We start from the raw sequence: 872,100 nt of genomic DNA, 5'->3' as shown, positions 1-872,100 counted from the left end.
GTGCATTCAACATAGGGTCGGGCCAGAGCAAACACAGCACGCGAAACGTTAACCAAAAGACAAACGGAAAGAAGCTTCCCTCAGAGCTGATCGAGCCACGTGTTGCGTGTAAGTACTTACCTGGGGGCCCGTAACATCCTCCATAAAAGCTTCTCTACACATGTACAGTAGATGTGGGTATGGTCAACAACTCCAAGGGTGAGAACAGCTGTTCCCATAAACATCTCCCTTTTCTTTCTTCCGTTACAGCAGTCCCACTCAAGAAACACCCTTGGCAATAGTTCCACTCCCTTGGTAGCCTCGTTTCGTTTCAAAGCATAGACTTCGCTCATGAATTTATAGTAGTAAAATAAGAAATCGAACGACGATGAAAATTGAACAAATAAAACTTCTGAAGATGGAAGAAAAGATTTCTTCTTTTTTGTTCCAGTCACGAACGACTTTTCAACGCGTTGAATGGGGGGAACGAAAGGTTTCGTTGAAGTTTCAGGGATCGAGGGATTTTGAGTTAATTCGACGATGACTCGACTACGGTTCCTCCGCTTGGCATTATTCATCGTGGACAGGAAATGCAAATTTTTCCGTGGCCCCTTGGCACAGGACAGTGCCCTCTGACCCTTTCCCAGTCCCCGTTGCTTCCTCCTCCCTTCTATCGTTTTATTTATCTTGCTTTCTTCCTCCTGCGTTACCATATACTTCTTTTTATTTTTTTGGAGCAGATACAAGATCTTCCATGGGTAAGATCAGAGCATAGATCTCTTAAGTGGGCGATAAAGTGCTCTATTAGCCTCCAGTGAAATTGAAATTCCGACGGAATTGCTGTTGTTTGTTGACCAACACTGAAATTAGATTCAAATTGTATTCGTTTATGATAATCTGTGATTTCTTTCATTCGCATAATTTTCAAATACTTCTCTTTGTATATCTTTTCAATTATATTAAGCTTTCAAAACTATATACTTTTTTCAGTTAAGTTAAAATAAATTTGCGTTTTGTGCTTTTTTGTGGATGAAGGTAGACTACGATTGTGGAAAATTCAAATGGTCATGCTTCAATTTGTGATCCATTTACCGCATACACACACAGATTAGCCACATCCCATATCAATGTGTCATGGGTCCCCTTTTTACGGAGGAACGCACCACGTGTTTCTCTCTTTCTCTGAGAATCCTCCCTTCTCCGACTCTTCCGCAAATCAAGTTCAGTGTATCAGTTGCCCTCGGGACTTCGTGCAGGATGGTCGTGATATCGTTTCTCTTTCATTTTCGCGTGTTTTCAAGGTTCATTGAAATTAAATGAAAGAAAGTGTAGTGTGCCGGAACGCAATTGTTAATCAATCTTGAAGAAGTCATTCTTTTCGCTGGTAGTTTCATCGTTCTGAAAGAAGAATTAAAAATCTTGTTATTCTGAAAGTTTATGTACGATTTGTTGAATGAAAAGATAAATAAATAAACGCGTTACTAGTTCTAGTTGTGTCTAGAGGGGCAGGAGGCTTCTGTTTTCCTGTGAATATCGCGCTGGGCGGAAACGAATATCTTTTTGTGGGCCACGCGTGTTTGGTAAGCTGATTTATCGGGTGTTCTACGAACAACGGATATCTGCTAATGTTACAATATCTTCTGGACAACACATTTTCCTATTTAATCTCCAAGCTAGAACTTCCTACCTTCTTGAACCTTGTATAGCTTCATAGCGTTACTTCCTCGTTGCATTGTATAGCTGCAAGTTAAGTACTCCAATTTATTCTAATTCTAAGCTACCCAACGATGATCTTGAAAGATTTCTTCAGCCTAACTAAAAAGATTTTCTCAATGAATTTTCCTTTTTCAGCAATGAAGAAATTGCAATTTTAATCACAGATTATAGTCTTAATAATAAAAGAAAAATGTAGTTCCTCTTCCTTTTTGATACTGTTCAAGGGTGGACCGTGTGACTATCAGCATCGTCGACTTCTATGTTCACAGAAACTTCGAAAAACGTTCAATTCAAGCCCTTGCTTCGAGGACCACCTGGTATGTTTTTCTGTTGGGCAGATAACAGTCTCCAGCTGCCTTGGGGTCACGAATAAATGAATTACAATGGAGGAAAAACTGCAGCGTGCTTTCAAGCTCGATCATATCACATGTATTAACACGTTCATGAAGACATATATGCCTTAGCAGGCTATATTTCATCTTATGCCCTAAAAAAATCATATTCTTCCTTTAGATTTTTATGCTTTATTTAGTTTATTATATACGTTGATCCTAATCTTGTGCCATTTAGAGAAAGAGTTACTTATTTCAGGGTTGCCTCTTCAAGGGGCCAGCTTCTTTGCCATCTGTAAGAGGATCTCATAGATAATAATAATGCAAAAATTAATACTTGTGGCAAAGTGTGGACTAAATTAGTATCTTGAACATCTGAATGAATACCTATCATCTCATGGGACAGTGTGGGAGTATCTTTCTTTGTTAGTATTATTGTTGTGATCCATGATGACTCATACACGCCAGACTGTTGTTGATTTTTCTCTTAAAGATTAACAAGGCAGCGTCGATGCACTACATTATATACTTTAATTAATGCTCCCCGTACAAATTGAGAAAATTTCTTGATAACTATAATTGATATGAAATAAAAAAAGAATGTTTGACCGATGGCTAGTTAAATCGAGCCTTGACCTGTCTGGAAAGTTCATTGTATGATTAAAATACTGCTGCAGCTTTCGTAGTCGAAATCATTTAATACGATAATTGAACGTTCTCCTTGCTGTGTTGTTTCCCGGAACAATGATTTTATCGTTTCTTGTGTCACCCTTCGGCTTACTGAACTTATAAATTACAATATTCTTTCCGAACCTTGTAGCTTATTCTTTCTGAAAAGAACAATAAAGCTTAATGGAGTCTTGAATTTTGAGCTCGCCATGCGTGAAGCAGATGTTCACGTTTCGCTTGACGTTAAAGAAACGTTAAAAGAGAATTTCGGCGACGGCTTTCCTGCCCGTTCCTACCGGGAAAAGGGGGAGGAAAAACACACTCCGGGCAGGTCAAGGGACGAGGACGATTGTAGTTAACGAACCAGAAAAGTTCCCTGTAACCGTGTCAAGAGAGATCATCGACTCACCGTGTCAACCCCAAAGGTGCTTCGCGCGTCAAAGCGTGTTTTGCAAGCAAGGCCACCCTCAACATATTGCAATCTTTAATCACTTTCACAAACATTCATTCGCTTTATCTTGCATGCAAATAAAGGAGATGATAAAAGCTGTCCTCTCAAGTGCTGATTATGGGATCAGAGAAGGCATTCTGTGGATTTAGGTGTAGGTTTCATGCCCCTAGCTGATTTCTGCAATTATAAATTATAAATGAGTAAAATTATAAAAGAAATGATTTTGTAGAAATGAAAAAGAAATTTTAAGGATCTACCTTTGATCAAATGTTGAGGATCAAAGGAGGAATTTGAAGAAAGGACTTGCAGTACACCTTTTATTCATTTCAGCATGGAATTGTTATAGGAAAATTGTGCCTAGAGTTTTCCATATCTTCGTTTGTCATTCTTAGAGCAAGTTTTACCAAGGTGATATCTCACCGCCTCTTCCTGTTTCCTCTTCCAATATTACTGGCTAATCTCTAGACCGCAGCATCCTGTGGGTGGAGAAATCAGCTTGTTATAAAGTTTCTGTACAATGTTCAAAAATGCTCAAACCGAAAGTATTCTCCGCGCAATGTACATCCTCTCTGGATCGAATCTTCAAGCTGCTGGATACTCTTGGCCCGGAGAGAAAAGTTTTCAGTGTTAGTGTGTGATGTGAAAAATACACGGTTCTTTGTAAGCGGTTCAGTTAAAATCTTGTAAATTGAACAGTGTACACGGACAGAAAGCTTCCAACACTTTTACAATACTGTTTACAGGAGTGTTCTGGAATTGGAGTACAGATTGAAGAAACCACAAAACGTTTCTAAGCTGGGTACGTTGCGGCTCGTCATCGGGCACTTTGCTTCGTTAACAAATGCAAGCTGCCTTTTGAAGGGCAACAACGTACTCGGTTGATCGCATCAAACTTTTTCCATTACTTTTTTTTTTTAACAATTGTTCAACTTCTTTTTTTTTTTTCTTTCTTTTTTCTTTTTTGTACAAGTAGAAAACTGACGAGTCGTGGTTCGACGCGACTACAATAAATAACTGTTTCACAAGAATTCCTGACTACATTTTCTCGCCCTCTTTGCACAACAGATTACATACAACCAGTGGAATTTTTCCGTTTACAGATATTTTATTTCGTCTTAAATAATTAGATCTTAGAACTATGAATTATCGAGAGAGAGAGAGAGAGAGAGAGAGAGAGAGAGAGAGAGAGAAAGAGAGAGAAAGTCAGAAAGAGTGTATGATTGTATGAATGTTGTTAACAAAAGAATCGTTGATACAGTGCAGGATTCGTTTCATTTGTTAACACGTTCCATGTCCTATGGGTGAGACCACCGGTGACCCACGACATTTATCAGAGGCACAACTTTAATTAACTAAGAGATAATATTGTTCGCAGAGACAATATTCTTTGATTCACCGTTAAACTGGGCAAAATCGTAACATTCCCGATAATTAAACATGTAAAATACGATTTTTAAGTTTGACTCGAAGCCTTCGACCATCAACGCAGAAATGGTGTACAGCAGGGAACATGTTAACAAAAACGAACGCACTATCGGTGCCATAGAAAATTCGAGTTAATGAGATAAAGGTGACTACGAAGAGCGTTTTCTTCTCTTTTTTCTTTCCTGAAATCCTTTTCCCTTTTGAACAGTCCCGCAGCGAACGCGCAGCTGCGACACGAAATTCTAATAAAAAAATAAAACACACAAAAAAGAAACGGAGAAAGAAGAAACGGAAAAGAAAATCTAGCTGGCTTCACGATGATACGTAATAAGGCAATTTCGATTTTTTAAAATGTTCGCGTGAAATTTGTCCCCTATAAAAAGTCAGTCTCATTTCTTTTTTCCCTTTCTATAACGTGCCGCGGATTAATGGCGTGTTTCCGTTACAATTTTTATGTACACTCTGGCGCAACCTGGGCTTCTCTTAATTATCGGTTAATTATTCTTTTAACTGAGAGAAACCTAAACTGCACACGACCATGCAACTAACTCTTATCAGTCCGGAAGACAACGACGGTGCATAAGTGTTCGTTTAATTCGTTTAATACATTCGTTTCTTTTCTAAAAGCGAGTATATTTTTCAGCGGTACCAAAATAATTTTGATTTCTAAGCGTAAAAAGCTTTCAGATACCAGCAGCCATCGTTGTCCAACGCTGTACGGGGGAAAACACCTATCCCCTTTCTGCACGCTGACTCGAATAAAACTTCTTAACGTGAAACGTTCGATAAAGTTTCAAGAGTTAGAACCATTAAAAAGGAAATGTACAACAACACGTAGAACTCTTAGCTTTTTACTTCCAACGTGCCCCCCTCCTAACACGCAAGATAAAACGCTTAACCGTAAAGGAAAACCAGCATTCGACACCTACATCTTTCATTTCTCTCTTAGCTTCTAGATTAGCCGAGCATACTTGAAGCTGATCAAAGCTAAGAGAACCCTGTACTCGTTCCAATTTAACTATAATATTACACAAGTTTATTGGACAGAAGCATACACGTAGAATCTCCAGTTGAGTCATTGACAGGTACTTTGTTCAGATATACTGAATTGTCGCGATACACCAATGATTGAAATATAATTCTAATTTTTCAGAGAGTACCTCTTAATCCTACCCTCAACAAAATTCTTTTACACTTTAACGAAGATTTCCTGCTTTTGGCCAGTAAACGTGTTTTATTTAAACATAAGGAATCGCGTGTCGACTGCCAGAAGAACAATAGAATTCCTGTGAACGATCTCAGAGCCGCGATAACAGAGATAATTTAGCACGGTGTAACTTTGCCACCGAGCATGACTAAGTTAGCTCTAAAGTGACGAATCGGTGGCCAAGCGATTTGTACCTCAACAACGCGTTACGTTCGACGAGGATCGTTTCATCGACGGGACCGAACACGCCACTAATTTAAACGCACAATAGAACGAAGGTAATATAAAAGCTAGACGAGGGATCAGAGGTCGTAACGATAAAAAGGGATGTCGATGAAGTGGCGATGAGCGCGATCTGTTCGCTTCGAAATCGTTTACAATTAAGCTCTGTCGAACATTTTTCAAATCTTCAACGAACAACGTCCTTCTGAAAGACCGAGCCTCGTCGGAAGATACTTTGCTGATGTGTCTCCCGACGAAGCTGTACTCTTTCAATGGAAATCTCGTTACGAGAAGAAGTTAAAATTTATTCAAGCAGTCGATCGAATTCGGTGACACAGACGTTAGCTTACATATGTATATTTGGAGGGCTTGCAATGGACCTAATCTGTTTCAAGGCTTTTAACCCTTTTGCTACAACGAAGCTAGCCAAGGTGCTTTAAACTCAATTAATTTAAATAAGCGAAGAATTCATTGATCGTATGTACAATTTAATCAAGCTTTTAATTTTAACAATTATTTAGACCCTTTCAAAGAGGTTGATTGATGCTCCATTATAGTGGCCTACATAGGGGTAACAGATTATCACAGATAGTAATGTTTATGGCTTAGGTGTAAAATGTGTCCTTTAAAAAAGTATTCTAATGCTTCCACTTTCCTAAAGGACACTGTTTGTACCCAGACTCCTGAAAAACTACTATCTATAAATAGAGGTAAGTTTCCAATGGACCGCTATAATGATCTTCTGTAGTGAAAGGGTTAAAAACCATTGATCTAAGTCCTTTTAAAGAACTCGAGCTGAACTACGATTAATCGAGACGACCCACCAACCATGAATGGGTCTCGAGTGTCCATAACTGGATGTACAAATACTAGGTGTTCCGAGCTTTGGTACAGGCACGTAGAAACATCATTAAATACTATGCATCGCGCAGAATAATTTACAGATTCGTGGTTATCAGTCTGTCCCTAAGCTTCCCGAGCTACAAGGTCCGCATCGACGAGAAACACGATGTCAGGCTGCTTCGAGCGCATAGCATCGTGTACCCTGTGTATCGAGTAGCAACTTTGTTGATCCTCGATGTCCTCTTCCTGTTCTTTCAGCGATTACGAACGGCAACGACGATCGTCGCAGCTTGCTCTCCGGTTGAACGCAGAAAGGTACGTGGTTGGTGCTGTTTTGCTCGCCAGGTTGTCGACGCTAGGTCACCAGAAATGCGACTGTACGTAACCACCGCCCATCCCTATGGGATTGAAACGATGAGGGTGAATCTTCTCCATTCTCATGGCTCCTGGCCCACCGCTTCCTCCAATGAATCCACCGTGTGGCCCTCCGCGTGGTCCGAATCCACCTGCTCTGCCCAGCATCCCTGGACCACTGCCACTGATACCCATGCCCATTCCTGGTGGTCCACTGACGCCTCTGCCTCTTCCTCCACCGCTCAGGCTACCACCAGTACCTGTAAACAGTTGTTTTCAGTCAATCAAATGTATTTTTTTAATTAACATACTTTTCTTTTTACAGGAATTGAAGCTTGAGTATTACTGGAGAAGGTAGTGGTGGTGGTGGTGGTGGTGGTGGCGAATAAAGTGGACATCTGTTAGACTTTCCTTTCTAATGTTTTAATCAAATTTAACGAGCAACTACAGTATCACGTGGAATCACGTGTGACCGGTAGCAACGAGAATAAGAAAGGTATGTATAAGATACTCGTGTCAACCGGAAGGAACGAGACACGCTGGTTTAAATCTACATTTCTCTCTCTCTCTCTCTCTCTTTCATGTGTTCAATTTTGTCCTGACGACTTGCTCGGGTCATTCTGATGATGGTAAGTAATGGTACAATTAGAACAATCTCAAAATAGAATTCAACCCTTGTATGGGCAACCACTTATCCACTTCTATACTTCTTTTAACAATTTTTTATATTATTGTAAAAATACTGGAAAATCACTCTGGATCCCTATTCTCCAAGGGCATTCTAAAGTTGATGTATCTTTTTAAAGTAAAAATTTGTGCAAAAGATTTATATGTTAAAGCTTCAACGTATACCTGGTTGCCCATTCAAGGGTTGAACACTTGAACTGCCTCTTTACGTTTTGTTATTGTGACTGTCCCATGAATTCTGAAGTTAATCCTTTATGATAGGAAGCAGTGAAATGATCTAATAAATGAAGCGCCTGAAGCAAATCATCAGCACAAAATCTGCAGCCGGCGTTTAGGAGACTTTTTTTTTTTGTCGCCATAATGCCACGCACTCGATGTTCAACGCGTTCGAATAGAAATATTCCGTACAACAAGTGTTAATTTGATCGGTTTAATCTACCATACAATCGTGTATATATTATGTATATGTAACGTGTCCTTTTTGTGTTCCTTTTTGCAAGCGCAAAGCGGACAGGAGGATCGTGAGATATTCTTTCTCTCTTGGAAAGGAAAAGAAGGAATCTTAGCTGAGTAGTTTGGCGTGGCCTAAAATAAAAGAAGAACAAAATTAATTTGACCTTGCAACGAATTCTGATATAATGTATTTGCTTTCTGATTCAAGTGCAATGAAATTACACTATTCTCGTTATTTCTTATAAATTTACATTGTTAAGGTAAACAAAAGAAGAAATATTAAAAAGCTGTAGTATAGTATTCAAGATAATACACGTGAAGATCTAAAGAAATGATCTACATAAATATTTCATTAATATTCTTCATACAAAATGCATTTCATATGCAACAACCTGAGTATACCAACAGAAAATAGTGAAATTGAAAATTAACAAAAAAATATTTCTTTCCTAGTTTTGATATAATTTAATTATTCTGTTTCCGACTGTAAGTGCCACGAGTTCCGGTTCACTTTGCGTATCGTTGAAACGCTATTAATTCTAATCCGAGATCAATTTACAGTAAACTCTTTTCTCTCAGAAGAAGAAGAAGAAGAGAAAAATACGACGAATGTATTATTGGGAATGTCGCAGGCATTTTTAACCGAGTGTCATTCATCTCGAAAGAGAATTCTCTGTCCCTCGATTTTTCATCGCTCTCCAATCTATTGTAAACATTTCGTTCTTTAATAACAATAAAATACGACATTCTTCTTCAATGATTCTTTGATTATATTCATCCTTCATCTTTGATCTTACAAAAGGGAATCATATATTTTCTTTGAAAGAATTATGTTTATAATTATTTTACAAAAATAAATATCGGTTATCCTTTTTTTCGTAGTGTAATTCAATGAGACACGAGATGTTCTTTTGCAAGATCAAAAACGAAGAAATATTGTGCGTTGGGAAAAATCGGATTTTTCCAGGAAAACAGTGACAAAGAGGAACGAGTGACAGAGAGCGAGGAAAAGAGTAGCGAGTTTTATCGGATTCATATTTTTTTTTTTTCATCGTGTGTTTTTCGTTTTTTTTTTTTTTTCTTTCATTCTCTCTTAGTTTTTGTTTTCCTTATTCCATATCACAGCCATCATTAGCGCTACTGGACTTCGGGATTCACCATTTCGTACAATCTTCGAACCGTTAAACCTTACGATTTACTACTTAACGCGTTAAAAATTCGAATTTCCACTAGGATATCCGTCCGCATATTTACAAATAAACCATTCGCGTCATTCTTTCGTTTAAACAAAATGAAAAAATCAAAAGGATGTGTGCGAAACAATTGCAAGTTCCATGAATTCATTTTTTCCAAAATTTCTTTATTTCAATGGAAAGAATGACACGAGTTGGTTTTCGTAACATGAATAATAATTCTGAAGGAATTACGTGAAATCTTATCGACTAATTAATTCATTTATCCAACCTCCGCCTTTTATCCTGCCGCTGCGATTTGATTTTTCTTCTTTTCATTTTCGAATGGTAACTCGCAACGATAGGAATAATTTGACAAACAGACGCATGCGGGAACGGCTCAAATACCGGCGTATTCGCAATATTAAATTCTCCTAAAACAGAGAGAGCTTTTATCTTTTTATTCTGATCTTCAATCTTTATTTCTTTCTTCAAGGGAATGCACAACCAATTTCTGCATCAAGAGATTTAATTAACTAGGATCTATACTAATATTATATCTATCTACAACTTAGCTTTCTTAATTACTATTTACTTTTGATAGTTCAAGTGTTCATTCATAAGCTTGTACATGGAAGAACATTTTTCTAATTAGTTAGCAACAAGATACTTTTGTTAATTTAAAAGAACACACTCTTAGTAGTTTGGATACTCTAATTATTTCACCACCTAGTAATCTATTTTTCAATTTTTTCCCTTATAAAGCAAGAAATGAGATATCGAACGATTTTAAGAAAAGGTTGTACACCCCCGATTCTTAATATTAAGCACCTGAACGCATTATTATAACGAGCGAGGTGGATCGTACCTCCTACTTGGATCTATTTAATTTGATAACGTCAAGACGGACACATCGAGAAAACGTCCTGATGGATCGCTTGAATCGCGAGAAAACTTTAAAAAAGGAACGATTGTCAGGATCGTAGGAGATACATTTCTTTCTAGCTAACTCGAGATCCAACCTCCTCTGAAAACGCTTCGATCCGTATATGTATATATAATATATATGTATATGTATATTAGGATTAAAAGGACGAAAGTTGTTAACAGCGAAAATCATTTAACGAGGAGAAAAAATCGGTATCCTCTGATAACGATTCTTCCTTCTACTTAATCTCGTTTACATTTAACACAGTGAATCAGTCCTAATTAACACGTTCCCAGGTTTTATTATTCCTTTAACTTAAAGTATACGAATATTCTTGTTAATTTGTTAAAAGAAAAGTTCTTCCCGAACGCTACATTCTCTTTCGTAGTGTTATGTTAGAAAAATAAAAATTAATATAGATAATAGAAAAATGTTACAGAGGAACGTGTTAATTGCAGGGATGATTCTGCAACGGTATCGTGATCCTTTCACGAAATCAATAGTCTGTAAATACTTTCACTATCTACAATCCGCTGGGTATCGTTCAGTGGAGACTATCGACGAACAGATAGTTGTAAAAATTGTGCAATTACTCGCGGAAACACTCGTCTAGTTACTCAAAATTGTAGAACAGAGAACAACTTGGTTCCTCTATGTAAGTAAAACTCAGAAACTCTTCTGTTATGATACAATCATTCGGATAGACTGTGAATCTTTATACTGTTATTTCAATATATTGTAAATGCATAAACATTCCCAATCTAGTCTTGTGTCTGTTTAACGCGTTGATCTCAATGGAAATTGGATTTATAAATGATTTTTGATTAATGTAACCCAAGAAGAAGAGTTTGCATCCATTGTGTCAATGCATTAAACTGCACACGCTACAAAGAGTATTCTGATGCTTTAACACTTTGATGTCTGATGTCATGTACTGCTTACAATTTCTGAATTGGTAATTTTGCAGGGTACGTTACAGAAGCTCTTAAATATAAACCTTTCAGATAACAAGAAAGGTGCATAAAATTACAAGGGTCCCATGAAACACTCAGCCATCAAAGTGTCGAGACTGTATTTGACCGCCTCGCTTTTGGAGGAGGATGATTCTCCTACATGGTTCTCCAAAAGATTACAAAGATAAAATACATGTTTACAATCGTTGAGCAAATCGTGGAATTAACGCTCGGTGTTACAGACAAGTTCTGACGTGTCGCGCGAATACAAAAGCGAAATCGTTGGAACGGAACTGCGCTCATAGAAAAAACGGAAGTCCCCTAAAGACCGTCGCGAAATCCCCCGAGTCGCTGGGGATCATTTTCGCATTACAATAGTAACAACGTGCTGATATAATCGCGCTTAATCATACCGATCTTGTCACACCAAATGGGAGAGAATTCGTGAGCATAACTGCAAGGGTAACGATCAACGAGTACGAACAAGAATGCGTTCTTCTCTTTAATAAAGATAATGCGCGTAACGTTGGTATTTATTCCTGGTCGGGTACAGACGTTCCCCTTCGTGGATTGGCGAGCATAGAAATGAAAATGGCATGTTAAAGAGTTATTCGTAGACACTTAGAGGGTATTTGCGTACAGTATTAAACAAATGTACCTTCCTCCAAAAATAAAAAAAAAAATCATTATTTTTTCCTATACAAATTCATTATTACTTCTTAGTCTGTTATTCTACTTTCGAAATACATTTGTTTATTACTTCGTATGATAATCGCTCGACATAGGACATAGCCATGCATTGAACAAGTTTTCTGTTAAAGCCACACGTTTCTGCAAATGCAATCTGTTTCAGAACTAACGGATTAGCAACGACGCTCGCTAAATAATAATTATTCGCAGGCATATAACAATGTGTGTGTCAGGGGAGCCGCATACTTTATATGCTGCTCGATACGCAATTAGACAATTAGCATTTCTAATATACAATGTGCTTTTGTGTAACTGCCACCACCTACTCTCCATTTTGAGCAACATACAAAGACGAGCCATGGAACATTGTGTTACAAAAAATCCTACTTTGAATAGAGAGAAAATACGTTTTTTGTTTAACATAAACACTGCAAAATTCATCAGTCGCGCTGTGTTTCTAATATATAAAAAAATGATCTTTAATCCTAAGTGTTTATATGCACTTAATTGAAAAAATGATAATAAAATAATTAAAAAAAAAAAAATAGAACGTAATTCACGCTCACATTCATTGAAGGATCATAAGAGGGGATATAACAAATTTCTTGTTCAACAGAAAATGTATTTCCAAAGTCTCTTTAAGTGACAGATAACAAAACATTTATATGTATAGGAAATGCAACGCTTTATCAAAAAGAAATAAAGAAAAAAGATTACAAATAGCTTAAAGTCGTACGTAAATATACAATCATTGCTGACACAAAGATAGAACTAGGATGATGTTCCACAGCGTGGCTTGAACAAATTTTAGAAACGACGAGGCAAAATCAACATAGTAACAGCAGCAGCGGCAACTAGAAAAACAGAGTTACAATATTCGTTGACCCAGGCAACGTCCAAAAACAAATGTCTAAACCAGCCTTTGTGTGCAGAATACAACTCAGCAAGTGTTCTTTCTTTTTTTTCTTTCTTTCTTTATAACCACAAGCTGCCACTGATTAGCGGAATACAACAATTGTTCAGTTTCTGTTTCTTGTTCGTTCACTAAAAGATCATCACACAACAAAACTTTTTTTTTTTTCTATCACAGCAGCACTACATTTGCATTCTTGTGTCCATCTGCAAAGGGAATCTCTTTCAACCACTGCCAGAGTCTTCTCTCTTAACACGTGAAATAATTTCATGCGCACAACTTTTCGTAAAACTTGTAACAAAAACAGAGAGAACACAGAGGAACAAAATAGGCCGCGACAAGAAACGTGTCTCCACAATATTCGCAGAAAATCTGCTGCATTATTCGTTGCACGCATTAGAACGCAAACAGCTTTTTCAATCTTCGCTGTACTTTGACTTAGATGCAGCCATATCTGGCAAACAATTCAAATGTTAGACATGTTTTCACACTTCTCACATGCTATCAATGATGCAAAGGGTCTTTCGGTTCGAATCGATCCAACTCTCAACCATACAACGAAAATGAAAAGATTCTGGCTGAAAGATCATCTACATCCTTAACAGCATATTCGAAAAAAGATACAACAAAATTTGATACACCTTGCAACTACGTTATGAAATACATTAAAATGAAATCGCTACCTGTTTCACTTGCTCGCGTGTCATCGCAAGAAAAGAAAAAAACGAACAAAACACGATGATTTGAAAATGAGCTGGAGAGAGAGAGAGAGAGAGAGAGAGAGAGAGAAGATAGAGAGAGATAAAGAGAAGATGCGTTCTATTTGAACAAAAAAAAAAAAAGAAAAGAAAAATATTTCTTTCAAATTTTGGTGCTTCTACAATTCCAACAACGGTAATAAAAAACTTAACGGTTTATTGCGACTTTAGAAAAATTCATAGAAAGCCAAAATGCAAATCTCACACCTGTCAGTAAAAATCTATCTGTACTTTCAGTTTAGTTGTATGTGCAATCAAATATCTGATGATGATAAAACGTCGATTAGTTGATCTAGAAAATAAAGTGATTTAATTTCAAAAAAAGAATGATTTATCGACGTTTCATTGTATTATCAAAGTGACAATTTCTACTGTCAGGTTGAAGAGAAAAGAAATTCGGGCAAGATCAGTTGTATAAGTAAACAACCGAAGTTACTTACCTCGACTCTGGTTGTAGCCAGCTTGCCATCCTGCATAGTACGCCGCTTTTTGTTTTCCATGTTCCTCCGCGATTTTTACGCTAAGTGGCTCTGATCCGCCTTCTGGTATTGTGCCGTGTAGCCGCGCGATCGCCTCTTGCGCCTCTTCCCGTTTATCGAATCTAAAAAAATGAGATATCTTAAAATGAATTCTTTAATTTCTCAACTATCCGTTGGCACAGAATCGCGAGATTCTCTGCCAGCTGCAAGTCTTATAAAAGATTCATCAGTAGCGGTCTAGAGGGTCATTAGAATCTGCCAAAATTAAGAGAAATTGTCAAACTAGATCAGATTCTATTTCAAGTTAGTTGACACAGTTTAAGTACTATTTTCCTGCCACAAATCACTACTGCATCACAATTCATGTTTTTCGTAGGTAAGTAGGTCGGTAGTTAGTAAGTGGGGTAAATCGAAATTATGCAAGTCAAATGCGGCTGAGAGCTGTGCAAAAATAATTTGGCGAGCAAAGATCTTGGAAAATAAATAAACGGGCGATATGCATGACTAACCATTGCATAATGACGAGGGATAATTTATTCAACAGAGAACAGCTGTTTTATAAGTTACACGTTATAAGAAAAATAGTAACTGTTTAAATAAAAAAAATCTCACGATACTTCTATTACATCTTGTTGCCGCTTCCCTAATTATGACAAACACGGCACAATGCCAATAAACATAAACTATACTCTTCGTTAGCACAGCTATTTGCTCTACTATGCTAAGTGATATTCTTTTGTAATACAAAACTTCGTTGGAGCTGTTGGTAATTCAAGATCACGAATATCAGGAAAGTAACGTACCTTACAAATGCCACACCTCTTGGTAAACCAGTGATTTTGTCTTTGAGAATATTTTTTTGTACGATATTACCATATTTGCTAAATATATCATCGATCTGGCTTTCTGTTATATTTCTAAATAAAAAAGAAAAATTCAGTATTATTGTTGTACGATTTCGCGCACACATTCGATGAGTATTTATTAACGTATTTTACCTTGGTAAATTTGTAACATAGAGATTGGTTTCTTTGATTTCTTCACCAGATGGTCGTGCGAAAGATACTTTTAGTCTTTTGTTTTGAACCTGAAGCCCGTTTAAGGTGTTTATGGCTGTGGCCGCATCTTCGGCTTTTGCGTAATTAACGAACCCAAAACCATAACTGTATCCAGTCTATAAAATTAAAAGACACGTGTAGATTACATATACATAGCTGAACTAACCAATATGGATTTGCAAAATCAATTTACTTTATAATCTTTCATAACGCGACAGGATTCCACAGGTCCAATAGTTACAAACAGACTGTAAAGATCCTTCTCTGTCATACTTTGTGGTAGATAGTTGATGATTAAGTTAGTTCTTGGTTCTTCATTGCCTTTCATTTGTTGATGGGACTGCTGTTGTTGCTGCGGTAGTTGTTGGGGCTGTTGCTGGTGCTGCTGTTGTTGTAGTTGTTGCTCTCTTTGATCCGTCATTTTGGTAAGCTCTATAGGATCTTGGTCCACTTTTCCGCTTGCAGTTTGGTTCTGCTGTTCTTGTTGATCCGCGTCCGTTGGCTGAGAGTTCGGCAACTGTTGCGTACTCCAACTGATATTTCCCAGCGAAACCATTGATGGAATCAGCAAATACAAAAAATATAAACAAAGTCATTACTACTTCTTCCCCGTGCAATGCCATGATCGTTGCTCAGTCTGCGCTTTTTGAATGCTCTCGCTTTCTTAAGCAATTTAAAATAAATAGAAAATAAATCTGCATATATACATATATGTATATGATGCCAGACCTGTATATCAGAAACAAACAAACAAAGGCAAGTAAGGACAAAACGGAACCAGCTAGTAGCCATGAGTAAAACAAACAAAATTCAACCAATAGATAGCGCGTTGATTGCTAAGAGAAGTAGAATTTTGTAGATAGAATTGGAGCAGAATAATTGATTAATAAATAGCTAGGAAAGAATCATGCATGAGAATATACAGAAAATTTATTAGTACTGGTTCAGTTCCATATGTGCTAACGATACAAAAAAAGAACAGAATATTCATGTACAAAATACCTGTATCATAACCTTTTTATATGCAACCATAACAGAAAAAGTGAAATACTTAATGATAAACCAAGGAAATATAACTTAACTAGAGGCAGAAAAGAAACTTAAAAACAAAAATAATACTTAAAAGAAAAACTATCTCCAAATATACTAACTTTTTTTCTGTGTTTATCTAGCTGCGGGTTCAACGAATTGTGAAAAAAAAAAAAAAAAAAAATAGAGAGAGCACGCTTCGTTGACGAGAACTTCCGCGTACTCGAGCGAACGTGTCTGATTTGTTTATTGTTTACCGATTGTACTCGATTTTTACTAGGGACCGAATCACGGCCAGCCAAACGCTCCAATTCTTTACGGTCATTCATCGATAGCCAACGATAATTTCCTCCCGTACAGTAATTTCCGATCAATAATTTCCGTAGAAAGGAAAGAAAAAAAGAAAACTTCACACGACGGAATTCCAGGACACAGGTAACCCTTTGACCTTATTTTAAAGAGGCCCGGGGAAAAGCGTATGGCCCGGCGGATTCGTGAATCGACCAAGCTGTCAGAATATGGAGGGAGTGAGAAGAAAAGAGGGCACGGGAGCGGGAAGGACAGAGACGGATAACGGGTAGAAGATAAAACCTTCGGTAGAAATAGGGTAGAGGTAACAGAAAGGAAGTGAATAAAACATACGTACCGAAGCAGGAGAGAATCAGTGAAAGAAAACGCTGTGAATAGTGGGATCAACGGAAAAGAGTAGCACGCACTCACTCGTGACACGCGCGTATATGCAACTCTCTCAATGTACGCCAACAATTATGTAAGCTCGCTGCACCATCGCGGAGCACATACTTGTTATCACTTATGCCTTTGATTCGATACTACGTTGATTCACGCTTGCCCGAGAATCCAACACAGAGAGTGGAGAGAAGCAGCGAGCGAAGAATCGCGGAGGAACACTTAATACCCGACACAAACGAAACGGCGTACGCAAACGTACTGAGCCCCAGCCCTGACCTGCCTCGCACGGCACCCTCTCGCGGCACGCTACCCCACTATATGCCACTCTCACTCACAGGAAATATGTATACGTATAACGGCCAGGCTACACATGGGGCGGGACATCCCGCCTAAATTTCTGGCGCATGTTTACACGAATTCTATGCCAAATTTTTCCTTCGTTACTCTATTCTTCGAACAGTAATTTTTTAACAGACTGAACATACGACTATCCTTTTCATCGCCATCTTAGCCGTTATGATAAAATTAAATGATTACCGCAATCAATATTCTTATTACCAGTACAATTCTATATGCATATAGAGAAAATGTATGTATGCGAAGAAGATGTACATCTCTTTTTAAATGTTTATAATTGAACATACCTCGACAATGCCTCCCAGTAAGAAGCAGCAAACATCGCAAACTTCTCACGATATTTTTACGTAGTTTCTTTTTAAAACTATCCGAAATTTATCGTGATGGAACTTTGCAAACTTGAACAGGAGACTTTTGTTTCTCGAGCGGTCGCGTCTGTCATTTCTTACATTTCTGCTCTATTTTGTTTAACGAAACGAAGTTATTCTATTAATCATTGGAATTTGTAAAACAATTATAAAAATAAAAAATACGTACGGTGATCTTTAAATATGTCTCTTCCAAAAAAAAGGCGATCTTTTTGAATTCTACAAATCGTAAAATACTGCATTGCGCTATTACGCATTGCCACGCGATTAAATTTGCGGTAAACATATACATACATGTTCTCTCGCTTTCCAAATAAAACTTGATAATTTGCGCAGCATAATAAAAATAACAGGATGATAAATGTAGTAAGATGTTTCAAAAGCATAAAAATAATCAAAAATATGTAAACAAATTATTATGCAGTAATAATCAATCAGGATATCTATAATTTCTAACCTCGACCTAGATTCTGTAACTAATCAAACGTGATAAAAATCTATTAAATAGATTATCACGAAATTGTATCTCTTTTTTTTCCATATTACATTTTATAATAAGAATTACACGTAAATAGAAAACTTACTCCGTTTGGGGATTCATGTTGTTATGCGTATCTTCTTTTTTTTCGAGAAAATCCATTTCAAGTGTCCATAAAACATAACACCGAACGTTAAAATATCTTCTGTGGCAGGAAACGTATTTTCATTTTCGCATGCCAATTGTGTCGCATTTTAGATGCATTTTTACATGCAACGATGCATTTTATTCTGATTTTCCTCTTCACGACTGCGCTGTTGATGCACACGTGCGCATTAGCCTCACAATATTAAAATAAATTGTCTACTTTTAAAATAAATAAATTTATAAATTAATCGTTCCTTTAATATTCGCAATTGTGATACAAATAAAATGTACTGCGATAATTGATCGTACCTCTATTTCCTGACTAGTGAAGTTACTGCCACCTGATTTCGCAACGTTAACAAACGAACGACAAACTACGAATAACAAAATTATTCAATCGCGTTAACTTTTTATCAATTTATACGCTGTATTTTATTTAAATAAATGACAAACTGAATACCTGAATTTGAATATTTTTATCGCAGTTTAGAACAAACGACAATCGGACGTAAAGGTTAGGTGTCAGTGGTGCATCTTCTTTTGAGCGCCACATCGATCATTTTTCAAACATTCTGAAGCGTCGATATCTTTCACTGAAAACTAATATTAAAATATTTCTTTTCAATTAAACATATATAAATGATTTCGTTTCATTAATTTCTTCTTCTACTTTTTTATTAGATTATTGCAATAATAATAATTATTGATATAAATACGTATAAAAAGGTATAAATACATTATACATTGCATGTACATGTAAAGCAGCCTGATATTTTAGATAATATGTTAAGATAATAATATATTAGAGGGAATTACTACTTCAATAGAAAAATTGAATACATACTCCAATTATAAGTTGCACAAGGCACGCAATTTTGAATGCATTGCTAGGAAGTAAGGAGATCATTCTGTGAAACTCAATGAACATGGAAAGCTCTTTATCTTAAGACAGAAAATCCTTTTGCTCTTGTGAAACGGAATGGCCTACATTGGATGTAATGTGCGTTAGACGATACAGGAGTATGCATGGGTGTCTCATTGTTTTCTTTATCCCATGCATGCCTAGGTGATTCGATGCCAAAAGGGCTGTAAAGTTTAGTTGGTGTTCGTCCAAGAATTTGACGAGAACGAGTTTGAGGAGTTTGCATCTTGGACATGTTGTTTGGAGACTGCTGTTCTTCCAGTCTTTGTCGCCTGCGCGTTGAACTTTTGAATTTCTGGATAATAGAAAAAAAAAAAAAATGTTAATGCACAATTAACAACTGCTGTACGACTAAAAAAACAAATTTTCGTCAGACCTGTGATATAGTTCCGAAAGTTGTACGAACGGAAGATATAGTTTTGGATAGTTTCTCGGCTCCACTTCGTAGAGCACGTCTGGAGTCTGCTGACATATTTCCGAGCGTTAAATTATTCCAGCTACGATTGTCTTTCGACATTTTCTCCTTGCACGAATCGCCGGGTTTTTCCTTATCAAAACGATCCTGAAGGCGTCGTCTCAGATTCTTCGGATTCTTCGTAAGCTCGGACGAATTTTTGACACTTAGAACTTCCCGGTGAAATGTAAACGAAACGCTGCGCGAATCCGGTCGCATACTTTCAAACTTTCTTTTCCTCTTGGCCACTTGAACTAGTTACAATTTTAATAAAAATGTATTACTATAGAATACTGTAGATAAATAATACAAGAAGCAAATAATTCTCTTCATCCCTCAGAATACGTTAGAAAGCATCGTTGCCAACCGCCAGCGTCCATAAAATAAGAATGGCCGCGGCGTACCTGGTCAATTTGATGCCTTTATTTAAACACACAGAATGAAAATTGATATAAATTATGATTATTGATTGTTTCTGAGATTAATAATATATCTTACCTGAAAATTTAACGTTTGACTAATGAAATGCTGTTTGACAAGTATTAAACGTTGCAATTAACCAATATGAGTATCGATTCTTCGATTTCATACAAAATTTTTCTGAAAATATATTAACTAGTTTCAATTATATATTGTACACTAATGAAATAACTATTTTCATACAATAATGCTAAAGAAATGCGAATAATATTAACGGGGAAAATTTGTAATTATTTAAATACTAATTATGTCAAAAACAACTCTGTAGATGGCACTAGGAAACTGTCAAAGTGCGTTGAACGCTTTGTTTGTATCAAAATCGGAGCGTTTGTAATTATTTATTTTATTGTTTATTTATTACTTATTACTCGATGGAAATTGAATGTAAAATTAATTCATCGTATTTTCTACTCAATGGCGATTATTCCGATCGAAGAAATACATATGTGATATTGGACGTTCAGGTTAATCAATTTGAAGCGCTAAGAAAATCAAAGAAAATCATTAAAAAATTTTAACTCTATTATTTTATACGATGATTTCGTGGATATATTGACGAGGAAGGCATTCCATAATTCTGCATATAATATATACGTGAATATTTTAAAAGAAAGATTCTAACCTGAAAATGAGTTACAATAAAAAAGTATCGTATTTCTATAATCCTGACGTTGGAAATTTTCATTATGGTCCAGGACATCCAATGAAACCTCACAGACTTTCTGTAATTCATAGCTTAGTACTCAACTATGGTTTGCACAAAAAAATGCAGATATATCGTCCATACCGTGCCAGCACACACGATATGTGTCGTTTCCATTCGGACGAATACGTGGAATTCCTGCAAAGAGTAACACCACAGAATCTACAAGGATATACCAAATATCTAAGTCATTTTAATGTAGGAGATGATTGTCCTGTCTTTGAAGGATTATTTGACTTTTGCTCTATGTATACCGGTGCCTCTTTAGAGGGTGCTACCAAGTTGAACAACAATTGTTGCGACATTGCTATTAACTGGAGCGGAGGACTGCATCATGCAAAGAAATTTGAAGCCTCTGGTTTCTGTTACATCAACGACATCGTGATTGCAATTTTGGAGCTGCTAAAATATCATGCCAGAGTCCTTTACATAGACATTGATGTTCACCATGGGGATGGAGTTCAAGAAGCGTTCTACCTCACTGATAGAGTAATGACTGTATCTTTTCACAAATATGGAAATTATTTTTTTCCTGGAACTGGTGATATGTATGAGATAGGAGCAGAAAGCGGAAGATATTACTCAGTCAATGTACCTTTGAAAGAGGGCATAGATGATGCATCATACGTTCAAGTATTCAAACCAGTCATATCCCATGTGATGGAGTTTTTTCAACCGACAGCTATCGTCTTACAATGCGGGGCAGATTCTCTTGCAAATGATCGTCTTGGTTGCTTCAGCCTAAGTACAAAAGGGCATGGAGAATGTGTAAAATTCGTAAGAGATTTAAATGTACCTCTGCTGACCGTAGGAGGAGGAGGATACACACTGCGAAACGTTGCGCGTTGCTGGACTTATGAAACCTCTCTTCTGGTCGACGAACAAATTAGCAACGAATTGCCGTACACGGAATACTTAGAGTACTTTGCACCAGATTTCACGCTGCATCCTGACGTTGTAACAAGACAAGACAATGCAAACAGTAAACAATATTTAGAAGCTATTACAAGACACGTGTATGATAATTTAAAAATGATACAACACTCTCCAAGCGTCCAGATGCAGGATGTTCCATGCGATGCTCTGCCACCCGAGGAAGAGAGACAACCAGAACCGGATCCAGACTCTAGGCAAAATGTACAAGACACTGATAAAATAGTTGAACCAGCTAATGAGTATTATTCAGGAGAGAAAGACCAAGACAAGATGGATGTAAGTGAATCGTGATGAAGGAACGGATAAATTAGGCATTTTTAAAATAAGAATGGTATAAAAGCATAAGAAACTGGAATCAATAATTGTAAATATTAAACACGAATTGTAAATATCATTGAATACATTAAAAATATTTTTACTTCTTCAACAATTATACTTAAAGAAAATTCCTATCTCCCATGATAAACAGGGTATCATTTAGAGGTAGAAATTTTTAAATAATCATTAGGCAAGTTTATTGTTTTATGTCAGACAGCATATCGTCTACAATGGTACAACAATGACAGTGAGGATGATATTAATAATAGTAATAGTAGTGATAAGTAATAATAATAATTATAATAATAAGAGCAATAACGATAACGTTTTTATCTCTGTTTTGGGGCTATCTCGCTATATCACAGAGAACTTAATCCTTATATTCATCCGTTCCTTACTAGCTTCAGAATTAGAACTTAAACAACGTTCTCTTACTCTCTTTTTACTCTCCCTCTTCCTAGTATTTTGCTGCTCGGCTTCGTAGTATACTAAACGTGACTAAATACAATAAATTAGGTCTTTTAAATTAAGGCGCTTTGTTCTGTACATCGTTCGTAAAAACTTTACAAAAGTTTCTCGAAAAATAATACAAGTACAAAAATACGATACGAGGAACGAAAATATTATTCGAAACTTTTTAGTTAGAAAAATGCAAGAAGATGATCACAAAAATTCTCTTGCATGCTAGAATCGTTGGCATTGCCAATGGAGGCACTGAAACATACAATATTTTCACGCACAGAAGACTCGATAAAGCTTGCGTCTGCTCCTCTTTTACTTTTTTCTTTTCCTCTCTTCGCGTACAAAGAAGATGCGCGTCTCTGGTATTTAAATCCCTGCCTCTAATTTCTTTGTCTCGTTTCTTAACGTATATATATAATATATATATTATATATGAATATACAATTAAACATTCAGTCTCATAATAAAAGCAATTCCATTTGGTGTTTAGTGTTCCATCAAATTCACTCGTGATCATTATACAGCATAGGCATAGAGTGGTTGATAATCCAGCGATCGTTGGAAATTGAAAAAAGTCCGTATTCAATTTTCTCCCTATAGAATTTGGTTGACTAGATGGATCTTGTTCTTATTTATCTTCGCGAAGAACATTCTCATTGTTGAGGGACCTGCCTCGGCGGTACGAGACAACGAACCAAAAATTACGTTTCAAAATGTTTGTAAATACTGGTTACATATGTCATGACTTGTTGCCAATCAGGTCGCTCCAATTGACACATTTCACCAATGTTCTGTGAATGAAATTCTCGTTTATACGCTTATCGTTCTAAAGAATATAAAACTAACTTGGACCAATCAACTTACCAAGGTAGTAGGTATCCCGACGCTTTCGGCAGCTGAGAAAGCAATCGAGAAGTTTCTCCGTTTTTCCACTGGCGTTAACGTATCGTACGGTACCTTATGCGGCAGATAGGAATGAAGGATAGCGCACAACGCTAAACCGTCGTTCCAGGAGCTACTAAAGTTCGTGATATCGATGTTCCGGTAGCCTAAAGTTTTGTTCTGACACCATTTGAGCAAAGCGTTCCGTTTCGAGCCTCCGTTCTTAATCAAACCACATAAAGGATCCTTGCGTTCTGATAAATCTGTCACACTGTTGCGACGGACAAAGTCGATCGCCTTGGCATTTAAAGCGGCCGAGTCCAGCAATTCGCCTGGGCTTAACACCACAGGCACCGTTGACTTTGTTTCTGCATTAATCATTGGAACAATTTGTATCAGAGGAATTAATGAATAACTCCTTATTGAAACAATTTCAAAACGGTAGATAATTGTTTTGTAAATTATAAAAGAACAATTACCCGATAGAGGTTTCCTCGCTATGGTAGCCTGAGTTTTATTGTTATTCGTTGTGTTCGCTGTGCATATTAGGTTATTGATTTGCTGCTGATCCCTGAGCGGAGCTTTCAACGTCATTATATCGTTCGTTCCGATAGAATTGAGAGATGACGTGGAACTGCTTCGACTTCCAGGTCCTGATCACAAAGAATAACTTCTACCAAAAGGATTACGTTAAACGGTTCAACGAGTTGAGTATCAGCCTACCTGCTTTCGCTTGTTTCGTAGCATTCTCTATGCTTTCTATCAAACATTTTACAGACAATCTCGAGTCTTGACGCGAAATATTAGCTTTGCGACGTGCTGCGATTTCTTGTTGAACGCTTGTTAATACGCACTGTTGAGTATCGGTCGGAGTGCTCGCTGGCCTCTGAGGGGGTTGCTGCGTCACTTTCTGATTCGCTGTAAAAATGAATCAAAATTACACCGTCCATCTTTTATATTCACAAATGACGAAACAAAAAAAAAAAAAAAAAAAGCAATAAGCACTATGTTTACATGTAAAAAAAAAGCACAAGTATAACAAAAGAAATTTCTAAAAAAAAAACTTCCGTTACAGGTTTCCACTTCGTTACCGAAGATCCACACGTTTATTTACATTTACTTTGTGTAAAGATACAACTTGACAAGGGACAAAACAAAAAGCAAAAAAATTCCAGAGTGAAGACAAAACTATAGAACATAATAAGCTGCTAATAATTAATTGAGACGACATGAGAGGTGAGAGTGGGACCTAGAAGAATATCAGACTAGCAACGAGAAGGGGTATGAGTGTTTATGTTGATCGCTATAAGAAACCAGGACAAACAACGGGGTTGAACTCTGCAAATACAAGCAATCACGTTTCCACACTACTGGCGACTTACGGTCGCATATTGTACCTATTTGACGTCCTGGTCTCAGTTCCACATCCTCTATGATCGTTTCAAATTTCTCTCTCAAGGATGATGTCCGCCCTATCAGAGATCTATCCTTGCTCGCAGATGTTGAATCGTTAACAATGCCCTGATTTATTTTACAGTCTGAATTTTTACTTAAAGTATCGCTTTTCGGCAGCCTCGTTTCTTCACTGGCAACAGAATCCTTTATCTTGTATTCGGTATCCGACTCAGACTGCGATAAATCCATGTTTAAGAACTTCATACGTTTCAATCTGTTCGCCTCGCAAAGTGTTAAATTTTTTCTTGTCTCTTGTAGATCGCTCTCGAATTTCAAAGCTTCTTCTTCAGAAGTTTTTGACAAAGAGGTAGTTGAAGCTAGGGAATCTAAAGTTCGAACGTTAGTTTTTAAAGGTTCTTTCGATGTTAATCGTGAAGTAATAGCTGTTGCCGAAGTATCGGTAACAGAGCTAGGTAAATTCTCCAAGGAAGACAGAATTGAACTGTGTTTCTCTGTATATGTACCGATGCCTTTCCTATTTTTCTCTCTTCTGGGAAGCATACACGTGTTTTCTGTGTTAACTTGCTCTTCATTCAACAGATCTAAATCTTCGGATCTTCTGTACAAAGTTTGAACACTTTTTGGTCTCGAATATGGGATGTTATTCGTATCTTTATAGGATATTGCACTTTTACTAATATTATCAATCGTTAATTGCTCTTTGTTTCTTCCTTTTTTCGTGTTATTGTCAGAATTATCAGAAGAATTAGTAATCCTATGAAAATTGAGATCATCCAAGGAAGTAGAGAAACTTCTGTTATGTAAAGTGGAATTAAAAATGTTTTGTTTGTAATTAGTATCTAAAAGAGAATCAACGATTTCACTTCCAGATCTCGATTCGTTCTTTTTCAAGAACAATCTACGCCTTTTATTAAGCGAATAATCTTCGAATTTCGAAGAGTTCTCTGATTCTTTGCATAATCTTGAAGAATTCTCCTTATCTTTCAAATTAGATTTATCCGATTTTTGAGATTCTTGCGTGGTAATTAATCGAGAATTTTCAGCGCTATCATTTTCCTGAGTACTTTCTTGCAACACCTTCTTCATCTCTGGATCCACTTCGAATTTTAAATCGTCCAGCGCATTCTCCACCCCGGAATACACATAATCTTTAGGGACGAAAAAACGACTGTTGGAGATATTAATACCATAGGAATTTTGTCCCATATTCTGAATCCCTTTGATGTTTTTCAACAGAAAGGATTTTGCTGCTATGCTTTCATCAGGTACCGATGTATTTGGGATGTATAATTTTGGATAATCTTCAGTACTATTCATGAATTCGCTTGAATTTGTTCTTTTCAGTTCACAAATTTCTCTACCCGATACTTTTCCATCGGTATTATCCAATTCCATTGGTGAACATCTTTCAGGTGTATCTTTGATCGATTCCAAAGCGGAAACATCAGTTTTTTCATTATCCTCTAAAGTATTCTCAGAGGTATAGAATTCAACCTCTTCGCCAGAAATTAATTTGTCTGTTAATTCAGGTTCCTTGGAACAGAACAATTCCTTATCCGAGTCTACGTTCTCTCGAGGAATCGTGCAATTCGGTATCTTTGAGTCGTCCGTTTTACGGGAACCTGGTTCATTGATCGCTTTTAGAACGTTCGTTCTTACCGCACCTTTCTTGGACTCTTGCCGTCTTTTTATTATAGTACGACCGCGTTTCAGAATATTACTCGCAGGTTTGCGAGAATTTCCAGCGGCGTTACCAAAAGTCTTAAACTGAGGAGCTGCGGTGTTGCCTGATATCCAAATAAAATTGAAAAAAGAAAAAAAAAAGAAAAAAAAAACAGATAACAAGTATTGTATTAATAATACGTTCTGCTCCTTTTTTTATTTTTGACGATTCGTGAATGTTTGTCTGATAAAAAATATCTACTACAAACTGGAATCACTTTCCTAAGAATACTGATTAAATATGCATCCCTAATTGATCGTGTATGTTTATAAAAAAGTTTGGTGAACGTCGTTCCTCTGTGTCGGTAATAATAAAATGTAGAATAAGATTTTCAAAGGTATTTTACTTACCTTTATTCAACTTATCGAGCTGCGCTTCTAGCGATCTCAGTTTATCCCGTTGGGCTTTATTCTCCATGACAACGCGTTCCAACTCGCTCTGAGCTTCCGTTTTAAAATCATTCGCAACTCGTACGGTCATCAGCAAGTCCGTTTGAAATTGTTCCCATTCGGCGATCTCCTCTTGCCTCAGTTTACGTTCGTCGTCTAAGGCACGCTCTAATTCGTACTGATGCGTTTGAGCTTCCCGTTCTTTTCGTTGAGCTTCGTTCAGCGCAGCTTTCAGCTCTCTTTTATCCTCTAAATGTCTCTGACACTGAGCCTGTAATTCCGCCAACGAGTCCCGTACGAGTTGAAGTTCCGTGCTCACCGATAATCGCTCGTCCTTTAATTGATTTAATCTGTACTCTAAGTCGTCGATCGCTGATTTTGCATTATTTCTTGCTACCTGAAATAAAAACGTTAAATCGATGTCTCGCATTTCTTCTACGTTCAAATTTATTGATTTCAGTTGAACATACTTTGTATTCCTCTTGGAGTTGCGAGTATTGATCTCTAAGACGATCATGATCGCAATGCGAGCGTGCCAACTGCTCTTGCAAGGCCGCCGCTTGCGTCTCCAGAGTATCTTTTTCTCTCCTGGCAGCGTCCAACAGTTCGTCAGCTTCGCTTTTGTTCTCCACCTGCCGCGATTGTTCCAGTTCTTCGATTTTAGCTCTGGCGTTCTCCAACAACGTGGCTAGCCTACTGATCTCTATGCTCCGATTCGCACCCTCCTGCCTGGCCTCCGCCAACTCCAAATCCAACTGCTTTCGTTCAATATTCGCCGCTTCCACCGAGGATTCCAGCAGATGCACGCATTTCGTTAATCGTTCCGTCTCAGCGGCACTCACTTCAGCAGCCGCCCTCAAGCTTTTCACTTCTAACGTTAATTCCTCCTGCTTTTGCAACAAAGATTCCCGTTCCTCTTGCGCGCTCTGTGTAATTAGTTAATTCAGTGTCAATGTTTAAACCCCGTGATTTAATTTCTAATTTTATACAGATATTTACTTTCAGAAGATCAACTAATTTTTGTTCCCTCTCTGTGTTGTATCCTTTAGCAGGCTCTTGAGGCTGTTCCTCCCTTAAAAGTAAACCTTGCAGCGTATCAACCTTCGAGCGTGAATCTTCAAGTTTTTCTGTCTGTCTGCATAACGACTCCAGAAGAACGTCCTTCTCTTCTGTTAACCTTTCGTTATCAGCTTGTAGTTCTGTAAGCTGTGCCTATAAAGAGAAAGGTGGTAGAACGAAACTGTGATTCAACGATTAACACGGTACAATAAAGATGCATCTACCTGTAGATCGCTCAATTCTTGTATAGTTGCCTGTAATTCTTCGTTCGTCGAATAATGCGTTTCTTCCATTTGCAATATTCTATCCTGCAGACATGCAACAGAAACTTCTGATACAGAGCTGGAGGAATGTTTGTCCCAATCAGGGGTGGTACACTGAGCACTGTCCTGGGGTACCGGGCCAACAGGTGTTGAACCTTCATCTTGAGGAATTGCTATGGATGCTGGAGCAGAATTGTGCAGTCTAGATACATCCAGGAGTAACTGCTGCTTCTCTGAATCTGACAACGGAGAATGGGCTACGTCCCTCAATCTTGCACGAAGAGCTTCGTTCTCTTCAGCGAGGCGTTCTAACTCCAAACTGTGCTGCTCCTGTTTATTTACAAGCAGAAATGAGTTTCTACAAATGATAAATTTCCCAACAGAAAATAATACACAAAGAACTATGATGGAACAAAGTATAATCATTCTGTCATTAAAATATCTCCTCTGCTGTCTGTGGTTTTATTTACATTTAAAAAAGGAACTAGGCGATTATGTAAAGGGAAACATGGTGGCCGGTCGGCCTCTAATTACTCGGATGAACTAGAAAGAAATGTAATATGCTTGAACGCGCGATATACTATGACAATACTGTGAAACCTAAGTTCGCGAGTCAAGGTAAAGAATTTTTATTCGATCTCCACGTTAGCCACAGAGCGAATAAGTGTCATTATTCGAGGTTAGGTCTACGAACGCTACGGTAATCGCACCGCTACTTTCGAAAGATAAATCTACTTATGATTCATTAGACAAGTGTAAACAATTTACAAAGCAAGGTGCCTCTTGTCGTTTACCGTAGACCAAGAGAAGCAACGTTTTTTCATAGCGTTCGCGGTCGTTTCGCTTCACAAGCTTCCTTCCTTCGTAAACATCCCCACGCTTTACGCCCTCTGGATATTCTTTAAATACGCGGGACAATGTTCAGGCATCGTGGATGAAGAAGAAAAGAAAAAAAGAAGCATCGATTAAATACAATTAAAAAAAAAAAAAATGAATGTGTACCAGTAATTGAACGGTTGTTTATGAATTATTTATCATCCGGTGAATTGCTGACGAGCAAATGCAAATTAGTAATCAACCGATGCATCTAATTATTATAATAGTACGATCCTTCTTGAAGTCAGCACAGTAGTTGCCAATTACATAATCTCCGCTTTTCGTAATACCGGTGAGCAATGTAAGAGGGGAGAGAGAAAAGATCACCCACGTTCACCTTGAATCATTGGTATCATGGAGATTGGCGGAATCAATGAGTAAATATTAAATCGTTCCTACAACCTATGTCGCATTGAAACCGCCCTCAAACACAGTCTCCCTCGTGTTTGTTTTCCTTGTAAGGTCGACGATGTTAGCCGATGACGGAGAATGGGAATCCAGGTGGGAGGAGTAGATCTACGGGCGCGAAGAACGGACGGGAGAGGAGAGGAAAGAATGAAATGAAAGCAAATAACAAAAAGCGACGCTTCAGAAATCATAGGTCTAAAACTTTTGTCATATGTTTCAGATTAGCGAGATAAATTAGTAAGGAAGGTTACCTTGAGAGAGGCAAGCTCGGCACGTAAATCATGAAGATTCTGAGCGTCGCAAGACGCCTCCTGCAGATTCGACTCGAGTCTGGCTCGTTCCTTGCGTAACACCTCGATTTCACGCTCAAGCTCCTGCATCCTGGACCCCTTCCCGGGTCCCTTGGGGTTATAATTTCCCTTAGCGTTCCCTTTGCTCGCTTCCTTACCAAGGGAGCTCCAATTTCCCACCGACGGATTATCGTTTTTAGCCTCCAGCGAGGAGGCGCTGGGTGCCTGACGCAGCGGGTTCTGTTGCTGCTGCTGTTGCTGTTGCGACTGCGTCGGCGGTTGTTGCTGCTGGGTTTGTTGTCCTCTGCGAAACAGCGATTTGAACTTCATCATGGTCGCTCTTCACACTTAACTAGGCACTCGATTGAAATAACAAATTCATTATCTTTTTAAACGAAAGATTGTCCGGCAGTCAACGTTGCTTAAAGTCTGAGACACGTTGAGTAACATCGTTTAATTTGTACATTTTCAATTTCATCATTGCACCAAACTGTTTTGTGGAGCCCAGAAGGGTGATCAAAATAATTTCAATTTCAACCTTCTGAAACGATCACTATAGCGTCACTATAGTTTTTGAATTAAAAGGACACCGCTTTGAAATTCTACAGAGTACTCTGTAACGAGAGCGCGTATTGTGTACTACTTTCACAACGTCCAATTAAAACATTGATATTTCAAGTTAAACACAGTGGAAGTAGAATTTCGATACACGTTTCTTCGAGTTTCTACCCTCTCTACAGGGTAGTAGATCGTGATCCCTTAACGATGACAACGAGAAGCTGAAGTTACACGAAGGGGATGATGGTTTTCTACATCGTGTGACACGAGTCCACCGAAGAATTCGATGATTCGTGACCTCGAGCCACTTTTTATCCTCCTGGAAGGTCTATACGATACCCTGTTCAACGGTGTTTACGAATCTGATCGGAAAACTTAGCAGGGATCGGTGAGCGAGCTTTGATCTCAGCCTCCAACGACCACTTGTTGCATCGACCAGCCGTGACCAACGTCTCTGGGAACGTGTTTCCAATTGATGTTTCTCGAAGAGATATGCTCGCATCCTTAAACACCGAATCTGATGATGAACGGAGAAAACGTAGTCATTGAAACTCATCGGTACTTCTCTGAAGAATTCAACGCATCGCACTGTAGTACTCTTTCATTTTTCAAGCCTACAAATGAAAACGAACGATGAAAAATTCTGACTTTTTTTCTTTCTTCAGGTAAGAATTCCACGAGAAATGACAATCTAACCGACGTACTCCGTTCGACGGTGCATTGGAAACTGAATACGAAACTCGAGAGTCGTGCCCCCTCCATAATTATTCCCCTCCACATGCACCAAGCGACCGCTTGCCTGGACGAAGGGCTACAAGAAGTTGAGAACGCGTCTAGGCGTCGAACATACTTGAAATTTACGGTAACGACGACGACGGCGATACTGCTGAAACTTTTCACTGGATAACGATCTAAAATATGCCTGCACGAAGGAAGGGGACAACCGAGCGTCCCGCATTCTTCTGTTAACCGTGAATCGTTATCGGTACATTGGTTCGAAGAAAATATCGTGATGTTTATCTTTCAGATGCACTTGAGACCCTCTGCTATAGACCGTAGGTATAATACTGGTTTTCATCCAGTAAGGAAGTGAAATTTCTCTTGCGTAAGATTTTCTCGGATCAGCTTTCTTCGTGAAAACGAGGATGCTGGAGAAGAGGAATCGGTTCCTGGAACAATTAAGGACAATGTAGTAAGGTTGAAAAATTCATATTTTAGAATGAAAAGAAGGACCTCGTGTATACCGATTGGACAATGATGCGGCGGTGTTTCCGATCGTTCAACTTCTTCTGTTCGATTTCTCAGCAATGCCAGAAGAGGCAAGAATAAGAAGGAACGAGAAGAGAAAGAGAGATAATTGCTGAGAGAGATGGTGGGGTTTAAGACAGCCCGCGCCAACTCTCTGGGAACGAGTACACATACTCTGTCGAGGATGGTTAGGCGAGAGTCGGGGCAAGGGAAGCAGAAGCTGCTTAAGGAGGCCACAGAATCTGCAGGCGTCTCACCGTCGACCAGTTTTCTCATACGGTCGACATATGGTATGTACCCGGTGGTCCACACTTTTGTGGATCCTGAAGAGGAAGGGCAAGCAGTGACCTGTAGCTCCACTAAAATCAAAACATATATAGGATATAGTAACCTGTTGATGTGTAAACTTGTAATTTACATAATTAACATGGCAATGATAATCAGACTTTATGCAAACTCTTACATACTTTTGGCAAGGTCTAGGCTCAAATTCACGAAGGTCAGAAGTGAAATATGGCAAAATATTGAAATGTTAACGAGTCGAGTCTGTTTCCATGGAAGTGATGGAATCGATGACTCGACTCTGCCAATGGTAATCCGATCTCTGGGGAAGGAAATATCGCGAACAAAGTGAACACGTTCGCAGATACACCTGATCGGCAAGCAGCGCGACACGACGCGCGTGTCATAATGCTAACATACTCGTAATGTTCGGCTCGTTCGACCGTAATAGGCATATCTTTGCGACACTATCTGGCTTGTGCACGTGTCTCGTTAGCCGAGTAAAGAACCGGTATGCGGTGTTGCGATTTTCCGTCGACTTTGCCGGAAATACGAGTCAACCGACTCCTCGTCATTGGAAATAATCTTTGGAGGAGCTTATGGAAGAGCTCGAAGGGCAGTGTGTAAAAAAATCATCAAGCTGGTCTAAATATATGGACAGACGTCGCTCTCGGTTGGCTGGAGAGTCGCGACGAACTCTCGTGGAATTATCTTGTTTTTATTCGATCGATGAATTCCTTGCTTATGAAAAAATAGTCTTTCAAGAAACACACTGCTTCGATCTTGTACAATAATGAGCTCATTGTACGAGGTGTTGTGAAAGTCGCCATCTTGTAACCAATACCTAGCTCCTCCGATCTCTTTTTTTCTTTCCACGAGAAAGTGTAAAGTCGCTTTTATTAAAGAACGAATTAGATTGACCTCCTTTCGCCTCCCTCGATACACTGTGATTCCTCTGGATTCGGAATTCTGGATCTAACTTTCAGTTCACCGACTCTGGGCCTCTTTTAGACTCGACCCAAAGCTAATAACCTTAATCAGACTTAACTGAAACTTGTATCCACGCTTCCAGTCAATCTTAATAACATCCACCGTTCAAACTCATTAAGAGATTGCATCTTTACATATGATTCATTCTGTAAACAGAAAAGTAGGGTTTCAATGGACTGTAACGATAATAATAATGATAATGAAAATAATTTCACTACTACTGAATACTTCAATGAACAATTAAATCCTTCGAGCATATGGCCCCTTTAATTGTCTGCTGAGAATTAGCAGTTCCACGACGTGCAGTGATAGACGTCTGGAAAATATCAATGGAGAACATCCTTTGTCACGGTGTAAACTTGTTGATGCGTTCAAGTATTTACCTCGTTATTCATAGCTCGATTAATATTCTATACACCGTTCGATGCAACAGTCTGCGCGCACCTCTAACGTCACAGGTAATTGCGTTCTTCGACACGGTGTTCGTAAAGATTGATTAAACATTCCTTATCTCAAACGACTCGTACTTAATATTCTACTTCCACGGTGATACGTTTAAGAGTTCCTTGAAATTTAATGGCCAGTTACCAGAAAACGTAGAATCGTCCAGTTTCATTTTTAGAGCATCTATTAAAAATAGAAAGAAATATTACATACGAATGAACGCAACGGTTCAAACGAGATCAAGGCTAATGCCGAGTCCAGAATATACACTTTCCTGATCTAAAACGGGTGTTATAAATCGGCAATGGTGAATCGGTTAATGTGAGCAATTCGTTCAAAGAATCATGGTTATAAAAGTCGTTGACAACACAGCCTTATCTGTTTGCAACAGAGTCATAAGAAAGATATTGTTATCGCCAGGTGTAGAGTGTATGGACGGTCGTCTATACGGTTCGTGACGCGATCCGGCCACGTTATTCTCCTTTCAGATAACAATTTCCCCGAAAGAATCGCTCGATGAGGAATTTCACGAACAGGAAGACGTCGATTCCTCTTCTCCCTTTCGACGCACCTGAAAGATTATGTTGAACGGAGGCATCGAATTGCGTGGATTCGTAGTCGAAGAAAAACAGAGGAAAGAAGAGCACGCTTCTTTTTTTGTCGCGACGCCAAGATACGCCGGCGACACAAAAATTTATACTTTTGCGCAAACAACGATATTGTTCCTGTACAAATACTCGCCAGATAATACCGTGTTTTACTTGCTGCATGGTTTCTGCTTGGTTTTCGGAATTTTTTTTTTTTTGGAAGCATCAGATAAACGATTACGATGAATCGATAGAAAGTTAACAATGACTCCGATGCATGGTTCCTCGGTCAGCAGACTGACGTAAGTTGCTCGTCATTCTTCAATCCCAATTTCCTCTGGAGAACCAACTCTCAATTGACTTTGCCCTTATTCAAAGGCTTTCTTTCAAGTCGGTCTAAAGATTATTCCAATAAAAAGGGTGCTCCTGAAATTTCCCAAAGACTTAATCTCTTTTGAACAGAGTCTAATCGAGAGAAGACAACTAAGACTAATAATGAAGAATTAATAAAATTGAGAAGAATCTTGAAGCTATAAATAGGCATAAAAGAAGTCAGCAGAGGGGGGTGCTGATTGACTTTTGATTCACTGGATATGTAGGTCGTTCAACGTCGACCAAGTGCCGGTCTCATTGTCAGAGTGGGTCGTCGTTCCGTCGAGCGGTCGGCACTTAGAGGGCTGGTAAAAAATTCACGTGCTCGACCTCTCTCCGCGTCTCGTTTTTCTTTTCTCCGCTCGGGCAAACTGGCCGCGTCTTTAAACTCTAATTAAGCGCAGACGTCGGCGAACGAGACTCGACTCGCAGCCTTCGACATCGCGATACGTTCTCGCTCTTCAACGAGCAGCTTAAATAAACAATCATGCTCAACTGGTATGATGCAATTGGTTGTTTGACTTACCGAGTCTTGGGACCAGGATTGGAATAATAAACTGGATACGGTGGACAGCAAAAGTTGAAATAGATTTGCAGGTATTGAGTTATGATTCATCGGAAAACATTGGGACTGAGTTTCTGAAAAGGAATGTAATTAGTTAGGATAAGTTGCTCTTGTACAATGCAGAGGAAAAAGATTTGAAAGGAAATGTCTTACACACGATTTGGCTAAGCTAATCAGCAATGAATGAGTTGTAAGACAGTTTGATGAGATAACGGTGCTTATCAGCAAGATACAGCGTTAGAATAGGTCAAGCAACAGACGAATCGTTGGGTATATAAGTCATCAACTTTCCTCCCTCTCTCTTAGCCACACCAATTGCCAGCAGAGTTTAATCTGCTGCGTTGCACGCGTTCTCTCGAGGTTTCACGAGGTGATTTTTGAAGAGCCCTTTCGTCCACTCGAGTCTGCCAGAGGTGGCGACCTGGTCCCGAGCGGAGGAGACAGAACGAGAGAGAGAAGGAAACTGCAGCTCGTGCAAAAAAGAAACTGGTTTAAAGCGCAGCAACGCTTTCTGCGGACCAGAATTTGCCTCTTTTTTTACCAGAATAAAGCAACAATCGAGTAGCAGTGTCTTGACAGCGAGAGAAAGTGCACCCGTGCACTTTGGAACCTGCTTACCGGATTAAACCTCCACTTTTCTAGGCCGTGTAATTAATCTGCGACGCTGGAAAATTCAACAAATGATTCGTACGAGGGCTGAGAAGTTTTGAAAGCTTTGAAATTTTGCTGGAGTTTACCTACAGGCTCCAACGCCTCTCTTTGTACGGCACTGATAATCGTCGGTAAGGATGATTCCTTGATGTAGATTAACTAATCTCAATTATTCTTAAAAATGGTCTGTATGCAAACTACAATCTGCTCATGGAAAATGAATATCTGGAGATCATGGACATCTGAACATTTCTGCAACAGCGTCTCCGTAATTCCCATAATTTGATGGAACTCGACTGTGGCTCTATCTATCGAGCGCAATAAGCAAATCAATGAGTCACCAAAGCAAGAAGCATGCAAGAGAAGGTTATTGAACCCGCACGCATCCTGCGTTTTCCTTTTCCTTTTTTCCCCGCTCAGTTTTTTTTCTAAAGGGAACCCTACGCACGCTCAACGGAGCTACTGGTACAACGTGTCGCTGCTCGCGTCATTCCGGTAATTCGATCGTCAGGATTTACTCACTTATGCTGTTCCTCTAGCTTCGCCTCGTGTCGGTTGAGACGGTCGACTTTTCTGTTAGCTGGCCTTTTTGGGCTGAAAAGCGACGCGACCACGTCCCGTTTTTTCCCCGCGCCGGACGTCGCCCTTGTTTCGGGCTTTGATCTGAAATTCGCAATAATAGATTCACGTTAAACCTTGGAATTCAAAAAGAAAATGGCGCCCAATTTTATCTCTACCATATACAATTTTTAATAGGGACACTAAAGTCATTACCATTATTTTTGAAACTGGCTTTAGTCATTGTATTCATAGCGTCTTCTATTATAATATTGTAGGTTATAGATGGTTGTGATAACGCTGCATTTATGTGTGTCACAAGGTGACGGAATGCCTTGAATTTTCATGAGAGAAAGATCTGATAAAAATGTATAGAATGCCGAAGCCGGTAATGCAACAGTGTTCCTTCAATGAATATGCAAATGACTCGTAAAGAATTACATAACCAGAAGATGCGTTAACACTCCCACCTTCGAAGTAAGGGCTGATTTTCTACCGAACACCTTGCGGACAGTAACCTTATTACGCGTCACGTGATTTTGTTTCTCGAACTACTGAAGATTGATGATGATATGCACTCGCGATCATTTGTATCCTATTTTATTACTCGAATAATACTCCTTTAATCTCTTACGTAAACTCTAAGCCAATGGTTTTGTATCTAGAAAAAAAAATAATTACTGATTTCTATACGATAAAATAGCTCAACCTCAAAATTGACATTACAAAAAAAAAAAAAAAAAAAACACAGGGGACACCCGGGTTTGAACCGGGGACCTCTCGATCTGCAGTCGAATGCTCTACCACTGAGCTATATCCCCGACGTCATTTTCGCTCATCCCGTAAAGTCACATTCCATTGAATTTATTTAATATCTGAAAATTAATAAAAATCTTCCGAAAAAAGTCGTATTATAGAAGTATATATTTGTCACATTTCGCTGGAAGTAAGTTTAATTGCTAATGCAATACGTAACGCCCATTCGACCCAGAGAAAACGACGCCAATGACTGCGACAGGTAGATAACGGAATTTTCGTAAAAATAATGGTACGACCGGTTTCTCGACGCGTGACAGACGAGGTAAGGCTCGTTAAAGCAAGCCCATTACGATTGCAGTAACGAGTATGCCTTCTATTTCAATAATTCAAACGTTTTATTGCGTGAACCGGTAGACAAGCACTGCCGCGAAAAAGCACACACAGCGCCATCAATGCCAAGTTCCCGGAAACCTTACAGCGTTATCTTTATCGACAGGGATTTCCACTAGGTCGGTACATACAAGAATTGAAAAACTTGGCGGGAAAGCAATGGATAAGTAGAAAAATAAAAATTTGAATTTGTCTATAGGAAAACTTATTTCGCTACACTTACCGGATTTTTGTGGACTTGCTCGTGATCGGAATAGAGGTGGCTGATGCCCGTTTAAACGGCGCCCGCCCTCCCGAACCCACGGACATTCCGCTTCGAGCCTGAAACAAAAAGAAAGGAAAAAATTAAATTTCCAAAATGTAATAAAATCCGGTAAAATACAATCGAACAGTACATCGTTCTCCCACGCGTCCTCGCGATCGTAAAGCACTCTCCAGATTTCTATCTGTTCGGTACAGACGCTAACGTACGCGAACGTTTCTGTATTAACAGTGCAGGTGCAACATCGAAACCGCAAGTGTGACATCCTTGACGGGATATCTTCTCTTACGAGTACGAATTCGATCTGTTCACGCCTGCGGATACGTATTAAAACGGTGGCAGCCACGTTGAATCTTACTCTAGAAACGAAACATGCGATAAATAATTATAGAAACGAAGGACGCCACTCGAAACGCGAGACCAAACGGAAAAGAGGTACAACACACCTCCGCGAAATGCAAATAAACGAGTCGTCTAGAAATACCGTGGGAAGGACAGGGGTCCCAGCCGTCTATATATTCTAAGTTTTAGAACGATCAAAGCGTACCGAGTTCCCTCCTATTGCGTCCAATAATTGTCGTAGCATTTTAGATAGCCAGAGTATCACTGTAATTGATATATCCTTTTCGATGCTAAAATTTACTCGAATTTAGTATTTCTTAGCCTTTCACATACGTTGTCAGTACTTCCACAACACTTCAATAGACACTGGCGAAGATATGTATGATAAGAAACGAATTGGTCATGATAAGTCGACGAATATCAACAGATATACAAGATACTACGTACCAAGATACTACATATAATCAGGTTCTGCTGGAACAAGATACCATTAATGATGATGTTGATTACAATATTGAAAAACATAAATATAAATCTCTGATATTTTCCACCTTACCTAAGAATTTCTAAAACCTTTTCACTGGACGTTTCACTTCGCTTTCATCGTTTTGAAGATTTTGCAATTCTCACTAACGGCAAGGATGGATGCACAACTCTGTTAATGCAATATCTAACTCGAGCCTGATTATACAACATACATTTGTTATTGGCTAAGAACAACTTCCAAAGGAGTTGGCTGCACCGGTTCCCAGGAGAAAACCGGTGAGACCCAACGGATTTTCAGCGGTGAATATACACTGGAGAACTTCGATCGGAAGGGTACACATCCGTATACGTACATGTATACTGTAAAGGTTCATCGAACCTCGTCGCACGTACGGGTTCTCGGCCAATAATAAAGATGCATGCCCGGTACGTAACTACGTTCTGTACATACGTACGTAAGTACTACCCTGCACCCGTGGCTGTTCGCTCGACACGGAATACTTGTACCGTACATACTAAACTCGGGATACACGGACGATCTGCGACCGATCCTTATACAGGGTGTTTCCAGAACGACCGTAAATACCATCGACAGGGTTTTAAACAACGCGGCTGATCATCCCTGTGTAACTTTTTTCATTAACGTAACTTCTGAAATTATAAGTTGCGAATAAATGAAGATTCATCAGAGACCTAAGCTCGACAGTCTCACCAGTACAAATTGAAAAAAAAAAAAAAAGAATGACAAATGTCCAGGGATACGAGGGGTGCTGTAGCACGATACAAGATCCACTGTAGCTGCCACATAAGCGCACGTACATGACCGGTTATTCCTAGGTAGTAGCAAGTCGCGCGCGATTCCTGTCCGCCGAAGGAATTGGAATTCCTGGGGAATGGATCGTTGCTAGAGATACACGGCGTTCCCGTGGAGCTACCGAACCTCGGATAATTGGCAAATTGACAGATCTGTCAGGGTGTACGCGTGCAGGCTGAACGTAGTCACGTAATTCAACATAGGCGCTCTATAATCTCCTGTATCCACCGTTAACAGCTGATTGCAAACAGTCTTGAGTTTCATGGTCTGTTGTACAGTTAAGGCCTGCTACTTGTGGGCGTATGCAGTCTAACTGGATCCTGGAAGAATGTTTTGAATCTTAATGTTTGAGAATTTAAAGCCCTGCTTCGCACGGGCTGGCTAGAAAGAGATAGGCGAGTATAAGAAAGTTTAAAAGCTGATCTAAAATCACCAACAGCACTGGTATAACTTTGTGTCCTGAGAAACTCCTTGAAGTAACAAAGTAGAATTCCTCGAGGCGCGATGACAAACAGGCAAGGTTCCATCGTTGTTAGACGTTTTTCATTTCACGCCGCAGGGTGTGGCGGCGATAAACCTTTTTCCACGGCCTACACATTGTCAACGGGAGCAATAGGTTGGACAGTACCGCAGCCACCAGCACCGAGAACACACCAGGGGCGGCACTGGAGTCAGCCCACATGCACGAAAGCCGTAAGGAACATTTCGCGATTCAATGGACCGCGTGGCAGCCTTTATTATCGCCACACTTTGATCGCCTTCGCTCGAACGCCCTCGAAATCGCCACGGATAAGCGTGTCTGGTGCGAGTCTTAGGATTTCCTTAATAACATCCGTTTTCAATAATATTTTCGGCCTCGCGTGAAGCGGTGAACATTTAGGCATTTAAAGGTCCTACGTTGCTTTCATCAGGTCTACACGATCCTGAAGATCCTACGATGCTTTAAGGTGTCACGATTGAAGAATATTATGTAAGAAGGCAACAGGTAGCCCGTATCCGAGCCATAGACGGTACACTTGAAGCGAACATGATCGCACCTGTACATAGGTATCCAATTTTAGGGTCCAGTAGTCGCGGGCTGGCCGGAGTATCAACCGCAGGCGAGAGGTGCACCGTGTGACGAGGGAACGACCGCAGCAAGAGAAGCGCGAAAAAGTGAATGGAGTCGCGTGGCTCGGGAACCGATCTGCGCGATTCGGCAGTTCAATGTGGACTGGCTTACGTCCATGCCATTCCATTCCACGTTATTCCGTGGAGTGACCTCTCTTACCGTAGACTCCCTCCTTCCCTTCTGCCAATTGCTCGTTCTTCCCTTCGCTCGGCATCGCTCACTTGCTTGTTATAAACGTAGCAGCGTGCAGGAAAAGGATGGTGTATGTGTTTTGTCCAAGGCATCATAGCGGACTCCATCGGTAAGGTTTATCTAGCAGACCTCTGTCTACGGACAGGATTGTTGAGCGAGGACTCGCGAGGAGGTGGAGCTTTTGGACGATGATTCTGGAATTATATCAAAATGTGAGCATCCTTTGACATCGTAATTCACTAATTTGTATATGAAAAAATGAAGACACCGTGAAGGTCCTCCTCTTAACTCGAACTCCTTTATAGTCCTCGGGATAGTTGAAGCAAGGACATCGAGTCAACGGTGCAAAGCGGTAGACTAAAAACTTCATTTGAAAAATTACTATGCGTCTGGCGCGCAGCATGGAAAATCGATTTGCCGTTGCAAACTCATGGCGCAATCTAATCATTGAGCAGAATGCGCTCGAGGGAAAAACCTCGTCATCCTGGAGAAATCTTCCAAGCATTCCGTCGTTTCCCGGAGCAGAAAAATAAAAAAAAGAGCACCATACGACGTGGTCGGTTTTTTGCTTGTTTGAAGGTACGCGAGGCACGTAGGTGAGATACCCGATCCACTCTAGGCTCGACCTTGCTCTACGCGAAGTGGGTGACCTTCTGACCTAATCACCGCTAATTTCATTTGTCGGCCGTATAACGTATGCGTTAGGTAACGCGCGAATCCCCGTGTGGAGGAAGCCAGTCGTTTACGTCGTATTCAGAGTTGGTACGGGGCACTTTTAGGTAGAAGGAGGTATTCGGTAATCTCCATTATCTCCCACTTAATTACATAGAGCGATTAATGTCATATGAGAGATTCAGATTTTGCAAAATTTCTAAACCGAAGCCCATCGGTATCTGTCGCGCTCCAAATACTTGTTCGACTCTACCCACCTGGCATGGTTACGGCTCCTGGCGTCCTACGTAGATCTAGCCATGGATCATGACTCGAGTGCCTCGTGTAGCAGTCATGAGAATCCATTTTTTTGCCTGTTGCCTTTTTCCGGCTGGCCTCAATTGAAACACCGTTTCCTAATACAAGAAAATTCAAACATATTCAAGCTTTTGTCAAATTAATAGGAATTTGAAGCATCTAACGTTTTTATAAGCATGGTACCAATATAGAATGTAGGAAGATATAGGACAGTTTAAATTGGTATGTAAGAATGAAATTGCAACCGCGAAATGCTTTAGATTGGCCGTTGAAATTAACGGTACAGACGGCTCGATAGTATCTCAAGATTTCTAGAACGCTTAGATGCTGCAGTGGAAACCCGCTTGTAATTACCTTAACAGTTAATACCGTTGGTGTACAAGTGACGATGCGATTGGGAATATTATCCACCACTCACCAAACTATTTAACACCGTTTAATACCAACCGAACAGTGATTCATTTTAACCCTTCTCTTGCAAACAAACTATACACGTATATCTAGAAAACTGACTGTTAATCGCAAAATTTTTATATGTTTGTTGTTGAGATTAAGAAATAAATTTCATTGATTAGATTATTTAATGAAATTTCTAGATAAATCGTTCGTTAAATAAGGGTTAAACGTTATAAACTTGAACGTACTTGGCGGACGGTGGCGAACGAACGCGGAACTGCATGCGCTGCGAACGACAGCCCGCGAGAGACTGCCGGGCAATAACGATGCATCGTCTTCGACTTGGATGGGTAAAATGGATGGATGAACGGCGTAACAGCGACGACTAATCACCATCAAGCACTAATTCCAGCGTCACGCGATTCCACGTTATACATTGCTGGCGAAAAGCTGAGAATCTCTATGTCAATTACACTTTAAAGGGATCTCCTAAAAGAGAAATAGTTTGAACATGTCTGCTTAAGAGCAGGTTAACATGAAAGGTCTTACATACTTTGTTCTTCTTCCTCAATTCGATTTTACCTTATGATTTTTATATATCATTGTTAATATTTTCCATAATGAACTTCGGATGGCTTGTCAAATCGTTTGTCAAATCGATGGAAAGTTTAATAGACGTATGTGAAACCTGCAAGTTTGAAAATAAATTAGAAAAGTAAACTGATCGTTATGGATTAAATGGCAAGATTGGCCCTGAACTGGTAGGGTGTGGTTAACTTGACCCTGATCAGAAGTTAGATTACCTCCCTATTATCCAACTCGTACTAAAACAGTATACGTCAAGGGCCAGCAGAGTAAATTTACTAAACTCTACTGGCCAGCTAATGGCATCCAACATCAGAGATAGATAAGATACGCAACTGGTATCTACGCATCGACTGATTTATCCCAGCGGAATTGGACCAAGTTTTAACACCATAGCGGTGTTGTAAGAGGTCGTCTAAAAGTACACGTTCCAATAATAATAGCGCTGTGCGTGAATAAGTAAGGATGGACTAAAGAAATTCATGAAAACGGCACACCAGCTGACGCGCCATTCAGAGCAGTGCTGTTTCATGTTAGGACATAATGAGGAACAGTCAAAGGCATCCTCCGGAACAGTACATATTGTAGGTCATCACGGAACCGTGACTACTCTGTAATTGCAGAAACATGACTGCACCTTGAAAATTCAAGGTCTGCAGGTGAAGCACGGCAAATGAAAAGCCCTGGAATCGCATCAATCTGTCAGGGAAACGTTTCACCAACTGCACGGATGTTACCGCCAACTCTTAGACTGCCCCAGACCTTGCCGGTGGTCGTGTTTTACAGGTGCGGACTGGTCAGAGGCTGGCAAGTGTATCGCGCGAGTTTTCCTGCCAAACTAGAGCGGTGCATGCTAAAGATAGGTTGCAGTGCTCAGGGATCGGCGTGTGTACCTAGAACCGGCGCGGGGGACAAGGGAGACCTTGGCCTTAGAAGTTTATATAACGAGGAAGCGCGCGAACCACCAGCTCAGTTGCGCCGCTCCGTTTCGATCCACCGATCCGAGACACGCTCTTGTAAGTTCATGCTTCCTGGTGCATTCTTGCATCCACTATATCCTCCTAATTCATACTGCTGTTTGTGAACCTTCCTGTTGCTTCAAATGGTCAAAACAACCTGAAAACGACTTGACGTTAGTCTAGAACCAGTGTTTCCTAGTGTACCCTTACCTCCCATTCATTTAGATCATCTATATATTTACTAGAAACAATGTATAAAACAATTGTAAACACCAAGTGATCAAATACACTTACATACGGTATAGGAACAAGATGATAATTTGATTGGAAACTTGCAGCAAGTGATTATGAAGATAATGAGAAGGTCAGAATCAGCTGATCAGTGAAGAGTACATCGGTGGGTCAGTTCGTGAGGTCCTTACACGTGAAAAGTGAATCGTTCTGTGGCTGATAGGAAGAGGATCGTGGTTGACTCGTTTGAACGTGGCCATGGTGAGCTGTAACAAGTGGCTTTTCCGGTGTGCGAAGTAAAAACACGCTCTACATGCTAAACAACTGGAGCAGTGGAACTTCTACGACTAAACGGGTAAATCATGAGCCACTCGTTGGAATCTTGTTTGTTCTAAATTAAAAAGAAAAAAAAAAGAAAAGAAAATCACTGATCAATCTTTCCAGTTGCATAACTCAAGAGATTTCTATGAAATTCAAAATTTAGTTATTAAACCTTCTCTAGACCTCTATAAATCTCTAAAACGGATTCAAGGTCCCAGCATCAAGACCTTCAATGTTGCTAACGTTATTTCTGGAGAACGAGACTGAAGCATTTTCAGGTGACGCGGTGAGCCTGGAATTGGAAAAAGATGCATCAGATTTTACTTTGGGCGTTGGTGGTCGCCCTAATTGGCCAAGTGCATTGCAAATGTAGCCTAGCACCGATTGTGGATGACGAACGGTCGATCGCCTACGCCTGTACGCATGGCGACCTGAACGACCTCGACGAGATATCCACCGAGGCAGAATGGATAGAGTTTACGGTGTCCCGGTTCCACCATATACCTGGCAACGCGTTCTCGAGATTCAAGAACCTTCGACGACTGTCCTTTTACAATTGCCACGTGAACTTCATCGATCCAGACGCGTTTGCCGGTCTAAATCGGCTCGAGTGGTTGATATTCCATGGGACTAAAATTCACGTGGCTAGGACCGCGTGGTTCCGTCCTTTAATCGACTTGAGGAAACTGATCTTGGACAGGTAAGAGGTTTACATAACCGAACTGCAATTCCATAAACAAGATCAATTATTATCCGTCGTTATTTTGTAATTGTTAAAAAAGGACAGTTATACGTATTACCTATATTAACTGATCAGGGAAGGGTCCTGAAGTGAGCATCAGAATTTTATCCTAAATAGTAATATTAAATAGTCAGAATTACGCATCGTGAAATAGTACGTCCGATTAAATAATGAATTTCAGTTTGAAAAAGGTATTGAAATGTAAGAGAATGATGATACCTTATTGGTAACGTTAGTGGGCCGTGATTTGCATGAGAAACGCGGAAACACGGTGTTTCCTTCTTTGCGAAACGCCGTGAGCGCCCTCGTGAATACAATGAAAAACAAACGGTTACGTAAAAATGATAATGTACGTGTAGGTACAGTGAATCATAAATCCGTTCGCAGATGCGGTTTGGTGCACATCGAGCCTGATGTTTTTCGCCTGCTACCCAGAATCGAAACTCTTGGCCTGCGGGATAACGATCTTGACTGTTTACCGATCGAGGAGCTTTCGTATCTGCGCGCGCTCAGGACCGTACGCATCGATGGGAACCCCTGGCTCTGCGAATGTCGGCAAAGATTAGACGAATACTTCGGATCTCGTTCTATCGTTCAGGAAGTACAATGTTTGAGGGAGATGAACGTTTGCAGAAAATACCAATGCATGACGCCAATTGGATTTCCTGTCGTTCCCTCCTCGTTAACTACGCAACACTTGAACAATTTCGATAGGGTAAACAGAAACGTTAAATTGCTTACCTTCGTCGAGTTTAATTGGTAATTTGTTATTTCAGGACCGACTGACGAATCGTGGCAATGAATTTCAAACCAACGTTTTCACCTCCTTGGACAGACTTCCGGATAAAACTACCTGGATCGAGATTTCCGGTTTGGTGATAGACCAGCTTCCAAGATACGCGTTTTTCCGTTTTGGAAATAGCTTGAGGAGTTTGGAATTGAACAACTGTCGCATCGGCGTTATTGAAAATGGCGCTTTCGCAGGGTTGCACAGGTTGCAACGCCTCTCGTTGGTCGGTAACCATTTTTCCACAATTGGTGCGTACTGGTTTCGGGATCTCGTCAATCTTCAACAATTGATCCTGGAAAGAAACGATATCGAACAGTTTGAAAGAAGCTCGTTGTCGCATGTCGGCGACAGTTTACGGCATCTTGATATACGAAATAATAGGTTGCGTTGCATAGCTGTCGAGGAATTAGCCGAATTGAAGAAGCTGGAAAGATTGGACGCAATTGGTAATCCTTGGCTCTGTAGCTGTCGTAATAATCTTCAAAACTTTCTGACAAGGAAAAATATCGGATTCGAGATTAACGCGGGACGATGTTACGCGAACGAAAACGACATTCCAGATGTCAGCAGCGACTGGCCATTGCAACAGGTACAACGCTAATCATATTCGGTATAAATTTTCACAGCATCACCTTTTACGCTTAAAATAATCATTTTTAATTCATAATTTTTTACTAATTATATGTTATGTAAATATTTCAGAATTTAGAAATATTTCATGATGGATTAAATAAATGGTCATTTTATTACTACCAATACACTCCATTGTATAGAGTAGTATTCTCCGTTCAAATTCAAAAATTTATAAGTGTTATTTGTTTATACAGACAACCGAAGGCTCTACAGTCATTAAAGGAAAAGTACATTGGACCTCCTTCGAAGACAGCATTAAACGCTCAAATATTACAACTGTAAGGCCAACTCCGTCTACTCCGCCTGTAGAAATTCATACTGTGACTCCGCAACCACCTACTTACACCGGTGCGTGCTACCCTGAGAAAACTGACGGTCAATCCAGATCAATTTACGCTTGTAGAGCTATAACGTCGCTCGAGGAACTGGGTGCGATACCGCCAACGGCACACACAATCCGAGTTATGTTGTCGAATATTAAGAAGATTTCTGAGCACAGCTTTTCACGCTTCAACGGATATCTATCAAGACTGGAGTTCAGAGACTGTGGTATCGAGGAGATCGAGCCTCGGGCTTTTTCCAATCTTTACAATCTCGAGTACTTGTCTCTGCGTGGTAATCAGCTCGAATCTATCAACGCAGAAATGCTTCAGGGTCTGTCCAACTTGAGAAGCCTGGATCTATCTCATAACAATATTTACAGAATCACGAATGATGTATTCGATCGTTTGCCGTACCTCACGAGCCTCGACATCTCTGAAAATTCCATGAACTGCATCGGCGTCGGGTACATGGCCAATCACTTGCATTATTTATCGTCTCTACGTGTTTCCAGCAATCCTTGGTCCTGTCTGTGCGGCACGAAAATAGCAGAGTTCCTAAATTCTCGAGGAATTCGTTACGACAAGCATTCGTTGCTGCTGAGGGAGGATTGTTATGCGACGCAGCTTCCAGAAACGACCGCCATCCCTCCTGCGACGACCGTTAGCGTTCCCACCAGGAACGAGACCATCGAAGGAAGCTGCACCAGCCAGGAGGATGCGACAGGAATTCGATATGTCTGTAGCGGTGGTAATTTATTGTTGTTGCAATCCATACCTCCCGAGGTAACCGTTATTGAATTCCACGATGGTCATCTTCCACGATTACCAAGTGGCGTCTTCCATAGATTCACAAATCTGAAGGAACTTGTGATTAGAAATTCTGGATTAACCACCGTGGAACAGGGTGCCTTTAATGGTATGAACAAACTGGAGAATTTAACCATTCAGGACAACCCATTGGAGATGATAGGATCTTCCTGGTTTGTTTTGGAAAATCTGGAGAGATTAGATTTACGGGGTAACTCGATCAAGTACATAGAACCTGGAACGTTTAGAAATTTGAATCGACTAACTTATTTGAACCTCGAAGGCAATGATCTGAAATGTATTTTTACAAGCGACTTAAATGACATGCCTAATGTGTACATCGTCGAGTTCTCTGGAAATCCTCTGAAGTGGAGGTGCCGAGTTGAATTGGAACAATTCCTCGAGGCACGAAAAATAATGTTTATTAAACTTGAGAATCCATGCGAGGGTAAAAAACTTGTAAGGCATCTTTTGCTGCAAAATAAAACAGACGGTTCGTTTGATTGTCCATTCGAATGTTCGACAGCTACTAACATCGGTCATTACTTATTTGCTGTACTGCTGTTACCGTTTCTGATAATATTCGTTCATTAATAGCATTGATATATTCAACACTTAACTATGGTACAATGATACATGTGTTCATTTAATAACTTTTTTTAATGCTTAACAATTGTAATACACACAAGATGATTAACAATTTGTTGTTGAAGGTGTAGGTAGCTGCCGAACCGAGAGGGACCAGCGAAGAAGAAGAAGAGTTTCCAAGTACAATTTTATTTCTGTAACTTAGTAAATTACTTAGTGTTATGTGCCATAATGTATTTAACGAATTAATTTATTTCGATAGATTTTAATTTTTAAAGGTATATTTATTTGAAAACGTTTACCAAAGAAATTATTTGAAATTGAGAGTCTTCCATGTTGAAGAAGCGAAAAAATTATTGAAAGCAGCTATGTAAAAAGGACGTAAGTCCTTGAGGCATTAATTAACTTACGCTTAAATAGATGTGTTTATTGAATGTATAAATAAATGACTTGTTATAGTTTTATCCGTAGTTTTTTGCTGTTGCAATCAGCTGCTTCATATGGGAGAATAAAAAACAAACTTTCAAGCCCGGCTAGCTCAGTCGGTAGAGCATGAGACTCTTAATCTCAGGGTCGTGGGTTCGAGCCCCACGTTGGGCGATTATTTTCCTTTTTCTTTTGCTTTTGTATTATTTATATTGTTTAAATTATAACAAGTGTTACAAAAAAGCTATTTTAGAAAAAAAAGAAATGGAAAACGATCCCTTAGCAGAGCGTGGTTTCGATCCACGGACCTCTGGGTTATGGGCCCAGCACGCTTCCACTGCGCCACTCTGCTGTTGTGAAAAGTGTTCTTAATTCTGTAAATAAACCTGCAAGTCATTTTAGAATAAAATATGTGTTAAATTATTAAATAACAGATGGCGCAGCAACACAAATTTTTATCACTTGCCAGTAAAGTAATAACTAAACAGAGCAATCTTACTTATCGATATTTTCAATAATTGTCACTACAAATACGTATGGACGCTTACAAAGTAATAATTTATTTATTTTGCTAAGTAACTTGGGTTCTTATTTAATCGTACTTAAGTTTTTAATCATATTAATGTGCAACTTTCGCTTTTCACTACGAGATGTAGTGCAATTTACAGAATCATGCGTGTACGATTGGTTTGAGAGGAGAAATTGATGTCTCCTGTGTTAAAGGTTATGTAGATTGAAACTTTTAACGTATTTGTACAATTTATTTTAATAACGTTCAAGGAAAGCATTATGGAAACGGAAAATTCTGGCGAATCTTCAAATTCAAATACTGAATCCGCATCACGCGCTGAACGAGTAAGTATCTCCTTTATTGGTACACGTTTGAAGTTTCAAAATATCATTATTACGTATTTTTGATCGCAGAAAAGTACTCGAGGAACCCGTCAAAAAGCGGATGATACTTCTGGAACAACAAAATTCCTTCGAAATTTCGATCCAGAGCGTAGTGAAAGAGAAAAACGTAAACTTCATCGACGAATATATCAGGGTTGCAAAAGACATACCATGTACAATGAAAGGGGTATTCATATACGAACAGGGATTGATTTTTGTGATTGTTTAAATTTAAGTTGTGCTGGTTGTCATTTTCCTTGTTCTAAATGTGGTTCTACAAAATGTGGTCACGACTGCAGGTTTGATATTCAACATTTTATCCTAATTACATTAAATTAATTAAATTTATAATACTATGTAAGTATGAATTATTTAATAGGAGTAATCGCAAATGGACTTATGAATCAATAGAGAACGAAGGCAGTGATGTTATTACAAGAAATCCAGTGGTAAAAGACTATTAGGTATTATACATTGATGCATTAGTGATTTTATTTCAATAAATAACATTATGGCTGTGGTATATAAGAATTTTATAATAACTGATATGTAAGAGATTTATAATAACCGTACAAGCTATATCATATCGATGTCAGTTAGGTTATGAGGCACTGTAAAGAAAGACACGGTACAAGGTATTGACATCAACAACATTGATAAAGCAATAAAATAGTACGTATACTTCATTTTTTTTTAATTTCTATAATTCATTAATCCTATAAAAAATAATTCCTCACAGATCCTTGTTTAGTTGACATGAACAGTATTTTTTAGGAGCTGCAGCAGCATCCTTAGCTTGTAGAATACAATTGGCCGCTCCTCGATCAAACCAATTTGCCCGAATTTTCCCGTCGAGTTAGCAAAGACCTCTTGCAAGAAGAAAATCCTGAAAAAAAGAAGCAACGAAATTTGAAATTACACATACCTAGCGTGCGTGTGCACCGGTACACGAACGTGCTATTGATTTTCCTTAGCACTTTTGGCGTAGTGCGCACGTACCTAACGCACATACACACGTTTTCCCGGTGGAGTGGGGCGAGCCCCGATACGGAGGGCGTGCGCTTCGTTTCCCTTCGAAATCGTCAAAGTTCATGCAACCGAAAGCCTGGAGAGTAGGCGAATATGCTGATCCCGCTTGTGGATGGAAATCGGATGCAACACCCGTCGATCGATTCGCAAATTAACAGTGGTCATTAACGTGTATTCAACGTTCGAAGTTACATCAGAAATCATTTTGGGACACCTGAGAACATCGTTGCCTGAGAAATATCCTTGGATAGACCAGTTGTTATCGTCTCCGACCGGCGGCTGGAGAAATCTTCTTGGCTGGCACGTTGCCTGCACGATTAAGGGTGTCGTTCACGGCCCTGCCGAACCTGCACGTCCTCTTGAACTCAACGTCAAGCCTGGTGTTTACTCCAGGATAATCCTGAGGCAGAAGAAGGTACAGCAACGATTTCAATAACTCGACCAGCCTACTCGATTACAGATCCAAGTGGTTTCTTAGACGAGAAGGAGCCACGTGAAAGTGTCATCCGCTCGATCATGTCCATAAAGACGGTTTATCGCTTGCAGATCCTTCGCGACACCATCGCCGGGTCAATGGGATCGTGATCTTATCGCTTAATGGGACTCGTGACGCGACGATGTTTAACCGTGGTCGTGGTTCAGAATTCACTCGACGATAATTAAACTATCCCGCTCTCTGCTGGCTTATACCGATTAATATATTATTTAATATAGTTTTCGAAATTGATCGATTAGCAACTTGTTGAAACTAAATGTAAGAATTGTTGGAAATCTGAAAAAAATTTGTTTGAACGTTCACGTTTGAAGTGGATATTGCGGTAAATGTTATTTGACAATGACAAGGAAGCTCAGTTTCAAATATCACTTGTTGAATTCATGTATGTATAGATGGATGATTATAGGTCATAAGAGGATTTGTGAAGTGGCAGGTCATCGTTTTTTTCCGCTGGACATTTCAATGTTTGTACAAACACATTTATCCGTACCGTGATTGGACAATCTCTTTAATCTAGTGTTGAAATACTGTGCCTTTAATCGTGAAAATGATCTATTCGATCAACGAGTAAATTGAATCATTTTAAAATAGAAGAACACGTGGTACGGCTCGATAACCTTGCATTTAGTTTCCTCGAGTTTTGCTTAACTAAATTCAAATGTACCTTGAAAATCAATTTCAACGATCAAACTAGAATACAGGTATATTGGCATTCGGTGCCTTTTTCTCTTTGTACGACCAGCCAACTGGAAACTGCTCGTAGGAGTCAAAGAGTGTAAATACGAGCCAGCAGAGGCGTAAAAAAAGAAGAATAACTCGGTTGCAGAGAGAGAAGGGTTGCTGCAACCTTTTCCATTTTCGGAAAAAACCGTGGGCGTACGAATCAATTTTGTTTTGTATGTTGTGTGGGAGACAGATTTAAACGATCTCGCAAAAGGGACCCCGTGTGGCGGGGGTTAAGATCGTCGGGACGGCAGATGTCAGGATGCCGGAGCAGAGTAACGACTACCGCGTGGTGGTGTTTGGAGCGGGTGGCGTTGGCAAGAGTTCTCTGGTTCTACGTTTCGTGAAAGGAACCTTTCGCGAGTCCTACATCCCGACAATCGAGGACACCTATAGACAGGTAAGTTCAATAAAAGCATATCAACCCCTATTTTACATTATGTAAACCACTGGTATATGGAAAGGAGAAAAGGGTTGTAGAATACGTACGAGTATTGTATGATCTTGAAATTTAGACTGCATTGTTAATACAGTGAAAGCAGTGGTATCGGTTGACTATTAATGGCACAAGTGACGTGGAATTGTACGATGGAGACAACGCAAGTAGTAGAGGAACGTCATGTATCGGACAGTGGTAATAGATTTTCCAAATCAGATAAAAGCGTGTATCGTGACGTAAAACGGTGACGTTTTACCGATGATTCATACATGATGCAAGATCATTGCTCTAATCGTTCATCTTTCAACCATTATCTCGTTCCGTAATCGCGAAATCCACATGGAACTGAGCCCCGAGTAAACAGTTTATCTTCTCGGCAAATTTTTTTTCTCTCTTCTATTTGCATTTCAAATTCGTTCTCGATGTTGCCATACGATTCGCCTAGAGACTGAGATAATAGGGTTAGTTTAGAGATTCGATTCAAGTTGTTTGAATACGTTTTACTTTCAAATGATCAATTATCATTTTGATTATTTCACAAATAACGATATTTCACTATTGAATATTTTAATGCATAATGCGACCTCTGTCGATAAATATTTCTGCATAACAATCGCAATTAGTATAAACAATATTCTTTTCTAGGTTATAAATTAAATTTATAAACGGCGCTGCAACGAATATCGCACGATCGATCGATTAATTGATAGTTTAGGTTATCGCTCGATTTCGATTAATCGGTTGTTCGATATCGAACAGTCTATCGATCGAGGTAAGGTAAAGAATTTAAATTATTCGATAATCGATCGATGCGATACTAAATACAAAAGAAGCGTCGTCGGTGAAATTGTTGAGACCCGTGCTGTGTGCGCGAGAAGAAGCGTGACGAGCAGGAAATAAATCGGACAATGCGCTGCAATATTTCAGGTGATAAGCTGCAACAAAAACATATGCACGCTTCAAATTACGGACACAACGGGGTCTCATCAGTTTCCCGCGATGCAGCGGCTTTCTATTAGCAAAGGTCACGCCTTCATCCTTGTATATTCGGTGTGCTCACGGCAAAGCCTCGAGGAACTACGACCCATCTGGGCCATTATTAGAGAGCTTAAGGGACAGGACATATCGCAGATACCTATAATGCTGGTAAGACCTACTTTTCTCATACTCTCGTTGTTTTCTTGTTACTTCACCTCTCCTATTGTGATTTTTATATATCTCTAATATCCACCACTATTTGTATTATTTTTTTTTTAACATGACACATGATTTTCTTTTTTCTTTCACTACCATGCATAGAGCGCACAAAGAGTGAAGCATGTAAAAGAAACATCTGTCTATTTATATAGCTATCGAGGAAGAAGCTATGGAGCGCAAAGGTGTAACATTGTAGTAGAGAAAAGAGAATTTTCCGAAGGTCACCTGTTCCCATGGTTTAAGGGCTAAAGAGCATTGTTTATGTCCTTTTTTTAATATTAAGAATTTTTTCTTCTTTTTTTTATATTTTCCAACACCTCCCATAGGTGGGGAACAAATGCGACGAGAGTCCATCGGTACGCGAGGTGTCGATAAGCGAGGGTGCAGCGGAGGCTGCGAATTGGGGCTGTGGATTTTTGGAAACGTCGGCGAAGACAAATCACAACGTGAACGCCCTGTTCCGGGACCTGCTGATGCTCGAGAAGAACAGGTCCGTCTCGTTGCAGCCAGTGCAGAGCAACAACGCGATCAGCTTGAAGGAGAAATGCTCTGTGATGTAACCGACTGAGAGGAGGGAAGCTGGAATGGCATATTGTCGTTGTCGTGGTGCATACGGTACTTAAGCGAGATCAAGGCAGAAGACGAGCACTTCTGTAAAGAGAGCATTGTCGTACGTTTTTCGACCCGGCGTGGCATCGTCCACGGTAGTCTCGACACGACCACAGAGTATTTCAAGTAGGATAAATTTGCGCGAGCGAAAGGGACGGCAGACATCTGCGAATACACGAGTAAGGTGTATCTTAATGCTCTGTGATCGTTCAAGTAATCTCTTGGAGGAGTTTCCTCCAACGACCGTCAGAGGAGACATCCTCCATGTAATCCTTTAAGAGAGCTGTTGTTACAATGATTGTGCCAGAGCATTAGATCCGCCTTAGTAACATCTCTTTTTAATCGAACAACGTACTCTATACTATTGATAGATTTTTTAATTTTGATACAGAGCGACGTTACGTTAGGTTTCACGAGACCAACGACGCACGCGTTCTTCATTCTGTACCAGTGTTAGCTCGTTAGTCGAGATTCATCGTAGGAGGGTAAATCGGGCGTACAATTTTTCACCATTCGTTCAGCTATCTCGAGCTTATTAGACGAAAGGGACGCGATCGTTCCGAACGAACGAACCAACACGATTTCGACGAGCGATCGTCCCTTTCGTGACCAACGAACAAGGCGGATGTTTCTTGAAAGAGCGGTCAGTAGAAAAACGCGAGTACGACCACCGCGTGGCTGTTGATAACCAACAGAAAACACGTGTCTCGCTCTTTCATGAAAAATATTGTCGTGCTTCGATGTCCGAGACTACTGCGTGACAAATTGGGACCGGTGTCGCACAGTTTCTCGGCGAGAAGAGGAAGAGAAATCGAGGCGAACACGCGAATGAATAAACGACAAAACTAGATAAAAAGTTGTTACGATATTGGTTTTTGTTGAATAGTTGTAAGGTTTTTGTAACGACGCTAATTAGGATTTATTACTCGACACGTCGGAAGATACAGAGAGATACACACACACACACACAATTATACGTACATATACGCAAGGCTTGCGCTCACACACAGGTTCGTTAGGCACTCGCGTTTCCCCGTGTTGACCCAGATTTTAGTATTTCCTTCCTGTATGTCTTACACACGTAGACCGCGTACGTGGTAGTGTTTTTACGAGGAGACGCTAATTAAAGGGACTTGCCTCGAAGGGCTCGTTTTTTTTTTCTCATTCATTTTCTTCGTGAAACTGAACTTGAACAACACTAGAGACCAGCATCGAACGTCGGTCTAACTTTCAAAATTCGCTAATAAACGCTAAGAGTTTTGAGAATTGCTAGTCATTGTATCTCGTAGAGTTGGAATGTAAATAGAGCAGTACTGTACGTAGCTATAATTCTCAAAACTTTCAGAGTGTCTTTAGGATTCATACGTTAATGCTTGCGAGGTACGAGTGGATAAGAAAGGGTACGTAATCTGGTCGACAGTCTGTATTTGCTTCTTCTTCAAAGACATCAACGAATTAAGGTTCCAGCCATTTTGTAAACGGTTCAGCTTCGCCATTTTGTCCACTCGCGCCTTCCTGTGATAGCTTTAAGGGATGAAATACCACGGTCGAAGCGCAATCCCGTCGATATTAGGGTTTGATAGAAAAGCGATTAGTATCATTATCACCGCCACTACGAACTACCGATGTTAGCGATTATTTTACAGAACGTACGAAGGAATACATATCCTATGTAACTGTTGAGCGTACGAAAAGATTGTTAGTAAACAGATACGCGCGTGTACCATAATCACAGTATAGTAATCAAGTTCCAACAAACGTTTTCCTGCAACTCTGTTTTAAAAGGTAGCTTTAATTCCTAAACAACCTGATGCACCCGCGTATCTGTGTATGAATGTATATACATATTTACAGTTATATTTAGAAGCAAGGTTAAATAGAAATCTAGTCAAAGGCGAAACTGACTTTATGGAGTCTACCATTGGCAAGCTGAAAGAGCAGCGAAAGGGAAATAAAGCCATACACGTACACGCACACTACACACACTACACACACACTATTTAGAAATCGACAAATCGTAATTCTCTGATTTTTTCGGGGCCAATCGGTGTGATTTACATAAATTGTGAGCTTCTTCTGCGCGATACTAGGCGGAATTCTGTTCCTTTCGCGTCTTCGCACAATTTCACGGGCGTCACTTTGAATTTAATCCCTCAGCGATCACGTCGTGATAATCTATAATCGAATTTTTGAGAACTTTTATCTGTGCCATGCCAAAAAGAGAATTCGATTTTCTATCCGCACCGAAAACTGTGGTGCCCCTTTTTACGAACGTTGGTACTCGTTTTTTAGATATTCGCAAAATAAACGCTTCGTTTTATACTTAACCGCCGATCGGTCGTGATCATCGAGGGATTCATTTCGATGTATGCTCGCCTGTAAAACCGCTGAAACGAACGTTTCTTTTCTTTCAGTGTGTTCTTGTTAAGAATCGCACACTTCGTCCTCGTATCATATAGCGTGCGCGCGTCGGCGTCGTTTACGCATGCGCGACGGTTCGGCGACGCGCCCCGCGATTTTTTCAAACTTTTATTACTCGTCGAAAGCGAAGAATATTGAGAGAATATTGTACATCGAGAACATACGTTTTTTATCGAGTTACAAATTATCACGGCACGCACGACCATGAGAAGAAAAAAAAAAAAAAAATTTCGATGGATCTCGTACGATATTATGCTTTATTTTTTATTATGTGTCCGAGAACGTCCGGCGTACCTTGATACTTCAAACCTAGATCCGGGTTGCTATTGCTCCAGGACGAAAAGGCAGAATTAAAAAATGATTAGGTGAATGGTATTTACATACTATAGAAATTGATAGACACAGATTAGAGCGCTTGATCGATTCCGTAACAGTATAGAATCTTTTTTGTAAATACTATGATAAAAGAAGTATACTATCGAGACAGTGCGTTTCAAATAGATTCTCAAAATTTTAAGAGAATCGTTATTAATGTTAATCATATCTATTAAAGAATATAATAAATACAATTATACAATAAGTAATTAAAAAAAAGAAAGTAAAAAGCGTAGGTGAGAAAGGTGGAGGGGGTAAGCAACTTAATTGCTAACAAAATATTCAGAGTTCGATTCCCCCCTATGGGGGCGCAGTTTTTTCTTCTAATCACGTTTTCTCTTCCTAGCGTAATCAATTAAAGAAATTTTTAATATTTGCGTTTTTATTAACATCATGAACCGTGTTAATTTCGTCCTCGGGCAAAAACGTCTTCCGGATCGGATGAAGCGGTCGTTCGTGCCAAATTAAAAAGATACGTTATCCGTTATTTATGGGAATTTTACTTAGGCTTAAGCTTGTTGTTAAGTGATGATGGATTTTAAAAGACAACAAAACAGAAACACACTTCTGTCGATCGGGCCCGTGTCGGTTTGTGATCGAGGAATGTTAAAGAAACTGCTGTGAAAAAAAAATAAGGCTTGCCCACCTCGCTTCCTGCAAAAATCCAGTGTATAAAAGAAGTTTTATTAACAATTAAGCGAACAAACAAAAGATACTGAAATACGAACGTGCAAAGGTGGGAATTTGAAAATATGAGGGAAGTTTTCTGGGGAAAAAATAATTACAATGAAAAGCTAAATCATATCATATCATAATACCATATCCAAATCGACTTAGGTACAAATGTACAGAATAATAAAAATAATGAAGATGTTATTGAAAACTAACAACGAACTCGATCACAATTCCTATGGCAACCGACGAACTTGAAATGTTAAAAGAAAAAGGTTTAATTCCCGCCTTTGGATCGATCGTTTGTCGAAGAAAACGAAGGAATCACATATCATGGCTGCGCGTTCCACTGTGTATACAAAGCAGGAATGCGTTTAGAATGGCACAAAGAATGTTTAAATATTTAGAGAAAATGAAACAGAGTCCGATATCGAAAATGGGTTCTCGTTCATTATTATCCACACTCAAATCGTTAACCGGCTACGAATCTGTACTCGTGAAGATAAAAAAAAAAAAATGATAAACTGCGAATTATACAATCGAATTGATTCTTGGCAAATTTATGTCTCTTCTCTGCAACCAGCCTTCTACTTCCGGTCCTCGTCGATTCCTCACCTCTGCTGGTATCTAATACATTATTTAATATCATCAAAACCATTATATCTCTTTTATTTTTCTAATAATTCTTTTATTTTATTTTTTCAGTTTACCAGAGTAATTTTATATTTTGGAGTAGAAAATTGTTACATGCATAATGTGAACAGGTATTATTTTATTTACATTTTCTTTTCAAATGGCATTTGTATGGAAATATTTATTTCATTCTTCTTTCTTTTTAATTTTATTGAAATAGGTTTCTTCCTTCAAACATGGAGAATCTTCAGTTCTACACATTATTACAAGAATAGGAATAGAAGAAGATGACTGCAAGCTGAAAGTTTAATTTCATTAATCATATTCTTAATAACATTGGTAATATAATTATCATTTTCATTATATCAAGATATAAAATATCTTTTTGCTGCTGTGTTTATTTTTCTTCTCATCGTAATAGATGTATGAATCCCTAAAGAAATGAAGCATGTATCGATCGAATCAACGAAAAAGTGTACGAGAAGAATCATCTTGTCACTCCAGCGGAAAAATGTCTTCTCTTGTTACTCTTGGTGTCCAGGAACCACGGTCAGAGGAGGCCGTATCCCTGTTGTAGCGAGCAACCAAGTCACCGAAGTAGGAGTGGCGAGGAGAGCAAACATTCGGAACCAATCGTCGAGAAAGGGTGGTCCAGCGAATGTTTGTTCAACTTGCTTCACCGTGGTTATACTGGAGGAACCGCGTTGAGAAGAGGAACGCGTGCAGAGCCAATCGCACGACACCCCGCAGGGAAAATCAAAATCTTAGGAGCGAGATTTTCTTTAGGCGATGCTGACAAACTCAGTCAGGGATGAACAATCGTACAGAGACTTTAGTTGCTTTTCGACACAATATCTTCTAATCATTTGAATATATTTATTAGTATTTTATAAACACACTTAATACCAAAACATCCTGGTGTAAGCTGTGTCTAAAAGAAAGAGGTTTTAAACTACCTTTTATACAATCCTTTCATTTTGGACACAGTGTTAAGTGTAACGACTGAAATTAAAACTCTGTTGTATCATATTTCTCGTTTTTAATTTTGTTAGAGAATTGTGACTGAGAGGATGAAGGGACTAGTTTGAGATTGAACAGATTTATTGGTGATCGATTAGAGTATGCTGCGTGGAAAGAACAAGAACAAGGTTGCAAACGAGGAGGAGGAGAGTGAGGTGAAACAGAGGAGACCAAAGTGTGCTCGTTGTAGGAATCACGGTTTGATCTCCTGGTTGAGAGGTCACAAACGAGAGTGTCGTTATCGCGAGTGCCTCTGCCCGAAATGTTCTTTGATAGCGGAGAGACAGAGAGTGATGGCTGCTCAGGTAAGACATCCTTGCAAATAAATATCACCTCTATGCAGAACATACTAAATTTAACGATATAAAATATTTAACTAATTAACGAAGCATCTGACCCTGAAGCAATGGGGGAAATTAGAAAGAAAAAGGTCAATCTCCATCACCTTCGGTATTTAGCTCGGCTAATTTGCCCTTCGTTGTTTTGCAGAGAAGAAAAAAAAAATGTAATTATCGTCGACCGATTAAGCGTAAGCCTTAAATGAGCCTGATGAAAGGGGAGCCAATAAGCGGATTCAGTTTTCGTTGCACTTGTACCACTCGATCCTAGAGCCTCGTTCACCCTCCGTCTATGTTGGGAAAACAGTCGATCAGTCGAGGGAGAAGAGGAATTAAATCCATTAACGCGCGGTGTAGCGTTTCATTTCTGTTTGCATAGACATTATGACACTCGATACGTAGCTCGTCGAGGGGACGATTTGGATTCAATCGATGTAAAGCTGGTACATCGACGACTTCTCAAAGAAACAGCGTGAATTCGGTTTAAAACAATGCAATTTAGCTTCTGGAACCTCTGACATAGTTAATTTATTCTTTTTCTGTAAATGAAGATTGATTATAGTAACATTGGTTTAGATTTTAGAGTAACTCGATCACATTACTTCATCTTCTCTCATAAAATCTAAAAGAGGGTACCCTCTGTTAGGCTTCCTCAATAATCCCGACGATGTGAAACAATATAGTGGGTGGTCCAGTCGGGAATAACGCGTGCCAAATGGTCCCATATGTATCTCTATTGACATTGCCCGTTAAGAAAACACATATGCAGTATCGGCTAAGCGGCAGATCCATTTATAAATCCAGTAACGCAGTGATGATCTGATCCGACTTCATTTTTCACTGCCAACAATCTTCCTCTTTGTCTACATTTCTATGTTAACGGAATTTAATCTGAATCGTTTCTTCTATTTTATGCGACAAGGTGGCCCTTAAGAGGCAGCAAGCAGCGGAGGACGCCATTGCCTTGAAAATGGCTAAAGTGGCCACTGGACAGAAGCTGAGTCGTCTTCCACCGGGGAAAATATTTGGAATGTCGGTGACTGAACCAAAGTCAATAATCAATGATAATAAAGAGACTGATTCAGGCCAGAAAGAGGAAGAGGAAGGGGCTGAAGATTCAAAGCAGGATTTCACTCAGATAAATCAACGTCAAGACTCTCCGGTAGGTAAAAAAAAAGGAATATTTATTACAGAAAAGAAACAAACCATTAGCACCACTCAAACGATCTCATCTTGCTTGTTTCAACAACAAGAACCTTCTTACTCGCCTCGTCCCCTTTTATAGTCGATCAACGAGAACGGATCCAAGTACAAGAGCCTGGTATTCAACAACCAAGAGGAGACAAAAGAGAGCAGTGTGTCACAGACCTCCGTGGAGACGTTGGCGCGATTGTTTCCCAACACAAAGCTCTCCGTGCTTCAGTTAGTTTTACAAAGATGCGGGCAAGACCTGTTGAAGGCGATCGAGTACTTCGCCAGCGATAGTTTTGCCATCAACTCGACCGCTTATGCCTCTGCTTTTCGACCACCGCAGACCACCGAGGAAACCAGGTCAACTGAACCGCTCTCAGGAACTATGCTGGCTCCATTTTACTCCAGCCTCTCCAGGAACATCTATGGAGACGGCTACTGTCTGCTGAACATCGTTCCTGATCAGTTTCCAAAGAGTATCGTGTCGGACACAACAGCCTGTACCTCTCTGCCCATCAAGACTGGTCAGCACGAGGAAGGGTTGGCCTTTAACGTTCAGTACAATAATTACTTCAACTCTGGAGCACAACAGCAGCTGAGGGATCACGTGTACGCCCAGGTCACCGAGCATCTACCTTCCAGGCCTGGATTTCTTCATTTCCCTCCTGTCATTCCTGGGATACCCTGCGTGCAACCAAATTGCCCTCAGTGCAGCTACAAGTTCCCTTAATTGTCTCCAAGTTTGTATAAATTGACAATATGCCACTATTAAGGTATTGCTTTGACGAGATGGAACTGCTTCATAATATGATTCTCTGTATATTTGTATTTTATATAATCGTACAGTAGCGTTGCCAGTGCATAGTGAAACCATTTCACTGGATTTTTTTTTTATCGACTGTTCTCTTATTTACATTTACAACCGTGACGTGCAACGATAAGTCTAGATTTTCGATGGATCTCTGATGTGCCATGAGTCACCGTGAACACCTGTCGCGTGCATCAAGATGCGAGGATAGATTAACGTCACGAATCTTGAAACGCTAGCAGGCTTATCGTGTGTGAAATTTACACGTGGATTTAACGAGCTTCGCGTTCTATGATCGGTAGAGCTTAATCTTCAAAGTTCAGCGAAACGAGCTGGGCCAAGCGAAGCGTACTCCTGCCACGCATCACTTGCTCCACTGCCTCCTGCCTCGTCTACCGATTGACCTTTGATCGTCGAGCGTGAAATAAAACCTGTTAGAGTTGTACCCCACGATCATCGTGACAGTTTTACGCATAACCAGTCTCTCTCGGTGATCTTTGTCGAACGTATCGTAAACATGATTTCAGAGAAAAAAGGAGAAAATGAAGTTTAACCCCTTGCCAGAAATAATGACTAATCAATCTACTTAATTTCTTTTGTAGAATATTTTTCAATAATATTCAAAAAGAAAAATGTTACGCTGTAGCTGTTCGGTTTACTAAAAATATTTAAGGATTATGTTGTTATTGTACAATAACTGCAAGGTACACAACAAATTTACAAGCCACGGTGGAGGCACGTAAATAGCCCGGTTATTTATACGTTATTTACAACACGTAGCCCTGGAGAGTTTATACAAAGGAGATATTTTGTTTAGCTGTTCCTTTAGACGGGGAAGGGCGAGTTTTCTTTGGTAACTGGTTGGAAAGTTTCTCGCGGCGGCTATCGCGTACCTGCTAAACTAATAAAGCGGCAGTGATCGAGTTAGGAAGATTCAATTGTCTTTGTAAATAGCGTTGGATATCAACTGTCGATGCCCGGAAGCGGTTTACTTTGGCTCCCTTATCTGAAAGGTGATCCATAGGGAATCCTCGATCCGTCGTGCACTGAATTACAAAGGGTTTCGACACCGTGCCAAGAACAGTGATTCAGTCAACGTGAACATTTTTCTTTCATTAGGGATTGGACAGAAAATAGACAGTCAGATACATGAACGACGTGTAAAGGTCTTTATTTGGTTCTTTAATAAACGTTCCACGATACATGTTACCGTGAACAATAACATTCTCCTCTTTGTTTTTGGTACGCATACATTTGTAGGCGTTTAATGGGGCGAAGGGGAAGGCGGTGAGTCTCCCCGGACGCCCTTAGCTCAGGTGGGCGACCACCAGGTGACAACGGGATTTGGGTCCGTTCTCACTGGCGATCCCCCGGCATGAGTTCCAAAAAACGGGGTTATAGGCGTCCGGGGCAGGGATCGTCTGTCGTTAGACGAAAAACGCCCCTTTTTCTCTTCCTACACATTATATGAATATAATATACCAACATATCACGCATTTCTTTTAAGAGTAAAATTAAAGATGATCACTTAAACAATAGGCACATCAGTTTCATGCTAACATATATAACGTTGAAGATATTCTGCTACGTTAAATGAAAATATTAATCTTGTCATTAAGAATACTGATTGAAAACGAATCAATGGAACTTATATTCGATGTATGCTGCTATACTCTCGTGTGTAGTTGGACTGTTTCGAAACAAAACACACGTGATAAACTTTTGCATCTCTTTTTTTAGATATATATATATACATGTACACAAGTAATGTTTTCTTCTATAGTATGTACAATGATTTTTATTTCTTCGCAAGTTCAATTTAGAATCGAAGGTGCGGCTTGTTTTTAATCATGTGTCTGTGAACAAATAATTTGTATAAGTTTTTGATATTGTACTCGAGTAAGACTTTTTTAATCATAAGAATACATACTTGTCGAGATGTTCCCAGAATACCATTAACGCAGCCCGGTCCAAGTGTCTTTTTGTTCTGCTCAATTCTATCACCGTCACAGCCCAACGTGCCACGTTCGCGTCCAGCCTCATTTCGTCGTATTTCAGATGAAACGCGCAAACTGTAAAGGTACGATAGACTTAATATTGTTCATACAAATGAGCAAAGAAGTAATTACAGTATAAGTACTTTTTGAAAAGATTTCAACAGGGTTGCCATCGAAAGGCCAGCCCTTAAATTGCCAAGCTGGACCCATTACAAACACAGCGACGACCCTTTCCCAGTCTGCGTTTGTGAGTTTCTGAGGATTGTCCACCACCCTGTATGGAACCGTGAGTCCGCCTTCCTTTCGACGTTGCAGGAGGACCTCGTTTTCTCGTTTGGAACCCTGTGCTCGTTTCTCCTCGTTGCTGACGTACTTCAAATCTTGAAGTATATCTTTAGAATTGTACATTGTGATCAAGGATGTGTTAGCACTTGGAATGATAATGATAGGAGTTCTGCTAGGCCGTTTGTTCTGTGCCGCTTGCTGCGGCGTCAGTTTGGCGGCCGAAGTCGGTAGGAGACCGGAATTGGGTGTCGCGGAAGGATTGGTCGGTGGTTTCCTAACTGCTGGATTGGTACCCTCGGTCACAGACTTCAGGGTCATACCGTGATAGGTACCCATGGTGTCGATCTTGAATCCTTCTGTTTCTTCCTTCTGCCTGATAAACCTTTCCTGATCGTAACGATTATAGACGGCTGGCTGGGGTAACGGGCGCATAGGCGTGGAACGCGGAGTAACCATGGGTGTAGGTGCAGCAGGACCTTTTTGTCTACCCTCCTCGCGAGCCTTGATACTTTGAAGTATAGCAAATATATTCTTTGCAAATATCTTTCCACTGCTTTGCAGAATGGTCGCGCGTGTTCTCCATTGCCTCTCCCTTGAAACTATGTCCTTGGTACCGTCGACGTCCATCAATATAACGCATAAATCAGATCCCATTCCAATATCATCATTTTCCTTGATAGTAGTACGTTTCTTGGCTAAACGTTTAGCCTTGATGGCTGCAATCTTTTCAACAGACATGGCCTCTGACAGGGATTTGATGTTGTCCACTGTAACAGAGGCTTCTTTAGGGGCATCCAGTCTAGCTGCAAGCTGTTCTTTAACCTTCTGCACATGAGTCTCCTCGAAACGAGGCTTCTTGGAGGATCCACTTTCCAGCCCATCTTCGGCTGTTCTCTTTACTTGGGTAGGAATTTCCAGAGGAGCAGATTTGTCTATGGCGGCTGATGTTGCAGTTTCACCATTGAGGTAGGCCAATAAATCTTTCCTATCAGGTCGACGTACAACTGGGATATTTTCTGCAGCTGCTTGTCGTACGTACACAGGGTGGGTGAGTTGCACATGTTTGAGTAAAAACAGCAGACATTCGAGGGTGTAATATTCCTTTGGTGTTCCTTCCTTGCCAGATCTACGATAAAATATATTCTATAATCTGTATTCTTCTACATGAGGTTATTTTTTTTTATTAAAATATCTGCGCACTTCTATTACAGGTGATTGAAAATTCGTGCAGAAAACTGTTTAATGGTGGAACCTGAGTACAGGTTACAGCTGTCGATATTAATTCGCAATTAACCAAATGTACACTTACCCGTAAGTTAAGTAGTTTGTTTTCACATTTTTCGGCCAGGAAAACTCGCCAAATATAATCTGATTTTCACGTTCAATTATTTCCTTTTTATTAACGTTATATTGCCGTAGCAAGCTCAATGGATCCGCCATGATTACAAACTACTACCCCACCTTTGGCTAATCTGACAAACCAAAAAGTAAATTACGCACAGTGCACTATTTATGCATGTTAATTTTTGGTTGTCAAGTTACAAACGTCAAATTTTCTCTATAATTTCAAAAGGTGAGGGCGTATAAAAAACATCTTGCAATATCTGCAGGTATCTTTTAAGAAATCTTGTCTTCTTTATTATGCGTTATTAGAAAGTAGTTGTTCATCTTTTTCGGAATTTCGTAGTCGATCGTTTTAAAGGCGCTCCCTTCATGGCGTAGCTTTATTTACACTGGGCTTTGAACAGCGATAAAGAATCAGCTGTTGTGTCAAACAATTCCCGAAGTCTGTGTAGGTACTCGGATCGAATCTGCACCGTGTATACATTTCATTAACCTTCGCTTATCGTAATCATCAATGCTAATTGCTAAAGAACGATGAGCTTCCCGGAGAAACAAGATAATATATCGAAGGATGAATGGGTTGCCAAGCTGGAGGAGAACTCTCATACGCTACGCGTTTCCATGAACAATTTGATCATGAATTACCTCGTCACAGGTTAGTTCTTCCATTGTTAAGAAGCAACTTTGTAATTTTTCTATTGTACTCAATAAGTTGTGTCGTTCAGAGGGATTCAAGGAAGCGGCTGAAAAATTTCAACAAGAATCTGGGGTAGAACCCACTGTAGATCTGAGCTCTTTGGATGATAGAATCCGTATCAGAGAAGCCATTCAGAATGGCCGTATTCAAGAGGCGACGGATCTTGTAAATCAGCTACATCCAGAATTATTGGATAACGATAGATACCTTTACTTTCATCTGCAACAATTGCATCTTATCGAGTTGATTCGCACAGGGAAAATAGAGGAGGCTTTACAGTTTGCTCAGGATCGGCTAAGCGAAGCTGGAGAGTCAGATGATAATATTTTATGCGAATTGGAACGTACTCTGGCTCTGCTGGCTTTCGACGAACCTCACAAGAGTCCTTACAGTGATTTATTGCATCCAACTCATAGACAAAAGGTAAGAATTATAATTAATTATATATCTGTTATAAACATTTTGATTTTTCTATGAAATTATAGATCGCGAGCGAACTGAACGCAGCTATATTAAAAATGGAATACAAGGAATCAACCAGCCCGCGAGTAAATAATTTACTCAAAATGATACTTTGGGCACAGGATGAATTGGAAAAGAAAAAAGTGAAGTATCCTAAAATGACTGATCTAGGTAGTGCCACTATCGAAAGCCCGAAATAATTTGAATTGGACAAAGTGTGGGATGATGAAAATTTATTTATTAGGATGAAGAAAAGAGGTGTGATTGTATCATATTAGTGTTTAACATGTGAACAGGTTTCAAGAATAGAATAAAAATTTGAACTTTTTAATATATTCTCATTTGAATAGCAATTATTTTCTACGAGAAACGTCGAATTTCGATCATAGATTCAGAGAGAAAGAGAGGAATGCGCTAATTACGATTAACGAGTGTTTTTTAATATTGTAAACAAAGTCACTGTCATACTTCTTTTCACATATGTGACATCACAAACACGATTAAAAGTACAAGTTCGTCGCTTGTTTGTAAAAGCATTTGCTAATATTTCTTAGACGATATGTGTGCACTAAGAAACGGACCATTTAAATTAATATCTGTGCAATATATGTGGCGGGAAACCGCGAAAATACCTTTAAAAGCTTAATCATAAGTTACATATATTACAATAGAGAAGTTTAGTATGTTGTGATTAGTATTTAGTTTAAAAATAGAAAAGAATAACATTAGAAATATAGTTTGAACATAACATTGTGTGATAATTATTTGATGTTTCTAAAGATTTATATTTCATACTACTGATATAGTAAAAATATAATATAGCAAAATAACAAATGTTTCAACATCTTCAAATATTCCTCTCTTCGATCACTTGCGTTTCTATGTATCCAATTTTGATAAAAATAATTACGCGCTAAATAATAATTGTCATTAATAAATAACATTCATAATTAGAACTACCATCCGAACATATATTCCATCGCTTTAGAAACTAGACCCGTAGATTTCTGTGGTACATTTTCTGGCACTCTCACTGACTGAGGACTAAGCTGATTATAACCAGCTGCCAGAGGTCTTGCATTTTGTATCCTAACCGGTGTACGCGGTGTACTGTATTCCGGTGATTGATTAAGTCTGCTTAGATTGGAGAAGCACTTGATACTTCCATTTATTCTTGAACGATTTTCTTTATCAGAACCTAGTATTACACCCTCATCCGTACAAGGAATTACGCCAACCATAATAGATCCAGACACGATATTACCATTGCACGCGAGTGCTCTTTGTGCTTCCTGTTCTGAAGCACATTTCAAATGAATCCAGTTACTCTGTGCATGCGGAGGCGGATGCTTGTCCACTATACGAACTCTGCTCGAAATATGAGCTAAAACGGTGTTCGTGTCACTAGGAGGGAAACCAAAAACGGTTACCCATTGCAGAAGTCCCTGGGATTCATTTTTATTTGGATTTAATGAACTATCATTGAATATGGAAGCATTCATGGTATTCATTAAGTTTCTAGTTTGATTGCAGGGAATGCTTTGATTGGCTGGTGACATGTATGATGTTTGAGATGTTTCTAGAGTATCAAATAATCCCCTGGTCGGTGGTCCACCTGTGTGACTTTCTGTGACCATTTGAGAAGTATTAGGGGTATTACCACCACCAAATACTGCTTTCTGACGGCTAGTACGATAGTCTGGAGTGCCATAATGTGAGAGTGGAGATGACAGAGTTGTATGTCCAATGTGCAATTGCTTTGGAGTCTCCTGAGGACTTGCTAGATTTACTTTAGCTGGCTAAAAAATTATCAAACATTGCTATGTAATAAATGTGCTATAAAGTACTATGCAATGAAATGATAAATGTTACGTACAGTTGTGCTATCACCTAACAGGAAACTTGGAAGATAAGCAGAAGCTACTGGACTTCCAGGACTTTGCACAGGACTTCCAACAGGTGATCCCAATGTCATAGGTTCCATCTAAAATAAAAAAACGTTTATTTCTTTCATTGAAATTGGTGGTAGTACTGTTTAAAAAAATTTAAACGCTAGATTATTTGCTGCTTTATTGAAAGAGTAATATTTTATTATTAACTTCATGTATAAATTTGGTAATTTTAACTTAGAATCATTGAGGTTATACATATGAAAATGTTAAATGTATACATGCAAATCAAATATAATGAAAAAAATTAATTTGTATTTTTGTAGGTACTTACTATTCTTACTTTAAAAAATTCTATAAATTTTTAATTAAGCGTGCAAACACACAAATAATCACAGACGTTTGAACGTTGATAGATATTTAAATAACGAACAATATTTCCCTTTCACTAATAGATGGCTCTTGAATCTGCTGTTAAAAAAGGCGGGATGGGAAGCTGGACATATTATTTATATTTATATAAGCAAAAATATATGTCTGAGACATTCTTTAAACTTGGATATGTTTTATTGAAATATTAAAATTATGTAAGTATCGGGATAGGATATATTTCATTTCAATTTTCATTTTAAAGTAGGTTCAATACTTTCAATTTTGATGTCTTTGATTTTATTTCTTAAAAATCAGTCAAAACTGGAAAATTATTAAAATAATTGTTTACAACAAGTATTTTTTAGTATTTCAAAAAGACCGCCATAAATTATTTTTAAATTCGATCTCAGCGCCATCTATACAGAAACGGCGCAAACTACTCGACGAATTACCGATCTATCTTCCGTGGGGCACTAGCGCCATCTATTAACAGATGTAGGTAATAAGTTGTCGAGTAGTTTCCGCCACTTTTTAGTAGATGGCGCTGGCGTTCCCTTTTTTTCGGAAAATTGTTTCTATGCTATCCTAGATGTCAACTTCCCAGCTCTGTCACATGATTTACACAAGTCTTGTAACCGGCTTCCCAGTAAACAACGAAGCGTATCCATGGTTTTTCCAAAAGTTGCGAATTTAGTCATTTATAACAGGACTCAAAGTGAGTAAACCTGAGCCAGAACGTTTATTGTACGCGATGGTGAACAACAAAGACTCTATGCAAATTTTTATGAGGAAACTGTGATATACAAATGATACTGTCATTATACTTTTTCTAAGGAATTATATTTTTGCTGTTCCTACAGTCTGAGTACATTCACAGACGTATGGATCTCAATGGTGAGTTATTTTTTCTATTTTGTCAGAGAATACTAATAGAAGAGCACATCATTTTTAGACACAGTACCTACGACAAAAAAAAATAACTTTACAAAAGTGTACACCTACTTCAATCAAGGAAAGGACTTACATTTATCTTTGTGATGACTTTTTAACTGTTTTAATTAAAGCAAAGTATTGAAATTTGTAGGTAAATCAATTCCTGGGACTAGTAGAGATACATCCATGGAAGCATCCTCAGAACCACCGAGTAAAAGGAAAAAAATCTCTGATGCTCAACATCTCCAACTTGCAATCAAAATGGATGATAATTTGGATTCAGATTCAGAAGATGGTTTTGGCAGTGACAATGACTATAAGCTTCAACCGGTGCAATCTATAAAAGAAGAACAGCCTGGCATGACATGTCCTACTCTTTTTACGTTTTTGTCTTTATCCGAACTACCGACCCAGAATTCTCCAAAATCTTCCGAGTCTGCCGACAGTGAACCCGGTACCGATCCCCTAACTACCACTCCTTTCGAGTGTAAATATATTCCTTCGTTAAACATTTTCGATATAAATTCCGCCGGTAACGAAGAATTAAAAATAAAACCTGAGTCCAGTTCCCCTATTCATTATTTTTCATTGTTATTTACCCGGCAATTTTTCCAACAAATAGTAGACGAAACCAACAAATTTGCGCGGCTTCCTAGTTCCCAAATTTCACACTGGAAAGATCTGACTACGGACGAAATCAAGGTGTTCTTAGGTTTATTTTTCCACACTGGTGTTATCAAGATAATGCGGTTACGATATTATTGGGACAAAAGTGAACTATTTAATTTCCCATTTTTCTCAAATAGAATGTCTAGAGACAGATTTCTTTCCATTCTACAATCTCTTCGCTTCACTGAAGATCCTGTGGAAGCAGAAGCAGCACCTAAAGATCCTTTATATCAAATCCGGTCTATAATCCAACATTTTCACAATAGAATGACAGAAGTCTATGAATCGAGAAAGAAGATTAACACAGATGATTCAATGATGACATGGAAGGGACGTGTTTTTTATAGATCCTATGTTCCAAACAAGATTTACAAATATGGTATTAAATTGTATATATTGGCAGAGAATGATGGACTCATCCATCGTTTATTGATTCATCCTGGTACAGAGGATAGTGACTTGGAAAGCCAGGGTGATGCTGGTAGAGTTGCCCAGGCAATGTTGGAAAGCATGGAAAATGCACAACCTTCTCCATTTATGGACAATCTTTATAATGGAGTAGCTTTTAGTCCTGAGATGCTTCAAGAGCTTGCTGGAAAAGGTAATTCCAGCCATGTAAATATTTCAAAAACTGCCACAAAAAGAGGAGGAGAACAAGGAAGACCCAAAGGTGTGCTTCAATTTAATAAACGTATAGGAGCCATTGATCAACTGTTATCGTATTATCTTAACACACGGAAATCATTGAAGTGGTATACAAAATTGTGTTTCGATATTTTAGAATTAATGTTGCTTAACTCTTATTTATTATACAAGAGATATTCAGAGCAAAAAGATCGTTGTTTGTTTAACTTTCGCCTGGATATCGTAAAGAATTTATCAGGTCCAGGAATGCCGAAAGTTTGTCCTGTTCGTACTCCTTCTACTTTGTCTTTCATTAATTCAGTTCATTTTCCAACTACGGATCCGGATTGTCCTGCGAAGAAAAAAAGGCGAGCACAAAAAAGATGTAGATTATGTTACGAAAAAAAAATTATGAAAAGTGTCATCACGTTTTGTCCAGGCTGCGAAGGTAATCCAGGCCTTTGCCTTAGCTGTTTCGTTGAATATCATAGGAAAAATGATTTTAAAATTATTTGATACAAAGTTACGTTTTTATTACTAAAAATAAATTATTTTTTCAGTATAAACGAAGCATCATTTTCTAAAACCTTATTTTTAATAACCCGCGTTTTAGGATTTAGTATATAATTAATAAGAAGTTTGAATAATAAAATAAATGTCGAATCAAATCTTCCCGCGCAGGTGGAAAAGAAATACGTAAAATAAGTGTCGTTCAAATTTCCCTCCTCACGTATATTTTTTACTTCTCATGTACAAGATGGCGTCCTTGCATGAAAGAGAATACCCCGTTGAAGGTTTCAATCTGTTTTGTATGACGTGGCTCGTGAAACAGCACAGTTTTAAACTCCGTGCCTAGTGGTGGAGATGTATTTTCGGTAAATAATATTGTGCTCACAACGAAATGTGTTTTTGAAAGCCTGTAGTGTTGTAATCTACCTGATCTTGAGAACTTTCCATGGTCATATACTCTGGTAAGTGAAATTCTTCGTTATTTCTATTGTAAAATATATCTGTATTATATATGTATATGTATAACCTTACACAGTAACTTGATTAATATTCAAGTGCTATTAGTTTTTTTTATTTAAATCAAACTGTTGATATTCACTTCGTATGAATGCAATTATTCACACAGTGTTAAATCTTTTATATTGTTCCTAGAATATAAGGGGTATGAAAAAAATCAATAAACACCTTTTTATTGTGTAAAATTCTTGTATTGGTAAATATTATTAGAAAAATATTAGCTAGTTGATCTATGTTTGCACATAAAGTGATAGAAATATCAATAATGCATAAACAAATGATATATTAATTATGTTACAATATATTTTTGATGTAACATAGCTTGATCCACTGTTTAAATAATTATTACATTAATATTATTTGAACTGATTGGACTCAGAGTTTAATTAATCACAATAGATATGTTAATATATCAAATAATCATACAGATTCAATTTATACATTTGCTGCAAACGATAACCAAATGGTGTCTCTATAGACATGCTTTTTGTATATATACAATAAAGCATACTCATTTGATGGTAATTTCAACATTTTTAGCAATTGAGATTTTTCTTATTTATATGAGTAATTTGAAACAAATTTATAGCATAAATTTCACCTTATGTGTTCTTTTATTGTTAAGTCATCGAAGCAAATGGACATAACCTATTAGATTTATGTTCTGGTTCTGTTTCTCTTACATGCTTTACAATTGTTAACAATACAGTGGATTTCAATTGTTTCTTATGAGTGCAATAAAAAGTACATAATCTTATCTGGTATAAGAAACAAATGTAATATTACATTTTTTGACTCAACATTAATCTTGAATACTATTGTATCATATCATTGGCATTATTTCAATAGAAGGATTAAGTATGTATTATCCATTTTTAAGTATCCATTCCACTGCATTGGTATTAGTTTATCATCTATTTAAAAGATTATTGACTACTGATACTGAATTTGGTTATTTTGTAAAAAATTATACATGTAAGCACAGGGCCCAGAGCAAGTGCCCAGTTTGCCCGGTGCTAGGGACGGCTCTGCCGATAGCCCATAAACGTATCGGCTATTGTTATCGATGTAGTGTCTGGTAGAGCCAATATTGCGTTTCAATTCAACAAAAATACATATTAATATCCCCCATGATTTATCTCTGTTATAGCGGTAATTAATAGCACATGTAAAAAAAAACAAGTCATTATTCGAAATCCGATACGGAATCCATCTCCATAAAGTTCAACCCAATTTATCAAATCTGTGCCACTTAATTCTCGGTAGAAGCTGTGAATGATACGATGATGAATGCGAAGTACACTTTTGCGACTAACATCAGGTTTACATGAAATTTGACACGGCTCCCTTTTTTTTCAAGAGTTTAACTTCTAATTTTGCCTTAGCTATTCTTTTAATTCATCCAGCGTAAAGGTTGAGAACGGTAAAGATGTTAGTTCAGCACAGTGACGGATTCAGGGAGGGGGCTAACGAGAGCTGTCGCTCCTCGACACTTCAGGAATCTGTAAAAAAAAAAAAAAAAAAAAAAAAGAAAATTAATTTTTAATCAAAATTCCTTTTGCTGGTATCTTAATTTTTTGTATTAAAATGAGTTATAAAGATATATATCTTCACATAACTTCTGGACCCGCGTGTTCTTCCAAATGAAAAGCATGCCAACTTGTTCTATAAACGAATGCATCCTACACAATTATTTTATTTATTCATGGCTAATATTATCATATTTTTCTACGACATATTTTTAATTATAATTATGGCGTCAACAAATGATTTTCGTTGTTTTCATTTCGACCAAATGTACGTCATACACCATTGTATGTATTCATCCGAGGCAACCTCTATTAGAAAGTAAATCTAAAAGCATAGTTATTCTATTTAGAAAAACAAAGGTGACCTTTAATTTCGAGAACAACTCCATCTGGAAAGAAAATTGATATCAACCATGTGTACGAATCCCTTCTGTACGATAAAATTCGTGTTAGACAAACTTGTCCTGGATAATTTAAAAGGTGGTAATAGATAATTGGCTGAACTCTGTGTATAAAGTATTTACATGAGTTTCCATTGGCAATTTATAGTACAAGCGGACTTGTCGCAGCAAAGGGCAGACGTGCGCCACAGAGAATAGCACGCACTTGTACACGCGTAGATATTAGAGGTTCTCTATAGGTAAAGATCGTATACGTATATCTACCTAGCTAGTACCACCTTTAACGGTTCGATAACTTCCATATCTTAACAGCGGGAAATATGACGGCATAATGTAACTTCTTTTATCTTGTATGAAACAATGATGAAGATTACTGAAATTTTTTACCCGATTATATCTGGATGATGTTTCGTATATTTATAGTACTAACGAAACTTTCCATTTTCATTCGAAAATTCTTACCTTACCCGCAACATAATTGTACAACTTTATATAACGGTATAATGCGTATTTGAAACAATGATGATACGGCATTTATAACTGATTCAGATCAGAATTTTTACATAAAATTTCTTCATTTCCTCTTTTATGTTGCCTAATAAATATTAGCTATGCTATTGTATAAGGAAGATTAATACCTTATAAAAATTTTAATCTCAATTTTTCATCTCTTGGGTACAATTATATCCACTTTTTTAAATGCTTCTGTACTTCAGTGTTTACGATACTTCATTAAAATGAGTAATCTTAAGTGTTATGTAAACTCCTTCAATTAAAGTATGGTACAGATATATATCAAATATCTATATTTTTCCTATTTTTGAATACTACCTAAAAGTCCAATTTTAAGATTGATTATATAAATATTTTGTCAAGCAACATAAATTATTTAATTTTGAAGTTCCTTTATTGCAACTTACCAAACGTATAGTATTTAAATCTTATGATCTATCAAAGTACATTTGTTCCAGTGATTGTATTTCTATTTATATTACATTTACATATTGTACTTGCAGTCATAACACATACCTGTACAAACATACGTGCGTTCAATCATCAAACATTCAATCTAAAAACATTAGAAAACATGTAGAATAAATGAATAATTCAACATAAATTCCTTTTATTCTAACATCATACAAAACAAATTGAAACTATTTAAATAGGTCACTTTTGAATTGTTGTTGAAACATTGATCTGTCATTCATTAAAGTTCATTCAAATAGTAATGTTGTTCACACTAGTGTACATTATTATATATTCTTGATACATAATGTTTGTTAGAATATATAACTGTTGTTTACTATTATACATTGAGAGATGTGAAAGGGGCTTTTTGTACGGTACAAGTATGAATCGGGCGTCGGTGCGCGCATCGGCAGCACCGAGTCCTCGAAATCCGGGGGAGTAGCGCCGCTCGCGGGAATAGCCCACCAGCGGAGCGGTACTCGCTCTGCCCGTTTCGTGCACCAACGAAATATCTTCGACTAGACTGAACTCTTCTTCGGGCACCGAATCTAAACAGTAAGTCTTTTCCATTTCTCTTAGCCGTAAAAGGAACGCGTATATTATATCTTAACGGCGTATCCCTTTGGATACATTGGAAAAAGGACTGTTTCTCTTTCGGTCTTGATTCACATTTTACGTTCTACGTTCTTTGATTATGTACATATTACATAAATCCATATGTATTTACAGTATTACGTACGGGTGTGTAAGATGGGCGCACATGTATGTACATATGTATATACATGTACGTACATATGTATGCGTATATACCTTTATGCATATATGTGCATATATGAGATGTGTATATAAATATAAGTTACACATGCGCACACGAGCTCACACACCTAAATTTATATATTCTTTCGGAGCATACATATATGTATATGTACACACACCACACGTATACGTGTAGTTGTATTATTGTGGTATGTACCGAGTTTTGCAGAGATTGAAGAAATTTTATTTTTTAATGTTGAACGTTGTAATTAACGTTATATATGCACGTGTATGTATATAATGTATGCGTGCGCATGTATACGTGCGATATTATCTATGAAGAGCAAAAATTTCGTCTTCATCTTGTTTATTCTGTACGTTATCTAACCTTGTTAGATTGCGCATAAATTTTGGTAAATGGCGTATTTTCATGTCATAGAGAATCGCTGATATTCGATTCCGTTTGCTTATTTTGTATTGAAGAATTAGAAAAAGCGAATATGAGCTTGTTGCCGGAACGAATAAGATCGATCGAAACGACGATTTCCGTTTCGGTATGCACTGTGTATTTACGACATTTGAATAGGATGAGGTGTTCTTTAATGTTACTGTATGTGTGCAATCATTCATGGTTGCATTTAAGAATTGAACGTGTAGACGAATATTTCATTTCATTGATAAAGACTGTTTAATAATTTATATTAATATTTTTTCTATTCTTGTCTCACAACTATTTATGTCAAATTCAATTATTTTTAGGGATGGATCAATAAAATTATAATCTGTATTTTCAAATATAAATTCCTAAAGATATAAAGATTCTTTTGTAATTTCATTTTTCTAGAAGTAAAGTAACATGGATGAATGTGCTTATAGCGTTTGTAATTTTTGTTGTAGATCTCCACTGGCATGGAGCTAGGAGCACATTGATAGTGATAGTCTACAAGGTTAGTATCTACATTTTGTAAAAGATTTCATAATTTTATGAATTTAGTTTAAAGAGCCTTGACATTTAACAAAGAATCATTTAACTTTCACATGTACAAGAATAATTTAAAGTAATATCGCGTGCTTTCAACTCACAAAATATAAAGGGTTATTAAATGTATCTTATTGTAAGGTACATTGTTTTCAAACATTAGATCTTGGTTTCTATGCATTGCCTGCCAAAGAAGAACTGAGCCCTATGTTTCCACACAATTCTAGTTCACATGAGATTTCTACAGAAACAAATGCCTTCGTACAAAATTCCATGGTAAGTTTCATTTATTATTTTTCATTTAACATAACTAATATCAATTAGAAAACCTATACTTAATTTTTCATTTTACCTTTACTGTATATTCCAAAAAGAGAACAGGATACTTTGGTACATTTATAGTACCACTTTGTCTCATGTTTCATTTCATGCTATTGTATTTTTTCCATACTATAACATATAGATTGATGAGACCTTGAAAATTTCTTTGGATAAATGCTATCAAGCAAGCTTGAAACATAAAAAGAAATGCTTTAAGCATTAAAGCATAAAGTATATTTAATAATAACATTTTCTTTTTTCAGGGGGATGTAGTAGTATTAGGGAAAAACAGTCCGATAGGGATGGGGGAGGGAAGAGAATCAGAGAATGCTAGATACTGTGATATTGAATTCATAAACAACAGCATGATGGCAAAACCTACTAGCCATCTCGAAAATATCGTCGCCACTGACTTTTTAACCGTCCTGTCGAGCCAAACTGGTAACTATCAATTTTTATATTATCATCTTGAATCTCGTATTCTATTATAATGATGGTATTGAAAAGAGGGTATATTTTATTATACGACAAGTTAAACAACGCAAATTTTCTACAATTGGCATGGGATGATACCCCCTACTACTTACAGTTCTCACTTTCATATATATTATCCTATTAGAATAAACAATACTCGAGTAATATTATGAATGCTGTCAAGGAAAGAGATAATTTTGGAAGATAATACGTAATTTTGACAAAATTATTTTACTTTTCCAGGCAAGTTTATCTTGACTAGTCGAAGCTTGATCTGCCAGTCAGTGGCGTCGTCAACCACAAAACACCCAACAAAAAATCATCTTCTAACTTACGATAATAATAATATTATTATTAATATTAATAATAATAATAATAACAATGGTAGTAGTGGTAATAATAATAATAATAACGATAATGATAATCCTAAACTAAATGATCGCTCAAATCGAGCGGAACATAATCATCAAGACGATCGAAAACCAACAGTTCATAAAACAACAACAACAACAACAACAAAAAGAAAACATCCGGGCATGTCCGGTAACAAGAAACCGGTCAGCTCCGCCAATAACTCTAAGTCTATGTCTAAGACATTAAGTGATAATAAGACTAGCTTTAGCGTACTAAATATTAGGGTACTAAGTATAAGCGTAAATCTACGATTAACAGGAGATAAGTGTGCAGTCGGTGAAGGGGTACCTAGCCTAGTTAGGATACCCAAGTCTGATCGCCCCTCATCAGGCCACTTCTCTCTCGACTCTCTTGACAATTACTCCTTACTAGGGTCCTGCCTCCATTCGGGCAAATACAATAACGTTAAGTCTAATTTTAGCCTCCTAAGTAATAATAACGATAACTACAAGTCTGTGATATTGCTCAGCTCAACCAGTAACCATTATTTCCTCCGCGTCGAAATGGACGGTGGTGCGAATGCAATGAAATTAAGAACCCATTTGGATTTATTCAGATATTTCGTGAAATCTTTTTTCGACGGTTTATCCTTACAAAAACAATATAATTTCATACTGTTGCCGGAACAGGATGACGATGAATATAACTTCTTAATAAATGACCAAATGATCAAAAGCAAGCATCGTTGGATTATTAACGTTCAATCGATTAACGGATCGAGGAAATTTTCTTTAACATATTTAGAATTATTCTCGAGTAAAATTCTTATGGAGATTATAATACGTTGCGTGAAAAATGATGCATTTTCATGTCATAATCAAGACTCAAACGAACTTTGTTTGTCACGCTTATGTACCTTTGTTAAGTATCTTTATCCGATCGGTGTTGATTCAAAGATTGAAATATTTTTATCAACATATCTATATTCGAAAATTGAATCTCTTCGCTTAGTTTATTCAGATAACTTAAAAACACTGTCAGAGATTAATTCTGTCTTCGTAGAAATTTTGTTGCCAGCCGTTGCTTGCTCAGAAAGCAACAAGCACCCAATGATGAAATCTTGTTTAATCAGAGAAGATGAAACATTGACAAATGTTGTGATCGTCGTTTCGGTGAAGTATAGAATATCAAAAGCGCCTTTAAATTTCATAATACCGAGGAATAATGTTTATGTAAGGGATACGTCGTCGAACGAAGAATCACGTCTGATTAAAGAAGGGGAAAGCGTGGCCACCAGTTCTTCCATTACGCTTATCGTTCCCGGAAACGAGCTAACCGACCAGCCTCCGCGACCTTTCCCATTGAGAAACGCGCCCAACAGCGCACAATCCTCTCCTTCGTGGCTCGATCTGGTCGCGAGCGAGCTGACGCAACGCGCATGTGTTCCACTCTCGTTAGGATGTAAGCTTTATGTGGTTAAATTTAGCTATAAGGTGATTTGCGATTTTAGTATTACGTGGAAGGGGATACCGAGCCACGAGACTAGTTACGAAAGGACACATCTCGATGTTCAATTCTTGAGTATTTCTGTTCAAATAAACGAGACAACATTCACCTATAAGATACCAAATTTTCTAAGAAGAACAAGAACTTGTCTCTTGAACGATGATCCCCTTGAACAAGGGATTAGTCATGATATATTTCTTTCATTAATTAGAAAATTAACAGCAACAACGATGAATTGTGAGAACATGAATTCAATGAAAGACGAACAATTAAATGTCCTATTATTTAATTCGATTAGAAATCTAGTAGAGTGTAGGATGTCAATCGTGGGTATGGAAAATTACAAAATTTGCTGGTCACTCATCATAACGTTAAGAAAATTATTGAACGATGAAATTTTTACCTCAATAAGAATTCTTACACGAAACTACGTGTTCCTATTAAAGATCTTTAGAAGAATGTATTATTCGAATGTGACATTGATGAATGAACAACAAGAACAACAACAATATCCAAACGACGGTTGTTTGTTAAAAAGAACCTCAGATACGTTAATTTTCAAGTTAAAGAAAAAGACAATGGAGATGTTGTCCTCGGATATTAATGGTATTAATCGCGTGGCAACAATTACTGTTGGTGCTCTTTCATTTCAGGATAATGTTAAGTCTAACGAGCCTTCGGCCACTTATCTCGCGAGCTATAAGTACTCGGGGTCACATGCGTCTTATTCTATTAGTTCATTGCGCTCTAATTTATTTAAACGAATAAAGCTAAGGTGTCAAGCTTTCGCTGACGTGATGAATGATAAAATTTCCCGTGAGGATCTCTGTGATTTGTATCGATTTAAAAGAAGGTTATACAAAGTACACGAAGTTATCGGATATAATGTTGAGAACGTTTTTACAAAAAGTCTGATCAATTGTAAACAAGTTGCTCTCATCGGCACGACGACGACGACGACGACGCCTCAGACTGCCCGATTTGTCGACGACAGTTATGATTGTAATAAGAATACTAGCCCGGATTTCAAGAACAAGAACGACACTGTTCGCCTTCGCGACCGCAGTCAATACGAAATGTCGGAAACAGTTGTACGTTCAGGAGATGATACGACTTCCGAAGAAAAGACGAACGATAAGAATCCAATTCCTCTTCGATTGGAAAGTAACGAAACGATTGTAAACGGGTCAAAGCGAATTCAACTGATTGCTTACGCAAGGAATCTCATAGCAGCATCCCTGGGAGTTTCCGATGGCACTTTACAAGCTCAGAAAAATGATCTTAAGCAGACGTTGAAGCTTCTTTTCGGATCGGTCTACGACATGGATCAGCCCAATTTAGAGTATAAGAAAAGATGGGGCATTCCTGGCATTCTCAGATTAGCCGGTGGTGGTGAAACTTCATTGAACAGCGCTGGAGCTACCAACTGGGGCTCTACGCAGACCAGTACTACAAATAACAACAATAATAATCAATCCGGATGGGGTGGTAGTTCGGGAAATCCTTCTGGAAACAGTGGGGCACCTGGAAATTGGACTGGAAATAGTGTAAACAGATCTGTTGCTGCGAATCAGAATCCAAATCAGAATCAAGGACCCGGTGGACAAAATGTTCCAGGTATGTTTATATTCTCTTTAATACTTGAAAATCTCAGACATTTCATATATTTCATGTATTTATTTGCCCTCGTTTTTACAGGTAATGTAAATAAGGTGAACAATCCAAATCAACAATCCAATCAACAATCAGGACCACCAACATCTCAGTCGAGCGGCACGGCTCAGGGTGGACAGAACAGTAACCAATGGTCGCAAGGAAAATCTAACAATCCCGGGGGACCTGGGCAAAATTCTTCTGGTCAAAATAATAATAGTAGTTCAGTTCAACAGCAGCAACAATCAAACTCCAGTAGCAATAATAATCAGCCGAATAATCAGGCTCAGGGATCCGTTAATAATAATAACACATCTGCTAGCAATACCCCTTCGACTAAACAACAACTAGAGCAGTTGAATACGATGAGAGAAGCATTGTTCAGCCAGGATGGTTGGGGCTGTGTAAGTATCTCTACAAGTAAACTTATCTTTGAATTAGTTTCTTAAATTCCTTCTCCTTTCTCTCAATTAGCAACACGTTAACCAAGACACAAACTGGGACGTTCCAACCTCACCAGAGCCTAGCATGACTAAGGATGGAGTTCCAATGTGGAAGCCACCGGTAAATAATGGTACAGACTTATGGGAAGCTAATCTTAGAAACGGTGGTCAACCGCCGCCTCAACAACAAGCAAAGACACCCTGGGGTCATACACCGGCGACGAACATAGGTGGAACCTGGGGCGAGGACGACGAAGCTGCTGACTCGTCGAACATGTGGACTGGTGCTCCCACCTCTTCTCAACCGAACTCTGCAGCTGGACAATGGACAACCAGTACAGGAAATCAATCCGGCATGTGGGCAGGATCTAACTGGGGTGACCCGAGAATCGATCACCGGGATCCTCGAGATCTTCGTTCCGTCGATCCTAGAGAGATGCGAGATCCCCGTGATCACAGGATGTCGTTGGATCCTCGAGAACACATGCGAGTAATGGATCCGATGGCTCGTGATCCTAGAATAGCGGATATGCGCGGCGATCCCCGCGGAATATCTGGAAGATTGAACGGTGCCAATGCTGACGCGATGTGGGGTCAACCTCCAGGTCCTCCGCATCATCAAATGGGACATCAACATCCTTCAGGACCTCCTGCTAAAATGTTGAATCCATCTAATATAAATCAATGGGCTGCTCCGCCACCAAAGGACATCATGCCTGGAAAACCATCGGGTTGGGAAGAACCTTCTCCGCCTACGCAAAGAAGAAACGTTCCGAATTACGACGACGGTACAAGTTTGTGGGGTAACCCTGCAGCCAATCAAAGGGCAATACCTGGAAGCAAAGTTTCTCATTGGAAGGATCTACCTTCAAATCTGGGCAGAGCAGGTTTGTTCAGTTAATCGATTGATCGTAAATGAAATTATACGTCAGGATGTAATTGATAAATCCTGAAAATCTTCTCAGTAGGAATGCAATGCCCTCCGGGCATGCCGCAGAACAGAATGCCAGGTCAACCTGGAATGAAACCAGACGTAAGCGGACCAATGTGGGGTCATCCCGGTGCACCTGGCGGACGTAACGGTAGTTGGGCAGAAGGATCGCACGACGCAGGTTCATGGGATGAGCCTAAAACTCCAAGTACCTGGAACGAGGCTCCGTTGAATCCTGGCACTTGGGGTGCACCTAGTACGCATAAACCTAAACCAATGGGACCTACTGGAAGCTGGGTCGATACCGACATGGATCCTACTCCCAGTTGGGGACATCCTACTAAACCAACTCTTACTAAGGAAGTTATATGGAACAGCAGGGAGTTCCGGTATTTGTGTGATTTAGGATTCAAAGTACGCATCTTACAAATAAATTATCGTTTCTTTTCTCTGCCGGTTTGTAATATTTCTTTTTATTTACTATTTCATTTACAGAAGGAGGATGTTGAATTGGCTCTCAGGAATCGAGAAATGAATAGAGAAGAAGCCTTGGAACTTCTTAGTCAGTTGCGGCCTGTGGATCAATGGAGAAGACACGATGCTCACTCCAGTTATGATCCAACCAATCAAGCTACAACTGCACCAGCATATCCTAGATTTAATCACGTCGCACAGCAGATGTCTTTCCCTCCCGTAAGCATTCTAATAACGAACGGAGTACAGGGTGTTCATTGAACTGGACGATTGTTACGGATTAATTTCTAATTACAGGGTGCTGGAGTACCAAGTGGAAATACAACTGGCAGCGTGGGAGGATCGGTTGCTAGTGCAAGTTTGCTAAAGTTACAACAGCAGCAACAACAAGCCGCTGTTCCGTTACAACAACAACAACCTAGTACTAATGCACCTCAACCACCTTTTAATCAGGTAAGAATGATAACAATAGTTGTACTAATATTGAATTTTCTGTGTACAGTGTTGGTCTATGATTCAGTTATTTAAACAACAGATTTTCTACCTTCGTTTCAAACCTTTAGGCTTCCAGAGCTCCTCAAAATCAGCCTAGTACTCAGCAGCTACGTATGTTAGTACAACAAATTCAATTAGCCGTCCAAGAAGGTTACTTAAACCACCAAATTCTAAATCAACCACTTGCACCTCAAACACTAATACTTTTGAACCAATTATTGCAACAAATCAAAGTACTACAGCAACTTCATCAGCAACATTCTGTGCAAAGTACAATGAAGGGTAACGGCCAATCGGTCCTTCAGATAAGCGTACAAATAACAAAGACAAAGCAGCAGATAGCAAATCTACAGAATCAAATCGCTGTGCAACAAGCTACTTACATGAAGCAGCAGCAGCAACAACAGCAACAGCAGCAGCAGCAGCAGCAACAACATCCGGCCCCGCCATCGCAGAGCTCCGAATATTACAAGAGTTCTGTACATGATCCTATGTCGGCGTTGCAAAACAGTTTCACGGACTTGACAATGAACAAGGAGCCTCCTGTCGTAAGTGTATATATTCATTTTTCTTTCAATTAACATTCTCTTCCGTTAGCGTAGGCGGAAGTATAGAAATATTTATTTGTTGATTAACAGAGTCAGCAACAATCAAGACTAAATCAGTGGAAGTTGCCTTCTTTGGACAAGGATGGAGAGTTAGTTACCAACGAGTTCTCAAGAGCGCCAGGAACAACCAGTAAGCCAGCAGCTACACCGGCTGGTTTGACACGATCTCACAGTAGTCCTAACATGAATCCTTTGTTGGGTCAAGGAGATGGTACATGGTCCACCAGACTTGGGGAGAGTGGTTGGCCAGATCCAGGTAACACGGACTCCACCGACGGAAAGGATTGGCAGCCAACAGGAGCAGCTGCTGGTGCCGCTGCCTTCACCGACCTAGTACCTGAATTTGAACCTGGCAAACCATGGAAGGTAATCCATTTCCAATATCGTACTTCCTCTGTGAAGACAATTTTAACTAGCCCGCATAATCGTTCGTTTAAAGTGTTACACAATCATTTGAGAGTATGAATTTTATTCGTGTTGCTGTTTGTGAATAATGATGACACTAACATCTAATAGGTGTTTTATCTCCATCACTGTCAATGGTATCCGATTGTGCTCGAATAACGGGCACAGAATACCACTGGCAGTAACACATTTAAAAATTTTCATGTTTGTTTTATGGTGGTTGTGCTGCGGAAGGGAACGGAGAAAAGGAAAGGAGGAGGAAACAACGTTTCATCCTGGGCCTGCTAGTGGACTCCTCGGCTACGTAGCAGGCCCATGCCTTATTGGTACATTTAGAATCAGATCAAAGGATATACAGGGGTATCCTGTGTGTAGTAGAGGTCGGAAGCTGTTGGTTCTGCACGAGAATAAAATCCTTCTGAATTTGAAAATTTTAATAGAAACATTTGCAGTACAACCTTATATGTTGATTATTATTTAGCAAGGAGTTATAGTGTTTTATGAAAGCATTATTAAGATTAGATGTACATTCTATAGGGATATTTTTTCTAGTTATCTCCATGTTAATAGATATTTTATTTAACTTTTAATTCTTGACATCTCGGAAAAGTATAATAAACTTAAATAAATTATTTGCTTTTCTTTGTCCATTCCGTAAACAAAACCTTCGTGACCAACGTTTCCACTATCAACAATTAATTAAACTGATGACTCGTGTCTGTAATCACTAAATTCTGTAACCATTATGAATGCTTTGTTCTAATATTTTTAGTGCATCATATGTTAATGAAAGCGAACAAGAAGCTTCGTTTAGAAAAAATCTCGATCAAAGGAGGGGAAAAAGTAATAATTTCCCGGTGTGGTATTTATTCGGGTCCACCTATATTTGATTTCATTTTAGGGTACCCAGATGAAGAGCATCGAGGATGATCCTAGCATTACTCCCGGCTCTGTGGTCCGTTCACCACTGTCTCTAGCAGCGATCAAAGATCCTGATGCTATCTTCTCTTCAAGTAGTAAGACTTCACCACCACCGCAACAACCTACCAATCCTGATACATCCATACCAAGTTTAAGTAATTCTACATGGACGTTCAATCCACCCGCCACTACCCCAAGTGCTTTTACTAGGTATATATTTTATTCTTTTTTTCTTTTCCTTTCTTTCCGTTGAAAGTAACAGACGTAGTTAAATAAGTAGACGTATCATGTTTAGTGCGAAAAATACTTGGGGTGAATCTGCACCACCGCCAACCGCAGTCACCTCAGAACTGTGGGGAGCACCGATGAGTAAGGTTCGTGGTCCACCGCCAGGACTAAGCAGCAAGGCCACAGGGAATACAAGCAATGGCTGGGCAGGTCTTGGCACTGTTGGTAGATCATCTAGTTCATGGGGTCTTCAATCAAGCACAAATGCTGGCTGGGTTTCTACCTGGCTACTACTCAAAAATTTGACGCCTCAAATTGATGGTTCTACGCTGAAAACACTTTGTATGCAGCACGGTCCTGTTCAAGACTTTCGACTATACCTCAATCATGGAATTGCATTAACAAAGTACTCATCTAGAGACGAGGCTATAAAGGTATGAATACATTTTATTTTCTAGTAGTAATTGAATTTTCATTTGTACAAAATATAAAATTCTTCGGTTTGGAAATAATTAATAAGATCAAATGTTTATTGTTCATAGGCACAAGGTGCTCTGAACAATTGCGTCCTGGGCAACACGACAATTTTCGCGGAATCACCAGCTGATAGCGAAGTACACACACTGTTACAACAACTAAGTCATGGGGGTCAACAGCAAGCCGGAGCTACAGCTGGAGCAGGCTGGAGTTTACGGCCATCGAACAAAACTGGTCCACCACCCGACACATGGGGTGGAAGTTCGAGCCAATTATGGGGCGCTCCACCAAGCAGTAATTCACTATGGAGCAGCACTGGTATTGACAGCAACGATCAGCAACGTGCTACGCCCAGTTCACTGAACTCGTACTTACCCGGAGACCTTCTGGGAGGTGAGTCGATGTAGAGTGCCGCACGGAGGGAGCGGTGTCACTCGTGCGACGACCAAGCCGCCTTCTACTTCACGATACGTCAATTATATTCCGCATTGTCAGATGGGCCGGTTCTCGCGAAGAAGTTACTTAAATCTAAATCAGTGCCGCCGCGTATACGCGCATCCTAATACGAGACGCGTCGTAAACAAAGAGATAATTGAAACAGTAACCACAGGGATCTGACTTGATTATTCAATTTCTTTGTTTTATTTCCTTATTTTCAACGGAGAATTGAATTTATTCGATTCAGGATATATACATATTACCGAGGAATGACGAGGGGAGGGAAATGAAATATTTTATGAATTTTCTTCACAAAGGTTTTTTGGTGTGCGCCGTATTTTTCTCAACTCTCTCTCTCTCTCTCTCTATCTCTCTATCTCTCTGTTTGTTGGAGTAGTACCCGATTTTCAAATAATTAACGCATGAATGCTGGTTGTTATCACGTGTACTATGTGATAAACGTGTACTACACCGTTTTACATTTTAAAGAAAAACAAAACGTAATGATTAGTATTATATCACACACTATATAAATATTGCTTGTGTTGCTATACCTTTAGTACTTGGTATTTTTAAAATAATACTAATTTCATCTCGGACGAATAATGCGCGTATGTGTGTACACTAAGTGCGCACCATTAAAACACACATATTTTAATGACACTACTGAACTAGTATTCTTCCTGTGCAAGTCATGTTTTGATTATCATATATATTCTCAAATGATATTCCGTTTATCCGACAAACGTGTATTACTAGCATATTTTCAATGTTTCATTCGATAGAATATTTGGTATATACTTAACGATCTTCTCGATGTTTTAATATCTCTTCGGTTTTATTTTGTATGCTGTCGTTGTGTATATTTTAACGCGGTAATTAAAATCACACGTGCTAAGATTATGTTGCAAGAAAAGGAATTAACAATTTTTGAAATTAACGTTTTAGTGCATTTTTTTCTTTGGTATCTTCGGTGTTTGTGCGTATTTCTTTTTACGCTATATACATATATATGTATATATATTTAATAAACGCACATGATTTCATATTGATCCGTATATATCAATAAGAATTACAGTATATATTTGTATCTGTATTTTTTTCTTTTTCTTTTTAAGTATTGTCCGTGTGTGTTATATCTCTTTTTTGTTCTTTTTTTTTCTTCAATTAACATGGCAAAAGCGAACGCGCTCGTGTGATTTAATATTAAAACATCGATATGCAAACGATTTGTTTAAAATAATGATACAAATTTTTAACTCTTTTTTACGTATCGAAAAGAATAAAAGAATTAGAACACGAAACAAGATAAAAGGTACGCGCATACACCGCAACCGTTTAGCTTCGAAAAGAATGGCTGCTTCTAGATAAAGGCGCCGCCAAAATGATTCCTTAAAAGAATGCGCGTGTAAGAAAGTAAATTATGATCGTTGGTCTCATGAGTGTTCCACTTTTTTGCTCTTAAAGGTTTCCTTTAATCGAGACTGCGATGCGTATCAAACGTAGACTGTACCAATCTAATCAAAACAAAAAAAAAAAAAAAAAAGAGGCGGAGAAAAGTTGAATGAAACAAAAATAAAATACAAAAAGGGGGAAGGGATATTACCTCTTTTTAAAGGAAAAAAAAAAAAAAAACCAAGCAAGGATCCACGTCGATGCTTCGGGCTACGTAAAATTACCTCTTCCATTAGCTATCTGGTGATACAGAATCGACATTTTTTGTTAAATTTCAACTAAATTGGCAGAAACGAAATTGCTTGAACATTAATTGATAGCCATAGTTAGTTTTTATATGTTGTGAAATTGTTGGGAAAGATTGTGACCATTGAAAGAGGGAAACATTTTTGAATGTTGATGATATTAAAAATTGAAAAATGTTTCAAACTAAAAAGGTCGATTCTCTATCCCAATAAGTGCCCAGTAACCTTTCAAATAAAAAGGGTATATTACATCGGGGTCTGAATTCTTGCGACAACAACAAAAACGATACCAAATGTTATCGCAATAACATAAATTTTATTCTATATTAAATCTAAATGCCACCTGTCGTGCCAATGTCCAGCGTGTCTCTTTACCATTTACTAATTATAGAGTTATAACGAACATGGCAATTCGATGTTTTTCTCTAGTTATCTTGTTCTGTGTATACCTGTGCGTCTCTCTCTTTCTCTCTCCTCCCTGTGTGCGTACGTGAGTGCATACATGCGTTATTAGGTCTGTTTCTCTGTGCGTATGTTATATGTGTGGGTGTTGTAAATTGAACAATAACCGAGTAAACAACCTACCACTTCCCATTGGTTGCAGTTGAAGGAAATAGCATTTAAACAACATGCAAAGTATTCAGACGAAATTGTAAATCAATGTCTTTAAGATGATTTGAAATTTTCTAATTGTTCAGCCAAGTGATATTTATTTCTTAGACTTATCAGCAGCCTTTTTATAAGGTGAACTGTTTTGGTACAAATAAAAATATGCGTTACACGTTTAGATTCAGACAACAGACTGGCAAAATTAATAATTTTAATAAGAATCTAGTGATATGTTATATTTTCTCAGTTATTAAGACAGAAAGTATTGAAAAGATACATATGTTTTAAGAAGCATCAGGAAGCTTACATCTATAAGATTATTCTCAGCGAGGGTATAGATAAATTAAAATATTAAGTTCTACACTAGAGATTTGTTAATTGCGCTCAGAATGGACCGGTTATTTTACATAGAAATTATATTCACTAATTCCTGATATTGAGTTTGGTGAATGATTTTTCTAGGGAAGTGTTGTTTCAGTTCGCTTTTCGAAACTTCTTCCAATTTGTTTCCAATGTGTTGGAGTTATGGTTGACATATCAGTATCCTCCATGACTAGTGATAATAAAGACATTTCCTTAGAATAGGTGGTGTATGCTTCTAAGAACTGATTGATCTCCGTTTTCTCTTCATCGGAAACATTTCTCTTGAGAACCTTTTAAGAACTGTTCCTACGTTAGTTGATACTTTGATCGCTAATTCAGTTATTTATAATGTCATTCCAAATGTTACAAACTAAATGTATATCCTTTCTTTTCTTTTCTGTCGAACGAGCCATAGAATGCTTTTTCTTCACTTTCTTCACTTTCTTCACATTCTATTTATTTATGGCTGTAGACAGTTCTCACCGAACTTCTTTAGCAACTTGAGATTTTAACGAGGTTCCATCTTTCAATTGTATAAAGCTAGGGAAGTGAATTTTATTTTATATCCGCTGCCACAAGCGGAAGCTGTTATACCCACAGGTGGCCTTATGACATAGTTCTTATACGTATGTAAGACTTAAGACTAAAATCGAATTAGGATTGTCGTGTGTAACCTGAGAGCTTCCCTCCTTGCATTAACTCATTTGAGTACACTATATATGAAATTTATTCATTATATTTGTATATTCGAACTAGCTATGTATTATCAATTATTTCATCATATTACCAATGATGCAGATTTTATTTTATTTCTTTCATATGTATTAAGAAATTAATTTAATAAAGAAAATTTCATGTTTAGTGCTCTCGAATGAGGACGACGAGTTGAAATGAGTTAAGTTCTTATTATTATTTTTTTTTTTTTTTTTCTATTTGATTCGCACAGTCACTGACTGATCCTAATTATCTACCTGATATCATACTTGCAACGTTTCAATTGTCTAATAACTTGTCCAAAACGGATCACCTCGGTTATTAGTTTTAAGGCTGATTTAGATTATCCATTCAGACATAGGGTGTTAATAGTACAGAGTAGTGTGCAGCTTAGGCTTTCTTTAGTTAAAGGAAGCATAGGGGAAGAAGTGACCCACTGTTTGTCATATATATCGTACAAAGACAAGAGGCTCTCCCTGGGTTCCCCTTGGATTCTCCCAGGATCGAAGACAGTCAGTGGGAGGTTCCTTTCCCTATGCTTATCTTTAATTAAAAAGAAAAGCCTACAAAATATTCTTGCAGCCATTTAAACAAAAGTGGTACATCGTGTATCAGACAATAACTGACCAATATCTATTATTGACAGATGGCTTTTTAAATTTGAGAAATTGACTGTCACAGCGGTTTTATTTTTAATTGTAAAAAAAAACAAAGTATTGTACATATTTTTAGTAATATACAACAAGGATTTTAAAGCTTCTGAAAAAATTATTGAAAATTTTAACAGACTTTGCCATGCCATAACGTGTACCATGATTAGGACTCTCTGTATATCAGCATACATATACACCCACGCACACTCATAGAATGTGTGATGGTTTAATATTTGCTCATGTGTCATTTGAAAATAGTAATAAATATTATATTTTTCGTACAGAATACGTCACGTTTCCGTCGATCATTGGAAGATATATATATTTTCCCTAGTTTTCACATTCTGTTGTTTATATTTATTGTTATTTAAATTTGTAATAGTCGTCGCTGGTCCATGCCATGTGCAATTAACGAATCCCAGTTGCATTGCGTAAAAGAGAAATGAAAACATGAACTTTAGTTTAATTATTCCTTACAACAAATTAGTCAATCTTTATCGCATGTGATAGAAACGTAACACTTAAATTTCTTTCACGATTCGGTTGTGGAAAATAAATGTACAACATATTTAATCGCTTAGAAATTAATATAAAAAAAGAATCTTCTAGAAGACGAGAGGATACAGAAATAGAAATTTCACAGGTTTTTTTTTTCAATTTTACACCATTTCCAATGTATGAATAATCCTTTGTTCGATATACATTTCATAGAATCTGGGTCGCAATTGACCCAACCACCATTGGGAAGAATTGTTTACGAGAAAGTGGTGAAAATGAATTTGAGTGAAGGCCTTAATTGAATTCTCATTCCTTCGATTTCTGACCCATACGTGTGCATTATTAATCCGAGTATACGTCATACGTGTATGTATGTATGTATGTATGTATGTATGTGTGAACGTGTTACGTGTGGGTGCATGTGTAAATTTGCTTTGTACGCTCGCGTGCGCGTGTATGTATGTGTATGTTTTCAACGTCAAAGGTACCTGAATGGACTGATAACCATACTGATGGAAAAGAAAAAAAGAGTGTTTATTCATTGCACAATATTTTTTTTCTGATATTCTAAAATATATCATAACGCCCTCAGACCTTTGATTTCTCTTAGGTACAAGATTTAAGAATAATAATGTTCTTTTCTGCGGACTGCCATTAAAGCAGATGACAGATCAAACTATTATTAATTAGTCTTTTTTTCTTGTGAGTCAGCAAACACATTTATATTTGGGTTATCGCATAAAAACTGGAGGGATCAAAATGGTTCTGTAAAATTTAGTTTAGAGAGAAAAGGGTTAATTGTTTAAAAATCAAAAGATCGGAGAGAGTGGATACATTAGAATTCCATAATATTAAAAAATAAAAATTATAATATTTAACAAATTTATTTATACACCGTGTATTTCGATGGAAAATGATCGATAAGCGTGTAGATACTAATGGGATACTTATAAAAAAGAAAAAAAATGGAAAAAAAAAAATTTGTTCATTAGTAAGTTTGGTAAAGCCAAAGAAAACACAATGCTACAAAACTTCTATTAATTAACTTAAATTTAAAAAACGTGGCTGGTAACGAAAGTGAACAACGTTGAAGGGGAAAAAAAACGAAATTATCCGTTTTTATCATAGACTGAAAATAATATTTCGGTTCAGTCAGAAATGTTTAGAATCTTTTTAACAAACAAAAAAGAAAAGAAGAAAAAGAACGCTTCCATAGTTGTGGCACATTAGAAGTAAAAATGGGTTCTCTATTTCATGACATAATTTCTTTAAAATTTATTATCCAACGTACCTAAGATACATGAAAGTTTTCTCACATTTTTATCGTGTCCATTTTCGATGCTTTATTAACAAAATAACTACTTAAAAGAAATATTTTATGATTAAAAGTGTGTATACCCACATGCAAAAACGGTTGCCGCCGGGTGACTGAAAGCATAGAAGGGCCCCCTTCCAGTTACCTACCTCGGAGAGCTTCGGCAGCGTTCGGGTCTTTCCGTAGTAGGAGTGGGGTATAAAAGCGGGGCGCGTTGTCCCTTCGCTTTCAGTTGCCTCCGGGACGCTATTCAGGTAAGGGGGTGTATATTACTTACTGGAAAAACAAAGAAAGAGAAAAGTAGATTAGTGTTAAATGAACCGTTCACAAGCCAAACTGATTAATTCCACTTGATTGATGTTTAATTTATTTTTGTGGAATTAATCAGTTTCGTAAATGACCGGTTCAAATAGCCTTGAAAAAGATTTCCATAGAAAATGTCATGTTTAAATGGTACTATGTTATTCCAACGAGAGTAGGTCAAGATTTAAGTATCAAATCATTCGTTACTGTTTATTTAATGAATAAAAATGCATTTTCTTAATATCTCAGTCAGTTATATCTGAAGACTAATTATGTTTAAAGCAAACGAACGTTCAATTTAACTATATAGATTTCATCATAAAATTTGTATCCTAATGCTTGAAAAAAGCTGCCTCTGCAATTCATCGAAAATTAGTTCTATGCTAAGCTTTTACCCAGATTTATCTCAGGTTCCATAGAACCATTGAATCATAATAATAACAACAATAATAATAAGTATTATAATAATAATAATGCAATGATAATGATAGTAATAGTAATAATAACACTAATATTAAATAACAGCAACAACAACAATAATAATAAATAAGAACACTAATAATACAATATATATATATATATATATATATAACAATAGTAATAGCAACATATAAATAGCCATGATAATATTTTGATCAATGAATATGTGTAGAACGATGATTAAAAATGAAACCAAGAATAATATGTAATTTTTAATAAGGATATTCATAAAAATAGCATTAGTAACAGCAGCAACAATAATATTGACAATGGTAATTCTAAGAAAGTAGTTGGTACCCGATAGTGGTTAATAAATAAATAAATGATAATCGCAGTAATAGCAGTTGCAACAGTAGTAGTGGCTTTGACAATGATAGTAATAGCGGCAATATTGTGTAATTGTGATAATAGTGTTAATGATGGTGTTACCACTATTATTATTACTGCATTTGCTACTACTACAATCATCATCATTGTTGTAATTATTATTATTATTATTATTATTATTATTATTACTATTACTATTATTACTGCTATCTTTAATAAATGTCATTATGATATTATTGTTGCTGCTGTTTCACAATTATTTAAATTTTTTTTACGGGATTCAGGGAAGGATCTGGAAGTCTTGAGATATGAAAAATTTTATTTTAACATTTTTATTCTATAGCAGTTTAAATAATATGGTACTGATTTTACTTCACAATAATTTTTCTTATAAATTTTATAATTTTTGAAATCCACTATTGAATAGGGTTATATTCGGTACGCAACTATTACTGCTACTATCATTACCATTACTACCACTGTTACTATTACTACAAAAAAAGTTAAAAAAAAAAAAGTACTAATCACACGTATTGTTGTTTATTGCTGTTCCTGCTATTTCCAATCGCTACTACTACCACTATATTTATATTACTCTTACTGCAGCCCTAAGTTTGTTTTATTTTTAATTTTTCGATTGTTATTATTACCATTAGTTATATTACTCGTAATAATATATATATACATACATATATGTGTATCATTACTACTATGTATTATGGGTGCAATTATTGTTACTGCTACAACTACTATTACATATAATTAATGTTAAAGAAAAAAAAAAACATAGAATATAAAGAAACACTATTGGTGCTGTTTGTTACTGCTATTGTTATTTTATCAGTATTGGCATCACTGCTTCTATTACTATTATTTAAGACAATTCCCCCTGTCATTACTGATGCTGCACAGATAATGATAGCAGTAATAGTAATAATAAATAGTAGTGGTGGGACAAGAACAACAAACAGAAAGATTAAAAAATAAAAAAAGAACAAAAATAATGATAGTAGTAGACGGTCAGCTGCAGTAGTCACACACAATAGTTTTTAAGTGATATAGAATTAACCAATGGTAATAGTAATAAGGCTGCTAATTATAATATTAAACAAAAAAGAGTATAACTTACTGTTTATATAAATATATATATATTATATATATATATTTAGTAATCAATGATCCGTAAACCACAATAAAAAGATAAGAGTGATTGTGACGAGGACGATAATAACGATTAATGAATATTAATAATCGCAATTATAATATTTTAAATCAAGTAGTATTAATAGTGGCAGTAATAATATTTGTCGTTGAATATTTAGCGTGTGGCAGCAGTGGCAGTATATAGTTTTAAACAAACAGAAAAAAAAGCACCAGTCATATAAGGAACATATATGTAGCGATGATATTATAATTAGTATATAATGTTAATAATATATATATATATATAGATATATACACACACACATAAATAGAGGTCTGAGGGCGTATTGAATATAGTGAATGTACCTTTTTTGCGTTCCACGTGATGGAACATAAATTTATATTGCAAGGAGAAAAAAAGAAATAATTAAATTTATGCAAGCGCTGGTACTTCCAACGACAATGGATCTTTCTCTTTCTCTCTCTCTCTCTGTCTCAATGGAAAGAAATGAAATGTGAGAATCCATTGTCCTTTTATCACGGGGATAAACGGCAGCACACTCCAAGCATGATCGCGACGTATTTGCTCGTAAAAGTTTGAAAAAATGCTAAGCTAAAGATAATATACCGAGTATTTATATGGAACTTGTACGACACTGGGGGTTAAATATTCTTTTAAATTGATAAACAATATTTTCGAGCGATGTTGTAGAAAATGTCCCTTTTTTTTTTTTTTTTTTAATTATTTATAAAAGAATCATTGGAACAATTCGTTTTTAATCTAATAGTAATTTTATTTATGAAATAATATGTTCTGAAATTAACGTTACAATTGTTTCTTTTTCTTTTTTAATACTTTTTATGGAGATAGAATTTTTGAGAAAGTGTTAAACAACGGAAGTGGAGGAAGGGGTGGTTCGTTTCTATATATTTTAAAACTTCATTTAAAACACATATCTATGAATAGGGAGAAAGGAAAAATCTCATGATTTTTTGATAACAATTTAGTCATCGCCTCAGTGTCGTTAATTATTAATTTTATAAACAAACATACTTCGAGATATTAGAATTAGCATGCTATATATGTATATTTAAGGGTAATTCGCAATGCAACACCACGATAACTTGTACGCATGCGCAGAAAAAAAAAAAAGATATGATAACGACGCGCTTCTCTCTCCTCCGTTTCTTTCTTCGCCATTTCGTCCGTGTACACACTCGTTACATCATTTTTATTCGTCGCAGACAAAGAAACATTTATTGTACCTAATATTACTTTTATTGTCTGTCTTCTTTTGAAACTACCAACAGCGTTCTGTCGCTCGAACTTATTCAAAGAGTCAATTATTTTTTCTTGTCAGGCCACAGTCTGTTGTTGTGATCACTAACCGTTCCGATTTCTACGATACAGTTGCAATAATTAGGATTGAACGAGAATCTGGAAATCTAGGATCAGGTCTCGCGTCCTAGAAGTATCTAATGGCATCACAATCTAGGGATCCCTAGAATTTCATGCCATGTGATACTCTTCGGACTCTAACCCGATCTGACTCTCCCTAGATCAAGTTCTCGTACATTCCTAGCAATAATAATTTTAATCAATCACGATAAACGTCCTAAGAAGAGTTTCTTCATCCAAACAGCTACTTAACCGTATGAAATTACAAGACCATTTTGTTTCTTTGACCAGTACAAATATCTTTATTCAAACTGATCACGTTCGAGCCCAGAATAATCGGTCCAACTGAACCGAGATCAGGCGAGATCGTAAACATGGGTAGATCGATCCAAACCGCCTCGAACGTGTTATAGATCATAGATCGTGTCCAGTGAAACGCGTGGAACATCGAATTTCAAAGGCTTTAGAAACACGAACCGTTCGTAACTCGAATTTACGTTTGATAAATTAAATGAAGGGACAAAGTTTTAAAGGAATACAGTCAATAGGTGTATATTTATCAAACGTATTATGCATACGCGCAATTCGTAATAATATACGATACGAATTCAGTACGCTTACGCGCATGCGTGTTGTTGATTCACAATTATTTTTGTTTCTTTTCTTCCTTTTTTTTAAATCTGCGTATGATAAGATTTGTACGCATGTGTGTGTGCTTACTCTATTTTTATCGTCAATATTGATTCAGTACGCTTATACATGCATACGCATTGGTTTTATTAATTCTATGTGCATGCGTTCCATTTGGGGATCCCCAGATTTACTTATGTTGTGCGCATGCGTACACACGCGCCAGTAAGAAAACGTACACATACGCTAATCCTTCTTTCGGGATGTTCATCTCTTTCCAGACATAAATGCGTGTGCATCAGGGGCGTGTGCCATTGTTGATTTGATGATTAAAAAAATAAAAAAAGAATTGTAACATTTAACTAGTGTAATTCTAATCACTGATTATAAATTATAGTCAAGGCTCGATCATTCGAAATGTAAGGGAATCATTATAGAGACCAAAAGTATCGAATACTTTTTTAATTTAGGAAAGTATCTCTATTTTTTGTCTAATATTTTAACAAGAATACTTGAATAATTGTAAATTTGATTTCTGTGCTTCTAAGTCGCGAAATTTAAGTACTTTTTACAATGGCTAATAAGACAATGCCGGTGAAGGTTTTAAATAAACAAAAAGGCATACGTAATTAGCTTTACGTCTTAACATTTCGTTATATAAACAATGTATGATAATAATAGTAGGTTTAGTGGAAATTGAACATATATTAAAGTTGCTATTTAATTAATTTTTTTTTTTTTTTTGTAAGTATCGGAAAGATTGCAAAGTATAAAAAAATTATCTTTATAGTTTTGATCTTTTAATTGTTATACACAGTATTATTTAAAGAAGCCGCGAAAGTGTGTGTTCAAATTTTAACAAATCACTTCTTTTTTCCCCCCTTTCCTACATGTTCTACAGTTCCTCGTATTTCTGTAAGAGATATATATATATATATATATATACATGAAATGTGCTTAAATAATAGTGTACCCTCGATAATTAAGTTCTAACCATTATTATTATTTCTAAATGTTAAACATAAAGAATAAAATACTGCTTGTTGAATATTCTTTTACGTTTCTAGTATTTGTTTTTCTTAATCAATGAAGCAAAAATATTTCTCGAGTACTTAAAATACTCAGTTTTTGGAAAATTTCTAAAGTTTCATACAGGGGTGACAAAACACTGATCAAAAGTTCGGTATTCGATTGAAAAAGTGCTTTAAAAAACGAAAATGCGAAACCTGTAAATATTTTTTTAAGTAGTGATTACGAAAATGTAACAAAGGCTGACGAATCTTTCAAAATGCAATTTCGAAAGTAGCAAGAAATACGTTAAATAGCATTTTTTGCCTTAAATATATAAAAAAAAAAAAAGGATAACACAATTGATAAGTATAAATAGATTTATAGAGTACATATGCTTGAAAGTGCAAAAGATTAAAAGGAAAGTTCGGTTCGAGATATGAAATGAAATTTGAAATGATTTCAATTTTGTGAAGATTTTTATTATGCGACTTAAGTGTATATTCATAATTGCAATAAACGTACAATCTCTATGGTGGATAGAAGAAGTATGAAATTTTAATAAAGCTTTTACGCACACTCGAAGAAAAAGATTTTCCATTAGGAAAGAGCTCTACATAAAATTTTCTGTTATTAAATTAATATATGTACAGGGTGCTTCAGAAACGTTGGCCAAAAATTATGTACAAAATTTAATGTATAATACATTGAACCACCCTGTAGATTTTAACACTTTGGCATTCAACATTCATTGAACCAAACGTAATTTAATTTCAAACAAATGCGACTGTCAAAGTGTTAAGACCATTAGAGGAATAATGATGTGTGCCATGCACTGATTTTTCAAGAGAAATAATTCTAAACACAGCGAGTAGTCTGTGTGTCACGTTGTTCATTAGATCTAGAAATAAATAAAAATAAAAGTGTCCCTAGTGCACACGTTTCGAATTAAAAAAATAAAACATCCCGAAAGATCAAAGAAGTCCAATTTCGTCGTTTAAGCGTATTATTAACAACAATATACATACATACTTACGATTAGGTAGCAAGTACAGGACACATTAAGGCACGGATGTACGAGCGCGCGTACACACACTTACACACACATACACACACGATTGACAGATTCACTGTCGCTCACGCGATATCGCGTGGTCGATTCTCACGTGTTAAAAGAATCAAATTTTCACAGCAGGCTTTTAAATACACGTACACGTTGTTTATCAATTTATACGTATATATTGCACTCGCGCGCGCGCGCCTACGCATATATACATTCCTATAATATTATTAATAGCATAAGATTGAAAAGAAACAACACACGCAGTTTGATAAAGAGTACTAGTTGATAAGGATTGAATTAATTATTGTAAAAGAAAAAAAAGTGACTATTGATTAATGCAACAAAGTGGACTAATTCGCGAGTAACCTCTATTCCTAACAAGAATGAAAGATTAATTAATTTTAAACAGATTAATAGTAACTAATAATAATAACGATGAATGAATAAGTAGGTATTAACAGTAATAATAAATAATAATTGATCGTAATGTTCATTAATAAAAATTAAAAATAAAAACGCGATATATATATATATATATATATCTATATTATATATATATAGTGCTAATAACCATATATTAAAGAAATAGAGATTGCGGTACGAAATAATGGAAAAAAAATATAAATAGTATAGTTATTACGATTTTTGCGATTTTCATTGTCTAACGGTATTTGAGAGATATATTCACAGTATGTAGCTTAGTATAATAATAATTCTAACGGACTCTTAGAATAAGATTTCGAATTGCAGAAAAAGAAAGAAACTAAACCGCGCGAGTAAATGGGGATGAATTTGAACAAGTAACTATGATTATGTCAGCAACATTTCTTTCTTTCTCTCTTTTTCTTTTATTTAAATGTCGTTCGAGAAGCTTTTCACCTGTGAATTTTTTCTGGTATCTTTTTCTTTGTAATTTAATAATGTTTTTTTTTTTTTTTTTTTTTTATTTTTATTATGAGCTCAACGTAGGTTTCAAAATCTCAACGAAAGTCCATCTGAAGTAATAGATAATTATCTTTTTTGAAATGGGATGTTACACATATCAGAATTGAAGAAACATCGAAAATTTATTTTTATTCTGTTACTTTATGAACTGCTAATTGCGAATTCGTATCATTTTTAATTAATATGACACGGATACGCATCGTCTTCAATTGCGAAAGAAAAAGTCCAGAAAGAATTCAAAGTGAAAAAAAAGTGGGAAAAGGTGTATAGGGTTATTTGAATGTTGCTTGTATTTAACATTCAGATACACATACATAACATGCATTACGTACACAATACGCATACATATACATATATACATATATATATCAAATTGAATCAAAGGGCGAAAAGCTTTCTTAAACTAGCGGAAAGATATTTGTTGTGATAATAAATATTGAGTATATAGCTCTTCTAGGATATAAATAATTACTTTAAAAAATGAAGAATTAGGGTTAATGAATAAACCGCGGTGGATTTAGCTTGGGGAGGGAGAAGAAGAACAAAATGAAAAGAAAAAAAAAACAGGAAATTTTCAAAAAAAGAAAGCCTCGACTTTTTTCTACTTGAGAAAAAAAGGTTCGCGCATGGTATGCGCATGTGTAACATTGAACCTGGTCCCATTTTCTACCTGCGTCTCTGTATGTGTGCCGATATTGTGATGAATGAGATAAAAGAAAGAAAAAAAAAATGACACAAAAGAAGGAAATCTTTTCTTTGGGAAAGATTCTAACACGCTCGTGTGGTATATATATATATATTATGCTTAACGATTCAAATATGTACAGGGTGTCTCATCAATTATAGTACAAGAACGCAGTTACGATTCCCGTGCTGAAAATAAGATGATTTTCAGGAGATCGAATACCCTTTTTTTTGTTGTTTCTACAAAGATATTCCCAGTTTTGAAGGTACATTTTTTTCCCGCCAAATTTACTTGACTGAAAGTTACATGAAAATGAAAGGGTGGGGGGTGGGGGGGGAAGCATTGCCGAAAATTATTTCGTTTTATAGTAGGGAATTGTACTGTACACTATAGCGCCTCCTATATTAAGCACCCTATATGTAATACGGTTATATAAATGTATAAGATTAAACCCAGTCGTCGTAAAAAGAAAAACGAATTTTACACTTTATGTTTTTATGCCGCTTGAAAACAAAAAAGAATAATTATTCTAAATTTCATTCGATTCCTTCACTGCACGCATTTTTTATATACAGGGTGTTTGTAAAAGAAAAGAAAGATACTGCTACAGGAAACAGTTGTATTCTTAAGCTTTATTTCTATAACAGAGCGAATGCTTCACTTTATTTTTGTCGATTCGACGAGTGCGTGTGCAACCGAGTATCAATTTTATTATTTTCTTGAATAATTGGTGTAATTTGAACCCGGGAGTCTTACATATCGCCCTTCCACTTCAATTGCACATTTTATGTCCGTATATATACGAATATACGTGCACCTATGTGAAGAAAGTGCTCATGTATGCGTGTGTATGATATATTGGTATACATTTTAAACGTATAGTCGCGTTTACCATGTTACTTTCCTTCGATTAACCGAAAGTGTAGAGGAGGATTTAGGTTAGCATCTCCAAAGAACAAAGGCAAACTCTCTATCTTTATTCTTAGCCAAAGTGTACAGTTGGTGGAAGAGATATAGCGTAGTCCCACGATCATTCAAGTGTGAAAATACGTGAAATTTGAAATCGGTAACTCCGCCCAACGCTTCTGATTCGCTCGCGTCCCGAACTCGGCCAAGTTCGGCGCAGCTCGGTGCGTTTCGCCAGTATATCTCTGCCACGCTCAATGCCTCTTACTCGTTGTCAGTCAAGCTCCGACCTCGACGCAGTTCGGAGTGGTTCGAGGGAGTTCCTCTCGCTAACCTCGCATGGTCAGTACACTTTCTTTTAATCGAAGAAAGCCATCCATGCACGCGACTGTACATAATACGTATATACGTGAACGATGTATGAACACCATTAAATATTATATATATGTATCCGAACTTTGTAGTCATGCATATAAATATGTAGGATGAGGAAAAATGTGTACCATTCACGTGTGCACGTATACATATTAATTACTTAACATACTTTCTACTACACACACACACAGGGTGTTTTAAAGATTGTAGTACAAGAGAAAACTGCGGCCTTTCTTAGATATAAAATGGAATATATTTCTTAAACCGTGGTTTTTTCTTCACCGAGAGAATGATTGCATCGTTAAAAAGAAAAGAAAAAACACAATGTCGATACATAGCAATCACGGCTTAAAAGTTCTGGCTGCAATAATCAACGATTTTTTAGTTGAAAATAACATGATTTTTCGATTTTCCTCTTGATTTGTTTCCTGTGAAGAGTCGAATTGTACAGTGTATTTTAATGTAACTGTATAGAATAAAGCAATTATGTAATTAATTTTCAGAGTAGATTCGTGAATTTTAACTTACATTTTTTACAAATTTTATAACTTTTTATGAGCTGAGAAGTTGATGATCATCAAATTTTGTTTAAGTCGACTTGGTTTTATTATTGGGAAAATTTCGAAAATCGTCTTATTTTCCACTTAAAGATATCCTAAAATTGTCTCTTGCACCATTATTTTTCGATCACCCTGCATTTTCTAAATGTGTTTCCCTTTTTCTGTCCATTAAATGGGGACTTTTCTTTTATAAATGAAACGAAACAAAACGAAATAATCAACTCGAGTACGCTTTGTTTTTCAGAATTTAAAAATAATCATTACGAAGGTATTAATTAATGATTGTAGAACTCTACCGATAAGCGAATTAGTTAATTCTTTATAGAAGGTATTAAAGAAAAAAAAATGAATAATGTCGTCATACACCTATTAGAACTCTGGAGAATAAGTTAAACGTGGTTTTTTTCTTCATTTTATTATTTATTTTTAATCGAAATCCGTAGGAGTTAATTGTATTAATTAATATATATATATATATATATATATATATATAAATGAATATATCTATATGTGTATATATGTATCATTGAGCATATATACATGTATATGTATATATAGAAATGCATATGTATATTAATTAATTGTATGAATTTAATATATGTTTATAATAAGATTCTTTAAGTTTTTTCCTTTCTTTATTTTTTCTTTCGGATATGTCTCTGGGTTGCTTTCTTAAAATTACTTAATTATGTAATCGTTGAGTGAGAATTAGAATAACGAGTGATTGAACGATCATGGGTGTTCTCTCATTTTCTAATAATTATGATGATAATAGGAAATAAAGTTATTTAAAATCAAATTATAACCTTTTCTTTTTTGTTTTCAATATTTCCCTCATACGAATTTCTTCAGTTCGTTGCAATCACTTTTTTTATAAATACGTAAGTAAATTTGTTTAATGCTCATTTGATATATATTGGGAAAACAATGGACCTACGATTTAACAGTGATGGGTCAGAATAGGTACGTTCGATGTTTTGTACAAAATTAAAATTTTTAATCTTCACTCAAAAATAAAAGTCCAATTGATTTATGTTTTCATCATTAATGTCTAATGCAAAAGTAATTTAAAAGTACTTTTCATTAAACAATTATTTAAATGTTGAAAGAAAGTGCGTGCAGACAATCTTGTGTCGTATTCAACAAATCAAATTGTTGTTAAAAAGATTGTTGGGGTGCATGATATATGAATTTTCTTATTTCTTTATTAAAAAAATTCAATTGTGCTATTAGCAAACTTAGACTCTCCAGCTTTGATCTATGTTTTTAATAACAAAATATGATACAGATTAAGCCTGTTTTATTTAACAGGGTGAGAGATACAAGAAAAGATAATGCAGTGAAGAGGAGGCGCTATGGCGTAGTAGTATTTATCTTAGAAATAATTGTTTGAAAATTTCTATTTATGTTAGAGAAACTGACAAAAAGTTCTATGTAATATATTATGATTAATTTGTATGTTTTTATGGCTATCAAAATTTGTTTTCTATGTATTTATTGAGTGAATAATGCAAATATAAGAGACTAATACATTTTGTATTGAGTGAGGAGAATTTGAACTTGTGTATGTCATACTGCGCATGCGCAAGATCCGTGGCGCGTGTATATAAATAGAGCGTGCACAGGGGCACGTGTATAAAAATAGAGTGTGCACAGGGGCGCGTATAAAAATAGAGCGTGCACAGGGGCGCGTATAAAAATAGAACGTGCACAGGGGCGCGTATAAAAATAGAGTGTGCACAGGGGCGCGTATAAAAATAGAGCTTGCACAGGGGCGCGTATAAAAATAGAGTGTGCACAGGGGCGCGTATAAAAATAGAGCTTGCACAGGGGCGCGTATAAAAATAGAGTGCGCACAGGGGCGCGTATAAAAATAGAGCGTGCACAGGGGCGCGTATAAAAATAGAGCGTACACAGGGGCGCGTATAAAAATAGAGTGCGCACAGGGGTGCGTGTATAAATAGACCGCGCACAGGGGCATGGTCTTCAGTTCCATGCGGGATCTTCAAGCGAGTAGGACTGTAGCACTTTAATGTGGAATTTTGTTTTTTCTTTTGTCACATCTACATGTAGAGCGGCCTATAAACAACAGAAAACGATGATGAGCAAACAACGAATAAAGAACTTTTTGTCAGCTTTCGAACTTGTTGAATTTAGTTGTAAGAAAGTTAAAAAAGTATCAAAACTCAACCAAATAGACGACACTAAACTGACGATAACTGTCAACTATTGATTCATGAAATACCGTAACAAAATGACATCAATCCTAAACCACGAAAATAATAACGTTGAATTCTATAAGTATACTGTATTTTGCGAAACATACTCAAGAATGATCTACTCTTAAAACTTATTGGAAACATATAATATGTACATAGGACGATTATATTAGGTTGCATCACATCAAATGACCAATTTGAAAAAACATAAAGTCTACATAAGACTTCCTAAGTTTTGAAATTGTCAGCCTTGATATGATACAACCTTATATTTAGCATCGTTAAGCCTTACGTATGAAAGATATAAAAAATTGATAATATTGAAATATTTTTTTGAAATATTTTAATTCTTCTTAAACTGCATGTACATTAATTAATAAACTGCCCTTGGAAGTTCTATAACATCAACGCTTTATCCAGTGATTCTTTTGTTTCTGTGATTCTATTGTCTTTGTTGTAAGTGTCAAGTGCCAATACACCAGGGAACAATAATTAAGAGAACAAAGTAATAAACATGTTTTTCCATTTGTTATAACTTTATGACTGATTAGCGTTGTATTAACCGTATAGAGTAAAATACAGAAATTTTAAAGGATCATTTAAAATAAATTATTTAATTGTTATTAGTGATTACTGTTAGTGAAAATTTGAAACAAGGTTCTTCTTCAAAATTCGACAATGCTTGTTCAATCTGTTTTTGTTTTTAGTCGATTTTAAAATACAAAACCAAAATAATCGTACATAATAGTCGTATTTTATTAAAAAATTAATGTACGCGCGCGCGCGCGCACACACGCACACAAAAATACACTATAAAAAGTTATATTAGAAATCTCAGCATAAAATAATTTCTTTTTCATTTACATAAAATTTGCATGTTATAAGTGTACTGATGCACTAGTCATTTTTACTGTCACTGTAAAGTTTCTAAGCTCGTATCAATTATCTAATCAGCGGTTTTGTAATTTAAAGTTCCATATTTCTTTCGCTTAATTAACAAATTCAGGGTGTTTAACATTTGTTTCTTTCAATTTCTTTGTCTTTTATATACAAATAATTGAAACGAAAACGTCTTCTGTCAACTGTCCACTTTTTTACATTAGAACTAAACGAAATTCAAAATAGGGCATTGAAGAAACAATTGATTCGTCCTTGTACTACATTTCGTAATACTAAAATACACCTGATTTCAAATCTTTGAAAATTGACAAAAACACTTATGGACAAGAATGGTGGCTGCAACTTTCTATAAAGGATCTATTTTTATATTATATTGAATCATGTTTCTATCATTATTTCACATTAATTTAACTATTACAAATAATTAGCTGCCATTCAATTGAGGCATTAATATGTGTTGTACGAAAATCAAAAGGGGATGATTGAAAATCAAGAATCTGACTGTCATATACTTTTCCTAATTGCGACTTATTAAAATGAAATAATGAAGCTACGAAAACAATATACGGTAAACATAGGGACGCGATTGAGTGTTGAAAATCAAGAGATCAAGACTATAAACCTTGTTTGCGTCGGTAGAGTAAATGGCAGAGTATACTAGCGCAAGTAACTTATCTACTACCCCATATTTACTGGCTCTCGGCCTAGTTTACTGTGGTAGAGTAAGTAGAAGGGTTTACCAGCGATAGTAGGTAAAATCCAGTTACTGTAATTGCCCTAGTAAATGGATTTTCCTACTAATCTTACTCGCTCTGCTAAAGTAAACCAGACTTTAGACTAAACTTCTGACTACGGGTGAATACTACAGTCGAGATGAGAGATCTTGGATACTCGCAAAAGCCACATTGATTAATCATTCCTTCCACCATATCATTTAATTATTTCACCGTGATATTACTCGACTTTCCATTATGCCTCATAGTAACATAACGAGGAAAGAAATAATATTTTAACGAAGGAAAGCGCGCTCGATGAACTGTAACAAAACAAAGCAAGGCGATTGAAATGAATAGCGATAAAGAAGAAGAAAAATAAAAGAAAACAAAAATGATGAAAAATTTTCATAAATATCTGTGATGCGTACGTGAAAGGGCCAGTGCATGTGATAATTGCTAAAGTGACGTTCGTTTTCGTAATCGTAGAAAAATGGCCCTACATTGCCAAAATCTTTAGCCCAAAATCTACGAGAGATTCGAGGGCATAAAATGAGATACTTGAAATAAGTGTTTCTTAGATTTTAGTTCTTAATAACATATCTCAAGGAGAACAAAATCGGTACTGCATCCTTTGATAATGTCTCTTGTTAACCTGAACAATCCTAATTTCATTTCCTAAACGATTATCGATTGGCAACGTAACGATGTATTAGGTGTGTAAATTAATAAATAAACTAACGTGTAAATGTGAACGTTCAAACGAGAATGAATAATGTTTTGTTGCTTTATTAAGTAATTTACATCCAGAGGCATTAGCACAATCTATAACGATATTTGTGATACGAAATAACATTTATTCTTGTTACAAGCTTTCATTTTCTCTTGGATTCCTCGCGAGAAGAAAAAAAAAAAGAAAGATAAACGACAAGTTATCGTACAATCGTACAAATTTTCTTTTTTAGTTGAGTTACGCTAAACAGTGACTTACGGTGCGCTAATACACATTACGTGTAGTCGTGTGATCATGTGATGAACATACGAAGACAATTCAACCATGATGTACACTTACACGTGTAAAGATTCTTAGAACAAACAACAGGAGAGATATTCTCAGTGTGTTTAATTGTAAGTAGTAAATCTAAACGAACGATAGAGATGTCACTGGAGCGAAAAAGAAAAACGATGAAACGATAGAAAACCGAAACAGAGAAATTAGAGGAACAACAAATTCTTAGTTTATAACGTAGCGGACTGCAGAGAGTATTTTTTCTAGGAACGTTAGTGGACCAGCCAAACTAAAAAAAAATATAAAAAAAATGAAATAAAAAAAAAAGATTTAAAAAAAAATGGATTGCGAGGGTACAGATATGGGATATTTATCGAAACGAGTAGAAAAATGAATATGGTACGATGAAAGCTGAAATAAATGCCTATCCAATGGATATAAAATGAGAACTTATCTTCTATGAACTATGGATACACCATTCTTCATTTGGAACTTTCTAAAACACTAAGCTATATATCAAATATTTTTTAACAACGATACTATTAATCGCTAACAAAAAAATTGCTGACTATTCGAACATAATCAACAATCACGGTAGAAATGAATATTAGGCTTAATTTTCGTACGAAGACATCGATACACTTGCATTCTTATACCGAATCCGTTTCAATTTTCCTCCTATGCCATACTTTCGAGAATGCTGGCTACCGGAACTTGATACCAGCTTCCTGAAGGATGTTATAGGTATAATTTTCTTCTATTCGATGATCGATCCTTCTGTTCTGTAATACAATATTTCTTTTCATTTTTTCTTTAATAATATTCCATTATTTTCTTTCGTGCCATTTCATTGTTGTCAATCTGTAAATACAGATCTTTATATTTTATTTTACTTTATTTTTCCTGTCGAAATGGTCATGGATTAGAAGAACAATTATTATGTCAGTTATGATAGTCTTCCAAAAGAAAAGAAAAGAATCAATGGCTACAAATAGCTAAGCACAAACGGAATTTTTTTCATCGAAAAGAATTGGGGGGCAGGGGGGAGGATACTTGATCAAAAAAAAAAGGAAAACAACGCAGAACGATGTCTAATACTTAAACTATCCGTATCTGTAGTTCGTAATGTGTCTTAAGTTGTCCTTCCGAGATTCGTAAGGAAGCCGAAAGAATGTACACTTCTTAAAAATGTAATATTTATGGAAGTTATATATATATATATACATACATAGTAGAATAAATAAATTAAGAGCAAATGAAAAAGCGACAGAAAAATTGTAGGTAAGAAAAGATGCGATAATCGAAAGAAGGAAAAAAAAAAACAGAACGATTATATTATAAGCAACAGAAAGTGCGTATAAAAGTATCGTATAAGTACACATATACACGCATTGCAGATGTAATGCATTACGTAGGATATTAAGAATGAATAAATAAGTGTATATCTATATGTATTTATTTGTTTATTTATATAAAATTAAATGATATGTACGTATGTATACACGAGTGCGCACGCGTATGTACACGTATCGCATATGCACGCAAGCAACACAATTAAAAACTCAGATTGCAACCGATATAATAATAATATTAACATTGTAATAATAATTCGTAGTATTATGTTATATATTGGTGATGTATTAAATAATAAAGGTTGTCCTATATGTGAATGAAGCAATTATTCACTGGAATACCAAGGTACATTATTTATTAGTAATATTTTTTCTAATTTAATTTATTTATACTAGTGGAACTAGTACCTTGGCATCCCTTAGATCTCTGTATCCTTTATATCTGTGTATCCTCTATATCTCTGTATCCTTTATATCTCTGTATCCTCTATATCTCTGTATCCTTTATATCTCTGTATCCTCTATATCTCTGTATCCTTTATATCTCTGTATCCTTTATATCTCTGTATACTTTATATCTCTGTATCCTTTATACCTCTGTATCCCTTACACTCCTGAATTCTCCCTGCATCTCTTATATCCTTTCAACCCATATAATAAATATATTATAAATAATATACTTATGGCCACTGGTGCGAGTAAAGGTAAGTAAAGGTAAGTAAAGGTAAGTAAAGTCTCGTGAAAAATAATTTTAAATTTAAATTTTTGCAGAATTTAGTTCCTTTTTCTGCCACCAGAGGGCGCTGGTTCGACGTCGAAAATTTAGTTCACATTTTTGCCGCTAGAGGGCCAAAATTCTGGCATGCTTTAGTTCCTTTTTCCGAAACCAGATGGCGCTGATTCGACATCGAAAATTTAGTTCACATTTTTACCGCTAGAGGGCCAAAATTGGTGCAAGGTTTAGTTCCTTTTTCCAAAACCAGATGGCGCTGATTCGACATCGAAAATTTAGTTCACATCTTTGCCGCTAGAGGGCCAAAATTGATGCAAGGTTTAGTTCCTTTTTTCGAAACCAGATGGCGCTGATTCGACGTCGAAAATTTAGTTCACATTTTTGCCGCTAGAGGGCCAAAATTGGTGCAAGGTTTAGTTCCTTTTTCCGAAACCAGATGGCGCTATGATGGGTTGCTAACAGAAGGGATTCAAGGATGTAAAAGGATGCAGTGCTGTAAGTGATATAGGGATGTAATGGATGCAGGGATGTAAGGAATGCACGGTTGTAAGGAATGCAGGGTTGTAAGGAATGCAGGGATGTAAGGAATGCAGGGATGTAAGGAATGCAGAGATGTAAGGGATGCAGAGATGTAAGTAGTGCAGAGATGTAAGGGATGCAGAGATGTAAGGAATGCAGGGATGTAAGGAATGCAGAGATGTAAGGGATGCAGAGATGTAAGTAGTGCAGAGATGTAAGGGATGCAGAGATGTAAGGGATGCAGGAATGTAAGGAAAGCAGAGATGTAAGGGATGCAGGAAAGGAGAGGTAAAGGATTTTTTTTTTTTAACGTGGGGAAATCTTGCATAAGACCCCCACTGACCCCTGTGAGAGGGCGGCGGGGGAATGTCAAATTTCTATTGACTAAAACCCCACGGCGACCGACCCTGGCGCTAATCAAGTGGTCATCATTCAATGAACGTCTTAAAGTTAACGCAAATAATCTTTACTTTGAATTTTTAACAAAAATTTGATGCTCGATCGATACTGTGGTACTACGTCTCAGCGTCACTCACAGACATGTTTCCGCGTTATTAAAAGGAAGGATGTTACAGAAGACGAGGATACGTAGGTGATTTATCATTTATGATTCAAGTCCCAATAGTGTTCACCGTAGCTACCATCAATGTTTCCCCATTTCACCTATAATTTTATTATATAAATTATTAAGGAGAAGTGCATTTGATGTTTAAATCCTTACCTTTCCACGATGTCGATTTTCCGCAAGATCCTTTTCCTCGAACCTCTGTTCCCATTGCATTGGATTTTCACAAACGTAGCCAAATTGTAGTTTATTATTCTTTTGATGCTCCATAAAAATATCTCTAAATGTATCATATATCAAAACCAATTACAGAAGCAAGTAAAAATTTCTATTTTTGAAAAAACCGCGAAAAATAAGTGGCACCATCTACCGGCGGGTGCAAAAATGAGCTTTCTGATTTTACCAACAGGGGCGCAAAAATTATTTGCTCTTTTAGTTCATCGTCCCACCGTTAGATGGCATTACATTAGGAAAAAAGCGCTCTATTTGAAATTAAAATTTTTGATACATTTACCTGTTTATATTTATAGTATTATACTTACTGAAAAAGATGTTTCTTTAAAGAAATTATATCAAAATCATCATCCACAGCTTTTTCTTCTAATTTTCCATCTGTGTCTATAAATTTATATCACTGTTATATTATTTAAAATCATTATAATTGAAATGAGGAATGTATGACAAACTACCTGTAACAAGTTCTTGTTCTTTCCTCAGTGCACTTGTAAAAATGAAAAAAACTGTAATTAGTTGTAAATGAAAAAGCTTAAACATATTATTGTACCGATTCTGATCAATACTAAAAGTATAAAGCGATTCACTAGCCAAGTTTCGAATCGAACTGTCGCGTTGATCAGTGACCGCACATCTTTAATGCTCTAATTATTTTCAGCGACGTGAAAGCTAGCTGTAATTTCTTATTTAACTCTCCCGGTCTCTCCCCAGTTTTTCCCAGGCAAGGCAAGATTGGGACTTAAATTTTTATTGCAAATAAATTTCATTAATTACGTTCCGAATCCTTATCATCCCTCGGGAATGCTCCCAAATTCCCAATGGCTAGCCGTCCCTGCTTCCTGATTTCTCCCAAGTGGGAGACTCCTCTCCTTTCCTTTCTTTTCCTCTTAAAAACAGAAGCCTGCATTGCATCAGAATATACAATATTTTGTGTTTTTTTTTGTGTATTATACAAAGATAAATGCTGATATTAGAACAAAATACAATACTGCTGTTAAAATATGTGTTAAATTATAACTGATGACCAAAAAATGTTTTTCTAAAAGAGGAGTTAAGCAATTCTCAATTTATTAATAAATATAGACAATGTTTATCAATAAGGTTATACATATTATAAGACGAAATGTTTCATGTGAAACTATTAAGAAGTCCAATATACTTTTATTAAGAGATTACACTAATAATTTCCGATACTCGTCTAAAAGGAATTTTAGATATTTTTCCTATGAACAGAAGCTGAAGAGAAATCGTATCCTGTTATTGCTTTTTATCCCTTGTTTTGTTACAAGTTTGATCGGCTGGAAAAGGTAAGTTTTTATCATGAAATAACTTATGTTTTCTATAAGATCATTGCTGTGCTAATAATAATTTTGAACACAGCAGAACTGAAATAAAATTCAATAAAATCAGTTTCAGTATAAAAGGAAGGTACTTCCCTTTTGTTGATGCAGCTGAACAGATTACTGAAGAGGAATCTAATGACGAAGATAAACAAATAGAAGAACAACAGGATAATGAAAAGAAAAAGAAGAAAGAGAAAATTGGTTTCAGAGATCGAAAGGTGAACAATAAGACACAACTTAGATACTTAGGTTTCTTTTTAAACAGTTATCTTCTTTTGCAGTGATCAAAAGAATCATCTCCAAAGCTAATAAATCCAAGAAACTATTTATGTTATTTGAGAAAATGAATGTCTGTACAATTAGAAATATTTATCTTTGAATTGGTTACAGATTATAGAATACGAAAATCGTTTAAGGGCATATTCAACTCCAGATAAAATTTTTCGTTATTTTGCAACCGTAAAAGTGTCGCACCTAGACTATACCGAAGTTTATATGACGCCTGATGACTTTGTGAGATCAATTACTCCAGGCATGAGACAACCAGATGGTATTATTTTCATTTTTCTTCTTTGTTTAACACAGTTTTTAACTTTCACATCCTTTACTAACATTAAAATCTGCTTTAACCAGATGTTTCTTTATTTATTGTGAACATATATTTATTTATTTTAATACTTGTAAGATTGGGCCAACTGAAGTGGCCATGGAAATTCTTTGTTACTGAAAAGTATTGAAAAATTGTTCTAACAGCAGCTGATACCCTTGGAATCATCTGCTCTAATACAGAGCATATATCTTTTATTTTGGAGATAATACAATTGGTCACTATAAAAGAATCATCTTGCGTTAGCCCAAACAGCACTCATTATTAATATACAGGGTGAGGCAGACCATTAGACCAGAAATTCATTAAAAGATTTGAAATATCTCAGAAATGATTGATTTTTCTAACACTGTACTGTGATACTCACCCTGTGTAAGAAGTATGTCTAATTGAATTTCATCATTTCAAGATGCTGTGCTACTGGGCTTAAATTAAACGAACAAATAATTGTTTGCAATGCAGATAATAGAGTATGAAAATCGTATGAGGCACTATTCTACTCCGGACAAGGTATTTCGATATTTTGCGACACTACAAGTGGTTAACAACGACATCCCTGAGATCTTCATGACACCCGATGACTTCTTAAGATCTATAACGCCTGGTGTTAAACAACCAGACGGTAATTAATGAAATGTCCGAATATTGTGTGTATATGTATGCAAATTTATGCCTATAGTTGATTACTTGTCTGTTATTAAATTCATGGGCTTTTATTATTTTCCAAATCAATATGTTTCAATATTTTGTATACGTTCACTTAGCATTAATAATAATTTGCAATCTTCTCTGAATAGGTTCCACTAATGCCTTTATATTTTCTGTTCGTTCTTTTAAAAGTGCCTGTTTCAAATCATCCTTAAATGTCAGAGATTTTCCTTTCTGGTGACCATGGAAATATATCAAGTTGCCTGTTGCTTATAATCATTGTTGAAAATGACAAGTATCATTCATTGTGTCTTCAATAAAATCTTCTCTACTCTGAACATCCCTGATCATGGCAAGTCAACTACCACAGAGTCTTATTACTGAAAATGTTCAATAAAGTGACAGATCATTGATTCCAAAGGGGACCGCGTTTGTTTTTTAAATGGCATACTTTTTGTGTAAACACAATAAACGCTGCTTTTGAAAATAAAATCATACAAGCTTTAGCCTGCCGTACGATGCTTACATACTAATGTGCATATTTATATGTGTATCAAATGCATGTAACGTTACATTTTTTAACTGAAAACAGAATAATGAATTAATAATAGAATAGAATAGAATTATGATGAGAATTCTGAAATTCTGATGTAATTATTTTTAGGACTTGGCCTGGACAAATACAGACGCTATGATCCAAAGGTGTGTTAACTGTTGTATCATTAAATTTCAAACTGTAGAATAGTTATAAATATTGTTTTAAACTGTTATAGCATATTCACACGAAATTAGAGTTGGCTTTGGACGAGGACAGCATTTTCTATAAACTTGGAAGTGCAGGCTTAATCACTTTCTCTGATTACATATTTCTGCTTACAGTGTTATCCAGTAAGTTAATCTATGTCTATTCAATTTTAAGTTAATATCCTTGAGAAACTAATAACCCTTTTATATAGCTTCCAGAAGACATTTTGAAATTGCCTTCAGAATGTTTGACTTCAACGGCGATGGTGATGTGGACTCCGAAGAATTCGGTAAAGTTGCTACTTTAATTCGACAACAAACTAGTATTGGTAATCGTCATCGTGATCATGTCGCTACTGGCAATATGTTCAAGGTACTGGAAATGATTACTGTTGTCTAAAACATTTATGTATGTTCTAATATTTATTATATGTTTATCAAGGGTGTTAATTCAGCGTTAACTACCTACTTTTTTGGATCCAACATGAATGGGAAGCTGACAATTGAAAAATTCCTTGATTTTCAGCAACAATTACAGAAGGAAATACTTAGCTTGGAGGTAAATTTTGCAGGAACATTTTCCTAGGCAGAAAATACAACAAAAATCATTTGTTACAGTTTGAACGAAGACATCCTGATGAAAATGGTCGAATAAGTGAAGTAGATTTCACTGAATTATTACTTGCTTATGCCGGATATCCTGACAAAAAGAAAACAAAGATTATAAAAACTGTGAAAAAACGGTGAGTATATTAGAGACGAATATCATTTCTAAATAATGTATAAAATATACATTTTGAATGTTACAGCTTCAAAGACGATTCAAAAGGAATTGATAAAGACGAGTACTTGAAATTCTTTCATTTCTTAAATAATATTAACGACGTGGATACAGCACTGACGTTTTATCATATTGCAGGAGCATCCATAGATCAAGGTTTTTTAAAAAATGATTTTATTTACACCGCTCCGAATCACTGAAATATATAATAGTATACAAAAATGCACAGTAGATCTATAAAAATTGGTTTCACTTAAGATTATATTTACTTAATTTATTAATAATATGTAATTAAAATATTTTACAGCTACGTTAAAGCATGTAGCAAAAACAGTGGCACACGTTGACTTGAGCGATCATGTTATACAAGTGGTTTACACGATTTTTGATGAGAACCGTAAGTTTCTAACAAATAAGAACATAGTATTAATGTATTTGGAGAACTAAAATTTAATTTTTTCCCATTAATCTCTAGTGGATGGCCAATTAAGTAACAAAGAATTTGTTGCTGTGATGAAAAACAGAGTTTTGAGAGGATTAGAAAAACCGAAAGACACTGGGTTTGTAAAATTAATTGAATCACTAGCTAAGTGCTTAAAGATTACGTATAACATGCATTTTGAAAATTATAATAAATAGCTTGATTTTTCCTTTCAAAATAAAATTAACTAATTATTTATCTCATTGAAGTGACATGTATACTATGTAATTTTAAAAACAAACAAGTGTGTGTAATAAAAATGAAATATTGTTCTATGATCTTTCTTCTATTAAACTGTAAGCTCAGGAAATAGATTGATCAAAATGTGATCTAGAAGTACATAAGCGAGATGTTTATTGAGAGCCGCGTTTTGTAACGAATCTAAAATAGAATCCATCAACTCGGTCCAAGGTTTATAAAATCCTATCAACCAACAGGGCAATAAACCGTACAAACCCTTCTTCGCATTTTCATAATAATTTCTACGACTCGTATCCTTGGTGCTACTTTTATCGCCCATTACTTTTGCATGTAGAAGTTTCACGACAATCGCTGCGCGTCCTCCGCTTAGAAGTTTTGCTAATGTATTGTACAACAAAACGTTGACATACGGATCCATCTTTGCGCGTGATGACGAGGCAAACATCCAAAGGATCCGCGTGATAATTGGTGGCACGTTTAATAACCGATCCACTGTAATAATAATCGTACAATGATTCAGTACCTTTTTACCTTTTAAATGCTCTAAGTAGCATAGCATAAGTACCTACCTGCGTCAACGGTACAAAAAGATGCACCCTTAACGTGAGAACGTTCCAACGAAGAAGAAGATGATAAATCCCTGATGTTTGGGTCGAAATTAAGATTGTCCCCGAACACTCCAAACAAAAGATCACGACCCTTTACCTTTTTGCTTTCGTTCACACTAGGTTCACCTAAGGGTTCAACTCCTACATCCATGTATTCATTCTTAACATTGGTGGATGCCAAGAAGACATTCATGAATTTGTCCAAATTCTGACCTTTCTCTTTTCTCAATTTGTTTGCCATACTCTGATACAATATTCCAATATCTGGTGTGCTACAGTTTGTAAGGTAAGGCTTGAAATTTGGCATTGTTAAGAAATTGTACAGTAGTTCGCTGCTTCTAAGTACCGGCTTTGAAAGAAGCTTCTCAAGAAAGTCTTCGTATCTCTGTCTATTTATGGTGTAAGAACCATGAGGATTTTTTCGCGAAGGCAAAGGTGAATCGCTCAATTCTTTATCGCCATGGAATTCCGCTAATCGTGTTCGTAGAACGTAGAAGTCTTGATCTCGACGTAAGACCGTCCATGATTTCCCTTCGGCGACATTGTGTACATCGATCACGTACAGGGCTTGATTATCACCTGTTTCCATGTGTGGAATATTCACTCGCCATGTCGTTAGGTCTCTGGAAAAAGTATCATCCGCGCCTTTGATCTCGTTATAAGCACGCGACGAGTAGTCTATCTCTTCGCCTTGATAGATGTCTTGGAACGGCATTCCATCGATGGTCGTTGTTCGTAGCACCCCATCGATCTTCGGAAAATGGTTGCTGATTTTTGAAGAAGAATTTCCGGTTCCACTGGAAACGCTCGCACGAGATTGCTTCACGGGATTGGGAGCTGGCTGCCCGCACAATAAATCATACAGCTGGTAACTGTGATGAAAAGATGGCAGACAAGTGGACTCTAATAACGCATGAGCTTCTTGATGCGCCTGATAAAATGGTCGCGACGTCCTCAGCTCCTGAATTTTCTTTGAACTTCTCTCAAGAATTCGCCGGATACCCATTGATATATCCTCAGGTAGATGCAGATACTCTGGACCCTCTGGATCCAGGTACGTTAAATACATACTTTGTATATCAAGGTATAAACTATCTTCAGCGTTCGAACTCATCTCTGGATTTAACATACGCTTACTGAGATCATCGATGTCTAAGCAGAATTGAAAGAGATTCATAGGGCCGGTTTCTTTGATATGTTGCATGAACATGTACAGCAATTGAGGGTTATTTAACACCTCGTCCAACGAGGGTTTTAAATAATTCTGTGCAATCTTTGGCATCGATGAGATTGTCACCCAATACTGTAACATTGGTACGTTCACTGCGTCCATAGAATTAGAAACTAAACCGTCCCGATGTGTCGACAGCATTACTAATGCGTTAATGTTTTCTGGATCAGCGATTGCATCCACCGCTGGTAGAAGAATCCAATTAGCTAGGATTTCACGGAGAATTACCTTGTTGTTAGTGGACACGTGTATAGCAGGAAGTAAATGTGGGATAATTGCAGTGACTACTCCTCTAAGATAGTTTAATTCGGCTTTACGCGAATAACTGGCTGGGTGAATTTCGTGACCGAAGTAATTAATTATTTGGTCTCCTAAACGAGAAGTATCGTTTATTTTCGCATTCAGGTTCTTCCAATCTTGGGCGTGTTGCAATATCAACGGTACCAATCGACAAAGGACGACATTAACCACGTCTGTACGAAGCAACCGTACCGCAATGTTTTTCGCCGCCGTGGCTGTAGCCAGACGAAGTTGCTGTACAAACGCTTCGTCCGCAGAAAAGTCTGAATACCAGGCACAAACATACTTTTGTAGCAAGTCTTCGAGAAGCTGCAAACAAGAAGCAAATGATTAAGATAAATTCATTGAAATTTAAAATTCTGATTGATGATTACCTGTTCCAAAGCACGGTCACAGTCCTTTGGTATTTTTACTTTAGCTGAATGCGGTAATTGCTTATGCCTTTTGCAACTATTGTTACTGCAGACACTACATGGATCTTTCACTTCAAAGGTAGGATTAAAAGTATCGCTTATAGCATTTAAGTTTACTAGTACCAAGTTGATATATTGTAATATAACCAGTCCATAAAAGATATTTATTACATAGAGACAACATATGACTAGTGCCCAGATGATACTGAAACACAGAAGTATAGAATTTTTAATTAATATTGTTGGGTATTCGACAACCCTGTATCTGCAGGGTGGGCTGTGAATATTATACAAGGAAATTAAGATTGTTAGAGCACTGACATATGATGAAGTTCAAATTACTTACCTTTTAAATACAATTAAAGTAAATAAAACTAGTAGAAAAACAAACACTGGAATTATTACATTACATACATAAAAATCTTGTACTCTGTCCCTGGATGAAAGTACCATAGTTTCTTAAAAAATTATGTTCTTCTTACAACATTGTCATGCGCTATTAACAATACAAATAACGTTTACCATTTTTAAATAATATATGTATAATCATGGACCAAGAAACAGTATAGACCAAGAAGTCGAAAAAGAAGAAAATGTTCATTCAGGAGAAATTCTCCTCAAATAACTTTTCTGTATATTCATTCCTTCAATAATCTTCAAACTGTAAAGACATGTTAACCTTTCTTAAATTTCTATTTCAATAAATATTTACAATTTACACTTCCGAATGTTTAAATTTTAATATGGATTGAAACTCCATACGGGGTTCCTGACACCCCAGATGCCATAATGTCGACGTGCAAAGAGCATCGTCAGTGCTTCGGGGTCCCTAACACCCCAAGCCATCAGCCATTGCGCCATCTATATAAAAGCGGCGCAAACTATTCGTTAACTTACCGACTGCTGAAAGGTCAATTACCGACTGTCGGAAGTTCAGTCGATAAGTCGGTAATTTATTGAATAGTTTCCGCCGCTTTTGTATAGATGGCGCAGTGGTGGAACTTTAGGCGGTCTTCTCAAAATATAAGTTTGTCAAATAATTATTCTAATAATTTCTCGGTCTTGTGCTGATTTTGTCTGACTTGTCAAAACATAGAATCAAAGGGAGTCCAAATTGTGTCTTTTCAGTTGTCAATGCAAGGTATGGTAATAGAGGAGCTGATAAAATAAGCACGACTGTTGCCTGGGAATGACTGGAACTTCCAAAATCATGATTCATCGAAAACAAAGGCATGTCCAGTCTCCTACATCTGTAGTCACTGTCCTATCACAGCTGTATGTCAGTTTATGTATGGAATGTATCTTTTTTTACAAGTTTTTAGTTTATATAACAGTTTACAAAAGAAATGATAAATTACATCTTTAGATAATTAAAATTACTTAAGTATCGATGAAGGAGAATTTCGATAGCTAAAGGTATTTCAACAAGTAAAAATAAATTTTAAACTGACATTGATAAGACGACAGATTTAAGGTTATGCAGTAACGTGAAAAGGAATGAACAGAAACGATGAATATCGATGAGAATTGGCAAAATTTTACTGAAAAAAAATGTATAAGATTTAAGTCTACCAAAAAGTCCGATAGCCAGAGTAATAAAATTCAAGATGTGAAGAGTCAATTCAGTTTTGAGAAACGTCGGCAAAAAGGACAAGGTGTTGTTTTTATAACTGTGGTTTATTTATTAGACAAATTTACTGACATGTATGACATTATTAATTACTAACATATGCGAATGTGTTCATATTGAATATGTGTATAAGAAGTTGTAAAAATTAAAAAAATGTTTCTATTATCATAATATTATTTTTCTTTTTATCTGTAAATGAAGCTAAAGACCTTGCTTATTTTTAGTAAAGGAATTATTAAAATTAAATTATTTCAAATACATTGTTATGATATATTTTATTTGCATTTCTTTCATTTTAAAGTAAATATAAATGATGTATAGACAAAACAAAGATATATTGCATCCTTTTTAATAGTAATGTATTTATTTATCACCTCAGGTATGTCTCTCTCACAGTTTTTACGAACGGAATTAACGAGAGGCTATCAATTGGAAAATGATGAAGAAAGATTTTCTGCAAGAAGGGAAAAAATTTATTCCTTTATGAAAATTCCAAGGGAAGTCGAAAAGTTCATGACCTATGGATTCTTGCAGGTACAGCTACCTGCTTAGGTATTTCATTTCACAAATAAAAGGTAACGTGCGTAGTTAAAAATATTTGTCTTCTGTTTTAGTGTGCAGACTCATTTCTATTTGTTTACACATTTTTACCATTGAGATTCATGATGGCACTATGGACAGTAATTACAAGACCCCTTTGGTACTGTTTAAGGTAAGCCTGCATGTTGTGCATAATCTTACAAGTATCAAGATTTATCGTATGTTCTGTGTAAAATTTAGAAAAGAGAGGAATAATTTAAAAGTTGGAGAAAGACATTTAAGACCTGCAGAGATCTGTGATCTTTTGAAGGGAATTGTAGTGATCAGCTGTTGGGCAGCTACTTGGAAAGTTGATACATCTATGATGTATCATTTGGTGAAAAGTCAGTCGGTAATAAAATTGTACATATTTTATAATATGCTGGAGGTTGGGGATAGATTGTTCAGTGCTTTTGGTCAAGATACAATTGATGCTTTGCTGTGGACTGCTACAGAGCCTAGATCAAAGACCCAAACAGGATCCCAACATTTGGGTACGCTACCGCATTTGCTGTTTGCGGTTACTTATGTTTGTATCCTTTACATATAAATTAATAACTCGCTACTGTTTGCGGATTAATAAAATAAAAATGTCATTTTCTGTAAATTTTTAAGTTTATAGCATAGAACGTATTTTCCTATACAAGATTTATCTTTAAAGTGTTGCACAGTATATTGGTATTGTTCCAAGCAACTACATTAAATGTAGCAATAAATAGCAGCAACAAAGCCTTACTGACTATAATGATGTCTAACAATGTAAGTTTAATTTTAAATATTTATCTCCTTTACTACTGCCACTTACACACCTGCTATGTACTTCTGTTCCAGTTTGTAGAATTGAAAGGTTCTGTTTTTAAGAAATTTGACAAGAATAATCTCTTTCAACTATCTTGCGCAGACGTAAGGGAGCGTTTTCATTTAATGATGCTTCTTCTTGCTGTAAATCTGCAAACGATGAAAGAATATGCATGGAAAGCGGAGCGTCTCGCGGTGCTTTTACCAGATTGTATAATGTTGTTATTGGCAGAGGTCCTCGTAGATTGGGTACGTATTTTGGTAGAACCAGATCATGGTGATCGTTAGCTGCTGATATAAAACGAAAGGTTCTACTTGTTTCAGGTGAAACACGCCTTTATAACCCGTTTTAATGAGCTTCGTTCCACAGTGTATAGGGGTTACACTATAAGTTTAGCTTACGATATGGCACAAACGCGTCAAGAAACTGCTTTTTCTGATCCTTCAGATTTGGTAGCTCGTAGGATGGGTTTCATTCCTCTTCCTCTTGGCGTTGCGATAGGGAGAGTCCTATGCACAACTATCACACCAGCTGCGAAACCAGCAAACATAATTCTTTTACTTTTAGCATACCTAATTCTAGTAGCGTTAAGAATTCTAATCAGCTTAGTAGTTCTTGGTAAGGCATGCGATTTGATCGCATCGCACACGAAGGAATCGGAGGTGGTGTCTTTAAAGCATTCAGCTACTAGTACGGATGTAAAGAATCCAAATCTAGCTACAGCAATGTTTTCCAATAGTTCAATCAGTTTAAATAATGTTTGTCTAAACGAAGCTGTTTTAAAGGAGGAGGTAGACAATGAAAAAATTAGTAAAGAAGTTATAGACTAATGTATATATCTTTTTTTACTAAGTTATAGACACAATTGATAATCTTATATTAGAAAAATTCTTTGAATGGTAATGAAACAATTTTACAAATTTATTCTTAAAAAGGCCTGTATAAAAATCCTTGCTGTACAGAAACTGTGATAATAAATATTTAACATTTACTGGAAGTTTTTGCAACAGGAATACCTCTATTGTAAAGATTGCTGTTCAAACATCAAAAATTAATAATTATTAACTATATAACGATATAATAAAAATATAGTGCATAGATAGTTCATTATTTCAGTTTTTCTCAACTTTGCAAAGAATTTCTATTTTTTTGCTATATAATCAACAAATAAATGGTACAAAAAATTAATAAAGTCTGAACAACAATGAATTATGATGCCTTTGTTAAACTAACATATTTATTTGGTGCTGTTACACGTCAACAGGGTTTAACGTTGCGTTAAGTTTAATTCTTTATCATATTTATATACAAGTAGTAGCTATTGTTGTGTTAGATATTTCTGCTTATTGGTGTACAAAGCATTATATTTTTAAACAAGTAGAAATAATAAATGTATATAATATATGTATTTATATGTAGCCTATCGAAATGTATATTTTTTCATTAATTCGTACAAATTTTTTAATAAGACTTGGTGCAATAAATTTTATTATTAAAATGGAAACGAATTTACGATAAATTAAATATTATAACATTAAGAGTTTTTATAATTTCATTTTAAAAAATTGTTGTAATATTATTTTTTTCATAATAAATCAAAGAAAATTTATTAGTTAATTATTTATGCATATTACTTTAATTGCATGTACTGATTTTAGGTAAACATTTCTTCCTTTTCAACTTAGACAAATCTTTAAGCAGTAAAGTTGGTTTAGTTTGTTCATTTTTAGGAAATTCAATATTATACACTGGTAGTTTGTACGGCTGATGGTGGCTTTTTTTAATCGGTGCTCGTAGAATATCTAGATAATTAGTGTAGTAGACAAATATTCTAAGCGTCGCAGCCTTTTAAAATGTATCAAGTATTAATGAAAATTAATTTTGAATAATACATTTTTTAATTGTAACTTACTCTACCAAAAAACTGCAAATTTATTAATTGCTGTTTCAAATCATTCATCCATAATTCCATGTGTTTATCAAAGTCTATATTCTGTTTTTTATTATCTGCATCTGTTTTAACATTAGTATCAATCACTTCCTTTAAATAATCATCTATATGATGTTGCATAGCAGATTCTAACTGTTCTATGTCGAGTTTAACTCTTGTAAGTAATTCACCACAATCAGATGCGGTTACAAAAAAATCTGACGTTGAAATTGGGAGATTCATTTTCCTTTGCTTCCAATCTTTTATCTTTCAGATATGTAGAAAGCAATGTAATTGTTTTCGAATTTTAATCATAAATAATCAATTTCGTTATAATTTATTTACCTAAATTACTGATTTATTTTCTGACATTGCAATCAAAGTTACTATCATTTGTTTTTCTCCTAAAACAAAAGTTTATAATTTGTAGAATTAAAAATTTATAAACATTTGATTTACAGAGATTAGCTTTACCGAGGTATTGAGCAAATTTATTTACATATTATTTCATGAAAATATTTTTCGGTAGTTATTACGAAATACACATTCGAGATGTTTCTTCGTATTACGTTAATTGATACACTGATAAATTAATCGTTCAAATAAAAGCATTATAAATGACAACATGTTTGCATCGTATGTTCCAATCACGTTATAATTGTCAGAAAAAAATATAATCGAATGATTACTTTATACAAAACAACTAAAAAAAACTTAATTCATACAATATACAGGTTGCAACATCTAATTTAATTACTTGTAAAACTATAAAAGAAGTTATGTATTGTGTTTCAGTCTTATGATGAACAAACAATGGTGTCTTCTTCTTTTCTTGAGTCATGTATAATATCACTGTATCACCACAGTCATGTGCAACTTATGCTTCTTTCAGTTAAAAAGAAGCATAGAAAAACAACTTTACTTTTCTCAGCAATTGCTCACAACATTGCTATGATAAAAAGAGAACAGATATTATGGACACCATGAAAATGTTGAAGGCAATTACTAGAGTAATCTACTGCCATTCTGCAGGGTCATCCACAACTTATAAATTCACTTTACTTATCATATAATTGTTCACAATTATCATGTCTTCTGTGAGGAGCACATACGTTTAGTCTTCTTTTTTATTACACTGAACTAATCCAAGATGTCTTTTCATAGTCCCTGCAGTACCATATGGTATAAATTTCAAATTTACTTTCTTCAATAACCACCACCCATAACTTTTTTATGATGTTTCCTTATATTCAAAGATAATCCACTGCACCCTTTTACAGTAATTCCCATAATGTCCTCGGGAATGTTCACTTTTCGTTAGTAAAAACCTACTGCACTCCCGTGGAATCAACGTTCGCTTTTTCTAGTAACTGGCCATAACGGAGTCTTCTGCAATACCTACTTTTGTTGCAACAGCTTTTCTTATGATTCGTCCGTTCTTAATTCCAAAGATGATTATTAACTCATTTTACAATTCTTCATAAATTATTTATTTCAAGAAATCTATTTACCTTCAGCTTTTAGCTGTAAAAATGTTCTTTTTTTAAATTACAATTAATTTAATTACAGCCCTTTTCTATACGTGGATATAAAATAGGATTATTAATTTTAACCAAGTACATGCCACTTACACATACAAAAACATACATAATTTTTAAATAAAATTATTAAGTAAAAAATTAGAAAATTAAGATTCCAAAGTGAAAAATTAAAAAAATTTTAAATAATTAAAAAGCCCATTTAGAAGTGTATTTATTTTTAGATATTATATTAAATGTTTGTTAAGAATATTATTAAGAATCATGAAAGAATAAAAAGGGGTGAAGAGATTTCTTCACTCAAGCAAAAGTTCGTAAATTTAAAAAAAGAGGCAGTGACAGTTGCAGATAAATTGCATGTATTTGCAACATATGATTACCCAGTTGTCTTAATTACATTTCAGAAAGAAATGTTTTCATCGTTTATCAATGGAACCGATAAGGAGTACGAAATTTTCCCTTGAAACAGAAGTTCAAGACATTGACCTGTCGCACAATACTTATCAATCAAATACTTAGTGAAAATAGTCATTTGTATATCATTTTTTTTTTTCTTCTACAATAGATACACGCATAATGTTAGAATTAATAATTAAATAAGGTAATAGATAAGAATACTCGAATGATTTTTTAAATTAAAAAGAAAATTTTCATCCTAAGTAATAAATGTTTAATATAATATAAAAAGGTAAAAATGATCACTTAATAAGGAAATACTAAAAGAAAATATGAATTATACTTATCAATAGTAAGATAATACCTATTTAGATGATTTCAATTTCATCTCAGACAGACTAATGTTTGTTATTCTTTGAAAGGAAAGATATAACATTCCACGTGTATATAGAGAAGAATAATAAAAATGAGATTTGGTTAACATATTTACCATTGCAACAATGGAATCGTCTTCTATCGTACAAGAATTTTCCATACAAATAAATCCTCTTCATGTTTCTGAACAGATCTAGTTGATGCTTGCGAAACCGACTGACGGACCGCAAAACCTGAAACATGTTAATTTATTAGTTAGAATGACATTTCAGATACCGGTGTATTGTTTCTATGTTACCTACGAACTATGGAATATTCTATATTAATAAATCTAATTAAACGACTATAAAGGGCTATCAAAAATGGTATCTTTCTATATTTTTACTTGATAAATACAAAAAAAAAAAAGAAACAAGATCTTTTTCATGTAACTAAAATAATAAATACAAAAAGTGTAATAAATATTTAATGTAGTTTGGACTGTCGTCCAGATATCAATAAAAAAATTTTCAAAAATAAAAAGACCTCGTGAATGGTCCATGTTTATGTAACAATGTAAACATTATTTTCTCTTTTTTTCTTTTGATATCAACGAAATCTTTTCTTGTATGTTAAAGGAAATATTACAATTTTTGTATATTCTTTTAATATAAATAGATTAAAATTAGTTTTGATATTAAAAATTACAAAATATTCCACTATGTTCGTTAACTATTTACATATATATAAAACAAAGGTTTTATTTTCTTATGAAAAACAAACCCCTCGATCCGTGACATCCTTGAAAACCCCTATCGAGATGAAAACTAGAATAGTCTTATTAAAATAGCGAGAAAAGTAAGGAAAGATATCAGTTTTTCCCTTTTTCTCGTCAACAAATTGAAACCTCTTTCGACAGATCCAACCATTAATAATAATCAAACGTACAAATATACACGTAACGATGACACACGGTATCTTTGGTAATACGATGTGGGTCAGAGGTTCACCGTGATTATTTTATTCCGAATAAGTATAAAAGCACGGATGAACGGGAACCCGGTACATATTCATTCAATTCTACCGAGGGTGATCAACTTTTTTGTATTTGCTGTATATATTTTTTGTTGTTGAAAGAAAGAAAAAGGGGATGCTGAAGGTAGCGCTCTTGTTGGCGCTCGGCGGCATGCTATGCGTTGCCGAAGGCGCGAAATTGAGCGGAACTCATACAGCCGACAAGAACTTCTTGGACAAACAGAAGAAGCTCTACAATATCCTGCTCTATATCAGACAGAACGATCTGAAAGACACGGATTGGTACAACACCGGCATGCACTATGACATCAGCGAAAACATGGACAATTACAAAAACCAGGTGACTTCTTTTGTTTTCTATTTTGAAAGTGGTGCCATTTTCCTTAAGGATGCTTACTATGCCTTACCAGGCGCTAGGATAGGCTTCTTTTAACTAAGGATAAGGGTAGAGGAAAGAGTCTCCTATAACTTGCTTTGGATTTTGAAAAGTAGAAGAAGCTAATCTAAAGAATTTAACGTACCTGAAAAGGGATAAATAGCAAATTGCCATTTTTTCCCCATTGGAATACCATTTGAAAATTCAACATCTTTGTTCCAGACTGTTGTCAAACAGTTCCTCTGGATGTACAAGCGAGGAATGTTCCTTTCCCGCGGTGCCATCTCCAACCAGTACAACCATGAGCAACGGTACGAAATGCAATTGTTGTTCGATCTGTTCTACACCGCCAAGGACTTCGAGACCTTTTACAAAACTGCTTGTTTCGCTCGGATATTCATGAACGACGGCATGTTCACCATGGCCTTTACGACCGCAGTTAATTACAGAAGCGACTGCCAATGCGTACGTCTGCCAATGATCTCCGAGATCTATCCAAACCTCTTCTTCGAATCCAGAGTGATCCAACAAGCACACTACCTTAAAATGATCAGAGGTGATTCTTTTCGTCTATTAACACTCTATTCCTCATTGAACGGACAGGATACCTTAAATCTCGATGTTTAATATTAATAATACTTTTCAGGCACTGAAGTTCAGGAACGTACCTACATAATCCCTGCCAATTACTCCAGCAAATACATGTATCCATACGTAGACTATGAATACAAGCTGGACTACTATATAGAAGATGCCGACTTAAACGCTTATTACTATTACTTCCGCATGGCGTCCCCCATCTGGTTAAACAACAACAAACGCAAGGAAATCTGTGGAGAATGTTACTTCTTCATCCACAAACAACTGATGGCCAGGTATAACCTGGAACGCAGATCCAACGACATTAGCAGGATAGCATCGTTCGACTGGAACAAACCCGTCTACCCCCTTTACTTCTCGAATCTGATGTACTCCAATGGCGTAGCAGTTCCTAAGAGACACAAATACGCGTCCCTCCCCTTTCACAAATACAACTATCTTACAGTATGCAGCTTCTACCGAAACCATTTTCAGTCTTAAGAGTTTACGGATGACTGGATACCAACAATTGTTTCATTTTCCAGGAGGTCTTCACTCTGGAAAATCGTATAATGGACGCAATTGACTCTGGATACTTGATAGACACAGAAGGAAGGAAGATAGATATCTACACTCCGGGAGGTCTGAACATGTTGGCCAATGTGATCGAAGGAAACGGTGCTTCTTGCAACCGTCGATACTACGGAATGTACGATGCTGTGGTACGTAACATCCTTGGCTTCAGCTTTGATAAACCCAACCAGAACGTGTCGATACCCAGTGCTCTTGAAATGCACGCCACCAACATGAGAGACCCAGCATTCTACATGCTCTACTCGAGAATCATGTCGTTCTTCTTCAGGTATTTTCATCCTTCAGAGTCTATTAAAGTTAACATATAACATAAGTTAATAAAACTGTTCACCGTGTATTTCCACAGATACAAGAAAAACCAGCCTCAATACACTGAAGAGGAACTGGTGTTGCCAGGAGTGGAATTCGAATTCGTTTCCAACGTAGATAAACTCTACACGTACTTCGACAAGTGCGACACTGTTATTAACAATGCCGTGGCAGTGGACACCTTCACGAACGGAAAGAAATTTGTTATGAAAGCGCGTCGTCCTTGCTTGAACTACCAGCCATTCATGTACAACTTCACCATCAACTCCAAAACTAAAATGGATGCTACCCTCAGCATCTTCCTTGGTCCAGCGTACGACGACGTAAAAGATGACATGGTTTACCTGAAAAAATTCTACTATCAGTTCATGCAAATGGACCAATTCAACGTGACACGTTAGTGTCTTTATTATTTTACATTGAATTTTTCTTTAAATGGATGTTTTAACAGATTTTTCTTACATCTTTCCAGTCGTTCCTGGTCCCAATAACATTCAACGTAGCAGTTCAGAGTCTTCGTTGACAACATCAAACATGATGGAAGCCGACTACTTCTACAGCAAACTGAACAAAGCCATCAGCGGTAGTGAACCCTTCGTCTACTCCGAGGAAGACCGCAGCTTCCCAGAACATCTGACTCTGCCCAGAGGTAGAACGGGCGGTATGAAGTACAAGATGTTCTTCTTCCTGAGCACGGTCAACGGCAACGACCCGACGATGTGCTTGAACCCCGCGGCCGATAAATTCCCCCAAAAGAAATCACTTGGATTCCCTCTGGACAGACCCATGCCTGATACATGGAACTACTCCATCCCCAACATGTTCTTCAAGGACGTGTACATCTACGAGATTCCAAAGGGCGAGGGAATGAACTACTAAACGGACACTTTCCTTTTGGTGAAACTGGAAGCATCCCTTTGTCGGTGATTACTTAACCGCAAAGAAAAGATTCTTTAAATAAAAGATTCTGAATTAAATAAATGCTTTTTTTATTAAATCTTACTATTCTATTCCATTGTTTTCCACTAACAAGCCTCAATAATTTAGAATATTACAAGGAATATTGATAATATGGTAGTAGGGCCTAAGGAGAGGCTTATGGTGCCATTTTCCCTAAAGAAGACTACCCGATACTTGGACACTATATGCTTAGGTGCAATGTAGAATTCTTTTATTAGTTAAGAATAAGTATTATACGCTACTTATGCATTGCAATCTTCAGCCATTGTATCAAGAAAGGAATACTTAACGAGATAATGATTATCAGTATTCTATTACAAGAAGATTTACTCGACTAAACTTGTTACAAGCACATGCAAAGTCCGTTCAACCGATAACTGTTAATTCCAGGAGAGAAATTAAAAATCCTAAGAGTGAATGAACTTTCTGTGTGCCGAGTGTGAATGAACTTATTATGTGTTAACAACGTTTGAAATTCCATTTCAAATATTAAAATACAGATCAAATCAAATTGATTCAAAATAATGATAACATTGAATAGAGATAAAGAATGTATACATTCAATCTCCTTTACATAACAAATATTAAACTATCGTCTCTTTATAAATAAGTAGAAGATAACATTACCTTTTTATCACAATTAGAGAACGAATGTTTGCATATCTGGATTAAATTGATATAATCATAAATTTAAGATAAAGGGGGAACTATGATTTCTCCAAACGAAGAGCTCCTAATAAACAGTGTTGAATTAAAATACTGCTCAGACAAAATAATGCAGCATGATTTCTTTAATAATAAGAAATATAAACTAGAATAGCATTCTCTAATTATGACTGTTAATGAAAAGGATTTTGTTTATATAAAAGAAAAATAAGACAACATTCACTCTGACTGCATGATCTGTTGAAATAGATTTTTCGGGTCAAAGGTGAACGTATGTCTTGAATGATTATTATTAATTAACGTAAATTGAAAGTTTATCAGCATCCTTACACCTCGTGCGTAGCCTGAGTAATGTCCAAATATATGAATTTATAAGAGGTAAGATTACTACAAACCTAGTAATCATACAGTAATTGACTAGATGATATCTCTCTATATTATAAATCGAATGTACATATAATTATGTAATTAATATGCAATTAATCGTTATCAATAATATACGTAAATAGTGATTTGTCATATCTCATCATGAGAAAAATTTATCAAACGATAACGAGCAATATAAATTTCGACTAAATAATAATCAGTTATATTTACTGCTTTCGTCAATCACTACTCTCACATTCAGATTATGAATGTTGAAAAATATTATTTTTGTTTTAAATATTGATTCGTAATATTTTTTAGAAGGCACTGTTAGGTCTTCGCAAAAAATTTCAGTTAATTAAATCAATCGAATTACACCCTATCGACGCTTGGTCCACGAGCCGAAGATAAGATGATTACTTTCACCACCCTTGTAATCTTTCCCTAAATCGATCCCGATACATTATCGCCGATGTTTATCTAAGTCCAAGCTTTTGGACCCACTATATAAACCGAACGGGACCGAGATGATTTGACTCAATTACGGTTCAATGATAGAGCAGTAGTCTTCTCTTATAAACTTTCAAAATATATTTTTCATTATGGTGTCTGTTGGTTACGAAGCAGTGAACGGAGTTCACCCTGCTGAACCCGCACGTCTACCATCATAGTTGAGGTTATCTACAGTGTTTTCTACAGCTCAAAGAACTTCGAGGTGTTCTATAACACCGTTGTATGGGCTAGATTCCATGTGAACGACCTGACACCAAGTTTATCAAGTCGCCACCCTTGTACGAGGTGCAACCATACTTCTTCTTCAACGAGGATGCCATGCAGAAAGCTTACAACATCGCCATTGGTGACGTTGATTAGTAAAATAATATGAACTTTCTTTCTAATGATGGCAAGTGTTATCACTATGGCACTGCTATAATACCAGTTAAATGCCAAATGGAGAATTATTAATATATAAATAGTTTAATTTAAAGTAGCTGAGGTGAAGAAATCAGCGACTGGAGGCGACTACTATGTAATCCCAGCTAACTATACTGAGCAGAGAAGACGTACCTGAACAAAAACTGACCTATTTCACTGAGGATGTTGACTTAAACTACTTCTACTTCCTGGTCAATCATCACAACCCACCTTTCGTGAACACCACCATCACCACCACCACACCCCATCCACTTTCACAAATTTTGATATGCCAGAAGAATTGTTCCATGATGCTTTTAATTCATCAAATTATATTCAAACTTTCTAATGTATCGAAATCTACCATTTGATATGCAATGATCTAATACTGTTCTAAGTAAACGATGACTAATGAAAAATTATTGAAATTAATAAGATATACATTTGATTATCTCTAGGAGACGATCATTAAACGTTCGTTTCTATTAGGAAAACAACAGCTGCTCGGACAAGACGGCTTTATTTCCGGCATAAATCACGGATAATTATCGTGAAGACAATAGTATCTTCATGAATTATTGACAAAACATAAACTAATAAGGGAAGGGAAAGCTATGATCTCAAGTGAGAGCAAGTGTTTTCTGGTGATAAGAAATATCAATGACTGATAACGTGTTTTTTATACGTTCCATTAATCTTATATTTGAAACAAAATTGAAATTTTAGATATTTAAGAAATCTTGTCATTCAAAATATTACATATTCAAATTTTCACCTATTATGTTCAAAGATGTTTTTCCAAACTTTTATGTTAAATAAAAAAAAAAAAAACTAATTATCATTCATATTAAATGGGTATATTTATAGGTCATTTAAAAATTGGTACTTGTTACTCGATGTCAGGGTGTCAAACAGATTTCGAATTTGTTCAGATATCTTGCTTACTTACTTGCTTACTTTAGTTTTCTGCGTTTAAACAAACAAAATATTGATAAGAAAAGTCACTTTAACAACAACGATGCGCTACACTGAACTTTTATTACCCAAGATTAATAAGTAACCAAAGCAATTATCCAATTTAATACGTATTCGCTTTGCTTTATGTATTCTAAACAGTCATTATTTTTTTACAGAAAATTACATTGGTAATTGATAATGACTAAGATTCAATATTGAAACCTGGAATTAAAATACAATTATTCTATACTACAATTGTATATCAAGTATAGTATAAGAAGTTGATTTAAAAATAATGAAACATTTAAAATATGAAGTGCCACAATTGGCGAAACTGACCTAATCAACATACTTTATCAGTTTCTTCAGACGACGGCTTGTCTGTGAAATTAATCACCGAGAAGCTTGATAGATAATTTTCTAATGAATCATTACTTAAGAAATAAAAAAATACAAAATAAATGTTATTCTCAATAGAGAAAACAAAATAATTCTAAAAATTCAAAATTTGCTCTTTGATTAACCCATTCGTACCATCATTATTTCCTGGTCATTATAAATGGCACGGGGAAAAAAAAAAAAAAATTGCACGTAATTTAGTTTGACGAATTCCTAATTTGATCACAATAGAAAATATTATTGACAAAACGTAGTAATATAAAAATATTAATAATATCAGCAACATTACCTAATACCCATGAACTATTCAACCAAAATTCAATCTACAAAGCAACACGCTTGAATCTCATCCCATCCATACAAGTGTCAGAATAAACGAATAAACAAAACATTATTTTCATAGTTAGTTAAATAACAAAGTTATTCGATAACGCTGAGGTCTTACTTATAAAAGACACAATTAATGGAGGGGATGACAGAGTATAAAAGTAGCCGCGAGCGGAGCATCCACGCTTTGGGACGCTAGAGTTTTGAACTTTGAAAAATAATGTTACTGTTGACACGGATCTGGGTGTTAGGGTTGCTGGCCTTCAGTTTGGTCAGCGCAGAATACTTCACCACCAAAACAGCCGACAAAGACTTCCTATTGAAGCAAAAGAAGATTTACAACTTACTTTATCACATCTCTCAACCCAATGTGGTGAACGTTCAATTGTACAACGAGGGTCAAGCATGGAACATCGAGAACAGCATTAGTTTGTACAGGAATCCGGTCAGTAATCATAATGTAATAATTATTAATCCTTTCCTTACTAAGAATCACTATAATCGCCCACCTCCTGGCTATGTTGCATCTGTCTGTCTGTCTGTATCTTGCATCCCATTTTACCTAAAAATAAAATATTTATGTTAGAAATGATATATGATAAAATTGTTGTAAATTAACTACACATGTTATACTTACTTAATATTATGTTGCATCTGTCTGTCTGTATGTTGCGCCCCATTTTACCTAAAAATAAAATATTTATGTTAGAAATGATATATGATAAAATTGTTGTAGATGAATTACACGTGTTATACTTACCTAATATTAAATCAACCTTTCTTCGCTGTAATTTTTTGGCACTCACTCAAACTAAAATCTGAAGTAATAAAAAATGTTCTTACTTAATTTCTAGGATGCCGTGAAAGAATTCATGTACATGTACAAAAATGGAATGCTTCCACGGGGAGAAATGTTCTCGCCTTATTATCCAAAATTGCTTAAAGAAATGGTAGCTCTGTTCAGACTGTTCTATTACGCGAACGATTTCGATACTTTCTACAACACAGCACTTTGGGCAAGAATTTACGTAAACGAGGGTCAATTCTACTTTGCTCTTTGCAATGCTGTAATCAGAAGACCGGACACTAAATACATTCAATTACCACCCCCATATGAAATGTACCCGTATGCGTACTTCAACTCTGAGGTGCTTGAAAAGGCACACCATGCCAAAGTTTTCGGTAAACTAGGTAATTATGTTTTTTTAATCAATTTAGATGTCTTTACTGCAGTAGAATATCGACAGAATTAATTAAGGAGACAAATAGAGCTAAAAATAAACTTCAAAGGGGTAGATAAGATTATTTATAAAGTTTACTTCCTGTATCAATCTTGAAGACTGCTTAATATAGCATTTATGGTACGGTATCTCATTGCGCTTGCTGTGAAGCGAAATAATCATAAGAAATTTGATTTCAGACTCGCAGAAAACTGGACCATACGAAACGTACATCATTCCTGCCAACTATTCCGGCTGGTACCTTAATCGCGAATACAATTTTGAGAACAAGTTGAACTATTTCACAGAGGACGTAGGTCTGAACGCGTACTACTTCTTCTTCCGTCAAGAATGCCCATTCTGGCTGAGCTCGAACGAATTTGATTTCTTACAATACCGAGGAGAAGAATACCTTTACGGGCACAAACAACTGTTGAACAGATACTATCTGGAAAGACTTTCCAATGACCTGCCTAAAATCGAAGACTTCGACTGGCAGAAACCATTCTACGCTGGTTACTATCCTACTATGACATATCACAATGGAATGCCGTACCCACAGAGACCAGACTGGAGCAACTTCCCTGTCTACAAATACAAATATATTCAGGTGAATAAATAATAGCAGTAACAATAATAATGAGCCAATTAATCTAACATAAATCTATTTGTTAAAGGATATAATGGACATGGAATCAAGAATAACTGCAGCAATTGATTCTGGCTTTATACTGAGAAACGACAGCAAGTGGTACAATATATACCAGGAGGATGGTTTGAATATGCTTGGAAATATAATCGAGGGTAACGGAGACTCTTACAACCGTGACTTCTATGGCAGCATCGATACGTTGGGCAGAAAGATCCTTGGTTACAATTTGGAACCAGCCAACCCCTATCAAATCTTCCCTAGCGCCCTGGAAACGTTCAGCAGCTCCATGAGGGACCCTGCATTCTACAGGCTTTACAAGAGAATATACCGCTATTACTACAGGTAATTAATAAATTTATAATAAATTCTAGATATTATTTTCAATGTTACTTAATATGTATTTCCAGATACAAAATGCGTCAAGAACCATACACCAGAGACGAAATTGTTTACCCAGAATTGAAGATTGAATCGTTCGTTGTTGATAAATTAACCACATACTTCGATCAATATGACACATCCATCAGCAATGGTTTATTAGTAGAAGATCAAAGAGAAGCCGAAACATCGTTAATAAAAATTAGACAGTACCGTCTGAATCACAAGCCATTCAACTTCCACATCACGGTTAACTCTGAGAAACCAATGAAAGCGGCGTTCAGAATCTTCCTTGGACCCAAATACGACTCGCACCACAAATTAGTAGAAATTCCAGACAGTCTGAAATACTTCTACGAAATCGACAACTGGATCGTTGACTGTAAGTTTATGTTTTATTACAATATATGTATTTATATTTAAATGTGTCTAATATAATTTATTATAATCTGTCAACAGTGACCGCCGGACAGAACAAAATCGGACGTAACAGTCAAGACTGCTTCTTCGTGATTCCCGATCAAGAACCAAGCGAAGTGTTCTACAAGAAAGTCCTGAAGGCTCTCGATGGTGCGGAATCGTTTACTTATAACGAGAGAGTATTTGGATTCCCGGAAAGACTGTTGTTACCAAAGGGCAAAAAGGAAGGAATGCCGTTCCAATTCTTCTTATACGTCAGCCCAGTGACTACAGAAGTACCATATACTTCCAGAATATGGGGCAGTTATAAATTTGACAAGAGACCATTTGGTTTCCCTCTAGACAAGCCTCTTTATGACTTCAAATACGATGGCCCTAATATGATGTTCAAAAACATTCTTATTTATCACAAGGACGAATTTGAAATGGGTCTTACTTATTAAATACTTTTCTTCTTTCGCTTGTATCTTGCACATTTACTTCTATGATATCGTAATTTTATAATAAATGCTACTTTTTCTATCTCCCAATATGTTTCTGAATTATTATCTTACCATGTTCTCCTTTAAGCTTATGTATACAGATTTGTACTTCCTTAAATGGTACACCATGAAATTTGTATGACCAAAGAATTGGTATATAATCTTTTTTATAAAAGTATTCATCTTTGTGTAATCTCTATTTCTAAATAGGTACCTACCTGGATTCATATCAGCCAAATGTTTGAGAATGTAGCCATTTGTCCACAGAACTCTGTACCATTAGGGTTCTCTATGTTTTATCTCTTCTTTTGATTCTCCATACCATTTTACTCTCATCCAAATAAAATATCAAATTTATTTTCATCTAATTGTAAGAATATTACACAGACCTAAAAATTCATGTATTAATCAACTTTTTTATTTAGAACGCAGTAATTTATTATAGTCATTTACAACGATTACTACTATTGTCAGTACTCGACAATTATTTAAATAAAACATACTTACTTAACTGTCCTGATGTGTCACAAAAACTAAATTGTATATTTCTTGGATATTTCATATTTTATAACGGATATTTTTTAAAAGCACGTGATAAACTGAAGTTGCTTATAAAAGAAACGAATTGTTGCGGTTCCCTTCATTTTGAAATACTGATAGTTCAACAATGGCGACTACCGCTAATTACGCTTTTTCTCCTGACGGTGAATATTTTGCTCATTGTGGAAACGATGGAAAATTAAAGATTTGGGACACAGGAACTGGTCGTTTAAAACAAGAATATGTATCAAATTTTCATCTTTCCTCCCCGTGTTGCGTTTTGACTTGGCTTTATGTTAATTCCCGGTCAACAAATACATCGGTGAGCCATGTGCTCCGTTATTTTATATTTAAATAAATTTTTTATTTTACGTTAGTACATATATATTTAATATGTTGCGCTAAAAGGAAGATCATCATTAATTTCAAATAAAATTTTATGTCTGACTACGAATATTTTTTTTAATTAACTTCGTAGTAAAAAATAGAAGGTTATACTTCTGTACTTTTTACCACCTCTAAGGAGTTTTTAATATTTTACATGTTACAAATTGAAGTAAATTCTTGAAGATCACTTTGAAGTCCAATTATTTTTAATTTCATTTGCTTATCAAGATAATATTTGTATGGAAAGTCTGTTGATTTAATAAATTCTTGATTATATTTTTATATAGGCACAGATTCTTTCTATCTTTAAAATTATAAGAGTATATTTGTAATTGCATGAAAAAAAATATTAGGTATAAAATGAAATACATACGTGTATGGATATTTTTAGCCTTTACCATGGAAGAAACGCAGAAGAAAATCAGTTGCAGAAGAGCCCAGTCAAAAGAGCATGGTTGCAATGGGTTCTACAAATGGAAAAGTTACTCTTTACGATACAACAACATCTTCTGTTACCTCACAATTGGATGGCCATTCCAGTACAGTCACTGCAGTAACTTGGTCAGAAAATGTTGGTTTATTTACTGCAGGGGATGATCATCACATTATTCATTGGAATCTTCAAGAAAATGGAGTAAAATGTAAATGGAAATCAGGGAAAGGAAAAACAACATCTTTAACAGTTTCAGAAGATGGGAAAGGTCTGTTGTCAGGGGAAAGGGTTGTTAAATGGTGGGATTTGAGTACTAAGCAGGTGATCAAGATCTTCACGGGTCATGCTAATCAAGTAACGTGTCTTTGTGCTGTTAAAATTCCGCTCGGAAGTAATTATGTTATTAGCGGAGCTTACGGTGACGGTTGTCTTAGCGTTTGGGCTTTGGATGAAGTAAGACATTTAATATTTAGCGATATATTAATGGAACATGCGATGTAAAATTCTGCCAACTAATTATTGAAATATTTTCAGCAAAGAAATGATAGAGCAGCTGTAGCGAGTTTAGCTCTACAAGATGATGCGATAAGCGTGTCTGTAAATGTTTCGGAAAGCTCACATGTGGTTGTATTGGTAGTAACTAGGTCTGGGCAAGCACACATATTTCAATATCAACCAAATGGGCGGACGAAACCATTAAAGCCTAGTTTAAATATCGCGGTTGCTTCTGATATAAGTCAAAAAGACAGTATTCAGCAAATTCCTATCTTAGATGCGAAGTTAACGGAAGATCAAAAACTGTTACTCGCCTATGGAACGCATATTAATCCTGTGTTTGAAAAAGTAACACCTGATTTTTCTAATAAAGTACAGTGTTTAGTACGCTCGGACAGTAAAAAAAATAAAGATAGAAAGGAAGAAATTACTAAAATAAAATCTACAGTAATAGAAGGCAATGTTGAGTATCTTGCACCAGGTACTTAATATTTATTTACAACTTACATCATAATTTAATATTTTCGTTCATTTAAATCCATTTACTTTTCATAGGTATTGTTGAAACAACCACAAAAAGGACTAAAAGCAGTTCTGGATCGCAATTATTATTAAAAGATAGATTAGAAAATTTGAGCCTAGGTACTGAGAGTAGTCCTACTGGAAAAATTACGAGCACAGGTAGCAGTCGAGCACAACTTTTGTTACAAGGCTTGAACAGTAAAGATAAGACTATTTTAAGCAATGTTTTTCTCATCAAGAATGAGTCTATTATTAGGAATACCATTACTAAGTTACCGATCCAGGCAATTGGGCCGCTACTTAAAGAGCTGACCATCCTACTTCAGGGGAAAACTTACACGTAAGTTTCACGATAAGAGACAGTTAAATAGTTTACAAACACTAGAAATGCAATATTTTGTCTAATATTCTCATGTGTCATATTATTATAGGAGTAAAATTGCCGTGCGATGGTTAGAAACATTGCTAATGGTACATGCAAGTCATTTTTTGTCACAAGCAGATCTTGTGGATTTATTTGGACCAATTTTAAACTTAATTGATGCCAAGTTAGCTCTTTTAACAGAACTTTCAAAACTTAAAGGACGTGTTTCCCTTGTTACTGGCCAAATTGCTCAGATAGTAGAAGAACAGGATAAAGATATCACTGAGAATTGTCTTATGTATCAGGATTCAGGTTTGTTTGCTTCACTTTTATTGTATATTCGTATTTTAAAGCATTGTACAATTAATCTGCATAAATATAAATAGATACATCAGACGAAGATGACGCAGTCGAAGATGAGGATTTAGAAAGCGAATCAGATGAAAATTGGGAAGAAATGTCGAATCAAGAGGATCAAGAGAACCAAGATGATCAAGAGGAACAAAATGAGGATGAAGATGTAAAAAGCACGAATTCTGATTCGGACGAAGAAAAATCTATGTCCAGCTAAATATTAATTTAGGTAAGAAATTATAATTATCAAATATACACATCTGAAGGATTAAGATTTATTATTTATTATTTTCGTTGCAGTAAACGTTCGAGTTCCTGAACATAACAAATGTGAAAAACGAGAAAAACTTGAAATGTTAATAAATAACATTTTTCTACACAAACAATTCATTTTTATTGTTATTAAATATATACATCATTTACTGTAACTATAAAACAGATTTTATACTTCTAATTTTAATTTGAAGGTCAAAATCTATATAGAATTTTTAATGCTAAAAATATATAACAAATGTTTGTTTGGAAATAAACAAATATATTAAAGAGAAGATAAAACTATTAAATGCTTAATTTTTGATTATATGAACAATTGTGTTTGGATTATAGTCTTTTTCTTTTCTTTTTTTTAATTATGGCGCTCTGTAATTCTTGGCATAAAGAATGACATCTTTGTGCGATACGATTTGGAGGTTAAGGCATATGATGGGGTGTATGCCATTTAAACTTTCTATTAGAAGGATAGTATATGTGAATAGTTTTATAATTTTATCTAAATGAATGTAATTTAATAAAACTTAGTGGTCTTCTTACTGTTCCTTAACAATTTTTATAACATGGCAAGTAGAAAAAAATAATTCAATATAAAAAATTTAGCAGAGGTTAAAAGTCATTCTTTAAAAATGTATCACATTATTTTAATAAAAACATTAAAATTATAATTTTAGAACATATATCACAATGATTTATCATTTAAAGTATCTCATTTATGTTTTAGCCAATGTCAAAACATGATATTGAAGTTCCAACTTCAATTCCTGATTTGTTATTGGAAAAACATACAAATTTCTTACTTTCTTATGGCACCGATAAAGATGAATATGTAAGTGCAATAATTATTTTGTTTAATATTGTATTAAAATAGGCATCATACAATGTGAATAGATATGATAAAGATATTAACAAATTTTAGATATATTGTATGACAGAACACATGAGAATGTCTGGTATGTACTGGGGTCTAACAGCATTAGATCTTATGGGAAAACTGGAACAAACTAATAGAAATGAGGTGCTTGAATTTATTGCTCAGTGTCAAACAGAAAGTGGAGGTATAGCTGCAAGCTTACAGCATGATCCACACATTCTTTATACTTTAAGTGCAGTACAAATACTTTGTATCTATGATGCTCTGGATACTATTGATATAGAAAGAGTTATAAAATATGTAAAAGAAAGGCAACAACCAGATGGAAGTTTTACTGGTGACATATGGGGTGAAGTTGATATGAGGTTTTCTTTCTGTGCTGTAGCAACTTTATCCCTCCTAGTAGGTTTAATTAATAAATATAATTCTCTTAATATTGTACAGAACAACAGATATACATATATATATAAAAATCTTGTTTTAGCATCGATTAGATGCAATAGATGTTGATAAAGCAGTTGAATTTGTAATGAAATGTATGAATTTTGATGGTGGTTTTGGATCAAAACCTGGGGCTGAAAGTCATGCTGGTATGATTTACTGCTCTATAGGACTTCTATCGATAACTGGTAATTTTTATAATATAGGCATATAGAAGCTAATTCTTTTGAAGCAATTAGTTAACAATGTTAATAAATTAATTAATGTTTACAGGTAATCTTCATTTAGTAGATGCAGATCAGTTAGGTTGGTGGCTTTGTGAAAGGCAACTTTCATCTGGAGGTTTAAACGGTAGACCGGAAAAGTTACCCGACGTATGCTATTCCTGGTGGGTTCTTTCCGCGCTTACCATTCTTGGACGTCTTCACTGGGTTAATAAAGAACAGTTGGTAAGTATTTTTAAAGATAAAAATTTAATTCAATTTATGCCTTTATTTTAATTTCGATATATAGGTAAAATTTGTACTGGCATGTCAGGACGCAGAATCAGGAGGATTTAGCGATCGTCCGGGAGATGTTGCCGATCCTTTTCATACTCTCTTTGGTTTAACTGCACTTTCCCTTTTAAATACAGATTATCCTCTGAAAAAAATTAATCCAACATACTGCATGCCAGAGTATATCATTCAGAGGCTACAACTGAAACCTTCAAGGCTTGACCAAATTAATTGACGTTTAATTAAATAATCTAACGTTTATGCGAATTAAATATTTATGAATTAATATAAAACAAGGAAATACAATGTATATCTTTTATACCAATCGTTTCACTGATTTTATTTCAAAAACTCAGTACTTTTTATTTGACTAGCAGCTTAGATTCTTTTTTCTCATTTTTATGATTTTATCTAATTTGCGAAATATGTACAATTTCATGCACAAAAATCTAAAAGTTTTATAAGGAATGTAATAGAATTTTGTACAAGAAAGTATTTATTAAATACATTTATGATAGTGTTTCATTTATAAATAAATTTGCTAGTAATAAATTATCATCTTTTTTGAAAAATTTTTAATATTTTGATAGGTAAATTTGTAAACTGCATATGTACTCTTCTCTTTGATACACTATATTCTTCAAAAGAAAGATTATGAATCTCTATATGGGGAGAAAAAGGAAACATTAATTTTTATTACATATTATCTAAAAGATATGATTTTTATCAATTCAAGAAAATACCTAGCTGTTGTAGAAACTGTAAAATGGTGTCTGCATTACGAATCGTTGCTGCAATAATAGCATACGTATTATTAAAAGATAAAAATATTTTTAAACCCAACACTAATGCATTAAACGAATCTACGTCGTATAAAATATCGGATCCAATTATTATATTCGGTATGATCCAATCTTCATTGATATATTTGTCAATATTTTCCCATTTTAATTCCATTATTTTTACATTTGTGCAATTATACTTTACTTCCAACTTTAATCTGTCGGCTCTTGTCTGTGATTTTATTATTTCCTCATTGTGTAACAAATTAAGCTTAACATTTTCAGAAAGCATTTGAAGAACTGTCTCATGACAATCTGTGAAAATATATTGTTTTGGAAAACATTTCTTGATAATACATAATCCTGTTAATCCAACACCACAGCCAAGTTCTAAAATAACTTTATCACAGAATTCATTTTTGCTTTCTAAACACCAGTTGCTTAATTCAATAGCACCCTATAAATAGTGTAATAAATAAATTTATTAAACAATTACATGTAACTATATGGAATAATACCTGCCAGCTACATAATCCTGTAGTCCCTTCTGATATAATATTTGTACTTTCTAACATGGTAATGCAATCTGTATTTTCATTATCTATTATAAAATGCCGATAATGATTAGATTCATCAAAGGATGAAGATACCAAATTGCAATATGTAATATAAATACTTTCATGTATGATACCATCTTTTTTCTCAATCTGAGTTCAAAAATGATGTTGATAATTTAAGTATTATTAGAAAATAATTTTGCATACATTATCACAAATTAATTTTGTATACCATAGTCATGAGCCATTTTAAAAATGCTCTTTGATAAGATTTTTTTATGGGATACTTTTTAATCAGTTCACTATTTAGTGTCTTTTCCAAAATTTCTTGTTGTCTTTCAAACTCAGTAACCCAATCAATGTTATGTTCAGAAATCTAGAATTACAGTATATAAATTCATGAGGCTATTTGAAAATCATTTTAGTAGAAAATTTACATACATGTGCATTCATCGTATTTATTGGCGAACAGCAAAGAAAATACTTCACTAAACTATTGATATCTAAAGAATTATAATCCATTTTAGTCTATTACAATCAATAAATTACATAAACAATATTGTCACAATCTAATACAGACATTTGTTGTAAATAATTAGGTTAAAATCTGACTACAGATTTGCCTTTGTGCTCTGAAAACGGGCGCCATCTGCTTTGTCCTTGTATAAAAATGTAAAATGTGTAAATAAATATATATATATTTACAATTCAATAATTTTCCTTCAAAGTTTTAATTATTAAAAACATAATATTAAACTAGTTCAATCTTATACACGGTTCAAATTACGCGGGTAAAAAATATCTGGAACAGCGCCATCTAGCGGACGGGGATTCGAACTAACGATTTCTAATAGGAAAACAGAAAGAGCAAGGAGGTATACCAGAAGGTATACTATGCATACCCAGGGAAAAATCATTAATAACTCATTTTCTAGAAACAATTTATGAACCTTTATGATTTATTCTTAAGCTACATGCTTGTAGCTACTTTCACATATAGGTTTTGTAAAAATTTTGCCAGTAATTAATTAGTTACAGCAATTTTAAGATCGACCGCTCGATCCGCGCTTACGGATGGTGGGGAACTTTTATAGTTTTCTGCTTTCCGGTGATCAATTTCTGTAATTAAACGATCGAAGAATAAAGAATAGCATCTTAGCTTTCTTCCAATATAGGTTTTATGAATAGCCTGTAAGTAATTACTTAATTATTAGTAATTTTTGGAGTGGCCGTTCCTGTAGGTTCGAGCCGCCCACTCCTATAATTGCTTATAATTAATTAATTACTAACTAAATTCTCATATAACCGGTATGAGAAAGTTGCTGCGAATATGTAGATTAAGAATAAGTCATAAAGGTTCATAAATTGTTTGTCAAAAAAGAGTTATTAATGATTTTTCCTTTTGCTGTCGATGTTTTAAAATTTTACAGCGCCATCTTGCAGATGGGATCGGAACTAAAAATTTATCTCACCATGCGTATGCAGAGAAAAATCATTAATAACTCATTTTCTAGGAACAATTTATGAACATTTATAATTGATTTTTAATCTACATACTTGCAGCAACTTTCATATACCGGTTATATGAGAATCTACCTAGTAATTAATTAATTATAAGCAATTATAGGAGCGGCGACTTGAATCTGTAGGAGCGGTTACTCCAAAAATTGCTAATAATTAATTAATTACTTACAGGCTATTCATAAAACCTATATTGGAAGAAAGCTAAGATACTATTCTTTATTCCTCGATCGTTTAATTACAGAAATTGATCACCGGAAAGCAGAAACCTATAAAAGTTCCCCACCGTCCGTAAGCGCGGATCGGGCGGTCGATCTTAAAATTGCTATAACTAATTAATTACTGGCAAAATCTTTACAAAACCTATATGTGAAAGTAGCTACAAGCATGTAGTTTAAGAATAAATCATAAAGGTTCATAAATTGTTTCTAGAAAATGAGTTATTAATGATTTTTCCCTGGGTATGCATAGTATACCTCCTGGTATACCTCCTTGCTCTTTCTGCTCTCCTATTAGAAATCGTTAGTTCGAATCCCCATCCGCTAGATGGCGCTGTTCCGTTTTTTTTTTTTTAAATTTACCTACCCGCGTAATTTGAACCGTGTATAAGATTGAACTAGTTTAATATTATGCTTTTAATAATTAAAAATTTGAAGGAAAATTAATTATTGAATTATAGATATTTCGGTTGGTAAACTATTAAGTAGTTTCAGCTGTTTTTGTATAGATGTTGCAATGGTCGTGTCTTGCGCGGTGGCTATGGGTGGCCACTGACATCGAATAATCTAACATGTTTTAACTTACGTGTATGGAATTTATTAATTATAAGCATATATCAGTAAGTCTATAAAAAGAAAAGAACACAATGATGTTGCATAAAACAAACATAAAATTATGTCGTCTTTGTGGCAAAGAAAAACAACAGGGCACAGATTTATTGGCTGACAAAGTTAAAGGAACTGTATTAATGTCAATTATAAACAAGTATTTCTCTAAGGAGGTATAGTTTTAATAAATTCCAAATTTCATTATCTTTTTCCCAACAATAATTTAACAATGTTCATATTCCAGGTAATAAATATCTCTAATTCCGACGCATTTTCTAAATATGTCTGTATAGATTGTGAGCAAAAAATTTATGTATTCGATGAGTTTTATTTAATGGTAGCAAATGTACAAAAACAGCTGGCAGCTCCATCATTGGAAATTGATTTTGCAGAGGTATAAGCATAATTTTTGACTTCCTATATTATTTGTTAAACATATTTAATCTAATTGAACTTTGTTTTAGGATATGTTATGTCAATTGAAAGTAAATGAGACAGTACCTAAAAGTACTTTAAACAAAGATGGAATAAGGAAAAATGTATGTCCAATATGTGCTAAAAGCTTTAGATGTCAGGCTCATTTAATCAGACATAAACGTATTCACACTGGACAAAGGCCTTTTGTTTGTAATGTTAGTAATAGAAAGACTGTTATGGTTGTATAGTAATTATATGTTTTTATTATATAGTCATGTATATGTGACAGGTTTTAAGAAATCTTTGAAATATTTTTAGATTTGTAAAATGTCATTCAATCAACAAGAAATATTAATGAAACATAAAGAGAGACATGAAGGAAAGAAAGAATTTCGTTGCGCCAATTGTCATCAGTCGTTTCGTTATAAAGTGTCATTGAAATCTCATATGATAAGTTTTCATATGGATATGGAACAATCTGTTAATAATCAAAACTTGCCAACAGAAAATAACTCGTTTATGTGTTCGGAATGTGGTAAGCAATTTGTGACAAAATATAAATTGCAAAGACATTCACGGTGCCATACCGGGGAGAGACCTTATCATTGTACGTTTTGTTTAAAAACATTTTCGCAAACTGGTAATTTAAAAGTACATCAGGTGAAATATCATCAGATATCTGCTTCTTTGACCGATTTAAGAAGGGAGGCTCAATACGATAATCAAATTGTCGACTGTGATGTACCAGCCGAATTAAATAATTTTCATACGATAAATATGTCAGAGATTGAATTACAAAATACAATAAACGAAACGATAAATTCTACGCAACAAAGTAGTTCATATGTTACAAAAATATATGAAAATTCTTTGTACATCGATGAAGAAATTGAAACGATACTAGATCGTGATCTTGGCCAATTGGAACAAAATAAATATTCAACAAATTTGCAAGATAAATTATCTCTTTGTTTGAAACAACCAGAAACTCCTGAATTATTAAATAGTTTGTTGTATGATGATGGATAATTTCCTAGATTTAGTTAAACGATTATCGACTGCCTATTTCTAATAACGTTATGTATCCTTATAGCTAACAAACAAATAATCTATGTATTTATAATTATACAATTTTAATGCTTCTATGTTGGTAAATTACTAAATACAAGATATGTATATATACCAATAACTTTCAATTCAAATAAATCCCTTTTTATTAGTATTGTTGTTATTAAAATTAGTAAATTTCAGAGAAAAGATAAGCATAAGATCAAAATGAAATAAAATTGGTACACTATTTAAATTGTGGTATATTTTCAATTTTTTAATTAAAATATATAAAATTACTTTTAAAAATATAGGATAGGTCTTATGCAAACTTAAGTACACGTTAATAATAATGATCATTTTCAAGTAATTTAATTGCTTAAATTATATGTAATAGTAAAATATGAATTCATCAATTTTCTGCATACTCTATGTTATAGTTTACAAATTTATGAAAGTTCAGAATTATTAATAAACTTCCTTCCATACGTAATTTTGTTTAATAAAACAATTATATCGGTACTGGAACTGAATGTTTGTTTTAGTATCGTAATATTATAAATGCATTAATAAAGAATATTTAATTGTCCAGTGTTTGTGGCATAAACTAATCCTTGTCCAGGTTGCGGTGCCCATCCGATGCAGTTTATAGCCTTATATCTATCAACTTCTTGATCATTTTGTAGTAACTCCCTAACAAGTACCATACTACCTTTTTTAGTTAAATATTTAATATTTAAATCACTAATATTTAAATACCTGAGAGGAAGAGGCCAAAGAATACTGTATGGCTTCCAATCACATAAATTACGATAATTTATATCGTTTATATCTAATGGTACTTCCGTCTGGTTTTCAGATTCTTCGTTTACAAGCTTATAAATACCGATAGATTTTGTTGAACCAACTAAAAGGTGTTGTTGCGTCGGTGAAATTGATACAGAAATTGAAGATTTATATCTTTCAGTTGAATACATTCTTTCACCTAATGTTTCCCATTGCAAACTGTAGATTCCTAACGAAAATCAAATTAATCTAAACATATATTTACACGTATATACAACCTTAAACTAATTATTTACCTATCGTAGTATTACAATATGCTGCTAATAGTTTCCCATCCGAAGAGATATCTATACTGCTATCGTTAAAAATATGGCAGTCACGAACAACAATATTTTTTTCAGCTACAACATATAAATACTTGATTAATAAATTGTAATATTTATTTAAGAAATAAAGATATATAAAATATTTACAGTTTGTAATGTCAGGCATTTCTCCGTTAGAAAAATCCCATGCTTGTACACGGTAACTCTGAAACTTCTGAGTCGGTCCTAGAAAATAAAATATGTTATTTCAGATAAATTATATCAGAATGATTAATATTCACATATGATGTATCGACGGTCTAGTTAAGATCGCATCTATCGTATATCTGCCATATTTACCATTAAAATCAGTATTATCATTATATCTGCGTGTTGCTGTTATCCTTGGCCTGGAATTATTGATACATTCAAAGTAATGGGAGTGTGGAATCCCCGTTCTAGATTCAGAGATTTCCGAATGATGTAAGCAAGAACAAGAGGAATTTGTTGTATTGGTAAATAAACCATTACTATTCGTTTCATCGTGGGTCGAATAATATTTTTTCCTTGCATTTAATATCTGAGATGTTCTTGGCGCAGAATTATTAGATACTTTGTCGATGAAATTTAAAATATTAGGCAAGCATGATTCAACTCTATCTACTCCATCTGCTGTTGCAGGAAAAGTTGAGTTTCTATCAGAATTATTCCGAACTGATAACATGGAATCAACATTACTGCTTCCAATAGATTGCCGTATATTTTCCAATAAACTCTCACATAATTGTTGTAACAACTTATTTCTTTGCAACTGAGTAGTAAGTTTCACATTTTCTTTGCTCTCGCTACCATTAGTAATGACTGATTTCATAAAGTTTCCATTACAATTATTTGTTAAACTTGTAAATCCTTTTGACGTTGACGGTTGACACTGACTGTAAAATTTTTTATCATCAGTATTACTATCTTCCTTTTGATCAGTTCCTAAAAGTACTTGAAAATTGTTAACCGTTTCATTTGTAGAATTTAAAGAGATACTTGAAATAGATTTCAATGGAGTATCGTTATAATTAACATTTAATTCTGTGGTCTCTTCGTCGTTGTCTTTTTTCTCTGTAGAAACAAATGCACGAACCGAACTTTGAATAGATAACGCTTCTGGATTTATACGCTTCTCTTCTCCTTTCCTTTCTAGTTGGTCTAAACTATCGCTATTTAAAATATTGTCAATTTCTTTAGTATCTAATAATTTACTGTTTATAGTTTCATTATTAATATTATATTTCAACACAGTACTGTTAGTTTCTGTGTTTGAATTGGAATTTCTTTCATCTATGTTTTCATAATTATTCGTTCGACCATCATCAGTAGTGTGCAGTTGAAAAGTAACATTATCATTTTGATTAAACGTTGTATTTCGTGATATAAAATCTTTATTATAGCTCTCAACAGTTACAGTATCGAGTAGTGGATTGTTCGTTGACGAATTAGTTCTTAAACGCTCTGTGGGAATGGTTCTACAGCACTGAACCATTTCATGATTATTCGAATTCCGAACAGTTCTTATCTCATAATTATTTAATATCTGACAACGACGGTAATATCTACGTAACCGACAACTACGAATCGAGCGTAATATATTTAAGTTTACCGAATGCCAGGTAGGTCTAAAATTTTGTTACATATATTATGTTGTACTAAAAGATGTTCAACGAGTTAAATAATTGTTATATATATATATATATATATATATATACTACCTTGATATATTTCCGTCATAATGTCTCCTTAAACGATCAATTCGTGAAATGTTTTCAATAGCAGTTATTAATTTTCCCCCTAAATTGTCAAAAGATACATATCTGAAAAGTGTAATCTACATAAAACAACTATATTTGCATAAATTTTTGTAACAGGCATCAGTTTTAAGGATTGCTGAGATAATAAAAAAGGAGTATTTAAAAAAAAAGTTAAGGTATCTTTTACGACATAAACGAGACGAATTATAAAGAATATGAAATTTCGTTATGCAAAGCACCTTTATTACTTAAAAATGTATAAACTTTGGGATAATAATTCTGTTACAAAACATTATTACAAATGAATTAAACTTTGTATGTACAGCTATCAAATATACGTTATCAAAACTTACCTTACTTTTTCCCTGTTAGTAGTTACTACTGCAAATGGCGTGGATTGACTCCAATCCCAAAAATGTATTTCATTATGCGTCGCTATAACGAGTAATTTTGCAGATGGATGAAAAGCAAGGGATGATATGCATGTTAGATTTTCTGAATTCCAAACTTTACAACCACCCTATGTAAAACATATGTATCTATAAATTACTTTAATAATTTAAAAAGTAATGCTCTTATGGAAATTATAGATATAATTACTAACATTTAAATTCCAAACGCGAACTTGTCCACCAAGGCAACCAGAAGCTAGTATGTGACTAGATGAAGGATGAAATGCTATGCACCATGGAGTACGTGGATGACCGCTAAGAGTTTTAATATTTTTTCCAGTTGCAATTTCATTGATATAGACGTTATGATTACCATGAGTCGATGCCATCTTAGTTCTGAAATTGATAATCTTTTATATTTAACAAATTCAGTTTTTAATAGCAATATTTAACATAATTTATTTTAATTCTTACCCATCAGGACTAAAAACTATCATAAACGTTGTTCTAGGAACTCCAGGTAGATCACATTGCTATAAGAAAGTTGAAATTAATTCTTTGGCTTGAATTTGTAAGCATTCTATATTTACCAATTCCTTGTGATCTTTTAAAACTAGATTCCTTTCAGCTATTGATTCTAATTCACGGGTGCCACTTTTATGTAATGTACAAAATCCAAAATCTCTGAGCATTAAGTTTCGCAGTATGTTCTGAGATTGATTGCTATGAAGCAACTCTAGTCTCTTCTTGACCTTCTCCATTTGGTATAATTATTTTATCTACAATATGTAAAATACATGAAAGTTTATTAGTTATTTTTTGAAGAAGTTAATTAAAAAAGAAGGTAATCAAAAGAGTACTTGTACACAATTTCCTATGGAGTATATTTATTTGTTTAACATTGTGATTCAACATACTTATACTGTAACAATATATGGCAATCTGATTATTTAATAGTATATTTGATGTTACCTGAAGATATTTGTATATCTTTAAGTTGAGTTTTAATTGTTCTAATCCAAGAATGCTCAGCAGGGTCTGGCAGGGTCGCCCGTACGGGCAGCCGAGTGCAGTCAGGATTGTCACGGGCTCCGATGTTTGTACATACACACATACTACTGTGATTATCGATCAGTGATGTTAGATGGGATAGGTTTACCGCGCATGCGCGATTTTTCTGATGACGATTGCAGAACACGTGATGGTGGCAAGAATTTTAAATAAACGGTAGCAGATTTAAAATAAAGTACAGTAGATTAATAACTAAAAAGGAAATCGAACAAGGTTAAAAGAAAGAAAGAAACAATTATAATAGAATCTAACGATACAATTCATTATTAGTTTTATGAAAACAACATTTACTTTTAGTTTATAAAATAAAATTTTTACATAGTTACTTAGAGTTGAAAATTTATTTGATTTTTAATTTTAAATAAATGTACATATAGGCATTTTTTCTTAGAGTACAACAAATAAATTTTTTCATAATATATCCATTTAATGGTCTAAAATACGTAGATTACCAGAAACAATTTTATTCTCTAAAATTGTGCCCGACGGGAGATCGATTCGTTCTCCGTGATTAGCAATAATAATAACCGTTCCTTTAAGCGTTACGCCTTTACCAAAAGTAACATCACCAGACACCGTCAAATGATCCAACTCCAAAAGATCTGGTATAGATGGAAATCTGGTAAGAAATTCTTTAACCTGCACAAATAATTTCAAAGGAATTATTTAAATGAAAACTGAAATGAACAGTAATAAAAATAATAACCTTAGAAAAGTGATTATCCCCTAATTTTATAAGAGGCGTTGTAGGAAACATGCGTTGCGGGCTCATCACTAACGAACCATTACGGAGAGTGTATAAATTACTCATAACAAGCATCAAGTCAGAAGTCTTTTTTACTGGTAAAAATCTACTGCGTGGTACATTTATACCTATAACATAATTATATCGTTCAAATAATTATATACATGTATAGGGTAACAAATTCAAGCGCGTCTTACCAATACTTCCTTCGAACGATTTCATCGCAGCTCCAACAGCTGTTTCTAGTTGAATTATGTTTAAGCCATTCGAAAAAGTCTTATTATTGACAATAATCTCCATATTTAAAGAATTTTTTTCAAGCACTCTTTCAATCGCTACAACATGCAATTGAAAATTATACATATATATACATCTTAATAATTATTAATCGGTGGTACGATTGGAGAAAAGAAATATATACCGCTGAGTTTGATCCATAAATTATTGGTATTGAAAAACTTGAATGTTTTCACAGATTTAAAATCATCTGCATGATCTTTTGGAACTTGTGCGATTTCAAGGAGCCGTAGCTTATCCTCGTATTTAATTAATGTTCCACCCTACGAATGTGTATAAAGATTGATTCATTTGAATAAATAATTAGAAACGTTTCAATTGTATAAAAGTAGAAAGTTTCATTACCTTGACATCGGCCCGCGTTTTGTCGGTGACTTCCATAAGAAATTCAAGAGGTGACGTTTCAGTTTTATCTAATAATAATTTTAGAATTTTGAAATCTACCGTAGCACCCAAATTATCGATGTTCGAAATAAAACAATAATCACGACCCTGTGACAAACAGAATATTTGTTATCGCATTTAATGGCAATATTATACAATGAAACATACCTCTTTCAAAAACTTTTTCAATAAACCTGAATTTCGGAAACTTTCATAGAAATCTCCATGACCAGGAGGATACCATCTGTTAATAATATTTATAAATATTTATACATACAACACTTCTGATTGACATGCATCAATTTTATTTTTATCACTGATCTTACGCTTCGATATCATCAGCAATATCACAATGTTTTGCAATTGGAAGTAACGAATCTCTGTTGATACGAGGATAACAACTTTGATTAAACGTATAGATGTCAACGTCTATTCCTTTATATTTCCTGATGATTCTTTGTGTATCGTCATCGGTGTTGAAGGAATCCATCAAAATTAGAGGTACATTTGCATTATAGGTTTTATTCAAGTACTATACATATAGACAAAAAAAAAAAAAAAATTAGTTCATTCTTTGAATATATCAATGACGTGTAATACTACCAATAATAACCTCAATTTGTTGTACGGTCAGATCAAGAAACGTAAGTCCATTGCGAACTGCTATCACAGACTTTGGTCCATGGCATCCCATACTAGTTCCAAGCCCTCCATTTAGTTTGATAACAATCAATTTATTTAACAGGGCTCTCACCTCTTCTCCTTCCGGCATTGGCAAAGAATTGTAATCTCTTATCTGAAAATGAAAACATTAATTTTATCATTTTTATCATAAAACGCAAGGGAGAATAGACAGGTAAGTTGGATGGTAGAATAATAATTGTATAATTGAATCGCATACCGCATCGTCGGGAAGCTTTTGTATGCGATCCCATTCTAACGAGGGTCCTTCTTCTTGCAGAAATCTCTTGAAGAGATGGGTGAAGCCTTCGAATTGCCGGTGGACCTCCTCTTTAACTTCTCCTGTAGTAGCTGTTCCCTCGAGTTTCTCCAATTCCCGTTGAAGTTCGATCAGGGCATCCCTCTTGGTTCTTTCACGGAATGCCTGTGTATCTGAGGGACTGCGTTGATGACCGCGTGCCTACGGATTTATTCAGCAACATAGTACAAACATGACAATAAATACCTCTTCCCTTCATAAGTAGCTTGGCTCCGCCATCGCCGCCATCCAATTTTGTAAGATCGTGCATCACCGATTTACGTTTCTTATTTCTCTTTCTTTCTTTTCAATTCACACCCGATAACGGATAAAGTTTGTTCAGAAACAGGGAGCAAAAAGCTAGTATAAATTCCGCTAGAATGTCCTTATTGGAACAATAATCGATGAAAATGTTTGGATTAGAAATAATTATTTTGTTTTTTATTAGAAATTCTTTTCTTTTACAAATGCAAATCAACAAACGTTTCTTCTTCTTTTTTTCTTTTTGTTTCTTTGCGACTTGTACAGTTCTATGAAAAGGGAGTTGAGATTTATTTAAAAAAAGAAATCTCTCAGACGATCCAAGAAGTAAGAACCTTAAGAAATTTTAAATATATTCATGAATAAGTGATTTGATCCTCGTTCAAGTAATAAAAACTGAGAGAAAGAAAGATCGTATTCAGTTTGAAAGATGGAAATGTACTAAGAAATATCTATATGTATATATTATATAGAAGTTATGTTAATAATAGTTACGCAACAAACGAAGCATGTGTGTAAACTTCAACATCGATAACAACTAAAATATAATTAATCATTATATAAATTAGAACGTCTGTCTGTACGATTTCAATTAAAGATTAAAATTCTTTACAGTTATCCTCTATGACCTAATCATAGAACCCGAACGTTCCATCTCTCCCCTAGCTTGAACTTCACTACATTATTATATAAGTCATTGTTGTGTAATAATTAACGAAAGGGTCGGTTAATTATAAAACGTAAAAATATAAAATTAATCGCGTTGGAATGTATACGATATCATTAAACTGTTGCACAATAACGGAACAGAGAATCTCTATGATATTCATAACAGACAACTATTGATCAGAAATTGTTTTCTCAGATGTATCGTATTGCTATTTGTAACAGGATACATGAATATGTAAATAACAAATTTTAAGATAAACTCTGTTCGATATAATTAAATCTTAAAATCTTCAAAGTTTTGAAATTTGAAGACAATGAATTTAAATCAACGTGTCACGGCTCAACGCGTGCGGATCACCAATAAGAAACACATCAATGGAAATAATTAACGCGATTAGAATTGTAAAAAAAAAAAAAAAAAGAAACAATATTAGTTCATAATTAATTGAAAATTACATAAGTAAAAAAGAAAAATTAACATGTGGTCGTAGAAATGATCACGTATAATGACCGTGACATGCACATTCCCATTGGTCTTTTTTTAAATAACGTTAGTCTGATAAAACGTGTGTTGCGAATCGTCGCCAGTGATGTAACCGCGCCTGTTTAATTCTCCTTAACGTGCACTCTTTTGAATCCGAACGAGACAGATGCCCAGAACGATTGTTTACTTGGTGATCGGTCTTCTCTAAAGTGTCCTAAATTTATTAACAAGTTTCCTCTGAACGGAAACGAGAATGAACGAACGAACGAACGATGATTAATAAAAAAGAATTCATATCGCAAGGGTCACCAAGGAATTAATTTAATCACGTGTGATCAGCATTTCATTGAATCGAAGCCAAATTAAAAGGACAGTGGAGAACAGTGGTGATCTTTTTGCTCCGCTAACACTTACGTTGAACAAGTAAATTCTGTCAATAATATTCGACAAGGTTTACGCTTTGTCACCGTACGAACGCGAACGAGAGCCAACTAAATGCGACCGCGAGCTTGTGACTCTCGGTTACCACTGAGAAACGTGTCGTATAGTAAATCGGTGGGTACAAACAGTAAAGTACACTGGTCATTGGTGTAGTTCTAACGAATGAATCGCCTTAGATAACCATTTACAGGAGATTGAGAGAGAGAGAATAAAAGAGAGAAAGAATTGTATTATCAGCATGGCCTTCGAACGGAAAAATTTTTATCATAATGCGCCCGGTCGACGTGATTTTGCAACACTAAACTCCACTGTTTCTTTATCAAATGGATTCATAATTGTCTATGATACTTGTCGAGGTCGCAGCATCGACATTAGCATATCTTATCGATACTGCATTTCTAATTGGAAGATTTTCACTTTACTACTACAAGCAGTCTTAACGTAGTTTCGTATTTAAAGGCCTAAAACCTCAGCGCCTAGGGGCTACCGTCTAAGTAATTAAGACCCAAAACCTATGAACTGGAATCTAACAATTAGGTCCTAACGGGTATAACGTAAAAATGAAGGCTCAAGGGCTATGGCCCAACAACATTTAGAGCATAGGATCTAAATTTCAGACATTGAAGTCTACAAGGTAGATCCTAAAGTCAATAAGGAAATATCATCCACGAGGAACTCCGATCCCAGAAGCAATCTGATGGGATTACACCTGAAAGCATTTGTAACGTGTGTTGAATATATGAGGAAGAATGAGAAGAGACAGTAAATAAAATATGGCTCATCAAAAGTATTATCATCTAGAAGATTGTAAATATGTATATACTCACTTGAAGACACACGTGAGAGAAATGACGAGGTGATTATCGAGCAAAAGAAACGTATCAATCAACGTGATGGCGATTAATTATCTTATCGGATAAGAATGACGGGCGAGAGGCAGATTAGTTCTGAAAAGATGAAATTTCATGATCATGATGTAAAACGTATAACATATTACAACAGACTTAGTCTTTTGATTATTATGACGTTTGAAAATGACTTGTAACTACTGTATAATAGAATTCTTATAGTAATTTGAATACTACGGTAGCTGTGTACCACCATAACAGTGAGACGTTCATGATAGATCACGCGATATCGCGTTGACGACATAAGACTATCATTCTTTCTTTGAATACAATCGAGGGTTATATTAACGGGCATTAGTACTACTTTAAAACTTGATTTGTTAATAATACTTGTGGTTGAGTATTTAATTGCTGAGAAACGTTACATGATAGTCACCTTATTATTACTATTACCATACCAAAGATCTCTTAACTTTGAAATTAAATAGCTGCGAATGTGTACTGACTTTTGTTTCTCGATTTTAGCCGATATCAAATACAATCAATCGACCGTGTAACGATCAAATAAATGGATCAATTTCTTGCCTTTAAATCAGAGAGGATCGGTGAACATCAGGGTCAATCTCTCGGGACAATGTGTGTCGCGATATTCAAGTGTTGAGGATCGCTCACGCGATATCAAGTGAGCGGTAGTAAGCGTTAAATAAATACAATGTCATATGTGATCACCTTGATGCTTTCACGTCAGTATTTACAATAGTAATATGTTAGTAACTGATAAACATACAGTTAAAAATAATATGAATGACTAACAATGTCATGGACTAATAACAGGTTTAAATGTAACAGCTTTTTAAAAGTAGCAAACGCTTCTCGAATTACTAATATTTCAAAATCTTCTAGACTTTACATTTCTTGAAGAGACTGACTCAATGTCCTTCCATGGTTTAATCAAATCTTAAAAGATAAAAATCCTCGTATATTCTCGTTCCTTGAATCCACTTATTAAAATCTTATTGCAATTAATGAACAGTAATCATGGAAAGAACCATGCAACGTGCATCATCTCGATGAAATAATTAAAGAAGCGATATGGACGTTTAAAGTTATTATTCCGGGTAATTGGCGAGATAAATGTTGACTCGTAAACCCCTATCGGTAAAAATGTTCTTAGATCTTCCTAAAAGAAATTTTGAAATTAAGCTTGCGACATGGATCGTAAATCCATCGATTAGAATCGAAGATACGTAATGAAATAAGATCCAATTTATTTTGATCAAATCGAAATTGAAATTGATTTAATTACTTACTTACTTACTATATATTTTTGCGAATAAGGTTATCTGAGAGTCAACTCGCTGTAAGCCGTTGACTCATTGCTACGATGTACATATTATGATACAAAGATCTTTGAAATATCTACGTATATTTCTCTCTACCTCATATTCTGTAAAAAAAAATAAATTTCATACTAAACGAACTTATTTGAATGGTATACATAACATAAAATTAAAATGTTTTCATTTACGTGTTCGTGTCGGTAACAACGATGGATGACATTCAAGACGATTGAAACGAATGCAATATCATCTAAATACATACATAATAGCGAATATAATGTTACTTACTCTGTAATTAAATTCGTACGTGATGAGTCTAAATTAAATAAGATATATGTATATGTTTTATGTTTACAAAAGTATACCTTTGCAATCTAAGAAAATTTAACCACAGATTATCCCACATTATCTTGCGTAATATACGTCTTAAAGAGTACAAATACTGTTCTATTACAAGCGAACAATTAAATTTGTGAAACATTAAGCGTTTTCTACGTATCGTAACTACAAATATGATCTTTATATTTAAGCGATGAAAAGAGACATTTGAAATTGAAACTTCAGGCGCGAATGGAATTTTTCCGCAGTAAATTTGAATAGGGTTTCGATAACTTCGTTGCTTGAATTTATTTTCTATTTTTGCCACGAAGAAAAAACTGTTTAAAATAGATAAATTTTATCCAATTTACAATTAATAACGATAAGCGAATACTTAAAAAAACGAGTTATATCTCAATAGTCGCTTGACTTTGACAATACACGTATGTACCAACGACGCAGTTCACCAGAGTCCATAACTGTGACGCGCAGGTTGGAAGATGGTGGGGGAACGCAGCGAGCTCTCTGCCAATCGCTTTCCACTTCGTTTGGGAATGTCGCCAATCAGGGCGAAGATGCGCACTAGAGATGCGTGAAGAACGAAAACTGGTCTTTTCGCAGTTATGGACTCTGGTGAACTGCGGTATAAATACTTTTAATTTTAGAATTTGTTACGGTATATTCATGACAGTTACAAATAATTTTCTATTCTAGGAATAATATGTATATCTACCCATTATATAATGTTTCTAATTTGAATTCATATTTCTAATTCTTATAACACTATATGTAATATTTACATAACTATTTCCATTTTACTGCAAGTAACAAATAAAAGATTTAAAGAAAACGAAAGTACAATACCATTACGGTTTCATAAAACAAAAAATAAACACAACAATGACATCCGTCAAACAAAAAAATGTGTAATTGATATTTGCCATAAAAAACACATAACCTCAAAGTATACTAAAAATAAATTTAGCTGTTATAAAGCATATGTTATTAATTATATTTAAGTTAGTACTATTTAGTCGACAATGAAAAGAACGCAAGAAGATATGGGTTGAAATAAAAAAACTTCAACGACCTTCACTGTGAAAAACTAATAGTTTCCTAATGTTTAAGGATTACGAAGGGGATAGCAAGTTAGGCGATGCTTTACCTTTCTATCGTCTACTTGTAGCATTGTTATAAACTTCTTATTTAACACAGTAGTTTCTTTCTAATGTACGTCTTTTGTAGTGTTGCAAAGGTTACCAAAACATAAAACCACCACCTTGGATCACGGCCACAGTGTTTGGATCCTGCATATATCTATAATGCAGCAGTTGTACTCAATCCGTGGATCCTGATCTTTCCAGGTATATATATACACATGTAACACTGATAAATGAAATGAAATGTTTACATAAATTTTACATGATAAAATTGTAAATATTATAATTGTAATACATAAGTGATTACGTATTTATTCAAATAATAATCATAATTATAATGAAGTTTATTTTCAGTCTGTTTTTTAGATAACCTATGAAATAACGGTTGAATGGATAGCAATTTACCAGATTGAAAAATATATTATGTAATTTACTGAAGAAAATCATATACAGAAAGTTTACGAAATTTTTTATTTAATTGTAAACAAAGTAACTTGTATATTATAAAAATATCATCAATAATGGCGGAACTAGCATCTGACAACAATGTGGACGAATGTCCACTAGCAAAAAAGGCTAAGTTAGACACTGAAAATTCATCTGAAAACACTAAGAGTATACATGAAAATGACGTTACTTTGCCTGCCTTTGATCTAACAAAAGTATTACAAACTAATTGTATGAGGAAACAAATATGGGTTCAAGGCACTTTCGAAGGTTATGACGGGCCGGCTATTATAACACTGGAAAAACAGAATTTTGTAGATGACGAGAAAGCATTAAAAGAATTTTTCTCTAAAGATACAGCCTTTCAGAAACTTTATAGTAATACTATTTATGGAAATTATGAATGCTTTCCAGCTAAGAAATATACTGGTATGTTTACATTGGCATTTAACCTTTCTTTGTTTTCTTTTTGTTTAATTATAACACATATTTATGTTATTTAAGGTATAAATGCAATGGTAATACATCCTGCTACATCAAAACATATAGATAAGTTTACAAAAAAAGAATTATACATGATAGATGAGACATATGAACTTTATCAAAAAATTACTGTCCCATACATAGAATCAAGTAGTTTTTCTACAGAGGTACATGACTGAATTCAAAATAATTTGTTTCAATTTCCTAAATGAATGTCCACTTTTACTAAATGTTTTATTTTGTTTAGTGGATACACAATATTTTAGAACACAAGGCAGAACAGGATAAAATAGTTTATGAGGATAGAAATGAAAAAACTGGATTTGTATTAGTAAATGATTTGAAATGGGATGGACAACTAAACACGTTAAAATTAATAGCACTCCCGTTACAAAAAATTAAATCGATAAGAGAACTAAATGCATCTCATCTTCCGCTATTGAAAAATATAAGAGATGCTGGAATAGCAGCAATTGCTAAAAAATTTAAATTATCCGCTTCTCAACTTAGAATATATTTACATTATCAACCGTCGTACTATTATCTGCACGTTCATTTTGCATATCTTATGTATGATGCACCAGGTAGATTTAACATATCTTCTAATTATAATGTAGATTGTTTTCGGAAGTTTTATAACATCTTCATATTTTATTTTTGTAGGTATATTCGTAGAAAAAGCACATCTTTTATCTATGGTTATAAGAAATATCGAGCTAATGTCCGACTATTATACAAAAGCTGTGCTTTCTTACGTAGTTGCCGAAGGTGATCCTCTGTATATCAAATACAAGGAAGAAGGAACTATAACCGAACTAAACTCTAAAACCACCGAAGTTTAAAAATAGTGCATTTAGCTTGTGAACAAAAATGTATACATTCAAAAATAGGGGACAAAGAACATTATTGTATGGAATTAATTTTGTGACGGTAAACTATTACAGCTACATAATACATCATTTGCATGTAAATAGTTTCTTCTTGTACATCGTCACGAATTAAGAAAATCATATAAAGCATAAATTATTTATGTTAATTCGTTTTATAAATCAATTAAATAGAAAACACTGCCCTTACACTGCTTTTGTATTCAATTTTAAAAGTTATTTACAATAACACGAATTTTTTATATGCAGAAGTTTCTAATAGGTAGAGAAGAGAATGATAAACCTGAATGTGATAATATACAAAATTGGGCGAGGTAGAAAATTGACGAAGTAAGGAACGACGATTATATGTACACGTGACAATTTAATTATATTAATTGTAATATATAAATTATACACGTGTCATTTTACAATATTTATTTTAATAAATATTTCTATCGTATAAATGGTGGTACACAGTACACAATGAAGAGTCATTAAGTACTAATACCGAAGAAGTACCTAGTTTCTTTCCTTTTGTTCAAAATTTTACAGCGTAAAAGGAAAGTGTAGAATTATTTACAAAAAATTTAACAAGATTGGGATAGTAGCTTTGTTGTTCTTTTTTTATACATACTAAAATATCATATTTTATTATGTGTGAAAATATTATGAAACATTTAAGTTATTTTTTTTTTTTGTATACGAACGATTATTCAAAATCGTAATTCACTGTGCTGCAATTAAAATAATAAATTATTGGGTCGACGTTCTTTCCAGGCTTCATGGAGTACAATGCGAACAGAATTAAATGAAAACTGAAACAGAGTTATTCTCAATCAAACAAACAGTTTGGAACAATGGTTCAACAACCAATATAAAAACATATTTAATCCTTTCATCGTGGCAAACTTCTACTATAATAAGCTCAAGCCTGCCTGATCAGAGAAATAGCTTACAGTCGTCAAAGATTATTAATTTGAAAGAAAATGAAAAATTGTATCGATTGAGCAGTCGACAACAACATGTACATAGAAGATTCTCTTGTAATATGTCTCGTATACCTTCGGGTTTGTAATGATCACGACAAATACGGAAATAATGAACATCCATGTATGTAGTTACAAGTATACGTATTAAGAATGTGTTCAATGTCTGTATGAAATTAAGTTTCGCTGTTAGAACAAGGTTTTTTTCTTTTGTAAGTTCAATGAAAATTTCTTCTTCCATTGTTTCGCTTAAATAAATATTAAAAATTCGGTTATTCTTAACAAGCTATGCACATTTACAAGGACTAGACGAGTACTTTACACCAACTAAAAAATTGGAAAGTTGACGAATGAATCGCGTGACAAATGTTAAAAAAAATGAGATTATTTTATAATACTTATACTTAAGCAGAGAAGGACATTTGCGTGCATAGTCAGTATATTATCAGACAAAAAGTATAGTTTAGCGTGATTCGTATACTGTTTCACTTTCAACATTTCCTTAACGCATAATAAAACAGAAAAAGATTGATTAAATACGCGGATTGTTTAGTGTCAGCTTTTATAAAATATTGAGTTACAGATCAATGTTTGAAAATTATTTATCGAAGAGTTATACGCTTCTATTTGGTAACGAAACTATTCGTTTAAATTTCGTAGCTCTATTTTGGAAGCAAATCCAGTATTATATTAATATTGTATAATATCCATGACTTCATTTGTGCGATTATAGTAAGTATAAGAGCTTATCAGTTCTTGATCTTGTTTAAGAAACTACAAAATTCAAATATAACTCTTTAATAAACAACTTTTTTTTAACAAAAACTCATTCATTTGTGTATTTTCAAGTTCACCTACTTAATTTTTACCGCAATAACAGTTATTAAAAATATCGCACATCTTCCTTTCATAAATGAAGAAAGAATATTTTATTTCACAAATGAGAAATCAAGAGACAATTTCGAACTTTGTTCGTTTTTTTAACAATTGTTAAAACAAAGAAAAGATAACTTAGAACAGATATAAGTACTTCTTTTTTATTTGCCGCGTCTCTTAATAAACTCGTATCAATTTATTGTGACAAAAATCATATAATACAAAAAAAAAAAAAAAAAAAAAAAATACAATAATACATTATATGCATATACAAGTACATATTCTGCTGTCATTTGTATAAGTACTCGTTTAAATTGCAATTTAGCTCTAAAATGTTTCAAGCTTAACGAATCTGGTATTGTTTATATTCATGTCTGAATTTAATTATACACAGATATAAAACATATCGAAAAATAAATCCAAACGCAAGCCATTTTATAATAAAAAAGCACATTTAGTCTTAATAAGAATACACACAACCGATAGATCATTTGTTATTTTGTGAAAAAAAGTTATGTACATTATTACATATACATTCCTGGGATATGGTTATCAAAATATAATAAACATCTTGCATCGTTACACTTGTTCATTGTTTCATTGTCAGCTTGTTACATTGTCCTGTATACTTTTTTTATTATCAATGAACGTACAGAAATATATTAACAAGAATGATTATGTGCATTAATGTGTTAAAAAAAAAGTGACCCTATTTATTCATTTTTCTTCTTAAAGGATGTTACAATGCATAACATCATTAACTAAATTTTAAGTTTCAAAATAAAAAAACAAAATCATAGCATAGTCCTTACTGAAATAAATTTTCTATTCATAAGGAAGTTGTAACATCCAATTAAAATCCTTTAATCGAAGCAGACACTAGTGTAACAAAAAGCAATAATCATTATTGTCGTCAAAGTATGCTTGAAATAATATAACTGAAATGGTTAACGACAAGCTCGATATTGTGAAACATGTTTGTTACAAGTATGGAAAGCGCTTTTTCATGAAATTTAATAATTCTATTGTGAAACATAAATGATGTTCTTATGAGCAATTAAATACACGTGTACATGCTAGAACAGTTAAGTGAACATATATGCGCAAGTGTTTGTGTATGCCTACAATATATCACATTAACTCAATGTAAACGATATTAATTAATTAAATAGCAAGAGTTTGTTTGTTCATGAAACCAGCCTTATAGTGGAATCAAATCCATGATAAGTATATTAGCCGCGAATACTATAGCATTCTCTGATCAGGTACTTAACGTGCATATGTTAATGTGATGCATTGAAAAAAAAAAATATATATATGTATGTATTCTAAAACGATTCCACCTTGGATAATCTTTCGGTATTTTCCTATTTAAATTAACTCATTTATGTTTTGCATTTCAAATACTAAATAATGGGTGAAATTTTGTTTGCTTAAATAGTCTATCCAGTCTATCACTTCTTGAAAATTTTAATAGACAGAAATTTGCAAGACATTTTAGAGCACCACAATCATAAATGAGTTAAAGAAAACAAGTTTTCTTTAAATAAATTAGATTAACAATACGTGTACAATGCTTTGACTATGCTACGCAAGTGTCCAAACAATTTTAGTACAAGTAATTATTTGCATTTGATCTATTTTAAGTAATTATTATTTACACTGTTTTGTTACATTAAAAGGGTTTATGCACATAATGATTCAAGTTGATATAGACGAAAATTCAATGAATCTTAACTAAAAGAAAATTAATCTTAAAGATGAAACTAATTGTCACACTGGTTGAAAAATAATCAACAAGGGAACAGTAAATAGCGTATAGATGAGATAAACTATTTTGTTTCTTTTGTAAAAGTGATGTCAAGATACAATAACATATCGAAGTAAGCACATTATTCTTCAATAGTTTAATTGCTAACATCAGTGAATTATTAAATAATAATAATAAAAAAAATATCAGTACTGTTTATATCATAGAACAGAAAATGAAGTATAGATTTTCTCAAAATTACACGACTTTTGTATCGATATGCTTTTCACTTTTTAAGCAAAAATTACTATCTTTTAATTATAATTGCCTATTATTTAAAATAAAAAAGAAAAAAGCAACTTTTTATACAAATGTTAATTCAGTCAATTTGTAGCTCTTAACGGCAATTAACTAGATATTTAAATAAAATAACTATTTCAAATACAATTATCGTGTAAATTGAAAAATATTCTTAAAATATTTATTGTGCATCAATATTTTGCAATTACAGTTAATACGTGGATCATCCAAGAAACATGAAATCAATTAGTAAATTAACAATGTAATGAATATCAAACGACTTTTGAAAAATAAAGATATTAATAAATGAACGCAAGTAAATAGTTGTTATTGCTTTTTTATATAAGGGTAAAAATATCAAATGAATATTAGATATCTAATAAATATTTGTGCTTATAGAAATTCATTTGACTAGTTGGTCATGATCCACTATGCTATGAATAAATTGTCATGACAGTGCCTTATATATACAATCATGGAAGAATGATTCTTACGATATCAACCAGTCGTTAATTGTTCATTGAAGCAAGCAGGTACTGGCTTTCTTGCGGATCAAAAGCATATGTAAAAATGATTTTATATTAGAGATCTTTTATGTGTAATGCCATTTTCTTTCTCTTCCTTTTTTCAATTATTTCCTGCATAAAATTAATTTACTAGGAATTTTATAAAGGAACAACATAATAATATATAGTTATACAGAATTAATATTTAACTTTTTGCAAGTTTATTGCAAAACTAATTGAAAAATGAATTCTGATACTTTTCAAGCAAATATTCCAATACTAAACTCAAATAAGAATCAATTAAATCTCGCTTGAAAATTCATTCTTACTATATGTACATATTTAATTATTAAATATATCTTAAAATTTATATATATATATAAAAAAAAGAAAATCAATTCAAAGCTAGAAATTGAAAAAAAAGTATAGTATACAAAAAATAGTATAAAAGTAATATTAGAAACTATATACTATGTACTTCTGATAATAGTTTTAGTAAATTATATCATCACTGATCGATACAATGAAAAGTATTCATATTTTATAAAAGGAACATGTATTAAATTCAAGATGTTCATTAAATGTGTAAAAGGAAGACGTTTTTAGGCAAAATTTTAGAAAGATATAACTAGGATGTTTAACAAAATATTATGCAATTCGATTACTAATAACACCATTAACAATTAATCAAACTTTTCAATTTTAACTTTTTTGTAATTTAAAAGAAAAAAATTACCGAGCTGCATAAAATTAACATTAAGTTATTTCACGTCTTGATATCCATTTCACGAGTCAAAATCTTGAGTGTAAAATAGATACATCCTTTTTCTTTTTTTACCAATTAATACATCTAACTTAAAATTTCTACAATTTTCTATCTATCATCATATTAAACACTGTACATGTTTGAAAAACTATTACGAAATATTAACACTTATTTCATACCGTTCGAAAGCCAATACACAATTGAATTACGAAACTAAAAAACATTAAAGACATTTAAAAATATAAAAAACGTAGAGAAATGAAAGAGAGAGAGAGTGTGTGTGTGTGTGTGTGTACGTGTGTGAGAGAGAGAAAGAGAGAGTATTGATGCAATAATGAACATTTAAAATGAATTTGGCGTCTTGACATTCACATCAATCATTTCGAATGATGAACGGCAGGTTTTTCAATGTATATTAATGGCTGGTTTTGGATGATCACATGACTTAAATTGGCTTCATTTGCCAAAGACATTAAATACAGTTTGTATGCTGGACTAGCTTCGGATTACGACTTGAATAAGATTTCTTTTTCTCCATAGCAAGTCGTCAATAGATTTAGGCGTATGCTGTAGGAGGATCGCGTACAGATTAAAATCTTTGATTTTTAACCTTTCTAATTAATAATAGATATGCTGCTACTCACTTATTGTTCCAATGTACATTATTTCACTTGTTGTATGTGTAAAGATTGTGTTGTGAAAATTCATGTACATCGAACATTATAAAAAATTAGTAAAATATATGTATAGTTTCAGTTAATTACACATTTCTTTTTTTCTTTATAAATCACATTTAGTGATACCGAATGTTATTTATCACATTACAATCTATATAGAAGTATTAAATTTAATTTAAAACTTAATTATTGATAACAAGTATATTATGCACGTCATTGTTCACTTCAGTTTGTTGTCCTAATATTTTTTAACAAAAAACGCCAACACGTTAAAGAAGATATCTGTTAGATCAACCTACAGCATGTTTAATGGAACGTAACTAACTATGAAATACTCTTAAACTCAATGTTAATCACGTCCCAGGGTTATACGTAGTTAATAACGTTGTATTACTTCACGTGACAAGTACAATGTAAAACATGTTTCTAGAAGCCTCTCATGGAAGACCTTACAAAGGATCTTTCTTGTTAAACTTATTTTTGCAGCAAAAGAAAACAGAAATATACACAAGTATTAAAATTAAATTTTGAGAGAACCAAATTATAAGTTCTAAGCATTTTATAATCGCAAAATTTGTGTTGTAACAAAGTAATATGTAATATTAAAAGTGGTATTTCAACTTCCATTGAGAAACAGACTGAAACATGTTCATGTAATATATACCGAATTTTTGTAAAGCCTTAATGTGGCCACAATTGTAGTTGTTCAAGCTTCGGTAGATGCTATTAAAGAATTCTTAGGTGTATATGCTGTCGCATTTGGATCCAAGTTCGACACTGTACACCCTGGACAGGGACTTTCGTTTGAACGTATTTTTGTACCTGTAACTCGTACTTCGTTACTTAACCGAAGTTTAGATGTCGCACAGGTTGGCGCAGGTCCAAATGTATCTTGTGGCATCACAGCTAAATCTTGGGCTATTTTTGTTTTTAGCATTTCAATTTCCTTCTCTTGAGATCTAATTAAACCTGATTCAATACAAAATGTATCAATTATGTCTTATATATATGTTATAAAATTTCAGACTGTAAATACAACACAATCCTTCGTATCTCGTATATTAACATATTTATCATAACAAACGTAATCAATTACCAATACACAATGAAATATTAACGACTGCAAACAATTGTACTTACTTTCTCTTATTTCTAATTGTCGCTTAGCTTCGCCAAGTGCAGAGAATAAATCGAGTTTTATTCGCGTTTCTGCACTTAAACTGTCTTCTAAATGAGCAGTTTTATCTTGTAGCACGTTAAGTGCGCCAAGTAAAATTTCCGATTCTTTATGATTTTCTTTACAACGAGTTACATCTTTTTCTAGCACGATACACCTAGTTTTCATGAAATTCATAGCATAAAAAATCATATATACATGTATCCTGAAAATATTGATAGACGTATAAAATTCTTACCTTTCATCTTTCGTTTTAAGCTCTCGTCGCAGATTCTTGAGATCTTGTTCCATTTGTGATCTCCGAGTTTTACACGTATCTGTACATTCTTGTCTAATTAGTGGCGGTGGAGGTGGTGGAATCGCAGAACGTGCTTCTTCCGCTGCCCTTCGCGCCCGTCTTTCGGAAACTAAAGACGCTTCGCAAGCGGTACGTTGTTTCCGTTCTTCTGCGATACGTTTCTCCAACGAGGACATTGTTTGTTTATCTAATTGACGAGCTGTTACCAATCCGTGTAACCTATTTTTCAATAAATGAGAAACTATATATTTTTCCAATACCAATTTATCCAGCTATAATTACATTAAAATGATATTAAGTACACACATACTTGCTTTGTAACTGATCGTTATCATGTTGAAGCTGCTGTATATCACCCTTAGCTTGACGTTCCCCATTTTGTAAAGTATTTATCTGAGAACGAAGTTCCTGTTCTAATTGTCGACTGGATTGTAGATCCGATTTCAAACGTTTTATGTCTGCCTCGAGCCTGCGACACATCAGTAACCTATTTAAACGATATTACATTACACCAAAGAAAAATTTAATTATATAGTTACTAACTGTAAATTTTCTTTCATTTGGGATCAAAGTTATAATAAAAATAAATTACATAACATACACATAATACATAATTGATGTTTAATTTCAGGTAAATTTAATATATTGGAAATAAATATAAGTAATGTACCTTTGACAATAATCATCTTGCTGTTTTTGTTGTTCAGTTATGTTATCGACCGTAGATTTCATCTGTCGAGTTTTACGTTCTCGTTGCGTATTAACAGTGGACGACGGTTCCCGATTCTCCTTTATATTGTTCCACTTTCCAGCTACCGAACCATTGGTCTGTGATTTCATTGTAGCGTGTCCGCAACTTCCACTCTTAATGAATTTGTCTTTTTCTACTTCGTTCGCATCAAAATCATTTACTGATCTGCATTTTACAGTTGGAATATTAGTTAATATCTTAAGGTATCAATATAAAGATGATATATCCGTACATAGATCCGTTCAGTTCCAAAACAGTGTTTTTTCAAATATTACTTTATTCGAAAATTATAACTATAAGCAGCAAGTAATAATGTAACGTTAACATAAAATTAGTAAAAATAATAGGAAAAAAAAAAAAAAACACGAGATAAATAATATTATTGTTTTGAACTATTTCTGTTGTTTCTTTGTATCTCAAATAATATCTACAATAAGAAATTAAAGTGATAATCTGAAATCACCATATATAACCTACCCGATTCTTTCAATGAACTGTATATCACTCTGAGCAATTGTATTTCCATTTGTATGTATAAACCTTCTATCGTTTTTCTCTGATTGAGACACATTTGTTACATTATGCTTATTATGTTGTTCCTCTTGTTTTTCACCTTTATCTAACGACTTTCTGTGATTATTTTTTGTCGTAACATTTTGGTTCTGCGGTGTAATTTGTGAACCTATATGTAAATTACCATTTTGTACACCTGTTTCCACAGAATTATTGTTGTTTCCTACAATATATTCACGTGTTAAATTATCAGATATCTTTTTTTTTTTTGCATTACTGCATCTAGATAAATGAATAATAGTAAAATTTGAAAATAAATACAAACTACCTCTACTTTTTTCAGGGCTTGGATTGCACTGCGAATTTAATTTATTAGACTGTGTTTTAACATGTTGTTCTAACGATGTAGTAATATGTGTTTGCGATTGAACTTGCTGAATCGGTTGCATCGTAGTAGAGGTTTGTTGCTCTAAAGGCAGTGCTTGCTGCAACAATTGTAGATAGAATTCGTTTTCTTTTGCTACATCTTTCTGTTTTCTCTGGCAAAAGAAAAACAAACATTTCCATGTACAGAAACTGTAGAATACTTTTTTAAATGTACATATTATGTATCTACCACAAATTTACCTGTCTCATTCTGTAGCCAATGTAGCTTTTAAAACCAAAACCTAATGTAACTACAGGATAACCGATGCTGAAAGAAACGAATTTTCACTTGGTGTAATTTAGCTCTTCTAAATATTTTCTATCGTTCTTTATATCAATAAAAAATATATACCAATGCGCTGCAAACGGCCGACAGAGATCCAAATGAAAAGGCATATGTCGTAAATCTCTTAATCGAACTGCTGCTTCTATATATAGAAATAGTAACCATAGCATCACAGTTGGTAGGCACACACCTTTATCTGTTAAGGTATACATCAATAATTTATATTATTTATAATTATAATTTATAAAAATATTTCAAATAAATGATTTGTATTTACCTGTGTGCCAAACATATTGTACCCAAACATAAGTGCTGGCAGCAAAAAACAACCAATGTACTGGTATGAAAAAGAAGCAAATCATATCTGATGTAAGTGCGATACAAATAAAAAACACAGAGAAGGCCTGAAAATACATTAAGTTGTTTTAGTACAATGGTTATTCTGTTCTATTCTACTTCAAAAAGTAATTTATACAATACTTACCAAGCCTTGATATTTAAAAGAATCGTAAACGCTTCTTAGAAGTAGCCAAAATGGCCACAAAAATTCAAAACGGAATTCTAAAATGAAGTCTGCCAAAATTACCATGGCCCATAGTAGAAGAAATTTTAGATAAAGCAAAGTACTGAAATAAAACATTTATTCTGTTATTATTCTATATCAATAGTAGGAACACGTGTATCGTTATATCTTAAGAAATGCTATAAATCAATGATAACTGCAACAAAGTTAATCTTTTATATAAAATTTTAGCTACAGAGCATATTAGATTATTTCACACCTGTTTCATCATAATACGTATCTACTTTTAAATTCTAAACAACATACTGAAATGTTTTAAAAAACATAGTACTTGAAATAAAGTAAAAATTATAATTATAATCTATATATTAATTACATCTTAAGTGTACAATTATATTGTGTAAAGTGATAGCAACTAAAAGTAGTAAATAAATATGAATTTATAAAAAATTTTTGTAACGGTTACATGTGAAGAGTATATAATGATAACATTGTGTAACAAGTAATAAGACGTAACGTAAGTTGTAAAACATCTAAGGTAAGAGTTAATTCAATAAACGTATTTTGTAAGAAAACAGACACACATGGTCAAGGTTTTGGCAAATGTCAAGTTATATCACACAGCTTCTGGAAAGCGGTCAATCGTGTATTGATACATTGCACCGTGAAGGCTTTATGAATATCTTAAATTAGAAAACGTACAGATGTTCAATTGATCGATTGAAAATACATGAAAGAGAGATCTGTTAGATTTTTGGTTATTTTTAAAATTAATCATTCCAAATGAGAAGACATATGGCGGCCAAAATTTACCTTCCGTAGATTCCCTCGGTGAGCTTGTTGCGTTTCAAGGGCCTCCGAAGCTTACCGCACTCGACATTTCTTCTCTTCATATTCCTTGACACTTTCACCACGACCAAGTAAACGTTATTCGCGGCAAGCAACAGAACCGAAAAAACTGCAATTCTTCAGTGAAGTCGTGAAAAAATCCACTGTCTCGCGCGCGACTTCTATCAGTCTCTTTTGTTGTCATTCGTCTGTGGACAGATTCGAGGTTTTACAGCGGTTTACCAAGCAGCTGATTGGTCCATTGTGAGACATGGCGCTAATCAGTAAGAAAAATCACCTGCTGGAATCTTTATACCTTGATATTCCTTCAGATTTAACGGACACGATCATTTGTAGTTTTCAGTACATAAATCATTCGTTACAAACTATGCGAGAATTTTTCGACGAAATGTCCATGTAGGCTTTATCGATCGTATATGCTTTCTATTATACGTACGTACCCGTAGGTCAATCGACTTGTTCGTTTACGTTAACGTTAACAGCGCTCGGAGCTAACAGTACGTAAATTCTTTTTTCATTCCATTTTTTACCCATAAATAACATTCTTTAATATTTCAATTTTGGTGTGTTATAGGTATACTTAAAATTAGGAGAAACCACTAAAAAAGGTTTCATATTAGGTGATCACGTATAATACAATACGTATCAATATAGCAAGTATTTGACATTTCAACAATGAAATAAGTTTTTCGAATATTTTCTATATAAACCTAGCGTATGGATAACAAAATAAAATTATCCTTGATAAGCTGCACTATTTCAGGTATATTAATAAAAATGTATTTTCAAGCAACAAATGATAACAGCAATTTAACTTCTTCAAAAAAATTATTTTATATTATACTTTGTATCAATGCAATTGTTGTGAGCATGAATATTTTACTAAGATCTTATCCACGCATAAAAAATGCACATTCAAATACTTATAATACAGATTTTACAAATTTAATGAATAATAATTTAAAAAATTATATATCTACATCAATTTTTAGCATTCAGCTAATGATCTATGTAATATTAACTGTTATTAATTATGAAAATTTGTATAATTACATACAAAAGTTTGAAGTATTAATAAGTTGCATGTTGATTTTATCAGCATTAGTGCAAATTATTGATATAATTGACCAAGATAAAGAGAGCCCTTTTGATATTAATTCGATGCAAGGTTTAGATTATGGAACTGGTATGGCTTATAGTTATTATTATGGATATTTGAGACTTGTACTTCCTACGACTGGTTCCCTTAACAAGGGACTAATTGAAAAATTAGAAAATATAGAGGACGAGAATAATATACGCGTAGCTGTACATAAATTATTAATCTTAATTCCTGAGTCGTCATACGTACCACCGGATCTTAAAGAAGCGTCGTATAAATGGATGGAAAGTGCAAGGACACTGGAGGAAGAAATACGTGATCGAGCAGGAGTTAAAAATCGGATCTATCGTAATAGTTTATATAAAATTTTTCCGGATGGTGATAGAAACTCTACACCCGTATATGTTCCTGTTGAAGGTGCAACTCCTTTAGTAACATTTGGTGAAGTTCAAAAACATGCACATCCTGAAACAAAAGTTTATTCAAAATATCGGAAGGATGTTATAAAAAGATTTCATGAGAAGTTAAAAGAGTTAATAAGTAGCGACCCCGAATGTGCGGATAAATGCGAATTGATTTATTACAATGACTATGATGAGAATGGAATGAAAGTCAATGTTGCTAAAGTTATACTTGACAGATTACAGAGATCAGAAACATATACATGATACCAATACAAATTTATAAATTATAATTATGCTTTTGTAAGAGATTTACTGTAATATATTTATATTATAAAATGAGAAATAGTATTTTTTTCAAAATAAAAGAAAAGGAACTTTTGAAGTTTATTTCTTCAAAAACATTGTTTATTTATTGTAGTAGTATAAATTTGTATAAAGTTATAAAATAATGGATCAAGTTTTGATTTCAATTTATTGTCAAATTTCTGTTGGTCATTGCTAAAAAATAAGGTAAGAATGTAATGAATCAAGTATATTAATTACATTCAATATTTTTGAACAAAATACAAAGACTTATTATACAAGGCCCCTGATCGTATACTTATTTAAGAAGATACGTTTTTGATAAGTTTAGTTAGTTAAATCAATTATTAATATTTGTATAAAGGCTGGCACAATATGAACACAATAATCACAATTTCTTTACATGTCCATTTCAAACTGTTCTGCAGATTCCTCAATTATTGGAGTATCTGTAACATTAATGATAAAAGTGGTATCAAAAATAATACATTATTTTTTTTGATAATGTTTTTATACATAAAACTAAAACAACAAAATTTTACCAAAAACATGAAAAAAAAAAAAATGAAAAGATCTACTAAAATCAATAAAACATATATTCACCTTTGTTAATTTGAGGTTTTGCAGATGTTACAACATTTGTTGAAGCATTCTTTAATAATTCCGTTGCAAAAGATGGCATATTTCGCGGCGGTGTTCGTGATATAGGTGAATTTCGTAAATTCATCAAAAACTCACGTTCATAAACTATACGGGTACCTACGTATAATTTGCATAGATTATGTTGATAACTAATCCAAATACTTATACTTGATGTCACGAGAGTCCATAACTAAGCGCGTAGGTTGAAAGATGGTGGGGGAAAGCGATCCGCCAATCGCTTTCCACTTCCGCTGGAAGTATCGCCAATCAGAGCGACAATGCGCAGAAAAGAACGAAAACTGGTCTTTTCGCAGTTACGGACTCTCGTGACATCAAGTATATAAATGTGATTTACTTAACATCTCTCTTTTGGTTAAATTGTTTAATAATTCAGAATAATATTAATAATGATAGAAACTTATTATATACATCATAACGCAATATTTATAAATCTTAAAACTATAAACACACATAAGTGTAAAAATATTCTAACATAATAGAGGTATATGTAATGAATTGTTTAAACAAAACCTTTTCATTTACACTGTACTTCATATTTCTTATATATTCCATCATCACTTGGTTAGATAAAAAGATATGTATACAATGAAAAGTGTGCTTTTATATTGAAATTACTTGATGGTAAATAAATTTTGAAATCAATGATGTTTACAAACCCTAGGCAACAAGGTTTAATAATATGCACAAGTGGCATGTATTTACCATATCAGAAGATAGAAAACAGATTATCTAATCATACTTTGACTTAAAAATGTACATATCAATTACAATGATCAATAAATTTAAATCATTCAGCTAACAATTTACTAATTTATATATTACATTTTAATATAGTTTACATGTATGTGTAGTATATCAATAATGTTTCAAATATACCTTTGTATTGAAAAATTCAAAGTAGGTACTGACCTCCAGGTGTAGTTGAAAAAAGCGTTCCGCCAGGAGTCGATGAATAATCAGCAGGCAATTGACTAGAATCATTGATCACGATCCGTTTTGAAGGGATATTTTGGCTCTGGGTAGCTTGCTTTGCAATCGGTGATGCAGACATACTTGATCTATCGATTTCTTCAAAAATAAAAAGAATTTCCATTCAACGTAATTAGTTTATATGAAAGATAAAGATAAGATTTATGCATGATCTTTCGTTATATTGTTGACAAGAAATTTTACTGCGAGTGTACGTTAAACGCTTACAAATTTAAATATAATTAGGTACAGCTGTTGAACCAAAAATAAATACAAACTGGTTTCGTTTTTTTTGTATACTTTCACATGAATATTATGCTCACAATTTTATTTAATTAAAACGATACACGTTCACGATCTTAATTAAATGTAAACAGCATATATAACATACGTGTAACCTAAAAAATCAAACCACAACCAACCACAGCGATTCACAAAGTCGCACCATCTAATAAGTAATTGTTTTATATAAGTTCCAAGTTTCCCCCCCACTTTCAAAATACTACAGAAATGCTTTTCAAAGCGTTACCAGTCATTGGCGCGAAATGTTCAGTTACTTATTAATTCAAATGTAATTTCAATTGAATGTACTTTAAAGCAATATTCACATACTTTTATGATAAACAGATGATACATTTTAAAAATGTAATAGCGATCACTGTTGTTATTATCAAGCATGTAGTTTATAATTCAGTATTTCTTATATTTTTTTTTTATTTAGTACTGCTATTAATACGTGTATATTCAGTATTTTTTCAACAATCAAGATATTTATAAATATACAACTTAAATATTATTTATATTCGTAATATGTACATTCTTTACTAACAAAGTATAAAATACTTTTATACATACATATGTACTTATCTTGTATATTACGTACTTTTACATTTTACAATTATTTAAAAAAATTGTTTTTTAAGATTTAAAATACCTTGAATTTTAAACTAGATTATTAATTTTTGCAAATTTTTATTTATATCGTTATATTGTTATGCATATTATTTATATAAGATTTATAAATTTATATTAATATAAAATTCTACAAATGTGAAAACTAGATTTAAAGAAGCTTCAAAATGTTTGAGTATAAAAATAAATTGACAGAAAACCCGTCTATTAGTTTCAAGATTTTTTCAAAAGATAAATTAAAAGATACTATGCAAATTTAAATGTTTAAGAATACTCAAAGGATACAAAAATTTAAGTAACTTATAATTTATCGCTAATGTAAAAGAAAAATGACACAAAACTATACATAGTGTAATATTCTATTGAAGTGTCCATATTTTATTTTAAACATTTGGAATACTATCCAATGCTTCTGGCATCTAGAAATTCCACATTTCAAAGCTATAAACAAGAAATTCTTGCATTAGCGCTCCCTTAATGGCAGGGATTCATGCCATACTAATTTAATCTATGAAAAATTTAAAGTTCTCTCATGACTTTAATAGTAAGCAGCCACGGTATAAACTCAGTTGAAAGAAGATATAAGTAATTTCATATAGATTTTGGAAACGGATATGTCGGATGAAGGAACTTCACATTATTGTCGAAGTTCAGTCTACTAATAGACACAGTACAATTACTATTACACCTCCTCCTCCTCCTTCGGAAAAAGCGCAATAACAATGAATGTAATGAGAAAAAGAACGCAATGCCTTATGGAGTCGATACTCATTTAATTAGCTACCCCTCAACATAATCAACAAAGATCATTCAAAGTCAGAAGCAATTATTATTTCCACCTAGCGGTTTAAGTTTCTTAATATCTGATTAACCCTCCATCACTTTAATATTCATTACGCCACTGTATTACACACTTATATCACTTACTATTATATGTTAGATATACATTGTTTGCTTTTTTAATAAATATGTCAGAATTCATAGTTTTCATGATTTCTAGATTGTTTAAGGAAACTTAAACAATATTTTGTGAATGATACAAAACTAGGACCATCGGGAAGCCGTCATAGCGTTAACAACAGATTCAATTCGCAATACTTAAAGTAAAATAAATGAGTATTTAAAATAAATATAAACAAGTAAACTAGTGATGCAATGACTAAATGCAAACGACATTTACATTTATTCATATTGACTGTAAAGATTATTCATGTTATATATGTATATATATATAACGTCTAAATACAATCAAACTCACAAAAAATGGTTCATCAATTTAAAAATCATTTGCATTATTTACAGAGTTCAATAATGAACAGTTTTCGGAAATTCGAGAAGTTTCTAAATTATTCTAAAATGTTTCAGCAATATTACTAAGCGTGTTGACCATAAAAGAAAATAAAATTATTCCAAGAAATTGCTCCAACTTTCGAAAACTATTACTGACGCTACTATAAAGGACACGCGACTAAGCTGAAATAATCGATTATTATTTTTAATACATTTTTCATTAACATATAAAAGTTCTCACAATATATATGTATATACACCAAACACTGAAATTTTATTCTCAACGTAGCACATAAATACACGGCTAATGCAATGAAAAAAGTACTTTCAGTTTCCTTTTCTTTTTTTTTTGTTTTGTTTTAATTGATAAGATATAAAATGATCGTGTAAAAGTTTGATTCCTATAATCGTTAAAAATAAATAATGCAAGCGTATAAATAAGTCGATATTTATGTATTATTGTTTTAATAGCCTGCAAAGGGCAGGAAATTAGAGAGGTAATCGATTTACAAAACTTCTATATATATTCAATCACGAAATTTGGTCTTTATTTCCAAAAATATCTCCCTCATTTCTGGACCGCTCAAAATTGCCTGCAAATACAAATAAAAAACTGTGAGAACTTTTTCAATAATGTACAGAGTTGATAAAACTAGTTCCCGACATGATCTGGTGGATGATAATTTATGGTTATTATTAGTTTACACACTTTTATCATTGATTCCTTGAAGGTTTTCGTTTTGGATATTAAATTGTTTCTAATATTTCGGCATAATAATATGTATGTAATAACAAAAACCACAATTAAAAGGTCAAACACTTTATTTCTTAATGAAGGTATGTACTTGGGATTTGGGACATACAAAAATTCGTATCATCTAAGCCTGAATGTACATCTCCTTCGGCAACGCTTATGATTAAAATATCCCTTCCAATACCCAACTAAACCTCTGCCTAGACAAACACGCTGTAATCGCGGTGGTAGAAGCATCGAACAGGGGCCACGGAACATGGAATGAATCCAATTGGAAAAGTCGTGTAGAAAAGACGATGAAACAAGATGATTCAAGATAAAAGGTTTGAAGCTCATAATCAAATATCGACTCGGATAAAACTGTGGTTGCATCTAGGCAATATATCAAATCTCCTCTGAGGGAGGGGGGAGGGGGGCCAACAAAGAGATAAAAAAGAACCGATTTGTTTGAATGCCTCACTTCTTAACTATTTCCTTTTTCTTTTCCTTGATCGCTTTATCCTGGTAGCAGTCACAATGATTGTATTATCGATGCAATATTAAACACACTACTGATTCTTGATACTTTTTAGTGACAAGAAATATTAGTTATAGTTATACGAGAGGAGCAGTAGCAGGAGAAACAGCAATAATAAATATTGAACGAGAAGAGAAAAGTGTAAGAGTATATACCAGTTATAGTGATAAGAGCAATAGCAGTAGGAATAGTAGTGTAGTAATATTCGTAATGCTAATCGTAATAATTATAATAGTACTAGGTTCTTTCTCTCTAGTGTAACGGATAACTATTTTTGTAATCTACTATTATAAAATGAAATTGAGATGAGAACGTTGGAATATTTCGATAGATCGCGTTTACATAAGCGATTATAGTTCACCAACTCACTCTACATATACTCACACACCATGAGAAATCAGCTGAGAGCTCCGTATTTCACTTACTTTTATTATTTTTTTTTTTTTTTAATTATAATGAATTGTAGCCAATAATCGGATTTAAATTAAATCTGCGACGTTCATTGGCATTTCGTCAATATGAGTGTTGTAGAATTGTTCAATATCTTTCAAGGTTCGTTTATCCTCCTCTGTTACGAAGTTAATAGCAACTCCCTTACGACCGAAACGACCACCTCGACCGATTCTGTAATATAATTTAACTTATTAAATATTTATACTTATATATATATATACCTATAAAAACTTGAAGAACATTTCAATTATAATTAGCAGGAATTAGAAAGATGCTTAATAAAATATGCTATATACATTCAAGTCAGTTATATATTGTGCATCATCGCTTACCTATGAATATAATTTTCACGATTGGATGGTAAATCATAATTGATGACAAGTGAAACCTGTTGAACATCGATACCACGCGCTAAAAGATCGGTAGTTATGAGAACACGGGATGATCCAGTTCTAAATTGCTTCATAATGAGGTCTCGTTCTTTCTGTTCCATATCACCATGCATAGCAGAGACTGTGAAGTCACGGTTACGCATATTATCTGTTAACCAATCTACTTTACGCCGCGTATTACAAAAGATTACAGCTTGAGTAATACTCAATGTATCGTATAAGTCACAAAGGGTTTCAAACTTCCATTCTTCGCGTTCCACGAATACAAAGAACTGCTTAATACCCTCCAATGTAAGTTCTTCCTTTTTAACCAAAATGCGAATTGGATTTCGCATAAAACATTTAGACACGTCCAGTACATCTGATGGCATAGTAGCAGACAGTAATATGACCTGAAAATTTTATTTTATTTTTACCAACTTATAATCTAATAACAACATTAAAATATTAAACAAAGTATAAGATTTTTTTTTTTTTTTTTTTTTACATTTTCTCTATTAATTTCTACGTACCTGTACTTCTTGAGGTAATAATTTGAACACATCATGAATCTGTTCTTTGAAACCACGAGAAAGCATTTCATCAGCTTCGTCTAGGACGAACAGTTTGATGCTATTTGCTCGTAATGCCCGTCGACTAATCATATCGTAAACTCTACCAGGTGTACCAACTACTATGTGAACACCTTGATCCAATTTTCTCATATCTTCGCGTACATTGGTACCTCCAATGCATGCGTGACATTCTGCATGCATAAAATCTCCCAAAGCAATAACAACTTTTTGAATCTAAAATGTGGAAGTTTGAATAAAAATTTATAATTACGGTTCTTACTGTTAGTTTAAAAAATATTAGTAATTACCTGTTGAGCAAGCTCACGAGTTGGGGCTAAGATTAAGGCTTGACATTCTTTAATACTAGTATCAATTTGTTGTAGAATAGAAATTGAAAATGTAGCAGTCTTGCCAGTACCTGCGAAATATCGTTCAAGTTAATCTACCAAGGTTTATTACTCGTTTCATAATAGTGTTTCGTTTGCCCGTTTACCTGATTGTGCCTGCGCGATGACATCGTGTCCCTTTATACATGGCAGAATGGCACGTTGTTGGATTGCAGATGGTTTCTCAAAGCCATAAGCATAAATACCACGTAGTAATTCTTCTTTTAAGTTCATTTCATCAAAGTTGTCCACGACCTGTGTATCATAAGATCAGTAATAATATAATGTTTTAAACAATTTTTTGATAAAACCAAAATTTCATGTTCAATTATAAGTCTAACATAATTAACTTACAACATCCCAGTTGGACTCGATGATTCCATCGGGATCCATGCCAGGAGGGCCATTGTACGTTTGTTGTTCACTTTCACTAGGACCATTTTTGGAGTCTCCTGCCCATTGATCATCGTTTCTAAAATATAAATGGAACAGTGTGTTTTTATTACAACAGTAATTACCTCAATATACAGTTCGCATTACCAAATCTAAAAAGTGATTTTTCTGACTGTTATCGCATTAATTATTTATTAATTATATTGTGAAACATGATCAATTGTGTATTAGATATATTTATTATAAAATAATACAAGTAAAATGATATTAAGTAATTTTCAATTCTAATGACCTTGAAAAGTAAAATTTAGCTTTACAGTAACTTCAAGCTGGTATAATAAATTCAAATCACTGCAATTTAACAACGTAATAATTTTTTAATAAACAATACTTAATTTTATAAACATTATTTAGAATAGATCGTTAAATAGATGTAGTAATGAATTTATCGATGACTTGATAGATGCGTTGACAGTGACTCACGCGAGAGCATGTCAGAGGCATGTAAGGCAAACGAAAATTTGCAAAGGTACAAATGATCGTAATTTTACGCAATATCTTTAATACCAAACATTTCGCTTTATTTATCCTTGAGATTAAAGAAAATATTCATTTTTTATTACGTAATTTTAAATACAAAGTAAAACGTGTGTTTGCACAACGGAGTACCATGCAAGTTTTTTTCATTAAAATTAAAAATATATCCGCAGAGTTTTAATATTCGATACATGTATTAAATCATAGGAATATGAAATTATAATAACATTAAGGTTATACGAATCGACAGTGATCAAAGATTACTATTCATTTTGTGAACAATGTGACAAAAACGAATGCACGCCATGTTGTCAGTCTCGTGTTCTCATGCATTCCCTGATTGCGGTACTATTTTTTAAAGAATATACTGTTAACTGTCCACGTCCAAGCTTGCACAACGTAACATTTACAGAAGCATGTATAAACAAAGAATTTCGGAAATGTAAAAAAGCAAGTATCTTTTGCGATTACGCAGGAAAAACAGAACTTACCTTCGTTCAGACGTATGCGACATGTTCCACTCACGGTAGGTCGACGGAAAGGACGAGTTCCTATTGCGTCACAAGAAATATTCTTATGAATGCCGCACAATGGCGCTGCGAACGGTCTTCAAAATTTCATTTAACTTTTTCGATCAAATACAAATTTTCCTACATCTATTCGCAATTGTTTAATGTCAACGTGAGAAAGCTTTTTAAACGCGTGTAATCGTTTTTAAATAATTCCTTATTTTTCACGATATTTCTTTTGTAAATGTCTATTGCGCATAAGGGAAGTGCGTCAATTACCCATAATCCTTTATGATCGGTTAGTGGGGTGTGTGAGGCAAATGCAAATCTATTACATATCTCTTATTCTTTCTTTAAATTTTACTCTAAACAAATATCCAATTTATTTGTTTCAATAATTCCGATTATATTTTTATTATATTATACAACATTTTTTTTATGCGCTGTAAAAATATATTTCACATATGATTTGTTAATCAAACACTATTTTTTGAATCTTTCAACACTTTCACATGATTTTTAAGTAGAAAAAATGTTATATAAATCAATCTTGAGAAACAAAACATAAACATAATAAAAATATCATTCACCAATATCTATTTTTTTTATTAACATTTATTAGCACAAATGTGTTATTTAAACTTTGTGCATTAAATTCTTAATAATAATATGTGTTTAGATATTTAAAAATTAGATACAAAAAATTATTAGCACATTATTTTCCTTACCTACTATGTATCTGAATATTTTAAAAGATACAATTTTTTTTATTGTTTATATAATATTCGATGTGTACATGCAAGTATATGCATCTGTACGAGTATTCTAATATTTCTATATACAATTCATAATTAAAATATCAAACTTACATCATCTTACGTTTGTTTATAAATATATACACAATATATATATGTACAAAATGAACTACATAAAAGCACAAGCAAGAATAAAGAATAATACTGCGATAGGAAAAATTACATACACTTCCATACGAGGATGACAGACTGATAGAAGTAAACTAATATCATCTATTTCATATTCAAGACCATCTTTAGTTGGTATTTCAACAATCACCCTATCAGAAGACAACAAGTTTATTGAAAATGAACATTTTGTTTGATTTATACAAGATTTTGTTATATTTTCATAATGAAAAATAGGTTTATAAATGTCAAACAGTGCGTATATATCATTTGATACGATATCGTTATCACTATAAAAGATATAGTAGTAATAACCATTTTCTATAACATTGTGGGTCGCTTGCATATGTTTACCATTCAATAAATATGTAACATTAGTACACTGTTCGGAAGGTGGAAATTCTTGAGATATTAAAATCGAACCTCCATAGCATTTAAATAATTCATTTTCGAAACTGGATACAGAAGAATCATCATCACCGTTTGTTAAATTTTTTACAGCATTTCCTCCATGTTTAACACCTTGATCCAATAAAAATGGCTTAACAAGGTCTTGATTTCTTTTCGTTCTTTTCTTGAATATTTCCTTCTCTTTAACTTTAGATCCATTTTCGATATCTCTTCTCGTTCTTCTTCTTCCTTCAAGCATATTTTTTTCTTTTTCTTTTATTTGCTTTTTGTATTGTTTTTTTTTAGCGTGTCTTAATTTTCTGGCATTATGTACAATTGGTTCTTTTGGAGATTTCATATGTTGTTGCATGTACATTTTTGTATCCCATACCAGTTTCCTCAATTTTTCTTCCTCATTAGATAAGGTATTGCTATTTATGGCCGAATGAACATTTGTAGCATTTTTATCTGTATGGTTTTCTTCTAATTTTGAGGTAATATTTCGGAAAAATTTATTTGTTGTATTGTTTAATGTGTCATTGTGATCAACTTGTATAATACTATTATTAGAAATGGACTCTGTGTCCGATTTAAATGTTACTTTAACTTGCTGCTTAGCTTCTGGTAGAAATATATTTTCTACAATTTCTTCATTATTGTGTTCTAACATACCACATGTTCGTAAATTACGTTCCCCTTTCACAACAAGTATAGATGCACCTTCAAACCTACATGAAAATACCAGCAAGAATAATTAACATTTTAAGAACAATTAATATAATGTTGAATATTGATATCTAAGTACACACCTTGAACAAACAGAAAGTGCAACACTTGATCCTTCTAAAAGATAAAATCCCCAATATTCTAATGTGTCATCTGGTAGAGTCATATTCTTTTTAAGACGTATATGCTTTTTATAAGAAGTTATTTCTGGTTTGTGGGCCATTTGAAAGGCATTAAACGTTCTATTCATTTGTAAAACATGTTCCTACACAAATAAATATTATCAATGTTAGTTTGAATTATACAATCTTACATATGTAACAAATTATCAAAACTTACATTGTTATTCCATGTTTAAAAGTTTATTATTAAATATAATACTTAATTATACATATAATAAAGCATTCTTACTGAACAAAATACTGTAGAAATTCCATCAGTGATTTCCAAGATATCAGAATCTGTTACAGCGTATGCTACATTACCATAAAAGTTGTGGCGCAAATATAAAGGTGTAATAAGAAACAGAATTGGTACAATTGTTGTTAATGTACAAAACACTAATATCCTTTTGATACCACGCATTTTTTATGAACCTGAAAGGAAACCAGAAACGTTAATAAATGCTTAAAACGTTAAAATCTTTGTACAATACTTATAAATTTTGTATATATAGTTTACAATTAGCGAATTTTTAATGTAAAAGAAATTTGAACATTATGTATCTAATATACATGAAAATAATTATTAATTCATTCTTTACATTATAAAAGTTACATGTAAGGTAATACAGGTTAGAAATTTTACAGTGATAAAAAAACGTAAACTTAAGTTCCATTATACATGTTAAACTGATAATAAATATCATATGATTCTGATTCGTCTATTATTTTGACGTACAGAAGATTTTCATTACTTATCGCGCATGCGTTCTCAGTTAAAATATGACATTATCTCACTACTACAAAAATTAAAAGTAAACAATGTATGAAACAATATGATTTCAACATATCTTCAAAACAACTGTTAGATAAGCAATTAATATCAGGTTAAATAATAAAGATTATAAAATTAAAAAGATATTTTATTTGAAGATTTCAAGTTATTGTATACTATGTACAGGTATTACCTTTTTCATAATTTTATAGTTTAGAAACATTATAAAATGATTATAAATTGAACCTGCATGACACAATATTTACCAGCTTATTTCTTTACCTCAAATCATTTGTGCTTAATAATTTAAGAAATAATTTTATGTAGAGATAATGTAATTCTGTGAATCACAAACATTAATGTAAAGTAATTTTTGCAGTTGCTTGATAATATCCATTACTACTGATTGTGTGACGTTGCGATAGATGAATCTCTTTTAATATAGTTTCTCCAAGAAATGTATCTTTGTGAGCCTAAAAGTTTGAAAAGTTTTGTTATATAAAGTTCTTACATCGTATGATTTAAATAAATAATTAATGTCTTTACTTTCATTATTTCGGTCGCATCAAATGTGTTCAACGATCTCTTTGGTTTTTGTTCACGTTGCTCGTCATCTAGCATAAATCTGGTATTCATGAGAGTTACATGCAACTTTACTGTGTCGTTGAGTGGCATTATTAATCCTGAAGGATATATATTTGCTATTAATGTATGTTTTTTATTTTTAAGAAGTACCATGTATCTTTTTACCTATATTACTAAAGTGATTTAAAATTTTATTTGCCATTTCTTGCAAAACATTATCCGGATCGATTACTTTTGCGTATAAAACATTTGTTTCGCTAGGATCATCGTTCATTATATCGGTTCCTTGTAAGCATATACGAATTTGTTGATGTTTTTCCATCATAGGTCTACAATGTATTATAAAAAGACATATAATTATAAAGATACAATAGTAATTATACTGATATTGTAATAATTATCATACTTCACGATATGGTCTTCACAGTAATTTAAAGCCTTGATAGCTTGATTTCTTTCCGTATCATCGAGCAACGTTAATCCCACTATAGTAAGATGTAATTTGCTTGGTGTTTGAAATAACATTTTATCAATACCTCTGGAGGTTTTTTCAAAATGTGTAAGTACATCACTTTTGAACATATTAAATTTCATTATTATATGACCCTCATTCAGTGGTATTGATATAAAATGTGTGATAGGAATCTTTTTTCTTCTTGCTTCCATTAACAAATCTATCCTATGACGTGCTGTAATTATTCCTTTACGATAGCTACCAACTATCACTGTAAATACAGATATTATTATTACTTAAGATTGTTACTTAACGATACATTATGAAAACTAAAATATTAATTAACATATTAGAAAATATGTACCAATGTCTCCATCTTGGCCAACTTTTGGAATCTGTATAGTTGTTTTTGTTTCAGTTTCTAATCTCTTACGAACTGTATTTTTGGATCCAATAATAATTGGGAAAAATGTTCTAAAATATTATAAGCATTATTAATACCGTTACAATGTTTAAATTGTCGCATCTTTTTGAAAAGTAAATTTTACTTTGCTACATGAAATGTGTGTTTAAATCTTGATCCTCCGTATGGTACAATTTCTATATTAGAATCACAATGTTCATCTTCATAATCATTGTAATCTAAGTGACAATTGTCTTCAACATAAGGAGAAAGATTACGAGCATTAGACCACTCGGTATTTGCCGATAACCTGTAACATCTACCATCTACCCAAGTTAATTCTGGTTTCAGAACGTTCATTGTATCAAGAATAATCTCTTCCTTTTTTCCAATAAGTATTTTAACTCCAATGAAGTTATATTCTTATACACAATAACATCAGCTTGAAATAGAATAATTTTTACTGCGAAAATGTTAATTCTTGTTTGGTTAACTATACATATAGTAAATTAATGCGGTATATATACCGCAGGTCACCAGAGTCCATAACTGCGAAAAGACCAGTTTTCGTTCTTTGCGCATCTCTAGTACGCATCTTCGCCCTGATTGGCGATACTCCCAAACGAAGTGGAAAGCGATTAGCAGAGAGAGCTCGCTGCGTTCCCCCACCATCTTCCAACCTGCGCGTCGCAGTTATGGATTCTGGTGAACTGCGGTATAGATGGCGATTACACATTGTCACACTTCTGCAGAGTTCTTCTATATCGTATGGCATATTAATAATTTAAACAATTAAATTTTTAAGCTGCAATTTAAACATAGATTCCCTTTTATTACAAATTTTACAGCTTGTTTTTATTTAAAGATCATACATTCCAGAACAAATGTATCTGAATTGCATAGAATAAGTTTGAAGAATAATAAAATTAAGTTTATAAATGCAAAATTTATTATTTTTCATTTACTTTTTACACGTATTAAGGAAATAGTAATTGCAATTTACTTTTATGAAACAGTTAAAAATTTGTATAATATATATTATTTACAATGTTTAAGATTTTAATATTGACATTTAACAACAAAATATAGATTTTAATGTCCTTTTTTTCCTTTTGAAACCGATATAAAAGATAGGTCAGTACGTAACTATATAAGATATACATTTGTAGCAGGACATAAAATGCAATATTTTTTAAAAAGATATAACAGACATATTATTTTATACCAAATTAAATATATCAAGTTTACACATTAAACGTACGAAGTTAGAAATTTACTAATTTTCTTTTAATAGCTAAATTACGAGAATGTTTATGAAGCATGTACAAATTGACCTATGTTACAATAATAATAATAATAATAATTACAAATGTATCTACATACAGGCGTTTTGTAGGTGTATTTTTCTAATAAGTATATTACAATGAACAAAATGAAAGAATTCGTATAATAAATAACAATTTCACGTTATAAATTATATAATTAATCTTCGTCTGTACTTTTTTGGTAAACTGCACCGAATTTACTCATATACTTACGTACAAAATCTTTAGCTTTATGTTTAACATTTTCGTTACACTGCAATTCATCGACACTTTTACAGTGTTTTAATTCTTTAGCAAGTACAAAATGGGTAAGCTAGAACACAAAAAATTGTTAGCATATTAAAGTTTTTGTTATTGTTATTATCAAGTTTCATTATCCGAAAACATACCTTTCTAGCTAGATGTTTAAAATCTTCTGTATTAGTTATTCTACCCTGTTTACAATCATTTTTTCTATAAGGATTCAAAAAGTGTACCATCACGTTGGCCATATTTATTCGGAAAGTATCTTTAATCTTTCTTTCTGACATTGTTGACAAATCTGTTGAAGGTGATTGTAATTTACTTAAACTATGTCGCGAATGTGATTTAGATTTGTTATTACGTCGATGCCTTCGCATTTTGTCAACGTGTTCTTTAAATTTTGCTCTTTCTTTTTGACGACGTAATTTTTCCTTTATCCCTTTGTGCGTTTTATGATCCATACGATCCTCTTCTCGACGTGGCTATAAAAATAGACAATAATAATAATAAATACCGATTATAATTAAATACAGAAGAAAAAAAAAAGAACAGTATTACGTACACTAATAATTCTTTCTTGAACTAAACCTTCTCTTCTTTTCTTGCCCTCCGGTAACAATCCAGTATTTCCGGTCAAGTGAAAAGCACTTTTCTTACACGCATTATGTTTAGAACCATCCAATGATTTTTCTACTAAAATATTATTTAAACTCAATTCTTCGTTTCGTGAATCTTCGTTGTTATCCTCATCAACAATGTCTTCCTCATCTTCGTTCGACGAACTAGATTCTTCGCTAGATTCTGAAGTTGACGAGGAATCTGGCTGAACTCCAATATGATCAGGCGGAGGAGGTAACCACTGCGATATTCGCTCTTTCACGTGATAGTAATACGTTCTGCCTCTGGCGTCGGTTGCACTTTTCCATTTAGGTGGTAAATCTATAGGAGGTACTTCAGGTTGTGCTTGTCTAAAGGTAGATTGTTGAAATTGTTGATCCGACTGCTGCTGCTTTTCAATATGTTCGTACAGAGATTGAGATTGAATGGTGACAGATGTTCCGCTATGTACTATGCTATTTGGAAGTGACAATTGACCTTCGGGATATTGTTGATGACAATGAGATAACAAAGAATATGCTGTTGTAGTTTGATTGAACACAGGCGTTTGACTTATCGTATATATTACTGGAGGTACACCGGAAGGTATACTGCTCGACATTCCAGATGATATCTCGGATGGAATCGATGGTGGTAGTACGTGTGAATTTTGTGATACTATTCCAGATTGAGAATGACCAGCAACCGCTTGTGCACCTCCTACGTATATCGGGGTACATTGTTGACTTATTTCGCTGTCTGTAATAAAATTTTATATAAATGTAATGCAACGCATATTAAATAATTTGAAGGATAAAAAGATATGCGAATGAAAACCTTGCGTAGGGTACTGCTGCCACTGGCCAATAGATGGATTGTAAAAAACTGGATATCCTGTTTGCGGATCTACCATAGCCGTCGTATGAGGATCTATACTTAACGCTAGACATCTTGTCTCATGATCTTGCCACGATTCTTGTTGCTGTCGACGTTGTCGCTCTTCTTCCTCTTTAGCAACTTTCAAGGCAAATAATTGTCTACGTTCGTACTTCGTCATACGCGGAATTGGAACTAAACTACTTCTTTCTTCTACTCTTTTATCTTTTGTACGAGTGTGCTCAGATTCTGGAGATTCTCGTCCCCGTCTTCTATCTCCACGTTTCTCGGTTTCGTTTCTTCCGTATCTATCGGATCTATGTCTATCAAATGAAAATATGATAAATTATAAATTATATATAAAGAAACGTCGCGTTTTGATTATTTATCATACCTGTCATACGACGTTCCTCTTTTCTCCTCCTTTTCTAATTCTTCTCTGTATCCACGATCTGAAAGAAAATGAGTTATGTTAAATGAATTCCTACGACGAAATATTTCATTTTATATTCAATATTATACCTGCTTCTCTTTCGTGCTCTTTCATTTGTTCAATTCTTTCTTTTTTTGGTATACGAAAAACTTCCTTCAAATTTGACCATTCAGCTAACAGACTGGAGGCTAACTCAGGAATAAGATTTCGATCTCCGTTATCCAATTTTATTTCGCTATTTTCTATGTTATTTTCTTGTTTTTCTGTATCGGTTAATTGATTAACATCATAATTGCTTTGCAATTCCTCGCAATTTCCTTTTACTTTTTCTTGATCGTCTTCCGGTGAATCTCCGCTAGGAGAAAAATATAATCGTCTCGACCACTTTTCGACGACATTATAAATTTTACTATCCATTAACATTGTTTTATTAGGAATCGGGAGTGTGTTTAGTGTTTTCAAAACTTCTAGCCGGAATTGTTGTGCCTCTTCCGAATCGTTTGTTGAAACATCCATAACGTAGCTCCAAATCAAACGTAAACCATGATAATCCAAAAATAATCTTCTACATGGTTGTTCTCCGCTTTGTATTAGACGTAGAAGCCGCGTCCTGTGTTCTAATTCTCTACTACGTACCATTAATCTACTTAACGTTAACGTATGAGCTCTATTTTTCAAACCACCTAAGCATAGCTTATCTATTTCCTCTTCCAACTAAAATAAATGAAGGAAATAGAAACAAGAATTTCGATATTTATAAATCTAACATAATATTTATGGAACTTACATCTTCATCTTCCATGTAATCAGCTTGTTTCTTTTCACCTTTCTTCTTTCTCATATCTTTATCACGTTTCTCTTTCTTCTCAATCTTTTCTTTCTCTTCTTCAGGCGTCTCACCGATCCAACCACGGCAGTTAGGAGCTTCACAAAAACATTTCTGCGCCTCTTTACTAACGTTATAATAAAATTGATAACATAGGTAATTCAGTTTCAAAAATTAATGTACATATTAAAAATTACATTGTGTATATATATATATATATCATGCGTACCCATAACGTTGAAAATGATAGTCGAATGTAATTTCTTCACCGGCAGCTATGAATTTTTTATTAAAGAAACCTATTCTTAGTTCCCCGTTAACCGTCCACTGTTCACAAATTTCGATGATAAACATGAAAATTTATATGAATTATTCTGTATATAATACATTAAATATTTAATTATACTTACTTTTTGTGTTTCAGAATTCGGATCACAACTATGATTAATGAATCGTGAAACGTTTCCTTTCATAGTGGCATCAATAATTTGATCAGATTTTAATGCCATAAAATAATAATGTTTATTTTTATCTTTTGAATATTCCTTTGCTCTACGTCGAAAATCTTTTGGATCAACCACTTCACCTACGTATTCCATTATAAATTCCCCTCTAATGATTAGAGATTAAATTTTTATTAAAACAAATAATTATAACATCATAAATTCGCGTCGTAAAGAATACTTACGCTAACATATCTACGATAGCACGCAATCCAAATCCTTTTTTCTCGGTTCTAAATACTTCACACTTGGCGTATTCACAATTTTGAAATCTTTTATTTGTACAACGGTCACCAACTATACATCTAGGACCACTGAAATTTATATTCATTATAATATAATATACTATATAATAGAATCAAGAAATAAAAATAATACAGTTATACCATTCTATCATAAGTAGTCTATTCAAACAATCCTCTCCGCAACCTAATTCTCCTCTCTCAATTTCTTCGTCCGTTAAAAAACAGTCGCACACCATGCGTTTCGTTTCTTTGTTTGTATACCTAAAAGAATGATTATTTATTTAGAAGAATAAATAAACCAATCTCCGACAGGTATCATAATTTTTCAATGAAATTACCTTTCCGTTAGATATAAATTTTCATGCAAATATTCAAACTGGCTTAGCCTTTCTTCCATTTCTCTGTCTTTTATCTCAGGAACCATAGGTAAGAAAATTTTGGCGCCGACAGTTTTTGGAATTTGTACAATATTAGTGGTATTAGTTATTAAAGTTTCTTTCGTTTGTTCTGTATCTACGTTAGATTGAGTATTTGTGACTGTTGAGCCAGATCCAGAGTCGGAGCAACTAATATCCGTCAGAGATCCAGTCGTAAATTTAAGAGCAGTCGAAGATGAACCTGTCTCGGATATATTTGTGGTTGCGTTTGGTAACAGAGATCCAATTGTTAACGCGGATACAGCTCCTGTACTTGATCCACCCATTTCAAGTTCACTTGATCTTCGCCAACGAGATTTTACTTTAACGGGTTTCGAAGAATCTGAATCGTAGCCTGTAGTAGGGCAATTTGTTGCTAACGATGTAACAGAATCGAACGTATTCGCTGTTTTATTAACATTATTTTCTTTATCCGATTGCGGTTCAGTTGTATTATCAATTTTAACTTCATTGCTAATCGAACAATTATTGTTAATTATTTTTTCTCGTTCCGGTTGAACGATTGGTTTTGAAACATCTATATTGGGTTTCGTGACTAAACCGCGTCCGCGAGACCTGTTAAATGAAAAAAAGATAAAAAAATATTTATGTACTTAGACCGCGTTTAAAACGTTTCGATATTAAAATCCTTACCTTTGTTTCATTAAACCGATCGACCTGATTCTACTACTTCTTCTTACACCAGAACTATTTGATCCACTTTCCGAACCTGTTGTATCGGTACTACCGCTCCTGCTTCTAAATTCGCTTCTTTTATCGATATCATTCGAGCTGTTATTACACTTTGGGTCAAGTTCTGTCAGTTTACAATTATTCATGGACAATAACGTGTCGTTACTATTATCACTACTACTAGATAATTTTGTATCTTCTCCATCAAGTTTGCTATCTGCTTCGCTGTCACCGTATTCTTCGTTAATCTGTTGCGAATTCATTGGTTTCCTTTGAATCTTTTCGTTCTTTTTATCTTGTAAAACTTTCAATTTCAATACATTCTGATTTGTACATTCTACTTTATCATTGCAAGAATCAGACTTATTTAATTCGATTGTATTTTTATCTATGGTATCGAGCAAGGATGCAGAATTATTCGATTGATGTAACTGTTCCATTTTATCTAATATCGACGAACTGCTTTCATCGTCGACACTCATCGGTATTACTTTCTCTATGTTGTCGGTAATTTGTAGCGGAGACATAATATTTTCAATATTAGATAAATCATTGACTAACTTTTGTATTTCTTTGGAAGATTCGTTAATTTGCATTTCTGCTAATTTGTTATCTATTTTACAGAACTCGTCTTTAGATAAATTTTCATGTGACTTTTTAACGCTCGTACCATTATTTACCTGTAATTCTTCTTGATCGTTAAGGATAGTTTTACTGTTACGAGTATATTCATTGTTTTTATCGATACAAATAATTGGCACCTCTGTACATAAACCTGATATGGAATTGTCTGTTTTACTTTTATGCAAAGCGCACATTTTGTTCTCCACGTCACAGCAACACTCGTTACTCGACGTGTTTATCGAATCGCATTCTATTAACATGGATGCCGCACTATTCTCATTTTGTATCACAGTATATTCCAAAAAATTTTTTTTTTCTAACGAAGGATTATTCACTAGTAACACCTCTTTTACCATCGCGTTATCCTCTTCCTTCAGGCTATAATTGTTATCTTTAACGTCATCTTTAACTTCCATCTCTTCGCAAATTATTGTTTCTTCTATCACATCTTCCGGCCATATTTCGATTTCATTGGAATCAACTTCGGTTAAAATTTCTTTACTTGGATTACCAACGACTACTTGTTGGACATCTTCCGGACTAAGTTCTTCGGATTGATCAATTATAATATCTACTCCGTCTTGACTATCGCTTTCGCTAGAGTCCTTTTTATATTGCGACGTTGTCGAATACGCGTATTCTTCGTTAATTGCAAGTACGTTACTATTAGAACCATTTTTGTGCTTATTATGCTTCCTTACAGAGTTTTGATTCTTCTTAGGAAGTACTTGGTTCGGGTATTCTGTAGCGCTTCTACCATCTTCAGAATTATTTAAGTAAGATATTTGTAAAATTTCACCGTTAACCTTCTTCTCTTCTGATTGCTTTTTAGCTATCTGTCTACTAGATTTTCTAACAGGTACATATTTAATAGATGATTTTACGGATGATTTCATTTCAGTTTTACGTCTACGTGCCATTTTGATTCCATGTATTCCTCTAGTCTGAAATATTTATAAGAAACAAAGTTAAAAAATGAGAAAACATCATAGATTGTAATTAGTTAGCACTATAAACAATGTGGTTATTACATAGTATTAGTATTAGGTAAGCTCTATATTATTTTAATAAAAAAAGAAAGAATTAAAAATTATTCAGATATATATTCTTTATGTAAAGAACATGATTTTATGCTATTATTAAATAAAAATATTAAAATTAAAAGTGAATATATCGATACAAAGAAACATTACCATTTGTTTCGCTGCAGTCTTTTATTATATAAAAAAATTGTTTTATTACATAACAATTTATGAACAGTTTTTATCAAATTTCAATGATAGCTTAATGTTAATTTTATTATTCTACTATTACAGGTTTTATATAGCCTTTGTTTGTGTCTTGTTCAAAAATATACTATTTTGAGATTTGTATAAAAACTATAAAACTCTTGAATCCATTGAACAGTTTTTAAAATAATGATTATTATTATGATATATGTATATATTTGAAACTTCTAACATTATTTGTTACATACAATATCTTAGTAATTATCATAAAAGTACTTACTATAAACTGATAAACATTGTTTCCTTAAAGTATACATTTTGGCCTGACATATTTAAATCAAAGTTTTAAAAAAAATGTATTGATAAGTACTTACCATACACCCCTAAAATTGCGTTTCGTAATTTCATCATAATTATTATTTAAGATATTTTATATACATTAGTGAATAAACACATTTTTGCATTCATTGGATATCCTGAGGAAACATAAATGTAATCGACATAGTATGAATCATTGCGACGTGAATTGTGTTAATTGCTGGCTAACAAATTCGAATGTTATTGCAAAGTTTGCAAGTTGAGTAATACACAGTTGTGAGCTACACATTGACAGAAGTTTTAGGCAATATAGTTATCTTCCCCTGTCTTGCTTGTTTCTCACTTGGTATTCATCACCTTCGATACGAATGGAACGAAAACTCAATCGCAGCTAATACTTTCTGAAATCAATTTATGATTTGTTTAAACAAACATTAATCACCTGAACGAACTCATCACGAAGAAGTGCAAAGGATGTGTGATACTTGATTCATAAAGTGTATATCTCAAACGCATACGTAGTTGCCACTGGATATTACTTGTTTGTAACAATACCGACTGCACAGCATATAAGGCTGACGCTTTAGTATTTTCACTAGGTAGTTTCTTACACAAAAAATTATATTCCCTAGATATGTATCGTAAAAAACATGACATTGTAGAAGCAATTATATTATGCATTTCAACATTTCTCGTTTTGTATGCTCATATTTATTTACACACCTTTAAAAAAGAATTCGATTTGGAATGTAACACTCAATTTTACGCATTGAACGAACTTCATAAGTATTTATTTACACAAAAATGATTAACAGTATAAAATAGCCTTTGAAAGAAAGTATACTTATTGTTAATTAGGTATATTTATATATTTTTTTCATAATGAATTATGTTTTACTAACAATTTTTAGTGATTTCATGTTTAACTGTAAAACTTAACAGCACTGCTTGGTTGGTATTGGTTGGTCAACTGAGAAAATGGCCATTCCTATTAATTTAAATTTGAAAGTAGTGGAAGTTTATAATTATTAACCTTATTTCAGTAATATTTATTGTGATATTGCAAAGGATTTGAAAACTTTGTAATATTGAAACACAAAATTTTTTGTTATTTGTTTTAATGGTACCATTAAAGAATTATAAACATTGAAATATGAATTGCATTTTCCTGTGATTAATCATTATCATTTTTGATTAGATTGGAAATTGAAACCCCTTAAGTATTTATAATGTTATATTTATTAATCCTCTAGTAGATTAACCAGTAATCACACTAATACAAACGTTTCTATTGTTTTAGATGAAAAGGTGTTTTCAGAGACTTGTAAAACTTTTCATTGCAACAAAACAACAATGTATACATTCTCATAACAATTATACATTTGCAGAAGCTACACATCTACAGTAAATAAACAAAGGAGGAATTATAACTTCAAATGATTTAACAAAATGTTTAAATGTTTAACAGGCATCACCATGGTTGTAGCTGTGCTACTTTGAGTAGCTTCTAGTTCTTCCTTTGGTAGATTTTCTGAAAGCCAAGCATCAATTACAGGAAGATTTTTTTCAGTCCATTGTTTTCGGTCTGCTGTGAAAGCTTTTTGAATCGGCAGGTTTTTAGAGACATGATCACGATGGCTTTCATACAGTTTTTCAACCAAGTCTACACCTTGCTGAGTACTGTACGTAGAAGTGGCCAATTCTATGATGCTGGACCACAAATAATGTTTATCCTCGAATCTTTGTTTAACAGTATCCCAATTGTCAATCAAGAAGTTGAACAATGTTCTGTAACCAGCTGCTCCACCACTTAGTGTTACAAAGATTAGCTGAATATCTGAGTCTGAGAAATTTTCATTCTGTTCGAGGATCGTCACGTTCAATAATCTACGGTATTATTGTTAAATCTTAGTAAATTTAAGATCTCTATATTAATTCCAATTTGATAAGTTATACTACCTTTCAATTTTATTCGCGTCTTTTGTACAGCCAGCTAAAGATTTTAGATCCATCCTTTCATACTTGGAAACATTCATGATACGTTGAAGTCCAAATTCCCATTCTTCTTCAGTGCCCCATTTCAACAATGGACAAATGAAATCATTGGCTCTGAAAAGTTCAGGAAAATAACTTTATTATATTGCTATGAAAATGGTATGTAATTAGGAAAATATGTAATTTATTTTTGGAAAATTTAAGTACTGACGAATTTCTTGCATCTTGATCTTCGCCCCTTAGCCATCTTTGATACTGATTTCTTGCTTCGATAATGCAAGGTTCGTATCCAGCACGACAGAGGAAGTTTTTCGCCATTCCTCGCATACGAGACTTCCAAGATGGTTCACCTGCTTGTTCATTTTCCTTTAGTTCCATATACAGAGGCTTCAGCAAGGTACGTATGTATGCCTGAAATAACGAAGTTGTATAATAAATTAAGTATCGAAGGGTGTCTTATATTAGAAAATAGTCACACGAAAGGGGGTGTGCTACGAAACTTCGAAATTTGGAGATTTGAAATTAAAATTAAAATTTTAAAAATTTGGATTTAAATTTTGGAATTTCAGGGTTTGGAAATTTACATTTCTGTTAATAAAAAGAAACTTATTGATGCTTTCTAAGAAGAGAAGGAAAGTATTTAAAACTGTTTTACATGTTTTACCTGAAATTTGGGATACACCTCAGATCCTTCGATACGTCTGTCAATATGATCGATCATCATAAAGATAGGTTCCCAAACTACGTGACATCTTTCCTCTTGCAAGAATAGAGTCATATTCAATGCGATTCCAAAACAGAGTTCTCCAGAATATGCTAAATTCCAAGAGTCGTGAAGCAATTTCGCTCTGGTTAAAACTGGAATCTTTTCGCGATTTGGACCCCGTAGATATTGTATTAACATTTTCCAGTTGCATGAATCGTAATTTACTGGAAACATTCCTATAAAAATAATTTATTGAATATTTCACAAACTTTAAGTAGCTTATCAGTTGAGAAACATTTGTCATACCTATTTCTTCTGGATTAACAATAATGAAGTGATCCTCGTCGGTGATGTCTGGAACGGTGAGATTCTTTGGTTTGTACCCTTTTGGCAACCACAAAGGATACGGTTTGTGAAATTCTAATTTTTCCTCCGACATCATTACTATTGGTATGTCCCATTGGTAGGACACTTTGGGAGTCGCCGCTCGAGGAGCTTCTCTGAGATTGACTTTCTGTAATATATATGTTTTCACAATGAAAAAGATACTGATTTTAATTACGTTAACCGTATTTTTAATCTATTTTTACAACTTATTACAGCTGAGAGCCTCAGGTTCCAAAAATCTCAATCCGACCCTGCTACTGTGGTAATTGTAAGTGATAATACCGTATGTTTGGTAACAATCGTAGGAACGTAATCTCAGGGACTAACGCGCTTGTTAACGTAATCACCAAACGATCGAGGTGGTATGTAAATGCTTTCCACAATAGAAGTTATCAGCTCTGAAATTTTCTTTACATTTGTGCGTCTTTCAAACGGTTGTAATAGTTTCTTTAGAGAGTGGATATCATTTTTTACCGCTTCCAAGGGTAAAAACACAATCCGTCCGGTATCAGTCTTAAGGACATTGCAATTTTTTTGAGAACTTTAGAACCTTAGAATTTCAGAATTTTAAAAAGCTTGTAATCTGAAAATTTTAGAATAGTGAATAGGGTAGTCCTTATGGGGGGTGGGGCATATTGGTCCCTGTTTTTGCCGATGCTTTTGCACAAAAACGACAAAAAAATAATTGGGTGCAACATTTCTTTTCCAGGTATTCTGCCTAAACCTACTAGGCTAACGTCACCAAGAGAATCTTTATTTAAAACGTAAATGCATTGAAACTCGCATTTCCTTCGACATCAAGGAATTATCCGTATAAAAATCATGTTATCGTTCTGGTTTTCCCAACCCTGAGCCAAGCAATGCCTTTGTTCGATGGGATTAGTAACACAGGTAAGTACACCTACCTGACTAAGCGTCATTGTTTTCGTTTCATAATCGCGAATGACCGTGACCAATGGCAGCCTGTCCCGAGTGATCCACAGACCAGCGATGCTGCTGACCGTCCGACCTTCCGGAAGAATATTTGTTTCGTTCGCTATATCATTTAAATGGCTGTAGATATCGTCAGCGAAGAAGGTTCGTAGATTCCTGAAAAATTATACTCGAATCATGTTCAAAATTGCATTGAAATTATTATAGATTTATCGTTAGTTATGGTGGTAAAATGGGTGTTTAATAAAAATCATCACTGTTGTAAACTCTAGCTATATTGCCGCTATTTACTATATTACCACTCGTTCTATATTGCCAATTTCACAAATCCCCCCTGTTGTTAGCTCTTTCGAGGTGGTGGGGAGGCATTGTAGGGGAATTCGTGGTGCGGCGGTGAGGTGGTGGGGAGGCATTGTAGGGGAATTCGTGCTGCGGCGGTGAGGTGGTGGGGATACGAATATTTCGAGATACTGCAGAGTTTAAACGTAATATTAAAACCAGTAAGTATTGCACGACATATGAACGATAGTGTATATCAACTAAAGTTTAAAATTAAAAATTAAAAATTGACTAATTAAAGAAAGCAGTTACTCTTCTGAATTTTGTCGAATGAAATTTCTGACGCCCTTTCGGAACATCTCTTTGCCAAGAAGAATGTTGAACATTCGGAACACCAGTTCGGCTACGAGGAAAAGGAAAATCATATAATTAGAAACAATTTTATAAATTAGTTTTTTAATTATATACTTGAATTAAAACATACTCTTGCTAGCTGTAGCTTCGTTCGTGATGCCTGCAGCCTTTGAGAAAGGCTTATATTTTCCAAATTCGTAATAAAAAGAATACAGCATCGTCATTGGCCATCTTCCTTCCATTTCATCTGGATTGATCTGTAACAAATTCGTTCTTCTTTTCAATTTGATATTAATCCCGGAGAAGGACCATCTATCATTTTTTTTCTGGGATAGTTCTGAGGGAGCTATAGCTCCAATCCCCAATTTCCAGAGAGTCCTATTGTAACCCTTTCATTTTTAACAACGAAACTGTTAATCAATGACAATACGTACGTCAACCGTAGTCATCGAAGCCAAAAACGAGTTCAATGCTTTGCTGACTGGTGCATCGCTCCAGCTGAATGGCGTGATGTACTGGCCTATCCATTGATAGATCAGTTCGTATGTAACAGTCCAAATAGATGGACTGTTCAAATGATTGGTGCTGTAAACAATTTTATTTTTATATAATTTATAAGTGAGTAGGGTCATAAAGTTTTATATTTTTGAAAAATATCTCTTGTTTTATAGATCATCCCGGTATATAGAAATTGGAACTGGTTGCAAAGTTACGTACCCGAAGAACATCAAGCCCCAGTTGTCAGTTGGATTATCGTGGAGCCAAGGAAGCGCCACAATGTCGAGTTTAGGCAGGACTATCGAACTATTGAAGTATTCTTGTAAATAGTTCATAATCCAGACAATCTTGTCGGGCACGTGTTCTAGGGAGTCCAAGTGTTTTTTTGGTGCCCAAACTTTGATCTCCACCCTTCTACCGTCCATTTCGTTAATTTCCTCGTTAGGTGAAATGCTTGTAAAATCGGACACCAACAGAGCTAACTGATAGGTGGACATTTTCGGTGTCGTTTCAAAGTGATCCCATACGAAATTTTGATTGTCCGATCTAAATAACGAGAATATAAAAGTTTAGAAATATATTTGTTAATCATTTAAAAGCTAAAAAAATTTTTTTAAGTAGGTACTATTTATATAAAATAATTGGATTGATATGTTTTAAGTAAAAAAAAAATTATTACAATTTCAGAAGGATTAAGGATAATAAGACTGACATTATTTACCAGTTCAAACAGAAATTGATACCGATGGTTACTTACGCTGCGGTAAGTTCCAGAGGGGTGTTTGAAAGAGCGGTCATGTTCACTGGTCGAAGGACGCTCAATTTGAAGGTTGCTTTGTAAGGAGGTTCGTCCATGCAAGGAAAGACTTGGTGTGCCCGGTTCGGTCTGAAGTATGTAGCTACGTAAGGACTGAAAAAGAAATAATAATTAAGAATATCTTTATTCCTACATTCTTTCAGACGTTGACTGCGGATGAAATTACAGTGATGTTATCAGAGTTGTGTCTAAAGATTTCATGCTTAGACATGTATGGACTTACTGATCCGGGTATTCCTTTCTGTATAGCCCACAGTGTACATTCGAAGTCAGATTTCCGACGAAACTGATATCCACTTCACAGCTGCTGCCTTTCTTCAGCATCTGCTCCAGATGAATGGTGTACCAAGGTTTCTGCCAATCCGGAAGAGTAACCCTCGCCACGTTAACATCCATCATTGGCAAACCTTTTTCTCTTTTAACATTTTTTTAAATAATTCAATAATTTTTGAATTTTTATGTTGCAGTAAAACGAAGAGCAACATATCTTCGGGTCGCAGGTAAATAATTGCATGCACACGAGATTGTCCACAGGGCACTAAGATGCCCGCTGGCTGCTTTAGTCGCCCGCGCACGTTTCACAAAATATAATTTCTTTATTGTTCTATGGCATCCGGAAAGGTGTCTAATTGATTTTTACTTATTTATTTATTTACCTTTCTTCGGACGCCGCTTCCGTAATTCTAACACTGTACTTTGAGATGTGAATATCTGGATCAGCGTTCAAAGTAATTGTATCGCTGGTATCTGTCCAAGTGACGTTGATCCTCACTCGACCATTGAATTTGTCGTTACCAACAAAGGGTTGAAGTTCTAGGTGGTAACTAGTAGCCACGACTTCCTGTGGCAGCCTGTGTAGAATTCTATGATACTCGAGCTCATTTAGGTCCATACTTCTTTTAAATCTTGATGTTACCTAGGAAGGAAATTCACATGTTTTCGGGGCAGATAAAAATTAGGTAAAAAATAATTATAATGTAGAATGTTAAATGTAAAGCTATCTAAGTTTTATAATAATAAAAATTAAAGTCACTTACGGCAGGAGAGGCTGAGGCGTAATGCGGTAGAGCCAATATCAGGAAGAGCACCGTGATAGCTGCTAAGTACCTCATGGTTCTTCTGTAGGTTTAATATCAGTATACTTGGACTAAAACTTATACATTCAACTTTAAGTTAATACCCTCCTATATGTTCTAGGTCTCGACTGACCCAGACCCCGCTATTCAAGGATTGAATAAGGCTTCCCGATAAGGTTTGAAAAAAAATTACCTGCATCAAATATTCCTTGATCACTGATCACTAAATCATGGACTTACTTGGCAATCCTTGTCCAACAGGTCCGTAACCGCATTCGTCGCTGGAGTTCCAGGTGTCCGGAAGAGTCGTCAGGAAAGATTACTTTGGGTCAAGCTGCGTTGACCTTGAATACTCGAACGTTGTATCCACAGAATGTAAAGGACTGCGTTCGAACGCAGTCGCTGGCAAACTGTCCTCCAGCTTCCTGCTTCTGTCAACTGGTGCACCAGCGTTGAATGTGTTGAGAAAAATGCGTAAAAACTATCCCTGTGGAATAGGGAGCAGAGGGAAGGTGAAGGAGCACGTGATGGTTAGCGAACGGATTGGTGTCCAAAGCAGAGATCCAAAGCGCTTAGAGCCATTTAGAGCAGCCGCGTAATCGGTGGATCGTCCATTATTCAATTCCATCGGGCAGACGTCACAAAAGGGGCCCAATCACCACGGTATCCGTCGGTTGACGGGCGAGATGCGCAGCGTCAATGGCCAATCCCGAAAGCATCAATGAAAATTGACACGGCAAGAGCTACGGCGTTGAATATATCCGTGTCTCTGCTGCCGATTCTGCAAACAGAAACCATTGTACGGTCATTTAATGGTTGAAAAGCCGACAATTCATGTCCAGCCTCAACGCGCGTTTCTGATTTGCCGTCAATTGGAATCAGTGACGGGTCTTGGTTTTTCCTTGACTTACTTATTCTTAGCCTACTACGCGGTTTTCGTTTCCTATTCAGGAATGGTTCAACCCTCGGACGGCGGACCACGGAGAGAGCCCTAATTTTAATATAACTCCGTATTTCATATTATTTTCATATTGTCCTTTTAAAAATTATTCTAACATAGGAAACTATTTTGTTTAAAAATTATTTTAGTTTAGGTCTCGATTGTTCAGGGATTAAAACTGAGTCCATGGTGATTGTTAGGTCTTTTTTACTTTGATTGAACCGCATAGGAATATGTGGGTCAGTTGTCGATGGCCCGGTCACGCGGTATGCCCAATTGTAAGCGTTTATAATTGTCTCACTGGCGAATCATATATTTTTACAGGGAATTTACTTATATAAGATTGTAAAAACTTTTTCAACGCGAGCATAATCAATTTTTTTTTTGTTACAGATACGATTTACATAGACTGTACATCCGTTTGCTCTTAGAAAATTGTTACGCGAAGAAGAAGGTAGGAGATGAGGAAGGCAGTAATTGAAAAAAAAAAAAAAAGCGAAGGTGGGGGTAGAAGCAACATTCAGAGCGTCGGGCAACGTTCAGGTAACGCTTCGTAGGTAGAACGGCTAATTGCGTTACACCTGCACGAACCGAGCGTGTTATCGTGCTCGCGAGTTTGACTCAGCATTGACGAGAAGAATCTATAAACTTTTCGTTTCGTTTTCTTTTCACGTGACTGATTTGCTTTCACGTGTAATCGCCGGTTGCACGCGAGCCAGCGTTGTTTGTTTGATCGAGGAAACCGGAAGCTGGCCACATGAGCCGAGGATCTATTTCCAGTTGGCAGGATTATGGACGTAGAAGTTGTGAGTGACTTTATCTTATCAGATTCAATGTGAAAATATGATACAGAATTTTATTCTTTGTATTTAATAATTATCGAAATGATTTTGTATTAATTAATATTTGATACTGTGCATTTAATAGTGAAGAATTTTTAATTATTTTCAATTAATTATTTCGAAGGTGATTTAAAGATTTATTATTGGAAGAATATTAGGGAATTTAATGTGGAAATATGACATAAAATTTTATCCTCTTGATTTTATAATTGTTGAAATTATTTTATATTAATTAACACTTGATATCGTGTAGTGGAGCATTTTGAAATTTTTTCAAATAATTAGTTTGGAGATGATTAGTAAAATATTTGACTAAGAAAAGATGGTGACGGTCATAAAGTAATAATCGCGTTAATGGTAAGATAAAAATGCGCGATAACTTGAAAGAGTTATAGGAGGTGAGCTAAATGCAAGGTTAAGCTTATTTCAATGTTGTAACTTGTATTATTCTGACTTTAGCTACACAGTAATTTATCTACTAAATTAGGGGAAGTGGTTGAATCATTAGGAACGTAATATTAATAAATATTAATAATAATAAATAATAGAGATTATTAATAATAGCCGAAAAAAATGTTATCCTAATTAAAGGATTAGAAAATTAAATTTTCGCGTGATTGAAAAATTGCAAAAGAAAGGAAACGTTATCATCAGTTGAAATTTTCCCGTGTAAACGTTTATATGCAAGAGGTGGGAGGCCACAGACCTATGTGTATAGGAATCTTCGCTGTATTGGCATTCTCCCCGGGGAAGCCTATGGGGAAGGATGGGAATCCGGGACTTCACTGTTTTCCTCGGAGAAATCTGATTTGATCTCGACTGTACTACGATACACGCGAAACGTAAATGATTCTAAGAGGAAATATACGATTGCAGTGATTATGTGACATAGTTCTGCTCCTGGTGTTCAGCGTTACACGTGTAACCGAGAATCGGTCCGATGAATTACCTTAACGTTTAATACGATTATTCTTCAACAGGGTATCTTTTATTCAACAAAGGCGTCTTAAAGATTCAATTATTATTAATAATTTATATATCATTCTATTCTTGATATTCTCATTCAAGGTTTATTTCTGTTAAAAATAAAACTAGGAGGCATTGTGCAATTAGAAATTTTGATAAGTATGTTAATTTTGTTTACTAAAGTTATCGTAAGATATACATTTGAATGGGAGACAGCCTTGAGAATAATTTTTACTGTAATTATTATCAAGAGGCTTCGATTGAAGGTTTCAATTCGTAGCATGGCTGAAGAAAAAGGTGGATTTGGATTTCTTTGTTCTTCCATACGATTCGTAGAAAAATTGTTCTTTAATGACCATCCTTGGGAAGATGTTTCGTTACAATTGTAAAGAGATTTAATCTTGTTTCCTTTCCTTACCGGTTTTCGTCCTTCGACTGATTTTTTTTTTTTTTTAATAGTTAAACACAAGAATATTGAACTATTTATCTTGTTAAAATTTCTATTCGTCAAACATTTCACTTGATGATATTTCAAAAGGACAATTCATTCGAAATGGAAGTTTCGTAAGCTTGTAAACTTTCATGCCTGGAGAACACACGATTTACCTATCAACCTTATCGCAGGTTTATCATTTGTTTCGGTATGCGGTTGTTAAACGACTATGAATGGCCGGAGAACGTGGATCCGGTGTATTTCGAGTTCCGTTTGTTTTCAGATTGATCACGCGCCACGTGACATAACGTGTAACAACACAATCTCGTAGCATGTAAAGAGCTACATGTCCGACTCGCAATACGTAATCCAACGAAACACTGTAGTTATATACCTTCGCTCTCGTCGTGTTATCATCGTTGATGAATCTTTAATTGAAACAATTCGAAAGCGCGAGTTCAGAGATGAATATATTCCAAGCAAAAAGTATTCGAAACGGTAATTGAAATACTTTCATTCAAGGGATCGAAAGATCGAATCTCTTTTATATTCTTATTCCATAATAGACAACATTTGAAGTCAGAATCTATAATTAAAACAATTTTTGAAAAATGTTCATAAACTTGGGTCGCGTTATGGTAACATTTGTTTGGGACCAACGAGACCCAAGTTTTCAATACGTATATACACAGATGGGTAGCATATTTGTAACGCATGAATGAATTTTAATTCGTTGAACCCGGATACGAAAACGGTTTATTTTGATTGACGTATAAATAATGACACAGTGTCATTTTTCTATCCAGGAAGTACGCGAAGTATAAATATGTAAATGATTCGAGGACAGTTGGAGACACGATTGTTTGATCATTGATTGCATGGAAAACCCGGGAATTTTCTGTGCCCGTTAAGCCCCTCGCGTGCCAGGGTGGACGCATGCGTCGACGCGAGGCCGTTTCCGGTCCCGGCAGCGCGCGCACCGAAAGAGGGTTTCCGGGGCCGCTGGACTTCCGGGGAGACCGGTAGAATTGGTATTGCGCTCTAGATAGGGACAATCCCTTAGCCTAAACGGCGGCAGCCGTGTGTCATTCTTTCTTGAACCTTCCTCGAGTAAACGCGTATTAAGTAGAGTTCCAAAGCGAAGAATTTAATTTCTAACCCGCCAGCACTATCTGAAACAAGAACAGCGTTAGTAAATACATTGGGGAAACGATTTTCCAAGGTCCTGCTCGTACACGCTGACCAGCTATTAACTTTAGCAGTCGCATAATCATTTATTGAGTCGGCAACGTACGGTTGGCTATTATTTTCAATACGTTAACGACACTATGCGGTATGCGGTGTGGAATTTTGCTTCGAGTCACGGAATGATGTTTGACAAGTGTATACATATTGTTAGGTAAAAGAATAGATGCTGGAACAGAGCTGAGTAAAGTCCCGAGATAAAATTGTATTTCAAACGGTAAAATATTAGCTATAAATTTCAGGGAATAAAATAATTTTATTTTCTACTTCAAATTATTTAAATACAATTATTTTATTTGCTGAAATTTTGTTTGCTATTATTTTATTTTACCTTTGACCATTAGAATACTAGGGTATTAGAATATTAGAATATTAATATCAAGCCTCCCTCTACATTTTTCATTTGAGTCGTTTAATTTGGTTCTTTGAATTTTTATAGAGTCATTATTTTATCAATTTGTACATCTTGTTCCGTAACTGATTTTTCACAGCTCAAGGCATACCACAATTCAGTGGCGGTCCGGTGGAATTTATGACTAGCGATGGCATGGAATACAAAAGGGGTGATGGTTGGTTCCTTTCGTACACAAAGATAGCAGGAATCGTCGTAGTGTTTGTTATAGGGGTTGTTGCCGCGGGATTTCTCGGATGGTACATTAATTCTTTACCAAAGAAAAAAGTAAGTGATGTATTCAAGAAACACGACCATAATTGTAGCCATCATAGCCATCATTTTTTCCCCCTCCAACTGAAAGTTTGAAAGTTTGACAAATTTCAACCCCTATGAGAATATAACGAGAAATGTGCAATTTCATTTATGTAACTCTAAGTTTGTATAGAGTTATCCAAAACTCGCGTTATCCTTCAAATTTTTTATTACTATACGTACCATTTTTGAAAATTAAAATTATGTAATAATTATTATCGATATAGTACCCTCTCTATTAATTTGTTAAGAATTTAACATATTTCAACTTCTATAAAATTAGTATCACAAAAACTTTTCATTTCTCAGCCTTATGACACCTTAGATCTATTGAACGATGAAATCGAAGACATAGACAGTGTTAGTGAAACTTTGATTTCGCCTTCGGTGAATCCTTTGAAATATCGTCTCCAATTGACGCCGATAATTAATATCAATAGTGTGTCAGGAATAGTGGGACGAGTGATTATTGAATTTCGAGTAAACGACGCAACAAGTAAACTATCTTTAAATGCCAGAAATATCTCAGTGGAAAATTATAAATTGTTGTTGCTGGATCCTGAAAAAGGGAAGGAAGCATTCAGAAGAAGACTGGACAATGATGAAGCCAAGTACAGTAGTCAAGAAAACAATCGAACGCTTGGTAAATTGTTTTTTTTTTAATAATGATAATATAGGATTATTTCTAAAATCTATGCATTGGCGTAATTAGGTAGAGCACCCCTATTAAAAAATGTGAACATCCTGTATTTTCACAACCAATTAAAAAGATCCAAGTCTATTTTTGTGGGAAATTTAATTATATATTATTTTGTCTTTTATTCAATTTTATTAGGCTCGAAATTTTAGTTTATAATCAATTTTATCGAGATTTTGTATTGAAACCTTTATATTGTTACTTTGTAATTACTCATTTATATTGCTTCCTCGAATAATTATTGTAATTAACATTCAATATAAATTAAACAATTCGTAATGAAAGTTCATTTGTTTACAGCTGTTCGTGCCATGTATTCCGTAGAAAATGACGATTTAGTAACAGTATCAGACAATGAAACAACGTTGTTCGAAAAAAATACTGAAACTTCTTCGATAAATAATGATTCTTTTCGTTACCCTAATCAGAATAAAGATCCAAATCTCTCGGATAGCAACAGCTTCTCGGAAATTGAAATTACAGAGTATAGAATAGACGATGAGAAAGATATTCACACGATTCACTTAGCAAATCAATTGAAAGAAGGAATTTATTTCTTAGAAATCGATTATCAAATTGTGATCAATGAAAATGCATTTTTTATTACAAATTGTTGTTCATCCGAGGAAGAACGGTGAGCAGATAGTAGTAAAAATTCATAAATAGGTAAATGTAGTAATTGATAAAGATTCTTATTATTTATCAGGTGGTTTATGGGAACAAAATTAAAACGATCAGGAGCTCGATACCTTTTTCCAGTGTTTGACGACACGTTGCATAAGTCAATATTTTCCGTGTCTGTGATACATTTCAGAGAATCGAGAGTCCTCTCGAATATGCCCCTTAGGACATTAAGAGATACGTGAGTAACAGTGTTTAACAAATTTTAATTATTTTTTTTTAATACCACTCTTATTAAATATCAGAGAATACTTAAAATCCTAAAATCTGAAAATAAAGATCTGTTTCTTCATTCTGTATAAAGGAAATTGTAATAACTAGTTTCATATTTATATTATTTCAAGTTCAAATGTATCGGTGGTAATTGACACCTTTGACGAGTCTCCGCCACTCTCACCCCATAATCTGGCTTTTCTAATGGGTCACATCGAGTCGATAGGCGTGACATTCGCAGGAAATTCCGACGTGGTGGTTACATTTTGGGGTGAATCGAACAGACAGTCGCAAGGAATTTACGTTTTTGATAAATTCAATCAAGCTGTTACTAATTTAATTGACGTGTTCTCGATGCCATATCCTTTACCCAAGTTGGATGTGGTAGGTTTACCCTCAGGTATCGACGAAAATATGGCTAATCCAGGACTGATTGAAATGAAGTAAGAACCTCCTTAATTCTTTTTTCACTTTTCACTTCTTTTTAACTTCCAAAACTATGAAAATCATCAAGAGATAACTAATAATATTTAATAATTCCATTAATGGTAATAAAATTTTCAAGACAGTCGCTGTTTTATGCCACCGAAAATTCCTCAATGGCTCTAAAAACCAATGCTCTAAGGGTCCTCGTCGATTTGCTGGAACAGCAATGGACCAGCGAGTTCACGAACGCGAATCGAACAGATGCATGGATCTTCGAAGGATCGATGATCTACTTTCAACAGGAAATCGTTCGAAAGGCAAGCGATCGGATTATGTATAAGTAAAATGAAAAACCGTTTTGATAAAATTCCATTTCCAGATAGATTCGTTATCGATCGACTTCTTCGTTGGCGACATTCAATCGCATTCCATGGAGATCGATGAGTACAGCATCTCGAGACCTCTTCACGAAAACGTTAATCATCGATCGTTGCACTCGCTCGACGATGAGTATGCGAAAGGTAAACGAATGAACCGATTCAGCGTTAACACCTTATCGATGGACGATGCTTTTTATAGCAAATTGAAATTATAAATTTTGCTAAATGACACGTTGCCTACCAGTTCATTCGCTATTTAATCAGGCTTCTCTAGGGAAAGTACTAAACCAGCGACCTTTTTATAAATATCTACCATCGACACCAAAAATGAAGAATTTCCAGTTTTTTATTTTTATACCTCCATGTTAGATATAAGTAACAACCGAATTGATCTCATCGATAAGGTGTTAAATTTTGGAGATACCGTTAGTTAAGAATGGTTTAGCATATTTGAATTGCTTCTTGTAGGTGCATGTCTGATACGCATGTTGCATGGCGCGATAAACGATACAGCGTTTAGGAACGGCTACAAGAAACTGATAAGCAGGTGGTGGGTATATATCGTTCGCGAGGAACTTTCAGCGTTTCATATCTTTTCTTTGTTACCTATTTCTAATGGATTCGGATCCACTTGAGTAGATTTATTCACACCGGCAGAAGCAGGAATTATTTATATTAGACTCTCGTTATATTGCCGCTTCTATGCAACGCGTCTACTATACTCGTTTATTTATAAAATTTTTCTGCTTACGGTCCCTAATGATTGACGTTGGAATACGAATTAAAGCTACAATCTACGATTAATCAACACCTCAACGAATAATAATAGCGTTTTAATATTTTTCCTCTTGTTATTTTCCGTTTATTACCTTAATTAATCACAGAGTGATGCGTATATCAAGATGCAAAGCGAGAAAATTCTGTTACCTGAATAATTGTGTAGTAACGTTCATTTTACGTAATTACGAACATTCCATTAGTAATTATTCCTTATCTTCGAAGATTTAGTAACGTATAAGATTTTGTTATTCCTTTAGGAAATATAATACCACCGAGGTTGCTGATTTCTTGAACTTCATGCAAGAAGAAGCGAGTGGATTGCCTTCTGAAATGTCGTTGGAGGAAGCAATGAATTCTTGGATTTTTCAAGGTGGATACCCCTTAATCACTGTTATTAGAAATTATGAAAAAGGATCTGCCATTCTTTATCAGGTAATACATAACGTTTAATACCATCAAGGTATTTTAGTATCAAGTTCAATATGAAAATGATCAAAATCGAAATTTTTAATGATTTTTTGGATTTTTTAAATTATTTATTATTTTAGGAGCAATTTACTTTGGACAGGCCACTGGAAAGTATTTCCAAATTTTGGCACGTCCCACTTGATTACATCCAAGAAGATGGAGACTGGTCGTCTCCCACAAAAATATGGTTTCAATCGGAACCAAAAATTAAGTTAGATAATATTAATTTAAACGAATCATGGATCCTATTTAACGTAAACAAAACGGGTATGTTTTTTATTTAACATGAACAAAACAGATCGACTACCATGTTTCTTAAGAATTCTTTATCCGATATTCTTGAAGGCTATTACCGTGTCCATTACGACGAAAGAAATTGGAAGCTGTTGAAAATGGTGCTTCAAGATAACCATGAGCTGTTTCCTCCAGAAACTAGAGCATCACTTATAGATGACGTTTTCAGTTTGGCTGCGGTGGGCTTAATGAAATACGAAGCTGTATTCGATTTTATTAAATATATGCAAACGAAGGAAAGGCATTATCTACCTTGGACTGTGCTGATGCGACATACCTTTAGATTGAACAGACTTCTGTACGAAACTACCGCCTTCAGTGACTTCCAGGTCAATAGATAAAAGAATTTTTTAACAAAATTATTTATATTTTTTATTATTTCTGACGAAAATGAAATAAATGTGCAAGCATGAGAAAATGGAAGAAACAGTGGCTACATAGAAGACTTTGTAGTTTATCTTTTTTTCAGGTATTCATGATAAAATTCGTGTCACCATTGTACAATGAAGTGGGATCGTCGCTGAAAGAAGGTTCACAGCTACCATTGGTTGCTGTAAAAATGGCGTGCATGTTCGAGCATCCTCAGTGTCTAAACTGGTCGAATAATGTCTTTGAGAATATAAAGAATGACACTGAACTTTATGAAATGTAAGTTTAAATAATATTTCAATAATATTTTCCTCCTCTCTACTTTATTGATCGGCTCTCGGTTTCTATTAAATTGTATTTCAGTGTTCCTTCGCATGTTCGTGAAACCTTCTATTGCACTGTTGCTCGTTACGGAACACGAAGGGAATGGAGTTATTTCACGGAAAGGATAACGTTAACGGAAGACGAAGAGGAGAAGAAACGATTGTTATCGGCGTATGCTTGTTTCCAAGCTCCGTGGATCTTACAATCGTGAGTGAATTTATTTTCAGATCACTTTACAAAGCTGTTTCACTTCTTTTTCCGAAAAACATAGAATTTATTATAATAACGGTGCTAATAAAAAATTGTTCGTCAAGCACTTAGGAAGTAGATACACGAAAATTATTTAAATTCCATGAGATGAAATTGGAAAAATTGATTACCCTTATTTTAATTCATAACATTATTTCATTTTCGTTTTAATCAGCATTTTGAACGAAATCGTTCATGAAGAACTATTCCAAGAGGATGAAGTAGCAGTAATTTTAAAGTCGTTCCCTCGAAATCCAGCAGCAGCTCAAGCTGCGTCTCGATTCGTTCGTGCAAATTGGCATGAAATTACGCAAAGGTATGTTGAAATTTTTCCAAGATAAAAAGAAAATTTTTGTAAACGACGAAATCGCGTTTAACAACATTATTTTGTTGATTTAGGTTTCCCGGATCTTATTCGTTGCTGAGAACTTTTGTGTTATCAATGATTAATGGTGTTACCACAGAACAAGATTTAGAAGATGTAAGAAAATATTGAAATTAAGTTTGCAGTCTTTCAATGATTTTGTATATTTATTTATAGTATTTTTATTTTATTAAATATTTTAGCTTCAACTATTTAGGGAAAATAACTACGAAAGTATGAAAGGAGCAAGGTATGGAGCAGCACTTGTTGAAGCGAATGGAAATTTTGGGACGTTGTGGTTGAAAAGCTTTTTGCCTGAATTTGAAAAATTATTGAAAGAAGAAGTCATCGATGAAGCTTAAACTTCGTGAGAATAACTAATTACTGTAAGTGAACACATTTTCAAATTTCTAAATTTCTAAATAATATCCAAAATTTTCAAAAATATTTTGTTCATTTACAGTTGATCAAAAATGATTCGCGCAAGAACAGTGCGATTTTAGCATACAATGTAAAAGAAATAACATTTAGAAAATAAATTTATTATTAGATGCTTTGTCTTCCCGACATACGTCAGCATACGCCCTTACAAACGTGTATCCTGCAGTAATTTGGGGATGGATTTGACGGCGGAACAAAGACAGCAGCAGTAACAGGTATGATAGGGGGGTTGTTCTCCTACAACAGGCCTGGGCAACATCGATTCCCCCACTCCTAGCATGCCGTTTCCCCCACTCCTAGCATGCCGGTTCCCCCACTCCTAGCATGCCGGTTCCTCCACTACTAGTCTATCGGTTACCCCACTCCTAGTTCGCCGTGGCGTGAGAGAAGAAGGAACCTAGGAGAAATGGTTTGTAATCCATGGTTTGGTAAGTAGTCTCTCGTTATATTGCCGCGGACAGGGATGTCGTAGTAGAAAAGTCAAGCTTTCGAATTCCCTATGATAGTAGAAAAGCGGCATTAGTAAGTTAAGGTCAAATTACTTACGTAGCAATATACCGAGAGATTGTATTCTTTAAAGTAAACTGAAAAGAATTTCTACGACAACAAGTTTTATTTTTCAAATGCTTTCATCAAGCATGATTACAAAACCAAGCAACAAGAATCTCGTTCTTACATCGTGTAGTCTTAAGAACGACGGTCGTCGATAATTCATAGGTACATATTTAACAAACGATATACATGGTAGTTGTATCTAACGATAATAATCGATACTCGATTATTTTTTTCCGTTACAATTTCTCTCAGCTCGTTAATCGTCTCATTTTTAATAGCTCTATTGCTATATAGCACATTCGTTTTGCTAGAATTATATCTTGTAATAATGTAATCGTATCGTTATCCTTACTCGTCCTTAGCCTACTACGGTTTAGCTAATGTTTCTCGATTACAGAACATTTTAGCTACCTTTCGTTACGTGACGCGTGAAAATGTGTTTAATGGTCGAAGATCGGGACGCGGGTGTCGATTAAAAACGAGTGCGAGCAATTAACTCGCGACGAAGTGATGACTTGGAGGCGACAAATTCATCAAATTCTATCTTTGTCGCTTCCGCAGTTACAAATGAGTCTCGATTCAGTAGATCAATGAGACAATTGAAAAGAGCAGATTTCGCGATGACTGATTTTTTGGTTGAAACGGTTCTTCTTCAATCTTTATTGTCATTGTACGATTTATAGGCTTGTCGCGCGTTTACTTGGCACAGTAAAATACGTGTAGTAGGAGATGTAAATGAGGAATGTACAGTGAATTCATCGAAAGCTTGATGGTATTTAACCCTCGGACAGCAGTGCTGAGCTATTTAATATGTTCTGGCCCATTTTCGGAAAAATTCTGAATAAATTCTTATAATGTTTTAAAGCCAAATTGCAAAATCGGGTTCCGTACGATGCTGTATGATTGTATAAAGAATATTTTAAAAAAAGAATCATGAGAAAATATTGCTTCTCAATTTCAAAATCTTTGAACTACGAAATCGATAAATTTGGACCTTTTTATGCCAACATGGCGGTCTAGAGTTTCCCAGTTTCGCCACTAGAGGCCCTCAGGATCAATTTGAACTTGGGCCGTCACTTATGTTCACTGCTACTCCGCTAGAGGTGTTAGTATCAAAGCTAAAATGTGAAATATAAAATTTTACTTTTACATATATTAAAAAAATGTAACTATTAGTTTATGTTTGACCCAATGTACGACTGTCCGAGGGTTAATTGAATCGTTGTCAAAATGAGATGTGTAAATGCGATTCAATTTCTTTTCTCCTAAGTTTAATACTTTTAGTGAGCTTTGATTGGTCTACTTAATTCCTCGGCATTTCGCGCAATATCTTCTCAATTAGAAGCTTCCAAGCCTAATAGAAGAATTGTGGACAAATCCACCCTCTTTCATCATCACCGAATCCTCGTTTTTCGTCGATCCTACGAGAAGTATAAAATTCCTTAAAAACGTTCATACTTTAACGAAAGAACTATCTTCGGTTTTCAAAAGTTACAGCATTCTTAAATGCTTTCGTGCAAAATTGAAATCTAGATAACACCTTATCAACGGGGACATAATCTAATACCTAAAGGATTTTAAAAAATATTATTTCTATAACTTTGAAATATGAAAATTATATTATGAAATAATTAATCTGTTCGTAGTTATGATTTATTTGATTCAAAATTATTTAAATATTTTAACACGTTCAAGTCCATTGGGGTAAATCTACTCGTAGCAAGGAGGCTCTCTCCATGGTCCGCCAAAGGTTGAAAAAGTATCAAACTTCTAATAATTTAATTTACGACCTCTGAGATGCTCCTACTACCTCAAGCCCTAACGAGTAAATTTACCATCTCTCTTTATGGTAATTGAACCATACCCCTTACCTCGGGTTCGAACGTGTTAAAATGATAGGAGACAATGTTTCCTGTCGACAAGGTGTCAAGTACTTTAAAATCATGGAAAATGTTCGAAAAGATCTTTAGTTTCCAGAAACACCCGCATAACGATCGTGTTTGAAGTGTGCGCAGTTTTATTCAAATTTCGCTCGACATACGGGGGAGGAAAGTTCTTTTCACATTGAAAGATTGTGCTTCAAGGAACGATTCGAGCGTCGAATGTATCGCGATTTTACTCTAGTTTAGTCGATACGAACTAACTGGAAACATACAAACGGTAATTGACTCCTTGCCTCACGATTTTCTTTTCTTATTTATGTTAAATAAAAATTACAATGTATAAATAAATAATATTGATGCGATTCCGTAAGACAAGGGGTCAACAATGCATACTTAAACAAACTATCGTACAACGAAACAATGAACTTTTTATTCGAACTCGAAGCATTTGTGTGTGAAAATTTGAAAATACTGTATTTATAATACTGACTGAAAGTTAACCCTTTACGTTCCTGGGCACGAACCTAATTAAAGTGCCATTGCCTAGAATAATTCTGAAATTATTTTTAAATAAATTAGATTTATTGAAACATCATGTTTAACACGTTCACCTTGGGAAACCGTCCCCGTCGTTCTAGAGGAAAATTAGTGACAAAATTGTTATTTTAATCTTGGACGACCACCTTGACGTCTTATGACGCTATCCGGCTGTACGTGTTAACATGTATATAAAGAACCGCAAAACACTAAAAGAAGAAAGCAAATTAGACGAATCTTCTAGATATTATCTCGACTTGTTCGTTGTTATAAGATCAGCGTTAATTATCGGCCATCATTGCGATGCGATAATTTCTGAACAATTTGATGGGACTCTTTCGTGCAACCTGTGATCCCAGTTTTTTGAAACAGTGTAAAAAACGTTCGATCGCTTTATAGCCTCTGTTTTACGTTACGCTTAGCTATGTACACGTTATTTACACCTTAATTATTACATATCCCTTTCTACTTTCGCTAATAGAACCTAGAGATACGGCGCACTTGTTTTCCGTTTCACAGACCTGAACAACGATTAAACAACTACTGCGACAGGTTAACAACTGTTCAAACATCAGAGTAACAATAGCCGACCATCGATGGAATTGCATATGAAATGGCCGATTTATTTACAAAATGTCCAACAGCTATAACTTTGTATTATTATATTTTTTAAATAAAAATCTGTAGATTTTGTCCAGGGAAACTTTAGACATCGCGTGATGTCCCTATCTGTAACTTCCCTTACGCATTGGTCTTCAAATGTTGAGTTATTTTGCAGTACCGCTAACATCATCAAATTGTATCAAACTTTTTATGTTTCGAATTCGGCCATTTGATATGCAACAACTTAAGGGGTATCCTCCATTTCAACGCACATTTTTTAACACGACTTTTGCAAATTTATTTAACAACTTACGCTTAATTTACGGGGTTCTTTTATATTCATATTCAAACGTGTTTGAAGTAATATTGAAAATTTATAATTATAGCTAATTGTGCAACCCTTGTTGCAAACAAAAATTTAACTAGTTAAAATATCAGACTTATTTTCATTCTTAAAAGCACGGCTGCAATCGGTGTCTCCAACTTTCTTTATGTTAAAAAATATATCATTTCTACAGGCAACAGCAGTCAAAACTTTTTGTAAAAATCAAACCTTTCTCTTCAAAGTGCCATTTTTGTTTTTTTAGGATGAAAGAGATAACGATTATAGCTGCGCTTTTAATAATAAAAATAAGCTTCTGATATTTTAACAAACAAGTGTATTTTAAGTGGCGCAACTATAATCGTCTGATAGGGTGGTCGACAAATTTTGTTAATAATTTAATTGATTTTTGTTTATTAAAAAAGAAAAACGTTTTTAGTTTCTTGGATGGTGGACCATGGAGAGAGCCCCGCTTATAATTCTATTTCATATCCTGTGTTTTGTAAGTTTGGGTCTAATAGTTAATAGGGAAGTTAATTGCTCATGTTACCACCCTTTCCCCCTCCCCCCCCAGTTGCGCTACAGTTCTAAAATGTCAAATACATTTGAATATAAATATAAAAAACTGTACATATTAAGTTCTTATTAAATAAATTCACAAAGATAACTGTTAAAACAGGGGTATCCCCTTAATACTATTGTCAATGTGGGACTTTAATTGTACAGCTGCTTCGACACACTGACCGCGCATAATTATAGTGTTTAACACTTGTAAACGAGTAACTGGACTCTATCATAGAAAATGTGTGCGTTCTTCCCTATCGTTCTAGTGCAAAGTAAACTTCATTTATTTTTCTTCTCCTTTCTGAGTCTAGAATCGACGACGTGCTTCGGCGTTCACTGGACGATTTTTCGATCAGGTAGCAAATACTTTTACACTTGTCATTCGATGACTACATGCTTCAGCCTCGATCAATCGGTAACCATTTTTCACGAACATTCCCTTGAATGCATTTTTTTTCAAAATCTGGATACCGATTAATAAAGATTCGGCAGAGATAACCGATACAACGGCTCGAAACGTTAGTCACGCTAACAACGCTTCCTAATGGCAGTATTTACGGAACCGATATTTACCCTACTATAAAATGTATGTACAATTCAACGTGACATAAGGCATCGTGCCTTGATGCGTTAAGACTAGAATTCTCAGCCACGAAATATGCCTGAAAACGTCGAAGAGTCGGTGGTTTGTCGAATCGAATAAAAGATAAACGAAGCCAGTAAATCAGCTGACCATTTTTATTGTGAAAAATTAGCTCGAATGAACCGCGGATTCTTCGACGTCGAATTACGTTTCCCGCGAATATCAGTCCGCTCGCACGAGGCGTTTTAACCGGGTGATTTCCTAAACGAAAACGGAAACGAAATCGTGACAACTCACAGTGACACATCAACCACGTACTACGAGATTGAACAACGACCTGAACGGCTGTTCAATCGGCTACAACTATCAGCTTTAGAATTCGTATGCTTTACTTCTTCTTACTGTACTATTAGTTAAGTATTACTTTAACGTTTCGTGTGTTTCCATCTTTGTTACAAAATACATAATATTTCTACAGAGGCGAATTACGGTGTGTATGCAACGAAGATGTCCGTCAAAATCGTCGATGAACGAAAGAAAATATGATTTATGAGAAAATAGGAGTACAATACAGATTCTTGAGACAGCCTTCGAATTTGTCCAAGTTGTATCTACATTGGTACATTGAAATAATTAGTATAACTATCACGCCTGACTGGGTTGACGACCTGCCAGTATGTTTGGCGCGACAGTGTGCGTTGAGCTTGTCGTCTTATGATGTCATCCGGTTGATGATTTCAACTAGTCTGGAAACTTTAGATTTCATCCAAACTGAATATTCTAATGCATTCAGACCTATTACACGCTTCAGACGCGTATATTATTTATTTGAAATGACGGAATGACTGTGGTAGGCACTTTGGATCAGCTTAGAACGAACTGAACAAAGTATAATTACGTTTTGTCATCTTTGGAGGATACTTCTTAATAAGGTCGCCACGTTAAGGCTTTATCAGTGACGTTATGTACAACTATATGTACTAATACGACTTGTATAGTATGGAGGATAGTAGGCTTCCCTAGGGAAAATGACGTTACAAGGGAAGAAGAAATTTTCAGAACCTTAATTTTGACGATATTAGTATTAAAAGTGATTTAGGATAAATATTATAAAATTTAGTATATACTTGAATAGTACAAATAATGAAATAAACATCAATTCAAATTTTCCCGCGTATACGTTTACACGCAAGTGGTGGGGAGCTAGGAACCTATATACATATACAGGGCCTCCTCCTATACACTGTCATACCTGACCCATTCTCAAGAATCTGTAATTTGTATGACAAATAAAAACGACTGTTTACGTTATAATAATTCACATACTTATTCGCATACTTGAACATTTTAGGAAATGTGATAATTTCATATTTTGTTCCTGAAGATTGTATTAAATATTCACAGTGTCTATCGTTAAATGAATAAAATGTAATTATTTTACATAAATAAATGTTACTCGTATGCGAATAAATTTGTGATTTAGTTAATATTCAAGAAACGAGGATAATCATAAAATTCGGAGAACACAAATCACAAGCGACACTTCGACGCACGTACACAGAAACGATCACCCTCCTCCGTTTTCCTTAAAGATACATTCGTATAAACGGTTACGTTTCTAAATGTTTAAAGCTAATCGATTATACGTTAAGTTACGGGTTAAATTCGTGTCGTACAACGAGCTACCTACGATCGTGATGCCTAGAATAATTTCTCTTAACGTGTCGGATAAACGGGATATACAAAACACGCGATCGTACCAACAATTTTTCAACCCTTAGCCCCTGGGAACCGATCGATTTCGACAGCAAAAATTTCTTTATGAACTATATTGGTCAACGGGAGTGACACTAGCACCTCTAGCGGAATGCCAGTAAAATATGAAAAAGTAATTCTGATAAAAGGCCAACTTACAATTACAAATAGTCAAATTACAAAATCGGGCTCTGTACGACGCTATATAATTGTACAAAGAATATTTTTAAAAAAGAATCATGAGAAAATATTCCTTCTCAGCTCCAAAGTCTTTGAATTCCAAGTCCACTAGCGAGAGGATCACACAAATCCTCCAGAGTTTCTCAGTTTCGCCGCAGGAGGCCCCTAAGATCAGTTTCTATTTGGGCAGCGATTAGTGTTCACTGCTACTCCGCCAGAGGCGCTAGTGTCACTCTCGTCGATCCTCAAGCGTCCCGGTTGTTCGATCAGAACCGGCAAGGGCTTGAATTAAATTATTATTACAAGTACTTTTAATTAGTTGGTTGCTTTTAAAGGTAACCCGATTAAGTAGTGGCAGCTTCATATTACGATTTACTTGAGCAGACTATGTAGGTATAATTCGATCGCTTCTTCCGTCAACGACGAATCAAAATTCTTCTCGTCTTCTCAATTAGAACATACATATCTCGACAATTGTTCCAAAAATATTCCAGTACTCTTTGCTGTTAAAAGGTTCCGTGAGAACAGGAACAACGTCGTATATTGGAAAGAAAAAAGGACAATTTAATAGAAGTTTCAATGAATATCCGTCGTCTGTTGTCTTCTGTTGTTGAAATACGTTCAAAGTGGAGCCCTTTTACCGTAATCTCGTGTACTGAAGTTTAATGTTCCTAAGACTAGGGCGGGATGTGATCCGGGTTGGTAGCACAGTTACTTCCGGCTGTTGGTCCTTAGTCTTTGTCTACGGTGCAGGGCTCGGGCATGGACTATTGCGGCGGGCAGTTTACTACCGTCGTGGTAGCGAATTCGCTGAATTTTTTATCGATTGGAACTCGGTCGTCGTAGAGGGTTGGTGCCTGCAGGATGATCCCGGCTGTCCCGACCAGCACCGCCAATGTGAAAATCCATAGGAACAGTCTGTCCAGCACCATCGCCACGTATTTCCAGTCCTCTTTTACCTTTATCAGAAGAATTAAATCGTATTACACGTTGCGAAAGAATTCATATAACTCCATAAGTGGTACTTAAACTTGTGCATTTAAAACCTAACCCTTATAAATGCAAATGAAGTACCTTGGTTGAATCTTCGAGCATCTTTGTATGCTCGGCGATAAAACGCACACAGATGCAGGATTTGTGAATTTCTGGAGGACAACGCGAATGCGAGAAAGCTGGAGGACTTCGTAGGACAGGACTTTTAACTTCCTCGATCCCTGCTTCGCCGGAAACCGATAGATCCTCGCACTCGGTATGAAGAGGAAGCGGAGGCAATGGTGGTCCATGGATTAAACAGCTTCCACCGAACCTTGCACCGTCCGCCAGGCTAAATAACAAACAACAAAGTGCCATTGAAACTGGAAACTTTCTCTACGAAGCAATATTCGGTGTCTATTATTTTGCAAGTTTCGAATCCCCTTCCATTTATACAATTGCTCTAGCTGGATTAACCGTTGGAACAGCGGAGTCTGGGTCAATCGGGACCGAAACTTACAAAATATTAACCCAAAGTTAAATGTATGATTTTTAAACGAGAGTTTCATATATTGGAAGAACAATTTTCAGAGTAATAGTGTAAAATTTAGAAAATGAAAATGATTGGAGGTAGAAAATTAAATTAAAATTGGGGCTCTCTTTACGGTCCGCCGCCCGAGGGTTAACAGTTTCACGTAAAAATTGCTTTTAATTCCGTAATTTTCTGCAGCATAAGAGGAATTTTTCTTCCTTTTTTATTTTCTGGAATATAATAGTCTTCTGTTCAAAGCCTCGTATAAAATTTTGCAATTTATAAAGTTAAAGATCAACAGCAGTGGCGGCCTAAGTCTATACCTTTTCTTTTGCCACAATGTTGGTTAAAGCTTCGTTTTTGAATTATTAACCAAAAACACTGTCCAATTAGAGCGCGGGGTGAAACGCTAGAGTGTCGGCTATTGATTACGTCCGAACGGCGGTCAAGTCACAATTTGCAGCTTCGTTTTCGAGATATAAGTAATTAAAAATTAGGATATCATCTTCTGAAGCGCGTGTTCTTCTTTCGAACAATCGACGCTGTTATGACGTTTGGTTAGTTTCACAATAAACTCTATTTAATAGCTTATACCTACCAGTTCAGAAAGTTTGTTCATGTTACTCTAAGTCTGTTTGAATTGAACTTCGAAGTAAAGTCGTGTAAGCTTGTTAACCAAGTCTCGTAATACTATACTAGTTTGGTGTACAGTACATCAACGTGTCAATTATTTTACAGATACATTTCAAACATCCTTTGGGGATAACTTTAACTTAAAACCAGCAATCATTTCAACATCTTCCTAAAGCATCGAATTGAATTTATAATAAAAGTAGATATTATATTATTAACATTATTAGTACTATTATAATATTATTATGTTCCAACTTTTTAAAAAAAAATGTTGGGAATTTTGTATTTTGTTATACATAAGACAACTTGTATACAGCAGACTCTCGCTATATTGCCACAGACGATATAACGAGAGTCAACAGTAGTTGATTAAATAATTTTGCATACCTGGAAGGTGAAAGGTCTTCTTTTGATGCAGCACGACTATGAAATCGTTTAGGAGTTAAATGTTCTTCGCTATTCTCTTGAGTAGATGGGTGATAGGGATAATAACAGGTTTTTTCTTTCCCCCTTACTGTTCTCATTAACACTCTGCCAGAACTATATCTGTGAATATAAATTAATTCGTTAAATAAATAATGTATTAAAAGAACTACTACTATTGTTTGCTGCAAATGTTTCAGAGTGTGGCTTGGATATTGCAAATAATTTAATAGGCGAGCTATTACAAAAAGCACTAGTGCTAAAAATTTCATATTGCAAATAAAATTTAATTTGCGTTCAGATATTGACTTAGATACTTAATAATTTACTTTAGAATATTTATAATTTACAAAAACTAAAATTCTTACTTTTCAATGTACCTATTTTCTAAAATTATTTTTATAAATTTTCAATAAAAACGTACGAGTACAGTTTCCGGCAGAGATATCCATAACGAGAGGGTTAAACGATATTTGTGAAATAGAAAATTTTTGGATTAAATAAATGACAATATATGCTTACCTATTTGCTTCGAATTTATACTGAGGCCTTCGCATGACCAACAAGCGTGGAAGAATATGAATGAATACCCTTTTCACCCAAGGTGCCATTTTGTGAGTTTGAGGTGATCGAAAATGGACATTCAGTACAACCACCGTTACACATATACTGTAACATAAAAAGACAGAAATTCCTAATGATCGGATTGTAGATTTTCATTTATGATTATTAGAATACTTAAAGAAATAAATAATCCCTTTTTCAGAATAGAGAATTTTCAAAAGTTTCACTGTAAAAGTGAAAACCATTTCGATTTAAATGGTTAATAATAATCAACTTTTAATTAGGGTCACAACTACTTTGCGTAGCCTGAGGAAAATGTATCCACCATATGTTTGAAAATAGGCATAGCTTATTCCCTTTGATGTTTTAATATTTTCGATGAAATCTTAGCGGTAAAGCAAGGCAAATTGCCGTAACGTATAACCGGGAGTGGCTGCGGTGGAACGACAGAACGTAAATCTCGCCAGGCCATTCATAACGAGGGAATCCATTCGGTGATGGCTGGCCTTAGCAGCCGCCGGGTACTAAGGGACAGACTATGATTTAAATTGAACCTGGTTCCTTTACCTTGACTGGAAACCAGGGATGGGAAGAAGTTCAATATGTACTCACTAATCTAAGTCAATTCCAAAATCCAAGTCCTCAGTTCAGAAGGTAAAAGTCATTATCACAGAGTACTTAACTAAAAGGAGATGGTTTTGAAATTTCAACATTTTGAATGTAGATATTAAAAGATATTAAAATTGTAAAATGTGTTATAAAATATTTCTTTTATAATCCATAGAATGTATTTATTTTAATATTTAAAGCTTAGTTCTGATCGTTAAGGGTATTTCCATGAAATTCGCTTATACGAAGAGTCATTACGAGGAAATAATAATTCATAAGAACAGGTCAGCTGTTTTAACGTTTAAGAGGAGCGCTCGAGGAGAACGTGTGGCGGTCGATCTTGGCTTTAATGGCGGCACAATGTCTCCACGTTTCTCGGAAAAAAGCAATAAGCGATGCGGTTTAATGCACCAGAGCACCGACCATCCCCTTGAAATTAAACGAAGAAAAAGGCTCGGTTCTTTGCTTGGCCTCCGCCTTCGGTGAAGGCAAGTCACGAACGATGCTGTTACTGATCGTCACACCTACCACTTCTTTTCGTCTTTCACCAGTGGACTTTGTAATTCAGCGTTTGATTGTGTGGTTAATAAATAATGAGATTGAGACTGTAGTTTAATTTTAATGAAGAAACCTACATTCCAACTTCTGTCTCCTTTATTATACTCCTGCAGCTGCATTCTGATTTTTCACTGATCAAAGCAGTGCTATAGTTGCCCCCAGAGAGTGCTAGATTAAGGGGACTATATCATTGGGTTCTACTTTTCAGGGGTCCCTGTTATAATCCTTCCACTTAGGCTTTATGCGTTTATTTAGAATAAATTTTAGTTTTCATGATCATTTACTTTTTCTACGTTGTTCATCAGCTATCTCACTTATTTTTCATCGATTCTCCCTTTCCTATCGCTGCTCTTCATTTCGCTTCTTACACCCCGATCGTCTCATATTTTTTGCAAAGCTCTCTCACGTTCGTGTTACGGCGACGAAGAAGCGTTCTTTCTTAGAGACTGATGGGCAACGATGATGAAGCGACTTGGAAATTTGTAGGGTAGCGGTTCTTCGTGGTGATGTAGAAGATTCCCGGGAGAAGGCGAATAAAAAAAAAACGTGGATCGAATACGTCGAGCTCCGAAACTTTACAGCTTCCAATTTCGTCATGGATCGACTATGCCTCTTCTAACGATTTATGACGGCTTCGCCACCAAAATCGGTGGGGTCATCAGGATTGCTGGCGTCGAGGGTGGGGTCTCCAGGCGACCACAAGGTAGGTAGCAGAAGGAGGTCTCAATTTGGACCTCCTCCATTACATCTTAGCATCTTTTACACACCTGCATCCCTTACATCCCTTACATTCCTGCATCCTTTACATCTATGCATTCCTTATATCCCTACATCCCTTATATCCCTTACATTCCTGCATCCTTTACATCTATGCATTCCTTATATCCCTACATCCCTTACATTCCTGCATCCTTTACATCTATGCATTCCTTATATCCCTACATCCCTTACATCCCTTACATCCCTTACACCTCAGCAAAAAACGAAACTAAATTTGGCATAAATTATGAGCCCTCTACTGGCAAAAATTTCAACTAATTTTCGACGTCGAATCAGCGCCCTCTGGGGGCAGAAAAAGGAACTAAAGCATGCCAAAATTTTGGCCCTCTAGCGGCAAAAATGTGAACTAAATTCTCGATGTCGAATCAGCGCCATCTGGTTTCGGAAAAAGGAACTAAACCTTGCACCAATTTTGGCCCTCTGGCGGCAAAAATGTGAACTAAATTTTCGATGTCGAATCAGCGCCATCTGGTTTCGGAAAAAGGAACTAAACCTTGCACCAATTTTGGCCCTCTGGCGGCAAAAATGTGAACTAAATTTTCAACGTCGAATCAGCGCCCTCTGGTGGCAGAAAAAGGAATTAAATTTTTCAAAAATTCAAATTTAAAATTATTTTTTACGAAACTTTACTTACCTTTACTTACCTTTACTTACCTTTACTCGAGCTAGTGGCCATAAGTATATTATTTATAATATATTTATTATAAGGGTTGAAAGGATACAAGGGAGGATGCAGGGAGAATGTCAACATGGGTGTTTGACTCCAGTTGATTCCTAAATCTTATTAGAGCAAACTGAGAGCAATGACCGATAGCAATCGAGGTTTATTCTCTGATTCCTGCTACAAAAAGCCTGTGTCTGCTTTAAAATATAATTAATGCGATCGATACGGGACGTTGGATTGCAAATGACGGGTTAAGTGCGAATTCATTGTGTCTTCGAAAGTGGGTTAATTGCAACGATCGTGGTGCTATTCTTATCATTGAGGGAACATTGTTTGTCTTGTATTCGGCTTGATTGGATCTAAAGCTGGCAATTAATTAAATTTCATGATTTGAAGTCGAAGAAATGAAGGACAGCTGATTTCAAGAAATTAAATAAACAAACTATAGTACCATTAAAATGATTCACAGATTCGCAATTCAGAATTCAACTATTCCCCAAATTTTTGCCAGTACCTTTGCAAATTTAGTCTACGAACCTTTCGCAGCTGTTAATTATTCAATTTCAGAATCGCGATGTTACGATACGTCAACCTTTGCCTCGTTTTGGCATCAGGACGCTTGGCGTCTCCGTTTAAACCGTGACAAGTCGAGAGCCGGGCCTGAAGTGGCACTCAAGCCGATGAAATTTACTTAGCGAGAGAAGTAACGACGTCACTGTCCACTCGAACAGACTGCTGGAAGAAAGAGCTGGGCAGACGCTGCGCCGCGCCGGCTGGCAAAGCGAAAAAAGGGAAACGAAGCTGAAGAGAGACTTGCTCCTTAAACGTTTCGCAGTTTCGGGTTACCCAGATGAGAACCTTTAATCTACGTTACTTTCCGGTAATACGTAGCAAAATTTTTGCACCAAGTAAATGAAAAATTGAAAGTTATAAATAAAAGTAGCTAAGACTTATTAAAGATATTAACAAATAGTGTCTTTAAAATTTAATGAATGCACTACATAGTTTTTAATTAAGAAGATAATCTAACGATTAATTAATTAATCTATAAATAAATTTATGTTTGAAATTTTTATTTAAAATTAAAATAGTAATTTTTGAATGTTAATTTGTAATAATGTGAAAAATTAAATTGCTAAAAATAATTAAGATATGATTTATTATACATGCTACGAATGTGAAGAAATTTCAAAGTAATGTTCAAACACTTTTAACTGTTTGAAAAGGATTAAGAGAACAAAGAGCCATATAAAGTTATTATAAACGTAGAAGCTTATATCCGGTAAAAAATTCATTTCATTTCTCTGAATCCTTCAAGACAAGCGAAGCGTTAACTCCAAACGGAAGTTTAAAGGAATTTTTCCATTTCCAGAAGCTTCAATTATTCAGGAAGGAGAATATAAAGAATTCGTTTTTCATGGTATATTCAACAAGTTTAAAAGCGATGCGTCAGCTTCAAATATTGACAAAAAGAGATAAATTATTTTTCAAACGAATAGTTTGCGCAATATCGTGGAACAAAAATACTGTTGCACGATGAAATTGTAATAGTGAAGGATTGATCTCTATCTTTTCTTTTTTTAAATCAATTAAATTTATTTTTGAATTCAATGAATTAAAAACTAATGATACAATGAATTTTCCAGGTATTCGTTAGTTAAATCCTGTCTAGTGAAGAGGAAAGGACTTTCACAGGTGACAAAATTTACTTACTCTCGACTAACGACATCATTGCCCGCTTGAACAGCGATGTCAGAGAGAATGACAGAGATGGTGGTGTGAATAGGGAGAATAGGAAAGGAAAAGCCAAGCTAGGAAGAGAATTCACGGTGCCAAGTCGCGTACCGGAGCATTAATATTTGCGTGGTTCATTTAACACGGCAAACTAACCATTTTGAAGTATCTGCTTCGTTTGCTGCTTGAAACAGATTTCACGTTAGTGGATAATTTCTCCCAATCTTCCAACGATTTGCTAAATTCTGTTTAACTTGACAAGCGGGATAGAAAATAGAAAAGTAAACTAAAAGTTATTTATTAAATTGATGTATATGAAATGGAATCAATAAATTTAATAATTAAAAATATAAATACGTATTTACATTTTTATTTTTCTTATTTTTTTTTTTTTGCAAAAGAATTAGAGAAAGTTGTTCAAAATTAGAGAAAAATGTTTGAATAAAAATTGAAAAAGATATTACACAATTTAAATAATAAGTTCCAATTTGCAAAACAATGAAGAACTTTTCTCTTTCTTTTCTCTTATACAATTTCCAGATTTCAAGATGCACACTATTTTTGCGACAGCCAGTATAAAGCGATTACAACTCGGGGTTTCATAAAGGCGAACTGCGACGATAAACTACATAGAAGGATAAGAACACCATAAAAAACGTAACGTTGCCTCAGAGTTGGAAAAGGATCCATTGGTAGCAGTCTTATCGTAAGATACTTTCCTCCTCTGACTCCATATAAAGCTTGATAATGTTTACACATCAACGGTGAGTATCGTGTGTTGAGAAGCATTTTTCGAGGTCTTGAAAGGATTTCTTTCAGGGGTGACATTCTGGTAAAAGAAAATCCTCTTCAAAATAATCCCAGAGTTACGAGGAAAGTTATAGCGTTTCATGAATTGTCGGATACATACAATGCTCTTTTTAAATATAAGAAAAAGTTCTACATTTGTACGGTATCAGAAGTTTCTTCAACCCTTGGACGGCGGACCATGGAGAGAGCCGTAATTTCAGTTCAATTTCGGATTCTATGTTCTAAATCTGTACAATTTGAAAATTATTTTTATTAAAATTCGTATTTAATTTGTGAAGCTATAGTTCTTCCAAATCGTAGTTTATGAATTTCTAAATACTATGATAATACACTTGAAAATATCTATAAAATTTCGCCAGCATAAATCAGGAAATAATAATAGCTGCAGCTGTTGTTGATTGCGAATTCGTTCTGTGTACAATTTTTCCCGTTTCGTAGTATCGTCTAGGCCGAGATAGCAATCTATTTCGCATTAACGTGATACCACACTTTCGCAGTGAAAGAAGAGGATCATCCCTTACATGTTTTTCTCGCCGTAGAAGGGATTGCACGTTCTTTTGTTGTCCACAATCCAAGCTGAAGTTTAGTCGTAATTGTACTTGAGGATTTATATTAGATTTCAACGAATTACTTCCGGTTAAACTAAAGAAATCTCTACAGGAAAAATAAGAAAAAATTTCATTAACGAAGAAAAGAATGATTAATTCTTTAAGAAAATAATTTCTTAATTGAATTTTAATTTCAACCTTCGACAGAATTTTACCACAGAGCATTGTTAGTCTTCGTACGGTCTGCTCGATATTAATTCTGCTAAGAATCAAGTTGAATCAGCCAAACAGTAGCTAGCGTGATCAGCATCGTACATCTGACTGGCGCACTTTGGCTATAGAAGTAGCCGGCTATGGTGGCTGTTAGGCCGAGTCAGTATCACGACTTGGGAAACGTGCCACGTTTAAATTGGATTCTATTCTCGAAGGAGTAGCTGAGCTAACGGATTCGTGGTTGGCAAACGGAAGTCTCCTGGCACTTCCTCCGTCTTCCTCCGGCCGGTAGGAATTTCCAATCCTGCCAGCTACCAAGGAAAAAAGCTACCATGTTTAGAAGGAAACTTGTATTAACCCTACTACCAGGCTACCAGTTTACTGCTGCACCGGCACACCCTGTGTATCTTGTAAAATAATTCTAAAGTTTGGGATATGAAATTCAATTATTCAATAATTTTGCCTGTAACTATTAGAAGAAGAAGAATTTTTAAAGGAACAATTCAAAATTTAGTAAAGGAAACTGATGTGAAATAGAAAATTAAATTAATATTGAGGCTCTCTCCATGGTCCGCCGTTCGAGGGTTGAAAAGAAAATTAGCTCTAAAGAAAGGACGAGCAGTCATTGATTCTCGATCGAGTGAATTTATAACTATCCTCTGTGCCTTCGTTCCAGCTCGTTTCCCAGCTTCACTTAATTCCATCATTTTCCACCTAAACCATACGCCATTAGTGCAGTCACGAACCTGTGATAAAACGCGTCGTTGAGTAGCTTGTTTACGCAGCTCTCGCATATTACCCGACGCGTACAGAAATTAAATTGCTTAAACTCGTTAGAAGGGTAGCGTTATCATTTACCTTTTGGGAATTTTACCATACAGGTTGTCCCGCTTAACTTGAGTAACTAAGTTACAACTCTGAACGGTGGAAGGTAGAAAAAAATGAAATAACGTCAAAAGGAATATCATTTAACTTATTACGATTCTGGAGAAAGATATTTAATATTGAAAAATGCAGAAATGAAACTGAAAAAATACGAATTTCAGCATGATAGTAGAGAGACCTGCGTTCGATATACGGGTCAGCTGGTCGTCGACATTCCAGAACATTAATTTCAGAAGTGTTTCTATTCACACCCCTGCATGGGTTCATTGGCCCGTAAGGGCTCTTTTCAAAGGGCGCTATGAGCCTCGTACGAGGAGGGAAGTCTCTTTGAAACCGTACCACTGGGCCCTAGTTTAATATTAATAGCTGCATTTGCGGCTTCGTATGAACGGCATTTAACTAACGAGACGCCTAGATTTGGTCATCCTACTCCTTTACCCTTTCTTTCCTCTTTCTTTTCCGCCACTTGACCGACCACGTGGCAGTTGACCCTTAAACGTACCCTCTGTAACCACAGTGTGGCAGCTCGATAATTTCTGCCTCTCAGGCATTTTCGAAAAAACGAGCAGTTATCGAATGTATGATCAAGAAATTAGTTATACAGCAAAGAGGAAAGTTTCGAAGAAAAATAGTCTCTGGTATGGGCCTGGAATCCCTTAGAAATTTCAAAATTTTACGATCTGAGAAATTCTGAAATCTGAATAAGGAATAAAGATAAAATAAAAATTCGTCAGCTACATTGGAAGCCGTCGAACAGTGTTAAATTGAATCAGTCTACGTACATTCCCATTACTATCGCTTTATTCGTCGAATCAGCTGGCGCAGTAAGCCCGGGAAATGCTCATAAATTTTTTCCTGTTGCGGCAGATGAAACGGGTTCCGTTTCATTCGCATTGTCTCAGGGAGCGTAGCGGAGGCAGCGGCCGTAACTGGGATGCAGTGGATCGATCGTGCCGAGCCATTGTTTCGCCTCAGTGTCGCTATCAATCGCGGTAGACGTTCATTATAACGGCATTAAAAGGCTTTTGAAACGGCGGTACGGGAGGCGGGAGGGGAAGAACGATTTGCAGAAGGTAGGAAATTGCAGCGAAAGCGAGGGAGGACGAAAGAAATAAGGGAAAAGAGAGCCTGTTGCTGGTGTTATCAGCGGAGGAGACCGAGTTCGATGTTTGTTCCGTTTCTTCGATGTACACGCGTCGACGGCCAAGGGACGATCTCGAATTGTAAAAGCGGTAAAACAAGACATTAGCTTCATGGGGTGGAAGGAAATAGGGAGGGGGGAAAGGGTAACCGCGGACCTGGACCTTCTCCAAAGCCGAAAGGAACTTCCGTTCCTGTTCCTCGTTGTTAGACCCGTTCGTACAAAACCAAGATTTCAAAGTCGGCAATAAACTGCCGCAAACTGGGACGCTACGATTTAGCCGGTCTCCGTGTTCAGTCATTCGTTATTAACGTTTCAGGAGTTTTCAGGGTATTCGAGTCCTTTGCTCGGTCTACCTCGTCCTCTCTCGCTTCCACTTGCTCTTTTTATCTCTCGCCACGGGTGCGTACTTTATTGCAGGTAAAAATGAATCTCTAGCACGCTTATGCTGCGATACACCCAGCGAAATAACATTTTTCACGTTTCATAGTGTAAAGCTTCGTTTTAAGAGCCTTTGTAATGGAGCGTTTATACGAGACTTCTTTGAAAACAGAAGGTACACGAGTATGGGATCACGTATCGATGAAGATGGAGAACAGCGGTTCTCATTCGCACGGTCAATGTTTATATAAATTTTTATCAAAACACTCTGTGAAACTTACATTGCCATCACTAAAGTAATCGTGGACACCCTCGCAACTCTAAAGTCTTAATCCTAAAATTCTAGAATTCTAGTATTTAAAAATTCAAAAATTTTAAAATTCCTCAGACTCCAAAATTCCCTAAATTTCAGGATTCGACGAACTACGAAATCCCTCAACTTTCAATTAATAATAAAAATAAGAAATGTCTGTAAATGTAATTTCATATAAAAGGAGTCATTATATAAATAGTTATAATCGTAATTGATCTGTACATATGAGAGTCACTCCATATGATACATTGTTGAAACTAGCCTACCTGTTCAGAGGAAGGTGGGCTCGTATGGTCCATTTCTGCGATAACCCAGATTCGAAAACAAAAAGCTTTTGTCTGGACGCTGAATATCGCGATGACGCACTTTGATAATCAGAAAGACTTTCGAGAACTTGCATTCCGATAAGGTGTCGGGTAATCAGACCACATTTTTTTATCTCAACAACAGTTGAAACAGTTGAAATATATAAAAAGAAATGAATAATTTTGTGTGCCCCGAAATAAATTACCTGTATTTAAGATGTTTAATCAACGACACTGTACGTTTAAAGCTTTACGAAAATTACCTTAATGGAGAATCACTTTATAGCTTTCGTACAACACGATAAAGTTAAGGAGCCGATGGTAATAATCGACTATTCAAGTTATAATATACTTAAAGCATGTTTTGAATGCTTACCTTATCGAAACGAGTATCATGGCGAATATCAGGTACTTTCCAAGCAGCGGCACGACCAGCGACGTAGGTGGAATGATCTCAACGACCAGCAGGAAGAACACGTGAAGACTGATGAGAATGGAGATGGAGAGCGTGACCTGTAATGGTAAAAAAATTTGGTTAGACTTAGCCCTAGTTTCCACGGAATTTTAAAGGAAATATTTATATTATAATTATTAACGTACAGTGGTATCTTCGTTAATTTCAATTTAATTTACTTATATTTACAGCAGGGAAAATTTTTTAAATTTTCATCACAAGCTCAGATAAAAAATTTATATGTGTCTTTTAATAAATTAATTTTTATAGCTTCTCAGAAGCCCAGAAGTCATTTGATCGAATTTTGAAAAATGTAACCTGATTTAAACGATGGTTATCATAATAATTCTTTTTCCAAGAAAAAAGTTACATGAAAATCTGAAAAATTGTACGAAATCTGTCGAGAAAAATATGAGAAAATGTAAAAGAACTGGGGTGCGATCCAAAGGGTCACGTACTCGAATATAAGCAAACAAATCCCTGAACTCCGCTGTATCAACACCGACTATGCAGTGAGATGAAATTTGCAAGCAAAAACTCGGTCAGTTTGTGTGAATTAAACTCCGCCAGTCAACTTGCAAAATAACTTGGAGCTTGTACATACCGGATCGTCCAAGTTGATGTTTGCGCAAGGTATATTTGTATGCTCTTGCAGCTACAGTAATTGAAGAGAAAGTGAAATTCTCGTAACTCCTGATTCAGTCTCCTGTTTTTACATTTCACTTAATGTTCCCGGGTTAAATGAATCTAAATCCTTTTTTTTTTTGTAAAATTAAAAATAGTTGCCCTGATTTTTTTCATAGAGAAAGGAAGAAATAAAGCTCTTAATGCACTAAAGCCAGAGATGCGTGGCCGCTAATCAAATTAACGTCGAAATAGCCAATATATCAGTGTCGAAAGATTAGAACGTTGCAGGATATAACGATCGGATTCATCGTTAAATGCAACACGGTCGTCAACAGTAATGATCGTTAACTGACACTGCATTTTGCCCGTGGATGCGACGTGATATGGCTTCCTGCCCACGAGTCATCAGAATCGACAGCTAACATGACAAGCATGTTCCTTTATTGTTCACATAATACGTATTTGTGGTTTCGTACAAGAACTACCAATATCAGTATTTATAAAGCTGAGATATTAGAAAAAATTCATGTTCAAATAAAAATATTATTGTTTAATAATTCATTTTTCCAATATAATAGTTGAATAACTTCATAAAGTAAATCAGTAAATAAATTAAATAAGATCTGGACTTCGTTAAACAAAAATACTACTGTGTTTAATCAATTATGGTGGATTGTAATATGTTTTAAAAAAATCAATAATTTTGTGTTCTTCGAGTAAAGTTGAATCCAACTGAATGTTTCTCTCGTTAAACGATTAAATTCACAACAGGAGTCACTGTACATCGTTCAAATAGAAATTCAAAGTTAAATTCAAACGATAGCCTCGGGTGCAACGGTAACGCGATGTAATCAGCGCACGATGCAGTAGTGCAACGGAATGCAATCGTGGATTGCGAGCGCTAATGGGTTAGAATCGCAGTCGTACTTTCACGAGATCCAAGCCTTTGTAAATCGAGCGATTATTAAGGGTAACCATCGAGGAAGGCGGGTGCATTCCTTGCCACGGTTAATCACGGTGATTAGTTTAAGCGATCGCCGATCGAACTGTAATTAGTGGGCCGAGACTCTCTGGAGGATAGGGATGGAGATACTTGGAAGGCGTCGGTCACAAATGTCGGGACATTTAGCTGGCACCACGACCGAAATGTCAAACGATTCGATGCTTCATTGTAACACGACATTCATTGATCGTTATTCGTTCGACACGAAAATAAACGCCCCCGGATTGAATTTCACCCATTTCTCAACGAGTCTCTGGTTTCTAAAGTTATGTACACTTTCAGAGAAAAATACTGAAATAATTTCAATTAAAAATTAAAATTAAGTTTTAATATCTCACAAGGGTAACTACCCAAGTGTTACACTCACTTATTAATGAAACTTTGCCTCGTCGAGCTGAACATGCCTATACCCCCTTTTGGGGGCAGACGGCTAATTGTTTAAAAGATATTAACATTTATATTTAGTTACTCCTTACATTCTGAAATATGACAAACTCACACATACAACTCGCAATCTAGAGATCCACGGGTCAAATCCTTGGTTCCTAACATTTTTCTTTTTTTTAATGATAATTTGTCTCTTTTTGAATAACTATTACATAAAAATTATAATAAAAAAAAAAAAAAAAATTGTTGGGAAGCAAGGATTTGAACCGAGGACCTTCAGATTGCGAGTCACAGATCCGCTCCGTGGTTAAACACATGACTCGCAATCTAAAGGTCCTCGGTTCAAATCCTGCGTCACTTTTTTTTTTTTTTTTTTTTTTTTAATAATGATAATTTGTTTCTTTTTGAATAATTGAAATTGTATATAATTCTAAACTAAAATTCGCTATTCTATTTTGAATAACTTAAATTCTATACAAATTGCAGTGTATGTAATTAATTATTATTATTAAATAGCAATGATTAATTATAATTAATTCGACAATTTATTTTATTTCAAAAGTAACCAAAAATCTGTGAACAAAAATATTTTGAACATTACCATTAATTTTGATAAATGAAACATTTTGTTTAAAAAGGATATATGGCTACCAGGTACCTCTGTTCAAGGCCGGATGTAGGCAACATAAAAAAACAAATGGGCCACCCCATGAGTAGGGTAGTTTACATGATGTCCCATGCTGCCTGACATTACGAGCAACGGTACGAAAAAGCTGGTAAGCGCGAAGCATGCAATTTCGTGGACCATGGTGGCTACGGAGTCAATCACCGAATGGTGATATTGCTTATCGATTCTCTCGGATTGATTGACATGCCTCGAAGGCCGAATGGCTATGTATGCGTTCCTCCCTCCATCTTTTTCCTCAAAAATACAACTACCCCCTGTCCCCATCTCTATTTTATTTCCTTTGTTTTCCCCTATCGCAGGGATAGAATGGATTGTCCAGTGGTCACTGGCTTCAACCAAACTCGTTAAATACTCGAGTATCAAGTCTAAACTTCGATAACTAACGAGAGAAGTTGTTTAGCGAATGTGAATTGTAAATTTGTTTATTAAACTTTTAATTATGTATTTTGGAGGTCCAATGAAAACTTATAGTTAAACGTATAATTTCTAAACAAAAGAGTTCTATATATTGATAGCATAATATTTTATAATAATTTGTCACTTCCACATTTGTAGATATCCAAATCTAAAACTTATATTTTTGAATATCTCTTCTCGAATAAAAAGAAATCAATAATTTCATGAGCTTCAAAGTAAAGTTCAATAGATTTTTCTTTTTTTTTTTGACAGAAAATTTTTATAAAGCTACAAGGTACGTATTTATTCTGCCCTCTGCCACGTATCGAGAGCGGTGTACAAAGAGGATCCTTAGGCGGGGTAGGTTTTCGAGTAGGGACAAAGCAGGGAAGCAGTGAAGTGTGGTGTGTAGGAGTAGAAGGAGTAGGTGGAAGGTAAGAGGCGATGGAGAGCAAGAGGCCGTGGTGGAAATGAAAAATAGTCCACGTCGTCGAGCGAAAAGTAACTACTAGCTCGTAGCTACAGATAAGGGAAAATAACGAGGCCGACAGCCGCGCGGAAGAGAACTAATTCGGCGCATATTTCACACGCGTCCGCTTTCGCGGCAGCCTAAGTATAGGTAAGCACGCCCGTTCTCAGGGATAAAGGAATTAATTGCATCACCCCGCTTCGCCGTCCGTCTTTTTCTTTCCGCTCGAGGCTCACCCATCCGCCACCCCCATCACCCATCCCTCAAAACGCTCGATCCATTCTCCGCGTAGGTTGCTTTGCGGACCGCGTTGACTGGCGTCTGTCAATTCCCATCGACATTTTTCCGTGTACATTTCGCGTTGTTGACGCGACGCTTTATATATATATATATGTACAATCAAACAACTAATCACAGAGGAAAATACGAAAGAAGAAAGGAATCGATACTCGAGGTCAATCGTTTATAAAGAATTATAATGCATTTTTTGAAAAGAAACTTGACTTTGGAATCTTTCCTCTTACAGTTTTCCATGGAATTGGAAGAAAACACGTATTGTCTAAAAAAAGAGTTAGAACTGCAGTAGATAGGTTTGGAACAGAGGGATCGGTCGCATGACGGACTTTGGTTCAATAAAATTTACATTCTGCGGAAACCCAGCTTTCCACCGAAACTTTCCTCACAATGATTAACGACCGCCATAAATTCTAAGTTTCTCCATCGGATTTATATTCGTTGCCACGGTTCATTCGTTCGCTCAAACTCAGGAAACTAGCGATTACAATCATTCCACCGATCCTTCCCTTCTGTTTTATGTTTATTGCAATAGAAATCATATTTGCTTTGGTTCAGATTTTACGATCATGAAATGCTCTTGGAACACCGTGTGCATATTGGATTACAAAGTAATATAAAATAATATGTACATTACAAATTTTGAGCCAAGTTTCGGTGTCCAAGAATAAAAAAATAAAAAATTGATTCTATAATTTATAAATATAAAGGTTTCTAAAAGGTAAAGAAAAATCCTACTATTTGACCGTAAAAATTTTCTACACTCAGTTGCTGAAGAAGTTAACGGGCATTCACCGGGTCCACGACAGATAAAGGAATTAATTGCACTGCGGGAATCGTGACCGCCAGCGATTTTAATCAACGGTTGGTGCGGTTTAAGGGACCGGGATTGGTCATATCTCTGGACGTTTAGGTCGATGGAAGACAAACCTGTGCGTTTACAGGCAGCGAGTTTTAATTAACGGCCGACTCTTTGACGCAGCCTTTCTTATTGTTCGCGAGATATTGAAATATTCAGTGCGGATCGTTTTGGATGAAACTTTTCACCTAGCTGCTTGAAACCTCTGACCTATGTCAGATGAAGATTCCACAAGTTTCTAGTTATCCTCTTATTAATATTATATTATTAATTTTTACTCACCTTCTCCCCGCTGTCGCTGGGTAGATAGAAAGTCAGCACCGTAAGAAAAGAAATCCCCATACATGGTATGATTATGTTCACAGTGTAGAAAAGTGTTTTCCTTCTCATCGTTATATTAAACGTAATGTCTAGGTACGGCTCGTCGCAGCAGGTGTAAAATTTTTCGTTTCTGCACAAAGAAGAATAATTTTCATATTATTTTATTGTACAATAGACTCTCAAACTAATGGAATGATTCTTTTTTATTTTAACAGATCGAAGTTGTAAATTTATCTTCTTAAACGCCCCCCCAAAAAAAAAAGAAATTAAAGAACAGGGATTTAAAGAGAAGACAATTATTAAGTTTTACAATATATCTTTCGACTTCAAAAAGTTTAAGCGATCTGCAGTACCTATTATGAGAGTTAATCTAAATTAAACACTTCCGGGATGAAAGTATAAGTATGCTTTAACTTCAATCGCTTTGTATTACGAAGAAACTTTCCTTACATTGCAATTTGAAAGTTCGTTGAATTTCATAACCGGTTTTCCAAAACGTTTCGCTACGTGTAAAATTAACGATTATACTTTTCGCAAATGTTTGTTTTTATAAATTATATTCCAACGTTCCAGATTTTTAAAGACTAAAAGGATTATACATAGTTTTTTCTTTTTTTTTTTCAAAGACAATGAATAGGAATGAAACGCTGGAATCCGATTTTTCATTAAGGTTTATTCAACAGACAACGATTTTGCTACACGACCGTGCTAAACGCGAATCGATCGAAATTCCGGTTGCAATTTAGAACCGTCTGACCATTGGTCGTTTGACTACAGCAATGATATTCCCTTTACGTGACAAGTCGTTTAAATATCCACCGAAAAACCGATTCGATCCGTGAGTCACGTCGCGCGGAGAAAAAAGAATCGGATATCGACTTTCCGTGCGGTTCACGTAAAAGAAATTTAACGAAAGATTATTAAATACATTAATTAATATTAAAAGCTCACCTTACTGCAGGTACTTCCAAAATGTCCCATTCTACCGACATGTAGAACTCGGACAGATCGACCCCAACGTCCACCACGTTGCTTCCCGATTTCTCGTCCATGTGTCTTAGGTCGACCTAAACGAAACAAAAGAGCCGGAAAATTAGCCTCGCTCCACGATCAGATTCTCGTTCGATTAGGATATTTCATGCCCACGTTTAATTTACTCGGAAAAACAAACGAGACTGCTGTCTGGACACCTTGGGACGATTAAAAATCAACCGACAAATTACCATGAATAATATTTGAAATTAATTTTGAATACAGTTCGTCGGGCAAGGTATTTCCGGACGACAGTTCGCGTATACGGGCTAAGTACGAACAATAAATTCCGAAATGAAAGTTAAAGTGCATGTCTCGTGATGCACTTAGTGTTCGCAAAAGCGCAACGGGAGCAAAACACTAATAAATAGTCTGGACGAAAAACGGGCGATCCAAAACACGAAGGCCCAAGAAAGAATCTATAATAGTCAACTATCAGCGGAACGTCCTCTTCAACTATGCCTTCGCTTTCAACTATATTGTGCAGCATGACGAACGAACAAACAAAGTCGACACTGAAAAAAATGAAAACTAATCGCTAAGCAGAGTCCTAATTTTGTTGGAGAAACGAATAGTCTCGCCGGGTGATGTACATAAATTTTTTTTCTTTTTTAATTTTCTACGATTCTTCGATCATTCGGACACGATCGACAACTGTATCCGAACGCTATCGATAGGATGTTGTTATTGTTGCACGCGCGATTTCAATGATTTCTCAGCGTTCGATTCGATCTCATTGGCGCGAGCTTATTTTTCTCTAAGCGATTTCAAGCGAATGCTTCGAATTCAAGCGGTAACTTGGATGCACGATACCGTGCAAAATTCTTTCATGTATATCTCTCTCCATGCTATACAAAGGTTCATTTACTTTACCTACCGATCGTGGAATTTCAAAAGTTCAATTATTTTCTGGTATTCCATCGCTCTATTGCGTTTCAACCAAGTGTATAGTCGGGGGCGGAAATATAGCGCAATTTAACGATTAGACTGGATATTTATGACATATGAAAATACTTAGAGTAAAATAAAATATTTCAAAGTATTTTTAGAAGAAAGTATAAATTTAAATAGGCAGGTGCCTATTTTGCTTAGCGATAAACGCGGCCCTGTTGGTATTAGTAGATCTACCTAAGTGCTAATTCCAAGTTTACATGGTATGTGCCTCAACAGGACCCGAACTCTTTATCTTCCCAACACCCGTGTTTCGCTGCTTGAATTTTATGTTTTCTCACGGTTGAACAATTTTACGACAATGCTATACCTCCCAACCCGACTATACTACCATCTGGTAATAATACGCCTCGTACTCGAAACAGAATGGATATTCGCAACAACTTTCTCGCAAACTTAAAACCAATAATCGTTTAATAGAAATGAATATAATTGAAGTAGTGTACTTTGTTTATGTATATTTTTATGACAATCTGAATGCGACAGCATTAACAATAAGATTGCAAATGAATGAATATAATTACAAAGATTACACGTAATAGATAGGATACAAAGATACAAGTCAACATTAAAATAGAAACGTAACATGTATATTAAAAATAACAGATGCTAAGAACAATAATGCAAAGCAACAGTAATACAATAGCTATAAAAAATGGGGAACTAATAAACGTAATTAAAAATAATATAAATGGTTGATATAACGTTATAGGCTAAAGTCTGTTATGAAAAATTAAATAATCGATCGGTAGCTAAATTATTGATTAAAAATTGTTCATTCAACGTTACACATCGATCTTTTGCACGGTATTGTTGATCGCTAACTGTTTAATCTGTTGAACGTTGCACATCCAAAACATATTTGTATGCACGTAAAACAGTGCACACAAGCATAACTTCATACATATACAAAAGTATCGACAGAGACTTCTTAAGCAACGATAATACACAAGAACGGTCGCACAATTAGCGCAATATTTATACCAATAATTCTTATGCAATTGCTTGGCTATCGGCGTTCAATAATTAAATACAACCGACGATGGTGTGCTCAACTTCGAAACTGCGAGGAAATTCGTTTGAACGTGTGAGTGTGTCTGTGCGAGTATAAAATTGTTAAGTGTATATGTTGTGAGCATGTAAATTGTTTAAATCAGTGTAATTATTTGATTATAAAATTCAGTGGATATTTGATAAGATAATCGAGGAATTTTATGGCTATTCTTGGATTTCTATTCTCTGTAGTTAAAGAAGAGTGCTATCGTCAGCAGAACGGAAGCAAAGTCTAGAATCTTGCATCGAATCGATAGGAAAGACGGAAGGATAAATATATTCAGAATATATTCTCTTCATAGATTTCACGGTAGGATTCGGAAAGCACTCTCATCTCAGACGAGAGCACTTGGAGAGGTTGGCAACTTTGCCAAATGTCCTTTTTGCTGGCTGCGAATCTCATCGATTGTTTTCTTCCACCTTTTCATAATATTTCCGTTCCTCATTCTCGCGTCCCCATTATATTTGATATGTTATTAAGAAATTTAAAACGAAAATCATTTGACAGAAATGTTTTTAATGAATTTCAAAATTATCACAGTTTCACCATTTCTTCTATTAAAAAATAATACTAATCCATATTATTAAAAATAAAAAATATGGATAATTCTGAAGCCTGAAATTAAAACTGCTTCGAAAACAAGAATGATTGATGAAGCCAAATATTACAGAATCATTGAATACATAAATCATTTTCTAAGCAATTCCAACTTGACCTCTTTTCATTCTCTGGCTATAATAAAAGAATTTATCCCCGCGTTTAATATAAATTTGATAAATATTAGATCTCAAAATTGGTAACTTTTCATTTCTTTTTCCATGGAATTACAGGAATCATATTTATTGATTTTTATTAATAAAAATAATAAAATTCAGAAGAAAATTTAAGCGCCACTAATATCTTCTTAAGGAAAATTTGCTTTATAGGGTAGTTGCGAAGAAACTAAACTGAGAAAATTAATGGTAGAAAACACGTTCGGGCTTCGGTGCCAGGATCCAGTATCGGAAACCGCAAAAGTTGGCGTACTTTCGCGAACGGTACAAGATTCATCGCACCGTGAATTTTGCTTAGCTAGTCAAACCGAAATTAATCGCGTTCCTTTCTGCCAGGAACCGCAAACATACATACGTTCGTAACATGTAGCTAACAAGCCTCCGGAGACCACTCAACAGGTACACCGTTTTATCAGCCACATCAGAGGCTTTCTGGTAAATCAACTTAATCGCGTCTTGCGTGTGTAAATATACGTTCCCTTGATATTTGTTCTACCTTTGCTTATGAAAATCATGGCATCTAATTTAAATTCTATTGAAACTTTATGACACTATTTAAAAATTAAAAAAACAGTCATTGAAGTGACTGGGCAGGGGTCAAGGTTGGCTTGGCAGCCTTAGCAAAAATGGTCCCTCCTTAAAAATGTGAACTGTCACCATTCTAAAATTTCTCAATTCCTCTTCTCCCTATTTGAGACGAATAATCAAATAATAAATAACTGAAACATTAAACTACCGCGAGAATATTAAATATTATATGATAAATTAATTGGCGCCAAATTGGAAACGTAAGTTAAAGTGGCACAATTTGGGCAACTCATTTCCGTATGTATATTTGCATGGACATCAGCATCCGGTTTATCGCAAACTAAATTGCACAAATATATGCTGAAATTTTACTAGCACCCCGTGAAACTAATTAAGGCAATTTGACGTTTAGAATGATAAATGCGCTTCACATCTGTTTACGTGTATGAACGTGACGTTTACCACGATATGGTAAACTAAAGTCAGCCAGACGGATGAAATTAATTAAAAAGCCTCGCGAGCATGAAAGATTATTTTCATCGGCCTGAAAATCTAAATGAACTTTACCGGCGGTCGTTCCCGGTTATACTGGCTGAGGGTTTAATACACTAGAAAATAGCATCAAAGTTCACTTTCGAGTGGTGTGCAATTAATCATGAACAGGCTGGTTGCACTTTCTTAATAGAAAATTTATTTCAAACATTACTGTATTTTTAATTGTGTTCAAGGAATTAATTGACTTTAGTTATTGAAAAATTTGTTTAACATTATTCTAATTATTTTTTCATTGATATTTTCTTATATATTTTCAGCAATATTATTGTAAGTCCAATTACCAAAATTTCTTCTGATCAGTTCAAAAATAAAAATAAAATTTTGTCAGACACGTGTGAAATTGTCTGATACTAATTAAGGTATTAATTTCTTTAAGAAAGGATTGTACAAAATTAACATAGATTTGCATTGTTCCAAGCAAATGAGCTTTGACTAATCTTTTTTTCACAATTTCTACGGTGACAAAGGGTGGCAACCCTCCGTTGTCATTTGTCATCAGCACTGTAGCAGTTCGTCGAATCGCCAGTGATGAATCGCACAAAACGAATGATGGATGTTCCATCTGCCCTAGTACGTTTGTTATTTTTTTCAGAACTATTAATGCTTCGTCTTTAATCCCCTATAGCCGTTACGATTCTTCTTATTGAATACGTATTTGAGACATTTTTTTATAAATTCTAACCTTACGCTAACATAATAAATATTATAAATATTTCATAACTATTTATTTATTTTATTTTATATTCAACCTTTCCTGGTCAGTTTGCAGTTAGATATAAGAACAAAGGAACCAAGAGACAAATGAAACTTCATTGAGAAAAATGTGTTCCCGGAACTATTAACAACTTTATTTTTCACATAGTAACATCTATAACTGCAAACTGTGACCAAAAGCGTAAAATCCATTTACGAAGGGAATTCTGGAAAAGTCGTTATCGGTTTTTCCTCTCCCAAGTTCTCTCCTATCAGTTTTACTCTTAGTTTCAACGTCGAACGACAAATTGCGTTTGATGGGTCGATCGAGTTTCGAAAATTGTATTCCTGGAAAAAAGGGTAATATCGAAGAGATACGTTCGCGTTTACCATAGCGAATTGAAAGAACTATTTAAAATCTGATTTCTAAGAACCATACTAAACTATACAATAACTGATGTCTTAAACCAAAACTTTATTGTCAAAGAGATTTTAAACGATTTTGAATCGTGAAAAATATTCTAATAAGAACGAAAAAAAAAATACTATGTGTATTCACAATTTCTAAAAGTTCAGAGAGAAGTAAAAAAGGATACATGAAATTTTTTGAAAAACTTCTTGAGAAGTTAAAAAGGGTAGGATAAGTTTTTGAGAAATTTCTCGAGAAGTTAAAAAGGATATCGGAAGTTTTTTCAGAAGTTTCTTGAGAAGTTAAAAAGGATATTTCGATTTCCTTTGGAGAGGGAATTCACGTAATCTTGCCACTCAAAGGGTCAACCTAGATCGTCTGGCTATAACTCGCGTGATTCTCCAGTATTCGACGGTATATTGGCTTCTTTATTTTGAGAACTGTACGGAATCTCGCTTTATCGGGAACAATTCGATCCTCGCGAGACACTCGTTAAACCGGCGTCCAACAAAACGTATTGAACGCCTCGTTTCTTTTACGAGTTTCTTTTAAGAGATCATCAATATAACTCGCTCTCTTGAGTTAAGTTTTATTTCCATCGAATCGTTGCATTACGTTTCTGTTCAAAACTAAAGTTGCAGAGCGCTGAACACGATGGACTTCTCCAAGGAAAATTATAATTAAAATAAATTAAAATAATAAGTATGCATCTTTATCGCAATTTAGCAGCCTGCTGATTTTCTATTCGCGTATGAAGAACAAGGCATGCATCGTCGCGCGAAGAGGAAGTAACCTGCCGGAAATAGCGCTGACAGGAGCTGCAGATCGAGATAAATCGAGCTAATGAATTTCACGTTGAAATAGCTTCGTCTGATCAGGCGGAATTATCGAGCGACCTACATTTTACTCTTGTTATGTGAAGATTCAGAGACGTTAAATGTTCATTGCTTGATTTTTCCACGGTATTGTTCTGTAAATCGAGAACAATGCGTGTTAATTACCAAGTTTGGTTCGTTAATGAGCTTCGATATAGCCTAACGTTAATGATTATTTACAATAAGTACTCTTCAATTTTGTTTCGTTTTTCAAACATCAGTATTTGAAATTAAAATTCCTATTTTATTTTGAAAAATTATGCAATATTGCAAATTGCAAAAATTGTAATTATGAAAAGAAAAGAGATCTATTTTTTCCCTAGACTCTAGGGAATAACTTGTGCTGTAGCATCAGCCGTAGATCCCCTTTAACAGGCCCTTAGGGAAAGGCACAGTGTAGTCACGGCTTTAACTTGGCAACGGCAAGTCGCTGACTTGTTGAGTGGCTCGTGTCAACGTAACCCGGTCACAAAACGTACCGATATTCACCTCGTCTACTACACGAAACTTGTGATTACTATACGCTTTGCTCTATCGCTCTATATACGCGTGTACAGTCAGCAAAATTTCCCCAGCTCCATATACAAGGTGTCTATCAAAACAGCAACTATCCTATCAAATTGTTCTAAAAATTTTTAAATAACGATGATATTAAAATGTTATCGTTCCATAATTCCACAATTAAAAAATTCCAGCATCTAAAATTATAAAAAATTTCGAAATTCAAAATTATTAAGGAACCTCCAGAAGAAAGTCCAAAAAGAATATTTCAATTTGGAATATCTTTACTTGCATGGAGAACTACCCAAGTGTTACACTCACTCATTAATGATAATTTGTCTCTTTTTGAATAACTATTACATAAAAATTATCATAAAAAAAAAAAAAAAAAAAAAACAGTTACCTCAGGATTTGAACCGAGGACCTTCAGATTACGAGTCATGTATTTAACCACGGAGCAGATCCGTGACTTGTAATTTAAAGGTCTTCGGTTCAAATCCTTGGTTCCCAAAAAAAATTTTTTTTTTTTATGATAATTTTTATGTAATAGTTATTCAAAAAGAGACAAATTATCATTAAAAAAAAATAAAAAAATGGATCTCTAGATTGCGAGTTGTATGTGTGAGTCTCTCATACTTCTCAATGTAAGTAGTAACTAACTTTAATTATTAATATCTTAGACGAGCTCTACAAGCTGGCAAAGTTTCATTAATAAGTGAGTGTAACACTTGGGTAGTTCCCCTTGTTAATTGATACGACAGACATAAGTGAATAAGATAGTGCTAATTAATCATTCGATAGAGTACATGATTGCAACAGAAATCCCAATCGCTCAACCGTGCCACTCTATCTGCTTTAGGTAACTATGCCTGCGACTAGTGATCTTAGGGTAATAGGATCGCCATGGCGCGTCGTCGGCTATGCACTTTGCGTTAAATCCTATAAGCGTGTTACATTGTTTAGAAGGGTAGTGGAAATGTTACTGCAGGCGAACAGTCTTTGCTTTCGAGCTTCCTCGTTCCCTTCTGGGTTCGATCCAACTGCTTGCACATGTCCTCCTGTACAAGCTGATACGGATGATCAGTCACCGGTGTACGTTGAAAGGTACGTCTACGTTATAATAGAAGTGTTTCAGTGACAGGTGGTCAAACCTTTTAACCGTGAAGTGACGGGCCAAGTCTGAAACGATCTTGATGGCCTTGCCACCCCTGTTCAAAAGCCGAATTCACCTGTCTTTGCATGCACGGTTGAAACATCCAAGCATCGACGAGACTGACAGCCTGTTTGGAAGAGATACGCTCTTGTATGTACAAGTGCATAGGATTCCCTTGCTATACTCCCGTCCAGAATATCGATCTTCTCTTTATTGCGCCAGCAAAGGGGAGAGTCGCGAGAAATCACGCCTAAAAGAGAGGCTAGCCGCTTTGAACTCCTCGGTTTTCATGGTCCAATGTGTTCGTACTTTTTCATTTTCAGCACCAGACAGTCTATTTAACATCTAATAGATTTTTAACATTCTGGTAAACATTCTTTAAGCGAAAACTTTTTTACGAGAATCGAAATTTATTTTTAAGGAAGAGTAAAGTTAAAATTGAACTGAAAGCAAATTTTTGAAATTGTATAAATTTTTGCACCCTTCGTTTCTCTCCCGCTTAAGAACATCAATATCTACCAATGAAAATACACATACACGAATTGCTATGCTACCATAGATACAATTCAAACAATACTAAATTATTCCTGTCAAAATCATTTTTAACTTCGTTCTTCTTTTCTGACATACTATATCATGCTTCAATCCCTTCGATTTCCCTCCCCAAAACCATAATTACATGCAACTCCTTATTTTTTATCGAATTTTCCAGCCAAAACCCAACGAATGCTCACGCGACTCGGAGAATAATGCCGTCATCTGCATTCTCGGGATTTTATTATAGAACCGCGAATATGGAATTTCAACAAGCATTTCGTAATCACAATCTAATAAATTTATCGAGCCATACGAGCGGAGAATATAACGGTTAAGTTGGGTCAGGTTAGGTTAGCTTTCGAGTAATAAATGGATTCTCTATTTTTTGGAATAAAACAGATTAGAAGATTAGTATCCTTAAACTCTTGCCTTATGATACCGAGAAATTATTGTAATTTTTCGAAAAATATTGAAACGAATAATTCTTTCCCTTTTTAAATTTTTAAAATGATTAATATCTCTCTCTCCATGGTCCGCGCTCATTGTCAAAAGGACATTTTTCATAGTTTCTCTTTTTTTTTTATAACTGAAATAAATGCCAGAAACCTATCAAGAAAGTTAAGAAAAATATACCATATAATATTTTTAGTTTTTAAAATCATGAGGCAAGGGATTATCTGCATTTCATTTTATTTTACGAGCCGACGATATTTTCGAATTTGGGCTGACAAAAAAAAAAAAGGATTTACGATCAAGCATTCTCATATTTTCCACGATTTTACGAGGACCGCGGAAACTATGACAGAAATTGTAGGACGTTAGTTGGCAATAAAGTTTCGGAAACAAACCGAAACCGAAAGAACGGAACGGTACGACACACGTTCCTGCTTGCTCGACATTTTTTCGGGACTCGAGTTTTTATGGGGACCTTCCCTCTTGTATCTTCCTTCCTCATTTTTTTTACATACAATTCTTTGTTTCGCTACACACTCAGCTTATAAGCGATGCTTCCATGAAACATGCTCGACCATTTTCATGCTACGTATGCACAGATATGTATAATATACGTGTGTACGTGTGTGTTCGCCGACGAATGAAAAGAACATTGAACTTCGTAGCGTTCCTTTTCGCGTTTCTTTCACAGAAAACGATTGAATCTGTGTTTCTCTTTTTCTTTTTCTTGTTGACCCTGATGGAAATTTCATGTATCTTTGAACGAGAAGAGAAGGTCAATAGAATTTCACAGCGAAAATTGTTGAAATATCCATGTTTGTTCATTAATTAACATCTTGATCAATTTTCCTGTGCGATATTAAGTTAACTTTCTGGCTGATGGTATAATGTGGAAAAACTTTGAACTCTCAAATAGAGGATACAAATCTTAAATAACTGATACTCTTTTTTTTGTGGAAAAAGAATTCCAAAAATGAAGTAAAATAAGACATTCTGAATAATTCAGAGTAGTACACTATTGCTCAAAAGTACCTGGGAAGTACATTTTAAAAATGGTAAAAATCAGCGATGAAATTACAAGAATTATGTTGTTTCTGTGTTTTTTAAAGAATTAATAGTGTATAAGTGTGTTCTGTTATTATTAGACTTACATATCGAATTATTCATAGATTTTTCAAAATGTATTCCAAATTTAGCATCTGAAATTATTTAAAATTATCAAGTTAATATAATTATACAATTATCTTTCAAGCCATCAAATTACTAATTAAAACGAATCATTTGATATGCAACAATCTAATAAAAGACGTGTGATGATAAATGTATCATGTAGAGAGTCTGCCCGCAAATGACCCACTATTCCCTACGTGTGTCGTGTATAATGTCGTCCAAAATTGAATGACAGCTATGATAAATAAACAATCGGATCCCAGGATCGGACGTTTAACGTTTCCATCGAACTGAAAATTTCACAGAGCAAGACGACCGACCAGCTTGGATACGCTTCGAAGCTCGTGATCGAGGTATCCTTTCGAAACCTTCGACGTGTCGCTCTTTCTAGTCGTTCGTCGAAGCGAGGATCAGAGAAGAATTAAAAAAAAAAAAAAAAAATTGATTATATTGCTGCCACATTGACTGCTATGCATCCAATATCATTAAAGATATGAAAAATTAATTTCATAATTTGCAGTTTCCCTAAATTTTATAAGTTCTTAATTTTAATTTTCAATTTTTTAAAAATTTCTCTTACTTTTGTGATTTCTTAATAATAATTTTCAATTATGCGATCTCTGTAGCAGTCAACGTGTTGTCAACCACTGGTGATCGATGATCAAGAAATGATCTAGATCCTCGCAAGAACGACGACGCGAGACGTCTTGAAAAGATCGCGAATTCAATTACGCGCACCTGTAAGAATCGTTCGAGCACACCGCAGAATAATAATACGTATATAAAAACGAGCTGACCGTACGACATCATGACGAATGTCAATCAAATAACACTGCAATCCACACCAAGTAACAATATTGAAATATATGTGTACGCCCAGGATCAGTCACTATGATTTCGTACCTTGAACAACGGCCTCAAAGTTGATATTAGGAAAAGAAATATTATAGAAATATTATACAGGGTATAGGAAAACGAATAATATAAAAAATATGAAATAAATTTTCCTTTCAACAATTTCTAATTTAATAAAGTACTACTCATTAGCAAACCTTCGTTTAATACTTTAAAACTCCGGTCGATCCTTGTCCCTCCCACACGAAAAGACAGAGACAGCGATAAAGGTACAATTTCAGCGATTTCGTAATTCAAAGATTCTGAAGCAAAGAAGCAATATTTTCTCATGATTCTTTTTTTGAAATATTCTATATACAATCATACATTGCCGTACAGAGCCGGATTTTGAAATTTCTCTTTTAAACAAATTTAATTTACAATTTTTCCCAAAAACTGCCCACGTATGACACCTATGAACCCTTGAATGACTTAAAACCTTAGAAAAATAAAAAAAATCTTCTTCCATGTACATAATATCCTTCCTTACAAACTCCTTTATAATATCAACACAAAAGCAGTTATAGAAAATACCAAATTACAGTGACTCCCCTTGCATATGTACACATACGTAATATATATATATATATATATATATATATATATATATATATGTAATATATAGATAGTATATAAATATGACGTATGACGTCCAAGACCAGCGCATCGCAGAAACGATTAACGGGTATCAAGGTGGCATTCTCTGATGGAACACAAAGAAACGAAACTTGTCAACCAAGGATTAGGAAAATTAATGTAAACGAAAAAAGAAATTTGGTGTAGGACCGATTATATATAACGATACGACGAGCAAAAAGGTTGAAATTCTGGCGATCGTGCTCGTTGCTGTTTGGCGTTGGCACCTTAAAACCGTCATAGGTCCAGGAGCCTAACTTCAAAACACAGGTCTGTACGTCGTACGGAAAGAACTCAACGTCGATGGAGCAGGAGGATTTATATACGGCCGGCGGTTGCCAGACGACCAATCCCGAATAGTAGACGGTGGCCTTGGTCATCAGGGTCACCTCGTAGTTCCCGTCGGCGCTGGAATCACCGAAGAAACGAGCCGAGCGTGATCACGATTGGCTCATCGACGATCGAGCCACCGGATGCTGCCGTTGCCAGAAGAAAGCTTCCCATTTTCGTAACGTATTAACGAAGAAGCTAACGTCGAAGAACAAAGGTGATGGCAGCATCCTAGCGTGGCTTACGATTGCTTCAGCTGGATGAACGTGAATAATAATGTATAAACCGCGATTATGGAAATCCACGCGACGAGCCGATCGTTAGAGGCTAGTCTAGTGCCTTAAGGACTAAAAAGGGGGTGGGGGGGTGGGGGTGGTGGTGTTGGTGGTGATGGGATCGTCCTGGACATGGGACGAGAATAAGTCTCGTATCACCTCCCGGACGATCATCAATGGATCAGAGAGATCTTTGCCCAGCAACTTAGCGGCTACCATGCAAGTTTACCTTGAAGCCGTCATAGGTCCACGAACCGAACTTGAGGACGCAGGTCTGCTCGTCGAAGGGGAAGTACTCCACGTCGATCTCGCAGGATGATTTATAAATGGCGGGCGGCTTCCACTCGACCAATCCTTGATGGTAGATGGTGGCCTTCGTGGCCAAGGTCACCTCGAAGTTGCCGTCCGCGCTGCGAGCGAGCACATTAGTGGTTCTGGGCGCTGCGGCGGTCGAGCTTACTTTGTACTTCCGATTCGATATCAAGCCGTAATTTTTTTTTTTTTAATCTTAAACGCTGGCTAGAGGTATAGAACGGACTCTATCGATGATTTTGAAACGCGAGATTGTAACGGGTTGTCAGAGGTTTTGGCGCGGAAGGAAGAGTAGATGTGTAAGTATATTGAACCTCGCTCGTTGACTGGTCACAGGAAAGCGAAATGAAGCCAAGTTTGTCGAAGAATCGTCGCTTTTTGTCGCGTCCGTGAATGAGCTCGCGGCTTTCAACGTGCTACACCAACAACGCGAATGGTAAAAGGGTCGATCAAATATAAAAGAGACTGTTCGAGTAAATGTTCGGTAAAATGGATCCGTCACGGTAAATGCATTCATTCGGTAAATGTCAATGGGTGCATGTGCTAATTTCATGATTTACCCGCAAGTGGTGGGACAGCAGCTAATAATTTTCTTATTATTTCACGAATTGAAATAATAAAAATTAAAAATAAATTAGACCTCTTCAGTGTTTACCTATTTAATTTGCAGACTGAAGGTAACGCGGGAATGTAAATACGTTCGGGTACAGTTCCCGGAAGAGATGATCCGTAACGAAAGGGTTAAAGTGAATTGATATTTGATCGACCCAGGAAAATTCTGCTTCGCTCGAGTGGTGCTAGAAATTTCACCAACGACGAACAAACATGTTCTAGGCGCGAATGTGCAATCGATATTAGGACGAAATGGTAAATAAAGCAGTGCACGTCGCGTGTATCAAAGCACGACTATTTCACCGAGTACGTTTTGATCGTTCCAATTTATCCGTCATTCGAAATATCGTCGATGCTAGTGTACCTGGCAGTGTACGAGGGGCTCTTATTTCGATCATAAAACTTAACGAGTACACGTACAGAAGTGGATATAACTAAAACAATACAAAGAGAAGCGCGATGCTCTCGTTTATGATCAAGCTGCTTTAAATGGACCATTAGGAAATGGGATTGAGAATGTTTCTCAGGGAAATAATGGTTCTGCGTTGAAGAATCGTAGAAGGAGGAAATACGAGAGGTACTTATACCGCGGCAAATGAAACATCTGTTGATTTTTAATTCAGAATTAAATCATTTTTGAAGATCTGCTTTTATTTCTTTCATTTTACGCAGCGGTCTTTAATTTCAACGGATAGCTCGTTAATACAAACGCTTTAGGGTGTACGTACTGTTAACAATCCAGTTCGAGTTACCTCAAACAGTTTGCCCTCCGACTGTACACTTAGCTCCGTTGAATATTTCAGCATGCGGGCAAACATCGAGAGGATATTGCTCTTGAAACCGAAACAATTTCCTCCTTATTTCTTTCTGGTAACGAGAACGAGTGTTCTATCCTAATGATAGCTGCAATTTTTCAAGTACTTTCTATTATTTAATAAACAAGGGTGATATTAGGGTAGATGCTAATATAGAAAAATATATGAATATTGGAAGAATAATTTCTCGAGATGATAAAAGAAAATTAAATTAAAATTGGGACTCTCTCCATGGTCCGCCCTTCGAAAATCAACTACACTCGACATGAAAATATGATTTAAATTCTGTTATGGGTGAAAATGACTCTGTATTCAACTTTCACGTAAATCTCTAATAACGAACATTTTATTTCTGTCTCTGGGGATCAGAATTGACCCGAGCACCGCCTTCCAAGATTAAAAGGAAACCATCGCGGAGCAGTCCAGTCACCTTAAATCCACCCCCTTCTCAGACGCTCTCAACTCCTACACCTCTCGTTTAAACTGTCATTGTTATTTTTTCCGCGGTTCTATTTCATCCGAGGCTTCCTTGGCCCCGGATTTGAAAAAGAGGTCTCCAGAATTTTCGCTCGTTTTCGCCCGGTGCTTCATTTTCCTCGTCCATTTCGATGGAACGGTTTAAGATACGAACGTCGAAAGCTTTTAGCCTGATATTCATTTTAAAATCACAGAATTTTTACTTAAGTATTATTTCTGTGACGCGTGAATTATTTATATCAAAGATAATTATTTCTATTTTCTTGAGATCAAACGGAGATTTTCGTTCGATTAATATCCGTGATTACAGTGTCTCGCCGTTATTTCGCCTGTGTCGCGTCTAACAGAGGTGTCGCTATTTGCATGCAAGATTAACGAGAAGAATTTCAGCGGCAATTCGTGGGCTATGTCATTGAATAATGGCCGGCTGTTGGAAATCCGCGAACAGGGTAACCGGGATCCGGATTTTCTAGTAACGACACGGGTATTTTTCAACAGAACATATAGCCAGAGGCAATCTCTTCGATTGGAAGACACTAGCTCGTCCTACGACACGTTTCCGCAAAATCGAGTTCTCTCAGCTCGTGATACCAGGCTTATACACACTGTCGAAATGGTCACGATGTTCAACCTTCGTAGTTGATTCGATTCTACCTCGAGTACTGAGTAAAGCTTGCACGTTATTGAAACAAGCTTCCACTTCATTGCTTGTTTGTACACCTTTTGCTACTCTATTTCAGTGGCTTCCACTTGATTACTGAATTGCTTAAATAAAGGAGAAGAGGGGAACGAAGGGACGTCTATTTTTCATCAGTTTTTCCTCATCGATGGAAAACTACTCGCCTTTAACTGGTCCGCCCGCCTTCACGAGCTAACTATAAATTTTTCTTACGGTCCAGTCGACCGATCGTTTGCCCTCGATTCTGCTTCTCCATTTATTTCCGTTGATCTGTGGGTTACACGACCTGTACTTTCAATATTTATAACCCCGTCGCGAACATTTTCAATAAAACATCATTTGACAATTTTCTCCTCTTTTAGCTTATCAAATATTAGCCTGTCTGTCAAAATGATTTCAGATACCATCCTGCACCCTTCCTGGTATCATCGAGCTACTTTCATGAATTCGATGGATTACAATAGACACACGGTGGATAGAATTGAATTTCCATACCGTGGATAGATTTAATCTGAAGATATCCATTTTTATAGAATCGATGGAGAGGATGGGGTTTGGTTAGGGAAAAATTGGCGACACGAGGCTCGCGCGGACCGGGAAGAGAAACTTTTCTCCGGCATTCAGCGAGGAAAAGTTCGAAAGGAGTTTGCTGAGGCATGCGAAAACCGTCTCTTACGCTTAAAACGAGAGCAATCGGGTCTGAGGAGTGAAAGATGGCGGGACCCCTCCCCGATAGGGGGTAAAAAGGCGGGAAAGAAGGAGGCCGCCGCGAGGGCAGGAAAAAGAAGTAAAAGAGACGTCTCTTTGGGTATCTCGTTACCTCGGTTTTGCCTCGACGTTCCGTCTTAGCCAAGGTTATGTGCCAAAGGATAGATTGAAGAGGAACACAGACACAGAAGGAGGCAGAGAAACGAGAGGAAAAAGAGGGAGCGTGAAGGTGAGGTCGAGAGAAGCAAAAAGCGAAGAAAAGAGCGGCTGATTTAGCAGAGAGTGCACTCTGCGCCGCACAATGGGTCGATGCTACAGTGCCATGCGGTATTTCAGTCTCTCTCTCTCTCTTTTTTTTTTTTCACAGGTGTGCCCGTATTTCTACATATCGTACACTGTACACTATCGTTGATAAAGTATCCGGACACTTTGTAACCCTTTGAGCAGCAAAACATTTACTACCCTCTCAAAAGTCTTGGAAACATTTACTAGTGTGAGTGTAATTATGATCACCTGTTCATTAGTTTCACTTTTTTCTTTTTAACTTTGAGGTAGATTTTAGGTAATTACAGTGTGCTTAACAATGTAACTCGGTCAACACCCTCTCCCCAACCCCCATCTTTTACTCCTTAGACTTGATTGCTCTTATCTTTTAATTACTAGAATTAAGTTCACATGGTCAAAGAGTGCTCTTTATGCAATATTACCCTAATTACCTACAGCAGACTCACGTTATAATCTGACGGAAAATTTTGGAAGCTTGCGAATTTTCAGTTGGAAAATTGTCAAGGGGTTAAAAATCTATGCGAAGGGCAAATCGCTATATAATTTTGCAATAAAACATTAGAATTTAATTTTTCGATTTATTTTCAAATATTCCTTGCAAATTAATGAATCTGAAATTTTATACAATTAATATTTAATTTAAGACCAATCAAAATCGAATACCACTTTTATAAGAGCGGAGTAAATTAGAAAAACCCAAAATTTTATTCACCTCAGAATTATTTAATACCGGCTGATGCATTCGCTTTTTGCCTGGGGTTAAATTAGTTTTGCATACGATTTAAGTATCATCAGTTCATCATACATGGTATGCATAACGAAGTTCTCTTTGTACGTCTGTGATTTTTTCAGAAACCAGTTGTCCGATTTTGATAGATCAATTTTTTCATTTCAACAACTGCCTGCGGTCACTATATAGCCAGCTCGTATAATTGGCCAGGCGTAAAAATACATGAAATTCAATCTAAAAACTTGACCAGCACTGTTCAAACAAAGGTTTGATGGAGTGTCAACACAAATATTTATACATTGAAACAAACTACACAGGAAAAAATTCGAAATATTCTAAATAAAAATTACCATCTATTGATTCATCGAATCGATAGTAAGTCGTCGTTCTTTTGTTATACGAATGTCACCGCATCAATCGATGCGGTTTCTTGATATTTGAATGTATAGTACCCGCAGAAATATAGCGTAGTTGCGAATATCAGAGATTTATAAACTGATATGAAAAACTGTATTCCACATTTTCAGTTTATTCTTTTCTTCGAAAAAGGAGGAGGTTACTCAATTCGATCAGTATTTTTTCTTTTTTTAAACGATTTACGTCTAAGCCTATTTTTTACATCAACAATGCTCTCTGTTTCGTTCCACATTTTCCTCGCACGCAATTTTTATCCCGACAACAGGAAACAACGCAGCGTAAATACGAAGGAAAAACAACAATTCGCGACAGATATGCAAATCGTAACGTTCGTCGGCTCTGTGCATACGGTCGGTTGGTAACGAAAGTTTCCAAGGGTAGCCTGGGAAAAATACTGGAATTCAATTCCCAAAGGGCAGTAACTTTCCAGGTAAGTGTATTCGTCTAGAGTAGGGAATAATACTCAGTGAAGATCGAAAACTATTTCTGTCTGGATTCAAGAGAGCCGGTGAACGCTAGTCGGTACTCGGAGACGAAGATTTTCCGAATGACCGACCAGCTAGGCCGAGTGAACTTCCAATGGAATTCGAGATTCCACTTTTCCTCGTCCTTTTTCCTTCCGTTTTCACTCAGCACGCGCGACGACACGCCGTTTCGTTTTCAATTTCAGAAGAGCCAGGCCGGATATGGCGGAACACCGGAGACTGCCACCCACGGGCGCGAGGATTACGGGAACGAAGCCCATTTTCGACTCTCTATGAAATATTCTCGGCGGAAGAGAATACCTTCTATTTCTACCTGCCTCGGAACCGAATCTCCATTTTTACGGTATAAAGCGATGCAATTATACCGAGTGTCCGAGAGAAATCTATATCGAGTTAAATTATTTTAAAAGAGCAGTAAGAAAAGTGAGTGAAAATTTCCGGAAATCCTTTTACCGATATTTCAAGCCCCAGCCAGTGTCTTATCGAAGACATTCGGCGTGCTGAGAATCGCGACCACTGAATTGGAACGCGCACACATCGATCTCATATTCAAGATATTCCTCGTAGACTGGCATTCACCTGCTCTATATTCGAAAAGCCGCAAAAATAAGCGAACCGAGAGATCATCGCGAGACGCATCTTCCTTATGAACTCTGTCGACGAATTCGTCTTCCGTTTTCTTCGAGCTAAGAGAATGGAGGGATCGCTTTTGCGAGTGAATGCAATCTGTTTAGAGAATTCTCCTTTCCTGTGACTACGGGGAGGAAGGTAAATGTATCTGGGGACTTACAGAAAATTATATTTCCGTGATGGAACGAGAATGAAACGTTCGGGATATTAGATTATCCTGAAAGTTCGTAAGAACTTTTCAGATTATTTACGGTATACAGGGTGTTTGATGAACAGTAAGATGAAAATAATATTGCAAAATCGGATTTTCTACGACGATTAATATTTTAAAAAGGGAATCATGAGAAAATATTGCTTCTTCGTTTCCAACTACTTGCTTATAATTAGAACTGAGATTTATTTATTATTCATATTTCTCAGTTATATAAAACGATATTTATTAAGGTTCACGATCTTTGTTAAAACATTTCAGGACATAACACGAGAAACTTTGGGAAAAATCGTTGTTATGCTCTTGCTCATCTTCCAGTTACTTTCAGAATCGCTTGAGTATAGGATTTGCGAATTTTCAAGAGACACCGCAGGTTTATAAACATTCCTGTACATTTCACTGTCGCTGTATCTTTGCAGATAAATATGATTCTTCCACGACTGATGATCGCTACTGGTGTCAGCCGATCTACATACATAAAATTAATTCATAAAAATATATTCTAACATATCGTTGCAATTATAATTATAGCGAAAAGAAGTAAGAGAAAAGTGATAAAAGTCGCCCTATATTTTCCTAACAACAAAGGAGATTTCTTAAAGCAGAAATATTGTTTCTCTCTGTTTGAAACTAAAAAGTCCGGATAATATTTTCTTTCCCCTGAAGCACGTACGAAAAGAATCAATAGGAAATTGATAAGATTTTATTGATTCCGTTCGTTCTCGGTGTATAACCTCTCCCGAAAGGTATTTGGTATCGTAGCTCTTTTCTGTATTCATCGAGAAAATCTAGCCAGATTCTCGATACGTTTCGTTTGAATTTCATCCTAACGCGACGTTTGGCTATATTTATTTTGAAATTCTCAAGAATTCGATATACAACAGGACCTTATGAAAAATTTATGAAACCGACTTGCTTTGTTCCAATAGAAAAAAGCACCCTCTCCTGATATCATTAAATATAACACAAACAAGATACCTAAATTCCACCCTTATAAAATTAAAAAGTGCTTCAAGTCCGAGAAATAAATTATTTTCCTAGATTTACCAAAACGAAATGGTGAAACGATTTCTTTACGAGTAATAGTCAGTGTTTCGCCATACTTGGATCGCAGGATAGCGAGCGATCGAACGTAGCTGGTGTTCCTCAGGCTAGCTCCTTCCATCGGAGGCTTCTTTGTAGTACATCGGCAACTCGTCGGCTTGATTCTCCTCGGAGAAAGCTGCCCGATCCAGTGAATCGTATTCCCGAAGGGCTGGAGGGACCTCACGAACCTGGACTTCAGTCTGTTGAGGTCAGCTGAGCAGATTGCCTCGAGGTCGTAAATTTTCCTCTTGTAGGAACAGGACGTTGCTGCTGAAAGGCGCTGCTCCAACAAGTTCAGTTCATCTTGTAACTCGTCGATGATTTTCTGATACATCGAACTCCCAAGATAGGCGAGATTGTTCACCCTCGTCGGATCCTGATCATCAACGTTTCGATTACGGTCTAAGGGTTTAACTAATCAGCCATCGTCCAACTTACTCGCATTGGGGGGATAGTTACATGAAATTTGGAAAACTTCATTGGGTTCCGTGCAACGTTGGCCATTAAAAAATTTCTTCTTGTGCCATCTGTGCCAAATTTAATTACTTAATTGATGGCATTATGTAATTTTTATGACTTGAATAGAGGTAGAAATATACAAATATTTTAATAAAATTCAGAAGTATAATAATGTCTAATGTAAGGCGTGCAGTTATGACCGGATGACATCATAAGATGACATGGACTGAGCAACATTTTTGGGATAAAAATATATTTGGTAAATTTTTCAAATTTCATCTAAAATATTTCAATGAAATTTAATACTACAGTATGAAATTTTGTATCTATTTTATCAGGGGATACGATATATGAAGGGCTCTCGTGTTTCGAAAGAGAAGGTAACGAATAACCTGACAAACTTCGGTAGTTACCACGTTCGATAAACTTTTGCAATATCGTCATTTCTATTTCCTGATGAAGATTTAGTCTTTCGATTCGTAGAGCGTTTCGCAATTCTCCCAGGACTCTACGAAGGTTCTCCGCTCGTGAAACGAGGTTTGTGTCGTATTCTAGGTTATCCAACGATTCGCCACCATCCACATTGTCCATTTTTCTTTCCACCGGAAACGGATAAACGAAGCATGCAAAAAACACGCATATGTTATAGAAAAAAAAAAAACAACCAGCGCGGCGTAGGAAAAATTCAAGATTTCGTCATCTTTGAGGTGTGCCTTTCACCGATACACTTTCACCCCCGAGACCCACCATTTGACATCTCTGACAGACGCAAAGTTACTAACAGCTCTAAGATTAGTAACATGAATATTTATTTATTATCAGTGCCGAATGAAGGAGGGGGTGTAAGGGGGTTTAAAATCCTGGACTCCCCTCTTCGAAGAAGTTACGATACCAGTTCTGAATTATTTTTTAAAATTAAATTGACAATGTTAATTGAAACCTCCTATCAGTTTCATTTTGCTTTGGAAAATGAAAAATTATTCACTGAACCCTTTCATTACGTTTCAGACACGTTCCCAAGGTAATCGATGAATATACAGAGCAAATGCATTAACTACGAAGAATTATAGGTATTATATTGAATAAATGAGAGAATCAACGCACGTGACGATTAAACGATCCAGAAATGTTAATTAAATTCTTCTTCCTATTCGAGGGTTAACGATTAAACAAACTGGTTCGTCTTAAAGATGGAAGACGTTTAATCGAGCGAGAAGGGCCCTCGAATGGCCCAGCGAGAACTGAAAAGGACAACAGCGAAAGTGGAGCATGGAACGAACGGAGGCTCGTGAGTGATTTTCATCTCGCTAATGCATGCAAGAATCTTTCAGGGGGTGTGTAATGAACACTATTACGCGAAATGGGTGTTCGTCTTCCTCGAGAAAACAACGGAACAGGACGATGACGATAATGAAGAACCGCCGTCTGTCGACACGTGGCTTAATTAAAATGACGCGATATCGACGGATCCTCTTCTTTTTTTCTCGCAACTGCTCATCTACTCGTCGCTCGAGTACGGGTTTGTATATGAATATTTATGATTAAATGCGTTTGAAATTTGCAGGATTGATCGCGAAGATGGAATCTAGGTCTGCGAGTTGGAATTCAAGAGATCGAAGCACGTTTCGTTTCGCGAAGAATGTATGTGGATTATTAATTTTGAAATTTATTATAATTTCCAAACATTTTTGGAACAACTTTAAATATATAGAGATATTTTTTAAGTAAACATAAAAATGAAGAAAATATTTTTAAAAAATAAAAAAAAAAAAATTTTGAAGAACTGGGGATTCGAACTTGGCACCATTGGATTTGTCGTACATTCAACCACAGCTAATTGTAAGCTGTAATTTTGTATTTCATATTATTTTCATTTTCTAAATTGTACACTGATCATTTAAAAATTATCTTTCTAATATCATCTGAAATAGTATCGGAATGAATTATTAAAATTAATATGTAGGGTGCATTAGCAGTAGATACTTAAATGGTCTAGTATCAATTAGAATGTAATCAATTTCCTACTCAGTGTTTAATCGACTCATATGACGTAAATAATGTAAATTGCTATTAGCCTCTCATTGATGTGTCAGAGGCTAGTCAAAGGATGACGTTTGACTGCCCTAACATTACCACCATTAATCTGGAAACTGTAATTACAGATGGTTATTTAGGGTGGCTACGTAAGCCGAAGGGTGCTATATCGGTAGTGTGCCATTATTCTCGTGACAAATTGCTACTTTGTTAAACGATACCTTCAATTTCTACCTAAATTGATTTCCCCTTAACATCCTATCACAATTATATTAATTGAATACTATTAAATCCAAAAATAATAATTAACCACGAAATAAAATTAAATATTAATTAAACATCTTTATCATAAATTATTCGAAATGTCGGTGACAAATGATACCAAGTGAAAATTTTCCCTCGTTTCTGTGTGCTGACTGTAGGATTGAATTTTTCCCATAGCAATCGACGTTCCCTCCTAAATACCAAGAAATTAATAAACGGGGTAAGTGAACGTGTCGAAAGGAAAGTCGACCCCTCGAACTGGCAAGTTTGCAGAAATTTGTACATCTAGGACAAAGAAGTAAAAACTCGGTTACGAGGGAGAACGATCGTAAAGAAAGCTGGTGCATCTAGGAGAAAAAGTAGGACAGCTATTATCGGAGCGAAAACCAAACGCCTTAATAAGAAAAAGTCGCTGAAATTTTTACTCGAACGTTCATGTACCGAAGATGATTAAAAAAAATTGATTTCTATCTTATCCTCGCTGTATTGAGAGAGGAAATTCATTTCTTCGTTGAGAGAGAGGAGGGCCATTCATTTTTGATGGTGTTGTTACTTTACCCCCAGCGTATTATTCACCATATAACGGCTGCACGCGTTTCTCTGGTATACGTGGTTAGAACAGTCGAATATTCAGGTCAGTTGGTCCTTAATCGATATATAAGCGCTCCAGAATGACCTTTGAGCGGTCAAGTGAACCTGTGTGCATATCCGTATGCAGCCGTGTTATCTCGCGTTTCGTACGTGCGCCTGGCACCAGCACGTACCGTCAATCCGAGGCAACGGATTCTCCGGATAGTCGGCAGCAAGAGTGCTCCTCCATCCTCGTTCGCTACCTCTCGACCGTAATAACGCTGTCCTGCCCCATCGGTATATCCTCGACTGAGCTAACTATGCGAGGATTCACAGAGCATCCGCGAATTTATCCTTTCCTTCCGGTCCCGACGCCTCGCGTCGCGTCGCCGCGCCTCGCATGAAATATCTTTTTCGATTCGCCACCCGCCATTCTACCCTTTCTATAGATACTTGAATCATGCTATAACATCTTCCATATCTCTTTTTATTTTTTTGAAATTAATCGATTTGGTAAATTGCTGACTCAATTAATAATAATTGTTATTCTCCCCGTCAGTCGCTTAATAACACGCTTCACTTCACTTTCATAGACACGAGTTCATAATATTTATCAATATTAAAGCTTTTGCAATATAACTACAAATGAGAGAGAGAATACGATAAATGATATTAATATTAAATATATGTAGCGACTCACATATTTATTTGTATAATAAGAATTAAAGAATATTTGAAATATAATAAATTCAACATTTACTTTTAGAATAAAGATGTGAGCCACTGTATACACAAAATTTTAATTTTGTAACTACAATCTATAAAATATAGATCAACAAACTAGATAGTGTATTAGAGTTAAAATGAAGGCTACGAAATAAAAAGAAAAATTATTTTCCAAGAATAATCTAACAAGGAGAACTACCAAAGTGTTACACTCACTTATTAATGATAATTTGTCTCCTTTTGAATAACTATTCCATAAAAATTATGATTATAAAAAAAAAAAAAAAACGGGAACCCAGGATTTGAACCGAGGACCTTTAGATTACGTGTCATATGTTTAACCACGGAGCTGATCCGTGACTTGCAAACTGGAGGTCCTCGGTTCAAATCCTCGCTTCCCAACATTTTTTTTTTTTTTTTATGATAATTTTTATGTAATAATTATTCAAAAAGAGACAAATTATCATTAAAAAAAAAAAAAAAATGTTGAGAACCAAGGATTTGAACCGTGGATCTCTAGATTGCGAATTGTATATGTGAGTCTGTCATACTTCTCAATGTAAGTAGTAACTAACTTTAATTAACTAACAAAACAGGGTATAGGCGTGTTCAGCTCGACGAGCTCTACAAGCTGGCAAAGTTTCATTAATAAGTGAGTGTAACACTTGGGTAGTTCCCCTTGTAAGATCAAATAATTCAATTTTAGCAATGTTTTACAAATTAAAGAATTTAAGAATAATAACCCTTTCACTGTATCAGGCGTATGTACAAAAAGATTTATTCTAAGATTTTAGAGGTTTATAGTGTTCATCGATAAGAATGAAGAAAAATACTTACTTCAATACTAGATTCCAAAATGAATGCTTTCTGTAAATAAAGAAATCAGCTTGGAAGATATGTTAATTCAAAGAATTGAAGAGAGGTTTTAATACGATAAAAAATTATAATCGATATCAAAAGACTTAGTATAAGTGTTCAGTATCTATTCGATGATTGTTATAAACAATAAACAATAGAAGCGACGGCCTAAGTCTGAATTGATCTTGGAATCTTCACGCAGGGAAACTGAGAAACTCCGATAGTCGAACAGCGACGTTGACATAAAAGGGTTGAAATTTAGGGTTGAAGGGTTGAAAACCTTCTCTTAGAATACTAAGCATTATAAACCCCTAAAGATCCTTTCTTTAAACATAAATCAATACCGAATACAAATTTCTCCTAAAATTCCATACAATAAACATAAAGATCAGAGTGAAAGTATTATACTTTCCCCATTGTGCGATCGAAATAAGAGCCCGCTGTTCTGAAACTTGCGGTAATACGATAATCTCAGTTTTACATGCTCCCCTTATCGAAAGGGAGCATATTTGGAACGAGAAAACGTCCTCGTATCGTTACGATTTCTTTCAGCTCGTGTTTGTATGGATGTTTCACGTTTACAGCCGAAGCTCGTGACGCGTGGTCGGTGCTCGTTCGAATTGCTGAAGGAGCTGATCGTAAAGGTACCGTATGGTGGTTGTTCGCGACAGTTAACAAAGTAAAACGTATTATATCTCGTGACCTAGGCCCGTTCGTAAAGAACCATTCACACGAACATTCGCCGCAGCGCCCATGTTTCATGCGATATGAATAATAATCTATCCGGTGGCTACATAGAGAGCACGCCGTGAGTGTCGAGCACGAGCCAAAAACCGAGGGAAAAGACTGGTGAACAGGCTCGTTGGCTCCGGCTCGTTTTAATAAGTTACGCAAATATGTGTACGCGGAAATGAAGGATGGCTGTGAAACTTTGAACCACAGCTGCCTTCGTTTAAATTATCATGGTTTTTTCCTTTTTGGAATTTGTTTGTTGGACGAATCTGCGATAGAGGTATTACAAGTGCTGATGGCGGTGGTAAATGCGTGATAAAGGGGGCAAATATTCTGGTAGAGGGAAAATAATGATCTTATTGAACTTGAAGTACAGAGAAAAATGGAGAATATAAATTTTTTATTGTTCAATATGGCCTATATTAAATTAGGTAGAAAGAATTAATAACAACCCCCTAAATTTAGACAAAAAATAATAATTCCATTTTGCTGTTATTTATTAAGAATCATTAACAGCAACCCTTGAAGTATTTTAAAATTGTATCAAAAATACGCTTTTAATTACAGCACAAATAATACGTCCATCGATGAGATTCGTTTCTGTTCCCTCTCGAAATGAAACGAACGTGAACAGTAGTATAGGTAAACAGATAAACAAAATGATGTCGCTAGAAATAGATTAGAATGGGTGATAAGTTTCATTCAACGTTCGCGCTGGCAAGCTGGTGGTTCAATTTCAAGTAAACAGCTCACATTTTTCCGTAACTTTCGGGATGACGTCGCGATATGAGATGCACTCTGACATCAAATAGACTGTTCTACTTTGAAATGCAATATGCACGACGATGGTACCTCTCTTATTAAGTCGAGTGGACGCTCGTTTCTTCCTTCCTTTGTTTCTCGCGATATAACATGCGACAAAACGTGTGCACGCGGAAATATTTAGATACAAAACTGTTTGACAGATAATCAAGTTACACTCCTTTTATTTACTCACGTTTTTCATATATTAACACTTTCGCTACTTGAAGTTGATGGATGAAATTAATTAGTTTTTAATAGCTCATAAATTATTACAATTAAAATTACCAAAATATATTTTCTTTTGCTGACAAAATTGAATTTTCGCTGTCCCTTGTAGATATCGCAAAATTTAATTAATATAAAATATTTTCGGATCCTATCAATTTTTTCAAATTAATTTAATTGAACGATTTATTGAAGAAACGAGCATTCAGACGATTTGTATATATATATCCAGTAGCATGCTGTACCACTACTATTATATATGTATATAGAGTATGTAATGAGAAACTATAGAAGATGTAATTAGAATACAGAACAAAGAAGCAGACAGACTCACTTGTTGTAGAGGACTATGTCGGGCCGCCATATGTGGTCGGACGGCACGTGTAGCATGTGAACACCACCGTATTCCTTCGGCTCCCATCGCAGCTTGTAGTCGTACCATGACTTGAAACAGCCAACACAAAAAATATAACAATATTATTGATCCGTATTTTTCAATATCGATACGGCGACACTTAGATAAACTAGTATTATATCCTAGATTAATTTTCAGAGCATGCGATTAGTAGTAATTACTGTAATTACTTCCATTATTAATTATTTCAAAATATCAGAATTCCAAAGTTAGAAAATTAAAAAATTTTAATATTCCAAACCCAAAAAATTTCAGAATCCCAGATCCTTTAAAACCTTCAGCAATCAGCTTGAATGAAAATATGCAAAAAATATTCTTGTTAGTAAAAGAAAAAAATTATATTAAAATATCAATCTTTGAATTTTTGTGGATTACAAAATAGCGTATTAAAAATGAAATTCTTGTCGATTATTATTAAAATATTTTTTACAAGCTTTATATTTATTTCGAAATTCAACTTTTAATATATAAATATTAAAAACGCTTCGTTCCTAGAAATTTTAAGCTCGCAGAATTTTATTGCGCTCTTCGTTGTATTATATGGCAGGCGAAAATGGAAACTGCAGGTGGAAATATATACAAATGTTTGTTGCAAAAACGGAGCCTGTCGCAGTTAAAATAAAACTGTTCGTGGCAGCGTGAAGTCAAGAACGAATTTCAGCGTTAAAATCTTCATCGTTATGAAAGTAGGTTAATGAAATTTACTGTGGAACGCTTAGGACGACACCTCACCGATGTCATCATTATTTTTTACACTCATTGTCGGATAAATTTACGTTCTCGAATCCCGAACAATTCCAATTACGATCGCTTCGTAATTATATCTATTGTAATTGATAAAAATTTAATTAAAATCTTCATTAAGAGGAGAAACGAATACACCGAAGATACGGTGAAAAATGGAACATTTAATCACAGCTACGGTTGTCAGAGAACTTTTCAATCTTCGTATATTTCCATCGAACAAAGAATGAAATGTATCAAAGAAGCGGTCGCTTCAATTGTGAAACAGACTTTATCGACTTGGCTCGCGAAAACAACGTCGCGCACCGTTTCTTCGTGCAGGAACTCGACAAATACATAAATCCAAACTTTCCATTCCGACAAAATAAGTTCGAGTATCTTCGTATGAAATGTTGATAACCATAACATTATTCGAAACAACGATCAATATATTGGGAGGATGATGTTTCAATAAGCAAAGCTCTATTTCTAATTCATTGTGTTCTAAGCAATTATTACGAAACGTTTAATATTCCACTAAAATTACTCGTTCGATATCCTTCTAATAACATCAAGAACAGGCTCGATATAATTCCTGATATTAGCTCGCAAATCGATAACTGTAAAACCGTATCGCGAGGAGCGTTAACAGGATACTTGTAACGGTGGCGGTGAATTGGAACCAATGGACCGTGTTATGGTTTAGAAATGGCCCTGTAATGGAAGTACATTGGTGTGCGGTGTGTCTAACGATCTAATTGCGAATATTAATACGTTGAAACTATAGAAAAACATAACAGTATGCAGAATGAATCATCCAAAGCATAGGTCTTGAAATGATCTATTATATCAATGCCAGATTGTTCCTGGACATCGACCAAGAAAATCGAATAAAGAACCGGGGGTGTGAGAAAAGGGGCAAGGTGCACGGAATGGCACGAAATCGAAGCGAGAAATTCAGGATGATGGCCGTGTACAAAGAGGGAAGGAACTGATACCAATGGCAAAGGAAACGGAGGTATAAAGTAAAAAGATAGTCAGGACGTGTCCATAGATTTAAAGGGCACCGGTGAACAACTATTGTTAGCAATTTATTTCCGATGTATTGACTGGCCGTTAAAAGGGGCGCCGTCATCGATACGCGATCCTGAATCTCCACAGCAGAAGCCTCTTCAGGCTTATCGATTCCACCACCTGTCGACCACAGATACGTCCGGCTAGTTCAGGAAACACATCGGAGAATTCCGACATGGTCTCAGGGATCTGAATCATATGATTTTCACCAATGACCTGGATTAATGACACATTGTTCCAATCTAGGCTGGCTGCAAGTGCCAATTACACTCCTCATCAGAGACATGAATTCTTTTTTCTTTCCTTTTCTTAATATTCCATAGATTTCTTCTAAAGTGTCCTGAGCATGGAATGTGATTTTTAAAATTATTTTTCTTCATTTTCATTAACGGCTAATTATACCATTACTTTTATTTTTTTTATTTTTTGAAACAGGAATAAGAGAGAATTGAAAAAGAAGGCGCAAGGGTGGAGTTCCATCATTAGGCTGTATTAGACGTGTGTACTCGTTGTAGCGAGTGGTAGCTGAAGACAAACTGGTTGTAGCTAACATAGCAAGCTGGTAGGTTGCCGCGAACGCTTGGGACGAGGTTGGTCGGAAGCTAAAGAGGGTGGTTTCGACGTTGAAGGATGGCGTGTCGCTGGGAGACGCGGTAGGAATACCTCCTAAGCGCACGTACACGCATAAGTGCACACCGAGACGAATGTGACTCGGTGTAACGCTCTGAAACCTTCTCCACCCACGGTTCTTCCTCACACCCTTCCGCTCTAGCAAACAAACGTTCGCCACCACCGTTCCTTCGTTGCGATCGTGTCATTTCTCCTGCCTTTGAAATGCCTTTAAGGCTTCCTTTCGATTCGCTTCCTTTAAAATTTATACCAATTCCATGCTACCCGCAGAAAGGTGCTGATGTATGTACGAGTTCACCAGTCCTGCTGCTTTGTACGTTGACCAAATTTTTGGAAATATATTTTTAAAATATATGAAAAATATTTAAAAAGAATTAAGTACAAAATTAAATTTAAAAAAAAAAAATTTTGTCAATGTATATACAGTAATTTATCTGTTAAAATTTCTAAGGCATTTTCGTGAAAGTGTCAGGAGGTTGAAACTAATAAATTCATGAAAATAATCCCACGACATGGGGGGAGTGTTTACCTCGGCCATTACTCGAGCCAGCGTTTATTAACGAAAGCATAAATTCTTCAGAAGGAAAGTTAATTTGCTCTTTAGAGTAGGAGAATGTTCCTAGGTTCATGAGCATAAATTGCATGTGTACGTCTAACGAATTTAAAGGGATTTATCTTTGAAGACATTCCTCGAGTTGCACGCGGAACGAGGATGAGGATGTTAATTGGTCTCGCTTAATTATTCTTCAATTACATTTACTGGTCTCTCAATTCTTTCGAGTAAAAAGCCAGAATGGAACGACGAGCATTTTTACGGCTACGTGTTACTCAAGCAAAGTAATTACTGCGTTGTAAATTACTTGATATGATTACCAGCCTGTTAGAAATTATTAGAAATTATTTCCGAGTATAATAATTGTATAACGATTAATTAATCCGCCCTGAAACATAGGCTTCTTTTATTTCACGTTTCATTTTTATAAAATGAAAATAAACGATAAGAAATTTTTCCAAAAATTTCTAATTTGAGTTATGTTTCTTTCTCGACACTGTATTTATTCAAAAGTTGAAAATAATATTGCAAGCAATGTCGAGTGGCCACAATATTGACGCGGAAAAGTTTTCCATTTATATGTAAGAAACAGGAAAACTTTATATGGAATTGTATGGCTGGTACCCAATGTCTCCAACAATGCATAAAATTTTCGTATACGTATGGAGTCATAGTCATTTCATATGCAATGTTACCAATTGGTCAGCTATTCGATAGGAGGTCAGGAATAAACATTTTCAATTTTATAGATACGGTTTTAGATTCTTCCTTATTAAATTTATTAAATTGCTTTATCATTTTACCATATTGACTCGAGCTGACCCGAAATTTCCTCTCTAATTCTCCTCTAATAATGATATTAAATATTATTTCGTCCTCGTAAATATCGCTCAAATTTTGATTCTCGTTTTAACCGATCGTTGGCGACAACAAGAAAACATTAACTCGAGAATTATTCTTTTCGTAATGCAACTGGCGAAAATGAGTGGCGGCAGAATAATTAAAATTAATCTCCAACGCGGGAAAATTTTCTTGCGACAAGTAATTTTATCCGCGAGAGATTAAGCCAGTCTAATCTACTTACATCGTTCCTACTAACGGGATAAATTAATGTCGCTCACCTGTTCGACCCACAGATTCGTCGTCATGATCTGATTCTTCAGGTTCTGTAACAGAAAACGGGGAAACAATTATTCAATTTGTCATTACATTAACTTTTAGTTACATTACATAATAAATTATTTGAACAAGAGTTGACCCATGTACTTCGCAATACAATTATTCAAAAATTTCTAATTGATAATATGTTTATTTGCTGTACCTTCATAATTGCAACATGGGCAAATTGAAAAACGTGCAGAAATTGGAAGTTATTTACGCGATACGTCGAGAACGGGACGCGTTAGTTCACAGTAATAACCCATATTCAGGGATGTCATTTCATTGCTAGATATTTCACATGTTATTAGCTTTCAGCTCGCTTGCAAAACTCGTGTATAGAGCTATTCGCTCCTATTTTGTGCCTGTCGTTGACAGTGCATTGTAATTTCCGGGTCCAATGTCGGCTGGTAACTAATTGGACGAGCTGCAAGACTGCTACAGGATTTAACTAAAACGCTCTAGCGAACTAGCTTATGGACATTTCTTCTATCGTTTTAGAAATCTGAATTTCAGAGATAAACTGAAGAAAATTAATTCTTAATTTTTAATTAACGATAACTCTATTTTGTATAAAAAAAAATTCTCTGTAATCTGAACGTAATTCAATAATTTCAAACTTGCTAAATTAATCAGTTCAATTGAAGATAGTATTAATATATTCAACGTAACTGTCATGGCATATTTATTTTTATAGCGATAATCCTCAAATAAATTTGTCAATGTTAATTGACTTCGCTTATAATGAATAAATCACTTCAACCGTCAGTCAATATTTTAATCTTCTTATCCGGTTACAGGTAGTAAAAATATTGTCCGCGATAAGCGACATTTTTTTCCGGTGGAAAAAATTTGAATTTTCCGATATTTAATTTAAAATTGCACTGGGTGTCGAATAAAAGCTTGGCCGGGGAATATGAAATCCGTACTTATTGCTGGTATACATACCAGGGATATTGATTTCGCGGTGCCGAAATAAACCTGGTTAAGCAGCTCATTATTATTTACAACGTTCCCTGGAAAATTACAATCCTACAGTATGGAATTACCTTTTTAATTTTAATCAACCTCGCCGGAGTGGAACACTATTAAATTGCATAAAAACGTTGGATGGTTACTAAATTTTTCCAGCTTCTGAAACTTGAACATTAATTTAAAAATAAATTGTTGTACTGGCTGATAGATAACAGGTGAGAGAAAATTTCAGTTAGTGATAAATAATTATTAGAAATAAATTCCCCTCAATTATGAGTGTTTCAACAAGCAGTTCTTTAGTTGCTAGGCAAATGGTTATTTAATATTTATTAATTTGATAAAAAGCTTGAAATTACTACAAATCTTATATAAGATAATTAGGAACTTTCAATAGGGCCATTTGCAGACCGAAAGTTTGATCAAGATCTCTCTTTGTTCCTGAATTATTCATTCTTTGGATCGATCTTTGCAAAACATTTGGGATGTCTTCCTGGTTCCTCACTGCTAATTTGAATCCTACGGTGTACAAGTTTTAACGAGGTCGGTATTCGTTCTTCTTCTTGAAGAAGAACGAAACTGTGCGACAGCTGGGAAATGTAAATGGCTCAGAGGTACCAAAGTAGCAAAAGCCGAGTGAAGATGGGGTTCAATGAACGAACCTTCGATCAATATGTACCGTTCCTTTCTAGACTAATATCCTGCCAACACATAGGATCGTACCTTGCTAATAATTAATGGATCGTACCTGTCCAAATTTAAATAGTATAAAAAGGATCGTATAGATCTGGCTTCCAGCCTTTTAACTGGGAAGCTAACACGTCATAAGCGCATTCTGTCCGCGCTGTGACAAATATATTATGAAAAGTCATTTTTACGACGTTAAAAATGTATCGAGTTTGAAATGTAGGTCGTCTTCAAAATTCTATGACAATTTAACTCGTCATATTTTAATGTTTAATTTTCATTAATGAAATTTTATCAAGAAAAATGTGCACGAAAGCATCGTTATTTAAATGAAATTCAGAAGCCATAGTTCGCGATCCACGAAGCACGCGGTATGATTAATGGACAAATTTTCCTATACGAATCTTACAGCTTCGAGAAGTTGCAATCTGCCGCGATATATAAGAGAAGAAGAAAGTTGCACGGTAAAGTTTAATATCTGTAGAACTGGCACGCAAACCACGCTGAATGTCGCGACTTGTCTGCGATTTCAGCGATCTGTTTCAGCGATACAAGTTTTCAACGGATCCTACATACAGAGTTTCAACAGCGACGGGGTAAACTTTGGCCGGACCGAGTGATTTTCAAGAGCGAAAATGTTGGATGACAATAAGCTATGTACACGTTACGGGCAAAGTGTAAAATACGATAATGTATACATTGCTAAAGTTAACTCGGAAACTTATGAAGTAAAATTGAAATAAAAGAGAAAACCTTGATATGTTTCTGACTTATGATTCAGGGGAGTATTCGAAAAAGGAAAAAAAAATTATTATTCTAAAGTTTGACAAATAGTATCCTTTTGTTTTAAGACATCCTATACGTCTCCCATCATTCAGTAAAACCTGGATAAATGCAACCAAGATTGGGACCCAGTGGTTGCATTTATCCAAGCGAGGTGTCGAATCTCGGGTTACACGCGACGACCAGCCAAGCGTGAACGTAGAAAGGGACAGACAGCGGCAGAAAGAGAGAGGTCCGATGATGAAAGGAAAGAGCCGAAACGTATCGGTGTGACTAATACTAATTCAACTATAAAACTTTTTTATTTTTGACTTTTTTTTATTGAAACTTTTACTAACGCATTGGTGAAATTTTTCTGATTAAAATGGCACCAAACACGATATAGTTTCAATTATAATTACTTGCTAAAATTGATGTTAAAGGTTGGCGAAAAGCAACAGAGATCGAAATCAAAACCAGTCGCGGTGTCGGCTCTGGTTTCAAAGGTTTCATTTATCCAGGCGAGGTGGCGATTCTGGGCATTTAATGTTGCATTTATCGAAGCGAGGTGTCGATTCTGGGCATTTAATGTTGCATTTATCCAAGCGAGGTGTCGATTCTGGGCATTTAATGTTGCATTTATCCAAGCGTGGTGTCGATTCTGAGTCCGTACACATGTTTTGTATTCAGCCGACATCATTTATATTCAGTCGTGGTGTCAATTCTATGTTGTTTATTCTATTACTATTGTTTATAAATATAATTCAAATTATATCATGTTTGGTGTCATTTTAATCAGATAAATCTCACAAATGCGTTAGTAAAAGTTTCATTAAGAAAAAGTTAAAAATAAAAAAAGTTTATCGTTCAATTAGTATTAGTCACACCGATATTACAGTCGGATCATATCACACGGTTTTCTCGTCGAGCGGCTCGGTTCGTCTAGGGGGATCCCCCTAAGTGGAGGGGATAGCGATGTTGCACTTATCCAAGCATTCTTTCGTTGCATTTATCCAGGTTTTACTGTAAATGTAAAAGCAGATGCATAAAAGCGACAGATCAGAAAAGAGGAAAGCATAGGGGATAGAATCGTTCGTCTTTCGATAAAATCTGACTAAAATACCTGGCCATGTGGTGTAATTTACGGACAGCGGCAGGTGCATCGGCAAGTACGTAGACATTCGATATGGAACGGTTAGGGAATCGCAACGGGTCGGGTAAAAGCCGCGAGCTCACCAGCAGACGCATAATGAGATGATCCCCCTTTTGCACTTGCAGATGCGACGCGACACGACGTTGCTCTGTATGAATAATGCAGAACGAGTCGAGTGGCATGACGCGTTGCTTTCGTTTACGTGTATACGGTGAAAATCGGAAAACGTCATACCCTATGAATCGGTAACGAATTCCATTATCAGCACGGTTTTTCGTTGCCACGGTTATAACCATGTTTGGCTAAGTAACTTGCATTTCCTTTGTTAACTGTGAAGAACATGCGTGAGGAGAATTTGTACAGTACCGAGTATGGTAGGTTTCTTTAGAGAAAAAAGGGGAAATTCTAGGGGAAAAGGTACCTCTCGTATTTCAGTAACAAAGAATTTTTATATGACATTGCTAATAATTTTCCACAATATATTACAGTTAAAACGAGCATATTATTTTATATTAATTCATTTAAGTTCTTATCTCCATATTACCGCAAAATTGGTACCATTCGCTATGATTTCAATTGCGTGTCATTCAAGTGTCTCTTATTACGTCTAAGGAAATCGTCTCTGGGAGATCCTAATAAGATTATTTGATTTTCATTGAATAATATTCTGGCAACGTTATTAAATTTGACTTCTCTCTAAAATTATGACGTTTTACCATTAACGTCCTGGTTTCAAGCCAGTCTCCCCTATATTAATTATGTTTGAATTACAACATGTCAAATACAGAAATGCTGTTTATCAACTCAGGATGAAATAGATTTTGCAATTTTTAATACAATTGGAAACCTTGCAACTTCACTTTTTAGTAAAATTGTACTTTAGTAAAAGCAAAAAATAAATTGCTTTGTTATCAAACTGATTCTATTGGAAAGCTGTGTACAGAGTTGAAAAAAAAATTTAAAAGTTTATCTCTGTATTCAAAAATAACTACATTGTTGTCGTTTTGCACTGATCGATACGAAATTCTAGCTGGAGAACAACTTTTTTTTTCTGAGGGAAATAAAAGAACCCTGTTAACGATTCAGGGGAAAGGAAACTTTCCCGATTTACTCGTAAATCGTTGTTCCACCCCTGTACGCGTCGATTAATTAAAGAAACGAAAGGGGTGGCGAGAATGTGAAAAAGAAGAATTATAGACGGCATGAAAAGCTCGCAGCGCGAAATTACGCGAGGTTTGCGGTAACGCAGGAGGTCCGCAAGTTAAATGAATTTTCATCGAAGTTCAAAGAAAGAACGCGAAAGCTGCTTTTGTTACTACGCTAGAATTTCTCGCTTCAAACTGCTCGCAAAATTACATATTTTAATTTGAAGAATTTCCAGCAAAATTTAAAATAATGTTACGTTTAACAAAAAAGAAATTTTAATCAGTTCTTACAGTAAGGAAAATATCTGAGTAGAAAAGTTGCAAAGGGAGTGATAATATGCCTGTAGAATCGACGAAAGGATTTTCGATTGTTTCAAAGAGGATCAGAGAGCTTACATGAAAATCCACTCAACGAATGATCCAAAATCGGCTTGTCACTTGGATAACTTTCCTTGTTACTGTTAACTAAATGGTAATAGTATTGCAAACTATGTAAAACCATTGCTCATCAGTTTGTTCTTTTCTATAGATTATATAAGTTAAACGAGACCGGGGTCAAAAGTGACTATTACATTTACAAGAAAAACACTTGCACCAATTTGTTTTTTTTTATCCCCAAAATGTAATTATCATAATTGATAATAATAACTAAAGTTCCCAGTAAATTACCAGTCACGATTGACCACAATAATTACAACATTCAATACAATATATTGATTGCAATAATCCATATAACAGCGTGTTTTGCCTTTCCCTTCGCCACGGTTCATTGATCAAACGCTATCTGTTTATCCCCACCAAACCGAAAGCCCGGTTTTTTACCAACTCACCCCTTTATCGACACTCGTTCCACGAGCCCTGATAACCAATCCGAAGCATTTCGAATTGGTGGCAGCCAGCGACGATGCCAATGCACTCAGAAGTGGTTTATCGCGATAATTATAGGCAGCTGCTAGACTACCCGGTTCTCATTGCCGTGTGTGCTTGCGATTAATTAGACCACCTCATCTCGCTGAATTTGTGGATCGTCAACGATGTTACTTGCTAAGGTATTCGCGTAGAACACAAACAAATTTTCTGCTATGATTTCACGAGATAATTAACCGTCATTTTCGAATTAAAGGTTCTATCTTATTCTAATTACAAACAAGACCAGAAGTTTCGTTAATTTGATAAATATTTGGAAATAGGTGAAGGATATTAACCAGAAATTAAATGCGTAAAAATAAATTTAGAAAATAAGAATAGTATGAAATATAATAATTGCATCGGTAGTGTTGCAGCTGTGCATCGATGCAGTTATTAACAGGTAGAACTAATCCCAGTCGGCTTTTGCTCCATAAACGCGTGTATTAACTGTCCTATAATGCATAATCCTGCCAATGAGCCAATTGGCTGGCCAATGGCTTTCCATTACTACTTACCAGGCTTTTTACCATACACTCGTTTATCTACCTACTTTCAACTGAAATCAGACAACAAAACCGCAATGGCTATTCGGATGATCAGAAATATGAAGGATAATAGCGGTAAATTGTTCTGGACAATGTAAAAGAGGATAGCAATAGAAGGTAGATTTATGCGACTGGTATTTTCTGAGGTGTGGAAATTTTTGTTATTTCTCGCCAGGCAATTTCCAATGTTCCAGTAGGACTTTTATCAAGAATTGTTATAAAATTTTTATATACAATAAAACAGTCATCAAACCGGCAAGAACATAAAATATTGATTTCTTTGAAAATAGAGTGCCGGTAAAATGAAATTTTATTTTGCACGAGGTATCGGCTGTTTTATGGTTGCATCGCGATTACAGAGGAACCAGGAACCGTATAAACCTGCATTACGTATTCATCAAGTGAGATAACATCGCCAAATTCTCCACCTTCGTGGATCACACGTGAATTCATCCCTTTTAACACTCCTAGTCTACATGGACTGGTAATTCTTGCTTGGAATGATTTTCATTTATGCGCCACCACGTACCACGAAACTGGATGCATTTGAACAACGCTGCTGCTCTTTACGAGGCAATTTCAATTTATGCCCACCTTTTCACAGAAACTTATCGCTCCAATCTTTCTCAAACTATCTCCAGAAAGCCATCAAATATTTGGCTGTCTAACGTTGAAAATATTTGATTAATAGTACACTATAGAAAAGGATAATTAAAATTTTTATAATTTATGAAATTTCGGAAATCTGTAAAATTTTCAACAACCTCAACATAGCAATCAAAGTGTTAAAGCATTCTTTGCCTTCTAATTTTTTGTTAAATGAAAAATTATATTAGACGGCCCATTTTACCCCTCTACGTGTCTAAAGAGTAACGAATGTGCAGACTGTTAAAGGCTTAACCACTTTCATGGAGGTGGTTAAAGCAGACGATGGCTATCGTCTGCACAAGGGCGCAGGGTGGTCTAACGATGATGCATGAACCATGAGAACCATAATGTTGGAGAGCGGTTAGTAAAGAGAACGCATAGCCCAATAATTACGTAAATATCGGGCGCCCCTTGTAGCTTTCACAATAGAAATGATCTAGAACCCCTTTACTGCTTTCTAGCCACGGAATCTCTACCTAGAATACGGTATTTTCTACCGCCTGAGCCGTTTAATGCTTCTGTTATCCGTAACACGACATTAACTGGAATGTATTTGCAGTGTACTAAATGTATTGTGGACAGAGATTAAAAAATCATTCCTTATAATTATGCCTAAAAATTTTTCAAGGAATATAATATATTTAAATTCAACGTAATTAGTTTCTTTTTATTCATAATTGATAACAATTAAGGAGGTCAGAGAACTTGTACTTCTTTCAAGTGAAAGAAATGAAAACATATACCGTAGAAAATCTACATTGAGAACAAAAGGTAGATTCCTTTTATTTAGGGAATGAAGAAAGACTTATAAATTCTTTGTCATTTGCATCGCGCATTACGCTACGGAATATTCAACGACTTGCGCGAAGCGAAAAAATGTCCTGGCAATTTTTGTGTAAATTGGATGTCGGCGGACCGTAACAAGAGGTTAAGAGCAACGAAGCTTTCAGTAGGAAAGATATTTCTAACAATAAGATACGTAGTTATCCTCCCTGTATTTTCTTTCCACTTTGCATTTTTATTTTCTGAAGGTTTTCAATCACGATTCTTAAAATTTTCTATAATCACTTAAAATTTCAAATCTAATGGGAGAAAATTGAAAAAAGAAAAAAAAAAAATAATTTCTGTGCCAGTAGGTTGAATAATTATTGAAATTAATGTAGGCGCACGGATCGTTAAGTAATTATTCAGTTTCTGGTAAGCCAGGGCAAACAGTTCTCTAGTCTCTAACGTAATCTCCGCTAGGCTAGCCTCCAATTTAGGAATGCCAAGGATGCTTCTAGTTTCCTCTATACGTATACAGACGCAATATCCTTCATACACGTATGCATAAATCCTCGTACGGTTATTGAACAACTCCGCTATCGGTTCGATATAACGTCAGATGTTTCCACATCGTCGCTTTCAATCGATGAACGTCCAATATTTTCAACTTGGCCCATGAAATTTTAACCTCCTCTACGTACCTCGGTCAAACAGTTACGTTTCTTTTTGAAAATACTCGAAATACCTAAACAGTTTAATTTTTCAAACTTCCAAACCCAGATGGCAATAAAACAAGCGTCAATTGCAAAATAATCTTGGAGTAAAAGTGAGCCAGTACCATCTGAACGAAGATTAACAGAGCATAAAAAAATAAACTACAGTTTGAGGAAACAAAAACAAGTGGAAACGAGTCTGTTAACGAAATATTCCAATTAGTAAGTAAAAACTGGTCCAATTACAAGAAAAACTCGGAATATCTCGAGTTTGATTGTAGAACAAAGCTCTGCATCCCGGCGTAGCCCCCATACATACGCACCTACGATTTTTAATATAAATTCAAATACCCGAACTAAAGTGCACGTCAGAGAAAGTAGGACACAGATGCACCAGGCGCAGAATGAAAATTGTTAACAGACTCTCTGGGGGAGTTTTTAATACCGTCGCGTCGTGTCTCGCGTCGCCGATGCTCTCGAAACTTTCCTAGTCGAGTTTTACACGAAGAGGGGCTGTCACTGTGGCTCTAGCAAGCTCTTTCATGAAATATTAAAGAGACCGGTGCAATACCCATCGGATAAAGAATTTAATTGCGTCGAAAACATCTTTTAAATCGGCTTTGTTTCCTTCTACGTCCACCTTTTCTCGTCAAAAGTTAAACGATTGAGAAACTCCATTAGAAAATTTCATTTTCAAACGTAAAAACAATTTTCATTACAGTTCAATGTCCGATTAGGGCTCTCTCCATGGTCCGCCATCAATTAAATTAATATTTTTTTAAAATATGAAAACGAAAATTCAACCATTCAATTGTAATTCTTATTCTCAGTTGGAGGGCTCATAGTAAAAGGGTTAACCAAATTTCTACTATTCAATTTTATTTCAATCTGCTCCATTGCATAAGAAATGAAATTGAAATTTTCTATCAACCCAAGTGGTAAATTTTCTTAATCGTTCGAGGTGCTGGTTAATCTTGATGACCGCGTTTGAAAGGGGGAGTTATTTGGGTCAAGTTGAATCGAGTGTTTCATTCATTAGACAGCTTCATCTTTCCAATAATTTTTTTTCTAAAGTCTGTAGTGAAGAAGGTTCTTGTTTAAAAGTCATTTTATTCATTGCTAAACACTTCAATATAGAATGGAGTACTTTAATATATTTTATTTCAATGGATTAAATTGACCAGTAAGCCATACCTAACTCTGATTACAACTATCTTTTTAGATTAAAGAACAAAAAACTTAATGTACGCAAGAAAAAAATGAAGATAAGTGTGTTTGACAGGTATCTCGTTAATCACAATCGCCATTAATTCCCACCGCCGAAACGTTGAAGAGAAGTTAGAATAAAGTTATCAGTGGTTATTCTTTACAAGAAGCAGTTTCTAACGAACGTTAGATCCCTTTTATGTAGTACTCGTGCATCGTGAATAGGGATGGGTGTCGCTTTATTCCTCGATCTCGACTGTCTGCTCGTTTGTGCGAAAGCGCGCTGCACTTTTGCCCTTCCCTTTGTTCGTACCTTTTTAAAGGGTAGCAACGAACAATGATGACACACTTTCTCAGCCGGGATGGCTGGGACAGGACGAGCGTGCGATCCTCGCGAGAGAGGCTCATACTAAAATTTTCTTTTTCTCCGCCGGCTTCTTTCAATCCGTCTGTCCTCACACGTCCCCTTTGATCCGCCTCAACCCTTTGTCGTCAAAAACACCTTTGAACCGGTTCAATTCGTGTGACCGTATAGGAAGTTTGAATATTCGTTTTAGAATATTTAGAAAAAGAGGATGATCGGATTTAAGTAATTTTATTCCAAGTAATCCATTTTAAAAAATATTCTTTGTACAATTATGCAGCGGATTTTGCATCTTCACTTTTGGAATTTTATAAAACGTTCTTATCAGAAAAAGAATCTGACGAAACATGAATATAAAGTTTAAATAAACGGAACGTAAACATGATATACTAAAATTGTTGAAACGTTGCTCGTTCGATGCCAAAATATTAAATTTATTTCCAGGTCGTATCGATGCATAAACTTTTATTATACTCGTATTTTATGCACAACTTTAAAACTTCTGCATTAACGCCTTCTATGGCTTCTTCAATGTTTCTTATCACAGCTTGGGGAGTATGAAACTTGAGCCACCCATATTTTTTAAACAGTTGTAATAATTTTATCATTTTCCACAACAGAGTTATAAAATATCACGAGGCATAGTAAAATATTATAACCACTATTTTTTCAAATGCACTGGACGGGGCTGTAAGGGTGGTAAATTTTATCAGTTTTCCACATTTCAGTTGGAGGGTAAAGGAGAAATAAAATGATATGGAGAATGTTGCAAAGAATAAGGGTGTTATATGTAATTATAGTTGCGAAACAAATCTCTAATTCACAGGTGCAGACGAAGCAATTTAGTCATCCCTGGAACGAGAATCAGCTAATTAAGCGAGTATACACGATGACAGGTAAACCTCGACCCCACATGCCATATCGCGCTATCCGCACATTATGTGAACCAAACAGATGCCACACGTGTTGTGTCGAAAGATCGAAATTGGTACATACCTATCTGTGTCAGAAACTACAGGAAATAATGCATAAACAGAAAGAAGAGCTCTATTTTACAACTGTATCATTTTATTCCTAGAAAATTTCTATTGCAAATTTTCCTATTTATCTATTGGAGGTTTTTCAATTTTTCTCTAAAAAAATCTAAAGATTATTTTCCTGATAGATATTTTCTACTGTAAAGTAGAAATCTACAGATCTATACAACGAATTTTCACATGTTTGGACCAATGGCGAGGTCTCCAACATTACCATTTTCTCTAGGGAACACTAGTATGCTCCACAGATACTGAATGCACACATCCTGCTTTCATATTCAATTCATAAGACCAGACGACAGTTAATTAACTAAAACAATGAACGAAAATCAATATTCTCCAAATTTGCACATATAAATCGTTTATTGCAGTGAATACGAAGACCTAAATTGAGTATCTGTATGGCCCCTCTATTTACACTGCCAATCACCAATGACCCTGTATGCCATTCAACCACACAAGGTGTGAAACTTATTGTTCGAGATTTGTTTGAAGAAAAAAAAAGAAAAAAGATATCGTATACGTTTCATGGAAACGCAAGGAAAGGTCAATGGAACATAAACAGTCGGTTCTTTTCAAAGCCCATCCTTGCGGAACGACGGAACATGGATGAATGGACGGCCCTATCGATCCAACTAAAAGCACCGCAGCTAAAGTGCTAAGGATTTTGTAGCGAAATAGGAGGTGGTAGCAAGAACCCGTACCGTGAACAGGGTTAAAGCAAGCGTTAAGAAAAATTATTGCTTCGGTTAGACATCAGGCTCCATTTTCGAAGGCATGAACTATGACAGGAAAGGAGACTGTTCTTCTACTTTTCTTGCACACCTACGTGACCACAATATGATACCGGTAACCAGGATATCTTCCATGTATCACTTTCTGCCAGTTCATTTTTCATGCCATACACAGGAACGTGTTTCTTCGTTTCTCTCACAAATCCCTGTTGAAGATCGTCGGCTACGCTACACACCTTTTTACTTAATAAATGATCAACTTTTTAATTTTCTCATGTTTTATGGACTCTATTAGTCAACGATTTCACACAGCTTCTTATAAATTGAATCGTCTTTATAACAGGAGTGGATTTAGACCTCCGGTGCCCCGTGGCTACCGAACATTTGAGAATGTATTTTAATTGAATACAAATTCGAAGGAAAGTCTTTAACCTATGCCATTAATGACCCAGATTGTCATTAATTTTTCAGGATACGATATCAAGGAAATAAATATAAAAAAAAAGGGATGAATCCTTAGTTGGAACGATAAGGAACTTAAAAAGCAAAGGTTCGATTAATAGTTTCGTACACGTAGAGGAAGGATTAAAAAGTGGGAAGAGGCGAGAAAGGAATTAGAATACTTGCAGAACTCGGTAGTTTCCGTTCGGCAAGGAGGTTGAGAGGCGTCGTTTTCCCGAATCCTCCTCGTTCCCGGCATTTCTCTCGGCTTCCGACGAAATTATTACACGCTCAAGTGGAGTTTCGGCGAGTGCCGGTCGGAGTAATTAAATTTCACTGTATATGTTAAAGAGGGCTGGCAAGAGGAGGGGGACTGGTGGCGAATGAAGAGAGGAGGAATGAAGAGGAATTTAAGTACGGTGCAACGAGGACTGACAACGACACCTCAATAAGCTTTGTTATTACCGAATTAAATAATACAAAATAATAAGAGTATGTTTGTCCAGTTTGAATGATTAATTATCCAAGAAAATTTTGGAATTCAATAGTAAAATTGTTTTTCTACTAGAAATTTTCCTATTTTTCTGTTAGAAATATTACATTCCATTGTATTTAATTATAGTTATAATTGTATGGTATATAAAATTTGATTTTTGGATTAATGGTCACTGCTGAACATCTGTCTCATGCTTTTATGCTTCTGTTACCACTGTTGGCACATTAATTACCCCTGTTATACCAGCTTACATGACCTCGGTTTTCTGCGACAAGGTGACACGGTAAACGAATCAGTGGTCACGATGTGGGAAGGTTTCCAACAAGGATGCGGATTCTGGCGACAGGGCGACAAAAACCTTCGCAAATAACACCATGAAGACCACCGGAAACGGTAATTTACATTTGACGATGATTTCCCATTTATTAACCTCCATTGAGGATTATGAAAGTGTTATATTAGAAACTCTCTATTGTTGAATCAAATTTATGAAAAGAGAAAGCAATGAGCGCTTGGGAAGTCGAACGCTAGGGTTCCCTAGCGCGAGGAGCCTGCGCAGAGACTTTGCGCGCTAAGAAAATCCCTAGATGACCATCTATCAAGATTAGGGAAGATTTAGAGAAAAAATATTAAATACTACAAAATTCAAATAAAATAATGTTTTTGCAATTAAAATAATTTTATTATTACAGATTAATAAAAATTGTAATAATGAAAATTCGAATATTGAGAAATTTGCAATTGTTTTTTAATTGTGCCTCTATCATTGTCACGAAAATATTAGAAACTCTCTATTGTTGAATCAAATTTATGAAAAGAGAAAGCAATGAGCGCTTGGGAAGTCGAACGCTAGGGTTCCCTAGCGCGAGGAGCCTGCGCAGAGACTTTGCGCGCTAAGAAAATCCCTAGATGACCATCTATCAAGATTAGGGAAGATTTAGAGAAAAAATATTAATTACTACAAAATTCAAATAAAATAATGTTTTTGCAATTAAAATAATTTTATTATTACAGATTAATAAAAATTGTAATAATGAAAATTCGAATATTGAGAAATTTGCAATTTTTTTTTAATTGTGCCTCTATCATTGTCACGAAATTTCTAGATTTGAAGCTTCGCGTACCAACATGACTTCCCTGTATGAATCCCAAGATCAATTTACACCAGGACCCTCACTCCTGTTGACCTTAAGTGTTTGATTTTGAAAGTTTCATTGAAGAACACCGTTTCAAAGGGTAGGCACTGTAAAGCCGGGAGAAATTAGCTTAACAATCTGTGACCAAAGGCGGTGGAACCAACAACGTGTGCTGGCAAATATTGATATTCGCGTTGTTCACAGACTCCAGTCTGGCTCGTAGCCTGGATAATTTCCAACTAGGACGACAATAACGCGATTCGGTGCGGCGTGACATCGGCGATAAAAATGCCCGATAGTAAATACGTGATTTCGCCTTGGCGCAGCAGCAGATGGGGATGAGCTGCGTTCGCGTAAGGAATTACCATTGCCATCGGTGAATATTAATCACTAAGCTGAAAATATTTTACGCTTGGCAACGTATGCATAAAGCGTCTGCAATTTATTCGCTTAAAATATGTAAATGGATAAATAATACAGGTACGTGCATTATCGTGCGAAAGTGTTTGGCCATTGTTAATCTTCGATATTTACATATTCTTTACACGGTGTAGTCTGTGCGACTAAAACAAGTGTACTTCTGATTGCAATCGGAAAAATAAATAATTCAACGGGGATGAACGTAAAATACGTAGAAAATATTTTACAACGGGAGTAAGAAAAATTATTATTCATCTGTAAACTTAGCTAAATTTACTGTACTGTCCTTAAACGTAAATACACGAAAAAAGAAAGACTCTTATTTAGTATGAATTTTCTATAAAAGAATGTAATTTTCATGAACATCTGCAGTCTATTAATCACGACCCCTTTATTCCACAATCCTCTAGAGGAGAAAAACGCAGGCATGGGAGAAGAAAAAGATGCATAATCCCAAGATTGACGAGGCTTTGGATTAAATCAGTGTTACAAATGGACTTTAGGAAAAAGCGTACCCACAACCATCATTAATATCTTCGTGACAGAATCATGTCTGTGGTTGATTGCTGCCTATTCGTGAATCTTAATGATAAGCCAGATTATTTGATGGATTCCAGAAAAGAAAGAAAATTGGGGGGAATAAAAATAGCATGAATAGAAGAAACTGGGAAAGTCGATATACGGTTATATTGCCGCAGACAGGGCTGTAGAATTGGACAATTTTTCAAACTCTCAAGCTTTCGTTTAGAGGAGGAGAGGAAACAGAAATTCGTGTAAAAATCATATCAATCGCGTGGCAATATAACGCGAGTCTACTGTGGAATTTGGAACAGAAGTTGGAAACAATTAAAATGAACAAACTTTACCCAAGATCACGACTAGTCGCGTATTTCCGATTTTCAATTCTGAAACGTTTGAAAGGAAAATGAGCGCGATAACGGTCTATCTGAGAGCGAGAAATGAAAAGTTCGTTGCATAGGAGGAAAACTAGATATCAGAGATCGATCATTGACGATCGCGCAGAAGAATCGGCATATTCCTGAAAGGTATTCACGGCAACTCGTGTTTATCTGTACACGGTACGTTTCTCTTGCCAGTATGCTCACTTCATCGAAGTACACGTTGATAGGCATTCGGCTCGCGATAGTTGCTCAGCCTTGCCAGTATTGTTCGAACCATTCCCATTACATTGCATTGTCTTTCAACCACGCCAGTAATCAGCACGCTTTGTTCCGGGCCTTCATTTCCTCCAACAACCACCCCGATACCGACCCTGAGCAAGTTTTTAATTGTCGGATAACCTTCGAACTTCTAATGCTCACGACTATCCTTTAAACCGTTTCTGAAACTGCAACCTGCTATCTAAATCTGAATGATAGTAAATCAGGGAATAAGGAGCTTAAAACATTAATTAAGGAGTGTTAAGTATAAAAGATTAATACTGCGTATGCTTACGGGGAACGAACACAGAAGAAGCAGTGATATTTATTTTAACAAAATACCAGAAGAATATGGTGGAAAGAGAGAAGTATATAATAAGAGAGAAAGAAAAACGAAGGGATTTCACGGCTTTAAGCGCCCAGCGTTTCATTTCTCTCGCCACCCTTTTTGTCTATTTTTTACTAGCTGCCTCGCGGCTACCGAAAACGCAAAGACGTGCATTTAAAAAGCTGTTTGTCAGTTATCACCACGCCTCTTTGCCGCTAAGAAATCAAAGGGTTCTTCTCTAAAGAGCAATTTGCACTTATTTAGAGTGATAACCTTTTGAATATTTTCTTTGGATCGTTCGTGATACACGTTTTACAAAAGTCAATTTTACAAATTTTTTGGTGTAGGTACAATCGAAAAAAATAATTCGTATCGTTCTAAACTCTGTTTCTCTTTAAAATTAAATGGAACTCGAGGAACGAAGGGTTAATATAATATTCTTAATGGAACATGCAGGAAAGAAGGGAAAGAGGAAACGTTAAAAATGTTGGCGATAAATTCAGCTGGAACAGTTCCATATCCAAAGTACAAGAAAAGTATTTATACATTAGAAAGTTCCGCGGTAGCATCTATTTCTATTTGCCTCCTCGTCTGCCATTCAGGTCAAACTTCCGGGCCAGTCGGATATCGAAAAATAACGACAGAGTAAGAGGCGAACACTTGAAAAAGATTACGATACTGGGTCGTTTGTTCAGAGAAATGGATATCGTGGCTCCCGTGACTCTCTCGCCTTGGAAATTTCTATCGATTCTCAAGATTTCCTACGCTATCTCCAACAACCATCCCCTTTTCTACTCCTCGGTATCCCCTTAAAAGTGGTACTCGCGTAACAACTCTTTCACCTCTCGCTTCGTGAACGTGCAAGGTACTTCTTCTGCAGAGGGTGTTTCAAAATCGAAAGCCAACATTTATAAAAAAATGAAGAAAATAAAGATTTATCGATTAGAGCAGCAGTTCTCAACTGGCGGTTCTCTTCCTAGGATACCTTCCTGAGCAAGACATTTTTATCTTAAGAGCAAGTATATCAGGGTACAATCCAATCTAAGGTCCCTGGGTACTCGTATCAACGATCACGAAAAATCCGAGAGGGTCGAAGAGGACCGAAAGTAATCCAAGTAGGTCTTATTCGCTACAATCGTTCGACGCGTACCACTATGATTGCCGTCGATCTTCCTTCCTCTTTTATTCACCCTGATAAAACGCGACGGCAGCTTTTATCTTTCAAAGAAAATTAAACGAACCGGTCCATGGAATGAATAAATATTTTAAAAATTTCCGTAAAATATGAACCTTTTTCGGTATAAAATTCTGTGCTACAAAGAATTAATATGCGCCTCTTAAAGAAACTTTCTTTTCAATATAAACTAGTTACGAAGGTAACAACTTTTGATGCAGCAAAACTTCCTTTCATATTTTGATTGACGAAAGAAACAGGATATTGCAACCGCGCTGCAAAGTAATCTGCATATTACACGTCTAATTTTACGACTCGATTTATCTTTAACCTCTGCGATACGCCGAGAAAGATGCATCTTCCTGATTCCATGTCCTTGATCAATTTGCATTTTAAGAACTCCTAGGAAGTTAAATAAATTACACGTTCATAAAGGATCAAGTGCATCCTTATGATAATGTAACAACATGGAATACAAATTTTCTTACAAATTAATGCATGAGACGAACATAGTAATGGAAACAATCAAAATTATTATTCCTCCTTATAATCAGTATGTTTCCTTTAATCAGTATAATTCATTGATATAAATTACAATGAACTAAAGAGAATCATTCGTCATTTTTATTTATTGAAGTTAACAATCACTGCAGGGTGCTTGCCAATTACTATGAAACTACAAAGTCATTAAAATAAAAATTGATCTAGTCAGACAGGATGGTCGACAGGGTAATTCAGTAAAAGGTTTGATTACAAGCGTTCCACAGTTTCGAGAACAGTTGTTGACAAGCGATCGCTCCTTTAAGGGTCCTCGAATGCCAGAGCATGCGATGCGAATCTCGACTAATTAGCGCGAGTTCGAGCGGATCGTTAAAGCGGAAGTAGCCGACGGGCTTCATCGATACTAAAGTATTCCCTGTGTTCTCGAAATTTTAATGGAACGAGACATAATTACCGATTGTCACGCAAGAAAACGTCTTATACTTGTTATTAATAATATAAGCTACCTTCTGTTGCATAGCAACCAGAACTAGAATCCATACTTTAGGTAAAACAATTTTTATACAATAATAATTGTATAGCGGTAAAAAGACACCACGACGTTCCAAGACAAAACGTAAAAAGTAACTAATTATAATTAGTAAAATTTATCTATCCCCCCCTAGACTTGAGAGAACATCCTGTACTGTTTAAATGGCAGCTGATTTCGAAAGAAAATCGCTGTTAAAATTGCGATGCCGGGTAGCTAGTTTCAAATCATGTGTACTTTATTAATATTTAATGATATTTTAATGGCTCGGCTGAATGTAAAAGCGAAGCAGACGACGAGGAGGAGGTTAAGTGGTCGCTCGACTGTATTTGTCAGACGACTTTTCTGTTTGCATGCCGGCTGCTCGTTTGTTCCACGTACAAGCAGTCATTGTTCTCCCAGATTATTTTTCCTCTTTCGTTTCCTGGTTATCCCCTTGTGCACGTAGGCGGCACAATCGAACGCTTTTTTCCCTCCTTTCTTTCTTTTATATCTTTCCCTGCATTCGTTTCAATTGCTACGGCACCAGGGAAACTCTACATTAATCGTGGTCCCGTTTTATAATGCTTAATTAATTTGCATGAACGGCATTTCTCGTTATGTCACGGATTCTTTATGCCGAGTTTCTTTCTCATTTGCGAAGCTAACGAGAAACATTCAATTAGTCAATTTCCCTGATGCAAAGCTTATGAAAGTCACGGTTATAAAAAGACTACAAATTTAAAAAACAAATTATTTAGTCACCTCCATAAAAGAGCAAATTAAAAAAGGGACGAATTTGTGTGTTCAATATAGAGTAATTATTCCTTGAACGTTTCACAGGAAACAATGGTGATCGTAAAATAGGGTGATAAAACGGAGTTCAGTCGTTTTCGGATATTTCGCAAAGGGTCGTAAGTGGTGTTCCCACCAGTATTTAATCGAGCCCCAGCATGATTTAATTTGATTCGCTGGACGAAGCCTACGATCCATTGGGAGTATCGTAGATAGTTACGGAACAGGTGCTGGCGTATCTAGTTCATTTACCATGCGGTTAATGATGTATCCGTAGGGGGACGAAGTACTCACAGATCCCAATAGATTTACCTTTTAATGATTTGCGTTTAAGTTAATTGAAAGTTGCCGCCGCTCCGGTGTCGAGATACTCGGTTACCGACTTAACAGCATTAAATCAAACCGGTTAAAGTTAGAAATTCACCATCCGTCAAGATAAGTGAATTCGACAATCTCATTTTACCTCTGATAACGTAATAAATAAATACTCTACTAATTAATTAATTAGAAGTTCCGAAATTTAACCCTTGCCATCAGATAATTGATCTATTTAAATTTCCCCTATTACCAAATTCAAAGAAACGTTTTAATATTTTCTGCAATCTGAAAAATTGAATACACGATTGGAAACTGTTTGAATTGACGGAGGAAAACTTATATCCAATAATTTAGGGGATGTTAACGTATTTACTAGCGAGTCGACGACGGTGAACGTATTTGCTTTTCATTCAAGCGAAGGTAACGTGGTTTATGGAAGGTAGGCAAATATAAATATATATAATACTCGCGGAACGAGAATGTATACAGTGTTGTATACTTTTCTTTTTACACGTAAGGCAAAGAGTGATATTCTTTCTAAAGTGAGAAGAAAAGTCTGATTTAAATACTAAAATTCTTCGGTTCAAATCCCGTCGAATGGAAAATATTTTTTTTTTTCCAAATTTCGATAAATAACGTATCTAAAGTTAGTTTTAATTAATTTTTTAATTGAAGAAAAATTTCTGAAGAAAATTCTTGTTTGCACAAACGAGATAGAATCGCAAAAGGATTACCAATCACTCTCTACCCAAACACGTCGATCCAAAACGTTTCCTGTCGATAGGGACGTGCTTTTCGCAGTTTCCCTATGAGAATACAAGTTTAGAAGCTTGCCAAAGTTTTCCTGACAAATCGTCTAGAATCCGCGCGAGTGCACACGCGTACTCGTGACACTCGTTGGAGAACTTTTGCCATAACCATTGTTCATTCAGCTGACACGTACGGAAAGCGTTCTTTGTTTATATTTCGCCGGACAATCCACCGTCGTTTCTCCCTCTTTCTCACTGTTTTCGCTCGTTCACCTTGCCCCGATTTCCCCGTGTGCTTCTTCACCCTCTTTCCATCCCTCTTCACCACATATCCTTCCTATCCGGCAATTTTTCTCCCGTACGCGTGCTTTCAGTGTGCATACACGCTACGCGTCGACATCCTTTCAGGAAGGGTGTTCCAGTTGAAAATAACGTAAATTTTTGTCTTTCGCGATGGCTGCTTTGTTGTTGAAAAATGCATAATTATATAATTCAGAAAATCATAGTTTTGGAAATATTAATGTTGGAATTAATTTAAAGAAAATTAATGCGATCTATTTAATATGTAAATTGGATTTCAAGGTTTTGAAATCCAATCGGTACCAGGCTTCTGCCCTAGGGAAATGGTCCTAAATTTAATATACCTATATAACTAGGAACTATTAATAATAATATTGTCCTAAATGAACCTAAAGGATATAATAGTATTAATTCTTTTTGAATTTACATAAATGGTACCTCTACTTTATTAATGTATTTAAACGAATCAATCAATGTTATTGGTTCCTTGAGTTTCTCATATTCCAAATGATTACAAGTGTTCGAAAATGTAAATTGAATCTATATATCAATGAAATATGAATTTATGCATGAATCAACTAACTAGAATAACAGTTTAATGGGATGAATTTATTTCCGTTCGAAATGCAATGGTTGATTGCATTTGTCGTGAACGCGTGGACCTTTACCAATACCTTTCTGCTATTACCACATAAATAGAAACTTACATAACGTTGGTGAATCGAACCAATCGTGTGGAAATTTTTCATCCAATCGGAGCCTAGTCGATAAAACGTGCATACACGCTGCACGTTGAATTAATTTTCATTTCTGAAAATAAATTTCCTTTCCGACAAAATTGCCATTGCTATTCGCTTTTTTTTTTTTTAAATTTTCATGTATATCATTCGTTGTTATAAAAATATTTCTGTTACCTTTTCATTATTGATTTTATTTTATGATTAACGATTAATTTTATGACAGAGTTCGTACGTGTGATAAGCTTTAATTACTAAGCTTATCAAAATAACATCTATCTCTAATTAAGCCTCTATCATTATCATCACATTTCTCGTGAATGAAGTTTGCCTAGAGAAAGCTCAAATTTCAGCCATAAATTCCCAAACTATCCTCTCCCCCCACCCAACTTTGATCCAAGATCATTGGATCACTTTGTCACAGGAATTTCGTAATATCACCTTAATGAACTGTAATGGAACTTAATTGGAACTTATCGTGAACTTCATCTTCCTTGATATGTGTGTCTAGATCATGTGCTATTAGTCAAAGACATAGTGCTATCATGTTCAAAAATCTGAAAATTCTAAAATTTCGAAACTACATTTCCAAATATCTAAAAATATCTAAAATTCAAAATTTTTAAGGGTACTGGCCAACCCCAGAAAAAAGTCAAAGTTAAAATTTTTTTCTATACTTTCTATAAAGCTTATACATAATTCCTGGAAAATATTATTCAATAAAGAAGATTTCATTAACGCTGTTATGGCGATACTGTATTGTTAGTTATTTAAAAAAATTAATCACCGATGATAATGGCCTGATAATACAATTATTTATTACATCACGCTATGGATTTTAACTCCATTATCGCATCGTATTTCAATATTGCCACCTATTAACAGATATTTTTAATCCCTTGCAATTATTAAATCAAATTAGTTGAATCTAACAATAAGTAAGATATAACTTTAAAAATCCAATACAAATTCATTTTATCCATCGAACTAAAGTCCATTCATCATTTTCATTTGAAATAAAAGGTATGAATCAAATTCAACAGACAGAATAGAATAGGTCTGATGCTTTTGACTATGTATATCGCAAGGGTCGCACGTAAAGTGCACTGTTTATGATAGATCATCCTTAGAATAGAGCAGTACCTATGTCGCCGTCATAAATACCTACATAGATATGTAGATTCGCGTGCTCTCTGAAGTATCTCTGAACCTGACAGGGCTGCTGCCTCTGCAGTGTTCTTAACAACGAAACTTTGTAGCCCCTTTGACTTAAAGAGTAAAGTCCATTCATCTTTTCAATGAACGACACACTTCGAACGACGTGAAGTATTAAAATCTAATCATTTTTATTCCATTTTCCAAAAATACTCAAAGTCTCAATATTACCAGTGTGTTCATATGAATCATGTATTGTCTTAGCCTGTTAATACAAGCCGTGGAAACTTGCGGAAAACTTGAAATACAAAGCCGCGAAACTTCACCGCGACTTACCAATTTCTCCACGGGCGGAATAGGAAACTTTCCGCGTTTCCCCCCAATATCCTGACTCCGCTTTATTGTTAATCAGTTTATGAATGCGCGAACAGCGAAGAACACGAATTTCAATTTCCACAAAATTTTTATGCCTATCCAATGAAATTTTCGTACGCGTCGATTGCTGTCTTATTTATTGTTTAGATTACTAGGAATATACGATAATCAATGTGACATCGCGTATCGATTATTCCTCCTAGATAATGGACGTACTTAGACATCGGAGGACTTGTCAGCTTACAGGTATAAATCTTATCGCTTTATTACTCACCACGTCGATGAGCTGCGAGAGCTTCAGCTTAATGCAGACGCGTAGCACGTCCGAGGTGTTCACAACGGGTCGCACCAGTTTGTTGTAGTTTGAGAGGAGGTCGTCGTAAAGGCGTTTCGCGTCCGGATTCCCGGCGACAGCTCCGTGAACCACCAACGCCGAGAGAAACCATACTCGTAGCGTTTCCCCTATGATCGGGGGCATCATGATCCTCTGATTCCTCCACTATGAACAACACAACCGACACCCACGAACCCTCGCTCGACCGCACTAACCGTGAACCACGAATCTGTCAAGCACAGAAAATGGAACATTCGTTAATTTAAATAGCGGTGTTTACCCTTAGTTGGTGAGCTAGGGTTTGGCGTACCCTAATTATAGAAAAACATATAATTAAAAATATAATTTTTATGTTTCAATAGGTTGAGAATCACTGGCCCGTAGCAAAAAATTCATTAGTATGAGAAGGAATTTGTTCTCCTCTTTCTATTCATTTTTTTCATTGAGAATCACTAAGCGAATACTACATTTGTCTCGCGATGCATTGACTTGTACTACTTGCACCAGTAATCTATATCAACGGTAATGACTACATCAATTTGTACTCCTTTCTAAAGAGCATATGATCGTCCAATATTTTTTATATATTATTTTTAATACTTTTTATCTTAATAGTGACTTAATTTAGAAGGTTTTTGTTATAAACAAAATATCTACTATTGAGGTTCATTTTTTTGTTTTAAATGTTCTAAAAAATGTTTCTTATTTATTTTGATATAAATATCAATTTGCAACGATAATTTTGAAAAATCTTGAAATTACAAATTGTCATTAATAGAAATTTAAAAATAAAAATAAATTTCGACGCTATATGTAACAGCTTGTTAACTACAACTTGCTAATCAGAAATATGAATTGGGTTAAGGACACAATGTTCCACCAATTATGGGAATTGTCACAATTCCAGATTCGCTGTGCTATGATTGACCTACGATCAGTCTCTCCGCGGAATGCAACGAAGTATCCTCGAAATGCATGAATTTCATCTTTCAAATAGTACTGGAACCGCATCGATTGTACGACATTCTCAGATCTCGAAGCAAGACATTCCACGAACATTTTGCGACAATTTGACGTACATACAAGTGGAGAGCGTAAAATAAATAATTTATTTTTCGTTCGCGAAACAAATTCAACAGAGGGTGAGAATATCGAGGTAAAAATATTACGTAATATTAAATTTTGGGTCTCCCCTTCATTTATTATTATTTTTGTGATTATAAAAAATTAGCGATTATTGTTAATTTAAATTAGAAAATTTCCTATAACGTTATATTGCCTTCATACTTCATTGTAATCAATTAATAATCCCGGAACACGATGAAATATGGTGTCGAATAATGAACTTTAATAATGTGCTGAGTGGATGACTTATATGGATTAAGCAGCAGACAACGACGGAGCTCGGGAGAAAAGACAAAACGCGTCTTCGTCTAGGTATCGTTGAAAGGCGGAAAATTGGATGCCTAGCGCGCTCTAAAATTTAATTTAAATAACTTCATTTATCGCACATCGGCCCGACGTTAATGTATATTAAGAGAGTTGTTCGTAATCATATTTTCCATGGCATTAAAAAGCTATTAATACAGTCGCCTGGATTACTTTAAGTTTCAAGACTTCCATTTGCCGTGTGTACTAAAATTTCTGCTAACAAACCTATTGGACCTATTTTTTTCAGATCAATTATTTCATGATTTTATTTCCTAATTTTTCTATTTAAAAAATTTTCAAATGTTACTAAACTGAAAATGAATTACTCCTTGTCAAAGGAAGCCACAATCGACACCGATTGATCTCGAAAAATTCGAATTAGGCGAAGAATTCCGATGGAACGCTTGGCATGGTGAATTTATCCGGCAAAGTAGCAAACAAGAGATGCAAGGGTTGCCATTAATGGACAACGAAGTGGTGGAATGCGAGTCGACGAGCGACTGATTGATTCGCGTATCTCGCGAAAGGCCATTAGAGGAAAGTCGGCTGCAATTCAACGAGATAACCGCTGCATGTAAATTCAAGCCTATATCTGACAGCGTTTAATCCGATTTTCAGCGATCGTTATGCAGGTAGCCTGAACACAGTCCAGGTGAAGCACTCATCGGTGCTGGGATTAGGATTATCTCAATGGATTTTCCACTTGGATATCAAGCTGGCAACTCGTACGTTTTCGACTCGCAAATTGCGCCACGGGTTTAGCAGCCGCGGGAACAGAAGACTTTATTATCGTGATCGAGTGGTAAATGTTCGCTAACGAGACTAATCGCCAAATTTCCATTTATAATTACCGATAAACATTAACAAACAAACGGGTTACATACTAATTTTATCGGATCAAATTATATAGGATAACGATTCGAGTATCGGGTGCCCGACCCGATCCCAGTTCTCTCTCGAGTTCTCTCACAACTCTACAAAACACACTGGGTCACGATGACCCAGGGTTTCCCGTGTACAACGGTTAATCAAATGATCGATACTCTTACAACTAGAGAGTGTAATACTGTGAATGCAATTGTCTCTGTTTGAAGCCGGCACTGCTCGGATCGGATAAAGGCTATCTTTCAAAGTGGCAGGATACCCTTTATCCGAATTCTGACATAAAAGTAGTTTGGTTCGGTTAACGAGAGAATCGGACTATTCGTTTGCATCTCTTCCACGGGTAGGGATTTGAATTACCCTAGCGAGACTGAATTTCCTGCTCTTGCTGGCACGCTAACTCGCCGATGGGCGGCCCGCGTGCCGTATTTCAAGCCGATGTCACCGCACGCACCGATACACAAGTGGAAACGCGAATTTACGATGGATCGCGTACATGCGCTCGGCAACGACGAAGGATCGATCAACACCGCTCTCATCTACGCTCCCTTCTAGTCACCAACCCCGCGAATGTCTAATTACTTTTGCACCGCTAACTGGGTCAATGATATTTTATTTCGAATAATCCGCGGATCTCAAAGATGTCGACCTTCTTTCCCGCCTGTCACGCCTCGCCCTCCCTCGGACGAGGGTCAAAGTAACATTCAACAACGCCACGCTAAGTTACGATTATACCGTCTTCATCCGGTCGGACACTTTTTAATTTTCTTTCAACCGTATCGAGCGCCACCGCTGCGTGCCGAGTTATGGCGCGCTTCGCGATTCGATTCGCAATGTAAACTTTCCTCCCTGTCCTATGTCAACAAGTTTACACGTTCGCTATTACTCAGAAAAGGACACGCTGCGTGCCATTGTATACTAATTCCTACGAGCAACGTCGAAGCACAATCGACGGGTGACACAGAGGACATCGCATTCTATGTCGACGATGCTTTGAAGGTAGCAGCGAACGTGTTAAACGACGTACTCGGTTAAATAGGAATGCATTCAAAAATGTTACTCACCGGAAGCGTTCTGAATTGCTCGATTGCCAGGTATCCTGTACAACGGGGATCACATATTCGAACGAAGGTAAACGTCGAAAGGTACGCGAATGTCCGTGACGGCAGACGAGTTGACACTGACCTAACCCCGCGCGCTTCAGGCCACGCCGGTCTCGAAGGAGCTCCCGAAAACACTGCACACTCGCACGCACTGCACCCGCGACTGAACAACCGAGGGGGGTACCGACTCGAGGGCTCAAGGATTTCGCCCAGACGGCGGCGCCACTGGGCACGCACACCGCCGCAAGAGTCGTGCAAGCGTGACAGGAAAGCACGAAGAATTAGTGGAAGGGGGGCTAGAGCGAGAGAGACGGGCTTCGAATCTGGACCAATCATGCGCGCGCATAAACGCGATCCCTTTACGTATGCACGCGACGCGACGCGAAGCATTGGTACAGTAGTCGGCAAGGTGCGAACTCGAAAAAAGGTGTCGACGCTCCGCCCACGAAAGGCCTCGTACCTCAGAGGATTTAACCCCTTCACGGCGCTAAAAAAAAATGTGTATACTTCTCTTGTCATGTAAATTAGAAGGTTTATGTGTAGTTGGATTAATCTCGGAGCAAGGTGTATAAATTTCTTCGCAGCTTACACAGTATGGATAATTATAAAATTTGAAATGTTTGCTATCTAATAATGTTAAATTACCAATAATGTACAACAATAGAGGAACAATACCTGGTTACAATGGAGGCCGGGACTGTAGTCCCCCCACCCATAGACCTTCCCTTAATTCCACCACCGTTTGTCCAGTGCACCCTATGATGAAGTAATTATAATCACAATTATTTTGTAAATAAAATCATATAAAATCAGTTTCTAGATTGGTCTTGAGGGGGTAATTAACGGTGCAGCATTTCAGAGTAAAGCGGAGGAAGTAGGTTACGAAGAAATTAATTCTATTATTAGCTGTTGCACAAATGACGGCCGAAACGAAATAAACTCTAATTGTTCGAAGCCAATTAAGGGCCTCGGATTGATTTACGAATTCGAAGTTGTCGATTTCCAGGCCTCGCTCCATTCCTGCAGTTCCGAAGCACAATAGCCGTCGGATGAATTAAAAGAACTTTAATACTTAACAAATAATTCGGTCGAACTTTTCCAAGTCTCTCTACCCTACTCTTCATTTTACGCTTTACTCCATTCTTTTTCCTCCCTTTTTCTCCCCTTTCTTTTTCTCTCTATTTCCCGATTCAGCGAGAAGGAGATTGGCATTCGAGGTTCAATGATAAATGAGCTGCGCTGAATTGGAACGACCCTTCCTTGCTATTTTCTCTCCTCACTTTTCCATCGCTTCCTGAACTATCCCTGCTACGTCGCTTATTTCTCTCCGTCCATCGATTTACCAACACGTTGTATGATAATTTTGAAATTGACACATAACAAGTTTACCCTCATTTCAAAACTATTATGTTGTTGCATATCAAACGGTCGATTTCGAAACACGAAGAGTCTCGCGTCGTTTGACAGCGCAAAAGCACTTTGGACACAGGAAGTTTCGTGATAATTAATTTATAATCATTTCGTTAACGTTTTTTATATAAAATTCATATTTGTCGATTGTTGATTTCATGATATCTTATGATATCTATAATAGTATATTTTATTTTTCTCTCAATGTTCTATAATACAATGATTTTCATTGTATTGAAAAGGTTAACAGACGTTTACAAGGTACTTTTTTTTCTGATACCATTGTGTGTATTATACATTGTGTGCGAAACGGTTGGGTGAATAAGAAGGACTGATAAAGGTGCTGGGTTTGATGTGAACCGCCATACTGAAGGAAAGACTTGGCAAGTTACCAATAATCTTCTTGGATCAGCAATATCGACAGTACGCTTTACGATTCAACTTGGAAATGAACGTGTGAGATCATTCTATTGATTCGCAACTGTCCAAACCATAGGGAAACTTAATTCCTATCGCTTATGTCTGTTTGAAACTGCACTTCAACTCCCTAGTCACCGGAAATAACTATAACCATTTTTCATTGAATATCCCTTTTACATATAATCCTAATGTCGAAGAACTTTGTATTAAAAAGTGATTATAATTTTTTTACTGAGCTTCCTCGGCAATGATACCAAGAACGTGCTATGCTAATGAAATTACCTCCAAAGTGGTCGCAACAATTTTGTCATTGCTGACCTCTATGCATAGAATTTCCCAAATGCATTCTGAGAATTTGGAGAATTACAATTTATAATTTACTCTATTATTCTGACCAACCAGTCTATTAATCCACCGATTAGAAAATATTGAACATATGTTATTTCTGTCATCTAGAATCTAGAAAAATTACTAATTTTCTTAAAATATTTTGAATTATTAATACAGAAAAATGTAAATTTCAGTTATTGAAAATTATTGCATAGAAGCGTAAGGTTGTAAATTGAAAAATATGAGGGGTTGAGAATTTCGAAAGAAAGTTGACAACATTGAAATCTTAATGTTCCCGTTGTGGGATCAGCCGAGTTCCGACGCACGGATTTGTTATTCATGAGAAAGTGTAATACTACTCAACTTTTTCTCGTACCAACGTGTATCTGATTCCCAAAGGCTGCAGGGAAACGTTTCAATCGCCTGTTTCGTTCAATTTATCAGCAGATTCCCTTGTGAGTGGTACGCTAACTTGTAAAGGTTCTCTCGATCCCCTGATAATTTACTTCATATCACGCTACATTTTCTTCGGCTACACTGATACCAGACTATCGAGGTAATTCACTAACTATTTACACCGAAATATGTGAGATAACGTTAAATTGAAACACGATGTAACGTAACAAAATTCCGATGATATTTTAATTTGCTGATAGGGCGGTCATTATTTATTAAAAAGATATAAATTAAAGAATTTCGAAAAATATTAAGATTAACATTGAGATAGAAAAATATGGCATTTGAGGAGAACGTTGTAGGTAACATACAGAGAGACAAGAGTGATGACGTTTGCTGCAGTGATTCGGCAATCCTTGAGGACTGCGGTACGAGTTTTTAAGGTGCCAAGCAGAGGCCACCGACAAATTGCCCCAGTAAGTTCGAATCTCGGAAAACTCTCGCTGCTGATTTTAAGAATTCAACAGCAGTGCCAGTAAACTGTCGTCGGAATGTCTCTAAGGGATTCAATTTTGAAATGTTGTCGCAGTCATAATTTCTTTAATAATTTCAGAGCTTTCAATAAACACTTTTAAATAAAAACTAAATAAAGACTTCTAATAAAGACTAAAATACGTATGTCGATATTATGATTAGGATCAAATATCAGGAACCCATAAAGATTTATTAGGAACTATTATTGGATAATCGTAATGAGTTTTTATTAAACGAGTGGAATAAAAATTATTAGTAAAAAAATGAGAAATTCGAGTAAAAAGTATGACTGTACCTTCCCCTTTCGACCTGACGTTCAGTCGTCGGTGCTGGGCGGATTGCAGGTTTCAGGCGCTTTTTACTCGAATCTTTAAACGTTAATTACTGGGAAACAAAGCCGCAAACGCTATTTCGTTATTCTTGATTTTCGTCTTATTTTCATCCCTAGAATCACCCCTTAAAATTTTGCCCACCTGTTGTCGAATACCCTGTATTTTTGCACCCTGTGTATATGACCATAAACTGAAAAGCGGGCGATAGAAGAGTATCGTGCTAGTGAAAAAGAGCACTCTGAACTTAGCTTACTCACCAGATGGCAGTTTGATGCTATCTGTTTAATTTCTATACAAAGTTTAGCTATCTAGACCACTGATGGGTCAACGGAACGAAATGTGTGTATACATACATAACCTGTAGTTAGTTACTGTCGGATAGCAACGAATCGGTATATTTACAAGAAATTGTACAATATATTGTACTAAAAGGGGCATACTCTAAGACATTTTTATTAGTAACGATGCCAAAATATTACTGTGACTATTGTGATACGTATTTAACGCACGATTCACCGAGTGTACGGAAAACGCACTGCCAGGGTCGTAAACACAAGGACAATGTTAAATATTTTTATCAAAAATGGATGGAAGAGCAAGCGCAACATTTAATTGATGCAACAACGGCAGCATTCAAAGCGGGGAAGATTGCGTCTAATCCGTTTGCGGCAAACAAGGGAGCAGCAATTCCACCACCTCCAAATCTTGGTCCTCGACCTGGAGTTCCACCTCAAGGTCCACCAGGTATGATGCCACCACCAGGTATGCATCCTGGTGGTCCAATGGGCCCAGGAGGTCCAATGATGATGGGACCACATGGACCAATGCCACCAATGATGGGCATGAGGCCACCTATGATGGGTCCTATGGGGCCAATGGGACCAATGATGGGTCCAATGGGACCTATGGGACCAATGAGACCTCCAATGAATGGACCACCACCACCTATGGGAGGACCTCCGCCGATGAAAAAATAATGTTGGAAATATATGTATTATTCTAATTATTTCAATTATATTAATACATATTTCAATAATAAGTATTTCATTAATTTTGTATATTTAAGCACAAGCCTAATGATATGTATATATGAATATAAATACAAATTTTGCCTCATGATTCAAAATATTCTTAGAATATTAGTTTTTAAGTTAGAGAAATAAGAATCCCAAATTCACAGAAGACTAAGTGTGATGCTAATTTTATTTAGATAAATGATCTAGTATTGTAATATAAATATATACATATAGGGTAAGAAATAAAAACTAAATGTATAATTTTGCTTTCAAAAAACCTGTTTTATTTACAAAAAAATACACATAAAGAGAATTTGTGTATTATAAAATTTTATATTTCCAATAAAATGCTCTTTCAATTTTCGTAGTTATGTTTAACAGAAATTAATCATTGTAGTAAAGAGTAAATGTTGAATATCAATAATGATTAAATTTTAATTCATTTGTGAAGCATATTATACAATATTGCATACATTGTATGCTTATTTCTATCTTACAACCTATAATATATGAACTTAGGATGTAACAGTACTGATATAACTTAAATGCAAACATAACTATCACATCATAGTTGTGTATTGTTACAAAACACATGATTTGGCGTCTCCCTGTAATGCTTGAAGTTTTAGAATTAAAAAGTTTTCTAATTAGGCGAATGATGTAACATGCATTCATCTCATTATGTATATAATTTTGTCCGAAATTTACTGCTTATTTTTATTCTAAATATGTATAGGAACAGCAGAGAAAATCAGAATAGGTTGAAAATATTAAAAGCTTTAATAATTCGGTATTACATTTGAAATTAGAATATAATAAAAGCTTTAACGTTCACTGTAAATAATTACAAAAAGAACTCACATATTGTTGGTGTTCTTTCTCTAAGTTTATTAGTCTTTGTAACACATTAATGTGCTCTTGCTTAAGATTGTTGTTACTTATCCTTTTCTGAACTTCTTCCGCAGCTTTATTCATATGCGGCAAACTAAATGCAAGAGCTTCGTCTATAACTGTTTGAGCTTTATTCACCATATTTCCATCAGAATCTGTCGCTTGATCTTCTGTAACTTGCAAACTATCATCAAGGTCTGTTTTTGCTTTTTTCGATTTTTTCGATTTTTTCTTTTTTGTAGCATTTGCATCAGAATTAGCTGCATCATCTTGTTCTGAATAAGATGTATCCATTACTTTGCTACTGTCGCTTGTTTGTTCTGATGATTTTTCGCCACTATTTTGTGGTGGTTCTATTTCAGAATGTTTTTTCTTTGAGTGCTTCATAAGACTCCCTGTGTTTTCAATCGGTATAGTTATTAAATTAGGTCGAACAGCCGTATCTTTTGACATGGATCTTGTTACCATAGGTCTAGGCTTCGAAGATGGTGCAGTACTGTAGTTCTTTACAGTATCTATCACTTCGCTATCTTTTCTCCGTAGATGGTCACGTGGTAACGATATTCTTTCTATAGGATAAACTGTACTAGATTCGTTAATATTAGCTTCCATATTAAAATTTTCCACGCGAGTGTTCCCTATACTACCCTCTGTAACGTTGTCATATTGAACAGTATCAGTCACCACAGGATGTTCAACAGTAGTAGAAATAACAGTAGAAGTTTGTTTATTATGTTTCTCAGACGATTTTGTTGATTGTGCAGCATCATTAATATTGCATGCGTTTGTTTTACTTTTCAATTCATTGTAATTTCTTATTTCTTGTACAAATGTTTGATAAGCGCTAGGTTTTGGTGGAGTATCGGTAATATTGCATGTGTTTGTTTTACCTTTCGATTCATTGGCATTTGTTATTTTTTGTACAAATGATTCATAAGGGTTAGGTTTTTGTTTCTTCTGCTTTTTACATTCTTCATTTTTTTTTTCCATGTACTTTTGATTATGTCTGATTTGTGTGTTTACTGATCTTTGATATTTTTTAAGAAAACGAGTTAATTCAGCGTTCGTTAATGTACGTGGTAGAAATATTTTATTATAAACGTACATAATATTAAAATACAGCGACATTTCAACCTGATGCTGTGTACTAGTATTTAAATATTTAATACATTTTCTCAATCTCTTTACCTCTGCACTCTGCTTAGGCATCGCATGAAACGCTCTCGTAAATTTTTCCTGAAGAGACATTAGTTGTTTCGACATTGAAACCCTTTCTCTAGGATCCCGTACATTAGGTATCTCTTCTTTAAGTTGTTTTATTTGCTGATGAAGACTCTCGGGATGGTCTAAATCTTTTCTTAATGCATTCAATTTTGTTTTTAAGAAGTTCGCCATCTTCCTTTTACTATACGGAAAATCTGTATATATCATCAGATGTTTATCTTCATCAGAAAGTTTAAGCCAAAACACAAAGATGTCACAAAGATTTGGAGCAACATTAACCATAGATCGAATCCTTATCATTAGCGACCTTTGTGAATCGTAATATATTTTAATTTCAAATTTAATTATTTTTTTTAATTGGTCCAAAAATGCTGGAACAATACGGCCCTTTAAGAAATTTGTCAACTGAGAAGCATGAATTTGATCGCCCACAAGATTTCTCTTAACCTCTTCGCCCTTTGGTTCTTTTATATAGAAAGCTCCATACGAATACACAACAAAACAACCATCAAGGTTTTCTTGACCTTGAAGAAATGACATGTACTTATGTTTCTTAGTTTTGGCTGCCAGCGGTATGACATCTTCACTCTTACTGCTTACAGCAGGTGGAGCATTTTCACATTTCGGTCCATCTACATAATTCGATACATACGCCGGTGTTGGAAAATGCTGCGACCATCTATATTCGTTGCAGGTCGAAGAATCATGACCGCGTTTTGTACAATTACAACAGTAGAGTAAATCAGGGGGTTTCATAACGTCGGATATACTTTCTGGGATCTCTATCTCACAGTTTTGTGTCTGAAAAATAACAATATAAATTGTCATTTCAATTGTTTATATTAATAAAACAAAATTACTAACAAACTTACAGTCTGATGAAATCTTCTCCAGAGATCAGGACATTCTGTTGATTTGTGTCCTACAGCATTACACATATTGCAATATAATGTGCGACAAGACTCACAAGTTTTTCTAAATGTTCCTTGCTTTTTACCGCACTGTAAAGAATGAACATATTATATCAGAATTATAATGTAATATATTTTTTACCAAACATATTCGAACCGTGAGGCACATTTTTTCAGGGCATCGAGATTCTGTGTGTCCTTCACTACCGCACATATGACATCGCGGAGGTTTAGTGAGTTCTGGACAGTTACGTCGTTTATGTCCTTCAAACTGACAGTAATTACATTTTGAATTCCAATATCTTTGTTGTCTCGCAAGGTCAGGTATCAGGTCTTCATCTAAAATAGTCCAAAGTCTTGGGTCTCCTACAGTTTATTTAAAATATTTAATATAAAAAAAAATTAATAATCAAAGTATAATATAATTTTTACCGACTTACTTGACATTTTATTTTGTATTTCTCTGATATCGAAATTCTCTTGCCCACGAGATTCGTTATAAAAGGCTTTAAGATTGTCAGACAGGGGAGCGAAGAAATATTCTTCCCATGTTTGCTTTTTATTTTTATCGTTATTAGGAGGTTTCTTGGGGCTTAGTTTAGTACGCTTACTTTCGTTACCTGTGTTTTCATTTTGTTCCGCATTATTACCAGTTTCATTATCAGTTTCATCGCGCCTTCTCTTATTTGAAGTTGATTCCTTAGGTGATACATTAACGAAATTCGATAAAGGTACATCTTCCGCAAAATTGATCGATTCATTTTTATCTCTTTCATACACAACATTACTATTGGCAGTAGATATCGATGGTAAATGAATGTCTTGCGTGTTTTCGTCGTCGCTGAAAGGGTAATATAATATACCTAATTGAGTTTCATTAGAGATCGGCTGTGACTGAACACTTTTACTTGCTTCTCTTATTTCTTCTATACTTGAAGCACATTTTTGAACTTCTGTGCAATTTAGCATTATGTCTTCAGTCACTGTATTTATAACTGAAGATTTGTCACTTTTATGCTTATCATCTGTAATCTTTGATGTATCATTTTTATGTTCTACAATAAATGGGTCAACATTACTATCACTATCACTTGATGATTCAGAACTTTCATCAGAGTCATTTAAATTTATAACAGGGGGTAGAGGTTTTGGTGGAATAGGTACTTCTAAAATGGAATCTTCAGAATTACTATCTGTTTCTGACAATAAAACGATTTCTTCACAACAATCAGGTGTTTTTTGGGGTTTTTCATTTTTAGTCTGTACTTTATATCTGCTGTCTGTATCTGCTTCATCTACAACATTGGTACTGTTCCTAGTTTGTTGCTGTTTTCTTTTTTCTTCACTTTCTTTAAGTTTTGCTTCCTCTCTTTCTTTAAGTTCTGCTTCCTCCCTTTCTTTAAGTTCTGCTTCCTCTCTTTCTTTAAGTTCTGCTTGTTTTAAGCACTCTTCTTTTTCTCTTTCCTTATCTTTCTCCTTTTCCATTTCTTTTTCCTTTTCTATTTCTTGTAACCTTTCCTCTAAATCTACATATTTTCTAAGATAGAGTTTATTAATGATCAATTTTGCAAATTCATATTTTGTTAAAATATTGTCACTATTTTCATTTGAATTTCTTTCAGTGCACGTTACTTCTTTCTTTTCTTCATTGCAAGAAGATTGGACAGGTGTTTTAGGATTTAAAAGCTTCAAGGATAATTGTTCTTTGCTTTCTGTTTCTACTTCTGGTTCTGCAACATTTCTTTCTGTTTTTACATTCTGATGGTCTAAACTAGTTTTTGCATTCTTCACATTATGACACATCATTGAATCTGCATCATTTTTTATAGACCCAATATTTCCTATAGAATGCTCTAATGTTTTTATAGAAGATATACTTAAATTATTTTGGCTGCCTGTGCCACCATACACTGGTTCAGTTTGAGTTGGAGTAACAATAGCTTTAATATTTGATTTATTATCAATTATTGTTGAACTATTCTCTGAATGTCTGTGATTTGTATCATAGTTGTCCTTTTTCGTATTGTCACTGGGATTGGGTGTTGTAATAATACTTTCTTTTCTTTGTAACGCTTCATTATCGGTACTAACGGTTTCGGATTTAATGACTGGTTTTACATCCATACTTTCTATATCCTTTGGACCATAATAAATTTCAGCATACAATCGAGATTGCAGATCAAAATTTGCTTCTTCGTCGTCGCTGTTTTCAGCTTTACAATAATCTGCAATGTTTAAATCGATTTATTCAGAATACATTGTTTGATATTGTTACGCAAGACCGAGGTTTATATCGGAGAATAATCTCACCCCGAAATAGATTATGATCCATTCTTATTTTATATATGTCCGGAACGTATTAATACTTTATATTAAATAATAGTACGTCTTCAAATCTGTACGACGGATACATATAAAACAGAAATATCAATGCTCCTCAACAAGGAAATCGTACATTCTTAAGAAAAACACATGTGCCCACGTACAAATTGATCTAGTAACATTTAAGTAATGAAACTAGAAATAAAGCGAAAATTATCCAGCTAGTAGGAGAATGCTACTCACACTACATGCCTCAATATTACTACTTATTTCTATTGTACTCAAACAACTATTTTGTATAAAAATAGTATAGCATTATTTCTAACCAATGTTGTTAAAAAGAATGAAAGTAGCAGCTTTTGTTAAGAAAAGCGGATAATACTTCATGTGACAAGTAAAGTATCATCGAAAATCCCTAAATATTCCCTATTTCGGAATAATCTTGCTAGGAGGCGATCATTTACTTGCGTCGGCTGCTTCGGGAAGATTCGGCAGTAACGCGACCAATCAGAATCATTTATAGTTTGCGATCAGTGCAGTTGATAAATGGAGGAATTGTGTTTGTCAAGGTAGTTTTGTTTACGCGTAAATTTTCATTCAGTATCAACTCATCGTGTGTTTTGTGTGTGCTAAGAGGTAGATGAAGGTGCGTAACAGTTTCCTTCGGGTTTCGTATTCTGTTTGAAAGGTAGGAAAATTATCCGGACGAAGAAAAATGTTTTCTAACATGAGATTTGTGCGGAACATATGAACTGTGTAGAGATGCAAGATCGTTCTCGTTAAAAAAATAAATTACATTCCGGAGTATTGTTTAAAAATTGTATTAACATCTCTCACATGTTTTTCGACCAGTACGTTCATGAGAAGTAATAAGGTTAACTTTCGAATCTTAAGCAATTCAGTAATGTACATTTTTACTTCATAGGTTATAAGTTTACTTTCATAGAATTACTAAACTTTGCATATCAAAATAATTTACTTTTTAACAGTATTAAGTTCTTAACTATAAACGTGAAATATTTTACAATTTATTTAACATAAAAACATATTTTTTTTATTTTAACATAGTGTCTGTACAGTGTAACTTAGATACATAATTCTCTAGACTTTTACTCAAGTAATTTATTGTTCTTATAACAACGTAAAAAACATAAAAAAATGTTAAAGAAGGTTATTTACTTTTTAATTTTATATTAAGTTTTCATTAACTTAAAGTGAGTTTTTTGAATTGCTTATCTTTAATGCTAGTTTAAATGATTTTTTGTAATGTAGGTTAAGTTTACAAATTGTTATATTCTATACATATGTATTTAAATCTTTATTTTTATTATTGATGGTTCAAAGTAAAGCATATTTTATTCTAACATATGTTTATTTTTTCTAGGATTTAAGATGTCCCGCAATCATAAGGACAAATATGAAAACTCCAACCAAGTCCTACCCATACTCCCTCGTCGTGCTCATACTTTCATGTCCACAGAGGATGCAAACTCTGGGAAGAAATCTTATTGGCCGGAGTTGGAGATAACAGGCAGTATAAGAAATTTAAGCCCAAATTTATGGCAGTTGACGCATTTGACAGCCTTGTATCTCAATGATAACAGTTTGCAAAGGATACCATCTGAGATTGGTCGTTTAGTCAACTTACGTGCTTTAGATCTCAGTAGCAATAAATTACGTAGTTTACCAGCTGAACTGGGAGACCTCATCTACCTTAGGTATGTCTTATATATATATCTCATATTTTTATATAAACATCATCAGATAATGTAACGATTAATAAGTTATTATTCTTGTTTCAGAGAATTATTGTTGAACCAAAATTACCTCCGTGTGTTACCATATGAACTAGGAAAGTTATTCCAGTTACAAGTGCTTGGACTTCAGGGAAATCCACTCAGCAAAGAAGTTATGGCATTGTATGGAGAACCATCTGGAACCCACAAGCTGCTGTCTTATATGCTGGACAACTTACAAGGTAAGTACAACAGTTTGATGTTAAAATTTCTTTTGAAACACGTCAGTTTATCTGTGTGTTACTGGCTTATCATAACTGCCAGAAACGATAACATGATAAAGTTATCGTCGATCGATATTGAGCGTTATGTTTGAAGAACCCGCTGCTAGATGGCAGGACGCGTATACTTTCTCCCTACTTTCTTCAAAATCTTGATGTATACGAATCTAAACTATTTCCGTCCCACTATTTCTAGTTTGACTAAAAGTCCATTTATCAGTCGCTTCGTTATCTCAGTAATTAAAAAAATGAAATTTAAGACACTTAGTGACCACCCAATCAAACTCATAATAATATACAATTCCTTAATTTAAAATAGAAAGTCAAGGAAGGCACTTAGTGACCACCCAATCAAACTTATAATAATATACAATTCCTTAATTTAAAATCGAAAGTAGAAATCAACCCTCGCGTGCCCTTCCATTCCCAGGAATAGAATCCCAAATTTTCGCCACCCATTTCCCCCTATCACCCTGTACGTACGTACTTCAAAAGTTGAAATGAGCGATGAAGAAATAATTTATCAAGTTTGGACAATCGATTCGTGACCAGCTTACAAAAGACGAAGGGGTTAAAGGTCGTAAAAAAGGATTGCCAGCGTCGATGGAGGTTCGGACAAGTAGGCCGGGCTAGCCGAGACCGTTTAGTGTCTTGGAGAGCACATTAGAGCCTACATAATTTAATTTCTTTTAACTTCGGGGTCAAGTGGGTGTGCCTGGACGCAGGCGCGTTAGATGTACGGGTGGTTACATTGTTAAAGAGTAGGGGAATTGTAAAGAGGGCCAGAAGGGAAGGCGTACTCTTCTATCCATTGTATTCCAAGATTTTTGCCAGTTGCCCGATTGCCTGAAAGGTCTTGGCTGTACCATTCCGTTTATCCATTGTTCTCCGACTTTTACTGTTCACCACCACGGTATTGTGCCAATCATTTCCTCCTCTTCCACAGGATATTCCCTCGTCATCGTCGTCCTCCACCTTCCTCCACTTGTCTTTCTTTTACGACCAGGGTTGTTCTTTGCATCTTGGATCAAAACGAGCGATGAACGCTCGACTGGAAGGGCACTGACTTCCATTTCCTTGCCATTTCTTTTCCACATGAATTGTATCTGGAAATTTCATTTGAGATTTCAATTAAAATTCGACAATTCTCCAATTAGGAAGAGTAGAGATATCCGAGTATTTATTTTAAAAAAGAAAGAAAAAATGTTGAAACCTCGAATAGGGGAGTGTATTAAATGAAAATTGGCACTCTCTCCATATTATTGCTAGATAGTATTTTGAAGTGCAAAAGGGTTAATAGAATGTCTCGGTGTTCAGAGTGGGATAAATAGAAAGCAGAGAAACGCTCTGTTCACAAATAAATAAGAAAATGCTGCTTTCAGTATTGCCGGGAGAAAGAAAACACGGTCTCGCGTGTCATCGAGTCTCCCCGAGGAGAGAAAAAAAGAAAAAAAAAAAAGGAAAAGAAATGAAATTATACGCGATTCACTAGGTTGGCCAGTGCCAGCTCAGTCGTGTAATTACAGGGGCCTCGGTCTGGGCTGAGTGTAATTGAGGACGAGTCTGAAAGGAGAAAGTGAACCGTGGTTCTTGCTCCGGCTGTGTGTATACACATGGTGTTTCGTGGCAGCAGCTTATATGATTCATTCGTTATTCGGCGTGTATGGTACTATTCAGCGAGCATGTACGAGCGGTGAATCGCGATCGGACGCGTTACGAATTCGTTTCGCTGCTTTCCTCCGACCCCGTTAACATCCTCCTTCTTGCACTCTTTTATTTTTTTATTTTTCTCTTCTCGCCGCAGATGCGAAATCGAACGACGTTTCGAAAGTGTACGCTCGCTTCCGGGTAGAAAATTGACGAGGAAGAAAACAAGCGAAGGAACTTCGCGCACTGTTGTTTAAAATTATTAAGGTTCTTGTTCGTTTGAATTAGTTGCGTGTTTAGTAACTTGAATTTTTACCAATTATTACCTTTAAAGGCACTGATCAGAAAAGTTGAAAGAATTGTTTCAACTTTTTGGAGCAGTCACGGAAACGATTCGGGTCATCGAAAGCGTGTCTGTCGGTTGTGGCCGTAATAGTTCACGTTCTCATTCTCGTTCTCCAGTTCCAAGTACATGGTTCGCTTTCTACGAACACCTGACCCATGCCACCCAAAGTACTTTCTTTGTTTAAGTACTAATTTCCTGTCTTACGATCTTTCCTAGTTTTATTCCTAGCTGCTTAATTGCTTGGCGTCATATGACTTCAAAGCCGTATTTGAGATGTTTCAAATTATACTGTTTATAGAGAAAAGAAATAAGATTAGTTGTGATTAGAAGGTGGAAGAGAGTTGTCTATATCGTATTACTATTAGCTTTCTAATTAGTATTAACTTTCTTCTTAAGACACCATAATTTTATAAAATAAAATTATTAGATGAATATAGATATTTTGTATCTATCACTTTTTAATAGTTGTGAAATTAATTGAGATGATCGATTTAAACACCCTATATATGACATTTCAGAACCTTTTATCTAACACATGATTCACAGAAACACTAGGAAAAGAGAATAGTTATATCAATAAATTTTGACTTTTTTTTTTTTTTTCGAAAGTCTCGCCATCGAGTTTAGCACTGCACGAGGCTTTTTCTGTCAAATATGCGGCTGATGTATCGCTTTTATAAATCGTTCGGACATCCTCCGAAAAGTAACGCGACAGAGCTTTTTTTTTTTCTCAGCAGCTGACAAAATCGAGATAACAAATGGGAGCGGTGTTATCAATCACGATAGATTTCCGATTGCATGCCTTTCCTAAAAATTTATCGGTAATTTCGCGTCGCGTTTTACGAGGCTAACGTGTATCTCATCGATAGCTTTGTGTTTCTCTCCACCCGTTCCTTTTTTACGAGCGTATCTTCGTTTTTCGTGACCCGAATCAATAATTCCCGTAACATAATGCAGGAATGAAATATCTCGTCATTCGTATGCAACGTGTTAATATATATATTTTTTGATTGAATATTTCTCTTTTTCTCATTCTTTGTTTTAAATCTAATTTATTTGCTACTGTATATATGTTTTTTAAAGTTTCCTTGTGAGAGAAAAGTTTCATTAATATTCGATGGACTCCATTAATTTACACTTGAATGATTTATTAAAACTAGTCAGATTCGTTCTATTCCCTCGTTTCCATCGTCTGCATTCTCACGCGAAGCCGCTTGTTTGTCACAAACTGTTCTCGAAATCTTTCCGCTTGTTGGAACGCGTACTAGAACGCTCGTTTCCGCTCGCGGGGTGCCATTATTCCGCGAAAACTTTGGACGCAGCCCGTCACTCGAACGTCGCCACAGAAGTCATTCTTTCCCAGCTTTCTCTTCCTCCTGTATTTTCGCTTACATTTCGCTTATACGCTCCCCCGAAAACGTCTCTTCGATTTCTTTCCCCCGCGTTGCCAGCGTTTCAGCTTCGATTCTTCCGGCACGGTTGCTCGAATTTCTCCACGGCGATCTTTGACAATCGTCCAGATTGTCTGCGGTTGCCGAGATGCTAGCAAATCGCTCTCGAAATTCTCAATCGTTGCACAGCATTGCTCCTGACAATAAGTCTGCACCACGGTTCAAGTCGATATTCTGCTACCCATTGCTGAATTGGAATTATTTTAAGGCAATGCCTCTTCCCGGCTGACCTGTTTTAAATCCATTTTTCAAAATGAAAAAGAAAAATCTACAACATTGGTGGTTTTCATGTTTGAATATTGGGGCAACATTTTGCCAATATCGATATTTATTGCCTCCAAGATATTTATGAAGTCCATTTGCGTTTAAAAAAAAATTAATTGCTTGTGTTTCATGTTTGGTACAAATAACAGTTTGCCAATATCAATATTTATTGCCTCCAAGATATTCGTGAGGAAAAAGCTGTATACGTACAGTTGCGTGCATAGATGGCTTTCCTCCGTAAAAAGGAAGGGAAGAGGCGTGGCTAAAGCACCGACGCGAGCCGAGTAGTGCCGAGTGGAGCGCGTGGTGGGGGACCTTCTACGCTCCATAAAAAGGAAGGGAAGAGGCGTGGCTAAAGCACCGACGCGAGCCGAGTAGTGCCGAGTGGGGCGCGTGGTGGGGAGCCTTCTACGCTTTCTCTTAACTACGGAAGAGCATCTATGCATGCGACTGTACAGAGCACATAAAAATTGAATTTTAACTACCTTTATAGTACTTTTTCTCCTTAAATTAATCCTGTAGAAAACAGCTCGAACGTTCAGTACTGTATGTAAATATTTAATCTCTAATTTTCGTGCAAGTAATTCCATTACACAAAAGCCAGTGGGGGAGTTATGATAAAAGGCAGGTTGAATGTGTAACAAGGTAAAAAAGAGGTGTACGAGAAGCGAACCTGCTAGAAGAAACTTTGAGGCAAAAACGTCGAGGTTATCTTGTCTGGCTTGTTCGTTTAGGCTAATGTCTAGCGGAAAGAGGAGGAAGGAGTGTGCGATGTAGAGCAGCTCGGCAAAAACTTTCCATTCTCTTTGCTCGGTATCGATGCGAAAGCGTGCTGGCAATGCTTTTCCGTGTTTCAACCGATTACTTGACCTCTTTAGTGTCAGCCAACTTGGCCCCAACTTTCCGAAATTGGTTGGGTCATTTTCAGTTGCTCGTACTAACTTCTAGCTTTACAGTCGCTAAAGTTTAAACGTTTATGTGTTCGTGCAATTGACATTGATGATAGCAATGGTAATAAGATTTAGTGCTTCATCGTTTGAAGGGTTTAGGTGATTTGTATGATTAAATTATTCTCTCGATTCTTCTATGAATTTACCGCTAACACAGCAGAAATCTCTAAGTAGAACAAAGTCAATTCCAGTTCCAAGCCGCACCAATAAATACTTTCTCTAATTTGAAACGGAAAAGGAAGAAGGAAATAACTAGTCAATCTGAAAATCATAATTCTGTTCATCGAGAAGGAACGATCGAAGCGTAACGCGATGGTAGTAAGAAAGAAGAGCATCAGAAGTCAAAGTTATTTGTAAGATGCTTTATTTTTCGCGACGCTTTCCGTTTGTGAAAGAAAACTCATCCCGGCGGGATTGGATTCCGATTTCTCGTCGAGCATAGAAAAAGCGGTAGCAGAGGAGGCGAATGCAAAACGGAGGGAGAGTGAAAGCCGACGCATTGTTCCTTTTTTCCTCTTTTTCTTTTTCTTTTTTCCTTTTTTCGCGACGCTGAATACGAATCGCGGCACGTGGCGTAGACACCTGCGTCGAGACACCACGTTCACCGACGGAAGGATAATTTTTCCCCATGGAAACAAACGCGCTACGTGCTCGGAAATCTCGATCATTCGATTCGATATCTCACCGTGGACTTTTCCAATTAGGACCTCGCGAAGATTCATGGTGATGCAACCTCCGCTCCGCTCTTCTATCTTCCTCTCCGGATTCCAGAATATGATTTTCTCAGGGATATATTATTTTTCAAAAATTACACGCTGTTACAAAATCCAATACTAATTTACGAACAAATTGGTGTGCCAAATAATAAAATGTCTTAAGTAGTACAATTTAGATAAATCCTCCCCATCGAATCTTGATAGCACTTGTTAAGATAATTTCAGTTTTCCACTCGTTCGTGTTTCGCCTCCTTGCTTTCTTGCAAAGACAATGTCTTATCGATCCGTCGAGACCTTGTTCAATTTAGATTACATCGTAGCGAAGTTCGGAAGGGGATAGGACGTGCGCGCAATTAAGTCTTAAAACACGTTGCTCCCTTAAGAGTACTTCCACGGCACGTTTACCAATCACGTTGTAACTGAAAATAATCTTCTCGATAACTACATATAGTTTCCTTTACAATCGTTATGTATCAGCTTGCTATAGGCATTCGTTAGAAAAAAAAAAAAAACAAAATAGGAGGAACCGAAAGATTGTAATAGCTGTGTCTCAGCTAGCAGTTAAAATGACTCGAATTAAGGTGGAATCGGAGCGTTTCAAAGCGGTGTGAATCGTAAAAGGAGGACACGCGGCGACGAGAACGGAAATTTCTTAGCGGGTAGGAAAGGAATGGGTCAATAAGGGACGGGACGGGAAATGAGAAGGTAACTTTCTCCCGTGATCGTTCCACTAACCGCGATATTATCGAGTCGAAGATTTCTATGTGTATCTGCTATATTCTACGCTCGCTTCGCAGATTTCCCTTCTATATACATTTTTATCCTCTCTTCCCGCGATTTGACCTCCATTTCCTACCTTTTATCTGTTTATTGAGTAGGTGAAAGAGGCAGATGTGTCTATCGGATATTCCCGTTGCTCTGTGTAGATAATTCGCAGTCCGCAAGATGAATGATGGAGTGTCTCAGAAAAATTGTATATAAAGAAAAGGGGTTACTTCAGTGCCGGATTAAAGAGGGATCTAAGGAGGGTTACAGCCCCCCAGGGCTCGCAAAGAATGAAAAGTGAAACGAAAATATTTTTCTGCAAATGAAAATTTAAGCAATCGACCTATCGTGTGAAACACGTAAATTATTAATTTCGTAATTCCTGTGGCAATAGCTTCCCTGACAGCATATTCTCAAGGACGTTGTCAAACAGTCGCGTTTGGTAGAGAAAAATATAGAATGCAGCTACCTATAGGGAAGGCTGGCTGCATTATTCAGGCGAGGCACAATAGGCTAGCCTATTACAAGATGCAGGCACCGTTGCTGAAATAAATGTGCTTCCTTTTGAACGAATGCTCCCAGAGACCCACTCGGCCCGTTCCGGCTGTTTTGTGCTTGTTACAGGTCTCGCCTCTTTACCAAGCCGGCCCTTCGAGGTGAAAAGCGAGAAAGGGTAGGGAAACGGAGGAAAATGTCGCTGGAAGCTTCCTCTTCCTTTTGCCCCTCGAGATTTTCATGCCTTTGCCGTTCTGTTGGCCGCAGCTCCCGTTTCGTCTGAATTATTTATTGCGATGGATATTCCAACCTTGGAAATAATGCATTTCGTATCCTCTGGAACTCCGTTGTAATTCTGCTGGATTATATATTATAGAGTTGAGTGGAGAAAATTAAGTGAACAAATGTTGTCTCAAAAATAGGTATCATACGTTGAGGTGGTGAAGATAATTTATAATAGGAACCTGTTTTACTAATTTCTTTACAATTTAATTTAATGATGTATAATTTTGTACCAAAACCTCCAAAGATTTAATTAGAAACGTGAATTCACGTTTAGCAACATTATAGGGAATCTATTATTTTCACGACAAAAGGATCGCCAAGGCTATTAAGTACACGCGAACTAATTAACTTACCAGCTTCTAGGCTGCTATTCTTCTTCGAAATCTTCCCCAACGATTGCCAGGAAAATTAATATCCGCGCTCTACGTAACTTTCTGTCATCTGGAAATGACAGCGACGAAAGTCCTTAGGAAATTTTTCACCCACCTTGCTGATATCATTCGAATGTACGTCATTTCTAATTACGGAAACTATTGACGAGTGAATACACGTTGTATGGCTTTCATTAGTATTTCGACCTTACGTCATTTAATTAATATTACGTAAATGCTGTGCAGAATTATTGTTTACCAAAAAAATTCAGCATACACATATTATTATACGTTTCTTCCTTGGTATCATACGCGAAGGATAGGGTCAAGATCCTCAGAGTACCGTTTCAATACTCATATTTCAGGGCCGATGTATACAGAAATACTGTTTAACGCGTGTGTAATTCCGTGACACATTTCTCTAATGTTTCCATGATTTGTCTTCCGGCGTTTCCTGGCAACGGTATCTGCAACAAATGAACGCCGTACGTTTGATCTTTTGTAATACACCAGACGAACGTTTCGCAAGTAGGTAGGCATTTATTCGTATTTGTCTAATGAGCACCAGGTACAAGTACGTCGAATGGAACATAGAATCGTAGCAACGCTTTATTGCCATCAATTAATTATCTACGTCGAGGGTTCACCGGTACCGTTATGTCCGGTAGGATTTCGGGTTCGTGGCACACCGATAGAAAGCAGGGGTTAAAAGCTATGGAACGTTATCTTGCCAGAGTTTACAGACATCGTTTCCCTTTTTTCGACCCGTTTCGCACGACCCTTTGCACCAGATACCGTACACTTCTCTCTTTACTGATGACTCAAAGAGTTAAGTTAGTTTCTTGGAGGATTAGATGATCTGTCAGAAAAGTAATGACATTGATTTTTTTTAAATTTCTCTACAAAGTGTACTTGTTTACAAAAAGATAATAGCAAAAGTAGTAATTATAGGTTTTTGACACTAATTAAATTTTCCATTACTAATAATTTATTATCACATGAAAAACTGAAATGGCAGTGTGGGAAAAACTGAACGAAGTTTCAAAGGTACTTAATACGTACGTTTCGGTAGGAAGGTCGTGGGTCGCAGATGTCTGACCCTAATCAGCATGCAGATGATACGTTTTGTTCCAACGCATCGTTAATTCGTCTATCAGGCTGTCGCTACTGGTTAAACATTACCATCCCATTCTCATCCATATTAATGAATGGAAATACAATGGAAATTTTTCATATTATTTCTCCTGATGGCAAGGTGCCATTCTCGATGGAACATTTAATTTCTTGTTCGTCGTAACGTCTCCCTAGACACGAGGGACACTGATTTAAATTTTTTCCTCCTATCTAAGGAATAAATTTAAAGCTTGTATGTGAAAGTGTAAAGGTGAAGGATACGTTGGTCAGAATTTTTAGGAATTGTGGGATTGTAGATGTAACAGATCCGTTGATTCTAGGAGATATAAATTAAAATAGAAAAAATTCAAGAATGTTGGCTAAAAAGAGATAATGAAACACTTGATCATTGTTTATTTATACAAAGTGGATAAGCAATTTTTCTTTTTTTAATAATTATGTAGAATAGGATCTATTTAATGAAAATAAACAAGTCACTGCTCTTCGTATGATAAATTATTGAAGAGTCATAGTCTCTGTAATACCATAGTGAAATAATTAGTTCTGAAGTATATATATAAGTACCTTGCAGCTGCTCGATCTAGCTGAATACATGTACCTACTTCATGTTAGTAATTACTTGTAAATGTTCTTGAGGATTAGTAGCGTTCAGTGTATTGTTTCTATCTTGTTTTAGGTAAGCTTCTTAGATCCAAGTTATTAACGTCTGGATTCGTACTTCTAAGAGGGATCTACGCGGTGAGTAAGCAAATTTCAAGGAATAAATTAAAAATAATTCATTTTCATATTTCGTCCTTCAACTCCTGCACGCTGAATAGAGGGTCATTTTAACCCAGTCTACATCGTATATTCGCATGTATACTATTTTTATGTGTATATGTTCATTTAAACGTACATATTTGGTATACAATTATAATAATATTTTTAGGGGTCAGAATGACCCTGTCGCATCACAAACGCTTCAAAAATTTGAAATAATCGCGCCACTGATTTTGGATAACCCTGTACATCGAATAACGTTGACAATATTCCACGGAACAACCGGCCTTTCATTTCACTGCTGAAATCAATTTCATGGATCGCGTTTTAACGGTTAATGCCGGTTCATGAATACAGCGTGTGTATGCGCATTGATCCTCGAAGATGCATAGTAGGTGTTCATTGTTACGTCGTTCAATGATTGATCGGTTTAAGAACAAGACTACCCGTTTCTATAGGCATGGATTTGCTCCGATTTATAACGTGATTAAGCTTTCGGTGTCGCGGCGGTAATTGATAATAGGAATAGGTTAATAGTGCTCTAAATAGAATCAATTATTTCTCATAATAGAGTTCGTAATGGCTCGGGGTCAAGTTGAGACTCGAACTTGATGCGACACTACCCGAACATTACCCGGCATTACCAGATGTTTCCCAATCCGACCCTATCATTATATGACCCAATACGAGTCTACTTAAAAAAAAATTTGTAAATAATTGAATTCGTGTGGAAATATTCAATTTAATCGCGAATCAGTAATGTTGCTTTCTAAAATATTTCCTGCTCGCCACGAAAAGTATCGTTTTGCCGGTTAACACGAAACAGTTTCTGCTTAAACAAGACGGTAAAACGAAAACCGCAACGTCGAAACGAGAGACAGAACAGTTAGACGGCAGTTTGGATATTCCAGCCGGTGCTCGAGAGTTTCGGGGAATTTTGTAGAAAATAACAGTGTTATTCGAAAAACGCGCTATTTGTCTCATCTGGTGGGAGAGAAACAAAAGGATTCGTGCTTGTCGCGTCACAAGCCCTTTTCAAGCGTGTAGCCGCGACGTGGAACCAGCAATGGTACAACAACAACGTCGAACGAGCGTGTCCCGTGTGCAAATGGCAAGGCATTTCGTGCATCCTTGGATAATATGCGGCGCAATGCCAAATGCCAGCACGTCTTCTGCGTGCATGACACCAGGCGAGTCAGCCTTGCAATATGCATGCGTGCAAGCTGCGCTCAGCACGCGTGCACCACGGCAAAATAAAGGCTGCGTACCACCGGTAGACAAAATGCTAAGACATTCTTGGAATACCATTGAAAAATTATTCAATCTTTTTCTGTTTGCTTATCAAACTATGCGATAGCTGAAAATATTGAAAATTTTTATTTTTAACAAATCTTATCTATTTTTTTTTTAATAATATATTATTATACATATTAATCGTAATTTCAAGTATTTTTAATGAGGTAAATCACAGAAACTCTTATCAAGACCGGATTATCTTTTTAATCTCTGCTTTGAAAATTAAATGGCTTGGTACGATGAAGAGAAGGGTTATAAAGTTTTTCTTGCCTTCTTTAAAGTATCTAACTGCCAAGAGGATGACCACTTGACACAACGAGTAAGCTCTGTAGAATCAAAAACGAATGACCCAGCGATCGTTTCGAACCGCTTAGTCAGCTACTCGAAGAAGCATCTGCACAGAATGTCCAACGCCGCGGCGTGGACGTTCCTAGATGACTTCCTGCGGAAAATTTCGGATACTCGATTTCACGGACGACCAAGCACGTGATATTACACGTACGTTGCTCTAATATCCAGTATTTCTTTTTTTTCTTCTTATTTTCTCGATTCCCATCTATTCTATGCAATATAATAAAATGGCACTTGGGCTGTATCAATTTAAATTACTAGGTATCCCAGGTTGTTCTGCGCAAATTAATCTGAAGAAATTTTTGCATTAATTAGTTTTATCGTTAGGTAATTTTGTACGAACCAAAGGCAGGACCGTGATCGCGCGTTGCATGCCAAAGGTTCCTTAATTTCATAAAATTGCAAAATAACTGGCGATAGGCACGCTTAGGCAAGGATTGAGACATCGATCGTCGTTTGATTAGAAAGTTTGAAGAAATCATATGCAAATGTTTTCTATGGAATTGCTAAATTCTTCCTTGACATTTCATTCAGTGAAAAATTTATTTTGATTTTGATTTTATATTTTAAATCAATCAGTCAATTTAAATCAGTTTTACTTTTTGAACGTGATATTTGTATTTGTGAATCTCTTAAGAGTTATGACTGAAGGGATTAATATAATTAAGCGTTAATTAACATATTTAATGCAGTGTTCTTTGTGCGCGATAATAATTAAATTCTTTGGAAAAATATGAAAGTGCCAGGGTACAATCTCTTTCTTTTTTATATTCATAGCAGCAATTCGATTGTAATGAAAGGAATCGAGTGACGAGTTAACCGGAAATGAAATAGCGTTCGGCCACTTTTATGGACGTTACACGGGTGTACTTGTGACATATTCGGGCTGGTGACTTTCCCCTTTATATTGAAATTATGTAGCATGCTTTTGATTTCGCATGATGTCACGGATATGACTTTCCTATTACACATACCATAGATATACAGTTCTAACATATGAAAGTTAAATTTTCTATTTTAAAATTACATGGACTTAGATTTTTTATTTCAAATCACAGTTGCAATTTTTGAAACTTGCACCCAGGGCTCTGCTATGCAAGCTTCTGCACTGTCGTTTTATTCCTTTTTTACATGTTTAAATTGAAAGTTGCTGATAAAAGTTTTCTTAAAAATATATTCTGTAATTTGTATATTTCTTAAGAGAATCTTTCTAAAGCCTTCATGGTGGCTCAACCCTTTAAGATACACTGCAGATATGTAAATGAAAGGAGACTTTAATTATCACTAATGATTTTGATAAGATCTGTAATAAATTACTCCGCATATTTATTATACGCATAATTAATTGTATAACATATGTGAGAGTACTGTTTTCTTTTAATTCCAACCATTTTCCTTAAGTCCATGTAAGTTTAGTAGGTATTTTATGACTCCTGGGCGGAAGTGCATATGCATAATTATATATAAACATAGAATCTTAGAACTCTAATGGAATACCTTATGGTTTTATGGGGCAATAATCAGTAAATTTCGAATTCATTTTCTTCATCATATTCGCTGTTATTCAAATGAAATTTAAGCAATGCATAGCTTGTTCAGAAACAGCGAGCAGTCTGAATTTTATTGAATTACATATTGCAAAGATTTCACGTAGCTAAATGTGCATAGTAGGGAACATTCCGTTTCAGTGGTTAATATTTTCTCGTTAAATATTGTTAGAACGTGGTTAAACGTTACCCAGAAATAAGTGTTCTACAAATTTCCAATAATTAACACCAATGGTTTCTCACTGTTCTACGAACGGGAATATTAATTAATGCATTATCGATCGGCACCCAAGTATGTAATATTCCAAGCAGATCTACCCCTTATTGTTTTTGAGAATCATGGTTGAATCCATAGCTCTCTTAACTTGCAGAGATTCAGATATAGGCTGATACTTTCAGGGTATTCTTTAAAAGAAGTTTCTTTCGCAAGGAACCGAATGCTAGACATTTTCACTGGCGACTGAGCTTATCCTTGCTTGGTATCCACCAATGCCAAGGTTGCAGGACAAACAAACGTAGGGTATACTCGAATCCGAGCACGTACGTCTGGTGTTTGTATATGCACGGCCTCTTCGACCTCACGGGGGCCGGTGTACCACGGCTCTCGCGTTGGTTTTATGGCTCGCAGTTTCACCGGGAATCGGCCGTATCACCCTGTACAACACCGTTTTGCTAGGACATGCACGATTTTCACCAGACACCGACGATTTCTCCTGACAGTCCGCGTCGTCCTGGGAAAAAAAAGGTACGCGCACCCAGCACCCAACTCTATTATGCCAAATGCATTGTCCGGTGAGTCCTCGCGCGGGACGTGACTTACCTCGTTTTCTTCCAAGTTTTTTTACCTATGATTTCTGGAAAAAGGAAACTCAGAAATTCCAGGATAAAAGATAACCCGAGGCTTGGGTACCTAAATTTTCGGGTACCGTATCACGGGAAATAAATTCTTTTGTCCCAATTAAATGAAAATGTTCCATAAATTATTGCCTCCATATCCCACTAATTGATGCCGGCAATTAGTTAAGCATCCATTCAAGCGACGCAACGTTAATCCAGATTATTAATGAGTCGTGTAAGAGGCAATGATACAATGCGTTGTAATTTGAAACTGAAAAGTATTCAGCCGAAAATTAATGGAAGCCCACTGACGGAATTTTTTTTTTCAACGGCCAAAGGCAAAGCAGAAGCGGCTGAAAAATAAAAGAAATTCAAGGTATTCGTTTCGCAATCCATTAACGAGGTGGTTTTGGGAGCACGTGTACGTGCCCGATGGAATATTCGGCGCGGATGCGAGGCCTAGGCTGGCTTAACGCCGCATTTCCAGAAGGACGGTATTTAGAGGATGATTTCGAGGCACGTGCCAGTACGCAGACCGGTGGTCATCGATATCCGGCCACGGCATTTTCAAAGGAGTTATTCAGCATGGTATGCTCTGGTCTGGCCGTTGAACCGTCTGGATAGAATGCCAAATCTCCTATTCCTCTGTACGCGTCTTTGCCTCTTTATCTACCCTATCCCTCTGATACGATCCCTGTCATTTGATTGGTTCTCTCTGTCCTCCTGTGTTTAGCACTTCGCTATGATTAATCGAACATCGAAGCTCAAAGTGGTGGCCGATGCATATCGATCGTTTCTACCGCGTTTCATAGAGTACGATTGTTTAATTAAACGAGCGGAACAGTACCTGACAGAGGTGACACTTTTCCGCATGAAATGAAATTCTTGCACAACATCTTCGAAAGTTTTAATTCGATCCTGCGTTCCCAGTGTTGTCATCCCATAACATGAAATAATGTTAAGTAAGGACAGGGGAGTAGATAACAGTGAGAGGGGGCAAGGAGACAAGCAGACAGTACCAAAAGAAGCGACGCAGAGTCACAGTAGGGAGGCTGGACTTTCAAGCGTAGGCGCGTCCAGCCCGGCATCGCTGGCTAAAAAAAAAAAAAAAAAAAAAAAAAAAAAAAAGTAGAAAGAAAGGGTGTCAAAAGAGGAGAAAAATGAGCCGGGGGGGAAAGTAAACGGAGAAATATTAAGGGAGATACGGCTGCTTGAAAACCACCCCCCCCCCCCACAGTAGCATTTCTTCAAATATCTCGAGAACTAATCAGTACCTCCACATGGTACCCTAATACTTTTTCGCGTGGAATGGGGTGAGGAATCATCTTGTGCAACAAAAATGATACATTCCCATTTAATAAAATTGCAATTAACAATTGCGCATGCGCTAATTTACGATAATCTAAGGGCCTACAGATGTCCGTCGCTTTTCCGCGCTCCGTTCTTTTTATCCGATCCCCTCTGTACACGTTGCATTCATTTTGCATTAGTGGGTAGAATAATGCTGGCGAACGCTTCAACCGCTGCGTTTGCGTGCACAACCCGGGGGTCGCTGCACCCCCATTCTTTTGAATGTTTTCGAACTGAAACAGGAGCGCAGGAAAATAGAAAACGCGGTTGGATAAAATTAGAATTTCAAACCCCTATGATCCCGTAAGGAGGGGTGGAAATTTATAAATGTTGAAAATTATACATTTCATATCCTCGAGCTGAAAGTAAATAATATTATTTATCGAGTTGATTGTAAGCACAGCAATCGCGACTACGACTATCGAGTAAATTGCAACAAATATTGAAAGCTATCGGAGAGAGAGTTAATTACTTTTCTCGTACACCGTTGCATGGGAATACTTTATACCGTTCGAAGGGCACGATCTGAAACGGTGGAAGCATCATCGATCCTCTTTTCTTTGAGAATTTTTATTCTCTGCTTTGATCGATCGATATCGTATTAATTTGTTTCTGTACCAGAACGAAACGAAGCGAAAACCGTTTCAGTCGTGTTTCTACGGAAAATAACGAGCTTTTATGAGCGCTTCTCAACTTTTAACATGTATTTTTCTTTGCCACGGAAAGAGAAACATTTATGAAACTCGAGCTTCAAATTCAACGCGAATTCCACCGGTTGGTATTATAACATTTTCTTTGAAGTAAAATAATGAAATCGATAAGACTGGTTTCAAAATTTTATAACACTGTTTATTTTTCAAATGCATTTTAATTTCATTCTGTGTTTCAAATCATTTTCATTTTCTTCATTTTACACTGTTCTTTTGTGTTAGAATTGTTTGTTCTTTCCTGTAGAAGATATTATTCTTTAATTTTATCCGTCTGTTTCTTTTCTTCTGTAATTGTCAACGCTTCCTTTTTTGTGATTTCATTTTCAATTGCCAAAATTTTGTCGACAGAGTCAGTTTTATATGCTATTGAATTTTTTAATTATTTTTAAGATTTCAAAAATAGTCCAAGTTTCAAATTTTAAGCCATTCCTAAAAAAATCTTCGAACGACGCAAGCGGTTACTATCGTAATAAAAATGGTGATTGCAATAGATTTGCAAGCATCGGTGTATTTAGATGATAAATCGCGAACCGAAAATTGAATATCGGCAGCGCATAGTTCGTCAGGTTTGTAGAAGCGTTGGGTGTTAATTGGGTTGCATTTATTAGCCCAGCCCGATCGTACAATTTCGCAATTACGAGCTTGCAATCGATGTTAAAACTACAGTACGTGCCAATAAAATCAGCGCAGCGAAACGTCGATAGCGAGACAGTGTATCGCTTGTAAGCAAGAATAAATTTAATATATACAACTCACCCTGTTGCAAACGAAGAACCAACATATATACAATTTTCCTTCGTTATTTTGATATTCTCGTTTAATAGAGTTTGATTGTTTGCTTGTGATTGTCGTTAAATCGAAGAATACCTCTTCAATTTAATATCAATCATTATTTGAACGCTTCAATTTATATGGTATGCTTGTATGGATAGGAAATGAACAAAATTTAATTTTATACGAATGGAAATATTATTTAATAGCAAAAGAATATTTTCTGCACGCAGCGTGTTCAGCTGAAAAATACCAAACGTGGAAATCGCAAAAAATTTGGAAAATGTTCAGAGGATGACCTGTTAATTAAAACAGAATATTTTTTACTGCTTATTTTGAAGGGTTTCATTTACTGCAGTCTGAAAGGGTATAAAAACCTTCAAATTTTAATTATTATTTTTTTTTATCCAAATGAATATAAGTATAAAATCGTTATTAAAATTATTTGTATTTAAGATTACTTGATTATAATTAACGTCATTTGCGGTGAGATAGAAATCTTCATAATATGGGTGGTACCGGAAATCAAATCTCCGTCTCATCCACGATAATTCGTCAGTATTGATTAACCAGTATGATTGCAGTGTCCCTTGGTAGAAGGAGGCCTGTATCGAATCGTTCATGAACATACAGCGTACCATGGTGTATCGTTGTTCCATTCGTAAGCTACCTCGTCATTCTCTCTTTCTCCCGATGACCATACACCACGGGCTTCCATTCGATATCGTCCTATATCGCGGTTCTAACGTATCCATTGGGATATTGCGTCCACCCATTTCCAGAAACTTTATACTCGGCCAATTTTATCGTGATATCGAAGGTCTGCTTGTTTCCACAGCTCCACGGACCATTTAACTCTGAACGATAGTAACTGGGTCATTTTTTACAAATACTCCATTTGTATATTTAAACGAAATGATGGAACTTTTGGAGTTGTCGTCTTACTTTTAGTAAACAAATTTTCACAATTTTTAAAAGACAAGACTGGGTGTAAAGAAATTTTATTATATATTTATCTCTTATTTTTTTATTAAACTATCATTATAGTTAACTGAGTCTACAATTAGCATAATTATAGTGAATTCTGAACTTGGCAATTCTTTGACATAGCGAATGCCAAGCTTTGATGTAATAAAGAATGTGGCACACCTGGAGTAGGGTGCGGGGTGTCGTCCCTCTTCAACCCCCCTTGATTCGACGGTGCTAATATTCCATGGGAAATGAAGCTTTCCCTTAAAAATAGGGAATAGTTCGAAACGAAGTGCACACGAAAGGACAAAAACCAAACGCGGTTAGATTGGCGTTCATCGATTTCATGTCGCTTTGAAGCACAACGCTCGCAGCAGACTACTTTATAAATATTTGATCGATCGGCCGAGCGAGAGAGTTTAAATTTAACGCGGATGTGACGCGTTCGGATATTTACAAAATTATTGTGATACAAACGAATTGGAATTTAAAGTGAATCCATTCACTCGTATTGATCGGTCGAAATTGCTTTACTCTTTGGAACCAGTTATCGATTATATTTTGAGAGATAATTAATACTTAACGCGCTAAACTATTCTTCGTTGAGAAAATGAAATGTAAATCATGAAAAATTGAATATAATCGGGGAACTCGATGAAAAATCATAGAAATTATAGAATGTTAATATACAATGGTCAGAGAAACGACCCTCTATAGGGGATTGGAAGAAAGCAGGAACCTTTCGGCTAGCCCCGTAGAGGCAGATCTGAGAAAAGTGTGCGGAAACGTATCCCACGGTGGTTGTTTTCGGTGGTACAAAAGGTAAAGGTACCCGTCCTTGTTGTTTTTAGTGCGGAACCGAGGCATGTGGTCGACACTTCTCGTAATCGACGTACCAACCATCCCCTGTTCATGTTTTTCTGTATTTTTTGCACGCCTTCTTTCTACCTTTCCTCTCCCCTTCTCGACTTTTTTACTATTCCTATAACAACCGTTTTGTGTCTAGGAAACCCTTTTGTGTGTTACGTTATTATTGGAACGTTTGAGACCTTATTAAATCCATCGATTTTTTTAAAAACAATTATTGAAAAAGATAATAAAAATCGAATGAAAATTGGAGCTCTCTCCCTGGTCCGTCGTCCGATGGTTGACCAATATCAGTGGCGTGTGTCATCTTAAGTCTAACGAAACGAAATGGTGAATGGGAGAAATGTAGGGCAAGAGGTGAGAAACGTTTTGTCGCCGATAAATGTCTAGCCAGCGAAAGGAAAGCGGTGTATCACGGTGATAGTGTCGGTGAATATTTCAGTGGATCGCTTTCACCGTAAAATCACTCGTTCGGCCGTACTTATCGACCGAGATTTTCACAACGGTCACAGTTTTACTTTCACGCAACGCTTCTCTCCCGCTCTCTTTGATACGCGTCATTTCTCTTTCACGAAAATGCCACGTACTACCGTTTCGTACACCAAATCCCATGTTCCACTGCATGGCACTATCGAATAAAAATCAGCTTTTCTTTCATTTTTACTTTTAACCCTCCGAGAGATCCCCAATGGGGTCAGTTCTGTTATGTCAGAGGATACATGAAACGAGGCAATAATTTTGATCACCTTAATCATCTCTATCACTTTTACAACTTTAATCACAAAAATTGTACTCTATCATGGGGGTAATATACCATCAAATAGCTGAAGGTTATACCAGGCAATAATCCTGTTATTATAGGTTGTTAAAATTGTCTGAAAGTTTTATAGGGACACTAAAGTATAACATGCCATTTAAACAAATAAAGCTAATCGTGAAATCTCCAAAAATCCTCCGCCCACAGAAAGTTTCTACGAGTATATTAAACCCCCCTCGATATCCCACAACTTTTCATGTATCTCTAAAAGTAATGAAGGTAATTAAAACGAGCGAATTTATTGCACCACCTGGTATATCAGGTTCATTTAAATCCCTTTGAAATCAAAATAGTAACTCGGCTTTAATACAAATAACTTTTGATGATGATGAAGTTCATCTAACACGTATCGCACGACTGATTATCTCGAGCGCAGATTACTGTACTCCAGTCGGATGGGAATTTCAGAGAAGTTTTGCATGCTGGTTACGAGGCTTGCTTTGCTTTTTGAAACTTGATTGGAGTGTCTTTAATAGTTCTACTTGCAACTCTTAATACTTAGGGGTATGTGACTTTGGAATTGTATCTTGCGGCTTCAATTTTCCACTAATAAGCATTGTTTCAAATATTTGAAATCGTTATTAAAAGAGGAAAATTAAAATAAGTGATTTTTGCAATTTTTCTAAATTAATATTAGTGGTAATAAATATTTTGGACAAATTTTGATAAGATAGACTAATAAGATTACTAAAAATTAATTTTTAAATGGAACACTTTATTTTATTTTACAAAATTACATTCATAATGTTGGTCATTAATGACCAAGATAAACACGCCAGGTGAAGTTATGTTTTCCCAGGCCCCAAAGTCATAAAGATCCAAGATATGGAGACTTAAAATTTCTTTGTACGTCGTACATGTTGCAGATGGCAACTGTGAAAAATAGAGATATTCTAAAAAGAAAAAAAAAAAAAAAAAACTAACGGCATACGATGGCTTTATGAATCCACTGTTGACACGCAACGAACGTGTCGCGTTGCTTCGCTCCAGATGAGACGTTCCAGAGTAGAATAGGTGGGTCGTGTGCTTGGGTTCGAGCGAGCACGGTAGCGTGCCGCAAACGATTGATGACTTGTGACCCACTTTTGAAAGGCTTGTGGCCTAGATGCGAGGGCGCCGTAGCCTGATCTAAGATATCAGCCTTCCCTCCTCTTCTTCGTCGTCTTCCATTCTTTTGCTCTTTTTTAATCCCTATCTACCTTGCGGACGACGGTACCCCGAACGTGAACACGCGGGACATGACTCGTGTGTTCCCTTGGGATCCTCGTTTCCTTTCTCAAATTTCGCTTCCACTTTGCTCCGCCTTTCTCCGATTTAGGGTCTGCCGCATTCGAATTTGAAAGATCTTTGCGGTTCGAAATTTCTCATCCTTTGTGTCACAGTAGGTCAATAGCTACAGCATTGCTTCCCTTCTTCATGAAAAATTATTCCATTGGTAAAATGAAGAAATCGCCCACAAATTGAAAAATAATAGAAAAATTCATAGGAGTTATAAAAGAAACTGTGAAATGCAATAGATTTTTTAACAACTTAGACGGCGGACCATGGAGAGAGCCCCAATTAAAAATGATCCTTCCGACGATTTCGCCGGCAACAATCTCGCAAAATATCAATCACACTCTTCTTGAACGTCGAACGTTATTATCGTTCGCAGGGGAAGCCGTGCTGTCAATCTTGGGAACGGTTTACAGCAACTCGCTAACCACGCAACTTACCTTCCTCGCTCAGCTTTCTCCGATAGCCGGCTAAATCGTGACAGGCTCGTCCACCGGAAGGAACAACGTTACGTGTATATAAGCGGTGTACGACGGCGGAGAGTTTCACGTCGAACGGTGTGGAGAGGTACATTGTAAAGAAAGGAGGTGGCGGTAGCGATGGAGGGGAAGGATGCTCTGTCGATGGAGAGTGTGCGACTGGCGGCGGCGATGGTGGAAAAGCGGTGGGGGCAGTTCCACGTCGCAGAGCGAGCCGAAAGACGATGTAGGCGCGCTCGCCGGATCGAGCTTCAGTGTCGTTCCGACCGCCGTTTCGTACGGTTGTCCAAGATATAACGGTGGCGAAATTATTCGTCGAGGTGTTTTCCCGTTTGTTTCGTATCGAAACCGCACTCCGGTGATTAGGAATCAGTGTCTGTCTGTTCGGTGATCGATCGGTAAAGACCGATGATGAAAATGGGCTAAAACACGGTGGTTAGGTGTCCGAGCACCGAAGACGTCGCGTTGGGGATCTGGGTCAGTGGAGTATAGGAAAGGTGTGGATGTGTCGGGTGATTAATCGGTGAGGTGCGATTAGCCGATTGTTTGTCGAGAGGCCAAGTGGTATCTTTGGCGGGTGGTCGAGTAAGATGAGCCCGGCCTCCCAGGGCGGCGTGGAGGTGGAGCGTTACATCGGCAGTTGCTTGATATCGTCGAACATCAGAGGTGGATCACAGAAGATCGCGGGTAAGAAACAGGAGCCGGTGATCCGGGGCAAAAGTCGAAGCTGTTACGGCGGGCAGAATTTCGCGAACAGCACCGAGCAGTGTCAGGTGCAGTATGGTGCGGGCGGATGGACAGGTGCCCCGTTGATATCCATGACGTCCAGTCCCCGCAGATGCAATCAACAGCAACAGCAGCAGCAGCAGCAGCAGCAGCAACAGTCGCAGCAGGTTTGCGATCAGCAAGTGTCGGTTCACCTGCACAAGAATCCGCTTTCTAGACTGGCCATTCACACGCAGGGAGCGCCGCTGATCCTGGCCGGTAGGTTTCACAATCGCGGCAAGGTGCACACCAACGGCACCGCTAATGCCGTTGGCAACACGGTGTGCGGTAACGCCGCGGTTAATAGTTACGTTCACAACACTGGGAACACCGGCACGATGAACGCAGGGGTCAGGTGTCCACCGGCTCGGCCGCAGAGATCTATGGAACTGTCGAAGAAACAGCAAGGGAATCCCAAGTCCGAGAACGCGGCGGCCGGCAACAGTATCGCGAACATCGATTCCCTCAGCATCGCCAGCGACGAAAGTTCCGGCTCGAACAATTCCGAGAACAGTCTGCCGCGGATCATCAAGCCTAGGAAACGCAGAAAGAAGGACAGGAAACCGGCGAACAACGTGGCTATCTCGACGGACGTTGCGAAACACGAGGAGCAGCAACATCAGTCCGGTGGTAGCGTAGCAAGCAGCGAGCAGAGCAACGTGGTCGCCTTAAAACCGTACGTGCCCGCTTGTTACGAGCCGCGTTACGAGGCTGTGCCTGCTCACCTTCGAAGCCACAGAAGGCCAGGTCTCGGGAGGGAAGGCGCCTCGATGTACGGCATGTCGATGCAGGAGATGGTAGACTGCAGGCAGAGGTACGCGCATCGACACGCGGAGACGAAAGTGTTGGACGACAATCGGAACGTCGTGATGCCAGGGCAGATGCGCGCCATCCTGCCGAAAGATTACACAAGACACAACGGTCCTCCGCGTTACCTGCACGAGGACGGCGTTAAGGACGGGCTTGGGTCGTGTCAGTGCCGGTACTGCGACCCCTCGGCGCTCATATGGGACGTGGATCAAAACTGTTACTCGCCATTCCTCACCCCGTCCCCGTCCACCGAGTTCTGTCCCAGCCACTACTCTCAGATGCCGCTCTTCTTGTCCCGGCCGAGTTTAAACTGCCCGGAGCAGAACATCGACAGGCTGTTCAACGTGGACGCGGCGCGGCTTCAGGAGAAGGACAGCTGCGGCTCCAACGGTGTGGTACTCAGGCGCAGCTGGAGTGATCCGACCAGTTACTTCAGCGAGGAGATCGCCGCGCCTAGCAGAGACGTCGGGGTGATCGGCGACAGGGGACAGGCGGAAAGCGGGAAGCGTCGAACGCTGTGGCGCGGGGACACGATTGGTGTGCCCACAGGCAACGTTGGATCAGCAACCGCGACGGGGATGAACCTGGCCTCGCCTAAGGGCCTCGAGGTGTCGACGGAAATCATCACCTCGCCGAACGGTCACAGGGACCTGGAGATCAAATTCTATTCCGCCTCGCCTAACGCTGCCCCGACCGAGGAGGCGGACGAGGACGAGGACTTTAGCGACATATGGAGTTATCACGAGTCGAAGCTGCAGCAGGACTTTCGCACACTGCTGCAGGCCGAGGAATGAGCGCGGTCTTTGGGACCGAAAGGGAAAGCATTGGTCAATGGTGATCCGTGTGCTACCGCGTGACTACTGTGAGTGTGAGCGTGGGTTATGAAGATCCAGTTGGTCCGTTTTAGGGATTCGTCTCGCGTTGCCGCGTCCTCCGTTTCAGCCACCTGATTAGGTCCAACGACTTAGCCCTCGGACCCAGACCCGTTTGGACTATTAACCGAAAGACTCAGAGATAGTCCTAGCCAGTGCTGTCCACTTAGGCGGTGATGAAAATCCTTGTGTGAACGCGTACACATTACTCAACAATGGAAGGCTGTGGGGAGTCCGGCTTCACTGGACGCTGCGGCAGCCCGATCCCTCGGTGCCCCTCCCTCCCTCGCCCCCAGCCGTCCGAGGGTTAAACGTATCGCGCGTTACTTTCTAACGCCAGCAAGAAGACTGTAGTGTAAAAGTGGAGAAGTAAAGTAGGGTGAACAGCTTTTGGACCTTACGTACCCTAGCTATTTAGCCTCGTGCGACGGCCACCGCGTCGCCAGCAGTCCTCGGCGAAACGATCAACCAGCGTAACTGACGGTAACGAGCAAAACTACGTGTCGAACGATTCTTCTTCCTAACGGTGTACGTTGTATACACGTAGTATACGTGACGTGCGTGCACCGGTGAAGCATGCACGAGAGTAGGTCTGAAGGATCGTGGCTCTGCCTCGTACCCGTTTATCGATGACAACGTGCCACTAATAAACGCTGCTCGGACTCGCGTTTTTTCTCTCTTCCGCGTCCTCCCTATTTCCCTTCGGATACTACGAACTTGTGATCTATTCGATTCTTTCGGTAAAACGAAATATATCTGATACCAGCATCAACGGTAGATGATTTTCAGTCGAAACGCGCCGTGGCGAATGGGATAATCACAGTCACCCAGTGTCCCGTGAATAATTGCCTTTCGATCGAACGCCAACGTTTTCGGTGTGCGTCCACCTGTCCGCGCGCGTATGTTTTTCTCGTCAACGGTTGAAACGGTGTGCCGCGATATTTCAGACGCATCCTCGAATTGGCTCGCCGCGTTTGCTTCGCGTTAACTGTTCGGTTCGAACGTAGCGCTGAGACGAATCTATCGACCTGTTAACCGGGTAAGACGAAGTAACTCGTCCGATTCATCAGCATTCATCAGAGATATTTGTGTCCGAATGTATCATCGTACTTGCGTTAACCCTTTTACTATGTACGATGTTCAACAGTGAAAGGGTTGACCAGCCAGACGAATTAAGTCGTTTTCATTCATTTTCTATGACGCGTATAGGAAAGAAATGATTTCTTTCCCCGGTTAACAGGTCACACTGGTGGACAAAATAACGAGATGTTGAAATTTATTTTAGTTTGTTATTGAAAGGAAGATTTAAAGGATTGCTATTTGCTACATTATGATGTATTTTCTTTCATAATGAATGAAAATATTATTATAATTTAAAAGAAAATTTTTCACTGAAAGTCAATGAACTGTCTTCTTATTTTGTCTATCAGTGTAATTACGTCGCGTTTTACACTGATCAACTTAAGACTACGTATTAGGGTCCAATAGTTTTCAATTAGACTACTCCTAACTTTTTTTTATAAGAATTAGTTATTTACTGTCTGAAGATGAACGAGTAATTCTGAAATATTGTACATAAATTTTCTTCGGAAATCTTCAGCTTTGTAAATGACGATTGAAATTTTAATTAAAAGTTGGGTATAATTTGGTTTCTTCCATTTAGACTATTTTTATTCTGTCATTATAACATATACCATAAAAACGTATTGAAAATTAATTTGTTATATGTAACTTAAAATTAGGTGCTTTTGGACCTTAATACGTAAAACAGCGATAAATCCCTCGAACTTTCATCGAAAATATATTTAACACGTTGACTGTCACGATCTAATAACAGAAAAAAGAATACAGCTTGAAAAGGCAATAATTTTTAAACGAAAGAGTTTCATATATTCGAAGAATAATTTAGAAAAATGAAAGTAATATGAAATTACATTATATAAAATTTATTTCGAAATACGAAATAAAATTTTACTATCAATATTATTTTATTTACTTTTAATATAAAAATGTATGAAAACTGACCACAGTTAAAGGGTTAAGGATAAAATTGAATAATTTTCAAATTTCACGACAGTCAACGCGTTAATAGAAATACACGTAAGAAACATGATGTACCCACCAGCGAGCATCCTCTTTCATTTAAAATGTAAGGAGACTAGGTATTAAGGCGATCCAGTTAGATTATCACCGTTGTCTATATGTGTATAGGAGAAACGCGCGTGTCAAAACGGTCTGCCTTTTATTTACCAATTAGACCGTTAGAAACTGTCCGAACGATTTCGACGAAAGCAACAGAAGAGCGAGTCCCGATTAACCCTTTCAGTCTTATCTGCATTCTGCACTCGAAAAACATTGGAAAGTATTTTAAATCGTTGTACGATTGAAATTATAGGACCATCTTTCGACAGTCTGCTGACAGAATTTCCCGAGTTATATTTTGTTATAAATTTTTTGTAAAAGCTCCACATCTAATTTTCGATAAAATTTGTTTTTCAAACTTGACAAATGCCGAAATGCAAACATCAATATTTATTTCTCATTTTACACCGAATTTCAGCGAAACGAATGTTTGAATTTTGTTTTTAACAAATTATTTTTGTTTGCGAAAAAAATGAAAAAATTTATTTTCAATTTCTCAAGTTTCTAACTTAATTAAAAAATTTTTTAATTTTGAATAAAAGCGGTCCATTGATTTTCGTATATACCTTCGTAGTCTTGAAAGGGTTAATCACTGACGGCCGATTAACTAGACTCGCAAGGGAAATTTAGAAACCCGAAAAATCCGAATTTCCTTGAAACTGCAGCTTTGTAGAGATTTCTATTTCCCTACTTCCTTGGTGATTCGAGGTGAAAGCACTCCTTAAAGATTCATGTCTGTTTTCCCATTTTCTCCTCGATATAAAAGAAAGATGTTAGAATGAAAATTTAATAGCGCTTTATGCTCTATAAAACCGTGTAATGACGTTATTAAAAATTTCTTGTTTGAATAAACTACCTGGTTTAAAGATTTTCATCTTATTAAGTAAGAAGAATAGAATTTTATTAAAAATATAAATATGTATATTTAATCTGTTCGTTAATTTCGAAAACGTGTTAACAAATATATTTTGACAGAGTTTGGTATTATTCGAGTTAGATAAATAATTTTTCTATTATAAATCATTCAAATTATAAATATGTAAAAAGTTACATATGAAAAACAATATTTTCATGAAGGAATCTGGAAACTGTAATTATTTTTTAGGTGGTTTTATTATCTTTTTCACTTTTGAAATATTATTAAAGTAATTTAGCTATGGGATGGTAAGAAAACACCTGAATCTTTCAAATTGTTTCCCTTCTAAAAAGCCCCCCAAAATAAATTTATCTGACATTTCCATTAAGGTTGTTCACAACTCTATAAAATTCCAAATAAAATGGAATTTCTTGGGTTTCCAAAGTTTCCTTGTTATCGTGTCAGACGAGACACAAGGTCCTACACGAAGAATCATATTAGCAATATTTCTCTCTTGCCGGGTTCGTAGCAAGTTTTATTGCTAAGTAGCAACAGACAAATATTGACTATTGAGCCTTGTTAAAGCAGCACCGCCTCGTATTAAATACGGACCAGGTGATTGTTGTTGCTGCTTTAATAACAATCGTCGTTGATATTTTTCTTCGAGTGCGAGGGAATGTCGTTCAGACGATACCATCGTTCGCTCTTGTCACGTCTAAACTTTGTCGTGTTGCGTTTCTCAATCAATTCGACCACACTGATCCTCCTTAAATAGTGTGTATCAATATTTCCCAACTACTAATCAATCGAAGCCTCTAGGAACACGCGGTACCCGAACTCGAAAAAATTTTCCGATACCTGCCTGAACTCCAATTTTCGGGTACCCGGCCACCCTTAGAAGCGTCGTTGATTGATATTTTTCACGAACAGTTTGTTTGAGAATCGAGCGAGCAACGGTACGAAAAAAAGCTTTGTGTCTCGTGTTTGTTTGAACGAATAAAACGAGAAAAATCACGCATGCTTTTTAATCAAAGGAATCCTGCTACTTAACTGACGTTTGAAACGTCATTTCATTATTTTTCTTCTTCTTTGCTTATGATCTCTGAAATAAGAACGAGAGAGAGAGATTCGAGATGGTATCATTTTATTATTTTTTTTTTTTTAAATTGCATTGATGAAACTATTTTTTCTTTGTCGTTTGACTCTTCTCCCTCTCTCCTTCTGATGATTGTATTTATTTTGAAAAATAATAATCGTCCTTTGACGATGCAATGTATTGTGATAACGCAACGATGATACACTCGACTCTGCTTCGTCGTTTAGACTGATCAACGCCGATCTACCAACGTCGCTTTAGTGCTCTGTCGTGCACTGATTCGAATTACATTGTTTGAAAAGAATTCAATAAAAACGTCTTTTAATTTAATCTTACAGATTACTATGATTTCATTAGAACCTAGCTTATTTAAACTCCCTGTTCTTCATTATGTGATTTTTTTCATTATTGAACATAATGATTGTATGGTCATTTTGACCCAGGTGTGGAAATAAGATATGCAAAATATAGGAATAAATAATTAATATTTATTTTCAATTTTTTATGAAAAATTATCCACTCTTACAAGCCCGCCCATGGCATTATAACAAGAGCCTACTGTATTATGGCAATCGGTATTGTACGAAATACAATAATATAAACGTCATCGACTCGGATCATTAATAATTCTTTTTCTCTTTTGACTCGCAAGGGGAATGTTTTTCTTCGACGCACCATAATAGTTAACGCGTGAAGTCTTGACGGTTGGATGGATGCTACCCTTTTTGTCCTTGTACGTAAGAAATAAGAGTGGCTTCTTCCCTTCCACCCCTCCTTAATCGAGGGAATCTACCCTTGCGCCAGTCTATACAGACCTATGTCGTTACTATGACGCAGCAGACGGAGGGAAAACTTCACTTGGCACATTTATCACCTTACGACTATCATTTGTTTGAGCCACTTAGAGAATGATGGGGCATTAGGAGAAAAGTTTCCATTACAAGTTTTCACCAAATTGAAGTCGAAAAACTGATATTAATGGGTACTCTAGAAAATAACTTTGGATTAGGCTGATTTTCTAAGTTTATTTATTAAATCGAATCGCCACCAATTAGAAGCTTGGAAATTTGAAAAATTTTTCGCTTTTTTAATCCTGTCGGCGGCGATATAACGAGAGTCTGCTGTAATAAATAAATAATTCTAATTCTATTTATATTTTAGAGACACGCTTTTAAAATTCATGGGTTTGATAGTACCACCCACCCATTGGATGTTAACGACTTCTTTCTCATTGCGTGGGTTGACAAAACTGTTATACTTCGCCCACACTAATTTCTCGACTTCATCTTCAAACTTTCAGTCCTTTCTTTTTCCATTACAGATCATTTTTCAATTGTCCTGTAAATTTAAGTGACGTTTCATGAACCTGAAAGATTATGGAGAAAGCAAACTTTCACCTTTGCTGATATTATCGTGAAACTTCTGTCAGTTGAAATGAGTTTCCATTGAAACGAACATTGATAAATTGCAATTCCTTGTAAAAGATTTTTTTTTTTTAAATAGATACATAGTTATCATCATCTTTAATTCATACAGATAAATTTTTATTTCTTATTGCTGATTATTAAAGTAAAATAATTCCAAAAGTTCGTAAAAGATGTAGAGAGATAAAATATATCACTTGTAAAGGTCTGCTAGTAATTATTTTCTCTTTAATGATCCAGTTGTCTGCGAATTGTCGTTTCACGTATACATGGTTCCGCTTTGTTAATTAATCCGTCCCGTTTTTCATTTAATTAGCTGTTTGCAAATCGCTTTATTTCGTACGAGGAAAGAGAGGCTCTTTGAAATATTGGGTCAAAGCTAATCACGTCGGAGGAATTCGAGCCTCTCAGCGAACGTATTCAGAAAAAAAAGTCTCTCTGTGAGTTCGAATTAACATTTTTAATGAGTGACAGCTAATTACCTGATCAGAGTATTGTTCGATTACCCATTATGCGCCTTTTCAGTTACCTAATCAATCTGTTCCAGAGATACGAATAAATTTGTATTATCTGCTCATCACATTTCATAAACAGCATTTAATTGCAATTATTCGCGTTACTTAAAAATTTCATTTTACTCATTTATTATTTTATTCAACTTGGTGTTAATAACATAATTATCATTTATTTTATATTTAACTTTTAAATTCTTCTGACCTAAAATATTAACACTTGATTCTCATTTTGTGAGATTTTTAGCTTTTTCTCCCTATTGTTAAAGACTTACCTACCAATAAACATGAACCTGCTTTATACTTGGTTCTCCGTTAATAGCACCCTCGGTGCCGTATTATTTACTCTTTTACATAAGCATGGTTTCATAAATCGCTACGGTTTGTAGTTAATTTGCATCTGAATGCGCAGAAAGCTCGGCTGGTCGGACGAATTTTCCATAGACGACCTTGCGTTCAGTCGAACGAGCAAAAGCGGCCCCCTAATTGTTGCTACTTAAGGAAAATTAAGCTGGCCGCGCGTTCATTTCGAACGGCTCGAGGACAGTCGGTTGAGCGAGCAAAAAGTAGCTCTGGTAATGAGCACCAATTACTATAAGAGCGATAAGTGCACGCCGCTTGCTCGAGTGGATCTTCAAGCATCGACCGCGAAAGAAAGCACCTGAGCATCGTAAAGCTATCGTTGAACCTTGTTCTTCGACCGTTTTCCTCTTGAAATATGGTAACACTGACAATTTCCCCCTTGGGACGGAAACATTCCACCATTTTCTTCCGCTTCCAAGTTTTCTTCTAACTTGTAGAACATTAAACCGCAGAGCAATTAACTCTTGGAGGGTTAAATTTTAATTTAATCTGATATTTTATATTAATTTTCATTTTAATTAATTGAATTAATCAATGGCGAGTAGTAATTCTACCTAACTTTTTAACAATTTCCAATGTCTGTTCTCCATTTTTAAATACACTTCGGTAAGAATTTTCTTCATAATTCCACCATTATTAAATTTAAATTTTCAACCGGTACCATGCATGCCAATCGTTAACTAAGAGTGTAGAAATTTTGCTGCAACTCAGCGTATAATTAATCCAGGATTTAGAGGGATATCAAAATCCAGAAAGTTCTGAACAAATTGGAGAACACCGATTGTTAGAGAGGTACCGTTCCAAGCGCCCATTTACATGAACCCCGTGTAACGTGCAACGTCACTCGCATGCAGAAGATTAGAATGCAGTGCAACATAATAACACGGTTGTGTAATCACTATCCATTTGATAATTTCGCACGGTCATTAGTTTACCTAGATATCGTAAGGTTTCAACGGATACTTTCGCACGGATTTGTTGTTGGGTAACCTGTCAGGACCAATAGTAATCAAATTCTTCGAAAAGAAACATTTAACCCTTGCAAACATTCTATATAAAACAATAAATTATTAAATTAACAATTTTTAATTACTTACATCAATTATTTAACGCCAATAGCAATCCTCCTCTTCCGTACATAAACAAATTTGATCCTTAAGTTAGATACACAAAGAGTAATGTTTACCGAGATAAGAAAAAGATGATAAATCGATGGTTTTTGGCTTTCATTTTCACCGATGATCATTAATTTCTTTTCAAGCCTTCCGGTAGGTGTTTATTTTCTTTCCTCGAAACGTGTATTAACGACTCACGACCCCCGAGTTTCGGTTTAACGTACATAAGTACGTGCGTGACGCATTGGCCATTTTTTGAATGAAACTCGTCCTTCCCGCTATTCCTGCACGTGACGACCTTTCGAAACATCCGCGTTGGAATGTAACGGGGAAACATCAGGAAATCGTAGATACTTTCTGCGCTTAATGCCAATGCTGCTGAATTATTAACCCTTCTGCAGTCTAACTTACCTTCACGATTTTCAACACACCAGAATCAGCTGTGACTGAGTTAATTAAATCGTAAGCTCCTCGAGCGAGGGTATAGTCGACGCGTGGGTGTAATTCAGCGGATTCTTGTCTGTTCGTTGGCAAGTGTAGCTCGTTTAAGAGCGAGGAGGAAAAGGAAAAAAGGGTGCCGGTGTGTCTGGGCGTTGAAGCGAGCTGTGCAGAAATATAGCGCAACCAATGCCAGAGTTGTAAGAACGCGTGCAAAGAGTCTTCTTGGCCGTCTGGCCAACCGGTTAATTAGACGTATGAATAATCCGTAAACTAGATTCGACATCCGGCGATTAAGCTGCGATAAAAAAGTCTCCCGGTTGCGTTTCTATCTCGTAATCAACATTTATGCTACTTTTTGTTTTTCATATCACTCGGTTGCATCCACTGACTAAGTATTATAAATTTCATTCAAGTACGAAAATTAAATTTCTGAGGAAAACGAGTTTTCTTCTATTTCCATTTATTAAAAATACAAAAGAAAATTTTTTATTTTTGAAGCTGAACTTTGCAAAATCAACCACGTTGACATTCGCGGTGAGAAGGTTCGAAATAGAAATTTTCATTATTTCCTGAGTAATTTTCCAGGTGTGGTTTCGGAATAGTTCGAACGCTAGTGTACACAACTGTTTCGGATAACGCGCGGTTGTTATTCGTTCGAGCACGTTTTGCAGAAAGGTCTCGCCCTCGATAAATCTCCGCGCATAGAGATTTCGTTGTACACTGCCGGTAGCGGTCTGTCAGGATTGTTAATTTCGCAGACACACGTGGAATGAATCGAGCGTGGTGTGGTTACGGAGCAGCCGTCTCTCTTCTGGCCGCGTAAACAGGTATACAGGTACAGGTTGCACGAGAAATTCAACAGTGTAGGCAGAAGTTGAACATCGTTACGTGGTCTAAGGGAAATATTGGATCGATGCTAAAGATTTGAGGATGAGTCGAAAAACTTGAAGGCTCTGTTTTAAAATAATTGTCGTTTCTTTTTTACGCTGGGAGGACGGACCATGGAGAGAGGCCAATATATGAGACCCTTTCGTTTAACTTTGTTCAAAAATTAATTTCCAAGAGCCTAATATTTATGAATTTTATTATAGAAAGGGTTAGAGGCTGTTGATAGAAGAGGGATAGAAAAAGGTCGATTAATAGGCGACGGGTGTAGAGAAACAATCGATAAGCGTGTCACCGTCCAGGCAGACAAGAATTTCTAAACACCAAGTAGATGTTAAATTATTCTGTCTGAAATGGCTAGCTGTCGTATTCGACGCGTGTCTTCACCTCGACAGCAGACTTAATTTCTTGTCTCCGCTCGAAGCACGTGCGCGAACGCGTAGGCCAAAAAGTAATCATGAAATCTTTCCACGGGCTCGGTATCGAGGAAAGGTCATTTTATTAAATCACGTTCGAATTTTTGCCAACTGTCAGTCGTTTGTTTAATTATTCGTATAATTGAACGATTCACTTCTGAAACGTTCAGTACAACGGCGCGTTATCAGAGGACTGCATGACCCATGCCGCCCATTCTGCCTAACCTGTCCTGCTCGTATCACGCAAATCACCTCCGTTTCATTACCATTCCATTCAGTTGCAATTTCATGTTTCATCGTCCTTTACTCCCTCCCTGCGATGCCTTAGCTGTGTTCCCTGCCACCCACTAATCGGCGAATCCAATCCGCCTACGCTTAATAGGACTTGTCGCGCGCGTTTCCAACGTACACAGACGATAGCTACCGCATCTGCACTTGTACCGGCCATTAGCGATAAAACGTACAGTGCGAAGTGGAAAATTAATCAATATTGCTCGGCCCTTTTCTGCTTGCGACTGACGATGAGACCCATTCAATCATATTCTACTTTAACTCTTTCATGCCGTTAAGTATCCAATCAATATTTTCTTAAAATAAATACGAAATTTAAAAAAGAGAAATTTTGAATCGCTCCTTAATTAATATCTTTCCATTATTTCCCCAGGAATTATAATGATCGTTTCATTAATTATTGAATTATTAATATTTCTTGATATCTTCGACTATTTCAGAAAATGTATTTGGGAGAATTATTTTGAACGGAAATGCATTCGTATTTATCGCAGCGTAAACGAGCGCGAAATCCTATTAAAAATATTAATTGGAGGATTGTTTATCCGGTTCAATCAGTTCCAAGCGTTCGAAAAATATCGATACACCGGCCTTTATCAGTCGTGTTCGTTACGTTCGTTCGGTGTGCTTTTTTTGCTTCAACTGAGACCGATAAATTTTCATTTATCTGGATCGAATTCTTTTTCATAACCGACAAAATACTCCCCCTACGTGTTACGCTTCGAGTGAATGAAATTGATTAAAACTAAAACCCCGGGAATGAGCGTTCTTTATAACGCGAACGTTGCAAAAAGTGTTTTTTTTTCTTAATGAACGTTATGCTGTTTCGTGGCAATCGAAATTTGCTTGATTAACGTTCGCTTAGCTACCAGATAAAAACATGCATTACGATTAAATGCAAATGCAGGTATCCGTGAATAATAACTTAAAGCCCGTAAGCTACAAGACACGTCCGTGGATGGCTTAAAAATATATAGCATAAGAACTAAAAATTGTACACACGATGTGATTACAGTAGAGGGGTGGAAAATTTGTCAAGCTTCCAAAGTTTCAGCTGAAGGGGAGAAGGAAAATTTTGTAGGTCGTGCACTAGTATGCTTGAAAATCCATGTGCGGATGAAATTATTTTTATCAAAAAATAATTATAATATGTCATAATGGCCATAATAGATTTTGAGTCTCCCTCCAGAATTTCCACCCGAATGAGTGCGCTCCGGGTTTAATCATCCTCTCTACCAGGATCTGAATTCGCAAGGAGTATTCTTCCCAGCCTCGATCCCTCTGCGATTTATCGTAATAAATGATCGCCGGTTGGTTGGTTGTTAAAAGGAAGAAGGCGGTATCGGTTCGCGATTGAAAATAATGGTAACTGTCCGAGTATACGCGTGTACGGTTACTAGCGTGCGGCACCGTTTCTGATCGGTGTGCAAGCGCATCGACCTGGTCGACGATTGATTTCGCACTTGACTCGCTACGGGCTAATGTAATGAACGATGATGTCGATGCATAGTATTAATCAGCGCCAGGGTCTATTACTTTTGCGCGTGGCTCCGGTTGATTAACTTCTTCCGTTGATACAATGCTCGATTTTGTACCAGTTTCATCCAAGATATGAATGAACGTAACTACGTATACGTTTTAGGTTAATTAACAGAATACCTGTTTTCTTTCGAATTCTTTCGTTACTCGTTCGTAATAAAATTAATGGAGCGTGCCGAGTCGTCCCGAGGACATTTCTTGCTCCTCTTCTCCTTTCGTTTCTCCCCGGCAACTTTAGCTGAAGCGATTCGACGTTTCAATTTCCGCGGTGTTCATTCAACAACTCACGCACACGCGAACACTGTCACTCGATGGAACGTTTTGTGGCTTCGAACACTGCTTGATTCCTAAGTTATTCTCAAACTGTGACGGAATTTGTCTGTACTCTTGCCAGAGGGAATTGACTTCCATCTAAAGACATTAGGTGGATAAAAGTTGGAATTGAGGATTGAAAATGAATTAAAGATTCATTATAATTAGATGGAGTTATCAAAATTTCTGTCTATTATAAATAATATTTAAATTTATAGAATTATGTATTCATGTGAAATAGTAGAATCAGATGACGTGTATGTACGTCAATTCCAGTTTGGGGACAAATAGCAGTTGACGTGAGTAGCACGTCATTCCAGGTCAAGGGGTTAAGAATATTGATGAAATGGTTAGTCATTTTCATTAAACCTTAATATGCTTCATCTAGTAATAAAAATATATTTTCTAATATAATCTTCAACATGTTCAGTGTAACAGTCGAGACGTTAATTTTATTATAAAATAATCTTTACTCGTGAAAAGTGGCTTCCGTCTTGTAATGAGGGCACAGATGCCTGTCATGCAAAATGGTGTCGACTTAACTTGAAAATATGCAAACACTACATCTTGAGAGCCCTTTGGTTATTAATGCTCTGTCGCATAGTGTTCACCGTGTCATGGAACTGATGATAATCTGATGATAGTCTGTTGACTGTGTAGTGTGTACTAGCAAGCAGAAGAGACCCTTTCTTGTTCCCAAGCCATGGCTGTTTTGCTTGAAGTTTATCATGTGTTCTGTATACATAGCAGGTAATCAGATTATAAGAACTACCTGCATAAATTTACAATATTATATTAAAAATTAATTCTTAATTAATTAAATGTTCTAAAATTCTAATCAAGTTTTGTATTAAAAATGATTATTTTTAGCTTAGTTATACTAAATTTCTATTATCTTCTAATAATATCTCTAACGAGTTGGTTCTAATACAATAATTTCTAATGATAGTTTCCCCTTGGTCTACAAGTTAAAAATGACTCAGATCTAGTAATAAAGGCATAAAAGACTTTTGACGAGATATTGTCTGTGTATTTTGAGATTAAGTCAACAGAATTTTATATGAAAGACATGGATGACCTCATTACACGATAGAGAAGCTTGTTGAATGTAATGGAACCTATTTTGATGAGTAAAGGTTATTATGCAATCAAGTTGTTGAGGTTTATTTCACTAATGGGATTTGATGTATCATAGAATAGATCATCAAAGATAGATAGATAACAGATATTAATTAAAATTCTCCAATAAAGACATGTTGGCCATTCACGTAACTCGATAGGGCCCAGGGTGTGTCCTATTAAAAATAGGGATTAGTTCATTATAAAATTATAAAATTTTTTTATTTCAAAAATGGTTTTGTCCTGGCAATATTTTAGAATGAAGAATATTAGGTAAAAATTTATTCACGTTTGTGACGAAAAGAAGCGCGATGTAACGAGAGGAGAAGCTGTAGGAGAAGGGGAGGAGAAAAGAGAGGAGCCATAACTGGAGAACGGCACAGTTATCGTATATGGGCACAGATCTCGCTTATAATAACCGCATGTACAGCTACGTTCTACATAGGCTATCGCGTACGAACGAGATCCTACTTACTGTTTCCATCGCTGTTCAACACGTTCACTACTCTGGTGGTCAATAATCACCATCGCCACGAATTTAATTTAATCAGTTAATTGGAGAGAAATAAAAACGAAGAGAGTAGCATTAATACTTTACTAGGAACTGAGAATAGAAAATGGAGTATTTTTAATTAATGATTCTTTTTAATAGTGCAATTACCAAGGGAATGAAAAATTGAATAATTTTCCATCCTGCAGTAAAGAAAATAGTTTCCAAAAATATTTCTACTTAATCATTGAATGTGTAAATTTATTACAGGAAGTATTTTGAAATTGATCATTATCGTTGTCACTAAAGTGGATAATTTGTGGATGAATAAGATTCTTCTATGATGAAAGAAATTTGATCATCTTGTAGATAAGAATTATCAGTAATTAAATATTATTAAATTGGCAGGCTATAATTATTAGAATTATTAGAACTGCAATTGGTACTTTTGGCGAATTTAACATAGCAATCAACTCTACTTAGAGACACTTCGTCACTCGTGTGTCATTGATGACGATGATGGACGACTATGACTGTAATTTCCGTGGTAACGCCCCATTGGCTTGCAATTACTCACGCGAAATGAAGCGGTCAGTATGCGCGTGTGATTTGCCACACTGGTGCTTAGATAAAATTGACCCTTTCGTTGCTAAACGCAGCTTTTAAAAAAACTTTTCAAGTTCTTCAGGTTCTTTGAATTTTTCGAATTCTCTAAGTTTCCTGAATTAGGTTTTCCAAGTTTTCTTAAATTCTCAACTTCATTAAATTTTCCAAGTTTAATCATTTTTCCCAATTTTCTAAATTTTTCAAAACCCCAAATTTTCTCAAATTTTTTAAAAATCCATGCGATGATAATTAAAAATTTTTACTACGTTTTAACAATGAGCGTTTAACATACCGCTGTTACATCAAATTTATTATTTAATACATTTCTTTGGTGATTATTGTCGCCGAAGCGTGAGTGCATGTTAAAAATCGAATTAATGAGAATGAGTTCTGGACACGAACGAACATTCTGTTTGACACGGTTGCCTTGGAATATGCAAAGCAGTTAGCTTCGTCCGTTATGTTGATGCGATGTTACGGAGTGCAGTGTACACGCGCGTCATAAAATGCCATGTACAGCTTATCTACTGCTATATAATTACTGAATCTTTCCGATCATGAGTATACCATACGTGTGTATTACTTTCAGCCCGTCGAACTTTGGTTACTCACAGTATGAAAAAAAATCCTCTATTTCAAAGGATTCCTTTTCCAGTCAGCTTGTAATTCAATATGGTTTCCGAAATGTTAAAACATTGATAGCTGTATATATTATGGAATCGATGCTGTTTGTAATTTTCAATTAAAAAGGGAATTAATTATATTTGGACGCTTTGAAAATGTATGTTTCAAAATGCTCAGTTTCCAAATTGAAAAGCGACGAATACGTGGAAATGGTCGTCAAAGTGTTAACAAATATGAATAATCAATAGCCGTGTAACTTTGGTAATAAATTTCTGTGAAACGCAACACCGTAATACCTTTTTTAATTTTTAATTTTGATAATTAAAAAAGGTGTTATGCAACGAATATTAACATTGCACTAGAACTAATGCATCGAATCGAATGATCAAGAAAATGATTGTACACGTAAAGAAACTTCGGTACAAGAAATGAGCGACAAGAAAATGTGGTGAAAAAAATATCGAAGAGATTAATCGACGCGTTGGGTGTTTCGCGTGTAATCGCGCGAGATTCCCGCATTATCGATTTCACTGCAGTTTTCTACTTGCATATGCCTGTGTTAAAAAGTCCATCGAATTTATGCAGGTTCACGCTCACCGCAGAAAATCTCGATACCGCGAAAGCTGCGGAGCTAATTACCTTGTGTAGCCGAGTGAAGAGAAAGCAACGCGGTTTTACACGTCTTTAGAAAGCGGTTGCAAATATGATAAATGTTCTTTCTTGATAGAAAAATTCTCTCGATAAATACTGGCGATGAATCAACGCTGATGCAAGCTAGAATATCCAACGTTTACTCGCTATTTCGAATCAGGGTGTGCCGTTTGACGATGATAGCGGTGAAAAATGCAGCAAGTGATTCGAGCGTGGGCAGCGTGGACTGCAGTTGTAAGCTGACGCTGTCGCAGCCACTTTCGACTGCTGTCTGCACCGTTAATCGTCCCGCTGGTAAATTATCAACCAGCTAGGCGATCTTTAATATGCACGGTTAATTGGAAGGTTGTTAAAAGTATCTGGATGTGAATATTGGTTATCGATGACCCAATTTCTAACACCTTGCATTTCCATTGAGTACCTGGCTATTTGATGCCTTTAGAAAAATCCAAATTATGGTGTTATTTATCGACGAGTACCATGGAATCATTTTTAAGAGTACGCTTGAAAATCCACAAATCGTTCACCTGGCAATATAACGAAAGCCTATCGCAAGTGTTTCGGTTTAGGTACATTAGCCGGGAATAATGGGATCGACGTGATCGTTTCGTGAGAAAAGTGATTGGGCAATGATTTATAAAGGTTCATTGGATGTCGAAGAGAATGGCTTTCGCAAAACTGCTCCGATTTGCGCGAGGAGGATTGCCCTTTAACTCGAGCGACCGACTATAATAAGCGGTGAGGCCGTGTCGAAGCACATTCTGGCATTATGGCGAAACCTTTCGTGATATGTCACGAGGAAAGCAACGAACGGGATCGCGTTGCACTCGTTGGCTGTTTGTGTCTCTGGATCGACATATAGGACGTTTCAGACGTGGAGTGACGACTGGAGTGGCAATTAGAGCCCCTATTAAGAAATTAAAAATCTGTTTTTTTTTTAAATATTTTTTAAAACCCATATTGGTCTTTCTGGAGTTAATACAATCAGCTTGCAAAACTTGATCCGAAGTATTATTGATAACTGGTACCAGAAAATACTAGCCAGGAGATCCGCGTGGAGTTGGTAAACCGATTTATTTATCGATTTGAACTCGGAACAGCGGAGCGTACTAAATCCTCCGAACGATAGTCCGCACGGCTGGTAACCATATTCGCATCCAGATACTTTACGACACGGATCCATGCTATTTATCTTGACTTCTACCTACCTGGTTGCTGCAACACGCGGATGGAATTCGAATTGCACTCTCCTTCGCCTGCGAGACGAAGAACTTTCTAACGGTCGGGCAGCGCGTGGACGATCACCGCTCGCCGCCTCTGGAAAATCCTCCAGCTAAGCTAATTCACTGGCTATTATCGAGTCAAGTTAGCGTGCCTTGTGCCAGATATTTAGGGTACACGAAAAATGAAATTTGAAGGAAATTTATAGATCTTTCGTGTCTATCAATATTCTAACGTTTGAATTTCACTTTCACGATTCGAGCACCTTAAGGTTCGAGGTACGGTGTGAACGAAGCTTAACGGGGCGATGGACGTTCGATGACGTAGAAAAAACATTATGTGACAGACTGGTCGCTTTTATAACGAGCAGCACGTGTGTGTTGATCGTGGAAAAACGAGCTTGAAAAAGGACGCACGAGGGAAAAACCGATATCGTAATTTATTTCGCTCGACCGCGGAACGAGTTTTGGAAAATCCTGTCAACGAGCAACCCCGTTGCTACACTTGGATTTTTCATAATATTTAACGCGATCCATGATTCTTGTTACATTATTGATCGACTCTTTTTACAATCGTAATTTGATATTTTATTACGATTCTGATTTTCTTTAGAAACAAAAGATTTAATAAAAACACATTTATTAGATTGTTGCATTAATGGAACGTAAAACTTTCGTTTTTAATATATTAAAAATCTTTTCATTAATTTCCCTGATGTCTTTCGAATGGTTCTCAAGAGCGGTATTTTTCGAAATGAGTTCGACCCATAGTTCTTTTTTCCACGGTCCTCCAAGGGACACCGTATAATTGGCAGAGAAAAACGGTGGTCGGTGCTTTGTTTCCGGAGGGAAATAGATGGTCTCTCTAACGTTCTTCAATCACTGCATCGACTCTGTTTTTGCTTGTTACCGAGTCAGACCGAAATAGCGTTTCCAGCAAAGGTGCATTGGAAAACTGCGGATCAATTTGTACAGTTGCAATCAGCTTTTCGAATCCGGCTTTTTAATTGTACTAGCTTTCAATATTTTTTCCCCTCCGTGTTATTCGTTTGTATTCCGAGAATTATTGCTTTACCAAATCCTCGAATTCGTATGGATGGGAATTTTACAAGTTTCTTTTTTTTACTGCATCTGACGGTATTTTCGTAAGAAATTCTGAGTTGAATAAAAATATAATCCTGAATAAGTTAATATGGAAGGAACCTTGTCCTTTAATACATAGAAGCTCAACATGGGTTGCTCGAAATCGTTCCATTCTACGTCGGCTCACAGCACGCATACCTGCGTCTACGTATCATTATGTGAAAACCTCGTGGAATCCGCGAACAATACGTCTCGACTATGTGTGCCGAGCATGCGAGAGAGAGAGAGAGAGAGAGAGAGAGGACACGTTACAATAGAATTACCGGGATACGCGATATTGTTAATAACCTGGCCTCTGGTATTTTCCATATCCTACGGTTACACGTCGACCCATCATGTTGTCTATCCATTCTCAAACTAATTGCAAGATGTCTCAGGAGGGATTTCATTTATTGTTTCATTTGTAACTGTGAATCCATGATTTTACTCCTTTTAGTATTGGTTCATTTTAAATGGAACCTTCGACTGGTAAAAAACGCACAAAGGATCGGTTAAGTGAATTGGTCCGCCGGTAGACCTTTAATCCATCGAGTTATTGGATCGTCAAGGTCGGTTCGATCGAAATGGGTCTGTATTTGCTTCAAGTGGAAATAACAATCTGCGAAATTACGTAGCGAGCAAGCTCGTTAGGTCTTCGTAAATAAAGCTCTCGTATAGACCGCATGCACGCAACTAAAGGGAAAAAAAAAAAAAAAAAAATGAATGGTTTTGCAGAAGAAAAATGATGCTGCTATGTTATTACATTACCTCTGCAAAAAGTAGACGGATTATTAGCCGAGCTATTTTATCCTCTGCCTTGCACTTTCCCTGCCCTTTGCTCAAAGATATATTTCCTTTTTTGCGATCCGTTTTCGAAAGCTAGCGTGTACAGTCAGAAAGAAAAGCGACATAATTGATGACACCGAGCGACGTGGAAATCCTCGGTGGCGGAACGGGAAATTTGCAATGTCCCATGTTTCCATCTTAGTTTCCTTTGCAATTAACAAAAAGTGTGATCGAACCATGATTACCTAAATTACCGAGCGTTCAATATTCAGCAGCGGTCAGTCCACGCTGAAAGGAGACTAATGCGGAATGCAATCTTCCCTTCTTGGCGGTTCGAGTCCAGTCACGTCCACGTTTGGGGACACATTCGATGGACTCACCCTTTCGCGTTCCTCGTACGCGTATGTCATCGGGGCCGACGTATTAGCACGTCGCCTGAACCCGTACACTGTAAATTTCCCCGCAGAACGTCCCGTCCAATTTGCCATTGGCCATCCGGAATTACCATTCTCCTCTGTGCATCTTTTTCTCCCTCGTAGTTGGTCAAATGAGCGAACGGTTAATTTCACGAGTCGTACCAAACGTATTTCGAGTAAAAATTCTAGCTACGGTTGTCATCTTTTAAGGTCATCGACTGACAGCAACTCATCGATGTTCCATTTCGAACGATGATGGTTGCACACATTGCCGAGAGAGGTTGACCCGTAGCGATTGGCTAGACAACATCGATTACCAGCGATAAATCCTACCTTGTCAGACTTCTTTCACGCTGTAACGTAACCTCGATTTATGATGAACTTACATACAGCTTCGTTAACGGTCCCGATCGGAACCTTCACCGTGCTCTATCATTCCGAGCGATGCTTGTATAAAATGGTCCTTCTATCTGGTCGGTGGAATTTCAGCCTCGCGATATTTCCGTATGTTCGTCGAATTAGTCGACGCTGATTCTGCACGATTAGTATCAGGAGGAATCGATAAAAAGGGGATGGTCCTTGGTTCGGATGGGTCAATTTCCTGAATGGCCACCTACAGATTACCTACCAGTCGCCGGAAGCTGTCGGCGAATGTTCTGGATTAAGGGCGGAAATCGCTTCGTTGCTGACCACTGTCATCCCTGATGACCATCCATTAGGTGTCAGGGAAAGTTTCTTCGAATTCGTTTCTTTTTGGGGGGTGGAAATGTGTTTACTGTTACATCGTTTGTGGGTGATTGGTTTCGAAGATTAATTAAAAATAACCCGTCTATTATAATTGAACTTTGTTTCATCATCATCATCATCATAAATTTAATGACGTTGCTTAAACCCCTCTTGATCCTGATTTAACGTTATCAGCAGGTTATTATTATAAAAAATTGCAAGTCTCAAGGTGACGTGTAGGTACATTATATGTATTTTTGCATTGGTCGTATCTTTATATCTTGAAAGATTCTATAAATCAACGAATAAGATACATATATCTTCATCAAAGCGAAATGATAAAATTACACTTAATCATCTATCTGTTTTCTTTCGTTAATTAGTGGAGTATTTAAAATTTACGATTGTGACCACCATGGTGTACGTGTTAATGTTGAACGAAAAATTGACGGTGGTGCTAGATGATCATAGATCAAAGATCGAGGACACGTTGCAGACGTTCCCCCAGATCTTATCGAAGGACGTCCTCATATTTGGTTGAACAGTAATTGATGGTTACCAAAGATTCAGGTCGATGCGTCTGTCCGGTTTCAAGAGTCCACAGCTTGCATAATTACGATCCGAGATTACAGACTTCTTCTTCGACGCTATTACTGGTTTAGATTTATTATGCTCTCTTTATCATAGATATCGAAAGACGACTCTTCGTTCAGATCTGTGATAAATCATGCTCCCTGTTTCCTCGAAGAAACGAGGCGTTAACCTTGGCTGATGGGTCTGTTTTCTAACTTGTAGGAAATAATTGTTTATTTTTCGCAACAGGCAAGGGTTTGCTGGGGGATCAGCCAGGTTCCATAAAAATTAGGAAATTCTGAAATTATGGAAATCTAAACTTTCATTTTGAAATTTTTATTCTTAACAATTTATCACTGTCATATCATCGGGACCCATTTCTTAAAAATAGTCTGAAAGTGTCAGAAATTGTGAAACATAATTTTATATTTATAACGTTGTTAATTCACTGTAATATTTCATTTACTGAAAGATTTTTATCTTTGATCACGCCATTACAGTGTAGTTGGTGTATGCCACGTCTAAGATAAATGAATTCTTCATTTACTGTTTATTACGTCTGTTAACGGTTAATATCGAGATAATTTATGGGTTCACAGTCCACGATAAACGATTCAGGAGTTTCTACATTGTAAGTTACATAAATCCGTTGTTAGCTATGTGAATATGTATTTGAAGGAAATTTTTGAAAAAGATTCATCAATTGCAAAACTTTAGAATATTTCTTTAGAAAAATTATACAATTTCTCTTTAAATAAATATTTTTCATTATCGAATATTACCAAAGACTGTTAGTCTATCTATTTTAGTCTATCTATTATACACAAAATCATTCAATTATAAAAATTTTCATAAAAATTAGTAGCTTGAACTGTGACGAAAAAGGATAAAATATTATCACGCGAAGAAACGTGTTCGTTTTCGAACAATGCTGAGGGGTGCAACATCCAACAACATCGAGCCAGTGTCCATTTACCAGGGAAGATCGATGGCTAACGAGAACGTCTCCAGCGATTTCCCTGCGGGAAACATTCTCCACTGGTCCACCTTCGATTCCATTACCTTCAGCTCACTTTCTGGTGGCCGGGTACGCGAACATAAATCTCGAGGAAACCCGACGAAGCAATCGGAAACGAACGTCTATTGTGTCCACCAATCTTTTCTGACCAATGGACACTGTTTTCAACCTGCAGATTGAAAAACCAAAAAAAAAAATGGTTTAAAAACGTACTACCATGCGAACGAGCGCAAGTGTGTTAGGATACAGTTTCCGTCGAAGCTTTGAGCAATTTAGAACGGCGTGGGAGGCGAATCGCATAGCCCGGAGCGAATCTCGTGTACCTCGAGGCGATTCCATAATTGAGTGGTTTGCATCTCGGTCGGGAGCGGTTAGCGGACTTCGGATTGCACGTAAACGGGGAACGAGAGGGTCAGAAAATGGGTGGAATACGGTGCCTGGCGAGGCGGACACGTGTGGGAAAATGTATCCGCGCGTGTTCGTTAAGTGGCCGTTAAACGGCCATGTGCCCGACGATGTTCATTAGTATTTGCTGCTTCATAAATTCCCACGCTTTTGAAAAAGCGCCAAGGGTCCTGTCTTTCAGCGACCAGCTGCTGCTGGATATGATGGTCCATAAATTGAATTCTTTCAAAAACCCGCCAACCGGTTCACCTAATGAATCTAACAATTTATGTAGAGTCTGTACTTTCAAGAATAATCACCGGTCTCGTCTCTCAATTCGTATATTATTGGCTGAAGAACTTACTTTCTGTTAATAATATATTAACAAGTAAAATTGTAACAATTTCATTGTTATCGGACAATTAACGGTATGTAATTAAACCGTCCCATGGCGAAAGGGTTGAAACGATTAAACATTGACACACACGCGGCTGGTGAATTGGCGCGGTTGCACGCTGGGGCGCACGTAATTTATGCATTTCTGCGCGATTCCGGGAATGTGAACGGTGCAGAAGCGCGGAGAGGGGGGGTCGGATCGGGGGGATTTAATGAAAGGAGAACACCGCGTAAACGGGAGCAAGAAGGGCCAGGGAGAAGTCGAGCGAAGCCAGGTAGACATTGATTGAACTAGGAGCACTTGCCTCGGCATACCAAGATAATGCTACTAAATTATAGCCGCTGCTCCGAGATGGCACACCATAAAATCCTTCACTGATCGCAATTAAATATTCTTTAAATATTCTCGCGTTCGCTGGAAATCGGATGAAATAAAATTTCATGGTGATTAACCCTTGAACAGCTGAGCAGAACTTCTGCATCTTGAAACGGATTTCCTTGAGAATGGAACTTGACATTAGGGAAAAGGAAGAAGCCGTACAGAGGTAGATTTGGTGAGCAAAGGGTCTTGAAAGAAGGATCATTCGTTATTTAAGGAACAGGTCAAGAAGACCGTAAATTTATCAGTGAAGTATTAATCTCTAGAAACCTAATCTGGTCAATTACTAACTCCTACGCTCGTATAGCCTGATCTTACCGCAATTTCCACGCACAATAAACGCGTGTCTCAGGATAATTGCAACTGGACTGGAGAACTACGGTGTAGAACACACCTGCTCGTTGACACCTCAGCGATAGCATCGTGAACAGAGTCAAGTACGCTGCTCAAAGGCCCCTGGTTTATCGCGATCAGGAGGATAGAGCGGAACGAGGCCGATTATGCTGCAGCGGGGAACAATTCCGAACCCTTTCATAAGGGAATCGGGTGAAATAGGATACTTTTTATTTCATTATCTTCAAGCACTTTTGTTGCCACTCGTTGAGAACCACTGACGTAACATATTTGTCGCACAACGAAAGATTAAATGTGGTACAATATACAATAAAGTCACGACGCCTACAACGTATGAGACATAAATCAAAATTTGATTCCTGCCATGTATAGCACACCCATGCCTACTGTAATGGATGAAAGTAACCATTTGCTACATTTGCTCTTACAAAGTAGAAAGGATATATACTTTCAAAAGGAACAGACATCGTGTATCTGTCACTACAAATCTTGTAAGGTGTAACTCAGTGACGTAGCAAAAATGATGTATATCGATGTGCCTGTAGTACATGCTAAAAGCAAATCTACCGCGATAGATCCTGTATTTATCATCACTTATGTCCCGATACCTATCAATTTTAAGAAACGTGTTTATCTGCGCTTTTTTATCCTGGCGAAAAATTATTATCATCAAAGAGTTAAACGAGTTTATTAGATTTTCGTAACAATCTAACACTGACGATGCTAAAATTTCTGCAATTCAATTTACACAAATATTCCTATAATTAAACTGAAACTTGATAATAATAATTTTAATAACGGTATTACCTTCTATAAACAAAAAATCTTTATATTGTTCCGTTACAAAGTTATAAAGAAAATTCAACACCTATCACATTAGACGAACATATTCCCTCGATCGTCTCTATATCGCGGTACAACGTGTAAATTTTCAACGGAAATCACGGTGATCGACAGGTAACGGGGAAATTGATGCACCAGACAAAGTTTTTTCTTTCCTACGTTGTAATTACCGTGCTCGTGTAACGGTCCATTAAGCTCGTCAATGGTAACAAGAGATATAAGTTTGCGACTGGTCTAGATGTGTCAAGGTGTGTCAGATAGCGATCGATAAAGTGGTAAAAGGCAAGGATGAAACGGTACGATGGAAAGATGCTGCCTGACCGCTTCAAACTAGCGTTCCCCACTTGTTTTCACGAACCTCATCAGCTCTTATCGATCCATCGTGCGAGCTTTCGACGATTTACGAGTTACCGTTAACACCTTTTGATCAACGCTACCATAAAATATACCTCTTTTGACAGAATTGTGATTTGAAGCATTCAAACGTGGCGCCAGTTGATCGCGTGACTATAAGTCGACCAATAATACGACTGCGCATGCGCCACGTCGAGCGCGCCACCTCGTGACCGCGTCACTGCGTCGCGCTTGTCATCTTAAGACGTCATCCGGCCTGAAAGTATTAACTCTTCCTCTCCAGTCGTCTCTACCGGAAATTTCATCTTCCATTTTCATATTAAATTATCTCCTTTAATGAAATAAGAATTGGATTACAGATAAGTAACGTTACAACCACATTTATTTCAGTTTCCATTTATTCTTCTTTGACAGAAACTTCCTGTGTGATTAGAGTCGAAGATTAATCAGTAGATGCTAATAAAGAAGCTGAAGAGAGAGAGAGAGAGAGAGTTAGAGAGATATGTATATAGAACGAGTCAATCCTGCGTACTGCAATCTGGTTAGCTGACACGAGATTGGCCGGAAATAGGTTGGAGATCGGTCTCCAAAGTAGTCCACGAAACTAGCTTTGGCCAGAGAGACTCTGCTAGCGTTTAGCTTCCCCTCTTTGCAGACAAATTATCGTCGCTTCAGAGGGAAACTCGTGTGCACGCGACACCGAGTGGCTCCGCTGCGTGATTGCGCGTTATTGTGAACGGACCAACTTCTACCGGGTACCGCTTATGGAATGCTAATGCCGATTAATGAAGTCCCTTGCATCGAATCAGCCGAATTTCGGTGAATGTTTGCAACGCTCGCTGGTTGAAAGCCGGATTAATTGCACGGACGTCCCGCGAGGAATTATCTGGTTACCTATTTTCATTAATCCAGCTCCAATGTTTTCTATCATCGTTTTAATCCTTATTTTAATTTTATAATAAATAATTAGCCCAGAATGTTCATTTTCCAAGGATCAAATTATCACTTCCCTGTTTCGTATCTTCGCCTACTTTGATCTGAATTTTTCTCAGCTCCCTCATATTAAACATGCTATCAGTTGATCGCATGGTCTTGTTCGCGTCTCGGTCGAATCAGGTATGGAATGTTAATCGATAAGTGACCCATGACCCGTTTGGCCTGATTTTCCTCGTGTAAAGGAAAAATCCGTGGAAGCGTTCTCACAATCAGTGTTATTAACCATCGACGACCCCTGATCTGAGCAACCTCATTTCCTCCGCGCGAATATGAAAAATAAAAGATAACTTCAACGATAAAATGTAATGATTTACTTAATTAAGGAACAGGTATTCAAAAGAATGCAGTTGAAGTGACAGTGTTCCATTAGATCAGTTTCGTAAAACTCGTAACAGAACGTTCGTCGTCCTTTCACTTTGCTGGCCCATAAAATATCTAGAGATCCTTTCCAGCTATTACAGCGCCTTTCGACTACTTTGCATAGACGATTCCATTCATATTCGCGTGCTGCTCCGTTTGCCGAACGCATTTATGCTCATTGACAGCCACGATAGCGGCTGCTATGATTATAGTTAATAGTCGAACCGCGTAGCCACGAAATTCAATCAATCTTTCTTTCTATCCGTCCTCGGTTCCCCTCAAACGATCATTTATTGTCCTCTCGATACTTTGGATCAGCCTTAATGAAGCTGCGATCTTTTTATCTGGATTCGATCAATCATACAGCGTTTATTTTTCCAATCGCGATGGAACGTGTCTATTTAACCATCGCGATGGATATATTCATCTGTAATATCTTACTCATCTCTAATATCTTTTTTTTTTATCTCTGACAGCAACCCAGGGAGAAAGAGATGCATTCCTGAGTTTCCATCCAATTTTCTTACGTAATACGGGGGGATCAGTGATGCAGGTTTACCGGTACCAGATGGGAACCGTTACCGTTACGCGTTATTCGCAAATTACCCAACGAGTCTGTTAATGTTTAATGGACAGTAACGAAGATTCATCGGGATGATCGCGTGTGCGTAGCGTGGTTGCTCGTCAATCGCTTTGCTCGGTTGATCCCGTCGGAGAAAGTAATCGTCTGTGCGTGCAACGGGGTTTCAGTCTCGCTTCAGACACCCGATTCTTTTCTATATCAACGTTTCAGCTGCAACGATGACCAAGATTTACTCCCTGGAATTACTTGCTGATCCTGGTGACCCGGTTTCCTTCATTTTTAAGCTGGCTCGTATTTTATCCGGTAAACTTAGTCGCGCCGTGTTGCACCAGATCCATGTCCTATGTAGATCATGACGGATAGTTCTTTTTCCAAATTGTATTTTCATGGAGCTTGCGATTCAATGGGAAATACGACCGTCATATTTATATAGATATTATACAGATTTTCAACTCTGTTTAATATTTGAAATATTTCAGGAAACTGATTCTAACATAAAAATATAGAAATTTATAGGTAATTGACATTTATGTTCACACTATGTTTCTACGATATATCTCACCGAAGATTTCACGCACTTGGTTCTATCAGGAATCGCTATTTATCTTCCGCCATCGAGGAGAGTTCCCTACGAATCGCAAGGATATTAAACTAAAACAGAAGCGCGGAAGTACTTAGATCTTCGACTCGAATCGGCAAGCATCTCGGTTCCCTACGGTTTGCCCCCGTGGTTGAGTTTATAAATACTCTGTCGCAATGTCACGGCGCGGAAGTTGCTCGGCAAAAGTTTCGTCATGCTCGAGTTCCTACCCGCTGTAAGTTTCCCGGAGAGTGTATTCCCGAGATTGAATTCGGCCAAAGTTCGCCGAGAGACGCGTGTACGTCAACCGGGTGAGCAGAAGCGTGTAATTTCTTGTGACGGTCCAGTTTTCTAGCGAATATCCAAATTTACAGATAGATGGGCGAGATCGCAGACTATACTGTCGCATAGGTTTCCAACGAAGAGTCCATTTTCGACACGTCCAAAGCGGTGAGAATTTAAGTCTCTTGGTTTTTAAATTATCGATAAGTTTCTAACAAAGACACCACTTTGAACGCGTTCGAGAGGATCAGCTAAGAAAGTAAATGTTGGATGATTTTGAAAATAAAGAAGGGAAGAGGATGATCCGAAGGCGTTCTCTCACGAGCTTTCGTAAACTGCAACTACTCACTGGTTATAAGTAGGGAATAGCTGATCTCCCCTTCACTCTTGCACTTTTCTCACCGTTTGTTAGGCTCTGCCTGTGCTATCCTCGTTGCTGCATTCTAGCTAATCCATTTTTCGCGACCTCCTTGCCGGCTAACGAGAGAGAGCATCTGGGAAACGAGGTTAAACGTGCAACAGGAAACCGCGTTTTGACGCAACGTAACGTAGAATGCACTTTGCCACGAGCGGACCAAAAGGTTTACGACCGCCGGCATTAGAACGCGTGTTACCATCTACCGTTACTCGAAAACGCACGTGTTTTCCTCTGGGATGTTTGGTAACCGTTTAGATCGCTGAATGGATTGCTTAACTAGGAGGAATGTTTGTGGTTATCGATCAATTGGATGGAAAAATAATTGATCGTTATATTAAGAAGTTGCATCACTTTAGAAAAATAAAAAATTTGTTATGCATATTTTAGGAGATATCAAAATATTTTACTGTTAATGATCTATCAGTGAAACGTTGAAGTAATAAAAATTGAACGTAAACTTTGAAATATTATCGTCAATAAAAGCCAGCTAATTATAGTACCAATTCCGTTGTTATCTACGGATAATGATGCATTAGTGGAATAATCATTCAGGAATTCAGCAGATAATTTCCAGGTGCATTAGTATCGAGCACATCTGAGAAACCATAAAATTGTTCGCAATTTACAAGTTTCATCTATCATTCTAAGCGAATCTTGTTAGTTTATAAACCCATAAGATGCACTCTCACCAGGTCTGCATTGTTCACTGACTGCATCTTGGATGCACTTTAGAAAGTGAACTTTGAGATGTTTACGCGGGATCCGGTTGAATATGCGCGTGTAGTGAATTACAAAAGTCAATTCTTGACTTTACGCAATGTACGTGGGTACATGTATTTCTCGTAAGAGAAACATTATGCGATTTCTGTTGATGATTGTAACCTTTCAGCTGATATGTACTGTGTTAGCGAAGGAGTGGATCATTACTGTGAATACATTAACAAGGGAAACTACCCAAGTGTTACACTCACTTATTAATGAAACTTTGCCTCGTCGAGCTGAACATGCCTATACCCCCTTTTAGGGGCAGACGGCTAATTGTTTAAAAGATATTAACAATTACAGTTAGTTACTCCTTACATTCTGAAGTATCACAAACTCACACATACAACTCGCAATCTAGAGATCCACGATATAAATCCTTGATTCCCAACAGTTTTATTTTTTTTTTTAATGATACTTTGTCTCTTTTTGAATAACTATTACATAAAAATTATCATTTCCAAAAAAAAAAAAAAAATGGGAGCCAAGGATTTGAACCGAGGACCTTCAGATTGCGAGTCATGGATCCGCTCCGTGGTTAAACATATGACACGTAATCTAAAGGTCCTCGGTTCAAATCCTTGGCTCCCATTTTTATTTTTTTTTTATTTTTTTATTTTTTTTTTTTTAATGATAATTTGTCTCTTTTTGAATAACTAAAATTCTATATAATTCTAAACTAAAATTCTATAAAAATTGCAGTGTATGTAATTAATTATTAATAAATGCAATCATTATCTGAAAGCCCTTATCAGTTCTTACCAACTTATAAAGGGTTAAGTATTATTTCTTTGAATTTTTAACATGAAGCTCGTTCACGCTAGATCATTTTTCCTTGATCTCGTCTTTCCGCACGACGCAGCCGCGCTATTGAATAATCACATTCCGCAGCGGATTCCGCGTTCGAAAAACGAGCTGCAATTTGCCCGTGGAATCGATTCGTTGGCTTCTACGAATTGGCCGAATTCCACGGGTGCCGATCAGCTAGCCGATTGGCAGTTCAAATTTGATGCACAGACACACGGCCAACTAAATCATTTCCATTCGTAATCTACAGAATCTTTCAGAACAGATATATCCAATATACAATAACGTCGAACTTTCATTATTTGAATGAAATATTATATTCTGAATTTGTAATAATCGAAAGGTTAGTAATTAGTTTTTCTTCAACAGTCGATACTGTTAAAAAGCCTATCAATGGGTTTCCGGTAGATAAAATATTAATTATTTGAATTCTACACAAGGAAAGAAAACAGAAAATATAATACATTAATATTTTAACTCCAATAAAAAGATTCAATTAAATTTCCATCAGAAATATTAATTTGTCCCGTATAAAATTTCCTTGGTTATTAGTTTCCGCGGAAATTGCAGTTTCACATAAGAGGTCATGATTGCACTGCAATGCATATTTATTCCTGTCGCGTATTGACTCCTCGAAGGAAATTATTGACTGGCCTGCATTCATAATCTCAGTCATAATTAATGCATTCGGTTAAATATAATTTGCAAATTATACTTGATGTTTATCGTAGTCGTGCAATTTCAGCATCGAATTATTACGATGCTCGACAGAATGTTAATTGCAATTTCGAAAATGAAATTTTCGAGCGTAGTTTGTTCGAATGAAATTTTCAAAGCGTAAGAACGTATTTCGATGGGAGGAGGGGATTACATATGGAGGGTGTTTCGTGCAAATGACGATTTCACGTTGTTTTTGGAAATTAGATTGCACTCACGGGAGTATAACGCAATTACAAGTTTTACCGGAAAATTGTTCATTCGTCGCAGGCTGAAATTAATTCAGCTGTTCGGGGGATTAGTCGAGAGAAATCAATTAGCGGGACGAGTGCTGTGTAATAGAAAATTGTACGTTTCAATGTTTTTGTTAAATCGACTTAGTAAAAAAGTAATAATTCTTCTGTGCATAAATAATTAATGCTAGGTGACTAATAATTTATCATAACACATTCAATTTCATTTCCTTCTTACAATCTTTCCAGGCACAATGCTTTCCAAAGTATATTATTAAATTCATACGTGTCACGAGATATTACCGTTTCCTTAATAAAAAAGACTTAATGAAGATTTAATGAATGAAATTCCCGTCTTACGCAATTTACCTTCATCAACGTTTTCCGGTCGAAATAATGGAAAAATAACGATCAGTAAATCGAACGATATAGCTTCTGTTTTACTCGTAGAGTAAATTTTATACGTGACATTGCAGAAAGTAAAAAAGATTTTTTGTTACTTTTGAAAGCGAGGACGTCTTGCGTTGCGTAATGCACTACTCAACCTCGCTACGATACGTGAGGCATTATCAAGGTGAACGTAAAAAATTTCCTGTTCTTTGTCTAGGAAGTCAGACTGAAAATTAGGTCACGGTATGATTATCGTTCCGATGATCGATGACACGTATTTCTGACTTTGACACAAGTCCTTCCTCGTAGAAAATAAAATTTCTTAGAATAAATGTGTCTGTCCTGTCGAACGATCAAGATACACGCTGGTTGCAATAGAGGAAAAGGCGAAAGGATACAAGAGTAAAGGATAGAGTAACTGGAGGTCTTAATCAGAACGTTATCATTTATCTTCGTTGGTACAGTGCTTGAACTGGGTGACACAAAACGGAATGAAGGCTGATACGAAGCTAGCAGATAGGTAACGATCACGATATGAGCTTGAAACTCCAAGGGGAGACGGGTTAGAGCAGCTGGGGCTCCCAACCGCGATGATCCATCTTCGTTTCTCGACGATGCTTGTTGTTTCGCTTGTTTGTCCTCCAAGGGGGATCACAGGGATGACGGTGCATCGTTCACGCTATTCTTTGCTTTGATTCCCATTCTTGTTTCGCCATTTTAACTTATTATATCTCTATTTTTCCCTAGAGCAGTGTTTCTCAAATTTCCGATCATTATCGAAATAATAATAATAATGAATAATATTCCATTGTAAAATTACAAAATTAAAACTATTACGTGACCCTTACTGCTAGTCTACAGGTTCCCTCACCATTAATTACTCCGTACCCTCGTACCATATATTATTCTGAATGACTCCTATATCCCCCACTCCTTCCATGCCGCGCATGAGCATGGTGGGAGTAGTTGAGAAGTGGGGGAAGAAGTCACGTGGCTCGCGGACAGACCCCCCCAAACTCCCGTCACTCATACTGTAACGAGAATTAGTGCTGGACGCGGATTCCAGGATCGCTGGTGTCGCTGTAAACACAACACAATATTTTGTTTATAACCTCTTTTACTAGCAACGCAATTTAATGATTGAAAGAATAAAATAGAAGATTCTGATTGTAAGTATTAATTTATCTCTTATAAGCGTGTGACTTTGTTAGAGGAGTAATTAGTGGAAAGTACCGAGAGTCGTCTTGTTTCTTTCGAGCAATTAACGGCTAAGGATAGATGAAAATCTAATGTAATTGTTTTTATATTGTTCCAGGTAAGTGGTTGCAGTTATCCTACTACTACTTTTTGCTTCTTCTTTTCTTCTGGAGTGTGTTGCTCTTCCGTTTCATCGATTGCATCGTTACGGTAAGTTAAAGGATTGTTAAATAAATTGATAAGATCTATGAAAGTATAAAAGTTGATTTATTGTTTACGTACGTTAGCTATCGCGTAGGATGCGAGAAGAATTTATATAACTGGCTTAGACATTAGAAAAGAAATCATAAGTCCATTAGATTTTTATAATGATTTTTTAAATTTTCATTTCGAGATCAGAAATTATTTGTCGATTTAATATTTATTGTTCATTTGGAATAACTGGCTCTATGAACAGTGTGTACGGACACTCTGTCGAGAAATATTTTAAAAATCATATTGAATGGTTAGATTAGGTTGCTAAAGCGTTGGATGGTTTCGTGACGAAGAATCGATAGACATCCGTGGAATCGAATTAAAGCCGTGAAATACACTCGTGACAACTTATGATAGGTTCTTTTTTCCATGATCGAATTATCGAGCATTCATTGAACGAATGCTGCATCATCGGAGCGTTAGAGTACAATGAACACCTTCGAATGACCTGTGACTCACAAGCAAAATAGCAATGTAATAGGAGATAGCAAAGAGACGATCAAAAATTTTTAATAGATAACGCTATAAATCTTCGGAAACATAAATATAAAACTAATTATTATACCTGAAATTAGAAAACTATTTTATTAATTAAAAATTAGAATTTTTTTTGTCCGGCAGCAACTAAGTATTAAATTTTCATATTTTTTTTTTGTAAAATTATTTATTAATATTTGAACATAGCAAAGCTAAGGCTTAAGATAAAAAATGATTGATTAGCCACGGAATTACACAAACGTTAAATTAAATTTATCATTAGATTAGAATAGAAATTGATGAAAAGATTTCTTTTTCTTTCTGTAAATAGATCGAATTCGAAAAAAAAAGGTTGTCACTATTCACGTAGCATCGTAACGATTAATCGATAGTAGAACAACGAAGAAGGAACGCATCGGGCACGTACGTTCGCGGTCTTAATTACAATTTAAACGGTAATTAAGTTCCTGGTAGAATCACAATTCCATTCGCGAACTGCAGCATCGTTATGCTGTGGTTTGTTCAGCTTTTCCACCAATAATACCATTGACATTGTTTCCAATCATTTCTTAGAATTCGGCTCGTTAGTATACTTCCGATCTCTAACGAGGATTGTTTTAATACCTTTTATTTGAGAAATAAAAACTATTAGGTAAAAAGTGAAACAGAGGAAATCTATTACAATTTATGAAGTGTTATTTAAGAAATATTGAAATGATTTTTAATTTTCTAATTGCAATAGCATAGTATTCTTCATTAAGTCTCCAACGTGTATTTGAGTTGTTATCTCTCAGACGGCGGACCCTGGAGAGAGCCCCAATTTTAATTTAATTTAATTTAATTTAAAATTATTCTTTCAATATATGAAACCCTTTCGTTAAAAAATTACATATTTACCTTTAGGTAATTATATTTATCTTTGCATATGTTTGGGTCACGATTGACTCAGGTTCCGCTGTTCAAGTGTTAATTACTGCATCTGGTGTTGACAGTGTCTGTCGTCGGATATTACCATTCGGACGATTGAAGTGCAGGGAGGAAAATATAGCTATTATGTAAGCGGGGAAATAAATTTTAGCGACCCGTTCTGAATTGCGGCTGAATAAATTTCAACAGAGGAGAATTTAGCAGGTGTGTGTGGTAGCTAACGGCTGAAAATGTTTCATTATGAACGTGCCTGCTATTTATCGTTTGTAAACCGGTGAATTGTAACTTTGATCATTTAACATGCGCGATCAACGCTTCCGTTACTACCATACCTCCTGAATTCAATGATAAGTCGCCCTATTAATACTAGATCTACCAAGTTCAAATGATTTACAGTAGATCCTCGTTTCATTGCCACGTGAGTCATTTGACTTTCACATGAATTTTCAATCATGTTCGTATCGCTCTTACATCGTCATATTCTAGGAAGATGATACACCTTTATCTTTCCTCCGTCAATTTGAAATATTTTCCACTTCTACAGCTCCGTTTGCGACAATATATTTGATATTTTTATAATAATTTATCATTTTTGAAATTTTTACTGAATTTTATTGCCGGTGAAACATTCGAGTAATTAGTAAGATAAGATACATTGTGATACGGTTTATTTAAATAAGCATATCGAAACACAAATATACGAAAATAATAATCAGTTGACACATACTGATGATGGATAGAGGAGATAAGAAATTTTTTCATTTTTGAAAGACATATTTTGGCAAATTTTAAATATGAAAAGAATATAAGAAATAAGTTGATATTAAACTTTCTTTATAGCTTTTGTTGAATTAAAAAGATGATGAATTGATTATTTAAAAAAGATGTCATCATGAAATTTAAATTAAAATTGTGGCTCTCTCTATGGTCCGGCAAGGGTTAAAAATGATTTATGATTTTTTTAAATATGGATTTCACTCCCTTTCATTTTATTCATAAATTGATGAGAATATTTTACTTGTTTCACTCCACGCTCATTATTAAACGCAATTTCAACCAAGATACATTTAACGAATAAACCATCCATTTTACCAGTGATTTTCAAGCTGGAAAGATTCCTTTTTGTGTTCGTAATTACGAAACCATTAGACGCTCCTCCTGTAACACGAAGCAAAACCGATTATAGTTTCGGGTCGATTATTTCAGCTGAGATTTTCCTTAGTTAATTTGCTGCGTCGCGGTATTAATTATTACTGCAATTAATTACGAAATTCTAATAATATGCTTAAAGTTTTTGGCTGTGGTCGAATTCCCTCTTGTTATGAAAATACCGTTAATAATTTATAAATCAGTTAAATATTTCGAGATGAGAGATTTTAATTTATAATTTTCTACTTAATGTTATTTTAATTTTCTAAATTATATTTTATACTATTCCTTCAAACATTATTTTTTCATTAAATAATTATACGTCTAACTGTAGCTTATTTCCTACACTATTTTTTCATTAAATAATTATACGTCTAACTGTAGCTTATTTCCTAAACGAGGCAATTGAGCCAATCTCTGCCATTCTAAAATTAAACATCAACACATTAATAATCTAGGATGGCAAAAAACCTTTAAACAGAAATAAACACGCTTAGAGCGATAATTTCATCGAGCAGACGTTTATGAAGTTAGTAGAATGATAATAACGAAACACGTTTTCTATATCGGGCTCTATTATTGCCGGACTGCAATCAGAAGTATCGAATAAATGAAATAATTCACGTCGCGTGACTAGTATGTCACGACAATTACCGGCTGCATTGAACTTCGCCCCTTGGTCGTTACAGCTCCATCAGGCCGCGCTCGTTTGCTTGCGGCGAGAAATTTTAATTATCACGCGCGCTTTCATTTGCTCGCTTGCGCATCCGTTCTTCCCAACGAAACTATTACGTTCCCTTGTTTTCCATCGCACGGACACTGTTTTGTCCTTCTTGCATATTAATCGTCACGCATTATTCTGCACCGAGCGAAGTGATTGGTGTCGAGAGACGAAAAGCAATTGCACGTACACTTGCGATCACGTCTGACCCACACTGGTGTTTCTGCAATGCATTTCCGGGTCTGTTTCATTCGGAATGATTTTAATTTAACTTCCTTCAAGTTTTAATATTTTGAGATCGACATTTTTCAATTTATTTATAGGAGATTATATTAATCAAATTAAATGAGAAGAATTATTTCTTATAGCTAATTTAATATAAAATTGAAATTCAGTTGCACGTCTTATTTTATTTATTATTTAAAAAGAAAAATAATTATGCAGAGTTTTCTCGTGTCGTATTGTAATTTTCGCTTGGTTTACCGAAATATTCGAGGTTAAAGTTTCTTCATGGGGAATGAGCGTTCAATTAGTTTCATAATTAATGATGCGCGGCAATCCAGGCAGTGGATGAACCTGGAATCACCGATGCGTTTCGTAGCTGTGTGTATGTTCGTTAAATTGCGGCCATAACGTTGCGGCGATGCCCGTTAAAACGTTACGATCATTATAGCGGCAATGTTATAACCATTGTGGACGATTTTCTAAATTTATTGGTCGATACGTATCGGAAAGTCATTCACCGATCTTTGATTTATCGTTCGACACGGATTGTTTTCATCATCCTCGGGAACGATGATTTTATCGCTAAAATCCCTTCGAATGTCGATCGACGATCAGGGTCTTTAAGAACTTGGTACAGCCCTTGTTTCACAAAGTTGTATACACTGGCTGCAAGCAGCAATTTTCTCTCGTTTTTTGCTTTGCACATTCTGAAGTTTTCTGCTTTTTTAACCTCCTTTGTACTTCTTGAAAAATGGTTTTTACTCTTTGCTGCTGTCTCGAGTGAGATATGAGTGACGACAGAAAATGAAATAAAAACCAGTTGTTTCGTTTAAGACTGGAGATTCTTTTGTCTGCAGGTGGGATTTATGCGCTCTATGTTCCCTGTTTTACAAAACGGCAATTTGCAGTTCAATTGCATTGATTCAATTCACACTTTGTAATTTGTGATAACACTTCGTTGAAAGATATTTTTTTAATTTTGAAAAGAAATAAAATTCAAGAGAGTGAAAAGTATTTTTCTGTTTTGAAAGTTTCAAATAATTCTTTATATTGCAAATTTTCAAAACAAAGAATTATAGTTGTAGACAATGAAAATTATTTTTCATTTAGAAATATAAGAAACATTTCATTAATAGAATTTTCTATGAACAGATTTTTCCAAAAGTATTCTTTTTTTTTTTGAAAATTCTTTCCTCTTCTGTTAATGAATCATACATGCAGAAGTTGAATATACAGAACACCGAACATTTATTTCTCTCTTTGTAGTTATTAGTTCATTGTGCTAGTTTTTTTTTGTTCCTGTTATCGATAAACGAGCTAGTGACTCGTGGAAACAATAGTTGGAACTGTACAAGGGGTATCGAGAACACGTTAAACCGAATATCTCTGGCGAAAATATTTGGCTGAATGAGTGCTTGGCCAAGCGTTCCACTGGTATTTGCTTCAGAAGATACGCATTTAACGATTTCCCATCGTAATTTCGTAGAAAAATGACGAGTGTTCAAATGAACCTATGAAGAAACAAGAATAGAGTTTGCTTTGAAAGAAATTATCATTTACTTTGATTGAATAATATAGAAGCAACTTTTTGAAGAAACTATTAGAAATCTTCTTGAATTTCATGAAAATTTCATGAGAATAAATATTTAATCAAATGATCAATATTGATAACAAATAATTTCCATTCACCGGATATATCGAACTTCAGGTAAATCAAAATTTATTTGAACCAATTTTCGAGGAACTTTGACGATAGCCATCGGTTGTGCTCTTAACGAAAATCTGACTGCACGGGTCTTATTGGAATTGGCAAACGATGACGATTGCGTCTCGATATCTCGCTGAACGTTCAGCGATTTATAAATCGAGTGGAAAATGGCATCGTTCCGAATAAAAGTTGCTCGCCGATTTTCCTACTGGCACGAATAGAAAATTTTCGTGTAATCGTTTCTCCATCGACCCGGGCTGAATGAATTATTATTCGAGTATGGATTATGCTTCTTTCATTAAACTCGTTTATTTTTCTCTCTTAAAAGCTTCGACTTGTTTTTTTCATCCTTTTAAAAATTGACAGCTAGTCGAATCATCGAGCATCTGTTAACATGCTTGTTCACGTTACGTTGTTGTACGTAGTCATTGAAAGTTATCGATGATGAAGCACATTGAACGGTCTTTTCGTTGTCATTGATTGTATCCATTGGTGAACGGTTTTATACGAACATATAATGGTTCATAAAGGTGTCCGAGAGGTGTTATATTCGATCCTCGGACGGCGGACCATGGAGAGAACCCCAATTTCAAAAGCCGTTATTTCTTCTGAATTTTTTACTGCCATGAAAACCATCCACGAATAAATGAAAAATAAGCACAGCAGTTGTCATAGCATGTGAAAATAAAAAAATAAAAGATATTCTTAAATATACGAAGAAAAGTCATTTTTTAAGACACAGAATCGAGGCGAGAATTGAAGAAGAATTTCATATGATCATGAATTAATTGATGCCGGACGACAAGTTTCAGCGGCAACACAGTGATAACTCGCTACACGACAGATATCAAGATCCATATCGAAGCTGCCTTCGGCGCAGAAACTACGTTTTCCGTTCAATTTTAATGACAGTTTCAAAGTTCCGCCCGTGGAGCAGCCGTTTGCAAGCTTGATGCTCCGCTTCCGGGCATTTTGGAAATTAAATTAGATAGAGTATCGTCACGACGCTCCTTCTATCCCGCATGTTTCCTCGCTACTTAATGAATTTACTTGCAAACAACGTTCGAAATGCAATTTCCTGTTGGACGTATTCTGCAACTTTAACGTCAGACTTTATCGAATCATCTGCTGATTAAATTATCGGAAAAAATGCTCTGTAGTTTAACACGTGGATCGATAGACAATGTTCTATTCATCCTGATAATTAATTTCTTTTTCGAATAACAAAAGGTAAAGGTACTATGAGTACTCTTATTTTTTATAACGATTCATCAGTTGAAAAAATATAGAATTACAACAGTTTCAATCTGATTAGATGATTTCAACGAATTTCCATTAGCGAAGCGTATCATTTCCACGTTCCCGATCTACTTCCATTCAACAGAATTCTCGTTAACTATCTTCCTTGTAACAATGATTCCCACGACTCGATAAGGAACAATAGACCAACCACGCTCATCAAGCTACAAGCTAAATACTGCTACCATTTCTTTCTAATGAAACGAATACATTAATTAATCCTTTCTAATAAAAATGTGCTACCAGGTTGTGTCTATTTATAGTGTATATATTTCATTGTTATTCTTCAAATTTTTATTAATTCATTTTAGTTTTCTTCAAGCAGAGTTTTCTCTTAACCCTTCTGTTGTCTTCGTTTCTATATGAGCCAACGATATCTTTTGATTTGTGTAGCTTTTTTTAAATTTTATTCTTTGTTGAAATCGGGATTCGTGATTCTAAGTTTGGTAAGAAATCGTCTGAGAACTCCTCCTCAAACGATCTGACATTTTCCAAGAGCAAGGTTATTTGATTCGACCACTTTAATATCCGGTAACATTTAAATCTCGAGGAAAAAGCTTTCTGCAACGACCCATTGACCTTTTTCCCGAGGCCTCTTGTACTCTTTCTTTCGGCTCGTAGCCGCGCATAAATGGATGAAAGGGGTCGATCGCTTGAAACTATTTTAGTACTTCGATACAATCAAATCCACGACTCGGGAAACTTTCGTTTCAGCTTTCTGCTCGTTTCTAAGCAAACTTCGGCCGCACGTTCTGCAAATAAACGTGTCGGGGATCAACGGAATCTGTAAAGATTCTTTCGTTCAGATCTGAACACGAATCTTAAACAAATAAATTCGGTGTCTTTTTCTAATTAAGAATATATTTTTTAAATTTCAGTCATTCGTTTCTGCCATCAATTGATAAATTTTTTCCTTTGATCACCTCTATAAATCAATTAATACAGATATACATTAATTATTCTATCGTGTCAGATTTGATATTTTACTTTAGTCCGTGTATTTAATCATTTTTGAATATTTTACGTGAAATTGCTTGAAAGGTTCACGAAGTTATATTATACAGTCAGCTTCAGAATATTAACATCCATCAGTATGCAAAAGCTCATTTAAATATCGACAGAGCAGTTGGAGAGTTCTCTTTTTCATCTTGGCACAAAGTGTCATGTAACTGGTGATAACGATTTTAGACAGTGAGAATATAGATCAAAAATCGCTAGTAAAATTGAAACTGTAGTTTCCATTTCAGGGAAAATCGAATTTGAAAGTTTATAGAGTGTGTACTATATTTACATTTAATACAAAATAGAAAATATTTGTAAACATAAAAAACAGAGTATGACAATATAAAAAGAATTGCAAATATTTTATAGTAAAATTATACAAATTTTAAAAATAATTTTTCTTGGATAGAAAATGGAAAATAGAAAATTAATTTCTTAGAATAGAGATTAAATTAAGTAAAATGTACATTATTTAATTAAGTAACAGAAATGTACAAATTCTATATATTACGCCAATGCTGACCCCCCACTGTGCACTACTATGCAACAGAGAATGCACTAATTCATTCTAAAATCGTTTCGCCATGAAAAGTAGGTATCAAATGATGTTGGTGGCTTTTGTGCGGATAAATTGGCTTCTCCTGGGATCGTTTTCCCAGGCCTGGTTGCTCGTTGATTCGTAACATTTCGCGGAACGAACACGTTTATATTCGACACGTTACACAGAGAAGACCCGATTCGATGGGCATACTGAAATAGCTTTCCTTTCAAAAGTTTCACCGAACCTCGACGGTACATACACAGGAGTAAATAGCCGGGCTATTTGCGAATATTCGTAGAAGAGGAAACGATACGCGCTGTATAACCTACCGTTTTCGCTATTGACTCGTCCTGGAAAAAAGCTGGAACAGTCTCGATGAAAAAAAAAAAAAACAGAAAGGAAAGAAAGAAAAAAAGAAAAATTGGAAACGAGTTTTGGTTCAACATTGTTGTCTATCTTTCCTTTTGTTTTCCAATATTTCTGCATATTTTCAGGAGAAATACAATGGTGATACAGTGTTATAAATAATACAAATGTCACTTGCATCTTCTTGATTAAATAAAATAATTTGACGTGCTAATAATAAAAATATAATTCAACCTGTATCAGAAATGGATGTACGATCGCGTTAAAAATCCTCGCGAGAAAGACGGATGAAAACGCTTCCCACATATCATTGCAATATTCTCCTCGATTCAGAGCGAATCAACCGACAATCCTGATCCTTTCGATTCGCAGGTGCGAGCGATTTCCTCGTGTAATCGTGCAATCAGCACGGCGCGTCTTATTTATGCAACCATAAGCGTTCTATTCGCGAACGCGCTATGTTGCTCACGTGCACTCGGCTAACAAGTCTACCAGTATATATTGCGAAACGATTTCTGGAAAGTAACAACGGTTAAAGTTGCCTTTGATGAACCAATGTCTGAATATGTATGCACTGATAAAGGAGACCTCTCGAAACCTTGTATAAGCTTTTGTAGGTACAGTGATAGATGATGGTAGCCTTAGGCTTCTTAAGTGGCGAATATAGAAAATGAGCCATTTAAAATGTATCTTCAAAAGTTTGATAAAAATTAAGAAAAGTTTTATGTAAATTAATTAGTAGGAAAAGAAAACCTTGAATGTCATTATGGTTGAAAAAATTATTGAAAATTTTACCGTTATATACAGGAACCCCCTAGAATTTGCATTCCGTTAGCAAGTGTTCACGTTTTCAACGTGTTGACCATCGTTTTGCAAATAGAAGGTTTTCAGCGGCGCAGCTAAAGGGTTAAACTGGCTTCGAGCCACCGCTTTATGTCCTTGCGTTTCTGCCTGGATCGATCCTTGTTTTTAGTACCATGCCTCTCTTTCTTCGCCGCGTTCACCTGTTTGACGCATCTCTTACATAAGAGTGCTGCTTTCTTCACCAGCACCGGCATTGCTGTTTCCATTTGCGGCTGTAAAACCGCGCCGCAGGTGACACGAGGCGCACGTGCAACCTGCGCTTCGTTCAACGACCGCGTATATAAGTACCTGTCTTTTTCTTTTCATACACCTTCGATAGAAGTGCGGCTTGTTATTAGGAATTAACACGTCGACGCCACTTCTGAAAGGCGAGAGAAAACTGATTTAATCGAACCGAAAGCTCTTTATTAGTAACGGAGAAATGCAGTTTCAAGGTGCATAAATGCATTTCCCTCGTTGCAATAACAAAAGGTTTGTTTAGATTCGGTTGAAATTGTAATCATTCAACTCTCGGAGGGCGGACCATGGAGAGATTAATTAATTTTCAATTTTCTGAATGAAAAAATGTTGAAAACAAAGTTGTCTAAGGAAATAGAAAATTAGTATTATTGTGGAGGGAAATATCGATCATCTGACGGATTTTAAGAGAAAGCCACAACCGGCGAGACACGTGCGCTGATTTACGTCGTGAGACCAAGGCACGTGCCATCGCGGCAACCAGAGGATTCTCACGATTATCCTTTCCACCGTTAACCCTCCTTCGCACCCCATTCCACTCTTGTACTTATTGTTCTTCTCACTTCCTCCGTACTATACAATCTCTCGTTATTTGTCCTCCGAAACATTTTATTTTTCTCTCCTTCCTCAACTTTCTCACTCCGGGTGCAAAGCAGCATTAATTTGGAGTTATGAGGTTTGGAACTTACGTGACGTGATTCTTCAGTATCCGGATATCCTCTCAGTATTCACCACGCTTCTCCCTCGCTTATTCTGATTTCTTCCTTCCGTTTTCGTGAAATAGTACGGAAATCTCCTGGCGCGGTTTTGCTAAATCGTGGACGAAATTTAGATTTTCAATTTTATGATAATTTGAAATTCTTGAAATTTTCAAGTTCTGTTGAAAAATTAACAAGTTTTTAATTCAGTCTTTGGTCACGTGAAATGAATACTGTGACTAATAAGCAGTTAGTCAATCAAGTAAACTGCAATAAAAATAAATGAAGAAAATAAGATTGGTCAATCTGTAAATGTGTATTGTGAAAGGGGAACTCGTGAAGCAGGCAAAGAAGATGAGGGAGAAGGTGGATGAGACCGAAATTACTGCATTACATGCTGAGTTAATACAGAGGTGAACACAGCCGTGGATGAGTATTCTAGGAATACTAATTAACCTGCTTATATCCGCCAAGTAGAGAAACTCTAGATGGCCGGAGATGACTTGATTAATGGACGACGCATGCTTAGCGTGAAACAGATAAATTGCAGGCGTGATGACATAATTGGAAGAAACACCCCTTGCAAGCTCTATTATAAAATAAAAATAATAACATAATCCTTCATATAAAATTTTATAACAAATATAATAAAAATAATCTAAAATCTGTCCCATAAAGACATGGATGGTTAATTTCAAAATTTATAAAAACAGCAAAAAATATTTCTGCTGGACGAGGTTAATGGTGCACCCCCTGCAAAAATTGAATCAATGGAAGTTTACTTTTTTCAACTACGATAACGTCATTCGTGTTGCCCAACAAACACCAAATATTGCATTAGTAAACCCAGCCCAGCGAGAAGCTAATTCAATAACTCTTTCCACGGTATCGGGCATTTACTGTGCGTTCGCTTTCGCAAACAAACGCACCACTCAGCCGTGTCTAAAATGTTTGCACGCCGCTTTTTTTTTTTTTACCCCGCCTGTTCTTTTGCAACAGTGAAAATGGAAGAAAAACAAAGTGTGCTCGGGTGTAGACAAAAATTGGCCAATTACTCGTTGCCCTGTAAACGGTGTAAAAAAAATAAAGGCTAACATGGAGTAAAATTAAAAAAAAAAACACTGCAACAAAGTGTATCGTTTAAGAGAGAAACAAATTTATATATTGAACAAAGGGTGTTGCCCGAATGCGAAAAAAAATTCCTGACCCTAGCTCGACCCCAATTTTCGACTACCTGCACCCTTCTAGTTAGATGGTATCCAAGGTATCGGGCTAAAAATCCTATTAGAAAGCATCGTGCTAAATCGTCTGCACCATAAACCAGGTGCAAATTGCCCGAACAGTTTCTATGGTTAGGGCAAGCATGGCGGTGCAATCGAAAAGATAACACGGCAGTCCGGGTCGAATCTGCGGAGCATGGAAACGCGAATACGTTTTCGCGCTCGTTCCATTTGCATAATCCCATAGCGAGGGACCGTTAAGCAGGCGAACGTTTGCGGTCAGGTAGTGAGAAGTATCTGGAAACAAAGGGGGGCAGGCGGTACGAAAGAAGGAAATTTTTCAGGGACGTTGGAAAATTAATGGACGCGAAAGAAGGACGTTAACAAGTAAGAAATTAGGGAACACAACGTGCGGTTCGAGGCCGGCTACGAATGAGAGCCGAGAAAAAGATTAATTAGAGAGAAGTGAATGGTCAGTGATTAAGAAGAAATAAAAGAGAACGAGAGACGGATAAAAACGTTGCTCCCGTGGGAGGGTGGGGGTTAACAGGGAAGGAAATCCGGAAAAATGTTTGAAAGGAGGAAAACAAGCCAGAGTAGAGGAAAAAGGCTGGGAGAGAACAAAAACACCATCATTGCCGCAACGTAAGCTGAATCGACAAACGATCCTTCCATTTCCTCTTCCGTTTAAATTACTAGTCTGTGCGTGAAACAGTCGACGAGTCAATAATTCAGTGCCACAAAGATGATACATTGTAGAACGAAGTTACGTATTCATTTTTCCTAATGACATATTTTTCTATCTTTGACCATTTGAAACATATAATTTGGCTAAGTTAAATGGGGCATCCTGTGTTTGGTTATGAAATTACAAACTTCTGTACTGAAGCTATGAAAACTCTAATTGGAATTTACAGAAAACTTTGCTGAATTCATTAGTATGGATTCCTTTTTCAAATGTAAATTTTTAAAAATATTATATTTGAACGAATATTAAAGTCAAAGAGAATCCAATTTTTCATTAAACATTTTGAATATCGTTCAATTTAAATATTGCACACCGATTACGTTTACAAAATTTAATATTAAAGAATGATATAATTAAATCCGAAAAATAGAATACAATGTTCCCTTTGAAATTTTTATAATATGTTACTTTGTGGATAAACGGCTTTGAAAATTGTCAAGTGCAGATGTGGCAGGCAAAAGAGTTTGAATATCATATTTTGCATGCCTTTAATGAAAATATTTTCATGAAAATTGCATTCAATTATGTTTGAACATTTTTACATGCACTTGATCGTATAATGAAACAGTATAATTTTTCTTGAAATTTATATAATGATTACACAATCTGTTTTAATGAATAGTGATGTACTGTAAAATTTTCACCTGATAAATTGTTTTCTATTGCACATGTATTTCTGTCAGTAGTTCAAATACTTTTGACAGCCCTTGTGACACTTGAACAAGCTGAAACGAAGTGAAACAGGAAACAGGAAAAAAACAGTAATTAAATTTCGTTAAAAAATAAAAAAAAAGGAGGGCACAGACAACAGAAGTGCTCTTCTCGGTACATCTGTATTTATCCAACTATTGAAAATGTATAAATTGTACCAAAGAACAGATTCCAGTTATTTGCGAAAATACACTTGGAAAGGAAAAATACGTGAAATTAAGTTGATTATTAAAAATTCGAGTCCGTTCAGAGGCAAGTTAGCGATTACGCGGACAGAAGTGTCTCGTGTTACCGCGAAAGTTAATTTCGAAGCAATTTCACGACATTTTCTCGTCTGCTTGCAGTAATTTACGCGGTTCGAGAGAAGCTGGAAAAAAAAAAGAGCGAGGCACCGTTTCCGCTATACGAGTAAATTTATCGCTCTTAATGACGCGTTATTAGAGACGGACGACTAAAAACACAAGCGATATCGCGTGCACCAATTAGTCCGAGTCTGGACCAATTAAACTTCGGATCGGCACAACTTGCCCGAGCATCGATGTACTCAGAAATTGAGGCATCGATCTTATATACCACTCGGTTTACCTTACCGAGTAATTAGTATCCTCAAGACATAGTAGCTTTTCATGAAAAATAATCAACGAGTGTTAAATGATGTCTATAATTACCAAGGCATACATTTATATACCATAACGTAGCAGAAATATGAATTCATTTAACTTTTTCTTTAAAAAATATATATATAACTCTTAAATTAGAAAAATAATAAATCATAAATTATTGGCAGGTATAAATAAACTTTTCGGTAAAGATTAATTAAATTTTGATGATTAATCAATATCCTATTGATACTCGGTAATATATTCGCAATATCATTAACTATCTGCAAACAAATTAGATTTTCTTCCAAAATTGTAATTTTATTTCGTTTCACAACAATTTTTCTTCTATTTTAAAACATTGTATCATTTAATTTGTAATAATTAATCGGAAATGATGTTCAGTGTGATAGAATTTGTACCAAACTAACTACAAAGCATTTTTACACCGTGTCAAAAGAAACTGTACGTTTAAAAATGAGACTTGATATTACTGAATAGGTGATGGTTCCAATCTCCGTTCGTTGATATCAAAAAACAAAAGGAAAAAAAAGATACTATGGATAACAAGCACGAAATATCGTTTCGATGCGGGAAAAAGTTACTCGTAAAGTGTTGTATCGTGAACATGAAAAAAAAAAATCGTATAAAACGCGGACCGTTAAAACTGAAATTGTAAAAGATACCAGAGACACGTTTTGCACGTATCATTTTCTTGGTTTTACATTCAGGTAACGGTTATGAGCTGGATGAATAAAAAAATTAAGAATATTTCACTTTAATCGCACTATGGATTATCTTTGTTATTTAGTAGGTACTATAAAAAGGATAAATTATCGTGGATTTTCATGAAAAAAAAAAAAATGATTGAAATTGTTTAGGAAATATTTGCCAGAAATTAAATTTTGAAAACTGTTGGAAGACGAGACTCCAATTCTACTTTCTTGTCTTTGGCATTGAACTCTTTCATAATAAATGAAGAAAGGGTTAAAATCCTCCGTTATTAAAACACCCTGGGCGGTCCTCGAATTGCCACGATTCAACGAAGAGAAAAAGTATTCATTACTTTCTAAAGTTAAAAGGTGTATTGCTTGAATAAGAAAAAAAAAAAAGAAGCGGCATCAAAAGGTTGAAGACAATAGAACGATGAGCAGACAGGAGGGAGCACAAAAGATTTTTATCCCACAATTTTCCCCGTAATCGGCTTCTTCCGGCCAAACATACCGCGAAGCGAGGTAATGAAACGAAACAACAGACTGCTCGGTGCTCCTTAAGAAGCATAACGGACGCCTGCGGAGTCAAACGTTCCCAGCAATACTTAAACCTCGTAAAATGGTCGGCATGTCGCTCTTTATTTTCCGCTAAATGTAAGCCGTCCGGTTTCGGTGCGGCCAACGGAAAGGGAGAACAGCAACGACGCTCAGCTGGACGCCAAAGACTGAAAACGAGCGAGATTCCTCCCGGCCCCAAGCTTTATGAATTTTACACTCCCATTATTATGTGATTACTGGAAAAAGCGAGCGCCTTCATCACGTGCCCGCAAAAGTACACTGTGTTTCGCTTACCGCGATATTTACCAGCTAAGAAGCTTTCGACTTGGCCTTCGTGGACTTGAATGAAATTTAATGCTAGGATGGTCAATTAATGATAAGAAAAATGCATTTGAAGTTTGAAAAATATTGCAAGATGTATTAGAACACTATGATCAAATCTCGTGGTCCTGGGTTCGAATCCACTTTGGGGGAAAACATTTTTTTTTAATACAATTAACATTGAATATTATTTAAAATTATTTTAGAAAGGATTATTAATAAATATATAATTTACAAAGTGAAATATCTGAATTTGATATTATTTATTATAGATAATATGAAAATTAGCAAGGGGACACTATGATTAGAACACTACAATCAAATCTCGTGGTCTTAGGTTCGAATCCACTTTGGGGAAAACATTTTTTTTTAATGCAATTAACATTGAATATTATTTAAAATTATTTTAGGAAGGATTATTAATAAATATATAATTTACAAAGTGAAATATCTGAATTTGATATTATTTATTATAGATAATATGAAAATTAGCAAGGGGACACTATGATTAGAACACTACAATCAAATCTCGTGGTCTTAGGTTCGAATCCACTTTGGGGAAAAAAATTTTTTTTTAATACAATTAATATTGAATGATATTTAAAATTATTTTAGAAAGGATTATTAATAAATATATAATTTACAAAGTGAAATATCTGAATTTGATATTATTTATTATGGATAATATGAAAATTAGCAAGAGGGAAAGGGAGGGTTATAATAAAAGAATCCGATATCAGTCATGAAACGGTTTCACCTCGCCCGCCTTCGACAAGTTCAACCTACCGGCTCGTACTTGTACAGAGCGAATGAAGAATTGAAAGTGGAACGTAAAAAATGAGAAATCGTGCTGAGAACGTTCCTCTTCGCGGTTTGCACTCGTTGTCGGCCGCAACGATCAACACGGCCTAGTACCATTATTACGGGGCACAGCGCGGAATGCTTTTGCAATTTAAAACAATGGAACGGCTTGGTATCGCGAAATCGACAATTACAACGTATCGGCTGGCCGAATGTAATGATAGAGCAATAAATAGCTCACAGTAGATCTCTGATCCCTTTTGACGAGCCAACGTGAAACACTGTTCCAGCGAATTACGCGTAACCCAATCTAACACCCTATTTCCTCCACTTTTGATCATTTCGTACTACCACCATCGTAAAATTGTTCAATAATACATGCAGAAGCTTTGAATGTGAATTTGATGTCCATTTCATCATTGTGTTGCTATTGTGGATTATAAAAGTACAATTTAGTATAATGTTTTCAAAATTCTCAAATTTTCCAAATTTAGAAAAAAAGGAAAATTTTTAAAATTTAATTTTGGTCCTGATATCTGGAACAGTGTATTTTACTCAGGGTTCTTCCCTTTACGACACAGGCCTCGATTTGCTGAACATGCACTTTCAGAAAACTTTTCCAATGTCTTATCATTTTTCCCGCCGATATACTCGAAGATCATAAATTACGTTTCGCGTGACGCCCATGAGACTGGAACGATTTCACGGTGTACATCATGGCGAGAAAGAAGTTACCGTAAATTACGAAGTTGAACGCCTTTCACGATATCTTCTCAGGTTTATTGACAGTCGCTGTCTATGGAACATCCATCTGCTGTATCTGCGGGCCACGGAAACCGTGGATGAATAGAGTTTGACGGATACCCTGTGGCGATATTCCCTTAAACGAATCTGGAATCCCTCTGCTCGAACGCCAATTAACATTTCCAATATTTGCAAATCTTAGATTCCATGTAAGCGTTGAAAATCGGAAATTCCGTGAAACTGAACGAATCGAATATATTGTAAAATTAATTTCGGAGAAGCATAGTTGAAACTAGAATGGTATGTTATTTTGCTCCGTGGCTCTCTCCATGGTCCGCCGTCCGAAGGATTATGACGGTTTCACGTACAAATAATTTTGTTTTATTGTTAGGCAATAACTTTACACACTGGCATCGCTTTTTTTCCCAAAAAAGTTCTTTATACTCTATTTTTCCACTGTTTCAGTGTGTAGAATCAATTCTGCAAAAGTGATTCCTGTTTTTATTAACAGGATGTTTGCGTGAAATAGATCCATTTTTGTGTACAACAAAACAAAGTGGATAACATTCACTTTCTCGTTCATCGAAATAAAAACAATTTTACAAAACGATAAAAACTGATGCTTTTTTACGTTACCGTTATGTTACAGGACGTTTGTCTGAATAAAAGAGGGGAAAAGTTGGTAGCTATTTTCGAGGGAATAAAAAAGTGATTAATTTATTAGCAAGTGATAAAAGTAATAACCGATCGCTTCGGTTAACATACGAATAACTGAATGTGTTTTTTCAAATTCAGAAAGAGCGTCATAAATGTTTTCCATGCAATTGCGATAACGGTAATATTTGTTTTCCGATCTCGATTGAACGCGATGGCTGAAATAAATATTTATGACATATGTAGCTTTGTTTTTGTTTATTTTTATAGTTTTCACAACTAAACACGCGCGTGACTTTTCATACTTTTTATCAATATTTTCCTAGTATATTAAATGGCATTATAAATTTGATATCAGAAAAAGTTGCCCGAAATTCAAAATAGTACTAACCGTAGTACTAAGTAAACTTCTTGAAAATGTTAATCACACCACCCTAACTGCAATTACTCATCAATTTCATGCTTGAAGTTGCACGGGCAAAGTTTGCAACAATTTGACGCCGGGAATTCTATTTCTTTCCTGTCGGGAGGAATCGGGGTGGATCAAAAGGGAATGAAAGCTGACCGTGGAACGTCCATGTAATTTTCCGCGGTTGATCACCGAGGACCGTGCCATTATCCTGAAAGCTTGATATATCGCATGGCATAGTTACGGGTAATTAGCTGTTACGCGCAATTGGTAATAATGACCGTGTCCAGCCCTCGTTTCTGCCTTTTTCAAATGAAACACATCCACTCGTTCGCAGAATGTCGCATTCCGATTTCATGTAAGGCACGTGTTCATCGGTTTCACAGGTATTTCAAAGTATTAATTTTATTTTAAAGAAAGGTAATTGTTAAAAAACAAAAATTGTCGGTCAGATACTAGAGTTAAAACTTTAGCAATTCGAATATGTTACATCGTTTGCAATTGAAAAGGGTCGGAATAGTTGAACAGCGATAAAAAGTTATAGAATTGAGGGAAGAAAGTTGGCAATAAATATATTGACCGATACGTTCGATAATATTGCCAATTACTTTTCGCAATTGCAAAGTTTCCAACTAACCAAGCGCTTCAGAACTTTTGTCCGAAGTTCCGATTCTCTTCCGGTTCTTGTTAATTGTTTCACCGGGGATTTCCAGCGGAAACTTCGTGATCGTTATAGACGATCTCAAAGACCACACGTGTCGGTTAACGTTTCAGTATACCCCTTTAGAAACAAGTAAAACATACTTCCTCGCGAAAGATTGTTGCCTGCCTGCTCCTTAATTATCTCGTTTATGAAATTATAGTAGACCTACGCTTCAGACTGATTTTAACGTCCATAACATAAATGCACTTGCCAGCAAACCCCTGTACTTCAATGTCATTATGTATAAAAATATTGCAAAATAATATTTATGGAAAGAATGATCACCTGAAATAACTCGTCACCTAATTTTATCAAAAATTGTCAATGACCAAGTATCTCTGTTGCATTATTCGGACACTTCCTCGGTTAGTATTTCCTGTTCACCGTTACATCTTGCTCTGATTCGTGCTTCCTTTTTGGCCGTATTAGTTGTAGCGTGGAGAAGAAAACGTGCAGTTACTTCCTGTCGGAAATGTTCAGCTCGCGACCGGGTTGCAACGGAGTTATGAATATTCGTGTGTCGGCTAATTAGAGTGTCTCGGGAAACACCGTTTAATCTCTTGTTTTGATTCGTCCACGTTTCACAGAAATTTCATTGTCTCGATGGATTTGAAAGACTAAAATGGAACAATAGCAGGAAGAATATGTGATGGAAGTGTCAATTATTAAAAAATATCAGGTGTTTAATTACATATTGTAATTAATTTTTTAATTTTTGTTTTGTCACATGATGGTATTATTGGAAAAAAAAAAAATTGAAGCAATTTTGAGAAGCAAGGAAAGTTGAGAAATTTTTTCGAAAGACGCATTTCAGCAAAAATACGACCTGCTATGGATATACGAAACTAAAGGATATTTTCACTGCAAAATCGCTTTGCTCGAGTTTTAAATGACAGTAATATAAATTTATCTCGTTAAAGTTACCATTGGAATTCGCTTACACCCTCGTTCCGCGCGGGTTCATACTAAATTCGTGCCTGTTAAATAATCCGCTTGGCTGGTTTGCTCATTAGTTTTTGTTTCAAAGATGAGACGGCTTATAAACTCGTCAGCTGAAATATCCGACATTCGGTGTGTTTTGCGCGATACACAATAATATTATTGAATAAAAGATACCTCATCAAAATATTTCTTGAAAATACCTCCCTCTCTATATTTCATGTTATTTTATGATATAATAAAAAGTTAGTTTATCACGAAAAAAGAAAACAATCCCACTTTATTCTACTTTTAGCGTCTCTTCATTTCGCAAGTTTCCAATTTCTTTTACTTCTTCTAAAAAGTAATTCTCTCGTCTGCTTCCCTTTTTCCTTCTTCACCAGCTATTTATCTCTTTTTTCCGTGTCTTTCATCCACTACCCACTCGTTTAACTCTGTCATGAAATTGATATGGGAAACAAGGTCTGAATGAATTTCAATGTATTTGTAGTTTGTCAAAAAGGAGGACAGGAATCACGGTTCATGAATTTCCCAAAATTTCCTGCTTTTAAATAATTAAAATTAGCATCGCCGTCGCCAGCTCTCTCATTCGGTAGAATGTAAATGAAGTAGACATGATTAAAGTTGCCGTACTGGGAATGCAGCCCGGCCTACTATACTACTTTCATTAATATCATTAAACTTTCTGCATTAAGAACGGGGCCTCATCCTTGCCTCTTCATTCTTTTCACCGCCAAAAGTTTTCAGTGAAGTTACGGCTAACCTTTTGTTACACCGAGGAAAGACCATTTATATACCCATTCGAAGCATTACTCTGTGTTTTTCAATTTTGTTAATTTCTCCACTTGTCTCGAGATTTTCCTAGCAATCAACTCTGTCAGAGTTACTTACTTGAGAATGAATTATAATTAATTTTAGTAGAAAAATTTTAATATTAAAAAAAAATTGAATGTAAATTTGGCGCTTTACAAAAATGGAAACATTTGAATTATCCCCATTTGTAATATACAGCCGGTATCCGGCCACGGTTTCCTCTTTCTCTGGCAAAATATTTTCGAACCCTTCCGAACAAAAAGCTGGAATATAGCATAGTTCGAATTCCAATATAATAATAATGATTGAGACGAGTAGCAAGCCGCGACGGTAATACCGTGCATTTTATAACGATTGCCGCGATCCCCTTTATCTCTTTCCGTTTCCCTCGTTTTCTCTCTTCCATTTTCCTTCTACGTATTTATGCTCCGATGAACTGTGTCGCTCGTAAACAAGACTTCCTAGTCTTTGGACTCCATTAATTCGCCACTCATCGTTGCTAGTACCGTAGCCCGTTTTCCGTTAGTGCTTCAATAAGTCCTGGATAACCGTGCACCGATGTTTTTCTTTTCCTTTCGACCTGCGAGCAAATGGTTAATTGCTTGTCGTTCAAGTAATAATGGTTTCCCTTCGTGCTTCTTCAATCGTTCGCTCTGCTTTTCCAATTGTTGCCGATGGTATACATTTTTTTTTTTTAAATATTCTATTCTGCCCGATTTGGTCGAAAATTTGGGAGAGAAGATTTTGATTTTAGAATTCATAATTAATTTCTATTTCCAAAACGTTACCTGTTATCAAAATATCCATTATTTATAACGATTGATTAAATAATGAATTTGTAATTTCATGTAAGTAATTAATATTCAATTAGCCGAATCAGAATCTAATATCCATATTAGAATAATTATGAATATTATTCGCCATATTTGAACATGAATTTCGTATCAAGAGATAAATTGTAAAATATTGACATCTCTGTTGATCGCATCATCCTGAAATTTCAATCGATCACTTCTATTTGTTATAGATTCTGATTCGCCAGAATGTATACAGTTTCTCTGTTATAATAGGTAGCCGAGATCACGATTTGATCTCATAAGCTTGCAAACGTGGTCTTCCTGAATAGATTATTCCACGTAACACACTAGGTTCGTGATATCGTGCGGCGGAAGTGCACAAAGGAGAGCGTGGTCGCTGAATTATCTTACAGCCCGGGGGCTAGCGAGAAGAAAAATTTCTTGGCAGAGATTGAATTAAAAATGGAAAAGTTGCTGGTATAAATTTCTCTCGCCTGCGGTCGAGAGGATAATAGCCGGGTTAGCGTTGGTCGCTGCGTGAAGATTAAACATTTCGCGCCCTCCTTGTTAGGAGCCGGCAGATATTTTAACCGGAGCTTCTTTTCATTCGGCCAGCATTATTAAGTGTGTCGATTCTGCTGGAAATTTTGATCTAAAAATACGTATCCATTAAAAGAACAAAGACCGACACTGTTTACCGAACAATTCTATGGTGTTTCTAATTGTCGTTGAAAAGAAAAACAAAATTTTGATACGAGTTACAGGTTTTTATCGAGGGACGTGAATAAAATAATAGATGTAAATTCTGAAGGTGTTCCTTTTGATCTGAAATAAATTAGATTTAATAAATGAACCTCAAAAGGTTGATCATTTGCTAGAAGTAAATAGAAATGGCATCGATCGTTACGGAAAGCTGAGTTTTCTCTGGAGTTCCCATTAGCTCACTCATTCGTGTAGTAGATATTTACCCATTCATTGATAAATACTATCCTAACTACTAAACGCTTAAATAGAAACTGGTAATCACGTATTTACCATGAAATACATATCTGAGTCGAGTTTATCTACTTCTGGCAGAAAATTAATTCTAAAGTTGTGATAAAGTACTCGTAACTTGGGACTTGATTCCGAGTGGGAACATAAATCGTTGTTTATTTTTCATAAAACAACTTGAAGCATTAGTAGTCATTTGGATGCACGTGAATAAGAGAAAAACGTATGTAAACGCATGAGTAAACACAATGGCTAAAATGAACGATACACTGCACACGAATATTATCAAAATATAAAACAGATTAATAATTTTGTATAGCCCAAAATAATGTTTAATCAGCATCAATGTACTTTTGGAACAGCCTATACAGGAGGACATTAGATCCCATGGAATCAAATCTCGGCCAACAGAACATCGTGATGCAAAATCGAATCGCCAAATGGTGCGTGCTAGTAGGCGTTACATATGCACGTTTCACGGTTGGCCAGTCACGCTGCTTACCCTACCGTTCGCCATAATTTACACGCCGAGGCGAAGTCAAATGAAATCGTATTCGCTGGACGGTCAATTTATTAATCAATTAACTAATCGATATCTTTTAAGATGCGCAAACACAGAAAAATTAATGATTACGTTCAAATATCGTGGAGGTAATCGCTGATCTCAGAACCGACTAGACTAATATAAACTTCGTTCTTCGTGGCTCTTCGTAATTATCACTTGGAGGAAGTGTTGTAAAGTACTATCTTCGACTTGTCGGGTAATCAGTGCTTAATGTGCATTGATAAATATATGTCTGTTTAAATTAACTAGAACCTCCTCTTGCATGAAATAATTAATTAAGGAGGTTTAGTAGATTTCCTCAGGAGCAGGTGAAGGGAAGAAGGATAAGATAGGGGAGGTTTCATTAGAAAATAAATTTTATTATTTTTAACCTACATTCAGGTTGAAAATAATTTAGTTATAATTTTATTTTTATTATTTAGCTGAACTGCAATCAGCTATATCGAAAAGCAAATAGTACTGAATGAGAGGCATTCAATTTTTGTATCGATCGTAGTATTCATAAATTCTTCACCAGAATTATTTTACTCTTTTAACGAAGAATATTGAATAGAAAATTAAATAAATCATTTATTGAAAGGGAAAAATGAAATCTGTTCGAGTGCCAGTACGACTGGTGAAATGATGAATAAGGGAAAATGAGATTCTATAAAAATTTTCGAAGCACTTCTAGTAAGCTGCTACTGGGATTTTATTTAGTAAAAATGAGTGCCTTTCATATAAATATAGTCGATGGTGAAACAAATGCCTTCGGATCGCAAAAATTTGAAAAGATTGTTTAAATCAATGTAGAACCTGATGACTGTGCTTTAGCTTTGACAAAAAGAATGAACCAGGGTGCAATTACTAATTAGTCGTTTAGCTAGCGGCGAGTTGGTCCGTCAACTGGAGAGTAAGGGAAGAGAGGGAACGTTAGAGCAACTGGGGTGGAAAGGAAAGAAGGTAGCAGCCCTGTAATGACCTTTTGTCTTAATGCTTCTACGACGTCGACCGTTCCTCTTAACCAACTTGCTTCCTTGTGTTCCTTTCCTCTTCTCGTCTGGCACTCGTCTTCCCTTTCGCCTCTTTGTCTCCTTCGTTCCAACTCGGTTGCACGCTCGATCTTCAGCTATCTGCGAGGAAACACCTAGCGCTCTGTGGATTTATGGTCGCCGTGGAAGAAATTCTATAGCGTTCGCTTGTCCCGAAGAATCTTATCGAGATTCAAGATTTCCTTAGCTTCTCTATGGACGGGCAATAAACGCGTTCGCCGTTGATAGAACCGCTAATTACCGTCATTTCGCCCTGCGACCAAGGGAAACGTGTGTACTTGACACCTCATTTAAGTGAGGCAGCAGCCTGTTAATAGGCTTTTGGACAGCTCGTCTTAAATAACAAATGAATTCCTGAATTTTTTATAATTTCATTGAAATTGCAAGGCACCGCACGTTTATGGAAAGCGTTCAGTTTGCCTGGGGTAATCAATAGTTGTCTAACACGAGGTTCAGCTTCGGCTGATACCCGGAATATCGAGTGCATCCGTGTCTGTTCTGGATGCGGAATTCCCAGCTGATCTTTCATGCGACATATCCGCTCTGGCTCGTAAGACGACTTACGCTCGTACGGATAAACTTGCAGACTTTGTTCTGAAAGAGATCGCTGCTTTGGGACGGCTTCTCTTCTTCCTCGCGTTTTTCCCTCTTTTTCAGACGAAAGATCAAGGAAAGACTCGGTTACATAATACCTTTTTTATCCTTTTACGTAAGTTTCCTCCCCTCGACTACCAGGGAGAAACTTATTTTATCGGGTTAAGTTTGTTTGATGCTGCAGAGGTTTTGATTTAAGTTGCGTAACAAATGTACGAGAATAAAGAAGCGACTTCTTGTCTTCTGTTCAGGTTTCCCAATATTTTTTGCAATAATTATTTCTTATCGATTTGAGGAGATTATTTCAATTTGAATAATCCATTTTGGAATGGAAAAGTTTGTCGTGTGATTAATTACTTAACATTGCCTTTCTTCCAAGAAATCTTGACTTTTTTCCATTTTCCAAGATTCTCACAAGTGAAAATTGAACACTCTAAGATGTTCGCCGGGTGTACCATAATTGGCTCAGTGGTGATTACACGTGAACACTCAAGGGTACTAGCCGGACAACTTACGCCAGTGCACTGGATTTACGGTAGTCGCATTCCGTCGCGTATCTAATAATGTTCAGTGAAAGTTCCCCTTATGCATGGTCGCTCATGTTTACAAGAATGCTTGCAGACACGTTTGCAGTTGCACTGCTGCAGTTGTTTCCCGTTAATGCGCTCAGATCTGTCTTGTATATCGACCTCGATGAATCGTTTAAACAGTTTTTCTCTTCTTTCATTTTTCCATTGATCCTCAAAATTAATAGTTCAATATTTTTTTTTTGTTATAAAGAATTATTTATTTTAAAAATTATATGGTATTGAGTCTTGATAATATTTTTCAGTATAAAATATTATACAAAAATGCTACATTTCATTTCTGATTTTATCTTGTTCCACATTTTCTTTCGACAAAGAATAATTCCATCATTATTTAACAAAAAAGAATCTATGCCATTGCAATAAAGCTGCGCTAACGAAACGGGTTACATGCACCGTGCAGGAGGAAGTGGTTAAAGGACCGATCGATAGCGAGCATGGAAACTGAATCGATTTAATTACGCGACTACCGAACGAAGCAATTAACGCGCGAGTAATTTCAATCGTCAGTGTAATCAGCTTCTACCCGTACGCTTTAGCCACGTGCAAACGTTCCTGTCCGCGTGACACACGTTTATTATATAATCGTAATCGCATGATATCGGCCCTTATACTGGAATCGGCACGCGGAAGCGAAACAACGATATCCGTTCGCTTTATCCTTTCCCTGTTATCGATGGATTTTACAGCGACACTGGAGCTGAAAGATGAAAGCGTAACGATATCGAAAGGTAACGGCTGTAGTGCATGGTTGGGTCTCAGGTAACAAGAATTTTTTGTTACTTGCAAGGTGCATAGAAATGCATTGTTCGGAATTTTCGGTGCTGCATCGATAGTCAGTGTGACGTATGGTTGTTTCCTGTGATTTCTTTATGCGTACAGTGAACACTGGGTTAGCGAAGAAAAATATTATTGAACAAAAACCTTTGAATATGGATTTTATATTTTGTTAAAAATAAATTAAATTATTTGAATCTAGATTACTTTTATAAAAGTTTTATCGCATCAATCACGTTCGTTTTAATTTCACTGTTACTAATTAATAATTTAATAAAAATCTAACTTTATAAATTTGATTGATAATTGTATTTTTGTGCAGCACAAAGTCAATTTTTAATTTACTATGAAAAATACTTGGAACAGAATGTTTGATGATTCTGCATATTTTTTTTATATCACATTCCTTAGTTTCTACGAATATAAAATACATATTTGAAGGAAATATGACAGTTCAAATATTGATAAAAGTATATAAAAAGCATGAAACGGTTGTTTCCCGGTTTGAAATTTATTCTGCTCTATATTTTCTCGCGAATTTAGCTGTGTCTAATAAAACTTCATACCCGAGCTGTAAATGTGACACAAATTGCATGCAAAAATTGCATTAAATATTTGAAATCTAACTTTTATTCCTCTTTTACATGGACGCTATTTGATTCCGGGATATGTCGAGTTTTTTTCAATGAAAACATTCGCAAGATGAGCTGAATTGAAAAATTCTGCTTTTTATAAAAAAAGGTGTATAAAATTTTGCATGGTTTTTCATTCTGAATTTTGCGTTAATAAAAAGATAAATAAAAATACGAAATTAAATAGCCTATTTTAAATGGAACAGCCGGTATATTTTTCACCCCTGAGAATTAATGGGTTAATTTTCCCCTAATTTCATATGCATACATCATTTGTCGAGGAATGATCGAATAGCAACTCGTTGAAAGATGGAACTCTTCCTTATTCATTAAAACAGGAAGATGGGTGGAAAACTTTCAGTGGCAGTTGCAAATCGACTTCATCGTTCGAGTAATCGAGGCGAATAGCAAAAGCAACCAAGTCAGTATGGTCGACAGTGGGCATCAATCGTATCGAGCTCTCGAACGCGTATCGGCGTCGATCGTGCGGATCGATCGATACCGTGGCGCCTTTAATAACGAAGAAGATGTATCTTTAATCGTTTCTCACGATCGTCTGCTCGGTTCCGTTCTTCTGATTAATTGCAGCCGATACAAAGAACCGTATCGAACCGATTTTTCCATCGTATCCGTCGAGATCCGCGCCACGATTCGACGCGAGCTTGGTGCAATGAACTTTTGCGCTTATAGCAATAATCATCGGCTAATAAAACGATGAGGTCGTTAATTAAGTCTACGCAAATGGATCGGTACTGCTTGATAAATGATCGCGATGAAATTGATCCAATACTTGTTCAATATTTCTTTATTTTCTTCTACAGTTGTGTCTATTATATTTCTGACAACAGTAGTAGATATTTTTAACAAGTTTTCATTCTAATAGAACAATGTATTAATTTCTAATAAATATTCCCATTAAAATAATATGGATACAAGCTGCCTCTGTAATAAAACTTTCACTTGGTAATTTCATTCGTATCATTTATCGGTGAGGTAATTTTTTTGCAAGAGATAATTACACATATAATGAACAGCTTCGCTTTCAACATTGAGACGTTCCTGACGAAGCGTCGGATCAAGATCCATTTGACTGGTTAATTGCATCAGCGATCATACTTACCTGCAAGGTGCTGGTGCAAGAGGAAATGTGCAACAAGTGTGACCGCTTCATCGGTCGGCTGGAGTGCGTGGTGGGTAGGCGTGAGAAACTAAGCTCAGTTGGTACGAGGAGGATGAAAAGAAAGGATCCGAGTAGAGAGAAACGTTGGAAAGGTCGCATTTCTGAGATTTTCTCGAGTTCCCGGTGACCTGGAGCCGTGGCTGAAGCTGGATCCGCGTAGACAAAGGAAAGGCGACGCCCACGCGGACTCCGATCACGAGTTGCTTTTCAACGATTCGAAAGGGCACCGTGTGATTGTAGGCCGAAGTCTTTCGACTGATTTAAAAACCTGGCACTCATAAATAAGGAACCATTCAACACCGAAGTCTGGGTCAATCGTGATCGAAACTCATTCTGAAACGAAAGATCCTTGTTTTTTAGAGCAAATTAAAATAATATGAAAATTAACCCTTGAGTACCTTAGCAGGGTATATTTTTGCAAATCAATGATTGAATATAATTTTGAAGATTTGAAACATCATAGTTTGTATAAATGTAAATTTTCATCAGTTTTAAAAGAAATTAAATCGGACGAGTAGTTTTTATTTCCAAGGGGCTGTGACATTTTGTTCAATTTATTTTTGCAAACATGCAGCTGTTTGCTTTCGATGCGTTTGATCGCCGTTTGATTTCCGGGAAAAAATCAGAGAGCTATGATACATGTGACACTTTTGCAACGGTTATTTCCATAAACCCGCTTTTATATCATCATCTGTCATTCGCATTTGTTTGCAAATAGATCGGGGCACGTGCTGACTAACCCAATTCCATGGAATATCGATTATGTAGCAACTAAGCCATTAATACACGCATTCGTTATAATTAACAAGTACGAATGAAATGAAATTGCATGGGATAGTAGTTTACAGTGACAAGGAAATTTGTATCAATGATAGATATTGTTTCCCCAGAAAATTATTCATATTAAAACAGAATAGAAATATATTTCAACTTAAGAAACAAGAAAATATTAAATAATATTTTCTCATTTAATAAACGTGTACACGTGTCTGATAGGATTTTCCCTAGGGAGGCCACCTTGCCTGATTCTGTACACATGGAGGAACCATATGAAAAGAAAACCCAAATAAGTATTAAATAAAATGTACAGGAGTGCATGTATAGCAGATAGAAAAGGGAATCCCTTGAAGGATCGTCACTGATGTGTCAAGCACTCGCGCGTAATCCGTTTCTGTCGCGTAACCAACGATCGATGGGGCTGGTTTGATTGACGCTGGAAATCTAATATCCGAAATGCGTCAGAGAAAAGAGCCGGGCGAGTATAGCGAGGCTTTTCTCCCTGGGAACTGCTAGCGTTGTGTGTTGCTTTCACAAAGACGACAGCAAAGGTTAACGGTAATCGATTTTCGCATCATTTTCTGCGCGGTGGCGATGTTATACTCGAACGAATTCGATCAAACGCACCGTTAATCCAATCTACCATGATTTCTCATATCCCTTCTTCGTTTTCCAAAATAAGATTTATTTTCTTTGGTTGGCTGGAAAATTACAATTTAACCCCTTCGACCCTGAGGAAGAAAATGTTATATGTTTGTATTGTATTATTTTTCCTTCAGTTTATTGGACTATATATATTGCTATCTTTGATTGGCAACCATGGCAGTGGTTGGGTCGAAAGGTTTGGTCCCATGTACAGTAGTTCAATAATTAGGTGCCATATAATTTTCCATTTGGAATGCCCCATGCTCGCAACTGTACATCTCACTGTTCCATTTACTGTGCAATAAATGTTTGATAATTCCCTGCTCTTGAATTATACATTTATAAAAGAAAAACGGCTTAAACGGAACAATGGAATATTAAATAACTACGAAAAAATCTTGTCACGTTCCTTTGTTAATTTTTCTAATTAATATATTATACGCCATTATCGAGCATTTTACCTTTCACAAAATTTCTAGAAAAATTTACAGTTTCAAATAAAATAGCCGGAAATTCAATTCTTTGAGCACGACAAAGGGCTCGATTGAAAGGTTCTTTGAACCACTTTTATCGACATTGTTACAGGTATTTCCAGAATAATTCTTTCTCTGAACGCGGTACTGGAGTAGTTTCGTTTGCAAATTACCGAACGAAAGGTCAAAGGTTCGTAATTTCTGACGTTGCAAAGGGAAGAACGTGACAAAAGCGTAGGTACCACGTTGAGAGTAGTACGAGTACAAAAGGGAGCTACGCAAAATCGTATCTCCGGTAATCGACGTGTTTCCCTTCCGGCGACACGGTTATTTTTTTTCTCTTTTTTCCCAGCTGGCTTTTCCAGCTTTGTGTCTTAGCCTGGCGGAGACCAGTCTTTCCATATGTGTCACGGATCTGCTTTAAATTCATCCGTCCGCGAACTCGAGGATTCTCAGAGCCACGGCGAGAATTACTGTACGTTTCTTTACCTTCTTTTCTCTTATTCGCTGTCCATCCATGGCGTGGAACAGCTATCGAGCTGTGTACCAGCTTTCTGTCGAGGAACGTTCACGTGTGCGCTACTTCTTTTCGGGGAAAAAGCAGCTTCCTTGTCGCAGCTGCTTCTTTCGTTAGCCTTTAAAACGAGCGTGTCTCATCTGACTCTTTGCCGAGTTGAAAATTTAAAATATAAGAACTGCAAAAGTTGGAATTGAAAATATAAAAATTGCAAAAGTGAGAATTGAAGAAATAGAAATTGAAAATGTGAAAATTGAAATCAGTGCAAATTTCAATTTTTTTTTAAAAGGAAAGGATTACACTTTAAGAGGATTAAAACAGGTTTAAACCCTGTTTAACCAAAGGGTGTCACAATCCTACCAATGGTCATTTTCTTCAGAGGTTGAAAGAGCCTACAGAACTTGATCATCGTTTAACTCTATCTATCCCGAACGACGTATAATTTAATATAATTTCCTCATAATATCAGACGGAGAAGAACTGAATATGTTAATCGAGTCTGTCCACGGGAACAGTAGCTCGATTGAGACGCGTGACAGGATGACGAGGCAAAGTAGCGATAATAACAAGGTGTATAGGAAAGAACTCGTATAATATTAGAGGTCCAGCGTGTTGTTCAAGGACCGGGTACCTCTCCGCCGTAGGATGTATCAATCATAGGGAACCTCCCAGCTGGACTTTTTAGCCGGGACAGGTTTTTTCGTAATTAAATTGTCCAGGAGCAGGCTGCAATCAGGCAGAAAAACTCGGTGTTAACGTCTGTACCAGTTGAGGGAAATAAGCTGTACGAATGAAACGTCATTGTGTGCGTCGAAGAATTTCATATCTCGTTGATTATTCCTGTCTTGGTTCAATATTTATTTATAAGATATTCGGTTATTTATGAAGAACCTTGGTGAATATTTTTATTCGCGTGGGGGGGAAAAAAAAGGTTGAATTCTAGGTGTCTACAAATAACCATTCAGAGGATTACAAAAACGCTATTCTGTCTTGGGCATAAATCCTCTTATCGGTATCAATTGGTGGTACGCGGCAGCGTGTGTTACGACACCTGGTTATCCGATGATATAAACGCGAGACTATCTCGATGAAATCGCTGGCGAGAGGCGGTAAGACGAATAGAATATAGTAAGCGACGTGTACTTGCAGATGTGGAAGGAGGTCGAGCTCACGGTAGCAGAGATTAGGATTTATAATGTGGCTCGTGCGGACGTACTTAGCCTAGTGTATTCTCAAGGCTTGATGGTTGGCATGCAGGGATTTGTAATTCCCATATAGGTGTATCGTGTTCGAGACAGAGAAAAATTGAAAATTACATTTCTTATTTCTGATATTTTGGATAATAGGTTGAAATATATTTTTTTCTCTGCGTTAATTAAAAATAATTTAATTTTACTAATCTTAATTAGTAAAATTTTTCTTTCTGTTTGAATTTTATAGCATATAGTATTTTTATTATCGCAAATGTATATAACACTTTCAGCTTCTGTTTACAAGAATTTACTGTAACTTTAATTAATAAGGAAAAGAGTATACGCGAATGCTCAGGTTTGTAATCTAATTATGCTGAATTTTTCCAACCCATTTCCATAATGTTGCTGGAACGCACAGGAAACTGGCTGCTAGTTAGATTACCAGGTGGAAAAGAGTTACGAGTAGAACTGGTTAAAACGTGTTAAAAGGTGCGGCCGCCTTATGAGAAGGTACACAAAGCGTAGTGTGCGTGAATTATGCATGAGTGCATTCTCGGCTCGTTTTAAAACAAGCTCGCGTAATAGTTTGACACAAATATTTAAATAACACCCTGGATACCACCGGTTAATCCTATGCGTGAATGAACGTTCAAGTGTAATTTGAACAATCCGCAGGATGTTATAAAAGACACGCGAGTCTAAGGTGTTAATATTCATCGTATCTCGATTCGAAATCTCAGCGATCGCTGATTTCCAAGTTTAATATTCAAAATCACCGGTCTGTTCTTAATTAAAACATAAAGCGGCCATGCGTGTTCTTTATTGCCTCGAGCGTGTATCTTGAAAGAAACATGCACCACTCGGTGTAAGTACAAGTTCCCTCTTCTCGGGTAAATCTACTATGCTCATTTGACGTACGCACGTCTTTAAGACAATAGTAACTTGATTATAGCGTAGTCGGAGCTGATGTGCCCTTAGGTGTAATAATAATAGATGTGGATTTCGAGTAATGTAATCATACGGTTGGGAATTGCGTAAAATACATTAGAAAAGCAAATTAGCACGGTGGAGTCTCGTTTGAGAGATTCTGAGCTGTTAACGTGTCACAGGTATTATTCTAACACTTTTATGTCATCAAACATCGTGTTAGAATTTCTATGTTAGGCTTAGAAGATTTTTCTACCCGAAATTAAATCAACAAAAATCCAATCAAACGTTCATAAGACACAAGCTTGATATTTTGCGTATCAATTGGACGTTGATCAAGCACGCAATTTCGTTTGAAGAAACCAAGAGCTGTCAGGTTCACTTAACAACCATAAAAAGCTAACGAAGAAAGTTGAGCATGCCCTTCATTGCGGTAGTTCTGTCCGTCGTATTTCAGTTTTCCCCGACGATGATTCATATTAATTGGCAGATGTCGGAAGCGTTCAGTTCGCGTAACTGGTTCGACGTGAAATACGCGACGGACAATTCTCTGTTGCTTTGAAGCGAAAGCCTCGCGTCTCGTCGTTGGACACCGCAAAATACGGTAATAAGTTATCGTCGGGTCTGGCCAGCTGACGGGGAACGAACATTACGTCAGCGCAGGTGCGATTGACGTTCCCGCCGTGCCATGTGAAAATTTTAATACGATACTACCTATATTTTCGCTATCAAACTTTGAGAAATGGAAATTTTAGCCTTTTCGACGTTCGAAGGGCAGAGTTATCGTCGTGACTTGGATTTTCTCGGATTCACCCTTTCACTGGAAATGACATATATATACGTCATTTCCAATTTTTCAATTTGCCAACAAGTTTGAAACTAATATTTTTTCTAATTGTGATTTTCATTGCATTCGGTTTGTTAAACTTGCTCAGAGTGAGAGATCCACGGTTCAAATCCTTGATTCCCAACATATTTTTTTTGTTTTAATGATAATTTGTCTCTTTTTAAATAATTATTACATAAAAATTATCATCAAAAAAAAAAAAATTTTTTTTTGGGAACCAGGGATTTGAACCGAGGACCTTCAGATTGCGAGTCATGGATCCGCTCTGTAGTTAAACACATGACTCGCAATCTAAAGGTCCTCGGTTCAAATCCTAGGTTCCCATTTTCTTTTTTTTTCTTTTTTTTTCTTTTTTTCTTTTTTTAAAATTATTATTATGATAATTTGTCTCTTTTCGAATAACTAAAATTCTATATACTTCTAAAATAAAATTCTATATTCTATTTTGACTAACTTTAATTAATGTTACATCGATTAACATCACGTGTATTACATTTTCTCTATAAAGAGTTTTATATAAAAATTATGCGCGAGTTACCAGGAGTCATTTGAAATTCAAACGGTGTGTCACACGATGAAAGCATAAGAATTTATGATCTCCGGAACGAATTCATAAGCTGCAACTCCATTGTGAGCAACAATTAATGAGAATTTTACCCTTAGAAAGTGACGTTCACGCATTGTAACCATCTCGATGTGTGTGAAATTTCATTTGTATGCTAAGGAAATATAGAAAGACGTAAAATTAATTTTTATGAATATTTTTTTCTCCATAATTATTTATACTCTGGGACTTCTACTTATTTACAAATATTCAGTTTCACTTCCATGAATCATTTCCACAAGTGGATCCCTTCTGAAAAAATAAATTTAAAAAATACAATAACAATTTTTTGCTTACACTTTTATTTTTGAGGAAATTAATTAACAAATTAAATAGAAGTATTTAAGAGATTGCAAATATGAAGAAACTGTGCATTATGCACTTCCTACGTTTAGTATAAATTATGCTCCCACTCGCGAGCAACTTTTAGTTAAACTATTTTAAATCATCTGATCAACCCACGGCCATGTTTACGCCCTTTCTTTCACCTCCTCGAGTCGTTACTCTTCCACACGCGTCTGAAACTTCTCTCCTCCGTCTAGTTCGCCTGGCTCCGTATATTCTCGTCGTATCTTTAGTTATCTCCTTGTACCCCAAGAGAAATCAAGCCCGCCCGTGGGCCATTTCCACAGACTCGACGAACCTCCTCGTCTCCGGCTTCTTTGACGCCGCACTGCGTCATCCGAGACGCCTGTGATCATATATTATGTGTAACAACATGTAGAGTACGACAATGGTAAACATTCGGATCGTAGGATAGATTGAACTTGTAGTAGGAGTCAAGTTACAGTAAAAATATTTTCATCCAAAAAGAAAGAAAAAAAATATTAAAATACCCAGTGAATAAATTTGAAAGAGATGTCAGCGTTAAAGCGCTAACTCATTGTTTTCAAGTTGTCCCTCAGCCTGTAGCACAGTTTAACGTGCTTTCTTCACTTTTTCATTCCACTTGTCTGTACCTACCTACGTAAACGTGATTGTGAGCAGTGTCTGTACATCGTACTCATTATTCGCGAGACAGGGTGAAAGAGAAGATCGTCGAGAGGCAGAGATCAGATAGTGAAACGAGAACGAAAAAGGAAATAGCTCTCTTTGTTCGTTGGAATGTCACCTGTCTTTCTGCCCCTCTGATGTGACGCTTCGCGAATGCACTTTTGTGTCAATAAAAGAACGCCTTGACGCTTTGTTGTTGCTCGTCTTTTTGACGAACCTTTGGCAAAATTTACGTTTCAACGACTACTTTTTTATTTGCACAATTTGATGTGACATAATTTTGAAAAAAAAAAAACAAAAAAAACTGATGGAATAAATTTAAGACGTTGAGGGGACAAATTAAACTCTACTTAATTTGACCAAATCTTCCAAAATTCCCTTGATCGAAAAATGAAAATTTATTCCGAATAAATTGAACCATCGAAGCAAACTCGTAAAAGGCATCGTCGAGATAAACTTTTGTCAGTAGACCGCGTTTCTCACCGAAAGCTCTCGTTTCGATCGCGACCGGTAGCTCGCGGCTGACCGCGTCTTTCGTGGCCGCTTTTCCCACGAGAACGGAAGAGTCGCATTCGGAATGCTTTCCGGTACCGACAAAGACCGTGCGCGCACCCCCTGTGCTGCTATTGTCAGCGCGATCGCGATCGCTCCCGTCGATGGTGGATTCCGAGACACTGCGATATCATCAAAGGGGACACGCACACGCATGGTTAACAGCGTGGAGTGACATAAAGGGAAGCAGAAACTTGAAGGTTTCCCTTTTGCTCCTGGAACCGTTCTCTCCCTACGTCATTATCATTTTTCTCCGGCTGTTTGTTGCCGCGGCATTTCTCGCTTGCTGGATTTTCGCACGGCTGATGAGTTTTCGTCACGATTCTGCGGTCACAGTCTCTGAGTAGCCTGCGAGCGCCGTGGAATGCCGCTCTGCCTCCTACTGCGTCGCCCACATCAGTAGCAGCATTTAGGACCTCCGCTTCGCTCGCCAATTTCAAAGGGTTACGCGTGAGAGCACGCACTTGCCACGAGGAGAGACCTCCTAGCGCAGCGTGCAACGTGGATTTTCCTTAGGCCGAGTTTCCGTTGGGAAAATATGGGGGAAAAGGCAAGAAAAAGGGGGAGACTGAAAATTTTGTCAAATAAATAATTTTGATAAATTCGTTCCGAAAGAGTATAAGCGACGTATAATGTTGAATCTGAAATTTTTGCACGAAGAAATTCGTTTCCATATCCTGCTGCTTTCGTCGTCCCAGTATCGCGGGAAATATTCACGCAAGAAAGCGCGAAACTGTTCTTGCGATAAGACATTACGAGCAGGGAAAGAAGAATCCTTGTAACGTGTAAGAAACGGGAAGCTGCTTTAAATGGCTTTTAAAGTAGATAAATTCCGCTGGCAACGAGCGGTGATGAGATACTTTGAAAGTTGCTCGTAACGCAGCTCTTCAGTTTGTTTCAATTGTTCTCTTATGAATGAAAGCTCTTACTGTCCTTCGCACCCTTTCTTTCAAATCTTTTGTCTTTGCCGGAACTTGTGTTTACTCAAATTTCGCTTCTGTCAACCCTTGTGTCGCTCTAGCTATGAAATAGCAGTAAAATAATAAGGATCCATATTTTGGCATAAAAAGTAAATTTGTTTATAGCTGAAGAAATTTATTAAATATTTGGGATTTGAAGAATTTTATACAATATTGCAAATTTTTCTATTTTTTTTTTTTTTTTTATAAAAATAGTGCTTCAGTTCAATATTTCAAAAAACAATTGTTTGCTTTCTCTTTTTTAATTTCGAGCCGTTTAATGCGATCCTCTTTTACCTGATTATAAAGCACTTAGGTTTCTCGAAGAGGAAACACCAGATTCCGTCGCTATTTTCCCTTATTAAATTTCTCTTTACCATGGAATTATTCTTATTCCCTCTGGTCTGCTTAGCTTCCATTTCACAAGGTAATAAAGAGAAAGAGGTAGAGGATGAAAGGAAACAAACCTTCTGCCTTTCATAGCTGTTCATTGTCAGCTTAAGCGTTCAACAGAATTTTTTAGCGATCCGACTTTTATGATGTTTGAGGGAAAATCTTTGAGAAAATTATTTTTCTTTCATTTTGAAAATTCACTTTTTCCCAAGAACTAGGTCGATTTCGTTTTCCTCTTTTATTATTATTAATGTAAGTTTATATTGTTTTAGAATAGTTTAATTTTTAATTAAAATTAAATTGCAGGTAGTTAAATAATATTATTAGGCTGACAATTAAATTTCCAATTTTCCAAGATAATAATATCTGGCAAAACTATTGAATTGAATTGAAAGTTACGTAAAGGTAATAACGATATCAAGGTAGAGATTCAATTTATTCGTCTGGCATCGAATTCCTTTTTTTTCCCTTCCAAGAAGCCGTGTTTTCTCGAAATATGGGTCTAAAGGAATGTAAATAACGTTTCTGGAAAGTATCCGCAAACACAATTAAGTCCACCGAAGGAAAATATTCGACTTGGTTTCCTCTTTCCAACGATTACACAGCTCCAGCGAGAGTACACCGATTACTTGGACCGAGTATTCATTTCTCTGTTACGTAACGAGAATTACCGACGCGGAGAATTCCCTTCGTGCCTTACCTTTAAACGGATCGCTCGTTTAAGATTCAAACGTCGCGTTTCGAACAGCAAGTTATGCGCTTACGGATACTCATTGCTGCGTTTAACGATCTTTACGTCCCATTGAAATATTACGGGAAGCTCGGTTCCCACAAGTTACACTGGCTCGCATTAATATTCGGACAGTGCTATATTTCAGTAGTTATTGCACCGTATAACCATTCGCGACTGCGTTGAAGAAATAATTGTTGCAGCGAAAGATTTCTTTGCGACAATTTATTTCAACTCTTTTTATCGTTAATGGCACCGAAAGACTATAGGGTGGTGTACAAATTTCGTATTTATGGATTTTTTCAACCCTTGGTTGAATTTTATAATTTTAAACAAATTTTTCCAGAAAATGAAACAATCATGCAATAAAGAGTTAATCTTTTTAAAATCTCAAACAAATACACGAGTGTTCATATTTAAATCTGGAATTAAAATAAATGTAGCAGGAAAATGGAGACCAATTTAAACATACAAAATAGTAATTAAAATGTGATAAAATAGTCGCTGTATAATAAATGAATGCCAGATAAATAAAATGTCTCGTTGAGCAACGAAGCAAAGTGCAAGCGACAATGATCACCATTCATTCTGTGATAATCTGTAAAATCCCAACTCGACGTATCATTCGTTATCAGTTCTATATATATCACTGTGATTTAAAAAAAAAAAAAGCTCACATGACCGGGAAATGATTGAACGTTTCAAACGAGCGCAATAAAAACGGAATCTCGCTCGAACCTTAACTCCTGTATTGCAAGATAAACGACTGGCGTTGTTCGCTTAAAATTGCATATTTTTGCATAAATTCTACCGAATCACTGGTCGTAAGATAAAACATGAATAACTATGGTTCCGCGTCTCGTATTGTTCGAACTAGCATTATTTTTCGCAATATTCTTATTATCGTTATCAGCAATCGTGTAAGAAAAATACAAGCGTTTTAATTTTAATATCAGAAGTCCAGTTGAAACGGTGGGATAAATTAACGCAAGCAGCGAACCGCAAAAGTGTTAACAAGTTAACTGAAAGTTTTTCGTATTATGCAAAACTCGAAACAGAAAGCGATGAGTTTTTAGTACTCTGCCGGGCTATTCATCTGGCATGCGGTTTTCCGCGAGACAGCCGTTGGAAAAATTTCTACGACGCTCTTTCCTTCGTACGGGAAAGTTTTCGAAGAGTTATACCAAGACGGATTATTCCATTTCGCTTGGCCATGGTTACAGTCCGTGGGATCGGGACGGTAAATCAACCGTATTGAAGTAACATAAAGTCCCATACTTTTCTTACTGGCGTATTTTCATCGTAAACATGCATCTTGTACACGTGTCATAAAGTACCCCTTTGCCACGGGGAAACCTCAAAACAATTTAGAAACATTTTTACAACTTTTATTTTAAATGGTAATAATTTGTTAGTATAATTAGGGATGTATGGCTCGGCTAATTTGTCGGATCGGAAAAAATCGGGCCCGTAATATCAGGTCAACATACGCGTAATTAGCATACCTCAGTGTCAGATATCTCATAGTTGAAAGTATCCAGGAAGTTTTGGTAAAGTTGTCCCGTTAAAGGCGAGGATGATCCGGTGTTTTCTTCATCCTTTTTACCGGAACTCTTCGCCTCGTCACGTTCTTTACCAGAGGTAGGAATCAATATGGTTGCGCGTTACCTCGGAAAATGTCGTTTACGTACTTGCTAAAGCTTGGAAATTGGCGTATCACGAGGCTGGCAAGTTTATAAAGTTTTCTCAACGTCTTTGCACATTGATGTTCTCCTGTTTGCCGAAGAAGTAAATGTACCATGCTTTACGATATTTAGCTTGAGAAGGTAAATTCAGACACCTTCTTCCTCGGCTTGTTACGATCTGTATGTATTAGGTCACAAAGTAACTATAAACTTTCTGTTTATGACTCATCGTCGGAAAACTCATCTGGTGCTCGATGAAGAGTTTCTGCTGCGGTCACGTATTTTCTAGAGTTCGACATAATTTTGTTAAAATATTGAATTTCATGGTAGTATTACTTTCTAGTATGGATAAAATTTATTTGAAGTACCTTGTACCATTAAGGCAGTGGTGTGATAATTTTGTGAAATAGTAGACCCCTTCTCTAGCTGCAACTTTTCATATTGCAAGGCATAAAAATTTCAATTGTAATCTCCAATAAAAAATATACCCCCTTTTGGGGGCAGACGGCTAATTGTCTAAAAGATATTAACAATTATAGATAGTTACTCCTTACTTTCTGAAGTATGACAAACTCACACATATAACTCGCAATCTAGAGATCCACGGTTCAAATCCTTGGTTCCCAACATTTTTTTTTTTGTTTAAATGATAATTTGTCTCTGTTTGAATAAATATTGCATAAAAATTATCATTAAAAAAAAAAAAATTTTTTTTGGGAACCAAGGACTTGAACCGAGGACCTTCAGATTGCGAGTCATGGATCCGCTCTGTAGTTAAACACATGACTCGCAATGTAAAGGTTCTCGGTTCAAATCCTAGGCTCCCATTTTTTTTTTTTTTTTTTTTTTTTTTTTTAAATTATCATTATGATAATTTGTCTCTTTTCGAATAACTAAAATTCTATATAATTCTAAAATAAAATTCTATATTCTATTTTGACTAACTTTAATTATTAATACAAGCTGGTAAAGTTTCATTAATAAGTGTAACACTTGGGTAGTTCTCCGTATTAGTGTAAAAGCTGATAGGTATATTTTGTTTGTAAATAGAAATATTCAAAGGGGTAGGTTTTATGTTCCTATAGGAATGACATTCCCTAAACACGATCCCTTATTTTGCATTCATCGAATATAAAGCAGAGACTGGTTTTCGGCAAAGTTTGACTGCGAAGGCAATTAGCGATGGCATAAATTGAGACAGACGCAAATGTCGGCCAGCACGTTGAGGAGCGTTCTATGGGACTCGTAGCTCATGAATATGAAACGAGCATGTCTGTAAGTCCTTTTGTTCGACTACCACTCGGTTTGTCACGTCGATCCGTTTCCCTTCTGTCATTGCGTCTGTTTTATTGCGTCTTCTGAGTGTAACGACACGTGCCTAATCACGTTTTCCTATGGCAAATGCCTGGGGGCAGGGAGGGATGCATGTTACAACCGAGTAGAGAATTATTCTACAGGAAGTGTATAGGGTTCTTCAAATTGAAATTTGTCAGGTTCTTTTTATTTTGACATAAAGTCTTTTGTGTACATACTCACAAAAATTGAATGGGGAAAAAAATAGATTTGGTAATCTCCTTTGCAACAATGTCCGTAATAAATGCAGAAAATTGAAATCGTAAATCAGAGTTGCTTCAACTTGGCTCTGATACAATGGGTGAATCAGAGATAGTACAGTTGCCAAAGCTGAACTATATTACAGAAAGCGACGAGCTCATCTTCAGAGCTTAATATGTATTCGGTGATGCAGAGGAATAAAGTGTGTACAGATTCGAGTTCCAAAGTAGATTTCTAAGTACTTCGAAAGTCCAGACGAAGAAGTCTATAAATTGGATTAACCAAGTTTATTGTTGTTAATTTATCGCACAATCCTATGAGAATTAAGCTGTGTTTCAGGAAATGGCTTAAGAGAAGCTGAGAATTGTCTGGTAGGAAAATTTCAAAAGGATTTTGAAGTAATCTCTCATTGTTACTACTACTTTATTAACTACTTTATTTTATGCTATTTTAATTGAAATTTATGATTAAATTATTTTTTGAGTTACTTAAAAATATTTCAAATAGAATAAATCTCCTATTTTAAACAAATAGCAAAAAATTAAGTAATTCTTAACTCCTGAACAGCGGAACCTGGATGAATCATGACCGAAACTTCCAATAAGGATATTATCGTTAATTAAAATTGGGCCTCTCTCCATGGTCCGCCGTGCTGGGTTTAAGAAATCAATAAACCATGAAGGCATTATTCACAGCAACAAATGCTGTTTGTTCGAAGTTTAAACGAAACGTGAATCACGTTTAGCGATTACGATTTCATCACGTAATAATCCGTGATTTGGAAAGTCCGAAACTGTCGAAATCGATTCGATCCCCGACACACCATCGCCTTTGTCCGTTTCCGCTTCAATTTCCATGTAAATCGCCTTAAGATCCGACCGTAGGCGGCCTCGCAAATAACTTGAACGAACCGTAGCCGTTCCTTTCAATCTCACGATAGCAAATCCGTGCCACCATCTGCAGCACTCGTTAACGATCATTTCTGAAGCAACCGAGCGAGAACGCTTTTCCAGCTGGCAATTTCCAGCTAACGACGCCGCTGGGATTTATTCGCTGATTACAGTGCCGGACAAAATGCTACGACATTCTAACTAAAGCACGAAAAATCAAAGTTTACCCTTAGCACAATATATTCGCGTTGCCCCATTTTATTTTCCTATAATACAACGTCGAAAAGAACGTTTCCCGACTCGTAATAAAATGTCACAGCTTCGATTGGCTGTGACACGAATAAGTCACGTCAGTTTAACAAATACGTAACTCTTCCGATTACGACTTTTCGAACTGCACCAGTTGCATCAACTTTAATGCCAGGGAGAGTCGTAACTGAAAGTTACGCGCCGATATCGCTGTTCGTCTTTCTCGTGTGCTGCGCGATTATAATTCAAACACAGCTGTGTACCACTGTGAAATTTTGCATCGAACTGCCTGGAATTGAATTGGTAAATTCCAATTGTTTATCGAGTTGGTAAATGAGTTTTCGTAATTTGTTAGCTGTAGGAATTGACGTAACTGGTTCCCCTTAAATTTGGACTGACCCCTTCTAAAAAATGTGGACCTTTTTATTCCAAAATTTTAAGATTCCTAGATTTCAGAATTTTTAATTTTCAGAGTTTGCCAAATTTAAATTTAAAATAAATAATTTCTTATCAAGAATAATTGATACCCCTATTTTTGTAATTAACATTGATGATTTAAATTTAAAGTAAACAACATTACGCTTAACAACGCACTTGAAAGTAGATTCATTAAATGGCGGGATTATAATATATTTACATGCAAATATGAATGAATTCACACAATCCAAAGAGAACAAACGTTGGTATATGAAAATGCCCACTGCTAGGTATGCACTCGTAATGTTTAATTAGGTTCACCAGTAATGTAAATAACTTTACAAAATAATACAAATCCCTGCAACGTTACTGTACGTAACTTGGTATTCAGCTTCTGAATACATGCTAACGATACTAAACGAGATTTAAATTAGAAATAAACATATTCTATTCTTGTTATCCAATTGGAGTACTTGTAACCGTAGAATTTATTATAATAGGATTAGTTAGATACATTTCAGTGAATAGATTATATTCAGGTTTCTTATTGTTATAATTTTGTAACACCAGACCGTGGAAAATTATGCAAATAATTTTTATATTTTTTAACAATAATTATGGCACCCAAATTTTCAGAAGAAGGTCTTTTATGTGTCGCAAATAAAACAAATTAATTAAAAGAATATGTCATTACATTAAAATTTGTTCGCAAAATTTTTTTAAAAGCCATCTTCTTTAACAAGGAAAAGGTAACTAATTTGCAGCCTTTGTGCTTTAGGAAACCGTTTGTAAGTTGAACTGGAATTCCGTCCTTTATTATCGATAAAGATAACTGTGCAAATTCCCTAGATACTTTTGTCAAAAGAATATTTCTATCGTAAAAGTTTCAAGAACAACTTCAACCGAGGCTATTCAGCATGATCTGCTAAGGGCTTTTCAAACAATTCAGCAAAGTTTCGAACTGCTTTCGAGTATTGCTGAAACCGTTTGAAAGATCATTTAATTCATAGCGGAATTTAATCGTGATTAATGTAAGAAAAATTGCAAAATTCTGGAAAAGAGGAGCTTTGAAGTTTTCCATGATGGCTGAACTAATTAGATGATCACCTATTTACACAATTTTATTGCTCATTAACGTGCTCGATGCTCTGATAGTTTTATTAAAGTTAGAATTTTACATAATATTTTTCTCAAACACAGATAATATTGATAAAATATTTGAATATTCATTTTTAATATAAAAAATTTTAATAATTCCACGAGCAAAGAAATTTATCAGCATACGTTCATTGTTCTCCAAGTTATGAACTAGATATTGTTGAAAATTCAGTTCCTTTTTTCTTTTCCATTGTGTACGTAACAAATGAAAATTCACGGACGCATTAAGCTGGACGAGAGCAAGCGAAACGTGATTCCCCCAGGAAATTCGTTCTCGACATTCTGTATCCAACAGGGTCAGCGAAATTGAATCAAGAGGGTCGCATAATTCGGTGGTTAAAGTCGGCTGCAGAGGTGGCTGGTTTATCGAGAGGCGGGCAGGTTGCTTCGTTGTTAAGCATAATTGCTATTTATTGCGCCTGGCTTTGCACTTCTCTCTGCCATGCTGGCTGTAATCTCGACGGTTATTGCCACGTTTTAGCCAACGTCTTTGCAACTGTTATCTTTTACACGTGCACCCTTATTCTTCCTTATACCCTTCCATTTGTTACCACCAAAAGAATAACATATATTATGGTAGCAAAAAAATAATTGTTAGATTAATTTAGCAGAAATACTACGTATTTATTTTTGAAAAATTATTTACTTAATTTTAAAAGGGTGAAATTTGAGAAATGAAAAAATTGAAAAAATGGCAAGTGGGAAAGGAACATTGAAAAATGATAATTAAACAGGGAGCGACGAATAGCGAAAAAATGGTAACAAAAAGGATCTGCCTGATGAATTGCCCGCATTGTTTCATTAGCAGGCTATTGATAGACGTCGCGATGAAACGGTTTCGATTTTTCTGTTCACCGGTGCACGATCATAAACGGAGCGCATAAATTACGACTACAGCCTGATTGTCTGCGATTCAATGACAACGCATTATCGGCCATTAATAGCCCGAGTCGCATTCACGTCAGCTTACGAGACCAATAGCCAAGTTATTGTTCTCCCAGGTGGCACACGCTTTATGAAGCCTGACCCACCTGCACCTGCCAATACAAGCGTGCAGGTAATGTTCGTTGAAGCAATGTTATAGTTCCCTAATCTTAAGCTACTACGCGTTAAATCAGACGCAACAAACAGAGATTCTGTAGGTATACTATGCAACCATTGAGTAACCATTGCACCTGCAATGCCACCAAAACAGAAATTTAAAAAGAAGTTACATAAAACGCCAGGGGATCCAATAATGATCCTTTTTTCTAAACGATTTAAAAATGTCGTACTTGATAGAATAAATCATTGCTTGAAACGAACAATTCATAATCAATTTCGTATTCGATGAGACTCGATTCCTGAACGAAGGGTGTCTGTCGGATGCTCGTGGAATCAAAAGCAAAGTCAACGAATCTCTCTGTTCGCGTTATAGCTTCACGGCATCCAACGGGACGCGAATAACATGATTTCGATCTCACAGGTTGATTGAGGATATTGTTCTTGATAATCGTGAACGTTCGCCCGTAAAATAGAGCAAATGCGATCGAAGGAATGGATGTTTCTAATTGAACGACAAAAATTGGGTTCGACTATATTTCGGAGCACACGAAATTCTTCACCTTTTTAAATATATTTTAACTTCAGGAATCTATTCCTTCAGAATTATCATTTTTCACGGTATTAAAACATCGTCATCGAAAAACGGCGCGATCGAACGAGAATTTTAATGCGACAAAAAACGAGGTGCATCATCGTTGCTGCAAGAAAGCCGGGGTTAACAACGCACAATGTTTCCAGCATCCGGTCATCGTGTTTTGCTACCGTATCATAACGTCGAACATTGTTTCGGACCGGGAAATTGTGCAATCCGACTAGAAATTTCGCTGTTGGAATAAAAAGGAGGATTATAATGAGCTTTTATGAACGAGTAACAATGCAGTTCTTGCTACTTTCCCAAATGACTTAGAGATCCAAACTAATAGGGATCCATATTTTATAAATTTTTTACTTTAACTAAGATTACATTTACTCGTAATAATTATTTTATTTTCAAACATTTAATAATAATTCCGGGATTTATTTGTATAAATCTTTAATTTGAAATCACAAGTTTGTTATTTTCATGCCAAATGAAAAGTACGTAGTCCTTCTGGCGATTAGTTTACACAGCAGGTACGCTGTTCATTAAATTTCTAACAAGGTAAAGGTAAACTTCGATCCTCGGAAGTTCCGCAAGACGTCTTATCATTTAGTGCGCCAGTGTATTTGCTAACATATTGGAAAGTAGCAAGTTCTCGAATAGACGGAAAGTTTCAGGAGGTGGTTTTATAGAAGTCGTCTCGCTCTTTCTTTCGGCGAAAAGGCGAGGAAAGAGGAATATCCTCTCTCGACTTTTGCGCGCCACCGCGATAAGATATTTTAATACTCGCGGGAATTTTCCACGTGTCACGTGGAATATATTTTCCGACGGGGCCGGATTATACGCGGTGCTTCAAGAAAGCTTTCAAAGATTTGATTGGCTTTCAAAAGTCCCAACCGTGTATGATAATTCTACAGCCTGAGAGTTTTACGAATGCTTTTCTGTCTAAAATTCACGAGATATTATCGAGCCGAGAGAAACATTCAGTTCTCATTTTCTTTTTAGTTTTATGGAGTAATTCGTACCACTCACCTACTTCCGGTGTACCATTAGCGGTACATATATACTGCTAGTTGAGAATCGCTGTTCTATTACGTTATTTATAAAATGCATTCGATATTTCAGCTCGAATTTCATTTTTTCGAATAGCATTTTATTTCATTTCTTTTTGTTATTTTGACAATACCAGTGACGTTTTACACGATGAATAATATAAAGGCATTCTGTGTCATAAAATAGGGCAGGTGAAACAATTGAAATTAATTTCTTACGAATCTCATATTTTTTCCAGTTTAATTTGTCTCTGTTAAATAGAAGATGGTAAATTTCATCGTGTAAAGGATGATTTCGTTGTCAGTGTCTTAGCTTCACGAATTTGTGTATAAATATTTGAAGTTTACTTAATTACGGAAAATTCTTCTAAAAATATATAGAAACGAAGGAAATTTCTCGAGCTTTCAGTAAAAATTCTTTTTTTAGAAAAAAAGAAATAAACAGAAGAGAAGGTATGCGTGAAATTCAAATTTTAAACGTCTAATAACAGCGGTTCGAGGAATTCCGCGACCAGTTCAGCGCGGCGCAACTTCGTGCAGGCATCGCGCGTTTAAAACTTTATTTATTCGTCGTCGCGGCCTGTAATAATCCCGGTGACACACGGGAAATCTCGGCGGAGCCGTAAAAATATCGAAGAAAAATTTTATGAACGTAATCTGCGTGAGTACGCTACCAAGTATTTCACGATTTTACATTGGTAAACCGGTGGGCAAAGTGGCTGCGACCAGACGACTTAAAGACGATAAAAATGATAAAATTATTGAAAACTTTGATAATACAAATATAGACTAATGTCTGATAAATTTGATTAATCACAAAGGGATATGATTGCTCGACAACAGCCTTTGATCATTAAATTAAGATCATTTAATATTTTCAAAATTGTTTATTCTTTGAGGATGAAACACTCTTAAATTTGACAATGCAGATACACATTTGAAATATTTTTATTTGTACTAAATTAATAATAGTATATTTTATTGTATATTCAAGTACAATTTGCTAGTTTTATAAAATATTGTAATTTTTAATACGGTCTTAATTCAATGGTTAAGGGTGGTACAGCTTCAGACATTAAAGCAGGAGGGTTGGGTCGATTGATCCTGAAGTTTTCCAGTCTACCTTTCCGTTTGATCTGCTGCGTTCACCGCTAAACGACTAAGGGTTCAGCAGGTTGCAGTTTCCAGCCAGCCAAGCGAATCCGAGACGAGTCTGGCCGCAAGTTCCCATGCCATTACTTCTCCGTACCTTACTTTTGCATCCGATGAGGCAGAAAGGAGGACACGTATTCGCGAGGGTCCTTTTGCGGAGAAAGTTTATCGCTTATCGTGTACATTGCTGGTCAAAATGATAAGACATAGGAAGAAGTTTCTGAAAAAAAAAAGCATTAATTATACGAGCACTTTATAAAAAGGCAATTTTAATTAAAATAAATAATAACGTGATTATTTATTATTATAGACGTTAGGTAATATTAATTATTTTAGGTATAGGAATATTTGTGTGTAGAGGGTTGATGATGATGAACGGTGCCTTCTTTCTTTCGACCTACTTTCAACATTCTATTTAGCAATGTCTTGTAAAGTTCCTTTTTCATCTTTCAAGGATTGTTACTTTTAATTAATTTGAAAACGTTCTACTTTGTTGATTTTGATTAATTCAAAATTATATTGCTTCCTATCTGCATAATGGATCAGTTGGTTCAGACTTTGTTGGCAACTTTAAGAACAGTATTTTATCAACTTTAAAGTCATCTTTCATTACTCGAGAAGTTTTCTAGGGCGATATTTATTGCATTATGAATAATAAGAATAACCCCAAGATATTGATTAGCGAAGGAATATTTTTCAGAGGGAACAGAAATAACATTGATTTACAAAAAGAATCAACTTTTTTACGCTGAAAAATATTTTAATAAATATATTTAAAAGTGACTCGGCGGTAAGATATATTTCAAATTGAAATCTTTTTATTTTTCCTAATGCATAAATAATAATTTTCTGAAAAAATAAGTTTATTACTTTACCACTTGTTATGCATCCCTGGGCAATTTTAATTTCCATTTTTCAATTATTCACCAAACTCCATGAATATCTTATAATTTTGCCTGCCAGTGTACACTCGGAAAGATTCGAGCTGGAAGCACCGGAAACTCTTCATAGTCGTTTTCTCTGGTGTACCTCCTCCACCTTCGATCCCCTTACTTCAACAATACCTCGTAATACAGATTTTTCCCAGTGTATCTCTCTATTTTTCGTGAAACGTTGTGTTTTTTAACCGTGATCACATGCTTCCGCTTTAAAGATCCTTTGACTGAAACTGGAGAAGCCTGGTGTCCATTGTTGCTCGATAACGAACGTCCAGCCTTCGCTGCCGAGATTGTAACAATATGTTGGCTATGAGATCGTGGAGAATGGATTTCTGGGTACTTCTATTTATTATCAGTCGACCGTGAAACTGAAAACTTCAAAGGTACGACTCCACTGGACCAGTGCTCTTGCTCTTGTTTCGGATCGTTCGATGTCGTAGTTTTCTACCTCCGTATATTTGCAGTCGTTCTACTCTAACAAATACTTGACAGAACGAACATGCCTGTTTTCAACGTGCACTCGGTGATTTATATCTTCCTAGGGGAATCGTATCGAGGAAATTAAATTTCTTACGTTTTACTACCCTTGAGACTAATAGAACTCGATCGTCTAATCATCTAATTGAATCATCTTTTTTCAAATCTAAATTTCACCTTTTCATTATATAATTGAAATACCAGAAGCTCGGTTTCCTTATTTCCTAGCTCCTCGTTCATTCCGTCGACTTCCGCGAGACCTCGTCGCATGAAGGGGTTAAGTTAGGAAACTCGGTACAAAATAGCCGAATACGAAACGTGTATGGCCAGTTTCATCGAACGGCAACGGAGCGTATCTCGCGCGAAACGCCAGCAGGTGCCGAGTTATAGGAAACGGTGACGGTCAATCGGTCGAGGATTTATGTACCAGGAAGATGGTGGTGCGGATCTACCCATTTATGTCCATCCGGCCGCGGTGGGAAGTTCGATTAAATTCACGGCTCGAAAGTTAGCTCGCATCAGCGCGGAGTTAACGCGAGACCCGTCGTGTTCTGTCGAAACCGAATACGAGTTTATGAACTCTGAACTCGCGTCTCGTAATAATCGTCCTTTCCTCTACGGGAACCTCGACGGAGTAACGGTTCAAACAGCCGCCAGGGAGAATATGATGATGCCTCAGAATTCGTTCGTTCAACTGTTGTATTAACCTGTTAACTGGGAGAGACGGGTTAACTCGGCACACGAGGGAAGTATACGCGAAACCAGTTAATATGTTCACGCTAATTAAGAGGAAGATACGCAAGGGGTATGGGGATCGAAAGAAAAAATTTTTATTTTCAACGTTTAGATATTCTAAGTACATTCCTGTTTAAAAATCATCACTATTGCGTTTCGTTGGTAGTCAAATAAATAGTGCAAAGGAACCAGGACATGTTCCTCGGTCTGCACACCTTGACGAGCCTCTTTTTTTCCGGCATACATAGCATCGTTCTCCTAGCACAGATGCATTCTACTCAACCTGCCTCTATTATCTTTGTACATAACAGGGTAACGTTTGTTTCTCTCATTAATTGCTGACGAGCGTTTGGCATAACGGGAGCAGACTTTCATGTCCCAGAAAGGATCATAGACGCAGTACTGGGATGGTAGACTGCCATTCTTAGTCGATGTTTAAATTCTAAATTGGATCTGTTAACTGTAGATACTAGGGGTCAGAAGTGAAACTTTGGAATAAGCTAAGTAGCAGCTGAAAGACATAATCGGAGGAAAAATAATGTCCCAAGTGCGTTTAACCCACTTAACCCAAATGAACCCACGTGACACGAACAGCAGTGGCAGTAGTTCACCAGGATTCACTGGAGCATCCGTTACAGTTGCAATGGAAAAAGAGATGGGCGTCGGAGGAGGGGGGCAGACCCAAACACCGGTGGTTAACCTTCCGGTGGTCGTCTGAGCGGTCTTCCGGGGATTGTCTCGCGTTCGCCATTCGGTCACGGTCTATTTCCGGGGGCCGGGCGATCGCTTAACGACGCATTGTACCTATGTATTTATGGTGGAAGCGATAGAGAGACGGTAATAAATACTGTTATACCGGCATTAACGTTAGCAACGGTGCATCCCTCTCTTTACCCCGGCCGGGTGCTTGTGTCGCGTGTGGGTAGCTCGCAAGGTCCCCGACAGAATAATGAGAGGAAGATGAGCGGGAAAGGCGAGCCTGGCCGGAAGAGGAGGGAATAGAAGCAGACTGGTGGACCTGTCTTCGGGTACATTACCTGGTGTCAGTAATGTATTAGGTGTTTACGGAGAATCACTGGTAATATCTGCAACATGGACGTGGATATTTGCTTATCTGTGGGTTGCTGTATTTTTAGTCAACACTTGCTGTGTCTAGAGAGGGACGGTTCTTCTCACTTCACTGAGGAGAAGAATCTATAACTCTTTGAACAGCTGAGTTTAGGTGAAATGTTGGAAGAATAATTTTTAGAGGAACGATGTAAAATTTAGAAAATGATCGGAAGTTAGTTAACTATAAAAACTTCTTGAAAATAACGATCAAGCTACGATCTTTTGTTGAATTGATTCAAGTCCCAGTTCAAAAGTAAACTTTTCTTCGAAAGTCTTTCAATCTCGCAAATGGCTTTTCTTCGTGTTTCTACTAGCCACTCTTTTCTGAAAATGGGATCCAACATCTCTGTAAAGAAATAATTCTTTAAACAAATCAACGATTCCATGAATTTCATCGTATTACTACGTAATCCAGTCTACGGTATTATCGTGAATGTGAAAAAATTGCCAAGAAAGCTTGGATCGTTATAAGAAATCTAGGAAAAGGAAAGGATCTGCGTGCCATTAAAACGGGACCGTTGAAAGTCTTTAGATTTTTGCATGAAGTATTCGCTCGAGCGTTGGATATAATCCCGGCCATTAAACGGGTAATACGAGGAAGAAAGTAGAAAGGAATCGTAAAGGAAACCGAGTGTACAGTGATCGGTGTTCCCAAGAACAGAGAATGTTTCGTAAATTGCGAAAGTTGCCGGATCCCTGAACGTCGTTGCATGGAATTTTCGTTTGAAAAGAAACGTTCCAGCGGTGCCTTTGGGGAGGGTATATTCCACGGTCGATGACTCGCTCGGTGGAAACCGATTTCGCGATAAAAAGGAGCGAATTTGCATGACAAACCACGGTTAGATCGTTTGACAAGCAGACATAGCTTTAATCCCGAGACTGTGCCGCAGTCGTTACACTTTATTGCGCTAGATCCGAGATCAAATGCTCCTCGATGAAACGGATGAAAGTCAAAGCGTGCATGAACGGCACAACAAAGGGTTTCGATGCTTTTGGCACTGGCCACCATTCTTCCGGTTTGCCGGAAAATTTCGCCGCTCCATCTTCCGCCACGTTCTTTGCGGAAAACAGAATTCAACGGTAGAATTTATAGCATCGAATATTTATACAAGTTTCTTTCGTTGACTCGAGTTTTCATCGTGCCGTTCTTACCGAAATTTTACGATACTCGGCGCAAAGTTTTTCAAATGAATGTTAAAATAAAGTAAGCGGATGGCAGGAAAAAAAAAACGGCGAAAGTAGCTCGTGACTTCACCGCTGAGATTTTCTGCAGCTTCGGCGAAGTTTGATTGGCTCGAGCTATCGGGAATTCGGTACCCTTAAAACGCGGACGTGCGGAATACGAATTCAGGAAGTTTTCAATCGACAGTAACCACGTGTGCGCAGGTGCATCCTCGCGTACGCGGATTTACGAGCTGACGGTGATAACGGTTTTAACGCTTTGATCATCCTGCGAAAAGGATCGTCCGGTAAGCTATCCGATGAAGGTAGCGTTATATTGATGAGATATCGAAACGCTATCCTAAAAGGGCATGCATTTCTTCTTTTCTGAAAATTATCATAGGTAATGTCTGCCAGATTCGTCAGTGGGGCTGACGACAGACGATCCCTGCTTTTTGGAACCCATGCCGGGGGACCACTAGCGAGAACGGGATCAATCTCGCTGCCACCTAGCGGTCGCCGACCCGAACTAAGAGCGTCCGGGGAGACTCATCACCTTCCCCTTCAATGAAAACGCCTACAATTACATAAATGTAATTTCTAAAGTACCTTTCTTGTTTGACCATTTCTTCAGTTGTTTAAACGTTTTATCATTTTCCCAGGAATTTGATTCGTTGATGGTTGAAAGTGGAAAAACGAGGGTGGAAGTTGGGTGCAGTAGGAGTTATGCGAGGCACGTTTGAAGGCGGTACGGTTTCAAAGTAGTCTGCCTAACTAACGCTTCTATACAGTGCCGTATTCCGTATGCAAGTGGATTGTATCCAAGTTTCGTACTTCGTTACGAACTTGCGCGCCCGTCTTTCCAAAGTCGCTCGGCTTTGTTTTCAGTTAACTCGCGGAATAACCACCGAAACTTTCAACCGTGTTACACTTAAGTGGCTGCTGACGCGATGTAAACTTCCGGTTCCACGGCCATTTCCTCCGTTTCAATTAAAATTATTCAAGCTACGTCCGCAGCAATGTTAAACGACCGCCGTCGACGAGTTTCAATTAATGTTACCCGATCGAAAATCCATTTACCGGCTGTTCTTGCTGGAAGATGAAATCTTTCGTTATGGAACTTTGTTGGATAAATCTGAATCTCTAGAAGTTTCAAGGATTATTTAAAGATTAATGTAGAAAATTTTTACTGTTATTTCTAATTAAAAAATATTCTTTCCTTCAATTTTTCTCGCGGGTCCTTGTAATGTTAACTTTTCAGTCGCGAAAGAAACTTAAATCTAAAATTAATTGAAAAATTTAATTTCGAGCAGAAAGAAAATCATGAAAGGGAAAAGCAACTGTTTGATTAAAAAATATATTGTTTCCTTAAAGTTCGTTGATTGTACCGAAACTAACGGTGAACTTTTCCAGATGTGTAATGTCAACTTTTCGCAACAGAAAACTTTTCACAGTTTTAGAGATCGTAACTGTTCCACCGGCTCTGATGAAAATTCATTTCAGCTTTTATGTGGCGCTTGCCGCGTGGAATACTAGAAACTAATTACTGAATACTTGCCACTGTTAAGCCAAGAATCTCAAAAACAGCTGTCTCATAAACTCAAACTAACATTCTCAACGAAATTTCTTGCCGGTTTAATTCTGTTTCTGGTCGTACCAGAAGAATTCTAGTTCCTTAAAAAATATCCCACGTGACAGGACAAATTTCCCTTTTCACTTTCAGTTTAATTTTCTTCGCGATAATTTCATTGTGGACAGAGGAATCTTTTTTTAAAGAAATTTTTTCGTAATTCTTTATATAAGAAAAATTATCTGTTTTATTAAAAAATAAATAAATACAAAATTAAAGTCAAATTGGGGTTCTCTTCATGGGACCTAACTATCTGGTCATCCATTTCCCATGGATCCAAATTGCATTTAACCATCAGCTACACGAGTTAATGATCTACCAGAAATTAATTACCCCTGGCACACAGTTTCTTTCTTCTACATCCATTTTCACTTGCGCGAAAATTTGTTCGTTTCATCGGTTCGACCCCGGTCCTCGTAACTCATTGGTCCAGAAGGAAAATCGTCCTTCGGCCCTGTCCGTCCTCCGTTGGCATCCGCGCGATAATAAATTAGCCGGCGGCTAGCTGCGATTTCAGAGGCGAGGAACACGCTCGCGAAAGGACTCGTGAATCATGGCAAAAGGGACCGGGCTCTAATTATAATATCAATACCGTATTAGATTAATTAGCGTCACATCGCCAGCCGGCAGCCGTGCTCGACGCCAGCCAGCCGAAGATTAATTGCCTTGTCCTCTCTCCGCTCCGCTGTCCATACACCTGCTATACTTTTACCCGATTGCTACGCGTTTTAATACACACACCATACACGTCTGCGATCAGATAACAGATGCTTCATCGTGCACTGTAAAGCGAGTTTTTACCTCGGTTAAAAGAGGGACGGGGTTGTCCGTGATGCTGTATGAAAACAAACAGGGGACAAGAAATATTGGTTGGTCCGATAAGACAAAGTACTAAAATTCGAGGAATATCCATGGTGATTTTCGATTTATTTATTTAAATTTTTGAATTTTCCGTTCATTATTATTTTTCATAAGCAAATTATTGCAAATAATTACGTTTACACTTGGGTGCAAAGTAAGCTTCCTGTAGGCAAGAGTAAGAATAGGGAAAGGAATCATCCACCATTTGTCTTCAGTCTTAGGGAACTCTAGGAGGACTTAGGGAGAACTAGAAGGAGCCTAAGGAGAGCTTAACCTAGAACCTCTTGTCCTTACATTTAATCCAACCTTTACATAGCGTATATCCTTACTATTTTAATAAAAGGCTGTTTCTCAGGAAGTAAAAGGATTTATCACTTATTGATATTTGAAAAACATAGAAAATAATTTTTAAGCATTCAAAATATTGTGCTTCATAATATGGGGAATATTTTCAAAATTGTTTTCAATTTTAAGGATTAAAAATGTAAATAATTTTCAATAATTAATTTTGCTATTAATGATCGATAACTCAGCAGATCATTAATAAATTTTTCAAAAATCAGAAAATTCTGCCATATACTTCAGAGAAACAGGTACACCTTCTGTCATCAATGCTGTTTTTGATCAGTATTTCTAGTTCCTTGGTCAGATTCTTCGAAACATGTACCACCGCTTTAAATACTTTTTAAAGCAGTACTTCTCGCTACGTTAACTTCGTTCAATAGATCCTTTTCGCAAAAAGGATTGAACGCTTGATGTGCATAGATCTTCCTTATGAAATTCGTCTGACGTAATGTATTATGTATGAATCGCTTTTGCAGTCTTTGTATAATGATAAATCTAGAAACGGACAGACTTCTTTTATAGTCTGAGCTAGGTTGAAACGAGCAAACTGCAAAACGGTAAACTGTATTCTCCTATGCTCCGTTAGGAGAGCACCAAGTTGTAGGAATAAATTCCTCTCTGGTTTCAACCCTTAAAACGTATCACGCGAAAAGCTACAATTTTAAAAGTAATTCGATTCAACACTTTTTGTTTATATTTACATGAGAAATCAGCCCGTGACTGGCAGCAGTCGACGCACTTTTAAGCAGCTTTCATTTATCAGCCTGCTGTAAACAATGCGCGCTGCTGATTCAATTTGAAACTCGACGCATACAGATTAGCTGGTTAATTCCGAGTGAATCGAGCCTGCCGAGTAATGGCTTTGATACCCGCGCGATGAAAGTTTTCAAATAACGAGCCTCTGTAACGCGTATTAATCGCGACCAGTTGCTCTATCCCTTTTGACAAAATGACACGTATAATTGGGTAATTTCCTTTTTTGCTTATTATTTAATTATATTTCTCGATAAGAAAAATTAAGGAATTAAACTTGAATAATTTAACACCAACAACGAAGTATAAATCGGGGGAAGAAGAAGGATACTAAAGTCTTGAGAGAAGTACGAAATACTAGAAATACCAACAATACAGACAGCTCAGAGGTTGCACCATGATAGCAAGGCGTATTAAACCGACGAAAGTTTCACGCGGAACGCTGGTAATCCAAGAGAAGGCATTAAGACGGTGCTATCATGGGGAACCATGATAACGAGCGCGCGTACTTTCGCGAATGAGACGGTACAATGTTGTTGCCAGCCATAAAGTCGGTCCGTGCGGTAAATTCCATAAATTTTCTACTCGTTAAGGATGGGGCCCCACGGTAGTCGGTACCGAGGTCAGCCAACACTTTACACTCCTAGGTAAAATCATAAGATATTCAACCGAAAGCTTTATGAAACTAACTTTCGGGCTATTCATTTAGGAAACTTTTGACACTTACAACACAATGTAAATCTAGAAAAAATTTTTTTAATTTTTCAACCCTATTCAAGGGTTAATGCTTGGAGCATATAATATTCTGATAATAAGTTTCTCGTCTAATGTTATTAGAATAAATTTAACAAAAAAATCTGGGGATCGTAAAATTTAAAGAGAACGCGCTTTTCGAAACGTCATTGCGGTTTGCGCATTCGTAGTGGCAAAGCGCTTTACCGTGCTGGCCAGTTGGTCGACGAGCTCGGTAACCGCAGGCCACGTTATTAGTAAATAAAGACGCGAGGAAATTCTGTTTGCGGACAAACATCACGGCACCGGTGTGTACAGAACCCTCGACCGCCGGGCTTTGCGAGCCCTTCCTAATGCACTCGAGGAAACGTCGCAACTCTCCGCGAAACTTTCCTGGCTCCTTCGAGCAGGAACCGCGTCTCTTCAAAGAGAACTTCCTGGCAACGACCTTTCTCTCTCGCCACGCCGACCATTTCTCTACCTCCATGGAAACCACTTAACTATCAGGCAAGTTTTATTCCCTTCTTATCGGTTAATTATTTATCGAAACTGATTGAAACTTCCCCCGAGTGCCGGCTGTGACATTCGTCGACCAATTTCTACAAATACTTTGATAACAAACTAATTTTATTACATTTAACTTGAGGATGGTTTTTAGATTGAAGAATGTGGGGTTTATTAATAATATAAGGTAAATAAGTTCACCTCGTTGTTTGCCATTTTGTGAATTAAATTGTTCATTTATATTTATTTTGCGAAATTATATAAAGATCAGCGATACCATGATTATTATAGTTATAATTATTAACATCAATCAAATGCAACGGTAACGTTTTGATTGATAATTCAAAATACATATGTTTCTGGAAACCACGTAATTACGATCTCCTAATTGTTACGAACGCGTAATTAGATACGAGAAACTAACAGAAATTGATATTGCCCGATGCTCTATTATATAAACACGAATAAATAACCAAGGAATAGAAAATAATTGAAAGACATATTATCGAGAAAAAATTTCCTCGTGGCTTATTATTAAAGGGTTGGAAAAGTAATTCTTTGTATTAGGAATATCAATTTTACGGATGATTTTTCATCGTCAACAAAATTTCAAATTCAAATAGAAATGTCTGGATCGGCGAATCCGTGTGTAACGAGAAGAATGAAGAGCTCGTTAATACGTGTCTTCGGCACTTGGTTATCTTAAACGGTGTCGGACGCGTTAAGGCCGGGAGTCGGCGATAAATCCTCGGTGGTTTTAATTTGCCAGTGAATTCTCGGCGGAGGACCGAGCGGCGGGGTGCAGTTTGGGGGAATGGAAAAAGAGAATAAAAGTGGAACGGAGGAGGCTGGAACACTGACGTATTAAAACGGCCAGGTATAGACGCGGTAAATTATGTCTTTCTCGAGGGTAGCGGCGCGCGTCGCTTTAAAAAGCCCGGAAAAAAGTTTCGACTGGAAATGTATAGCCACTTGAGGTTACTTTTTCTTCCTCCCACGAACTTCTGTCGACGGAAACGAAGGGAACGCCTTTATTTGTTCATTCGATATAGCAGAGAAATTAATTTTCCTCGAGCAATCTTATCGAATGTTTACATTCTCTATTAAAACTTTAATTGACAAGTACTTTGCAGAAAAGAAAAATCTGAAGAAGTAGAAAAATCTATTATGTCTTACTCCTGAAATACAAAAAACAGTGATGACATAGCACAGAAATATTTATATTATTTTATAAAAATAACATCCAGTAGATAACTCGTTAGAGACCTAATAGCACACTTCGTTGGAACTGCAACACACACGTAGCGTGTAATTGAACAGTTTGTCATTCGGTGAGTCTAATTCCGGCACAACAGCCACACTTCTATTATCGTACATCTTTTTCTTGCCTCCGGTTGTGTAACTCGTTGTGCAATTAGCGTCGAACAGCCCTCGGGTGATTAATTATCGCTGGACCAGTGCAGAGGTGTGTTGATGCATCAACGAAAGACGAGTGCAATCGATGGACCTTAAGCTTTTCGATGGACTTCCTTGTCGTCGAATCGGATTTACAGCTTTCATAATGGCCACTAAACGCTCGTACCTTGTCGTAATGCACTCTCGAATGTACTATTGGAACATTCTTTTGCAGCAATAATGAGGATCTATCGAAGGTGCAGGTTAAATTCTCTTGGTGCAATCATTGGCTGATTCATTTTTGGGAAATGAAGAAATATATTCTTTTCTGAATGAAATCATTTGGAAGAACACTTCTGTATGGGACGAATAATATTTTATTGCTGTGATATCTGGATTTAAAAGGATACAGAAATAGAAAAGAGTATCAGTGAAATCGTAACAGAATGTCTGTCGGGCCATCGTTTAAATGCATATGCATTCGTCGATCGTCCCTTTGTTTCCCTCCCCTTTCAATGCCTTTTTACAGACAAGCTTTTCACGTCTATTCATCGTCCCGTGAAAAACTAGCAGAGCGCGAAAAACATTGAATCTTGAAATATTAAAAGCAAACACGTTTTCGGTCTGTTTGCCAGGGTTACATAACCAACTTCATCCCTCGCGTGTCAATAAACCCTTTCGCGTTTGCTCGTCGCGATACGGCAAATAACAGAAAATGCTACAGAAATAGCCAAATTTATGTTTCCGTCTGCGAGTAGATTTTTAATAAGATGATTCACTTTTCTGGCACATAAGTATCTTCAGGTTATTATTTAAATTCTGTATAATTTTACAAATTAAAATTTTTCTACTGTTAAATTAGAAGGATCAATAGAAAAGTAATCATTTTGGAAGACAAAGGTTGTTTACTAAAAAGGACGAAACGTACGAAAGGTTTGAAACATATTTTCGATTAGTTCGGTCGAGAAAGACTTTTCTATGGTAGCACGGACGAGTGCGCCGGAAAAACGCGATGCAAATTTTCAATTTTGCGCCCAATCGATCAAACTAGCGGCAAAGGAAGCTAGCCGTTTTCACAACGTTGTGGAAAACTCGAGTTTGAGAGGGGCAGGTTTGGCCAGAAGGGGTGGCGCAACGGTTTTAATGAAAGTTTCTGCATCGGGAGGGGGATGAAAGGGGACAGAGGGACGAGCTGATGAACCGTAAATGTGCGAGGGTGGATCAAATATAAACGAGACTCTATTTTTTTTTTTCTATTTTGTATCGAGTGGTTCGAGAGTCTGTTGATGGACAAAACGAGAAGATACTGAGTTTATGTACCCTTGTTCGACAGATGCAAAGTGGAAGAAAGTATTGATTTTATTTCAAAGGAAGGATTAAAATATTTTATAAATAATTGGATAATTTTTTAAAATTATAAATTCATTTTTAATGCTACCAAAGATATGTATTCCTTTGAAAGATACAAGAAATTTTAAAAAATACTTCTGCATACAAGCTTCACTGCTGCTTTCGGTAGAACGAAACGAAAGCACAGAGGCATGCAAGAGTGGCAATTATTTCCCGACGCGGCACCGAAAACCAGTTAACGCACAGTAGATTCGAATTATCGATCTAGCAGGATTTTAATATGAAAGGATGCGTTTCATGGGATGAATGAAGCGTCGAGTTGCGCGTGTACATAACTCCTGTAATACCGTTCCCTTCATTCATATGCTAATGGAAATTAATGCGTTCAGTTCCTAATACACGCTCTTCTATTCAACGGGTTCATCATTGATGCTTCGATGTTTCACGATCCAGTCGATGTCGATTGAAGACTATTGGACAGATCCTGCCACCATAAAATCATAGAATTGTAATTGCCACAATGGGTATAATGGAATCATTTTGCTAGCCTTTATTATAAATCGTTTTGGATGTTTGGTAAGAATTAAAGTATAAAATTTTATTTTTAATGAAATAAAATAAACAGTTGATCACCAATGGGAATATTGACAACTATAACAAATAAATTGGAAAATAACCTATGCATCTAGCTTTTATTCAGTTTTATTCTACATTTTCGAATCACCTTTTTCACGATCACAGCGGTACCCTGAATATTTCAGGAGGGTATAAATCGGATTTTCTCTCGAACGGGATGACTAGTAACGTATTAATAATAATTGCTGTGAGAGGCCATTCATATTTATCGACGACAATCCCCCCCTCGTTTCGCTATAAATTCCATTTTGGATGCAGCTATAAAACAAGAGCTATCGCAGTCTCTCGTGCCGTTCCTCGCATAAATCTCAATTTCTCGTCGGTTGCGGCGTCGATCGTAACCGACACAGAGGATTCTATAAGCCGTGAGTTGCTGTTCGCTTCACTTGTCAATTGCTATTGTTCCAGTACGCTTGTTCCCGGTCCCTTCCGGCGTCTGCTCTAGTTTCGCTTCTTCTTGTATCAAGGAAATTCGATATCGCTCGACGATGCTTCTTCTTCTTCAGCCTTAAGTGCCTCGATCCTCTACGTCTTGTTTAATGAACAATTTTCAGAATCTCAACTCGACGCAATCGATCTTTCTAACTCTTCTATCGAAACATCTCGGAACGAGGTTAGCCTTTTCGGAAGAGAATAACCTAAGAAACATTTTTATTTTTTAATAAAAGTATCAGTTTCCTTCGAATAATTTTCACTGTAGAACGCAATGTTTAATATACATATTCTCAGCGGTAATGACGTTATGACGAGCTTGCAATAACGATCCTTGATGCGTGAGTTTGCACTGCAGGTTGTATGGTAACGGTAAAGAGAGCCGCGTCGAATAGGATTCACTTACAGTGGCTTCAGGAAGTGTTTAGGAATTTGGTATGCTGACAGATACCGAATTAACCCTTAATAGTCCTAGAAGACTGCATTGAAAAATATCAAAAATTCAAAGAAATTATTTTTTTATAAATTCAGCTTATGCTACTTAGTATTTCAAAGAAATGTTCCTACAATGTTTTGCTATTTCAAAAAAAAAAAGAGATGAAACACGGTTTTACTGTATTAGACACAGTAGCAAAGGAAAGGCGTGTTCCCTGTTCCCTTCGGCCACGTATCGTTCACACCACTGTCATCACCGTATTACAGCTTTCGCGAAATAACAGCTTGAGGTTCGCGTAATGCACGTGAACTTCGGCGAGCTTTCACTCCCACTCAATGACCCGGGGTAACTTAACGGTAATCGTTTTGCATCTTCGAGCGACGAAGCATGCGTGAGAGCTGGTATTCCATTGATAAGTTACCAGATGATACACTGCTGGTCAGTGTAATGAGACTAGTTTCAGAAAAAAAAAAAAATTTAGTTCATATTTCGAAATTTTAGTATTTTAGTGCAATTTACACTTGTGCGGTGATTAACGAACACGCATTGAGCCGTGCGAAGCTTAAGAGCGGCATCAAACTAACAGTGTATCGACAGCTTTAGGTGTTAATGCTGTATGCGCACAATTATGTCAGTTATTATACCGAATTACTCTCCTCCCGTCGCCTGATTCGACACGTTTTACGTATTACTGAAACCCTGCCTGAGAACGACGTGGTATAATAGCTAGGAAAATGACTATCGGCTATCAGGTACGATCGCGTGGGCGTAACAAATCATAAATTGGAGTGTTTGGAATTTGGTGTGGAGATTTACACTTACCAACGGTACAGGATAGCCTCAGGAAACAATAGTAACAATCTCTTCAGCTACTGTTTCTGCAATTTGCATTTAATTGAATTACGATGAGTACACATTATCTATGATTTACACCCGTAACTGAAAACAACGTGCACAAGGTTCGGTTGTTTAAACAATCACAAGTCTACCGGTATTATTTCACAACGTTACACAGTTGGTTAGACGTCGTACGAGAATGAATGACACCGCTTTGGTAAAACAGCTCAACAAAGCAACGGGTTTGATAAATCGACACGCTGTTATGGCAAAGTTTTCGGAATAACCACATTCGTGGCCGATCGCTCGATCAAGTTGTATTAACAGTTACGAAATGCCAGACACACGCGGAATATCTGTCGTTCCGTAATAGCCGTATTAATCCAAGCGGTCGCGTTCCGTGGAATTTCGTGTTATCCGTCGAAATCCATTAACCGTACCAACAAATCGATAAACGCGTTGTTATGGGGGAAGAAAGTTGAGGAATTAACTCTTTAGCGACTGCTGGATAAAAGGATAAAACACGGGAAGAATTTCATTATCGATGTACAGTCACTGGCTACTCCGCTCAGTACGTTCGGATCCATGCGGGTAGATGTACATAAAGAGATCGTTAAGTGGACTTTTTTGAAAATTTTGTAAATTATTTTATCGATGCTAATCATTAATGGCAGAGAAGTTGAGAATTTGATACGTAATCTCAGCCTTTGGTTAATTATATAATTCATTAATGTTGTAATGCGATCTAGGTTTATCTCGGATTATCATAACGTCGTAAATCACAATGCATCGCGCCCCCTAAATAAACATTTGCAATCAACAGAGTTCGCATAATCTATTCGCACGTGATCCTCATATGGACGCACTGGTGGGTACTCGGCTTTGTTTGACGATTAGATCGGAACTCGAAGTGCATGTCATTGCAGTCCTCCTGTCTCTGATTTCGCGGAATTGTCTGCGGTGTAACTCGAAACCCCTGCAATAGATATATCACTATTGTTTAATGGAATTCCGGTGTCTCCTTAAGATTAAGTAGGATTTCTATGTGTATTAGATAAAATAATAATAAATTAAATTACATTTTTCGTTTAAATTATCGTTTCCTCTATTTATTTATTTATTTCGTATGTTCATTCCTGCGAAAAAAATTCTGCAATACGGTGGTATTAAAATTCTCTGAATATTAACGCAACATTTTCCCCAAATTAAGAATGTAAACCCGCGAATTAACGTAAATTAGGATTTTTCATTTTTGGCGAGCGGATTATGTTTTGTGGCGAGTAATTTACAGAATTTAATTTTTAAATTTTTTCCCTTCTTGACGATGTTTGCAACGTGCAAAAAATATAAATTCTCATCTAACGAAAACGTACCCAATTAAAAATTCTAGTATGTGTAATTATTAAAAAATTAAATCTGAAACTTCAAAGTAGAAGATATTTATTTATTATCCGTGTTCCTCGGTTATACATTTTATTCAATATTGAATAAACACCACCGTAATAAAAACTGTAGACAGATTTTATGCATCGAAAACAGTAGGATCGTTCTTACGGCGGAAACCGTGAATTACCTGAAAAGCTCATTTAAATATCAACGGGAACGGTGAAGGAGCGTTGCTTGTTAAACAACGGTATCGGTTCACCAAAGCTTCCGAATTACACGTCGGGAAGCGGGTATAAACACGGTTTATTTCGAACTGTAGCAGCGTGTCAAGTGGTGGATGAGGTGCGATCAAAGGTGCACGTATAGTCTCTGACGAAAGGCGATCCGGTGAAAATCGATAATGCGAGAAACCGTAATCGACGTGGTTGAGCGAACCAGCGAAATTATTCTTGTAACGGTACATCAAGGAAAGCCTTTCGATAACCCGGCCCTTGGCTAGAAAATACGGCATTAAAGGATTCGAAGTGGCCAACGGAATTTAGTGCTTCGCGCTTGCCCGATTTTATTTGCATAGGCTGCTGGTTCCTACGCTTTGTTTTGTCACGTGGCCTCATTTACGAGACCTCTCAGAAACGCTATAAAATCGCGCCTACCCGGGGCATCTGGCTTTTCAATTACCCGCGGGAGAAGCCGGTTCTCCATTACGCGGTCTATTCGCTCATGTAATTGCGTCCAACTGCAGGCCTCAAAGCTCTTCTGTCCCCACGATTACAGGACACCGACTTATTGCTCTAGATTGTTTTTTCCCCCCACGTCGGAAAAAGAATATTCATTATCACGTTCGGTATTGCTAGACCACGTATACCTGATCTATGAGAGTCGTTCTAATTCAGAGAGAAAGAAAGAACTCGGAATATGATTCGTACCTTCGAAATAAAAAGATCGCAAATATTCCAGCTAACAGTTCTATATACTTAATTAACTTTATCACCGTCGATAGAAACTTTTCGAATATCAAGTGAAACAGCTCGATGACCAGTCACGCCAGTTACGCAATGTTGCTACAGTCTCTGGTAAAAAGCGACTTACACCATTCCACTGGCAAAGTATTATTGCGCAATTACAGGTGGATTTGCTTCGGTTTAACTAACCAGTCTATCGCAGGATGTACTAGCTCTCCGTTGCTTGTGTTCCGTTGGACAAGCAGCACCGGGTGGCACTGTTCGATGCCCCATTAAATCCGGATAAGGCGAAACGTATCGGTGACTAGCGATAATTAAACCGCACGCGAGCACAAAGAAAACTTATTAACCCATAGGAAAGGTATTCGCATAAAACGAATTAAAGGAAATCGTCGACTGCTGTTCCATCGTAAACGAGAGATTTATTGTTCCTAGACAATAGATCCGTAGAAAAAAAAAATAAACCATGTAACATGTTCCACTTTTCAATGGAAAATATATTCAGCTGTTCGGTGCTTTTAAATGTTCCTTATCAACGCTTGATGGACACCTTGAGAAAAGTAGATGACTGTCTCGAGGGTAAGCGGGTCGTGAAAAGGGAGTACGCGTTCGCGTAAGAATCCACTTTGTATTCCCCACGGTGCCGGTTGTTTAAAATAATCGTTATGCCGCGCATCGAGGATCGTCCGTGAAACGAGCGTTCGCGGGAATGACCGGCTGATCTCGTTGTCAGAACTGGCTTTGTAACCCCATGCAATCGCTGCATCGCTAAGGAGCGAGTCAGAGATATCCGAGGATTCTCTGGGACACATTAGCTAAGCCGAGTCTCCTTGGAACGAGGAACAACGCGTTTAGCGCAATCCCTATTCGAGCAGGTTACCTTCTGCTCCGAGATCGTGTATTCTAATACCTTGCCGGACGAAATAATCAGACGTAATGTTGCAACTTATCCGTAAATTCTTGGAAGTTTCTTTGCTGCATCTACAAGTGTGGACACGAAATCTTGATTATCTGGAATTTTATCCGGGATGAAGGTAGAAGGACTTTTCTTTACGGTTGAAAATAAATTTTGGGAAATTGTGGAATATATGGTGTAATTTTAACCCGGGCAATTTTAGAGGATAAAGTTTTAAATTCCAGGAAGAATTGGATATTACAGTATCCATATTTAATTTTAGTATTGTTACTTAAAAGCAGCATAGAATGAAAAAAGAAGTCAAAATTGATAATAAATTCTTGATTCATTTAGCAGAAAAAAATGAGAATAATGATGAAATTGTCATTTTTATTAATTTATAATAATTATTTCTTATACTTTTTCTTGTGATATCGAATCAGTAGTCAATGTTTATTTCATAAAACCACAAATGCCTGAAGTGTGATAAAAAGTTAATCAGGTGATATGTCCACTTAATCTCGTGCTTAACTGTAAACAGTATTTATAGTGAGTATCGAATGTATTTTATTCTAACAGTTATCTGTACGTCTGATCATTTTGTCACCAGTGCAAATACCATTAATCCAATTGGCTGTTTTTGAAAAGAAGAGAACCGGTGCTTCCTGGGAGACGAAGGCGGTTAACTAGTAGGTCTCCTCACGGTTTCTAGTTTTCTTGTAATGCTGCCGCAAAGAGATCTCAGGATCGCTTCCTGCTTGCTTCGTTGAAAGAAAAAGAGAGAGCGGTTCGTGCTCGCCGTTATTTAGTCTTCGATACTGCGTGAAACGATGATTTATGCGGTTTCTTGCACAATGCAAATCGCACGCCCTACTCTTTCCAAAGATCCACACTGTTATTGTGAGAAGGAATTAATAACCCGGAACGTCCCGAAGAAACACACCTCAATTTTTTCTTAGTTCTTAGAACCCTTATTTAAGTCTTTCTCAAACATATTTCTTTGAATCTATAATAAAAAATAGAAATAAAAAATGTAATAATTAGATTATTATAGCCTAATGTAAAAATTTATTTGGGTTACGTATGACCCGGTGCCATTCGTTATCTGAGGATAATTTTTATTTCTTGTCTTTGCCAGTGACCATGAAAATATTAATTCAATTCAATTCAATTCAAATGCTTCAAATTTTTGTTCGAAATTCTCCTAGTATCATTTTGTCCGTGATTAAATCTGGTTACAATCGGAATAATTTCACGCTTATTAGCGAAGCACACTGCTCCAGAAGGAGAACTTATCGCTGGGAATTACGGGACAGAGTTTGCGGTACACGAATCCTCACCGTTGTCACCGTGACTAGACCCCTGTTCTACTAACGTCGAACTCTGAAGATTGCAATCTCCTTTCTCTGCCACGATTGTTCTTGTCCCTGTTCCTCTGATCCGCCGTTCTCTGACCGAAAACTTTACGGATCGGAGGAGAAGAGAGGAAGTTGTGGTGTACGTAGGAGGAAAATCACGAGTGAATTGGGAAAGAGGCAAGGGAGATCGATGAAGATGGGGTTAACTGCTAACGACACAGTTTTCATCATGCACAGGAGAACGCTTAACCCGAGGATTTTTCTAGTTAGCCGTACGTGCTCAAGGGAGCACCGTGGCGTCACGAGTGGAGTACTCGAGGTTGAAACAGCACCGAGTGCCTAGAATATCCGAAGGATGGAGTATAGCAAAGTCCACTTCGGCTTTTCCTCGGTCTACAGCCGGTGAAGTGACCCGCCAGACACCCATCAACGCCTCAGATACAGACGATGCAGTTAGCTTCTTCCACTTGTTCCCTTCGCCTTCCACTCACCGCTTTTTCCCTCGTTACAACTTCCTAACTTCCCTTCGCCATTTCGCTTTCCTATCTTCTCCTCTCTCTTCCTCCATTTTCTACATTAACACGTTGATTCCCACGGCGATCATGATCGAATTGATAAGACACATTGAAGCAACAGTTGTTAATCGCTGCTGTGGATAACTGTAGTCACTTGTAAAATGATGGCTTACAATCAGTACCAAGGGGAAGTAAAATCATGATGAGCCTATAGTAAGACGATTCAATTTGTCTTCTCGGTAAGAGAGATTAAATGAACTTGAAACATGATGTGTTAGTAATACCTTGATCGTACCTTAAGATCACCGGCGAACAGCTTTCGCGGTATTATGCTACCTTTCTTTTATTTCTCTCCCAGCGATTGCGATCTTATTACGGTGAGATTAAAGTAACAGAAAACGAAAGTAACGAGGAAAGTGATCGTCTCGTTATTCGTGAAAAATGAATATTTATACAATACTTAAAATTCATTTTCTGAATTTTATACTGTTCCTTTAAAAAATATGCGAACTACCACAGATGGACCCTCGAATGATCCGAAGATTCTTGAAATCCAAAAATCTTTCCCTTTTCCTTTCTCTCGTTTCTTCGCGTATCCTGCCACGATATCCTCGAGTTTCTCACGCGTCGAAGTAACACAAGACGAGTAGGCGGAAGAAAACGAGGGCAACGAGAGCGAGCAAACAGAAGACAGTGGAAAAAGAACGGGTCGTGAGAAGACGGAAAGCTGGAAAGAAGGACAGTGTAACACGTGTAACAGACACGAAGGGTGGGAATAAACACGGAAATCCATTGTGACGATACTTGCCACAAATGGATTGTTGGAAATAAAAATTTTTGCAACGAACAAACTTTTCCAAGGATTAATATGATAAGCTGTTAAAAAGTGGACCTGTGCTATTTTAGAATTCATGGTTTCATTCTGCAACAGAGGAGGCTGTAATGAAAGGGTTAAAAATTCAATGAAACCATCCAATATGAATGGCATTTCTAATTATATAGAATCAGTTAATAAGGAAACACGTAATTCATCGTTTGAAATTTCATGGACTTCATTACAAGTGGAATCTAGACCGTTGCTAGACCGCGTCGTTGTTCGAGCAGAGATCAAGGTCGGATGATAGAATAGAAGGAATACAGGTCGTATCAGCGATCTCTAGCATGTTCAGGCTATATAGATGCAAGATTGCGAAGTTAATGTTAACATAACTCCGAGCGAAATGAGTGGAAAATGATAGTACCTAGGCGGTTTATGGATGTCTTCTGTCCGGGCGCTTCTTTAACGCAACAGCTGATGTAGACAGCTTGATTTGTGTGGAAATAACGCTTTGTTGCAGTTCACTGGATGCGGCGATGATAACCTTCTAGAGAATCCTTAACTAACCACGAATCGTTTCAGAAGGTTTTTAACCCTGTTAAACGCATTGTTAAGGTTTCAGAAACTGAGTAGGGTGTGAGATACGAGGAGTCGTTAGAAAAACGATAGACGACGTGTAAAAAGCTGAAAGCTTTTAATATAAAATTAATTTATTAAGGTTTTATTAATTAGGGAAATTAATTCTTGTTTAAAAACCTAAGGTACCCTTACCATTAGATCAGGGTTTTGTATTTCATGTTTTCATTTTTATCAATTTATCATTGAAAAAGACAAGAAATACAAGAATTTCATATTCTACAGAATTTATATTCGCATTCATACTTAGATAATATCAAATGATGAAAAATTTTTCAATTTATTTTTAAGTTTTACGGCGCTCGTAATTTTTGTAACTCCCTATATGTCACGTTAAGTCTGAAATCATACAGATAAAACAACAAAGTGCGCGTTGTTTCAACATCGCAACGGAGATTTATTGCAGCCCTGGTATCCATTTCCGTGGCATAAATCTTCGCGTGTCTTTACAAAATCGGAACACTCCTGGTGCTTTCCTTTGCACACCAGATTACTGTTGCGTACCGCATACGCTCGCTAGCAGTATGACGTTCCAAGGTGCACAGATATCGCTATTAAAAAGCTTTTTCGCGTATCTAAACGTAGTTTCTCCCCTGGCTTATCGTAAGTACCGTGCAAGTACAACCACGAGCCCGTACAGTTTCTATCGCGTCGTGTTTCGTCGTGTAAATTCACGCCGTGTCGTTTTGTTTCAACGTGTTAAGCGTTTGTAGCTGTAATGAAAGAACGAATATTCATAATATGAATCAAATATAAAAATTTTAATATTGAGAAAATGATACTTTCTATAATTAAAATAGTAGAAAAGTATTATTTATATCAAGAAATGTATTCCAAAAACATCCAGGTTATATATTACCTTCTTCTATTTAAAAAAACAAGTAGAATCTGTCTTATATTTTTTTACATACGGGAATACCTTTCGAATTGCGCGCGGGATCGCGTGGACGAATCAGAACGAACCTCTTACGAGGAAGGACGAAGTCGCCCGAACACGGTCGAATAGTTCCGAATAATAGCGTCGGTACGAAAAAGGAAAGTGATACGGACGAGAAGTATGTAGTGCGAATGTTTCAGTTGCTAGTAAACGAATTAGGGTGTGTAAATAATAAACATCTGTATTATCGAAAGTAACGTTATATTTAAGAGATAAATTGTGCGCGTTATGGGCGGATCGCTAATGCAAAGGTAAACAGTAGTGCGTGCCGGTGGCGTCGATACGGTTTGTGTACGATGGAGCGTGTAGCATTTGCGAAGCGAGAAGGACAATAGTCTTGTAGTGTTGTGTTGGACATCTCTCCTAGTCACTCCAGTTCCATCGAATTCTTCGGGAATCGTTGATGAAGGCGATCGGTCTGGCGATACTGGAAGATACATAAGGTATTTGTTCGAGAATAATTCATTTTCGCGTTACGGTTAGTAGGCTTGAAACTTGTATTGAGAATCATGTCATGAGGTTTCAATTGCGTTGTGATTTTTGCAAATTACAATGTCTTCTTTATTTGTAATGGAGTTAACTTAGGCATGCTAAAAGACCTTTGTAGATAAATGTTTACATATTTCATTTGGTTAAATGGTTATACACATACAGAATACTTAAACGGAAATTACTGTACCGAGTAAGTGAGAAAAATTCGAAATGTATGTGGGTGTTTGCAACGCGTGCTATTCCGCATATTAATTAATTAATCTGTGTAGTTCGTGTTTAGAATTTATTAGCTTGTTTTTAAGCATAGCTCATACGATTTATTTTATGTGCTTCGTATAGTGTTTGAACGTCTAGCGTGTATGAAAATTATTTATGCGTTTGGAGTAAGGTTAGGAATTCCAAAGTGACGTCACGTGCAGGCTGTATTCGTGTTACAAAAGAAATTTCTATGAACAGTATATAAAGAAATATTTTCTGTAAATATTAAATTTCTCTTTATTAACATTCTATTTTATTGCTCTGTTTCAGGTAAGGTGATACTGGTAAACCTTGTTTTGATTCACTCTCCACTGATTCTCTACCTTACCATTAACCGGTAAGTTATTATAATGCCAATTTCCAATATCTGTTTCGCTGTTTAATCTCGAGCTATCTTATTATGCAGTCACTGATAAAAGTTAGAAGAGTTATTTAATAAATTAAGTACTAATTATTTCACTTCTGATTCCAAATCATGCTTTTGGTGTTGATTACTGATTTAACCCTTGAACAGCGGAGCCCCAATCGTAACCCAAACTTACAAAACATTTAATTGATATATTAATTATATTTAATTAATACTGGAAGAACCTTTTTTAAAGTAACAGTGTAAAATTTAGAAAATTAAATTAAAATTATGGCTCTCTCCATGGTCCGCTGTCCAAGGATTAAACGAGACAAATTATACAATGGAAAATCATCAAATAGATGATCGTCAAAGATAAATTAATTTACTTCCTCCTCCAATATTCGATCAATAAATAACAAATTCGAATATTTGACAAAAGACTGATTGCGATAAATCATTCAAAAAATAAACTGGAATTTCGCGATATTCAACGTTACAGTTCCATTATTTTCTAATTATCTCCAATGTCCTTTTACATTGCGTCCGTTTAATGACGGATTAAATGAATAGAACGACGTACAGCACATAATCGACTCTCGTTGATGTCATTAGTGAGTGTCTATTGATTATGCTGTTCGGTGCAACGTTACTTTGTCGTAATTACATTAATCCCATCATCGATCAGTCATTTAATTACGGCGCCGTTTTAATTGGCGTATTCGCTCATTACACTTCCTTGCTCGATGCTGCGCTTGTGTGTAGCCAGTATCCATTGAGTTCTTTTGCAACGATCGCGTACCACTTTAATGTGCTGCATTGATTAATTAAAACCATTTTAATAGTTTTCATCGATGGATCATCTCCATCGTACGTGTTTCTTGCCATGGTGTTCCGCTTCTAGGATCAGTTCATTTATTTACATGGGTGAAAATAATCATTTGTTATTTAATAAAAGAAACATTTGCTTTTTATATTTATCTATTTAGAGGGAATTATATATTTAAACATTTTGTCAATTTTGCAAGTAACCGTATTTCAAAAGAGGTCGAGTCGCTTTCGAATCGTGGGTGTTGATCAAGTTTGTAAAGTAGTTCGCGAACTGTTTCCTAGAAGATTCTAATAGCGGTCAGAACTACTGGAGGGCTTGCTAATCGTAGGATAATTGCATTCAGTAACCCCGACCCAGACAGTAATCTGATTCTCTTGGCCAAGCTTGTCGAGTTAACCGTATCCTTCGTTGAAGCTTGTGTTGGCTGCAGAACTCTCGAAATTACGCGTACTCGAACGCCTTCCTTTGGCGCGAAAAGCTAGCAACGAAGCTCTCGTTCCCATGAAACTTTTCTAAGCTTAAAACGATTAAAGAACGCGTAACTGCATTCAACTTGCAGTCTCGTCGAACGGTTCCATTGAAGTCAACTGCATTCCACTTTATTTTTAATGCACCAAACTTATGGATCTATCGTTTTATCGAGTGTCTTTAAAATTGTTATCAACCGTATCTGAACCTAGACTAATTACCTGTGCTAGCCTTGATGGCGACCTGCCTCTCGTTCGACGCGATCGTTTTTCTTTAACGACGACCTAGACTAACGGGTCGGCACGGGCAGACATGTGCCCCCTTATCCCCGAAGAAAGGATCCTTCGAAACGGCGTAACGAGCTTCTAATTAATTGACTGATCGATCGATCCAGCCGGATGGAATTGCGTAATTAATTGATTAATTAATTAAGCCTGTATCAGCGTCGTTCCTATAACGGAGGAACGTCGATTATATGTCCCTCGGTCGATTGTTATGGCTGATTAATTAATTGCTATCCTCGTTGCCTCTGAATTACGTTACTTCCAGTGTTCTCGAAGATTTGTCTGATTGATTGATACTTTAATTCCATAGCGATCGACGATTAAGGGGTTCGATTCGCGCGGGTACCCGGAAATTCTCAATCGGCTTGTCTTCGCGTTGAAATTAACACAGAAACCGGTTGAATTCTTTTCAATTAAGAAAGCAACGAACACGAACCGGAATGAGAGCTATTCTTCCGCTGGCAATTACTCGGGTAGACACAGAAAATCCAGAAGCCAGCTAGGAGATAGTCGCACGGCTTCACCTGCTACGTTTGTCGCCACAGTTTTTGCCCCCTTCTGTCAGCCAGCGACGTCGAAAGCGGTTGCTGGTACAACCGCAGCCCACTCGCATTCGGTTCCCGTCTCTTACATGCCAGTCGTTTTTATCATGCTTAACAGTATCTTCCGTGCAGAGTAGGGCGTCTTCGGATCACCTAAGGTAAAACGCACATGCCCTCGTCCGAGTTTTCTGTTATCCAGCACAACCTGCTACACGTTCCCCCTCCTCGTTGCGCGAAGTAGCACGCGCCAGTCCCAATTTGGTTAAAAGCATTCGAACCGCCTTGTCAGCCGATCGACGATAACTTTCGAGAACATTAAGTCCTGTTTCGTTTCTGTAACAAGTATATAGAAATTCATAGGTTTACCCTCTTCGAAAATTTCCTAGGTACACGACTGATAGATAGAACTCCCTATTAACGATTTCTGAAACATCCTATATATCAGGTTAGGGGAAAAACGTAATCGTTGATTCTTCTGGTAGAGGAAGTGGTCGGTTGTCGGTAGTGTAGACAAGGTGGCACCGGTGTGTCCTTACGCGTCGAGGTACCTCCATGCAGACAATGAACCTACTCTTCATTCTGTCGATCCACGTGCCCACTTCAACAGGTAAATACACTGGGCCCCATTATCCTCTTCCTAGCCTTGCCGTGATTCCAATACCTGCGACTTATCGACGCAAGGAAATGATTGGCGAGAGGGGAACGGAGGTGACAGAAGGGGTAGGAGGAGGCCGCATAAAGGGAAGAACGATGATCCGTTTTCAATAGATATTATGCGATCGCTTCTTCTATCGTTCACTCCGGGTCTCTGTCGTCGATATTCCTCGTCGACAATGCCGACAATGACTCGGCTGGTGGAACGTCGCCTTCTTTCGATCGTCGAAAAGGGTCCTTTCGAGGGAAAGCGGCCGCTGGAATCGGGTCGTTGACCTATAGTCACCGATGGTACGACGTTTCTGCTCCATCATTCGCGCTCGCTCTTTGATCGTGGCAGTTTGCGCGGAACGCAGTGATCGGTATTGTCTGATGGAAGATTTTATGATAGACGATCCTTTGCACACTCGCGAGATTCCTTGGAGAGATAGCTTTTCAGACGTTTGCCACGAATTGTGTCGTTGATGATTTGTATACAGATTTTTAATTATTATAGCGATAGGTCATTGTTAACCCTTTCAGTTCAAACAGAAGAAGAAAAATTAGGTTGATACGTCATTTTTGGACGAAATCAATAGATGTACTAATATCAGCGAGTTCATCGAGCGTGGAGAAAAAGCGATCGGTTCAATGGAGCGATGCTTAAGATTTAACGAGCACTCGTACGAAAGGCTTGCTTACCGATTCGCTCGCTTTCATTTCACCCACGCCACGTCATTGTAATTGAATCGCTACATTATCGATATTCTCGTGAAACTTTTAATCCGGTAAATTGATGCTTCGCTCGTCACGGTAACAAACGGGACTCGCGTTATTATCCATTCGTGCAATTGGAACGACGAAACTTAAAAGCTTCCATTAAACAATCCTGTGTTGCTGTGTTTGCTGTTAATCTCGACCCATTTTTCATCAATGAATTGATGTATTGGAAAAGACGTCTTAGTACTTATCATTACTCGAAACTCATTACCCTTTATTACTTATTATTCATTGTTCGTTAATTAGTTATCGATTAATTAGTACTCAACGCTTATTATTTACTGAATAATAATAATTCAGTTGAATAAAAAGATTTCATAGTGATTAAACAAGGAAAACGAACTTCTTCAGAAATCATTGACCATACATGAAGAACAGTGGCGCTAGTTAGACTTGTATTTCTATTCTCAATAAGGGGTGCATGACATTCGAAACGTGGGAGGCTAACACGTGTCCACTGCATCATTAGTGCAGTTGCAAGCTGTTCGCATGCACATAGAGGCTTCCTCGTAATGACGCCTGCAATTTTATACATACAAGCACCATTATCTACGTCCATAGCTGTGTGACGTTTGCAACCAGTCAGAAACCTAACAGAAGACTCTTCTTTATCTTCACTTTTCTTTTTATCCGGTCTACCCTAGCGTGTCGTGTCACCAACTGATTATGGATTAGGACGTTGGAATCATTATAGTGCCAATTTTTGATTGAATAATATCCAGGAATATTAACGTTTGAAGAATATTTCGTTTAAAAGGTACAATCTTCTTAGCTGCAATTTTCGGTAAACTTCTCAGTCCCAGCTTAGAAATTCAGACAAAAGACGCAGAGCTTCGCAGTTTTAAAATGAGAATTTCCGTTCCCCGGTGAAATCTGTTGTTCTCTTCGAATTCCCTTCGAATATTGGAATCGAAATGATTCCTTGGCCTTCTTTATTTCCCTTCACTCTAAACAGATGCAGTGCATATGTTGCATATATGTTGCATAATAGGATTTCGATAGAAAAAAATTATAAAGAATGAAAATTACAGAAACTTGGATAAATCAGTTATCATTAGATTCTTTATTAATAAAATTTCATACATTTCTATCCAAACGGTGGTAACGAGCGTGGGTGTTAAATCAGCTGTTAAAACAACGACAGCTTGTAATTGTACGCGTTTTCATCCACGATGTACCGTTAATGTAAGTGGACAGCCACGTTTACCCTAGAAACGTTTGCGAATGCAACTGATACTTCCACGATACTCGGTAATTTCTCAAACGATCCGACCGTCGAAAAATCCACAATTGAATTATTATCATTATTCGTGGAATAGTCGGCCTAAGCCAACCTGACCACACCGTTACTCTTTCCAATGAAGTATTCGCCTTAGGAATGTAAATAGGCCGCGTGAACTCTTTACACGGCTGTCAGTGATTAAACAATTATAATCCGTTAGCCGACGAAAGATATCCTTTCACGATCGTCGGTGGTTTCGTTTATGGGCTACTAATTTATCAATCAACGAACATCTAAAACTGAATTTAAGGCTCTCATTCATTACGAGACCCCGAAAATTAATTCTGACCCGAGCCATCAGTGAAGAAAATACTGCAACACGTGCATTGGTTACTCTCTAAACTCTTAACAACGCGTTTAGAATAGCAAAACGTAAGAGCACATCCGTAATGGCGATTACGATCGGTCGGTTTATTTATTATGCGCAACAGTAACAATGTAAACTAATTAAAGGCATTATGCATACGCAACACGTACGTATTATCCGAGTGTACATGAATAAGCTGCGACCGATAAGGCGAACACGCTTATCAGCTGCTCGCTTATCGAAGACGATACATTTTCTAGATTCCCTATCACTATTGAACGCAAAACCGCTTAGTGTTTAGAGAGGTTAACGAGGTCCATCTAAATGACTCCGAGCTGAAATTAAAATTTCGAGGAAATAGAATATTAATTAAGAGAGGGTGAAAAAGTAGGGATGGCTTTGAACAATAATTCAGTGAATAACTCTTAAATTATAATTACTATAATCTTTTTGCTAATTGGTCGAATTATGAGTAGAAACCAATTTAAACTCTCAAATTAAAACTTGTACTTTTGAATTTTTCTCTTCAAATACTATTAGAATACTATTTTGTGTGTAGTTAAAAAAATTACACATCATTTGTGTGTCGCATTTTATATTTTCGTTATTCCCTCTAATTATAAAAATGGCTCTTTTGTGCCATGGTAATTGCACAATTACTTAAAATTCATCGTACTAATTTTTCCCCGAGTGGAAGAGATTAAATCAGCTTCTGAAATTGTTCAATTCGCCGGTAATAACGGCGCGCGGCACGGAACAGCGTGAAACGGCGACGTTAAATGGAAACGATAATCATTTAGGTATCTGATAGGCCGGTATACCAGGAACACGAGGGTGAAAGAGATGCGGAACGATGTCGAAAAGCGATGAGAATTCTCGATAGGCCAGTGACGAGACCGACAGCCGGGTTTCAGGCCACTGTCAACGGAAGAGACGTTCGTGAAAACGACATAGATAAAGGCCTGGGTGATTACGTTGACGGTGGCAATCGGAAGCGCGATACCGCGATAGGGTAAAAGGGATGGAAATATGAAACGATGAGGAAGACAACAACGAGGAGGCGGATAGAATGATCGAAGTCGCTATCGTCATGGTTGTCGTTGCCGCGAGGGATACGAATAGTTAGGTGTCGAGTTCGCCTGGATTCTATGGCCTTCCTGGAATGGAATGCTTTGCATAATGTGACTCCACAGACGGCATTGTGAGAAAGCAAACTCTCCAATTCCTGCTGGCTTGGACGCGATCCAGCCTCCTGTCAGAGAGAGGCCGTGAAACCGCGCTTTCCGACTAGTCGATTAACACTAGCCGAAATAGTTACATAAACTGTGTCTTCTTAGACCCATATCGTATCATTCGAATATAGATAACCCTATAAGAAATTTTTAAGGTACATTATTATTTCGATGTATCGATGTTCCTTGGTGTTGTTGGATACCTCATAGGTTAAGCAAATATTTTTAACTTTTCGTATTTAAGTTAGGATAAGTGAAATCTAAAATCTGTCTCCAGCCATACTATCTTCTATTTACAGTTACACATCCGAACCTTGAAATCCTTACTCACCATCCTTGAATCACTCGCTTGACCCTTCGAACCTTACCAATTTCCAACGATTCCTATTGGTCCTAATCCTCATTCCCACCACTTTCAATTCCAAATTCCCGACCTTTTAAATACAGAACATTTTTCCCTTCAGTTTAGATTTTAACGTGAGCACAAAGTAGAGAGACCGATAGAAAAGCAGTAGAAAACTAGCCTGAGTGTTCTTTGTAAAATTTCCGTGTACCAAAATTTAATAAAATATTTATTAAATATCGGGAATCTAACAGTGTTTAGTAAGGTAGGATAGAGGATGTCTTGTCATTTTGTCGAGCGGTGTAGGTCAGTGTACCGGTTTAGTGAGATACAGATCTACAGGGAGCAACCGCGTGTACACCTCTTCTGTGGCGTCGTCGGTGGTGTCTGGGCATTCGTTGTCGCTGTTACTGCACTCGCGACATGCTTGTTCATTACGCCGTACCGATGCGTATACCGAGGCTGGTGTACACGCCAGGTATAACGGAAATGGGAACGTCGAGTGGCGATAGGCGGGAGGCGAGAGTGTCTGTGCTCTGTCAGCCGTCAATGGGGATTCTCTAATTAGCTTTGCGTGCTCGTTACTTTATCCGCGGAATCGGCGCGCACGCGCTGCTGATTAACAGCCAGCCAGCCAACCTACCAGGTATCTTCCTTCGTTTGATACGTCGACAGATATTCAATTATTTTCTTGGCATTCTAACGAAATAACGAACCTAAGACGTTTCATTATCATCTTTTCTTCAGTGTTCAAAACAGTTGCAAATAAAAATTGCAACCATTTTTCGTATCTATTCATTATACATTCTCTAAAATGGAGATTATCAGATCTCGTAATTCAAATTCGTTATTACATTGTTATGATGCAGTATTTCCTTTCTACGCCTTTTCCTGTGGTAATTTAAAATTTCATACGCCTTTTTAAAGTTTTATAAAACAAATAATATTCATGTAAGCGTGCATACATTGTAGGTTTGTCGGAACTGTTTTAATTAATGAAAAGGAACAGTCCGAGTTTTCCGTATTTTAATAATGCTATCAAATTAGAAATGTTGGATTGTAAATGGAACATGTAGGTTCTGGCAGACATTTTTTGTTAAAAATCATTAAAGAATTAAATCATTTTAAGGGAGATAATTAATTACGATATGCAGTATTAAAATTGTTTTGATATATTTTTGTATATGCTTTTAATTCAGGCTCTGTCAGTTTGATCTCTGATTTTATAAAATTCAATTTCGCGTTTGCAGTTTTTGATTTTAATTATAGTTAACGGAACCATGTCGTCGCTTCATTATATTCGCAAAATTCGTGGAATTAATTAAAAATTTAATTTAGAGGTTTGAATTCTTATATTCAATAAATTCGTTTTGAAATTCTGGTTAGCTTTATTTCCTTTCATAGACATTTTTCCATTGAATCTGAAATGAATATTTAATGAAATCACATAGAATGATGATGTTTTGATTAAATCATACGATTGACCATTTTATTACCAAATGAAATTACATTATTTTTATTCCCCCTGAACAACGAAGCAATTAAATAGACATTTTGATATATCTGAACAGCAGAATAGCATGGAAACATTGAACGTTCGAGGAAGATTCATTAATACAACAGATTGAACGTGTAATCGTGTAATCTGATAAGTTGGATCTGAGCGTCCTCTGATGCTGGTGAAACGTCGAGGAAGGTTGCACGCGATCTGGCAATTACAGAACTAGTTTAACTTTGTCACGTCGAATTGTTAAGTAATCCTTTATCCACGTACTCGTTACGAACTACGTCTGGATTTTCCAGCAGATGTCGTCCCTTGTAGAGCCGATATTAACTTAGTTTTCGGAACTTTGTCCTCGCCTCCATCGTTCTGGAACTGACGCTTGGGACCGAAGGTCAAGTTTCTTCTCACAATATACCTTGTTATCAAAACTACGTAATTGCTTCTTTTGCTTCAGGGCACACCAACTGTTTGTTACTAGTCTGCACAACAAATTTAGTTGGAATCCTTCGAACGAAGACGGAATTACAAAATTTTTACGAAACTTTTCTTCGTTTCCTTTTATTAGGACTAATATTTGATCAATAGTATCAGATTATTATTTGATAATATGAAATTACACTTGTGTTAGTCAGTTTGGAATTTTACTTTGGAGACCTCAAAATGATAAGTAACTTTAACAGCAATTTTCCTGAAAAATAAAGAAAGTATTTTTATAGATAACATAGTAAATTTAATGTATATATTAGTAATGTTAACCATTTTTATTTCAAACTGTAACTAAAGTTTTTATGGCTTGTATCATAAACGTATCTCTAGCAGGGCTTTACAATTCAGAGTCCCTCGTCGCCATTTTGCCTCTTTCCTAACATCTTTAAATTTTAAATTATAGGTAAAAGTTCACTTAACATATACCTGTAAAAGTACCTTTAGTATCTTTTATACTTTTCGAGAAAACTGCTTTTAAAGTTACCTCTTATGTACTCTGCAGTTTCCAGCAGTTCCTTCAAACTTTACTGAAAATGAATATATATTATTTATTAATTTTCTTAGTACAAAATGGGTAACTATTAATTACGACCAACAATAGATACAATTTTATTCATGGTTGACAAAAAATACAGCCAGTACACATGTTATTTCAAAGCATAAAGCGCGCGTCTGACATATTGTTGACTTGTACTACTGAAATCTGAAATATACTTATGGTACGCTTTCATAGGACAGTAAATTATCATGATACGAAATGTTATGTCTTTTGCCATCCTGAGAATCACTAATTACGTTGTCATTGACATTGTATTTCATGTCACGAGTTTAATATCTTGATTGTCACAGTAGAAAACCCCATATATAGTCAGACATCGTGCTTCAGTTCAATTATTCAATATTGTTAGTGCAATTTTAATATTATTTAAAATATTTCTGTCACGTGGGAACGTACCCTAACGTACCAAACTTTCCATAACTTCAATATTTTGCTGGAAAAAGGTAATAAGCGTTTAAAATGAAGGCTGGCCATAATGAAGTGACAGAGAAGCGTAGACGACAAAATCGCCTCTAATGAAATTTACAGGGACCTTCCTTCTGATTCCTTTTGTCTCGAAAGTAACACCGGGGATCTTCTACAATGCACTTATCACTAGAATACGATTTGAAGTTCTCTGACGTCGGTGATAGAATAATGGCGACGTGGTCATAAGAGGATGAAGCTCGTGGTCCATGACGCACACTCGGCTCCTTTCGTTGTCAATTGCCTTGTAAGCTGAGCTTGGTCATACTTAGGGGATAAAAAGAGACCCGGCTTCTCATAATTCTCTTTTGCTTAGTACTCTGCTGACCTGATCAATAACCATTGTGCTCTGTTCTCGGCACGGTATGAGACCCGAAAGATAATCCAATGTTTTCTCTTTACTTTTCCACGGTTTTTCTAATTATTGACAGACGTCCACGCGGACCATGGAGAGAGGCCGTGTTTTAATTTAATTTTCTGTATAAAGCTTTGGTTGATAATAATCATTGATAATAATAATTTTATTATTATACTAATTTTTGCTGTAGAATAAATTTCGCTTTAAGTACGTTTTTCATAATAAATTAAAACAGGCAAATCTGTACATCCCAGGTACATTGTAGCCGTGTTTAATTAATTTAAATAAAACAACTACAGACGAACGAATTACCCTCTCTCTTTAAAATTTCATTACGTGTTAATTATCGCAGACAAGTGGCGCGCAAATACTGCCTACGGTATCGAATTTAAAATCAGCAACACAGAGAACCATTGCAATGAAACAACGATTCAGAATGCAACAGTGCCTGTTATTCAACAACCCTGGCGAATATTTAGTTTACAAAAGAATTTTTTATTTTTTTTATTTTGTGAAACATTTAATGTAAAAATTGCAAGTTAAGCTTTTATTGTAGCCTGTTGCCAATGTATTGCATAAAATAGTATACTATGAAACTTTTGCAATTTTTAAATAAATTTTATTCTGCGTCATATTGCAAATTTTCAGTATTTTAACTTTCAATATTAATAATTTTCAACATCATTTCTAATATCTTTTGTAAATATTTTTGAAGTTTGTAGTTGCAATAATTTTCATACTGCCATGCCATTATTTTTACATTCGAATAATCCAAAAATTCTTCATTTGTTCAGTAGAGGTGTTGATTCAGTAGATTCATCATATCCTCGTTTCTACCTTTCGGATTTCAGAAATTAGCAAATTTTGCAGGGTATTCAGAAATTTCTACGTTTACCCCTCCAATTATAAACATTGCTACCCATGTTAGCTTGGCAACACAGTGTGTTCGTAAGCACTAAGTGACATTCTCGTCAGATGAATCTCGATTCTCGGAAATTCATTTTGCAAGCGACGGTATTAGGCAAATTACCGTCGGTGCAAAACGAAATCTGCCCTTGTCCCACATGTTTCGTCATTTCCACGAATAGAATTTCAATTACAACCATCTTCTTCCATCATATCTGCATTTCCTGTTGCAGAAATGAATTCTGCCGAATCGTAAGGTTTTTGAAAATATTTTTTACAATAATATTTCGTGGAGAAATATATAATTTTTTGAAATGAACCTCTATTCTTCCATCGTCGAATCGTGACAGATTTCCTAAAAATTTTCAAACAATTTTTCTATCCAATGTGGATCAGAAGTAATCGATCGATTGCCGGGTGCAACGCGGCAGCTATCGCGATGAATTGATCGCTAATGCGGCCGACGAATAAATTCGCCGATCTGACGAGCGGTAAACGTCAATTTCCGTGCGTTAGCCATCACCACAGGCCACTAGCTAGGAATGTTTAAAATAATGGAAGCTGCATTAGTAACGCACCGGTTTCCAGTCGATCTGCAATACGCGACAAATGATCCTAACTGATGACAACGACTGTACAGAACGTTCCCTCGTAACGGTATTGATTTTAGATCGTTAGGTGAATCGGTTGCTGCTCTGCAGGAAATTATTCAATATCTATTGCGTAACTTACACAGACCGGCTTAATAATATCGTGTGTCAGCGCTTTGTGAAATAATATTTAATCCCTTAACAGTATGTGTATGCTGAAACGTGACAGTTACGTGATAACAAATTAAATTTAGATGCAATATTGAAATATTGAAATGGTGCGAAACTATATCACAGCCTTTTTTATTTAAACTGAAAGATTATAGAAGAATATAGAACTCTTCATCGATAACGTGATAAGAAAAATATTTATTTCTTGCATATTTATATTATTTTTAAAATCAAAATATTTGACTGGGAAAATCATCTATTGGATTTCCACAGCACAGATATTCTTCTACCATCCATGTGTTCCCTTTTTCTTCTATCTTTTTAATTCTTCTCGTTGTTGCACGGTGCAACGAATTACATTTTACCGCGTGCATCTCGCGCAGGGGGAGTTCGAAAAGGACGAATACACAGCTACCTAAATATTTGATATTGATTTTGCTGCAGGCAACCGGAGACGTTCAAATAACTTCGGATATATTCTATCGTGGCGGAGTGTAGCCGGTACGTGTGAACTGCAAAATCTATCGATATTGCAAGCTTTCGGTATACGTGGGTTTCATGTTATTAGATATTTGTCAGCGGTAAATATTCCCCATCTTGCTTTACTCCCGATCGACTCAGGGATTGCGTTCGATCTTGGCGTTTTCCAATTGACCAATATAGAAGAAAATTTCCTCTATACAGGTAACGATCGTCTTTCGAAATTATGATTAACAATAATATTTTAGATAGTTAATTTAACACCTTGATTGGGGGCCCAAAAATCTTAATCACCTGTTATTAAAAATTCTTTGATTTATTTCATTAAAAACACTCGTATTGCTTAAAATTTAATAAAAATAAAATTTGTCAAAGTTAAAAATATTAGCCGATTATCAGCTTCGTGATGTCAAAATGGTATTAAAAGTGCAGAATACAAATTTTTTTCACGACGACAATCGTATGCTCTTTAAGTACTTCGATTGACACTATGGTATTGTTTCTTTTTGTGGCTTTCGAACAAAACAATCTTTCTCTTATACAACGGAATCGCCACGCTCTTAAACGATCGCAACGCCCATGCACGCTCGAGCAAACAGCGGAATCGTGCGGAAAGATTTAAGCGGGGCCTGGTGCACGCCACGGAACGTGCCGAATCAATCGTAACCGAACAAACAGCCTCGAGCGTTTCCGTGTTGATCACGGGGCATCTTTGTAACCATTTTAATTTTTTCTAGTCGCGAACTGTTGCTGGGAACGGCCTTCAGGTGCCATATTTATGTACAGTTTCGAGCACGGTGGGCTTCCTTGAGAAAAATTGCATTGTGGGGAAAGGAGCATAATTTGCATTAAATTTTTTAATATTCGATAAATAAAAGAAAAGCGGATGACTAGTGGCTCCATGCTCGGTGCTGTACAATTATAGTTTTCTGAGGGAACAGCTGATTAGCCTTTGAAACCCTCTTTTTCGTCCATCGTTTTGGGACTCTCTCCATGGTCCGCCATCCGAGAGTGCAAAATGATCATTTTCCCGAGTGATCGGCGATCATGGATCTCTCGAAGGGCGAACGGTGCCTGATAAATTATCCGGTTGGTCGGCGATGCACGGCGGCGGCATTATTAGTCACGACAAAGGCGAGCAGCTGCAATAACTCAGCTAGCGCCTTCTTATATTTATAATAATTACACCTCGCGTCTTGATCGCCATCCTAACCGTCGATATCGAGCGGCAGGTCTCTCGAGAAGCTGTCCGATCTTTTTACTTCTCCACGATTCGCTGCCGCGGCTACGCCTATTGCTATCTCTTATCGTTAATAAATTTTCTGCGTTTTCTTCGATGCGCGTCTGCTGGCGTGAAACCGTGTTTCTTCTGTTGTTTCGGATGTATAGGAAGAGTCCATTGTAATAATTTTGAGATATCATCGATGCTATTAAAATTCTATAATGATATCCTGATCACTGGGTGTGATTTGATGTATTTTAAAAAATTATTTAAATTATTTTTTGGAGTCGAATTATTCTTCAGCTCGTTGACCCAATTTCTCTAGAAAGGGGGATAATTTTTTTCGAAAGAATTTAATGTAACGAATGAAATAGCTCATACAATTAAGGTTAATGTTTGTTGAATCGAAGAGACAATGAGTATCCCACGATGCTTGTTGGAGAGTTAAATAGCAGCTCTCACGACCCGATAATTAGAGAATGGAGAGGTTGGGAAGGGCGCGCCTTCTTACCTCGTTATTTCGCTCGATAGCTGCGAATGTGAGAAAACGTAACGCACGAATTCTCTTCTAATTACAACGCTGCTAAATTGTAACTGCCTGGCTAAACACGTGTGAAATTCATTCGTTGACACAAAACGTTAGCTACCATAACGACCCGAATTCTAGGGCCGAATACTCGGGAACGGATACGTTCGAACTAGGTCAGAAATGAATTCTGAAACTACCCGAGATAACTCAACCCTTGAGTAGCTGAAATTAGGCTCCCTTTGTGATCCAACAACGTTATAAATATGAGCTGCAGCGAAACGAGGAAACACGAACTGTCACTGTAAATGATGCTGATGCACGTGGTGCATAGCCGATGTCGGGTATCGCTGAACACGTGGGCTCATAATTCACGATAAAGTAGACTGAAGCGAAGCTTCCCCAGGCACCGTGATCGTCTATTAATGACCAAACGCAATGTGTACGTATTATCGAGCGGAATAACCCTTAACCTTGCTCCCATTAAACTCCGCCGAGCTGGATAGAAAGTAGAAAATGCGTTTCTTGCTCGAACCAGTTGGTTCTATCTACGGCCCGATATGCATCTTTCCATTGGTGTACTGTCATTACTGTGAGGCGGTTAGTTATTTGATAATTACAGAGAAACTGCATGTGCACTTTCGTGCGGTGATTTTCACCGGGCCGTGAGAATCGAACCGGTGCTGATGGGAATCGGTCTGGTGATTAATTTCTTTTATCTTTTAACTACCAAATAATAGATAATAGATAATTAAAAGATAAAAGGTGAATGATAGTAGATAGTAGTCGATAGTCATCAATTAGCAAGTTAGTAGTAGTAATTGATTAATCAGTAGTAACTAATTAGTAGTCGATAGTCAGTAATTAATAATTAGTAGTTATATGTAATTTTAATGGTTCAACATGGTAACAGATTACCATGACAGAAGGTGTACAGATAAGCAATTGGTAACTACGGTTCACCGTAACAACTTCTCGTTGGTAGAATCGATCGATCGACCCTCGTAGTCGCTTTCCATTGCACGTGGCCCTTTTTTCGCGAGCTTCCCGACCATCTCCGTGTTGCGCTGTGAAATCCAATATCGCGTGGGACAGCCTATATCCAGCGAAAGGTCCTGTCGGGAGAAAGCCCAGCCAAGTCGAAGCAATTATGTAAATCCACTTCCAGGATCAAGATACATTTCAATCCTGCCTCTCCTACCTTCTTATTCGCTCTCTAAGGGCATAGTCCGGTTACATTGAGCCGTACACGCGAGCTATGAAGTCGTCCTCGCTGTTCATCCTTTGACTAACCTGCGTTTCAATCCCTTTCGAACGATGATTATTTTACGAGGAATTTGAAAAGAGATAGGAAATAATGGAAAAAGTAAAGAAGAGTTTTTAATCAAAGTATTTGTAACTTATTTTCTAATGATATCAAAAGATCTATCGTTAGTTTTACTCTTGTCAGAAGTCTACTTGTTCTCCGATGAAATTGCACTTTTACCTTTGCTCTCTCGCTACTGAAACCCTTCTGTCGAATAAAAGAAGAATTCGTTCGTTACTGCGAAAAAGGCTTGTCCTTTAAGGGAAGGTATACGACTTCGTGTTCGATTCGATGATCAAACCCCAGGCGAGCCATTTCGTGGGGAAGATCCTAATCTGATAACTCCTTCGGGACTCCTTTTTTCCCTTCTTTCTTGATGTCTAGTGAAGAAACGATCCGAACCTTAAAGGACATCGGGATCAAGAAACTTATGATTCTGGTTGGAAGGTTTTAGGTCTTCTATCTGGAGGATGGATCTTGAAATCAGCGATTTTTTGGGAAATTCTTCAAGTTTTCGTTACCGACTTGGAACATAAAAATCTCCTTATCTATAAGATAACAAATGTTGCAATAATTACAATTTCTATTACGTTAATTGATTAACGGTGAATAATTAGAAAAATCTGAAACTTTATCATCGAATCCCGCTCGCTCGTGCCGATGATGCACTTAGCTCGACAGCCAGTAGTCTCAATACCGTGGTCATCGACTTTTTCTCCACATGTAAAGCAGACACGATGCAATTAAGCTCTTCGGGTTTATCGGCGTTCCTTACGGGACCGTTAATTAAGTGGCAGATATCGTAACGAAGACATCGTTGGTACCGGTGTTCTTGCGCGTCCTATCTCTGGCTTTCCGTGAGAGATCACCGACTTCTTTGTTCCTGTTTTACTGTATTATATTCAACAACCAATCCGTAACATTATTTTGCATATTTCAGAATGAAAGAAAAAGCGGACGGATTTTATTGTTTAAGTTCATCGAAATCCTATTCCCATTTTTCGGTAATAAAATTCGAAATACCCGAAGAATTTTCGAAAGTCGTTCGCAATCATATCCAGCGGTTCGAAGTAATAGCCAGAGTCATAAATGGAAAATATTTGAAGAGGAGCGGAATACATTGAATACAAAATTTTACCATCTATTTCGGTTCTTATTGAATAAATCGTTGGGATTTTCAGAAATATGAAAGAAAAAAAGAGAAGATTATCGGCGCCGATGTAGAATGCAATTTCCGCGCGAAAAGAGTAGAATCGGCGGTGAACTGGAAACGTTCGAATTGATCGTCTCGAAGAGAAAGAGTACTAGATATCTCGCTGGTCGGTCGAAAAATAATTGCACGGTTAAGAAGTTAAATGAAACGTGAATGGTACGTTAAATCCTCTTCCTTGTCGCAAATATCAGCGTCGTTTTTTCGCTGTTGAAGCTTCTTCCGCGTTTTCCATCGACTGACAGCTGCCGTCCTCGCGATTTTTCCAACCACTTTCCAACTACTACCTCGTCGTTGGATTGTCGGCGATTTGCACTCTAACGAGTTTCTTAAACGCTCATTGGGGGTCACCGGTGTACCCATTTGTCACTCCGCACTGACGCGTTCCCTTTACCTTCTTCGTCGAATGAATTTTCATATTAAACGATCTGAAATCCGACATCAATCTTCAACGGGAGTTGTTAACTGTCATTGTTTATGGTTGAATTTTATTAACCTATAATCAAACCTGATAGCCGGACGATGTCATAAGACGACAAGGGGGTTCGGTGCGAAAATAATTAACCAGTTTAATTTGAAAAAGAACCTTAATGTCCTAGAAAATCGTAGGGCTAGGCTCGATCAAATTGACGGTCGCGTGCAAGCTGCGCAGACACACCGTTATCGATTAACGTGATTAATTAACGCGATTGCCGCGCGCCGTGCAATTTCAGCAGGCCACGAAAAGCTAAAAATAAAGCGCATCGACGCGAATCGGGCCTGGATTGCGACGGGTCGATAACCGGTGGCCGCTAATCAGTAAAACGGCCAACGAACGTCAAATCGTTCGTGCCTGATAGAGGTAACAAAAGCGCGATTCCCGTGCAGCCGGATTTACGAGTCTCGCCACGATACACGCGTTCGCAATCTAAAATCGGTGTAGGCAGGTTCGTGTTGGTGTGCCGTTTAGGCTCGTTGATTAACGGACGTTATTTCAGACTTCCTTTTTTTGATGCCGCGTTTGCCGGAATTTTTCGCTGGAAAATCGGGCGATGCATGCTTCGAAAGAGAAATCAGAGTTTTGGCAAGGTATTACAATCAGATTTCTAAAAAAAGAAAAAGAATTCAAATTATTTGATTCAATTAAAAAAGAAAAATTATTGTGCAATGAAAAGTGGAAAATATTTTTGAAACCCACTGTACATTAAAGACTTAAGTTTCCTTGCCTCCTTTTTTTTCTTGTATACAGCATCAAATGCAAATGTTGCTTCTTATAATCGCAATAAAAAGCATGTCTTACCCGTGTCGATGGAAGGAAAGAAAATTTTCCAACAAGCCTGAAAACGGAAGAGTAGAACCGAAGGCTATAATTCCAGGCTTACAGTGTTGTTTTGATTTCAATATCGCCCGAAGGGATAGAAGAGGGTGCGCCTCGGCTCGCGCACGCTTATCCGCCTCGACGAGATTCGCCTTCGCGAATCGAAAGATTTGCATTCTCCTCTGCAACTGTGGCTCGTTTCGCTGCCTAGGATTTACGTTATTTCTGAGCTTCCGCCCGTGTGCGACCAGCCATTTCATAAACATGAAAGTCCCATGACGCAGGTGGAATGACAAAACGAATCTAACGTAAGTGAAATCTCTTCGGTTTTTCTTCAATTTTTATTTAAAATAAATTCATAAATTTTTAACCCTTTTATTACAAATCATTTTTAAAGGAAGCAAGAATTTTCATACATTAGAGAAAAAAAATATTTCAGTAAAATTTAGTATTATTTTTATCTATATGTACTGAAAATTCAATTACATCTGTATCGAAGCAAATCTTACCACATAGAGATTGTACTATAAATCTGTAGCAACCCTTGATTTATTACAATGTATTTGCGATAACGAAAATGATGCCCTTCGTAGCTGTTAGAAGTTAACAAACGGATTCATAGGCGCAACCGAAGTTATTACACCGGTCCGTCGAAAGCTCGCTGTGAATGGTAGCTAGACTCGGTTGGTTCGTTAAAACGAAACCTGTTCTACCGTTGCCATCGTCTACGCGGGGCTAGATTATCTCAGAGACATCCTGCGCTTCCTGCCCGATATATCTAACTTTTAATTGGACAACGAAACGCGTCATAAACCAACCCCGTCAAATATACAATATATCCCGACGGATGGGAACCGGTGTTCTGATTCTATGCTCTATTTTCATTGTCTCTTTGATTCGATAAATTGATTCATCGATGATCTGCACTTAGGATTTTTGTTTAAGAAGGGTTAACTTCCCCCTTAGGTATACAAAATTTAAAAAAAAATATCAGCAAAATTTGCCGTAAAATGTATGAATAAAACGCTAAGCGTTCAACTTTCTCAACCAGTTGGGGTCGTTTTACTCGTCCCATTGAACGTCATGATGGACATATTTCCGCGAAGAAATTCCAGAGCGTCAAACGCAACGGCGTCGAGCAGGAGGGCATTAATTTTGATTAGGTTGTACAGGGAAGCGAACATGGAACGAGTTAAAATTGGAAGCTCAAGCTCATCCGTCTCGCGATTTTTTCTTCCAAGTTAGCAGAGGGTTGATCGACCGCGACTCGCGTTGGATGCATGTAATGGCGTAACGTCTCGTTCCCGGCTCTAATCTCAAAATGACGCGATATAGTTTAAAATCTCGTACACGCTTCCAGCAACTGGCTAGTGTCATTACGCCGGTTTACTCGTGCACCAGTATCAGCCGCCTCCCATTTATTCTACAAGATTATGCACTTTATTATTATCGTACGAACAACTGGTGTAATCCATTCCTCTCGCTGTGCCATCTGCTTTCCGGATTGTTGCTCGTGCCGACCGGTATGCCGGCGATGAGCGCATAAACATGTTGCCTGAATGGTTTCATTCATTCAACCCTTTCCACCGCTTCCTCTCCCCCTCTGACCGTCTCTTTCCTTTTTCTTTGCAGACGATCTGCTTCAGGTGTGCGTATCTAACAAGCTCACCTCCCCACGTGTTCAGATGATATTTAAACGAGCTTTTGCTAGCTGATAGATCTTCATATTTTATAGCTTCCTGTATGGTGACTTTTCAAGAATACGTCAATCGCTAGGGATATTCCGGTACACGAAAATTTGGGTCGGGAAATTTTCTTTGGGAATTGATAGATCTTCATATTTTATAGCTTCCTGTATGGTGACTTTTCAAGAATACGTCAATCGCTAGGGATATTCCGGTACCCGAAAATTTGGATCGGGAATTTTCTTTGGGTTCGAATGGGATTCCAAAAATTAGTATAGTATGTAAATTCTTTGGGAATAGTATGTAAATTTATTCGGGTAGAAATTTCCCAATATTTGAATTCGGATTGGTTGCTTGTGGAAACAAGGATCGCACACAGCTGTGGATAGACAACCGTAGATAAGACAACTATCATCCACGTCTAACAACCTTTCGTATACTCGCCGAGGAGTGGGAGGTAATTACGCGGAACTGATGAGATCTTCATCGTGGCTCGCATTATCTATTCTAAATCTAGCTGGAACGCTCGTCGCTTTGTGCCAGACTCATCTGCCCATGTAAATGTCCCCCGCGCCACGAGACCACGTATCGTTACACGGAATGCATTAGGGAAGTTTGTTGTTGCTCAACAATCTAGCTGAATCACCGCGTTGTCTGGGATTGATTCGATGTACAGAGTGTATTAAAAGGAACGATTTTCTAAATATTTTAATAGCTTGTAATGTAGGATTTATAATCATGAAATTGAAATTTTAAAACAAAAATGGGAGTCCTGTGTAATATAATATTTTTAAAATCTGTAATTCTAGAATTATTTAAAAAATGTATGCTCTAAATATAAAATAGAGTCTGATAGAAATTAGACGATCGGTTCTTGAAATAATCCTGAAGAGCTTCACTGATAACGAGATAATTTTCCTTATTTATTAATTACGTATGAAAATTCAAGTATTCAAACAACTAATTCATCCTCGTCTCCCAACATAATTTGCTTTTATCGCGAGAACATAAATACCCTCTGCCAAGTTTAACCTTAGCTACCGTTAGACATTAATTCCACTCGCTGTCTTTTCATACGTTCAGCATCAACTTGATACCCTCTTTGTAGATTTCCCATTTTTTCGGTCATGTTACAAGAGACTTCTTCCGTGCACTCGTGTTAACCTGTGCTTCCGTAAATGTAAAATGACTCGGCCCTGGTGTGTATCGCGTGTAGGTAGATCGACAGTACCGTTAGATACAAGTTTAAATCTGACCATGCCCACTCGTGGTATTCCAATTCTTTGCTTATTAATCAATAGCGAGCTTTGGAAAAAAAAAAATCAATCATTCGACTGATGATATATTATACTACTTTCATGCTGAATAATTAATTGGCAAACGGTGCACGCTAGGGCAATTTCAGTTTCTCTATTTTTTATTTTTCTGTTTTCCTACTTTTCAATTTTCCTATTTATCACTGACAATTAATGAAATTATTCCTCCCTTCGAGTGCTACCACTAACAAAATAGATAAGCTCGAAAGAAATGATGCAAATAAAGTAATCAACTGGATGGAATTAAAGTTGTCTCCATGGACCTCGTGTATTCCGTGTATACAGTATTCAAAATACGCTCGAGTATACTTTATCTGAGTTTCCCTGGCTGATCTGGGATTTCTCCTTTGGAGACAGATGTTACAAGAAGCGAAGTTCGGACTTCCGGTACTCGGCTACGTAAATCCCATTCCATAGCGAACACGCTTTTATCGAGGAATATAAAAAGGAAACCAGAATTCTTATATACGTAGAATGGTAGCGGTAGATATCAGAGTCACTTCAAAACTTCTTCCTCTAACATTATAAGAAAGGAAAAATAAGAGAAATAAATAAATAATGATTTATAGCCATTATTAAATGGTGTTAGAGAGCTAGGTTCCAAATCTTTGAATAGCGATGTAATATTTAACTCCCAGTGAATGAAAGTTGCAAAATAGAGGATGGTTCTGTTGGTGGATACTACTTGAAACTTTCAAGCAAGAATGATTCACGAGGAGGCCTCGACCTCGCCAGTAGTCGTCTCTCGACGCATTCGAGGAACACACATTTTAATCTTAGTCAGTGGCGCGCGGACCGCGGAGAGAGCCTCTTCTTCGATCCGTCGTCGCGTCTTCCGTGTGCTATATACTCTGCTGTCTCCTCATCCTTGCTGGAACTTCTGTGAAACGCCACTTTCGCTGAAAAGAAGATTCGTCTCTTCGTCGCCGAGGAAAATTGTACCTGTTCCCCGGCTGCCTTTCACCGAATCCCTGCCTCCGGCTTGTCGCCCACTTCGAGAGGCGAATGCTTCCGGCCTCGTAACACCGCTCTTAATGCTCACCGTTTCTCGGACGTGGCGAATCTTTTGCCGAGTGTTCGGTAAAAGACGGTTTAAAATTGACGGGAAAATGAGGGTACCAGTCAAAGTTGGGGTAAATCCTTCGGAGATTATGTTTTCTTCTTTTTTGAGCTGAGAAGACTGCTACAAATTGAGAGTATTTTCTTACTTTAAAAAAAAATTTAGTTGCATTTTGTATTTTTACTTCAGCTTTTAAAAAACAAATATTATTCACAAGATAAAATTGGAGAAAAAGACCAGTGGGTGCTCTCTTTTTTAAATTAAATCAGTTGATTATTTAATTTTTCTAGTTTTTTTAAGAAAAATTTTTATATTATTAACAATATCAAATAAATATTTGGTGTCTTATGAAGCGACTGCCATGTGATTCTCTTCAAAGAGTCATTGTTTTGGAGCGAGGTATCGTAAAGCACACACCGCGGAATCGTAATCAAAATGAAAGCACCCATCAAGTACACGCAGTACTACCAATTTCACCGGGCAAATGCAGCAACCATTTCGTCTGCGGATTACGACATACCGTATCGTTCTTCAAGAAACACCTTCCCTCTGTGATTCTTTTCTTTCCCTAAAAATACCTGCATCGAAAAGTTCATGGATGACTTGGATTTAGGTTTACGATACATTGCAAGATCTACAATTTGCAAATAGTATAAATATAATTTTTATTACAGCGCCTATTACATAAATTATTTTCATAATTTTAATTTTAACAAAAGCAAATATTAGACTTGGAATTGGATAGAAAGATATCAGCGATTGCCAGTTGGATTTAATTAAAAATCTGAGAGCCCCTTAACGATTTGCTCCAGTTTTAGTTAATTTTAGTTAATGCACTTCTTCACTCGATTCGGTACTCTCGCTATCTTTTTATTTTTTTCGACGTGCAATATATACCATCCAATACGTAAAATTATGAAATCAGTAAAGAGGCTGAATTTTCTAATAATCTAATAATCCTGTGAACGATGAACGTTTCGATTCCGAATTTAATTATTTCTTGCCAATTAAATCAATAACGATTCCCCGCCTACTTGTCCCTGTTCTCTTTATCCAATTAAAAAATACTGGGTTCGTGATCTCGAACAGATTGGGTACATGATCGTCCTTTTGCTTGCAACGTGATAATTGAATTTACCTTATTAAACTTTATTGTTTATCAATTTTTTTAATTCTCACATACATAGTTCATCCATTATATACCAATGCAATGTGTGAATAAATTACATTATTTCACTAAAATTTAACAAAAATTGAAACGGTTAAAATGGAACACCCTATAGAAGAACGTATACGAGCCAGGTCATCGTTTCACCCTGGACAGTTAATCGTTTCTGTACCCAAATTGAAACTGTTGACTGGACGAGGTTATTTAGTTCTAAGGAACGTCTAACAGCGGTTGGATATTAACCGGAACGTAGCCGTAGTCTCGTTACTCGGTAAATTGATTTCCTCTATTATTCTCCGACCAATCGAGCTTTGATGGAAAATTTATTGTTTATACCTGTGTATTGTGTTAGTAATATCAGCAGAGGTACTATAATACATAAGAATTAATTAGAAACCGTAATTAGAATTCCTATCATTTTCCCCAGAAATGGAATTAATTTGACGAATTTAAAAATGAAAGAAAAATATCTTCCATCCGAAGTATACGTAACTTTATTTCCCGACCGTACACCGTCGTCCAACGTAATAAACTGTCAGGAAATGTAACGCGAGCGGATCGCAGAAGCATCCATATCGCGATGCATCTGTCGTTGACACTATCGTTCCGTTTTCTCCTGCTTCACTTCCGGTCAACGTTCAGCCGATCGGTCTCTCCCGCATTCTTCGGTTCGCCTCTAAACCCATCATGTTTCTTCCTTTCGTACCGTTATGAACTATGACAGGTCCGTAGTAAATCCTGCACGTCGAACCCTCGGTCTATCGATCGGCCTCGAATCCACGCTGATTGCTGGTCGCCGAACCGAAACGATCCTCCGTGACCCCGCCATTCGATCGCAAGCTCATGCTAATTATTTCACTAGGAACGCTTAATGCGGCGAAGCGAAAAGCTTGATAAACCTGAGATGTAAGAATTAGAAATGAAATTTTTCGTCTAATCCAGCGAATGGCTTATTAATTGCCATTTCTTTTCGACGCCCAATACGGAAAGCTTATCGGGATGCAATTTCGTTTCTCGCGAGTCGAACAAATCGTCGGTTGTACATATATCAGTGGGCGTACTCTAGAATCTCTTCTTGTTCGCTCCGCCTAGTTTCTCGCTGGTGATTCAACGCGATCGAGAAAAGAAACAGAGATCGTAGGATGATATTTTTGCGAACGTTCGGACCATTAGCCGCATGGTGAAAAATAAAAGGACGGAGGAACGTTTTAATCGAACTGGCTGGAATTACACGGATGCTGATGTCGAAGGTGGAGGGAAAGCACTGCAATTATGATGTTACTCGGTCGATTTATTAAACACGCGACCTACGAGCTCCTTCCTTGGTTAATTAACGGTTACCGCTTGTCGTCTTCCATCGTTGCTAATTAAATTTACATGACAAAGTCGTATTCCGAAATCGATTTTCAGCTTTGAAGTCTTATTAGCGAGCTGACTGTGCCAAACACGTATTAAAGTAATGAATTCAAATTTCTGACCTTTTTGATTAATTAACCATTTGTATAAAAATGAAAAATTTATCCTATTACAATTCGACGATAATTAAAAATTTTAAAGAACCCAATTGAAACTCAACAATTATAGTTCAGGTTGTTTTAAGTAATAAATTTCTTCACTTGACTGAACTGTAAACATTTTCTCGTCGAACCACAACTAAGATAAATTAGCAGCGAAGGTATCGGGATGTCGGTGAACACACGGCCACATTAATTCCCAAGTAAGGCCTTAGTTGAACTTAGCATGTATCCTAGGAAGCGGGAATTTCGGTTCTAAATCTTGGCCGAGTCATAAACTCCAATCCGAGTACGAAATACAGCATGCAGTAACGGTAATCGAGTAATTACCGTCACCCTTTGAACCGTTCGCTGTCTGGTGTAACCAAGAAGCTGCTGTTCTCATTTTACACCTCTGTTTACAACATATCAGATGTTTCTTGGTTTCATCTGTGAATCTTACATGTGTAGATCAGAGTTGGATTAGGCTTTAAATTCTGATAAAACAAATTAGTCATTGATTACCATAATTACCAATTTTTCATTAAATTTTAACCTTCAAATCGCTACCTGAAAAGTCCAATTTCACGCTACTTTTATATCATGAAACGATATTCAGAAATGCATCGTTCAATATTCAGCAACTTTCAATTTTACGATAGTCGATAAACGTTCCACTTCAGAAACAAAAATTGATCACCATATAAATCGATGTTCGAATGTAATATCTATCGTTTATCATCCTTTGGCAGAGGGAAAAACAAATATTCAGCATCCTAACATTTTCACGCATCAGGTGAACGAGTGGAACGCTGACGTATCAAAGCGCATATCTCATAAGTGAAGTTAACGTTGAACACGCTTGCAGATTATACAAGCATAATCGAGGGTGCATGGAGGATCCACGATGAGCATGCCCTCTTCATTGAAACGGTGTACATCCGGTGCGCGCGTGCATCGGATATCCGGTGCATTTCCAAGCGGAATGTAACCGCGCTTTGAACCTCAGCTTTGCCGTTTAGCGAATGCAGCTCCCTTCGTCGAACGCTTTTTTTTTTTCTTTTTTTTTTTTAACCGCTTTGTAGGTCAACAGAAATATGGCGGTGACAGAATTTGAACTGTAAATTCATATTTTAATTTTTAAACACAGCCATTCGGTATTAAAATTCGGACACGGTTGTATTTAATTATTGCTCGACATTCGCGTTAATAATTATGTTACAGAAATAAAATTTGCATTCAACAGGACATACTTTCACGCGGATTTGCAAAATTGGATAGCTTTCCTTATGTCGACTTTTCTGTAATATCGTCGCCGTGCTGTTTGTATTAAGTCGAATTAGCGTTAAGAAAGCTTGTATAATCCTGTTATTCCGGACCAGTTGCTGTTCTTTATATGACTACTTAATTAACAGTGATGCATTCTAATTCCAGGCTTTACTTTTCGGACGAGGACAGGGACTATGCCAATTACGACCGGTACAATTAGCTTTCCCTCGTACAATCCACTTCTCCCGTGGCAATTACACGCGAAAGCTTAATAGTTAGCTGTTCCCTGGCAATGTTACTTAAAAATTCGTTAATTGCTCTTATACCGATTCCGTGGCGAAGAAACTTCCTCCTCGTAATTCGAAGATAAATTCGTAGACGTTACAGTTACATGATACTTTTTCTCTCCTTTCTTCGAACCAGTTAATTGCACCTTAGGAAACAAGTTAGCGCATGTAACAAAACAATTTCAAATTGAACTTCCTTGAACGTGCACAATTATTTGAAATGAATGAATCTATTTTCACTTTTAATTTAGAAAGTAATTAATATTTAAATAATATATTCAGTATTTAAAATTTTTTTCTTTTTTAAATTCATTATTTGGTCATTAGTTTATTTTAATATTTTTTATTAAATGTTTAGACAAAATTCTGTGAAATATTAAAATTGATGGTATCTGATTAATTGGTATCATTAAAGCGTAATGCATTTACATTTACACGGCGCATGAAAAGAAATTGTTTGCTTTGGGAGGAAATAGTATACAACTATTCGATAATTGCCCGGTACGAACAGCAAAGATTAATGGTAAATTTATACGGGGTTAAACGGCCCTCTGTTCCCGTTTATATCCATGTTGGAAAATTACGTCACAGGGATAATTTATCTTTGGCCGAACACGCGTCGAGAAGTTGCTTTTCGCGTGTTTCGCTTTTATTTATGGGGCTATCTACCTTTGCCACGGATAATTTGCAGTTATTAATTCGGTGGATCGTTCGACGTTTCCGAACTGATACTTTGAATCTTCGTTTAATGATATGTTTCTATGCTTGTTAATTTGTAACGTAAACATATTATTTCCGCTGAGTTTGATTACAAAACTGATCAATGTGCAATATATTTAGTAAATGAAGTGTCATGATGTAATTATTCATAAATTATTAGGTGTACAAATTAATTCGGTACCTTTGATATTAAAAGTAAATTGGTGATTAATTTGGAACTTTGAAAATATCCGAAAACTGGGAAATGAAGTTGAAACTATTTCAACGTTCCATAAAATGTATCGATTAAAAATTGCACGGTGGACGATAAATCGTGAGATTCTTTCACAGGAACCAATAACCCGGCACTTTTAAATTATGTATTTAGCTGCGGGCTACAGCTATTTCAGGGGAATGCAGTCACATTTTTTGTACCTTCGGCTACTGTAATATCATCCACGTTCAAGCTTTAGTTATTTTATACTCTTCGAAAGACAATTTATTTTTTATTTTTCTATCCCTCGATATTACATTTTTTCGTAAAAAAATTTAATCGATTACTTCGTTTACTTCACACTAGAGATTATACACTGTTTGGAGTCTCGCGATCAGACGAGGCTTCCCTAGAGAAAACGGCGATATAGGAAAAGCGGTGATCAGTATTTCAGGAAAGGGTATCGCGATGCGTAGATGAAATTTATCGACAAAACATTTCCCAATGTATTGATCCCGGTGGAATGTTACAATATACCAAGTCCGGTGAATCGCTGCAAAACAATTCCTTTGGTTAACAACGGTGTCGATAGCGAACAGTGCAATCAGCTGGAAGTGCAAAGTTACCCGACCGGAACTCGATAGTCCGTAACTGTGAAACCCGTGAGATGTAGGTTCGCGCGTAGTCGTTTCGAAGTTTACGTGACGAGACAGCACAGTTATCAATTGCCACAAAGTTTCTGCCGCTTCGTTCTGGTGTTTTTCTTCCTTTCAAACAATTCCATAATTACGTAATTACATTTTATAAAATTACACAAATTTCGTTTTCTAAATTATTCTAATATCAGTATCTTCAAAATAAAAATTCTGAGAAATGTAATATTAAAATTTCTAATTAATTTTAACTATATATCGAATTTTATAATAATTAATATTAGAATTCTCAGGAATCTAATTTTAAAGATATTAAGATTAATTTTGAAAAAATTAACACAGTTTTAAATTTAATTTAAACAAAAATTACCGTAAGGTCTGTTCTCACATATGAATGATAGAGCCTCTTTTTCCTACATCACCATTTTCTCTAAAAGAGCCTACTATGCTCGGTATTGCACATGCATGGTTAAACAAAGGAATGTCAGAAACGAGTCAAAGTTTGCAGATAAAGGTTAAAATGAAGTCGTATCAGTGAACAGCTTTTCGCAGTTCTTGAAACTAATTACAAGAAAACGTAGCTCATCGTGCTTTCTCTTTCACGTAAAGCTGAGCGTCGAGTTGGTAAATCGAGGAAAAGTCGGCTTAAGCCTTGTGTTGACTTTTCGGCTTTGCAAGCACTTGCTGGTAAATTGCAAGCGTTGAATGGTGCTACGATACACAGCTTTTGAATCGTACGTGTTCTGTAAAGACTAGGACTCAATATTGCTTATACCTTGCCATTTCGTTATGATTTTATTTTATCGATTGTTATCGACAGCTTTCTAATAGTCTGCTTTGCTTTCTTTCTAGGTAAGAACCCGCCATTTTTAATAGATCCGACGCTATTCCAGTGAAAGGTAAAGTAATCTTTACTTCTTGAAAAATAAAATTGTTAGTTATAATCGTTTCTTTGAAATTAAGTAATTTAACTTTTAATTATTTTATCTAATTAATAGAAAACAAATGCGATTACAGAATCTCTTATTATATGTTCGCTATTAGAGATATTAATTTTTAATATAAACGTGTCATCATTTCCATAAAAATGATCGTCAAGGTTTAAAATTAAAATTCAATTATAAATGCTACGGTTGTATCTTCTCGGTGACCGTGTCACTCCATATTCAGTTCTACAGAGGAAATTGATCATCATTGAAATTTCAAAGCCAATAATACATAATGCATTTATGATGCACCGATGCACAAAAATGCATAAACTCATTTCCAAAAGATGTACCAATGATACCATTTAATTTAATTAGTAAATCCAAAAGTACAGGATTCAATTTGAAAAACAAAATGCAACTGCATTTTTCTGATGCACCGATGCACAAAAATGCATGCACTTATTCCCAAAATTATGCATCACCGACACCATTTAATTTCGTCTTACGACTTTTCTTCTATTTCTAATCCTTTTTAAAAATAAAAATCCTTTTTTTAATATTTTGTTTTATATATACACATTGAATGTATTGAAAATATTTCTTCGGATATACGATGCTTTTACTCTGATATCGTTACGGTGGCTCGCAAAACACGTGGACAATGAGCTAGGTCGAGAATGTGGTTTCCAAATAAATGACCTCGTTCTTCCTCTCGGTTACATGAGGGGTGGGTCGGAGTGCATTTCGCGTTTCCTGGATTTCGTTGGTTTTTAAATACATCTCCGTAATATTTGCTTCGTTGTTTCGGTAAAATGTTTAAAATATTTTTAATTAGTCCACCTATTATTCCATTGCACCTCTGAATGTTTTAATCCCGTGTATCCTCCGAGGCTCAAGCTTCGTTTAGTACAGTGGTATGTCAGAGAGGAGAAAATTTTCAAATATACATTTTATCTCTAATTGGATATTCTCTTTAACCATCTTGGAAATAATTGTAGCAATGAGAATAAGAGAATGTATGTTTGAAAATATTATTAAAATATTATGATATTTAACAATAAATTAAAAATTAATGATTTTTGTAACAGATTTTAATAACAGACCATTGAATTTAATTTTCATTCTATTACAAATTTATAAAACTTACGTTTTCGTCTGAATAGCGAGAGTGATTAATTAGTAGAAGCTCGATAAACGATCAAAGTGCAATGTAAAGGGATTACGAAAGCGAAGCAGCAAACGATGTCCGACAGAAACGCAGTCTGTGTATCTAGCCGGCTGTTCTGTGCCTAATTAAACCGAGGTTGACTCATTACCGTCAGTGAGATCTAGCTAACAAGCTAGAAAGGGAGGGTTTTAACATAGACTCCAGTTGCCATCATTTCCTGGTGATAAGACTATCACTAGCCACAATTTGCAGATTATTCAAGGTACAACTTGAAATGAAATTTCAAAATTATCAGCTAATTAATTTTTAGAGTAGTATAATAGTATACTATTACAGTCATACATACTACTATAATACTTTTTTTAATACTTTAATAAATAAAATTTTGTTTGTTAAAAAAACAGCCATGTCGAGACTTGTAATCTTTAAATTTAATTATACATAGTATCTACTATAGTTGTCCTCAGTAGCTGATTACTTGCGTTTGAATATTTCTATAAACATACTCTTGAGAGAAACGGAATTGTATAATCAGCTGAGTAAAGTTCGCCAGTTATAGGCGTTCCCCAGGAAATTGCTATCGTTTAATTCCTTTTATACGCAAAGTAGATCTCTATAAAGTAATAGCAACTACGGTATTACGTGGAAGCTTATTCATAATGCTCTGCCATAACCAGAACACGACTAGCTCCATTAAGTGTACCAGACGGATTATGCGCACCCATTTAGAACTGAGTTAAACTTCAGCTGCGCGTAGAAATCCTTGACAGTGATCCACAAATTGCAGTCAAGTACACGTATCGTGTGGACTTTGTAGCGTGGTTTAATGAGCACGAAGGAAGGATTTTGTATTTTTATAATTATACCCAATTTTCATTCAAATGATACACTGGTGAACATTCCATTCAGTCCTTATCAATGTAGATATAAATGTACAGTTAGGGGCAATGTAGACTTCTTTCGGTTAAAATGAAGCATTGTGCTAAAATTCATCCATGTTTTTTAAGGGAAAAGATAAGAAATTTTTAAAAAAACTTAGAGAGAATAATAAGTGGCTCCTCCTGCATTTGCTCTGAATTAAGAGAAAGCTACGTTGCTTCACACTGTACAGTCGCTTGCAACTTAAGTTTCTCTCGATCAAAGGAGAGATTACGTATAAGTATAAAGGAATTTAAATTATCTTTTTCCAAAAGCAAATGGTTTCCCTCTGTCCTGAGGAAAGTCATTTTCCAAGTTCATCAATCAAGGGTGCTCTCGATGTTCAATATTCCTAGAGCCTCAGAAATCTTAATCCTGTATTGGAATGATAAAATGGAAAAAAAAAGGCAACTTTTATTAATTAATACCGTTTTCCCTATTATGCCATGAATTTTATAATACACTCCATTACCGGTTCTTAATCCTCAAAGCAATGGCGAACTCAGTCGCTATTAAGACTTTATTAATGGCAGAAGAATTAATTAGCGTGAGAATCCGTGAACAGGCCACAGCTTTCTCGTCGAACGTTTAATCTTTGAAAGTATCCTCCCAGTGATTATAACTTAGTTTACTTTCGTTCGCGATACATAAATCTGAAGAAAGCTCCTGCACCGTCTAAAGTTTCCCGCTTTCGATTTAATCGCTCCTCAGAGTATCTTTCAGCCTCCTTCGTACTTCTTCGAAATGCACCCAGCAATATTCGTAATGAAGTCTTTACGCTTAGGAATGTTTTATTCTCCGAGAGTTTTATGACGATTGCTCCATCTTTTCACTGATATTACCAAGAAACATCTTTCCTTTCTGTGGTTTCTTAATGCTTTCTGCTAATAATTATAATTCATATCTTTTTTTAATTATTTCAAAGAGTTGACAAAATTAAAATTAAAATGATATGCAATTATAATTATTTTAATTTAATTTTTTATTTTGCTTATTCATCAATTGTAAATATCAATTGTATGAAATTTTTGTTATGTAACCCTTTGTTACATAATTCTTTTTTTAAATGATACATTCAACTATAAATTAATATCCTTGTACATGTTTCGTGAGTTTTGAAAGAAGATAATTCAATTAACGATGCCTGTATAATCGTTCGTCGTCCTTCGAGCAAGAATTCAAAGATCAAAGTTAAGTTCTTAAAGCTCGACGTTGTAGAAGCATGGCGAGCAGACTGTAATAAGTAACCGGTCGTAATCCAAGCAGAAATCGATGGTGCAAGCTGTGTGTGAAGTTTCACGGATAAACCCTGCACCGCGAGGCAAATAGACGGCCAGACGAGGCGAAGGGTCGTGAACTTGCGTTGTTTCCTGAAAATTATGGGTATGGTTTCTTCGTAGCACATACCGGGTAGTGATACCTTCGGCTGTCGATCGCACGGCGAAGGAACATTGTATACAACCGGAAGTTGCAACAATACGGCATTGCCTTTGCAGGGATCCGTAGAAGGAAGAAATTAACCCTTTGCACTTCAGCTTCCAACCTGTTCTACAATGTTCCCTTAATATTCTTCTGAATGCCTTCTTCTGAATAACTGTAATTTCAATAGTGAATCATTTTTGATCGGTAAATGCATTTTCATCCAAATGAATTTTAGAAAGATCGAGCTTAATAACAAAAATTATTTCGAAAAAAATTACTAATGAATTTTTGGAAAATTTTTTAAATGAGAGAAATCTTGTATTTTCATTATTTTTTAATTAGTGCGCTTAATGAACCCCTTCCTCGATCTTTCTAGAATTAAAATTTCTCTGCCTAAACTATTAATGAAGGTAATTAAAAACCATCATCAGACGTACATACAATACTTTATTAATTTTTGCAATTGGAATTTCTTAATTGTATTTCAATTAGTGTTTCAATGAACAAACTCTACTCTTTTGTAACTTTCAATCGAAAACTTCTTGGTGGAGATGAGAGTCGTGCTTGGGAATCTTCTGAATCTGTGTTGCACGGTGCTAATCCAGTATTTTTATACTGATAACTGCCGTACATGTATCCACACAGGGGGCAGATCATTCGAACCTTCTTCGCGCGTTTCATCATTAGTGGCACGAAGCAGAGAGGCCAGCATCTATTAAAGATGTTAATTAACCCATTCAGTTAGTGGTACCCGCATAATTCGTCAGTATAACAATTTTAATATGGTTTGGTAATTGTACAGTATCGAGCAGAGTAGGCTTCCTCCCACCACACCCCATAGGTGGCCATGGGGAATAATAGTCTAAATTTTTATAAAATATAATACTTCTATTTCTGTTCCCTCCATTTTACAATATGAAAATAAGAAGAAAAATTGAAATTATTTCGGCACAGCTTGTTTTGACAAAGTTCAGTGGTTGCAATGTAAACGGGGCAAATTCATGGACAAGTTAAACGAGTGGCGGTTTAAGTTTCGAGACCGCTCATTAATCTTTTATCCTGACGCGAAGAGCTGAACTAGCAGACAGCCAGCGTGAAATTAATTGTTGGCTACCTGTGCGCCGACCAAAACCGGCTCTGAATTCTGAATCATCGTCATTGATGCATACCAAGTTAACCCGATCCTCAATTTGGGTGGCGCGGGAAGCGCTAAAATTGCAGAGTCCAATCAATTTAAAATTCTCAAATCATTATTAAATCTACTTTTTTTTTTTTTATTCCCCACAGAAGATTTATGATATTAATTCATTCCGTAATAAAAGTTCATTTCAAGTGAATTAAATTTAAGCCACTGTATAATAGGTCTCGGGTCATTCCATAATTGTTTTTGCATTTTTTATGGTATATATGACTGAACATATAAATTATTAAAGAAACAAATATTTTGAAAATGTAAAGAATAAATGTTTACAAAATTTCGACGTACCCTAAGAGACACAGAGCTCCAATGTGTGACGTTGTTAATTTGTCTCCTCGAGCGTGAAGCGTAGGTACAGCTTCCTTTTTACATCTTGGACAAAGCTTTTTCTCGTTGTGCGATTTCCACGTGTCTACTGTTAGGAAACAATAAATGACATCACATTTTTTGCACGATGCAAAGAATTGTTATTACAGAGGACGTACCACGAGTTGCATAGACTTTCCTTGGTTCGCTTTTCCGGTTGGTGCAACCAGTCCTCAGAGAACCCTTTGATGTTGTCTGTTTTGACACTGTCCTGGACTCTTTCTCCTGATATTTTGGAAAAATTCTTTAGTTTTGCATTGAAACATTTCAATCAATTCCAGAGACCAAGGTTGACCCATTATTTCATTTTTATTTATTGTATAATTTAAAAATTAGTAATTACATAATTTTATCAATAATCTTTTACAAAATTATGAAGCCTTTGGACTGAAATAGGCAGCAAAAAAATTCTTTGAATATTCATCAAATTTTATAATTTCTTGAATTTCTGTTCAAGATTTTAATTTAAAAAATTGATGATAAAATTAGAATAATTTTAGAATAAAAAATGAGAGAGTGATTAAGCTAAAATAGTTTTATTTAAATTGTTCATTTACATACCTGAGTGAAGAATTGGTTGGAATGTTTCGGATGAAATTCACGAATATGGGCGAGCAACCCATACGTGTCCCTCCCTTTATCGCTTACTCGTTTATCACACACGGGGCACCACGTAGCCACGTACGGCTATAAGGGAAGGAAGAAAACAATGTAAACGTACGACATCATTGAGTTTCTAACCTTGGTGATTTTTCGGGAAATCTCGTTTCTGTTGCGCCTTATGAAAGAAAGCGGAGAAAATAACCTGTGTTCCACATATCATACTTCTTTTTTCGCCGTAAGTTTGTTGGGCATTATGAGAAAAATGTTCGTCGTGGAGACTTTAAGTGACAGAACTACGATGATAAAGAGTGAATTTGTTCACTTATCGGAAAGAAAATTTACTGTGAATTTAGTTAGCTTTAGGGTGCAAAATGAAATTTTTTAGTAGGATCCGATCTGCCCAACTATTTCTTGCAAATGTATTCCAGTTACATCTTCCATAGAATACGATAAAAATGAGAAAATAAATATTATTTTCATAAATCAAACGGAGCAAGGGGAAAGAAAAAGGGAGACAGGGAGGGAAGAGCTTTGTCACGTTTCAGAAGTTAGTCACCGAGTCCAGAAGTGGTGCTCTACGGAAGCAATCTCCGAAGAACAGAGAGAGGGAAGGAGCTTTTCCTGAATGCGGTATGAGAAGTTCATGCCGGAGTCAAAAGTTTTAGACAAAGGCTCGCGCAAAATGCGCCCCCAAGTTCGCTGCTCCTCAGTTTCCGGAATTTCCTCAGTAGCCTATCGAATCTTAGATAATGCCTCCAAAAAGATTTCTAACTCTTCAACTTTTGAATGATGAACTTAGGCAACAACTGTTGAAATTTCATTCCTTTGAACCACCCCCTTTCTGGTACAGATAGATCTACCCAACTGAGCCTGAATACATTTATAAAATTTTATTGTGAATCATCCTAACTTACTCGAACGACGTCCATTTTGATCGCGACTGTACTCGCCACCATTTTGGCGTTTTAGCGAAGAACATGGTACGTGACAGCGTCAGAAAAAAGGAGATAATTCAATTAGAGGATGAACACGCGCGTGTCGGGTGGAAGCGGATCGCGCCGTTGGCAGTGGGTCAGAAAATCAGGTCACATGGAAGAGGCAGTAAGGAAAGGTTAGGTGGTAGGGGTTAGGTACCGCTATGCTCGTCTGGCGTCTTCGCACCTGGAGCTTCTTTCGCGTCGAGAGATAAAAAAGAAAAAAAAAAAAAGAGGAACAAATCGTTGCTGATGTGGGTGAGATGTATTGAAACCCACGCCCGTTACTTCGGATTTTCTCCCTACCTCTTTATACAAAATTCAACGGCTAGGGCGAATTTCGAGCCGGTGAAAAACTAGGGAAATTACGGGAACGTCGAGAAAGCTTTTAGACCAGGACACTGTCTCGACCGCGAATAAAATATTGAAAGCTCCTTGGACGAGGAATGTTTGCCTTTCTGCTTGATTCAAAGACCGTCGGTCGTGAAAAGATAGATTTTAAAGTAGTTAGGTATTTATCATTTTCATATGGGTTTCTGTCAGAACACTTTTTGAATTTCCACCTATATAGTAAATTTTTTGTACTGTAGGCAATAAGAACAAAAATCTTAATTTATAAAGAAATTTATTAATCTTTCGATACTTACAAATATTTTACAATTTAAAATCGTATTCATTGAGCAATAAACACTTGTAAAAAATTAAGTGTAACAGAAATCTGCAAATTACAACTTGTAACTTATAAATTCAGTAATAATTATTAGTTAGAGGTCCTCGGTGAGAACAGCAGCCTTGATTGCATCTACGATCCCTGTTCGCCAGCGAGTACGTGGTCACTGTAATCCTTTATCGCCCCGGCTTACCAATAATAAATATTATTATCGTTTATCGTGGTAGCAGGGGCGGACTAAGCCGAAGGCACCATTAGGGTTGCTTTATGCTGTCTTATCGCTGGCTAGCCAGAAGCTGGGAGACCACCGACCTCGACGTGTTACTTCTGACCATTTTTTTTTCATTTATTAATATGAATTGCTATCAGCTTAGTATAATTCATAATCTTATAATAATAGTATAAAAGTTGGTGATAATAATTTTTAATTTGCATCACATATGAAACATTGAAATTAATTAAAATAAGTTTGCAAATTTTTTGCAGACATAAAATTAGAAATAATTAATCTAATATTGGATAGGAAAAATATAGAGGCGAGTATAGATATGATACTTTGTACTTTCAGCACGCTTTCATCGTCTAACAGCGTGAGTAATAGGAAAAATACGAGTAAACGAGAAGAAATTTATTGCCACGGTTGTTCTCGCTACGAAAAACCATCCGACGTATCTATAATAATGATTCTCCATTTGAAGTACTTTTCTCTTGCTTAGTTTTTACGAGGAGCGCTTTCAAGTTGTATGGCAGCGCTGTGATTGTAAATCGTGATAGGGGCGTGCAATACGACTTTCGCAATCACTTGGCATGAACTACGCCAAAGACCTGTTTTACATTCACTGCAAACATACTATGCAATCTAGGATATTATATAACTTTGTTCATCTAAAATGCAGTAGAACCCTGATTATCCATGGCACACATTTGCCCAATTAAGTAATTCTGTTTTCACATGAGAGATGATCATTTATTTTAAACGATCTTATTTCTGCTGAGACCCAGAAAATGATTAATTTCATTTAAAAGTATTCTTTTATATTTATTTTAATAAAACTAGAATAATTTTGATCTCTGTTCTTGTTTTTCAATTTAGGTATAGTCTTCGTAGAAATATAGTTCGATCATAAATTCATCTGTTTTTTAAATAAGGATTATGATTGTAAAATGGTAAATAATTTTTATAATGTACATCATTTTTTGAGACAACCTGTACAACTCAGTAGAGAAGTATTGCAACGTGATCTCTCTGATCGTGTGTTGCAGTTTCAGTCTGGTTAGACCCAGTGATTCTACGTCTTCGATTGTGTGGCTGTATCGCATCGAACGATCGAATCTAGTGAGAATAAGAATGCACGCCCGCGGATACACATCCATTTTCAGATGTCTGCGGGGCTGAGCGATAAGGTTAGCTCGTGAAATAATTAATTTCACGCCTCTGTAATCTCCGTGATCGGGCATCATCGATAAACTTTCTCATTTTTTTGTCTTCTTATTTCTTCTATCGAAGGAGCGATGATAATTCGAGAACGCGTTCCCAAGATTATCGTCCCGCCATTTGTCATAATTATCTTCCCAGCAAATTTTCCCATGAATCATGATTTACCTGCTGGATCGAACCTCTGAATATATTTCTGGTAGAATAGAATAGGTCGTATGTAGAACGAAATTTATATTCTTATCAGTTTTCGAATGTTATTAGTATTCATATGAAAAATTACAGACTTACGTCGTTTTCATTTCAGTCAAATAATAAAAAGAATTTTTGAACTTAAGAATAAAATAAAATGGAGATAAGGCAGCTTTAATAGTAATTAGTATAAAATTTTAATTTCAAAATTATTTAATTCAGCCTTATTTCACGAATTTTGTATAGTTGATGGTTAACTATGTTTCTATACCAGACAGCCGGCTGTCATCTCTTTCCAGAATCCTATGATTACTCTCTGCTAAATAAAATGGTATAAAGAACCACGGTAACGCGAGTACGTACTCCGTGGATCGTGATGGGCCAGGTTTATCCCCGCGCCCACTGAACATTCAGCTTCCGAGTGTACCGCAGTCAAAGGGTTAATCTCGCGAAGAAGATAACAGCGACGAACCATCCGAATATCTACATCTGCTGACCCTATGGGGCAACCGATCCCTATCTACCCGACAATTTGTACCGGAGGACGCAGTCGAACGAACCCGAGTGTCTGATGCTACCCGGTGATTAGATTCTGATAGTTGCGCTGTGTCTAACGGGACCGAGTCGGTGGGCAAAGTAGATCCGTCGTGGCCTTTTCATCTCCAACCGATGGACATCTAGGGTCAGCTTACCATTGGCACGTATACACGTGGCCAGCTCCCTAGAGACGTGGACAATTTAGAGTCGTGAGCTTACCCGTGTCGATTCACTCCTACTGATCGTCGATGTTATTTCCTCCCTCGATCAATTCTACCCTAGGTCGTTCACCTGAAAGGTAGTTTTATTTTATGAATTTTCGGTAGCTCGTGCGTGGAATATATGATGGTTGATGGTTGATAATGTTATAGGTAACTAGGTTAGGTTAATGTTATAATTAATAACAGGGCCGGCGCGAGGCAGGTTCAGCGCGTTCGCCAGAACCCGGCCTCGCGTTTTGAAAAGCCCCGCGGTTTACAAAAACTCGCGGTTGAAACTAATAAAAATTTATCTTCAGTCATCAATAAGCCAAGACCGATTTACATCTCTGGCTATTCTTTCAATAAAAAGCGAAGTAACAATCAAAGATTTTGCGGCTAAAAAAGCGAGAAAAATTATGTAATATTCATTTTACAAAAAATATACATACGTAACATCCTTTCTACTTATAATAAATAATTCCTTATTGTGAAATTTAAGTATAGGATTTGAATGTGTATTCTGGCTCCACAAAATTTTTGGAACCAGGCCCCGCAAAAGGACACGCCGGCCCTGATTAATAAGGTTAGGTTATCAAATAAATTTATGGCACCCTATAGAATATTTCAACAACCAGTTCTCCGCGTTGTTTACCAAGTGTAAACAAAATGGAGGCTGGATGTTGCAAAAGACAATATTTGTAATGTCTTAAACTTGTTCGATGGTAATTCTTGAGTGAAATTGAGTGAAACTTAGCGCGGGTAGCTTCCGGAAGGAAACTTTTAATTAGGGAAATTCCTCTAATATGCTTTTGTTCGGTATGGACACAAATGTTCCCGTCTAAGAAGGAAGGAACAAAGCGGAATTCGGTTGAAGGAGTTTGCGCAGTGACGAGTTTTCGGTGTACGCCCATGACTTCTTGAACAATCGCCCATTACTTTGGCACGGAGCTTTGATCGTCGTCCTGTGATATCGAATTAAGCTTGAAGGGGGGTCCTTTCGAAAGCAACGAACAAAGTATGCACCTACAAGTACAGGCAAATTGGTTTGGCTCTTAGCGAACTCACTTTAAGCCGCGGTCTTCGTTTCAACAAGTTGGTATAAGATTTTTTCCATTTTCTCAAATTTTTAATAAACAAGGATCCTTTAAAGTTTCTTAGTTTCACTTCATGAGACCCCAAGATTAATTATTAGAAATTTTATGTAACTTGTATCTACGTACAAGGGGTTCTATCGTTTGCATTAAGTAGAATGACCAACGTTACACCATTCATTTTCATTGTGAAGGTTAGTGCAAAACGTGAATTTGCACAACGCTAGGTCCATGGAATTATAGCGACTTAAGAGGCTCACACGACGGTTTGAACGTCCGTTTGATCCATTTCGTGGCAAATTTATCTAACAGTTAAGACCACAGCTGCAGACCAAACACAATGTATTTCGGCCGAGTACATTCCCTCTGTTTGCCCGGGGCACGTTCTTAACTGCCAGGTAAATTTACCGCTAAGTGGATCAACCGGTCTTAAAACACACAATTACATGTCTGCACCGTGTTTAGCACCGAGTAAATATGTCTAAACAATCGTTACTTTGATATACCTAAGTTAAGTCTATGTAAAATTCTTCCAGTATTTACAAATTTTCCATTCATAAAAAATTCATTAATTAAAAATTAAAATTCTCAATGCCAATTCAGTTATTATTGCAGACAATATTATTATAATTATTTTTAAAATGTTAAAAGTAAAAAATCTGCAAACTGAAAGTTGCAAAAATAAATAAAACATCTACATGGCCTACTTTCTGTAATAAAATAAACAGAAATAAAACAGAAGAAGTCGTGTAAAAAATGAAGTACCAAAGGTTCAAATAGGTGTCCATATAACACCAGCTGTCAGAGTGTTGAAAAGTTGTGGATTTCTGTTGTCCGCTACAAACGAAACAGTTTCGAAAGGGATAATAAAAAAGTCACTGTCCCATCCGTGGCTCGATCAGAACGCGAGCCTCGGTCGTCAATTTGTTCTTTGATTACGTTTCCATTTGTGACGGAACGCGGGAAGATGAGAGAGCGGCGAACGAACCAGTTGCACAGTGATAAACGATACGACCGACGGCAGGAAAAGAGGCAAGGAAAAGGAAATTCCTTCCATGGGAATGCACCCTTGTTTTCTGGTATTCCGAACGTTGTTCTCTTTGTTAGCAAACAGCAATACACTGTAATATGGCATTCCTTTCACCGTACATGTACAATTCTGAAAATTTCACTCATGGTCTCTGTTATTTTGGACCAACTATGTCCTTTAGGTATCTAGAGTCGAATTTTGCAATTTGAAAAATACTTTTCTGTTTTATAATACCTGTAGACCTGTATTCTCTTATTCGGTATCACCTTAAAGGAATTGGACCGAAAAATTCTCTGGATACGAAATTCTAAATGCCAGTGCTTTCTAACCGATTCACACTGATCCATCGTCCCTAATCGTAAAGAAATTCGACATACTCTTTGGCAAGGGAATCCTTTCTTGGCCATCGAGGCAAGACGAGAGAAAAGGAAAATGAAAACGAACGCGAGCGAGAGAGGTCGTCGAGGTGAAAGACCGGACGAAAAGGTAGCGGTTCGTGTCCGCGGCTAATGCATCCGTGGAACGAAACGAAGAGGCCAAGTTAAACGAGTGGGTGGAAGAAGGAAAAGGGAAGAGGTCCATTGACCCAGTGACACACTTCCGTTTCCACTTTCAACGAACCCCCGCACACTGCCTCGCATATAAATGTACAGTGTAGAGCATGGTAGGCTTTTCTGAGGAAAATGGCTATATAAGGGGATGGGACTTATGAAATTTTATAATATTGAATAATTAGAAATTTCGTTAGTTTTTTCTAAATTAATTTTAATATTAATAGCTTTAAAATTAGGATTTTTAGAATTATCTTTTTTTTTTTAAATAAAGTCCTTAAACATTTTCATAAGTTTTTGATTATATTTAAATAATTAGTGGAAATTGTTAAATCATGGATATAATTTAACCTGATATTGATTTTTACGAATGTCGTAATAGGTAATTTTAATTAGTCTGTTTCTTACAATTGGTTCGAGGTAGAAATAAAATTTTGTTGAATCAACCAACTTGATTCTACTTCGGGATATATATTTTTGCAAAATAAAGAATGGATGTTCCAAGAAGACGAAGAGACTAAAATAACCGTGAAAGTTGGTCTCATAGCTTTACGCCCTACAGTGAACTGTCCCGATAGGAAATGAAGATTTACCACTCAATTTATGCGAGACCTGAACATCCTCAGCGATTTATTTCAATTTAAACTATTAATGCATTCTTTCCCTTGTATTCCACAAACGGTGAAATTTAAGGAAAGTTCCTTACGAAAACTAATGGCTCTCATATACATAGTGCTCACTATTTTTAACGACTCTAATTTATATTCTGCCATTGCTAATTAGATCTTTAAAATTATCATGCTAATTATTGATTGCTTGGAATTCAGTTGATATTTGCAAAATTAAAATTTTTCTATCTAACCCTCGGACGACGGACCATGGAGAGAATCCCAAATAAAAAATTTTTAAAGGTTTCTTAAATTTTTTTATTTACAGTTTTTCAATGTTATTGTATTTTATTACAAGAAAAATTATCCATTTTATCTTGAAGGATTTGTTTTTCTTCGTATCTATACGTATCTAACCGCATGGCCACCGTTTCTTCCGCTTCGATCTCTCTAAATTCGATTTACGCGATTTTCTTATCCTCTTTCCGCGATCTCCACACTCGAGACAAATTCACCGAATAACGGGCTAAAGGAGTAGAAAACACGTACAACAGGGTGAAGGTAAGAATAAAAGGAACAAAGTCAAAGAAAACAAGGAGATAAAGCGATTGAAGGGAAAAGGGGATTCGAAGAATGGGGAAGCAAACGATATTCGTTGAAATACTCTTTTCGTGAGCTACTTTTTCCAATAAAAGTTTCTTTCCTCGAGTGTGCTGTTAGAAGATCGATCCACCGATATCTTTGTACGGTACAAATTTGTCTATAGAACCGAATATTAAATACAGTGGATGATCAAATTATTTTATCCACTGTATAAAAAAAAAAATAGATCTTTTATCTTTTAGAAGATATAAACACCGACACTAAATCCCCATAAATTTTTTCTTCCCACAACGAATAACTGTTCCTCACAGCAACCTAGGTATTTGATAATAGATGTGTGTGTCTGTATATGAAGGGGTATCCGGCCAAGAGACATCTCTCTGTCAGTAATCGATCACTCGCAGTGTTATATCAAAATTTGCAAGTGAAACTCAGCCTGGTAACACTGTACGTTGTTTGATCTTGGCGTTTGTCCGCTTTGGCAATGAATACCAGATAGGTACACAGTTCCTGTTTGGAAATATCGTATTGTTCCGAACGTTGCAGTCCCGGGTTTTGTTATTGAGATGTTGAATATCGTTTTAAATTTTAAATTCTGATATTCTGGTTGCGAGTTCTAAATCTTCACCTGTACATTTCAAGGATCGAATTCGGACAGGAAGTATCTGATTGGAATTTAAATTTTGAGGATGAAAATGGAGTTTCAGATTTCGAGCATTCGTATTTAATAAAAATATAATAAAATTTCTTATCAGTGGATTGTCAGGGAGGGGGTTGTAGGAATGGAAATATTTCATATTCTGGAATATTTAATGTATTTCAAAATGACATACATCAAATATAATACATTCTCGCGTAACAGACTGTAAACTTGGATTTTTAGTACTTTGGTGGTACGTCCCGTCATTTTGTCCAGTCGGTGTGTGTGTACGGTGCATTAAGCGCGAGTCTCATAAAGAGACATAGCCGTACACGTGTAGCATCCTTATACAAATCTGGCGCCGTTTCCGGCGAGGAAAGAGTAGCCGGATATTACTTCCATCCGAGCCCTCGTCTTGTCACGGCAACGACTTTTGTTTCTGACGGGGCCAGTCTCATCGCCATCGTGCTCGGCTTGGCTCCACTCCATCAACCTTTTCTTTTAGAGGGCCAAGCCTGATGCAGGTTCCTCCGAGAAAATTTCTTCGTTGAAAATGAGGGAAATACGTTTGGGAGGTGAAACGTCGTCGAAACATTGGATCAATATCGTGTGACTCTGAAACGAAACTCGTTCAGAATAATTTTGGACATGTTTAATAAATAAGAATAATATCAATCGTGCATTGAAGATTCGCGAATGAAAGGGTGGAACGTTGAATATATAAAGGCAAATATTCCCTCCTAATTATTTGCAAGGAATGTTTAATTAGGAGTAATTATTGTCTCAAGGGATGCCGAAGTTTGTTAGTTACTTTGTACATGCTGTATGATATTGGTGTGCAAACATTTTGAGGCATTATTGAAGCTCACTGCCGCATATTAACTCTGTGATTAAACCGGGGATGGAAATACTGAGCGTGTATTAACTGTTTCAGACGTATCGGGGAGAATTCATAGAATTCCCAATGGAGCTTTTCGAATAATACACGTGCCGTTTACGGCCGCATGCCGGGAATATTGTGTAAGAGGCATTCAACGTGAATCACACAAAGCCCTACCTGTAATGGGAATTGTTACACCGTTATTTCTAACGATATTAACTCGTTGAAAAGAACATCTTTATTTTAATAAAATACTAAATATATAATTTTTCACAAAATCTTCTCAAATTTCTATGCCGGGACAATATTTTTGAAACCCACTGTAGGTAGGATATTACTTTGGTATCTTCGACGTAACAGAGATATATCATCCAGGAATGACTTTAAATACTTTACGCCATATTTGTCGGATGATAATGTTTCAGAAGGAAGTACCAGAACACGTTGATAGCCTGGCGGATGCCTTAGGCAGGATACACCGAGCGTCGAATGGAACTCGCGTCGTCGCCTCTCGCCAGAGATTCATTCGAGCCATCTTCAATAATTACGTTACGCTCGATTACGTTCTGATTGTTCTATGAATATCAAGCCTCGGATAAGCCGTGTTCCCGTATCTGTTCAACGGTTGTACTACATATATTAAGCGTCGATTCGATTGCCACTCACAGTGAGATCCTGCCTCTACTTTCTCCCCCCATCTAGCTTTGCCGCCTCTCTAATTAATTATCAACTTCCTCGACCGCCTTTAGCGTTTCCATCCGTATTTGCTTTAAGTACGCGTGTCCTATCGAGATTAATTTCATACATGCGCGCAATTTGCATGAATTCCAGCCTCATTAACGGTACGCTGTCGATTAAACACACCGGGATGAGGAAATAATCCTTCCGGTTCAAAGCTGACACTGTTTTACCCATCTTGGAATTCCTGGTCCCTCGAATCATTAAATTAAACATTAGGGACAATTGGTGAAAAGTGGATGAGGTGGGGGAGGCAACTAAATCTCATGGTAGCGTAGACATAAAGTGTCCATCTGGACCAGGCGCAACAGCTCGTGCGCGGCTCAATAAAGTGCACAGATGTTCGCGCAGCATATGCGGGCGTATCGTTTATTCGAACCGCGGGAAAGAATCTCAGTCAGGTATCTACCGATACTCGTTCGATTTCCAAGGAACACGTCCCGGTCACCGCGCGTATACATCGATGGCAGCGCGGATGGGCAGAGGGTAATGCAAGGCCGTCGCCGTGGTTGGCGCAGGTGGGCGCATGCCACGATGCGCGTGTCGCGATAACGTGGCCAGCTCGCTTTCCATCTCCCCCGACAACTTAATTCCGGTGCCAGCCGGCCTGCACGCCGTGCAGCCGGCTACGAGGAAGCCGGCACCCCTCCAGAGAGAAAGGCCGTTGTAGCCCGTGACGAGCCGACCTGGCTTTCCCCCCTGCCCGTCCGCAGATCGCTGCCTCGAAGAGCTTTACAACCGTGTATCCCCCGACGCGGCTTAAAGCTCGGCGAACAGTATCTACAGGGTGCTTTAAAAGAGGTGAGACGCGATGAAAAGTGGAAATTGCCTGGGGTATCTACACATGCGCCCCCTCCCACTTCGTTGAGTCAATTTTAATTTATTTCACAGAGGGAGGGTGTTTTAATAAAATGAAATTAAAGTATAATCAAGAAATTGCCTAAAAATAAATTTTGGTTAAAAGTTTAAATAAACCCTGAATTTGAAAAATGAAAATAGAGGTTTCAAATTATACAAGAAAACAATGATATGTATCTATAAGTTTTCCACGATATGCTGTGGGAATGTACATAATTTTCCATATAACTGTGCAAACTAAAGCCCGTCACGTATATCATTCCATAGATCATTACAGGTGGAGAATTACTTGTTGTTACGGTTAGCTCGTGATAATTAGTGTTTCAACAGTTGGCATTAAATCCTCCCGTTGACAATGTGCTCGCCAGTTGCCATGGCGCTAAATCAAAGACAAGATGCGCCACAAATAATTTGCCCTGCTATTGCGTTCTCCAAAGTTATCCAGCCACGTGCAGTTCCGCGTGATTTACGTTTGTTCGTGTACTTAGGCAACATTTGCGAACCACCGGATTAATGGTCACTTTTAATCAATTCTTAATCGCCTACGTTAATTAAAATTTTTATTTAAAAGAACATTTACACTGTGAATTTTTCTTTTATTTATACACGAAATTATTTTCTAAATAATTCATCAAATTGTCACAAATGGCATAATATGCTCCATTTTTATATTTATTATTAAATCGTATCAGATTTCCATTTATTTCACAAAAATTGAACGATTCCTATTGGAAAGCAAAGCAACAACTCGTGGGTATTCCCCGAAATCGGTCCGCGCAAACGAGCATGCGCACAGGGTGCGTGCGCAATAGAGCATGCGCAAATGGTGCATGCGCAATAGAGCATGCGCAATAGAGCCTGCGCAAAGGGTGCATGCGCAATAGAGCATGCGCATAATGGCACGCTCCGCGTCCGTGATCAGTTCGGAAGATTGCACCACGAAGGTTGCCACGATAATCATCTGGATATTGCTCCTGCGTACGTTGCATTCGAATGCCGCGTACATCGGCCAATACGCAGGATCAGATAATTGGCATTCAGCCGATCGAGCGTACCCGATGCAATGGCCCGGACCTATCGGCTGCGATCTCTCTTTGGAAAGTGACTAGCCATGGCCGGCGCACGACAAACGTAAAGGGCCAGCGGCACGCACGCTTTAGTTTCGCCGCGTGGGATATCGGCCGAGATAAGACTCGCTTTTCGTATTGTTTCCACTCGTTTGCCGCCCCTTTGTGCCGGATGAACGATCTCAACGTAGACGCGCCGTGCGATCGTTGCGGTTTACTTGAAACGCAGTCTCATGATGAACAGGGAAGTTTGAAGAATCGAGGAAGTCGCTCGGAATATTCTTCGTCATTGACTTCGCTGCTTCACTCGGGATGAGATTCTTCGAGACGTGTCTGACGCTTTTAATATACCTTATCGCTTCTAATGATCACCATTACTCTGGGATAAATAATTCATGTTTATAGGTTAGGTTATCATTTTTAACTAGAAATAACGTAAGATTTAGAAAAGGATTCCGCGCCTTTCGTTTACATTTCGCAGCTAACCATTGCTCTTTCAGTGTCGACGAAACAATCTTGCTTGGCGGCTGTCGCTCATTTAAGAAGGATGAGGCGCTAAGTATTCCCTGCACTCGCCATTAAGCCAGATTAAACAGCTCTCCGCGACAATGTCATCTACGCGAAACGACGTCGAGACGAGGAGTCGTGCCGCGACGAGCGGATTTTGCGTTTCTACGAAGATGCAAGTGTGCGGGATTCCGTATACCACTCGCATCGCTTGGTCCCTTTACGTAAATGTATAATACTCGTTTAAATCAGCGTAGAACATGGAGGATAAGAACCGTCACTGGGCTTGAGTAACGACTTTGTTTTTTGGACTCCTTTATGAATCATTCCGAACATGCTTTTCATGTTTCTGAATATCAATTTTCTATGCAGACGGAGCAACATTTTTTTTGTACAGAGTGTTTCAGACATAGGTGGATACAGTACAATTCAAGAAAAATTCAATTTTCAAACAAATTTTGGATAATCTAATTTGATTACAGACAGTCGTTTCAGGAAAGAGCCTGAGTAGAATGCGGAAACCGATGGATCCGCAGTCCGAAGCGTATAAAATGAAACGTGATCTCGGACGTAAAATTTGCACGAAGGTTCCGGACCTAAGTCTCTTAAATCTGTTTGTTGCGTTGAAAGTGAGCACGTTGGTTCGTCCTAGCAACGTAATCGCGTCTTCTCTTAACCAGGAAGTCTTCCTTCTACGCCAAGTGGTCTTAATTTATTTAACCCTGCTTCTACGTTCTCCTTGGGTAACCCTTTACATGTTGTGGTTTGACTAACCACAAATTGGTTTTGCATTTCAGCGACTTTACATTTGAAATCTTATTTAAGTTTAACCACCAATTTACTAGATATTTAATTCTAAAAAGTAATTCTAACGAACAAAGATTATTCTAAATTTCATTACAACATTTTATCAAGAAATAATGATTTAGACCCTAAAGATCCTAACTCGGGTCAAGAGCTGTACAGTTGATCCGGCCATTTTGAACGAAGACAAGTGGCGCCATCATTTTCCCTAGGAAAGCCTACCATGCCCGATGGTGTACATGAATTTGTATGAGTTTAAATTCCAATAATATTCAGTAGTCACTGTCAGCTAACTCCCTGTCCCTGACAAGTACATACGTCCCGAGGAGTGAGCATTGAAACGGTTAATAGAATGAATCGTTGAGTCTACTGGAATTCCATTAGCAATACATAAAAGATCGACTCCCATTTCATCGCGATAACGTACGAGGCTGGAGGGCACTCTTTTCTCAAATGTAACTCCCAGTCGGACGAGCTAAAGTGGCTTGCTATCGCACGACAGGAAACGAGAGAGGAAGCGATCGAACAGAGAGAGAGAGAAAGAGAGGGATAACGAGAGAAAGAAAGAGAGCATCGGAATCGATTTCGTTTCTTCCCGCTGCGCCCTGAATCTCGTAGCTACAAGCCCGCTCCGTTTGAGCTTTTAATGGCCAGATACGGGAGCCAGCTTACGCAATTAAACCGAGACCCGTAACGAGTTTCCACCAACCTGCGTATCTTTGGTTAAGTGAATTAAATCCACTCGGCGTGGCGTGGTCAACTACATGGGCTGAGCCCACTACTCGACAAAAGATGCCATTTCCGTGTCACGCTGGACTGATTTGACTTACTACTTGATTTCGTTATGCAAATATATTTGGATGAATCGCAGAGCCGAGTTGGAAGTCGAAATAGGAATAGCGGTGAAAGGTTAGGATCGTCTAGGGTTCCCTAGCATCGCGTCGTCTAGGGGAATGATGATAGTGGCGCCACCACTATGTATAATTTACCTTCAGAAATTCAGGAGCACCGGGAGAAATAATAGAATAAACCTTTTTCCAAATTTGAAAATTCTTAACTAATTATATTAATTTAGTTAATATTCTTTATGATGGAAAATGTTCCCTTCAGAGTACTGTGTTTTAACAGAATAAATTTACATATTTAAACGAAAAAGTTTCATATATTTGGAGAATAATTTTTAAAGGAACAGTACAAAATTTCGAGTACCGAGGCCGTCCGAGGGTTAATGTAAATGGATTTAATTTATGAATAATTTTCATCATTTCTATTCATAAAAATATTATTAAATCCATATTTCTGGAATCAATAAATGAAATTCAACAGAATTTCGCAAAATATTCATCCGAGTTCGTGTAACTCCGTTCTCGTTGTTTTTGAAAATTTCATTAAGCTTCGGTTCGGTGGAAATTCGTTAAAAAAGAAACCATCCATCGAGAATTTAGTCAGCCGAGAAACTGCACAAAGGGAACATCGTACGATCGCACACACGTAGTCGATACGTGTTATTTCCTCGGGATAAACGAACTTTCGAATAACCTCATCCCAGTGTGGACCAAAACGTACGAGCAGAATCCTTTCCGAATGCCGGATATTACAGATATTGGGCCGATCCAGCAAACACGTACCACGATAAAACACATATATCTGAACCTAATTCGAAACAACATGCGTCAGCTAGTGTGCAACAGTTTCCTTTAGCTGGTCGAAGTGCACATGGAATTTGAAGAAGTGGCGTTCGATTATATAGAAGCTGTTCTGACCGGAAATTGGGACAGTATTGTTCCTATAGTACACTTCCAGCAAATTTATGTTAAACTGAATATTTTCCATGTAAATTACTTTGAATTACTTATATTATGACCCCGCTATGTTGAGTGTGCCATCTTATGATGTCATTGGGCTGAAAGGCTTACAAATCCGAATTTTCCAGAAAAATACTAACGATTTTTTATTCGTTCAATATTTAACGTCTAATAAAAATCGTCACGTGTCTCTTACCGATCGTTCTTCCTGAATCATTCAAATGCTTCAACGATCTCTCGAGATACTCCGACGCACGAACCAGCCGGAAATATCAGTTTCCATTCGAACGCTCAGTGGCAAGTGCCCTCCGACGCGTGTTCCAGGTTCTTTTCAGCATCCACGAGCTCCGCCATCGTGCCAAGGGTTTTCAATGCGGCGAAAAATTCGCATAGCTACGCGGTTCTCTGCTGGGTCGAGTATGGTGCACACATCGTTCCGTGTTTTCTGGTCGGTGTGACATTTCCACTCGACGTCAGCTTCCTCGATGTCTCGTCCACACGACCGTGTAACCCAGTCGCCCAATTCACGCGTCCGCGTGCACCTTTCTATTCATACGCTCGGCTCGTACCCGATGCTTGGCGCAGAATCCGAAGAAGTAGAGCGGTGAGGAAAAAGAAATTTAAGAAATGATTTTTCAAAAATTCCTGATATTTTGATTTTCGATATCGAGCAAAAACCTCGGGAAAAGAAATTGAAATTTTCCTTGACAAATTCGAAAAATTGAAGTTCTACCAACTTGAGGAGAATAGAGGATTCCAGAGGAGGCAGTTGGTTCCTTAATGGTACGAAAGTGGAATTTTTCTAGCAGTTTGATACCAGGGATACAAGAGGCTCGTCACGTGCCCGCTTTCCGTCATACGCTTGGTAGTTCTACCTTGGAAGAAAGTTTCCGTCAACGACGGATTCAGCAGCCCTTAACTTCTTTCACGACCCTCGAAACGTATTACCGTCCAGCCGAACTTTGTACCGATAGTTGCGAAAATTTACAGTGAAGCGTGGAATGGTCAGAACGCAGTTGTATTTCGTAAAATTTGAACCACTGAATTTCTTTGGTAGAATAAAAGAAGAAATACGATACTTTGTTTCTTTGGATTAAAATGAAATTAAAATTGGGACTCTCTCCATGGTCCGAGGGGTTGAGTCAAAGTATGTTCAGGCAGAGAAGATATCTTAAGTATTAAAAAAATTTATGCAGCATAGTAGTAAAAAAGGTAGACAGCCATCTTGGGCGATTGCTCAAAGTGCAGAGGAATTATTCTTTTGCTACGTCACCCTCGCATCTCCTCTCCTTTTTTCCATTCCTTCGAAAAAAGTCTGCTCCACGGGATGGCTTAAAAATTTATGGAATTTCTAAGCGGTTGTATGCGATCCGCCAGCCTCTTTCGTCGCACGATGAACAGCACTTGGTGTTTTTACGCGCGCTCGCATACGAATCTACAAAGCATCCACCTTGTAGCACGGTAGCCAGGAAGCCGGAATTCGACGGACGATGCAATATACGTTGGCGACGGAGATGCCCCGCGGGTTTTGTCTGCGGGGTTGGCAAACAGCATGCATCGAGAATCACCGAGGTAGCTGAACCTCGTTGTTTGACCTACATGAATCTGGTATAACACTTAGGGCACCCTTGTTCGAGTTTCCTTAAACGATCTTCAGTAAATGTACCAGGCGACATTTTGCCACTTGCATCCATTGATGGGACTTGAATTTTTGTTTGAGATAGACCAGGTCTTTTGGCTTAAATTGAAATTCTTCAGGTTTCTTTATTTTAACATAAAATCTGTTTTATTATATAATTTATGAAATGAGTTTGTTTATGGAATCACCGTATATAAACGAAACTATAGGGAGTAAAAGGAAAATCATCGTCCACTTTCCTTTTAATTTCTTTCGCAAATAGAGTCGAACAAATCGATGGAAAGACGTAACCATTACGGTGGTCTGTGTTTTTACGAATACAAATTGTACTTCTCTTTACGATCCACTTTCCGCAGAGATGCGTCCTCGGTTGTCATAAAATCTCTCGAGAGTAAAATGTCCTCGTTCCGCTGTAATACCTCTGTTTCTCGCATCAGGACGGACGTGGAGCTCGGTAATTTCCAACGTGAATCGTTAGGGTGTAAAAGAAAAACTGGATGAACCGCCGATTTCGATTCGCGTTTTCGCCCGGAGGGCTGGGATTTTGATTGCACCAGCCGTAAAATTCAATCGTACCGAGATTCCCTAGCAATAACCTACATTTACACATCATAATCCGGGATAATGCTCGCGAGAAGCTACCAGATAACGATACAACAACGTGTAATCAAACGCGATGGAGGATGAGCTACGATGATCAGCTGGGAGGAATGCGAGCAAACCGCAATTTCGTTCATTTTTCTTGTTCTCTTTTTCCTTCAGCTGCTTTTCCCATCCGCGACAACTTCACTTGAAGAAAACTAACGTGTCCCCACTCGCGATTCGATGCGATCTAAATTGTAGAGAATCCTGGGCAATCTAGGGTTGCTATTAAACCTTGCTGGCACTACTCGTTTGAAATGCGGCTTTTTATTGGTAGATGAAAGATCGGACATAGGTAGATTTTTCAATTATTTTTCAGAAATTTAGATTTAAAAATATTAATAATACCTATGTTTATCTAGTGAATCAATTTATGGAAAGGAAAGAAGAAATGGAGCAACGTTTGTAGAAATAGCTGCTTGTATAGCGACACGTGTTTTTAATAAGAGCACATCAGCATTACCACAGATAATGCAAGGGATAAAAATATCAGTAGGTAGAAATGCACAACAATATGCAATCTGGGAGAATTTGCGACAGTTGAATTTCAGTAATCTTGCCAGAAGATGCAATAAAAGGGAGAAAAAGAACGATATTTTTAAAGCTTTACTGTCTGCTGAACGCTTATTATTAAAATTCAACTTCTATTAAAACAAATGTGGAGATATAAAAAGAAGGAGGGAAACAAATTAAATGGCAAAGCCTTACATAATTAAATTTACTATTTAAATTCTAATTAGAATTTAATTAAAATTCATTCGATTCAATGAGTTTTAATTAAAGCCTCTGATGCTGAATTAATGTTTCTGAAATTATTTTACCATTGAAATCGTGTAAGTTCGACTGTGAATATAAAAAGATATAATGTAAATTAAACAATTAAACACTGATATTTGTTTCTTAATCGAAATTTCAAATCAGTGATCCATATTTACATACGGTGACAATTATTAATTAGTCCTGTTACAAACGTTTGATTAAATTCCAAAGAAAAATAGAAACATAGAATTCGCTTTGCAAAGTCCACAGGTGTCTCGTTATTCGCGCTTAGTTCACAAGTTACATCTTACATCAGCGTAAAGATAAACTCAGAAACTATCCCGGTACGATGTAACATCGCCCGTTTGCATCCAGTTTTCCAAAGTCTGCCGCGTCCCAACAGATAGGGCGGTCTTTCAATTAGTAGGGTCTCCATGGAAGCGCCTCGGTCGTCTCACAGGAAGTCTAGAATCGGATCGCGTCTTCGTGGTATGTAACGAAGCGCACAGTAGACGGTTCAGTAATGATACTGGGCGGCGTGACGAGATTGCCGATGGTATCAGGTGTATCTTCGTTGATGAAGGTTGTAACCTCGGCCGGACCCCATTTATTAAAGCGCGTCTGCTCCGGGCAGCGTGTAGCAGCTTGCCAGCAAGCAATGGCCAGAGTCAACAACCAAGCAACAGTGACTCCAAGTTCTCTGTGGAGCTGTGCAGATTGGCCCACCATTGACGTCGTAGACCTTTAGGACTCTTTCATTCAAACAGCAATCTACTATGACAAATTAGAAAGAAGAAAACTTAAATAATTTCTATTTTATCTTGAATTATGTATGATTGTTTTTAGTGTTATTTTGGAAGTGTTAAGGCTGCTTAATGAAATTCGGGTACCCGAATTTTTGTGTATTAAAGAAAAATATCCTGCTAATTGGAAGCCATCAGTGGTGTTTCATTCGCATCCCGGAAAATTGATTCTTCTGGTGTGAAAAGGCATTTACCTGAGGCTCGAGGAGATTGCAATCAGTCATATTAGCCGGACACACCTGGAATATGTGTGGCCATCTGGCACGTAACTATCCATAGTGCGCAAAGGGGTAACGGTTGCTTGACGTAATCACTGGTATGCTCGGCAGTGTCTACCACCTAGAGAGAGACGGACACTTTCCTCCCTGCCCGTCCGCTTTCAGACACACGATATCGCGGAAAATCATTTTCGAGAACGAGATATATCGCCGTGACCCAGGTGCCAGACGATCGACCACACCTTCGTAGACGTGCTGGCATCCGTTCTATCGCCTGAATATCCGGAATTTTTCCCTGTCGAACCCGGAGATGCCTTGTTAGATGACATTTGAAACACGGGTTTCCACATCCCGTTCTGGCTTTTGAAGGATTATCTTCGAGGGACGTTAAAAAACGTCCGGCTGTCGGGAAATCCTAAACCATCATCGTTCCGACCATTTCTGTACAGTGAAATCAAAGGATTCTGTGAACCATGAAGAGAAAAGGTCCGTATAGTATCGGTGGGTGCGGTGGTTGGGTCGTAAAGGAAAAGTTGCTGATTGTGCACAGGATCGGATTAAGATTTCTGGGACCCTGGGTTACCAAACTCTTTTAATTGATATTCGATTGAAAAATTCAAAAATTAAATATTTTCTAATACAATGAATGGAAAACTTAGAAAGAGCCCCCTGGAAAATGGGGCCCAGGGCTTAGGTCTCCTCTTGAGCCGGCGCTGAATGTACAGTGTCGAGCATGGTAGTCTCTCCTGCAGAAAATGGCGACGAGGTTTGCAATAATCTTCGAGCTATTCAAAGTGATAATTACAGACAATGTTGTTTAGTTTATTTACTTTTGATATTTGCTTTTAATTGTTCGGTCCAAGTGTCTCGTCTTGGGACGTGTGTATCACCCAAGGACCTTTTGAACTTCATCGGGTTGTTCGTCGAACAAGATATCCAACCGAATGAATGCCAGCACGTCTACGAAAGGCGTGGTCAAGCAATAGTCTGGCGATGATTTATCTCGTGTACGGTCTCGAAAATGATTTTCTACAATATCGTATCTCCGTCCACGAGGAAGCAACTTTCTCGAGTAACGTGACAGCAAGATTTCTAACAGTTACAGGACACACGTCGAGGATACGCCTCGCTCGTAGCAATTAGAGAAGCTAGCCTGCTATAACGTACAGTTAGATCACGCCATAAATGATATCTTCATTATTTTTCATTCTATAGGTGAAATGATAAAATTATTACAGTGTGATAATAAACTTAAATTTAATTAACCCTTTCCAGAATCATAGAAACTGCTGTATTGGTCCAGAGATATCATTATTTTAAAATTTATTTAATTTTTTATTATTTCATTGAGTAATTTTCATTATGTTGCAAAATTTACTAATATGGTAAAGTGGAATTTAATATTAATTATTTTGAATTATTAATAAATTTAAAATGAAATATTTGATTATCGATTCCACTTCAAATTTTTAATAATTTTTCTCTCGTTTCTAATTATTCATATTTAATTATGTTTTCATATCATAATATTCGTCTCTCAATTAAAAAAAGAGGAAGTTTTATGAATGCTCGTTACATTTTCGTAGCACTGTAAAAAGATAGAAAATTTGTGAAAAGGAAAGAAAACGAAGGTATATAGTTATTTATTTGCACATAAAAAGTGGTTTATAAGATACTACACGAAATGAGCACAAGTAATTACCTGTTTAATCATGTCCAGTGATTATCGAGTATTTATAAGTTTGCAGTTAATAAGATGATGGCATTTACTGCGTGTACTTAAATTTTATTCGGATATAAATTCTTTGGTACTAGTTACGTGCTCATCAAAGTGTAACATCAAATTGCTTTTTCCCTTCTTGATAAGTATTGATTTTTGTTATTAAACTTGATTCAGAGGTCTGATTTATGAAAGCAATTTTGCTGTTATAAATTTCTAATCATCAATAATTTAAATCTTACAATTAGAAAATCCAAGTATTAAAAAAATCTAAATTCGTTTAACCAAAAAGTGTAGTATAATATTTCATATTTTTTCATCTATTTTCCCGAATTAAAATAATTGTATCCTGAAAAAATGTATGTACAAACGATTTCCTCGAACCGAAATCGATTAATCGTTTAAATCTATCAAAGCTTTCCACTATCTAGCGTCTGAGGTAACCGAATACCTTTATCCAGTGAACGCTTTCTGAAATTTAATTGGACCGATAGGAAAGCACAAACGATTCGTTTGCACATAGTTCGGTTATCGGTGATCGAAGCGATTCCGATGAATCGTACACGATACGGGCCACATTGTAATTAACGTTTCGCGTATAAATGACCGCAACGAATAGAATTGAGCTGTACGAGATGATCCTCCTTGCACGGCAGATTTATTGCGAAAGAAAAGCTGACCGTTTGATCCGCATGAAATTAAATTAAATTTCCGATCTGCACGAACGATGTTACAGCTGGAATTCCATCTTGATACGCGTGTTAATTACCGCAGCTTATCGTTCCAAACTTGGTCATGCGTTTCACCGACTGCTACCTTTAATCTTCCCTTTGGATACTCCATATTTTTTTATTCGCCATCGCACAGCCTTGATCAGAGAAATCTGACCATCCATTAAAAAATTTTCTAAAAGATCGATGAACTGTGCCATCATATATTAAAATCTTTTTTCTTTTTGTTTCAGGTAAGTGTCAGACCCGAGTGCAAGTTAGTTGCCCGCATCTCCATAGGGTAAGAGTGTCATATTACCTGATCGGGATGGAACGCTTCTGAGGTCCATGGAGGAAGTAATGTAAGTAATAAAGAGGCTAGTAATGTTAAAGCCTTCGAGGCAATTGGAGTGAATTCATTGTCATCCGACACGGTTCGTGCCGATCGTTCGTCCATATAACAAATGACATTGCATGTTACTCTCGGCGAACGTCAGTCGGTATCAGTTGGTCGGATCGTCTGCGAACGAGCGTTCGTGCGAAACGAGATTCCACTGGTGAACTCGTTACGCGTTTTATAAAAATCCCTGCTCCCTGACGAAGACGAAGACGACGTTGTGCCCGAGGCTCGAAGGCGTGGATGGAACACTTGCACCGATAAAACTGCACGCACAATAGCTGCCCCCACCTTCATCGTGTGACTCTGAAGATCTCTTGCGAGACTATACCCTTAGGGTGAGAGGGATGACTGATGGTCGCGAACAATAAAGAGACTTTGTGTTCCTCCACGCGGTCGAGTCTTGGGAATCAGTGCTCCTTTTTTGTGTGCCATTTTGTAGTAACAAGGGTACATTTCAGTTCTAATAATATGGAAGACAGTAATTTAGGACTTCAATTTATTTTGCTTTTAGAGTGGAACAAGAAAGGTAATATAGGGAGAGGGAGATTCATCATTCGTTTTAATAAATTCAAACCCACTTGGAATTTAGAAAACATTTTTTTATGCAATTCTGATCTTCAGGGGTTGAATTTCATCTTCTTGAGAGCTTAAATTATTTTAATTGACCTAAGTGAGCCTAAATTTATTAAATTATTAATCTCGTGATTGGATCTCCATAAATATTAAAAGAAATTTAAAATTGCAAAAGTCATCCATTCCAGAAAGTGTTAATTTGATTCGGTTTGCTATTTCCATAATCCTTCTTTAAAAAAGCTGAGTAGATAATAAGAATTGTATATCTTCGTTTTGTCATAAGTTCGTTTTAAATGTCTCGCTGTCGTATAATGGACTATCATGTTTAACAAAGGACGCATCAACTGTGTATAACGCGGTAGTAAAGTGAACTGCTAATGAGCTATGTGTTTGTAGAACGAACATATCTTCGTCTTTCCCTGTTGCCATAGCACCTCGTTTTGTCTGTCTTTTTCTTTTCTCTTCTGTCGGTACACGAACATTGGAGGCAGAACGAGTGGCTTTAAAGTGCACTCAAAGGCAAGACACTGCAAAATATATACATCAAACGGGGGACACTGTTTTCTTACCATTATGACACTCGAAGGGAATGTTGATGCCATTCGACAAATTATTTTCGATAGGGATCCTCGTTAAGTTACTCAATTAATATTGTTTGACGTTCTGAAAACAAGTTTGGGAATTGAAAAGCATTGATGAAATTGAAATTTTGCATTACTGAAATTGTTTCAAACATCAATAATTAATAAAAATAAAAATTTGGAATCGCGTGAATTTTGAAAATGAAAAAAGAATAATGCAGTTTTAAAAGAAGAAATATAATATAATAGTTTAATGACATAAAAGTACTGGAAAATACCACTTATGGCATATCAGTTTACAGCTTTGAATTTTTTGAAAATGACTACATAAACACTCCATAAATGTTTTTTCAACATAAATTGCCCAGTTCTTGAGAAAACGCATCAGAGTGCTTTATCTACATCTAAGAATGTTCAGTGCTAATCAAACTCTTCAAGTTCTTGTCGCAACGGAAATCATTCCCTCGTGAAACGAACGACACTTTAAAGAAAATGCGATCCGCGCGGTTTCTCGATGGTCGTTCGACATCTGAACACTCGGAAGAAACCAGAAACTTTTATTTCTCCTCGAGTGATAAACTTGGTTTCCAGTAACCACAGAAGTACTTGTGTGAAAGTAGCCAGAAGGAATAGGACATGGTTCTTGTAACCGCAGCTGTATCTCATCTTTGTCATTTATACATCAGTGTCATCAATTCATAAGTTGAAATAGCAAAAAAAAAAATATTTTACCGAAGAACTCCCTTATTCCATTCAATTCAATTTTGTATTCCACTGTTTCTCTAAAAATTATTCATCCAATTATATGATTGGCTCTCGATTGATCCGAACTCTGTTGTTCAAGGTTTAATAAAATTGTAAGTTTCCACGAAACACAAAATGGAGGATATATTTTAAAGGTTAGGGAATAATAAAAAGAATTTCACAGAAGAACTCTTTTATTCCATTTCTCAACTCATACTACAAAATTATTGAATAAAATTGTAGGTTTGCATGGAATACAAAATGGTGAATACGTTTCGAAGATGAAGAAAATTTTGAGGTTAGGCAAGAGATGTTCCTTCAGTTGTAACGATAGTCATGAATTTTCTGTGCGTTTTAAGGCATTCTGTTTCGTGCAGAGAAATTCAGCGATGAATTTACTGCGTAGAGTACACTTGTGTATATTTCAGACGTATGAAATATTCCTAATGGCACGATTGTACGGGATGAGTTGCGTGTCTAGCATTTTCGAGTAATGGCGGTGTTAGACAAACGCGTTGAAGGCAGCAAAATTGCGAGATGCTTGGGCCAAGGTGGTTTAGTCGGTGATTATTAATGTAAAAATTCTGCGCAGAAATATTTAGGTTAGGTTAGGTACCGCCGGAGGCGCCATCCGAGGGAGACAATAATTACTACTGGTCAGGGCCGTACGGTGCAGATTGATACCACGGTTCTACCAACAAATGGCCACGATCCATCCCTTAAAAACCGTAATACACGTCTGCTCGTATGTTTCGCTCGTGTTAGTGCGAACATACTAAGGTACATATAAATATACATGACCCATGACAAAGAGTCTCGCATGCTGCAACGCTGAATGTGACTTCTGGGTGGTGGATCGTAATTACCATAAGTCGTGAAATATGACTTCATGATGACGTGGCTGCGCGACAAATGGAACAAGCGACGCTCTGCTGCCCAGTAATACCAACCGACATTGGCCCCCTTCGTTTTCTTCGATGCATCCTGCCAAGGTGATTACTCTTCCTGTGACCAGCATCCGATGAATGTGTATCGTTGACCCCTCCGAGTTACGTGCTTTAATATTTCAAACGGAGAATTCCAGTTAACTCGTCATTTGAAAACGGAGTGATTTTTATTTCATTTTTCTTTCTACAAAAATATGAAGCTTGATTTTTCATACTAAAAAATGTACATATTTTGTAATAATTGATAGGTGGTTTGAAAGTCTTCGAAACTTTTTCCTCCGATTTTCATCGCTTTGTTTAAATAAGTGATCTATGTTCATAAAAAATTCTTTACCGTCAGTCAATTGTCCCCCACTGTACACCGCGCGGTAAAACCATTTACTTTATATATTCAAACGATGTACTCTCGTTTCAGCGAGCTTTTAACATCTTTAATTTCCGGGATTTTTACAAGCCACGGAGAGACAGGTACTTTGGCTGCCGCGAGTGGAATATTTTTTTAATGAAACTGTCTCGTTGAAAGCTCATCTAAAAAGAATTAACCGAGAGAGAGAAGGTGCATAAAGCGGGTTACGTTCGCATCGGGTAGCTGGTTAAAGCAGACGTGAAAATAGTATAGAAGTTGATCTTTGACTTTAGTAGACGAGTCTATTGTGAAGTTTGGGTACATTTGGTAGCAACGTCGACTTCTGTTGGTTAACATGTAGAACGGGGGATAATTTCGTGAAGTTCATTGTGGGTTCTTGAAACTGTAAAGTTAGTGTGTCTAAGGAGGTAGATTTATGTTGCCAAGACCTGTGTAGATCTACTGTAGCCTTTATTAAGAAGAGCAGACGTTTGCTTCTGGCCTGGGGAGTACTTAAGGAAAATTAATATTCAATATTATTTTTTCATGAAAATTTTAGTATGATAATGAAGTATAGTTGTCAATTGTCCTGATAAGTATAAAGCAAAATAATAATTTTGAAAATAAATTTATATAAAAAAAGCGAGCTTTTACAAGTTAAACACAATATGTATGAAGACTCGTTGAAGATGTCGTACGTACGTGAGGATCCGCTTTTATCATCGTCAAGAGGGCAGAAAAAGGAAAGCGATGTAGCTGTAACAGTCAAGAGTTCGTTCTCTTCGCTTCCTTGCTCTCGCCACTTTCCACAGAAATCTTTGCTCTCTTTGCTTTCTTTCCGCTAGAAAATTTTCCACTCGTGGTAAAAGAAATAACGTCTTGAAGACACTTCTCTCCGATGTTCGACGTACCTTTTTTATTTTCTTCTTTTTTTCAAGAAAATTGCACCATCTAAGGTTGATTAACGTTTGATCGGCCAGCAGGTGCTTTGAGAGCTTTTTAAACAATAATTGTTCAGAATTTAATCGGAGAAAAGAAAATAATTTAATAATTACTTGAATAGAGGATGATTCAAAAAAGGTGCACGCTTGATCAGCTGTTTTAAAAATTAACCCTCGGACGGCGGACCAGGGAGAGAGCCCGAATTTTAATTTAATATTAGATTAATTTTGGACTTTAATCGGAGAAAAGAAAATAATTTAATAATTACTTGAATAGAGGATGATTCAAAAAAGGTGCACGCTTGATCAGCTGTTTTAAAAATTAACCCTCGGACGGCGGACCAGGGAGAGAGCCCGAATTTTAATTTAATATTAGATTAATTTTGGACTTTAATCGGAGAAAAGAAAATAATTTAATAATTACTTGAATAGAGGATGATTCAAAAAAAGTACACGCTTGATCAGCTGTTTTAAAAATTAACCCTCGGACGGCGGACCAGGGAGAGAGCCCGAATTTTAATTTAATATTAGATTAATATTGGACTTTTGGATTTCCATTGTCATGGACTGCCACCTTTTTGGCAGCACCCTGTAGAATTCCCAAATAGTACAAGAAAGAATATTCATCGATTTTAAATGTGATCGAACGTTAGAGCGAGAACGTTTTATTGAAAGGTAACGAGGTGAGAAAGTAATAATCGATCTGCGAGTCGAAGCTGTCGATTGGTGAACAAGATAGAGGAAAAATATCAAACCCCTCAGCCGTTTTCCGGTGACGCGGATATCGAGTGCCAGTCCCATTTAGTCGAAGCAGTCCACCCTCTCAGGAACTCGCGTTTCGAAGCGAAATACGAAACGTCGTCTATTTCCGACCTGGATGTTTCTCCAAGTCAAACCATCTGCCGTAATCGCACTTGCCAGGGAAACTTCGAATGATTCCATCTCTGTTTCTCTAACCACCTATGCGCTCAGCATTTTATGCTGCGACCAGTTTAACCTCGCTCGATGCACCACTATTGTTCTCGTTTTTTTCCTTCTCTCCTTCCCTCTGTTCGGTTTTTAAAAAGGATCGCTGTGCTTTTTTAGGCGAAGGGCGGGGACCATGACGAGAGGACGTTGTTCAAAAGTATTTGCCCGTATACATTTTTCCAATTTTCTATAATTTATTTTTCCAGCATTGTAGATTAAAATGTGCAATGATACTTTATTTAGGAATAGACATATTTTCGAAACCTATTGTAGGTACATTGACTATCAGATAATATGCCACCCTTCTAATAGAAGTGTTCTTTTTTTTCATAGTATTCAAAAATATGTTCAAAAATTTAATTTAATTCTATGAATAATTGGGATAATTTAATAATACTGATAATTAACTTGAACAACGAACAGTATAATGTGTCAGCATCGATACGTCTTCGTGAAATTTGAAATCTATGTATTGTTGCATCTGCATAGCGAATCCTGGCTCCCGGTCAAATATCTCCATTAATTAATTCGGCACAGGGATACATGCAATTGCAAGGACGTTACCGGAAGATATGATCGTAATGGGAAACACGCGAGTAGCCCTAAATACCGAAAGTTTCGCGTCAATGCGCTGGCAGATTGCATTAAACGGGGCTGAGCCTCTTTAAAAGGCTCTCATGCGAAAACCTGATACGTCTGATGCATTCATCCCAGACATAAAGGGTCTGGTCCGCCTGGTGAAAGGGGTGACTCTTCGTGTAAAAACACGAATTTCGGGGATTAAAATGAAAAAAAGGTGAAGCTTCGTGCTTTGATTAAAGGCGTAAATTTTTGTTTACACATTTTCAATTTTTGTAAATATTTGAATAATAATCATGAGACTGTGGATGCTTAAATATTCGCAATGCAGTAGATGCATTTTCTAGATTTTCACCCTCGGACGGCGGACCAGGGAGAGGGCCCCAATTTTAATGCAATTACATGAATTAAGAATAATTTCTCCATGGTCCGCCGTCTGAGAGTTAAACAACCTTTGCTTAAGGAACAGAACAGTAAAAAAGAAGGAAATTCTGAACTTCTAATTGCTCTATTCTTCTCGTAAATAATTTATAGCTGTTCATTGAAACTGTTCATCTTATAGTCCACGATCGGCAGGTAAAACTCGAAGGAAAACTTGTTTCCTTGAAACATCGCGAACGAATTCGCACGTGACGTAGAGTAATGGAAAAAAACTTATTCCCGATGGAGGAAGCAGGGTCTTCGAGAAAAGTTATCCAACTTCTCTTTCGCGCATGCACAAGTAAATTGAATTTCATGAATTTTCGAGAGCAATTCCTGCTCTTTAACAACGAGGCGTTAACTTGTCGCAGGGTAACTCGTGATTCTCGTAACGACCGCATTTAATTTTCCGAAACTTCGAAGCTCGTATTTTTTCGAAGAAACCTCCCCTTGAATTATCACAAAAGTTTCTGGTTATTTCCATGCTAAGAAACCTAGTACTTAATATGTAACACCATTTTTATAGCTGCGATAAAATGAATAAAAATTTCATGAAAAATTTTCAAACTATTAAAATAGATATTTGAAATCAATTTTCTTCTCTTTTATTTATCAAATATAAAGCCTTTCGGTAGAAGGTTTATCAAAAAGGGTAAATGTCCTGTGACGTTGAAAAGGAAGTGTATATCAACCTCATTTCAAACTATTAAAATAGATATTTGAAATCAATTTTCTTCTCTTTTATTTATCAAATATAAAGCCTTTTGAGTAGAAGGATTATCAAAAGGGGTAAATGTCCTGTGACGTTGAAAAGGAAGTGTATATCAACCTCATTTCAAACTATTAAAATAGATATTTGAAATCAATTTTCTTCTCTTTTATTTATCAAATATAAAGCCTTTTGAGTAGAAGGATTATCAAAAGGGGTAAATGTCCTGTGACGTTGAAAAGGAAGTGTATATCAACCTCAGTTATGGTAGTTGATACTAAATTATCTGGTTTAGCGTGTAGGTTGTTAATGATGGTACATCGTCGATGAAAACATGGGGAAGACTGTCTAAAAACGTGTTCATAGCTTAAATCGAAGTTGCCGCGCAACTTATCCGGTAGTCTTGCACGAGATTGATCGTTCCGAACATCGGGGAAGAGTGATTATACCAGGGGGTTAGGTTAATCGCGTTTCTCGATCGGCTGTCAATCTGTCATTTCTAAAGCAGCACTGTTGATATCGATACATCTCTGCGATAAATTACGCGACAAGAACCTCGGGGTACAAGTTTGTTTAGATATATCTACAGTCCCTTATAAAAGTCTTCGTTCCTGGTGTCATGAAATTATACAACTCTTTTAATTTTCAAAAAATCTCCAGATAAAATTTGTATTAATATTATATAATATCGTATCATTAGTTTCGCAAATAGCCTCGTAATAATTTCATCCGCAGTTTCTCATTATTCTAAATGAACATGTCTGGTATAATTTAAAAAAATGTAATGCAATTTAGCATTTACCGTGGAATATAACAATTTTATTTAAATTATATCTGAAATGGTCGCTCGAAATAGAGGCAATTTATTATAAATTCAGAATATACTGTATTACATCTGCTAATAAACATATGAATATATGTATATCTCATTAAATTTCAACAGTGATCATTAATCGTTCATGAAAGATAACAATATGGCAAATGATAATATAAATTCTTAACAACGTTGATACTCGCTTAGTCAATATTGAGTTACTTTCTACCCTGCATCTTATTTCATTTCCATTTTTTCAACATTATACTATTCTCGATTCCGAATTCCGAAGTTAGGCGAACAATGTACGGTTAGTAAATAAGGAGACTGGGTTTCTGGGTCCCAAGCTACCTAACGTAGATCAGAATCGAGTGGGAAGACGTTGTTAGATAAACAGAAGCAATGCCTGCAAGTTTCAAAGACGTCTTGTATTAGTTTGCTGTTACATATTGTTTGAAGTTGCCGTGTTGCCACCATGGTACGCCACAACTTGCCAATGTTATCAGAGTGTCCAAAATACTTCCGTATAACCGAGAGCATTTACATTAATGAACGTGTCACGTGTTATAAATTAATTATATAACGATACACGTTTTAGTTTGTTCTTTTTTCAATTCAGTAATCTAGAACCTTTTTTATCTATACCTAGGGACACTTCAATTTCTATAAAATTTGTGCAGTTCTTGAAATACAAAGGGTCATTTTTATGACTCCCACACAAAATCGACCTTGATAATGGTGCAAGATTTTCATGGTCGTCGTTCGTCGATCCTCAAACCTATCATTACCGTGCACCCTGTATTTATATCTTAATTTACGTGACAATGCGCCCACACTTTTTGTATGCAAAACAGGCACCAGCTACGTGGTACGGTAATGGCGACTTATGCGTTGTCTGGAGCACCACAGTGCGTTCCCGTACGTACAATGGGATGACGGTGGGTAGGCGTTCGTTAGGGTGTTCAATGGCACCCACGTTGTTTCTCCGAACCGCTATGAAACAATGTACGCTGCTCTTACTAGCCTCTACTTCCTTGTTCGTCGAATCCCTACATCGGCTAAGCGTAAAACATTATCCAAGAATGAACTTGAGTGTGTTCCTAACATCAGCTTGTAATTGGGAACCTCTGTTTGCTTCGCCCTTAGGGTGGTAATTTATTAAGTTGTTGCATATCTAACAAGGTTTCAGGTGCTTTCAAGACGGTAAAATGATACTTATGGCATATCAATTTGATGCTTAAAATTTAACGGGTAAGATTATGTCAAAATCAATTGTGATACTTGATTTACAATTTAAATCTTCATCATGAATAAAATAATGAGTACGTGACCTACGATAGAAAGTTAATTCAAAAAAAAAGATTGCAAGTGAGTTAATTTTTCTAACTAAGGGCAGTTGGGCCCATTTGCAAGAAACTCTGAGTTGTATTTATTATAGTTATAAATCCAGAGTAATGATTAGGAGCCTACATCCCATAAGATATCATGGTGATTATGAACGGTTCTCTAGGAGGAAAATATTTTACCACACCGTTAAGCTTTGCGCTCGTCCCGTTAATGCACGAGATGGTAGTTAATGAAACAGAAATTAATATGCCCTAAATCAATTTATTATATCAATGTTAGGTTACCGGTTCGCATAATTATTTCCAGGAAATACGATACTAATTAATACAGGAACAGGATTTTGCAATCGTCTAGTTGGAGTAATTGTCTCGTTGTAGGAATTATGGGTAGAATCCAATATATTTTTAAATTTCACTGATACAATATTACAAAATATTTTTAAAAGATTGATATTTTTTTAACATTACAAAAATTTTCATCCAATCAATTAAAATGCCGAAAATATCTGAATTATCTTTCGTTAAGAACCGTTGAAGAAGATCACGTCGGGACCTGTCGCGCTCACCGGCCATTAATTAAATATCACTTCTCGGAAGGGAACGTACCTCGTCGACTTTATATACGTACCGCCGCAAGAATAATAATAATCAGCAAAGAATAATAACATCTGGGGACGGCGGTGTTCAGACCGTGTTCGCTCTCTTTCCGTGCAACGGGGGTTGGAACCCCCGCCGAGACCGTTCGCCTCGCGGTTGCACGCAATTTCTCGCGTATCGCTTGACGTACTGCATGCTGCATCGCAATAATTATCTCGCCAGATCGCGTGAGCGCTCTTGTAATACAGTCGCGCCGATGCAACCAGTGTTCTACGTCTAAAGCCGCGGAACTGCGAGACTGAAAAATCCAACTGGATTCATTATCGATCCACTTTGCTCCATATGAGATGTAGTTGATCAATTATGCCGATAGAAGGTGCTTAAGGGGATCGTACACTAGCAGGTAGAAAACGCTCGGTTTATTTTAAACGCTTCGATCCCGCTGGTTTTTTACTGCAAAAAATACGATACCAGGTGTGAACGAGTTATATTATATACAGAGTACTCAATTGCATTCGACCACCTTTAATATATTGATACTCAGGGCCGTAGGTCGTTAAATTTGGTAGTATGTATTTTTACTATGATCTCTTACTCCGCATCAATTTTTCTTTCTCTTATCACTGACTGCAATAATAATTGCATTTGAAAATGACTCCATTACTTTTTACATGGTTAGAATGGAAAAGATGACGCTGCACGTATGTAACAAATGTACCCATCACGATCAGAAATAAAGTACCGTCAGCTAGAGCTGTCGAGATTATTGGGTAATCTGATCCAAACGTGTCTTCGTTAAATCCATGGATGCCGTTCAAATAATTCGGATTTGCATCGTCTGCCATTTGTCAAGACACGCGTCGGGTGACACCTTCCGGAGCAGGAAAAGCGAATCGTTCGTTATCGTAATTCAATCTCTATTCACTGTTGCAAAGGCAGATAGGTTCGACGGCAACCTGATTTGCAGCCGGTTTCTTTCTTCCACTTGTCTTCATTATGCGACTCTTATCCGATGAATCGGATCCACAGTAACAATTTGCACTGTGAGACCTGATCCTGAATGAGAATCATGTGTTCTTCGTGTAACATGTTATATAAGCGCCTTCTTCAGACCCGGTTCGCAAAGCGAATACAGTAGACTCTCGTTATATCGCCGCTCGAGCAATTTCACGCGAATTCTAAAGTCATCATCTATGAAAATAATACATTTTTTTCCCTTTAAATGAGAGCTTGGAAGATTGAAAAATTTTCCCCATATATAACGAGAGTCTTCCTTATTAGCGCTATTTTCCCTAGGGAATTCTATCATACGTTCTGATCGTTGATTAACTGGTTTGATTTGATTGTGTATCAAGCTAGACGAACCACCTCCAACGAGTCCTATTTAATAAAATCGTTCCAACGCGTTGCACCTTTAATCTTTGCGCAATTACCAGCGGCTGACCTTTTCATGAATCACTATGTTCTTCCTCCTCACATGTGCATCTGCATATCGGATTACGCGAGGGTAAGAAGAGAAAAACGGGCGGGCAGATGCATGTGTGGAAAGGCAATCGCTTCGCATAAATATGTAACGCCGAAGAATGTTCCGCGCGTAATTGGCCGGTTGAATCAACGTTACTTTCCTATCGCAAAGGAGCGGCCATGTTTCTGCGTCCATTTGTAGGTGTATCGCGCGAAACTTTCCACCATCTTCCGCGAACCGATTACGCGTGCCCGTTTGAAAGATGGCGCAATTTGATCGCCCGTTGAGAATAATTTAGACGCTCTTCGCTTTGTGTTACGTTTGCTTTTAGTTCTGCGATCTCGACGACTAATTAGACAATCCAACGCGTGTTTTAGATATCTTTAGCAGAAATATTTAATCGTGACCGAAATTTACAAAAATAGAAAATTTAATTAAAATTTGGGACTCCTCCGTCCGAGGATGAAGATTTTCTTAGATACACCGATATTAATTTCTAAGATTATTTATACAAATTTATTCAAATTTAAAAGAAGACAATTATTTATGAAATATCCAAATTTATTACAACTGTCAGTTGTATACTATACTTATTTGAATTTATGTTTATCCGCACCTTTATGGCTTTGCATCATCGCATTGAATTCGTTCTAAATGTACCGTATAAATTCATCCTGTATCCGATTAAGATCCATCGTTTGCGAGGACATCGTGTCGCTGTTCTCGGGGATACGATCGGGATATATATCAGAACGTGTAAGTACGGCGAATCCGTGGAAAAATATTTTCCGCTTTTCACGAGTCGTAAGACGGAGACGAATCTGGGATACGCTTCGATAATAGAATCGTTTGTTATGCTCGAGCATGCTCCGCCGCAATTCGCGCGAGAAGTTTGTCAACATCAGAACGCAAATACCACGGATGAATCTCGTGGTTCCATTTTGAAAATCTACGAAATTGTAATGTACCCATCGTACGTCATGATTTTTGAAAAGAAAAAAAAAGCAGGATTTAACACTTTGAGTTATCCAATGAAAAATTTGAAATTATCCAATCTCCATGGTAATTTCACCGAGATTGATTACAAAGTAGAAGGTTGAAAATAACCGGGAAACTAGCCTTCGAAGTGAACTCTCATTGATTTAAATAATAACGATATTTCCTCGATGTTATCCGCAATTCACCGGCCTATGATTCACTTTAGTCGTCGAGTTACTTACGCGAACGAGTCACGACCTAGCATTACCGTAGCCTGTATTGATCATACTGATATCCTGGTCGCGAATCAGACTGGGAAAATTGCTTCTATGTTGGAAAAGTGTGTGTTATAATCAGAAACAGTTCTTGTAATTCCATTAAGCTATTCAAAAGGGTTGTACTCCATGAAAAATGAAATTTAATATAATCTGTGGTTTCCTTCTTAAAATATGAATAATTAACAATTGCTTCAGACGATGAAGCTGGGTTATTTCTGACCCAGACCTACGAAACTTATGAAATGGTATTTTTATGAAATAGACCTGTCAGACGTGTCACTTTTATAATAAAAATATTTCATGAATTTGAGCTGTTACCAAAATGATCCGTCATTCGAGGATTCAGCCACAGTCAATTAAGTGAACAACTGATTGTGTAATCAAAGATAGTAGTAGTGACGCATGGAATTCCCAGTACTGTACAGAGCTGACAGTTTGACATCCCGAAGGAATGCGGGTCCGATTGATTATTGTACAATCTGTTCTCTATAGGCTTATCTTCCCTGACATAATCATAAAGGCAAGATAATGACCTAAATGGTCTGTAACATCGATGAGTCAGATCGTATATAACTGACAACGAGCAAACCAGAGAGAGTAGAAATTGTAAATGATTATAAAGAACTTTTTTTCTACCACCTCTGGTAGGAAGAATGTACAGTTTCCGCGGTGTAAAAACTTTCTGAAGCACCTTGTACGAAGGGTAAGAGAAGCCAGTGTCCGGTCTGCGTCCAAATTGCTTTGGAAGACACGCGAGTTGTACGAGGACCGGATACAACCCAGAGGACGAATTACACAGGTCTGCAGTTCTCGACTGCACAGCTTGAACCTCGCCTTTATCAGCATGGTAGAATTGAATTTCGTCCTGAAATTCCCATATCAGAGGTGGATTTATCTTTGCCCTGCGGTAACACAAGTCGGTTTGTTTGGAAAAAAAAGGAACATCTTTTTCAGTTTTTTCAAACACTGGATTTTAATTAAAAGAAGCTTTAAGGGTGTAATCGATGAATATTGCAAAAGAATGATTAACGATCTCTGCAATATTCGTTATTTCAGTCTGTTTCTATTTTCTGTAAATGGTATTATTTTCATTATCGTTGGCATTGTGCAAATGTTTGTGTTCTTCAAATACCTCACTGGAATGCATGCAATTCGCTATCAGTCGGATTCAGCGTTCTTCGTGAAAACGCGAGGCAGAGTCCTTGAAATTTTAGATGCAATTTTTCCGTTCCATGCATCGATTCAGGAGCTTCAATCAAGCCCCAAACTTTCGTACACCAGAAAAGAGCCAAAAAGGAAAAGAAAAGAAAAAATTGGCTATTCATCTTCTGTCCATGCTACTTCGCAATAGCCCATAGAATTTTACTTGCTATACAAGCCGAATATTTTCTGAAGTACATAAAGGAACGAGAGTGGGTTGGAAAGAATAATTGAAAGGCTGAGAAAAAAGAAAGAATAGAGGACGAAAAGCAGGCAAAGAAATGAAAGGGCAAGCATTAAGGAGACGAAAGATGCGACTGCGCAACGAGTGGAAAATAAAAGAAAAGGAAAAGATACGAATACATTGTTAATAATTAAAATACTGCTCAATATTTTTACCACGACTTATGACGCCATCCGGCCACGAACTGTTAGGAGTGACACAGCTTATGCAAAAAACCTTTTCTATAGACAATGATCACCCTTATTGTTTCTAAATCCCTTAATCTGATTTGAAATCAGAAATGCTCGGAACAAAAGCCCCTCAAAAGTAACGTTCCATAGTATCCATAAATCCATCAGAAATCGCCCTAACTCGAGCTTTTACGGTGAATAAAATACTCCTCTACGCATCGGAGTAGGTAAAGTAATGATAAGTTTTATGATATCCGAGAAAGGAGATTTCATGGTGCAGTTGAATCAAGATACGAAGCGTTACATTTGGCGCCTTACAATGCTGATGGGCATGTTCAGTGAAATACCAATAGCATATCGTCTGTATTTTCTGCTATCGCAGCGAACGTGCAATGTTATAATAGCATTCGAACGTTTCACTCTACACGAGATAGGATACATATTAGTATAACATTACGCTGTTCTATTCTATATATTGTATTCACTTATCGCGTGCCGATATGGTATGGAGCCTGTGATACGTTTATTTCAGGTTCTACTCTATTATTATTCGTTATGGAATTGCTGGTATCTGGCTAAGTGATAGTTGGAAAGAGGGAAATTTTCCTGAGGAACGAAGGTTCAAAGAAAAATAATAAAGATGAAAATTCTATACTAAACACTTACAGATAATTTTGTGTATTATTACAAGTGGATGCAGTATAAAATGAAAATAAATAAAATACAGTAGCATATACCTAATCACATTGAAAACGAGATCCAGTCAATAAAGGGTTAAAAAATTGAAATACCTAGCGATCTTTTTTAATCGTCCCATTAATTTCATGTAAATAAAATAGCATACCATCGATGCACGATCGTTATCAGTGCTGGTAGCGATAACGAGAACGATAAACCGTCACCGTTGGCATTAACAGAGTTATCTCTTATGGTAATACACAACGATCCAACGTTTGATTATGCTCCGCGTACTCTCATTACGAGCATTTGCCGGATACGTTTCCTCTGTCCTGCTATTTTCTTTCATCGACCACTCTCGTTACGCCACTCCAATTACCAGTGAACGTTGCATTTGAATACAGCTCGATATATAATTAAAAGAAAGAAAACGCGGAAGTTGACAGACAGAACCTTATATTTTTTCGCCATCTTTCATCCGCCACCCTTCATTTAAAGCCCAGAAGGGGTTCGTATAACTCTTCGAGCGAAGTTTCTCTTGAAATGTCCTCTCGGGTTACCCCGTAATCCTTCCGTCTTCGGGACACCGTATAATTCGGTTGGGTAAAATTAAAGCTGCATCCGTTACAGCAGTTTTCCGAATCAACCGTACCGTAACGCCCTCCCCGGGTTACCGTTGTTCCGTTGGAAAAGAATAATTGGAACCGATGGACAATCCCGTCGGTGGGTTCTTGTTAAGATTCTTCTGAAATACGGCACTCGAGATCGTGGAAATCTACAAAAGAGGGAGAGTCCACTTGGTCGAAGGGTGGATCTTCCTTCTTCCACCGGTTCCCTTCTCTCCTTTTAATACCAACCACGTTTATCATGCATTCAGGGACAGAAGGTTATTATTCGTCTGTCGTCGGGTCGTTAAAACGGGGGTGGATTTAAGGGAGTACCAAGAAAATGATGGATCTCTTTTGATCAAATGAATTGGACGGTGTTTTTAATTGAACCGAGTTCTTTATTACAGAATTATTATTACATACATTGTTGAATATAATTGGAACGAGTGTTTAATTACATTCTTTTTTTCGCACTTTGATACCAAGATCGCCTGGCACCCATGGGGCAGCTCGGGGGTGCGGTTTATCGGTGATTAGAGCCTGGGGTGCAGTAAGATCCATGAAGGGGCGTCAGCTAGAATTTCTCGCCTCGCAAATCGAATCGATCGTATCGTTCGAGTGGAGAAGAGCGATTCGATGCTGGTAGTTAACAGAAGGGGAGTGGGCGGGGGGGGGGGGGGGGGATGGTCGATGTAATTCATCGATCGGCCATCGAGCCACCACTCGGCGTTACCCCGTGCAGGAGATATCGATGGCTCTTTGAACGTTGTCCGTGGACAGCGAGCTCCGCCATCGTCGGACAGCTTTACAAGCATCTCGAATACCATTACAAGGCTCACCGACATCGGCTGTTATCGTGCGCCCGGTACGTTGCAATGGTGTTGTTGTTGTTGTTATGTTGGCGAACCGCGGATTCACCAGATGAACGTCGGTCCGATTCCGTATTCACGGCCCGGGATAATTCCTTGCCCCTAACAATATCAAGTCACCGTGAATTGCTCCATGAATCTCTCTACGAGCGTTTATTCGTGTGTCGGTCGCGTAACTCTCGTAGATTTAGTGCGTTCGTCGAGCACACCTGACCGAACTGAACGACCGGATGCCGGGCACCGCGTGCCCGGAACCGGTTGCTCTCGCCCAGGCCACCGCGATTCCACTTTGAACAGCTCCTATCGGACCGTCCCATAAGTAATGCCAGTCTGCCGGGAACTTACCACTGGAGCAATAAAATTCTATACCTTACCTCGTACCCAGCTGGGATAAGTATCGGTGTAAGGTATAATTAGGTTTGCCCGTGATGACTGTGTAGGTACTTATTAGCTTTTGATTGGACAATATATTATTCAGCAACGTGGAAAGATTATTCTGTGAAAATTTAGTAAAATTCGATTGAATTTTCAGACAGTTCCATAAATTAATTTATATGTATATATTTTTTTATTCCCTCTTTGTTGATTAAAGATGGAACGCTCGACTTCCGGGCTGCCCTATTTAAGTCATCAGTCGTGTGAAACGTCGGGTCGAAGGGGTTAATCGATGAACTTAACGAGTAGCTTGTTATATTTGTCGTACTGTACTTTGTTGCTGTATAGAAGAGGAAAGAATTTACGAGAGACTAAAAGGATCGCCACGTAGCTGTTACTAATTGATTATGGTGCGCCATCGTGACTTATTACCAACGTCCTCGTGTATACCCGTTGGTCATGAACTGCTTTTTGCACATATAAATGAATTGTCGCCGAGTTCAGCGTTCTGTCTATCAGATCTTTCAACAATTTTCTCTACTTTCACTTTATATTTCCATTGGAATTCTATTAGAATTTTGTGGTTGATCACACAATTTTATAATTATAATAAATTTCATTAAAATTCGTCTTTCCTTGAACTACAAACGTGTATCAGAACGTGAAAATTAAATGACTCTGTTTTATTCCCTAGAGTAGGTAATATATTTCTCGTATCAGCATATCAAGTTATGGCTAATTAATCTTGTATGTAATTAAAAATTCTTTCCACGATTTACAGTAATGTACATAATTAAAAGTAAACAAGCTATAAAAATCGCATTATCGTTTGTGAGAAATTGAATAATTCATGCATTATTTTATTTTAGGTGAATCAATTAAAAATTACAATTTCTAATTGAAAAGAAAAGTGGATCGAATTAAGTTGTTACTGTTTTAATATGCTTCATGAATCTGTTCCCCTATTTTAAATGAAGCCGAGGTGGAAATAATGCAGCAATTATTTATTTTCACACTTGAATCTAACATAAATATATAATCATACTTTTCTTCTTTGAATGGGGAAGAATGTGAATCTCTTATCTCGACAACCATCTTCAATTTACCTTAAAATAGTGTTGTTATTTAAAGTACATTAAATCAAGTCTGAAACGATGCATTAGAATGGCCCACAAAGTGTTCAGAGAATGGCAATATGTCGATAAGCTGAAGAAAGTACACGGTACGATTCAATGATTCCCTTCATCCTTTGCCCCATAGACCATGTCTTCGATGGGAGAACTACTGCAGCTTCGTACCACTAGAATCTTCTATACACTTCGCAGCATGAATTATGGCACATTGTTCTATTCGTACGATACTTACGGTCCAACCTAACCAGAGAAAGTGAGAAACGAACGAACAGGACTACCTAATGTCTTTCGAGAGTGGATTTAACATGGATGCAAGAATAATATTTCTTCAACCCTTGAACGGTAGAGTCTGGGTCAATCAAGACCCAAGGGTGTTAACCAAAAGTATAAAATTGAATTAAAATTGGGTCTCTCTCTATGGTCCGCCATCCAGAAAAAAGACTACCAAAACATAATTCTACCACTGTTCTTTCTCATTGAACGTTCCAAGTATCGCCGGAACGTTTTACAAAGTTGGCAATAGATTACAGGAAAAGATTCCATTGCATCGGATATCCGGCTGAGAACGATCGAAAGAGCGGCGTTTCAGATTCCGCAAAAGCAGACCGCGCGCCTCTTTGAATTCTTTTCGTTCTCTAGCCACCGTTCGTCCTTCCATTCTATCGTTTGTCCAACGTATCAGTTTGTCCCTCTTTCTCTTTCGTGTATCGGTATCGTTGGAGTCGCGCGATAACGATAGATTTTATTGCGGCTCGTAATACGTTCTCATTACAGAACGTGCACCGAAGGTTGAATGGCGCATCTCCTGCGTGTGTCGGCCTCTTAGGTCACTCCTTTCCTAACGAGTTGCCGTTTCCCATGCAAGCGAAATGGGAAGAAGATAAATTCGATCGATAACAGAGCTCTTCTTCGTACGAGAGAAAAAAGTATTTAATAACGCGCTGAGATTCAACGAAGATGTGAAAAACTGGTATTCCATATGTATATAATTAAATCCTTGAGGGTTTCACCTGGACATCTAATAGCAAACTATGATGGATATCTATTTTCGTTGTATCAGCCCCTTGATTATCAACGATGATGAAACTATTCTTCCATGATTAGGTTGCCTTTCATTAATTTCATTAACCGATTAGTTTCTGTTCAGTAATCATTTTGTATCTAGGGAATTAATTGATGGTTATGTTTAAATTGGTATTAGTACTTCTGGTAACTTTTCTTTTCTGTTGTGTTAGCGAGGTACTAAATATGTTCCCGTTTAGTTCCTTAAGGAACTAAAGAAATAAGTAAAACTAAGGGGAAATGAATGCTCGTTCCTTTTGTTTCAACGATAGAGGGTTACAGTAGACGTATCTCGATATTTCATCTCTCCAGAGTTTAATTAGCTCGTATAGAATATTGTGGGGAGAATTCCATGAAAATTTTTTCGATGTTATTAGATTATGCTTACTGGTGTGCAGCTTGTAAGCTTTTCTTTTCTTCTTATTCGGACGATAGAAAATGAAGAAAATGATTGGAATGCGATGCAAGTCACGAAACAGAATCCTAATAATTTATTATTTTATAAATAAAACACCTGGATGATCATCAAAATCGTATAAAGTTCCAAAGTCACCGAGGATCTAAAATAGATATCTGGGAAAAGTATGCCGATGCATGCCTGTCTATTGTACAACATAAAATTTATTTATTGCTATTTACAAATGATCGCAGATAACCAGGAAAGAAAGAAAAAGTTTGTATGACGTAAATAGATCCACTTTAAAAGCATATGCGTGAGTCTAGTCCGCGTGATAACGAGCAGATATCCGATGATAGTCATCTCTGCAATGTAAATCACGTCGGATGATGTGGAATACTGTGTCTGCCACGCCTTTGCTTCTTCCTTATTTCCCGCGTACGTATAAAGATACAGTTTAAGATAAAGCCTGATGCTCGACTGTATTTATTCGCTTGTTGTACAAAAAGAAAGATGTACCTTGGCTCACTGACTTTTATCTCTTTAGTTAAGGAAATAAATTATTGGGGAAATTATATTAATACAATGATTATCGTGTAATTTCAATAAAATTCAATTTTATTGGTATTACAGTATTACTTTAGTGGTAAAAAAAAAAAAAAAACAAATTTTCCATTTCACAATTAAACCCATCACTATAACAAGTTTCATATTTCTTTTTTAAAATTGTAGAATTTATCAAGGGGCCATTGAAAATTTATTTGATAACAATCATAAGACTGTTTTTCTCGTAAAAGAATAATGCTGTTTTTAATAAAGAAACGTGTCCGCTCTGTTTATTTCGAAAACCATTTAAATCTTTCGAACTTGCATATTGTTTACGATGCTATTAACCTTAATTCCACTATACGACCCAACAGTACCGAAGACGTTAAAGTGGTACATGTACAATCGTAAACCCAGTTTGGATTTAACTTCTGAATATACATAGTCAATCCACGTTCCAATACGATTGATTAAATTATAAAAAAAGTAATTTCCTTGAAAGTCGATCCAGTAATTTTTGGGAGGGTCGAACATTTATCAAAAATTCCAATCTATCTCACTAAATTTAAATTATATTTCTATCCAATCAGATTTAAATCACACTTATCCCCCCCTCTTCCCCGATAATTAATTACCATAAGACTATTATAATCTCGTAAAAATCTTCATAGAAACTTTTCCTTCTCGAGTGTTCATTGTTATTAGTAAAGGGTGTCTCTGTATAAATGATGGAAGATGAATCGATTTCGCGGGTATCATTAAAATTCGTGCTCGTTATACGGAACGGAATTAGAGGATAGACGGAAGGAACAGTCGGCAGAGAATATCGAGCTGAATCAGACTGTGCGTGGCAAATACGTGTCCACAGTCGGCTGAACTCCACCCTTCGATCGTAACCGCACCAGCATACAATGGCTGATTAAGCCGCTTCCAAGCGTTTACAATGTCCACGAGCTGCCACTCAACGGGCGTTTCAATCGGACGAGCCGACGACCGGATCGACCGGTTACATCGCCGTCACTTCGTGTGTGGACATTACAAACACCTATGCACGGATACACACTGATGTGTATTCCAAGTGATTCAGCCCTTTTTCACGGTCTTTAATCAGTCCTCGACGAAAGCCGATTGATCTTTGTTCGTTAGCTGTTGAATTGTTTTTAACGCGTCGCCTGGTTACTGAATAATAACTTATAATTTTAAATACACTTGCAATATTTTATAGACCACAGATAAATAATAAGTTCCCCTAGGAAAAATATGATTATATCACCATTTTCCCTAGGGGAAGTCTACCATGCTCGGAGGTGTACTTCATTAGCCCTGAAATGGCGGACCACGGAGAGAGTCCCCGTTGATCGCAGGTGTACTGGGAGTTTTTATAATTTTAAATACACTTGCAATATTTTCTAGACCACAGATAAATAATAAGTTCCCCTAGGAAAAATATGATTATATCACCATTTTCCCTAGGGGAAGTCTACCATGCTCGGAGGTGTACTTCATTAGCCCTGAAATGGCGGACCACGGAGAGAGTCCCCGTTGATCGCAAGGGTACTGGGAGTTTTTATAATTTTAAATACACTTGCAATATTTTCTAGACCACAGATAAATAATAAGTTCCCCTAGAAAAATGTGATTATATCGCCATTTTCCCTAGGGAAGTCTACCATGCTCGGTACTTCATTAGCCCTGAAATGGCGGACCACGGAGAGAGTCCCCGTTGATCGCAAGTGTACTGGGAGTTTTTATAATTTTAAATACACTTGCAATATTTTCTAGACCACAGATAAATAATAAGTTCCCCTAGGAAAAATATGATTATATCACCATTTTCCCTAGGGGAAGTCTACCATGCTCGGAGGTGTACTTCATTAGCCCTGAAATGGCGGACCATGGAGAGAGTCCCCGTTGATCGCAAGTGTACTGGGAGTTTTTATAATTTTAAATACACTTGCAATATTTTCTAGACCACAGATAAATAATAAGTTCCCCTAGAAAAATGTGATTATGTCGCCATTTTCCCTAGGGGAAGTCTACCATGCTCGGAGGTGTACTTCATTAGCCCTGAAATGGCGGACCACGGAGAGAGCCTCCGTTGATCACATGTGTACAGGGAGTTACAAAGTAAACAGTTACTCGTTATAAGGGTATGTCGACAAAGAAATGGCAGTAGACGATAGGGCACAGGGACAAACGTTACCGACCGTGACGCCGAGCGACGACGAGGCGAGATTAATAAATAATCATTAAGCGGCAATAAATAGCCCAGATGTCCAAGGGGCCAACCACGCGCGGATGTCTCTAATTATTAATGGAGAGAAGTCGCGTTGCACGTTGAAGACCGCACGTGGAGCATCAAGAGCGGTCGGGGCAGTCGCGATCGTCATGGACACCGAGCTTCGAGCTAACCGAGAATTTATGATTTAGCTGGTCAGTCCGTGTTGCAGCTGCGTCCGAACGTTATTCTTGCTATGTACGACGGTATATCTGTATGTATAAACTCCCACCGACGCTTTTATTACGATGGAAGGTTCGCCGCGTGTAGACGAATCAGCGATGGAATCTCTCGTTCGCAGCTTGCTAGATGTGTTCTTCTGTTCCATTTTTCCAGCTCCCCCGACAACTCATTCTCTTCGCCGGCGTTCGGGAAATATCGCGTCGCTCGTGACGGTTTCTCATTTGTCCTTCCATTGTTATTACAAAAAGTAGAGATGTGTCGAGAGTTAAGTTAGGAACGTCATTAACGCGACAACTCTTTTTTTTTTTTCATTATTTTCCACTGCATTTTAGATTTGCATTCCTTTGCAAGAAAATTCGGATAGATTTTAATAGGATAAGTTAGGTTAGGTTTTGTTATTTATGTTCCAAATAGTTTATGAATCCTCTGGAAGTCTCATACCCTAGTTTCTGTAAGCAAAATTGAATCCCGGTGATGGAAAGTAAAGTTTGCGAGGGATAATTATTACAACGAAGAGATTGATAAGGTTGGGTTACGGTACAATCTAGGTTAGGTGCATAGTATTGTTCGTGGAGGCGAAAACCCGAGCAATCAGGAAAGTGGGGCCTCTACTTGCAGGTCCAACCTGCTTCGCATTACGTACATGTATAGACAACATAATACTCAAACATTCCGCACGTGTAACCAGTTCAAGCCACCTATACTGATGAGGTTAGCAACCTGGTGTACCAGGTCACTCGGAAATCCTGCTCGTAATTTCCTGTCGATCGCATTACGTTTACGTTAAAGAAAAATTGCCATTTTGCCAGACGGTTTAGGAAAATGTTTCCAGTTCGATATTCTGAAAAATTACCATTTAAAAAATCGATACATTTTTTTGTGAAATTAAACAAATAGAATCCATTTTGTTAGTTCATTTTACAAGGATTCGATTGGTGTCCAACGTCGATGAAAATAAGTGGAAAAATGACGGAAATATCAGCTTAGCACGGGACGAAGGTTCAATGATAAACGGCCCGCATAGAAGGTACGGAACTGCAGCGAACGTATTAAAAGGTGGCAATAAATCTTAATAAAGTGTATAGAGGGTGCCATTGTGGTACAACCTCAAATCTACGTTGTTTTTTTAAATTCTTCAAATTTTTGTGGATATGACAGCTTGAAAACAAGCTTTAAGAGCTTTATGTCACATAAATAATCTCCCTTTAACTTTCAACCATTCTGTTTGGGAACTTACTAGAGTGTACATATAACGAAAAAAAAAGAAAAAAAAAAAAATGGTGAACTTTATTCTGGAAACGGAACGCAACAATAAATCGAGCATCAAACGACAAAGTGGCCCAGGAACGTGAATTATTGGATACGTAGGTTGCAAACGTTGTTGCTTGTAAGAATTGGTGCAGCCGTGCTTTGAAGCGTTTCACTTCTTCGATTTTTCATAGATTTCTCTTTTTCTCAGAGACCAGCTCGCCAAGAAGCCGACATGATATGTAGGTATCGATTATCTATGGTCGAGAGAGTCCACCCTGGCGTAGTGCCATTAACGTCCCGTTGTCAATTCGCGATACGACAAGGGGGGTATCGGTTGCCCGAGGAAAAGGGACTAACGTTGATCGCTTTGTATCCCGTTTGTTCGTTACGTAAATGCCCGTGGTACGTTCGATACGTCGATACGTTTAACGAACGATTGATCGACGACGATGAAACGAGCGTTATTTATTCTTGTTATTATCCCCTGTACAGTTGGGTTCAATGTAGCCTTCTTTTGATTAACCTTTTCACTAGTAAGGGCACTGCAGTCGATCATCGTGAGACGAACACTGGTTACTGTTGGCGATTGTGATCGTTTTATGAGAAGCATTTATATTCTAAAGTAGGAGGCAATGGAAATTTAAAAATGATAATTAAAAACAAAAAATCATTTTCATTGATAATTAAAGTTACATTAATTGGAGAAATTTGATAAAAATATCTATAAATCGTGAAAGCATTCATGTTGTGTATTAATGATTTCTACAAAATTACTGGGCGGAAATGCGAAACTCTTCGTTTTGTAAAACGTGTTCAGAAAGTAAAAATCAAGGTTCATTAATATCAAGTTAAACCGTGTCGTTTATGGAACATTAGCGTTCCTCGCTTCGAACTTTTCCATCCCCCTTCTAATTTTCTTTCATTTAAAAACACTTACGGTGTAATTAATTACAGACGAAAAGGTAATTAAAAGAATCCTGAAAAATTTTCTTCCTTTGCGTATAATTGTATAGAATACACGTTGCCGCCCTGTAATTTCAGCTTGAGAAATTCTCGTTTAACTCATAGATCATAGCTCTTTTAAATATTCGAAGGATTATACCTTATTCACAAGCAGATCTCGATTTTCCAGAATTTTCATCTTTTTTTTATGGTGTGAGCAGAAGGATTGAAATTTAACTCCAGAATTGGGTCATCATATCAAATTACTTAGGAATTTGAAGTTAGGTTGCCAAAAATGGCGACTTTGGGTACTTTTATCTAAGGGATTTTTTTTCTTTACATTTTCTATCCTGCTCGGTATTGTACATTATCAAGCAAAGTAGACTTCCCTAGGGAAAATGGTGACGTAAGGGAAGCAGTAATTTTGCAGAAAAATAATTTTTCATTATTAAACGTAAAATTCCCAAGCAAAGTGATAGGGTTAAAAATTTACCATTTCCTCGATATTATTATTTTCCCTATAAAAGCCAACTGTACTCGTTACTGTACGTATTTAGAGTGACTCACGGTTGAACTCGATGTCTGGTAAGTATGCCAGACAGGACGTGGAAGATCCAGATGAAAGAAAGCGAAGAAAACAGGAAGAAAGAGAGTGAAGTAGGTGCGTCAAGTGTTATATCCTGGCTTGACGTAATCTAATGGATAGAGGTTAGTTGGGGTGAAGCCGAAACAAGTCCGCAACCGCGGGTGGTACGCATGCGGAACGCGGAAACGCTGGTCAACTTCCTCGTTCGGGTGAAAGAACAACTCTGTTCGCACCGGGTTCGAGAACTTTGCGTACATTTGCATGCTGGTTTACAAATGGTACCGCATCTCTTCCCCGAGTCAAACGTCACAAAACGTTCACGTCCGATAAAAAATTCGATCCAACGAATCACACCTCGCTAATTGTAAGATTACTATGATCGACCAGCTATTCCCGTTCAGCTTAGCACATCACCGGTACAGAACAAGCTCGGAAGCAATTTCCTCGCTGATTGAATATGCTAATGCGGGCTTGGCAGACGATTAAAATTAGATTATAACCCATTCATAACGTGACACCGACAAGGTGATCTTTTGTTCGGGCGTGCGTTCATAAGCTTTGTAGGACATTGAAGGAATTCTTGGGGGGGGCAACGCAATTACACTTCTCATTATTCATAGTCATTGCGATTTTACCTCCACGAGAAGACTAATTATAGCGTTGACTATGAAATATTTAATTTGAATTAGACACCTTCTAGTCTTCGAATAACAAAATTGAAATGATTCGATGATAAAAAGATACAGCACGCGATATCGAGTGATAGGTGTTTCAGGCGGCTAACCACATGGAATCGTGTAACAGCGAGCCTGTTAAACAATCGGTCCATCATTTGTTGAACTGGTACCTATCGTATTTCTAAACCATTCAGCCAGGTATCCTGTGTCCAGGTCCTGATTGAACCCTACACGCAGTCATAAATTACAGAAAACATACATGTGGCTTCTAATAAACACATTTCACCTATCAGGTAACATGATGTACACTTTGGGGCAAAGTACCCTCCTATATGCCCAGTCCATATAATAATATGACTGCTTTTGTGATCAATTTCTTATGTAATTGATGTCAGCACTATGTGCAAATCAAAACCTTGATATCTCGCATCCATAACTTCAAATGCCCTTTGAAGAATTCAACATTAATGTTGCAAAAAGGTCTGGTAATTAATTCCAAAAGAGTGTTGTTTGATACTTGTAGAGGTTAGATGAAATCGTTCGATAGCATGCATCAGACAGTAACTGACTGTAATGGACATCATGTTCGGAGTAAAGCGAGAGAGCGTGAGGAATGTTACATGGCAGTGGATGGAAAGAGAGGAGATAAAAAGAGAAACAGAAGGTGAGCTCGCCGCAAACAAGATAGGGTCACGGAAATGGTAAGGTAGGAATTATTCATTGACTTCGCAAACAAGTTGTTGCACGCCAATTTGTTGCCAGTTAAACGACACGCATTGAAAAAAGCTTTTTGTTTATTTTCCACGGTGACAGTATTCCTGTCTGACCGTGCATTTTAATGCGTTATTAATGAAAATAAAGTAACAGAGTATCTCTTTCAATTATCCATATATTGAAAATTTTATATAATTTACATTTCGTATGGGATTCGATTTTCATTAGAGATACGTTAAAAATAAATATTTCATTTCATCCAGTGTACTCTGGTTATATTGCCACTCCTCTTACAGTGTCGTCCGCGGCAATCTCATAGAGATGATCTGTAGCCATATTATTGTTAATTATGTCGATACGAGTTTAATGAAACCAAAGAAGATTAGGATCGTCAAGAACAAACCCAGTTTCATTGAAACAGTGCCGTGTAAGCATCATCAATCCAGGGATACTAGCTCGTTTCGCTATCGTACGTTTAGATGCGATGCGACTCTTTTTAGCAAAACGATCCTGTTTCTTTCGATCAAGAGCAGAACGATCGTGGCTGCGTAACCCCTTATTACGAGTCAGAGATTTCTTTTACTCTCGTTTCCAGCCGAGTCGCAGCCGGTTTCCTGCGAAACTGGAACGTGACGGGGACTCTGGCCACTTTCCATTAAATTGCTAATGATTCTACCGGGATGAGGAGTGGTTCCCTTCGTTATCAGCAAAAAATCTGTCGTCCTTATGCCAAGTCGATGATAGCTAAGCGCCATGATCATCCTTTACGGAAAAGATTAACCGATTTATCCGCATCATGGTGGATTGAAGGCTTCCTAAAAGAGTTTAGATAGGATCATAACTTCCGGATGTGTCGCTGACACTGTAAGGCCTATCCTGAGGTAGAGGAGTAAGCTAGACTTCCTAGGTTATTGAAGAGTTCAGGGATGCGCCACTAGAAAGCCTCTTTGCCCCCAGGTGTACACTTTGGATAAATGGGAGAGCCCATATTTTATCCCGGATTTAAATCATTCACCAATTACCTTCTATGCAAAAAGGCTCGGCATAAAAAAATAATTACTCAGATATTGATTAATTCCACACAATCTTCATTGTACGTGACTGAATTCTTTTCACGTCGAAGTCTGAATGAACGGCAGAAGCATTTCTCCCCTTCATTGGACAAGTGGTCACGCCGGCTCCGCGGAACGATTTATGTGCGATCAAGAGAATGATCCTTTGCAGAGCCAACTCGTTTCTCACGCGCAATTATCAGCAAGATAATGCTTAATGACCGTGTGGCACGCAGTATGTTTAACACGTAGACAATTTATAAACGCATGGGCTGAAACTGCATTCTACGAGTGTTCTTTCGCTGAGCCGACGAAAATAAAAGGCAGGAAAGTGTAATAACAGAGGGAAATGAAGTTTCTCGCGTTAATACCTTTGCCAACTCGGATAATAGCTGGCTGGCTTCTTATCGTGAAACCGAAACTTTCCATTCTTTTTTTAGTAAGGAAATATGATGGGTTGGTTGCTATTAACTGTTTTGTTTAATGTTTTTCAGGAGACTCGGTTATGTCTGATTATAATTGTCCAAAAATTACCATTTCCCTCCCTGTTGGCAGAGGAATGAACATATTAATCAGACTATTAAAATAAATTACTTTCTCCAATTTATATTCATTATTAAATTATCTTATCCACTTCGTGTGCAAACGTCATGTAAGGTGTGAAGATGTATTTCAAAGTGTCACCAATTGCTATCGTTTCCATCGAATCTATTTTGAAAGAAAAACCACTGAATGCTCGTTGACAAAGTGAACCTGAAGTGGATGTCATTGATATAAGACAAGTATTAACAACTTAAGATCCATCTCCAGTATCTTCTATCGTGATCTGTTTCTACCACTGGTATAAAGAAAAGCAAAATGTAGCAAGTCACGTCAATTACATGATTTGCAAATAGCTGACGGTCAATGATGTTTTACTAGGATTCCATCTAGAAAACCACACGTAATGGTAGATGTATACCATCGGGAACCGTCCACCTGTCCGTAATGAAAGATCGATACTCATACTTCAATGAGCTCAATTTTCTACGGTGTCCGTAACGTATCGCGATGTAATCACGGGGAGCCAACAAAACAATTCATCATACGCAGGTGAAAAAGATGTTTCACGTGCGTGTGGCCAATGAGCCACAATGTATACCGGCCGGTAATTGCTTTCAAGGTGGAAGTAGCTAATTATAAGGTACGCCGATGGGGTAGAAGGGGTTTATCAATCGGCGATATCAAGGTAGAAAATGAACGAGCGGAAAAACGAGCAACGAGTAACCAGATGTAATGAGCTCTGCCACGATTTGCTGACACTTTCATTGGCGTTTCACTTCGCTGATATACTCTGCACGCGACAGGATGTTACAGTTCCGTTGCTGTTTTTTTTAAATACTGATTGTGCCAAGTGTCTTCTGGGGCAAAAAAATTAAGATTAAGATATTTTTTATTCTGTGCTAGCCCCTCTTTTCACCGACCCCTAGGCACGTGCCGATTTTAAGGAAAAGTGTAAGGGGGCCTTTGAGGGGCAGTTATAAATCTCCCCTTCACTATATTAAAAATATTGAATGAAATGTTTTCTCTATTGCCCAATATTATTTAATTTAATCCAGAAGAAATTTCATTCTTTGGTTTAATATCCCCGGACCCTAAAAATAGAGGGACATTCAGAAGGGTAGGTTTAAAGTACAAAACACATATTTCCTCCTCTTCTAATATCATGCGCAGCATTTATCTGATTCCACTCAGTTAACAAGAGTATTGTTAAGAAAAAGTCCTCTCCAGGAAGATAAATTGTTTCCTACTACTTACCGCCTCCTTTTTCTCGCGCTAGCTGACACACTTCCGTTCTCAAACTCTATATTCTCTGTTCCCAGCTTGCCTCCCTGTTTTTGTCGGACACCAACATTCCATTTCCTTGTTCTTTCTACCTTTTTCGCCCTCATAGTACAGCTAAAAACTATCCACACCACCGACGCGTTCCCTTTTTTCCAAAAAAAAAAAAAAAAAGGAAAAGAAAGAAAATAAAAACACAGGCGTACATTCAATCCTCTCGTCGAGCACGCGACTAGCTAGTTGAAGAAACGGTGGCATTGTTGAAAAGTATGCTGCCAGTCGATATATCCCCGTACAAAGCGAGCTTCCACGACACGGTTTTTCTTTATACCCCAGGAATTTAGCGACGCTTTAACGCGTTTCTATGAAGAAACATTAACGGGCACGACTACCACCGCGTTACGGCGTCCATTGTGTTTATTCGACTCCAGTTGGCCGAGATGAATTGTTACGACGAACAACGAGCGTACAATACAATTGAAAATTATACAGATGCCTGCAATTAGTTGCGCAAATATATTCTTTGTATCTCGGTGCAGCGGTGGATCGAATATTCCTGAGCCCCAAATTCGAGAAATATTGAATTCAATTTTTTCTATTGTTATCCTTTTCATTTATGATTCAATGAAATTTGGTTTTAATTTTTTTAAACAAATTTATTATTCTGCCATTTTTTTGGCAATTCGTGTTCTCGGTGCAGCGGTGGATCGAACATTCCTGAGCCCCAAATTCGAGAAATATTGAATTCAATTTTTTCTATTGTTATCCTTTTCATTTATGATTCAATGAAATTTGGTTTTAATTTTTTTAAACAAATTTATTATTCTGCCATTTTTTTGGCAATTCGTGTTCTCGGTGCAGCGGTGGATCGAATATTCCTGAGCCCCAAATTCGAGAAATATTGAATTCAATTTTTTCTATTGTTATCCTTTTCATTTATGATTCAATGAAATTTGGTTTTAATTTTTTTAAACAAATTTATTATTCTGCCATTTTTTTGGCAATTCGTGTTCTCGGTGCAGCGGTGGATCGAACATTCCTGAGCCCCAAATTCGAGAAATATTGAATTCAATTTTTTCTATTGTTATCCTTTTCACTTATGATTCAATGAAATTTGGTTTTAATTTTTTTAAACAAATTTATTATTCTGCCATTTTTTTGGCAATTCGTGTTCTCGGTGCAGCGGTGGATCGAACATTCCTGAGCCCCAAATTCGAGAAATATTGAATTCAATTTTTTCTATTGTTATCCTTTTCACTTATGATTCAATGAAATTTGGTTTTAATTTTTTTAAACAAATTTATTATTCTGCCATTTTTTTGGCAATTCGTGTTCTCGGTGCAGCGGTGGATCGAATATTCCTGAGCCCCAAATTCGAAAAATATTGAATTCAATTTTTTCTATTGTTATCCTTTTCACTTATGATTCAATGAAATTTGGTTTTAATTTTTTTAAACAAATTTATTATTCCGATCGAGTCTCCATTTTTTTGGCAATTCGTGTTATTAATTCTTTAACATTGATATTTTGTATAATAAACACCACTGCCTTGGGTTAAATTGATATAGCAAAGTGATCGATTGATAAATTCGAAAATTTGTAATCTGCTTTTATATCGACACGAAGGAGATTAATAATAATGCAATTATAAAAATAGCAATTTATTTGAATTTATTGAGAAAATAAATAGCTGACGTGGAAATTCAAGCTACATTCTGTACACCAGAATGCCTCTGTTTAAGCATAAACGTTTGCTTCAGCAAAGGCAAACATCCGTTTGATGTTTGCAAATGCGCGACGTAGTTGTCGCATATCTGTAGAATGTTTGATGGATATTCAAATGCTGCACGGTATTGTTTATGCGACATGCGAGACGCGAAAGAATTTGATGCTCATGAATACAATGGCAGCATACGTTTTTCTCATCAAGCTTTTTTACCCTGCACCCTCTTCGAAGGCATGCATATATCGTAAGCAGCGTAGAGACAAAGAGTATCGCAACACTTTTAAACGATGCGTTTTATAACGCGCGTGGATTTAATGAGACGTTTCATTTTAATCATCCTTCGTTGATGAAGAAAATTGATTAGATACTTGACAAATATTGCAATTGTCAATCGTGCCAATAAAATCTTAGGATTCAGAAGATACAAGAAATCGACTGCAAATTCAAAACCAACTCGGTGAAATATTCAAGAAGAAAGCAATTAATAAATAAGCTAATAATGAAGAAGTTATTAGCTAAAAAAAGAAAAGAAAATATCACAGTTTTATTGTTTTTAAACTTGTATTTGGTCAATGTTTTTCCGGAAGAAAAGAAGAAAAGTGCAGCCATGTACCCTTGGACAATACCGTGACAAAGGTCTCTGGTAGAGGGTAGTGCATACGGCATATTTGGTGGCATGTGCTTCGTTCGGGGTTGAAGTATAGCACTCGTATGATTTTCAGCAGGCATTGTTGGTGAAATGGGCCGGCCCATGTGGGTGTCTATGCTCGTATCCCACACTGGTGTACACCGAAAACTGTGAAAGGCTTGGTACCGCGCGAAACACTTGGAGCTCGATGTCAAGGGGTCGCAGGAACAATATAACGGCATTGCATAAAGGCAGCCTCACTCCACCTCCTTCCTCCAATACTTCAATGCAAATGGTTCAGCTCTGGTCCCACCCGGGCGTGTGTGTGCTTCTTCTCGACCCCTCTGGTGCTTTTCGATTTATCGTGTCGGCGGATTCTTCAAAGTGGAGGAAGGAAGAGAAAAAATTTCCCTGGCCGAAAATAAAACCCAGGAACTTACTGCCTCTCCGAATGCTGAAAATGCATCGATCATCTACGTCTCACTAGCAGAGCCGGGTAAATTTTATTCGAAATTGTGTGAAATATCGAACTGCACTATAAATTCACGGTCTTATTAAAATTTTCATGCATTTCATGCCGTTCGTACAGTTCGAACGAGGTTAAAATTTATTTTTCGAAAAAAACAAAAAGAACCTCTGGTAGCAACGTTAAAATTTTACGGTTTGCTGAAAATCGCAGCCGAGTCATGGTGTTTTGCATCGCCTCTCGCGAAGAGAAGCGAGATGCCAAGCTAGGTCGAATAATTTTTCATTCTCCCTGCAACCATCCCTCCGCGCCAACGGCCATCCTAGTTTTTTATTCAACCCCTCTCCTACGGGGTAACTCACTTTTGGAATATGTGAAATCGTAATTCGCCAACCTAGGGTGTAACTGAAGGCGAAACGTCATTTGGCGCCGTATTTCAGAATAATATTCAAGGTCTACGACCTTGCACCGACAGATGTTCGATAACCGGGTGCAAAACGGTGCTTTCAGGGTCGAGACAATTACTGATAAATTGAGAATTTGTGCCATGAGAAGGATCGACAACCCCGGCCCATAGAAATCCGTAATCCGGTCCTACCCCCAAGGCTTAATTTATAAAGTTTGTATTATTTATTGGGAGAAATTTTAATTCCGCTCGGTTTGAATTAGGGAAGGCAATGATCATGAGAGATAGTTTTTACTTTGGTTTGTGAACAAGCAACGAAAGAATCGGGTGCGGTCAGAAACGTTAGAAGGATAGGCTTTTGTACCGCTGACGACAGGCTAAGAATGATTTGTGGAAGGAAGACGATGGTAATCCGTATAAATTGTGGACGTAATCTGCGGTGAACAGTTTTAATGCGTGGGTTTTAAAAGTACGTGATGCAGTGTACGTGGTAGTCCCTTTTGCAGTGAGAGCAACGGGTTATTATAAATCATATCAATTTATGATTTAAGTTGCCCCTTGCTATTTTGCATCATTGGGTAATCAAGAACAGCTTCTTCTGTTATTTTTTCTTTTTTTATAATGATTTAACATGCTATTTGCATGTGTATATTGAAAAATAAGAATCGAATTAATTGAAATAAGTGTTAATCAGTTCATTTTTTACAAAAAGATTATAATTGAATGGATATTATATTAATATTATTATTTTGAATAATAGAATCAATTGTATTTGAATAAATAATTATTTTAATTATTATGATTTTTTGTAAAAAGAAAATATTGACTAGTTTGATTTTTTGTTTTTTATTATTTTATATGCAAAAAGATTTTACTATTTCGATCAATTTTTTTCTATTCAAAATCCACAAAATACACTTTCTGGAAATGGTAGCGAAACTCCAGGGTAGATAAAAAATTCGAACAGGGCAAAATGGTGAAACGGAATAAATAAATGACGTTTCAACCGTTTCGATGTTAGGACATCCAGAATTTCTCCTGTGATTTTCAATTATTCAAGCTCCCCCGGGATCCCTGAAAAACGTGCGCGACAGTGAACAACGAAAGCACCTTTCACCCTTTCATCGGTCAACCTCTAACGTCGAATACGGAAGTGATCGAACGTTTTCATTTCGCGCGTACTGCAGCACGATTTTTCAGTGCCGTACCTGAAAGCTGTCGAATATTTTCAAATTGCTTAGTATTATTGAAACGTTTCACAGTATGGTTCGTAACGAGAGTTTATTTCTTTCTGTATCAGGTTACATTTGACTTTTATATCTTCTCCAATTAATTCAGTAACATTTTTTTGACTAATTGTTTAAAAGATATTAATAATTAAAATTAGTTACTACTTACATTGAGAAGCATGACAGACTCACACATACAACTCGCAATCTAGAGATCCACGGTTCAAATCCTTGATTCCCAACATTTTTTTTTTTTTTTAATGATAATTTGTCCCTTTTTGAATAATTGTTACATAAAAATTATCATAAAAAAAAAAAAAAAAAATTTTGGGAACCAAGGATTTGAACCGAGGACCTTCAACTTGCAAGTCAAGGATCTGCTCCGTGGTTAAACACATGACTCGTAATCTAAATGTCCTCGGTTCAAATCCCGGGTTACTGTTTTTTTTTTTTTTTTTTTTTTTTTATATAATGATAATTTTTATGTAATAGTTATTCAAAAAGAGACAAATTATCATTAAAAAAAGAAAAGATGTTAAACAAAATTATTTTAATAATTATTTTCAATAGCTTGAAATATATTCAACTCTGCCAGTCGCTTAAATTGTACCGTTTGAATTAAAACTTGAAGCGCTCGCAGCTGATTAAATTTCAATGTCTGCCTTAACACGTGGATAGTTTCCTGTGGCAAATAGGGACGGCTGGTAACTTAGAAGTGGAAGATCAATAAAAAGGCACATCTATATAAGCGTAAAGCGTATCTATCCGGGGTATGCTGGATTTTCAGATAATAAGGTGCTCCGGTATGCCATAGAGCGAGTTCTGAAAATGGATCGACCCTTTCAAGAGTAATCTCATAAATACAGAGCTTTACGCTCTCCTAGTGAGTAGTTTATGAAAAAAAGAAGAGGGAGGGAAGAAAAATGAAGGGTAGTTTGAGAGAATAAAAAATCGATCAATTTGCATCGTGTTGATCGAAAGTTCTAATAAATGCGCGTCGCAAAAGAGAGCTTCATTAACGTCTTACTAAATATGCAAATTTTCTTCTTACATTTCGTACGTTTGAACTTTGTAAATATTCGTGGAATTATTTCGTCAGGTTTGGTTGGGGTCACGCAGGTTCTATATCATGGCTCACCCTTATTTACAATTAACAAGGTCTGCTCATTGTATGGTATCGATGGTAGACAAGCTGACAAGTCTTAGGGTCTTACGTCTATGACCCCAGGTAATTAGATCGCAGCAGGGGGTTAATGGCCATCAGTTCATGACAGGCTACTTGCTTAATGAGGTAATTGTCGTTAAGGGGAACCCTGCTGTGACGGTCCTTAAAAATGTCAATTTTTAGAAATTTCTTGAAAAAGAAGATCATATATATTTTCAATTAATTAAAATTTCAGTCAAATGTTAAATATTATAATTTATCACTATACTTAAAATTAAAGTTAAATAATTTATACCAAATTATTGGATAAACTCACAAATAACTGTGCAAATGAAATTTTCTTCTGAATTATCCTGCAAACAATTCTGTCGATAAAATAAAATCTCTCTCGGAATATCATCACCTAAGAGTTAATTTAGTAACAGGCTGATGGAAAGTTAGCGTCAATTTATCTTGGTGCCTGGGTAACATTATAATTTCCAGCTTCAATGCTGATCCCATTGTTCCCGAAAAGGAAACTCACGAAACAAACTCCTTACGGAGTTGCGACGTCGAGGTAACGAGCTCCAGAAGCTTCTTGAATCGCTTTCCTTACCGTTCGCATAATCAGGCATCAATGATGTCCGTCAGACAATAATCGGCTGGCTTACCGTCGGTTAGCGGCTAAATCGGAAAACTTTTCGCCATCTTCGTGTCGAGCAAACGGCTACGGGAAGCTTCAACTGCTAGAACTGTCGGCAACTCGGATTACTTTTAAAGTAAGAGTACTGCCCCGGCCATCCTTCCTCTTCTTTCTTGCTCCACAGACATATCCACGATGTCTTGATAAACTTTTCACTGCCATCGAATTTTCTTCGCTTCCACGATCCCCGAGAAAACAAATGCTTTCTTCAGGAAATGGGTTGAACATCAGTTAGAAGAAACTAATTTATTTCTTTTCGGAGGATTTTCCTTTACTTATGTTCGATAACCATCATCCATTACAATTTTAATCAAATGATGCTGATAAAAATTAAGATTACAAGTTTTATTTTCTCTTGAAAAATAATTTTCACCTCCGTCGCAATTTTCCCTAGAATACCCCATGCTCTGCACTGTACTCAGCACTGTCATAAAATACCAGGGCTACGTAAGCAAACAATTCCCTAGGAGCGAAGAAAAATTTAATAGTACTTCGACGAAAGTTTCAAAGTAGTTGAACAACAGTAATCCAGAAGTTGAACAAAAATGGTCGTTCTTGCAGCATGCAAGTGTAACTTTCTCCGAAAGAGCCAACGGTACCTGATTGTTTTACGAGAACATTATTGCAAGGCAACAGTTAATTCTCTGGTAGATAGTTGAGACAGCCTTATCGACGAGGGTGCGGTTCACGCGTTCACAATTAGGAGTACTGGGATTCGCAATTAGCGCTTGCCTGGCGTTCATACTCGACTAGGCCGTTAACATTCCCTCGGTACAATGCTTCCATCCGGGATACATCCAGCCTGGTGTGTATACTTATGTAGGTGAAAATGGTGGCACGTTTTCAACGTTGGATGCTAATTCCGTGACAGAGACAGGGAGCTACCTTAGAGCGTCGTTGCATTCCAGCCAGTTTTATGAAAATGGAGCTGACACACGCATGAAGGAACCTTCGTTTCGAACGGTGAGTCCCCCGCTCGCTCCGTTCGCTTCCGCGATTTCATGAAATTGCAATTTAAAATCGTGGAGCGGCTCGAACGCGGACGTAGCTGGAGCGTGAACGGGACAAAGTCGCGTTTGAATAATGAAAAGAGAACGATCAGATGCATGGAAAACGACGACGTCCAAAGGCAGAGACGCCGCGACGTCATTTCTTCGTCCACTTTCATATTCGTCTGAATATTAACAGAGGAAATCTTTTCCGGATGGTGTATTATAGATCAACTGCCACCATTTCGTCTCTTCTCCTTTTCTATATTTCTTTTTTTATCCTTTTAATTTCCGTCAGCCGTGTTGCTAAGTAATCTTCAGGTAAATAAAATATTTTTTCAAGAGATAATTAAATTTGCGCCAAGTCTGCCCCTTAATAGAAACTATACCTACCTTAAAATCGAGTAATGACCCAAAATTTGCCTGAATTAATTCAGCAGAATTTAAAAGTTTCAAAAGTTAAAAATAATCAGTGTGTAACTGAATGTAATGTATCCTTATCTAAACGTGGTAATTAAATTACAATTAAGCAATCATTATTCTAACCAGCAATTAATTGAAAACCTAGATATACAATACCGGTGGAATCATCGGTCGAACAGCGTTAACGTGCAGTAGGACTAGCGCTAATTGCGTTCGCGTTTCTCTTAATTACGAACGGTGGCTGTCCAATGGTCGAAACAGCTGTGCTGCTGCGACAACTAGATGGTCCCTAAGCAAAATTAACGATAGCAATTACGCAAAAATGGTACGCGCGTATATGGTACCGACGGTATTGTTTTTACTGTTTCATTTTCTCTGTATACACGTGCTACCAAGATTAATTTTCTCTTCCGTTTCTTTTTTTTTTTTTCAATAAATTCTACTACTCACCAGAGGCGAAGGAGAATTTATTGACCAATAAAGATAACAATTTCTCTGTCGGTACTGAAACATTCCCTAATGAGAGTTTGCAATGTTTATCGAAGAGTATCGGTATACGATAAGAGTTACACTTAATTGTGCCCTACGGTTGTTGCGAGTGGGAGGTGCACTTCAATCGACTCAGGCATGAATTGCGAATGCAAGTACAATTAGCGGCATTAATGATGTCGTGTTTATACACGTAATTTATTCGCCGCATATTAGTACAAGATGGCGGCTATCCCTTCCATTTCTACGTCTCTGCCATTCGTTTATCGAATCACCGATAGAAACTGAACGTCAATCAAATTGATTGGTACTGAATGAGAATACCTATTTCACGAGAACAGTTAATTAAATGGAGTTACTTTATCCGAACCAAACGTTTAAAGTGCAGGTATAATTAAGGTTGAATCGATAGACATACTTGCACAATGGATCGTCTACATTAATTATTAATTACAGGGGAACATTTTGAGAGGTCATTTTCGAACGCAGCAGCTTTTGTTCCATTTTAGTCAAACGAACCATTATTACACGTTTTCATTTAAACCTGACGTTTAATTGCGCCAAAGATAATATTATATTATTATTGCTGCAATATCAAATTCTTTTACTGAATTAGTCAGAAATGTCGGCAGTACCGGATTATGATTTTGGGGGCCCAAATGAAATTTCCTTTGGTTCAAAAATGATGTAATAGTAAAGAGAAAATGTAATAGTATTATTGACGAATCAATTGTTTGCGACTGTATACACGAAGAATGTTAGTACAGCAACCAGTTACATGCGGCCACCGCTAATTGTGCCCCTAATTGTAAACACAAGTTGTGCCAGCGAGAAACGCATTGACCATGAGTGAAACTCGATCCATGGCTGACCAAGGAATCCTCTTGCGGTAAATCTAACCCCTGAAATTTGTCCCATTATCGAAGGGGATCGTCATTAACGGCCACAGTTTCCGGTGAATTCTACTGTTGAAACGGTCGTTGACCCCCCGGGACACGTTTTCCTATACAAACCTGTAAACCGAGGGTTTGCTGCCAGCTATATTTGATATGTCACAGACGCAACACTTCATTAATACCTCAGAAATATTTTTATTATTAAATTTAGGTAAAACACAAAGAGAATTAAAATAATTATACAGGTTGATTCATAAAGAATATCATTAGCTTATCTTTCAAGGGGAGCTTAAATAATTAGTTATTTATATTTTCCACTGTCTATAGTCTTGACCACGATGTCGCTTATTCAGAATCCAACTGTTTCTATAATTTGCTGAAAAATAAATAACCCTAGAAAATAGCGATTTATAACAGAGCCAATACACGTATTTCATTTTCGTTTCACTTTGAACATCCTTGCACGCTAGAGCGGTCTATAAATTGCCATCAGCCGGTAATTACACCGGACAAGAAGATGTAAGGCTCCATTTAAATCGGCCATCGAATTGAAATTTATCATGGCGCAACGGTCAGGATTAACTGTAAACAGTAACGTTGTGGACACGCGTTGATTTTGTCTTTACATAATTCTTCGATAACTGCCTTTAGCCGCAGGCCTTTTCCTGTCGATTAACATTCTTGCGTGGAATTTAATAACGAGCAGTTGCGAAATCGTTGATGCAAATGAAATTGAGTAAACTCGTAAGGAAATTAATTTGAATGAAATTCTTCGTTCGTCCACCCTGTACATTTAACTACCTTGAAATAATTTATTGACGGAAAATTTAATTCCCAGACACTTCTGATACCTTTTCGCGTCGTTTGATGGCTATACAAGTTACCTCGAGATGTTTTTAAAATGGATTAAAAGTAAGCGAGAGGGGTATAATGAAGAAGCTCGTTCCAGGTGTTCCGGGCATAAAAATAATTCCTCTAATTGCACGATAAGGAAAGTTAATTATTCTCCAGCGTCTTCTGGTAACTTCCTACAGCTTCTTCGACTGAAACTTTCCTCGGGATGCGTTTAAAAGTTTCTGAACGGTTTAGTTTATTTTACGTTCATTGTCACGAAGTCAGCAACCTAGAATCGTCGACGATTATTCATTAATAATAAGATGTATAATCTTCGAGTTGTTAAAAAATTTTATGGTACCCTTCGGTTAACTATTCCCAGTGAATTTGATCAACTGGCTGACTTCGAATGGAAAGGGACAATGACGAAGGCACACTTGACAGTCTAACTCGGTTGTAGCCCCACGACCATGTCGGAGACTTTGAATTGTTAATTCTGATTACCTTCGCGCCCCTTCCACTTGTCTAATGTACCGCCATTTATGTCGGAGTTGAGTCACGTCTCGGGGTTTCAGGGCTGTTACCGTCATTTCCGGGGAGTCGTTAACGCCCTTCGTTGCAGCCAGCTCTTCGTACATCCTGCGATTCCTCTCTATCTCTGCTGTAGCAAAAAGTAATCTGTTTTACTATTCAACATACGATACGTAACGTTTAATCTTTTTATCTCGTTTTTATTTCTAATCATTTGTACGATTATTTGTTTCAGTTACTGCAAATCATCCACCTCAGAGACCATGGATACCTTTGACGAGACCGAACAGGACGAGACCGACATGTAAGTAGTACAGAGTGTAGGCGTTTAGTGGAGGGGGAGAAGGGTTTCGGCTACCCGGGCGCCTTTGGTTCGGGCTGGGACCGCTAGGTGGCGGCGAGAAGATCGGTGGATCAGCGTTCTCGCTAGCAGTCGCCCAGCACGCAGTTCAAATTGCAGTATGATGGGTGTCTGGGCCCACTGACGAGACGGGAACGCCTTTTTCTCCCCTCTCCTCCTTTACTATATTTAAATGCTTTAGAAAACAGTTATTAAAGTCTCTCTTAAGCCTCGCCTCTTATGGATCCCCCTATAGGGTAATAAAATTCTAATGCTCGTACACAGACAATAATGTGTTTCCGCCTTAATGTTAAACGAGCATCAAAGTAACGTCGTAAAACGAAATAAGCATATTAACTTGCGTGTTGAAAAGAAAGCAATAGAGCAAAGACTAACAGCACGGTCTAATGAAGGCGTGATAATCCGCGATGAAATTACAGAAATATCTGAGGGTGCCGAGGCGGAAATGCCTGAAGGGGAAACCATATTACGGAGGATAAGGCGGGAACATTAATAAATTTGCCTCGAGTCAAAGTATAATAAAATAGTCTCAACGACCACCTTGACCGGTGGACAAGCAATTACTTTTTCTTTTCTGGTTATATACTTTGTTCCAAAAATTTTGACCTCACAAATTTTACTCGAGATATCTTTATTCTACAATATTTATAATCGTGCTACATTTCTGTCAAGACTATACAGCCCTAAAACGAAGCTCGAGTTCGCCTCGAGCGCATAAATTTTATCATTTTTTTCACATTTGATATAACCGCGCTATATCTTCGAACCGGACTATACCCGTGGTCGTTTTTTTCGTTTCGGTCTGGAAACGCGTGGAATTATTTGAAATCCATTGGTGGCCGTAAATCGGTACGTGCAACAACGCGAAATGGGACTAACGACTGTGCCAGCAGGACCGTGCAAATTACTTCTTGCACTTCTCGCGACAACCCTGACAATCATAATCATTATGGGACGTCCACGGGGATGAGCGTCCGTGTTGCTTGAATTCTTTGACAGCCAGCAATTATGCGTCGTTGTCGTTCCAACGTTTGTAACGTTACAATCAGACACTTATTAGAATCGTCGTTGCCGTGCACGCGTTCATTACTCTTGTCCCATTCGTCGTTGTTAGAATTTCATTAATAATTATAATTTCTTATTGTGCTGTTACTTTCTTCCTGCATGGTCATTCTGGTCACTTTTAGATGAAATTATACGTTACTTTCATAGTGAGTATATTTAAAAAAAAAGACCTTTTTAATAATTAATTTAACCTTTCCACAAAGGAATCTGAGAATATTATCAAATAAATATTTCATTTGGCCTATAAAATAAATACTTCAACATACTCAAGGAAATAGTTTCTGAAAATATTTTTATTATTTATTTTAATAGAATAACATATTTCTGTAATTTTATTTTAACGATCTCAGGAAACTGATAAGGATGCAAAAAATCGTATAAATTAAACCCATCCAGAACACGTTAAACACGGTGAAGATGGTGACAAGGATGCGTGTAACTATCATTATCACCATTCCGTTTCCGATGGAGTTCATTTAAAAATCTTTCAGTGATACGTTATCGCGACAATAAATAGTCACGGGTGAGTTGTTACTTTTACTACCAAAGCCAGTTTATAAAACGAGTTCGCGAATGAAGAAGGAAACAGAAGGTGAAAATCATGGGAAAACAGCTGCAATAAAATACACATTTATAATAAACAAAATTTCGATTGTAATTTGAAAGATTCATTTCGTTAATTACTCGATAAGCCTGTTTTATAAAATTCAAGAGAATTAAACAATCATATCGCTAATTGTAAATTTCAGTTTAATTTATTGTCGGCTGCAAATGGAAGATGGAGAATTATTTATACCTTCATTGTTAAAATCAGTATCAAAATTATTGTCGATGAAACATTATGTAATTCAGTGCGTAATATGGATTACTCGAAATGACGTTTCTATAACTTTTCGATACAATGTGACAGGACCTGTCAGCACTGTTTAATAACTAACGAATATTGAAACGATTTTATGGAGAAACGTATTGCGATGCTTATTATCAGAACATATTTATCAATAATTAAATTCTCTGAGGGATTACTGAATAAATACACAAGACATTTTATGTTTTAGCGAATCGTGACTTTTGTTAACCTGGCTATTATTTATTTTCAACATTTTTTATGGGATTTGCCATAAAAGTAATTCTTTATTAAGGGTGAGAAATAAAAAACAGAAAAACTTTCTTTGAGTGTTTTTCAAGTGAATTTCAGTTAGTTTTCGAAGCATTTGTAAGTCAACACTTGCACCACATCTTGAATGCAGAAATTCAATCAGAGGGTAATAATCGCCTCTGAATACTATCTAAATGACTACCATAAATGCCCTCGTGCAAGCTATCGTGAATTAAGTAACCTGTTTGAATTTCCACAGACTGGTTTTGCCACTGTTGAGACAAGCTATGGCATTGGTGACCTCGAAAATTCCATTTCTAACCATGAATGAAACGTTTCCACGATTCTTGTTGCTACCATTGACAACTATTTTCTATTATATAAACGATCGTGGATTGAATATAATCCATTATTAGATCGTTTCATAATATCCGCTGGACTTTGATCGTTCATTTTGATTGACGACAATTTCACTTGCAAACAAATTACTCTAAATACCCCTGTGACGTTTTAATAAGCATTTGCAGGTTGATAAATCATGCTACAGTAGGATTCAATAATTAGGCATACTTGGGACTTTAGCAATACCAGATTATTGAAATATATTCGTAATAGTATAAAAATGAAGGAAATGATTAAAACCTGATAATTACAGAAAATGGAACGAATTTTTCCCGGAATCCTCCACCGATGTACAGCATCCGCTTCGCGAAAGGAGACGGAAGGTCTCCATAATCTTCCTCGAACTAGGTTCTCCACCTTAAGCAGGTTGTTAACACGACTTGAACAACTGCTTCAGATTCGTCGACGCGATCGTGTTAAGAGGGCATTATTCGGACCCGATGTTGCGTGAGATATGCGCCATTAATGGGCGTCGCGTCGTCGTTTCCCCTGTAATCCTGGTTCGAGGATGAAGACAATGACGGGCGCACTCATAGATGCTATAACCTTATCGCTCGTAAGGAAGATCTTCCTCTTTCTTAGGTATATCCATCCGAGGAGCCGTTCTTTCGAGCCGCTTGAATATTCTGCGCGGTCGCGGCGTCGTAAGCGATTCAAATCGAGCCACATAAAGAAAACGAGTGTGTACGTACGTGCTTCGGAGGTGTACCGAGGAAACGTCTCATCGATGGAATTCCAAGCACGAAGGGGAAAGGAAGGAAGCGTTTCCAGTTCCATTCAAAGTCGACCCTGTCGACATGATATTTTGCTTAACAAGCATCGACGACCACGATTTCGATAGGATTCGCGGGCAGAAAACATACCGATTTATTTGGAATTGTTGGGAGGAAAATATGATAGGGGATTCGTGCAGAGTTGTCATGTACAGTGTTGAGCATGGGAGACTTTCTTAGGGAAAAGTGGCGCTGTAGGTGAAGGTCCTTCCATATTTAAGAATTAATTAATTCATCCTTCGTAATTAGGTCTAAATGTTAAAGCTTCGCTCATTAGATACCCTTTGAACATGTATGAAACTATTTCCACTGTCGCATCAGGCACAAAATAACAAATCTGATTTCTGCGCATGCTGGATGTACAAGAAGCATCCAGTAATTCGATGTCGTGCTTCAGCTAAGATGGGCTGCATTTTGTCTGGGATTTATTCAGACAGAAGCACGACGTCGGAAAGGCAGCTCGCTTTTATGTTGATCTTCTTATCCTGACGTGGCTCGTAATGTTGTTCCTGAATGTGTCTATGCTTGCTACGAGCGTCTGTTCCTATTTACCAGGAAGCAAGAGAAATTAGAGTAATAGTGATCCTAGAAGAAAATTCTTGAAAAGTAGCTAACAGATCTAATAAAAATCTAAGTTAATTTTTATAAAATTGAAAAAATTATTATAAATATTTATTCTTTAGAACCTTTAAAATTATTTTAAAGAATATAATAAATTCTGGGTCAGTGGTATAGGGTCCTGTACAATCAAAAAGGCGAGAAAATTCAAAAAGGTCATAAAATTAATTAGTTCGTTACTTGTTTTATTCATCCTTTGTCTAAGTTAAGATTTCTCTAAATTTTCCCAAATCAGACAACTGATGAAATTCCCCATTGCCCTGTAGTGTACACAGAACGTTTCTCTGCTGTTGCAGGTATATTCACGGTAATGTGTTACAACGTGCTGTGCGACAAGTACGCGACGCGGCAAATGTACGGTTATTGTCCGAGCTGGGCGCTCGATTGGGAATATCGGAAAAAGGGAATCCTCGATGAGATACGACATTACGCGGCGGACATCATCAGCCTGCAGGAGGTCGAGACGGACCAATTCTACAACTTCTTCCTGCCGGAGCTGAAGCAGGATGGTTACGATGGAATTTTTTCGCCGAAATCCCGGGCGAAGACGATGGCTGAGAACGATCGAAAATACGTGGATGGCTGCGCTATTTTTTATAGGACGGCAAAGTAAGTGGGTCTTCGTGTCTTTACATATCAAATTCCTGAATTAACGTTTGAAAATTCATCCTGATAAATTTCTCGTCCAACGATACACGCGTATCGGTAGATTTACGAACGAAATGTTTTCATTATCCTCGGTTTATTGCTTTCGAACGGGGACACGCGAGCGCACAGATGGGCTCTAACGCGCGTCACATTGATCATACGCGTACTTTATCGTTTTCGAAGGATATCTATTCCGGGCAATGCTTATTTTCAGTGTATCACGACATAATGGCAGCCAAACGACGTTACCTTGCCTGGATGCATGAAATTATCGAACGGGTAAGGACGATTAATGTACCGTATGCACAGGTCGTAGAGACATAACGGGTCCTTTATGGCCGGCGCGATAAATATTCGACCGAACAAATGACAATATTAAGATAGGCCAATTGATAGCCCCACTTGCTGTCTATGTGTAATCAGTTTATTCACGTAATTTCAAGAATTATTGTTTCCCTCGTAATCCGTTCGCTTGTGTCGGCCATGTTGTATAGGAGCAATTCTAACCTCAACGCTGTGCACAAATAGAGGTGTTACTAAGCCTAGGGATGATCTAGTAACTTTAGTGCAATACTGTTTGCACTTGGTGTAAAGCAAGTATAACTTCTTAATTCTAGGGAACCCTATATCTGTTCATTCTAGGGAACCCTATATCTGTTCATTCTAGGGAACCCTATATCTGTTCATTCTAGGGAACCCTATATCTGTTCATTCTAGGGAACCCTATACCTGTTCATTCTAGGGAACCCTAGCATTCATAACTGCTACAAAATATAATTAATGAATATTAAGATTTAATGAAAAGAAAAAGATATTCTAAGAAAAGAGAAGATCCCTTCTAATTATTAACTAACATCTTTTATTTCAATCCAGATACTTTTCCAACCCGTATCATCTCTTCGTACAGAACTTCTCTATTAGTTCACAAAAGTGGCTGCGAGGTAATACGAGTGTTTGGCGAACGAACGCGTGGAAACTTCAGCGAAAAATGATCCGAGTTAGCCGAAGCGTGGTCGGAAGTGTCGATACTTCTGATCCCCTGCAAACTGAAGATTCTACAGTATAAGATCGCACCGGTCACCTCCGGCATCTTGTATCAGAAAAGTTTCTTCTCTTTCGTGAAACTTGCACCAAGCCGCGTGAGAACGCGAAACTTTGAAACTATGAAGCTATTATAACCTTACCAACTGCATAGAGGTTGTCATTGACAATTGTTCGAAGAACGACCAACCTTATTCCCGAAAGGTGTTTAATCCTTTCACTCAGAAAAATTCCAATTGTTTGATAAATAATGTTTCGGTGTTCGAATACTTCGAAACTTTTCTTCAGTACTCGAGTGGGATTTGCGAGGACGTATTCAACCTGATCCCATCTCCATTGACGATAGTAAACTCGTAGCAAGATCTACTCTTCAGATCGCTAGTAATTCCCTGGATGCACGATTTGCATGTTGAAAGTCAGCCGGTTGAATTGATTAAAACTCGTTCGCCTCATTGCTAACCACGGTATCTCTTTGAACGAGGGGTCGGACCAAGGTACAATCAGTCGTTTGGGTAAGATATCCTTATTGATTCGACTAACAAAGTTCCCTCGTTTACAGTGTCACGAAATATCAGTCCAACAATTATAACGAAGATCAGGAAATAAGGTGTCTATCATCCTGCAACCCCCACCATTGCTCAATAGTAGCAAATTTTTCAATTCAAAGATTTTTATTATATTTTTATTATACATTTTTAAAAATTAGATTTAGGGGCCTTTGGGTACATGCCTCCTCGTGGATGGGGCAACTTCGCCCTCCTTCAAAGGCGGTACTGAATATGCTATCAATATTTCCCTGCGCTATTATAGATCTTGAACAGACAGAAAATAAATCCCACGAGACGTCAGAAGTGGTAGAGGTAGACCATACATCGGCCTTCTTAATTATCTCGGTAGCGAGTTTTAGTTGGAAGTATTATAGCATATCGTAGGTCGGCACTAACTCGGCGAAGCTCATTCCGAGTTTTGTAACCCAAGTCCGAGAGCGTCGTGGAAATATTAGATATCCGCGCTCGCATCTCACGGGATAACAAGATACCAGACAGACATGGTCCTGTTGCACAAATGGCCTCTGTTAACGGCTAACGTTGCTATGGGAGCTACTATATCCAGAGTGGACTATAAAGAGCGCTGGGCTTCTTTAAACGGCAGCCACGCAACCGCCGGCCATTTTATGCCACTCGGTTCGCCGCAAAATCGCGTAATGAACGCGATCCCAATGGCGGACTAACGACCTAATCTCAAAACGACCGTTGTTGTCTAACGAATGCGTGTTAGCATGATAGGAATAAAATACAGACCTCTGCTTTATTACTATTTGGCCCACTCCGTAAAATGTAGACTTTTGCCACATTAACATTTGACTCCCCCCTCCCCTCAAAAGCTAACTGGGACTAATTGTGCCTAAAAAGTGGAGAACACTTTTACCCTATTTCGATTTGTTTACCTGGACCGAATTTTTATTCTCGTCAAAGTATTTATGCAATCAGTGCACGACATCTGTTGAGTAACTGCGGGTGACGTTGATTCAATCTTGTTTACGGGTTCAGGGACGTAAGGGGGATGATGGCTCGTAATGGGGATTCGGTGAAGAATATATTTCCCAACTATACGTGCCACACATATCGGAAAGGGAAGCCTGTATTCTACATGGCGTACGTGATACGCCTTCGTACGAGTTTCCCGACGAAAATCATCCAACTATCGTATCCAAGTCGCGAAGTTTCTTTCCCGCTCGGGCGAAATTGAGTCTTGCCGAGCGGCTAGACGAGAACCGCTTGCGCAGGACTAACAGAGATTCAGGAAGGAGAAACGATCCACTCCGGCCCTTGACTTTCTAATCCGTTGAAATAACTGGTATGTCTATGACGATTCTCTGATCTGTCTGTTTCTTCTTGTTCCATCCACAGGTTTACTCTGATCAAGGAGCATTTAGTCGAATTCAATCAACTGGCTATGGCGAACGCGGAGGGCTCGGATAATATGCTGAACAGAGTGATGCCAAAGGATAATATCGGATTGGCTGCTTTGCTTAGGACGAAGGAGGCTGCTTGGGACAATGGTGAGTGGTCAGACGAATTTATTTATACTGATAAACAGGAAGGGATTGAGATTTCTGGGACCCGAGGCTATCAGACCTTCGAGAGCCCAAGGTTGTAGTCCTCCTTAGACTTCCCCCAGGCAAAAATACCAATGTAGGTCTGGTTTATGTATAATATAGCTGTTGTAGAGCTGTCCGGAACACATCATAGAGCGATACATTAATTTTCTGGTTTCCGCAAGATCGATTCGTTCGCGAAACCAATTGCCACCATTAATCACGTGGTGGCATGGTACGGTGCCATCTATCAGTTGCCCGGCCTACTAACGTATCGGATTGAATCTACAAGAACGAATCTCACGTTTCAATAACGTTACCCTTCAAGTATCGTAACAAGAAGATCGTTGGAAAATAATATAATCTTCTGGCGTAGAATGTGCATATTAAGGAGGGTAGCGACACACGATCGCGATGCGGACGCGTTTAAATTGCTAAACCAGTCAACGAAATGGACCTAGCTGGCGTGTTCGGTATCGAAGTGACTGCTTAATTAATTGCGAGCGATGCTCGTCCTAGCGTAAATCGAAGAGCGAGCTTCGAGGTGCCTGAAGGAGATGAAGTGGCGAGAGTTCGTAGACCAGATATACGTGAGCAGACTTATAATTCATGGCACAGGGACGGCATAGCTGCCAATCCTATCTCCGACAGTCATCTACCAAGCCTCGTCCCCCTACGTGTCACACGATCCACATTTTTTTTTTTCTCTTCTCTTTTTTAATGAGCATATTAGCTACCAACCAGAGAGCATCTCAAAATGCAGCCACGCGTATGTGTTACATGAGCCTCTGGCTTTATACATGCTCCCGTTTCCCTGTTATTCCTTTTATGTGTCCATCAATAGCTACTCTTCTACATCCTCTCTCTGCAAAGTTGACTTATCAATATCAATGTATCTTCTGATTTCTACAACCATCATACCTTTACTAAATTTTTATAGAATTTAGAATTTTTATAAGCAAGGATTTTGGTAAAATTTTTGATATAATTTATGGTAGAGCCACAATTTTAATTTTATTTTCTGTTTTATACTTTTATAAGGGTTAACCCTTGAACAGAGCGAATTTACAAAATATATATATAAGAATATTAAACTAACAAATATAATAGAAGAATTAAAATTGGGGCTCTCTTCATGGTCCGTGCTCCGAGGGTTAATTTATTTTATATAGTACGACAAATGGAGTCCTTACTGAGAAGACCCCTCAAGTTATTATTATAATAAATACACCCGCCTTCTAGTGGTTACACTATATTTGAAATTCCTGTCGGCTGTGTGCAGCGAGACGTTGAAAATCTCGTCGGGTCGGAAATGCGCTTTGAAAATCCGAGGGTAGATGAAAGAACGCATAAAGATTTATGGGGAGGGATCGCATGATACTCGTGACGTTTCGTTAACGTACTAATTAATTATCCTTCCTCCCTCGTCATTTTTCCTGTTTCCTTACTGTCTATGACTTTGGCGTATTGATCGAGCGAAGGGCGACTTCTGTGTACAACATACGGGATAATTAACCGCCCTTTGCGTATGACGTTGAATAAATAACAAGGAAATACATTTAACCCGAAAATTGTAATCGGTACGAAATGAACCAGATTACTGAAACAATTTTATAATTAAAATTTTGCTTTATTTTATTCGTGAACAGTTCGAAATATAATACAAAAGAAAAGAGAATTGCAAGAAGAAGAGGTTTTAAGTTAGGCTCCTCCTAGGCTTTCCGGGGATCCCCCTATTTTTTCCTAGGCTCTCCAGGGATCTCCCCGTCTCTCCCCAGATTTTCTCAGAATGCTTTCAAGATTAAAGGCAAAAAACGATGGGAAGCTCTTCTCTCCATCAAAAGAAGCCTATTTTGCACCCAAGTGTACCCTGTATTGATAGGATTATTAAAATCCATTGAACTTAAAAATCAGGCATCAAGGTTCTAGGTATCAATGTTACCTTTCAGTACACGTGCGTGTACGTTATCATACATTAAGTTGCCACTGGTAGGTAAACCGGTTCATCTTGTAGCAAATCAAAGGAATCAGAGGCTCATGTAGTACAGAATACACTGCGATTTCTTATTATAAATCCTTTCTAAAGATCATTATATCTGATAGAACCAAGAAGGTTCCTTGAGGGACTGGTACAAGTTGTACATGAGATGAAACAAATTTTGTGCCATGATTATTATAAATGTATTTTATTTGCTAAGAAATTCATACAGTAATACTTATAATAGCATTAAATGTTTATTATAATTTTTCTCTGTTATTGATTTTGCAAATCATTTTTGATTTAGTTTATGATAATCAATGATTTTGTTCTTCTTCCTTAACGAAGATGTCGCTGAATGTTTCTTCCAATGTAACGCCAACGCATGCGTGGCTCCATATTTATCTGAACTGCGCCGCTATGCGGCCTCTGTAAAAATAGGAGTGTTAATTAATAAGTTGTTGTCATTAACAAGGGCGAAATACTTCAATCTGTGGAAATATAAACATTACGAAAATGTCTGATTATAGAAATCAGCAAAATTATTGGGGGCAAGCTGCACCTCCGCCCAACTACAATTTCGATAGCTCTGGTTTTGGCCAACCTAACCAACAATTTGAATTTCAAACATACAATGATCAGCAATCTGTAAATTATTCGTCTTATACCCAGAAAAGCTTTCTTGATCCCACTGAAAGTGTATACACTGGTGATATGTTCGGTCAGGATAATTTTCCAAAAGGTATATGATCAAAAGAAATGAACATAATCATATGTTAGACAATGACTGTTATTATTTTGAATATGGAATTGTAGGTCCAGCTGGATTTGGCGATACGGAAGAAGAACCACCGCTCCTAGAAGAATTAGGCATAAATCCTGATAGAATATTAAGAAAAACATTAGCTGTATTAAATCCATTTCATAGGAGTGGACAGATCGATGATGCAAGTTATTTGCTTCAAGATTCTGATCTAGCTGGTCCAGTAGCAAATTGCTTACTCCTCGCTGCCTTTCTCCTGTTAGCTGGTTCTAAAGCACATTTTGGTTATGTTTATGGTTTAGCCATGACATCTTGTATATTAATGTATATTCTTCTGTCATTAATGACCAGTACCAGTAATATTACATTGTCTTCGGTAGCATCTGTATTAGGTTATTGTTTATTACCTGTAGTAGCACTTGCAGGATTCAGTGTCTTTTCATCTTTGCAAGGTGCAGCTGGTTTGGTTCTAGCTGTGCTGACAGTCACATGGGCAACACTTTCTGCATCTAGACTCTTTTGTACTATGTCAGGAGAAAAAAATCAGCGTCTTCTTATTGCTTATCCTTGTGTTCTTCTTTATGGTGTTTTCACATTAATAGTAATATTCTAAAAGCAATTGGTTCTACTTGAATACTTTTCATACAAAAATTTCAATTTTCGAAATATTTATTGCAAAACAGTTGGTGTTTTACAAAAATTCTTCCCATGTGAAAAATTGTATACCACATCTTATAAAATGCAATATACAATAATGTATTATTGTTATCTTCAATTTAAGATTTTTATCATCATGTTATTGATACAATGTTAATCATCATCAACATTGATTTATATGTGAAGGCTATTTATTTATATCAGATTTTAGACATTCTTGTGTGTAATATTAATTTACATTATGGATAATATGATTTATATTTAATTATAATATCTTTAAGTATATTGTATCAATATGATATATTTGATTATTCTATATAGATTGTAAATAAATTGCATTTTAATAAATAATACCCTCTATTTGATCTAATAACGTATCCTTGATAATAAAAATGGAGGATATTTAAATCGATCGATGAAAATATCTTTGAACCTAAGTTTACAGTTTCCATGCAATTGAGACAGATTAAATTAAGTAGGAAAAATAAAATGGCGCCGGATGGAGCACCATGTGATGCATCTGACGGTACCGGAAGTGAGGACATTTCAAAAATTTCAAAGCCACTTCGATTGGTGTATAATACAATAAAATACACAAATATAATTTTATTTTTTTTTAAATAAAATTTTGAATTTTTTTCAGGCCTTCCATCTGATCCAGCACAGGTTCAACAACCAATTTTAGTTTGCACAGCGCATATTCATTGGGATCCAGAATTTTGCGATGTGAAATTAATACAAACAATGATGCTCAGCAATGAATTACGTTCCATTTTGGACCAAGCTGGCCAGTCTTTTAGACCTGGCCATAAACCTGACTCTTCCAATGTTCAGTTATTACTTTGTGGTGACTTCAATTCCCTACCTGATTCTGGTAAAGAGATACATTTCATTTACTTTTATTATAAATTTATTATAAAATATAACAAACGTTTGTATTTATTCTGATGCAGGTGTAATTGAATTTCTTACATCGGGACGAGTAGCGGCCGATCACCGCGATTTTAAAGACTTAGCTTATAAATCATGCTTACAAAAGATCTCTGGTTGCGATAAACCTAATGAATTTACTCATTCTTTTAAACTTGCATCTGCGTATAGTGAAGACATCATGCCCTATACTAACTATACGTAAGTTTAATCGATTCAATATTTCATTAATATATTAGATAAAATACTTATTTTTATATTCTCTTTCACAGATTCGAATTCAAAGGCATAATAGATTACATTTTCTATTCGAAACAAAGTATGGTACCATTAGGACTTTTGGGTCCTCTAAGTGCAGATTGGTTCAAAGATCATAAGGTGGTTGGATGTCCGCATCCACATGTTCCATCCGGTAAGTTGAGTTTCTTAAAATTTTAATAGTTCTTTCCATAATAAGTTCACCTTCGTGTTTATTGTAGTTATACAAAAATAAATTCCTCTTTTTTATATAAGAGTTTGTAGGCGTTTAGTGGAAAGGGAGGGCGGTGAGTCTCCCCGGACGCCGTTAGCTTGGGCCGGAGACCGCCAGATGGCCTATTCACAGATTGATCTATTCTCGCTAGCGGTCGCCCGGCATGCGATTCGAATATATTGGAGTTCGAAAAAGTGGTGTTATAGGCGTCTGGGGCAGGGATCGTCTGTCGTCAACCCCACTGACGAGTCTGGCAGACGATCCCCAGACGAAACGCCTTTTTCTCCCCCCTATAAGTTTCATCTTCCATCAACTGTATCGATTATTAGCTTCCAAATATTAGGAGTGGGTTTTCTAATTAAATTTGTCGTCTTATTTTAGATCATTTTCCTCTGTTAGTGGAACTTGAAATGACACCAACAGTAGGAACAAGCAATGGACTGATCTCACGCAGGTAGCAGCTGCTGCGATCTAGGCCCAAGTAACTATAAGGGAATAATAAATGATAATAAAAATGAAATCCCCATCACATTTTCTCTTACTTCTGGCTCTAGCAATATCACTCGCAGTCGACAACTATTTCAATAGCAAATGTTATAAATACTCCATATTACCGCACATTCAAACAAAAGCTATCAAATATCGATGAATAATTCTAATGACCAGGTGAAGGGAGCTGTGTTGTAATGCGTTTAGCCCATGTATAGTGTATTGCATTTTTAAGAATTAACTTTCCCCCATATTAAGAGTATTTTAACTTCTACTACCATCGTAATATGTAGATACCTATTTTCCTACAAAAAGATATTCCGATCAAGCCTCTGTGATATTGACATTAACAATTGGAACAACTTCACATATTTATCAAGAAATTAGTGTCTACTAGAAAAAAAAAAAAAAATCCTAATCTCTTCCTAAATGTCATTACAACATTCTCCAAGCCAACTTTTTGATAAGAATGCTGCCATCCAACGAGAAATTGTATTTTTAAACAAAACAAAAACAAAAAATACGAAAACATACACGCTATACTGGGCTGTGCGAAGTGATTGGAGTTGACTTAACAATTTCAATGCAAGTACAAATCTGTTCTTATTGGCCACGTATATTGATAATGATAATGTTATATAAGGAAATAGATGATATTGTAGCGAGTGTATTTGTAAGTATGGTAATGTAATGATATTCATCATTCATAGTATCTTGGAAAAATCAATGGACATTCACTCATTAAATGTTCAGTTCCAATTATTAATATATACCATACTAATTCACTACTTGGTAATTCAGTTGAATTCAATTTGTATATGCTGCAATATTTCTTTTATGTTTATCCCTCTATCGTGTACTTATTCTTTAATCACATGTACATTTATGTCAGTGTATTTTCTTTCATTTTTATTAAGTTTCCGTTTAACAAATTTCATTATACATAATAATCTCAACCGAGAATGTAAGATACATTTTCCAGCATCGTTTCAAATTTATTATTATTCAAATTTTATATCTGAATAATATATATGTAGTAATAGTTTGTTGTATAATAATTAGTTTCATTTTTCTAATTGATCCGCACTCGATATGTATATTTTTTTTTAATTTTGTAAATATTAGATTTTTTTTTTCTTAAATGATATAAAGTTGCATTACTTATCATAGTATGTAAGCATTATTGTATTATATACTTCAAAATTGCATGCTTTTCTTATGTTTATAATTTTTTATTAAAATCGATCTAATTTCATGCATTATTTATTTTTTTTTTTCTATTTCATTAGATACAAAGTAAAGCATGTATATGAAAGAAGATATTGCAATATTATAAATTATAAAGAATACTTAAGCCTGATTTTCCTTTTTAACATTTGCAATAGCTAAAACAGTGTTCCTAAACATATTTCAAACGAAACGGCACTATCAATACACTGCATAACATTCATTGTACATAATAAATGTGATAAGTGTAAAATGGGCTTGTAATCTACTTGTAATTGAAAGAAGTAACAACTGAATTATACAAGTAGTAGACAATTAGTTTATCAAAGACATATGTGTAGTAAATGTTGTATAAAGTAGATAATTACAATATAGTTTTAATTAATGGAGGTAGAAGTGGCAATCCCTATTTGTATATGCATTCATTAACAAACGCGCGGTAAGCGAACAATACATATACAAACGAGTTATTCATAAATTTGGGCCTACATTAAAATTAACAAATCGTTCATTACATTGTTTAGAAAATTGTACATTTAATTTCTTTATCACGATCTATGTTAATATCAATAGGGTATACAATGTGAAACGCTAACGTTTCATAAAACTTTTCGATAGTATCGGTGTTGGCTACTTCTAAACATATATATTTTCTTTTTCATAGAATTGAAATTCAATTATATGATAATTATTTATCATATAAAGCAACATTTTTTATGATCCAATAAAACCTTAAATAATTACTGACATTTAGGTAGTATTAAATGTTAAATTACAATTGAAAATTGTTTTCCTAAAAATACCTATGTTTTTCTGCTAAACAAAATTAATATTATTTCACTGGTTTTTTGGTAGTAAATCATTTTACAAAATCAATTTTGTATATTATGTTTCTAATATTTTCGGCATATGAAATAAATGGCACTGACGCATAAAAACGGGTTGTATTGAAATAGTACTGTTAAAGCATAGCATTTAATTATGTAGGTATTTTTTTAAGGTGTTTGTGTACAACGTTTTAATTATACTTCATCAGTAAAATATTACTGCTTATAAATTTAATTGTAATTTGAATATTTTAAGTGAACAACTATGATTTGATACACAATTATAGTTTACTTTTGGAATGTTAGAACGTGGCAAAGAACAGTAGACATTCACGTTAAATCGAACCGAAACGATTTATTTAAAGTGTCAATGAAGCAAACATTTAATACTTACTATATCTTGTTTAATTTAGGGATCTGCAAGGACTTGGATCGGGTCAGGTTAGATTCTTGTATGTAAAGTATCGGAATTTCCAAAATTTCAAGTACTAAAAGTTCGAGAAATCCCGATGTTGCGTTGCGGTACTCAATCTGACCTGAACCCTTTGCTTGGGATTTTGGGTCCTCGCAGACCCCTTGTTCTCATGCATTTTGGCTCATACAAAGCCTATGCCATAGTATTCAAGATAGCTTTGAAAAAAAACATAGAAGCTCGAGAAGATTTATGATTAATATAATACTTTAACTTAGATTTTACACATGTACCCTATTTTAAGTACAGTGGTTCTCAAAAAAAGATATATTCTTATTGAGATAAATGTACTATACGCGGTATTCATTTTAATACAAATTCAGAAATCACATGTAAATTTTCGATTGACTCATTACAATAATTAAATTATGAAATACAATATGACTGTTGTTAGTCACAAATTAATATTTATCGTTTCATTTAATGAACTTGAGGACCACTGTTCCTCAACATAGTAACAGTACTTTTGCTAATATCAATTCATATAAACGCTAATGCAGAATACATTGTAAAAAGCATACAAGATTTAATCATTTTTTTATCTTAAGAACAACGTCATTTTTTTTACAAAATATACATAGCAATACTCTTAAAAAGATCTTCTGCTGTAATAAACACTTTTTTATCTCGTTCGATGAATTCTTATAAACATTGAATTATATTCATTTGCATTGTTAATGATTATAAATACATTACATTAATACTGTTGTTTTAAATGTTACATGCAGGGTATCCCAAGCTACTGGGCCAAGATATAGTTCTAAAATGGTACAAGATAGAAAGAAATGACATTAGGAAAAATTAAATGGCGTCGAATGGAGCGCTGTATGATGCATGTGTCCATACCGGAAGTGGAGGTATTTCGAAGATTTCGAAGCGTATTTTTATTCTGTACAAAAAGATATTGAGGTACTTGGGTCGAAAATTTATTAGTTCCAAAGATATCTTAGGGAGAGACCACCACTAGGCTCTCTCGACATTGAAATCTTCGAGACGCCTTCACTTCCGGTGCCAACACAGGCATCGGGCGATGATCCATTCGGCACCATTTAATTTTTTATTCGGATGCAACAGTATTAACATAACAAATGTGATAGAAAAGCATCTATAAAATTAAAAACAAAGACAGTTTTAATAATTTTTATAGCGTCATTCATCAACATTTTATTTTATCATGGAACGGATGTTAATTGTCAAAGATGTTTCGTATTATTTCAAAGTTGTTGGAGAACAAAAATAATATATCCCTCTAGTCAACTAGTGCTATATTATAAAGCTAGATTATTGCAGGCCTCGATTGTTTCATTCTATTTATATTTGTATAATATGATTAAAAAATAAAAAACAATTAAAATGATTTAGGAGATGAAATGGTTATACAAGTATGACAATAAATGAAGTATTTAGATAGAATAAAAGAGCTATTTAAATAAAGATTTACTTTGTACTAAGTAAATATTAGTTTCTCAAATGCTGTACCTAATAAATGATACTAATTCATTTTAATTCATTCGTACAATATACATTCATAAATATTTTGTTGATATTAATCTTATAAGGGAGTAAAAATTAATTTACGAACATGTATTGAAAAAATGATTACTTTATTTGTACTTTAATTACATAAAGATTCATTCCATATTTATAGAGATAATACAATTTAATGTCGTTTTAAATTTGCAACATTTTTATATCGATTTAATGAATTTTGCCAAATTTTATGATAAGAAGAGATAAGAATATTTCGAATTGAAAATATAAATTACTATACACACATCTAGAATTAACGAACGAAAGTATTGAATAACAAACTGTAATTAAATAATGCAATATAAGAATTCATCGAACTGTTGCAAATATCATTTGAATTATGGATTTCATATAATTCTTATTCTTTAAAAACATTTGAAATTCCATTGAACGTTTAAGTATCTTAAAAGCTCCATAATTATAATATCACTTTCGAATCCTCAATCTTCTGAGCTCCTTCGACCCATAGAAAAATTCAATCTTACTTTTAGATTAGTTAATGATAGGCAAATATTTTTACGTGATGAAACATTAATCCTGTATAATGTAAACATAATGTTCTGTTTGAAATGTTCTGTACATTAATAGTTTGAACGACGAGACATGTAGTTGATACCTGTACTTTTCTGTACTTTGTAATTCTGGGCATACCACGTAATTTAAGGGTATAACATTACATATAAATACAAAATGACACTATGCACGCAATGTTAATAGAATATTATTGTTTTTTAAATTAAGGAAGACAATTTAAAGAATTTAATAATATTTAATGGCTATAATTTATGCGTATCAGAGTATAAATATATATTTATAATTAAAAGTATATCTGGAGCTAGCAATTATGTTATATAATAATAACAAGTGACACCAAAAGAATCATTTTTTAAATAATTTTTTAATATTTTAGCAAATATATATATATATTTTGTTTAGTTTATTGCACGTGATATTAGAATTTCTATTAATATTTTGGTATATTAACCAAGTATTTAATAACTAATCATTTTGATTGTAAAACATGTGTAGTACAATTATATAGGAGAATCACAATTTTGAATACATAGTCATTTTTATGTATTATGTTTTTACGAATAATCCTATTACACTAAGTAGAGACTAATATAATTAATACACGGTACATCAATTCTTAATATAATCCCAAAGATAATTTCATGAAAAATTATATTCTAATTGTTTTCCCTTACTGCCTCATAAATATATGTGATTTATTTACTTCAACGAAGTGCAATGCACAAGCAATCTTAATTATGTTCTATGCGATATTGCGTGATAGTGTCAATTTTTGACTTCCATAAACAAAAATATAATTATACTAGAATTATAATAAGACGAGCACAGCACATTTCAGCCTGTACTTTTGTAAGAACATGATTAAAAAAAAAAAAAGTTATAAACATCGGAACATAATTCTTGCGTCCGTCATAAGATTAATTACATCTCAGTGTTAATGATGTAAATTCAATCAGATTTCGTGTATGCTTTTGGAAATCTTTTATTTGCTTTATTGGAAATGTTGGAATCAAGATTTATTTTATTTCTTTGAAAATAAAAAACTGTTCGCGTTAGATTACACGTATAATTTTTTCAAAATTTGACGGAATAATGTTATGAAATTGATAAGATAATTATAATAATATATAATGTTTCTAAAATATCTGACGAATTTTTAAGTATTGGATATGTTATAAGAAATATACTTTTAAATCAGAATAATTTAAAATTCTTTTATTGAAATTTTACATGATTATACATTTTACTGGTACTTTTATACGTGAAATCTTAATTATTACAATGATTTTTCAAATTTTGATATGTTATCAATTGATTCCAAGTAGGATACGTTATATTTCGCTGATTTAATTAATTATCGATGATTCCTCGTTACCGTATATCCATTATAAATACTCAAAGATTCATTGAAAGTACAAATAGGTAGCAACACGGTCCTGATTGAATATTGGAAAAAAAGAGTTGTAAGGACAATGAAGGAGAGAATGTGTCTAGTAGGATATAAAAAAAGTTTGAATGCTCTGTCAGTCTGCACTTAAAACACCCTTTTATTTAGATATTCATCTTACAGTGACATGTAATTTAGTTTTTATTGAAAATGCAATGATTGTATATGGGCTGCGTTTGAGTCGTGATTGAATGTAACAGTTTATTAACTAACGTGAAATAAATTAAAAAGATTGCAAAAATTAACTAAGCGAATGTTTATTGTTATACAAAACAAGATCAGTCAAGTTTTGTTGTTTCTTTATAAATAAAACAGTTTGCACAATTTATTGAAAATATATACATTTTGTTCAAGGATTAAAGGTTTCTAGAATAAGCTTTAGGATTATACATTTATTTTTAATAATATAATATTATTTATTTTAAACAATGTTCAAATACTAAATTATATTATTTTGTATATAACATCATCTTTGTTTTCTGTAGATACTAATTCTAATTTCACTGGACAGTGTAACCAATAACTTAGAAGTTCTTCAGTGTAACCGATTAAAAAATATATTTTAATAGGCGTTAATCTGCGTATAATAATTCCGGCGATTCTGATCACGTTATGTTGCCGTTTGATAATTATTTCACTCAGAAAAAATCCATGCCATGTTCCTTGCATAAAACTTCGAATAAACATATCCTCAATTGCTGTTTCAGAAATTCTGTTGCCATCTTTTATACTTGCTACAAGAAAAAAGAAATACAGTACTTTCTATTAACAAATTTTAAGCTAAAGTTATTGTATAACATAGATACAGGTATTCCAAGAATTCCAAGATTTCCTAGCAGCAATTTGATATGGAGGGTTTGCCATTTCATATGTTAATGGTTGCTTTACTCTTGTTTTAGGTCTATAGTGCCCAGCTTGTGTTTTATTAAGTACTGCACTAGCATGTAAACATCTTCTTGTAATAACATTTTGATTAAGTAATATCTGCAAATGAATTGGAATGTTTATTAATACATAAGGTTATGTTGTGAATACTTACGTTTAGTACGTACATTTACAGGACGTATATAAGAGACCAAGCTCATTATATCTTTAGTTTTCCGTACAATATACAACCTAAAATTGTATTGTTAATAACAATCGTTAATTTTTTGAATGATAAACCTAATAAACAATACTCCAAAACATGACAGGAGTACCAAGCTCTTAAGATAAAATTACATTCCAGGCTTACATAATGTATACCGCAGTTCACCAGAGTCCATAACTGCGAAAAGACCAGTTTTCGTTCTTCGCGCTTCTCCAGTGCGCATCTTCGCCCTGATTGGCGATACTTCCAAACGAAGTGGAAAGCGATTAGCAGAGAGCTCGCTGCGTTCCCCCACCATCTTCCAACCTGGCGGACTCTGGTATCCCGCAGTTATGGACTCTGGTATCCCGCAGTTATGGACTCTGGTGAATTGCGGTATAAATTCAAAAAACACTACACACATTTTTGGGATTTATTTATGTTGTTTTTAAATTTTATATATCTCAAATCAATTCAAGGAAGAAGAAATTATTTATATAAACCGCTGTAGCACTAAAGCAAATATATTTAATAATCTTTGTTATCGTATGCAGCTATAGTTTTCTCAGTTTAACATTAGGGTGTAAGTTAGTAGTTTCTGGACCCCCTGTGGCTCGGGGGGGCTTAGAATACGGCCACGGTATCCCCTGCCTGTCGTAAAAGGCGACTAAAAGGGGACACACAGAGGGACTGAAACAAGAGTTGTAAAAGTATGGAAGGAAGGAAACAGAAGCAAAAGTATGGCAAAATAGAGAGATGAAATTTAATAATGTACCAACCCATCCCCGAAGGCGCATGGACGATAGTGTTCGGTGGGCAACAAGGGGGCAGAAAAGCCCCCAAAAAACGCCAGCCCCTGTAAGGGCGAAATTCGTGATAGTGATCAGGGTTGGGTCATTCGAGTGTATTCTAGGGTTTTTTACATTTTACAGTATTTTACGGTAAGATACGTTAAAAACGTATAATACCAGATTTGCGCCATTTGCGATTAAACTCAAAATAAAGAAATAATCACAGGATAGCCTTAATTTATCTAAAAAGATGTATTTGTGTTACAGAATACAGAATATAGACCCGAAAAAATGAACTCCTCTACTAATAAAAATACTGGTGTAAGTAATCGTTGTTCATGATTGGAAAAATGATTTTTTGAGAATATTTACTGACAGTATGTTAAATAAAATATACTTACAATTAGATTATATTTAGATATAATGAAATTTGTTAATAATAAGAGAAAATATGAAATATATTTATGTTTACGGTTATAGCTGTTGAGCAACTGAAAGTCGATATTACGTTAGTAAGAATTTATTTCTCATTCAGGCCAATTAAAGGTGTACAATTATGTAGTGAATAGCGGAATTATAGTTTCACTTTCATAGCTGGTAATTCTAACGCGAGACTAAGGCTGAAAGTTTCAAAGCTTTGCAATTAGCACAAGGAAACATACTAAAAATATTATAAATTATTTATTACACGAAATGGCATTAAACACATTTATTGCTAATAATAAGAAAGGATATTACGAGTTTCTTAATCCTTGAACAAAGTTATAAAACATATACAAGGATATTAATTTAAAGAGATTGCCTAGATCGACAACAAAAAGCGATGAAAACGCTACAAACATCAATTGAATTATTTAAACAAGACACTTCGAGAGAAATCTTCAACTTGTGCAACGAACCGACGTAAAAACGTTTTGCTCCATATAATGCGAAGCCCTATGTTGATCAGAATTCCAAATCTCAAGATTTAAAAATTCTAGAATTCCAAAATTCTAAAATGTTCAAATGCTAAAGTTTCAGGAACCAAAATTTCCAAATTCTGAGATCCTAACATCATCCCCCAACGTCTTATACTTTATTCCATAAAAACCGCTAATGCCATACTTTCCACCTATTTTATAAACACCCTAATTAAACTCTAAAAGGATTAAAGAAGAGACCACCCCATCGACAAAAGATTGTCGATAAATCATTTAACGCAAGGATTCATCGATGAGGGGAATCAAAGGAAAAGGGTGATGGGAATAGTCGCGATGGTGGGGGGAGACATCGAGCGCCGGAGGGGCAAGCGCGCGCGGCACGCGGTGGTGGGGGGAGTCGGAGGGCAAATGGAAAGTCTGACTCTGACCCGCTGGCAGTCTCGTTGATCCAGCCACGGGTAGTATGCGCCGGTGACGTGACAATGGCGGTACTTGTAATTGCGGTACGGTGCGTTATTGTGATCAGCTGATCAACCGAGCTTGTCAGTGGTGCCGGAAGTGTCCGATTCTAAGGACACGCGAATCGAATAAATAATTCGAAGAGCAGAGGCTCCGAATCGACGTTTCGTCTCGCATCGTCGTTCGCGAAAGAGAAATTCGTGAAAAGAAAAGAAAATTCCATTTCGGGAGATATGTCGTGGTCGCGCTCGTGATCCTCTTTAGTTCGTCAGGCGTCGGTGTTATCCTTCGCTTTTTTTCTGTGAATATTGTGTTTTGCCATTTTCGCGGCTGTGTTGTGTGCACGTATGCGTGAGATTCGCACGAGAGATAGATAAATGTGTGTTAGCCATGCCTGCCGTGCGGAAATACAGAAGGGATACCAGTGAAGTGAGCTGCTGTCTCAAGTATGTGATCTTTGGATTTAATGTCATGTTTTGGGTGAGTGGTCACACGCTTATTGTACAATTTTGACCGGCATTTAAGGTGTTTGTATCCCTAAATAATCTAGTTAAATTTTCAAAATACTAACCCAGAAGATAACGAAGATAACAATAAAATAAACAAAAGGTACATTTTTAGTTATAATTCAAAAATGGCACTTTCAATTTTCTTCAAAATTTAGAGGATTATAGAAGGATATATTATAAATGATTTATAATAAAAATGGAAATTATTTATTGCATAGTTTCAGAAATAAAATCAAGGACATTCAATATTTATTTTATGTTATTTAGGTGTTTTAGTGAATTTATATCATAATGTTTCGTAAAATTAGTTTAACTGGTTTACCAATGTTCTGATTTTTGAATTTGACTTAGGTGATATAAACACCCTAATTGCGCGGTTACGCGCCAAAGGCGAGCCTTTGAACTCCTAATAACTAATGTTTTGTTACGTTTAACGTATCAACACGTTGACTGCCTTGCGGGTTATTTGTGAATTTAATGTGTTTAAATAATTTAATTGAAAACAAATTACAGAATTGAATGAGAATGTGTATCTTACTACGTTTATTTTAAGGGTGGCAGTCAACGTGTTAAGATAATTAACCTTTAACTATTGTTTTATAACATTTATTATAAAACGTACCTGGGGATTCGTTTCCATATTTGTAATAATTTTTTTTTTTAATATCCAGTTATTTACCGGGGCAGATAAAAATTCGCTTCAAATTTAATCTTTATAATTCCAGGATTATAGCACACGGTGTTGTTGAAATTATTAAATCTGTGTGTAACGAAATACACTGTTCTATTTGAAACGCAATATTTTCCACATTTCTGAAAATATTTGAATTAAATTTTCATTGAGTTGCTGGCTGTAATTTTCTACATTTTCACGTGGAAAATTACATTTGAAATTTGAGGTTTAGAATTTTAAAAACCACAAACCAAAAATCAAATTAACACAGAATTAAAATTCGCAGGAATTTTATTTATTATAATTAATTTTCTTTATTACAATCCAGGCTTCGCTGTTCAAGGGTTAATTCTCAAACTTTTATTAGAATAAAATTTTAGTATTTAAATTCTTTAATTATTAAATACAGGCTTTGCATTTAAATTCCCTAACTATGTAAATATAATTCTCTGCTCCAGAATACTAAATAATTCACAAACTTAGGTATATTAGAATAAAATCTTAGCCTCTAAATTACGTAATTATTAAAGAAAAACTTGTAATAATTTTAATTCGTGAATTTAAATTCGAATAGAATGTTATTTAATTTATCAAGTAATATCAGAATTAAATCTGATCGTAAATTTCAATGTTTCAATGTTTTTATTAATTTATTTTCATTCATTAATTTATAAATAATAGGATGAAACTTTAATACTTCAATTCCTCAATTATTTATATAAATCCTCTCCAAATCTTGTATCGATTTCCATGATTACAATTCATGAATCTATATTAAAACAGAATTTCAGTACCAAATTATTTAACCCTTGAACTGCAGAGACTGGGTTAATCGAGACCCAAATTTACCTACATCGGAGTTTCATATATGGGAACGTGTTTGAATTTAAATTCAGATTTAAATTTCCAAAATTTTGTATCGATTTTCGTAATTTGTTCGACGGTATTCGAGGGAGGGGATAGGTCGCAATTGATTGAATTTATGATTCCGTGCAGCAGCGGTATACTTTTGTGAGGAACACCGCGAATGACCTGTATGCAGTTCGTGTGTGTCGCGAAGTGTTCCAATTGCAAGAACCACGATGCAGTTGGTGCATGTGCGTCACGGTCTGTATACCCTATAACGATACACATAGGGAATACCCATATACGAGTCGTTCCGAGTTAAAAAGCATGCAAATCGCTGAACTTTTCCTGCAGCTAGTTGCGAATCGCAAAATCCGAGTGCTTTTTCAAATTTTCCCTGCCGGATGCCGTCGTTAATAAGCAGCTGCATAATTCCAAAATTTCATTTCGCACTTCGTGCTAATTACGCGTTGATGAAATTTATTATTAGTCACGTCGGGTGGCATCATTTCAGATTTGGATATTTATTTTATTTATCCATGTATATCGTGTTAATGTTTACACGCTCGCGGCGAGACCTCGCGAAACGTTGTAACGTCGTGTTCCAGCCTTATTTTGTATTCATCGAAGTGTGACGTTCTGTTCCTTCAGAATGTTCGAAGGCCGGTAAGCAACGTGTTAAAAACTTGTATATACATACGTATAACGTTCCGAAGCTGGAGAAGGATATTTTAATGACTCGTCAAGGATACAGTGGGGACACTGCACTCGTTGCTTTCTCAGAAACAGTTGAATGTCCTTCACCTTGGTGAACGGACGTTCGATAATGAATCATTCTCCTTATAGAGGATATGGGTTAACGAAAGAAATTTTTAAACAAATAGAAAAAGTGGACATATATGGTAAAGTAAATTACAAAAATTTGGGGACTGTTACTGAGAAATAAAATTTTTTTTTAAATATAAGATTTTAACTTAGCGGTGACCTCAAATAAATTTTTTTGAAGAAGATACTATTCTTTAGTAGTGATCTAATCCTACTAAAAAAAATTTTAAATAAAAGATTTCTATATATTTAAAGAAAATAAAATTTATAAAATATGATTGGAACTCTGGCTCGATTCCGGCATTTGAGGGTTAAAGGAAAAGGATAATGGAGAAAGTAGATAAGGTAGTGACCAGACGTGGAACGAACATTCTATTTCCTACTCTTCAGACAAGGTACACGTGTTACCAATAGCAATCCTTGTACACTCTCTATGGTTGACACGCTTTTACTACCAGGCCCACGTTACGTCTGTTGCATTACGTGTACGCATGTACACGCGATATTATTCCTGCGTATTCAACCATGTGGTCACGAACCCGATGTCGATACTGTTCTTCATGAAAACGTCGGCTGGATTTTATCCTCGTCACTTCCTTCGCCGTGGTCCGTTGTTCTTCTTCGTACTCGGTCTCCCAGTCGATCCCTGGCACTGTTTGAGGAATCTCATTACAAAAGTTGCCTGTAAAACCGGTTTCTAACCAGTGCAACCGGCCACCATGGCATAGGTTCATTTTACTTCATGTAGGTGTGACTTCTTTTCACTACCCTCTACGATGGGGTGCATTTTTGGACACCATGGATGGGCGTAACTGAGATTTTTAGTACATTTGCATCGAATATGCCCTGTAAATTTTCTGATAGAATTCTCGACCCACCCGGTATATTACGGTGACCAATGGATCAATATTCCTTGTTCATGGGGAGAAACTCAATATCTTGACGGAATAAACATGCAATTAATTCTGTCCAAGATTCGTTAACAACCATATTTAAGATGATTGATCAAGTTATTGGAGCGAACTGCATAATTGACTTTATTGTTACATTTTTACTACATTTTTATGATTATATTTTATTGGTGGTTTTAAATTCTTTGATTTATTGATTAATTGAATGGAAAAGTAAAAGGGCACCAGAGTTGAGCATTATTTAATTAAAATGAAGTTGATTAAATTATTTTTATAAAAGGTTATTCATTATTTTTAAATAATTTCCTGTCATTTATCATTTTTACATTTTTCATTTATTATTTGTCAATTAAAATATTAATTATGTATTGTTCGTTATTTACAAATTATCTCAAACTCTGCGTCATAAAATGTCATTTAAATGAATTTATTTCGCAAATTCCACCCATGATTGACAGTTAATAAGAATACAGTGACCCACATCTTTGTTCACATGAAAATTTTATTTGTTAATTAAAATAATATTTTATCGATTTAATGATATACCGTATAAAATATGGTCTCTACATTTTTCTGAAAATTTGCAAACATGTGAATCACTGTATGAATTCTTTATCATTGCCTGGAGGAATTAATTTTTGTGAAATATCATTAAACTTTTGATTAGAAAGTTGAGATTCAAATATCCTGGAAAGTTTAATTGGAGATAACTGTACCAAAAGGAATGCAGTTATCTAAAAAGCCTCAAGGAAATTTAGGTCTCGTAGAATATGCCACTAGCAGTGCACGAACAACCGCATGAAATCTTCAAAAAGTCTTCAAACAAGCATAACGACTCGTTTTATGCCCCTCAAAGAAATTTAAACAAAGAAATAGCTTGCATATTTCGCAAAGATTAAATTTATAATAGCATATTATAACTATATGTCTCTGTAGTAGCTCTAATCAAATGTAAAGATTTAGAGTTAACTTTTATTTATAATAATTTTTCATCATCAAAAATCATGGTGATTATTAATTATTACTTTGAACACCCTATATACTACAGAACAGTCCTTAATTCACAGTGGGTATCTCCCAGATACTCATATATGGATTAACAGTCGTGAAAGGGTTAAAATGAAATATGAATCTCTCGAGTGGAGCATTAGAACAAACCGTGTCGTCGATTCGCTTTCTAATCATTACATAACCGATGTCACAAGTGCTGTAACGATCTAATGGTCATCTAACACTCGTGTGTGATGTATAAAAAAACTATTCAATTTTTGTTTGGTGTGATGCATTCCTAGATAAAGCAGCACCTGCTTGAAATAGAAAATCAAAACATTCAGACTATTTCCTGGATCGTGTTAAATAATACTGCAATTTTATATTAATTAAAATATTTATTTGATATCACAAATTTTCAATTGATATTTCAATTATACAATTTCCTGTATGAATTTATAATTATTCGTTGAAATAAATATTTCTCTCGTTTCAATATTATTTCCATCAAGGTCTGATTTAATCACGAGTGCACTTACATTTACACACAGAGAGCAATAATCGTGAAAATGTAGAATAGATAGTGGGTCAAAATGATGCTGAATTCGTCAAATAAATCTTCAAGTATTATCCTATTTAGGATCCCAGAAATATTTCAATAACCATTTCCAATCATTTTTGCTCAAAATATACTCAGTCGTTATATAATGGTACAGCAATTATTATAAATAAAATCGTAACTAAAAGGAGAGTTATTTCATATACGTATACAATATTTTATTTGCTTGTTCCAATTAATCGATAAAAAGAATATTTTCTAAATTGTTGGTTTCATTCGTATATTTTTATATACAGTATTTGTAGAACGAGATGAATTGATAATATCGGTCAGAAATGTATTGTATCTACGAATGTAGTAAGTACAAACCACACTTCTGATAAAAACAGAACGAATAAAAAGGTTCATTGCGCGAAATCATAATACCAGCTTGAATATGACCGTCATTATTTTTGCATAAACCTGATATTAAATCGTAATTCTGTTTTTATCGTTTCATTTCATCGTGTTTCTTATTACAGGTAAATTGAATGCAAAATCGGACGGTACAAAAAACTGTATATTTTGATCATCCTAGTAAGACGGTTGTACAAAATCCGCGATTTCCATAAAGCTTCGTTCTGCTTTAGCTTTGCAAAGCGTCTAACCGCGAGCGGATTTACGAGCAGAGAGGAAATTTTTTAGAGTACGAACTTTGAAGAACGTTTCAAACTTCAACTTTTCCGTTTAATCTCTGCTTCTCGTTTTTCTGCTATTTCAAATTTTCAACAAAATATTGCCGTCCCCTTTGTGAATAACGTTCGTTAATTAAAACGTTAATAATAAATTCAGGGATTTCGGTTTGCTCTTTGTTGTACGATTCTTTTTTTAATTTTCAGAAGAAATTAATATCAATAAATTAAATAATGAAATTAATTATAAATCTTAAAACCACTGTTGATGGCCATCGGTAATTTTAACATAAAAAAGAATCATGCATAGTTACACCTGAAATTATCAGACCATTGAACGAACAATGATCATATTTGAAGATCAATGATTTATTCCTTTTTTATACATCCGTTTCTGTGAACAGAGAGCATTGTCGCAACAGTTGCTGGACAAAAGAGGGTTCGCCGACCCCTTGTCACGAGTCACATGGACGAATAAGTGCAGTATGCGTGCGTGAAACCCTATCTTCCGGCCACCGGAAAATGTTATGGAGAACGTTATTACAGTACCCTTCTCGCGCAGCTGCATTCTAAACGCGTTTCCGACCAAGTAATCCTTTTGTTCTGATTAGCTCAACGCGATCCTTTGATGCTTCAACCTGCCATATTGAACTCATCTAATTATTAACACGTTATTTGTCACAATGAAGATCAATGTTTGCTGTAACACCTATTAAAATTCGAATTACTAACAATAAGAGTAGCTAAAAAATGTGATTTTTAATTTCAACATTTCTATTTGACACCTTAAGTGGATGGTTAATTACCGTCCGAGGATTAATTGATTAAGATTTATTAAAAATGTCTGGACCGACTTGTCGCTTCTATAAAGTTATATTGAAAGTTAAAATGTATTAAAACAGAAGTGAATAATGGGGGATCATTCACACCGTGGTATAATAAAGACCAAGAGTGAATGACCTGTTATTATTTGATAGTCTTTGCACACGTATGCGTGTCACGTTTAGAAGTAACCCTTTGTGTTAGTTCCGCTATCATCGTATCAGTCGTTTATTGAACGGAAGTATTAAAAATATTCTTGACCCTCGTATAATAGACATTTCCTTGAAATATTTTTTCTAGATACAGAAATGATGAAACTAATAAATATCACTATTGACTGTTCGTTACTGTACGACTTACCATTCGACTGACCTTTTATTACACAATTCGTTTAAGTAGGTCAGGTACGGAGGGCTGGATGATGCGCTCGGACGCATAAGGAGGGTAAGTGCACTTATGCTGTTCTTGCATCCGTGTCCTCAATTGTTGATGTTCCAAGTCGCCGGTTGAGTATTGGATGAGATTCACGAACGCAGTTGCACCACCGGTGAATCTTTCGTGGTCCTTGAGGACTCTTTACCGTTGAACAGAGGAGTTTGGGCCAATCGTGACCCAAACTTACAAAACGTATACAAAAATATCAAAGTAAAGTTGAACGTGCGTTGGAAAAATTTTTAATAAAATATAATTCTGTCAAATCAACAATAAAGAATAAATAGGGATTATTGAATTATTTTCGTAGAAAATAATATTTTTTATTATTTGATGATAATACTAGTTGTATTGTTCAGAAATAATAATAGTGATGAATAATGCTATTACTGCCTTACACAGTTCTATAACTGTTTCTGAAGGTATGAATCATGCTGAATACGTGGGAGTATCATTTGCAGTATGATTAGCCTCGCAACTCCTTTCATTTATGTTACTGATCTCTCAATTTTAAGATTTTCTACTTACTTTATTACGTTAACTTAATTTTCTGCAATTTTTATAAATTAGTGCATTATTGTTAGAATTAGCAAAATGACTGAAAGTGATAATTTTCAAAATTCTAATATCAAAATTAATTTAGAATTGAAGATTATTTTCAATTATAAAATATTTTTTTAAACTTAATAATAAAATAACCACTTTCTCTAGAGAGCCCTACTGATACTCGGTGCCATACAGTTTCAAGTGCACTTTACAGATTTTTACCGCGTGAAATACACTTTAATCGCGTTCAAGTTCAGCCATTCGTTAGAAGTTTCAAAGTACCAGCTCGCTGTTGGCTTCTGTACGCGAGAAGGCATTGTGTTGCACACATTGTGTTTGATCGACCGTATTGTTCACGAGTACGTCACGTTAGCCTCGCCCTTTTACGCAGATTTCTCTACCCTTCTACGTTTATCACTCCTACCTTTCACCCTACGCTCATTACGACCCCTCCCCTGTTGAAAGCAAAGTCATTCCTGTTGGGGTAAAATTTTCAAGTACATTGAACACAAGAGCCGCTGTTGTGTCAACAGAGGTTCGCCCTATGGGTGTAAAAGTTTCCTTTCCTCCAGAGGTATTTTATTTTAATCGTCATTCCGGGTGTTTATGGGGAATTAGAAACGCGAATTCTGAAGACGTGATGAAAAACACAAATTCATTTTAATTTTTTATTAAATTTGAAAATTAATTACTTTTTGGTCGTTTTTAAATGATATTAATCTACAATTTATCCCTCAGGATAAGGAGTGGTTGGGGATCTCAATTGTCCTACACTATATGGTCTAATGAAAATCCTTTGTGTCCTCTTTTTCAGGCTTTTATGTCTCTCCATTCATTATTGTCCCTCTTTTTGGCCATTATGCATGTGTGGTCTTTTCCTGTTCATTATTTTTCCTCTTTGTGCCAACAGCAGAGTTGCCAATGCAAACTTGACTTTAACCATAGGACTTAGCAAAATTAAAATATAATTAGTCCTTACCAATGGATGAAAATGAGGAAGGTAGCCTGCCTGGCTAGTTTTGTCCTCTTCCTCGCCCCCAGGAACTGGTAAGGCTTATTGCTCCAGTTACTTGTCCAATGTAAATTTGATCCAACTGATGCTCTGCTGTTATTGATTATACGTATCCTAATTTGGTGCATCCATCCTACTCCTTAAGGCACGTGGTCCCACTCCCCCCAGTGTGAAGTGTATATAGTCTTATTAACTACATTAATCTTAGTCCTGAAATACTCAAAACTCCATCTGTAATAGGGAGACAAGGCACGAAATGAAAGATCGAAATTGTCAAATGAAATATTAAAGTCATTTTTACTATGAAGTTAACGTGTTACAGGCTAAACTTAATCACTTTGTTCGGACACTTCGTGGGTCTCTATTGCGTGGGACTGGGTAAAGATGTCGTGACAGAAGATCCCCAAAGCTGTCCTAATTTGAGGCGATAAATGTAAATCAGAGAGTTGAGATTCCTGTACTTTGCAAAGCTTCGTTAGCTCGGTCCGTTAGGTTTCATCCTTGGCCTAATTGCATCCCAACTGGGGCAGCGGTGAATCTATCGATATTCGGCTTCGGTTACGAATATCGATATACCGGGTGTACGCGTTAATTTGCCATCTATAGTTCCTTTATTCCCTCAAATTAACACGTTCACTCTGGGAAACTTACCTAGTATCATGGAGTAAACCGAGCGACAAAATTTCCAGGATTGAGTTATAGGTTCTTAAATTTTTCATCTAATTAGTGCAGAAATTTCAATACTTTTATCAAAATTTTGTATATTAAGCGAGGCATCTTATAATGGCACTAGGACGTAGGGTTGACCAGTTTGGCGTCTTATGGTGCCATCAGGGATTCTTTCTGAATCCATTTATGAATATAGGAAAATTTGCTCAGGAAAAACTGCTGAATCAGATAAATTATTTCCAATTGAGATTCAATTTTTCCTCCTCTATTCGAAGAAGTCACGCGACCGTGGGCCGACTTGTATCATAAAATGAGAAATCAAGAGATTTGAATCGAGGTGTTAATTGACGTTCGTGACCGGTCCGTCTGTTCAGTACAATGACAATGATGATTTATAACGGGTGTATACGTCAAGATACGCCTACTAAAAGACTAAGTCAATCACTTTAATCACCATTTCGTGCGAGAAAAAGATTGTAGAAGCCTATGTGAAATGTACCCTTGTCCTAATAAAGCTCGCCCACTTGCATGTTGTAATGGAATTATCCACTCTTCTTCTTCCTGTGAGCAGACATTTGCACATATCATAATTAACAAGCGTCAAATAATTTTATTATAGTAATTTGTTCATTTATTATCATCAGAAGAGTACATTTTAATAAGAACTTGAATGCAGTAGTCAAACTTCATTTATTTCTGGAAAAATCATCAAGTAAATTAATTAAAATTTTTCAAGTTCAAAGTTTGCGAAAAAAACTTAAATCGTCCTGGAGTATAAAAAATATTTTATTGTAAATTTACCCGGTCCGCACCAGTGGACAATAGGTTTCGAAGTTTCGGAACACATTTGCAATTTTGCACTGCATAAAAGTTAGCATCCGAGTGAATTTAATGCCGTCGGACGCGAGTACCGTGGAACAGAGAGAGATTCTGTCGCTCGTAGTCATAAAAGAGGATTTCCACGACCTGGTTTACTGGTACCGACGAGAGAACGTTTGGTCGTCATTCTTTCTCGCGCGACAACCACGTGGCCTCCCTTAGCTCGTTACTATTCCTTTCGTATAGACGAACTTGTCGGCTGTTCGTTACGCGAGAAATATGGAATCCGGTGAATCCATAAAAATGAATGCCATGCAAATACATCATTTATTTTCTTTTTTAATAGACAGAAAATTTTTATTTTACTCTCACAGGATGCAAAAGATACACCGACGATGAAAGCATTTTAGGTAGAAGAAAAGTATAAGGTGACTAACACCTCGAGATGCTCCGTTTCTTGGCTCGGTTTTCTACATCAGCGAGCCTCGTTAAATTCCCATTGGGCCTGTTCCAACTCCGTCACAGTGCAAAAGCGACGAACCATGTTTCCACGAGAGAGTGAGAATGCACGTATGCATTCATGTGCACCCTCTTTTTGCTTACCCTTCTACATCATGTAGAAACAGGTAACTGTTTCTGAGAGTATGTTAATATTTTTTTGTTTAAAAGCTTTCGTATTTTAATTAACACCCCGAGGGAAAATCATAAATTATTATTGCCCTTTTTCTTTAAGATTACTTTTAATTTAGAATAAATTTCAATTTTTAGTCTGATAGCCCCAGGGTCTCAGAAATTATAATTTAGTCCTGGCAATGACCAACCTTCGTAGCTATCGTGTTTCAACCATAATCCCAAACTTGCTGGACACACTTGATATTCTCACACGCTCTGAGGGCGAGGGTGCTTTTTTCCCACGAAGATGCTTATTCATACAAGAACCCTCGAGGGCGATTCGAACCCATGAAGCCACTTTTTATGCACCTGGTACTGTCCCAGTCGCTTATTAACCATCTTTCAAGGAGTAAGAGGCTTAAATACAGATTTTTACTCTTTGGAGTAAAAAGAAAGGGATGAATCTTCTTTCCCTGCATAATTTGAATATATTAACACTTTAAGGGGGAAGGAAAGTGCTTTCTTTAAATTTTTTTTTTTAAATAGATTTCTATAGAAATACTTATTTTAGTGGTAACTGCACGTATATATAATAAATAATACAAATAATTAAATTACTCAGGAAATTAATACTATATTTAAAATTTTTAATTTTTCCAATAAATTACGTTTATGTACATAACAGTAATTATACGAATAGTCGAAACTTCTCCAGGACGTTGTGTGACATCTATTTTACTTCATGGTTCATGAATATTTAACAATCACACGTAATTGTATGTACCATGAATTTCCGAGCACTGACTCAATTTGTACGTTATTCAGTTTCCTATTGTATTTAACGAGGCAAATATTGAACTGTGATATAATGTAAGATCTTTCCAGGTGAAAATTTCCTTTCCTCAATTATTTAAACGCTTTGGGAAAGCAAACAGAGTACCAACATATATTAGCTTCCTGTTTGCTATTTAGAATTTAAGTTTATTAAATCAACATTTATATACATTGAAATTAATTTCTAGAATGCAGATTCTAAAATTATTTCTAAAATTGTTATTCCTTAAAAATAATTCTGAACGGAGGTAATTTCGAATTTCTATATTACACGTTCTCTTAAAGTTATTACAAATTTAGGTATATTTTATTTTCGTCACTTTTACTGTTCGACTTGCGAAATTAGTCTGCGTCAATAATTGTCCTCTCTCGTTCCGGATTTCGATCAGAAACGCTTGGACGGCTCTTTCCATCAGAATCCTTCGTCCGCGTGTTCCGACGTTCCGGAAATTATTTTATCCTCCCTGCAGCCTTCCGTTTCATCGATGTCTACTCTCCTTTCCTTCCCTTTCGCTTGCTGCTCTGCTCGTAAATTTCATTTCTATGAAACTTCTATGTTCAGCACTAGCTGCACCAATATATTGTTCTTTAGAAAATAAAACAATTAGAAACGAGGTAGCTTTTCCTATGTTCTTATAAAAGAATCAAAAGAGAAAAACAGGGTAGCTTTTCAAGAGAGTATTAAAATCTTTGGGGTCGTACATTTAAAACAAAACATTGGAACTCGTTTTCCTTTTGATATTGTACATAGAAATAGTTGATATTATTTTCGTTTTGAAGAATTATTCTCTTAAAATAAATTTCTCTATTTGTGGAAAGAAAAGTTGTTATTTTTTTTTTTTTTTTTTTTTATAATTGGCGTGAAGTTGGCGTTCGCACGGGGAACGTATTCCGCCGCGGTCCCGCTTTTAGTACCGTGCCTGCAGACGAGGGCCTGCTTACCGGCAGTGAGTAGGATGGATTGGGTGGTGTTACCGGAGGAATGTAGTGTTTAGAAAGACAAGAATTTATGCGGAAAAATTTTCAAAAACAACCGCTACTTTTAACCTGTACAATAAGGAAAATATTCGTGAAGAAGGAAATAAAAGAAATAATGAGGTGATGCTTACGATAGCCACATCATCGGGAAAGGGACTTTGATCCTCCTGTATGGGATTTTGTGTGGAACGTAATTAGAGGTTCCCTCCACAAGCGGGTTAGGGTGTTCCTTGACGCTATAGTTTTGTGAGATATTGGTGATAAATTCATGTACGGTCGGGATTGAGGCCATGGTATGGAGTGATTTTGTTGAAAAACGTCGAGGTTTATTGAAGATGATTTTAAGGGTCTTGTTCTGGAAAACTTGGAATTTCTTTTTGGTAGTTGTCGGTATTAGAGACCACCATATGACAGCACCATATGCGAGCACTGGTCTGATGCACATTTTGTAAATGCTTAATTTAATTTTGACAGATAGAGCAGAGTCTTTAGAGAGGTGAGGATATAAGAAATGGAGTACCTTGCTTGCCTTTACAATGCGGTTTAACGCCTCCTCGTTCCACCTAAGGTGCTCGTCAAGCAAGGTACCTAGGTATCGGACGTTTTTGGACCACGGTGTCGGGGTGCCCTCAACGACAACGGAACATAAGCTTTTATGGTTGTTATGGTGCTTTTTGCGTGAGAAATAAATGGCTTCAGTCTTGTCAACATTGATGGTCAGCTTCCAGTCCTTAAAGAATTTTAGGATTTGGATTAAATATGCCTGTATTCTTGTGACAGCAGGCAGGAAACGAAAGGAGGTGGTGTAAATGGCTGTGTCGTCGGCGAATAATGCAATTTCGCATATCTTTGATATGGGGATATCGTTGATATAAATTAGGAATAGAATAGGACCTAGGATCGATCCCTGCGGGACACCAGCGGAGATGTTGTGGTAAGATGAACGTGCACCATTGAGTTGTACATAAAAAGACCTGCTGGTAAGATAGGAGTAGATAAGTTTTAAGAGTCCAGGGTCAAGATTGTGCCGATACAATTTAAATATTAAGCCGTGGTGCCAAACGGTGTCAAAGGCCTTGGCAAGGTCGAGAAGAATCATAACGGCACAGCGTTTCACATTCAGCTCGTGAGTAATTTGCTGTGATACTCGGGTGATTTGGTGTATGGTAGAATGACCCTGTCTAAACCCGAATTGTTGCGGTATTAAAATATTGTTGACGTTGAATTGACTGGAAAAAAAGGCGCGATAGATGCATTTTTCGAAAGTTTTGCCTGGTATGGATAATAGGCTGATCGGTCTGTAGCTAGTCGGTTTCTCTCGAGGTTTATTCGGTTTTGGAATAGGGGCCATTCTGGCTATTTTCCAAGCATTAGGGAAATAAGACTTGGAGGCAGATGCCCTGTATATGTAATAAAGTTGTAGGATGATCCTACCAGAGGCCTTTTTGAGCATGGGGGCTGTGATGCCGTCTGGGCCCGGGGCCTTGCGGTTTTTGAGCATTCTTACATCAGTTTTGATATTGACTGGTGTTAGCCATAAACTGGTTGCACTGTGGTTTGGAAGAAGGTGTAAGGTGTCAATAATTTTATTGACCTCGCTTTCAAGTGGCGAGGAAAGTGCCGTTGCCGTTGTGTGCACAGTGCTGAAATTGCGGGCAAGGATCTCCGCCTTGTCTCTGTCAGTACAGGCCAAAACATTGTCGGAGTCCTCAAGTGGAGGGATTACCCTGGAGGTTTTGTGGGAGTTGGCTGCCTTAAACGTGGCCCAGAATGTAGGATCAGTTCTTTTAAAAGATTTTAACGTGTTTGTCCAGTCAGTGCGTCTAAGGTGAGATATACGTTTTTTAATCGAGGTAGAGAGATCTCTTATGTAGTTTTTGATGTTATCGAGTCTGTATATTTGATTATATTTACGAAATCTCCGACGGGCGTTGATCATTGTTTTTAGCGTATTATCGTTATGGAGGAAGGCATTGCGACCGATAGAAGTATCGCAGTATGTGGTGGCACGGTTACGACAGCCATGAAGGAAGGAGTTGAGCTCTTCGATGGTTGAGTCAATGTCTTGTGTAGTGTCAAACTTGGTTGTCAGTTTAAATTCAGCTGACTCCATAAAATAGCGATCCCAGTCGGTCACCGGTTCAAGACCAGGAGGTCGAGTGGAATTGAGGCACTTGAGAATCACTGGGTAGTGATCGGAGGAAAAACGTTCGGAAACAGTGCAGTCAAAGTCGTGTGAATGATTACATATGAAAAAGTCGAGCGTGGATGGTTTGTGTTGAGGTGAGAATCTGGTAAACGTTGGTGGATGCAGCAGTCTACAAGGAGAGCGCTGGACGTATTCATAGACAATTTTGCCGGCATGATTAGTGGTAAAATTATTCCACGATGGGTGTTTGGCGTTCCAGTCGCCACCGATGATGAAAGGAGAACCCAGGCGTTCAAGGATGTCAAGGTCTGTGTTAGTTAATAAATTGGAGTTACGGACATAAATAACGCCAACTGTTATTTTAGGATGTGAAATTTTTGCAAAGCACGCTTGGAATTTCGTGGCTAAGGGATTGTCAACAGTTACAGAGTCAAGAGATTTGTGAATGAGGAGAATCGTGCCTCCAGAACGATTTGTAGCAAGATTGTCTTGTCTTATCACAGTGAAGCCCGGTATGGTGAACGAGTCGGTGGGCTTGAGCCAAGTTTCTGTGATCATGACGATTTGAGCTTGAAGCTCAGAAATAAGTAAGATTAATTCATTGCGACGCAATAGAATTGATCGGATATTCCATAGTATAATACGCGGGAAGACGACTAATCAAGGGAATTAATGACAGACCAAAAGGTCTGAAATTTCTCCGCTTTTGTCCGACAGTTACGAAGTTTATCAATAAGTATTCTTGTAATCTGAAGCATCTCATTCAGATCGACCATGGTGTTCAAGGTTTTTAAAGACTCGATCAGCTCGCCCATTGTGTTAATGCCGTGTTCCGGGCCTCGGTTGTTGGATTCTAATGGTTCCGCAGATCGTGGACCCCTGCGGCCAGTGACGTCAGCGTACGTTGGAGTTTGCCGTGTATTAGTGTGCGAGGGGCGCTCGTCTATCGCGACGCGCGACCCACCGTTTTGTAAGGTAGCAGGAGAGGGGATGAGCACCTGTTTGTCAAGAAACGCAAGTCCGCGGGGCGCTTTTGCTGCACCAACTTTGGAATTTAGATACTTATCGAGTGCAGGACACTTGGAGTAATTTGCAGTGTGCCCTTCACCGCAATTGGAACACTTGGGGTTTTCGTTAAAGGATTTGGAGCATTCGGAGGAATGGTGTGAACCCGCGCATTTGACGCACCTAGGAGGTAGGTTGCAGTTCGTAGCGGAGTGACCGAAGGCCTGACAGCGAAAGCACTGTGTATAATTTTTATTAGACATGAATTTTTCCCAATAGATTCGTGCATTAAACAAGAATCCGACTTTATTAACGGTGTTAATAGTTGTGCCAGGAGGAAAATTAATGCGGTACGAGACATATCGACGTGTCGATTGTTCGTCCGTGCGGCGTATCGGTGCGCAACCGTTTGGATTAAGGCCTTGGGCCTTTAATTCGTCAATAATTTCCTCGCATGGAGTGTCTGGCAAGCCACGAAGGACTAGACTTAGTGCTTTGTCGGAATTCAATGTAAATGTAAAAAAGGGGACTTTGCCCTCCTTCAATACTGTCTGAAAATTTTTAAAATTTTCGACCGATTCGAACTGCAACCGAATACGTCCTCCAAGGTATTTGATTTTAAAGGAATTACCGTACATAGCGGTCAGTTCGCGATTGAATTTGGCGATATTATATGAAAAGTTAGATATGTACAGAGGTGGGGGTTTAATAATAACCCGCTTCTTAAATTGACTCTCATCGGATATTATGCGAGGAAGGGCGCGGAGAGGTTGTTGCAAACCGTCTCGTGTCGCTGTTTGCGTCGCGACGCGTGTCGGATTGTTTTTGTTTGGATGGCCGGCCTTGCCAGGCGAGGAGGGCATGTCTTTGTTATTGAAGGCAGCGAGCACGGCGAAACGATTGTGTGTCGTAACGGTAACTGTATTTTCAATTTCCATGTTGTTGGCCAAAGTATCAGAATTTTTTTTATCGTTAAGATATTTAGATGTATTACGCGGTGATTTGCGTAACCTGACCGTTTTAGGTGATAGGAATTTAGAGGAGCGGAAGGTAGGAGCGCTACTTTCTTTAACGTTATCACGACTTTTAAATTCACGAGCCGCGGTAATTGAAGCGCACGAGTCTGAGGAATCAACGGAAGGGTTAGAATGCTCAGAACGTGCAGGAGATAAGTTTTTGAGGGGTTTCAGGAAGTTTTCGGGAAGTGGTGTAACTATTGGAAGCTGTTTGGCAGACTCGAACGTACGCTTGCCACTCACCGCAGTTGACGGGTTATGCGTGGAAATAGAATCAATGTTGAGCGAGTTGTTCGATTGCGTGTCGGACTCGCAGCCATGATCGGTCATGGATGAAGAATGCCTCAGAACATTTTCCATGGATAACTTATGCCCGACTTTCGGCGTACCCGCCGGTCGACTATAAAGATCAACCCGCCGTGGGTTGCGACGCGTTCGCACCACGGACAGGCTGCCCTCTTAAAACAAAAACGAATTAGAAAAATAAAACACAATAACACCAATTGACGCGACGAACACTAAAAATAAAGAATAGAAAAAACTATAAATTAACTAAAACTAATAGCAAAGCGAACAAAGTATGAAAAGCAACTAGAATCGTCTTAAGCCAGAGCGCTCACTCCTACGACCTCGCTGCGCGACGGCTCGACGATAACTGAAAAGTTGTTAGAAAAGTGACTTTTCTTTAATCTTTGGACGACGGACCAGGGAGAGAGTCCGAAATTTAATTCAATTTCGTGTTTCATATTTTTGAGAGTTCAGGGTGCGAGACAATGGTCCGTGAATCTCAGCCTCAGAATATTTCTGTCGCCATCTTTTCAACTTTCAACCGGTACAAAAATTCTATCTTCTACCTTCTGAAGATGCTATTCTTGCGGAAGGCAATCAAACGACTTTTTCCCATTTTCCACGCAACGAAAATGTCACGAGCCTTCGTTTCCTCGAGTGGGAAACTTTCTCGTCGTCTGTATAGTCGAACGAAAAACAACGAAAGAAAAACTCTATCCCTCCTCGTATCGGGAGTTTCCACGAGTTCGCTCGATTGGCGGAAGTTTTGCTTTGTCGCTTACAGTTTACGTTAGACCAGGAAGTCTCCCACTCGAACGTCTCTTCTTCGATCTATTCCATGAATCTCTTTTACACCATTAATGCAAATCTCTACGAAAACAAAACGTTTTTACAATTTTAAAATTTGATGCAAAATAATACTTAATTTATATTAATTTATTTAGTACGTTTTAATTAGTATTATCAGTGATGTAGGAGGAGTAAAAAAATGATTTTCCATATCTTATTAGCATCAGGATAAACTTAATTTTCTTTCGTTTTTAATCCCCACCCCCACACCCCTAGTTTCACTACTGTAGAGGTTCATTATACTCCTGAGGAGTGATTCTCTATATCTTTGCCCTCAGTTCATCTACCAAGTTCATTCCATCTCTCCTCTTTCGAAAGAAAAATTAGCAATAATAAAGTTACGGTGCACGTTTCTCGAAACTAATATCCCCGCCGTGTACAATTTCCCCTTCGCAATATGGAGTGTCGGGGAAACTATGGCGAGTCGCGTTATGGATTCGGTAGCTCTAACTCCTTAAATTGCTTTATTATGAGCCATAGTCGGAGGGTGGAAAGGGGTCGTGAGTTAAGTGTCGTACAGGTTGCACACTCGAAACTATTCCAGCTACGGAAGTCGACGTATAAATCCTTGATATCCGTTGAAACATCGGCCATTTCGCAGTTTATCTTGAACGGATATGCATGCACGCCCGCATAAATTCCTGGACGAAATTGGACTACGTACCTGGCAACTTTCGTGTCATTGTTATGCATATTTCATAAATTTTATGATTTTATGAAATTTTCTGTCGTGGTAAATTAAAATCCTTACGATGACCGCGAAGGGAGTGAACGAGTTTCATTAAAAAATTTATTTTAGTCAACTTCACAGGCAAGTGGTACAACTGCACATTTTTGCATGAATACTATCGCCCTTGGTGGTAGTAGTATTAAAGCTATGGCCTATAGGGAATTGCATGCGAGGGTAGTAACAGGGGAAGAGGAGCAAGTACGGGGGTGCATATGTTTGCACTGTGATAGCTGTAACCGCCAGCTATGTTTATTCCAACCCAGTTTGTAAAGCTAACTTTAAATGGAAATAACCTACCCCTCTGCATTCTGTTCCTCCATCTCTACCTTCATTACAATCTTCTGTTTTATCCTTGCTTCTATGCTTCTTGCACTACACCTTTAGTTTATTGCATTCCTTGCAATTGTTTGAAACGAACGAAATTAAAATTAGGGCTCTCTCCATGGTCCGTCGTCCAATTCCTTTGCAATTGTTTGAAACGAACGAAATTAAAATTAGGGCTCTCTCCATGGTCCGTCGTCCAATATTTTTATTTATTTTCAACTGAGGATGTTGTCGACGTGCTTCTCTTTAACGAAGCATGTATTATTTATGGTAATTAGTCGAGTAATATAATCTCAGAAGCGAAACAATAAACGCGTTCTATTCATTTTACTTAATTTATCTTCACGGTGTATGTTTCACCTGTATAACTCGGATTACGGAAGTTTCCTTAGCAAAGCATGAATAGTTTCATTATTTGCGAACTCTGGAAGGTAGCTGAAGGAAGCGATGGAAAAATATGGGCGAGACTCTTAGAAGGGGGCAAACTCATTTATATCTTTCCTGTTTGGGAAACGCGACTTTTCTCTTTTCGCAAACGGATACTCGTAAAATAGAAAAATTCAATCGGGATCTTCGCTATTAATTGAACTTTTCTCAATTCGGAAAAACGATGACTTTGCTTCTTCCATTCCAATTTGCAATTTTTAATTAAAATCACTTAATATACAATAAATAAAAATAAATTGAAGACAGCAGCCTTCAAATTGTCAATTTAATGTCAAAAATTTTAATTTTTTACTTTCCTTAAAAGAAAGCTTTTCGAAATGAAATCAAAGCCCTGTACAGGAAATTATTTTAAAAGGCAAGTGTCTACAGTTACTCGGGAGAAATTTCATGAAAAATTTACAGCTGTGCAAAAAGGAACAAGGACCATTATATGACAAAGAATGAGATTTACTTTGAAACGAGGAACTGAAACAACAGCTGCGTTGTTTTTCCTTATTTCTATTTGCAATTCAGCTCTGTTTCGAAACGGATTTCGAGTGGCAGGGGATGCAGGATGCCAATTCCGACAATGCATCACGTTCGACAACCGAACAGATATTTGCAATCGCGACGATTCATTATTTATTTACGAGACAGGTGGAAAGGAAAAATAGCACTGTTTCGAGGAGTTCGTGACGAAATTTCGATGCGACAAACGAATCAATCAACGGTAGATTGGAAATTGAGACGCAGCTTCTCTGAGAGTAGAATTAAATTAACTTAAAATTAAATTAAGTAAAAATAACTTTTTAGGTTTAAAGAATTGATTACTTGAAATTATGAATAATAACAATTGAAAAATATTTTAAAGGTATATATTTATGTACATTGATTAATACAAAATTTTGTGGACGGTTTGATATACAGTTGATAGGTAGAAGTATAATGACAAACTCATTTAGTTGTTTGATGTTGTTGCTATGCTAAAACGTGGCAGAGTTAGGTGCGGCAGCACAGATTTACATCGTGTTGTCGAGTGTTGTACAGATCGAGCGGGTGTAACAGCCGTGTCGTGCTAATTAGAAGACGTTACTTCCTCTCTGCTAAACACGGCCGGTCCGTGGTTAATTTACACTCCCGTTGTTTATTAAAATCCAGTGTTCCAAGGGAATGAAACTGTTGCATGTAATTGGAATTCATAGTACAATAGTATTTTACATGTAGTCGGAAACAACTGCAGAAACAGGATGAAATAAAATTTCTTCTTCAAAAAGAAGCGATAGACTTTTCTTTATAATTAAATCTAATGTTGTTTAATACTTTCGAATGTTTCAGTACGTTTTATTTTTTGATGATTTATCAATTATACAAATTTTAATTAACAATAATTCTAGCTTATAAAGCTTCGCACCACGAAACTTGATATTATTTTAAATGTAAAATTAAAGTTCTTATATATTTATAAAATATCAAGGAGGACAAGGTTAACGAATCGATGTTCCAAGAATAAAAGGCACAGATAGAGGAGCAATATAACGTTCAAGATCCTTTTCCAATATCTCCTTTAAATTTTATCAACTGCCTTCGCTTCATCTCTCATAAATTTCATTGCAATTTAATAACCCACCGGTGTGACATCCGAAGCGTGAAATATTTTCTGATTAAACGTAGGGTAATTTCGAAATTCTGAGTAGACTGCTCGCGTTGAAATATTTATTTCGAAGCATAGGCAAATTGAGAAACCGGAGAAACGTGCATTAATCGTAGCCGCTTATGCTTCATTATGCAGTATCGGTCGTGTACACGTTTCCAGGATTACATAAACGATGCAGGATGACCATGCGTCGCGTTGAATTATTCCAAATGGTTTTGTCTCTTTGGACTCTAATATTTTCATTCTTTCCACCGGCTTAGCCATTGTTTCATTTAAAAAAAAATTCATTTATCATTTGGTCATTGTATACTGTTAAATTGTTAATATTTTCAAGATGGGTCTTCTCTGATACACATTGTACCATGAAAATTTCAATCTTTGGAATATTTTTGTGTCTTTGGAACACATTGAGTCACCATGAAATTTCGAAAGTTTCCATGAACTTTCATCTCTTCCTTTCTTTTTGATTTACCGATCTTCCCTAAGTCTAACTGTACTTTATTCTTTCCAATAAGATCCTCCGTGTCTTCGGTCCTCTCGTGCTTCTATCACGACAAATTGGGGGCGTCAAATTTAATAAACTCCTCGTTGAAATCAAACTACGATTTCAGCACAGTTCTTCTCGCCGTGTTATATCCAGTCTCGTTGTTCTCGTCTTTCAAGGATTAGTAAGATTGTCGAAAGACGATGCTGACGAGAACAATAGACGGCGGATTAACGGGCTTCGATGTAGGGCATCTTCTTGCAGGGCGACGAGGAAGCAGTGTCGAGTAATTAACGCGACATCGCTGCTTGTCACCCTTCCTTTGATTCTACCTCTCCTGGAACACCTATGTATTCTTTTCATTTAATCGTTTAACGGGTTCTGTCACTTTAGGAGACTTCAAAGTGACAGTAATAAAAATAAAAACTATTTTTCTCTGCTTTGAGAAATGATTTTCACGTCGGTACTGCTTGGAAAACAATTATATTTTACTTTATAATTATATTACATTCTTGTTGTATTATTTTACTGTATTTTCTGGTCACGTTTACACGGACAGCTGAAGGAATTGGAATACGAATCGCGTATAATGTTTCGATCTGATCCAAAGAAAATTGCACAGGCATGCGACTATTTGTTCTGCATTTCCGTACGCTCTACAGTGACGTGGACAAATGTTTCACGAATCTGGGTGTTATTTGAATAACATTATCTCAAAATGGTTATTCAAATCATATATCATCTGATTTGACTGTAAAGCATACAGTTATTTGAAAAAAAAAGAAAAAAATTTGTATTTGTTATTTGCTATGTTACTTTATTAATTATTTTATTTGAAATTTAGGCATTTGTTTCTTGATTTTGCCCAAACCATGGAAAGATTATTTCAATTATTTACGAATATATTGAAAATTGAAATAATATTATTTATTAGTTAATGAAATTAGTAATAATTCATGAGAAGATAAAAATGACTGAAAGAGAGAATAAACCATTAACGACTGCGTTTTATGAATCGAGCAATAAATCTAAAAGAAATTTCCCACTGTAATTGCAATGCATCGCGATCAAAACTTTCTCAGCGAGAATAAAGTCGTTCAAGGTAATCGTGGTATGAAATATATCCATAGACGGAGAACAATTTTCCCATAGAGAATCGACTAATAACAGTCTTTTAAGTCTTTCCGATTGAACTTCTCTCATATTTAACGTCTTTCCAAGGCGCGCCTTCGTGGCAGAAAAGCTGCTAGTTTTTCCGATATTTCATCGATAAATCAGCCTGAATCGGGTGATACACGACGGGACATTAAATGATTGCTCATCTAGGGAATTCACCACCGCACATCCGCCTGCTTAGCGCGATTGCATCGTTCCTGTTGTTTTTATCGGTACAATTACGCGCATGTAGTTACTGTCCCCTTTTCGAAGGGGACCACATCGGTAGAGACAAGGAAACGCGTTCGTCAACCATTTTGTACCAGGGAAAAGCTGGTACACATTCCCTACGATGGTTAATCAGATTTTTCCGCAATCAGTACTTTGTTTATTTTTCAAATCAATCTGAAGGTACATGGATTGTAACGAAGCGTGGCACTGTTTCCACCTTGCTGCTCTCAACGTGATTTCTTTACGAATTGACGCCATCTTGGATCATATTTGAACATCATTATTTAATAAAAGAAGTTAGGAAAGGAAAATATGGCGTTTGTTAAATTTAATAATTAAAATAAATTTTATCAATTCATAATTCATAGCTTTACAGTAAATTGATGCTTTTATAAAGACTGTATAAAAATTGTTATCGAATTAACTAGGAAAATTGTCGCAACTGTTGAGTGGAAAATGCAATTATAATTTTCTGCTGCTTAAAGCATCTTGAAAATTATTCCGTTACCGTCAATGCTTTCGAAGTTCAAGGTAAGGAAAAGTTCGGCGACTTTAATAAGAGCTAACTTTTATCAAGTTTTAACGATGGCACCGGACTTATTCTTTAAGACTTTTAATGCGATTAATTTTCCACGACTGTTGAATTATTACCGACAACTTTCGATGCGTTTCTTCAAACTTTTTACGTATTCAAAGGAAGTTTGATTACGAAATTCTAAAAATAAATAATTTTTTCTTCCTAATAGAATAATTTTACAAAAGAAATAAATAAATTAACATGTGCAGTATCGAGCAAAATATGCTTCCCGAAGAAAAATGGCAATGTGACAGTAAAAAAATTAATAAAACAGGAGAGACGGTTGTTTTTATGACTGAGTAGAATGACGTTTGCGCCCTCAGCTCATAAATGGTCGAAATTCTTGCTGGTTGTCTCTGGTGTTTCACAGAGTTCGCGGCAGGAAATTCTAGCGTAGAAAAAGGAACTCGACGGTTAACGAACGCACGGGCTGACAATGTAAACGGAAGGATAAATTCAACGTTTTAGTAGTCACCCTAGGGAAATTAAGAACCACGATTCGAGTGTTGATACCAATTTGCACTTGATGAGTAAACTCGAGAAAGAGTCGCGTCTCGTTGTTTCTGCGGCAAACTCGTAACACCGACATTTTCTGTGTACTTAGATTTCATGGGACTTTACGTTACTGTGCTGACTGCTGTGTATTATACAAGATTACAGTAGCTACCTCGTCGCCCCTTCTGTTCCACGGTAAATGTCCCATGTTTGCGAATTTTAAACTCGCCTTTTTTATTAGGTTTAGGAAGAGAAGCGTAGTATTTAACCATGGAATAAAAGATCGGGGTTAATTGTGATACTTCAATTAAAATTAAATAATCAAAGTTTCGAATGAAATATTCGAAACACTTAATTTTTAATTTAGGAGGGAAAGGATTAAAGAACCAAATTGAAATATTATAATTTTATTTTTTATTTTCTTTTTGAATAACTATTACATAAAAATTATCATAAAAAAAAAAACAAAAAAAAATTTTGAGAACCAAGGATTTGAACCGAGGACCTTCAAATTGCGAGTCATGGATCCGCTCCCTGGTTAAACACATGACTCGTAATCTAAAGGTCCTCGGTTCAAATCCTCGGTTCCCAATTTTTTTTTTTTTTTTTTTTTTTTTTAATGAAAATTTGTCTCTTTTTGAATAACTAAAATTCTATATAATTCTAAACTAAAATTCAGTGTCAGTGATTTTCGCGATGCACCTACTTGACTTTTATGAAGATGCGCCTTATAGGCACCTGTTTGTCTCTGGACGCTAGTATTTTTCACGTAGCTTGCTATTACTCCAGCCAGAGGTGGCAGAACGTACGTCACTGGAAATTTTAAGCCGTGCAATTTCTGCAGCCCGTAAATTCTTCACTCATCCACTTCTGTCTCTCATTCTGCTTTCTTTTTTCCCCGCAGCAACGTAAACACGTATGCTGCCTCTTGCCTGTGTAATGAAACTATGAACTTGAAACGAACCTAACTTCCCTTTACGACGAGACTTTTCGTCTCATTTCTTTGTTATTTCGTCCTGACGTTTCTTTATACAGGTCGTCTCAAAAGGAACGGGTATCATAAAAATTATCTGAAGATTTTTTTTTCATCAATATTTAATCTTCGAACAGTGGAGCCAAAATTTCATTAAAATTGGTGCTCTCTTCTGTACTTTTTATTATGGTTACAATTTTTTTTATATAAGGATACTTTCTTTTTTTTTAATATAAGTATAAGGGTTTGCTTTTATAGTACGTTGATTCAGAAAGAAGTTTCAACGATGTTCGAACAGTAGGACGATGAAATCGAGGAGGAAAATAAAACGATTGAACGCCTCTGGTGCATTCCCTTTATATTACTCTTCCTAGCACTCGTTCCAGAATCATTTATCGCCGAGCTGCACTCGTTGCTTTTATACGCGGGCTGAAAACCATAAAGCGAGTTTATTGCTTTTTAAACAATTTCCGGCGTACGCGTGCGGCAGTATTAAAATAAATGAACAAAGTCGATCAATTCGTTCGTTACTTTCCGATTAAAAGGAAAGAAAAAACAATATTGATACCCTATCAGATATCTGTCACGAGTTATGATTATATTTTTGTTTCCAATCTGACAGATTGTTTTGAATTTTCTAGTTGAAATTTCGATATATGTACCCTGACATTATATTTAATAGCACCAATGAAATGATGATCAATGGGAGTCGTGTAAACGATTACGTGTATCAATTCATCATACTTTGTGATCAATCTTATTTTTCATTTCTTTCTGTGTTTTCATTTTTCAACCTGTCTACTTCAGTTAAACTATCCATTGTACATTATTGTGCACAATTGTTCTCCCTAAGGAATTCCTTAAAGTTATTAACTTTCTTTTTTTTATTAACTATGGCTTTCATTGTTCAATTTATATCCACGAATAATTGAAGCTAATGTTAATCAAATATTCCACTTTTGCACCGCATGGTATATGAATAATATCGGCCAGTTTACGGCAAGTGCAATAGCGATTATCAACTATTGCCGATAAATATGCGGTTATTGGTGGGCGTCCCGAATTGCGAGCCACCTCGCGTACCTGGTACGTGATAGTAAAATAAAGTATTACCTCTATTTCGCACGTTTATCGTAAAACATCATAGGAATACGGGCGACAATTATTGTGTATTCGCAGAATTGGCAAACGTATGCCGAACTCGTGATCAGAATCGTTCAAAATATTTAGTCCAACCTCCCAGTATAAAATAATAGTATTTTTATAACAATATACTTTACATCCTTGCAAACATTTAATGAAACATTTTTGAAATTAAAAAAAAAAACAAAATTCAATTTTTCTCCTTTCAACGCTTCAGCAATTTGTTTCAATTCTCCACTAATTAGCCGAGTATGAAGTTTTGCACAGTTCGAATAATGTTCGTGCAGTTCTCGTAATATGAAACTATTTTGAAATACCTATATACAGAATATTTGAAAGTTAAACTATTTGAGCGAGCTATTACAACATGCAGTAGACTCTCGTTATATTGCCACTGACGGATCTGTAGAACCGGGAAATTTGTCAAACTTCAAAGCTCTCGTTTGAAAGGAGAAAAGAACGTAAAAGTGTATAATTTTCATAAACTATGATGATGGAATGTGAACGTCAAATCGCTGACATGGCAATATAACGAGAGTCTATACTGTATTTAACTGTTCGACAGAGAACGCTTTGATCGTATAATTTTCAATCAAGCATGCTAAAAATTAATGTCAAGGAGAAGTTATAATTTATAATAAGAATTGGCCCAGTTAAGCCCCGCTCGGTGGATTCTACAGGTACTTCGTTAACTATTCATTTCTTTAATTCAATCTGGTATCATCGCGACCTTTCGCGGAAAAAGATTTTTCTGCAGATAGTCGGCTCTCCTTGCTCCTACATCGTGTTAACCCCACGGGTCCATCCCATTTGAATAATTGAAAAAGTAGCCCACCCTGACGGATACGCCGGAGGGTGAAAGTTTAAACACGAATGGTAGCCGACCAGAGGAGAGAGTAATTACACAACAGACACTGGACTATTCCAGAATTCATGGAATATGAATACGTTCACTGAACCGTGAGTGCTTCCCTCGTATTTTCGAGCAAACAATTTTACCTTATCTAATAATTTGCTGAAGATGATGTTGTTCGCAGTTTCGTTTGATGATGAGAACTCGGTAATTTTTAAGTAAAAATGAAAATCGTTAAATAATTATAAATTTATTATCATAAATTGTTGGCAACAATAGTTTTTAATTGTGGCAAATATAACCACTTTTCCTTAAGAAAGGGTTTACATAATCAGCGAAACTTTAATGAAAAAATTCTGAAAGTGTTACGTGTTCTGGTATTTCGATTAAGCTAAAGAATTCACGGAATTGCATTTATGGAAATTGGAGGTTATCCGAGAATCTTCGCGTTCCAATATGGCGGCGAATTAAAATAGCCGCGATTTCCGTTATCGCATAATCGGGTACCATATTTGTGAAATGAGAAAAAGGAAGAGAAAGGAAAATGAAATTTATCTAATTTACCGAGGACAATAGAATATTTGTTTAAAATAAATATTGTTACTATATTTCTTATTACAATTTTATATTAATGATTTATTTATTAATATGAAATTTATACTTGGTAATTTGGAAACCAATTACCACGAACCTGAAGCTTCACTGCATTGAAATGAAATATTTTACCCCGAGGAACTTTTATTTCACCCAACAGTGAAATCTCGCGTTTGTTCAGGATCGCAAATTAGTTCGAAGACAATAATCAAGGAATAAGTCAAAGAGCTTCTCGGTCGAACAATGACTCTTCCTACCCATCGCTCATCGTCTATCATGTTTTTATCAAAGAATTGGCACCGAATGAACCGGACAGCCAACTGAAAGGGCACTTCATCCGCTCTTATTGCCGCGAGGCGTTTCCAAGTTTGTTTGAGTTTAATTGAGCTTGAAAGTTTCCGACTTGTTGTCTGAATCCACCCCTGCCCGTACTTGCCTCCATTCACCTCACCGACGGCGTCGCTACCGTGAAAACGATTTCGATGTCCAGGTTAACACTCGAAACTTTCTATACCGACGACGGTTTTGTCATTTTATAATACATTCTGTGTTGCTTCAGAATAGTGTAGGATTACTTTATTCATGGAAAAGTATTGAATTTAAGAAATTGGAAAATATGGAAATTTATGAATATCAATGTTGTAAATATACAAATTTGAGATTCAGTGATTTAGATCCTACTGTAATTTCTCTGGTTTCCTTTCTACCTTGAGAAGAATAACGAGTGACGCGAGTTGACACTATCGCACAATACCTCTGACAGTATTAATTCGCACGAAATTCGCTCGGTAAGGTTCATTTTATCGTTTCACGGATCTGTTATCGTGTATTAATTAAAACGTATTAAAATCACGTGAAAACGCTTGAATAATTCATCCTGAAATGTTATGGATGAACGAGTCGAATTGGTTCGGCCGCGTTGGAATAAATTAATTTGAAATCAATTAAAATAGGAGACCGAGGAACAGATTGATCGGTATGTGAGCAAACAATTTGCTTCTCTCGCAGACTGATTTTTGCGTCCAATCAATTGTAAATATTATTCAAACGCGTTGCTTTTTCAGTTTCACACGTTTCATTTTTAACCCCGCATTGATCCATCCTTGCCGGATATTTTTCATCCGAATTCTCTTCATTCAGTATTATTTACTTCCTGTCCCTTTGAATTTTTCAAATTCCATTCAAAATAACAATATAAAGTACAAAAAATCAAAATGTTACATTTAATAAATTCTTCAGTAATGGTATTTTAGTATTTTAATCAAAACTGAAGTAAAATTGCTAATTACGTATGAAAATTAATTAAAATTTTTTATTATTTTAGTCACAAAGCAGATGAGACTTAGAATTTATTTAAAATTTAATTAATATTATTAAAGAATTTTTAATATTAATGAATGTATTAAATATGGAATCTCTATTCATTTCATTCTGCATAAAAACAACCATAAAAAAAAAGAAATGAATAAACTAAATGAATAAACCTCTTTCACCTGGCCTTGTTTCATTCAACACGTACATCTTTCTTTTTCAGTCGCTCGTTACAAGCTCTATCTTATGGATTTCACGTTCAAATGAAAAAAAGCTTGGCATTCGTTTCTATAAAAGCAAAAGTTTTATAACGAGCAATTGTGACCCTCTGACCTACTTTTAACCCTTGTAAATGAAGTATCCCCATAAATTATTATAATATGACACAGCACGTATGAAAATTATTATTCAACGAACGGTTAATCAGATATGTGTCATTTTTCATATTTCGCGTTCATATCTCATTATCTAACATTGCAACCGTGATTAATTGCTTCCTAAATGATTTGGTTGATCATTGTTAATGCATGTAAATTATTTTACTGTTATATAGTGAATATGTATGTTATTAATTATTGAAAATTAATAAATTTTACAAAATTAAAAAATTTTTAAGTTTAGAATTATAAATGATGATGGAGTTATCATAGTGCTTTAATATTTTTCTATTTTTTGAAGTATTTATTGTATAAAATTAGCAATTGAAATACAAAAATGATCGCCTTTGATATTCCACGCTCTCTTCAATCTCGCGTTAGTGCCTTTTAAATGCATACTAATTGAGCTAATGCAAACGTTTTTTGCATCAATCGAGCAGAATGAAACTCTCGGTGCATCGTAATAGCACCGAATAGAGTAAACACGTCTAGACGCATGCGGACGCCGACGGTGTATTGATTACTAACCGAAGTAAGAGTGCAAAAACCAAAAATGCTTAAACATAAGTTACCGTCAATAGAGTGATCATTGATATTTTCATTAAAAATGAAAATAGATTATCAAAATTTATGAAAATATCTTTAATTTTTATTTATTAATTTAAAATTTGTTAATATTTTTTTTAATATTTTGCTTGGGGATACAATTATTCAACGTATATGTAGGTATAATTTAATATAATATTTTTCCACAGAATTCTCTCATTTTTATACTCTACAATTTTATTCAATTCTGACCTCACTTTCTTTCTGTTTCAGTGGCTGGGTTTGGGCATTATGGCTGTGGGTGTCTGGGCATGGACCGAAAAGGACACATTTAATAATTTATCCCGCCTCACAAACGTCGCCCTCGACCCAGCATTTATTCTCATTCTAGTCGGTAAGTGACAAAATTTCTGTTTCTTCTTTTTTCATATTATTATGTCAAGAATTCTTTAGCCATTTGTATGAGAATATACCAATCAGACCCAAGTTCCTTCCAAGTAAATTTTTTCCAATTGCCTGCAGCTCCATGCCCCCTATTGTACAGTAGTGCCATTTTTAAAAAGGCCCATTTACAAATTATCGCGTGGCTACTGTTAATCTCAATGGATTTTCCGTCGCATTTTTCATCTATTCACGGTACGGTACCTATTATCGATAAGATGACATTGTAAACTTTGCAAAGCTCGCTGTAACTTGGATTACCCGGGATGTACAGAAGGATTACAAGGAGCATACCGCAGAAAGCCGTTCTAGTGACCGGTCGACCACAGTCTAGTGGAACGTAAGGGTGGAGGCTGAGGAATGTCCCGAGACCAATCCAAACATTCAGCCACAGGGTACCGTTTGCTGGAAACGCGCACCGATCAAATCGAATTTGCACGTGATCTGGCCCTTAGCTGGCAAAAGAACGAGCCTCTGAAGGGCCGGCTTTTCGAGGTTCGATTTGCGGATAACCACGTTTCGTTTGACTCGTACTACCGACGGGAAAGCAATTCGTTTCGCGCGGACCTTCGAACCCCAGACAACTGGATTTTCTCGTGTCCGACGAGGGGAACTACCCTCGTTGTTTCCTCGTCGAGCCTAAATTGTATCGCTAAAGATATTTTATGTTTGACATTAATTTCTGAAATTTTTAGGGTGGCTAGTAGCAATACAGTTCAATCGTCACTTCAACGTCCTGATTTTCAGAAAAATTCCAAAAATATTTCACTATCCGAAATCCACTTTGACCTTTTACTTTACTTGGACGATCAAACTCACTGAATATTGGTGTTTGAGTTGCCTTCATATTCTCACGTCGCATATCGAGATCAAACGATAGCTCTGAATTTTTATGCAGTTTTATTACTGCGACCGTAAAGTAATTTCGACGTAGCAAACTTTCTGTCGCCGATTCGATTCGATGCGTGTATGTACACTCGCGATCAGATCAGGTTTTTATAAGGAAAATGGCGATATAGGGGAAGGAAGAATTCTTGAAACCTTAGACCTCCCCTTAATTCGGTACGTTTTTTTCTTCATCAAATCATTGATTAAAATTTAACAAATAAGAATTTTCAAATAAAACGAGCTTCGTTGGAATCAATAATCTTCTACAATATTTGTTGGTAATTTTTCAACCCCCATAAGTTAGAATTTAGGCAATTTTGAAGAAATATGGGGAGAGGTCGGGAATTTCGTTGCCAAGCTAATACATCTTCCGTAACATCTTACACCTTCTGTTTTCGATCGAGAAAATAGAGTACTTCCGTCGGAATCACGTTTCTCCTTGTTTTATTGCAGGTACAGTGACATTTATCATCGGATTTACCGGGTGTGTCGGTGCACTCAGGGAAAATACGTGCCTCCTAGCTGCGGTGAGTACTTAGATCATCAAATTTTCATAGTTTCCCATAATTAGTAAATAATTTCCAAAAACTTCGATCCTTAACTGAAGTTTGATTTCGTTAGATGCTAAATTAAATTTCACGTATACAGGTCTTTTGAAACATCCTGTATATTATTAAAGTACCTTGGTGCACGTTTCATTTTGCTTTCATAATTTTTGTCCGGTTTAATTATGAAAACCTTTTTCTAGCTAGATGTCCGTATATATCATCACTTGTGAAATTGAAGTTAATTAAAGTGTTCTTTTGTGCGAATTTATTACAGTATGCGATATTCCTGGCCCTACTGCTACTAATGGAGATAGCGGTCGGTGTGTTAGGCTTCGTCTTTAAAGACTGGGTACGTTTCAATAGGAATATATTAATTAATTTAAAGGAATTGTAGAATGTACAGGATGGTCCATTAAAAAATGAACATTTAATTATGTTTTTTCCATATAAAAAATTAACAGAATTTAGTAGAGAATAATAGAATTTAAATTGAAAAGAATTTCGCAGTTTTCGGACCTTCTAGAATTAGTTCCATAATTAATTCGCCTAAGACAACGTTCCGTACTTCAATCGCAATTTGTTCGAATGCAAAGAAACGCATTTACTTGCAATACCATTATTCCTTTGTCTCGCGTCGTCCGTTTGCAAAGAATAAATTTAATGAGCTCTCAGACCTCGGGAATAAATTAAGGGACAAACAGAAGTACAGGAAGCGTTTAATTCTGCCCTTATTTGTAAAGCCCGTCGCATCACTCTGGAAATGAAAATCTCAGCGAGCTGAGACTGGATATGAGAATAATTTCTTGTTCTCAGTTTGAAATGGCTTCAAGTTACCGAGCTTAATAGTTCTGCTGCGATGACAAGCAACCGAATTACCTTAGCAAATAACCTTTATATTTTCTTACAAAAGCCATTTTATCAAATATTTTGTTGCCAATTATTTTTACTGTATATTGTCTTTTTAATCCCAGATTCAAGGGTGTTAAAGTGGTCCTAATAAATGAACCACCCTGTATAATGCAATCATTAAATATAGTATAAAAATGAAACTTTATTTTGGGGCACATAAATTATTGATTTCTTTTTTTATATTTAAGAAATATTCAAAAATACCAGTTTCAATTCTAGGAACACATCCGTTGAAAAAGGGTTAATAATTTAATGTGCCCCAAAGTAAAGCTCAACTAAAAATAATATTACAATTCGACTGTACAGATAAAGTCACAAGCTACTGGTGGCTTCCAAGCATTTATCATTCACTACAGGGAAGACCCTGATCAACAGAATCTTATTGATTGGATTCAAGAAGATTGGGTATGTATCGTACAATTATTTCAAGCTATATTTATTTATAACATTTGATGGTGACAAACATCGAGTACTCAACTATCAGTGCCTTCGTAGAAATCGTTAATCGATGGTTTGCCAATCAATTGTGGTTTACGAGATTTCAATAGAAACGCCGGCATGCTGCCACAATTCCGGCAATCCTATCAGTTCAGTTGCAGCACCATCTCTCTACAGTGTGCACTGGCCAAACCCTCGGGACTCGCTCGCTTTCATTTATAGATGGTTAATGAAATGCTTAGTACTTCGACTTTGTGCCACGCGAGAGAAACGCGATATTGATTGGTGCTTTGTTTAGCACACGCTAGCTTTATCTACTAAACGATTGTACTTGATGGGACATTGGATCAAAATTTAATGTAATTAATTTGTCGAGAGACTTTTTATCATAAAAATATAATCTTCGCAGAAAATATCTAATTAGCGTTAAATTGAAAATATAATTTATAAAATTCAGGCAACTTTTCTTAGACAATGGAGTTTAACAAAGGTCTTAGTATTTTGCTATAGAAATATCTGATGTCTGATTCTCCTATTCTTCCCTCCTTTTTACTTCTGTTTTTAATATCAGGTTCGTTCGTTTCTCATCGCGAGATTCCTTTTGACTTCGTCTCCGCACATCGTCTCCTGTGACCCTTTGTTCTCCTCCACTTCACCTTTTTCTCTCACTATAAAATCGCATATTTAATATCGTCCCGTCTCGATCCGGCGGTTATGAAATTATTTATGATCGCGTTTGGAATTCATACGCAACCATTGCTCTCGTTGGAAGTACGATTGTGGTCGTTTCTTCACGAATGGCGTGCAATATTTTTGCAAAATAGATAAACATTTTCAATACTTTAGAAGCTTTTACGACCCGGTTATTGTGTTTTGATATTCTTTGACAGGCAACAGGAAAAATAAAATAGACCGGTTAAAGAGTTTGTGGCAATAAAACAAATTTATCGTGGCATAAAATCGAGAAGAAAATAAAAATTTGATTTTTACAGTTGCAGTGCTGTGGCATCGAGGGCCCCAAAGACTGGGATCGCAATAATTATTTCAATTGTTCGTCGAGCGATATTGGCTCGAGGGAAGCGTGCGGCGTGCCTTTTAGCTGTTGTAAACGAAAGCCAAATGTAATTTTTCAATTTCATATTTAATTACTTGGATATTACAATGTATATTTTCCAAATTAATTGCATGCGAATTAATTATTTCATAAATAACAAAATATCACTTTTAACATTTTCAGGAAATTATTAAGAACAAACAGTGTGGTTACGATGTTAGGAAGCCTAGCTACGTAAGTACCTTCTACAATTTTATACTATGCCTTTCAAAATACCATCCAGACCCCTACTTGTCGTGTTTGCAAGTCTCCAAATTTCTTTAACCATCAACTAACAAACTACATAATCATATTTTCATTTTTCTTTTTATTTCTATCCATTCTGTATTTTATTTACTAACTGGCAATTTCTCACATTCGAATTTGGGTATATTCATAAATAAAAAAATGTTATTCGAGCAACGCCCGACTCTCATCAATGGTATTCGTTCTGCAAATTCTCTGAAACGACAGCTCCAAGAATAAGAGTAAAAGCAAAGGCAGAAAAGAACGCGAACGATTTTTATCTTTGAGGAACACTAACAGGAACGTACAGCTGGTCTGATTACACAACGAGTCTACCAGTAAAAACGATCGGCTTGAAAAAAAAGAGCGTGGAGCTTAATTAGAGAGAAAACGAGGGGATAAAGGATCTTCCGTTGCTATTTCAGAAGTAGGTACGTCACGGGTAATGAGTTTAGGACCGCAAACTCTTCGGTCAGGGAATCGGTTCGCGCTAATTACATTTTCATCGTCAGATCATTATCGCTTAATACCTTCTTCTACTGTATAACAAAAAGAAGTTCGTTCGAAATGGAAAGGTTAAAGGTTTCGTTAACGATAATTATACACATAAGCGACCCTATGTTTGCCCACGTTATCGGCACACTGCAGGCACGACAACGCGATCCTAAACCTCGAGACGAAAACATTTCCGGGCGATTTTTCTAAATCATTTCTGTTTCTGTATCCCCGGGGAATGCAGACAGGAGAGAGGAGTATATACGAGAGAGGTTGTCTAAGGGCGGGCGAAGAGTGGCTAGAATTGAATCTCGTACCTGTCGCTGGTACCGTTGTCAGCACTATGGTTCTACAGGTACATCCCTATTGAAACGTGCTCTCGATCATACTAACTCAGAGGTGGCCAAAAATTTCTGTCCTGGGACCGAGGGTTTATCTCTCCAGGCTGTGTACTACAAATTACTTAACACCTTCGAATCTGGGATAACAGATGTAGCCCCATATACTGTACTCTGTTGTGGGTAGATTCCCCTGGTGATGGTAAATCTACCCGTACCTAACAGAACACGTTGAAACGGTATCTCCACTAGAGTCAAATTTTTGCACCTATGTTGAAATTTTTGTAATTGCCTAGTTTTGAGATAAAGGTGAGACTAGCAATTGTGTCCCAGGGCTTCGGGGCACAGTTTGGCCCCCTCTGTATTTAATTGAAGGTTCAAATTTTCTCGTCCTATGGTGATTTTTCTAAATGATTTGATTGACGTTGATCGAGTTTAAAAATTAAAAATCTGTAATAAATTTATTAATGTTTATTTCAATTGAATATAGTTTATTTTTTTTAAAATTGCTATAAATTATAAAAAAATTCTAAGGAAGTAATTTTTGTTTACACGAAAAAAAGGCAGTTGAGGAAAAGGTTTATAGAGTACACTAGAACAATCGACCGATGTCAAACTAGTTTAACAGCGAACATTAGTTTGCTTCGAGGCACGCGACGCAAGTTATACTGTCTGCAACAGCGTCCGGGAAAAAAGCACCATTTAACACGCGAAAGAGCGTTACGAGAAGGTTTTAACTTCCCTAAATGATGAATTTTTAACCCTTTAACGCAACAAGCGAGCATGCTACATATTTAATTTCATTGTCAAATTAAACAAGACATTTTTGAAGAAGACAAATATTCCCCAATATTATCATTTCTCATAATTTTGTAAATATTCTCCCTCACTTTTATAAAATTGACATTTCCATTAATATTTTTCGTAATTTTGCAAACATTCTTCCCTAAATTTATCAAATTACAATTTCCAATATCATTTTCAGAATTTTCATAAATATTTTTCCTTAAATTGAACCAACGTATTTTCATAAAATAATATGAAACAAAAGAAACAAATATGTTAATGTTTTGCATAAAATAATCTGAATCAAATGCGTTAAAGGGTTAATTAGAAGCAATCGATTGCACACACAATGTCGCATGTAAGCGTAAAGTGGATGTACGTCTGTTTTCAGTATATTTATTATCCACTTCTACTTGTTTGATTTGCTTGAAGCATATTTCTTTTTAATGGTACATGCTATCGTAACTGTATATGTAATCAGTATTTAATTTAAACAAATGAATGTGATTATATACGACTGGCTGCGTAGATACAAGTAAGTACTTACGAGAATTGAACATCTTAACAAGCACGAATACTAATAAATGGCTCATTCTATATTCATAGTTCAAATGGTAAGTATAACCTGATTTTCGAATTTCTATTAATTCAATGGTTTTCGAAATGAGCTCAGAATTTATTAGAATCAGTGGCGGATTAAGGGAAAGTCTAAGAGGGGTTGTAACCGTAAACTTCATTTTTCAGGAGACCCATTGCAAGCCTTCCATTTATTCTCTTCCATAGAGACATTATATAATTTCGTTATTTAAATAAATTTCTAAAACAGTAAAATATTTCTCTACAAAATGAAAAATAAAGTCATCCAAGAGTAGGTTAATTCACCCTCGGACCATGCAATCTAAATATTCTTGTTCCCTGAAATTTACTTGAAAAAATAGGTCCCCTAATGTTCGTGTCAATCAGTGCACTGTAATGGTTTCAAAAGTCATTCCAAGCATCCATAGTTAGCTCCACGTGATAAATGCACGGCTTATAGAAACTAAACACGCGACGTAATGAGTTTTCTCTGTCTGGTAATCAGCGCGATAAATTACAGTGACTTGGCTGCATAATGGTGACGTTTAGAGATTACATTCCCTTCGTTCACTCGCACAATAAAAGTCTGAAGAGACTTTTACGGTGTGCAAATGGCAGATGAATAAATTTCTCATATTGTAATTGCTCCCTTGGCACCCTTGCGCCAGTGGTGGGGGGCCACAACCTATATACACAGGGCCCCCTCCCCTACATCATCAGTCTCCTCGGGCCTAAGGGGACAGGTGGGAATCTAGGGAAGAGGAGGCCAATGGTAAAGGCCAGAAATTTCAAAACCCCAAAATCCTAAAAACCCTATAGGAAAATTTAAAAACCTCGGAGGCCTAATGAGAGTGAATGCGCACCATTTCTCTTAGGGAAACATAATTTGTTCAGTAGTGTACATTACCATTTCGAACGCTTTGTTCGAAGAATTTCAGCGTAAGAAAAGGGGTGTTAACGATGGTAAATAGGTTCTCCTGGCATGCACCACCAAAGTCTCTAAGACGTAAGATATAAATTAACAGTTTCCAGGGGCTCTATCAGCCTCTAAATGAAAACTCTTAAGTAATTCGGGCATCTACCGTTCTGCTAATGAGGGAACCGTGCAACATCATCACAGTATCGCGATAGAAGTGGAATCCACGGTATGAGAGTGCCGGTTGGAATGGGTTCTGGGGTGGAAAGTTAGACAGAGGGTAAGAGTAAGGGAACCGAGATGGAGGAGGGAAACTGAAAGCTTTGCGTGGTTACTTCGTACACTGGTAGGGAGGGTGAATGTAAGGCAGTGTGTAATAAAGTGGGCTTGTTACTTAGGCGCTGTACTGACGTGACGTTTTATACAGACGGCTTCCACTCTCTTGCGAATTTCTCTTTTTTCGTTCCACTTTTCACAGCGCACTGCATAGCACTAATTTATGAGAACCCTCGAATGAAATATTAATGAAATCTTAGTAGCTCTGTTTACTTCGTACTGCTCCACTTTTTTTTTTTCCTTTACACTGTATATCATATGTACACTGCTGATCAAAAGTGTGGGACCGGTTTATCCATAATAAATTAATTTTGTATTTGACATATATTTATTATGTTTAATCATTTTGAAATTAATGAATTTTCTTAAAAATTAAATAAACATACAAAGATACAATTGTCTCATTTTTATTAGAAAAACATTAAGAAGAAAGGCTGTTGATAAAATGAAAGTGAAGACAGTAACAGTGAAATCGATGAAGACTTTATCGTTAGGATCGAGTAGAAGGATGAAAGTAGAAGGTAAAAACCTCAGACGATTGCTTCCACTTTAGGAGGTAAATGTGAAACTACAATGTAATAGAGTCGGCTTGTTACTTAAAGCAGCCATTCCACGCGTGCCATTTTATCTCTCGATCTTCCCTATACTTCCCTATAGATATTATGTTTCTATAAAATAAAAAAAAGAAAATTCTTAAAAATAAATACTCTCCTTTAGTTTCTCTCTTAGTCACCACTTTTCTCTTCATTGGATCTAACGCTGTTCCTACCGAATCATGTCGGACTAACAACTGTAGTCGCAAGACTGGAGAATCTATCGGTAAGCGAAAGTAGCCAATCGCCTTTGTTTTACAGAACTTTGAGGTTGCCAAAGTGATTTATGAGAAAGGTTGTATTCAAGCTGGGGAGGAATGGGTTCAACGAAATCTTCTTTCAATTGCCACTGGCGCAGTTGGTACGGCATTTGCACAGGTATAATTACGTTTCTATGTTTATTAAATAGTATCTTTATTATAAATTATATGCTATATAATTTTATATTTGGGTGGGTATCCTTTGAGGGGGTGGTAGCTGGGGTGATTCTGAACAACTTTTTCCTTTACCAAAATGCTCGTTAAGGCTTAGTTTTTGAATTATTAATGAAAAGCATCGACCAATCAGGGCGCGGGTAGCATGCGTACTCGGCAAGTGTCGGCTACGACCGGCGTCACGTTTAGTTTGTTCGCGACCACGTTCAAGCGCGGTTCTCGTAGTCGACGCTCTTGCGGCTGCGCCTGCGCCTGCGCATGCGCATTATGCGCACTCTGAACTTAAAAATCGTACGTGTCACACGGATTGCATAAAAGCATGTACATATATATGCATTCACAATGCTTTATAATAATTACTGCATGAAGCTAATGAAGAGTAAACAGTTTCTGAATTACAGTAAGTTCTGTCTATATGCATATGTAATATGATGTATGAATATTTAAATAATTGGGTAAATAATCATCAATTAATTAATTACTCAACATGGAATAATTAATTATATTGAAGTAAATTAATATCTTTCTATTAAAATTGATTCCAAAAACGAAATTTTTAGTACTTTTGTTATAAGACTAATTTCTTCGACAATTCAGATATATTATAACTTTTTTTCTCTTTGGCTTTTGTGTTTTCCCAAACCTGAACCAAAGTGTATAGACAGATTTTACTGTAATTTCTTTCTTTTTATTCCCATTTATTCGTTCTTCATGTATGCAATCGTATTCTGAATCTTTTAAACAGGTTTAAAAATAATATAATTGTCGTGCTGTTTCCAGATTCTGGGAATCTGCTTCGCGCAAAATCTGCGAGCCGACATATTCGCACAAAAGGCGAAGTGGCATTGACAATTCAGGGCCCCCACGGCGGTCTAGCATCTAATCATCATAGATGCTAATCGTTCACGTTGATCGATCTAAAAAGTTCGTCGATCTCGAGGAAGAGCCAGAGTTTCGACTAAAGCATCGACACCATTCCGAGTAGCAGTATTCAAGATGGAAGAACGAAGACAAGGCAGAATTAATTTGCAAGATGGCGCGCTTTCACCAACTTCGTGAAACTGTACGAACGTTTCCAAGGAACTTTGAACCTTTGACTAAGATCTCGTGATTTTACCCTTTTATCAACTGCCATAACTTTATGAAAATCCATAATGGTTTCCATGACTCATGAAATTGATAGATTTTATGAAAAATCGAAACTTTTAATAACCACTCTCAACAGACATATCATATGGAAACAACTACTGACGTTTTTATTCCCCTGGTTTATAACTTGAGATGAATTTTAATACGAAAAATTTTATATCCCATTGAAAATGTGTATTTTCGAACGAAATTACAATTTATTTTGAAACCGTGAGCTGCAGAGAAGGAAAAGATTTATTTCTAAAAATAAGAAACATAGTTGGACTGCAAAGTTTAAAATAAGAAAAATTTATTAATCTTCAGATGGCGGACCATGGAGAGAGCTCCAATTTAAAAAAAATTTACACTGTTCTTTTATTAGATCAATTCTAAATTTTTGAAAATCATTTCATTATGTATCTTTCTACCACCATACTAAGAGACATTAATGCTCAGCACTGTACAGTCACGTGCAACTTAGGCTTCCCCCGCTTGGGTACATCTACTCAAGGAAAGCCTACATTGCACCCAGGTGTACATAATATTAGTAATGAACCAAAAATTGTATTTCTATAAATCCTTCAAGCTGCAGCTCACAATATCCTTCAGAATCACTCAGAGTCCAAAGAAGATTACACCCAAAGTCAAGTTTGACATTATTCTCCACAAGACTAAATTTACATTGAACCTTACTAGAACTAAGGTTCGTATAATGCGCGCGATAGAGGAAGAAAACAATAATGCCTACTCGGTTTATGAGGAACAGTGTGTCGATGCATTAAAATCGATCGACATGATGTGTCGTGGGGGCGCGGTGAACATGGCCAACTTCACCGCACACTAAAGCTCCTCTAGGTGCCTTCACCAGAGGAGAGCAAAGCCATATAACACGCAAGTACACAATAACTTTCCGTTGCTCTAATTGATCGTTAAAACGGTTGCGAGAACCACTTCGAGTATATTGATCCTCAGTTACACGCCGGCACGTTCCCCCTCACTTTGTAGCGACGGGCCAGGTGTCTGTCGCTGTAGTCTAACAGCTGGCTCATTTCGGTAGGGAAATTCGATAGTGTTTCCAAGCACAAAACCACAAGTCTGCCTACTCGATGATGCTTTTAATTTCATCAGGACTCTGGCAAGCAAATTACGATATACTAAAATTTTCTAACAGGATTTTGATCTATTTTTTGTCAAATTCAAGGAATTGATATAAATATGTATTTGGAGGTGTTAACTTATAAGGCTGACAAACGCTATATCAGTATGGCTAACAATTTTTTAGGTTATGCACCTTTAAATGCGCCCTCTACATTAAATGTACAGTACCGAGCATAGTAGGCTTTTTAGGAAAAGTGGCGATGCCTCCCTTTTCATAGGCCTCCCAGCTTCTGGGGTTCCTGGCATTCCCATAGGCCTCCCCACTCCGGAGGTTTCCCCTTCCTGGGCTCCCTGGGGGCGGTCCCAAGGAAAGTGACGATGCATGGAAGGAGGACCCTCATATACAGCCTACTTTGCTCGATGCTGTACCGATGTCGAGTAGCATGATTCGTGTGTTTGTGGTTGGAAACACTATCTGAATTATTTTAGGTAAGAAAGTTCCTTACTGAAATGAAATTGAAATTTGTCAGCACTCCATTTATAGCCCGGGTCCACTTCTGTCGCGCAGCGGGTCACAGTGTAGAGAAGTGGACACGGTGTTATTTGAACACTGTAAATTCAGGATAGACTTCTTGGAGTGTCCTATTCTATTCTCTTTCTGAGAGACTCGTTAATGATCCGACTTTGAGTTGTATGCTTGCTATTGTTCGCCCTCTTTGATGGATGCTGTTGCACGTGGTGAGTTGGGTACACATTGTTTTTGAATTCTTGATGATTTGAGTCTGGGTGGTGATATCTCAGGTTTTAACCCTGAATATCCGAGATGTTTGATTTGCATTCAAATTAGCTTACAAGTATCGAGTCCAAACTATAATAATGATAAGAGTGTAAAGATAGCAGAAAAGCGGCTGGACCGCGGAATGCTTTCAGTTTCAGCAAACACGTTCTTTTGTAAAGAAAAAGAACATCAACGGATACGTTCCATCCTAATTTTCTCAATGTTTCCTAAAGTAATTTTTATACGAACGTGTATATATCGTTAACACAGAATCATGGTGAAAAATAAAAAAATATTAAAAATACAAATATGAATGCTAATGTCCATGAGTTTAATTACAAAAATAAAAAATAATAAATAGAAGGAAAATATTGTAAATTCAAGTTTTCGTTTTATCAGAATAATAATTAGATGATTTACATAGACTATGAATACAAATTTTGTACTAGAATTATTATAAATATATTTGCATTTAGTTGCTGAAATTTGTAACTTTAATTATTATTTCTTACAATTCTCATTAGTGCAATTATACTTGTGGACGATAGTACTAATAGGGTGTTTATCATAATCGTATTTGCCATTGTTTCATTATTTGTGATAGTTTGATAAAGGAGAATTTTTATCTATCAATTAGTTACCATAAATGGTCAGATTTCTATTAAAAGAGAAAAATGAATGAATTTGTACAAATCGAGATTCCAATGCTCATTAAAAAAAAAGGAAAAATAAGTTCTTTAGTATTATACTAACAATTGCAAGACTAATCGATTCAATCAACTCAACTACTTCGAGAAGATTTTTTTACTGCATATAACTATGATGTTGACAATTCAATGTTAAGTAAACGTGAGAAAAAAAAATTAAGTTAATTGACGATTGTATTTTCTGCCCTGAATTTTAATTGGATTCAGCAGAAAGCCTATTTTGTTTATTTATAAACTTCAATTTTAATAATTTTGACACAGTTTAGTAATTATAATTACTTTACTTTCCGTCAGGGGCACCCCCTAACAATTAAAAGATATTAATAATTAAAGTTAGTCAAAATAGAATATAGAATTTTAGTTTAGAATTATATAGAATTTTAGTTATTCAAAAAGAGACAAATTATCATTAAAAAAAAAAAAAAAAAAAAAAAAATGGGAACCGAGGATTTGAACCGGGGACCTTTAGATTGCGAGTCATGTGTCTAACCACGGAGCGGATCCATGACTCGCAATCTGAAGGTCCTCGGTTCAAATCCCTGGTTCCCAAAAATTTTTTTTTGTTTTTTTATGATAATTTTTATGTAACAATTATTCAAAAAGGGACAAATTATCATTAAAAAATAAAAAAAATGTTGGGAACCAAGGATTTGAACCGTGGATCTCTAGATTGCGAGTTGTATGTGTGAGTTTGTCATACTTCAGAATGTAAAGAGTAACTAACTGTAATTGTTAATATCTTTTAAACAATTAGCCGTCTACCCCCAAAAGGGGGTATAGGCGTGTTCAGCTCGACGAGCTCTACAAGCTGGCAAAGTTTCATTAATAAGTGAGTGTAACACTTAGGTAGTTTTCCGTATCAGTTGTTCCAGCACCACACAGTAGATATGTCCCAAAAACTCTGCTGAATCCAACGAGCCTGAACTTCATATCGTTCTATTAACTTAATTTGCTAACCTGATCCGATATCCTCCACTTCGAGAAAGAATATACGGATCACGTGATAAGAATATAAGTATTTACTGTATGCTTGCATTAGATATTATGTAGATTATGTTTAATTGGTTCGAAGCGTTTGTTCGAGCCACGACCTATTGTAACCTTTTTTGTAACGTGTTGACCACCGTGCTCTGCTATTTTATTAAAAGATGAAAACTTGATTGAAATTAAGAAAACTATATTTTATGACACAAAGCATATCGCATGATGTGATTAGATTCCTTATTACTGTGTTTTTTGAGGTTATACTCGTGATAATTGTACAGTAATGGCTGCTTAAGTATTACAAAATGGAGTTACAAAGTAACAACTCTCAAAATGGTTCCTTCTGAATTAATGGCGTTGAAATTTGAAATTTGAGAATTAACAATATTTCTCTACAAATATACCTTATAACAAATGTCCATTCTCACTGTGACAACATATTAATATTAATTATTATTATACAATGTTTTAAGCAGACATTACTGTAGACATTACTGTAACCAAGTGATCGTTTCGATGGAAACAAATTTACATTTCACAGCCTTCTATGTGTTCATATCGTGTTCTGCGTTTCTCAATATATAAATCTCATTACGAGTTGCAACAAGTATTAATTAAAAAGGAAAGTACATGTTATATGACATGCTTGGCTGAATTTGTTGAAAAATCAATGATAAGGCATCCCTTGTAAAATTATTGGTTTATGGAGATTTTAAGTGATATAATGATGTATACAAGATATTCTGATGAAAGTACACTCGTAATATTAATGATGATTGATTATATACGATGTTTCCTCGATTGAGAAACAATGCGACGTCGTTTTCATACGCTTTATATTTTCTTTTTCATTGAATTTTTATTGTAATAAAAATATCGTTTACAAATTTCTTTCCTCTGTTGTTTGTTTTATTTCTGACAAAATTAATGATTCTTCTTTTTCACTTAATTTTATGTGGATGATTAAGTATCTAAATTAATTTTTCGTTTCCTTTTTAAGTTTTTGGTCAAGTAAAATTCTACAATTTTATTTTTATAAACTGTGGCAGATACTAGGGAAAGAAAGAAAAAAGAAATTGTCAAAATCTTGTAAATATTGTACAGTCGATTTTAAAAAAGGTGCAAAGGAAACAGTTTAATTAACAGCTTGACCAATATAAATAAAATGGAGAAAGAAATGATGGTATCGAATTGTCGATTACATTTATAGCATAATTTTGAAGAATTGTGTAATTGTACGTGTAGTAGAATCAACATTTATTATAGCTAATAAATTGTCGTGCCAAACGATTATTTAAAGTTATTTTAATAATGTGTAATTTATACACATTAAATAATGTGTAGCCAGTTTTTACAAGAAACGATGTAATGAAATATTTCTGAATGGCACATAAATTATTTTTAAATAAAGTATGCATTATAATACACAAAGATTTTCGAAACAATTTTGTATTTATTTGAACAAATGATATCATAATACATAAATTTGTGAACAATTTCTTTCAATCAATAGAGTGTACAATAAATTTGTATAAAGTCTTCAATAGCACTAATTACTGTCGACGCTTTTCATGTATGAATTCTCGATGGGCATAGCATACTGTTAATAATGTAGATTAGTTTAACAACGTATCAGTGTAAATGTGAAAACTGAAAAAAAATTGATTTGTTGAAAACGTACATGAACCTTTCATCAAGCTCTTGACTGTAGTAATGTAACAGCTTTCTTACATCAAAATTAATTCATTAATTGATCAAGTAGTAGTTAATACAATTAAAACTAGCAATTGATAATTAATATCAATTGTTAGTTTCATTTTAATTAAAAAAGAGTGATAATTTATGAACAAGAAATAAAAAGTTCCATTCCAATGTAAGCAAATGGAACAGTATTATCTTGTTCAGAATTTTGAATGTAAAATTATTGTATTATTATTAATACAAACGGAAACAAACAAATAATTTAAAAAGTCTTACAGATATTATTATAATATTTTGCATGATATTTGGGTCTGAAATCTTATTTTTCTAATAAGAAATTACTCAAACTTTTTCTAACACTGCCATTACTGTGTTCCTTGTAATTTTATTTCGCGACTGACACCTCTATTAGCCCACTGTCCAATTATACATATGTAATATAAGTACATAACACATCTTTCTAAGTATAATAATTATAATTAATGGTGTAAATATAACTGTGTACTTTTCTCGTAATAATTAAGAAGTTACTGTAATGTTTTTATGGACAAATTAATTAATATTTATACCCATTGAACACGTAAACAAATAAAAAATTGCAATAATTCAAACGAATTTAATTATATTTAATAAATAAACCTCCATAATACTTTTTAAAATATATTTTCATTTACATATTGTCTTCTATTTTTACACGCCATTCCCTTAACACGATATATGACGGTTTCACCACCAAAATAGGTGGGGCCGTCAGGGCTGTTGGCATCCGGAGTGGGGGCTCCGGGTGCCTTTGTAAGTACGCAGCTCGAGGAGAAGCCGGTACCGGGTGCGACCCCCGGTGTCGGTCACAGGTAGGCAACAGGGGGAGATCTCAATTTGGATCTCCCCCGATATGGGCACATGTGTGCCAGGCGTGGGGGGCTCCAGGGTAACATATATAAAATCCCAGAGCCCTCCTTTAGCGCCAGTGTCGGTCGCCGTGGGGTTTTAGTCAGTAGGAATCTGACACTCCCCCGCCGCCCTCCCCCAGGGGACGGTGGGGGGTCTTATGCAAGATTTCCCCACGTTAAACAAAAAAAAAAAAAAAACAATCTGCAAACACTGATTTCCTTACATCCTTGCATCTTTTACATCTTTGCATCCTTTACATCCTTGCATCCTTTACATCCTTGCATCCTTTACATCCTTGCATCCTTTACATCCTTGTACCCTTTACATCCTTGCATCCTTTACATCCTTGCATCCTTTACATCCTTGTATCTTTTACATCCTTGTATCCTTTACATCCTTGCATCCTTTACATCCTTGCATCCTTTACATCCTTGCATCCTTTACATCCTTGCTTCCTTTATATCCTTGCATCCTTTACATCTTTGTATCCTTTACATCCGAACTAATTTTGCAAAAATTTAAGCCCTCTATCGGCAAAAATGTGAACTAAATTTTCGATGTTGAATCAGCGCCATCTGGTTTCGGAAAAAGGAACTAAACCTTGCATCAATTTTGGCCCTCTAGCGGCAAAAATGTGAACTAAATTTTCGATGTCGAATCAGCGCCATCTGGTTTCGGAAAAAGGAACTAAACCTTGCACTAATTTTGGCCCTCTAGCGGCAAAAATGTGAACTAAATTTTCGATGTCGAATCAGCGCCATCTGGTTTCGGAAAAAGGAACTAAACCTTGCACCAATTTTGGCCCTCTAGCGGCAAAAATGTGAACTAAATTTTCGATGTCGAATCAGCGCCATCTGGTTTTGGAAAAAGGAACTAAACCTTGCACCAATTTTGGCCCTCTAGCGGCAAAAATGTGAACTAAATTTTCGACGTCGAGTCAGCGCCCTCTGGTGTAGAAAAAAGGAACTAAATTCATCACAATTTTCGATCCCCGGTGAAGTACATAAGAGATGCAGGAATATAAGGGTTGCAGGGATGTAAGGGATGCAGGGATGTAAGGGATGCAGAGATGTAAGGGGTGCAGGGATGTAAGGGATGCAAGGGTTGCAGGGATGCAGAGATGTAAGCGATGCAGGGATGTAAGGGTTGTAAGGGATGCAGGGATGTAAGGGATGCAGGGATATAAGGCTTGTAAATAAATAAATAACTCGGAAATAAAATTGGATAAGTTAAATAATAACTCTGTTGCTTTTTCTAAATTAATGTATTTATTGATGTGCATAAAGAATACAAGCTTGTTAAACAATTATAATAATAAATTTAATTTATTAATTAAATTAATTTAATTTATAATCTATATTTATATTATCTATATCTATATAAAATCTATATCTATAAATATAAATATAAAATATAATTTAATTTATATTTTAGAAGAATAAATATATTTATAATCTAATAAATATTAATTAAAAAATACAAAAATAAATCAGTCTTGTGTTTCTTTTGACTGATTTCTAAAAGAAAAGTAAAAAAATAACATCACAGGGTGTGAAAATTGGGTCTTTGTCTTTTCAGATGTTGGTTAGAGATGCGATAAAAGAGAGACTGGTTAAACGTGCTTTCTGCATGCTGACCTAATCTCATATGGGGTGCCTAGGACCCCAAAGGCATGTCCAGTCTTTTGTATCTACAGTCACTGATGATACTATACATATGTGTATGTCTAAGAATATATAATACCTACGCAATGACAAAAATTTAAGTACAACAATACAGCACTTATATATTTACTGAATAATTGTAATATTAATTGCAAAATTAAATAACCCCTAACTGTCGGTAAGTCGATAACAAAATTCGACTCCTGCGCCACCTATACAAGAACGGCTGAAACTACTCCACAATTTACCGACCGCAGGGTGGTCGATTGATAAGCCGGCAGCTTACCGGCTACCGGAGTAGGTTGTCGAATAGTTTGAGCCGTCCTTGTATAGATGGCGCTGGAGACCAATTTTCAGAAATACGTAAGGTCTTTTTAAAATACAAGCTTGTCAAACAATTATTTCGTATTTCATATTATGCTCTTATTATATAGAAACATAGTATTTCATTCAATATTGAAAAGGAATTATTAGAATGTTTCTACAGTATCTTTAAATCATATTTAGGAATAAATATCACATACTTTATCATACATGGTACAATGTTACATTTTATTCTTCCACCCTCATCATCCTATATGGTACACTCATTCAAGGTTTCATAATTACAATACAAATTTTAAAATAACAACTATAGTGCACATATACAGCATATTAACAGTTGTCACAACATTTTGCAAACACCATTGGATATTTTTTTTCACATTTAATTAAGAAAATAATTATTATTTATCTACTTAAAATTTGTTCATATAAAAATTTATTATCAAACTTGATCACTCGTTTTGTTAATTTATTACCCGTCTCATTTCATTTTTCATTTCACTCACTTCTTTTTTATTCACGATTAAACAACAGTTGCATTTTGTTTGTGGCTTCTTCTGTAACTTGATCGCGTTCTAAAATTTTGTGTTTGAGTATCAGTCATCTCGTGCTTCCAGCGGGATGATGATGACTTGAAACGACCTAAAAATGAAATTCTAGTCAATAAAATCAATTGACAAAGGTATAACTTATTAATTGTATGGAATGAAATAAATAAAAAATGAAGAATAATTGAATATTTGATTACTTGAATTATAGGGAATAATATCTGATCGTTGAAGATTCACAAACTCCTGCATTGGACGATTCCCACTGTTTTTTGTTTCCCATTTACAAATTACCAATTGAAAATATACACGAAATCTGTAATAGAAAAATTTATACAATTTTTATTTCTGGAAAAGAAATACTATTACCCACTTATAATTATTTATTAAATAACAAGTTTGAAATTTCGGGTACCTACACACCTCTAGTAATAAATTATTAAGAAAAGGACTTACCTATTGTTCATCCAATAATATATGATGGGGTTTACCATAGCATTTGACATAGCGAGCCAGTAAAAGCTTAAATAAACGTGTTGGATATAACTGCTCTCTGTAAAATGTCTATGATGATAAACGAAAATGAAAAAGGCTTGATACGGCAACCAGCAGATTGCAAATATTGTAACAACTATAATAAACATCTTCACAACCTACAGAAAAATGAATAGAAAATTATATAAACACTAATAAATAAATAACTTTTCAATAAATATCTATATATTTTATATTTTGTACTGTTCTGTAACAAATTTTATAAATCGATATTCATGTCAATTAAACTCTGTGGTAAAATTTCCAATATTGAAAATTGTTTCTCGTTATTCTTTCAATATCGCAGAAAGTGCTAAAATTTTTACAAGCTGGAAATTTCCAACAATAGTATTAATGTTTTAACGCTTTTAACTTTTCCAGCGCTGAAAATTGAACTTTCATTTATTTTTACTTTAATATTAATATTTTTTGTACCTTGCGTTTGGATTTCATAGATTTCTTCTGATAATAAGTCAGCTCTCCTATGGATTTTGAACCCCAAAGCTTACAACCCATGAAGGTGTAACATATTGCCATGATAGTCATAGGAATTAAATATGTTACACTCAAGAATACCAAATTGTAACTGCAACAATAGAATACTATAAGTTTGCAATTCAGAAGAAGAAATTTTACGAACTTTTGTAATAATGTAACAATAAAAATATTCCATAAGATACTTCGAATTTTTTCTTGAATAAATTCTTTAAGACGTCCAAAGGTATATCACAAAGTTTTTAAAGTATTAAAAGATAAAATGCTCGAAGGATCAGTGGTTCACAATACATTTCGAGTGTTTCCTTTAACAAATCCTTCAAGACGTCTAAGGATCGTCTTAAGTGCATACAACAATAGAGCTTCCTATATCATTCAACCCTTTCCTTCACCATTTATTTCTTCTTTTAATCAAAGAAACCTGTTCCATCTAACATTTTCCTTTGCCATTTATTCCTACCTTATTCTGATCTATTTTTAATCAATATCTATTTTCGAATTACTATTTTCGGTTTCTATAATAATAATAATAAAATAGGATTGTTAAAAAATTACAAATTATTAAATTTAACATTCTGTTTTTCTATATCTTTTACCAATTTGGAGCTATAGCTTTGCCCATTTACGTGGAACACCCTGTATAATATCTTTGAAATAATGCTGCCTTAATGAAATAATTATTATTACTTACAAGTACTCGATTTTACTATGCAAATAGGGTCCATCTGGCCACAACAGGTAACAAGAAATTCTGGTCCTTCCATTTGAATACCTGTCGGAATCAGTAATTATACTGTGATCCCTGTCATTAAACACTTTACTAAAGTTATAATTATAAGCTTAATAGTGTGACAAACATCAAATAACGCTTTATTAATCATAAGCTTTAATAAACCTACCATCCTTGTAATTTTCTCTATAATACCTTATTATAATTAATAATAAATTAAAGTTAAATATTAACTCTCAGATGGCGGACCATGGAGAGAGTTCTAATTTTAATTGAATATTGTATTTCATATTATTTTACACTGTTTTCTTTTTATTATTATTTATCCAATATATGAAATTTTTTCGTTTAAAAATAATATATTTAACTTTAAATTAATATACCTTCTCGAGTCTGTTGTTGAATATAACAAACAGGGCACTGCTAATATTGATGAGATCGTCCATATTAAGAACACGACAATCACCGTTCTTTTGCGAGACATGTGATGCTTAAGAGGTCTCATGATGGCCATATACCTGCAACAATCGATATTAATTTCGTTAGAATATAATTGATTTATTTTTTAATTTTAATTGTCAGAATGGAGGCTGTTCAATTTTTAATAAATTAATATATCTGATCTGAATAAACTAAAAATATTAAGTTAATTTATTTATCAAAATGTTGTGATTTCTAAATAACAAACAACAAAAGAAATAATTCAAGGAACAGAAGATGATCAATTATTAAAAATGTATGCTTCCTTAAAATAAATTATAAAAGTAATTGACGTCAACCACAGAACAGCAGAATTCTGATATCTTGTCATTTCCAAACTGCAGTCTAATTCTAACTATAATTATTTTCATGCTGTTAAGCACCCCCGAGTTTTGTGGACGTTTCAATGAAATGTAATCAGGAACACCTTGTGGAACCAAGTAGGCCAGAATTTTAATAATATCATACTAAACAAAAATATTACATAAACAATTAAAATAGTTGTCTGTGGGAACATTTTCAATTAATGAATTTCTACCGAAGTAAATGGCAATGAAAATATTAATCCTAACAATTTTATTGCCAAAATAAAACGTGGTATCGTATGTTCTAAAATTTTCCTAATTACACTAATAGAAATAATTTATGTACTTACTATAAATTTTGTTAACACCAATAAAAACTTACCTGTCGAAAGAAATAACAACCAGAGTGAGGACACTGGAGGCAACCGTCACATGTGCCACAAAGTTGTTAATGGTGCAATATACCACTCCGAATGGCCAATCAGAGTTTAGAAGGAAAATGAAATTAAAAGCGCAGTTGAGCAACGACATCATTAAATCCGCCATGGAGAGGTTGACTAGGAAGTAATTGGTCACGGTACGCATCCGACTGTGTGCTGGAACATTAAATTTATGATGTTGTAATTAAAACTATTATTTTTCGATCTTCCTCCTTTCTCTCCAATCGTAAAACAAATTAGAGATTAAACATTTTCAAAGGAATTTATTTTATGAATATGAAGAAGATGAATGGGCAAAGTAATAAAGAATTTTTCTATTTTTTATTATATAACTATTTTGCATTTGTGTCACTCTGTATAATAAAGGAGTGTCTTCTTTGCAAGCAGGTGGTACTTTTCTGAAACATTCTCTTCCATTTACACAATAGTACAAATTTTCTGGGAAACTCTGACCTGTGGTAATGGAAAAATATGAGCAGTATCCATTTTTAGCTCGTCCCATTCTACCCTATGTTCTTTATTCGCGTTTCTTGTCCATTTATAATTTACTTTCTACTGTCTACAAATAGTGTGACACTCTTTTTAATTTAATTAAAATTAAGAAATGCAATGGGCTGAAGTTTAATAAACCATAAAATTAATTACAATATAGTTAAAACAATATGAAATCGAATTTTTTCAAAAATAGTCTTGCTGAACAATAAAAAAATTTCATTCAATATTTTTTGAAATCGATAAACTGGGGCGAGGAGCTGCAGCCCCCCTCAGACCTCCCCTTAAACCAGGGGTGAAGATATAAAAATAATTAAAAAAGGATTTAGTAGGATCATGTCAATTATTGCTTACATTTTATCATCTTACTGACAGCTGATACAAATTACAAGAACAAAAGTATTTTCCTTCCCATTGGTGTAACAAAAAATCATATTTTTAATCAATAAAATCGCTTTTCATTTGTCAAAATGATCTGTAAATAATGAATTGAAAGCACATAATTGAAACCATTAACTTTAGACGGAACCTAATGAATCTACTGTTCAAGACGTCTGAAGGAAATAAATGAAGATCGTCGAAGTAAAAGGTGTCAGCATTTCTTACACTGGTGACATTTCATTCACTATAATGAGTTCAATTATTAATTGTATCATCTTCACGTTATTGAACATTATAATTAGAAACTTATTATTTTATTCATTCATAAATGAATAATAACAGCAAAAATAAATAATCAAAATTGAGATTATTTTCAGCAAATAAAGAATATTATAAAAAATTTTATTTTATTACCTATAATAAATATAAATTATAAGGAGCAATAAAAATTTCCTCCTTCGGAATCCCAGGATATTTGTAACTCCCAATTGCATTAAAACTTGAACAGATATTTTACATCACTCATTAAACTGAAATTGAATGCCAGATTCCTGAAAACTTTTATATTACTTTGGTAGACGAAGTTATTCTCACCTCTTTGAAACTTTACCCTTCCCCGCGGATAGGATGATGGATACACAAACGTAAGTCTGATAATAAAGTCCTAAAAGTATACTGCATCCCTATACATTGAATTTTCAAAACCTGGATATTAATTTTCATCTTTCATTGCTGACAGGAAATTAATATCCTTTCATAATATCTCAAAAAACCATGATGAACAACATTTCTACCATGGTCCCGCATTCTTAAAGGGTTTTTTCTGGCGAATCGAAACAGAGGATAAAAAATTGACCTATCCACATCGACAACAAAACACGACGTCCACAAACTTAAGTTATTCTTCTGTGTTTGCTCGGATTAAAAAATGGTACTTTGTTACTCGCTCCTCCGTCAGATCAAACAGTCACAGTAGAATGTTACAAGCAGCAATTGAATTATCTGAACAAGACACTTCGAAAGAAATCTTTAGCTTGTACAAAAAAGACCATATAAAAACCTCTGTATGTTGCCTCTCCAGTCAAGCAAATACTTCTTGATCTTAAATGGGAGGTCTTGGTCCTACCCAGCGTACCTTTCTCACATCATGCCGTTTAATTACGCCTGGAAATGTGCTATTGTATTGATTATTTGCAATTAGTATCAACAAACATCGATGGTGTATCAGGTTCGTTCAGAGGCGAGATATTAAAGTAGACGATCTATTCTGAACTGCAATTTTGATTCACAAATTGCTGGGCTCATTAACGCGTAGAAATATTGACCTAACAGGTTTGACCCTGAAGTGAGAGGTACAGCTTGGTCCTGATAAGGAGAGGTCGTAAATTAAGTCATTAAGATACAGTGGTTTCTTGATGCCAGTGCTTAGGATAGCAAGCTGTAGTCCATTTTGGTACACCGTGTTAAGGATACTTGAATGATTTAATAACCTGTGAATGTTGCCATAGCTTTAGTATGGGTTAATCCACCCAAGTAGGTCCGAACGTGACAACGCTCGACACAACTTTTTAGACAGAGGAATCAGTTTTCTTTTATTCATTTTCTTACTTCACTTTTTGTCGCGCTAAGGCTTTTCAGATTTTATGACCGAGCATATTTTATTGAACTTTTTAGCCCTTGAACAGCGACGTCTGAGTGAATCGTGAAATTAAAATTGGGTCCCTCTCCATGGTCCGCCATCGGAGAGTTAGAATATGAATTCAGAGTTAACAGGTAAGACTGATTTATTTGAATTAATATAAGGTTTAAATTTGTTAATGTTAATAATGTTGAGGGTCAGAGAAAAATGTGTGAGAAATTAGGTTTCTAATTAGAAACATCATTAAGAAGAATAAGAGCTGCGTTTTCAAGTTTCCTACCACGTGTTTGCAATCTTCTGAAGTATGGAAGGGATTGTCTAGGGCGATAAAATAGATTCCCTAGGGCGAGGATGGGCCACCTTGTCACCAATCGGTACAAGTAGCGAATTGGCCAGGTAAACCTGACGAAATTGAGCATTTCGAAATTTCCTGGGATAAGATTCGTTAAGTTAAAATACAGATCTGGAATTGACGTCAATTTGGAGGTGGAACTTACAAGAAAAGTTTAGTAATTCTATAATTCAAAAAAATGAAACGCTCTTAGGGGTGAAAACAACCCCTTAAAAAACCCGTGGTTATTTATCTTACACTTTACGGTGTGAAGAAAAAAATTTAATCCTAAGTTATATCACTTTTCACGTGTTACATTGTGGAGATACAAAAGTTTAAAGAATTTTATCTTTTTCTATTTTAAAGGAAGACAGTCTATAAATGATCAATAGTACAATTTAAATGGCAATTGGTTGAATCTGAACTAACCCAACTCTGTAAAGCAATTAATCATGGATGTATCCTGGATAAATCTGAGGATATATTGAGAATTCAGTGGTGTAGGTCAACGATTGATGAAACGTATGCCTTATTCATCATTCAATACCACCGACTGCGAAATGCAATAACAGCTTTAACAGGAGTAAAATTGAAGACTTTTATTTATTCATATTTCTAAACAATATTGATAATTTATATACCCAAAAAATGGTAAAAAATGTATTACTTTTCAATTAATTTTTTTAGAAAACATATTGTAAAATAAAACTAAATTCAATATTAAAATATAAACAAATCACATATTTAACATTTTTCTACAGGACCATTTAAATGACTTTTAATTAAATTCCAGAGCTGCTTTCGTCCCTTCAATATGAACAACTGCCGACAGAAAAACACATATGTCGGACAATTTCCGCGCTAAAATTGTTCAAAACTCAATGTCAACTGTGTCGTTTGACGTCCCGTGTGGCTACAAAACAAGGGTAGCGGAGATTGTAAAAAGATTGACGTCAAGATTAATGCTCAAGAGAACGATATAAAGGTAAGTTGATCTCTGGTGGCGCGAAGCTTACGAGGTAAAAAAAAAAAGTTCAAATTTGTCTCCCGTTGGCAACAGCTTGACGCACGAGGTAATGCAACGGAGGGTGGTTTGGGATTAGATGACTAGGAGAGGGTCACTTACGTAGCCACCACCCTATCCTTTGACTCGGTAATCGATATTGTTTTCTAGAGATTGTCGAAGGCTTGAAAACCATCATTCACGTTCGATATACTTCCAGATTCGAAAATATAGATTGCAGTTTCTTGTACAGAGTCACGAACATACTTTATGGAGTGCAAGATTATTGCTCATTTATCATAAGCGAAGACAAGGTTCTGATAAGGTTTTTGCGAGAAGAGAAGAGAGTAGATGTAGCAGGTTGTGGTTTTCATTAAAGTATAGATACTTGTCTGGGATAACGAGAGAAAAGTAACTTAATAGAATCGTTGTTTTCAAAATTATCATTATGGTTTCAAAAGTAGCTGGAAATCCACGTGAAGATTTGCATAACTTCCCGTGAAACGTAAGAAGATCTCGTAGAGAGAACAATCACTTCTACAAATTTGCTTAGTACCATTTCCTTACCAAGTTAAAGTTTCGTTTTATCTCCCCCTGCAGCTTTACCAAGTAACCACGGCTATGAACTTAACTATTGGAGTAACATTTTACCGCCAATTACACAGTCGAGCATGTTTCCAACGTGAAATGAAATAATCCTTTCAAACTATGTTACAATTACGGTGGAAACTTTTAACAAAATTGTTCTGGGAAGCAAAGAACATTTTGAAAGTATTAGTGAGAAATTACATTGTTCAATTTGAAATTATGGTACTTATATAAATTTTTGTATAACCCTTTTTCCCACAGGATTAGTAATTCGGTATTTATAGTAATACTTTTATTACTTTGGAATAAATGGTAACTCGAAGACGTTCGTTATTTCCTGTGACAACATTCTTATTGTTAAGAAAGAATTCTGTTGCAATTTAATGAAAAGAATCAGGAATAAACTTGAACAAGGGAACATTTGTTGCTTTGTATCGTTAAGGGAAGAAACTATTATCCTATTCATACGACGATTCTTTGAAATCAGAATCTTTTCGTTAATATTTCATTCTCCTTGTCTCTCAAGCATTTCACTTCGCCCTTCAATACCGACTCATTATTCTTACTTTGTACAGTTTAATAAAAAGCAGATTTCCATTTTGTTTTCAATTATTATTTCGTTCAAAGTGAAAGAGAGTTCCATTCGTCTGCCTTTGTTTTTCCCTTCTCATTTATTTCAATCCTTTTCATAATGCATTATTCTTACGGATAAGACCAAACAATCGTGTCGAATTTACAACAAATATATCACTTCTAAATTTACTTTCATCCTTCGGAACAAAGGTGACTTGTCGGTGATATTGAATTTCTGCAACCTCTCAAGGGATTAATTTTTATTAAAGTTGTGTAAGGGAATTAAAAATTGATTCTGGAAACATCGCAGCGGTGACAATTGTTAATTATTGAGTAAGAACTTTATCAGGAGGTGAATCACGTTGAACTACACCATGGGGAAGAGATAACAATTATACAATAAGAGCTGATAAAATTCTAGGATCTTGGGATGGGCATTTCTAAGAAACGAGGAATTATCGTGTGTCAATGGCGTGCGTGCCTTTTCCTCAGTGGGTGTGTTTGAATAATGCATATGACCACGAGGCATTCCCAACAGGGAATTAACGAGTGTCTACTGCACTGTGATTTGGGACACCTTGTTATATGAAAAGTTGATATTGCAATTTTTTTATTTTTCAGGAGGAATCAACCCCCTCTAGAATACAACATATTTAATGGAACATCCTGTAGGAATATTTGTAGGAAGTTAATTATGAAGATATATTCTTGTGGCTTATGAATATTTTCCTTGCGTCCAGCATTATAATTTCATTTGAAGAAGGAACAGAATTTATTGTACAGAAGGTTAATACATAATATTGATCGAACGTAGTATGATTTCAATCACGTATCACCAGAAAGTTTCACCATAAATACACACTTTCAGTGAAATATAAACCTGTCGTAATGATTCCAGATTTTTAATTCCTAATTATAACAATTATCAAAACAGCTGATTATTTTCTGGAACATTTATATTATATTCTTCGTTAATGTAAAATTAAGATAGAACGCTTCTAATGAATTAATATCACTAACGAACCTTCTTCAAGATTTTGTAAAAGCAAAAAGGAATTGACCGTGGTAAAGAAACAGAAAGTTAAAAAATCCGATAGAACGTGGTATCTAGAGCTATACAAGAAACACCGTTATCTTTCAACGCAATAACGCTCGATTACCCCTTTCAAGGCAGAGAAAATTACATCGATTCAGCCAGAATAGTTTCCTAATGATGCCACCTTTTTTCTCGATTTGTATTTCCCAGAAAGCAAAGGGCCATATACGAAATCTTGCAATTTTTCTCACTTTGGCCCCATTAATTTTTAATATTTAACACTATAAAACAAAAGTGTTCTTACCAAGTACGATCCAGATGACGATAATATTCCCTCCAGTGGCTACTAACAGCATGGCAGCGAATACGAGGGACCATGAAAGCTTCTGCCACCATGGGAGATCGAACGGTCGTTCTTGATAATTAAAAATGCAATCGAAAAACGCATCACGTAGCGCGTCGCGTTCGCTCGAGCTGTCTAAAGCATCCCCCAACACGCTGAGTAGCTCGCTGCGATTCAACATCAGCAAGAACGTGACATTGCGATCAAGAACCGCGGCGCTGCAATTGTACAAACCGTGCAGGATCAGGCTATTCATATTCGAGGAGCCAGTTTATATCATCCCTGGCTCAAAGTCTAATCCTCTTGGTCTTCTTAAGGATCATCAACTTCCCTCGATGATTCCCATCGTTCGTTTCAAGGAAACGAAATAGAGAACGAAGAAAGAGTATTTCTTTTTTTCAATTTTTTCAAAGTTCGTGAATTCATCTTTGTTCGTGGGATTTTCTTGCGTCAAAACTTGTAAGCTGTTTGTTCAAGACAGCGGAAGAGAAGCATTACTTACGTTTCGCGTTTTCATGCCGCTCACAAGTGTCTTTGTTAACAGATTATTCTGAAGTTTGCTTTGTTGTTTACCTGGATGCTAGTCGATTTCAAACGAAACCAATCTACCAGCTTCGCTGTAACAACAAGCTAGTTTCAATCAACGGGATTGCAGCTTCTGATAATAATTATCAAACTCTCATTCCACGTGTACAATGGACACACGGTGTTTCATTTCAAAGTAATCAGAAATGTTAGGTTTTGTATGAGTGCTTATGTGCTGCGAATAGTAATCATGTAACTGCTATGAAGAAAATTTAAAATAACTTTTAATCATTGAATATTATTACCGTGAAAATAATTGAATATTGAATAAAAATTATAAATCTTAACAATCTGAAGATAATTTAAGAATTTAATTTGTTAATTAATAGACATTTATTGATCTAAAATTATAAAATAAATCTTCTTAATTAAATTCAGATTTATTTTTATTGTTTATGAAATAATTTTTATGAAGGAAATTAAATAAAATGTAAGGATAAAAGAGAGATTAACCCTTTACGGTCATATATTTGCTCTCAACCGCCACATCACGATTTCGCTACACGTTTATTATCCTGTGTCAACACTTTACGAGAGCAGAAGAAGCTCCAAGCTTTGTTTTGAACGTGGAATAGATAATTCATTTTTTTATCACGAATTTATATAATGTAAAATTATTCAGACCAGCAGGGGATTTTATTAATGTATTGAATTACGAAAGGTATCAAATTATCAAGATACAAAATTACAAAAGCTACCAAGTATTAGAGTACTCAGGTACTAAGATACTAATGTATTAAAATACTAAAATATTAATCAAGCAAAATACTAAATTTGATATGCATTAGACATATGTCCTGAAGCAGTGAATAACAAGTTTTTACACAACTATTCAACAACTCCTAAAATCATGAAGCAAAAAATGAAGGCAATTCTTTTTATTCTTTTGACAGAAGACCAGTAGACATTTTCACATACAAATGTCACCGAAATTGCTACTACAGAAGATTACGTTTAAAAATATGATATCTCATTTGAACAATGCTCCTGTTACTTGGAATTACTTTTTCACTCTAAAATCCATTTCATAAAACTAAAATTATATTCTTCTTCCAAACTGTAAATCTGCGAGATACATTCCAGTTTAGCATGACGTATGAGGTTTCTTCGCAAAGTACACGTTATTTACAATGGTAGATAAAAGAGGAAAAATTCTACTGCAATTCTAACAAAAATGGTAATTATTAAAAATAGAAAATCAAATATTTATTTTAATGAAGGATTGAAACTAATAAAAAAGAATAATTTTCTGCAATTTGTAAAAGTAATTAAAAATCATTTTAAAGTCGATAAAATAATCCCTTTGAACAGTATTAAATTATGTGTAAAAAGTTGTTTATTCAATTGCTAAATTAAAAATGACTTCGATTAAAAACTAATAATAATTAAAAGTAATTGCCTGTAAAATAATAATTAAAAATAATTATCTTAAAAACTTCAATACCTCTTGCAACCAACATCCATTTTCACTGGAGCAATTAAATACTTTTCACAAATTACTTTCAAGAGTCCGATCATCTAGTTCACCAGCAAAATTCCGGAAACGCGTCACGGCGCCAAAGAGCGTTGAAATTGTATCTTATAAAATCACCGCGCATTACTCTCCATTCATTCGTTACCATTTATTCATAGGAGGACAATACGAATTGGTCTTTGTATACAGAAACCGATTTCCCGTTTATGGACGCTTCCGTTTCGCGAACAACCCGCGAGATCGTTCAATTTTATTGCACAAAAGAACCGCGCTCAATTGCAGGGGATTGCGATCGCAACTGTACCAATCCCAAGAACTGCGAGCGAGCTACTGAAGCTACTTCAAAATCGCATTCATTCAAAGATGCGTGCGCAACGACTTTGCGCCCTCGTGTTCCCTCGCGACACCTTCCTCCCACCCCTTTCGTTGAATGTTTCGTTCAGACACAGGTGTCAGCTGATAAGGTAAATAGAGAGACATTGGCGAAGACCGGCACATTCATTAATTTATGAGAGTCAGACGTGAGTAATAGTAGTTATTCCGAACATTGGTACAACATTATTACATGGTGGAAGAAAAATAAATTTGGCACTGTTGGATGCAGTTAACGAGATTTGTTTGCTGTATAGATATAGAGAAATTGCAGGTGATTTGATAGAATGGTAACAGATGAAGTACGAAGGGACTAAGGTACCAAGGTACCCAAGTACTAAAATACAGAGTACCGAGTACCAAGACGCCCAAGTACTAAAATACAGAGTACCAAGTACTGAGACGCCTGAGTACTAAATTACAGAGTACCTTGAATTCTATTTCTCAATACTTATTGCTTATTTCTCATTATTTATTACTCACTAATGCCGGGTCAATACTTATTGCTTCCTACTGTTTATTCACCACTTCAAGCTGTGTCCTGGGAAACATAGTTCTGGGAAGGAAGATAGGAGGATAGGGCGTCTACCCTTAAACACAGGGTAGTTAAAATTGGGTCAAGTACATTCATATCCCTATATTAAAATGGATAGGAAAACAGGAACGTGGGAGACATTAAGTACTGGTATTACGGATAATGTCTCTAGTGACTGCCGGAAGTATCGCCGGAATTAACAAATACCGCAGGAACTCGACGGATCGTACATATATTGCCATCTACTGGCAGTCCAATTATACTACATACATAACTCTTCCAAACTAACCTTTCATATTTATCATGTGTTTTTGAATGGTGTAATAAATTTGTTCAAAATGAAGATTAAAAAACGATCCAATGCAATTAGAATTCCACCAATTAAAAAAGCTATAAAAGTTATACGTAAATCATCAGATGGAGAAGAGGAATCAACAGTATCTAAAGCGATACAGAATGTTAAAAAAGTTTTTGAGGTTCGTCGATAAACCTAACCTAACTCGTACACTACTATATTTTGATATACAATCTTAAATGAAATTTATATTTTTGATTATAGAAGAGGAATGCGGAAAAACCGAAGCTGCTCTCAAGTCGAAAAATAATCAAAAAACGTAAGGTATTTGTACCTGTAAAGGAGAAAAAAGTTCGTGAAAGGAAAAGTACAAGAGGAATCGTATACCTGGGTCATATACCGCATGGTTTCTACGAAGAACAAATGACAGAGTATTTCAAACAGTTTGGACAAGTAACCAGAGTACGAGTTACTCGGTCGAGAAATGTAAGTGTATTTTTTAAATATCATGTACCTGTATAATAATTAATGTGTGTTTTTCAGACTGGTAGAAGCCGTGGTTATGGGTATGTGGAATTCATGCATCCAGATGTTGCAAAGATAGCTGCTGAAACAATGAATAATTACCTTATGTGTGGCAGATTATTAAAAGGTATTATATAAAATAATGTTGCTTCAAACAAGTCTCTTAATTGTTTTAATACTTTTCAGCTACATACATACCACCTGAGAAACAGCACATTCGCTATTTTGCTGGTAAACCATGGACAGAGGAGACTTATCCTAAACTAAGAAATAGATCTAGTGTAACTGAAATAAGGAACAAAGATATTGACCACACAAAACATTCAAGTTTTGTACAAAGCACAAAGGATAAATTATCTAACTTAGAAAGAAAATTGAAAGGGAAAGGTTTTGATCTAAAATTTACACCAGTGGATGATACAAAGTCGTAATTAATGCATAAATTTTAGTATTACGTTTTTTATTAAGCAAGAACTGAAGAAGTGAATGTATTTAATTACTACTAGCTATATGGTTTTATGTAATACCCTATTTACAGTTACATTTTTATAAAATAATAAAAATTGAAGAAAGCTATGTATCAAGAAACATTGAGCTTTTCTGATCCATTTCCTAATCCAGCTTTGGTCCTCTTCCACTTCATTCGCCTATTTTGAAACCACACCTTTACCTATCAAAATATAAAATATTCTGTAATTAACATGAATTATAGTTGCAATGTCATTATTTGCCATGATGTATCCTGTTGTAAGAATATTAAGAAAAATAAAATATTGTTACAAATACATATACGTGTCAATTTCAATTCACAAAAAACATAGTAATTTTTCGTACCTGCCGTTCTGTTAAATCCAATGCAACTGCAATTTCATAACGACGTAAACGCGTAAGATAATTGCTGTGTGCGAATTCACATTCAAGGTGTCGAACTTGTTGCTTTGTAAACGCTGTTCTTTCTTTACGAGGCTTATCACCGACCAATCTTTTACTCGTCTCTGAAACATAAAATTTTCAAGACATTAGTAAGTGTTCTATGTGTATTCGAATATAGTTTAGACTTTTCTTGATTAAGAAGAAGGGTAGTGGGACGATCCCCCGCCATCATAGGAAGAACCTAATATGAAATCTCCTGTATTCACAAATTTTATTGAAAATGAATACTTCTTTTATGCCAATCGAAGCATCCTTTTATTCTTTACAAAAAACTATTAAGACACTTGGGCTGAAAATTGACTAGTTCAAAAGATATTTTAGGGAGAGACAGGGAGAGAGCCCAGTGGTCTCTCCCCAAGATATCTTTTAAACTAATCAATTTTTAACCCAGGTGCATTAATACTTTTTTATAGAGAATTAAAAAACGCTTCCATTGATATATAACAAGGTACATAATTCCATAAAAAAAAATTAGATTTGAAGATATTAACTGAAGATATTAATAAAATTAAATTACCATAATTTAAATTCTAAAGAAATTAAATTTTCTTGACTGAGGATGCTACTAACTGGGCTGCATTACAAATTAGGCACATACCATAAAATTAATATTTTTTTTATATATTCTCAAATTTTCTGAAACTGAAATACCTAAGCAACAATTAAAATATTTCTGCTGTTTGATTTATAATATATTTTCAAATGTTTAGTTGGTCGCTTTAGACATCTGTCCACCCTACTTATTATGTATACCGACTTCTTGCACTCTAGCACTTTAAGGAACAACGCGGTGAGATTTTAAACCGGTGTCAGCTTTTTATTCGCAGACCGGCGGTCAGATGAAAATGGTCGAGCATTCGATGCGTCATTGCCAAGCAGTATCCGCGTCGGTTAATAAACGTGCCGCTCGCATAATGTAGGTTGCTCGAGTCACAGGATCATCTGCGATGATGTATAAAACGTGGTTGGATCGGTAGTGGAGCCCTTAGCCTTGCTTCCGTGCCGCTATCTCATCTCCGCTTGCAGACTGACGTCAATTAAGTCAGCTGCTTTTTCACACAATTTTAATGTCCACTTCATTTTTTTTTTTAATTGAAATTTTGAAAAACAAAGTAATTCTCATTTGGGTTATATAACTCATATGTAGCAAAGTCATCATCTATTTTGTACTAGAGAATACGAAATGGGAATAATGCAGTTATGCACTTGATAAACATTTAGACTACACTGACTCTGTTATAGCCACATTGGCGACGGTGAAGACATAAACGTACCCATTACAATTACCGACGTAACAGCATACAAAATTGCAAGGTGTTCGAAAAGATGATCTATTTGAAATTATATAAAAATTCATCAATTTTAAAGAAATGATCAGATCTCATCAAGGACTTTCATCTGCTTAAAATTCTGTTAATGGGGTGTTTTCACCCTTAGGATTATTCTATTATCGAAACAAAAAATTATTTTGTTATTAAAATCATTTGAACTAATTTTTGCAAAATTTCGAATATTTCTTGTTAGCCATATTATTTAGATGGGTTAAAAAAGATTGACATACCATGTTCTCTTTCCATGGAACACGCTTCTTTTTCGAAGGAATCGTTTATTGGATCCTGCCAAGAACAACACTTAATTTCGTTTTCAGTTTTTCCTTCAGCATCTTGGAAAGATGGAATTTCCCAAGCACGAAACACTGTGGTGGTAGTCGTCGTGGTAATTTGACGATCTTGAGTCTTTTCGCAAATGAAATTCAGAGACTGCTCGGACGAATCAAAGTCCATTTTATCCGTTGATCGTTCGATTATATTACATTCGCCATTTTGGTGCGAACACTGCTCCAATCTAGTTATTAAAAGAAGAGATATAAGTTAAACGAAAGAGTATCACGGTTCATAGAACAGTGTAAAATTTAGAAAATGAAATTAGAATTGGGACTCTCTCCATGGTCCGCCGCGCCGTCCGGGGGTTAAATAATTATTGCACAGTAAATAAAAATATAGTTTCTGTTGTTATGTAAAAATAGTAATCACAATATAAAGTGTTTTTTCCTTTAAATTTTATTATTATACCTGTATATTTTATAGTTTCGATTACTGTCGCCATACTGAAAGTTTCCCGTGCAAGATGGTGTCAAATTAGGTTCATTCAAAGGGTTGATCAGAGGTGTAGAATTGCAAGAATTTGAAAAATTATTCCAAGGACATTTAAGATTCCACGAGGAGTCCCAATTTCCAGCAAAATAAGAATTTTGATGAGAAGGTAATATCGAGGAGGTTGGCGAAGTTCCCAAAATATTTTCAGATGATCGTTGATTCGATGATTCTGTGTCTTCGAACCAAGACATCCTGTCTCGAATAAGAAAAATTTATTAGTATCATCAAGTGTCAAAATGTTGCAAGATACTTTGATAAAAAATGTAAGAAGTTAATCAAAGAATAGGAAGAGAAGGTTCTTTCATAATTCATAATATTCATAGACACAGATTTAATAACTTTAATCTGAATATTAATATCGAGAACCTATTAAAATTTGAATTTAAATAACCAGGAATTTAATTACATTCAACTCCCTCCTTACCTGATTATTCATAAATTTGATACTGAACACTGTTACTAAAAATGTCCAAAAATATTATTATACAAATACTCAGACTTCGTTGTTGAAAGGTTAACAACTAATATTTTTAATTAACGATTAATATTCGGAATTAAAGTTTGCAGGTGTAAAAACTGTTTTGCACCTACACCTCTATTACCAATAATTACATTACATCACTAATAATACACTATCACGCACTTCTTGTGAATAGCCTTAGCGGCAACTTAGAAATGTCAAACAGGCACATATGATCGTACCGCGATGAACTGGAGGAAGCGTTGGATAGATGCGGTTGGAGAACACAAGATCTTGGAGTTGGAGTAGGGCTGGAAGGACTGACAAATGTTCTCATAAATTCTCCTAGGTTTAACCAATCCGAGCTGATCTGGATCTACATGAAAGAAATGAGTGGTCAGTGTTTGCGAAGCATGGTTTACATTGGGCGGGAGCCATTTTTTTATATTGCTCATGTCTCCTAAACTTTACATTTTTTTTTTAAATGGTACTCCTACAATACGCAAATGATGGCAACTCTAAAAATAAATAAAAATTATAGAATAATTCTATTTTGAAAAAAGAAAAGAAGAACATAATTCTTTGGAATCTTCTGTATAAATGAAAATACAAAAATTATTAATATTTTTTTTGTACCCTAAGTATTTTATAAAAATGTTCATATTTATCATAAGACGATGGCTTATATTCCACCCCCTCTATTGATTCATTCCTGGTCATTAGAATTTCATAACACCTCAGCCATTACCTTGTCAATACTTATGTATATAAATCAATCCAAGTGCCAGCTAAGAAAACACTGAGGAAAAAATGGCGACTGTGAAAATGAACGTTGTTGCTCCTGTTTCTCAAGTCGAGGATCCTCTTCCCGGGGGTCGTTCATTAATCATCAACATTGTTTAGTTTCTTCTTTCGCGTCATTTGTATCGGGTCAGGGGAGGAGCTGGTCGGTTTGTGCACCTCGAACCTCCACTTGACAGGAAACGGAGTTCCGTGAAACATGAGAGAGTGCTGAACGCTGGTGCCAAGCTGTCTACGAGGACGGGACCGACGTTAAAATAATCCCTCTTTCCCTATGGTGGTCTGAAAACTCCCTCCATTCCTTGTTTTCGTTACTTGACACCCTTGCAAGTGCAGCTTAATCATTTGCAAGTGATCAGTCACGGTACGTGTCATCCTACGTAGAAGATGCTACTTTTAGATATTAAGAAAAGCATTTTGAATTAACAATTTAAAAAAAAGTATACAGCAACAAATGAATTTTAATTACGTTCTTTCCCATGTTCATCATCACCTTGCAATACTCACGACTTTATATTCCATGATAAAGTTCCCATAAGAAGGTTCGGTTATCACAGAGTGAACTTCTGTTCGATATAAATCCGTAGTTATCGCCTGGATTTCTCATTAACCACGAAGAATTCTCATGCGATGTTACTGGGTCGAAACTGAGACATCGACACCCACATCAAGTATACACAGTGTCCCTTAATTACAATTATTGATAATAATTGTGAAATTTAAAAAGCAGATGGCATTAAATAATTTGTATTCATTGCAAATGTAAGAATTATTAATATAAAAGATAAAATAAATTTGCAAAAATCTTCTTTAGAAATTCAATGTTTTATTGCATAAGAAAAACCAAAGCTATCCTTTATTATTTTCTATCGCAAAAATCTGTTATACCTCTTAAGCTACACAAAAATATTTTTGAATTTTCTTTTCTGAACAAAATGGCAGAGCTGGAGCTGCCTGAAAATGGCTCTCCCTGAGAGGGCACCCTAATCGTGAGACAGGTGCAGTTACGCCATTTCATTAATTAAAAAATACCTTCGTATACCTTAAAATACGTACAACAAAAGACCTGCAACAGATTTTCCATAATTTCCTATAAAAACTGTCTTCAATTTTTCAGAATTAAAATTTAATAAAAGCAGCACAACTTTGCATAATAGCTGATAATAATTTTCCTTATATTGAACAAACATGCTATAAAAATATTACGTTATAAAATGTAGGCATAAAATAACGAATGAAAAGAAGAAACCTAAAATGAGAGGTTGCGCAACGAAGATTGCACGTATCTCTATCCAGAATCTAATAGGAAGCATTTATCTTAGTCTCTTTTGTTTGCTTACATATTTAATAATATAACATAAACTATGTCGTAATTATTTTCATCGTTAATTTATTCCAGAATCCAGAGTCCTGGCGTGGTACGTCGAAAGCCGTTTACCACGTTATCGTACGTTATGTCGTTATTATGTGTAGTTAAAGCTTATATACAATATCATCAGGTGTATGATTATCCCGTAGACAGAAGTACAAGCGATTATCGTACGTTGTCTGTCATTACGTTTCGACGTTCAATTAAGTCCCGACAGTCAATCGTTATTTAGTCCGAAATACAAGCCTGGGAACAGTTAATTAACGTCTTTATCGTGTAACAGCTTTCTTTTCGCGGAAAGTGTTATTAAAGTAATTGGTTGAATGGTCAGTTTGCAGTGTTCCATCGCATAAACATACGATACCTTAAAATAAAAAAAAAAAAAAATAAAAAAAAAACAAACAAAGAGCATTATACCTCCTTTGTTTCATGTCAGAATTATCAGGTTGTTGCATATCAAATGACAGATTTCGAAAGGTAGAAAGTCTAACCCGATTTGATGAGACACAAAAACATATAAAAATGATTATATTTAAAATTCGTTATACGATATGGGGTAACCTAATATTTTAATTGTGAACCTGTTTCGTCTTGTTCGAATACTTTTTCGTTATCTGTGTATATATTGTTCGTAGAACGGTCGAGTCATCGCGAGGAAGGAGTAAAGTTCCTCGATAGAAACAAGGACCCGGCATAATGAACCATACCGAGTTTCGTGTGGTCCGCGAATGTTGCTAAGTAAGGGATTGATTCACGGGCAGTTATAATACCGCCAAACCAAAGCCCTAATAGATTCAGGTCAATGCCACTACCGTTCTTCGAAGTCGTTCATTATGTGAGAAGAGAAGGCCCCGTTCTCATGCCACACAGGTTGCAATACCTGCGTGGCAGGCCTCCTCGAAGGATTCGCAACGAACGCGTAGATACAAATACATTCATCGACCCTCGACAACTATTCGGACCATCTTTTATTATTTATTATTTATTCACCTTTGATGTTCTGTACAATGTGTAACATGAAAATTGTATTAGATAGAGGAAAATTAAATGGTGTCGAATGGAGCGTCGATGATGTATTTGTTATCACCGGAAGTGGAGGCATTTCAAAGATTTTATTTTTTTAAATGGAAAAATTAAATTGAAGAAATGGTTTTAATTAAGAAATAATACAAGGACTGAATGATTATGGTATCTATGTACAAGACTCCTCAGGGTCTTTCTAGGACTACTTTTTAAAAATGTTTCTTTATTTTAATTAAGCGATAATTGAATAAAATTATAAAATCGACAGAAATCAAATCGAGTTACCGCCGTGATGTGTACAGATACAAGCATAAATAGAAATAGTGATTCAGACAAGAATAACCATAGACTGATTCAGAATGTTCAAAATTAACTTCCTTGGAAATAAGTCAATACTTATTTTGGACCATTAAAAAGCAAATATATTGATCGCTGGAAAAAAGGAATAAGCATGATACTTTTCAGTGACAACTTAATAAGTTAATTAAAGCTAACCTGTTAAATTGATCAAAATGACAGGTTTCAGGTTTCATATTTTAAATTTTCATTTTCAATTAAAAAGTTAGCATGCATCGAACGCGGGTAGTTCTACTGTTAATTTAATCAGTAGAATCCAGTAAAATCAAGGGTAACAAGATTATAAAGAAAATGAAGCAGAGCGCGGTATGATTATGGCGTACCTGCTGTCAACCCGGTTTAATAGGTGGTAATTAATGTTTTTAACAGTTTTCTGGATTAATATTTATGACAAACAATTTGTATATTTTAATAGAATTAACAAAGAGCCATTGAATTCTTTCTGACTGAAATATCAATGAATAATTTTGTTTATATCTATTTTAAAGCATATAAAACAAAAATCAATCACTAGCACACTTTACATAATTATTGAAACTGTGTATTAACTGGCATATTAATTGGCATTTGACCAAGGTAAAAAAAAATAAATATTAAGAAAATGAATATTTAACAAATATAATAAAATGAAGAAATTTAATAACCCTGAGTAACCCTTTTTTTTTCTACAAAACTATCAATTACCCTTTTATATCAATTAAGAAAAAAAATTGAAACTTCCTGTAATTAATATTTAATTACACCAATGAAAATGATGAACCGTTTCGAAACAGGAATACCAATGATGTATTCGGTGCAAGATTGTTGCAGGTTATCCTGTAGAAGAGTAATTAAAGTGATTCAATGTTCGGTCAATCGATCGATCAAAGTTGGTCGAAATTCTGTGGAAAGCAATAAGAAGTAAACGAAGGAAATCAGAAGAGACATCGAGCCTGAAGGAAGGAGGCTGGTATCCATCAGTGGCAGGACCCTTTCCGAAGTTAATGATTCGATCATTGCGATGGGTGGTAGCAGGGTGGTGGAAACGAATGGCGTGGGTCGGCGTAGTAGGAGAAGTGCCAGGGAAGCAAGAGAGGAAAGTATAAGCCCGATCTCAGTTCGAACGGTTCGCCGCGATCGGCTTCGTCTCCGGTTTAGTTGCTTCGTTGCGCGGCACGATCGCACACGAAGAGATCCTTCCGCTTACTTTGTCAAGACGTTCCGTCCGATGGGATACGGCCGCTTCCGGCGGTGCTTGCCGCCTCTTCTAACATACGGAAGTCCTTCGCCACCCCCGATGACTCTACCCGTTGGCTCCTGTTACACCGTGAAATCACGCGTTCATCGCTCGTTGCCAGCAGTCCTCAAAAGTATGTATAGACGCTCTGTACAAGAAGCAAAATGATCGTGGCCATAAAAAGTGAAATTTTTAATACCAGTGTAAGTCGACTTTCTGAAAAAATTAACATATACTTTAACACGATCTTTTTATATATGAATAATTTATAATTTTTTTTAGTTAGTAATGCAATTGGACACTTTTGAAAATGTTTAAGAAAGTATGATATTTCAGATAAGAGGAATACAATAATATAAAACTTGAGGGTGAAATCATGGGGGTGAAACCATCCCTAAAATCGTTTTCTTATTCTTTTTTCAATCAGAGATACTATTGTTACCCTGATTTTTTCATATCTTTGTGAGCAAGTTATTAACAATAATATAAATTTTAAATATTTTCATTTTGTTTTATTAAATTTTTCAATTTTTTACTTTTTAGAACCTTCTTCTTATTTCGTATATAAATTTGGTTGAAAATTAATGTGTTATTAAGAAATAAATTCTTAGTACTTAATCACTTTGGTTGACCGGTATTAACATGCCACTTTAATTTCAATCAGCTCTTTTTGTTTTCGATAAAGGTATGCTTTCCGGTTTATGTGAAAGCAGGTTTCAATTCTTGCAATTGGAAAGTTTGCAATTTTCTTGTTTTCATTAGATGTTTATTAGATTCTATAAATTTCGATAAACATCTCTTAAAAACAATTATGGTTAATCTTATGAGTATGAGGGACGTATATCCTGCCCCTTGGAATTTATCGGACATTTATTCCTTTTTGTTGGGGCATATATTTATATATTATTGATGGGTACAATTGTTTAATTTTTAATTATTATGGCAAATAAATAATGACAATATCTTTCGATAATGACTCAACCCTGGAATGGCGGACCACGGAGAGAGCCCCAATTTTAATTTAATTTTGCATTTCATATTTTCATTTTTTATATAGTTTCAAAAAGAATAACAATTATCGTTATTGTTAAACAACATTATTGAAGATCGAATTATCACGAAATGAATCATTTTTTGATAGAATGATACATATGCAATTTAAAGGATGATGTGCAGTTACATTGTAATAAATGGGAGAACAAGTTTCAGATGGCCAATGGCCTGCTGTGAATACAAAACACATTGTCATCGATATTAATTTGTAGCTGATACTTCAATATCATCTTCTTGTTCAGTATCAATGTTTAATAATCATCAATACCTTTTAAGACTACATGAGTCATCGATGGCCCATGATATTGATCAGCAGCACAACCTCAAAGGGTTAAGCCACCCTGACCATTTAAAAAAATACTAATATTTTAGTATCGAAGTTTATATAGTAGATCTCCAACAAAGCATTGAAAAGGAAAAAAAAAAAAGAAAGATGCTTTAATATCGAAGTAACGGGAAACGATCATAAAGAGGTACATAAAACAGAAGCATTTCAGAAGCACCGGGAATCCATTTAATTTCTTATCGTCGTGCCATTACAAACCACGGTAAAGGCCACACGATAATTGAACCGGTTTTTGTAAAATACCTCTTGCCTACTTCCTCAGCGAATTTCACTGATTGAAGGTCCTTGTGTTGCTCAAACGAATTCATTAAGGTGCTCGATAGTCAGGTTCAAAAATTAAGACATTTATAAATATGACGAATTCAAGTATTTAATTATAAATTGGATAATATTGATGGAATTATTTAAGTAAATGATATATTGAGAGTTAATGTAGGAGAGCTGTGATGGAGTCGAAAGTTATTCATCGGTCCAACGAGACATTTCGTGTAAACAGAGCAATGTTTCGACTTGGACAACTCAGATTTCGCCACTAAACACGCACCAAGTGCAACGTGAGTGAAGCAAAAGCCACGAAGAGAAGTTTAGCGTGTTAATCACGCATATCGTTCGACGACTACGTGATCAGGGACCGGGTTACCACGAACGTATGGCATTTTCGCCACATGTGGCCTGCTACTACCGTGAAACCATAGAGATCTCACTAATTTATGCGTCTGATCCGTGTTACACAGGTTCTCAGTGGATTTCAATATGTGTTAAAGGTTAATTACTCTTGGTCTGGTGACACTGTTGCATTTAAAACAGTTACGTCAGTGTTTCTCAACTAACCCCCTCCCCCAATGGGGTCATACAACACTTCAAGGGTGGTACAGCCCAAAAATCAATCAAGAAAATCCATTTTGTATTTTTAAAATAATAAATGCAATTTTTAATGTTTATTTCTTGGTTTCTTTTTTCCTCAGACAACTATGATTGATGGGGGTTATAGAAACATGTGAAACTTGAAAGGGAGCCACAAATCATGAAAAGTTGAGAATCTATGGGGTACATGTACTATTGAATTACCCTTTGCTTGGTAAAGATTCTTTGAAAACTACCTTTTAATAAATATAGTTGCAACAAGCTCACTATCTATTTTTCTTTTAAATTGAAAAAAGAAAATCTTTTGAAAAGTATTTAAATTATTTTTATTTTCTTCAATATCTATTTCTACTACCCTTCTCTGTTTTGTATCTTTACATTTTAGAATGTACTTACAAAGTTGATAATGGTAATGATTGCACACCCCTTTTATTTTATTATCATTACTTTTCTTAGTGAACGGTAACATAATCCGTTTTAAAGTCATGGCGTTTTGTTCTCCCGGAGGTTTAAATTTGTACCACAGTGTCATTCAATATCGCCATGTGTTTTTTACAGAATGGTGGCTTTGGTGGTTGCTTTTACCAGGATGTCTTGCCTCGTGGACAAAGTACATTGAAGAATACGATTCCATCAGAGTAGCTAGATGCGACGCTTATTGCGGTAGTAATTATCCGGAAAAAGTAAGTACAACTAATAACATTAGAATATTTTTAAAATTCAGAAAATGAAAATAAGATGAAACACAAGATTAAATTAAAATTCGGGCTTTCTCCATTTTAAATACTTTAATGTCTAATACTCCTTATTTTATATTTTTCCTTTGTTCAATAACGAAGTTGGAAGAACCAATTAGAACGGATGAATTGATATATTTGCATTTTGTCCTGTCACGTTTGCTAATGTAAAAGAAATAAATGTTGTACAAGTTGTTTTTTGGTTGCATGGTGGGACGATATGTTGCATAAATTTGATCGCAATCTCAGTCTCTTCATCATTTCGCTGTCGGCGAAACATTGTCGTTTCGTGTATGAGTAGCACGCAAGAACATCGTAAAATCGAGTGCAATATTAAATGAAGTGCGTTGTTGAGCACTTCCAGTCGCAGAAACGGACACGCGAGTGTACTGTGAAAAAGCAAGAGCAAATGCTCCAACTATCGCCAATTGGCTGCTAACTATATTCGAAGAAACGTATCTTGAATGAACTTTAATTTCAATTCTAATTTCAATAAAATCGAATTTATCTTCCAAACCGTATGTTCTCATTTTCATAAATTTCGTTAAAATATAAAATCGATAAACCGAGCTTCGAAGAAAAACTTTCAGAATTCATTTGAACGGTATTAAAAAATGAAGAAAAAAAGATATATTGGACAGAGATGGTGATCTGATCGAAATGCAAAGCTTGTAAGATCGACAGATTTACGGAGTAAGAGAGCCACCCTACTTTGGACCCTGAGGAAATCCTCCTTTAGCATGCTGGCGTATATTCTGCCGCCCCGCTGCTGCAATGGGGGTATACATCATTCGAACGGTCGAAGGAACTGGTTTGCTTACTTATTGGCCTACTTTTTACGAGCAATGTAACTACAATGTAGCTCTACCCTCGTGATCGCATCGTTCAGGCCATTGACCAGCTATAATATAGTACGATAAAAGGCACCTCTAAGTATCATTCGCACCCCTTTACCTCCGACTAATAAGGACAACTTCCTAAATTGCTATATTGGTAGTACCATTAACTGGTTTCCCTGAAAATTCTTCAATTGTGCCTACCAAGATATCACTTGTTCTTTACTCTGTTTCAGTGCATGGAGAATTGCTTGGCATCCAATTACACGAAACCTGGTTACTGCCCTGATAAGGCGTCCATGTCACTCTTCGAAGCTGTTTGCTTAGTGGCATGCACCGACGATTCCCGTTGTCCAGACCTAGCAAAATGCTGCAGACACGATTGCGGTGTCACTTGTATGCACCCCCTTGGCTTAGACAATAGAACTGGTGTGTGCGGAATTGTTCACCATTTCGGATTTAAACCCTATAAGTTTATTTTGCCTCGATTCTTTAATTGATCGAAATATTGACAAATTCATATCAACAATAATTTATAAATTATTGTTTCCAGATCTACCTCCAATTCCAGAGAATCTCCAAATCAGACAGCAAAAGAACAACTTGGTTCTTTTAACTTGGCACAACTCTAAAGGACAATGCCTTAATTCGTCGTCTTTAGATAAGAATATTAGGTACTTGGTGGAAGAACGACATCTACTTGGACCAAGGTATCTGGAATCCAGATTGAGTTCCTGGACGGTTCGACACGTTTCGACAAAGTCCCATGCAACCCTTCGTGAACGATTGAAAACTGGACATTGGTATCAATTTCGTATAGCGGCTATTAATGAAAATGGATCCCGGGGGTATTCTCAACCATCGAGGCCTTTCAAAACTAGAGGTAAGTTATAATGAACTCCATAATTGAATCAGTGGTTAGACATATGGCTACTGTTGGGAACACATATGGCACCCTAAAGTTAGAGATAGAGGGCGCCACTAGTAGACGCTTAGTTAGGATAGGTTTTATAGATAATATTTTTCCATAAAGAGCATTACTTAATAAAATTCTGAAGTAATATTTACTTGTAGATATACATCACTATATTTCAATTGAAACACAGTTTCATTGTTATTAGACCGTTCTAACCTTACCTTGCTTTTAAGAACAATAAACATACCGAGTATGCTTGATTCAGAATCTAAAATGTTCGGTCAATTAATTACATAACGCGTGAAATGAATACGTGTAACTGTTATGTATAAACCAGTTTCAGTCTTACCGACATGAAGGTTGGTAAGGTTAGGTCAATGCTTCGTACACTGGACAATTTGCATTCTAATTTGCTGCCGAAAGTCATAATGGCTGTTGCGTGTAGTAAGGAGGTGTCATAAACGCACCATTTCTCATAGAATGCATCGTCAGCCACTGCTATACTCTAATTAAGAAAAAAAAATAATTATCTATATTAAATTCCCCTATTAGTCGCCTCTTACGACAGGCAGGGGTTACCGTGGCCGTATTCTGATCCCCGAGCCACAGGGATTATAATTACTGCGATAAGAATATTTTTAAGAAAAATTTGGCTAGATTGTCGAAGACACCTTACCGCTTCGAATAATTCTTGAATCGAGAAGCACAACATGTACAGTTGAATCAATGCACCAATTGAGTACGACATGATCAGATATTTTTCCATTTCTGTCGCAGAAGCCTGAAAATATAATTCTTTATAAACAGAGCTTGTAAGTGGAAAAAGTGAAATATATTATATGTACCATTAACATAATGCTTAGGAAAGAGAACCGAAAAACATTGTTTATATAAAGAACTCCGATGTTAGGTGCTAGGACCTTCTTCAGTATGGTAGCCATTCTACAATAATTGTACAAGTACCACCATAATTTCTGTTAATTCCATAATACTGTCCCAGATCTAACAGGAATAACTGATAATTTCAATCCACAAACCATATTTACTTAATTATACTTTCGTAATGACAAGTCAGCATCCTCATCTCCTGCTTAACCTTCTGCTCCTCCTCCCAAGACACGCTCTGCCAAACATCATCCTCCACATTTTTTAGGTTATGTCGAAGAATCATTGCGAATCTGATCCTCAGATACTTGTACTGTGCTGTCATCAACCGAACCAAGTGTATCATATAAAGATCGAGACTAACTTTTTTAGCAATGGCGTACGTGCTACCCATACACACCAACATTCCACCTGCTAAGAACACGTTGACCGAAAATGGCTCTGCAGAAAATACAGCAGGCACCCTATAATCCACGTAATAGAATTCTTTCCGGGTCATTTTAACGAACTGCAGAAGTATCCAAATATTAACAGAACCGATGCTGCCAATAGTGTACATCTTCAATACCTTCTGCAATGGCTTCACTGTTTCCATTGTGATGGTTCTTAGCATCTCATCGCCTTCCTTCAAGGTCTCATTCAGTTGCTCGATTAATTGTCGTAGAAGGTTTTTACGACTGTTCATATAAACACTTAGTGTAATGGCTTCCACTGTGACCGCCATTGCTACAGTGCTATCCTTCAGAGAGTTCTCTGTAGGCACGTAGTGGATCCCGAGAATGCAGGCTGTTAAGTATGACAGCTGTATCATCCACACTATCACCCAATAGATCTTTAAATTAATGGGTAGATTTGTTTTCTTGCTGGTTACTGGTAACATGTTCCCAGAGATTATGTTTATGAATGCGTTTAGGCGACTTAGAGTTAAAAAATTCATGTTTTTCAGGTAGAATTTGATGAAAGATAAAAATTTTCAATTTTCAATTTCTATGATAATTAATGATTTTATAAAATAAATTTACTTTGAATTTAATGATAATTAATTTTATCATGTAAGATACACTTTGTTTATTTAAAAGAATTTAATAAATTTTTTAAGTCAGAGACGGATTGTCAGGAAGTACTGCTTATCGCTCCACAACCATCTGTTTGTCAATTTCTTATTTCCACTGGCAGCACCATAGTCTGTTGCATTAAAGATATGCATCAATTTAAACTTTCCTTTCAGTATAATTATTGGTCAGTGCGGTCGCAGTTTGATATATGGTCCTTTAATCATAGTTCTCCAATCAAAACAGCTGTAGAGGTAGCAAATTATCTTGAAAATCGAACTAATTACGGAGAATTATCGAATCATTTGATATTCCGTTTGAAGAGGAATTTCAAGCACTTACCATTTCCAGAACCAAGGAACCCTAAAGAACCGCAGAATTTAACTTTGTCCGATGCAAGGTTGGTCGGTGGAAAATTGCGAATTACTCTCAGATGGGTTAAGCCAGCCTCGGACGTGCCGATAACATTCTACAAAGTATTTTGGAGCCGCCTTGTACACGGTCCGACCAACGATTCCATTCTCGTTTATCACAGGACGGTCTTGAAGGTGAGTTTCATCCTTAGAATGTTAAAAATTCACTTTCTTTCTGAAATTGATATAAAATATTTGAAAATAGTTTAATTTTTAACGTTCACGAGGCGTACACATCGGGGCAACGAGGTCTCTTTTGGTTAAGCGAAGGGAAGGAGCCTCCCGCCATATACCTTTGGTCTAATGAATAAATTATGGCAGTTAGGGGGACATTTCCTCCTTTATATTTCTTTTTAATATCTTACTGTAATTATAATTTCTAATAAATTTTCCTAATGATTACCCTTTCAGGACAAGACTTGCTACGAACTGAAGAACTTGGAACTGAAGTGTCAGTACTTTCTTCAGGTCCAAGCGGTCGCCCTGTACGGAAGTCGTCGATTGACATCGCGTAAAGCTTCGAAAGTCTTCAACAGCACCGACTACATGGCATACGGTAAGATGAAACTCGAGCCCACTGTTCTTCGATCTGCTACTCTGATATCTCTGCCAAGCTTAATGATCAGGATAACAAACGAAGAAGTGCCCTTTCATTGAAGCCAACGTGGGGAGACGTTCTCGCAGGTGTGAGCGATATCAAACCGGCCTTCATGTGCGACGTATGACCTGCCACTGCGAAGAGGTCAAGGTACGTCTGGTTTGGCCAACGAACCGTGATGTTAAGGCATACAACGTATCCTGGAGGGAGGAGTCCTGTTCGTCCTCGCAGGAAAACCATGCAGCCCATCGGAAGAAGGTTTCGTGGAAAGTTGTCCAGGTATCGTTGAATTTTGAAATGTTTTTAAAATTATTTTTATTCTCCATTTTATTCTCCCCCTCTGACCATCATTTTTGAAACGCCCTGTACAAAGCGCGGGAAAAATAAACCTCGTTACTGGCAGCACTAGTAGTGATTAGAAGATATAAAAGGACATCTTTAATTTGTTATTTTCCCTATAGACACCACATTTGGACATATGGCGACTCCGAAGCGAGTGTACGTACAACGTGAACGTACGGAACATCTTCGACGACGAAAGCAGTGACAAACATGGCACCAGCATCGAGTTCTTTGCTACCGGTTGTCAGAAGGAGTATGATCAGAAGGAGAAGAAATATTCGAAGGATAAAATAAAAGAGTGTAAGAATAAATCGTTGAGAAGTAAACGGTATTTTACTGGTCTATCACTGATATAACGTGAGTATGCGATGATTCGTTCAGGTGCTTGAAGTGCAAATGTACAGGTTGACTCAAAAAAAGATGTACATCGTAAAAACTGTAATAAAAAAGTGAAATGCTCTTAATTTGGAATCTGTAGGTTTATTTTTAAAGTACAAAGTGATTCAAAATTGGTGGTTTGATCTTTAGATTTAAAATTTAAACAATTAAATTAACAGCTGAACAGTACTTACTGTTCGTCTAACATAAAGTAGATCTACGGTGTCCTTTTAAATTTTTGAACCATTCGTTTTCGAACACCCTATATTTGAGTCACTTCATTCAATAAACACAACAAGACTGATCACAATTGTACTCAATTAAATATTTCTATTATTTTGAGTGCAACAGTTTACATAATAATAAACTGAGACAAGTCAAGAGTAAATTAGATGGGAGGGTGGATGCTGCAGAATACCCCTCCAGATGATGGTACACTGTTCTCCCTTCAAGAGGCTGAGTTGGTCTATAATTGAAGCATAACGTGCCATTTTCCGTTCCAACATTCTTAAAAACATTTAACTATAAAAAAATTAAACAAACATTTTACAACCCTTTTGCAAGTAAGTACACTCGCGATCAAATCTAGCTTCCCTAAGGAAAATGGCGATATAGAGGAAGCAGAAAATATTAATGTTAAAAGTGGTTTTTAATATTAGATTCATAATGAAAGTGAATCCATATGAAAATCTAAAATAAAATTCTTTCGAAAAAGTTTAGAATTCTTAGCTTTTCAAAAAATTGCTTTATTGTGAAATTTACCTGTGCCTCTGAGATCGATAGTTTCTCAGATAAAATGAACCACATTACAGATTCCTGACATCCTGGAGTGGTTAAGGAGCCATCATAATGATAATAGGTAGTGTGGTCCTTTGGTAAGAACCAGGATGGTAATACCATAGTCCCCTTTATTCTTGTGCTTTTACCCACATCTTTTGAAACTAATTCCGTTAAATTTATAACTGGCATTATGTCCATATTGTCTTCGATGCTCAACTGAAATGAAATATACTTCATTATGGTAAGGATAGCCTGCAGGTGTGCAGGCAATTAAAAGGTGACACTTTAATTAATTATGAATATACAAGGTGTTCCAATTTAAATGGTCCACCCTGAATAATAAAATTTGTTTCTGGCAGAAGTTTTTTTTAAAGAAATAATTGACGTACCTTGAATAAACTAGCAACCACAGCAATACCCTTATCATATTGTGCTGCCATACTAGTATTGTGATACTTATTGCTATAGTGCACAAAATGTACCTCTAAGACATCACGATTCACATCTACAGTGTGCTCAGCAGGCCAATGAAAATGCATTTCTTCCAAAATGTACGAGTTTGGAAGGTTTGCTCCTTCCAAACGAATAGGTGCAGGACGTATTTGTATTTTTACTATAATACAAATCAAAGAGAAAAGAATGTTTCTAAAAAAATCATTTGATACGAGGCACTTGAAACTAAAGGAATGCAAGGGACATTTTTTGAAATTTTTTAAAATTTGTTTAAAAATTAATACTGTAAATAAAAACACCCATAAAAATACCCACTCAGTTTCAAATAAAAAACTTCCACTTTTCTAATTAATAATATTTGATTTTTCTTCACATACCAGAATGACCATTATTGGTGACGTCCCCAGCAAAAGCAAAACTGTACTTTATAAATTTCAGTTCACCGAGATCCGTTTTTACAGCATCTTCAGTGACAATGTTAATTGGCGATTGTTTCTTTCCTGTCGTGCATAAGCCTGGCCAATGTTTTGGACCTTAAAAAACACAGAAACTTAATAATAAATTTGGCAATAATATTTAGTGTCATTTTTGTTAATACACGTTGACTGTCACATCATCCATATGTGGATGGCACTTGAATTCCCATAGGAACCAATTACCCATATGGGGTAACAATACCAACAAATGATTACCATGTTCACCCGAATAACTCCAGTCAGCTCCAGTTGCTGTATATAAACCTGAAACGAAATGAGTCTTTTAATTAAAAATTCTGTTTAAATGAAATCATAAAAATAATTTTGTCGTACCACATCGTTCTTGTGGGTGGGAAAATTCCGGAAGGAAAATATTGCAATCGCATTCGTCACGTTACAAACGTGACTGATCAATTATTAATAAATCATTAATAATCATTGTTAAATTTATATAGTTACGGTTGAATGGTGGGCAACTATGAAACGTGATTTCTTCGATACGCAAACGAAAGTCCGGAAACCAATGATTGAGTAAATGGAACAAACTATTAGCGTACCACATCCTACTGTACATCGAATTGTACGAGGCAAAGGGGAGTAACCATACTATAATTATAGTACTCTTAACCAAAAGTACACGGCGATGTACTTGAGCCTTATAGGGCAATTGTGAAAAAATGTGCACTGGTATATGTAAACATGATAAGAAGATAAGAAAATATAGAAATAGGAAGTGCAATGGATATAAGTGATTACAGAAAAATTGTTAGCGAAATCCACGACCTGTTGCAACTATATAAATGAAATCTTTTTATCTTATTATTTATTGGATCTTTCTTCATAATTTGAATGAATCATCATATGAACTCATACATTTTTATCATGAAATTTCTGACTTAAGGAATATACATCAAATTTCCTCAGAGAAAACAGCGATATAGAGAATGTAGAAATTTTCAGAATCTTCGTTTTCACGATAAGAAACAAAATTCTAAAAAATTTTTATAATGGTTTGATAAATTTTTAATTGTTACAATCGAGCATCAAAAGAATGCCGTTGCTTTTAAATTGCCGCCGGCCGATGAACAATTCCGACGAAATTTAATGAGCACAATGCACGCTTCCGGTTATTAAGCAGGGTTTGTTGTTAATCTATATTTCTCAGGAATTTCGGCACATTGTTAACAGAGTTATTTACAAAAAAATGCGATGACAAATTCAAAGGGTAAACAATTAATTCTTATATTGGAAGGTTTCGAAACGTGATTGATACGATTTGATAAGATAAATATACCGCAAAATAACACTCGTAAGACATCAATTTGAAGTTTCAAGTTTGATTAAAATGACTAGTGAAACCTTTAGAAGATCCATTAACCCTCGAATGAAGGACCTGGGTCAATCATTACCCAAACTTATAAAATGTATTCAAGGATATTAATATAAAATTAAATATGTAATTTTTAAACGAAAGAGTTTTATTTAGAAGAGTAAAATTTAGAAAATGAAAGTAATATGAAATTCGAAAGGATATTAAAATTGGGGTTCTCCCCATGGTCCGTCATTGGAGGGTTAATTTTCAAATGGAGGAGTTAGAGAACTTGAATTATATGCAAAAAGAAAAATTCTTCTATCTTCCTATAGCATAACATTTTTTATCTATTCTATTATTCTTTATATATTAAAATTTAGAAGATAATACATTTATTAAAATTCTTATCTATAATAACATTTTTTTAATCCCTTTCATTATTATATTAGAAATGAAAATGATTGAACGGTAATGAAATGACTTGAATTAGTTCGATTCTACAAAATTTTGCTTCCTTCCTTACCTATGACAGTAACGACAATTATGCATAAACTCTTCATTGTTAAAATGCTACCTGGAACTGTCAGTGCTTAGGATGACCCGATGACACGTACGTGATGACGATGGACATACAACTGATGTACGTGTCGTTAATCTATCTGGATAGCCTCGAGATTACACGAGGCCCTACTACAACGAGATTTACTTTATGCATCGTGTACACCATTGTGGTGGTTACTGTACGTGCGCGAGCGCGCCCATCAATTAACCCCCCATCTGCATTAAAAATAAATCAAATATCAGACTGCAAATTTTGTATTATTAGATTATTTCATAATGAATGTCAATTTCCAAAGATAAATGATTCCAATATAAGAAATACAAAAATTTTCAAAATCATTATTTTTTCATTAACATGAGATCTTGATTATTTAGAATGTTAATTCCTATAGTTTTTTAAATAAAACAATTTTTAAGTGTAATGTAACTCTGTAAAAAAAAATGTTAGTGTAAATTATGTTCAGTCTGACGCCCTCTTTATTGACCATCACCACTTTCTGCAACTTTTAAGATGAACATTGTTATTTTCTTTTATTTTTTTTCTCCGAAAAAATGTCTGAAGATACGTGTCTTTTTTCAACCTTCTAATTAAGTACAACCCTTTAATAAAACTGACAAAATTGAATAAAATATTGAAATATTAATTGAAAAAATTATGTTGTCGAATATATACAAAATATTTCATCACTTACATACCAAGAATATCGATTTCTTTGTTTTAATAATGAGAGGACAAATAACAAAAATAAAACGGAAAGAATGCACAAAATTCAAAAGCACAAATTTGAACACAAAACAAACTCCTTCTCTTAAAAATCACAATAATTAATAAATTTGTAAAACTTTCAACTTTGATTATTATTAAATCGGCAACTAAATTCACATCCTTTATTTTTTTCACATAAAATTATTTATTAAAATTCAAAATAGATGAAAAATTGAAAATTTAATTATCAATATAATAAAATTTACCTGAATAAAAGAATGTGAATAAAAATATAAAATATTGCAAGCCCATCCTAAAGATCGGTTTTGACTGATACAACGTAGACGACAACTTGCAGTGAACTGACCTTCCTCAGAAATTTCTCAGGAACATCGGGTTTGCCCGATGCTGCTGTTGAATTAATAGACGCTGCTTTTACTATCTATTCATTGGTGCAAATATAGAAGTAGAATATAGAATATAGAAGTAGAACAAGTTGAATAATGACATGTTGCCTAATCAAATTTTGAGATTCACCAGTCATTGATTCTTGTGCTAGTAACAAAACAAAAAATATGATTTCATAATTAATATTTAAATATCCAAAAGGATCTTCAAATATTCAAACAATGCTGTTAATAAAATTAAAATGTAAAATATGCGATTTTTCAATTATTTCAAAAGATTATAATTACAATTATTTGAAATAATTAAAAATGAATATAATTAAGTTTCCCCTAAGCTTTCGTTAAATAATCAAAATTATTTTTCCAAAAAATTATTACTATAATTAGTAATTAAATACCGATGCCTAATTAAAAAAATTCAAATTTCATAACCAGGCCTCCGTTACGCCAACATTATCGTAGCTAGAAGCGCTAAGGTACGCCTTCGAAGAGAGCGAAACATCGGAGGAAGGAGGGAAGGAGAAAAGTATAGAGAGAGCATGTAACATGAAGCGGCGCCTTCGTACAGAAATAGAAAAGCGGGACGAAAGTCATTTAGTGTCAGCCAACGTGTAGTTTCTGAGTATTGTTGCCCGATAATATAATCTCGTGTAGAAAATAAAATGACGCGTTTCCCGATCAGATCCTCGTTGAGGAGCCGGGATTCGAATTCTACGTCGACCGATCCAGATCCTAGGGAACGGATCAAAGACTGTTGCCGGAAGTTGGTCGCATTTATGTGCACCCAGGTCGGCGTTGGCGGACTTGTGGTCGGTTACGCCATAATAGGAGCCTTTGGTTTCACCTCCATCGAATCTCAAGCCCAGATTCCATCCGCGGTCTGCTCTCGGGACTCGATCAGGAAACAATATGCCGACGAGTTATGGTTAAGCACGGCCAGCAATCAAACCGTGAACATATTCGATAAGACAACGTTCTTCACGGTGTCTAATCAGATCCTCCGTCGTTACCAGGACAACTTCACTGGTAATTATGGAAAAGAGAACTGCAGTGGTCTAAAACCATCTGATCTATGGTCCTTCCCTGCCGCCATGATGTTCTGCCTGTCTGTGTTCACCATGATTGGTTATGGCACCCTGGTGCCTCAGACTCCATGGGGGAAGGCAGTGACAGTCATCTACGCAGTTATGGGAATACCTTTGTACGTACTGTACTTCCTGAACATGGGCAAAGTGCTGGCGCAGACATTCCGCTGGTTGTACACCTGGCTCCACGAGTGTACCGGCAAAAGGAAGCCTGGCCAAAGGATCACTGTACCCTCGACCGCTTGTCTGTGGGTCATTTTTGGCTACGTACTCATTGGATCCATCATATTTGCCGAGTGGGAAGGTTGGGACTACCTGGACAGTGCCTACTTCTGCGTCACCTCCCTCTGCAAAATTGGCATGGGGGATCTGGTGCCTGGTTGGACCCACGGTGATCTGACTGCCGACAGTCAGACTAAGTTGATAATTAATTTTGTTTATGTGCTGCTGGGGATGGGATTGATCGCCATGTGCTACGATCTGATGAAAGAGGACGTTTATGTGAAGGCTAGGGAATTGAAAGAGCAGTTTATACAGATCGTCGATGCTGCGCATTATCAGCTGGAGACTTGTTGTAGATCGCATATATCGGATACTAAGTAAAGATACTCAATAAAATATTTTTAATAAAATTACACAGGAAGTTCTGTATACAAAATTATCAATCGATACGGCTACCCTTTCTATATTGAAAAACATGTATTATTTGTAGATCGATTAGATTAAGAATCACGTTATATTTCTACAGTTCTTCGGTTAAATATTCATTACAAATATAATTAAAAATATTTTAATTGTTATAAGATGAATCTGAGTGAGCTGGAAACAATTACATCAGTAGATCATATAATGCCACGAAATGAATTTGTCCTATATGGGAATTCATGGTTTCAATTTCTTTTCAATTTATTTCCAATTCAACGTTTCGATCACCATTTCCTAATTTAATTTGACCATGGAATCTCTTCAAATTTATTCATCACCATTTCCAATTTAATTTGACGATGGAACTTTCAATTCATCCATCACCGTTTCTCAATTTAAGTTAACCATGGAATCCCTTTAAATTGGTTCGATAAAGACCAAAGAGGAATGCGCTGATTCAAAATCAAATGACTGAGGCTTCTTTTACTTAAGGAAGTGTAGAGGGAGAAGTATTCTATCATTTGCATTATTTATTCACATTTTTTACTTGTGAAGATAAAAGTTCTCTCTAGATTCTCCCGCGCAAAATTGAAAGCAAATCTACTTCTTTAGGGAAAATGGAGTCATAAAATGGAAGGCAGCTCCCTCTGCACCAGATCTAGGGATATAATATTATATACTATATTCCTAAGTTTACGATATATCACTAGATGAAAAATTAACATTAGCACGTAAGATCGTGTGGCCTCAAAACATTATATATAACAGAATTAAGAGTTATAATATGAAAGGTTGTTGAAAATAATTACTGGTTGCAGATTTAATGATTTAAAGAATAACAATATTGAGAATTACAAATAGTTCTTTCTAAATGGAATTTATTCGATATATTCGGAGGCTAAAAACTTGTGCTTTTTCATTAAGGGCTCTAAACACGTGTTCTCGTCGTTATTGTGCGTCAAGTCCTATCAAAGAACAAGTAGAGGCTGATACATCTGCGCCAGTTATAAATCAAAATACAATAAATAAATTGGAACAATTGTCTTTGCTTAACTTTAACCACGAAGACAGTTTTTCTATTTTAGAAGGTGCAATTAAGTTTACAGAAGATTTACGTATCGCAGAAATCGACGAAAAAGTTGAACCTATGTATAGTCCATCTGAAAAAGAATCTGTTCCTTTGCGAGAAGATCACGTAGAACCTAACGCATCTAGAAAAGAAATTTTAAAAAATGCTGCTGTGTTAGAAGAAGAATATTTTGTAGCACCATTGAATAAAATTTCATAAATATCATCATGAATATAACTCGTGTATTAAAAGAATTAAGCCCACATTTCATTAGTCTTACAGAACAAGGACTTATGTATGGGCCACAAGGTAAAATGATAGTAAGAAATCTCGAAGAGCATTGGTTTTTACATTGTGTTACAATGTCGCCTTATAACATATTCTTATCGGATGAATATAGCGATACCTTAGATTTTATTACTAAGACCGCGACAAGCGATATACCGTTTGGATTAGCTAGAGTGAAAAGCTGCAAAGATAGTTGGAATCGGGATATATTAACTAGATTCAAATTAAACTTACACAAAATCGCTGAAATAGCTATTTTTAACAACGATACAGAAACCAAAGATTTATTTCATACGGTACAAAAGCAACGTAAAATTTGGTGGCGCAGATTAGCTCAATATCCTTCTCGATTCGTACTTACAGAAGTGAAAAAAGCAAAAAATCATGACCTAATAAATATTGAAGCACAATTTCCATTTGGCAATATTACTGTGGAAAGGATAACTCACTATATGGACATTCAAAAACTATTCCCTCAGGTGCTTTTCTTAATATTTTAATTTCTATAACTTTAAGAATAAAAATTATTTATATGGAATATTTTGTTTTCAGATTGATAATAAACAAGTTTCTGAACAACAAATGATTGAACATTCGGTATCTTTAGACTGGGGTTGTCTAGCACTACTTTGCGATACTTATGATATAAGTAAAAAAACTAAGATGCATATTCATTCCAAACTAGCACCACATAAAATTGCATTTCGTATAAAAAGACCAAGTAACGACGCGAACGTTCAAAATAATGATTTAAATCGCTTTGTACTTTATTTAAATAATATGCTAAAAACAAAGGGCATGAATACTATATTAACCACTTCCGAACAAATTATAGATACGTGCTTGGTTCCTTTTATAGTTTTAGTTGATGAGACTAGTCTTGAAAATGGCATTATATATGTAATGGACAGATCGACAACTCTTAGCGAATCAGTTCATATAACCGATTTAGTAAACCATATAAGTATGCGATGTTAACCAATTGATATGGTTTAATTTCATTTGAATAAAATTGTATCAAACATTTAAAATACGTTATCAATACGATTACATCCTAATTTCTAAGAAATATAACAGATTTTGGAAACAATAAATTTGATGACCTTCATTTCCAATTGTTTTATATTTAACATATCACTCATTAAATTATAAAATGGGCAGCTACTTTATCATAATAAAGTTACCGAAAAATCTAATATACCGACAAAAAAAAGGATGAAAACATTCTGAAAAGTAAATGTATATAGATGGATTTAAGATGGAAAAATTATACATGAGTGTTTAATGATGTTGAAAGTTTAAGAAATTGGAATGCTATATGCTTAGTAAAATGTATACTTTGTACACAAGCATTCCTCAATTTTCTTTAAATATTGCCAAAATTTATAGAACTCAATCAATAGTAATATTACTCAAACGAGCAATACAGTTTACAAAAGCTAATACTTATAACCGGCTAAGCTGGTAGTTGTAACTTCTTGCCTTTGAGTACTTTGGTAATATAAAGATAAAAGAAATCACAATAAAGAACAGTTTGTACTAAACCAGCAACAATTGCAATTAAGTCATAGTGATGTTCTGCATAGTAACGATAGACCCAGTTTAACAGATACAAGCCTCTGTATGATCCCAAAGCAAAAAGATAATGACTCGTGATACTTTCTGCTTCACCTGTCTTTGATACCAAAAATAATTGTGGCAATATTGCTACAGATTCCAAATAAATGCTGAATGTCCATAGAACTTCCACCACTGTAAATTCATGGTTGATTAATAATGCCAACGCCAAAGTGGGAAGAATTAAAAATTCGATTCTAAAAAATTATTATATCGAATTAAAGACTGTAAGTATCATTAGTTTTAAAACTACTTCCATATTTATATCTATATTATTATACGTAAAACACCTACCTAAATGTATCATGATTATGGTCATATGTAGCTTTAAATTTCACATACATTAAGAAAACAATAGCAAATGATGTTGCAATAAAAATAACTTTCATAAACGTATTATACGCTGAAATGTATGTTGTTATCAAATCTAGATAACGTGTTGTATATACAATTGCAAATAAAATTTGCGATTTGCCACTGATACCTGTAAAATAGAATAGTTATAAAAATAACTCACATTCCATTTATTATAAAATACTGTATTTTATAGTGTTATAAACATAGAAATAATATCGATGTTATATACCGGCACAGCTCCGCGTTTTCCATATTTTGAGAAGAAGAATGATAATCGCAAGAAGATGCGATAAGTCACCTAACAGTCGAAATATGTTCATATTTTCGGTTTTTGAGTGGTAATTTATCTAAGAAAGTCGAGAAATACTTCACACACCTAACTCACAAACCATACAAAATATGACGTGGCTTTGGCTGCAACATCAGCAGATGGCCGACCGCTCAACATGATTTAAGTAACAGCCAATGTTTTTAACATAATTACATAAAGTATAATATATATATGTAAATGCATATATTGTATTTGTTAATTTCAATTCAATGTACCTTTTGTAAGTTAGAAATATATAAAATACAGATATTTGATATAGTAGAATAAAAAAATGTAAATACAATTGGTTAATAAAATATTCTACTAAATTTGATCAAACATCTTCAAATTTATGGAATCCTAATATTTCATATCATTGAAAATCATTATTTAAGATTTTTTCATATTAAATTACTATATTTGTTACTATATTTTTGAATTTTGGTACCAGATTATATTAAATTGACTGATATTTCATGCATTTAAAGTTGGATAGCGTGGGACAGGACATGGACTTCCCGCTATTGTTAGAAGAAATTTCTAACATTCAACACATGCAGCGCTAGTGTACTATTTTAAGTACATCATCTTTAAAATCACATATCTATTGTTTCTCGGTTATAGATAAAATCGAGAAAGTTATTTTGCGTGTCTGACGTTAAAAAAGTTATATGTTACTAAATAAGTTACATATTCTTATCGCATATCTATATCTGTACTGGTCAATAAGTACTTAAGAGAAACTTTCACCGAATAACCTCTAAAATGAGAACTAGTTTTGTATTGTGATTTTCATGTAACGTGATAATATTTTATCTTCTTTTTATTGTGTAAAATTCATATTTCAAGATGACTACACCTGTAGCTCCAAAGGTAGTTAAAAGAGAAAAATTTACATAGGTAGAAAGTAACTGTACTTCGATATAGGTTATATTATAATCATCGTTTTTCTTTTTAAATAATTATGTACCCAATTTGTAATGATTATTCTTGCATTTGAATATCTTATTGACTGTTACAATGTAATAATTATTGTATATGTTAATTCAATTGTAATAAAATGCAACTTTGATTCATTTCTTGACTTCATTTCACTAATATGTAGTATTTAATAAATGAAACGTAATGATACATACCTGCTGTTGTATTTTTGTTTATATTACTTTTTAGTTTATTATTATACAATCATGTGCAACATTAACTTCTCTTAGTTTAGGAAAAATATAAGGAAAGAAATATACCATTACTTACCTTATTTATGCATATTCTTTATTTGCAAAGACCAGAGGTTCTATGTTAGGCTGTCCCCAGCTCTCCTGATTCTCCTTGCAACTCCTTGGCCCTCTAGGTTCTCCTTAGTTCTCCTAAATCTCTGGCTCCTCCAGTTGTTCCTGATTCTCCTTGGCTCTTCCAGTTGTTCCAGGCTCTCCTTGAGTCTACCAGCTGTTCTTGGCTCCCCTTGCCTCTTCTGACTCTTTCCTGTAACAATTTAGAGATGCTTTGTTAAAAATAAAATAATGATTCCAGATTTAACAATTTTGATAGTATAGATGATATTAAATTTTAGATCCAAAAGAAACTGGTACTTATGTATAAAACATTGGACTAAATATCTATTGTTCTTGTATTCATACTTTGGTTGTAATGATTACCTCAAATGTTAAACATAAAAATATGCATATTATTTTATTTTTATGTAAAGAGCTTGAGTAAATTATAAAACACCTTATTCACATTTGGTACTATTACAAATGTAACATAAAAACAATGTATAAGAATTAGAAGAAAAGAATTGAATGTGATTACAATTTTAGGTACCAGTTGCACCCTCTGTACAGGAATTCAGTATTCGAGTACCAAAGTATGTATAAAATAATCCTTTAGTTACCTTATGTCTAATTAGCTGACATTATTAAATAAAACATCATGTTTCAGAAATAACAAAAAGAAGCATAATGTAATGCGTTTTAACGCGACATTAAACGTCGATTTTTCAAAATGGTCCCAAGTAAAAATGGAACGCGAAAATAACATGAAGGAGTACAAAGGAGTGGAAGAAGAAATGCCAAAATTTGGAGCTGGATCTGAGTTTGGCAGAGACGCGAGAGAAGAAGCTAGAAGAAAAAAGTTTGGTATCACTAGCAGAAAGTATAAACCAGAAGACCAGCCATGGATATTAAAATCCGGAGGAAAAACCGGGAAAAAGTTTAAAGGTATCAGAGAAGGTGGTGTGAGTGAAAATGCTGCATATTATGTCTTCACACATGCTTCTGATGGAGCCATAGAGGCTTTCCCATTACACGAATGGTAAGATAATATTTATCAAATACTGAATATTCTAATACATAAAATTTGTACATTTAGGTATAACTTTCAACCAATCCAAAGATACAAAGCATTAAGTGCCGAGGAAGCGGAGCAAGAATTTAGTCGTAGAAATAAAGTAATGAATTATTTTTCATTGATGTTGCGTAAAAGACTTAGAAACGATGAAGAGGGTGCAGATGATGAAGAAATGATAGAGGGTGGAAAGGGTAAAAAACCAGGTAAAAAAGAGAAGGAGTTAAAAATTTCCGAAATGGATGAATGGATGGACAGCGATGACGATGACTCGAATAGTAATGATGATGAAACAAAGAAAAACTCGGAAGAAGAAGAGGATCTTAAAAAGAAGAAAAAAGCCAAAGGTGAATGTTATGCATTTACGTATAAATAATTATATGAATGATATAATAATAAACGATTATATTAGCTAATTCCCAGAAAAAGAAAAAGAAGAACGCTTCAGACGATGAAGCATTTGAAGAGAGCGATGATGGAGACGAAGAAGGCAGAGAATGTGATTATATTTCCGATTCCTCGGATTCCGAATCAGAATTGGAACAACAGAAGGAAATCAAGTCTGTTGTAGAAGAAGATGCATTAAGAAAATTGCTTGCATCTGATGAAGACGAGGATGATGAAGAACAGGCAGATAAAAAGGATGGTGATGAAGATAAGGATGAAGATGATGAAAATAAAGAGAAAGAAGATAAAGTAAGATAAATACGATTGTAATTCAATATTGTTTTGTATTAATTTCATAATTTTTTTCAGGATAAAGATAAGACAAGTAAAGATGCAGATAAGAAGAAAGATAAAAAGAAGAAGAAAAAATTAGCTAAGAAAAAAGATTTGAAGAAACTTGGGTCTGGAAAGGATTCTTCTAGCGATTTCTCTAGTGATTCAGGATCAGACTCTGACGCAGTAAAGGAGAAAGATAATAAAAAATCAAATAGCGCACACAGTTCAAGATCTGCAACGCCTACACCTGCTGGAATATCTGATTCTATGAAGAGAAAACAATCTGGTTCTCCAGATTTATCACAGTCAAAGAAATTGAAGTTAGAGAATAGCAATCTAGTACCACTAACTGCTTACATTCCAGGAGCTAGGTATGCTCTAGTAATAATAATTCTATAAATAATAGTAAAATATTTCAATTGAAGAAGATATATTTGTAGGTTAAGAAATGACACTTGCCAGTTACTGATATTAAAAACAAATATCATGAATTGTAATTGTAAATACAATAATTAATTTAAAATATTGATATACTAAATATTTTTGTTTCATGTTACAGTGAATCTGGAATCTCGGAAGATGCGGTCAGGCGTTACCTTATGCGTAAACCAATGACAACAACCGAACTCTTACAAAAGTTTAAATCCAAGAAAACAGGTCTTACTTCTGAACAGTTAGTTAATGTAATGACTCAGATACTGAAAAAGATTAATCCGACCAAACAAACGATAAAAAATAAAATGTACTTGTCTATAAAAACACAATCCAATTGATATGTATGAATATTTTTATAGAATAGAACAATTGTCTAATATATCCTGTAATATTTATTTTACTTAATATGTAAAATACTTTGTATAATCATAAAATAAATTAATTAAAAAACCCATCTTCTTGTTTATTAATAACTTCTTATTACCCTCTATAAGTTACTCGATAAATTTATGATTATATATTAATAATTAAGAATTTGTTATATGAAAGATCTTTTTGTGCAAAATTAATATTCCAAGTCATTCATTTCGTAAGTCATTCAAAACTGTTTTATTTGAATTGCTTACAATAACAGAAATCACATGACTGAAGAAAGTTAAATCATTTTGATAACGATGTGGCTTTGAGTTTATCAGTGATGTAGTAACGTGTACTGACTTTTGCATTGACCTCCCTGACCCACGTAATATCAACACAGTAATACAGAATTACTACTTCAAAATAGGAATGAGCATGTGGTATTGTGGTACATAACAGTCTCTGGGAAGTAACAATTAAATTAGTGGATGCTGGATACGTTCCTCTCTAGTTCAGTTCTATACATTTTATGTGATTATATGGAGAAAGTATGAAGATTTTACAACTATGCAAAAGCCAGTCCAACAAAACATGTTCTTTTTTAATGACACAGACTACTATGTCTTCAGTGCGTTACTTGAATGTAAGATATATATAAATATATTAATAAATTCTCAGACATGAGTGTATAAGAACAACATTTACTTTTAATTAAAAATATTCTTTGCAGACTTTGAAGGGTAAAATAATAGCAATTAGAAGAGAAGATCAATCAGTATGGGAAAGAAGAGCTCCTTTAGCACCCGCAAATGTTCGCCGATTAATCAGGGCAGGTGTCAAAGTAATTGTTCAACCTAGCAACAGAAGAGCTTATCCTGCACACTCTTATCAAGCTGCAGGTGCTTTATTGCAAGAAGATATCAGTTCTGCCTCTGTGATTTTTGGAGTGAAACAAGTTCCTGTGGATCAACTTATATCTAATAAGACTTACTGCTTCTTTTCACATACTATCAAAGCACAAGAAAGTAATATGCCATTGTTGGATGCAATTCTCGAAAAAAACATACGTTTGTTAGATTATGAAAAACTAACGGATGACAATGGACAGAGAGTAGTTGCTTTTGGGAAATATGCTGGTGTAGCTGGCATGGTGAACATATTACATGGACTTGGATTAAGATTACTTGCATTGGGGCACCATACACCGTTTATGGTAAGATCGTTTAAGTTCAGAATATTCAATTTCTGACTTATCACCTATTTAAAATGACAGAGTAAATAAAAATACCTAAGTATTTCACACCCAGGAAAAATAAGAAAGCCTATTAAATTAAACACTTAATTTTCGATATTTACATTTGAAATTTTATAATTTGACTTAAAAAGAAGAAGATCTACAGAACTTGTATTTTTCTACTTATTATCTGTACGTTTCAAGGAACAAAACGAACAGATAAGGAATATAAATCAAGAAGAAATTTCAATCTCGCGGTCTTGATTAATTATTTTTGTAAATGATCATTATTTATTTCATATTTTTAAGATCGATAAACATTGAGATTGTATTCTTCTTATCTGGAGTGAGAGGATATTGAAAAAAAAATGGGGGCTTGATTCCATAAAAGTCATTGAATATAATGCGTTAAATGTTCTAGGTTTACGCACAATGTTGTATTCATGTACCCCTAATTTTTCTTTCCAGTGCATTAAATGACGTTGGATCTGACAGAAAGTATATGATCCGTTGGAAATATTCTCGCTCGCTGGGTGAAGAATGCATTTCAACAACGTTTAAAAGATCTGGATACATGATCTATCGGTAGGTCTTTTCTTATTTTTCCTGAGTATAATTATTGCATTGATAGCAAAGTCTCGATCATTCACATTTGATACTTGTATCATTTAACGATGATCGAATTCGATTACGGAATCACCCATAAAACACATAATTTGGCAAACTGGACCATAGTTAATTACAAGCATCATTTTATTTTTTCAGCACATAGGTCCAGCCCATAATTACAGAGATTCTTCAATGGCAAGGCAGTCAATAAGAGATGCAGGGTACGAAATAGCATTAGGAGCCATGCCAAAATCTATTGGGCCATTGACCTTCATCTTCACTGGCAGTGGCAACGTTAGCCAAGGTGGTCAGGAGGTCTTCCAAGAACTTCCTCATGAATATGTTCCACCCGAAATGTTGAGAAAAGTAGCCGAACATGGCGGTAACTATCGAAAGCTTTAATGGCTATATTACCATAATCTGTACAATGGCATCGATTTGATTCGAAAAGAAAAATGTATGTTGAAAAATTTGTATTTATTCTGAAAATTATATTTTAGACCCAACAAAGATATACGGGTGCGAGGTAAGAAGGAGGCATCACTTAGAACGGAAAGAAGGAGGTGGTTTTGACCCTGACGAATATGACAAGTACCCTGACAGATATATTTCCACTTTCAGCAAAAAGATTGCATCGTACGCCTCGGTAATAATCAATGGCATATACTGGGCCGTTGATTCGCCAAAATTATTAACTATACCTGATGCTAAATATTTATTGAGACCTGCTTACACTCCTTGGCTACCAACGAGTGTTGGGGCTCCTGCTTTACCCCATAGAATGCTAGCTATCTGTGATATATCTGCGGATCCTGGAGGCAGTATTGAGTAAGACAACAATTTGATGCTACAAGATTAAATTAATTGTTGAAAAATTCTAGAATTTTTGAATTATAGAGCCTTAGAATTTGGATACTTTTAAAATTTGAGAATTTTACATTTTCTGCAACAAAAAATACATACATTCCGAATTTTTAAATAATTATAGATTCATGAACGAGTGCACAACCATTGACACGCCATTTTGTTTATACGATGCTGACCGTAACAAGGACACGAAATCCTTCAAAGGTCCTGGAGTACTAGTCTGTTCCATCGACAATATGCCTACACAACTTCCAAAAGAATCGACTGATTTCTTTGGAAACCTTTTATATCCTTATGCCCTCGACATTATTAAATCAGATGCAAGAGTGCCATTGGAAGAACACAATTTCACTCCAGCTGTACACGATGCCATAATCGCATCCAATGGACGATTGACCTCTAATTTCGAATATATTCAAGAACTAAGATTGCTGAATCAACGTAGTAAACACAAGGCGGATAATAGTGAAGTACAAAACAAGAAGGTATGAAAATATTCCATATCTAACTAATAACAAACTGATAATATTTTACTAACCGAGTCTATTAATACATTATTCACTGTTAGAATTATTCAGTGAAACAATAGATAGAGACAATACTCTCAATGAATAAGAATAAGAATGTTAATTAAAAAGAATTTTGTAATTACAAATTGATCCAACATAAATTAAAAAAATATCATTTAGTATATAATTCTTTAGGGTGCTTATCAAATATAATAAATTACTATAACACTTGGAGAAAACAAGCAGATTTGCAAAAAAAATCTTGGCATTGCAACATCTGTCAAAAGTTAATTTACATGTTGACAAGAGATTAGTAAGCGCAAGGTTCGAATAAAAGTTAGATTACTTACGTTGATGATAAGGCAGTATTTTTTTTTACTGTCGGAAAGATTAATCTCGGGGAGAGTTATTCCGTTAGCAGAATATTCCAAACGACAATGCAAGAGAGTAAACATTTTAAAGTATTGTTAACATTTTTTTTCAATATCTATATATTGTTACACGGTAAACTCTCGTTATATTGCCGCTGACAGGACTGTAAAGTGGAAAATTTGTCAAATTTCTAAGCTCTCATTTGAAAGGGGAGGGAACCTTCAAGTACTGGGTTAACACGTTCAGACCTAATTGAGAAAATTTGCCCACAACAGGTAGGCGGTAAATTTAAACGAGGCGATAAAAGGACCATTCATCATCAAAGAAACGTCAGGTGGTCCTAAACGCCAGGCGTCATTCAAAGGGTCCCGAGCCCTAACGATTTAATTTACGACTTCAGTATGCACCTGTTACCCCAGGCTTGAACGTGTTAAGCCCCCCAGGGTTCCTAAAAGTAAAAGTCAATAATGGATGGCTCCTCCTAAAAGTTTACATTTCAATTGTCAAGTACTAACATCCTCAATTAATTAACCCAAATAATATATAAAATACACTGTTTTATGTGAACAGGTCGTTGTCCTGGGTGCAGGATACGTCTCAGCTCCCTTAGTTGAATATTTACATAGGGACAGTAAAATACATTTAATGGTGGCATCTCAATTAAAAGAAGAGGCTGATGTATTAGCAAATAAGTATCCCGGTGTGGAATCAGTTTTATTGAACGTGTTGGAACGACCTGACACTTTGAAGGACATCGTTGAGACTGCGGATGTGGTGGTTTCGTTGTTACCCTATTCCCTGCATCATGTTATTGGAGATGTGTGCATCAAGGCAAAAACTCACCTAGTCACAGCGAGTTATACCAATGAGGATGTCAAAGCTTTACATGACCAGTAAGTGTCAATTATTATAACTACCAAAATACAGCCCCGAATTGGGAGGGGGGTTATAGCCCTGGGCCCCATTTTGCAGGGGAGCTATAGCCTTGACCTTTAACTACATAAAAGTAGCCTACATTGCATGGAAGTGTACCATGTAATTTATTCTAATGTTATCAGGGCTGTAGCAGCGGACGTAACTATACTCAACGAAGTAGGATTAGATCCTGGTATAGACCACCTATTAGCATTAGAATGTTTCGACAACGTAAGGCAAGCTGGTGGTAAAATAGAATCGTTTGTGTCCTGGTGTGGTGGTCTACCAGCACCGGAATGTTCCAGTAATCCTCTGCGATATAAATTCAGTTGGTCACCCCGTGGGGTATTGTTAAACACCATGGCACCAGCGAAATTCTATCATGACAAACAGGTATGTATAAATAACAATATTGTGCTAATAATAATATACCTAATTGAATTTGATTTCTACTTCGAAGGTTGTTGAAATTCAACCAGGAGGAGATCTCATGTCTGCTGTCCAGGATTTAGACTTTTTACCTGGTTTCGCATTGGAAGGTTTCCCAAACCGAGATAGCACAATTTACAAAGACTTATATGGGATTAGCAATGCTAATACAATGTTGAGGGGTACATTGAGATTCAAAGGTTTTTGTAACACCATAAGAGCGTTACAATATCTTGGACTCACTGACCCTAAACCACATCCATGTCTACACCCAAATGGTCCAGATATTACATGGGTATGTATACCCAGACCAAGCTTAAACATATTAAACCAGTTAATTATATTTGATTCTTTCTTTGTTTCAGAGGGTGCTTATATGTAATTTACTTGGCTTAGCAAACGACAACATATTCTATGAAAATCTGAAAAGGAAATTGGCAGAAATGCTGAATTCTGAAGAAAGTGTACAGGCAATTGAGGAGTTAGGTCTTCTTGAAGAAGATTTGGTGCTGAAATTAAATACACCCCTCGACACACTCACACATTACTTGTCGAAAAAATTGTGCTTCGAGCCTAATGAACGTGATCTTGTAATTTTAAGGCACGACATTGGCATACTCTGGCCAGATAATAGAAGAGAGGTCAGAGGAATTAATTTAGTGGTGTACGGAGACGTAAAAGGATATTCTGCTATGGCGCGAACTGTTGGATATCCAACTGCTATTGCAGTTAAAATGATTCTTGACGGTATGATTCTAAGAAATATTTATAATATAAATTTAGCAGTGGTTTAATCTTCAGATTGAAGATAAGTTTTAATGAATATCAGAGTATCAGAATATAATAATTTTAAATTTAATTATCTTTTTATTAGGTGAAATTCAACAGAGAGGCGTGATTCTTCCATTTACCCCAGACATCTATCGACCCATGCTCAACCGACTAAAAACCGAAGGAATAGAATTCTTCGAAACATCGAAATGGTTGTAATTTAACAACTGATGTATAATATATTGTACATAAAATAAAATAATTTGGTTTAAATAAAAAGATTTTGTACCATGTCCTTTACGTATGGGCTCTTCCTGGCACTTCTAGTTCTTCTTAGGTTCACCCCAATCTCCTATTAGGTTTTTCTAAAATCAAAAACAAGTGGTGGGAGGCTCCTACACTTCAATTTTATCTTTAATCAAAAGAAACTTATCTTGCACCCAAGGGCACCCCACAGCACCATGCTTCATTCCAATTTCTTACATTGCGTATCTCTACGCACTCTGAATGTTGTCATTATATTGTTTCTACAGTTTGAAAAGAGTATGGTCATATTTTGTTTCATATTTCAAAGGTATAAATGTAACCTTGTTCAGGCATTGAAGTCTCAAAATTCATTGGTAACTTTGAGATTCGTGATGTGATGGAAGTTTCAAAAACTCGAAAGAAGTACAAGCACTACACATGCCTCTGTGTTTCAGTTATGGGGCAGAGAAGATTTAGAATATCGGTAATTCATGAAACTTATACATTTTTTTATAAGGTTTTCAGTTAGTTTACTTGTAACTTTAACTTGGTTCTTGGTGGATTAATAATTTTGTTGTTTTTGGAGTAACTTAACGATTATTGGATAATTTATCGATCGTCACTTTGAGATGGGTGCCCTTATCCCTTCTCCGGAAGCAGGAGATGCATCAGTTATGATACCAAAAATGAAGAAATGTACTGCTATTTCTGACGATACCTCTAAGAGTTTTGTTTCTACATCAGAGAGAAATATAATTAATCGAAGTACTTTGATGTCTGCATCAAATTATGATTGCATTAATGATGCGAAAAATGCTGCGTACGAACACATGGTTTTATTGGAAGATGGTGTTTTAGATGAAATGAGCACTTCTACTATTCACGATCAATGCCAGTTTCCATACTACAGGTTACTATTTCATTGTTAATTTTTTTCAAAAACAGAGATTCGAAGAAGAGATTTATAAATTAATTTTTATGCTACAGGAGTAGTAAAAACAGAGGCAGATTTCCAGATGCAGTTTTGGTAAAGGATGTTGGTGTATCGTGTATGCTTTCAGATCGGAATGCCTCTACTGTACATGTACCTGAAACTAAAACCCTTGTTAAACAACTTAAGAAAGAGTATAACGATATATCTAATATTACAAACAAAATCACTATGTATACGAAAGACATCTTAAGGCATTTAAAAAATAAAAATAAAAGAAAACATCGGTTACTTCAACATCTGGTACTTAACGTTTAACAATTATTTAATAACATACAATTCATGCATTCTATTATGGGTTACAGATATCTTCGAAACATGTAATTGCCTCACAGTATATAGATAATACAGGCAACCTTTGTTTAAAATTAAGGCTTTACAGTAATGCCGAAACACAATGTACTCCACGAAATATTAAAGATGTTGACAATGTATTCAGAGACAAATGTGTTACAAAGAAGCAGCGCTGTAAACACTGTAATTATCATAAATTTATAATAAATAATAAATTATTATTTGATACAGAAGAAATGATCAAATCAAGTTATTAGGTTTATTTATGTAGCTAATAGTCGAAAATCATGTAAAAATCAAACCGCATGTCAGGAAAGTACAAGATCAAAACTTGAGAAGGATATTCAAACAGAAATTCTAAAAGAAAATGTGGAAATAAGTACAACAAATTCATCAGCACCCAGCACTTCGTCCATTTACAATTATTTAACAATGAGAAAAAGGAAAACTCCAAGTGGAAAGTTTAATCCTGTATCAACGAAGCTAAATGATATACATAAACATTGGAATCATAAAAATTGCGGTAGTAATAAAGATCATAAGGAGCATTTAAAAAGGTGCGAACCAGTGATATTTACTAACTGGAAAGAAATTTCAAAATCTAAGCAATCTAAAATTAAAGCATCGTCTGTTATTTCTGATGAATCAGAAGAAATGGTTCGTTTAGTAATTATTGAGTATCAATATACAATTATAGAATGTGTTAATCTTTTAATTTGATGAATAATTCTTAAGCACAATAACGTAGGATATTTATAGTTTAATTATACTTGCTATATTTCTTAATTACAGACAAACACAAAAAAGCCAACATTGCAGAAATCACTGCTCAATTATGATATGATTAATAATGTACCCAATACCATGTTCCATACTATTAATATTCGAATTGTAGAACAGAGTACAAAACATGTATAACTTTTGTATTTTTTATTTTTAGTTACATTTTCTTTTAATAAATATTTTTATACCATTCCTATGTCATTGATATTTATTGATAGTATACTAACTTACATCCCAGCAACCCTTATATCCCTGCAACCCGTACATTTCTGCATCTCTTATATCCCTGCAACCCTGACATCCCGGCTTTCACTGCGAAAATGGTATAGATTTCGCCATCTAGGGGCGAAGTTAGGAACTAACAAAATAGAAAATTCTTTAATAGGTTATGTTACTGAATTATAGGTTAGAAAATTTGTAATACATTTACAAATAGTTATAAAATTTATTTATTTAAAAAAAAATTTTTTAAAATGGGTTTTCCGCAATCCAATAAAGGGCTAGTCTGGAACAAACTAAAGATAAATGATGAAGTATATATGATCTCTGCTACTCAGAAGGATGATACAATTGAAATTTTGTTGACTAATTTTATTCAAATATGGATAGAGAAATTCACAGATAAAATTAGTTTAGACAGATGCCGGGTAATTAACTGTAATAAATAATTTTTAACTTATCTATTAACAAATATACATTACTTTAGGAATTAAATCCACTTCTGAATGTTGAAGCTCTTAATTGTAAAGAAATTATATTAAACATTTTGAATGATATACCAAAACATATTGTTGAGGCATCTCCTGAACAAATTAAATTGCGTGTTAAACTGGAAGGGGGTTTCATGAAATTTGCTCTAAATTTAATAAAAGGAACACCTGAAGATTTTTGGGAATTTGTAACTAAACCATTATGTATATCATCAGTGGAAATTATTCGCCAGCACAAATTTCTTCTAGATTTAGTAAAGAGGAAGGATGAAGAAATTGCTGAATACAAAGCTGAAGGAGCTGAATTGATAAGAAGTATATATTTTTTAAAAATTACAAATACTTTATCTTAGTATAAAGTCTAATAATGTATTTGTTGATATAGAGAATATTGAAACAAAACCTTTTATGGAAGAGCAACTCAGAACAGTTATTTCCAGTGCAAATACTGATGATTACACAAATATGTTTCAAACAATAACAAATTTTTATAATGCACATTTACAGAAACATAATGAATCTTCTGTAAAAAGTAGTGATGATAAAGTAAAAGAGGAACAGAACATTTCTAGTCAAGATGGTGCTAAACCATCTGAAGGTGTTATAAGTGAAGGTTCTACACCTATAAAGACAAAAACTTCACCTTCCAAAAGTAAGAAGCAGAAAAAAAATACAGATAATGATGAAGAAATCATTAATAAGACAAGAAATGCAAATATGGTATACAGGCCTATTAAAAAGTTAAAAAAAGGTGTGCCTGGTTCCATATTGTAAGATAATACGTAGGTACAAAAATTAAGTTAAAATGTAACTTAAATCTAATATTCAAAAGGAAGTACTTTAAACAAAAGTATAGTTACTTATAGGTATGCAGATCGTTCATGGTACTAAAGCGGCTAATTTTAATTGATTATAGGTATAATAAAATTTATTTTCATGGCATCATTTAGAGAATCCCAGAATTATACACTCGGTGGCACTATACTAATTAAATAGAATTTAATTAATTTTTATTAATTGACCATATATTTAGTATAATTAAAACAAATCATGTGAATTTATTGAGCTTTTTTTTCGAATATCGTTCGAATTGTAAATACATTAACAGATTTTATATTGCAATACTATAATTGTACATAAGAAAATTATTTTAAATATGTAAACTGCTAATCAATTTTCTATTTATATAATAGATTTTTATTGGAAAATATATATAAGTAGCTAAAATTATCATTTCTTTATTGCCCATATCAATTCCAGTCGTTCCTTCCTTATTATTTCCTGACATTTATTTATCATATTACATTAAATAAAAGTTATTAATGATGTATAATAAACAGGAATATTTAAACAAAAAACAATAAAAAAAATCCCTTGGGCTCGTCCGGGATTTGAACCCGGGACCTCTCGCACCCTAAGCGAGAATCATACCCCTAGACCAACGAGCCACTTGAGTAAGTACTCACTTCACTAAGAATATCATGGCGGCTCTGCCGGTGATTCAAAGTATTATCACTGTTATTGTTGTATGATAATTCCTCATCATACAGTGCCGTAGATGCAAGATGGCGGATCGAGGCCAACAAGACTTTAATAGGAGCGCGTTGACAGTGCGAGGTGGACGGGTAATTGACGTATAATTTTAATTAACGTATACTTAAAGTGTTCCTTAGGCGGAATCGCAATCCTTGTGTGTTCGGACTATTACACGTGTTTTGAACGACCTAGGCTTGGTACACGGGACAACGGGCAGAAAAGATTCCCGGAGGTCTAGTGGGTGTCGTCGGCGAGGATTGTACAAGTTTAGATCTTTCTTACAACGAACTGTCTTCAATTACCACCGTCAAACATTTTCAAAGTCTACAGGAATTGATACTCGACAATAATAAACTTCGGGACCTCAAGACATTGCCTTGTATACCAACACTGACTACTCTCAGCTTAAACAATAACAAGGTCTGTTATTTCTTTTATTATCTTAAATTAATTGTTTTGATGAATTAAAGATATCACTAATTATTCTGAGGAAATTGTTGATTGAATGTTATGTCGATAAGTTTTGAACTGATGCCTCTTACCTGGTCCCCAAGGCGCCAAATTATTTACATGTGCGCCGTTGTCGCTATATCATGTGTTTGTGCAGATTAAGGTATAATAGTTTACAAAAGTATTTACACAACGTATCTACGACGAATGCGTTCGACGAAACCTTGAACAAAGCAATGAAAGAGGTCGAAGAATATTTGCTATTCTTAAAATGCTCTAAATAAAAAAAAATTTATTTCATAATTTTGTTGGATTTATTTTTGAACGAAATATCATTTTTTTGTTTATATATACCTAATTTTCCCGCCTTGTATCTGTAATTTTTAAGTTCATTTGAATTTAAGTAAACAAAATATTGTTTATTTAGATTTGTCATTAAATTTATAAACTAATAATGAAAAATTGTAAATACGTAGATATGCGCAACGTAATCGTTACGAGAGAATAATAAGCGGGATTAATTGTCATTAATCTCCCACATGTTTTCAATCTTTATGAAGCTGTAAGTCGATAACCATTGACAAGGAAAATAATACCTTTTATATCACGTACATAACTGCGTATTTCAGTCGAGACATAATTAGAAATGACTTGCGTGTGCGTAACACGAGGGGTTGAATAATAACTGATAATGTTCAATGTGATATTTGCAAACAGATAAATACGCGATAAATGAGTCTCTCTGATTTTCCCTGATTCTTTATGTCTCTTCTTTCCTTTTCCTGGATTTACGTGGCTCTCCATGCCATTATATCTTTCCCTCGTCTTCCCTAGTCCTTTTTGGCCTTCTGGGTCCTTAAGTCCCTCCTTGGTTCTTGCATTTCTTCCATCTCTCCCAACGTCATTCATTCCATCAGTCTAGGATTAATACCCAAGGTACTTATGACTCTACCATTGCTGTTTAGATAACCGACATAGACTCAGCATTAAAAAGGATACAAGAATGCTGTGCAAACGTAGTATACGTAAGTTTGCTCGGCAATCCAGGATGTCCCGATCAGTTGACCAACCCATCATCCACCGACGAGGAGGATTACGATCGCTACAGACTCTATGCAATCTATGTATTACCACCGACCCTGCGTTTCCTGGACTCGCGTCCAGTTACACGTCAGGAGAAAATAGACGCTGAGAGACGAGGGAAGTATTCAAGGACAGTGAAATTGGTTCCAGAATTGTCGTCCACGATCGTTCCCAACCCCGTGGAGGAAATCGACGACATATTTTTCAATATTCATTACACGCCTCTGCCGACATCTATTAGAAACCCCCTTGATCACAAAGGTACAATTTTAACATTTTATTTTATTTTATAAAGATTGCTAATATGCATTTGTTTCTCTTTGTAATTCAGGAGCATTTGGAAAATGTAAATACCGATATTCTGGAAAAAACTCTGAGGGGAATAGATTTATTTCGAACAACGATCTTTGAACGAAGACTGTGCAGGTCGAAGTATCTTTGGATATAGGTCATGGTTTCTCTAGTGAGCGATAAATGTAACAGTCAGGCCCGTAGAGCAAGTACTGATAAAAACGATGCACAAATTTTTCTTTCATTCCTTATCAATTTTTCATCGCTACAAAAATCTCGTATCTACGCGTCTGTGTCATATAATAGTTATTAATTCCTTTTATATACTTATACACATATATTTATGCATATGAAATAAAGTAATATAGAACCCAAATAAACGTACAAAATTTTTATTATCACGTACACATAAATAATTGTCCGATCCTATTTCCTCTTGATTCGACGAGTGTCACGTGATACCGACACCGTCACCAAACAACGGAAATAGACAAAACGCGCGAGTTTTGAATTTTCAACGGCTCTATCTTCCCGCGATCGACTGTATTATTAATTTAATATTATTGGTCCTTATACGTATACAATATGGTTTTTCAACGAACTCGATTGAACAAAAATTGCCCTACATCAGCTTCTCGATACGCGTTTCAACGCGCTTATTCGAACCTTTACAAGAACTTAACGTCGAAGGCAGTTTTCATAGTTTCACTTGTTAACCCTGTATTTAGGAAGAGTCTTACGGATAAGTATACTCGGTGGAAACAGTATAGCAAAGTCGCAAAATTGGAACATTTAATTGTTGAGATAAGTATATTGCAATATAAAAATATAAGTAGGCTGTTTGTGTTTATAGCTCGTTTTTGAAAAATAGTTAGAGCTTTGAAAGACTATCCTCTTCGTAGGTAAAAGTTATAACGAATAAAGGTGTTATATCTACCTGAATAATTTCTATTATAACGTTAATAAATTTTTCATTTTATGTTAATTATTGGTTCGATCATTATTATAATGTATAGTTTATTGAACAATCATGCTATATGGTTTCCACTAACTATACGTATAGCCAGTGGAAACAGTATAGCCCAAATTGGTTCCATTTCCTTAAAATGAATTTTGAGCATTGAGAACAAACAATTTAGAGAATTTTATCAGGAATCATCTGATACACGATTGATACACTGTTTTTACCGACTATACGCAACGTTGTTACGCTATACCTGTCTACGTACACTAACCGGAGACTCGCCATTGTATAATTAGTTAAGTACAAGTACACCAGCCTTTCAATTCCTTCTGGACACCATTAGTACTTATCAATAATACACGAAATACTAATAATTTCTTTTCCTCGACTTCCATTGCCGATAACAGCTGATCCAAAGCCCCGTGGCCTACCGTATAATCCTACGTAAATGTATAAATATAATATTTATATGAATATAATTCTATGCACTGGAAGCCGGTTATATTTAATTCCTTAAATACACCGTTCCATCATTGTTTGGCAATGCTCAACGGGAGAAATCGTTTCAAGTATTGTACACACTGGAAGCATCTTTCTCACGAAGAAAGGAGTGTCCACAATGCTGGCCACGTCCAAAACGTAGGGCTGAATATACATTTCATAAGTAACCGAGACGGTAGGGCTTGCCAGCGCCATAAGTCGATAAAGAAGGGATTATCCTGCCCGGCAGAGTGCCTTCCCCACGCTCCCAGGTATATAATGGCAAGGACTACTGCCTCGCTTACTTGCCCAATGTAAAACCAGCCTAAGCACCTTTTGTCCTTGAACCATTATTGAATTACTTAATTAAGAGGATTTCCCAGCCTCTTAAAGAGCGCTCGTACGTTTGGAACGAGGCCAGCCAACGTAATTTTTCTCCTTCTAGTACTTGGCCACGAAGAATGCTCATGCATGGTAGTTAGCTACCTTGATTCGCGTTTGGACGGACGCCCATGAAGAATTTCGCCTCGTGACTACTCACTTCACAAGGTATTGCACGAATTTCGTAAATCGTTGTTTCGTTCACCTAGATCTAGTTAGGACCTTGTTCGAAAGTGGATACCAGAATACGATACGAGAATTTTAACGAGAAAAATGAGGATTTAATTATTTGGAACTTGTTCCGTGGTTCTCCTGAAGACCTCTGGTATCCTTCGAGGCCTGTGGAAAATTTGGATCGTGCCATCTAAAATCATCTAAAGGCACTGATTTTTTTTTTCACTTCGAAAGTCACGTTATACAACTTGTGGCACAATTCAAGAGCCACGTATGTACATTTCAAGTTAAACTAGACCGAAGCGTTTCGAGCTTCGTTAAAACGGAGACGTTCGAGGTCCAGTGTCTCTTAAATCTGAAACAAATCACTGAGATACTTAAGAGTTGCCGTTTTTCCCATGATTATGCAAATTCGGCCTTAAGGTCACGGCACCCTCCACCCAGAAATTAGGTCTCTCTAACATGCTTTGCCATAGTGAGAGCTCGCGACCAGTTGCGTCCATCCAGTCCACTGGTTTTCCATAATGTTTTCCTGAAAATTTTGAAAATTGTCTCAAAAGTAACATATGTGAATCATTAGGATTAGGCTTCTAATTGTCAGCATATGCATAATTAAATTAATAGCTCGTTCAATAATTCTGCACCTTTGTCCATCACTGTAATAATCAACAATTCAAAAATAATACCTGTGCCAAGATTAAATCGTACACCGCCTAAAAATTCGTTACTAGCGATGCGGTCGTGGTCCCAGACTGTTAATTCCAGTCCACGTTCAGCTAGTTCCTGAAGACTAACGTCTTTATAAATGAATGTGTGACCCCATACTGGTGAACCACCAGATCTGCGAACCACTCCAGTCTTTTGTTTTCCTGAACGACCCTTATCGGGCAGTAAATAACTGAAAACATAAGAAACAAATAAGTTTGGTTAGATTAGGTTAGATAGGACATTACTTCCTCCATATGTATTTCTTTCTAACCAAGGGACGCTTGATACGTTGTGATCGAAGGTCGTTGATCTACGGTCTGCGTACAGTCTTCTTTTTTTTAAAGAAAAGTTAATAATAATTAAAAATGGAATACCTTTTACAGAACGGATCGCAAGTTCCTGAATTCTTCGCCCTAGTTTGCAAATTTCTAGCTTCCTTCACGAGCACGTGTAATGCACCGCGACTCCAATTTTTTTTCGATTTTGATATACCACGATCTGATCCAGTTTCTCGATCGCGTTCCTGTTGCGTAGGATCTGGTGGCACGAATTTTAAACCGACGATCACCTCGCCTTTGTAGGCGACGGGGTCATCAAACGGTTCCGTCTAAAATTTATAATTTCAATATAATTATATTCAATAATTATTATTAATTGAGATAAAATATCTTGAAATAGAATTAAAAATCCTTTGATTTTTGAAAGGAACATTGCGCGATTGTACCTAAATTTCGTAAAATTGTTATGTCAGGCTATTGAAAATTATAAAATATATTCAATTGATGTACAATGTAAATATGTACTGTCCTCTGCTCACGAGAAGTCTTGCGGGACAGCACAACGGCGGAGTCCACGTGACCGCTTTGGACCAATGATAAGTCACGATCGAAAGCACGTGTGAGCTGAGGTGGGGGATCAAGCAATCAGATTGCATTATTTCTATGGAACTTCTCATCAGCGGGAGACAGTAAGTATATTTAAAGTAGTACAAATTATGAACTTTAAAAAGTTATATCTACAAACTAATTATTTCAATAACTAAATTGCATAATGCAACTACTTCAGAAAATTTTTCAAAATAATTAACCAAATTTAAACAAGTCTTTTTTAAAGATTCTAATTCTCTTTGCACATGCAAGCAAATTGTACTACATAATAACAAACGTGCTTCATATGTGCTCTCCAAAATATTAAAATCATTCTCATCAACAACTACTTACTCTTTCCTGAAGCGGGTACCATTTGGGGGTAGGATCATCGAAGATCTTGTTCTCCAAGGGCATTCGGACCTCGCCGAGGAAGTCGTTGCGTCCAAACATGTCTGAGTGCCAGACCGTCAGCCATAGTGTTCTGGTCTCCAGACCGCTCAGACTCATGTGAAACTGAAATATGGTGGCGAACCATCCAAGCTCTAATTCTCATGCAGGACAGCAGGGTACAAGCAGAATATTCATGTATCAAACCTTACCTTCAACGTTTCGTTAAATTCTGGATTCAACGTGTGCTTCTTCACCTTCGTTTTTCGTTTTCCACTCTTCGACTTGTCGGGCAGTAGATATACCTTCACGTACCTGAGAATTTTATTAAATATTTCTAATAAAATTTAAACGATTAATTGTTATAAAAATTTAATGGCGATAAAATTTGAATTTCCAATTATTATAATAAGTTTCTAAAGAAAATGGTTTAAATGCGATGGAATTATTAACATTTCTATTTATTATAGAATCAAGGAAATAGTTTATAATTTAATCGAAGTTTTGAAGATGTACACTCACGAGTTAGCCACAGAGCTATATATACATGTATGCCCCTTCGCTACATTGTCCCCAGGAATGTCTAGGAGGGGGAAGTCTAAGAGAAAGGGTGGGAAGCATAATTTTCTCCAGGGAAGCCTGCTTTGATCGCAAGTGTACATTTAAGAAAGAATTTATACTAACGTGTAAATAGCTCCTACTAATTGGCAATAACTATTGCAAGCAAGAAGATCATTAATAGACTCGATGACACACGTGATAGTAATCATTTATCCGATAAATTACTTTTTCTTAGGTGAGTCATAGATTACTTACGGATCGGATCGTTTGCGTTTTACGTCAACCGGCGCTAGATTCTTGCATTTCGTTACGTGCACCTCGAAAGTTAGATGCTTGTAGTCGTATTGTAAAGCGAATTCAACTTCTCCTGTCACGACCACCGAGCGACAGCACCGTCCTTCTCCAGCACCGCTATACACCGACGCCATTGAATCTGATCGTGCCTGAAACATTGACATGAAATTTTAGTTAATTTTATAATTGTACTATATTGCTTCCATTGTGAATATTTTATAAAAATGAGAAGATTTAAAATAGGATATATTTTTTGTTATTATTTACTCCAAGACTTGACAATGATGCACGAGTTGCAAGATGTCCAGAATGCAGCCCAGAATCCATATCGTCCACATCGATCACAGTCTGACTAGAGCCTGATCGTGATCCTGCGCCAATAATCGGGGTGCTGCATGCTTCTGATAAGCTACTTCCGTCATCTGTAACATAAAAACAACAAATTATGTAGTTTAAATCAATTAAATAATTTGAATTTTCAGGATCAAAATGGTCTCTTAATAAAAGATAACAGATTTCTAATAAAAGTTTTTTGGGATTTCTATTTCGGGTCAATCTCACATAAATAATGCACAAGAAATAATATCCTCTTGATAAAAATTCTCGTTTAATTATTAATTATATTCAGTGTATTAACTAACTTGTATCATTCTCAGAACCAGTTTCCGAATAGTTTCTTTCTTTCACCTTCGTAACTTGACATTTTGGAAACATTTCTGAAACAATTGATTCTCCATCGCTGTCCTTTTTCTCGGTTTTAGAAATCGCTGGGAAATTTTTCATAAAACGTTTCAAGCTAAATGACTTGACGCTCGACGTAAATATCTCATCAGTGGAATCCGTAAAATGAATCGACGATTCTTCGTCATTTTTCTGATTTATATAAGTCAAGTCATCGTCAGTGTCTTCGACAATTTCATTATTCGTCAACGAATCATTTGATGCAATTTTTTCCATCTCCACTGCATCTTCAACTTTGTTACATGATGCATTTGGGAAATTTCTTTCACTTAATCCTTCTTTGGAAATATCGTTATGCATTTTTGTGTAACAAGGAAGACAACAGCACTCGGAGAACATATTCGAAGTGAAACGTTGAGTCATTTTCGTTAATGTCCAGGAACGACTTGATGTGTTGAAAGTAGTGTATCCAGTACTCTTCTTCATCTTTATAAGATTTTCTTCTTTCGAGTCTGTTTGATTTATTGTATTATTGTCCTTATTTTTAAAGAGTCATGAAATGAATAAAGCGTACGTTATTTTCCATCCTTCGTATGAAAATCCCCACAGAGACACCTTGGAAGATAGTTTCACGCGTTTCTCACTTCTTGCCGAGTTTTCTTCTTGTTTGGAAGAGAACGGAAGTTCGTTTCACTTCGATAACTTGAAACACTAGCTCGTTACCTTATTTAACAGAAAAATTCCTCGCATTGGATCTCGTTAATTAGCGAATAATTAGAGTGGTACGTTAAAAGCGATTCGAGCCTTTCATTGTCGAAGTTAAATGTTCTTCAGTTTCACTTCCATTCGGTGTAGAATTTTTCACGAGAATTCTTTCTCTTCTGTTTAATTTTTAATGGAAAAGTACCGTGGAAAGATGCAAACAGATGCGAAACCATGTTCGTACTGACGAGTTTATACCATGGTCGTTTCTGATAATCTTTTGAGGGGACGATAAAGCTGATTTTTACTTCCTGTTTTCCGGTACAATTGCGTGGGGGGGGGGGGGTTCATGTTCAAGGCTTTAATTCCCTTATTCAGATAAGGGATGATATTGAGGTTTCCTGTTTCATATACGTCACTACTTAATTTTGCATACAATTTTTGATATAATAAAACATGTAAGTGATGTGTAAAACTATGAAAATAAAATATTTTATACTATTTATTATTTTAAAATTAAATTTTTCAAAACAAATTACAGATTCCAATTTGGCACACAAAAATACATTTATAACAAACACCTACTGAATGTTACAAGTCCAGAATTACACAGTGTAATTGAGTAATTAAATCATGTTCTGGGTGAATCAATGATGAAAACACGTGCTACTTTTTCATTCCCACGATTCTGCTTACAGAGAAGTGTCTAGAAAAGGTAATTCACGTTGTTCGAGTGAACCTACGGCGCCTACACACCATACCATGAACGCCCATAGGAGCCATGTACACAGCCGTTCATAAATCATGGTACACCTTCGGGCAACTCTACACTAAGTGATCACACTTTCTACACAAATTCTTGTAAGCACTCAAGAGATAATCATTTGTTAATAGTGTTAATTTAAGCATAAAATTGAAACCAATAGAGAGTGTCCCATGATTTATGGACAGTATATGTCCCATGTTGCAATAAAGGTGTTAATTTAATACTGTTAATTCAAATGTAAATCTGAAACTACTAAGTGTACCATGACTTATGGGCAGGAGTGTATGTACGTGGGCGAAAGTTTTATAGGATTCACTGTAATTGGCATCGAGACGTCGTCTTAAACTGGACGTCGATGTGGTCAATAAGTTTCTAAGAGAAACTTTTTAACCTTTTCTTTTCTGGTTCAATAACACATGTATTAAGTAGCCATAAATACTACCCTGTCTTTCTATGCAAGAAAGATAATAAAATCATTCAAAAAATAATTAAAAGAAAAAATTCCTAAGTCATTTTATGGATTATTTTGAAAATGTAATGATAAAGATTTACAAAATACATTTCAAGTAACTATGAAGAAAAAGGTAAAAAAGGAAGATCAGTAGTTTTACCGTTTCCTTGATCACGCAAAAAGGTGACACGCATTTTAAAAGTCGTCGACACCAACTTCTGTCCATCGACTTTCCAAGTAACGTGACAGAAAGCGTGGCTACTACAATTTTGTTCTGTGTCGTTGACGACGAATCACTTCACCTGCTTCCTGATTATTCCCTGGTTATTTTTTTGCAATGAATAACAGAAACTATTTGAAATATTGTAAATGAATATTTTATGTTGTCTCTAACTATACAGACTATAGACATGGCTTATGTATAGCTAACACAGAATCAATATAAATTCTTTGTGCATTGATCATCTTTCGTTTAGAAATGTCACTTTTACTATTAATCAATGTGTTCCCATATCACTGTATTAATGCATAGGTGGAGAAACATGCATGTGTCAATTACTATTACTAAACGTCATCGAGTAGAAAGGTGGTCAATTTGCATATCAACTCTGACCGGTCTGACTATGATATTTAAAAATAACATTGTATTTTTAATTTTTTATACATATAAATTTATGATCGTAGTATATGTATTTCTTCCACCGACTATATATAGCATAGAATTCGCTACGGAGACCTGTTACGCTTCTATAAAACGGCGATTGCGAGTAAGAAATGGCACAGCATGCCTGGCCGTTACAACACGCGGTTAAATTCAATACCTAGAGACCGGTCGTTCCTCGTGACACCGAAATGTTCCTTGTTCTGTTCCCTTGCTTGTAAATGCGAGCATGGAAAACGCACTCATGGTGTTTGGAAGAAAACATACTGATATATAAATACATGAAGGTATTTGAATAACTAAGAAGACTGCGTATATTTCCTTCAAGGAAATATGAAATTTTTGTTGATACATTTTCAATATTTTAGCCGAAAAATGTTATAAATAAAGTTTTACTGATTTTTTTACTTTTTTTTTAAATTTTTGGATGTAGAGTCATTTTGTACTGCATTATTTATGGCTGAACACTTTGTGTAGGTGGTATTTTGTAAATACATTTACCATGAATATTCTATGTCTGTTTTAACAGTACGAGAACACCTTCATGCATATGTGTGAGTTAGCGTGTTATTGGAACGCCTGGAATGTTGTTGTATCGTGTATTGAAATGCAAATGCTTCGTTCGTTTCAACTGAGGAAAGTTGTAGGAATTGCTATCATTATGTTAAAACGGTTTCTTATTCAAAGGACGTATTCTCAATGTTCAATTTTACAGTTCACATGTAGAATGTTAAAAAGGAGACATAGGTACAAATTAAAAAATGACAAATTTTAATCAAAATAAATGGATACTGAAATAACACTAATTCATGTTACTACCCCATTTTAAAATTGACAATTTTATATTTTTCTTAAAAAAAGTAAAAGTATTTGTAACTTTTCAGATTTGAATTTTAAATCATTTCCTCCAATTCAGTCTGTAATTATTCTAATCTCATTTACACGCAGCTTTTTTGTTTACCAAACGAAGTATCGTTGAATCTCGTAAAAGAGAAAGCATGAACCGCGAAACTAACAAAGGGTTTACACAATCTCAGTTCGAGTACGCGTAGAACCTTGCTCCATGACTCGGAATTTTATGTAACGATTCTCTCACAGTTGGATTCTCATCGCAAGGCACGCGTGTCTCGTACACGTGATCTGCTTTTGAGCGGAAAGAAAGAGAGAAGAACAGGAACCAAGACGAAAATGTCCTCAAGTTCTCACTCTCCTGTTTCAGACGCGCAAGTGAAATTCCATTGTTCGCCGCCATGCTGCGCTGCCGACAAGTTAGTAGAGCAGAAGAACGAACGTAGCGAGTATAGTACCGGGAAATAATGTTATACAAACGAGCAATGACTTTTTAACGCTTTATGGCCCGTGATGATTATTTCAAGCCAATTCCAGACTAAAATAACGTGTACCTACAAAGTATTTTCTTCTTCGATATGAAAGTCCTTAATATGATTATAATTTTATAAATAAAAAAGGAATGAAAATAAATAGAACATGTTCTGGCAGAGTGTTTCGCAAACTATACACACCAAACTGAATAGAGAGATAGGAAATCGATATACGAGTGGCGAGTATGTTATGATGTAAGTAAAAATTAACCAGGCCTTGACCACAATCGAAACTAAACTAAATGAACTTTCCGGCACTACGCTTTCCACGTAAATGCAATATTCAACGCGAAATCAATTTACGTCAAAGTCGATTTAAACTCTAAAACGCTCGTAAAACCAGTTTGCCTGACGCTACGTAATAGTGGAATTTGTTTGCTAATAAATTGTTCCTGTTTGACACAGATTTATTTCTGGTTCAATGAAGACTATGCAATTTTAAAAATTTCAATTTCAGATAACAGTTGTTTTCTGTTTGAAATCCTTAAAACTGAGAATTAAATGAAGAAATTAAAAATTGATTTTTAATTAATAAAAAAATAATTATTAATTATAAGTGCTAAAACAAAGTTTGACTCGATTATAATATTATTGAAAATTTCTATAAAAATTAAACTGCAAAAAATTGTTAGAAGAAAGTAAAACTAGATTTTTTACTTTTGCAATTTTTATAATTAAATTGTAGTTCCTGTATCTGTTCAACCATCTATGTTATACGTATTAGATTTTCGATCACGTTCTCTACAAATGGTCACAATTAATTAAAGAGCCACGAATTACTCTGGTCTCCTCGGTTATTGATCCGCAGGGGCTGAGAGCGCAGCGGGGAGTGGCAGTGCAAACAATTTCCTTGATGAGAATAATATCATCAGTCATAAAATCCTTTAACAGTTTTCATTTAAAATTTAAATAAAAGTATGCGACAGACAGTTTGTTCCTTCCTATTCAAAGGGTAATCCATTTAAATTTCCATTTTGGGATAATTAAGTTCGTAATTGAGGGAAGAGATGGATTCGTGCGTTAATCCCTCTGTTCTTCTCATTTTCTTTTATATTTGTTGGAAATAAATTATTTCAAAATTTGAAAAATATTTATATAAACATTTATAAAAAGCTCATGTAAAATTTGTATCCTGTTTGTAGAATACAATATATAGAGCATAACTGACTATGTACATATTTTCTAATTCTTCTTTGTATTTTTATTGTTTATTATTTCAATTAGTTGATTATATTCTTATAGTTTTGTATTCCATGAATAAATATATCTTTTTTTGTATATAATACGTAATAACACGTTCGAGCCCGGGGTAACAGGTGTAGCTGGATCAAGATAAGGCGAAGCCGTAAATTAAATCATTAAGAAGCACCATGATTGATACCGTGGCATTCAGGAATGCATTGAGGGATGCCGATACCGTTTGGTGATTGAATTTCGTGTATTTTCACACCTGAGCCATTTTGTGATCTCTTAAAGATCACCGCCTCTTTGGTATGGGCACAACTACCCAGGTGGGCTCGAACGTGTTAAGACTACGATATTCTTAACACGTTCAATACCAGCGTCACGTATTTATATGTGATGCCTTTGAATTCCTATATGAGATCATAATTTTTATAATCTCAAGTCGCTAACCTGGCAATATGAGAGATATAAATTGTAAAATATACTTTTTAAATTGATGTGGACTTGGCTACAGTCACTGTGTTCCTAGCTAATATAAAATTACCAAGTCTCTGTACCTAGGTATCCACTTCAACCTAACGGTACCTGTCAGGTACGCCAGGGACTTTCCAGGTGTGTCTCAGCGACTGTTCAGAAATTGTAAACTCATAAAGCACTTTCACTAAATATCTAAACGGTACAGTATGGATTCAACTATAAGTCTCTTGTAGATCATTATTTTGAGCTGACTGAATATACACTCACACTTTAGGATCATTATACACATGTATATGAATTTGCTAATTGGGGTAATTAATCAGTAATAATTTCTGAATATGTAATTATCTTAATCAGCCAACTATGGAAGAAAAGAAAATCTTTGTATAACTTCTCCACTTTCAATTCATTAGTTTACAGTCAGTTTTTTAAGTATAATTATACGTACGAAGGAAAAAAAAATATTCCCAGAGAAATCTGACAGTACGCATACGCAGGACACCACGTTACACCAGTTTATTGATTGCATACAACGAGGGGTAGGGGGCGACTATAGAAGAATGAAAAAGAAGGGAAATTTCACAATAAAACGGCTACACCTGTTACACTCTAGTAAATATTTTAAGCCATTAACAAATCTCGTTCTACTTGTTATTATATTTACGACTTTTGAAATCGAGCTGACAAATTAAAACAATTTCCTTTTCTCAACAAAAATAAAACTTCCATTAACAAAATTGAAAAAAAAAATTTTTTTCTTAGACAACAATTAATTGATATGTGTATCCATTTACATGGATTTATTTCAATCATCAAAGCATATTCATGAAACAGATAAAAGTAACTTACCAGGTGTAAGAGACATCGCCTGTTGCCTCCTGGTCCTCGAGTTGTCCCGTTTCCCTGCGGAGGACTGAGAGCCAGAGACCTGAAGTCCTGGAGCACTGACTGCACGTTTAGGACCACCAATTGCACCAGCTACGTTGCTGTTCCTCGCAAAACCAGGCGGCCTGTACCTGGCTGATTTAACGCCCGAATGCTGTGGCAGGAAATGATACACGCTGTGTGCTTTGTGCATCGTCAAGGAAGGCGTGGTTGAGGTGGTCGTTAGGCCAGCTGGTGCTGTGGAAGCTGGCAAGCGTGGCAGAGAATTGGTAGCTGCTGTAATAGCGGATTGCATTCCACGTGGAAGAGTCGTTGCCCGAGATTCGCCACTGTACTCGAGCTCGTCCTCGGTGTCTTCGTCACCTGCGGATGCGCCTATAGATGAGGAATTTTGCATTGCTACGGGATTCGCCAACGCCAAGGTCTGAGTCAGAAAATTTAAAAAAAAATAAATATGGACATACCAGATTCCCCCCTGGTGTTGGCGTCGGGCACTGACGACCTCCTCCTGTTGCTCCAGATCCTTTCCTCCACTGATCCCCCGCACCCACTGGTAGCACCTCCACTCCCGCCACCGATAGACCCACAACTTCTAACCCTATCCAACTGTTCTCTGGAGAAACTCTTTGGATTGAACAACAGATCTCCGGCACTGCGACGCTTGGCGGCCATAGCCAAGGCGCTAGCACTAGCACTAGCACCGACACTATCCCCGGAACAAGCCAGCAGGCTCAGTTTCGTCCTAGAGTCCGCCGCCATCAGGGCGGACTCGAAGCTTCCACGCCAGGAGAACCTCTCGTAATCACTAGCTTCTCGTTCTTCACCTTCCTGACCAGTCGAAGCAGCTGGATGGGTGTTGATCAATAGAAGAGGATCGTGGGACTTTGATCTAGGTAGCTGCAGATGCGCCGACGAAGGAGCGTTCGTTGAATCCGAAGTAGAGTCGTCGTCCTCAGTGGTGGATGCCGAGGATGGAGTCCTATGATGCTGGGAATAGCGCCTCCAGCTAGTGGAATGTGGCTGGACAGCTGGTCCACCTTCCGAGACTTCGTGCATTAGTGCTACCAGTCGACTACCGATATGATGCATCACTTTCGCGATTAATGGAGGGCTGCTGTGTGGGGTGGAATTGGCGTCAGAGCTTACACCATCGCCAGCCATTTTTGTGAAGCTCTGGACCAGTTTCTGATAGACGAAAGCAGTGTCCCTACCTAGGCAGGGAGCTTGGACAGCAGTGGGACCAGTTTTGTCCTCCTTCTCTTTGTCCAGTAGGTTGTCACCTGAAGTGGTGTCGAATTTGCTGATGATCTGTTGGCAACTCTGGGATATCTGTTCCTGTAGGGCTGATCGACGACCACCGGCAGCCCCCTCCAAATCCGAACTAGTGTAGTCCGAGCTGTCGTACGAATCGGACCACGTGTCCTCCGAGCTGAGGTACTCGACAATCTCCCGCACCTGTTCGTCCCGTATTCCCGGCACTGTCTTCATCAACCTAGTGAGCTCGTTTTCGAAGTACACCAACTGTGGCGGTTTCGTGCGGGTCTGTGAGCACAATCTGGCTTTCGATGTGTAACCAGGCAGTCGAGGACTAGGAGCAGGTGAGGCGGCACTTGAATTCGCGTTGGTGGCGTTTTGGTTCTGTCCATTCGAATTGGCGACCATGGTCTTGAAGAATTGTCGCATCTTCGACATCATTAGATTCGTCTCCTCGTCGCTGGACCAATTGTTGAAGCTATCTTTTCTCGAGAGGGAAGCGTTGGGCAAATGAGGCAACGTGGTATGGTTTAAGGCATGGTCCACCTTGGTCACGTTACCTTTTTCAACTCCAGCGACTCCAGTTGTCATTTGATTCGAATCTTGAACATTTTTATTATTCTCGATACTGGAACGATCCTTTGCGCTGTCCTGGCTGACTTCGGTGTTGGATTGGACATCGTCGGGTAGTTTCTGATGCTGAAGAAGATCATCACAGCTACCCACAAAACCAGAATCCCTTGATTGTTGCTTTGATTTTTGATTATAGGACATTGACTCTCCTGAGCTCATCTGAATGTTTCTCGAGGAGTCCAGTAACGTTGATGATGTTAGGTTATTTACGGTGACTGATGGAGAAGAGGACAGTACAGACTCAGGCTGTGGAGTCTTTGCCCTTTCGGAATCCTCTGAATTCAATGCTTCTGCTTCGTTTTCCATCACTACTTCTCCTACTAGAACCATCTCCCTATTTGGCTCCGGAGTTTTATTTCTGTCATCAGGAACACGTGGACTTTGGGTACCCAAATTTCTAGGTTTCTTTTTCTTTCGTTTTACAGTGTCAAACTGGCCATCCGTTCCGAAGGCGGCAGTCTGATCGTCCGCGCCGTCGGTCTCCGTAGACGAGCCTTCCGATTGAGTATCTTGCGAATCTTGGTTCAAACTCAGATCTTGAAGAGAATTCTGCGAGCTTAAATTTTGCGAACTCTGTGTAAGAGCTAGTAGATTGTCCAGGGAAGAACTATGAGACCTACCAGTGCCTCTGGCGCGGACCAACTTCTTCCTTCTTTGGGCCTCAGGGCTGGGCCTGCCCTCTGAGTCGCTACCAACAGATCCATCAGAATCGCGTCTGTCCTGATCAAAACCTAGAAACTCGGATAAGAAATACTTTTCTAGCCTTGAAGAGTTTAAGAATCCTTCTCCAGAGTTTGATCTTTCCTGACTCTGTCCAGTGCCAGAAGTTTCATCCTGACCCAAAGATTCCAATCCTTCCGAGTAAATAGACGATGTTTCTGATAAGCTGTCCACTTCGCGTGAACCCATGCTGGAGTTATTGCCATCTCCACCGAGACCAAAGAAGAAGTACTTCTCCAGTTCCGAGGCAGACGGTGGTCTCTGCTTCTTGGACGGGCTACCTGTAGCCAAACTGGGCTCCGCTTCGCTCTCTTCGCAGGATTCTTCAACAATGGTATGCAAGGTGAAGTCGATAGCTTGCCTGTGATATCCTCTAAGTTCCTCTTCACGGTCGCCAAGGTTATTCGCCTCATCCTCGGAACTTTCCTCCGTGGCCGTGGTACCGCCAGCCTCATCCTCGTCGTGCGATACTTCCTCTACCCATGAATCATCATCGGCTAGGCCTTCCTCTAGGATCACAACCCCGCCACTACTCGAATTCTCGTCACTCGATTGCGAAAATGCACGCGCCCGATTGCCCTCCCGATGCTCGTTCACCTGACGCTCTTTTGAGCCACTGTCTTCGTTGTTTTCGTTCTGTCGACTGCTGATTTTCGCGGCATTTTTCACTGACACATCCTCGCTTTCACTGGCACTACCGACACTCAATCCGCTGTCCACCTCTGCTTCCGAGTGATTCGTCGTGGTGCTTGCCAACCGCTTCACCATTAACGGTCTTCTCGGACCCTGACCATTTTTCCGATGCGGCTGCTCGGATACCGCTTCCAGCGCCAGCTGGAAGTACCCAGCCAGTCCCTGGCTAGCAGTGTGAACCTCATCCGGCTGCAACAAGGTCGTCGTGTCCGAGGTGATCACGCTGACTGGCTGATACGATGCCTCCTGAGTGATCATCACGAGGCTCCTATACTTGTTGCTATTATTGTTCCCGATATTGTTATTCTGGACCGTCGGCGCGAGTTGCAGGACGTCTCTGATGGAATCCTTCGTCGACGCGGCAGGAGGGAATCCATTCTCCTTTCCAGTGGACGGGCGTCGCTCGACTGAGCGCAACCGTGTCGATTCCCCTTCTATCCCCTCTTCGCTGCAGCCTCCATCGGCACCACCACTACCGGCGTCGATGCCGCTACCTTCACCACCACTACCGTACACCTCTCCTACCACCTGCCCAGAAGTAGGACTATCGCCTCTCACCGTACCTGTGCCGCCGTCATGCGCACTCTCCACTCTACCTGCGCTCTTGAACATCTCTTGAATCTTGTTGCTTATCATGTCGCCCACGTCGCAGTCTGCACTTTTCGACTCAATCGCGCCGTGGCCATCCTCCGGGTCGTCCACCGCGCCATCTGCGCCGCCTGCAACCGGGTTCCCAGCCTGGCACGTAACGGATTGATCATCCTCCGCGGTAATCGACATGGAATCACTCTCGGGACGTACGCTTACGACACCTCCGTTGTTTGACTTATCCAACGATTGCTCAACGTCTGTCCTCTCGTACTGTACGTTCCATTTGGCGCGGCCCGACGTGTTAACCGCGGATTCCCCGCAGTAATCGGTATCCTTGAAACTTATCGGTGTATCGTCGGTTAAATTGGATCGTTCCTCGATCGTTTTATCCAACTGCTCGCCGTTCGTCGCCGGAAACAAGAACTCTTTGCCCTCGTAGGGCGAGGAAATGTTTGCGGGCGTTACTTCGTACTCGTGAAGCTCGTCGCTGCTTACCTCGCTGCCTGTTGCATTCGTCTCGTTGCTGGTGAAGCTCTCGGATCCTGAGGACACGCTCGCGGCTACGCTCAGGTTTGAATTCAGATCCGTGGGCGTTATGTCATGCTCGACGTTATCGTCGTCGCGATCTATGATTTCGTTGGTTATTATCTGCGATAACGGTGTCGAGTTATCGGCTCTAGTTTCGCAACAAGTGTTGCCGTTCGTTTGGTCGTGAGCCATCAACGGCGTCGACACGCGAAAGTTCGTTGCCTCTAAAACATTATCTGGAGATAAACTGGTGCTATTCAGCATTTTCTGACAGGAGATTTCCAAGGAATCCGGGATTATATTGGAGTCCCAACCGTCGGTCAGGAAGAAATTATTATGACCATCATCGTCTTTGGAATTATTATTACTGGCGTTGTTAAGACTCACCGGTTCGATGCTATCAGGATCCAGGGTTTTAATCGATTTAAGTTCTATTTGATTCTCTGAGTAATCATTATCACTCGCGATATACATTTCCTCCGGCATTTCACGGTGTTGCAACGAAACTGTAATCCTTTTATCATTATTCCTCTCCACACTGCTCCTCCTCCCACGAACTTTCCGCTTCTCGTTCATATTTGCATTCTCTTCGTGCACCATTTTATCTCTACCTTCCGAACTACCGTCTGCACTGTTTTCGGTACGACCACCACTGGCACTCTCGAAATTTGAATCCTCACTCAGAAACCGAACGTATTGCAACACCACTGGCTCCTCATCCGGAAGAGCAGTCACCCTCTTCAAGGTGATACCATTCTCAGCCGCCGAGTCCGAGTCGTCCTCGTCCCCGTTATCCTCGATGTCATTGTCGCTGGTTAGAGAGTCATCGTTGACAACAAAGATCCTGGAGAATCTATGGGAAGATGAGTCATCGTCCAAGTCGCTGCTATCGGCGGAGGATCGGCCTGAGGAGCTGCCAGAATCCTCGTGCCGGTACATCCTCTGTCCCCTCCTACTCTCAAAAGACACGCTTACGGAATCTTGGCAATCCTCCTCGCCTTCCTTTGTCTCGTTAGTCTCTTCATTGTTCTCCTGATTCTTCTCAGCCTTCGTCTCCTCCAATCCTCCCCTCAGAGAAGATTGCTCCCGGAATTTTGACTCGCCTTCAATATCCAGCGCAGAGTCGTCCTGGAAGGTCTCCGCCGATTTGGACGCAGCACTAGCACCAGCCTCATCGTTCTCGTTCAGATTTATCTGCAGGCCACTCAGCCGTTGCTGAAGCGCCTCCGTGGTAGGAATGGCGGACGTTTCGATGGTCGGTCCGTACAGCCGCGAAGCCAGTACTTGGTCTGGCCTGAAGGTGCAGGTGGCAGGGTCGAAGGCACTCGCCAGCCTTGGGTCCAGTCTGGTCCCGTGCAGAGGCTGATTGAACCGCGGATGCCAGGCGAACCAGGGGGCAGCAGGATCGCCTCTGAGTCTCAGCGTGCCCGGTTCCGCATGGGCATCGTCGCTGCGACTTATCATGGAGGATGCGGCAGCCGCGAAGTCGCCGGTCCAGAGGGATGCTGGAACGGGGACCGGGTATGGGACCGGCACTGGTATCGGCACTGGTACTGGAAGCACGTTCGTACTTCTTGAGCCTCCGCAAGCCTACATGGAATAATGGTTGAGAAAAGTAATAAGTATATGTTGAAACTTATGGACAGCCTACGGAGACAAAGGAAACGTAAACAAGTATAGGATGAGTCATAAAGTCGACTGGTTGGCATATGTGAAGACTCTTGAGACTTTATGTACAGTTTTATGTAAACTTGAAATGGATAGCGGTTATGTGCACAGGGCAAAATTATTGACCTTGACAGCATATTTCAAGATCATCTGCAAGGTCTATTCTAAAAACAGCTACCATGGTCAACGTGTCTCTTAGGTGTCTTACCAGACAAGCAGTGGTACCACGTCCAGGACAGCAGCTCCAATCCTGACTGTTATTAGTATCCGTTCCAACGTTGTTGGTCGCGACGGTAACGGGTACACCAGGAGGCAGGGGCACAGGTAGGGTTCCACTTTCGAAGTAATCCCAGTCGCAGTCCTCCAGGGACTGTGAATGACTGCTCCCTCGTGGCAGGCCGTTCAGGAAGGAGGAGCTGGAACAACTGCTGTCCGCGTCGTCCTCCTCGCGACCGGAAGACGAATCCGAGCTGATGAATACGAGTCGCCTGTAGTCGACCAGCGGCTGATCCTGAGCCTGATTTCCGGTCGGGCTCAGCTGTCTACCGTCTCGTCCTATCACGTGTAGAGCCTGGAAGCTTTGCAATTCCTCCGAGCAGCAGGTTCTCGCGTGCGATCGTCCTCTTCGTCGAGAGCCTTTCGAAAAACAGTTCAGCTCTGCTTAGCTCTCGGCTGATAAGATCGAGGAAAAAGTCCCGATAACGACCCTTATCGGTGTTAATAACAACTATCGTTATTGATTTTGATGTTATCGGTACGTTATCATGAATTGATCGATTTGATCGCAGTTAGTTGGAATTGCAGGAAATTTGTTATTAAATTCTTTTATATTTTGAAAATTCTGTCACAGGGTGAATACCATTTCATGAACTTAGTAGAGGAATAATTGATTGTTTAGCTAGGATAATAAAAAATGTGTAGAATTTCCTCTACGATAAATGATGCACGGTAGTTACGAGATAACGAGAATTGTTGAAAGGTTTCTGTCGGCGAAAGAAATGTTTATTGCCGGCTGGAAATAATTAATTCGTCGAAAACCAGTCAGTGCACTCGATCGTCTATCGCTGAGGATCATCAACGAATTACGATCCTAAGTAAATATTTCTCGTAGTTAATGAACGTGTTTGCTCTTAGCCGCTAATGAACCGCAGGTGAATTCTGCTTGTTAGCGATTGAAGCTTGAAGGAACGACAGCATGACTCATACATGACCCCGTTGCATAGAGAGGGGCATTTAAGGGGTCGATTATTGATTATTTGAAAACTGTTAGGTTTTCTCTTTCTAAATATATAAATAAGTATTTTCTGTTTCAAATTAAATAAACAATAATAAATACAATAATTATCAGATCTGGAATATTAAGTACTGAACTGGAACTTAAGTTCTGAAAGATAGGTACCAAATTTTCAATTGGGCTGCAAAATGATACAAATTTTTTTTGAGACACTATATGTAACAATGGAAAACTAAGAATTGTAATGTGATTCCTGAGGTTGGTCTGAACTTTCTACTACGAACTTCAAATTTCGTGTTAATGGCCGCTTTTGACGCTCTGATGAATTACCTGGTCAATGGCACGGGCCATCCACGTGTACGATTTTCTATGTCTGCAAGAGGTTCCATGAATGGTCGTGTTCGGATTCCAATGTCCACGGAATTGAAGCAAAGTAGGAGGAGAGACGAATAGGATGAAAGTGAGATCAAAGCGGTTAGAAACGAAAACGTATTGGCTCATCGACACCGATTGAGAAATATCCTACGACACTTTTTTCTATCGGTGCAGATGTAAATGACCGTTTAAGGGTGCAACGGAACGTGGCGAAAAATGGTCAAATTTAACACTTTAGTGACTAGAAGTTTGTTAAGAGGATATACCTACTTAAAAAAAAAAAAATGAAAAATATCAAAATAATAAAAGACCAAAATAAATGATAAAAATATTATAAAAATGAAAATAATTTAATTTTATTCTACCATAAATCAATCTTCAAATCTAAATTTCATCTAATATTAATAATTTATTACACCAATCAAAATTAAATTTTTAAATGAATGTCATATAATATCTAACAGATATAAAGTTATTTTCCGCACATTTGAATTAATATTGTTCTTAGTAGCCTCTGTTACAGTTACATTTATTAATAAATTTTAATAAGCTTTCCTTTATTATGCTTGAAAATATGAGTCTAAATTGATCTACTAATTATAAACCTCCAAGGATTAACACATTGAATGCCACGGGGGCTCTAGTGACCTACATTACTAATTTAATATAATAGAATAATTTAAAGAATAGAAAAATTTCAAAAGTGTTTAGTATTAAAACTTAAAAAATCAAATATTCATTATAATTATACTGTGCCTTAATATGGCCATTTTCACTAATTAACCCTTGGATGGCTCCCTGGGTCAATCACGCCCTAGTATAAAATTAAAAATAAGAAAATAATTAAATTTAAATTATCATTGCCTCAATAATTAGCCATTGAAGGATTAAATTTTGCCTCGTTCAAAATGGCCATTCTCACTTATTAAATTTCGTCCCGTGTTAAATTCATTACACAAAACAATGAACCTCCTATTGCAAAATTCTCAATCTAGAAACCCGAGCAATTATCCCTCGAAGTAGGAAACGTGACACCAGAAAGTCGTCCAGAGTCGGCTATTAAATTCAACACTCCGTGTTAAGAGTCTCCCGAAAAATGGCACTTATCGCGTCACACGTACCAGTAACTTCCAAACGAGCATGTATCAACGTTTACGTTTCTTCGAGACATCAATTTGAACACCGATCGTGTAACACCACGGATCGTCTTCGTCACGAGGTAAACAACACTGTCAAAAGGAAGACCGGCGATTCGCGTGAGCTACCGCCGCTAAACTGAGAGCGTCCCTGCTGTGAGGCACACCTGAATCCTATAGCATCGGTCACTACCTTACTACAGCGTCTATAGTGGCGTCGCTACAGCGTATTATGACGTCGTGTACACCGGGTGGCGCGAAATGAATAGACAACGTGGTCACCGGAGCGCGATAACAATGAGAGCACAGGTGACAGTCACGATTAACGTTAGACGCCTCTACCTTGACGCGATGGAATGGTAAATAAACATAAAACCACTTCACCGGGTGACAATTTTGAAAGGAGATACGAAAACTTAAATTCTGATGCTCGATTATATTATATTAATTATAATTTTTCCTGTGCTATTTAACCCTTTGACTACCATAGTGAAAATGGCCATGTATATTAAGACACGTTGAAACAGTAATTATTATTAAAGATTTTTAAATTGAAGCTTTCAATTCTCTAATTTTCTTTTCCTTTTTTAAATTATTTCATTGTATATCAATGTAGTAAACGTGTCTGTTAAACATCATGAGTCACTGGGGGATTCTTGTGACATAAAAGGTGTTAATGGGTGCTCCTTTTTCACAGCATAATAAATGTTAAAAATTTTTAAATGGTGGTATATTATTTTTAGATCACCTTGAAAAATTTGGTTTTTATTTTGTATATCCCATTTATTTTATTTGAAAATTCCTTGCTTGAAATTTATTGTAAAATTTAGAAAATAATGTGAAATACAAAATTAAATTAAAATTGAAACTATCTCCATGGTTCACTATCCAAGGGTTAAACGTTATGTAAGAAGTTAGATTAGTCCCTCGTGAAGGGAATAGCAAAGTTGTAGGTTCGAACGTGTTTTAATCAGGTCATTCTACAAGTAGTGCCGTTTCTTATCTGCTTACGTAAATGTACGTATCTTGTTTACACTGTTCTTTGTATATTTTCTTAATTGCGTTTTATGGAGGCTACCTTACAATTACCTATTTTTTGTCCACATGTTGAACAGTACATATTCAATCGTTGAAATAAGAACAAAGTAAAAATGAAACTATAGGTACTGAAAAGTGTAGCAAGTAACCTTCGCAGTTGAAGCTGCTATTACAAAAAGAAGGAAAAAAAAAAAATTAAAAAGATCGAGGGGAACAGACGTAGAGCGGCGGAGAAGCGGACGAACGAGCAGGTGAGACGAAGCGAAGCGAGACCCAGGGAAACACCATAGAAACAATAGTGTAACAACGTCCTCTGTTTTGCTCTATACTCCGCTCACCTGCGACGCTTATACAAGGTGTCCCAAAATATTCCATTTTCTTTTCCCCTCGCACTGTTCAATTTTTATTTTTCAAAAGTGACTTTTGTATTGCATTAACTACAACAGGTTTCTAACACTCTAAATATGTTTTTTATTGCTTAAAATATTAGAAAAATTAAATAACTTATTATTTTGTATGAGAAAAAAAAATTAATCTAGATACTAGGTCTCTTTCTGTTCCTTGTACTTCACATTGTTTGAGATAGTTACTAATTAATTGGAGCAGATTAAAAGGGGGCGTGAGATATCCTGATATTTTCAGTAGCATACCATCCGTTAGACTGTGTTTTGTTATTATAATTTCATCTAATTACGAATTTCCTCTAACATAGGTGTGATGCATAATTATCCCACCTCCTGGGAGGAAATTACTGGTAACGCTGGTTTATGAATATTAGGTTTTCAATTTTTCAATTATAAAAAATGTTAATAAATCAATTATTTAAATACTACAAAAATTTACAGTTCTACTTAAAAAAGTGAGAATGATCTTGAAATCTTTGAAACATCTTCATTTCCAGAGATAACACATGCCTCATATGTCTACTAAAATTATTTTTCTATCTTCTACTGTTTTAAGCCATTGTATGTAAAAAAGAATAGGGAAACTAATTATGGATTTTATGCAAAAAGGGTCTGAGTGATCTGAGATTCTTACAATTGCTGATCCATAGAGAATACAGTCACAACCATTGGCGTAATTAGAATTTTCTTCTAATAATTTTTTCAATAATTAATTTCTAATCCATCTAATGGTCCCAACAATAAATTTACAAATGCTAATTATAATACCAAATTGCTCCAGATTTTCAAAACGTCGATGTTAACCGGATTTCGCGGAGGGTGGTGCGGACAGGTTTCCAAACCAGAGGAAGTAAAGGACAACTGCGAACGCGGCATAGAATATCAGAAAGTACATGGACACGAAGACCGTGATTAATAGCTGGGATATTCTTCTCACGTCCATGTTTGCAGAATGCTCGTCACTGCTGATAGGACGGATGGGTATCTCACGGCATGGAACGTGGTAAATTTGCATTCAACTCGATTCGTTGGTCGGGCTTATATCATGCGAAATCGCGGACAAAACAAGCCGCGCGTACATCGCTTCTTTTCTGCACCATTAAACCGGAAAACCGAGGCTACTTTCACATTCCGTCCACTGTTGCTCACTCGCTGATTTTCTACTCTCGATGTCAATTAAAAAAAATAATAATAAGTATACTTTTCGCTAATAAAACAGCTTCGTATGTTGACAAACGTTTAGCGTCTCTTCCGGGTCCGTGCTGTTTACATACGTGTGTTTTATACGTTCAACGACACGAACTGGCGAAAAGTTAGTCTCTTATCGACGATTGCGTGTTTGAACTATGATACCGAAACGATACCTCGTACATGACGACGATAATACTCGACTGATGTTCGCGGGTTTCACGAACAACACTGGCTGGTTTCATGAGGGCCACCGTGACAATGGTTTCAATAATCGATGGAATTATCTCTGTAGAAGAGATTTATTGCTGACGTAGGTTTTTAATTGTATAGAAAAAAAAGGAAAATATATATGAAAAAGTTATCCCTAAAATTGGTATTGCATTGATAGAATTTATAAAACAGGTGATAATTAATTTAGATGGATTTAATTAATTTTGTAATGGTTTCAATGGATTTATTTTTTAATCTAATCAGAGAAATTTCATATTTTTAACGTTCTCAAAAGAAGCCATTGGAATTAAAACTGGTTCACCAACTGCAGGTCAGTGACCAAATATCCAGAAATACAAGAAAGAAATATAAAAATGTATTGGGTAAGTATAAACACGTTTAGAGCGTGTAACAAAATGACTCTGTAAAATAGAATAACGGCTTTTTAAATGGCCTGATAAATATATAAATAGAAGTTTAGAACCTTTCGAACAACTTTAGAATGACCGTAACCGAGTTACATAATTCAAAAAATCCTACTAGTATCTTTATAGTATCGCTAATAATATTTCAACTTTCGTTCAAACTGCTATCGCAGCTATCGATCTAAGCGCTATACCGGTATCTTTTACACGATCGTAATTCATTAAACGCAACAGCCACGAATAATGCGTTCCACGGTGATTTGCATATCAACTTGCCGTTACCCTGAAACGGACTGGAGCACAATGTTGAAACAAAAGGATTCGAGTTTCGTTTACATTTGCGCGAGCAAGCGGAGACAGAAGTGGGGTGAGGTGGATATGAAAGCAAAATATTACTTGTTTCTACGATAATTAACGTCCGTAACAATTTATAGGAGTAATGTCATGTACTATAATTGAAACAAACTATGGTGATGACGTGACGCGTTGCTTTAACACTTTGGATGTGAGATTGGTATATTACCCATGCATGAAATTTGATTCATAAAATTATTTCACAGCTTAATATGCAAAAGTTGAATATTAAGATATAAAAAGTAACTATTTTAAATTCAATATTGTAAGTATATTGGAAGAGCCATAATAATTTATGGCCCTTAAAAGTGTTAGGACCAAAGAGTTAATCCTTGCACAATGGTGTAAGGCTATTTTGAGTGCCATTTTCTAGTTATAGAAATAAAATTAAAAGTAAAAAATTAATCCCTACATACCTTGTGCATCGAATTGCCTCCTCCTCCGGAATATACTTCTTCCTTGAGAAGAAACAGGAGCTGTTCTTCCATGATTATCATCGTGAGACTCGTCTTCCCCTGCACTTGTTGCACTATCACGTTGCACCACTTCGTCACTTCCGATGGCCGACGGAACAGCGCCGCTTCCGTTTCCATCAAATAATTTTACTTTCCGGGCTAGCTCTGCGTATCCGTGAAGACCCTCGCTTAACCTAATTAAGAAAAAAAAATTACTCAATTACAAAAGTCTTAAAATGACTTTTTCAGGTTGAGCTATCAAAAATATCAAAACTATCAACAAAAAGAAAAATGATATACATTTGCAAAGGGTTAATAATTATTCAAAACATGAACTTCATTTACAAGAAGCGATCGCAGCGCCACAGTATCATTTTTTCCAATTAAACGCACCGAATACTTTCACTGCCGCTGCTCTCGTATCTGGCGCTGCTGTTCGACTCCCTTCTGGTCCTCGTGATGGCGTCTCGAATTCTTTGGGAAGCTGAAGAGGAATCCCCTGTTTTCCTTGGTAGTGCTGGGGTTGGTTCACTCTCGCTCTCCCTGGGACTGTACCTCGATGATCTCGTGCTCAGCGGGCTCGCTTCTGGGGACAAATGCTGTAAAAAGTGGTAACAGTATTATGGATCTAGGTATACAGTGCCTTCGGTTTTTCCAACTTCTTTTACACTTTCATAAAACCTAGGCCCAAATTGCTCTGAACCATAAAACTTGGGCCTTAACCTCCGTCACTGAGGACAATATGCGGCGGGCAGAATTTGTAAACTGTGAAGGGATAAGACCCATGGGTGCAAGTTTTGTTCATTTAATTAGGCTCAATCTATATTCAGCAAGTAATGAGCCTTAGTAGCCCCCCTGCCAGTACGTAGGGGCGTGGAATATACTCTGCCTGGATAGCCTTTCCCTCTTTCTAACCCCCAGGTACCGGTACGGTTCATTAAGAATGGCTAGAGTATTTATTATTAATAAAAGAATTAGGAAACTTACGCTAGAGCAACGTTTATTGTGAGCATCGTCCGTATCATCCGGATTGGAGAATTCCTCCTTGGAAAATTTTCTTCTTATCTGAGAAAATATAATTAGGTCAATAAATTGGGAGTACTATTTTTACAATTTTCTAATTATTGTTTTATACAAAAATTAAATTTTTCTGATGATAAGATCCTACATGTGCATATCGCTATGGAATCAATCGCTCTACTAACCACTTGAAAATCGTCAGACTTCTTTCCATACGCAACGTCGGTGACAGCCTTTCGTTCGAAGGCCCTGAAGGCAGCGACATCGGCGTCAGCATTTTCCGCGAAGCTCTCCGAGGTATCCTTCATAGAGTCGGTGTTCTTATCGTTCTCCGACGCTTCCGTGTCGTCGAGCATCGAATCCTCCGCTTCAGCGAACCCTTTGCCCTCCCTCTCCTCTCCTTTCTTAACGTTCTCCTGTTCCTTCAGCAATATCTCGTCGGTGACAACGACGTCGAGCATCGTGTCTTCTTTTCCCGCAGCCTCGTCCCTCACTCGGTCATCCTGTTCCACGCGTGGACTCTCCTCGTCCAGTCTCAACTTACCGTCCGGGCTCTCCTTATTGACAGACACCTTCGTCCGGCTCTGTTCGTGCACCGTCGATTTCGATTTCGACGTGGCAGATACGCCCACGCGTTCCTCCGTCCTCTCTTGCTTCTCCTCTTTGCCAGCTTGCTTTCCTTTTGCAGCCGCGTTCGCATTTGAATTCGCGCTCTCCCTACCCACGTCCTCGCGGCTGTTGTCCCTGCGGAATATTCGAATACCTAGCCTCGATTCTTCCTTGTTACCCGACCAGTTCCTCGTCTCGTCCTTCGGCTCCTTGCGGCCCGATTTCGTCCCGCAACGCACGTCGTCCTTGCTGTCCTGACGCTTCAGACGATCCTCCTTGCCACGGGGCGACAATAGCTTGGGGATCAAGCTCGGCACGCTTATGTCCTCGCGACTGCGCCGCAAATCGTCGGTGCTTCCTCTGTATCTGTAAGCAATTGCGTAACGAACGATGAAATTAGGTTGAGTGTAGGTTTCGCGTGTAGGGAGAAGAATCAACAGTTGGGCATTAACCCTGGGTAGACGGAACCGAGTAGTGTGGTTGTAAATTAAGGCACGAAGATTATTGAAATTTAATTTAAAAGCTGAACTTTGTTAATAATATTTTAATTACTTAAATTGTACATATGTTGAAATTTGAGGAAAGAGAATATTGAGAATCTGAAACGAAGGAATGCAGACTAAGCAGATTAATATTAATATTGCACATGGATGCATAATTCTCGGTAAGTATAAAATTAGTCAAAGCGTCCAAGAAAAATAAATGTAAGTTCTCAGAAAATTAATAAAATAATTAAAAATACCTTTGTGGAATGAGAGAACGTTTCGGCGACTCTTGCGGGCTTCTGATATCCTCAAACTCTTTGGAGCTCCTCCTAAATATAGGAATATTCGATTTCCTCTCCCCATGTTTCGTCTGACTACTCTTAACTTCCGGTGAAATGAATTTTGACAATATCCTAGGTGGTTTCAACAATGAAATTCTTGGGGTACTCGGCTCCTGATAATTGCTCGTCTCCTCTTGTTCCTCGTTTCTCGTTTTACTGTTTGTCGTAGCGGTGGATCGGTTAGTTTTCTTCGATTTTATGGCATCCGGTGATGGCACATCTTCCTCTTGCTTATGGGACAATTTTTCGATTCGTTTCGAGTTCGTTCGTTCGTTGATGTCGGCTCGGGACCCGGATTTATCGGGAGAAATCGTCTCGTTTCTTGTCACGACGCCATTGCAGTCTTCGTTCGTTTCTTTGCCAAATGGATCCGAGTTCGAAGCATCTCTGTCCACGGACGATTTTACGATTTCGTTCTTGTTAATGATGTCCCGGTACTCTTGGTGACGAGACGGCAGGCTCCGGTATATGCGCAGCTCTGGGGACTTCCTTGCTGCTGACCAACGTGTGGGTGGACCTGTATGCAAAGTACAATATTTATTGCCTTCTTGAAATAAAAGTGAAATTTTTTTTTTTCGTTTCGTTAAAGGGTTCCTTTCAGAGTGAGTTTATATTACATAAATTTAACAATTTCATTATCAATTATTTACATATTATTATAATTACAAAATATACAAAACGTACTATTAATGGTCCAAGCTCGTCGAATACTATGCTTCAGTATCTCAACCGGAAACGATGCTTTCCCGCCTATTGATCTCTTCGATGATTGATTTTCATAAGTCCATTTCCCAGTGACAATATGTAGTTCTCTAAAATAACAATCAAATTAAGAAAAAAAAAAAAATTATTGTAAATATTATAAGAAAATATTTAAAAAATAAATATTAACACGTGTATCTTCAAAAACCATCATATTCTTTTATGGACATCTTTCTCCTAAACACCTTTCATTGTAGAATACAATTGAATTGAGTACTGCAGTTGGGTTAAAATTGGGGTTGTCCATAATAGAATGGCATGGTACCGCAACAATGGAGGATTACTCACGCGATCTTGTAGCAAATGTTACAGATCCATTCGACGTCTTTGTTATCGGTAGGGCTCCTGACCTCGATACGGCACTGTCTGCAAACTCTGTGCCTGCAACGTGTACACGGAGCCCCGGTGTTGTAAAATCTACCAAACGGTGCACCGCATCTGGCACATTTACGTCCTTGGTACGATAGTTCACCAGACGGCTTCAGAAGTCCCTTCCTTCTCAGGTATTGCAGATCAGCCTTCAATCTCCTATAAAACGACCATTTTTCAAATACAATGAAAAGAATATTATTATATCCCAGAATATTATTATTCATAAAATTCCAAATATATTGAGAACCTCTACCACACTACAGTGGTTTACAGAAAATTCCCACATTTTAATTTCCCAAAAATTACATAAAAGAAAAGTTATTCTACTATTTTATAAATTTATATGCAGTGAAGAGCCAAGCTGAACTAATGACGCTATTATCCCAGAAAATTATTATTCATGTACATATTAACATATGTATGTTGAGAACCCCTAGCATATTACAGTGGGCTTTCAAAAATTTCCCACCATTTCATTTTGCAAGAATTGCATAAAAGAGGAGCCATAAATAATAGAAACGGAAAAATACAAATTCTAAACAAACTTTCTCCTAAATTAAAGCACACTGACTGACGTCGTTTCAATCGCCCGGATTTCGAAACGTTTCATAAGACAGTCTATTCATTGAGAAAACAGCAACGTGTAATTTGCATATCGAGTAGAACCTTCCGAACGATCGTATCGCGAGAACGGTTGCGTTCGTTCCGAAAAAATCTACTGTTTCACGGGTCTAGTTTCCTGCTTATTATCCTTCCCTGTGTAATTAGCAATATCTGTCGTCTATTATGCCTGCAGATTGATCAATAACCGTTGAATTATTCATTGATTGTTGAAAATGAACGAGTTACGAGTGGCGACAAGTAACATTGTTCTTTTTTAACCCTTTTGACCCAGTATCGGTAAACAACACTAGATAAAAATTTCTGAATAATCAATAAAATTATTTCAGAGCTTATTGTATAAAATTTAAGTACAGGTTGGAACGAAGAAGATCTACACATTTCATATATTTAAATGAAAATTGAGGCTCTCTCCATGGTCCGTCGTGCAAAAGTTAGAAAAATCGATTTTTTCAAAGTTTTACAGTACAATATCCCCTGCCACTGTAGCGAATACCCAGGATCGAAGCATGAGTGAGTCAGACCAGTGATGGGAGGTACCTTTCCCCGCTTCCCCTGACCATTATTTAATGACATTTGTGCACTGTCATTTGAAACTTGCCAAGTTCCGCATGCTTACGAACGGTACTGCACATATTTGTTCCACAGGGTGGGTCAAACACACGAAACACGGGAAAGGGTTACCTGTATACACGATATTGAAAATCAGCCAAGTTTTAAAATTACCACAAGGTAAACGCGCAAACAGTACACGAGTAGTGCGAACAGAATGACAGTCTCTGAGACTTTGACAGTGACTCATAGAACAGCGTGCAGGCGTCGTATCTAGTGCCTTTTGTTATAAAAATAATCAACGCACCACGCAATAAAGATTGCTACATCTTTTCTAGCCGGTGCCAATATTGCATCGGTGTATGTACACCTCGTAGGTGTTCCACCAGGTATGTATCTGCTTTCCATTCCCTACAATGATAAAGCATATTAATGGAACGCGTACTGTACCGTGCTATGGATACGACCAAATAACATTGAACGATATTTCCCTTAATTTTTAAGTATCCCGATCTCGAGTAACCTTTCTCCTTTCTCTATGTTTTGGCTGCATATGTACAAGGCGTTGAGAAAGTAGTGGTCTTTCACAATGATTTTGGATAGACATCTCTCCAATATACATTGTTTTTGTATAAAATATTTTTTTTATTATTTAAAAGCTAAGTACAATGGGGGAAACAATTTTAAAAATCACACTGTATCCGTTTTGAATTGATTGATGTTTATTCAATTTGAGAAGAATATTTTCTATGTGAAATGAACGCAAAACAAAGGTAGCTTCCTTTCAAGTCCTTTCATTGATTTTTTTCATTTATACGTATACCGTTACCCTACATACCTTTAACCTCCGTCCATGGAGAATATAGTTTGCAAACTAAACATTTATGCTTACAGCATCACAGTACAAAGAGTAAAACATACTTTTTATGTCATACTATTTCATTATTGTACTATACAGAGTGTCGTCTAAAAGAACATCAACTTTTGTTTATGATAAAATGAGGCAAAAATGGAGAATGAAATTTCTTCATCCACTATTTTCCCACATATCGTGAGAAAACAGTTGCTACTGTGATCTTGAAATAAATTAGAATTAATGATTGAGTGTTGTTTAGAAAAGTTGCAATGCAAAGAGCTAATATCAATTCCATTCCATTTAATTTAATGAACATACTAATCGGTAATTGAAATAAACTTTTCAAACGGAGCATGCCGGATTAAATTAATTTCTAGTGTTGAGAAATATTTAAATTATATTAATTAATTATTGTACAGGTATCCTGTCATAGTGGTTCCCAACTTATTTTAATAATTAATCAACCTTTTCACCTAGATGATGTATCGACTATTGTTGGGGTCTTTGGTGACTCTTGCCATAAATTTCAAATATTCAAGAAGAAAAAAAAAATAATTTTGAATTTCGTTAATATTATAATAATAACCTAAGGTGCCAAATTAAAAACTCGAAATTGTGAACAATTATTTCTATTAGGGCTAAAAATGTTGAAAATTTTATTTAAATAAATTTTACCATATTAATTTTCAAGTATTAGAACTCAGAAATTAATTACATATATTATAACCCTAAGTTGAGAATTGCTGCTCTATTAATTCTGTTAATATGCTAACTTTCATCTATCAAATTGAATATAGTAATCAGCGATTCTATATTCTATAATAAGCGTTCTATAATTATGAAAGGGCATCATATGCTTTCAATCTTAATAATAAATTTACTAGCTCATGAATATACATCGTAGAAATTAATTTTTATTGTATTCCAACCTCCTGAGATTCTCTAATTAATTTGTTCACTTTTGGAAAATTTATTTGAATATTATGTTAAACTATAACAAATATAATACAGCTTGAAATTATAGAGAAATTAATATTTTTTCCTATATCAATTGATATATAATAATATGGGGAGTTGTGCACAGTAGTCACATCCGGTTGAGGAAAGACGATGGTCGCAGCAATGGAAGCAAAATCATGAGAACTATTGCGTATCAATCCCACGCATTCTTATTAACCCTTGAACGGCAGACCATGAAGAGAGCCTCAATTTTAATTTAATTTTGTATTTTCTGTTCTTTCCAAAATTATACATTTAACTTTAGATTAATACCCTTGTACATGTTTTGGGTCACGATTGACCCAGGCTCCGATGTTCAAGGGTTAAAAGCAATTACTGAGCTTTGAAAACAAAACAATCTAGAGAAAGAGTAAGAAGATTCAAAGGAAATGTACAATTACAATCGAAAGGTACTGAAGCAATACTGAACAGGTAATTTGCATACAAAATTGAAGTCTTTAGATGAAGTGGAATCCTAACGGAGAATTAACGTCTTTCACGAACAAGTTGGAAATGGAGCTGGTCGAACAGCTTCATCTTTGAGAATAGATTGCTTTAAGATAAAGTTCTGTCACTATATCCTTCCCCACATGAAGTGATTAATGTGACACTATACCTTGATGAAAATTGAACAATTCTATGGTTATATTAAATCGATTAAAAGATTTTCAAAATTATCTAAATGGAATAATGTTTCATTAATTCAAAAATTAATAATTTTCCAAATTTCTGTAAAATGAAATCTATAATAATATTTTGTTCTTAGGTATAAAAAGAAATTTTCCACGAAGAAAAAAAAAAATCACTTACACGTCCCAAACGCAATCTCCGAATCATCCTAATCCCAATAACGCAGCTACCACCGAAAAACCGGGGTTCCACTAATAACGAAACACATGTGACGCGAGTTCCCCTCAGATACGAAGTGGTCCGCGATGAAATCACACCGGTTAATACGGAGCAAATGAAAATAAAGTCAGCGTACGATGTCAACGCGAGCAAGCGAACGGGTTCTCTTCCCGAGACGGCTTTCACCGATCTCCCTAGTCAAAAACACGGGAAACAACGAGCCACTACACCTACGCGTCCCTGGAGCTTCGATCGGTCGAAGACACGACCCAACTTTGACCGCATCCGGTCGACCGAAACGCAGCCACTAAGGTTGCCGCGTATCGTAGCGAATAAAACAAAGCGACCACACGGTGCTAGCCGGTGTCACTTTCCGCTACCATTACCGGACCCGATATTAAGGGCGCACTGGTGTCCAGATCAGTCGTGGCGTTGGTTAGCCGTCCACTTCCGTCTTGAAGGATCGAGGGAACGCTTCGAGATACGCCGCGGTAGCTTGCTATGTCCGGCCAACCAGGGACGATCGGTGCACCAGTGACAGCAACGTTGCGAGGCCAGGTACACTGGACCGCGCAGCCGCTTTAGGTCTTGGAGAACCGAGAACCCAGCGGAGAAGCGACCGGTGAAGCGACCAATCCGCGCGAGCAACATGAATGTACGGGTGCGCGGACGATATACATACACAGCCGTATAGTATCGGTTGTTTAGTTCTCCGCGCCGAGGTCTGCGGCTTTTGCCGCGCGACTCGATCGAGGGTACACCACGAACTTCGCCTCCTCGCGATCTCGCCGCTCGGTTCCTTCGGGATCCTTCGTATTGCTTCGGTACCGTTCGGCTTCCTTTGACTCGTACAAGCGGGGGCGTGACTGGAAGTACACCTGGGAGCAACGGAGGCGCCTCGTGGGTGGGGGAGGGGGAAAGGTAGAGACAGGAGACTCCCACCATTTGCCTTTGGTCGTGGGAGAAACTAGAAGCCTAACCTAGAACCTCTTGTCCTAGTATGTTAAGGATGTGGGTAAATTGGGTGAGTGATAGGTATTTCTTAGGGTCATCCAAAACCAAAAGTAAATGGTGGAAGTTTATGTCCTTCCTTCATTTGTTATCCTAATCAAGGGAAGTCTACGTTGTTCACGACTGTACATTAGACAGTGATGCACTCTCTGTAATGTCAATGACTTATTTGAGTAATTCTATACATATATCTTATAGAACATTCTGTACAAGGTTATTCTAGTTCCAATCACATTAATTATAGCAATTAAAAAGTGTGTTTGCTAGTACATGTAACTAGTGTTAGATCCCTAATCTGTAATCAAGATCATGTAATTGAATATGCTCGTATCAATGTCTCGATAATTTATATTGAGGGACGTAGCTATCTTTCCTTTAATGTCCAGCGTTTCTACATTTGCATAGCATAGGAAACAGAGATATTATTTATTCACTATAAAAACAATTTATCGTTTCTTAACCCTCGGACGGCGGACCATGGAGAGAGCGCCGATTTTTATTTTTATTTTCTAAATCTTATACTGTTCCTACACTCATAACAGAAATGAGTTAATGGCTTCGTGAAAGCTAATGACTACTATGAACAATGCTATCAAGGATAATTTAATGCTGCCAAATTTTTCGAGTTCGCTAATGACCATAACTGTTACAAGATTTCTTAGTCTATTGAAATCTTATGTCCCAAATCCCAAAGCTAGATAACAGTATTCATCTACAGGGTGATTCAGACAACTGGGTCATGCTATAGCTCTATGCCAAGTGAAATTAAAATAAAAAATGATGGAAAACTATTTGCACTGTTTAATAAGTGTCTCGATGGATTAATGAAGTAATAAAACGATACATTAAAAGTTCCATTTCAGTTACGACCTCCTAAATTTGTTATGGCTCATCAGCGTACGGATATACAAAGGTACTAATGGCAATGATTCTCGTTTAGGTAAGCTTCGATTGCACTGGTACACCTTTAATCACGGTAAATCCTTTTAGAGGTAGCAGCAGGAAGAGTGGCTCTGTCGCGATTTCCCGTAAATGGTATACCTTCAGAAGGAAACGGGTATCCGGTATACGAAGATAACCAGTTATGTTTACTTTTGTAAATAAACTTCATTAGGGTACTTGGATGTACCTTTTTAATTAATGATATATGACTAATACAAACATTTATTGTACCCTAAAATTTATTGTTATTAGTGGTACGAATAACATACGCGTATAAATTATAACTACTTATCTTTGAAATAATTAATTTTAATTAGACTTAATCATATTAACTGATACTGAATATAAAAGAACACTGTAAATTACATTAAAATTGTAGCTCTCTCCATGGTCCGCTGCCCAAGGATTAATATGCATTAATATTTTCAAAGTAAAAGTCGAATACAAATTCACATTCGATGACAAGTTTTCAATATATTAGCAAGGAAACTAGAGCAGGAATGCTGATGATCGTGTCTACCTTCAACTCTGTCATTGAAACTTCACGCAACAAAGAACAATGACTTTCCCATCATTAATGTAACTAATTATTAGATGTATAATAAAAGCTGTGCGATTATGTGCATTTTGTACGATTCGATGAGTCCAGACTGTCTTCTGTTTTATAAAACAGTAGAATATTCTTTGTCCGTCGTGCCATGGTACTTTAATCAGATATGCAAATGAAATCAGTCCATTACACGGCTAATTTCACTTGCAGCCTATAACCTATCAACTCATTTAGAATTCTAATTTAAAGTGCAATTGAAAATCAAATTTTTATGGAAACAATTTTTCATCTTATCACAAAAATAACTCTAATTAGTTGAAACTGCTATTTTCATTTAGGAAATAATAATAAGAAAAAATTTGAAATTAAATTTAACCTTGGGTTAATGAAGACCCAACTCTATTGTTTGAGGGTTCATTATAAAATATTCTTTTCTTTTTTTATAAAAAGTGGCACAAATTTCCAATTTTTTTCTACATATCACAGTTACTGCGTGTACCTTACGGGTCACAAAAATGTAATCAGCTTACGGACGCTGGATATCCCGTTAGTCAACCTTAAGGTTTAAGGTTCGTTCCTACAAATACTGTTTTGAGCTTACTTGTGCTTGCAACAGTTCAACCCAATCACAAAATTGCAATAATTTACAAATTATTTAATATTATTTCCTCATTTATGCGTACAATCTCTTTAGAAATTCAAATCGAACATCATTTCCCGCGCTGGAGCCACCGTCTACCGCGTCGCGGGACGTTCGAATAATAGTATGCATTTTATCTATTTTTTCACCTATTTTTGCAAATTTAGAAACTCGTCTCTATATGATACCACGTTATGTATATATACATAAATATTGGTAGTCCTTAGCTCCGTGTGAAAGCGCCATTCCATTCGACTCCGGGTATATGCTACGACACACAGAAAGACGAGACTCTCGTTCGCACGGGGGGTCACAGCTAGCCCCGAGGGAGCAGTCATTGACATTGAGAGAGAGAGAGGGAGAGAGAACGTCGAGAAACGTGACTAATATCGTGGTGCTACCTCTATATGGAACCTTTTCGCATTTTCTATTCCCGTCCATAGCCACCTGTGGATTCACGAGACCAATATGAATCCTCCATCTAGCTACCTTCCCCATTTACACGACCCGATGTAATTACGTGACATCGCTTGAGAAATAATATTTAGACGTACAAAGGAAGCGGTAATAACCGCATCGGATAAATTACACTCTGAGGTAACATTAAAAGAGTGCAGGCACATTGTCTGAACGTTCATCTAATTACACGCTCCTTGGCGCCAGCGTGTCTGGGGTGAAAAAAAAAAAAAAAAAATGGAAACAATCACAATCTCAGGATTGTACATAAAAGAGGCGAAATATACGTACAAAAGGGTTTCAAATTCTTCATACGTGATTGTCGGAAATATTCTAAACGCTTGAGAAACAGTCACGTTCACCGAGTTTCGATTTGCTTAGCTGGTACGGTAGTTCTGAAACAGGTTTCTTGCGAACTTCTTACACCAGACGGTTCAGTATTCGACAGTCGGTCCGTTGGTACGTGCTGGTTGCCTCGAGCAGCGTAGAAAGTATAACGCAAATGATTTCGATAAACGGTCGAGAGATACGAGATAGGTAAATAAGATTCGTCCTAAGCGAGCGCCTATGTTACGAACTGTACACAAAAGGCTCGCTAAGCCAGCAGAGAAAACACCTGACTAAATGACATTCTACCGCGACGATTCAACGTTCCATCGGCCATGCCTCGGAGCGCGGGTCTGAAAGGAAACAATTCCAGAACAATCACCGATATGCCCCCTTCATAGTAGCACCATTTCTTCAATGAAAATCCCCCATTGTTTCAGTACTAAGCTAAATCATGCAGAAAGGAGAGTGTTCAACGTTACCCTTGCTCCTCTTCGCCGGTGGGTGCCTGTTGCGCGATGCGGAACACGTCCGTCGTCGACATGGTGCCTCCCCTGATCAGCACTCCGTTGACACTCGATCATGGATCACATATCGACGTCACATTTCCCGGTTCATCCGACGTCGAGGATCCTCTCCTCGATGATTACGCGCACTCGGTACTCCACGTGTGAACTCGCGTTATCCGTTCCAGGTGAAAAATACGTGTCCAGGTTGGCTGGCGCCCGTCAAGGCTGACACTGCCACGCGAGAGATCGGTCAGGCGTCGCGAGGTACGCAACAGGTTCCCGGCTTTTCCACGATCCGCGATCCGTTCGTGTTCGATCGAAAAAGCGATGAGGAACGAGCCAGAGCAGCGGCGAACACACTGCAGTCTCGTGTAGTGTCGCAGCGAAGCGAAACACGCCGCACCTCTGCCTCGGTTGCCGCACTGTTCTCTTCCTTCTACCTACCTGTGCACACGCACACCAGCATTTTTCTGTCGCTGTGTGCACCGATCGCCGTTCGTAGACGCTCGTTCGTCGACGAAACGTGTTCCTTCTACCTGCGCGCACGCACACGCCGTTACGACGAGGTCGTAGGGATGCTCTTACCGCGATACCCGACTGCTTTCGGCCGTGCGTGAATACTTTTGATACACTGGCATTACCCCTGTCGCGTGACGAGCACACGCACGAAATTTATCTCCGCTTGAGTGTGTGCGAACAGGTTTCACGCGGTTCTGTACATACGCACACATATATCCTATCGCGGATACGGATACCTTTACGCGAGGCGCTTCAGACAGATCGTGTTCCTTTCATTTGCATACTGTCCTAAGTATGTGGAACTTGGTTTAGACCTCGGTATCGCTTTCTTTGGCACGTAGGACTCGAAGCACTTAGCGCCCTACCATCCACCTAGTGCTGTCCATAGGACAGACTGGGAGGACCTTAAGTCCTCTGGTCTCCTCTTACTCCTGGGGCACTGATGAGTCCTGTACATAAAATCTAAATACCCATACCTAAGTAAGAAAGTGAGTGGGTGGCTACTAGGATACGTAAAAGTACCTTAAAGGCTCCTGTGGACAGCACTGACGCAGCCCGAGGGGCCCCTCCTACTGCACTCCCATCACTGGCGTTTTTCTTAGGCTCCGGAACACAGACAAACTAATACACATTCAGTCTTTGTAAGTAGCCTATGTGTCAAGTGTGTGTGAGCGCATAGGTGTGTACAGGTGGAGATGGAGTAGGGGGTCTCCTGGCTCCATCAGCTCCGCTGGACAGCACCAGCCGCATGCATCAACGAACCCGGCTATACTTTCAAATGTATTTCCGTTTACCTGCGCGCGAGACGCACACCGATGTTTCCATCTGTGTAACGGTTCACGCAGCCATTCGCGTTCCGTTTGTAAAGACTATTCGCGTTTCTTTGGGCGCTGTGAGCGGCACTACAAAGAACGGTTTCCTCCGTTCATGAGGAAATCCTTATATTTATCCTTACTGCTTTGTATGTGTGGACATACATGCAGACGAAGATAAAAATTTTGTTGTTATGTACATTATGGAGATCAGACATTGGATATATAAATTATGGTGTAAACTGTACATGCAGAGATGAACTTTATACATATTTCTTTTTGCAGCGTAAGCAATCTGTGTGTACACAGTTTGCATGTTCAAGATAAACATGACGAAATGTTTGTATTGGTGAAATGTTAAGGTAGTTTTCTTTGTACCGGTTATGCCTTACTTTCAACTGGTCTGAACATCCCTTAACCGGGTTACTTATCTTGGAAATTTGTTTATAGTTTATTTATTAACATTTTTATCCGATGAATAATCAATTTCGTATGAATTATTTACGCACTATGATAAATAGAACAAATATAGTACGAGTAATAAATTATTTCACAATATTAATTACTTTGATTGAAAATATTCAAAATACCGGAGATAAATTAAAATGTGTCATAAATAAACTAGATAAACAGATAAAACACGTATGTGTATAGTTCGGTTCATGGAGCTCTGCATGCATCTCACGTGCACACTCCGGATGGAAATGTACAGTCACGTAAAATGCATTTGATCGTAACTCATCGTCGATGCAGTAACTACGAAAGACATTATGACAAGCTGTTTAGCAAATAGAAGTTGAAATAGAAACTACAAGAAAAATGCTAATAACATTCAAGTACCATGTAATTTACACTGTTAATATACCTATGAATACTGTGTTCAATATACTTCTATTTGCAATACAAAAGTTAGGATTGTAAGTAAATATTAGCGCATTTAATGCTATTAACAAAATTTTAATTAAATTAAAAGATATTTAAATGGTTACTTACAACAAGTACACCCGTGTATCCCGCATTTTTGTACCTGCAATTTTCACTAACTTGTCTACAATATAAAAAAACTTTTTTAGAAGAACAATATTATAAATGCAGTTTGATAGAGAAGCTCGTCAAGTATAAAATATGACGGTATATAAACAACATGGATTACTATTATTAATTTCTCTTATTGTTATGTGTGTAGAGTGTATAAAAAATTTCATATTTACTTGAGATAAATAAATCAAATGCTGATTGATTTTTGATTCTCGAACGCACAACGTTCATATTTTGCGCGCTTTTGGTCTCGCGCCTGCGCACCTCATTTTTTGATTCAAAAAATTTTACTAATAGTTTCGAAATCTAATTAACTCAGTCAGGTAAACGTGTTAATACGCTTTTTCATACACCCTGAGTGGATTCATTAAATTACGCATGCTCGATATGTATCATATTTACATTTTATATCTTATGGACGTCTTAATATACAAGACGAATACATTAATGACGAAACTAAATAATGAACAATACAAATTATACTTTAATATACATACATCCATACTTTACGTACGAAATTAATTTTTTCCTTCTATTAAATAATACTATGATACAGTCGTGTACATAATCATAAATGAGTGAATAATGAAAAAAAATGTAAAAAGATATTAAAAAGATGTCTTACGCAATTTCGTTCGATGCTGAAAAGTGATGAGTGTTTAAAAAGTGATCTGTTGCGAGATGTAACAAAATTGTCTTTTTTCTGTTATACATATAACTAAACGAGGTACCTTTCAACTGTGTATTTAATGCATCATTCGGCGTTGCCTGTGAACAGTGAACTGGTCATTAATATTTGCCCTGGTATATAAATCGGTGTTAGCGAAGTATATGGCATCATAGAAAAATTCACATTAATATTACGTGAACAGGTGACGACAATTTGGAGCGGTATATTACAAAAACATATGAAGAAAGAAAGGTTAAAAATATACTGCTTCACAGCGAAGCTCATTCATACGATTTAATGTCTTTAATAAAAATCCTATATTCAGATTTCTTTTATACTCACATATTCTCATTCACATCGGCACTTGTACAACATTGACTTTCATATGTTGATAAGACTGTATGAAGTGACTGTAACGAGAAAATTTACGTCCCTCTTCTACAATAATCTTACAAATACAATTGGACCAAATGTACGTTGAGTTGCAACATTTGTTTTACCGACCGTAAACCGGAAGTCGTGACTATATGGCCCGTTAAGTTACTTGAACGCGACAGTGTAATTTACAATTTTGTTTTATCACTTTGTTTAACACTTAATAATAAAATTTAATAATAATTTAATAATTAATTAATTAATATAACAGTTTAATAATTAAAATAATAATAACTGTAATTTTTTAAATTTATGTGAAGTGGGTGTTATGACTAATGTAGTGGATTTCATAACGGGGTATAACGAACTTAAGTAGTTGCAAAAAGTGGAAGAAAGAAATACGAAAGATATCCTGCTTTCATCTAATAAACGTAAGTAATAAATAAAACATTTTATTTTAGAATAGAATGATAATTACGTGATTAAAGGTTATATACTGATACTTTGCATGAAATCATATTTGTATACTGTACCTTCTTTATCGTACATTATGCGGTACGAAATTTTAACCTAATAAAATTATTTAATTTGTTTATATGTTAAATAAAAAGTATGAAGTGTGTATACACTTCAGAATTGATAATTGCTATAATACACACTGGAAATATAGATTGTATTAAAATTTTAAAATAATTTTTTATACTCAGACTGCGTTCAAATTTAACTTATCAGGGCCATGTAAATGTATCACAACTATGTATGCATATCCATACATACCTAAGCATTCAACAAACACACAAATTCTTAAAAGATACATTCATTATACGTTCTCACTTTGTTACTCAAGCTACTTGTTATTTTGTTTATACCACATTGCCTGCTTTGACACCTGATTCGATATAATTAGTCCTGAATAACAAGTTTTTGATTAGCTAATAAGTGTGAAATGAGAACAGTCTCAAACAGTTTCAATAAATTTAATGTCATATGATGAATAGAACACTATTTCCTCAAGAAATATAAAAAAAAGACATTGTACTGAATAAAGGAATCTACTCAGGTGCCAGGAACAAGAACTTAATTATCGAGATTCTGCTTTCGTCTTGGGTGGCCTGAAAGCCTTCAGTTTCTTAGCTTTCTTTTGTTTTGTAGCACTACTACCAGATTGGAAAGCTTTCCAACTGTCGACTCTTGATTGTCGAGATTCTTCGAAATTTTTTTGCCACTCACGTTCTAACGCAGCTTGCGCTTCCGCGGATAATTCTTCTTCTCGTTTTCTTTTACGCTGCTCCGCATCTCTAGTAGCTAATTCTCTTCTGCATAAAACATAACATTATTCATATGATTCCGTTTCGTTATTTAAATTATTACGCACCTTCGACGCTCCATGTCAGCGAAAAGCTTCATTGTCATGACCCAGACTGCATGTCTGTAACCTTCGTCTGTTTCTTCTTCAAGTATAGCTCCACTATCTGTTTTTCCCTCTTTTTTCAATTTCTTTTTTTTCTCCGCAATCTAATAAAGTTTTCTATCATTATGTATGTTTCTATAAAAAAATTGAAGTTTTATTTTTGTATACTTACCATGTGGTCAGTCCGAGCTTTGGCTTCTTCAATAACATCCATACATTTTGCTCTGGTTTCTTCATTCTCTAATGTTTTCCATGCTTTATTTACAACTGTAAGGAAAGGAAAATATTAATAATCTATCATACTATAAAATCAAACTTGATACTTACTTTCAAATGCTTGTTGTGCACGTTCTGCATCATCCTGATTTTTATCAGGATGGACAAGTATTGACATCTATAAAATAAAAATGAATCAATGTGTAATAATACAGATTCATATGTAGGGTTAAGGAGAATAAAATCACTTACACGTCGATATTTCTTCTTGATCTCATCTATAGAAGTTGATGGATCAATTTGCAATACCTCAAAAGGGTTTAAGTTAAAATAAGATGATCCAGGCCGAAGTAATCTATCAATTTGTTGCTTGGGAGTCAATACTGAATCCCTTTTTTCTATTTCTTTCACCTAAATAAAAATAACAGTTCTCAAGCTCAGCAAAACAAGTTTATTAGGAAGCAGATGCATTTGTATAGGTTAGGCTTATTTACAAAGTACAATTTGACTGAGAAAATAAGTTCGTTTATAGTAATTTAAATAAATATTAGGTGTAGTTTATAAAGTAAGGTAAATTGTGTGATATATAGTGTTATAAATCTATTTATTATTGTCATTTGACTCATACAAAGTGACATTTTTTAACCTTCAAAATATGGTGCAAGTGTTTACAGTTATACAACAGACATTTACAGGAAAAATTGAATTGTATAAGGGAAAGTAGCATTTTAATGTCATTCAGAATTTAAATACTTCTGTATAAAATTCGTTGAATTCATCCTCCTTCTTTGTTGGATTATCACTGGGTATACTCGAGTTGGTAGCAGCCATCTTGATTGTTACTAACTTTGATGTCGTTAGTGGTGCCGCCTATTAATATTCCGTAAATACAAATTAGATTTGCATTCTATGTCTATAAAAGACGCTATAAAATCTGTTTCTAATTTTTTTAAATGTTCGTCTAAAATTATAGAATGGTGGGGGAGTTAATTCACATTTTTTATGGGGGCAGGTCTACCCTGGCCTCTACCTAGGTACTCTAACTGCATTACAAGTTTTTAAAATTGATTTTGGGATTGGTTCAATAAAATCAAGTCGAGGCTCATTCAAAATTTTATTATATTTTATTAACAAAGCTTAACGACCAATAAACAACTAAGTCTCGTTAGCTGTAACAAAGGTGTATTAGACGAAATGAAAATCGTACATTGAATATACACCGCAGCATAAGGTACTGTTCAAATCAGTGGACACAAGGTATAACTTTTACAACTATTCTAGCGCATGTACACGTAACTACTATCTATGTTCTACCAGAAAATACAGAATGCGTTAATGGAAGGGTGTAAATACTAATACGACACTATGACATCTAGCATATGTTACGTTTCGCTAATCTAGCATATCTAATGGCTAATTAGTTACTATTGAACACCAGTTCATACATCAACGCGTTATTTTTCTGTAAACTATGAGGGCCAGTCTGTTTAAGGAACGCGATTATAAACACACACAGTTTCCTTGCTTACTAACATACGGCATGTTCATTTCATAACTAGTAACACAAATTACAAACTATTTTTTTTTTTTACTTACATCGACAATACGCGACTCGTCATCTATGCTCTATTATTTCTTTTTTTTTCTCACGGAATTTTAATGCACTCGCCATCATTAAAGTGTTTTAAAATAAACTTACAATTTTGCAACTTGATTTCAAAATTGTGGAAGATTCAGTTTCTTTAACACGTTCACTATTGGCGCGCAATTTCAGATTTCCCGCCATGGGCTATGTCATAGATGATATAATTATAGATAGACTTCATTTTTTTTAAATGATATAAGATAATATGATGAGTTTTAAAGGCATGTCAGGGTTGGTAGTGAATGTGTTAATGAAACAGTTATTTAAAATATTAAAAACATTAATCAAACGTTCAATGGATACGAAACAGTTGACGAAGTGAAATTTATACAATTTGTATTAAACACGTTCAGTTTGAAAATACAAAACAACTCTCATCGTCGTCTAAACGTAATTTGTACAGCCGGTTTTTATCTTCACATATCACCTTTAAACGTTATTTTAATAAAAGTAAATTATTGATTGAGAAGAATAAAAACGTTAGCAATATCATACATGGTTATAATATAGTTCTACGTTATGCATCCCTAAACAAATCCGACCTCACGGCTCTACCGTAACGAACATACAAACATCACAACAGTATATCTGTTACCACAAATAGATTACATGGGTATTAGAAATTCTATACGGACTAGAGATTAAGGGTACCAACAATTCAAGTCTCATAAGCAAATGCTGAACAGTTACTATACACTTCATTCATTTCAAATTCTTTTGTTGATGTTGAAACGTGTGTATTTAATAAACTATAAGGTTATCAAAAAAATTGTGCACTGTGTAAATTGTAAATCCTCCATATCAATAAAAATTAAAAAATTCTTTATCATTTTTAAGGTATAAATTTTGGCGTTTAATTTTGATTTCAAAGTAGTCAGCTGATCGTGTGACTGAGCGCCATTTTGATTGCGCGTCACCTGATTGGTTTAAACGTGGCGTCCGAGCGTCAGATTACAAAATGGTAAAGGAATTTTCGATTTTTTTTGTTATGGCAAATTTGTAATTTTCAGAGTGTACATTTTTTTGTATTCTCTATAACTGACTCATACATTGTTTCTCTAATATTTATTGATTAGAAATTACATGATATGAGTCATGGAAGATACTTCTGCATAATGCATTCTTTTTTTTCGTCCAATATGGTGATTAATTATGTATTTGAAGAATATCTTCGCTTATTAAACCACACGTTGTACAGTGAAGTACGTAAAGCTAGCTGCGCTAATATTTGGACAGTTTTTACTAGACTCTCATACAGTCAATTAGTTAATAAATTTACAAATTTTATTTTGATAACAAGCATGGTGATGACCTGGTAATATCGCAAAGGGTACTTCAATGAAATAACTGTGGATATTCTTTGCAATTCGAACAGTCTCTTTGAAAGGTCTTTTCACAAACTTCCTCACGAAGTTTCTGTCAAAATATACTTTTTTTTTTTTTTTCATAAAAATTTACGTCTATATAACTTATCAATATGCATCCAAAGCTTATCATATGTATAAAGCGATTAATGATTTAGAAGAAGGTCGTTTAGACACGTATGTAGACGAGACATGCGTACAATCATTAGTTATAGACACATAGATTGGTCGAATTTTCATTGGTGGATTCGTAAACACAGTTATTAAGATCGCGATACGAAAGCTGTAAATATTTTTTTACCTTTTCTTTTCTTTGCCGACCGATTATTGTATATTTATGCATAATGGTCCTTTGATTTCATAATTGATCTTCGATATCACTTCACTGTGCCGATTTTTTTTTTCAGTATAAATTCATGATAAAATACAAATAAAAAACATTTACAAAATTTTTAAATCAATTAATCTTTTTTTTTTTTTCATATATGCCTCAAAGGGAGTTCATGAAAGTAGAATAAATACAAAAGTGCCTTTTTTCTTCTATACTGTTAATGATTTTAAGAATCTTCTTTAAATGACATTTCATGAGAAACCAAAGCACCATTCAGTTATTTCTAGAAAAAACATTAACACGGTTATTTCATCTATATACTCTTTAAACACATTAGGTAGATCTCTCGTATCGGACATCTGTATACGTTCATTGTAATTATGCTTAGACGATAAATTTTTTATTTGTCTAGAGTGATCACCAATTTCGATTTAAACAATGTTAGTTGCGTGAATATACTGTCAATTATAAATTAAAATTATTATGAAAGGAAAAGGAAGTTGATCAGTGTGTTTGAATTCTTTTAATTGACATTGTAAATGTATGTTCATATTGTGTTATCAAATTTTTGTTTACGGGTTCAGAAGAAGCAGCACAAAATGTGATAAAATTCGTTTGGCTAGCACTATGGTGTGCATGTTGTATTAGGTTGGATACGACAGTTGCACGCAACTGTACATTTAACAATTGGCGATCATTCCAGCGAAACAGATACTATATTAATAGTATAACATACGACACTCTATATAAAAATTTTACAGAAACATTCGCAGATGTATGCGTCTGCGTGACGATATTATTCACACACATGTACACACACGTATAAACTTTCAAAATCTATTTGGCACCCTCCTAGTTTCATCGAAAAGGCGAGCACACTTGCTATATTCATTAATTCCAAGACATTGCATCGAGTAGAACCGTACTCTTTTTTTTTTTTCTACACAAATGTACGTGTTGCTTTTTTTTTTTTACGCTACTTAACTTCAAATTTTTTTTTTCCTTACATTACACGATAATTGGTCTAAGAAGGGATTTGTTTGCATAAAAAATATCAACTGTCGTTTCGATATATTTGTTTATACAGTTATTGTAAATAGAATTTGACCAGTCAATCTTGGAACAAAAATGAATAATTTTTGAAATTGATTTTGGTCTTTGTATGAACGTATAAATGTTTTACAAATACCGCGATTTTTTGACAGAATTTTGATCATTGAATGTTTTGTAACACATTTTGATTTTAAAGCGTTTGATTTAGACGAATTTGATCCATTCAGAAAATAAACAATTGTTAAGCTGTAGTGTAGTCATTTGTGTCGTATTTATTTAAATATTGTACCTTTACCTTACATGCACACTTTATAGAGTTAGATACAAATGTCTACGACGAAAGCGCTATTCTAAACAGTCAGTATGTGTTTTCATGTTTGATTTGCTGGATGCAGACAGAAAAATATTCTATTATAATCATGCATTCGTTCTTTTTCATTTTTAATCAGATAGAAATGAATACTTGTCGAAAAATATTTATTTGATTTTTAAATGTAAACATTTTTTATTTTGATGTGACTAGTTCTCATCCTCTCCATAAATGCATTCCATCAAAATCAAAATTCAAAAATTCCAATATCATCAAGGAAAGTATATATAATAAGACTTATATATAATAATAATACTTGCAAAAATAATGCTTTTCTATTTGCAAAATCCATAAGGGATGTTTTCCAAGTCATTTTACAATACCCGGTTCGATAACTTAACTTATTACTTTTAGCTTGTTGTACATGCCTGTACCCAGCATTTTTGTGGACTGCATGTCAGTGAGGTTCTATTAAGTGCATCTGTGTTTTGATTTGTGTCTTGTTTGATACATACATGGGAACAGAGCGTGGGTCACTAGGCATCGTCGCACATTGAAAAGGATTCACTGTAATTAACAGTGGATCATCTGGTGGTCGTTTCAATGTGGGTCGCGCATTATATGTTGCATTTTGATTTCGAGCTGTCAGCCATATTTTTTTTTTTTTTTTTCTTACACATTACTTATGTATTATTTACCACTAGTTCTTAAACGATAGAACGCGCGATAGATTCTCAAAGGCTGTTCAGTGTTTTCGACTGAAATGAAAAATCAATATCACAATAGCGTGTGTAGTAAAATAAATATGTATTCCCCGCGAGAAAATACTTGGTTTTTGAAATGCTATACGAACAATTGATCGTTCGCTACGTGTATCAAACGTTAGCCTATGTGAGACACTTTTAGAAATCTTTTCTCCACTGTAATTTGCACTCTTCAGATCAAATGCAAAGAGTGTATTTTCAATGAAAATTACGTTGATGTCGCAGGTGATTAAATAGCACGTTTGCTGGAATTTCTAATCATATCGAATATTATTTTTTATTCTTTCGTTTCATATTTTGCCAATTTGCCAATTTCAGTTACGTAAATTTGTTTTATTTTATCAGTCAAGCATAATTAATTAATCCGTAATTTACTCCTACACACCACATATTTATTTACCACCTCCCACAGCCTCTAACAGAGGGCCATAATATTCAAAACGTAAAACAATTATTGATGAGCTCGGAAATTCTTGTAACAATTCAATTATCTGACCGAATTATAAAATTACCTCAATTAGCACGAATTATTCGATATGAATAATCAGCGAACGTGCTTCATTATTAATTTCAAAATAATCATGCCTTGTAACATGTTAATAAAAAATGTGATGTATCTAGCATACGTACCTATATGTTTAATCTGAACGTTTATGCAATTTTTCAATTATTTACAAAATATCATACTTGAACAAAGTAAATGATGATTCAGTCATGTAAGTAAATATGTACGTATGCACGTGTATTTGTTTATGTTGATGTTTTTACATTTATATTATGTATACAAATACGACAATGACGATATGTTTTGTGTATCAAAGTAACGCTCATATACTTTGCATTTCATTTTTTTTTTTTTTTCATTTCAATACGCAGCAATGTTATATGCGATTTGTGGCTATCATTATTTTAACATACAAAGTAGATAATATTATTTTAACACGTGGATAAGCTGAATGTATATGTACTGGAAAGTCTTCTGACAGACATAAAAGAAGCTCGTTTCTGATATTATCAGTGTGCTGCTTCCTATGTCAGAGAGAATTATTATTATTCTTTTTTAATCCTCAACTGCTTCAATAATTTAGCTTATATCGAGTTTAACTCTCTTAATATCATGACATAATTAAAATCATTGAGAAAAAAATATTGATAGTGCTATCAATGTTATGTCTATTATCTTCTATTTCTGTTAGTTAAAAAGAGGAAGCATCTAGAACCATACCAGAATTAAATTTATTGTTGAATAATTATTAATAATACGGAATATTCTATGTAAAAAATTATTTCGAATTTTCATAGCTTCATTTGAGAGAAAAATAGTAGAAATTATAAATAAAAAGGGTAGTGACATTAATTACTGCTTTAATATCAGTTTGATGTACAGTACCGAGCATAGTCGTCCCTAGGGAAATAGCGATGTAGGCGAAGGAAGCGCCACCACTCGCCATAATACTCAAAAGTTACCACACATTAGGAATAAACTTCCCTAGATATGAAAATACTTAAAATTAAAATAAAATATGAATAACTGAATGAAAACATAAGTTTCAAAATCCTAATTTTGGGAATATTAATACCAAGATTAATTTAGAAAAAAATACAATGCTCCATACTGTACAATATTTACGACATCGATTATTAATAAGTTAACAATTTTATATTTAATAGTCTGCACCATGGTCGAAGCACAAATTCCTTAGATTCGTAAAAAGTGTTGTCTCCAGTGTCGAATAAAAACTTCAATGTCCTAGATTGCTCCTGTTTGTCCTGTTCGTAGGTAAAGAGAGGTCTCCTTCGATGAAACGTTATAAATTCACATGCTCATTAGCAGGAAGCAGATTATTACGTTTTTTTTTTTATTTTCACATTTAATCCTCTTGTTAATCCACACGTACATACACACACGCATACATGCGGACACATCTTACAAATCTAACATTTTCTCAGCTTTCTCTCTGTAACGAGCGATTTCAGCTGGATTAATAAAAATTCTACACCTTATGCAGCGTTCCCATGGAACGTCATGGTGTATTTTGTATTTTGTGTTTCAACGTGCAAGCGGCTATTCCGATCGAAATCAGAAACTAACGACTTCTATTATGTTGGAATTGTTTTTACATCTGCCACTTGGTGTTATTAATACCTGTTCATTAATTAAAAAAAAAAAAAAAAAAATTCTTTATGCCATAAGAAATTTTCGTACGTATTTCAATTTTTGGATTAATTTTACAAAAATCAAAAAAAAACAGAATTTGTTGCAAAAATTAATATAGTTAAGTAGCGAATCTTCTATAAATATTATGTATTTTATTATTGGAGTTAGGTTAGCTTCCTGAATCATGCAATGGTGGTTTCCATAAATTTATTTCGAAACAGGTTTTGAACTGGTATTCCTAACAAGTTCGTCAAACTTGTAAACTTTTCAATTTAAGTTTCAAATTATTTCACGTTTGCTTCCTCCGGTAAATAAGTTTGGAATATAGTCATCAAGTAGCAGATATCTCACCGACTGTACCACCAGTTCAATTCCAACATCCGAAGGGTTTCTAAATGATCTTTCTAAAAGAGCCTTAATTATAATTTTCCAATAAAATTCTCTCTCTTCCTCTTATCTTTCCTCGATATCAAATTTCATTCTCTGAATGCGTTCATTGATCAACGAACAGAGTTAGAAGTGGCGGGCAACAAATGGTTTCTCGTAAATTTGCGCTGGTTTAAATCGAATCAGGCGACACAGGACAAATGACGTCAACCAGCGCACGATTAACGTGGATATGTGGTTTTTTTTTCAGTGAAATAAATTTACAAAATCCACGAACACCTTGGCTCGGGTTCGTTTCCCATCGTTTCCACCCCCTTCACCAACGACCGCGCAAAAGACCTTTTGCAAATTGAGAAAATTTACAAGGTCATGCGTGGCGAACGGTGGAGGGGGTCTGGCCGCTATGCTTGGTCCACCTCGTGACAAACCTCCATGTAGTCTGGATTGTGCATTATATCCTTGATCATGTCCTTCAGTATCGGGTAACGAGGGAAAATTGGATACACCTTTGAGCTGTTGTACTCCTCCTGTGGCAAACGGTGCATTAGCGTTATTAATTATGGTGAGTGGTGTTAAGTGACTGAATGTAACAAGGTTCGAATAATGTGGCAAAATTACTTACTTCGCTAACACGAGTTAGCGTTTATTATTAGACTAACACGTTGAATGCCGTGGTAGTTATAAGTGATTGACAGCTCAAATATAATGTAATTGAGTTGTTAATAAAAGAAAAGGGTGAAAATGTTTTGAATAGTATTATTATTATTATACTGATAACATAAGGTCGGCTTTTCCTAAGAAAAGAATGAGTTGAAGGCTTCACTAGTGGAATGCCCCACCAGTAGGAGGCCCTAGAGTGGAACGCCCCACAGTAGAACGCCTCATCAGGCCCTAAGAAGGCCCCACCAGTGGAAGGCTCCACCTACTAAGGGGGCCTTAGTGGTGGGGATCAGTGAAAGGCTCCACTCACTAAGTAGGCCCCACCAGTGGGAGGTTCCATCAATGGAATTATTGAACTTATTTTGTTTTCAAGTGTCTTGATTTTATTTTCAACTGACTTTAGTAGTGTACTACAGTGTCCTTATTGACAAATACCTTTAAGTCTCGAATCAGATTCCTTAGTCCTGTGTATTTCTTCAGCAGTCTATACAGATCGTTAGTCATTTGTGTGTTTTCTGCTTCAATTTGGGCTGTCGTCATACCTGTATGAATTAAAACAAACATAAAATATATTATTAGTTGAATTTTTACTTTTCCATTGAACCACTATTCTTCAACTTGGGAGTAAATTTGAAGATCCTACAATAATATTGAATGACAATGCTGCTATAATGCCATAACTGATCCCTTCCTGCCTCTATTGAGCACGTATGATAGAAGGTTATACGTTATTCATGCTTGGAAAGTTTCCAAGCGACAAGACAGTTATCGGTTCGTGTCTTTCCTACACAATTTGTGCTACCAGAGGACTATTCGTTCACGTATACCGAATATATGTTCGTCTTCTGTTTGAACTTTCAACATTTAGTATGCATTTAAAGCTTCTATGCTTTTAGAGTATTCCTTTATTCAAAAATGGAAATAATATCTAATCTTTGATGATATTTGTATGGTGAATCTGTATTGTGAAACACTCTATAGATTTTTATGATAATTCATAACACCATTTTTATGATTTTCTAAGGTATAAATTCTAGCTCATAAATAATGAATATAACTCACTTTCAAGTCTCTCGATGCGTTCCCTTTTCGTCTCAGCCTCCTCTGCCAGTCTGGCAGAGGTTTTAACGCCCTCCCCGCTCTTGTGTGTCTTCTCCATGATGGAACACGCGCGTAGGACAAAGGCAGGTACCGTCTCCTGTTTCTCCTGCTTTGGTATATCTACCAACGTCCAGTATTGAGTCTCCAATTTAATCACGTCCTGGAAAAATAAAATCAAAATTATGTTGTTATGCAAAATATAAGGTAATCTACTTCTAGTGGGCCCTATCACTGATAGGACCTCCCACTGGTGGGTCCTTTCACTTATGAAACCGCCCACTAGTGGGACCTCCCACTGTTATGGGCCTTCCACTGGTGGAGCCTTTCACTAGTGGGACCTCCCACTGTTATGGGCCTTCCACTGGTGGGGCCTTTCACTAGTGGGACCTTTCACTGGTGGAGGCTTTCAGTGGTGGGGCTTGCCAGGTGAAGCATCCCACTGGTAGAACCTACCACTGCGGATGAAGCTTTCCACTGGTGGGACTTACCATTGGTGAGGGAGTTTTCTACTAATGGGACCTTCCACTAGTAGGTCTTAGCAATATTACTATCTCCTATTTAGTAAATAATGGTTATAATTACCTTTATCATAAGTTTTAAAAGATTGTAACGTTGAAACACGTTGCGAACTTGTTTGCTGTCAGTGTATTTACACATCAGCTCAACAAGTGCACGTTTGGCGATTTCATAACTTCCGTCCAGACGTATCCTTACGATTCTTAATCTTTCGTTTGTTTCGATCACTTCTTCCTTTGTTTGTCCACCTATGTTAACAAACAACACAGTGATAATAATAAATCACTACCAAAATCATTAGTATAGTTTAGTGCAATCCTTTTAGGTTTCAATGCATTATTTAATATATCCTGTCTAACTTTCTTCAGAAAATGGAAGGTAGATGGTGGAAAATTTTCATTTCAGCAGACTAGGGAATATATAAAAAATGTGTGTGAAAATTAAAGGCTGTCGGCTTAAAGTAAGCATAAATTTATAATGATTTGAACTGAAGCTATAGCAACTAACTCGCTGTAAAATTTTCTCCTTCAAATTCATTCATGAGCTAACCGACCGACCAGCTGGCACTCAGCCAACGTCTTATTTCTTACAGTTGGTACGAGCATCTTGATCTCACCTCTCCGATATTACTCCCTTACAAATATTTAGGTGCTTTAGATAATCGAATTTTATGTTAGCACTTTAGGGGATAAATTTCAAAGTAGCAATATCTAACGAAAATTTGCATTTGGAATATATCAATGAATTAAAAGATTCCATTTGATGGAATATCCCTTGAACCCTGGAATAACTCTCCATGATCTTAGAAAATTAAGGAATTGTAGTATGTTTATTATTAAAATTCAATGTGTGCTTACTTGAAGTTCCTTCGTCTTTCACATCTTGAACGATCCTCCGAACACTTTGTGTAAATTTACCCATGAGATTCGTACTCGCTGCAACAAACAATTGAATGATCATAATCACATTAAAATAATTAGTAATTTGTTTACTACACAATAATTAATTTTAACGGGAGGATAATGAAAATAATTTTTGATTTAAATAAAAGTGATTTATTGATAGTAAATTTAAAAAATTTTTTAAATTTTAATAGAATATCTTATTATTTTTCTCACCAATGTAAATAATATATTATTTTTAAAAATTTGAATATTTTAACCTTTGAACACGGGATTCCCATAAATCCTTTTCATTTGAATGTTATCTTGTCACTTGTAAAAAAAGGCACTTCAGCGATATTCAGTTACATTTAAAAATAAATCCCCGACAAATCTCACGGAATCCCCCCTGAGCTTTGTTATCAAAGAATGAAATTTCTTTTTTATCGTGTAACATGAATTCACGTTTAACGTTGCAAGAGATGAAAATATTTTTAATCTCGTTCATAAAGAGAGAAAGATTCCTCTTTAAAGGTATCATCGTCGGATGCAATATTGCAAACGGCGACACTGTCAGAAAAAAAAAAGTAGAAGCTATAGAATGTGTATCTATGTAGCCACTTACATCGTTAAAATTGCGCGAGTAAATCCGAGCTTCAGAAGCTTTCAAGATGACTTTTATCCGCTCGTATAACGGTGACACGTATTCGAAACTTTCTCGTTTGGAAGTTTTATTCGAACAAGTTTTACTTTTTCCAAAAGTTTGATGAATCGACGTAAAAAAGTTTCATGGAATCTGTTTTATACTCATTATTATTCATTACTTGCTAACCAATGAGCATTTGTTCATTTTATAGGGTGCCATCTTTATCAATTTTTCAACTTGGAGTATAAATCCTATTTTATTAAAGTCAGAAAAAAAATTGAATGGTACAATAATGGAGTAATACACTGCTTTTTTAGTATCATTTTAATGGTACTAATGAGTATACTACTGTTTTTTATTTTTTAATTAAATTCATAGTGTTGATTGTGTTAAATGCAAATTTAATCATATCTCGGTTTTTACAGTCCTATTAGAATAAGAGACTCGCGTCTTATCACTCGGATCAACCCTTTCCTATAGAAATAAAAAGAATCCCGAAGCAGCAAGTGGTTCGAGAGAAGCTGATGGCAAGAATGAAACTTCAGTTTGTTTCATTTGGCCGGACGCCAAAAAGCAACAAGCGCATTTGCTGCTTGTTACACGGCTCGCAAAGGAAACACGTTTATCTTGATTACTTGCTGGAAATGTGCCCGCAAGTTCTTTCGAGATAATTTGCGGATAAAATGAACCTAACGATAATTAACCTTCGCTGAAATTACACTGATACATTTCGTTTTCTTTACTTTCTTTGATCTATATTTATTTTACATTTTATTAAAATTTACAGTTCAAGTAATTCACTTTTTATTTACATATTTCAAAACAGGAATGAAAATAAATTTTTCAGAATTTTATATCAAAATGTTTAAATTTCTTATAATAATGATATAATATAAACAAAATTAAATCACGTAGAGGTTAAGTTCCTCCGCCATATTGTTTAGAAGTAGCGGGAAATTCAAACGTAAACGGTGCTACGAAACTCTCTGTACAATAGGGTGCAGTAAATGAATTTTAAAATGAATACTGGTAGCGAACGCAGTCGTTTAAACATTTCTCCTTGTGTAACGCAAACGCAGACAGCTGTTCCGCTGCTGAGAAGTTCAAAGTAAACGGAACATTTAAATTTATCGTTCTGTAATTAGAGCTTCCTTTATACGAGTTCAAAGGGCAGGGGCAAAGGAGCCATGAGTGTGCCTGATTTCTCGAGTATTCAGGAATAATCATACAAGGCAAACACCAACTACACACGCGTATATGTAATTTTAACATAGTTTAGCTCTGCTTCCAAAACGTTATGCCCAAAATATGGTTTCATTTTATCATTTCAGAAACTTTGTAATATCATCACCATGAAGAAATGGGACTTGGGGATTATGGCTAGGCATAGTCTTCCTCAACACCAAATTAGGATGCAAGAGGAGGAAACTGAAGCACGACAAAACTGAAGACTAGGAAGTCATACTAAGTGGTCCATAGGAATGAATGATTAATATTGCAGGTACTTAATTATTATTAATATAAACGTACAGCTGAAATGAATAAATGTCCCACGAATTTATGGACGGGGGATATGGGTCGTTGGTTTGATCCCATCGCTAGTTTTCGAGGACGAAGCAATCGGAACGCGATGTGCATAGCTATCCGTCCGTTGCTCGGTCTGGCACTTACACGAATCGTATGAAAGCCGCAGAATTGCGGTCGATATGTTTGATCAGGATGGCGAGACCCGATGTGGCGGTAACCGTGTTCAAAGCACTTGACTCGCGCCTCGATGGTTCCAATAAAAAGCGCAGTTTACTGATTTTCGAAGCTGCACACACACTGCACAATGCGGCCCACAATAGCTGCTGAATTCTGGCGCACAGTTTTTCGAAGCATTCACAAGGGTACAATTGCGTGTATCGTATGTTGATTTTATCGTTCAAAGCACAGTGGTGAAAACAGACGAATTTTTGGTTTTGTCGAAAACGAAAAATTCATTTAAAAGCTCTATTTTCTTCCCCTTCAAATTTCAAACATAAGCAAAACAATGGAAACAAATACAAGAGTATCAGTTCCAAACGTAAATGTATTGTTAGTTTCGTCTCCGGAGAGAATTATTCGGCAGCGTTTCATTATGTTACTGGGAAATTTGTGAAACTTTGCCTGGAACCGACTATTCTAAACTGACGATCCAGTCCTCCCAGTGCGGTCCGCCTGTTACGCTTCGAATATTCGGGAAATTACACTGGGTTTAGCACGTTTGCGACGTTCGTGACTTTCAGTGTAACGTACGGTACAGTATCGGGCAGGGTGGGCTTCCCTAGGTAAAATGGCGTTATGGGGAAAGGAAAAATTTTCAAGAAATCTTCGAAGAGGAATTAATCGAACCTACCCTGAACCATCTCATCGAGACTTCAGGCAAATTGAATGCAAATAAACAGAAGTGTCTCAATGGCAGGGAATTCCCTTATCCAGAGGATAAAATGGAGGATCAATCAATTTCGTTCGTCAACCATGAAACGAATTAACGATCCTCTGCGAGTAACAATAAGATGGTTTCGGATTGCGATCATCGAAGAAGCCTCGTTTAACGACAGTTTCTCGATCGTTAGGAAAGTTCCAAACGGATCAGACGTGGCTGGCAAACGGCAGAACCGTGCAGGAAGTCGATAAATGAGCGACGTCTAACGCAGTGCCACGCTCGATGCTTCTCTTTCAGCCCGAAAAATGTCCGACTTGATATGGAACACCGTTTCCCGTGAGATTGTTTCGCGTCGATATACCTTCCGACACCTGCGGAAACGTTTGTTCTTTATCTCCGAGGAGAATTTATGATTCCTCCAGCGAGCTGCTACGCCATTTCAACCCTTAACTGCTGCTCCGAGATTCAGGAATCCTCAATAGAATGTAAAATTTTCACGGAAAATAAAGAAAACATATTTAGTCTTCCATTTATTTCACCATCCCCCATTTTCATGACACAATTTTTCCGTTAAATTTTAATTAATTTTCACTGCCGATGGCGCATTAATTGCCTGGAAACATAATCTCAATAAGCATGGCTCGATAAAAGGATTATGATTCCGCGCAAACCGCGGCGGACCATCAGGATTACGATTATGGCCGCGTTTACATCCGGCATCCATCTGGGCACGTAGTCCGGTCCATTGTCTGACCCTCGGCTACAGGTTTATACACAGATTAGTACGTCCCTTCAATTGTGGAATATCACATTGCCTGTATTGTTGAATTTCAAGCGTAGCGTCCGTTACGTTATTACGGCTGAAAGCTGCAAGTTGTCGCTGTTAGCATCAGATTTGGATATTGAATCCAAATCTGTAGCCTACGATCGGAATCAGCGACTCAAAAATCATTTTGGTGTATCTATAATGTATGAAGAAATTAGAAGAAGTGTACGAAGTTGGGAAATTTTTTACGTCGGTCGAGATGGCTCAAGTTTCGAGGGAGTTTCGTGGCAACGGAGCAGAAAAGTAAGTGATTTAGAAACTCGAAGAAGCAAGTTGCTCGAGAACGATGACGCGCACTGGCCCGATCGGTTTCTAGAAGAACCGAACTAGTGACGCAAAGCTTTATTCTGAACCGCATCGCAAGAGGCTAACTGAGCCGCATTGTTTCTGGCGCACGCCTTTGGATAATTGTATCGATGACAAAGAGCCACGCTGTTACTTGCAAAACCCGCTATTCAAGCATTGATAATAAAAATAGACAATGTGCTGTGCACCGCTCGTGACCATGAGGGAACTGCATTGTTCATTGTAAAACGATGCTTTACGTGTCCACGAATGACGAACCAATTTCTTGAGGACTATTGACCCATTCGCCTTGAAAATTCCTAGGTTGATTCTATCTGACTGCGAACCAAAGGTGATGGTCTTCTTTTCATGTGTGTACACCTACACACGTGTCTCTCTCCATGGTCCGCCATCCGAGGGAGAATTTCCATCTACTAGTGAATCTTTCATTTAGACTAGAATAGAAAGAGAATATTGAAACTCTCGTATCCAGTGCAAGAATGAAGATGGCATTAATGATTTGGATTAATCATAGTCATCAAATGTCATTGGTTATGAAGAATATGCTGTGAGTGCAGTGAAAGGTCTACCTTGAAGATACCTAAGTCTAAGCATCCTGTTAATATAATTACCTTGTAAATAAATATTTTCTGAATCTTTTATTGTGATTTAAACAATAATGTCTGCGTTTAAGATAAAATTGAAAATTCAGGTTAAGCCTCCTACAAGGACTTAAGATATTCTAAGGTATTCTTCCACACTCTGCTGATTACTTTTAAAATGGACCCCTTATCTATGTTCCATTATGATGTCTTCAAGGTGTGAACGTCTATTGGTGTCGTTTCTTCGCTATTGTACACCCTCCGCACCGATTATCCTCGAAACCGTAGAGGGCTATATCATAGCTTCATAATGAGGTATGAAAACGATCCCCCGTTAGCTTCGTGGGCGTGTATCAAATATCTTGCTAATGGCGATTCAGGCTAGAAGAAGAAAAATCGACAACGCGTAATACCCGTGATTTACGACCGTGAGGAACGTTTCAAGTTCGTCGACCGTGTAAAATCTACGTTGCAGACTCGTTGGTTGTATAACGGGAGAATATGAAAACAAGATATGATCAGGCTTCAAGTTTTTGAATAAATTATTATACTACATAGTTAGGGAATGTTTACTAGTTTGGGATTAATGAAATTGCATGTATTATATTTTACAATATTTTTCTCAGATTTATATAAAATTTAGTAGGTATCCTACTTTTCATGGCTTTTTCATAACAAGAGTACCCGCGTATGTTAATGCATTCCATAACAGATAATGTCTCAGGTATTTATGCTTCTGAATTTACAATCCAATTAAACGTTGCCGTATTCCAGCATCATCGTGAATTTTCTGCGGACTCTCCCTTTAGGTAGTTTGCGATGATGTAATTTCGCTATGCTCCGTGAGTTGACCATAAATTTCAGCCGCGTAATTATGCTTCGCATATTTCCGAAAATATTAGCGTTTTCATAAATATTGCTGTCATACAGCTTCCTCGAGGAAAAGTGTATTCAACGAGGAGGGCCGAAAATGGTGAAGTTTATAGCTATTGTATTTTCATACAATTCTCATCCTGGTCCTTACCTAGTTACACCTATGCTTCTGACAACCATAGTCTATAGCCATTTTGTCATCTTCATTCTGTCTTTCGCAAAGTAACCTCTTCTGTATTAGTACACTTATCTTCGTTAGGTGTACGGATCATAATCAATTACCTCCTACCCGTTGAAAGATGAACTTCAACTTACATCTTCCATCAGAGGTATTAGCGAGTAGCGGTTTTGAAAGGAAAGTTAACGCGAGAAGTTCCGGCAAGTAACGCAATTATCCGGCATGTCTCGAGTGCCGTAACTGGCAATCACTCTCGCGATGCGAACGGAAACTGTATTGGTTGTTTCCTTCCTAGAGAACATGTGAATCTTCCGAGGTCGAAACGTCAAATGGATGACTATATATCCTGTTACAATTCGTGACTTTCCCTGATAAACGAAAGCAAATTTTGGAAATTACGTTTTCTGTTTCTCCAATGGAAGAGCTGGGTCAGTCTGACCCAGATGGTCCCTATTTTATGGTCTGATGATCTCAAAATGGTATCTTTTTATTTTGCAGTATTATAAATGATTAATTATTTTGTATATATATGGTCATTTATAAATTGGTTATTGTAGTAGGGAATTATTTCTGTTAACTGATGGATTTCTGATGACCTTAAAATCGTAATTTAAACATTTCTTTTAATGGAAGGATGACGGCATAGTAAAAACCCTTGTTTACATTGATTGCTTCTATGTTACATGCAACTCATATATCTCAATGAGCTAATGACAAAAGGCTTGTTATAACCGAGACCAATTCTTGGAATGGATATCCCTATGATATCACATTTTGAAGAATTTCGTAGAACTATAAACGCTATAGTAAAAAATATAATTTCTTGGAAATTTCATTCATGAAATTGCATTTTATGACACGAATTATGAAAGACGATTTATCCCATGACGATGATGATATTTAAGAATTTTGTAGCTATTAATTGAAGGATGTATTATGAATTATTTTATTGGGATTATAATAATTGTGGAATTGTTACAAGTATTATTTCATTATTTAAATGAAACGTGTTAAAATAAATATAAATGAAAAAGAAATACTGTATTGTAAAAGTGGTTTCATTCGATAGAGAAGAGCTTGCAAAGACAGAAAAGGGACTCTTCAACTGGTACTCAACTAAAGAGCGCTGCACCAAGAAAACTTTTAAAAGCACCTTTAATACCATTCCCTGCTATCACTTGCAACAGAGTGAATGTACATTGAAAACAACCAAGGTGAAACTAATGAAATTGATTTGCACTACTCTCGAGAATCGACTTCCTGAAAAGTATAAGGTTTTTTTCGATGGAGACCATTATTACAGTTTCTTTTAGTTTTAGTACACGAAATGGTGATTAAGGCACATCAATTTAAAGTTTGAAGAAAATGCCTATATAAATATTTCATCAATATGGTTAATACCAATAAATCATAAATTTGCCAAATTGCAACCTTTGATCACAAAATATTATTTTGAATAATTTATAGGAAAATTGTTTTTTACTATAAATAATTTGAAAATTAATTTACAGTTAACTTTTTAATTAATTCTTTCCAACAATTTAATTTTCCATCAGTGTTAGAGTTTCAGTCGAATTTAAGTTGATCGTTTGTCGAAAAAGCGAGTTCAATACACGTCTATTTTGCTGGCAGTGGAAAGAAAAGCGCGAAGCTTAATTAAATTCCACGAATCCAGTTCTTGCCACGAGTTTTCGTTAGATGACCTCGCGTCTAAACCATTGTCGAACACGGGTATTAACTGAAAAACCCCTGGCAACACTCCCGTTCAACAACTAAATTCTCATAAACGTGTCGTGTAGCTGTGAGAATTTTCCTGTTATCGCTTAAGAGAAAAATATTCATCCGGCAATTGTAAACCCGTCGACAAATGACCGCGTCACTTCAAGCTGTTTCTCACTTTTTTATTAAATTCACCCTAAAGAGGATTTTAACTGCTACCCTCTAGACATTTAGAAATGTATTTTATTTTATACATTTTTATTAAAAGTATGTTAACATTTTAATAACAAATGATAATGTTTTAAGGAAAATTAGATATCGTTATCTGTCAAGGACAATAAGAACATGATTATGCACGTTTCATTTTAATTCCCTTTCGATAATATTTTACATTTAATTTTTCGTTTTTAACATATATTTGGAATTTTTTTGGAATAGTAAAAATAATTTCATACACTATTTAGTTTCTTTTATTAACAATTATAGTACACCCTTTATTGTAATTTTTAATTAAGGTTCAAAGGTTAAGGTATTTTATTTAAGTTTATAAAAATAGTTAAGAGTGTACTAAAAACAATGATTTTCTATTATTAAAATATTTTTATTTTTAACAAATTTTCAGCAAATACACCGAATAAGGCCGGCATATTTTGACGGGGTGGTAGCTGGGATGATTCTGAACAACTTTTTCCTTTACCAAAATGCTCCTTAAGTTTTAGTTTTTGAGTTATTAATGAAAAACATCACCCAATTAGTGCGCATGCGCATCGCATAGTGCGCATGCGCAGCCGCATAGTGCGCATGCGCAGCCGCGAGTGTCGGCTATGAACTGAGCTCGACGCGCTGCCGAGTAGTTTGTTCACGGTTGCGGTCGAGCGTGGTTTTCGTAGCCGATACTCGCGATCGGGCATGCGCGCTATCGGCGCTCTAATTAGGCGGTGTTTTTCATTAATAACTCAAAACCTAAGCCTTAAGGAGAATTGTGGTAAGGGAAAAAGTTGTGCAGAATCATCCCAGCTACCACTTCCTCAAAGGATGCCCACCCTAGCTGAACACCTACATATGGGACCCTACGTATGAGCCCCCCATTGCCGCTTTCCTTAGGGATGCCTGAGGAGGGAGAGATGCCTGCAGAAGCTTTTCTTCAATGGTGAGTGATATTAATATTGTAAATTAGGCAAATTAAGTAATACTTAATAATATGTAAGGCGATGGATTCCTATAAAAATTTAAGTCACTGATAAATATTTAAAAACAATCGCATGACACGTGTAAGAATTTTTAAAAAATTCGTATCGTTGAAAAGTTGATTAAATTGATCGGAATGTCACGGTTCAAACGGTCCGTCGAAACGTACGTTAATCAGAAGGAATTTTTACGACCACGATACGAGCATTGAACGGGGTTTATAAATAATTTATGATTGGACCGTGTCACAATAAAGTGGTATTTAATCACAGTCCTTGGAAGAGGTCTATTCAACCTCATATAGTGAAGTAACGGCGCCTGGATTTTAATGAAAAAAATAAAACACACCTCCGTCGTAGATGTGTGACTAAGCATGAATTCAAGATAAACAAATTAAGGATGATAATAAAAATTGGGAATTTCTGTATTCATGGCGAGTCATCGTATTTAGAAACACGGTTTAATTGTTTGTTCTACTGTGTCAAGGCTGACTGGACATGTGCTTTACTTGAGTCTTGAGTACAATAATATTTGAAGTGAAAAATTGAAATGATTTATAAAATTATTTTCTTAATGTCAAATTAGTTCTTTGACGTCAAAGAATTAATCTATATTCGGCCTCCTTATGTATATAAAATAAACAGTTACTGCTAATCTCTTCTCACCATACACTCTGCTAGTGTAACACAAAGTTTGTTATTATTATTAGTTTCGACGTTTATTATAACTCCTTAACACATCATTCTTTTTGTTTATATTGGTAGTCCATCTTGACCCAGTATGGTTGGAAATACCAGGGTCAGTCTATTATAAAGTCCAAACATTATCCATGGTTATGATAACAGAAATCTGTAATATAACTTTGAAATTTGGAACTTGTAACGTTATGTGATTAAATTCCAATACTCCTATTTAAAGCAAAATCGTGTCAATTAAGAAACGCTAAATCAACCATGAATTGTAAATGACACTGTCACGCCACAACGAATATCGTTTAAACGTAAACTAGGTCATCAAATGCCTATTTTCATTAATTATCATACTCTTATTGTAGCTTCGCGGTAAAGTTCCATTAATTTTTATTAAATTCATAATTTTCGGTTATTATAATAAATATTGAACCTTCAAAAGAATTGAGAAAATGCAAATAATATGAAATACGAAATTAAATTAAAATTCGGGCTTTTTCCATGGTCCACCGTTCGAGGCTTGATACGTAATATAGTTTTTAGCTATAAAATGTTAATTTACAACAAAATTATGTATTTAGAAATGACATGGGATTTTTCCACAGGAAAAACTCAAGAAAATTCCGAAAAATTTAAATGCTATAAACATCAAGAGAAAGAAATAATTAATTAATAAAAATTAATGAATTTATTTCTTTTTATTACAGAATTTAAATATTTATTTTTTGAAACATATATCAATTATTGAATATTATTTTCAACAGAGTTTATGAATAAATGGTTCATATTATTTGCAATAACCTAATATATAATATTAACCAGAAACGAAATTCCCGTGTGACAATGGAATGATGTTCGATTATAAAATTACTGATTTTTTTCGTTTCTGATTCACTCGTGCCAGGAGATTAATCCAATTATCGTTCGACCGCATTTCAATTTGCAGTTACGAATGAATTATTAATAATGTCACATATGACTGAGAAACGCGTATTCGATCATTTGATGAGTGTTTGCTTCTACTATATGAAAATAATTGCTACTGTTATCCGAAAATAATTGCCTATGGAATAATTGATTCGTTCCTTTTAAATAATTAAAATTGCATTAGATGGTTAAAGAGTTACATTATAATGAACTGTGAAATAAGTTTATAATTTTGTAATTTTTCAAATTTGCAATTTTGCAGTAATTTTCATTTTTAGAATCTTAGCAAAGCAATTTTATTTCCTAATATAGTTTAATTATTTTTATTAAATTTCATAATTCTTGTGAGGGGTGGATCCTTGGCTGATTCTTTAGTCTATATTCGAAACCAAAATATATATATGGTTGAGGGAATCGATCGTACGCTTGCTGCGATGTAATGAGCGTGAATAGAGCTGAATTTATACAATAGAGAATCACGAAGTAGAGGAAAAGTGCACGGTTATATGCACGCGAGCTGCACAATCGTAGAAACTGCCATCCGAGTTGAGTGTTTGATTAACGAGCTTGCTGCTGGCGCACGTGTTTAGCCGAGTTATGTAAATTGTTCGAGAAGCTTTTTGGTTGAATTGCTATCATGAAGGGGAAACAAAACGTTTTATTGTTCGATAAGTTTGCACACGTTAAAAATGAAAAATCAATTGAACGTATTGGAAATTTGCTCATTTTCAAATTATCGGAATTTCATATTATTTGGACAAGTAGCTTTATATTCATTTAAATATTTATGCAGTAAAATATTAATAATCATAGAAATTCTCTTGTTTTAAATTCTAATTTATTTATTTATTTTTCTTATCCAAATATACAAAAGCACGGGAAAATATTTAAATTAAAAACAGTAATTAAAAAAACTTGCATTATTTAGAAATATTAGGTAACATACTATTATTTTTATGGCAACTGTAATATTTGCAATTGATAAAATTAGAGGAAAACTATTACTGGTTATAGTTGTTAAATTTCATTTGTCCTATTTTCAACTATCTTACTATCTAGGCCAATAAAATTTTCACAAATTCCCTCAGTGTTCGGTCAATAAAGTTTTAAGGACTCGTTGGTGTCTGGTCAATGTCACATATCGGATCGTTGAACTTAATTCTTATCAGCTGTAATATCATGCTGGAAATATGCATTCGATGCTTTCAACTTCGTTGAGTGCAGAATCTTCCATGTAAAATTGGCAAATGGAACATTATTTTATATGAAATTTTTGTTATCACCTTCCTAGATACAATTTAATAAATTAAAACAATTTTTTAAAAATCAATTTAAAAATCTTATTTTTTAAAATAAGAAATTAGAAATATTTTATTTTTAGCTGATTCAAAAATTTAAAAAAAGTGTTAATCACGATTCTATATTTTTATCTAAATTGTGTAGATTTAGAATTAAATTATTTCCATTTATTTTTCATCCGAAAGTTTACAAAATTTCAAGGTACAGTTCCATATTTTTGGTTGATTATGTAGGTTTAATTATTAACATAGGTGCAGATTAATTTTCGTACATTTTCAAATAGTTATTACCAAAAAAATAGTAATCGTAAATATTAAAAAAAATTCTTCAATAAATTAGTTTCTGAAATATGATCATTGGTAGGTGGTTCACTATTTTAGGTAGGTGCATGTCAGCGATATTTCGCGTTGAATACCAGTTTCGCCTAGTTTGACTGCATTGAGATAAGCAAGCAGCAGCAGAAGATTTGTTAAACAAACTTTCCCACGCAAGATGACGCATAGGAGGAAACAGACGAGCAGCAACGAACTCTTTTATGTTGGCAAACAGATAACCAGTGTAACGTGCAAATGTCTGCACTGGAACAATCTAGATATGCGAATCGAGCCACCATTCATAAACAGACATCTCTTCCACGTCGTTGAACCTGGAAGATGGTACAACCAAGAAAAACGAAATAGATATTTTACAGATAATTTATAGCTTGAATTTTTGTTCAAAATGTATCTTCTAACATTTTTAATGCCACCAGTGGTCCACAGTATAAATCAATTTAATTTGGGCAAGTAATTAAAAATCAAAACCAAAATTCAAGAATTCTAGTATGTATCAAGAAAAATGTTACATTATTTTCAATATAAAGATTTTTCTTTTTTACAAAGAAGATAAGAAGATAAAAATTTTCAAAATTTGAAAATCTCGCCAAATATATTCATTCAGAAACTAATTCATTCCAATTAAAAAAATTTGAAATAAAAATTTAGCTATTCAAATATCACAGGGTCAAAAGGATTAGGCATTTCGCGATTCGCGGTAATCTCGCGCGAACGTGTAACGCGAAGGGGAGGAACGGTAGTTAGAGATGGCGGGGGAATCAGTGTTGGCAGGGGAATAATAACGAACCGGACGACACGAAGCGAAGTCAGAGAGCGGGGCTTTATAAATCGCGAGGATGTCTGCCAGTGGCAAACCAGTGACACCTCGACTACGATCGATCGCGATACAGTTGCAATCTCGTTGCTCGCCACGTGCTCGTCGCGACTGTGCTTCTTCATTTCCCGCCAGATTTTCCCGCGCCGGATTTTCCGTGACAAAGTGCTTTTCGAAACTGTGATTTATCTACGGATGTGATCGAAAGCATCGAAGTTAACAATCATTCTTTCTCTGATGTGAGTGATTTTATTTTTCAATTGTTATTAAGTTATATATATATTTTCGAAAATTAAGTTGTATTTTCGAAATTTGTTACGTTATGTTGATGATACGAAATGATTTCCTAGAAGTGGTTCGATGTTTCTGTTTACATTCCAGAAGCAAAGCCTCGGAATGAATCGTTTCAACAGAATACAGTTTAGAAATTAAAATTTCGAGTGATCATATGAATTTCGTATTGAATATCACAAATATTTATAAGTCAAATAACAAAATTTTTAAGTTTCTAATTTGTAAATTATTAGATACTATTAAAATTTTCTATTTAAATATTTTTAACCAATTTCCCATTGAATTATGTAAGTGATTAACTCTTGGATGGCGAACCACGAAGAAAACACTTTTTCATGGTCGCACTAATTAGAGCACCCTGTATATTAAATTCAATCTGACGTTCTGAAGTAATTAAAAAATTTACGATATAGTATCTATTGACAAGTAGGAAGTTAAATCGGTTGTTATAAAAAATCGACGATGAATGCTAATTGGCCGTATTAACGTAAGAAAATTGCTCTGTTGGAATCAAGTAATTAGTAACATTCCGACGCAACGATAATTGTTATCTTATGTTTCAACAAGAATGCGTTCGATAATTTCTTATTCCAAGGTGAGCTTTTCCATTAAAATAGTTTTTCTTAATTGAATAAATTATTAAACAATTCAATTAACAATCCTGTAACATGATTCTTATAACAAATACTAGATATTCATAGCTTAAATTCTGAATGACAAAAGATATTAAATTTGTAATAAAAGAATCATAAATTTTTTAAATGATCTTTTAAGGGTATCAATTAAAACAGAATCAATTAGGAATAAAATGATTGATTGGTATGCTTGCAATGTTTTAGTCTTCGAGCAAAGCAGGTGGCTCTAATAAATTTTAAGTGTCTCATGAATAATGTATTTAGTTTCAAATATCTGAGCCTGCTATTTCATTCAGCCTCTCAATATAATCGATTTGTTTAAAAAAAATGCTGTGTCATTGCGTAACAAAAAGTGCAATTTCAACGTGAATGCAGGTGTTATCAAGATACATAGTTTTTTTAAAAAATATTATCAAGTACATTGATTGGACCCCTTTTAATTACACATGATTCATTTTAATTATGCAATTTATTCTATGATGTGATTATTCCAGAGTTTTATTTCTGTAATATAAATTGGTAGTTAGATAACAGTGTTGACTTTTATTCCAATGAAAGAGTAGGAAATGTTTTTCTGAAATAATAATTAATATGAATCATTATTTTTTTTTTATATAGTTAGGGGTTTCGAGAAGTCGGATATTTATTTTTTCCATAAATAAATTAAGTATGATAATTGGGGTACGTAACACTCCACCCCATTATCGCTGAACTAAAATCAAATTTCATGTCACGATAAAAGTTTCCCTTCGCCCGATCGAAACACGCGTTTTAATAGGGAATCAACTAAAATCTGGTCGCTTTTCGTTGACTTTCATTCCCAAATGATTTGAACGAGGCAGGGCAGCAAGGTTAGACCTTTTCCCTGGCACAAACGTGGCTGCCGTCGCATCGATCCTAGCAAATTAGATTGCCGCTAAAACGCCAGGGCTATCTTACGGCTTAGGGGATAGTGTTCAGTGCCGCTGGGAACGGTAGAAAGTTCGGTAACGGGAGTGAATTCTGACGTTCCGTCGAACCAGTCTCGGTGTACGCCTCTTCGACCAGTAGCCCGGGGAACGCAATTATTGGCCACAGGATATGGCCCATGCAACTGGCCGTTTATCGTGATTAACGAAACTCACTGGGCTAACGAGCGTGGGTCACGTGCGCGCGAATGAGCGCGGTTTTAGCGAACCAGCTGAACCGATGAATTGTAAGTAGAACTATTGTTTTAACACCTTTGAGGATCTGGGCAAAACCGTGTGAGAATTTTTTAATAAATTAAAATATTCGGAAAGGGTGATTTAGGACATTGTCGAGTATGACATCTTATGATGGTCTAGTTCAATAAAAATACCCCTTTAGGTACGAAATAGGAGAATGTTCGAGTGTCGTGTGAACGTGTACGAATCAATAGGACAATCAATAGATGAGAACAGTTTGGTATCAGTAAATACCAGTTTCCAACAGCAGCGTGTTCCCAGTGGCAACTTTGTCTAGGCCACGAGAAAACTTCGTCTCTCGTTTAACCCAAATTTCTCGGCGTTAGCGTCACTATCCGATAGCCCGGTCCGATTTTTTTTTTTTTTTAACCCCTAGCAAACTGTGACGGAAAAAAAGGTTGAAGTAGAAATTGGAACGCGACGGTTCGAGCGTGTCGGAAATTTATTGTCTATTTTACAGAGCTCCGGATAAATTCGGACGTCCATTCGAGCCGACGCTAGATCGTCGATAAGCCTGCCCGTAGACATTAATCTACACCCGCGGAACCGGAAGTCTATAGGGCTTGAATACATGATTTTTATTCTTCGCGGGTATTTTAAATTTAATCATTCAGTCATATCTGAAATTCTTTTTCTTTGATTTGATGAACGTTTAATGTAGGTCCCAGTCATTTTATATAAGGAATATTAATGAAAGATTTGTATGGTTATTTGAATCAGACTTTAAGCTTTATATTCATGTGCCATAAGCGCCATTTGGAGATACTTTTATGTCATGAAATCAGATCAGAATCATTTAGTCTGCTGCAATCTATCCCTGTAACTTGGTTTATCCATTCCCATTGAAGATACAATACGATGCCATGAAGTGTTGCGTTAATTTCCTGAGTACAATAGGATGCAGCTTTACACGATACAGTAGGGAATAATGAAATGTAATATGGAGATATGTTGACCAATTGTCAATTAATTCAATCTCGTTAGTAAATAGGCGCGATAGTAATCGTGTGTCCATTCAGCCCTGTCAATGATCACATTGACGGCGTTTTATGTTCCTCGTTTCGAGCACCGTTACAGTATTCTATATACAAGGTGTCTAAAATTATTTTATCCAATAATGTTTCAAGACTTTTAATTAAAATATTTTTTTGAAGCAAAATAAAACAATTTTTTTTTTTTCAATTAATACGTCTAACTTTAGTTAAAATATCGTTAGGTATTCAAGAGTTCAGATATTCATATCGTTAGGTACCATTCAAGAGTTAAGAGGAGTCTATGGAATTCCGAGTCACTCTTTAAGGTCCGCGCTTCTCCCCACCCATTGATTATTGAAGAAATTGATTATTCAGCGTATGAATCGCATTAAAATTCCCATGAATCTTTATATTCTAACATTAAAATTTATTTTTACGCGTAATCGTCCATACCAGGAACAGAAGCGCACAAGGGTACCAAAGTAACTTTCGCGTCATGCATCATGCAAACTATCTTTCATCATCGCGACCTTGATGGAAATATTTCAAGATCGCCGATCGTAGTCGTAAACTTGTCAGCAGATCGGTGACATAAACGGTGCCATTTTTAATAGCGTATGGAAACGCATCATGGCCTTACAGCATCAAACAGTTGCTCCTCGTTGACGTTATTAGCTTCTTCAATGCCTGCTACCGCGTATTTTTTTCTGCAGATAAATAAATGAACGCCTCTCCTTGAGCCGCAATCCCTGCGAAACGAGGTCGGATCGAAGTTCGTCGTTAACACGTGTGCAGTTTTTATTCTATTAGGTTTGTTGCGTATCAGGTGGCTTTTGAAATACAGAAAGTGTGACATAATTTAGAATAATGCATTTGGCATATTAATCTGAAGCTTAGCACATTCTTACCTCGTGAATGTGTTGAATAGTTAACGTTCGGACACGCGATATCGCGTGAATGAACTTTCACCACCTGGTGTTAAGGTTTCATAAAAATTAGTGCATCAATATTCTGAATACAAATTCAATAGTTCTCCGTTGGAATAAACAATGAATCAAACAATTTACAGTTTGGTATTGTTCGTTAATAAATATTCAATTCCTGTACTCTTAGGTGTCAACGATGATTTCGTTATGATGACTCCATCGTTTTCTTTAGAACACTCTGTATACAAGTGTAATTAGTGACGGTATCGTTTTCGTGTAGATGTAGAATTTCGAAAAATAACAGCTTAATTTATTCATACCGTTGGTCAGAGTCTGTTGATGAAGGAAAAGTTTAATTTAGAAACTTGTCCGAAACAGGACGAAGAAAAGGAAGAAACGAGTAGTAGATAAAACGAATGGATGTAGATGGAGGAAGATTGATAGAGTAATCAGAAAAACGGAAGAAAGCAAGCACTGAAGAAATGGAAAGGGTGATAAAAAAATAAACAGAAACATTGTATAATTTATAAGGAAAGAACTTCTAGAGTGCATTGTACCTGAGGAAACTGGAAAAATGAAAATAAAATAGAGGGAATATTTAGAAAGATACAAAAAAATTATTAATAATTTATAATCCCAATTTATATTGACAACTACAAGGTGCAATCTTTTCGAATTACATTACATTATGTACCCAGAACACGAATCGTTCTGGAATTCCCTTTTACCAGCCAGTTTGTCGCACGTTTCTACTCCAAACCCGTCATCCGCAGCGTCCACGCAAACACGTGTCGCAATCAAAAATTGATTCTCCTCGTTCTGTGCGTTGCACCGCGTATTGCGTTTCGGAGACATTTCGATAGGTGCACCAAGCCTCGCGTATGTGCGGCACGCGTGTATCGGTACACGAGTGTAGCTTATAGGGAAACGTCGTATCACGCAGCGTTAGGAATCGATATTGCCCGGCAGAATTTATAGCCCCGCGTTGGCCGAATCATCGATTCGTGTAATGACCTCGCGTGGCACAACTTGCCCAGCAAATGAGACATCACACGGTACGACACCAGCACGCATGTCAAGCGGAAACCGGGTTTATCCTGACAAGAAAGGATTCGGTTGGCTTTAGTTTCAAAGGACAGTGGTAGAAAATTGGAGAAAATATAAATGGATTTTTCTGGTATGAGAAGTACCTATATCTAGGTCAAAAAAAGCCTCCATGCCAAAGATATTTATATGAAGTAAAATTAAAAAATTCTGAAAGTGAGCCATATTGTCATTTACAGAGTAAAGGGTTAATTTTAATGACACATCAGCTCGTCTCGTTTATCATAATGTTTTGACAAATTTGCCAACTTCCTCTGGTCAAAACAAGCATATCCAGCATTTAATAGCTCGTCACGGTTTCACAAGCGGCGGATGCGGGGGTTGTCTACGGAAATCGTTATTCCACGGTGGTGAAATTCCAGCGGAGAGGCTGCTACTTGCAGTAATTCTCCCGTGTCCCGATGCTTCAGGATCACCCGAAGCGTCGTTGAACAATGGAGCGGAAGCAGAACGAACGACAGAGCGTTTCAAACGTCGTACTAGTCCTGGTGAAACGCTTTCTCATCGTGTGAAATGTAAATTCCATATTTGAAAGTTGAAGCGGTGGAGAATTGTATTTTCAAACGACGCTACGATTGATCTATGCTCTTTTCACGGTGTCTCGTTGTTTCTCGTCTGACATTTATTTCAGCTTCCTTTCTGTCTTTATACATTGACAGAATCCTGAAGGTGTAGTGATTTCTTGATCATTTTTCTACATAAAAAAGGGTAGTCGTAGATTTTTCTTCTTTTCAATAACTCTCAAGAACATTTTGTATCTCATCTATTTGGGATGGTCTAATTGATTTTATAATTAAGCGAAGGAGATTGTAATTATTTTTGACAGTTGTATGATAAATATTTTTGATGATATTTAAAAAATTAATGTACGTTCATTATAACAGTACCTTTTATTAAATTTGATTTCAATTCAAATCGTCCATGAATTGGGTAATTAAAAAGCAATTTAGCTATTTGCTTTCAGCGCTCTTGGCATTGCCTGAAGCATTTCTTTTTAATATTCAACCGAATTTTTTTTCATATCTGCTATGAATGAACATAATTTTACACGGTTATAAGAGTGAACCTGGAAAGATGGAAAATTAATCTTCCGAAAAAAATAAATAGCTATGAGAGATATGGATTTTTGAATCCATATAAAATTGAAAATATCTTTTGTTTCATTTTTAATGAACTTATAAATGAAATATAATATTTGATAACATAATAGTTTATTAAAGCAGATATTCAATTTAAAAAAGTTAAAATATTTAAATGAATAAAACTCTGTTTCTGAGTTTGGAACATTCGTACAGAATTCCGATGAAATTTATTTTTTACGTTTAATATTGAATATTTACGGTTCGATAGATATAATTTAATACGTGTTCGATATTTATTTCTCCATCTGTCATGTATACGTAGATATACGTTTCCAGCAATATTTCGTTAATTAAAAAAATTTGTTCATCCAATAGTTTTTAGAATACCATCGTTATTAATAAAATTTTTAAATCCATTGAAATGAAAAAAGAATATTTCAGTATATAAATATTAAAAAATATTCAAATTTGATAATTTTCTAAATAAAATACTTTCCTAAAAACGGAATTACTATTTGGAATAAATTCAAATGCAGATCAAAATTGAACAATCAGTACATTATTATATTTCTGAATATCAAATGGCAGATTTCGAAATACGAGTTAATGACGTAAAGTACCACTTATGTCATATCAATTTTAAGCTTGAAATTTGATGAAAATGACCGCGCAAACCTTCCATTAAAAGTTTTAATATAAAATGTCTGGTTATCGATTACAGCAAACAATCACCAATTTCGAGGCATACAAAGAGTGACATAAAAGTACCACAAAATGGTACTTATGGTGTATCAATTTCAAGCTTAATGTTTAATGAAAATAGCTACATAAACGTTTCATCAATATTCTTAACACGAAATGACTGGATCTTTATTGGAACAAACGGTGTAATCAAGAAATTTGTCATTTACAGTTTTTTGGGTGAAGCAGATATGCAGACATGTTCATTAAACCTTAACCTCCAAATTGGCATGACACAAGCGCCATTTTGGTACACTTTTATGTCATCAAATCGTGTCAGACTCTGTTTCAAAAATTTCCATTCGATATGCAACAGCCCAATAACAAGACCGCAGCCACGAAGGAATAAAGTATCTACAAATTCCAGGAGGTTCAAAGTTAATTCTCTTAATAACTTTCGACGGTCTATCCTCGCTCTTTTTACTCAGCTTCTTTTGTCTCGCGAAACTCTTCCGCTTGGTAACCACTTTTCAACAGCGAGCCTACTCGATTGACCGAAAAACCCTTGCCCCTTGGACCATAAAGAAACGAGGCATTAATGAACAACGTCTCGTGCCGTGAGAAATGAAGCAGAAATAACGTTCCTAGCAAAAACTAGTCGCCTTAGTAAACTTTCGTCCTTAGTTATCTAACTTGATACAATGTAGTACGATCTGTTTACTTCCTCTCCAAGAAATAAGTACAGTGCAGTCGTGTAGAAAAATAATAAATTAAATTTATCGAAGATGGAAGTATAATGGGAGTTGCAGCAAAATTTACAGTTGGGGGGTTTCTTTGAGGAAAGAGTGACTGTAGGGGGAGGAACCATCCACCATTTGCTTTTTGTCATCATGACTCTACCATGTGCATCTTATGACGTCAGTCGGATCGTTAGGTTTAGGATCTTTTGATGAGAGCTACCATGCTCGATACTGTACCTCTGATCTATATTTTGACATAGCTAGTCATCTATCCCTTGTCTTTTAGTCATGTCATCTTATGACGACATCCGTATAAAAGGCTACCATGCCTACTGTACCTCTATCGTTTATTGCTGATGTTTTTTGAAGCAGCCAGTACCTTCCTGGATAAAACAAGCCGGTGTAGGTTAACTGCTTGCGAATCTCTATTAGCACGATTGATTACTACTCAGTCAGGAAATGACAACGTTGTTAATAACCGCGTGTGCGTCGGCACACAATCGGTGGAATCACGTGCACGCTAATTGCAGTTCCGCAACGCGATCGATGCGGTTCCAAGACGAAACTTGAGATATCGGTTTCTCAGCTCGGCGTCGATCGATCGTCGTTTAGATATCCGCTAAGCAATCCCCGCGACGAGATAACAGACCGTAAGATGCGAGTCGCCTCATGTGAATCGATATTCCGTAACACTTTGGCCCCGTACCAGAACAGTTACCCTCTTATACCATGCATTTCACGCGAGATTGTATTTAGATAAGGGTATGACCTTTGGATACCTGAAGACCAATCTCTTTATCGAGAGAAATGAGCACGAGAAAGGGTTGATGTCAATTGATGCTGTTTTAAAGATCGTAATACGAAATTCATTTCATTTTTAACCAGTTATCTATCTCGTTACCACCCATTTTTGTTCATATCAAGGATGAAATAAATTTAATCCATGTGTCAGCGATGACGTTTCAATTATATGCAACAGGCCATGGTGTGTGCATGACAGTGCATTTCATTAAATTTGCAACGTAATTTTCGAGCAGACGATCCGTGATTATCCAGTTAGAGCTGTAGAAACCTTCGTCAACGGATTTTATTTAATTTGTAACATAACCTAGTAATTTAACAAGATTGCAATATGCTCGTGTTAAATATGTAACAAAGAACACATAAAACAGTAGAAGTTTCTCTTTATTACATTACAGACCTTTTTTACAGAATTATGTAACTTTATTATTTTAATAAAAATTAATTACTTTTTACTACCGGAATGAACTGTTTAAATTAATTTTTTAATTTTATAAATTTGATATTTTTTAAAATGAAACAGTAGCTCGAAGATTTTTTTATTTTCATTTTTTTTTTTTTTTTTTACCTCTTCAGGATGATCACGTTGGTCACGCGTCAATGAACCACGGTTGGAGAGTAATTGCCTGTAAACCGTTTCGTTCATTGATCCAAGTTGTAGACAGCGTTTACTCGTCGACCCTTTGCTCTCTTAACGCCTACGCAACGTCTGGCTCGTGTATACGCATGAAACGATTCGGAGCACGTGGCATTGACGTTTGAATGCCAATGGGCCGACTGATCGATTGCTCGCGCAACGTTGACACTAAAATAAATCGGTCAATTTAAACGCGGACACTAATGCATCACAATACGATCCAAGTCCTAATTCATTGCTTTAGGCCTGAAGCTTTAGGCTTCTCCTTCTCCTACAATCTGGTCAACGGCAATATAACGAGAGTCTACTGTAATACTTTTTACAATTTTCCATAAATTTAGAAAAATACAAGTGGTTTCCCAGAATTCACTGTATCAAAAGCAATCGAATGCTGCGCTTCCGTTGTTTAGGTATTCCACGGGGATGGGCCGATGGACAAATACGGCAACTGGTGCAATCTCGTTCGTTCGATGCCGGTTAATTATCCGGAATTACGTAACGCGGGGAATTCCAAATGGTTGATACCGCGACGAATGTCAGGGCTAAAACCGGACTACGAAGGACGAGGAAAATAAGCGGATTATACGAACAATCGTGACTCGGAGTGATCGGTTAATCCAGTCGTTACAGTAGTAGTTCGATACACATCGTGAACCGAGGAAGCTCGTGCACTTTGGTCTGATCAATTTTTCAAAAGCGTCGTATACGATTGAATCGGTCAGTCGAAGAAGAGTACAAGTTCGAAAACTGTATTTCGAGATATTCCAAAAAATGTCTTTAGGATAATGCTGTACCAATTTAAACACCATTATGCTAACCCAATTGAATATTCATATATTCCTAACTATAGTTAAGTACTTTACATAAGAACCATTTGGACCTGTACTGTTAGTCAGGGAATTTGAATTAATTATCAATTTGTGGGAAACGTAATTGAAGTGTAAGAACATTAAATTAAACGCAATTTCATGACATAAAAGTATGATAAATCGACACTTATGGTGTGTCAATTTGTAGCTTAAAGATTGTTAAAAATAATTATGTTCATAGATTTAGTAGAAATTAAATGATTGCCAGGGAACCGTCTTATCTATTACCGTGTATCAGGTTGTTGCAACAAATGTCACGCAACTTTGTAAGACGTACAAACGTCTCTTTTTTCTATTAGGCGGCTAATATCGCGCGACCACGAAAGCAAATCTTTACCCTGCGCTATCTCGGTCTGACGTGAAATGAGTGGCGTGGCATTAACGACAGTAACCCTGGCTGAAACTGCACGGATAGCGTATGCAAAGTAGAACATTAGCATGATGTGCCAGAACACCAGATATATCTTGCTTCCCTCGCGTCTAGCCTCCCTCTACCTCTGCCAATGCGTCCTTCTATCCTCAGGTATTATTAATGACATCATTCCAGGGGACAACCCTGCTTTGGCTTGTAAATGTACGTGTAAACACGCCGTGTGCATTGTCAGCGCGATGAGAGATTCATTAGCAGAAAGAATGCATCGAAGTAGGAAAATTTGTACTTTGGGTCAATTGTGACCCGTATCTTAATTGTAAAGTATTTAGTGTATTATGTACTTTCATTCGTAAGTCACTGGACACTCGAAGAACGTAGATAACATTTTCAGCCGGATGTCGTCATAAGATATCATACCATTGACCAGCATATTAATCTAACAAGGAGAACTACCCAAGTGTTACACTCACTTATTAATGAAACTTTGCCAGCTTGTAGAGCTCGTCGAGCTGAACACGCCTATACCCCGTTTTGTGGGCAGACGACTAATTGTTTAAAAGATTAAAGTTAGTTACTACTTACATTGAGAAGTATGACAGACTCACACATACAATTCGCAATCTAGAGATCCACGGTTCAAATCCTTGGTTCCCAACATTTTTTTTTTTTTTTTTTAATGATAATTTGTCTTTTTTGAATAACTATTACATAAAAATTATCATAAAAAAACAAAAAAAAATTTTTAGGAACCAGGGATTTGAACCGAGGACCTTCAGATTGCGAGTCATGGATCCGCTCCGTGGTTAGATACATGACTCGCAATCTAAAGGTCCTCGGTTCAAATCCCGGGTTACTGTTTTTTTTTTTTTTTTTTTTTTTTTTTAATGATGACAATTTTTAGTAAGTAGTAACTAACTTTAATTATTAATATCTCTTAAACAATTAACCGTCTGCCCACAAAACGGGGTATAGGCGTGTTCAGCTCGACAAGTTCTACAAGCTGGCAAAGTTTCATTAATAAGTGAGTGTAACGCTTGGGTAGTTCCCATTGTAAGTATTATCTTATGATGGGATTCATTGGTTGCCCTTGACAGGTTATGACGCCATTAACTCGTTTTCTTTTATCGAATCTTATATTTTATAAATAATTTTTTTCGGGATTTAATCTTGCAAATCTGGTGACATTAGTCAAAATTGGAGAGGAATCGATACAGAAATCAGATTGACTGTTTTTCGATGGAGATTTACCGGGCAGCGGAGCCCCAGTCAATTTAAACGGAAATTTGAACGCGACAGACGAACGTCCGGGAAACTAGTCTCAAAGGGAATTGCGAGAGAGGTGAATTGATCGAGTAGGAAGGCCTCCTTGTAAACGTCTCGTTAAGATTGGTCTCACTTTCTCGGCGTTCCTTCCGTTGCCTCCAAGGGAGCTGCAATGAGGCGTATAATTAATAGCCTGTTGAACGTGACAGGCTCGCGATAATAATTTTCCGTGAAACGACCATTCTTAGCTGTAAAAACCTATGGGTTGGAAGAGGAGCGTCCTTCGCGTTGCTTCGTTACCCTCGATGTTGATGAATAAAAAGTATTTGCATTTATTATGTATTATAAGGCGACGATGATATTGCATTTATGGTCGGTAAAAATAATAACAATGTATTATAATATTTAGACTTACGACAGAGCATAAAATTTCAACTGAAATAGGCTATGTTTATCAAACTAAAAATTCTTAAAGTAAAAATTATCCTACTATTTCTGTCAAATAAATTTTCATTTTTTATTTTATCCGGTTTTGCTTGGAATATCAAATAGGAATGAACTGATAAAAACGTGCTGCACGTGTAAATGGTACATTGAAATTCAAAAGAGACTAGACACCCTGTGGATGTACAAGTAGTTTAACACAGTTTGGAGAACAAAAGGTGATCCAAGTTTTTCGCTCAAAAAAAATGATTTTGTTTCTTAGTCCTTCGTGGTATGGTATTCTATGACCATCGTTCAGCTACAAACTCGATTTTCTGCTGCAAATGTTCGTTCGTTCGAACAGCTGATTGAATTTCGATGGCGTTTTCGCGTGACGAGCAGGAAATACTGTTATTTCACGTAGCGTATCTTGGCCCCTTTTATCGAGCGACCTCGTATCGTCAAGATTTTTGTCGAACATATGTAAGTTTCAAGAAGAAACATGTTGGGTATTTCCACGCTATATCGATCGTATTTTTCCTTCGATATCTCAAATATTGTTCAAAATTGAAAATTAAGTGGGGTTTAAGTCATCATTTTTCTCGTTTCAAAATGGTTTGAAAAATACGAGGCCATAAATATCACGATTTTTGCTTAGTGCAAAAGGGTTACATCTTTGAATTTTTATTTCGGAAATTATTTATCCTATCGATGAAAACTTTTGTTCATTTTAATTAAGAAGGATTATTCTAGGAAGAAAATTATAAACAAATTTTTTTTTCCAAATTCCACCTTAAGATGACAATTTTAAAAATTTGAAGAAATGAAAATTTTCTGTATGAAATAAGTTGTTTGCCTAGCCTGAAGGGTACTTTGCTTCTCCACCACAGAGGTGATGGCAGGGGGTTGCCCTTTGTCCTGGTGGGGACATTGAGCACCGTTCATGGTATTCACGAATTACTCTGGAATCGCCAATGAATCGAAGGCAATCGACAGATATTACGATCTCGTTTAGATATCGGCAAGGGTCGACCAGGCGTGAGTAAAGTGATAAAAAATGCAAATCGTAATAAACGACGGGAATAAGGGGGACGAGTCGACGGTACTGGAACGGATGAAGAATGAGGACAGTGAAAGGAGGAAATGAGAGAGGGGACAGAAAAAAGAAAGAAGTAGAAGTCGAAGAAGACAGGAGGATCCGAAGTTCGTTTTGTTGTTTTTCAATTCGAAATCACGTGGCCGGCAATTGATTTTATGCAAATTTCGACGAATTCCATCGGTGGCCGGGTACGTGCTCGTTTTCACCAACGACCGATATGAATTCGTGGACCCGTCGAGAAATGAAAACTCGCTCCTCCTAATAATCGGTGTTTGCCGAAAGTCAGCCAGCTGGAAAGAAATGAAAACGAACGAACGATCGCGAACAGCTCGATAGAAATAAAATATCAAAATATAGGGTGGTAGAGGGACTGATTTATGAGACCGATTTGATGCGTGACACTTTCGCGGCGATAACATCGAAATATCGGATTTTATGGCTATCTTTTGATGTTTTTGAAACCTACCTGTCGAGATTAATCGTAGACTGATAAAAATTGTGATTTATTTGAATTTAAACGACGATTTATAAGCTGTCAGATTTTTGAGAAAATTTAGAGAATTATTATTTCAGCCCCTTTGTAAAATAATCTTAAAACAGTGTGAAAGTTAGAAAAATTCAAATTGGGGCTTTCTCCATGGTCCGTCGTCCTAGGGTTGAAATTATTGAATCTAAAGATAATTAAACTTCACAGTCAGTAAGCAATGTAAAATATTTAACACGAAGGGTTAAAAGCTTACTCTTCCAAAATTATTAACACCAAAGATAACTTTTATTAAATCTATAAAAATACAATACAGTAACGTTACTTTTATAAAATTTTAAAAGCTTCGAAAAAGATTCAATTTTTCTTCCAATCTACGTCTCGCTGAAAGAGTACATTATTATACTCGTAAAGTTCAATATAAGCCACTCATATTCATAAAAATTCATTGTATAAGGTTTAAAAGGGGGAAAAAAGTGATTAACAATCAACACGCATATTCTAAGACATAAAGGTAGTAAAAAAATCCGGCGCGGGCGCAATTTAAATTTCTTTTTAAGTGCAAAGGAAGAATCTCAAAGTAGTGATATAAACTGCATAGCGTTTTCAATGTAAGCAAAGGGAAAAAAGTATGTAGAAGATTGTGTTATTATACACTAAAGCAAGAAATAGAATATCAAGTACGAAGAGTGAAAAAGTGATAAGAAAAACTTCTGCTTATAGCGTTTTTATAGTCAATTGCATTAATTAAATGCGAGAACTTTTTTTTATTTTAATTGCCTGCGAAACGACAATTTTTTGCTTCCGTGAAATGAAAACAAACGTACATGTACATTATCATGGATTCCTCACAAAAAATCTTTATTCCATCATAAGATTACATTTAGCTAGAAACTTTTACAATTTTCGCAAAATCTCCAAGTACAAAGTTGTTCCACAAACGAAGTCGTTAGACTGCGATAACTCCTGCTCATGGTAATGTGCTGCACCCTCGTTTCGCGCTGCTTAAAAATGAAGTACGTTGTTGTATAATGTGAGCATAAATCATGGGAAAGGGGGAAAAAGAAATCGGAAGGCAAACAATGTTCTTTGATAAACCATAGAAAATTTTCGATCATTTTTTTCTGGCTTTCCACGAGCAAAATAACGTTTCCATTACAGTTCAGCCGAAATTGCACATTTTTGCGTTTGGTGGATGATCCCCATAAGCGTGCATGCTCTGTGTACCGTGCGTGACATGGCAAAATGAGATCGGCCAATAATTGTCGACGGTGGCTCCAGAGCTTATTTACATTTACAGCCACTCTATACCCTGTTATTCTAACGTTATAGAGACCCGTAGGCGCATCAGCCTCCTGCTGGGTAATGGGGAATAGACAATTTCGCTGATGTTCCGCGACGTCAGTTTCTACCATCTATTTTCTACAATTTCCCGTGGGACTGTGTACTGGGTGTTCGAAAAATAATGGTAATGTTGCGCGTTAAAAAAGAACTCGTTAAGAAATTAAAAATTAATTAAGAATGGGAAAGTGGAAGGACCTCTGAGGCTATGATCAATTGTTAGATTCTTTTTTAATCTTCTAGTTTTTCTTTTTAAAATAAATTCGCTGACTTTAATGAATAATATTTATTTTAGGATAACAATAAATTTTTAATCATTTTATTAATATAAAAGTAGAATTATCTTATTATCTGTATTAAAGGAATAATAGGTTTTTTTGGTCAGAAGGAAAGCAATACATTGTGTGGTTTTATCTGCTTCGAATTCGAGTCGTTTCTTCGTATTAAGCTTCTTTTTGTTTAAAACTAGTTAAGAAGGTAATTTCAGAAGTTTGTAGTATTTAACGGGGAACTTGTTTAAGTTTCCCGCCTCGTTATATAAGGATATTTAAGGCTGAAAGAATAAGTCCTTGCGTTGATGTTAACTACTTTCATTAAAATCACAATCTAATTATTCCTCCATTTACCTAAAATATTCCGAAAAAATTGAATGTTTCACATCTTACATTTTTTACGGTGTTTCTATTCACCCCATTTCCACAAACTTCGATTTACAAATTCCCAGAAAGTTCTTGGAATTCCCATTAGAAGAAGCGTCGTTCAAGTCAGACCTCTTATGTACCATTATCTGAGAAATACCTGTTGAATCTAGCTCTACTACCTATTCGTATCAGGAATACCTAGCTCGTTCATCTTTTCCTGTTTTCAGTGTACAGACACGATATTGATAAAATTCCTTTGCAAGTATGGAGCAGACAGTTTCCTTTATTAATACATTCACTGTCATAGTAAAATCTTTTTACAAAACATATTGAAACTTTACTATTAAAAATAGAGATAGGCAATTTTCAAAATTTCAAAAAATAAGATGAAGTACAAAATTAAATTAAAATTGAGTCTCTCTCCATGGTCCGCCGTCCAAGGTCTAAAATACATATTGATGATTATATCAGACATTGTTACGAATATTTCTGCTTCTCTGACAGAAATTATATTCGTTGTAATATTATACGTAACCCAAGAGACATTCATAAATATTAATGCTCACGTTGAGGTGAAAGAAACAAACCAATGGGATTTGCTGTCAAAGAGAAAGAAACCTGAAAGATGAATGTACATTTCTGGTTGAAGAGAATAAATATTCAAGAAACTTTGATAAACCACTTTCTGAATCATATTCAACAGAATTCCAATAATTTATCAATAACAATCGTTCCTTTATGATCTGGTATTTTTCATTCTCAATATTTTACTCGTATTAATGAAATTTTTGTCGGAAAACATGATGGTCAAAATCCGCTTAGCTGACGAAATAACTTTTATCTAAAATCGATCATCCTAATTTGTTTACTCCAAAAGATTACCCCGATGTCCATCGCTGATCTATACTAAATCACAAGACAAACGATGGACAGGGTTTACAATACACAGGAAAACAAAGAAAATAAAAATACATCCTTCAGAATCCACAAAACAACGATGTATAAAGGACGACGATAGGAAAAACAAAGCCTTAAATTTCTCATACATGTCCATAAATCTTTCTTCTCACGACAGTTCTCTGTGGAAATTCCGATATATTTTCCGCAAGATTTTCACTCCCACGCAATGTGTACACCTCGGTGCAACGATTGCTTTCTATCCTGGGAGAACCCTGGGAGAAATAAACCATATCCATTTTCACAGTATGATTATTATCATTACAAATTTATTAGTATTTCTAATACAAAAGAAGAATGATTCAGAAATGTCGAGAAAAATCAAAGTTACAAGGATTTTTAAACCCAGGGAAGGCGAAATTGCGCGAGGGTGTACATTCACACGAAAGGTTGTCTAAAGATTGATCTCGTACTGCCATGAACACCGTTCTCTTTTATACGACATAGAAAAAGACGAATACGAGTTGGCGACGATTGTTTCGTGGCTAAACGGAGCTTATACAGCGACCAAAATAGCTTTGCAAGCGAAGCGAAACTTTTCGTTCCTGCAAACATCAGGAGAAATTATGTCGAGGGCGATAAAATGCTTTAGCCCGTTACTGGCCTCGAAACTCCGGGGAGCTGTTCGACTTCGTCGAGTCGTAAAACACGCCGGGCTATAACGAGGTTTTTCCACTGCTTTCCGCTCCTTTCCTCTTCGCGACTTTCTCATGAAAGCGACCCTGAAACCACTTCAACATTCCAAAATCAACGTGCAGTTTCCTTTGCACTCCATACAATTCCATGTGTTATTTATCCTAGTAGGGTTTGGTTGAAAAGGAAGGGGGTGTTGGAAAGATCCTATGGTGATTAGTAAAAAAATTGCATCGTTATTTTTTAGTTATCAAGATTTGAAGGCTGTATTTCTTCCTTGAACAGCAGAATCTGGGTCAATGGAGGCCCAAACTTATAAAACATATATGAGGATATTAATTTGAAGTTAAATGTATTGAAGCACCGATTCAGATGCATCCAATTAAGGTATATTCTAAAGAAATGATGAGTCTTCCCAGAATGAATGGGAATTCGTCACCTTAAGCAACGTCTACGACGTCGATTAATATCCAAGGGTTATCCGTTTAGTCGGAAATAGGTTTTCCACCGTCTGCTTATATACAGACCGAGCTCGTTCTAATTATTTTGCTCGCTCGCTCACGACTAACGCGATAACGCTGCTCAACACTCGGGCCCAACGCCTGCCGCGTCCTGATACTAATGCCTTAATTTATAATCACTCTATAATTTGCGGCTGCACCCTTCTAGCCACGCGTGACCTCCATTCTAAGCGTTGTGCCGATCCCTGCATTTCAATTTCCACCTTGAATCTCGCTTCGCCGTTCCGTGTGTATTTTACAATTTCAAGAAAATTATATAAGACTAAAACAATTCAAATATTTCAATATTTTAACAATCTATGAATTTTATATTTCATTAGAAAGAAAATTAATAATAAATTGCTCGTATGATCATTTTCTTCGAATTTTAAGCTTTAGAAGTTAACAGTAGCGAGGGTCTCCTGCAGGGTAACTGACTAATTCAAAGATTTTAGGACAAAGAAGCCATATTTTCTCATGATTCTTTTTTTTAAATATTCTTTATACAATTATACAACGCCGTACAGAGTCAAATTTTGCAATTTTGCTTTTAAAATTTTATAAAAATGTTTTTAATAACAAAAATTTTTCCCAATTTTTCGCAAAAAGCGCTCTGTACGTCGATGCATATACTTCTCCTGAATATGAATATCATAATTATTATACATTTTTCCCGGAATTGTGTCAGAAAAACGTGAATTACTTTTTTATTTTACAGCAAGAGGTGCTAGTGTCACTCTTGTTGACTTTTAAATTGATATGCCATAGTCATTATTTTATAATATCAATATTAGCTTCCTTTCCAGCAATGAATTCATAAAAGGGAGTACCATTAACAGAAACATGATCCTTTATTTGTTAAATGCCATAACCAATAAATGGCGACAATTACGTTATCAAATGAACAAGATCATTACTTTCCACGGCGTTGGTTGGCAGTGCAAATCGTTCGCCATTAATAAGTAATCTCATTTAGTAGTTCAGGCGCGAACCGGCCTGTCGATTAGCGACGATACGGCCGCCCTCGTTAATTAGGTGACACTTTTTCCTCGCCCCGACCGTCGTCAGCCTTCAATTAATTTCGACGCTAATCGTTCCACTGGCAAGTACATCCTGCTTCACTGCTGTGCTAGTTTGAACAAGTTCCCTTCGTGAACGTTCACGTTTCTTCTCTTCTCTTTCCGGTAACACTAAAGCAGACTCTCGTTATATCGCCACGAAAGGGATTTAACATACATAAAAATTTTCAAGAACAATAATGTTACTCTTTTAGTATCATAGTCTATGAAAATGATACATTTCTATCTCCTCTTCATCTTCAAATAATTTTGAAGTTCCTACAGTCTCGTCGGCGGCGATATAACGAGAGCCTACTGTACTTTTATCCGCTTTCAAGTATTGGGCTGTGCATTAAATTCGTGCCATTTTCATTTTGCATTAAATATGACTCGTAACATTTGCCTAAATTACAATGCAAATGCTGTCCATACATTAATACCCATACTTTATGATTTGAAAACCAGAACGAAATCAGGGAAGCATTAAACTAACATATGTGCATATATTAAAAAATAATCTATAATTGTGTGGAGTACCTGTAAAATTAGATTATTAATAGTGCACACTATCATAGGACGACCAAAGTGTGCTGAAAATCTGTTTCCACTGACAATTAGAATAAGGCACCAAGAGGTCCCCAGAGTGCAGGACACAATGCAGACTTATTTCCACATTACGCACTCTGGGGGGTCGTATACGTTTAAAGTTCAGAACTCATAAAAACCTGGGTAGTGCATCTTCAGTCACTTTAGAATACATTGCTGTTTTCTAACAGTCGTAAAGTTAACGTAAAAATATAATGCAGTTTTAGTCTGAAGAAAATTTAATATTCATTAATTAACCCTTCTCATGTAAATTACTAGGCTGAAAGATGTTTAGTTCCCTCTGGGTTTCAAACAACATTTCATATATATTTTTTTTATTATATAAAAGGTGTGAAAAATTAATTAAAATGTATTTTTTGAAATAGAACAATTTATAATGGACCAAGTATTTTCATAATTTGAAATCGAGCGGGCTTAAGTTTATAAGCAGTAAAATAATAGTTCTCACGGGGATAGGTAATAAAAACAAAGCACAGAAGAATATATAGTTCTATCACGCAGCTCTTATCGATCCAGCCCGTTTCCGCTTGACTTTTCCGAGATAACATATTGAAATATTGGAGCACCATTTCACGCGAAACCCAGTGTTACAGTGTACAAGCTAACACCGATCAAGGATATAATTTTTTTTTTTATCTTGAATGCACGATATTCTTGCTGCTGAATCTTAAAAATTATTTATTTCCGAGGCTTTTTTAAAAAAAATATTAAGAATTTATGTACATAGCGTGAAATCTCTTTCTTCTTTTTTGTGCTTACAATGTGTGTAAGCTGAATCTGAACACGAAGGAAGACGATTTTTGTTAGAATTTCTGGAAAGACGAGGGTATTGTTGAAGTAGTTGCCTTTGAGGAACGGAAAGAGCAGGAGAGTTTTAAGATTTTGTTAGAATTGTTACAGAGTTGAGTGTGCTGTTGAGAGTAGTTGCCTTTGGAAAAGGGAACAGGCAGGAGAGTTTTAAAATTGAGAGGAAACGATGAAAATAAAGAAAGTGTTAAACCGTGACTAAAGTGGTAGTACATGTGTAGTTACTTTGAAATATTGTATAATATTGTTTAATCTTACTACTAATATTTTCAAAACTCTGTACGTATAAATAGAACTTTGAAGAATTGAAAAATGGAATTGAAAGAAAGACAGAACTATTTCTATAGGAAAATAGAAGAGGAGAACTATGAAGATCTATGATTAAAATTTTTTGCCAGTTAGCTTTAATTCCCCAGGTCGTGACAATTTGTAGGATAGAAATTCGCGTTTGTAACGAGTCTAGTACTATTTCTTTTTTTTTTTTTTCAACGTTTTACCTACGAGAGCGTGATTTTTCGATCGGGGCTCGACGTTGGCAGAAAAAACTAATTAGCTCGACAAAGATTTCCTGGCGTTTGAAACTTCACGGTGACCACTTTGTTAATTAGCTTCACCATGGAAGTGCCTGCCACTCATTCTTCTATTTTTTTTCATTGGCTTGTTAACTTCAATCGAACATTCTGATTTTGAAGTTCAAAAAAGCTGAGGGAATTGAATCGTTCATTTTTTTAAATAATATAAAAGTAACATGGAGTTAACGTAATTGACGTTCAAATTGATTGGTTCAATTAAATATTAATTACATGAAATTTTATTTTCGTTATTTTACTAATTAAATACATATAAGTAAAATTTTTAATCGGGTTATATTTAATTAAAGGAAAAATTAACTTTTTCGTAGATCGGATGTATTTAATTGCATGGTTTAATTTTAAGGGTTGGTATACTTTTGAAACGTACTGTAGGGTGATAATTATATATCGGCTTATTCCAGAAAGCACTTATCTGTTCTGTATCAGTGGCGTGTTTCGATTCGCAGTCCTATTTCTCGTAGCAAAATTTAAAGCCTCTTAGCTGCTGTACCGTTAAGGTGTCAGATAATTGCTAGCGGAATAGCAAAAGGAAAAGGAAACCGAGATGGTAGCAGAAGTTCGCGCAGCGGTAATCCGAGATACGCGAACTATTTCATCTACTTTTAGCAAAACGTTAATGTACCTTCAAGAAGTGGTTCGTGTTAACTTATCGGTATAAAATAAAATGGGTTAGTGATAACTTTTCGCAGCATCGATACATGGAATTGTGGAATTTTTGAATTCTGAAATCTTAGAATTTTAGCATCCTGAAATTTCTATTTTATTCCTTACTTTACGAAAACATATAAAACAAAAGTTGTAGTTCGATCTGAAATATTAAAAAAGTATTTTTTTTATTGATATAATGTATCAACATTTCATTTATATTTTAATTGTCTGATTGATCTTTTATTTCACTTTTTACGAAACTATTATTAGCGTATATTGGACGTCTTGATGACATAATCCCATCCTCTGGGAAGCAACCAACACAGGGATTACGTTGTCGAAACTTTCTTTCGGAGAGACAAAAATTTCAGTGACAGTGATTAATCGCGATCGAACAAACAGCTGAAGGAGTGTCTCTAATAAAGATCTACGAACCTTTCAACTTCGAAAATATTCATCAAGAAATTAAGGTTTCTTTTGTTTCCTTATGAAAATTTTATTACCTCAATTCAATGGACAAATGATCGATTGATACGTTATTATACGTATCTCTCACCGGATGAAATAAATAAGAATTATCGTTCATTATTTATTAACAAATTTTATTATATTTAATGTAATTATATTATATTGAAATTTCAATATTTGAATTGAGTTACAGATGAACGATTAATAATCTGAATCGTGTTAATTGGTTTTCAGTCAATTGCTGATGTGAAAAATTTAATAGACTTCAATTTAGTAACGTGTCAAAAAGGACATTTAATTTGATATTTATCAACTTTTTTGTATTATTGTATTAAAGCCGAAAGTTTGGGTATAAATTGGTTTGTAAAGTTTCTTTTCACACAGAGTCATTAATTTCGAAGAAACTTGTTTACCATGCTAGAAAAATATTGTTTTTAATCAATCATCTAGCACTTCCAACTTCATTTTTTCTGCTACAAAGACCATCAAACTAAGAAGGGTTTCATCAAGTATATGACTCCTCTAAATCACTGGACTCTTACAACCTGATATCCTCAACCACCACGGCGCAATATGAAGCAACGTTTACAATTACTCGCTAAACAATTTCTCCTTCGCATTTGATCCAAGCAGTCGATTCAAGATGCTTGCATCAACAAACGGGTCAATTGACAACCTCTTGGCGCGTTCCTTGGGCCGTGACGTGACCAGGCTACGAGGAATCAGCCGACACGAAACGTCAGTTGCCGGAAGTCGATCATGACATTCTGCATACGTGTACACACGAGCTGCAATTGCCAGAGTTAAGTTTAGACGTCGACCTGGCAGCGACAGTGTGTCAAGATCACTTGATCTCTGTGCACTTTCGGTTAGAGGAGCGATTGTTGCTTCTCTTTCTACGAGGCTACGGAAGAGGCTCGCTTTCAAGGCACAAAGCGACGGGAAATTTCAGCAACGGGAACAGAAGCCTCGAGGACATTTGAGGAGATTCTTGAGGGCCAATCGAGTGTCGCGAAATCGATAGGGCAGCTTTCCAGCCTGACGACGGATGTGATCTCGTTACCTGGTATGCAACCTCCAATTCACCACCGAGGGGAAGGTCATGGTGTCTGGTTTGCAAACGATAGACCCCTTGTTTTTTGGGGTGCCATCGGTGACGTCAGCTACCCGCGTATCGCCGGAGTGGCACGGAGTTTGATTGCTTTGTCGAAGGAGGGGGTGCAAACTGCATGAGTGTTGGATTTTAACCCTTCGCGATTGGGTGTCGGATTTATCGGGCCGGTGCATAAATCCCTGTCGCTTTGTTAATCTTTTAAAATGGTTTAAGCAATCGATCAATCATGGACGCGACTGCATTGTTCTACTCCCGGGCAATTTATCAATTTAAAATTTTAAAAAGACCTTCGTTTTAAGACGAAGAATTCTTTAATTTAAATTTGAAACTGAACAATTGTTGTTGCTGGAAATTCCTTGAAGATTATTAAAATTATAGTCTGATAAGGTTAGGTCGGATGTGGAAGAATTTCCTAATTCAATTCCTGCATAACTGTCTTCTGAAGCACTCCACATTTCTTTTTTTTTTTTCTTCCTCACCATTAACATAGAAAGTGTAATGCGATACAGGGCCACCTAACCTAACCTAATCGGTATGTTACACATAACCTAAACGCAGCTCGTCCAACGTATAAACCGCTGAATCTATGAAGCTGAAATTTTGCAGACACTTTCCTTTTATAGCTTAGGTAACCACTAAGAAACGATTTTCCTCCATCTTCCCAGATATTGGTGGTTCGGTGTTCCTGGAGAATGGCTGCGTCAATATTCATGAAACTTTACACATGGGTTCCTTGGTTGCTGTGCTTCAAAGAACTTATGTACAATATTTCATGCAAATTGTTTCAACCATTCCCGAGAAATACTGCACTTTTGAAAGGGCGAAGAAGAAGGGAATCGAAGGGATCAAAATGTCGGACTTTTTAGTACCCCAGGGAGGTTGTAGACAAAGTTTCATAGAAATCAGTTTGTCACTGAAAAACACCATCGATATAGAGAAAGCTTTTTTAAAAATAACCCTGTGTATGTTTTTTGGACATTTACAGCTGTTTAAACTTAATCCTTGCATATGTTTATGCAAAATAGAAAGAAATTGATTCTTCAGAGTTGTCGATTGGGATTCGCTTTTAATAAGAAAGCAGAGCTGGTCTCTTAACCAACCAGAGAAAAAGAAGTCACCAGAGGATCCGTTTGATTGCAGGAGAATGCAGCCAGGGGTGACAGTGGTTCTGGCCACGGTCTGGCTCTACGCGAACGTGGTGGGGACAGCCAGCCTCAACTCCTCTCGCTTTTCTCTCGATCAATACTCCCCTTTGGCCCCGCAGCATGAGCTTTACCAACGAGTTCCGATCGGCTCGCGAAGGTCGAGCTCTACCAGCACCGGTACGTTTGACATTTGATACCTCACTGATTTGATCATTGCCATTCCTTCATGTTATGGTTACACTAGATGCATGGGCAGTATGCAGCAGAAGACGTGTTACCAGTTGAAGGTCCCATAAGTTGCTTCCTTTCTTCACTTTTTTTTATATCACTCTTTAATTTCTTCATTTTTGCTTTATGATGCTTTCTCAGAAACCAAAATATGTCTAGAATAACTGAAAGCATATTCCTCATACAAGAATAGCATTTCTCCAGCCGCCACTTTCCCAACAGAAGGCGTCTGATCCCAAAGATTGGGTCACGTATCTGAAACCAGAATCATACCGGCTGCGATTCGCAATCACCTCAGCTCACTCACGTATGAACTCTTTACAGCATCCCCGTTGCAGTCCTTCAAGACCAACTACCTCGACAAGGATTCGTTGCACTCGAAGAGCAAGGGTAACAGCGGCGGCGACGATGACGATTTTTCACCTTTAGTCGAAGACAAGCAGCGTCGTAAAAAGTTCACGGAGCAGAAAATTGATGGGGGAGGGACAAAGGATTCGGAGCAGCCATCCTTGGCTCTGTCCGAATTGGAGGATCCTTTCATAGCCGACGACACGTTTCAAGATCAAGGACCAGGCTCCATGGAGATATACAAATTGGACCTGCTCAGACTCTATCCGTTAAACCATGTGCCCCTGACGAGGTACCTGCTAAAGGGCAAAGGTAAGACACCTAAGAAGACGAGCCAAGCGGACTGGAAGGCTAAGACGACGGACTACAAGTCAACCAGCCCGAAGATGTTCTACAAACAATCCAACTCTTTCGACGATTTAAGCACAGAGGTGCCTCCGAACAGCGACCCGTTCAGCATAGGCGGTGTACCGGAGTTGCAAGTGGGTTGCGAGGGTCTGGCCGCTACAAAATACAAGCAGAAGAGGTCTATAGACTCTGGTGGTAGAGACAAGGCTCCCATAGCAGCCATGGACACGTGGCCAGGTGTAACACCCATCTCCCTGGACATGTACGACTTCTCCTCGGTTGAGGAGGAGGAGGACGAGATGGATGAACTGGTGAGGCTGAAGAAGTTGGAGACCACCACGAAGGGGATCAAACAGAACAGAGGGGACATGGAGGCGACTCGTTATTCGGACTCCGACGACAAAGGGCGACCCGAGAAATTGCCCGTCCGTGGGGACTTGGGCAAGTCGAATGGTCAGAACTCGACCGGCGGTGATCAGAAGACGGCCGGAGAGGGTTCTAATTCTGATATAGCTAAACGTGAAGCTTTCGAAGAGGAGGAAGCGAAGTCGGCCGACAGTTTGGTACCGGCTCATCAGCGTCGCAGGATACTGTGGCTCGACGACTCTGTCGCTGATGAGCAACTTCGGACCGAAGGTCGTTCGAAGCGTCAGATCTGGGGCTTCGGTGAGGACGAGGGCGTAGTGTCGAGCGACGAACTACAGACGGAGAATCAACGACGAAGACAGGACTACGAGCGAAGGAGGAAGGAAGAGGAGAGGAGGAGGCTCGAGGAGGCGCGAAGACGAGGTCACGTTGAGAATCGAACTAATTCCGAGGTAGAAAGGATCAAGCAGGAGTATGAGAGATCTCTTCAGGAAAGAACGAGGCAAGAAGAAGAGAGACAGCGACGGCTACAGCAGGAGGCGCGAAGAACATCCAGCAGGTGGCAGTCGCCTGAAGAACACCGAGAGCGTCCGCAGGAATTGGTTGCCTCTCCCAGAAGATATGAATCTTATCCTCATACCTCCACCTACGATGAAGAAAGGAGGCACCAGGAGGCGGAGGCCATGAGAAGACGTGATTGGGAAACTGAAAGAAGACGACAGCAGGAGTTGGACAGAAGACACCTAGAGCAGAGAAGGAGGGAGTGGATGCTGAAGAGAAGACAAGAAGAAGAAGATGAGAGAAGGAGACAACAGGCTAGAAACGAACCCTCTAACTTATTGTACGCCATGCGGGCAGCCTCCAACGAGAGCGGACCCTACTATGTAGATCCTGAGAGAAGATTCAGAGAGCAGCAGGAGAGGGAACGCGAGGAGAAGCTGAAGGAATACATGCAACGCAATCGACCGATTAATCCTGCAGATAGACAGAGAGAAGAAGAAATTCGAAGGAGGCAGGACGAAGAGCGCAGACGGATAGAGGAGGAGCGCAAGTTGCAGGAGTACATTCGTCGAAATCAGCCAGTGCATGTGACGAGCGGGAACGGAAGTTCCGTGGATCAAAGGAAGAAAATGGACGACTGGTCGAGGGCGTATAATTGGTCAAGGTATCCCGGCCAGGGTAACGGAAGAAGAAATCACGGCCCATCGGCTCCGACGAATATTGATCCCCGAAGCTTCGTGGAGGAGAGAAGAAGGAAGGAGGCATCGAGGAGGACGGAGGAGGATAGGATCCGCGAGAGGGAAAGGCTGGAAGAGGAGCAACTGAGGAAAGAGGCTTTGAGACGAGAAGAAGAGGCGAGAAGGTTGCAGTCAAGGCGATACGAAGAGCAACGGAAGAGACTGGAGGCTGCGAGACGGGACGCGGACAGGAGAAGGAAAGAATTGATGGAGGAACAGGCTAGAAGAAGTCAAGCTGGAAGAACGAGGTCAGAGAACACGAGACACGGCTACGACGATCGCGCGAGGCTCGAGGAGCTCAGGAGGAGACAAGACACGAGTCTTATTCCAGCCAATTTAGTCCTGAACGAGTCCAGAAGGACCATGGAGCAAGACAGGCAGCGGCAGGAGCAGGACAGACAGCGATATGAGCAAGAAAGATGGAGGCTCGAGGCTGAAAGGAGGAGGCAAGAGGATAGCAGGTAATGAAATGGAATTTGGTGGTTTAATATTGAATTATAACTAAACGAACCGAGCTTTTCCATTAATTTCTATTTAAATGCAGGGTGGTTCAAAAAGGGACATAGGCATTTAGGGTCCTAAGATCGTTCATTGACTTAGGCGACACTTTTCAAAATTTTAATTCTGAATATATTTATATTAAAATTAATCCACACCAGGGCTTTTGCTTATCCTAGATCCCCATTATCCTTAGGAAAGCCTACGGCACTGGTAGCTAAGTTGCAAGCTGTTTGAAACTGTGTCGGAAACTTAGTAACCCAACAGCTCGTAAAGACGGAGCAGTGTTGGTCTCGTTATTATGACGCTGAAGATCCATGGCGTGTCGTAGGTGAAAGGATAAATATAGAGGGACGGTGGGGTCGCAATTTAGCGGGCGCTAAGGCCGCGAGTTAGCGCATCGTTGCGAAGCAGTGTTAATAAAACAAACACCTAGACAGGGCACAATGAGCTTCCTCTTTCGGATCGCTGCGATATAATGTAATGCTGTTGTTCGTAGAGCGAAGCAGGGAAGGGAACACGAGCAACGGAGACGACAGGAAGAGGCCAGACTGAACGCACTTCCCGTGAGCGCAAGAATAATAGTTCACCCGGCACAGTCTTCCTCCTCGCCTCGCCTGTCATCGAGAACGGGTTTCGACGGCGATATCGATTTTCCGGTGAGCTACTTCCACTTGTCTATTCAACCGATCCTCCTTAACCCCTTAACGCACAAGCCCCTGCCTCGTATGGACAGCATTGGTACGAGTTCTACCCGCGGTTCATTTCATTTAACCATTCAAGCGAGCAACGAGTGATGGCTTGAATCTGATGGGTATCTTCTTATATTGAAAAGGAGATGTAGTGTCAGAACCATTTTCTTTAGGAGTGGGCGGGCATCAGGGTATTCTGTTGGGGCAGTGGAGTATCTGAGTTGGGCAAAACGTAATCTAATTGATGACTCAAGATCATGACTGACAATGAGTCCTAATAATTACTAATTACCGAGTACCTTTCGGGTCCATCTCTCAGAAGGATCCTAATTAAATCAATAAGTACCTCCTTAAATCAAATGGAAATGGTGAGCCTTTGAAGTGCAAAGAGTTAATCCTTGAAATTAATGAATTTAAATTCTCTTGAATTACGAAAGGGGTGAATGAAAATTCAAGAATCATAAAAATTGCTAATGGAGATTCATCTCTTGTTGCAGGGAGTTAATCCCTATCGTCGTGGAGTAGAGGTGCCAAATTTCCCAGCAGCAGCCACTCGACGACCACCTGTACAAAGTCCTCCAGCTTGTGTTTGGGCAGTCGTCCAGTGTTGTCCATTCAACACCAACCGTCTGGTGACGTGTTTCGAATCTATGGGTTGCCCTGGTGTTAACTGGGATCCGAACCCTTGCAGGGGTTCCATCACCAAAGCTGCCAGGCAACAAATCACGAAGTTTTATGCAGAGAGCGAAGAAGAAAACAGAGGCTTATAATAAAAGAAGCAGATTGCAGGGTTACTCGCCATAACATAAGCTTTCGCAGCTAATCAAAGTATTTATTAAATCGTGACACTACTCCAAATTTTCCTCTTTTACAGTACAGAAGACCCTTGTTATGTTGCCACATGAGCAATTTGACTTTCTAATGGATTTTAAAAAGCATATTAATCTATGAAAATGATATACTTCTATCCCCTGCCCCCTTCAAATGAGAGCTTGAAAGCTCCTTCAGCCCTCTCGTTGACAATATAACGAGTGTCTCCTGTACATTAGCACACAGGTAACCAGCGACCCCCCACTGTCAACGTGTCAAAGTATACATACAGAAACGTGGTTTGCCTGGCAGGAGCTCAAATTCTTAAATTAAAAAGCCTTCACAGATTGAAATATGAAAATAAAAAAGAATCATACTTAGGGTCAACGGAGACCTGGCTCCACCGTGCGAGAGTTAATTTAATATTCCTCCCATTTACAAACGTAATATTACTCGTGTTTAAAATTTAAATTCTATTTTAATTTTAATTTTGAACAGGTGAAAAGAATTCCAAGTGCGAATGTGTTAACTTTAGCTTATCATAATGAGATTATAATTAAATAATTGACCTTATTACACTGGAAAGTTTGAAATAATTTGTTTTTTAAATCTCAAATAATTTTTTATTAATTTTCCAATGAAAGATGAATTTCGTTTAGGATATGAAAGTGATACAAAGAATGAATCTATTCGATATATCATGATTCAAATTTTCTTTTATCTCTTCTGTCTGTTTAATCAATATCTCGGAAACATAGCACAAAGAAAATGTCATTCGTGTTCTCGTATTCTTCGAACATGAAACAGACAGTTACGTTATAGATCTGACATATTTTTTTTATTCGCCTTTTTAGATCGAGGTAGCGTTGCATGAGAGCCTTTTAAATTTAACACAGCGAGCCATTCGCCAGCAGTTTCAAAATCGTGCGTTGTGTTCTTGTGAAATCAATAGTAAAAGAATTGTACAAGAATTCTAAATCTCTGAATATTTTCATTTTTTATTCAATTTGCTCTCGTGATATCGTCACCATCTATACTGGCATTATAACAAAAGTCTACTGTACCAGGTTTTAAGATGCAAAAAAAGAAGGACACAACGTTCACGATTTGAAACACTTAATAGTTTTAGTCGCAAGATTAACATACAGTATTTATGTAAAACATCCATGAGTTCTCGTACGAGCTTAACAACGTTTCCTGCTCGATACGATTCATAAAACGGCGCTTAAATCCTCTCAGTTTGTAGAGAGACGAACGGAAGCAGGAATCGTTACGGGGCTGATACAATTTCGAAAGGGAAGCCAATATTCAACAGAGAGTAACCGATCGTTTAGTATTGGCTGGTCGCCAAAGGCGAGTCAGTTAGCATGTAAAAATATAGATGTAAAGAGGGAATGAGAGGGAACGAGTGAAAGAGGGTGCGTGAAAGAGTGAGAGAAACGTGCGACATCTGTTCGCATCGTAGACGCACGTGCAATTAAGCGTGCTTCGCGTGTAACGAACGTAGAATTATTAACTGTGAAACCTTTTTCCTCTTGCACGTAGTCGTCGAACAATTATACAGGGTGTTCATACTAATTTCTGAAGATAAACTTTATTTACCTTTGTTGAATTAAAAGTTTGACTTTTTCGGTAGTATTTCTTGTTCCAGAAGGTTTCTTTTGTTAAAAGTAAGTAAATGTGTAAGTACCGTAAAATAAATGAGATTTAACACGTTCGGACCCACCTGAGTAAATTTACCCAAACCGGAAGGGCGAGAATATACCCCATACCTCGTCCGGGCTCGAAGGTTGTAAAATAATAATGAAAAGGAATATTTGTCTCTCATAATGTTTTTTTTTTTGAATTCCACTTAACGGAAAGTGTAATAGCATGTTGACAAAGGTCAGTGCAAAATGTACTTTCTCGGTGGTCCGAAGAGTGTTTAAGATTCCTCGCCACTTTTCCAGCCAGCGGAATAATTCCGTATTCTATCGGACATGAAATGGGCATTGCCTGTTGAAAGGGCGGCGTGACCGGCACACCAAGCAGAAGAACTTGTTTTCTTCCACCCCTATAACCCACCCTCTAAGACCATCCTCAACATGATCACAGCTGTGGACAATCGATTTCTCTTCAATTTGTAGCTTCACTCTCAATTTAACGAATTCATTGCAATTTTATTAAAGTGCAATCCGGATGAACTTGGAATACAATTCTGAGGATTTAGTGTATCTATAAAGTAAATATGCTATTGTTTTATAAATCAGGGCTTTAACTCCTTTTGATAATCTTTAATTATACAATGAATCTCAGTCGTGAACTTTACAGCTTGCCTAAGCCTAAGATCATAAACTCATTTGCCAGCAAATATTTATCAGCTACTTGGAAGGGATGTAACGTACTTACTAATAATTTAGGAATTTCCAAACTCGTTAACGACTTAATAGTCGACTAGAGAATATCTATAGAGAATAGCGACACAACATGGAGGTACTATCCTATATTTCCCTCATGGGCACTATCTCTTGTATAAGTGATAAGAAACTGTTAAGTGTTTACTTTTAGCCAGCGACTCCTTGCTGGACGTCCCCAGTTGGATGTTTGCCGATTGGAATTTCTTACATTTTATAAAACGACTGTTCGCTATAAATTACACTTGTTTTTGGATTTCTCTGCGTAAGTGCACGCTACGTAAGTGCGCGTTCGCAATTCGTTTTCCTCGCTATTGGAACCATCCTTCCACCAACTCCACCAAACCAAAGGGATTAATCAGTTCTCGCGAAATTGCGGAAGTTTCGAAAGCGAAAGTTCCTCGTCCGATCCATAGAAATTCAGCGCCCAGCGGAACTTCCGACATTTTCACTTGTCTCGTGTTCCCATTTTCTTCTTCGATAATGACCGCGACCGATAACGAGAACCTTCAGCTCTGAAGGACTTGCGAATGCTTCCTGTCCAATCAACCGCATTGTTGTTACCATCGAAAACGCCTCCATCTCGTCTCCACGAACTATACTGAATAATCTACGATCAGGTACCACGAGGAAAAAGTTTGGAGTGCACAGCAAACGATCTAAACGAGTGGAAAAAAATCGAATTAGGTAAACGCCATAGACCCCTGTGGCTCGGGGGGATTAGAATACGGCCACGGTATCCCCTGCCTGTCGTAAGAGGCGACTAAAAGGGGATACACACACACAGACTCAAGCAAAAAGTATGGCGAAAAAACAGAAACAAAAGTATGGCACATGTATGAAACAATGTAAAATGCAAAAAATGCGCGGGGCTGCCAACCCATCCCCGAAGGCGCGTGGTCAAAGAGTAGGTATAATAAGAGGTGACACTCTGAGAGAGAAACTACTTGTAGGGAGAGACAAAGTGATACAACCCATTTAAAGGTCCATTCGGCAATCTTCGTTTTCGACCGTGAACAGTCGTGAGTGCGCGACAAGTTTGTACTGTGGATTTACGTACATAGCCTATATTGTGGAAACTTCTTTGTCAGAATGCTCCAAAAAGCAAGAGTTTATGGCATTTCAGACCGTCATAAACCGGGAATTTTCTGGGGAATCAAGGAGGGGAAGGAGTACATTTTTTTAGATTTCTTAAGAATGGAGACTTGTAAGTATTAGAAATTAAGTTGTAATAGATTTCGAATATTCCAGAAACTTTAGAATTGCGACGCATGAAATCCGCGTGGCGTTAGAGAGGTAGAAAGAAATGGACAACCTTAGACGAAGGTAGAAGGAAAAGTCAAGAATGGATGAGAGAACTAGGAAGAGCGGCCAACTAGCCCAATACCTCACTTTAGGCCCTTGATCGCGGGTCGAACCCTGAGACACGATCGCTTGACTGAGGCAAATCACTCTTCGTCGAAAAATCGCAAGGTGCGTGACGGGGAGCCCGTGTTCGCGTAGAGATAGAGTTGTTAGCAAAATCGCGTAATTAGATTGCTCGGCAAGTCCTCTTCAAGGCAGAGTGTCGAGAGTGTTTCGGTTCGCGGTTTGGTGACAAGGACTCATACGGATACGTTAAATTCATTTCATACTTTTCAATTTCTATCTTTTCTCTTTCGTTTTTATATCGTTCGTATATTAATTATTTTTCTTTCTTTTTCCGCGTCGCGTCGATTTTTGAAATACCTTTGTGTTCGTTTTGCAATAGTTTTGAATTCGTCTCGTAACACCGTAATAAAGGCCGATCGCGAACGCGTAGTGCAAGTGGCAGTTTTCTCACCTCTTCTTTGACTTCCAGATTTCTAGACGACACCAGCGATTAACGATACAAAATCAAATTATCTTATCGTATATTATTTTACATCGATCTTGGTAAGTTGTCCATTTCATTTTATCCAATACGACGAATCTGGACGTGGTGAGGCAAAACGGGCGATCTACGAAACCGTGTATTCTGGAAAGTTTCCCTCTAGATCGTTCCGTTCAGTATAGAGACTTAAGATATCGAAAATTAACATTACTAAATAAAATTCCGATTCACACGCAAAGAAGACGGCCCCACGAAACCGTGGCTCTGGTAATTTACCCTCTGGGACCGTTATCAGGGAGACATTACATCAATCCAGACGAATCCTTTTACAATTATTTATTTACTTTAGAAAACATCTTTTTTCAAATGCACATTCTATTTTACCTCGCACCCATGTAGGTAAAGATATGTATCATTTATGTAGAAATGTAACTGGTTTTATTCACCCTTGCGACAATTTTCCTCTAGAATATTTATTAAAGTTATTTATTAGATTAAGAATTTATTATACAGCAATAGGGATTTTAAAACTTGCATTAGAAAAGATAGGAAACTGCATATTGTATTACATTTTTTTGATCTTTGGGGTGGTCGAAAGCGTTCGGTGGGCAACATAGAAACAGAAACGTCTCCAAAAATGCCAGCCCTTATGGGCGAAATTCGTGGTATGGTATGGTATGGTAAACGCCATAACTTCCATTTCATTTCGACAGGAACAACAAAATGGTTACCAGAAATGAGAAGTAGATATTCTACGATATCCCCAGCAACAGGTAGTGGATAAACATTGGAGATATGACTGTGCACGGTGCAAAACTAAAATTGCACTCAAAGAAGAGCATGTGCATGCGGAGGGATAGGAAAAGGGATCTTTTATCCAGAACTGCTTTCACTGAATCAAACCGTCGCAGTAAACCCTTATTCAAGGCAACTCGGCTGTTTAAGCCTTGCTTTGAAAACTAAACCGCTCAGCCTGGTAAACAAAGGAGACATAATCTTTCAGTATAACAGAGATCCTCTATCATAGATGTCACCCTTCAAAAGGTGAAGCAACTAGAGTGAACGCAGGCAATCTGATTATTTGGTATCTTTTTGAACAGAAAAAAAGAGATCTCATGAATGATTTGTACCTTTGATTATACAATGAAATTGGTGGAGAAATAAATTCAATGACGATTGTGTTCTAACAAACAAATATTGAAAGAACACGTGTGCACAAGTATTACGTAATTCTGTGTGCTCGAAATCAACGTGACCAATGTATTTACAATTTCACTGTGCGACGAACACCGATCTGTAACAGGGCAAAACAAACAAGCCCTTTATCCGACTAACCAGTTCCCGTAATGCTTTGCAAGTTACATCAATAGCAAGCCTGTTGAAAAGCTCTCCGGTTAAGTGTTCCCATTTAACGTTGAAATTGATGTCAGCCATTGAAAATTAACACCAATGTTCATCATCACTGGCAATGACATTGTACTATTTTGAAAATAATTCAAATATTTAGCCTTTCAATTACACATTGAAAAATGGTATAAATATTTTAAGAAGATTTAAATATTGAAGGAATTTCAAATTTTGTATACTGTAGTCCATGTTACGTTAATAGGATTTTAGCTTATGAATTCATGTCGCGTACGTCCATCAATAATAAAGAGACATTCTGTTTGACGGGACCAGAAATGGTTGGTGAGACTATTGAAGTTAGACGATTAACCTGGGAAACATACACAATAACTTTCTAGCAAGTCCTCGACCATTCATTTCTCTATATAGGGTGATAGGAACACAGGTGGTAAAATTTTGGTAGCGTATATTCATCCTGTAGATGTAAAAAGATGATGTAAATATAAAATGCCATAGATCGTCTATTTTATTAATTACGAAATGAACTGGCTTTGAAAGGTTTCCTTTTACATCGTCATTTTCCCTGGGAACCCTACTGGACAGTCTAGGGGAATGTCGATGGAGAACATAGGGAAATCGCAAAGAGAGTCTAGAGGCAATCTAGGGAGAGCTTTAGTAGAGCCAAGGCAGGGCCAGTGGAGATCCTAGGGAGGTCTTAAGAAGAGCCAATGGGGAACCTAGGGACAACCAAAATGGCGCTTATGGGGAATCTAGGGAAATCCTAAGGAGAGCCTAGAGAGGATAAATGAAGAACCTTGGAATATCCCAAGAAGATCCTAAAGGGAACCTGTAGACAATCAAGTTAGGACCTATGTAGACATTAAGGAGAGCTTAATATAGAACCTCTCGCCTCCATAGATGAATACAGGTAAATAAGATAAGTGGTGCAACATTCCATCTCCCTCACTCCCGTTTAACCAAGGGAAGCCTAAGTTGCACGAGACTGTACATACGTACATATAGGAGCCATGGCAATTTAGAGTTAAAACGCGTGATGCAGCGTGATTAAATTTACTTCTCGTCGAATTTCACATAACTGAGGGAGGGCAGGAGCCGAAGAGGCGTTCTCTCGGGGTTTCGCACGTGCAGAAATCCCAATAACGGATCGACGACAAGAGGCAGGTGCGTCTAGGCACCGTCTGCACCAACCTTCCCCAAGGCTATTGTCTTTCCTTTCCTGTCTGTCCTGATACACTCAACGTGAATTTAGCTTCATCCTTGGTGCACCTCTAACTTCCTCCCACGCTCACAGCCTAACCTTTACTTACTCTACTTTTCGTGTTCCCTTTGAATTTTATTCATGACTCTGCAGTCTGCGTCCTTATATACCCCCAATTGTATTTTTCTCCGCCTGCGTCTTGCCATATTTCTACACTTTTCGTACCGTTTCGTAGCCGTGCAAGAAATGAAATTGCCAGCCGGAAAAGAGGTCCTGGGAAATTAATTAAATTACAAGAAAACGGATGACTTCCAGAGTAAAAGGGTACGCGTTCCTTGCAAGACAACAAATACAATTGCCTACAGGATATTTCATAAGACTGGGTCAAAATGATGGAAGATAAACAAAAATTGCAGTAGGCAAAATTGATAAATTATTATTATGGTAAATTCCCTGCTAAAAGTTTTCATGTATGTTTTTTTAAATTTGATATCAAGGAAATTCCAACAATAACCTGAAACAAAATATGTCTGTCTTCGACAAAAGGAAAGACACCTTCTATTCGAAGAATTCAAGCAATCATCGTTTTCTTTTCACCCTCTTTTACCTCACGTTCAGGCTGCAACTATTCTCACCCACCTTTCCACTCTACTTCATCCCTTTTCCGTTTCCTCCCTCAATTCATTCGCCAGTGATGCTAGAAGACAATGGTAAACCGCTTCGTTTCGCGCTTTCGAACGTTCACCTTTTGTAAGCTTTTATTGTTTCTCGATTCTTCTGTGGGGAAATGAAGGGTGCCATGAATATTCTTGAACGCGGTCATTTAAACCCATTTATCCATAATTAAATAATATGCAGCGTGACCAAGTATATCAAGAGACTCAATAATTTCTAAGATATTTTAATTTCTTTATAGTTAATACTTCTTTTTAACCCTTTATCCTATGGAACAATAGATAAAATGTAAACAGAGTTAAGTTACCCTCAAGCCATAACAACATTCGTTACATGGTTGCTTGCGTTAACTAATTCACCGCGCTTGGATTCCAGCAGGAGTCTTCTCCTGAAGTCTTAATGAAGTTTAACAAAAGTTATGCTAATACTCTTTAAGCGTGTCTTCATTTACCTCGCTTTGAGTTTGTTCAGTACCGTTATGACTCCTTGTTTACCATGGCTGGCCTGTCCTTCCGCTTATTTCCCTGGCAATCTACAGGCCTCTGTTATTAAGACGCCTTTTTATTTGCTGATAAAACCAGAAAAAAACAATGGTACAAACCAGGATGTTAATTATTAGAGAAATTAAAAGGGAACGAAGTAAGTAGAAACAGAAATTCGTAAAGGCAGTAGTAAGTAGTATGGTCCAGTAGGGCTGGAGTGGTTGAGTGTCTATGGAGCATAAGCTGTTCCTTTATTGGATTAAGATTTTCTCTTGCCTTCCACTCAAAAGCTGAAGGATAAGGCCAGGATAAGTTTCTAGCATTTACATTTGCGACGGGGCTAGGGACAAAGGAAGAGATTCTTGAATGCTAATTATCATGCTTCATTTCACTTTTAGCCTAAGCTGCATTTGGCCAGTTTCACCCCTGAAAACACACCCTTCAGACTTTGTATCTTTTTTAATTCAGATACCTTCTGCTAATTCTATTTTTCTAAAAATCTCTAAATTTATTTCTCTATGAAAGTTAACATATTAAAATTAAAGCTCCAAAGAAATTTAAAATAAAGGTCTGTTCAAATGCTAATCATTATTATCTCGTCACATTTTCCATAGTCAAGGGATCCTTTATTCAATCGGTGGACATTTAATTGTATAAATATAGAGCAGCGAAGAGAAATAACTAGATGGCAACGAAATCACAGCTACAGTTCGAAACAATTGCAAAAGTTCCCTTTTCAACGGTAACAGAAACATTTGTTGTACTTTGAACGCGATGTTATCTCTTTTAATGAATGCAACGGCGAGCTGGTGCAACTGTGATTCCTCCGCATTTGTTTGTATTCTCATCGTCTTTTGTACAACTTTGTCTCGTTTGCATTTTAAAACAAAGTATTGATTCGTTCAAAAAATTGAAGACCTATTGAAAATTAAGAAAAATAAAATTTATGGTGTCTTAGAAAATGATATAACTTTGTTTTAGTATATCAAATTGATAGAAAAGATAAATGAAGAATAATTTAAAATTTGAATAAAGGTCTTAGCTGTCTTATTTAAATTTGATCGATCCATGTATTCAAAAGGTATAATCATAAGATTTGGTCGGCTCTTCTTTATGAAAGAAAACAGCTCATCGAACGAGCTGCATCATCTTGAGCCCGTGTCACAGAATGCCGGAACACGAAAGTGCACTCGCTTCCGGGGCTGTGTAATCTCCGCCATCAGGCGAGTATGAAATTGCGAAAATTTACAAAACTTTGGGGAACTTAATCTTGGGTGAATTTCAAAGGAAGAATTCGACTTTTCAAGCAATTTCGGAGCGAACGTACCGGGGAAAAGTTTTTGAAAGGGCTTTCGAAAACTTGAATCTCAACCAATTTCTGGTAGAAAATATTCGACTGGAAAAAAATTTTTCTAATAGAGAAAAATTGTCTCATTCAACGTATTGTACTTTGAAATTGAATTTAATAATATTTTAAAAATCAGATAAATTATTTTTAAAACATGTTAACAAGAGATCTTAATATTTAAAAATAAAAATAGGAAAGAAGAAAATGCTAATTTTCTTAACAATAGGGTACCTTCAAACCACGAGAATTAACGTGAAATGTTCCAGACAATTGCAATTGTGAAAGTGCAACAATTGCACCTCTCAGCACATTGTTCAATTAGCATTAAACAAACACTCACCATCGCTGCGCTGTGCGATGCCCCTCTTGTCGCCTTTTCCCATATTATTTTCTCCTTCTGTCCTTTAAGATGAGATGCACTTTCCTTCTCTCCTGCCTGAAATTCAATTTCAAAGTGCATTCGATTAGTATGCATCCACGACGAACGTTCATGTTGTTTCTGTAGGTACAGGTAACTTTATTAATAATTCAGTTATAGTTTATTTATTTATATATTTCAAAAAAATAATCTTTAAAATTGTGAACAGATAAATAGAAATTGATATTTTTAAATGGTAAAAAATAAAAAAAATGCAGATCAGATATAGGGGGACTAGGTCAAAATTTTCTAATAATTCCATCATTTTTAATATTATAGTAAAATTTGTTTGTAATGTACCGGGTGTTTCAGTCGAAGCGTTACATGCTGAAATTGTAAGCGTCTGGGGGTTCGAACGCCCCGATTGGAAATCGATACAGTGTGCGTCATTATCAATCACCGGTGCCGGAAATTATTACTTACTACGGGCCTGTAAATCGGAAAGTCCGAAGCATCGGAAGGTGTTGATCGACACGTTTCAAGGAAAAAGCTATATTCTCTTGCATTTCACGAATTTTGCGTCAATAATAAATTGAACGGAATAATGTTTGCATTAAAGTACAGTTGATGGAAACGGTATGATAAAATTGATATAAAATTGCATATAATTATTTAATCAGTATTTTTGCTAGAAAATAAAATTGATAAATAATCTGTATAATTTTTTGAATAATAATATTCCTTTGTAGTAAAAAAATTTCATTTTCAGTAACGAGAAATTTAATAAATAAAACAATATCCGCTCTGATAAATGAAAGGCACAACTCCAGAAAAAATTCCGCTTAATGAAAGACCTTGTGTTATATCCCCTGGAAAATTCTGTCCGTTTTCTAATTATCTGGTTTTTCCATTCTTACCCAACTTTTTTTAACAGGTGCGCTGTAATTGAATCACCAACCAATTTTATTTCCTTTTATTGGAAACCAAAGACACCTCGCAATTTATTAATCTATTTTTCTGAAACTTTTTCGTAGTACAAGAAACCTGTAACTTTTGTCATCAAGGGTAAAATTTACCAAAGCACCCACCAATCGTTGACAAATTAATTTCAAAGCAATTACTAGGGCATGACTATAAAAAGATTTTAGGAAAGTATCTAATGAGAGGAGACAGAAGGCAGCCATGATAAAAACATCAGACGTGAGGCAACGAAGTTGGAAGATGTATACAGACACAAAAAGCATTCTTCTAGGATAAAAAGTGCATGGAAGACGAAGACAGATGTAGCAAGGATGGGATCTGGACTTTTACATCAAGGACGAACATCATGGCAATCTTTTAGAGTAATGTGATACATTGTAACCTAAACAAACAAGTACTGTCGTTTTAGATGGCTCAGGAAGACATTGTTATATTGCATCACCTGCATCTCAAACAACCCTTGTAATACAAACGTACAAAAGCAGTGAGTTGTTTGCGATGCTTAATGCATTGTACGTGCATGTACAGTCTCGTGCAACTTAGGCTTATCTTATTTAGTTACTCTACTGTTACAGTAGATAAGATTACGTATAGTCAGACATAGTAAAACTGTAGTTACTGAGGATATGATTAGTTAATTTTCAAATGTAAGTTTTTAAAGTGGTAAATTGGGCTCTCTATTTTCTTTTAATTGTTGATTATATAAAATTTTAGGCATCATTGAGGGGGTTGGGGGGAGGGACGAGTATTTGGAATAAGGTAAAATTTAGGAAATGAAAATATGAAATACAAAATTATAATATATTAAAATCTTTTTATTGTGATTTTCAGACAAGGTAGTTCTACAAAGAAATCTGATACTAATTGTAAATTAATGATTGTTTTTCTATTTGGGTAGTTATAAAAATTTATCTTCCTAATCGCTGCTTGCTGATCTTTTTTTCGTGATAAACCACAGTAATCTGGTTTTTTCGCTGTAAAGATTCCGCGTTATACCAAATTAAAGGGCAATTAACGCTTTACAATGCTCGCTACGCTCCATTACGTGTTCGCCGTAACTGCATCAACTGATACACGATTATACATGGAAATGTAATGTATGTTTATCGAAACAGGAGATCGTTTCCATTCGAACACTTTCATCCTTACGCATCGCAAACGAATTAGTGTAATTACTGAATTACAAGCATAATTAATTACATTCAGAGAGGGTTTGTTTAAACACCAAAATTTTATTTATACCATTGTGAAATACATAGAAGTATTATCATTATCAGCCTTTAATTAAAAATTAAATTGTAATTATCAATTTGGAGAAATTGCAATTAAAAATATAAATTAATTTATATTTGCACGGAATTCAATTATCATATAAAACGTTTGAAAATTTTGTACAAAGCTTTGCAATTATTAAGATTATTTCAAAACACTGTCAAACAATTGGGTAAATTTTTAAAATAAACCAGTATTTATTTCCGATTGGTTTACCCGATCAATGTTAACGTTTTTTTTCCTGCGGCGTGGGAGCTCGATTAAAAATAGAGAAAAACCCAATAAACGGAGAGGAGCATAGCGTGTTCCTTGGAGGGTGAAATTTAAAAGTTACCATTACTGCAGGCGACCAAACGGGATAGTGAAACGCAACGCTGCTAACTCTAACTTCCGTTTAATGCCCATCCAAATTCGATACCCTGGATAACACAACTCGTAAAAGAGAAAAGGCAATACTATTTTTAAGTTCCCAAAGCTTTGTGAACCCTATTCCAACCAAATGAGCTTAACTCGGTTCGGCTTAAGGGGTTAAAATCACTTTGATCCTGAAAAATCAAAGTTATTTATGATCATTTTATCCTTCTCTCCCAATATCGTCATTTTCCCCGAGGGAAGCCACCATTTACAGCACTGTACATATATACAAAATTTAAAAAATTTTTAATTATAATTATTAAGAGAAACTTTTCATCGGATCAACTTTTCACCAAAACAAAATTAGTCCTGCATTTGACTAATATTTGCTGGGAACTTATGCCCTCCATCTACATAATTTCGTTACATTTATTCACCTCGCTGGAAATCAAATACGAGGAGACGAAAAGAAAAGCATCAGGTTAAAGAATAACATAGGTTCGTTCGATCTTTTTAACAACATTTATCATCCATAGGTCGAACGTGACACGAATGCCATCAGTACTCGTCTCAAAAAGAATACGTGCCATGCGTGAGCTATTTTTCTCGAGATGCACGAACCCCGTGAAATCTCGAGGAATAGAGAATTTCATTCTGCACGTGTAACCCCAATGAGATGATGCCTTGATGTTTACACAAATTTGTTGTGGCTAACTCGAATGGAGATCATATAAAAAACGACGAAGGATTCGAAAAGATGGTATATCCTTTGTAAATAACACAGTATATACAAATATGTAATTTATTCTAAATCACAGCAGAATTAAAATAAGAAATTTATAATTCACCATAGTTCAATCATTCAGGTTAAAAATAGAAAGAAAGCAACAATGGTGGACGTCATCAGACAATCCTCTCCTCGTTAACGTTTTTCTCCAATCTCTTTACGTCCACGATGAAAAAGCTGTGTCGATTCGTTTTCAGCTAAGCCACGTCAGCTACGGGTCGCAAAAGGGGTGTATCGGGTCATTTAAAGGGAGGCAAAGCGACGCAATCAGCGGGATCGAGGGAAAGGGCGACGAATTTTCGTGCGGCAATCCGAGTTTCGAGGCGCGTCCATTGAAAACAAGGCGTAAAGCGATGGGTAGACGCGATCAGGTAGGATCCTCGGGAATTTCACAATTTCCGGGCAAATCCAATAATTTCATCGTTTGAAACGTGGTACACGCCAACGAACTCGATCAACCTGACGATGCCAAAATAGATTTAAATTGCACCTGGCCACCTGCTTGCGTGAAAGGGATGTGTAGGGTGAAAAGGGATGAATTGGAAATTCAGTTGGTGATTATATGTTCCAAAATTTCCAGTACAAACCCACAAAAGGCGATCTTATTGAGAGTCGAAGACACTTCTTTGGTTCCATTTTTGTATAAGCTTTGAACCCTTAGAAACTTAGATGAATTTAGGTTTATTATTGAATCTTTAGAGTGAAATAGAAAGTTCAATAGTTATTGGTTGATATGAAAATATATTTAAAATAAAATAAAATGAATAATGGTATAATATATGATATTATATTAATTTTACAATATAATATTTTTAAAAGCAGGAACCTACAAATTGCTCACGTATGCTTGAAAAAATGCATACTGCCAACATATCCGGTAATCTAGCGAATAGAAAAGAGGGAAGAATAGCTTTTCAGTTTATCGTCCCCGATATTCAACGATGCCTTTTCATTTTTCTGAATAGCTAATAATGTGTCTCGTATATGTTGCACATCGAGTACTCATTATGTTGCAAGAATACACGGATGAATACTTTACAATATCCATTACTGTCTTCGAAATTGCACAATTTATCTGTAATTTAAATAAACTTAACTTAAAATAATTTATTAGGTTATGTCATATTTAAAAATATGGAAGATCAAACAGGATTTCATAGTCGAGGTAAAATGGCACTTATGGCACATTAATTTGGAGCTCAAACTTAGAACATACTCTTTATAATTGCATACAAAAATTCCACTAATTTTCATAAAATTGCATGTAACAATTTCTAAAAAGTAGAGAAATTGATAAAACATTAATTAAGCATCAATCAAGTGCATTGTCATTAAAATTAAAAGAAATAAGAATTGATCACTTTGCCCTGCGAAAAGCTTATATCTTATGAATACCAAAAAGTATGGATAATTTGTTACTATACTTTTCTCCTACGCCATCGATTCATTCGCATGCCTTTTGCAAAATGAACTCCGAATTACGTCCAACAGGAAGAACTCTCGGCGTCCAGCGTGGAATTTCACGAACGCGAGCCCATTTCAGTATCGTTTAAAAGAGTGGGATGAACCGATACAAACATACGCTTACCTTTATCCTGGGGGACCATTGGTCAGGGGCGTGTCATCGGGATTCGGTAATTTCCCACACAGCACGTATATTTCGCGCGAAAAGCAAACGACCGCTTAACAAATCGAACGTAAAGTGATATCACACCCCCAGCTAGTTTAGGATATCGAGATATCAACTGGTAACACGACCGACCCCTATGCTACCCCGTTAATACCGTGTGCATCTCGTCAATCGGTCATTATGCTGTGATCGTTTCGTTTCAATCGAGTTAATTTTCCCTCGGATCAACTACCCTATCAAATGTATATGTCTGTTGCCATTTTAAAAATCGTGCCCCGCAGAATGTCCAGAGGTGAACGCGTTTCGGGACCGGCACCGACTAAACTCCTGGCGACTGGCAACCCGTAGGACAATCCACTTTTGGCTCCTGCGCCTGGTGACTCTCGATCAGTGACATCATTCGTTTCGTTCGAGAAATTTAGTTTTTATCAGCAGTTGATATTGGGAAGGAAACTGTACCATCAGTGGCTACCAGGATATCGATACGAGACTGTGGGCCGCTAGAAGCGCCATCATCATAAGTTCTGAAATACCGACTGAGGTAGGAATTTCTTTTTTCCACTCGTTTTGTTGCGCAGTTTATGATTCAACACGGTGATTTTGAAAACTACACAGTGACTACAAATAGAGATTTGTAGTAATATAAATTATAATGAACACTAGATATGACGGTTTCACCACCAAAACAGGTGGGGCTGTCAGGGCTGTTGGCATCCGGAGTGGGGGCTCCGGGTGCCTTTGTAAGTACGCGGCTCGAGGAGAAGCCGGTACCGGGTGCGACCCCCGGTGTCGGTCACAGGTAGGCAACAGGGGGAGATCTCAATTTGGATCTTCCCCGATATGGGGACGTGTGTGCCAGGCGTGGGGGGCTTCAGGATAACATATATAAAATCCCAGAGCCCTCCTTTAGCGCCAGTGTCGGTCGCCGTGGGGTTTTAGTCAGTAGGAATCTGACACTCCCCCGCCGCCCTCCCCCAGGGGACGGTGGGGGGTCTTATGCAAGATTTCCCCACGTTAAACAAAAAAAAAAAAAAATAATCTGCAATCACTGATTTCCTTATATCCTTGCATCCTTTACATCCTTGTATCCTTTACATCTTTGCATCCTTTACATCCTTGCATCCTTTACATCCTTGCATCCTTTACATCCTTGCTCCCTTTACATCCTTGTATCCTTTACATCCTTGCATCCTTTATATCCTTGTATCCTTTACATCCTTGCATCCCTTACATCCGAACTAATTTTGCAAAAATTTTGGCCCTCTAGCGGCAAAAATGTGAACTAAATTTTCGATGTCGAATCAGCGCCATCTGGTTTTGAAAAAAGGAACTAAACCTTGCACCAATTTTGGCCCTCTAGCGGCAAAAATGTGAACTAAATTTTCGATGTCGAATCAGCGCCATCTGGTTTCGGAAAAAGGAACTAAACCTTGCACCAATTTTGGCCCTCTAGCGGCAAAAATGTGAACTAAATTTTCGATGTCGAATCAGCGCCATCTGGTTTTGGAAAAAGGAACTAAACCTTGCACCAATTTTGGCCCTCTAGCGGCAAAAATGCGAACTAAATTTTCGATGTCGAATCAGCGCCATCTGGTTTCGGAAAAAGGAACTAAACCTTGTATCAATTTTGGCCCTCTAGCGGCAAAAATGTGAACTAAATTTCGAACGTCGAATCAGCGCCCTCTGGTGGAGAAAAAAGGAACTAAATTTGTAAAAATTTAAATTTAAATTTACTTTACTTTACTTACCTTTACTTACCTTTACTCGAAGCAGTGGCCATAAGTATATTATTTATAATATATTATTATATGTATAATATATTTATTATAAGGGTTGAAAGGATACAAGAGTTGCTTTTTTAAAATAATTTATTTAATAAGGTACACGAAGTGTACAAGTTCATCAAACAATTGTAATATAAAATAGAATCAAAAGAGATGCGGTAAAAAAGGGACTGGTAAAACAGACATACCGACTGTGCTCTGCATGCAGACTTAATCTTATCTCGGGGTGTCTTTTGCAGCTGTAGTCGCTGCACTGACTATTATCACTTATAATTTTAATTCTTGCCACTAAAAGCACTGTGATATAAAGTTCCATTCAGTGGGTACAACAGGGTGTGACGAGGAAATGGCATAGTGCGCTAGAATGTCCGAAACATGAGATATAAAGAAGCATTATCAACTGTGACAAATATTGATTTCCTTGCTAAAAGGTGTACATACTTTATTCTATTGCATGCTGCTAGATAGCGCAGCTGGTATTTTCTTATGGCGGATTATTTAAAGCATATCGATGCACAATATTTGCCCTATGTTAATAAGTAAACAAAAAAATGTATAACTTTTAAGCAAAAGAATTTCATATATTGAGAGAGTAATTTTTCAAGAAACAATAAAATTTATAAAATGAAAATAATGTGAAATACAGACTTAAATTAAAGTTCGAAGGAGTTTTATTTCTAAAATGTACTTTAAATTAACAAATACTAGATTAAAGATGGACAACTGGACTTATTCTGGTCCCTACCCACTTATGCCACTTTAAAATGGTCCTTTGTTTTTTATTTCATTTAAATTTTCAAATAGTGAAGCTACCTCTTTCATTATTGCACTTCCTTCAACCGTAATAGAAACAATGTTTGCTAATTTCCAAATGAATGCTGTCTGTTGAACAATCGTAAGTATAGACATCGCGATAACAGACGATCGTTGGTCGGACCAATTCATAATTCATAGCTCGTTATGACTCGTGAACGAAGTAGTCAGAGTTTCGATTGTTCAACCCCTTTAGACCCTTATGCATATTGATACTTTCAACTCAAGTCAAGATGAGATACATTTTTTCAAGTATTTGGTCGCTTTCGTTCCTCCATCAAAATATTTCCTCACCTTTCTGTTTTGCTGTCGTTACACACTTTACAGGTGTTTATACTGCTCGTAACTTACGTTCTAATTGTTTTCCATCCCCTTCTGAAAATATTTTTACCTTTTCACTTCGACTACCTGTTTGTCTGTCTGATTTTTAATTTATGGCTACAGAATTAAATAGATAATTGCATTGGACTCAATAATTCTTTATAAAATATTATGTAATTATTTATACAAAAATATAATTTGATGTACGTAAAAATTAATTGTTCCAATCTATGGTGGTATAAAAATGTCGCTGGGTAAATTGGAGGAGCAGATGATAATGGAAACAGAGAACAATTAAATGGTCCCTCAAAGAGAGTCGCGATGTTCGAGGCAACGTGTCATCAGTTACTAGGGTAATAGTTAATTTCGTTCCTGGACGATACGAAGCTGGATGGTGGTGAAAAACGAGAAAACTCGGCTGGATGCTAGACGGTGGCCTTTAATTGTTTTCCCGTAGAAGAGGATCGCGCGTACCAGATTAGAATAAAGCTCGGTCTGCGGCCAAACACGATGCAATTTTCCTCTTCGGACCGTACCACTCGCTGGAGGTGAAGATTGTAGCAAGATCTTTTCTGAATACTTGACAGAGAGAATGAAAAAACTTCGAGGGAGTTTCAGAGAAGAAGTAAAAATTTAATTAACAAGTTGTATGAACGAGGGTGCCATTTTGTAATGATAGGCCCTACCATTTTTGAATTTCAAATTGGCATAATTAAATTAATAGAAATTTATATTTTGGAAAAGATTGATTGTTCAAAATATAATAAAAATGTATTTTTCTATTATTCTATAAATCATTTTTTATTACCCTATGCCCATAATTACAATTTTTTACTTCTATAAAGAAATAAAATTAAAATAGTATGAAAATATTATTTGCAAAAGTGTTATAAAGAAATGGCTACGTTATCAAAGCACACAAACTAGAAAGAAGGTACAGTAGTACTTAAGAGTTCCATTTTAAGTCTTCCTTCCTGTCTCTCCACCCTAGGAAACCTTCCTTTCGTTTGATATCACAATACAGCATACTACCCCTAACCATCCCTTTCTGACACTGATTAATGATTCTCCGACGGAATGTACGTATGTAGAGGAGAAAACCAGTGTCTATTTCCTGCTTCGGTTAACCACTTTAACAAATTGACTGCAAAAATGAATATGACAAAGTGTAAATTTGTCTTTAGGTATGATCGACCCTATATTATATTCCTGCCTATGCCTATATATATTTTGCTATATTTTAAGTTTTGTATAGAATTGCAGTGACTTAATTTCGGTCACGTAAAAAGACCATAATTTCGAGGCACGGGTCAATGTCACATTCCATTTTATCATTTCAGTCAGAATTACATATTTACGTAAAATACTTCTGGTACAGTGGTTACCCATTCCAATAAAACTAATAATTTATTCAACTTTTTTTTTATTACTTATTTCATATCCTGTTTTTCTCTACTTGAGCGTAAAATATTTATAAGTGAGTTCAATGTATGCATCACGTGAGTCGAATTCTAATGTACCTGAATTTTAGTTCAAGGTTCAACTATAATTTTACGTATACTTTTGAGTCATCCTTATATAGAAGGTTTCAAATTTTCACCAAAGCAAAGTAAAGAAAAATCGAATAAAAAATATTCAATAATTTTTAAATTAAGTTATTTTATTGCATTCAAAGATACCATATAAAAAATGGCACAAGAATGTTAATAATTTGTATAAGATTTTGTAATGCAAATCTTAGAGTTTAAAATATTATTACTGTATAAAAATAAACAAAGTTGAAAATTTTATTATTAATAAATATTTTAATACTTACGAATTAAGTATTAAAATAAATATAGGGAATAAGAAAACTATTTTTCATTTATCAACATTGTATTTGAAATGCGAAGGAAGTAAAAATTGAAAGCTTGTGGAAACAAATAAAAATGACGCGTGCACGTAGCGGCGAGTGTAGACAAGCATAAGATTTCTATTTCTCAGGAAGCGGGATTCGCCCGAGTTACATTCAAAACTTTCAAGATTTCTCGCGACTTTCGAAACCTTTAAAGACCTTCGCGATTCCAGTAATATTCCAAACGATCCCGAAAACTTTCCGAATCGTCGATCTGCTCGAGAAACTTTATTCTCATTTCAGTCTTTATCGCGCACGATTTCAGCGATCGTGCACCGAGAAGATACTAAACAGATGCCCATTCTAGTTAAAGATATTAGAGGCCATTATTAATAAATCCTTTTTAAAAAACAATGTATTAAATGTATAGAAAAGTTTAAAGTTTGCTTAAAATGCATCAAAAGTTGTATAAAAATTTCTTCTATACGGTTCTAGAAACCAAATTTCAAAATCGGGCTCTGTAGGGCGCTGTATAATTGTCCAAAGAATATTTTTAAAAAAGAATCATGAGAAAACATTGCTTCTTCGCCTCAAAATCTTTGAATTGGCTGCAGGACTATCCCGATGTCCTTTTTAAGGTTTGAGCATGCAGTTTGTCAATTCCTCCGCTTGAGGCCGCCAGATCCGAGTTGATGCTGGGGGCCTCATGCGGTGGGACTGGGAAACTTTGGGCCATCCTTGTCCTTTCTACAAGAAAGAATAAGGACAGCATAATGCCTCCCACCATAGACAGCTATGCCCGTGACAAGTCCCTTAACTGGAATTTCTTTATTATGATATATAATAAAAATTACCAAATGGGGCCATAATACTAGCCTTCCCCCTATAAATAAGTTCTTCAGAAAACTTAACAATAAAGTAGAATAAAAGAAAAAGGTGCAGGCAGGTGTTTAGAACAATAAAAAATAGACGATTAATAACAATATTTCTATACAACCCGTTTATTATACGCTTGAATCATATATTAAATAGTATTCATGCTAAATATATAACTCAAGTTTCAAATATGTGTCTACATATCTTATACAGTTTCTTTCAAACGTTTGTGCTTACTCGCGCGTTAGTCTGCCAAGAGAAATAGAGGAAGAAGAAAAGAAACATAACGACGCTACAGAGTTACAAGGAATTCATTGTTACAATCGTTGATGCTCGTATGAACCAGGTGATTCTTTCGAAATCGTTCAATTTACGATTGTAACCACCAAAATGATGACCCGGACTGTTCAGATTCTCGCAAACAAAGGAACAACCTAATTTTCCTTCGTCTATTGGACAGACCACGATATGGCCCAGTGTAAAATGCTTAATTAAATAACAAAGATAAGTGTTCCGGGTCTTAGACAACGAAAAGGACGTGTTAAGCGTAAATTAGGTTCCACTAAAATCTGTTTTTCCTCACCTTCTTTGTCACACTCATACAGTTTCAATCATCCTCTCTTTCTCTCTCACATACTTTCTTCATCGCACTATTAACATTGACTACGTATATATTTCCGTGTACATGAGTGTCAGGCTTGGGCAACTCGATGCCCCGAGGGGCAATTTTTATAATTGATTAATCATTGAAATTTGTTTAAATTATTATTGTGTTTGAAATGTAGAAATACATCTTATGTCAGAAAGAAAATTAATTTTGAAAGAGTAGGGAAGAAAGTGAACAGTTCCCCCACTCCACTGACTGGCTGCTGACGTCACTGTCAAGCTCCGCCCACCACTGTGCTGAAGTACAACTGATGGCAATGATGGGTTGCCCAGGCCTGATATAGGTAGTAACATATTTGTCTAAGACATTTCACTAAGCAAACGCTTCGCATACGTGTACTGAGTCACTGTGGAGGAAAGTAATTGAGTTAGTTTCTTTTTAAGGGTCTTTAATGAGGCATCATTGCGGTTTACGTCGTCGATGATCATTCGCGCCCTTGGATCATATGGAACAATTACGTGGACTGTGTGAAGACTTTCGTTAACACTAGAACAATTGAAATAAATAAATAAAAGATAGAAAATAAATTAGCAAATGAAACAATTTATATTTTAATGAAATCATTAAAAGTTAATAAATTTGTTAATTTAAAAAAGAATTTTGTAATTTAGTTGTTCTAGTGCTAATTCTTTTATTTATAATCAAAATGTTCACACTTGTCCTATAACTACATGGATGTAACATGCACTTAAAAAATGTAATATAAATGAGAAAAGCAATTTTGAAATATTTAAACAAAAAATAAATTGTTCAACCTAGCGAGCGTTAGGTCGAGTATGTCACTTAAATAAAAATAATTTATAGACATTTGATTATTTCACCACTTTTCATTTATTAAGAGACTCCAAATTAAATAATTTTTATAATAAAATAAATTAAATGCAATATTTAATAAATAGAGTCACATAATGTACTTAAATATGTCATACCCTCCTAACAATCACTGGTTAAATATGGATAACATTATGAAAAACCCTTAAATCTTAACCTAACCTAACCTAAATCGTTTTATCTATAAAGATTGTCTTTATAGACGACTTGCAAAATTGTAAACAATGACAAATAAACTGCTGTGTTGCTTTTAATGTATAAATAAAAATGTTCTTAGATATTATCGTATTTTAGGTTAGGTTACAGCTTTCATTAATTAACTGATTTCAAATATCTTAATGTAAATAAAATTATGATTATTTATATGTACATTTAAGAAGAAAATTAAATTCAAAATGAAGGTAGAGGTATAGGAAATTATAAAGTATTAAAACATCAATGAAATATCAATGATTTGACTGAAAGTCTTATCAGGCAACAACGCGTTTCATTCCACGATCCAAAATTCTACATTCAGTGGACGGATATACGAGTTAGAATTTCGCGTAGTTCTCGTCTGATTTTGTGTGCAAAGTTTTCACCATTCGAAAACGTTTCATTTTCAAGAAGAACGCTTTTCTCGCTCACTCATCGCCGAAAAAGCTCAATTTCTCGATCGGACATAAAGCGCAACATTCATTATGTTGGTTCTCAACGAAGGAACACATAACCTCATAAAGTGTACATCTGGGGGCAACGTAGGCTGCTTTGGTTAACCTCTTGCCTTAATATACCAATGGTTTTTTTAATTTTTCTTACCATTGGAATAGTAAATGACGTTATTATCTAAAAAATTATGAGACAAAAGGTTAAGGGTAAATGTCGAGGGGGAGGAGATATCCCATCAGATCCTGAACCTAAGGAGAATCATGAAATAATCTAACCTAGAATCTCCTATCTTCATACTTGAAAAACAAGAATAAATAACACTTATGGTGGGAGATACTTGCTCCTCCCATTCCTCTTAATCAAGAGCAGGCTACGTTGCACCAGGGTGTACACAGAGGGAGCCACCTTAACGCTATAACCTCAAATACTTCGTAATTTAACGATATATCTATAAAATATTTACATTTTGCTAAAAAATTCTCATCTAAAGCACGTATAATAAAAATTTAGCTATAAGTTAAAAATGACCCAGTATCAGTCTATCACTGTTTACACTTCATCTTTAAAGGATTCAAAGTTAAACATGAAAAATTTATATTACTATTTTAGGTTTAGGTTTTAGCGTTAAGATACTCTGCTATGAATTCCATATTAACGAGAACGTAGAAAAGTATAGTTCTTTCGTTCCACGTTGGACTATCATAAGCTCGATAAATCCACGCGTTCCTCCCACTGATAGTCACTGTTCCTCAGTCACACACGTCGTTTCCGCCTAGATTAAACTCTGTCCCGTAATTACCTTATGAACACTTACAATCAGCTTCGTATGCACATCAAAGCTCGTCTTTCGATTCCTTGGCTCAAGGAAAAGGAAACACATCATCTGCGAATCTCGAACGCGACAAAAACCGAAACGACGACTGACGGGCTTATTTTGTACGTATGTATTGCACTTATTAAATGGCAGTTTTTATGTATAGCACATAGTGTGTACTCGAAGGGAGAGCTTGCAATCACGTCGTCTATCAATGTTTAATACGTTCTGCACTGATGTCATCATAAGATGTCAAAGTTGTTAATTTATTTATGATAATTACCAATAGAGGTATATGGAAGTTTACATCATTTTTAGTAGATTCAGTACGACTTTTCTTTTTAATTTTAACAAAAACAAAGAAAAATAGACGACAGCAACGCGTTACTCTCCGTCCGAACGGCATCCCGCTACACGATAAATAAAGAAGAACTTAAAACGATCTAAGTATGCTTACATTCGAAGTGATAGCAGTCAGTCAATCGTCGTTGACATTACACCTCGTTCAACTCCAAGACCAACGTGTTTCACAGTCAAACGGAGTCGGTTTCATTCGTACGCGCAGTTGAGTTACCTTAGACCTAATCATATTTGTCGATAAAATTGACTTTTTCCCGCGTTAACGCTACTCATGACCGTCGCGTAGCTTAGAAACTAAGAATCTCATAGCTGTTGAACCATCCGCGGTGGTCAGTGACCAACATTTTTCCTTTGTCATCGTTCGATCGTCGAGCAATCATCACAACTAAGGTCTATTAAATTCGCCTAAACTCTTCGATGCCAAAAGACTCCTAATCGGTTCACGATATCGTCGTGAAACTCTAATTTCTCAAGCTCCCCTCGAGCATCGCTAAGAATATAATTTCATCTATATTTCGCGACACCTTTAGCTCTGCTTACCTAAATTAGCACATCGATCCTAACGTTTCGTCGATAAGAAACACAGGGATGAGAAAGAAACGTGTTCACCTATCAAAAAGCACCAACGTGTCGGCACGAAACGACGCGACGATTTTGAAACGAAGCCACGAAGAATGAGCATTTCGTCATCGTGTCAACTCCGGCTTAACCATGTGACTAAAACTTCTTCCTTTTACACGTCTACCTCTAGCAGCTTGCTTACTGTAAATTGTACCTATGCTTATTCTATACATAACCTATGTACTCGTTTATTCGCCTAAGTTTATATATATATATATAATTATACACATAATATTTCTCCTTTGTATACTATACATAACATTAGCGAACGTACAATATTCTATAGAATATACTTAATATTCCTTATCCTTGTATAATATCATATACATGTATGATATACGTTATATATACGCTGTTATATATTTAATATCATACATATATACCGCGGTGGAAGTTGCAGCGACATTCGCACACAATTTCTCTTCGTAATTGTTTCAGTTACATATACAATAATAATAATATATTTATATCTATATTTATTTATATATGTATAGTGTGCGTCTCGAAGCACATGAGGTTACTTTTACAGGGAACAGAGATCGTGTACGCACGACGAAACTGTCTGCGAGTCATCGTCCTTTCGTCGGCCCATGCAGTCTGCCATTTCTAGATCACTGCCGCATGCATGCGCGGGCCACGCGACAAGCGCGCATGCGCGAGCCACGCGATAAGCGCGCATGCGCGGATCACACGGCAAGCGCGCATGCGCGGTTGCGAGCGTCACACGAACGCGCATGCGTGCTTTCACGAGTAACTTACGTCCCACGCCACCCGCAAACGTACTTCTGAACACCGTTAATGAACTCTACCCTTCGTCGCGGATTTTGAAAAATAAATGAGCGAAGGGGAAGCATAGAGAACGGCATGAGCAGAGGAGAAAAGAAACGAAATCGACTCTACCGTTCGACGATCACACCTGAGCATTTGCGATTGTCACGTGACCTCCGTCACACGGTACAGTTTAAGAATTCTTAATCGTAAGGAACTTATAGCAATTTTTGTTCTTGTAAAATTGTTGTCTATTGAAAATGAAGAGTTGTTATTAAAATATGATCCAAACTTGGGAAATTCGTATTGAAAATAAGGACGATTGATACTTCTCCTCCCATTAAGAATGTAAAATTTCAAAAATTGAATTCATGTGAGCGATTTACAGTAAGGTTTAAAAGGCTGAACATATTGGTGAGATCTCACAGAGGTAAAACATTGAGAGTCTGTGTTTTTTCCTGTGTTTACCATCTGCCCTATGAAACAGGCGACGAATCCAATGCTGGTTAAGCTCATGGTGTCGTTCTTGTCCCACAGTTGCACAGGCGTAGATCGGCATTTTTAAAGTACATTCGATGGTATGGTACGTATCGCGGTCGTGGTCCGGTATAATTATTTCTACACCTTATCACAAGTACTCGTCGATCCTCCCGCTCGTCCTCGACCTTTGGGACTCCTGCAACACAGTAAAATACAGGAACATTAATCGCTGTCCTGCTTTGTCTGCTATTATTTATAGTGTTGAGATGGAAAAATATAAATCTTAAAATTAAAAATAAAATTAAGAAATGATTACTTATGAGTAGTTTTGTAATCCTATTTTTAATTCACATATTTTGTCAAGATATTCTCGTCTGAAGTGGATTTATAATTAGAAGTAGTGCAAATTGATTAAGAGCACCACTTGAATAAATATAGCACGTTAATCTTTGCCGTGAAATATCAGAAGCATCTAACCGATGCGATTTAGAAAGATAAACGATGCAACGATGATGGATATGTTTAAAATACCCAAGTTACTCGAAAATAAATATAACCCGAAGCTAAAAAAACTTAACAGTTCTTTGAAAAAATGAATGAATTTCAAGAATGAATAACAAGTGATCCTGATATATAGAACAAAGATAGTTACAATCTTTTCATGAAAAGTTTTAATAGCATTAAAGAAAGAAGATTCAAAATTTGAGCGTGGAAAACCATAATCCAAAATTGGTTCAATGTATGTATCTTCAGAAACATTTTATCTCGAACAAGTTTCTACCTTCAACATCTTCACTCTTGATATTGAGAAGCTTCCCTTCTGGATGCTATTTCTACAAAATGAAAATTTTTCTTCCCAGGATCAAATGATCAGTCACTGATCACCGGGAAACGCTGACGCGACGAGACGTTTTGGTAAATTGATTTAAAGAAAGAACAGACACGCTATATCTTCGAATCGAAGAGATAGGAGTATCGATTCCAAGATACTGCTATTAAAATGCAGCTCTTCTTATAATAGTGAATTAAATTTGTGTATAAATCTTTGAACACTTCCTCGGTTTAGCTCTCGTTCGTATCATATTGGAATCCGAATGCGATAGAATAAATTATATTTATGGAATAATCAAATTTCAAATTAAATTCCGAAGGAAGAATGTAAATTTTTAAAGAAAATTCTAGACATTTAAATAACGGATGATGAATTCTAAATGCTTGACACAATTTTATAGCATTGTAAAATTAGATGCTGCAAAAAATTACATACCGATAAGTGGTTAAATCTGAATAAGTTCAAAACCACATTTTTAAAGTTCCTATAAATACGGTCCACGTACTCCTAGACTCCAAACCAAAGCACCTTCCCAAACAAAGAACCACCATCGATTCCTCTAGTTCAAAAGTACCCTACCTTCGCCGAGAACGATCAGTTAGTACGGTACAACGACGAGTAAAAAGGAGATCGAAAAGTTATCCACACGAGCGTAATGGCGAAGGAGAATCAACGAGGGGGTGTGTTGTTTAGCGAGGAGTCAACGGACGGACATGGTGTACGGCAGAAAGAACGAGCCGCAGAAAAGAGAGACGTCGTCGTCTTTGTCGTCGTCGTTGGGGTGATTTACATTCGCACCAGAGGCTGTTGTCGCAGCGGCTTTTACGGACAGTGTGGCGCACCGGTCGGTTTGCCGTCTCGGGCGAAATCCGGGAATTGGGTTTCCCCGTTGGCGTGTCATTACTTTGTTTATGAGTCGGGAAACGCGGTGAGACAGCGGAGAAAAAGTGTCCACGGACCGGCAACGGGCAATATTTACCGGTCAACCGATCCCTGTACCGACGCGTTTCACGATTTTTCCTGCAGGGACGAGGAGTTTTGCATGGCCGGCTGATCCACTTTGCAGACAACTACGACCAATCGCCTAGCCGCTTTGGCAGGTTACCAATGCGAAGCGAGTAGCCTCGTACGAGTTCTCGACGTTTCACTTTTTTACTTCCTGACCCTTCATCTTTTTGGCTCTTTGTCCCTTTTCTAGCCTCGCAAAAGTAGCCTGTATTCATGGAAGAATAATAACTAGAATCGAGCAATTTGTTAACCTTACTGATAAAATAAAAATTTTACAATTTATAAGCGTTTCTCTTTGGCCAGGGAACCCTGTACCTTATCCCCAAAATGACGATGTAGAGGAATGACGTCTTATGACACCACCCGGTCTGGAATTCGAATTTGCACACTAAAAACTATAATGATTTTGTACGATTCTATGATGGTTAAAAATAAAAATATTTGTACCTTTATGCAATGCAACCTGGAGTTGGTCACGAACTTTCTGAGCAGCCTAATACTACTACTTTTGTCATTTCACAAGTGCCGATGAAAACGACTAGATACCCGCTGGGTGCTCTTGGAATTCGCCCAGCAGGTGAAAAGTAAAGGACTAGATTGCGTGATCAGATGCATTACGAATATTTCTGTTTCTCCTGTTAGTTCGTTCCTTTGCAACATAATGCGATGTTAAACAGCTGTTTTGTACGGTATTGAGGCTCGTGCAAAGTGCTTTGTAATTTTTATTTTATCTGCTCGCATAAATTTAATTTTGGGTTAATAAGTTGAGGTCTCAATTAATCCAGATATTGCTATCAAAGGGTTAAAAGAGTTAAAAATGATTAAATGACTACTGGATGTATCTACGAGATGCGCCTGTATGGTACACCCTGTAGATTGTGTCGAACAGTGAATGAAGGATGCAAATTTTGAAATAAATGAAAAAATTTAGTACAGTCGCATTAAAAAAGAAGAACGGTGATGGGTCCTCTACTAGCACTTCGCTGAGCTAGTCATTCATACATGTACAAAAGCTCGCCACTCCTCGTTCTGGGATGAAAGATCGGGCGTCAATGGTAAAACGTGCTTCCCCCGACTTGCTAATGGATTCCGCACTCCGATTTCACCTTTTTTCTATTCTGCGGTACACTTAAATCCGCGTACTTTTCCCGCCTTTATCCCAGGTACTTGCCACTCTCGCGAAAAGTTGTACATAATTGAAGCACCCCCAAGGCGAACCCTTCAGTTTTTACCATCGAACGAGTGTACAGATTGTAGCTAATTGTAATTTAACTCATTCACATTGAGCCTTCGTAATGAAAAAATGAGCCATATTTATCTATTTTATGCAATGTAAATTTTGAAATGCAAATTAGAAGCAATAGTATTGTAAATGATAATTTAATATATAAACGCAGAGTTAAATTTAACAAAGAAGAATGTAATAGACCAAAGCAATTAACCATCTCCATTTTGTTCTCAAGCGAGTAAGTGGTGTCGCCATTGCGTTAACGGCATTGTGCTCCGCTAATGCAGTTTCCAGATGGCAATTAGTCATTGATATTGCTTTTCGGTACATTTATCAGCTGCTTTCTACGACTCATCTTAAATATTTTCATTTAACCAAAATTTTAAATAATTGTGTTTCATAAAAGTATCCATTTCAGAGGACTCAACAGAGTATTAAGGAAACTATGAGGTAATCTCAGCAGCCCTCATTCAGACCTCTCGTGTTTGTTGAGTATCATTCTCTCAATATCTACTCTGTAATTCAAGTAACCCTATCAAATTACTTCATCGAGTTACTGTTTCATTTCCAGCAGAAAAAAAGAAACAACAACAGCTTGAGTCGTATCAAATATCTATCTGATTCGTCCAAACAGCCATATCAAATTACCTCAACGCCTGTTACTACAACAATGTAGCAACAGTTTGAGTAGTATCAAATATCCATCTCAAAATATCGTCGTTAACAATGTAGTCAATCCTGATGAAGTATTAAGTTACTCATATTACTCTGCCCAACCTAACATTACCAATTCTATGATCTCATTTGGAGCCCCCAATGTATCTTACATATTCTGAAGTCCAAGCAACCTCACCAAATTATCATAGAAAGCTCGATATCATAGTCAGCGATTTTTCAATAAGCAATACTCCCGCATCAAGATACACCAGCGAACGTCATAGAGGGAGGGGGTTCGAATGGCGGCACAGTGTAATCCAACGTTTCGTAATACTCCGGCATGGAGTTATTAAGCTGGCACGAACGTGCCCGTCCAATACCGTGAGAGCGGTAGAATTTAATTTAAAAAATAGGTTTGTCGGTGGCAGCGTCGCATAGAGTGCACAGTTTTTTATATTTTTAATTTCCCCAACGGAGGATGTCGTTTCTATCTGTCACTGACATATCGCCCATCCCCCTACCCTTTCGTACGTGAAAAAAAAAAGAGAGAAAGCGCACATCGGAGCTGTTCTGTCGATGTATGATCTGACCGCTGATATATGACGGTAACGTGAGTAAAAATGCGAGGCCGATTGAATTACATTGAGTTACGTGTCGTTACGCAACGTACCTACACGGACAGATAGAGAAGGCCGGGTAAATTTATAGTACGACCTTTTGGTTACGTTTGATTTTGAAAAATCGTCGCCGAACGAAATTACGATCCCACCCACGCTCCTCGCGTTTTGGCACGTGCGCGTCGACCATATTTATTTGTCCCACGTGTTCTCACAGCCAGCGCACTCTACCTTTCTTTTTATACCCTCTCTCTTCCGCACGTTCGCGACCGCTGTACTCCTACTCTTTCTCTCGTTCCGATCTAGATCCGCGGGCGCGAAACTGCCTCTTTCTAACCTATTTCTCCGTCACCCCCTGTCGACGCGACGTTCCCGATTTCGGATGCTCCCGTTTTCCGGCAAAATATGCACCACCAAGAAAACGCCGCTTTATAATATCGCGGCTGACACTTATCGTTATGCATTCTTAAGTGATAAATCTCGGACTAAAGGGGGATAGAGATGGTTGGGGTTCACGCGCGTCGCGACACGGATCGCTAACGTTCACAGGCAGACCCTATGATCTATGCTTACCCCCTAAATATTCTTTCTTCGTACATTTATTCGAGAAGAAATTAGAATTTTTTTGAAAGGGGGAATTAAATATTTTGAGATAAAATATTTCTATTTAACTCTCGGATGGAGGACCATGGAGAGAGCCCCAATTTTAATTTAATTTTGTATTTCCCTTATATTACACTATTCTTTTTTTTTTAATTATTTCCCCAATATAAAAATTAATATCCTTTCATATGTTTTGTGCCTATGACTCCATTGTTCAAGGGTTAAATAAATTTAGATATAACAAAGTGTGTGTACACAGAGAAAGTAGTACCGAATCAAAATGACCCTGCATTTGGTATGCAAGAGTTAATGAGACGGAGCACACAATTCATTGTAGAGTCTGAATGGCGGTTTACATAGAAAAAAATTCATTTCTCAGTTTCAATATTTTAAAACAATTTTTGCAAATGATACCTCCTATAAAGTAAAGGTTTGCCTTCAGCAACCGAAGAATATTCCCATCTCATTATACAATCATCTTCGTGCTTACCTACGGCTGGGATTCCCTTTGCTCTCTGTTCCCATGTTGACTTTTCCCCGTGCCTTTCTTTTACTACAAGAGAAACGTATATATACGAGAGCTAAAACGGCATTAACAGAGGTCTATGTGCTACCGCCTTCTCGTCGTTTTCATTCGAACTTTAATGAAGCACTTTAATTTGCCAGCTACTTGAAATGAACAGATAGTTTCTGCTGTCTGTTTATAAAATAAACGGCTCGAGAAAAATACTATGAAAATTGAAGGAAAGATAAGCAGAGATAATGTGAAATATTAAAATTAAAAGAAATTAATCTATACCTCTTCCCCCGACTATACTTTCTATACAGACCCTTAATATTTAGTATTATGTACATCACAAATTAGTTAAAAATAAAAAATCCTTACAAACCAAAGACCAACTGCCAACAAAAGTTCCTTCTCCGGATCCCCGTGGCCTACATTGCTGAAGTCCGACTATACCTTCGACACAGTCTCCGGGTATCGCTTAAAGGCATCGATTAATTCCCGGGTCACGCGGGATCGAGCCGAAAAAGCTGAGCATCGGCCCCAACGTTATTCGAGTAACGACTATTATCGAGAGCCAGCCCGAACTTACATATCGCGCTGCCGTCGGTGGGAAAAGGGGCGAGGGGAGCGATATCCCGGCAATTTAAGATAGAGACGCATGTGGCGGCAAGGAAAGGGAAGAGGAAAAAGAAAGACGCGAGGGTTGCTCCTGGACGTGTGGACGTATAGCGGTGTGCACGTCCGTGTGGTCGGCAGTGAGGGTGTAGTGGTGTATGGCGGGCGAATAGGTAGGAAAATATCGGTAGGAGGGGTTGGCCACGTGGCGCCGCGGCGCGCCGTACCGGCGCCGCCAACCCGTACACCCCGTGAGCTCAGTTTCGCTTCAACCCCCAAGCGGCCGAACTAGACGACCGGCTCTCGCCTTCAGATTCGGCCTCGTCGAGACTAGCATTGCTTCGCGCTGATGTATCGACCTTGTTCCCTCCTCGACCAACTTTCCTACCGCCACTTTCGACCCACGATCGCGCCCGCTTCCGCGTCCACCACGCTCGACGCCGCGGCGTGTCGTTACGCTGAATGACAGGGACATTCGTGGGACGGGGCTTAAACCCTAACGAGCAGGGGAAGATTGTATATATTTTTCATATTTTAATTCTTCAGCAGCGAAGTCTGGGTCAATCGAGAAACATACAGGGATATTATATTTAATTTTTAAATGAAAAAGTTTTATATGGTAGGAGAATAATTTTTTAAGGAACAGCGTAAAATGTTAGAATTAAATTAAAATTGGGACTCTCTCCATGGTCCGCCGACCGAGGGTTGATGGAGATTCTAGGATAAAGTCTGAAATTATTTAATACATAATTGTACCTGTTTGTAGTATAGTATTCAGAGTATGATATTAATAAAAATCTTTAAAGTATAAGAACAACACTTTATTTATTCTGCAATTGCTCTATAAGCAAGTTTTATGAGAAAAACTCATCGAATCGAGGAAGTTCCGTGGGCAATCGGGTTCCTGGAAACGTTACACACTCCCAATATTCAATCAATAATAGTTTGTGAAGAGGCAAACTATTCTATTTCAGGGAATAGAACTGGTTGAATGGCCTTCATAGAATGATTCTATACGTTGTAGGGAGAAAGAGAAGGGCGGAAGAAGAAAGAAGAATTGTAGCGCGGCGAGTAGTGCTTTCGATTTCATCGCGATGAGTAATGTCACGAAAAATGGCGCTGCAGAAACTTGAATTAGCGTTTTTCCTTCTTATGTATCCACATTGACTGAATCGTTTCGTTCTAACCGATGCTATCTTCAGAAACATTTATCTTCCCTTTAATAACGGCGACCTTTTTTTTTTTTAGTAATGTGAAAAGATTTTTTTACCTATTTGATTCTAGATATAATAATAACAATAATTTTCAGCCAGCATGAATAATAATAGTCACAGTAAAACTGAAGTATATACCATTTGTTAAAGAGCTGAAGGGATGATACTCATATACAAAAAATCAGACAATAGCTATAATGAATGATCAAACACCAAGTGCTTATTATTTCTCATCCACCCTAACGAGCATTTCGTCACAGACTGATTTACTCCCCCATTGCCTTTGTCCCAAAGGAATACACCTCGTTTCAAAATATTTGAAGGTAGAGCAAGTTGAAAGTGACAAATGTGTGATTGGCGGAGTAGTGAAGGGAATGGATGGCTGAGCCTCAGCCTTTGAACCCAAACTTAACCTAACCTAATTGACTACACCACAAACATAACCTAGACCTTAGGAAGAAAACGGTCCTTACGAATCTGGGCAAAGAAAGTGTCCTCTACTCCACTGATAAGCATGTATAACAATTAAGTTTATTCATCCAGAAGAAAATCCTAAAGGTCCTAAAATCACTTTTGCTATTGGGCAACAGTAGTTCTAGCTCAGCTAAAAGGAAGACAGAGTTGGAATCGAGGGGGACAGGCGACGGGTCGGGCAGGTCGTGGAGTGGCCATCGACGCGTAGGTCGGCCCACGGCATTCGGAGCCACGAGTTTTCGTGGTCCGCCATCTTTATGGTTACGTCAGCATGTTTCAGTTGCCGGATCTGAAAGTTTTCGCCCGGCGACAAGATATTTCAAGTGGTCGCTCGGTCGCTCAGTTGCGATCGTCCCGCGCTGAAATATTGGACGGCTCTTTCTTACAGCCGCATATTCTTCTACCACCACCTACCGCCCTTCGCCCTGCTCCCCCGTTCATCGGCAGCCTCTCTACATCCACCAGTAGTTGGAATGGCAACGGAGCCAGTGGCAACCCCCGACTCCCCAACACCACCCATCGTCTTCGTCATCCACCGTCTCGCGCGACCTTCTTTTTCTCCCGATTTCTTCTGCTCCTTCTTTCCCATCCCCCCTTTATGCCGGAGGTTCAGGCGCCTCGCGGTAAGAACTTCGGAACTTATGAGTCGCGTATTAAGCGCATCGAGCCGGCCCGTCGTTAACTACCCATGAATGAGTTACACCCGGCTGACGCTAATTCTCAAATTGTCCAAAAAGAACGTTAAAGTGTCTATTAATCTGCGCAACGTCGACCGACATAGTTAGAAGAAAACGGGAGGAGGAAGAGCTACGAGGAGTCCTTCCGGTTGGTAGCAAGATTGGACAGTCACAAGAGGGATCGGCGTTCCCGAAGAAAACACCGGATAACCGAACTGCTCTAAAATGGTCTGGAAAGTCGGAAAAGTGGATAAAAATCATTTTTTCAATTTGGGCAAGAGAAAATTGCTATAGTTATACCCGTACCAAACAAATAGTGATCTTGCAAGTTAAATTTTGTTTAAATAAAAATTTTCAAATTCCTGTAATTTTATTCGTCCTAATATGGATCCTTAAGGTCAACTTAAAGTGGCTGCCAGGAACAAAGGCAGCAATTGTTGCATCACAATGAAGGAAAAGTTGCCCGGCCAAGTGGCGTTCGACCCTCGACTTGGCGAAAAGAGAAGACAACCGAAGAGGGTGTCGTTCGATACTTCAGATCGTTCTCAGAGCGAGAGGGGTCGAAGCAGAGCCGGGCAAGAAGGAAGCCAGGGTGAAGCAGGATGGCGAACGCCGGGCGGAACAAAGTAGTTGGCGCCGATTAAACAAATCGCATTATAAGTTAGCCTCTGCTGGCTGCGCCGAACTTACCAACTCGCTTTATATTAAGACGAACCGCCCTCCGCGTTTCTTACCCGCTCCGGTTGATCCAGGACCGGTTATAAACTTCAGAAATGGCTTCACCGAGGACTCGCTACCCGTCTTGGCTCGCGGGGTGTACGGTACCCAGCCGAAGGGGCGAAGTATAATTATTTAATTGAATTTATCACGGCGACGCTCGTAGATTTGTCAGGGCTGACAGTTTTAGTCCTGCGACGTCGTCGCGCCGCCATTGTTCTGTCGCCAAATCGCGGGCCCTATGTGCTCTCCCAAGGACGATTATCTTTTATTTTATCATCCCCCTTGTCTTAGTCGAACCATCGTCAACTTTGGCTATTTATTACTCGTAATTAGCTTCCTGAATACTTGCTGTGAGACTGCCTTATGAGCATGGCGTATCTAGGGATTTTATCTGGGATGGACCAAGTCCCTAGGTATAGTAAAAGTGTCGAATGTCTAATATTGCTTAATTCATAATTGTAAGTTTTGAGATATATTCCATCTTAAATATTTATTTTTATACCAGGTGTGTGGGGAAGCAGTCCACATTTTGTAGGGACCAGATACACCTTTAGTCAATGTTGGTGGTTCCTTTGGAGTTTCCTAACCTCAAATAGCAGCGTGCTTTTTTAGTGCACTCTTTTAGGCCTTCGGCCATGAATCTTGGAGTGAGGTTTCATAAGACTGAAGGTTTTAAATCTGGATACATTTAAGAAACGATGAATAGTTGAAAGTGACAAAAATGGAACAGCATTTATCGAGTCCTTTTAATGCCAGGAACGATATATACGGATCCTATTGAATGATGTATCATTAAATTAACAGATACCTCTTATACTTTAGAATTGACAAGATATCTCAAAGTGATTTTGAGATATGGTTATTTCTAAAGTGTTCAGCAGTCAGGAGAACGAAAATCATAATTTTTATAAAATTAAAAATATTCCATCTAAAAGATTTTTGAGATGGTCCAATAAGAGGATGACAGTGGGGCTTTCAATTGTGATCAAGTCCTATCTATAAGCAATATTAAATTTCAGAAACGAACGGACAAGTCGAAGCGGCGTGAACAGAGGATGAAAGTAAATAGAGAAGAGGAAAATGATATAACTGGAAAATGTGCCAGGCCGAGACACGAATAAACGAATGGATCGTTGTTGCCATGACAGTCTTTTCAGGCGAGGGAAAGCGAATACATCGGTGCCGCTGCGGCTATTGATTCCAAAGATTCTTCGCCCTCTCATTTCCGACAATTACGCAACGATCTTCCTAACCTCAAATTGCGCGCTGCTAGAAACGTTCACTAAGAATCTCAATTATCTCTCCTTTCAATTCTATGTAACCCGAATTTTTTACATTATCGAAGAAATATTGATGGAAATATTGATAAAGGATTTCGAATTATGTGTCAAAAATTTAAAAAAAAATTTTTTTTAGACAGAATTGATATTGAAGAAATTCATTTAATACCAAGCTTAAAATATTATTTAAATTAATCCAGGGGCGAACTGGGACTTAAATTTTTACTGAAGGATTAGTGATATGACGGGCCCTCTTATAGATTAATCCGCTCCTGGGTTAATCTATAATTTTAATTCAATTTGATACCAAACTGATATTATTGCATACTCAATAACAGATTTCGAAGCAGATAATATCTGAAATGATTTAATGACATAAAAATGCTATAAAATAGCATCTATGCCCAGTGATGTATCTAGGTAAGTGCCAAGGTGGGTCTGCCCCCCTCTAAAATATAAAGCACAGTACATCAGAACTGATCCAAATTAGTAAAAAATCATTAATTTATTATTTTTTAAATAATAAATTAGCCATTTTCATTGGGTCATCACTGTATTAAATCAACAAGTGATGTTTATCAACGACTTACATAATGACAAACGAAAAAGGAGGATACGGCATTGGGATTTTGATGGGAGGTCGAAAAGGAGAATGAAATAGGATAGGTCATGGCAGTAGAAAGTATCAACGAATGCTCCGGCATCGAGCAACCTGTTCTCGACCACGTTCTGAGAAGGGTAAACAACCCCGGTGTTTGTTTACCCACTCACTCACTTTTAAAGCTTTTCAAACGGTATTCAAGCTCATAGGTCCTTAAAGCGTAGTCACTCGTCAAGTAGAATAACCTTCCCATTATCTTCGTTATGGCTACTTTATTATCCTTTTACTCGCCTTCAATACAGACTGATGCAAAAGAAAAATGGAATAAATGGTCTCGATTTCTTTAATTCTTCGTTAACCCCATGAATAATAAAAATATTAAAGACTCCATACGATTAATATTATTCATTACATTTAAGAAAAATGAAATAGAATTGTAAAGATTAATGTATATGGTGTCCCAAAATTAAAGTTTAAATTTTTACTAGTTCTAGTATTAGATATTTTAAATTATTATTATTCGATAACCTTAATACAAGGGTGAAGGTATTATTACCCCGTCGCAATTCGTTTCCTGCTTTAAATCTTCCCACGAAAATTCACTTGTATCTTGTACGACACCCCTCGATTGACCTCCCACGTTAAGACATCGTGGTTACAACATTATCAACGATTGGTTCGCCCACGCGACAACATCGGCGGCGGCGACAACGTGGCAAGACGGCGTCGTTAAGGGGGCAAGAGGAAGCGTCGCTTAGGTGGCTACCAAGCCGATGTAATTATTTCAAGGCCACTGAATACGCGATCGAGCAAACCCTCGCATTGGATCATGCTGCTCCAGTGATCCTGAGGCGTCGCTAATCTCCGATCCTTTCAACGAAGACACACACAGTCGCCGCGAACCGTACGCGTTGCCCTACGTCGATAATCGTTCATGCAAGCATCGATTGCGACAAGGGTGCATCAGAGAAAGGCGTAATCCTGATTCACCCTGAGAGATGTGCCGTAGTTAAGGAAGTGCGGTTTCACGCACCGGTTTCAAGGAATTACCGCCTGAAGATCGTTCGCTCGCGTGATTCCTGCTAATGCTCGGATAACCACGTCAATTGATCAACCGTATCGATAAGCGAGGCACTGATAAGTAACAAAAGGATTGATTTCTTGAATGAAAGATTGTCGTTTCTTAATAAAATAGATTTTGGTAACAGAGTTATCAAAGAGTTATCACCTAATTTTATTATAAATCCTTTTATAAATTTCATTAAAGATTCATTCAATATTGCAAAATGATATCTTCCTCAGGATATCGGGAATAGAGACATCTTGAACGCGATAAAAGCTGCCTGACTTGTAAGTAACAAATTACAAGTTGCTACATGCTTGGCTGAGTTTCCAGAAGACCGTAATTAAAGGGCAAAATTTCTATCTCGCCGTCTCGTTAAAAGATAATTATATAACTGACCCTATTCTTAAACTTACAGTCAGTTACAGCTGTTCCGATTATCGAGACTATCAATTTTACCCGTAATTTGAGACTTCTCATTTTATGCAGAAATTTTTCGACGAAGTAGTTTGCAATAAAAATGTAAGATTAACAATTTAATTTTGACAGAAATTCTTTGGAAAATAAAAAGGGGAAGAAACAAAACTATTTCCCTGTAAGGGTAAAATACTCCTCATTTAACATTTTGATAGGTCTAAATACTAAATTCCCAAATGTAAAAAGGAAATAAAAATCCCCTCCCTAAAAAAACTGAAGAAAAATGTAAAAACAGTGGCAGTGCAGTAAATCTATCCACAGCCATCAAGATGGAGTCAGGAGAATGGATGATCCATTAAGCTTTGTTGCTACAACCCGTCAAAGTATCGAACGTGAGATTTTACACTGAAATGACTGTTCTGCGGACAATTTCGTCGGTCGGGTGAAGGATGGCGGAATACCTCCATGGTCCCCTGTCATCGATGCGTGCCAATCCGCGGGAACCGACTGCAGGTCGATCGTCAACGCTGAAATTACGACGTCGAAAAGAAAAAAAAAAAGAGAAACACCCAAACGCAGGCGTACACACACGTGTGACGAGCTAACAGCACGACAGTCGCATCAACCAAATAACCCCTCTCAATTTGGCACATTCAGCACGTAGCTTGTTGCGTTTCCATTCATTCGGCGATGCCTCATCATAACGTCAGCTTATATACTTTTATCTTCCTTCCTGCTTCCCATGTCTTTTATTCCCTTCTGGATGATTCTACGTTTCATTTATATCATTTTTGGGATTTGCTGGAAATTCTACCTCTGTTGATAACTGGGTTTGGGTTAAATCACTGTCAGAAAGTAGATTTACTTTCTTATGTAAAATTTTTCAATTTTAATTAATACACCATTGGGTCATGATTGACCTCTCCAAATTCATTATTTCTCTAGAATGGGTAGATTTATCCAAATAGGTCTGGAGGTGTTAATTAAGAGAAGCAAAGTACTTGAATTCTACAAATTGTTTCAGGATGAGTATTTGCAGGCTTCCAAAATGTATCATTTGCACATGCTTGCAAGTACTATTTTGACCCACTGTACATGGTACACTTCTGAATGACGATAAATTTTAAAAAAATGTAGTGAAGATATTCTTTTTATATCGGCTAGAATGAGCTCAATATAAAGCAGGAAGTAGAAAGCTTGGTAACGTCCCAACACTGAAGCGATGACTGTGTGTGGATGCAAGCTCGGGGATCGAAAACACCGAGGCAAAACGGGCTGCTGGTCGACAACCGGTATTGTATACACTTATTTAGCGTGTAAACACTCAGGGAGTTTGCCAGAGGAGCAACAAGTGACCGGTGTATCCGGCAAGCTCGGTGCATAGCACACAGGCCCACCTCACACATACCTGTCGACCAAGGTAAACGTACTGGGTGTCGAAAAAGTAACACTTATAGATCGCAGATATAATTCTTCATATTTTCATTCGTAGATAAACTATGAATTATTTTGGAAGGATATTTGAAGAAAAAAATGTTAACATCCTGTGCAGTTAAGCTGATTAGGTTATAGTCAGCGATCATAGAGATTGTGTCACATAACTGGTTGAAAATATAGGACAGTTGTCGAGACAGAGATAAATGGCATAATAAGATTATTTTCTTATGATTTCGTTTTTCTTCAAACTAATATTTCATGTTACCACAATGTTCTTATGTTGGAAAATGTAGTGAAATTTTCCTATAAAAATATTTTATATGCATTTGGTATTTCGCAATAATGTCAATTACAGCCCTTACAATACTTTTTCATGGTCACAATATTAACCTTCTGATGACGAGCCCTAAATCGATTAAAAAAATGCAAATAAAATTGGTCCTGAATAAATGAAACGTAGAGTAACTAAAGTGTTTAACAATACCTTCCCAATTATTTATTTTCAAAAAACTTGCACTTGAAGAAAATTTTTCAGTATAAAAATCCAAGAAAATTCAGAGAATCGCGTTTGATAAATTTTCGAACAAGCATCATTTAAATGTTTACGGAGGGGGTTGGAGGGAAGAGGGGGGTTGAAAGTTCCCTTGCAACCGTTCGCGTTTTCTTTTGACGAGGCAGAACTTTCGGAATATTTACGATTACGGCAATTTCGTGCTTAAGTAAAAGCTGCTTGAGTTATTGCGTCTGTCCATTTAAAACTGAAATTGCTCGGTCTGTCTATAAACGGCACAGTTTCTTTTTTTTATTCGACGAACCAAGAGAGCTGGAATGAAATTCGTTTGAGAGAAGTTTAAATTACCCCATTGCCCGTATCGGATCCTCAACCACGGCCTTATCTTCACACTAATTGACTTAATTTCTACACTGATTACGAAGGTTATTTGCAGCTACTTTAAACGCACAGAGAGACCGGATCTGTGTCTTTTCAAAACGGTCTCTGATCCGTGCAACAGAGCGAAATGCGATTACCTTCATTCTTAATCGCGATATTTCTATTCTGAAACACTATTAGTCTATTCCGTCAAAAGCGAAATCTGATTTCCAATACCTTTTTCAACTTCTTTGATTGACGTAATAATAATGTCGTCAGTAGAGAATCAATTTTTCTGAAGTGTCTACGAATAACTATATTGTATTCGAAATTGTATAGAAATACAGGTAATTATCTGGCTATATTTCTAGCCAAAAATGATTGGAAATAGTTGAATTTGAAAATTTATTTTCCTCAAAAATGATAAATAATTAATTAAAATATTCTAATTTTTCTATGAGATTATTTTTATTAATTTATAGAATTAATAGAAAATTTCTTCCTCAAGTAACAATTTTCAAAATCTTAATTTTGACAATACTGAAATATTTTTGGTCAGAAACAACCCCCTACCCTCCACCATTGCCCATCAACGAATGCAAAGAATTAACCAAATAATCAAATACCAAATATAATCAAGAGAGGAAAGAAAGGGTCATCAGGATCTCCGTCGATAGAATCGTTCTCGGGTAAGTTTAAATTACATCGGAAGGACCAGTGCCGTTCGTCATTCTGTTCCAGGAGCGTCATTGGGTTCTTTAACTTCCGCCGAAAGGAAGTCGGGTTTTGCTCCTTGGGTCTCTGTTCAGGCGTGCTCCAGCAACCAGCCGTATCTCTGGAACTTAACTTTTTCCCTGATTGACGTTCGGTTATTGTCGCATTTGCATAACTCACCCCACCGGCCGACGCTCTCTGTCGCTTCCTCCGGGATGCTAACCAACAGACAAGAACGTGAGCGAGGTAAGCATAAGGAGGAGGTGGAGGTGCCAGGGGTAGCACGGGTAAGGACGTCGGCAAAGAACGGAAGAAGAATGCGGGAACGACCGCGTGTCAAATCGAATTTGCCTCATTTGCCCCTCCCGAGCGGCGACTCTGCCAGCAAGAGAATCTATTAGAATAATTTTTATGAATCTAATTTTAAATTCCAGAGAACGAAGTTACTTTACTGTCACGCTGTCACCGGCTCTTTATTAAGTGGTTCTCTTGCAGCCGGCACTCGCGACCCGTCGCCCATCGGAAACGAATAATTTACATAATTTCCCGTCTAATTTACCCTGGACAGTCGCTGCCCGGAGGAAACAAGATTTCGACGATTACCGCGGAAAAACGGCCGATTGTATTATTCAAAACACGATGATCCGCGACGGGAGTGAAGTAAATCACGAGGATGGTTAATCGAGTTTCTTTCTTCGAGCATGATAATGATTTTTATCTGCCGCGAGACAAGTTGATAATTGGAGAAGAGTTTGATATATTCAATTTAACCGAGAATATATTGAAATATTTAATATTTGAAATTAGGAAAATTGAAGAATTTTTAATAATTCTTATGAAGAATATTTTTCTCAAAAAGAGCAAAAAAGAAGTTAAATTTTTTAGTTAAACAGATTAAAACAAGCGAACTTCATAAAATGTTTGGACGTTGAAATGCTGTTTTCGTTAGCCATTTCAACGATCACGAATTTACTTCACGCTTATCGTATTTTCCACCTGAGCTTTAATTTATATTTTGAAAATTTTCTGTAACTAGACCCTTCGTGTACGGAACATATTTCACTGTTTAACGTTAATACCAGATACACTCACCTGTAGATCTGAGCTGAATTTATTCGAAATAATACTTTAGAAATAAATAATGCAAATAACGTGAACTGAACTTAATGTCAATTATTTTTACCATTTCGTTGATCATGATAAATTATCTGATCACCATTTGTAATGATTTTTTAAATAAAACAAATATTCAAAAAAATTATTAATAATATGAAATCAGATACATCCTATCCCCTCCACTTCCTAAATTATGCACTAATGTTTATACTATAAAATCTCCGAATCGCATAAAAAAAAGAGAGGAAAAACTATAGCAACGTGCCAATCGATCTGGCGATCGAACTTCCGGTAGGCTAAGATTTTCGACGATTCTTGGGGTGCAACGACCCGTAATATCGAAGACTCGAGACTCCTGCATCCCCCCTTCGATCCCTCCAATTACGATTACCGAACGGTCGTCACGCGATATTATCGGATAGTTAACTCGGTAAATGGGAGAAAGAATTCTATGGTGAAGCCCGGGGGGTGGGTCGGAAAGCGCAAGAAAAAGTCGTGTCCCCGACAATAAGGCTGGCGCGCAACAAGCGAAGCATGGAATTCCATCGGGCAGATGGTGCGGCACCTCGTCGGCCTATATTCGCGGTTTATTTTAGAATTGCATCGAGCCATGCGTGATATGCACGATGCATCGGTTACGACAGGCCTACACGTCAGCTGGCCCTGGATGTTAACCCTTTTGGTAGTATAGAGTAGCCGCTCGATAATTTGCCGTTAGCGTATAATAATTTCCACGCGTGTACCCCACCCCCCCTGGCATAGGTAGCCAATGAAAGTACAGCTGTGCGACACAAGGAGACCAACTATGAAGAACGTACCCTCGCCATTGGTGCCCGATAATTCCCCACCTCTGGAGCCTTGAAATCGGCGAATTATCGAGGATTATTTAAAAAATTAATCTACTAATAACGCGAGTACATTTTTGTCAATTTTTCTTTTATAGTAATTCGGAGTCATTTAAAAAAGAAAGATAATGAACTTACTAGAGTAACATCATACCCTTTTTCGCGTTGTTGGACAAATTAACGTCGCGACACGCTGCACGGAAACTTTTGAAATAAAATCTGTAAGGCAACGTGAAAAAGTAATGAACATCCGTGGTGCGCGACGCTGAAGCTACCATGCTCTATTTAACACGGAAGCTAGTGAAAAACAAATTACAGGAGTTTTCAAGACGTTTTTCTTTTCTTTCCTCTACTACATCATGACCGGTGATGATATTTCAAAAGGTAAAAAAGATCTTCATCGATCGTGCACGATGGACACTCCGGATGATCTTGAACAAGTTGAAGAAAACAGGTGCATTAAAGTTAATTTAATTGAATTAAAAATTGAAACGATATAAATATAACCATGATGAATTTATTTATTTATTTTAATCATGCCATGATCCCTAGACCCTAGGCTGTCTTAGACACCCCTCAGTTATACCAATACTTGGATTCGAAATCTTAAGGCTCGACTTAAAATTTCCCTAGACCCTAGGCGTTTCTTAGAATCTCCCTAGACTGTCTTAGGCACCCCCAGTTATACCGATACTTAAATTCGAATGAAGTTTGCCAACCAGTTGGCAAATTCTTCCTATTCGACCAGAAAGGATTAATATAAATCACTATTATGCATATAAATTTACAACTTGTCCTAACTAACGAACGAACGAGGTTATCCAGGAGGAGACGAGCTTTCGTGGCCAAGACGTTTCGTCCGTCGAAGGAGAGGAATCAATTAATTCGTCCTTCGTGGAATCGTTGGGATGGCAATAAATTCGAGGAACGATCTACGGCTCGACTCCCGTCGAAGATAAAGTATGTCATCGTCGACGATGCGAGTCGTGCGCCGATAGTCGCCGGGAAAGTTCCCGTTTTCGTGCGGTGGCAAGCCATTGCCCGAATAAACAGGGTGTCTCGAAAAGGTTCTCCATCGCGAAAATCGTGAAAGAAAATCGAAAAATCTTGAATCATTTTGAGATCAGCCTCGTGTTCCTAGTAAAACCGAACAATGCAATTTCATCGATTTTCATTAAATCCGTTTTGAAGTAACAAGCTGAACACGTTTGTTGCTTGATCAATTAACAGGAATGTTAATTATAATCGAGCGCGGTTCATTTTCGCAATAATCTATTCGCGTAACTCGGCCGTTGTAGTATACTAATTTCAACCCGCTAAGTATAGCTGGCGCCAGACTAAATATACTATAGCCATGAAACGATACATTGGGTGTCAAATTAATTTAATATCAGATTGACAAATGTTATTCATGAATTTTAGAATTTTTATTTATAATTAGTGAGCAGCAATTAATATTAGTCAAGTACCCCACTCCCTTATTTTGATGAAATTTAAAATTTAACAAATTTTGGGAGAAGGGGGGGTGAAAATAATCCTTATCGATTTGGCAAAATATCCTAATTAAATAAATTCATCTCTCAAAGGGTAATTAACAGCAGGAATAGGAATCAAGGGGTGCAAGGTGGTGACAAATAGCGAAGAGACCAGCAGGATGCAAGTAAACGGAGAGGTGCTAGTTGGATAATGAGAATAAGCGCATAACCACCGCCTATAACAACTGCTAGACGCTCGATCTTGAATAATTCATCGGAAACGTACGCTCGATTAGGCATGCCGCAGCAACCACCCTTCGACGTCATCCCCGATCCTCAAACCTCCTTCAAAACGTCACGTTGTAAGCCAGCCTGTGCCGACAGCTTTTCAATTTTTTAAATTAATATTCCGGGGTAGTAATTTCTTTAATTTTTTAAATTCTGAATTTTGATTCATTAAAGTATTCTATATAGCAATAAAATATTCATAAAAAAATAAAGATATCTTAAAAATCTTCAACATATTTTGTATAGTTATTAATTTGTCATATCTTTCAAAATAGAGGAAATATTTTAAGTGCATAAGCATCCAATTTTCATTTTTCCCTTATTTAATTTTTCTTCCTTGTTGAAATATAAAACCAAGGAAAGCGTATAATTATTACAGATAAAAAGAATAAAACTAAAAAGAAAGAAATAGTAACCTCAAAGTGCTCTTGGCTTATGCAACCCGACCATACAGTTTCTCTTCGCCTAATCGAACTTTTTCCCTCTAACCAGCATCACGACATTTCTGCCAACTGGAATGTGTACCAGTCGACATTCCTTATTACCATTACAGAATCGTCGAGGTCACCTGGTTCGAGTACTCCCACGGACTTGGGAACAGGTACGGAAGAGATATGAAACTAGTATCGTGGCCTACCTCGGCAGAAATTCCTAATAGAGGAGATACATAATTACCTGTATTTAAAAAGGAATCATACGGTCTATTAATTGATACGAATCATGGTAATCCGGCAATCTCCAGAAGTGGGTTAACTCTCACACGACGGACCATGGAGAGAGCCACAATTTTCCAAATGAAAAATCTAAAATCTATCCAACAGAAATCACACGAAACAAAATAATTCTGAATTTCCAAATCCAAAATCAAAAGTCTATCTAGAACCAGTTTACCCTCAACCCCACAGCCCTCAGACCTGATTCAAAACCCAAAACTCAAAACTTCCGAAATGCGAAATCAGAATAGTCATCATGACCCAACTTCCACCAGTTGAAGTCACCCATCTTCCCTCGAATCCCAGTATTATTTCGAAATCGCAGGATACATGAGTCTAATTGAACAACTTCCTTTGTCTTCGCCTTAACTGTGAGCAGATTTCGGGCCCGGCGGGGGCGTAATTCGCGACGGACAGCCGAAACTCCGGCGAAAACGAAGCGGCGACTGATCCCGGTGCTGGAAAGTTCGAGAAATTGGAAGATAAAAAGAGGAAGGAATGTAAGGGGATGAGGCACGTGGAGACAAAGATAGACACGGAAGGAAGAAAGGTTGGTGAGAGAGGAGAAACGGAGTCGGTAGGTCGAGGTGGCGCGTAGGCGAAGGACGAGAAACGAGACAGAAGGGGGGAAGGTTGGAGTAGAGAGGAGGGATGGTTGCCTGACAAGGGTGGATTGCGAGGGAAGAAGCTACCCCCGAAGCTCTCCTCCACCAACTTTATAATTCTTGCGACACTTTTGGGGAATGAGATTGTTGGTGCAGGGACAGGGGTATAAAGGGGAGGTTTTAAGGTAGTCCGCTGGCGCCAGTGACGTCTGCCGAATCCAGACTCCTGCAGTTTCGGTTAAGTGGTTCCCTTTTGCCCCACTTGAACGTCTGCACACCTTCCATACCACCTATCCACGATTTCTATCGATTAATAATGGAGGAACTTAGACACAGTGGTGGACAGTGTTATAAAGCAGCCTATTATCTATCGAACGACGGACCATGGAGAGAGCCACAATTCTAATTTAATTTTAACCACCACCCACAGACAAAATTTCTTATCAATGACAAATTTCTATCGGTTATTAATGTTAGAAAAATGTGACACTTAAAAATTTTAATATAATTCCTTATAATTTCTTTAATTAATGAAAATTTTAATTGAAAATCAATCTATTCCAAATCAAGTGCTGCTTAATATAAACAAAATATTTGTCTCTGGCAAAAAAACATTATTATATTTTCACATGTTTATTTACTTTTATAAAATAAAATTTCCCAAACTGTGCAATGTTTTTTCTGCTTATTTTGATCATTTCGGGGGTGGGGACAACACACCGTGGTTTCTACCTATGAACACGGATGGTTCTAAGCAATTAAAAACCGATAACTTTGTCTACCAGTAGAAGAGTAAATTGATAATTCGTTGGGAATGGTTACAAAGTCGAAGTGAAAAAAAAAAAACGTTGAAACAACAGCAAACAATATGGAAGAACATCGATCCGGAACTAACGGGAAACGGCACTCGCGTTTCGTTGCGTTGAACAAATTGTAGGAATGCCGGAGGCGTTAATATGTCGGGGTATCACGAAGGGGTAGTGCTTTTTTTTTGCCACGTCCACCGCTGAAAAATATTTTGCTGAAAGCTAATATCTATCCGGCCCGATATTCGTCCGTGTAAATACTGTCCGCGTTCGTACAGGCAACAAAGTAGCCTCTCCCGTTGGCGAATCGGCTAAAAGAGTTCGAACAATGACGCGCTTCAGCTTTCTACGTATCAACACACTTTTATCAGACAGTAACAATCAAAAGAAAATGTTTTACACAACGATATTATATTAATTATTCTTTTTCTTATATTAATTGATGATCTATCAACAAATTTTTTATCTAGGGATGTAATTGCAAATTAAAATTAATTTGTAGCAATTAATATACTTTTTTGATAAGTTCTGAAATATTATCATAGATAATTATCTCCAATTTGATTTTAATATTCTTTCCCAAAATATAAAAAATATCCTGAAATTCAACAGCAAATTTTTGGAAACAAATGTGAATATAATCAAAATTTTTTAAGAATCAATGATTAATTTTCTATGAAAATTCAAGGATCCTTCTATGCACAACAAATAAGAAAATGTATGCGTCAAACAAGCATTATACATTCCACGAAAATTGTATTACATTACAGAAGCACACAAGCTGCCTCGAAACTGCGAAACTTTCAAACGGATGACCGAAAATTAATGCACTGTTTTAATAATGCCTAATGCAGTATGCATGAAAATCACCCGCGGCTACGTTTCAATGAATCCCCTTTTTTGGGATTCATTGAAACGTTTAACGTTTCGCGGGACTTTCTGTCCTTAAATGAAACTTCACGTCTCGACCACGTATTTATGCAAATCAGAAGTTTTTCCAATTAAGGAAAGAAAAGTTAAACCCTAAAAATCATATTTTCTTTTCTAAGATCTGGTTGATATTAAAAAAAAAAAAACAATATGAATAATTCAAAAATTATTTACTTATATTTTCACCCCCACCCCCGCTTTTACTATAAATTAAAAAAAATTCGAATAATAATTTTCCAATATAAAATTAATATTTATATAATTTCTGCATTCTTTAAGATTTATTAAAACCTATGGTGTATCCATGGTGTCTGAAAATAAATGAGGAACGAAAACAAATTCGCAACAAATTTCGGTGTGTAATCAGGAAAACGAGTTACGGAAAAAACAGAGCCGATAGTAAGCTCCCCAATGTGTCATGATTTTCGGAATTATACGAGTGCTCGTTTAAAACCCTGTGCGATTAACGCGAATCAACTTATTAGCGCTCAATTTTCACGAATCAGAATTACCTACTCTTTCCAAATATCTTCACTCGATCAATACATGTCCAAATTAATCCTGAATTATTCTTTTTTCTACAATGTGTTCATTAATATGCATGTACACGAACCGAGATTTTTTTAAACTGCAATTCAATAAATTCATATCAATGGTAATTTTCATTGCTTGTACACTTTCGATCAAATGAGTCTAATTTAATTAGGGAGCTAATGAAATAGGCAAGTCTAAGATTATTGAAAAAAAAAATTAATGATTTTGTTACATTAATTACCATACTGATCAAATCTTTTATAAAATTGTTATGATCCACAGGTAACTCAATAGTATGTGTTAATTGATTAAATATACCCTTTCTATATTTTTCCATACGGAGAACACCGTCGATCTGAACACTTGTTTTCATGGTTTTTCTTTGAGCAAATGTTTTCGACACAATCCAGGGATATGTAACTGTTATCGCCCATAAGTCAATACCGATTTCGGCCAAAACAGATTGATACCTGTGCCGTAAACATAAATGTGGTGGGACACGCGCGAAACGATTTATTATATACTCCGTATCAATGGGTATTTTTGTTACAGGGTTGTACAAATATTATTTTGCATGTACGGTAATCAATATTATCCGAAACCGTGTCTGCATACTTTTTTCTTTCCTCATGGTCAATAGAGATTCTACTAAAACGTCGGATAGAAAAATACGATGGAAAATTAACCCACTGAGCCGGTGTTTGTTCGCTCGTCCTAATTGAACATGAATTTCAAAATATTTATTCAACTTTCGCAATTAAAATCTCTGTAGAAATTTTTTTTTTTTATATGTATCTTTCATTCGAAATAAATTCCCGCCTTTTTATTTTTGACGACCTTTCATTAGTTGAATTTGTGTAATGTTCAATTTTGTTTATTCAACGTGTGCTTAAATAGGAAAGAAATTTACAATAATTTTGGAACGTAATAAAAATATTAGATTTAATCTGAAGATTATCAGAAATGATTGAAAAATTGTTAAAATAAAGAATAATTTAACTGTAATACATGGATTGAATATTCGTTACAATTTATTGCATATTTAAAAGAATTTACTAAAAAATTAATTTTGGGAAAAGATAATTGAAATAGTGTTGTGATTATTTGGATTATTTGGAAAGAGTTAAGTTTCAGATTTTTATCATTAATAAGGAACACGAACTTGTATTATTAATATTTTATTTAATCTATGTATTTATATTATTTATAACAGCACAATTATGTTCTCGTACTTTTATAGACGAAATATTGTCTCTTCCATTTAGTTTAATTAGCTATTGTTTTGTGCTTATGACAGATGGTGCAATTTATTGGAAACAATCACATTTCCATATGGAATATTTATAATTGATCATGGAAGATGTGCTGCAGTTATAATTATTTATAAATGAAAGATCTGTGAAACTTACAAAAAATTTTTGATTTGATGATTGATGAATAAAAAAAAAATTATTTAATTACGCACCGTCTATCAAGGAACACCACGAATAAAGTTATACTTTTGATCCTTTCAGCGTGGAACATTTCATAATACAAAAAGTGATTATTTAACAAAATTCCGACGCAGAAACGATCACTAAACATTTAACCATTCTCACATATTTAACCCCTTGACTGTAGAAAATTTCAGTTGAAATTCGTTCATAGTATTAAAACTAAACCTATGAAAGTAATTTATTCAATAAAAAAAAAACAAAAAAAACAATATTTTAAAATCTGTCCTTGATTGCTCAAATTATTACTAAATACATAACAAATTATTAATTGCATGCATTGTTTATAAATACAATAAATCAAAAGAATATTTAATGCAATATAATATTTGTTTCTGCAAAATAAAACGATTGCAAAAAACAAGACATCTCAATAGGTACTTTGTAATTCAATAAATTAACTAGTTGGTAAAAATATTGCAAGTTAATCAAAATAGATATGTAATAGTGAGGTGGCTTAATTAACACGTTCAGGCTTACCTGAGTAGATCTACCCGTACTTAAAGCAGTAATACTCTTGAGGAACCTGTACCGGGCTTGAACGTGTTAATATGTAAAAATAATAATGACTATAAAACTTTAGGAATTGATAAGCCTTTCAACCCTCAAACTAGGGACCAGGAAGAGAGCCACGTTCCATTTTCTAAATTCTGCACTGTCTCTTTCAAAATTTGTCTTCTAACATATGAAACCTTATTGTTTCATTTCATATTAATACTTTCGTTCATATTTTTTAAGTTTGGGTCACGATTGACCCAAGAAATTGACTCAAAAAATACTAATCTTCTTCTGCGGTTATTAAAAAAGAAAAATTTTTTCTACAGTGGAAAGGGTTAATTAACGCGAGTCACAAAGTTCCTTCAGAGAAACGAAACTTTCACTCACCGATGAGCTGTCCCTCGGACGGTCTGTGGAAATAATCTTCTCCGTCTAGTGACGTCGATGGCAAGGACTACGGGGGTGTCGAGGGTGGCGGGGTCCACTGTTAGTGAACCCACGAGGGAGGTGCGGCAGGAGTCGCCGCGTTGCTGCTTACGTAAACTCCTGCGGGTGCGTTTCCAGCCGTAGTGCCAACGACCACGTTGTTCTGAGTCACAACACCGTTCTGACCCACGTTGCTATCGCTCACTTGAATCGCTGCTGTGCCCATCACGCCTTGTTGAAAATTAAAATCCAACGTACCGTCCATGGATAGCTCGTGTTTGATTACCTAACAGATCGAATCAGAATCGTATTAAACCTGTTCAACCGATGAGCTAGATCTACCCAACTGGGCTCGACCATGTCAACGCAACCCACTTCTTCAACATTGCAGTCGAATCCACCGTGCAACGACTCGATGTTGATGTTCAAGTCATCCAGAAGGCTGGAATTATTCAGCGCACCCATCAACTGGCCCATCATCGTGCTAGGCGTGGGTCCGCAGGGTGTGGGCGTTTGAGGTGGACTGGATCCAGTCCCTTCAGTCTGAGACTGTTGCTGCTGCTGTTGCTGTTGTTGTTGCTGTTGCTGCTGCTGCTGTGATTGTTGGCATTGTTGCGTCTGCATCATGTACTGGAGCGTCTGCTGCTGACTGTTACCCAGTGCTGTGGGGCTGGGTTCGCTCTGTTGGTAGGACGGTGACATTCCAGCCACTGGACTTAAATTCTAAAAATTTGAAAACAAAAAACAAATAGTTCCATGAATATATCATTAAATTACTAATATTTCAGGCTGGAACATCCTTCAAGGTAAATTATACCAGGTATCTTTATTTTAATTAAAGACACCAAGAAAATAAGGGATTCGAATTAATTTATTCAGATTTATTTCTAATCAGAATAAGTCGACCTTTTCACCAGGACTTCACTTTGTTCTCTTTCAGGAAGACCATGTCCCTGTCCCTTTTGTCCACTCACCATTTGACAGGCGCACGGTTGCAAACCGTGAATCGGGCATCTTTGCTGATTAGCTGATTGAGGCGTTGGCTGCAACGCGAACGAGGACGACCCGGTGGTGAGGCTATTGCTCCTCTGGTATTGGGTCTCGTAATAGGACGGGGGTGGGCCAGTCTGTTGCGTATGATTAGGTGGTGACGTATGATGATACATTTGATACGACTCCAGTTTCATCGCTTCCGCTAGGCTACCGGCTATGATGCATATTTTAATAAAAATAAAAGTATGATAATTAAATTTATAATTTAATCTCGAAAATTTTCTAAGAAAAATTAAAAATAATAGTAAATCAAATATTTGATAGATGAATCTGGTTCTATTGTTAATTATCCTACTGCAAAAAGTAGTATAGTGAAAAGAAACATAACTGCATACCTAATTGTTCTGGGCTATAAGAGGGTGTGTACGGTGAGGTCCACTCTGGTTTCCCAGGAATTGATGGGATCGGACTTAATCGACCGCAGGATGAGGCGTTGCTTGAAGCCCGAGGACTCGAATAAAAAGAAAAGAACAAGTTAAAATGTATTTTAAAAATGCAGGTTTAGGTTGACGACGATTTCAGCCTTGCACTTGTCAAGTGTGAAATACTAGACTAAAAGACCATAATATAACCTGTCCAGCCTGGATGACTTCATAAGATATCAACCTAGTAAACTCAACGTCCTGATGACATCATATGATACCTAACTCAGCACATACAGTTTCAGTAAGAATATTGATCAGGATTAAAGCTAGGACAACAGTTTAAGAAATCTGAAGAGTCCTAAGAAGCCACAATTCAGTCACGAAAATTTTGTCACTAGATTTTCCCCAGGACATCAGCCGAGGTTTTAACTTTTCTTCCAGGCTGAACATTCTAAGGAAGACATGGTGGGTTAGAGACATACCGGAAATCAGGTGATAGCTGGAATCCACTTCCGGGTTGAAGTGGACTGTCTGGAAATAAATCCAACCCTTCGTTGACGCTGTTACTTGGACTAGGCGTCGCGTCAGCTTGTAGACCGCCGTTCCTTAGCGCCTCGATCTTCTTCCTCGCTCGTCCGCGTCGTTTCTCAAATTTGCTCGTTTCCATAGTTATTGCCCTGTGTCGAGGCAGTGGTACACTGTGCCAGGAACGTGTCTTTTTTAAAAATAATCAAACTTACCTCCTGCGCGACGATTTTCCAGGTTTCGCGTCCCGGTTTATCATCCACCAGGAACTCTTTCCTGTACCCTCGTTCTGAACACGCATGAATCTACTGTGCAACGACAGGTTGTGTCTTATGGAGTTCTGCGAACAGAAAGAAGAGAATCGTTGAGATTCTGACGATCAGATATTTAGGCTTTATGTTGGGGCGACGTTTGCCAATTTTATTTGGCTAAGAATAAAATTTTTAATTTTTGGCAAATACTATAGTCTACAAGCAACAAGCTTTTCAATCGTGAAGAAGTTATTTTATTGAATTTAAAAAAAATAAAAATGTATAAATATGCTGTTAAGGCCATACATTTTTAAAATATGCACAGAATTTTGGAAGTAGTATTTCCTATATGAATTTCAAATAGAAAAGAATCTAAGGATTGTAAGGAACATGCTGTGTCGCCTATTATTGATATCTTTCACTGCAACGCTTTCTAAGTAGTAAAAACTGTGACAATATCGACGTCATACGAATCAGCATTGAAGAACACTTCACTGAAGAAATAAAAAAATTCTTATTTTTGATGATGATGTTATCATTTTTTATAACAACCAATTAACCCTTGAACAGTGGAGTCTGAGTCAATCGTCACCCCAAATGATTAATCCAAATTTGAATAATAATTTTTAAAGAAACAGTGTAATTCCTCAAATCCTTCGAAACCGCAACCTTATAATTTCAATTTCTCCAAAATTTACGAGCACCCCTCGGCAACGATCGCTTCGCCGTCTCGTCGCTATCGATACCTCCATACCAGTGTTCCTTTTTACTATCTTACATTTCGCGTGTAACGCGTGGGAGGGTGGAGGGGGGCCTGTGGAATCTACACAAGCGATTGCATTGTCAGAGCCGTTTTATACCATGTACAAAATCGATTCGAAGAGTGAATGATGAGAGAGAGCTGCGTTTTATCGTAGCTACGTAGACAGAGAGACGTTTCCTCCCTGGCTTGTTCATTAGGCAAATTGAATCGGCTACGTCGCTTGGGTCCTTCCTCCCAAAAATTTCGAAAAGCTTCTACCCTAATATGAAAGTGCCGTCGTGAAGCGATAACAATTTCCTTTCGTCTTCGTCCCGTTCCCATATATAGAACCAACGCGGAGAGCTTTTAGGCAAAGAGCACGCGATACCGCGGCAAATAAGAATTACTTTTTCGAAATTGATGCTTCGCGATCGTGGCAGTTCCTTAGCAACTTTTAACATTACAAGAATCTGTTCGACGAATACTATTTGCATGGGAAATGTTGATTTTTAAAGGGATTCCAGTCGTCCTTCGAGTCATCAAAAAATGGAAGAAAATTTTCTTCCGACGACGGACCATGGAGAGAGGCCCCAATTTTCTAAATTTTACACTGTTCCTTTAAAGATTATTCTTCTAATATATGAAATCCTTTTTTTTTTCAAATTATATATTTATCTTTAGATTAGTATCTTTGCATACGTTTTGTAAGTTTCGGTCACGATTGACCCTTCAATGATCTGAAAGATCAGTAGATCACCTCCAGTCACGATTTAAGTTGTTATAAATCTGCAAGCGATGCAGCTCATTATTTCGACTATCACCATAGCGTTTCCCGCCTTTTATTGCGGACGGTATCCTTAATAGTTGACCGATAGTTTGATCGGAGACACGTCGAAGCAGCAGTCAGCACGAAGTACTTATCGACAAGGAGGTATCGTGATTACTGATGAGGATGCTTTTACGATCGATTCGCATAGACGATTCCTTTTGCCTCGTGACAGAGCCCCGTAGGGTTCACGATGGCGATCCAGCTATTCAGTCGTAGCTATACAAGAGGACTTTACAACCCTATCATTTCCCCTCCTTTATCGACGGTACACTTCGTGGATGAAGACATTTTTGGCGCCGTCATTCCGATTTTTAAATCCACTCGACCATTCGCGTTTCGATGGGACGAGATAAGAGGGAAAGGAATTCCAGGCTTCTAGCCCTTCTATTTCCATTGTCAAATTTACTAGTAATAATTGAAATTTTTAAATATTTTGAAATAGTTTTCATAAACGTATTATTGATAGTAATAAGGTATTATTGAAACTTTGTTTGAGAAACTTATTATCGAAGAAATGGAACTTCGTGTTTTGAATTGGCCACCAATAAACCCTGGTACTTTCGTCAAAGTCCTATAAAGGCCTCGAGAACATGAAGATGGCCAGTGGAGTATAGAAGCTGAAGTGGTTATCTTAGTCTCGAATAGACTGTATAACGGACAATTTATGGGGTATATACCAGTCTTGCTATAGAACATCCACTATCTTCAGGACTAAGATAAGAGAGTTCGAAAGTCTGTGAGGCAAGTCATAAAAAATTAGTGAGGCAAGTGCTGAAAATAATGAAAATCAAAAATTATTTTCGTACAGCTTAAGACCTGCACAATAAAAGTGCCATGACAGATTTTTGATTTAGGAAACAGTATCTCTAAAAAAAATTATCAAAGATACACAGTTCTTATTTTTCACAGTTGAATGGAAAGGGTTAATACTAAATTGACCTAGTTTTAATTAGAACAAAGACCTGACTGTTGTCATTTATTTAAAATTTATAAGCAGTGAACTTAATTTTCTTCTTTGAATCACTCGTTTTTATTATTTACTAGCCGGACGTTGTTCGCCCTTTTTTGGCGCGATTCGCCAGAGAGAATCCGCAATGACAACAGCCAAGACATGCTCCAATTTGAATAATAAACCACGATCGTTAGTCAAATCTGACACGAACGTTTTAATTTTTCATTTGCACGTGAACAGGGAGACGAGGCACCCAACGATCGATTCACTGTCATCGAATTCATTTTTAAATCATGCTACGAGCTTCGAACATCTCTACCTACACGATTCCTCCTCGTAATCGTGTCACGTTTTTAGTCTACAGGAAAAATTTATGGGATTCAATAGGAAATTACTATGCTTTTTCAATAAGAATAAAACAGTAACAATTTTGAAGGGATAAAGACAATAAATACCTACTTACTGTTTTATTATTTTAATTTTTAATACTTTCACGTTGGAATATTTCAATTTCCCAAATTTTAATATTTTAATATTTTAATCTCTAATATTTTCACATTTCAATACTTTTATTTATAATATTTCAACGTTTGAATATTTGAATCTGTAATATTTTAATTTTCAAAATTTTCATGTCAGCTTTTTTAAATATTTACCAGTAGATATTTTTTTGACCAAAAAGGGGTAAAAATGTCATGGACAAAAATTTCCCAATATTAACCATTCCTCATTAAATTTCATAATTACAATTACTCTACTATATCTTCTGTGTTACATCCAACTGTTTAATCTAATCAATGCAAAATTAAAAAAAGAAAAATTAGGACACTTTGATTATAAAAATTCATTCGAATCGCGGCACACCACGAACGGAAGGAAGCAGAGACTTATTTTTATTACGCCGGATGTGGTTTTTGTCTTGTCACAGTCTGCTTCGTCCTGTTAAAATTCTTCTGTATGGGGAGGAAGTAGACACTAATGTCGTGGTTTATGGATAACTAAAAACCACGTATTCCACACGCCTATCATCTATTGTTCAAAATAATTTCAGGAAATACAGCAGAATTGTTTTGTTATTCAAAGTGAGTCAATTATTCTACTTCTAATTGAGAAAATCTTAAAATGTAATAATGCATATTTTAATTATTATTAAAATTTAATTGACTCGTGTAAAATTAAAAATTTTTAATACCAACAATTTAATTTCAAATAATAAATATGGCATAAAGTGACAGTGTTTCCTTAAGGAATTTCTCAGGGACAAATTGAAAGGGTAAGAGTTTTTTCATGGAATCAATTAGAAAACGGAGACGCTTTTGAAAAGAACCGTTCGTAATTTCATGGAAGGGTCAGTCACTTGGAGACCCATGGACAGTGACGAATAATGGATATTCTGTCGGTGATGGAGAGGAAGGAAGGAAGGAAGGAAAAGAGAAGTGGATGGAGGTCTCCGCGATAAATTCGAGCTATATTTTTCACGGTGGAACCATCGCGCTTCCATGTCCTCATAACCGGCACAAATTGCGCAAAAATACTAGCACGTATAAATTGTGAGGAAATCGGCGTACCGCCGACAGTCCGGAACTCCCGGATCTAATTTGAGCGAAAGCCTTTTCCACTTCTGATCGTATCTTCTTCCCCTGTATCGTGTACACGCGACTAAAATCTCTCCATGCCCATTTTTAAAGGTTTACACCACTTTCGAACCCGAAAAATCAAACCTATCCAATTTAATTTTTTTCGACAAAAATCATGAAATAAATAAAAAATTCATTATATACATTTTATTACATATATCTTAAGGTATAAGACAGTATTTTTGGATTTTCATTATTCAACAAAATGGTGGAGATACAGCTGCCTCAAGATTAGGACCCTCTTTCAATGAGCATCCATCTTGAGGCAGCTGTAGCTCCGCCATTTTATTGAATAATGAAAATGAAAAAATATTTTTATACACCTTAAAATGTGTAAAATAAAAGACTTAAAAGAGATTTTTTATTTACTGCTTGATTTTTTCAGAAAAAAAAATAATTTTCCTTCTTCAGGTTCAAATGCAACCCCTTCAATTTAAAATGGCAAATGTAATATGCAACCAGCGAGGCTGGCCAACTTATTTGAAAAGCAGCCATTTCTTTTGGAAAGTAACGATATAAATCGAGGACGGACAAGGATGTCAGCCAGGGTTAATTAATATTAACACGCAAGGAGTCAGCGTCAGCGATGTTGCTTCCAACAGAGGAGTCCCATACAGGGAGGGTCACAAATCTCCGCGGAAAGGCAAGCAGAAGCCCCCGAGAGAAGCGGTTTTGCCGTCAGATAAAGAAACACTATATTGTAATCTCGAAGGAAGCTGAAAAATTCGGTGGTCTGCGTAGCCTTTCTGCGGTAATAGATTCCTTTATCGACTCGGCCAGTCCAGACCTTGCCCCGGTCTCTTTATCGTGGCTGAAATATCGGCAAATAGAAAACTGCTGTCCCGATCTCTAGGAAAGTTCAAAAGTTTATCGTAACATAGGCGTAGATATAATTGATCGCAGCTTTCCCTAGCTATACCAACTTTTCAACATAAATTTCTTAGAAATTGTTGACAAAAATATTTCTGCTACCAAAATTGGATAAAATTAAAAATATTTTGGAAACAACAAAATTTAAGTAAAATTTAATTAACCTTTTGGGTAGGAATTTTTAAAAGTATCCGGGTGCCCGAAACTCCCGGTGCTCGAGCCTCGGGTCGAATCGGGGTCGGGTGGGACCCTGAAAGGTATGACTTCCTATGGGCTCAGACAGGGAAGTCTGGCTTGAACGCCAAATTATATCGCGAGCAAAGTGCAGCAGCAATCGTACGGGATAATTCTGCGACAAAGAAGTTGGGTTAATTCAGCTGGAGCCTGAAGGGGATTCCAGCCGACTGCAACCACTCAAATCAGAAATCCAGACTGGCAGCCAAATGCAAGATCGAACGTTCAATTCGGAACTGGCATCAGGGGAAGAAAGTAGGAAGAGGTAGAAAAATGAAAAGCAAAGGAACAGGGAGGACAGGTCACTGGTGGAGGAAGAAGGAAAGGCTGATGGCTGGAAGAGGACATAAGGGAGAAACAATGAGCCAATTCGCTAATCCCGATTTCCGATCGCGTTCGTCCATTCGCATATTTAAGTTAACAGCTGCAATCAGTTTCCTCTCCATTTCCTTACTCTCTCAGATAGCAAAGAATATTACTGACGGTGTTCACTCTCAACTGAACCTATTCGTGTCCTGCAATCTACCTTGATCACTTCTTTTTTTATTTTTATCATTTATTATTGGGAGTCATTTAGAATTTCATTTGGAAACATTTGTAGTGGCAGAGATCATTAACAATTAGGTAGATTTACCTAATTAGGCTTTCACTTTTTCGCCTCAGAAAACGAAGAATTTTATTTCCCTTGATGGGCAATTGTGCCCCAGAGTTGCCCTAAATGATAACAGAGGGTAGTAAATATTTCCATTGGAACGATGGTATTTTAAAATACAGAAATTTAGTTGGACACTTAATATTTCTGAAATAAAAGAGAATTCGGAGACACGGGAATCTTTAACAAGCAAGTTAAACGGCACGCGATCGATCCCGCTTCGATCGTCCGGCAAATGCTTTTTACGAAATTGACCTCGTCGATGGAATTGAATTAATGTGTACCGAGATGTTCGTGCAGATTGTTGGGATGGTCTTGTTGGTAGCCTTGGCCGATCGCTTGCCGGCCGCTATCTAATTACCTTAGAGCATAAACGTCGTTGACACAAAGTGACGGTAAAAACGATTAAATATGGTTAATATCGCGACGTGAACTCGTAAGTATTCAAATTTATAAACTAAAGTAACCTAAACATTGAATTTTGCACAAAAGATTGAAATCGAGAAGATAGCCAGGAAAGCGATGAACCAAACGGAGATGGACCGTATCCATCAAACCGCCCATAACCCATCGGAATCTGAAACGCGAACGTTTCAAATGTAAATTCCACGACTTTTTAAAATCAATGAACGCACGATTTTCAATGTAACAACTCGTCTGGGTCATTGACTCCGACGTTAGACCGAAGCTAAATGAAAATACGAAAGAAACCAGGGAGAGGAGAAGATGAAGAAGCATAGTCAGATCTTTGGACATCCGTTTGAAATGCCCAGCCATCCTTCGTGGATCCCTTAGGTTAGGTAGAGAGCGGTGGTAATTCACGCGAGGGCATGATGGATGCCCTCGACGCCCACACGGCGTCGCGGTGCCTGGGCCAACGTCGAATCTTCCAGCTAGGAACTCGCGCGAATCTTGAACTGTTTAATTGCCCATGAAGGAAAAATTATAGACCCAACCTAGCAGGAGCTGTTAACTCCACCTCCGACTGTGCCCCGATGAATTAAGGCATCTGGAACACGGGATCATCCTCTTCGACAAAGGCTGTTTCAACTTCCTGCCCTCTTTTTTCCTCCTCGACGTCTCGTCCTTATTAGTTTTCGGATATCCCGTATCTGTGCCAGATTCCAGGGCGAAGTAGTTCGACAGAGATACACGGCGATAGAAGGGTGATAGCGGGGGGAGGGACGGGTGGCATAATCGAAAAAATGTGATATCTTCGGGGCCGATGTGTCTCGTCTGGGCAAATGAAATTTCCTGCAGTGAAGCAACTTCCAAGAGCAACGAGACGGTTCGAGGGGAGTCGTTATCAATGGTGTCAGGGTCCCGTGGCTCGTTTTGCCACAGAATTACCCAAATCAAATCAATCGATCCGGATCGGTTATAATCCGATGTTGGTTTAATTGTTATCACTACTCCGTGACACAATAAAAAGAATAAGAACTGATAATTTTCTGATCCATGGTCTTTAGTGATAACGCGTACTGGATGACGCACGTGGTGCGTCGTTGACTGCTTGATATTGATTGACGCACCTGGTGTGTCATATACTCTGATATGTACATGACACAAGTGGTGCGTCATTAGTTGTTTTGAAAAAATTTCATTAATTTTAATTTTGATTGCTAGCGAAGTATCACTCTATTCTTGGATACCTAATTAAATTATTTTTTTTGCAAACGGCATAAGGTAGGTGTGCAGAAACATGAGAAATTGTCAGTACAAAGAAGAGAAACATTTATTATCCCTTCTATGAATTCTTCGCGCGGCCACCTCTTCACCGCGACGGCTTAAAAAAACCGAAGCTGTTTATGATACACGACTTTTCGCCGGCGTAATTAATAACCACGAAGTCACGCCAGAAGCTGACACGAAGCTAAGACGACGTGGAATCAACGACGTAAAGAATGGTTTCCTTTCTTCGGGAAGCAGCTAGAGCGAGAAAAAGCAGGCTTCCGGCGACCGTGCTATCCACGGCAAATTAATTTAACCTGTGCGGTTCTTTATGCAGGCTTAATGTTGCTCGAAGAACCGGGGAGCTTGATTAAATTATCCACAAATTGTTATTCTAATAAATGTTATTCCAAATAAATTTATTTTTTATTAATTTAATGTTATTTTTCTGACAGTTTATTTTCTGCCATGACACACCAGCTGCGTCATTCAATATTTCTAATATCTATTGGATGAATTATATTGCTAATTTTCGACTAAATACATTATTACAAATTACATTATACGCGAAGTTCCATCGATAAAAATAAAAATAATTCTACTAATTTCCTTTGCCAATGATACAAAATTAATCCAATCGAAAGGTACAGAACAGTTTCCCTGAACATTACAATTTTCCTAAACCATCATTAACCTTGTATCTACGACCCTCGGCGAGCGAAGATCAGGGTCAACGAGCAAAAACTACTCAAATTAAGAGATCGGCCATCAGGGGTCCGCTGGAAACTTTTTTCACCCGCCTAATCCAGGGACAAATTGCACGAGTCACGTATGAGGATAAGTCAGAGGAGGCGCGAGGCATTAATTGCCCTCCCTTCGGGATGGAAAAAACGCGAAGGAGCGTTAATTGATCGGTCGAGCTTACGGGTATAGCGTGCCAGGAGTACGAGCGAGATGGAGGAAACGCTTATGTCGGCGAACAACCGATTTAGTGTTTTCGCGATAAGCGTGCTGGATCTGCCGCGTAAAAATAGATCGGCTATTGCAAAAGGGGGAGACCTTTATCGTGACTGCGATAGGGCGAGTTTACGGACTGGTTGTGTGCAATAAAGGAATCGAGGAAATGCCGAGGAAACGTCCGCCAGATAACTTTTAACCGGCCATCGGGGAAAATGAAAAATTGAGAACGAACCGACTCTACTTTCGAAACTAAAGCATGCTTTTCGGATCAAGTTCCGAAAGGGTTCTTACGTTTCGGTGAAACAAGAAGCACCGAACGGTTGGTTTTGCGAATTTATTACTGGGACGTAAATTCATAACTTATTTTCTAAACAAAAAGTAATTATGCATAAAATTTAAGTTTTTTGACACCTTGAGAATGTTACAGAGATTAATAAAAAATGTTAATTAGTTTGGTATGCAAACCCATTAGACTGGTTAAAGAATGACAAGAAAAGGTACAAAAAAATCCGAAGCTATTTTGATCGCGTTCGATCACATGCGCCCGATTAAATCAAATAAAACTGAGAATCGGATGTATTGATAATCTTATTTTTAGCCTGTAACACCTGATAAATTAGTTGGTAATGCAAAATATTCGAAACGTTCAGCACCGAGTTAACACCAATTAAACGCATATCGTTTCGATAAATACATAATTACGTCTTGGGAGATATAATTTCCATAGATGTTTAAATATACAGATTGACCTATTTAAATTTATTAACAGGTATATCTCCGTTAATTCATATTATACGGAAGGATATCTCTCGTGAAAGTTATATCACTTCGAGAGACTTATAATGAGATAATTTCATTGAGGATCGTTTTAGTTCAAAACTAGGTCAATCCTATTTTTATAATAAAATCCAACAGAATTTTATTTTCTAATAAAAATCGATACAGTTCGTTATTGCCGAATGAGTGTTGAAAATAAATATTGCATAAAAATGAAGCATTAAATATAGGAAAGAAAATTGAGCGTGACGTCTTATGACGCCATCCTGAAAGTGTCATTCATGATCTACTAAAACGAAGGAATTGAAGGTGCACCGTCGATTCCTCTCCTCGATTCGATATTCCGCGTTGCTGCAGAGTTTCGTTAAGCTTCGAACCGCCCACGCGGCAAGAAAAATTGCTGGACAAGTCGGCAGGGACGAAAAGAAATCAGGAAACGTGGAGGAGGTAGCAGGACGAGACGTTAGCATCGTCACCGAGTCACTTCGGACCCCGAGCCTCGTCCACCCACGTATCTAACCCTCGATTCGGTTCGATCGGTTGGTCAGCCTTGAGATTCCATTTAATAATAATAACGGTACCTCGTACAAAAGCCCGAGAAGGAACGAGGCGAAGGAAAGGAGACGGGGAGTCGATGGGTGGAGAGAAAAGTTAAGGGATGAAGCGAAGGATGGAGAAAGAGGAGGACAACGCTACCGAACTTTATTTCTTCGTATTAGCATAATAATTGCACTGCGAGGGTAACCTCGAACAGAACGGTTCTCGCTACGTTCGCAAACGGAGACAGAGATACGGAAACGCAACGGAAGGGAGAGAGACAGACACGTCCTGGAGACGGATATGTCGAACTTTGCGGACGGTTTCTACCGGACCGGATATCGAGGCCGACTTTTTCGAGCCGAGACTCGTAAAAAGAAGGTTACCGAATCAGAGTTTCGCTAACCCACTTGCCTGTTGAAACGACTGCCATCTTGGACAGCGGTTGCATTTGTCCAACGAATGATGGACCGTGGGTTGTGGTCCGATTTTGTTATAGGGGATGGAATCAAGTTCAATCTGTATTTGGAAATTTCGAGGGAATAAGAATTTAGAATTGAATCTACTTGCAATATACTTGTTTCGATTCCATCAGCAAGTTACAGTATATGTGTTTCAGTATTGTGTAATTAACGATAGCGTTATCGGTTTCTTTTCGATAACGATGCAACGTTTATTGGTGGATTAATGGAATATTACTGTTGAGGAGAATTAATCGGATTTAATACCGCCCTGCCTAGTGAAACATGTAGTGCTACTAAGAATAAGATTGTGATCTGGAGTTTGATTGGGGAGAATGACCATGGGTTATCTTGATTCTGGTGTGACCTTATTAAAAAGACATTTCATTCTACTAGGTTGTTGCATTCTATTATAATTTCATGACATAAAAGTATTTAAAAATGGCAGTAATGGCAGATCAATCTAATGCTTAAGATTTTATTAAAATGACTGCTGTAGAATTTACAAATCATTTTCTTTTCTGAAATTCTTGAAAAATTTCACGTCACAGACATTCGTGTCATAAATCCAGCCCTCGAAAGTCTCAATGGTGGTCTCGTCGACCCATCTCCGTCTATCCCAACGAAGATTCCAAGGCGACGTCAAATTGACGTCGTAAAAGTATCGAAAGACAAGGGGGCGACGACTTGATTCCGAGAACCATCAAACGCGCATAAGACCCAGGAGAAGGATTCGTGAGGCAACGAGGAAGTTTGCGACCGAATTGGTCAAAATCAAAGAATCGAAATTTCTTCATTTATCCATGCGAAATATTACATTTCTCCGAGCTAATTAATTTCAATAACTAAATATATCATTTTGGGCGGACATTCTGAATCTGGGTCAAATGTAACCAAGGCTACATGCATATGTATGTAAATAGTATTAATTAATATTAATATTCAATATTAATGTTAAATAATCAAAAATATAAAATTTTAAAACTTTTACAAATATATACACAGAGTGTTTAAAATATTATTTTGAATAATTTTGAATAATAATTTAAGGATTGTTGATGACTCTATTTCCAAAATTGAGTGTTTCAGATAATTATTTAAAATTTGCATTCCAATAAAAAATGAAGAGAAAATTAACATGCATGGGAGTACTTACAATCCATAACAGCCACCTTGAATATTAGCAGGGAAGACAATTTTTCTCGGAGAAAATGGCGACTTACCTGAAACAGAAATAAAATGTCGGTATTAAAATATGAAAATATAAATTCAAACTTAAAATTGCATTAAGAAGAATTATCATTAAAAAAAAAAATAATTATAATAATAAAGAAGCAATGAAACAGAACTGAATGGAACCGAAGTAAAGGAAACTTCTTCACCGCGATCGAACCGAATGGAAATTCTCAAATTCCGTTCGTCTTCTATCGTGATTCCACGATGACGAACACAGCACGGAAATGCTGCCGGCGCGGCGGAAATTCACGATTTGTAAGCCACTTGGTCTTTCGAGCATCCGAAACGATACTTCATCCGCCCTCTCCCAAACGCGTACCGATGTACCGTGCTTCTTACGAGCTGGCCAAGCGACTTCAACAGGGATTTACTAGGGAAATTTCCTAGGGAATGGGACGTGGTAATGCTGGAAAAATAACAGCCACTACGGCAACGTTTTCCCGGATCCACTAACACGAATTAACCAACTACGAAAGCGCACCCCTGATGCGAACAAATTTATTTAACAATTTTACTTTTAAATTTATCCAGCCTGCAGGTATATTACTGCTAAATGTCTTTTGAACGTGACATCTTATGATGTCATCCGGTTTAATAAGAAAATCGCTTTAGAATATTTCGTCTCATCGGTTCTGGAATTCTCTAAATTCAATGAAACAAACGAACGGGCCATCGCAGAAACGGTCGAAGAGAACATTGAAAATCGCAAACCGTGCTGGTGCACGTTGCATTCGGAAACGGAGTGGCAGGAATCGGGGGCGGGAGGGAGGGATGGGGGCGCGGAGCGGAAGATGGAAGTTTCGAAGGTGCAGGAAGGTGGTCGTAGGGGTGAGCTCACAGACTGGTAGGTGAGCGTCGAGTCGAGTCGAGTCGAGGGAAGAAAAATGATCCATTAATCTGAAACCCAAAGTCTGGCGGCGCCGGGCGTCGCGGCGGCGGCGGCGGCGTCGACACGGCCGACTGTGCAGTAGTGGTTTCGATGCTCGCGCGCAGACCATACCATTCGTACCATCGTCGACCCCTCGGTTCTCCAACCAACCTCCCTCGTCCTACGAGTTCTTTTCGACCCCTTCGACCAGTGATCGTCAACCTCTTCCGTCTATGAACCCTAGGAGTTATTAGAACCCAAGGCAATTACCTGTTTCTTTTAGAAATAATTGAAAGCAAATTTCAATGAAAATATAAATTTTAATTTGACATTCCAAAATTTAAAGTAGTGCTCCTTTAGTTCCTTTAAGTCCTAAGGATCTTAAACACTGCAAATTTTATTTCCACCCCTTCGAATTGAAAAAAAATTTGTTTCGACCCTTCATTGCAACATATTGCAAATCTGCTACGTTCATTCATGTACTTTTTTAAATATTTGTAATTATAAATTGTTCTAAATAAAAAACACTGATTTAGTTGAAATCGATGTGTGTCTAACACACGCACACGAGAGTAATCAGACACAGAGGCTGACGGAACGGTCTTAACTCGAACGTACGAGGGAATAAGAGGCAGTCTCACGGTCTCCACGAAGTCGCCGATGGAGATACGGTAGGAGGATGAGCGAGCTTGAGAAATGAGAAGCTGGGTGGAAGAGGAACGAACGGGATAAGAGATCGAAATCCGGCCGCGTTGAGGTGTTGGAACGAGAGACGGAGCGAGCACATTTGAATCCCAAATTCGACGAGACCGCGGTGACCGTGATTTAAAGAGTTCACCGTCGTTGTCGATTGGTAACTGTGTCCTGCAATCAGATGCCCCCCTCTTTGCCTTTATACAGTTACTCGTTTCATTTCTTTTTTTTCCTTTCCGGTAACTTTCATATATTATACCTGTTAAAAATCTTAGGAAAATTATTATATTTAAAAATGTTGACTTTCATTACTTCTATCACCTGTCACTACGATTCTTTCTTAGAAAATTGGAACATCCTCCAACGGAATCGCGCGATTAATGGAGCATTCTTAACCGGAAGCCAGAGTAGCCGCGTACAGGGCGACAGGAAACTGTGGAAAAACGATGAAACTGAAAGTTCGAGGAGGCGACAGTCGCATCGTTGATATCAGAAAGACGAAAAGTTTCGCTCTCGTTCAGCTTTTTTGCCGAGTTTCCGGATGTTCGACGGGAATGTGGGTCGTTCATTTTTTTCCGTCCGACGCTCCTCCCTGCGGCCGTAAATTGTCGGGCACATAATTTAAAATAAAGGAAGCATAACCGTGCATCTTAAACTCCGCGCTGTGGCTACCTTCATAAGAGAAAGAGAAAGAACGACTCGTTGAACTATTAGTAGCACGCCATTACCCCACGATGCATTCATAACAGCCACGCCATCGTTTTCTTCGTCTACCATCTTAGAAACTTGTAAGTGGGAAAGGATGGAAAAAGGGAAGTAAATTCATCTGTTGAAATTCTCTGACAAATTGAAAATTTTACAGCGATTAATCGGTCGAGGAGGATATCTTAGGTGTTCAACCCTCGAACCATGGAGAGAGCCACAATTTAAATTTAATTTTCTGTTTCATTTTCTAAATTTTATATTAATCCAACTGGAGTATTTTTAATTTTCCAGTACTTCAGAAGAATATTTCTCTGCTTTCGCCAAAATTGCAGATAAAAATTAGTTTGATGATCGTAAGAACAATCTAATGTACGGAGACCTGATTTCCTTATCGAAATTTTAGCGAGATAAATACAATCGAAGATATGATATCGACTACCAAGGCACAGTTCGATTTATCGCATACGATTCTTCGAACAGAATTATTCTTCTCTCTAATTCTAAAATAAAAATTACAACATTTATATATAAATGTCGCTCTTCCTAATTAAACTTAATTACAACAGAAATCCCAAGAGTAAAGGGTTAACATCCCTCTGACACCTGAAGCTGCGCAGGTGGTCTCATTTACGTTCGTTCAATTGCATAACGATGCGGGTAAGGTGGACACGGGAAAAGGGATTGAAGAAAACGAAAGAGATGTATTTAAGAAGAGAAGAGAGAGGGGCGAATGTGAACGACGCCTCCGTGGGAGGCGGAGGAGGATAGATAGGACAAAACGAAGAGAGGGAGCTCTAATTGAGATCAATTGCGACTCAGCCAGGGTCAACTCAGTCCGAACTACTACTAGGATGCCTTTACTCGCGCGCGTTCGCGAATGTAACCTCGTGGACGAACGGTGTAGGCTTGCATACCAAGCAGCATTGGGGATCAATTGGTCGTGATTTCTGTCGTGAGAATGTCGCCCATGCTTTCAATCGCACCTGATCCTCGTCATCATCGATTTCAACGTTGATCTTACATTTTGATTATAATACTAATTAAAAGTTGCATAAAATTTTTCGAAAGTACCGTTAATAATATCTTGAAAATTATAAATTATTCTTTCAATTAATTAATACTATTAATAATAGTCGAAATTTCTTTTATATTTTCATTTATAAAATATAAAACTCGAAGCACTCTATAGAGGGTTTAAGTAAGCGAGGGGTTAATTATGTTACCCCTGATACCTTAACCGATCGAAGTGAAACGAGAGAAAGAATTGAAGAAAAAGAGAAAGAAGAAAGAGCGAACGAAACGAGGAGTGCTTTCAGATAACATTTTTCGAACGACTGGCGGAAACCGAGCGGAACTCGTTGCCATATAATGGATATTACACTGACGACTATAAAAATTAAATCGGCAAACTTTTCGTCCTACAGTGTCGAGCGTCCAATGGCGAACAGCAGAAGAATAGGCAAACGAACGATAAACCTTTATTGCTTCGAGAAGAACAGCCGACACTATCGGACGATTTCCATCCGGATATCGTGATTCTCTAACTTATATACTTGTTACATTCATGCTAGAAATTCTTTTGATTGTTTATTAATTTTACGAGTGGGATGGTTCAAGGTTGATACTTCAGTGATAGTGATAGTTCAAGGTATTATTAAAATATACCTTGTTCTTATAAAGGTAAATGTAATTATGTTTGTACTGCTACGTTAATATTAATGGCAGCAGCAGTTTAAGCAGACATCAACTGATTTATTGTTCATTTTTAATGACAATCATAATGAGATTAAAGGTCTGACAGGCAGCTGATGGTTGGGTTGAAAGCGACAGCTTAATATGTAATGAATTAGTTTCATGATTTAATACAAAATACTATGTATAAAATATTACACCATACATAGAATTATATTTATAACAATAATGATTCCAATTTAATTTAATTTTTTTTTTCAGCTTAATTAAATCAGAAATTTCTATTTTGATTAATACTTAAATTGTTATTACTTGATATATTTTATTGTCATTGTTTTCAAACATAAACAAAATTTTGTATATCAATCAATCATCTTACATATCAAATTTATGATATAAGATACCTAATCAAAATTTTTATATGCACAAAGATATTAATACGACTGTATGGAAATACCTATAGTAGCAAATATCATTCCATGTCATTTGCTTCTGAAAGATAATCATAATACTGATAATACTTAATATTGATATCGATACTGTCGTCAATTTTTCCAATTATTTTTAAGCAAAACTGTACGCGATTTCAATTTTCACTGAAAAATAAAATGAAATTATATAAACAATAATTGAACTAGTTCCAAACATTATCGAACAAGATTCCATAATTATTCATAAGAACCTGAAAAGATTTCGATCATTCTATTGGGTTGAATGTATTAAAGAAGAATACAAAGAAATTCCCACCCTTTCGGGGACGAGTTTCACGAGATCCTCTTGATTATGACAGGGAGCATAAGGGTGCCAGTGGAGAGGAGCCGGCGCGAAAGGGTGCGAACGAGGATAGGTGAGTGGAGGAGGGACGAAGGAGCAAACGAGCGGAATTCAATGAGGTTGAGGAAAGCAGAGGCAATGCTAGTCCTAACCCTACCTTTCTCTACCCACCTGTTGAATCAGATCAGTTCTGAGCTGACCATCGTGGTTTACCTGCGTGCAAACCGATCCTAAATCATTCTCTACCCCAGAAATAATTACCTTGGAATAATTTAATCTGAAGAACTTTCCTAACAATTAAAAACCCATTCAATCTTTCACACCACGATAACCTTTGCCATTAATCTTTTAAGGGGTGCTATTTTTCCCTTGAAATCATACAAACTTCCTATGAAAAATATTTTTTTACACAGAATAATAATATAGGTATTACACAATGATATTTCACAAAACAAGCTAAAAATTAAATAATTGATTAATTAAGACTACCCCTCCACCGATATGTTAATAAATTTTTGAAAATCCTCCAGATTAATTAAAAATTATCCACCTTAAAAGAATCATAGCAGAGGTACTGCAGGAAAGTTAAAAGTGCACTGTACAAAGGGGTTGAAAAAGGGTGCAAACACCCTTAAAACTTCATTTCTCCGAGCATCCAGCGGGTCTAATTGATCCTGGCAGCTCGTTACATGATAATTTGTAAGCGGATCGTGGTTACGTGCTCGTCCATCCACCTTTTTTCCCGGGGCATCAAAAACTTAAGTGCTGCTCGGCCTTGTTCCAAGCAGTTCGAGCAAGAATTTTCGCGGCTTACCCCATCCCACGGGAGGGCAGGGGACCACGGGAGCGGCAATAATGAAATTCTTGAAAAATTATCTTCCACCCCCATCCACTCCCCCACGTTTCCCTGGAGGGGTGAACGAGACAGCGTGAAATACTTCAATGAAGCGAAGGCTGATTAATTGATTTTCGGCCGACCGGGAAATTAACGGCTCACAACAGGCTTCTTGCGGTCATTAGCGGCTCGAAGTGGCGAGATTTTTAAGAGCATAACCGAGCGTAATGCGAGGCAAGGGTAAAACCGAAGGATCTCGTAAAACGTTCATAACAAGATCATTATTCAAACGTTCCGGGGTCGAATTTGAACCCCGAAATTGTTCCAGATGAGAGGAACTGATTTATGCTATTTGCGTGAAACTGCTGGACGAAAAAGATGGTCACTTTCTCTGTTGCATCAGCGCAGTGATTTATGCAGTTGGGAAATCGTTTTATAAAAGTATCGCTGGATTTATTGTGTACAATCGCGATCGAATCAGGCCTCTCTAGGGAAAATAGTGATATAAGATAAGTAGAACTGATTGAAAATAGTGAAAATTCTGATAGTCTCTATCAATGTTCAACAATTCTTAATTTTTTATTTACGAATATAATTTAAACTAATCATGATTAATTTTACAAATACATAAATTCATTAATGAAATGTATAGTGGTGAATTGCTCAATTCTGAATTACAGCTCTCAATTGATTGTACTCATTTTTGAAGAACGCATATCGTTGAAATGATACTTGAAGAACTTATCGGGTCACAACGTTCAAGAATATTATCAGAAACAACAGAGAAATAAGACGCTCTTAACCTATTTAATGACTTTCATCAGGCAGAAGCATTTGCAGAGCTAATAATAACATTCTTCTTTGCAGCGAACATTATTCCCTTGCTTTATTGTTTATGATAGAATTTATCGTTTCTTAATTTTCGTTTAAATAGCTTTTTTTAAGCAAAAAATATTACATTTTCATATCATAAAAATATTTGGATATTCCATAAAAAAAAATTAATCAAATTTCAGAACGTATAAATACGCTCTTCCCTAAATGATTATTTATCTTTGTAGAACGTATATATACGTCATTCGTAACGAAAGGGTTAAGAGGACAGCAGCTGCACATTTCGAGCGAGGCATCTTTAGATTTTCGTGTTCCCTATCTCTTCAGCTCGCGATTAATTCAATAAACACGTATTAACACCATAGTCGTAAACTCGAGAATGTATCAAGCTTACATATACGTCTAGGATTCACCGATCCAACGCGTTTCAGTCGATTATCGACGGCACTACGGAAGAGCTTCGCAGTAATTAAGCCTGATTAAATTTCCTACGCGCCTTGTGTCCGTAGTAATTGCGACCCATTCTGCATTCGCAACGAACCAAATGAAATTCATTAGTCAACGCTATCGGGTTGCAATTCTCTCTATAATATGTATACGCACATATGTTTTATGGTTCGAAAACAATTATTATCTACTACTTTCTATCTTCATTCGATTAAAATTTTTTTATTTTTCTACTGTATGCCATTTTTTTCATTTATAATAATGGACGAGACACTAATGTGCTTGAAAATCCATGCGAAGATTAAATTGCTGATCTGGCAATATAACAAGAGTCTACCATACAACAGTAACTTAAGCCCATGGATGTTAGAATTGTTACAATAGATCCATTTTTCATTTTCTATTTCAATTCGTCAGAAAAATGTCTTTAATAGACAACAGGAGACAATGGTCCAACCGATGTCCATCATGGTCCTGAATCAACTGATGAGGCATCCACTTTCCTGCCTCCAGCAGAATGGTTTCCATTTTTATTGGAAATAATGATTTGAGTCATTTTATGTTATACAGCAAGCAATCCCTTCACGAGATCTCCATTTGGGGTGAGAAGCACCCCTCCCTTGGGAGGGATGGCTAGGTGCCCTGGGGGAAGGTAGAAAGTAGAAAGGGATATCACACTTGTTGCTGCTTTCTAAGCTCCTCCATATATTCTATCTCTTGTTCCTGACTGGAACTTTCATTTTTTCTATAATTCTGTCCAGCTGCTTCAAATTCGCAGCCTCGCTAAACCAATTGAAAATTTCCCTACCAACAGTGGCAATTATAGCGAGAGAGTAGCCATTTTGCGCGTGGCGCATTCATCGCTGGACGTCAAAGGGTTCTCGAGATTTTCGTTTCTCCTCCTTCACGGCGAATTAAACCTTCAGAAAGAAAGTTTCGCCATTATCCACGCTCAGATTGTCCCCGCGGACTAGGCACAGTTTCAAGGAATCGAATTCCGAATTTCCCTGCTAATTTCGTCCATTCTGGATGTCCACAATGGACGGTGGAGACAACTCTTCCTAGTCGCATAATTGAACAGATTTCGTTTTGGACAGTTTATAATTTTTCTTTTTTAGAAAAAGGGACAAGTTTAATAATAATGGTGTTTCTTTGAAGATCAATTTACATACTCCATTATTCTACAATGGAGGCTTGTTATATTTAATTGAACCTTGGATGTACTTCCTCATTTTTCATCTTCATATATGCTATTCTATTGAAATCCATCGATGGTTTAATATACAGAACAAATAAACCGCAGAAGGTTAGGTTTTTCAAGGACGAATCTCAAAGCTACAGAACAAATTTACTATGCAAATAAGTTAAGTGATAATCTGCTTAGTACCTATCTGAGGTGAAATAGGATTACCTGATTAAATGTCACAAAGAAGTTGCATCGAAATGTTTAACTATAAATACATTAATATAATACATCAATTTTTAATTTTCAAAATTTTTAAAAGAAAATATTTTTCAATTATTAAATATTCTAAATTTCTTAATTTCTAAAATATTAATAATGAAATAAATATTGAATAAAATTTTCCCAAGTAATCTTCTTACGAGGCTGTTAAAGATAATTTTCTCACTTTAAAAATACATAAATTATTCCATAAAAATAAAATAATTAACAATTGGGCGAATGAACGGCCAAAAGGGGAAGTCAAGAAATTTGAGGGAAAAAATGATTGACAAATTTGCATCGTATCATGACAATGCAATATTTCATATCGGTTCGACGTTCTCGTGAATATTTTTCAAGCCAGACAGGACATTTAAATGGAAAGTAATTAGAGCAAATTCCGGGAATATATTACATATTCGGCGGAGATCAATAACCATTGATGTTGTACTTGTAATGATAATGAAGTATGAAGGTAGCCGGCATGGAAGCACAATAATACGTGCAGATCCCATCCGAGCGGCAACGGTAATTGGTACGTATTTGATGGATTTTATACCCTTCGTTGATTGAGTAGGTTGTAACCGGTTGGTAAATTGTATATCCCATGTAGAGACGAATGCAAGATGGAAGTGCATAATAATCGGAACTGACGATAATTTTCTCTTGGAATCAAGGTTTCGCTCATAAACTATCAAGTTTCTATATTAAAAGGCACAGGGTTTCATGACATAAAAATATCACAAAACAACACTTAATGCATATCAATTTGAAGCTTAAAGTTGGACGAAAATCACCACATAAATTTTTCATGAATACTCTCAATACAAAATCACTGGTTGCCAGTTACAACAGATATTAATTCAGAGACAACTAACTAGGTGTCGAAATAAAACAAGCTTCATTTCCACAGTAAATGCAAAATATCTTTAAAACAATTGACAGTATCAAAAAATGTTTCAGACAAAATTTTAATGATTTCAAGAGACGAATAATTTGATGTAATTAGTTTTCTTATAGGTGGACGCATAACGGAGATATGGAGGTTTGGCATGTTGTTTTAAACAACAGCATTTAAACAGAAACATTTAAATATCTCTGTTATTAATAATCGTATGAAAAAACTTCAAAGGACAAAGTTGCACTATTTTAAAGGACACATAAGTTGATATAGAAGAATTTTTCCTCACGATCATTTTTAAGGAGCGAACTTACCCCGAAGGCTATTTTGGAAACTAACAAAGATAAGAAGACACGTTAAAGGTTAACTAACAAAATGTCAAACTCTCGTCGAAATTGTTATTAAAAACCGGGCTCTTCCAACTGATCATAATTATTACAAACACTCTGCCTATTCTTACGATGCATGCACGCGTGACTAATTAAAATGATCGCTTGAGCAGCGTCAAAGGGAGGAGAATTGGAGCCGCAGGGCAAAGAAGAAGCTTCCGTGGAAAGAGTGTACATCGAAGATCGTCGATACAAGGTGGAAACGATGTCGTCGCGAGGGTAGGAGCGTGACAAGCGTACCGGCGGACGTGGGGGACGAAGAGGGTGTCGCAACACCAGGGGTGGAAAAAGGTTGCGAGGACACCAGTTGCTAGGCAGCGCCTCTCAATCAGCGTTTCGCCTCACGTTCGAAGCTGTGTATCTAGGTGATCCATAATGCATCGTTCTTTATCAAGCTAAATCCAGCAGGAGTTGTTGCCGCTTGCCATTCCGTGTCGCCTGTTCTCTGACCAGCGCAAAAATACCCGAAAGCACAATTCTCTGCCGTCGAGATAAATCTAATCGTTTGTACCAAGGTCGAACGACAGATCCTTAGAATCTGAAAACATACCAATCAACTCGGATCTAAAGAGTCCTCGTCAAAATTTGGCATAGAGCAGCATAGTGGTCCTATTATTCTGAACAGATCTAAGGATGAATCTCGAAGACCCATTGAACGAGGCGCTTATTCGGCGCCATCAACCCTTTACTGATACACTGAATTCCAAGAAAGAAGATTTCAAAGGGTGCATACAAAGAATGAAGAAAAATGGGAAAACAGCGGTCAGCAAGGGATGGAGAAGGATCTCTGGGGTATGTTAATAGCACGAAGTAACCTTGATGGTCCACTCGAAATGCGGCCCTACTTTAGCATGGTCGATGACCATCGCCAATAGGCCTCGGACATAACGAAGCATTCTTAATCGTAATGCCTCTGGTTCCGGCTTCACTGACCGTTTTTAATCCACTTAAGTTCAACCTGCCGTGACAAATTCGTCTACCTGGGGCTGGCATGATCGTCTGCCTTAGAGAATGAGAAATCGATGCTCGATCAAGAAGGAAATTAGCATCGTGACGCGAAACCCGTACCGTCGGCTGAATGAACCTTACTGCCCGAGGGTTTTTGCGGTTTGTAGATTCTATGTTGAAAATTGTAGTTAAGGAAATGGACGTTTTCATTAGGATTGGTCAACCACTTTTTCAATTAAATATGGAAAATATGGCAAAATGTTAGAAATATTAAAATAATTATTGTATTTAATGATTCAAATATTATTATAAAATGAATTTTGCTACATTTTTATGTACCTGTGACACATTATAATATAAGCTTCTTCTGAATAAACTGATTGCAAGGAGGTTTAAAGTTGTGCTTTAATCGAAAGATTCTCATAAAAATAAGTAGCCTATGATCGCCATAATTTGATGTCCACTGTGCACGCGCTTCATTGATTATCGTTAGTCGAAAGCGAGGACCGACGAACGAGCATTAGGTTTCCATAAAGAGTCCGGACGTTCATGCGGACACTGGTACAATAAAGCAACGCAGAACGAAAGATGTCTAAGAGAAGAGCATACAAAACCAAAACGTTACACACGTGTGAAAGTGATGCGTAAAAACGATGAAATGGGGTTGATAAAAATAGTTAGTATACAGAGTGTATCACCTAAATGTACAGTAGAGAGCATGGATGCTTTCTCCAAAGAAAATGGTACTAAATTACTCGAGAATTATCAAACACAATATCTAATTTTCAGGAGGCACTTTAATACTCATTTTAATATATTAATTGAATTTTCAAATTTAAGCTTATCGGAATTAGTTCAAAGTAGTTGAAAAACAATTTCTCGTGCCGCTAATTGTTCATCAGATAGCAATGGAAAATGACCCATCATTCGAATCTTTTATTTCTAAAGATACTACCACAAAGTCTGGTGAAATCGAACGGAAAAATCCCAAGCGATATTATTAAGATAACATGTTGCCATACCATCGTTCTATGCACGCTATTGATATCTATACACATTTTCAGATATCTTCAGGTATGTTACAAAATAACAATTTATTGTACCCAGCAACATTTGCCATTGTTTATAATAAAAGGTACCATTTTGAAAATAATTTATTTCTGACCCCTAAAAATTAATCAATTAACTGTAATTAAATAGATTTTGTACGAAAAGGGGCTCGAATAATGCAAAAATTTAATTTTTAATGTTTAAATGTCCAGCAAAAATGTTTTTAATTTAATATAATTTTTTCTGAATTCAACAATTAAGGTATAAAAGTTGATAATCGACCCATTTCTCGTCGAACAGTCGCCATTGGGTGCATCTAGCATTATTTATGCAAAACGTGCATCACGACACTCGTGTCCTTTCCATCGTAAGTGCACGGACTTCCGACTAATTGCTTGTTTAATAATGCAAACACCGGGCCGCGTAATGGGGTACAAATTACCGCGGGGTAAACACGCATCGGGAAATCAGGCCTATCAATCGACAGATTCTCTGCTAAGTTCGTCGCGATCGAGATGGCCGTTTAACGACGAGAGAACTGCAATACGTTCACGCTGCAATTTACTCCATCTTTGTGGCCAGTGATTCCCCCCATGGTGAAACGATAAACTATGCAGAATCGCGTTCGTGTCATACTGATGATAAAAATGCAATAAATTGTATTATGAATTTCATAGTAGGTTACGAGGTCGACCAAGTACGATTCGTCATCAAATATTTTACTAAAAATGTTATAAAACTTTTAAAATTGCAATACGTTTGAAATAAAAATCATTCAAAATGAACGGTTCAACATTCTATCCCGACAATTCTACGCGTTTCTCAGTAAATACATTCCAATATCGTTCTACTAAATCGATTTTACGACGATTAAGTATAGCCCCATTAATTCACCGTTTAATTAGATTTATATTTACAGGAAGATTCTTCGAGAAGAAAAAGAAGAGTCTAATTGTATGAACGCAACAACTGGCTGGTATTTTCTCGTTAAAATTGAACATTTACTGGAGAGAATGGCTCCAATTCATAGGTAATAGTTCGTTTATATGCAAATAGGATGGGTACAGTAGCGAACGGTGCTCGAAAATGTCCCCTCGCGAATAGTACACAAATCGTAAAAATCCTATGATAATTCTAAAATAAATTCAAATTACAACTTAACACTTTTTACCTCAGTATTTGTACTCTTATTTCTGTTTATTTCATCATATATTAATTCTCAGCAATTTCTTCTTCTATTTAAAAAAAAAAAAAATATATAAAATTCATCAAAATATTAAATTGGAAAAAAAATATTGATGGATGAAATGTTTGATTTATCGTAATCGAGAAATAAGATTGATAATCAAACGTCTATCAATCTGGTGAATTTTGATCGAAAGAATAATTTTTTCTTATCTTCCTTCTGAACGAGATACAAGTACTTGAAAAATAACTACTCGATAACAGACCTTCGCTCAATTACACCTACGACGGAGTATCGGTACTTGATTCTTAGTTCAACAATATTTTTTTTCATTTTAAGTACTGTTGGGTTATTCAAATGTGAAGATAAACGAAGAAAATTAAAATAGAATAAGCTACAATAATTCTGGCATTGCACTGTTATTAATACAAAAATTAAATTGAATTAAAATTGACGATTTTTTTTGGCACTTCCGTCGAAATACCGAGTGCTCTGATTTCTCACGTTCGGATATAAGAGAACAGGCTTAATCCAAAAACTAGTCTGGGCCCGTACCAGGAAGTCCTTTATGCAAGAACCCCGAGCATTCATGGTACCCCCCCTGACGTACCGTGGTACACGCGTGGGAGAATGAATGACCAAGAAAGTATCCTTCGCGATCACGGGCATCTGTCGAATTTGCCAACCCTTTTTCCACGCTATTCCCGAAAATCGTACTGGCTGATCTGCATTTTTACCCCACATCTGCTGATTTCTTTCATTGTCCGCAGCCACGGCCAGCTGAGCATCGCCGAAAGGATTCAACTTTGTAACGAATGAATTGGCCGATTTACACGGTTCTGGTATAAATTCGGAGCTACGGACAGATGGTAGTAGCAACAATGCAAAATGCCCCCTGAATTGCACAATCATGGGTAATATGGGTTCTGAGATATTTGAGACTGTCCAGAGAGGCGGTTAACCCTTTGACTGCATCCATCAAACAAAATGCGTCAATCGTATACACAAATCCAAATAAATGTTCTTCTTTTATATTTATGAAAATAAAAATTCATGATGGATGCCTTTAGATGGTGTACAGGGTCAAAGGGTTAATACATTGATCCAGGGCCTAATTGGAAATTCCTTTTTTATAAAGTAGCATTATGTAAACGATGGAAGCCATAAGAAATGGTAACGATCACCATGACCAAAAAATTCTAAAAAAATATTTGAAAAATTTTTACATTTTTCAAAATAAAAATTGATGATGGATGCCTTTAGATGGTGTACAGGGTCAAAGGGTTAATACATTGATCCGGGGCCTAATTGGAAATTCCTTTTTTATAAAGTAGCATTATGTAAACGATGGAAGCCATAAGAAATGGTAACGATCACCATGATCAAAAAATTCTAAAAAAATATTTGAAAAATTTTTACATTTTTCAAAATAAAAATTGATGATGGATGCCTTTAGATGGTGTACAGGGTCAAAGGGTTAATACATTGATCCAGGGCCTAATTGGAAATTCCTTTTTTATAAAGTAGCATTATATAAACGATGGAAGCCATAAGAAATGGTAACGATCACCATGACCAAAAAATTCCAAAAAAATATTTGAGAAACACTGTACACCTTATTCCGTACTATGGTATCGATAGTAACGAGCTAGCTTGGAACTCAGAAATTGTTGCACATTATACTACATATTTATAATCATATGCAAGGTTATATATATCTGAATATAAGCATGTACATATGTATAAATCCACCTTCGGCCATGTATACGTACGTATACATATACGTACACGCGTTATGTAAACGCACTTGAGCGATGTGACTACGCATAAGGGTGGCTTTATAAAAATTCTACAAGGATCGATGGTGTTGTTGCCATGGATATGGTAATCGCCGTTTAAATATGTCTGCAACACCTTTCCACTATGGCGGACGTTGTTTCTGTGTCATCGTAACTTTTCAAACAATTTCCCATCGTTTAACCCTTTCATCACCAAATTAATTTTATTCAGAATTTTCAGCTGATCGATTATAGATCAATTTTAGTGGTACGTGTACGGACCGAAGGTTAGGTAAGGATTAATTTAACCCTTATTTACAAATTTTTCATTTTGAACAAAATTTACATATTTGGAGCAAATCCTTATCAAGCTACATTTTCCCATTATTTACAACAAATTAAAATAATTTGATACTTTGAATGAAATTTAAGGATGTTAAATTGTAACTCACCAATATTTGATAGTTTAAAATATGCGAATGATGTTTAACGTGTTAATCTAGGAAAACTCACCTGCAACAGAAAAAAAGAGAAGAAAATTAGTAGTTGATTATACTAATCTGTACAAATTGTACAAATTGCAAATGATATTGATCTTGAAATATTGCACAATTGTTAAAATTATGCGAAAACACTGTGTCTCCCTCTTTTTCACCCCCTCCATGATCATGTAGGTACTTATAGCACATGGAGGGACAAGAGAGGCACACTTTAACATTATTCGTTTTACGTAGTAGAAACAATTCGACCTTGAACGATGTTAAAAGAATGCGAAAGGCCATGGGTCCAAGCCAACAACGTTTCGTTTCGTTTTGGAAAAAAAACACCAAGAATTTACTAGGTTCGATTCTTATACTTTGCGCGTCTGACCGAGGAATGTCACGTCGGGTAATATAAACATAGACACAAAACAGAGAAAAAGTGCAGCTTGCTATTAGATATGACTTTTAATGGTCTGATACGCAATTTAGTTTGATATTTGTAGAATTTTATGAACATTTCCAGATATTGGTCTAATTACACAGATAGGGGTCAAGGAGGGTCTCCCCCTCCTCCAAAAAGTCTGAAACTCTAATATTAGTAAAAATAAATATTTAGGCCTAAATGCAGTATGTATAAAAAATATTATCTTTGATTTTATGGAGAAATAAAAATTGTAGTACGAAGACTTTTACATTGAATAATTATCGCAATAACAACATCGTGATTTTCCAACGCAATTTTCTCGTAACCAGTCAACTTGTGAACCGTGACTTGTGAAATCTGAATCGACGACGCGCAAATATTTCAAAACACAGTTAGTTTATTTCTTGTCATTAAAACTAGCCATACCAGATATGATTTTTTTTTTTCCTTATAACACCAACTACATTCTTGATCAATCGTGAAACACTCTAATCGACCATGTGAAGAATAAAAAATATTTTTCAATGAGAATATTGCAATGAAGGGTTGAAACTTAGATTTTCACTTAATTTTAATGTAAATTATTCTACCATTACACGTAATTATAAGCAATGTAATTAATATTATTAATGACACACTTGCTCGTAATCATTTGAATTTAATGTTAATAATATTTGAAAAAGTGCTTCAAACATCGGTCAACGTGAATGTTTGATTTGCAATGTACCTGTTTGTTAATTAACGTTCAATATTGTAATGAAACAGCGTTAAACATGGCGTAAATTTGATACTATTTATGCGTCGACGAAACTCTTGTTTGCGCAGACGGTTAATGTTCAGTTATATGCGAGACGGGGCACTGCTGTCGAATAAAAATTGCACCTAAATTAGATGACAGTTGATCGTCAGTCTAGACTAAACAACTATGTACTGCGAAGTTAAGTTACGTTTACTTTCACATCAGAAAGTTTTCCATAATCAGAGAATTGAATTATCTAAATTGACTGAAGAAATGAAAAAATTGTAAACAAAATTAACGCAATATTGATTTATAATAAACAAATAAAACAGGGATTAAGATTGTCTTCTTTCATTGAGGAACAATTAACGCTCGCATTCGACCAACATGCTCGCCCACTGATATTTCCCGAGTAGAAGTGTAAACTTCTCCGTATAAATGTAACCCTTTCACTCTTGGAACTCGTTGTACCGTTCACACGTAACGTTTTCACGCAATCCTAGTGTATATCTGCACGCAGCACACGCCTAACGCGTGGGTCGCAAGGATTCCTAGAGAATGCACGTGTAGAGGCTCGTATCGAACCTGCAATTTCATTACGCAACGCGTGAATGTCGCCGTAAACTAGGAACGATTGAAAATTCACCGGGAAAGCGATACAGGTGATTTGCAGTATTTAGCAACATTGAAATTCAAATGATACTTTCAACCTAAAATCTGTCATTCTTTATGCTGGGACACTTGACCATTTCAACAAAAATTGAAAATATTTACTATACTGTGGACCAACTTTACCCTGGGGACCTATCACACACTGTGGACCCACTATAATGTATCCCTACCTTACCATTGGAGGCGTATCATACACTGCAGTCTACACTATTGGGGATCAAACTTACTCCAAACGTATCTTACTACATGCCCATCCTCAACTCCTTAACACCTAATCATGAAATATATTTCAATCAATCTAATACCTTCCTATATTTCCCAAAATATTAATTTCCCAAATGAAAAAGCTTAATAGAATTGAATTAACGATACTTCGCAATTGAACACCCTGTACGTGCTGGCAAGGTGGATCAGCCTGTCTGACGTAGCGGTGTCACGGATGTAAACGCAAACTCGCGATATTAGAAGGTGGCGGAGCATAGTGGAGTAGAAGCGAAGGTGGGGGCCGAGGAAGAGGTCCAGTGACGTCACGTGCAACCTTGAGCACCGACCTCGGACAACGAGTCGCCTGGTTAATCTATATGCAAGCGATGCTTTTCTCTGTCTGTGTGTTCGTGTGCCGACTGCAAAGCGCATGCGCGCGCGCACACAAACGAGCCGCGGGAAAACGCGTGAAAATTCGCCTGCGCGTTATCCGCGTCTCCGCGGCCACGCCGTGGGAAGAGATTCTGGCACGCTTTTAATTGACATTTCGAGTCCATCCAGTTAATTACCTTATTTCGTGTGAGTGTATCGGTGATAGCTGAAAATTCTGCCCTGAGACGATCCTCGAAGCTGATTATGCTGAATGTTGGATACAATTTTTTATTTTGACGAAAGCGAATATAGTCGTTTGCAAAATACACATGGGCTGGTCGTGACTGTCAATTAAAATTCTGGTTTTCATTTTATAAATTATTTCTTCTGCAATATTTACAAATAGATTGTTACGAATGTGATTTGGCACTGTAAAATCGACGTAATAATTATTTTGTTGCTGCGTACGGAAAAACCAATCTATCGGGGGAATAACACGATAAGATAAGATGGAAGTCAAAAGTCAGTCGTTTCATATGTTGTGAAATTTCTTTGATAACTTTTGTATTCATGTAATATATACATGCGTATTTAAGTTGTTACACATGATTTAAATTTAACATCAGAAATAACGTACACGTCCAGCAATGATATACTTCCGACCGCCATATTTGTTTTTAAAGAAAGATTTATATATACTATTAATAGATGTCTATATTTACTTTTTTAAAAAAAAGTATTTTTCTCACTTGGAAATTTCCCTGGGGTTCTCTGAGGCTTTCCCTAGGGTCCCCTAGACTCTCCCTAGGGTTTTCTTGGGTTCATCCTAGAATCTCCCTAGGATCTATCTAGGTTCCTCTTAGAATCTCCCTAGGGAAGGCTACTATGCTCGATACTGTACAACATTACTCTTGTCGTCTCTTTCTGATCTATAAAAACGGTGCATAATGGATTGTGACGTAAGGTGTAACCTGCAACGGTATTCTTCGTGGGCCAGACGCAATAAAACTAATGCCTCTGCACCGGCCAATTTTAATTGGCTCCTGCTACACACCAGGCCAATCTGCCTTTTACCTCTAGACTTGTCTGATGCGCATCATCCGTCTGATGTCACCTTCACAAATTTTAAGGTTGACGTAGGTTGTGTTTGAATTTAATTCTGCCCGTCCGGCGGATATCTACAGTGGGTCCCGAAGTAATGGTAACCCTATCAGTTAATTACTGAGCAAGCAGTGTACTTTTCATGTTAACAGTGTAATTAGAATAAAGTAATAGAAAAATATTATTTCGAATAATATTACTATTGTATTAATAACGAAAGGTGGAAAATTAAAAATTTGAAATTTAATTATTCATAAATTCATGATAAAAGTTTGAAATTTGGTTGTGAAATTATTTTACTGGGAGAAATTATTGAAATCATTTTAAATTTCTCCTGCATTCATACCCAGTGAATTGAACCTGTTTCGCTTAATTAAACTTCATAGTCCACGGATGACCCACGGTGTATATTAATTATCGGATTGATGAGGACCACCGGGAGAAGGTCGATCAAACGAATACCGGCATAGTGTCCTACTTTTTCGATAATCCGAACGCATCTGCCAATATGGATGCAACTTTTATGTTATCTGATATCTCCGGGGAAATTATCACTAGCATCCGAAAATTGACGTATTCGTTTCGTACACAGAAACGAGAATTTTCTCTCCTTTTCATAACTGGAGGTATAAAAGAAGAAACAACGAAACAGTATCAATCGTAACAGGTTAAAGAAAATAGCTTCAAAGACGTCGCAATATGAAAACAGAATCCTTTAACTTGTTTTCAATAGACTTTGGATGAGTTTTCATTACGGACATAATGCACTACCGCCCAAAAATCTGAGTATAGTTAGATCGGAGATATAGTACGTGAAAAGATATGAAATTTAAACGCCTAAACACAAATTGTATGCATACTATCACTGACAAGGATATCTCTACTTCACGCTTTAATTTATGACCATACTATATTTCCGCCTCTAACTATACACCCACTGCGTTCGTACTCCAAATATAAGGTGCATATTTAGGAATTTTTTTAGAGGAATCTATTAACTTTTTTAAAGAAATTTCTTTTCCATTTTAAAAAGCAAACCTTCAGAAATGTCTAAAAATTGTTGTATGTAAAAATAATGGAATGTATAGAAGATATTAATTAATATTCAACAAGTTGTTTTTCGGAAATGTTTTATAATGATCGTTGTTATTTGAAGTTAAATTCTTAGCAATTAAAGATTTCCAAATTTTTAAATAATATTCAGATGGATTTTTGATAAAAAAAATTTGCAAAATAATTACAGTAGTTGAAAATTAAGATACCAATTTTTCAACAATGAATAAACGAAAACAAGTGTTGCAGGTGCAATAATGAAGTCGGAGAGGAATTTAATTTAATTTCTGATAAAATGATTAAAAATATTAATGGAGGTCACAGGTGAATTGATATAAAATATTGAAAACATCGTGATCGGTATCTAGCATGTAAACAGATTCGTGGATACTCATTTTTGAGTGGTAATTTGATAAGTGTCTGACAGTATTTATTCATTTCGTTCAAGTATACATATCGAATAACCTTGTGAACATGTTACTCTTATCTTGAGTTTCCGTACTCTATACTTATTACACTAGTAGGTATTTTTACCTTTGTATACCAAACACATCACAAATAAGTACAATAAAGCTATAAGCACGATTGCAAAGTTGCGTTCACGTGACAATAAATTATTCGAAAAGAAATTGTACAAAATTTAGATAACAAGACATTTAAGATAACGAAGTTATCTCAAAATGAAGGAAAAGAATATATACTTTTAGAGTATTACATTTTAATTTCCATTAAAATATACAAATATCATTACTAACTCGGTGCCTTTGGCATTACACCTTTTTAACCCTACGACGACCATGAAGAGAGCCCCAATTTTAATATAATTTTATATTTCATATTATTTTCATTTTTTTCCAAATTTCCTTCTCTCAACTAATCAAATTTTTCCTCATATTTCCAAAATCCACTTGCTCAATTCCTCAGATTTAATTCCATTACAAAAATTTACTTCTACGTTCACTTTCGTCGTACACCCAAACAGAGCTCTTTCCTGCCAATGAAAACAAGTTCGCGTCTGTTTCAGAGAACAAAATGAATTCGTTGTTTGCGAATATACTGGCCGGCATACGTATAAAGTTAAGTCGACATATCCAGTCAAGCAACAACGGGGCCCGATCAATAAGTTAATTATTCCAGTAAAAATAGAAAAGAGACGCGACCAGTCGAAGAAGTAGCCGCAAGCGAAGAAGCTTTTGTACGTAACCGGCCGACGATATTGCCCGTTGGAAATGCACACGACGCAATGCAGACGGAACTATAATTCACGTGATTAAAGCTGCACTTTGATCATCTGTTTAGACTGCGTTTACGACGTGGAATATTGCGCGTGAAACATCGCTCCGAGCTGTTCAATGACGAGCCAAATGTTATTACAGAAAAAAATTGAGCCTTCGAAAAAAAAAAAAAAATCATTATTTAACAGTGGAGGAACCGAGCGATGCACCTGAGGCGTCATGTGATGATTGGAATCTCTGGAAGACCATGTTTGGCCATTTTAAGAATTCTTAATATTTTCAATACAGTAAATATTTTTTCTTTAAAAAAGTATCTTTACTTTTGAAATTATTAAAAATTTCATTTTTTCATTGTTTGACCATTTTGTAAATTTATTATCAAAGATATAAATTTGAAACGAGGAAAAATTATTTCGCCTTCGTAAGTGGAAATAGAAAGAATTTCATTAGCTGCAAAAGAACAATCAAGGATGCAGTGGATCGTAAAACGACGAAATTTCTAAAGTGAAGTTCGTTGTTTGCAAACGAACGGAACGTCATCTCTCAAAAAAGAACGGGCAAAGTGCGCCACTGTCAAAATTGCTACGACTTCTTGACGGTGGGAAGAACCGGTGTTCGAAATTGCAAAAATAAATATCATAATGCATCGATGCGCTGCGAATGACGTACAATGGCAGGCATTAATATTCGGACACAAAGGTATTCAAATAATTTATATACCCATTTACTATTACATACAGGACTGTATATTAAAAAGTTCTTAATAGTATGTAAAACAATTTTTTAATTGAATTCAATTCAATTAGAAAAAAAAAATTAGAGGACACTTTGATTCCTTGAAAATTTGCAAATATAAAAATATTACTTACGTCATGTTGGCTATAATAAAAATTACAATTTTTTTTCCTTAGTTTCTTTTTAATGCATTTATCATTTAGGAGGAGAACGCTGACTAATAATAACGTAAAAACCCTGTTCAGTATGATAAGGCATTTTAATTGATAAAAGCACAAGCTTGATTTAATTAATACACTTATTCTTTAGCACGAGGAAAAAAAATAAAACAATTTTAGATTTTAATTTTGTAAAATACGTAGTTTGTTCATTATAATCATTCATAATCAAATTATTTCAAAATAGGTTACTTTTATAATTTTATTTAAGAAAAATCGTAGAATTTAATAAATTCTTATGCTCTGTTTGTAAATCACTGAAGATAATAAAAACAATTTTTGTTTTGCATATTTTATCTAATGTTGCTTTTTATAAGTGGCGCCGAGTGTGATCACGATAAAAGATTTCTTCGTGTATAAAAGTGATAATCCTTCATAGGATTGTTTAAAAATTCTTGAAATTTATAAGATTTTTCACGGAATAACGTTTCAACAAATCATCTTTTTCTGTAAAATATTTTTGTGACGTAAAATTATAACTTCGAAGTTTGTCATTTGAACGTCTGCCAAAACACGAAATTTCAATAATTTGTCAAGATCGTAAATCATTCTATAAAGAATTTTATAAATTTTAGGAATTTTGTTGATTTCTTAATTTTAGACAATTTTATTACAATTTAAAAAAAAATAGCATTAACTTAGCAATTAAAAATTTCCTGTGTTTGCATTCCATTTTTTTTTACAATAATCAATAACTTCTAATCACAATAAGCATCATTTGAATCAATAATAATCTTTTACCACATTTCTGGTAATCTTTTTATCTCTTTTTGATAAAATTTGCGAGATTATGAATGAAAATACGCAAAAATGTTGCAAATTTAATTATCAACCTATATTATTTAACATAATCTTAATTGAAACTCTTGTTATTAAAGAAATTATTTATACTGTGAATATTTGGCCGAGTACACGATTAATGTTAACATAATTGATACTTTGTAGTTCAATTAGCAGTTTATTGATCAATGACATTTGCTTTTACTGTTTTCAGTTATGAAACGTTGAAGATTGTAAACATTTCAACGTATAAGAAGCTCTCAAAGTATGAATGGTATTTTAATAGCTCAATTAATGTACTATCTTTCTTTTACCTTGATACATTCTTATTTTGCACAGTGCAATTAAATTTTGCAAGATAAAAAATCACTTACAATCAATCATATTGGTATTCAAATGTTTACAATCAATTAATAGTACTCAAGATATGGGTACAATTTTTTATTGATGCTGATATTTTTTATTATTACACATCAATATAAAATGTATAAACAACTACTGTCACAAAAGAATTTTACTACTATTCTAAATTTCCCTAAAACCCAATATAATATTTAAAAAAAAAGCTTCTCGGTACCAATTTCGCATCCCCGTTCCATCGACAGACTAATTCCAAACAAAAAGCCGTCTGTTTAAATCCGTTTCAGCCGCTGGTCAACCTTGAACTTGAATTTTCTCCGAAAATTACGTCCCAACCGACGTGGCCGACGAAAACACCGTCTGTACGCGGAAAAAATTACCACGTTTTTCGTTCTACGTTCGTGAGTTTTCGAAAGCGCTCGCTGATTGGTTACGTAACGTCGCGCATGCGTGTCAGCGAGGGGGGATGCGCGCGCATTTGCGTGCGTCGATCGAGCGAGGCCGATAGATCTCAAAGTTTCCACTAGAACTTATTAAAACCGCGGTATCGAGGCCGTCGTAATTGCGACGCCAAGAAAAGAGAGACAGAAGAGAAGAAAAAAAAAAAAACGGTTTGACGCGTACATAATCGTAATCGGTCGTTATCAGTGTCACGATGCTGATACGAAGGCAGCGATTCGCGGCATGTCACTCAGCACGGAGTTACAATAGCGGATAATTTGAATTTGCAAGTCTCGTCCCGCCTTAAAGCCGAGGCGAAACAACGGCCATGCGACAGATCTAGCACCCGATTTAGATCGCCTCCAGACAAATATTCCGCGACAATCTGCCGGCCGCAAAAATGGCGCCAACTCGACGCAACCTACAAAAAAATAATCCAAATGCGATGCAACAATTTTTTTTTTTTTTCGTGGAAATTAAATTCTATTCTAAACGCGGAACGCTTCCGAAGACCTTGGATCAAAAAAATTCCGACCGTATACCACGACGTTATTAAGATGCCCCGTTTTTGGAACAGACGTAATATACGTGAATGCATTTAAATTTGATCGACGAAGGTCGCGAGCAAATAGCTAAAAAAGGCCGGATAAATTCGTTGAATACGCGAGTGTTTCTTCCAGGTCTGTCCACTCCTTTTTTTCCCGAAGAAACGCAGCCGGATGAGGCAACTGCGCAAAAGAGTTCTCGAAATTCTGCAAACATACTGCATAAAGGTATGCGACTGTGCAATCGAGATACGTTTAAAAAAGCTTGGCCAGTTTTGTATATGTGCCCCGTCTCTTTATTCCGAACTGCGTACGAGGGATTTTTTCGAAAAACGTAGCAGCGCCTAACCGAGGATAAAAATGTCTACTAATGTCGCGTCAATATCTTTTTCCCGCCAGTATGCAAGCTTTTCCAACCGCTCTTTGGATACAAAAGGCCCGGCCAGAAAAACATAATTACAAGAAATACGAGTGGAAGCCAAACAAACACGTCCCGACGTTTTGTACTTTCACTTTTCAAAACAGGCTCCCTGCCGATCTCTTTCAAACAATCGCGGAATAATACCGGGATATTTTGATAGATCTCTGTCGTCTATAGGGCCAAATAGTATAGTACTTTTCCCTAGGAAAAGTGGTTAAAAAGAATCCATCACTTGCTATCCACAAAAATATTAAAAACTCGAATAATTTCAGAAATTCTGAAAATCCTAAATTTAAAGATGAAAAAAATCTCAAATAACATTTCTGGAGGTAAATGTTTAGTCGTGAACGGTCGCGTCATTTTTCTTGGGAAAGGTCAGTTTACACGTTATAAACATTACGTTTGCTCTGTGGAAGTCACACCGTCTGGAAAAGAATTCCCGAAGTTGCGATGAGTAATTTGCTCGAGGTATTTTGAGCGACGACCCCAGCAGAGAAGCGTGAGCGTGTGTATGTAGTCTAGCCAGCCGACCAGGACGGTCAAGATGCTTTTTGCGCGTTAACCTTTCGCTCCAGACGGAGTATCAACAAAACGGAGAGCCACTGACAGACTAATCGTTCGGACCGGTGACGTCATTCTGCTGCGTTGCACTAGCGCGATGGGTGAGTGTATCGTTGCACCCACGGAGCACGCGCGCATGCGCATCCGTGCGTGAGCGACTGCGCATGCGCCCTCGATCTCGGTCGAACTCTCGCGCAGTGCATCCGCGAAAGCTGATCGGCGCGGAAGATGAAATATGTATATAAAGGGTGTTATTAACGTTTTTTGCTCAGAAATGATTAAACAATTGCCTAATTATCCCTATTATACGACACGTAGATCATTTATAAAAACAGTTTAACATTTTTCATATCTTCTAACTACTAAGTTAAAAGTCGACTTTATTTAATCGTTTCATTTGCAACTCGATTATTCATTATTATTATTATCATTATCATAGCATGTATTATTCATTTTTACGAGATTAATTCAAAGTTACTTGAAATCATTCGTATCAAGAAATTCTCTCATTTTATCTAGCAACATGAAATTATAGTAATTTCAATGATAATGTCATCCTTCCAATTTACTGTTTCAATCAACGTCAAATTTTTTAATTAACAGACCGCTCCGCGTTCACTGCTTTATATAAACATCCATTTTTTAATTAATGAACGTCGCCTTTATCGTGGCATAGGAAAAACGGTAAGAGGAAAAAAAACGTGGAGTGATAAAACATAAAAATATCGTAATGGCAACAGCTTAGCCGTTATTAAACCCTTTTTGTAATAATTAATGGCATACCAACGAGATCATCAGTAGTTTTTCTGCATTTTTTACTTGACTTTACTCATCAATTATTTACCAACCGATTAAAATTAGACACAGTTATTTTATCATACGCGTTTGATTATAAATAAATGAATCTATTTAGTTAGATGAATATTTAAATAACATCTGCTGATAAGTTTTTATTAAATGGCTAACTTTTAATATTGTCCATTTTATATTGAATATATCCAAAGTACAATAAAATTAGCCATTGACAGCCAAGCAAAACGTGAAGAGAAGAAACTTTAGATGGACGAGTTACGTTGTAAGACGGTAAACAACGGCCAAAAACGTCTTCTTTATTTTGCCAGCTGAGCTCCGATTACCTGTGGTGCACGGTAGATATCAAATGGCAGAAGATTCGAGAACCAGGAGCACGAGGTGGCAAATTATTCGGTGCATTAGCTTATTATAAACCCTTGTCAGGAACCATTTCAGGTTTCGAAAAAGAAACAAAAATCTACACTCTATCCATATTATTTGGTTCTACTTTTATTTGGTATTCAATATATTATTTTGAAACTACTGCTAAGTGATTTTTTCTATTGAAATGAATATTCATGTCTGATAACAAAAATAAATTCTTGATGGTTTCATTGATTTTCTACAATTTTTTCATTTTTCATTTCAATCTAAGTACTTTGAATGAAGCCAAATAAATCAATATTCCGGGGCAGAGACAATAATTTAGTACATGAAAATAAAAAGGGCAGTGTTCCCTTAAAATGTAAAAATAACACTAAACAAATGCATCAAAATTTTTAAATTAATTGAATAAATAATTGTGCAAAGTCACATAAAAATTGACGTACGTCATTTGCAAAATGTGCCTCGTGAACGGAGGGCCTCAAGTGTAATCAAGATCTTACTAAAGATTTTAATGTAACACGATTAACCGCATTTATATTGCAGCAAGTAATAAGGTGCACGATTTTATCCGAGCAACGGACGGTCATTAAATTGAAGAACGCAATTACTATCGTGCTAGCTTATCAAGCAGTTGGATCACGATGCTAACTTTTCTTCATTTGTCACTGTCCCGGAACAATTTCCCAGTAACTTCTTTACTTTTTCCGTGATATTCCTCGAATTAAAAGAATTCGATATTTTAAGTTCAACTTCGGAGTACAATTAAAAGTAAATTAATCATTTCGTTAAAAGTGTATAATTATTGATATACTATATTATATTATGTACCTATGTGTAACGACAGTGCCAATTTCATATAAATAAACGTTATTCAAATGACTTAAATAAATTATAAATTCTTATCATTAATCTAAATTTGTTGCTTAAGCGAGAAGGTGCTATCCAAGGTGTTATAAGAATAAAAGGAGCCAACCCTTCAGGAGGTGGATCACTAAGAACCGTTTAATCTTCGCGTGTAAGAAATAAAATCGCTAGGATACTCGATTTACTTCGGGAAGCTTGCCAGTCAGAACGATCGTCTTTCATTTTTCAATTTACAAGCTGAGAAAGAACCATCGGTGTCGATCCGACGGCACCGTTCCCTCGAGTACGCCATTTTCTCCGGAGGGTACTTACGAGGGGATGTAATCGCACGGTAATTTTCTCATGAGCTTTCTTACCCCTCGCGAGAGGACGCACTTGGATCGTACCCAGTTGGCCGCGATTCTTCGCTTCTCGCTTCTGCCAACAAATGCCATAAGGCAGCTCGTTACAAAGCCTTGTTACTTTGCATTAACGCGGATATTCCTGTCGGGTGGTGGCCTTTTTTTTTTTTTCTCTCCCCTGGCAGAACCTTAGAACTCGTCAAGGAGCAAAGATTTTGAATCGATTCAAGCGTCATCGGGGTTGGGATAAAAATAGATAACGGGGGATACTCATGGCATTTAACCCTTTCACATACTGTATTCTAGGGTCTCCATAGGGTGACTGTCCTTAGGAGAGACAATTTTGAGGATTTTTTTGAAAGAGATTTATTAAAATTTTATAGAGTAAAATTAAAAATTCTGATTTCATACGGCATATTGAAGGGATGGAATGTAGATAATTAAATTCTCTGTCCCATAAATATCGGAAAATTCGGAATTATCAATTTAAAAATACTTCATTCGACAATTTAGTCTACATTGTTTGAAAATTTTTAAACATTTGAAAAAAAAAAATATTAATGCTTGTGACATCAGTGTGTCAATCAACATGTATAATGATTAATTGAGATTTTTTGTCTTACTTTGTAATCCCTGTATGTTTAACGAAAGATTATCAATTAAAGCAACCACAAAGCTGTTAAGAATGTACATACTATGCAACAAAATCTATGTACAGCATTTTTTTACGTAACACGCACTTCATAGTCTTCAGTATTTACTTCACGGTCAGTCGTTCACTTCCTAGCCAGTTAAAAGGTTGCTGCATCATTGTTGCTGGTTTTCAAGTAAAGCTTATAACGTTGGGGAAACGTAACTTTACATTATTGCATTAGACCGTGATTGAAGTGCTGCAGTAATTGAAGCACGATACTAGACACGACCTATACATGCGATTAACTTACATGTTAATTTATGCATAGAAATATTGAATTACTAATTTTACATTGTTTTCTGATTTTCAGGACTGGCATTTATCGAAATAAATTTTTTCTTTTATTTCAGTTGATATTATTTTGATATTTAGTTTTTTACTTTGATTTATAACTTTTGATCAAAAGTGTACATCAGTTTATTGTTAAAATTCATGAATATTGAATTTCATTTCATTTTTACACACAGCTGCATTATCAGAGATATAAATGCAATTTTGTAAATCAAGAGTGACCAAGTGAATAATTTTACAGTTGGAATTCAAAAAAAAAAAGAAGAATAAATAAATGCCAGGTAAATCCGGATCATTAAGTTTTATGAGATTTCGCTTTCAGCCGTCGCGTTTATTAGACTTTATTGGACACTGGATTTTATTAGATTTTATTTAACATCCTATTAAATACCAACCGTGTAATATTCCGAAACGGCTATTCGAAAGTAGAATTTACACGATGGAATTTTCTCTCATTATTTTCCTACCATTTCTCATCCGATCTCAGTAACTAATCAAATATAAAAAAAAATGGATCACGCATTCCATTGTCTTTTCATTTAATTGCAGCTCGCATAAATCACTCTACTTTATTACTAGTGAAACCAAACTTCAAAAACTGTAGCAAAATCTATCTACACTTTTAATAATTAAAGGCTGAACTTAATATTTTAATAATTTAAATATTGTTAATTTTCTTAAAAAACTTATTAAAAATTATTACATAACCAATAGACCTCAGGTGTTCTCATGCCTATGGATGACAGTGTACATAATCTTCTCAGTACAAATTTCAGTAATTCGGAAAATTAAAAAATATTATTGTTTTACACCAAAATTAATAATTTTGCGAAACTATAAATTATAAATTGTATTTGCAAAATTATTAACTTTAGACCTCTGTGGTGCTCTGTAAAGTCGAAGCCTAATTGATAAGTACACCGTCATAAGCTTTTCTTATTAGCCGAGGAAAGCCTACGTTACCCTCAAATGTACATATTAAAGTCGCTAAAGTCACCAATTGCGGATAGGATAAAAGCACAGCAGCAGACAAATAAGGCACTTCGCGTTAAGATACAGCAAATTTAAACAACCCTGGCACGCACGAGTGGAGCATGGGGAGTCTTGGCCACTATATTACCGGGCCGAAATGCAACAAGTTGCCCATTCGACCCGAGTACCTTCCTCCCTCTCTTTCTCGCCCGTGAACCTCTATAGTAAGATGCGTTCGCGAACGGTATACAAGCACGTGTTGCACACGAATATAACACAGTTTCACGCTAATTCACAGGGCACCCCTTTCCTCGCGTGCGTTTGCCAATTCATTATCCAATAGGATTCACTGGGTCGTTTCTCGACACCAGAGAAACTTCCTTCCTCTGTACTGCTGTAATTATCAGGAGGAATTAACACTTGCGACTACTGGTCAGAAGTAACTTTATTTCTAAATTCGAAGGTTATGCGAACGTAAGTCTTCCTAATGACAAATTATCGAGTGGCTACTGTACTTAGGCGTAAAAGTGGGGTGAAAGCGTGTGTCCGAGTGGGGTATCCCTAATGCGGAATTATCGAATGGCTACTGTACTTAAGTGTGAAAGTGAGGTGAACTGGAATGAGGCATTCGTAACGTGAAATTATCGAATCGTTACTGTAAAATGAAGATACTAAATAATATATTAATACTTTCTTTGAAGAATGGTAACAAAAAGTGTCAAATATAAATTTATCAATAGTCTCGTTTTAGTAAGAACACAAATGTAAAATTATAAAAGCCATAAATTCTATGAGATATGTCTCTGTTAAAGTGTCAAATAAAATTAGTGCAACATAAAATATGTTGATGACTATGATAAACTAGATTGTCTGAAGAATATGAATGGGACAAAAAATTCCAAAGTCTCGTTCGTTTAAAATCTGCCTGTCTGGCAGTCGTAAAATCTGTTTTTGTCTCAACTATCACGTACATTTAACTCGGTATTCAGTTAGTCTGTCGAGAAGGTATCTCTCTTCGTTTCTTTATTTGGTATGAGACACTGGCAACTTTTTCTGATATATTCTTGACTGAAAGAGAACTGAACCGAAGAATTGAAAGGTAGCAAGATGGTGTTTAATTAAAGTTCCATCGACTGCGATCATTGTTGCCCACTTTGATTTTTTTTTCATTTGAAAATCGTGAAATAATCGGAAGATCTGTAATAGGTCTTTTGTTACTGTACAAAGATATTTTTTGATTGTTTTTATCTAACAAAATGGAGGAGTTACAGCTGCCCCACACATTTCTCCAAAGAAAGATATATAATACAAATGTATAAATATATATATATATATAAAAATAAAAAAAAATGATTTCTTATCGAAGGTTTGAGGGAAGATACGTCATTTTTCTTCGATAATGAGAAGCATGCGCAGACGGAATATTTTCGATCGAGGACGGAATACACTTCACCTGTTTTTACTGATAACGAAAAAATGAAAAAAAAATGTATTATCACACCACAAGGCGATTGCACAGATTTCCGCTTTCTATATAGGATAACTGGTGGTTTTGTGGTTATTTGGTGGATATACATCGAAATGCACTGTCATGAGAATACCAGCACATCCTATTTACCATTTGACCCAATTGAATCATTCAAATCTGTCTGACATTTTAACAGATCAATGTTTTTTAATACTAAAAGAAGATTTATTAAAAAATATTTTTCCTAAACAGCAAAATATTTTTTAATTGAAGAAAAATTCTATATTATTGAAAATTTTCAATATTATTTGAAATAAAATTTATAAGAACAAATATTTAATAAATACAAGAATTTCATAGCATATTATTCTATATAACACATTTCATATAGCCAAATTAATAAAATAATTTTTGCCAGTTTTTTAATATAAATATTCACTTTGCCTTATAAAGAATTATTTCACATACATGTAACAATATAAATTTTATTATTATCATTTTGAAGACACGTGTAACACGCGTTCACGAAACTTTCACGCCGAAAATCGTGCAGCTCCCACGAAATGCATAAGGAATTCCCATTTACAAATGAAATTCCAGAGTCGACAATTTCCGAATCGGCTGCAGCCGGGCATCGCCCAAGGCAAACTTGAATATTAAATAAGAATAAAATTCAAGGATTTAAGGAACAACGCTTCAAGTCACCGGGAGTGGTGATCAGTTAAAAGCTTGTCTTTCTTCTCTCCTCGATATTTGATTAGCTGCGCAGAAAAGCGTCACAGCCAGACGGAGGGAGGGCCGTGTGTTTGCGCGCCTATGCAAGGAAGAATCGCGATGGAATAATTAATGCTTCCATCGAATGTAAAATTACAAATCAACTTTTATAAGCTGCTTCAATGCCGCTTTGACTACGTTCGCGCTATTTACGACCGGTCGCGAATTATTCAAAAGGCAGAACAAAAAGTTGTCCCGAATGATAAATCACTCGGATAATTCGTATTATATTTTTCTTGCGAAAAATCAGCTGACGTATGAATTTTTCATTATTCCATGGAAAATGGTGAAAATCGTTTGTCCAGAAATTACTGTTTTACAAACGTTTTAATAATTTATTAATGTATAGTACATTGTAGAAGAAAATAAGACACTTTTTAAAATAAAGATCATCCTTTAATTGCATTTTGAAATAATTATTTAAATTAAAAATCTAATTTAAATGAATAAATTTTAAATAGAAGTTATAAACAAATGAATATTGGAAAAGTATTATGAAAAATGCCAAATAAACCATTTGTGTCATATAACAGTACACTTAATTTCTCGTGGAGGGGATTTCAAGTATATTACATAAAATACTTGAATAGTAATGCATGAACCTTCAAGACGCCAATGACTGTTCACGATAAAGTCTCGATACACTTTGAGAATAAAATCCGCGATGTTCCATCGCTGGACATAGCAACGGTGGTCAGCACGATAACCCCTGTGAAGACTGTAGCGATAAGGAGCTGGTTATCATTTTCTCCCCCCTACTGTCATACTCTTTCATCCCACTACTCATTCTCCACCAATAACGCATTTGTTATACACGGTGTCTCAAGAAATTATCCACTCCTGCCAAAAGCAATCGTACGTTCCTTTACCATTTTATAGTCTTGAGTTTATAGTTTTTGAGATATCAGCAGAGGTGTTATCCGCGTTTCTATGAAGCGATCTTGTGCATCATTTTAATTTTTAATACCTCTATATCTAGAGAATTTTATCCATAATCTCTAGTAACTTTTTGTTGCAGTGAGTGGTAGGCCCTACTTCCCCCCACATTACCCTTTTCCCTCGGGAAGTCTCCATGCTCGCTACTGTACACTTTCTCAAACTTAATTACAGATCACGTATTCAACCACCGAAAACTAAGTGATAAAAACGTTATCAGAGTATACGAATAATCGCGAACTCATTTTTCGATTCTACAATTCATTTGTCATAAATCAGATACAGATCCGTAATTAAATCGAGCAGAGTTCACACTCGGCCAGTTTAATTACACGTCTCAGTCGGACTTGTGCAATTGCACTTATCTCGCCGCGATTCACGCGAGTACACGCGTTCCGGTCGTTATTAGTTGCATAAAAGACGGGATCGTATAAAAATGGAATCCTGGGAAAAAAAAAATTGTAAAGAGAGATGGTTCATCTAACGTCGCATTTCCGCGATACTGGTATTGTTTCCACGGTTGAACGTGCCCTCCCCTACATACGTAACAATCAACGTCCAATTAAGCTGCTCTGTATCGACTATAAATAAGTGGCTGTATTGACAGTGAATTGAGTGGATGCATACGTAAAAACATTTATTAGCGTCGTAACGAGGGTCGTACATTGGCGTAATTGGGTGGGGGTAAAGGGTGGCCTTGCACCCTTGTCTAAAAATCTAGACCCTACCTCAGAAATTATTTGACAACATAGAAAATTTCATCTTACAAGGAGAACTACAAAAAAAAAAGAAAAAAAAAAAAACAGTAACCGGGATTTGAACCGAGGACTTTTAGATTACGAGTCAGGTGTTTAACCACGGAGCAGATCCGTGACTTACAATTTGAAGGTCCTCGGTTCAAATCCTTGTTTCCCAAAAAAATTTTTTTTTTTTATGATAATTTTTATGTAATAATTATTTAAAAAGAGATAAATTATCATTAAAAAAAAAAAAAAATGTTGGGAATCAAGGATTTGAACCGTGGATCTCTAGATTGCGAGTTGTATATGTGAGTCTGTCATACTTCTCAATGTAAGTAGTAACTAACTTTAATTACTACTATCTTATAAACAATTAGTCGTCTGCCCACAAAACGGGGTATAGGCGCGTTCAGCTCGACGAGCTCTACAAGCTGGCAAAGTTTCAATAATAAGTGAGTGTAACACTTGGGTAGTTCCCCTTGTTAGGTATAGAAATAAATATTTGCATCGAAATACAATATGCAATGGAACTAGATACAAAGTTTATAATAATACGTTTTTTTGTTTTGTTTCAGTAGATAAAAATACACTTGTCAAGTCGTAAAATTTGATCTCAATGTGTACAAATGAATATTTAAACGATCTTTTAAAAAGCAGATCTACATAAAAAAAATATATATATAATTTTATGGACCATTTAAATGGACCATACTGTACAGAGTACAGTAGAATTTAATAATGTAGTACCTTCAGGATTGGTAATGCCAAATTATTGAATTTTAATAAAAATGACCTTAATGCGATTTAATAAAATATAAATAAAAAAATTATTTTGTGCCTTTTGTAGACACAACTTTTTTTTTACTTTTACCTATTCACTTTGGTATCTACTTTCGTTTATAATAGAAAGTACTATCTTGAAAATAACATATAATATTTTCGACCTCAGGAGTTAACGAGTTACGCTTGAAATTGCGTTGTGAATTTCAAAAACATAAATAAATAAAGGCTCTACTGTCTACTATGTTATTATCGTAATAAAGCCGAGTAGCGTCGTTTCGCTCGAAATCAACGAAAAATGGATAAGCTTGTAGTAAGTATGTCGCGATAAGATACTCGTAGATACTGGCTGGCATTTCGACACAAACGAGAGAAATTTTAATTAAACCTCTTTCGTCACTTGGTTTCGAACGAGACTGGGCAACATCAATGAATTTGAATTTGTTGCTTCGAAAAAGAAGAAAAAATGATTATATAACCTTCGAACAGTGACATTATTATTATTTAGTAAGATTGTTTTCTAATATTTTTAATTTTGCTCTCCTAAAATATTTAAACAAATTAATTTTTTTTAAATATTTGCAAATATCCCAGATCTGAATTCTACTAATGTTGGATAAAATTTTTACCAAAAATGCAAGTTCATTAAATATGACAAAAAATATAATAAACTGATGAGATGTGGTTGCACTTTCACACGTTGAACATTGTAATCTAATTTATACAAAATGCAGGAAATTTCCAATGTGCGTAACATCCGAGATAACATTGCATTATTTTCAATCGTATCATTTTGCTAACGTGTGTATATACAACTGTATCCTTAACAAAATTAACATTGTCGTGTAAACATTTAGTTCCCACTTGAAAATTCTTAATATATGTATCATTAAATGGTAGATAACTAACATTGCAAATGAGCGAAAAATTTTTAGTAAATGCAATTTAACGCATCATTTAGTTAAAAATAGTATATTTTTAATTTTTTAATTTAATTTAATTTAGTTTTTTCAATAAATTTTACCGAACGTACAGAAGCATCTCCCGGTATAGATGGCGAAAGGGTTAGAAGGTTAAGGATTCGAGAAAATGGTGATAGAAGAATGTCGAGAATGTCATTTACTTGAGAAATTAATAGGGTACTGGGTATCTCAGGATACAGTAGATTCTAATAATATGGCACATTATAACCCCCACCCCAATCATGACTCATGAATATTTCTTTCTTTCTTTTTATATATTCCACAATAATTATTTAATAAAAAAGCTAAGACTATTCTTCTACTTAATTGAATCAAAGTGACTATATTATTTTCTTAAAATATAAGCAACAAATGGAAATTTTTCATAAAAATTTCAGAAGAAATATTTTCAAATTAAAATTAGAAAATTTGTAGTTCAATTAAATAGCATAATAGATCGATTGTGTATCAATAAAATGTATTATCAAGCAAGCAATGATTCTCTCAAGACTTTCTGTTTTCATTGCATCTCTTCTTGGTATCTGGCAGCCTCTTCGTCACCGGAGCAACGTCTCGCTAATCGTGTCGTATTTATTCCTCCATGCCCGTTTCCTTTTCTCCGACAGAGAACAAAGTTCCTTGGCATTAGACTGGCCAGTGCCGGATATTCATACGGCCTTCGCTGGCGGGTTACGAGTCGAATGTAAATAGCATGAAGGGCCCGAGAGAATCCAAGGACGACGGTAACCCACGCGATACCCTCCTGCTAGCCGAGTACTTTTGACATCGACTACTAGCGACCTTGGACCCTGCTCTAACGAGGTCACTGGCCCTACACTCTTTTAATATACACCACTATATTTTTAGTTTTTTTCTTGAATTTTCTGGGACCTTACTTAATTGGAAATTTATTAGGTTCTTGCACACCACGCGGTGAGTTTTGAAATATAGAAAGTCTAACAGACAAATTGTAGTTTTGAGTGTGAAGAGAAAATTTGGCATTGGAATTAGAGATTGAATAATGGGTAATTTTGCTAGTGTTATTATCCAATACTAGTAATTTAATAACACTAATTTTTTGTAGAAATATGTAAAACTAATATGTATCACTAATATGTAAAAATCTAATTTTAGTCAATGCAGACATTGTACACGTGTCGTAGGTCTGGGTCACATATGACCCGTCCGGTATCAGCCAAGGGTCAAGACTGGCCCATAAATTCTGTAAATTACATCGTGTATCGTTTCAACAACCACTGTAATCGACAAGTAAGTTAAGTTTCATTGTATCTGCGTCGCGAACAGTAAGCCACGTCAAACAGAACGCAATGATAAAACAATGATAACAACGCGCGATAACTCCTATGTCTCGTCACAAAAATTACACTAAAGTAATGAAACGAACATCGAGAGAGATATGCATATACATCCATGCTGGAGGCTCGTTTCCTTTAGCCCCTAATAATTCTTCGTCTTAAAATTCTCCCGAAGCTGAAAGTCCGAAGATTAACACACCGAAGATAATATTGATAACGTGATGACGTTTCGACCTTGATACTTGTGTAGAAAAATTCTTTTTTCATTTTTTTCTTGAAACCGCCAAAACCTGATGAATCTTGAATCGAGATTTAATAAATTCAAGTACACGTACGGAAAATAATTGTATCATTTTATTTATTTAAAATATAGACCCCTCGAGGAGATTATAGATCTTCAAGATAGAGTGGACAAGTTGTTAAAAATGAAATATCATGTATCTTTTATCGCGTACACGTCAATAATTTTAATACGATGCTCAATTTTATGATAAATTGGTCATCTCCAAGATGAAGGCTTCTAATCTGAATACCAACATTGCGAGCTTATTATCGCAACCCTGGTAAAGATGGGAGCGGATTAGAAGCGGGCGACAGGTGGTCAATTTAGATTAAAAGTATTCTTTTCTTTTTTTTTTTTGTTAATTTAAGTACTATTTACTTAAGTACTTATCAGATATTGGAAAAATATTTAATTATCGATTAAATCGGTGCTTAAACGATTAATGACAAGAAAGGGATCCGCGTACCTGGAAATCCGTTTTTATCTTCCCGGTATCGTAATAAGAAATTGAAGAGTTCGGGCGCAGCGGGAATTATCTGAAGGCACGACTTTGACTCCTGAACTTTGACAACGGTATCATCGTTGCCGCGTTTTTCTTCCCCGAACGACAATACGAAAATAATCCGGTTGAGATGCAGACGAAAGACGAAGTAAAACGCAAAAGTAATTAACACGCTGATAATCGTGCCGGAATTTTTGTTAATTTTCTTAACCAGTACTTTTATTTTTAATTTTAGTTATCTAATGTTACTATTTTTAGTTAGGTAAGTCAAAGAATTTCAAATAATATAGGTAACATTCAGATAACATTCAAATATGAATAATCCGACGATGAACGTGTTAATTAGTTTTGAATATGTGATCTAATTTAGAAATAATGCGATTATATTTACAAATTTTTCTAATGATTGTAATCTTTAATAGGAGATAAAAATATTTGCATAGAAAAATTTTGAATTTATTTAAATTAGGATTAAATTCCCCAGGTGCATCGAACCCACGTAATAAATTTCTGTATCTTTCACCAAAGAATTCGAACAATGAAGATTGCATTTACACACAAAGTTTTTCACTTGCAAATCAAACATTATAAATAAAGTATAAAGCCTACGCGACATGATTAAATTGTAAAATACGAAATGAAGGAAATGAAACGCGTATAAAGTGTCATGAAAGTATGAAGATGTTTATAACAAATATTTTCCTATTATAAATTTTTTAATGTCAGAATATAAAAATTTAAATGAATGTAAAATTTTATATTACATGAAATATTGAGAAAATGAGAAATGTTTATCTGAAAAATGTATTTAAAATTTTGTTAAAATAAAATTAATGAATCTAACATTGTTAATACCAGCAGAGTATGTACCTACTTATATTTTAATTAACTCTTCTTCAAATTATGGGGGTTACTCCATTTAGAAAATGAAAATAATGTGAAACACAATTAAATTATAAATATGGCTCTCTCTATGGTCCGCCATTCGAAGGATAAACTAAGTAATGGTCCTAGAAGATTATTTCTCCTTTATCTTTTAATTTAATTAGAATTTATGCGAACGGGAATATGTACGATATTTGTATAAACAATGGACAATACGAATAAAGCTGATTTCGTTGACAAAAAAATGATTTCTTTCTCATCATTCGACCTGTTTAAGAGGTCGAATATACCAAACCTCGAAGACAATTTAATGAATCTGTTTCAACTTCCGCCAGCGGAGTCGTACAATCGCGAAAAAGAAGTCAAAAGTCAAATACGACGCATACATATGTACTTAGGTGATTACGTGGCTTAGCAAACATATTTTCAAATTCTTTCGATAAATAACGTGGTTTATCGTAGCTGAAATGAGCTAACGACTCGGTCCTCCGTTCTGTTAACCTTTTCGTCGTAACCTTTGGAAATAATTAGAAAAGATACAAAATAATAGTACCAGACCTTGTTTAATATCTTGAATTCTAATTAGCCTGGAGATTTAATTATAGCAAACAAATTGGGAATGGATTTATGAAAAATATAGTAGGTGGAAAAGATTCAAGCAATTCATTAAATTACAATTTATTAATTAAATTTTGTATGAAATCTTCAAAATATGAAATTTTACTGAGTGCTGTTGGAAATTGTTAATTACAAAAGTTAGTTTATACAAATGCATGAACCAATTTAATTTACGCCTTAGAACTATAAGGTCATCCCCTCCGATGATGAAATATTGGAACCATTTCAATCTACAATCCTTCGAACCGTCAGAAATGCATTCGAATTGTCATTTATAACCAATGACACAGTCATTGTCTAGGTCATGATTCTGATTTGAAAATTCACCTATCTAGAAATTGTAATTGGAATCAAAATTAAAATTGAAAATCCTGAATTGATAAAATTGAGATTGTAATCAAAATGACAATTGAAAATACACAATTCTGCAAATTGCAATTGGAATCAAAATTAAAATTAAAAATTTCAATTGGAAAAGAAATTAAATGTGAAAATTCACAATTATCCTCGAATACCAGAGAAGGTAAGAGAAGTGTGACGTTATGCTCGTGTTTGTCAAACCAGAAATATATTGAAGTAGCATGATTTGAAGGGAACCGAGCTAAAAGAAGTATACTTTATTTCTATTAGGCATTTCTGTCTCGATATCGTTTCATATGTCACGCCAATGACTCTGTTTGCTTGCGACATGTGTAACGTACAACGTACAAGTCCTACATGTTTCAAAATTGAACAACACTTCCCTCTCTAGCAGGCTGAGATTTATTCGAATTTGCTTAAACGTCACTGAACTTCTCCTTGGTACTTTTGTTCCAAATTATACATAAAATTGTTAAACAATTTACTTATGAGTATTAACAATTTACTGCATTCGCTGTTTTGTACTATTTAACCCTTCTGTCTTGTAATATAAAATGGTACTTCTGGAATTGTCAAATTTTCATTGAAATTCCAGTTGTGATTTGTGAAGCTGAAAATTTTTATTTTAATTTTGATCCTAATAATAATTTATAAGAATTAAAAATTTACTCTTAATTTAGATTGCAATTGTAATAAACAGATTCATTGCTAAATGGACTCACTTTGCATTTCACTAAATTCCATTATCTTCAAATTGAGAATTGTAAATTTTCAAAATAATCATATAATCCTGTTAAAAAAAAAAAGTTTTGAGATATCTCAAAAGCGCATATTCCGATGGCCCCTCGACCTCTGTCGCTATAACAAGTCTGTCGAAACCGAGATACGCTATATTGACAAATAAGCAATAGAATACGCTAGAAACTTGGACTTTATCAGTGAACATTACAAAAAGACGATTGGCAGAGTGAAGAAACTTAAACCGGGACATTTCCAGGAGATCCAACCCGCAAAGTGAACCAGGTCTTCTGGAAGGGGTTATGGGAACACGGAGCACGCTCGAAAGCGTGCCCATAAAAGAGGCCAAAAGCGCGTTGAAGATTGTTCGTGATGGTGCGGGGGCTCGCTTCTGGTTCCGCTCCTTTCTCGCGTATACCCACCTTACGCCAAGCTATTTTCGACGATGCGTACAGAAAAGTAAGGGGACCGAGTCCGAGAGAGGTCGAGCAGAGTTCCAAAAATAAACGACCAGCCCATCGAGCGGCATTTTATGCACTTCAAGAAGAGGGAGGGGGTTACTAAGGTCGTGCATGCTTTCGAACGTTACGTTACGTCGCACGTTTCGAACGCATCCTGGTAAATTAGCGACGCTTCGGCGCGTAACTGCTAGGGCGGCGCGCCTAGGGATCCCTAGATTGCGGTGGCTGACGCGCGCCTAGGGAGTTCGTGGGGCGCTGCGTTCCCGCGCTTCTATGGTGAATTGGACCACCGTGTAACGTCAGAAATATTACGGCAGGGCTTATATAACATGGTAAATTGAGTTCCTATTAATTATTCCTAAGAATTATGAAGTTGTCTCTAACTCTTTGGTCAACGGACCATGGAGAGAGCCACACGCTATAGTGACGATTGTGCAAATTTTGCCTCGTACATGATAAATCACCGTACGTACGAGGTTAACTCTATATATGAACGGAAAGGAAATCTCTTTCCGTAATCGACGGAGCGCTCAATGCCGAGGACAAAAATGTGTATAGGCGACGATGATGGTGCATCTGTCGCGACTGTGATAACCGTGCGTGCAACAATAAAACCGCAGACGATATTTAAGGATAATTAAAGCTTGGTAATTTTTTGAATTATCGTTCACATTACATGCACGATATGCATGAACCAGTTTAATTTACGACATAGAACAATAAGAACTGTAATATGGAATACGTTCAAAGCTTTCCAATTTTATAATTAACTATATATGATAACAATAAAATTTCCTATTTTTTTTCTATTCAATTCCATATCTACAATTCAGCACCATACTGAACAAAAAAAAAGGTGTAAACAGTTCAACCGTATTAATTGAATAAATAAATAAAATACTTCATTGACTAGTTTCCTCTGATTTCATCGAACCAAGTTATCCGACAAGAGTTTATCTAATTACGGTGTATCAATACACCCTGTTGGAAACATCGAAATTCTGCTACAAGGGTGACTGAAACGCTACAACTTGTTTACGGGATGAAATTACGTGAATGTCCATTCATTGATCGACAATATTATTGCCCCGCGTACAAGTGCACTCGAGTCTCACGTTATGAAATAAATTACGTTCACCCCGATCTGTATTCCATACTGTTATTTTCACAACGAATTGTTACATACTGTTATCCAGACATTTATTTATTGATTCATATTAAAGACGTTCTATCTTTCATTGCAATTCATTTAATTACAATTAACCCTCTATTTAAAAAAAAAAAAAATTCTAATTTGATAATCGAAGTATAGTAATATAATTTAAAATTAATTTTCAATTTTTCTATTTCTCAATTCCCAGAACGAAGAAAAACTTTTACAAAATATCTGCTGACGATATAACGCGACACTTAATTATCGGACGATTAGTGTCACGGTGATAGTCAAAGGATTCTCAGAAAATCGCACGTCCGCGAACTTGTCGGCGCAGTTTCGCGAGCTGAGAATCCCCAGCTGAATTCCGCGACCGCGAATGTAATCGTTGCGCAAGCCGATCGAGCGATAATTCGCAATTACGCATGCACCATCGATAGTGCTCGAAGGAAAATCGCTATACCACTCACGGATCATAGGTTATCCTTATGGCTCGCCTCTAACGCGCAATAAAAGCCGGCCAACGTTTATCAGCCGCTATTAAAACGCTACACGTACTTGGAATGCTTTGCTTTGGTGCAAATGAAATGGAAAGATGTTTCTTTTTTTTGTGAAGCTGTTTCACGTAATGTGGTTGTATCAAGACGGTCAAATTCAATTATTAGTTAAATTTTGTAATAAGTTTTCAGTAAACTCTTCGACTGTCGACTCTTCAAACAGCAATAATTTAAATTTAAATGTACATTCAATTTTATCTTCATTTTATATATTGGAAGAATAATTTTTAAAGGAATAGTGTAAAATTTATAAAATGAAAATAATATGATATACAAAATTAAAATAAAATTATTGAAATTTTAAGATTTAATTAATATGTAATTATTTATCTGTATTTCTGATTTTTGGAATCATGAAATTGTTAGACACCCTATAGTTTGTATTCTCAATTAAAGACTTTGTTGATCAGAAGATTGCCTAATGCATTCCACTCGCTTAATTTCTTTGATGTTAGCTACTTAATATTGCCAATGTTTAATAATGAATATATGAAATGAATGAGTAATTCAGGAAAACATTGATAAAAAGCTGACAGATGACTATGTTTTCTGCGAATAAAGTAATTTATGATTGTATTTATGGAACTTGTAACGATATAGTAGTACAGTTTTATTCTACGTGTTTATGTTTTTTTAAGGAGGTTCATTCATGTCAATATTTTGAATATTTATATTATATATATGGTATTTAAAATACCTAGAATCGTTTATAATTATACATAATCGTATCTGGATAATCCGTAGAATTAAATCACGATTATGAAACAAATATCAAACGAATCAATTCTTCATCGGCAAACAGTAATTATAATTTTAGTCGATTGCGAAACAAGTTACGGATACAAGAAACGGCTATAGTTCAGACCTTATTCATTGCAAATAGAATTTTATTTATGCCGGTTCAGTGAATTGAATAATATAACTTGGAGAGACCTTGCGGCGTTATGTGCTTCGACGCTTTATCGATCAAAGTCTATCGTAATGAAAGAATTAAGAAAAATTACTCATCGTTTTCAATTACATAATCCTTGCAATGATATCGCAATTTTATTCCATGTCCTTATACTACTTGCAAAGTGATAGGACTGTATTTTAATAAATTATTCAAACTGTAATAATAATTAACTGCGACGTTAATTTATACTGTCAACCAAAAGTATTAGAACCCTTTCAAGCTACTGAAAATGCAATATATAATAATTTATAAAAATAAGATCTAGTTATAAAAAATATACTCAAAGAACATATTTATCAACTAAAATATTAGTTAGATCCGTTTGTTTATCGATGCACAAGAGTTAATTAGCATCATTATTCACTACCTGCGTTTTCGCGCGCTTTTGCGGATCTCCTCCCGCGTCCCATGAGCCACCGCGGCGCTCGGTCGTTTCCGTGGCCGTTCGGCCAGTTTCGGTGTGCACGACTTTCGTGGTTTCGTTATCCAACAAGTGTCGGGAGCGCGGGAAGAAGGTGGCGCTCTAAACTTAGCCACGGTCATAAAAGTGGCGTACCGTATGGTCGTCAGCTTGCGTAATCCTGTACTTTTTAACAACGTTCTGATGCAGATATGCAGATATGATACTCGTCATGATACTAAATTATTTAAAAGCTTGACTATTAACGTTTTGACTACACCATTATTCGTGATCGGAAAATAAAGTCTATCAGCTATTTTATGGGGGTGGTTTTAAATATCAAACTACATTTAATTAATTTTATTAACCTTTGGAAAATATAATTAATTAAATAAGCTGTCTACCATAAAAAGATCAATAGAGTTCAAATAGTACCATCAGTCCCTTTTTATAAATAACTATGGAAAAGTGTCTTTTCCTTAAGGACATTTGAGTCTCGATGAGGATATTGTTAGGGAAATTGTAGATGATTCAAAGGAAAAAAGTGACGTCGAAAGGAGATACAATAGGAGCAGATAGGGCAAAGGTGGGCTCGCTTTTCGCCTGCCAACTGGAGCACGCCTACGCTTCGAAACACGTCACAACCGACATACGAATAGAATACGTCGACGATTTTATGCCTGAACGTTAGAACAACGTATGATTTATCATACTAATCGCGAATGAGCCATCAGACTGTAGGGTATTCTTCAAGGTTTTCCTTCTAACTAAAGTGCACGACCTTGGAAACACGGATTTTGCCCAAACTTAATGCAATTATTAATAAAATAAAACAAATATAAATTCAAAATATGAATCTTTTTGATAATCTAATCTAACCTAATTTTAATAACCATTTTATTACATGCTACAAGCTAAATTCAATGTAAAGTAAATCTTATTAATTTACACAAAGAAATTAATACCTAATTATCAAATCCAATTATTTATTAATTAAATTTGATTAAATTATTCGATGAATACAAGTATTTCTCAATTTCCCGCGCAAAGTTAATCTCCTCGGAGGCATTAAACGCTAATTAGGATAAAAACTACGTTCCACCTGGTTGTGATCAATATCAAAGACGACAAAAAACATGGTTATAATTCAGAGATACGAAACAACCAGATATATTGTACATATGTACATACGGTTGCAACAATTTCGTAGCGTGTAACTTTTCAACTCGTACCAACAACAAATGATTTAAAGCTCGTTTATAAGCTGGCATGTTACGAGCTTTCAAATTTGACTGAGTGAAAACTTGCTAATTAATATTTGATTTTCTTAACTTTTAATTAGATGCTTGTTGGAAGTATCTATAACGAGTCTGTAATGTCTTATAATTATTAATTTGAATTTAAATTGGATTAAACTATAACATAAAAGACATTTAATATTTTATATGAAATATTCTTTTAATTACTTAATACAATTGTTTATACTAATAATTCATCTTCAAATATGAATAAGCTAATAGTTGAACTATTACACAATTATTATCACGATATATTACTTCTAGTGATTTCACTTTTTTCTAATGACTTCACATGAAATAGAGTAAATAAATAATAAAAATATACTGAACACTCAAACTTATCAGATAATCCAGAAAGGTTATCATTCAAGTAATAAAAGTAGGTCGTGATTTGAACCAGTAAATATTTTTTTCTAATAGATCTAAGCTAAACAGTGTGTAAACAACTCTTCAAAAATATTAGTAAATATTAAAATTTCATTGCGAATCAATTTTCCTCTTTTAAAATCAATGTTAAAATTGAAATATTGGCAAAAATTAAAAAAAAAAAAAATCTCTGTCAGACAATTTTAGAAACATCAATTTTTCACTGACCGACAGTCATCTAATACAGCTGTGTAATTTTTCACTAAAAAATCATTCTTTTTTTATAGAAAAGACTACATAATTTTCTTAAGTTATTCATGCAATTATACTGCATATTGCACTGATTATCTAATACAAGTACCACTAGCAGAGTACCACAGTGCTGCCCAAAGCTAAATGAATTTTTCACATAAATTAAATGACACCGTTTCACTATATCCATAAAATTATACAATTTCCCTGGAATAATTATTCAAATTTCAAAATGCGCCCACCATGGAATTGAATCAAACTCCAAAATGTCCCAATCCTTATGGACTCATGGAACTCAGACTAATATGCTAATAATTTTTTAATAAAATATACACTTTTAAAGAAACACCAGTGAAAGCAACATTTGAAAAGTTAACAAAATACGTATTCGGACGACTGGTGTCTTCGGGCAGCTTGTGGTTGACTTTGACCCCAAGCAGACGAAGCAACGCAAACGCTCGCGTGGAAGAGGCGCGATCGGTGACGAGAGGAGCGGTATAATTATGTGTACGGGACAATACACATACACAGAGATATAACAGTGAGCGCTAGTCGGTGAAATTGCGACGCGAGTAGAGAGCTGACGGCCGTGCCCCTCGCGTCGCACGCGACGATTGGTCCACTCTCTGTTTGTCTGCTAGTAGCACTCGATATACTACGCACCAGAGAACAGACGCGACGTACGTACAGTCTTGACAAACAATTCGAGTCTTGGCAACGACAACGGATGCGTACACCACCTCCTCCTCCCTCCCACTATCCAGATGGTAATCGCGATTCGAGCCAATTATAGACCGGGCTTCTGCCCTCGCTCGTAGCTAACCACCAAGGTAAACAATGGGTCCGTGCGAATCGTTAGATGCTGATTAAGACGTTAGAAATACTTTTGCCATTACGATTTTTCGTTTTGATAGCAAATGATGTTTGTTACCGGAAACTTATCGCGGAATGAACGAAGGAACGTTTGAATTTGGCGCGCTGCTGGCGCCTCCAGCGGCCGCGGACCAAATTGGCGGGAAAACTCTGCGTAGCGGTAGCAATTTGAATTTTTCGCGGCAAATTAAGAAAATTTAATTTTTTTCTCGATTTGGTTAATGTTGAGAAGTATATTTGACCTTTGGCTAAGATTATTTAGCAAGGAATTATTAGATTAAAAGCATTTATTCTTTTATTAAAAGAAGAAATTAATATTTTACAATTATGTAAAACATGTCTGCCTTGAAACTATTTTTAAAAATTCAAGTTAGGGTAAAAAAATTGGGGAATTTCTCGGTGAATAGGTTAACCTCTCGATCAAGGAAGCGATTCTGACGTCTAGCATATCTGTTTACCTTTCTTTTTTCGCTTTCGAAGGATGGCACGATGTTTTTTAACGGCAGCCACGCGAGACACACGACTTTACGTATTTCCTACGTTTACATTGGCACCAGGGTAACGTTTAGTTTGCTTAACCTAGATAAGTGTTTAGTTACTCGTTATTACACCCTTCTGGCGCGATTGACTTCGCCTCGGAGCCATGACAGTGCTACCAATTTCAATATTTTAACACGAAATTTCACAAATAATTGTTAAAGGAACGGTATCAAATTCAGAAAATGAAAATAAATTAAAATTGGGACACTCTCCATGGTCCGCCAAAAAAAAATACTAATATTATACCTATTTGGCAACTTTCAACAATCATTATGGAAACAAAAATGCCTGATAATTGACTACGAACTTCCCAATAATTCCGATGAAAAAAATCTCGCGCTTATCTTTCGATGCAATTACGAAAATACATTTAAACATGCCGGACTTAAAATTCCAACCTCAAGATGGCGTCCTTGGTGGAAACATTGGAGGCGATAATCGGGCGTTAGCAAAGTCGCTGTTAGTGTTTTATCGTGCAATCTTTTCTATCGATCAGAGATTTTTCTTTGTTTGAAATCGCGTGATACAGGCGCAGAAGAGAAAAAGGCACGTTTGCCGATAAAAACGATATTGTTTACGGCTAAAAGTACACCTGATCATGGCGGGCATTAAATTGAGATAGTGAGGGAACGGTAACGAACCAGGTAAACATTTCGTACCGATAGAACCGATGTTTGCCGGATCATTATAAATTATATATCCTTCGCGACGACTCGAGATCGCGCTAAGATAAGAGCACATCGATGCAGACGTTGAAATATTAACACGATACCGTGTTTGCACAATTGTTTTCTGCAGTATTGTATGCAAAATATGTCGGGATCGTTTTTTTTAGAGGCATGTCTTCTGAGACATATTAAACACATTTTATCCAATTGAATCTGTGACATTTGTACGTCTAAGGGGATAGATATACTATGCCAGGACTGATGGTTTGCCTCAATGGACCTAAATCTATGGCGTTAAGTCATAATGGGTTAGATGGTACCATATTTTTAACCGCCACTATACATGCCACTTTCCCTCCAAAAAGGTTGATTTTCTGTACAAAAATGACTCGCGAATCGCAACGTTAATCAGCAACTTGTATATCTTCACTTCGCGACCGATCTTTCGCACACTTGAGCTAACAGTTGCTTTAGACGAAATTCAGACAGATAAGGGAACAGTATCGGGCATGTACGTTTTATTCGAATAAAAAATACGGAGAGTTTTATTCGATTCGCAGTTTCACAAATCTTCCAGCCATGCCGATAAGAGCGCAGATAAGCAGAAGCAGCTCAATTGAGCGAAATTTTCGACTGCCATTAAAAAAATTCTGAAATTTTCATTGCAATTTATTATTACAATACTGGAATTTTCCAGACTTCAATTTTTTTATTTATAAATTTTGTATGAATGGCAAATTTGAAGACACTGGCAGAATTGTGCACAGCTAATTGATGTGATACAATTTTGATAACCCTCTGCTATTAGCGGTGAGGCTATGCATCCGGCTCAACCGTGGCTAAAGGGTTAAAGCCCGCGATGACTAAGAAATCATAGTAACAATGACAACTCCAAAGAAGCGGAAGAAGTCCATTAGCATGTTGACAGGCGCAGTGAAAATGGACAAGTCTGGTCAGACATATGGAAACTCTAATTATTGAGGTTGCAATTAACTTGTATTAATAATATGTATTCAGAATTCTTTCCATACCCCACAAATATTATTGCAAGTAATGGAAATTATAGTATCCCTCTATAAAGCGATAAGTAATAATAATCCTCGGACGGCGGACCATGGAGAAAGCCCCAATTTTAATTTTTTAAATTTTACCCTGTTCCTTTAAACTCTCTCTTTTAAAAATTATATATTTAACTTTAGGTTAATATCTTTATTGTATTGTAAGTTTGGGTCTCGATTGACCCAGACTCCGCTGTTCGAGGATTAAAGATTCTTCTGTCAAATTGAATTTTGAACATTTAGATTTTATAGTTGCGCTTCTCAGGGTATGCAGAACGTCTCGAAGAAACGCTCATCGGGTTCGTATATCATTTACGTGTAATTCTAGTAGACGTTAACTCCTGCACAGTCTCATTCTACTACATATACCAGACCGAGTAGTATTACGTGGTCGGGTAGAAAAGTTCCTGATCTCTTCCTATAAACAGAGATCTATTAACGCGTTAAATGCCTCAGTGAATTCAGACGAATGTAGTCAGGCATGATATCATTGCAATTATTCAAAATACAATTATTTAATTTTTCAATTCCCACCTCTACTAGAAGAAAGATATCAAAATTGAGCGACTTTTCAGTATCAAAATATTTTTCGATTAATTATCTAAAAATTCATTTTATCAAAATTTAATAAAACATATTAAAAATTAAGTACTAATGCCATGGTTCTTGTATAAAATAGTAAGGAGAATTATTTTTTACAGGAAAATTTGTTGAAGCGATATTTTTGACCACTTTCTCTTATTCAGTGAGCTAACGTTGTTACGCAATTACTACTTAGCATTTGAGAATAGTTCTTGTAAGGTATGCTCGTGTATTTCAATTCATGAAATTAATTTACAGAACTCGAGGGATTGGAGCACAAATTACTTAGTGTTCTATCATCATTTAAATGAAATGATTTATTTATGAAATTATGCCATTAAAATATGTGATGATGATCCATGTTTTAGTACACTATAAAAATTTTAAACAAACTATGTATTTTAATTGTACATCAAGTTTAGTAAAAATAATTATTGAAAGACAAACAATATATTTCGTCATCGCATTGAGCAATAAAAGGGTTAAATAATACCAATGACACATTCCATGAAACTTTACCTAATCCACACGTAATGTATTCATTGGAATTGCGTAACCACATCCGCTAGAAACTATTTACTCCATGTTACCGAATTTTGCCGAATCGAAAACCAAACTTGAAGGAGCTAGAAATACATTGGGAGACCTATAATATTTGTTAATCATTCAAAAGTAACAAGAAAAGGCGAAAGTTTCCTTGTACAGACAAGGTCGTCTATTAGAGAGCGTCGTTTTTAATTTTTAAAGAGAAACACCTGCGAAGTTTCAAAAAAATGAACGCTGATCATCAATCTGTCTTCCCTTGTGAGTTATAGTACAGTAGCCGCTGGATAATTTCCCGCCATATGATTTCAGTTGCGAACGCCACGCCCCCACGTGCGCGTCGCCCCACTCTCGCGCCTAAATACAGTAGCTGCACGATAATTACCCGTTAGGAACGCCCCTTTCACACGTGCAGGTGCACGCCACTCTGGAGCTTAAGTGCAGTAGCTATACCCGAGGCTAAATACAGTAGCCTCTCGATAATTTCCCATTAGGAATGCCCCATGATCACGACTGTGTCACTTTGGAATCACAGTATAGTAACCACTAGATAATTCCCTAATAGAAACTCCCCAACAGATCCCACTGACCCTCCCAAATTCCCTAGTTTCTAGAAAGGCCCACCCCTATAGTCCCCAAAACAAAGAATTATCAAACGCGTGCTGGGGGTGTCTTGGACTCATTTGGTTCAAATTCCGGCGGTTCATTAAAAACGACACCTGTCCACGCAGCGATAAAGAATGGCGATAAAGGCAGCCGAAGTTTTTCAGCGTGTGTCAAGTAAGTTCAAGAACACTGCTCGAGCGTAGTCGAGTTGCGTCACATTTCAATGATCCGAGCGGGAGCGTGTGCGCGCCATTCCCTCCGCACACGCCGGAGGAATATTTTATACGGGCCACGGTGGTCCGCCATAGAAAAAGAGGAATGACGTGCGCCGCGCGAGAAATAGGAAGACAGAAAAACCAAAAGGAACAGGGACGTCCGAAGGCGTACGATCGGTGGGACGAGGACGGGCGACCCGGTATTTTAGAGGGACGAAGAGGAGCGAGAGAGGCAGGGAAGGGCGGCTAAATAGCGCGTGAGGTCAGTGCCTCGAATCGGAGATCGGGCCCAATCAGTTTGAAGCAGATAAAACTCGTGTTGTACTTTCCAGCCTGGTATTGCTTAATGAACGACGTCGTTCCAAATGAATATCCTAATGAACGCGTCGGGCAATGGTGGAAACTAGAATTTTCTAGGGAATTTATTGGGTGTACATACAAATTACTGCCATATTGAAGTTTAAAAAAAAAATTAAAGATACCAAATGGTAAAATATGACCAAATGAAGCAACGACCATAGCTCCATCTTTCTATGCCCTAAGTTCCCGCCAATTCTCGAATGAATGGAGTCCTAGGAGAACGCCGCCGTGCGCCATTTAATTCTACCTCAAACAACGGTTGCAATACGCAAGAGACAAGTGCAAGAACAAGAGACGTACATATGTATCTTACGCAAGGTGGACATTGTTCCCGGGACGCACGTGCGTACATTTGGAATTAAACAGCAGCGATTTGCATGCAATCATGAAAACACTTCCGCGTGCTTCGTGTCACCTTTTTTTTCCGCGATCGAGCGAGCTTGATTGAAAAAAAATCCCGTTAACAGGCTCTGTGTCTCGATAATCAGAACCGATCAAGGCCATTTTCCGCCAGGGAAAACCGCCGTCGTCGTCCTCTCACAATGCGATTTTTCATTTATTATATATCAGCGCGTAGCCAGCGCACAACGTCCTCTGTAACCGACGCAGAAAAGCTGGCCGATGCTTTTATCCCATGCGACGCTTTATTAGATGCTTAGCCAACGAGCGTGCAAGGGGTGCGTGGTATTCTTATAACAGCATTGAGATAAACTGCGACACAAATGCAGCCGACGCGTTATTATAGCGTGATACAAACTCTTCTTGCACGTTCATCCGTGCCACCTTACCGTGCGCCAACATACGTAACGAATGTGTGATACTCATTAGAAGAGTCAAGGGTATGGTTACGTGAAAAGTGCGGTTATGCTTTGCGTCTAACATTACGTCACCGAATGTGTGCATCCATCTATCATTGTGCATGCAACAGAACGTACGTTTAACAAGGAGAGCCTAGCGCCACCGAAACGCGACACCGAGTACGGTTGAAAGGGAAAACGCTTCTTTCGCTTTTTTCCCTGCGCTGCCGCATTTTTATACCCGCTACGCTATGCGCAGTAGCCTACTGCGCAGCTTATACTACTAGCCCTACTATATAGCACGGTTTACGCGCTCGCTGGCGCAGTGGAAATGGACGTAAGTGGTAAGACATATGGATACTTTAATTAGTAGCAGGTTGAATGCTGTAATAATGCTGGACGATTGTAGCGAGATATTAAAATGTTAATTATTAAGCATGTGGTTGGTTAATTAGCAAATTTAAGCTTTTGATTTAGTATTCAACCTTACTATAGTACAAGTTACTTAATTATCATTGCTATGGTACCAATTATCTATACTTATTATTAGTATTCCGCTGTTCAAGGGTTAACCAATAATTCAATCTATTTACCAATCATTTTTTTCAATTAAAAATGTATTAAAAAGCATTGCAATGTTAGGGTTCAATATAGAAAGATATGTACTTAAATCTAAAAAACCGAAGAAAAATACGCGCAAACGGACAGAATCACGTTACGAAGTAACGGACGTTCCCGATCGACGACAAGCTGGCACCTTTACCATATCACGCGAATCTCTGATGTCGCGTTTCAAATGACGTAAGCGTCTGTCGGGTTTCTTGATTACTCGATAGGAATATTTTAATTACAGTCTACCAACGTGTTACCGAGTCCTTCGTTTCCCGATTTCGAATTTCGATCCCGACCACCTAAAACTAATCCGAAGGACGCTACAAATTATCAGCTTTCCGTAAATCTTCCATGATGATCCTCAGATATTTATCATTTTTTTTTTTTTTTAATATTTAAAGTGAGTTATGAATTCATTAATAATTGCACGCTAAAGTTGTTGAGCGACATGAATAATTTATACCAGTAAGACAATAAAAATTTCTCACCCCTTGTAACGTGAATTTTTTTTATATAATGACAATATATATCTAATTACTACAGGGTGTTTCACAAAACGTGCAGAAAAGAAGCTCATAAAAAGCATGATTCCTATTCAACCTTACTTCTGAATTATGTTCGATACATCCTTGATGTCTTTTAAATTTATTAACTTGTTTTGTTTCCATGCATCTTAATAATGCATTCATTTCTATGGAATTAAGAGTGATTACGAATAATTATTCGAATAAGAAAATTTATTGACTTGACAAATGCAATTTAATCGCGTTTCCCTAAAAAATATCAACAAAATAATTATACTAACACTTATGATCTACAGGTGAAATAAAAACAGAAATGTTATGATTATCTCGCAACCCACACAAGTGGATGTACTTCTTTACAATATCTGTTTTCGTCAAATCTCTAAAAATAAACCAAAATCATTGAGGTCGTTGCTCCATCTTATATAAAACAGTAAAGTTGAAGCAAAATAGAATTCCCGTCAGATTTTTGCAAAGAATCATTCGTATCCTTTTTTAGAAGTTGCGTTATACAAGCAGGATGAAACGCGAAACAACAAAGAAAACGAAAGAAAATCTTGTCCGATTAATTACGTGCCACGCGTCCAAAGGTCTGGCAGACAACGCGGATAAGTCTGATATTCGCTTCTGAAACGATAATTGCGCTTATTCAATGGTGACATGACATGGAATTCAAATAACAAGAACCTGTCGCGTTCGAGAGTCGCCGTGAAAATGGCCCGGGGCGAGAAATTCTACGAGAGAAAGGTGAACTGCCGTTTTAGCGGCGGATCAGGCGAGGCTATAAAGCACAGCGGGCATGATTCTGTCGCAATTTACGGCGTGGAAATCGTAGCCTTGCTCCAGGCAAGGTAAATAAAGCGCTGACCACCACTGCTGGCGTACCGAACCGACGAGACGCGCCGCATCGCGTCGCTTTACTAAAGCGGAAATGTATACGTATACTTCTAGGGATATTCTAGTGTAAGGGTGGATGCTAATCCTCGGGACATATTTTTAATTTTCACAAAAGAATTAATTTCACAAAATTAATTAGATAAAAGCATCCCTTCTCAATACTGTACTGGCATATTTAATATATTCCATCGAGACATCGCCATTTTTCCCTAGGGAAACCAGATTTGATCACAAGTGTATCTAGGGATCCCTAGGACTATCACATCTAGGGATCCCTAGGACTATCACATACCTTTTCCCAACTAACTACATATAGATATCATCGGTATCTTTTTACTAACAATAAAAAGCTTTTCTTTTTTTAATATTTATTTCATATGAAATTAATTTTATTTTCCCTATGTCTTTTACACTTTTATTATAGCACTTCGAATATCTAAATTCTAGGTATTTTAAGAAAAAATCCTATTTGCACGTGGACGCTGCATCCAGCCAAAAGTGTCCGATGCATGCGTCGGGACGCAGGCGTCTGATACTGATAGATTTTCCTCAAACTTTTCCACGAATTTGAGAGTGGAAAAGGCAGGTTGTAATTCGCGACGCGTTACGACACCGCTTTTCGGATACCCTATAGAATTTATTGTCGCTAAATATAAAACCTGGCGACCTACTATCGTCGTGTTTCCCCGAGGGTCTGCGTTTCTCTGCGCGACGTGTTCAGATACGATCTCTGAAGGAACGATGCTGATTTGAAAGTCCTCTTCGAGGGCAAGTTGCGCTTGACTTAGCAAAGCAATGTATTTGAACCTGTTAACCAAGTCATTTCTCGGCTCTAAATGAATGTTTCTTTTCCTTCGTTTTTTTTTTTTTATTTTCGACGAGTGTAATGAAACTTGTTAACAAGTTTTCTGGATCTACAAAAGGTATTACGAAAGTCTACAAGATTAAAACGTTATCACTATGCCACTGTGTATTAGATAATTGCATAATTATCATCGTCTTCATTAGACAAAATATTAAATTACAAAATATTGATTTCATAAAAGACTGGTAACAGAATGAAAATATAGAAAATTTAATGTAATTTTCATTAGAATTAATTAGCATTATTATATCACTAATCTTAACCACCACCACAATCAGCAATTATACAGATAATTATGCAACTGCTACGTTTCACAACATTATAAGTCATTTTTCCCCCTCGATATTAGCCTATCTCCATTTATTAGATAGTAAAGTAAAATTTATCCACGAGTTGAACGAGTGTACACCTTAAAATAAGTAAACACTCGAGTTTGCGTGCACTTGGCTGTCAATAATTAGATTGGTATCTAAAAAATAAGTAAATAAAGATAAATGAAATTAGAAACAATAACGAATCGCTCATTTTTTCGCATACTTAACATTGTATCTTCCCTGAACCTGCAGTATTATAAAAGAATCTTATCTCCTTAAAATTTCCTTGTGGGATTGAATAAAAATGGAAGTATATTAAAATGGAAATTACAAATCACAGACTTAATAGGAAGAAAATGATCCATCATCCATGGATACTTTTTCAAGAAGGGCGCTCAAAAAGGCAAGGGAGAGGGTATTTGGAATGAATCAAGGATCCTAGATCATTTTATCGGAAAACGGATGAAAATCCTAAGGCGATCCTAACGAAGAGTCAAAGATCTCCGGATGGATGAGGAAGGATCTCCCGGAACGGTGTCCAATGCATCCAATCCGTGAAGATCCAATTCCGCTTATTCATCGACTAATCGTAACGGTAGCAGGCGGTAAGGCGCGAGTGAGATTGCCGGCTGGTGTTTCTTGGAAGTATCCCAACCGAGCCATGGTACCTGGCCTGGTGTTCGATTCGCGATCGAAGCAGGTGGAGAATCGAAGGAGTGAAAAAAAGCCGTAGGAAGCTTCTGCCGATCCTGATCGTGGGCTCAAAGTGGGCGGAGGGAGAGATGACCTCAAGATGATGATATCGGCAACGTGGTCGTCGCAGGGTCGTCTGGGTAGCAAGAACGAAAGGCGAGAGGGACCGAGAAAGCGGGATCAGTTGTACAGGGAGGGAAAGAGATCGAGAAGAGAGACGCGGCAACGATGCCAGTGTTGCCTCGTGCAAAAATAACGTGGAAAGCCTGCTTTAAACTCAACCAACCGAGCTCACTCGAAAATATATCTGCGCCCGCCCGATGCCATCCACCGAATCGTTTTTAAATCTCATTGAACGAGTCAGACCGAGTGAAAAATTTTCATTAATCGCGCCACCGTTCGCTTAATCACCGATGTAACCTCTAAAACGCCTGCGAACGACCGTCTCGAATCGGAGCCGCGTTTGCGTACGCCGTAAACGGACACCCTGCGAACCGACTAGACGGGACGCGACGCCTCTCAGATTAGAGGTTAATCTTAACCTCCAAACTGATCGATTATTTTTAGATGAAACTGTGCTAGACAATCTCGGCATTTAAGGAATTCAGGTTCAACTCTTCTGGGCTATCACCTATCAGAAATTACGATAGGACCTAACGTATATGAACTAACGGAGGGACATGGCTTTACTGAAAAGACCCTTCAAATTACTATTATAATAAATACACTCATCTCCTAATGGTCATGGAAATACAAATTTAAAGTAAAATAGGAGCTCTCTTCATGGCCCACCGTCCAAGGATTAATCATCACTGGGAGGAGTAACCATAACAATCCAAAGAATCCAAAATACAGATTTATGGCTCCCAAAAATCATCATTAAATATATTATATTTTGTATTAAAAAGCCAGATCCAAAAGGTACCATGGGTCAAAAGCAACCAGGTATTACCACCACACACGAGTCGACCCTTGCAGAATGAAATGTCGAAGAAAATAATTTATCAAAAACGATTTATCTGAACATTGGACAGAAATTTCGACCTTGGGGCTCGAAAGCATTCGAGGCTGTCCATGATGGTTCAGCTACGAGGAGTCAAGGAGAGGTCTCCGGGTTCGTCCGAAATGTGAAAAGCCCTTAAGCAATACCGCCGCCATAGTGTAGCCCGATTTCTCAAAGCTACGAAATCTCGTCGAAGAATCCTCGGCAAAGATCTCTTATCTGTCTAGTTTTAATACTCCCCGCCGTGAGTTGTACTAATCATTAAGAACCTCTGAACAAGGTGTTCTTCTTCCACGACAATTAGACCCGTACTTAGACAACGTCTTTGTGCTATTCGGGATAGGGTTCAAAGTGGTCAGAAATGGTCTTACAAAATGACAGAAGCCCTTTATTCTATAAAATATGCACCTGAATAGAGTCGTATTTAAGTACGCCATAATAAGCTCGTGTTAAGTATCCCATGCAACATCCCTCCTTTGCTACAATATACCTAATTGGTCCAAGAGATCATAATGCAATCGTTGTTCTAACAGCAAAATTAACGTTGCTCTTTGTTTCTATGATGAACACGTATCTAAACGATTATTCACTTGAATATTGAAGATGGCATCGAACGAGCCCGATGAAAAATCCGTTTAGTGCAGCTGCGAACTTCAGATGCGAGGCGCGAAGCGGCATGCGATCACGTGGTGTCTGTACAGATATCTTCAACCGCGGTACGTGTACGTACATGTGAGCGTATAAACAAACGAGAATAGTCGGTATTATCTGCGACGTGCATAACTATTGTGTATGTACGTCGAGATTGAGACTTAACTTCTCGACGTTTATCACCGTTGCACCGTTTCTCCTTTCCGCGAAAGGGAACGCAGTTTCGATAGCTTCGCTTCTCGAATAAACTGATTTCGAAGTAGAGAACTTCGAAGAAGCTATGCAATGTTCTTTTTTTTTCTCTGTATTATCGACCTCGTTCGTACAAGATACAGGTGTTTAGGCTCGTTACCGAATCCTCATCAATGCCATAGTTGCCTTTTGATTTCCATTTGAACACGCATGATATCTGTGTTCTATTTCGAAGGTGATAGCAATCAGAGCTCTTTGTTATTCTAATTTTGAGTCCCACCTTTCCTTAATGATTCCATTCAACGTGCATGCTTCAGACCAACATTTTTCAGTTCAAAATTGAGACTAATGTTTTTAGTTTTTATTAACCGTTGTTTTTTTTCTATGTTAAAAAATTTATTTGATACTCTACTTTATTTGGGAAATTTTCCCTAGACTCCCTAGGTTCACCCTGGGCTCCCTAAGTTTTCTCTATCTCCACCTTGCTTAAATGTACATAGAATGAATCCTTAATCCTTAATCGTTTTATCCATTCATCCTTTGAAGGTGTTAAACCAAATTTATTTAACCCTTTCAGTGCTACATACATCTGATGAATAAGTCACCCATATACTAACTACTTTACCATCTTAGCACCGAAAGGGTTAAAGGAAAATATTAACAACCAATGCTAGTATTCTAGCATATACGTTATAGTGACACCATTAGTCAGTTGAGGTTAATGAAATAATATGAAAAGTTATTCTTGTTCGAGGAAACAATTATTTCTGTTAATTATGGACGATTGCTTTTATATACAGTTGTAAGTGCTTCGAAAGATAAATAGAACATTAAAAATGGTATTAAGTGATAGTAAAATGACACTTGAACGAGACTTAATCTATAAATTATCTTACAAAAAGGCATTAATGCTATTTTTCCTTATGAAAAGTATTTAAACATTTTATACCTCATAATTTTGTTCTAAATATATATGACAGTTATTAGAATTATCTATATTTTTCATAAACTTTTAACCTGAAATTTACGTTTTTATTGTATAGCATTGTATAATAAACTGAAATTTCATGTAAAAATTCTGAATCTTTCAAATGATTAATTAATAAATGGATTCTGAGACAAATTAATTTTTATTGAATAAACTTCATGAAATTTCATTTTAATATTGAAATAGAGAAGAAAAATAACAAAATTAAATTTTATATAGATTTTTCCTTTAAATGCATCAATGTTTATACTAACTATGGTAAATATTTATGTGGTATAATTCTGAAGAAAATATTAGAGCTTCCAATGAAATAGAGAATTTTATTGGTAAAATGAGTAGGATCACTGTTGGTAAAGCAACGCTATTACTGTTTATCAGGACGCGTTTTATTTCCCTCGATTTCAGAGCAGCTCGCAAAAGTGGTCCGCTTTGAGGGAAAAGTAGCAGCACGGGAAAAGTTAACTTCGCTAACAGTTAAACTGCGTAAATCGATAGCGTGCTTTTTTTAAATTCCGATGAACAGAGATGATACAAGCGTACGATATTAGAAATCAGTAGTAATGAGAATTATACTTTTTAACTACTTTCTTCGTTACTGAGCCTCAGTCTAATAACATTTTCAATTTTACTAATTAATTAATTTTTATGAATCCTGAATATTAAGCTTGTTAATAATATGAAAATTATTATAGTTTAAACTAATTTGAATTTTCCATAAATAATACACAATATTCATTAATTCTTTCTTTTTCTTAAGTATTTGATGATTTAATTGTTTGAAAATGATACGAAAGTATTGAATCAATTCTATTGTAGAAATCAGACCGCGCCAGGCGAAACGAGCGCGTCCGTTCGCGATTTTTATATTCATTATTCCCGCGCAATTCGAGCGCGAATTTCAAACTACGAGAAAGCGTCGACGTCCGCCGCGCCGCGTTTTCCTATCCTTATGACCATCCTCGGGAAAGGTTAAACGTGAAAAGAAGGAAGAAAAAAGGAACGCATGAAAATGAGATGATTGAAAGTTTAACACGAGAACCTGTTTCTTCGGTCTATCGCTACTTTTTTACATGCCGCGAATATCCTCTGTTCCACGCCGAAAAATTTAAAACACGCCTCACTGGCGCCTTTCTCTTTCTTCGTCTATTTTTCTCGTTCACGGTCAACGTTTCAACTATGAATGAAATAAAAATATGTTGCTACTGATAAACAATCTCAAAAGTATTTACAAAGTGTATCTACACCTGAAAGTGGATCTTTGAGAATTTTTTTATAAAAACCTATTTATTTTTGCTAATAAATATTTTTCTTATTTTAAATAGTATATCTTCAGAAATTTCTAAGAATTTTTGTAATATGTATAATAAACTCCATGTGCATAGAATTGAGGTTAGGAGTCATGTGACACACAAAAGTATAGAAGAAAAGAAGAAACATAAATATATTTGAAATTCATGAAAATAAACGTATAGAGATCATTGGACACTGATAGACGATAGCGAAATAGTGTCACGTGACTCGGCCGGACGCCCTCTGTCTCGTGCATCAGTTTTGGAGCATTAAAGAGCAGCTAATGACAAACCGCGATAACATAGCCAGACGGAACATTCCACGAATGATTAACGTATAAATGACACAATTTCTATGTAACTTGTAGATTTTATCGAAACAACTTTTTAACCTCCGATATTCGAAATAAGATCAAAGATAATCGCTCGAGTCGTTTTTAAGAACTCCATGACTGAAAGTCACTGATATTCTACTAAAGAAAGATAAATAAAAAGTTAAAAACTCACCTTCCATCCGGCACTGCTGTTACTCTCTCCTTTTTCCCTGAAGTATGGAATATTCTGCATCATCCATTCGTAGATCTGCGACAACGTTAACCGTTCGTCGGGGGCGCTGGTGATGGCCTGAGTGATGAGATCTGCATAACTGTGATTCCCCCAGGCGTTTCGTCGCGACGAATTTTTCTTGACCGGAAGCAGTCCGGTACCTTGGCCGAGAGAGCCATGCTGTGACGGCGTGCCACTTTCGACACCTTCGACGCCCTCTTTGCTAGCCGGTACGCTCGGTACCACGTTTCCCTCTATATATTCCTCCGGTCGCGGCAGAGGCCACGTGTGCGAACGCGCACGGGTCTGTGGCTCGAACCCACTCTCAAGGTCGTATGGTACCCCCTGTTGTGGTTGCAACCCGGTCTTCGACCCCGCGGCTGAAACCGGCACCGAGTCCATCATGTTCGTTTCCTCGGTGTACTCCACTTTGACCGCAAGCATCAAACGACGCGATGGCCCACAGCGACAAACGTGCTGAATTGGCGCTGTACCACCGATATACGTCGCCGTAACGAAGTTCCTCGAGAGGCTCACTCGGTATGGCCGACACTGTCACTTCGACGGGTTAACAACACTTGGTCGGTATTAACGAGTTGAAACCAGAACCGGGGTCACTCTTTTTGCAGCCGTCCCACGTTGTTGCTCTCTCTGCTTGCCTATGGTCGCTGTCACTTCGTTTCGTTTCGTTTCTTTTCCCGAGACACCACACGACCACGAACGAACAGTGCATGCGTCTACGCGGTAACACTCGCGCAACAAACGCGACGGAAAGATCACGAGGAAAAGCAGAGTATCGCGGATCACTCCGAATCGAACTCTCCCGCAACTGGCAGCGGACCGAACGAGAATACGCTGTACGTTGTTCTGCGTGTCGCGTGCGAGCGAGAGGTAAACGGTGAAAGAGTAGGAGCGCGAGAGAGATAGACGTAGGCGGGAGAGGGGGGAGACCACGTGGTCAAACTCAGTGTTTACAAGTCGCGCCGTCGATCACGTGGCCATGTTTTGATAGAGAACTTGGCCCACTCCGACGAGAAGATCTTCAACGAGGCTGACCGACGATTAGAATACGGCGGACTTTTCGACAAATTCGCGGCGAATCGGAACGGAGAACCGTGACGTGTCACTTTACGCGCACAATGTTTCTCCGAATCCAATGATACGATTTTCACGTTTAAAAGGATTATTCTTTCTGATATACGAGGAACGTCTTTCTTAGGAATTTTCATCGATGTTTCTTTACTGTCCTGTACCTCTGGCTCCTTCCAGAATAAACACCTTCGATATTTAATTTATTTTATTTTTAGATTAAATCCAGCACCCGAACTCCCGTTGTACAAACACGTTTAAAAATAGTCTAAATCACACCCAGAGTTTACTAAACATTTATAATATAACTAGGAATTAAATAATAACTCCGGTTAGACACGCGCGCTCGTTACTGATACGAGGATGAAAGCACCTCCTTTTAAATACAACTTGCCGGCAAGGCAGCGCGGCGAATACTAACGAATTCTTCTGGCTGGCAGTCGGAACTGACCGAGCAAAGCCGAAGTTACGAGAAGTGAATTCGTGGCGCCTGCCTCCGCGCTCGCGAGACGGACAAGGACGAAGTGAACAGCGCCAGCGCTCGGCGGACAAGGAAAGATGAAGGAGAGAGACTGGTCGTTCGAACGACGCTGAAGAGAGAGAGAAGGGAGAGAAATCGCGACGTAGCGAACGAGCGATCTGGTGGGTGGTTCGGCGACATGGAAGGAGTAAGAGGCAAGGTGGGGGTAGCGCGGTTGGAGCGAAGGAGAAAAAAAAGTGGCATGCAAGCGAACTAGGTAGCAAAGAGGTTAGGTTCGCGGAACGAGAGAGATGGAAGCAATGGTTTGGAATGAGCTGGATAAAGGATAGAAGGAGAGGAGTGATCCGATCGAGA

At 36.5% G+C, this 872,100-nt stretch overlaps 63 protein-coding genes, 3 long non-coding RNA genes and 4 other non-coding genes across 194 annotated transcripts; 33 read left to right on the top strand and 37 right to left on the bottom strand.

The window, feature by feature from the left end:
* Positions 1–4,297: 4,297 nt before the first annotated feature.
* LOC117606596 (sex-lethal homolog) lies at positions 4,298–18,958 on the bottom strand. 15 transcript variants are annotated; one of them, XM_034329268.2, is made up of 8 exons: positions 18,819–18,958; positions 18,668–18,732; positions 18,318–18,577; positions 15,483–15,822; positions 15,230–15,405; positions 15,035–15,148; positions 14,193–14,353; positions 4,298–7,458 (listed from the first exon to the last, which is right to left on the bottom strand). In XM_034329268.2, exons 3-8 carry the CDS (start codon positions 18,371–18,373, stop codon positions 7,205–7,207), a joined length of 1,101 nt encoding a protein of 366 aa, XP_034185159.2. In that variant the 5' UTR covers positions 18,374–18,577; positions 18,668–18,732; positions 18,819–18,958; the 3' UTR covers positions 4,298–7,204. The 15 variants fall into 15 exon arrangements, with proteins under 15 accessions (XP_034185159.2, XP_034185160.2, XP_034185158.2 ...); XM_034329269.2 differs by having other exon boundaries at positions 18,318–18,574; XM_034329267.2 differs by having other exon boundaries at positions 18,318–18,525.
* Positions 18,959–19,279: 321 nt separating this feature from the next.
* LOC117606605 (uncharacterized) lies at positions 19,280–20,967 on the bottom strand. The gene is made up of 4 exons (XM_034329298.2): positions 20,837–20,967; positions 20,233–20,334; positions 19,657–20,154; positions 19,280–19,575 (listed from the first exon to the last, which is right to left on the bottom strand). Exons 3-4 carry the CDS (start codon positions 19,951–19,953, stop codon positions 19,297–19,299), a joined length of 576 nt encoding a protein of 191 aa, XP_034185189.2. The 5' UTR covers positions 19,954–20,154; positions 20,233–20,334; positions 20,837–20,967; the 3' UTR covers positions 19,280–19,296.
* HDAC3 (histone deacetylase 3) lies at positions 20,843–22,144 on the top strand. Its single transcript, XM_034329260.2, has one exon. The coding sequence runs from the start codon at positions 20,843–20,845 to the stop codon at positions 22,142–22,144; it is 1,302 nt and encodes a 433-aa protein (XP_034185151.1).
* Positions 22,145–22,496: 352 nt separating this feature from the next.
* On the bottom strand, positions 22,497–42,847 carry LOC117606575 (uncharacterized). 19 transcript variants are annotated; one of them, XM_034329170.2, is made up of 16 exons: positions 42,719–42,847; positions 42,498–42,603; positions 41,874–42,404; positions 41,480–41,617; positions 37,567–37,664; positions 36,159–36,299; positions 29,901–30,243; positions 28,327–28,695; positions 28,043–28,255; positions 27,514–27,969; positions 27,005–27,440; positions 24,898–26,718; positions 24,239–24,433; positions 23,995–24,168; positions 23,498–23,883; positions 22,497–23,424 (listed from the first exon to the last, which is right to left on the bottom strand). In XM_034329170.2, exons 5-16 carry the CDS (start codon positions 37,650–37,652, stop codon positions 23,335–23,337), a joined length of 4,710 nt encoding a protein of 1,569 aa, XP_034185061.2. In that variant the 5' UTR covers positions 37,653–37,664; positions 41,480–41,617; positions 41,874–42,404; positions 42,498–42,603; positions 42,719–42,847; the 3' UTR covers positions 22,497–23,334. The 19 variants fall into 19 exon arrangements, with proteins under 19 accessions (XP_034185061.2, XP_076545553.1, XP_076545551.1 ...); XM_076689438.1 differs by lacking the exons at positions 41,480–41,617; positions 41,874–42,404; positions 42,498–42,603; positions 42,719–42,847 and adding exons at positions 37,739–37,964; positions 38,052–38,418; positions 38,504–38,628; positions 38,787–40,395; XM_076689436.1 differs by lacking the exons at positions 41,480–41,617; positions 41,874–42,404; positions 42,498–42,603; positions 42,719–42,847 and adding exons at positions 37,739–37,964; positions 38,052–38,418; positions 38,504–39,084; positions 39,253–40,395.
* On the bottom strand, positions 36,944–37,015 carry TRNAC-GCA (transfer RNA cysteine (anticodon GCA)). Its single transcript has one exon. It is a non-coding gene; the product is annotated as a tRNA-Cys (tRNA).
* A 516-nt stretch (positions 42,848–43,363) lies between the features above and the next one.
* On the top strand, positions 43,364–48,358 carry LOC117606579 (uncharacterized). 4 transcript variants are annotated; one of them, XM_034329193.2, is made up of 6 exons: positions 43,364–43,516; positions 43,798–44,045; positions 44,290–44,711; positions 45,141–45,468; positions 45,530–46,132; positions 46,371–48,358. In XM_034329193.2, exons 3-6 carry the CDS (start codon positions 44,320–44,322, stop codon positions 47,898–47,900), a joined length of 2,853 nt encoding a protein of 950 aa, XP_034185084.1. In that variant the 5' UTR covers positions 43,364–43,516; positions 43,798–44,045; positions 44,290–44,319; the 3' UTR covers positions 47,901–48,358. The 4 variants fall into 4 exon arrangements, with proteins under 4 accessions (XP_034185084.1, XP_034185085.1, XP_076545565.1 ...); XM_034329194.2 differs by having other exon boundaries at positions 44,281–44,711; XM_076689450.1 differs by having other exon boundaries at positions 44,223–44,711.
* A 63-nt stretch (positions 48,359–48,421) lies between these two features.
* On the top strand, positions 48,422–48,494 carry TRNAK-CUU (transfer RNA lysine (anticodon CUU)). The gene has a single exon. It is a non-coding gene; the product is annotated as a tRNA-Lys (tRNA).
* A 106-nt stretch (positions 48,495–48,600) lies between these two features.
* TRNAM-CAU (transfer RNA methionine (anticodon CAU)) lies at positions 48,601–48,672 on the bottom strand. The gene has a single exon. It is a non-coding gene; the product is annotated as a tRNA-Met (tRNA).
* Positions 48,673–51,724: 3,052 nt separating this feature from the next.
* Positions 51,725–56,358, top strand: LOC117606604 (GTP-binding protein Di-Ras2). The gene is made up of 3 exons (XM_034329297.2): positions 51,725–51,862; positions 52,829–53,047; positions 53,425–56,358. Exons 1-3 carry the CDS (start codon positions 51,725–51,727, stop codon positions 53,656–53,658), a joined length of 591 nt encoding a protein of 196 aa, XP_034185188.1. The 3' UTR covers positions 53,659–56,358.
* Positions 56,359–57,754: 1,396 nt separating this feature from the next.
* On the top strand, positions 57,755–61,087 carry LOC117606597 (doublesex- and mab-3-related transcription factor A2). Of its 2 annotated transcripts, XM_034329283.2 has the most exons (6): positions 57,755–57,798; positions 57,881–57,939; positions 58,029–58,629; positions 58,861–59,133; positions 60,089–60,328; positions 60,452–61,087. In XM_034329283.2, the coding sequence occupies exons 4-6, from the start codon at positions 58,930–58,932 to the stop codon at positions 61,085–61,087; spliced, it is 1,080 nt and encodes a 359-aa protein (XP_034185174.1). In that variant the 5' UTR covers positions 57,755–57,798; positions 57,881–57,939; positions 58,029–58,629; positions 58,861–58,929. The 2 variants fall into 2 exon arrangements, with proteins under 2 accessions (XP_034185174.1, XP_034185173.1); XM_034329282.2 differs by having other exon boundaries at positions 58,029–59,133.
* Positions 61,088–62,879: 1,792 nt separating this feature from the next.
* hyx (cell division cycle 73 hyrax) lies at positions 62,880–64,892 on the bottom strand. Its single transcript, XM_034329247.2, has 4 exons — positions 64,757–64,892; positions 63,306–64,573; positions 63,096–63,237; positions 62,880–63,021 (listed from the first exon to the last, which is right to left on the bottom strand). Exons 1-4 carry the CDS (start codon positions 64,885–64,887, stop codon positions 62,985–62,987), a joined length of 1,578 nt encoding a protein of 525 aa, XP_034185138.1. The 5' UTR covers positions 64,888–64,892; the 3' UTR covers positions 62,880–62,984.
* A 276-nt stretch (positions 64,893–65,168) lies between these two features.
* On the top strand, positions 65,169–66,285 carry Hou (GID complex subunit 8 homolog protein Houki). The gene is made up of 3 exons (XM_034329292.2): positions 65,169–65,446; positions 65,517–65,911; positions 65,974–66,285. Exons 1-3 carry the CDS (start codon positions 65,326–65,328, stop codon positions 66,148–66,150), a joined length of 693 nt encoding a protein of 230 aa, XP_034185183.1. The 5' UTR covers positions 65,169–65,325; the 3' UTR covers positions 66,151–66,285.
* Positions 66,286–66,436: 151 nt separating this feature from the next.
* On the bottom strand, positions 66,437–68,316 carry LOC117606598 (nucleoporin Nup35). The gene is made up of 3 exons (XM_034329284.2): positions 68,174–68,316; positions 67,827–67,934; positions 66,437–67,749 (listed from the first exon to the last, which is right to left on the bottom strand). The coding sequence occupies exons 2-3, from the start codon at positions 67,932–67,934 to the stop codon at positions 66,907–66,909; spliced, it is 951 nt and encodes a 316-aa protein (XP_034185175.1). The 5' UTR covers positions 68,174–68,316; the 3' UTR covers positions 66,437–66,906.
* A 2,898-nt stretch (positions 68,317–71,214) lies between these two features.
* gw (trinucleotide repeat containing adaptor protein gawky) lies at positions 71,215–99,708 on the top strand. 12 transcript variants are annotated; one of them, XM_034329446.2, is made up of 16 exons: positions 71,215–71,408; positions 76,016–76,065; positions 76,239–76,373; positions 76,682–76,859; positions 77,136–80,369; positions 80,451–80,809; positions 80,880–81,735; positions 81,814–82,193; positions 82,275–82,472; positions 82,551–82,706; positions 82,817–83,296; positions 83,387–83,486; positions 83,562–83,722; positions 84,663–84,892; positions 84,963–85,344; positions 85,453–99,708. In XM_034329446.2, exons 1-16 carry the CDS (start codon positions 71,393–71,395, stop codon positions 85,792–85,794), a joined length of 7,257 nt encoding a protein of 2,418 aa, XP_034185337.2. In that variant the 5' UTR covers positions 71,215–71,392; the 3' UTR covers positions 85,795–99,708. The 12 variants fall into 12 exon arrangements, with proteins under 12 accessions (XP_034185337.2, XP_034185339.2, XP_076545714.1 ...); XM_034329448.2 differs by having other exon boundaries at positions 76,261–76,373; positions 83,387–83,722; XM_076689599.1 differs by having other exon boundaries at positions 81,817–82,193; positions 83,387–83,722; positions 84,672–84,892; positions 84,978–85,344.
* On the bottom strand, positions 73,007–74,555 carry LOC117606676 (uncharacterized). Its single transcript, XR_004582024.2, has 3 exons — positions 74,314–74,555; positions 73,405–74,224; positions 73,007–73,317 (listed from the first exon to the last, which is right to left on the bottom strand). It is a non-coding gene; the product is annotated as an uncharacterized LOC117606676 (long non-coding RNA).
* Positions 99,709–109,107: 9,399 nt separating the features above from the next.
* On the bottom strand, positions 109,108–110,630 carry LOC117606620 (uncharacterized). Its single transcript, XM_076689521.1, has 5 exons — positions 110,520–110,630; positions 110,201–110,232; positions 110,054–110,129; positions 109,668–109,791; positions 109,108–109,609 (listed from the first exon to the last, which is right to left on the bottom strand). Exons 4-5 carry the CDS (start codon positions 109,779–109,781, stop codon positions 109,547–109,549), a joined length of 177 nt encoding a protein of 58 aa, XP_076545636.1. The 5' UTR covers positions 109,782–109,791; positions 110,054–110,129; positions 110,201–110,232; positions 110,520–110,630; the 3' UTR covers positions 109,108–109,546.
* On the top strand, positions 110,628–114,507 carry MICU1 (Mitochondrial calcium uptake 1). Of its 2 annotated transcripts, none has more exons than XM_034329005.2 (11): positions 110,628–111,052; positions 111,156–111,306; positions 112,158–112,317; positions 113,008–113,045; positions 113,117–113,231; positions 113,300–113,460; positions 113,530–113,646; positions 113,706–113,830; positions 113,897–114,024; positions 114,176–114,265; positions 114,344–114,507. In XM_034329005.2, the coding sequence occupies exons 1-11, from the start codon at positions 110,832–110,834 to the stop codon at positions 114,505–114,507; spliced, it is 1,470 nt and encodes a 489-aa protein (XP_034184896.2). In that variant the 5' UTR covers positions 110,628–110,831. The 2 variants fall into 2 exon arrangements, with proteins under 2 accessions (XP_034184896.2, XP_034184895.2); XM_034329004.2 differs by lacking the exon at positions 112,158–112,317 and adding an exon at positions 111,479–111,638.
* A 131-nt stretch (positions 114,508–114,638) lies between these two features.
* On the bottom strand, positions 114,639–117,857 carry LOC117606502 (sorting nexin-14). The gene is made up of 4 exons (XM_034329003.2): positions 117,449–117,857; positions 117,064–117,307; positions 115,120–116,998; positions 114,639–115,042 (listed from the first exon to the last, which is right to left on the bottom strand). The coding sequence occupies exons 1-4, from the start codon at positions 117,553–117,555 to the stop codon at positions 114,639–114,641; spliced, it is 2,634 nt and encodes an 877-aa protein (XP_034184894.1). The 5' UTR covers positions 117,556–117,857.
* A 494-nt stretch (positions 117,858–118,351) lies between these two features.
* On the top strand, positions 118,352–121,191 carry LOC117606750 (protein TAPT1 homolog). Of its 5 annotated transcripts, none has more exons than XM_034329613.2 (8): positions 118,360–118,518; positions 118,577–118,757; positions 119,112–119,266; positions 119,347–119,444; positions 119,513–119,844; positions 119,973–120,070; positions 120,143–120,358; positions 120,434–121,188. In XM_034329613.2, exons 2-8 carry the CDS (start codon positions 118,613–118,615, stop codon positions 120,938–120,940), a joined length of 1,551 nt encoding a protein of 516 aa, XP_034185504.1. In that variant the 5' UTR covers positions 118,360–118,518; positions 118,577–118,612; the 3' UTR covers positions 120,941–121,188. The 5 variants fall into 5 exon arrangements, with proteins under 5 accessions (XP_034185505.1, XP_034185506.1, XP_034185504.1 ...); XM_034329612.2 differs by having other exon boundaries at positions 118,361–118,518; positions 118,570–118,757; positions 120,434–121,187; XM_034329614.2 differs by having other exon boundaries at positions 118,352–118,757; positions 120,434–121,187.
* A 416-nt stretch (positions 121,192–121,607) lies between these two features.
* LOC117606753 (uncharacterized) lies at positions 121,608–135,608 on the bottom strand. 9 transcript variants are annotated; one of them, XM_034329623.2, is made up of 5 exons: positions 135,471–135,608; positions 135,182–135,352; positions 124,465–124,582; positions 122,023–122,444; positions 121,608–121,955 (listed from the first exon to the last, which is right to left on the bottom strand). In XM_034329623.2, the coding sequence occupies exons 4-5, from the start codon at positions 122,281–122,283 to the stop codon at positions 121,746–121,748; spliced, it is 471 nt and encodes a 156-aa protein (XP_034185514.1). In that variant the 5' UTR covers positions 122,284–122,444; positions 124,465–124,582; positions 135,182–135,352; positions 135,471–135,608; the 3' UTR covers positions 121,608–121,745. The 9 variants fall into 9 exon arrangements, 7 of the variants coding, with proteins under 7 accessions (XP_034185514.1, XP_034185512.1, XP_034185513.1 ...); XM_076689728.1 differs by having other exon boundaries at positions 121,815–121,955; positions 122,028–122,444; XR_013062615.1 differs by lacking the exons at positions 121,608–121,955; positions 122,023–122,444; positions 124,465–124,582 and adding exons at positions 130,409–131,307; positions 131,425–132,373; positions 132,449–132,496 and having other exon boundaries at positions 132,572–135,352.
* On the top strand, positions 125,390–128,223 carry Hex70c (hexamerin 70c). Its single transcript, XM_034329610.2, has 6 exons — positions 125,390–125,703; positions 125,962–126,295; positions 126,386–126,783; positions 126,864–127,180; positions 127,259–127,617; positions 127,694–128,223. The coding sequence occupies exons 1-6, from the start codon at positions 125,479–125,481 to the stop codon at positions 128,098–128,100; spliced, it is 2,040 nt and encodes a 679-aa protein (XP_034185501.2). The 5' UTR covers positions 125,390–125,478; the 3' UTR covers positions 128,101–128,223.
* On the top strand, positions 132,032–135,011 carry Hex70a (hexamerin 70a). Its single transcript, XM_034329609.2, has 6 exons — positions 132,032–132,256; positions 132,666–133,002; positions 133,232–133,641; positions 133,709–134,025; positions 134,091–134,443; positions 134,521–135,011. The coding sequence occupies exons 1-6, from the start codon at positions 132,032–132,034 to the stop codon at positions 134,922–134,924; spliced, it is 2,046 nt and encodes a 681-aa protein (XP_034185500.2). The 3' UTR covers positions 134,925–135,011.
* A 22-nt stretch (positions 135,609–135,630) lies between the features above and the next one.
* LOC117606749 (WD repeat-containing protein 43) lies at positions 135,631–138,511 on the top strand. The gene is made up of 7 exons (XM_034329611.2): positions 135,631–135,825; positions 136,282–136,776; positions 136,858–137,299; positions 137,374–137,680; positions 137,772–138,016; positions 138,091–138,287; positions 138,359–138,511. Exons 1-6 carry the CDS (start codon positions 135,631–135,633, stop codon positions 138,273–138,275), a joined length of 1,869 nt encoding a protein of 622 aa, XP_034185502.1. The 3' UTR covers positions 138,276–138,287; positions 138,359–138,511.
* Positions 138,512–138,639: 128 nt separating this feature from the next.
* Positions 138,640–140,526, top strand: betaggt-II (geranylgeranyl transferase type-2 subunit beta). Its single transcript, XM_034329620.2, has 6 exons — positions 138,640–138,894; positions 139,053–139,157; positions 139,248–139,604; positions 139,687–139,831; positions 139,917–140,092; positions 140,157–140,526. Exons 1-6 carry the CDS (start codon positions 138,892–138,894, stop codon positions 140,373–140,375), a joined length of 1,005 nt encoding a protein of 334 aa, XP_034185511.1. The 5' UTR covers positions 138,640–138,891; the 3' UTR covers positions 140,376–140,526.
* A 33-nt stretch (positions 140,527–140,559) lies between these two features.
* Positions 140,560–142,221, bottom strand: LOC117606751 (protein-lysine N-methyltransferase EEF2KMT). 2 transcript variants are annotated; one of them, XM_034329619.2, is made up of 6 exons: positions 142,060–142,220; positions 141,921–141,982; positions 141,712–141,855; positions 141,441–141,629; positions 140,884–141,379; positions 140,560–140,802 (listed from the first exon to the last, which is right to left on the bottom strand). In XM_034329619.2, the coding sequence occupies exons 2-6, from the start codon at positions 141,930–141,932 to the stop codon at positions 140,696–140,698; spliced, it is 948 nt and encodes a 315-aa protein (XP_034185510.1). In that variant the 5' UTR covers positions 141,933–141,982; positions 142,060–142,220; the 3' UTR covers positions 140,560–140,695. The 2 variants fall into 2 exon arrangements, with proteins under 2 accessions (XP_034185510.1, XP_034185509.2); XM_034329618.2 differs by having other exon boundaries at positions 141,921–142,221.
* Positions 142,222–143,732: 1,511 nt separating this feature from the next.
* Positions 143,733–145,273, top strand: LOC117606810 (uncharacterized). The gene is made up of 4 exons (XM_034329744.2): positions 143,733–144,000; positions 144,072–144,221; positions 144,292–144,459; positions 144,563–145,273. Exons 1-4 carry the CDS (start codon positions 143,866–143,868, stop codon positions 145,271–145,273), a joined length of 1,164 nt encoding a protein of 387 aa, XP_034185635.1. The 5' UTR covers positions 143,733–143,865.
* LOC117606808 (uncharacterized) lies at positions 144,305–149,829 on the bottom strand. Of its 4 annotated transcripts, none has more exons than XM_034329737.2 (11): positions 149,546–149,829; positions 149,164–149,352; positions 149,048–149,106; positions 148,786–148,969; positions 148,535–148,701; positions 148,143–148,244; positions 146,743–148,049; positions 146,551–146,628; positions 146,374–146,478; positions 146,051–146,306; positions 144,305–145,999 (listed from the first exon to the last, which is right to left on the bottom strand). In XM_034329737.2, the coding sequence occupies exons 2-11, from the start codon at positions 149,332–149,334 to the stop codon at positions 145,858–145,860; spliced, it is 2,571 nt and encodes an 856-aa protein (XP_034185628.1). In that variant the 5' UTR covers positions 149,335–149,352; positions 149,546–149,829; the 3' UTR covers positions 144,305–145,857. The 4 variants fall into 4 exon arrangements, with proteins under 4 accessions (XP_034185628.1, XP_034185629.1, XP_034185627.1 ...); XM_034329738.2 differs by having other exon boundaries at positions 144,305–145,984; XM_034329736.2 differs by having other exon boundaries at positions 144,305–146,306; positions 149,546–149,828.
* Positions 149,830–149,966: 137 nt separating this feature from the next.
* UGP (UDP-glucose pyrophosphorylase) lies at positions 149,967–157,717 on the bottom strand. 4 transcript variants are annotated; one of them, XM_034329740.2, is made up of 11 exons: positions 153,878–154,621; positions 152,257–152,434; positions 151,972–152,183; positions 151,684–151,866; positions 151,397–151,602; positions 151,239–151,314; positions 151,032–151,178; positions 150,811–150,949; positions 150,587–150,724; positions 150,351–150,517; positions 149,967–150,283 (listed from the first exon to the last, which is right to left on the bottom strand). In XM_034329740.2, the coding sequence occupies exons 2-11, from the start codon at positions 152,318–152,320 to the stop codon at positions 150,071–150,073; spliced, it is 1,545 nt and encodes a 514-aa protein (XP_034185631.1). In that variant the 5' UTR covers positions 152,321–152,434; positions 153,878–154,621; the 3' UTR covers positions 149,967–150,070. The 4 variants fall into 4 exon arrangements, with proteins under 4 accessions (XP_034185631.1, XP_034185632.1, XP_076545775.1 ...); XM_034329741.2 differs by lacking the exons at positions 152,257–152,434; positions 153,878–154,621 and adding an exon at positions 157,576–157,717 and having other exon boundaries at positions 151,972–152,211; XM_076689660.1 differs by lacking the exon at positions 153,878–154,621 and having other exon boundaries at positions 152,257–152,645.
* On the top strand, positions 157,656–162,025 carry Dcps (Decapping enzyme, scavenger). 3 transcript variants are annotated; one of them, XR_004582063.2, is made up of 6 exons: positions 157,656–157,774; positions 157,925–158,446; positions 158,522–158,667; positions 158,748–159,084; positions 159,164–159,430; positions 160,147–162,025. XR_004582063.2 is itself a non-coding variant. In XM_034329745.2 (5 exons), exons 2-5 carry the CDS (start codon positions 158,092–158,094, stop codon positions 159,340–159,342), a joined length of 1,017 nt encoding a protein of 338 aa, XP_034185636.1. In that variant the 5' UTR covers positions 157,656–157,774; positions 157,925–158,091; the 3' UTR covers positions 159,343–159,657. The 3 variants fall into 3 exon arrangements, 2 of the variants coding, with proteins under 2 accessions (XP_034185636.1, XP_034185637.1); XM_034329745.2 differs by lacking the exon at positions 160,147–162,025 and having other exon boundaries at positions 159,164–159,657; XM_034329746.2 differs by lacking the exon at positions 160,147–162,025 and having other exon boundaries at positions 157,665–157,774; positions 157,937–158,446; positions 159,164–159,657.
* Positions 162,026–162,527: 502 nt separating this feature from the next.
* On the bottom strand, positions 162,528–170,239 carry LOC117606827 (macoilin-1). 3 transcript variants are annotated; one of them, XM_034329797.2, is made up of 12 exons: positions 170,018–170,239; positions 169,166–169,307; positions 168,959–169,085; positions 168,748–168,877; positions 168,597–168,663; positions 168,295–168,508; positions 167,934–168,192; positions 167,376–167,621; positions 167,016–167,174; positions 166,646–166,924; positions 166,371–166,564; positions 162,528–166,199 (listed from the first exon to the last, which is right to left on the bottom strand). In XM_034329797.2, exons 1-12 carry the CDS (start codon positions 170,095–170,097, stop codon positions 165,937–165,939), a joined length of 2,160 nt encoding a protein of 719 aa, XP_034185688.1. In that variant the 5' UTR covers positions 170,098–170,239; the 3' UTR covers positions 162,528–165,936. The 3 variants fall into 3 exon arrangements, with proteins under 3 accessions (XP_034185688.1, XP_034185685.1, XP_034185686.1); XM_034329794.2 differs by having other exon boundaries at positions 167,016–167,192; positions 170,018–170,237; XM_034329795.2 differs by having other exon boundaries at positions 167,016–167,192; positions 168,298–168,508; positions 170,018–170,237.
* Positions 170,240–170,293: 54 nt separating this feature from the next.
* Positions 170,294–171,945, top strand: Sting (transmembrane protein sting). Its single transcript, XM_034329800.2, has 2 exons — positions 170,294–170,550; positions 170,628–171,945. The coding sequence occupies exon 2, from the start codon at positions 170,771–170,773 to the stop codon at positions 171,821–171,823; it is 1,053 nt and encodes a 350-aa protein (XP_034185691.2). The 5' UTR covers positions 170,294–170,550; positions 170,628–170,770; the 3' UTR covers positions 171,824–171,945.
* Positions 171,946–172,012: 67 nt separating this feature from the next.
* On the bottom strand, positions 172,013–174,240 carry Thor (eukaryotic translation initiation factor 4E binding protein thor). 5 transcript variants are annotated; one of them, XM_034329805.2, is made up of 4 exons: positions 173,917–174,240; positions 173,435–173,593; positions 172,466–172,621; positions 172,013–172,311 (listed from the first exon to the last, which is right to left on the bottom strand). In XM_034329805.2, exons 2-4 carry the CDS (start codon positions 173,574–173,576, stop codon positions 172,262–172,264), a joined length of 348 nt encoding a protein of 115 aa, XP_034185696.1. In that variant the 5' UTR covers positions 173,577–173,593; positions 173,917–174,240; the 3' UTR covers positions 172,013–172,261. The 5 variants fall into 5 exon arrangements, with proteins under 5 accessions (XP_034185696.1, XP_034185695.1, XP_034185693.1 ...); XM_034329804.2 differs by having other exon boundaries at positions 173,818–174,239; XM_034329802.2 differs by having other exon boundaries at positions 173,723–174,238.
* Positions 174,241–177,382: 3,142 nt separating this feature from the next.
* On the bottom strand, positions 177,383–180,331 carry eIF4A (eukaryotic translation initiation factor 4A). The gene is made up of 7 exons (XM_034329799.2): positions 180,174–180,331; positions 179,107–179,224; positions 178,860–179,007; positions 178,675–178,784; positions 178,325–178,600; positions 177,753–178,204; positions 177,383–177,591 (listed from the first exon to the last, which is right to left on the bottom strand). The coding sequence occupies exons 1-7, from the start codon at positions 180,194–180,196 to the stop codon at positions 177,447–177,449; spliced, it is 1,272 nt and encodes a 423-aa protein (XP_034185690.1). The 5' UTR covers positions 180,197–180,331; the 3' UTR covers positions 177,383–177,446.
* A 525-nt stretch (positions 180,332–180,856) lies between these two features.
* On the bottom strand, positions 180,857–183,585 carry LOC117606787 (uncharacterized). 5 transcript variants are annotated; one of them, XM_034329690.2, is made up of 4 exons: positions 183,449–183,585; positions 182,642–182,826; positions 182,314–182,495; positions 180,857–182,232 (listed from the first exon to the last, which is right to left on the bottom strand). In XM_034329690.2, the coding sequence occupies exons 2-4, from the start codon at positions 182,813–182,815 to the stop codon at positions 181,116–181,118; spliced, it is 1,473 nt and encodes a 490-aa protein (XP_034185581.1). In that variant the 5' UTR covers positions 182,816–182,826; positions 183,449–183,585; the 3' UTR covers positions 180,857–181,115. The 5 variants fall into 5 exon arrangements, with proteins under 5 accessions (XP_034185581.1, XP_034185583.1, XP_034185582.1 ...); XM_034329692.2 differs by having other exon boundaries at positions 183,433–183,557; XM_034329691.2 differs by lacking the exon at positions 183,449–183,585 and adding an exon at positions 183,131–183,269.
* On the bottom strand, positions 183,499–185,170 carry LOC117606788 (activating signal cointegrator 1 complex subunit 1). Its single transcript, XM_034329693.2, has 6 exons — positions 184,754–185,170; positions 184,570–184,679; positions 184,158–184,476; positions 183,917–184,080; positions 183,713–183,849; positions 183,499–183,639 (listed from the first exon to the last, which is right to left on the bottom strand). Exons 1-6 carry the CDS (start codon positions 184,966–184,968, stop codon positions 183,523–183,525), a joined length of 1,062 nt encoding a protein of 353 aa, XP_034185584.2. The 5' UTR covers positions 184,969–185,170; the 3' UTR covers positions 183,499–183,522.
* Positions 185,171–185,774: 604 nt separating this feature from the next.
* On the bottom strand, positions 185,775–193,530 carry Set2 (SET domain containing 2). 4 transcript variants are annotated; one of them, XM_034329676.2, is made up of 15 exons: positions 193,422–193,505; positions 192,993–193,337; positions 190,727–192,333; positions 189,995–190,648; positions 189,798–189,917; positions 189,597–189,725; positions 189,319–189,520; positions 189,138–189,235; positions 188,870–189,035; positions 188,172–188,796; positions 188,044–188,101; positions 187,611–187,972; positions 186,739–187,532; positions 186,323–186,658; positions 185,775–186,246 (listed from the first exon to the last, which is right to left on the bottom strand). In XM_034329676.2, exons 2-15 carry the CDS (start codon positions 192,993–192,995, stop codon positions 186,091–186,093), a joined length of 5,310 nt encoding a protein of 1,769 aa, XP_034185567.1. In that variant the 5' UTR covers positions 192,996–193,337; positions 193,422–193,505; the 3' UTR covers positions 185,775–186,090. The 4 variants fall into 4 exon arrangements, with proteins under 4 accessions (XP_034185567.1, XP_034185569.1, XP_034185568.1 ...); XM_034329678.2 differs by lacking the exon at positions 192,993–193,337 and having other exon boundaries at positions 193,379–193,530; XM_034329677.2 differs by having other exon boundaries at positions 192,993–193,526.
* Positions 193,531–194,220: 690 nt separating this feature from the next.
* Positions 194,221–200,363, bottom strand: LOC117606785 (aminopeptidase N). The gene is made up of 15 exons (XM_034329683.2): positions 200,222–200,363; positions 199,943–200,024; positions 199,562–199,821; positions 199,129–199,320; positions 198,846–198,998; positions 198,308–198,634; positions 198,025–198,175; positions 197,721–197,847; positions 197,549–197,639; positions 196,930–197,113; positions 195,944–196,151; positions 195,596–195,873; positions 195,143–195,342; positions 194,896–195,045; positions 194,221–194,823 (listed from the first exon to the last, which is right to left on the bottom strand). Exons 1-15 carry the CDS (start codon positions 200,254–200,256, stop codon positions 194,361–194,363), a joined length of 2,901 nt encoding a protein of 966 aa, XP_034185574.1. The 5' UTR covers positions 200,257–200,363; the 3' UTR covers positions 194,221–194,360.
* Positions 196,140–198,913, top strand: LOC117606790 (uncharacterized). Of its 2 annotated transcripts, XR_013062628.1 has the most exons (4): positions 196,140–196,386; positions 196,734–196,915; positions 198,262–198,705; positions 198,776–198,913. It is a non-coding gene; the product is annotated as an uncharacterized LOC117606790 (long non-coding RNA). The 2 variants fall into 2 exon arrangements; XR_013062629.1 differs by lacking the exon at positions 198,262–198,705 and having other exon boundaries at positions 196,140–196,292; positions 198,776–198,908.
* A 286-nt stretch (positions 200,364–200,649) lies between the features above and the next one.
* On the top strand, positions 200,650–211,177 carry LOC117606784 (aminopeptidase N). 2 transcript variants are annotated; one of them, XM_034329682.2, is made up of 19 exons: positions 200,650–200,780; positions 201,315–201,727; positions 204,899–205,086; positions 205,423–205,756; positions 206,111–206,444; positions 206,517–206,672; positions 206,836–207,147; positions 207,270–207,447; positions 207,510–207,651; positions 207,979–208,060; positions 208,548–208,722; positions 208,839–209,025; positions 209,104–209,381; positions 209,522–209,700; positions 209,785–209,952; positions 210,170–210,310; positions 210,394–210,475; positions 210,562–210,744; positions 210,822–211,177. In XM_034329682.2, exons 2-18 carry the CDS (start codon positions 201,679–201,681, stop codon positions 210,718–210,720), a joined length of 3,144 nt encoding a protein of 1,047 aa, XP_034185573.2. In that variant the 5' UTR covers positions 200,650–200,780; positions 201,315–201,678; the 3' UTR covers positions 210,721–210,744; positions 210,822–211,177. The 2 variants fall into 2 exon arrangements, with proteins under 2 accessions (XP_034185573.2, XP_034185572.2); XM_034329681.2 differs by having other exon boundaries at positions 200,701–201,199.
* Positions 211,079–292,988, bottom strand: nAChRalpha4 (nicotinic acetylcholine receptor alpha4). Of its 5 annotated transcripts, none has more exons than XM_034329684.2 (13): positions 292,780–292,987; positions 289,343–289,631; positions 266,799–266,843; positions 262,617–262,726; positions 248,393–248,573; positions 236,296–236,411; positions 235,306–235,474; positions 230,223–230,359; positions 220,864–221,010; positions 220,306–220,464; positions 218,856–219,105; positions 211,346–218,740; positions 211,079–211,196 (listed from the first exon to the last, which is right to left on the bottom strand). In XM_034329684.2, the coding sequence occupies exons 2-12, from the start codon at positions 289,547–289,549 to the stop codon at positions 218,549–218,551; spliced, it is 1,713 nt and encodes a 570-aa protein (XP_034185575.1). In that variant the 5' UTR covers positions 289,550–289,631; positions 292,780–292,987; the 3' UTR covers positions 211,079–211,196; positions 211,346–218,548. The 5 variants fall into 5 exon arrangements, with proteins under 5 accessions (XP_034185575.1, XP_076545852.1, XP_076545849.1 ...); XM_076689734.1 differs by having other exon boundaries at positions 211,196–211,296; positions 211,476–218,740; XM_076689736.1 differs by lacking the exons at positions 211,079–211,196; positions 211,346–218,740; positions 218,856–219,105; positions 220,306–220,464; positions 220,864–221,010 and adding exons at positions 225,792–226,287; positions 226,582–226,712; positions 226,807–227,132 and having other exon boundaries at positions 292,780–292,988.
* On the bottom strand, positions 251,797–259,632 carry LOC117606789 (uncharacterized). Of its 4 annotated transcripts, none has more exons than XM_076689738.1 (4): positions 256,462–259,632; positions 256,049–256,137; positions 255,628–255,986; positions 251,797–254,992 (listed from the first exon to the last, which is right to left on the bottom strand). In XM_076689738.1, exons 1-4 carry the CDS (start codon positions 256,658–256,660, stop codon positions 254,782–254,784), a joined length of 858 nt encoding a protein of 285 aa, XP_076545853.1. In that variant the 5' UTR covers positions 256,661–259,632; the 3' UTR covers positions 251,797–254,781. The 4 variants fall into 4 exon arrangements, with proteins under 4 accessions (XP_076545853.1, XP_034185585.1, XP_076545854.1 ...); XM_034329694.2 differs by having other exon boundaries at positions 256,070–256,137; positions 256,462–259,630; XM_076689739.1 differs by having other exon boundaries at positions 256,483–259,629.
* A 3,552-nt stretch (positions 292,989–296,540) lies between the features above and the next one.
* On the top strand, positions 296,541–297,501 carry snRNP-U1-C (small ribonucleoprotein particle U1 subunit C). The gene has a single exon (XM_034329483.2). It carries the CDS (start codon positions 296,705–296,707, stop codon positions 297,215–297,217), a length of 513 nt encoding a protein of 170 aa, XP_034185374.1. The 5' UTR covers positions 296,541–296,704; the 3' UTR covers positions 297,218–297,501.
* Positions 297,502–297,593: 92 nt separating this feature from the next.
* LOC117606690 (uncharacterized) lies at positions 297,594–302,961 on the bottom strand. 2 transcript variants are annotated; one of them, XM_034329471.2, is made up of 5 exons: positions 302,593–302,961; positions 300,723–302,507; positions 300,440–300,621; positions 300,244–300,372; positions 297,594–300,172 (listed from the first exon to the last, which is right to left on the bottom strand). In XM_034329471.2, the coding sequence occupies exons 1-5, from the start codon at positions 302,612–302,614 to the stop codon at positions 298,088–298,090; spliced, it is 4,203 nt and encodes a 1,400-aa protein (XP_034185362.2). In that variant the 5' UTR covers positions 302,615–302,961; the 3' UTR covers positions 297,594–298,087. The 2 variants fall into 2 exon arrangements, with proteins under 2 accessions (XP_034185362.2, XP_034185361.2); XM_034329470.2 differs by having other exon boundaries at positions 297,595–300,172; positions 300,440–300,648.
* Positions 302,962–303,097: 136 nt separating this feature from the next.
* Positions 303,098–543,654, top strand: twin (CCR4-NOT transcription complex subunit 6-like twin). Of its 7 annotated transcripts, none has more exons than XM_034329476.1 (10): positions 303,098–303,292; positions 303,989–304,322; positions 304,407–304,582; positions 524,266–524,334; positions 528,645–528,957; positions 531,948–532,099; positions 536,177–536,407; positions 536,487–536,664; positions 536,736–536,875; positions 536,977–537,308. In XM_034329476.1, exons 2-10 carry the CDS (start codon positions 303,997–303,999, stop codon positions 536,991–536,993), a joined length of 1,602 nt encoding a protein of 533 aa, XP_034185367.1. In that variant the 5' UTR covers positions 303,098–303,292; positions 303,989–303,996; the 3' UTR covers positions 536,994–537,308. The 7 variants fall into 7 exon arrangements, with proteins under 7 accessions (XP_034185367.1, XP_034185365.1, XP_034185364.1 ...); XM_034329474.2 differs by lacking the exon at positions 536,977–537,308 and adding an exon at positions 537,317–543,654 and having other exon boundaries at positions 303,100–303,250; XM_034329473.2 differs by lacking the exon at positions 536,977–537,308 and adding an exon at positions 537,317–543,654 and having other exon boundaries at positions 303,100–303,292.
* Positions 311,479–312,297, bottom strand: LOC117606697 (uncharacterized). The gene is made up of 3 exons (XR_004582033.2): positions 312,171–312,297; positions 311,894–311,981; positions 311,479–311,610 (listed from the first exon to the last, which is right to left on the bottom strand). It is a non-coding gene; the product is annotated as an uncharacterized LOC117606697 (long non-coding RNA).
* LOC117606691 (uncharacterized) lies at positions 325,089–333,115 on the top strand. Its single transcript, XM_034329472.2, has one exon. It carries the CDS (start codon positions 325,664–325,666, stop codon positions 327,440–327,442), a length of 1,779 nt encoding a protein of 592 aa, XP_034185363.2. The 5' UTR covers positions 325,089–325,663; the 3' UTR covers positions 327,443–333,115.
* Positions 460,665–462,752, bottom strand: LOC117606694 (uncharacterized). The gene is made up of 5 exons (XM_034329482.2): positions 462,615–462,752; positions 462,371–462,496; positions 461,929–462,034; positions 461,732–461,858; positions 460,665–460,957 (listed from the first exon to the last, which is right to left on the bottom strand). Exons 1-5 carry the CDS (start codon positions 462,630–462,632, stop codon positions 460,756–460,758), a joined length of 579 nt encoding a protein of 192 aa, XP_034185373.1. The 5' UTR covers positions 462,633–462,752; the 3' UTR covers positions 460,665–460,755.
* Positions 534,494–535,908, top strand: Yip1d1 (Yip1 domain-containing 1). Its single transcript, XM_034329481.2, has 2 exons — positions 534,494–534,855; positions 534,930–535,908. The coding sequence occupies exons 1-2, from the start codon at positions 534,630–534,632 to the stop codon at positions 535,487–535,489; spliced, it is 786 nt and encodes a 261-aa protein (XP_034185372.1). The 5' UTR covers positions 534,494–534,629; the 3' UTR covers positions 535,490–535,908.
* A 155-nt stretch (positions 543,655–543,809) lies between the features above and the next one.
* On the bottom strand, positions 543,810–544,688 carry mRpS24 (mitochondrial ribosomal protein S24). Its single transcript, XM_034329484.2, has 3 exons — positions 544,514–544,688; positions 544,268–544,445; positions 543,810–544,195 (listed from the first exon to the last, which is right to left on the bottom strand). Exons 1-3 carry the CDS (start codon positions 544,544–544,546, stop codon positions 543,906–543,908), a joined length of 501 nt encoding a protein of 166 aa, XP_034185375.1. The 5' UTR covers positions 544,547–544,688; the 3' UTR covers positions 543,810–543,905.
* Positions 544,689–544,832: 144 nt separating this feature from the next.
* Positions 544,833–589,772, top strand: Tsp26A (Tetraspanin 26A). Of its 8 annotated transcripts, none has more exons than XM_034328932.2 (10): positions 544,833–545,471; positions 545,589–545,642; positions 576,862–576,982; positions 578,371–578,444; positions 578,740–578,814; positions 579,681–579,779; positions 580,805–580,933; positions 581,050–581,100; positions 585,453–585,569; positions 586,406–589,772. In XM_034328932.2, exons 2-10 carry the CDS (start codon positions 545,613–545,615, stop codon positions 586,472–586,474), a joined length of 765 nt encoding a protein of 254 aa, XP_034184823.1. In that variant the 5' UTR covers positions 544,833–545,471; positions 545,589–545,612; the 3' UTR covers positions 586,475–589,772. The 8 variants fall into 8 exon arrangements, with proteins under 8 accessions (XP_034184823.1, XP_076545756.1, XP_034184826.1 ...); XM_076689641.1 differs by lacking the exon at positions 544,833–545,471 and adding an exon at positions 557,359–557,610; XM_034328935.2 differs by lacking the exons at positions 544,833–545,471; positions 545,589–545,642 and adding exons at positions 546,625–547,180; positions 581,891–582,001.
* Positions 589,773–595,145: 5,373 nt separating this feature from the next.
* On the bottom strand, positions 595,146–605,074 carry LOC117606572 (Tachykinin-like receptor at 86C). The gene is made up of 8 exons (XM_034329158.2): positions 604,780–605,074; positions 598,375–598,588; positions 597,591–597,725; positions 597,169–597,249; positions 596,418–596,568; positions 595,905–596,101; positions 595,649–595,764; positions 595,146–595,542 (listed from the first exon to the last, which is right to left on the bottom strand). The coding sequence occupies exons 1-8, from the start codon at positions 605,072–605,074 to the stop codon at positions 595,424–595,426; spliced, it is 1,308 nt and encodes a 435-aa protein (XP_034185049.1). The 3' UTR covers positions 595,146–595,423.
* Positions 605,075–608,048: 2,974 nt separating this feature from the next.
* Positions 608,049–609,264, top strand: LOC117606567 (MKI67 FHA domain-interacting nucleolar phosphoprotein-like). Its single transcript, XM_034329138.2, has 4 exons — positions 608,049–608,260; positions 608,344–608,565; positions 608,623–608,731; positions 608,791–609,264. The coding sequence occupies exons 1-4, from the start codon at positions 608,123–608,125 to the stop codon at positions 609,033–609,035; spliced, it is 714 nt and encodes a 237-aa protein (XP_034185029.1). The 5' UTR covers positions 608,049–608,122; the 3' UTR covers positions 609,036–609,264.
* On the bottom strand, positions 609,155–614,047 carry btn (buttonless). Of its 2 annotated transcripts, XM_034329136.2 has the most exons (5): positions 612,118–614,047; positions 611,610–611,885; positions 611,099–611,382; positions 609,439–609,599; positions 609,155–609,274 (listed from the first exon to the last, which is right to left on the bottom strand). In XM_034329136.2, exons 2-5 carry the CDS (start codon positions 611,882–611,884, stop codon positions 609,185–609,187), a joined length of 810 nt encoding a protein of 269 aa, XP_034185027.1. In that variant the 5' UTR covers position 611,885; positions 612,118–614,047; the 3' UTR covers positions 609,155–609,184. The 2 variants fall into 2 exon arrangements, with proteins under 2 accessions (XP_034185027.1, XP_034185028.1); XM_034329137.2 differs by lacking the exon at positions 612,118–614,047 and having other exon boundaries at positions 611,610–611,940.
* Positions 614,048–616,910: 2,863 nt separating this feature from the next.
* Kal1 (anosmin-1 Kallmann syndrome 1) lies at positions 616,911–625,317 on the top strand. The gene is made up of 8 exons (XM_034329108.2): positions 616,911–617,052; positions 619,741–619,865; positions 620,992–621,184; positions 621,309–621,638; positions 623,960–624,156; positions 624,433–624,577; positions 624,681–624,898; positions 625,081–625,317. The coding sequence occupies exons 1-8, from the start codon at positions 616,911–616,913 to the stop codon at positions 625,315–625,317; spliced, it is 1,587 nt and encodes a 528-aa protein (XP_034184999.2).
* On the bottom strand, positions 621,632–624,091 carry LOC117606549 (uncharacterized). Its single transcript, XM_034329114.2, has 6 exons — positions 623,951–624,091; positions 622,718–623,854; positions 622,517–622,613; positions 622,348–622,452; positions 622,021–622,176; positions 621,632–621,939 (listed from the first exon to the last, which is right to left on the bottom strand). Exons 2-6 carry the CDS (start codon positions 623,491–623,493, stop codon positions 621,889–621,891), a joined length of 1,185 nt encoding a protein of 394 aa, XP_034185005.1. The 5' UTR covers positions 623,494–623,854; positions 623,951–624,091; the 3' UTR covers positions 621,632–621,888.
* LOC117606552 (carbonic anhydrase 6) lies at positions 625,273–630,205 on the bottom strand. 3 transcript variants are annotated; one of them, XM_076689850.1, is made up of 7 exons: positions 629,894–630,205; positions 627,265–627,312; positions 626,950–627,105; positions 626,509–626,732; positions 626,102–626,335; positions 625,534–625,805; positions 625,273–625,397 (listed from the first exon to the last, which is right to left on the bottom strand). In XM_076689850.1, exons 1-6 carry the CDS (start codon positions 629,937–629,939, stop codon positions 625,788–625,790), a joined length of 726 nt encoding a protein of 241 aa, XP_076545965.1. In that variant the 5' UTR covers positions 629,940–630,205; the 3' UTR covers positions 625,273–625,397; positions 625,534–625,787. The 3 variants fall into 3 exon arrangements, with proteins under 3 accessions (XP_076545965.1, XP_076545963.1, XP_076545964.1); XM_076689848.1 differs by having other exon boundaries at positions 625,534–625,861; positions 629,894–630,202; XM_076689849.1 differs by lacking the exon at positions 629,894–630,205 and adding an exon at positions 628,884–629,242 and having other exon boundaries at positions 625,534–625,861.
* A 339-nt stretch (positions 630,206–630,544) lies between these two features.
* On the top strand, positions 630,545–632,630 carry LOC117606550 (TWiK family of potassium channels protein 7). Its single transcript, XM_034329115.2, has one exon. It carries the CDS (start codon positions 630,697–630,699, stop codon positions 631,720–631,722), a length of 1,026 nt encoding a protein of 341 aa, XP_034185006.1. The 5' UTR covers positions 630,545–630,696; the 3' UTR covers positions 631,723–632,630.
* A 430-nt stretch (positions 632,631–633,060) lies between these two features.
* Positions 633,061–634,099, top strand: DNApol-gamma35 (DNA polymerase subunit gamma-2, mitochondrial). Its single transcript, XM_034329116.2, has 2 exons — positions 633,061–633,600; positions 633,674–634,099. The coding sequence occupies exons 1-2, from the start codon at positions 633,061–633,063 to the stop codon at positions 634,097–634,099; spliced, it is 966 nt and encodes a 321-aa protein (XP_034185007.1).
* Positions 633,346–635,543, bottom strand: KdelR (ER lumen protein-retaining receptor). Its single transcript, XM_034329125.2, has 3 exons — positions 635,325–635,543; positions 635,033–635,222; positions 633,346–634,935 (listed from the first exon to the last, which is right to left on the bottom strand). Exons 1-3 carry the CDS (start codon positions 635,413–635,415, stop codon positions 634,578–634,580), a joined length of 639 nt encoding a protein of 212 aa, XP_034185016.1. The 5' UTR covers positions 635,416–635,543; the 3' UTR covers positions 633,346–634,577.
* A 415-nt stretch (positions 635,544–635,958) lies between these two features.
* TfIIFalpha (transcription factor IIFalpha) lies at positions 635,959–639,350 on the top strand. The gene is made up of 7 exons (XM_034329109.2): positions 635,959–636,278; positions 637,220–637,266; positions 637,341–637,712; positions 637,770–638,092; positions 638,158–638,441; positions 638,502–638,839; positions 639,028–639,350. The coding sequence occupies exons 1-7, from the start codon at positions 636,255–636,257 to the stop codon at positions 639,239–639,241; spliced, it is 1,602 nt and encodes a 533-aa protein (XP_034185000.1). The 5' UTR covers positions 635,959–636,254; the 3' UTR covers positions 639,242–639,350.
* A 310-nt stretch (positions 639,351–639,660) lies between these two features.
* Positions 639,661–645,236, top strand: LKRSDH (lysine ketoglutarate reductase/saccharopine dehydrogenase). Its single transcript, XM_034329107.2, has 10 exons — positions 639,661–639,903; positions 639,991–640,473; positions 641,260–641,485; positions 641,604–641,931; positions 642,092–642,455; positions 643,422–643,744; positions 643,910–644,159; positions 644,227–644,490; positions 644,561–644,942; positions 645,070–645,236. The coding sequence occupies exons 1-10, from the start codon at positions 639,811–639,813 to the stop codon at positions 645,183–645,185; spliced, it is 2,829 nt and encodes a 942-aa protein (XP_034184998.1). The 5' UTR covers positions 639,661–639,810; the 3' UTR covers positions 645,186–645,236.
* Positions 645,237–645,559: 323 nt separating this feature from the next.
* LOC117606547 (uncharacterized) lies at positions 645,560–647,415 on the top strand. Of its 3 annotated transcripts, none has more exons than XM_034329110.2 (6): positions 645,560–645,696; positions 645,842–646,122; positions 646,200–646,446; positions 646,509–646,680; positions 646,769–647,154; positions 647,290–647,415. In XM_034329110.2, the coding sequence occupies exons 1-6, from the start codon at positions 645,610–645,612 to the stop codon at positions 647,413–647,415; spliced, it is 1,299 nt and encodes a 432-aa protein (XP_034185001.2). In that variant the 5' UTR covers positions 645,560–645,609. The 3 variants fall into 3 exon arrangements, with proteins under 3 accessions (XP_034185001.2, XP_034185002.2, XP_034185004.2); XM_034329111.2 differs by having other exon boundaries at positions 645,568–645,696; positions 645,873–646,122; XM_034329113.2 differs by having other exon boundaries at positions 645,573–645,696; positions 645,957–646,122.
* Positions 647,416–647,644: 229 nt separating this feature from the next.
* Positions 647,645–649,157, top strand: LOC117606553 (non-homologous end-joining factor 1). 3 transcript variants are annotated; one of them, XM_034329121.2, is made up of 4 exons: positions 647,645–647,927; positions 647,987–648,305; positions 648,376–648,772; positions 648,907–649,157. In XM_034329121.2, exons 1-3 carry the CDS (start codon positions 647,754–647,756, stop codon positions 648,762–648,764), a joined length of 882 nt encoding a protein of 293 aa, XP_034185012.1. In that variant the 5' UTR covers positions 647,645–647,753; the 3' UTR covers positions 648,765–648,772; positions 648,907–649,157. The 3 variants fall into 3 exon arrangements, with proteins under 3 accessions (XP_034185012.1, XP_034185011.1, XP_034185010.1); XM_034329120.2 differs by having other exon boundaries at positions 648,847–649,157; XM_034329119.2 differs by having other exon boundaries at positions 648,376–649,154.
* Positions 649,158–649,366: 209 nt separating this feature from the next.
* Positions 649,367–649,438, bottom strand: TRNAP-AGG (transfer RNA proline (anticodon AGG)). Its single transcript has one exon. It is a non-coding gene; the product is annotated as a tRNA-Pro (tRNA).
* Positions 649,439–649,477: 39 nt separating this feature from the next.
* LOC117606555 (leucine-rich melanocyte differentiation-associated protein) lies at positions 649,478–651,670 on the top strand. Its single transcript, XM_034329123.2, has 4 exons — positions 649,478–649,615; positions 649,719–649,946; positions 650,942–651,320; positions 651,391–651,670. The coding sequence occupies exons 1-4, from the start codon at positions 649,556–649,558 to the stop codon at positions 651,468–651,470; spliced, it is 747 nt and encodes a 248-aa protein (XP_034185014.1). The 5' UTR covers positions 649,478–649,555; the 3' UTR covers positions 651,471–651,670.
* Positions 651,671–651,726: 56 nt separating this feature from the next.
* Positions 651,727–688,282, bottom strand: LOC117606542 (uncharacterized). 3 transcript variants are annotated; one of them, XM_034329101.2, is made up of 18 exons: positions 688,142–688,282; positions 679,773–680,012; positions 679,407–679,534; positions 678,639–679,239; positions 677,473–678,262; positions 677,255–677,332; positions 676,661–676,866; positions 676,229–676,461; positions 669,654–670,081; positions 663,823–669,367; positions 663,323–663,733; positions 656,436–656,590; positions 656,130–656,317; positions 655,526–655,628; positions 655,278–655,439; positions 654,432–654,664; positions 654,036–654,247; positions 651,727–653,881 (listed from the first exon to the last, which is right to left on the bottom strand). In XM_034329101.2, exons 1-18 carry the CDS (start codon positions 688,201–688,203, stop codon positions 653,727–653,729), a joined length of 9,930 nt encoding a protein of 3,309 aa, XP_034184992.2. In that variant the 5' UTR covers positions 688,204–688,282; the 3' UTR covers positions 651,727–653,726. The 3 variants fall into 3 exon arrangements, with proteins under 3 accessions (XP_034184992.2, XP_034184990.2, XP_034184989.2); XM_034329099.2 differs by lacking the exon at positions 688,142–688,282 and adding an exon at positions 681,337–681,483 and having other exon boundaries at positions 663,323–663,721; XM_034329098.2 differs by lacking the exon at positions 688,142–688,282 and adding an exon at positions 681,337–681,482.
* A 1,262-nt stretch (positions 688,283–689,544) lies between these two features.
* On the bottom strand, positions 689,545–694,071 carry LOC117606554 (dnaJ homolog subfamily C member 8). The gene is made up of 6 exons (XM_034329122.2): positions 693,963–694,071; positions 693,462–693,620; positions 693,321–693,387; positions 693,166–693,260; positions 692,958–693,097; positions 689,545–692,898 (listed from the first exon to the last, which is right to left on the bottom strand). Exons 1-6 carry the CDS (start codon positions 694,038–694,040, stop codon positions 692,664–692,666), a joined length of 774 nt encoding a protein of 257 aa, XP_034185013.1. The 5' UTR covers positions 694,041–694,071; the 3' UTR covers positions 689,545–692,663.
* Positions 694,072–694,356: 285 nt separating this feature from the next.
* On the bottom strand, positions 694,357–760,799 carry LOC117606556 (uncharacterized). Its single transcript, XM_034329124.2, has 7 exons — positions 760,453–760,799; positions 755,453–755,548; positions 704,356–704,433; positions 703,565–703,746; positions 702,944–703,142; positions 702,317–702,423; positions 694,357–701,748 (listed from the first exon to the last, which is right to left on the bottom strand). Exons 2-7 carry the CDS (start codon positions 755,493–755,495, stop codon positions 701,623–701,625), a joined length of 735 nt encoding a protein of 244 aa, XP_034185015.1. The 5' UTR covers positions 755,496–755,548; positions 760,453–760,799; the 3' UTR covers positions 694,357–701,622.
* LOC117606543 (uncharacterized) lies at positions 712,774–751,085 on the top strand. 8 transcript variants are annotated; one of them, XM_076689575.1, is made up of 7 exons: positions 712,774–713,065; positions 741,264–741,445; positions 741,821–744,257; positions 744,794–744,953; positions 745,484–749,096; positions 749,174–749,662; positions 750,030–751,085. In XM_076689575.1, exons 1-5 carry the CDS (start codon positions 712,992–712,994, stop codon positions 745,754–745,756), a joined length of 3,126 nt encoding a protein of 1,041 aa, XP_076545690.1. In that variant the 5' UTR covers positions 712,774–712,991; the 3' UTR covers positions 745,757–749,096; positions 749,174–749,662; positions 750,030–751,085. The 8 variants fall into 8 exon arrangements, with proteins under 8 accessions (XP_076545690.1, XP_076545691.1, XP_076545692.1 ...); XM_076689576.1 differs by having other exon boundaries at positions 745,484–749,361; positions 749,441–749,662; XM_076689577.1 differs by having other exon boundaries at positions 745,484–749,396; positions 749,482–749,662.
* A 6,654-nt stretch (positions 760,800–767,453) lies between the features above and the next one.
* Positions 767,454–871,747, bottom strand: foxo (forkhead box, sub-group O). 4 transcript variants are annotated; one of them, XM_076689715.1, is made up of 9 exons: positions 870,138–870,202; positions 810,249–810,315; positions 798,735–798,859; positions 798,477–798,671; positions 797,965–798,080; positions 797,551–797,783; positions 796,952–797,299; positions 796,538–796,862; positions 767,454–771,507 (listed from the first exon to the last, which is right to left on the bottom strand). In XM_076689715.1, exons 3-8 carry the CDS (start codon positions 798,818–798,820, stop codon positions 796,638–796,640), a joined length of 1,203 nt encoding a protein of 400 aa, XP_076545830.1. In that variant the 5' UTR covers positions 798,821–798,859; positions 810,249–810,315; positions 870,138–870,202; the 3' UTR covers positions 767,454–771,507; positions 796,538–796,637. The 4 variants fall into 4 exon arrangements, with proteins under 4 accessions (XP_076545830.1, XP_076545832.1, XP_076545831.1 ...); XM_076689717.1 differs by lacking the exon at positions 810,249–810,315 and adding an exon at positions 825,325–825,385 and having other exon boundaries at positions 870,138–870,153; XM_076689716.1 differs by lacking the exon at positions 870,138–870,202 and adding an exon at positions 825,325–825,377.
* Positions 871,748–872,100: the final 353 nt, after the last annotated feature.

The sequence above is a fragment of the Osmia lignaria genome, chromosome 8 (assembly GCF_051020975.1).
Source record: "Osmia lignaria lignaria isolate PbOS001 chromosome 8, iyOsmLign1, whole genome shotgun sequence".
Classification (NCBI taxonomy): Eukaryota; Metazoa; Arthropoda; class Insecta; order Hymenoptera; family Megachilidae; genus Osmia; species Osmia lignaria.
The sequence above is the reverse complement of the archived record's forward strand: the minus strand, read 5'-3'. Positions and strand labels throughout refer to the sequence as shown.

Coding starts and splice junctions, on each gene's coding strand:
- LOC117606543 (XM_076689575.1), top strand. CDS start 712,992: ATGAGCCCCCCATTGCCGCTTTCCTTAGGGATGCCTGAGGAGGGAGAG. Junction 741,446..741,820: donor GTCGAGCTCTACCAGCACCG/GTACGTTTGACA, acceptor AACTCTTTACAG/CATCCCCGTTGCAGTCCTTC. Junction 744,258..744,793: donor AGGAGGCAAGAGGATAGCAG/GTAATGAAATGG, acceptor TGTTGTTCGTAG/AGCGAAGCAGGGAAGGGAAC.
- Hex70c (XM_034329610.2), top strand. CDS start 125,479: ATGCTGAAGGTAGCGCTCTTGTTGGCGCTCGGCGGCATGCTATGCGTT. Junction 125,704..125,961: donor TGGACAATTACAAAAACCAG/GTGACTTCTTTT, acceptor TCTTTGTTCCAG/ACTGTTGTCAAACAGTTCCT. Junction 127,618..127,693: donor GGACCAATTCAACGTGACAC/GTTAGTGTCTTT, acceptor ACATCTTTCCAG/TCGTTCCTGGTCCCAATAAC.
- UGP (XM_034329740.2), bottom strand. CDS start 152,320: ATGCACGATCTTACAAAATTGGATGGCGGCGATGGCGGAGCCAAGCTA. Junction 152,184..152,256: donor GCTACTTATGAAGGGAAGAG/GTATTTATTGTC, acceptor GCAGTCCCTCAG/ATACACAGGCATTCCGTGAA. Junction 150,518..150,586: donor ATCGTTCGAAGGAAGTATTG/GTAAGACGCGCT, acceptor ATTATGTTATAG/GTATAAATGTACCACGCAGT.
- gw (XM_034329440.2), top strand. Junction 80,370..80,450: donor CGGTGGACAAAATGTTCCAG/GTATGTTTATAT, acceptor TCGTTTTTACAG/GTAATGTAAATAAGGTGAAC. Junction 84,893..84,962: donor ACCCCAAGTGCTTTTACTAG/GTATATATTTTA, acceptor TTAAATAAGTAG/ACGTATCATGTTTAGTGCGA.
- btn (XM_034329136.2), bottom strand. CDS start 611,884: ATGTCTTGGTTCGAAGACACAGAATCATCGAATCAACGATCATCTGAA. Junction 609,600..611,098: donor TTCCATGGAAAGAGAACATG/GTATGTCAATCT, acceptor TTTATGTTTCAG/AGACGAGTAAAAGATTGGTC. Junction 609,275..609,438: donor TGGATTTAACAGAACGGCAG/GTACGAAAAATT, acceptor ATATTTTGATAG/GTAAAGGTGTGGTTTCAAAA.
- LOC117606604 (XM_034329297.2), top strand. CDS start 51,725: ATGCCGGAGCAGAGTAACGACTACCGCGTGGTGGTGTTTGGAGCGGGT. Junction 51,863..52,828: donor TCGAGGACACCTATAGACAG/GTAAGTTCAATA, acceptor GCAATATTTCAG/GTGATAAGCTGCAACAAAAA. Junction 53,048..53,424: donor CGCAGATACCTATAATGCTG/GTAAGACCTACT, acceptor CACCTCCCATAG/GTGGGGAACAAATGCGACGA.
- DNApol-gamma35 (XM_034329116.2), top strand. CDS start 633,061: ATGAATATAACTCGTGTATTAAAAGAATTAAGCCCACATTTCATTAGT. Junction 633,601..633,673: donor TTCAAAAACTATTCCCTCAG/GTGCTTTTCTTA, acceptor TTTTGTTTTCAG/ATTGATAATAAACAAGTTTC.
- mRpS24 (XM_034329484.2), bottom strand. CDS start 544,546: ATGAGCTTGGTCTCTTATATACGTCCTGTAAAT. Junction 544,446..544,513: donor CTTATATACGTCCTGTAAAT/GTACGTACTAAA, acceptor ATTCATTTGCAG/ATATTACTTAATCAAAATGT. Junction 544,196..544,267: donor TTGGAATTCTTGGAATACCT/GTATCTATGTTA, acceptor TTTTTCTTGTAG/CAAGTATAAAAGATGGCAAC.
- eIF4A (XM_034329799.2), bottom strand. CDS start 180,196: ATGTCGCATACGTCTGAACGAAG. Junction 178,785..178,859: donor CATCGCGCAGGCACAATCAG/GTAAACGGGCAA, acceptor GATATTTCGCAG/GTACTGGCAAGACTGCTACA. Junction 178,601..178,674: donor CTCGTGAGCTTGCTCAACAG/GTAATTACTAAT, acceptor TCCACATTTTAG/ATTCAAAAAGTTGTTATTGC.
- twin (XM_034329474.2), top strand. CDS start 303,997: ATGTCCCGCAATCATAAGGACAAATATGAAAACTCCAACCAAGTCCTA. Junction 304,583..524,265: donor TATGCTGGACAACTTACAAG/GTAAGTACAACA, acceptor TATTTGTTTCAG/TTACTGCAAATCATCCACCT. Junction 536,408..536,486: donor CAATTCCCTACCTGATTCTG/GTAAAGAGATAC, acceptor ATTCTGATGCAG/GTGTAATTGAATTTCTTACA.
- LOC117606789 (XM_076689738.1), bottom strand. CDS start 256,660: ATGGACAATGTGGATGGTGGCGAATCGTTGGATAACCTAGAATACGAC. Junction 256,138..256,461: donor TAACTACCGAAGTTTGTCAG/GTTATTCGTTAC, acceptor AATTTGGCACAG/ATGGCACAAGAAGAAATTTT. Junction 255,987..256,048: donor TAACTATCCCCCCAATGCGA/GTAAGTTGGACG, acceptor GTTGATGATCAG/GATCCGACGAGGGTGAACAA.
- nAChRalpha4 (XM_034329684.2), bottom strand. CDS start 289,549: ATGATGCCCCCGATCATAGGGGAAACGCTACGAGTATGGTTTCTCTCG. Junction 262,727..266,798: donor CGAATCTGTGGGTCGAACAG/GTGAGCGACATT, acceptor GGCTGTTTCAAG/TCATGGTACGACTACAAGCT. Junction 236,412..248,392: donor GGACCTATGACGGCTTCAAG/GTAAACTTGCAT, acceptor TGTTTCGTTTAG/GTCGACCTAAGACACATGGA.
- LOC117606787 (XM_034329690.2), bottom strand. CDS start 182,815: ATGCGTGGTATCAAAAGGATATTAGTGTTTTGTACATTAACAACAATT. Junction 182,496..182,641: donor TTTCTACAGTATTTTGTTCA/GTAAGAATGCTT, acceptor TTATTTGTGTAG/GAACATGTTTTACAAATGAA. Junction 182,233..182,313: donor GCACTTTCTGTTTGTTCAAG/GTGTGTACTTAG, acceptor ATTTTCATGTAG/GTTTGAAGGTGCATCTATAC.
- LOC117606827 (XM_034329794.2), bottom strand. CDS start 170,097: ATGAAGAGAAGAAATGTCGAGTGCGGTAAGCTTCGGAGGCCCTTGAAA. Junction 168,878..168,958: donor ACAATATGTTTGGCACACAG/GTAAATACAAAT, acceptor ATACCTTAACAG/ATAAAGGTGTGTGCCTACCA. Junction 166,565..166,645: donor CTTAAAACGAAAGATGAAAG/GTAAGAATTTTA, acceptor CATGAAAACTAG/GTGTATCGTGCTAGAAAAAG.
- LOC117606690 (XM_034329470.2), bottom strand. CDS start 302,614: ATGGATCATAATCTATTTCGGG. Junction 302,508..302,592: donor GGATCATAATCTATTTCGGG/GTGAGATTATTC, acceptor TAAACATTGCAG/ATTATTGTAAAGCTGAAAAC. Junction 300,173..300,243: donor GGAGAAGATTTCATCAGACT/GTAAGTTTGTTA, acceptor GTTATTTTTCAG/ACACAAAACTGTGAGATAGA.
- LOC117606567 (XM_034329138.2), top strand. CDS start 608,123: ATGAAGATTAAAAAACGATCCAATGCAATTAGAATTCCACCAATTAAA. Junction 608,261..608,343: donor ATGTTAAAAAAGTTTTTGAG/GTTCGTCGATAA, acceptor TTTTGATTATAG/AAGAGGAATGCGGAAAAACC. Junction 608,732..608,790: donor GTGTGGCAGATTATTAAAAG/GTATTATATAAA, acceptor AATACTTTTCAG/CTACATACATACCACCTGAG.
- LOC117606549 (XM_034329114.2), bottom strand. CDS start 623,493: ATGAATTTTTTAACTCTAAGTCGCCTAAACGCATTCATAAACATAATC. Junction 622,177..622,347: donor TTCAAGAATTATTCGAAGCG/GTAAGGTGTCTT, acceptor TTTCTTAATTAG/AGTATAGCAGTGGCTGACGA. Junction 621,940..622,020: donor CCTTACCAACCTTCATGTCG/GTAAGACTGAAA, acceptor CGAACATTTTAG/ATTCTGAATCAAGCATACTC.
- LOC117606598 (XM_034329284.2), bottom strand. CDS start 67,934: ATGGAACCTATGACATTGGGATCACCTGTTGGAAGTCCTGTGCAAAGT. Junction 67,750..67,826: donor TGTTAGGTGATAGCACAACT/GTACGTAACATT, acceptor ATAATTTTTTAG/CCAGCTAAAGTAAATCTAGC.
- LOC117606691 (XM_034329472.2), top strand. CDS start 325,664: ATGAGCCCGGCCTCCCAGGGCGGCGTGGAGGTGGAGCGTTACATCGGC.
- LOC117606788 (XM_034329693.2), bottom strand. CDS start 184,968: ATGAACGTTCTGAAACCAGAATTAACTTGGGTAGATGGTAGATGTTAC. Junction 184,680..184,753: donor CACACATTTCATGTAGCAAA/GTAAAATTTACT, acceptor ATAATATTTTAG/AACATTTTTCCCAATTATTA. Junction 184,081..184,157: donor TGTGAAGACCATATCGTGAA/GTATGATAATTA, acceptor AATACATTGTAG/ACCTATGATGGAAAAACATC.
- LOC117606542 (XM_034329098.2), bottom strand. CDS start 681,437: ATGGAAAGCAGATACATACCTGGTGGAACACCTACGAGGTGTACATAC. Junction 656,318..656,435: donor CATCATTGTCAAGTCTTGGA/GTAAATAATAAC, acceptor TCAATGTTTCAG/GCACGATCAGATTCAATGGC. Junction 655,629..656,129: donor AAACGCAAACGATCCGATCC/GTAAGTAATCTA, acceptor TAAAATTCTCAG/GTACGTGAAGGTATATCTAC.
- snRNP-U1-C (XM_034329483.2), top strand. CDS start 296,705: ATGCCAAAATATTACTGTGACTATTGTGATACGTATTTAACGCACGAT.
- Thor (XM_034329805.2), bottom strand. CDS start 173,576: ATGTCTGCATCACCGATTGCAAAGCAAGCTACCCAGAGCCAAAATATC. Junction 172,622..173,434: donor TTTTTCAACTACACCTGGAG/GTCAGTACCTAC, acceptor AATTATACGTAG/GTACCCGTATAGTTTATGAA. Junction 172,312..172,465: donor AAAACCTCAAATTAACAAAG/GTGAATATATGT, acceptor TTAATGTTACAG/ATACTCCAATAATTGAGGAA.
- LOC117606572 (XM_034329158.2), bottom strand. CDS start 605,074: ATGAATAGCCTGATCCTGCACGGTTTGTACAATTGCAGCGCCGCGGTT. Junction 596,569..597,168: donor CATAGTAAAATCGAGTACTT/GTAAGTAATAAT, acceptor CTATTGTTGCAG/TTACAATTTGGTATTCTTGA. Junction 595,765..595,904: donor TATTATTGGATGAACAATAG/GTAAGTCCTTTT, acceptor TTTCTATTACAG/ATTTCGTGTATATTTTCAAT.
- LOC117606556 (XM_034329124.2), bottom strand. CDS start 755,495: ATGGGAAAAGGCGACAAGAGGGGCATCGCACAGCGCAGCGATG. Junction 703,747..704,355: donor GAAAGACGAAGGAACTTCAA/GTAAGCACACAT, acceptor TTGTTAACATAG/GTGGACAAACAAAGGAAGAA. Junction 702,424..702,943: donor ACGCATCGAGAGACTTGAAA/GTGAGTTATATT, acceptor TAATTCATACAG/GTATGACGACAGCCCAAATT.
- KdelR (XM_034329125.2), bottom strand. CDS start 635,415: ATGAACATATTTCGACTGTTAGGTGACTTATCGCATCTTCTTGCGATT. Junction 635,223..635,324: donor GAAAACGCGGAGCTGTGCCG/GTATATAACATC, acceptor TCTATTTTACAG/GTATCAGTGGCAAATCGCAA. Junction 634,936..635,032: donor CATAATCATGATACATTTAG/GTAGGTGTTTTA, acceptor ATAATTTTTTAG/AATCGAATTTTTAATTCTTC.
- LOC117606751 (XM_034329618.2), bottom strand. CDS start 142,001: ATGGATTATAATTCTTTAGATATCAATAGTTTAGTGAAGTATTTTCTT. Junction 141,380..141,440: donor CAGGATTATGTAGCTGGCAG/GTATTATTCCAT, acceptor CACTATTTATAG/GGTGCTATTGAATTAAGCAA. Junction 140,803..140,883: donor ACAGTTTCTACAACAGCTAG/GTATTTTCTTGA, acceptor CTCCCCATATAG/AGATTCATAATCTTTCTTTT.
- LOC117606575 (XM_034329160.2), bottom strand. CDS start 40,485: ATGGAATGGCATGGACGTAAGCCAGTCCACATTGAACTGCCGAATCGC. Junction 37,665..40,284: donor AATTGGATACCTATGTACAG/GTGCGATCATGT, acceptor TTTTTGTTTCAG/GCTCGAAGCGGAATGTCCGT. Junction 26,719..27,004: donor GCTCGATAAGTTGAATAAAG/GTAAGTAAAATA, acceptor TTTGGATATCAG/GCAACACCGCAGCTCCTCAG.
- LOC117606749 (XM_034329611.2), top strand. CDS start 135,631: ATGGCGACTACCGCTAATTACGCTTTTTCTCCTGACGGTGAATATTTT. Junction 135,826..136,281: donor CCCGGTCAACAAATACATCG/GTGAGCCATGTG, acceptor GGATATTTTTAG/CCTTTACCATGGAAGAAACG. Junction 137,300..137,373: donor TGTTGAGTATCTTGCACCAG/GTACTTAATATT, acceptor TACTTTTCATAG/GTATTGTTGAAACAACCACA.
- LOC117606694 (XM_034329482.2), bottom strand. Junction 462,035..462,370: donor CCAACCAATTCTTCACTCAG/GTATGTAAATGA, acceptor CCAAAATATCAG/GAGAAAGAGTCCAGGACAGT. Junction 460,958..461,731: donor GGAGCTCTGTGTCTCTTAGG/GTACGTCGAAAT, acceptor CATCTTTAATAG/ATGCTGGCCTCTCTGCTTCG.
- hyx (XM_034329247.2), bottom strand. CDS start 64,887: ATGGCGGATCCATTGAGCTTGCTACGGCAATATAACGTTAATAAAAAG. Junction 64,574..64,756: donor ACAAACTACTTAACTTACGG/GTAAGTGTACAT, acceptor ATTTTATCGTAG/ATCTGGCAAGGAAGGAACAC. Junction 63,022..63,095: donor TTCTGGGAACATCTCGACAA/GTATGTATTCTT, acceptor ATTTGTTCACAG/ACACATGATTAAAAACAAGC.
- HDAC3 (XM_034329260.2), top strand. CDS start 20,843: ATGAGTTACAATAAAAAAGTATCGTATTTCTATAATCCTGACGTTGGA.
- TfIIFalpha (XM_034329109.2), top strand. CDS start 636,255: ATGACTACACCTGTAGCTCCAAAG. Junction 638,093..638,157: donor AAAGAAGAAAAAAGCCAAAG/GTGAATGTTATG, acceptor CGATTATATTAG/CTAATTCCCAGAAAAAGAAA. Junction 638,442..638,501: donor ATAAAGAGAAAGAAGATAAA/GTAAGATAAATA, acceptor AATTTTTTTCAG/GATAAAGATAAGACAAGTAA.
- LOC117606552 (XM_076689848.1), bottom strand. CDS start 629,939: ATGGGCTTGCAATATTTTATATTTTTATTCACATTCTTTTATTCAG. Junction 627,313..629,893: donor ATTCACATTCTTTTATTCAG/GTAAATTTTATT, acceptor ATTTCGTTTCAG/GTTTATATACAGCAACTGGA. Junction 626,733..626,949: donor CACCAATAATGGTCATTCTG/GTATGTGAAGAA, acceptor TTTGTATTATAG/TAAAAATACAAATACGTCCT.
- LOC117606750 (XM_034329613.2), top strand. CDS start 118,613: ATGAATATCGATGAGAATTGGCAAAATTTTACTGAAAAAAAATGTATA. Junction 118,758..119,111: donor ACGTCGGCAAAAAGGACAAG/GTGTTGTTTTTA, acceptor TTATCACCTCAG/GTATGTCTCTCTCACAGTTT. Junction 120,071..120,142: donor CTATAATGATGTCTAACAAT/GTAAGTTTAATT, acceptor CTTCTGTTCCAG/TTTGTAGAATTGAAAGGTTC.
- LOC117606810 (XM_034329744.2), top strand. CDS start 143,866: ATGATGTTGCATAAAACAAACATAAAATTATGTCGTCTTTGTGGCAAA. Junction 144,001..144,071: donor ACAAGTATTTCTCTAAGGAG/GTATAGTTTTAA, acceptor TTCATATTCCAG/GTAATAAATATCTCTAATTC. Junction 144,460..144,562: donor AAAGGCCTTTTGTTTGTAAT/GTTAGTAATAGA, acceptor AAATATTTTTAG/ATTTGTAAAATGTCATTCAA.
- LOC117606605 (XM_034329298.2), bottom strand. CDS start 19,953: ATGCGACCGGATTCGCGCAGCGTTTCGTTTACATTTCACCGGGAAGTT. Junction 19,576..19,656: donor CTTTCGGAACTATATCACAG/GTCTGACGAAAA, acceptor TCTATTATCCAG/AAATTCAAAAGTTCAACGCG.
- LOC117606597 (XM_034329283.2), top strand. CDS start 58,930: ATGCTGCGTGGAAAGAACAAGAACAAGGTTGCAAACGAGGAGGAGGAG. Junction 59,134..60,088: donor AGAGAGTGATGGCTGCTCAG/GTAAGACATCCT, acceptor TTATGCGACAAG/GTGGCCCTTAAGAGGCAGCA. Junction 60,329..60,451: donor ATCAACGTCAAGACTCTCCG/GTAGGTAAAAAA, acceptor CCCCTTTTATAG/TCGATCAACGAGAACGGATC.
- LOC117606620 (XM_076689521.1), bottom strand. CDS start 109,781: ATGGAGCATCAAAAGAATAATAAACTACAATTTGGCTACGTTTGTGAA. Junction 109,610..109,667: donor AAAATCGACATCGTGGAAAG/GTAAGGATTTAA, acceptor ATAAAATTATAG/GTGAAATGGGGAAACATTGA.
- Hou (XM_034329292.2), top strand. CDS start 65,326: ATGAGCTTCCCGGAGAAACAAGATAATATATCGAAGGATGAATGGGTT. Junction 65,447..65,516: donor CATGAATTACCTCGTCACAG/GTTAGTTCTTCC, acceptor TGTGTCGTTCAG/AGGGATTCAAGGAAGCGGCT. Junction 65,912..65,973: donor ATCCAACTCATAGACAAAAG/GTAAGAATTATA, acceptor ATGAAATTATAG/ATCGCGAGCGAACTGAACGC.
- LOC117606784 (XM_034329682.2), top strand. CDS start 201,679: ATGAGCCGAGGATCTATTTCCAGTTGGCAGGATTATGGACGTAGAAGT. Junction 207,448..207,509: donor AACAGGAAATCGTTCGAAAG/GCAAGCGATCGG, acceptor TTCCATTTCCAG/ATAGATTCGTTATCGATCGA. Junction 210,476..210,561: donor CAGAACAAGATTTAGAAGAT/GTAAGAAAATAT, acceptor TAAATATTTTAG/CTTCAACTATTTAGGGAAAA.
- LOC117606753 (XM_034329623.2), bottom strand. CDS start 122,283: ATGAATCTCCCAATTTCAACGTCAGATTTTTTTGTAACCGCATCTGAT. Junction 121,956..122,022: donor ATTTGCAGTTTTTTGGTAGA/GTAAGTTACAAT, acceptor ACATTTTAAAAG/GCTGCGACGCTTAGAATATT.
- betaggt-II (XM_034329620.2), top strand. Junction 139,605..139,686: donor TAGCAACTTTATCCCTCCTA/GTAGGTTTAATT, acceptor ATCTTGTTTTAG/CATCGATTAGATGCAATAGA. Junction 140,093..140,156: donor GGGTTAATAAAGAACAGTTG/GTAAGTATTTTT, acceptor TTCGATATATAG/GTAAAATTTGTACTGGCATG.
- LKRSDH (XM_034329107.2), top strand. CDS start 639,811: ATGAAGATTTTACAACTATGCAAAAGCCAGTCCAACAAAACATGTTCT. Junction 642,456..643,421: donor GTGAAGTACAAAACAAGAAG/GTATGAAAATAT, acceptor TTATGTGAACAG/GTCGTTGTCCTGGGTGCAGG. Junction 644,491..644,560: donor ATGGTCCAGATATTACATGG/GTATGTATACCC, acceptor TCTTTGTTTCAG/AGGGTGCTTATATGTAATTT.
- LOC117606553 (XM_034329121.2), top strand. CDS start 647,754: ATGGGTTTTCCGCAATCCAATAAAGGGCTAGTCTGGAACAAACTAAAG. Junction 647,928..647,986: donor TTAGTTTAGACAGATGCCGG/GTAATTAACTGT, acceptor ACATTACTTTAG/GAATTAAATCCACTTCTGAA. Junction 648,306..648,375: donor AGGAGCTGAATTGATAAGAA/GTATATATTTTT, acceptor TTGTTGATATAG/AGAATATTGAAACAAAACCT.
- Sting (XM_034329800.2), top strand. CDS start 170,771: ATGGATAACAAAATAAAATTATCCTTGATAAGCTGCACTATTTCAGGT.
- Set2 (XM_034329677.2), bottom strand. Junction 190,649..190,726: donor ATCGGTTTAATGAAACAAAG/GTAAGGATTTTA, acceptor TTCATTTAACAG/GTCTCGCGGACGCGGTTTAG. Junction 189,726..189,797: donor AGACTACTTATGATAGAATG/GTATAACTGTAT, acceptor TATAAATTTCAG/TGGTCCTAGATGTATAGTTG.
- Tsp26A (XM_034328935.2), top strand. CDS start 547,091: ATGCCTGCCGTGCGGAAATACAGAAGGGATACCAGTGAAGTGAGCTGC. Junction 547,181..576,861: donor GATTTAATGTCATGTTTTGG/GTGAGTGGTCAC, acceptor TTTCTGTTTCAG/TGGCTGGGTTTGGGCATTAT. Junction 579,780..580,804: donor ATTGGATTCAAGAAGATTGG/GTATGTATCGTA, acceptor TGATTTTTACAG/TTGCAGTGCTGTGGCATCGA.
- LOC117606554 (XM_034329122.2), bottom strand. CDS start 694,040: ATGGCTGCTACCAACTCGAGTATACCCAGTGATAATCCAACAAAGAAG. Junction 693,621..693,962: donor TCAACGAATTTTATACAGAA/GTATTTAAATTC, acceptor ATTTTTATTTAG/GTGAAAGAAATAGAAAAAAG. Junction 693,261..693,320: donor TGCACAACAAGCATTTGAAA/GTAAGTATCAAG, acceptor CTTTCCTTACAG/TTGTAAATAAAGCATGGAAA.
- Kal1 (XM_034329108.2), top strand. CDS start 616,911: ATGGGATACGGCCGCTTCCGGCGGTGCTTGCCGCCTCTTCTAACATAC. Junction 621,185..621,308: donor TGGCTTAGACAATAGAACTG/GTGTGTGCGGAA, acceptor TATTGTTTCCAG/ATCTACCTCCAATTCCAGAG. Junction 621,639..623,959: donor GAGGCCTTTCAAAACTAGAG/GTAAGTTATAAT, acceptor TACCATTTCCAG/AACCAAGGAACCCTAAAGAA.
- LOC117606579 (XM_034329193.2), top strand. CDS start 44,320: ATGCATCAGATTTTACTTTGGGCGTTGGTGGTCGCCCTAATTGGCCAA. Junction 44,712..45,140: donor AGGAAACTGATCTTGGACAG/GTAAGAGGTTTA, acceptor ATCCGTTCGCAG/ATGCGGTTTGGTGCACATCG. Junction 45,469..45,529: donor ACTTGAACAATTTCGATAGG/GTAAACAGAAAC, acceptor TTGTTATTTCAG/GACCGACTGACGAATCGTGG.
- LOC117606596 (XM_034329268.2), bottom strand. CDS start 18,373: ATGGATTTTCTCGAAAAAAAAGAAGATACGCATAACAACATGAATCCC. Junction 15,823..18,317: donor AACATGAATCCCCAAACGGA/GTAAGTTTTCTA, acceptor GGGAAATATCAG/TTGGAGTACGCAACAGTTGC. Junction 14,354..15,034: donor AGAGGTGTGGCATTTGTAAG/GTACGTTACTTT, acceptor TCATTTTTTTAG/ATTCGATAAACGGGAAGAGG.
- MICU1 (XM_034329005.2), top strand. CDS start 110,832: ATGTTTATCAATAAGGTTATACATATTATAAGACGAAATGTTTCATGT. Junction 113,232..113,299: donor TCTGCTTACAGTGTTATCCA/GTAAGTTAATCT, acceptor CCTTTTATATAG/CTTCCAGAAGACATTTTGAA. Junction 113,831..113,896: donor ATAAAAACTGTGAAAAAACG/GTGAGTATATTA, acceptor TGAATGTTACAG/CTTCAAAGACGATTCAAAAG.
- LOC117606785 (XM_034329683.2), bottom strand. CDS start 200,256: ATGCGGTTACGGACCTGTTGGACAAGGATTGCCAA. Junction 198,176..198,307: donor TGGGGCTTGATGTTCTTCGG/GTACGTAACTTT, acceptor AATTGTTTACAG/CACCAATCATTTGAACAGTC. Junction 197,114..197,548: donor ATTCGACAAAATTCAGAAGA/GTAACTGCTTTC, acceptor ATAATTTTTCAG/GAATCTACGAACCTTCTTCG.
- LOC117606502 (XM_034329003.2), bottom strand. CDS start 117,555: ATGGTACTTTCATCCAGGGACAGAGTACAAGATTTTTATGTATGTAAT. Junction 117,308..117,448: donor ACTTTAATTGTATTTAAAAG/GTAAGTAATTTG, acceptor TCTGTGTTTCAG/TATCATCTGGGCACTAGTCA. Junction 115,043..115,119: donor TTTTTGTACCGTTGACGCAG/GTAGGTACTTAT, acceptor TTATTATTACAG/TGGATCGGTTATTAAACGTG.
- LOC117606808 (XM_034329736.2), bottom strand. CDS start 149,334: ATGGAGAAGGTCAAGAAGAGACTAGAGTTGCTTCATAGCAATCAATCT. Junction 146,479..146,550: donor AATGCCTGACATTACAAACT/GTAAATATTTTA, acceptor TATATGTTGTAG/CTGAAAAAAATATTGTTGTT. Junction 146,307..146,373: donor ATATTGTAATACTACGATAG/GTAAATAATTAG, acceptor GATTTTCGTTAG/GAATCTACAGTTTGCAATGG.
- LOC117606555 (XM_034329123.2), top strand. CDS start 649,556: ATGGCGGATCGAGGCCAACAAGACTTTAATAGGAGCGCGTTGACAGTG. Junction 649,947..650,941: donor TCAGCTTAAACAATAACAAG/GTCTGTTATTTC, acceptor ATTGCTGTTTAG/ATAACCGACATAGACTCAGC. Junction 651,321..651,390: donor AAACCCCCTTGATCACAAAG/GTACAATTTTAA, acceptor TTTGTAATTCAG/GAGCATTTGGAAAATGTAAA.
- foxo (XM_034329628.2), bottom strand. CDS start 870,620: ATGCTTGCGGTCAAAGTGGAGTACACCGAGGAAACGAACATGATGGAC. Junction 798,081..798,476: donor CAGCTATCACCTGATTTCCG/GTATGTCTCTAA, acceptor TTTTTATTCGAG/TCCTCGGGCTTCAAGCAACG. Junction 796,863..796,951: donor TCGACTGCAATGTTGAAGAA/GTGGGTTGCGTT, acceptor TCGATCTGTTAG/GTAATCAAACACGAGCTATC.
- LOC117606547 (XM_034329110.2), top strand. CDS start 645,610: ATGGAAGTTTCAAAAACTCGAAAGAAGTACAAGCACTACACATGCCTC. Junction 645,697..645,841: donor AGAGAAGATTTAGAATATCG/GTAATTCATGAA, acceptor CGTCACTTTGAG/ATGGGTGCCCTTATCCCTTC. Junction 646,447..646,508: donor ATCGGTTACTTCAACATCTG/GTACTTAACGTT, acceptor TATGGGTTACAG/ATATCTTCGAAACATGTAAT.
- Dcps (XM_034329745.2), top strand. CDS start 158,092: ATGGCGGAACTAGCATCTGACAACAATGTGGACGAATGTCCACTAGCA. Junction 158,447..158,521: donor TCCAGCTAAGAAATATACTG/GTATGTTTACAT, acceptor ATGTTATTTAAG/GTATAAATGCAATGGTAATA. Junction 158,668..158,747: donor CAAGTAGTTTTTCTACAGAG/GTACATGACTGA, acceptor TATTTTGTTTAG/TGGATACACAATATTTTAGA.
- Yip1d1 (XM_034329481.2), top strand. CDS start 534,630: ATGTCTGATTATAGAAATCAGCAAAATTATTGGGGGCAAGCTGCACCT. Junction 534,856..534,929: donor TCAGGATAATTTTCCAAAAG/GTATATGATCAA, acceptor ATGGAATTGTAG/GTCCAGCTGGATTTGGCGAT.
- LOC117606550 (XM_034329115.2), top strand. CDS start 630,697: ATGACGCGTTTCCCGATCAGATCCTCGTTGAGGAGCCGGGATTCGAAT.
- Hex70a (XM_034329609.2), top strand. CDS start 132,032: ATGTTACTGTTGACACGGATCTGGGTGTTAGGGTTGCTGGCCTTCAGT. Junction 132,257..132,665: donor TTAGTTTGTACAGGAATCCG/GTCAGTAATCAT, acceptor CTTAATTTCTAG/GATGCCGTGAAAGAATTCAT. Junction 134,026..134,090: donor ATATACCGCTATTACTACAG/GTAATTAATAAA, acceptor ATGTATTTCCAG/ATACAAAATGCGTCAAGAAC.